Below are 1,153,433 nucleotides of genomic sequence, written 5' to 3'. Positions count from 1 at the left end.
GGGCAACTTGTCGATTTCACGACTGTATAAATGACGTGGCTTTGAGGTGAAGAGATCGTCGCGCCATGTTGGGAGCGCTATTTCATCCAAAAACGAAGTACTTTGAAAGTTGTTTGATAGAGAGGGGAAAAGGTAAAAATCTGAGGGCGCAAGATCAAATGAATAAGGTGCGTGCGGAATGATTTCCCATCCCGACTCCTGTATAGCGTTTTTTGTCAGTCTAGCAGAATGCGGGCGGGAGTTATCGTGGAGTACCATCAATTCACGCAGTCTTCCTCGTCATTGTTCTTGGACTGCATCTCTAAGACGTTTCAGTTGTTGACAGTAAATGCCAGCAGTGATGGTCACCCTTTGCGGAAGCAATTCGTTGTATATCACACCGTCGCGGTTCCACCAGATTGACAACATTATCTTTTGTGGATGCGCGTAGTTCGTTGTATGGAGAATTGTTGCTTCGTTTGGACTCACCTGTTCCTTGCTTCTCCTCATGTTAGCATAAAGACATCATTTCTCGTCACCAGTAACGATACAGGATAGGAATGGTCGGTGTTGTTTACGAACCAATTGATGACGAGCAGGCACAGATGCACATACGGCCGTCCACTGTCTTTTGTGATTTTGGCGTAGAGCATGCCGTACCCATAGACTCTGTTATTGAACCTTCTCCATTGAATGCAAATTTTACACGATGGTGGAATGATCAGAGTTCGTCACATTTGCCAGTTCTCGAGTACGCTGACGTGGATCGTTGTGGATTAATACGTATAAACGATCTTTATCCAACACCGAAGATCTTCCTGAACGTGTACAATCACTATTGTCAAAACGATACTCCTTAAAACGAGAAAACCATTTTATTACTGTGCTCTGTCCAATGGCATTACACCCCTACACGGCGCAAATGTTTCTGGCTGCCTTCGCTGTTGTCACCCCTCTATCGAACTCAAAGAGAAGAATATGTCAGAAATTTTCGATTTCTCCGCTCAGCACTCGATTTTCTAACGTCCACAGCTCCACTCGCTATCACTAAATGACAAAATGACAGTATCTAAACTCAAATAGCAACAGTGAATTACAAATAGAAATTACATTCGATAAATAAATCCTCACCAACGGGAATATGAACATGCAAAACAAAAACGCTACGAACGTATGCACCAGCCTAATGTACATCCAAGTGTTTCAACCACTGTAGCCGTGTCGTTCTGTATTATAATTCTAGGTGATACTTAAAACCGTCTCTAAGTTGATAAATATATTACGCCTACATTCTGTTCGTAGGTTTTGGTTCTTTGTCGGAATTACTTTGCGTCTGACTAAGTAGCAATGTGAAATTACTAATTTTTATTTTCTTGAGGTATCAGATCCACTACAGGTCTTCCTGCATTTCGCTAGGAAATTGAATGAGGAAGAATAGGAACGGAAATCGGTCTTGTCCATACAATTCCGGTACATGCTTTAAGCGATTTAAGGAAAAATTGTTAAGGCTTTCGTGGCCACTTGTTGACAAACTGCTTGTTCGCTTCTGTCTTGAGTTCTTCAAAATGGTTCAAATGGCTCTGAGCACTATGGGACTCAACTGCTGAGGTCATTAGTCCCCTAGAACTTAGAACTAGTTAAACCTAACTAACCTAAGGATATCACACACATCCATGCCCGAGGCAGGATTCGAACCTGCGACCGTAGCGGTCTCGCGGTTCCAGACTGCAGCGCCAGAACCGCGCGTCCACTTCGGCCGGCTCTTGAGTTCTTCGGCCGACGGTAGTTTCCTCCATTGTTAATGGTGGACAGAAGTAGAGCTTGCAGCCACAGATTATACGAGTATGTACCTGACGCGCCAACGTCCAAGGGCTTTTCTGTCGTCATTACCGCTGGAGTTCTCCCCTTACTACTTAAAGCGCGGGAATCCAGGATCCGTTCACCTTGAGGATTTCTTCTTTTTTGTTGAAGCTGTCGTCATGTTTGTGTATTTCTATAGCTTCTCTGAACAAGTGGTTGTAATAGCTCTTCTCTACTGCTGTGGTGGCGGATTTCACTATGTGGTAGGTCTCACAAAGGAGTGCTCCGCCACGGGCGATTTCGCTACCTGCGGCAACCTGCAGCGCCGTTTGTGTTCGGAGATCCTGGTGTTGATTGTTCGTCCAATTACGATATATTAGTACTTGTTCCATAGATCGTCTTGTGGGACGTAACAGTTTAACATAAGTTTTCATTACACTTACTACTTCATACCTAAAACTTCAAGAGCAAATGTGTGTGAAATCTTATGGGACTTAAGTGCTAAGGTCATCAGTCCCTAAGCTTACACACTTCTTAACCTAAATTATCCTAAGGACAAACACACACACACACCCATGCCCGAGGGAGGACTCGAACCTCCGCCGGGACCAGCCGCACAGTCCACGAGTGCAGCGCCTAGACCGCTCTGCTAATCCCGCGCGGCTCCTAAAACTTCATCTATTGCGTAGAAGGAGTTCCCATACAGAAATTCTTTTAATTTGTCATTCCAACATTGACTTTTCCACATGTACATGGTATGCGGTATATTCCAGACATTGCAAATAAGTCCCTTTTCTCTTTTGCCGATCTCGACACTCTTTTGTCTTCTTTGTCGGTTTATGAATAGCCTTTATGCCGTGTTCGCGCAGTATACGACCGATTCTGTCCGTCGTTTTGGGAGTATATGGCAGAAAGTCCGTTGCCCGATTTTTTTTTCCGATGTCTCACTTCGCCGAATATTTGATTCTGTGACACTTCTTATGTAAATTTTCGGTACCCATTATTTCTCATAACCCTTTCTAGGCGTTGTAACTCGCGTCTGAGGTGCTGCAGCTCACATATTCGTCTCGGTCGCGTTACGAGCGTATTAATCGTGCCTCTTTTCTGCCTCTGGTGGAGATAGATCAGTCCGTGCTGGTATCTATCCGTGTGTGTAGGTTGTCGATACACGCTGTGTACCAGGTTTTCACCATCCCTCGTGGCCAGCACATCTAGAAAGGGTAGGTGTTGGTCCTTTTCTACGTCAATAGTCAAATTTGCGTTGGCATGGAGATTGATTAGGTGTCTTAGGAAGTAAGCGAGCTGTTCCTCACCATGGCTCCACACAACGAAGGTGTCGTCAGTTTGTCTGAACCACACCTTAGGTTTACACGGTACCAAGTTCAGCGCTTGTGCTTCGAAATGTTCCATGAAGAAATTGGCTGCCACTGGACTAACCACGGAGAAGATGGCTTCCTCTGGATTAACCACATGGAATAGCTCGTGGTGAGACGTGCATGAAAGAGATTCCAGCGAATCACTGCGTGGCACTTTGGTAAACAAAGAAACAAACTCAAAGTTGACCAGAATTGTCGTGTGGTCTAAGTTTTAGTTTCTTCAGCTTCTCAATGAAATATCCTGAGGCTGTTGTGTACGAGTCAGTCGTTCCCACGTGCGGCTGGAGCGGAGAGGCCTAGTGTTTCGCCAGTTTATACATCGGTGAGCCAGGAGCGCTAAGAATGTGTCTTTATGGAACATTATTCTTATGGATTTTTGGTAATCCATAAAGCCGAGGTGGTAGGGCTTCTGTGAACAAGATGCCTTGATTAACCGATTCATATTCAATGTGATTCGCTTCATCGGATCTGTGCTTATTTTTCGGTAAGTCGTTATATCTAATAGGTCCCGGATCATTTGCTCATGATCTTCGGTCTTCATTACGTCGGTAGCATTTTCCTTATTGGCAGGCAGTAGCAATATACTCTTATCGGCGTTAAGACTCTTGATAGCTTCTTTCTTTCAGGAGGAAGTGTCAGAATGGCTTCTTCTCTCTTAGCAATAATATCCTCGACAGATATAGTTCTCAGGATGATAGCATAATTCCCTTTATTTTTGAAGGACAGACTGTCGCTCTTCGTCAGTTGTCGTTCACCGAGGCTGACCACTGTGCGCGACATGTCGGGAATCGCCTTTCATTCTGCTTCCCACATCTTGCAAACTTTTTCTTTTGTCGACTACGCAGTTCGTTTTTCATGCTCTTGTAAGTGATGCTGTCGATTTTGTCGTAGTCATCTCGATGCATGTTGCTACTTATTTGATAGGAAATGTCCAAAAGTTCCTCATCCGTTCTTGCCAAGTATCTCAGTGTGCATGAATTCGCTCGCGAAGTAAAGCTCGTTCCACTCTGTCATAGATACAGGGTACAGTTATTGAACTATATGAAATAAAATCGTCAGAACTTCGGAACGGTTTGCATTAGGACGTCCAAATTGCACGATTGGCCGCGGGGCATGATGGGAATTAGTATGTGCTGTATGGTTTACTTTAGCGACGAAGTCCACTGTCAGTTGGATGGGTTCGTCAATAAGCAAAACTGGCGCATTTGGGAGACTGATAATTCGCATTTCGCGATCGAGAAGTCCCTTCACCCTCAACGGAAGACCGTGTGGTGTGCGATGTCCAGTCTCGGAATAATCGGTGTGATATTCCTTGATGGCACAGTGACTACCGAACGGTACGTTAAGGTTTTGGCCGATGATTTCATCCCCATTATCCAAAGTGGCCCTGATTTCTACAAGATGTGGTTCATGCAAGACGGAGCTCGACCCCATCGGAGCAGGAGGGTGTTTGATGTCCTGGAGGAGCACTTTTGGGGACCGCACTCTGGCTCTGGGGCAATGGCCTCGATTGACCGCCATATTCTCTGGATCTGAACACATGCGACTTATTTTTGTGGGGCTATATTAAAGACAGGTTGTACAGCAATAAACCCAAAACCGTTGCTGAATTGAAAACAGCCATTCAGGAGGTCATCGACAGCATCGATGATCCGACGCCGGCCGGAGTGGCCGTGCTGTTCTGGGCGCTACAGTCCGCAGCTCGTGGTCGTGCGGTAGCGTTCTCGCTTCCCGCGCCCGGGGTCCCGGGTTCGATTCCCGGCGGGGTCAGGGATTTTCTCTGCCTCGTGATGACTGGGTGTTGTGTGCTGTCCTTAGGTTAGTTAGGTTTAAGTAGTTCTAAGTTCTAGGGGACTGATGACCATAGATGTTAAGTCGCATAGTGCTCAGAGCCATTTGAACCATTTGATGATCCGACACTTCAGCGGGTCGTGCAGAATTTCGCTGTTCGTCTGCGCCACATCATCGCGAATGATGGCATTCATATCGAACATGTCATAACATAAATCCGAATATCTGTAGTAACGTTTACATGTTGAATAAAGTGTGAGTACGCCATAGTTTTTAACTAATTTAGGTTTTTTTCACATTGTTAAATAATTGTCACCCTGTACGATGTGTATGGTAGGTTATGGTTAGGCGCTTACGTTTCAAAAACTTCGGTGTGGCCCTTTCATCCTGCCACCGCGACAGAAAGGCGAGAGAGGACATCAATCGCCTATTCTCCTCCCGTCGTTGGTCTAGGTGTCGGTGCAACCTGCAATCATACCCACTTGTTGAAAGACGCTATAGAAATACACAAACATGACAAAAGCTTCAGCAACAAAGAAGAAAGCCGGAAGGTGAACAGATCCTGGATTCTCGTGCTGCAGCGAACGACCGTTGCAGGTAGCAAGGGGACATCGGAGAAGTAATATCAGCGGAAAAGACATTGGACGTTGAACCGTATTACTACCATATAGAGCACGCAAACATTAATGAATGTTTACCACAGTTCCTATTTCCGCAACCGAGGAGTCGATTACAGCACACAGAGGATTTCTTTTTTTTTTTATGTAGACGCCATTTTGATGGTTCATTATGGCTCTACCATCTTTGGAATTGTTGGAGACTTTTCACATGTGCCAAAGAAATATCAGATTCAAAGTGCCTAAATCACAGCAGATTATCCGAGATTATCCGCTTTGCAGATTAACCACGGCCTATTCCTACCACTTCTTTTTATTGCTGAAAATTTTTCTTTAAACCGGGAGTGGTCACGGTTGAGCGATAATCTCACTTTGCAACAAAAGTGTTGTAAACAATGTGCTTTATGAACACTGCAAGTGCTAGACTGTATTTTGTTTGAAAGTGGTGTAATGTAATGTGAATCTGGATTGTACTGTATCCTTTGTAGCTACCAAATTTTCACCATGGACTATGATGATTAAAGTAAAATTACATTAGTTGTTATAATTATGACAATGTAATTAATTTTATTTTTGAACAAACCTAATACATTACTGTGTACTTTAATCACGGATTATCCTCGGAATTCGATTAACCACGGTTTTCAAGTCCCCGGTTACCACGGGTAGTCAAAAATGTACTGTGTTTAAGACATACAAGGCTAACCAGATAGCAACAGACGTTTTGAAATAATAAACTAACGATGTGGAGAAACCATATTTTATTACATGCAATTTAAAGGTACATTCTTAAGCTTTTTTCTACATAACCGCCATTCAAATTGAGGCGCTTACACCGTGGCACAAGTTTTTCAATACCGTCTCTGGAGAAATCTGCCGCGTGCGACTGCCGTGACTGGTGTATACCGGCATACAGTTTGGATTCAGTATAAAAGCGTTATGTAGCGAGCCATGTCGTCATTGCTGGGAAGAGGTGGTAGTCGCTCGGAGGCAAATCAGAGCTGTATGGTGGATGGTGGAACAGCTCCCATTTAAAACCCCGTAGGAGCTCTCGGGCACGTATGGCCGTGTGTGGACGTGCGCTGTGGTGGAAAAAAAAAAAAACTTTTGTGCTAAGTTTTCCCCGACGCTTATTTTGTATCGCCCGTCTTAGATTTGTCAGTGTTTGACAATACTTCTTTGAGATAACTGTTGTGCCACTATCAAGGAAATCAACGAGATTCACTCCCTCAGAGTCCCAAAGCGCAGTAGCTATAATCTTTCTCGCTTGCAGCGTTTGCAAACACTTCCTTGGTAGAATTTGTGTTTCCAATTCCATCGACCGCCGTTTAGTTTCATAACTGACATGTTTCTCCCAAGTGTCATCCCCAGTTACGATAACTTTGTGACCATGTTTCTCGAAATCTTTGAGGAAGCTCAGTGCTGCAGCCAGTCTCTTTTCTCTCTTTTCTTTTTGTGGGCCGGCCGGTGTGGTCGTGCGGTTCTAGGCGCTTCAGTCTGGAACCGCGTGACCGCTACGGTCGCAGGTTCGAATCCTGCCTCGGGCATGGATGTGTGTGATGTCCTTAGGTTAGTTAGGTTTAAGTAGTTCTAAGTTCTAGGGGACTGGTTACCACAGATGTTAAGACCCATAGTGCTCAGAGCCATTTGAACCATTTCTTTTTGTGGTCTTCTGTTAGGAGTTGGGGAATCCTCTTAGCACGAAACTTGTGGTAACCAAGCTCCTCCGTCACAGTTTCATGCACCTAACTCCATGAAATTTACCGAGCGATATGGCGCAGTGATTAGTACACTGGACTCGCATTCGAATAAGGGTTCAAACCAGCTCCCGGTTATCCAGATTTAGGTTTTCCGTGATTTCCCTAAATCGCTCCAAGGAAATGCCGGGATGGTTCCTTTAAAAGGGCATGGCCGATATTCTTCCCCATTCTTCACACAATCCCAGCTTGTGCTCTGTCTCTGGTGACCTCGATGTCGATGGGACGCTAAACCCAATCTTCCTTTCTATATCCTTTGCCATGAAATTTAGGGAAAATGTTGCGAAAGTTCCGCAATCGTGAAACGACGATTTTCACGAATTTTCCATCTGATTTGCGTTGCCAGTTGGTCAGTCACAGACCTGTCGCCGCGGTCCTCATCGTGAACACTGATACAGCCATTTTTAAAATCATTGCACTGTTGCCTCATTCGGCATTCACACGTTATTCCTTTTCTGTACACATCACAAAGGTCGCGATAATTTTCAATTGCTTTGCAGTTTTTTGTTCACAAAATGTTCAAATGTGTGTGAAATCTTATGGGACTTAACTCCTAAGGTCATCAGTCCCTAAGCTTACACACTACGTAACTTAAATTATCCTAAGGACAAACACCCACACACACACACAACCGTGCCCGAGGGAGGACTCGAACCTCCGCTGGTACCAGCCGCAGTTTTTTGGCAACAAACACCTAATCACAGGATGCACCCCACAAGTGGTGGGATTTTCTATTGCAGCGCACATTTTAACACGTCAGAGGAAGCAAAGTGTCAGAGACACACACCACACGCTACCACCCCTGGATGCGTACTGAATGTTGGAACGTTATGGCACCAAGATGGTGGCTGTAGCTCCACCCACCGTCGCGATGGACCAAAACTTCTGTACTTTCTGGATAGCCCTCGTAAAATAGTGAATTATTATGATGTAGCTAATGAATTAAACAAATTGCAGAATGAGTACGAGACCGAACAGCAGATATTGAAATTACACTGAAGAGCCAAAGTAACTGGTACTCCTGCCTAATATCGTGTAGAGCCTCCGCGAGCACGCAGAAGTGCGCAACACGACGTGGCCTGGACTCGACTAAAGTCTGAAGTAGTGCTGGAGGGAACTGACACCATGAATCCCGCAGGGCTGTCCATAAATCCGTAAGAGTACGAAGGAGTGGATATATCTTCTGAACAGCACGTCGGAAGTATCCCAGATATGCTCAGTAATGTTCAGGTCCGGATAGTTTGGTGGCCAGCGGAAGTGTTTAAACTCAGAAGTGTGTTCCTGGAGCCACTCTGTAGCAATTCTGGACGTGTGGGGCTGTCGCATCGTCCTGCTGGAATTTCTCAAGTCCGTCGGAATGCACAGTAGGCATGAATGGATGCAGGTGATAAGAAAGGATGCTTACGTAAGTCGTATCTAGACGTATCAGGGATCCTATATCACTGTATGCGTCCATCAGCTCGATACAATTTGAAACGAGACTCGTCCCACCAGGCAACATCTTTCCAGTCATCAGCAGTCCAATGACGGTGTTGACGGGCCCAGGCGAGGCGTAAAGCTTTGTGTCGTGCAGTCATCAAGTGTACACGAGTGGACCTTAGGCTCCGAAAGCCCATATCGATGACGTTTTGTTAATGGTTCGCCGCTACGGTCGCAGGTTCGAATCCTGCCTCGGGCATGGGTGTGTGTGATGTCCTTAGGTTAGTTAGGTTTAAGTAGTTCTAAGTTCTAGGGGACTTATGACCTAAGATGTTGAGTCCCATAGTGCTCAGAGCCATTTGAACCATTTGAGCTCAGAGCCATTTGAACCATTTGAATGGTTCGCACACTGACATTTGTTGATAGCCCAGCATTGAAATCTGCAGCAATTTGCGAAAGGGCTGCGATTCTGTCACGTTGAACGGTTTTCTTCAGTCGTCGTTGGTCCCGTTCTTGCAGGATCTTTTTCCAGCCGCACTGATGTCGGATATTTGATGTTCTACCGGATTCCTGATATTCTCGGTAGACGCGTGAAACAAACGTGCTGGAAAATCCCCACATTTTATCGCTACCTCGGAGATGCTGTGCTCCATCTCTCGTGCGCCGACCATAACACAACGTTCAAACTCACTTAAATCTTGAAGACCTGCCATTGTAGCAGCAGTAACCGATTTAACAACTGCGCCAGACAGTTGTTGTCTTACATAGGTATTGCCGACCGCAGCGCCGTATTCTGCCTGTTTACATATCTCTGTATTTGAATACGCAAGGCTCAAATGGCTCTGAGCACTATGGAACTTAACTTCTGAGGTCATCAGCCCCCTAGAACTTAGAACTACTTAAATCTAACTAACCTAAGGACATCACACACATCCATGCCCGAGGCAGGATTCGAACCAGCGACCGTAGCGGTCGCGCGGCCCCAGACTGTAGCGCCTAGAACCGCTCGGCCCTACCGGCCGGCTGAATATGCATGCCTATACCATTCTCTTTGGCGCTTCAGTGTAAATCAAGAAAAATTACATACGTCGCGTACTACAAAAGTATTACTCCACCTTTGGTAAATATGTTACGGTGAGACATCGGTGTCGCGATGAAAGGAGGGAAGTAAAACATAAGTAGCAGAAATGAGATAACTTAGGTGTGTAAAATCCTGAACAGTGCTGTATATACTCCACAGTGTACATACAATATCTCATCCTTAACAACTCGCTGATTTTGAAGATGAGAACTGGTGCCTGCGCAGGCCGCTGCGCCGGAGCGAAACACAGCAGTGAAGGTGTGGTGAAGAGTGGGGGATAGGAGCGCGCACACGGTGGTCACAGCACAGGAAAAACGCCACCTTTGAAACAGGAGAGGGTCAGTTCTGACAGTGGCGCCGCCTAATAGCAGTAGTGACTGAGAGTCCTGTCTTCGCACATCAATCCGCAGTGGATGGAATCCTCGGACAGAACAGTTTCATATGGTCCCGTTATCATACATGACAGTCGTGCGTCCGATACGGTGTATTGTAGACGATGTTCAGAGTCAGCATGTAAATCTTCGTTAAGAGGTGGTTGCGCCAAACTAACCATTTTTATCAGAGGCGTAAGCAGCGAACTTGAGGTCAGAGAAAACTTCCCAGACTTCGGAGCAGAGAAGGACGTTGTTAGCAGCGTTGAAGGAAGTGTAGAAAAAATAAATTTTTCGTGGAATTTGTTATTTTCTTTGTGGATGGCCCTTGTGTGTACGGAAGGAGTGCCAATCTTATTGGAAATAAATCACAATTCCTAGCGCAGGTGATTCAAAAAATGAAAAAAATATCCAGTACTCAACGAAATCAGAGGATTTCATTCCACGACTCACCAGAAGACTTTATATGCTATGAATGTCACATTGAAAAATTTAATGAGTATTGTGCTTTGTATTAATAATAATACAGGGTGATTCAAAAAGAATACCACAACTTTAAAAATGTGTATTTAATGAAAGAAACATAATATAACCTTCTGTTATACATCATTACAAAGAGTATTTAAAAAGGTTTTTTTTTTCACTCAAAAACAAGTTCAGAGATGTTCAATACGGCCCCCTCCACACACTCGAGCAATATCAACCCGATACTCCAACTCGTTCCACACTCTCTGTATCATATCAGGCGTAACAGTTTGGATAGCTGCTGTTATTTCTCGTTTCAAATCATCAGTGGTGGCTGGGAGAGACGGCCGAAACACCATATCCTTAACATACCCCCATAAGAAAAAATCGCAGGGGGTAAGATCAGGGCTTCTTGGAGGCCAGTGATGAAGTGCTCTGTCACGGGCTGCCTGGCGGCCGATTCATCGCCTCGGGTAGTTGACGTTCAGGTAGTTACGGACAGATAAGTGCCAATGTGGTGGCGCTCCATCCTGCTGAAATATGAATTGTTGTGCTTCTTGTTCGAGCTGAGGGAACAGCCAATTCTCTAACATCTCCAGATACTGTAGTCCAGTTACAGTAGCTCCTTCGAAGAAAAAGGGACCAAAAACTTTATTGGCTGAAATGGTACAGAAAACGTTCACCTTAGGCGAGTCACGTTCATACTGAGTTGTTTCCCGCGGATTCTCAGTACCCCATATACAGACATTGTGACGGTTGACTTTCCCGTTAGTGTGGAAAGTTGCTTCATCACTAAACACAATCTTTGAGACGAAAGATTCATCTGTTTCCATTTGAGCAAGGATAAAATCACAGAAATCGATTCTTTTAATCTTATCAGCTGTAGACAGTGCTTGAACCAATTTCAGACGATAAGGTTTCATAACTAACCTTTTTCGTAGGACTCTCCATACAGTTGATTGTGGAATTTGCAGCTCTCTGCTAGCTCTGCGAGTCGATTTTCCTGGGCTGCGAACAAATGCTTGCTGGATGCGTGCTACATTTTCATCACTCGTTCTCGGCCGTCCAGAACTTTTCCCTTTGCACAAACACCCATTCTCTGTAAACTGTTTATACCAACGTTTAATACACCACCTATCAGGAGGTTTAACACCATACTTCGTTCGAAATGCACGCTGAACAACTGTCGTCGATTCACTTCTGCCGTACTCAATAACACAAAAAGCTTTCTGTTGAGCGGTCGCCATCTTAGCATCAACTGACGCTGACGCCTAGTCAACAGCGCCTCAAGCGAACAAATGTGCAACTAAATGAAACTTTATAGCTCCCTTAATTCGCCGACAGATAGTGCTTAGCTCTGCCTTTTGTCGTTGCAGAGTTTTAAATTCCTAAAGTTGTGGTATTCTTTTTGAATCACCCTGTATATAGGTGTATGAATTTAGAAAACGCCAGTTTGGGCACATTCTTCGAGATATCGACCGCCAGCCAGGAAGTCTTACTACGTTGAGTTGCGATGGCTTACTCGAGGCCAGTTGTTAAATCGATTTTTTTGTCTTTTCGAATGAGATAGACGTTCGTGAAGGTATGTTGCGTCTATGCAACCTAGTTGGAGGCAGTTTGTTTATTGCTATACCCGTTTCGCATTTTCTATTTGTGAAGCATCTTCAGTGGCAATTTCCAGCGCTGTTAACTGATGCGTGTGACCCTGGAGATGTATTCGTTAATTCCCATGTTCCAGCTGGCCAGCTTCCGGCGTTCTTTCACCCACATTTGATTCAACACATCGGATATATCACTTGCACATTCCATTTTGTGATAAACAAATGTGTGTTTTCGGTGTGTAGTGTTGCCAATGGTCGCTGTGTCACACAATAAACGGAACATACCTCCACGAATTTTAAAGCAACTATGGAAAGACGGAGAGCAGAAAAAATGAGATAGATATGTTTATGGAAATAAGTAACGTGTGTGTTCCAGAAATGAAATAGCCTTCATTGCAAAGTGACCTCGCCTTCCTTGCCGATACGACTAGTCATCTGAGCTATTTGAAACTTTATTTCAGAATAAGGATTTTTTATGATGACGCGTTTCATCGACCGTCTACGAGCATTCAAACTGAAATTCTCACTTTGGGAGAATCAGTTGGACGAAGGAAATACAGTTTATTTTTCAAAATGGTCTTCATCGAAGGGCTGTGGTGTTAACATGTTCTTCGAATGTTAGCCACCTATTCTACGTAGTTTTAAGGAAGAATGCAAGTTTAGATTTAAGGATGTGAGAGGGATAGCGGAAGTTTTTCATTTCTATATTCAGTCAGTACTAATGGCATTCGCGCTGATCTTCAGTTTCCAGTAATTGATCTACACTGGGACAAGGAATATAAATACAAATTTAATACTAAGGAAACGATCTAGTTTTCTACAAGGATCGGGTTCCTCGTTCACGCACGATGGCTGCAGGTGTAATATCAATTTCAATTGCACATACGTTTGCGAATAATTGTTTTCAAAGTCCTCCTGGTTAGCTGAGTGGTAACGTGCTTGCCTCCAATGCAGCGGGCCGGGGTTCGACTCCCGGCCGGGTTGGAAATTTTCTCCGCTCGTGGACTGGGTGTTGTGTTGTTCTCTTCATCATTTCATTCTCATCACCAGCACGCAAGTCGCACATTGTGGCGTCGACTGAAATAAGACTTGCAGTCGGCGGCCGAACTTCCCCGGATGGGGCCTCACGGCCAATAATGCGATCGATCGTTTCATTTCATTTTATTTCAATGGTTTTCAAAAAATGAAGAACGCAGTCTGCGTTAGGCAGGGCAGCAGTGGGCACCGCGCTCGGCCGTCCACGCCGCTGCGCGCGCGGAGTGTTTGTTTACTTCCTCGTCACAGCGCTTCTCAGTCGAACACGCTCTAATGGCCAACTCTTACAGGAAGAACACTCTTAAGTTCACCTTCGCAAATGAATACGCACGACCCAAAGCACTGGCCGTCGAACTCTTCCTACGCGAAGACGTGAAGATCCCCCGTGACGAACTCTTTGGCATACACCTATCGATCATTCGCAGCGTCGTTTATCTTAAGATGACTTCCGACGCTGCCTGCAACGAGATTATTCAAAGGACGCGACATGGACTAAAATTTCGGCACTCTGACGGAAACGTCGGGCCTGTGGATGTGGACCATGCAGGAAGTGGCCTTCGGACGATCCGTGTATTCGAACTGCCTTTCGAGGTGAATGAAGATGAAGTCATCGCGGCGCTAAGCCCGTTCTGAAAAGTCCAGAGCCACGTAGCCGAGACATGGGCACAGTTTACGATGTATCCGGTGCTTAATGGTGTGAGACAAGTCCGAATCGATCGCAAACGGCACGTTCCATCGTACATTTCTATCGGAGGCTGCCGTGCGGTGGTCATTTACGACGTACAACCTCGAACATGTTCCGGTTGTGGCAAAGAAGGCCACGTCCGTAATGAATGCCTGCAACGCCGCATCACGCAACTAGGGCACGACGATACGAACACCGACAGAACCACGACCACCCTTCCAGTCACCTATGTGGCGACACTGCACGTCCAGCCCTCACAAGACGCCGATCATGAGCGTCTCTCTGGTCCGATACAGCCGGAGGCGTCCCAGCACCTTGACATCGGCGATAACGCCCGTGAACATGTCCAACAGCCGGACACACCCACGCTAGAAGATCACAAGGATACCAATGAGAGTGTTCTGGAGAATGACGACCGCATCATAGCACCCGCGGCTTTTGTACCGCAACGACGTGAATCTCTTCCTTCCTCAGACACCGAAACTCATTGCCGAAAGCAGAAGTCGCCCAAACGACGAAAAAAACCCCGCAAGACGTCAGAATCGACCATTGAGCCACCTCCGCAGGACGAAGAGATGGCGCATCACTCTGACGGAGAACACGATAACACTTTCTCCTCTGCCACAGAGACGCGTCATCCACAAGACGGTGAACCGTCCAACAGAGATTGTGCACAAGCGCCGCGCCCAGAAGCCATGGAATAAAGCACGCCTGTTGTCACCGACGCAATTGAGCCGACTCGGCCAGCGCTGCCACCTCTCGCCGATGTCAAACCTGTCGGACATTTTTCATGGGCGGATGACACGGATTTCCCACCTCCATCTGATGCGGAAATGAGATCTGTTCCTCCGTTAGACCAACACTAAAATGGGGGAAGTTTCTACGGCGACTCCTGCTACTTCTATGGACTTCCAGCATCCACCACGACAATCTTCACCAGCTACGAACCTATCGGCAGCACGGATCTCCCATCAGGCGTACCGAATAGCTACTATCAATACTAATCATATCGGCTCCCACGTTAAACTTAAACTGCTCCGTGACACGCTAAGAGCAGCGGACATCGACATCGCCCTGTTACAAGAACTGAGGACAGCAACTTGGACTGGGTGTTATGGATATGAGACGTACGCCGCCCCTGCAACTATGGAACACACAGGCGCAGCCATCCTCCTACGAGAAGGGATTGCAGTTTCCGATGTCACATACCTCCCAACGGCGCGAGGGGTGGCCCTAACAGTTGAAGGAATCAAAATCATAAATCTCTACGCCCCATCGGGCACTGATAAACGGAGGGATCGCTCCCAGTTCTAGGCAGAAGATATCACGCCTTTAATCCTCGGCCGATAAGATCATCTCGTCGTAGGTGGAGATTTCAACTGTGTTCTCGAGCGCACAGACCAATACCCCCATTTCACAACATGTCCGGAACTTCGCTTCCTCGTCAACTGACCTCGTTTCCTCGACACTTAGCGAGTGGTACACGGCGACCGCCCGGGGTATACACACATCACGAGCCACTCCGCCAGCCGACTTGATAGAATATACATCTCTGATGCTCTAAAATCAGTTCTCCTCGACGTGGGACGTTGGCCATCTGCCTTTTCGGATCATGACATCTACATCTGTACCATGAACCTACGTCGACAATCTATATGGCGCAGTGCAGGACCTTGGAAACTCAATGTCACGCTGCTGCGGGACCCTGAATGTCGACAACAGGTCACCGACACGTGGCACACCTGTGTTCAACGCATTATGCGTTACGAGACCACACTGCAGTGGTGGTTGCTGTGCGCCAAACCGGCCATCCGACGCACATTGACACACTATGGCAGAGCCAAAGCCCGGTGGAATCACCACACAACTTATTTCTACTATAGCGCTCTACGTGAACTCATGGATCATCCTCCATCCCAGGATCGTCTAAAAGAAGCTCAACGCATCAAGGCAAAGATTTTAACCCTGACCAGATGCCGTCTAGAGGGAGCCATTGTACGAGCACGCTGCCAAGATAGGATTAACGGTGAAGAACCTTCTATGCATCATATTGTTCAAAATGTTCGTCGAAGCCGACAGGCTTTAATGACAACTTTAGACCTACCTGATGGACGACGGCTGACTTCGCAAGCCACCATTGCGGATGCATTCACAACGCACTATAGACTTTTCTATCAAGAAGTACCTGCCGGTGCGGAGGCCATTGCTGAGGTGGCCCAGGAGACACTTGGTACTCTAAACGCAGCAGCTGCAACCCTCCTGACTTCTGAAGTGACCACCGACGACGTCCAAGGCGCTGTAGCAAAAGGGTCTCTGAATCGATCTCCCGGCCCGGATGGTTTACCTCTCGAATTTTACAGAACCTTCCAAGATTTGATGATGCCACGATGGAGGGACATGTACTGGGAACTTTTGTCCGGCGCAGCGAACCCGCCACCAATGTTCATGGAAGGCTTACTTGTACCAGTCCCGAAACCAGCAGGAGGAACACGACTCGACAGTTATCGGCCGATCACGTTACTCAATTCCGACTTCAAGATTTTCACACGCCTTCTAGTAATGCGACTCACATGTCTTACGAGACATTGTTTCCCACGAACAAACGTCCTTAGGCGGCGATCGTAATATACAGACAGCCCTCAGTGAATATCGAGATGTGATCGTTGTGGCAACACACTCGCGGCTGCCAGGCGCTTTAATCTCCATCGACTTCAAACAAGCGTTTGACCGCGTAAATCATGCGTTCCTCAATGCAGTGATGGACCGCATGGCAATCCCCCAGACGTTCACGCAAGTGATTATGCGGCTCCTTCGTGGAGCAACGTCCAGACTTCTCGTCAACGGCAGACTTACAGAACCTATACGGATTGAACGCTCAGTACGGCAGGGTTGCCCTTTGTCGACGGTACTTCATGCCATTGCGATGGAACCACTCATTTGCGGATTACGGCGACGTTTGACAGGTACTCCACTCCGGGATCATATTTTCCGCTGCCGAGCTTACGCGGACGATTTGGCCCTCGGCGTACGTTCAGCGGCCGACGTACAAGCTGCGATGCAATGGATTACCCGTTACAGTGCAGGGGCAGGGAGCGCTATGAACGTGGCAAAATCATGCGCCATGAAGATCGGCCACGGCCTTCCCGCAGACAGCGTAGTACTATTTCAACTGGTGGACACCCTTCGTTGTCTCGGATTAGTGTACACGCGAGACATTCGACGCAGCCCGGATACCCCATATAGCGCAGATTCTGCCCATCACTGCGACAATGGCGGCCAGATTACAGGCGGCTTTCGGTTATTTTATTTGTTCTGGACACATCTTCAAAGTCCAGTATGAGGCTCTCACCTTACCGAAGCGGGACGGCGGCCTCGATCTGGTTAATGTGTGAGCCAGGACTACAGCACGTTACACGAATACTATGCTCCGGTTATGGAAAAGCCAAAATGCTAGTTTTACTGGAATGTTGACCACCGAGCTCGCACCTGTTTCGAGACGCCCACCGACGTCTCTGGCACACATCCCACCTCCGATGTCACATATCAGCCGTTTCTTTTTGGAGTACAGCTACATATGCACCGAGCGCCCCAGGACCAGGAAGACGACCACCCGCGACATCTATTGCCTTCTCCGAAAAGTCTCCACACCGCAACCCCATCGGAACACGTCACACCCAGGTTTCAAGGCCTACAGTATGGAAAACGATCCACCAACCATATCACACCACTGACACCACCTCTATGTGGTACCTTCTCGTCAACGATAAGTCCCCCCCCCCCCCCCAAAAAAAAAAAGAAATAACATTAAAAAAAAATTGGGTTGCTGCTGATGGTGAGACTCTATACTCATTTATGCTAACAATAAAAATAAAAAATAAATAAAAAAGGGCCGTTGCGGCAACATTGCTACCTTTTATGTTTTACGTTTTCGAAGGATATTGTGTTATTTTATGAAGAACGACGTCTTTAAAAAAAAGTGGTAACGTGCTTGCCACCCATGCAGCGGGCCGGGGTTCGACTCCCGGACGGGTTGGAAATTTTCTCCGCTCGTGGACTGGGTGTTGTGTTGTTCTCTTCATCATTTCATTCTCATCACCGGCACGCAAGTCGCACATCGTAGCGTCGACTGAAATAAGACTTGCAGTCGGCGGTCGAACTTCCCCGGATGGGGCCTCACGGCCAATAATGCGATACGATCGTTTCATTTCATTTTATTTCAATTGTTTTCAAAAATGAAGAACTATAAAATGCTTATGAGAAAGTATCAGACCGTAACCTGAACTGCACGCAGCGTCTGCAGTGCACATGAACGACTACATCGAATACAGACGATATTGTAAAGGAGAAAACAAGGGCAAAGATATAAAGAGGGCGAGAGTTGATCAAAAGTCGTTACATATGGAATATATGATGAAGTACAATAAGAAATGTATACGTACTTACGAGAACACGACAAGTTCCACAACACGATTTTCCAGAAACTTTGCTCAGTAGAAAGGGGGGGGGGGGGGGTGTCAAATAAGCGAACATGTGTCTAGTTCATTCGTAGATACTCGACCGTTTCTGCCTTTTAGGGAATAATTAGTGCAACCGAAGTGGTGATGCAGTGGCTAGCGTCACGGCATCACACTGTTGCACACCGTGTTAGAAACTCGGTTAACAGTTTTATTTTTGTTTTTTTCTATATCTATCTATGTCCGCATAAGCTTACTACACGGATGTTTTCCAATTTATACCAAAATAACGTTCTCCTTACTCGTGTACTAACTGTAAGTTTGGTGTGTGCATAAAACTATTTTTTTTAAAAAAACAGTAAATGAATGGGAAAACTATTTGAAATTGTTTTCGGTGAAATTTCTGTAGTGTTTCTTGATTCCTAATCAGTTGCAAGCGCCAGTTTTCGGATAAATGATCCGTTACGCTTGGTTTGCCGTGAAATTATTGCCAATTTCCTGTTGCACAATTAATTAGCATAAGAAATATATGGTAGCAAGGGGGGGGGGGGGAAGGGGGGCTATACCGATATGGTGACAAAGGGCCATTTGTTCTCATTATGTAAACAAACTGGCCACTTGCCGTAGCTCCCTTTATGTAAACAAACTGCATACCTGGTCCCTTGGCTCTGAGCACTATGGGACTTAACATCTGTGGTCATGAGCCCCCTAGAACTTAGAACTACTTAAACCTAACTAACCTAAGGACATCACACACATCCATGCCCGAGGCAGGATTCGAACCTGCGACCGTAGCAGTCGCGCGGTTCCGGGCTGAGCGCCTAGAACCGCGAGACCACCGCGGCCGGCCCTGGTCCCTTGTTTTGTGTATTTAGGTTATAATTAATGGGCTTCAACTGTCATTAAAGTTTCAATTAACGAGCTATACCTGTCATTAAAATTGCCATATTTTTGATCAAGATGACCACTAAGTAACCCACTTGCGCTCATGTTTATCCTGTTGTTAGATAATGATAAAATACTTTTAACCTAAAGTGTTAGCTGTCATTTTAATTATGATAATTTATGAGCCAAAAAATGGCCCCTACCCTCCACCATTAGTGCACCCCCCCCCCCCCCCCCCCGTCCAACTGCATTAGGGTCTCCAGAGTCTTTCATTTCCGGCAGAGTATCTTGTCCAATGGGATAGCTTGCAATAAATGGCGCTCTGGTTTTGGGGAATTTTACCAATTCATCAAGAAGACGCATGTAAATATGAGTTTCGTTGCTCTTTTACTGACTTTTTCTCTAGAATTTTCAAGAAGACACTCGTTAGTAAGATTTGCAAATACAACTACAACACATGCCTCCCAGTCACCTCAATATATGAGGCTATTTGCATTTACAATACTGATGATTCCTCCCATTTTTCAAGAACGCGCGTGTAAATACGATCTGTATATGTTTAACAGCTGCCATATTCGAATATGCTCTGCAAGCATACTGACATATGAAGTTATTTACAGATTTAGGACGATTCGTTGCTATTTTACCTATTTTCTCTCATTTTTCAAGAAGACATACGAAACAGGACATTGGTAAACAACTATTGCAGCTGCACTTTTGCTGCTGCTAGCACAACCACTGAGAATAGGAAAGATGAGAACTACGCACTTTATTTAAAAACAACCAAAAAAATTAGCTCCCGTACTCCGCATAGTGTGTTTCTATCGCCCCACAGACACGCTCTTTTACCGGGAGTGACGCTTGTCTTCAATCAAGCCGCAGAATACGCTGTTTGCTGGGATTCACGCCTGCCTTCGCCGCACCGATCGCTCCAGAGCGCTTGTGTTGGTATCATTATGGATGCCTCCTCGCTTCTGGGTATGGCACCGTCTCGGCCAAGGGCAGCCAGCACCAGCCCCACATGAAATAACATAAGCAGAATCCTTAAATCTCCCAGCATGCACAGGGCTGCATTAGGTGTAAAGACGGAGGGTCATTGTGTAACAGGCTGAGACCTGCTATCGCCGGCGAAACCCCATACTGATTCTGATACTACATTTCAGAAGCCATATGGGATGAAAATGGTTGTATGTGCCGTAGGCAACTGTAGTTTTAATGGAACATTTGTTAATGGTCGGAGGGGTACCACACACAGCATTACTGTACTTAAACAGGACAAAGACATTTGGGAACTATGTGCAAAATCTGTGTTACATCCATCTCATTTTTTAAACTTTTTTCTTGAACACATATTTCATTACACTAATCATATGAAACGGGAAAGAACTGTGGGAAAGACAGAGTATTTTGTCTCAAAACATAAGGATGGATCAGGGTACTTACGGGTATACAGATAATCGCTATTGAAATTCCAGTAAAGTGGGAGGGAAGGGTAATCAATATTACTGGTACAATGTGCCCTCTGCCTTGCACCACACAACAGCTTGCATTTTATTTGTTTGGATGTATGGTGTCGGCGGGTGCCGGCCGCAGTGACCGAGCTGTTCTAGGCGCTTCAGTCTGGAACCGCGCGACCGCTACGGTCGCAGGTTCGAATCCTGCCTCGGCCATGGATGTGTGTGATGTCCTTAGGTTAGTTAGGTTTAAGTAATTCTAAGTTCTAGGGGACTGATGACGTCAGACGTTAAGTCCCATAGTGCTCAGAGCCATTTGAAGCAGCGAAGACCGGTGCGTTTCGTCACGGGATCGTTTAGTAGGGGAAAGAGTGTAACGGAGGATCTCAATAAACTCCAGTGGCAGACGGTACAAAAGAGGCATTGTACATGCTGGGGATGTTTGTTACTGAAATTCTGAGAGAATACGTTCCGAGAACAGTCGGACATGGTGTTACTTTCCCCCACATACTCCGTCTCTGACGAGCGCCCAGTCGACGAGATGTTAAACGCTAATCTTCCTTTTTCTCCTACTTACACCTCACGAATTAACCACAACGAGAAAATTCGTGAAATTAGAGGTAACACTGAGGTTTACCGTCAATAATTCTTCCTACACACGACGCGCAAATAGAACAGGGATCGGACAGTGGTACAAGCATCGGATACAGGGATTACTGAACACAGGGTTTACGTAGCGAGACTGAATACCGTAATTCCCAAATCCTCCAAACATAAACGAAAAATATACCTATCCAAATTCGCGGATAAAAATTCGCTTGATACCTTCCTGGGAGACCATCTCCATTCCTTCCAAATTAACAATGTAAATGTAGACCAAATGTGGGTTGAATTCAGAGAAATAGTTTCGACAGCAGTTGAGAGATTTATACCAAATAAAATAACAAACGATGGAGCTGGTCCCCCCCCCCCCCCCCTTGGTACACAAAACGGTTTAGAGCACTGTTGCAGAAACAACGAAAAAAGCATGCCAAACGAACACGAACACAGCCGGCCGGTGTGGCCGTGCGGTTAAAGGCGCTTCAGTCTGGAACCGCGTGACCGCTACGGTCGCAGGTTCGAATCCTGCCTCGGGCATGGATGTGTGTGATGTCCTTAGGTTTAATTAGTTCTAAGTTCTAGGCGACTGATGACCTCAGAAGTTAAGTCGCATAGTGCTCAGAGCCATTTGAACACGAACACAAAAACCCCAAGACTGGCGATATTTTAGAGAAGCACGTAATTTAGCGCGGTATTCAATGCGAGATGCTTATAATGTTTTCCACAACGATACTTTGTCTCGAGACTTGGCAGAAAATCCAAAGTAATCCTGGTCCTGTGTAAAGTACGCTAGCGGCAAGACACAATCAATGCCTTCTGTGCGAGATAGAAATGGAAATATTATCGATGATATGAAACTCGAGTTCGAGTCTCGGTCCGGCTCACAGTTTTAATCTGTGTGTGAAATCTTATGGGACTTAACTGCTAAGGTCATCAGTCCCTAAGCTTACACACTACTTAACCTAAATTATCCTAAGGACAAACGCACACACCCATGCCCGAGGGAGGACTCGAACCTCCGCCAGGACCAGCCACACAGTTTTAATCTGCCAAGAAGTTTCATATCAGCACACACTCCGCTGCAGAGTGAAAATCTCATTCTGGAAATATCGATGATAGTGCTCTAAAGAAGAGTTACTAAACACGGCCTTCCGAAATTCCTTCATTATACAAGACGAAGTAAGTACTTCAGAATTCGGATCCAGAACAGCTACCAACATGAGTAACGTAGAAGTATATATCCTCGGAGTAGTGAAGCAACTTAAATCATCAAATAAAAACAAGTTCTCCGGTCCACACTGTATACCAATTAGGTTCCTTTCAGAGTATACTGATGCAATAGTCCCATACTTAACAATCATATACAACTGCTCGCTCGACGAAAGATCGGTACCCAAAGACTGTGATTTATTGGCAGAATACTTAGCAGGGGCCACAGACTGACTGAAGAGACAGTCTACACTACGCTTTTGGAGTGCAGCTGCGCGGTGTGCGGTCCTTACCAGATAGGTTTAACGGAGTACATCGAGAAAGTTGAAAGAAGAGCACCGCGTTTTGTATTATCGAGAAATAGGAGAGACGGTGTAACGGACATGATACAGGATCTCGGATGGAGCGAGCGTGGCCTTTGGCACTTGCAGCTTACTGGAACTGTGAGTAAATTCTTACAAGTACAGAAGACGCTGAGGCCGGCCGCGGTGGTCTCGAGGTTCTAGGCGCGCAGTCCGGAACCGTGCGGCTGCTACGGTCGCAGGTTCGAATCCTGCCTCGGGCATGGATGTGTGTGATGTCCTTAGGTTAATTAGGTTTAAGTAGTTCTAAGTTCTAGGGGACTAATGACCACAGCAGTTGAGTCCCATAGTGCTCAGAGCCATTTTTGAAGACGCTGAGACGTGCAGATCAGGAGTTTGCCAGCAGCTCTGTTGGGACCAAGATAATCGAAGCAGAGGGGTCCTTGTATGGGTAAAAAAGGATTGTATCAAATGAACTCATCTGTTCACAGCGCGACGTCTTAGAAAACTGAGTATTTGTGGAAGTGAGTGATGATCTGTGCCTTAGAATAATGACTCATATACGTCGCAGAGCGTGGTGACGCTGTGGTTTACACAGTGGACTCGTGTTCGGGAGGACGACTGTACAAATTTCCCCTGATTCTCTAGATACAGGTTTTCCGTGGTTTCCATAACTCTGTTAGGGCAACTGTTGGAATCGTTGCTTTCGAAAGACACAGCCGATTTCATTCCCTGTCCTTTCCTCAGTCCAAGTGTGTGCTTCCTTGTCGCTGACGGGGCTGTACGCTACGCAAGATTGTGTCTCAGAACAGAGAGTTTAACGGCCCTTCGAAATGGAGCATGTGCGCATTCATCAAACCGTTGCACAATATGGATCGACGCTAAAAACATAAGGAGTAAAATTATATAGCAACATACATTTTAACGTAGATAATGATGTCTATAGTGTCAAAGTAGATTTGAAAAAGCACATTCCTTAGTAAATTACGATACTGGACGATCGTTGGTTACATGCACAAACCTTGCTTCATACATAATATTTAAGTACAGCTCAAGAGTAACCGTACAAGAATTATCAGCATCTCGATCACCATTGAAGCAAAACAGACAAGAAAAATTCTAACGCCTTAGAAAAACATACTGATGAACGTGTCGGCGCATTCGCAAGGCATGCTACATGTGCAACTACCGGGAAGAAGCGAGATGTACGGAACCACGCTAAGGCAATCCTCCAACCACCTAGACGTACTGCAAATATGGAACTTAACGAGCATGGCATTTCTTATAAATCCACACCGTCCTAGAGAACATTTTCATACCGTTGCTTATGACGTACAAGCATCCGAGGACGGCATAGACCCAAACCTGCCAATCCTGCAACATCAGAAAACCCGACGCGCAAGTTGAGTGACAAAGAAATTCAGGAACTCAGTCGAAAACTCCATACAACACGAGAGGTCCTTAGGAAAGGTGGAGAAGACAGAATTAAGTACAACCAGAACGAAAACAAAACGTGTCCCAGTACATCAAGATGGTTGAAATTAAGTAGGAAGCTGAATAAGTGGACACCTGTTTTGTGGATTTCAGTGATAAATCCATAGTTTGGGCAGAATATTACGATTTAATCCTTTTTAGGACGATGATACTGGCCAATATGAACATCAACCACACTGAATGTTGAAAAAGACTAGTAAACAAAGATGTGCAAGGAAAGTGGCTATGTACAATGCAGTGATCGTAGATCCGGTAATTATCAACATCGATAGAATACCTGGATAAATGCCGACGATTAACATAGGCAAAGGCACTGGCAGGGAAGGGATACACTTCTAGATTAAAGTGATCGTATTGTATTGTATGTGAATCGGGGGCCTAGAAACAAGGAGAGGCTCCGTCCCCGCCGCAGCCGCAGTGGACCACAACCCCACGACGACTACCTCCGCCGCCCACACCGAACCCAGGGTTATTGTGCGGTTCGGCCCCTGGTGCCCCCCTCCCCCCCCCCCCCCCCCCCCCCCCCCTCAGCGCCGGGAATGTCTCACACCAGACGAGTGTAGGCCCTATGTTTGCGTGGTAAAGTAATCGTGGTGTACGCGTACGTGGAGAACTTGTTTGCGCAGCAATCGCCGGCATAGTGTAGCTGAGGCGGGATAAGGGGTACCAGCCCGCATTCGCCGAGGCAGATGAAAAACCTCATAAAAACCATCCACAGACTGGCCGGCTCACCGAACCTCGACACAAGTCCGCCAGGCGGATTCGTGCCGGGGACCAGGCGCTCCTTCCCAATCCGGAAAGCCGTGCGTTAGATCGCACGGCTAACCGGGCGGGCTGATTAAAGTGATACTATTATCGTGAAGAAATATGGCTCTGAAAATATAGGACTTTCTGATTATCGCTGTCCACTGTCACGAAAGACAGAAGACCCATGGGCGACAAGTTACAGGAAGGTATCGTTAACCTACAAGGAGAGTCGTAAGCCTCCATACAAATGGTGAAAGCTTTGGCTAATTTATTTTTAGTCTTCAGGAAGATAAATTAATTAATAAGAAATGCCACTAACGGTGGAAGAACGGGGTGACATTGTTGTATTGGCGGGGAGTGGTACCAGACATCGTATAGCGCGTACTTTCAATGCAACGGACTGAACGAAGATAACCCGTAAACTGCGACAAACTTATCAAGATATTCAAAAGGACAGATTCCGTTGCCAATGCAAGATGATTTGGAAGCTCAAAGATGGCGTCAGATGGAAGTACGTCAACACAGGTAGTAGCAACGGCTAGTATTCTGACAAAGGAGATTCCGACTTCTGTACGCGCAAATGGGAACCATCCCAAGCATTGTCATGCACATTTTGCGGGGTAACGAGTGGCGTCCATATAAGCTGTAGACGTTGCAACATCTGACAATACCAGCCTGACACCAGGGTAGAATTCTGTGAGTGGGCACTGAAAATGCACGCGAATGTTCCTGATTGTGTTAAGTTCATCCATTTTTCATATGCGAAAAATTTTTATACCAATGGTGAAGTGAAGAAACAAAATATCAGGTCGCAGGTTCGAAACCTGCCTCTGGCATGGATGTGTGTGATGTCCTTAGGTTAGTTAGGTTTAAGTAGTTCTAAGTTCTAGGGGACTTACGACCACAGATGTTGAGTCCCATAGTGCTCAGAGCCATTTGAACCATTTGAACAAAATATCATGTACTGGAGGGATGGAAATCCACAATGATTGTCTGACTGTAAAGTTAAGGAAGCGGATAAACTCTCCGTGTGGTGTGGGATTTGAGGTGAAATGGTTGCTGGTCCTTTTATCATTGAAGAAATCCTCAATGCAAGGGTCTACCTCTACACTGCGAAAAGTGACGTCGTCGTGTCAATCCTGGACTAAATTGGGGACTTTCCCACGTTCTTCCAGCACAGTTTTGTAATTACTGATGTAACTTTCTCGATACGTAATGGCGAATTTGGAAATAATTTTTACTGTCGGATTTCTCTTACAGCCTTGAAGTGCACCAATGGATGGACCATCAGTTTCCTGGATACTGGATCGGTCGACATGGTCCGGTTCAGTGGCCATCCGGTTCACCAGACCTCACTCCAGTAGATTTTTATCTGTGGGGACACTTAAATTGGTTGTGCACCAGCTGGAAGTCTACAGTGTGTTCCGTCTTGAAAGAAGAATCACATTAGCTCGCCACAAATAACAGGAGAAACATTGTCATGTGTTCACCAAAATTGATTAGAGTGGCTGTCATTATATGTTAACATGAAAAGGAGACGTATGGAAGATATCCTGTAACTGTAGCATCGTATGATACCATTTGTATGAATAAAGTGGACATTAGTTAACGTTTTCACCATTTTTATGGAGATTTATGACTCACCCTGTATTACCACTAACTTGTAAATAAGATGACTTTAGGATAGATAATACGAAATTACAAAGTGAGGCACGTAAAATCTGACAGAGACTTGAAATAGCATCCTGACAAGAATAAGCGTGTTGATCCAATAGTAGCACTCTGAGCAGACCTTCGATGAAAGGTGGGATTATTTATGATTCGTCATATTTTCTCACCGGACTCGTAGCTACCCTTTCACAGTCGTAGTTCGTTTACTTGAGTGCCTTCCCTTATTCCCTGTGTAAACTTAACGCTATAAATACTCGAGGAAACAATTACTCTGCGCTCATAACAGACAACGCAACGCTGTTACGTGATCTTTCCCCTTTAATCATCGGAGAGGTTGCGTTAAAGAATCCACGCTACCGGAGGGGAATTCGCCGTATATCTACAGCAGAGCGGAAACTAGTTTGTGAGCCTCGTCGTAAGAGACGGTAATTAGAGTGCGGTCTCGCCTGCAGAACCTTGACCCGACTGCTATGATTGCCGGCTCTCGGCGCGCGGTGCGGGCCTTGCATGCAGAGGGGGCACGGGAATAACTGACTGCTACGTGAGTCCAATCGGCTGCCTCTGTTCTCTACAAAACACTGCAGCTGCTGCTGTTCAGTTGCATCTTCTCTGGGTGTTTAGCGTCTTCTTCCCCCTGCACAAATATTAGAAATTATGGTGTCTTGTACATCTTTATTTCTTTTAAATTTTATCCACATGAAAGGGTTGGCGAAAGCCTGCGACTGTAAACACAATTGTTTTGTTTGCTATAAAATAACACTTTTACCATCAGTCATGATTTTCCTTTATTTATTCTCTGCAATATGTGTCGAGAAATAATTCCCACAATCTAGTGTGTTTTTCGTGTATTGTGTCAGTTTTAGATGTGATGTTTGCAATTTGTGAGTTGCTGCATAATTCTGGCTACTTTCTTGTAATTAAAATACGCACAGTTTTGTAATTACTGATGTAACTTTCTCGATACGTAATGGCGAATTTGGAAATAATTTTTACTGTCGGATTTCTCTTATGCAGGTATGTGTAAGTATCTGCGCAACAGTGCAACAAGAACTCCGTAACTAAAAGTTGCCGGCCGAAGTGGCCGTGCGGTTACAGGCGCTGCAGTCTGGAGCCGCAAGACCGCTACGGTTGCAGGTTCGAATCCTGCCTCGGGCATGGATGTTTGTGATGTCCTTAGGTTAGTTAGGTTTAACTAGTTCTAAGTTCTCGGGGACTAATGACCTCAGCAGTTGAGTCCCATAGTGCTCAGAGCCATTTGAACCATTTGAACTAAAAGTTATTTGTAAAATCATTAACACACATTTGTGCCGTGAAGCTCACTCAGTAGAGGGGAGGGAGTTCGGGCGTGAAGTTCCTGATCACCAGACTTTGTGCCGTCCTGGATTAATGTCCAAGTTTCTTCGCAATTTCTCAGTAGGCGAGGACATGTGATATAGTTGTAGTGATCCGACCATCGGATGGAGAAGTCAAGACTTGTGATCCCTTGATGCTATTCGAGAAAAGTAGGCTATATGCCGGCACATATTTCAACCCCCACCCCTTTTATTTCATTTCATTTCATTCGTAATACCACCAACACAACACTACCCTGTTTCAACACTCATCAAGTAGCCCACACGATTGAAACATTTGGTGATAACTGGTCGGCGGAAGGCAACGGCAAACCACCTGCACTAGGTCGCATCTGACTCCACTGGTTATTTCTTGAGAATGGGACTAGCTTAGGCTTAAACGGAAAAAAATTGAACCTACCGCCACGTCATCCTCTGGCAGTGGCGTCATTAGAGTTGTGAACCTACCGTAGGCTACTTCAGACAGCTATAAGTGAGCGTGGGTTAACCCTTTCGGGACGCGAGGTCCGTATGTGGCCCGACGCGGCAGTCGCTATGGGATGCGAGGCCCGTATACGTGGCCCGAATATCGCGTCACACACCCAGCGCTGTATTTAGGTACTGGCCTTGAGTATCGGCACGGGACTGGGCGCATCCTGACAAAAGGGTAATTATTCTGGCTAATCTCAGGTGGCGATCGTCGACGCTAACTTGCTATATGTCATCATAGCAAAGAAAAGAGGAGAGACACCAAAGAGTCGTTTGCAGTTTCGGAAGGAGCTTGTGGGCGACGTCAGGGCTCAACCAACCCATCGAGGAAGAGGCCACGCTCTGAGCTTGGTGACCTACACAGGATGGACGGCCTGTAGCACGCTATCGCAAAAATGGACACCGGAAAGCAGGATGACTGTGTCATTTGCAGTGATCGCTCCAAGCCAGGAGGGCGAAAACGGTCCCCCTTTCTTCTGCGAATCTTGTCCGTCCAACCCTTCTTTTCATGTCATTGAGTGCTTCAACAGGTATCACAAAGTAGCGCCTAGAACCGCTCGGCCACTCCGGCCGGACTACAAAGTGAGTGAGGATATATAAAGGGCTGAAGGGCTGGGTAACACTCAGAACATTTTTGTTCTGCATGGTTATCCTCCTGTCGGTTACTTAAGAATAATCAGCATTTGCAGCAAAACTGAAATTGTCAATATTTAGTTCAGGTTTTGTTCCAGAATTACTGATTTGTAACGCGAAACGAAGAGATGTTGTTGTAAAAATTAAGGAAATTATACAGATTTATTACATAGCCTAGAAAGCGCAATTTCCTCAACAGAAACGTAAAATAAGAAAACCACAAAACAAAAACATGTCAAACATCGCTTCATTACTTCGCTGACCTTACATAAACATATTTCTGTCATTCATAAACAACTTTCGCATATGTCAGTAATAACAGGAAACTCTTGTCTTTGAGTATCATGAAAGTTCTGTTGAATACAAAAGAACAATAATTATATGTTTTTCTGTGTTTGTGTATACAAACTGTAATTGCATGAAAAGTAATTGCTTTGGTTACGTAAAAGCGCAGGAGTTACGCGATCAAGTGATTATTATTAATTATAAAATGCTATCTACGTTCTGTAAGGTTATAAAATACACAATGGACTAACACTGAAAGATGTGCGGCTGTAGTTATGTATAAAACAAACAACTAAACAAATAAAAAAACAAAGATAAATTGTCAGTACCCATTTTCTCTCTTTCACATTCATTTATGTTGTTTTCCCTAACAATTCTACGCATACTTCCGGTAATCCTGCCATGTACTAAGTCATTTATGTAGTATACCAAAACTACAAAACCGTAATTTTGGTAGAGCGCAACTCTGGGCGTCATTAAATGCGTTATGGAAGGACGTGGAGTTACCAAATCACTCTCCTGGTCGTTGTCGGCTTTCTTGACCTTGGAACCGCAAATTCTCACTCTAGTAGCTCCTCAGTTCCCATCACGAGGCAAAGTGCACCCCGTTCCATTCATCCCACCAAGGCAATTCCGGGAATCGAACCCAGGTTCTTTCGCAGAGGTACCAGACATGTTGACCACTAAGCTACGGAGGCATTAAATTTACACTAACGCTATTTCATAACTACAGTGGCAACAATATAACAGTGAAATATAGTTGAAAACTCCCTAAACCGGAAGATAGCACCAAGGGATGCAAAATTTCACTACACATAAAGAAGAAAAATAAGTTTGTGTCTGCAAGTTATTCCTGCACTTTTATATATTCATCCATCGCAAAGAGTAATGAATGAATTTAAAATGAAATCTTGATTTTGGGAAGAGTGAATTTTGTTCAAAATATGATTTATGCAAAACATCTTCAGCGATCACCTACTGGTTTTTGGCATTATTTGTTGTGAACAGGAGTTAACCAAAGACGGGAAGTCGTTGTTGCCCTCTGTCTGTGAATTGTGAAAACTTTGTGTTGAGTCCTGCCTTGATGTCAGATGTGTGGAGTCTCGGAAGCCTACCTTCTCGGATTGCTACACAACATTCAAACTAATCGTATTAATCAGTTTTATTACGAAATGAACAATGACAATACTTAACGTTGACAATAACACAGCAAAGGGCGACATGCAAATAAGAAATCTCTTCAGCATATGCAGTTCCTAAATCGCTGCTATGCAAGTGCCTAATCTTGATGCTACTGTAGAAGTGGACCGCGGACAGTCGGACGCGGCGCGTATGCTCTCTTAGCATAGAGGCCGCTGCCGTCGCGTCGTCGTCCTGGGTGGGGTCGGTCAGCGAGCAAGTGGCTGACGTCTCTTCACAGCCCTCTCCGCCATCTCGTTCCCGACTCTCCACCGGCCCTTGACTTTACGCCGTAACTGATTTGTGCGTGTGATCGTACAGAAGCAGCCCGCGATAAAGACGTCGTCGGCGGACATGCTTTATCCTTGCGTTATAGCGTAACTGCGCTTTATCGAGAATGAGCCGTAGAATGACAAACTATGCATGGAAAGTTAGGAAAAACACACAAATGCAGTGTTATACTGCACTATATATTGTACAGTATTTAAATTTAAAGAAAATTAGAAGTAGAAAATAAAAAAAACTCACCAGATAGAGGAGTTAGATCTATTCCATTCAGTGACCAAATACTGACACTACAGTAGTTCCAAGTAAAATACTGTACTGCACTGTGGTATATAAATTATACATCAGAATAAACTGCTACTCACAATGCTGTCTGCAAGCTGCTGTAGGCTCATTCTTGCACTGTTCTAAGGAACTCAGCCATGATGCTTTCATGCCAGACCTGCAGACTTCAAGAACACTTCCATTTCCTCATATTAGTTTACTACTGAAGAGAGTAGCTCAAGGCGAATGAGCCTTAAATGTTCGCACGATGCCCTGATCCCTCGTGTTATATCCGAGTTCACAGGATATCGGGCACTTACTGCATTTTAAATATGTGTTTATTCATTTTTCCTAATGCAAGATTGCGGTCCAGCACAGCATATGCGTAAACAAGCGTGGAAGACCGCCCCAAAAATCACATTCAGGCTGGGCAGTGCACCAGACCAGTGGTCGTTAATCTGCCCCACGCATTCGAATCAGATGGAACGATTTTGTCTTGTTCCTTCAGCCTTGTTCCCACTAAAGTCTTACAGTGCTCTGCCAAAGTCTTCTTGCAGTTTCATATCTCTTATTTCATCGTCATGTACTTCCTCTTCTGTTTCTATATTATTGTCCTCAAGTTTGTTCCCAGACCACCTTTCAGCTTTTTCTTCCTTGTTTATTATTGGCTTGCTATCTGAGCTCTTGATATTCATAAAGCTTCTGTTTTATTCTCCAAAGGTGTCTCTAATTTTCCTGTAGGCAGCATCTATCTTTCCCATCGTGTTACATATTTCTATGGCCTCTCATTTTTACTCTAGCCATTCCTTTCTCTTAATTTTCCTAGTATCGAATTCCTTCACAATTACGTTTTTCTCTCCATTAACGATCTTAATATTTTTTTTATCTCGTCATACATTGTTTCGGTGTGCTCATCTCTCATGAAACAGGCCGGCCGCGGTGGTCTCGCGGTTCTAGGCGCGCAGTCCGGAACCGTGCGACTGCTACGGTCGCAGGTTCGAATCCTGCCTCGGGCATGGCTGTGTGTGATGTCCTTAGGTTAGTTAGGTTTAAGTAGTTCTAAGTTCTAGGGGACTGATGACCACAGCAGTTGAGTCCCATAGTGCTCAGAGCCATTTGAACCATTTTTCTCATGAAACTATTTTGCATATAAACTTGTACTAATGTGGTGGACGTTGGTTTCGTGTCTATCTTGTCTACTGTAATGCGTTCACTATACTGTTCAAATTAGCTTACCCGCATTCGTATTTTCTTTTGCATTAGTAGGCCTATTCCTGCAATACCCCAATTTGATTTTATGTTGATAACCTTGTACTGACCTATTCAGAAGTCCTGAGCTTTTTGCCACCACACTTCACTAATTCCTACTATATCTAATTTCAGTCTATCTTTTCCGTTTTTAATTCTCTTACCAACCTATCCGATTAAGGGATCCAACATTCTACACCCCTACCCAAGAATGCTTGTTTTGTATTTTCTGACGAAACCATCCCCGTCGGTAGTCCCAGCTTGGAGATCCATATGGGGGAGTATTTTACCTCCGGAATATTTTACGCAGGGGGAAGGCTCGTCACTAACCCATACAGTAGAGCTTCACGTTCTCGGGGAAAAATTAACGGTTTACAGTTCCGCTTGCTTTCAGTAGTTTAGTACCGTAACAGCAAGGCCATGTGGACGAATCATGCAAGGCCAAAAGAGTTAGTTATCCAGAACGTTGCCTCTGCAACTACTAAAAAGGTTGCCTCCCCTCTTCAGGAACCACAGATATCATTCCGTTATGTGTGCACCTAAGGTATGGCTGTGTGAAGCAGAATACCAACACACGAATCAAAATTTATTTGAAGTGAAGAAGTTAAGTGCCTCACCTCATACATAAACATTCTTACTGAACAATATGTTGTGTCGGCTACTGTGGGAGTAAGAGAAGTTTCGATGGCCGGTGGCAGGGATCCAAAATGATCGCTAAATTAAACTTTCTAACTAACGGGACACATTATTTCTAAAAGGAAAAGAAACATAACTTCTTGTTATCGGGTGCCCTGAGGTGCTTTTTGTGTCTCATTCGTTCAATTACATTCATACACTTTTACTACTCGCAGAACGCAGGCTAATTATCATCTTCCTATAACTTAGTACTGATGCTCTCGAAGTCTGCGACCGAACTGGGGCAGACCGGCAATGGGCAGCTGGTTAAGTCAGCGTTGACAAGGCGCATTGAACTTCGTCTTCCTGGACGTGTTGCGCTGCTCGCTGTTTCCATTGGCGCTCGGGTCAGCACCTTTTTGATGCCATTTCGCGGCGCTACACTGGTCGGTGTGCAGTCGATGCTTTAGGACTGTACATTCCTTCCCCCCCCCCCCCCCCCGCCCAAAATGACACACCGTTGTCGTATAGGGGGCCATCATACGACAACGGTGGGGGGGGGGGGGGGGGCAGGAAGCTGGTTGGCGTGAGTAGCCGGGAGCAGCAACTGGGACCGACGCCGACTCCCCGGCCGCGCCACGACATCCGTTCCGCGCACCGAGGGGAACGTCTATCTGATAACCCCTCAAAGAGCGCCCACCCTCTTCCTGATCGAGGCGGAGAGGGCAGCGGTGACGACGGCGGTGGCGACGATGATGAAGTTGTCGTCGACGACATCAACGACAACGGCGGGGCAAGGACCACGGCGGGCGCCGGGACGAGCACCAGGAAGTTGATCTGCTGCGACGGCGAAAGCGATAGGTCCAGCGCCATCGGTTCCGCAGGCGATGCCGGGCGCAAGATCCCGGTAGGTTGCGAATCTCGGGATAGAAAATCTGCCGAAGAATCTCACAAGTGGCAAGCACTATTGTCGTTCAGATGGTGACGCGGCAACCCAGCAGGACCTTGAATGAAATACACCAATGGCCATTAAAATTGCTATACCACGAAGATGACGTGCTACAGATGCGAAATTTAAATGACAGGAAGAAGATGCTGTGATATGCAAATGATTAGCTTTTCAGAGCATTCACACAAGGTTGGCGCCAGGGGCGACACCTACAACGTGCTGACATGAGGAAAGTTTCCAACCGATTTCTCAGACACAAACAGCGGTTGACCGGCATTGCGTGGTGAAGCGTTGTTGTGATGCCTCGTGTAAGGAGGAGAAATGCGTACCATCACGTTTCCGACTTTGATAAAGGTCGGATTGTAGCCTATCGCGATTGCGGTTTATCGTATTGCGACATTGCTGCTCGCCTTGGTCGAGATCCAATGACTGTTAGCAGAATATGGAATCGGTGGGTTCAGGAGGGTAATACGGAACGCCGTGCTGGATCCCAACGGCCTCGTATCACTAGCAGTCAAGATGACAGGCATCTTATCCGCATGGCTGTAACGGATCGTGCAGCCACGTCTCGATCCCTGAGTCAACAGATAGGGCAAGACAACAACCATCTGCACGAACAGTTTGACGACGTTTGCAGCATTGTGGACTATCAGCTCGGACACCATGGCTGCGGTTACCCTTGACGCTGCATCACAGACAGGAGTGCCTGCGATGGTGTACTCAACGACGAACCATGGTGCACGAAGGGTAAAACGCCATTTTTTCGGATGAATCCATGTTCTGTTTACAGCATCATAATGGTCGCATCAGTGTTTGGCGACATCGCGGTGAAAGCACATTGGAAGCGTGTATTTCGTCATCGCCATACTGGCGTATCACCCGGCGTGATGGTATGGGCTGCCACTGGTTACACGTCTCGGTCACCTCTTGTTCGCATCGACGGCGCTTTGAACAGTGGACGTTACATTGGAGATGTGTTACGACCCATGGCTCTACCCTGTATTCGATCCCTGCGAAACCCTACATTTCAGCAGGATAATAGACGACCGCATGTGGCAGGTCCTGTACGGGCGTTTGTGGATACAGAAAATGTTCGACTGCTGCCCTAGCCAGCACATTCTCCAGATCTCTCACCAATTGAAAACGTCTGGTCAATGGTGGCCGAGCAACTGGCTCGTCACAATACGCCAGTCACTACTCTTGATGAACTGTGGTATCGTGTTGAACCTGCGTGGGCAGCTGTACCTGTACACGCCTTTCAAGCTCTGTTTGACTCAATGCCCAGGCGTATCAAGGCCGTTATTACGGCCAGAGGTGGGTGTTCTGGGGACTGATTTCTCAGTATCTATGCACCCAAATTGCGTGAAAATGTGTTCACTTGTCAGTTCTAGTATAATACGAGGGCAGTTCAATAAGTAATGCAACACATTTCTTTTTTTCTGAAACAGGGGTTGTTCTATTCAGCATTGAAATACACCAGGTTATTCCCCAATCTTTTAGCTACACAACACTATTTTTCAACGTAATCTCCATTCAATGCTACGGCCTTACGCCACCTTGAAATGAGGGCCTGTATGCCTGCACGGTACCATTCCACTGGTCGATGTCGGAGCCAACGTCGTACTGCATCAATAACTTCTTCATCATCCGCGTAGTGCCTCCCACGGATTGCGTCCTTCATTGGGCCAAACATATGGAAATCCGACGGTGCGAGATCGGGGCTGTAGGGTGCATGAGGAAGAACAGTCCACTGAAGTTTTGTGAGCTCCTCTCGGGTGCGAAGACTTGTGTGAGGTCATGCGTTGTCATGAAGAAGGAGAAGTTCGTTCAGATTTTTGTGCCTACGAACACGCTGAAGTCGTTTCTTCAATTTCTGAAGAGTAGCACAATACACTTCAGAGTTGATCGTTTGATCATGGGGAAGGACATCGAACAGAATAGCCCCTTCAGCGTCCCAGAAGCCTGTAACCATGACTTTACCGGGTGAGGGTATGGCTTTAAACTTTTTCTTGGTAGGGGAGTGGGTGTGGCGCCACTCCATTGATTGCCGTTTTGTTTCAGGTTCGAAGTGATGAATCCATGTTTCATCGCCTGTAACAATCTTTGACAAGAAATTGTCACCCTCAGCCACATGACGAGCAAGCAATTCCGCACAGATGGTTCTCCTTTGCTCTTTATGGTGTTCGGTTAGACAACGAGGGACCCAGCGGGAACAAACCTTTGAATATCCCAACTAGTGAACAATTGTGACAGCACTACCAACAGAGATGTCAAGTTGAGCACTGAGTTGTTTGATGGTGATCCGTCGATCATCTCGAACGAGTGTGTTCGCACGCTCCGCCATTGCAGGAGTCACAGCTGTGCACGGCACGGCCGGCCCGCACGCGGGAGATCAGACAGTCTTGCTTGACCTTGCGGCGATGATGACACACGCTTTGCCCAACGACTCACCGTGCTTTTGTCCACTGCCAGATCACCGTAGACATTCTGCAAGCGCCTATGAATATCTGAGATGCCCTGGTTCTCCGCCAAAAGAAACTCGATCACTGCCCGTTGTTTGCAACGCACATCCGTTACAGACGCCATTTTAACAGCTCCGTACAGCGCTGCCACCTGTCGGAAGTCAATGAAACTATACGAGACGAAGCGGGAATGTTTGAAAATATTCCACAAGAAATTTCCGGTTTTTTCAACCAAAATTGGCCGAGAAAAAGAATGTGTTGCATTACTTATTGAACTGCCCTCCTATATTTATCCAATGAATACCCGTTTACCATCTGCATTTCTTATTGGTGGCCAGTAGTGTACATGCAAGCGCCAAAATTTCGAAGAATCGGTTCACTCTCCCAACGTCTGCTGCTACCAAAAATCTGAAAATAATATAGTCATTTTGCGCAAAGCGATAATTGCGGTGCGTGGAAGGCGCCGTGCGCTGCGATCGGTGCAGCACCGCATCGTGCGGTGGCGCCGGTCGTGTAGGAGCTCCGCTGGCGATGGGCCGTCGCGGGGCTGGTAGCGATACGCTGCGAGGAAGAGCAGCAGCGCTTATTCACGTGTGTGAGAGGCACGTATTTTGTTCTTTTGTTGCTTGAACGTACGCACAAATCGTTCAGCTTCTTCGTTCGACTGAGGATGAAACTGAGCACTGATATGGTGAGCGATACCACTGGCTGCACAGAACTGATCAAAGTCCTGAGCCTTAAAATGTGGTCCGTTGTCTGTAACCAACGCTTCAGACAAATCTTGCCGTGAGGGATTAGCCGAGCGGTCTAAGGCGCTGCAATCATGGACTGTGCGGCTGGTCCCGGCGGAGGTTCGAGTCCTCCCTCGGGCATGGGTGTGTGTGTTTGTTCTTAGGATAATTTAGGTTAATTAGTGTGTAAGCTTAGGGACTGATTACCATGGTAGTTAAGTCCCATAATATTTCAAACACATTTGAACATCAGACAAACCTACCAGGCAAAAAATAAATGACAAAGCCTGAATGGCACTACGCGACGTAATCGAGTTCATGATCACTGGAAACTGATATTTGCTATTAGTCCACAACAGTAAGCCAAAGAGCGTTCCAAAAGGAACCAGCAAAGTCAGTATACTTTCGTTGCCACGGCGATTGAGACTTTGGCCACGCTGAAAAGTTTCGCATCGGGGCCGATAGAGTTTCAGCATAAGCGAGACACAGTGACGTCATCTGTGCAGTGGGGGATTTCCCGCTCGGTCCAGTACAGTGCCGACGCGCTGTTTCGTGCGTACAATGCCCTAATGTCCTTGATGGAGCAATCGCATCACGTCTTTTTTAACACTTAAGGAATAAGCACACACTATTGTCCAGAGTCATTTTGCAATAAAATCACACCGTGCCGGACGGAGAGGCTATGCCGACGAGCAAAATATCGGCGCATGAAAGAATACTGAATGTTTTCCAGTGAACGACGCCAAGCAATAGGAATGCAGTGCAACAAAAGGTTCAAGTCAGGATCTGATGCTGTGGCCTGTGCAGTTTTCCTATAGTGCAGTGAAAAACTCTGTAAAAGTTCAGTGTCCCGCGTATCGATCAATCGATCAGATAACAAGAAATGGCAGTAGCATAGAATTCAGAATCAAGACCAACACGAAGGCGAGAAAGGGCGTCAGAATTTTCATGCTATGACGTGGGCCGGTGCAATATTTTGTACTGATACTGTGCCGGTAACAAAGTCCAATGTTGCAGCTTCTGAGCCGTACGCGTCCGAACGGTTTTAGACGGATGAAACAAAGACTGGAGTGGCTTACGGTCCGTTGCTGGGTAAAACTACCGACCAAACAGATAATTGTGGAACTTCGTCACGCCATAGATGATAGCCAGCGCTTCCTTCTCGATTTGGGAGCCGGCTGCTGGGGCCGAGTGGGTCTGGCCGCATCAGTCCGGAACCACGCTGCTGTTGCGGTCGCAGGTTCGAATCCTGCCTCGGTCGTGGATGTGTGTGATGTTCTTAGATTACTTAGGTTTAGGTAGTTCTAAGTCTACAGGACTGATGACCTCAGATGTTAAGTCCCGTAGTGCTTAGAGCCATTTGAACCATTTTTTTCGATTTGGGAATAGTTACATTGAGTCATGATCAACAAACTGGAAGCGAAAGCAATCAGCCTGTCCTGTGAACCAAATCAGTGCGAGAGCACAGCTCTGATTCCGTACGTAGACGTGTCCACTTCTGAAACCACAGGCTTAGCGGGATCAAACTGAACAAGGCATCTGTCACTCAGTAAGGCGTTGTTAAGTTTCTGGAATGTATCCTGACACTCTTTGGTTGAAACAAAAGGCACATTCTTCCTGTGCAAACCATGCAACAAGGCTGCTATCTGGGCTGCGTTGGGTATAAATTGGATGTAATCTGTCATTTCCCGGAGAAGTGACGGCAATTCCGTCACGTTCGGCGGGGCAAGGAGGTCTCAAATGGTCAGAAAATGTGATTGCCGGGGATGAACACCTTGGCTATTAACAACATGGCGAACAACATGGCGTAAGTACTGAATTTCAGTGTGAAAAAAGGAACATTTGTCCAGACGACACTTCAGACCTGCAGCTGAAAGTACTTGGAAAAGCGTACTAAGTTTATTGATATGTTCCTCCGGTGTACGTCGTAACACCACAATATCGTCCAAACGATTTGAACTGAATAGAACTTTTGCAGTAAGCTGTTCTAAGTATCGTTGGAATATGGCGAACGCGGAATCGATGCCAAAGGGCAAGCGCAAAAATTTGAACAACCCAAAATATGGGTTGACCACAAACATTTTCTGGGACTCCTCATCTAGCGGAATTTGCAGATACGCATCGCGTAAGTTAATTTTTGAAAAATAGCGGCCCATAACAAGCCTGTCCATTAATTTGTCAGGGCGAGGCAACGGGTAAATATCAATTATTGTTTGTGGATTCACAATGGATTTAAAGTCAACACAATAGCGAAGTCTTCCAGAAGGCTTCGGTAAGATTTCTAAGGGAGAAATGCATTCACTAGCCTGGATAGGAGCAATAACACAATTTCCTTGCCATTCTATAGGTTCCCTTGTAACTTCATCTCTAAGTGAGAGTTGTAGCATCGCGTTTTAGTACCTGAATAGTGTAAAATCGCGTAGTCTCCTTCCGCCGCCGAGCAGTGTGTCAGCAGTGCGCAAGTAGCAGCATTACTGCATTTACTAGGCAATCTTGTATTTTAATAACCGTTTAAATTTTGTCGATTTGTTTGCGCTCTCTGTAGATTAGTTCAGACGTTCTTTGCACAACAGTTTTTAGCATGGATAGGGACTGCTACTGCTGTGTTCGGATGCAGACTGAGTTGGCATCCCTTCGCTCCCAGCTTCAGGCAGTGTTGGCTTCGGTCACACAGCTTGAGGCTGTTGCCAATGGGCATCACTGTGGGGGTCCGGATGGGGGTTTGTCGGGGACGGCCAGCTCGTCCCACGCATCCCCCGATCGGACTAAGACTGTGGTTGCCCGGGATACTGCCCGCATTCAGGCTGATCTCTCACCTGTGGTAGAGTGGGAATTCGTCTCAAGGTGTGGCAGGGGGCGAAAGACATTCCGGAGGGCTGAACGGAAGGCCTCTCAAGTTTGTCTGACGAACCGGTTTCAGGCTCTGTCTCAGGCTGATACTGATCTTCGGCCTGACATGGCTGCTTGTCCTGTTCCAGAGGTTGCCCCTCAGTCTGCAAGATCCGGGCGGTCGCAGAGGGTGGGCTTACTGGTAGTTGGGAGCTCCAACGTCAGGCGCGTAATGGGGCCCCTTAGGGAAATGGCAGCAAGAGAGGGGAAGAAAACCAATGTGCACTCCGTGTGCATACCGGGGGGAGTCATTCCAGATATGGAAAGGGTCCTTCCGGATGCCATGAAGGGTACAGGGTGCACCCATCTGCAGGTGGTCGCTCATGTCGGCACCAATGATGTGTGTCGCTATGGATCGGAGGAAATCCTCTCTGGCTCCGGCGGCTATCTGATTTGGTGAAGACTGCCAGTCTCGCTAGCGGGATGAAAGCAGAGCTCACCATCTGCAGCATCGTCGATAGGACTGACTGCGGACCTTTGGTACAGAGGCGAGTGGAGGGTCTGAATCAGAGGCTGAGACAGTTCTGCGACTATGTGGGCTGCAGGTTCCTCGACTTGCGCCATAGGGTGGTGGGGTTTCGGGTTCCGCTGTATAGGTCAGGAGTCCACTACACGCAACAAGCGGTTACACGGGTAGCAGGGGTTGTGTGGCGTGGGCTGGGCGGTTTTTAAGGTTAGATGGCCTTGGGCAAGTACAGAAAGGGCAACAGCCTCAACGGGTGCGGGGCAAAGTCAGGACATGCGGGGACCAAGCAGCAATCGGTATTGTAATTGTCAACTGTCGAAGCTGCGTTGGTAAAGTACCGGAACCTCAAGCGCTGATAGAAAGCACCGAAGCTGAAATCGTTATAGGTACAGAAAGCTGGCTGAATCCAGAGATAAATTCTGCCGAAATTTTTACAAAGGTACAGACGGTGTTTAGAAAGGATAGATTTCAGGCAACCGGTGGTGGAGTGTTCGTCGCTGTTAGTAGTAGTTTATCCTGTAGTGAGGTAGAAGTGGATAGTTCCTGTGAATTATTAAGGGTGGAGGTTACACTCAACAACCGAGCTAGGTTAATAATTGGCTCCTTTTACCGACCTCCCGACTCAGCAGCATTAGTGGCAGAACAGCTGAGAGAAAATTTGGAATACGTTTCACATAAATTTTCTCAGCATGTTATAGTCTTAGGTGGGGATTTCAATTTACCAGATATAGACTGGGACACTCAGATGTTTAGGACGGGTGGTAGGGACAGAGCATCGAGTGACATTATACTGAGTGCACTATCCGAAAATTACCTCGATCAATTAAACAGAGAACCGACTCGTGGAGATAACATCTTGGACCTACTGATAACAAACAGACCCGAATTTTTCGACTCTGTATGTGCAGAACAGGGAATCAGTGATCATAAGGTCGTTGCAGCATCCCTGAATATGGAAGTTAATAGGAATATAAAAAAAGGGAGGAAGGTTTATCTGCTTAGCAAGAGTAATAGAAGGCAGATTTCAGACTACCTAACAGATCAAAACAAAAATTTCTGTTCCGACACTGACAATGTTGAGTGTTTATGGAAAAAGTTCAAGGCAATCGTAAAATGCGTTTTAGACAGGTACGTGCCGAGTAAAACTGTGAGGGACGGGAAAAACCCACCGTGGTACAACAACAAAGTTAGGAAACTACTGCGAAAGCAAAGAGAGCATCACTCAAAGTTTAAACGCAGCCAAAACCTCTCAGACAAACAGAAGCTAAACGATGTCAAAGTTAGCGTAAGGAGGGCTATGCGTGAAGCGTTCAGTGAATTCGAAAGTAAAATTCTATGTACCGACTTGACAGAAAATCCTAGGAAGTTCTGGTTAAATCAGTAAGTGGCTCGAAACAGCATATCCAGACACTCCGGGATGATGATGGCATTGAAACAGAGGATGACATGCGTAAAGCTGAAATACTAAACACCTTTTTCCAAAGCTGTTTCACAGAGGAAGACCGCACTGCAGTTCCTTCTTTTAATCCTCGCACAAACGAAAAAATGGCTGACATCGAAATAAGTGTCCAAGGAATAGAAAAGCAACTGGAATCACTCAACAGAGGAAAGTCCACTGGACCTGACGGGATACCAATTCGATTCTACACAGAGTACGCGAAAGAACTTGCCCCCCTTCTAACAGCCGTGTACCGCATGTCTCTAGAGGAACGGAGGGTTCCAAATGATTGGAAAAGAGCACAGGTAGTCCCAGTCTTCAAGAAGGGTCGTCGAGCAGATGCGCAAAACTATAGACCTATATCTCTGACGTCGATCTGTTGTAGAATTTTAGAACATGTTTTTTGCTCGAGTATCATGTCGTTTTTGGAAACCCAGAATCTACTATGTAGGAATCAACATGGATTCCGGAAACAGCGATCGTGTGAGACCCAACTCGCTTTATTTGTTCATGAGACCCAGAAAATATTAGATACAGGCTCCCAGGTAGATGCTACTTTTCTTGACTTCCGGAAGGCGTTCGATACAGTTCCGCACTGTCGACTGATAACCAAAGTAAGAGCCTGCGGAATATCAGACCAGCTGTGTGGCTGGATTGAAGAGTTTTTAGCAAACAGAACACAGCATGTTGTTCTCAATGGAGAGACGTCTACAGACGTTAAAGTAACCTCTGGCGTGCCACAGGGGAGTGTTATGGGACCATTGCTTTTCACAATATATATAAATGACTTAGTAGATAGTGTCGGAAGTTCCATGCGGCTTTTCGCGGATGATGTTGTAGTATACAGAGAAGTTGCAGCATTAGAAAATTGTAGCGAAATGCAGGAAGATCTGCAGCGGATAGGCACTTCGTGCAGGGAGTGGCAACTGTCCCTTAACATAGACAAATGTAATGTATTGCGAATACATAGAAAGAAGGATCCTTTATTGTATGATTATATGATAGCGGAACAAACACTGGTAGCAGTTATTTCTGTAAAATATCTGGGAGTATGCGTACGGAACGATTTGAAGTGGAATGATCATATAAAATTAATTGTTGGTAAGGCGGGTACCAGGTTGAGATTTATTGGGAGAGTGCTTAGAAAATGTAGTCCATCAACAAAGGATGTAGCTTACTAAACACTCGTTCGACCTATACTTGAGTATTGCTCATCAGTGTGGGATCCGTACCAGATCGGGTTGACGGAGGAGATAAAATGGTTCAAATGGCTCTGAGCACTATGGGACTCAACTGCTGAGGTCATTAGTCCCCTAGAACTTAGAACTAGTTAAACCTAACTAACCTAAGTACATCACAAACGTCCATGCCCGAGGCAGGATTCGAACCTGCGACCGTAGCGGTCTTGCGCTTCCAGACTGCAGCGCCTTTAACCGCACGGCCACTTCGGCCGGCCGACGGAGGAGATAGAGAAGATCCAAAGAAGAGCGGCGCGTTTCGTCACAGGGTTATTTGGTAACCGTGATAGCGTTACGGAGATGTTTAATAAACTGAAGTGGCAGACTCTGCAAGAGAGGCGCTCTGCATCGCGGTGTAGCTTGCTCGCTAGGTTTCGAGAGGGTGCGTTTCTGGATGAGGTATCGAATATATTGCTTCCCCCTACTTATACCTCCCGAGGAGATCACGAATGTAAAATTAGAGAGATTAGAGCGCGCACGGAGGCTTTCAGACAGTCGTTCTTCCCGCGAACCATACGCGACTGGAACAGGAAAGGGAGGTAATGACAGTGGCACGTAAAGTGCCCTCCGCCACACACCGTTGGGTGGCTTGCGGAGTATAAATGTAGATGTAGATGAAGTGCATGAGGGAGGGGACAAGCCCAAAAAAACTAAGGTTGCGGATTTTCCTTCATTGTAATGTGCGCCACAAAATTATTTCTTTTGCCAAGTCCTTCAGAAAATAAATCAGGAAAATTCACAATCAAATGAGTAGCACTCTTTTTTGCGTTGAAAGCAGAAACAGAAAGTACATCGGCCTGAATACGAAGACCAAAGAAATCAATTGAATCTAACCCAAAACTATTTTCATAACCCCGCAAATGCAAAATTGTAAACTTCTCTGTTCTGGGGTGAGGCGGGCCGGAGTGGCCGAGCGGTTCTAGGCGCTACAGTCTGTGATCGCGCGACCGCTTCGGTCGCAGGTTCAAATCCTGCCTCGGGCATGGATGTGTGTGATGTCCTTACATTAGTTAGGTTTAAGTAGTTCTAAGTTCTAGGGGACTGATGACCACAGAAGTTAAGTCGCATAGTGCTCAGAGCCATTTGAACCATTTTGAAAAAGCTACATTTACTGAGTGAGAATGTGCTCCGCACTTATGACAGCTTTTTCAAGTTGCAAGCACACAGGCTGTACATTATCTGGCTTTCACAAGCAAAGTAAGTCGTGTTCTGCGAATTGCAGTTTTGGCTTTCGTACGTGGAAAAGCAACGGGGACATGATTTCACAGAAGACACATTCGTTGACACTTGTTGAATTTGTCCAGAGCACGCTGGCCTGTTGGTGCATGGTGGGGTCAGAACGCCATTCCTGTTTGTCACTTTGCGTTACACTGCAGACGGGAGCTACCTCAAAGTTTGCCATGGCACTATCACACAAGTCCTTATGTTCAATAATTTGTAACATTTGTTTCAAAGTAGGATCAGAGTTTGAGAATTTGTTCATGAAACCTACTGTCTGGCACACTGTATATAATTGCATCATGAATCATTGTGTCACTATTGCACTGGCCACACCTTCATTGGAAACGACACTGTTGTGTCAAATTCTGAAGTTCAATGAACCACTGATGGTATGTCTGTTCTGGCTTTTTCCGCAGTTGAAAGAACTTGTAACGAGCTGCAGCAACCGGTACCTGATGCTCATGGTGCCTAGTGAGGGCAGGAACTCAATCTTCAAAAACTAGCAACTCCGTCCTACTAGTTGGAAATAACTTCTGAGCAAGGCGGTGAACCCTTGTGCCAGCCGTCGAAAAGAAATAAGAAAGTTTCACAATACATTGCGCTTAATGTGCAGCGCAGTGAGCATTGGACTGAGTGTACCACTTGTTCCATTCCTCTTGTTCACTGAGAGCTCGTAACGGTGGAATGCGCAGAGGGTGTGCCGTGGATGTGGCTGGCTATTGTAGTGGAGTTGATGTAGCGGCTGCTTGTGAATTAATGAGCTGCTGGACTGCCGTCATCAACTGCGAAATTTGGTGGTTCTGAAACTGAATAAACTGCGTTAGATCAAAGCCAGCAGCAGCCAGAGGCGTAGGCGCAGGTGGTGTAGGAGTTGGTTTAGAGGCCATTTTAATGAGAGTAGGGCCACAATAACTTCATTATAAGCAGTCCAAATAAACAAATAGCAGAAGCATTGCGTTTAGTCTGCAAGAAACTACGCAATTAGTAGCGCTGCTCCTCCGAAAATAAAGATTATGACGCGCTGTGATTGAGCGGCGAAGAGCGAAGGCAATGGTGGCTCTGTAATCTGCGGTGCCAGATGTGTCGGCTACTGCGGGAGACTGCACGGACACAAACAGGGAAAGAGAGAGGTTTCGATGGCCGGTGGCAGGAATCCAAAATGGTCTGTACATTAGACTTTCTAATTAACAGGACACTTTATTTCTAAAAAGAAAAGAATCGTAAGTTATCGTTACGAGTTGGCTTGAGGTACTTCTTGTGCCTCCTAAGCTCAGTTACATTTATACGCTATTATTACACGCAGAACGGATGCTACGTATCGTCTTCCTATTACTCTGTACTGATGCTCGAGAAGTCTGCGACCGATCGGGTGGCGACCAGCGATGGGGAGCTGGTTGGTTGGTCAGCGTTGAAACAGCGCACTGAATTGTGTCTTCGTGGAGGTGTGGCGCTGTCCACTCATCCATTGGCATGCCTGTCAGCGCCTTCTTGATGTCATTTCGCGGCGCTACGCTGGTCAGTGTGCAATCCATGATTTAGGACTGCACAAAATGCACTCACATTCAGAACATGTTACACACCATATCCACAAAGTGTTCATGGCAGTTTGCTTTAAATGCGGACAACACCAAGTTGAAGATGAGAACGAAACAAAAAATGACTTCTTAATAGTGCATTGGTGATGTGTTGATGGACTCAATCACATCTGTTTATTGTGCAGATTCATTGTTACCAAGAGGTAGGATGAAATATACCACAGGGAATTAGTTACAGGAATGGCAAATGAGTATTTATTGTAGAAAATCTTGGAAAATGTGATGCACATTACAATGAATACTGAGTTCGGATGTTAGTAAAGTACACTGCTGGCCACCGTAAATGCAACACCCTGAAGGAAGCATCCGAATCAAGTGAAATTTACACCATGGGTTTGCAGCGATGAGATATGCAACTGATTAGAATTTCAGCGCAGACGCACATCACGCGCGCCTGTGGCACCACCTCATAGCGCCATTTAAGGCTTGGCGATTTCGACGAGCGTACGTTCGGCACGTGTGTTTACCTTGTGGTTGTTTCACAAGACGATCAGTTATGCCTCGTAGACAACAGCGAACATCTTTTGATCAAGTATCCGAGTTCGACGGAGGAAGGATAGTGGCTTACCGAGATTGTGGATTATCATACAGAGAAATCGCTAGTCGTGTTAGACGAAACCAAACAACTGTAATGCGGATATGTGACCGTTGGATGCAGGAGGGTACGACGGACCGACGTGGTCGATCGCATTCACCTCGGTGCACCACTGCACGTGCTGATAGGCAAATTGTGCGCATGGCAGTGACGGATCGCTCAGTGACATCCCGAACCAAAGCACAGCACATTGCGTCTGTAACGCATCATCCAGTGTCTGCGCGTACCATTCGACGCCGTTTACAGCAGAGTGGTCTGTCCGCAAGACGTCCATTGCTTCGTCTACCATTGACGCAGAACCACAGACGTCTCCGTCGCCAATTGTGTGATGACAGACGGATGTGGACGGCAGAATGGAATGACGTTGTCTTTACTGACGAGGCACGCTTCTGTCTGCAGCACCACGATGGTCGGATTCGAGTGTGGAGACACCGTGGAGAGAGGATGCTGGACAGCTGCATTATGCACCGCCACACTGGTCTTGCACCGGGTATTATGGTATGGGGCGGTATTGGATATTACTCTCGCACGCCTCTAGTACGCATTGCCGGTACTTTAAATAGCCGGCGCTACATATCCGAGGTGCTGGAGCCAGTTGTCCTTCCTTACCTTCAGGGCTCGGCCACAGCCATATTTCAACAGGATAATGCGCGACCACACGTGGCACGCATTGTCCAAAGGTTCTTCGTCAATAACCAAATTGAATTGCTTCCTTGGCCGGCTCGCTCTCCGGATCTTTTTGCCGATAGAAAACATGTGGTCCATGGTTGCTCAACGAGTGACCCAGATTACATCCCCAGCTGCCACACCAGATGATCTTTGGCAACGTGTGGAAGCTGCTTGGGCTGCTGTACCCCAGGAACACATCCAACGTCTCTTTGACTCAATGCCGAGACGTGTGGCAGCGGTGATCTCCAACAATGGCGGCTACTCTGGCTACTGATTCTGGCAGAAACCACATGTCACAGACGTCTGTAAACGTAATCATTTGATACTTGGTCAACATGTTATCTACAAAATAAATCTTGTTGTGCTACCTCTTGTCTTTCTTGGTGTTGCATTTACGGTGGCCAGCAGTGTATAAGTAAAGGAGCATTCAAATGAAAGCCGGTCACTAGTGTAAGCAACGGTGACTATTTTATTAACTCAAAAATGTTGTTATATACTGTACACATACTCAAAAATAGTCACCAAAACTTTTGGCACATTTACCCTATTGTGACACTAGCCGGTCGATTCTATCCTTGAAGAAGCTAGTAGGTTGCTGTCGGATCCAGGCCTGGACCCAGTCACACACTTCGTCGTCCATTGCGAATCGATGAGCGCGAACAGTTTGTTTTAGAGGTCCAAACACATGAAAGTAACACGGTTAAAAGCCGGGACAGTACGGTGGATTTCCAACGTTTCCCATCGAAACTGATGTAATGTCGTCTTCACCGCATTGTCCGTGCGTGGTCGGGCATCATCATGCAGGTGCCGGCCGGGGTGGCCGAGCGGTTCTAGGCGCTACAGTCTGGAACCGCGCGACCGCTACGGTCGCAGGTTCGAATCCTGCCTCGGGCATGGATGTGTGTGATGTCCTTAGGTTATTTAGGTTTAAGTAGTTCTGAGTTCTAGGGGACTGATGACCGTAGAAGTTAAGTCCCATAGTACTCAGAGCCATTTGAACCATCTTGCAGGAGGATAACGCCACTGGACAACATGCCTCGGTGTTTCGACTTTATGACTCGTCTAAGGTTCTGTGAAGTGGCTTGATAACGCTAGGCACTGATGGTGTTTCTCCGTTCCAGGCACTCGACAAGCAGTGGGCACTTGTGGTCACAAAAAGAGGACATCATGACCTTACCAGAACTGGTGTGCAAAGCCTTTGATTTCTTTGGAGGTGGTGAAGTCGCATGTTTCCACAGCTTGCTCTGACGCCTGCTTTCTGCTTCAAAATGGTGACACCATGTTTCGTCACCTGTGACAATGCACGACAGAAAGCCGTATTCCTCCTCATGAAAACGTTGCACACTTCGAGTATTGCGCTGTTCGGCGGTCAGTTGGTGGGGAACCCACTGCGCACGTATTTTTCGATGCATTATGGTGCGGGAGGTGCCCACCCTAATACCCAGTAACCGATGGATCTCGTCCACGGTGATTCTGCAGTTGTCCGAAACTAAAGCATTCACTTCCGCAACCATTTCCGGTGCGATGACACGATGAGACTGTCCAGGACGAGCATCGTCTTTCAGTGACTCGTGCCCCTCAAGGAACTGTTTGCGCCATTCCACAACACTCGAACGACTCAGACTGTACTCATCGTACACAGCCTTCATCCAAGATACATTTCACGGCCTCAAACTCCCTCCGCCGCCAAAAATCGAATGTCTCCTCGTTGTTCCTGGATACTCGCCTGCATGTTAGGTAGTGGATGATAACTTGTGAGACCACTTTCTCTTTGGCGTGAAACCACACTGGCGCTATGCAACATCAAACGGCGCGCACGCGTCAGTCTCTCTACCATAGATGGCGCCACCATACCCGAAGTTACGTGGTGCCACCTTACGTGTATGGCAAAGGTAGACGCACTGACCAGGTTTCATTCGTATGAACCTCATAATATTAGAGGCTTCGGAATTCTCACAAAGTAGATTTAAAGAAAGAGATCAAAGGAGTTTCTTCATTTTTATTTTATACTGGTTTTCAGGTGAGTAGAGTCAGCCATCTGCATATATAATGGATCTCAAATAAATACAGGGTGTAACGGTATAAGTGCAGATATTTCTATTAGCGACTGAGGACTGTGTGCTAAACAACATTATGTCAGTATTAACATTATCTGCAGACTAATAATTATAATTGTTAAAAGTCGTATGTTTTGAGGTGGTTATTGCTTCAACGTATGTGTGGCAAGAGCAAGCCATTAATGCTTATTTTCACCTGGGTAGCAGGTCAGGTGTTGAAGTGTGAACACGACGCAGATCGTTCAGTCTGTACCGACACGTGTAGTCAGCTTAGTGTTGCAGTACGACTGTGCAGAAAAACATCAGATCATAAAGTTTGTTATGTGTTTGTGGGAAGACGGTTCGACGCAGAGAAAAAATAACCAACACACAGATGTGTATACATATTAACGTACCACATATAAAAATATCTGCAATTATACTCGTTACACACTGTAATCTACATGAAAATTATACACAATAGGTAAAGACTCAATTATTGTAAATAACTGTACTGTGCAACTACAGAAAATGTGGTTACTATCGTATTCTAAGATGTGTAGCTAGATTTGACGTCGGACAGCTGGGTCACTTTGAGAATGTGACGGAGATTCTCAGGGAAGTTAATATATTTGGAATAAAGACAACATTGTTTTTGCGAAAAGCTGTTGGGGAAAATATAGAGAGCCAGCATTTGATACAGAGAGCGAAAGACTGTGCTACCTTTGTCGTGCACTTCACGTGAGAATCATAACAACCTGTGGAAAAATGCTCCTACCGGAGAACAAAACAGGCGAATAATGTCCTGTGTATCAAAAGTCTCTGACTGAAAAGTGGGGTACCAGATGCCTCAGTCTTTAAATTTTTTCTCATAAATTTTGGCATGCAAACATATTGGCGCCCTTTTTGATATGCAACTGACATTTCTACAAGCTCCTCTAACTGTAATTTTCTCAGACTCACTAGTCCAGCGCTATAATACGCTCAAACGCATCCGCCCCCACTTGCCGATTCATTCAACTCAACACGTTATCATTAGCTCCTTCTCTCTCTCTAACTGTCACACTTCCCTGTTTCTCTCACTGTTACTTCCTCCCTCTTGCCTTCTCATTCTAGCACTATCCCATTCATTCCTTCCTACTGCTGCTGTAACTTCTCACTGTCGCTATCTCTCTCTTTCTCGTTGTCATTGTCATAGACTCTGTCTCTCGTTATCACTGGCTCCCACCCCTTCCACTTCATCCTTTTCTTTGTTTCTCTTCTACTGGAACTGGCTCCTTCACTTTTTTTGTATCACTGTTCTGTCACTGACAACTATGTTCCAGTGCCACTGTGACCCTCTCTTCCTCTCAGACTGCTATTGTCTCCTTCTCTCTTTCTATGCACTGTCTACCATCTTCGAGTATTTATTATAGTACCGTCTCTTTTCCACTGCCACCGTCTCATTGTCTCTCAGGATAAAATAGCACGAACATGCTCGCTGCCAGAATTTTTGGGCACATTTTTAAAGGTGCTGAGGAAGGTAAAATGAGGCAGCAGGTACTCCAGTTTACAGACAGTCTTTTAAACAGGAGGATATTCGCGTTCTTATACTTCCACAGAATCATTTTACCGCTGGTTCCCTTGTTTTCCGTGCAACTGCAACGCATGTCTCACATATGAAAAGAACTTTATTGTCAGTAAAATTTTGATAGTTTACTTACGTCAAATTGAATTAAAGCAAAACTAATTTTATTTCTTAGACCAGATTTTATGTCCATAAAAATTTTAGATGTGCTTCAGTACTATAACATTCCCTGAACCCTTCTGATGATAACGGAGATACTTTATATCCCCGTCCTACGTCACCTTACAAACTATGTTTATGCCTCACACAGGATTTTAGGTGTACAGGTTGGTTAACTTTGAAGCTCTATATCTCAGAAACGGATAAAGATACCAAGAAAATTTTCATGATTGTTCGAGATCTGTATCGTAGGAATATATCATAAAAATTACCGCGATTTGCCGTGCATCCGGTTTGGGGTGTTTTTCGATACAGAATAAAGATTTTTAAAATTGTGAACATTGCACCTCTATACCGTTAAAATGGCTCTGAGCACTATGGGACTCAACTGCTGTGGTCATAAGTCCCCTAGAACTTAGAACTACTTAAACCTAACTAACCTAAGGACAGCACACAACACCCAGCCATCACGAGGCAGAGAAAATCCCTGACCCCGCCGGGAATCGAACCCGGGAACCCGGGCGTGGGAAGCGAGAACGCTACCGCACGACCACGAGATGCGGGCTCTATACCGTTAAAATTAGAGCTTTAGTTATAGAGAAATCCACCGCTGACGGCGAAAACATTGTGGAAAACGATTTATTCGGGTTTTATCAGGAACTGCCTATGAGCTAAATGTTGCCTCCATAAGCTCGTTAAGACGCACCGTAGACCACATCTAAGACATTAAGAACCAACCGATTTGCTCCATTTGCCTTAGCTGCAGAAAGTGTGTAATACTCAAACATTAACCCTGTACTGTGGGACAGTTCAGTAAGTCTATCCTTCTGTTTGGTCCCTAGCCCTAGTGCTGTCCAAAACACTTGACCCTACCTTTCTATCATCACAACCCGAAGTATTAGCTCCGTAAAAAATGCGTTTTTAGGCGCGTCGTTTTGGAACTATTGGTAGCGGATGCTATCGCATGCGTACCGACGAGATGACAGAGACATTGGCATATATTGAGGAATGCATTTATTTTTGGCCCGCCTCAGTCACTACTGTAACAGATGACGGAGTGCCTGCAAGAGCACGAAATAGACACCAACACACGCCACACTGTCATGTGAAGCAAACAGGATGTTTCTTAGTACCACGAAACCCTGTCTGGAAACGGTTAACTGCTGCCAGTTGGGTGAAAGTCCGATAGTGATTTACTTTTACTCTGTTAATTATTACTTTCGTAATCAGTTACAACCAGCCGCGGTGGCCGAGCGGTTCTAGTGCTTCAGTCCGTAACCACGCGGCTGCTACGGTCGCAGGTTCCAATCCTGCTACGGGCATGGCTGTGTGTGATGTCCTTAGGTTAGTTAGGATTAAGTAGTTCTAAGTCTAGGGGTCTGATGACCTCAGATGTTAAGTCCCATAGTGCTTAGAGCCATTTGAACCATAATCAGTAACGGAATGTGACAACAGTTCTCAGTTCTAAGACAGAAACAAAACTCACAGTAATCTCCGTTACATATTACACTCTGTGTATATTTTTCCCCTGATGGAACGCATCTCGTTCCACCTCACACAACAGCATTTAACTGGATACAGTTACCACATTGCTTTGTTACGTTTGTAATAATATACCGAGTCACAGTGAATTACTATGGCTATTTCGGGTAACAAATCTGGGAGAGCGGAATACATTATTTTACGTGTTTGTGCCACTATAACATCAAATTTACGTTTCCAGGTTTTATTTCCGATTCAAAATAATATCTGCTCGACCAGCACTACAAGCCCACCGGAAATTTATAACAGCCTGTGTCCGTAGATGTAGTCTGCTACTTTTCCGATATTTTCAAATCTGTATAAATGTATGCCACATGGAAAACATCGATTGCTCCTGTAGAAGCTCTCGTATGACTGGTGCAAGTTCAGTATGCCGGATCAAGTTGGATTGTAAATTTTGTATAATACGCTTTACCGCAGCCTATTGACCTTCCGTGGCTGAGAATGGTGCAAAGAGAAATTTGCGCCTCTGTTAAATATTCACAGTATTTCAATTGAAAGTTGTCAAGACAATATTTCATTAAGCGTGTTCTGAGGACCTTTTATCGCGGCATTTCGCGTCCCATGAATGATGCATGTCACTGAAAATTCATCAGCTTTAATCAAGCGCTACTCATTAGCTCGTTCACTGCTTACATGACACACTGGTGTTTTACGGCTCGTGAATTTCAGAGCGCTGCTGTTAGGGGTATACAGGTCCGTGAAAGCCGCCGTTTCAATGGCGCTCGGTCGAGAGACAAAAGGCCACAGCAGTCGGACCCGCACTTCGAGCGTCGCTTACTTACTATCCACACAAAAAGCAGTTACGCAATTGCTATCGCTGAAGTACCTACTGTTGTCTGCATCACAATTATTACAGACCACTATAACCTTTTTTCCTTTATTCCTGAAAGCGACCTTAAAACGGTTTAATTCGTGCTTCTTGTGCGCAGAACACTATTCGTTCTGGTAGAACGCTGCCTATACTGGGTAATTGATACTGGACCCGTATTCGGCCACAAGTGCCTCATTCCTCGTTTCTTGACACAGATTTTGACGGAGCGCTACCCTCCTTCCTCCGTACATCTCTTAATTTTATAGACGTCGGACGGATATTATCACTGCAGTAAAATGGTTTGCTCGTTGTCAGCTGTCTGTTATTATTTATATAAACTTCCAGTAGATCTTTTATGCTTTAGTACATACGAGTGTGTAAGTATAAAAACATCTTCAATAATATATAAACATTTGGGTGGTGCACCATTCTAACGGCTGCAGCAGCAGCACAAAAATATCCATATCCCCCTACCAGTTAACATGGCTCGTCCGCAGCTCGTGGTCTAGGGGCTAGCGTTGCTACCTTTGGATCACGGGGTCCCGGGCTCGATTCCCGGCCGGGTTGGGGATTTTCTCTGCTCGGAGACTGTGTGTTTGTGTTGTCCTCGTCATTACATCATCATTCATGCAAAGTGGCGATATTGGACTGTGTTCAGATTGGGAAAGCGTACGGACGCTGATGACCGCGCAGTTAAGCGCCCCACAAACCAAACAATAATAAGCATGACTCATGATTCAGAAATATTTCTCTTTGAAGTCAACAAAAATGTTGTTGTGAAAGACATGGAAAGTAATATAATCGATACATTTAATAGTCTGGTCAGTAACATCAGCACATGTCTTAAAGAGAACTCTTTCATGGAACTCTTGTAAAAGTATATTCTCCCAAGCTGGTTAAACAGTGAGGGAAGTAGACCATTTTAAATTACACTGTCAAGTGACATTAATGTGACCACCTGTCAAAAGCCTGAATAACCACCTTTTGTAGCGTGGACTGCTCGAGACATGCAGGAACAGACTCACAGTTCTGGAAGGTGCCGTCAAGGGTGCTGTGCCATGCCGACTTCAGTGTTGTGGCCAGCTGCGCTAGATTTCTCAGTTGAGGATCCAAGGCGCTTACAGCCCGATCGAGGTAGTCCAACAGATTCTGGACTGGGTGTAAATCACGGAAGTTTTGTGGCTGGGGGAATATGGCGAACTCTTCCTGGTGCTCTTCGAACCACGCACGTACACTACGAACTGTGTGACACGTTGATTTGCCCTGTTCGTAGATGCCATTGTGCCGAGGAAAAACAAAGTGCATTTAGGGGTGGACGAGGTCCCCAAAGATAGATGCATATTTTTGTCTATCCATTGTGTCTTCCAAAATGACATGATGACACAGTAAATGTCACGAAAACATTCCTAAGGGCATAATGCTCCCTCATCCGGCCTGGAACCTTCCGATGGTTGTTGCAGGGTGTTTTCCTTCAAATGTTTCACGCCGTATACGCCAACAGCCATCTGTCCGATGGAGCATAAGACGTGATTCATCTGAAGAGGCCACTTGTCTCCACTCAGTGGACGTGCAATTGCGGGCGTGTAAATTCCAGCCTTCGTCGCCGATGAACAGCAGTCAGAATGTGATTTTGAACCAGGCGCCTGCTGCTGAGGCCCATACACAGCAACGTTCGCTGAACGGACGTTGAGGAGACACGATATATACTGTACTGGATCTGAAAGGTGGGCTGTGCCTCATGACGACAAATGGGCGGCGTGTAGGGATGGGATCGAGGCCTCCCATACTCACTCTATTCACTTGAGAATGATTGAGTGTGTGGATGGTTTTTTATTGGTAAATAGTGGTTGTGTGAGCCGTGGAAAAATTGCTATTTTGAAGAGCGCGCCGCAGCGCATAGTGTAAAGCAGTCGCCCTCCGTTTCTGGCGGTGGCGCCGCTGTGCTAATCCCAGCTTTGGTGTCTCCATCTGGTGGGAAAGGGGAAAGGTTGCCTGTTCACGTGCATTTAAGGGGCGCTATGAGCTCGGCAGGAGGTCAGTCTGTCAGTCTCGGCGAGTCTGGTCAGTTGCTCAGCCGGGGCAGTGTGACGCAATCAGTGTCTGTCTGTCGTCCGGGGTGCTAGTATGTGTTAGGCCGCCAGTCTGAGTTTGTTCAGGCAGTGGTCATTGGCGGTTGGAACGATCGGCTGGTCGGTCGCGCACTGGGACACAAGATGATTTGTCCGTCTTGAGCGTCGGCGCATGTGAGGTCGCCACGTCAGTCCAGCGGGCCGCGCCGTATAGCGAGGGTTAGTGGCTTCGCGGCCGACACGAGAGCAACGGGAGCCAACCTACGACATTGGGCTGGCCGGTCCGAGCTGCGACGCCGTGAGACGGGAGATCGGCGCGCTTTCCTGCGTCCGTTGAAGCGGCTGGCAGCGGACGGTTCGGGAGAGCGTTTTCGGGGTGCTGCGCCAGGTCTTCGCCAGACGTCGCAGTTTATTAGAAGTTAAGTGATTCGTGATATGTTGTTTCATTTAATTGTTAAATGCCACTTGTTTTCTTGGTCAGTCTCTCGTCCCCAGCTTGCTCGTCTGTCTCCCGTCTTCATTTGTTAGGCAGTTAGTGTCTGTCTGTCTGTCTGTCTGTCGGTCTGCTGTACGTTAATAGCTGCCTCTGTCATGTTTGTCGGATTCGGTGTTTATTGCTTAAGGTGTAAAGGCCGAATTCCTGATATATGGGTTTTATCTTGCCTATCATCTTGAGAGGCGGTATATGTGTAATTTAGAGCATGTTTGTACATTTTATGTAAGACTGCATTTTAGTATATAAAGTTGCCACCCTTCTACCGTAAGAGTTTTCTTTTAAAAACAACTTGCACTTTCGGTGGCACGTAATTTTAATGTGAGTGTTTTGTACCATTTCCATCCCTCCTACGGGGTGCATAGTTTATGTGTTTGTGTGAGTTGTTAAAATTTTTAGTTTAAAGTAATCTGGTGTGTTGCAGATTTGCACCAGTGTAGTCTTTCAGAGGTTGTTGTGAGCGACCGTGACTACAGCCGTGTTAAAAAGGAGCGGCAAGGTTCTCAGCCCGAAAGCTCATACTGTGAAGAAAAAAAATTGTTATTTCTGCCTCTGAATAAATTGTAGCTTGATATTTACAGAGTACTTTCTGATTATAATTTTTAAATCTGTTTTTTTTAGGAATAAAATTTACATTTGTTGAAATTTAATTTGTTTCCATCAGTTGCCCACTGGCAACTACTTCCACGCCCACATAGTGTGATTAAATGTGTTAATGTTCTTGATGAATCGCTAGTAAATAAAGTAAATTCTTTAAGAAAAGGTTTTGAAAGTAAATTCACGGTTCATTGTGTATACGGAATAATTTGATGTAACGTTTGTCAGTAGATGTGTGTTTGAGTGTAGATGGATGATCACACACTATGTGTACATGCAAATTGTGTACACGATTATGTGTTCGTGCATGTATTGCAAATATTTATTTATTTGTGTTTGTGTGTCTGTGTGTGTGGTTCTTATTCACTCACTCCTGGTAGTCACCATTTACGATGTAGTGTATACAAAAATGATCAGAAAGAAACTATTAGAAATGTAAGAGCTGTATAAAGAATGGAGAAAAACGATTACAAAGTGCTAATTCAATGGGGAACTTAGTATTTAATTTCTTCTCTCTACTAGTTTTCAGTGTATAAATGTACTTGATGATTTCAAAATGTATAAAAATCATCAGCGAAAAATTAATTTTTGTAAAATAACTTTGTAAATAAAACCATAAAGGAAAAAGTTGCTGATAAACAACGTTACTGTAAAAATTGTATTACAAACAATTGTGATTAGTAAACCAGATGTAAGTTTTTATATCATTGTTATTATTTCGTGAACATTTCACTACAATATATAAATGAGCCACAGAGAAAATTATTGTGAATAATAACTAGTTTATAATAAACCTGAACTTCTCCCTGTGGTATACAGATTTTGAATGAAGAGGTCTACGCAATTGCTCTAATTACAGTTGATGAGGAGGGGGAGGAGAGAGCTTGAACCTTGCTGAACAAGGCAAGTTGTCGTCAACTTGCCGTTAATTTCGTATCACACCAGTTCCCAGCGACCACGTGACCATTATCGGATTACATCATGATCTTGAATATACTTCGCGCTGTTACTTCGGATTCACGGATAGATGGAGCTTCCACTCGGTGACGAATGTAACTCGCCGAACTGCCTCAGGTGTAGCCTGATACTCCTGACCTTGAGGTAACTTTGTTATCTGGTCCAGTATGCCCACTACCTATCAGTTGCAGCATTCTCTTATCAGCGGAAGTGATGCATCGGCCTATGGTTACCTGTCCTAGAATGTGTGCTACCCTACTACTAATAAATGACCGGGATAGACCATAATTGAAGAGGACTGTGATGAAAAATAAGAAGACGACAGCTGCAAAAGTCACTGCAGAACTGAAGGTCGCACTTGCGAACCCTGTCAGCATGAAAACAACAGGAAGGGACCTCCATAAGCAGGGAGACCTGGAACTCCAAACCACTTACGAGTGACGCAAAAGTCCGTATTAGAAAAGCGTGGTGCCGAAGCCAAAGAACCTCCTCTATAGGTCGTTTGGTAGAATGAGTCTTGAAACTTCCTGGCATATTAAAACTGTGGGCCGGGCCGAGACTCGAAGTCGAGACCGCGAAAGGAAAAGGTCCCGAGTTCGAGTCTCGGCCCGGTACGCAGTTTTAATATGCCAGGAAGTTTCATATCAGCGTACACTCAGCTGCAGAGTGAAAAATCTCATTCTGGAAACATCTCCCAGGCTGTAGCTAAGCCATGTCTCTGCAATATCCTTTCTTTCAGGAGTGCTAGTTTTGCAAGTTTCGCAGGAGAGCTTCTGTAAAGTTTAGATGGTAGGAGACGAGATACTGGCAGAAGTAAAGCTGTGAGGACGGGGTGTGAGTTGTGCTTGGGTAGCTCTGATCGTAGAGCACTTGCCCGCGGAAGGCAAAGGTCCCGAGTTCGAGTCTCGGCCCGGCACACAGTTTTAATATGCCAGGAAGTTTCATATCAGCGCACACTCCCTCCGCTGCAGAGTGAAAATCTCATTCCGGATGAGTCTTGTTTTACACGGCTCAAATGGCTCTGAGCACTATGGGACTCAACTGCTGTGGTCATAAGTCCCCTAGAACTTAGAACTACTTAAACCTACCTAACCTAAGGACATCACACACATCCATGCCCGAGGCAGGATTCGAACCTGCGACCGTAGCAGTCGCACAGTTCCGGACTGCGCGCCTAGAACCGCGAGACCATCGCGGCCGGCGTTTTACACGGTCTCCAACTTACGGCCGATTTTATGTCCCAAGCGTAGAACATAGCGGGAGTTCGGTGATGATTTCGACAGTCATATAGTGGTTATTCTGCAAAGTCGCGTTACTATCAAGGATTATGTGACCATTTTGCTTCATGAGGTCCACCCTGTACTACAGTGTTTGTTGCCTAGTGGTGTGCTCCAAGAGGACAGGGCCACTGTTCACGCAGCTCGCTTCGTCCAGTACTGGTTCTGTGAGCACGAAGATGGATTTTCGTGTCTCCCCTGGTCACTACAGTCACCGCAGCACAATATTATTGAGTCTTTGTGGTCTCTTTTGGAGAATAGAGTGCGTGATCGTTATTCACCTCCATCATTTTTACCTCTGCCCCCCGTAGCTGAGTGGTCAGCGCGACACAATGTCATTCCTTAGGGCTCGGGTTCGATTCCCGTCTGGGTCGGAGAGGTTCTCCGCTTAGGGACTGGGTGTTGTGATGTTCTAATCATCATCATCATTTCATCCCCATCGACGCGCAAGTCGCCGACGTGGCGTCAAATCGAAAGACTTGCACCCGGCAAACGGTCTACCCGACGGGAGGCCCTCGTCACACGACACCAATCATCATCATTTTTACCTAAACTTACCACTATTTTGCAGGAGGTACGACATATCTTACCCTTGAAAACTTTATCCACTCCCAGACGACTAGAAGCTTGTTTGAAAGCAAATGGTTTTCCTATAGCGTATTAGGTATGGTAATGTCTTGTGTTTTTGGTGTTTCAATTGTTTAGTTCACCCTGTGTGTCTCATAGTGGTTGAAATAAACTTAGTCGCCGAAAGGTTAGTGAAAATAGACTTTTCAAGCATGAAAAATAAATTTACGTATACCAAAAATATGTGACGATGTCATGCATTACTGGTGAATGCCATGCACCTTGATACAGCCCGAAGGCCGACATTAATGAAAACAGGGATGTGAGAGACATAGCGTTTGTGTAGGAAATGTGTTTCCCAAGGCCGCTGCGCAGGCAGCTATGCGGCGGATGTTGAGAATACAAGACACGATACGTGAGTTGGCGCATCACTGAGAAATCAGCCTCACTGCGGTTAGAATGCAGCTTTACTGCAGGCTGCTACGAGTTTTTCGCATTGCCAATAAATCACTATGGAGGGATGTTCTGTAGTTTTATTATAGGTAGCAGTGGGCGACTCTACTGCAATCCTTGTGTAAAGGTGCAGCGTGTAAACTTTGATCTGATTGGTGTTGTAGAAAAATCATCTTGTTTAGCTGTAACGTGATGCCGATTACCAAACCATCATTATTGTGGAATGTTGTTCTTTGTTGAAAGATATTTGTGAACATATTTGATATGGATTTTGACGACAGAGTTCAGAACAGGGAACCTGCAGGGCTACTCCGACTCCCGTTGCACATTGTTTCATGACAAATATTTCAACTGCGTAATTCAGCACATGTACATTCTACCTCCTCGAGTTTTAAATATGCCATTGCTGTATGTATTTTACAGTTTTGGAGACCACTGAAAAAGATTCTTGCTCCTGTGAGTGTACGCGAACATAATAAAGCTAAGGAAATACTTTCTGCACAGGCAGAAACGATGATACAGATATTTGCAGTAGTGTAATTTTGCGTACGTGGAACAGGGTAAGTATTACCTTTTGTGTTCCATCTGCTATGTACAACACGAACCACAGAAGATGGTGTGTCACAACGTGTGAGTAATGTTCCAGGTACTAGTACACGATATGTGAACTGTGAAATGCATAAAAGTCAAGCGTGGGGCACAGTTTACGTGACTCCTTTTTCTTTCTTTTAAAGGCAATCCCATAATATGATTACAACCGTCACCGATTTGACCGTCTTTATAACCTACAGTGAGAAAAGGGAGAAAATGTCCACATTTTACGTTCTTTCGCAGTTACAAAATTCTGAAGATGACCAGCGTACAGTCGAAACCGGGAATGGTTATCATATTCTGTCGTTGTGTATAATAAAAATAAAATGAAGTGTGAGATACGTAATCACCTTTCTCCATAGACGGAACGACTGTTTCTCTTCCAATAATTATGTCTTATATCCTAACAACCTGCAAATGCTAAAGATAGGAAGTAAGGCTGGCTTCCATAAAAGTATCTAATGAAGCTGGTAATTCTTTCACATGAGCACTACCATAATGATGATTCTGTTGTCCATTTTGTTCACCTGGGACCACCATTTGGAACAGGCGGAGAGGTAACCACCTTACATAGCGCACATGGGAAGGTGCTACCCTCATGGTATGGTTCACGCTGATCAACTACATCGATTTGGGTTCTACATGTAGAGCGCTGTTGACCTTTATAACCTGATCAGCGCATGTATGCCAACCTCACGCAGGAGTGGACCACTTCATGTGATCGTTTTGGGGACCGCAGCCTTTAGGATTGGACACTGTGCACTTAGCAGTTGCTCGGACCTTGTTTTTATTACATGATTGAGCCATAGCGCACTTCATTTTGGACATACGCCTTTTTTTAACACGGTGGATTAGGCTTCGTAGTCCACGTGAGCGAGAGAGCTCAGTGGTTGGCGTACTAGACTCGTATTCGGAAGGCCGATGGTTCAAATCTGTATCTGGCCAGCGTGTCACGTATATTTCACCCCAGTTGACCTTGCGTGAATTTATTATCTAATGTATTCATGTAATGTTACTTTTACGGATTTATACGACGCTATATTTTTATAGTTAATATTAGTAACTTGCCATTTTATTATATTTTACATTTGACACAGCAAATCACATATGATAATGTGTGTAAGATACAAAGAATGGTTTCCAAAAGAAAAAAAAATGCTCATATAATAACAAAAGGATACACAGTCTATTAAGTAAGATCATGGTTGGTTTAATTATTAGAAAAACCTATTTGACAACAAACTAAAACGTATACATACATCACGTATGAACAAGAGAAAAATGCATTTACAATTAATAATATGTCCAATCGTCCGCAGCGTCGATAATTGCTTGGCATCTCTGAAGCATGTTTGAAACAAAGTTTTCCGCGTATTCACGTGGAAAACATCTCCAAATGAGTCGAATTTCCGTTGACAGTTGTTTCAAAGTGAAGATCTTTTTTCCTTGCAACTTCTTGTTGACGTAAGGTCGTACATTTTCAATAGGATTAGCGTCAGGCGACTGTGAGGGCCAATCCAGTACCTGCAAACCTCTCTCTCCTTTCCCCAGTCGCTGCGAAGCCTGCTGCGCTGCTTCCGATCCATGCAGTATCCAGTCTTCATTTTTGTCGATGAACTAACGTTTGGCGGTCAGCATCAAACGTCTTTGATAAACGCGACGCGTAAGCTGCACTCCTGTCTCTCCTTATGTATATCAGTCAAGAAGTCAAAGCAAACTAATGCTTTATGGATATTGCATGAAGGATACAGGTTCCTTCTGTTGGGTTGTGAAAGAACGAAGGCGATATATTTTACCACCTGTGTGTAACGCCGATCACGTTCGTACTTAAGAGCGTATAACTCAAAAGTGTCAAAAACATACACGTTTTTTATGTATGCGATTACATTTAGAATAGTAATGTGTACGCCTAAATATTCGCTTCCTACGCTCACCCACATTCATTCAAAGTCGGAGGCACCATACTCATTTCAGGAAGACTCTTTGCTCTAACTATCCCAAGATTTGGACATCGACAGTCTGCGTTCCGACGACCCTCCGTACTTAGAGGGCAGGAAACTACCTGTCGATAATTTCAACATCACTGAAGCGTGGCAAAAACAGTGCGAAGAATCCACGCCGGTATGTTCCTACGAAATTCTCTGTATCTCAGAAAAACTTGGCCTACAACTTACAATGGCAAATATGGACTAGCGTCACAAGGCAAGAACAAACCACGACACATGAGCGAACACATTATACCAATGGGGAAATTCAGCTTTATCGGAATGTCACTGCGATGACAGTTACAAACTATCAACTAACAGCCGTACGTTCTTTGGTGTCATACTCTGACGATCCATCCGACTTCTTCCCTGGGAACCCAAGATTCAGTCGAATACATTTAAATCAGATCCCTCCGACTGGTTATTCACGTTAACATCTTGCAGCAACACAAAGACACAATAAAAGTCAGTTGCCAAAGTTCAACCATAGAATTGACATCTTACTATTAATATACTGATATCTGATCCAAAGTTAATCAGCCGGTACTTTCGAGAAACAGTCCCTCAAATACTCCTCAGTGGTATTCAACTACCATACCAAAAACCAGTAAAAGACCTAGGAATAATCTTGGATGAACACCTAAACTGGGAAGAACAAACAGTCAGAGCTTGCCGGAAATCGCTCTCCTCCCTACATGCAATTCAAAAACTTAGAAAAATATTTCCTGTGGTGTCACCGCTAGACACCACACTTGCTAGGTGGTAACTTAAATCGGCCGCGGTCCTGTAGTACATGTCGGACCCGCGTGTCGCCACTGTGTAATCGCAATCCTAGCGCCACCACATGGCAGGTCACAAGACACGGAATAGACCTCGCCCCAGTTGTACGGACTACATAGCTTGCGACCAGACGTACGAAGCTTTCCTCTCATTTGCCGAGAGACAGATTGAATAGCCTTCAGCTTAGTCCATAGCTACTACCTAGCAAGGCGCCATTTGTATCAGTGCTTATAGCTAACGAATATTCAAGAGAGATGTATTCCAAGGATTCATTAAAGTTAAGTATAAAAGAAGCTCCCTTCTTTTCTTTATAGTTTTCATCCAGTATCCTGTTTCAGACTTCACGCCCGTCTGCGTTAGTTTAGCGTGCACCTAGCTACCTCATTGTGTCTATGCTGTAGGAGCTAGACACAACATTTCCAACCAATGTTAAACAAAAATTAGTCCAGACACTAGTCTTGCCTAATCTTTACTACTGTGATGTAGTTCAACACGGCACAAATAGTGAAAATTCGAGATTCCTCGAGCTAGTGATGAATGCTTGCGTTAGATACATGTGCAATATACGGTTGTATGATCATATCAGTCCTTCATACTCTCAGCTAGCTTGGATACGCCCACATAAGGCACCCGATCTCCACACGCTGTGCTTACTTCATCGATTTCTTAGCCACTGGTGCCCCCAATAATTATCTTCTCACATTAAACACCTATCATCATTCCACAACCGCAATACCAGATCGGATACGTCTAGCATCTTGGCTGTACCTTTACATAACACAAAATCTTTCTCCGTGTCATTCTCCATCTCAGCCATACGACTATGGAACGCGCTCCCCTGTGATCTGCGTCTTATCCAGAACTACTCAACATTCAAGACGGAACTCAAAACTTACATATTAGGGACGGTTCAAAAATGGTTCAAATGGCTCTGAGCACTATGGGACTCAACATCTTAGGTCATAAGTCCCCTAGAACTTAGAACTACTTAAACCTAAATAACCTAAGGACATCACACACACCCATGCCCGAGGCAGGATTCGAACCTGCGACCGTAGCAGTCCCGCGGTTCCGGACTGCAGCGCCAGAACCGCTAGACCACCGCGGCCGGCTATTAGGGACGGTATAGCCACCATAGTTGTGCCCCTCTCATCTCTTTCTTTCTCCTCTCCATCATAGCTTCGAATTTTACCTTTCTATTTCTCTTACTCTAACCTATCTACCTCTTCTATATCTCTTTCACCCCATTCTATCGTCTTATGTCTCTGCTCGATGAGAATAACTAACAAGCTGCAAGAACATAACGAGAAAATTCCCAACTAGCAATAGGACTGACATTCATAAAAGAAAAATATGTTTACTTTCATATACATAGTCATTACTATTATTATTATTATTATTATTATTATTATTATTATTATTATTGATTGTTATAATTATTTTTTGATTGTTATAATTATCATTGTACTACTGTTATAATCTCTATATTTTTTCTTTAACATTAATACTGAATAACACGTTATGTGTCCTTAATGTTCTGTAGAAACTGAAATTCGTTCAATCTGAGTATGCCTGGTTAGGTGTAAGAGAGGGCCTGAAGGCCCTAATCTTGCCAGGTAAAATAAATGCATAAATAAATAAATAAATAAATAAATAAATAAATATAGAGCGTGAACAACAGTATTCCAATTGCGTTTCCTGAGGCGTATTCAGACTTTTTTTTATGTTTAATGATCCTGTGGCTTTATCGAAGCTCTAGAAGTAGACGTGTTTGAGGAACAATTAATAATATTGAATTCCGCCTGTTTTTTGGAAACTACAAAATCTTATTACGTTAGTTTTGAGTTTATGTAGATTTTTATCATCATCAGGGGGTTCTTGTTTTATTGAAATTACTAGCTCTCAAGTCTTGTAGGACCGTGTCTGAATAGCTTCCCATAATTTATTCTGATATTTATGTCACCATGAAGATGGAAGCGTAAAAAAAACTTCAGTGTGTTTGCTAACAACAGTCACAACTTCCTTACGAAATAGCTTCAAACACATTATTTATACTGGTGTGGTTTGTGTGGATGCAGCCGATATATATTTGTTTACTGACTTTCCACTCCGAATCAGGGGCACTTTTCCTGTTCTTCAGCAGATTTTAAAACCTGCGTGTATACGCCGCGAGACACTGTTTTCTTCACTAGGTAACTGCGTTGCATTGTCATGAAGACTTCTCGGAAGTGAAGGTAGGTTGTTCTGAATGCCACCTTAGACACGTTCGGAAACCGGACAGACAAGTTTTGTGCTAGTTTATAACTTCTGATTACACGCATTCTGTCTGTCAATGCAGCTTACCGTGATCTTCATATTCCTAGGTTTTCAAAGTAGGAAATTGACACAAGTGTCAGTGGCCTCCGCACTAAGCTAGCTTTGTCCTTGAAATTCTACATTAACAGATCAGGAGCAAAGCATTTCGCGCGCATAATGGAATTTTCATTGGTGCAAATCACACATTCCAAGAGCGCGAAAAGTAACGGGCGTCTGGCGAAATTGAAAATTTATTTATTACAAGATTTGTCTGTGGCTCTGTTATGCACAAGTTCACAGTTGTCTTCAAACATTGTGTTTACCATTCCACGCATCTTTGCGACCCGACCGAAAGGTTTATAAATTAATTTGTGTTTTATAAAAAGGATAGCAAGTATTCACTTCGTTGCTATTATGATTCACGTGATGTTACAAATTATATTGTTTCTAATGGAAACTTGTTGTATTCACTGAATCATAAAATGGATGTTGGGCTACGATCGAACGGACAAACAACAGTCATTTAATGCGTCGTCTCAAAAGGTAAGGAACAAATCCGGAAGATGTCGAAACTGCTGTATGCTAGTGCTGTCGGGTTTCGTAAAGATAAATCATACGATTCCAAGAAGGTTACGTGGGCGACGGATAGTAATGGTTTCATGTTCCATCGACATAATCAGAGACAGACCATTGCTTCGGCTGGAAAGGGTAGGAGAAGGAATCGACGTCGACGGAGTAATCCCAGATTTCGCCTAAAGTAATATGAGGTAACTATGGATATATCACACCAGATTGACGTTACAAGATCTCTCTTCACGAAAGCCAATACTTAAATCGCTGTACGATTTCTCTCGGTGTATCTAGGCAGCGTCCAATGAACAATAAGACTTCTATTGTCGTCAGGTGACAAGCGTACGACATTCTACTATTCACCAAGTGCACATTTTGCCTCTTAGGAACTACTTTTTTTCGTTTTTATTAATAACGGTGATTTGGGCCTAGTTACAGAGTGAATCGAGCACTAAGAAGCTCAACTGACACCGTCTCATCCAAAAGATAATCGAGAATGTTCACTTGATTTAAAAATTTATAATGTGTTGCCTCAATAGAGTAACGTAATACAGTACTTCGAATGGGTGGCAGTTTCTTAAAGGAGTCGTATTTACAGTTGTTTTGGTAATTACACTACTGGCCATTAAAATTGCTACTCCACGAAGATGACATGCTACAGACGCGAAATTTAACCGACAGGAAGAAGATACTGTGATATGCAAATGATTAGCTTTTCAGAACATTCACACAAGGTTGGCGCTGGTGGCGACACCTACAGCGTGCTGACATGAGGAAAGTTTCCAACCGATTTCTCATACACAAACAGCGGTTGACCGGCGTTGCCTGGTGAAACGTTGTTGTGATGCCTCGTGTAAGGGGTAGAAATACGTACCATCACGTTTCCGACTTTGATAAAGGTCGGATTGTAGCCTATCGCGATCGCGGTTTATCGTACCGTGACATTACTGCTCGCGTTGGTCGAGATCCAATGACTGTTAGCAGAATATGGAATCGGTGGGTTCAGGAGGGTAAAACGGAACGCCGTGCTGGATCCAAACGGCCTCGTATCACTAGCAGTCGAGATGACAGGCATCTTACCCGCATGGCTGTAACGGATCGTACAGCCACGTCTCGAACCCTGAGTCAACAGATGGGGACGTTTGCAAGACAACAACCATCTTCACGAACAGTTCGACGATGTTTGCAGCAGCATGAACTATCAGCTCGGAGACCATGGCTGCTGTTACCCTTGACGCTGCATCACAGGCAGGAGGGCCTGCGATGTTGTACTCTACGACGAACCTAGGTGCACAAATGGCAAAACGACATTTTTTCGGATGAATCCAGGTTCTGTTTACAGAATCATGATGGTCGCATCCGTGTTTGGAGACATCGCGGTGAACGCACATTGGAAGCGTGTATTCGTCATCGCCACACTGACGTATCACCCGGCGTGATGGTATGGGGTGCCATTGGTTACACGTCTCGGGGACCTCTTTTTCGCATTGACGGCGCTTTTAACAGTGGACGTTACATTCCGGATGTGTAACGACCCGTGCTCTACCCTTCATTCGATCCCTGCGAAACCCTACATTTCAGCAGGATAATGCACAACCGCATGTTGCAGGTCCTGTACGGGCCTCTTTGAGTACATTATATGTTCGACTGCTGCCCTGGCCAGCACATTCTCCAGATCTCTCACCAACTAAAAACGTCTGGTCAACGTTGGCCGAGCAACTGGTTCGTCACAATACGGCAGTCACTAGTCTTGATGAACTGTGGTATCGTGTTGAAGTTGCATGGGCAGCTGTACCTGTACACGCCATCCAAGCTCTGTTTGACTCAATGCCCAGGCGTATCAAGGCCATTATTACGGCCAGAGGTGGTTGTTCTGGGTACTGATTTCTCAGGATCTATGCACCCAAACTGCGTGAAAATATAATCACATGTCAGTTCTAGTATAATATATTTGTCCAATGAATACGCGTTTGTCATCTGCATTTATTCTTGGTGTAGCAATTTTAATGGCCAGTAGTGTAGCAACAAATGAAAGCGAATAAACTGCCGCTATATGTGCTTCACGTGTGATGTCAGTTACTGGAAAACGCAATGGCTAATGGAAGCAGACTTAAATGTGTTCTAATGTTCGAGTTTAACGTATTTTTTTTTTTTTTAGTTTTCACTAACGTTCTGGGAAACAAACACTAAGCCATCAAATGAAAATACAAAATCTTATTCAATTTTTAATCCTTTTAATTCGTTCGTGGCCATCAGATGTCGATCTAACCGTGAAATATTCTTCCATACAGCTTTGCAGAAGGTGTTATGTTGCTGAAAGCATTACATCGTCTAGGAAGCATAAATGTCATATATTCCAGCATCAAAGTCAATACCTCCATACAGCGGTATCATGTGAGAAACTATGGGTGCGATTTGACCTAATAGAACATTATTGACAATTAGCCGAATAGGTGGGTCGGCAGCTCGTGGTCGTGCGGTAGCGTTCTCGCTTCCCGCGCCCGGGTTTCCGGGTTCGATTCCCGGCGGGGTCAGGGATTTTCTCTGCCTCGTGATGACTGGGTGTTGTGTGATGTCCTTAGGTTAGTTAGGTTTAAGTAGTTCTAAGTTCTAGGGGACTGATGACCATAGCTGTTAAGTCCCACAGTGCTCAGAGCCAGCCTTAATAGGAGGACTTCTTTAGAACAAGTACGCCTAGATAAACTGTTGCCTAGCGATGATTTTCTGTATTCGACTTCTGAATTTGTGGGATTGGTCAAATCACAAAACGGAACTACGGTTGAAAATTTAATATGTTGATAGAAAGCAGGTGTCCAATCGAGAAACCAAAGATTTTTTACAGTTTGAAAAGTTATGAACGATTTATTAAAAATACTAACAAAAGTTGTGTGAAGATACTACGGTTAAAACTGTATCAAATTAAACAGCTAAAAAGGAGGTCGATATACATGTCCTAAACCAATGGACTGTATGAAAATAAACCCAACAATCTACAAATGGGTATAGCTGCTCGAATCCAGTTAGGCCCTAGTGAAGAGGAAACATTTCGAAATAGTGAAATACGTAATGTAGGTAGTTGATTATGACAGAATTATTTTGCAAGGCTACTCCAAGACCCAATGATGGTCACGACAGAAGGATGTGAAAGGCAAGAAGCTGACGTAACGAGGAAACGCTGCATTGGGTGCTCAGTCTTACAAGTCATTTGGGAAGTTGACTTATCAGAATTGTCACACTTTGAAAATCATATGCGTAATACCTAAATTTATTTCCTTTTAAGTTTTCCCAACCAATGTAAAGCAATGGCTCAGTTTCAGTGGTGGCTTACGGTATGGTCAGTCGTGATGCAAACAGCAGACGGAAAGATGAGCTACGGAAGCTTGGGCCCGGTGTTGCGGCTGCGTGGCACTGACATTCGTCCGTTCCGCTAAACTGCGCAGGGCATTCCAAGTAAAAGTTACGAAATGCGTGGAACAGCTTGAACTTCAAACAACATGTTACGTAACGCGAGGCGAGGGCTCTATTACACACTCCGAGAGCATGGAGCACACAGCATTTCCTTTTTTCTTGGGTTTTCCATCCTGCACAGCACGTCCTTGCTAGTAGCCAAAGTAATTTTCTGCTATAACTGTACAGTTGCATCTATTGCATAATACTATCCTAAGGAGAATGTTCGCTTGCTCGTACTTGATAGGACGCCTGTGAAAGCAAGCCCAGAGTCAAGGTTAAACTGTTAGCGTGATTCGTTTTCTTGTTAGTGACAGCTTCCGTGTAAAACATTTTAATGGCACTATTTTATTATGAACCGGATTGTGTTAGTTTCAAGCGAATGATTGTTATAAATATTAGGTTGGTGCTTAAGTTGGTAGCGTTTTTGTTTTTCATGTTGGTATTCCAGTTGCTATGGGTTTATTTATCGATTGTCATTTTTTATTTGTAGTTCACTGTTGCTTTTTGAGTTTACAAATGTTCAAATGTGTGTGAATTCCTAAGGGACCAAACTGCTGAGGTCATCGGCCGTTCGAGTTAAACACTAACTTATGCTAAGAACAACACCACACACACACACACACACACACACACACACACACACACATACACATACACACACACACACACACACACACATGCCCGAGGGAGGACTCGACCCTCCGGCGGGAGGGGCTGCGCAATCCGTGACATGGCGCCTCTAACCTCGCGGCCACTCCACGCGGCTTGAGTTTACATGCGGTCGGTTTATCACTTGGAGATAGTGAGTGGAGCAATGGACGCTAGAAAGAGGAGTGTCAAGTGGAGAAATCGAAACCTTTCCGATATATATACTTATGTTTGAGGGCTGTTGAGGGGTGACAGTGGCGGAGGCAACCAGAAACATTTTTGCCATGTATGGGGATAATGATGTTGGACAGAGCACGGCAACAAAATGGGTTTCTCATTTTAAGAAGGATCTTTGTGACATTAGTGACTCTCCACGCTCAGGAAGACTTTCGGCGTTTGATGAAGATCGTTTAAACACATTAATCCACAATGATCCATATCAGTGTACTCGAGAATAGGCAAATGTAGTGAAGTGGATCATTCCACCATCGTGTCACATCTCCATGTTGTGTGGAACGTTAAAATATCGGGTTTATGGGTAACGCACGCTTTAAGCCAAAATCATAAAAATCAGTGGGCGGCCTTATGTGCATCTCCCGCTTGGTCATCATCAACTGGCTGGTCAACAGCACCGACCACTTCTATCCTGCAGCGCTATGGCGACGAAAAATGGCGTCTTTATGCTAACACAAGGAAAATAAAGGAATGGTGAGCCCAAACAAAGCAACAACTCCTCATAAAAAGACTTGCGTGAATCCACCAATGATAATTTTACTCATTTGTGGAACAGCGATGGTGTGGTGTGCTACAAATTGCTTCCCCGAGGTGTAACCAGCACTGTTGACATTTATTATCAACAACAGGACGTCTTGCAGACCCAATAAAATGCAATGACCAGGAAGACTGCATGAAGTAACACCCGCCCGCATTCTGCTAGACAACTAAAAAACATTATACCACGTGATTTCTACAGTCTCTGAACCGAAAAGTTACCACAGTGTTGGCAGAGTGTTGTAAATAGCAAAGGAAAATATATTATTGATGACTAAGTCTCTGTTATGTGTATCTGTTGTGTTTATTAAACGTACAGAAAAACGCTACGAACTTATGCAACAACCCAACAGCTCCTTTGTAAAATCATCCTGCGGGAAAACACAGGACTTTTTTAAGTAATAGAACCCAGTACGTTGCCCTCCATAATGAGTGTTCATCGGAGGTGAGGGTATCATCTGGAGTGCCCCAAGGAAGTGTGGTAGGTGGATAGCAATGTGCGGCTGTTTGCTGATGATGCTGTGGTGTACGGGAAGGTGTCGTCATTGAGTGACTGTAGGAGGATACAAGATGACTTGGACAGGATTTGTGATTGGTGTAAAGGATGGCAGCTAACTCTAAATATAGATAAATGTGAATTAATGCAGATGAATAGGAAAAAGGATCCCGGAATGTTTGAATACTCCATTAGTAGTGTAGCGCTTGACACAGCCACGTCGATTAAATATTTGGGCGATAAGAGAGATTAAGGCTCGTACAGAGGCATATAGGCAGTCATTTTCCCCTCGTTCTGTTTGGGAGTGGAACAGGGAGAGAAGATGCTAGTTGTGGTACGAGGTACCCTCCGCCACGCACCGTATGGTGGATTGCGGAGTATGTATGTAGATGTAGGTTTTACTGCTCTATTATGGTATAACATTCGACTGTGTGGTATTGCTGAGAACCAAACGGACGTTTGTTAGTGCTTATACACTGCTGGTCACTCAAATTACAACAGCGGGAAGGATATCAAACAAACAAAAATTTACTTAGTGTGCGTATACAGAATAGTTGGTATATAACATGATTAAATTTTTTGGTGATTTGATGACGGCCGGCTGGTGTGGCCCTGCGGATCTAGGCGCTTCAGTCTGGAACCGCGTGACCGTTACGGTCGCAGGTTCGAATCCTGCCTCGGGCATGGATGTGTGTGATGTCCTTAGGTTAGTTAGGTTTAAGTAGTTCTAAGTCTAGGGGACTGATGACATCAGATGTTAAGTCCCATAGTGCTTAGAGCCATTTGAACCATTTTTGTAACCCGGCTGGGGGTCGTCTCGAACTGATCCTAGATGAGAGGTACGTGTACTTCATTCTCTACTGCTTCAGCTGAATGCCAGAGTTTATCAGTCATGGTGAATGGCGAAAAATGGTGTACCAGACTTTTGGCAACCAATAGCCAAATATTTTCCATGAGTGAAACACCTGGAGAAAGTGCTGGCTGCGGCAACAGTAGAACACTCCGTGTGTCAAGACAAGTCAGGAGAGCACACACATGTGGCTATGCGTAATTTTCTTGGAAGATAACGCAATGAAGACGTCACACATGTGATAAACCCAACTGCCTTAACCAGTCAGAAATGTACGCCTGTTGTCCAAATTAGAAGCTACGCTTTCAGAAGTGGTCATGGTTTGTTTCCAAATGGCACCCCATACCGTCACACCAGATGCTTGGCCCGAGTGACTATGACGAATGCAAACTGGAATCGTTCGTTCTCCTCGGAACCTCATCACACGCATACATCCGTCGTGATGCTCTACATACAAGCGAGACTCACCGGAAAAGACGATGTCACTCCTCCAACTGCCGTTGGACTCACCATTGTCGAATTATCCTCCCTCCTCCCACGTCAAGTGAAGCCGCAGCAGTAGTTGCCCTGCTGACAGTCCCTCGCACTGTCCGTGTGGATAATTGTCTTGTTGCAAACAAGCCCATTTACTGACTCAAGTTGCGTGACGCGCTTGTACGAACCAGCACGACCGAGCGAACTGTTATGTCTGTCCTTGAGGCGGCAAGTCGCATGAGACCGTTGAGATTTTGCATAGCGTTGGGTGCGACGATCGTGAAGCTATCAATTCCACATGCGGATGACGGTCGTGGGATCCCGACCAGCGCAAGGAGCAGTATTGCGGTACAATAAACCGCAGTGTGGGTAGGCCACGATCCTGCCACTGTCGAATTCCGACTCGTTGTGGTAGACATTTCTCCTTCTAGACACGACATATTGCGATCTTCTCTCAAACAGCCAACATTCAGATGCGACATCTGAATGAGAACACCGCCGGATAATTTTTCCGAATATACAGAATGGACGTGTGTAATATTTATATCGATTAGAAGTAGGTTTATATTATGTAACTGTGTATCTGCAATTACAAAGCATGCATTCTTTGTTGATTAAGGTCATTGATTTGTGACAGGAATTTTAAAGTATTGTAATGTAGATATGGAAAAAGCTAAATTATGTTTAAAACAATGAAATTTTATAATATGTGTATATTTAGAAGAAACATTGTATATGGAAGCTGGTTCATGCTTTGCGTTTGTAATATTTAAAAGACGTGGGCAAGTCCCTCCGCAAAGGAAGTGGTTCAGCGCAGTGTAAAAGGTGGTGTTGGCGGTCGAACTGGGCGGCTACTTGGTGGGAACGATACGCAGTCAGTGGCTAGCCGTTGCACAGTACACATTGACAGTGCTAAGGGAGGCAATTGGAAGCTGCTTTGCAAGGAATTTTGCCTCGGATGTAGAATTGGCTGTTGCATGGTACTCTCAGCAATAAGGAATGGCTCTAACTCGATAAAAATCCGTCGCCAAGAAGAAATTTATGGAGCATTCAAACATCAAGAGCCGTGAGTACAGTTAGCCGCCATGTCGCTTGCCACCACAACTTTGCCAGTGCTCCACCAACTTCATGCATACAGATATGTATGAGAGCATGGAACAGTTAATTTGTGTGAGTGATTTAATAATAATCCAAGTGCTATAAACCTGTGTTTAGAACCAAATCTTTTATTCTAATCATGAACCTATGCAGGATCCCCTCCTAAGTATTCAGAAATCGAGTACCCTGTTTCTAATGAATTAGTGATTTATTTATGTTTGTCAAATGTGCAAGGATTAGGAATGTTGATAAAGTGCTCTCAGCTTATTGCAAAGTATCGTTGTGCAAAAATTCAGTGCTAGACTGTGTAAATGTTACTGTCTAAAATACCTGCTTCACAGGTGATGAAAAAAGACCAATAAGATATACTCATTTGAAACTTAATTTAGTTTTGATTACTATCGTGAATGAAATTTTGAAGTTAATTGAACTCAGTATTGAATAATTTGCCTTGAAAAGTAAACATATAGATTATTCCAAGTGAAGTTAAGAGTTGTTTTTATTTGAAATCGTCTTTGTTACTGAAGTAATCTTAGAGCTTGACTAGTGACACCGTACCAGTTTATGGATCCCTGTCATATTCTTCACATATTAAAAAGATAAATGGACTATTATTACTACTAAAGAAATCTGATATATTTCTATAAATGGCGGTATAAACAGTGTGATTGTGGTATTATTTATTTTAATTGTGGTATTTATATGTCAGTTAAGTCGGAAGCCCCTTGTCGCTAATTTTAGTTCTGCACTTCTTGCAGTAACATTTCAGTAGGTACTGATCCAAGTAACAATAATGAGTGTAGCTCTTATTAGTGTGAGTTTGATACGATTTTGCTTTCTATGATAACTAGTATGTGCATAATTGGTAAGTACTGCGACCGACAGCTCATAGTGCCCTGTGTCCGTTTGTATCCTGTGTGCTATTCAAAGGGAATACTAATGAAAGTGACTTCAGTAACTGATATTCAATTTTCTTAAACTTATACTTCCAATTTAATGTGCCTAATTGGGCTGGCGACCGTTCATTTTTCACTCGTATATGAATTTTACTAATTTCATTAACCCCAAAATTAAAGTCTGTTTGATTTTTCTGTTAATTGCGCTCTATTCAATATTATAGTCCGATACCTTCATCCATTAGACACACGCACGGTCAAAACTCAAAATTCTCCCAGAGAGTAACATTAGTTTATGTCACGGCAGGCTAGGGTTATACGTGGAGTTACTACTGGTTTGTGGGGTAGCACCGAAATGCTATTAATTTGCGTATCCAAGCATTTTGTACTTTTTATGCCAGTTTGGTGTCTGCTACAAGCCGCCTTCGTGGGACTGCAGTTTTAATTGTCAGCATTCCATATTCACACAGGCTTATATGTACGCTATTAGTCTCTTCACAGTGTATGGTAGAGGGGACGTCGTACAAAATTCACCATTTCCTTTTCTGCTCCATTCACAGACGGAATAATTTACATCTTTACCCAGTAGGTCATCTTCCTTTGTGTTGGGCGGAGGATACTTCTAGTACCACTGTGATATACGCCATTCTCACTTCCAGTCGTGAGTGAAGCGCGGAACGAATGCTTGTCGCTAGGTCTCCGTATGGTATCTTTTATTTCTCTGATTTTCACGCCATGTTCATATCGCGAGATGTACATGTGAGAAAGCAATAGGTAGCTTGGCTCTTCTTGAAACGTACGTTCCCAGAATTTGAACATTATACTTGTGCTTGTAGCGTCTGCCAGTGGAGTTTGATGAGCACCTTCGTGAACCTCTCGCGCTTTCTAAACCAACCCGTGACGAAACGCGCCGCTCTTCTTTGAATATTCTCTATCCGCGTTTTAGAAGTACGTGGTAAGCATTGGGGAACTGACGTGTAGTACTCGGCCAAATTAGTATTTTGCCGGCCGTTGTGGCCAGCGGTTCTAGGCGCTTAAGTCTAGAACCGAGCGACCGCTACGGTCGCAGGTTCGCATCCTGCCTCGGGCACGGATGTGTGTGATATCCTTAGGTTAGTTAGGTTTAAGTAGTTCTGAGTTCTAATGGACTGATGACCTCCGATGTTAAGTCCCATAGTGGTTAGAGCCATTTGGACTGTTTGAGCCAAACTAGGATTTTGTGAACTACCTCTCTGGTGCATGACGTTTTAGTCAGATGTGTCACCAAAATTTTACTTTCGAATTCGCAGTGTTGCTCGTACGCTCATTGTGGTTTCCTTCAGTTTTCAACTGTCCGTATGCACAGTTTTAATCTTTTAGGAAGTTACATGTACTTGCTTTCCTGCAAATAGAACTTGGTGCTATTATCTATAGCTACAGTGCATAATAACTGTATACAAGACTTTCCGTAGCTGAACGATTACCATCCACACCATTTTTAATAATTGTGAAATCGTACCTTTTCAGATGACGTTTCGTAATTTAACTTCCAGTACAATCACTCCCTCTCCCCTCTCCGCCGCCTCGCTGCTGGTAATTGTATTTGTTGAAACTTTGAAGCCGACTTGGCAGTGAAGAGCCCAGTTCAGCTTAGGTGTTACTGTATGAGGGCGTGCTGAAAAGTTCAAAATGGTTCAAATGGCTCTGAGCAGTATGGGACTTATCATCTGAGGTCATTAGTCCCCTAGAACATAGAACTGCTGAAACCTAACTAACCTAAGGACATCACACACATCCATGCCGGAGGCAGGATTCGAATCTGTGACCGTAGCAGTCGTGCGGTTCCGGACTGTAGCGCCTAGAACAGCTGGGCCACCACGGCCGGCTGTGCTGAAAAGTAATACCTGCGAATTTTTTATGTGAAAACTCGTAATACTGTCTAAATAAAACAAAGATTATTAACATTATACTTCGTTATTCTTCATGTGTACATATTTTCAGCTCTCTGCCGCTAGACGGATCCGAATTATAGCGTGTAACAGGGAGGTGGGTAACATAACTACGTCGGTGTATGAGAAACAGTGTGCTGTAATCGAGATTCGAATTCGAACAGTTCGTCCAGACACGGGGCACCCTTTCCTTCAGCAAGACAGTGCCAGACCACACGCGAGTGCTGCGGCATCTGTAATAATGGGACGCCTTGTATCTACTGTCATCGATCATCCTCCATACACTCCCGACTTGGCCCCATCCAATCATCATCTGTTTCCGAAACTTAAAAAACACCTTCGAGGACTTCACTTTGATAGTGACAAAGCAGTCAAAACGGAGATGAGGTTGTGGCTCCGTTAACAAAGTTAAACACTTTACAGTGTTCGTCGTTAGGGTGACTATGTTGAGAAGTAAATATGTATACACGGAGAATAGAGATGTAGAGTAATAATAGTGTTTGTTTTATTTAAAAAGCTTTAAGAGTTTTCACATTTAAAAAATTGTGAGGCATTTCTTCTCAATACGCCCTCGTATATTGATACTACTCTTCGTTTCGTAACTTTAAAGCTTAGTGGGTTGAATTTGCTATTGTCCACTAGTAATGTACATACAGAACGTTTCATCCTTGCATTACTTTCATTCTCAGTGACATGTCTGATGATAGCAATATCCAAAACATGTAATGAAATAATGTAATAAATAAAAATTAGTAAAGCAGTCTTGACACTATTATTCGCAAAACTATTAATTATCGCCTGCGTAGTGCAAGAATTCATTTCGTTCACTAATGATGGGTTAGTTATATCCACAAGCAACTTTTGCAACAAAGTGAGCATATATTCTGTCAACTATCATGAAAGAACATTCAGCTTCGCCTTTTTAACCGTATTAAATTTATAAGAAAACGATAAGAATGGACAACAATATATTATTAGGTTTGCAACCGCGATAATCAGCACTGACGTTACCCGAAAACAATGTCAAATGACCACATCGAGGAACAATCTATATAAAATGGTTTCGTGTCATTGAAACATGGGGACTCAGTATACGGAATAATGTGGTTAGTAAATACGTTAGCAATTTGTGGAATTAAAAGTCACTTACTTTGTAGAAAAGAGAAGTACTATGCTGAGATTTAAAAACAATTACGACAGGAAGTGTATAAAGAACAGTAATTCACAACACGGCCGTGAAGTCGTAGCCGTTGGTAGTAGATGTAGATACAGCGAACTGAAGACAAGTGCTACATCATTTCAACAAGCGGGCTTACGCCTGCCTTCATACTGATATGGGATTGCTGCTTGTGAGAAAATTCCAACTGTTGGAGCAATACGCCAGTTGATGTCTCTAATTCCATACGAGGTTCAGATACTAGCTTATGTAGCACGAACTCTGCAAACAATAGCTTCTATGACCTTTGTAAGTTTACTTCAAACAAAAACTTCTGCATACTTTTCCTGATGACATACACGCTTAACATTCTTCTCTCTTTGCCGTTTCTCGACATGCATGGGAAAATTGGATCACTACGCCAAATCGTATCCCTATTCGCCTGTTACATTGAACGAAAAAACATCCACTTTGCTCAGGTGATAACGTAACCATGCACATAAAAGTATCGTGCAAGCAAAAGTAAATGGTCTACTTCCAGATATTTGTATCCAAATTTGATTTTTATCGCATCCATCTTTAACTACGAGTACTGACAGTTAGTGTATCATGTTTCCAACAAAAACACATTAACTTCGGAATGTGCTAACAATTGCCTTATTTCGAATTATAAATGCCATCATTATGAATGTAGACCTTTAGCAGACCCTGGCGATTTGTATAAAAAGAGGGTATCGTTATTGATTTCTGTGGCCTTATGTTGTAGTATCCTTAACTGTATTCGAAAACTCGGCCTTCCATTGCATGAAACACCATTTTGCATACCTAGTATTTACGCAGCCATCAAGATAATGTCGTAAATTTCCTACAACATCGTCAGTCGGATTGCTGCTTCTGAGAACATTTCTCTATTCGGTTTATTCAGTAATCAGCTTAGTTTTCTCGGAGTTTTTAGGAACCCAGATCATGTTTCGGTTCGAATCTCCAGATCGCAGATAATTTGGATACTTCTTATGTAGATAAAAGACACAGAATTATTAAAAAATTCACCAGCCGTTGTCGTTATGTTTCCAGTGTTGGCAGCGTCTCTTTCATATCTGTAAGTGTCACCCACTTTTTGAAGGTTCTAGAAGCATACTTTGGGGATATCATCTGCGAGGAAAATAGAAAGAAGACGTTCTTAATGGTAACACGCGTTGAATACGGCATTTTTATCGCATTCAAAGGCAATCCATAATACATTATTACAAACGTGAAAGATCGATTATAAACGGCCGCAGTATTCTGTTTTTCTGTCGTAAGAATTTAAACTTGAGGCAAAAAGAAGTTAAAGAACTGTCATCACTGCACTTACAAGCGTACCATCTTACTGACGTCACGAAGACACGTGTCAGGGTAAAAAACTGTTGCATTAAAGAAAGATGTATCACTGTGCAGCTATTACTGTTTAAAAGACATGTGCTGTATCACGACTTTGAAAAGCAATCTCATCTTCAGATTTTTTTTCCATATCGTCTGCAAACATGAATGCTAGTCATTAACATAGTGTATCTTTGAGTGAATGTATCAGAAAGTCTTTTAAGTCTTTCGCGCATAAGATCTTCTTTCAGAATTGCACCATATTTTAGTTGTACTTGTGAAACTATTCTCTTTCTGTCTGCTCTTTGAATTGTCAGTGTTTCCTGTTTTCTTGAGTGTTCCTCTCGTCTTACAGGTTTTGATGGCAAAAATGATAAAATACGCCAAGATATTTGATAGAGAATCGTTGGTGATAATTAGAAACGTGGGTGACGATACTTCATTCCTTAGATGCTCATTTCAGAGACGTAATAATACCATTTTTGGTGACCAAGGCCATACCAGTGAACATTAAAAGCTGTATAGCCAAATGCTTATATATTTAAAATAATTTGATCGCAGTGTTTGTACTCATTGTTTCCGCTAGGCATTCAGTTTTTTCCTTCCACACGGTGACATTTATAAAGTGTGCGTTTTAAAGGCACGGTGACGAGTAATTATTATTGAGGGTGCTTCTTATACTAGATCCAACTACTCGGTTTACGCTGTCCAAACATTTGCGTGTGTAGCACCCTGGCCAACTCTATGCGAGTCTCAGAATACAGCCTCTCGCAAGTTTCTAACCAAGGCCATAAATTAATTTATCCATGACGATGATGGGTTGGCTCCGTAGCTGTGTATTAAATTACTCGAAGAAATACATCAACCAGCACTTTCTGTACAGATTTATTTATATCAAGACACGTTTCGAATTTTCATCCATCTTCAGCTGACGTAATACAGTTATATCTTCATTAGAGCAACGATCCGTCCACTGCATTTTGAATCCTGCAGCTGCCGTTTAATCTGCAACATTTTGTTCCTTGTTTCGAGTTTATATGCATTATGCACACACTTTCAAACCTGACTGGATAGTTTCGCATGTTGGCAGTCTGCTTCCGTGATTCGAGGAGGCGCGCGCGCTCTGTGGCGGCGGATGAAGAAGGGCTGGTGTGCCGGCGAACCTGGATATGAATTATAGGCGTTTTCTCACATCCGGCTAGGTGAATACTGGGCTGCTACCCAAAAACCGCTTCAGTTACATGATTCAAAAACATTTAGGAAACGTTCTTATACTTTCACATGAAATAACACTATGTGTAAACAGTTGGGGGGAGGGGAAGGGAGGTCACAGGAAGTGCTTCCGCCCACCCTCTACCAGTAACATTGCCAGATCCGATCGTTAACATGCCCACCCTTTGTAGATAGTGGATAAATTCTAGGAAAAAGGGTACACACACTTTTAGCTTCGCTGATGCACTGAAGCATTGAAGCATTCGCTATGTGGGCGACTTGACTTATTAAGAGACGCTGCTACATTGGCGCCCTCACCACCGCCGTCTGTAGTGTGCAGAACCTATACTTCTGGCTCATCGAATACTGCAATCCAACCACTTTTACTTCTACAATGTCCAGTCACGTTATTGTGACCACCTGTCAAAATCCTGAATAATCACATTCTGCGGCGCGGACCATTGCTAGACGTGCAAGAAGAGAGTCAGTGAGGTTCTGGAAGATACCAATAGGGATGTCTGTAAGTTTCCTACTACATGCTCCTGTATGAAATTTAACCCAAATTTACCTCCCTCTCTATAAAAAGTCTATGTATTACCCAAAATATATAATCACGAACTGTTATCCAACTGCCGGCCGGTGTGGCCGTGCGGTTCTAGGCGCGTCAGTCTAGAACCGCGAGACCGCTACGGTCGCGGGTTCGAATACTGCCTCGGGCGTGGATGTGTGTGATGTCCTTAGGTTAGTTAGGTTTAAGTAGATCTAAGTTCCAGGGGACTGATGACCTCAGCTGTTAAGTCCCATAGTGCTCAGAGCCATTTTTTTGTTATCCAACTCAAACCCGTATGCCAACCTTTGACTAAACAGAAGCTAATTTGAATTGATGTGTAACTGGTTTGAATACTTTATATTAAATGCGTAACCGAACGAAAACTATTGTCTGGCCCTAATAAAGATTTCCCCTCATTTCGCGTCTTGACTACATTGTTGGAGATTTTTCGAAAGCACAACAGCACACAACAAGCAGGCAGTGGCTATGCTAGATTTCTATTTTTAAATAAAATTTCCAAACAGTATTCAGAATGAAACTTCCTGGCAGATTAAAAATGTGTGCCGGACCGAGACTCGAACTCGGGACCTTTGCCTTTCGCGGGCAAGTGCTCTACCAACTGAGCAAGTGCTCTACCAAGGTCCCGAGTTAGAGTCTCGGTCCGGCACACAGTTTTAATCTGCCAGGAAGTTTCATATCAGCGCACACTCCGCTGTAGAGTGAAAATCTCATTCGGGAATATTCAGACTATTGCATACCTTTTGGTGCAATGTGGTAATGTTTGATCATAAACTTTCTTTAAATAGTGGGATGGGAAAATAACTATTCCTATGAAATGATACTCCAAGACACCGATTTTACAATGAAGTATATATTCAAAAAGACAGAGTAAAAATTCGCGTGATCTTCATACACAGCATTGGTTGAAACAGTGCTATGCTTAACAAAGTGAACAATGATTTAAAAAGGGTAAAAGTTAATAGAGAATTTCTATAAAAACCAAACAGCTTAATCAGTTGATATGTTAATGCATGACTCAAGGGAGTGCAGTGCTCTCTCTCTCTCTCTCTCTCTCTCTCTCTCTCTCTCTCTCTCTCTCAGCTCTGAGCAAGTGAACAAAATTAACTAGCCGAAAATAATCATTCCGAATAACTAGCTGCGCAGTGCTGCAATAGTACCTCAAACTTCTTGTCTTCGAAAAAAAAGAAACATTACTCACAATTTATATTTCCTTAGGCTTTCAATGTATACTCCATACTCGTCCTTGCTGTGCTTTACAGTAAATCTTTCTTCATCTAACTACAATCAAAAGTCGACACAGCATTTCCGAATACGTCCACACTTCGACTAAGAATGTAACAGACTGCGCAGAGCCAAAGAATGTGCCACAGGAAGACCAAGGATTATTTAATAGTAACATAACTTGTTCTCTCTCGGACGTATACATCGATAACTTACAAAAATCAAAATTACATTCCAACATTATGTGTAGAGTCATGCCGATTCCACTGCCGTGGCCAGCTGCGCTCTGTTTCTCGGATGAGGGTCCATGACGCCAACTGCGTCCCACAGACTACGGTCGCAGGTTCGAATCCTGCCTTGGGCATGGATGTGTGTGATGTCCTTAGGTTAGTTAGGTTTAAGTAGTTCTAAGTCTAGGGGACTAATGACCTCAGATGATAATCCCCATAGTGCCTGGAGCCATTTGGACCGTTTGGTAGTCCCACAGATTCTCGATTGAGTTTAAATCTGGGAAGTTTGGTGGCCAGGGGATTATGGTAACCTCATCCTGGTGCTCTTCGAAACACGCACGTACACTGCGAGCTGCGTGACACGTTGCGTTGTCCTGCTGGTAGATATCATTGTGCCGAGGAAAAACACACTGCTTGTACAGCTGTACATAGTTCCCAAGGATATATGCATACTTTTATTGATCCATTGTGCCTTCCAGAAGGACTAGACCACCCAGGGAATGCCACGAAAACATTCCCCATACCATAACGTTCCATCCTAGGCCTTGACCCTTCCGACGATTTTTGCAGGGTGTTAGCTTTCAGAAGTTTCACACCGTACACGCTGACGGTCATCTGTCATCTGAAAAGACCACCTGCCACCATCCAGTGAACGTCCAGTTGCGGTATTGGCGTGCAAATTCCAGCCTTCGTTGCCGATGAACGGCAGTGAGCATAGGTGCATGAAGTAGGCGCCAGGGTGCATGCTGCAGAGGCCCATACGTAACTACGTTCGCTGAACTTTCGTTGAGGAAACGCTGTTAGTAGCGCCTTGGTTCACATCTATCCGCCCGTACACGTCTCCGTCCCGTGTCATATGTGGTCTTTGGTGCACCACAGTCGCCTCAATGCCTGTTTTGGATATCGGCATTTTACCAGGCGCGGTATAGTGTAACTACTGCGGCATGCGAACTATTTACAAACAAAGAGTCGTATGAGGAATCATTGTAGCGACGACATGGCGAAATCAATTGACATAAGCGACTTTGACGGAGGGCAGTTTGTTATGAAACGGCACACGGGGAAGTGCATCTCGAAAACGGCGAATGTGGTCGGCTATTCGCTTGCTACTGTCGTGATTGTCTATGGAAAAATACAAGTGGTTGGACGCACGATTTAACACATAACATGCAAATTGGAGGCTTGGCAGCTCTGTACAGCAGGATAGATGTCAATTAGTGGCAGATCTGACAGCAGAATACAATAATGGCGTAGGGTCAATTTGTTCGAATGGTAATCTTTCAGCGCACATTGCTGAATATGGGGATGCGCGCCAGACGACCCCAACGTGTTCTCATGTTAATCCAACGAAATCGTCAGTTACGGTTTTAGTGGGCTCGGAATTATTGAAATTGGACCGTGGATAAACGACAACGTGTCACCTGATCGGATGAATCACGTTTCTTGATACACCAGGTCGATGGCCGTGTCCGGATACTTCGTCATCTAGGAGAATGGCTACTCGAAACATGCACACGGTATGGACAATGTCATTCAATAGCAAAGACAGATCGTCAATTTAAGCTGTCGAAGCATGTTGTCCATCATACGCTCGAACGCGGCTGGAGCGTTACATAGTCCAAATAGCATCAGTTTCAACTCATGAGGGCCGTCAGCGGTTGTGAAGGCAATCTTTTACCGCTCAGCGTTGTCAACCTCAAATCGCCAATAGCTCCTCTGCATGCCCATGTGTGAAGAATACTTTGCTCCTTTCGAGCAGTTTGGGGCGTAATCAATGCGTGGCAATGAGCAAACATTTTTCTTCTTAATTTTGTTCAACCGTCGCTAGTCGACACAGAAACGCCATGTGCCGTCTGCTTCTTTAAAAGGGTCGCGGGAGAGGAAAACGATTTAGTGATGTCATATTGCAGCATCTTCTCCGCTTCCTCCCTAATTATGCGTCATTCAACCGGCGGAACCCTTTACGAGCACTGGATGACCTCTGTCTTTTTACTATGGTCCACTTGGTCTGCCCTTTCTCCACTCCAGATTTGAAAACATACGAAAATTGTTGCTGAAGAGCTAACACTTACCGCCGTTGTTCTTCGGACAGGCCAGATCCTATTGGTAGTTCGACAGTAGCTTACTCCATTCCATTGTGGAGTAATTATAGTGCAGCAAGATGCTTTGTTGATGTCACTGAGCTGCCCATCCTCGACTGGTTTGGCTGTTCTTTCGCAATTATCTTTAGGGCTGAGTTGTGGCTGCACGTGACAATTAATGATCCAAAATTCTCCTTTGCCAATTAAACTGCTTATACTTCGATATTTACTCGATGACTGAGAATTCCTTGACATCAGCCATATTAGCTATAGATCTACTACCCAGTAACGACACATGACGGCTACGGCGACGTGAAACGGCTACACCGCGTGCAAGTTCGTCAAGGGTACAACGATGGGCTTCGTCCTGTAAGTTTGCTACATTCGAATGGTACAAATAGGCTTGTTATGATGGTCAATGTCTTGTGGTGTTATAGTCGCCGAATATTCGTCTTCTTTCTCCGCAGTAGCCTACAATGTGTCCAGGGCGTCCGCAGTGTAAACATACCAGTGTGTTGTGCTCCGTTCTCCAAATGTCTGTTCTTCTGCGGGGCGTTATACTTCGCGGAGAAGTTTATTGGACCTGCGATGGTCGGATTCTTTATGTCGTTCGATAGTTGCGGCATAAGTCGGAGCTGACCGATTATATTCTTTCTGGCGCGTTCGACTGCTGGTGGAGATTGGTGCTAAAGATCGATATACCTCTTCTTCAGCATTTTATGTTACCTACTGACGTAAGTAGTTTGACATTCATGGTTGCCGTCTCTGGTGTACTTGATCCCAGGTTTCTGATTTCTGCCTGTCATACAGTACTCTCTTCTTATACTAACTGGCATACTAGAGATGCGAGCTGATGACGGTCTGCTGGCTGGTGTGGCCGAGCGGTTCTAGGCGCTTCAGTGTGGAACCGCGCGACCGATACGGTCGCAGGTTCGAATCCTGGCTCGGGAATGGATGTGTGTGATGTCCTTAGGTTAGTTAGGTTTAAGTAGTTCTAAGTTCTAGGGGACTGATGACCTCAGATGTTAAGTCCCATAGTGCTCAGAGCCATTTGAAGCACTTTTGAAGTACCCAGCGTCTCCACCAAACAATGTCACAGCATAACCACAATCAAGTACAAACTCGAAAGCACGGTCGCCAGTGAAGTACAACACTTAGCACTGAAAGCACTTTTATTACGGACACCAACGTACAGACAGAACATAACTGCATCTTGGAGGGAAAGTGCTGCTATTTATACAAGAATCGAAATTCCAGAATATGCAAACACTACAAACGTGAGAAATTTCGAGGACCTTCTAGAAATGATAAGTATAAATAACAAAACGATTTGCTGATGATCAGATTTTAACTCGCGACCTGCAACATGCAACACAACTCGCGGTAGTATAATTTAAATCTCAGACTTGCTTGCTGTAATATAAGTGAATAAATCTTCCTTCCATTATCACGTTTACCAGAGACTTCTATAATGTTCTTGTAAACCTCACGATGATGACGGCATTTTTCTTATTGTACGGTGGTGACCTGCAAAATTTTCCCGGAGGCAAAATTTTTTTAGGGCATTTGGTTGCCGCCACGTTCCATCACAAAATTTAGCTTTTCTGGCATTAGTCTATTTGACACAATATTGTTCATCTCACCAAGGCACATTTCCTTTTTTCAGGTGCTGCTTTAACCCGTATCATTTATATTTTTTACCTATGAAATGCCAAGACAGACATCGTAACACAAATCTCACGTTCATTAGGAGTGTCGTATTTCTCACGGCTCGATTACTATAAGTCGACTACAACATATGATATTAAAGTCTGCTGCCTGAAGATTACATTGGATGTTTCAGTCGTGGTTAGGAGAACTACCACCATTAATTTGTTTACCTCATGTTATCACGAAATATAACTGGTAAGTATTGATATAGAACGCAAAAAATCTTAATCTGTATATTTCCCCACTAATTGCATGTTAAGAACTGAGCGTGGTGGCGCAATTGTAACACACTGGACTCATCACGACGGCGGTTCAAATACCTATCTAGCTACCCAGATTCGGATTTCACATGATGGCCCTAAACCGCATACTGGAAATTTCGGGTTGTTTCCTTTGAGTAGGTCACGGGCAATTCCCTTTCCCATCCAATACCCCATGTCCTGTCTTCGTAACTTCTCTTACGTTCTCCTGCAACCATGCGGGACTCTCACTTTGGGAAGAAAACATATTGCGGAGACAAGGCTTCGTCACAGCCTGTGGATTGTTTCCAGAAATAATTAGTTTCGGAAGGTAGGAGATGAGGTACTGGCAGGAGTGAAGCTGTAAGGAGGAGGGGGGGGGGGGGGGGGAGTGTCGAGAGTCGTGCCTGGACTGCTCAGTCGGTAGAGAAGTTGCTTGCATAAAGCAAAGGTATTAGTTTCGAGTCGCTGTTCGGCATACGATTTTAATCTTACAGGAAATTTGAAGTCGGCACACACTCCGATGCGGAGTGGAAATCCATTCTGGGCATAATCTACCTTCCATTTCCTTCCAAGAGGCACGTTTAGACTATAGCTTACGTTAATTTCCCATGTACACGACAGTGGTGTCCATAAATTTTGTGATCCCGGGGTGTAAACGTGGGTGCCACTCCAGTGGTATGTAGGGAAGCCTATGCAGAGTTTGGAGACAGTTGCTGCCAGGTTGGAGTTGAGCCTGTTCGTGTGGTGTACTGGGATAAATCAGTTGTCACTGCCCGCGAAAGGGTAGAGTTAGAACTAGAGTAATAGCCGGACACACTTTTTAAACTATCACGATGTTTAATGAGTATATACACTCGGCTGAAGTGAGATGGTTTCATTTGAATTGAGTAATAAGCAGAGCTGGCAATACTGAATCTCACAGTATCACCCTTAACGTCATCAAAATTGCTGACATAAACCAATCATCGGAATGAAATATGTGTACAATATGTGCCAAACAGGAATTGTAATTATCTTCATGACGTAACAATCCTTGGTTTCTCGAAACCGTGACCAAACCATCACATTTCAAGATAGCCTAGACGTTGGGCTACGCTAATGATCAGTCTGCCACCACAACCCACATACTAATAATAATACAGAAGCAAAAGAAACGGTATTAGTGTTGTGATATATATTTTTTCCCGCAGTGCATTACTGACTTCCAGTACCAGTAGAGTCAACACACTCGCACTCTCTAATGTCTTCGTTTAAAATATTCTCAAAGAAGAAAATTGGTGTAATAGCCCAGTTGAATCTTATTTCGTTGCTGAAATTGCTGCAGAGTGCGTTTTTCTAGCTATACGCCTGTTCACCAGAGCGCCAGTGTCCTTTTAATACGACTGTTCCTCTGCTACGAGACGAGAGCGCCAGGTAGCTGCAGTAGCTATCTGGAACCAGTCTTGTTTGTAGAACGGGTATCACCTTCGCTCTAATTACGAATTTAATGAGTATCAGTAATGGAGATGCCTGCAGCGCCTGGATTTCCCCAGAAAACGAAAACCGGCTCTACAACTGTCAGCGCTACAGGTAATTACATATCAGATTCGACGGAGAAACAAACGAACGACGGAGGTAACTGCAGCTTCTGTTTTAGCTCGTCGGATCATCAGCTACCGGCAGCCGTGTACCTGAATTATTTCGTTTCCCTGTGCGAGCCGAGCCGTCAAAGTGGAAGCATGTTGTGGTGTGCTAGTAATACAAACACGAATAAATACGGAGTGTGGAAACTTTGTAACAAAAGAACATCATACAGCTGGTTTTCTCGGGTCGCGTCCGTAAACAGATATACAGACAAACAGTTCTCAATTACTACGCTACGGAATGAAGGTTAAAGTAAACTAAGTAAAGTAATGTGTCACTGTTGGCTGGGAGACCCCGGGGTTGAATTCAGCCGCCTAATTGCAAAGGTTTTCTTACTCTGCTCACGTTGACACCTAACCTTCCTGAAATTTTTGATGAGTCGTAAGTGTACATGTTGTAAGTGATTGTGATAAGTGCGTGTGGAGCTTTAGTTTCGTATTTATATTGTTGCCAACAGTGTCAAAGAAGGGAGAGAACGGTCCCTGCACGTAGCCTACTCCAGTCGAACCACACCAAGGGGTTGCTGAGCTTAACTTCCCCATCGGATGAGCAAATCACCATAAACAGTTACACATGCTGTCATTTGATGTAACACCGCGAAGAGGTCTTGAATTGAATCTAGGACATTGTCGTTAAGTCTGGTGATTAGGAACTGTACGTCAACACCTATTCTCCATTTGTCGGCTATTTACTGGTCATGAGAATTTCTTCCACTGCTAGCATTCATCTAAATCGGCATCCATTATTTTCTAAGACCTGTGAAGTGGATGGCAGAGCGCACTTTCGGTTGTACCACATATTAAGTTTCCTTCCTGTTCCATTGCCTTGGGAGCGGTAAGAGTGACAGTGTAAGTGCCTTTCTGCGAGAAGTAAATAGTCTTCTCTTCGGGAATGAATTGTCACTCTGCAGCGGAGTGTGTGCTGATTTGAATCTTTCTGGCCGACTGAAACTGGGTGCTGGTCCGGTAATTAATCGAACCAGGAACCTTTGCTTTTCGCGGGTAAATCGTCTACCAATCTAGCCTTTTCTTGTGCTGAAATACAATGAATTTCAGTGTATCACAAATGTTGACGCAAAATTCAACCGTTACTAAAACACCGTTCAAATTATTTACATCAAGCGACGAATTAATAGGATATAGTGGAGAAACTAAAAAATGGTTCAAATGGCTCTGGGCTCTATGGGACTTAACACCTGAGGTCATCAGTCCCCTAGAACTTCGAACTACTTAAACCTAACTAACCTAAGGACATCACACACATCCATTCCCGAAGCAGGATTCGAACCTGCTACCGTAGCGGTCGCGCGGTTCCAGACTGAAGCACCTAGAACCGCTCGCCCACACTGGCCGGCGGAGAAACGACTTAGCTACAACCTAGTGAATTACTTTCAGAATGAATTTTCACTCCGCAGTGGAGTTTGCGCTAATTTGAAACTTACTGTCAGATTAAAACTATGTGTGTCGGATCAAGATTCTAACCCTGTACCTAGTCTAACCGTTTCTTCGAAGTACCTACGGAAGAGCTACTAAGGGGTCTCTAGAATATTCCTCACTTAGTACTGGTGTTTGAACCGAAGTAAGCACGCTTTGCTGGGTAACTGGCGTCTGTATCCAAGCTTGTGACTATTCATTTTTGTTAGCATTTCATTGATTCACACATGAGTCCAACGAACCTGTTGCCATTCGTGCTGCCCTTCTTGACTACGTTCAGTATCTGCTGTTAATTCTATTTGACATGGGTCCCACAAATCTGAGCAAAATTCTTGGAAGGGTGACTCGAGTGTTTTTAACAATTTCCGTTATAGACTAACGGCATTTTGCCAGTATCCTACAAATTTCAACTGCTTTACCTACGATTAACGTAATGTGCTCATTCCATTTCAATTAAAGCAAGTTCCCAATCGTCATACCAATTTAAGATATCATCAGTTAAAAAGAAATACTGACAGTTTTTTGAGTTTTCATAAGACTATCTCAACAATATTATCGTTGTTTAACGTGCATCTCTAGGCAAGATATAATTACGTGCATCACAATTTCTGGCTGTATAGCGCTCAAAGCTTCATCACCTGGCAGTTGGTCGTTCATACTTAAGTTTGAACTGTTTATTTCACATTTCAAGCCGAAAAACTTGTTGTTCGTTAGGCTGCGAAATGGAAAGTGTTACACCGTGAGTTACCAGAGCGATATCTATTAAACTTTGTGGTGATATTCATTATATAACGACTATTGAAGGATTAAACTCTCATTCCACTCGAAACGGAGGGCTATCATCAACTTGAGTGTGAGACACGACAAATATTCTTATATTCGTTGCAGCGTGGAAGCAAACAGATATCGAATGTCGTCTGAAGGAATTTTTTGCCATGCCTGAATCACGGATGCTATGTCAGCGAATGAAGATTTCTCGTTGGTGGCTGACAGTAAAGTATTTGTCATTCCATTGCACCCCAGACATGCTGTATGGATGACAACTCAAGGAACCGGGCAGTCCAGTTAAGGATGTCTAAATTCATTAACGCGTTTGTGGAATAAACTGTAGTGTGGGATCTTGCTTACATTGTCCTGCTGGAATATGCCATTTGGTACCATGGTCATGGGGGGGGGGGGGGTGCCAACAGGGTTCACTATTCTTACCATACATTGGTGAACATCCAGACTCCCTTCAACGATTAGCAAATAAGTACTGTTGTTATATCCAGTAACACCCCAAAGCGTGATTTCGATAGTTGGATAGCTGTGGGTTTATAGAACCTCTGCTTCTATCTACACATATGTCATTTACGCACACATTGTGGTCAATCTGAACGCCTTGAATAGAAACGAGACTGATCGCTGAACACCGTAGAGTGCCTTTCAAAGTTGTAGTTGACTGTGAGTCTACACCATGGAAGTCTTTGTAGGCTGTGGTGTTGGGTCATCAGCATAGGACGTACGGAATCTCAGTTTGCGGGAATCTGTTACCGATAGTGGGTGGCAACAATCTTCATGTAAACTCTGGCCGGATATGAGCTGTTGGCATCCGCCTGTTCGTCAAACTTAGTCGAAAAATCCCACGGTCTTCTGGTGATATAGTCCTTCTGGAAGGACCCGTATCTATTCTCCTTGCCACAATGTTGTCCTGAGTCTTTCTCGTCATCACCCTTTCTGCAGTTATTGTACTGTCGGTTTGATACTCTCGATCCTTTCTCGAAGTCGGGAAGATGGGGACAAGCTGCTCGTACACGTGCACATCCTCTGGGCGTGCTGTTTTGCTGCACCTGAAAAGTTGCAGTAACGTTACACACACCCAACAGCCATCACGTACTCACACTATTCATCATCTGTAGGAATGGGCCGGCCGCTGTGGAACCGTGCTGCTGCTACTGTCGCAGGTTCGAATGCTGCCTCGGGCATGGATGTGTGTGATGTCCTTAGGTTAGTTAGGTTTAAGTAGTTCTAAGTTCTAGGGGACTGATGACCTCAGATGTTAAGTCCCATAGTGCTTACAGCCATTTGAACCATTTTTTAGACCGTTCGCCGGGTGCAAGTCTTTCGATTTGACGCCACTTCGGCGACTTGCACGTCGATGAGTATGAAATGACGATGATGAGGACAACACAACACCCCGTCCCTGAGCGGAGAAAATAGTAGAAATCAGTGACTGGAGGGATGACTAAGGGAGTAAACAGAGAGTTATAAATGGCAGGAATTGTTTTTCATAAACGCAATAAGGTTCAAATGGCTCTGAGCACTATGCGACTTAACTTCTGAGGTCGTCAGTCCCCTAGAACTTAGAACTACGTAAACCTAAGGACATCACACACATCCATACCCGAGGCAGGATCCGATCCTGCGACCGTAGCGGTCGCGCGGTTCCAGACTGTAGTGCCTATAACCGCTCGGCCACTCCGGCCGGCAAACGCAATAAGGGTTTCAAAGTTAAGCTTCCAATATGTTTGAAGCGGGAAGTTTACTAGGAGAGCTTATTGGCAGTTCTGGCTTACGGCATTGAGACATGGACCTCCAACGCAAAAATCATTCAAAACTTGAAGGCTGCTCAGAGAGGCATGGAACGAGGTGTGTTGGGAATCACCAGGAGAGGCAGGGAATAGACTGGAGAAGGAGATCAGTTTTGACAGTCTAGAAGATGAAACGTCGGTGGGCGGAAAATGTAGGCAGGTGAATGGATTTTAGATGGACTAAGGATGCTGTGTACTGTTTTCTAAGAGATAAAACCCGAAAGAATAGTGTAATGGATTATAGGTAGATCACATTAGAAGGAACGTGGATGCCTATGTCTAGTGGCCTTACTGCGTGGGAAAATCATCAAAAAGCCTTTGTCAAATGGCAAGAAAAGATCTTCGTGAGTAGTGAAATTGTTATACCTTTCTCATGCAGTTTTTCAAGCCGTCCCAAATACATTATTATGTACTAACTGAAAATAAGCTACAGTAAGCTATGGAGGAATACGTGGTATATCTCCAAATAAATCCGGGCACTATTTCTGTAAAACCATGACCCAAGCTGTACCCGGCGATGAAGGTATTGTATTCTGACCTCTTCATCCACCTAACCGTCGTCCTGCACAACCCTCATTCCACGTCACGTCTTGCTTCGCTACCACGTGTCCGCAAGAATGGTCTTAGGAAAGTTAAGTGTCTCTGGGCTTTTCCTTGTGACGCGATCAAGCTCTGTGACGTTTGGCCTGATTTCAGTCAAGATACAGTATCGACGAAAGGACATGACGTTTATGCACGTGTTCGTCATTCGCTGCTGCATAGCGTCCGCATTATCTGCGCTGACGAAAGTTCCAAGTTCTGTGGGATTTCCCTGGTGACGCGACGTACCGGTGTTGCTGCTCGCAGCGCGCGCTGGTTCCTTATAAATGGAGCAGTGATCAACAGACGTGAACACACAGACGCTTCTGCTTGTTATGGCCCTCTGTTGTAATTTTGTCTCTTCTTCTTTGGATTATAATTATGAGCAAGAATGTGTATTTATAAATTTTTTATGAGCAAGAATGTGTATTTATAAATTATTCGTTTTTACCGAGAAAGTTTTGATAGATCCTTGAATTTGTTGTACTAAACACAGTTATCAAGGTCAGAGTGATGTTTAATCTGAACTAACACACAAATTAAAATACAACACATTCCATTTATGGAAAGCCGGTAGTTTGCAGTTAAGGTGAATAAATCGTACATAAATATACGATGTTTTCTGCAGCTGCATCTACTATTAGACGATAATACGATCGTGTCTTACTGTAATCTGGGAAATTCGGCCATTTTTATAATACATTATTCATCCTAACAGTAGCAGACGATACAGTTATTTTATTTTACAAATAGTAATTTCACGTTGGATGAACGTTTCTGTATCACTTCTAGATAATCGATTGAGAGTTATGCTTATGAATATTTTCAGCTGAAGGTTTTCCGGCGGTATGCTGCTCCCCCGCACCTAATTATCTGAGCGCTATCAGCTTAGGAGCTGATGTGCGACTTACACTCTTTTCGCAATTGTTCGTCGGAAATTTTTATCTGAAATATTTTTTAGTCTCGGAGGTAATTTTCCTGCAAGTAGAGAAAGAAACAGATTTCAGTTGAAGTGACAACTGCCACGACTGGCTGCAATATTATTCTTGCTTGTTTCCTTTGGTTTTTTGATATATCTGTTGAAGTTTGAACACTAAGTCACGGTGGAAGAAAGCAGTACGTGTCACCTCTTTTGTATGAGATAATGAGTTCTATTCTTGTCTACTCGTCATGAACTGACGCCAGCTTACAACACACTGCGTAGAATGTTGTCTACATGTTTTAACAGTCAAGTGATAGGTATTTCACTACTTTCCAACCATACTTAACCACACGAAATGAATTTTTTTCCCCGCGCCGTGGAACGTCTAATACGTCGTTTAAGTTAACGCACATGAAGAAGGCGCACAGTTTAGCAACGTCCCGTTTCCTCCTAGCATTTAGTTGCTGTCGTGGTTGTAGGCCTTCAGGGGACCACACAAGTTGTTTGTATATGGCGTTCTGGATCCCACATGTCCTAAGAATTGCTGTCGTGCTTGTAGGTATTCAGGGGGCCATACCAGTTGTTTACATATGAAGTTCTGGAAACCACATACCCTAAGGGTTCGTTTCAGCTCGCTGGGACGATTGTGTGTTACGGTGCAGCGATAATTAGTGGGGCCTGCCACACCACGATAACTTTACTGCAGTTATGCGGTGTCTTCGGAACAGGAAATTTTAGTTGTGAGCGATTTGCTAGTAGAAGACGTGATGCGAGGACACTGAGTTTTGATGATAATACCACGACAGTCAGGTTTATTGAAACACCATCAACCATTACACGTGGTTCGACATGTGCTGTGGGCACCGGTCACGTAGCCGTCTGGAACGATCAGCTTTCGCACCTCGTATGGGCGATCTCGCACCTCGTTCAGTAATCCCTTCATCTAAATCCTAATGCCATCCACAAGTAAGTGTTGTTCAGGGATGAGGCTATTTTTACGCGTGTCAGTTATTTCAAGAGTCAAAATAACATCTGCTACGACGAGAACTCACAGACAGTTCCATTTATATCTCACCAATAAAGGTATTCTGTGAACGCTTGAGCTGATACATGGCCGGCCGCGGTGGTCTCGCGGTTCTAGGCGCGCAGTCCGGAACCGTGCGACTGCTACGGTCGCAGGTTCGAATCCTGCCTCGGGCATGGATGTGTGTGATGTCCTTAGGTTAGTTAGGTTTAAGTAGTTCTAAGTTCTAGGGGACTAATGACCACAGCAGTTGCGTCCCATAGTGCTCAGAGCCATTTGAACCATTTGAAGCTGATACATAGTGATCACATGGTATGTTTACGCCTGCATTCACGCTTAACTAAAGCAATGTAGGACACGTAAATTTCAGATTAATTCAGTTTTAAACTGTATCTTGACGCTAAAATTTGTTTCCTGTATGTTCCCTAAACACGCGCGAAGCGAGAGGTATACCACTGAATCTTACTTATTGGTATAATTAGAATTAGGATATTATTCCGAGCATGGAAATTAATAATTTAATTCTGATGATTCCTGAACGTCATAACCAACTACTTTTGTGAGCTGTTTCCCGCCGGCACGAGGATACAACGGCCAGGGAAAATGTCGGTGGATAGGTTAGTCAGCGAGTGGAAGCTTCAGAATGCTTTGCTGTGTTTTCAGGATCACTGTTGTAGTGATCCTGTTTTTCTGGCAGGCAGATTAACTGTTCTTAATGAAAAATAGTACCTTTCCCCGCTGGCGTTTCGTTAGGTCCCAACCCGTGCTTGCCTAAGAGGCCAGGACAGTCTTCACGTGCTCAACGTTCAAGTGCCCTAAGATACTCCACGAACTGAAAAAGTTTGCTGTCTCTTAAGCTGCCATCCAGCCTCAGCTAACCCCTCCAATGTATCCCGTTGTCTTGCCTCTACCAGTCAAAGTTTAGTTCAATATGTAGCTCGCTCTGTCTTCATTAAGAACTACATATGTTTCTCCAAAGCCCTTGCTGTCTACCTTTTGCGTATCCCTAAATGCTGTCGTCCTGTCCATACACCTTCAACCCCCCCCCCCCCCCCTACCACTCCTCCCGAGCACGAATGCTAATGATCACGGGAGGGTTAAGAAACTGATTACTCTCATTTTGGTTTCTCTTTCATATTGATTGTTTTGTCGGCACTTTTGGTATTCTTTTCGTACCATTGAAGTTTGTAAAGTTGCTACCTAGTTGTGTATGTTTTGTTGGATATACTGTAGTTTATTGAAACCGATTACGGCTCTGCCGCGCGGGATTAGCCGAGCGGTCCAGGCGTTGCAGTCATGTGGCCTGTGCGGCTGATGCCGGCGGAGGTTCGAGTCCTCCCTCGGGCACGGATGTGTGTGTTTGTCCTTAGGATAATTTAGGTTAAGTAGTGTGTAAGCTTAGGGACTGATGACCTTAGCAGTTAAGTCCCATAAGATTTCACACACATTTGAACATTTTTTGATTACGGCTCTGCATCATTCTGTTGCTTGTAGCATTGACTTCCTCTATAAGATCTGCTACCGGACTCTGTCTTATTTTAGGAATAAATGGGCCTAATTAACCCTGCAAGTAAAAACGAAGTCCTGTTCTCAACGTAGAAACTGTAGCAGTTTAACAGGCGCCAGTATTGAAAGGTTGATTACTTCATTTTCTGCATAACACACAGACGGAAATACTAGACACGGTTCCTTATACCGACTCTGGTTCCCGAATGATGAAGCTGTAACATGTTTCAGTGTCAGTGAATGAAAATAACTAACTGTAGACGTCGGAGAACAGTTGATATGTCAAGACAGATCGGATGTGTAGCTTGTCAGTGCACATGATTTAATCCCACGCGGTTAATTTTTATTTGCGACATGTCAATACTGTGCTGCCCATGTCAGACGTCTCATGCACATTACTTAAAAACACTGATGTGACAAAAGTCATAGGATACTTCCTAATATCGTGTCGGACGTTCTTTTGCGCGGCCTAGTGCAGCAACTCTATGTGGCAAGGACTCAACAAGCCCCCTGAGGAAATATTGAGCCACACTGCCTTTATAGCTGTCCATGATTGCGAAAGTGTTACCGGCGCAGGATATTGTGCACGAATTGACCTCTCAATTATGTCCCATAAATGTTCGATGGGATTCATGTCGAGTGATCTGGGTGGCCAACAGATTCGTTCGAACTGTCCAGAATGTTCTTCAAACCATTCGCAAACAATTGTGACCCGGTGCAATGGCGCACTGTCACCCATAAAAATTTCATCGTTGTCGGGGAACATGAAGTCCATGCTTCAAATGGTCTCTAAGTAGCCGAACACAACGATGATCGGTTCAGTTAGACCGAAGGACTCAGTCCATTCCATGTAAACAAAGCACACACCATTATGGAACCACTTCCAGCTCGCACAGTGCCTTGTTGACAACTTGGGTCCATGGCTTCGTGGAGTCTGCGCCACACTCGAACCCTACCATCAGCTCTTGCAAACTGAAATCAGGACTCATCTGACAAGACCGAAGTTTTCCAGTCGTCTACGGTCCAAGCGATACGGTCATGAGCGCAGAGGAGACACTGCAGGCGAGTTCGTGCTGTTAGCAAAGGCACTCACGTCGCTTATCTTCTGCCATAGCCCATTGACGCCAAATTGCGGCGCAGTGTCCTAACGAATACGTCCGTCGTACGTCCCACATTGATTTCTGTGGTTATTTCACGCAGTGTTGCTTGTCTGTTAGTACTGAAAACTCTACGCAAACGCCGCTGCACTCGGTTTTTAAGTGAAGACCGTCGGCCACTGCGTTTTCCGTGGTGAGAGGTAATGGCTGAAACCTGGTTTTCTCGGCGCCTCTTGACAGTGTGGATCTTGACTAGTGAATTCCCTACCGATTTCCGAAATGGAATGTCCCATGGGTCTAGTTCCAACTAATGTGTGCATCTCATTATCCCATTACTTTTGTCACCTCGGTGTTAAATAATGTCTATTTTAAAGAGAAAGCAACTATCCAATATTTTTAAAAGCTCCCTGTATGTTTAGCACCTGATTACACTCTAGAATCAACAATAACATTAAACTACACAGAATAGCCAACTTATTTGATGAAAAAGATTCAACGTTTAGTAATACTCGGCAGAAATCAAACCTGCATTTGGATCGGAATTCCTTAACTCTTGGCCGGCCGAAGTGGCCGTGCGGTTAAAGGCGCTGCAGTCTGGAACCGCAAGACCGCTACGGTCGCAGGTTCGAATCCTGCCTCGGGCATGGATGTTTGTGATGTCCTTAGGTTAGTTAGGTTTAACTAGTTCTAAGTTCTAGGGGACTAATGACCTCAGCAGTTGAGTCCCATAGTGCTCAGAGCCATTTGAACCAACCTTAACTCTTGTGCAGAAAGGTGTGCAATATAGTGCTGCATCCATTTTCAATAAGCTACCACTGGAATTCAAAAATCTTAGCAGTAATCCAGGCGCTTTCAAATCTAAACTGAAGAGTTTCCTCATCGGTTACTCCTTTTCTCTCGAGGAGTTCCTTAAACAATTAAACTGATTCTTGTTGTATTGTAGACTGCGTTTACTTAAAGTTACGGACTGACTTTTTTCGGTTTCATAAACATTTTATTTTTAACTGTTATTACTTTTATAGTGTAATTTCATGTACTGACATGTTCCATGACCTTGGAGATTTGCTCCTCAATTTGGTCCCACGGAACTTGACGTGAAAATAAATAAATAAATAGACTCTCTTTGATAATTAAAACTTTCTCTTATGTTTCAGGTACTGGAAATCTAGTATACAGCGTGCATCCGTGATCTGTTTCTTGGTGAGTTTTTGTGCACTTAACTTAATATACGTTGGACCAAGTTTATGGAAATCAAAACTGTAGCTTGCTTAAAACATAAAGTATTATTCTGATTACACCATACACTAACACATGGCTGGAATATGGGGTAGGGAGATGACTTCGTAAAAATGATTCCCATTGAAAGAACAGTTTATAATGAGTATCGTAAATCACGCTACTTATAATGAAGATAGCATGATATGAGTGTAAAAAAACTAACATTCAAGTTCAAATTTAAATGGCACCAACACGGAGACGTAATATTCCGATGTAACCGAACACGTAAGTCGGCAACATATCGGATACTGCGCTGTTTTTCGGAAACATACAAATGAAAAAGTATTTGGGCCACGATTATAAATACGAAAATCGGAACAACAACAAGCAGAGACAAAATTAAGTACATTTTACGGGTACTATATCATAAATACAGGGTGTTACAAAAAGGTACGGCCAAATTTTCAGGAAACATTCCTCACACACAAAGAAAGAAAATATGTTATGTGGACATGTGTCCGGAAACGCTTACTTTCCATGTTAGAGCTCATTTTATTACTTCTCTTCAAATCACATTAATCATGGAATGGAAACACACAGCAACAGAATGTACCAGCGTGACTTCAAACACTTTGTTACAGGAAATGTTCAAAATGTCCTCCGTTAGCGAGGATACATGCATCCACCCTCCGTCGCATGGAATCCCTGATGCGCTGATGCAGCCCCGGAGAATGGCGTATTGTATCACAGCCGTCCACAATACGAGCACGAAGAGTCTCTACATTTGGTACAGGGGTTTCGTAGACAAGAGCTTTCAAATGCCCCCATAAATGAAAGTCAAGAGATTTGAGGTCAGGAGAGCGTGGAGGCCATGGAATTGGTCCGCCTCTACCAATCCATCGGTCACCGAATCTGTTGTTGAGAAGCGTACGAACACTTCGACTGAAATGTGCAGGAGCTCCATCGTGCATGAACCACATGTTGTGTCGTACTTGTAAAGGCACATGTTCTAGCAGCACAGGTAGAGTATCCCGTATGAAATCATGATAACGTGCTCCATTGAGCGTAGGTAGAAGAACATGGGGCCCAATAAAGACATCACCAACAATGCCTGCCCAAACGTTCACAGAAAATCTGTGTTGATGGCGTGATTACACAATTGCGTGCGGATTCTCGTCAGCCCACACATGTTGATTGTGAAAATTTAGAATTTGATCACGTTGGAATGAGGAAGTACAGTACATACTGACGAAAATAAAATGAGCTCTAACATGGAAATTAAGAGTTTCCGGACACATGTCCACATAATATCTTTTCTTTATTTGTGTGTGAGGAATGTTTCCTGAAAGTTTGGCCGAACCTTTTTGTAACACCCCCTATACAACTCGCAATGAATAGTAGATAAACAAAATTGGTATTTTGCTCAGGCCAGTTGCAGCATCCAAATTGCACTCGGTGTTTTAACTTTGTAGTAACTGAAGGTTGAAATACGTATTTTTCCAACTGAAGGTGCGTGAAAGCTCGAAAATCCTATTGGCATAAATAAAAGTATAGAAAAAACTTGGTGGTTGGTGTATATCTTAAAATATCAATACATCCAGGCCTATGTCATCTTTCTAAGTCGCTAAATAGATTTAATTGTCCCTGAAGCAACAGACTATAATTCCACCGCTGGAGGAAATGTCATCCCTTGAATTTATCCCTCAGAGGAAGCGGAAGTAGCGCCGCATTATGCATGGATGTCATTAGTTAAACCCGCTCTTCTTCGCAGCGTTAAATTACAAGCTTGAACATATTGTGTTACTGAGGGAATAAGACGCTGAATATACAAAATCTGAGTAAAATCGCGTGACGTTGCTTGTTGGGAAACATCGGGGAGTAGATTTAGCGTCTTAATTAGGAAAGATTATTTCTAAGGGTATTTTCGTTCCGTCGTTACAACTACAAGAAAATGTGTGTTTTTCTCACAAGACGTGTTTCGCTTTATTGAGGTAAAACATCATTTAAACTAAAATTTGCCCGAACGGTTGTCAGAAGACACTAAACGTACTGACCGACCGCCGTGCTATTCTCAGCCTTTAGGCGTCACTGAATGCGGATATGGAGGGCCGTAAGTCGTGTGGTCAGCACACGGCTCTCCCGGCCGTTGTCAGTTTTCGTGACCGGCGCTGCAGTCAATTAGCTCCTCAATTTTCCTCTCAAGAGTTGAATGTACCCTCCTTCCCAACAGCGTTCGGCAGACCGCACGGTCTCGCATCCAAGTGTTAGCCAAGCCGGACAGCATTAACTTCGGTGATCTGACGGGAACCGGTGTTGCCAGTGCGGCAAGACCGTTGAAAGCACCATCAGTTGTCTGTAACTAAGGATACTGACAATTTGATTTGTTTTTGAAGATTGAAAAACAGTTCGTTATCAGTTTGTTTTAACTTACGGTGATTACTGCTTGGTTTCTCGCCTACATCAGGAAATGCTGTCTGCTAGGACGTCTTTGGTGCCTTTCTTCATCAGACACTGATATTTATAGCCTAATGTTTCGCTGCTTTGCAGAAATATCCATTTTTTACGTTTTAACAGTACACTCTCACGTACATCATTGTTTACCGTTGATTTTTATACTTCTCAGTGTGGCTTATGTTTCTAGTGTTGCCAATGTAACATTGCCACTAGTCTGTCATTGACCTATACACTTTTTAGTTAGTGATGTTGTGTTATTCTATTTAATTATGTTGCTGTGTATTTATATGGGCCCTGCTGTGTAAAAGTAATGAAGGTAAAGTGATGGAGTGATATATAACTTTTTTAAATATGAGTGTCTAATGAAAAAAGACACCAAAGATGTGCTAGCAGACGCCATTTCCAGATGTAGGCGAGAAACCAAGCACCAATCGCCGTAATTAAAAACCAACAAAATTTTAACGAACTGTTTTTCGATCTTAAAAACAAATCAATTTTTAAATATCTTTAATTACAGACCACTTATGATGCTTTACGCCCACAAAGCGAAACGTAACTCGTGAGAAAAACAAGCATTTTCTTGAAGTTGAAACGACGGAACGAAAATACCCTCAGCAACTATAAAGCAACTACACACAATATGGCCACACAAATGAAGAAGAAATTACTTTTCGCGCTGTTTGGTCACATCCCCAGGCAGTGTGTTTATACCGTGTTTTAAAGGCTGTGTTCGTGGTTTTGATAACTATTAGAGACCAAGAGTAAGTTGTAAAGCAGCACTGCCACGGAGCTGACTCATATCGTATAGCAGCAAGTTGGATATGAAGCCTGACACTTCGCTGCCTCGAGGCCGCTGGCGGACACAGCGAAAGTTCACGCCTGACGACGTGTACCCGCCAGCGGTTGCACGCTCCACTATGTTTAGTAGAGCTTATATTTGGATGTTACGTAAAGCTTGAAAAAAAAAAAGAAACTTAGTTCAAAACTTTGTCATTTTCCGTCCGTCGCATCCTGAAATACGCACAATACATTTACAATAGCGGTGTCCTAAATTAATCGAATGCTTTTTTTCGATACCATTTTACTGTCTTTCTCAATTGACTGCTATATGCACTCGTTTTATCAGAATGATAAATAACATCTTTTCCCTTGTTATATTCGCTGGTAACCTCGGCGTCGAGCGCTCGTAAGCTTTACCTCCCTTGTTACATTTGACACTTCCCGTTTGAATGTAAAGAAAGACTGTGCTGGTAAACTACGTTATTTGGTACAGAAACAGCTGCGTAAAACTGAACGTACTCAGACAGTTTTCTCTTTACTCATTCTGATCATTTCGAAACTGACACACAATATTTTAGCGCAACGCAATCTGACTTTTAATAATCCCTACAAAAGAATAGCCCTGACTAACAATAACCTATCCTTCATGAATCACTTACCTTACCAAAATCTTCGTTACTCGAACTACTGGAATACAGCGAGCTCCAATACTGCCAGCTAAATAAAAGATTGTAAATATATATATATATATATATATATATATATATATATATATATATATATATATTCTTGACATCTATTTTGACAAATTTCCTTTTTCTGACGGACACACGTCCAGATCGTCCGCTCATATTAACATCTCAAAACTCTGGCATCTCTCTCCCCACATCCACCACTGCTGGCGACTCACCTCCAACTGCCCAACACTGTACTAGCGAATAATCCAACAATGAGTACAACCAGCCACAGTCTGCACACAGCGCAGTCAGCGATTTTAATACAGAGCGCTACGTGGCGTCACCAACATAGAAACCTAAGCAGCCTACTTACACATTCAGTAACAATGGTTGGTTTTTGATAAACGACAAATGTTCACCGGGACTGCCGCCTCAACGGAAGCCCAGTGAAATCGGCTCCACGCGTAAGGTGTTAATGCCCAGCACTGCATTGCATACTGCACTAAACGTAGCGGAGGGTGTGACCGCCGGAGGGCACGGCGTCGGGGGCGGAGCTCTGCTGTGTCCGCCTGCGACCCCGTGGCAGTGAACGGAACGTGTTAACGTCCCATGCACAGGCGGATTGTCATCTTGCGTGGCACACGTCTTCACACCAAAACAAAATGTGAAGAGTTTTGGAATTTAGCTCAGGACAGTCACACACAATCTAATGATCATCAGTTTCATGCTGACACTTCTCCACTTTCAAACCAAATCTAAATGATGATAATTTCTTCTACCACCCGTATTCAAATCTATTATAAGCTCACTGAACAAAAATTAGACACCACTTGGAGACATGACGCTAATACCGTGTAACCAGCCTCTAAGACTGATAAGGGCCTCAATTCGGTGACGGAGTCAGTCCACAATTTTCTTCAGGCATTCTACAACCAGCTGAAGCCGCTCATTGATGAACCGATTCCGTACAACTGCTAAATTGCGGCAATGGTTCCTAAGTTTCTCACGCTGATCCTAACAGTCACAGACATTTCGTGTGGGATTAAGATCAAGTTATTTAGCGGGCAAGTCGAATTGTCATCTTGGACGTCCTCTGTAAATGGCTGCTGTGACCTTGAAAGATGGTAATGCCTGCAGCTTACACATACTCGAAAAAGTAATCGTCTAGTAGGTGAGCTTATGTTTAAGGATGTATAGACAGTGGAAAGTTGTCAGAAGGAAGTACAGCAGGGACATGAACGTGTTTATTAATCAGTAGAAAGGAGAATACAATAAGGAAACACTGTTTTCCATTTACATAAACATAGTTTTACACATTTAACAGTAGAGATAGGCAGTTCAGGATGCAAAATACACTGTGGTGACAAATGTCACGGGATAGCGTTATGCACATATAAATATGACGGCAGGGTCGCGTACACAAGGTGTAAATGGGCAGTGCACTGGAGGAGCTCTGATTTGTACTCGGGTGAGCCATGCGATTCCATCTCGGAAGTCATTAGGGAATTCAGTATTCCGAAATAAACAGTGTCGAGAGTGTGTCGAGAATACCGAATTTCAGCGATCTTTGCGTAGAGTTGTCAGAGCTAACAGACAAGCAACACTACGTGAAATAAACGTAGAAATCAACATAATACGTACGACAAACCTATCCGTTAGGAAAGTGCGGTGAAATGTGGCATTCATGGGCTGTGGAAGGAGATGACCGCCGCGAGTGCCTTTGCTAACTGCACGATTTCGCTTGCAGCTCATCTCCTGGGCTCGTGACCTTATCGGTTGGACCCTAGACGACTGGAAAACTGAGACATGGTCAGATGAGTCCCAGTTTCAGTTGGTAAGAGCCGATGGTAGGGTTCGAGTGTGACACAGACCCCACGAAGCCTTGGACCCAAGTTGTCTACAAGGCAATATGCAAGCTGGCTGTGGCTCAATAATGTTTTGTGCTGTATTTACGTGGAGTGGACTGAGTTCCGATTATGTTCGTCTACTTCGAGACCATTTTCTGCTATTCGTGGATTTTATGTTCCCAAACAACGACGGAGTTTTTATTGATGACAATGCACCATGACACCGGGCCACGATTGTTCGCGATTGGTTTGAAGAACATTCCGCACAGTTCGAGTGAATGATTTGGCCACCAAGATCACCCGACATGAATCCCACCGAAAATTTATGGGGTCATTTATGAAGTCAATTCGAGCTCAAAATCTTGCACCGGTAACACTGCCTTTATAAGGCAGCATGGCTATACATTTCTGCAGGGGCTTCGAACGATTTGCTGAGTCCCTGCCACGGCGAGTTACTACGCCGGATAAAACGAGGTCGGACAGAAAATTAGGACGAAATTAGAATTATACATTAATACCTTCAGTTGCTGACGGGCATTGATATATAAACGGGGATAGGTGAAAATGTGTGCCCCGACCGGGACTAGAACCCGGGATCTCCTGCTTGCATGGCCGACGCTCTATCCATCTGAGCCACCGAAGGCGAAGAGGATAGTGTGACTGCAGGGACTATCTCACGCACGCCTCCCGCAAGACCGACATTCTTACCTTATATGTCCACACACTACATTAGTAGTGTCCCTACCCAACACACTCATTATTCGTGGAAGACATTCTTACCAAGTCCCGTAAGAGTTCGGGTAATATGTGCGCATCCGCACAGAAGAAGGAGGTTATGTCCGGTATTGCCAGAACATGTCCGAAGGAACAGACACCATACCCATATAAGAAAATTATTAGGTGTCCCATGACTTTTGTCACCTCAGTGTAAGTATTCGTCTGAAGTACTGAAAATGACACTCTGACGTAGAATGGTACGGTTAGTACTTAGTTGGCCTTCTTGTCATCTATATAATCTTTTGCGTTCTCATTGGAAACCAGCGATTCCGTTGTTTGCGTTGTAATTTTTCGTTAGTTCTGTAGTAGAGCGTACTTTAGATTATTTCTTTTGAATATCTGATGAGTCGACACATCTTTGTCGAGTACAGTTCACAAACTTTCTATTGGATTAATGTCTCTGTATTGCAGTGTCTTCGGAATCCAGCGGGAAGTGTTATGCAGTAGCCACAGCCTGGCATATAGAACTATCTATTTTGGATCATTATCTTGAAATTATAATCCACAGAAAGACCCATATTATTCACTCTTCTGGAAATAAGTCCTTTTACGTTGTTTATGTAAACCTTGCGGGCCGTAACTGCATCAGTAAAACAAAAATCCTCCACTCTGTTTATACTCAAGCAACCCTTCTCCGTGTTTACCCGAGCCTGATGTATTTCTCTCTTCAAGTTCACAATTCGTTTTTCCCCTTACTGTTACTCGTCCATTTGGCTTAAACAGCTCAAATGGACTCTCGTCAGTAAGTTCTGTCTTCTTCCAGAAATGAAACCCATCGCTTCTTTCTGTTAATTTTACTGGTGTGTGGTTTTCTACGGGCTGTTTGTCCTACATATCCAGCTTCATAAGGCACATTTTTAGTATGTGCAGAAATAGACTTCCCTGTATGCTTTCGAACTGAAGTAACAAGTCTTGGGGCTCTTACTTTCCTATTTTTCTTGACCTCTGTAAGTAGCTGTCGTTTTCCATCTCGGATAGAACTGCAGGATGATCACTTCGTGACTGGTTTTCGTATGTTTTGTTCTGATTAAATCTGTATATAACAGTCTTCACTGTATTGGTACGTCTGCCACTGGTTTTTGCGATTTCGTGAAAAGGTATTCCTTTTCGAATCAACCTGGTGCATGTTTGTCTCTCTATTTTTGTAGTTTCGCGAATTTTTCGACTCACGTTTCTTAAATATCGTACAATGGCTTTGAAAACAGAGAGGGAACTATCCTCTAAAGTGGATGAAACACAACTGCATAAGGAAAGGGATAGCGCGTGCGTCAGTGCAGCAGCATACCTGTGATCTTGTCTACTAGACAAATACTTGTTTGACATCAGCTGGGGGCAGGGGGAGGGGGGGGGGGAGATTTAAAATAACGTGGATTTGTTCACAAATTTTTATACTTGTGCTGGTTATATTCTAATCGCTAAGGCCGAATGAATACTTTTTGGAGTCACTGAATTTATTAAGAAGGTGTAGAAGAAATGGTAATTCTTGGTCACCGAGAATCTTGAAAGAACAGCCCTGGTTCGTGTTCACGGCAACTTGAATGAATGGGCCCAAATCTTGGTATGTAAATCAACTCGAAAACATGATTGCCTGAACTACATATCACACTGTAGATGATTGATTGTTTTTCACATAGTGACAGAATCATCCCTTAAAAACTACCATCCATATTCTATTTTGACTTTTTAGTTATTTTAACGGATGCCAGTCATTGAAAAGAAAGTAATAAACTACAAATAATTTCGCACATGATTCGGTTGCTGGCATGGTCCATCGAGAGAGTACTCTAAGGGACACGCCAGAATACAGCAGCATTGGCACGTGTATGCAACAGCGTTCAACACTATGCCGCTACTAGATCGTAAAAATCGTCCCGACGGAGCTACAAAGCACACCTTTTCTATTGGAGAACAATCGTTACGAAATTTATGCTCCGAGGCTGTTGAAAGGGGAAAAGCTATAAACCGGGTGTAACCGGCGACGTCATATGATCCATCCGGCATGTGGGACGGGCAGCTGGTGCTTTGCGAGAGACGTTGACTTTCACTCACTGCCTTCCTTTCACACACAGTCATCCGTAAAAATAAAAACACAAAATTACTGACCACGAGTCCTCGTTAGTGTCAAACATAAGATAAAGCTACATGTGACACATCACTCATTGGACGGAAAAACACAGGACAGCAAGGCAATATTCCCACTTAGTCTCAACAGTTTGACAACAGCCGACTTTTACGTCCTTACTTTCATAGTGATCCTGTTCTGTGAGGATTTTAGATTCTCTCACTGAATAAAAGTGATCCCGGTCGGTAATTTTTTTAGTGTTTATTTTTCTCCCAGTGTTTTTTGGCTCACAATAACCGCACCCTCTTGGTAGATACATAGTAGACAGCAGTACAATTCAGTATTCAAAAGAAAAGAGACTGATCGCATTATTAACAATCCATTTGTTGTGGCTTATTAGTATGAGGCTTCTTTTTACCTTGAACTTGTCCTTACACTGTGACAGGATTTATCAGTATCGATTAAGTCTGTGAAAGCTGATGTACAATTTACTACGAAAAGAAAACAGATTTTTAAAAATTGCTGCATCACTTTGTGTTACCATATACCGCATTAATTGTCCCCCAGGTTAATGACAGCAACAGAATTGTTGCGATGGCCGGCCGAAGTGGCCGTGCGGTTAAAGGCGCTGCAGTCTGAAACCGCAAGACCGCTACGGTCGCAGGTTCGAATCCTGCCTCGGGCATGGATGTTTGTGATGTCCTTAGGTTAGTTAGGTTTAAGTAGTTCTAAGTTCTAGGGGCTGATGACCTCAGAAGTTACGTCCCATAGTGCTCAGAGCCATTTGAACCATTTTGAACCGCAAAGCTTTTCTTGTAGCTTCTTCCACTTGGACGAGTATCTACAGGCAGTCATTAAAAATAGGTAAACACCAAAAACACAACACATTACTATGACTAACAAGGTGTAGGGAAACGGTTGACAATTAAAACAGCTTCCAGTCGTCTAGGAATGAATAAGTTCAGATCCAGTATTGCATTCTTCCTGCAAAACAGTGGTAAGTTCAGATAACGATGATGAAGGTGAATAGTAATTACGCACAGTTCTCTGCAAAGTACACCACAAAGGCTCAATAACGTGAGCTCCGGTGTCTGCAGTGACCAGGGGAATGCGACAACTCATCCTCGTGCTGACAAAATCCGTATTGGACGCTGTGAGCTGTGTGAAGAGGGGCCCTGTCGTCTTAGAACACAGCACCACCATTGGGGGTTAAACACTGTAGCATGGAATAGGCCGCAGTAGTCAAAACACTCACGTAATCCGTGGCAGTAATGCGACCTTGCAGTGTAACCATGGAGCCCATGGAATACCACGATATGGCTGCCCAAATTATCAACGAACCCGCGTCATGTTTCAGTCCTGGGACGGAAATTCGGCCAGGAGTTGGAAACGGTATGCAAAAAGACTCATCTGACCAAATAACATTCTTACATTGCTCCATAGTCCATCTTCCGTGGCTTCTGCACCATGTTTTCCTGTTATCGACATTATCATCACTGACGAGCGGTTATGGAATTCCGACTCGCCCTGTAATTCCCTGCTTATTGAGCTCCCTTCGTGTTGTTTTGGAGCTGACAAGGTTCGCAAAGTTGAATTCTGCAGTGGCATTTGCAGCTGTCGTCCCCTTATTTTTCGTCACAATCCTTTTCAGTGAGCATCTGTCACGGTCACTCAACGCACACATTCGTTCGCGTTGTGACTTAGCGGTTCATGTTTTTCCGCTTTCCCTGTATGCGGTATAAACCTTCGATACTGTGCGTCTTGAAACACCAAACATTTCGAATTCCTTGGTTACGTAAGGACCCACCAAACGACTACCAAGAATTTTCCCATGTTCTAATTCCCTTATTTACGAATATGGTACTCACATCTACACAAGACCCTGTTCTTACCACTACAGACACTTCCTGTGCATTCAGGACATTACACAGGTGCCGTTCTTGTTCAAATACAACAGTGAAACCTGCAGCTTGGCTATCATCTGCATTTATGTTCAGACATGCATTTGTCGCAGTGTTTACGTGTTTTTTTTCCACCCATTGTATGTGACGCTCTTGCGCTTACTAAACGAACTCGTCCTTCTTCAGATCAGATGTGTTTCTTCTATTAATCCTACTCACTACGTGTCCGAGATTATCGATCAGTACTCAAGAACTTACTAAATGAGGATTTTATGGTCTGTGCTTTTGTGAATAAATTACATTCCTTGGAGTTATTCCAATGAATTTCGATGCCTTAACGATAATGGCATTTTCCAAATATTGACCGTAACTGTTTTAATCAAACAATAATGGGTGCATCCACATGTTTATGCATAGTACGTTACAAATATTTACATTGGATGTCAACTTTTTGTCTCTGCACAAAGCATCGACCTCTGCAATTCCTCCTGCATTTTGCTGCACGTTTCAGGCCTGCAACTTTTCTATATTCAACAGCATCATCCACGAACACCCTCATTGAGTTTCCGACGACATCCACCAAGTCACTTATGTACAAGGTGCTTCATATAAGATGTTTTTGTCTAAAGATTACAAAATACACTACCGGCCATTAAAATTGCTACACCAAGAAGAAATGCGGATGATAAACGGGTATTCATTGGACAAATATATTATACTAGAACTGACATGTGGTTACATTTTCACGCAATTTGGGTCCATAGATCCTGAGAAATCAGTACCCAGAACAAACACCTCTGGCCGTAATAACGGCCTTGATACGCCTGCAGATTGAGTCAAACAGAGCTTGGATGGCGTGTAGAGGTACAGCTGCCCATGCAGCTTCAACACGATACCACAGTTCATCAAGAGTAGTGACTGGCTTATTGTGACGAACCAGTTGCTCGGCCACCGTTGACCAGACGTTTTCAGTTGGTGAGAGATCTGGAGAATGTGCTGGACAGGGCAGCAGTCGAATCTTTTCTGTATCTAGAAAGGCCCGTACAGGACCTGCAACATGTGGTCGTGCATTATCCTGCTGAAATGTAGGGTTTCGTAGGAATCGATTGAAGGGTAGAGCCACGGGTCGTAACACATCTGAAATGTAACGTCCACTGTTCAAAGTGCCGTCAATGCGAACAAGAGGTGACATAGACGTGTAACAAATGGCACCCCATATCATCACGCCGAGTGATACGCCATATGACGATGACGAATACACGCTTCCAGTGTGCGTTCACCGCGATGTCGCCAAACACGGATGCGACCATCATGATGCTGTAAATAGAACCTGGATTCATCCGAAAAAATGACGTTTTGCCATTCGTGCACCAAGGTTCGTCGTTGAGTACACCATCGCAGGCGCTCCTGTTTGTGATGCAGCGTCAAGGGTAACCGCAGCCATGGTCTCCGAGCTGATATTTCATGCTGCTGCAAACGTCGTCAAACTGTTCGTGCAGATTTTATAAGATGCCTGTCATCTCCACTGCTAGTGATAAGAGGCCGTTGGGATCCAGCACGGCGTTCCGTATTACCCTCCTGAACCCACCGATCCCATATTCTGCTAACAGTCATTGGATCTCGAACAACGCGAGCAGCAATGTCGCGATACGATAAACCGCAATCGCGATAGGCTGCAATGTGACCTTTATCAAAGTCGGAAACGTGATGGTACGCATTTCTCCTCCTTACACGAGGCATCACAACAACGTTTCACCAGGCAACGCAGGTCAACTGCTGTTTGGTTATGAGAAATCGGTTGGAAACTTTCCTCACGTCAGCAAGTTGTAGGTGTCGCCACCGGCGCCAATCTTGTGTGAATGCTCTGAAAAGCTAAACATTTGCATATCACATCTTCTTCCTGTCGGTTAAATTTCGCGTCTGTAGCACGTCATCTTCGTGGTGTAGCAATTTTAATGTCCAGTAGTGTAACAAGCGAAATGAATATTTACGATTTATTACATACTTAGGTTTATAAATGGAAGAAAAGTTTCACATTTTCTGCGGAGTTGTGAATGTAGTTTATTTATTTGTTTTCTTAAGATTTAGAGAAATGAGTTTAATTTTTTAATGATAATATTATTTTTATCGTGTAACTGATGTATTTAAACTTACGGTGTACAAATTTCTGTCAGGGAGCTAGAACGTTCAAAATTTTCGTGTTGGATACAACATGCTGTATATGACTGGTTGTATTGAGATGGATGTTTTGATGGTGGATTGTACAGTTCAGTGATGTGTTCAAACAAGTGCTCATCTTCTTCTAAACGACCTGCGGACGAGAAGTAAAATTGCTGTTGTCACGGAGCGTCGAGCTTCCTCAATCCGCTGTATGAAGTTGTCTTGGGTTGTGGCTTTCGGTGTCATAAGTACGGTTCCTTAGATATCTGAAAAAAAAAGAAATCTAATTAAATCGGGCAATCCTTCGGGCCACTGAATGAGGTGGCGCACTGGTTAGCACACTGGACTCGTATTCGGGAGGACATCAGTTCCAATCCCCCTCCGGCCATCCAGATTTAGGTATTCCATGATTTCCCTAGTCGCTCCAAGCAAATGCCAGTACGGTCCGTTTCACAGGGCGCGGGCGATTTTCTTCCTCATCATTCAAAACAATTTCATTTTTTTTTCGTCTCTAATGACCTCAATGTCGGCGGAATGTTAAAACCTTATATTCCTTCCTTCTTCCTTCTGTTCTGGCCATTACTGAGAACCGCGGCGTCCCAAACATCCTTCAGTTCGTGCACAACATGATGCGCAGAATGGGCTGGGAGGCCATCGCACTGCATCCACAATCGGTTACTATTGTCCTGAGTGACATTTTCAAGATCACCTAAACTGTCAATGATAAGAACTCAATACATCCCACTTGTCAGAGAACCTGCGAAGTAGTGTGCATCTATGATTTCATTTCCTCGGTTTCCACACCAAGCGTTAGCGCAGCACTTTCTTTGACGATCAACGTGAAGTGTCCACCTAGGATTTTTTAATTGCCCATTAATGCATGTTATGACCATTCGCTGCGTCATAATTTGTGAACGTGGATTCGTCAGAGACATTAACACTTTATAAGACGTCCAGACTGAAGTTATTTATGACTCATTCACAGAAAATAACTCTCCGACTGAAATCGTTCCCACGGAGCTGCAGTCTCAGTGACAGGTGTAATATTCGCCACTTGAGACCTGTAATATTCGCCACACAGATTTATGGCTGATATCAGTGACTGCAGCAGCTTCTCCTTAACTGAAATGAGGATCATGATGAATAGAAAGCTGTCTGCCATACGGCCACTCCCAACTTTTCAGTGATATAAATCGGACAGCTTGAGAACTTGTGTTGCGGATTCTTTGCAGAGACTTTACTGTAACCAGTATCGATATACGAGTATACATTGTAGATCTTTAAGTTGTCTCCGAGAGGTTTTGGGTGGAAGCTTTCGATCACGAGTTTATGGGAAATTGACCAGTCAGCGTGCAGGCGGTTGGGGGACCATGCTTGTGAATAGTTTTGAAATCTACGTTTGTTCGCGGACGCTGCGTAACGGCAACCTCGTTCAACCGACTGTGAGTCGAATTGCTACCAGTTTTCCTCTTTTCAGATTTGAGCACTGTGATAGCATTAACGGGAGCTCGATTCCCATTACACAGTGTTCGACTACATGTTGTTTTGATAAAATCTAACGAGTGATTTTCATGTTCACTGATGTCATATTATTCATACTATGCCTGCCGTATTTTAAGCTGTGCGATTTAGGTTAGCGTGAGCTGCTCATTTAACTTTGTTTTCATTATCGTAGTCAGATAGCGGTCTTTTAATTCATTATTTGGTCATGAATTTGTTTTTAACAAGATATAGTATCACTAATTAGAGTTTGATGGTTCTGTTTACAGTAGTAGTTCAATTACAAAAACAGCAGCCACCTTACAAACTGCAGCCAAAGCAGACACCTCCATAACCTAACTTATTTCTGGCCTTCATCTATTACCGCCACGCCTTCTCAAACTACTTGTTTCTCGCAGTGGTCGTTCATCACGTACAAATTTCATATTTGTCTCAATTTCTATTTTGTAAGTTACAGAGAAATACCTTACCTGACACTCCCAGTATATTACAAATTGTACCGTCTGAAGCCAGTTTCAGGTCTGATTATTTCTCCCCGTTAGAAATGACGTTCTTAGTTCTGTTAGCTAACAAGCCTTCTATCCATAGAAATTACCGGTTTTTCTTTCTATCTATGTCAGTCACTGGTATACTGCCAACAGGCTACGGCCCTCCCTCGAATTCCATGAAGCAACTTGGCGTGTAGTCCGAGAAAAAAGCAGCGTGTAAGCACTACCCATGTCAACAGTAATTGATGGAGGAGGCGGCTGTTAATACTGTGTCGTAGAAGGCAGTAGAGGTACTGTCTGTGATGGTTGCTGTAGAAAATGATGGAGAAAGAAGCAACTTACTTTTTACTCCTCCTTAACCTGCTAGTCTATCTCTTCTGTTATGAATTATGATATGGAATGTATTCCGACATTTTTTATTCACCTGTCATCATCAATATGCGAAATACTGTCACCGCCCAGCAACACCGGTTAGCGCAACATATGCAGACGTAACGGCGGTCGCGTAGCAAGCGACACCAAACCTCCCACTGGTGGCTGGCTTTTCCCCAGTGTGAAGAGACATCATTAGTAACGGCGTCGCCCAGTAATGCTATGCAGCCCAGCTAGCACAGATCTACCGTCGGTCGCAAACAATTTACGCGAACTCTATTTACAACGTGAATCGGTGACTACTTCATCTGCGACGCGACCTTACCTCAGATATACACGATGTGATGAAAAGTATCCGAACTCTCCTATGTAAGGCGGAATTCACAACTAGGTGTCACAAGAGGCAGACGCGTCAATATAAAAAGAGACAGAGAGTACTGTGTTGTCAGTAAAAAAGCAATATCAGCAGAATACGTTGTCCGCCCACGGTAGCTGAGTGGTCAGCGCGATAGTGTGTCAAACCTAAGGCCCCGGGTTAGATTCCTGGCTGGGTCGGAGAAAAACATGGCTCTGAGCACTATGGGACTAAACATCTGAGGTCATCAGTCCCCTAGAACTTAGAACTACTTAAACGTAACTAACCTAAGGACATCACACACATCCATGCCCGAGGCAGGATTCGAGCCTGCGACCGTAGCGGTCGCGCGGTTCAGACTGTAGCGCCTAGAACCGCTCGGCCACACTGGCCAGCTGGGTCGGAGATTTTCTCCGCTCAGGAACTGAGTGTTGTGTTGTCCTAATCATCATCATCTCTTCCCCAACGATGCTCAAGTCGCCGAAGTGGCGTCAAATCGAAAGACCTGCACCCGGCGAACGGTGTACCCGACGGCAGGCCCTAGTCACACGACATTCATTCATTCAGCAGACTGCGTTGGTCAGGAGAGCTTATTGATTTCGAACGTGGACTAGTCATTGGAAGTCATCTGAATAAGAAATCCATCAGGGAAATTTTAACCCTTCGAAAGTTGCTCGAGTTGACTGTTGGTGATGTGATTGTGCAGTGCTAACGCGAAGGAACATCTGCAGCTAAACCAAGACCAGACAAACCCATGTGCTGACGGACAGGGATCGTCGATCATTGCAGAGGGTGGTTGTAAAAATTTGCATGAAAGCAGCGTATGGAGTCATTAGTACGTTCCAAAGTGATATCAGCAGTTCAGCTAGCAGAGTGGCTGTGCGTATGTAGTTAAGAAGAACGGTCTACAATAGCGAGAGGCTCCTCATAAACCTCACATCCCTGTAGTTAAATGTTAAGCGACGCTTTATTGTGGTGAAAAGAGCGACGCCACTCAATTCCTGGAGAACGTTACCTGTCATCGTGTGTAGTGCCAACTGTGAAGTACGGAGGAGGAAGTGTTACCATATGGAGGTATTATCCGTAGTTGTCTTGTGACAGCCAGAGCGAGAGCACCAGCAGCAGCGAGTACTGTTTGTATAAAGCGTTTTTGTACTTATTTGCTGCGCTTAGCCTTTAAATAGTTTTTCTGGGAAAACCTAGCGTAGTTTTCGCGTCTCGTATTTCAGTGAGTGTTTCTTGATTATCAGAGTAGCTCATCAGAAGATTATCTTGGGAATTTGTCACCGTATAGAGTAGGGTAAACATAGTCATGTGTAGGGACTGTGGTTGTTGTGAGCGGACGCAAGGAGAATTGGCCACTCTTCGGGGGCAGGTGGAGGCTTTGTCTGTTAGGCTCATCGAGCTCGAGGAGCAGGCGTCGGCTCGTAGTGGCGTTGGGGCAACTGTGGTGAGACCTATGCCTACTTCGGTGGCCTTGGAATCACATGGAACCCCTGATGTCGCTGCGTCTTCCGGCAGTGAGCATCTTACCGGTCAGCCATCACTCCAGGGTGAATGGCGGACAGTGGTGGGCTCGCGCGTGCCTGGCCGAAAGGCGAAGGTGGGATCTGGCCGCGTGGCAGCTGCCTTACCCCTTTCCAACAGGTACGGGGTGCTTCCTAGTGGTGATGACATCGTTTCCGAGCCACCACAGGATGCCTCGCCTGTTGGGCCAGTGGCCGATTCTCCGGCAAGGTCCCGACAGTCACAGAGGGCGGGCCTATTAGTTATAGGGAGCTCCAACGTTAGGCGGGTTATGGAGCCCCTCAGGAAAATAGCGGGTAGGTCGGGGAAGAATGCCAGTGTGCACTCGGTGTGCTTGCCGGGGGGTCTCGTCCGTAATGTGGAGGAGGCCCTTCCGGCAGCTATTGAACGCACTGGGTGTGACCGGCTGCAGATAGTAGCACATGTCGGAACGAATGACGCCTGCCGCTTGGGTTCTGAGGCCATCCTTGGTTCCTTCCGGCGGCTGGCTGATTTGGTGAAGACAACCAGCATCGCACGCGGAGTGCAAGCTGAGCTTAATATCTGCAGCATAGTGCCCAGAGTCGATCGCGGTCCTCTGGTTTGGAGCCGTGTGGAGGGTCTAAACCAGAGGCTCAGACGACTCTGCGACTATAATGGTTGCAAATTCATCGACCTCCGTTATTGGGTGGAGAACTGTAGGGCCCCCCTAGACAGGTCAGGAGTGCACTACACACCGGAAGCAGCTACTAGGGTAGCAGAGTACGTGTGGCGTGCACACGGGGGTTTTTTAGGTTAGAGGGACCCCCCCTTGGGCGAAACGATAAAATACCTGACGGCTTACCGGAGAGAACATTATCATCGTTGATAAAGAACGTCCGTCCTCAGAGACCAAAAACAGGAAAAGTTAACGTAATATTGGTAAACTGCAGGAGTATCCAGGGCAAGGTTCCTGAATTAGTATCTGTTATTGAAGGAAATAGTGCGCATATAGTATTAGGAACGGAAAGTTGGTTAAAACCGGAAGTGAACAGTAACGAAATCCTAGACACAGAATGGAATATATACCGCAAGGATAGGATAAACGCCAATGGTGGAGGAGTATTTATAGCAGTAAAGAATTCAATAATATCCAGTGAAGTTATTAGCGAATGCGAATGTGAAATAATCTGGGTTAAGTTAAGTATCAAAGGTGGGTCAGATATGATAGTCGGATGCTTCTATAGACCACCTGCATCAGCAACCGTAGTAGTTGAGCGCCTCAGAGAGAACCTGCAGAACGTCGTGAAGAAGTTTCGTGATCATACTATTGTAATAGGGGGAGACTTCAATCTACCAGGTATAGAATGGGATAGTCACACAATCAGAACTGGAGCCAGGGACAGAGACTCTTGTGACATTATCCTGACTGCCATGTCCGAGAATTACTTCGAGCAGATAGTTAGAGAACCAACTCGTGAAGCTAACGTTTTAGACCTCATAGCAACAAATAGACCGGAACTTTTCGACTCCGTGAATGTAGAAGAGGGTATCAGTGATCATAAGTCAGTGGTTGCATCAATGACTACAAGTGTAATAAGAAATGCCAAGAAAGGAAGGAAAATATATTTGCTTAACAAGAGTGATAGGGCACAAATCGCAGAATATCTGAGTGACCACCATCAAACGTTCATTTCTGAGGAAGAGGATGTGGAACAAAAATGGAAAAAATTCAGAAACATCGTCCAGTACGCCTTAGATAAGTTCGTACCGACTAAGGTCCAAAGCGAGGGGAAAGATCCACCGTGGTATAACAATCATGTACGAAAGGTACTACGGAAACAAAGAAAGCTTCATCATAGGTTTAAGAGTAGTCGAATCATAGCTGATAAGGAAAAGCTGAACGAAGCGAAAAAGAGCGTAAAGAGAGCAATGAGAGAAGCATTCAACGAATTCGAACATAAAACATTGGCAAACAATCTAAACAAGAACCCTAAAAAGTTTTGGTCATATGTAAAATCGGTAAGCGGATCTAAATCCCCTATTCAGTCACTCGTTGACCACGATGGCACCGAAACAGAGGACGACCGAAGAAAGGCAGAAATACTGAATTCAGTGTTCCGAAACTGTTTCACTGCGGAAAATCGTAACACGGTCCCTGACTTCAGCCGTCGCACGGACGCCAAAATGGAAAATATTGAAATAAACGATATCGGAATTGAAAAACCACTGCTATCACTTAGTAGCGGAAAAGCATCCGGACCAGACGAGATACCCTTAAGATTCTACAGTGATTATGCTAAAGAACTTGCCCCCTTTCTATCAGCAATTTATCGTAGATCTCTGGAAGAACGTAAAGTACCTAGCGACTGGAAGAAAGCGCAGGTCGTTCCCATTTTCAAGAAGGGTCATAAATCAGATGCGAATAATTATAGGCCTATTTCGCTTACGTCAATCTGTTGTAGAATAATGGAACATGTTTTGTGTTCTCGTATTATGACGTTCTTAGATAATACAAATCTCCTTCATCATAACCAACATGGATTCCGCAAACAGAGATCATGTGAAACTCAGCTCGCCCTATTTGCCCAAGAAATTCACAGTGCCGTAGACACTGGCGAGCAGATTGATGCCGTATTCCTGGACTTCAGGAAGGCATTTGATACGGTTCCGCACTTACGTTTAGTGAAAAAAATACGAGCTTACGGATTATCGGACCAGGTTTGTGATTGGATTCAGGATTTCCTAGAAGAAAGAACACAACATGTCATTCTTAACGGTTCAAAATCTGCAGATGTAGAGGTAATTTCGGGAGTACCGCAAGGAAGCGTGATAGGACCTTTATTGTTTACAATATACATAAATGACTTAGTTGACAACATCGGTAGCTCCGTGAGGCTATTTGCAGATGACACGGTTGTCTACAAGAAAGTAGCAACATCAGAAGACTCGTACGTACTCCAGGAAGACCTGCAGAGGATTAATGAATGGTGCGACAGCTGGCAGCTTTCCCTAAACGTAGATAAATGTAATATAATGCGCATACATAGGGGCAGAAATCCATTCCAGTACGATTATGCCATAGGTGGTAAATCATTGGAAGCGGTAACGACCGTAAAATACTTAGGAGTTACTATCCGGAGCGATCTGAAGTGGAATGATCACATAAAACAAATAGTGGGAAAAGCAGGCGCCAGGTTGAGATTCATAGGAAGAATTCCAAGAAAATGTGACTCATCGACGAAAGAAGTAGCTTACAAAACGCTTGTTCGTCCGATTCTTGAGTATTGCTCATCAGTATGGGACCCTTACCAGGTTGGATTAATAGAAGAGATAGACATGATCCAGCGAAAAGCAGCGCGATTCGTCATGGGGACGTTTAGTCAGCGCGAGAGCGTTACGGAGATGCTGAACAAGCTCCAGTGGCGGACACTTCAAGAAAGGCGTTACGCAATACGGAGAGGTTTATTATCGAAATTACGAGAGAGCACATTCCGGGAAGAGATGGGCAACATATTACTACCGCCCACATATATCTCGCGTAATGATCACAACGAAAAGATCCGAGAAATTAGAGCAAATACGGAGACTTACAAGCAGTCGTTCTTCCCACGCACAATTCGTGAATGGAACAGGGAAGGGGGGATCAGATAGTGGTACAATAAGTACCCTCCGCCACACACCGTAAGGTGGCTCGCGGAGTATAGATGTAGATGTAGATGTAGGGTGTGGTCCACTTAACTCGCTGAATAAAACGGTAAATGCGAAAGAATATGAACACATGTTGTAGAACTTTGTACTACACACAGGTGAGTAACAGTTCGGAGATGATGATTGTGTCAGCATGGCAATGCACCATGTCATAAAGCATTATCTGTAAGGATATTTCTGACGTGGAGTGACCTGGCCAGAGTCTCAAGCTGAACCATATGGAAGACCTTCGGGATGAATTATAGCGTCATCTTCTCTCCAGACCCAACCATCTAACAAAATTGTAGAATGTGTGTGAATTCGTAAGGGACAAAACTGCTGAGGTCATGGGTCCCAAGATTTACACGCTACTTAAACTAACTTATGCTGAGAACCTCCGGCAGGAGGAGCCGCGTAATCCGTGACATGGTGCCTCTAACCGCGCGGCCACACCGCGCGGCAGCATCTAACATCACTACCTTATCTGGTTTCAGCCCTTGACGAAGAATGGGCTGCCATTCCTCTACAAACATTCAGACACCTCACTGAAAGTTTCCCCAGCAGAGCTCAAGTCATTAAAAAATGAAGCATCGACACAATCCATACTAATGTTCAGTATTAGGTGTCTGACTACTTTTGATCAGACAGAATAGTAACTAGTTTGCCGCTAATACATTTGATGCTACATATTCGTTTTAAATACAGTTTGTAACTCAGATATAACGTCACTGGAAACAGATGTTCAAAAAATGGTTCAAATGGCTCTAAGCACAATGGGACTTTACATCTGAGGTAATCAGTCCCCAAGACATAGACTAATTAAACCTAACTAACCTAAGGACATCACACACATCCATGCCCGAGGCAGGATTCGAACCTGCGACCGTAACAGCAGCGCGGTTCCGGACTCAAGCGCCTAGAACCACTCGGTCACAGCGGGCGGCAAACAGTAGTTACCGTAAAATACCTAATAGTAACCATCCGGAGAAGGGAATGGCCATGTAAAAAGATTGCAAAAAGAGTAGATGCCAGGTTGACATTCAGTGGAAGAATCTTAAGGAAATGTAATCGATCCACGATAGATGTGGCGTACAAAACACTTGTCCGAACTTCTCCTGGATATTACTCATCAATCTTCGACACTTACAAGGTTGACTTACAGAAGTGATAGAGGTGATCCATCGAAGAGAGGCAGTTTCCGCCACTGGATCGCTCAGTCGGCGGAGATGCTTCATAAATTCCAGTGGTAGACCCTACAGGAGAGGCGTTGTGCATCGCAGAGACGTTTATTGGTGAAATTCCTCAAAATACGATCCGAGAAGAATTGGGTAACATATTATATCCTCCCAAATATGCATTGCTAAATGACCACACCGAGAATATCCGAGAAACTGAAGTTAATACGGAGGTTTACTTTCAGTAACTCCTCCAGAGTGTCATCCTCGAATGGCACAGAGAGGGGGAGGGGGGGGAGGCAATGGCAATAGAGTGTTGTCCTCTGCACTGCAAAATTATAGATGTACATTAAATAATTCATTACAGCTCTGCGCTATTTTTATTTTGTGTTAACTTTCTTTAAATGGTTCTTATAAGTCATTCTCGTGAGACTGTAGTTACAGATTTTGACATCACTGTGAATAAAATATTTTGGTAACTAATGCAATCGGACGGTCAAAACTATACCATGTTTGAGTTGTTTCGTGGTCTTCAGACCGAAGACTGATTTGATGCAGCTGTCGACGCTCCTCTGTCGTGTGCAAGCCTCTTCATGTCCGGATAACTATTGCAAGCTACATCCATTGGACCTGGTTACTGTATTCATCTCTTTGTCTCCATCTATTATTTTTACATCACAAACTTTCCTCCAATACTAAATTGGTGATTCTTTGATGTGTCAAAATGTGTCCTATCAACTGGTCCCTTCATTTTCTGAACTGTTTATCGTCCACTTTTCACTACCGTACAAGGCTGCGCTCAAGACAAATACCTTCAAGAAAAGGCTTCCTAACACTTAAATTTATATTCGGTGATAATAAATTTCTCTTCTTCAGAAACGCTTCTCTTGAGATTGCCAGTCTACATTTCATATCCTCCCTAGTTCAGCCATAATCATTTATTTTACTGCTCAAATCGCCAACTGATATGCTACTATTAGTAACTTATTTACTAAGCTAATTCCCTCAGCATCGCCTGATTCATTTCTCTTATATTCCACTACTGCTATTTTGCTTTTGTTAATGTCTCTGTTATATCCTACTTTTAACATAGTATCCATTCCATTCAATTACTGTTCTAAGTCATTTTCCGTCTTCGACAGACTTACAATATCATCAGCAAACCTCAAACTTCTTATTTCTTCTCCCTGAACTTCATTCTCCAGATGTCTCCTTCGTTTCCTGCACAGCTTGTCCAGTGTACAAACTGAATAACACTGGGGATAAGCAACAACCCTATCCTACTGCCTTCTCAACCACTGCGTCTCTTTCTTGCCCTTCGACTTTAATAACTGCCTTCTCGTTGGTGTACAAGTTGTAAATAATATTACCCTTCCTGTATTTCATCCTTGCTACCTTCATAATTTCAAAGAATTTATTCCAGTCAACATTGTCAAAAGCTTTCTCTTAGTCTACAAATGCTATACTACGCTGTATCGGAAAATATTAAAAAATAAAAAAGAAGACTGTGCGTGACCAATGAAGCTGACAGCTCCCCTATTTCATTGCACCATTGGCTAGTTTAGTATGGAAGTCACTCATGGTACTTTGCAGTTGCGAGGCAGTAATTGCAGCAAAAAGACAGACGGGATGTTTAATGATGCTGTTGTGCTCGGAACGACAAGGTGGGGTGAATCTTGTATACGCGCCCGTGCCAGTGCCTGCGACCGAGCCGTTATTCATGCAGAAGGCGGCCTGAGGTTCTAAGTATGTGTGTATGTATACATGCGCACGCGCGGATGTGTGTGTGTTCAAGGTCGGAGATCAGAAAGTAATGAACCCACGTCATGAAATAAAGTGGCTGAAGACAGAAATATGAGTAATAACCAGAAGTATTTACACTTGTCTTCCGCAATTACCGAGACCCACCTAATGAGGTAGTGTAGTGTTCGGGTGAAGCGTGGTGCACTCTCCACGAGGCTATTTTTATTTGGATTTTCTTTAAATTACTTAGCTCATATTCGAACTTGACTCCTTGGAAAGGTCAATTCGTGACCCATATTTGTGAATGCCTATAGCTATTTCCTTCCACCATAAAGAATCTGTGAAGAGTGCGCGCTATTATGAAATTTTCTGACCAATGTATGAACTGGTTATTTAACTCAGGCACTTTTGTTTCGCTGCTATTATTGTTACTCTGTGAGGCATGACTCGCAGCCCACCTTCATAGCTTCAGTAGCGGTTCTACGTGTCGCCTACTTTCGAAACTTCGCAGACGCTCTCCCGCACATCTCTCCCGTCTAGCGTCCCAGGAGAAAGTAATTCGCGGAGAATGGTGTCGTCATAGGAATTTCCAAAAGTTCCACTGCAAACCAGATGATACAATCTGGTATCAAGAAGTATGCTGCTTCTAAGGAGTTCTCTGCGATATCCTTTCTCTCCCTAGTCCAGCAAGGTTCACTAAGAAATTGAGTTTAGGGTTTATCGTCTTGTCTACGACGATGCCTTTAGAGAAATGAGTGAAATTAGTATCGTCTGGATCAATCAGATGTTGGTAATTGGTTGCGAAATGGCAGGCTCCCGGTTCGAGTCCGGGTGCGGTGTACAATTTCAACTTAGTTAAATCTCAGCCGTGACGCGATCGACCTTGCTTCAGGGGTAATCTTGGTTTGATGTTTCGCGCTAAATTGAATCTCTGGTTAGTAGAGGAACTCCTGACGCGGCTAGTTCAAAATCGCGGCCGTCAGAAGGGAGAGTGAGACGGGAGAGCGAATGCTTCCTCGCGGAGAGAAGGGTGGGGCCACCGTGGAACTAGCCGTAGGTCGCAGGCTGTGTTGTGTCCTCTGGTACTGGCTGTCGTATGTGCCGATGTTGGGTTCTGCCAGGATGAAAGAAATACATATAGGCGCAGTGTCTGCACTCGGCGCGTGTTCACTTGGCTTTGTTTCAAGCGTGGATTGCGCTTTCGGCAAATGCAGTTGCTGTTTCTTTCCTTTTGAAGGCACCGCTCCAGACACAGCTTGTGGACCAAGTTATTACCAGTAGGGTGCTAAACGCAGTCAGCCTTGAATGGGCCCCTAATTGTGTTAATGTATATGGGAATCGAATTACACAGCCGGCCGAAGTGGCCGTGCGGTTAAAGGCGCTGCAGTCTGGAACCGCAAGACCGCTACGGTCGCAGGTTCGAATCCTGCCTCGGGCATGGATGTTTGTGATGTCCTTAGGTTTAACTAGTTCTAAGTTCTAGGGGACTAATGACCTCAGCAGTTGAGTCCCATAGTGCTCAGAGCCATTTGAACCATTTTTGAATCGAATTACAGCGCTAGCGGTGAAATACGCAGTGATAAATTTATTACTTGTAATACTGCTCTGAATATACACTACTGGCCATTAAAATTGCTACACCAAGAAGAAATGCGGATGATTAACGGGTATTCATTGGACAAATATATTATACCAGAACTGACATGTGGTTACATTTTCACGCAATTTGGGTCCATAGATCCTGAGAAATCAGTACCCGGAACAACCGCCTCTGGCCGTAATAACGGCCTTGATACGCCTGCACATTGAGTCAAACAGAGCTTGGATGGCGTGTACAGGTACAGCTGCCCATGCAGCTTCAACACGATACCACAGTTCATCAAGAGTAGTAACTGGCGTATTGTGACGAACCAGTTGCTCGGCCACCATTGACCAGACGTTTTCAATTGGTGAGAGATCTGGAGAATGTGCTGGTCAGGGCAGCAGTCGAACATTTTCTGTATCCAGAATGGCCCGTACAGAACCTGCAACATGCGGTCGTGCATTATCCTGCTGAAATGTAGGGTTTCGCAGGGATCGAATGAAGGGTAGACCCACGGGCCATAATACATCTGAAATGTAACGGCTACTGTTCAAAGTGCCGTCAATGCGAACAAGAGGTGACCGAGACGTGTAACCAATGGCACCCCATACGATCACGCCTGGTGATACACCAGTATGGCGATGACGAATACACGCTTCCAATGTGCGTTCACCGCGATGTTGCCAAACACGGATGCGACCATCATGATGCTGTAAACAGAACCTGGATTCTTCCGAAAAAATGACGTTTTGCCATTCGTGCACCCAGGTTCGTCGTTGAGTACACCATCGCAGGCGCTCCTGTCTGTGATGAAGCGTCAAGGGTAACCGCAGCCATGGTCTCCGAGCTGCTGCAAACGTCGTCGAACTGTTCGTGCAGATTGTAAACGTCCCCATCTGTTGACTCAGGTATCGAGACGTGGCTGCACGATCCGTTACAGCCATGCGGATAAGATGCCTATCATCGTGACTGCCAGTGATACGAGGCCGTTGGGATCCAGCACGGCGTTCCGTAATACCCTCCTGAACCCACCGATCCCATATTCTGCTAACAGTCATTGGATCTCGACCAACGTGAGCAGCAATGTCGCGATACGATAAACCGCAACAGCGATAGGCTACAATCCAACCTTTATCAAAGTCGGAAACGTGATGGTACGCATTTCTCCTCCTTACACGAGGCATCACAGCAACGTTTCACCAGGCAACGCCTGTCAACTGCTGTTTGTGTATGAGAAATCGGTTGGAAACTTTCCTCATGTCAGCACGTTGTAGGTGTCGCCACCGGCGCCAACGTTGTGTGAATGCTCTGAAAAGCTAATCATTGCCATATCACAGCACCTTCTTCCTGTCGGTTAAATTTCGCGTCTGTAGCACTTCATCTTCTTGGTGTAGCAATTTCAATGGCCAGTAGTGTAAGTGTCAAAGTAAGACTGTGTGATGTTCGCCGTCCTCATTACCAAATATAGATTTAGTTTCAGTGTTTGCGAAGTAACGCAACGGAAAAACCTCTTCTTAAATTTAAAGACTTCAGTGTGCCATGTGATTTAAGTGCTGTTTATCGATATTTAAATTTGCCGCCGGCCGCGGTGGCCAAGCGGTTCTAGGCGCTTCAGTCCGGAACCGCACGACTGCTACGGTCGCAGGTTCGAATCCTGCCTCGGGCATGGATGTGTGTGATGTCCTTAGGTTAGTTAGGTTTAAGTAGTTCTAAGTTCTAGGGGACTGATGACCACAGATGTTAAGTCCCATAGTGCTCAGAGCCATTTGAACCATTTTCTTTTTTAATTTGCTAGTTGAGTTTGTTGATGACCCCGTCTAGCTTTTTCTCTTTTTAAGTAATACGCACTCCTGGTTACTTAAATCTTTGCTTGAAATCTGCTAGTTACGCCAAGCCCAGGCGGTTTCAATGTTAAAAATATTTTATTTACGTTACCTGGTTATTGTAAGTGCTTACCCGATCGAACACATCGAGCTCATCACCCACCTCCCCGGAATTTTACGGGAATTAGGTGACTCGCGTGTGCAGATGTGGTGTCAAATCCCGCCAGTGCCTCATTGCTTCCATGACACGTCGCATCGGCGCCGTTATCCGTGCCGAAAGTCAACATCAGTGTAAAATAACCTTAACGCGGTGTTGTTGATTCCTTGGTAGTATATTAATCCATAGATATTCATTCCATGTGAAGAATATGCCGTCAATTATCTCCTGTCTATCAGTATTTATTTGTGAAAAGCCCGTTATTAATGCACTAATCATGAGTTCATTTTGTCTGTGCTATGTGTCTTAGTGAATGTTTTAACTTCTAAATATTGTTGCTTAGAGTTTTCTTGCTGAATACGATATCATTTTTACATTTATATTCTACGCAGCGTAGCTTTTTAACATTTAAAGTTCCTGCCAGATTAAAACTGTGTGCGGACCGAGACTCGAACTCGGGACCTTTGCCTTTCACGGGCAAGTGTGCTACCAACTGAGCTACCCAAGCACGACTCACGCCCCGTCCTCACAGCTTTATTTCTGCCAGTACCTCGTCTCCTACCTTCCAAGATATTGTTTCTCTCGCTTGTATAAGTTTCGCGTTCGTTTTCTGAGATTTCTTTTTTGTGATTAAGAACTGTCATTCGAAAACGATTTTAACAATTACTTGATAATCCTTCACTTAGGAACGGATATAAAGCTAGTTTAGCCTTAGAACGACCCTAAGCATCTCACATTTGTTTCTACTGTCGTGAGATAAAGTTCACATACCTTAAACACGTAATTTCACTAAACTATCTTGTATCTAAGCTTGAGCTGGATAATAAATGAAACTTCAACGCCAAGAAACTTCATTTGGCTGAAACACTCACTCGAGAGTGAGTGGCAGACAGTCGTGGGTTCACGTCTCACTCTATGCGGCTGGTCCCGGTGGAGGTTCGAGTCCTCCCTCCAGCATGGGTGTGTGTGTTTGTCCTTAGGCTAATTTAGGTTAAGTAGTGTGTAAGCTTAGGGACTGGTGACCTTAGCAGTTAAGTCCCATCAGATTTCACACACATTTGAACATTTTTTTTCACGTGTCACCGGGCAGAAGGCGAAAGAACGAACTGACCACACAGCTGGCTCCTTCCTCCTTAGCAACAAGTAGAAGACGCTACCCAGTGTTGATAATACGTTTGAATCAGCACGGGAGGTCTGGATGCCTCTCCTGTTGGGCAAGCGGCCGATTTTGCTGCCCAGTTCGGAGAAGTTCAGAAGGCGAATATGCTAGTCATTTCCCCGAGGGAAATATCGTGCAGATTGCGAAAGATTGCTAGTGTGCTCTCGGTATGTTTGCCGGAGGTCTCTTCCGCGACGTGGAGGAGGCTCTCCCGGCACCTGTCGAGCGCGCTGGATGCGACCGGCTGCAAATAGTGGCACATGTCGGCACTAATGACGCGTAGCGCTTGGGTTCTGAGGCCACATTCGGCACATTTCGGCGGATGGATGATTTAGAGAAGGCAACTAGCATCGTACGCGGAATACAGACTAGGCTGACTATTTGTAGCATGCTACTCAGGGTTAGTCACGGTCCCCTGGTTTGGGGCAGGTTGAAAGGTCTAAACCAGAGGTTCAGACAGCTCTGTAACGGTATCGGATGCGAATTTCTCGCCGGCCGGAGTGGCCAAGCGGTTCTAGGCGCTACAGTCCGGAACCGCGCGACCGCTACGGTTGCGGGTTCGAATCCTGCCTCGGGCATGGATGTGTGTGATGTCCTTAGGTTAGTTAGGTTTAAGTAGTTCTAAGTTCTAGGGGATTTATGACCTCAGCAGTTGAGTCCCATAGTGCTCAGAGATATTTGAACCATTTTTTTTTGCGAATTTCTCGACATCAGGTATTGGATGGAGAATTTTAGGGTTCTCTTTAATAGGTAAGGGGTGTATTACACGCAGGAAGCGGCTACTAGGGTAGCAGAGTACGTGTGGCGTCAAAATGGGTTTTTATTAGGTTAGAGAACCCTCCTCCTTCTTGGGATCAGAGAGGAAATTCGTGCTAAAATAGAAGTTACAGTAGCCACAATGTTCTCAGAGAATGCTCATCCTCGCAGAGGTTATAGAAAAGCTTAGTGTGATATTAGTAAATTGCTGGAGCAGCCTTCCGTGATTTCCCTAAATCGTTTCAGGCAAATGCCGGGATGGTTCCTTTGAAAGGGCACGGCCGATTTCCTTCCCCATCCTTCCCTAACCCGAGCTTGCGCTCCGTCTCTAATGACCTCGTTGTCGACGAGACGTTAAAACAACACTAACCTAACCTGGAGCAGCCAAGGATAGGTCCCAGAATTAGTTCAAAAATCGTTCAAATGGCTCTAAGCACTATGGGACTCAACGTTATAGGTCATCAGTCCCTTAGCCTTAGAACTACTTAAACCGAACTAACCTAAGGACGTCACACACATCCATGTCCGAGGCAGGATTCGAACCTGCGACCGGAGCAGCAGCGTGGTTCCGAACTGAAGCTCCTAGAACCGCTCGACCACAGCGGCCGGCCCAGAATTAGTATCGTTTGTTGAAAGTTGTAATGCCCAGATAATATTAGGAACAGAAAGTTGGTTGAAACCAGAAGAGAATAGCAACGAAATCCTAAGTTCAGAATGGAATATTTATCGTAAGGATAGGTTAGTCACCATTGGTGGCGGCGTATTTATTGCAGTAAAGAACTCGATAATATACAGCGAGATTGTCACGAATTACGATTATGAATCAATCTGCGTGAACTTAAGCGTCAAAGATCGGTCAAGAATGGTAATCGAATGCCTTTGTACACGTCTTGGTCAAGAGATGTAATGATAGAGCCCTTCGGAGAGAATTTGAAGAATATCGTTAATCATTTTCCTGATCATGCCATTGTAATAAGTGGTGACTTCAGCTTGCTAGTTATAAATTGGGAGAGTCATGCTATCAATACTGATGCCAGAGACAGCGATTTGTGTGTATACTGGATGTCTTGTCCGAAAATTACTTCGAGCAGGTAATTAGAGAACTAGCTCTAGACGGTAACGTATTAGACGTCGTAGCAATAAACAGACTTGAACTTATCGAATTATTTAACATAGAGGAAGGTGTCAGTGATCACAAGGCTGTGATAGCAACTACGACCACGAGTTTTACGAGGATTGTTGAGAAAGGTAGGAAGATACATTTGCTTAGATTCAAATTGCAGAGTATCTTAGTAGTCAGCATCAAATATTCAGTGCTGAGTGCGAAAAAGTGGTACACAAATCGAAAAAAATTCAAAAGCATCGTTGAATATGGCTTAGACAATTATGTTCCTAGCAACATTATATGGGATGGGGAAGACGCATTGTGGTTTAATAGCCGTGTTACAAGCCTGCTTTATCACAGATTCAAGAGAAGTCAAAACCTAGCAGACAACAAAAGCTGAACGAAGTAAAAATAAGCGTAGGGAGAGCAATGAAAGAAGTATTCAGTGACTTAAAAAGTAAAATTTTGTCACGCGACATGATTAAAAACCCTAAGAGGTTTTGGTCTTACGTAAAATCAGTAACGGCTTCGAAATCCTCTGTTCATCACTTAGTGACCATACTGGCACCGAAAAGGAAGATACAGAGAGAAGCCCAAAATACTGAATTCGGTCTTCCGAAACTGCTTCGCCGCGGAAGGTCCTAACGCGATGGTTCTTTTAGACCATAGAACGAAAGTTGAAATGGTAGATATTGAGACAGCCGATCGCGGAATGGAAAAGCAACTACTATCGCTTAGTACTGGAAAGGCAACGGGACAAGATGAGATACCTATAAGGTTCTAGAATGATTATGCGAAAGAGCTTACTCCCATTGTAACAGCAGTTTATCGTAGAACGCTGGAGTAACGAAGGATACCTAGCGACTGAGAAAAGACGCAGGTCATTCCCGTTTTCTGGAAGGGCCCTAGGAGAGATGAACATAATTATAGATATCTATGGCGACGGTAATCTGTTGCAGAATTATGGAACATGTTTTATGTTCAAGACTTATTACGTTTTCGGAGAACGAAAGTCTCCTCTATAAAGTCAACATGGATTGTACAAACAGTGGAGCTCAGGTCGCTCTGTTTCTCCATGAGATCGATAGTGCTGTAGAAAACGGCGCTCAGATTGACTACAGGAAGGCATTTGACGCCGTCCCACATTGCCATTTAGTGAAAAAAAAAAAAGCTTACCGGGTATAGGACTAGATTTGCTACTGTAGTCAAGACTTCCTTGCATATATAATTCAACACGTCGCTCTTAACGGAACAAAATCGACATATGTAAATGTAATTTCCGGAATACTCCAAGAAGTGATAGGACCTCTGCTGGTTAAAATTCATGTAGATGATCTAGTATTAAGCGTTGGAATCTCTTTAAGACTGTCTGCAGATAATGAGGTTGTCTTTAAGAAAGTAGCAACGCCGGAAGGTAGTATACTCGTTGGTTTGTAGAATGACCTGCGGAGAATTGCTGGATGGCGCAGGCTCTAGCAGTTGACCCTGAACGTAAATAAATGTAACTTCTTGCGCATATATGGGGAAAGAAATCCACTACTGTGCAACTACACTGTTGATGAAAAATTGCTGCAAACAGTATCTACCGTTAAATATCTAGGTATAACTATCCAAATTCAGTGTGGAATGACTACACAAAACAAACAGTAGGAAAAGGAGATGCGAGACAGAGATTCATTGGAAGGATCTTACTGAAATGTAGCTAATTTCCGAAAGAAGTGGATTATAAGGCGCTTATTCGACTGATTCTTGTGTAATATTCGTCAGTTTGGGACCCCTACCAGGTAGGACTGATAGAAAAGATGGAGAAGACCCAACGAACAGCAGCACATTTCGTCACGGGACCGATTAGTCGGTGCGAGAGCGTTGCAGAGATGCCCAATGAACTCGAGTGGCAGACGATACAAGAGAAGCGTTGTTTATCAGGAGAAGCTTACAACTGCAATTTCGAGAAAGCACTTTCCGGGAAGAGTCGGACAACAAATTACTTCCTCCCACCTATAGCATACGAAATGACCGCGACGAAAAAATTCGTGAAGTTAGAGCTTATACAGAGGCTTACTGACAGTCAATGTTCCCACTCGCAATTCACAAGTGGAATAAGAACGGAGTTCAGTTAGTGGTACCAGAAGTACCCTGTGCCGCACACTGTAAGGTGGCTTGAGGACTATGATGTAGATGTAGACTGTAATATCTCTGTTGCTTTACCTGTGTTACCATCTTTGACGACGAAATTCTACTGGATCGTAATGCTGACCTTATAACCAATAAACCGATTACTGACGTAAATAATGTTAACACCATAGTTGCCTCCATTTTCCATTGTGGAATATGTTGTTGTTTTGCCGGCCGCGGTGGTCTAGCGGTTCTGGCGCTGCAGTCCGGAACCGCGGGACTGCTACGGTCGCAGGTTCGAATCCTGCCTCGGGCATGGGTGTGTGTGATGTCCTTAGGTTACTTAGGTTTAAGTAGTTCTAAGTTCTAGGGGACTTATGACCTAAGATGTTGAGTCCCATAGTGCTCAGAGCCATTTGAACCATTTGAATTTTTATGTTGTTGTTTTCCACAGACAAAAAAGGAACAGATTTTTATTGTAATTGCAGTTTTCGTAGTCTAAATAGGCAGTAAATAAATCATTAGCGACAGTTATGTCTGTGAGTCACTCTCCGCTTCCCATGTAGTGACGAGAAACTTCCCTATGATTTAACACCATATGAGCATTAATTATGCCCAATATCCGACAGTGTTGCGTAAATGTTGTACTCCTAATCGAGTCATTATTTTGGCTGTAGGTGGTTGTTTTTTAATCAGTTCATTTTCACGCTCTTATTTTAGTTATTTGCCGGCCGCTGGTGGCCGAGCGGTTCTGGCGCTACAGTCTGGAACCGCGCGACCGCTACGGTCGCAGGTTCGAATCCTGCCTCGGGCATGGATGTGTGTGTTGTCCTTAGGTTAGTTAGGTTTAAGTAGTTCTAAGTTCTAGGGGACTTATGACCTCAGCAGTTGAGTCCCATAGTGCTCAGAGCCATTTGAACCATTTTTTTTTAGTTATTTGGAATGTTCTGTCTGTTACGTGGAGAGGGTTAAACCAGGTGTGTTAAGTGCTGTGACATGTGCAAGCTTTGTATCCTTATTTCTGTGTATCAGCTAACGTTTGTTTGCCGTTACTCGTGCTTACTCACGGCAGATAAACTAACAGACTTCAAATAAACGAAATACTTTCGTGCCTTGCTGTCTTAAGAAGTCGTTATACCAAATGTTTAACCATGGCTGTCTGCATATGAAAGCACTATTACCAGAGTAGCCAGATCTGACCTTGGGTTGATACTATCTATAGATTAATTCTTACAATAAAGTAAAACCAGCCGTTGCTAATAATGCAATTTCCTATGAATAAAAAGCGCAGTTACCTGTTACAAACTGACAGTTTCATCATTGGTTTCCATTTAAAATTACATATGAGATGTTCGCTGATTTTCGATGTGCCGAAGGTTCTTTGGGGTGGTGGTGTCGTACAAAAAGGTCTACATAATTGTAGTTGGACCTAACTATGAATCAAATAAACGTTAACAAATATCTAAGATAAGAGTTGAATTATTCTTGTGTAACTCACATCGAAAATCCAGCGTCTTCATATAGCATCATTGATTACTTTTGAAGGAATTCATATTTCATCGAATAGTAAGCAAGATTTAACACTTTCCTGGATTTTGAAGATACAGACAATGTAAAGCACCATGTACACACTTAAATTTTGCGGCCACACGGATATTTGTTCCCAAAGATGGTGATTTAAGAAGACAAAATGGTGTCAAAGTAAGCGTCTGTCAGAGAAGCTACAGTATGTATGTAAATGTTACAATGGTACATTGTATGAACGTTAAATATAAATAGTATAAACAAATACAGAAAATCAGTTCATTATAAAAATTTCTTAAGAATGGAAGGAAGATCAGAGCTTAACGTCCCGTCGACAATGAGGTGGCCAGAGGCGGAACACAAGCTCGGATTATGGAAGGATGTGGAAGAAAATCGGCCGTGCGCTTCTTAAGGGAACCATCCTGGCCTTTGCCTGAAGATCTTTGGAGGACTCACGGAAACCTAAATCTGGATGGCCAGACGGAGATTCGAACTTGTCCTCACGAATGCGAATCCACTATGCCAACCACTACGCGTCCAGTATGCTGACTACTGCGCCATCTCGCTCGAGCTGTAAGAATAAATATTCTGTTAAATTTTGTGAGAGATGAAAGGAATACACAAATAATGATGAGAGATCTGCATACATAAATGTTATTGAAGTAGATGTGAGAGTTTGTTGACAATTTGCGTTGTGATAAATATTGATAATTGTCGTGTACTGAGTAATAGAAAAGTGATGAGATATAGTCCTACATACATAGATGTTATGACAGCTGATACTAAAGAAGGCCTATGACAGGTTGTTGAAAGTTTAAATTAATGTAATTATTGTATTAATTTATGAAACATATGTTCCATGCTCTTATGTTTGAAGGCATGGAAATGTCTGCATGTTTTTGTTGTGAGTGTGAGTTGTTTATGTATGTTTAAGCGTAGAAAGTGGCTGGACCAAATTCTGTGCAAAGACTGAATTGACTAACTCAGTCTGCTCATTAATAAAATTGCGTGGTTTTCATATTATTCTAAGAATTAACCAGTATTTTTACGAAGCCGCAGATTTTCCACGTCAATTTACGGCATAAGACATTAATACTATCTTCCATGAGACATGTGCGGACTTCCTGGCAAGTGCATTATTTGTGATGCCCACTTCTTCATTGTTTTAAGTCGCGAGAGACGGTGTGTTACGTTGGGAGCTGGCAGCCTGTTGACAGGCAGGTTTTGCAGCAGATCCTCGTGCCGTCTGCAGAACTCGCCAGAGCGGAAAGTTTCCGCCGCGGAAGCTGCACAGGCCGACAGCCGCATTTGTCAGTGCTGTGTTGAAATTCTGCGAAAAACTCCATCAAGATGGATAACCATTGTTGCCGGAGAACATTTGTCTTACATGTGCGCCGTCGGTCCGGAAACAACAGTAGGTCTACATCTGAGTTCAGTACTAGGCAGAACAGCCTGTGTTGATCTGGGAAACTTTGCTCGCCAAGATAAGTCATGCAACAGACTTTTCAATTTGTTCTTAGTTTCTCGGTGATAAATCACATTTGCCATTCACAGTTATCTGCAAACCTACAACTTAAGGAAACATAGATTTTAAAGTTTATATTAATGGCGCATAATTTCTCAAACGTAACCTCAAATATAACGCCTACAGCGGTATGTTTCATAACGTTAGACAACACAGTTACTTATAACTGCAGATAGTGGAATAACAAGTAAACACAGAGGTCTCTTTTGCAGAAGGAACATTTTTCTACATACATAGGGTGGTCAGAAATAGTATGAAAAGCTTGCAAAGGTGTTGCAGGTGGCTTGTGCTGAGAAATAATTGTTAAGAAAAATTCGATACGATGCGCTGTTTCAGAGTTAATTAGTATCGAGGTTAAAGAGTCAGGCCGTTGCGCGCTAAAATTCAAGCGGCTCGCCGGAGACGGTGCCGTCAAACGTGTGCTTCGTTTGATTTCCTGAAGGTGAAAAAGAGAGCGATTCAAAATTTGGATATGGGGCGGTAGTACTCTTATGGATCGAGCCCGAGACAGATTCTGACCAGACACACGCGCTATCATCTTCGCTATGAGAACAACTATCACTAACTGTATCTTGCGGGCCGCTTGAATTTGCGAGCGCAACGGCCTGATTTGCTAAGTTCAATGTTTAATTAACTCGGAAAAGGCACAACGTATCGAATTTTTTTTCTTAACAGTTATTTCTCAGCACAACCTACCCTGAACACCCTTACAAGATTTTCAGCCTGTTTTTGACCACCCTGTCAGTATAATATGCAAACTATTGTGAAGTGCGTGGTAAATGGAACTTCAGCCTGTATCATTTATTAGGACTGCTTCCTGTTGTATTCGCGTAGCGAGCAGATGAAGAATGATTTGCTTAAGAGCCTCTGTGGGCGCTGTAATCACGGTGTATACGACCCGGGACAACCGGGAAATCCGGGAAAAACCCGGGAATGTTTTCACCCGGGAGAAAACTGGGAAATTTTTCGGAATTCCGGTGATTTCTCATTGTTTTGGTTTTGAGTTAAATTTTCTTAGTTTTGACTGGTAATCACTGATACTCTAACAAAGAATGTTACTGTAGCCTACTACTGGAGAATAATACTGCAGCAATAAAATATAAACGAGAAAAAAAACAAAAAAAATTTTAAGTTACAAAGGAAATGCGCCATTTACAGCAACAAAATACCGTGCGCGCACAAGCGTCTACAAACAGCAAAAATTTGTCATGGGGCGAAGACTATGCAATACTTCGTAACAATAAACTGCTTTCTACGAGCGTGACGACGTAACTGTTCACATTAGGTTCGTTTGAGCAGCTGCCAGCGGGCTAATGCACATGCGCAGTTGACTCGCGTATGAGCAGTACCTTCTCCTGCTTCCGGCTACTTGAAGTGTGGCTGTTAGCTGTATCGGCAGTAACAGCAAGGAGCCAGATGCTAACGAGAAAAAATTTTCTCGTACGCCCTTGCTGCCAGATTCGCGCATGCACAGAGTTGTCTGGATTGTAGTGGAGAGGGGGATAGTCTCCACGTGACCCGCGTTTACGTTAAGTGATTTCACTGTTTCCTCTTCGTTTACAGCTACCACGTCAAATGAAAACAAAACAGATTTCTGTGGCCGGCCGAAGTGGCCGTGCGGTTAAAGGCGCTGCAGTCTGGAACCGCAAGACCGCTACGGTCGCTGGTTCGAATCCTGCCTTGGGCATGGACGTTTGTGATGTCCTTAGGTTAGTTAGGTTTAACTAGTTCTAAGTTCTAGGGGACTAATGACCTCAGCAGTTGAGTCCCATAGTGCTCAGAGCCAACCCCAGATTTCTGTGGGCGGGAGCTATCAAGTGAATTAAAATACATTCACATAATTACGGAAGGCAAAAATATATTACTAGTTTCAGCTTTCTGATTTTATTTTATTTCCACATTTTTGGCAGTCAAGCATTAATCGCCTTGCAGAACAATGAAGTTATTTTTATCAGTTTCTTAAAGAAATTTGGCTTTATTGATCTTTTCCGCTGAGGCAATCAATTTATTTGAAATAAAGTGTTTCATTCCACAGTATTGGCCAGTTCCAATTGTTCGTTGAACTGCAAGTGAATGTTTTTACCTCCTGCCGTGTATGGCATTATGCCATAGTAATGAAGTAAACATGAGATAGTACAGCACTAGTACTCCAAGAAAATTTACATCCCAAATACCACACTGAAAGGCTTAATATCAGGTGGGGCCTGCTTCATTGTGAATCTCGACAAACCGCTGTTCACTTCAAGCTGAATTATGAGTTTTAGTATGGTTTACGAAATTCCGATGCTCTTGGAGTATCCTCTGATATCCTGTTTATTTTATGGCGTAATGTAAGATATCTTAATGCTTTATACATACGAACATGCGGGCTTCCTACATTACCGCAGCTGGGCACGCTCATCAATGCCTATTCTCTGACGCTCTCTGGCAGCTGCTAAAACGAACCTATTTGTAGCAGTCTCGAAAAAGTATTGCGGATGGTGGTTTGAAAAGCGTTACTTTCAAAGTAAATTTCCTTTTGTGCTAGATGAATTATGTAACGTGTGAGAATGTGGGATGAATTTCTTAAATCACATAGCGTTTGACTGTCGTTTAAAACTTAACACTTTAAGGACCAGTCACTCAGAGGAATTTCGAGCCCAGAAGATCAGACATTTATGTCATTATTTTAAATTTACTGGCACATTTGTATGACGTATCTTAAAGTATAACACAAAAAAAAATCAATATGACATGTGAAAGCTTAGCTTCTCTTGTAGCTTATTAATTTTCGGTACCAATATTATATGTGATAGCTTTGCTTTTCATGTAACTACACCGTGTATATCAATGGAAACCATTAACTTTCCCTTTTTGTGTGTTCGCGCTACTTAACAGTGATCTTGCTATTGGCTGACTACAACACGTGTCCTATGCTCTGAATATCTTCTGTCGTCGGCTGGCGAGATCATGTGGCATGAGATACGATTGGCTTACAAAAGGGCATCGCAATCCCGATTTCAATGCTCCAGAAACTAACGTGCTATGTTCGGTGGAATTCGAATTTATACTTTCGTAATACAAAAATGTGCAGCAAATATGTTGCTGCACATCAAAGACTTTTCCAAAACTTATCTCCCTTTTTTTTTCCTAAAGTGCCGGAAAGTTCTATATCAGGGTATATAACCTTAACTAATCAAAGGATTGATAAGTTTTACAGATCAGAGGGAAAATCTACGGAAAACATACTGTCACTTAGCACTGAAAAAGTGTATTTTCGCTCAGGAGAAAGTATATTTTTTAACCGGTATATCCGGGAAAAATCGAGGAATTTTTTTTTCCTTGTCCGTGTATACATTCTGTGTCATCTTGCCTTCGTTGGCCCTATGGTTGCGATTTATGGATTTCTCACGTAATGCTGATTCTTGAAATTTAACTAGGCTTTCGCGAGATACTTGGCGTTTACACTCAGGCGTGTGCTAGTTCAGTTTTTGCACCAGCATTTCCGTGATTCTGCCGCTGGGAGTCAAACAGACTATACGCGCTGTCATTCTTTGTATAGTTTCAACATCATCCGTTGTCTCTACTTGAATGAGTCCCACACATTTTAGTAATATTGCAGGATGGTTCCAGCGAGTGATGTGTAACCAATCTCCTTTGTACACTGGTTGTCACGTGCTCCACCTACGAGTGAGCGTTTGTGATGGCGCCATCTGATATGCCTAGAAACTATTATACCCAGGTAATTTATATGAGCTGACTGATTCCATCTGAGACTCATTGACGTTGTAATCATAGGATATTAAGTTGCTTCGTCTTGTGAAGTGCAAAGTTTTGCGTTTTTGAACTCTTAAAGCGAGCTGCCAATCTTTGTACTACTTCAATATCTTATCACGTTCTGACTGAACATTTGTGCAACTTTTTCGGCAGTACCTCATTATAGATAACTGCATCGTATGTGAAAAGTCTGAAGTTGCTATTAATATTGTGGGTCGGGTCATAAACATACAACACGCACATGGAGAGCCCCAAAACACTTACATGGGGCACACCTGAAGTTACTTCAATATATGCCGATGACTCTCCTTCCAAGATAAAGTGCTGCGTCTACCCTACCAATAATTCCCGAGTTCAGTGGCAAAATTCGTTTGCTACTATATACGTAAGTCTTTGCGTTAATAAGCGTTCGTATGATTCCGAGTCTAACGCTTTTCGGAAGTCAGTAAATACTACATCTATCTGACTGCCTTGATCCATCGCTATTAGCATATCACGTGAGTACAATGCGTAAAAAGACACTATGCAATATATTTCTTCAGCAAATAAATTTTATGGCAGTGTCAGTTACTAGTATCAACATTCCACTGTCGGCTTTCGTTCCGCGCCACGCGTCGTACCCGAGCGGTCTAAGGGCGTTTTGCCACGGTTCGCGTGGCTCCCCACGTCGGAGGTCGAGTCCTCCCTCGGGCATGGGTGTGTGTGTTGTTCTTAGCGTAAGTTAGATTAAAGTAGTGTGTAAGCCTAGGGACCGATAACCTCCGTAGTTTGGTCTCATAGGAACTTACAAATTTCCTTTCGTTCCGTGTAATAGTGAATGTTTTAATTTACGAAGCTAAAATGAGCAGAAACATTTCTCTCACTCTGAACACTCAGTTTTCCCACTGTGAGGGCAATTTAAAGGTTAATATTCCTTGTCTTATCTCGCTTTGCTTCAGGATCCTAAACCACATTCTAAGGCCGACCGTTATGGAATTCCTGTAGGGAAAAAGAAAATTTGTCTCAGACAGTCAGCACGAGCTTAAAGAAACACCTTGTTTGAAACACAGCTCATTCTTTCACAAAGGATATGCATTAGTTGATAAAGATCAACTAGTACCCTCACTATAAATTTTTGAAAGGTGATTGGTACTGTGTCCATTCATAAATGATAACAAGGGGGATCTTATCGGATAAGCGAAAGTGTCACTGTCTCGAATAAATTTTGACTTACAGTACCTGGTATGTTACACAGGACATCGACTTCAACCGAAACGAAAACAACATCGGGTGCGCCACATGGAAGCGTGACACAACTCCTGATCTTCTCAGCGCACAAAAAAGAAATGTTACAGGAGACCAGCAGCACTCTAAGGTTGTTCACGTTTGTTAGTCATATAAAAGAATGCCGAACGACCTATAGTATTTCCACTCTGTGTAAACAACAGCAATTCTTCTTAAATGTCGAAGTGTGCAATAGAGAACAGAAACAATACCACAGCACCAGGTTACAAGATGATCGGTAAACATTTAAATACATAGATGTAAATTAATGAAGTGATGTTGAATGGAACGATCACATGGACTGAGTGACAGTGAAAGTGAAAAGAGAACTTAGGGTTTTTGGTAGGATCCTGGAAAACTGCAGTGCTTTCCTTGGTGTTGTGCCGTGTCATATTAAACTTCTACATTAACTGACTGGGGCTGCAGAAACCTACGACTGCTAAGAAAATGCATAAAATGCTGCAGTGTGAACAATCTTAGAACACTGTTCCATTATTCGAGCCCCTGAGAAAAGTCGTTGCGGGAATGCAGAAACGCTACTAGAACTGTAACAGCATGATATAGCCCATACTGAAATGTAACGAAGATCCTCAGGAACAAATATGAGAACAGTTGGAAGAAAAGTTAATATCGAGAAACCCCATTTCGTGAACTCAGACAACCAATATCTGAGGTAAGCCTCTCAACGAATTTACTGCTTATGCGGAGCAAGTTTCTCACTCACAGGAGCAATGTCGTCATGTTAAGAGACAGAGCACTGGGGTGACAGAGGTCATGGAATACCTCCTAATATCATGTCGGATCTCCTTTTACCCGGCGTAGTGCAGCATCTCGACGTGACATGGACTCAACAAGTCGCTGGAAGTGCCCTGCGTAAATATTGGACCACGGTGCCTCTATAGCAGTCCATAACTGCGAAAGTGTTGCCGGTGCAGGATTTTGTGAACGAACTGACCTCTCAATTATGACCCATTAATGTACGATGGGATTCTTGTCGGGCGAATTCGGTGGCTAAATCATTCACTCAAACTGTACAGAATGTTCACCAAACCAGCCGCGAACAGTTGTGGGACAATGACATGGCGCCTTGTCATCCACAAAAATTCCATCGTTGTTTGGGAACATGAAGTCCATGATTGGCTCAAAATGCTCAATGATCGGTCCATTTGGACCAGAGGATGCACTCCATTCCATGTACGCACACCCCACCCCATTATGGAACCACCACCAGCTTGCACAACACATTGTTGAGCACTTGGGTCCATGGCTTCGCGGTGTATGTGCCACACTCGAACTCTGCCATCAGCTGTTAGCAACTAAAATTGGGACTCATCTGACCAAACACGATTTTTCAGTCATGTAGGGTCCAACCAATATGGTCACGAGCCCAGGAGAGGTGCTGCAGACGATGTCGTGCTATTAGCAAAGGCACTCCGTCTGTCGTCTGCCGCCATAGCCCATTAACGCTAAATTTCACCGAGCTGTCGTAACGGATACGTTCATCGTACGTCCCACATTGATTTCTGCAGTTATTTCACTCGGTGTTGCTTGTCTGTTAGCACTGCCAACTCTACGCAAACGCCGCTGCTCTCGGTCGTTAAGTGAAGGCCGTCGGCCACTGCGTTGTCCGTGGTGAGAGGTAATACCTGAAGATTGGTATTCTCGGCACACTCTTGATACTACAAATGTCGGAGTATAGGAGTCTTTAACGATTTCCAAACTGGAATGTCCCAAGCTTCTAGCTCCAACTACAATTTCGCGTTTAAAGTCTGTTATTTCTTTCGTGAGGCCGTAATCCTTTTCACATTAATCACATGAGCACAAATGACAGCTCCGTCAATGCAATGCCCTTTTATACCTTGTGTACGTGATACTACCGCCTTCTGCATATGTGCATCTCACTATCCCAGGACTTTCGTCATCTGAGTGTACGGGCACGTTCGGCAGCATGTATATATAGATAATTTGTTCTCGTGTTCTATTCACGGATGGATGGGAAAGATAATGGCTAATATTGCTACGAAATACACTCCTGGAAATTGAAATAAGAACACCGTGAATTCATTGTCCCAGGAAGGGGAAACTTTATTGACACATTCCTGGGGTCAGATACATCACATGATCACACTGACAGAACCACAGGCACATAGACACAGGCAACAGAGCATGCACAATGTCGGCACTAGTACAGTGTATATCCACCTTTCGCAGCAATGCAGGCTGCTATTCTCCCATGGAGACGATCGTAGAGATGCTGGATGTAGTCCTGTGGAACGGCTTGCCATGCCATTTCCACCTGGCGCCTCAGTTGGACCAGCGTTCGTGCTGGACGTGCAGACCGCGTGAGACGACGCTTCATCCAGTCCCAAACATGCTCAATGGGGGACAGATCCGGAGATCTTGCTGGCCAGGGTAGTTGACTTACACCTTCTAGAGCACGTTGGGTGGCACGGGATACATGCGGACGTGCATTGTCCTGTTGGAACAGCAAGTTCCCTTGCCGGTCTAGGAATGGTAGAACGATGGGTTCGATGACGGTTTGGATGTACCGTGCACTATTCAGTGTCCCCTCGACGATCACCAGTGGTGTACGGCCAGTGTAGGAGATCGCTCCCCACACCATGATGCCGGGTGTTGGCCCTGTGTGCCTCGGTCGTATGCAGTCCTGATTGTGGCGCTCACCTGCACGGCGCCAAACACGCATACGACCATCATTGGCACCAAGGCAGAAGCGACTCTCATCGCTGAAGACAACACGTCTCCATTCGTCCCTCCATTCACGCCTGTTGCGACACCACTGGAGGCGGGCTGCACGATGTTGGGGCGTGAGCGGAAGACGGCCTAACGGTGTGCGGGACCGTAGCCCAGCTTCATGGAGACGGCTGCGAATGGTCCTCGCCGATACCCCAGGAGCAACAGTGTCCCTAATTTGCTGGGAAGTGGCGGTGCGGTCCCCTACGGCACTGCGTAGGATCCTACGGTCTTGGCGTGCATCCGTGCGTCGCTGCGGTCCGGTCCCAGGTCGACGGGCACGTGCTCCTTCCGCCGACCACTGGCGACAACATCGATGTACTGTGGAGACCTCACGCCCCACGTGTTGAGCAATTCGGCGGTACGTCCACCCGGCCTCCCGCATGCCCACTATACGCCCTTGCTCAAAGTCCGTCAACTGCACATACGGTTCACGTCCATGCTGTCGCGGCATGCTACCAGTGTTAAAGACTGCGATGGAGCTCCGTATGCCACGGCAAACTGGCTGACACTGACGGCGGCGGTGCACAAATGCTGCGCAGCTAGCGCCATTCGACGGCCAACACCGCGGTTCCTGGTGTGTCCGCTGTGCCGTGCGTGTGATCATTGCTTGTACAGCCCTCTCGCAGTGTCCGGAGCAAGTATGGTGGGTCTGACACACCGGTGTCAATGTGTTCTTTTTTCCATTTCCAGGAGTGTACACAGATGCGGCCAACCGTTATTATTAATTATACATAATTATCAGCGAGGGGCAACCACATACGTACAGCAACACAGAGGAGCAACATCACAACAGCAAATATAAAATCAGTCAGCCTTATCACATCATGGGAGGTACACGACGGTGCTACTCATAGCAATCATAATGTCATAATCACTAACGCTGCCACACACACGACACAAGAAATATGCAACTAGCTATTTCTATTCTGTAAAGCAGACTGTCAGAAATTGCCGGCCGGTGTGGCCGAGCGGTTCTAGGCGCTTCAGTCTGGAACCGCGCAACCGCTACGGTCGCGGGTTCGAATCCTGCCTTGGGCATGGATGTGTGTGATGTCCTTAGGTTAGTTAGATTTAATTAGTTCTAAGTTCTAGGGGACTGATGACCACAGATGTTAAGTCCCATAGTGCTCAGAGCCATTTGAACCATTTGTCAGAAATTAAACTACTTCGTAGCAACGCACGAACTTCCCAGATTGTCGACAGAGCATTTTGCCTGTGCAGTACTAGAGGTACCGGTCGCAGGTTCTAATCCTGCCTCGGGCGTGGATGTGTGTGATATCCTTAGGTTAGTTAGGTTTGAGTAGTTCTAAGTTCTAGGGGACTGATGACCTCAGATTTTGAGTCCCATAGTGCTCAGAGCCATTTTTGAACTAGACGTACAAGTTACATGGGGTGATCCTTCAGAAAATTCCGCTGATGAAGCCTCCCGAACCGGATGACAGCGCAACAGTGTGTTTAGTGGCGAGATCTATTGTGGTCTGCACAGCTGCGGCCAGTGTCTTCATTTCCTTAGTTAGGACCATTTTCAAGACCTGCTTGTCGTCAGCAGCATTATGCTGACAGAATGGTGGTGGCAGGCGTTGACAAAGCTGCAGTCTCAAAACAGCTGTGGTTAGTGATAAATCTTGGCGCCTCTAAAATTCCAACAGCTCCCCAGCTTTCTTCTCCAATACTCCAACCCAACAGTATTATCTGGCACAGTATTCTCCTCCAAGGTTCCAACTGAACACCACTCTCCACAAAGTAGAATCCTCTCCTTGCTCTTCTTTTCCCGTTTCTTATTGTCGTTAGTTCATCCGTTGTACGGAATGCTGCCAACGGGTCGGCCGATAGAGACTCGTTGCCTTCACTAAGTCGTCTTAATATCATAGCTTTCGTTCGCCATACGCGTTCTCCCCTGGAATACATTGCAAACGGAAATTCAGTTGTTGACTGCCGCTTGCTTCTGACCATGGTAAAATGTCTTCTGTGATGGCCAGGTTAACATAAACTTGCTGTTTCTAGTGGCATCTTTGACATTTCCTGTCCATGTAGATCACCTGGGACTTAAGTAATCCAAGCCACACGCCGACAAACAGCGAACAGGAAGATCCCAGAAAAACTTCTCGTACTAGCGAACTGCTTTAGTGTGATAAATCGCACGCCATTCCTATGTCGGTGTATGAGAATTATACCTAACGCAAATACAAACATCAACGTATTACATCACTTTACTCGTATGTCAACCACAACATGCTCAAATTTTTGCCGCGCGCGGTAGCCACGCGATCTGAAGCGCCTTGTCACGGTCCGCGTGGCTTCCCCCGTCGGAGGTTCGAGTCCTCCCTCGGGCATGAGTGTGTGTGTGTTGTCCTTAGCGTAAGTTAGATTAAGTAGTGCGTAAGCTTAGGGACCGATGACCTCAGCAGTTTGGTCCCATAAGACCTTACCACAAATTTCCAAAATTTCCACAAATTTCTGTCACGGAAGTACAGAATTGTTCCAATGTTCTTTGAAGTCCTGGGTGTGCTTTGAAGTTCTTGTTGGCGTTTCATCCAGCTTCACATTAATGAATAGGATTTTCAGGATAAACAGTATATTTGCTGAAAGTTGCTTATAATATGTAGGATAATCTTACTGTTGATGGAAAAGACTATCCCTATTCTATATGCCCTGGAGATATAAGTAAATATTTGAGAAGTGTTATCTAAACAGGGTATACATATTTATTTTATTTACTGGCTGATTTATTTAACGAGGCATGTAGTAGAAATGTCATTATACTTATTTTTTGTTCCTTTTATTTTTTTCTAGTTTGCCTCTTATTATTTTGATATATTACCTACATGTCTAGGCTGGACCCATTAACTGTAGCAGTTCTCCTATTGATTTCCATTTCTATGTGGAGGTTTTCTATATTCTATTTGATCTTAAACGCCCTTTGTATCAATGACTGGTAGGATCAGTCATGTGGCACGAGGCATTCATGATGTATACTATCATCTGTGGTAGTTGGTTCCATGCAAATCTGAGAGATACTATTCGACAATAAAGTTTTATTCCTTTCTCATTAAATAGCGATTGTAAGTATGGTGAGAAATGTATACAAGAAACTTCAGTGTTACTTTTAAGTTGAGTATTTCAAGACTAGAGTGACATGGCACCTAACCATATTTTTAAGTCGCTGAAAATCACACGTGCACCAGACAAATGAAGTTTCAGCTGTGAAAGGCATTAACACCCGCCTATAGATTATAGCATAGAAACACAAAGCGGTTGAAAATGAAATGTGACTGTTGCAAAGCGTAGCATAGGGAATATTTTATAGATTCCACACCTGCTGTCAAAGCTCCTTTATTGTTCCTTTCCGTGCAACAGGTTTAAAGCTATACGCTAGTTCCCAAGAAAAATATCAGAAAAGGAAATGCGTTTGTAGGAAAAATAAACGAATGTTTGATAGCAGAAGCAACAAGATATTCCATGCATTTAATAAAGACGGCTGCGCCGTCACAGAAGGCAAAATTATGGTGTTTATCTTTTACATTTGACTAATTATTAATCGTCTTTGTAACTGGATTCTTATTACTATTTTCACTGAACATGTTTCATCTTATTGAATTAGGTGTCTTTAGTGGTTTTCATGTCTCCTGTTGTTTATGTGTGACCATTGGCTCGTACGTAAGCGCTTCTAGTCTCAAAACATCTTTCATATATTTTCACTTAACTGTGAGTCACAGACTTGTGGTTCGCTGCCAGATATGTGGAAACTTATCAGAGGATCTCGACTCCATAAATGGTTGTATAAGAACCAACACAGATGATGAGACTCACAAAAGCCACTGAAGATGCCTAAAACAACTGGGTTAAACATGTTTGGTGAAAAACAAAGAGACGAGTTATAGCTGCTCTTATAAAAGCACTGAAATAGGGATTGAGGAAAGCTGACTGCAGATGTTAACAGCAGAATAAAACTGTAGTGCTGCTCGGTAAAGTGAACTGTGACTCCGGACCTAGTGTGGACTAGTCTGGTCACGTGACTAGGTACATTTCAGAGTAGTGCGCAGAGGAAGCAAGGGAGGTGATCGCACAAAATTCGACGGCTTACTCTTAACCTCATTACAATTGTGGATAATTAGAAGTATGAAGGAGTGACAGTGCGACGGAAAGGGTGACAAAATGTGCAAGTAAAGTGTTAAAACTTAGTAAGTCGATGGTGGGTAGATGATGGTATGAGGGACACGATGCTGGGCGTAGTCGCATTCAGGTACCTCCCCAGATGGGAAGAAGAATAAGAAAAAGAAGCAAAAGTGCACACAATGCATATCCCATCTATTGTGTGGCTGGATGTGTTATTAGGCAGCAACTTTTGCACTATTATGAACTGTACACCGAAATACTAATACTTTGCAGCTTATATCTCGTGGAACAGGACTTCAAACTGAGGAAAAATGTTCTTTTATGGGATTTGGTTTTTCAATCTGTCAGAATAAATGACTCACCGTGTGCGAACGAGACGGTATAGCTTCAAAAATTATTAGCTATTTACAAAGATCTGAAGCGTCAGAATTACAGCGGCCAGTGGTTTATTCAGACGAAACATGGATTCATACGCACTATCCTGTGCATAAATGAAGAGTAGAAAATGTCAGAGTACCATATTTTTACAAATGCGTTTTCAGTGCTGTTGCGTTCTCGATACTCCGTTGCATGTCCTTAGACTTGTTTCAAGTACCAGATCGTGCAAGAAATGGTTCCAACATTCATTACTCGATAGTGCAAGATCTTTGTGCCAAGCAGTGCATCATTCTAGAGTTCAAAAATGTATAATATATGAGAAATACGAGGCTTTTGATGAATATAGTTCTAATAGTTAAAACATTGCTGCTGTGTTTCTGTATTTACATTCTCATAAATAAAACGTAGTACCTCAGTATTAATGGGACTTACACAACAGCTTTCTTATTGCCAGTTATAACCAGTGGCTCCCTGGAATAGGACATAGAACGTTCTTAATAAATTATTTATTTTCTAATTTGTCTCATAATATTTTTTCAGTAATGACGTGCGCAACATAATTCTGTGTTATCAGAATACATTCTCAGTGTTTTGGACAAGAGATATGAACCAAAAGCGATACATAGTTTCCTTATCCTCCTGACAAATGTGATACTTGGCTCTTACAATGTTCGACATTTCCACTCTTCAAACGTTGTCACAAAGATAATTAGCGAAAAGTACTGTCAAACAAATGTGCCATTCAATGGTGAGCTGTTGTGCTCTCTATGGATCGGCGTAGGCTATAGACATGTAGCTCGTGAGGACTCCACAGTTTCTCGCGCGTAAACACTAGTGTGCACCCACCCTGGCCAGGTCTTGAATTCGCTTTGCCTGGTTGTAATGTTTTCTGTTTATTTTTGTGATCTACTCGTTTACATTCCACCGACTGGATCTCTTCCACCCAGCGATCAACCGCTGCTCTCGTAATCGAGAAGAGCACGGCTGCAAACTCCATGTAGCAATACTGATGTAGCTCTTTCATCGTTTTCCCAAATTACGACCAGCCGGAGTAGCTCCTTTAGTAAGAACTGATTTTTACCTACACAGTCCGAGATAATTCATGTTCTTGATCACTTAGTTGTTGACGGACTTTGAACTCTAAACTACCCTTCTCTTACGTGCGCAAATGAAATACCCGGATTGTAACTCTAGTCTCGCGCGCTAGCTTTATGCGCTACTAAAACATTTTCAAAGGTGGTAAAGTCAATGTACGGCCAGGTAACGGGAGCGCTTCAGAAGAATACGCAGCTCTGTACGAGGTGTTGCTCGCTCGTCACTGTGTACGTGTAGCTACGAAATTAATCGAGAACAAGGGACAGAGAGGCGAAGCCCGTGTAATGACGCAGCCAGATGTCTGGCCGCCTACGGTTTTTAATTTTGGGCGCCCAGGATCCGCCCCCTGGCGTCAACCGATATTGGCTAGCTGTCGTGCCCTTTCGCTTCCTCATTTTCTTCCTCCCCACACTCTGCAAACGCAACGTTGCGCTTCTCTTCCGAGCTCTATCTCTTCTTAAATGAATATATCGTGCTCCCAAGTTAATCAGCAGGCAAAGTTTATAGCACCGACACAGCGTTTCGCCAAGCGCAGATTGTAAGCAAACTTTTGGTGGGAAATGTAAAACTTTCTTAACGGAAAATGACAGTTACTTTCGAATGTTATTTTTTGTCTCCCTTGATATGTGTCATTTTCTGTCAAATGAGTGATCACGTAAACTAACCGATTTGACTTATAGTCCCATGGGCAGGATCGGCTCACTCGAGCACCACAACCTTTACCTGCTGAACAACCGAAATACTCAACTTGACTAAATCTGCCCTTCTCGTCAGTACCCTGTCTCCACAGGTAGCAGCACACCTACGCTTTTCTCTTGCCCACTCCCCGCAACACTTTAATAACCCATATTGTAGGATTTTAGCAATGCCTAAGAGTATTAAATGATAGTTAAATCAAAACCCTACGCCGCCAACATACGTTGATATACGTCAGCGGGGACAGTTGAAAATGTGTGCCCCGACCGGGACTCGAACCCGGGATCTCCTGCTTGCATGGCAGACGCTCTATCCATCTGAGCCACCGAGGGCACAGAGGATAGTGCGACTGCAGGGACTTATCCCTTGCACGCTCCCCGTGAGACCCACATTCCCAACTTAATGTCCACACACTACATTCGTAGTGTCCCTGTACATTACACTCATTACTCGAGGCAGACAATCTTACCGAGTCCCGTAAGAGTTCGGGCAATACGTGTGCATCCACACAGAAGAAAAAGGTCAATGGCCGGTTAGCCTTAACTTGTCTGCCGCGAGTAATGAGTGTAATGGGCAGGGACACTACGAATGTAATGTGTGGACATTAAGTTTGCGCGGGACTGCTACGGTCGCAGGTTCGAATCCTGCCTCGGGCATGGGTGTGTGTGATGTCCTTAGGTTAGTTAGGTTTAAGTAGTTCTAAGTTCTAGGGGACTTATGACCTAAGATGTTGAGTCCCATAGTGCTCAGAGCCATTAAGTTTGGAATGTGGGTCTCACGCGCAGCGTGCAAGGGATAAGTCTCTGCAGTCGTACTATCCTCTGGCCCTCGGTGGCTCAGATAAATGGTTCAAATGGCTGGTAGCATTATGGGACTTAACATCCGAGGTTATCAGTCCCCTAGAACTTAGAAGTACTTAAACCTAACTAGCCTAAGGACATCATGCCCGAGGCAGGATTCGAACCTGCGACCGTAGCGGTCGCGCGGTTCCAGACTGAAGCACCTAGAACCGCTCGGCCACTCCGTCCTGCGTGGCTCAGATAGATAGAGCGTCTGCCATGTTAGCAGGAGATCCCGGGTTTGAGTCCCGGTTGGGGCACACATTTTCAACTGTCCCCGTTGATGTATATCAACGCCTGTCGGCGGCGTGGGGTCTTGATTTAATTATCATTTCATTCTAGAGCGCTGCATGGTCACCGTTGGTATCTGTTCTTTCGGACATCTTCACATTCCTCAGGGTATTATTATTTTTTATTGCACAAATTAAGAAAAGGTAAATAACTGTCGTAAATACGCTGACAGAAGGATGAAGAGAAAGTGTTTAAAGAAAAGAAAGTATATAACAGCTAGCTCAAATTACAAGTACTTTCATTTAAGCTGTGCACGAAACACACTTCAACAAGTGAAGTCTGTCCCGTACACCACGTTGCCATTGCACCATTTTATTCGGATGAATATTTGTCTTTCTGCGATTGTCTCGTCAGCTTTCGTTCTTGAACCGACACGATACTATTTAAACAAATATAGGAGTCCGTTTGCGCTGTTCTCAGGCTGCTTACAAAAATGTAAAGTAAATCAGAGGGTGAGCTGATTCAAACAAAGGGTTAAAACGAGAATGAAAACTCTTATACACACTTTTCGTCCTCCAAAGCGCAAAATTCTCGTCCGTCTAAATATACATATGTGCTCTTCTACCTGATGAGCAGATTCCGAAATTCTCGTAGGGTTATTAGGGAACTCTTCTTCGACCTTTTCTGAATTGCAGAGTTCGTGTTGGATCGCTAGGATACTGCAAGTGAGTATCGCGCAAAAGTGTCCACCATTTCCCTTCTACTTGAGCAGTGCATTTGGAGATGAAGATATTGTAAAAACTCTGTATTCCTATCCACAAGGTCGTCATGTAATTTCTTACGACTGATAATATTGCCGAAATTTTTGTGTGTCTAGACCACATATACTTTTTTCCTTAAACAATTAAAGCATGATAACTAGTATAGGTTGCTTTATACAACCTTCTTCACGTAGACCACCCGAAATAAAGCGGTGAATATGCAATAAAAGCTATCGTCATTTGCTGTCATCATGCAGTTAGATGCGCTCTATTTGTTGGCCAACAAGGCTATGACATTATGTTGTTACAAATTTCATCGCGAGTGAGCCAAGTTGTAAACCTCGCAAGATGACGGTAATAAGGAAGGCGAATGGCCAGTTGCATTAGTAAAAATTGCATCAAAAGCCCACTGTTTGCAATTATGCAGCAGGAATTGTAGTGAGAACAGTATATGCAACGTTTACAAGAGTTGCCAGCTGTCCCATAGCTTGTCTTACACAGGAGTGGCCCAGCTTGGCGTGTAAAGTAGTCATCTTTACAAAATTTGCCAAGTTGAAGAATAGAAGTGAAGTGCCAGAAGCCCAACCAGCCTGGCACTCAACGAGAATGACGCGTCGTGCCAGGCTGGTTGGGCTTTTTGTATTTCATTCTTATTCTTCAACTTGTGCATATTTTATAGAGTTGACTATTTTATGCAACAAGCCGGACCACTCCTCTGTAAGCCAGGCTAGCTGGCAACTCTTTGAACCGTTGCATTTACTGTGCTCACTATAGTAGTGTGAACGTTACGACTTCAAGTAACCTGAGTTCAAATCAATACCGATGAACGAAGCCAAAATCGTCTTAAACAACGACTACACGCACCCAGAACTCGAAAATCGATATTCAAGTCCAGTAAACGAGGTAACAGTTCGAGACGTTCCTTTCGCTGGTGCCACGGAACTTCGGTGGCGTCGTGCAGAATCACACTAGTGGTTTTTCCAACCACGGTTGGCGCGGGCTAGACGAACTGTGCGACGTCCCGCTCCGCAGATTAACCACAAAACTTTATTATCGAACCTGGAATACTTCATTACACTGTTAAACATGTAAAATCAGTCTAAGTAAGGGTTGCAAGCCCAGCTTTGACCCTCGTGACGAGATTAAACTTCACATCTCTAAAGGCAATATTCAAAAGCCCTGCAGTGTGGCAATTATTGAACTATATGAAAAAAAACCGTAAAGTAGTTACAAACTACGAGGTCCACACGCTGTATTCGACGTGTAAACGCCACTATAGGAATTAGGATTTAGGTTATGGCATATTCGATATGCCTGTCGTCATTGGTGATGATGTGGCGCAGACGACTAGCGAAATTCTGCGTGACCAGCTGAAGTGTTGGATCATCGATGCTGTCGATGACATCCTAAATGGCTGTTTTCAGCTCAGCAATAATTTTGGGGTTATTGCTGCAAACCTCGTCTTTAATAGAGCCCCATAAAAAGAAGTCGCATATGGAGACCAATCGAGGCCCATGGCAGTGGCCTCTGAGAACCTCAGAGCCAGAATGCTCCTCCAGGGCATTAAACACTCTCCTGCTTTGATGGGATCGAGCTCTGTCTTGCATGAACCACATCTTGTCGAAATCAGGGTCACTGTGGATAATGGAGATGAAATCATGTTCCAAAACTTTCACGTACCGTTCGGTAGTCACCGTGCCAGCAAGGAATATTGCACCGATTATTCCGTCACTGGACACTGCGCACCACACTGTCACCCGTTGAGGGTGAGGAGACTTTTCGATATCAAAATGCTGACTCTGTCCCCCAAATGCTCCATTTTTACTTATTGACAAACCCATCCAAATGAAAGTGGGCTTCGTCGCCAAACAAACCATAATGCGCATACTAATTCCCATCACGACCCGCGGCCAAACTTTCCAAACATCTGGACTGGAACATGGTCACCGATGTTAGTTCTATACACGTCCTCCAACTGACAACTTGTAACTCTCGCCGATAATCGTCACAAGAACAAAACAGGAATACAGTTCAAGATCAACAGGGAAAGAGTCTCACATAAACATCACTCTTAAATTTACATGCAGACAAATGAATTGATCTGCATGAATTAAGCTTAGTCAACACCACCTTCAGCTAGCTAATGGCTACACGCTAGGCTCGGAGATCTCTCCTTTTACGATCAAGTGCAAGCGCGACAAATCGGGAAAGTACCTGAGCAGAATTCCTTGTTCGCGCTGGCAAGGCATTCGGATTCTCTCAGTCTTCCGTACTGCACTAACTAACGTGGTAGATATCGAATGATCACCGGTACGTGACTTCAGAAATACACAAATGAAAACACCACTACCGCCACAGAGGGCACACGAATTCTATATTCCACGAGGACTGCCGTTCGACTCTTCGATTTCGGTATCTCCAAAAATCGCTGCACGAAATTATTTAATATACCGGGTGATCAAGAAGTCAGTATAAATTTGAAAACTGAATAAATCACGGAATAATGTAGATAGAGAGGTACAAAATGACACTCGTGCTTGGAATGACATGGGGTTTTATTAGAACCAAAAAAATACAACGTTCAAAAAATGTCCGACAGATGGCGCTTTATCTGATCAGAATAGCAATAATTAGCATAACAAAGTAAGACAAAGCAAAGATGATGCTCTTTACAGGAAATAATCAATATGTCCACCATCATTCGTCAACAATACGGAGTTATGGTGAGGCATTGGCGTCGGATGTTGTCTTTCAGCATCCCTAGAGATGTCGGTCGATCACGATACACTTGCGACTTCAGGTAACCCCAAAGCCAATAATCGCACGGACTGAGGTCTGGGGATCTGGGAGGCCAAGAATGTCGATAGTGGCGGCTGAGCGCACGATCACCACCAAACGACGCATGCAAGAGATCTTTCACGCGTCTAGCAATATGGGGTGGAGCGCCATCCTGCATCCTGCATCTAATAAAACCCCATGCCATTCTAAGCATGTGTGTCAATTTTTACCACTCTATCTACATTATTCCGTGGTTTATTAAGTTTTCAAATTTATACTGACTTTTTGATCACCCTGTATATGCCGTTTAGTCAATCAGAATAAGGACCAGAATGTTGGCATCATCATAGCAGCTTCCTGCTCCTGCTTACACAACATGTGTAAGATTCTACCTTCTGGTATTACTTTAAGAACTTTATCTGCAGCAGATGTTGGACGCCGGCCGTCATGGAGAAATATTTCGCTCGTAAAATCTGCCTTGTCGCTCCGCTGGTGTTAGGGAAAGTCCAGCCCATCTTCTTCCAAAGGCCATACAAAAAATCCCTTCCCCTGCGTCTGGAAACTGACAGAGGCAACTACAATGTGATCCTGGCATATATGGATGGCCAGGAAATGCTATGTTACAAGTTGTATTTGGATATCAGCGAAACGTTGGAGTCAGCGACGAAATAAGAACTGCTGATACAGAGCCGCAGAGCCGGCTGTTAATTGCTTCTCCAAGTGACGCGTTTGCCGCACCGTTCTGAGTGGCGGCCGCGGTAAGCTAACCTGTCTGCTGCAGATACTACCGTCGTCACTCTCGAAATCAGTTACCATAACGTTGGAGTGGCGGTATATTAGCTACAGCGTTTTAGTTTTGTATTTCTAGAAATGTCCTTGTTGTAGATGTTTCTAGTTAAACCTTATGCTCTTTTACTTTATTATCTCTCGTATCTATTGCAGCTCTTTTTAATCCAGCGTCTGTATGGTTTCTCCACGACGTTTGTTTGTTTACTTTTGTGTGTTTTTTTATGTTTGTCGTTAACTTAGTTTCTTCAGCTAAGTTCTGAGACCTTTTCTATTATCCGATCTCTCTAAAATATTGTCAGCAGCTCGTGGGCATGTGGTCAGCGTTGTTGTCTCTCGGTCACGGGGCTTCGAATTAGATTCCCGGCCTGGTGGGAGGATTTTCTCTGCTCACGAGTGTCTCTGTGTGCTGTCCTCATAATAATTTTATCATCATCGATGCGCAACCCACCGAAGTGACATGAAACATAAAGACTGGCTCCCGGCGGTCGAAATCCCCTGTAGGGAACTCCCGGCCTATAGTGCCATACACACGGTCCATTTCTAAAATATTTGTGTATCTGCTTGCACTCCGGGTCGTGGGGCCCCGCCAGCACGCAGAAGTGCCGCAACACGACGTGACATGGACTCGACTAATGTGTGAAGTAGTGTTGGAGGGAACTGGCACTATGAATCCTGCAGGGTTGTTCATAAATCCACAAGAGTACGAGGGAGTGGAATCACTTCTGAACAGCAAGTTGCAAGGCATATCAGAGATCCTCAATAATGTTCATATCTGGGAAGTTTCGAGGCCAGCGGAAGTGTTTAAACTCAGAAGATCGTTCCTACAGCCATTTTGTAGCAATTCTGGACGTGTGAAGTGTCGCATCGTTCAGCTGGAATTGCCCAGGTCCGTCTGAATGTACAATGGACGTGAATGGATGCAGGTGATAAGACAGGATGCTTACGTACGTGTCACCTGTCATAGCCGTACCTAGACGTATCGCGGGGCCCATATCCCTCCAACTGCGCACGCCCCACACCATTACGGAGCCTCCACCAGCTTGAACAGTCCCCTGCTGACATGCAGGGTCCATGGATTCATGAGGTTGTCTCCTTACCTGTACACGTCGATCCGCTCGGTGAATTTGAAACGAAACTCGTCCGACCAGGCAACGTGTTTCCAGTCATCAACAGTACAATGTCGGTGTTGACGGGCCCGGGTAAGGTGTAAAACTTTGTTTCGTGAAGTCATCAAGGGTCGCACATTGACTTGGTCCCGTTCTTGCGAGATCTTTTTCCGGCCGAAGAAATGTCGGAGATTTGATGTTTCTCCGGATTCTTGATTTCACTGTACACTCGTGAAACATTCGTACGGGAAAATCCCCACTTCATCGCTATCTTTGAGATGCTGTGTCCCATAGTTTGTGCGCCGAATAAAACACAACGTTCAAACTCACTTAAATCTTGGTAGCCAGCCGGGATGGCCGAACGGTTCTAGGCGCTACAGTCTGGAACCGCGCGACCGCTACAGTCGCACGTTCGAATCCTGCCTCGGGCATGGATGTGTGTGATGTCCTTAGGTTAGTTAGGTTTAAGTAGTTCTAAGTTCTAGGGGACTGATGACCTCAGATGTTAAGCCCCATAGTGCTTAGAGCCATTTGGAGCCAAATCTTGGTAACCTGCCATTGCAGCAGCAGTAACCGATCTTATATAGGCGTTGCCGACCGCAGCGCCTGTTTACATTTCTCTGTATTTGAATACGCATGCCTTTACCAGTTTCTTTGGCGCTACAACACACACTACTGGCCATTAAAATTGATACACCACGAAGATGACGTTCTACAGACGCGAAATTTAACCGACAGGAAGAAGATGCTGTGATATGCAAATGATTGTCTTTTCAGAGCATTCACACAAGGTTGGCGCCGGTGGCGACACCCACAACGTGCTGACACGAGGAAAGTTTCCAACCGCTCGTGTAAGGAGGAGAAATGCGTACGATTACGTTTCCGACTTTGATAAAGGTCGGATTGTAGCCTATCGCGATTGCACTTTATCGTATCGCGACATTGCTGCTCGCGTTGGTTGACATCCAATGACTGTTAGCAGAATATCGAATCGGTGGGTTCAGGAGGGTAATACGAAACGCCTTGCTGGATCCCAACGACCTCACATCACTAGCAGTCGAGATAACAGGCATCTTATCCGCATTGCTGTAACGGATCGTGCAGCCACGTCTAGATCCCTGAGTCAAATGGCTCTGAGCACTATGGGACTTCTATGGTCATCAGTCCCCTAGAACTTAGAGCTACTTAAATCTAACTAACCTAAGGATAGCACACAACACCCAGTCATCACGAGGCAGAGAAAATCCCTGACCCCGCCGGGAATCGAACCCGGGAACCCGGGCGTGGGAAGCGAGAACGCTACCACACGACCACGAGCTGCGGACTCCCTGAGTCAACAGATGGGGACGTTTGCAAAACAACAACCATCTGCACGAACAGTTCGACGACGTTTGCAGCAGCGTGGACTGTCAGCTCAGAGATCATGGGTGCGGCTACACTTGACGCTGCATCACAGACAGGAGCGCCTGCGATGGTGTACTCAACGACGAACCTGTGTGCACGAACGGCAAAACGTCATTTTTTCGGATGAATCCAGGTTCTGTTTACAGCATCATGATGGTCGCATCCGTGTTTGGCGACTCGCGGTGAACGCACATTGGAAGCGTGTGTTCGTCATCGCCATACTGGGGTATCACCCGGCGTGATGGTAAAGGGTGCCATTGGTTACACGTCTCGGTCACCTCTTGTTGGCATTGACGGCACTTTGAACAGTGGACGTTACATTTCACATGTGTTACGACCCGTGGCTGTACCCTTCGTTCGATCCCTGCGAAACCCTACATTTCAGCAGGATAATGCACGACAGCATGTTGCAGGTCCTGTACGGGCGTCTCTGGATACAGAAAATGTTCGACTGCTGCCCTGGCCAGCACATTCTCCAGATATCTCACCAATTGAAAACGTCTGGTCAATGGTGGCCGAGCAACTGGCTCGTCACGATACGCCAGTCACTACTATTGATGAACAGTTTTATCGTGTTGAAGCTGCATGGACAGCTGTACCTCTACACGCCATCCAAGCTCTGTTTGACTCAATGCCCAGGCATATCAAGGCCGTTATTACGGCCAGAGTTGGTTGCTCTGGGTACTGATTTCTCAGGATCTATGCACCCAAATTGCGTGAAAATGTTATCACATGTCAGTTCTAGTATAATATATTTGTCCAATGAATACCAGTTTTATCATCTGCATTTCTTCTTGGTGTAGCAATTTTAATGGCCAGTAGTGTAGATTGTGTAGCTCATTTGACGTAATGTTCGTTTATGGCATATATTTCTCTGCATCTTTCAAGCAGGTATTTTGAAACTTCCTACTTTCCATGTATTCTACGATTCTCTTACCCGGCCTAAGAAGGTTTTCTTCGTCCCCTGGCAGTTGATGGTTGTGGCCGTACGAAAGAAGATGGCACCATACAACTACTATAGGTAATATGACATCCAAAATTAGAGGTACTACTACCAGGATAATTTATAATATACGAGTCTGAGGTGTTCGTAGGCGCAAAAGTGTGTGGGTGGCATGGTAAGGTAGCGAGCGAGCGCTTGTGTACATTGCGGGTCTGTGAGGAAACTATGTAGACTCTCTTCATTATTGTATCTGTTGTTGGGGATAGGATGTCGAAATATTTTTCTAACTACAGAACGTCTTAAAGTATCGTTGGATGATGATGATGATGATGATGATGATGATGATGATGATGGGAACAGTTTCATCTCACAATACGCTGAGTATATTGTCGTCTAATGGTAGTTCAACCTATAGCAATGGCAGCCGAAGTACATGAAAATCTGAAAAGAAATCACTTGGCGTGAAAGCGTCGATTATCTTCATGAAAGCCATCTTAGGTTTCTCATGTACAGCACTCTACGTGTAAATTAACACTGCGGAAATAACTAACACGTTTCGTGAGAACCTTGTAGGAAACTTGTTTATCACCTCACGCAATGACACAATTTCTACGTTCCGTTCGCCGCAATCGATACTGGCGTTTCGATTCCACAAGCAAAGCATTACTGCGATAGCAGACCCCATCTTCGCTTTACACCATAGTATATTCACAACGATACAGTCAGTGGACTGACTTCCCAGGCGGCGTAAAACGGTAAGGGACGCTCTACGTCCAGCACACCGAAAAGTGTATCATTTCACACGGTGTGCGCTGTGCCATGCACCTCACCAGAAGATGTCAGCTCGTCCATGATTAACTGAATAGTCAGAGTCACACATCAGTGAGTCCTCTCTTTTAGTATATCAATTGCTGGCAAAATATGACTTCGATCACACGAAAGAGATTTGTAGGCACTTATTAAATTGTCTATTATAGGTTCGTAGTATTAACGAGTGAAATAACTGCTGCAAGTACAGTAATCGCCCCGCTACTTGTTGCACTTAACACGCGTCTGACAACAGCACACACCTCGATGCTTGCCTCCTGGCACGTAGCGGTCCGGAGCTGCGATTATATTGCAGCGGCTGCGGCGACACGAACCATGCGACAGTACCCGTCCGCTTGTCCAGTGGCAGGAGCGCTGCAGCAGAACGCAACACTTTGCAATAGGGCGTCTGTAGTAGCGCTTGAGCAGACACACGACGGCGTGGCGCTGCTTGATTGTTCGGTAGAGGATTGCATTCAGTTACATCAAAGAAGTGCAATTGACAGGCGCACGGCTACCGCTCTACTGTAATCGCACCTTAATGGCTACTGGAGAGTGCGGTCTTTCCAGCGATGGGCATTCGTGACGTTGCCAACGGTAAGATGGAGTGACCTGACCTGCGAGTTGGGGTAGCTATAACCCTTCAGCCACACACACACACACACACACACACACACACACACACACACACACACACACACACACACACACACACACGCGCGCGCGCGCGCGCGCGCGCGCGCGCGCGCGCGCGCGCGCGCGCGCGCACAGCCGGCCGGAGTGGCCGTGCGGTTCTAGGCGCTACAGTCTGGAACCACGCGACCGCTGCGGTCGCAGGTTCGAATCCTACCTCGGGCATGGATGTGTGTGATGTCCTTAGGTTAGTTAGGTTTAAGTAGTTCTAAGTTCTAGGGGACTGATGACCACAACAGTTAAGTCCCATAGTGCTCAGAGCCATTTGACCCATTTTTGAACACACACACACACACACACACACACACACACACACAAAGGGGAAAATTTGCTTTATAATGATAAGTTTGAGTATGCAGTTTCTGTTTGGTCAAATCGGAAACACACTTCTCGACTATAACAAGTTTTCGTTGTGACACAATGTAGGTGGGTCCCGTCGTGTTGTGACTGTGCCTAGTTGCGCAGCAGCCGGTCGGTTTCCAGGTGGGAGTGGTGCACTGCTAGTACTCTATGTGATCATAAGTATCCGGACACCCCCGAAAACATACGTTTTTCATATTAGATGCGTTGTGCTGTCACCTACTGCCAAGTACTCCATACCAGCGAACGCAGTAGTCATTAGACATCGTGAGGGAGCAGAATGGGGCGCTCCTCGGAGCTCACGGACTTCGAACGTGGTCATGTGATTGGGTTTCACTTGTGTCATGCGTCTGTACGCGAGATTTCCACACTCATAAACATCCCTAGGTCCACTGTTAACGATGTGATAGTGATGTGGAAACGTGAAGGGACACGTACAGCACAAAAGCGTACAGGCAGACTTCGTCTGTTAACTGACAGACCGCCGACTTTGAAGAGGGTCGTAAAGTGTAATAGGCAGGCATCTATCCAGAACATCACACAGGAATTCCAAACTGCATCAGGATCCACCGCAAGTACTATGACAGATAGGCGGGAGGTGAGAAACTTGGATTTCATGGGCGAGCGGTTGCTCATAAGCCACACGTCACGCCGACAAATGCCAAACGATCCATCACTTGCTGTAAGGAGCGTAAACATTAGACGATTGAACCGTGGAAAAACGTTGCATGGAGTGACGAATCACGGTACACGATGTGACAATCAGATAGCAGGGTGTGGGTATGGCGAAAGTCCAGTGAATGTCATCTGCCAGCGTGTGTAGTGCCAACAGTAAAATTCGGAGGCGGTGGTGTTATGATGTGGTCATGTTTTTCATGGAGGGGGCTTGCGCCCCTTGTTGTTTTGCGTGGAAGTATCACAGTACAGGCCTACATTGATATTTTAAGCAACCGCTTGCTTCCCACTGTTGAAGAGCAATTCGACTGTATCTTTCAGCACAATCGAGCGCCTGTTCATAATGCACGGACTGTGGCCGAGTGGTTACACGACAATACCATCTTTGTAATGGACTGGCCTGTACAGAGTCCTGACCTGAATCCTATAGAACACCTTTGGGATGTTTTGGAACTCTGACTTCGTACCGAGTCTCACCGACCGACATAGATACCTCTCCTCAGTGCAGTACTGCGTGAAGGATGGGCTGCCGGAACGTTCCAGCATCTGATTGAACAAATGCCTGCGACAACGGAAGCTGTCATCAAGGCTAAGGGTGGGCCAACACCATATTGTATTAAAGCATTACTGTTGGATGACGCCACGTATTTGTAAGTCATTTTCGGCCAGGTGTCCGGATACTTTTGATCACATAATGTATTATTTTTTAATTTATTGGGTTTCGGGACGTGCCCATTCAGCCACGTCAGTAGTAGAATGTCAGTTATGCCGATTCGAAGGTAAGGACAACCCAGCCAGGAATCTAACCTGGGCTCCTTCCGTTAGCAATCCTCCTGTACTGCTATGGATGCCACGGTGCCGGTGGCTGCAGAGTCGAGGGTGGTTTGCGCCCTGTTGTGGCCTACGTTTTGGTGCTGTCCTCTGCATTCAAGTAGACCGCACCGGATGATGGACACTATTGCACCTACCCCTTAATGTGGAGAGTGAATGTCCTATCACTTCGTTCCACAACTATGTACAGGCCTCGTTAGGACGGCTTCTGCGATATGTGCAGTGGGCCGCATCGGAGGGATATGTGCTCTGTCACTGCTCGGACGTTAAAGACAAAAGTAACCTGTTTCCTATGCAGTGTTGTTACAGGCGGTCGCATAACTTCCATTTTCATCCAGTATTCCGTGACTGAACTACGAGTATAGCGCGGGGGGCTGCGAAGTGATTTGAAAAGCTCTCATGATAGTCGCAGAAGTTCGTCATACTCCAGCTCCGCTGAGGAAGCGTGCATATCGTTTTTAGTGCACTGCGCAATTCCAGTAGCACTACTGGAAAAGCGTAATCCACTAATCCGCCTTAGGGCAACGTCATAGCGGCCTACAAGAAACTGCAGGCGTTCCACAATACCATTTACGGCTGCGCATGTAGAGTTGAAGCTCTTCTTATGAGTATCCCATACAGCCGGTCCATCGTACGAAATACTACTGCCTTTCACAGCGTATCCCGGCCCGAAATCACTTGCCGGGGAGAGCCGAAAACGTGAAATCCAACTGCAGGTGAACGCTTTCGCCACATTCGCGGAAGTTTGTGTTTACAGTGATAATACCTCCGAGCACCTGTTGTATCAGTCGATCACCGTGAAGTGGTACCGGTTGTTAAATGCTGCAGGGCGTTGTTCTACTAAATCCAGGTGAATGTGCGAGAATCGTGCCTCTAAGACGTCTGAACTCCACGGTGGAAATAGTATATGTCGTTTGGTAGAGAATGCAGGTCGGAGACCATGTATACCAGGCCACATAAAATGCTGCATTACTGTCGCTTGTTTACGTAATACTTGTCTTGTTTGGTTTATGCCATGTACAATGATCACTACAGTGACTAAGTACAACACCCTAGCTAAACTAACATAAAAATCGACGCCTAGTGTCCTACGGGCACCGTAAAGCGCATTGTACGGGCGGGCGCGAGAGAATGACGCTATTGGCTGTTGTGTCACGTGGTACGCTGTTCCCAGCCACTGCGCATTGCCCCACCAGCAGGCTCCTTGGTCCACAGTTGCAGACCACCATAGCGCCCTCGTAGCGTGGATTCCCGGTGGTGGTCGTTCGCGGTGCTGCCAGTGGATAAGTGTGGGGTGGAGGGACTTGCTAGCGGAGGTCGCTACTCGTGCTTCTTTCATCCCATCTTGCGACTGACACTGCTGAGATGCTGAGAGCAGAAGAATTTAATACTAAGGTAGATAGATATCTATCATTTAAATGACTTATGCTTCAGTTTTTCTTTAATTTTTTTAGCAGCATCGGCTTTCTCTTCATTTATGGACATTATGCTAATAGCTCTTACGAAATTTCATTTAATTCCAAGTATGCGCTGAAATCTAGAATATAATTTATCTTCTGTGTTCTGTTTCCAATAAAATCTCTGTCAAATTTATTATTTAATTCACTTTGCTCTTAAAATCAAACTTACTTTTGGATTTCCTAAATAGAGCTTGACCAGAAAATGGGCACTCCAATCGAGTACCACAAGATCCCACCGCTTTTTCTACCCAAGAATGGTAATAGTATGTTGTCACAACTGCAGTGGTTAGTTTGACTTAGATTTTAGAGCAAGGTTGCCGATCTACGAACTGATTGGGGAGTATTATACGCAGGACATGTGAAAGGTATTGTCACCTAACTTGAGTGTAACTGCTCAACCTATTGGCCAGGACTTATTCTGGAGATTCGAAAGTATGTTTGATTTTAAGAGGAAGCGGATTAAATAACTAAATAACCAATTTGACGTAGATCTTATTGAAAACAGAAAATAAGAGATAAATTACATTCTAGATTTGATGGCATAAATGGAATTAAGTAAATATATCTATAACATTTTCTCCATCGATCTGAGATTTTCAACTTCTCTTAGTTCTCCGTAAGAATCACCATGTGTATGACAAGCAATGCACAGGTGAACAGTAATTACAAAATATTGTATCATCAATAGCGTAGTATTGCGCTAAGAGTCCTTTCACTTATAATTAATAAAAGAAACAATATTACTCCTGAACAACTAATGAAATCAAGGGTTGCAAAAATTCTTTGTTTTCATCGATCTGAAGTTATCGTACTGGTATACCAACAGCTTCAACGTGTTTACCGGTAATCCTGAAAAATCAAAATCTGATCTTATATTCAGGTTCTCTCATAAACCTGAGAATCTAAAAATGTCTTCTACTTGTTACTTTCAAATGAATGAGTGAATGAATTAATTAAATTTTCGTTCTTCCTTAAGTTACAGAGAAAGTTCCATTTCTCTGTCATCACCCTTATTTTGTCAGTTAAATTTTACGAACAGGGCAGGAATGTTATTTCATTCAGAGATTACTCCTCTGTATCAAGTTCTGCTCCATAATTTTCTTTGCACAGTTATAAGATTATTTTTTTTCTGACAAGTTAGAATTTTTTTATGTAATGATTTTCCTCATAAACGTAACTCATTATTGAAATTTTCCATAGTTCGTGAATTAAATTAATGATCTTATAGGTTTTTAAATAGATACTATGGTTTCTTGCGGTACTTTAAATAGGAAAGTAAACATATTTTTTATTATTTTCCAGTTATTTCCTAAAGTTGATCTAATTGCAAATATTCCCGGTCTTAAACTAATCTTGGCCTTTCCTCAAAATAAAACAAAATCTGATCTTGGCCTTTCTTGAAAATAAAAAAAAGATCTTGTTTCCAATGCCAATTTTACCCTAATTCTTAAACAATGAAGGAAAAACTCGCACACTTCATGCGTTGGCGTCTCAACACTCGTAAATATCCGAAATAAGTGGTTACAAAAAGTGGTAGATACTGGAAGCAGCGTATTATTTAAATAGTAAATAATGTTATCCCTTGCTTCCTATACTTCTAAGATATCTACTTCCGAATCGGATATCAGTAGCCGGCCGCTGGTGGCCGAGCGGTTCTGGCGCTACAGTCTGGAACCGCGCGACCGCTACGGTCGCAGGTTCGAATCCTGCCTCGGGCATGGATGTTTGTGTTGTCCTAAGGTTAGGTAGGTTTAAGTAGTTCTAAGTTCTAAGGGACTTATGACCTCAGCAGTTGAGTCCCACAGTGCTCAGAACCAGTTGAACCATTTTTTTTTATATATCAGTAAGCAAACATTTCTATGTCGCTTTCAGTATTATACATGTACTACACCATCTCGAACTATATGGGAACCATTTATAGTAGCATCCATTACACTATACAAATATCGCTGAGTCTACGTTAGCACTCAAAATAACATAATCTCGCAGTGCTGTCTATGGGTCACCTACAAATTCCGTATAGTTTACCGATCGTACAATATTATACTAAACAATTCCTCCAAAGCTATTCGAGATGTAATTTACCTCGCGATCAACTATTGTTCGCTGTTTCTTCCCGAACATATTACTCCATTACACGAATTAAATCTTAATTGGAACTCGATGAAATGTACTCAACTCATCCTAAAGATAATTGATTTCCTGTTACCAATTAGATGAGTGTACTCCGTCAACCAATATACCCCGATGACTAAAATCTGAAAACTCAGCTAACTTAAAAACCTTCTGATCATCAATATTAATTACGAAAACGCAAAGTAGCAGAGTCATTTGCACTTATTAACCATTCACATTCGTATTTTATGGCCACCCGTAAGCTCTGTAGCGGCCAACTTCGGTATATGGGCGTTCTTTAGCACCCACGGCGTGTACTCCAACGTTTCTCAGTTCAGACAATTTTTAGCGCCTTTCTCCCACATAAACTTCTATAACAGTATAAAAAAATCGCATTAGTTACCAATATATTATAAAAATCACAATTCGCATCATTTAGGCAACGGTATTTTCATTAGTATTCAGCCTAACATTTAACTATACGTAAGGCTGTGCGACATCTTACTTACGTGACGCATTATTCCTATTTTGGCCCGTCACAATCACAATTTCACCGTCTTCTTCGGCAAAAGGTTTTAAGCTTATCATCACCTATTTTCTCTTGCAAGTATCAACCACTTGCTAAAGTTGCATTACGGATGCACACGAAGCTAACTACGAACTTAACTGGGGACCATGGTCGTGAACGGCCCATTTGCACATATTATTTTCTCATCAGTGTTTAAACAGATGTTGGCGATGGCCGTAGAATAATTAGTGGCACTCACCTTAATCATGCACTACGCACTGCAGTAAAGGCCGAACAGGCTAACCATTCATCTACTACTCCTTCTCATCTCTCATAAACCTGGGTGTACGCACCTCTCCCCCTCCTTTCTTTCAGGAGTGCTAGTTCTACTAGGTTCGCAGGAGAGCTTATGTAAATTTTGGAAGGTAGGAGACGAAGTACTGGCAGAAGTAAAGCTGTGAGGACGGGGCGTGAGTCACGGCCAGTTTTATAGCAGCTCCAAGACTAGCAACTTGGATAGAAGCGTCAACTCATATCACTTGCTTGTACTGTCTATGTAACACAGACTTGGGATTGGTTATGATGAAGAAACTTGATTATTTCATATGTCGCCTTTTACTTGCAACACATTTGTGTAATCGCCAAGTTAAGTATTGCCTCTTTTCATTTTGTAATAAAACTTAGTAATACGATTTGCCTGAATTGTTTGTCTAGTGAACCGAGTACGTTGGATTCCTAGACTCCTCATATTTGACGACGTGACTGGATTTAACACATACATTCAGTATATGCGATGTTTTTAATATGAAGGCCGTTATTCAGAATGTTACAAAAAGGTACGGCCAAACTTTAAGGGAAACATTCCTCACACACAAAGAAAGAAAATATGTTATGTGGACATGTGTCCGGAAACGCTTACTTTCCATGTTAGAGTTCATTTTATCCATTGAGCGTAGGTGGAAGAACATGGGGCCCAATCAAGACATCACCAACAATGCCTGCCCAAACGTTCACAGAAAAACTGTGTTGGTGACGTGGTTGCACAATTGCTTGCTGATTCTCGTCAGCCCACACATGTTGATTGTGAAAATTTACAATTTGATCACGTTGGAATGAAGCCTCATCGGTAAAGAGAACATTTGCACTGAAATGAGGATTGACACATTGTTGGATGAACCATTCGCAGAAGTGTACCCGTGGAGGCCAATCAGCTGCTGATAGTGCCTGCACACGCTGTACATGGTACGGAAACAACTGGTTCTCCCGTAGCACTCTCCATACAGTGACGTGGTCAACGTTACCTTGTACAGCAGCAACTGCTCTGACGCTGACATTAGGGTTATCGTCAATTGCACGAAGAATTGCCTCGTCCATTGCAGGTGTCCTCGTCGTTCTAGGTCTTCCCCAGTCGCGAGTCATAGGCTGGAATGTTCCGTGCTCCCTAAGACGCCGATCAATTGCTTCGAACGTCTTCCTGTCGGCACACCTTCGTTCTGGAAATCTGTCTCGATACAAACGTACCGCGCCACGGCTATTGCCCCGTGCTAATCCATACATTAAATGGGCATCTGCCAACTCCGCATTTGTAAACATTGCACTGACTGCAAAACCATGTTCGTGATGAACACTAACCTGTTGATGCTACGTACTGATGTGCTTGATGCTAGTACTGTAGAGCAATGATTCGCATGTCAACACAAGCACCGAAGTCAACATTACCTTCCTTCAGTTGGGCCAACTGGCGGTGAATCGAGGAAGTACAGTACATACTGACGAACCTAAAATGAGCTCTAACATCGAAATTAAGCGTTTCCGGACACATGTCCACATAACATCTTTTCTTTATTTGTGTGTGAGGAATGTTTCCTGAAAGTTTGGCCGTGCCTTTTTGTAACACCCTGTATATGCCTTTGAAAATGATGCAGATCGAAACGCGTAAGGAAGTTCCAGCCAATAAGTAGTGTAGCTATGACAATTTGAAATTTTGGGATACACGGTGGCCGCTGTGCGTTATCCTGGGTTCCGATAGACTTTAGAGAGAACGATAAAGGAAAGATAGTAACTATAGGAATAAAACTCGAAGCAGATTTATGAGGTTCAGTAGATAGCGAAAGAAAAGGGACTGACTACGGTTTGCGATATTAAAAAGTGGTAATCAAGAATTATCCAGAGAAGCGAGTACGCTATCGAAACGAAAGACGCGGTAATGGCGTTTTCTTCTTTAAGGTACTCGGAAGGGGACGAAAGTAGGTTCTCCGGTTAAGAACTCACAAAGTCGTTTTCCATAATGCGTTTACGGTCAACGAAAGTGCCTGTCGGGACGCTTCATTGCCCGCCGAATAAGCTCCTTAACTTCCGCCTTTTGTTTTCGGTCCGTTTCGCTCTCAGGTTTTCCACTTTATGTAATCGACGATAACGGGCCGCTCCAGCGCTCTCCACTTTCCTCGGCCACGAAAAAGTGCGCCGCCTGGGATGAGGGCAGGCGCGGGCGGTCGTCATTCGCAAATTACGGCCGGGACGAGCAAGAGCCTGTCCTCTCCTGTACCACCGCTGGCCGCTGGCTCTCCTCTGCTCTCGCAAAGGTACAGTGCACTACCAAGGGCACACTGCTCCGTTCCTTCCACTCCACGTTTTACGATTAAAGTGTCTCGTTGCGTACAAATCAGCGGAAACACATTAACATGACTCACATTGGGCATCTTCTCCCACGATGTCGCGTTACGCTGTACCACTTCAGTTTTCTTTCAAGAAAGGGATTATGTGGATTCCACGACGTATTGTACAATGGAAAAGAACGTGGCATGTCCGTCGAAAAGCTGCAGCATGATCGGGCGCGGATCTAGGATTCCCGTCTCAGTGTGTATACAGGGTGTTACAAAAAGGTACGGCCAAACTTTCAAGAAACATACCTCACACACAAATAAAGAAAAGATGTTATGTGGACATGTGTCCGGAAACGCTTAATTTCCATGTTAGAGCTCATTTTAGGTTCGTCAGTATGTACTGTACTTCCTCCATTCTCCGCCAGTTGCCCCAATTGAAGGAAGGTAATGTTGACTTCAGTGCTTGTGTTGACATGCGACTCATTGCTCTATAGTACTAACATCAAGCACGTCAGTACGTAGCATCAACAGGTTAGTGTTCATCACGAACGTGGTTTTGCAGTCAGTGCAATGTTTACAAATGCGGAGTTGGCAGATGCCCATTTGATGTATGGATTAGCACGGGTCAATAGCCGTGGCGCGGTACGTTTGTATCGAGACAGATTTCCAGAACGAAGGTGTCCCGACAGGAAGACGTTCGAAGCAATTGATCGGCGTCTTAGGGAGCACGGAACATTCCAGCCTATGACTCGCGACTGGGGAAGACCTAGAACGACGAGGACACCTGCAATGGACGAGGCAATTCTTCGTGCAGTTGACGATAACCCTAATGTCAGCGTCAGAGAAGTTGCTGCTGTACAAGGTAACGTTGACCACGTCACTGCATGGAGAGTGCTACGGGAGAACCAGTTGTTTCCGTACCATGTACAGCGTGGGCAGGCACTATCAGCAGCTGATTGGCCTCCACGGGTACATTTCTGCGAATGGTTCATCCAACAATGTGTCAATCCTCATTTCAGTGTAAATGTTCGCTTTACGGATGTGGTTTCATTCCAACGTGATCAGATTGTAAATTTTCACAATCAACATGTGTGGGCTGACGAGAATCCGCACGCAATTGTGCAATCACGTCATCAACACAGATTATCTGTGAACGTTTGGGCAGGCATTGTTGGTGATGTCTTGATTGGGCCCTATGTTCTTCCACCTACGCTCAATGGAGCACGTTATCATGATTTCATACGGGATACTCTACCTGTGCTGCTAGAACATGTGTCTTTACAAGTGCGACACAACATGTGGCTCATGCACGATGGAGCTCCTGCACATTTCAGTCGAAGTGTTCGTACTCTTCTCAACAACAGATTCGGTGACCGATGGATTGGTAGAGGCGGACCAATTCCATGGCCTCCACGCTCTCCTGACCTCAAATCTCTTGACTTTCATTTATGGGGGCATTTGAAAGCTCTTGTCTACGAAACCCCTGTACCAAATGTAGAGACTCTTCGTGCTCGTATTGTGGACGGCTGTGATACAATACGCCATTCTCCAGGGCTGCATCAGGGATTCGATGCGACGGAGGGTGGATGCATGTATCCTCGCTAACGGAGGACATTTTGAACATTTCCTGTAACAAAGTGTTTGAAGTCACGCTGGTACATTGTGTTGCTGTGTGTTTCCATTCCATGATTAATGTGATTTGAAGAGGAGTAGTAAAATGAGCTCACATGGAAAGTAAGCGATTCCGGACACATGTCCACATAACATACTTTCTTTCTTTTTGTGTGAGAAATGTTTCCTGAATGTTTGGCCGTACCTTTCTGTAACACCCTGTATTTGGGGGAACGGAGTCGAATTTGTTGCGATCTTCCCCCCTCCCCCACCAACGCCCAAATTTAACTCGCAATCAGCCTCACGTTTTAATGTGCAACATATGTCTATTATGATAGTAATAATAATAATAATAATAATAATTATTATTATTATTATTATTATTATTATTATTATTATTATTATTATTCCCTAGTAGGAAAACAAAGACAGAGGATGAGATGGTCAGATGAAGTTAATAGACACCTCATGTTCTGTTATTACCAGGCAACAAACCTAGGAACCAACACAACTGGATACAGATCACAAGTATACACAACATTTATTACCAGATAACCAGAATTAAAATTTTTAACAGAACAACGACTAGCTGATCAGATCCGTGTAATAATAAAAAATAACAGGATACCCCAGTCAGAATTAGAAAACATCAAACAACAAGTACAACAAATACTGGAACAAAATAATGTGCAATCAGAAGAAGAAGAAAATACAGTAATGGACTCAAACATCCCAGAGCAAACAAACAAAGAACAACACGCATCAATTAGACAATCAGAGGAAAACGAAATATTAAGACAGCCACCAGAACAAGCAAAAATAGAACACGAAGTGACACACATGTTAGATATAGAAGAAAAATTTCAGCTGACATATATAGAATACAAAGACACAAATACAGACATTAGACCATTCTTGCATAGACTGCCAAATAACCCACAAATCGAAACAACAATAAAAACTATCAACACAATCATACACAACAAATTAAATGAAAACAAAACTACGGAATAGTTACTACTACTGGTTTGTATAGGAGCACTCACTACACTAAATATTCACACTAGGCAGAGATCAGAACCAACCAACACACAGAAGAAACCCATAAAACCAGCATGGCAACACAGGCTACAGATCAGAATAGAAAAACTGAGAAAAGACATCGGACAGCTAACACAATTATAAGAAATGAAATGTCAGAAAAGAAACGAAAAAGGTTACGTAAAATCTCACAACAAGAAGCGATACAGCAATTAGAATAAAAGAAGCTGAAATTACAAGCATTGGCCGAACGACTTAGAAGATACAAAAAAAGTGAAAATAGAAGGAAACAAAACCAAACATTCAACACAAACCAAAAGAAATTTTACCAGACAATAGATAACACACACATTAAAATAGACAATCCACCAAACATAACAGAAATGGAACACTTCTGGAGCAACATATGGTCAAATCCGGTACAACATAACAGGCAAGGACTGTGGATACAAGCAGAAACAGACACATACAAGATGATACCACAATCGCCTGTAGTGATAATTTTGCAACATGAAGTCACCCAAGCAATTAATTCGACTCACAATTGGAAAGCCCCTGGAAAAGATAAAATAGCAAATTTCTGGCTAAAGAAGTTCACCTCAACACATTCACATCTAACTAAATTATTTAACAGTTACATTGCAGACCCATACACATTCCCTGATACACTTACACGTGGAATAACTTATCTGAAACCTAAAGATCAAGCAGACACAGCAAACCCAGCTAAATATCGCCCCATAACATGCCTACCAACAATATACAAAATATTAACTTCAGTCATTACACAAAAATTGTTGACACGTACAACACAGAACAAAATTATAAATGAAGAACAAAAATCCTGTTGCAAAGGAGCACGAGGATGTAAAGAGCAACTGATAATAGATGCAGAGGTGACATATCAAGCTAAAACTAAACAAAGGTCGCTACACTACGCATACATTGATTACCAAAAAGCTTTTGATAGTGTACCCCACTCATGGTTACTACAAATATTGGAAATATACAAAATAGATCCTAAATTGATACAGTTCCTAAACATAGTAATGAAAAATTGGAAAACCACACTTAATATCCAAATAAATTCAAATAATATCACATCACAGCCAATACAGATTAAGCGTGGAATATACCAAGGAGACTCATTAAGTCCTTTCTGGTTCTGCCTTGCTCTGAACCCACTATCCAACATGCTAAATAATACAAATTATGGATACAATATTACTGGAACATACCCACACAAAATCACACATTTGCTATACATGGATGATCTAAAACTACTGGCAGCAACAAATCAACAACTCAACCAATTACTAAAGATAACAGAAGTATTCAGCAATGATATAAATATGGCTTTTGGAACAGACAAATGTAAGAAAAATAGCATAGTCAAGGGAAAACACACTAAACAAGAAGATTACATAATGGATAACCACAGCGACTGCATAGAAGCAATGGAAAAAACAGATGCCTATAAATATCTAGGATACATGCAAAAGCCGGCCGCGGTGGTCTCGCGGTTCTAGGCGCGCAGTCCGGAACCGTGCGACTGCTACGGTCGCAGGTTCGACTCCAGCCTCGGGCATGGATGTGTGTGATGTCCTTAGGTTAGTTAGGTTTAAGTAGTTCTAAGTTCTAGGGGACTGATGACCACAGCAGTTGAGTCCCATAGTGCTCAGAGCCATTTGAACCATTTTTTTGATACATACAAAAAATAGGAATAGATAATACAAATATTAAAGAAGAACTAAAAGAAAAATATAGACAAAGACTAACAAAAATACTGGAAACAGAATTGACAGCAAGAAACAAGACAAAAGCTATAAATACTTATGCCATACCAATATTGACCTACTCATTTGGAGTAGTGAAATGGAGTAACACAGACCTAGAAGCACTCAATACACTTACACGATCACAATGCCACAAATATAGAATACATCACATACATTCAGCAACAGAAAGATTCACATTAAGCAGAAAGGAAGGAGGAAGGGGATTTATCGACATAAAAAACCTACATTATGGACAGGTAGACAATTTAAGAAAATTCTTTCTAGAACGCGCAGAAACTAGCAAAATACACAAAGCAATCACTCATATAAATACATCGGCTACACCACTGCAATTTCATAACCACTTCTACAACCCTTTAGATCACATAACATCAACAGATACGAAGAAAGTAAATTGGAAAAACAAAACACTACATGGCAAGCACCCGTATCATCGAACACAGCCACACATCGATCAAGACGCATCCAACACATGGCTAAGAAAAGGCAATATATACAGTGAGACGGAAGGATTCATGATTGCAATACAGGATCAAACAATAAACACCAGATATTACAGCAAGCATATTATTAAAGATCCCAATACCACAACAGATAAATGCAGACTTTGCAAACAACAAATAGAAACAGTTGATCACATAACAAGCGGATGTACAATACTAGCAAATACAGAATACCCCAGAGGACATGACAATGTAGCAAAAATAATACATCAACAGCTTGCCTTACAACATAAACTTTTAAAACAACACGTTCCCACATACAAGTATGCACCACAAAATGTACTGGAGAATGATGAATACAAATTATACTGGAACAGAACCATTATAACGGATAAAACAACACCACATAACAAACCTGACATCATACTCACCAATAAAAAGAAGAAATTAACACAACTGATCGAAATATCCATACCCAATACAACAAATATACAAAAGAAGACAGGAGAAAAAAATTGAAAAATACATCCAACTGGCTGAGGAAGTTAAGGACACGTGGCATCAGGATAAAGTTGACATTATACCAATTATACTATCAACTACAGGAGTCATACCACACAATATCCACCAGTACATCACTGCAATACAGCTACATCCAAACTTATATATACAACTACAGAAATCTGTAATTATTGATACATGTTCAATTACCCGAAAGTTCCTAAATGCAATATAACAAATACCGTACAGTTAAAAGGAAGTGACGCTTGATCAAGGTCCGCGTCACTTTCCATTTTTAACCAGACATAACGTCTGAGAAAGTAAAGAAGAGAATAATAATAATAATAATAATAATAATAATAATAATAATAACAAAAAGGCTGTTGCAAAGGAGCACGAGGCTGTAAAGAGCAACTGATAATAGATGCAGAGGTGACATATCAAGCTAAAACTAAACAAAGGTCGCTACACTACGCATACATTGATTACCAAAAAGCTTTTGATAGTGTACCCCACTCATGGTTACTACAAATATTGGAAATATACAAAATAGATCCTAAATTGATACAGTTCCTAAACATAGTAATGAAAAATTGGAAAACCACACTTAATATCCAAATAAATTCAAATAATATCACATCACAGCCAATACAGATTAAGCGTGGAATATACCAAGGAGACTCATTAAGTCCTTTCTGGTTCTGCCTTGCTCTGAACCCACTATCCAACATGCTAAATAATACAAATTATGGATACAGTATTACTGGAACATACCCACACAAAATCACACATTTGCTATACATGGATGATCGAAAACTACTGGCAGCAACAAATCAACAACTCAACCAATTACTAAAGATAACAGAAGTATTCAGCAATGATATAAGTATGGCTTTTGGAACAGACAAATGTAAGAAAAATAGCATAGTCAAGGGAAAACACACTAAACAAGAAGATTACATATTGGATAACCACAGCGACTGCATAGAAGCGATGGAAAAAACGGATGCCTATAAATATCTAGGATACAGACAAAAAATAGGAATAGATAATACAAATATTAAAGAAGAACTAAAAGAAAAATATAGACAAAGACTAACAAAAGTACTGAAAACAGAATTGACAGCAAGAAACAAGACAAAAGCTATAAATACTTATGCCATACCAATATTGACCTACTCATTTGGAGTAGTGAAATGGAGTAACACAGACCTAGAAGCACTCAATACACTTACACGCTCACAATGCCACAAATATAGAATACATCACATACATTCAGCAACAGAAAGATTCACATTAAGCAGAAAGGAAGGAGGAAGGGGATTTATCGATATAAAAAACCTACATTATGGACAGGTAGACAATTTAAGAAAATTCTTTATAGAACGAGCAGAAACTAGCAAAATACACAAAGCAATCACTCATATAAATACATCGGCTACACCACTAAAATTTCATAACCACCTCTACAACCCTTTAGACCACATAACATCAACAGATACGAAGAAAGTAAATTGGAAAAAGAAAACACTTCATGGCAAGCACCCGTATCATCTAACACAGCCACACATCGATCAAGACGCATCCAACACATGGCTAAGAAAAGGCAATATATACAGTGAGACAGAAGGATTCATGATTGCAATACAGGATCAAACAATAAACACCAGGTATTACAGCAAATATATTATTAAAGATCCTAATACCACAACAGATAAATGCAGACTTTGTAAACAACAAATAGAAACAGTAGATCACATCACAAGCGGATGTACAATACTAGCAAATACAGAATACCCCAGAAGACATGACAATGTCGCAAAAATAATACATCAACAGCTTGCCTTACAACATAAACTTTTAAAACAACAAGTTCCTACATACAAGTATGCACCACAAAATGTACTGGAGAATGATGAATACAAATTATACTGGAACAGAACCATTATAACAGATAAAACAACACCACATAACAAACCTGACATCATACTCACCAATAAAAAGAAGAAATTAACACAACTAATCGAAATATCCATACCCAATACAACAAATATACAAAAGAAAACAGGAGAAAAAATTGAAAAATACATCCAACTGGCTGAGGAAGTCAAAGACATGTGGCATCAGGATAAAGTTGACATCATACCAATTATACTATCAACTACAGGAGTCATACCACACAATATCCACCAATACATCAATGCAATACAGCTACATCCAAACATATATATACAATTACAGAAATCCGTAATTATTGATACATGTTCAATTACCCGAAAGTTCCTAAATGCAATATAACATGTACCGTACAGCAAAAAGGAAGTGACGCTTGATAAAGGTCCGCATCACTCCATTCTTAACCAGACTTCTAAAAAGTCTGAGAAAGTAAAGAAATAATAATAATAATAATAATAATAATGTATATAAAATGTTTTACTATATTAACTTCAATAACCATTGTTTGTTTGCATATCAGTGCTTAGTAAGTTGCTTTAGCCTAACTGCCAAGATACTGAAGTTCAGAAAAAATACAGTTTTCGATAGCGTTCGTGCGAATATTTTAGAAGTGCGTGTTTCATGCAGTTGTTTAGAGAACTGTCATAGCAAGAAACTCTCATAACTTTGACACAATCAAAATCGAAGTGTACATTTACCGATATTATTATTTCACTTAGCACTATGTTTGTGAACACATATTTGCAGGCTATTGTTGTGAGAGTTTTTAAACGAGAGAAATGCTGCTTCATTCAGTATTTTGCGCTTACTTTCGTGGAACTTAGTCTGTCCGTTATTTTTATTATCTTTGTATATACTAAATGCAGGGAGTGATGGAGGAAGAATTCAGTCCCTTTGTTTCTCGGTTTACACAACTTCCTTTGATTTGCCTGTCATTTATGTGGACTCTCGAACCGTATCGGATTTGTTTCAGCAGCAGGAGCGGTCAGCCTGTGAATAAGCACCTTTACCTGCCTGGAGTGATTTCAGTAGACGGTCAGGGTCTATGCCCAAGAAATTGTAAAGTAACTTGTAATTTTCTAGAACTGCTGCTTGCCATTTTCGAAACTTTTCTCATAATTGCTACATTATTCTCCAGAAGTTAACAGAGCATTTTGGAAAGTCATATATGTAAAAATATAAATAGGTAGAACACTAGACTCCGACCCTGGAAATCCTGAGTTCAATCCCTGATAGAGGACGGGGATTTTTTTCTCGTTTCTCTCCCTCTATGCCTGCCCCAGGTCCTCTGCGCCTGCCATCAGGAGCAAAAGGCGACAGGGGCGATGCCCCCCCCCCCCCTTGCCTTGGCGTCATGAGCTGCAGTCTACCTGCAGTCAGACTACTGGCCAGGGCGCGGGGTAGCCGCGAGGCTGAGGCGCCTTGACCCGGTCCGTGTGCCTGCCCCCGTAGGAGGTTCGAGTCATCCCTCGGGCATGGGTGTGTGTGTTGTCCTTAGCGTAAGTTAGTGTAAGCTAGATTAAGTAGTATGTAGCCTTAGGAACCAATGACCTTAGCAGTTTGGTCCCATAAGATCTTACCACAAATTTCCAAATTACTGGCCTGGTCGCCGGCTTGAGCCACAGACTTTACCTTTACTTTACTTTAAAGGCTTTTACTAAAATGCATTTGATGGGGCTGGAGGTAGATTATGACCACTATAACATCCTCCCACCTTCACTTCAATCCGCACCTGAATATGAGTTATTTTCGGCTAACACCGATGATATTATCATGTTCTGGTCCAGGTAGTCAATTCATATTTGTTGGCTCGCTAGATTGTTGTCGTATACCGTGAAGCACTAGCCATTGTAAGAGTACAAAGCTGTCGTAAATGTACCCATAAATTTACGTACCTCGATAATTCTCCGAACCTGTTGAACTTTACAGAAAGCATGTACATCTTTATATGATCAGAACACGATTCATAGTGAATGCCCAGCGTTACTCGCAAACCTTGACCACACTTCTTCGCCAAACGATCAAATCAAAACGACCAGGAAATCTCACCCGTGGGGTCATTCTGCTCCACGACAATGCAAAGCCTCATACGGCCAACACAGTCGCGGCACTCCTGCAGAAATGCAAATGGGAGGTTCTAGGCCACCCTCCATACAGTCCGGACCTCTGTCCCTGTGATTACGCCATTTTTGGTCCCCTTAAAAAGGCTCTGTGGGGCAAACGATTCTCCTCGGACGACGACGTCCAGCTGTACTTGCAGAACTGGTTCACATCGCAGCCCCAGGAATTTTATGAGACAGCCATTCACCGCCTTGTGTCACAGTGGGACAAGTCTCTCAACAGCCAGGGTCAAAATTCTAACATACATGTACCGGTTTCTGTAATTATGCCTCCACCTCGTTTCTTCTTGAGCGCCCCTTATATGTGCAGAACATTTTCCTTATGCTGTGTTGATACATTGTTGGAACCAGTTTCAGATGTAAAGTAAAGAAAAGAAATGCATCATTGCCAAAAGATACACATAATACACATATGCTTAGAATAAGAATTTCACTTTTATTACAAGAAAGTGAACGTTTAATGTTTCTGTTAATGACATGAGTGATTTGTTCAAATTTTTTGTAGGTGAAGTGATTCGTCCAACTTTTGTTATTAAAGTGCACCTAAAATAAGATGTTACATGCAAAACATGTCTTTTTCTTTTCCCACACTTGCATTTAAAAAAAATGTTAGAGGAAGTAATGCTTTGTCTCCATTGCCCTCTCATATGTACTCACAAAACAGACTGCGTTTAAGTCTATTTGCATGATTTTCCCAAATGTCTTACGCCATTAGGTGATTGCGTTTGACTTGGATGCGTAGTCTTCATCGTTGCTTGCCGTTCTTAATCTGCTTATAGCGTCACACGCAGATAATTCTGCACTGACGGTGTACATCTGGTTCCTGTGTAAGACTGCAGTGTTGCAATAACAAAAACTGATAAATTCCTCTATAGCGGTGGCCTTTTGAATTTGGCGAGAAAAAGTCATATGTCCAACAAACTATGCAAAGACATTGCGTTTAGCGTCAGGGAAGATTTTAATTTGGTGGCAAAACTTGTTCGGCATTTATCGTATTTATGGCGGTTCATGTGATAGTTTTTTCTCATTGAATTCCAAATGGTAATCGAACAACACTCATTTCCCATGACGCTGAGAAGTTCAGTTTTGTACACTACTGGCCATTAAAATTGCTACACCAAGAAAAATTGCAGGTGATAAACTGGTATTCATTGGACAAATATATTATACTAGAACTGACATGTGATTACATTTTCACGCAATTTGGGTGCATAGATCCTGAGAAATCACTACCCAGAACAACCACCTCTGGCCGTAATAACGGCCTCGATACGCCTGGGCATTGAGTCAAACAGAGCGTGCATGGCGTGTACAGGTACAGCTGCCCATGCAGCTTCACGCGATACCAAAGTTCATCAAGAGTAGTGACTGGCGTATTGTGACAAGCCAGTTGTTCGGCCACCATTGACCAGACGTTTTCAATTGGTGAGACGTCTGGAGAATGTGCTGGCCAGGGCAGCAGTCGAATATTTTCTGTATCCAGAATGGCCCGTACAGGACTTGCAACATGCGGTCGTGCATTATCCTGCTGAAATGTAGGGTTTCGCAGGGATCGAATGAAGGGTAGATAGTTCAAATGGCTCTGAGCACTATGAGGCTCAACATCTGAGGTCCTCTGTCCCCTAGAACTTAGAACTACTTAAACCTAACTAACCTAAGGACATCACACACATCCATGCCCGAGGCAGGATTGGAACCTGCGACCGTAGCGGTCGCGCGTTTCCAAACTGAAGCGCCTAGAACCGCAGGGCCACACCGGCCTGCTGAAGGGTAAAGCCACGGGTCGTAACACATCTGAAATGTAACGTCCACTGTTCAAAGTGCCGTCAATGCGAACAGCAGGTGACCGAGACGTGTAACCAATTGCACCCCGTACCATCACGCCGGGTGATACGCCAGTATGGCGATGACGAATACACGCTTCCAATGTGCGTTCACCACGATGTCGCCATACACGGATGCGACCATCATGATACTGTAAACAGAACCTGGATTCATCCGAAAAAAATGACGTTTTGCCATTCGTGCACCCAGGTTCGTCACTGAGTACACCATCGCAGGCGCTCCTGTCTGTGATGCAGCGTCAAGGGTAACCCCAGCCATGGTCTCCGAGCTGATAGTCCATGCTACTGCAAACGTCGTCGAACTGTTCGTGCAGATGGTTGTTGTCTTGCAAACGTCCCCATCTGTTGACTCAGGGATCGAGGCGTTGCTGCACGATCCGTTACAGCCATGCGGATAAGATGCGTGTCATCTCGATTGCTAGTGATACGAGGCCGTTGGGATCCAGCACGGCGTTCCGTATTACCCTCCTGAACCCACCGATTCCATATTCTGCTAACATTCATTGGATCTCGACCAACGCGAGCACCAATTTCGCGATACGATAAACCGCAATCGCGATATGATATGATCCGACCTTTATCAAAGTCGGAGACGTGATGGTATGCATTTCTCCTCGTTACACGAGGCGTCACAGCAACGTTTCACCAGGCAACGTCGGTCAACTGCTATTTGTGTATGAGAAATCGGTTTGAAACTTTCCTCATGTCAGCACGTTGTAGGTGTCGCCACCGGTGCCAACCTTGTGTGAATGCTCTGAAAAGCTAATCATTTGCATATCACAGCATCTTCTTCCTGTTGGTTAAATTTCGCGTCTGTAGCACGTCATCTTCGTGGTGTAACAATTTTAATGGCCAGTAGTGTATTTCTTATCAAGATGATGACTTCTAGCTGCAATACACTGCCGTGCAAGACTTGTGGGCAAATGTAACTTTCGCATGATTTGCCACTACCAATAACATGGATCGATGCAACTCGGACCATGCGTAGGAATAAATTTTACGTTGTAGTACTGAAGGAAACTGAAAGAAATGAGTAATGAAACAAACAGAAATTGCACTTTTATTCAAAGAAAATAGTATACTGAAGTCACCGCGGTTGATGGATTTTTTCTGGGCAATACAAAAGGCTCTTAATATGGTGCGTTCATGCTGTGCAACGTGCTCTCATGCTTGCGACATGTTTGGGAAGGAGTTGTGTGGTGGGCCATTCCATTCCTTCACCAGCGCCGGTGACAGCTGCTGGATGGTCGCTGCTACATGATGACATGCAGTACGTCTTCTCAAAGCATCCCACACGTTCTCGAAAGGATGTAAGTCAACTGAACCGGTAGGTCAGTCCATTCGCCGAATATCCTTTCGCTCCAACAGCTTCTCTACCTGCGCAGTTCGATGCGGCCGGGCATTATCATTCATTAAAATGAAGTCAAGGCAGAATCTACCTCTGAAAAGACGAACGTGGGGAAGAATCACAATGCCACAATGACGTTGACCGGTGAATGTACCGTGTTAAAAAATTTGGAGTACGTCGGTACGTCAATGCATCATTATGCCTCCCCACACCATAACACCTGGACCACCTCTCGCAATTTCCGCGGCTCGTGGTCTTGCGGTAGCGTTCTCGCTTCCCGCGCACGGGGTGCCGGGTTCGATTCCCAGCGGGGTTAGGGATTTTCTCTGCCTCGAGATAACTGGGTGTTGTGTGTCTTTTACCATCATTTCATCTTCAGCCGGAAGTCGCCGTAGTGGCGTTTAAAACTTGTGGAGCAGCGGCCGTCGCCGCGCGAGGGGTCTCCCTGCCACCAATGATAGATATATAAATTTCGGCTCCTCTTGTGCCTCAACGTAGCATGCCTATTTGCGACTCATAATAATTTTAACATCAGTCGTTCTTTGCCTAAAAATTCCGTGAAAACTGCTGCGTCCACCCTTACGCAGTACATTAATAACCTTCTGTATTCATTAATTTATTCACATAGATGTTCTGGTCTATATTCCCCTTTCACCTTTGGCAAACATATAGCGAACATGCCAAAATAGGTGCATTTCTAATACCATGCAGAATAAAAATACTTTTTAAAATCAAAATACAAAAAAATCGAAGTAACGCAAGTTTCAAATTTTAAAAAAAGACATAAACAAATGACAGGAAAAATTATCTAAAGGACACTCAGAGAATAAAAGTGTTGTAACTCAACGAAAGACTACTAAAAGAACAATCAGAACAGAAACGAGAAAATGTACACCACCGTTCAATAATCAAGCACACCATTTCATGTAAAAATGTGTAATTGCTAAAAATTGTAAATAAAAGTTTATATACGTTACAAAAAAATGCCGTACGCTCATTATTATTATTACCTCTCGCCATTTGAGGGTACTTGTAGAATCACTACTCAGACTGAACCTGCTGTCATCAGAGAAGAGCACGCGACCCCAGTCGTCGTTGATCCTGTCCCTGTGCTATTGAAGCAATCGCAAATGGCGCCGCCGATGCGCGGGTATCAACGGAACACAACGTATGGCCGTTGGACGAAGAGACCACCTCATATAATCGCCGTGCCACTGTGGAGCGTGAATTTGCGTGCCTTGCAGTTACGTTAAGTGTAGTTACGTTTTCACCTGCTGTTTGACGTGGAAGCTTTCTCGCCTGTTGGACAGTGTTGTGATCATCTTCTGCTGTAGTGGACTGTTCTCTACCACCTGCTCTCCTTCGGTCAGCAGTGTCTGTGATTCGGAACACTCCCCATGCACGTGAAACAATGCTGTGAGTAATACCAAACTTCTGAGCTACACTAGTGAAAATTCGTTCTCCTTCCAGTTTCCCTATGATTCTTGCCGTGTAAAACCATCCAAATGTTGTTCCAGACCGCACACCGTAACTGCAGGCTGATTGATACATCCTTTTTCCCATTCCTTCAAATGCTTCGCGTTGTGGGGCGAGCCCCATTTGGCGTTATAGTCACGCTGACGTCACACTGCGTGACGTCCAGCTCTGTGTGCTTCACTGGAAGGCCTCTGGCAACATGTTGCCGCACTTTTTCACTTTCACGGAGTAGATAACATATTATTTTACGTTATCCATCTCGTCCTTAAGTTTTGCAGAGCAGTGTACTTCAGGCAGAAAATGAACCTTGCAGCGTGACAGCCTAATACAGTACGGAGTGTATGCGTACATTTATTACTACGGTGTACCTTCCGTAGCATCCACCATTTGTACTGTGATTCTCAGTTATGGCAGTTGTGTAGTTTGTAATCCGGCACACACAGAAGTTTGTTCGCTGCATTTTTTATGCCTTTGTCCACACAATTTTTGTTCGTAATTGAGTTGGTGCGGTAATTTGGTGAGGGATGAAGGAAGGTATCTCTCAGAGGTATGAAAACTGTAAAGAAACAAGTTAGCGAGGAGTAATCTGTGCTGAGAGTTTTGTTTTACGGAGGAAAAGTCAGGAGTGTTAAATGACCATGAAAGAAAACACGGTAAGTCATCCACTTTCCCGCAGATGCCTCACACTAATAAAAGTCGAAACTTCGTTCGCAGCAAGAAAGGAGATAGCTAAAATTGCATCAAGGAAGTTTCATGAAATAACACCGAAAAGAAATGTTTCACTACCACTAGTAACATAAATACCAATCTGCTTTAGTTGTACGCACAGTAATTTCATAGCAGAGAATGAAATAAAAATTATTAAAATTGCAGAGCGACAGCGTGTTCGTAGAGTGACCAGTGACCTCCAAAGAGCCCTTTAGACTTATAAACAGGATGCTGATAAATCTCCTTTCTTATGACTTGCAAGCGGTATCAAGTAATCGAAGATTCCAAAAGAAAGCCGTATCTGGAGACGAATAAATTTTCATGCTAAAGGTGTAAACACGTAAAACGACGGGTTCCACTCTTTCACGTATGCTGGTTGACAGAGCGATATTAATTTCCTTTAGTTGTGGCAATTTCTGGTAACCAAGTAACTAATACGTACTGCTGTAGTCAACATGAAAAGGACAGCGTTAATTCGTCACATTGTACACACTCTCTCTCCTCTACTTAGGCTACCCCGACAACACAGGTTGAGCATTATTACCACATTAGTCTTTTGGTTGCGAAGGTAATAACTGTTACAGTGACAGTAAATTACTGCCCCTATTTCACTCGGAAGGCGCTGAGGGCAGCACATTATTTTGCATGTATGTTCCTACGTCAGGGAAACAGTAAGTGTCCAGACACGGGCTCATACTCATGCCGTTATCTGCTCCATGTCTCCTCTATTTTTAGAAGTTTATAAAGGAAATATAGAAACAGTTGAAATGAAGGTCCCCTCTAAACGATGATTTAACCGTCCTTTTTGAAGCTGTGTAGCAGTTATTCTTGTTGATAACGAAGTTAAAAACTAGAGATACAACTTGACGTGTTACTTAAATAATAAAAAGGTAGAAATAATGTTTCTGAATCGAAATGACTTACGTGTCAGAAATTTTGCTTTCTTTGAACAAGGTGTATCACTACCTGCCTTACTTTAGGCAGCTTTATTTAAAAAAAAAACACACAGTTTTTGTCACCGAAACAATCACGATGCAGAACCACTGCCGCTTTCTCGGTCTCAGGAATGTACCACATCAAACAATTTTTGTAACTTGCAGCGTTAGTGCTGACGAGAACAGCTGTTATATACTTAGTATCATCGTGCGAGAATGTCCTCTTCTGCATCTCTGATTGGCGTTGTTTCATAACTAATACGGTATTTTTCCAAACGCTTTCGTTACAGTAGCCTTATATGTAATATTACCTACCTTCTTAGCTCTTCTGCAGCTTGTGAAGCATGTGTAAAGGTCGTGATGACTGTCGTACAGTGCCATGTATCCTCTCAGTAAATGTTTCTCACTATTTTTGTCGAGAAAAAAGCTTATTATTGTAATGACTGTATCTGGACGAATGAAAATTTGTGCCAGACAGGGCCCCGTACCCGAATCTCCTGTTTACCATGAGCAATCGTCGAAACCATTATGCTCTCTAAACAGGCCTCCAGGTCTGACTCGAACTTTTATTGACACTGAAGATTCCACGTATGAGGGAAGTCCGTGGACTGTGACTATTCCATCATGTACATAAGGGTAATGCTGCTTGTTTTAGTCGTTTCGTGTACGTCCGGTAAAACGAGATTTTTTTTTTCATTGGAGCGTGTTTCCCTAACTGACTTGCTTCCCCCAGCTTGGTGTAGTTTGCCGGTACTATCTGTGGACTATCGAATCCTGTCGGGTTTGTTGTCGGCGGCAGCAGCAGGCGAAGTGAGCGTATGAATGCGCGGCTTTCCTGCCGGGAATATTATCCGCTGGCGCAAATGCATCGAAGTGATCAAGAAACTGAAAAGTATCATGGTTAAACATAGCCTTTAATTTTATAGAATTCTTTACTATTTTCGAGACTCGTAGTTTCCGTGACACCTTAGCCTCCCGAGCGGTTCTAGGCGCTTCAGTCTGGAACCGCGCGATCGCTACGGTCGCAGGTTCAAATCCTGCCTCGGGCATGGATGTGTGTGATGTCCTTAGGTTAGTTAGATTTAATTAGTTTTAAGTTCTAGGGGACCGATGACCTCAGATGTTAAGTCCCATAGTGCTCGGAGCCATTTTGAACCTTAGCCTCTGAGTGTCGATGACGAACCCATTAAACTCATTATGGCCACTGGCCACCGTGTGATTTACTGCCTCCTTTCGGCGTTCCGAGCACGTGTCGTGGTAAGGAATGTACGTATGTGGAATAATTATAGCGATGATAAAGGCCGCAAATGGGAAAATCCACTGATATAAACTGCTCTGACAAAGGGCAGATCGCTATGGCTCGGCATCTGGGAACGAATATATCGGAAACGGTGAAGATCGTAGGCTGTTCGCGTACTACTTTCGTGAGAATGCATAGAAAGTGGTTGAAGGACCCTTACGTGTTCCCATGTTAGCCCAACGAAATTGTCAATACGATAGCATTGGACATGGGATCATCGAGATTGGACCTAGAAATAATCGAAATGTGTCGCCTGTTCGTTTCTTGTTACACTTGGTCAATTGTCGTATCTGAGTACGCCGTCACCCAGGGTAAGGGCTGCTCGGAAAATGCTACATGCCACGGGCGCAGGTAGTTTGGAGCGGTATTTATAGTACGGGGATATTCACCTGGGCTTCCAGGGGACCTTTGGTAGTAATTGATGGCATCTTCCAGCAGATTGGCTGCCCGCAGCACAAGGCCAGAGTCATGATACCGTGGTTTGAGGAGCATTCTAGTGAACTCAATATATTCGCCTGATCTGACACCTAAGGAACGCAACTGATCGCTGCATACCTTTTGGAAGTTACATAGGATTTTCCAAACGATGCCATGCATGATCACTGCTGCATTGCGTTCCATAGATAGACCTACTAACCATTAAGCATGTAGTTGGCGTATCAGTGTATGTAAAAATACAAGTGGTTCTGGCAGAAAGTTTTTTTAAATTTTTTTCGGTGGTGCTGTCATGGCTCTCTTACCCAGTATGGTTCCGAGATCGCCAGCAGTCAGTCCTCTCGTACGAAATTCTCAAAAGCTAAATGTACGATCTCAGGAGCCACAGACTTGCAGGCGAACATTGCGTATGCAGTCTTTGTCGTAAATTCTGCGTGATGCTGTAGAGAAGCAGCAGCAGCCGTACAAAAGTGATACAGATGAACACGCTCGGCTGCAGCTGTGGGGCTTTTGTTTTTCTGCGACAGATTAGCATTTAGCAGCCGTGGTGAATGCGGCCGGGCCGGCAGGAGCGGGTGCTATAGCCGGGCGCTATCGACTCGGCGTGGCGCGCCTGGGCCCGCCTCGCGCTTTGTCGCCCTTCTCAACTCCGCACTTCTTTCCCCCGCCCCCTGTGTTCGTCCGTCGTGGCTTCCACCCACTTTCACTCTCCGAAAGCCGTACAAGTCGCGCGCTCTGTCTACCATTCAGCTCGCGCCAAAAACCTGCGAGCTGTTTCTCGCTGTTAAGCTGTGCACGCATTAGGCGCCCACCTGACGCCTACCACGGGGCGTTGAGAACTCTGGGCGACATTGATGTAGGTGATCGTCGCGATCGTCACTTCCAAACGTGCGCAGTGCGTTTTGCTTGTAGGTAGCTATCTAAGCAGTCGGTTTCACATATTTTGCTGAAATGCATAAAGAAGAATGCCGTGCAGTGGTGAAACATATTCACTTGAAGACGATAGATTATAAACACTCGGTTCAGGGGAGTTCTACACCTGCATACACACGCAGTAAGCCATTACACAGAGGATTTCGTAGGGTACATTGGACCACCACTAACATATGCTGACGATGCAATAACTAACATTTTTACTGTTAAGACACAATATTTAAAAACACATTTTCTCGGTATTAATTACGTATATATTCAGATATTATTCCAATTAGGAATGATGACCTCAGCAGTTTGGCCCCTTGGGAATTCACACACATTATTCCAATTAATATTAATATGAAGTAGAAATATCAGTGGTAGTCCTCCACTGGTTAATACACTGTTTGTCATTAAAATTGCAATACCAGGGAAGGCAGCAGACAACGAAATTTTATTTGTAGTGTGTATACAGTATAACAGGAATAATATATGATTTTGTAGCTAATCTTGGGTATACGTGGTGTGAGCTCACAGCTCTGCCAAAAACAATGGCTCTAACCCCACTGGGCATAGAGTCCATCTGAACTTGGGCGACAGATTCGGGTACGTTATTGCATGCTGCTTCAGTTTTATACCAGAGGACATTAACCGCGTCTCTCGGCAACCTCTGACCAAATGTTATCGATGGGTGCTGACGTATCTACATCTACACCCATACTCCGCAAGCCACTTGACGGTGTATGGCGGAGGGTACTTTGAGTACCTCTATCGGTTCTCCCTTCTATTCCAGTCTCGTATTGTTCGTGGAAAGAAGGATTGTCGGTATGCGTCTGTGTGGGCTCTAATCTCTCTGATTTTATCCTCATGGTCTCTTCGCGAGATATACGCAGGAGGGGGCAATATACTGCTTGACTCCTCGGTGAAGGTATGTTCTCGAAACTTCAACAAAAGCCCGTACCGAGCTACTGAGCGTCTCTCCTGCAGAGTCTTCCACTGGAGTTTATCTATCATCTCCGTAACGCTTTCGCGATTACTAAATGATTCGGTAACGAAGCGCGCTGCTCTCCGTTGGATATTCTCTATCTCTTCTATCAATCCCGTCTGGTATGGATCCCACACTGGTGAGCAGTATTCAAGCAGTGGGCGAACAAGCGTACTGTAACCTACTTCCTTTGTTTTCGGATTGCATTTCCTTAGGATTCTACCAATGAATCTCAGTCTGGCATCTGCTTTACCGACGATCAACTTTATATGATCATTCCATTTTAAATCACTCCTAATGCGTACTCCCAGATAATTTATGGAATTATCAATCTCTGTATAGAGTTATGTCAGCAGTGACTTATAAACTGCGTCCACTGAAACTGGCGCCCAGAAGACGTCGACGAAAGGACTGCTTATCACCTGTCCGAACTGCGCAACTTGCCCGGCATGTACAAGGGCCGAACGCTTGTATGTAGCTTTTAACTTCATTATGACTACTGATGAAAAGCGCTGTAGATGCTCGAAGGAGAACTGTAACGTCGAAAATTTTTACAGTTAGAGGTGATTATAATTTAATTTTCTGTGTGGCGAAATCGCAAATGTTTTGTGTATGACTAGATCTTCAGAAACTTCAATAGAAAACTCAAAAACCATGCTAAAAACATGCAAGTTAAAAATCGTATATCCTCCATTTGTCAAAGTATAGTTTAAAATAAACTTATAATAAAATATTGTTCATACCCGTGGATCAGTATGTGGTACATGTAATGTACACAGGATGTTTTGCCATACTAACAGAAAGGACAGGCATATGAACATAATATAGATAATATAAACTTTATACAGCTGCTCCAACCACTCCTAGTGCTTTATATGGTGAATCACCTAAAACTTTCACCGCAAATATTGCGGAAATGGAAAGTGCTTTTGACGTGCGGTTCTCAGAGAATGAGTTGGCAGTCAGTAGCTCGTATTTTTAGCCAATAAACGGATAGTAATAATATTTAGAAAGTGTGTTTTTTGTGCAAACATGCTAGCTTTTTAAGTGGAGCAATGCCTATTGACATTAACACACTAAAAGTTGAGCAAATTAGAATGTGGGTGTTTGGAGGGTTCTTCTGCGAGACATTTACGAGATATCATATTCTGAAAAGTTTCCGTACCGACACCTGCATGTGCCATTCAACCCAGGTAGTTGTTAGGTACGATGTTGTTATATTTACTTACAGAGGGCTTGTGTGTTCCTGAGTGCACTGAGACTTGCTAGCCGGCCGGTGTGGCCGTGCGGTTAAAGGCGCTTCAGTCTGGAACCGCGTGACCGCTGCGGTCGCAGGTTCGAATCCTGCCTCGGGCATGGATATGTGTGATGTCCTTAGGTTAGTTAGGTTTAATTAGTTCTAAGTTCTAGGCGACTGATGACCTCAGAAGTTGAGTCGCATGGTGCTCAGAGCCATTTGAACCATTTTTGAGACTTGCTAGTTTATTAGTGTGTGACAGTTCGAGCAGTAGGTCGTGAGTGGAAAATGAAATTTACAGTGTAGAAAAAGCCGGCATGCTTATGGTGTATGGAGAATGTAGGAAGAATGCAGTTCGTTCTCGTACAGTGTATGCTGCAAGATATCCCAATAGACGTCAATCATCTCGGCAATTATTTATCAACCTCTTCAACCAGTTACATGAAAGTGGTAGTGTAACATATTACAAAGTAACCGAAGGAAACAAGCGACAACAGAGGGGAGGGGGGTTAATGTTCTTGCTGCTGTTGCAGTTGCTCCGCACGTTAGTTGCCGTACAATCGTACGAAGAAGTGACATGTGTTTGGCAAGAGTGCTACTCATTTTCCATCGACATAGGTCCCCTCCCTATCACATCTCTCTCCATCAAGAACAGCAAACCGCATGGAAACTATATGTACATGGGCATCAAAACATGGCCAGGTAAACTGCCGAAATATGCACTGTTCGTCTGTTGACAATACTCGTTGGGCCGGCCGCTGGTGGCCGAGCGGTTCTGGCGCTACAGTCTGGAACCGCGCGACCGCTACGGTCGCAGGTTCGAATCCTGCCTCGGGCATGGATGTGTGTGTTGTCCTTAGGTTAGTTTGGTTTAAGTAGTTCTAAGTTCTAGGGGACTTATGAACTCAGCAGTTGAGTCCCATAGTGCTCAGAGCCATTTGAACCAATACTCGTTGGCTTCGTCAGGTGGAACGTCAGCGTCCATGGAGTAGATGTGTGTTGTGGGATAGTGAACCATCAGTTTATAGGCCCGTTTTTCTTATACGGAACACTGAAGGCTTGCAAGTATCGCAGCCTCTTGATAGATCATCCTCAAGGAACGCTAGAAGACGTTCCTCTGCAGACTAGGAGGAACATGTGGTACAACATGATGGCTGTCCAGCCTCTAGTGCACGAAGTACTTCAGCATGTCTTCACGAATTGTTTCCAGACCGTTAGCTTGGACACAGAGGACCTGTACCTTGGGCGGTCCGTGTCACGGATTTGACACCTGTAGACTTTTTTCTGTAGGGGAAGCTCAAAGACGGTGTCCACAAGGACATACTAACTACACTCGATGGTATGCAACGATGTATTACTGCACCCCACTCGAACACTTCCACTGAAATACTAGCACACGTGCAGCAGCCGTGTGTTGCCAACGCAACGTGTTGACATACAGGCACTGTAAGTAGTCTTTGACTGTGAGAACATGTAATGCCGCACATTATACATCCTTAGCACACCTCTGGGTGGCTCCATGTACTGCATGATATGCATACATTTTGGATCTTAGACCCATAAACTCCACAATCGGCAATCCATCCGCCTCATTTTCATTAAGCCGATAACCTTCTTATTCTGAGGAACAATACCGTAAGGATTATCAGTTGCATATCTCGATGTGTCGAATTCATTTCGTGACACCTAATTACTTCATATGCATTGCAGTTCTTCACCCAGTAGAAGAAATTATCTGTATTCATATAAAGTAACTTTGGTTCTGCGAAATGAGTTGCAGCAAACTCTCTGTGGAACCGGTACATGTGGAGTTTGGAGATTTCCAATACACACATACCCAAATACATAGGTTTCATAAATTCTACTAAAACATTCTACATCTCAACACGGAAAAGAGTTCTCATTGAAAATACCCATGGCCCTTTCCATTTGGTCGTAATAAAAATATCGCTTTCATTTCTTACATTCTGCATGGTTTTACCGAAAATGGAATTAATCATCAATTTATATAAAATCTTTTTCGAAATCACTAGTCGCACCCGCCCTCGTTTCAGTATTTAATTCAATATGTCATTTAATCCGTTTTCTCGCGCCTATTGAAACCCACCAACCGGCAGTCGCTGCATCTTGGTGTGCCCATATAAGTTATTAATGTCTGAGTATAGAATATAATGCATTGAACCCCACACTTAACGTGAATTATCTACCTTGTCGTGTCTATGGACAGACTGGCGAAGTCCTGCATGGCTCGCGTGCTCAAAGTAACAGTAAAAAGTACGATGCTGCACCTCGTTTTCTTGAGCATTCTGTCCCAAGGAAACCCAGGTACCCTGTAATAAAAGGCGGGGTCCAGGGAGTACATGACCATGACTGCACTCTGGAACTTATCAAAACCATCCGCAAGCAAGTACACATCAGTGTCCCTGTATACTCATGTGTATTCACCCAAACTGGGAATGTTGAATTCACGTCAGACGTTCACGGCATACTCATAATCTGCACTAGTTACGACATCGCCTATGAGAGTACTAGTGAAAACAGGTATGTTGGGTAGCCTGGTTTCGTCGAATTTTGCCTTACTCTCCAGATACTCATAAGGTAAAACTCCTGTCCTAGTCACAAGCTGAAACTTTTCCTCATCTGGGTACACAGATCGGGTGATATGCATATCCTCCCAAGGCAGCGTTTCAACGAGTTTCCGGAGTGGCGCCTGCATAAAACGTAGCGTGTCAAGGAAGTGGAGTGTAATTTGGGGCGTGATTCGTTTGGAGAATAAAATATGATACTCAACACTCTCCGGCAGGAACTGACCTGATTTTTCTCCCAACGGAAATTAACCACTTGCTCAACCAGAAAGATAGCGTCATACCCATTTAAACTATGGGAAAAAAACGAGTATGTGTGTCGTGATAACTGATACTTTAAATTGCATGCGTTGTGAGTTGCACCGCGGAACTTCCCCGTAAGATGACAGTGGTCCCTATGGGGAGTTTCAGCTTTTCTATCTAATAGCAGCCCACAAATATGACAGTTAACCACATCATTGTATAATTTTTTATTCTCCTCCGATCTATTCATGTGAATGTTGGTGCTGTGAGAGTTTTGCAAGATTTGTGAGCAACCAAACCGCAGGATTATCCCCGACATAAGATTCATAATGGTTAAGACTTCAATCATATGATCATGCAGTTTAGTACACCGCTGCATACGGTACGTGTTTTTGCATGAAGGTGGTATGTGACACTAATGAGTTGCCTTGGCAGCAGGTGATAAGGGCAAGGAGACATTCCAGGTCTGCGTATACAACAAACGGACATTGTTCCTGGTGGTGAGCATTCTTGAATTTAATGAACTTGTTTTCTTCTGTAGGCATAACAAGTACTTGTTCCTTGGATTCACAATACTCTAGATGCCTTTTTAAATACATTTCTTCAGAAAAGGTATTTAGACACCTGAAGCAAACGTGTTTTTTATATTCATGTTTCGACAATTGGCTGTAAAGGAGGCAGGACATGTCTTTGATCCATACATAATGCTGATTATCACCTTCAGAGAAGAGCAGCATGTTTACATGAAGATCATGCTCACCTGCATATTTAGATAAATGGAGTGGTCCAACTACAGTGTGCTTGTCCTGATCATCTAGCTTGTTTTTCTGCTTCTTCTCCAGGCCATAAACATGAACCAACATTCCGGGATTTTGTGCCTCAAATTTTGGTATGTCCTGAATCATTATGGGGAACTCGGTACCATCAAATGTATAACATCCACGAATGTTAAGACTATTCCATATTGAGATGTGCATTGCGGATCTTATGTGTAATTTCTTTCACAACCCAGGATTGACCATGCAAAACAAGTGTTATCCTTTTCATTTTGAACCTTAGTACAAGCCTGCTTGTTCTTAATATCCTCAGGGAGTTTGATATATCGGCCGTCCGGGGTGGCCGAGCGGTTCTACGCGCTACAGTCTGGAAACGCGCGACCGCTATGGTCGCAGGTTCGAATCCTGCCTCGGGCATGGATGTGTGAGATGTCCTTAGTTTAGTTAGGTTTTAGTTCTAAGTTCTAGGGGACTGATGACCTCAGAAGTTAAGTTCCATAGTGCTCAGAGCCATTTGAACCATTTTTTTATATATCTGGACCCTCCAGTTAACGCATCGTAGACATGAATATAGATGTTGAGGTGTGCGATTTGGCTGAGTGCTGTAGCTGACCCTCTTATTTCCATCTCAGAAAACCGAACGAGTACAGTACCCAAGGGCGCGGGATTAGCCGAGCGGTCTCAGGCGCTTCAGTCATGGATTGTGTGTGGCTGGTCCCAGCGGAGGTTCGAGTCCTCCCTTGGGCATGGGTGTGTGTGTTTGTCCTTAGGATAATTTAGGTTAAGTAGTGTGTAAGCTTAGGGACTGATGACCTTTGCAGTTAAGTCCCATAAGATTTCACACACACACACACACACACACATACACACACACACACAGCACCCAAGGTGGATTCACGATACCACTCGACGATTGATACTCTCCGAGATCTAACGCTATTATCACCCCAGATGTAGTACAGGCTTTTCTTCTCAGCAGCATCCTGCTGTTTGGAAGGGCTAGTCAACTCGCAGCAGAGTGCCTCATTACATTTAATGGCATTACATCTCAGATCATCTAATGGTTTTAGGAGCTCTGCCTCCAGCACCAGGAGGCACACTTCTAGAAATCTGACTGAGCAACGATACCCCCCTTGCAGTATTCTCAATTCAAGTGAACTAGATACGCCTTTCAAAGGCCCTAGCAACCACCGAGTATTCTAGAGGGGTCATAACACCTCTAATCTGATGTCCTTCAATATCAGGACATGATAGAGCACTGCCGTTAGCGAATGGTTCATTATCGTTAACACTACAACTAGGAGACAGCTGCGTCCACCCAGTGGATGAGGGCGCTGGGGAGGAGGCACCTTCAGGGCGGAGGGCTTTGCGCCAAAGGCACATACACCTTTTGTTGTCGGCGAGGGCGAACAGCCAGAGCTGGAGTAGGAGGACGTGGCGGCGGTAAGCTCCTGTGGGAGCATCCAGCCTCCTGCGAGGGCGCTCGTTGATGCTGCTGCATATTGGAGCATTCACCATCACCAGCTTGGAGGGTGGAAGATCATTGCTCTGACTGAACCACCCATGGACGCCAGAGGGTATCTGATGGTGCATGGGCCGGCACTGCAGCAGCTGTGGCCACCTCTCACGCGGCAACGAACGGTGGTTTGCACGTCGCTCGGGTGAATGTTTGATACTTGCCCCCAGAACCATCGCTCTAGGTGCACATGCCACATCAAGCTGTTGTCGTGGCACTGCTGGTGGCACATCTTTAACATGCGAATAACAGAAAAAGAATTAAGTACAATGCTCAACATTTTTTAAATATATGCTGTAAACAGTGTAAACAAATAAAAACAATTAAGTGCATCAACATTCCACAATAATAATTATGTGCTGTAACGATGACAGTCACATTATAATCACCTCTTACACTCTGGGTCCCAAGATTGAGTAGTTCAGTCGATCTTTTTGCTAAATCTTCAATCCACTCAAATATCTCCACCTCCTCCTCCAGAAGGGAGTGACTGTACTGCCTATCAGCAGCCACCATCTCACGCTCCCACTCCGGTATTTCACCCTCGCTGGAATTGTTGTTGTTGTGGAGCCACAATCCATCTCATGGAAGTCGTCTAGAACAAGATATTGATTATAAGAAACAACAACAACAAATTTGTACTGAATTTGCCTACAGAGGGATATTGATTATACATAACTATGAAAATAAATAAATAAATAAAAAGTTCATACCAGATGGAAGTGATGACTCCTGGCTATCATTCTGGACATATATCCCTGGTAGAATCTCATCCCAACCTTGATCTATAGCAACATATACAACTTTGGATAACGTATGCCTCACACAACTGGATACGACAAAAAAGTCTAACAGCAATATACTACAAAGGTACTTACGTTCTTGCTTCAGTTTGGCCTCCAGCAGCAGCTCAATGTCCATCAGATGCTGCTCTGATGTTGAAACAGCGAGATTAAGAATTTTATAAACAAGTGTTACGATCTGAAAACACCAAGAGCCGTTTCTGAACATGTAAACTATCACACAGAATTTTAAGATGTACTGACACGATGGCAGCACAACCTCCCCAGATTGCTGGCGGCCTTCAGCTTCCTGCTGACATTCTAATTTTGCCAACACTTCAGGAATGAATGCTGCAATAGTAGGAAAAAAGAACTTTTATAAGCACTTGTTACGAAAATCTCGAAAAATTTGAATACTTTCGCTACGATATTTTATAATAACTCTCGCAATTCGAGCTCATAATTTTTTATTAACACTTACATGGCAATGCACCTGAGTTTGGCCGCTTCCCACCACCACCACTACCACTGGCATCACTACTGGCTGATCGTTCCATATTGCAGGAATCACACTGACACAACTAAGCAGTGTAAAAGACTGATGATGATTGTGGTGGGCGTTGGGCTTCATATACCTTCAGACTCCACTCCTTATTTTGCAGCCGGCCGTTGTGGCCGAGCGGTTCTAGGCGCTTCAGTCTGGAACCGCGCGACCGCTACGGTCGCAGGTTCGAATCCTGTCTCGGCCATGGATGTGTGTGATGTCCTTAGGTTAGTTACGTTTAAGTAGTTCTAAGTTCTAGGGGACTGATGACCTCAGATGTTAAGTCCCATAGTGCTCAGAGCCAAGCCTTATTTTGCAGAGGACCAGTAGGAACTCAGAATGGGATACCAGCAAGCTATAATTTGCTTTTTTTTATTCTTCAAGTAGGATTGGTGCAGATGGCTTCTGTGAGGGACAGAACAATTCAGTGAAACACATAGATGCTCCTTCTGAAAAACATCTGTGTTTGCCAGCAAGTGGATGGAAAATTGGGCGCATCTGCTATCTTTATAGAAGCACCCTCTGTTCATTCTGAGACAGATAGACAGTCTGGCATGCCCAACTCCAGCTGCATCCATCGAAATATATGTTGTTCTTTTCGTTCGGGCAGAGCTGTGGGGAAAGAAGCTAACCTCCAAAAACAAATCTACTGTTCGTGATAGATGCCCAACCAAGCGCGCCTTGGGAATGGCATTGCACATTACAATTATCTGCTGATTTCCAACTGCTGGCTGGCCCCCCTGTGGCATGGAAGGCGAGGGAGCACTAAGTTCGAGTGGTCATCATGTAGATCGCCTGACACTGTGCCAAGCAGGCCCGTGGCAAGGGTTGTATCATCTAAGGCCTGCAGAGAGTTACGAACGCTCGTGGCGCGGTGCCCTATCATCTCAAGCTCTCCAGAGCAGGGCAGTAGGCGGTAGGCACGTGCAGTCGGGTCCTGCAATGCGAGGCAGCTGCAGCAGCAATCATGAATGTGGTCGGGTGGGGGGAGTAGCGTCCCCCCAAGGGTCACGTGTGGCAGCAAGGTGCAGAAGGCGGGGAATGAATGAAACCTGGCACACCAATATTGCACCTGAATCCGTCAGCACACTGTCTAGCTGCTTAATGACTTTCCTGTCACCGTGTATGAGTTGGAAGTTAAACAAAAATATCTCCATCATATGAAATGCAAATTATGTCCTTAGCAGAAAATAATTCTCCGATTTCCCATCTTCTGAACTGTTTTCTTTCCAATTTCTACCACCTATTCCTGTTTTATAAACAATTTCCGTCAACAATTCCCATTAACATTACGTCCTCTGAACTAACGATTGAATTGTACAGCGAAAATTCTTAATTGCGGCCAAAATTCGAAATTCCCTCCAATAGGATAGGTGGTGGAGGGGGGAGGCTGCAGGTACCCACCTGCAGGCTGAGAAAAACACGTATCATCTGGGGGTGGGGAGTGGGGGTGGGCGTGGTTGGGGGTAATTACTTGATCAATTTAATTAATTTTCATATCAATTTGATATCAAAATCTGCACTTATGCCTCCATGTCTCTTCTTCTGACTCGTTGAGCTATATAGTAGACTCGTAGACCAACATAGGATCCCACTTATGATTGGTGGCTGGCACACTGCGATACTTTTGATTGAAAGTGACGAGTATTTCTATAGTATTGGCCTGCCCCTGATTTCCTGCAGCATCGGTTTTGATCACGTAAACCACAACAAATCCGTGGTTCGGATGTAACGTAACTGGGACACCATTGTTGCAGTGACTCTTGTCTTCCTGCTGCTTCGGTGGTAGTTCAACTATGGTCTCTCGACTGCACCTGACGAAGTGGTAACTGCCCGACATCGTAACGGCAGTTCTTCGTGTATCAGTAAGTAGCCTCTGATGTAATAACGTACGGTCAGCTCTGGTCCGACCCTCTTACGCGGCCTCTCGCATTAGCTGTGGCTGGAGACTTAATTTTACTCAGCTGTACCGAATCAGTTATTTGCAGCGCAACAGCGCGTTCTACATTGCTGACTTCAAAACATGAAAACAATATTCTGTATTTATACTATTAAACTGCTACACCGGAACCCGAAATCCTGTACCAGTTGCACGTTGCTGATCTAGTGACTCTCAGGGGCAACAAAAGTTTAATTTTCAAAAATTTAATTTTCAGTATTTCATGTAGTTATTGATCACATTTAAAAATTTAAAATTCTGCCATGATTTACTCATTAAGAGATATAATCTTATGATAAAAGTTTAACACAATATTACAAGTGCTACAGTTAGAACCCGTGTCTTTTTCTTGAGGCAGCGTAGCTGACAGCGCGAAGATACCTGGACTACATTCCGTCCAGTATTTGAGAATGAGAGCACATAGCGACTTCCAACAAACTTTACACATGACTTAACACCTTTAAGACACTTTTTCTCGCTGATACCCGGCACTAAAATGGTGAAAGTGAAAAAGTTTAACGCTTACTGCGGCTTCGCTGCTCAAAATCAGAAATGATGTTTTGACTTACTCGCGACACAGTTTGCAGACTGTATCCACATATACCAGTTAATGGTCCTGCAAAATTACACCATTGCACGACAAGTAGTTCAGAAGATGTGACGTCATAAATATTGAGATGCGTGAAAAGCTAACTTTTGCTTAAAATTCCGTGCAAATTACTGATACTACATTCATCCAGTGTTTCATAATGACAGCACCTAGCGACTTTCATCTAACTTTAAGCATAACTTCAAACTTTTTCTAAACTTTTTCCGGCTTACATCTTTGAAGTCAAATATTTAACATATTAACTGATTTTTAAGGCAGTCAGACGTTAACGCTGTTGTAAACACAGGAGTTTAATTTTTAAATGATTATATAGCTGTGCAAATGATAATCAATATTGACAAGGGAAAGATACACTGAGGTGACAAAAGTCGTGGAATGCCTCCTAATATTGTGTTGGACCTCCTTTTTTCTAGGCGTAGTGCAGCAACTCCACGTGGCATAGACTCAACAAGTCGTTGGACGTCCCTTGCAGAAATATAGAGCCATGCTGCCTCTGTAGCCCTTCGTAATTGCGGAAGTGTGGCCGGTGCAGGATTTTGTGCGCGAACTGACCTCTCTGTCATGTCCCATAAATGGGATTTATGTCAGGTGATCTGTCTGGCGAAATCATTTGCTCGAAATGTCCACAATGTTCTTCAAGCCAATCGCCACCAATTTTGGCATGGTGACATGGCGCATTGTCATCCACAAAAATTCCATCGTTGTTTGGGAACACGAAGTCCATGAATGGCTGCAGATGGTCTCCAAGTAGCGGAACATAACAGTTTCCAATCAACGATCGGTTCAGGTGTATCACAGGACCCAGTCCTATCCATGTAAACACAGTACATACCGTTATGGAGCCACCACCAGCTTGCACAGTGCCTTGTTGATAACTTGGGTCTATGGCTTCGTGAGGTCTGAGCCACACTCGAACCCTACCATCAGCTGTTACTTAAAGAAATCTGACAAGGGCACGGCTTTCGAGTCGTCTAGAATCCAACCGTTATGGTCACGAGTCCATGAGAGGTGCTGCAGGCGATGTCAGGCTGTTGGCAAAGACACTCACGTCGGCCGTCGCCACATGTCCTAACGCATACATTCGTCGTACGTCCCATATTGATATCTGAAGTTATTTCACGCAGCGCTGCTTGTCTGTTAGCACCGACAACTCTACGCAAAAGCCGCTGCTCTCTGTCGTTAGGTGAAGTCCGTCGGCTACTGTGTTGTCCGTGGTGAGAGGTAAAGCAGGAAGTTTGGTATTCTCAGCACACTTTTGACACTGTGGATCTCGGAATTCAGAATTTCCTAAAGATTTCCGAAACTGCATGTCCCATGCCTCTAGCTTCAACTACCATTCCGCGTTCAAAGACTGTTAATTTCCATCGTGCGGCCATAATCACATAGGAAACCTTTGCACATGGATCACCTGATTACAAATGACAACTCCATCAACGCCCCGTTTTTTTATACCTTGTTTACGCGCTACTACCATCTTCTGTATATGTCTCTTTTCCATGACTCCGTCACTTTAGTGCAGTACACTTCCCGTAATTCGACTTTTGCAACGTGGCGCCCTTTATGCGAGAACATTCTTACTCTATCAAATCCCAAATTCAAAAAAGGCATGTTTGTTGGATCTGATATTAGAAAAATGATTTTCGATTTAAACTTCAAGTCAAAGACGGCAATAAGTGAGAGGAAGCGTTGGGTATCATTCAAGGGTGTTGTTACTAAATTCTTCGGAAGCAAAAAGGAACACCTTATATTTACGCTGCAGTTAATATGCTGGAGATTTTCAAGCGGTTAGGCTGTTTGATGAGCCCCAAAATTCACTTTAGAACAGTCACCTTGATTTTTGTCCTCCAGAATATTTGGGTAATGTCAGTGAGGCATTAGACATGAAGACATGAAAATGATGGAATGCAGTTCCAGAGCCGTTGGAATACCAATATAATGTAGGAGAATACCGTGTCCACTTCACGGAGGCGTTCAAGAAAATGCTGTATAAGATCTTTCAAGAGAAAACAAATACGTGGCCGAGCGGTTCTAGGCGCTTCAGTCCGGAACCGCGTGACTACCACGGTCGCAGGTTCGAATCCTGCCTCGGGCATGGATGCGTGTGATGTCCTTAGGTTAGTCAGGTTTAAGTAGTTCTAGATTCGAGGGGACTGATGACCTCAGATGTTAAGTCCCAAATACAAGCCAGTGGACACAATTACAGTGTAATAATGTGGTGTTTTTATATTTTTGCCTCTATAGAACCTAGTTCAAACTGAAAAATTATTTCCAAAGGTGAGAATGAAATTTGAAAATATATAAAAGTTTAGTAATTTTTATGTCTATATTTTTTCCTCGTACTATGGACAAAAAAGAAGAATCTAGCTATTTTGTTGTTTGCTATCATATGTTCATAAAAGTTTTTCATGCAAACCACTCAAAATAAATAAGCTAGACTACGAAGTGTGCTTAAAGAGATGTAAATAACATCGTTCCGGCTTTGCAACTGTCGTGGCGTTTCCAGTTGCCTCTTCTGTTTAGCGTGATCGCACGTGCTGTAAAACCGCAAGGGATTTTCCGGACTTGAGTGCTTCTTACTGACTGGTGCTGTAGTTATTCATGCAAGGTTTACAGACATAATTTGAGTGTGTGGAGAGGTGTACGTCGCTGCTACAGCACACGCGTTTGATTCACTGCCCTTCCCAATGAAAACAGTATTCCTCGCTGGCGTTCCTGTGTCTTTTTCATTCTGATGGTTGAACTGTAACGATTTACCAAATACGCTATAGGCCAGGCATTGGGTCACGGTTTGATTTTGGGAGTGGTCACCTATTCCGTCTCTCCTCTCCCTTCCCCCTAAATTATAACTTGCCGTCTCTCTCACCTTAAGTGTAACATAAATGCCTAACATGACAACAATAACATGTATGAAATGTTTTAATACAATAATAATAATAATAATTTGTTAATATTTACGGAAGATTCCGTCAGTTCTTGGAACATAGCCATATTAATATCTTGAATACATAGTATTAATGTTCCACAATAATAGTTATTTAATAGTTCGTTATGAACAGCCTTTCGGCTTCTTAGGCCATCGTCAGATAACATAATACTAAACTTTAGCGAGAATTCATACCTGCACACAGATTTCTCTGCAGAGATCTGTGATTTTTATGGCTTTATTCATACAAAATACAAGCTAAAAGTAATACCTAATGAGGCTCTGAACAAAGACATCTTGTATTAAAGTATATTCCAATATTAAAACTAAGTGAACGTATAAGCCAAAAATGTTCTACAAGTGGGTAATGGCACAGGCTACTATGTCATATGGACAAACTGGTGAACGCGACGAACAGACCAAATAAAGGGACGGGGAGAAAGATTCGATGGAATGTGGATGTGGAACAGTTATAACAAACTTATTATGTAATGGCGAGAGAAATAATGACTGCATGCTACTTTAATGAGGATGAGTAAATGAACTGTGTTTGATCATTAAGGACGAGATCAGGATTCTTTGATTGATGTTTATTAATGGCCAGAATTTCAAGTAATGTTATTTTATGCCTTTAGTTCCTTTTTTGGAGAACATCACATTTCACATCATATGACTGACATTCATCCAGAGCATGTTCAGCAAAGGAGGAATCTTTCGGCTGGTCCCGGCGGAGGTTCGAGTCCTCCCTCGGGTATGGGTGTATGTGTTTGTCCTTAGGATAATTTAGGTTAAGTAGTGCGTAAGCTTAGGAACTGATGACCTTAGCAGTTAAATCCCATAAAATTTCACACACATTTGAACTTTTTTTTTCTTTTTTGAGGAATCTTTCTTTTTCAGTCTCCAACTCCCTCTATGCCCAGTCATTCTAGGAGCTATAGCCCTGCCTGTTTGATCTACATTAATTTGCCACACAGTTTTTAGGAAATTCTATAAATTACATTATGTTCTAAAGGTGGAATCTTTCCTTTACTGTTGAACAGAAGTTGGCCAACAGTATTGCTAGTGTAAAAAGCCGAAGTATATTCCCTGGATTTTTGTTTCCTGCTAAGAACATGAAACGCCTTACCCACATATAGCACAGGGGCTCATTTGTTATCACTGTGATTTTTTGCTATCTGAGGTGGATAAAGGAGTGCTGTTATCCTCTGTCCGTTCTTTTTCCTGAATATGTTGTCAATTAGTGTGGGACTATAACCATTCCCGTGTGCTATTTTTTAATTATTTTCAATTCATTTTCAAAATCTGATTTGTTTTGTGGTATAGATAGTAGGCGGTTTACTATGGAGTGGAAGGCTGCATGTTGGTGTATTATAGGGTGCTAAGTACCGGCTGGTATTACTATATCTGTTGAGGTTACTTTCTTGTATATTTTAAATAAATGCTGTTGCTTACCGATGTCAGTGGAGAGGTCTCAGAAGTTGACACTCTCCTCCCAACTCCATTGTAAACTTGATTTAACTGTGGTGTGAATTCAAATGTTGAAAATATTTATTTAATTGTCTGGTGGTATCTGTCCACCAGCACAGTGCATTATCACCATACCTTGTCCAATACTGTATTTTATAACTTAGAGGCTCTTTATCTAAAAATGTTTGCTCAAAATTATTCATAAACTTTTCAGTTAATAAGGGGTTCAGGGGGGGAAATATCTGTTGTAAGGGCTATGGGACCAAACTGCTGAGGTCAGTGGTCTCTAAGCTTACGCACTATTTAATGTAGCCCGCATCTCGTGGTCGTGCGGTAGCGTTCTCGCTTCCCACGCCCGGGTTCCCGGGTTCGATTCCCGGCGGGGTCAGGGATTTTCTCTGCCTCGTGATGGCTGGGTGTTGTGTGCTGTCCTTAGGTTAGTTAGGTTTAAGTAGTTCTAAGTTCTAGGGGACTTATGACCACAGCAGTTGAGTCCCATAGTGCTCAGAGCCATTTGAAACTATTTAATGTAACTTAGTTTAAGTTACGCTAAGGACAAGACAGACATCCATGCCCGAGGGAGGATTCGAACCTCCGACGGAAGGAGCCGCACGAACTTCAGTGGGGACTCCATTGCTAACCCATCTGACTCTGTACAGAGCTTGCTGAAATTGGAAATGATTTTGTTTTATGCACGTTTCAGTTGCCATCCTTATATGTTCTGTCTGCATTGATTTGTTCTGGTTTGTGTAATTATTCTGTTAAAATTTACATTGCATCTTCAGTAGCAAGATTAGAAAACAGGTTGCTAACAAAAGAACCATCCGATTTTACAAGGATACGTCCTATAAATGCATTCACATGCAAGGTTGGGGTAGTTTTTACAGTTAAGATTAGAATTAAAATTTTTTACGTATGCTCGATGTGCTCTCCACCGGACACACGACAGACATCAAGACGCTAGTCAAACTCGTTCCATAGCTTTGGTGCCAATGCGATGGTTGTCCGTCCCATTGAAAAATAAAACTTTTTTCGCGTTCTTGCATTTTTGGTAAAAGCTACACATCCAATATTTCCAGGCAAGAGCATTCTTTTACCGCATTTTCCGCAAAAAAAAGAGAAACAGCGCATGTCACATTAAGCTGTGTAGTGTCTTTCTCATACTGGATTGTAGTATGTGGCTCCTATGTTCCCCAAATTCTTCCCTTGCGGCGGTTAACTTTTCCACACCGAACGTAGCCTTATGAATGGACACATAACGTGAAGCAAACTTTTATCTTCCATTTCCATGCACAGAATGAATTCACAAAAAAGTTGTTGCTCATTACCATCAAGTAGGGTTTTTAGCTGTAGAATGATGTGTGGTTTGAAACACACACGTCACTGCAAACCACGACAGAATCACACATGAAAATGGCTAACTCTCGGCTTCCACGGCGCGTAGACTTCCCTGGAGTACTTCCAAAACTATATTAAATCCGCGCTTCGTCTTGAACGAGAGCACGCGAGGGCGAACTGTGAATTTCCCCTTACATAAATAACCCGTGTCTTCAAACAGTAGGAGCCATCGTCGAATGCTTTGAGCTGCAGGAGGTGTAGCGTAATGATCTCGACGAAAATCACTCCGCACAGTTGTAAATGAATCGCACGTGTTATAACGCAAAATACCTGTTGTTCATTTAGACTCTAAGCACGTGGGTATCGAACGAGCGAGCGAGCGAGCTAGCTACTTAGGTGCACCAGGGAGACACCTAACGGCAACCAAATGAGCCAGCAACTTACAACTGGCGCCAATGAGAATATTTAGTTCCGATACGTGTGTAAAAATTCAGCTCACGTTTCTATCTTCATTCGTGTAAGAGCAATATCTGAAAGTGATCACGGTGGAAAAATCTTTTCGATCGCAGAATAGATAAAAGAAGATGAGGTATTAAGTCCACTATATAACATTCATATAGACTGCACAGATGCCACGCCACGCACCTGTAGTTTCCCCGTGTCGGTCAGCAGCAGCAGGCTGTTATGTATGCGCCTCATTATGACGGCGGCGCCTGCAAACATGGCTGCGCTTGTTTGCCCTCGCTGCCGATCTTTCTGCCACGCGTCACTCTGTGTACGCGTTCACACTCGCTTGCATAACTGTTTCGCTGCATCATACCGCGCGACGAATGGACGCGCTCCCACGTATCTTCTTCCGTTCTTTCCCTGCTGCGTCGTCGGTACACGTGCCATACTAGGGCCCGTTACTGAACGCGATGCATTAATGAAATCATACCTCCTTGATACCGCCCAGTAAAAAATGCTATCTCTATAAACAAAATACGTGCTAATTATACATTGATTTGCTGCTGTAAAGAAACTGCGTACATCTTTTTACAATTAACAGATCTCGTCGGCGATTAAAAATGTTCTTGGTATTCTACTTCATTGTATTCGTATTTACAGGGTGGTCCATTAATAGTGACCGGGCCAAATATCTCACGAAATAAGCGTCAAACGAAAAAACTACAAAGAACGAACGAAACTTGTCTAGCTTGAAGGGGAAAACCAGATGGCGCTATGGTTGGCCCACTAGACGGCGCTGCCATAGGTCAAACGGATATCAACTGCTTTTTTTTTCTTTTTTTTAAATAGGAAGCCCCATTTTTATTACATATTCGTGCAGTACGTAAAGAAATATGAATGTTGTAGTTGGACCACTTTTTTCGCTTTGTGATAGATAGCGCTGTAATAGTCACAAACGTATAAGTACGTGGTATCACGTAACATTCCGCCAGTACGGACGGTATTTGTTTCGTCATACATTACCCGTGTTAAACCGTTTACCAATTGCGGAAAAGGTCGATATCGTGTTCACGTATGGCTACTGTGATCAAAATGCCCAACGGGCGTGTGCTATGTATGCTGCCCGGTAACCTGGACGACATCATCCAAGTGTCCAGACCGTTCGCCGGACAGTTACGTTATTTCAGGAAACAGGAAGTGTTCAGCCACATGTGAAACTTCAAACACGACCTGCAACAAATGATGATACCCAAGTAGGTGTTTTCGTTGCTGTCGCGGCTAACCCGCAATCAGTAGCAGACAAATTGCGCGACAATCGGCTCACAATTTTAGACGAACAGTTGGTAACAGGTAGGTCCTCAAATTAAAATACAGAACGTAGGTACGTTTGAACAGTTTGATTCGGTTGTTCCAATGTGATACATGTACCTTTGTGAACTTATCATTTCTGAGAACGCATGCTGTTTCAGCGTGATTACCTGTAAATACCACATTAATGCAATAAATGCCCAAAATGAAGTCCGTCAACCTCAATGCATTTAGCAATACGTGTAACGACATTCCTCTCAACAGCGAGTAATTCGTCTTCCGTAATGTTCGCACATGCATTGACAATGCGCTGACGCATGTTGTCAGGCGTTGTCGGTGGATCACGATAGCAAATATCCTTCAACTTGCCCTACAGAAAGAAATCCGGGGACGTCAGATCCGGTGAACGTGCGGGCCATGGTATGGTGCTTCGACGACCAATCCACCTGTCATGAAATATGCTATTCAATACCGCTTCAACCACACGCGAGCTATGTGCTGGACATCCATCATGTTGGAAGTACATCGCCATTCTGTCATGCAGTGAAACATCTTGTAGTAACATCGGTAGAACATTACGTAGGAAATCAGCATACATTGCACCACTTAGATTGCCATCGATAAAATGGGGGCCAATTATCCTTCCTCCCATAATCCCGCATCATATATTAACCCGCCGAGGTCGGTTATGTTCCACTTGTCGCAGCCATCGTGAATTTTCCGTTGCCCAATAGTGCATAATATGCCGGTTTACGTTACCGCGCCGGCCGGAGTGGCCGCGCGGTTAAAGGCGCTTCAGTCTGGAACCGCACGACCGCTACGGTCGCAGGTTCGAATCCTGCCTCGGGCATGGATGTGTGTGATGTCCTTAGGTTAGTTAGGTTTAAGTAGTTCTAAGTTCTAGGGGACTTATGACCACAGCAGTTGAGTCCCATAGTGCTCAGAGCCATTTTTACGTTACCGCTGTTGGTGAATGACGCTTCGTCGCTAAATAGAACGCGTGCAAAAAATCTGTCATCGTCCCGTAATTTCTCTTATGCCCAGTGGCAGAACTGTACACGACGTTCAAAGTCGTCGCCATGCATTTCCTGGTGCATAGAAATATGGTACGGGTGCAATCCACGTTGATGTAGCATTCTCAACACTGAGGTTTTTGAGATTCCCGATTCTCACGCAATTTGTCTGCTACTGGCGTGCGGATTAGCCGCGACAGCAGCTAAAACACCTACTTGGCATCATCATTTGTTGCAGGTCGTGGTTCAAGTTTCACATGTGGCTGAACACTTCCTGTTTCCTTAAATAACGTAACTATCCGGCGAACGGTCCGGACACCTGCATGATGTTGCCCAGGATACCGAGCAGCATACATAGCACCCGCCCGATGGGCATTTTGATCACAATAGCCGTACGTCAACACGATATCGACCTTTTCCGCAATTGGTAAACGGTCCATTTTAACACGTGTAATGTATCACGAAGCAAATACCGTCCGCACTGGCGGGATGTTCTACATCTACATCTACATTTATACTCCGCAAGCCACCCAACGGTGTGTGGCGGAGGGCACTTAACGTGCCACTGTCATTACCTCCCTTTCCTGTTCCAGTCGTGTATGGTTCGCGGGAAGTACGACTACCGGAAAGCCTCCGTGCGCGCTCGAATCTCTCTAATTTTACATTCGTGATCTCCTCGGGAGGTATAAGTTGGGGGAAGCAATATATTCGATACCTCATACAGAAACGCACCCTCTCGAAACCTGGACAGCAAGCTACACCGCGATGCAGTGCGCATCTCTTGCAGAGTCTACCACTTGAATTTGCTAAACATCTCCGTAACTCTATCACGCTTACCAAATAACCCTTTGACGAAACGCGCCGCTCTTCTTTGGGTCCTCTCTATCTCCTCCGTCAACCCGATCTGGTACGGATCCCACACTGATGAGCAATACTCAAGTATAGGTCGAACGAGTGTTTTGTAAGCCACCTCTTTTGTTGATGGACTACATTTTCTAAGGACTCTCCCAAAGAATCTCAGCCTGGTACTCGCCTTACCAACAATTAATTTTATATGATCATTCCACTTCAAATCGTTCCGCACGCATACTCCCAGATATTTTACAGAAGTAACTGCCACCAGTGTTTGTTCCGCTATCACATAATCATACAATAAAGGATCCTTCTTTCTATGTATTCGCAATACATTACATTTGTCTATGTTAAGGGTCAGTTGCCACTCCCTGTACCAAGTGCCTATCCGCTGCAGATCTTCCTGCATTTCGCTACAATTTTCTAATGCTGCAACTTCTCTGTGTACTGCAGCATCATCCGCGAAAAGCCGCATGGTATCTGTTCTTTCGGACATGTCCATATCCATATAAATATATAGTTCTGGCAACACCGGCCATGACCTTATTCTTCTGTGCGGATGCACACATATTCCCCGAACTCTTACGGGACGTAGTAAGAATGTCTTCCACGGGTAATGAGTGTGTTGGGGTGGGACACTACGACTGTAGTGTGTGGACATACAACGTGAGAATGTGGGTCTCGCGGGAGGCGTGCGCGAGGTAGTCCCAGCAGTCGCGCTAACCTCTGTGCCCTCGGTGGCTCAGATGGATAGAGCGTCTGCCATGTAAGCAGGAGATCCCGGATTCGAGTCCCGGTCGGGGCACACATTTTCATCCGTCCCCCGTTGGTATATATCAACCCCCGTTAGCAGCTGAAGGTATTAATATAATTCTAATTTCGTTCTAGGCGGCTGCAGGTCATATCCGAAAGAACAGACGCCGTAACGATATAAGTATATATTGTATCGGTTCGGTAATGCATCAACCGCTACTGGGTGGTAGGAATTGTCTTCGTGTTTGTCAGGAGGCGTTCCATTCCCACGCCAAGCAAGGTGATGCAGTGTTTAGCATAGTGGACTCTCATTCGAGAGGACGACAGTTCGAATCCTCATCCGGCCATCCAGATTGATGTTTTCCATGATTTCTCAAAATCACTCCATACAAATTCCGGGATGGCTCTTTTGAAAAGGTACGGCCGACTTCCGTCTAAATACTTTGGTAATCCAGCCTGTGCTTCGTCACCAATGACAGCCTTGTCGACGGAACGTTAAACTCTAATCTTCCTTCCTTCCTTCAGGTTCCATCTGGGACGCCCTGAGTTCGTATTATGGTGTGGGAGATATGGTGTCTGTAATATGTGACTGTATGCAACACAGTTGGTTATCATAACAATTCTTTATCATTCCATTAGATTCGAACAATAACGTGTGCGTGTGCTTGTCCCGGGTTCTGCCTCTGATGTCGCCTCGTCGCTGCAGCCTGGCGTCCTTGTGGTTCACGCACGCTGCTGGTGTTGCAGCGTTCTTGTTCGGCAGATTAGATGCCGACACGAAGATGCTGATGCGGCAGCGGCGATCACAGCACTCGGCTGGCGGCTTGCGGCAGGCGGTAGCCTGGAGACATATTCTTGCGTTGTGACCCGGTATCCCAGTGACACGACAGACAGTGAACCTAGGACCTTAAGCTGCGGCGCTGTGTCAGAGGTCGTGGGACCTCAGCGGCTCGGAGGTGGGTGAACTTCGCAGGCTCGGTTCATAACATACCTCAGTTGTCGATGTGATGGATGAGCAGGTGACTACAACTATCGTTTCTGCGGCAGAAAACGCGATCCCTCGTTCTTTAGGGTGCCCGCGGTGGAAGGCAGTCCCTTGGTGGTCGCCGAAAGTCGCTGAAGCAATTAGGGAGCGTTGGCGAGCTCTACAGCGGCATAAGCGGCACCTCACCTAATAGCCTTCAAACGGCTCCGTGCCCGCGTTCGCCATCTTATCAAACGACAGAAGCAGGAGTGTTGACAGAGATACGTCTCGACCATTGAATGCCATACGTCATCTTTCCAAGTCTGGGCAAAGATCAAACGTGTTTTCGGGTACCAGACCCCAATAGGTGTTCCCAGTGTTAACATAAATGGGATGTAGCCTACCGACGAAAACGCGATTGACGAACACTTTGCTGAGCACTATGCTCTAACCTCTGCGTCGGAGAATTACCTCCCAGCCTTTCGCACTCTCAAAGGGCGGCTGGAAGGGAAAGTGATATCGTTCACTACACTCCACAGTGAACCCTATAACTCCCCATTTACAGAGTGGGAGCTCCTCAGTGCCCTGGCACATTGCCCCGACACAGCTCCTGGACCAGATCAGATCCCCAGTCAGATGATTAAACATCTCTCATCTGACTACAAGCGACATCTCCTCGTCACCTTCAACCGGATCTGGTGCGATGGCGTCTTTCCACCGCAATGGCGGAAGAGCACCATCATTCCGGTGCTCAAACCCGGTAAAAACCCGCTTCATGTGGATAGCTATCGGCCCATCAGCCTCACCAACGTTCTTTGTAAGCTGTTGGAACGTATGGTGTGTCGGCGGTTGGGTTGGGTCCTGGAGTCACTTGGCCTACTGGCTCCATAACAGGGCCGCTTCCGCCAGGGTCGCTCTACCACTGATAATCTTGTGTCCTTCGAGTCTGCCATCCACACAGCCTTTTCCAGACGCCAACACCTGGCTGCCGTTTTTTTTTTATTTTCGAAATGCGTATGACACGACCTGGCGACATCATATCCTTGCCACATTATACGAGTGGGATCTCCGATGCCCGCTCCCGATTTTTTCCAAAATTTCCTGTCGCTTGGTACTTTCCATGTGCAAGTTGGTGCCTCCCACAGTTCCAGCCATGTCCAGGAGAATGGAGTCCTGCAGGGCTCCATATTGAGTGTCTCTCTATTTTTAGTGGCCATTAATGGTCTAGCGGCAGCTGTAGGGCCATCCATCTCGCCTTCTCTGTATCCGGATGACTTCCGCATTTCTTACTGCTCCTCCAGTACTGGTGCTGCTGAGCGTCGCCTACATGGAGCCATTCACAAGGCGGAGTCAAGGGCTCTAGCCCACGGCTCCTTGGTCGAGTCCATGCCACGTCGTGTTGCGGCACCTCTGCGTGCTCGCGATGGCCCTACACGATATTAGGCTGGTGTACCAATGTGTTTGGTTCTTCAGTATATATAGGATTGGAGCGAAAGCCATTGCGACCATTTTCTTGTTGCGTGGAAGTAATGCGGCAGTAGTGTGTATCCATAACAACAGATGACTGTGATTGCTGGTAGGAGGATAGACTTTGCTGCGAAATCAGTTGTGTGGCGAGTGTCATGCGAGATGGAAGTAACCTGTGTTGAGAAGCATTTGAACGTCAAAATATCCATTTACCGAGGGGGAAATGCCAGAGAATGTCACGATGAATTGGTGGAAGGCCTTGGGAATAATGCCCTCCCCATACTGTACAGTAACATGGTGGGTAGGAAATTTTCAGAAAGGACGTGTGGCAATCGGTGATCAGCAAAGCTCGAGACAACCTGTCACTATGCGGACTGACGTAGCACGTGCCGTCATCGAACTGCTCCTAGAGAAAGAGGACAATGGACACTACTGAGTTAGAAAGGGCAAGTGGCATCGAGAAACGCAACATCCACAGGATGTAGTGGACAGAGCTGCAGCTGCGCAAAATCGCATCACATTGGATACCGCATAAACTGACGGAAGTTCAGTAGTTGATGCGATATGCAATTTGCTCCGACCACCTAACATACTGGCAATAGAACGGCGATCACTTCCTGTCATGGACAGTTGCCGTTGATGAATATTGGGCCAGGGCATATGGACTGGAACTCAAACATCACCAAAGTGACAGAAGTTCTGTCAGAATCCTTCAGCTATGATATTGATGATGATCATCGCATATGACGTCAGGGGGATCATTATGTGACACATCCTTCCACATCACAGAACAATAAGCGCATAGTACTACATGGACTTACTGGTGTGGCAGGTACGATGTGGCACTGGAGAGAAACGTCCAGACCTTTTGACAGTGCAGCCATACTGCACGACACTGCAAACTACAAAAAGCAAAGTGTGTACGGCGTCAACTACCAGACCACTACGTGGTAGGCGGTTTGCAACACGAGTGGACATTGGCAATGCTGTGTGACAACAGGTGATTAGATTCAGACATGGTGCGGCATTCGGATTTAGGTTTTCCACGATTTCACTAACTCACTTAGGGCAACTGTCGGGATGATTCATTTGATAAGGGCATAGTCGATTTCCTTTCCTAATCCGCAGCTTGGGCTTCGTCTCTAATGACGTCGTCGACAGAACGGTAGCCTCTAAACTTCCTCCATTTTTGTCCTTAGAACAGCACATGAAACTTTGTAACGATTCTCAGCAGAAAAACTGAATCGTTACGTAAAACAGAACTATAAATGAAACAGTAAATCAAGCGAACCTTTGAAGTTGGCAGTTTCTGAACTGGTTTTATGCTGAACTGCTTCTTTCTGTTAGTGTTTTGTGCTTGTCTTTGATCTGTGTGTTAAGCAAATCTTTATTTTTCTTTCTAGTAGTCTTCATCAACTTCGTCTTTGCTTTGCTTATTTGGTTTTATTTTGAACTACGTTAACGGCGTACACTCCAATACTCTTTACAAGTATATCCTGTCAGACGCAACCCTTCTATACGTTCCTCTGAATGAAGTGCCTATTTAAAAAAAAAAAAAAAAAAAAAAAAACTTACGTACAGTATATCGCACATTGTCAGCTTACGACACTTTGCTGGCAGTGTCCATAAAACTATTTCCACAACTGTCTCTTAGGTTTCAGTCGTGGGTTATAATGCCGACTCTTCGTTCGAATATATGCTGACTAATTTTATTGTATTTTCAGTTCTCTCGTCCAAAGTATCTCTCCTCCACCAGTCACCTCAAACTATTTTTGGCGTGATACACTGATTTTCTAGCCATCGAATTTCGTAACAGTAAAAGCTAATGCCAGAGCAATAATAGGAAATTTACCGTCTAGTCTAGTGATTAGTGTTAGTGGCTAATAACGCCAAAGTCCTGGCTTTGATTACTGGTTATCATGTAACTGTCCACCTCAGTTTCTATCCTTTTTGGCATGGTATAATATATTGAAATAATTGAATGTTGTTCTGAAATTATTAGTATAACCTGCGTAAAACGTAAGGCATTTGTCTATGGCTGGGACTGGGTATTACTTTGCTATACACCGATTTAATGAATCGTTTAGTTTAATTTGTAAGTTGTCTAAGCAGTGAGGTGTGCAGCCTTAACATTACTTCATAATCAGTCACAGAACCAAAATACAGGGTTATTACAAATGATTGAAGCGATTTCACAGCTCTACAATAACTTTATTATTTGAGATATTTTCACAATGCTTTGCACACACATACAAATACTCAAAAAGTTTTTTTAGGCATTCACAAATGTTCGATATGTGCCCCTTTAGTGATTCGGCAGACATCAAGCCGATAATCAAGTTCCTCCCACACTCGGCGCAGCATGTCCCCATCAATGAGTTCGAAAGCATCGTTGATGCGAGCTCGCAGTTCTGGCACGTTTCTTGGTAGAGGAGGTTTAAACACTGAATCTTTCACATAACCCCACAGAAAGAAATCGCATGGGGTTAAGTCGGGAGAGCGTGGAGGCCATGACATGAATTGCTGATCATGATCTCCACCACGACCGATCCATCGGTTTTCCAATCTCCTGTTTAAGAAATGCCGAACATCATGATGGAAGTGCGGTGGAGCATCATCCTAATGAAAGATGAAGTCGGCGCTGTCGGTCTCCAGTTGTGGCATGAGCCAATTTTCGCGGGCTACGCGTGAAACTTGCCCGCACGCGTTCAACCGTTTCTTCGCTCACTGCAGGCCGACCCGTTGATTTCCCCTTACAAAGGCATCCAGAAGCTTTAAACTGCGCATACCATCGCCGAATGGAGTTAGCAGTTGGTGGATCTTTGTTGAACTTCGTCCTGAAGTGTCGTTGCACTGTTATGACTGACTGATGTGAGTGCATTTCGAGCACGACATTCGCTTTCTCGGCTCCTGTCGCCATTTTGTCTCACTGCGCTCTCGAGCGCTCTGGCGGCAGAGACCTGAAGTGCGGCTTCAGCCGAACAAAACTTTGAGTTTTTCTACGTATCTGTAGTGTGTCGTGACCATATGTCAATGAATGGAGCTACAGTGAATTTATGAAATCGCTTCAATCATTTGTAATAGCCCTGTAGTTAATGTTAATGTACCCATGACTGAAAGGTATTTTCAAAACGTATCTCAAACTTAATACACTCCTGGAAATTGAAATAAGAACACCGTGAATTCATTGTCCCAGGAAGGGGAAACTTTGACACATTCCTGGGGTCAGATACATCACATGATCACACTGACAGAACCACAGGCACATAGGCACAGGCAACAGAGCATGCACAATGTCGGCACTAGTACAGTGTATATCCACCTTTCGCAGCAATGCAGGCTGCTATTCTCCCATGGAGACGATCGTAGAGATGCTGGATGTAGTCCTGTGGAACGGCTTGCCATGCCATTTCCACCTGGCGCCTCAGTTGGACCAGCATTCGTGCTGGACGTGCAGACCGCGTGAGACGACGCTTCATCCAGTCCCAAACATGCTCAATGGGGGACAGATCCGGAGATCTTGCTGGCCAGGGTAGTTGACTTACACCTTCTAGAGCACGTTGGGTGGCACGGGATACATGCGGACGTGCATTGTCCTGTTGGAACAGCAAGTTCCCTTGCCGGTCTAGGGATGGTAGAACGATGGGTTCGATGACGGTTTGGATGCACCGTGCACTATTCAGTGTCCCCTCGACGATCACCAGTGGTGTACGGCCAGTGTAGGAGATCGCTCCCCACACCATGATGCCGGGTGTTGGCCCTGTGTGCCTCGGTCGTATGCAGTCCTGATTGTGGCGCTCACCTGCACGGCGCCAAACACGCATACGACCATCATTGGCACCAAGGCAGAAGCGACTCTCATCGCTGAAGACGACACGTCTCCATTCGTCCCTCCATTCACGCCTGTCGCGACACCACTGGAGGCGGGCTGCACGATGTTGGGGCGTGAGCGGAAGACGGCCTAACGGTGTGCGGGACCGTAGCCCAGCTTCATGGAGACGGTTGCGAATGGTCCTCGCCGATACCCCAGGAGCAACAGTGTCCCTAATTTGCTGGGAAGTGGCGGTGCGGTCCCCTACGGCACTGCGTAGGATCCTACGGTCTTGGCGTGCATCCGTGCGTCGCTGCGGTCCGGTCCCAGGTCGACGGGCACGTGCACCTTCCGCCGACCACTGGCGACAACATCGATGTACTGTGGAGACCTCACGCCCCACGTGTTGAGCAATTCGGCGGTACGTCCACCCGGCCTCCCGCATGCCCACTATACGCCCTCGCTCAAAGTCCGTCAACTGCACATACGGTTCACGTCCACGCTGTCGCGGCATGCTACCAGTGTTAAAGACTGCGATGGAGCTCCGTATGCCACGGCAAACTGGCTGACACTGACGGCGGCGGTGCACAAATGCTGCGCAGCTAGCGCCATTCGACGGCCAACACCGCGGTTCCTGGTGTGTCCGCTGTGCCGTGCGTGTGATCATTGCTTGTACAGCCCTCTCGCAGTGTCCGGAGCAAGTATGGTGGGTCTGACACACCGGTGTCAATGTGTTCTTTTTTCCATTTCCAGGAGTGTATGTTTCTTAGGTGGAAAGGTCTGGAAGGTGGGTCCGCTCAGTTTTGTGAAGCCAACTGAAAAGCTGTTGGAATAATATAGAAGCAAGAAATTTGCGCTCTAGTCGCAGAAGTAGCATTACGTCATAAGGCTTGCATCGGGCTTGGTGAGCCACAACGGTTATTTATTAGCAACGAAAGGCTCAGCCGCTATTGCTTATGGTTACTACGAGTCTTATTCCTTGCAAAATGTCGTACCATTTCTGTAGGATTTAGATCTTAATGATGTGTGAGAAGTAGGAAAGGAATTGTCTACTTGTAAAATTTTGTCAGTGGAATAAAGAGGATAGGATTACTGCTGCTTAATTAATGACAAAAGTTCGTCTTTCCTTGTTCAAATGGTTCAAATGGCTCTGAGCACTATGGGACTCAACTGCTGAGGTCATTAGTCCCCTAGAACTTAGAACTAGTTAAACCTAACTAACCTAAGGACATCACAAACATCCATGCCCGAGGCAGGATTCGAACCTGCGACCGTAGGGGTCTTGCGGTTCCAGACTGCAGCGCCTGTAACCGCACGGCCACTTCGGCCGGCCCGGCTAGAATAATGTCGCCTCCAAACAGCACTGGCATGTTTCCCCTTGCAGGATTTTTTCCTCTTGAACTTTTATTGCTTCTTTGCCGTTAAAGCTGGACGACTGTGTTGATGAGCTGCAACCGTCCCTTACATCCTTCTTAACACCAACGTTTCTTTCTTCACTGTCCAGCTTTGTTTCCTCTAGTTTGGCTTTGTGGATACTGCACATTATTCGTTCAAAATAGTTCAAATGGCTCTGAGCACTATGGGACTTAACATCTGTGGTCATCAGTCCCCTAGAACTTAGAACTACTTAAACCTAACTAAGGTAAGGACATCACACACATCCATGCCCGAGGCAGGATTCGAACCTGCGACCGTAGCAGTCGCGCAGTTCCGGACTGAGCGCCTAGAACCGCTAGACCGCCGCGGCCAGCGCACATTATTCGTCTGTGTGTATTATTAGGCTCAAGCGTCTATGGATTGTGAACGTGTTATTCTACTTTACAGTGTCAAAGGATTTCTCCAGATCTGTAAATGCTAGGAAGACTGTTACTGTGCTGTGAAAGTTATGTATTTCTGTTTAAGTGATAGGAGGGGACTGTCTCCACCTTGTTCCCTATACGTAGGAAAATTCATTATTGTTTCCGGTAACAGTCTTGACCCTATAAGGCAATCTACTTTGTCACTACTTGTACAGGGTACTAAATTAGGTAATTAAGAATTCAGGAGATGGACAGAGGCTACAACACCCATTAAAAAGGGTTATCATTAAAATATTCGTATGTTAAAACCAAAGAACTCTCACACTGCCGAAGATAGCTTGCATAAAAGTACGCTATTCACTGCAGACAGCCACAAGCAAAACATAAACACTCTAAAGGAAGCAGACACTGTTAATCCATACATATTACAAAAATGGATGGATGTATGCGTCTATGTTCCACATCTCCTAATCCACTGGACTGATTTCAACCAAACTTGGTACACACATCCTTTACTGTCAGGAAACAATTACTGTGGCGGCAAAAACCACCTATCTATCATAATTAAGGAGATATGATGTCATAAACACTGAAACGCGTAAAAAATTGCTGGATTGTGCGTTACGTTTAAATTTTTTTACGTCTTTGTTACTAACTCTATTCGCGACATATTTAGCAGACAATATCCACATATCCCTCTGCTAGGCATTTAAGTGTGATTTGCAGAGTATCCATGTCGATATAGATCCCGCTGAATGTAACTACACAAATGTATTCTTGTACGCCACATAGTTCAAGAGATTTGACGTCATAAACACAGAGATGCATAAAAAATGCCGCATCATGCATGAAGTTTTAATACGTTTATGCCTCACTACTAAGACAGTGCTACAGTCGAGTGGAACTTAAGGAAATCCCTGACGCCTGCCGGCGCTTTTGACAGCTTTCAGCTGCTAAGCACAAACGGCTGTAGGCGAAAATAGTTGTCGTCTACACAGCTATGAAATGGCGTTACCATAGAGACTTTTACAAAATCGCATTGTAGACAAGAGAAGCAGCTGCATCCAGCTTGCTGGAACTCTCCGGGACACTGCACTTATACATTTGTAGATTATGCATATTTCTTTGTTTCATAACTTAAAAAGTGTTTTCACAAATACATGGAAATGAAATTTTTTTCGATATTACACTACAAACATAGTTCATTTTTCGATTTTTCGTTTTCTATTCCAACAGAAAATTATCGAAATGAATACGCAGGCAATGCCGGGTTCGTCAGCTAATAAATGACTAAACAGGTAGTGGTTACAGAGACGCGAACAATGTGCCTTTACTCTAGAAGCTAAATTTAATTTCTGCAGTTCAGATACCGTTTTGAAGAAGCCTTATTTGTAAATCAATCGGAGATGAAATTGACATCAGAGAGATCACTTACGAAAGTTCGTTTGAGGCTACAAATGATATGGTTACGATGTGTTGTCACCACTTGACGATGTAGAACAAGGCCTTCGGTGTCCATCAGGCTGTTACAACTCTCCTGCTCGAAAGCGTTGCTTGCTGCCCATTAAAGTGCTTTATTACATGCGTATTTATGCGTCTCTTCCCAAGATAATGAACAGCAAAACCATAATGAGACTGAGCGGCAAGTACCTGGAGCCGACTGCGAAAACCGCTGGCGTCCTCTGAAGATGCAACGGATTATGTCAGAATAAGGAGACTGCGGGGGAAACTGCCAAATCCAGGAGTTTTATGACCTTGGAGTGACTGGTGCTCAATAAACAACCGACGTCAAAAAACAGATCTGCTATCAGCTACTGGGAAAGGCAGCGGCCAAGTTCTGCCTGCTGGGACACAAAAGAAAATAATACTTTCGTCCCTCAGAGGTTTCACATACTGTCTAGGTGTCAACACACACAAACGAGGATTTTTTTGTATCAAGACACATGTTTGAAGAAGGACGTGCCGTTCATATTTTCAATGAATTCTCAAAGGTGTCGCTGTTTTACAGAAATTATTAAATTCTCTCATAATCATAGATCAGATTCCGAAATACTGCTTCGGAGTATGTAAAGAATCTGGAGATATAAAGAGATAATTATTTCTTTCCTCCGTGATTTTTCTTCGAGGGGGAAGTCTGCGTGTAACGTAATACATAAACCGAAGAAAAATTAGTATAAAAATGAAATACAAAAATGGTTCAAATGGCTCTAAGCACTATGGGACTTAACATCTTAGGTCATCAGTTCCCTAGACTTAGAACTACTTAAACCTAACCAACCTAAGGACATCACACACATCCATGCCCGGGGTAGGATTCGAACCTGCGACCGTAGCAGCAGCGCGATTCCGGACTGAAGCGCCTAGAACAGCTCGGCCACAGCGGCCGGCAATGAAATACAATACGATAGGATCATTATAAATCTAAGGTTAATTAATGGGCCTCTTTGTTTTTTATCTGACCTCGCGCGAACGCTCATCTACGCTTCTCGGCTTGGGGTGAGGCCGGCTTGAGGTTTTGTATCATAAAATATCGTGACTTTTATTCATTCTGCCTTCCATTAGTGAGCACCATGCCAGAATTTCTTTCCTGACAACTTCTCTTGTTCTGAAAAGGAACTAATCTTCGTACAGTACGTTTTGAATTTGTTAATATCTACCCCGTAGACTCGTTCATCCCTGTGAAAGGTTGTGAGCACTACTGTGAGCGAAACGCATGCAGCCTTCTCTTAGGTGGCTGTAAGTAGAGCAGAGGCTTTATTGCTGTTAGCTACTGTGCATCATTTACAATCCTCCCTTGTCTGCCGCGCCGCGCAGACATCTTCTTGCAAGAGATAGCTGCCAAGAAAGCGACGCGAAAATAAACTATCTGTTGTTCCATGAGGCCTCGCACGTGGAACAATGATGCTTCAGCTAACGCCGCTGCTGAAGTTACCCGTCTTTGGTGTGTATAAAGTTTCCGACTAAGAGATTGCCGTGTGATTAGAAGCTCTGCGATGTCTTCTTGAGTGTCAAGCTAGCGTACTTCCAAAAATAAAGCCCTAATTTACTGGCACGCTGTGCTTCGAGTATACGCTGAAAATCGGAGCAATATTAATGAATTATATGAAATAGTGCTTATCTATCAAAGCAGCTACCAGGCAGAAATTTCCGAGAAACAGTTCTTCCAACAAATGTTAAGTGAGTTGAATCAGAAATGTTATTTTCACATATCTGAATAGTTGATTTGTCGAGGAGGTGTATGGTACGAACATACGTGGTCTGCAGGATGCAGAAATAGACGTGTCAGCAGCTTCCTCCTGGCATGCTGGTGTGATTTGTTGGACGCAACAGGCGACTTCGTCGTGGCTCGTCCGTGCGCTATCATGGGAAGACATTCACTGAAATATGTAATGAGTAAATAAGAGCCCATTTAATAGCTGAGACCTTTCACTTCAGGTCACAGCTGATAGTGACTGAACGGACTCTGAAGGCACAACTATTCGCTACGGACGGGTGTGTCCTCGTGTGTTAGATCTCATGTGACAGTATCGTTGTGCCATTTTTCAACACGAAAATACTCGTCCACAAACGGCACGTGTGTCTATAAACTCTCTGTGAGATGTTGAGGTACCCTAGTGGCCAGCCAGATGTTCAGATCTGTCCCCAATAGAGCATTTATTGGACCATCTCGGACAATGCCGTGCCAGTGCCAGTTTCTAAGCTATCAAGGACTAGTTACAACAGTTGTAGGCCGGTTTGGCTTAGGAGAGGATACAACATCCTACCCAACCGAATAAGTGCATGAATGCAACCAGAGGGGTTGCACCATCATTCAGATAAGGGGATTCATACTGAGAAGTTCTTCGTAAATTTGACTCGATTTTTTGATCACCGAAATAGCATCACATACGCTCTCAAACCCCGTAGTTTCATTTCGTATCCTTCTCCCCCCCTGGAGGCTTTACTTTCTTTGGCAGGCAGTGTATATACAAACACACAGAACAATCCTTATAACATTTTTCTGATGTGCAGCCGGATCCCGTTGACATTCTGCCATGGTACTTCGGCCCACAGACGTCCAGCCATCTTCAGATGAGTAGACACTACTGAAGAGCCCAGGTGGATGCACCTTGATTCTTCAGTAGTTGTCTACTCACCTGAAGATGGTCGGACGTCTCTGGGCCGAAATATTGTGGCAGAATGTCGACAGGATCCGGCTGCACACCCGAAAATTATTAGAAGAAGAAATACGCCAGGAAAATTTCAGAAGTTACACACCAAACATTATTTAGAATGCAGTTTATAGCATCTTTTTACCTTATCATTTCTGTCTTCTTCTCCTTCCGACTGCCAAATAATACTAAAAACTATTTTTCTCATTTAGTACACCCGAATTTTTAACAGCTGAAAAAATTTTCGTTAGAAAAAGTTTTACACCTGTTCACGTTGTTGTGTATGCACGATGTACGCTTGTATTCGTCCAACGCGTATCTCATACGAAAACAACTAAAACAGTCCTTATAAACGTTCGCTTTTGAGCAATAGTAATCTCAGACATTTTGTAGATGATGCAGTTATCTATAACGACGTACTATCTGGAATAAAAGCTGCATAAAACTACAGTCATGTTGCGACAGGACTTCAATGTGGTGCAAAGACATGCAACTTGTTTTACATGTTCATAAATGTGAAAACATGTACTTCACAAAACGAACGAACGTAATATACAACTACTAAGACAGCAATGAGGAAAAACTGGAAGCAGTCAACTAATTCAAATACCTCGGTGTCACAATTTGTATGGTTGCAAAGCGGAATGATCATATTGTAGGGCAAGTGGTAACAATTTTTCACTTTTACTCTATGCGCTTTTATCCTAATACTTTTTCTCTACAAAGCAACACGCTCCTGTAAACTACTGAGGTAGGAAACCTGAAAATAGCCATAAATGAGTGACCTGTACTGTGGATTCCAGTTGCCCTCATTTCCAATTCATCACAGCTGGAAAGAAACTCTTACTACGAGCTGTGAGGTAGTGAGGATCTACTGGATGAAAGTGTAGCCACTCAAGGAAATGTTGTGTGGGTTCTAATTATCATATGGCAGCGAAACTTGGTAAGCATTCTAGTGCGTTAATGCGGAAACGATTTACGCTCGAAAACTTTAGATCCAAATTTAGCCACCAGGTGGAAACCTGGCGCTATATAGCACCTCGTCGACGTCTCCTGTGCTCAAATTGAACAAATTGTGTTAGCAGCAAGTGTAAAACCTGAATAAGTTTTTGCTTTCACGTATTTGGTAACTTTTGTGGGAGATTCTTAGGAAAACCATGCAACTTTTGCAGCGTGTTACGAAAACAAAGTAGATACGAAAATACAGATTAAGGAGGCACAAAAGCATAAAACGCTGTGGCCGAGCCGTTCTAGGCGCTTCAGTCCGGAACCGCGCTGCTGCTACGGTCGCAGGTTAGAATCCTGCCTCGGGCATGGATATCTGTGATGTCCTTAGGTTTGTTAGGTTTAAGTAGTTCTAAGTTCTAGGGGACTGATGACCACAGATGTTAAGTCCCATAGTGCTTAGAGCCATTTGATCCATTTGAAAAGCATAAAATTTATGTACTATAACATGAGTGTCTGTCAGGAGACTAAGTCACTGTTCCTTGGCTCTGCGCAAGCACAGTTTTCACCATACATAGGACTTTGGGGCTTTATACTCGGTACAGTCCTTTGACTATCGATGTCAGTGACCTACTCGCGAAGTGTTTGGCAGCCGATTTACACACTACCGTGTGATACAAGCCCAACACAAGTAGCCGATTTTGACCAGGAAGTCGTCCGTGTAAAACAGGCGTAAAGCCTCACGGTCGTCTCAGCGGACGCCACACCGCATTTGTAGCACATAAAAGTACTCTACGGACTGAAGTATGGTCTGAATAATTACTGCTACCTATAATCCATACTTTTGCGAGCGACGTGAAGTGATTTACTGAAGCCGCTGAAATCATTAATCTGAATGGCCGGATGGACATTTGAGAGGCGTTGTTCCTGTATGCGAAACCAATTTCTGATTTACCGTGCCACCTCGTTCCGTGCGTATGAATGTGTCTTAATTAGCCGTTGTTACGTGGCAGACAAAGCCAGTGAACGTGAGCTCGCTGAAAGACTCATTGGGTTATTCGAAATACCTGCTACGGTGCAGACCGTAACAGCCAGTAGGAAATCTGCACTTTGCCTGTTAGATTACATAAAAAACGTAGCATATTGTAAACATAAATTACAAGCTACCTATGAAAAACATTTTGACAACCACCAAGAAAATCGGCCTATGATTACTGCAAAACTCAAATCTGCTCACATGTTAACTGATACCGACTGCAGATGCATTTTCCTGCGGAAGAAAACTGCACTTTCCATGACTCTTAAATAAGGACTGAAGCCATCGGTCGCATCAACGATGCGCATTAAATTATGTGCGAACTATTTCTCGTAAATACGTAACGATCAATTCTGTGAGCCAAACAAACGTATGAATTCGTTCGGCAGATGCAAAACACTGCAATGAAAATAATTAAGTCCATACACCATATCAAATATCTCTACTTGCATCCTGACAGCAAGTGCCTTTCCCAGCAGCCATAATCCAAAGTTTAATAGTCCACCACCAACGTACTGGCTTAGTAACTACAGATAGACTTCCAGACGAATATTAGTTTTTCGGTGGGTATAGTAGTTCGACCAATTTCACAATAAAAATGATCTGGCGTGCTACTAATTCTAATCAGAGCGGCGGCAGCTATTATTTGATGACAACTGTCAGTGTTGCTGACTTTGACGTCATGCCCGTCAAACAAGAAACTAAAAGTTTTTCTACGTGTGCTGCGAAGAGGCTTCGCTCGTACGTTACATGTCATCAGCTGTATCTTCAGTGCGGACAAATATATTATAATCAAGAGCTAAAATATGGGGACCTCCTAGGGATACACTCTAGATCAGTTACTTTTCTCGTTTTATGTTAATGGTTTCTTTCCCTTACATTTTCGTAGACTTTCGTAAAGCTTAAGTCCAAGACGACTGAATGTCAAGCTAGTGATCAAGTTTACAATTGTTGGCATATCTACCGTATAAAAATGAGCACAGATTTCAGGGGTAACACACAATCTAAAACTCAAGCAATATTAGTCCTTCATTCAAGAATTGTTTCCATGTCATCGTCGTCCTCGAGTTTTAAATGCTGCAAGATAACATCATCTGCCTTAGAAACTACTTTCACCATTATTATGAAACGATTATTATACACATTTAACTAAATAAAATGGATATATCGCAGTTAACAACATTTAACAAATGTTTGTAAAAAATATTTCTATTTGCTTGTTCATTGTAAGAAATAACTCAAAGGCTCTGAATCTGATATTGCTCAAAACTCAATTTTCTTTTTCTTGCCGTTCAACTTGAATGGATAACAATATTTTTTCTATCTAGATTTAGAAACGGTTACGGCCTCGTCCATGAAAATGCGTTTATATACACTGCCTGCCAAAGAAAGTGAAGCAAACGGGCGGGGAGGAGGAAACGAAATGAAAGTTCGCAGTTTGAGAGGGTATGTGATGCTCTTTCGGGGATTACAAAATCGAGTCAAATTTACAAATAACTTGGCGGTATGACCCAAGTTATCAAAATGACGCTGCACCCTTTCTGGCCTGCATGCATGCACTGATTCGGTTGAGTAGGGTGTCATAAAGCCGTTGCATACTCTGCTAAGGCAAATGAGCCTATAGTTGTAAGTGGTTCTTGATGTCGTGAGTACTGCCACTGGTAAGAAATTGTCGTCCGAGATGGTCCCACACATGTTCTGTCGGGGTCAGATCTGGAAAACTTGCTGGCCACATGAGTACTTCAAAATCACGCAGACAGTTCATAGAGACATTTTACTGTTGAAAAATTGCACCACGATACTGTTGCATGAGACCTTACACACGAGGACGCAGGATGTCCGTGGCGAACAGTTGTACCCTCACAGTTCCTTCAGTCACTATCAGCCGTGATCTGAAGTCATACTGAATGGTTCTTCACGCCGTGGTGCCAGAACTAACGCCACTGTGCCTCTCCAAAGTATCAGGTGAGTGGGACATCTCTCTAGGACTCCACCATGGTTATCGGTGTAGTGCACAACCCCGATTCATTACAGGACACAGTGCGACGCCATTCGCCAGCATTCCATACTTCCCGCACGAACGATGGTAAGGCCCTACAGACGTGAAGTCTGTGACAACTACATCCTAGTCAATGATAATACAGTACCTCGGTATCTTCAAAGATGCAACATCAAACCGAATTCATTGACCAGCACAATCCCCAGACATACGTAATGTGATCAAAAGCATCCGGACACCCCAAAAAAATACGTTTTTCATATTAGGTGCATTGTGCTGCCACCTGGTGCCGGATACTCCATATCGGCAACCTCAGTAGTCGTTAGACATCGTGAGAGAGCAGAATGGAGCGCTCCGCGGAACTCACGGACTTCAAACGTGGTCATGTGACAGGGAGTCACTTGTGTCGTACGCCTGTACGCGAGATTTCCATACTCCTAAACATCCCTAGGTCCACTGTTTCCGATGTGAAATACAGCACAAAAGCGTACAGGCCGACCTCGTCTGTTGACTGACAGAGACCGCCGCCAGTCGAAGAGGGTCGTAATGTGCAATAGGCAGACATCTATCCAGACCATCACACAGGAGTTCCAAACTACACCAGGATCAACTACAAGTACTATTACAGTTAGGCGGGAGGTGAGAAAACTTGAATTTCCTTGGTGTAAGGAGCGTAAACATTGCAAGACTGAACAGTGGAAAAACGTTGTGTGGAGTGATGAATCATGGTACACAATGTGGCGATCCGATGGCAGGGTATGGGTATGGCGAATGCCCGGTGAACGTCATCTGCCAGCGAGTGTAGTACCAACAGTAAAATTCGGAGGCAGTGGTGTTAGGGCGTGGTCGTGTATTTCGTGGAGGGGGCTTGTACCCCTTGTTGTTTTGCGTGTTACTATCACAGCACAGGCGTACATTGATGTTTGAAGGACCTTCTTGCTTCCCACTGTTGAAGAACAATTCTGAGATGGCAATTGCATGTTTCAATACCGGCCTGTGCCGGAGTGGTTACACAACAGTAACATCCCTGTAATGGACTGGACTGCACAGAGTCCTGACCTGAATCCTATATAACACCTTTGGGATGTTTTGGACCGCCGACTTCGTGCCAGGCCTCACCGAGCGACATCTATACCTCTCCTCAGTTCAGCACTGTGTGAAGAATGGGGTGCCATTCCCCAAGGAATCTTCCAGCACCTGACTAAACGTATGCCTTCTAGAGTGGAAGCTGTCATCAAGGCTAAAACCGTATTTATTTACAGCATTACCGATGGAGGGCACCACGAACTTGTAAGTAATTTTCGGCGAGGTGTTGGGGAACTTTTGATCACGTAGTGTAAATGCAATTGAGCATGCATGGGGTCCGTCGAAGGTGGCCATTGCACAGAGTCCGAATCCATATGACAGACTTCAGGATCTCACTGAAGCTGCCATTGAGGAGTGGAACCTCAAACCCCAAGATGAACTTGATGGTCTCATCCAATGCATGCCTCGCGGAGGGGACGAACACATCATTATGAGATACAGATTTTCACTGTTTTTGTTTTCAAGATGTGCACTTAGGAGAGAGCCAGTTCTGGTTTTTAATGATTTTTTTTAACTAACCAAAATCGTTGTTGTTTTCAGAAGGAATTAGGTTTATTTTGTTAATAAAGTATTGTAAAAACATCAGCGGGTGTACTGTAAGAAGTCATTGTAGTAGGCTCTGTGATACTCAGAACTTGAGGTGTGTGTGTATATCCCTCAGTTCTGGTAACAACACTAAACACGATCAACACTAATGCACACTAGTGGCCGTTTTGTTACGGAGAATTGCAACTCCAGTAATTAACATACCCGCCGATGGCATAAACGTGTACGAAGTTACATTGACATCTGACCGTGCAACAAAAGTGCAGATACGTCTTCTCCTGCCCTCTGACATCTGTTTCGTAAGTGGCAGTGGTCGAAACATGTCAGACATAATACTGTTACGTGATAATAGCTCCACGGCAAATATTGTAGATGTAATAATATCACAGTGCAAAACGGGCTTTATAATTATGAGTCTCCGAAGTTTTGACGTTCAATGTTGATATAAATTATGATACTGCTCAAAAACCATTTATAGATATAATTATGAAGTGTATGGATAACTCGTTCGTAATTCAACACCGTAAAGTCTCATGCTTTAATTGATGCTCATATAGAATATCTATTTAACAGTTCATTTGTCAAAAATGAATTTATCCTTTTGGTACTGTAGGGAGAGGCAGCAACAGAAACTTAATGCGTTAGGCGAAACTTAAATTTTTGTTGTTTCGTGTGTATAAAGAGCGCCTGTACCCATATTCTTGAAATATACATGTTATCCAGCACTTCTTTGTTCGCTCACTATACAGTGACTAATAGTATAGATTATTTTGTATATTTGAAAATATTTGTTGTTCGGAGAAACGCTTGAGGCATAGTGAGTCTTCATTTTTGTGTGAAACTTGAAGAATAAATCATCGCAGTGAGGCTGATAATTTATAATTGCCTTTTATACCCTTCATTTGATTGTTATCTAAATGGCTGCTCTGCATGTTTCATAGCCATAATTTTTCCTGAACTGCTGCTCTAATCTGTAGGAAAGGCATCCAACGCTCGGTGTCGCTCCGTTACCACAGTGCTGCGATAGTTTGGAACTGAATTAAGTAAACTACTGACCTTTCATAACTAGAACCAAACTGCGCTTATGTACGTATGCATAACCTTACAGATACTGTAAGCTATGTCAAAGTCGTTATCAGAGTTCATCGTAAGTATTTAGAATATCTAGCGTTTTGGTAGCTGGGGACTGAAATCAGCCTCGCTAAGGAAAATGCTTCAGTTTTAAAGTCTTCAAAAGCGAGGAACTGAAATGACTTGACTTACAGTGCTAGTGCTAGTGCTAGTGAAATTACGGTATATAATGTTTAAAGATTTCATTTTATCGCCTCTGTACCACGTTCTCTCCACCAGTACACCAAGAACTGTCCTCTTGCGTTTACATCAACAGTTACATCACACGAAGCACAGGACAGTACGAGATGGATGCTGTTCAGTACCAATGTGATGGTTTCTCTGCTCAATTTCATTCGCATACGGAGCGAGGGAAAATGGTGTTTGTTAATAGAAGAACGAGAAAGAGAGAGTCTGAAATAAATTGTAGACTTTTGTAGGCTGGAAAGGTAGTAACGGAGACATAGAAGTGATTAAATACAATAGTCTTTTTGATGCTTGGGTTCTCAACTGCATTAAACTTCTTGGAAAATTCATTTTCCAGCGAAAGGTTGTTATGTATTTTGAATAAATACTTTCACTATTAGTTTAATCTCTTGGACATTATCATGAAACATTACGAAAAAAAGAGTGTCATGCTTACATTTGTCATCAGTGAGTAATGCCGTCCCATATTCCGTAAAATGGCGTAATATTTTACAATCATAAATGTAACTTTCTGTGTCAAGAACGAAAATCGTGCCACACATATGTCGGTTTAGTCGCAGCTCCAGTACACACAGCACATAAAGTCATCCACATATACAGACCTATTTTAATGTCCTATGTGTGCTGGAATCGCATAGAGGTTGCGCTTTTTCTTTAGAGATACAGAACATCATATCTTTGATTGTAATGTATGACACCATTATATGCTGATGTTTCCATATTGCTGTGTAGATCATGATATACATACAAATGGAAGGACATGACATAATTTTATGTGTGATGTCGCTTGATAGTACCCAAAGGACCGAAATTAGATAATAGCCAATGCAATAAAGTTTAATTTCAAACAAAAAACGAGCCTCACGCAAGAAAATGACTTCCATCAAGAAATTCAGCACCGTTGAGCATATTCTTAATAGTTTAGAACGATTTAATTTGATTTCGCGCTGCGAAGATGAGTCTACCGTTAACACGACGATATTTGTCAGAAAATATGTAATAACGGCATGGACATAAACAGATGGTTCAGATGGCTCTGAGCACTATGGGATTTAACATCTGAGGTCATCAGTCCCCTAGACTTAGAACTACTTAAACCTAACTAACCTAAGAACATCACACACATCCATGCCCGAGGCAGGATTCGAACCTGCTACCGTAGCGGTCGCGCGGTTCCAGACTAAAGGTCCTAGAACCGCTCGGTCACAACAGCCGGCACGGACATAATCAGGCGATTTCATGTTCAACTTTCAGATTTTCTATATTTATATTATAAATTTTTCTTTGATTATCTACCTACTTTTTAAAGCCTCATAATTCTTTCTTTCACTGCTGGCACCAAATTGTGTGAATAACTCATTTGTGTGTGTGTGTGTGTGTGTGTGTGTGTGTGTGTGTGTGCGTGTGCGTGCGTGCGCATGTGCGTGTGTGTTGAGACATGACGCTCTTTTCTACACGACACGTGTCTTGTTACTGCACTGTCTCTGGCGTTGTCATAATTTATTAACGTGTAACTTAGAAACACAGAGTGAAGCACCTTTCGTTTGACAGTTGAGCGACGTCGGAATAGATTACCTACGTTCCAGACGGCTGTAAGGTTGCACAAATAAGGTGTTAACGCGATATCTCAAGCGGTAATTACTTAATATATGGTTAAATATCTCCTTTTAGTTCAAATTTCAGAAATGAATGACACATGCTGCAATTACTCAATGTTGCACCAGGCCATCAACTGTTTCTACGAACATTTTTACCTTAATTGCACTCCCATATCTACCAGAAAAACAAACCTATTCGAAAGCGTCATTTGTGCTCTATTAAGCCCTTAGCGTAAGAAACGCTGCAAGTTGTTTTGGCTGGCCGCTGTGGCCGAGCGGCTCTAGGCGCTTCAGCCTGGAACCGTGCGACCACTACGGTCGCAGGTTCGAATCCTGCCTCGGGCCTGGATGTGTGTGATGTCCTTAGGTTAGTTAGATTTAAGTAGTTCTAAGTCTAGGGGACTGATGACCTCAGATGATAAGTCCCATAGCGCTCAGAGCCAAATTAATCTGGTCTAGCGTTCTGTAGAGTTCTTAAGCACAACCGACAAATATTAGTCAACCCCTCACCACCCCCCGCCCCTATCCCCTCAGGAGACATCTGACTAATTCCATGTAACACCGTCTCTAGGCGTGTTAACAGCTTCTTTTCGGTGAAAAAAAGCATTCACCGATTTCTACATGTATGCCATATCCAGCTGCAGCCACTCATTAATGACTAGATCCAGAAGAGGTAGCAAACTGCGTGGATGTCGCCTGGTAGGTTCACCCGCTGTTCCAGATATTCCCAGACTTTTTCTATTGGATAAACATAGAGTTATTTAGCGGGCGTTAATGGAGATACGGTTGCAGTCATCTTGGAAGATGGAAATATTCACAGCATACTCATCATGAAGATAAGCAAGATCCAGTCACATTAAAGTGAACACCGCGTATGTTCGACTTCAACATGTAATAACCACTTAACCACTCACAGGTCTCAGGTGGCGGCACTATCAGCGGAGGGTACATAAAGCATGTCGTGGTGGGGGGCAGGGAGCGAGGACCCTGAAGATGGCAATCTTTGTCGTAATGCGGAAACGGAGCAATTTACCTGCCGTCGAGAAGGGCATGACCATTGGATTTGGGACCAAGGGTGGAAGCATTTCCAAAGCGGACAGTTCGTTTGCCGCCGTGGTTAAAGTATACCGTGGATGGTAAAATGGCTCCGTCCAAAACCACTGCTGAGGCAACTGTGGTTCACTTTGGGCCACAGAGGACAAGGATGAACGACATGTGCGGAGATGTGTACGGTCGAATAGACGTGCAATTGTTGAGTAGATGAACAAAGGGGCTCGTCTCCTCGACGAGCGTTCAGCGTATGAACCTACGCAGCAGGCGCCTGTTTCATGCCCCCACGCTGACAGTTGTTCGTCGCCAATGAAGACTGGAATTTGCACGCCAATTCCGCAACTGGACGTCCACTGACTGGCGACAGCTGGCCTTTTCAGATGAATCACGCTTTATGCTCCATCGGAAAGATCGCCGTTGGCGTATACAGCCCTGCAACAATCGTCGGAAGGGTTCAGGCCGGAGGAAGGAGCGTTGGTCTGGGGAATGTTTTCGTGGCATTCCCTGGGTGATCTAGTCATTGTGGAAAGCACAGTGGATCAACATAAGCACGCATCTATCATTGGGGCCATGTCCACCCCTACATGCAGTTTGTTTGTTCCTCCGCATTGTGGCGTATACCAGAAGGACAGTTCAATGGATCACACAGTCCGCAGTGTACATACGTGGTTCAAAGAGAACTAGGATGCGTTTTCAGTACTTCTCTGGCGTCCAGACTCCCTGGAGTGAAACCTATTCTGGAATATGTGAGACCACCTCGATCGGGCTGTTCACGCCGTGGATCCTCAACCGAGAGACCTGACGCAGCTGGCTACGGCACTGGAGTCGGCATGGCTCCAGATTATTTATTTATTTATTTCCAAATTATAGACCTGTTACCTGATGTTTAAAACAGGTCATACATCTTACAGTTTTCGTTTTCCATCTTTTTACAGTTTTCTTTTCATTTGTTTTATCTACAACATTTACAAGCAATGATACTTTTTAAAATAACAATAATTTAAGGTTGAAATATAAATAAAATTTCGTTGTTTTTTTAAGAAGAATATGAAAAGTTGATAGGATAGAGGAGAGATTTGTTAGTAGCATGGCTCCAGATCCCCGACGGTACCTTCTAGAACCTCATTGGCTCTGTTCCCGCACGTCACGCTGCATAACGTCGTTATTAAAGCTTCTGACAGGTGGTCACATTAATGTGAGTGGTCGGTGCAGAAGAAACGACGGCACTTGGTTACCGATAATGCTGACGTAAACATCCTGATTCATGTTCACCGTAAACTGGTTGGGCGGACCCAAGTCGTGGTATGAAAAACATCCCCAAAACAGCACACCTCCAGCCTGAACTATGCAGATACACACAACTTGTCGGTCCACCTTTGGAACTCAATACAGTTGCGATTCTCGCATATGCTTCTCTTAAGTTGGGAAACAGATTTCCGGGGGTATGTGGGCACCACATGTATAGGTGCAAGTCACTCGATTCCCGTAAATTACGTGCTGGCGTTTTGTCGGCGCAGAGGTAGATCCTCACAATGACCCGTATGAGTTCCATCGGATTCAGATCAAGAGAAATGGGTGGCCAAGACCTGAAAGCGAGTTCACCACAATGCCCCTCAAACCAAGGTAGCACGGGCAGTTAGCCTGCTGGAAGATGCCATCTCCATCGGATAAGACGTCAAGGATAAGGAGATATAAGTGGCCTGCAATAATATTCATGTAGATCACCGCTATCATAGACTCTTTTCTTACCACCACAGTTCTTATGGGAGTCAAGACGAATGTCCCCCACAGCACATTAATGCCGCCAATGGCCAGAGTTCGACGAAAATTGCATGTTTCAATGTGCCATTCGCCCGAATGACGACGTACCCGGACGTAGGCTACGACCTGGCGTAACAAGAAACCTGATGCATCCGACCAGGCGACACGTTTTCATCGGTTCACAATCCAGTCTCGATGGTCCCGTGCCCACTGCAATCGCAGCTGACGATGTCTTTTCCTCAACATGGGAACACGTAGGGCTCGTCAGCTGCGGAGCGCCGTGTCCACCAGTGTGCACTGAACATTATACTCCAAAATGCCTTTGCCTGCACCAGAATTGCACTCAGTCGTCATATGTGCCATATATGCTGCTGTACAGAGCTCGCAAGCCTGCGACTTCCATGTTCTGTGACGAGTCGTGAACGTCCAACACCTTGTACTCGTGTTTTCACGACCGTAGCTCGCGGACAGCAAACCATCTTCCCTTCTTACGAGATGCCCGTTCCCAGGCGCCATACCATAACAATCTGCTTTTGTCAGAGTCGCATACGTCAGGAAGTTCCCTATTTGCTTCGATAAGTTGATTCCCGTTTTGTTTCTGCTCTATTTACATACAGAGTGTCACAAAACGGGAAACTGAAAAAAATCAAATATTATTAGGAAAAATGTTTTTATATATCATTTTGTGTCGTTTAATGGTAAAAAACATGCAATTTAAGGACGTATAAAGTAAATTCATATCTTAAAGATGGCATCTTGAAGCTGAGTTCCATTTTTGAGCAAACATTTCGTGCTGTCTCAAAAAATGGTTCAAATGGCTCTGAGCACTATGCGACTTAACTTCTGAGGTCATCAGTCGCCTAGAACTTAGAACTAATTAAACCTAACTAACCTAAGGACATCACACACATCCATGCCCGAGGCAGGATTCGAACCTGCGACCGTAGCGGCCGCTCGGTTCCAGACTGTAGCGCCCAGAACCGCACGGCCACTCCGGCCGGCTTCGTGCAGTCTGTTTGATATATTGTGCATGGCTTGAAGTAACATTTCAACAGGAATTTCGGCAGTTACTTACCGGATCTCAGCTTCCAATGCTTATGTTGTTGTAGACTGACTACGGTACACTTTGCTTTTAAGATGACCTTACGAAAACAAATTGCACGCTTTTAGATTAGGGCATCTGGGAAGCTATGGAGTGCCATCTTTTCCAGAAATTATACGTTTGCCACACAATTGGTGTCAGGTAGCCATCGATATTCGTGTTGTGTGTAACATTGCTCCATCTTCCTGAAACCTTCCATTATCAATAATTTGTAGTAATTTATGTAGTTCTTACGCATCAAAAGTTTCGAGCTTGGCAACTTACTGATCCGAAGTGACAGTTATCGCAAGGCCATTCTCGTCCTCACAGGAATATAGGCCTATTTTGCCATGAATGGGTCAGGGGAGAAACCCTGGTACATTACTCTTTTTTCGAAACTAAGTTACTGCTACAGTTCTATTCAGACTGATCATATGCGTCTCTTGAGAGGCTAAAACTGGCAAAAAGCCGACGAGTAGTGAGATGTTAGCATCCAATGTTTTCCTGTCAATTTTTCAGTGGAAAGAAGCAAGCAAGTCAGTGGCGACTCACGAAGCCACGAAAGCGCACAGCAATCAGAATTCTTTTGGAACCTCTCCTCCCCAGTAAATTGGAGGCAAGGAAAAACAAAAAGAAAGTGGCTGCCTGCATAGACTTAGCAAAAAATTTATCCCTGCCAAATATAACGATCAGTGAAGTTTACTTCAAGCAGCAACTTTAGATGTATTCGTTTAATATCCACATTCTTGCAACAGCCGAATCCTTTTTTTTATGTTTATGCTAAATTCATTGCGAAAAACAGTGCAAATAAAGTGACGTTATTCCTTTTTCACTTCGTCACTCGTTCTTTGGATGAGGACAATGAAGGGATCAATAAAGTGTGTCCCAGGGGGAAGGGTCAATAATCAGAGGTATGTTGGAAACGATCATTCGAAGCAAAAACGTCCAGTAAACATGGGCTCTAAAATACATACCATAAGTGTTATCGGCGCTTTTTCATCTTCGAGACTGTGAAACAAATCCGTTCTACTGCAAGCTCTTTGCTTTGCATATTTTGAGTGGAAATAACAGGGACCAAGCCAAAAAAAATATTGCCTAGTAAGCATGGTCACTACTTGTTCAGTAGAAGAAAAGTGGTTCACAGCGAAGATGAACAAGTGCTCATAGCTCTTCAGATAAATATTTTAAACCCATGTTTATTATACGTTCATGTTCGAAGGATCATTTTCGTCATATCACAGAATACTGATCATTACTCCAGGGACATTTGTGTATCTCGTGGTTCTGCTGGTGCCCAGAATAAAAGCTTCACGTCTTCCCCTTCATTCGTTACGTAACTCTCAATCAAAGTAGTGGCCTGAAGAAGGTCAAAATTGTATTCAATGTGCTTGGCCCTGGAAACACCTGAAGATCTCGAGGAAAAGGTAAAAGAATCCAGATGTAAGCCATCTCTTTGACTCTGGTCAGTGTTAATCAAGTAATGGAAAACACTGTTTGACTCAAACCAATCTTCAAAATTCCCTTTCAAACCTCAACCTAATAAGATAATATCATCTGAATCCACCCATTGCCACATGCTGAAATATGAAACGTCTTATCACGGAGGAATGTAAAACGACATCATAAGGAGATCATGACCATTTCAACCAATGGATTCGCTGTTTGAGCTACCCACACCTGCTTATAATGATACGTTTAACTTTAAAATTATTTACTTATGTAGTGCACAATAGCTGTGCGGTTATCTTTTGGTCACTGTAATCTAAATCGAACAATTCCGTTCTTTATTCAAGATCGCCTTCCAGTTTCCAGGCTAAAATGTAAAGTTTGCGAAGCCCCATAGAAGTTTTTCCGTCCTCGTGCTATGGCTATTATAGCTGCAATATCAGAACCAAAAATTCGTTTTGTCGTGATTGTTATGGAATACTGCATCTGTTTCGCTGGGCTTACGTGGTTCCTTCCCCTTACAGAGTGCCTTTTGACTGCATTTTGGGAAATTAATTCATTATGGGAACACTCAGGATGCCAACAACAATATTTCCACATTTTATGCGCTCAAGATGTTTACTTTATGAAATAAAAAGCAGTATGCGTTCTTATATATTTATGTAATTACAGTTGAAACATTAAAATCGCTTTTTCTCTAGTTTCATAAAAATCTACTTACCCGCTTCTTTCCGCTGGCCCTTCATATGATGGCACATGGTAACTTCGTTGCTGTGCAACGGACGTTGGTGTAGCTGAGTGGGATTTTATTGTACATAATAACGAAAATTTTATTTACAACAAATCCATTAAGATGGAAATAGGCTTAGTCCATCATTCATAGCTTGTTAACAAACTCATTGTCGGCATGCATTCGTTCACAGAATTGTTGTTGCATCACGTGATCGTTGTGTTTCAGTTTCTGGATGTTCTGCAACTTGCGTGAATTGTAACGCAAGTCCTATACCAATATTCTTTGAACACTTGAAGTATACAACTGTAAAGATGATGCATGACGACGGATTGGGTTCCTTATGACAGAGGCTCGAACAGCTTCCACATTGTCTGATGTACGAACGGTTCGCATACGGCCTGGAGGTTACTTATTCATTGCTGACCATCTTTCCTCAAAATTATGTATCCACGTGTTAGTTGAATGTGCTGATAAACGTGATCGTAGCGCCTCAAGTGAAAGTTCAAATGGTTCAAATGGCTCTGAGCACTATGGGACTTAACTTCTGAGGTCATCAGTCCCCTAGAACTTAGAACTACTTAAACCTAACTAACCTAAGGACATCACACACATCCATGCCCGAGGCAGGATTCGAACCTACGACCGTAGCGGTTGCGCGGTTCCGGACTCAAGTGAAAGTTATGGCGGAGTTTTCTACGTGCAGCCTCCCTACTGCTACTGTTTATGTCAAACGCTTTGATAGCAAAAACACGTTGCGCGCTGTTTCAAGTAACCATGTTAATTAAATGACAAGTTGGTGTGTAAGCTGAGTTCTATGTGTTACTCAGCGTCAACAGTCTACCAGGGATGCGAACACAAAGTTCGAAATTTCCCGTTTCTCTGAATGACGCAGGAGTTGCTTGTTGCGTCAGATACACGCAGTGTCATCACGTGACATTCAGTCTGGAGGTAGGCAGTGCTCAGAATATTTTAGCTCAGTCATATGGTTTTTAAATTGGAATTTTACTTGGCCATTCGATAGAGCACTCCCAAGTTAGTCTAGTGCGACATTCCATTTATCGATCTGTATTAACAGGGACATTCAAATACGAGGAATAACCAGTAATCCATCACTGAGTCAGCAGCGTTCTGGACCGCGCTTACACCTATCCCAGTTCATCAATGTTTATATATTTGTCATATTAATGGCAGTTTTTAGAAACACTGACTGATATAAAGGACAAAGCCGGTAGCGGACTCAGTAAAGTTTTGAATAGCAACTGATACAGTTTTTCATTGACTGTAAGTTTGTCAGGTGACCTTATTATGGCAGTGTTGAAACTTGGTTAAGATAATGGGTGAAGTTTCATAAATTGTTAGATAATACATGATCTGGATCCACATTAAGGCGAAACTATACCGTAGTGGATTGTTTCTGGACGTAAATGTGATCAGAAAGTTAGTGCACTGCAGGTTTTCTCATCATGGGAAATTATCTGCATCCGCATGTGAAAATGTGAAACCGCTTTCCCAGCTGTGTGACTTGGAAACGAGCACCTGCTACCCTACTGTCTGCCCTGACGGCGCCTAAAGCATCCAATTCATCTCCTACTACAGGTGTAATTCGACCTTTTCTTCACAATCACAATGATTAAATTTAGGACGGAAAGAGTAGCACAACTCTTTTTAAGTAAAAGTCAACCACACTTTCCGTTAAACATGTATATTTTCATGAAGAATCACAATTATATTACCATAGAAGTTCGTAGATAGAACAGGGTAAAAGGCACTGAAATACTACTAGGTGGCAAAAGTGCCTGGATACCAGGAAGTTACGACTGGACCGGAAAACAACGCTCGCAAATCAAGCAAAACCACACACATAAATAATCAGAGGACACAAATGAAGAAACAAAACACGTTACTGAGGGCTAGCGAGAGAGAGATACGAATTATGGCACATGCAGTAGGACGTAGCAGATTCGCTCAGCACCGGTATGGAGCCGTTGACGGTCTGGATCTGATCATAATTCCGGGTGATTTGTTTGTCGCAACTAGCTAGCAACAAGATGATCGACTGCTTCTCCGACTAACCAGGAATCTATTATCGAGACTTCTGGTGCCTATAGCATTCAATTACACTATCTCAGCACGGCACCTAAGCGGTAGGCTGATGTGGTCTGGAGACTGACTGTATACCAGACACGGAAATGTGTCTTGGCGGCAGCAGAACTTCAAAAATGGTTCAAATGGCTCTGAGCGCTATGGGACTTAACATCTATGGTCATCAGTCCCCTATAACTTAGAACTACTAAAACCTAACTAACCTAAGGACATCACACAACACCCAGTGAAATGAAATGAAATGTCGTGTGGCTAGGGCCTCCCGTCGGGTAGACCGTTCGCCTGGTGCAGGTCTTTCGATTTGACGCCACTTCGGCGACCTGCGCGTCGATGGGGATGAAATGATGATGATTAGGACAACACAACACCCAGTCCCTGAGCGGAGAAAATCTCCGACCCAGCCGGGAATCGAACCCGGGCCCTGAGGATTGACAGTCTGTCACGATGACCACTTTTTTTTTTTTTTTTTAATAAAGAAAGAAAATTACCTCTTCCACTTCAGGCGTTGGCCCCTATCACCCATACTACCCCCAAAAACCTATCTAGCCTATAAACAAAAACAAAGCTAGTGCCACCGCCACTTTCATCCTAAAGCTAACTAGGACGGCCGTTCGCCGCCACTTCAGGTTTCGCCAACGAACAAAAATTAAATATGCCTCTGAACTTTGTATAAAAAAATAAAATAAAAGGAGAAAGGAAAGGGTATAATACTTTATTAAATTTTTATTTGTTGTTCATTTTGTTCTTTTTTTTTGTTCTTGTGTATTTATTTGGATTCGAACGCAGGTCTCCTACCCACGTCTTATTTTTTTTTTTATCAATGTGCGAACAGTCACAGTTAACTAAGCCTGGAAAACTAAAACGGAATGAAGACGCCATCGAAGATATGAAACATAAATAGCATGAAAAGAAAGCTACCACGTCGTAGTGAGGCTTCCCAGCGACTGCGCCCACTGATAAGATTGTTCAATATATGGTCGTTTGCAGTTCGTTCTGACCTCATCTGCCACTGCCTGGAACATTCCAGCTACACGGCGGCCTGTGAAAGGCACTCCATAGGTAGTTTGCGAAGCACTGTCGATATCTGGTATGCCCGGAAATAGCATGATGTCTTTCTTGCAAATAGAGCCAGAAGTCAAGGAAATCCTTGTGTCCGTCACGACAGAGGTAATGGACTGCATGTCCACGTATCCAGGTGACAGAGTTGGTTCGAGTCTTGGGGTAAAATGTCTCATCCGGAAACAATAACGTGCGTGCAGATATATGCTCCGGCCTAACTCGCAAGAGATAAGCCAGCATCTGCCGCACTAGGTGCCAAACCGGTTCCGCCTCTCCACAGCTGAGGCGGTGCTCGTCAGAATCTACTGTATTACAACCCACACAATTGGGAGATTCTGCCATGTGAATATTGTAGAAACGTTCTTGCGTCACGAGCTTCCCATTAACGACGACGTACCATTGAGAAACAACATCGGAATCAAGCATGGCATCGTGTACAGTCTTCCACACCACGCGCCACCGTACGTCAGGATATTTTAGTTCGACCACATTTAGGGGGCGGCGTTGCAGCATGTCATGATATAGGCGTCGAGTTGTGGCCATTTGTGGTGTCGTGAGCGCGACACTGCAATAGCTTTGTTCTAAATAGAAACGTCCTATATAAAAGAGGGGCGCTGGGATGTCCTGCAGTGGCACCGGCGCTCTTAGTGAAGCAGGGCGTAGCGCCGTCAGAAGCAGACTCGTGAGGCTCGTAGGACAATGGCGCAGCAGACATAAGTGTGATCTAACATAGAGGACAATGGCCCTATCATGGACGTTAACTAGGCCGAGACCACCTTTTTCCTTGGGAAGGGTAAGAGATACGTATCTGATCTTCAGTAACATACCAGCGGTGACGAAGTATCCCAGCGCTGCCATAATGCTACGAGCCAAGGGCTTCGGAATGGGTAGCGTTTGGGCGACATGCGGTATGCGGGACGCAAGGTATACATTGGCATAATACGCCCGCTGAACGATGTTGAGGGATCGCAAGCGCTGATTTGCAATTCCGGCCCTAATTTTGTTAAGAAGGCGTCGATAATTGAGCGTCGTCGCGCGTCGCATGTCGTTCATGAAATCTAAGCCCAAGCAGCGTACAGTATCACTGAATCGTAAGGGGGCAATGTGTTCCTGCGGTAGCCCAATCCCGATGCTCAAGGCGACGGACTTGTCAACGTTGATTTGGCTACCAGAAGCTGTACCGTAGGTTTCAATCCAGTCCAAAGCCGCGGCCATATCGTCAGCTCCTCGTATGACGATCATCAAATCATCCGCATATGCGGTGCAGCGATAGATGGAGCCGCCGAACTGTATCCCAGTGAGCCTGTCTCGGAGACCACACAACAAGGGTTCTAAGGCCAATGCAAATAACAATGTTGATAATGGACATCCCTGTCGTACTGATTGGCGGATCGGCATGGGTGCCGTCAGTCTTCCATTGACAAGAACTCGAGAAGTTGCACCATGTAGTAGGCGTGTCAACACTGTGATAAAGGGGTCGGGGTATTCCATGCGCCGTAGAACGGCCGTGAGGAAAGTGTGGCCCACACGGTCAAAAGCCTGGCTAAAGTCGATAGACGCGAGGGCTGCCGGCAAACGTCTCACCCGTGCAAGGGAGATGAGATCTCTGTAACGACATAACGCAGTTCTGATGTTGTTGGGTCCCCCCAAGGACGTCTGATCGCCGGACAAGACGTGCAATAGTGTGCCGCGAATACGTTCCGATAGCAGCCTCGAAAAGATCTTGAAGTCGCTGTTCAATAACGTTAAGGGACGAAAGTCGCGGACATGATTCCGTCCCTTCGGCTTATGGATGGGGACAATCATACCTTCTAAGAATGGTGCAGGCAATGTTATACCCGGGGACATCAATTCCTGGCAAATTTCAATCAAACACGGTAGCAACAGTTGTTTAAAGGCTCGATAGAACTCTAATGGTAACCCATCGATTCCTGGTGATTTATGGGGAGCACCTTTACCAATGGCGTCGAGCACTTCCTCTTCTGTCACTTCTCCCAGTAAAGTCTGTACCATGTATGGTGGAACTGTACCGTGGACATGTGCTGAAACGGTGTCTACCGTCGCCATATCAGGGAGCACTGCTGAATAAAGTTGAGCGTAATGCCCATAGAAGGCTTCTGCTATATCTGCTTGTTCTACCACATGTCGACCGTCGTCGGTTATCATGTCGGTTACCAGTGCCCTACGGCGCCTCCTGCGTTCTATGAGCACGTGGTGCATAGATGGCTTTTCTGATTGTATCATGTCTGGAGCACGCGACCGTATAACAGCGCCTTGTAAATGATGGCGTGCTAAGGAGACGAGCTGCGCTTTCGCGCGATTGACTGTGATCTGCCTGTCAGGTGAGGGCTCCATAGCAAGACATTCCCGTAGGACGGTGTAATAAAAGTTTTCCGTGCTTCTCCTCCATGCCGCTGCTTCCCGGCCGTAAGCCACGAAGGTGCGTCTAAGAGCAGGCTTCGCACATTCAATCCACCAACTGAGGGTCGATCGGTAACGACCACGACGCCGTAAGGACGCGTTCCACGACTCTTCGACAGCACCTTTACATGCTGGCTCGTCCAGATGGGCGACGTTCAGTTTCCAGGGGGGCCTACTGCGCCACACACGTGCAGGTTGGAGGGCAATGGTGCAAATATAGGCTGTGTGGTCGGTGAATGCAGTGGGCCAGAGCTCTGCTCCTCTCGTCGCCGTCGAAAGGGTGCTTGTGACGTAAATCCTGTCCAACCGACTTGATGAATGGCTTGTATAATGGGTGTAACCAGGAGCTGGGCCATGGATGTGGCTCCACGTGTCAATCAGGTGGAGGTCACGCACTAGCATTTCCAATTCCGCACACGGGACGTGATGTGGCTGCTGATCAGATGGAGATAATGTACAGTTAAAATCTCCTCCGATCACCATATCGTCTATGTGGCCCATAAATAGACGCGTAATATCTTCCGAAAAAAAGCGGGCCCGATCTCTCCGTCTCCCTGATCCTGAAGGGGCATATACATTGATGAGTCGTACACCGTTGACAGTTACTGCCATGGCTCTTGCACTCGGTAAGTACAGTACGTCCGTAGCCGCCAAACCGTCCCGTAGCAGAACAGCCACACCACAATCGGTAGAAGAGGCGTGGGAGATGTGGGCGGTATATCCGTAGAAGTCAGGGAAACTAGCGACACATACTTCCTGTAAGAGGGCCACGTCGATGTCCGCCGCATCAAGCATGCGTTGGTGCATTGTCAGTTTGTGTGGTCCCCTTATCGCGTTGATGTTGATTGTGGCAAGGCGAAAGATGTGCTGCCTAGCCTCTTCACCTAGGGTAGACGCCATGGCAATAAAAGCTAACCGCAAGAGATGCCGGACCCACCAAACCCGTTACAATTTATGAGTCTTTCACGCTAGGAGTGGCAACCCCAATGCCGCCCCCTCCCCTGTCACCCGTGCCCTCTTCAGGAAGTTCCTCAACATCGTCCGACCACAGTGGGTGCAACACGATGCTGTGTAGCTGATCGGCACCTAAATCTCTCTCACGTACGTCGTCTTTGGTTTGTGGTGCAAGAAGTAACTGGGCACTCGTAGTATGGGCAAGTGAACCGTCTACACCACTTAGATCCTCAGCAGGCGCAGCATCCATGCTGTCTGATGAGATGTCACCTTCTTGACCGGCCGTGTGTAGGAGGCAATCGTCAGAAGGGGTCCGCCGACGTCGCTTGCGTCGTCGGGGCGAACGTTGCTTTCGAACGTGGACATCCGTATCCGAATGTGGGAGGCAATCCAGCGTCGTATCACCTTCCTCTAGGAAAGCCGCGGTCGGGACAATGTTCGCGTCCACGTCCATCGCGTTCTGAATGTTATGTTGCGTCTGGAGTCCGTGGGACTGTTGCTGCTGTTGTTGCTGTGGAGGGGGCGACAGATGGGTTGGCACCGAGGGTCCTTCCTCTTCCTCCCTTGGTACGTCTGGCGTCGATGGATGTGTCTGATCGCCCGTTTCGTCCTCAACTATGGTGCGCATCGTCGTCTGAGCGTACGTGAGGGGCAGGATTGTCGTCCCCGTCGGGGAAACGGAGTCTCCCACTGGTATCTGCGTAATTCTACGTTGTAAGCAGCTCGATCGAACATGGCCTTCCTGCCCACATCCGGAACAGGTACGCGGTTGACCGTCGTACATGATGATTGCACGACAGCCACCGATGTTCAAATAGGACGGCACATGTTTCTTGAGCTCAAGTTTAATTTGGCGCACACCGTTGTAGACCTTATACGTCGAGAAAGTTTGCCACTTTTCTGCAACGTGGCTGATAACATTGCCATATGGTCGGAAGGCGTCCTTGACAACTTCCTCTGGGACCTCGAAAGGGAGCTCAAAAACTCTTACAGTCCTTAGGCCCATGCCTGCATGATCCACCGTCACTGCACCGATATGCCCGTCAGAATGTTTGAATCGGAGAGAGTTCGAGTATTTAGAAACCACTGTCGCGCAGACCTCTGCACTGGTCATTTTAACATAAACCACGCTTGCCGTTATAGAAAAATGTATTCCGACGACGGTCGCCGGATCTAAACGTAGATCGTCGCGAATGAACTGTTCTATTTCATAGGCTCGAGGACGCGCGTGATCTGGTTGGAAAGTAACTTTGATCGTATCGTGGCGCCATGTGTGTGCCATAATCGCACTGAACTTGGAACATATACAACTCGCGCCGCGAGAAGGTAAACACAAGCAAGCGCTCACGGTCGCGTACGGCGGGGCGCAGCGGACGTCCTCGCCCCACCGCAGCCGAAAGCAGACTGTTCACTCAGCTACCGGGGGCGGACACAACACCCAGTCATCACGAGGCAGAGAAAATCCCTGACCCAGCCGGGAATCGAACCCGGGAACCCGGGCGTGGGAAGCGAGAACGCTACCGCACGACCATGAACGGCAGCAGAACTCTTGTTCCAGTGAGGCATACCTCTTGCTTAAGACAAAGAATTTCGAAGAAAACGGCCACTTGCGCAGGGGGCACTACATTTCATAACCAACTGAACTCTGCTCATCTGCACGGTTTTAGGTAGGTAGCTTACTTGAGTTAGGTTGTCAGACACTGACTTCTTCTAAGGCCATAACCGCTTATTTGGAGCTTGTCTGGCGTATTCGTGCGCAAAGGACTCTTTAGACTTAGCACAAAGAGCTCATTTACAAAGAAAAACGTCATTTTTCCGAAGATGATTAACTTCTGAATTAACTGCAATTACCACCAGCAAAAATTCGGGCAATTTGTCTGTACTAGAGCATCACTACTGCCTATGTGGTATCTCTCTTTCTCCCTCGCAACACAAAAAAGCGCTAATCAAGTTATAGTCAAAATTAATTAATACTGTTGCTTGCCTCTAAAGCTTGTTAATCTCTAATTACCCTAATTGTGATGTGGCGATAATAGTCTGGCGCCGGTGGAAGGTGTGGCATTACGCACACTCCGAAAGCCACGTTTCTATGTTGGCGTACGTTACTCCGCGTACCACTTCGTTTCTTGCATATGTGTTCCAACGACGGAAAGAGAGATTATCGGTAAGTCTCTGTATGAGCTAGAATTCCTGTGATTTTGCCGACATAGGTACTTCGCGATATATGTATACGTGAGGGAACAGTATGTTGGTTGACTTTTCATGGATGTTACGATCTCTAACAGCCAATAGTAAATCTCTCTGTGACTGAGAACGTCTTTCCTTTAGAGACACCCAATGCACATTGTAGAACATTTTTGTGACGCTCGCTACCTTTCTTAACGAGCCCGTGGCTGTTCGGATATCTTCTCTTTACATTCTCTCTCTCTCTCTCTCTCTCCCTCTCTCTCTCTCTCTCTCTCCGCTCCTTCCCTCCCTCCATCCCTCCCTCCCTCCCTCCCTCCCTACCCTACTCGCACAGTTTATAACTATCCCATAGCAGTGACGGTTTTCTTAACTACCTCCATTGTGTATGAATCACCCTCATTTAAGATCCTTGCAATGAATCACAACCTTTACTACCACCAGTTTTATGTGGTCTTATTATTAAAAATCTCTCTAGGTGCATACTTCTAGACGTTTAACGGTTGTGACTGTTACCAGTGATTGTTTGCCAGTGATATGATTTTACTATGATAGGTCATTCCGCTAAATTACGGACAGTATGTTACATCTGTTTATACTGAGAGCCAAATGCCTGTGCCTTTACCAGGCGTCAATCGTCTGCAGATCTTAACAATTTGTTATGCCTGTATGGGTCACATTTCAAGCTGTATCTTTTGGTACGTAGTATACTACACATAAAAAGGAAAATAAGATAAAATAAAGGATCAGAATTTTCCCCGTTCCTATTGAGATGATGCTACACATGGCTGTAAATGATATATATTTTTATTTCGCGCATCTGTTTTCCGATCCTCGAAAAAACTGCGGTGACGAGATTTTGTTGGCTACCTACGACACACCGTTGTTCACGTGCACAAGGTAAGTACTAGCCAGGTGAGGCTAGCCTGTTGCGTTTACACAGTGTTAGTGGCTTTTACTTGTCTTTCACGTTTATTTCTAGGTTTTTATTCTTCGTTTCCGTGCGACGTATTCTTCAGCGAATGGTTTCCTGAAAATGAAGGACTCTATGCTACTGTCTTTTGTTGTGGTCAGTGAAAGTGATTGGACAGTTAATTTCTGAGCATAAGATTATACTAAAGGTAATCCAATCTTAATGGAACGTTATGGAAATCCGCAAGATAAAATAGATTTCGTGGAAAACTTTGCTCGTCATTTTCGTTTGTGCCGGAAGTTCTGCAGTATACAGTCATTGTCCTTGAAACTCTGGGAAACAGCTGGAGTTTCATCACCAATTCGATATTAATACCCCGTTATACTGGTGGCTTTTTAAGAAGTCGTGTCACTATAGTCTTTTCATAGACACTGGTATCCTAATAATAATCGGAATAAGTAGTTTTTCTGCTGAAAACACCAGTACCGTGTTTATAAAAACTGTGTGCTCGATATGTGTTAAGGCTACGATATCGGAGATAATTATGTTGAATTTTTATTGATAAGTAGAAGCCGGAAAGTGAATTTGGTGGAGAATTCCAGCGTTAAGGCCTGAGGGAAACGTTCGCTCTCTAATTTGTAACAAAAATGGCTCTGAGCACTATGGGACTTAACTTCTGAGGTCATCAGTCCCCTAGAACTTAGATCTACTTAAACCTAACTAACCTACTGACATCACACACATCCATGCCCGAGGCAGGATTCGAACCTGCGACCGTAGCGGTCGCGCGGTTCCAAACTGTAGCGTCTAGAACCGCTCCGCCACTCTGTTACACAAGTGAGTACGCAGTTGAAAGTTAGCATGGATCCGAGGCAACTTAGTGTTTACACCAGCGGTATCGTGTTCCGAGAATACATTGAAACTACCCTTATAACGAAGTACGTGGATATCGGAAGCGACCAAGGAACTTAAGAAACCTATGTTTTTCGCGAGTTTGGGTGAGAAAGAAAATCCTTTTAATATTATCTATTTCTACGTCGGTGAGCTATTGGTTGTGATATTCAATCGTTATAACTTAATAACGTTTTACACAGTTTTCAGGAATGTTCACACGACACAGCAACGAGTTTCCAAAAGTACTAAAACTTGCGTAGCAGCCATGATAATATATGTTGAGCAAAACGTCCTCGTGTTGCTTTATAAAGGTCCAGTTCTGTCCTCTTGATCAGCCCCATTACAGTTTGCACTTGCACACCAGTCTGCGTCCTTCTCTTCAGCTGTTGGCCTCGACTACATTGGGGTGAATTTAGGAGAACTTTGAAATATTGCACTCTGAAAGGAAAGGAACGAAATTTGACATACTGGAACAGATCGTATTGTTAATCACGGAAGTAAATACGGTTCAAATGGCTCTGAGCACTATGGGACTCAACATCTGAGGTCATCAGTCCCCTAGAACTTAGAACTACTTAAACCTAACTAACCTAAGGACACCACACACACCCATGCCCGAGGCAGGATTCGAACCTGCGACCGTAGCAGTCCCGCGGTTCCGGACTGCAGCGCCAGAACCGCTAGACCACCGCGGCCGGCAGTAAATACGGAAATGTCGTGAACATTCACGTGGGTGATAGCAATACTGAGATTTTAAAGACTTCATAGACCGTGTCTGCGTGATTATAAGGCAATGACCCTTTCTTACTTCGTCGATGTAATAGACCACTGGATAATCATAAAAGTTCTGTGTCTCTGGACTTCAACAAAGAACAAGTAAACACCGCAGTCGAGTGAGCTGACACACACACACACACACACACACACACACACACACACACACACACACACACAGAGAGAGAGAGAGAGAGAGAGAGAGAGAGAGAGAGAGAGAGAGAGACTTTAATCTAGGGTTAAAAAAAAGGGCATATCACGTTATTTGCCAAGTGGCTAAAGAACTGAGTTTGTGTGTGTCATCTGAACTGATGTTAACAAAGTTTCCACACTAGTAGGTACTTCAGTCCACACTTCACAAGACTTTGTATTTCTCCCAGGTTTTTTTTTTTTTACTTTTTATTTTTATTTGTTTTAAATCGCTGATGACGATGTGGTGATGTGGTTAGTGTCCTCCTATACACTGTTGACGCACAATGGTGACACAGACCATTGTAATTGGTAATGGTGTTGTCGAAACCGTCCTTGGTTGAAGCGATGACGGAATGCTGTCACAAGAAACTTCATGTGATACACTCCAAAGCCATAGCAAGGAGTGATGTAACACTCAGAACTCTTTCCCCGTGGTTCTGTCCCATGTATTGGCATTAAATCGCCATTTAGCTATTAAAACGGACCATGAACTGAGTCGCACCTACTGGAGGTTAACACGGCAACGTCACTGGTGCCGAACATCCTCGTCGGTACAGCTACAGTAGTCCAAAAGCAAGTTTTATACTAGTTGTGGTATCTGCCCTAAAAGCAAGCTGGGATGTGTTTCTACACTGCTGGCCACCGTAAATGCAACACCCTGAAGGAAGCATCCGAATCAAGTGAAATTTACACCATGGGTTTGCAGCGATGAGATATGCAACTGATTAGAATTTCAGCGCAGACGCACATCACGCACGCCTGTGGCGCCACCTCATAGCGCCATTTAAGGCTTGGCGATTTCGACGAGTGTACGTTCGGCACGTGTGTTTACCTTGTGGTTGTTTCAGAAGACGATCAGCTATGCCTCGTAGACAACAGCGAACATCGTTTGATCAAGTATCCGAGTTCGACAGAGGAAGGATAGTGGCTTACCGAGATTGTGGATTACCATACAGAGAAATCGCTAATAGTGTTGGACGAAACCAAACAACTGTAATGCGGATATGTGACCGTTGGATGCAGGAGGGGACGACGGACCGACGTGGTCGATCGCATTCACCTCGGTGCACCACTGCACGTGCTGATAGGCAAATTGTGCGCATGGCAGTGACGGATCGCTCAGTGACATCCCGAACCATAGCACAGCACATTGCGTCTGTAACGCATCATCCAGTGTCTGCGTGTACCATTCGACGCCGTTTACAGCAGAGTGGTCTGTCCGCAAGACGTCCATTGCTTCGTCTACCATTGACGCAGAACCACAGACGTCTCCGTCGCCAATGGTGTGATGACAGACGGATGTGGACGGCAGAATGGAATGACGTTGTCTTTACTGACGAGGCACGCTTCTGTCTGCAGCACCACGATGGTCGGATTCGAGTGTGGAGACACCGTGGAGAGAGGCTGCTGGACAGCTGCATTATGCACCGCCACACTAGTCTTGCACCGGGTATTATGGTATGGGGCGATATTGGATATTACTCTCGCACGCCTCTAGTACGCATTGCCGGTACTTTAAATAGCCGGCGCTACATATCCGAGGTGCTGGAACCAGTTGTCCTTCCTTACCTTCAGGGCTCGGCCACAGCCATATTTCAACAGGACAATGCGCGACCACACGTGGCACGCATTGTCCAAAGGTTCTTCGTCAATAACCAGATTGAATTGCTTCCCTGGCCGGCTCGCTCTCCGGATCTTTCGCCGATAGAGAACATGTGGTCCATGGTTGCTCAACGAGTGACCCAGATTACATCCCCAGCTGCCACACCAGATGATCTTTGGCAACGTGTGGAAGCTGCTTGGGCTGCTGTACCCCAGGAACACATCCAACGTCTCTTTGACTCAATGCCGAGACGTGTGGCAGCGGTGATCTCCAACAATGGCGGCTACTCTGGCTACTGATTCTGGCAGGAACCACATGTCACAGACGTCTGTAAACGTAATCATTTGATACTTGGTCAACATGTTATCTACAAAATAAATTTTGTTGTGCTACCTCTTGTCTTTCTTGGTGTTGCATTTACGGTGGCCAGCAGTGTATTATCAAAGCTGTCTCTCTTAATGTGAGACAAGAAAAATTATGAGGACGCCCAAGAGTTCTTTACGTCTGTGTCGAATAAATAGTGTGTCCTGAAAATGCTTAAGAACCTTCTAACTCCGCAGTTAGGTTAGCAGACCGTGGTCAGTGGCTCGTTTTTACTAATGAGTAGATGTTTGTTACAACTTTAGTCTCTGATGTCCACGGTTTGCACGCTCACTGTTTGCATAACGCGTTCAGTCGCAAATCCCGACGGAGTCACTGGAATTCCAAACGAAAATGACAATGGATGGAATGCGATTAGGAAAAAAAACGGAACACACATTGAACCAAAACGACAGATATTTAAAAAAAATTGTTGTGTGTAGCTCTAACATAACAAATCAACCAGGTCGTTATTTATTTAAATAAACTCTTTCGTTGCAAGACAGAAAGAATTCTAGTTGGTACAAAAAACGATTAATTATTTACTACTTACAAGCTACATATGTTAGCAAACTGAGTTTCAGAACCATTAAATTCGGTGAAGTGTAACATAAATAGAGAATCTCGATATTATAGATGTTAGTTACGCAAGATGCTGGCTCATTTGAAACGCACTTTTGTGCAGTTCGCAAGGGAGGGTATTTTGTAATTAGCCTTTGAGGAGAGTAGGTAATTTTAGTGAAACTGTGCATGGGTGTGTCTGCCTCGTCACGGGGGCGCTGATAACCTCGCTGTTGTGCGCCCTAAAACACTAATCATCATCATCATCATCCTCGTCACGGTACATGGCGTGTACCTGATGGCAATTCTGCGTGTTCTTTGCGCTCAGACTGACTGAGTGACTGTACATACGCGATACTGCTTCTAATTCCATCGCCATGGTGCACTAACGATCACAACCTATATCCATACCATTCCGTACAAATTATTTCCCTTTATCGATTACAAAATGTCAGGAAATCTCACGAAGTCCTAAAAATGAATAAAACTGAGTTACACTGAAACTCTGCATTTGCCAAAAAGCGAAAAAATGACTGGTAATATTAGACCTTCATTTAAGATAGCCCTGATTTCCTTCCAATTTGATAATTCGCTAGAAGCTTTACAATATGTTGTTTACAAAGCTGTTGAGAGTACTGCACTTTTTACCGGCCAAGGTAAATTCCTGATCAATCTAGGTCACAATATTCATAGAATTAGAGAAACAAAAACATGATTCTTCAAAAGGCTTATATTGCGAGCAACATCCACAATGAGACCTTATTGAATGAAAAAGTAAACTGACTTGCATGTCGATACTAAAAATTAACCAAACAATAATAAAAATATTATTATTATTGTTTTATTGGGTGCTATTTGACCCCATTGGATCGCACAAAGCTTTATGACCCAGTTTTGTGATTTTTCATGAAACTTTCATTTTTCTGTGGGAATTCTCGTTTTCATCCCTGTTCACTTCGCCTTCATTCTCCAACTACTTTGTCCATATGAATTTCTGTTGAAATGTTACAAGAAATTTATCTGGGTTCTCGTTAGATCTTGACTTGTAGAATTCAGTGTATAGTTTTCAGTCTTTCCGCGCGCGTTAAAATTTTTTGGGTAAGTTTGTTGCTGGGAGTCTATGAATGTGTCTATAATATTTCAATCTTTTTTCCAGTGTTTTTGCTCAGTTTGGACAATTTTTCTGTTGCTCTCCGGTATTTTAGCTAAAGCCATTTTCCGTTCTTTTTGAGCCGAGAATCTTTCACATAATTTACCGATTTTCGTTTAGGATGTGAAATGTGAAAGTTTCGCTGGTACACAGGGAATTTGGTTTGATAACTATGTTGTAGTGCCTGATTTTTGTAGGCATGGAGAAAAATGCTTCGGTTGCCTCTTGAGTCTCTGTAGGCGGATTCTCTGGGCTATTTATCTACCCCAGTAGGATCAAGGATTTGTAGTAAGTACTTTAACTACAGTATTCTCCCGATTTGTGGACAATTTTTGGATGTAAACTTTTGAGTTCATGAATTTAAGTTTTTTCAAACGGAATTTGGAAGCCAACTTTTTCAGCGCATTCTTTGAGGGTCTGTCTATTCGACTGCAGTGGTCACGTCATTTGCTAATATGGTGAAGTCGTGTACAATTGGTAGGCACACAGCTTTGGCATCATCTTTCTGTCGTACTAGTTTTGTAGTTGTTGTTGTTGTGGTCTTCAGTACTGAGACTGGTTTGATGCAGCTCTCCATGCTACTCTATCCTGTGCAAGCTTCTTCATCTCCCAGTACCTACTGCAACCTACATCCTTCTGAATCTGCTTAGTGTATTCATCTCTTGGTCTCCATCTACGATTTTTACTCTCCACGCTGCCCTCCAATACTAAATTGGTGATCCCTTGATGCCTCAGAACATGTCCTACCAACCGAGCCCTTCTTCTAGTCACGTTGTGCCGCAAACTCCTATTCTCCCCAATCCTATTCAGTACTTCCTCATTAGTTATGTGATCTACCCATCTAATCTTCAGCATTCTTCTGTAGCACCACATTTCGAAAGCTTCTATTCTCTTCTTGTCCAAACTATTTATCGTCCATGTTTCACTTCCATACATGGCTACACTCCATACAAATACTTTCAGAAACGACTTCCTGACACTTAAATCTATACTCGATGTTAACAAATTTCTCTTCTTGAGAAACGCTTTCCTTGCCATTGCTAGTCTACATTTTATATCCTCTCTACTTCGACCTTCATCAGTTATTTTACTCCCTAAATAGCAAAACTCCTTTACTACTTTAAGTGTCTCATTTCCTAATCTAATTCCTCAGCATCACCCGACTTAATTCGACTACATTCCATTATCCTCGTTTTGCTTTTGTTGATGTCCATCTTATATCCTTCTTTCAAGACACTATCCATTCCGTTCAACTGCTCTTCCAAGTCCTTTGCTGTCTCTGACAGAATTACAATGTCATCGGCGAACCTCAAAGTTTTTATTTCTTCTCCATGGTATTTAATACCTACTCCAAATTTTTGTTTTGTTTCCTTCACTGCTTGCTAAAGCTGCATGCACTCGGGAAAAATTACGGTGTAGTTTCCCCTTGCTTTCAGCCGTTCGCAGTACCAGCACAGCAAGGCCGTTTTGGTTAGTGTTACAAGGCCAAATCAGTCAATCATCCAGGCTGTTGCCCCTGCAACTACTGAAAAGGCTGCTGCCCCTCTTCAGGAACCACACGTTTGTCTGGCCTCTCAACAGATACCCCTCCGTTGTGGTTGCACCTACGGTACGGCTATCTGTATCGCTGAGGCACGCAAGCCTCCCCACCAACGGCAAGGTCCATGGTTCAAGGGGGGGAGTTTTGTAGTTATGCAATAAGTTATTATTATTATTATTATTATTATTATATTTCGAAATTTTTGCCAGAACATCCGAAAAATAAATTTGAAGGGCGGGTCACCTATGTGTTTTTAACGTAGAAAGGGACGTTTTCACTGCTATGGGCTTCTAGTACTCTAGTATCCATAAACACATTCTGTTTCTTTGAAGATGACCGCAGAGCCTTGGAGAAGTCCTTGAATTCAGAAGCTGCGGCTTTCTGCGGTGGTTTTCCCTTGAACATAAATGCTAAAGAGAGGTTTTACCAAGAAGTCTCACGACCTGCCGGTTCTGCCTATCCACCTGTAGCGCTTCTCCGTATTGATCAGACGATGACAGTTGTGACACCCGTCAAGCCTTGAGGTACGTCTTCTGCAAATATATGGCCTGAAGTTCCCAGACCGCAAATGTTTCCTTCTGTGCCTCTAGATACGTGACCGAAACAACCAGAGACCATGCACAAAGCAACTGTGGACACTAGATTATTCAGCTGCATTGATGAAAATAAATATGGAGGGGAATACTAGCCGTGTTGACTGAAATATATGCCATCGTCTCTTAAATATGTAACCAAACGAAAGTAAATTCGTGAGTGTCTTCGCAAAGGCTGATTCCAGAATTTCGCAGACATGGCTGAATGCCGTAAAAATTCGAAGTGAGATAAGTACTTCATTCATACAGTCGAATTTTACATTCATTTTTATTTTCCTTTCCTTTTTATTCCGCAGGTCTGCCGCTACGTTGGCAGAAATGGAACATACCGTTATATCAAATTAATAATAACTAAATAAACTAAATTAATGATAGTATTAGTAACAAGAAATACGCTTTTGATAAAGGCTTTCCCCCGAAATCAAAATTTGAGAATTAAGTTGCCACTTAGCTATACAAGCGAGAAACTAGGGATCAATATTTTGGCCTTTGCAGATGATTTTATTTCTTGTGGAGCTGTAAATCGTATCCAGGTTTCTTTCAACAGAAAAAATTCGTGCCGAATATACGACGCTACAGATGCCTCGAATACGGTATTCGGATAAAGTTGCAGAGACGCTTATTTTAAAAATCTTTGCCAACCTATAAGAATAATCTGTGTGTTGAAAATGCTGATAAAGTAAAGGTGAGAAAATGGGAAATTCCTATCAATTAACTAAATACGTGTACAGCATAAGATCCACACAATGCCAAATGAAGCTCTCATTATTACTGTACAGTAATAAAATCAGAATGTTGATAGGCACCCGAATGTCTAGACTCGGCAGAAAGAGGGAAAATAGAAAAAGTGGAGAAGTAAGAACGAAACCTACATAGACCTGCGAAAGAGTATGAGGAATAAAGAACGAGAAATAATGGAAGATTGAATACCACAACAAACGTGGAGCGAAGGAGAGAAAAAAATCGTTTTTTTGAATGAAGCAAATTGTTGAGAGGCCTAGAAATAATAGCGTGCAGATCTAATGAATATGAAAATAAACTATCAGAAGGCATATATGAAAAGCGTAACTCGCGTTGCAAATATTAGGCCCATACAGGAAGCAAAATTTCATGTTAATTTCAAATTTTTAGTAATGTGCTAGGAACATAAAATTTTAATAGCAGATACAGGGCTAAAAACCAATGACGTTTTCAGACTGTGAATTGAGACGTTGAAGAGTTGTTGAAATGTGTAAAGTGATACTTCGCATCAGTATTAGCTGCGCAGCAGTCCTTTCCGCTTAGAGTCCTCGTTTTCTTGGTTCAATTGGGGATGCGCGCCTCACCTGCTAATTAGATCGGCGAGTATCACTTGTTGCTAGTGAAAATAGTTTATATCTAAATATATTACGCAAAGTGCTTAAAGAATGAAGTAGAGTATCTCATAAAAATCCAATTTTACTACCATTTTCACAAAACGGAGACAGAGACTCGTACAGTGTGAAGAAAGCACAAGATGTTTTAATGTCTGATCCAGTGATGGAATGAAAAATAACATGCGCCATGTAGAGGTGTACTGCAAGCACGCACGACATTATAAACCGTTTCCAATATTGAGATCGGTGCAACTGACAATGAGCAGGGACTGCCTCAACACCATCAGTTACAGAGATATGAGTAAGTGAAATATTGTGCCACACGTATTCACTGATACGCAAAAGGAGATCAGGATAGTGATTTCATTGGCAGATGTGGCGAAGATGTATATTTTCCGCAAACCATTATCACAAGGGATGAGAACTGAAGCTACCAATGTGACCAATAATTTCATACGGCCAGTGGAGAAAACTATCAAAGCAAATTAAATTAGCACGCGTGTATCCTCTGTTTACATTGTATAACGGTACTATTCACCCAAGTTTTAGCTGTGTTCTTAACTTTCTTTTATTTCAAAAATGGTTCAAATGGCTCTAAGCACTATGGGACTTAACATCTGAGGTCATCAGTCCCCTAGACTTATAACTACATAAACCTAACTAACCTAAGGGCATCACACAGATTCATGCCCGAGGCAGGATTCGAGTCTGCGAACGTAGAAGCAGCGTGGTCCCGAACTGAAGCGCCTAGAACCGCTCGGCCACAGCGGCCGGCTTCTTTTATTTAGCCTTATTTAGATTTGCTCAGTAGGGAGGTGAACTGGCAGCTGCCATGTTGCTGCACTTAAGATTTTGATTAAACACTTAGAATATGTAAAAAGATAAATTGATAGGAATAAAAATGATCATCTTCAATTTGATGAGGTGATGTGGGCTCCTGGAAACATATGCGAGCGATTTGGATGCAAATGGAATTAGAGAGGAAATGGATACGATAAAGGACGGAAACGTCAAGAAACGGTATGTTGCTGGTGGGAGACGAGTAGATTACAGTTATCTAGGGAAAGGATGGTTTGGAACCTTTATTTGGAGTGGAAGTGGTAGGGTAAGTTGTACTTGATAGTACGGGCTTATCTCAGGAATTATTTCGTGGTCTGAGAGGAAAGGCTGTTGAAAGTAGCCTGGGAAAGTACCCGAAGTAAGTGGATGTGTAAGGATGGTGGGTCGTGGTGATATGAGGCCCACCATCAGGACAGGCATCTCAAGAATGTAGGATGCAATGTGATGTGAAGAGTCAATTTTGTGAGAGATATGAGATTGACGAAGTTATATTAGGTGTTTGAAGAGGTGGGGAAATTTTTATGGCTGGTATGAGATTCGGTTTGGGGAGGATACACGGATATGGAAAACGAAAGAGAGTGCGTAACTTTCTAGTTTTGGAGCGAGTGACGGGGGAGTAAATGCATGCAACATTTGCATGTGTGAGGATGGAACGGATAAGCGTCTTGTAGGTATATACGATAGTCAAAGTATTTAGTCCCAGTGTACAGCTGATTATAAGTTAATATCTACTGAGGATGGTTAGTAGCTGTGAATTGCAAGTAAGCCTTTGATCGAGTCTTTATCCAAGGTACTTTAGTTAGGTTAATTAGACAATTCTCGAGGACAGAAGCTTGAGGGGTTCCTCCTATATTGTTGCTTTGGTATTGCACCATTGGGACAAAAACAGCGTGAAATGGACAACTAGGAAAACGGTGTCATCTGCATATTGCAGTAGTTACACCAGACGTGACATTTCAGAAACTTCGGCTATTTATAGCATATAAAGTGACGGTGACGGAACCGATCGTTGGGTCACGCATGCAGTTGTGTGAAAAACGCGGGAGTGGGTGTTCTTTATTGTTACATCGAAAGGATGCAATCAGACGGATGTAACTGACTGGAAGTTCGTACTAGTGCGGTTGACCGGGAGGGTAGTGAGTAATACAAGCTCATACACTTTGTGTCAGAGGACGAGGAAAAGTGTTCTTTCTATTGGAGGGGGATTAGATATAGGATTTCATTATCAGTAGAAAAGTTAAGATGGGAGTGTCTATTCACAAACAAAACCTCAGTAAACACGAGTGTGTCAAGTGTCATCGCAGTATCCCGCTGTTGTCCTGCACATGTCAACTTTCGAGTTAACAAGTCGTCGGTCGTAGTTCTTCCCCAGAAAGCTGAAGGTCTCTGCCAGTGCAGGTGCTGTGGGTGCCACTGCCGTAACTTTTAACTCATTTTGCCGCTGTCACCAAATATGTAGTTATTAGCGCGAGCTCGCGGCAATTCCTTCCGCGCGCTGCAAGCGCCTGCTCTGGGTTCGTTGCCGCCGCACAGCCGTGATCACCGAGGTGGTTCCATTTGTCCTGGGCGCGCTATTTACGGCCAACACGCACACCCCGACGCACACATTTCTGCAGTTTGAGCCGGACGTGCGGCGAACTCGAGCGCTCTTCACCGTTGCAGTGCGTTCTCGCTTCGCTTTCGTAGCCGTTGCGTTCCGCAACGGAATCTGGCGACGAGACTGCTTAATTATGCTCACTAGTATTTGATACAGTGGAGGCTTACAGTCTGTCAGTTCCATATCACTGTAAGTTAATAATTGTAACAACACAGAACGGACCCGATAGTGTCCGATTACAAGGGTAGTTCTTCAGCATATTCTATGTTCGAGTATAATACATTTCCTTGAGGGAGAGAAGCTTTTGTCCATAATTACACGCATCGCTCTTACGAAACTCGGCTTGACCTTATCTCACACTATATATTCAGGGTCTCTCTCCCGTCCCCCATCCTCCAGGCCTGCCTATTCACCTAGGAAACTGATAAGGACTTCTGGTGTCGGATTAGATTTGCCCTTGATATTATAGATAAAAAGACCTTGAGAGGGAGTATCACGTTACAGCTACGACAGTTGGGGAAGGTATAATCAAGGTCACCACACTTCCCCTTCCCTCCACACCAGCCCATACACCTGAGGCACTTTCGGTTCAAGACAGGCTTGAGAATCAATACCAGGCTACATATCCTGCCCGCATACTGTCCCCCTCCATACTGGACCAAAAAGATTAAAGGTCCCTCATCCCTAACCCCTCTATTACTAGAGCAGTTGCATGGGATGCGTCATTCGAGGTTTTGTGCATCATCATGTTTGTTTGGGGTCAAGATGTTGGCATTTGTTAGGAATTATTTTTGTTATTGTTACAATCATGTGAATTTCGTCATTCAAGATGCTCGTAGAGACCAACCATCACCCTAGGCAGACGTGCAACTTTACCATTTTGTACGTATTTCTCTACATTTCATCCATATTCAGTGTTTTTCATTTTTTTCCACAATTTTACCATTTTTCACATATTATCCCATATTTTACATATTTTCTATAGTATGTATGTAAATGTGCAAGAATATATACGCTCTTATTGAAAACTACCGCAACGAATTAACAACAATAAATACGCAGCTGCATAGGTTATAAATACCAAACAAATACCACAGCACGATTTATAAACAAATTACATAATATTTATCATCAAATACACTCTTAGAAAGACTTCAAATGTTAAAGTAATATCACTGTGCCTTACATAAACAAATAAGTACTTGCTACGTCACTCCTGCTTCACAGATGCTTGTGACGTCATAATGTATGTGTGTTAAAATGATCACATTCTCCTACTGGTAGAATAAAGACATCTTGACATATTGCACAAATATTAACAATTTATGACGTCACAGAAAAATTATGAGGTTTACCTATTTCCAAGAAGCACGTAAATACAGTATGTACCACCATCATCAGCCTCAGGAAATGCTACGAGTCAAAAGTGGTGTGTGCACTGCCTGTAGAATATGCAACACTTCGAGTGCTGCCGCGTAGAGCGCTTAGTGTCTGGCTGCGAATGAACCAGGATTGTGAAAGAGAGCTCCACCTGTCTGCACAATATTCCACCAGACCATCTCCCCAGGAATCTGCAGTTTTTAAGTATACACCCAGATACAGTGTGTTATCATCTCTTGTCTGGATTTTACTAAATTTTCCACATGTTGTTCATTTTTACCGTTTGTCCACATTTTCCAAACTTTTCCATTTTCTCCGTTTTATCCACATTTTTCCATATTTTCAACATTTTTCTGTTTTTCCACGTTTCTCCATATTTGCCACATTTTTCCCATTTTCTATATTTTTTTATATATTTTTCAATATTTCCCATATTCAGTATCTGAATGCACACGCATGTATACAGACAGGGTGGCCCATTGATCGTGACCGGGCCAAATATCTCACGAAATAAGCGTCAAACGGAAAAACTACAAAGAACGAAACTTGTCTAGCTTGAAGGGGGAAACCAGATGGCGCTATGGTTGGCCCGCTAGATGGCGCTGCCATAGGTCAAACGGATATATATATATATATATATATATATATATATATATATATATATATATATATATATATATATATATATGTATATGTATATATATATCCAATTTGTTAAATATGTATTTATTTCTATGGTACTCTAGCGTGAGTAGCACAACAAGGCACCCTAAAACATTGAAAGTCTTCGGTGCTTTTGCCAATCACTGTGTTTTTAAGGCATTTAGTTTTAGTTACAAATGTAATTGGACAGTTGCTTTCTCTGTCCAGTCAGTTGTCCAATTGTCGTATTGTCATTCGTATGTGCTGTGCGTATATGTAAAGTTGCTTTATTTTCTGTAGTGACTCATATGCATAGAAAACTACTCAAGAGCAGTGAGAAACAGATTGTGCATAATGCCCTCGGGAAGCTTTAAGAAAAACACTCTGTCGCTACCGACGCGATATATTTGAAATATACGGGAGTTTTGCCGTATATTATTTCATTGTTCTCACAAATTGTACTAAATAATTCTTGGAGTTATATTATTTGCCTGCTATTCATCTTTCGTACAAATCACATACAGTGTGGCCAGAAACACTCTGAGAAGCTTGTAAACACTCTGAGAAGGTTGTAAAGGTGCTGCAGGGGAGGTTGTGCTGAGAAATAATTTTAACGAAAATATTCGATACGTTGCACCGCTTCTGAGCTATTTAGCATTGAAGTTAGCCAGTCAGGTCGTCACATGTACAAATTCAACCAGCCTGCCAGAAGTGGTGTCGCAAACCTGTTCTTCGTTTGGTTTCCTCAAATCGAACCAATGTAGCTTTTGCTCACCTAGCTTAAATTTGCCACTTTTTATTAAGGCATATTTTAACTGGGAATGAGCATTTCAACGATGAAACCGATGACCCACGGATGTCTGTGTATTAGCGCATTTTAGTGCGCGCAAGTGTTTGAATCAGCGTGCGCAACGACCTGATTGACTGACTTCAATGCTAAATAAATCTGAAACGACGTAACATATGGAATTGTTTTCTTAACAATTATTTCTCAGCACAGCCTCCCCTGCTACACCCTTACAGCCTTCCCAGACTGTTTCTGCCCTCTTTGTATACAGCTGTGGCCTAATTAGCCCAGTCATCGAAGGGAAATTGGGGAAAAACTTCGTGTAATTGTAAATTTTTCTACAACCTTAGGAGCTACGATGGGTTGTGAGCGTTGGAGTTCAGAGGTTGGTGGCGGCGGTGAAGGGGGGGGGGGGGAGGTTAACGTCAATTTCTTTATGTTTTTGTTGCATAACTCGGAAACTGCGGCTTCTAGTATAAATGTTTACCAGTACAGAGTTAAACTAAGCTGGACAGGAAATGCTGGGTAGGTACAGTCTGTCCGTAAACTGAAAAAGAGCTGTACTCGTGACGGGGGAACTTGCCTCTCACGGAAGAACACTACAGCTGCCGTACAGCATGACTAAAACTTGAATTCCTTCTAGCAGTGTAAAACAGTGTGCAGAGATTTGCTTAGATTCTGCCAATAAGCGTTCCTTACGTTAGTGTTATCAGTGACATACCTGCACTCCATGAAGTGTTAACGCACTTTGCGTAAAATAAACACCTCCTGAGAAAGTCGGCGCACTGCGTCGCAGTAGTGGGAAATATTTTCGCTGTAGGCAGCGGTTTTCGAATAATTCAAGAAAAAAATAAAAAGTTACCGTTAAACGTCATCCCTCAGCCCACCCCACCGCTACTCTTACACCCCATCGGTCAGGATTTTTAGTGTATTGTTCACGGCACTCTTTCCTACCACAGTACAAAAATTTGCGGCTACACGAATTTTTTCCCTCCATTCGACATTTTTTGGTCTTTGTGGACTGGGCTAAATCCGGCGGCGGCGAGGACAGCGCACCTGCAGGTGAAATGCGCTAGTAAAAGGCCGGTTCGCACCAGAGCATTCTCCGCAGAAAAGTTCGCGACAGCGGCACGGTCGCCATTGAGACACCTTCTGCAGCAGATCGTGTCAAGCGTCGCGTCACGGTCTCTCGATGTCGAAATTTTCTTGTGTCACATGCCACTCCGACTATTCACACTGCCCGTCGCAGAACGTGTTCTTAGTGACACACAGACGTGGAACGTGATGTCAGGTATAGGCCCTCCCGCCAGATGAATTGCCAACGAAGCACTGGAGCAGACATGCCGGGCACTGTGAAATTTTTTCATCAGATTTTAAGGAAATTATTCGGTAAAAAATTTAATCCCTTCGCGTCTTGCCGCCTGTTTTCTCTCAACAGCGCACTAGATTTAATTTCGTTATTCGCAATAGTTATAGTACTGCATCGAATTTAAGTAACTTATCGTACGAAACTTTAAGAGTCTGCAGCGGTAAAAACGCATTGCTTAGACACTGCATTTGGTTCATTTTAGGTCATACTCTCCCAAGTATGAAATCTAGCTGATACATAAAAATTGTATTTAAAGTTGAGATATTGGTTTGTATGTCTATACAGGGGTAGCGCACAACATGAATTATGTGGTCTCAACACCCTTCATATTTCATAAATGGTTCACAAAGTCCAAACAAAGTTATTCGCAAATAATATCACACACAGAGGAATGTATCTTATCGTGTGATTAATACCTGAAACTTTTTTACCTATCGAGATATGAAAGCGAACAAACTGTTTTTTTGATGGCGCTTTCTACCTTTCTTTAACACCATTTAATATCTCGCCAAAGAGGAATACAGTGATATGGCACATATTAATACTTACGATGTTGTATGCGGGATACTCAGTTTTAATCTAAACATGTCTTTTGTTATATCACAAGATGTAATCCCTAAGTAACTACAAGATTTAACTACACTCCTGGAAATGGAAAAAAGAACACATTGACACCGGTGTGTCAGACCCACCATACTTGCTCCGGACACTGCGAGAGGGCTGTACAAGCAATGATCACACGCACGGCACAGCGGACACACCAGGAACCGCGGTGTTGGCCGTCGAATGGCGCTAGCTGCGCAGCATTTGTGCACCGCCGCCGTCAGTGTCAGCCAGTTTGCCGTGGCATACGGAGCTCCATCGCAGTCTTTAACACTGGTAGCATGCCGCGACAGCGTGGACGTGAACCGTATGTGCAGTTGACGGACTTTGAGCGAGGGCGTATAGTGGGCATGCGGGAGGCCGGGTGGACGTACCGCCGAATTGCTCAACACGTGGGGCGTGAGGTCTCCACAGTACATCGATGTTGTCGCCAGGGTCGGCGGAAGGTGCACGTGCCCGTCGACCTGGGACCGGACCGCAGCGACGAAAGGATGCACGCCAAGACCGTAGGATCCTACGCAGTGCCGTAGGGGACCGCACCGCCACTTCCCAGCAAATTAGGGACACTGTTGCTCCTGGGGTATCGGCGAGGACCATTCGCAACCGTCTCCATGAAGCTGGGCTACGGTCCCGCACACCGTTAGGCCGTCTTCCGCTCACGCCCCAACATCGTGCAGCCCGCCTCCAGTGGTGTCGCGACAGGCGTGAATGGAGGGACGAATGGAGACGTGTCGTCTTCAGCGATGAGAGTCGCTTCTGCCTTGGTGCCAATGATGGCCGCATGCGTGTTTGGCGCCGTGCAGGTGAGCGCCACAATCAGGACTGCATACGACCGAGGCACACAGGGCCAACACCCGGCATCATGGTGTGGGGAGCGATCTCCTACACTGGCCGTACACCACTGGTGATCGTCGAGGGGACACTGAATAGTGCACGGTACATCCAAACCGTCATCGAACCCATCGTTCTACCATTCCTAGACCGGCAAGGGAACTTGCTGTTCCAACAGGACAATGCACGTCCGCATGTATCCCGTGCCACCCAACGTGCTCTAGAAGGTGTAAGTCAACTACCCTGGCCAGCAAGATCTCCGGATCTGTCCCCCATTGAGCATGTGTGGGACTGGATGAAGCGTCGTCTCACGCGGTCTGCACGTCCAGCACGAACGCTGGTCCAACTGAGGCGCCAGGTGGAAATGGCATGGCAAGCCGTTCCACAGGACTACATCCAGCATCTCTACGATCGTCTCCATGGGAGAATAGCAGCCTGCATTGCTGCGAAAGGTGGGTATACACTGTACTAGTGCCGACATTGTGCATGCTCTGTTGCCTGTGTCTATGTGCCTGTGGTTCTGTCAGTGTGATCATGTGATGTATCTGACCCCAGGAATATGTCAATAAAGTTTCCCCTTCCTGGGACAATGAATTCACGGTGTTCTTATTTCAATTTCCAGGAGTGTATTTCAGTTTACGTTGAGAGTCTTTGTTTGTTTCTTACCTTTTGAATGACACTAGCTTGTCAACTAGTTTTTCTCACATAGCTATTGAAATAATCTTCATAAGGAGGTCCTGATACTCTAATTCAGTTTATTTTTCAGTAATATTGTAGATATGTGTTGGCATCATCTTGTGACGCCAAGTACCAAGTATAAAGGGGTGTCAACATCTTCAGAATCTACACGTCGTGTAGAACAACACAGTATACTAGATGACCATTCCGATCGATCAAAGATTGTCTAGTAGTTAGGTAGAGCCACGTTCGCCATAGTAATTAGCTTTAACGTTTCTGCTTCAACTGTAATGGTACGATGGTAGATTCTCCAACACAGCGGATGAACTTTTAATTAACTTGTATCCCCAAGAAAAATAGCAATTAAAAATAGTTTCATATGAAATTAATTTGCCCTTTGATCAACCTGCATATGTCTGCATGATATTTTGAGTCTGCAGAAAAAGCTCCTCTACATGAATCCATATGGCAGTACTTGCAAAACACTGCATTGTGATATTTTGCTATCGATGATTCCTATACATTTTGAGAACTGCCAGTCATTCTGAAGTCATTAACAATACTTACTTAATGATTGTTTTTTGGTTCAGAAAGGAAATGATAATAGAGGACATCCCACAGAGTTCGTCATGTCCTGTGGACAAGGCTACAGACTGTAGAGTGATATACACTGTAATACAATTGTCATTTGTTGAAAATAAGTAAAATACATTACAAGTTGACGAGAGTAACTTTATACACTGTTATTTATTATACCATACCACAATCCAATAAATCAAAGTAACCTAACAACGATTTGGATCAGGTGCAGAAGTAATTTGCACATCATATGTTCAATGGCAGAATTTCTATAACTACACATGTTTAGATGATCATTATCAAAACAATTAATTTATGTAAAGTGCATTTGCTGAACTCTGTACTGGACGGTACCTATTGAGCCATTTTTATTCGTTAGTTTTATGACAGCATAAGACTGTTTGCAGTAAAAGGGATGTATACAACATGTACATCACAAATGATGTGTGCTAGAGATTCTACAAAAAATTGTAAATTTTGTCATGGATACGCAACCAGTCTGGCTAACCAAAGGTATTGCTAGATGTGCCTAGGCTACAATAACTAGAAAGACAATTTGTCCCACTATTTATTTGTCGTGATCTTCAGTATGAAGAGTATTTCGATGCATCTCTCCAAGTTAGTGCATCTTGTGCAAGCTTTTTCTTCTCGGCAAAACTACTGCAACCGAGATCCATTGGAACCTGCTTACTGTACTCAAGCTCTAGTCTTCTTTTACAATTATGCTCTCACTTACTTCCTTCCATTGGCAAACTGACGCTTCCTTGATCCTTCAGGATACTCCTATCAACCAAACCCTTCTTTTAGTAAAGTTCTGTCATAACTTCGTTTTCTCTGCAATTCGATTTAGTACCTCTGCATTAGTTATACGATGTCCACAGCACCTGGTCTAGTGGTTAGCGTCACTGCCAATTCTCCGCTGGATCGCAGATATTATTCACTCGGGGATTGAGCATCTGTGTTGCCCTTATCATTCCATCTAATGTTTATCAACCCGCAAATTGTCAAAGTGGCATCAAATAGAAAGGCTTCCACCAGGTAGACGAATTGGATCTCCCGGTCAATACTTCCATATGATCATTTCGGTTACTCGACTTAATCATTTACTCTATAGCCTTTTTACTGTAGCACCACATTTCCAACGCCTGTATTCTCTTCTTGACTGGACTGTTTATCCTCTACGTTTCAGTTCCATACAAAGCTAGACTACCGACAAGTGCTTTCAGAAAGTTCTTCCTAACATTTATATATGAACAAATTTCTCTTTTTCAGAAACGCACTTCTTAGTGTTACCAGTCTGCATTTTTTTTCCTGTCCTCTTCTGCCTTCTCAATTGTTGCTTCCCTTTCGTGCCCTAAACTCTTACAACAACAATCTGGTTTCAGTACAAGTTGTAGATAACCCTGTATCCCATATTCACATAACTGCTTTACTTTTCTCCAAAGGTAATTTTCTAATTTTAATTTTCCTATATGCGGCATCTATCTTCTCCATGCGCGATTCTACTTTGTGCACTTTCTGTCTATCTCATTTTTAGTTGTCTGTATTCCCTTTTACCTACCCCACTCGCTCCATGTTTATATTTTCATCTTTTGTCTGTTAAATTCAGTTTCTGATGTGTTATCCAAAGGCTTTTGCTGCACCTTTTTCCTCACTCTGGTACTAGGATGCTTTCGCTATTTCATCACTCAAACCTGCCCATTCGTTTTGTAGTGTATCCCTATCTTTGCTTAATGCTCTCTTTGAGATTCTCGACAACCTCTGGATGCTTCTATTTACTCAGTTCCCAATTCCTTAATTTGCTATCATTTTACGATTTTATCAGTTTTCATCCGCAATTCATAGACAATAAATTATGCCCTGTCCACGTCTCCAACTGGAACTGTTTCACTGTTCAACGTTGAGTTTCGAAAACTGTCACACTATTATACATTGCAGCCGAAACCTTCTGAGGCCGCTCCCGCCGTAGGTCCAAGTTAGTTTAAGTAGTATGTAAGTCTAGGGACCGATGACCTCAGCACTTTGGTCCCTTAGGAATTCACACACATTTGAACATAAAACCTTCTGGTATTTCCAAGTATATTCCACACTAGCGGTCTTGTTTCATTATACTTAAACCAAGTGTTACTAACGATTGAAGTCAACTCTGTGCAGACTGCTACAGGACGGCACTTTTATTCATTTCCTCCAGTTCATGTTCACTACTCTTCCTCCTGTTTTTCCTTTTCCTACTCCTGAATTTCAGTCTCTCGTAACAAAATGGCTCTGAGCACTATGGGACTCAACTGCTGAGGTCATTAGTCCCCTAGAACGTAGAACTAGTTAAACCTAACTAACCTAAGGACATCACACACATCCATGCCCGAGGCAGGATTCGAACCTGCGACCGTAGCGGTCTCGCGGTTCCAGACTGCAGCGCCAGAACCGCGCGGCCACTTCGGCCGGCGCTCTCTCGTAACAAATCAGTTTTTGTCTCCCTTAAGGAACTACATAGTTTACTTTATCTAAGGTCCCGAGTTCGAGTCTCGGTCTGGCACACAGTTTTAATCTGCCAGGAAGTTTCATATCGGCGCACACTCCGCTGCAGAGTGAAAATCTCATTCTGGTAATCATACATTGTTTCAATCTCTTCGTCATCTGTGACGTTAGTAGACATGTAAACTTGACCTGCTGTGGTGGGTTTCGGCTTTATATCTGTCTTGGGTGTGATAACGCTAATGACAATTTTAAGATGGCTATTGCACTATTAGTTTACTGAGTTTTTCAATAATTAACACTTGTGGAGCAGTTTGAAGGTGTGATTTTTATGTACAAACAAGCAAAGCAGCAGAGAGACATATGCAATTATAAAAAAAAAAAATTACTACCGCATAGCCGGCCAGAGTGGCCGAGCGGTTCTAGGCGCTACAGTCTGGAACCGCGCGACCGTTACGGTCGCAGGTTCGAATTCTGCCTCGGGCATGGGTGTGTGTGATATCCTTAGGTTAGTTAGGTTTAAGTAGTTATAAGTTCTAGGGGACTGATGACCTCAGAAGTTAAGTCCCATAGTGCTCAGAGCCAATTGAACTACCGCATAAAAGGTAACGTACTATCATTATAGAAAACTGTAATTAGAGACAGATAATTGCAACACCAAAAGCTATTAAGAGAATCATAGCGAATTGTTCCCCTGGAGCGTGCGAGCTAACATCACGAAGATGTTCGGGCTCATCGAAATGTCTTGGCTCAAACTCGTCTAGGGGTTGAACCGCACGTGTCGCATTACACGCCCTAAATTAGACACTTGTGACCCTTTCGTTAAATTTTCTGGCTGATGGCAAGTTTGCGATATACAAAGTTAACATAACATATAATGACAGTAATAATAACATCGGGAAATAAATTAACGACCCATAAATGATGTAGGCCACACAGTTGCGATTTGGTAAGAACAATGTTTATTCAAAAAGCAAACTAATAGCGAAAGTGGTCGTATTTAGAGTTACTGTTACAGTCGAGCGCATATCCATTTGACACACTTCCATGATTTACAGTCTCATCGTGAAATACGTGTTATGTACGCGAAATGTTAGGCGGGGCCGGCCGAAGTGGCCGTGCGGTTCTAGGTGCTGCAGTCTGGAACCGCGAGACCGCTACGGTCGCAGGTTCGAATCCTGCCTCGGGCATGGATGTGTGTGATGCCCTTAGGTCAGTTAGGTTTAACTAGTTCTAGGGGACTAATGACCTCAGAAGTTGAATCCCATAGTGCTCAGAGCCATTTGAACGATTTTTTTGTTAGGCAGGTCGACAATGAGCACGCCGTGCCGCGCCGCGCCGCGCTGCGAAAAACGGCTCTGCGCGCTCAGTGTGGACGGCGAACCGCGCTGCGCCGCGACACGCAGTTTTCTGGCTGTTGTCGGTACATCAAAGGAAGTGCGCGCTCAGTTTAGACGGGGCTTCGGCTCGCTCCATCTTCAGACCATCCGCGCGCTCCAACAGGAACACAGTGCGCGGCGGGGCGCGGACGGCGCACTCCTCTCTGTTACAGCTGGGAATGGGCTGCAGCAGCGCGGCGCAGCACGGCGCGCTCAGTGTGGACCCGCCCTTAGAGTTCACATCAGGCGCGGCTGCTCACCGCGATACCACACAACGCGAAATTTTCTAAGTCGTTTCACTTCCTAGCTGCCTAAAGACCGACTGTCCCCTTTCGCGTCTCAGTCCGAACTGTATGTACCCTTTGGTGTCTGCAGTCGAACTGTTTCTCTGCCCTTCCCCGGCCGCGATTTCCCGTGCGCCGAACTTCTTCGCTCAACTGACTAGGGCAGTTCTCTTTCCTGAGGCCGTCCATCTGATTGGCTACACATTATTCTACATTTTTACATTGTAATATGTTTAAATAATCAAAGCTTGACCACTTCCACGTTCTGAATAAAGTAACAATAATATCCATTGTTAAATTCTTTTGCATAAAACCAGTACAATCTCCTTCTTAACTTGGAATGCCACGGCCAGTAGCCTTGCACCAATGTGCTTTCTAATAAATAAATAAATAAAGAACAAATGTAACTATTATGCACTAAACTTTACTACAAATATTCTGTTACCTAATGATTCAACACGCTGTCATGCTGTCATCGTTCAATGTGTTTTTTGTGGAGGAAATAATGATCTGATGCTTAACTGAGAATACTTATCATTTAAATTTACTATATCCTTTAACCCTTTGTGACGTATATATATATATATATATATATATATATATATATATATATATATATATATATATATATATTCGCCGGCCGGAGTGGCCGTGCGGTTCTAGGCGCTGCGGTCGCAGGTTCGAATCCCGCCTCGTGCGTGGCTGTGTGTGATGTCCTTAGGTTAGTTAGGTTTAATTAGTTCTAAGTTCTAAGCGACTGATGACCTCAGAAGTTAAGTCGCATAGTGCTCAGAGCCATATAAATTTTCGGTGCCTACAGTGTCACGTCTTTCAGTGTCACACAAATTTTTATTTTTAAATGGGATCACTGAAGACTATTTCCATGGGTTTGCCCCTCAAATTTCTCCCCCATATCACAAAATTGTCGTCTGATGTAGTACAAACTGATAAAATAAATTCCTTTTAAAGCTCAGTTTCGTATATAATTTATATTCAAAACCTTTCACCTAAGTCACAGAACAAATCCTACATCGAGAATACTTTACACAAGTTTAAGGGAAGAAATGCTTCCGATAATTATTACAGTATTTAAAAAAATGGCTCTGAGCACTATGGGACTCAACTGCTGTGGTCGTAAGTCCCCTAGAACTTAGAACTACTTAAAGCTAACTAACCTAAGGACAGCACACAACACCCAGCCATCACGAGGCACACAGTATTTAAAGAACATCAAAATATGAACAGGCTGTAATGAACAAACAGTACACGAGGCTATGTTAATCAGTTCAACTGTAAAAAGCTAAGGAGCATAATATTAGCAAAATGAGAAATATGCAAAAGTGAAATGCCAAAATGAGCACTTCTCAATTGGGAGTAAATCAAAACAATCAGAATGGCTGAAAGAGAGCACAATAACATGAGCCATAAACGAATAATAGCTAAGCAACCAAGCAAATAAGAGAATAGGCAATGATGGGATGCCAACAAAATGAGAGCTGGCCGAACTCCGTCGGCACTTACATATACGGCTGCGCTCGTGGCGGCACATCGTGGCCCGTACGCAACACGCGCGCCTGCGATCGCAATGCACGGAGGATCAGCCTAGCGAAGATACGGGTTGGAAATGGGGAAATCCGTTAATAGAAGTAGCCGCGCGGGATTAGCCGAGCGGTCTTAGGCGCTGCAGTCATGGACTGTGCGGCTGCCCTGGCGGAGGTTCGAGTCCTCCCACGGGCATGGGTGTGTGTGTTTGTCCTTAGGATAATTTAGGTTAAGAAGTGTGTAAGCTTAGGGACTGATGACCTTAGCAGTTAAGTCCCATAAGATTTCACACAAATTTGAATTTTTTTTTTCATATAAGCAACTTTGAAAAGGCCAAATTATTATTACGTAGGGCCTATGAACGTTTATGTCGAAAACGGCGAAGCTGGTCAAATGCTCACACGCTATTGTCGTGAGCATCTACGGAAACAGGTAGGAGGACAGTGAAATTACCACTAGGCGCTAAATAGTTGCACGTCCACGACTCTTCACAGAACGTGGAGTTCGGAGTCTTGACTCCTCTGTAAAGAAAGACAGATGGTGATCTGTGGCATCTCTCCCGAAAGAGCACAATGCTGGTGCACGCACCGTTCATCGTACATTGTTGAACATGAAGCACCGCAGTAAACCACCCCTACGTGTTCATATGTTGGGCAATCGACCTGAGGTAATAATCGAGGACACGCTGACCCTACAAACCAACTGTATCCCTTCATGCTTGATGTCTTCCCCGACGGCGATGCCATCTTACAGCTGTATAATTGTCCTTGTCTCGAAGCCAGAACCGTGCTTCAAATGTTCAAATGTGTGTGAAATCTTATGGGACTTAACTGCTAAGGTCATCAGTCCCTAAGATTACACACTACTTAACCTAAATTATCCTAAGGACAAACACACACACTAATGCCCGAGGGAGTACTCGAACCTCCGCTGGGACCAGCCGCACAGTCCATGACTGCAGCGCCTTAGACCGCTCGGCTAATCCCGCTCGGCCAACCGTGCGTCATTCGTTTGTGGAGCATTGTAATAAACTGACGTTGATGTCGACCAAATTCGCCTGATGTAAATCCTATGGAAGCCCTCTGGGTCGCTATGGGGCACCATCACCACGTCGCAAATCAGCGGCCCGTTATTTACGCGAATTACATGACCTGTACGTAGATGTCTAATGCCACATACCTCCACAAACCTACCAACAAGCTGTTGGATCCCTGATGCGCAGAATCAGTGATGTATTTCATTCCAAAGACGGACAAGCAAACTATTAAACAGGTGGATGTAAAGTTTTGGGTCAACAGTGTATCAGAACAAAAATAAAAAAAAAATTGGTATATCTTCACACAACTTCTTCTTTCTTTTGTATACTTTCATCTTATAGTTAATCAGGTGCGCTGCTGTACTTCAACTAATCGTGAACATACACTCCCGAGCAACATGGACACATTTAAAACTACTACAGCGGCAGATTCTAACTCGCCATTCCAAACCACACTGAACTGTTATCTCTGTCTGAGATGCCAGTTATTAAGCGTGTTTCCGTTTTGTCTGTCATTGGTTGCCGGTAACAGGTGCCGCTTCAGATGTGACTGCCAATTCCGCAGGCCGACCCGACGCCGCGGAAACGCTTGCCGCGTGCCGCTTTGCCGCGGGAATCAGGCTGCGCTGCTGCAGCACCAACGTACCGTAATAACGGTACGTACACTGCTGAACTCGACAGGGCTCGATTTGCCGTAAGCTGGGAGAAGGCTCCAATGAGGAAACAATATGGTTCAAATGGTTCAAATGGCTCTGAGCACTATGGGACTCAACTGCTGAGGTCATTAGTCCCCTAGAACTTAGAACTAGTTAAACCTAACTAACCTAAGGACATCACAAACATCCATGCCCGAGGCAGGATTCGAACCTGCGACCGTAGCGGGCTTGCGGTTCCAGACTGCAGCGCCTTTAACCGCACGGCCACTTCGGCCGGCGGAAACAATATGATAGCGGAACAAACACTGGTAGCAGTTACTTCTGTAAAATATCTGGGAGTATGCGTGCGGAACGATTTTTAGTGGAATGATCATATAAAATTAATTGTTGATAAGGCGGGTACCAGGTTGAGATTCATTAGGAGAGTCCTTAGAAAATGTAGTCCATCAACAAAGGAGGTGCCTTACAAAACAGTCGTTCGACCTATAGAGTATTGATCATCAGTGTGGGATCCGTACCAGATCGGGCTGACGGAGGAGATAGAGAAGATCCAAAGAAGAGCGGCGCGTTTCGTCAAAGGGTCATTTGGTAAGCGTGATAGCGTTACGGAGATGTTTAGCAAATTCAAGTGGCAGACTCTGCAAGAGATGCGCACTGCATCGCGGTGTAGCTTGCTGTCCAGGTTTCGAGAGGGTGCGTTTCTGGATGAGGTATCGAATATATTGCTTCCCCCTACTTAAACCTCCCGTGGAGATCACGAATGTAAAATTAGAGAGATTCGAGCGCGCACGGAGGCTTTCCGGCAGTCGTTCTTCCCGCGAACCATACGCGACTGGAACAGGAAAGGGAGCTAATGACAGTGGCACGTAAAGTGCCCTCCGCCACACACCGTTGGGTGGCTTGCGAAGTATAAATGTAGATGTAGAATAAACACGAAGGAATACGTGGTGGAACGTTAAACTTACGATGAGCGCAGTATACTGTGTGCGCGGGGCTTAGATATTTCGGCACCTCTGCTGGCATCGGCGCAGGAAGCCCTGAGGCAGCGGTTACGGCTTAGCCGCCAGGGAACATCTTCTTATCGGTGTTATTGTGTAACGAGTGGCATTGGCAGTGTAGGGACAGGCTAAACAACAAACACGCAGGAATTCCCGGCGGCCGGCCAGTGAGTCATTTGGGAAATGCGGTGGCAGTGGTGGCGGGGGCGGGGGTGGGGGCGGGCGGAGCGAGCGGAGCAGAGGGCCTGTGCCGCTGCATCGATTGGCGGAGCGCCGGGCAGGGCTGCTCTCCGGCTAATTCAGCCTCCCTGCAAAAATGCACCGCCTGCACCAGCCGCTTTCACTTGGCCCGGCCTCCGCGCAGCGGGACGCTCCTTCCGCGCCCATCCGCGAGAGGGACCTACTGGCAGCGATCTTGCACATGCTCCTCTTCCGCTGTCTCATGTGCAACTACAGGGAGGCTGTCCCAGTGGAAAAAAAAGAAGATTGGGGATTTAACGACACGGCGACAGTGAGATCATTAGTTCGGATTGGGGAAGGAAATAGGCATCGTCCTTTTCAGGGGGGACAGTCGTGGTATTTATCTTAAGCGATTTAAAGAAATCACGGAGGACCTAAATGTCAATAGCTAGATTGTGTACGAACCGATATTTAATCGAATACGAGTCCACTGTGCAAACGACGTGCCACCTCGCTAGGTGCGTCCAAGGGGCGAAACGTTATACCAGGGAGTACAGAAATGACCATTCGGAACGAAACAGAAAAGTTGTTATATGTTGTTTCTAATGCTCCTTTAGGTAAACTCTTGTAAATATCTGTTACTACTCGTATTATCAAAATGTTATTTTTATTTATTTTTATTCACAAAAACACAAAATATATTTTCGGTTGTAGGCTACACATCTACTGGCCTGAAACACCTATTTTGAACACTTAACTATAATTTGAATAAAATCGACCATTTTTGCAGAGCTCCTCTTCAGGGCGTAAAGGATCATGGAGAGTGGGCATCCTTGGCGAATTGACCGTCGGATCGGAAAGGGACCCGCAATCCGTCCATTCATCAGTACACGGGATGCAGCTCCACGGAAAAGGCGCTGAAAGATGTCGAGAAAGTCAGGCGGGAAGCCCATGCGGGCCATAACGGACAAAAGGAACTTGTGGTGAACTCTGTCAAAGGCATGGTCGAAATCAATGGAGATCAGAGCAGCTCGAAGGCGACAGCATGTGGCGATGGCTATTAAGTCCCTGCATTCGCTGGTTGCCGTTTGCATGTTGGTCACTCCGCCCTATGTCGTTTGCTCCATTGAGAGGAGTAGGGGCAGAACCTGCTTTGTGCGGCTGGCGAGTAGTCGGGCGAAGATTTTATAGTCCGAGTTGAGCATTGTAATGGGCCTGTAGTCTTCGACCGTCCGACCTCTGGAAGGCTTGTGTATCGGTATAAGGAGACCTTCCACGAATGCAGGTGGCACGTGGGAACCGGGGGTCATCAGTTCTTGGTACATGCTGATCCATCGGGGCATCATTAGATCGCGGAAAGTCCGATAAAACTCGAGCGGCAGTCCGTCTGGCCCGGGAGATTTGTTGAGTGCTCCCTTGTTAAGCGCGTCCTCGATGTCGTCCCGTGTAATTCCACCTGACAGCGTCGCCGCTGCTGCATTGTCGAGGGTGTGCGACACGTGCTGCAGTATGTCGTGATCGTCCGCTTCCTCTTCCTCTGTATTCACCTCGTCGTAAAACTGGCGATAGTGATCTGCAAAGGCTTCTGTAACCGCGGCCTGAGTCAGTGCGACCCTACCACCTGGCAATACGAGGTCCGTGATCAGCTGCTGTCGGCATCGGCGGCTGTCGAGCACGATGTGATGCATAGACGGATTTTCTCCTTCCGCTCGGTCGTGACGTCGCGATCGCACGACGACCCCCTCCAAACATTTCCTCGTAAGAGACAATATTTGACCTTTAATTCGGCGGCTTTCCATTTGTCGGTTTGGAGATGGTGGTTGGCCGTCGAGTTCGCGAAGCATCGTGTAATAAAAGTCCAATGTGTGACGATGCCAAGCTGCGATATCTTTACCGAATTGAGATAGCACACGCCGAAACGCTGGTTTTGCACAGTCCACCCACCATGCTAGAGTCGAAGGATATCGGGGAAGACGACGTTCGCAATCCAGCCATGTGTTGGCGATAATTCGACGGCATTCCGGGTCTTGAAGATGTGCCACATTCAGCTTCCAGGGTCCTCGGCTGCGCCATATTCGCTGCTGTTGTAGAGTGAGTGTGCATATGAAAGCGCTATGATCGGAGAAGGCAAGCGGCCAACGTTCGGCGTCCAATACTCCCGGCGCTAGAGCTCGTGAGACATAAATGCGGTCTAGGCGACTGGCCGAGTGACTAGTAAGGTATGTCGGCCCGGGACGGTCACCGTGCACTGTCTCCCACGTGTCAGTGAGAAGCAGATCACGAACCAGGAGCCGAAGTTCTTGACAAGTCGAGAAGTGTGGGACTTGGTCTTTGGGGTGGAGCACACAGTTAAAGTCGCCGCCGAAGATATTTTGATCGTAGCGGCTGATGAAGAGGGGTGCGATATCCTCCGAGTAGAACAGCGATCGTTCGCGGCGTTGGTCAGTTCCTGAAGGAGCGTAGATGTTAATGATGCGTGTGCCCAGTGCTGTGATCGCCAGCCCCCTTCCTGACGGAAGGTAAGTCACTTCTTCGATGGCAATTCCGTCGCGCACTAGTATTGCCGTACCGCTGCCATTCCGGTCCGCCGGTGACATATGTGTCATGTAACCGTAGAAAACGGGGAGGGCCGCTATATACACTTCTTGCAACAGGGCAATGTCAACATCCGAAGAACGAAGCATCTCACGCAGCAACTGGATCTTCACTGCCGTTCGTATCGTGTTGAGGTTAAGCGTGGCGATACGATATGCTTGTTGCCGAACCGCAGGTGTTAAGTTATCCATTAAGACTGGAATTGCCTATGGCGCTTCTGACTCTATTGACACCTCCGCATCCCCACAAACCTCACCTGCCGTCCTTTCTAGAGAGCCGGCGCCAATACCGTGGGCCCTGTTGGCGTAACTTGCGGCGTAACTTGCATGGTTCCGTCGTCGTCGTGGTCATCCGCCCACGTCGGGGAACTCAATGCAAGATCTGCTTCCCTAGCGTCCTCATGGACGGCATTGGTGCCTGCACTCCAGAAGGTGGTGTGCAGCATCTGTCCTGCATATCGGCATCCGATGTTGCCACTGTAGGTATATGTGGTTTGTCCTCAGTTCCGTTCGGTGGTGCCACACTGCAGCAAATGGCGGCTGCCTCTGTGGTAGCGTCGTCATTGAAGTTGGAGTCTTCGTCCTCTGGAGGCTGCGTCGCATCCCGTTCGGAAGTTGCTCTACACCTCCGCTTCCGTCGCTTCGGGGAGCGTTGCTTCCTGGAGTGTCCTTCTGTGTCAGACGACGGCAAAGATTCCCGACGTTCCGGCACAAAGGCAGCTGTAGGCACAATAAGCGTGTCTACAGCCATGCTATCGTCATGTATATTGTTATCCGCCGACGGGGGCGGCGGCATCGGAATTGAATCCGTAGCTTGTGGAGCGGGTGTGTCGTCATCGCCCTGTATTGGAGGATGGAGCCGCGACCCAACAGTTGATGTCGGCTGTCGTGGTGAAGTGGTAGCTGTCGTGAGGGCTGCTGCATAAGTCACGGGAAGCAGCGTCGGCTGCGATGGCGGGTCTGCGTCAGCCGGCGGCAGTTGCGTGATTAGACGTTGGAGACATTCTGATCTAAGGTGTCCCTCCTTCCCACAACCAGAGCAGGTCTTTGGTTGCCCATCGTAGATGACGATGGCACGGCAGCCACCGATAGTCAGATATGAAGGTACATGTCTTTTAAGTTCTATTCGGACCTGGCGGACTCCATTCAGCACAGGATATGTCTGGAATTGCGTCCATTTTTCCGCAATATGATCATGGACCGTGCCGTAGGGGCGCAGCGCTGTCACGACGTCCTCCGCCGGTAATTCGAAAGGAAGTTCGAAAATTCTGATCGTGCGAAGTCCCATGCCAGAATAATCGACGTGTACAGTCCCCACATTGCCATCAGCATGGCAGAAACGGAGGCCCTGTTTCGTGTCCCGAAGGATCCGTTAACATGTGGCGTCGTTGATGATCTTGACATATACGATACTACTCACAATGGACAAGTGAATGCCGAGAATGTCGGTCGCCGGGATTTTAACTTCTTCTCGTAGAAATCGTTCGACTTCGAGTGCCTTGGGCCGTGCAAATTCGTTGCGGAACGTAAATTTGAGCGTCGATTTTCTGTATTGGTGCGCCATGGTGATCTACACTCCTGGAAATGGAAAAAAGAACACATTGACACCGGTGTGTCAGACCCACCATACTTGCTCCGGACACTGCGAGAGGGCTGTACAAGCAATGATCACACGCACGGCACAGCGGACACACCAGGAACCGCGGTGTTGGCCGTCGAATGGCGCTAGCTGCGCAGCATTTGTGCACCGCCGCCGTCAGTGTCAGCCAGTTTGCCGTGGCATACGGAGCTCCATCGCAGTCTTTAACACTGGTAGCATGCCGCGACAGCGTGGACGTGAACCGTACGTGCAGTTGACGGACTTTGAGCGAGGGCGTATAGTGGGCATGCGGGAGGCCGGGTGGACGTACCGCCGAATTGCTCAACACGTGGGGCGTGAGGTCTCCACAGTACATCGATGTTGTCGCCAGTGGTCGGCGGAAGGTGCACGTGCCCGTCGACCTGGGACCGGACCGCAGCGACGCACGGATGCACGCCAAGACCGTAGGATCCTACGCAGTGCCGTAGGGGACCGCACCGCCACTTCCCAGCAAATTAGGGACACTGTTGCTCCTGGGGTATCGGCGAGGACCATTCGCAACCGTCTCCATGAAGCTGGGCTACGGTCCCGCACACCGTTAGGCCGTCTTCCGCTCACGCCCCAACATCGTGCAGCCCGCCTCCAGTGGTGTCGCGACAGGCGTGAATGGAGGGACGAATGGAGACGTGTCGTCTTCAGCGATGAGAGTCGCTTCTGCCTTGGTGCCAATGATGGTCGTATGCGTGTTTGGCGCCGTGCAGGTGAGCGCCACAATCAGGACTGCATACGACCGAGGCACACAGGGCCAACACCCGGCATCATGGTGTGGGGAGCGATCTCCTACACTGGCCGTACACCACTGGTGATCGTCGAGGGGACACTGAATAGTGCACGGTACATCCAAACCGTCATCGAACCCATCGTTCTACCATTCCTAGACCGGCAAGGGAACTTGCTGTTCCAACAGGACAATGCACGTCCGCATGTATCCCGTGCCACCCAACGTGCTCTAGAAGGTGTAAATCAACTACCCTGGCCCGCAAGATCTCCGGATCTGTCCCCCATTGAGCATGTTTGGGACTGGATGAAGCGTCGTCTCACGCGGTCTGCACGTCCAGCACGAACGCTGGTCCAACTGAGGCGCCAGGTGGAAATGGCATGGCAAGCCGTTCCACAGGACTACATCCAGCATCTCTACGATCGTCTCCATGGGAGAATAGCAGCCTGCATTGCTGCGAAAGGTGGGTATACACTGTACTAGTGCCGACATTGTGCATGCTCTGTTGCCTGTGTCTATGTGCCTGTGGTTCTGTCAGTGTGATCATGTGATGTATCTGACCCCAGGAATGTGTCAATAAAGTTTCCCCTTCCTGGGACAATGAATTCACGGTGTTCTTATTTCAATTTCCAGGAGTGTATGTTTATTTAATAGCAGTAAAGTCATAAATATCAGTAGTTATCACGTGTACTTGGCAAAAATTGATTAGAACGAACTGTTGTTCATAAACACTTTATATACATTAGTGTAGCCGGCCGTTGTGGCCGAGCGGTTCAAGGCGCTTCAGTCCGGAACCGCGCTGCTGCTATGGTCGCTGGTTCGAATCCTGCCTCGGACATGGATGTGTGTGATGTTCTTAGGTTAGTTAGGTTTAAGTAGTTCTAAGTCTAGGGGACTGATGACGTCAGATGTTAAGTCCCATAGTGCTCAGAGCCATTTGAACATAAGTGTAACATTGTTTTTGTCTAGCAGCAGAGGGGTAAGTGGTAAGGTAGTGTGGGGGCAGGGGGCGGGTGCACACACTTTCCTTTGAAGCAGGTAAATCCTTCCGTGAGCCGGTTGTGTCCGCAAATCTCAGGTGTCCGCAAGTTTCCGTGGCCGCCCATCTCCGGACAATTTTACATGTGCCCTCAGTTTGTTTCCCATACTGATGTCATGGAGTAATTCCTTCATTCATTCATACTGTAAAAGTTGATTTTCACTGGTCCATACGAGCATCGTCTGCTGACCGCGAAAACTATTGAGCGTTTCTCATAAAGCTCGACCTTGACCGAATTCATGTCCCGCAGTAAGTGTATCCATGTAAAATTCACATAGTACATTTAAAAAACTTCGTAAATTTCGCATCAGTCTGCTGATGTCTGGTGAATCAACCGCCTTGCGAGGCATGCAGATATCCTCAAACAGGTTGTGTCCACGCACAACGACATTTATACAGTCTTTTTTACTAGTTGAATGTGGAGCAACACAAAAATCATGATGAAATCCACCATACTGTTACGTGGGTATAGTGTGGCGGTGATATGGTAAGACGGTGGTCAAACAGCTCACGGAAAGTCAGTGAACAGACAGCGCATGCAATGCTAGTTCATAAATCAGATTAGATTGCAAGTCTATTTTTACGTCACATCTGGAGGCTGATCATTTATATTGTCAACATTGTAGCTGCGAGCATTTTTGCGAATGGGCAGTAGTTGCGTATAGCAGGTCTTCGGCAACAGATGCTGCTCAAGGTATAAACGGCTAACCAGTTTTTAATGTAAGGACGTACTTACGTATTCCACAAAATAGAATACTTTAAGGATTGTTGATGGAGAATGCAGCTGCTTCTTACAACGATATGAAAGAGTGATTTGCTGCAGTGAACCTTCTCGCTTGTATGATGCCCGTTGTGCTATAGTCGGTATTCCAGGGCAGGCTCCCTGCTTTTATTTCGCATTCGCCAACGGCAAGTCCTTGCGTCCGCTTTTTTTGGCGGTAGCGGGAAGAATGCCGGCGGCGATCTTGTAAGATAAAGGAACCGTCGACCCCACAGGGAGCGGCGACCTGCAGCGCTCTCCAGAGGTCAATCGGCTCTTGGCGTGAATACAGCTAGTATCTTAATTCCCTAAAATTATACACTGCACATTCGCCTAGCTGCAAGGGATGCAAATGAGCGTCCTCGATTTACCTCAAATATTAATGCGGCAAGTCGGCTGCACCAGTTATTATTAAGATGTTTGCTGAATGAGGTCATTTTCTTTAATACAGTGCAGCGGAAGATGGACAGTCTTGTGAGTCGTTGTCACGAAGAAAGCACGCAAACATATGAAACATGAGTTTTTCTCTGATCACATTGCTTTGTACGCGCCGTTCTTAAATGTGTTATCTGTGTAAATCTCAAGTGAGTGAAGAGATTGTATTCAGTTTAAATTTTGCGGATTCTTTGTGAACATGTCAAAAATCATTGACAATTTGCGTCTTATGTTAACTAAAAATCACAGTTTTTTAAATCTGTTTTCAGCTAGATGAATTGTGACCGGGACTAATGAAGTAAAGACCAAAACGTAATCACAAGTTCATTACTCACTGAGACGCAGGCATTAAATTTACTTTTAAGAATAGCTCTATGCTTTTTGACTATAATGGTAGGTCAGCACTACACGCGTTGAGTGACAACATCCTTTTGTGGATCTGAAAAGAAATCAGTGACAATTCATTGAAAATGAAGACTTTTATATTATTGCCGTGGCCATCTGTATGGTGCTTCGCCCAGAAGTTTAAGTCACTCTTCACGGCAATCAAACTATTTTACTGGCTTTGCGCTTTACAATGATACAGATATATTTAATATTTGTAAACTGCTCTTCTTTCTCGTATAATCACAGTAAGACATATTCAAGTTATACGCACCGTTTTATTTACAAATCCGCTTGGCGACTTTGTAGTGATGTACTAGAACAACGCTGGCAAGGTTAATGACATCTAGAACAAATACAACAATAGAAATAAATTATAAAGACCTGCAATATCATAAACATCAGAAACGAGTAAATAAACTAAATCTCCTTTAAGGTCTGGTCTCTCTCCTATGGAGAACCTAGGCGCTGTCAGAGTTCCGCTTCCAACGCCACAAGGTAATTCAACAACTGTCTGGAAATATTGACATCTACTCTTGCCACTGGAGTTTTCACGTAGTGTGTGTCCAATGCTTCTCAGCTGCATGGTTAGGGCGTCCGTCTCTTGTTTCTGTTGTCAGCGCCCACGTATAACATGGTTAAAGTTTTCTTCCTCTCCAGAATCGCAGTAGTAGTAATCCGTCATTCCGAGTCGATGCAGCTGGCCGGGGTGGCCGAGCGGTTCTAGGCGCTACAGTCTGGAACCGCGCGACCGCTACGGTCACAGGTTCGAATCCTGCCTCGGGTATGGATGTGTGTGATGTCCTTAGGTTAGCTAGGTTTAAGTAGTTCTAAGTTCTAGGGGACTGATGACTTTAGAAGTTAAGTCCCATAGTGCTCAGAGCCATTTGAGCCAAATTTGGTGCCTGTATCTCGGATATTACTTAAGTGGAGAAAACAGCGATGGTCTCTGTTTCACGAGGCCCTGTTCCTATTTGTCTAGGCGAAGAAATATAAAAATATCTTTAACGACTCAAAAATTATTTGAGATGGAAATGTTGGGCGCCACATGGATGAAAAGCTTGTATCTCTGTTGATAAGCCAAAATACTGCTGTATTTTTTGAGACATGCAGGCTCGAAACGACTTTATTTATTCATATTATAATTATATTTACTAATCGAGTAACAGTCTTGAGGCGTTTTACATCAATTTCGAAGCGGAATATATGTCAGCACTTTCATTATACATGGTGTAACTAAATTCTCTTTACAGGTACCCAGAACAAAAACAAGAAAAAATATCTAACAAAAACGGGCTCTAAAATGCATACCTCAAGAGCTATGAGCACTTCTTCGATATTGTGAAACACCTCTCTTCTAGTGCAAGATCTTTGTTTTCCATATTTTTGGAGGGGGTAATATGGGCCAAAACAATAAAACCGTATCCAGTAAACAGGGGCTCTAAAATGCTTACCTTATGAGCTACAAGCACTTTCTCATCTTAGCAACTATGAAGCACATTTCTTCTGCTGAACAAGTGCTCATAACTCTTAACGTATGCATTTAGCGCCCACGTGTCCTGGACACTTTTTTTCTTGTTTTGGTTCATACTGTCTCCTCTCAAAATATGGAAATCAAAGAGCTTGCAGTGAAAGAGATGTGCTCACAGTATCGAATTGAACAAGTGCTCATAGCTGTTAAGTTCTGCACTTTAGAGTACAATGTTACAATACATTTTTTTTTTGTTTTGGTGCAAGGAACCTGTCCTCCAAGTCTGTAAAGGGAGTTTAGTTACGTTTTGTATAACCCGTATATGGATTTCTTGAGCCTGAAGTTCTCTCTCGAATATTTTGAGACAATTTCTTTATTGTTCTGCGGGATGCAGTACATAGCAGAGGAGACGAGAAACTTGAGCCTTTTACTATAACTCCAGTAAAACATAACCTCTGTCCTAGGAGTTTCTGAACGAACGGGTTGGGCAAAGATCCAGTTTTGCGAGATTATCACGGTACTTCTGGATAGGACAACACCATATCAGGTCATGTTCGGACAGATTTCGCACGTAGAGAGCACCTTGATAACCTCTTTGCTTGGGTTTAAGGGCCCCGTCAAGCTTGGCGTCGAAATCTTTCACGTAACACTAGCAGCTGAGAGAGACACGTAACGTAGCAGAGCCGAACATCTCCACATGATGTGGTATCGCTGCTAGATTAAGTAAATGCTGCATTTCTTCCTTTTTTTAACTTGCTTTCGGACTACTACTTACATACTCAATATCAAAATTACCCGATAGCTATGTGTTCCAAATTCTTATTACTCAGTTCATTTATGCATCGGTGGTTCCTATAGCGTAGGTTGTGTTGTTGAGAAATTGTTACACAAATATTACAAAATAGCTTGATAGTTAAAATCGCACAATAACATAGAGCTCTAACAATTTCACTTCGCTAGTAGACATTTGCTTGACTATTCACCTGACTGATTTAAAGTATTACATTTCCTCTTAGAAATGTAGTAATTTGAAAGTTGCTTGAATTGCATATTGTAGTTTTTATATAAAAGCGCAAAGTAAAATTGCGTAAAATCAAATAAAAAAATAGGATCTTTGAGTTACCTATTAGTCACATCAACGTTAACATACCTGTAATTCCTGCAGACGTCGGAACCACGCTGGGACATCTAACAAGGCGAGAGATATGAGCATTAACAGAGTTCACGGTGTGTAATATGGTAATCAGTGGTGCTCGGTATGTAAGTGGTGCTTGACGTTTTGGATTCTGATTCTTGGCACTCAGCGAAATATGATTTCTGATGGCTTGATGGAGCCTTTGTTGTTTTTGGTCATAAATCTGTATAAGAATCTTGTGGCAGCGATCAGTATTTTTATATTAACTACAACTGTTTTAGTGTATTAGGTTTCGACCAATTATCCACCGATGTGATTGTTATTGAATAAACGCCACAAGCATTCGAAGGTTATTCAGCAGTGAGTGTATTAGCCATGAGAACCTTTAGTACGAACAATTAAGTTTAATTTTATTATACATGGAAACACGAATAAGGAATCGTCATAGCGACATATACGGGCTACAGACTGGGTAACCCACTGACATAAGCGACTTTGATAAAGGGCAGATTCTCATCGCCTGGCATCTGGGAATGAGTATTTTGGAAACAGCGAAGTTGGTCGGCTGTTCGTCACTCATGGAAAGTGGTTGATGGACGGTGAAACCAGGAGTAGGCGACGAAGTACTAGAGTTCAACACTTCATACAGAAAGTGGAAGTTGGAGGCCAGCCCACTCCGTAAAGCAGGACAGGCGACGGACAGTGGCAGTTATGACGACAGAGTGTAGGCACAAGTGTTTCGGAGCACATAGTTCAGCTCATATTGTTGTGCTTAGGACTACGCAGCAGACAATCCTTACGTCTTCCAATGTTGACTCAACGGCATCGTCAGTTACGATTGCAGAGATATCAGGATCACTGAGATTCGACCTTGGATCAATGGACACGTGTGGCCTAGTCTAGTGAATTACGTTCCTTTTTACACCAAGTTGATAGTCGTGTCCGGGTGTGGTGTCATCCTGCTGACCGGACAGTATTACGCTATGGAGTACATTCACCTAAGCTTACATGCGACCTGTGGTAGTAATCGAAGGCAGCACCATGACAGCTATGGACGATGTGAATATTATTGCGGATCACGTGCATCCTTTCATGTTTGATGTCTTCCCCGACGGCATTGGCATCTTCCCATAGGACAACTGTTTGTGTCACAAGGTCAGAATCGAGCTAGAATCGTTTGGGGAGCTAGATAGTGAACTAACATTGTGTTGCTGGCAAAGAAGAATCGCTACTATATTACATTCCAGAGGTGTACCACCACGTAGTTAATCAGGTGGTAATAATGTTTTGGCTCATCAGTGTATATTTTGGGCCATTTAATATGTTTCTCGATATGATTTGGCGCATGGGCTCTCGGAATTTTGTGAGTAGCGCTCACCGCAACGCAGAGCGTCTTTATTATAACGTCTGCCCAGTGCATTTCATATCGTGAGTGTGTCACAGGAGTCCTCTCACTAAACAAACCCGTGAGGAATGGTGCAAACTCTTATTTGAATCTTTTTTTATCTCATCCATTTTCTCAACTTTGGTAAGGGTCTCAGACCGAGGAAAAATGCTCAAGAATTTTTCGAACAAGACAAACGAAAAATGCTCTTGGATTGGTCGAATAAGGGTTTTGCAAGCGACCACTTTGGTGCGTGAATTTCCACAATAATTCTTAGTCTGGCATCTATCTTCCTCATGGCTAGATTTATGTGATAATCACTTCACAATTGACTACGTAAACATCATTACTGATTACATTTATTGATCTCCGAGCTGGTATTCAAACGATATTGCATCCTTTCGTGTACTTAAGTGCATTGCATTACATATAGTTACACGGAGGGCCAGCTTCCAAGCTTTACGCTGTACACAGATCATCTGCATGAATCTCTGCATTTTGTATCAACTTCATAACTATTTTAGCTCCCTCTACACAAATAGCGTCGTCGGGGAACAGCCTCGAAGGCTACAGACTTTTTCCGCCATGTCATTTATATACAGTACATAGTGAACGGCAGTGGCCTTAACACAGTTCTTTTGAGGCACGCCAGACACTACCTTCGTACCTGGTTAAGCCTCTCCATTAAATATGACATACTTAGCTCTGTTTTCGAGGAAGCCTTCAATACAGTCGCATATCTATTCGGATATTCTGTACACACGTATGTTGTTCGCTAGGCGACAGAGCGGAACTGCATCGAGTGCTTTCTGGAGGTCAGGAAGCACGGCGTCAACCGAAACTCCGTGATCTGCTGCCTTCTCGATATCAGGAATGAACACAGCAAACTGGGTTTCACACGGTCGAGGAGTGCGCGTATCATGTTGATCCCTACACAGGAGTTGTTCAATCTGCGAAAATGCTACTACACTTTGTAAGTTGTAAACTGGCTATACTTTAAAAAGCAAAGCGATACTACATGGCTAAATAAAAATTGGCTGTTGACGCAGCAGTCATGGCTGTCATCTTCTCTATGCAGGGTTGTCCATTGATAGTGACCGGGCCAAATATCTCACGAAATAGGCGTAAAACGAAAAAACTACAAATAACGAAAATAGTCTAGCTTGAAGGGGGAAACCAGATGGCGCTGTGATTGACCCGCTAGATGGCGCTGCCATAGGTCAAACGGATATCAACTGCATTTTTTAAATAGGAACCCCCTTTTTTATAACATATTCGTGTAATACGTAAAGAAATATGAATGTTTTAGTTGGACCACTTTTTTCACTTTTTGATAGATGGCGCTTTAATAGTCACAAACGTATAAGTACATGGTATCACGTAAAATTCCACCAGTGCGGACGGTATTTGCTTCGTGATACGTTACCCGTGTTAAAATGGACCGTTTACCAATTGCGGAAAAGGTCGATATCGTGTTGATGTATGGCTATTGTGATCAAAATGCCCAACGGGCGTGTGCTATGTATGCTGCTCGGTATCGTGGACGACATCATCCAAGTGTCCGGACCGTTCGCCAGATAGTTACCTTATTTAAGAAAACAGGAAGTGTTCAGCCATATGTGAAATTTCAACCACGACCTGCAACAAATGATGATGCCCAAGTAGGTGTTTTAGCTGCTGTCGCGGCTAATCCACACATCAGTAGCAGACAATTTACGCGAGAATCTGGAATCACAAAAACGTCGGTGTTGAGAATGCTACATCAACATCGATTGCACCCGTACCATATTTCTATGCACCAGGAAATGCATGGCGACGACTTTGAACGTCGTGTACAGTTCTGCCACAGGGCACAAGAGAAATTACGGGACGATGACAGATTTTTGCACGCGTTCTATTTAGCGACGAAGCGTCATTCGCCAATAGCGGTAACGTAAACCGGCATAATGTGCACTATTGGGCAACGGAATATCCACGATGGCTACGATAAGTGAAACATCAGCGACCTTGGCGGGTTAATGTATGGTGAGGCATTATGGGAGGAAGGATAATTGGCCCCCATTTTATCGATGGCAATCTAAATGGTGCAATGTATGCTGATTTCCTACGTAATGTTCTACCGATGTTACTACAAGATGTTTCACTGCATGACAGAATGGCGATGTACTTCCAACATGGATGTCCGGCACGTAGCTCGCCTGCGGTTGAAGCGGTATTGAATAGCATATTTCATGACAGGTGGATTGGTCGTCGAAACACCATACCATGGCCCGCACGTTCACCGGATCTGACTTCCCGGATTTCTTTCTGTTAGGAAAGTTGAAGGATATTTGCTATCGTGATCCACCGACAACGCCTGACAACATGCGTCAGCGCATTGTCAATGCATGTGCGAACATTACGGAAGGCGAACTACTCGCTGTTCAGAGTAATGTCGTTACACTTATTGCCAAGTGCATTGAGGTTGATGGACATCATTTTGAGCATTTATTGCATTAATGTGGTATTTACAGGTAATCACGCTGTAACAGCATGCGTTCTCAGAAATGATAAGTTCACAAAGGTACATGTATCACATCGGAATAACAGAAATAAAATGTTCAAACGTACCTTTGTTCTGTATTTTAATTTAAAAAACCTACCTGTTACCAACTGTTCGTCTAAAATTGTGGGCCATGTGTTTGTGACTATAACAGCGCCATCTATCACAAAGTGAAAAAAGTGGTCCAACTAAAACATTCATATTTCTTTACGTACTACACGAATATGTAATAAAAATGGGGGTTCCTATTTAAAAAATCGCAGTTGATATCCGTTTGACCTATGGCAGCGCCATCTAGCGGGCCAACCATAGCGCCATCTGGTTTCCCCCTTCAAGCTAGACAAGTTTCGTTCTTTGTAGTTTTTCGTTTGACGCTTATTTCGTGACTTATTCGGCCCGGTCACGATCAATGGACCACCCTGTATAAACTGGTGTGCAAAACTTAATGACGGAAGAAATTTACGCATAATGTCTCACTGCCAAGTAACATACCTCCATGGAACTAGTACCATACATACTGTAGAAACAATTGCTACTGTATAATAAAGACGGTAATTGAATGAAATATGCAATGAGATGAACAGATATGACTCTTTTATTCAGAGATAAAAATTATTATGAATTTACCACGAAACGATCATGTTGGAACTGTGGAGGACGTACTCTCGTATTGTGAGGGATGGGGACACGTAAAGCACCTTGGAACATTGTCGAACGTGATCATTATGGTGGTCCAGGTGTTGTGATGTGGGGAGGCATAATGTTGCATGGCATACTGACCTCCAAAACTTCGAACACGGTACACTCATTTGGCCGTAACTTCATTCTTGTGGATGACAATGCTCAAAAGCATCGAACTGTGCAGGTGTAGGAGCTCGTGGAACGAGAAGGTATTCGGCGAATGGACTGGCCTGCCCGTTCCCCGACTTAAATCCCACCGAGCACGTATGGGATGCGTTGGGGAGATGTACTGCAGCACGCTAACATGTAGGCCTACCAGCGAACCAGCACTTGACAACCATGCTGGTGGAAGAAAGGAACGGACTACCACAAGAATTGCTTACCTACCTTGTGGTCTGCATGGGAACACGTTGCTGAGCATGCACTATCGTGCATGATGGCCACACAACCTTCTGAGTACCGTGTTCAGAAACAAGGTTCAAATGGCTCTAAGTACTATGGGACTTAACATCTGAGGTCATAAGTCCCCTAGACTTAGAACTACTTAAACCTAAGTAACCTAAGGACATCACACAGATCCATGCCCGAGACAGGATTCGAACTTGCGACAGTAGCAGCCACGTGGTTCCAGACTGAAGCGCCTAGAACCGCTCGGTCACAACGGCTGCCAGTATCATGTTCCGCCATTTGTAATACACAGGGGGCCATTAGGAATGCCGGTGACGTAAGCGCAATCATTGTCTTTGAATAAATTTGTCATTTTAGTTCGGCTCATTGCGTGGTGAGTATTTCTTTAGAGACCTTCTGCATCAGTCTGTAGCAGTTGTTTCTACGTATGGTCCAAGTTCCATTGATCTGTGCTACCTGACTGCGACATGTCATGTGAAAGTTACTTTCATCTTTACGTTTTGCACATCAGTGTAAATATGTAAGGGACGATCAAAAAGTTTCAGTTCGAAGGCCATACAGTCCAGAAACGGTATACCAATAACGTACAGTCGCCGTGAGCTTTGGGGGAATCATCCGTCGGCGCACCAGGTTGAAGATACCCGTTTGGTAAAACACAGTATCCCGCTGCGTGAAGAGGTTCGTAACTGCCCGCGGCACATCTTCGTCCGACGGGAGTCGTCGTTCCTTTGAGGCCTGTTTCAAGGCACCAAAGGCGTGATATTCGCATGGGGAGAGTTGAGGATTACAGGGTGGGTGTTCGAGTGTCTCCCACTTGAGGCTTGTGTCGAATCGTAACCAACACGGAGCTTGGTGCACCATTCTACAACGGTGGTTTTCGGGATATATGCTGCCCATACACATCCTTCATTGTCTACCATCGGTGTTTTTACTTCGATAGTCAAGAAAATAATAACAGTACGTTGGTCCTCTTTGGATGCAATTAGTAATAACGTCGCCAAAGTTCACGTTTCCGCATTTGCTGCACGCACGTCGGAAAAACACAAATGCCAAACTAATCCCTTGCCTACATGTCGATGCTTATGCACCCGAATCGCAGTCACGCTACTTTAGATATACGCTACAGGAACGCCCTCAAAAGGAAACTTTCTTATCACCCCTAACATTTTTCAACATCTCCCGGCCGCCCCCTTTGTTCGTAGCCGCTACATTCTTAATCAAGGGAATGAGCAGACTCGTCATGTCGAAACCCACTGCTCTTTTTTCCGCTAGTAGTTAACGTCACTTGAAATACTCAAACCAAGTGCCAGCTGCGGATGCACACTGAAAGTTACCTTAAAATTTGCGAAACAGGTGTTTCCCGGCTTGGCGCCTGCAACTAAGAGATTGCTCCTGAACATCGCCAGCTTCGTTGGGCGCATAGTGCGCAAGATGAGGGAATAGCCGCCGGACGGCGCAGCGATCTGTTAAGAGGAACTCCATTCAGTGCTTTGTTATAAACGGAAGCTAATATTTGTTTCCTTTGCTATACGTTCTGGTAAATGTAAATTTACCTTCTGGTAAATGCTGGGAATCACATCACTTTAACCATATTTTAAACTCGCAAAAGCTATTATGTACGATCAGTCTCGCCGTGTAGGTGATGGAATAACCACAGGAATGTATTGCTGCTTGCCCTGGAGGTATACAGCATGTGCCACTGAAGCCATCAACAGAAAATGCTTGAAGATAATGTTATATGCGAAATGGAGGTTTCTCTAGCAGGTTAACGTTTTAGTAGTATAGACATATAATTAGGAACGACTGAAGCGCCCAGTATTACAGGTTACAAATCCGCTGTCGGTGAAAGAACTAAATTATCCTCCTGAAGAATTTGTGATTGAAGTGTAAACTAAAATTACCACGTCAGACAAATGTAAAGCGAAGGTGTATTGTATGTACTAAGGTGTTTGTTACAAAGGCAAATAATAAAATCACAGGTTTTGGTGAATCTTGCCTCTACACTGCAAATAAGACCTCTTTTGAAACTGAAAACCAGGGTAAAATAACACTTTCATTTGCTCTGATAATTAATTTAGGACGGTGTGAATGAACTATAATAATGCCAGTGATCGGTCTGGTTCCTTCATTGTTACCTATGTTACATGTTTGTCTTCAAGAATCGACCGGAAACTTTACAGTAGGTGTGAAAAAAGCAATGTTCTGTACAGAATGTCGTGTGGCACATACATCAAAATCTGGAAAAATGGGCAAAGAAAATTTTACATTGTCCACGGGTCACGCTCTCCTTCCATTTCTTGAAAACAAAACTCTTCTCCTTCTCTATTCTTGGTTAAGTTCTCGAAATTCTTAACCATTATCAGCCAAATTTCGAACTCATGCTGAGAAATATGTTCCTCAACCGGTGGACCGAGAATTTTTCAGTCAGTTCTAAGTTGCAAACACTAGTACACTATTTTTCCCACTTTCCTCTCTTTCAAAATCTGATTAAATATGCAGAAGAGTCTTTGAAATAATACCAGTATCACACAGGATCATTTCTAACTATGGCCCAGTTTTCTGCAGAAATGTCGAGGTTCATCTCATACTCACGGGGCTTTTGTTTATGGAGCACAAAAAATTTAAGTTCTGAACATTATATCACTGTTTCACATTTTTACAATAGTACAAGAAATAAAATTAATGCAGACATATCACAAATTTCGTAATTGTGTGTACATACCCCATACCAATATGGAGAGAAAGTTACAGATAAAATATAAGCTTTACGATTATTTAGTTATCTTCCGATCGCTTTCAATCGGCGAACAAACGATCGCATCGCTGTGACAAGAGAATAGCACATAACCAGAGCCACCTTGTTCCTAGCTGGCGTTCGCTTGGTATAGCGTGAGAATTTAGGAGTGTACAATAGGCAGTTTCAAGGGCGGAAAGCGTGGAATGAATGTCATATTTCATAATCTTTCTGAGTGAATTTCAGTTAATACTGACAGCAGAAATTTTCCTTAAAAACTTTTTTCTTGTTGACTGACAGTGGTTAAAAAAGTCAACAATGATTTCGACGTGATAAGTCAGACAATTCCCTTGTAAGTATGGTATCAGGAAATCATGGCACATGCAAGTGGTATTGATCTTGAGACCATAGTCATTCATTAAGGAGATTCTCTTTCTGTTGCCCAGTTTCCGTTTGATTTCGTTAGTGTGGTGTGCGTACTGTAAGATCTTCGGTACACACACCATCAGATCATTTGAATTGTCGCTCTAACGAAGTCGGCGAGTGTCAGCAATATGTCTCGTGGTCTTATCGTGGCGTATTTATCTTCTGCCGTTAGGTCAGACGATAGAAATGCCACTTGCACGCTTAGAGTAGCAGTTTAACGATGACCAACTTTAAACAGAACTTGATTAATTTTCACACACATTTATTAAAATAATAAAAAACATAGATATTACGTAACTTGATTCTGGATGCTGTTTATCATTGACAATCTGAAGTTCCTTTGCTCTTGGTACGTTAATCTTATTCTCACATATCACTGATACTTGACAATGTGTCTATACATTTCTCTTCATGGCTATGTACAGGAATACGATAAACTTACTAGGCGCAGACTGAAACTTGACTACAGACTAATGCAGACTGGTACAGACTGACTAATCGGAGGTCTGTACACTCGTTATAATACCTCGCGCGTTCAGGTATCACTGCGCGAGTGTGATCCGCGAGGAGGAAAGGTTCTACGTTAGCAGCAATCTCATTGGCTGCGTTACATGTTAATACGCGGATCGGCGGAGGCAGAATTTGGTCCGTCGCTAAGACAGCGCCATCTCGTAGTGCGGAGACGGACGAGCGCTGCGCCTGCGCTGTTGTGCTTAGCGGGGCGCACTCTATTGGGAAAGTTGTGTACGCGCCGACTATGCGGAACTATGTACACAACAGTTAGTTTTGGTACACTACTGGCCATTAAAATTGTTACACCACGAAGATGACGTGCTACAGACGCGAAATTTAACCGACGGGAAGAAGATGCTGTGATATGCAAATGATTACCTTTTCAGAGCATTTACACAAGGTTGGCGCCGGTGGCGACACCTACAACGTGCTGACATGAGGAAAGTTTCCAACTTTGATAAAGGTCGGATTGTACCCTATCGCGATTGCGGTTTATCGTGTCGTGACATTGCTGCCCACGTTGGTCGAGATCCAATGACTGTTAGCAGAATATCGAATCGGTGGGTTCAGGAAGGTAATACGAACGCCGTGCTGGATCCCAACGGCCTCGTATCACTAGCAGTCGTGATGACAGGCATCTTATCCGCATGGCTGTAACGGATCGTGCAGCCACGTCTCGATCCCTAAGTCAACAGGGGACGTTTGCAAGACAACAACTATCTGCACGAACAGTTCCACGACGTTTGCAACACCATGGACTATCAGCTCGGAGACCATGGCTGGGTTTACCATTGACTTCCACATCGCTGGCAACGGGTTATACACAATGCTGCTGACTACTTTGAATATCAGTAAACTTTGAAACACGTATCTGTTTTGTACGAGCTGTAAATAAATAGTTGCCACTATATATGACTCGTTTGTATTTTGTTTTGTAGTTCTATTAAAAATAAATTTTTATGACGTAACGTTATTTATTTCCCGAATAACATTCGTATTTCATTTTATAAGTGGAAAACCTTATGGAAAAATACAAGTACTCTTACGGACGACAAGGGACCATGAGCCTGTTCGTTCACAGTTGCTGTTTTTCTGTCCCTCATAATACTTGCTAGTTCACTTGCACAGAGGCAGTCTGTTCTTGTGTCACTATCGTGTTGTAATTCAATATTCTTTCATTCCACAAAATGGACCTTTTGTTGTAAATATTTTTAGTTATTCCACATACAGTTCCCGTTTTTTGTGTCTTTCCCTCTACATCACATTTTTATCTCATTTTCTTGAAATCATACCCACCATCCCCCCCCCCCCCTAAGATAACTAAACTTTCTAACGTTTTTATTTTACCAGCGTCTTTTGCAAAAATTTTGGTGCAATTTTTTATATTGGTGAAAGTCTGGTTTTTCCTGCCCAGAGCCGGCCGCTGTGGCCGAGCGGTTCTAGGTGCTTCAGTCCGGAACCGCGCTGCTGCTACGGTCACAGGTTCGAATCCTGCCTCGGGCATGGATGTGTGTGATATCCTTAGGTTAGTTAGGTTTAAGTAGTTCTAAGTTCTAGGAGACTGATGACCTCAGATGTTAAGTCCCATAGTGCTCAGAACCATTTGAACCCTGCCCAGATTCTTAAACCTGCTCTACGTCTACCTCTTCCAAGAGAGTGATTTGTATATCTATGTCGACAACGAAATCATTCACAAATGACGGGCATTTGCTTTGGTACATTCTTTCCAACTTCTCAGGTTTATTTGTGATACTTGAAATTCTTTTACTCTCTATATTCAAATGCTTACTATTCTTCTAGCACACAATTGAGAAGGACTGCAGATAAAGCGTCACTTTGTCTTAATTTACTAAAACGTGTGATCTGCTATACAGTACTCCCGCCTGCTCGTGTGATTGTAGATATTTTCTTAAATCCTTTAACCAATACAAGATAAAATTTTGTGACCTTATGGTTTAGCAAGCCTTTGTCCCTCTCTTATTTATCAACGAACGGTATAGATTTTATGAAATACATTATAACTGAAGAAAATTAAACTATATAATGGAAAGGAGGAGAAGTAGTGTGAGGTACAGTACACACAGTGTGTGGTTCAGCCAGTAACCTTTCTGTTGGCTTCGAGCACCTTCAACCGCGACGCAAAGACCGCTCTTATCGCTAGTCATAAATTCCTCAGACGTATTGCCTGCCAGCTATAACTCAGGCAGTTCAATGAAACCGCTGCTACAGCTCCTCACTCCTCGAGGTTGAGGGAGCATTTGCTCTCTGGCCCTCAGACAATCACTGCACTCACAGTAACAGAAAATTGTCCAAGTAGAGTTTCTCATAATTCACTTTACTTACGTCTCGTGACCTATAGAAAAGTACTCATTTCTTCTATATTGTTTGTCTATATACAGTTGTTATCATATATTTGATTATGGAGTCCGCTAATGTGTTCGCCGTTTACAATGTTAAGAGTTGTGTTCCAAAATATCGGGGAATTTTTTTTTTTTAGAAATTGTTTCATTTATTCCTCTAAATCAATGTCAATCCCCTCAAAATGGTACGTATAAGATACAGTATTACACAGTTGCGTTTTCCAATCACTTAAACACATGTGTAACTATATCTTTGAGACAGCTTTTATCTCCCTGTGATGCTTCTTTAATCTCATCTATTCTTGTAAAACGGTAGGCCTTTAAGGGTTTCCTTATATTTGATAACAGAAAAAAGCCACATGGGGTTATGTCTGGCATATATAGAGGCTTGGAGATCATTATAGTACTGTTTTCGCACAAAAATTCACGAAAAAGCTACTAAGTGTGAGCAGGTGTATATATTATTGTAGTGCAAAGGCCGTGAATTTTTTTTCTGGAATGCTTCACGCAAACGGCGTTGAACTTGCATATAGTACTCTTTATTGATCTTTGTGACAAGAACGCATGGTGGATTATGCCGTTAAAAACGAAGAACACAGCGAGATGTCAAAGTTAGCGCTCAGTGAATTCGAAAGTAAAATTCTATGTACCGACTTGACAGAAAATCCTAGGAATTCTGGTCTTACGTTAAATCAGTAAGTGGCTCGAAACAGCATATCCAGACACTCCGGGATGATGATGGCATTGAAACACAGGATGACACGCGTAAAGCTGAAATACTAAACACCTTTTTCCAAAGCTGTTTCACAGAGGAAGACCGCACTGCAGTTCCTTCTCTAAATCCTCGCACAAACGAAAAAATGGCTGACATCGAAATAAGTGTCCAAGGAATAGAAAATCAACTGAAATCACTCAACAGAGGAAAGTCCACTGGACCTGACGGGATACCAATTCGATTCTACACAGAGTGCGCGAAAGAACTTGCCCCCCTTCTAACAGCCGTGTACCGCAAGTCTCTAGAGGAACGGAAGGTTCCAAATGATTGGAAAAAAGCACAGGCAGTCCCAGTCTTCATGAGGGGTCGTCGATCAGATGCGCAAAACTATAGACCTATATCTCTGACGTCGATCTGTTGTAGAGTTTTAGAACATGTTTTTTGCTCGCGTATCATGTCGTTTTTGGAAACCCAGAATCTACTCTGTAGGAATCAACATGGATTCCGGAAACAGCGATCGTGTGAGACCCAACTCGATTTATTTGTTCATGAGACCCAGAAAATATTAGATACAGGCTCCTAGGTAGATGCTATTTTCCTTGACTTCCGGAAGGCGTTCGATACAGTTCCGCACTGTTGCCTGATAAACAAAGTAAGAGCCTACGGAATATCAGACCAAGCTGTGTGGCTGGATTGAAGAGTTTTTAGCAAACAGAACACAGCATGTTGTTATCAATGGAGAGACGTCTACAGACGTTAAAGTAACCTCTGGCTTCCCACAGGGGAGTGTTATGGGACCATTGCTTTTCACAATATATATAAATGACCTAGTAGATAGTGTCGGAAGTTCCATGCGGCTTTTCGCGGATGATGCTGTAGTATACAGAGAAGTTGCAGCATTAGAAAATTGTAGCGAAATGCAGGAAGATCTGCAGCAGATAGGCACTTGGTGCAGGGAATGACAACTGACCCTTAACATAGACAAATGTAATGTATTGCGAATACATAGAAAGAAGGATCCTTTATTGTATGATTATATGATAGCGGAACAAACTCTGGTAGCAGTTATTTCTGTAAAATATCTGGGACTATGCGTACGGAACGATTTGAAGTGGAATGATCATATAAAATTAATTGTTGGTAAGGCGGGTTGAGATTCATTGGGAGAGTCCTTAGAAAATGTAGTCCATCAACAAAGGAGGTGGCTTACAAAACACTCGTTCGACCTATACTTGAGTATTGCTCATCAGTGTGGGATCCGTACCAGATCGGGTTGACGGAGGAGATAGAGAAGATCCAAAAAATAGCGGCGCGTTTCGTCACAGGGTCATTTGGTAACCGTGATAGCGTTACGGAGATGTTTAACAAACTCAAGTGGCAGACTCTGCAAGAGAGGCGCTCTGCATCGCGGTGTAGCTTGCTGTCCAGGTTTGGAGAGGGTGCGTTTCTGGATGAGGTATCGAATATATTGCTTCCCCCAACTTATACCTCCCGAGGAGATCACGAATGTAAAATTAGAGAGATTCGAGCGCGCAGGGAGGCTTTCCGACAGTCGTTCTTCCCGCGAACCATACGACTGGAACAGAAAAGGGAGGTAATGACAGTGGCACGTAAGGTGCCCTCCGCCACACACCGTTGGGTGGCTTGTGGAGTATGGGTGTAGATGTAGATGTAGAGCGCAACTTTCACATCTGAGCGAATTTATCAAACGTCTTTCAGCCATGGCCTTTCAGAATGCTTCCACAGTCACGATTGAGTTTGAGTTTCGACGTCATTTACGTAAACTCATGCTTCATCACCTATTATACAATTTTCAGTAGTTTTGGATCGTAGTTTACTTGATATAGCGTGTCCTGTGCAACTTACTTTCGTCGCCATTTTCTTTGTAAATTCAACGATCAAATTTGCCGTCACACCTTTCATACCTAAAGCACCCGAAAACACTTCATAGTTAGTGTCAATTGATGAGTCAACGTCATCCACAACTTCTCTCATTATGATTCGACGTACATTCATACTCATTTCTTTCACTGTTATCATGATTTCGTCGGTTGATGATGTGTTGCGGCGTCCAGGCCTCTCGTCACCTTTAACCTCGTCGTGGTCTTCTTTGAAACACTTACACCACTCTTGAAGCCTTGTTTTACTCATAGCAGACTATCCAAAAGCAATACTTAACATTTCTGAAACTTTGCTGTTCTGTATTCCGCTCTTATATCAAAATTTAATACGAATTCTCTGATCGATTTTTATACAAGATAAATTATCTCTGTCGCCGACCGGTGTGGCCGAGCGGTTCTAGGCGCTTCAGTCTGGAAGCGCGCGACCGCTACGGTCGCAGGTTCGAATCCTGCCTCGGGCATGATTGTGTGTGATGTCCTTAGGTTAGTTAGGTTTAAGAAGTTCTAAGTTCTAGGGGACTGATGACCTCAGATGTTAAGTCCCATAGTGCTCAGAGCTATTTGAACCATTTTTCGAACCAAATGATCTCTTATACTACGAAAACGCGTGTCGTCTTTTGACAGCTGACATATGACTGAATATTCGATATGGCTAACTTTGTACCGATCCTTTTCAGACGCGCTTATCAACGTAAGAACGAAAACACTCGCACGAATCGACTAACACAAAATTCCCCTTTATTTTTCAGACACATTTCGTATTTACCCGGTTTGATGTGTTTTTGGACTCTGACCTAGTTATGCACTTACTGAAATGTGCGAAAATGGCTTCGCAACAGAAACTCAACAGTTATTCTGTCTTTCAAAGTTCAGTCGGTCAGATAACGTAAGAATCTCGCCTGTGTGCAGTTTATTCGGACTTTATCATTTTTGGTTAGAGGCCAACATTCACTCCCGTGTAGGAGCGTCGGTTTTTATATCACAATCACTTTATAAAATCTGACTTGTGTTTCTTTTCTTCTTTGTTTGGCAAAGGTTCTTTGTAATATTCCATTTTATTATACTTATATTTTTCTCTGTGTCAGTCTGGTTTATAAATTGCGAAATTTGGCTACTGAAATACAGGGTCTGTCAGAAATGTTGCGACAAACTTCTAGGGATTGTAGATGGTGTCTTGAGGAGCAAATCGAGGATAGGAACCCTTGTCCAGATACGTCATCCAGTGACGCTACAGAGCGGTGAAGTCATCGGTTCCGGTGCATGCCATTAGGCCTCTCCTTCGGCAGCGGACGTGACTTAGTACGCCGACGGACTGTAGGCGGAACGTCTTGCAATGTTGTTTGTTATGCAGTAATCGCGACTAATTGCCACGATCGCCAGTGGAGAAGATGGATCTAACTGATGCGTAAACAGCCCTTGTCTCCTATGAATGCGATGGTTTGTTGCCTTAGTGAATGATGGCATCGGACACGGGTCTCCATTCGCAGTTTATTTTTCTCCTGTATGCCGAAAAACTCTGGAGATTATAGAGGGTGGCAGTTAATCGCGATCACAAAATGACAAACAACATTACGATACGAAACTTCCTGGCAGATTAAAACTGTGTGACCGACCGAGACTCGAACTCGGGACCTTTGCCTTTCGCGCGCAAGTGGAAAGTAGGAGACGAGATACTGACAGAAGTAAAGCTGTGAGTACCGGGCGTGAGTCATGCTTCGGAAGCTCTGATGGTAGAGCACTTGCCCGCGAAAGGCAAAGGTCCCGAGTTCGAGTCTCGGTCGGTCACACAGTTTTCATCTGCCAGGAAGTTTCATATCAGCGCACACTCCGCTGCAGAGTGAAAATCTCATTCTGGAAACATTACGCTACGTCTGCCTACGGTCTGTCAACGTATAAAGTCACGTCTACTACCAAAGGGGTGTCCTAGTGGTAAGCGCCGGCGCCTATTCTTTAACTGCTCTGTAGCGCCGTTGGATGAAGTTTCCAGACACGGGTTTCCATCCTCAATTTGTTCCTTGAGACACCCTCTACAACTCCCGGAAGTTCGTGTCCTGTATATAAAGTCTCTGATCTGTTCTATTATCTTATTACTATTTGAAATATTTCACTCTTGAAAGATTTTTTCCCAGTTTATTTGAGTTTCCGAAATTTACGTATTGTAATTGGTTACAGATAAATACATATGGGGCGGCTCCGCAAGACTACTGCGCGAAAACTACAAGAGACATAACGGAGGATAGAGCGCCTCTCCAAGTTTGGATTCGCAATGCACGCCCTGGCGTAGTTGCAGAGCACGTCGCTAGGGGCTAGGCATATCAGAATACGTACAGACGTCATCCGCTCCGTATTGTCGCATCAGATTAGTTTGTGCAGCAGATAGGCAATCCAATAAACAGATTTCCGAAGCGGGTTGCTGCAGTGACTTCAATTAAGAACATGCACGTGCTCTTCCGTCGGTACTGACGTTTGCCCTGTCACAAATGTTACCCATATTGACCACCTGTAACGTGAGTTAAAAACTTGCAGAGCTGCTCTGTTTACTGATAAGTGTTTATTTTCTGTTCGTCCTGTAGTTTTCGCACAGTCGTCCTTTGAAACATCGGAGATACTTATGAATGACCCTGTATGTTCGTGAAAACGTTTTGAGTTTTTGATTCAGATCTTTGTAAGTCATCTTCATTTTCAGCCAGTAATATCCGGGCGTCTGCAAATAATAACGTTCACAGCAATGTACTTTAGTCAAATTTTTTGTTCTGTAGAATTACGTCCCTCCGAGCCGAGTTCCCAATGTTACTAGATTTGTTCTTATTACGGCATATAGTCAGCGCGATAACACAGGGTCAAAGAATGACTTCTGCTGATCCAATTCTGTGCTGAAATGGAGAGGGAGAGAGAAAGAGAGAGAGAGAGAGAGAGAGAGAGAGAGAGAGAGAGAGAGAGAGAGTGTTGGGGTGAGGGGAAGTGGAGAAACGACGCGGGTGCTAGTTGAGGCCGCAGTGCAGCTTCGATCCCGTTAGCCACTAAGTGCGCGCCAGCTAAGCACGAGTGCTTCCACCGCCGAGCGGGCTGCGCAATTGCTCCATCCAATTACTTGCACCGCCTAACCCGCGCCGCCGCTGCTGCGGGTGAAACTTTACTCTAAACTTTGTTGCGCGTTGTCAGAACTGTTTTCACACCAACAGATGGTTCCACATTACTTACATAGGTCGAACAGTATTTTAAAACAAGACTAAATAAAATCTGTATTATGAGGGTGTCCCATTATCTTGCCTCCAGAAATAACTTTTGTTCACTAGCAAAACAAAATGGGTATCAAGCAAATATTGTTCAGAGTACATTAACCAACATGGTTGCCTTACTTGTAACTTCATTCGTTACGAAGGTATGTAAAGTATTACATCCTTTTTAAATAGTACCCTATATTTTCTATACATCTAGAACTGGAGTTTTGTGTCAGTACAATGTACAGCAGCGAAGAGAAGGTAGAAACTGTCAATGGAGGCTGTAAACTAGCAGTACATAACTCCAATAACTTTTTTTTAAATTTATGTCACCAAATTGTTGAGGTCATCGGTCCCTAAGCTTACGCACTACTTAATATAACTTAAACTAACTTACGTTATATACAACACACACACCCATGCCCGAGGGAGGACTCGAACCTCCGACGGGGGAGCCACCCGCATCGTGACAGGACGCGGGGTAGCCACGCGGCAATAATGTTTTCTTATGTACAATATAGCTGCATGTAATTTAGCTCTGTAGTACTTATAAACGATATGTAGCATTTTCATCTTTTCTTCGTTTGTGTATGTTGTACTCATACAAGACTTCAACTGAAGCCATTAACTTTGGGGCCGTCTAATCAAAATTGAATAAAATTTTTGCGCCATACACGTTTCGCTTTTATTCTTTACAGGTCATCTTCAGTGATGTGAAATATGCACATATTTTTGTTTATACTACTTATTTTGCCTTTAGGACGTATTTATAGGTTATAAACAGTTCTACACATTTTGCCTTTCTTTGCTGTAGTAATGATCTAAAGTTCTTCTTACAAATTTCGTGGCTGTTGATCAACGTGTCGTGTTCTTATTCCTTTGTTAACAACTGCTCTTCTTCTGATAACTGTCACGTGAAATTTGAGTTTCACATTTCACAACACAAGCAACTCAATAAACCTTTTGGTGGTATGTTTTGGATGCTGTTGCTAAGGTCGAATATGTCTTTGTTCTACCTGTGATCTGTGTGTGTGTGTGTGTGTGTTTTGTGTTGTGTGTGTGTGTGTGTGTAATGGTATTTTTTGTGTAATGGGTGTAACTGCAGATATTTTTTATTGCTGACTGCGGGGAATGTAGCGAACAACATTACATCAGCATTTATATAATTTGCAGACTTGTAATTATAGCTAGTACAAGTTGTGTGTTCTTATGTTAGTTAGTACCTCCAAGTATATGTTGCAAGAGCAAGCCATTAATGCTTATTTCCCCCTGGGCAGAACGTATGTTGATGAAGTGTGTACGCATGGACGCGTAACGGTTAGTCTATACTGCAGGCGTTGTCCACTTAGTGGTGCAGTTACGACCATTAAGAAAGCATCAGGTAGTAAATTATGTGATGTGTTTGCGGGAAGACGGGCGCAGAGAAAAAAAATCAACACACTGATATGTGTAAATATTAAGGTACCACATATGAAAATATCTGCACTTAGACCCATAACACCCTAGAGAGAGAGAGACAGAGAGAGAGAGAGAGAGAGAGATACCGATGTTAATAAATTCGTTACGCAAAAAAGTTATAGGAAAGCATTCTAGGTTTATCGCAGAAATCTGAGACAATATGAAAACTAGTAAAGACACAACTCTGCAAAAAGAAACGGAGGACCAGTTACTCCACCACGTTTCTGTGCTAGCTTTCCTCTAACAGCTGTAGGCCTAGCAGAACTGGCATTTACCAGTGGTTACTGTGCGAAACCACCCTTTTCATGTAGACTACCAAGCTTACCAGTGATGTGATGGCAGATCGATGACGTCTGCTGGTAGCCACTGATCGTTAGCTGACACCATCAGTACTCAACTTTGAACAGCACACATTTCCCGCCATTTCTGGTTTTGAAAAAAATGTTGAAATGACTCTTAGCCCTACGGGATTTAACATCTGAGGTCGTCAGTTCCCTAGAACTTGGAACTACTTAAATCTAACTAACCTAAGGACATCACACACATCCATTCCCGAGGCAGGATTCGAACCTGTGACCGTAGTGGTCGCGCGGTTCTAGACTGAAGCGCCTAGAACCGCTCGGCCACACCGGCCGGCTTACTGGCTTTGATATTGTGTCGTTTCAGTGTGCTGCCACTGGCAAGAAGATGAAAGTGGGAGTGGCTTGTAAACTTATTATGTGCGGTATTAAAATGTAAACAAGATATCTCTCTAAAACATTAACTGAAATTAAATTAAAACTGAGAAGCTATTTGGACAAATACACCTAATATTCATTCATAAGACTTCTCGTCAAACTTGACAATTAAATTAAAACATTGTTCTTAAACATCTGTGGACATTACCTGAAAGAATCAACTGAAGTACTCAGTCTCCAGTGTACGTTCTAAAATTATGCGAACTTCAAGAATTTCGACGACATAGTCAGGCGGCCCAGTCAGGAGCAACGCTCAGTGTTTGCTGCAGCCCCACTCGGCGGAAGGCGACCCCAGCAGCCAGCGCGCCAAACTTGCAGGCAGCGTGCCAACGCGGCCGCGGGCAGTCTCAGCCCAATTTACACAAGCAGAAACACACACCTCAGATGCCCGTTGATGCAAAGTGTTCACTCAATGTTTAGAAAGAATGTTTTAAATGGTTCAAATGGCTCTGAGCACTGTGGAACTTAACATCTTAGGTCATCAGTCCCCTAGAACTTAGAACTACTTAAACCTAACTAACCTAAGGACATTACACACATCCATGCCCGAGGCAGGATTCGAACCTGCGACCATAGCAGTCCCGCGGTTCCGGACTAGAGCGCCTAGAACCGCACGGCCTCCGCGGCCAGCAAAGAATGTTTTAATGTAATTATAAATTCTGACAAGATGTCTCATGTATGAATATTACGTGCATTTATCCAAATACATTATCAATTTGAAATTAATTTCCGTACACTTCCCACCCATCAACCTGATGCATGGATCTGTGCGACGCAGAGTGGGGTTAGTGAAATGTTGAATTCCACTGAATATTGTATAAGTCTTCTTATTTTGCGGCCAATGATTATGTTACATCAGTAAAAAATTTTTGACTTTTCGTAACTTGTGATAAATCAGGTACAATTGTAAGAATTTAAAATTTTAAATTTATGTGATCTACCTGGATGCTTATTGAAGTTATATTTTAGTTTTAGATCTGAAGATAAACATTAAGTGAACGAAACTAATTATCATTTGTGACATCTTTGAGCTGAGACTGTTTACAATATTTTTGTTAAGTTTGTATGGCTTTCGGCTCTTCCCGTGCGGTACTAAATTTTCACATCGTCAAGATTGAAACAGCAATACGGTTTCATATGGTGACTGAGCAGCTTTGTATCTTAGTGTATGGTTCAAATTACTGGGATTCAGTCGTCCAAGAGGTACCAGCTAGTCACTCAGTAACGTGTTAAAACCATGCTTGATATTGTGAGACTACAAGGAATATGATCCAGATTATTAACTGAGCCATTAAAAATCACGGTAGGTTGTCTCATTAGACAATTTTCCGTGTATACCTCCGAATTGTGCGGCTAGAAGTGGCTTATGGCGCAAGTCAAGATACGATATCTGAAAAGTGGCGAGTTAAACGAATTTCAACTTCTTTTTGTTGTGCCTTTGCCTCGCATCGGCGCAGGGCCGACATGGTTAAATTTAATGGGTGGTCGGATGCCCTACCTGTCGACACCCGGTTTATCTGTCTGCTTGAAGGGCAATTGATGTGAAAGTGATCGAAAGTTTTCTAAATGTTTGCGAATCGTGCAACTGAAGCGGGACTTGGATACCTGCTTGGTATTGACCTACTGGGATGTGGAAAGCCGCCTAAAACCCATATCCAGGTTGGCGGCACATCGAATGCCGTCGTTAATCCTCCAGGCGGAGTCGATTCGATCTGGGCCGGCCCACCCCACCCCATTTTTTTTTCTTTCTTTTTTTTTTTCTTTTAACCAGGTAGTGGAATGGTCAGCTTCGAGCCGGTGGAGACATGCTGCAGGATGGGAAAGCGTCATGAAACACGTGGCCTGGCCATGATGCCTTCCCCTGCCCGTCCCTGAACCAACCTTCTCCACTTTTTTTTTTCTTTTTAATAGGAAGCAGGTAGAGGTCGGTCCTCCGACGGAATCAACATAAGACGTAGCAATCGAACAAGGTGTGCAAAAGTCTTTATTAACAAGATGTGGGAGCAATGGGAAAAATAAACTCATAGTAAGCTAAGAGGTGTGATGGCGTAGACAAAGAGGGAAGAAGGCGCGGAAGGCACGGTAAGATTTGCACGCATCCTCATGCTCGGTAGATGGCGCTCGGGAGCAGAGTGGGCGGGGTTCGACATGCGAGACCGGTCCACGGTGTCCCCGGCACCACTGCCGGCAGAAGCGCACGAAAGGAGGGCAAATGCCAAGGAGGAGAGGACAGTAGAGTCGGGTAATGACTGGCTTTGTCTGGTATAGAGCATAAACGAAAGAGGCGCGTTTTCATGTGGCTACTCCGTTGTGAGATACGGTACAGAAATGTAGCGCGGGGAATTAAAGGCGTCAGCAGGAAGCGAGGTGGTGATGGGGGCGGCGAGAGTGCTGTCCACGTGTGGCATCATGCAGCTTAGCGGGGGTGACGTAAAGACAGCGCGAGGGTAACTGGCGAAGAAGGTGTGGTAGCGCGGTTGATGCTCGCTTTTCTTTGTGGGTGGTTTGTAAGTACTGCCAGAAATCAAGGCGTGATTTATCGCCAGCCTTATACGGGTAAGTGATCATCCATCCCTTGACGCATACGATCGCATTATCTTTGGTGGCTAGGAAATGAGTATCCGCAGGATGAACAAAAGTCCATGGGTCAGATGAGTCCGGCAGAGCGTGGAGGTAGCAGGCAACAACCTGCCGACCCAGTTTCCAGACGCCACCTGTGGCGGCATAAGTCAGCTGGTGGGCATTGTCGTCCCCGAGATGGCAGACTGTACTGATTGCGTGAACACATTGATTTGTGGCGAACTTTCCACATGTGACATGGTACGATACTGCCCAGACGTTGGAGGCAAGGAAAGTCTGGTGGGCATGACGCGAAATCGTGGGCTGCAGCGTCGATGGATGTTTTAGTTCGACGTTGTTGCGGGATATGCAACGAAGTAGTGCGGTGTAGAAGTCGTTGGTGCGAGATAGGCGCGTGCTTGGTAAGTGAGTGTGAGGGTAACTGAAGTCAACGATGATATCAGATATGTGCGGCAGATGGAACGTGATGTGGCATACTGGCACCAGCGGGAATATGGTAGCGGGCGTAAGAATGTCGAAGCAAGCTGCGCGTAAAGCCCGTCTCATACGGAGCAAGGTTCGCCGCAAGTTAGCGAGATGGCGTGCATGCCTGCCGCCTTGCAGGGAAGGAGCCGGCTATCTTCCATGCCGAAGCTCTCCCACGGTGCAAGATCGGCAGCTAGTTGTATTGTGATCGCTGCATGTTGTATCGAACGAAGATGGCTGCTTTAGGTACAGATGTTCAGAGCAAACTGGCGTTATTAGCTGTTTTGGTGCTAAACGATGCAGAAATGCATGCTAATGAGAGAAGAAGAAAGAAAGAATGGACGAGAAACTGGATTAAGAGGAGAAACGCTGGAAAAGGTGTGCTCTCCATGCTTCATAAAGAGTTGAGGTTAGTTCGCATAACAACTACCTTTGTTTAAAAAGTATCACCATTTCATTACTGTTTGACTTTAAAAATATACCAGTAATGACTGTTATATACGACTTTATTTTATAGGATAGAAGATCGTACATCCTTTGCAAATTTTATACGAATGACTGTATTGGTATTTGAAGAACTGCTTTTCGATGATTTTACTTTGGCGTACTTCATTTTAAATGGAGTACGTAAATTGTGCATTTTGCTATAGCACTCCTTGCTCGTCGTATATGGTCGAACAAGACGCACGGCACTTGCAACTCTTTCGAGTGCTTCTGCACGCAAGTGTTTATTATAATATGGCTCTGAGCACTATGGGTCTTAACTTCTCAGGTCATCAGTCCCCTAGAACTTAGAACTACTTAAACCTAACTAACCTAAGGACATCACACACATCCATGCCCGAAGCAGGATTCGAACCTGCGACCGTAGCGGTCGCGCGGTTCTAGACTGTAGCGCCTAGAACCACTCGGCCACCACGGGCGGCGTTTATTATAATAGTCTGCGCTTTTCACGACGTACAGACATTGTTCTTCCCTATAAGTACATATCAATATTTCAATCGCTTCCTTGGACCACTGCGGTCCCATTATTTAATAATTATAAGAACTTCCTACCGCACCTCACAACAGCAGAACAGCGACTATCAACAAAGGCTTCCCGCCCAAGCTTTCCGTGTCTGACGTCACAAACGAAACGTCTCATGATTGGCCAACGCAGGTAGCATGCAGGGAACCTTACAAGAAAAATAGCACCGGACCTATCCTGGAAATCTTACAAGGTTCCCAGCAAGGTAGCCCGCTAGCAGACGACGGAGCTCGCAAGGTAGCCGTCGCACGAGCCAGCAAGGAAACTTACAGCGAATCTTGCTCCGTGTGAGATGGGCTTAAGGGAGATGCCCCATCCCACTGCTTCTGCATGGTGACCATGAGCGAAGACGCCGATCGAGGTTGCCATTGAAAAGACTGAGGGTCCCCGTTCGTGGTTGAAGGGTGAGCGTTTTGCAACGGACCTTAAAGAACGTACCGACCGTAAGAAGCTATCCGAACGGGACGTGGAGGCTGCGTCCATTAGTTCGAGGCAGTGGCAGTACCTGTGGTATTTGGACCATCTTGAACGCCACAAGTTGGCTGAGGTATTCGACACGTTGTAAAGAATCGAGTCGGTGGAGGAGATTTTGTCGTACTCCCGCCCGGATGAGTTGGAGAGTACGCTGAAAACTGATGCCAGCGTAGCGGCGCACGGTGGATGCGAGAATGATACAGAGGTATCGTAGGTTCTGTATGTATGGTAGGGGTGCTAAGTCGTCGTGTGGGATGCCACGTCCAGTTAACATTGTCAAGGATTTAGCAACATTAATGGTACTACCCGCTCCAGTTTCATACGTTGATGTCAAATCGAGTACCTTCTGTGTTTCGGTCAGTCACTGTACTAAGACGAGGAGGTCGTCCGCATACGCGCAATGCAAAGTTTGCTGTCACAAAGTGAGACCAGAAAGATGGGTCGTGAGGCTCCCGATGAGTGGCTCCAGGGTTATGGCATAGAGTAGTGTCGAAAGTGGGCGCCTTGCCTTATGGAGCGGCGTGTAGTCAGTGGTCCCGCCTCAAGGCCATTGACCTGAATCAGGGATTCGGCGCTGCCGTACAGGCGCCGGATGATAGCAGTAAAGGAGGATGGAAAACCCATTCCGTCCCTTACGGACAATAGAAAACGATGCCGCACCTTGTCGAATGCTTGGTCAAAATTAATGGCAACCACCGCGGCCCGGAGTCTGCATGCTGCTGCAAGTGCGATTAAATCGCAACATTCCCTTGTGACACCGAGCGAGGTGGTACAGTGGTTAGTACACTGGACTCGCGTTCAGGAGGACGACGATTCAAACCCGAGTCCGGTTCCAAAATCGCGCAAATGCCGGGATGGTTCCTCTGAAAGGGCGCGACCGATTTCCTTCCCCGTTGTTCACTAATCAGATGGGATCGATGACCGCGCTGTTTGGTCTCCTCCCCCATATCACCAACCAACCAATCCCCCGTGGCTGTTTGTATATTAACTGAGCCACCCGGAATTCGATGAACCCTCTACCAGGCACTTAAGTGTGAATTGCAGAGTAACCATGCAGATGTAGAATTGTCTGTTCTGTGGTCAGAATGCAAGGGAGTATTTTGCGGCAACGCGGCGCCAGGAGTTATGCAAACATCTTATAGTCTGCATGAAGCAGAGTTAGGGGGCGGAAGATGCTGTCGTCGCTCCCAGTGCCGGTTTGTGGGTGGGTGTAATAATTTCCGTGACAAGGGTTGGCGATGATGGCGGTGTCCATCGTCAACAGTTCATGAAACCGCGACGCCATTAGCGTGTGGAAGGCACGATAAAATTCCATCGGCAAACCATCGACGCCAAGTAACTTATTCAAAGCACGTTTTTTAATTGCATCGTGGATCTCGTCGCATGTAGCAGGCTCCGTCAGCTCGCCCGCAACATCAGCGGCGAGGGCGCGTGCGACGTGTGATAACACAACCTCCTCAACACAGGTGTTGGCAGCTCCTGACGATACCTTGTGCGGTAGTGATCTACAAAGGCGTTGACGATTTCTGCCTAACAAGTGACGTGATAGGCGCGACAGGTGTAGATATCAGTGGTGAGCCATTGTCGTCGTTTTTTCTCATCGGAGGCGATATGATGCATGATGGGGTGTTGCTGCTCCGTATAATCTTGACGTCTGGTTCTCACCACCACCCCCTGCAATCTAAGGCGTGTCAACGTCACGGTTTGTGCCTTAATCCTGCTGCATTCCCTCTGGGTTTCAGGGGTGGGGGACTGGGCGTCCAGGTCACGGAGAACGGCGTAAAAATAGTTGGTAGTGTGCCGGCGCCTCGTAGCTACTTCCTTGTCGTACTGAATCAATGTACGTCGAATGGCAGGTTTTGCGCATTCGAGCCACCAAGTCAAGGTTGTGCAGTTCTTGGGCAAGCAATGTTCACAGGTGGACCATGGTTCGGTAACGTGTTGAAAACATTCTAGATGGTGGAGATAGGATGTGTTAAACTTCCACGGCACATGACGGCGCCGTACCATTTCTTGCGGGAGGAGACTATTGCAGTGGTCCGAAAAGGCCAGAGGCCACAGTTCTGCATCTTGGAGACAGGAGTGAGGTCCCGAGAGATCCAAATTCTGTCTAGGCGGCTCGCGGAGTGAACCATCTAGTATGTATGTCCAGGTGCCGAGCTTCCAAAGTGTCGCCTAGCAACAGGTCACAAACGCACAAAGCGCAGTTCTTGACAGGTTTTGTAGTAGGGCGGGACAGAATTAAAATCATCCCCAAGCAAGTAATGATTACAGCGCCCAAGAAATAAAGGGGCTATTTCTTCTGAGTAGATGCGTGCGCTGTCGTGTGTGCGGGTGGCGCCTGACGGAGCGTGAATGTTGACAATACGCGTCCGCATGCAGGGGATCGCCATGCCTGCGGCTGATAGAAGGTATGTAACACCAGCTACCGAGATGCCCTCGCGGGCATATATGGCTACTTCACGTCCTAGTTGGTCACCAGGGGAGGGAGGGATAAGTGTTATAGCCCGCGAAGTTTACTTCCTGTAGTAATACAATGTCGACGTTCGATGCCCATATCACCTCTCGTAGCAGCTGAATTTTCACGCCGGCCGCAGTGGCCGGGCGGTTCTAGGCGCTACAGTCTGGAACCGCGCTACCGCTACGGTCGCAGGTTCGAATCCTGCCTCGGGCATGGATGTGTGTGATGTCCTTAGGTTAGTTAGGTTTAAGTAGTTCTAAGTTCTAGGGGACTGATGACCTCAGAAGTTAAGTCCCATAGTGCTCAGAGCCATTATTTTTGAATTTTCACTCTGGAGCTAATGCTGTTAGTTTTGATCGTTGGTATTCGATACGTTTGGAGTTGAGCCCCGCTGTGGAGGGTAACTCCATCATCAGTGATTGAAGAGGTGCGACGCAGCGTCGAGCCGTGCCGTCCGCTACCTGACGGCGTTCATTATCGCAGAGACAATGTTTCCGGACAGTATATGCCGTCGCACAGGAGCACCACAAGAATTTGACGAACTGGTGTCAGGTCATCTCCGCAGGGCCATACCGGACGACCGACGGTGTAAGTGCATCAGATAGCTGACAACTTAAATGTTTGGTGACATGAACCCATTTCTACCACTAATGTACCTCGTAGTTTTCGGCCGCTGACAACTGTCATCACATAAAGTATCTCTCCATAACTTTCAACCACTCAGTGTAGTTCCTGATCAGAATAATGTCGCTGCGGTAGAGCTATCATCTGTGGCTCGTATTTAATCTCTGGTTGCTGGAGACTCTTCTAAATCATTTACTTCTGTGGAATTCCTCTCCCTCTTTAAGAGTCAATTGGTTTCGACAAAGACAATGGTAAATATAGTCGAAAGCTCGGAGCGTTATGTAAAACACTGCGAAATGTTCACCGACGTGTTTTATATGTCCACCGATTGCGAAAAGCTCCGTGGCTTTAACACATGTATTTCTCATCACCAGATGTCTGAATACCGAAATCCTGTCTTTTATTTCGTTATTTTTTTTCTTGTTTAAATACACAGAAACTACAGAGAAATATGTCTCATATCAGGACTATCAGCGTTTAATTATATAGATCATTTCGATCTATAAGCAACTGTACATGTACATATTACAAAAGTTCTTATAAGTTTCCTTTTATCCCCCTTTTGTTTACAATATATGGTTGCAGAACTATGCCACAGCTATATTCGTATTGCCTCCCTTTTTCCTCACGGACCAGCGTACATCCATTAACTTGTCTGATTCTTCATCGTGAAGAGTTACGTTCTGAATATTTTAAATAAAATTTCATTTAGCTATGTGAGTGTTTATCGTATTACCCAGTATAATTTATCTAATTTAAGAAGTATATTTTGGAAAAATACGTTCCAACCAGAAATACAAGTCATCTGGATGCGTCGAATCGTTTATTTTAATCCATTTATGGCTGACAGTAACGGACCCCATACCCAGTTCGGTTGCTGAGCTCAGAGGAAAGTCCATCCGCTTGTAGAAACGTTTTTCTTTCTTCGCCCACGTTGGCCCTTACTTTCATGAAGTGTGAATGTTGTGTGGTATGTGTACACGGGAGTGTAGGACACTGTGATGAGAGCGTGTGTACTTCTAGTTTCGTGTTGTTGTTTATGATGATGATACTGATAATAATGATGATGATGATGATGATCCGTTGAAACCTGGTGCCGGCACATAATCTCTCTAAGACCACAGATGGGGGAACCGAGCTTAATGTCCCCATCCGGTTCATAGATCACCATCAGCAGTGCCGCACACCCTTATCTCTTGCTACAATGCGGAAATAATCTGAATTCAAAGCACGCCATTGACGCAGAGACTGGTGATTAAGAACTGTAGCCATCACTTCTCCTCTCTTTGTCGGGATTTGAACCAGAAACCTCAGCTACGAGATCTTTTATTACCATCAGCACAGGTAATAGACGCATTAAGTCCTTTGTGAACTGTTCCTTCAGCCAATAAGAATGTATTCACATAGAATTTTTCTGACGGACAACTGCTAGCTTCGCTGGGACAACTTAAACTTATATCACAGCTTTCCTCATTGATCGTTTCAAGTGTGGACTCCTTGTATTTCAAAGTATTCATTTCATTGTTTATTTAGTAACTGAAGCACAGTGTAGCAAGTTCGAGCTGCCCCACGCTGGCGAATGATAAGTGAGAATACATCAGTCTTTTTAACCTCAAAATGTGCTCATTTCGTTTCAGTATCCGAGTAATCTCAGTTTATTACCTCTTGCCATGTGATGCGACCCTGCCAACAGTGTTCCATTGGTTATATCTGTGTCTAGCTGTCCTGATCGTTTTATAAGACAAAACCGATCGAAGACTGATATTTTATGAATCAGTGAATCAAGGGGCCCCTTTCATTCCTCATTTAGGAGGTAGCAGTAAGCTGGCTGTTGCTCGTGGCTGAAACAGTGGCCAAACTTCGTTGGGTCGTGCTACATCAGCCAGCCGAAATTGTTTTTACACGTAAGCAGCCGAATGGATCACGCGAGAGGTACTTTTTTCATTGAAACCTGTATAATACATCGTGCCAAAAGAATAAGTTACAAGTTAAACACTTCATTTAAATTTTAATCTTTCACACTTTCGTCTTTGACTTATAAAAAGAAAGGGAAACTAATTGTCGCGTATAATCATTTTGTGGGCATTACAGTTTTCCTTTCCAGTAATTGTCGCCTTTTTACATCAAGTCATAGGAACGATCCATTAGAGGCAGGAGTCAACTCATACGGCGGATTCTTACCATTACACTCATGCAAAATAAGGAAGGAAGAAGGGGGCTTAAACGTCATGTCAGTGTCATCCTAGAAGGAGCAAAAACTTTGACTGGACAAGGGAAACAGGAAGAAATCGGGCGCATCCTTTTGAGTGGAACCACATGGGCATTTGCTTGAAACCACTGAGCGAAAACTCGGAAACCAGATGAGAAGTGGCAAAAGTCATGGACTTAGTGCAGCAACTCGCCGTGGCATGGACTCAACAAGTCGTTGGCAGTCCCCTGCAGAAATATTGAGCCATTCTGCCTATATAGCCACCCATAATTTCGGAACATTTCACGGTGAGGATTTTATGCACTAGCTGACCTCGATCTGGTCCGATAAATGTTCGATGGGATTCATGTCAGGCCATCTGGGTGGCCAAATCGTTTGCTCGAATTGTCCACAATGTTCTTCAAACCAGTCGCTAACAGTTGTGGCCCAGTGACATGGCACATTGTCGTCCACAAAAATTCGATCGTTGGTTGGCTGAAAATCGGCTCCAAGTAGCCGAACATAATCACTATTAGTTAATGATCGGCTCAGCTGGACTAGAGGACACAGTCCATTCCATGTGACCCCATCCCGCACTATTATGGAGCCACGACCATCGTACACAACTGGAGTCCTTCGCTTCGTAGGATCTGCGTTACGCTGGAACCCTACAATCAGCTCTTACCAACTGAAATCGAGACTCATCCGACCAGGCCTCGGTTCTTCAGTCGTCTACGGTCCAATCGATAAGGTCACGAGCTCAGGAGAGGCGCTGCATGTGATGCTGTGCTGTTAGAAAAGGCACCCGCATCAGTCGTATGCTGCCATAGCCCAGTAACGCCAAATTTCGCCGCACTGTCCTACCGGACACGTTCGTCGTAAGTCCCGCGGTTATTTCACGCAGTGTTGCTTGTCTGCTAGCACCGACAACTCTACGCAAACGCCGCTGCTCTTGGTCGTTAAGTGAAGGCCGTCGGCCACTGCATTGTTCGTGGTGAGAGGTAATGCCTGATTCGGTATTCTCGGCACACTCCTGACACTGTGGATCTCGGAATATTGAATTCCCTAACGATTTCCGAAATGAAATGTCCCATGCGTCTGGCTCCAACTACCATTCCGCAGCCGGCCGTAGTGGCCGTGCGGTTCTAGGCGCTACAGTCTGGAACCGAGCGACCGCTACGGTCGCAGATTCGATTCCTGCCTCGGGCATGGATGTGTGTGATGTCCTTAGGTTAGTTAGGTTTAATTAGTTGTAAGTTCTAGGCGACTGATGACCTCAGAGGTTAAGTCGCATGGTGCTCAGAGCCATTTTTTGAACAATTCCGCATTCAGAGTCTGTTAGCTCACGTCGTGCGGCCATAATGACGTCTGAAAGCTTCCCACATGAATCACCTGAGTATGGATGACAACTCCACCAGTTCAAAAATGGTTCAAATGGCTCTGAGCACTATGGGACTCAACATCTTAGGTCATAAGTCCCCTAGAACTTAGAACTACTTAAACCTAACCAACATAAGGACATCACACACACCCATGCCCGAGGCAGGATTCGAACCTGCGGCCGTAGCTGTCCACAACTCCACCAGTGCACTACACTCTTATAACTGGCGTATGCAATACTACCCCCATCTGTATATGTGCAAATCGATATCCCATGACTTTTTGTCACCTCAGTGTATATATTCACGAATTTGAGACCACAATTCCAAGGCTGACGACAGCAACAACTCCGTGGCATTGCCTAATATCGGCATGGCGACACAGTGAAAATACGGATCTGCTGGTATTGGACAAGGCGAACTATTCAAAAACGTTTCTTTTTTTTTTTATAAAAGATTATATCATAACATTTGATAACAATAAAAGTTGGCAAAAATGTACATCCGTGTACGGCGTAATTTGCTGGAGAATAATACTGCGGTGGCGCTCGACACAGGGAACGCTCGCTTCGAATTACGATGAAAACTTGACGGAAATTGACGACTTACGTGCACTCCAGTTTTCGACTATGAAGAAGGGGAATAAAAAAGGACCTGATCTCCACGATGAGGCCCAGAGAATGGCGCATTGCCGAGCGACCGCCGCTATACGGCGTCATTCGGATGCGGCATGGAGTGGCATGAGGTCAGCCCACCGCTTCCCGGCCGTTGTCGTCTTTCCAGACCTTCGGAATCGCTACTTCTTATTCAAGCAGCTCCTCAGTTGATATCACGGTGGCCCGTAGACCTCATCCAGTTCCTCCACCGAGGAAGAATCCGTTGCAGCACCAGGAACTGAATCCGGTTTTTCCGCATGGCAGTCAGACGCACTGACTACTTAACTATTTTTTTAAAACTAAATGTCTTATTGAAGTGAAATGTAATGAATAACATTATTTTACAAGTGTTGATACTAGGGCTATTCGGTAATTAAGTTCCGATTGATCGCGAAATGGAAACCACTTGATAAACAGAAATATTTTACCTGCAGCAGTTACCCACAGCTTCCACCCACTGCTCTACATAGTCAACACTCCGACTTAAACATCTGTCGTAGCGTTGCACCAACTTTCCAATACGCGCGTCATAGAAGGCAGCTGCCTGTGCTTCCCGCCAGTTCTATACGGTCATCCATAGCTCGTTGTCTGTGCGAGAATGTTGTCTTCATAGCCAGTAGTTAATGTGAGCAGAGCTCAAACACAGAAGTAGCCAATTACCGGCTGCAGTGCGGGTAATCAAACACTTCCCATTGAGAACGCTACAGGAGCATTTTCATTGGCCCTGCAAATTGCGACCGAGAATTGTCACGAAGTAGGAACCGTACGACAGTTCTGTAATGTGGGTTTCATAACATCAGGCGAAATCTCTCACCAGGACCTCATACTTGGCGGGAGACACTATTTTCTACGCATCTTTATGTGCTCACCGTGCGCGCAGAACTGAAAAGAGTGAAGTTATGCAACCGACAGGCATACTAGAGACACTGTCGAACACATATATTTAAAGCTTTATTAGATTTCCACAGTGATTTCCATTTCTCGACCGATCGGAACTTACTTCCGAATATCCCTCGTATATAGCTCAACCATTGTTAAAATAAGTTTCAAATTATTTATATTAAGCAAGGAATTACTACTACTACTACTACTACTATTACTACCAATAAAATAATAATAATAATAATAATAATAATAATAATAATAATAATAATAATCCCCGTGGAGGCCCGGGAAAAGAATAGGCCTCCGGTATGTTCTGCCAGTCGTAAAAGGCGACGAAAAGAACAAACCACTAAGAGGGCTAACCCCCCTTTTAGTGTGATTAGTTGGTTCAGGACAGAACTAAAGAAGCCTCGGACAAGCGCCGTCATGGTCGGGGACGACCCTTGAACCCTATGCCCGCCCACAATGGTAACGACACTGCTAGCCAACTGGAAAATGATTTAAATCCAAATAGAGGTGTTTTGCAGGATATGCTTCCTGCAACCACCCTAGAAGGAAAACAAAGACAGAGGATGAGATGGTCAGATGAAGTTAATCGACACCTCATGTTCTGTTATTACCAAGCAACAAACCTAGGAACCAACACAACTGGATACAGATCACAAGTATACACAACATTTATTACCAGATACCCAGAATTAAAATTTTTAACAGAACAACGACTAGCTGATCAGATCCGTGTAATAATCAAAAATAACAGGATACCCCAGTCAGAATTAGAAAACATCAAACAACAAGTACAACAAATACTGGAACAAAATAATGTGCAATCAGAAGAAGAAGAAAATACAGTAATTGACTCAAACATCCCAGAGCAAACAAACAAAGAACAACACGCACCAATTAAACAATCAGAGGAAAACGAAATCTTAAGACAGCCACCAGAACAAGCACAAATAGAACACGAAGTGACACAGATGCTAGATATAGAAGAAAAATTTAAGTTAACATATATAGAATACAAAGACACAAATACAGACATTAGACCATTCTTGCATAGACCACCAAATAACCCACAAGTCGAAACAACAATAAAAACTATCAACACAATCATACACAACAAAATAAATGAAAACACAACTATGGAAGAGTTACAACTACTGGTTTATATAGGAGCACTCACTACACTAAATATACACACTAGACAGAGATCAGAACCAACCAACACACAGAAGAAACCCACAAAACCAGCATGGCAACACAGGCTACAGATCAGAATAGAAAAACTGAGAAAAGACATCGGACAGCTAACACAATTTATAAGAAATGAAATCTCGGAAAGAAAACGAAAAAGGTTAGGTAAAATCTCACAACAAGAAGCGACAGAGCAATTAGACGAAAGGAAGCAGAAATTACAAGCATTAGCCAAACGACTCAGAAGATACAAAAAAAAGTGAAAATAGAAGGAAACAAAACCAAACATTCAACACAAACCAAAAGAAATTTTACCAGACAATAGATAACACACACATTAAAATAAACAATCCACCAAACATAACAGACATGGAACACTTTTGGAGCAACATATGGTCAAACCCGGTACAACATAACAGGCATGCACGATGGATACAAGCAGAAACGGACACATACAAGATGATACCACAAATGCCTGAAGTGATAATTTTGCAACATGAAGTCACCCAAGCAATTAATTCTACTCACAATTGGAAAGCCCCTGGAAATGATAAAATAGCAAATTTCTGGTTAAAGAAGTTCACCTCAACACATTCACATCTAACTAAATTATTTAACAGTTACATTGCAGAACCATACACATTCCCTGATACACTTACACATGGAATAACTTATCTGAAACCTAAAGATCAAGCAGACACAGCGAACCCAGCTAAATATCGCCCCATAACATGCCTACCAACAATATACAAAATATTAACTTCAATCATTAAACAGAAATTAATTACACATACAACACAGAACAAAATTATAAATGAAGAGCAAAAAGGCTGTTGCAAAGGAGCACGAGGATGTAAAGAGCAACTGATAATAGATGCAGAGGTGACATATCAAGCTAAAACTAAACAAAGGTCGCTACACTACGCATACATTGATTACCAAAAAGCTTTTGATAGTGTACCCCACTCATGGTTACTACAAATATTGGAAATATACAAAATCTACATCTACATCTACATCTATACTCCGCGAGCCACCTTACGGTGTGTGGCGGAGGGTACTTATTGTACCACTATCTGGTACTAGATCCTAAATTGATACAGTTCCTAAACATAGTAATGAAAAATTGGAAAACCACACTTAATATCCAAACAAATTCAAATAATATCACATCACAGCCAATACAGATTAAGCGTGGAATATAACAAGGAGACTCATTAAGTCCTTTCTGGTTCTGCCTTGCTCTGAACCCACTATCCAACATGCTAAATAATACAAATTATGGATACAATATTACTGGAACATACCCACACAAAATCACACATTTGCTATACATGGATGATCTAAAACTACTGGCAGCAACCAATCAACAACTCAACCAATTACTAAAGATAACAGAAGTATTCAGCAATGATATAAGTATGGCTTTTGGAACAGACAAATGTAAGAAAAGTAGCATAGTCAAGGGAAAACACACTAAACAAGAAGATTACATATTGGATAACCACAGCGACTGCATAGAAGCGATGGAAAAAACGGATGCCTATAAATATCTAGGATACAGACAAAAAATAGGAATAGATAATACAAATATTAAAGAAGAACTAAAAGAAAAATATAGACAAAGACTAACAAAAATACTGAAAACAGAATTGACAGCAAGAAACAAGACAAAAGCTATAAATACTTATGCCATACCAATATTGACCTACTCATTTGGAGTAGTGAAATGGAGTAACACAGACCTAGAAGCACTCAATACACTTACACGATCACAATGCCACAAATATAGAATACATCACATACATTCAGCAACAGAAAGATTCACATTAAGCAGAAAGGAAGGAGGAAGGGGATTTATCGATATAAAAAACCTACATTATGGACAGGTAGACAATTTAAGAAAATTCTTTATAGAACGAGCAGAAACTAGCAAAATACACAAAGCAATCACTCATATAAATACATCGGCTACACCACTACAATTTCATAACCACCTCTACAACCCTTTAGACCACATAACATCAAAAGATACGAAGAAAGTAAATTGGAAAAAGAAAACACTTCATGGCAAGCACCCGTATCATCTAACACAGCCACACATCGATCAAGACGCATCCAACACATGGCTAAGAAAAGGCAATATATACAGTGAGACAGAAGGATTCATGATTGCAATACAGGATCAAACAATAAACACCAGGTATTACAGCAAGCATATTATTAAAGATCCCAATACCACAACAGATAAATGCAGACTGTGTAAACAACAAATAAAACAGTAGATCACATCACAAGCGGATGTACAATACTAGTGGTTCAAATGGTTCAAATGGCTCTGAGCACTATGCGACTTAACTTCTGAGGTCATCAGTCGCCTAGAACTTAGAACTAATTAAACCTAACTAACCTAAGGACATCACACACATCCATGCCCGAGGCAGGATTCGAACCTGCGACCGTAGCGGTCACGCGGTTCCAGACTGAAGAATACTAGCAAATACAGAATACCCCAGAAGACATGACAATGTCGCAAAAATAATACATCAACAGCTTGCCTTTCAACATAAACTTTTAAAACAAAAAGTTCCTACATACAATTATGCACCACAAAATGTACTGGAGAATGATGAATACAAATTATACTGGAACAGAACCATTATAACAGATAAAACAACGCCACATAACAAACCTGACATCATACTCACCAATAAAAAGAAGAAATTAACACAACTAATCGAAATATCCATACCCAATACAACAAATATACAAAAGAAAACAGGAGAAAAAATTGAAAAATACATCCAACTGGCTGAGGAAGTCAAAGACATGTGGCATCAGGATAAAGTTGACATCATACCAATTATACTATCAACTACAGGAGTCATACCACACAATATCCACCAGTACATCAATGCAATACAGCTACATCCAAACATATATATACAACTACAGAAATCCGTAATTATTGATACATGTTCAATTACCCGAAAGTTCCTAAATGCAATATAACACATACCGTACAGTTAATAGGAAGTGACGCTTGATCAAGGTCCGCGTCACTTTCCATTCTCAACCAGACTTAACGTCTGAGAAAGTAAAGAAATAATAATAATAGTAGTGGTAGTAGTAGTAGTAGTAGTAGTAGTAGTAGTAGTAGTAGTCGTAGTAATGAACCGTAGCAGTTAAATATTCTGTCCCCAAAAATATTTTTGTGTATACAACACAAATTGCTTTTAAGATCTTCATACAAAATGTTTTCTTTATGCTATATTAATATATTCTTTGAACTTCATTTAGATGTAAACTAGAGACATTAAACAGCAGAATTGCAACAATTGCAACATGACATAATTTTTTTTCCTAAAATAAGAATTTAACGTGTATTACAAGAAAATAAACATGCAATACTTATGTTAATGATATGAGCGATTTGTTCAATTTCTTCTGTAGATGAAAATGATTTGCCCAATATTTGTTCATTATACTGTAAACAAAATAAAATTAGACCTGATATGCAAAACGAAGGCAATTGAAAAGGGTGAACGCTGAGTCTAAAACTTGAGTGCACGTATTTCTCCAATTTCGATCAACTTCTCTTGGCTGCCAAGCAGTAACTGGCAAGTATTGCGTGTATTTGGCTTTCTAACGAGTTTCTTCGAATCTGTTGAAAATGACCGTGACAAAAATAAATTATCTGTCTCGTAACAAAGCGGCTGTGATGTATAACATGGGACTGTAACCGTCTGAACGTGGACGTCAGTACACTTTACCTAAAGATACCGATGCCAGTTGGGTTGTAGTGCTTCATCAACCTTGCTCGTATTGCCGTTGAATGTTTCTGCCCGCTTGGAATCGTCTTCAGAGCCGTGAAACGACGATACAGCCGACATCCAGTCATCTGGCAACACGTAATGTCACCCAAAAAAGCTTTCTGTGCCTCCTTGATTTGCTACCATTCGAATAACGCGTGACACATTCCTACAACATGCGTCAGAATCACTATCTCCACATCTGTCCTCAGACACTGTTACGGGGACAATAAGTGGTCTAGTATTTCCAGACCGTGTATATCTTTTATTCATCTGATGTCCCCGCCACACTTCAGCAGCACATTGTCGCCATGACCCAAGATCCCCTAAACTATGGACAACACTATAAATAACAACAACAAATTCACTATCACGGTTTTTATTCGTATTACTTCGTTATAAATTTTACAGACGACAGCCCCAGATGGCTGCTAAGTTAGTCACAATGTTGCCAATTTAATTAGAAACCAGACATATGCCGTATCCACATATGTCAACCTACTGACCTGTCCTCTTTCGTGCCTATAATTCCAGTAAGCTGTACATCCAAGAAATAGTATAAGTTTCCTGAGTCATTTGCTGAAAATAAATATTGTAATAAGAACGGTATTTATAATCTCAGAGGGATTGAACCGTGCCTTGTTTGATATATATCTGCTCAAAAACCTGAGAGAATACCTTATAATGCATTCGTATTTCATGAAATTGTTATGTTTAAGTGTAGTATTAAAGAAATATAAAAAATATATAAATTGTGAAATTTAAAGTATCATACTTCATCTGCAATTAGTAATTTATCTTTCTCGGGTCAGGTTAGCTGTATTTTCATGTGTGTCGAAACCTGAGGACTAGAAACTCCACATTTAACTCAGTCAGCGTCGAAGAACGCCAGAAAAGTGTGCCAAGATAGGAGGGCAGAAGAGCTAGTGTGCCGAGATTACCACGTTGCGCATCCAAGGAGGTCCGAACATAGCGCTCGCGATGATAACCTTGTCCGGTCGTTCAACAGATACGATGTATCCTGATGGAAATTAACTGCCTATATCACGGCCGGTAATAACGTATGAGACCGCTTCGAACCAATCATGTTAGAGAGATGACCACAGATGCGTTGTCTGACAGATACCGAGATGCAGGGTCGCGAAGGTCGTTCTAGAAGTATACAGACGCTCACTGCAGTTAGGTGGCCAGAATGGAGATCTGTTGTCAGAAAACAAAAGGAGTCGAATAGACGTCCGAGAACCGAGCGCTTTCTATGAGTATAACCTAGCAATGAGGCGAAGCGTACCCTTCAGACACACAGCTTGTTCTACAAGTAATGTCTTCAGTTACCGGGTGTGTGTCTAGCGTACTTGGATCCATAATGTGAAATTTTGTCATCTGCTGCGCCACTAAGGGAATTTTTTTCTGATAAATAGATTTATTTTGCTATCCATTCATTCTGACGCATATGAAGGAAACTATTTAGTAACGTGATTCTTTGCTTAATTGTAGTTTCACATCGCCACTAATTAACAAACTGGCTGTCATCTGGTCACAGTTATTATGATAAATCGAAATTAAGTCGTGCACTGACGTAATTCGAAGAATTTTCAGTCGACAATGGCTGCTTTGCGTTTGGTTAACATTAAACACAAATTCCTATGCAATTTTCTCTTTTGTAGAACACGATAAAGCTATTCCACGAATTCCTGTAATAAGAGGCAACTGGAAGAAAATAAATATGAGAAGTGAGAATTTCCACCAGAGCATAAAATAATACTTCAACATAAACAAATACAATGTACTGAGCATAAACGGGCGGTTGTGCCCGTTACTATATGATTTTACGATTTCCAAACACGCTCTGGATGTAAACATACCCATTAAATATCTGGGAGTATCCGTACGGAGGAGTTAACGACCACCTAAAACTAACCGTAGAAAAGATAGGTGCCAGACACATTTATTGGATGAATCCTCAGGACGTATAGCCAGCTCACGAAGAAAATAGTTTACAAAACCTCAGTTCGACCGATACTTGCTTGTTGGGACCAGTGGCAGAAAGTATTGCTAGAGGAAATAGGGAAGATCCAAAGAAGCGTAGCTAGTTTCGTGAGAAGGTCGTTTAGTAATCGCGAAAGCGCACGTGAGCGTATGTTCCCAAAAAAGTGAACAAATATATTGTTTCCCACTACGTATATCTCGCGGAAAGACTATGAAGGTTAAATTAGAGAGATCCTGGCTTATATGGAGACTTACCAACAATCGGTTCTTTCCGCGCACCATTCTCTACCGAAACAGGAAAGGAGGGAAGTATCAGTAGTACACAAAGGACCCTCCACTACACACCATTAGGTGTTACAGAGGCAGAGCAAGTGTAGCAGAACAACTGTTCCCGTATTCGTCTCGGATATTGCCATCACAGTCTTATCCGCCGTTCTATGGAACACACTGGAATTGATAGTTTCTCATTTTCTGGGCCTGGGAATGTTGAACACTAGCGTTAGTAGCCCCAAATTATGTCCATATTTGACAGCACGGTGGCCTCCCGTAATTAGCCCAGACACAGCTACGGATGGCTCTCGAAACAAGCAGCAGCCGATGTCTTCTCCCATCCGTGATCAACTGAGTTAATATCCTATAGCTAATGGCTAACTGTAGGCATATTATAAAACACAAACGGAAAATATAGCGTCTTGCATTGCTATTTACTTCACCACATATAACGATTTTCAGCTGTATGAATCCAGACACACTGATGAACCAAAACATTATGACGTCTGTCCACAGGAAGACTGAAAGTCGCCTGGTGGCGTTGGGGGCATGCACTGCGGTAAAGGAAGTATATAAGCGGAGCAGATACGAATGGGTAATCATTACAGCGAAGATACGGGCTACATGTGGGGAAATCCGATAACATAAACGACTTCGAGAAAGGACAGACTCTTATGGCCCAGCGCCTAGGAACGAGGATCTCGGACAGGGAGAAGGACGTCGGCTGTTCTTGTACTACTGTCGTGAGCATTTATGGAAAGTGACTGAAAGATAGTGATACTGGAATAGGCAACAACGTACTGGACGTCCACGCCGCATCACTGAACGTGGAGGTCGGCGGTTTGGCCGCTCTGTAACGCGAGACAGGTGGGGATCTGTGGCAGATCCGACGACAAAGTGCAATGCTGGTAAGGAGTACCGTTAGGACAAATTATTGAGCATGGGATTCCGCAACAGAGGACGCTTACGTGTTTCCTTGCCAACCCAACAACAGCGCGCAGCCCGCATCTCGTGGTCGTGCGGTAGCGTTCTCGCTTCCCACGCCCGGGTTCCCGGGTTCGATTCCCGGCGGGGTCAGGGATATTCTCTGCCTCGTGATGGCTGGGTGTTGTGTGATGTCCTTAGGTTAGTTAGGTTTAAGTAGTTCTAAGTTCTAGGGGACTGATGACCATAGATGTTAAGTCCCATAGTGCTCAGAGCCATTTTTAAACAGCGCGCATTACGATTGTAATGGGGACAGAATCATCGAGATTAGGCCGTGGATCAATTTAAACGTGTAGTATGGTAGCATGAAACATGTTCCTTGTTTCACCAGGTAGACGGCCGTATAAGAATACGCCCTCATCCAGACTAACGGCCGGCCGTAGTGGCCGAGCGGTTCTAGGCGCTTCAGTCCGAAACCGCGCGACTGCTACGGTCGCAGGTTCTAATCCTGCCTCTGGCATGGATGTGTGTGATGTCCTTAGGTTAGTTAGGTTTAAGTAATTCTAAGTTCTAGGGGACTGATGACCTCAGATGTTAAGTCCCATAGGGCTCAGAGCCTTCTGAACCAGGCGAACGGCTGCACGAAATATGCACTTCGCCCTGGACGTAAGCCGTTGGGGCAGTATTATGCTATGAGGCACATTCCCGTTTGCTTCCATGGGACGTGTGGAAGTAGTCGAAGGCACCATGACAATTGTGGTCTACAAGAACATTATTTAGACCACCTGTATACCTTCATGATTGACATCTACCACGGCGGCGAAAGCATCTTCTAGCAAGTTACTGTACATGTCAGAAGGCCAGACTGGTGCTGCAGTGGTATGGGGACACGACAGTAAACTCACGTTGATGTCTCGGCCACCAGATTCCCTGATCTGACTCCGATGAACAGTTCTGCTACGCTATCGGTGGAACGGTGGCCGGGGGAGAGGGAGAGTCTGCAGCTCCGCCCCCACTAAGCACTGGCACGTAATTTGCGGGTTTGCGTGACCTATTCGTAGACGTCTGTTGCCACAAACCTCCGGAAACCAACCGAGGACTTGTCGAATCCGTGCCACTCAAAATCGCTGCTGCATTGCGATTCAAAGGTGGACGAATTTGTTATTGAGGGGGTGGTGTTAATGTTTTGGCTCATCTGTCAACCTTCTACAAGTTATCTGATGTCGTACACCCATCTTCCATTAAGCTGTCTCCTACGTCGTTTCTTAACTCTTGGAATCCACCAGAGTGCTTCCGCGACCCATCGAGGAGACATACGGCTGGCTAAAAGTCTCGTTACCTTCATTTAATTTTTATTGAATTAATAATTAAGTCGGACTATTCCCCGATCCATATGTTTCCCTGTTCCTCCCCTGATGCCTGAGCAGTCTTGAGTTTTTGAGTGATTTTCTCGCACAAAGTCCATTCCATACCGTCATGATTCCGAACTGGTGATACACACTAATAACAGATTTTTTCTTCTGAGATACATTTGAAAATTAGTTTTGGAAAATGGTCAAAGCACGCCAAGACAATTTCACTTTTTTTCTTTTTTTTCTGTCCACCTGATCGTTCCTTTCAACAGTTTTAAAAACCAAAAAATACCATACCCGTTAGATCTGTGATTTAATTGTTTGAATAATAGTAACGTAATTCTCAAATTGGGCCTTAAAATTTTTTATTTGATCTGTAATGCCGTTTATGTGTAATGGAAGGAAACGCTGGAAACGTCCTAAAAATAGTATTAGATTGAAGTAACCGATGTCAGAGTTAATTTATCCGTAAATGTTCATTTAATCCGTGGTGAAAGTTGAGAGTGGTGTATGCACTGAGTTGTCGTCATCTTACTCCTCTAATATCTGAAGTTTGTTGACAGCCATTACTGAAAATAGAAAATTATTTGAAGGGAAAGTTGTGGTCGTCCGAAGTGGCCGTGCGGTTCTAGGCGCTACAGTCTGGAACCGCGCGACCGCTACGGTCGCAGGTTCGAATCCTGCTTCGGGCATGGATGTGTGTGATGTCCTTGGGTTAGTTAGGTTTAACTAGTTCTAAGTTCTAGGGGACTAATGACCTCAGAAGTTGAGTCCCGCAGTGCTCAGAGCCATTTGAACCATTTGAAAGTTGTGAAAAATGCTGACTTACTGTGGCTTAGCTGAAAATATAATGGACTTCATGTGTATTCCGTAGCTGCTGATAAGTTACGAAACCACCGCGCATGTAAAATACGAATTTAAGATCTGCACATCGCTGACGTAATAACAGCGACCGTCGTTTAGTACTGACTACAGAAATGTGTAGCCTATGAGGAGCTGCTCGACCATTATACTCCATTCTTTTGAATTCCCTTCACACAATCATTGCGCTAGCTGGACTGTTGGCAAAACTTCGGAACTCACGAGTGATTCTTTCCGCTCTCCGCAATGCCCGACGGTCCCTGTTCGTCAGTACGTGAGGTGTACCTTGTTTTGGTTTATCCCTGGTTGTTCCTTCGCCTTTACAATTCACAATTTCAAGGGCCTTCAATAAGTAATGCAACACATTTTTTTTTCTGAAAGCTGGTTGGTTTTATTCAGGATTTCAGTACACGATGTTATTCCCCACGCCTTTGGGTACAAAATCCTATTTTTGAACATAATCTCGGTTCAATGCGACGGTCTTACGCCACATTTATTGGCAGAGCCTGTATGCGGGTATGGTACCAGTCTATTGGCCTTCATCTGAGCCGAAGTCTTGCAGCATCAATTACCTGCCAATAATCCACGCACTGGTTACGGCAGATTGAATCCTTCATTGGGCCAAACAGATGGAAGTCGGGAGGTGAAATATCCGAGCTGTAGGGTGGATGAGGAAGAAACAGTCCAGCGAAATTTTGTGAGCTCCTGTCGGGAGTGCAGACTTGTGTGAGGCCTTGTGTTGTCTTGGAGAAGGAGAAGTCCGTCTGCATTTTCGTGGCAACGAAACGCTGAAGTTGTTTCTTGAGTTTCCTGAGGATAGCACAAGACACTTCAGATTTTGTCGTTTCTCCATGACGGAAGACAAGAAGCAGAATAACCCCTTCAGAGTCCCAGAAGACCGTCGCCATGACTTTACCAGCCCAAGGCGCGGCTTTAAACTTTTTCTTCGGGAGGACGTGGTGTGGCACCGCTCCATGGATACTTGTCCGTTTCCGATTCAAAGTGATCAACCTATGTTTCACTTCCCGTGACGATTCTTCGAGAAAAACTATCACACTCTTAAACCATAAGCAAGTCCGCGCATATGGTCCTTCGTTGCTCTTTATGGTCTTCTGTTAGGCGTCGGGGAATCCATCGGGCACTCACCTTTGGATACCCCAACTGGTGGACGGATGTGTTAGTACAACCAACAGAGACGTCCAGTTGAGCAGCGAGGTCTTTGATTGCGATCAGTCGATCGCTTCGAATGAGAGTGTCCGCACGTTGCAGAAGCGACCGGCCGGCACGCGTGAGATCGGACAGGTTTTCGCGACCTCGTTGCGATGGTGACAGAAGCCTCACTCAACGACTCACGGTGCTTTTGTTCACTTCCAGGAAACCGTAGACATTTTGCAAGCTCCTGTGAACAACTGTGATGCTCTGGTTTTCCGGAGAAAGAAACTCAGTGACAGCTCTCTGATTGGAACGTACCTCCTTTACAGACGCCACTTTGAACACCACCTATCGGAACTTCATGAAATTATAGAGGTTGGAGCTGGAATATTCCACAATGTCCCACAACAAATTCCGCATATTTTTCAAGCGAAATTGGTCGATAAAAACGAGTTGCATTACTTGTTGAACATTTCTCGTACATCGATGACAGTCGACTTGGGAAACATTAGAAGGGTTGAAATGTCCCTGATGGGTTTCTTACTCCTTTGGCACCTAATGACTAGTCCATTGAGAGTCCTGATTGACCCATTCTGTTGTCAGTGCTCATCTACTAACAATATAATACTCCCTGGCTCCATTTATACTGGCGGGTCCGTGTCTCGTGGCATCTCGTGGTCAGTTCCGCATTACATAGTGGTTTCCGAATACTTTTGATCCGAAAGCGTACGCAGAAGTTCTTCCCGTCTTGCTGTTCGGGAAATAATTACTTAAAATTTTCATGGTTGTTCTCAATATTAAAATGCGCGGAGTAACTTTAAGGAGAAAAATTTTCCTTTGAAACACCCTGAAGAAACGCGTTTAACATGCACTGCTTAACTTTTACATCAACATTCCGTGGAGTTTAATGCAATGATTTATCAATAAAAATATAGGCGTTTACATACTCGTACTATTTCCTCCTTCAGTGGCCACTAGTAAAGTGCAGCGCGCACGCATCCGAAACTGGGAGTCAGACCCGTATCGAAACAGCGTTAAGGATTAACGACCTTTGATTGGATCAGCGACCAACTTGGGTGTGATTTTTAATTGCTTTCCCACGCTCTTTTAGGCAACTGCTGGGCTTGTCCTCGATCACCGCCTCAGAAAATACGGCAGACGAACAGATAAACGCCGCAAGATAAAGAACAAAGGTTACACCAAACGCGGACAGATGGCGCTGACAACTGCTGTCTTTCAGGTTAACTAATGACTGTGGCCACAAAGTGAAAATGAAATTAATTTGTCAAACCGTGTAAACAGAGGAACCAGTACGACGGAAAAAACGCTATGAGTAAGAGTAGACTTAATATTCCATGGCCCAGAAGTAGAACTATGGCGGGAAATTGTCATTTAAAATTGAGGGCCAAGGAGATGCCAGACATTGAGACCCACTTATCTTCGGCATACTAGTCAGGATCTCCTCGGAAGTACCTTTTCTGGAAGGGTTTAGGCTACTACGCTTCCGTTTTCGAAACTAAAATCGAGGTCAAATGTTGTTATACAACATCCATCATGGACTAGAAGCAGTCGTGTCAACACTCTAAAATAACGACGTTGTATCAATACATATCAGGCCCGCACCTTAATATTTTCCGAGAAATTGAAGGATTTGTGATTTACATCAGTTGCGGATTTACTCGAAGCAGTTCAGTGGCGGGCTGCTATTTTTGTTACCGTTTGCTTCGAACAACACGCACATTGAATCCCTGGATCGACGTTCTTTTCCAGGAACGCTATTGAGAAACGGTAGAGAACCGGCATTTGAAGCTGAATGCAGAACGATTCCACTGTCATCATGGTGCCCGCTTCAGAGCCACGAATATGAGACAAGAGAAATTAGAACACATACGGAGGCATATATACAGCCAGTTTTCTATCGCTCTGTTTGCGACTGAAGAGGAAAGGAAATGATTGGTAGTAGCACAGGTTTCCTTCCGCCACGCGCTGTACGGTGGCTTCCGGAGAATTTACGTAGAAGTACTTGAGGTGCGCGAGGTGACCAAATGGTTTACGCAGAACTAAAGAAGAACTATTGTATAAAGCATCGAAGTAAAAGGGCAAGCGACAAAATGGTTAAAGCCAGGGCCGTTGGTAGATGTTTTGTCGCCCATGGTGAAAAACAAAAAATGACGCCCTCCCATACCATCTGCAAATGCCCTCAGTTTTTGAAATTTCTCTAATTAATTGAAATAGGAAGAATGTGCTGAACATTTTGAAGTAGAACGCAACTAAATATACCAGTACAACCAAATTTGGCGTCATTTACTTATTTTATTTACACTGAAGCGCCAAAGAAACTGGTATAGGCATGTGTATTCAAATACAGAGATATGTAAACAGGCAGAATAAGGCGATGCGGTCGGCAACACCTATATAAGACAAGAGGTGTCTGGCGCAGTTGTTAGATCGGTTACTGTTGCTACAATGGTAGGTTATCAAGATTTAAATGAGTCAGAATGTGGTGTTATAGTAGGCGCACGAGTGATAGGACAGCGTGAATATCAGGAATCAGGTAAAACATCAAATATTTGACACCACTGCGGCCGAGAAAAGATTCTGCCAGAACGGGACCAATGATGACTGAAGAGAATCGTTCAACGTAACAGAAGTGCAACCCTTCTGCTAATTACTGCAGATTTCAGTGCTGGGCCATTCACAAGTGTCAGCATACGAATCATTCAACGAAACATCATCTATACGGCTTTCGGAGCCGAAGGTCCACTCATGTACCATTGATGACTGCCTCGCCTGGGCCCGTCAACACCGACATTAGACTGTTGACTGGAAACATGTTGCTTGGTCCGACGAATCTCGTTTCAAATTGTGTCGAGCAGATGGACTTGTACGGGTATGGAGACAATCTCATGAATCCATGGAAGCTGCATGTTAGCAGGGGACTGTTCGAGATGGTGGAGGCTCTGTAATGGTGTTGGGCGTGTGCAGTTGTAGTAAAATGGGACGCCTGATACTCTTAGATAAGACTCTGACAGGTGACACGTACGTAAGTATCCTGTCTCATCACCTGCTTCCACACCGCACACGTCCAGAATTGCTAAGCGTGGTTCCAGGAACGCTCTTCTGAGTTTAAACACTTCCGCTACCCACCAAACTCCCCAGACATGAACTTCATCGAGGATATCTGGGATGCCTTGCAACGTGCTGTCCAGAAGAGATCTCCATCCCCCCGTACTCTTACGGATTTATGGACAGCCCTGCAGGATTCATGGTGTCAATTCCCTCCAGCACTACTTCAGACATTAGTCGAGTACATGCCATGTCGTGTTGCGGCACTTCTGTGTGTTCACGGGGGCTGTGCACGATATTAGGCCGGTGCACCAGTTTCTTTGGCTCTTCATTGTAATTGCAAAGGAACGTGTGGAACTATCTTCTGGGGTGAATGAATTTTACTTTGAATTTCTTGGATAATCGTGGTGTTATGTCGTACCTGAGTGAACTGAAATATTTTTAGAATGACGAATAAATCTTATCTTTCTCAGCATCCACTTCTTGCGATTAAATAAATAAGCGAAGCCTTGTTTGTATTTTCTGTTGAGAGATCTACAACTTTTATTAGCCATCATGATGATATAGTGGTGTAAGCGATTGATTTCGAATCATTCGTCCGAGATGAGTCCAGTTTTGAATCGCGGTGAGGCATGGATAATGTGTTCGCCTAAAAAACAGTAATACTTCTGAATGTTGTGTAGAATAATTCTGTATATTACGTTAGAAAATTGTAATAGCATTACAGTGTACTTCTTTTCTCGTACTGCGAGTCTCAGACACACAGAGACAGACATACAGACAGAGACAAACTCATTTTTATGTTTGGATATGATAAACTGCACTGACCTTTTACTGCTTTGCGCTTACCTTTTAAGTTCGTTTTAGATATGTTGAAAGAGAAGTACAAAACCTAATTTTTGAAAACGTGATAGATTACCCACAGGAAATAATGGTAAAACTAAATGTATAAACAGAATCTCTCAACACAACTGACTCTTGACAAATGATCAGCAGAGCCAAGAACAAAAAGAGGCTCTGAGGAGATATGGTATCAAGTCGCACCATGACGGCAAGCCAGAGCAAATGGCCTGCTCCAGCGTTCAGCAGAGATGAATCAAGGTCGCGTTTGTTTCCGTTTCGTACTCAGTAACAGCTGCTTTAATTTTGAGGTAGGTAGAGGCAATGTGTGTACTTTTGCCAAAGTAAGTCATGACTTATTAAGTAACTGTTCCGTATGCTTTGGAAACAATTCAGTGTTTTAATTTTTCCTGTTTTTCATTTTTTCTCCTCATTTTCTCGATATTTTCGTTGTTTGATATGAAATTAATTTTTTCTGTCCTTTGCTGCCCCTAAAATTTTGCCACCCCAGGCGGCCGCCTAAGCTTGCTTGCAAGAGGACCGTACGATCTTCCCCTCACCGATTTGATTCATGTTAATGTGGTGTGCAGGACACGACTAGGACTCTAACATATGCAGACAGGAAAACGCAACTCTCCACTGTTTCTGAAAAAAAAAATCGAGTTTGAGAATTATTTGTTTGCTTATGCTGTACACTGTGTACGGAGCTGCTAATGTTCATGGAGTTAGCAGCCGCGCAAGTAAGTGTATAGTTTCATAAGCGTGAGGACTCTGGAGCGAATCTCGCTGTCGGGAGTATTTTTTTCGTTTCCACGTAATTCTAAAAACAGATTGATTGTAACTATGCAAAGTATCAATATTTAATTATTCGTGTACTATTCTCCGAAACTTCAACATGGAAAAGCGAGAATTTTTTTAAGTAGACAGGAAATGAAAATAGATACACGAGAACTTTCAGTCAAATCAGTATAGTCATTTTATTTACATTACTGTATTTGCATTTGTAACACGTATAATCTGTAACCTATGAAGTACTGCACGAATCAGGATGATATTGATCTTAAAACCTGAAAAACCATAATTATCGCGACGTACAGCAGTTGTAATGATCGCCGAATTTTTTTCATGTCCATGGTTTTCTTTCAGCGTGTCTATAGCAAAACAAATTTGGTTTTCATTCAGAAACGGTTCTCATCCGTCACACAGATATGCGGCGTATTACACATATCGAAGCGTAGCACCGGAAGAGGGTCCAAATAACTCAAGAAAAAGTAGTACAGTCACGCACCTCCGTTTATGAAACTAACCGTTAACTCGCTCGGCTGCAGATTTTGTAGACACTAGCGCCATTGTGAAGCATACGTACAACATGTGCACGCCTCTAATTTTCAATCCCGATTTCCTCAAAAACGGTTGAGAGTTGAGCGTCCCTATTGCTCGTGTTGTTCCCCACACACCCTGTCAGTTCGGATTAAATAGGTGCGGGAAGTTCGTACGGGCCCCTTGTTAATGGTTGGAATGGCCCTGGTGAAAGAAGATAGAAGTTTCAGAAGTGGGTAAACGGGTGCTTAAGCTGAACCCGTCGCAATATTCAAACATGCGCTGCTTTACATACCTGAAATACTCGCAATAATTAAATGGCGCTCTGCGTATTTTCGTTGGAAGAGAGACGAAGCTTTGAACAATACACGCTGCAGAAAGTAGCGTCAGTAAGTTCGTAGTATGAGTGACTGAACGCAGAGAGGCTGCGCGGCATTTGGGCGGCGGCTGACAGCTGTAGCGCGGAGTGGGAGAGGCGCTTAATGGCTGGCGCTGCGCGGTGCGGCCTTTGATTTCGCGATACGCTAGCCACACCGGCGCCCGTCACTTTGACGCCCGATTAATGACCCCACAGCAGGCTGCAGTCGCTAGCCAGGCGCGGCCCGCGCACTAAGATTCCGAATATTGGTTTCGCACATAGCCAGCACTTAACCGTTAATGGCTAGCACGCGAGGTGCTAAAAGCAGTAGATGAGCTTCGCCACTTGGTCAGCAGAATAAGTGACAATAGCAGAAGTAAAGAGGATGTAAAATGTAGAGTGGCAGTGGCAACAAAATGATTTCTACTCAAAAGAATAGCGTACATGAACATCGGAAAAAAAACGGAAATAGAAAGCTGGAGCTTCATTGGATAATTAACTCATTTTCCAAAGTGAAATCACACGATTTTTATCGTAATTACCGGGTGATCAAAAAGGCAGTATAAATTTGAAAAGTTAATAAACCACGGAATAATGTAGATAGAGAGGTAAAAATTGACCCACATGCTTGGAATGACATGGGGTTTTATTAGAACCAAAGAAACCTCATATTGCTTGACGCGTGAAAGATCTATAGCGCGCGTCGTTTGGTGATGATCGTATGCTCAGCCGCGACTTTCGTCATGCTTGGTCTCCCAGGTCCCCAGACTTCAGTCCGTGCGATTACTGGCTTTGGGGTACCTGAAGTCGCAAGTGTATCGTGATCGACCGACATCTCTAGGGATGCTGAAAGACAACATCCGACGCCAATGCCTCACCATAACTCCGGACATGCTTTACAGTGCTGTTCACAACATTATTCCTCGACTACGGCTATTGTTGAGGAATGATGGTGGACATATTGAGCATTTCCTGTAAAGAACATCATCTTTGCTTTGTCTTACTTTGTTATGCTAATTATTGCTATTCTGATCAGATGAAGTGCCATCTGTCGGACATTTTTGAACTTTTGTATTTTTTTGGTTCTAATAAAACCCAATGTCATTCCAAGCATGTGTGTCAATTTGTACCTCTCTATCTATATTATTCCGTGATTTATTCAGTTTTCAAATTTATACTGACTTTTTGATCACCCGGTGTATATGAGAGCCAGATTACAGGATACTTTCACGTGACTGATGGCGTGTGTGGCTACATGCTGTCCGTTTAGCTCAGAGACTCAAGGGATAGAAAGGACCCACAATTTCGTAAATTTATGCTGCCTGCTAGCAGATACGGAGCCTATTCAGTCCGTCTGTAAAGTACACTGTTCTCAGACAAGCCCATACATTAACAGGAAACAGGCGCAGGCCGTATGTTCTATGGAAGAAAATGCGTGTTTCAGGGACAGACAACTCGGCAATTTAGGTTGAACCCTTCGTTCCGGTCGAGGAACAGAACCAATACTTCAGCTTAACGGTGACTGTTATCGCATACCAAACCATAATGAACCAAATTGATTACTTCATTGACGCAAAAGACTGTGGCCACGATAAAATGTTATCATAAGTATATTACTGACAACAGTGTTAAAAAATCGCTCTCACGCACTAAATCAGCATCTACTGGGCATGAAGGCATGATCAGATTTATTATTGACTCTTTAATGTCCACAATAACACATAAATTCAGACACTCCTTGACTGCAAAATTCTTGCCAGCGCCCCGCAAATGGCCCTGCCAAACCACTACCGTAGGATTCTGCTAGAGTAGTCCCTGACCACCACCCAATTTGCATTCTTTCGGCAGCGTCAAAATTCATGGAATGTATTCCAGTACCAGTTTACCGGCTATCCAACGACGAATATCAATCGGGCCTTCACGAACCTTGTAACACGATATCTGGTTTACGAAGAGAGGCAGGCAATCTAAATTAGTTCAGATTGGACTATCGCGTATTAAGGTTTCTGCAAAACTTTCGACTCTTTTAGTTCATAATTTTCCTGGCTAAAATTAGTAACCTACTTTTGTTTTACTAGAGCGATACAATGTTTTGCTCGTGCCTCAACCGAGGGACTACTAAGTCGCAGCGGAGAGATGTAGATATCATCAGGCGTCCGATAGAGTTCCGTATTAGGTCCGATACTCTTTTCATCGCACGTAAGTGACTTTCCATCAGTTCTGTCACACTGAAAATAACAAATTTTATGCTGACGAACTTCTGTTACCTCGTCAAAAAACAAATTAACTTGAGTACCGTCTTCAAAATTATCAATGCTGATCTGTCAGTATCGTCCCAATGGACAATAAATATAAAGTTAAAGATTAATCCGTAAAAAACTCAAATATTTGTGGTTGCCTAGATCTAGGCTAATTGGTCTGAAAGTTATAGATGGAAAAACATAAATCTTGACTCCTGAGCGAAATGTGTAAAAGTAATCATAACGAAAACCTAAACTAGGCCGGAAACAGAGTTGAGTCAGCAATAAGATATGTTCCCTCCTCGAACTCCAAAAATAGAAAAAGCTCTGCCCTTTGAATCTGAAAAAGAGACTTGTACAGTCACTTCAACTTCAAATTATTGATTATGTTGTCATTGTACAGCAGGCATTATCTCAGAAACGTTTATCCGATCCCAATACTATCATGCAGCCTCCTTCCACAAAATCATTCCCGTAGCAGGAGCTCGAATCGCATTTCCATTTTTTATCTTTGGAAAGAGAATGAAATATATTATAAAATTTATATTACGTTACTTTAAATGAAATAAACATTATTGTGAATAATGGAAACAATTATTAGCCTACGTATGTGCCAGTCATGTGATCTTATTTCTGTCGCCAAGTTTATAACTTTGTTACGAAGCAATAAAACTGTCAGATTGATCTCTAAACACGTGGACCAATGCATCGTGGAGCTGATGCCATAAAGATCCATAGGCTTGAAGATAATCAGCTGTCGGCCTCAATATTTTACAGGTTGTGGTACACATGGTATACATTGAAATGAATGGCGAAGAAAATTTTGAAAACTTGGGGTGGGACCAAACTGCTGAGGAGGTCATCAGTCCCCAGGCTTACACACTGCTTAAGCTAATTTAAACTAGTTTACGCCAAGAACAACACACATACCCATGCCCGAAAGAGGACTGGATCCTCCGTTGGGGCGAGCCGCGCGAACCGTGTCAAGGCCCTAAGACCGCGCGGCTACCCCGTCCGGCATGGCCAAGAGAAGTGTATTAATTAACATCAGCTATGTTTGCTTTCCATCGCATACTATGTAGGCAATATTCACATGCACGAAAATGTCTTTCATCCATTGTGCCGGCCGCTGGTGGCCGAGCGGTTCTGGCGCTACAGTCTGGAACCGCGCGACCGCTACGGTCGCAGGTTCGAATCCTGCCTCGGGCATGGATGTTTGTGTTGTCCTTAGGTTAGTTAGGTTTAAGTAGTTCTAAGTTTTAGGGGACTTATGACCTCAGCAGTTGAGTCCCATAGTGCTCAGAACCATTTCAACCATCCATTGTGCTTGGTGCAGATTATTTTTCTGCTTTCCCTGCTTATATTAAGAATACCATTCGTCACACTGTGAAGGCCTACCGTGACATAATAAAAATAAGCTCGTCTTCAAGAAAGAGGAAGAGACGAGAGGAAGAGAAAGAGAGGTAGAGAAATACTAGAGACAAACGTGCAACACACCTGGTCTCTTTTATGTCTTCAGATTTCCTAAAAAATATGTAAAACGTGTACTGTGAGAAAAGAAAACCCAAAACAGTACAGTGTGCACCGAGTACGTGTTGTCAAATTTCGTAGGTATGTACACTGATCACCCTATTCCTTGTACACAATAAAATATACACTGCCTGAAGAGAAAGTTAAACGCCCAGGAAACATCGTACTTGTACACACCATCGGCCGGTATCCAAATGACGAGAGCTGCAATTCTCTGTGACAGATTAAACGGCCACCAGAGTGCATTAGTGTTGTTAGTGTTTAATGTTCTTACCAGGTTTTGTAGGGAATGTAAGGGGCTTGAATGGCGTCAGATGTCGAGTGATCACTGTGGAGGGCACACAGATGCCGCGTACTCGTGTGAAACAGCGTTACCAGCACCTGGCAGAGTTTGAAAGATGTCTCACTGTTGTTTTCCATTTGGCCGCCTGGTTGAATAGTGCAATATCGAGATTCGTGGGGTATTTGGATGTTACAGTGGCCCCATCTTGGACTGTATCGTCAAGCTTCCGATTGACCACATCTCACCACTAAAAGGGAGGATCGTCGTATTGTGCACCAAGAACATCGCAATCCCCCCACGTCTGCATGTGCCATCCGAGAACAAATGGACTCCCTGCAACATCCCGCGTCAGCTTCACAATTGGTCGGGGACTAGCAGCAGCCAGATAAGGAATCACAGTCCCATGTGTAGGCTGCAACATCACGACACAAACGCCTGAATCGGTGCGGCGACAGGATAGCACGGACTGCTAACGTTCAGCGTCATATTGTGTTCAGCGATGAATCGCGGTTGTTCACTACCCCGAACGACCATCGTCGGCAGGTATGGAGGAAGTGGTCCCATTCTTCCTATGTTTAAGAGAGGCATAGTGATGTTACTCCTGGCGACGTAGTGTGTGGAGCTATCGGGCACGACTTCATGTGATTGAGGGGGTTCTCTGATGGCACAATGGTACGTCACGAACATCTTGCGTCCTCATGTATTACATCTCAAGCGATAATATATTGGTGCCATTTTTCAACACAAATATGCTCGTCCACACGTGCTTCTGTGAATTGTATCCGTGGTATTGAGGTACTTCCGTGGCCAGCAAGATCCACAGATTTCTCACCGATAGAACATATGTGCGATTAGTTCGTACTTTAAATCTGTCTCAGGGCCAGTATTATCCAGGATATCAAGGACCAGTTATGAGAACTGTGGGCCAGATTGCCTCAGCAGAGAATACCACGGATTTATGACACCATTGTTAATCGAATCAGTGCATGAAGTGGTGGTGCAATGTCATATGGGCTCATACTGCTAAGTTCTTTGTAAATTTGAGTCGGCTTTCAAATCACTGAAATAACACTACTTATCCTCTCAACCCATGAAGTTTCGTTTCTTCCTCCCCTTCTGGGTGCTTCAATTTTTTGTCAGGCAAAGTATTTAATTTAAAATAACAAGATATAAATTTAGCATCAACTTTCATTCTTTTGTCGAAGAGTAAAACATATTTCAAGAAACACAATTCGAAGCCATTCGGATGGAGCTCCGAATGCAGGTCCAAGACCATTCATCTACATTTACATCATGCTCTACAAGGCACCTAACGGTGCTTGGCAGAAGGTGCTTCTGGTACCACTGAGTTTTCCTTGGGTATTTCACTAACAAATGGCTCGTGGGAAGGTTTATTCTCGGTAAGCCTCTGTAGTAGCTCTAATTTCTCGATTTTTCTTATCGCGGTCATCTCGCGATATGCATGTGGGACGAAATAGTATGTTTTCTGACTATTCCCGGAAAATGCTCTCTGGAAATTTGACCATAGGCTCCGTTAGCAACCACTTCCCTCATCAGTTATATGCTTAAAGTATTGAAATCACTAATTCTTCAATTTCTTAGAAATTATTTGGTTGCGGGCCTTCTTCTCCCTCCTCTTCTTCTTCTTTTTAATTGCCGCTTTTCCCTGGGAGACCATAGCATTATCTACATTCCTCCAACAATCATTTTTCTTCCTGTCATTCGTGACTCATTCTTTTCTCAGGCCCCTCTCTTCCGTATCCCTGTTGACATTATCCTTTAATCTTGTCCGTGGCCCTCCCCTGTCCCTGTATCCCAGTTGACACTATCCTTCAATCTTGTCCGCTGTCCCCTATGCCCTCCACGGATCCGGAGAATGCTACTCGCGGTGATCTTACCTTCTCCATCCTATTTAAGTGCTCTGCCCACATCAGTCTTTTTTCCGCATCCTTCGGCCAATATTAGCTTGTGAGTATTGGTCTGCCAGTTCCTGATTCTTTTTTTAATAATGCCCAATCCTTTTACCTCTCTCGAAGGCTATCAGTTTTTGTTCATCTCTTTTCTTAACGCTCATGTTCTAGGCCCGTATAGACCTACCGAAGGAATTACAGTCTGGTACAATCTGATTATAAAACTCTTCGAAAATACTCAACTGCACAATACCTCGCATAAGTCAAAATATGCTCCATTTCATACTGCGATCCTTGTCTTAATCTCAGTTACCATTCTATTCTGTTCGCTGAAAATGCTTCCCAAACACTTAAAAATGTCTTGCGAGCCTGATATGTACGAGAAAGTTCCTCTCTCTCTCTCTCTCTCTCTCTCTCTCTCTCTCTCTCTCTCTCATATATATATATATATATATATATATATATATATATATATATATATATATATATCTCTTTCACACACACACACACACACACACAAATATATATATATATATAGTATCAAACTACACATAGACAACACAGCACAAAGGACGAAGAATAAACATACAGCACATTTTAAACACACACAGTCAACACACAGTGCAAAGTGGAAGTGAATTGTTGAAATAAATGTGGTCGAAAAAACACCGAAAATCGGCGATCTGAAGTTTGCAGATTAACTAAATATATCTTCAGGACGACACGCATGGACTGACAACAGAAATCGTAACACCAGATGATAATTTGCACTCACGAAACATGCACTGCAAAACTTGATTCGAACCTCAAAAGCCGGCCGCGGTGGTCTCGCGGTTCTAGGCGCGCAGTCCGGAACCGCGTGACTGCTACGGTCGCAGGTTCGAATCCTGCCTCGGGCATGGATGTGTGTGATGTCCTTAGGTTATTTAGGTTTAAGTAGTTCTAAGTTCTATGGGACTGATGACCGCAGATGTTAAGTCCCATAGTGCTCAGAGCCATTTGAACTATCGAACCTCAAAAGCTAGAGAAACGAGATAAAACGTAATATAATATCATATTTGTAATTACTGTAGAACGCATTTATTACACACACAACAAACATGTAGATGATTCACAAACAAAAGATGCGAAACGCATATGGCAAAAAAGCAAACTGCCCTTCGTTTCGTTGCAAAGACGGAATCCACCTCCAAGAATCAAGAATCCATGAAAATTTTCTTATTTTCGAGTGTTATAACGTTCTCACTTGGTCCGAAACGGAAACTGTCTCCTTTCATTTTATCTCCATTTTTTGGAAAACGGAAGCGCCATGACCTAAACCCTTTCACAGCGTCAACTTTGGAGTGTCTCCTCGAAAGCACTTAAGGCAGTGAAAGAAGGGCCCTAACGGATGGCAACGCTATTGCCAGTTTTCAACCGCAAAGCTATACCGATGTCGACCGTTGAGCTGTGGCAACACTGAGGTGTTGCCATAGAGACGTACACAAAATCGCGTTGCGTGATTGATTATGGGAGACGTGGCAAGCCCACTATAACTGCCACAGCTGTTCTTCTGTCGTATGCCAAAGCTCGCAACACCATTGGGTCACTGCATGTGCCCTCTCCTTGTCGGCAGCACTTAATGACGTTCATTAACACAGTTCCACGGGTGTAGTTTTTTGGGCGACGTCATTAAAATATTTTCTTTCAATCTTAAATCACTTATCAAAAACACGTGAGTAGCTCCTTGTCTGGCCCATGTGCACAACAGCAATAAACAATTTTTGAAGCTTCTCCATAGGCTAAGATCTCTCGCAAAGAGACCGTAGCACTTCTGTTCCGACCCCGAAACACTACTGTGTCTAAATAGAGTAACTTGATAAGTTTTCCCTCACGAAGAGTTGTGTATGATGGGCTACGTTAGATAAACCAAAAGTAGATCCTAACAGTCTGCACTCGCTGGTTCACTGAGCACTTGCGGAGAGGTTTGCTTTCCTCATACCTTCTAAAGATGTCTTCTTGTCTCACTGGATTTCCCCGGTATAAAATGAACACTAATTATAAGTGTAGCGAGTTGTATTGCTGGTATAATTTAATTTACTGACGGGTGCCACGTTCTTTTATTTTATTGGTTGTTCATTTTTAAACTGCACTTACAACTGAACTTGTAATAACCTTAATATCGCATGAGCATATTTCACTAGTGGACATTTATTCTATGTCCTCGATTTCTACATGTCGACACCCCACGATTGGTCATATACTAGACTGTCTAAACAATACTTCCGCATGTTCTGTAGTCAATATCATTGCTCAATATTTCGGAATCTAAAATAATTTTGAACGTATGTGGATTAGGTTCAGAGGTTGCGCAAGAATACTGAGCTACTCAAAAATATTTGAAATATATTGTACTACTCCTTGCCAGGCGCTTATGTGTCTATATTAGAACCAGAAAATTAAGCATGAGTCTTACGAGTTACTGCTCACTAAATACATACAGCGGTTAACTGCAGCTACGCGAGAAGAATTTTTTTAATCTCAGGATAAACTGATGTCTTTAAGAACAAAGTTCATGAATTTTTGACGGTCAATGTTTTTCATTCCCTTCTTGTTTTTCCTTCTGTTTGCGACAAAGTAGAAAAAATAGTTCAAATGGCTCTGAGCAAATGGTTCAAATGGCTCTGAGCACTATGGGACTCAACTGCTGAGGTCATCAGTCCCCTAGAACTTAGTACTACTTAAACCTAACTAACCTGAGGACATCACACACATCCATGCCCGAGGCTGGATTCGAAACTGCGACCGTATCAGTCGCGCGGTTGCGGACTGAAGTGCCTAGAACCGCTCGTCCCCCGCCGCTGGCGACATAGTGGAGCAGTTACCTTAGCAGCTGCGTCTTGAACATTCAAAATTTAAAACCAAACTAATTGTTGAACACTCTTATTGCATATTTTCATTAGGTAATCTGGGGAGAACATCAGTAATTGAACAATAATAGTGACCGTCTAAGGGTGCCTTATGCGCCCGCGCCAAGTGCGGTTCGCTGATGACTGACGATCTCTGTCGTCTTTCGTGATTTTAACAATATTCTACTGTTTATTTTGTAAATGGCAATTTACCGAAATAATACTGCAGATACTGAATGAAGTTGCGAACATAGTCGCCATAGATTTTTATTAATAATTCGGATTTAGGGTTCTCCAAAGTGCTGTCTATATTTATGGAAGTTTCCGCTGTCTCTGTTTGCCCACGGACATCTTCCACTAATTTAAGCTTTCGCTTGCTCTTGTTACGGGGATACTGACGATCTGTCAGAGTAGATTGGGTAATCCTGTCTATTGCTTCTTACTGTAGCACTGCTAAATAAAATGAGAACCTGCATTGTGACAGAAATGGCACAAAATAGGGCATTGTAAAACTAGAAAGCCGGAAGTGCAGTTCACCCAAAAACAATTTGCTGCATAAAAATCGCAGGAAAATGAACTGTCGGTGCATAACGCCCTGTGGTTCGAAACACTGTCGGCGCGTGCGAAATTTGTGACGAGCTGTCGGCTGGCTTACACTGCCTCAGGCGAGACGTCACAGTCAGATAGCGTGGCGCCACACGTGCAATTTCTCACACCACTTACTGTGCACTTGGGGCGTTTTATGTTTTTAAAATTTCCGTTTCATAAACAGGGATGATAGCATGTTTCCCATCTTTTGCTCAATGCCCTTATACTTCCAGTCATTAGCTGTAACATATTTTTATTCAAATTCATTGCCTGAGGGAGGATTGTGGTATAAACTTCATGATCTCAAGAATGTCGGGCAAATTTTAATTAAGAATATTTCAGTTTCTGGCGTATAAAGGTGCGGTCCCAAGTTGCGGCTGCTACCTATGACAGTGACGGGGCTGGCTGGCTATTATCGCACGGGTACCGGGTGGTTATAATTAAAGTGCAGCTACTCATGCTGGTCCAGTGTGGGCTGTAACTATCGAACGACAGCGAAACTCGGTAAATATGCTAAAGCGTTAATGCGGAACCAATTTATTCTAGAAAACAGAATGACATTCACGTTGTCATTTGACAAGCCATAACGTGAGTCAACAGTAGGGCTATGGAGAAGAGAGACCGAGGGCTGTTAATAAATCTGTTTTATGTGAACGGTAGCAGTTAGAGTGCTGAATTGAGAGAGTATTACCGACTGAAATGTCTGAGGAGAAGCCCACTACCATCAAATGGTTTAAAGAAGGTGATCATGAAATTCGGAAAAGGGGGTGAATTTGCTTTTCGGTTCCTGGCACGGATCAATGTTGATGACTTGTGGCGGGGCAATACTCTATGGAGTGACGTGGCACGTTTTATAGTATTATAGTACAGAGTTCATTGAATACACAGACTTCCCAAATTTGGTGTACTGTTAAAATTACGTGTTGTGCACGAAGAGCCATTGCACTCGCCCTATGTGACTGCGTCGTTAAGATTCACAAGCGCCTTTATTCTCGGTCTGTTAGTCTTTGAAGAGAATACACTCCGAGGCCCTCTCAGGTGTACTGTCACGTCTGCATGTTATCAAGACCTAATTGTACAGCATGTGATCCTGCTTTGGAAGAGCGAAAATGTGTGGAAACTAGTTCTCATGCAAGATGGGGCAACACCTCATTTCGCTCCTCAGTGAGAGATCAGCTTAATACAACCTTCCGCGAACGTATTATTTCCAGAGGGTTTCCAGATGCAGGGTCACTTGATGTAAATCCATGTGACTTTGGGCTCTGGGGAAAGCCAAAAGAACGCGTTTACCAGGCCCATGTTCGGTTTCCACCTGATCTGAAGGCCAGTATACAGAAACACGTTGCTTAGATTCCAGAAGAACTGCTGCGACCAACTGTTTATCTTGTCGTTTTGCGGGTTCAGCATCTCGTCCACGATCCCGGTGCTCATATCGAACAAATTTTGTAAGCAGCGGTTAATAATAAAATCTGCTATGCCTTTCTCACTTGTTTGACTGTTTCTGCTCACGTTCCTTCCCTAAACCACTACGTATGCAAACATATCTATACGTCTTTCTTGCATTCATAGCGCCAAATCTGGACCAGGTGGCGAAAATAGGAACTAATCTTTTTTCCAGCGTAAATCGGTTCCACATTAACGCATTAGAATATGTACGAAGTTTCGCTGCTATCCGATAATTACAGCCCACACTGGATCTCTGTGGGTAGCTGCACTTTAGGTATAACCCTCGGTGCGTTATACTGGACAATGAATGTTCCTCAGAGACGAAAGTAGCATCGAACATGCCCAAAGAAAGAGTAATTGGACTTTAAATGTTCTCAATACGCATAAACGATTTATCAGATGGCATCTCCAGCACTTTGATATTGTTCACTGAGGATCTAGTTGTCTAAAAAGTATCGCAGTTGGACGATCGTGAGGGATTGTAGTGAGGCTTGGACAAAATTTCCACGCGGTTTTATAAATGGCAGCTCTCATTAAACGTGGTGGACAAGTTTAAGATAATTCCTGTAATAAAGACAAAGAAACCACTACCAAGATGAGTGGTGAACATCTTGAGTGCATCACGTCGTGTAACTACACTCCTGGAAATTGAAATAAGAACACCGTGAATTCATTGTCCCAGGAAGGGGAAACTTTATTGACACATTCCTGGGGTCAGATACATCACATGATCACACTGACAGAACCACAGGCACATAGACACAGGCAACAGAGCATGCACAATGTCGGCACTAGTACAGTGTATATCCACCTTTCGCAGCAATGCAGGCTGCTATTCTCCCATGGAGACGATCGTAGAGATGCTGGATGTAGTCCTGTGGAACGGCTTGCCATGCCATTTCCACCTGGCGCCTCAGTTGGACCAGCGTTCGTGCTGGACGTGCAGACCGCGTGAGACGACGCTTCATCCAGTCCCAAACATGCTCAATGGGGGACAGATCCGGAGATCTTGCTGGCCAGGGTAGTTGACTTACACCTTCTAGAGCACGTTGGGTGGCACGGGATACATGCGGACGTGCATTGTCCTGTTGGAACAGCAAGTTCCCTTGCCGGTCTAGGAATGGTAGAACGATGGGTTCGATGACGGTTTGGATGTACCGTGCACTATTCAGTGTCCCCTCGACGATCACCAGTGGTGTACGGCCAGTGTAGGAGATCGCTCCCCACACCATGATGCCGGGTGTCGGCCCTGTGTGCCTCGGTCGTATGCAGTCCTGATTGTGGCGCTCACCTGCACGGCGCCAAACACGCATACGACCATCATTGGCACCAAGGCAGAAGCGACTCTCATCGCTGAAGACGACACGTCTCCATTCGTCCCTCCATTCACGCCTGTCGCGACACCACTGGAGGCGGGCTGCACGATGTTGGGGCGTGAGCGGAAGACGGCCTAACGGTGTGCGGGACCGTAGCCCAGCTTCATGGAGACGGTTGCGAATGGTCCTCGCCGATACCCCAGGAGCAACAGTGTCCCTAATTTGCTGGGAAGTGGCGGTGCGGTCCCCTACGGCACTGCGTAGGATCCTACGGTCTTGGCGTGCATCCGTGCGTCGCTGCGGTCCGGTCCCAGGTCGACGGGCACGTGCACCTTCCGCCGACCACTGGCGACAATATCGATGTACTGTGGAGACCTCACGCCCCACGTGTTGAGCAATTCGGCGGTACGTCCACCCGGCCTCCCGCATGCCCACTATACGCCCTCGCTCAAAGTCCGTCAACTGCACATACGGTTCACGTCCACGCTGTCGCGGCATGCTACCAGTGTTAAAGACTGCGATGGAGCTCCGTATGCCACGGCAAACTGGCTGACACTGACGGCGGCGGTGCACAAATGCTGCGCAGCTAGCGCCATTCGACGGCCAACACCGCGGTTCCTGGTGTGTCCGCTGTGCCGTGCGTGTGATCATTGCTTGTACAGCCCTCTCGCAGTGTCCGGAGCAAGTATGGTGGGTCTGACACACCGGTGTCAATGTGTTCTTTTTTCCATTTCCAGGAGTGTATAAAAGGGTAATACTAACAAGGGAACCTCCCCATCGCAACCACCTCAGATTTAGTTATAAGTTGGCACAGTGGATAGGCCTTGAAAAACTGAACACAGATCAATCGAGAAAACAGGAAGAAGTTATGTGGAACTATGAAACAATAAGCAAAATATACAAACCGAGTACTCCATGTGGAAGATAAGCAACATCAAGGATAGATTGAACTCCGGAGCGCCGTGGTCCCGTGGTCCCGTGGTTAGGTGAGCAACTGCGGAGCGAGAGGTCCTTGGTTCAAGTCCCCCATCGAGCGAAAAGTTTAATTTTTTATTTTCAGACAATTATCAAAGTTCAGGCACTCACACATAATCAACTTCGCTCTCCAAAATTCCAGGACATGTTCAGATTTGCTTGGACATAGGCAGGATTTGACGGTCTATACACGGAAAAATTTGAAACATATGTTTTGACAGAGCACAGGGGAAAGTGAGCGACTGCGAAACTGTTGGATTCATTTGTTGCAGTTTATGTGACAAACTCTTATGTTTTCATTACTTTTTTGGGAGTGATTATCACATCCACAAGAAAACCTAAATCGGGCAACGTAGAAGAATGTTTTTACCCATTCGCCAAGTGTACAAGTTAGGTGGGTCGACAACATATTCCTGTTATGTAACGCACATGCCGTCACCAGTGTCGTATAGAATATATCAGACGTGTTTTCCTGTGGAGGAATCGCTTGACCTATGACATTGCGACCAAATGTTTTCGGTTCCCATTGGAGAGGCACGTCCTTTCGTCTACTAATCGCACGGTTTTGCGGTGCGGTCGCAAAACACAGACACTAAACTTATTACAGTGAACAGAGACGTCAATGAACGAATGGACAGATCATAACTTTGCCAAAATAAAGAAAAACGTTTCGCGGGAGGGGAGGTTTGAACCATGGACCGCTCGTTCTGCAGTTGCTCACGCTAACCACGGGACCACGGCGCTCCTGAGCTGAGTGTAGCCTTGATGTTGCATATCTTCGCATGGACTACTCAGTTTGTATATTTTGCTTATTTTTTCATAGTTCCACGCAACTTCTTCCTGTTTTCTCTATTGATCTGTGTTCAGTTTTTCAAGGCCTATCCACTGTGCCAACTAAATCTGAGGGGGGTGCGATGGGGAGGTTCCCTTGTAAGAAACGATATGAAATGGGAAGGTCATGTAAAATCAGCTCTGGGAAAGTGCCCTGCATCTGCAAAGGAAATCGTATACATATGACACACATTGTAGAGTATTATTTCTCTTTGGAGTCATTAAATAGACTTGACAACGACACCGAACGAATTCAGAGACGGACTGTTAGGATAGTATCAGATCGCTACATTGCACCCCGAAGTCTAACAGAAGTGCATGAGGAAATTAAATGGTAATCCTTGGAAGGAGGACGACGTTGCTCTCGCGGAATCTTTTTATATAAACTCACAGGACCTATAATCGAAAGAGACTGTGCAACTATAATGCATCCACCATCGTTACCTCGCGTAGAGCTCATGAGTTAGGACACGCACAGAGGTATAAAGGCAGTCATATTTTTCTCGCTCAGTACACCAATGGAATACAATAGTTCCGCGACTACATTATTTCATTCTGCTGTCTTCATATGACTTAACTGAAACTCTACGTTTGCTTAACATAATGTATAAGGGAATAACGTACAACAACGGAAATTTCTATTTTCGGAACTATAACTCTGTTTATACCAAATGTGTTAACATACACACACCAAAAAAAGTTTAGCATCAACCCGGTTCCCAGAACTCCTGAATATAGACGTTAGCTGTGGATATTCTATCACACACACAGTCCCTTTGATTGTTCAGAGATGTCACTAAACGCGCCCAAATATGTAAACAACCATGAATCAGCAGCGCCTATTAGACGGAGCGGGCCGACAGCCGATCAGTTCCAGTCATTCTACCAGACAGGAGGTACACGGCTCGTGTTGTCTGTAGTTCAACTATGCATAGACTGTCAATACCGACGGCGTCCGCATTGTTACTTTGTGCCAGGAAGGGCTCTCAACAAGGGAAGTGTCTAAGCGTTTCGGAATCAAAGTGATGTTGTTCGGACATGGAGGGGATACAAAGAGACAGGAACTGTCGATGACATATCTCACTCACGCTGCCCAAGGGCTACTACTGCAGTGGATGACTGCTACCTACGGATTATGGCTCGGAAGAACCATATTGAATAATGCTTTTCGTGCAGCCACAGGACGTCGTATTACGACTCAAACTGTGCGTAGTAGGCTTCATGATACGCAACTTCACTCCTGATGTCCATGACGAGGTCTATCTTTGCAACCACGATACCATGCAGCGCGGTACAGATGGGCCCAACAACATGCCGAATTGACCGTTCAGAACTGACATCACGTTATCTTCACCGATATGTGTCACATATGCCTTCAACCAGACAGTCGTAGGAGACGTGTTTGGAAGCAACCCAGTCAGGCTGAAAGCCGTAGATACACTGTCCAGCGAGTGTAGCAAGGTGGAGGTACCTGCTGTTTTGGGGTGGCATTATATGGGGCCGACGTACGCCGTTGGTGGTCATGGAAGGCGCCGTAACGGCTATACGATACGTGAATTCCATCCTCCGGCCGATAGTGCAACCATATAGACAGCATATTGGCGAGGCATTCGTCTTAATGGATGACAATTCGTGCCCCCATCGTGCACATCTTGTGAATGACTTCCTTCACGATAACGACATCGCTCGACTAGAGTGGCCAGCATATTCTCCAGACATGAACCCTGTATAACATGCCTGTGATAGATCGAAAAGGGCTGTTTATGGACGTGACGCACCAACCACTCTGAGGGATCTACCCCGAATCGCCGTTGAGGAATGGGACAATCTGGACCAACAGTGCCTTGATGAACTTGTGGATAGTATGCCGCGACGAATACAGCCATGCATCAATGCAAGAGGACGTGCTAATTGGTATTAGAGATACCGGTGTGTACATCAATCTGGACCACCACTTCTGAAGATCTCACTATGTTGTGGTACAACATGCAATGTGTGGTTTTCATAAGGGTGGAAATGATGTTTATATTGATTTCTATTCCGATTTTCTGTACAGGTTCCGGAGCCATATGAACCGAGGTGATACAAAACTTTTTTTGATGCGTGTATATTGTTTCACCAACTGTTAAAATTTTCTGCCGAATTACACCTCGTCCATGACTTATAAATCTTCTGGTCATAATTGTCTGTCACGTGATGTTTCTTTAACGACTTGTGGTCTAGATTTTCTATTCGTTAACCAGAAACATAGATTGCACACAAATACAGAATTTTACAGATTAATGGCCTTGACGAGTGGCAGAATAGGATTATCTTCATATTCTAAAATCATCATTAGTCGGTTTTTGTGTTTCGACCTTGGATACTTATCTTGTGAGAGTCAAAATCTGAAAGCCGTTATCAGGGCGGCTATAACGAGGCTTCAAGTAAATTTGTATAATGAAGTAAACATAATCACGTCCGATTTGCTTCGAACATTTGCCACATTGCTCACATCGTAATTAACTACACACAAAGGTACGACCGACTGAGGTGGCGCTGTAGTTATCACACTGGACTCGCATACGGGAGTACGACGGTTTATATCCCCGCCCTGTCATCCAGATTTAGGTTTTCAGTGATTTCCCTAAATGACTTAAGGTAAATGTTAGGAAGGTCCGTCCGGAAGGGAGAAGTTTCTGCTCCGTCTCCAGTGATATCGAGTTGAAACTTATGTCAAATACAAAGCGTTAAGATATCTTGGGGATGTAAGGAATTAAAGCTACCTAAGTCAATGCAATCAAAAATACCACTATTTGTGTCACACATTTTGATACTCGCAAGTCCACTCATCAAAACCTATAAGGTAAAGCGCGTTGGCTTCGAACCACGAAATTTTGCAAGAAGCAAGATTTCACAGCAAAAGTAAAGCAAAAAATTCCAAATATTTAATATGTTACTATATCACAGTAAAAAAATTTGGTATTTGTTATCCAAATCAAAAGTCTTGGAATTCTCGGGATCGATATATTACGCTTGTCAATGCCGGTAACAGGAAATAACAGGATCCTCGATTCCCGGGATGGATGAACTGTCTATACAGGGTGTTACAAAAAGGTACGGCCAAACTTTCAGGAAACATTCCTCACACACAAAGAAAGAAAATATGTTATGTGGACCTGTGTCCGGAAACGCTTACTTTCCATGTTAGAGCTCATTTTATTACTTCTCTTCAAATCACATTAATCATGGAATGGAAACACACACCAACAGAACGTACCAGCGTGACTTCAAACACTTTGTTACACGAAATGTTCAAAATGTCCTCCGTTAGCGAGGATACATGCATCCACCCTCCGTCGCATGGAATCCCTGATGCGCTGATGCAGCCCCAGAGAATGGCGTATTGTATCACAGCCGTCCGCAATACGAGCACGAAGAGTCTCTACATTTGGGACCGGGGTTGCCTAGACAAGAGCTTTCAAATGCCCCCATAAATGAAAGTCAAGAGGGTTGAGGTCAGGAGAGAGTGGAGGCCATGGAATTGGTCAGCCTCTACCAATCCATCGGTCACCGAATCTGTTGTTGAGAAGCGTACGAACACTTCGACTGAAATGTGTAGGAGCTCCATCGTGCATGAACCACATGTTGTGTCGTACTTGTAAAGGCACATGTTCTAGCATGATAAAGTGCTCCATTGAGCGTAGGTGGAAGAACATGGGGCCCAATCAAGACATCACTAACAATGCCTGCCCAAACGTTCACAGAAAATCTGTGTTGATGACGTGATTGCACAATTGCGTGCGAATTCTCGTCAGCCCACACATGTTGATTGTGAAAATTTAGAATTTGATCACGTTGGAATGAGGAAGTACAGTACATACTGACGAAAATAAAATGAGCTCTAACATGGAAATTAAGCGTTTCCGGACACATGTCCACATAACATCTTTTCTTTATTTGTGTGTGAGGAATGTTTCCTGAAAGTTTGGCCGTACCTTTTTGTAACACCCTGTATATACATAATGAAATATGTACGGAACCGTCAGATCAGGAGTCCTAGGTGCCAATTTTTCAAATTCATGGTTTAATATGTTTATTGTCAAGGAAATTTTCAGATAATGGGCAATAGTGCTACTCTGAATATTAGAGCTTTATGCGAAAATCCGCGAGAGTTTCTGAAGTCTCTTGGTGCCAGAAATGTTCGGAAACTTGGCTCCGATTTTTTACCGAAGGAACTTTTACAGGGTTTGATGGAGTTATGAGATAACTTACAAAGCTGTAAGTGGCAGCGCCTTTTTTTAATGAACCGCGCCGAGTCGCTGGGGCGGTGTTTTCTTTTTTATCGTGGAAGGGGGAGCAACGCTAATCACGCAAGTTTGCGGGTGACTAATAAGCGGACTGTCCGGCGGGACGCATGAAATCACGCCAGCCTAAATTATTCCGCGACGGAGAAATGGCTGACACGTTTCTCCGACAGTCTGCCTCACCTGGGGCTGTCGAGTAAATTTAGCCGGGCGCGAGGCTGCGTGCAATAAACAGCGCTAGGCGTTCCTGCGCAATAAACAGCAGTACGCACTCCGCGCTCGTAGCGAAATTGCTGTTTGTCGCAGGAGGCAGGGGTGCGAAACACACCGTTGAATCGGAATCGTTTGTGCGAGCAAAGTTGACCGCCGAGTACAGCGTAAGCATTGCTGCAGGATTCGTGTTGAAAGGAAATTCTGACTTCCTTATTTAGTGTCACTCATCACTGGACCGAAGTGATCCAAATTACACCAAGTTGAAGCTAAATGTCTTATTCTAAGTTGAAAAAATGCAAAGCATTTTTCAGCAGTGAGTGCGCCTTCTCCACTGGTAGTCAGTTTTTGTTTCCTGTTTAGTTGAGACTAAAAGAGGCACGTTTCGCGAGCAGCTGTTTTTGTATCACGCATTCCGAATTATTCCTGTCGCATTTAAGCGAGCTTATTGTTGATGTTTAAGGTCTCAAGCGTCACACAGATAGTGCATTGTTCTCCTGATTCATTGTTTTACACCTGGTTGTAGTAACAAGTCTATTATTATTATTATTATTATTATCGTCGTCGTCGTCATAATGACCACCACAATCACGATCTACTACAATCAGAACAAGATCCGCCAATCTCCCAGATGAGTTTCTAATGTCTTGCTTCTTTTCCACCTCAATCTCTTACAGTAAAAAGTCGTAGTCCTGTTGTCACCTACTAGTACTCGGAATAGACGTCCTCTTCGGCACATAAAGTTGCCAGACCAGACGAAAGCGACTCGTTAATATGCTGATACGTCCCCACGGGTGCCTGTAGTCTATATCTATACTCTGCAAACCACTGTGAAATGCATGGCAGAAGGTACGCTCCTCTCTACTACTTACTAGGTTTTTTTCCCTTTCCATTAAAGTACGGAGTGCAAGAAGAATGTTTCTTTAAATGCCTCCATGCGTGCTGTAATTAATCTAATCTTGTCCTCATGATGCCTAAGGAAACAATAAGTAGGGGATTGTAGTATATTCCTGGATTCCCGGCGGGGTCAGGGATTTTCTCTGCCTCGTGATGACTGGGTGTTGTGTGATGTCCTTAGGTTAGTTAGGTATAAGTAGTTCTATGTTCTAGGGGACTGATGACCATAGATGTTAAGTCCCATAGTGCTCAGAGCCATTTGAACCATATTCCTGGACACGTCACTTATAGGCGCTTCCTGAAACTTTGTAAGCAGGCTTTCTCGGGATATTTTGCGTCTATATTCAAGAGCCTACCAGTTTAGTTTCTTCAGCATCTGTGTGATATTCTTCCACGGATAATGTCATGTTGTCTGTAGTGGTCCAAACAGCTCTTGAAAAGCGATTGGTGAAGATTTCACGAAAATATCACAATGGACTGGATGGTTGTACACATATAAAACTACATTAAAACTTGAGTCATTTGGTAGGAGGGAAGAATTGTTAAAGCTGGATATTGTTCGTCTAGGCGTATGTTGACACTTGTAGACGGCGTAATTGTAAAGATGGTTTCTTAGGAAAATCGTGACGATTGTATTTCTATATTATAATAGAACTTCGCCTGGATCCGTTTGTATTATAATTTCATTATGCGTTTACATTTCATGAACATATGATCTTCAGATGTAAAACCTGGGAAAAAAGAATAAAAGGGAACGTTAATGAAATAATTGTAGGCGTGTAGCTCTAAAATATGTACTATCCACACAGTATTAATCAAAATAAAACAGTATTAACGTTATCTTTCCATTCCTGCACCCTGGTAGAATAAGTATGAAACTGTTGTCGTTGTGGTGGTTTTGGACTTCATTCCGAAAACCGTTTTGCTGCAGCTCTACATGCGCAAGTCTCTTCGTAACTACTGCAACCTACATTCACTTGGACTGACGTCTCTACTATTTTTGACCCACACACTTCCTTTTACAACCAAATTCAGTACTCTGGAGCGCCTCAGGATGTGTCCTAGCAATCTATTCCTTCTTTCTACCAAGGTGTACCATACAGTTCTTTTGTCTCCAACACAATGCAGTATGTCTTCAATACTTACTCGAGCTGTCCACGTTATCTTCAGCTTTGCTCTGTAGCACCACATTTGAAAAGCTTTTGTTTGCATCGTGTCTGCACTGTTTATGGTCCACGTTTCAAGTCAAATTTATGTTCGAAGTTAATAATTTTTTCTACTCAGAAAATCTTTAAATGTAACAGTAAACTGCGTAAAATGTAGTTGCTGTGAAGAAAATTAAATGGTCAGTCATGTGACAACAGGTGCATATGTTGATGCCTCACACAAGTGAAAAATATCTTCATGAAATTTTTGTCTTATTTAATCTTTCTCACTTATTTAATCTTTCTCACTTTTGTAATCTTTCTCACTCTCTGCAAGAGAGACGCTCAGTAGCTCGGTACGGACTTATATTGAAGCTTCGAGAACATACCTTCACCGAGGAGTCAAGCAGTATATTGCTCCCCCCTACGTATATCTCGCGAATAGACCATGAGGATAAAATCAGAGAGGCATACCGACAATCTTTCTTTCCACGAACAATACGAGACTGGAATAGAAGGGAGAACCGATAGAGGTAGGGCATCTTAAGTAAGATACCCTCCACCACACACCGTCAGGTGGCTTGCGGAGTATGGATGCAGATGTAGATGTAGATAGATCAGTTTTCAATGCCATTGTGACTTTTTCGAGCCTTAGAGTGGCAAATAGCTGAGGAAGCAGCCAGCATGTAAATAAAATATAGCGTGAAAGGCACCCGAGGTGAGAATATGACTTCGAAGGAGGCAGTGCCGAGAAAGTAGCATAAAAATAATAAAAAATGACTGACACGGTAAAAATATTAAATGTTTTGTATACATTCACAGGTTCCACAGTTTCCAAACACAGGACGGGAAATATTTAAAAAAAAGTGATCAAAACTCACACATGTTTTCCAAATTAGATGAAATTATATAATAAAATCCTTGAGCAGAGCTGTGCAGTGTAAAATGCGATCTTTTAATAGTGAGTGACCAGTATCGTTTCCTATTTGCTCCACATAATACAAGCTTTTGTTTTTCTAAATCATTACGAGTCGAATGACAGACTGGTTGGTTCAAATGGCTCTGAGCACTATGGGACTTAACAGCTGAGGTCATCAGTCCCATAGAACTTAGAACTAGTTAAACCTAACTAACCTAAGGACATCACACACATCCATGCCCGAGCCAGGATTCGAACCTGCGACCGTAGCAGTCGCGCGGTTCCGGACTGAAGCGCCTAGAACCGCTCGGCCACAACGGCCGGCGACAGACTGGTCCGTTTTAGTAATACTCCAGGCGATTTCTTCACTTGCGTTTCTCAAAAGTGAACCCATTTTCTTATCCGTTGATGCTTCTGTCATGTGTTTCTATTTTTAACAGTATGTATTTCTGTTGTCTATCCCCTCAAAATCAAGAGGAAAAGAAATGAAAAAGGAGGAAGATCTGGTTGTGTCTGATGCAAACTACACAGCAAGAATTACCTTCCGGACATCGGAAGTGTGTGGAAGTGCGCCATTGCGGCAACGCCAACCATTCAGATGCTAATGAACTGGTACTCCATCTTGCATGGAAATGCATTCGTGGGAGAAGTTTCTCTATTTATACGGAAAACCATTCGACTTTGTACTTGAAGAGGAGTGTCCACTCAATGTTATTTTTAGACGTAGTACTGTATAAATCAGTTGAAATTCTGAAGCTCATGGAATACTAAAATTTTATTTTCTTTCATAAAAGGAGTGCCATGTGTTACGGACGTTTCGTATAAAGTGATCAGAGTACGTAAATATATGAACTGTCACACTTCGTAAACAAAGATGGTCTCTAAAAACTAGTTTCTAGACATCATCTTTGTTTACACAGTGTGACAGTTTATATACGATGTGTTACGAAAGGGAAAGGAGCCTGTGATCGCTGGAGACAGTGCCACAGGTTACCCGAAAGTCGTAACGGAACACATACGTCATATTAACACACATGAATCGACCTGATCATGGAGGTTTAAAGCTTTGAAAGGCGTTATGAATATAAATAAAATGTGACTGGTAACAGTAAACTTGTTTTCCATTCTATGTCATAACCAAATTTAGAGAGCACTATTGATGACAACGGATAGTATTTCTCATAACTGACAAATAAGTGAGCATCTTTGAGGCCTACATGTTAATTATTTGTCACCTCTATCTCCAGTTTAACCACACTCGTTAATTTCTTTCATTGATAAAATGACATCAGCTAGAAATAAGCCGAATGAATAGATTTTTAATGATGAATGACCGTCTAATGTTGTAAAGTGAATGTTAATGTGTTCTTTCAAATGTTTGTATTGTTTCCAGACAAATATAATAAAAATAACGCAATAAAACAAATCAGCAATGCAGACATGTCACCTACGCGAAACGTAACACAGTTTCCAATGGAAAAAGGCTCACTGTCGACCAATAAATAAAGTACATCGAATTTAAGCTACTGAATCTTTGGAGAATATTCCAGCCAGCAGTACCTTAGGACATTACCTTTATGTAGCTGTTAATGTCTAAGAGTTCGTGTACGCGGTACAGTAATGTGCGCAGCTAATGCTGTACGAATCGTGATGTTTCCAAGAAAGAAAACTCTGCTCCATGAATATGTATTACACGTAATGTCTGCTAAGTGATGCATTTATTTTCACCCTATTATGAAAAGATAGCTGAAGCACTACCTTATTTGAGTGGACCCATTTGAAATTGTAGAACTGCTCTGGTGTGACATCGGCCGCTGGCAAGTTTCCTTACGCCTACAATGGCATAGCTGTCAACAGACTCTCAGTTTTAATTTTCCGTCTTTTTTGATACGGTCGTCGTCTTTTTCAGTGATCGAGACTAAAGACATAAAGCCAAAAAATGTAACTGAGTTGTTATTCCGACTGCTGTCTGAAATTCCCATTGAACTGAGTGCCTATTAAGGAATGCGAAGTCTGTTCTCCTGCGTGACAGTCATCAATAAAATGTCATTCGATCTGAAATCCCATCACGGGCTCCTATCCCTTCTCGAAACAGTTGGTAATATTCTCAAACATCTCGCTCTATATCGGCAGTACAGTAAATAAAGTAATACGTCTCTCTAAGCAAACAATATTATGCAGGTCAGTGAATATTATAGGCAGTGATAAACAGATCTCTGTTTCTTTCATTGCTTGGCACGTTTGTTTCCAGAAACGTTGCTGTAAATATGAGTCTAACGAGGGATACGTCAGAGGAACTGTAGCTGAGCCCTGATACTCGAATCTACTGCACAACGCAAATTTGTGGAGAGGCTTTGCTTTGTTCATCAGAACACGACATGTAGTTGCGGAAATTAGATTTTGAGCCGACGGCGCTTCCAGGCTCCCAATCAGCGTAGGCTGGCCACATCGCCGATGCGGAATCTTGATAATCGGCAAGCGACCTCACTACGCAGTCAACTGCACGCAGCAGCACGAGAGACGCTATAGTGAACAGTTATTGTGTTCTGCTTCATGAATGCGATTTACTCCGTATTAGTTTATGTACTGTATATACATTGAGAGTCGGGCGAGGTAAATGACAGAACACGTTCCGCCAATGCCAGTGTTGTTATTATAGACAGAGCAGTAACACAGATGCATAACAATGACAAAGAAAGTAGTCTGTCGTCTCGTTGAAAGAACTTGCTCGAGATTCACCTTGAGCGACTCATGTAAATAAGTGAAAAACAGACCTTGTATGTCTAGACAAGGATTTCATCTACGCTTCTCCGAACAGTAGCCCGATTTTTTAACTAATGTGCCACCTCGCTCGGTTATGGGAAAGAGAGACATGTTTCGACGTTTTTTAGCCGGATGCACTTTATCATCTGACAAGGTTCGAAAAACTGCACTGCATAAGGTTGTGTATATCATCGTCTCCGTTCTTACCCAAAGCGATTTAGGTTGACTACAAGATTTACAAACCTATCACCTACCGTCCAACTTCATTGACGTTCATCTATTGTAGAATCCCGCAACATGCTGTGAATTCATACATAATAAGGTATCTTGAACAGAATGACCTCCACCGTACCACAGATAATGGATTCTGAAAACATCGATCATGCGAAGCCCAACTCGCTCTCTTCTAACGCGATATCCTGAAAGCCACGGATAAAGGCGGTCTGGTAAATGTAGTATTTCTTGACTTCTTAAAAACATTTAACTCAGCACCACCAGTACGCCTATTATCGAAGATAACTATCGCATGGATATCAAGCAAAATTTGTGTAAGGATGAAGATAGGGAGTACACAGTTATTTTGGATTGAAAGTCACCGACGGACATAGAAGTAACTTCAAGTGTGCCCAAAGGAAGTGTGCAAGGACCCTTGCTGTTCGTGTAAAGTGTTAACAATCTTGCAGACAGTATTAATAGTTACTTCAGATTTTTCACGAAGCACCTCTTCACGATCAAAAAAATGAAAATAAAAAAAATTGTGTACATATAACAGTAAACAGAGAACTAAATGAGGAATTAATTTATTTTCGACACACTATATAAACTTCAAAACTCAAAATATAACTAAAGTTGTAAAACATTTAAAAACAGAAACATTATATACCGCTGTAGAGTAGAAAGAAAACTTCACTGACAGTGACACTGAAAGGATAGGATGATATGACAAATGAATGTAAACAAAATTTGAGTTAATTCTTTCCATAGCCTAGAGTCACAATCACTTTCACAGATTCACTGCTGCATCAAAACCACCCGATCGTCCATGCGGTAACGAAATTTGTAGACTAATCATAAAGGAATGGCCCCAGTGCCTCTGTGTGTTGGATGAAAGTTGGAAACTGGAGAACTACATCGCTAATTCTTTTGTTAAGGAAGCTATGATCTCAGGTGAAGAACATTAATATCTACGTTCCAGCGGAGAATCTATTAGAGATTCTGTGGAAGTGGACTCGGAATGATTGAGACAAAGAATAGCAAGCTTCTTAGACAAATAAACGAAAATACTACCCACAAATAACAGGGGTACTGTCGACCAGATTTTGGTATCATAGATTCATGTGTACACGGAAATCTGCAGTTACCATAGCGCGGTTGAGGTTCAACCACTTTGCACGGTACCTACACCACATAAGCATAACACCATCCCAACTTTGTCACTGTGGCCGGAAGACACACATGACATACTTTTTGGATGCACCAACCGGTGGTACCACACGTCAAAGTTGCTAAGGAATATTGTGAGTAAAAAATACCAGTCAGTAACATCTGTGTGCACATTATTAGCAGCCAAAGACTTTGCAGTGTACAAAGAACTTTACTCCATCCTAGCGGAAGCGAAAAGAGAGAGATTTACTAATTGACGCAAACTAATTTTGCATAGTCTCAGTACGTTATTTCATGATTTTTTGTCTTTGTTCTTATATCATCATTACTAATGTTGTTTTAGCAATTTGATTCGTTATCTGTACCAGTTCTGTGTGATTCTGGGTTATTTACGTGGGTGGTTTTTCATCTTACGAATAATCTGATAGATACATGTACCATTTGCGTTGAATAAAAGTAGAATGATTAAATTGATTTTAGATATTAGGTCGTATCATTTTGCATTCGTTTCAGCCTTCTTTACAGCGGTTCCCTAATTAATCGAGCAGTTCATTGTCGTGAAGTGGACCGCTGCGAAGATGGACGAACGATCAGTTTTATAGTTGTTGATAGCGCTCCGAAATGACGCGACCTAATGCCGAAAAGGATGTTAGTGAAATTCACGTTAGCCGTAAACCAGCGTATAAAAAGTAACTGTAATTAAAAATGGTGACACCGTGCCTGCAGCACAGTTTGTGCAGTTTGTATCCTACCATTGGTTGGCTGCCGGTGAGCCTGTAGGGTGTGTGACGTCTCACTGTCCTCACATTTTTTCCCGAACAGCGACGTTCTTGCTCAGCGAGACAAGTTAACACAACTGTAACAGAGGAACGAAACACCGTTTTAAGCGAGAGGTAAATAACCTTTAAGGAAGTTACTGATAGGTGCACGAGCGTACATATTCCGGAAACAGCAGCACGAATTCCACGATCCGTGGAGTGGAATTTAACACGTTACTCGCATAGTTACCATTACTAGCAGACTATTTGTTTGCGACGTACAAAGGAACACAGATGCCAGGCAAATGACTAGTGACACGTGAGTCTTCTCCGTCAAGAGACAAACGTTGGAATCGTGCCATTCGCTTCGGTAGATCGAAATAAATAATTCTGAACTGAAATAAACGCTCCAGGAGTCGATTTGGTGCACACAAAGAGCAACGCAATATTGGCTCCTCTATATGTAGAGCGCTGTACGCGCATACGGCTGTGTGGCATGCTCGTCTGTTATCTTTGAATGTATTGGTGAGGTGCACGCAGACCTGCCTCACGTTTTAGTCCACCGAAACCTACGAGTAGGCGTCAAATTCCGAGAAATTTGCGTGTATTGTTCTGCTCAATGAAACTAGAATGTATAAAGATTTCGTATGAGTACTTTTAAGAGCCTTGTAACTCAAAGTATTTGAAATTCTATGTCTAGAAAACAGAAAGAAATGGAACTTTAATTGTGTGATAAGTAGCACCTTTTGACTATTTATATTTAAAATATATTGGTAGAAAATATAAAATAGGTACCCTGAACGACAACCAGAATAAATGTTATGCGCTGTATTTAACCATTGTAGCAGAATGATATACATATGGAAAGATTGTCTTGGGCTACAATTTCATTTAATGCAATCTAATCATGCAGTCGTACACAGAAGCAGTGACAAAGGTATTGGTTGTTATCCAAGGAGTTGTTGTTTCATGCTAAATGGCAAGGTGACACCGTGGTTAGCACACTAGCCTCACACTCAGGTGCATTGGGGCTGAAACCCCAGTCTGGACATCCTCATTTATGTGGTTTACCTAAGACGATCAAACCGAATACTGGGATGGTTCCTTTGAAAATTTTACAGTCTACTTCCTTCCCCATTCCTGCTGTGTCAGAGCTTCATCTCATCTCCATTGATCTCGTCGTCGACGGGACCTCAAACTCTAATCTTCCTTCCTCCTTGTATTCGTTTCCCACGCAACTTGCGTCTGTTATCACAAATTGGTGAACGGATATTGTTGCTAATGCCCACCTTTCCCATCACGTGCCACCCATGACATGCAGGTTTGATGATCGTGCTGGCCAGGGAAGTTGAGGAACATCTTGGAGAATGCGTAACGCGGGAGTTTTGAGCACGGGAATTATAATGTTGGAAGAGAACGTCTCTTACGTTGCAAGAACGGCAACAGACAGACAGTTCGTGTTCCGGATACATCCTGTACTGTTCAGCATGGGCCTGCATACGGCTGGCCTATGCGGTGATTCAGCTTAGGTGCCCCGTCAGTGACAAATCGTGCGTAGGACACTGCTTAGCTCTTCCTGTTGGAAGGGTGTGGTACATATGCGCAATTACAGTTATCTGGTACGCAAGATGTGTGCAGGGGGAGGGGTAACAAATCCATCCGTTGCAAGTGAATTGGCAAATACGCTCACAAGTTATGGTGCCGATAACTTCCTCGATGTAAAAGATCGCTTGAGAGTGAACAGATAATCATCTTTTCTAGACGTTATCCCCTCATACGGAGGCATTTGTTTTCATAATTTGTCAATTTTTTTTATTCAACTTTGTGGCGGTATGACCTTCCTTCGTCAGTTAAGCTAAGGTAGATAGGTCGTGTGTGTCATCTGTCAATTTTGTTATGTGTGTTATCGTTGTTGTGTTGGCAGGAGAGCCAACACTTTGTTAGGAATGGAGGCCGAAATGCACGCGTTTTAGCTCACGCAGGCTGGCGTGAGGAGGGAAGAACTATACTGACGTGAGGTCTGGAACATGACAAGGAATTAGACTTCAGAAAGCGGACGTCGCTCTTGACTGTACATGATTCACAACATCAATATCAATAGTAACTGAATATGGCGCCTTGCTAGGTCGTAGCAAATGACTTAGGTGAAGGCTATTCTAAACTGTCGTCTCTGCAAATGAGAGCGTAAGTTGTCAGTGAACCATCGCTAGCAAAGTCAGCTGTACAACTGGGGCGAGTGCTAGGGAGTCTCTCTCTAGACTAGACCTGCCGTGTGGCGGCGCTCGGTGTGCAATCACTGATAGTGGCGACACGCGAGTCCGACGTATACTAACGGACCGCGGCCGATTTAAAGGCTACCACCTAGCAAGTGTGGTGTCTGGCGGTGACACCACAATCGTATTTTGTGCATCGTATTTTCTGAGTTGGGAATTAGGTACCACCCCAGCATTTTCCCAAACGAACGTGGGAAACCGACTAAATACCACACTCAGGTTCGCTGATGTACGAGACCAATGGTCGTTAATCCACTGCGATCCGAGCAAGCTCGCATGCGTGAGTCAATAGCTAGCGACCTGCATGTTAAGCTGTATGAACACGTCTGAAGAGGTTTTCGTTAATTGTAGGAAACTTTACCGAGAAATTCAATGGAGTCGGTGGAGAAAATTGTGGAGTTTCATTGATCTATCATCAATTAAACTCATGTTCAGTGTCATATATTATCTTTTGCCTCACTCGCTTACTTCTGTTTCTCCTCAGCATATTAGCACCAGTCCCCATATTTTTAACAATGAAATTTATGCTTCCTTTACGTATTCCCTTCTCAGATTTCACCACCGTATTTTTGAGTTGCCAATAGAACCACCAGAAGCGAAGGACTGTCACCCGCAGTGATGTGCAAGATTCGAGTAATAAAGACGGAAATCCTCGACGTGGCAGGAACGTCTCACTTAGGCCGTGTTCGCGAAAGCAGTATGCAAAAGTGCGTGCCGAGCTGCACACGATTCGATAGTTACGGAGATAGCCTCGCGAACATGCAGGACGACTTTTGTACCTCAGGCCCTAGCCAGCTCAACGCTGTGTTAAGTGTTGTCACACCAAACATCAGCGGTGTTGTGTGATCTTGTAATTACGGTTCGCCGTACCATGCCAGCCGGAGTTTGTCCTATGTAAAGCTACCTCATACACTCCGCTCCTCTTGTACTGTAGACTCGCGAAGCAGTGTCTACATAAAACACAGTTACACAATTCGTCTACGTCTACAGCTACATCTACATAGATACTCGGCTAGCCACAGTACGGTGCATGATCGAGGATACCTTGTACTACTGCTGTTGTAGCGGTAGAGTCAGTATGCAATCTCTCACAAAAACCGGTTCTCTCACCGATCAATGATATTTTCGGAAAGAACTTTTATTTTCCTCCAGGCGTTCCCCTTTGATTTCACGGAGAATTTCCGTAATAATGGCGTGATGATCGAACCTACCGGTAACAAATATAGCGGAACATCTCCGTATTGCTTCGATGTCTTCCATTAATCCAACCTGGTGGGAATCCCAAACATTCGAACAATACTCAAGAAAGAGTCGCACAGGTGTTTTCCTGGTGGTCTCCTTTATAGATGAACTACATTTTCCTATAATTCTCCTAACAAACCGAAGTCGACAGTTCACCATCCATACAACCAACCTGACTTGCTCCTCCAATTTCATGTCGCTTTGCAACGTTATACCTACGTATCTCACCGATTTGACTGTGTCAAGCAGCACACCAGTAATACTGTATTCGAACATTACAGTATTATTTTTGCTATTCGTATAGGGTAACGTACATTTTTACACATTGAGGGCAAGCTGCCATTCATCACACCAAATAGAAATTCTGTCCAAGTCAGCCTGTGTTCTCCTACAATCACGCAACGACGATACTCTCTCGTACACTACAGCGTCATCAGCAAAGAGACGCAGATTGCTGCTCACCCTATCTGCTATATCTTTTATGTATACGGAGGACAAGGGCGGTTCTAACATGCTTCTTTCGGGCATTCCAGACGATGCGTTGGATTCTACACCAATACAAAGTTAAGGATACTGGTCTCTAATTTTGCATGTCGCTCTATTAGCCTTCCTACATACGGCAGTCACCTGCAATTTCCTTCAGCTGCTTGTGAATTTGGGATGGGCGAGAGGAAGTTTGAGAATTAATATTTGCATTAGATTGTAGAACGATTATTCTGCCACAACGTACGTTTCGCGCAAGGACTGCGAAGACAAGATCCCTGCAGTTGTGCCTTGCGCTGCAGAGTCGAGGCTAGTTACCTCGGCGATATGATGCTAGAGCAAGCTTAGGAAGTATCATCCTTAATCGTAGCCCAGCTTCCAATGCTGCGGTGGCAGGTTTCCAGTAGTGTCAAAGAGTTTCGGGATAGTACAGACACAAATTATAAATGAAGTACTTTATTATTAACAAAATCATAAAACTGTCGCAACGACCCATGTTTATTAGAACGTTTTTGCTTCTATTGTCGTACACTTTCACTCACGTAAGTTTACACTATTACTTACGATACACCCTGTATTCTTTATTGTTTCGATAAAACATCATCATCAGTCGACTTCACAAATACAGAAATACATATGTTGACCTTATCTGAATAAGTTCACGATTCAAGACTGCTCACAAAAATTATTATTGCGGCACCGCGTACAAGGAAGTTTAATTGTAGTAAAAAATCATAAAATTATACTGTAGTGAAGAAAAAACATTGTCGTGTCTCTTATAAGTTTGCGTCATAGCGTCTGTAATTTGACAGAACATCACAGCAATAGATCTGTAATGACACTGAACAGAGTTATTCATTCGTTACATGTATGCTTCGACTGAAGGTCATTTGTTGACCGTAGCTAGTATCGACCGTGAAGAACATATCGTTGCAGCAGCTTTTTGGTCGTTAATTATAACATCCTTCAAATATTTAGAAACTGTGGAACAGTACATACAGAACACAAATTATTGAAATGGGTGATTAATAAATCACCTTCTTTCCCTATAAATAACGGATGTCTCCATTAAGCACATTTTTTCACTTTCCGACCAGCACACCATAGGACAAGTTTTAGCGTCTCGATTATTTTCTTTGTCACGTCACGGTCACATTTTGAACCTCTCATTCCTCATATAAAATTTTCCGCTTAGATATGCCTTTAGGAACACTTGCTTTGCACAGTTCTGGAGCTGTGCATTCACGAACATCTGAGAGTGCTGCAACTTAAAATCGTTCCCACCAGGAAATCAAATTAATCGATCGTATTGTGACTTCCGTCACAGAATACAGAATGACGTCATGAATACCGTTTCGCAATAAAACACACACACACACACACACACACACACACACACACACACACACACACACACAGCCGGCCTAAGTGGCCGTGCGGTTCTAGGCGCTGCAGTCTAGAACCGCGAGACCGCTACGGTCGCAGGTTCGAATCCTGCCTCGGGCATGGATGTTTGTGATGTCCTTAGGTAAGTTAGGTTTAACTAGTTCTAAGTTCTAGGGGACTAATGACCTCAGAAGTTCAGTCCCATAGTGCTCAGAGCCATTTTTTAACACACACACACACACACACACACACACACACACACACACACACGTGCGCGTTGCCTTCAAATTTTTAATCCACGATGCAAACAGAGGGATGCTACAGGTTTAACGTGTGTATCTGTCTGTGGCATCGTTGCTCCTAAATGAAATGTTCAGTTTTAATGCATTTTTTTATTTGAAAGCTGGGTTAATCGGGATGGTTCTTAGCTATTTCCATGAAAGTCTGTTCAGCCGTTTAAATTCCTTCAGCTAAATTAAGTAACAATGTTTTCCGCCAGCGTGCTCTCTTAATATACGCTACATAATACTTAAGAATAACATTAAGTTACGTAGTACCTGACTGTAGAGCTCAAAAAGATTTAAATAATAGTCCGCTTGATCATACGTTTTCTTTTACGATTGACCAACAATTCAGCGTCTTCAAAGCAGAAAAGGGTGGTTGTGACTCAGTTGTAAAGGTAAATACACGCTCTCGCAGATTTTTTTTACTTCTTTTTGAGGTGTACTATTCAGCACTAAATAAAATAATTTTGCTCCAACAGTTTAGCAGCCTACTGCATTGCAAGAGATCAAAATGGCAGTCCATTTTCTTCGGACTTGATTTAGATGTATCGTCACTGCTTATTGCTTATATTACCTAAGTTACCTAAATATTTACTAATCTATATACTAATCCATATACTGATCTCTACAAAGTATTTGCGTGAATGTGGGGATATAGAGTCGATCGTACCGTGTCTACTAGTAAAATACAAAGTTAAAAAGTATAAAATAAAACTTAATTAAAACCTTGAAAAAATACTGATACCAAAAAGCTCTAAAAAGTAAAGAAATAATGTGCATTGCCCCTTTAAGTTTAACATAAGTAGTAATATTTTGGTCTACGCGTAGTCACGTCGGGTGACCGCCCAGTAAATAAAATAAAAACAGGATACAATTAAAAATGCTAAAGTGTTAAATTTAAATACAAGTAAGCTAGTTACGAAAAATGCACAGTATAGACATAACCGTCAACAACGCCTGCCCTCAATCGACTGCCCGTTCGGGTCATCACACTTGGTCACGACCCGCGTGCCGCATCCGCGCACTGCGCGACTCTCGCTCGCGGTTTAATTAAGCGTGAGTTAATGCGCTATCATCAGACAACTGCAGGACATAGGCCTCGTAACATAGATTAATCCATGAAACTAAGTCCGTACGTAATTATGTAAAAATACGATTTGAAATGAATAGGTGACTCTATTTTTTAACAGTATTACGTATTGGTTTTCATATTTTATATGATAAGTAATTATACTTTCACTAGCTATTTTGAGGTGCGGATGGGGGACCCGCAGGGCTGGAAGAGATGACACCAAACAGAAAAGGCGTATACTGAGCAAAAATGAAAGTATGCTGTTCTTGAAAGAATAGTTGCTATTCTCATTTTTTTAAATTTTCTTAGCAGTCACTCGAAGCGACGACGCTTCGACCAAAATATTACTACTTATATTAAACTTAAAGGGGAAATACGTATTACTGTCTAACTTTTTAGAGGTTTCTGCGTCCATTATTGTTTCAAAAATTTTTAATTAATATTTCATGTATATAAGAAACCCATATTCTGTTGGTCGAAGTCACCAGTCACGTGAAAACAGCGTACATGTGACTCTTGTGTGCCGTGGTTACAAAACACCTAAATATCACTATATAGCTGTACGTTGTGTTACAATTTACGTCAAATTAGCATGTTTCCGTAAACTTCCTATATTACGCCCATATGCTGACGATATTTTAAAATTCTGTTGGATGCCCATTATCATTCCCTGTATATGTTTTAGTATACCTATACACTATAGGGTTGCATCATTGGCAAGTTGGACATCAGTGTTTCTTGCATGCTTCTCATAGTGGGAAGCTTCCAGACGGTGAGATTATCTTTCTCTGTAGCGGGAGTAGGTCGTTCTTTTCTCCTTGAAAAACATAATCAAATTAACTGCAGTTTATGGGAGCCTGACAATATGTCAAGTGGAGATTAATCCACGACAACTGAATTATTATTCTAACATTCTTTATTGCAGTCTATTGTCCATAAAGAAAAATGCGACAATAGGCTGCAGTAAAAATTCTACAATAATAAGTACAATATCTCCTTATAATTAAGTAATTATGTCTCTACGTCGCTGGTTGTGCGGTAACTTCTGCTGAACCTTCGCACCATTTTGCAACTTGAAAATTAGTTTGAAGGATTTCATTCTGCTGCCATAGATAGTTAATTTCAGTTTCCGAGTTCAAATTGCAGCTATTAAAGTATAAAAATTAAATTTTTAATAACGTGTCCGATTGTATCGCCGTTGAGAGCTGACTCTAAATTTGGTGTGACTGACGTTAATACGCAAGTCTACGAGTATAATTCTTGTTACCATGACGACATTGTAGATTGTTTTCTGGGAACTTTGTATTCTGTAACACACATAATTAGCCACAAAAAGTTCAGTGAAGGCAAGTACAACAGAAACAACTAATAAAAATACACTGATAAGTCAAAAAATTATTACCACTCCCCACAGCGTGATTGAATGCCGAATCGGTACTTTAAGAGCAGGCGTCTCTATAACGCACAGCACCTCTCTTGTAGCTTTTGCAGTTCAAGTTTGGTAAGTATCTAAATTATGTTTTCGCCATTACTAAACGAAATACGCTGCTCTTCTTTGGATGCTCTCCACCTTCTCCATTAAACCTATCTGGTAAAGGTCCCAGACAGGTGAACGACACCCGAGAGTCGGTCGAACGAATGTTTCGTAAGCCATTTGTTTAGTGGATGAATTATATCTCATTCGCTGCAGTCATGGACTGTGCGGCTGGTCCCGGCGGATGTTCGAGTCCTCCCTCGGTCATGGTTGTGTGTGTTTGTCCTTAGGATAATTTAGGTTAAGTAGTGTGTAAGCTTAGGGACTGATGACCTTCGCAGTTTAGTCCCATAAGGTTTCACACACATTTCACGTATCTCATTAGGATTCACCCAACGAATCTCCGCCTACCGTTGTGACCGAGCGGTTCTAGGCGCTTCATTCCGGAACCGCGCTGCTGCTACGGTCGCAGGTTCGAATCCTGCCTCGGGCATGGCTGTGTGTGATGTCCGTAGATTAGTTAGGTTTAATTATTTCTAAGTCTAGGGGACTGATGGCCTGAGATGTTAAGTCCCATAGTGATTAGAGCCATTTGAACCAACGAATCTCCGCTTGGCATCTGCTTCCCATAGAACTGGTTCCATGTGGATTTTTCCACATAGTTATGCACGGTACGTTATATTTTATCATTTGCGATTGTTCTATTTATGCGATAATTTAAATTGTGTGAATAATAATTACGAACCTGCGTAAGTAATTACCTCTGAATTCTTAGAAAACGTAGTTCTGTATAGGAGAAGACAACTTTAGCAGGAACCGAAAGCCAATGAGAAACGTACTGCATTTGATTACGAATGGTCGTGCTTGATGGTGGATGCGGCAAGCACAGGAATACAATAATGGCGGCTGCACGTGACCGTTTTAGCGCGTGAATTGCTCGTAACAAGAAATTTTATGCTGTGATGAGCTCGTCAGGATGACAAACGCAGCAATGTGTGAAACGCTGGCCTCGTTCGAACAGCTGCGAACAGAAAAACGCGAGCTTTTCAGTTAAAATGAGGGTAGCGCGCGATGTGTTCATCATTTACACTTCCTGGCAGCGGCGTGCGCATAGCAGGAAGCGTCGGAGTTCCCACAGGGCACCCACTGCAAGGTTACGGTGGTCGCGGCGCTCTTCTAAATGCGTCCTCAAATTGCCACAGCCGTAATAGGCAGTCCGCTCCTCCGTCTAACGAAGCACAACGCGGACTAGTTATCGAACCACTTCTACATCGTCACATCGAGTCGCAGCATGCTTCAGCTCAGGAGCCACCTGCGGAGAAACAATCGAAGAGAAACAATGGAATACTTCCCTTTACCAATGCATTTCCAATGAAAAAATTACTCTATTAAGCTAAAAAACTGAACTCCAAATTAGATTTTGCATTGAATACGCTGAGAAATTATCCTCTTTTTCTAGCTCATGCTTACTGAGAATCCCCTGCGCAGCGAATAGTTCCTTGGTGCATGAAGAGTATGTTGTAAGTCACTCCTGTTTACACGGAAGGGGGAGAGGGGTGAAAGATCGGAAGAACAGTATTACAGACAAATATTGCTGACGTCTTCTGTTGTAGGAATCTGAAGTATATTCTAATACCGAACATTATGACGTTTCTGGAGGAAAACAAAAACTTTTATCAAAGAATCAACACTGCTTCAGCGGAAACCATTCGTGTGAAATACAGCTTGCTTTATTCGTACACTACATCCAGTGAGCAGTGAATGCAGGTGAAGAGGTAGATTCCGTCAATGTAGATTTTTAAAAAGACATCGTCGACTAGTAACCAAAATATGATCATACGGAGTATCTTCGAAAACATGTAATTGGCTCTAGGAATAACTGACTAGTACAACACAGTACATAATTCAGGACGGCGAATGTCCCACAGAAACGAAAGTAACACCGGGTTTAATATCAAAGAAGGGTAGCAGGACCTCTAGCGTTTTCAATATACATAAACTGTTTGTCAGATAGGATCAGTAGCACAAGATGATTGTTCGCGTGTTCGCTGACGATGGTGTTGCGTAAAGGAAAGTATCGTCGTTGGACGCCCGTAAGGAATAGCAGAAAAACTCGGACGAAATTTCCTCTTAGTGTCATGAATGTCATCTCTCTTTAAAGGAGGATAAAAATAAGGTAATGTCTACAACGTAGAGACCGTTAGTACCTGATTACAAGATTACTGATGAACATTTTGAGCACGTCACATCATAGTCATATTTGTGAGTAATACTAGTTAGAAATATGAAATGACGCAATCACGTAAAATTAGTGTTATGAAAGGCTAGTGGATGACTTAAAAGCCGGCCGGGGTGGCCGAGCGGTTCTAGGCGCTAAAGTCTGGAACCGCGCGACCGCTGCGGTCGCAGGTTCGAATCCTGCCTCGGGCATGGATGTATGTGATGTCCTTATGTTAGTTAGGTTTAAGTAGTTCTAAGTTCTAGGGGACTGATGACCTTAGAAGTTAAGTCCCATAGTGCTCAGAGCCATTTGAGCCATTTTTTGATGACTTAAATCTTTTAGAAGGGCTCTGGGAAAGTTTCATGCATTTGTAAAGGAAATCCCATACAAGACCCTAATGCAACGAATTGTGGAGTATTGTTCTACTGTTTGGAGTCCTTATCAAGTAGGCAAGACCGTAGACATCGAATGAATTTGGATAGGGACCACCAGAATTGTACCTAGTCGGTTAGTTGCCAATACGAAATACTCGGGGTACTTAAATCAGAATTATTGGAGGACAGACGATGAAGATACCGCGAAACTCTGTTGGATATACTTAGCCAACCTGTACTCGATGAATCTTGTGGGACCATTATGCTTCCACCACCGTACTTCTCACTAGGGCTCACCAGGAACAGATAGAGGGCGCACGGGGAGGCATGTAGGCAGTTGTTTTGCCATCGCTCAATACACGAATGGAATAGAGCAGAAAATCGTTAAAACTGGTGCCATATACCCTTTTCCATGCACTGTACAGTGGTTTTCGGAGTATGTATGTATATGTAGATGTAAATTAGACTGACATAGTGATACGTGCACATATAGCTGGCGTGAGTGTCGCGTACAGAAAGTATAAAAGAACAGTGCGTTGGTGGAGCTGTCATTTGAAATCAGGTGATTCACGTGAAAAGATTTCCGACGTGATTATGGCTGCACGACGGGAATTAACAGACTTTGAACACGGAATGGTAGTTGAAGCTAGAGAAATTAGACACTCTATTTCGGAAATCGGTAGGAAATTCAATATTGCGAGATCCACATTGTAAAGAGTTTGACAAGAATACCAGACTTCATGCTTTACCTCTCACCACGGGCAACGCAGTAGCCGACGGCCTTCACGTAAAGATCGAGAGCAGAGGCTTTTGCCATATAGTTGTCGGTGCTAACAGACAAGCTACACTGCGTGAAATAACCGCAGATATCAATGTGGGAGGTACGACGAATGTATCCGTTAGGACAGTGCGGCGAAATTTGCAGTTATTGGGCTACGGCAGCAGAAGACCGATGCGAGTGCCTTTACTAACAGCACGACATCGTCTGGGCTTGTGACCAAATCGGTTGAATCTTAGACGACTGGGGAACCGTGGCCCGCTCAGATGAGTCCCGATTTCAGTTAGTAAGAGCTGATGGTAGGGTTCGACTGTGGCGCACATCTCACGAAACCATGGATTCAAGTAGTCAACAAAGCACTGTGCAAGTTCGTAGTGCAGAATGAAATTTCCACTCTGCAGCGGATCGTGCACTAATATGATACGTCCTGGCAGATTAAAACTGTGTGCCGGACCGAGACTCGAACTCGGGACCTTTGCCTTTCGCGGGCAAGAGCTAACCCAACCACGACTCATGACCCGTCCTCACAGGCCTAATTCTGCTAGTGTAGGTGGTAGAGGACCAGCCCGCGCCGGCCGGAGTGGCCGAGCGGTTCTAGGCGCTACAGTCTGGAACCGCACGACCGCAGGTTCGAATCCTGCTTCGGGCATGGATGTGTGTGATGTCCTTAGGTTAGTTAGGTTTAAGTAGTTCTAAGTTCTAGGGGACTGATGACCACAGAAGTTAAGTCCCATAGTGCTCAGAGCCATTTGATCCATTTTGACTCGCCCGCGGAAGTCAAAGGTCCCGAGTTCGAGTTTCGGTCCGGCGCACAGTTTTAATCTGCCAGGAAGTTTCAAGTTAGTAGTGGCTGCATAATGGTGTGGGGTTTATTTGCGTGAAACGAACTGGGTTTTCTGGTCATACTGAACCGATCATTGACTGGAAATGGTAATGTTCTGCTACTTGGAAACCATTTTTAGTCTTTCATGTTCCAAAACAACGATGGAATTTTTATGACTGACAGTACGCCATGGCAACGGGCCACAATTGTTCGTGATTGGTTTGAGGAACATTCTGGAGGTTTCGAGCGAATTATCTGACCACCCATATCGCCTGCTATGAATCCCATCAAACATTTATGGCACTTAATAGCGGGGTTACAAGAAAAACTAAATTGCTTATATATAATTCCCTAGTCCGCCCAGTTATCACATACGGCTCAGAGGTATGGTCGTTGACAGAATACGATAAAAATGCTCTAAGAAGCATTGAGCGGAAAATACTACGCAAAATCTATGGGCCAATAAGGGAGGAAGAAGGCTGGAGAATACGCTACAATGCTGAATTACAGGAGTTAATACAAGGCAGGGACATAGTAAAATTTGTTAAATCACAGCGAATACGATGGCTAGGACACTTGGAGGGAATGGCAGAGGATAGAATTCCAAAGAAAATGATGAAAGGTATGATCCATTCAGTTAGGCGAAAAGGGAGACCTAGAAGAAGATGGATCGATGAGGTAATAATGGATATCAGCAATATGGGAGTCCGGGGGTGGAAAAAAGCAGCAAATAACTGAGAAGTGTGGAGGAAGATTGTTGAAGAAGCCAAGGCTCACCAAGGGCTGTAGACCTACTGAAGAAGAAGAAGAAGAAGAAGAATAGCGGGGTTAGTTCGTATACAAAACCATGCACCGGCAACACTTTCGCAATTATGGATGGCTAAAGAGGCAGCGTGGCTCTATATTTCGGCGGGGGATTTCCATCGACTTGTGAAGTCCATGTCACGTCGACTTACTGCACTACGCCGAGAAAAGGAGGTATCCCATGACTTCTGTCGCCTCAGTGTATAAGGCTAAGTTACATAGAAGATTAATCAATTTTAATTCCTTTAGTTCACTTTATTGTTTGACGTGTTGTCGAAATGAATATCGTGAGACTAACAATTCTTAAGATAAGGATATAGTTTCCAGTACTTTCCCTTTATGTAACAAATGAGCTACATTGTATTATTATATCATTTAAGTCTTCTGTAGCTTCTTCAAATCTGTGCTTTCGAGTGCTGGGACGGTTCCATTAGAAGGACAAAGCCTCTTTGTTCCCTCTTCCTTCTGAAACCCAGCTTTTTTTAATTTAAATTTGGTTCTAGCTGCTAACTATTTAATCAACTGCATTGTAAGTTGATATGTTTAAAAGTTACATAATTGCTTCATGTATTTACAGCGTAGTTTCGATATGTTGTTCTCTTGTTCTTAACTACGTACTGCACGTACAATTAACGCGAACGTATAAACGTCCGTATGTGTATATTTTTTCCTTATCGAGTATACAGGAGTGATTTCATTGTTAATAAATGTCAGTTGCGTGTCACTTGCAGTAAATATTGTGGGGTTCCTCATTCAAGATAAATGACTAACAGGGACTAGGGGTAAACGCTGCGAACAAATTATCAGTTGAGGACTAATGCTTACAGTTTCTCTTTCTGACATCAGTTGACCAGGATACACTTGTGCAGTAAATCAAATATTGTGGTTACACTGGATCAGTATCTTCACATCTTGTAATGTAGAAATGAAGATTTTTCTCTTGAAAATATATCGCGAAATGGGCATAGAATTTTGGCTGTCGAATAAGATTCGTGACACTAGTGGTTAGGGGAATTCCCAGTTCGACGTTTGCCTGCTGACTGTCGTATCGGAAACAACCGAACGGTACGTGATTTGATCTGTGTTTTCTAAAGGATGATCTTCTCGATATGGAGAGGTTGAAAATTTTATTTTATGGCTACAACTATTTACATGGAAAAAAATAACGTGTAGTAATACTGAATAAGATAGGATAATTATGGTTTACTATTCTATCAGCGATATCATCATAAGGACCAGGGTATTCACTCTTTTCGAATTCTTCTGGACCTGCAGAGCTATAGATGTCTTGTAAGGGCATTATATGTCTAGTAAGCCAAAACACTGCTATAGTCAAAGACCTTTTATTACGATGTTATTTTTTGGCGCTACAACGACAGTGATAACGACGTGTTATAGAAGAAAGTACCACAACAGATATACACAAAGTCTTTATTGTTAAATCCAGCCTAGTCATCAACTGTTGGGTGTCTAGGAAACCTGCTTTCTCGGATCCCTAAACAACAACCAAACAAATCGTATTAATGAGTTTCATTATAAAATGAAAAAAATGCAATACTGAACTTTGTGTTACACAGATGTGTCGCAAACGCAGGACGACGGACAAAATAAGAAATCTCTTCACACCTAGGTGCCGGTGCTGTCGCGTTGTCGTCCTGGAGAGGGGTCGGTCAGCGTGCTATTGGCTGACCTCTTCTAACAGCCATATCTTCTCTGTCTTTCCCGACTGGCGTGCCGGCGCTGGACTTTACGCTGTAACATCCCCCCACCCCAACCAAGCGACGGACCGCCGTCGTAAAGGGAGCACGACGACCGCGGGGGAGGCAGGAGCGTGGACGCTCTGAGGGACTGGAAGCTGTGGCTGCAGGGGACGTCAGACTTCCAGTTATGCCCCACCATCCGGCCTTCGCTCTGGCGGAAGCGTCCCCCGGAAAACGCACGGAAGGGTACGCGTCCACCTCCTGAGGCCCATAACAAGATGTAGAAGGCGTCGGTTGCTGCGGCGTGGATGGGTGCAGCTCCATCGGTAGGACGAGAGGAGGCGGAGGAGGCAAAGTCTCCGTCTCCATCTCCATGGGGTCGTCCCGCGATATCGTAATGACACCCTCTGGCGGCTGCTGTAACCGCGCTGTAATCGGGATCCGTGAATCTGGGGAAGAGATACAGAAGGATCACCGTGCACATGACAGTGGCGAATATGGTTGTGATGTCGGCGCTGCAATCCATCTGGGCCTGAAATGAGATACATGCATGCGCTAAGTCGACGAAGGATCCCGCGTCGCGGCCACCGTCTGCTGCCGCTAAAAACCCTGAAAAACACAATATGATGCAGTGCGCCGGATGCTGAGGAGGGTGGAGCAGGTGCAGCAGTGTCCGATGGCGGCGGCCGTGAAGCAGTGCCGGCGGCGATGGTTCATCCCGTGGATGCGAACGGTAAGAGGCGAGAAACAGTTGCGATGCATGATCCCTGGTGTGTGTGGCACGAAGTTTGGCCATCTACTGCTTGAAGATTCTGACAAAACGTTCCGCTTCGCCGTTTGACTGAGGATGGAACGGTGCCCTAGTTAGATGCTGTATGCCATTACGTTCACAGAGTGTTTCAAATTCATTTGACGTGAACTGACAGCCGTTGTCTGACACTATGATTTTAGGCAAACCTTCGAGGCAAAAAATATAGGACAACGCCTGAATCGTGCTACGTGACGTTGTCGAGTTCATTGGCACAACAAAAGGATACTTGCTATATGAGTCTACCACAATCAACTAACGAGTGTTCCAAAAAGGTCCCGGAAAGTCTATGTGCACACGTTGCCATGGTGATTGCGACTTAGGCCAAGCAGAGAACGTTTGCAGTGGAGCGGACTGATTTTCCGCTCATGCCCGACACTGTGACGTCATCTGTTCTATTTGGGTGTCCATACTCTTCCAAGTACAGTGTTGACGCGCTAGTTGTTTCGTACGAACAGTCCCCCAGTGTCCTTGGTGAAGTAACTGCAACACTTCTTTTTGCAAAGCTTTGGTGATCAACACACCTGACTGTCTACTGCCATTTTGAATAAATATCACACTTTGCTGTATAGCGAGGCTATGCCGACGTGCAGAGTATCGGTGCACTACAGAGTTCTATGCAAAGAGCGAGGTCAAGATGTGCGAATGTATTGTAGCAATATGTTCAAATCTGAATCAGCCTCCGTGGCCTGTGCAGTTTTCCTATAGTTCAGGGGAAAGGATTGAAGCAATTCAGAATCCTCAGCATCGATGTGACAAGAAGACGCAGCAGAAGCGTCAACGTCTGTATCAGAGCCAGTCGGAAGACGTGTAAGTGCGTCCGCACTACCATGTTGAGCTGTCGGACGATACACAATCTCGTACTCGTATTGAGACAACAAAGCCCATCATTGCAGTTTTTGGCCAGTTCGTACAGGAAGCGACTTGATCGGATGAAACAAAGACTGCAATGGCTTGTGATCCGTTACTTAAGTAGAAATTTCTGCCATACAAACAGTGGTGAAATTTAGTGACACCGTACGTAATAACCAATGACTCTTTCTCTATTTGTGAATAGTTACACTGAGCTTTGGACAACACCTTTGATGCGAAAACAATAGGCGTGTCTTTATCAAAAAATTTGTGCAAAAGCATTGCACCGATTCCGTAAGGGGAGGCATCAACTTGCAACACAACTGGTTTGTCAGGATCAAAATGAACCAAGCATTTATCACTGAGCAATACATCTTTAAGTTTTTGAAAAGCTTCTTGGCACTCATCTGTCCAAACAAAGGAGACATTCTTGCGAGGCAAGCGATGCAATGGAGCTGCGATTTGTGCAGCATTTGTTATGAACCGAATATAATAGTTCATTTCCGTAAGACTGACTGCAATTCTGTGACATTGCGAGGAACTGGCAGATCACGTATGGCTAACAAATGTGACTGAAGACGATGGACTTTTTTTCTTTTTTTTTTTAATCGTATGGGGCTTAACTGCTAAGGTCATCAGTTCCTAAGCTTACACACTACTTAACCTAAATTATCCCAAGGACAAACACACATACCCATGATCGAGGGAGGAGTCGAACCTCCGCCGGGACCAGCCGCACAGTCCGTGCCTTAGACCGCTCGGCTAAGACGATGTACACCTTGACTGTTCATGACATGACCAAGATACTGCAACTGAGGTTTAAAACAATCACTCGTTTCCTGTCTACACTTTAGTCCTGCATCATGTAACACACGAAACAAAGTACGCAAATTTGCAAAGTGTTCTTCAGGTGTACGACCTGCTACGACAATATCGTTCAAATAGTGTGAACAGTTTGGTACTTGACCAGTCAGCTGTTCCAAACAGAATTGGAAAATGGTGGGTGCAGAAGCACTGCCTAAAGGCAAACGCAGGCATTGAAACAAATCCAAATGAGTGTTTACAACACACGTTTCTAGATTCTTCATCTAGTGGTATTTGAAGATATGCATCGAACAAATCAGTTTTTGAAAAGTAGCGACCAACGCCTAATCTGTCCATGAGTTCTTCTGGACGTGGCAATGGATAAGTAGCAATTACAGTTTGTGAGTTGACTGTAGACTGAAAGTCAACACAGAGGCGAATGCGACATGAAGGTTTGGGGAGCAAAACTAGTGGACTTGCCCATGGACTAGCTTGTATGTGCGCAATAGCTCCGCTAGCTTGCAATTCTTTAAGTGCAGCAGCCACTTTGTCCCGTAATGCAGTGGGAACAGTTCTGGCCCGGCAAAATTTCGGCTGAGCATTGTCTTTCATCGTAATATGTACAACAAAATTTTTAGCTTTGCCTAAACCTTCAGAAAGGAGTTCAGGAAATTCTTTCAGTAAGCTAGCTATACTGTCTTTGGCATTGAATGCAGTCACAGACAACACATTACCCAGAATTTTAAAGCCAAACTAATTAAGGCCAAATATTTTCTCACAATCACATGATTGTAGCACAGTGAAAGTCATAGTTCGCGTATGCGAACAATACATGGCAGGCAAAGCACATTTTAGAGGAACAGGAATATCTTGTCCATTATAACACGTCAGGTGTGTGCCAGTTTTAGACAGGCATGGGGACCCTAACAGTTCATATGTGTGATGTAGATTATGTAGTGTGTAAGTTTGGGGACCTATGACCTCAGCAGTTTGATCCCATAAGACCTTACCACAAATTTCCAAAATTTCCATCACTCCCGTGCTACTGAATTGCGTACTGTACGGAAATCTCGTAGATAAAAGACCAATTCCTAATATGCTGATACCACCTGATCACGTGCTTAATACATCCTGCTCCGACAAATATCTGTGACTTTTTGCTGTTTATTGTAGGGTTATGGATCTACATTTCGCGCACCCCGCCCCTCCAAAATGGGTGTCGTTTTGAGTACAAGCCACGTGGGTGTTCACCATCCACAGGGCAAAATGAGACGCTGCACTCCACTAGAAAGATCTGTCTGAATAGTTTGCTCATTAATCTATGATGATATGTCATCGCCAAATTATTGGATGAAATCCAGATGTTCAGTTCACTACAGGTCGAAGGGCATCTCTCTGCACAACAGAACAGTAACATTCGCCATTTGACGTTACACGCTGCCGGAGATAGTAGAATGCACTCGTCAATAACAGATGATCTCCTAAATTCGGCCGGCCGCGGTGGTCTAGCGGTTCTAGGCGCACTGTCCGGAACCGCGCCACTGCTACGGTCGCAGTTTCGAATCCTGCCTCGGGCATGGATGTGTGTGATGTCATTAGGTTAGTTAGGTTTAAGTAGTTCTAAGTTCTAGGGGACTGATGACCACAGATGTTAAGTTCCATAGTGCTCAGAGCCATTTGAACCATTTTTTTCCTAAATTCGCTAGGTTTGTCATTTGTTTTTCAGCAGTAAATGCTTCCATTCTGTTAACGTTTAGTTCTGTTCGATAATAACAGAAATGTAGTTTCAACCTGTCTTTTATTTCAAGTAACAATATGTCCGATTGAATGTTTGGCCATGCGAGGATGTGATTTTTGACACATCGCATTTGAAGTACTGAATTTTAGTATTTAAATCTTTTTTCGCTGTGATGTTACTTTTACTGTGTAAATCTGCTAATCTACTGTGAAAATCTAGAAATTAATTTGTGCCCTTTTTCAGAGGACACTTATTTTCTTTCGTGGGCGTTACAAATAGAGCTTAGAAATTTCATTTTTCCATTTGAATATTTGTTCATCGCTTGGCGGTCAAGTAGTGTTTGGTTGTGTGTCGCCTCTTACCACTATTCGCCCGTCTGAAAAATTTGCTATCGCTGTCGCCGATCGATCGGGAAAACAGTGTTTATGTTCGCGCTGTGTTATTTAGGCTGTGATTCTGCGTGCAAATATCTAGCTTTCTCGCGACTGAAGCGACTAAACCAACTTGAAAGATGGATGAATATTTCTGTATTCTTAACTGGAAAGAGAGCCAATGTAGTTTTACAAACTTGTACGGAACATCTCCCCGAAAGTTTCCTAAGATACTCACTGCCAGAGTGCTGTAACATATTTGGCCTTACTTCTTATAACGTTTGTATAATGTTCTTTCTGCAGACAAATAATTTGTAGAAAATTTTATTCTGATGTTTCGCTGTTTTACAGACGTGTGAGTGTTTCTTAACTTATCTCATGAACGTAAAGAGGAATGGAGCCACTAATATTATTAGGGAGTTTTCCCCTCAGGCATGGAACAGTACTTGTAACTGTGAATCGGAGTTTAGAGTTACAAAACGCAGAAGTAAAGCGCCTTCCTAAACCTCTTCAGACGCACGTTATAACAAAGGTATTGTGACTGCGTTACTTCCAGCTTAATTACGTGAAACTCAGAAAAGAAGAGCAAAAATATGGTCACACTGCAAAACAGCGATCCATTTGGTTCCGGTAACTGACCCGAAAAGCGACTCCTGGCAAGAGACACGTTCTCTTTTAACTTTCTTAATCAGTATCTCAATAGAGCAGCTGTTATTACATTTTCTTAAACAGCTTTCATAATTTGCAAGCGTTTCTACACCACAGCTACCGATAGAAGGTAGACCTGGTAATAAGCTCACCCATACAAGCACAAAGAAAAAGGGAACAGAGGAGCAGAATTTAGAGTTTTAGTAACACGTGAATGCATAGTGTCTCAAGAAGATAGTTCTTCCACAGTTAATAATATATGAAATGTTAATTAAATACTGTTCAGAAATATTTTAAGACATTATTCCTACTGGACAGAAAAGAAGATACTATATTCTCTGGCCGTTGAGAAAACAACACGTTAAATGTTGGGAAACCTACTGAAGCAGTAATACGCTGGCGCACAATTTTCGTCTTCCTGCCTTTGTTTTATATTTCCGTCATGCTCCCTAAATGCCACTGGTATTTCGCTGTCTGTAGTAACCCAGTCGTCGCGAATCGTTAAATCTAACCTTACATCCTTTTTTCTAAAAAAATTTCATACCATTATCCATAGCTCACACAATGCTTAAAACACAACACATTTTAGGCGCCCTTAGTAAATTTCCTCTATGTGTCTCGACTCTTTGTTCTGCGGGGAGACTACTTTTTAATTTTCATTGTCTGTCCCGACAGCGTATCTCAATACGTGGCACAATCTGAAGACACGCACTCTGTACCTTCAGTCCACCGACCTTCAATTTAAATGTTGCTGCATCTGTAATTGTTGTTGTTGTGGTCTTCAGTCCTGAGACTGGTTTGATGCAGCTCTCCATGCTACTCTATCCTGTGCAAGCTTCTTCATCTCCCAGTACCTACTGCAACCTACATCCTTCTGAATCTGCTTAGTGTATTCATCTCTTGGTCTCCCTCTACGATTTTTACCCTCCACGCTGCCCTCCAATGCTAAATTTGTGATCCCTTGATGCCTCAAAACATGTCCTACCAACCGATCCCTTCTTCTAGTCAAGTTGTGCCACAAACTTCTCTTCTCCCCAATCCTAATCAATACCTCCTCATTAGTTACGTGATCTGCCCACCTTATCTTCAGCATTCTTCTGTAGCACCACATTTCGAAAGCTTCTATTCTCTTCTTGTCCAAACTGGTTATCGTCCATGTTTCACTTCCATACATGGCTACACTCCATACAAATACTTTCAGAAACGACTTCCTGACACTTAAATCTATACTCGATGTTAACAAATTTCTCTTCTTCAGAAATGATTTCCTTGCCATTGCCAGTCTACATTTTATATCCTCTCTACTTCGACCATCATCAGTTATTTTACTCCCTAAATAGCAAAACTCCTTTACTACTTTAAGTGTCTCATTTCCTAATCTAATCCCCTCAGCATCACCCGATTTAATTTGACTACATTCCATTATCCTCGTTTTGCTTTTGTTGATGTTCATCTTATATCCTCCTTTCAAGACACTGTCCATTCCGTTCAACTGCTCTTCCAAGTCCTTTGCTGTCTCTGACAGAATTACAATGTCATCAGCGAACCTCAAAGTTTTTACTTCTTCTCCATGAATGTTAATACCTACTCCGAATTTTTCTTTTGTTTCCTTTACTGCTTGCTCAATATACAGATTGAATAACATCGGGGAGAGGCTACAACCCTGTCTCACTCCTTTCCCAACCACTGCTTCCCTTTCATGCCCCCTCGACTCTTATAACTGCCATCTGGTTTCTGTACAAATTGTAAATAGCCTTTCGCTCCCTGTATTTTACCCCTGCCACCTTCAGAATTTGAAAGAGAGTATTCCAGTTAACGTTGTCAAAAGCTTTCTCTAAGTCTACAAATGCTAGAAATGTAGGTTTGCCTTTTCTTAATCTTTCTTCTAAGATAAGTCGTAAGGTTAGTATTGCCTCACGTGTTCCAACATTTCTACGGAATCCAAACTGATCTTCCCCAAGGTCCGCTTCTACCAGTTTTTCCATTCGTCTGTAAAGAATTCGCGTTAGTATTTTGCAGCTGTGACTTATTAAACTGATAGTTCGGTAATTTTCACATCTGTCAACACCTGCTTTCTTTGGTATTGGAATTATTATATTCTTCTTGAAGTCTGTGGGTATTTCGCCTGTCTCATACATCTTGCTCACCAGATGGTAGAGTTTTGTCAGGACTGGCTCTCGCAAGGCCATCAGTAGTTCTAATGGAATGTTGTCTACTCCCGGGGCCTTGTTTCGACTCAGGTCTTTCAGTGCTCTGTCAAACTCTTCACGCAGTATCTTATCTCCCATTTCATCTTCATCTACATCCTCTTCCATTTCCATAATACTGTCCTCAAGTACATCGTCCTTGTATAAACCCTCTATATACTCCTTCCACCTTTCTGCATTCCCTTCTTTGCTTAGAACTGGGTTGCCATCTGAGCTCTTGATATTCATACAAGTGGTTTTCTTCTCTCTAAAGGTCTCTTTAATTTTCCTGTAGGCAGTATCTATCTTACCCCTAGTGAGACAAGCCTCTACATCCTTACATTTGTCCTCTAGCCATCCCTGCTTAGCCATTTTGCACTTTCTGTCGATCTCATTTTTGAGACGTTTGTATTCCCTTTTGCCTGCTTCATTTACTGCATTTTTATATTTTCTCCTTTCATCAATTAAATTCAATATTTCTTCTGTTACCCAAGGATTTCTATTAGCCCTCGTCTTTTTACCTACTTGATCCTCTGCTGCCTTCACTACTTCATCCCTCAGAGCTACCCATTCTTCTTCTGCTGTATTTCTTTCCCCCATTCCTGTCAATTGTTCCCTTATGCTCTCCCTGAAACTCTCTACAACCTCTGGTTCTTTCAGTTTATCCAGGTCCCATCTCCTTAAATTCCCACCTTTTTGCAGTCTCTTCAGTTTCAATCTGCAGTTCATAACCAATAGATTGTGGTCAGAATCCACATCGGCCCCTGGAAATGTCTTACAATTTAAAACCTGGTTCCTAAATCTCTGTCTTACCATTATATAATCTATCTGATACCTATTAGTATCTCCAGGATTCTTCCAGGTATACAACCTTCTTTTATGATTCTTGAACCAAGTGTTAGCTATGATTAAGTTATGCTCTGTGCAAAATTCTACCAGGCGGCTTCCTCTTTCATTTCTTCCCCCCAATCCATATTCACCTACTATGTTTCCTTCTCTCCCTTTTCCTACTGACGAATTCCAGTCACTGTAATAGAGTACGTAAAAGGATAAGTGTTTCGCATGTGAGATATTTTACCTGAGACACTAATTTTCAGCATTAATACCGGGTGGGTTGGTGAAGTGAGCTTCATCATCAGTACTCCTACTTTCCAGTTGGCGAGCTACCGCAACACAATCCTCTGAACAGTCTGTCTCCATTGTTCCCTATCTTTTGCATTTCGGATTAGCTCTCCCAACGTTTGGTTTCATCCCTCCTTTATCCGGTCAGTGGTCTTAGACCCAGTATTAGCATTCAGTGGCAGCGGGATTTAAATTCCCGTCTGGTCATCATGATTTAGGCTAATGGTTTCCCAAAATTATTTTCAGCAAATATCAGGCTGGTTCTTTCGATAAGGTTTCCGTCAGTTTCCTCGTGCATACTTCTACAATTGATACTGCCTCTGGATCACGGAGTCCCGGATTCGATTCCCGGCCGGATCGGGGATGTTCTCCGCCCGGGGACTGGATGTCTGTGTTGTCCTCATCACTTCGTCATCATTCGGGAAAGTGGCGAGACTGGACTGTGTAAAGAGTGGAAATTTGTACGGGCGCTGGTAACCGCGCAGTTGAGCGCCCCCAAACAGGTCATCATCATCATCATCATCATCATCATCATCATCATTATTCTCCAACTGTATTAGTGCTCCGACCTCACTCTCAATGGTGCGTCATACACTACATCCATTTGGCATTATTACTGCGTTTATAACCAAACGAAACCAAATATTTCCGCTTATCCGCACTTCGTCACCTGAACTCGCCAGCTTTGATTACTCACAACCTGCCCGCTAACGGGACGGCAAGAGCTAACATTCTTATTGATTTCCTCAGGAGGAAAAGCTAACGAACGGCCCAAATTGTTGAAATAGTTAATTTTTAATAGTAGTTAGTAAGTAGGTTGTTATTGGTTTATGCGCAGAATATTTTTCTTAGCTGTCAGAAGACGTCAGCTAGCGAAACTACGTTCGAAATGTTTGCATTCGGAAAAACATCGTTAGCAGTTCGTAGATTGCTTCACTAAAACTTATAAAAATACCAGAAAGGGAAATGAGCTCTTCCGAAGTCTCGTCTTCAAAACTTTTACTTAATTCATTTAGTGTCCTTATGTCCTTCACTTAGTTTTCGCAGTAAATTGGGTGAACGTACGAATTGATGTATATTTAACAATTGATACATATTTAACAATTGATACATATTCTACATCTACATCTACATCTATACTCCGCGAGCCACCTTACGGTGTGTGGCGGAGGGTACTTATTGTACCACTATCTGATCCCCCCTTCCCTGTTCCATTCACGAATTGTGCGTGGGAAGAACGACTGCTTGTAAGTCTCCGTATTTGCTCTAATTTCTCGGATCTTTTCGTTGTGATCATTACGCGAGATATATGTGGGCGGTAGTAATATGTTGCCCATCTCTTCCCGGAATGTGCTCTCTCGTAATTTCGATAATAAACCTCTCCGTATTGCGTAACGCCTTTCTTGAAGTGTCCGCCACTGGAGCTTGTTCAGCATCTCCGTAACGCTCTCGCGCTGACTAAATGTCCCCATGACGAATCGCGCTGCTTTTCGCTGGATCATGTCTATCTCTTCTATTAATCCAACCTGGTAAGGGTCCCATACTGATGAGCAATACTCAAGAATCGGACGAACAAGCGTTTTGTAAGCTACTTCTTTCGTCGATGAGTCACATTTTCTTAGAATTCTTCCTATGAATCTCAACCTGGCGCCTGCTTTTCCCACTATTTGTTTTATGTGATCATTCCACTTCAGATCGCTCCGGATAGTAACTCCTAAGTATTTTACGGTCGTTACCGCTTCCAATGATTTACCACCTATGGCATAATCGTACTGGAATGGATTTCTGCCCCTATGTATGCGCATTATATTACATTTATCTACGTTTAGGGAAAGCTGCCAGCTGTCGCACCATTCATTAATCCTCTGCAGGTCTTCCTGGAGTACGTACGAGTCTTCTGATGTTGCTACTTTCTTGTAGACAACCGTGTCATCTGCAAATAGCCTCACGGAGCTACCGATGTTGTCAACTAAGTCATTTATGTATATTGTAAACAATAAAGGTCCTATCACGCTTCCTTGCGGTACTCCCGAAATTACCTCTACATCTGCAGATTTTGAACCGTTAAGAATGACATGTTGTGTTCTTTCTTCTAGGAAATCCTGAATCCAATCACAAACCTGGTCCGATATTCCGTAAGCACGTATTTTTTTCACTAAACGTAAGTGCGGAACCGTATCAAATGCCTTCCTGAAGTCCAGGAATACGGCATCAATCTGCTCGCCAGTGTCTACGGCACTGTGAATTTCTTGGGCAAATAGGGCGAGCTGGGTTTCACATATTTAACAATTGATACATATTTAACAATTGATACATATTTAACAATTGATATATATTTAACAAGTAAAATTATTTAAAATATGTTTCTATAACTTCTAGCAAATGCTCGTTACTTCGTTCTCTTGATTTAAAACATCTTCAGTTGTCTGGAATGAACGTATTTGATATTGTCAATTTTTTTTGTTTCATTCGCCAAAGACAACGTTTTAAAACAATAAACGAGATGCGTATTGTGATATAAATACGCATTTCCTAGTTGTTGTAAACAATCTCGAGTAAACGAACGTATCTGGTGTCGCGAAATTTCAGTCTTTGTATTCCGAAACTACATGGAAGCTTAAAATTGAGCTGGAACGGTACTTGAGCACAGAGCCTTGTCTTTCCTGGCCGTTTGTGAGCCGTGCCCGGATATCTCAGCTGGTAAGAGCTTTGCCTATGAAGGCTAGGATTCAGTGTTCAAGTTACGGTCCGGCTCGCAGTTTTAATTTGTCATGAATTTTCAAAACATCGCTCATTCCGCCACAATCCGCCGCAGAGTGAAGGAGCCACTCACATTATTCCATCAGAAAATAATTCTTTCATAATATTTGTTTACTATACAGGTACTCGGATTTCTCCTGAACTCATTCTCACCCGTCAGGATTTCTATTATGTTGTTCGTTGCATCTAGGTAGGTGCGTTTTAAGGTCACTTTCGTATTTTTTTCCTTGAATAACCCGAAAACCGTGGCCTCCAGCGGAAACGTATCCCAGTACAAAATTTAACCACATTACATTTTCCAGAAAAAGGGTGTCCATTTTTTATGTAGGACTAATAGTTTGCTCGAGCGAACATGAAAACATCGCGTGGTTTTTAAAAGCCAGATATGACACTGCGGGTTGCATAAAACGACGTCGGTATGGGCAGCTTAATTACCGTGTATATTAATGGTCGTAAAATAATTTGATTCATTATTTACTGAATGGTCCTCCTAAAGAAAGCAATGAGACTCTAGAGTTCGGCGCCACCAAACACAAGTATCGCATCTAACTTCTCATTAGCGAATGTACCTACGTGCAAGCTATGCTGCCGTACTGAGGGATATCTGCCCACACCTGACTCTTTTCTTGATTGTTTTGCACTGGAGGCAGTTAAACTCTGAAACATAACGGTATGCGTTCAGTCCATTAGTTTGGTGACGATACACAATTGTTTACACACAAACTATGTGTGTAAACACGGGGACGTAAACTTGCGTTTGAAATCGTATTATGGAATACATTTACTTACTTAGAGTACCAGATAAATAGCTCTCAGTGGCCCCTGTATCTAAAAGGAAATAGAGCTAAGATGCGGACTTCACCGTTTTGATTCAAGTAACGAAACGGATGTTACTTATTTAATTTATCTTGTACGTAGGAGCGGCTCACGATTCACAAAGTAGGCTGAAATGACGTGTCACAAACTGTGTCCATAAGCTGTGCACCGCATGTACAACATGTCTCAAGCTACACTGTAAACACGTGGACATCACCTTTACTTTTAGACATGTATGGGTGCTTGAGGTAAGTACTTCGCCTGCGACTTGCATCCAATACATTTTCTATTGGCTGCTGTCCAACTGTTGACAGGACATGTTGCGCAGCGGATGTATTACATGTCAACGAGTGTTAATAACATATTTCTATTTCGATATATCACTGTAGTTGCGCTACAAGTTTCAGCTGCTCGTGTTCTTTAAGTAGTCGATGAAGGAACGTCTGCTACTACCAACTGAGGGGCGGCGAGCTCGAGTTAGGTGTTCCACGCACCTATGCCACACTCGCTTAATAGAACTTTAAACGGCAGATCATAATTAATTCCCTGTTCATCTAAAATTGTTCTCAGAACGGTTGCCAAATTCAGCTTGACCGGAAAGAAAAGGAAGAAAAACCCTACTCAGCTAATACGGGTGCTGTAGCACTTTGATAGATATCCAAAAATCCTGAGATCTGAACACTGAACCGGAAGATGGAACGCCGCTTACTGTCTCCTTTGGTTCCTTTACTAGTGTCCAACTAAAGGACTTTCAAACTATGAGGAGAAAAGTCTCCCGGATAATAATTGACAGGTATGTGAATTATGTCACATGAAAAACTCTTGGGTTCTGCAGTTTTGCTTATGATCTTTAATCAAACCTTGATAAATCTGTTCCTTTTTTACCCTTGCATCCTGAAATTAGTTAATTACACCACATTCTTAAACAGGTCTGCCTCTGAAAAGTGTTTAGGGCTTTGGACAAACACAGCCAAGTGTCCCTTAAACTTAGCCGCTCTCCGCAAGATCCGTTACAGCAAATTCTTGCTCCTTCCACGCCTTTGGGTCACATGTGCGCCAATCCATTCGGACCACGAGTGTAACGTACAAAACCTACAGTGCAGTATTGTTCCTCCTCCTCATTTCCCAGGACGTGCAAGCAGCTCACAGCTTCTCTCTGAGAAAATCCGCAGTCAAATATCTACACATGCAGTTCACAATGAGTCCATGGTAGATGCTTAACACTTCATTCTTTCAATCAGTCAGCGCTATAGCAACTCTTTTATTTCCTTCTGCCTGAGTCATGGATATTTCCAGTAGCTCTCCTCCGCCTTCCACTAACGGAAACCCTTTAAGGGATTATTGAACCTATCGATACCTCGCGTCTGCTTTGACCTATGGCGTTGTTAAAATGGCGGACGTAAACAACTCATCAAAATACAATACGCGTATAATTTCCACCATTAAAAGACTTATAGTTATTCTCGGGATATTACATTCTTCTGCTTCGCTAACTTACAGGTATCTTTCAACCTAACCTAGATCTCGAGTCTGTCACCACAAACTGCGTTCCAGAAAGTAAATATCGTTAGTAATCTGATCCATTTCTCTTCGCACACGAATAACGTCACACACCTCATCATCATCATCATCATCATCAACAACGTCATCACCATCATCTCATAGGTCAGAGTCAGCGTCTGGTGTAGGTAGATTCAACCAATCTGCTGACGTAGTAGCCAATAGGGAAACCTCTGACAGTCGAGTCAACCCAGTAACTCTGAAGTCAATTGTTACCAACTTCGAGGAACTTAAACTTAGCACTTAACTACTGCCGACAAGTGGATCGTTCCAGCTGTAGTACAGTCATGTCTTGAGTGGACAGTTCCAGCTGTTGTACAGTCATGTCTTGAGTGGACCGTTCCAGCTGTTGTACAGTCATGTCTTGAGTGGACCGTTCCAGCTGTTGTACAGTCATGTCTTCCAGAAATCTAGCATATGCTATTCCTCGTCACACTGACACGAATATTTCACCCAAACTTCGATGATCTTTCACATCGTCCACACTCATATTCATTTCCACAAGATTTCAGAACGACGAGTTTGATACTAACTGGTCTCAACATAATTCAGCCTCTGCAACACAAGCATCACATGTATCATATTAACTTTCAGTTTTAATCAGGCTGAACCTGGCATTTACTTACGGCATTTTTCGTGTAATAAAACTGCTTTTTCATTAAAAACTAAATGAGTACTCTTCACATCAAACGCGTTCATTTATATACAGTAAATTAATTTCGTGTTGGTCGCACTATATTTCTGAGCGTTAGATATTGATTCCACAGGGCAATTGTCTCATCTTGCTTCATGTTGCTGTAGACTCTTGACAGGGGTTGTATGAACTTTTATTTTGAGCTACTATTCACACTGTGGACTTCTGTTTCCACTGTTGGCTACGAGTACTCAACTAAATAAATATCTAGCGTATGTGAACCTGTTTCTGACAATTGCTGTATTTTATAAAGTAACCATTGCCAGCTCATTTCTACTGTAGCTTCGGTTCTTTATTTCTTTATAACGTCCAGTCGAAGACGACATGGTCACTAGAGACGAATCAGAAGCTCGGATTGGCCACTGAAAGGGAAAGAAATCTCCTGTGTCACTTCAGTGAAACCATCCAGGAAATTTCTTTAAACGATTTAATGGAGTCAAAAGTAGATAAATCTGAATGGCCAGGCGGGCATTTGTACCGCCATCCTTCTAAATGCGACTCCAGTGCGACGCCTTGCTCGGTGGTTCATTGTCTTGCTGAAATATCTACATATCTATGTGTCTCTTTGTCCTCACTACGAAATATACACTGTACCACTCATTCCTTTTGTCTGTGGAGAAGCTAGATGCATGATTCCACGGCATATATTACAACCCTACCTATTATGGTGATGACAGCAAAGGTGATGTTCTGTTTCGATGCTCTACTTGTCAGGTAAAATGAGTGGAAGTACTGTAAAATCAGGGTCTTTAATCAACTGTCACAGTCTCATATGCAGCACACAGGTTACAGATTAAAACAAACGGCTAATTATTTGCTTAACGATTCTTTCACGGGAAGAAGGAAGTTAAAGGTTTAACTTCCCATTGTCGACGTGGTCAGTAGAGACGAATCAGAAGCTCGGATTGGGGAATAATAGGGAAGGAAATCGGCAGCATAAACGTTATCTTATTGATACGATTACCGTCTTACCCGCAAAAGCGTGCAGCGTAGGTGTGTAACCAGATTTTGTTAGTAAATTCCTGTCGTGCTTACTTCATGCTTCATTTTTAATAGCACGACATGACCTTATTGGAATGAAAATACTAACAATTGTTGGATATGTACCACTGTTGTGGCAATGTTTATGAGAGACGATGTGAAAGATTTTCAATCAACAATCATAATCTCAATTTTAGTATTTTATGAGCTCATGAACAATTGTGTAATCATTCCGTATAATCTTTTTGAGTTGAAACTGCCCTTTAATTGAGAAGTGTTTTGTATCTATGTTCAAAATGTGAGGTTTCAAACAGTGTCTAATTTTTTTATTTTCGCTTCATTTGTTACAGGCTTCTGAATGAGCTGAATGCAATGCAGTTGGTTCCCTTCGTGGCCACGACGCTGGTCGTGGCGCTAGTGTGGCCCTTGCTAGCTGCCCGTCAAGACGGTAAGTTGATTTCGCTAGAATCCGTGGTGATTCCTCTCCACGTATAAACTGCTACCTCTGAGAAGAGACGCTAATAGCCCGCGTTAATTACTGATCTTGTGGCGGTATGGAAATTCTGTAATCATGCCAGCGAAGGATCTCGTTGCTGATGAGCAGCTCTAATTAAAAAATGGCGCTCTCCTGTTACCTCCCACACTACAAGTCTGTGTCCGGAATTCTTTATCTGTACCACACAATTTTTAGAATTGTATTGTCAGCAACACAGTATATCTGCTTAAGCAATAAAAAAAAAACAAAAAATTTTGTTCCATTGCCCGTAGCCCAATGACGGCAGGAAGAGTTTTAAAGTTGAGATAATCATAGTTTGCTAATTTTTTAGGCCTAACAAAGATATAATTGGGTTGCGTGCTTTCCTGAATTTCCAGGTCACAAAATCACTAAAGCTTACTTAGGCACACACAAAAGCTGTGAAAATTGACGGTGTTCCAACTTGTGGGCAGTTGCATTTACGATCTGTCGTATTCTCTCGGTTGTTTCATTCCGACGGATAACAAAGCTGTGATATCGATACGTTGTGCATCCAGTTACATACCCTAAATAAGACGCTAAGCGTTAAACGTTTGGGGTGGCGTTTGGTCACGTAGTGTAGCAAGACGCCATACGGGGTGTGATCCAGGGAGTCTATTGTACCACTATCACTTTTCGACTTCCTTTTCCATTCGCGAACGGAGTACTTCAAAGACGATCATCGGTACGTCTTTCATACAAGCAAAAAATTCTCTTATTGTTGGGGAAAATTGCCATTGCTGCTGCAGTTCCTGGGAGGAACTTATGTGTACCAGAATGAATTCTTCGCTCTGCAACGGATTGTACTTCGCTTTCAGATTTATCGACGATTTCAAACTGAGTTAGGGACCAACACTCGAATACGCAAACCTGCTTTCCACAGGCAGTGCTCTAACCAATTGAACTAACCAGACACGACCCCTACCCCCTCACAGCTGAAATGGTGCCAGTACCTCTATCTTACGTTCTAAACTTGGCAGAAGCTCTACTGCATTCATTGCTTGACTAGTACTCCTGTCAAAAAGGATATTGCGGACATGAAGCTAAGCCATAGCCTGTGGGCAGCGGGTGTTTTCCAAGATCAGTCTTTGACTCTGTAGCGTGTTTTGCAGTTTCGTAACAGATTTAAACTGTGAGCAGCATCGGATAAGAGAATTACCCTCGGAACACAAAGTTTCGGGATGGAATCCTAGTGTAGCACAGAGTTTTAATTTATCATGGCGTTTAAAGTTAGATGTTTCATAACTCGTCTTGGAAGGTTGCTATTTTTCTTTCCTAAATTAAATTTGCGTTTCGATAAATTAGGGACATTGTAATTATCATTATTTACTGTTAATTTTGAGAAAACTTTCCGCGCTGAGAGACATGCCAGATGCAATACGTTAGGGAGATTGGAGGGGATAGTTTCCTTACACGGTAACACCATTGTAAAATGTAATCGACTGATTTCCCATCAGTCTTAAGCCACATTTCACACTCTTAGCGTTCTCTCCATATCGTAAGCACCATCTTAAAGTTCATTTACAGAATTCACGAGAAAAAGACAATAATACTTCAGCAACTTTAAAAGACGTCCAGTATTGAACGTCACTTTTGGCAATATTACCACAAAGTAGAAGTTATTTCTGACTTTTCATTAAACAGTGAACATCTTCCCATCAGATCAAGTCAAAATTGGCTTGCCTACCTTGTGTTACACAAGTTTGTGTCTAACGCAAGCAAGGAAGAGCTCATAGACCACACAACGTGCTTCTCACTTGTAGACGCAATTCATACTGGTCTCGTCGCACGTACCAAGCAAATTGTCATCTTGGTTAAGGGCCTGCACTTCCATTCAGCTGGAGTGGTATTCAGATTCAGATTTAAGTTTCTTAAATATCAGGATTATTCCGTTGAAAATAAATGGGAATTACTCCTTCTCAATAGTGTCATTTTATGGAATCTGATCAGCCATAAACAAAACCAGTGTCCTTTCTATTCTAGTAAAGACACTAATAAAGCCCTTGGGAGGACCCTCAACAAATATTACAGTAGATAATTTTTCACAAGTGTTCGGTTGTTTCAAAATATATTGCAGGGAAGGATTGTAGCAGTGGGAATTTCGAGACAAAACAACAAGTAAATTTTACCAGAAATGACAGCTTTCAAATCTAGTGCTGTTTCATCCTCATCACACCGTTCTGAAGACCATTTTACAACTACAGGCCATATACCCAAAAAGAACAGATGTGTCATACTGTTCCGTTCTCTGCACCACTGTGCCACAGTAGATAAAGGTCGTAAAAAGCAGCCAGAGATAATTCTGTTCAATAATAAAACTAAGTCAAGAGCTGACGTAAAATAGAGTCAAGAGAGACTTGTGCACATATGTAACAGATGCAGCATCCATAACTAATTTGTGTTTATTTTCACTGGAACATCCCAAACTACTATGAAGGCAGATCTGATGAAAGGTAAATGTTCCTCAAGCAATCAGGACAAGAAGTGGTAAGTTCTCATATGGAGAAGAGGGGCAACAACCCACGACTCCAAAAGAATGTTCTAAAAGCAATGGCACGTTGTGGAGTTACTCGCCAACAGCCAAAGATGATACGAAGTGGAAGATCACCAAAAACAACATGTTCCATGTGCCCACATATGTTAGACACAAGTGACCAAACATGTAGCAAACGCACAAGAAATATTTGCAAAAACATAGGCAAATTATTTGTAAAGTAGGCATTTTTCATGAGGAGAATTTCTGGTGTATGTCAAGTAAAATTTGAAGTTTGCAGTTTAATCTCAGTAAATTATAATATAATTCGTGATATTGTATTTCACATAGTAAAATGAAGGTCATAATATAATAATAAATAATCTCTTATTCATTCTGTGCCATCAAACCCATCATAGTTTCATAATATTGTTTATGTAATAGCTTTTTCTCTTTCTTCTGAGGTTGGCGTCTCATTACCCTTCTCATGTCTTTTTTTGAGTCCAGCCACTCATTCATCCAAGGCTTACAAATTGTAAAATTGGCATTTGTGTAAATTTTTCCTCACAATGTTGTGAATTTTATTTCGATAAAATTGAAAATTAAACCGTTTTGTTTGCCTGGTCTTCTTGCTACGAAACAACTGTGCTTGCGAGGGGTAAGTTTAGAACGAATTGTAAAAGTAAGTAGCTTTTGCATAAGCTTTACATTAAGTCTCAAGGAAAAGTTTAAATTAATAATGTTAACGAAATTGCAGACTGTGACTGTGGCGTAATAGCCCAGGCAATGAAGAAAAAGAAAGTTTGAATGTGGTAAATAATTCGTGTAGTCGCAAATAATTGTACGGTACTATGAGAGACGGCCATGAACAAAAAAATATTACAAACATAAACCCTGATGGGCAGGGCGACGGGGAGAGAGGGGGGGGGGGGGGAGTGTGGCGGTAAGGTTGCGTTTAAAGGTCAGTTGTGCACGTTTTTCTTGAATAACTCAGCAACTGCGGCCACTGCTGGAAACTTATCCCAGTAGAAAATTAAATTAAATTAAACTAAATCTTATACAAAAAAATGCAGTGTTCATTTTCTCCCTTAGAGTAATAGTTTGCGCGAAGAGAATTAGAAAATATTGAAAATTTCGCATGACGTGCGTGCGCTGTAGCTTAGGTGGTTTTCGTAGGCATATTCGAGATAGTTTCCCAACTTGACAGGCGACAAGTGCCCTGTATCAAATTGTTAGTCACGTCTTCATCTGCACCACTGTTTCACGTTGTAAACAGTTATCGTTTACACCTCGTATAGTGTTTATCGTATCTAGTACTGATGCCATACTGACGAACAGCATTCTATTGTTGGTCGAATGAGGATTTCGTAAGCTATCTCCTATATTCATCTACATACACTGAAGCGCCAAAGAAACTGGTTTAGGTATGCGTATTTAAATACAGAGGCATGTAAACAGACAGAATACGACTTTGCGGTCGACAACGCCTATATAAGATAACAAGTGTCTGGCGCAGTTATATCGGTTACTGCTGTTACAACGACAGGTTATCAAGATTTCAGTGAGTTTGAACGTCGTGTTATAGTCAGCGCACGAGCGATGGAACACAGCAACTACGAGGTAGCGATAAAGTGGCGACTTCCCCGTACGGCCATTTCACGAGTGTAATGTGAATATCAGTAATCCGGTAAAACATCTAATCTCCGACATCGCTGCGGCTGGAAAAAGATCTTGCAAGGACGGGACTAACAACGACTGAAGATAATCGTTGGACATGACAGAAGTGCAGCTCTTCCGCACATTGCTGCAGATTTCATTTCTCGGCCATCAACAAGTGTCAGCGTGCGAACCATTCAACAAAACATCATCGATATGGCCTTTCGGAGCCAAAGGCCCATTCGTGTACGCTTGATGACTGCACGACACAAAATTTTGCGCCTCGTATGAGACCGTCAATACCGACATTGGACGGTTGATGATTGGAAACATGTTGCCTGAACGGACGAGTCTCTATTCAAATTGTATCGAGCGGAAGGATGTGTACAGGTATGGATAAAACCTCATGAATCCACGAGCCCACATGTCAGCAGGTGCAGTTGGAGTGACATGGGACCCCAGATACGTCTAGATACGAATCTTGACAGGTGATACGTACGCAAGCATCCTGTCTGACCACCTGCATCCATTCATGTCCATTATGCATTGCGACGGACTTGGACATTTCCAGCAGGACAATGCGACAGCCCACACGTCCAGAATTGCTGCAGAGTTGCTCCAGGAACACTCTTCTGAGTTTAAACCCTTCTTCTGGCCACCGAACTCCCTACAAATGAACATTATTGAGGATACCAGGGATGCCTTGCAACGTGATGTTCAGTAGAGATCTCCACTCCCTCGTACTCTCGCGGATTTATGGACAGCCCTGCAGGACTCATGGTGTCAGTTCCCTCCAGCACTACCTTAGACATTAGTCGAGTTCATGTTACGTCGTGTTGCGGCACTTCTGCGTGCTCGCGGGGGCCCTACACGATATTAGGCACGTGTACCAGTTTCTTTGGCTCTTCAGTATGAATGCATATGTCGACTTGACAGCGAACGATGCGCTGTAATTGTGTACGCACATGTGTGGTGGTGTGTATAATTGATATGAACATAACAACGCAACCAACGCAACAAGGGGTCAAAGTTATTCGTAAATTACACTAATGAATGCGACTCCAAAACCGTGGTGAGTAAATTAATTTTTTTTTTCAATGCAAATGCAGCGTTTTGGCTGTATAGTGTAAGCTGAAAGGTCAAGAAATAATTTAAAAAGTTAGTAATAAAACAGCAGCATTCAAAATACAGTCGACCTAGTCTTACTGACGATAAATATGCATCGGTGAAAAACCAAAATTCAAGTAATTTTTTTCATCTTTGTGACAGAGAAAATTATTTGTGAAAGATATTAAGATGAAGAATCCTGAGGAAGGAAATAATTAGAGAATTCTTTTGTTCCTATACTGAATATTTGCTGTCTGATTTGTATTACACTGGACGGCGATGTGTTCCATTAGCAGCTGGTTAGAGCCAAGGGGGCCAGCGAATGCACATAAAGGCAATGCGTGCAGCTTCCCGCAGGCTTGTCAGCACACCTCACCGCCCGTCTATCCATCCCTTCCTCTCAACCCCTTCTCTATCTCACTTCCTTTCCAATTATCTCTCCTTATTCTGGTATCCTTTATGCTTGCCAAAAACAATGCATAATAGAACAAGTATACCGAATTGATATTTTGGTGCCGTGTTGCATGTTGACTTTACGTAACTGAATTCCTGAAAATGGCTCTGAGCACTATGGGACTTAACATCTGTGGTCATTAGTCCCCTAGAACTTAGAACTACTTAAACCTAACTAACCTAAGGACATCACACACATCCATGCCCGAGGCAGGATTCGAACCTGCGACCGTAGCGGTCACGCGGTTCCAGACTGAAGCGCCTAGAACCGCACGGCCACAACGCCCGGCTCTGAATAGCTCAAAAAAGGTTTTGAGCTACCCTCATGACTCGCGTAACACTTCATTTCTTAGGTCGCAATCTCTTTCTCAGTCCTCTTTTGACCACAGCAAATCACAACAAACAGCCACCAATGTAGTGGAGGCAAAAGTAAATCTATATTCCACTAGGAGTATAGATTTAGGAATATAGATTTACTTCGGTGTCTCCTATCGTGCAGCTTGTGCGCGCTGCCCTGTAAACCGAGATGCCTCTTGAGGGATCATTTTCGGCTTAGACGGTGCATGCATTGACGGCATTTACGGCGAGAAGATTTAGCACCACGGAAGCTATTCTCCTTAACGGCGTCCACCACATCGACGTCAATCGAAAATTCAACGGTATCTTGAGTCACAAAACATCGATGAACTGTTTCTCGCGCTCAAAAAACTAATTGATAACCGCTACTAACATACACGGTCAACTAACATTAATGTGACCACCGCCTATGCTCGACGTGAACGTGTGATAACTACTCATAGGCGGCAGCACTAGCAGCTCAATGTGTATAACGCGTGTTGGGGGAACGCGGATGACAGTGTCCCAACTCGGATACAGAGAGATTTATCTAATGTCCAGAAGGGGCGAGATCATTGGCTTTAGGACCAAGGATGGAAGAATTTCCGAAAGGGCTAAGTTTTTAAAGTGTTCGCATGCCGCTCTGGTTAAAGTATACCGTGCATGGCAAAATGGTGCTATCCAAAACCGCCGCCGAGGCGCTATGGCGCACCGGGGCCCATAGAAGACAGGGATATGCAACGGCTGCGGAGATGTGTACGGGCGAATAGACGTGTAACTATTGAGTAACTGACAGCTCAGATGAACCAAGGGGATGCCAACAGTGTCTCCTCAACGACCGTTCAGCGAACGTTGCTGCGTACAAGCCTCCCCCTGGTTCTTGCACCAATGCCGCCTGCCGTTCATCGGCGACTGTAACACCTCGGTTCAGTTTACATTGATAAAAGCTATAGAAAAAATAATTTAAAGTTAAGAACAGAATTTTTAGAGGGGAAAATAGTGTAGAATCAGAGTTCGGTAATTGCAGATCAAAATTATAGTGTATCAGCAAGTAGTTTAACGTCTAAGTACAGCAAAGCCACGGAAGCTCCGTCATGGAGAAGGCAATGACTTTAAACTCTTGTGATGAAAAACCTATAAAAAGGCCTGATCGTCATTATTGCCGCCTTTTTTCCTTGATTGTTTCGTTAAAGAGCGGGGAACCCGTGTCAGTCAGCGAGACAATAATTAGATTGGACTTGATCGTGTTAAGATTCACGATAAACTGTTGTAATATTACGGAGATTAAAAGTGATGTAGTGTACGATCTCTGACTGTTGGTAGCAACGGAGTATTTATGGGATTTTAGAATTTTAGTGCTAGATTGAAACTTTACGGACATATAGACGACAGAAACTCAAATTATCTGCTGATACGAATGAATTCAGAGGTACCGGTATTCAGATATTAACGTGTGGACTTTTGAAAGTGGCGTGTGCCGTTAGTTGCGAATCTGAACGTAGAGCTCGTGCATATCGACATTGCGGACTATTTAGATTCCTCCTGGCTAGGAACCTTTTAAATAGACTATCATGCATCACCATCTTAGTCCTTGAATATAGAGTGAAAGTGAAATACAAGAGTGTTGTACTTATATCATTTACGTAGTACTAATCAGTGAAGGTTTTACGGAACCAAAGCTGTTCAGCAGTAGGTCAGCACCATCTAGCGGAAAGCGTAGGCATTAACTAACACACAAACTGAAGTGAACGTTTACGTGTTTTACGGACTGCTTAATATGAACTTCTGTGACTCTTTGACGTCCCCACTCCCTCCGAAAGGTGGCGCAGGCTGTCTTAATCATAAAAGGGGAGAGTTTTAGCCGGGCAAATTACTAAATAAAAGCGATATTTACAAGACTCGCAATAATAGCAAAACACCAAACAAATCTACATATTTACTTCTAAAAGGACAATTAGCTAGAAACCCAACTGTAAGGATAGATGGCTCACCAGTTCTTCGACGCCGCGAGGCGCGATACCTGGGCGTAGTCGTCGATGAGAGGTGGACTTATGCATCACACATTGACACCGTTACGCAAAAATCACTAGAAACATTAAATAATCTAATTGCCATTGGACACAAGCGATTCCACTTACCACCAGAATTAATCAAATTATATCATAACAGCATATTGACATCAATTGTAGGGTATGGATCAGGAATCTGGGCCCACAGACTCACGAGGGTTATGCCTGCCATGGCTGTGAGAAGAGTGCAGCGGAACATGTTACTCACATCAGTAGGGGCATACAGAACAACATCAGGAGGAGCCCTAACAGTACTGATGGGGCTCTGTCCGCTTGACATAAAAATCAGGGAACAGGCAACATGGTACTGGGTAAAAAAGGGTAACAGGGATAAAATAGTTGATCTAATGGGGATTTACGTGGGGAACAAAATAGAAATCAAACGAAGGGGGGAAGAACTTTGGCAAGAACAATGGGATAATGAAGAAACTGGTCGAAGAACACATGAATTGCTCCCCAATATCAGGGAAAGGTTGCAATTAAAACACTTCTCACCGTCACGAGGACTGCTGCACTTCCTCACAGGTCATGGACCTTACCCGGCATACCTATGCCGCTTCGGGAAACGGGCTACACCGGCGTGTGACTGTGGGGCCACACCAGGCACCCCGGAACACGTGGTGTATGAGTGCCGCCTCTTCGACGACGTAGCGGCGCAATTTCGCCAGCAACTACCACACCATGACACGTACCACCTGCTCAGGCATGAGGACCATTTCACAATCTTGAACAAGTTGGCCAATGAGATCTCACTCAAAGTGATAAGGGAATATCTCAGGAACAATGACTAAGATTTCACTACACCCAAACTGACTCCGCGCACCTGAGCTGTTCCGCCGAGGCGTGGACTTGGCCAGCCGCCTCACGACTGGAATCCGCCACGCCTGGGATTAGGGGGGGGGGGGGGGGTGCGCCCAACTACCGATCTGAGACACTCACCGATTTTGACACTAGGTTAGGATAGGTTAGACGTAGGATAAGTTAGGATAAAAACATTAGTAATAGTGCTGCAGCGAACGTGCCAGGGGCACGTTCACCGGGATTAGCTCGGTGAACAGGGCCAACAACGTAGGTTTATATTTTGCTGGCACATTTGTAACGCTGCAGGTAGAAGTAGCTTAGTATAAGTAGAGTAAAATAATATAGGAAGACAAATAGTAGTGCCCATAGTGAGAGCAATAGGAAACCAGTAGAGTAAGCTGTAGTACTAACACCCAACTGTATCAACTAGGACCCACTAATTGTATAAGGTGGTGGGTTGTAATGTATCATAATGTATTGAGCAATAAAGATTTTTAAAAAAAACACACAAGGCCCGCACCTCATCGGGGAGTCGTCGCTGTCACGTCGGGAAGTAAAACCGGAAAACCTACCGACGATACGTATCTACGAGCAGACGTCGACGTGGAGTACCTAAAAAAGGAACCACAAGAGAGTTGGGGATGCTTCACGACAAAGGCTCGAATTTGCACGACAGTATCGCAAATGGACGTCCACTGAATGGTGACACGTGGCTTTTCAGGCGGCAAATGGCCATTGGCGTGTACGGCGCGACATTTCTGAAGCTAACACCCAGCAACGGTCGTCGGACGGGTCCAGGCCAGAGGAGGGAACGTTATGTTCTGGAGAATGTTTTCGTGGCATTCCCTGGGTGATCTCGTCATTCTGGAAGGCACAGTGGATCAACACAAGCATGCACCTTCCCCAGGGGATCATGTCCACCCCTACATACAGTTTGTTTTTTGTCGGCACGATGGCATCTTCCAGTAGGTCAATGCAACGTGTCACACAGCTCGCAGTGTACGTGCGTGGTTCTAGAGCACCAGGATGAGTTTACCGTACTCCGCTGATCACCAAACTCTCCGAATTTAATCGGAATAGAGAATCTGTGGGACAATCTCGATCGGGCTCTTCACGTCATAGATCATCAACCGAAAAACAGCGCAGCCGGCCACAGCACTGGCGTCGGCGTCCCCCACATTCCTCTCGACACCTTCAAGAACATAATGACTATCTTCCTGCACCTCTCGAAGCGGTCTGCACTGAAAAAGGTGGTTATTCAAGCATTTGACAGGTGGGCACATAAATATTACTGGACTGCGTATTATGTTTCGTAGGTACCCCCATGAGAACTCGACAAAGCTGAGTCTTTTGGAGGCAACTGGCATGGAGGGTATGTCTAACCAGACACTTCGCAACCATCCCACGACCAGTGTGGCCTCTAGGTGTCCGTTACTAACGACATTAAAAATCCTCAGATTCGTGGTAGGTTAATTATGTGTACCTCGAATGGAACTTGAATCAATAGCGTCGCAGTCCCTTAACCGGTGAGCACATGATTCTTTTTTTTTTGACGGGCGGTCGTCGTTGAAGAGTATGGAGGTGGCCAGATACTGCATGCCGAGATGGACCCAAGCACATTACATCGCATGGAGTGAAGCAACGCGGTAATGAATGTTACACAGCAAGGTATCTTGATTTCACAGCTGTGAAAGAATGTGTGGTTTCGAATAGAAATTCTTTATTTTGGTCATTATATTGTTTTAATCTAACAGTGAAGTTATTTTCTTAGTTTCATTCCCTGCACACTTTAAATTTAGTCCTCAAGCGTGCATAGATACGCAGGTGGTGCACAACGTTTATCACTAGTTTATTGCCAGCGGAAAAATGTTCCTACCGGAGCACAAAAAATGCGAATATGCTCTTGTTTATTTAAATTAAAAAACGGTGGCTGAAAAGTGGAGTTCCAGCTGCCTACCTTTACCTTTCTCAGCACCTTTAAAATTTTCCAAAAAGCCTTGGGATGAGAGCATATTCACGCCTTCGTTACCTTGCAGCTCACCTCAAACTCCCATGAACTCCCCTAACTGTAACTCTCACATCCACCGATCTGTCGCTGTAAGTCGCTCATACTCATCCACTCCCAGTTGCCCTTTCTCACTCACTCGTTCAACCAAACTCGTTACCTCTTTGTGTCTCTCTGTAATTGTCTCCTGTGCCACAGCCACAATCCCCTTTCTTCTGTCCTACTACTACAGTCACCTCTCACAGTCACTGTGTCCCTCTTTCTCTCTCTTACTGCTACTATCTCATTCCTTCCTTCCCACATCTGCTGTATCTTTTCACTGTCACTATCTCTCTCTTCCTCGTTGTCATTCTCATATACTCTGTCTCTCATTATCACTGGCTCTCACCCACTTCAACTCTTTATTTCTCTCTGTTTCCCTCCCCCCTCCCCCCCCCCCACCCTCCCCGCCGCTACCATCACTCGTTTCCTAGCACTGTGTCTCCTTCGCTGTTCCTATAACACAACCACTACTATCTTCCAATATTTGTTACTCTTTCGACTCTTTGCCACTGCCACTGACTTCTATCTCTCAACAAAAAATGTGTGAATGAGTTTTCGTGCCAAAACCTTTGCGAAAATTCTTAAAGATGCTGAGGAAGGTAGAATGAGGCAGCCGGTACCCCACTTTTCATCATAGTCTTTTAAATGAACAGGAACATATTCGCATTTTTTGTGCTTCCACAGGAAGGAACATTTTCCCTCTGGTTCTCGTATTTTCCCTGCAGCAGCAGGGCATGAACTCATACGAAAACAAATATGTTGTAAAATTTAGATAGTTTACTTATTTGAAAATAACTAAAATAACTCAAAACTAATTTTACACCTCAGATCCGATTTTACGTGCAAAAAAAATTTGCATGTTCTTCAGTAGGGTTTGCAGATAACAGAGACACTTTACATCATATTTCTCCGTACTAAGTCAGTTTATAAACTCCGTGTTCGCCTCACACCAGATTTTACGTGCGTATTTTACGTGTACAAGTAGGGTAACTCTGAACCTCTGTATCTAGGAAATGGATGGAGATATGAAGAAAATTTTCGAGGGTGTTCGACATCGGGATATTAGGAATACAGCTTAAAAATTGCAGTCGTTTGCTGTGCATAGTAGTTTCCGAATCCGCTGCTGGGTTTTGGTACGCAAAAGCCAAATTTTTGTGCTGTTCCTCTATAATAGACAAAGCTTTCTCGAAACGGGGAATCGGTCTTCTAAATAAATTCCTAGTGAATATACGGTTAAAACATCAGCAATTTTTTACCGTTATTTATTATTGAGATTTCCTCTCATACCGGGTTTCACGGGTCGCAGTAGGGTAACTTTGGATCTCCGTATCTTGTAAATGGGTAAAGGTATCAACTAAATTTTCAAGGTTATTCGAGATCGGGATATGAGGAATATATCGTAATAATATCAGCCATTTGCTGTGCGTAGCCCGTCTTTGAAACCTCGGCTGGGTTTTGGTCCGCAGGTGACGGCGAAAATACAGTAAAAAACACTTTTTGGGATTTTTAAGAGGAACCAGCCATGAGCTAACGGTGCCTCCATAAATCCTGTGAATCCCACCTTAGACATCAAATAAAGAACCAACCGATTTGCGCCATTTGCCTAAGCAGGAGGAAGTATATAATATTCATACTTTGATCCAGCAATGTAGGGTAGACGAGCCTTCTGTTATGTAAACAAATGGTCTCCAGCGCCAGAACAGTTGACCCTACCTTTCTATTACCAATAGAGCCTGAGTTATGAGCTCCGGAAAATCTCGTTTTTATGCTCAGCGTTTTGGAACATACGATGTACGCATTTCTTCGCATGCATACCGATGATAGTAGTTCTGTTGCAAGAAATTCACTTAAGCGAATTGAATGGAATCAAGAGGGTAAAATCAGTGACGCTGCTGTGAAGTACTGAACCTGAAACGAAACGAATATATCACGAAAAATGAAAATTTTTGCCAGACAAATTCGGACCCGTAACTCATGCATATCGTGAGCAGGAAATGTTAGCCGGCCGCTCTGGCCGAGCGTTTCTAGGCGCTTCTGGCGCTTCTGGATTCGCGCGACCGCTACGGTAACAAGTTCGAATCCTGCCTCGGGCATGGATTTGTGTGATGTCCTTCAGTTAGTTAAGTTTAAGTAGTTCTAAGTTCTAGGGTACTGATGACCTCAGATGTTAAGTCCCATAGTACTCAGAGCCATTTTGAACGAGGAAATGTTATATCGAAAGTGACGGAAATGATGGACGTGAGAGCCTCCGACTATTTATTTGGATGTTTGCGCCTTATAGACGTTCTCCGATTGTGTAATTGACTTAGGCGACGGCTCGTGATTAGCAGGAATCCCAGGTTCGAATCCCGGTCTGCACAAACCAAATGAGGTGTCGCAAAGGTTAAAACAATGGACTTACATTCGGAAGTACTGCGGTTAAAATCGCATTCCGGACATCCAAATTTTAATTTTTTTTTTTTTTTTTGAGCTCGTTTAATGCATATTACTGCCTGCTTCGTGTGACGATGTCACTGCTGATTTCGTCATCCTTCTCAAATAAGAGTTTGTGTTCCCTTCCTAATGAAATCACCATGGACGATGTTTTAAACCCTAATCTTCCTTGACATATGTTTTCATTTGTCAGGACATATTCAAAGTCGGTACCTTCCAATAGATGTACGCTCAGAGATTAAGCTAGATAGCCTCATAGTTGTTTTGTTAGTATGTGACTCCATTAACTGTCATAACATACACTCTTCTATACACCTGCAACACCACTATGCTGCCATTAGGAGAGAAAGACGTTCATGCCACATGGCGGTGCATAAAACGAATATACTAATAATCGTCTTTACATATTATCAGTTAAAGTCATTCACCGCGTTCTTCCGTTAATATGCGAAAGATAACCTCAGGAACTACTGTAAGGGTTTTGATACGCTCTTCGGTAACATACATATTGATTTACGAGGAAGGTTTGTGTATCTAATTTGCTCTATTAGTGTTTCGCCCCATAATTCGTCCGGCCGTAGAGATTTAACGTTACTCGTGTGCAAGGGGGGGGGGGGGGGGGGGGACGCTGACATCACTGACCAAATAAAAGTCGAAAGTTCTCGAACAGAGTCAAACGTTCATTTCTGCTGACTTCCGCAGTACACATTTAAAGCAAAAAATTGATAATCTTGAAATGATGTAATATCTAAAGCGTAAATTATGTTCTCTGCTATCCGTTCGAACTGTGTGTGTCACATAACTTCTCCCAGCGTATTATAGGTAGATCAGACTAGAGAACAGTTTTGAAACAGTCATATAGAGTTAACGATGTATATTTCATTTAACCATGTTTAAAAATTTCTCGTGCTTTCTGTGAATCCCCGTATTTTTCTCTTGAGCAACGTGCCTATTGTTGCAATCTTGATACAGAGTTATTTGAACATCAAAGACACAAGACCGGTAGTAAAAGGGCTGGTAAAAATGCTGCGGTGTATCAGCACTGTAAATACCGGTATGTTAGCGCTCACGAAATAGTTCGGTATGTTGTTTAATAATAATCATTAGTAGGACCCAGATTTTAATGACAAGTCATATTTTTTTCCTCATATGTAGGGTGCATTTTACAATAATTTATGCACGAATCCAGGTATTGTAGTGAGTAACAACGTATTTCTATTGTGAATATAAGGTCATATTTACGTCTTTTACAGTAACAGGTCATATTTCGCTCAACTTTTGCAGCATATGCATGTACTTGTATATGTAAGGACACAAGAATAAAAACCTGTAAATGTTGCACACAGTTCAGTGTTTCAGGTGATATTGTCACAAATAAACACAACAATTACAACAAAGCTTAATTTGACAGGCCTGTAGCAGACAAGCAACGTAACACATTAGTCGGTTCGCTGACGTGAGAAACGTCAGAACGCTCTCGAAGGCAACGAAGGGGGCTTCCGACGTAATTAACATCACAAAAGTGGTCACGCTATTCAGTTTGAGTCTGGTTCAGCATGCCGAAAGTAAAGTGCTGCAACAGCATGAAGTTGTGAGGTTATGTGGTTTTGGAGAGCAGTCCTTTAGTACTGACAGAGAAATATTATTTTGTAAATTACGTGAAGTTGAAGATAGTGAACAGTAACGCTTAAACTGCAACAACACTGTAATACCGACATATACAGCAGCTGTGCGAACAGAAGTGCTGAAAATAACAACAGACAAACGCAGACAGGTCGATCTTCAACCGTGCAATCCTTGTGTGAGATGACGGTGTCTTGCGACATTGCATTTGTGAAGCTGAAGATCCATGCCTCTCACAAAGTTTTTAGGGACGTACACAAGAAGTCCAGTTCCAGATGAATCTACAGTCAAAAACAACTATTTATCCGTGTGCTACGAAAAGGTGCCCAAAAACATACGAAATAGTGTTGCCGACTAAAAGGCTGGGTGTCCATAAATGAAACCACCAATGTGTGTGGGCGTTATGTTGCCACTGTTGTTATTTGTGTTCTAAAAATTGGCAGACCTGGAGAAATGTTCTTCTTAACATGTAAAACTTTCGAGAGAATACACAACTCGACACTTGCCATTTTGTTTGAAAACTCTATGAAGCTACTGTGGCTGGATGATGTGAATAGAGACAACGTTTTGCTGCTAGTAACAGATGGTGCTTCATACATAACTTATGCAGTCAAGGGGCTTCAGACTCTTCACCCCAGTATTGTGTACGTCACTTGCGTTGCACATGAATTACGCAGAGTTGCAGAAAAGGTACGATCAAATTACCTCGATGTGGCCAAGGTTATTTTTTGTGGCAGGAAAATCTATTTGAAAGTTCCGCTACGGGTACAGAAATTTAAAGACCAAGCACCTTCAATGTCCCTTCCCCTCAGCCTGTTCTTACACGTTGAGGTTCTTGGCTTAATGCTGTTGAAAACTGTAAAAGAAGTTTTTATAGATACCTTCTCTGGAAACTTGGCCTACATAGTGCAAACTTTTAAGTGGTATCAGAAGCCATCAAACGAGTGGAAGCTTCTAGTACTCGACTGTGCGACGCCTGGATATAGTGCAGCATGTGTAGAGTGGATAGACTTCGTGGTCGTGTGATCGACAAAGTTGACAATTGGTTACTCTACAATGTGCAAAATTAGTGACAGTCTTTCTAGGAATGCGACATTTTGAAGAAAATGAACCCAATCTGGTCTGCAGCGACCTTCCCACCTTCAAATACCCTCCTATGGTTCAAATGGCTCTGAGCACTATGGGACTTAACTTCTGAGGTCATCAGTCCCCTAGAACTTAGAACTACTTAAACGTAACTAACCTAAGGACATCACACACATCCATGCCAGAAGCAGGCTTCGAACCTGCGACGGTAGCGGTCGCGCGGTTCCGGACTGTAGTGCCTAGAACCGCTCGGCCACTCAGGCCGGCACGCTCCTATGAGGTCCTGTGATGTGGAAAAGAGCTTTTACAGGTGCAAGACTATCCTCAGTGACAGCCGTAGATCTTTAAAAATGGTAAAACTGAAAATTCACTGTGTGATCCAGTGCAAATCTGCAGAAACTGAAGATTGACAGGACGTGTTAAATGATTTGGAATAAGTGAAGCAAGTGGTGTGCAGTTTTATGGTATGGATGGGTGTTATTGTTTTCACTGTATTTCATGGTCTTTTCTTTTACGCACATGCAGGAATTTGAGAACTAAGTGCTAGTTAAATGTAAGCATAGGCTTCCGCGGCCGTTGTCACTGTCAACAAAATTCTTTTGGGCTGTTAATATTTCGTGAAGCCCGCGTACTGGCGAAACAACCATTTACATTGAGGAGGAAGATTAGAGAAGCGATATAAATAGCCAAGCGACCCACCAACATGAATAGAGAGGACGGGTATTGGCTTCCGGCGTCCTGACTGCATGCTGTGACAGCGCTACGGGAGGACAGCGCGCTCAAAGCATCTCACACAGACCCGCGGAAGACCACGGTGGTCTTACGTACAAAGAACGCAGGCATACCGCTGCCCGCACCTGGTAACAAGTAAACAGCGCTAGATCACAGCTACCGCGCGGTTCTAATTCACCTGTTTCCACCAATGATAAGAAATAATAAAAAGACCTACAAAGAACGCCTAAGACCCCTCCTCTTATCCTCAAGTACATTGTCAAATTACGCAAACAGTTTCCTCAGGTACTATAAAAGATCTAGAACCTCTCTCACTCAACAGTCAGCTCAGCACAAGGCCCTGAGAAGGCGTCTTGCAATAGTGGCCGAAACGTCTGACAGTTTTATATGCTGACAATGCGGTCAACAGCTCAGAAGAATTTTATTGACACTAAGAGTCAATTAGTTACAAACACTTCAAAAATGAAGTACTGCGCTCACACTTCATTCAGAAGGGAATTTTGTATTACATGGTAAAAAAATCAACACGAGCGTTTTTAAATAAACTGGGTGATTTCATCTCAAAATGGTTCAGATGGCTCTAAGCACTATGGGCCTTAACATCTGAGGTTATCAGTCCCCTAGACTTAAAATTACTTAAGCCTAAATAACCTAAGGACATGACACACATCCATGCCCGAGGCAGGATTCGAACCTACCACCGTAGCAGCAGCGCGGTTCCGGACTGAAGTGCCTAGCACCGCTCGGTCACAGCGGCCGGCGATTTCATCTCAAATCATGCAGGTCATGTCAACTCGTGATCATACATTTCTCTGGAAATATATATATATATATATATATATATATATAGAGCTAAAATACTTTATTTCTTAACACCTACGATATGGGGGTCTAATATATATATATATATATATATATATATATATATATATATATATATATATATATATATTAGACCCCCATATCGTAGGTGTTAAGAAATAAAGTATTTTAGCTCTATATGAATTTTTGTAGATTGTACGGCCCTTTCAAAAATGTATATTTTGTAAATAACTCTTGAAACAGTAGAGAACCAAAAAATATATAACTAATAAACCAAAAGTAATGGAGACCTGGCAGATGTTATGCGTTAAAGCTCCCTTCTAGAGTGTTGAAATTTAGTTACATCCGCACACTTTGGGCTTCCTTTAACTTACAAATTTAAGACGAAAATAGGACATTTAAGATAATTTTTCCACTTAAAAATTCTTTCTCTAATTTGGAAAGTCACAGAACGCTATTTTTTCTGTCGTATTACGAGATACTACTGATGTAATTACACTGAAGAGCAAAAAAAAAAAAAAAACTGGTACACCTGCCTAATATCATGCCGGGCTCCCCGCGTTCACGCAGCAGTGCCGCAACACGGCGTGGCATGGACTCGACTAATGTCTGAAGTAGTGCTGGAGGGAATTGACACCATGAATCCTGCAGGGCTGTCCATAAATCCGTAAGAGTACGAGGGGGTGAAGATCCCTCCTGAGCAGCATGTTGCAAGGCATCTCATATATCCTCAATAATGTTCATGTTTGGGGAGTGTGAAGGCCAGCGGAAGTGGTTGAACTCAGAAAAGTGTTCCTGGAGACACTCTGCATTAATTCGGACGTGTGGGGTGTCGCATTGTCCTGCTGAAATTGCCCACGTCCGTCGGAATGCACAATGGACATGAATGAATGCAGGTGGTCAGACAGGATAATTGCGTACTGTGCCACCTGTCAGAGTCGTATCTGGATGTATCAGGGGTCACATATGAACATGCCTCACACCATTTCAGAGTTTTCACCAGCTTGAAGAGTGCCCTGCTGACATGCAGGATCCATGGATTCATGAGGTTGTCTCCATACCCGTAAGCGTCCATCGCTCGATACAATTTGAAACGAGACTCGTCCGACCAGGCAACATGTTTCCAGTCATTAACAGTCGAATGTCGGTGTTGACGGGCTCAGGCGAGGCGTAAGCCCATATCGATGATGTTTCGTTGAATGGTTCGCACGCTGATACTTGTTGATGGCCCAGCATTGAAATCTGCAGCAATTTGCCGAAGGGTTGAACTTCCGTCATGTTAAACGATTCTCTTCAGTCGTTGTTAGTCTAGTTCTTGCACGATCTTTCCCGGCCCCAGCGATGTCGGAGATTTGATGTTTTATCGGATTCCTGATGTTCACGGCACACTCGTGAAACTGTCGTACGGGAAAATCCACACTTCACCACTACCTCGGAGATGCTGTCTCCCATCGCTCGGACGCCGACTATAACACCACATTCAAACTCAGGTAACTTTTGATAACCTGTCATTATAGCAGCAGTAACCGACCTAACAACTGCGCTAGACCCTTGTATTATACAGGCGTTGTCAACCACAGCGTAGTACTCTGCCTGTTTACATTTCTCTATAATTGAATACGCATGCCTATACCAGTTTCTTTGGCGCTCAGTGTATAAAAAGTATCTACTCTGCTTCAGCTATCTGTATAACGTAAATATTTATTACTAAAAATGTAAAAAATTGTATTTTAACGTGTTTTTACGAATTATTTACTCGAAAACTACCATCCGAAAAATGTTGAGAATTACACAAAATAGCCCGCATCTCGTGGTCGTGCGGTAGCGTTCTCGCTTCCCACGCCCGGGTTCCCGGGTTCGATTCCCGGCGGGGTCAGGGATTTTCTCTGCCTCGTGATGGCTGGGTGTTGTGTGCTGTCCTTAGGTTAGTTAGGTTTAAGTAGTTCCAAGTCCTAGGGGACTGATGACCATAGATGTTAAGTCCCATAGTGCTCAGAGCCATTTGAACCATTTTTACACAAAATATTGTTTGATTAATATATTAGTAGTCAGTGGAAACACAGTTGGCAATATTTTTCTGTGTAAAGTGTTAAAAATTTTTCAACGTACTGCATATTTCGCATAACTGAATTTCTAGTGTAAAACATGTATGTTGGCAACATTGTTTCCAGCGCTCTTGTGTTTATAACAAACGAGTGATAACTTGCACATACACCATTCTGCGTGGAGTTTTGGTTTTGGTCTAAACTTTTTGCGAGATACACTGTTAGTGAGTAAATTTAGTACTGAAAGAACGAGGTGTGTGGATTATGAAAAAGAATACACAAGAAGATGGTATTTAAGAAAAGTGAAAAACACTTCACAGTTGCTGGAAATCGGTCAGAGATACTGCAGAAATATCTTGGTCCTCAAGTGACGGTATTAGCTTCATATCCATTGTGCAGGAATTGCTATACTCACTTTAGTGGTAACCCACCTGAAGAATCACTATCACTTGAATGTGATACTGAAGAAGACTGGGCATATCTTTATAGTCCTGCGTTTGAAATTGTTGATGTGTTGAATGTTAGCATATCTGCTGTAGCCCCTACTATATCCCCCCCTTAAACGTCCAGGAAAGGTAAGAAGCACAAGAAGAAAACAGCATGTAAAAAGAAAAGTGGAAGAATTTGAAAGAAGTTTTACACAAGCAACATCTCCAAAACTTTGTGAAGTGCATAATGTAAATGCACTTGGTCCAGAACCTGAAGATAGTGATAAGTGCGCGAAATGTAATGTGTGGTTTCAAAAACTAAATGCTGCTGTCTCAGCATTCTAAGCAGCAGACACAGAAATGCGTACCCACTGGATATTTTGTTTCAAAAGCTCGTAAAATAAAGAATGAGAAAGGTAATTGGACATGCCGAGATTCTTATTGTGGGCATCCGTTGCAATATGATACACTTAATGTTGCTCTCTGGAATATTATCTAAGTCATGACAAAGATTGCAGCAGGCAAAGTCCTAACCAGGCTGATGTTACCTCAGTTAGTGAAAATGGCGAAACAGTTAAGAAGGTAAAAATGAATATGAAAACATCAATAAGCGAAGCATATCTCCTAACAAAGAAGAAGAACCCGAATTTAAAAACTGGTCTCTCAAGATTCTACTCCTTACGAGCAAAATGGGTAAAATGCCAGCCAGTTAAGGAAGTACGTACATGTATTTACTGCAGTAATTTGAAACTTGTTCGTTTCGCCATAAGCAGTGTCACAGCAAAGAAGTACACAGAGATAGACCTGATGCTTTTGTGCATATATCAAGAAGCGCAAGATAAATGTTGGTTGCAAGGAGTGTGCAATGTGGCCTGGTACTGAAGTTACGACTGTTGAAGCATTAAACCTTCAGGATACCGACAGTAACGTAACCTAGGCATTGTGGGAGGGAGGAGAATTGGTGAAGAAGACAGCAGAGCCAGAGAAGTTTATTACAGAGATTAGGCATTGGATCATGAAAGGAATAGCTCACCATCATATCCGGAGGATTCAGAGACAGGGCATAGCAGAAGTAAAATCAGCCACATCCCGGAATACTGACACAGTAGTTCTTCGTTTCGACTTTGCTGAGAACTGGTCTGTTGCTTTGCAGAACGAAATTCAAAGTTACCACTGGCACACATCACAGGTATCAATATTCACATGAGTTGCTCACTTCCTTGGAACATCACACAGTTTTGCTGTTGTCAGTGATGATCTCATTCATGACAGGGCACATGCATGCTACGCTGTCAGCATGATAAGTGATGACATTGCATCTAGAGGCCATGCATTTCTAAACATGTATATGTGACTGATGGTGCAGCATCTCATTTAAAAACCGCTTTCAGCTTTATGAGCTTGGTCAACACCATGGAACAGGAATTAAGACAAAAAATGGATATTTTCAGTAACATGTCACGGAAAAAGTGCATGTGATGGGGTAGGAGGTATCTGTAAACATCTTGCAACAAGATTTAATCCCCAACAGAAGGGTGGTCTGCTATGAAGCCTGTGGTAGAAATTCAATGAAGTCACTACTGGGTTGCGTCCCGAAGTCGCACATGCATTGCAAGAACGGTTTTCCACGAAATTCAGCCTGTTACTGTCTGTGAAATGCAAAGACTATAGTATACATTAGAAGACATTGTAATGTGCCACTTCATTTTTTGTGTGTATGGGAATCAGTGGGGGGGGGGGGGGGGGGGGGGACAGATACCAAGCGTCTCTCATGAGCTGCAGAATATAACCGTCTCCTTTGACACCTCATGGTCCTGCTGGTGCTTTCTATTGGCCATCATCAAAAGATCAGAGTGTAGATCCCATTTAAAAGTACTGCTCTTTTTGGATCATCCTTCTCCGTGTGCAAATTCAGCTCGACTACACAAGTTCAATGAGAAGCAGATGAAAAAAATAAATAAATAAATAAAAAACAAATCAACTCTTTTCAACAGTGCAGTGTTGATTGTTACATTGTAGGCAATTTTAATTCACTGAAAATCATGAAGATATAAAAGCATGACAAAAGACAATAGTAATTTGTGTAAAATGTCATAAAAAGAAAAAAATGTATAAATATTCTATATCTAATTTTTGTTATAAAATGATTTCGAACGAAATTATGATTTGTTTTTCCACACACTTATAGTGTTGTAAAGTAATTATTTTGATTCAGAAATGCCAACTTTGCATGATATTTACTTAAAATCAGCGATAAATTTAAATATTTAAGTGTCCATGATTTCTTGACCTTGATAGTAGAACTAGGTCTACCTAAAAATTTCTCACATATTATACAGACAAGTATTGCCCATTCTGATTGTACATTCCCTAAGCACAATAACCAGCTAACGTACCATGAAATTTTTAGAACATTTAGGGTGGGTATTTTGGAGAAAGTAATTTCTAAATAACCAAAAAATTTCAGATTCTTTCATCTTTATGTTCAAATATTTTGACAGTTTAAGAATTTCATGCACTAATGTTATAGCTGACAGTAAGCAGTCCTTCCACTTTATCATTTCTCAAGACAGTTAACATCCTGTGACAATACATATTTTCGTAACATAATTTTGAACTTCACAAAAAGTTACAAATTTTCATATTTTATTTTTCCAAAAAAAAGTAGTAGTTCAGAAACTCATATGTATTAACCATGTCTCATAGTATTTGGAACAAAGCATTTATTGAAAATAAAGATCTCTATCACTTTTAGTGTCTTTATTACAATTATTCAATTTTCCCTTTCGTTACTACATTTTTACAAGTAGTCTCATTTAGAAAGGTCTGTAGCGTTTTAACAATCATTAGAAAATCAAAATATTGTAGTTTTGGAGAGGTATAATGTGGAACTTTAATATATATTTTTTTCAGCAAACTTTGAAATAGTGATTTGACACAGTCACACTTGATCTTTTTGATTTGAGGTGAAATCGTCCAACTCATATAATGCCATATTTTATTTTTGCGGTCGTAAATTCGACTGAAAGACTTGGTAGAGGTGTGCGATCATTGTGACCATAAATAGCATACAGAATTTAAAAAAGCTATATGATCGCGGAAAAACAGGTGCTGGATGTTTTTAGACCCTTTTATTTTATACCTGATAAAGCTTTTCGGGCTCTGCCCATCTTCAGATCACCTGATAAAATGCAGTAAGTACATAAAACACAGGTGTATAAATAAGCAATGCGAATGCAATATATTTATACAAAGTTATTTTTGATAGTCGAATTAATGTCATTTTAAATAAGTATTAAATATAAGTTTAAGAAGCACGTCAAAAATCGTCAGGAAATCCACGAAATTAAACTAGAAAACAGCAGTAACTAGAGACGGGGATCTACCACGGACAAAACTTTACAGTGGAATGATAGGAGCGGCCTCTTTTGCCTGCTAGGTAAACAATCTTTCAACAGATGGCGATACTGTAGCGGCGTTGCTCTACATCATCATTTCATAGTTATCATTAGTTCAATAGTTCCCCATAATAAAGGTTGTTGTTGTGGTCTTCAGTCCTGAGACTGGTTTGATGCAGCTCTCCATGCTACTCTATCCTGTGCAAGCTTCTTCATCTCCCAGTACCTACTGCAACCTATATCCGTCTGTATCTGTTTAGTGTATTCATCTCTTGGTCTCCCTCTATTAAAGGTTATTGTTAAAATAATTAAATATTGTTAAAATAATTAAATTAAAGGTTATTGTTAAAATAATATGTAAAATAAAACATTAATTTATAGCTATTCATGTCAACCTTTTAGGCAAAAAATAATATATAGAAGGAATTTTTTATAAACAGCATAATTTGTTTGTATAAAATGGATAATAGAAGAAAACTACACTATTTCATTTAATACTAAATAACAGGACAGGTATTTCTTTACAATTATAATCTCTTACAATCCCATAAGAATAAAATAATAAAATACGCAGTAAGGACATCGGCTTATAAAACTTCACAAAAGCAGACAAACTCACTCTTGAGAGCACGCGCTTATATTTACATAACACTGAATATTACATAGAAGATTTCTATTAATTAAATAAGAAAGTACCACAGCCGTTTAGAAAACGAGAAGACAAAAAACATTACGATGGAGCAATACAAGAAACCACTAAACGTTGTTTCATAACTCGGCAACTCTACCGTCTACGCTATGCCGAACTTCTACAACAAATTACCTTGTAACCTACCTTACGATCTTCTGGAGGCTTTAATCGCCGATATGTTACTAACTGGCATATAATTAACTATAAGTAATCCTACCAAGAACGACGCCGTTTTGATGAACTTTCAATGTGCCGTTGTCTTAAAACGACATACCGCTACATTTTAAAACACGACTTATAACAAGAACATAACTAAATATGAAAACAATTTAGTAGACAAAACGACGTCGTCCGTCATTGAATTACAACAAATCGCACAAATAACGACGCTTTTTTGAGAAATCCCCTATGTGCTGGTGCTTAGGAACAGCATATATTCACAGGATGTAAGTTATAACACAAAACTCACCAAAAAAGCTGGAAACGACAAGTACAATATGTCGTCTCACAAGTTCTGCTTGTGACATAGAGAGCGTTCTTTCCGTTTTCGTAGCACGTTGCCGAAATATCGCAGAACTTATTTTGTATTTTACGCGAGGCAATGGCTTCTCAACATGACATAGCAGGAAGTGACGTCACTAAAATCGTACAGATCCACTTGTGCATTAGCCAGCTAATCGGGTATGAGGATGGCTTTAGGCTGTGCCATGCGCGAGGCAAACAGTGCGACGCATTGCGCCGTAGACTTCCTCGGAAACGTTCGTTGGCGGTCCCGGATTAATTCTCTGCAGCACTGCAAATGTACAATTGGTCCAAATAAGGGTCGCCAGCATAGCTTTGACTCGCAAGACAAGGTGAGACTCGTCGCTACTTCTACATTACTAATCACTACCCTGTAGCAAAACCACTACTTGAAAAAGATTCTCGGCTCCTGCGAGTGGATAGAAAAACGTTCATCGCAAACAGTCACAATACCGTCTCACCTTGGTTCCTAGTATCTCCTTTAAAGTCAGAAAGGAGAAAGGCACACAAGAACTCCACGCTTCAAATTTCCATTGGAACAAAACAATATTTATTATTCTCTAACAAACCTCTCCAAGCTGGCCCCGTTCTTAAACTCAACACCTCCAGCTAGTTAATGGCTCCGCGCTCTGCTGCACGGTCTCTTCCTACAGAAAACGTATATACCCACTAGACAGCAATTTCCTTCTTGAAACAGGCAAATGACTAAGACACTTCCCACGCCCGTACTTGCAAACTCTTCGGAAACTTGATACACACTTTATCTCTACCCCCAGAGATTTTCTGAGATCTAAAACCGCTACACGAAGTTATTTTCACCTACACGCCTTTCCATCATTCAGTCTCCAGAGCAGAATACAGGGATACTGTTGGCCCTCTCCTGCTAATGCTTATAGTACAAGTGTAAGGTGCTGCTTCCTGCTAACACTTTCAGAAGTTTCTTTGCCACAGGGTTTTAGGAAACATCGGTCATCCTGTGCGGTTCATTTACCTTTGAAGCCAGCATAGTCCGCACAGACCTCCACCCATTCAGCCGGATTAAGAGACAACCAGACGTCAACTACATGCTGGAGAACAGTCCTTGTTCCCTGGAAACTGGACAACCGGTGCTGACGTTCAGAACAACCACCAGCACTAGCCCAGCTGGCGATCAGGATGTAATATGCTGCTTTATTGAACATCTGCTGTTGTTACTCGTGTCTATTTTCGTAAACGAACTGTGGGGTTCCCGAACCATATACAGCCGATAGATGCTTCCAGACAGCAAATCAGTTAACTAGCACGCCTCATGTGACGCGGGCACAGTGTCTCGTGAGGCTTGATTTCCCATCCGCGTCCACGTCCACATCAACGGTAGCTGCCCCATCTCGTGTGAGGACGAAACTGTCTTGGCATATGCCTTAAGTGAGTTAGGGAAACCACGAAACACCTAAATTTGAGTGGCCGGACGGGGATTTTTACCGGAGTCTTCTGTCTTATCACTGTGCCAGTTCGCTCAGTCTATGATGTATGGACGCCTTCTGTAACGAGAGGACTGGAGTGAACTCCTCCTGTAGAGAAATGTGGGTTGCTGTACACCTAACGATACATAAAAATGTGATACCATCTGAACTGCACTCTTAATGAAGGATGGTAAGAAGCAAGAAAGAGTAGACTTTGACGTTCCGTCGACGGCGAGGTCGTTAGGGACGGAGCAGAAGCTCGGATAGGTAAAAGATCTCGACTGAGTCCTTTTCTAAAGACCAGTCCCGGCTTTTGCCTTCAGCGATTTAGCCAAACCGAGGAAAACCAAAATATGGATAAATGGACGAGAATCTGAAGCGCCAGTTATTGAGTAATAAGTGGGAGTCATGCCATTGAAATACGTGGTAATAACTGTGTAAGTGACGTGAAGTGAAACTATTACATAAGCTCAGTTTTAGGTAAAGGAGATGGAAATCTTCGATTTACTTTTGTGATACTGGACAACTGCAGTTTACCTATGAAAGAATTTGTTTAGTAAACACGAAGGAATGCTGCTCAGGTGTGTGTGATTGATACTAGTTAGGTCCAGACGGATAATCAGGTATATACGAACAACAATGCGAGTGGTCACCGGTTTAGTTGGAAGCGTGTAAAGATGGTTTAGTGGATGCCGGCAGAGTAGCTCAGCGTGTTCCGTCAGGGGACTGGCAACCCTCTGAGAGGTGTCACGTGACATCCGCCCAGAACTGATGACAAAAATTAAGAATAAAAAGATACAACGAAAAAAGAAACCCATGGGTAAGTGCCAGACCACAAGGCCGGGTTTCAGTTCTCTGTTGGTCCAAGGACTCATTTCCGTCTTGATTATTGCTTCTTTCCCGTCTTGTAATGACGTGCTAATGGGAAAACTGCCAAACCGCTGTTGGTAGCTAGAGTTGAACTGCCAGCCGCTTTAAAGCTGGCTGGGTAGGTCTGTCACAAGGTCGGAGTAAGGCAAAGGCATACCGTTTGCAATAGGTCATGTCTAGTAAAGCACTGCGATGTTCAGATCAACCATCAGGTTGCGGAAAGCTTTCTTTTTCATAATAAAAGCTAAAAAATTACAAAATTGAACCAATAACTCTGGGAAGGAAAACAAATGGAATTAAGGTAAACTGCTTGGCTTTTGCGGATGATTTCGCAATACTTTCAGAAAACCTGACAGAAGCAGTTACTCAAATAAACATTCTGGAAAAATTAGCAAACATAACTGGTCTCAAAATTTCAGCTGAAAAAACAAAATTAATAACAAATATAAAAAATGCACCAAAATACATAGAAACACAAATAGGTAAAAATAGAGAGAGTAAATAAATTTAAATATCTTGGAGAAACTATGCAACAGAATGGACTAGAAAAATCTGCAATAGATGTAAGAATTAACAAAATGGAAAGAGCATATGGTTTGACAGAAGGTATTTACAACAAGAAATGTATATCTAGAAAAACAAAACTAAAACACTACACCACAGTGGTACGACCAGAATGTTTATATGGATCTGAATGACTAACGATGAACTATAAGATGGACAAACTAGAGGTACTGGAAAGGAGGATTATTAGAAAAATAATGGGTGCAATGAAAACTGCAGATGGTTGGAAAATAAGAAGTAATGAGGAGATCTACAAAAATGTAGAGAAAATATCTGAAGTAATGGCCAAACGAAGATTAACCTTTTTTGGACATCTCTACCGAATGGATGGAAATAGACTAACAAAACAAATACTCCTATATTTCTGGAAGAAGAAATCGACAATAGCATGGATTACAGAAGTAAGAAAAGATCTTGAAAGAAACAACATCAAAGAATCAGAAATAGCAGAAAGAAACCGTTTTAAAAACAAAATACTAAATTTGGAAGGCTTTCAAAGCAGAAGAAATAAAAAATCGGGAAGAGACTTCATGGAGAGAAAATGAGGGAATACAGGAAAAACAGGAACCAACAACAAAGGAAGAAGAGGAACTGAAGTCGTTAACGTAATCCTAGTTGGTCAATACGATTGTAAAAAAAAAAAAAAAAAAAAAAAAAAAGCTGAATAACCTCAATCGGCAGACACTTGTAAAAAGACTAAAAAATGTAGCGCGAAAAAATCTGCAAATTGCAAGAACCGCTCTTCACATTGTCTCCTACGCATCGCTCCCTTGCTCTAATAAAAGCTCATAAAGAAGCTTCGTCCCACTCTGTATCCCTAAATGTGACGGGAGGAAACTTTTAAATACAATACGAAGAAGTACGCACAGCGTCTCACGTTGTACTGGTTCGCAAATTACGGATGTAGATTGCGCTGTATTAACCTAAGTGAGCGCGCTTTCTGCTATGTGCGGCTTCCATTTAGTAACGCCAAGGCTCTTGACAGATGTATTGCGGACAAATTTGACTGCGCAACATTTGCTACGCTGCCTCCTCTTCTCCAGTTAGAGAAAATATTTGCAGTACTCGCTTTCAACATTTATGTTGTTTACAGTCTTTTGATGGCAGTCCCCTCGGTATTTGTGTGGCTGCAGAAGCTATTAAATGGGAGGCTCAAAGTGGTCGGCTGTGTGCGAGTGAGACATTCACCGCGAGGAGAGAGCCACTTGCCGCTGTCAGGTCCCGTTGTCAGCGGCGCGAGTTATAACCGAACGCCGAGATAACGGCCGCGGGCACCAGCCGCGTCGCTTTCAACTTTTTACTTGGGAGGAGACAGCACTGGGATTTTATTTGCGCAGTGGGTGCGGCTGCGGCGTGTTACGTAACGCCTTGTTTTCGCAGTCTTGTTGTGGAGCCTGTTTATGTGGGAGTTATCTCAGCCGTTGCAGCAGTGTTGTTGTTACGGCGGGTGCGCGTATACGGCCGCAGCCGCAAGCGACGGGACGCGCCGGCGGAAGTAAAGATAACGCAGGGCTAATCATCCGCACCCGCGCTCCTGATACCGACGCACGTGGCCCAGTATTTGTTCCCGACAGTGAACCACGGGGGTGAAACTCATATGGGAACTTCCGGTAACACGATCTTGTCTCGCTGCCAGGCCACTTGGAGCGCTGCAACTTTATCAAGCCATCATATCGTTTTCTTATTGGGTAATTTAAAGTCTTCCATGTTTGTTTACGTTTCGCAATAGACTGAAGCTAGTTTTATGAGATGGTGTTTCTGATTACTTCTTGTGTCCCTTGCACTCTTCGAATTGCATTGTAAATAATATGTGCATAGAATGAGATTTTCACTCTGCGAAAGGCAAAAGTCCCGAGTTCGAGTCTCGGTCCGGCACACAGTTTTAATCTTACAGGAAGTTTCATATCAGCGCACACTCCGCTGCAGAGTGAAAATCTCATTCTGGAAACATCCCCTAGGCTGTGGCTAAGCCACGTCTCCGCAGTATCCTTTCTTTCAGGAGTGCTAGTTCTGCAAGGTTCGCAGGAGAGTTTCTGTTAAGTTTGGAAGGTAGGAGACGAGGTACTGGCAGAAGTAAAGCTGTGAGCCGGCCGCGGTGGTCTAGCGGTTCTAGGCGCGCAGTCCGGAACCGCGCGACTGCTACGGTCGCAGGTTCGAATCCTGCCTCGGGCATGGATGTGTGTGATGTCCTTAGGTTAGTTAGGTTTAAGTAGTTCTAAGTTCTAGGGGACTGATGACCACAGCAGTTGAGTCCCATAGTGCTCAGAGCTATTTGAACCATTTTTAAAGCTGTGAGGACGGGGCGAGAGTCGTGCTTGGGTAGCTCAGTTGGTAGAGCGCTTGCCCGCGAAAGGCAAAGGTCCCGAGTTCGAGTCTCGGTCCGGCACACAGTTTTAATCTGCCAGGAATTTTCAAGATGTTCATATTTTGCTTGGTTTCCGCTCGTAACAGTAATATTGGTTGGAGTTCAAAATGGCTCTAAGCACTATGGGACTTAATATCTGAGGTCATCAATCCCGTAGACTTAGAACTACTTAAACCTACCTAACCTAAGGACATCACACACATCCATGCCCGAGGCAGGATTCGAGCCTGCGACCGTAGCAGCAGCACGGTTCCGGACTGAAGCGCCTGGAACCGCTCGGCCACAGCGGTCGGCTTGGGCGGAGTAAATGAATGTGTACTTACCTTGCTTTCATATAGAACAGAAGCTGCTTTCGTCGCGTGCGTTGTGTGAGCTTATATATATCTGTTATTTTTTACTGTTCGATTGTAAGTATATTGCGTTTATTATACTTTAGCTTTGTTTGCATCCGTTTCTCGAACTTTCTCGCGTTTAAGGATAGTATCTCGCGTTTAGATAGTGTCGGAAGTTCCATGCGGCTTTTCGCGGATGATGCTGTAGTATACAGAGAAGTTGCAGCATTAGAAAAGTGCAGCGAAATGCAGGAAGATCTACAGCGGATAGGCACTTGGTGCAGGGAGTGGCAACTGACCCTTAACATAGACGAATGTAATGTATTGCGAATACATAGATAGAAGGATCCTTTATTGCATGATTATATGATAGCGGAACAAACACTGGTAGCAGTTACTTCTGTAAAATATCTGGGAGTATGCCTACGGAACGATTTGAAGTGGAATGATCATATAAAATTAATTGTTGGTAAGGCGGGTGCCAGGTTGAGATTCACTGGGAGAGTCCTTACAAAATGTGGTCCATCAACAAAGGAGGTGCCTTACAAAACACACTTTCGACCTATATTTGAGTATTGCTCATCGGTGTGGGATCCGTACCAGGTCGGGTTGACAGAGGAGATAGAGAAGATCCAAAGAAGAGCAGGGTTATTTGGTAAGCGTGATAGCGTTACGGAGATGTTTAGCAAACTCAAGTGGCAGACTCTGCAAGAGAGGCGCTCTGCATCGCGGTGTCGCTTGCTGTTCAGGTTTCGAGAGGGTGCGTTTCTGGATGAGGTATCGAATATATTGCTTCCCCCTACTTATACCTCCCGAGGAGATCACGAATGTGAAATTAGAGAGATTCGAGAGCGCACGGAGGCTTTCCGGCAGTCGTTCTTCCCGCGAACCATACGCGACTGGAACAGGAAATGGTGCCCTCCGCCACACACCGTTTGGTGGCTTGCGGAGTATAAATGTAGATGTAGATGTGAATGTGATGGGAAAACTCTACGTTAACAGCTGTTGATAGAATTCGTATTCAACTTTATTGCATATTTTCAGGGAATGAATATGCGATTCTGCTTTGAATGGTGCTGCTTCTTACCCCAAGGGGCCATGCGTTTCACAATGTTTTGCAGATGTAGACGAGTATGATCTATAGTCTTAGTGACTAGAGCATTCTTCCTTCCAAATGCTGAAAATGCTTTAACAGGTACTACAGACAAAAACTTTTAGCAGAAATTAAGGCCCCAGAATTAATTTTTGTGACCTCCACTACTCAGCATGAAGAACGCGAGCAAATATTAATCAGAACACTAGCAACATATTTACAATGCAAGTCAAAGATTGCAATACACTTTAGAAGGCCTTAATCAGGAACACAGTGCGATGTTTCTGAAAAGTTTTAAAGCTTAATTATTTCCACTTCATAATGGCCACAGGGAGTAAATTGCAATACTGTGTTTTACAAATAAATAGTTTTATAGTCAAATGCGACCACGACGTAATTTACAAAATTTTACAGTTACGAGAAGTTCATCTCAGATTGTCTGTTGAGATTTCTCGAATATATTACTTTGCAAGGTAACAAAAACGTTTGGAGTTACACACTTCACCACCAGACCACCAGACCCCACAACGTATAAATGAAAAATATTGTCATCTAATACTCGTATTTCGTAAAGAAAGAATACGGATTTTCGGATTACATTTTCCTATATTCGAAGTACACTGCCAGGCCACTAGAAGCACTATTGTCCTTCCCTGTTTCTGTATCATAAGACGAGCCTTGAACTCCTCATAATTTGATGATTATACAGTAAACGGCATTTTGTAAACAACATACATGCAGTCTAGGAGTGCTATCTCCCATTTCCTTGTGTCGCTGACTCGTAAGCGAAAGTCGCGAGCTCGAGTCCGTACATGCATGTCAAAGCTACCTTGTCATCTTGCTCCTAGCGACTGTTCTGTGGTTACAGGATTCACTGTTTTTGCTGTATCATGATTTGGTGTTTAAAGTGGAACTTCTTTTATCCTGCCCTCATTATTCTGTATCTCCGTTTCAAACGGCTAATGTTTTAAGTACAGTAAATGTGCATTATTTGATACTCGGGATGTAACTGCAGCAACAGTTGGCGGTGACAGTCATTAAATTTAAGTCTAGCCATCCGCCGTAATGGGTCCTGACACCGTCTCATTTAACGAGTTGCCATGGCGTTGCAGAATACTGTATTGTTTCCTTTTGTTGCGATTGGTGATGGTAGTGTTCACGGGCAAAGAGTTACATGCACGACATTCTAGGGTGCGCAGACATAGGTGTTAATGACGTAAATGACTGACTGCGAAATGACACAACGCTGGCTATGGTATGATTTCAGTTTACGAAATTATCACCATTTGTTAGTCTACAGACAGCGGCTATAGTGATGATTGTCAAGCTGACGAATTTTTCGCTCAATTTGAAGACATTACGACACATACAATGGCTACAACGCAGTTGGACAAAATAATGCTTTGTTTGGAAGACCAGAAGAAAACAACTTAGGCCTAACTAATGGTGGTGAAACGCATGTGTCGTTGTGCTGCGCTGTATACGAATCTTGCTCAAAAGTAATGTACTAATTATTCCATGATATAAAAATCTCTCGCGCAGTCCGGAACCGTGGGACTGCTACGGTCGCAGGTTCGAATCCTGCCTCGGGCATGGATGTGTGTGATGTCCTTAGGTTAGTTAGGTTTAAGTAGTTCTAAGTTCTAGGGGACTGATAACCACAGCAGTTGAGTCCCATAGTGCTCAGAGCCATTTGAACCATTTTAACTCTCCATATCGTATCACAACGAACTGTAACCATGTTCCCCTTCCTGCCAACGAAATTCCGCAAGAGATTTACCTATTTTTTTCAGCGTTAATATAATATAGCTTCTGTCTCCCTTTCCAAGGTCTTGCTTCGGGATCCTCATCCATCATCATTTCCATCCCACATTGTTTTCAAAATTTTCTCCCACGAAAACCCTCCTCACCTATTGCACATTCCTTTCTCAGCTCAACAAACATCCTTCAACAGCAGTAATGTTAAACAGCAGTGGGGAATATCAGTTATTGGGATCTCCACCCTGAAGACTGGTCTGAAGCAGCTCACCACGCTATTATACCCTATACAAAGCCTCTTCTTCTCTGCGGAAGGAACTCCTGCAATCTGCACCCATTTCAATTTTAATAGTATAGCTAAACCTTGATTTCCCTTTTTTTCAAATGGCTCAAATGGCTCTGAGCACTATGGGACTCAACATCTTAGGTCATAAGTCCCCTAGAACTTAGAACTACTTAAACCTAACTAACCTAAGGACATCACACACACCCATGCCCGAGGCAGGATTCGAACCTGCGACCGTAGCAGTCCCGCGGTTCCGGACTGCAGCGCCAGAACCGCTAGACCACCGCGGCCGGCCCTTTTTTTTTTTTTTTTTTTCAATTCCTCTCTCCCTCTCCTGTACACCTGTACACACACACACACACACACACACACACACACTTCCTTTCTCTCTCTCTCTCTCTCTCTCTCTCTCTCTCCTTTGTCTCCATTAGCAAACTAACGATGCCTTGATGCCTCAGAATGTGTTCTGTCAAAAGATCCCCTCCTGTAGTCAGTTGGCGCCATACCTTTCTTCCACTACTGCTCGATTCAGTATCTCTCCATCACTTAGCCTATCTACCCATCTCGTCTTCATAAAAAATTCATGTTTTATCTATCAACAAAAAACTTTTTATGTATTTAATTCTCGATGGCTGAAGAGCGGAAAGCCCATTGCCACTCATGTGGGACGAGGGGGATGAAACGGCAAAACAGAAAGAAAATCCTATAAACCACACTCTGGCTGGAATACATACCAGAGCAGGCATCGTTAAAGAGACGCCCTAGTACGATCAGGGTGCGAACAGCGTCCATATCCCGTAAGCTAGCGCGCTGCGAATTACGCTAGACAAGCGGATCACAATTCTTTGTACTTGTGCTCTAAATACACTAGAACATAATACATAATATTTGAATTTCATGTGCTGTCACACTGTACTCGCATTCGGGAGGACGACGGTTCAATCCCGCGCCGACCATCCTGATTTAGGTTTTCCTTGATTTCCCTAAATCGCTCCAGGCAAATACCGGGATGGTTGCTTTGAAAGGGCACGGCCGATTTCCTTTCCCGTCCTTCCCTAATCCGATGAGACCGATGACCTCGCTGCCTGGTCTCCTCCCCAAAACAACCCAAGCAACCCAATCATGTGCCGTGTATTCTAGTCTCTGGAATGACATTCCTAGGCTACATTGGAATCGAATATAGACATATACAGTGATGAACCAAAAACATTATGAACACTATGCCACATGGTGGCGTTGTGGGGACAAGGAAAGTACAGTATATTAGCGGTGCGGACACATTGTTTCCGTCAGACGCTTGGGAACGAGAATTTAAGAAAATCGAACCTGGTCGGCTGTTCGCGTGCTATTGTCATGGCCGTATATGGAAATTCGTTGAAGGACGGTGAAACCACAAGCACGCGAGAAGGTGGTGTACATACACGCTTCTGCACTGAATGAAGGGATCAGAGACTTTCCCGCTCTGTACAGAAGGATAGGCGGCAGTTTGTGGTAGATCTTACAGTGGATTACAATGCTGGTGTAGACACAATCGATTAGGATACACCGTTCAGCACACATTGTTGAACATGGCGTTCCGTAGCAGACGATCCCAACGTGTTCCCATGTTGACCCAACAACATAATCAGTTACCACTGTAGGGGGCACATGGCCATCGATATTTGACCGTGGATTAGTGAAAACGTGACGTCACGTCGTGGTCGTTCCCAGATATGCCTTAATAAAAGCGAACGGAACATGCACCGTGCCACGAACGCAGGCTGTTGGGGATTTTATTATGCTATGGGGGATATTCACCTGTGCTTGCACAGGACCTGTTGTTGTTACCGAAGGCATAATGACAGCTGGGGACTACGTGAACATTATTGCGGACCGTCCTCATCCTTTCACGGTTAATCGCATCCCAACGGCGATGTCATCTTCTAACAGGATAACTGTCCGTGTCGCAAGAGCGGAATCGTGTTACAGTGATTTAAGGAACATGATAATGAACTTAAGTTAATGACTTAGGCACCAGATTCGCCTCATCGGGACCCAATGGAAGATGCTATCGAGTGCTACATCCGCGCCAATAAATCACCGGCCCGTAATTTACGGGAATCGCGTGACCTGTGCGTAGACATCTGTTGTCACGTGTCTCCGTAAGCGTACCGAGGTCTTGTCGAATCGAAGCCAAGCAGAATCGCTGCTGTACTGCCGTTAAAATGTGGTGTGGAAGCAGCTTCAGTATCTACTGCCGAGTGAGGTGTCTGGCGTAGCGGTAATTTTGCTAACGGGCCACTGCGTAAAGTCACAATTAAGCCTCAGAGAACAAAGTTAGATAACATAATATTAACTCCAAATTCTAGTATAGCTTAAGCAATTCAAGCAGCGCACACCAGTAAAGTTTCTAGATGCACGACGTGATCGTCAAATGTAATCATAGCCCATACACAAACTTTCCTCGTGAATCATTCTATCTACTAGTGAAAAACGTAACAAAATTCCTTCAGTAGTTTCTGATTTTAGCCATCGTATACAGGCAGAAAGAAACTAGGCAGGGGGCTATATAATATATTGCGATATTGCACTAACAGTGAAGAACTATCATCAAATGTATTCATCAATGGTGAATACGGTACCACAATAGCTATACGATTTACTGGAAACATATACAAATTTGTGCCGGGCCGGAACTCGAACCCGGATTTCCCGTTTGATTAACGACTTTGGCTATCCGAGCACGCCTATCCTCTCCAAATTTCCCAGAGTCTGCTTCCCATAGTGCTGGCACAATTATTGATTCTCGCATAGGGGGAGACTTGTTTATTTTTCTCGTCAGATTGCTTTGGTTTTGATAAGAAATACGTTATTGCAGTGTCCGCATTTGACAGTGTAAATTTCGAAGGAATGTTGAGTTTCATGTACAGAATTGCTTAGCGAGAACTGTGGTTCTGAGTGGTACGTGTAAGAAGTTTTGCCTCGAATGACTTTGCTACCGAGTTGCCGGAAACACATAATCACTCGGTAAGTAGCTTCCAAGCCAAGTGTTCTACAAGAAGTCTGTGGTGAACATGTTGATCCTCTGTTACAGAAATACACCACTGTAACGGCATAAAAAGGCGTTTTCTTGACTTTTTTGGGGTGGGAGGAAAGGTGATTGAGAAATAATACTTGGGGTACTTATTGAGGATATATTTAAGCACATTACAAAAAATTTTTGTCGGAAAATATTCCAAAATGACGACACTGTAGAAATTCTCCGACTCATGTTGAATTTTAGGCGATCTGCGGTACACACTATAACTGGTGCCTATATCTGCATGAGTGTAGCTAGTGAACCGCGTAGGAGATTTCAGAAACATTGATTTTTGTGTAACTGGCGAGTGTATAAATGAAGTCATTCAGCATTCACCAAAAAAGTACAGTCATTTGTTAATAAATATTGTTTAAATTAATTAATCGAAAAACCCTACGTGTCTCACTTTGAAATGTTATTTCAAAATTGAGGTTAAAATTTCAAATAAAATGATTGAAAATTGTTGGAGTTATGCTACGTGCCGTTCTGAAAAATCATATTTCGAGAAAAACCAATATACTCCTTTCGGCTTTAAGACTCTTGATAGCTTGTAACTTTTATTTCTTCGCGTTGCAAGAAGACATACAAGCTGTCGAGGGTATTGTATATTCGTACTGCCTTCCGATAAGAGAAATGTGACCGTCGTAATGAAGACCGAAGATTATGAACAGCCTCCTCGCCAACATAAAATTTACCACGGAGGTGGGAAATGACAAACAGCTACCCTTTCTAGATGTGCTGGTCACGAGGGATGGCGAAAACCTGGGACACAGAGTGTATCGGAAACCGACCCACACGAAACGATACCAGCACACACTGTTAGATCACCACCCGAGCCAGAAAAGAGGCGGCATTAATACAATCGTAACGCGAGCAAGACGAATCTGTCAACCGCGGCGCCTCAGTCGCGACATGCAACACCTGGAAAGCGTTCTGACAAGGGAACCTCCCCATCGCACCCCCCTCAGGTTTAGTTATAAGTTGGCACAGTGGATAGGGCTTCAAAAACTGAACACAGATCAATCGAGAAAACAGGAAGAAGTTGTGTGGAACTATGGAAAAATAAGCAAAATATACTACCTGAGTAGTCCATGTGCAACATAGGTAACATCAAGGAGACCTTGAGCTCAGGAGCGCCGTGGTCCCGTGGTTAGCGTGACCAGCTGCGGAACGGAAGGTCCTTGGTTCAAGTCCTCCCTCGAGTGAGAAATTTTTTTTTTTATTTTCGCAAAGTTATGATCTGTCAGTTTGTTCATTGACGTCTCTGTTCACTGTAATAAGTTTAGTGTCTGTGTTTTGCGACCGCACCGCAAAACCGTGCGATTAGTAGACGAAAGGACGTGCCTCTCCAATGGGAACTGAAAACATTTGATCGCAAGGTCATAGGTCAACCGATTCCTCCACGGGAAAACACGTCTGATATATTCTATACGACACTGGTGACGGCATGTGCGTCATATGACAGGAATATGTTGTCGACCCACCTAACTTGTACACTTGGCGAATGGGTAAAAAGATTCTTCTACCTTGCCCGATTTAGGTTTCTTTGTGGATGTGATAATCATTCCCAAAAAAGGGATGAAAACATAAGAGTTTGTGACATAAACTGAAAATAAAAAATTAAATTTTACACTCGAGAGAAGCCTTGAACCAAGGACCTCTCGCTCCGCAGCTGCTCACGCTAACCACGGGACCACGGCACTGCTGAGCTGATATAGTCCTTGATGTTGCAGATCTTCCACATGGACTACTCAGTTTATATATTTTGCTTATTTTTTCATAGTTCCACACAACTTCTTCCTGTTTTCTCGATTGATCTGTGTTCAGTTTTTCAAGGCCTATCCACTGTGCCAACTTATAACTAAATCTGAGGGGGTTGCGATGGGGAGGTTCCCTTGTGAGGAGAAATGAGTATTCAACCAGTTACGTAAGAAGTGTTACAGAGTCATACACTCCGCAAAGTCACACATCGGGAAAATAAATGGCGGGTACGGCCTTTCCCACAGTGACGGGCAGAATCGGCTGTAAATACTTTTTATAAACCGACAAAGAAGATCAAAGAGTATCTCAGATCGGCAAAGATGAATTGGGCCCTACTTGCAATATCGGGAATATACCGCATGCCATGTACATGCGAAAACGTCTGTGTCAAGAATGACTGGACGATCAGTCACCATAGGATCACTGCAGGAGCCTCCACGAAGATTGCGTTCACCACTCGAACAACAAGCAATCGGGCGTCCCCTGGAAACGACCTAGTCGGCCAATCCTGCAAACACCGGAGCACCAAAACCAAAGATGACAAAACTCTCCGAAGAGACTCAAAAAAGGCCTTTATCAAGACCATCACTAGTGACAACTTCCTGCAATATTGAAGGCTTATCTGTAAATAAAGAAATTTTACTATCTGACATGTGCAAACGAAACAACTGTGATGTTTTAGTGTTACAAGAAACACACAGAGCACCAACTAGCCATAGATCAAAAATACAGGGCATGAAATTAGTCCTCGAGAGACCACACGAAAGGTACGGAAGTGCTATATTTGTGAAACCGAACTTAGACGTATGCTCCTGTGCTCTGACCTGCGAAAAAAATATAGAAATTTTAACTATTGAGCTACATTCATGTACTGTAACATCCGTGTACAAACCACCCAGTGCGAGGTTCAAATTTACGGAGCCTAGAAATTTCCATTCAAAAAACATTAAAGTTGTACTAGGAGATTTTAACTGTCACGGTCTCGCATGGGGCTATAAAGAGACAAATGACGATGGCGAAATGCTGGAGACCTGGGCAGACCAGGCTAAACTGAAATTGATACATGACCCAAAGTTGCCTGCATCATTTAACAGCGGAAGATGGAAACGAGGATTTAATCCAGATAACATCTTTGTCTCCGAAAAGGTATCCCTGCAAACTGTAAAGCAAATCGAGGACCCAATTCCAAGATCGCAACACAGAGCAATAACCTGCTGCATTACTGCAGTAATCAAATCAGATGTAATGCCCTTTAAGAGACGCTTCAATTTCAAAAAAGCTCATTGGGAACTTTTTACAGAGGACCTTGATAAGGGGATCTTGGAAATTAAACCAGAGATACAATCATATGAAACTTTTATAGACCTCGTCAAGAAAATCTCTCGACGGCGCATACCTAGAGGGTGCCGCACCCAGTATATCGCTGGACTAAATGGTAGCAGCAAGGAAGCTCTGAAAAAGTATGAAGAACTATACAATAAGGACCCCTTCTCAGAGGAAACGATCCAGGCAGGTGAGGCACTGATGTCTGGTATCTCCGAAGCGAGAAAGGAAAAGTGGTGCAACCTCCTTCAAGAGACGGACATGAAGCACAGCAGTAGGAAGGCATGGAAACTGGTCAAAAGTCTCAACAACGACCCAACAGAACCACAACCAAATTACAGTGAAGTTACACCCGATCAGATAGCTCACCAACTACTCATGAACGGAAAAACTAAAAGGAAGATCAGGAATGGCAAAATTAAAAGAAAATTGAACGAGGAGATTAGCTTCCTAGCTCGCCCGTTCTTCATTCAGGAGCTACAAGATGCCATCAATGATTTGAAAAACAATAAGGCCGCTGGCCTCGACGATCTGAGATCTGAGCAAATTAAACATTTTGGACCGGGAGTACAAGCATGGATCCTAGAGCTAAAGAATAACTGTATTACAACAATGCAAATTCCTAAACTGTGGAGGAAAGCTCGGGTTATTGCGTTACTAAAACCAGGGAAAGACCCAGCTGAAGCTAAAAATTTCCGGCCTGTATCACTGCTTTGTCATTTATTTAAAGTGCTGGAGCGAATGGTCCTCAAACGCATAGCTGATTATGTGGACAAAGCCCTCATTAACGAACAAGCTGGATTCCGACCAGGAAAATCATGCTGTGGCCAAATTCTTAATCTCACACAGTACATCGAAGACGGCTATCAGAGAGGAGAAGTAACTGGGGTCGCATTCCTGGATCTCAGTGCTGCATATGACACAGTTAACCATAAGTTGCTTACGCAGAAAGTGTATAATGTCACTAAGGACTACACCCTTTCTATGTTCGTGCAATGTCTGCTACAAAACATACGCTACTATGTAACCTTACAATCTAAAAACAGCCTTTGGAGGACACAGAAAAATGGACTTGCACAGGGTAGTGTCTTGGCTCCAATATTATTTAACATCTATACCAATGATCTTCCCATCAGCCGCCAGACGCGAATGTTCATATATGCTGATGATGCAGCAGTGGCCACACAGGATAAAACCTTTGAACAAGTGGAGGAGAATCTCACAGGAGCCTTAACAGAACTTGCTACCTATTACGACGGCAATAATCTCAAACCAAACCCTAGTAAATCTCAAGTATCCGCCTTCCATCTTAGGAACAAACAAGCCAAACGGAAACTCCGAGTCATGTGGCAAGGGGAAGAGCTGAAACATACAAACAGCCCAAAATACCTGGGAGTAACATTGGACAGAGCACTTACTTTTAAGCAGCACTGTCACAACACTAAAAAAAAGGTCTGTGCCAGGAACAACATACTGCGGAAGCTAACAGGTTCATCATGGGGAGCTCAACCACATGTTTTGCGCACCACGGGTCTGGTGCTGAGTATCTCAGCAGCGGAATATGCGGCGCCAGTTTGGAGGAACTCTGCTCACACTAAGCAAGTTGACGTCGCCGTAAACGAAACTGTACGTATTGCCACAGGATGCCTCAAACCAACTCCCACAGACATCATTTACCCCATCATAGGCATAGCACCAACCACTATCCGCAGACAAGTAGCCGCCGAGATCGAAAGATCGAAACAAAAGAATGATCCTCGACACCCGATGCATATGCACCGAAAACAACGTGTCCGGCTGAAATCCCGCAGGAGTTTCATTGAAACTACTGAAGAGCTCGCCACCAAGCCCGCCGCAAGGCGGCTATCTCTTTGGGAAGAAATGGTGCCACACTCCACAATGGAACTACTTGAGGAGGGATCTGCAGGATTTCAACTACCCTTTACAACTTGGAGGTCATTAAACCGGCTGCGCACTGGAGTAACTGGGTGCAAATCAAACCTATTTAAATGGGTTTACAGTGATGGCGACAGGTGTGAATGCGGAGTAATACAGGACTTGGACCACCTACTGATCTGCCCAGATATGTCTATGACATGCACTAAAGATGATATTTTGAAAGTCAATGACAAAGCAAACTACGTTGCTAATTGCTGGGAAGGGAAGATATAATTGGTGCATCCAGACACGGAAAAAGAAGAAGAACCGAACGTAAGTGGCATTGCAGGTTGGGCAAGTGGAGAAATCGGTCGTACACTGGACTCGCATTCCGGAGAACGACGGTTCAATCCCGCGTTCGGCCATCCTGATTTAGGTTTTCCGTGATTTCCCTAAATCGCTCCAGGCAAATGCGGGGATGGTTCCTTTGAAAGGGCACGGCCGACTTCCTTCCCTAATCCGATGAGACCGATTACCTCGCTGTTTGGCCTCTTACCCCAAACAACCCAACCAAACCGGTCGTGGCAGAGCACGCGCTGTGTTACACCGACCACATAGTAAAATTCGCCAGCACTGAAGTTCTTGCTGTCGAGAAGAACTATCACACCCGCTTGTTCAGGGAAGTTACAGAAATACACAAACATGACAACACTTACAAAAAAATAAGTTAGCCCCACGGTGAACGGATCATGGATTCCCGTGCACCAGCGAACGACCGTTGTAGGTAGCGAGGGGAGAATCGCACCGGAAATGACCGCGGAAAAGCCCTTGGACGCTGATGCGCGAGGTGCATATAATCTGTGGCCGCGGGCTCGACTCCAGTTCGCCACCACCAGCAGCGGAGGGTGGAGCTTTGACAATGCCACTCGTGCTGGCGAAACGTCAGAAAAATCATCAAACAAACGTCGGCCGAAGAACCCAAGACAGAAAGCAACAGGTAGTTCGTCAACAAGTGGCCCCGAAAGCCTTAACAATTTCTCCTATCTATTCTTTGGATGCGTTGGTGACATACTGCTTCGACGTCCCGTTAGATTCGATGTTTTCGTACATTTTCTGCCCGAGCACACTTTCTTACGACACATTCTTGAAATACAAAACTGTGTATTATAATATCACAAATAAAGTATTAAAAGTCAATACTGCGCTCAAAAAATAAAGATTCGAGGCGAATGAAGTGTTTTTGTCGTATACGTACTGACGCTTACTGACGCCAGGCTATCGCATTATTGTTCTGAAATGCTTCTAACTGTACCCAGACTCTACACGGGGTATCGAGATGGCGCAAGAAGGATATTTCGGCTCATTCGCGGCACTAGAGGAGCAGCTCGGAATTGCATAGAACAATTTTTTTTCTGGAATTTGGCTTTTTGTCTCACATTGTAGAAAGCTCAAAGCATCTTTTAAGCCAATAAAAAAAAAGATTTTTGAAAATTCTTCAGTGGTGTTATACCTTAAGATACTAGTATTGTAATCGGGCGGAGCGAGGCTCAAATCTCTGTGCGGTGAGCATGGTTTAGCGTTTTATTGGTTTCAGCATATTAGTTAAGGCGAATGTGGAGAGGGTTTAAAAAAAGTAGCCGATTGCCTGCCTCCGCCTTTTCCAATCTGAGTTAGTGCACATTGCTTACAATCAGGCTCTAATGGCTTTGACGTCGATGGTACGTTAAGCCTTAAGTTTCCTTCTTCTTTGTTGTAACGAACATTGCATAAAATCCAAGTATTTCCTCGATTTGATGCTGCAGCTGTTCATAGCGAAGTTCCAAGTACATATTGTTTTTTCAACATTATGAACTGTGCTAGTAATTTCTTTTGTACCTTCAGAGGCCTTTGCGCTCCGAGGTCGTATTTTGCGGAAATTTCCTCACACCAGTTACAATAGTTTGGAAAAGCTGTAAGTGACAATCTTTTGAAATTCATTCGTAAAGAAAATCTCTCTGGCCTTTCTTGTGATACTGTACAAGCAGCATGAATTTTATCAAAAAAACTTCCATACGAAGTTGAAGTCGTATAAATAAGCTTGACTATAATTGGTATGGTGTGTCTGTGATATGATTATGTGCGGTGTTTAGACTAGGAAATTTAGTCGCTCGGCATAACGGTGAACCAGTTCAGATAGCGGGCCAATCACTCGTATCGACCGCACGCCGAGACACAACTTGCCAGAGTTAGGAATGATTTATTACTCTGGGCCAACACAGGCAGCTCAGAGTAGTAGTTATTCCCCTCTTTTTGTCGTTACCTCGCCCTTTAAAGTTAATGTCACAAAGTGATTGAACTAAGACGACTGTTGTGGGAGCACAAACACGAAAAGGCTGCAGGGCGCCTCTGTAACGTACACAAGTGTATTAATTGTGCTGCAGTTTTCGCTATATTTAAATTAATGATACAAGATTGTTTTCAGTTGCCAGTCTAGGCGATTTATTTGAGGACATCAGAAATATTCCGAACCAAGCTTACTGTAATGTTTACTATTGACTTCCTTTTCCTCTTCGACTACAATAATTTTGAGCTTCTCTATTTTTTATTAAGTCATTTTCTTTTAAGTAAAGGCCAAAGATCGTGCTTAGTTGCTGCGTTTGGTTAAAATGTGACATGTGACCAACACATATACGTGCACAGGCAGACCGAAGAACTGATCCGCACCACAATGGATATTTTTTACAACAGCATTGTGATTCTGTAAGTAGAATTATTTAGTGCTGCTGGAGACAAATATGAAAGCGTGGAAAATTTTGATAGAGGAATCTTTTTAAGGCTGACGTAGTTTCAGAGTCAAGTTACAAAAATATAAAGTATTTAATAGTCGTAGATGCAAAACGAGTTAGGTGCAGGCATCGCGGTTCACGCAAGTGATCTGTGTCTACAATTATCCTAATTTTCTAAAGTTTAACATTATTTTTGTATAGTTTTACACAGCTAAAGAACTTTTAATTCGTTGAGGGATGGCTGCCTTGAATGGGAGTTCTTACATTCACATGTAAACACGGTAATTGCGTCGCCTATAAAGTTCAAAGAAATACGTGCACTACATAGTCGCTGTGCGACAATATGTTGCCCACAACACTGTACGATATACAATCATAAATATTGACAACGAAGACACATAATATGAAGCGTAAATGGTGTTTTGAGCAGCGACAAATTAAGAACGTCAAATATCAGTATATGCAGTGTTCCTGGCGCTAGAGTGGAACTGTTAGCAATAATACTCGCAATTTTGGTTAAACAGTGGTGAAGGAGGAAGCTCAGCTGCGTGTCTTAGGTATCAAAATCCTTAGACCATAGCATCGACTCACTATACCCGTTCTGATACGAATGAAAATGTAACAAACAATGAGTTTCCTAGAGTACAGGGTAAAGAAGTGCTGATATGATCTTTACTCTCTTTTACATCGTGAAGTCAGTATGCAGCAATTAAAGATCAGGCAGACACCACCATCCCAAATCCTATTTATGATATCTACGTCTAAGACAAGTATAATACATTGAAACGTCCCCTTAGAAAAATTATACATGACTCTGCTGCCCGCATCTCGTGGTCGTGCGGTAGCGTTCTCGTTTCCCACGCCCGGGTTCCCGGGTTCGATTCCCGGCGGGGTCAGGGATTTTCTCTGCCTCGTGATGGCTGGGTGTTGTGTGCTGTCCTTAGTTTAGTTAGGTCTAAGTAGTTCTAAGTTCTAGGGGACTTATGACCACAGCAGTTGAGTCCCATAGTGCTTAGAGCCATTTGAACCATGACTCTGCTTAAACTGATACACAATATTTTTAGCGCAACGCAGTCTGACTTTCAATAATCCCTACAAAAGAATGGCCCTGACTAACATTAACCTATACCTTTCACAAATCACTTACCTCACAAAAATTTTCGTTACTCGAACTACTGCAATACAGCGAGCGCCACTACTGCCAGCTAAATAAAAGATTCAAACTACTGATAGGCATAGTTAGCAAATGAAAGATTTTGATAGAGAACAAACAATGTATTTACCTTAATAGTGTTCAAAAGTCATAATATACACTGCTGGCCACCGTAAATGCAACACCCTGAAGGAAGCATCCGAATCAAGTGAAATTTACACCATGGGTTTGCAGCGATGAGATATGCAACTGATTAGAATTTCAGCGCAGACGCACATCATGCGCGCCTGTGGCGCCACCTCATAGCGCCATTTAAGGCTTGGCGATTTCGACGAGTGTACGTTTGGCACGTGTGTTTACCTTCTGGTTGTTTCACAAGACGATCAGTTATGCCTCGTAGACAACAGCGAACATCTTTTGATCAAGTATCCGAGTTCGACAGAGGAAGGATAGTGGCTTACCGAGATTGTGGATTATCATACAGAGAAATCACTAGTCGTGTTGGACAAAACCAAACAACTGTAATGCGGGTATGTGACCGTTGGATGCAGGAGGGTACGACGGACCGACGTGGTCGATCGCATTCACCTCGGTGCACCACTGCACGTGCTGATAGGCAAATTGTGCGCATGGCAGTGGCAGATCGCTCAGTAACATCCCGAACCATAGCACAGCACATTGCGTCTGTAACACATCATCCAGTGTCTGCGCGTACCATTCGACGCCGTTTACAGCAGAGTGGTCTGTCCGCAAGACGTCCATTGCTTCGTCTACCATTGACGCAGAACCACAGACGTCTCCGTCGCCAATGGTGTGATGACAGACGGATGTGGACGGCAGAATGGAATGACGTTGTCTTTACCGACGAGGCACGCTTCTGTCTGCAGCACCACGATGGTCGGATTCGAGTGTGGAGACACCATGGAGAGAAGATGCTGGACAGCTGCATTATGCACCGCCACACTGGTCTTGCACCGGGTATTATGGTATGGGGCGGCATTGGATATTACTCTCGCACGCCTCTAGTACGCATTGCCGGTACTTTAAATAGCCGACGCTACATATCCGAGGTGCTGGAGCCAGTTGTCCTTCCTTACCTTTAGGGCTCAGCCACAGCCATATTTCAACAGGATAATGCGCGACCACACGTGGCACGCATTGTCCAAAGGTTCTTCGTCAATAACCAGATTGAATTGCTTCCCTGGCCGGCTCGCTCTCCAGATCTTTCGCCGATAGAAAACATGTGGTCCATGGTTGCTCAACGAGTGACCCAGATTACATCCCCAGCTGCCACACCAGATGATCTTTGGCAACGTGTGGAAGCTGCTTGGGCTGCTGTACCCCAGGAACACATCCAACGTCTCTTTGACTCAATGCCGAGACGTGTGGCAGCGGTGATCTCCAACAATGGCGGCTACTCTGGCTACTGATTCTGGCAGGAACCACATGTCACAGACGTCTGTAAACGTAATCATTTGATACTTGGTCAACATGTTATCTACAAAATAAATCTTGTTGTGCTACCTCTTGTCTTTCTTGGTGTTGCATTTACGGTGGCCAGCAGTGTATATAGCAGTTCATGACATCCCTTCTTACAAATGTACTGTTTCTGATGGACACACGTCCAGATCACCCGCTCTCAAAAATCCGCCATCCCACTACCCCACATCCACCACTGCTGGCGGCTCACCTCCAACTGCGCAACGCTACGCGCTGTTAACAGCCAACTGCCCAACGCTACAATGGCGAGTATTACAACAATGCCAACCAGCCACAGACTTCACACAGCACAGCCAGTGATTTTGATACAGAGCGCTACGTGGCGTTACCAACATAAAAACCTAAACAGCCTACTTACAACATAAGCCAAATTAACTCTGAACTTTATATGCCTTATGTATTATTGTACGTACAGTTGTAGAGATAACATTTCTAGAGACGCAGCTAAGCCAGATATACTGCATATGATTTATAAATAAAATCGTGATTTTGAATTTTGTGTCTAGAACTAAACAAATGGAAAACGATATTACAACAATTTTCTTCCTCAGTCGTGTCGATAACAAGCAGCCGACGTGGTCACAATTAACCCTCAAACTGTGTTGATATAGCGGCCGCTGGTTTCGCGTAAACGTCTCGTATGTCTTCAGCCGTAATGAACCCCCCACATTTGCAAGTGAACGAGATAGGAGCTGCCCTTATGAAGTTACCTAGGTACAGCGAATTACATCACAACTGTACAGTGGACCTATTCCACGGAAGAAAGGTAAACCCTCAGGTTCAACGCTGCGCTAATGGATGTGCTGACCATTTGCATGGACTGATTTAGCGAAACCGTTGGAAACGCAAATCAGGGCGGCAGCGGTGGAAATCGAATCCGATACCGGGTCGTTCGCGCACGCGCTGCCCTGCAAAGGACGTATCAGCGCCGAAACGTAATAGCCTTGACCAATCTAGTTGGCGTTGGCGTTCGCGGAGCGTCCGCAGCCAATGTGACGGGTGCAGGCAGGTTTCTCGTCACTGCACTTCGCTCGCTCGGTGCGCTCGTTCACGTCCTTCGGCTACAAAGACAAGTCCGTCGTATACGCTTACATTTGCGACCGTAACTGAGACGATATGTGTGTACACTGAGAAGGTACGAGATCTGCAACAGGCCAAAAACGACTCTATTTCTAACGAGTTCCTGTGAACTCGTCATCAGTTCGCAGAATCATCATGATTTTCGTATATCCACCATTATGTTCGAAAAAGTGGTAAACACTTTTTTTGTGATATATGTACCCAATGTATGAGATCAAGCTGTCTATAATTATGCTTAAAATTGATCATGCATTAATTACATTAAACTAAAACAGTATCAGTTTAAATATATGCCATGCAATAACCAAAGTGGTAGTAACTTAACAGAAGAAAAAATTATGGATTAGCGATGTGGTAGTAACTGCAGACGACGGGACGACAGCAATTAAACAGATAGACTCTCAAGTAATGCGTTGAGAGAGTTGGTCTCCAAATATCCTTCCAGAAAACCGGGTACATCAGCTCAAAACGTCCTACTCAACAAATGAACACAGAGCATGGAAAAATCGAGAGTTCCATTCTTCAAGTATTTAGGCGAAATCGTTGAACCAACAGGTGGTGGGGAGGGGGCGGGGAGGGGGGCCGGGAGTCACAGAAAATTTAAGTGCAAAAACTTGAGAAGGCTTACAGTAAGATCTACAACAAAATATGTACGTCCATACACATGAAAACGAAGCACTATAACAGTTGACAAGCGTGATTTCTTGTGCTCTATCGATGCGCTTACAGTTAACGGAAAAGGTGATCTGGAAGATATCCTAGGGGAAGAATACAAAATTCAAGGAAAATTACTCGGCCCCATAAGAATAGAATATGGATACAAATGACAATCCCGAGAAACTCCCGAATATCGCAGCAGACGTCAGAAAGAGAAGACTGAAGTTTTATCGACATATCCACGGGTTTTCTACAACAAGACTCAGGAGAAAATTGCGACGCACATCGAACAACTCAAAATCATATCCTGGATACAGCAGCTCAAAAAGGTTCAGAAAATGCTCCATCAGCTATTTTCCACAGAAATCTATACAGACAAGAAATTAGCAAATGGATAGTACTTCCAGAGAATGAAGTCACCAACAGAGCAGGGACAAAGTGGACCGAAGGAAAAAAAAAGATTCCGCAGAAAAAAAAGAGAGAGCCGCCTGGAAACTCCGAAGACTGAAACGTAATAGCTCTGTGCGATTCGATAGGTTCCATTCCTAAAATCGTGCCGGCCGGTGTGACCGAGCGGTTCTAGGCGCTAAAGTCTGGAACCGCGCGACCGCTACGGTCGCAGGTTCGAATCCTGCCTCGGGCATGGATGTGTGTAATGTCCTTAGGTTAGTTAGGTTTAAGTAGTTCTTAGTTCTAGGGGACTGATGACCTGATATGTTAAGTCCCATAGTACTCAGAGCCATTTGAACATAAAATCGTAACACCAAGAAGGAAGTTTGCAACATAAACGAAACTTGGTAGGCGTCCTTCTATATCTGAAAGATGATGTCTATTCCAGTTTTGCGCCAGTCGCATAAGAGTGGAGCCACTAAGAGGATGCAAATCATGTTTCTTTTAAATACGCACTATAACGGCCTTGAACGTTAGTTAGCTTTGAGGCTGCACGTGGTGAGTTGGTGTTCGTCAAGAATGCATTTAAGGCGACAAAGACGCCGTTATTAATGAGGTCGTGCAATAGGTGTAATACTACAGAAAGACTTGACAGGAATGTAGTCACTGTACATTATTGCTGACAGCGGTGGTTGCGAGAAAGTACGGTCGCAAGAAGACCGGGCTCCGGACGGCCACGTGGCAATACAGATGGAAGACCATAGTGTTCAGCGTATGGCTCTGGCGCTTCGTACTGCATCTGGAGCAGCAATTTGAGCAGCAGTTGACATCACAGACGTTCAACGAACTGTTACAAAATGGTTACTCCAAAGACACCTCTGACCCCAAACTATCGCCGTTTGTTACTTCAGAGGTGGCAAGCGAGCGCTCATTGGAGCGCTGGATAGTGGTCTGTTGTGTTTTCTGATGAACGCTGGTTCTGCCTCGGAGCCGGTGATAGCCGTTTGTTGGTTCAAAGGAGGCCAGTTGAGAGCCTGCAATCAACTGTTTGCGTGCTAGACATACTGGACCAATACCTGGAGATATCGTTTGGGGTGCTGTTCCGTATGACAGCAGGAGCACTCTCCTTATTATCCCATGCACCCTGACTGCAAATTTCTATGTGAATCCGGTGATCCGACCTATTGTGCTGTCATTCATGAACAGCACTCCAGAGGGTGTTTCCCAGCGGGATAACGCTCGATCACATACCGCTGTTGTAAAACAACACGCTCTACAGAGTGTCGACATGTTGCGTTAGCCTGCTCGATCACCACATCAGTCTCCAACCGAGTACGTATGGGACATCGTCGGACGACAAGTCCAGCGTAACCCACAAACGGCATTAACCGTCCCGGTTCAAATGGTTCAAATGGCTCTAAGCACTATGGGACTTAACATCTAAGGTCATCAGTCCCCTAGACTTACAGTACTTAAACCTAACTAACCTAAGAACATCACACACATCTATGCCCGAGACAGGATTCGAACCTGCGACCGTAGCAGTAGTGCGGTTCCCGACTGAAGCGCCTAGAACCGCTCTGCGACAGCGGCCGGCAACCGTCCCGGTATTTACCGGACAAGTGCAACAGGCATGGTACTCCATCTCACAACAAACTTACATGTAGTATCTGTACAACACGAGGCATGCACGTTTGCATGCACGTTTGCATGCTTGCACTCAAAATTCTTACGGCTATACGGCTTTCACTTTTGCAGTGGCTTGTCTCGCGCTTACATTAACGTTACTCACTGAAATATGTTACCTAGACAAATATATTCCCGAAATTCTTACTCTGTATCTTTTTTGTTTTTTGCTGCTACTTTTTATGCTGTCGGTGTATATCGCATTAAAGTGTATCGGCCTTCTGAAATAACTGTATTACTAGGTAAAAGCAGTGAAAACTCACAAATACTGGACGTATTAAGGGATCAGCCGATAATATATAGAACCATGCTGGGTTATATCAGAAAGTAAGAGGGAAGCCTGGAGTTCTCATTTATCTGTGACAGAAACGGGATCTAAATGATGTGACGGGTAACGCGACCTTAAGTGAGATCGTATCTGACTGTGTCACAAGAACAGAAAATGTGACAGACAGCCAAGATAGTTATGTTACTTAATCGTATAGTAATACCCGCAAACGTAAGACAGAATCGTTATTTATGTCGTAATAGGTTTAGCAGGGCTATTATCTTGACGAGAAGACATCACATCGGTTTATAATTTCGTGTACTATATTATCGATATATTTCACTTCCGCTGTAGCGCTGAAATCGATAACAAATAAAACAAGATCTTGTACTATAGCTGAAAGATTCATTCATACTTTTAAAACATCATGATAGTTGTGAGGCTGACTATACGTAAGTTAAATGCAACTCCTATGCACTGCACCACGTACACAGAAAATACACGTATGATTCCGTAGTCTCTTACAGTCGTTATAACTTACGATAGTAGGTCAAGAGAGTTGTATGGTTGTTGATGGTATGTTTGTCGGGTTTGCAGCCAAGTGCTACAGTCAAATGGACGCAATATTTCGGCGACAAATCTTGAAGCCGTCTTCAGATGCTAAGGTGAACAGTTGAGACGCCAGAGTCGTCGGCCGTCGATAGTTAATAGAACGGCCATTGTGTGAGAGGCAGAAGCCATCAGTGCTGCCTAGGGTAGTTCTTACATGGTTATTTTTAAAATTATTTACAAGTTTTCTTGGGCCAACACTCCCCCCCCCCCCCCCACCCCTCTAGTTCGGTTCAATTCTTAGCGAAAGTGAGCGGTATGAAATTTTGCCTCAGTAGGATAAGGGGAAGGCGGTTCCTGGGCCATCAAAATTGTAAAATCCTCAAAATAGTCGAAGTTGCAAAAAATATTACTTCTGCATGACGAAGTCATTGATCAGCTATTGTAAACAGGTTGATTAGTGTGCTTTCGTTAACTGAACGTTTCCTCATTTCATATAGTACACCGTTCGGGTGACGAGATGGTTAGAGACCTGTAGCCAGGCAATCAGAGGTGGGCTCGAGCTGCCCCAGCGCGGAGGGTCGCGCTATGCTTTCAGCACAAAAAGCAGATTCCATATTCCCTAGATTTCCAGAAAGCGTTTGACACACTGCCACACCGCAGATGTTAACGAAGGGCCCAGATGCGTGAGTGACTCTAAGACCTCTTAAGTAATGTAATCCAGTACATTGCTCTTGACGGCGATTGTTCATCACAGACCAGAGTATCAGGTGTGCTCCAGGGATGTGCAATAGGACCGCTCTTGTTTTCAATATACGCAAATGGTCTGATGGATAGGGTGGGAGCAATCTGCTACTGTCCACTCATGGCGCTGCAGTGTACAGAAACGTGTCGTCGTTGATTGATCGTAGGAGTATACACGATGATTTGGACAGAATTCCTATTTATTGTAATGAATAGCAGCTTACTCTAAGTGCGGATGAGTGTAAATTAACGCAAGTAGTAGGAAAAACAAACCTGTAATATTTGAACACGGCATTAGTGATGTGCTGTTTGAGACAGTGAGGTCGGATAGATATCCAGACGTAACGTCGCAAAGCGAGATGAAATGGAACGAGCTCGTAAGGTCGGTTGCAGGGAAGGAGAATGGTCGACTTCAGTGTATTGGGAGCATCTAGGAAAGTGTAGCTCACCTATGAGGGAGACCGCGTACAGAACAGTTTCGTGAACCGTTCTTGAGTACTGCTCGCGTTTTTGGGATCCCCATCAGGTCGGATTAAAGGAATACAGCAGTGTTTCCCATTTTGGGGTAATTACCCCTGACGGGGAAAATGAAGTTTTCTGAGGAATAGAAAAGTATTATAGGCATGAAATAAAGTTTTAAGAAATCGTTACTGTTATCAGTGTTTTGTAAGAATATAATACTGATTACAAAGCCTACCAGTAATTAAATTTTTTTTTCAAATACTACGGGCCGGCCGAAGTGGCCGTGCGGTTAAAGGCGCTGCAGTCTGGAACCGCAAGACCGCTACGGTCGCAGGTTCGAATCCTGCCTCGGGCATGGATGTTTGTGATGTCCTTAGGTTAGTTAGGTTTAACTAGTTCTAAGTTCTAGGGGACTAATGACCTCAGCAGTTGAGTCCCATAGTGCTCAGAGCCATTTGAACCATTTGAAATACTACGGTGGCCGTTCAATTTGGAAATTTTTGGTAAGGTCTTATGGGACCAAACTGCTGAGGTCATCGGTCCCTAAGCTTACACACTATTCAATCTAACTTAAACTAGCGTTCGCTAAGGACGACACAGACACCCATGCCCGAGGTAGGACTCGAACCTCCGACGGGGCGAGCCGCGCGGACCTTGACAAGACGCCGTAGACCGCGCGGCTGGCCGTTCAAAAGTAATGCAACACATTTTTTCTCGGCCAATTTCGGTAGAGAAAATGTGGAATTTACTGTGAGATATTTCCACTTCAGCTCCTATAGTTTCATGAAGTTCCGATTGTGGCGGCGATATTCCTACCCTTCAAAATTGCGTCTGTAACGGAGGTGCGATCCAAGCAGAGAGCTGCCATTGAGTTTCTTACGGCAGAAAACCAGAGCATCTCTGATATTCACAGGCTATTGCAGAATGTCTACGGAGACCTGGCAGTGAACAAAAGCACTGTCAATCGTTGGGTGAGGCGTCTGTCATCACCGCAAAAAGGTCACGTAAATCTGTCCGATCTCCTGCGTGCCGGCCGGCCTGCAATGCTGGAACGTGCATGTAGGGAAGCAGCCTACTCACGCCGTATAAAATTCACATCAGTCTTTCCATTGTGTGCCAGCCAGTCCGCTGTAACTAGCTCTGTCACAAATGTTGCGCAATACTTTAAAAATCAAGTAAATAACCTGAAACGTTTCTAGCATGTCAGGATAAATACTAAATCAATATGTGTTGAATATCAGTTCAATAACTTTAACCATTTTCGAAATTTGGATGTTTTTCTGTAAAAATCATTGGCGCAACATAAAAGAGCTAGAAACTTAAAAATTTATATTTAGATTCCTTTTGCATAATAATTTAGTAGAAACAGTGTTCTGGATCTCACAAATTAAAATTTTAGTTGAAATTCATGATTTTCTGATTTTTGTCTTAGAAATTAAGGAAGCAAGATAGATTAAGTAGGCGAATAAATAAAGCTAGGATGTTTAAATTTAAGTAGAAGGGAGATCCGCTATAATCATAAAGATTTGAGAAGTTTCAACTGAATAAGTATAAAACTATAGCGATAGCGTATCTCCAAAGGGCAAGTTCAGAGCTCGTCTACTGCGTGTAGTGTAATTAAATTAATTCTCTCGCCCAAAATATTTGACTTAGCCACGTCAGACTTTTATTATGACTACTTACCTGTGTGCTGATTGCACATTTAAATTGAGAGCTTCATCGGCCATCAGCAAAGGAAGCAATGATTTATTCGATAACTTAAAGTGGTGCATTACTAGCCCAGCGGCTAGTCGGGAGAGCGGATTTGATCAGGCGTTCCCTTAGCCGTCCGCACCGCGGCTTTATATATAAGAACGCTGCGCGAGAGAGGAAGGCCCCAGTTCTCTCCAGACGCTGATTAGCGCACCACCTGTGCCGGGAGTCGCGTCGAGTCGGTATCATTGCTATAAACAGCCTCGGATGCCGTAATAAGTTACTCGGGATATGCGTAACCATGAAATCGTTTTCGAGTGAAGTGTTAATTCTGGGATTAATGATCTATCTTCAGTTTGCGTAGGTCGTATTTTCACGTGCCGCCGCGGGACAGACATTCTACCATTATTTAGTGTGGCGTTTGATGAACATTATCATCAAATCATGGCGAGCATTCACTTAAACATTTAATTTGAACAGATATAGTTGCATCAGCGCATTAGACTCTGAACTGCTCTGGTAGTTGGATTGTGTGGATTCTTTTTGGACTGTGACTATTAGAATATAGTGAACATTTTAGAGAGAATGGTTTTTTGATTATGAAACCCAGACAATCTCCTAATTCCTCAGAGCTATAAGCTGTAGCTATAAATGTATTTCTCAGATGAAGTGGGCACTAGGAATTCTAATTACAGGCTTCATGTTTTGCTAATCACTTTCTGGTTGCCAATAATGTAGTTAGAGAGCCAGTGTTGAGAACAGCAAACAACAGCATTAAATAAATAATAGGAACATTAAAATAACTATTATTCCACCTGCCGCCCCACATAAGTTGCTAATCGGCCGGGAAATGCATCTTTTCTACATTACATTCTACATTTAATAACAATTAATTCCACCCGCCGCCCCACATGCAGACACTCTCATTCGTGGTGATCGACGGCAAACAACTCGCTTCTCAACTAGACGTCTCTGTTGCTAATACCGACACACTCGTCCACCAGCTGGGGTACTCAAGGCTGTGTACCCGCTGGGTTCCCCACCGCCTAACAGAAGACTATAAAGAGCAACGAAGGACCATCTGTGCGGAATTGCTTGTGCGTTACGAGGCTGATCGTGAATTTTTTTTTTCTGGAACATCGTTACAGGCGATGAATCATGGGTTCATCACTTTGAGCCGGAAACAAAACGTCAGTCTATGGAGTGGCGCACACCACCTGTCCTGCGAAGAAAAGGTTCCAAGCGGTGCCCTCAGCTGGTAAAGTCATGGCGACGGTCTTCTGGGATTCTGAAGGGGTTATTTTGTTTGATGTTGTGCCGTGTGGTGCAAAGACCAGCTCTGAAGTGTATTGTGCTAATCTCAGGAAACTGAAGAAACAACTTCAGCGTGTCTGTGGTCACAAGAATTCAAACGAACTTCAACTTCTCCATGTAAACACAAGGCCTCATACAAATCTGTGAACTCGAGAGCTGCTCACAAACTTTATTGGACTGTTCTCCCCCTCATCCACCTTACAGCTCGGATCTTGCACCTTCCAACTTCCATCTGTCTGGCTCAATGAAGGAAGAAGTACGTGGATGATGGTGAGGTTACAGAGGCAGCAAGACGTTGCTCCGATGTCAACTAGCAGAGTGATACCATGCAGGCATACAGGCCTTCTCAGTAAAGCGGCGTAACGCCGTTGCAATTAACGGAGATGATGTTTAAAAATAGGGTTTTGTAATCAAAAGAGTGGGGAATAATATGTTGTATTGGAATTCTGGATAACACCAACCTGCTTACAGAAAAAAAATGTGTTGTATTACTTATGGAATGCCCCTTGTAACATTAACACGTCACATAATGCGCTGGTGGTTACAGTTTGTGAGACAAATGTATGAACATCTTTCTCACATAGTTCACCCCTCCCCCAAATGGTTCAAATGGCTCTGAGCACTATGGGACTTAACATCTGAGGTCATCAGTTCCCTAGAACTTAGAACTACTTAAACCTAACTAACCTACGGACACCACAAACATCCATGCCCGAGGCAGGAATCGAACCTGCGACCGTAGCAGTCGCGCGGTTCCAGACTGAAGCGCCTAGAACCGCTCGGCCACACCGGCCGGCGATCACCTCTCCCCCCCCCCCCCCCGCCCCCCTCTCACGGATACTTTCTATTTTGCACCCTTCATCTATGATAGTAAAATTGAGACATATACATCACAAATTGTTAAATATCTCATGAAGATTCTTCTCCAAGTTATACATAATTCCCGCATTAGACCGCGACAGTAAGCGAACTGATTAGCAGCACAATAGAACAGCAGCTATGTAATGGGTACTAGACTGCTGCTGGGCCTGGACTACACTGTTTATTATTGTTTGTGGCAGTGATCAGAAACAAAGCAATGTCAACCTGAAGTCTTCCAGTTTCTGTCAGTTAAAATGTAAGAAGTCCAGATTTACGAACCGCAGACGTAAGTATTGTGCACATATTTTAATTTGGTTGATTTTATATGGGGGTGCAGGCTGTGGGTGAAGCAAATGACACTAGAGAGAAGAGTGTATTTTGTAACAAATGTCTACCCTCAATGTGGATAACTATCTTTCTCTTCACAGAAAGAATAAGTAGTTCCAGTTGTCTCATTGACTCATTAGTTGACGATTTACAAAACTTTATATCACTTATCTTTCGTCATTTTAAAAATTAAATTGTTCAAATAAAATTATTTTCATTTTAAAGTTAAATTAGGGGCTAAACGTGATGGTGGCGATTGATGGAGGGGAAAGGGGGGTACTAGCTAATATCTGATTACACTAAGGGGTAACGTTGAAATGGACTTTAATGCTATATCAAAACATTAGTTTTTTTCACAAGAGCATAAAATTCGACAGGTTTAAGAGGTACGTGTTTTTAACTAGAAGGTACCACATATATGCACTCATTCTAAGAAGCGTTTTCGACGAAAAGATGTGCTGTAGAAACAATATTGAAAAATATTCAAAACGTAGGATCTCTGTGATCAAACAAATATGACTCGAACCCTCTACAGTAATCGATGGGGATGGGGTGACTGGGACAGCCTCTGCTCTACTAGATGTGCAGGGGGGGATGTCACAGCTCTCTGTCACTGAGCCGGCCGGCCCACTCTCACCTCAGTGTGGGTGGTGGACCTCAAGGTGAAGGCTACATGGGGAACGCAGGCTCCTGTAAATCCCATGCACTTTGCTAATAGATTCAGTGTGCTATCTGATGCTGGGGGGAGGGGGGTGGAGGCTGAGTCTTATCAGAATGCGCACTTTGCCAGGACAGTGGCCGCTTCTTCAGCAAGGTCCGGACAGGTACGTGGGGCTAGGATTTGTTAGTTATTGCGAGCTCCAATGTTAGTCGGGTCATGGAGCCCCTCAGGAACACAGGGGAAGAAGTCCGATTTACACTCGGTGTGGTAGCCGGGGGGCCTTGTCCAGGATGTGGAAGAGGCTCTTCCGGCGGCTGTCGAGCGTGCAGGCTACAGCCAGCTGCAGATTGTTGCACATGTCGGCACGTACGACGCCAGTCGTCGGGGTTCCGAGGAAATCCTTGGGTCCTTTCGACGGCTGGCTAAATTTGCGAAGGTGGCCTCCATCTCTCGAGATCTGGAAGCCAAGATGATGATTTGCACCAGGGTCCTCTGGTTTGGAGTGGAGAATCTAAACCAGAGGCTACATCAACCCTGTGACGAAAATGGTTGTAGATTCCTCGAGCTACGCCATGGGTTGGAAGGTTGTACGATGCCCCTCGATATATCAGTAGGGGTGCACTACACACAGGAAGCAGCTACATGGGTAGCACAGAACTTGTGGCGTGCACATGGTTTTTTTTTAGATTAGTTTCCTCCCCAAGGGAAACAGACCGTAGGCCTGAAAAGTTACTAGTTCATGACGTTGATGTGGGTGTGCCAACTGTAAAAATTGTTAGTTCGCCTAAACAGGTCATTCCAAAGGATTTAAATATGCTGAATCTCATGTTAGTAAATTGTCGAAGAGTGTATAGCAAGATCACAGAGTTACTCTCCGAAATGAACAGTAATAATGCCAATATTGTCTTAGGTACCAAAGCGTTGTTGAAACCAGACATAAATAGCAGTGAAATTTTGAACCCGGATTGGACAATGTTTAGGAAGGATGGGACTGATGCTATGGGAGGTGGTGTGTTCATTGCAGTTAAAAGCTGTTTAAACGCAGTTGAGATCGATACTGTGTCGGACTGTGAAATAGTCTGGATAAAGCTGTCAATCAGACAAGGAGTGACCATTGTATTAGGATGTTTTTATAGACCACCAGCAACCGCAACAAACATCGCAAAACGTTTCAGGGAAAGTCTTGAGTACATAGGAAATAAATATCCAAATTATCCATTAGTTATAGGTGGAGACTTTAATCCTTGCGTCCATTGACTGGGAAAATTACACGTTTGTCACAGCGGGCAGAAGCAAAGACTCGTGTGAAGTTATTCTAGGAGCGCTCTCAACATACAACCTTGAGCAACTGGTTAGAAAACCAACTCGAGATAGGAACATATTAGATATCTTGGCAACAAACAGACCTGAACCTTTTGAGGGAGTTAATCTAGAAGAAGGTATAATGTCGTTGTGGCTTCTGTGTCAGTGGAAGTTGCAGAAAAACCAAAGAAACAGCGTAGAGTGTTCTTGTTTGGGAAAGCAAATAAAAGAGCCATTATTGAATATCTTCATAGTCAGCTCCAAGCATTCACCGTGGGACACAAAGATATTGAGCATCTTTGGTCGGAATTTAAAGGTATTTTCCATCACGTGCTAGAGAAATATGTGCCTAGCAAAAATATAGGGGAGGGAAAGGATCCACCTTGGTTCAACAAACATGTTAGGAAGTTGCTGAGAAAGCTAAGAATTTTGCACAGTCGTTTTAAACGTAGTCACTGCCCCGCTGTCAGACAGAAATTATGCGAAATGAAAGCAACTGTCAAAAGGTCAATGAGAGAGTCTTTTAACGAATTTGAAAGCAATATTTTATCAGCAGGTTATAAAAATAACCCCCAAACATTTTGGTCGTACGTAAAATGTATGAACGCTACAAATAATTCAATACCTTCTCTTGCTGACATTACGGGTAATGTAACGGATGATGATAAACAGAAGGCCGAAATTCTAAACCTAGCTTTCAAAAACTCGTTTACGGCAGAGGACTGCAGCACCATTGCCCATTTCAGTTATGGAACAAACGTAAGGATGGCTGGGATTGTAAAACAGTTAAGATCCCTAGACACCAGGAAGGCATCTAGCCCAGACAGTATCCCCGTAAGAGTTTGTGTTGACTATGCTACAGATTAGCACAATTCTTATCCATAATCTATCAGAGATCATTGGGACAGCGGAAAGTTCCACGGGACTGGAAGAAGACCCAGGTCTTAGCAATCTGTAAAAAGGATAGAAAATCGTATGCACATAATTACCGGCCAATTTCACTGACATCGATTTGTTGTAGAAACATGGAACATATTTTGTGTGGAGACGTAATGACCTTTCGAGACTCATCTGCAGAAACCAACACAGTTGTAAGATACAGCGGTCATGCGAGACACAGCTGGCCCTCTTTGTGCATGATATACAACAGGCTCTAGATACCGGCTCCCAGGTTGATGCCATATTCCTCGACTTTCGAAAGGCGTTCGACGCAGTTCCGCACTGTCGGTTGCTCCAAAAAGTGCGTGCTTACGGTCTGTCGGATGACATATGTGGTCGGATAGAAACTTTTCTAACAGAGAGCAGTATGTCGTTCTAAATGGGGAGACTTCAACAGAAACAAGCATAACTTTAGGTGTGCCCCATGGCAGCGTAATAGGTCAGCTGCTTTTTTTGATTTACATAAACGATCTGGTTGATGGTATTGAAAGTGGCATTTGACTGTTTGTCGATGATGCTGTAGTCTACAGGAAAGTAGTATCACACGAAAGTTGTGAACATATCAGTGAGGATTTGCAGAAAATAAATGCGTGGTGTAATGACTGGCAGTTATCTTTCAATATTAGTAAGTAAACCTACTGCATATAACAAAGCGAAAATCCCCATTAATGTACGAGTACAAAATAAAAGCCCAGTCTTTGGAAGCGGTAACATCCGCCAAGTATCTGGGTGTGACTATTCGAAATGATCTCAAATGGAGCGATCAGATTAGACAAGTAACAGGTAAGGCGAACTCTAGATTGCGGTTTATTGGTAGAATCCTGAAGCGATGCATTCCTTCAACAAGGGAAATTGCTTACAATATTTTGGTTCGTCCAGTCTTGGAATATTGTTCGTCTGTATGGGACCCTTACGAGTTGGGTCTGATTCATGAGATTGAGAAGGTCTATAGAAGAGCGGCAAGACTCGTGAATGGTACATTTAGCCATCGCAAGAGCATTACAAATCTCATAGAAAGTTTGAAGTGGGACACACTTGCAGACAGACGACGCCCTGAACGGAAGGTGCTGCTCACTAAAGCGTGAAGAGTTTGACAGAGCACTGAAAGACCTAAGTCGAAACAAGCCCCGAGAGTAGACAATATTCCATTAGAACTAGTGACAGCCTTGGGAGAGCCAGTCCTGACAAAACTCTAACATCTGGTGAGCAAGATGTACGAGACAGGCGAAATTCCCTCAGACTTCAAGAAGAATATAATAAATCCAATCCCAAAGAAAGCAGGTGTTGACAGATGTGAAAATTACCGAACTATCAGTTTAATAAGCCACAGCTGCAAAATACTAACGTGAATTCCTTACAGACGAATGGAAAAACTGGTAGAAGCCAACCTCGCGGAAGATCAGTTTGGATTCCGTAGAAATGTTGGAACACGTGAGGCAATACTGACCCTACGACTTATCTTAGAAGAATGATTAAGGAAAGGCAAACCTACGTCTCTATCATTTGTAGACTTAGAGAAAGCTTTCGACAATGTTGACTGGAATACTCTGTTTCAAATTCTGAAGGTGGCAGGGGTAAAATACAGGGAGCGAAAGGCTATTTACAATTTGTACAGAAACCAGATGGCAGTTATAAGAGTCGAGGGACATGAAAGGGAAGCAGTGGTTGGGAAGGGAGTGAGACAGGGTTGTAACCTATCCACGATGTTATTCAATCTGTATATTGAGCAAGCAGTGAAGGAAACAAAAGAAAAGTACGGAGTAGGCATTAAAATCCATGGAGAAGAAATAAAAACTTTGAGGTTCGCCGATGACATTGTAATTCTGTCAGAGACAGCAAAGGACTTGGAAGGGCAGTTGAACGGAATGGACAGTGTCTTGAAAGGAGGGTATAAGATGAACATCAACAAAAGCAAAACGAGGAGAATGGAAAGTAGTCGAATTAAGTCGGGTGATGCTGAGGGAATTAGATAAGGAAATGAGACACTTAAAGTAGTAAAGGAGTTCTGCTATTTGGGGAGCAAAATAACTGATGATGGTCGAAGTAGAGAGGATATAAAGTGTAGACTGGCAATGGCAAGGAAAGCGTTTCTGAAGAAGAGAAATTTGGTAACATCGATTATAGATTTAAGTGTCAGGAAGTCGTTTCTGAAAGTGTTTGTATGAAGTGTGGCCATGTATGAAAGTGATTCATGAACCATAAATAGTTTGGACAAGAAGAGAATAGAAGCTTTCGAAATCTGGTGCTACAGATGAACGCTGAAGATTAGATGGGTAGATCACATAACTAATGAGGAGGTATTGAATAGAATTGGGGAGAAGAGGAGTTTGTGGCACAACTTGACTAGAAGAAGGGATAATTTGGTAGGACATGTTCTGAGGCATCAAGGGATCACCAATTTAGTAACGAAGGGCAGCGTGGAGGGTAAAAATCATAGAGGGAGACCAAGAGATTAATATACTAAGCAGATTCAAAAGGATGTAGGCTGCAGTAGGTACTGGGAGATGAAGAAGCTTGCACAGGATATAGTAGCATGGAGGGCTGCATCAAACCAGTCTCAGGACTGAAGACCACAACAACAACAACAATTGCTGGATGTTAATATTATCGAGGCACTGCGGCCTAGTTTGAAAATGGAAATGTTGATTACCCTGCTCCAGCGTCTTTTTAAGAACTGGAAGAATTTTTATACTAGGATTGGTACACAGCGCCAGTATTCAAGATATGTATGCATTGTTCCCCAAATGGATCCATGCTGTTTTGTTTGGTTGCCAAAGATCCTTCTAAATCGTGTTTTGTGAGTATTCGTATTATTTTTGGCTAAGTGCTGTGTCCTATGTTAGTCTGAGTTGTTAGAGCAAACCACTCGTACAAGAACGATGCGAAATTTGGAAATTGCAGTGGGTGATTGCAACTGTCATTGAGTATACGGTATTTCTGCAATAAAAGGTACGTTTACAATACGACGGGAGGAGTAAGGTGCCCTAGCGTCATTGAGTACTTTGAACTGAATAACGTACACTGATGCAACATGTAACGAGAAATCTGTCGCTAGAAAAGGACCAGTTTTGTTTGAAACTATATTTGCACTATTATTGCTAGTGGTGGTTACTGTTCTATGCCTGCCTGTGGTGGGAAGAGTCTACGGTGTAGACTCTGCGTAGTACTGTATAGTGACAGCTTTGATACAAATACGCAAAGGCGTTTATTAAGTACGGAAACATATATATACCTAATCTGCGAATATAAATCTGGCGAGGGCAGTCATTTAGGGTCTTCTCGTAGCGGGAGCAATACATTAATTCAAAAGACGTCACTAATTCAAACTGACTACTTTTCGCACGACAGATGTTGGGCAGTGCCACAGAATAGTGGTTGTGTTTCACTTATAGATCTAATTGGCTACTGCCAGTAGAACCTGTGGAACCTTCCATAGAGTAGGAATAGTTAGACCTACTGAAGAACGTACGTTTGATCTGAGAATGCTGAATATATATGTGTAGCTGTCCGTAGCATTCCTTTAGCTGTGGTAACGTGATGCTTGCACATTCCTTTGTGTGCCTGGCATGCGTGACAGCAACCAAGTTACTATCGTCTGCCCGTCTCTGCAGTCTACAGATAACTCGCAGCACTCGCAGGTTGTAGGCAATGTTAAGTCGTTATTATAGAATATGAACATCAGGAATCGTATAATACTGCCCTGACTCACACCTGACATCACTCTTATATCTTTGCACAGCTTCTGCATTCGCAGTAACGTTGCCTATCAAGAATTTTTTGTACAAGCATTTATCAGCGAAATTATCTCATACGTACTTCGCACTTGTAACGCGACGCCATGAACAATAAAAGACGCACAAGTGTGTCTGCCACAGCTACATTTCGTACCATCAGATCCATTCTTAAAAGCAGAAAGCATTTAGTTTAAACAGGAGTGCATCGTGGGTTCCACTGGTTTTTTAATGCTGGGCTGCAAAATTCTGAACGACTTGCAAAGCGCGCTGCAGTGAATCATATCTGAAGAGTGACAGTAAAGTTATTTTCAATTGTCTCTTGATTTACGTTCCGTGCTACAAAAATGCAGCCCATGCGGCCATTAAAACTTTGGCAGTTTATTTTCTTATTCCACTGCCCTCGGCGAGAGTCTTCCGAGATTCCTGCAATCAAATGAAAAATAGAGCATCATTTACTGTACAATAAAAACAGTCAGTCATACAAATATTCGACACTAAAATTGACAGCCTACAAGGAAACTCATCAACGAATAATTATGAACTATGCGCCTGTAGATTATTAACATATGGAATGTCCTGTCAAGGAATACCCCTCTCATGTGACGGCAAAGTCAATAAGAATCGTCGGCTTTCTTAGATTCACTATTGAAATACTGGATCGCACATGCCTAAATTATTGAGACGAAACAAATAAAACTTTAGTGCTCAGATATACCACGTGGGAAATTTTCAGCCTCTTTCAGTATGGTTAGGCTTATCCCAGCTGTATCGTTCAGTGGACCTGAGATCGCCTTTTGGGTTACGTGAAGGCCCTTATGTGGTTGCGATGACAGGTATCTTGGTCTACCTCAGGAAAGTTACCATTTCAAGGGTAAGCTGTTCTTCCCCCAAACTTTGACTCATGGGCATGCCTTTATGGCAGATTTGTCTGTGTATGGATGTTTCTCCCGAAACTTTGATAGAAGCGAACATGTCATTGGATGCGGGTTCTAGAAGTGAAGCCCTCTCGGTCTAGCGTTGAGGAGAACTGCCAAAATATACGGCTGTTCATTAAAATTGCAATACAATGAAGGCGGTATGCAACAAACGTAAAACTGGCATGAGGTGTACTACATGCTTTGCGGTGACCTGCTGAACATCACCTCATAATAAACTCCGGTAAGGAGTTCTGAGGTTGGGTTATGGTCAGAGTTTGTGCTCCGTGTCGTTGGGGATTGAATCCCCTTTTGTTTCTGTTCCGCTTATATGCGTTCTTCAGCACGTCACGTGCGTGCACCTCCACCAAGCGACAGTCAGTCTCTTTGTGGCAGTGGTCATAATGTTTTGTCTTATCAGTTTGGATTTTAAGGAAATTGGCACAGACCGACGAAGTCTACTTACATATATCTTCGGATTCTTTGTTCAAATGAAAATCCGGCTTCGTAATAACAATAACTGACTTCTGAAACACTGCATTTTATTAATGATTCTACCACTTTCGAAGAATTGATTATGTATAAGCTAGTTTAGAATCGGTAACCCATACACAGAGAGTGCAGGATAAATTGCCGTCTCTCTTGTCCAAAATTAATGTAGTTTTACGAAAATAATACAGTATATTGTGCTGCACCGTCGGTGTGTGGACATATGAGCCATTGGTGCTAAGCTTTCTAATGTCTAAAGCCGGCCGCTGTGGCCGAGCGGTTCTAGGCGCTTGAGTCCGGAATCGCGCTGCTGCTCCGGTCGCAGGTTCGAATCCTGTCTCGGGCATGGATGTGTGTGATGTCCTTAGGTTAGTTAGGTTTAAGTAGTCTAGGGGACTGATGACCTCAGATGTTAAGCCCCATAGTGCTTACAGCAATTTGAACCATTTTGATGTCTAAAGATGGAGCACTAATCCCTCTAAACTGGAAGCGTTATTAATACAGGTCACTATGGCAGACATACAATTTTACATACTACAACTAATTAATAACGTAACGAAATGCCACAACATGAGTAAGTTAAAAACCGTCTCTGTTTGTTTTCGAACAGACGACATAAGGACAACAGGAAACGCCCAGGAAACGCAAAATTAGGTGCTCACATGAAAGGGTTGCCCATTCCGGCCGCTTCACCGTCCAGAAGCACGTACTTATCAAACGTTACAACTGAATAACTCAAGTCCTCTGTATTTCAGCAACGAAGTAAAACTTAGCGTCCCGTTCTAAATAAGCTGCCTTAATTTCCGTTGCTACCGTCGACGCGTGGATTTAAATAACTTTAATTTCGTCGTTTGCTTTGTCGCGAATGTGAACAGGACGCTTCGGAGGCACTACGAATAGAAACATGGAGACGCGCTACACACACCGCGGTTTACAAAGGGCAGCTCAGTTCCAAGTAAGGCGATATAACTGAATCTGCAATTTCCGCTGTGCATGAAGTCCTTCAGCCGGTGAACTCAGCTGCCACGTTACGTAACAGTTATTAAAGCAAACAAATAAACAAATTAACTGGGGCGGCCGCCTGCGTCGCCGCCAGGCATTTACGTGTTGGCGGATTCTGGTCGCACCCAACACCTCGCGTCCCCGTTGTATTAATAACAGCCCCAGTCGTATACCGTACTGCTTTGCATCAAAGTTATATACGCAATAGCTACTCTAATTAAATTATGTTACACTAGCAGTATATTTATTAGTTGGCTGAGATTTTGTTGGTCACAGCCGCAGACGTTTCATTGCACAGGTCGTAACCGTTTCCCTATATTTCCGAAAATTGTTCGACAGTGTACACGACTAGTCCTCAAGATACACCATTCGCAGTATTCGCAGATACGCAAGTGGCTCATTCAATTTTTATTAGTAAAATACTGTTCAGTAGCCTCATATGGGATACGCTCACGGCCTTGATTTAATTATTAAACTGTGTCATTTCCGCTTACGACCGTCATTTTATTTATTGCAGTGATTCACGGGAAGAAGCCTATGCTCTATATAAAGTACCAGAAACTCAGTAAATGGTGCTTATAAATCTCAAATGCGAATATGTGCACTTTGATATTGTCTTCACACCGTTATGGTCATAAAGTCTCTGAAGTGTCTCTATAGTAGCCATTTGTCACAGTAGTTATCCAGCTGTCAAGCGGGACCATACAAACGTGAGAAAATGTAACTTTCGTGGGTTTCGTGTGATTTTATACACTATGTGATCAAAAGTATCCGGACATCCCCAAAACACACATTTTTCATATTAGGTGCATTGTACTGCCACCTGTTGCCAGGTACTCCACATCAGCGACCTCAGTGGTCACTAGACATCGTGAGAGAACAGAATGGGGCGCTCCGTGGAACTCAAGGACTTCGAACGTAGTCAGTTGCTTGGGGGTCACTAGTGTCATACGTCCGTACGCGAGATTTCCACATTCCTAAACATCCATAGGTCCTCTATTTCCGATGTGATAGTGAAGTGGAAACGTGAAGGGACACGTACAGCACAAAACCGTACAAGCCGACCTTCTCTGTTGACTGACAGACTGCCGACGGTTGAAGACGGTCGTAACGTGTAATAGACAGACATCTATCTAGACCATCACACAGGAATTCCAAACTGCATCAGGATCCACTGCAAGTACTATGACAGTTATTCGCAGTTCGTGGCCGTGCGGTAGCGTTCTCGCTTCTCGCTTCCCGCGCCCGGGTTCCCGGGTTCGATTCCCGGCGGGGTCAGGGATTTTCTCTGCCTCGTGATGACTGGGTGTTGTGTGATGTCCTTAGGTTAGTTAGGTTTAAGTAGTTCTAAGTTCTAGGGGACTGATGGCCATAGATGTTAAGTCCCATAGTGCTCAGAACCATTTGAACTATGACAGTTAGGCGGTAGGTGAGAAAACTTTGATTTCATAGTCGAGCGGCTGCTCATAAGTCACGCATCACGCCGGTAAATGCCAAATTACGCCACGCTTGGTGTAACGAGGGTAAACATTGGACGATTGAACAGTGGAAAAAGTTATGTGGAGTGACGAATCATGGTACACAAAGTGGCGATCCGATGGCAGGGTGTGGGTGTGGAGAATGCCCGGTGAACGTCATCTGCCAGCGTGTGTAGTGAAAATTCAGAAGCGGTGCTGTTATGGTGTGGTCGTGTTTTCCATGGAGGGTGCTTGCACTCCTTGCTGGCACTATCACACCACAGGCCTACACCGATGTTTTAAGCACCTTCTTGCTCACACTGTTGAAGAGCAATTCGTTGGTAGCGACAGCATCTTCCAACACGACCGATCACCTGTTCATAATGCACGGCCTGTGGCGGATTGGTTACACAACAATAACATCCCTGTAATGAACTGGCCTGCACAGAGTCCTGACCTGAATCCCATAGAACACCTTTGGGATGTTTTGGAACGGCAACTTCGTGCTAGGCCTCACCGACCGATATCGGCATCTCTTCTGAGAGCAGCACTCCGTGAATAATGGGCTGCCATTGCCCAAGAAACCTTGCAGCACCTAAGTGAACGTATGCCTGCGAGAGTGAAAGCTGTCATCAAGGCTGAACTCCAGCATTACCGATGGAGGGCGCCCCGAACTTGTAAGTCATTTTCAGCCAGGTGTCCGGATACTTTTGTTCACTTAGTGTACGTATTCGTGGATATCGTTCCTATTCTTTTGAAGTTTCAGCTTTGGGCTGTATTTATTCCGTTGTGCACATTGCATTTGAGATTTGTAAGTACTGTTCACCCTCTCTTTCTTGTACTTAATGTAGAACACTGTTTCTTTCTGTTAACCACTGTATGTACTGATATGTGGCATGTTTCCAGATTGCTGAAAATGAGTAATGCTCGGAACTGCGATTGCAGTAAGCAAAAAAAGAAAGTATTTCTTGACAGTCGTAAGCGGCACCCACCATGATTAAGAATCCAGTACGTTACACTGTATTCTCAACAGAGATGAAAGTAACATCGAGCGTTTCCTAAAAAAGCGTAATACGACGTCTAATATTGTCGATGTAAATGATGGGGCAATAAAACTGGCCAGCAAAATATTTATAATACTGATGCAGCATTGATCTTTGTTAATGATGAAGAGGACTGCCTGTCACAGAAAATGCTGGAAACCGTGATTTCGAATCACACATCAGTTGCTCTCTCATCTGAGCACATGCACATCTCTCGCATGCTCTTTTCCGAGTACTTCGCTGTGTCATCACGTTGAGTGAGACGAGAAGTTGCATTTAATGAATAGTTTAGTGCAACACAAAATGATGCTTACGACAACACAGCGCGTGTTGATTACCGAGTGTTCCGCAAGCATAGTTCGTGTAAAACGTGTGCGGAACTGTTTGCGCAAGAGTTTAAGACTGAAATTGCTTTGGCAATATCTCCAGCAAAGTCTGCAAAGCAAAACGTAGTAGCAAAATGGCGCGTAAAGACCTCTGCAGCGAATAAAAACAACGATGTTCATTAACGAGGGTCAATACCGCGTCAGTCCTGCTGTGAATATTCTACGTACTAATGTTGCCCATCGTGTACATAAACGGCCCATCAGATAGGGTCAGTAGCACCATCAGATTATTTCCCGACGATGCTACTGCCCACAAGAGAGTATCGTCTTGGGACCGTCGCAAGTAGGGACGCGTGCTGAAAAGTAATGCCTCTGAATTTATTGTCTACAAACTCTTAAAGCTTTTTAAATAGAAAAAACGTTTTTACCAATCCACATCTTTATTCTTAATGTCAATATATTTATTTCTCAATATAATCATACAATTTTCTGAACGAGAAACTAGTTTGTTGATACCATCGGTGTAGAATGTTTGGTGACGAAGCCACAACCTGACCTCTGCTTGCACCGCTTCATCACTTTCAAACTGAAGTCCTCGAACGTATACTTCAGGTTCTGGAAACATATGAAAATCGCATGATTCCCATTCGGGACTGTATGGACGATAATCGATGACTGTGAACGCAAAGCGTCGATTTATTGTAGATCTCGCGGCGCTCTCGTGTGTTGCGGCATTGTCATACGGAAGGAGCCGGCCGCTGTGGCCGAGCGGTTCTAGGCGCTTCAGTTTGGAACCGCGCGACCGCTACGGCCGCAGGTTCGACCCTGCCTCGCTCGTGAATGTGTGTGATGTCTTTATGTTAGTTAGGTTTAAGTAGTTCTAAGTTCTAGGGGACTGATGACTTCAGAAGTTAAGTTCCATAGTGCTCAGAGCCATTTGAACCATTTCATACGGCAGGAGAGGGTGCTCTATGTGTGGACGAACTCTTCGAATTCGAAACTCTATTGAAGCACGCTGCTTCTCACTCACCGACACAGTTATGTTACACACCTCCATGTTAAATGCTACAATTCGGAGGCCTCTATCGGCAGAGGGTTGCAACTTGCGTCAGGGAAGCGGGAAAGTCGACCGAGTAACATGAATGGCATGTAATACTTCAGAAGATATTATGAACACAGTAAAAATTAGGAGGCATTACTTTTCACCATGCCCACATAAATGCAGAATTTTTTTTTGTTTTTTAAATGTAGATAAATGTAAGATAATACCTGTCTCGTAGAGAAAGAATCAGATGACAAAATTAGTGGCGAGCATCTGGAGCACATCACATCTTGGAGTGAATTGAAATAGCGACGTGATGACTGGGTGTTGTGTGCTGTCCTTAGGTTAGTTAGGTTTAAGTAGTTCTAAGTTCTAGGGGACTGATGACCGTAGATGTTAAGTCCCGTAGTGCTCAGAGCCATTTGAAATAGCGAGACACGAAAAATCAGCAGCATCAGTAGTAGTAGTAGTAGTAGTAGTAGTAGGAAAGGCAAATGACAGAATTAGATACGTGAAAATATGTGGTGCATATGCAAAGGAAATGGGATACAAAACAGCACAGCAACCTATTCTGGAGTATTTCTCCAGCGTTTGAAGTCCTTATGAGTGGGGAATGATAGCAAGAATAGAATGAATTCAGAAACGCGCTGCTTCTGTCGTAACAGGTCGGTATGACCCATATGAAAGTGAAACAGTGATTCTAGAATGACTTAAATGACGCTATTTGGATGAAAGGTGACATTATTCTGCGAAACTCTGTTGGATTAATTTAGAGAATAGCTGGTGGAAAAAGATTTGCGACAGTTAGTATGTCACCTTCGTACATACCGTTTACGTGTAATGACAAAACGGTAAGAGAGATTACAGAGGCATTTAGAATGTCATTTTTCCCTCCCTGAGTACCCGAATAGAGTAGATAAGAACATCGTTAATGTTGCCAAGAACTAATCTCCGCCACGCACTTCACAGTTTGTTGGGGAGAGTATGGGTAGCGGTAGATTTTGCGTTGTTTTACACATATTCTGATGCCACTAGGTAACATCTAACTTTTCTCTCGTTTGTAGGGACGTTTTCAATTTTTCATCGTCATCCTCACGCCGGTGAAGTAACTTGAAGGAATGAAATTTTGTAAATTACTGTATTCCGATTAACAAAATTTCCGTTTTTCACTGATAGAGCTACTTTCATGCGTGACGGCCATAGCAACAGCAGCAGGAGCAGCATTATGTTCACATACCTGTGCGTAAACACATTTTCAACGTAAATGTGTCCGCTGCGCGATCGATAGCCGGTGGAAGTATTGCTTTGCTGAATCGTCTTACAATGCTCTCTGCAAAATGAGTTGTCACTGTTTTTGGAAGAGATTTCCTTGACTACAATACTGACCATTTTGTTCCAACACGACGTAGCTGTTGTGTATTCTACGAGTCAGGTAGCACATCTTCTGACCAATCGACTCGCATTCGGCAGTCACAACACACAGATCACTATCCGGTCATCCAAACTTAGTTCCTCCGGATATACTTAAGTCTCTTAAGGCACAGTCAAAGTTAGAAGCCAACCACTGGTTCCATGCCCCATGTTTCTTCGATCCTAGCGAGACGATAGTTCTGTCTTTGACGACCTCGTTGTTTGCGGGTTGTGAAACCGTAATGTTACTTTCTTTTTTCAGACCGATGGGTTGCCCACGAACGTCTCTGGGCTTTACTGAAATGAGTTATTGTCTGTGGGGATGGAAAAAAGCAATGTCTGCAGAAAAGAAGTAAATACCCGTACTGGATTAGTTGATCGCACTATGAAAACTATACGGAGACATCGTAAGAAGGGCTACGCCAAATTTTACGGGGAGAGCCGAACAGTTTATCGGGTTCGGTATCAAAATTATTAAAAATTTAATTCAACATTTTGTAAATCGTTCTTGTTTGTTTGCATCAGTAAAATATTTTATTAAGTTCTTTCTGTACTATTGACTGAATATTTTTGACACGTTACTTTCATGCAGAAAATTTAAACAGCTGTAAATTATGGGAATTTAAATTCGTCTATAACGTAAACAGCTCGTCTATTTAATGCCCTAGCATTATTCGACACACTTGTGCCATCATTAGTTGGTACTTTTATTGAGTTCTGTAAACTGCAGCCGGCCGGTGTGGCCGTGCGGTTCTAGGCCCTTCAGTCTGGAACCGCGTGACCGCTTCGGTCGCAGGTTCGAATCCTGCCTCGGGCATGGATGTGTGTGATGTCCTTAGGTTAGTTAGGTTTAAGTAGCTCTAAGTTCTAGGGGACTGATGACCACAGATGTTAAGTCCCATAGTGCTCAGAGCCATTTTTTGTAAACTGCAAAATATTTTTCGTGTAATAATTACTGGAATGAAAATTACGGCTAAAACAATTTATGTCTATTGTATTACATTCTTCGGAGTGCTAACTTTCGAATGTCCTTCGGTAAAAACATTTATCGTATTTCCGTATGTATTTCTGCGACAGATGAACATGCAGGTGAGGACAGTCACAACGCTACTAACTCAAAGTAATCGAAAAAATGCAGTCGCAAAATATTTTCAGTAAACGAAGTTACGTTTGAAGATAAAGTGATTTGTGAACACGTAAACCAACCGCATACTTGTAAAAACATCCATTTCGTTGCAGATGGCAATGTGTACAATAAAGTAGAGAAGTCCTATGGAAAGTAACGTTATAGAGGGTAAGGTAATAGTCACAAAAAATGTTTTTAGGTGTATTTTCGTTCCCACAGTCATTACATAAAATAGGTTTTTCATTTTACGGCAGTGAATGAAAGTACTCACTAATGTTGGCACAAACGTGCCTGAACATGTTTGGATATTATAAACAATAGTTGTTTGAAATTTATGCGAACCCGAATTCCCATAATTTAATCTGCAAACTAGGCTGCTATGATAGCTTCAAAACCACACTAATACGATTAAGCATCTTTAATGGAAAGTCTACTGCAACCTAGACACACATTTATGTGAAAATTATAACTCTACATTTTTTCGTACAACCACCAACTATTTGCCCGTCATTCTGAGACAGCCAGCAGCATTTGAAATACTTTATACGAATCTGTACCCAGAGGATTAGTGTTCAATATACGAAATGTATCGTATAAAAATAAAAGCATACAGTAAGAAATTGCTAATCATGAGTCGGTATTTTATTAAGTATTGAGACATTGTTGAGTGGGGGTCAGTTTCTGCCTTCACAGAGTATAGCGTCTGTATTTGCCCTCTTAAAAAAATCTGTCGTGTGTGTCGCTGCCATGGAGACAATATAAAACTATAACTGCCCTCTTATTTGGAAAGCAGAATAGCATGTGTTGTGTGCGTGTATACGTTTGTGTGTGTGTGTGTGTGTGTGTGTGTGTGTGTGTGTGTGTGTGTGTGTGTGTTGAGGGAGGGGGGGGGGGCAGAGAGAGAGAGAGAGATATGAAGAGAGAAAGAGAGAGAGAGAGAGAGAGAGAGAGAAAATTAGGTGCAGCGTTATGCCGAACTTCCAAAGTATTTTCAACAGTGTCATCACATCCACATAGTGGCAGTTATAACAGAAATGAGAGTTCCGCGGAGAGCGTATTCGAGTACGTGGCGTACGGAGTTGGCTAGCGACAGCTTCAAAAGCGACCGTCGTGCATCGTTTGAATGATGTGAAAATTTCGGTGGAGCAGCGCACTTGTATGCAACTCACATTACGTGCTGTGGCCTATGTCAAAGGCTTCGTCCCCGCCGTTACGGAGTGTAAACGAAACAGCACCTGTACAAACAAGCCACTCGCATTAATTTTAATGACGTGCCTTCATTAAATCGTGGCGTCGTGCAGAATAACAACCTATGTGATGCTTGCACCACAGCAGCGTCCTTTCGGATTTATAAAAGGACAAATTTTACCTTCTACTTTCCCGTGCCGAGAACAGAGTTACTCGCTGACCTCATTACTTCATACGCACCCGTTCTGTGCCTTCTGAAGAGGTGCGGGCAGTTTTAGCATGCTAAAGAAATACTTTAGTTTTACTTTCAACCGTAGGTATCTTCACATCATATTAAGCTTGGAAGGAAGAAGCGAGTGTGCACCAATTCTACGATGTAGAATTACATCGTGCTTGTGTATGTGTGTGTGTGTGAGAGAGAGAGAGAGAGAGAGAGAGAGAGAGAGAGAGAGAGAGAGAGATATCACGTATGGGGAAAAAAACTAAGTCCATCTCTCTTCAAAGGTCTTCGGCAACAGTTGCTCCATCTGAATCTCTAAACGAAATGATGTTTCAGGGAATACCATAATGGGTACCACAGACTGTTCTGGTACTCAGTCGATGTTTCTTCGTAGTTTGATACATTTCTGGAGGCATATCTCATCTTTATTTTCCGTTTGTAGGTAATCGCAAATTTTTTATACAGGAATTTCTAAACTCCCTTTCCACACATTGACGACTTTCAATGGAGCAGATTTGTAAATTGGAACCCATGCCCAGAAACAGCTTCATAGCTGCAGGAGGAATAAAACAAATGAAATAATGAATTTCATCCTCATATCTGTTTGATGTAACAGCAATGTCAAATTACTATGACCCTGATGGGTACTATATTTATAACCATATATCCAGCGTGGTAACAAAACTCAATGCTAATGGATGGTATTCACGTGCCATTCCCCTCACTCGGAGTTGCTTATTCGACTGATGACCTCCGTTGTGTGTTAACATAACAAAGTTAACAATGAGCTTTATCATTATACTAGCCTTTACCCTGCGGCTTCACTCACGTACACAGTCGACACACATATACTGCACACTTCTCCCCTCCCTTCTCTCTGTGGCCCTGTTCCTCCCTCTGGCGCTCTCTCCACCTCATCCTCCCAACTCTATCTGTCCATCTCCTCCTTACCACTCTCTCTATCTCTCCATCCCCTCTTCCCCCTCTTTTCTCCATCTCCTACTCCCTCCTTTCTCGTCAAATGCACTTCTCACCCATCTCTGCACAGTCTCTCCTTGCCCACATCTCTGTATACTACCTCCCCACCCCTCCCTCTGTGGCCATCTTATCATCCTTCCCACTCTATCTGTCCACCTCCCCCCCCCCTCTCTGTCTGTCTTCTCCTGCCTCCATCTCCAGTACCTCTTGTACCCCCTCTATTATCCATCTCCTCTTGCACACTCTCCCTATCCACCTACTACTCCCCACCTCTCCCTATTCATCTCCTCCAGCTCTACTATACCTATCCAGCTCCTCCTCCACTCTCTTTCATTTCCTCCTCTCTTTTCCATTGCCCATCACCTCCAACCCTCTCTGACGATTTCTTCCTTTCCCTCTCTCTGTCCATACCCTTCTCCCCTATCTCATAACCCATCTCAATCTACCTCTTCTTGTCCTGTCAAACTCGTCCTATCCCCCCCTCTCCATCCATCTCCTCCTCCTTCTCTCTCTCTCTCACTCTCTCTCTCTCTCTCTCTCTCTCTCTCTCTCTCTCACTTTCTCTGTCTGTGTGTCCATCCCCTTCCCCCCCCCCCCCCCACTATCCATCTCAGCCTTAACTCATCAGCCATTCCCGTCCACACATGCGGCATGTATAAAACAGGACAATAAAGCAGACTGCTATTACATTTACAACATGCCTATCTTGCAGGGTAGCCTGTATGGCAGGGGTGGGAAGATGCCGTTTTCCCCTCACTCTGCTCCTGTTGGAGCTATGAAGGTATAAATGCTACAGTGCTGATGCTCGTGAAGTTTAGTGTTTATGTGACAAATTTGGTTTTAATCGATCCACAGGTTTGGGAGGAGATCCTGGACATTCTCACAGTCAGCTTTATTATACAGAGTGGTCAGAAACAGTATGTAAAGCTTATAAGGGTTTTTCGGGGTAAGTTACGCTGAGAAACAATTCAGAAAAAATTCAATACATTGAACCATTTCCAAATTATTTAGTATTTAACGTCTATAATCAGGTAGTTGTGCACACAAATTCAAGCAGCCTGCTGGAGGCTGTTTCGCCAAACGTGTTCTTCATCTGGTTTTCTCAAACCAGACAAATGTAACTTTTGCTCAGCTAATTTAAATCTGCCACTTCCTAAAAAGGCACATTGTGACCGGCTATGAGTGTTTCAACATGTAGTAATTCACGGATCCACAGATGTGTGTGCATTACCTCATTTTAGTGCATACAGGTGCTTGAATTTGTGTGCACGACGACCTGATTGGCTAATTTCGATGCTAAATAACCTGGAAACGGCACAACGTAACGAATTTTTTTCTTGCCATTTGTTTTCAGCTCAACCTCTCCTGCAATACCATTACATGCTTTTCAGACTGTTTCGGACCACACTGTGTGTGTGTGTGTGTGTGTGTGTGTGTGTGTGTGTGTGTGTGTGTGTGTGTGTGTGTGTGAAATCTTATGGAACTTAACTGCTAAGGTCATCAGTCCCTAAGCTTACACACTACTTAGCCTAAATTATCCTAAGGACAAACACACACACCCATGCCCGAGGGAGGACTTCCGCCGGGACCAGCCGCACAGTCCATGACTGCAGCGCCTTAGACCGCCGGCTAATCCCGCGCGGCCGGACCACACTGTACATATAGACAGGATAACTAGTAACACTGTTGCCTAATGAATAAACTACGAGTTTAAGAAGTATCACACAATCTTTTTGAGTGCATTAAAGAGTTCATAGCAAACAGAGCGCAGCATGCCATTCTTAACGGAGAGATATCTTCGGATATAAAAGTAACTTCAGGAGCACTAAAAAGCCATTACATTTCATAATATATATGTAAACGAACTAGTCGATAATGTCGGAAGTTCCTTGAGGATTTAGTGGGTTATGTTGTTGCATGGAGACAAGTCGGCAACCCTATAAAACCGTAGCGAAATGCAGGAAGACCTGCAGCAGATGTACGTTTGTTGCATGCATCGGTGGCTGTCGCTCAAGATAAACAAATGTAACGAATTGCGCTTAACTATACTGAAACACTCATTATTTTGTAATTATACGATTTCAGAAGAGTTGTTTGAAGCAGACACATCCATTAAATATCTGAGAGTATATGTATGGAGCGATTTTAAGACGAATGACTATATAAAGTTTCTCACAGATAGGTAGATGGCATACTGCGAGTCATCACAACAATCCTTAGGAAGTACAGTCCATCCACGAAGAAGGTATCTCACAAGAAACTCGTTCGACCAACACTTGAATATTGCTCATCAGTCTGATATCCTTACCAGATAGGGTTGTAACAGAAAACAGAGAAGATCCGAAGAAGAGCAGTGTGTTTCTTCACAGATTCATCTAGCTCGCCCGAAAGCGTCACAGACACAGAGATGATCATCGAACTGCAGTGGCCGATGCTGTAAAAGAGGCGATCGGCATAACGGCGTGGTTTACTGTTAAGGTGCAGAGAGCGTACGAAAAATCAAATGGATCCAAGCACTATGGGACTTAACATCTGAGGTCATCAGTCCCCTAGACTCAGAAGTATTTCAGTCTAAGTAACCTAAGGACATCACACACACCCATGCCGGAGGCAAGATTCGAACCTGTGACCGTAGCAGCAGCGCGGTTCCCGACTGAAGCGCCTAGAACCGCTCGGTCACAGTGGCCAGCAGAGAGCGTACGTTTCTAGATAATTCGACTGATTATTTCTTTCTCCTACGTTTATCTCGCGAAAATATAAGATTAGTATGATTAGCGCTAACACCAAGACTTACCAACAATCGTCCTTCCCGCGGACCTTTTGGGACTGGAACAGAAGAAGGGGGGGGGGGGGGGGGGGGAGTGACAGTGGTACACACAGTTCCCTACGCCGAATAACATAATGTGGTTTGCGGAGTAAAAATGTAGATGTAGCTAGTTAATTACTAGCATACATAATTATTAGTGTCGCTGTAGATTAGTTTCTATCTTCCACCTAACACATGCAGCATAATAGCATACATTATTTCACATTGTTGTGCGACTTGCGAGGAAATCGCACTTTCCTTGGCTCGAGTTAGTATGATACGTTCTCGGTTACAATTATAAACCAAACCTTTAAAAGATTTAGTGTTTATTTAAAAACTCCCCTCATATTTACAATTAATGTGTGGATAATTTGAGAGTAACAATGGTGTGCAGTTAAATGTATAAAGTATTGTTTGAGGACACAACACTTCAAAACTAATACTGGTATTACCCTATGAGATTTATGCTATTAGTATAGAGGAAGTCTTAATATTTTTCATCAGTAACGGTTCTTGCTGCTTTTGTGTCAGCGATGATTCACAACGGACGTTACTGACCATACTCACATACTGCGCAGACCGTTCCTTCGCTTACAGGCATGCAAAGTCTGATAAAAAACACAAATTTCTGGATGTTTCAGCCTAAGGATAGAACACGATGAATATCTTAACATTTGTAAACATAATCAAAAAGATTCACATTTATGTTACACCTATAGCGGCGATTATAAAACCCCTGCAACAGCAAAAGCAGCTTTAATAGTGCCAATGCCCTTATCGGTATATATTTTGGGAAATGTGTACTGTGACAGTGCTAGATCGTATTTTGGCTGGGATGAAAAGTGTGTTTTATTAAATTATAATATATACTTAAAATACAAAATATTTTAGGTCGTTGTGTTCGAGGTTCTTGTCGCGTGTCATTTTTGCAAATGCCATTACTAGAACATAACTGCTGTTTTGCTCTGTAAAATTTGTAGAATGTCTAACTATAATTCGATATTTCTGCTTTGAGGACCGCAGACCGGTGTGTACGTCTGAAACTTGTCTTGTATGATAGAGAACTCTGAACTGCTCGACGTGTGTGAAAAAATTTGTTAAAGCGAATACGTAGTGGCGATGGAGAAAACATTAGAGTTTCCACGTAGGCCGGATTGGCTGACATGCAGCCTCCGTTCGATGGAATTACTCCGCCTATTACACACCATCTGAACGATTTCCATTAGATTAGACGATAATTAACTTGCGCACGCCAATGTAGGCAATTCGATTTTCGGCCGGAAAAACGCAGCGCATGGTGCGATGCTCAGTGTAGCTCCTACAATATCGCTTTTCGGACCGTTTCTCCACGCTGCCGGTTCATATTCCGAGCCACTGTGTGATGTGTAAAATGTCTACAGCTGGTGTTGGTAAGGTCTAGAGGTCACTGGCTGCTAATGAGACTGATGAGGACAATGTTCCTTGGTAAACTGACAATTTTTTTTAAATCAAATTTCAGCATTAACAGTTTTTTTCCAGTTTCTGTTTAATTTCAGTACTACTATGTGCGATTAACGATGACTTTGAGTTTGTGTTGTAGAACTTTATTGTTGCTATTGTTCTTTGGATTTGTACAAAACTGCAGTTGATTTTGTTACTAGACCTTAGAATCTACGATTGACTGCTATTTGCTGTCACGCGGCCTTTGTCGACGAACCTAATTCATACATCCGTAGATATTATAAAAATGGTTGTAAATATTTCCCTCATCTCCTAAACCACTGGAGCGATTTCAACCAAACTTGGTACACATATCACTTACTGTCGGAGAAGAAGTGCTGTGGGGGTAACAACCATGGTACCTATCGAAAGGGTGGGAGTGAGAAAGTAGTGTAGCTCACGACGCTCGAATACCCAGACTTCAATCATCCAGTATTTGAGAATGAGAACAATTTGTGACTAGCAACAAACTTTACACGTAGTTTCATACCTTTACAACACTTTCGCTCGCTGACAACCCTCACAAAATGAAAAAAAAAAAATCTCGCTTATTACGTTTTTGTTATTCATGCCTCATCGAGCATAACGTTTCAGTATGCTGCTTTTTTACCACTAACTGCAATCACGACACATTTTGCAGGCAGTATTCACATATACCACTGAATGTGCTTGAAAAATTATATCATTGTGCGGTCATTGTTCAATAGAATGTGTGTGTGTGTGTGTGTGTGTGTGTGTGTGTGTGTGTGTGTGTGTGTGTGTGTGAAATCTTATGCTACTTAACTGCTAAGGTCATCAGTCCCTAAGCTTACACACTACTTAACCTAAATTATCCTAAGGACAAACACACACACACCCATGCCCGAGGGAGGACTCGAACCTCCACTGGGAGCAGCCGTACAGTCCATGACTGCAGCGCCCAGACCGCTCGGCTAATCCCGCGCGGTATTGTTCAATAGATATAAAGTCATAAAATATGAGATGCGTGAAAAACTATCACATTATGCAAGACGTTTAAATTTATTACTTCTCCGCTACTTGCTCTATTCGAAACATATTTCCCAGACAGTATTCACATATGCCGCTGAATGCATCTACAAAATTGTGTCATTGCAAGACATATAATTGTGAAGATATTACGTCATAAACTATGACATACGTGAAAATATGCCGCATCATGCATTACGTATTTACTGCAAACTCTATTCGCAACACATTATACATACAGCTCCAAATATACCACTGAATGTACCTGCAAAAATGCACTGTCCAGTCACAATAATGTGAACATCTGTCAAAAGCCCGAGTAACCACATTCTGCAGCGCGAGATGTTCAGAAAGAGAGCCAATGAAGCTATGGAGCTACCGACAGGAATGTGTAGCCCTGCCGACTCCACTGCCGTGGCCAGATGCATTAGGTTTCTCGGCTGAACATCCACGGCGCGAACAGCCTGATCGAGGTGGTCCCACAGATTCTCGATTGGGCTTAAGTACAGGGAGTCTGGTGACCGAGGGAGTACGGTAAACGCATCCTCGTGCTGTTCGAACGACGCACGTGCGCTGCGAGTTGTGTGACACTGTTCATTGTCCTGCTGGTAGATGCCACCGTTTCGAGGAAAACAAAACGCATGTAGGGCTGGACATGGTCAGTAAGGAGAGATGCATATTTGTGTTGATCTATTGTGCTTTCCAGAATAACGAGATTACCCATGCAATGCCACGAAAACATCCCGCAGACCATAACACATCCTGCTTGTTCGCTTTAGGCTTTTGACGCCGTACACGCCAACGACCATCTGATAGGAGCACAAAACGTGATTCATCTGAAAGCCCACCTGTCGTCACTCAGTGGACGTCCAGTTGCGCTACTGACCTGCAAATTCCAGCTCTCAAATGGTTCAAATGGTTCATAAGCACTATGGGACTTAACACCTGAGGTCATCAGTCCCCTAGACTTAGAACTACTTCAACCTAACCAACCTAAGAACATCACACACATCCATGCCCGGGGCAGGATTCGAACCTGCGACAGTAGCAGCAGCGCGGTTCCGGACTGAAGCGTCTACAACCGCTCGGATACCAGCCTTGGTCGCCGATGAACAGCAGTCAGGATGGGTACAAGAACTAGGTGCCTGCTACGGAGACCTATAAATAATTTTACTTATTTATGCTAATCATCATTGGAATTAGAAACTGACGAGAATAATCTATCGAGATGTCACTGAGTTGTGGGTATTTCTTAACTTAAAACAACTTAACCTCATAGCAACTGTTCACAGCGACAACTCAGTACATGCACACCGTCCTCTCAACAAAACCCCGTACCGTGTTTTACAGTGCAATAGACAATTAGAACATTACCAACCAGTCTCTCTTAAGTTTCTGGAGGGTTTGATAGACTAACTCCACAATAGTTGGCGATCCCGCTGACTTTTGAAACAGTACCTCCCGTACCAGTCCATTGGTGAGGGTATGTGTTATTTGTGTGCTCACTGACAGTAGCATTTAAGTGGGATTCTGCCCCATCATGTTGAAACACCATCCTATCGTAGATAACAATTCCAATAACCATGGCAGTTCATCTCGAATATACACTCAGTAATGTGCACCATTCAAACTAGGTGGCAACGAACAAGGTCCTTTTAGTTGATTTTGTAGAATTACAGCCTAATAGTTGACAGGGAATTTTTTGTGATATGAGACGAGCGTGGTGTGCAGATTTTCTTCAGTCCAGGCATGGCTATTACGGAAGTTGGACGCACCATTTCGGTTGAAAGAGGTCTCACGTATTAACAATACAAACTGTAGGATACAGGGTGAAAAGTGTTTAAACCGACAAACTCGGGGAGGTTGTAGGGTACATCAAAACAAATATTTTTCCATAATGCCACTTTCTCCTATGAGGATTATTTAAACCAGTGGAGGTCATATTACGCTCTTCAGTTGTTAGAGGCCGTATTACGGTTGTTAGAGGGCGTATTACGCTCTTCAGTTGTAGGCAACTGCTGTCCACCAGTGTAGTAGTGCATTGTCTCTGTTTACTAATGGATCGATACACTTGGAGTGAGTACACTGATATGGTTGGTGAGTACTACGTAGCGCACTACAACGGACGAGCTGTACAGCGGGTTTATCAACAGCAATGTCCTAGCTGCATCAGAAGAGGATCTGGTTGCCCGGATAGTAGCAGCAGCAGGAACAATTCAGGATACTCCTGGGGTTTTTGCCCGTGTCAGACAGAACATGATCCGACGGTTTAACCTTTGTTTACTTGTCAATGGAGGCACTTTTGAAAATCTACTGTAATTGAAATTGTGTTGTGTTAATGTGTTGTCTCTTGGCCATTAAAACAATGGAAAAGTGTTTGTTGGTTTAATTAATTTGCTGCCAGATAAATCTTCCACTACCGGTTTAAATACTCCTCATAGGAAAAAATGACATTAGGGGAAAATATTTGTTTTGATGTCCCCTAAAGAAATGGTTCAAATGGCTCTGAGCAGTATGGGACTCAACTTCTGAGGTCATTAGTCCCCTAGAACTTAGAACTAGTTAAATCTAACTAACCTGAGGACATCACACACATTCATGCCCGAGGCAGGATTCGAACCTGCGACCGTAGCGGTCTCGCGGTTCCATACTGCAACGCCTAGAACCGCACGGCCACTTCGGCCGGCGATGTCCCCTACAACCTCCCAGACTTTGTCGGTTTAAATACTTTTCACCCTTTATGAATGTGTGGTGCCTGTTCTTTCGGTCATGTCTGAAATAACAGACACCACACGGAATCCACAGCTGTAATATGTATTATGTAAACTGTATCTGGATGGGGAGGAAAGGAAAGGGAAGGAATTTATGATATCAGCTGCATCGGGGCTTTATGCGGAGTCAGCGGTGCCAAGGGAAAATGCGTGCCGGACTGGTATTCGAACGCGGGATCTTTTTCTTACTGGGCAGTTGCGTTAACCACTGCACCACCCGGACTCAGTGTTCATCGTAGTTGCGCGGACTATGTCGGTCAGTCCCTTGGCCGACCCACACTCCCACTTAGCGCCACCTACCGGAAGTCCCCGCCCATATCCTCCATGCTTGGTAACTGGAGATTGCCGCAGCAGGTTGAACGTGGATTCGTAGTCCATTAAGGCGACTCAATTAGAAACTTTTGGAATGCGCTACTGTAGAGGAATGTTGAGGGTACAGTAGGTACCTCTGATATCTACTGAAGAAATTTTGAATCGAATTGGCGAGAAAATAAGTTTCAACCACAACTTCATTAAAAGAAAGGCTCAGTTGATACAACACATCATACAGCATCAAAGAATGGTCGCCTCGGTAAAAGAGGGAGGAAAGGGAGACAAAGACTCGAATACAGCAAGACTTGAGTGGATGTAGCATGCAGTTGTTATGCAGAGATGAAAAGACTTGCACAGGACGGACTAGCGTGGAGAGTTGCATCAAATCAGTCGTCCGACCGGAGATTACAGCAACAGCAACAACAACAACAAATGACCTCATTCTCGTTCTTTTCTTCCGTATGTCGCTGCCTGCTGACGATATTCAACTAGTCCGAAAGATTAAGTGTGGTGGGATAGTGGACATTGGACCCGTACTCGAGAGGAATAGTATCAGACTGGCCGTGCAGGTGTGGATCTTCCACGGTTGCCTTGAATATTATGAGGTGAATGCCGGGATGGTTCTTTTGAAAAATTCGTTACAAATTGTCTATCCTATGACTGCTCGAGATGTAGCTTAGTGTAATTTCACCACTCAGATACGGATTACCAGCATCGGTTTTGTCTTCGCTACACAAGACACTGCGGTCAGCAGTGAGATTGTACTTACAATATCGGTAACCGAAACCGGCTACTTCCAGTTCCAGAGTGAGGGCGTGTCCGTTATTTAGTCAACTGAAACGATTGGTCATAAAACAATCCATCATCAGCATCATCATCAACATCATCACCACCAAAGTTTACATGTATGAGACTGTTCTTTCTTCAAGGGAATTTTCCTACCATTTGGTGCGGTGTCTTCCATCATTTCATCGACCTGTTGAGCTATCCTACAGAAAAATCTTTGGGATCTTGTTGTTTTCCATTCGTTCATACGCTCCTTCCATTTTAGATTATTGCTACGTCTTATATAATTTATGCTGAAAATTTTTACTCCGCATCGTATATCATTACTTCTTTTCTTTTTCAGAGCTGTAAATCTTGGCATAGATCTTAAAAATCACATCTGTGCAACTTCTAATTTCCTATTCTCTGATCTGCTTACTGTCCAGTTAACACGGGGACTGCCAACATCTAGAAGAACTTCATTTGTGTCGACTCAGTGTTTCATCTTAGTGTCCAACTGCTGTACCACAAATTCTTTGATATCGACTGATTTCATTTGTAAACTTCATTGTCTCTTAATAAGATGAATTATCTCAAATTGAAAGAGTCTGCGTACTTGCTCTATAACTGTATCATTTGCAGCTATCTTAGTCTCAAACGTTGTTCCCCTTGGAAGCTCATCGCCTTACTTTCTGCTACAGATATTATCAAGCTAAAACTTTTGGCTATATTTTTCACGTTAAACGTTGTTAATTACAGATCGCCTTTGGAACAGCTAGAAAAAACGTAGTCACGTGTAAAAGAAGTGGTACTTTAAAATGTACGCAAAGATAGTGACAGGAAGGTTAAACATAATCAGTGGAATCCTTGTGCTTGTGACAGAAAAACAATCTGTTAGTTGTTGTTCATATTTCATATACAGTAGTTAATGCAAAAAGAATGCAGGAACAACCTGAAAATTGTGGAAAGTAATAGTTAACACAAAGTATTAAAATTTTGCACGTAGAGATGGAAATATTTGGGATGATTAGCCACCTTTTGGCAAAAAAGAATGCAAATAAAGATCATAGACAACCGTAAGAGACCGAGAGGAAATATTAACAGAGGAAATATTAACAGAGGAAATTAGTCTCTTTTGCAGTACGTGTAGAAAATGATAAATTATAACTGATTCTGCTAGGTGTACGTGCCATTCTTTAGCTTGATGGAAGCAGTCAACCTGCGTCCCCTGACCTGGAAGGCGGCACGGCGTACGTGAATGCCAGTCGTATTGACCGGCCTCATATGTGTTGTAGTACGTGCAAAAGTTCCGCGGTCTGGGCTTCAGAGGACGCCATCTGTTACCGTAGACAGCTGCGATGACTCTCCTGCATTATTTATGCGTCTCAAATAAACGATGCACGCTTCCGTTTTGTTAGACGTTAACGATGAGTATGATTCTCGCTCCACTTTTCTGCCGGCAGCCTGTGACGTACAGAAGACACCAAGAGAAAACTTTAGCCAGTACTTTCAGCTGTTCCTTACCGTCGTCCAGCATCGATTCCTACCTGTAGACAACACTAGCGTCAATGCTGCTAGCTCGTCGTAATAATTGATTTTCGTAAACTAGACAAAAACATTTTGTATCACCTATATGAATTGCTTAGTACGTGTTTTTCTGGTCGTAAATCTCTTTTTCAATACACTTTTGACCATTGGAAATCGATAAGTACAGCCAACTGTGTAACGGAAGTAAAAGTTAACCAGAACTCTGAATGTAGATCAGTAAGGTGCGCTGTGTTTCCAATTGTGGATGGGACGATGCCTTTCGCGTACATTGCTCAGTGCATAACATGCTTTCAAGGGTCATTTCAAGCTTAGAGCGTACACGCATAGTCACTTTACGGCAACAAGGGTCGTCTGCACGGGAAATTGCCCTCAGAATTGGCGTATGCCACAACATTATTCGAACATTCACCCGCTATCAAGAGAGACGAACATTGAAAATAAGCATCGTAGCGGTAGCCCTACGTCAACTACACACATTATGGCTCGTAGGTAGCTCGAGCAAAATGTAAAAGAATTGCAAGCTGTCTGCTAAAGGGAACTCGGATGGTACTATCGATCTATACAGAACGCAACCGTTTCCACACGATCACTTTGACCTCTAGGCAACCATTACGAACAGTGGTACAAGCCCGACAACGCCGTTGTGAGCAAAAAATGTGGGCAAAGGAAGATCTGAAATGTTATCTTTTATCATTGGGTGCAGGATTTTTCTGACGCCTGTTGATCGTCGTAAAAGATCGTGTGGGCGGCCAGGCACCAATGAACGTCTCAGGAAGCAGTCACATGCGTTCAGGCTTCAGGGGAGAGATGGAACAGTCATGCTTGCGGCCGATGTTGCGTAAGAAAGGCGAATGCCTCTCATCGCTCTGCAGCATAATTTGAAGGCTGTGCAGCATCGTGACAGGATCCAGCACCAGCAACATAGCCAATGTTTCGGCGATGGGTTCGCCATCTTGTAATATTACCCTCCCACACATCACTATTAAAAGACTCTGTCTCTGCACAAGTACTGAAAGCTTCGAGAGGCGTAAGATATACAAAAGAAAACTTTTATTTGTCTTCATTATCTCTTTGTTGTTGTTGTTGGCTCCCAGTCTTGCGTTTAGGGGTACATTCTTGCGGCTGAAATATTGATTTAACGTTGTGAGTTCCTGATGACTAAATACTGGTGAAGATTTGCCTGTATATTTCTTGAGTTTTATTCTTTCTCACGTTATTAAATATCACACAGTTTTTACAATTTCCACTTAATATTCCAAATTACATTGTTTGTGTCGATCATATAAATACGTGTGTCTCCGTCAGAGGCATCTCCACTACCCCTCACATTCTGCGGTACTCACAATATTCCAAAGAGTTTACTAACTTTCTTGACAAGTGAAGAATCATCGCCAAATCGCCAAGATATAACATAATTTTATAAATGAATCCGGAAATAAATTTAATAATTGTCGTTAGATTGTGCAATTAATAATATGAATTTTAAGTATACCAGAAATTTCGTAATTTCAAATATTTCTGAAAGAAGAATAATTTCAACTGTACATACAGAATGTAACAAATTAATTCTTTTTATACATTTTAGTCTGAAATATAATACGTCGTACAAAAATCATATGAAGTTCATTCAGTTAAACAGGTGATATAATGTTCACCTATACAAGATTCGATAGTATACATGGTATTGGTTATTTCTATAAGAAAAAGGTAATGTTAGAGGAGAGTGTCCCATTACAATCAGAAGACAGTAAAGGAGGAGCACACCCCCATCTCATGAACAGCCTTCACGAGGCAGGGGTCAGTCGAGTGGGAGATCGTTAATCCGCTGGGCGGATTACATACAGGGCCGGCGAACATCCCCGTCCTGATAGCGGGGCATTATCAAGCACGGGTATTCATTGAGGTAAGCTTGTTTTACTCACAATGTTTGATTCCAGAACAAGTTGTAGGAAGCTTCAATGAGCAGAAATTATAGGTAGTGTGTAATTCCGTGTATCCGTTCTTTTAACGTTTTTGTAAACATTATTGCTCCGCGTTCTTTTCCAGTCACGTGGAGCTGTTAGCTGTGCAATACATTCTCGATAAATACGAGCTAGAGATGGGTCTAATTCAGTAGCGCATTGAGCGTGATATCTAAAATTAATTCCGTCAGGACCCACAGTCTTGATGGCTTTAAGTGGTCTTAACTATTTTCAGCAGCGAGGATGCTTATTCCAGTAGTTAAGTCGAGCAAAAACAGTCCATTCTTTGTGTGATTTTAAGATAAAAATTCTGAGTAAATTGAGAATATGTCTTTCAACTTGTCTCTTTTACGCCAGCGAGACAGAGTGGACTGTAAAAACTAAGTATCTGGTGTCAGCCCATGTCAGGCAAGGTTGCTGGTTTTGAATGTACCGTTGTAATAACGAATTAATTTACGAGTTTCATTGGGTACAGATGAAGAGGTGATCCAGTCAGGTAAGCCAGTTATCTTCAAACAATATGCTGAGCTGGCAGCAAGCAGTATTACATTTTTTTATGTTTATCAACTATAACTGTTGGTGACCATCCACCAGTTTCTTTACAGTGAACGAACAGTTAACCGCTGGGGATTATTGGGGAAAAATGAGAATATCTGTTCTAATCATGTATACATCATTATTTTCTCATTCAGGAAATGTTTATAATTCAGTTTTCAAATATCTGTTCACAACGTTCAGCTCTCCAAATAACTCGAGAATGACCGAAGAATCACAAACAGAAGAAAAATATAAATACTGACTCACAGCTTACCATAAAATAAAAATAAAAAGTAACACACTGCATACTGAGTGACCGAAAGTCACGAGAAGGTTAGTGCTTGGATGTGATAACGGTCATTAGCTACTGAAACGTGTTGCATCTGTACAGTTGTGGTAGAAATGTGTTGCTGACGATCGACATTCAAGTCGGCGGCGATCTAAACCTCAGTAGGGGGTCGATCACTCCATATGGCCCTACGGTGCCGACGAACCGTCCATCCGGTCTCGCTCGGTCGTTCTGTGTGTAAACATTGCATATTTAACAGCCATCGTACACACTGTTGATCTCGGAAACCCAAATTCTTGTGTAAACTCCGACATGGTACAACTTACACGCCTTGTACCGATTATCATCCCGTGTTCAAAATCGGCTTATTCACTACGTAAGTAGTAGGGAGTTGCCGTTTGTAGCGCAATTTTGATATCAAATTGATATGCAAATTAATTAAATTGATCATTTAATCACCCCCACCCCCTCTCCTACCGTGCCCATCCCCGCCACGAGATGAAGTTACGTGTATTCTCAGCTGCACGTGTGCCCCAGCTAATCCTCCCCCTTCCCCCTCCCCCAACTTACCATAACGGCGGGAATTTCGAATTTTGGCGGGAAATTAAAATTGGCGGTATCTTTTCTGGGACTCTAACCTCGCTCCTCCTGTGAGGAAAGCCCAAGTGCACCCCCTAACACATGGAAACTATCCAGATGCGGGAGAGGAAAGTTAGGTTTGGTCGGGAAACTGATGCAAAGATCGATCCTGATTATGTAATTAGTCACAAAGATCGATCCTAATTACACAACTATATGCATATCGCTACACAAGGACGGCATAAAAGCACAACACACCGGAAAACCAGACGATACCACACAACTCGTGTTATCCTGTTGGGAAAAAATTTTACAATACCACTAGAAACTGACGCTAATATCTATCTTAATTACGTAATTAATCACAAAGGTCGGTCCTTATTACACAACTATATACATAGCGCTACACAAGGACAGCATAAAAGCGCAATACACCACAAGAACTGACGATACCACACAACTGGTGTTATCCTACTGGTAAAAAATTTTGCAGTACCACTCGAAACTAGTGACAGACACACTCAAACTCTACCCTACACCTACAAGCTGGCAGCAAAAAGGCTGGGATGTAAGGTACTACTTCATTGTTTTTGGAGGGAAATACGTTCAACTGATGAGATGCTGGTGTTGCACAAAGAGGAGTTTATAAACTGTATTACCTGTAAGAATACAGTATCTATCGCTGTTTGACGTCAGTGTTTGCTACAGATGCCTGCTCAAAAACCATCCTGCAGCCCAGGTAATCGAACCCAATACACACTATTACAACTAAAGGAAAAAAAGTGTCACAGTTCTATTTATACTTTGAAACTGTCGTGCAAACCAGCACTCGTAATGAATGGGTCATAATGCAGCACATGTACTGGGCGAAAATCATCGTCCTAAAAGACTGCAGAGTGCAGGGGTGGATGGTAGTTGAACAAGCGTTCTCCCCGGTAGGCGTCCGCCAACTGCCAAAAATCGAAGCTCTTTTCCTCCCTCCACCCCTCCCTCCCTCCCCCCCCCCCTCTCCAATAGGGGGACACATGCTCCTTCAAATGGCCAGCTGCTCCACTGACCGCATCGTGGCACGGGCAAGCAACTGTCCGCTCTTTGCTGCCACCCTCTGCGGTCGCTCACCACACTCTGCTTTCCACCATTTGGCCGCCACCTTAAGGCGATGGTCCTACACAACACAAAAGGGAAATTAAGTTGCATAACGCCGCCCATCTGGAGAACAGTCGCCCATCCAGAAAACAGTCCAGTTGGCCCACAAAACTCAGCCTTCCGCCTTAAGGCCATGCTCCTATGCCAGTAGCACGTATACAACTTCCATATGTGGTAGAATGGGTACACTTGATTTCAAACCGCAGACAGCATTTGTACCTGAAATTGTAACACTATCAGCGACTCGCGTGTGTGACTGTAGATTCAAAACCGCTTTTTATGCAGGGTGACGGTAACATAGGCGTTATCATCGTGTTTTAAGACCGCAGTTCTTACGCGAAATGTATGTTGTGGGCTGTAGAATTCCTCTGTGGTCAGCTTCAAATGTCATATCGCAATAGTGTTCCTCGAAAGGAACATTGTGTTCCCTCCATTGATTTCCAGTTGTCCTAGCAGGTGAGTGTAATCCGACTACTGAAAAAAAAAAATTCGCCATGCAAAGTGACTCTCATGATCAATTTAATTAATTAGCCTATCAAACGGATATCAATGACGTACCGCTTGGCGGGTGGAAGAGATGGCTAGGTCACCATGGAATGATTCTTGTCAAGCATTTCTTTATTTTCGTTTTGGCGATATATTTTAACGAAATTTCAACCTCCAACCTACACAGGGTGAAACAGGCTCTCACGATTTGTTTCGAAAACGCTAGTATGATATAGCATCGCACTGGTAAAAGGGACCCTGTCTTAGTGTACAAAACAGCCACGTTATCTTGAATTAAGGTTTATTGTTGTCAAACGTTAAATTAATGAGTTTGTTTTTTTACATGTGTGCCAGTGGCGTGAAAGATTGCCTGAAATGTTTGTAATACACATGTTAATGAGAGTTTATTTGCAGACACTGAACGCGAGAGATGCTCTCAGGTTGTGTAATTTGTTCAACAAGCTGGAAGAAATTGCTTAATATGGACTTTTTCTTTGGAGTTTAAATCCTCGCTTTTCCTTTACTTTGATGACGGTTTCGAAATAACATTCTTTGGTGATCGGTAGTTCTCGCATCAAAATAGTCGAAGTTTTCTTTCTGATTTTACACTGGATGGGCCTGTCTCTGCTGACTATTTGTGATCGGTAGCGGTACACTTCGCTGGACGTCACAAAACAGTGAGATTAGGCTGCAGTCGAATGTAAAAAGTATGTCAGTTTTGCTCATAAAACTAAAAGAAAATGGGCTTTACCTATTTTCGTGGAAAGAGGACATTCATTATGGTCGAAAATGTGTTTTGCTTTTTTTAATAGATGCTTGATTATAGATGCAATGATGTCAAATACAATTATTCTCCATTGCCAAACGGCAGACTGCTAGAGGCGAGGCGGAGGGGTGGGGGGTGGGGGTGGAGGGGGAGGGTATTTTAGATGAACAAGTTGTACTTGAGATGGTCGTCCTTTTATCTCCTACTTTGTTAGTTGACTATACCTGCTACTGGCATAGGAGCGTGGCCTTAAGGCGGCAGGCGGATGGCGGAAGGCCGAGTTTTGTGGGCCAACTGGACCGTTTTCTGTATGGGCAACCGTTCGCTGGATGGGCGGCGTTATGCTACTTAATTATTCCTTTTGTGTCGTGTAGTACCACCGCCTTAAGGTGATGGCCAAATGGTGGAAAGCCGAGTGCGGCGAGCGACCGCAGAGGGTGGCAGCAAAGGGCGGGCAGTGGCTTGCCCGTGCCAAGAGGCAGTCAGTGGGGCAGCTGGCCGTTTGAAGGAGCATGTGTCCCCCCGTAGCTGGATGGAGGGACGGAGGGAGGGAGGAATGGGGCCTCGATTTTTGGCAGTTTTCGGACGCCTATCGAGGAGAACGCATGTTCAACTGCCACTCCTTGTGCACTCAGCAGTCTTTAAGGACGACGATTTCCCCCCTGTACATGTGCTGCATTATGACCCATTCATTACTAGCGCTGGTTTTTCACGAAAATTTCGAAGTGTAATTAGAACTGTGACGCATTTTTTCCCCTTAGTGATGGTAGTGTATACTGGCTTCGATTACCCGGGCTGCAGGATGGTTTTTGAGCAGGCATCTGTAGCAAACTCTGACATCAAACAGTGATAGATACTGTATGCTTACAGGTAATACAGTTTTTAAACTCCTCTTTGTACAACACCAACATCTCATCAGTTGAAGGTATATCCCACCATAAAGACTAAATATAGTACGTTACACCCCAGCCTTTTTCCCTCCAGCTTGTATGTTTAGGGTAGAGTTTGAGTGTGTTGTCGCTAGTTTCGAGTGGTATTGCGAATTATTTTTCTGGTAGGATAACACCAGTTGTATGGTATCGTCAGTTTTTGCAGTGTATTGCGCTTTTATGCCATACTTGCGTAGTGGTATGCATATAGTTGTGTAATTAGCCCCTATCTCTGTGGGCAGACGTGCATCTGAGGAAACATGTAATGTCATCTGGGGGCGGGGGTGGGCGTGTTCGGCGGCGGGTGTGGGCGAGGGTGGGGTTGATTAATTGATCAACTTAATTAATTTGTATATCAATTTGATATCAAAATTGCGCTACAAACGCCAACCCCCTACTACTTCGTACTGAAATGTTGACGTCACACCTGCCTGTTAAAGACTGCTCAGATATCGTGCCTAAACTCATGCCATACACCACATCTGTTCCGAACGTTCAGGTGCCATATGCAGCACAGCTGTGAATAGGACAAACCTTCTCGTGATTTCTGGCCACACTGTTTATAGAAAGGAATGCATACACTCACCTACACACGCACACGCATGGACGAGTACCATAGTGTCCTCACTAAAGCTAACATAGCAGCAAGGTTATCTACGGTTAACAAAAGTTTATTACATGGGGTTAACTGAAAACTTAACAAATATGGTTAATGGTGGTGGTTAGTGTTTAACGTCCCGTCGACAACGAGGTCATTAGAGACGGAGCGCAAGCTCGGGTTAGGGAAGGATCGGGAAGGAAATCGGCCGTGCCCTTTCAAAGGAACCATCCCGGCATTTGCCTGAAGCGATTTAGGGAAATCACGGAAAACCTAAATCAGGATGGCCGGAGACGGGATTGAACCGTCGTCCTCCCGAATGCGAGTTCAGTGTGCTAACCACTGCGAAATATGGTTAACACAGCAGCGCTTACACAAGGACCAATCGATATACAGGGTGGTCCATTGATAGTGACTGGGTCAAGTATCTCACGAAATACGCATCAAACGAAAAAACTACAAAGAACGAAACTCGTGTAGCTTGAAGGGGGAAACCAGATGGCGCTATGGTTGGCCCGCTAGATGGCGCTGCCATAGGTCAAACGAATATCAGCTGCGTTTTTTAAAATAGGAACCCCCATTTTTATTACATATTCGTGTAGTACGTAAAGAAATATAAATGTTTTAGTTGGACCACTTTTTTCGCTTTGTGATAGATGGCGCTGTGATAGTCACAAACGTATAAGTACGTGGTATCACATAACATTCCGCCAGTGCGGACGGTATTTGCTTCGTGATACATTACCCGTGTTAAAATGGACCGTTTACCAATTGCGGAAAAGGTCGATATCGTGTTGACGTATGGGTATTGTGATCAAAATTCCCAATGGGCGTGTGCTATGCGGAAAAGGTCGATATCGTAGTGACGTATGGGTATTGTGATCAAAATGCCCAATGGGCATGTGCTATGTATGCTGTTCGGTATCGTGGACATCATCCAAGTGTCTGGACCGTTTACCGAATTGTTACGTTATTTAAGGTAACAGCAAGTGTTCAGCCACATGTGAAACGTCAACCACGACCTGCAACAAATGATGATGCCCAAGTAGGTGTTTTAGCTGCTGTCGCGGCTAATCCGCACATCAGTAGCAGACAAATTGCGCGAGAATCAGGAATCTCAAAAACGACGGAGTTGAGAATGCTACATCAACATCGATTGCACCCGTACCATATTTCTATGCACTAGGAATTGCATGGCGACGACTTTGAACGTCGTGTACAGTTCTGCCTCTGTGCACAAGAGAAATTACTGGACGATGACAGATTTTTGCACGCGTTCTATTTAGCGACGAAGCGTCATTCACCAACAGCGGTAACGTAAATCGGCATAATATGCACCATTGGGCAACGGAAAATCCACGATGGCTTCGACAAGTGGAACATCAGCGACCTTGGCGGGTTAATGTATGGTGTGGCGTTATGGGGGGAAGGATGATTGGCCCCCATTTTATCGATGGCAATCTAAGTGGTGCAATGTATGCTGATTTCCTACGTAATGTTCTACCGATGTTACTACAAGATGTTTCACTGCATGACAGAATGGCGATGTACTTCCAACATGATGGATATCCGGCACATAGCTCACGTGCGGTTAAAGCGGTATTGAATAGCATATTTCATGACAGGTGGATTGGTCGTTGAAGCACCATACCATGGCCCCCACGTTCACCGGATCTGACGTCCCCGGATTTCTTTCTGTGGGGAAAGTTGAAGGATATTTGCTATCGTGATCCACCGACAACGCCTGACAACAAGCGTCAGCGCATTGTCAGTGCATGTGCGAACATTACGGAAGGCGAACTACTCGCTGTTGAGAGGAATGTCGTTACACGTATTGCCAAATGCATTGAGGTTGACGGACATCATTTTGAGCATTTATTGCATTATTGTGACATTTACAGGTAATCACGCTCTAACAGCATGCGTTCTCAGAAACAATATGTTCACAAAGGTACATATACCACATTGGAACAACCGAAATAAAATGTTCAAACGTACCTACGTTCTTTATTTTAGTTTCAAAACCTACCTGTTACCAACTGTTCGTCTAAAAGTGTGAGCCATATGTTTGTGACTATTACAGCGCCATCTATCACAAAGCGAAAGAAGTGGTCCAACTAAAACATCCATATCTCATTAAGTACTACACGAATATGTAATAAAAAATAGGGATTCCTATTTCTAAACAACGCAGCTGATATCCGTTTGACCTATGGCAGCGCCATCTAGCGGGCCAACCATAGCGCCATCTGGTATCCCCCTTCAAGCTAGACACGTTTCGTTCTATGTATTTTTTTCGTTTGACGCTTATTTCATGAGATACTTGGCCCGGTCACGAACAATGGACCACCCTGTATATAAAATATGGCAGACATAAAAGTGCTGAATGTACATCCTCTATTTGTAAATGATGCGAATATTTAAATATTATGAAAATTAGCTGTTATGAACGAAAAACTACCTGTCTAAAAACAAAAAGGTATAGCTAAACAGACAGTTATGTCTTGTATTTATATTATGACAATGAAGATGTCTAAGAAATCTAGATGAAACTTGTTTTGCTACAAACAACAATAAAAGAAGGTTGATAGTTATTCTTATCTACAAGATGGACAGTAATACCAAAATTGCTGTACGTGAAGATGTACTTGGTGCGGCAAGTTCTCAGGAATGTACATGGTTTCTACCTTTCGCCATAACAAAGTTAAACAACCGTGAGCAACCGATGGCAATATCAGTGGTGAACTTCTGCAACATGATATATCATATAAATATTTAGAAGTGTATTAGAATATTTGGAAGTAACGTTAAGTAGCGATATGAAATATCATGACCATACGAAATCAGTGCAGTAGTGGCGAAAACAAATGTAAGGCTGGGATTTGTTGAAAGGTTCTTCGAAAGTGCAGCAAAACTGTAAGGTCTGTCGTATACAAGACATTACTGCGATTAATTCTAGAGTGTTATTCCGGAATTATCAGCCTTTATGAAAAGAAGAGAAGAGATATTAAGCCGCGTACAGAGGCATATTCGCTCGATATGTGAATGGAATGGGACAGAAAATCGATAAATTTAACGAAGTACGCTCCGCCATGTTTTGTTTCGGTCTTGCGGAGCAGGTATGTAGATAGAAATAACTGACATAATCGTTAACACTCACTCTTAAAGAGTAAGAAACAAGTTTAGTCGCAGGAAGAAGACAGATGGCCTTTAATGAGACTAAAGAGGCATATGAATCAGGTTGGTAAAGTTATAAAGCATTGTTAGGATGATTTTGTTTCATTACAAGTGCTTTAGACTGATTGTGAAATGTGACCCAGGAAATTACGTTATCTATTAAATTTCCATAAAGACGCCATATTTCAATAGATGGAAACAGGGATGTGGTATTGGTAATAGGCAAACGTGGGGATGGGAACTTCCCTCGCTCGAAAATCTCCAGAGAATAGTTAGGTCCTCCGGAATCTTACAAAGCTTCCTGACGGAAAGTCAATAGTGGTTCAAATGGCTCTGAGCACTATGGGACTTAACATCTGAGGTCATCAGTCCCCTCTAACTTAGAACTACTTAAACCTAACTAACCTAAGGACATCACACACATCCATGCCCGAGGTAGAATTCGAACCTGCGACCGTTGCGGTTGCGCGGTTCCGGACTGAAGCGCCTAGAATCGCTCGGCCACACCGGCCGGATAAAGTCAATAGTGCTGCACTGATACAGGTACCTATGATAATGAGAACTGTACTTTGGAAATCGCGGCAATCAGTCTGTTGTAAAAGACCGAATTTAATGTTTATTTACCTTGGCTCTGCTTTAACTTTACATTCAAGCTATCGCGAAGAAAACCACTTATAATAATGTAGAATCAATCCTAGTTCTGATGATCTTCATAAATACTGGAAAACTATAATTTTCAATCAGTAAAATTATGTATTAGACTTTCCATAATTTGGATGCTTTATGTATCGTTTATTTGAAAACTTCCAGTATAACTACGTAGTCAGAAAAACACGTTATACTAAAAACGCAGTTCTTAATGAAGATAATGTCTACATTATTGAGATTGAAGTCTCTCGTGACGACATCCTAATATAAAAGATTCTTGGTATCCTTTCCATACCAGATCTGAGTAAAATCTCGACCGTTCGAAGAACTCTTCCATCGTCTTTGTCAGAGACAAAGAAGCAGATTTCACAGTGCAAACCGACAATATTTTATACATATCTACATTATACTTAATTTTGTTCTGTAAGTAGTTAGTAAACTTGAATTCGACGCAACATAGCAGCTGATTTTTTTAGACTTTCTCAAAGGCCCACTATTTCCTCTTTGTACGTATTAATATGCAGTAAAATACTGTATTAAGTAAAAATAAGTATAGATTATAACGTGTGGTCCCAGATTGGAGCAGTCCTACTTGTACGGCGCTTTTTCAGCAGCTTGCTCAAAAGTTTCCTAGATTACTTCTAAGAGCAGCTTTTCTTTTGGTCTTAAAACGCCGGAGGTATCCAATTTCACAAATTTTTCACGGAATAAAAAATCTAATCTGGTTACCAATAAATGAACCTTATTCGTCTTATCAGGAGCAACGACGCTTAGTCTCCAGTGTATGGAGGCACTCGTTAACCGACTCACGTTCCTCTTGCTCACGTCGGTCTAACAATCGGGCTGACGAGAAATAAGACGAGTTCTACCTCGGGCATTGTACAGCATTAGTCCTAACAGTTTTCATATGTCCTGTTCACCGAGAATAGAAGGCAAAAGCTACATTTGCGATTCAGCGTATGGCATCATCGGGCAAGGAGTGGTATGTTGTCGTTGTGAGTGTAAGGAACATGTTTATCTTATCGAAAGTCTCGTGAAAAAATTTTTGTCAAAAAAAGTGTCGGGACTTTTTCGAGATTCTCACCACATGGGTTCTTGTGTCCCATTCCTAATTATCCCGCGCTTTCAATTGTTCCTGTAGCCATACTTCGCCAGTTCAGTGGTATTCCGTATGTTAAACCGAATATTCTGGACTCGGTCTCCGAAACGTAGTCATTGCTTCCTCTCTGATCCGCCTGCTCACCTTGATATGTCACGCATTAAACATGGACGAGACTTCAGCTGACAGTGAGTAGTTCGTGACGCTATTCCAGCCGTCACTACGACTGAATTTTGGATTCGTATTGACGTGACCCGGAATGTCACTTCTTGAGATGCAATCAAAGATTGATTGGAAACCACGGCGTGCAGCATTTGTATAGAACTTGGAGGCTACAAAAATCGTGAGTTTTTACATAAAATAGTTTTATTGCTCCGTAAAAAATCATTCTGTTACATCATCATAAGTTAAACACTGCCTTAATTTTATTAATTTTTCATGTTTTCACACAAAATATTGTATGTAAATCACTGGTAGTTTTTAGAGAAATTTCAGAAGATTATTCAAGGACGATCAATAACACTGACACCGGAGACTCGCAGTAGCCAGGTAAGGCGTACAAAATCGTTGTCACATACTACGAATGGTAGGTGAATATCTGTGTCAGTATACATACTGCGTAATGTAACACTGCACTCATTATAGGATACACACGATCATACATTATTTTTAAAATCGCACCAGAAGGAATTAATCATGTAAGAATAAAAGCGCGACCAAAATAACTCAAAGAATCCCTGAAGATTTGGCTACATAAATTTAGCATCAATTGAAGTGGTGTGGTGGATAAGGAAGTAGATTTTCATTTTGAAAGATCAAGATTGAAACAGTCGTTCGATCATCCCAATTGAAACTTTCTGTGGTTTCCCTAAACTACTTCAGGATATTTCGTGGAGAATTCCTTTGAATAGGACATGGCCAGTTTCCTATTGTAGCACTGTCCAACTCTGCCAGTTTAAATAATGAAAATCTTTATTATGATATTTCTCTGGAAAGATTCTATGCATTTACTGTGAATGTTGTACGACGATGGTCAAATGCCGACAGAAAAAGGAAATGGAGCGTTTTACGGAACAAAACATCTTTTTTTATCTCCAACACTATTGTCGACTGTAAGAAATACCATGTGTGTGTTTCATTCAAATAAATTTAGCAATTATTTTGTTTTATGCAACCTCAATAGACAGCTATCCCCAGAAATAGTGGGATTAGGCATCAAGACTTTATCCCAGAAATAAAATTATCAAGTTTTCGTTTGCCTGTTTTTGCTGAATCATGTTCTCCAAGAAGCATACTCGGGTCTGTTGCGATAGTGAGTAATCCATTATGACAAATGGTTCAAATGGCTCTGAGCACTATGCGACTTAATTTCTGAGGTCATCAGTCACCTAGAACTTAGAACTAATTAAACCTAACTAACCTAAGGACATCACACACATCCATGCCCGAGGCAGGATTCGAACCTGCGACCGTAGCGGTCGCTCGGTTCCAGACTATAGCGCCTAGAACCGCACGGCCACTCCGGCCGGCCCATTATGACAATCCAGGTCAGCACTGACATTTTTACTAGTTTGCTTTCTTGTCTATCTGTCTCTCTTGTCCACGTAGCTACCATAGAGGTTGGGGGAGAGGTGAAAAGGTTGGTAACGTCAGATAACTCGGCTACCGAGCAGGACCGGCGTGTTGTGCGGGTAGTAGCAGAATGCATCCCAGGCAGTATACATGGAAATCGATGATGGTCGTTACACGGCACTGCTACATGTGCGAGCAGTAGTATTGCCTCTGTAGCGTTGCCCTCGCGTCGCCGCAGGTCTACGCCCGCCTTGCTAGCCAATTTGTGGTGGCGACCACAATATAAAGCTATAGACGAGATGCCATAAGAAGGTCACTGACATCTCGCAGCTCTGTTGCCCGCTTTCAAATGCGAAGTGCTAAGGGTTGCAGACGAAAACAGTACCCATCCACCGAGCTGTGATAACACTGAGGCATTGGTACAGAGATGTTTGCAAAATCACTTTATAATATTGGTTGAGGTGGGTTCGCGAAGATGCCGCACCCAGCCCGCTGCAGTTGTGAGGGATGAACTTATGCCAACTCAACTACAGGTACATCACAGCTCTGCCCTCGCTCTCATATCACTCTCATTATACGCCATTGCTTTGGTACCACGTCCACTAAGCCTTAGGTTCTTGCTCTTGAATCACATTTTAACTTCATTATTCTGCCATGCCATCTCTGTCGTTAGTTTTCCCCTTATTGATGTCCTCCTGTTCACGCTCGACTAACTGCTGTTGACCAACTCGGCCGGTCAGCCTCACTCTCTTGGTTCTTTGTATTGTTTCGAGGCAGACCCCGGTCACAGTAGTTTGCAACAATAATATAACCTCATTAAAATGTTTAAAATCCACTGAGGAATTTCTCACACACGACTAATAAGCAGAATATAATTATTTAAATAAAAACAAAATTTTAATAAAACAATATTAAATATGACTGAAAATTATAAAATAACCCCATACAGAAAGTTTTGAAAATTTGTGATTGTGAATTTTTAGTTACTATGAGTATACTTGTAAGATTTAGATTTATAACAAAAAATTCGGGGCACATGCAACAGATAACAGTTAGAACGTGAGCTATTCATACTGCAGTTATGTAGTGCTTGCACCCCACATTTTTCATTACAAATCTTACAAGAATTTTCATAGCTAATAAAAATTCACTATCACAAATTTACAGAAATATCTGTATGGGGTTAGGAATCCGTCAGGGGCTAGGAGAAATTACTTTATACTGTATAGTTCAATTTAAAAACGTGTTATTTTAAAAAATTATTTTTATCAATAATCATTTTACGAACAATTTATTTTCCTGCACGTATGGTTTCCTCAGTGGTGGGCGTGAATCAAGACTCTGTCACACGATCTGAAGATGATTGGTGATCCCCAAAACTAATAATTTCGTACCAGAATTGTAACTGTATTGGGAAATAAATTATTTTCTGCACTCAAGTTAGTTTCGAGTTCCATCTCGGGTATTGATTTGTATTTTGTATGTTCCGTTACTGTGTGTACCCTCATGCATAGTAACTGCATTGAAAATAACTGAAATGAGTACAGTTTATTCAAGATGACTGAGGACCTGACGTCAGTTAGTTGGTGGCGGTCACACTGTGAAAAGTTAATTTAAAAAAGAAAACTAGTGTTCTAGATATTCCGAATTTCATCACTATCTCCAGACAAATGCTTCTTGGGCTACCTAAGGAATGAATCTTCCTTTTCTAGTGCAGATCTTCCTTTTTTCTCTCATTTATGATGGGTATTGTGTATTATATTTATATATTTATTGTCGTGGAGAATTCTCACAGAGATGCATAAAGCAGTACAAGTATATTAAGAACCCTACAAAGAAATAGATACAATTTATGTTTTAAGAAAATTTATTGAAACATTACATGTCACAGTGAAACAAGATGCGTGGGAATATTGGATCTGTTTTTCGTGTACACTCATTTCTTCTTCTTTCGCCAATCGGTCGCATAAAACCACGCGAACTCCACAAGTATTGGCCTTCTTTTTACTCTAGAAATCCTCCATCCACAACGAGAGTGTGTCCACTTCTCCACTAAAGTGTTTTGTTTGGTACTTCACGCTTCTTCCTGAAAACTATGTATTTCTGTGACTCTTTTGATTGCATCTTGGCACAGTAAATTTGGCGCACCTGATTCCGTGTGGTCTTTTACTGTATCGGCTGCGTTCAGTATTATTACTTTTTTGTAAATAATGTCTGCACCTAATGGTTCAGTTTGTCTCATCCCATACTTGCTAAGTGTCCTATTAGGCGGATTCTTCGTTTACACACTGTAAACGCTGTTTTAGAGATTTCCCTACTCGTTTCTGCAATAATTCAAGTTCTTTTTGCGCCTCATTGACGTTATAGGCAACTAGTGATATGGCATCTTTGACTTTAGGTGTTAGTCGGTTTGCTGGTGCATCGGCTCTATCCGCTCTCTCACACTTATTTAAAGTGCACAGCTGAACAGTAGTGGGGAGAGACCATTCGCTTGTCGTGCTCATGTGTCTGTTTTAAATTTTTTGCTCAGTTCTCCCATAAATTTCACTTTTCATTGTCTCTGTAGGTCTTTCCTTTTCTAAATTTGTCATCTTTTGATCTAATCCAGTTTCAGCCATAATTCCGGGGAGAGATTTTCGGTGTACTCTGCCACATGCTTTTTTGCAGTCGACAAATGCAATGTGTGATTCATAAAATCAACTACTTCCTTACGGGGGTCAGCACCCATTTCTTTTCTCGAGGCTATCTGTTTTTTCACTCTTGTTATTGCGTTATCTGTGCAGAACTGAGCAACAGTAGAGAATGCTCCTCAATAAGAAAAAACGAAAGTACGTTGATATTTATTAATATGAAGTAAGATGATGAAGCGATTTTTAAAATTTTTCGAGTTTGTTTGTATGTTTTTAGTAAATTACGTCGCTGTAGAAAGTAAATACGGTTTGTCCAGTTTTAGGCAAGTATAGTAAGGAACAAAAAGCTGAGCGCTGGAAGCGGAATGAGACGCGGGAAATGGCCGCTCTGGCTTCTTTCTTTCTTCCGTTCTACTTTCGCTCCACGCCGGTGAATAACACTGAAAGAACGTTCGTTTCCAAAGACTGCACGACGGCGGTGACGCACTTCGGGCTGCACCTGACTCACGCAGCCCCTCCTACAGGGCTTTTCTTCGCCAACACAGAGAACTTCCGCTTCGCTTTTAAAACTAAACAGATGTTTTGGAAGCTGGACTGTAGCGATGTCTTTCTCTCCATTACCAAACATTACTATTTTACTACATATTTACAATTAAATTTTTGCGAATCGTTTGGGAATCGGGATTTACATACACGGATGAACCAAAACATTATGACCACTTGTTTAATAGCATGTTGGTCCACCTATGGAACGCAATACACCAGTAATTTTGCGTGGCATGGATTGGACAAGTGCTTGGTAGGTTTCTGAACGTACGTGCCACCAGGAATCAACGCACAGATCATCAGGCAACTCCCGTAAATTAGGCGCCGGTAGTTGTGGAAGCGGCACTGGTTCCTTATAGCGTTCCAGATGTGTTCCATTCGAACCATTTTTTGAATTAACGTGGCGCTACAAGAGGAAAACAAAGATGGGGCACACCGCGACTAGAATATGGAAAGCAGGCTGTAGAGGATACGATACGATGTAGCGGTGCCTGTCTTGTTTCAGTGCCTGTGATGTTCAGAAGTGTGAACCGAAGTTCCTTCGGGCTTGCGTGCATATCGTAAGGAACATGCAATGTGGCGACCACTGCCGTTATGAAACACATAAAATGTATCCGCAGTTGCGAATAGGACAACCATCATCTGTATAATGAAATTACGACAGTGAAAATTTGTGCCGGACCGGGACTCGAACTCGTATTACCCACTTAACCGCGAACGGTCGCCTTACGTTTAGCCTATCCGAGCACGCCGCACAGCCAGGCCCAAACTTCCATATGCCATCGGCCATGTGTCCACAACCTGAACACGTACATTCATTAGGTATATTCCCGTACAGGGGAGATATTTCAATTCAAAGTCGCTTGCCCAGTGTCGGCATTCCACTGTCGTCATTCCATTACACTGCTAATAGTTGCAATATTGGCAACTTCGAAAACATTTCATGTAGGGCAATAAATGGTCGTGGCCGTTGTTCCGCGTATCGTGCTACACACTTTTTCAAATTTGTAAAACTTGGTAATGCAAACTGACAGCGCACAAATAACTGAAATGTAACAATACTGCACCGCTGACAAACCTGAAATGACTAAGAGCTATCGGAAATTATCCGACAATTTCCTGAAAAAAACTTTACACTGTTGAAAAAAATTCTATATCAAGAGGCTGACTTACACTGTTAGTTCTGGGTGGAATCCGAATTATGTTAACAGTGTTTTCGCCCGTCTGTTAAAGACAGAGGTGGCCTTATGTTCAGACCATGGGTTCAACAAAAATAATGAATTATTTTCTGTAGTTGGTAAGAAGACGTTTTGGATGTAACGTTAAAAATTATTCTCTCGCATTTTTCGAGATTTTGCTACGTCGATTGCAAGATTTTTGCAACTAAACTATCCTTTTTTGATATTTTCGGTCTTAATTTGCATTGAGCTTCCTGTAGGTAGATATAAAGATGCAGAAATAGTAATTCACAGATGTTTATCACTGGAATTGTTGTGTATGAATGTGTCATACCAGTCACTAATTGCACAATCGACTTAGCCTTTTTTCACACAAAATGATCAACTGCGATTTGGATGCAGTTCTTGTGTGAAACCTAACTGACTGGCTTTGTACAGAGCAATTTAAGGCGATAACAAGAAGCGTCATCTTCACATCAGCTATAAATACCTCTATAGTATTATCTATTAACGGCATGTCCTGTACAGGTTTACTTGAAGTAAACTTCGTAATTTTGCGACTTCCTTTACAGTATAATTTCCTGACTCTAACTAGGTCGAAGAAAGAAGGAAATCAGTAATGTTCACCTCACTTGCAGTTCAGAGGGTCCAGTCTCACAGATCTTTCTCAGTGATGGTGCACTAACTCTCACGAACAGTTCTTGATCTTTCGAACCATTTTTATTTCACAATTTTGTGAGTTTAATTTTGGCGCATACTTCATGTAAATTTTTCTTCCACTTATACAATTCACGTTCAGATTTTACGAAACGAAACCGGCTATGCAAATTGTTTAACAATTTCCACCTTCCTTCGTTTAACCACAAGTATCTAGGCTTTTCTTTGTCACTGAAAGATATTACTGCACATGTTTTCTTTGGGCTAGGATGATACTGTATTTTTGTTCTGGACTTTTATTAGAACAACAATCATCATTCGAACCACAGTTCATAGACTCGTCAATTTCCTGTTTTTTTCTGATGTTTCCACAATTTCTAACGAAATGTCGACATCATTCGAATGAATGTCCAAGAAATTAATTGTTAAATAACGCATATGTTGGTCTTCAGGAGAAGTAAGTGATATCGGTCGCATGCCACATTCTTCATATTTCATCTATGGAAGGTTGAAAACATTAATTGGATTCCACATTGGTGTGAAACTCTGGAAGCTACATAAAGACAGATGTTATCAGTAAGAATAAGTGAAGAAAACACAAGGTTCAAAATGGTTCAAATGGCTCTGAGCACTATGGGACTTAACTTCTGAGGTCATCAGTCTCCTAGAACTTAGAACTACTTAAACGTAACTAACCTAAGGACATCACACACATCCATGCCCGAGACAGGATTCGAAACTGCGACCGTAGCGGTCGCTCGGTTCCAGACTGAAGCGCCTAGAACCGCTCGGCCACTCCGGCCGGCGGTGGATACCGCAAAGGCAACTGCTAATTACTATGGATGCTAAATGGATTGCCAGTTCGAGCAAATAGCAACTATGAACAATTGTGTCAAAGAAATTATCAACAGAAACTGAAGTTCGCTTTACAAATTACTATCGCGTTATGCCGTGTTATCTTTTTACCAATGCGCCACCAGCCAAGGCTATGAGCCTGCCGTGTTGCGCATGCACTGTCAGATACAGCCATGATAGGGTTGTTCGTTTCTCCGGCTGCCTAGTGAGCTACAAATTCGGCAATTTTCAACATTTTTTATAAAAATACTTGCAGTGTGGCTTATCAACTAAAATTTTGAAATTGTGTTTCTTTCAATATATACCTACTGCATAAAAAAATTCAAGGCAGGTTTCAACATGTCGGATTGGACTGTTCCATTGTTAGGAGCGAGACAACATACGCTAAGCGTGAAGCCCAAAATGCTACATCGCCTTCCCAAACAGTAACTAAAACTCAGTTTCTGCCACAGTGTTCGTTATTGATTATAGTAGATCAAATTTTGCATCTGGCACAATATCCTCTATGAAATGGTACTCGTGGAGGAGTATTAATCTTCTGTCTTCAGGAATTCTGACTTGGACCTAGATAAGTTATGGGAAGGCGAAACGGCATGCTTAGAGGAGGTTTCTGACTACCTATTGTGCATTTCAGGATTGCGTTTTTAAGGATGATAACCTCATGCTGAGATGTAGCCCACGCAGCGTGTCACATGTCCTATGAAGCGCAGTCTACCATACTCTTCCCGAACAATACTGAAACGCCTCGTAAATTGGTCTGTCAAATTGTTTCTCTCTAATTACAGAGAGAAACAAAAATAATGATACGAGATCTGCTTGTATAGTCTACTTGTTTCCACACCTGACTGTGATATTTAGAAACCCTCCAAATAAAAGAGGCACGAAACATACCAAGTTGCGAGGTGCTAGACTCATTTTGTCACACAGTTGGAATCTGCCAGGAGCTTTCGAAACAACGCATACTTCGCTGCAGCGTGAAAGATTCATTCTGGGAACAAACCCTAGCTGTGGCTACACTTTTTCTAAAAGTGTAAGCCGAGCAATTTATGTTGTTGAGCTTGTATGAACTTTGGAAAGCAGGGAAGCAGCTGTGGATGAGGGTCGTGATTTGTACCTCGATGGCTCAGTCGGTAAAAGCATTTCCCAGGTAAATCAAGGCTGCGGGTTCGAGACAGAGACCGTACAAAGTTTTAAGCTGCTAGAAAGTTTCGCGGTTCGTTTAGATTTGAGACGGCAACCCAAGAAGTTTGTGTAAATAGTAACTTGACGATTTTTGTACTGGTTGGAAATATTCAAAAGAGGCGGCTGTAGGTCAAATCACTCAGTGCTGAATCAGTTAATAATCAGTCGAAGAGAGACTGAGAACTTAATTAATGAAACTAATCACGTTACACATGACAATAACAGAGTGAACGACAAATCAACGAAGAAGTAGTACGTTCATAATCTCAATTTTCCTCTTCCCATTACCATCGGTGACATCCCATTGTTCGTTCAGCGTTACAGTTTTCTCACAAGGGAAACTCCCCATCGCACCCCCTCAGATTTATTGGTAAGAGCTGGCCGTTGTGGCCGAGCGGTTCTAGGCGCTTCAGTCTGGAACCGCGAGACCGCTACGGTTGCAGGTTGGAAACGGGCCTCGGGCATAAATGTGTGTGATGTCCTTAGGTTAGTTAGGTTTAAGTAGTTCTACGTTCTAGGGGACTGATGACCTCAGATGTTAAGTCTCATGGTGCTCAGAGCCATTTGAACCATATTGGTAAGATGGTCAGTGGACAGCCCCTCAAAAACCGAACACAGATCAAGCATGAAAACAGGAAGAAAGTGTACTGACCTGTAATAAAAGAAGCAAAATCGAAGCAGAGAACAATCCAAGCTCAACATGAGCGACATGGAACGAACCTGAATAGCCAAGGCATCGTAGTTATGTAGTCATGATGTTGGACTGCGAAGGGGGAGAGCCGTGTCCAGATCTCCGTTGTGCCCCATTTTCTTTCACATAATTCTGAACTTTCCGTTCAGTCATTGAAGTGTGTGTCCGCTGTATTCAGGTTTGTGTCTGTGTCGTTGTGTAACGTCCGTTTGCAACAGCGAGGTGTAAGGAAGGGACATCTAGATGTACATTCCTCCTATTTGTTCGATACAAGTATTACAAGGTATAACCCTTGCGTTCCCTTTTTTAAGTTTTGACTCAATTCCTTTGTTGTAACATAGTTCACACCGGTTTATCTGTTGTTCTCATTTCTACGAGAGGTCTGTGGGGCATCACGGATGCTCTCACTATTCATCACATTTACTTGCGACGGTAAAATATTCTTACCACGTGACTCATAATCTATAAGCAATGCATAGTATGACAATTGCCAAGACAAGGAGAACAGACACATCAATATCCGGAAGGTAAGTTCATAATTTTGTGAAAAAAAGTAAGGGTCACGAGGGGACTTGAACGCGGATCTCCCACTTCGTAGCCCAACGCCGTGACCACACAGTCACGATGCCGTGATTCTTGCAGTTTGTTCGATGTTGCAAATCTTGAGCTTGGAGCGTTCACTGTTTCTATTTTGCTTCTTTTCTCACAGTTCAACAGTACACGTTCTCCAATTTTCATGCTTGATCCGTGTTCAATTTTGACAGGCTATCCACTGTGCCATTTTATCATTAAATCTGAGGAGGTTTTGGTGGGGAGTTTCCCTTCCCAGTAAAGTATCAGTAGTTTTTCCACATGAATTTCTTGCCATTTCGGAAAAGACTCAAGTTCACAACCCAGTGAAATGTCTCTCACTTCATGCAGTTATCAGACGGTAGTCCTGTCTGCTACGAGGAGCATATTGGTGTGGTCTAGCTGGAATAGGTCATGAAAAAGCTCTACAGGTTTCGATTGCTTTATTTCATTAAAGAAACATAAGTGGTCCATTAATAGTTACGAAATGAAAACTCTGCTGAAATGACTTTAAAAATTTAAATAATAATACGAAGTTGACGGAACAAACAGAATGATGCAGCTTTTGGTCTTAGTATTCTACTCCTAACTGCAACGGATGTGTTGCAGACTAGCTACTTGTTTGACCTATTTTCCGGTACACTGTTTTTTTTTTTTTTTCCACCAGGCGGAGCAGCGAATGGGCTTCTGTTTTAAAGTTTCCAACTCAATTCATGTCACCTGCGTATCTCGTTACTGCCGCCGCGCCTCGAAAGAACATCCCCGAGTATGACGAAGATTGTTCTAGACGAAGTAAAGGGAAGGCTCTCGCAGCACCAGAAATACTAGGTCCAGCGTACGACTGCAGCAGTAGCGTATTCTCTTTATATACCTATACGCCATGCTCGTGCATGCAAGCAAATTTGACTCTAGCCTGTGGACGATTGACACGACACAAGATAGCAATTTGCACGCGGTCAAATCGTCAAGAATACAGCAATGTGTGTCCTCTGTAAAGCCGTGTGTTCACCGGGAAACACAATGCAGGAGTGAAATGTTTAGACCTTACTGCTATCAGTTCAAGGTTGGAATTCTTCATTTAAAACAGCATTGCGTTCTCAAAACTGGTCCAAAGTAATGCCGCTATTGTTCTGTCAATCATTGTTCCATCTCTGACAGTATCGATATCTATGCGGGTGCAAGCAGCAACAGAAACGAAAACGAAAAAACTAATCTCCGCGATCAGGCCCTGCAGATCATGCCATGTCGACCGGTCGCCGTGTGATCCTCTCCCACGCGGCTTAATGAGGATGCCGAATGGATGGGCTTGGGTGGTGACGATTTGGTTTGTGGGGCGCTCAACTGCGCGGTCATCAGCGCCCGTACAAAGTCTCAATTTTTACACAGTCCAATTTTTGTACGCAGCCCAATCTAGCCACTGTCACGAATGGTGATGATTAAATGATGAGGACAATACAAACACCCAGTCCGCGGACAGAGAAAATCCGCAACCCGGACGGGAATCTAACCCAGGACCTCGTGATCCAGAGGCAGCAACGCTAGCCACTAGACAACGGGTTGCGGGCTGAGGGCCTTGGGGTGAACACACCGCTCTACCGACCGTTGTCGTTGTTCAGACCTTGGAGCCGCTACCTCTCAATCAGGTAGGCCTAGCTCCTGAATTGGCATCACGAGGCTGAGTGCACTGCGGTCCAGTCCTCCCACCAAGAAAAAATCGGAAATCGAACCTGGGTTTTCTGCATAGCAGCTATCTGCACTGACCACTCAGCTACGTAGACGAACATGTGCGAACGTAACAAAACAAAAATATCGTGAGTGCATTGTGAACTCAGTAGATCGTGTTCGAAGGATGGTGCGTACAAACAAATTTCTTCCAATATATTTTACGTTATTCTACGATTTTACTTATCTCTCTTCCCGTTGCTGCTTGTAGGGAACTGGTGGCTATTGATGTGTGCTACATCGACACAAAAGTTGAACTGCGATATGCAGCCTTCATGAACCTGCTAAGTGGAACCATTTTTCTGCAGAATATGCTACTGTACTTGAAATAAATAATAACTTCAAATAAATCACCAATTTTTACACCTTGGTAATTTCCAAATGTGTATGAGACCTTTTGTGCGTCACTGAACATCGGGGTATACATGAGTGTTCCGTTACATGCTGTTACGTCATGTGAAAGGTGTGGTGAGCTCTTAGGATTCAGATGCTTGTTGCATATACTGAGCATCGTACTTAACATTACATGCGATCTGTCGAGGCATTATATAAGGTCGGAAGCTCGTGTACACTAGAAAATCATACAGGCTTTGAAACGGGCCAATAGTGCGAAGTAATTTTTTATTTCAAATAAAGTAACGGACTTTCAAATACTTCTCGGATATTCAACCGAGTACAGTCGTTGTTAAGGCATGAAATCACTGCAACGAGAAGGATTTGAAATACATAATCACTAAGCAAATTTCTGATTGCGTATAAAGTAGCAAGATATGCAGAAAAAGTGTCTCTTTTACACAATTTCTTAACCCAGTCGAAATGTAAATACTACCTCCTGTCTCGTTGGTCCTTGTTTGGTATGTGTTTCGTTATTCTCAGTATGAGTCTAATAGCAAGGTGTTGCGTTTGCCTCTCCAGGAATTTATCAGTTTCTTTCTCTTGAAATTCGTGTTATAGCAATCTACTTACCGTAGGACAATGTTATTTTTTTGGAACTAAAAATACTTTAACAGTAACCAGAGTATTTTATGACCCACTACTTAACATTTATTTGTTTGGTATGCGTTAGTGCCTAATAAACAGTGCTCTACGGTAGGATTTTCCCATATGATACTACACTGATAAGCCAAAACCGTATAACCACAGTTCACCGCGACATTGGATGCCGCCTGGTAGTTTTGCGAGCTCGTGACGCGGTAACAAAAGTATGTGAGCAGACATGAAAGGAGGACCACTCTAACAGATGGGAAAATTCACTGAGATAAGCGACTTTGACAAAGGGCAGATTATTATAACACAGAGCCTGTGAACGAGTGTCTCGAAAACGGCGAAGCTGGTCGACTGTTTACGTGCCACTGTCGTGAGCATCTACGGAGAGAGCTAGGACAGTGAAATTACCACTAGGCGCTAAGTGGTTGAACGTCCACGACTCTTCACAGAACATGGGGTTCGGAGGCTTGTCTGCTCTGTACAGTAGGATAGATGGTGATCTGTGGCATCTCTGCCGAAAGAGCACAATGCTGGGGCACACACAATTGTTTCGGGTGCACCTTTCGTCGTACATTGTTAAACATGGATCTCCGCAGCAGACCACCCCTACGTGTTCACATGTTGACCCAACGACATCGTCAATTATGATTGCAGTGGGCACGGGGCCACCGGAATTCCCATCGATCAATGGAAACGTTTCGGCTCTTCGATGAATCACATTTTTGCTACACTAGGTCGACGGTCGTCTCCACAAACGAAGTCATTAAGGGGAACGGCGGCTCGAGACGTGCAGCGCTCCACGGACGTTGGCTGGTGGGAGCAGTATTATGCTATGGGAGACATTCTACTACGCTTGCACGGGACCTGCGGTAGTAACCGAAGACACGCTGACAGCTGCGAACTACCTGCATCCATTTATGCTTGACGTCTTCCCCGACGGCGATTTCATCTATCAGCAGTATAACTGTCCGTGTCTCGGAGCCAGAACCGTGCTACGGTGGTTTGAGGAGCATTGTAGTGAACTCACGTTAATGTCTCGGCGACCAAATTCGCCTGATGTAAATCCTATGGAATACATCTGGTTCGCTGTCGCTCCATCACCGCGTACACAAATCAGCGACCCGTTATTTACGCGAATTACATGACCTATTCGTAGACGTCTAATGCCACATACCTCCACAAACCTACTAACAAACTGTTTCGTTCCAAAGACAGACAAATGAGCTATGAAGCAGGTGGTCGTAATGTTTCGGCTTATCAACTCAAATGGTTCAAATGGCTCTGAGCATTATGGGACTTAACATCGGAGGTCATCAGTCCCCTAGAACTTAAAACTGCTTAAACCTAACTAACATAAGGACATCACACACATCCATGTCCGAGGCAGGATTCTAACCTACGACCGTAGCGGTCGCGCGGTTCGAGACTGAAGCACCTAGAACCGCTTGGTCACACCCACCGGCGGCTTAGCAGTGTACTTCTGCATTCATATTAGATGGAATCACGTCTCTACTGCAACATATTAAAATCTCATCCACTATGCTTCACTGTATTATGACATTAATGACAGACATTTGCGATGTGCGAGGTGTTGCTTTAGTCTCGTACTTTTGTTATAAAATATATAAACAAACACAACTTTATGATTAGTAATGAATTTCTCTCTGCAGAAGGAAGGAATCAAGATTAGAGTTTAAGGTTACTAGAGATGGAGCACAGGGTCGGGTTAGGAAAGGATGAAAAAGGCAGTCGGACGTTCCCGTCCCGGTGTGTGCCTTAAGTGAGTTATGATTGGTTAGTTGATTTGGGGAGGAGACCAAACTGCGAGGTCATCGGACGAGGAATGGGTGCGGAAGGAAATGGGCCGTGCCCTTTCAAAGGAACCATCCCAGCATTTGCCTGAAGAGATTTAGGGAAATCACGGAAAAACTAAATGAGGATGGTCGGACGCGGGTTTGAACCGTCGTCCTCCCGAATGCGAGTCCGGTGTTCTGACCACTTCGCCACCTCGCCCAGCAGTGATTTATGTAAATCACAGAAACCTAAATGTGTATGGCCAGAGGGGTATTTGAACCATCGTCCTCCCGAAGGCGAGTCCAGTGTTCTGACCACTACGCCACCGCGCTAGTGTTTCTTTCTTTTTTTTTTTCATCTCTATAGATAATGGCGAATATGGAAGTAGCTATTACTCACGGATTTCTTGTTGTCCTCTTAAGCAGAAACTCACACATATTATACATCACTTGCACATATGACAGTCCACAGTACACGTTAAAAATAGAAACTGACGGCAACAGACAGTCATATAGATATTTTACGTATGTCAACAGAGATATGTTTCTATACATCGCCCATAAAATTGTTGCTTTTTTTCAGACGTTTTTCAGGCTGACTTGTGGTGTTGCAGGGGCGTGCATGTTCCCGTCGCGCTGGCACGGGACGTGGTTCCAGTCAGGGGTGCGCCAGCCCATCAGCATAGAGCAAAGCCGCCTCAGCAGCAAGGGTCGCTGCCTGCGCTCCGATGGCGACAAGTTCGTCGTCGTCGACGAGTGAGTATACCTGCTACTTTTTCCTGTGTGCGCCCAGTCGTCTTCAGTTCGCGCCATGCAACTTGACGTAAACGTAATAAGTGAGTTTGAGTGAAGGAAAGTGTATAGTGAGCGCCTTGAATGTTTACAGAAAAATGCAACGAATCAGAAAGTGCGACACGTACTGTATACAATAATAATCAATTAATTCCGCCTCCCGCCACCCTTCCCCCCCCCCTCTCTCTCTCTCTCTCTCTATCTCTCTCTCTCTCTCTCTCTCTCTCTCTCTCTCTCTCTCTCTCTGTGTGTGTGTGTGTGTGTGTGTGTGTGTGTGTGTGTGTGTGTGTGTCGCCCGAAGTACCTCCATCCTTAGGGAACCATTATTATTATTATTATTATTGACAGCTAGCTTTAAATGTGGACAAATTTAAGCTAAACCAAATGGGTTGAAAACTCAGGGAACATTTAAGAAAAAGATTACGATGTAACATCACGTCAATCAACTGACACGAGGCACGAGCTCGGATCGCAAGGAAACGATCGTGACCGTTTCAGGGAATCAGCCAGGCGATTCAGATCATTGCCGGGAAACATACATAAATCTTGATGGCCGGACGGAATTTTGTACCTCGGTTATCCCGAATGCTAATCCAGTGTTGTAATCCCTACGCCTCCTGTAATGTTCGAATACAGTAGTAATGGTGTGCTACTTGACTCATTCACGTCCATTAATTATGTAGGTGTAAAGTTGCGAAACGTCATGAACAGGAATGAGTACACAACGCTAATTGTTGGGAAGGCGAATGGCTGGCTACTGTTGGTTGGGAGGGGTATGGGACAGTGTATTGCACCTATAAAAGATGGGGAGTACAGGAAGCGTGTGCGACCCATTCTTGAGTACTGTTCGAAGGAAAGGAGGAAGCACAGACCGAAGACTATGGTTTAACGGTCAGTGTATGACGATTTAGAGACGGATCACAAGCTCGAATTCGTGCGTGGTAGGGAGAGGAATCGGCCACGCGCTTGCTTTCATGTTGCATCCACCAGATGCTTTTGGTGTTAAACATGTGGCAAAAAGTCTCCCCACCCCAAACCGAAAGTAGTTGCTGTTATGAGGTGGCTTGCTTGTACACAGCAGCTATACAGCCTCGTCACAGGGTCAAACAGGGTTACGCAACAGTTATGGCAAAATGATAGCAGCACAGATTAACAATAAATTACAATAATTTAATTAGAGAAACCTTACAGATAATTAACTGTATTATGATGATTGTGTGTGGCAACAGTACAGAGCTCTCTTAGACTAATCAGTCTTTAACTGTGGCATAGTCCTGGATCCAGCAAGCGATAAGTAAGATCACCTGAAGTGTCCAGTTCGGCTCTTTTTGGCAGGGTCCTGATGCTGTGTTAAGGTAGTGCCGGTACTGCGTTGATATTGTCTCAGTGGAGCCGTGTGTCGGCTTATATCCACATTTGGCGGATCTATGTCCATTTCCGAATTATTTGAGTGACATACGATGGAAGCGTGAAGCTGGTCTTGCATTCAGCACCCTCTGTTGGAGGTTAGATTAACTCAGTTGTACTTGAGTACTTGGCAGTGGTTAGCGCTCTTCTCTATAAGACTGTGCTCAGTATCTTCCAGGGGAAATAGCAGAAACCATCACGGTATTTGTCTTAAATGATCACGGGAATCCTAAATCTGGATGCCCGCACTGGGATCTGAGTGTCTCGGATCCCCATCACGTGGGATTAAAAATTGACATCCACGCAACTCAAAGCAGCGCCCCTAGATTTGTTAAGGGTCGGTTCTGTCAATGCGACAGTGTTGTGGGGGTGCTTCGTGAGCTTAGATGGGAATTGTTGGAGGCCAGAGGCAACGCTTTTCAGGAAGTCTATAGAAACAACATTTGCGACAGACCGCACGACGATACCACTTCTCCCAACGGTCACTGCGCGCAGTGACCATAAGGCGTGCAACGACCGTAACGACGAAACAAGGGAGATTAGCGCTCGTACACATGCGTACTGGAAATCGTTTTTCCCTCGCTCCATTTGCGAGTCGAAGAGGGAAGGGAATGATTAGAAACAGCACAAAGTACCTACCGCCATGCAATATGCATTTGCTACCAGAGTACGTATCCTCCTTTCCTGTGCCATCCGTGAATCGTTCGTGGGAAGAACATTTGTGGGTAAGCCAGATTTTCTCAGATTTTATTTTCCCGTTTGCAGTAGGTGTATGAGAGGAAGTAATGCGTTGCCCGACTCTTGCTAGGAGTAAACGTATCTGTGAGCCAAAACGCCTCTTATGTACCGTCTGCCGCTGGAGTTCATTGAGCGGTTCCATGTCCCTCTCATGTTACCGAACAGAACAGTGACGAAATGCACTACACTTCTTTGTATCTTTTCCCTCTCCTCCATCAGTCCTGCTTATTAAGGCTAGAAGACTGACGAACAGTACTGAAGACTCGTTGTGACGAATGTTTTGTAAGCGACTTACTTCTTAATGAATTATGCACCCTTAGGATTCTTCCCGGCCGCATACTCCTGCATAGTTTGCGGATTATTGTTTCCAGTGATTGATCACGAATCGTCTAGTCTAACAGTAATGGCTCTTTCATGCTAGTAATAGGCTACATTTGTCAACACATCTGTCAACTCACACAAATATCTGCGTGTAACAGTTTGTAGGGATATGAAATGGCACCATCTCACAGACAATCGTAGGTGTGTGTTTGATGATGTTTGGTTTGTGGGGCGCTCAACTGCGTGGTTATCAGCGCCCGTACAAGTTCCCAACCTTTTGCTCACTCCAATTTCGCCACTTTCTTGGATGATGATGAAATGATGAGGACAACACAAACACCCAGTCATCTCGAGGCAGGTGAAAATCCCTGACCCCGCCGGGAATCGAACCCGGGACCCCGTGCTCGGGAAGCGAGAACGCTACCGCGAGACCACGAGCGGCGGACACAATCGTAGGTAAAGCAGGTGGCAATCTTATGGAAACCCAGTCAGTCTACAAAGGAGGTTGCCTACGAAATACTCATGCAACCCGTCTTAGAATATTGCTGAAGTGTGTGGGAATCGTGTCATGTAAGACTAACAGGGGATATTGAACGTATACAGAGAAGGTTAGCACGAATGGTCACAGGTTTGTTTGATCCGTAGGTGAGTGTCACTGAGATGTTGAAGAAACTTACCTGGCAGACGCATGAAGGTAGACACAAACAATCCCGTGAAAGCCTGCTTATTAAGTTTCAAGACCCAGCTTTAAATGATGCATCTAGGAATATACTGCAACCCTCTATGTACGACTCCCGTAGGCATCGATAGGACAAGATTAGACTAATTACAGCATGCACAGAGGTGTCGAAACAATCATTCTTCCTGTTCTTTATACGTTAATGGAACTGGAAGATGCCCTAATAAACGGTACAACAGCAAGTGGTGTCTTCAGGACGGACACTTCAGTAGTCTGCAGAGAATGAATTTAACTGAATATGTTGAAGGTCAGCTGGCAGTCCCTGCAAAGCGGTTGATCCTCTGGAGGACCACCTGTTTCGCTTGAAATTTCTGCCGTTGAAATTTACCTGTATGCACCAGCATCATCCGGGAACTCCAGCGCTATCCATCGAAGTCATCAGAGTCGAAGCACGAGTTCGGATTGGGGAAGGCGGTCCACGGTAACCTTTCCAGGAATCAGCCCGGCACTGGCCTTATGCGATTCAAGGAAACCTAAATATGGATAGCCGGACGGGAATCTGAAACACGGTTCTCTCGAATGCGAAGCTAGTGTTGACACCCTGCACCACCTCCATTAGTATGAAACACGCCATTATCCTGGGTGCTGAGTATCAGAAGAAGTCTGCTGGCAATCATGCTAATTTCTACTGAGGTGTCTTCAGCTCTCTATAAATGTTTTAATACGACACCAAAAAGCGTGTTCCATGATTCTACAACAGACTAAAAACAGCGATAAAACCCAAATTTCTTTTACTTTCTCCCTTTCTTCTTTGTCACTCAATATTTGCAGTTACAAATGAGGTGTTCCAAAACGTTTGGAAAAAAAGAAGGAAAGAAGGGGGAGGGGGGGGGGATTTTGGATGTAATAACAAGCTGATTTGCTCTAAACGGATCACCATTTTCTTCACTTCATACACACATCAAAAAAGGTTTTTCATCTCCTCGGTTCCTAGAGTTCCGGAACATGTACAGAAAATTAGAATGGAGATCAACATAAACATCATTTCCGCCCTTTTTATTTCTCATTAAAACCACACATTGCATGTTGTACCGCCCTAAAGCGAGACCTTCAGAGGTGGTGATCCAGATTGCTGTACACACCGGTACCTCCAATACCCAGTTGCACGTCCTCTTGCATTGATGCATGATTGTATTTGTCATGGCACCCTATCCACAAGTTCATCAAGGCACTATTGGTCCAGATTGTCCCACTTCTCAACGGCGATTCGGCGTAGATCCCTCAGAGTGGTTGATGGATCACGTCGTCCATAAACAGCCTTTTTCAACCTATCCCAGGCATGTTAGATAGGGTTCATGTCTGGAGAACATGCTGGCCACTCTAGTCGAGCGATGTCGTTATCCTGAAGGAAGTCATTCACAAGATGTGCACGATGGGGGTGCGAATTGTCGTCCATGGAGACGAATGCCTCGCCAATATGCTGCCGATATGGTTGCACTATCGGTCGGAGAATGGCATTCACGTATCGTACAGCCGTTACAGCGGCTTCCATAACCACCAGCGGCGTTCGTCGGCCCCACATAATGCCACCCCAAAACAGCAGGGAAACCCTACTTTGCCGCATTCGCTGGACAGTGCGCCTAAGGCGTTCAGCCTTATCAGGTTGCTTCTAAACACGTCTCCAATGATTGTCTGGTTGAAGGCATATGCGACACTCATCAGTGAAGAGAACGTGATGCTAATCCTGAGCGGTCCATTCGGCATGTTGTTGGGCCCATCTGTACCGCGCTGCATGGTGTCGTGGTTGCACAGATGAACCTCGGCATGGACGTCAGGAGTGAAGTTTCACATCATGCAGACTATTGCCCACAGTTTGAGTCGTAACACAACGTGGCTGCACGAAAAGCATTATTCAGCATGGTGGCATTGCTGTCAGGGTTCCTCCACGCAATAATCCGTAGGTAGCAGTCATCCACTGCAGTATAGCCCTTGGGCGGCCTGAGTGAGACATATTGTCAACAATCCGTGTCCCTCTGTATCTCCTCCATTACCGAACAACATCGCTTTCCTTCACTCCGAGACGCCTGGACACTTCCCATGTTGAGAGCCCTTCCTGGCACAAAGTAACAATGCGGACGCTATAGAATCGCGGTATTGACCGTCTAGGCATGGTTGAACTACAGACAACACGAGCTGTGTACCTCCTTCCTGGTGGAATGTGACTGTAACTGATCGGCTGTCGTACCCCTGCGTCTAATAGGCGCTGCTCATGCGTGGTTGTTTACATCTTTGGGCGGGTTTAGTGACATCTATGAGCAGTAAAGGGACTGTGTCTGTGATACAATATCCACAGTCAATGTCTATCTTCAGGAGTTCTGGGAACCGGGGTGATGCTAAACTTTTTTTGATGTGTGTATAATTCACAATAAGACCGATGCAGCGATGAAACTCAATGAAATTTTCTTAGTGAATAAAAATATGTATCTAGCTCAAGATGAGACCTGAGTGTCTACTGTTAGTGCGTTGCGTTTTACCAATTCAAAAAATCTGCCGTAAACATAGTCACACTTTTCGAAACTATGCAAAGCAGCTAGTGATGTTTTGCGATGGGTAAGATGCTGAACTCGTGTCCATCTCAAGAAGAGCTCAAATTTCTTCCACGACAGAATGACTTACATTTTCGTTGTGTTCACTCTAATACAGCAGGCATATACCTAGATGGTTGTTAGGTAGTCATTATAGTCATTTTCTTCCTTCTTTATGTTACATATGAAAACAAATAAACACCTTCCACACAAGCCTTGAAGGCCCAGTGGTACCGACCGGCCGCCGTGTCATCCTCAGGCTGTAGGTGTCACCAGATACGGAGGAGCATGTGGTCAGCACACTGCTCTCCCTGTCGTTGTCAATTTTCGTGACCGGTACCTCTACTTCTCAGTCAAGTAGCTCCTCAACTGGCCTCACAGAGGCTGTGGGCACCCCCACTTGCCAAGAGCACTCAGCAGACCCGGACGGCGATCGATTCAAGTGCTAGACAAGCCCGACAGCACTTGACTTCGGTAATCTGACGGGAACGCGTGTTACCACTGTGGCGAGGCCATTAGCTTAGGTTACATATATGTGTTGTTATGGTCTTCAGTCCTGATACTGGTTTGATGCAGCTCTCCATGCTACTATATCCTGTGCAAGCTTCTTCATCTCCCAGTACCTACTGCAACCTACATCCTTCTGAATCTGCTTAGTGTATTCATCTCTTGGTCTCCCTCTACGATTTTTACCCTCCACGCTGTCCTCCAGTACTAAATTGGTGATCCCTTGATGCCTCAGAACATGTCCTACCAACCGATCCCTTCTTCTGGTCAAGTTGTGCCACAAACTCCTCTTCTCCCCAATTCTATTCAATACCGCCTCATTAGTTATGTGATCTACCCATCTAATCTTCAGCATTCTTCTATAGCACCACATTTCGAAAGCTTCTATTCTCTTCTTATCCAAACTATTGATCGTCCATGTTTCACTGCCATACATGGCTACACTCCATACAAATACTTTCAGAAACGACTTCCTGACGCTTAAATCTATACTCGATGTTAACAAATATCTCTTCTTCAGAAACACTGTCCTTGCCATTGCCAGTCTACATTTTATATCCTCTCTATTTCGACCATTATCAGTTATTTTGATCCACAAATAGCAAAACTCCTTCACTACTTTAAGTGTCTCATTTCCTAATCTAATTCCCTCAGCATCACCCGACTTAATTTGACTACATTCCATTATCCTCGTTTTGCTTTTGTTGATGTTCATCTTATATCCTCCTTTCAAGACACTGTCCATTCCGTTCAACTGCTCTTCCAAGTCCTTTGCTGTCTCTGACAGAATTACAATGTCATCGGCGAACCTCAAAGTTTTTATTTCTTCTCCATGGATTTTGATACCTACTCCGAACTTTTCTTTTGTTTCCTTTACTGCTTGTTCAATATACAGATTGAATAGCATCGGGGAGAGGCTACACCCCTGTCTCACTCCCTTCCCTTTCATGCCCCTCGACTCTTATAACTGCCACCTGCTTTCTGTACAAATTGTAAATAGCCTTTGGCCCCCTGCATTTTACCCCTGCCACCTTCAGAATTTGAAAGAGAGTATTCCAGTCGACATTGTCAAAAGCTTTCTCTAAGTCTACAAATGATAGAAACGTAGGTTTACCGTTCCTTAATCTTTCTTCTAAGAAAGGTAGTAGGGTCAGTATTGCTCACATGTTCCAACATTTCTACGGAATTCAAACTGATCTTCCCCGAGGTCGGCTTCTACCAGTTTTTCCATTCGTCTGTAAAGAATTCGCGTTAGTATTTTGCAGCTGTGACGTATTAAACTGATAGTTCGGTAATTTTCACATCTGTCAACACCTGCTTTCTTTGGGATTGGAATTATTATATTCTTCCTAAAGTCTAAGGGAATTTCGCCTGTCTCATACATCTTGCTCACCAGATGGTAGAGTTTTGTCAGGACTGGCTCTCCCAAGGCTGTCAGTAGTTCTAATGGAATGTTGACTACTCCCGGGGCCTTGTTACATATATAGCACATAATATTTCTTTTCCTGTCCATCCGGTTGCTCACACGAATGATGGTGACCTTGTGTGCTTTTTCGTAAACTAAGTACAGTTTTCAACTTCTGAAGTTCCAAAAAAGGAAAGTGATCAGCTAGTGTTTATCTTCAGTTTGGACGTAAGACAGGGAATTTCTCTACGAAAGCATTTCGAAACGTGAAGCAGCGCTCCCACCAGACCCGACGCACTGCGCAACGCCGAGCCGCGCGCAAACGCTCGGCGCACAGTAGCGAAGAAGCGCGCTGAGCAGCGCAGAACTGCGCAGGTTGGAGCAGAGTGTTCGTAGGTGCACAACGAAGTTCCGGTGTGCGCGCGCAGACGCTTCAATAACAATGGAAAACTGGAAACGCCGTCAAAACAGAGATGCGCACGAACGAACCATTTCCCTCCATGTACCAACACGAGGTTTGCTTTGCACAGTGAATATTGGAGAGATGCATGTTGAACATTACAGTGCGAAACAGAAAAAAAAATGTCAGGGGAAAAACAAATTGAAGTCGAAGACATAAGTATAATGGAAATGAAATTTAGATGGACACGACAGGTAGTCAGGCGAATTAACGGTTGACGGACCAGTGAATGTCTTTTATGGATTCCAAGAAATAAGAAAAGACAGAAACGCTGGGCTTACTGCAACTAGGCCATCATTGTTACCTCAATGTTTACAAAGTGTGATGGTGTATGTGATGTAACGTAATATGGAAAGGAGCTTGTGATAACAGGAGATATTGCCACATGTTTCTCGTAAGTCGTAACACAACACACACACTCTATATTAATACACATAAATCTACTTGATGATGGAGTTTTAACCTTCGAAACACGTTGTGGAATAAATAAACACTGACTGGCAACAGTTAACTTGTTGTTCCATTCGCTATCAGTAACAGTCACATTAAATCCCAATCAAAAATTTCACATTTAAAATAGGCCGATGACACAGTAAAATACACAAAAGGAATATGATGCGTGCCGTTGAAGACTGTAAAGCACAAAGAAGTTAGGAATAACCTTCATTCAACAGAGGTTGGCAAATGGCTGATCATGATGATGAGAATGATGATGATGATGATGATGATGACGATGACGATGATGAAGGAGACAGTAGATTTGTTACACAGAGTTAAACGAATATCGACTCTCGTAATTTCCCTAGATGGTATCACGAGAATATCGTAGCATTTCTTTCAAAGGTACTCATAAAGTGACCTGAGTGTGTCTGTTTCATTTGTATAGGGCCATATTGATCTATGGCTAAATTCCTTCAACGTGTTTTTTCAGGCCAAGTTCACAAAGTACGTGTCAGAAACACGAAAGGAACACATAAGAACAGATTCTACTGGAGCTTGGATGCGATTTCTTATCGGACGAATTTCACCTTTTCCAAATCTGAGTCGTCCTCTCACGTTCCGTGCTACTCATTTCACTTTTTGGCCCCGTCCCATGTAACTCTGCTGTGTTGCAGGTTATTTTTTAAGTGATATGAAGACAGGATGGTGTACTAACTTTCGTTCCTATCTATAGCGCACGCTTTGTTGTTGAGTTTGCGTAACTAGCAACTGCAGGACAAGTAGGTACGGCGAAGATTCGCTTAACCTTGTTTATATAATTAAATGACACCCCTTCCCCTCCCTAGAACCAATTATTTATATTGCGATCACGAACATGTTCCTTGTCTTTCTGTATAATATGTGACTAAAGTCCCGGGTTCGATTCCCGACGGGGTCAGGGATTTTCTCTGCCTCGTGATGACTGGGTGTTGTGTGATGTCCTTAGGTTAGTTAGGTTTAAGTAGTTCTAAGTTCTATGGGACTGATGACCATAGATGTTAAGTCCCATAGTGCTCAGAGCCATTTGTAACTAAAGTCTCATTCGTTTCAGATCATTGTTTCAGAAAGGTTTCTTTTTCTACAGGAGTATTTTCCTGAAAAATTGAAATGGGGTTTCGCACGACTATCAGAGCCCTAGAATCTTTCTTCGGGGATCACTTACCTAGCGACTGGGATGGACGTGAAACACTTCTGCTTGTGTAACTTTGTATTTGCTCTCACGTGAAGCCTGTTAAAATTAACCCCAGGACGAAATGATACGTCAGAGAACTGATTACAAACATACATTGAGGGTGACCTAAAATCAAACATCTCTCTCTGTTGCCTCTGGTTTTAATTTTTGAGAAACAACTATTTCTACACACTTTATGCGTCAGAATCAGAGACTTGGTTTTACCATTACTCAGTTTTTTCTCAAATTTACAAGCCAACTTCACTGTTCAGCTTTTGTTTGTAAATAAAACAAAAAGCGTATCACGTTCACTTAGTACACATCCAAGGAAAATTTGACGCAGAGAAATGATGCACCCAAGTGCTAATTGTTTGGCGAGGGGTGCAGTTAAAAAAAATAAATTCCTGTGGTTACGCCAGTGTCGACGTTATTGTTATTTATGAAAGGTCTCAGGCACCCGTTAGCTATAAAACCGCGGAATTATACCGCGATTACCGCTACAGATCGGGTGTCACTAATAAATTACGACGTATAATTCGTTGCGTGTCGTTGCTAGAAAACAAATCAGCCAAATGAACAAAACAGAGGCATGACTGGTTATTTAAAATTTGCTAACTTTATTGAAAACTGGTCGGAAATATTTCAAATGACAACGTACAGAATTTGATAGCACAAAAATAATTTCCTGTTTTATCAACTTCTACATTTAGTTAGTGCCAGTGATGAAATCATATGGACGTTTCAGGAAACACTATCATAATTCAGTACACGGAAGTTTTAGTTTCCTCTGCGTTTGTAGTCAAAGTATTTGCTTCAATAATGGGATGTACGAAAATTAGACCGCAGTTTTACTCGGTAAATACAAATCAATACCCAACTGTTAGTTATGTAGAATATATTGCCTAACCGAAGACTTGAATCCAGAAAGCACTGGCTCTCTTCTGCTACCAAACCATTCTTTTCTTATCTGTGTAGATCTACATAATAATCACGCACTGGAGCTCGCAGTTACGCGCATAGCAGTTTACTTCCCTCTACACTCTCCACAGAGAGCAGCGTAAGCATCACGTACTGCGTTATGTCGATGGCGCTAGTTTCCGTGGAGATTGACGTAAATTTCCAGTTCCAGGAAGCGCGTAATTCAAACGGCTCAAAAGCAGCACAAAATACCCATATTCAATGTATTTTTATTAAACCTGGTCGTTTCAACTTACTTATTTTTTAATTATTGCGACTGCAATTCAAATATTACTCGTCTTCAGGAAATATCAAATGCAGCTATGGATACCGGCATAAATACCCTCGCTAATCCAAAAATCAAACGAGTACGAACGGTCTCTCAGTCATACTGTGCACGAACAAACACAAAACCACAAGAAAACCACTACAATAACATATTCCTCACGTTCATCTGGTTCCGCTTGCCTGCGTGCATATTTTTTATTTTAAATTTCGCGAAGAAGAGACTGGAAATTGCGATCGCAATAAATTAAAATAATTTTATACAGTCGTAATTTGGGACGACCATCTTTAATAATTACGTGAAACCTGTTGATCCATTCCACATGAAGATTACATATTTTTAATCCTCAATTTCTTATAATACTAAGAAGAAAGTTACATCGCAGATTTTTTTATACAGATACTCTATTCTATCATAAAAATTCCACGACTGTATTTGAAGAATAAAGTTGATATCTGTATGTCCGTGATTGATGAAGATGAAAAAAAGCATTGGACTCTCTTACATGAACTGTTCGTCGCTGTTTGTTTGGGCGGCAAGACAAAACAAATGTCTTCAACGAATAAAACGTTCCATGAGGTAAAAAATTTTGGCTCCTCCTGTATGTACGTATATCAAATCTATCAGAACGCCCACGTGTCTTGATGAAGTGCTCTAGTTTACAGGTAACAGCAAGCACTTTATGTAGGAAATGAGAAGCCTTTTCAAGTGTAATTCTTTCTGTGTGTGTGCGCACCATTTTCAAAGCAAGAGCTGTGTTTTACCTTAGAATGACCGACATCCAGCGACGGCATTCCAGAGCGTGCTGACGTCACAGCTGGCCCGACTCACCGTAAATGTCCCCATTCAAGCAATCAGTGGCGGACTAGAATCCGGGCGCATCGATGTTAATGTGAGCACAGGCCCGTTAATGGCTGCTGTTTAATCGCAGTGGCTCCGGACGAGAGTATCCGCAGTGGCCACTTTTTGCATCTCACTGCGGGTGGAAACAACTTCTGCACCAAACATTCGGAATTCTTTTACTTAATTCGCACCCTGCTACCAGTATAATGTAACTTTCGAAGTTGGTTTGCAGCCTCCCCTCTTTTATTAACAGATCTTTCTTTGTAGTTTTTGTCACCGCGCAGAGAAGAAATGCTCCAAACTGCACCTGAAGCCCAGAAGTTCGCTTCTCATTTTATAGTCTTTATTACTGCTGCCAATCACGAACTCGCTGTTTGTAATCTACAGAGTTTTAAAATTTCTGCTACCTGAACTTTCGAACTGCAGTAATGTAACGAGACTTGTCGAGGAAGATGAATCGATGTGAGCCACAGCTCCATTCGTCGCAAATTTCTTTGTTAGGCCTAAACTTTCTCTCAGCAACGGGGGAATTACAGCTAGTACGCTTACTCATATTTTATGAGTAACGAGAGGGATTTCTTTATACCTCTGCATAAAAAACTTCACTATCAGTAGAATGGACAGCGGGAAAAATCTCATCGACGTTTGCCTTTTCTTATTCCATTCAAAATCCTCTAAATACAGTCACTAGCTGGTTTACGTCAAGTTGCTTTCCTGATGTTTTTTAAAAGTCGATAATGTATGTAGCTAAAAGCAATCTTGGCTCTTTCAGGGCACTGGTGCCATATGACATTAAAATTTAAGAACACCTCTTTGAGTGGCAGAATGACTCTTTGACTGTGCGCTTTCTGAACCTTCTTAGAAGATTAAAACTTTGTGTGAAATCGGGACTCGAACCCGGTACCTCGCCTGCCGTGGGCAGCGTTCTCGCCGACTGAGCTAGCCAGCAACGCCCTTAAACAGAAACGTTTTCTTATCGACCCTTTACGCCCGGGTTCCCGGGTTCGATTCCCGGCGGGGTCAGGGATTTTCTCTGCCTCGTGATGGCTGGGTGTTGTGTGCTGTCCTTAGGTTAGTTAGGTTTAAGTAGTTCTAAGTTCTAGGGGACTTATGACCACAGCAGTTGAGTCCCATAGTGCTCAGAGCCATTTGAACCATTTTTATCGACCCTTATACGTTGCGGGACCGCTCTCAGTTCCTACACACATCGTCGACACACTGCAGCTATCCCTGAATTTTGCATATTTTCCTAAATGAGAACTTGACATATTCATCCGTCGTTGTTCAGGCGGATTAGGACTGGGTGGAAATGGCACCGGTACACAGAGTACTCTCAGGTAAGATAGCTTGAGGCGTGTAGACATCGACGTCGCGGAATATAATGATTGACACGGAATTCGTTGTAAGCAGAACTCGTCAGTTGCATCAGTATTACACATCACAACTCCGGGGAAATGTAAATGATCAAAGGGTGCGTCACAGCGGCTTCACCGCGAAACGTGATAGCGAGGGCGCTCGTTGTTAATGCCTGGTCGTACCCCAGGCTATAGAGTGGGAGCTGGCCGTATATTGAAGATAATCAGTTATCAATACGTCCCGAGACCCTTAATACAGTGGCTTAGCAGCAGTTAGGCATGTCGAACGAAAGCGGTTCCTTTTTCCTTGCGGCTTTTCTGGCACGAGTTCTCGGACTGTAGGGTAAATATTAATCTCTCAATAACTGTTGCTGTTGGTTTTCCGGATGCGTGGTTTCTTTTAAATTATTTGGTTTAGTTTATCGTCTAGGAGACAGTCAACGCATTCGTCGCAGCACCCTATTGATCTTCGTGATATTGTTCAGTACTTCTATACAGAAATGCTGCCAGGATTTAAATTTAGAGCTCACTTGAGTTTTCGGTTTTAAAATAAATATAATTTATTGGTTCCTTTTGTGGTTCAATTATCACAACGGTGGAACTAATACTTCCTAATTTCACAGACCAGATCAACGCACCACATTCTGGCAAACTACTAAAATTAATATAACTACAACCGTTTGGTTTCAAGCTTAAAAGTTCTACAGTAACTAAATTGCATGAATTTATTCTAGCTACAGCCCATGCTAACGTTTCAGTTGTAACTTCAGCTCTTTCCAACATCTGAACACTCGCCAACACGCTGAAATTTACAAGCCCAAGTCAACTTTTCCAGAAAATGTTCAAAGTTTTCGCTACCGACGCTCCAGAATTTGAAAATTCCCGACACATTAGATCGTGGCTTATTCGCCGCTCATAGATACTTACGACTGCTCTGCTCCAGCTCTCGAGATCGACTCTCGAGGCCAAAGATGGCCGCCGACTATTTAAGTCCTTGGTACGTTGTTGTAAACATTCCCGTAAAACATATCAAACTGGACTGAAATTTTCTCAGCTTCCCATAATGATTTAGTTGTTTGTTGAGTCTTTCAGTTGTATCATAAATTGCAGTTTGCTCAGTGCAAAAGTTCATTTACTATATTATGCTGTTCAAAAATTGTAAACATACAGAAGTAAATATTTTTACAAATGACTGCCTTAACCTGATTAATTACGCTGTCTTTACTTTTATAAATTTTAGTTTTATTTTGTGAGAAAGTGACGCTTCTAAGGCTCAGAATATACGTATATCTGGCGTACGCTCGAAGTTCAAATGATATAATCCTTAAAAAAGTTTCACTGGTATTTTCTGATAGCGTTCCTCGAGCTCTTTTAATTGGCACATACGAGTTACAGGATGGTTACAATTAACCTTTCGCTACTTCAGAGGGCATCCATGAGAAACGAGTGGTCATAGGACAATGAAAATTTGTGGTGACGTTTGTAAGTACGCGCGGAGAGAAATAACGAATAAACCATTGAAAGAAACACATTTTAGCTACCACGCCAGAGGTAACGTTTGTTAATTGCATATCACGTTTACGTTTCTGGTTACAAACGTTGCCCAGTGTGACCATCATATGCATTCATGACCGGCTGGAAGTTTTTACGGATACCATTTCACAATTGTTCGCAGCATTTTTCGAATAGCGGACCAGCTGCCGTGACGCGCTCGTGCACTGCTTGAAAATCACGCATTGCATCCAGTAGTCTCAGCCGTTACAACCGCAACTTCAACAATTTTTAGCGCAATTTATCGTCGGTTTCATCCAGGAGCAATTCTCAAATTGCCAGTTAATTCGAACTTCCGAACCATGTCCAACCGTAGGTGCGGAACGGGGACCTCTCTGTATTCCTTTAATGCGTCGATACTCGCGAAGAGCAACAGCACTATTACTGTTGTTTTAATAAAAACAGCTTTAAGAGAAAGCCTTGCTCGTCTTGTCCAGAGCCATGTTGACTGTCTGCAACTGTAATGTGTAATGGACACTTATGCATGTGTTTGAGCTCTACGTCACCGTATCAATACCGGCGAGTAGCAGCAAATCATGATACTAACACTGCTAACAACGCAAATCCTGCAGCGCACAGTCTGAACGTCATTACTATAACGTTGGGTACCCATACCGTAAACAGTTTTCCATCTACACTGGCTGAAGTAGCGAAAGTTTAATTATAACCACTCTGTAGTTCATCAAAATCGCCATAGACATTGGAAAGGTATTAAGTTTTGGAGTTAATATTGTTTTCAAAATTCAGGTAATAATAAACTAGTGGTCTAATTGAGCACACGTGTACGTGCATACACACGTCTTATATTTCCCTCTCTGTAGATGTGTCCATTTATTTTATAGCTGTCTTGGATCACATTTTACAGAATGATGGTCTATTTGGTCAGTATAGTAGATTTTTTATTTCCGCTATGGCGGACAACCCTTTCATATTTCTTTCCAATGACAGAGCACCACCGAGTTTTTTCGTCTCATGTCCCAGACCAACAGTTGATTTGCTGCCCTCTTGCCCTCATAAAACTGTATCCGCCACTCACGAAGACGGAACTGTGTCGCCTGCTCAGCTAACAAAGGGACCATCAGACCTGTTAATCACGGATTTCGATAAGTCTTAGGTATGTTGTAGACTAGAGGAACCTGTCCTGAGCACCTGGCTAGCAGCTATTAGTGCGACGACCTCTAGTTTTCGAGAAAATCGATGTTGAAGTTTTATCTGTACCTTCTATATCCTTAACATTAGTCCTATGTCGACCAGTTGAGTATAGCGCAGCGGCTAAGATTTGCGGCTACCGCGCTGGCAGTACGCGTTCAAATCCAGCCCACCCACTTTTTTTCAGTTTCATCGTACAAAGTCATTCAATAGTATGTGTCACGCAATATTATTCAAAATAGTCATTTTCGCCGTAGTAATTTCATTAATAAATCAGTCTTTACAGCAAACTTTTCTAAATGTGTATTCCGTTTGTTACAGAATAGCTTACAGAGCCCACTTACTCGTTACTGCATGCATAACTCTCTGTGCTAAAGCAGAATTCTGCATGGCATTTGTCGCAGAATCAATCGAATCACAAAGTCATAGAGCACCACGCACATTTAATGGGAACTACTGTCGTGAGGGCACACGGATTTTCATTGCTGTGAAAACAAGTGCACCAAATTGATGGAGAATTTAAGAACGTATTTTTATAGAATTTTCCCTCGAAACGATTTCTCTGTTAGTCTTTAGCAAGTCGAGAGCCTGCAGGTAGCAAAAGTGGAGTAGAGAGCTGTGAGATCCATTTTGTGCTGCAGGCGCATGTTTCTCTTTCATCTGCAAAGATTTGATCATAAAGTCTCTTATCAGTTTGCCCTTTCCACAAATCAATACAATAAAGAAATTTTCCTTGTTCCCATGTACGGAAGAATGACAGAGCTTAAAAAATCTTCGCACAGCCCTTTCGTGAACCTTACTGATTTCGTGCAGGTCACAATTACATTTTTAATTTATGAATCAACTTGTCAACTCTCTTTTGAACTTTTGAACAATCTGACCAAATTCCCGAATTGTTCTTTTATACATAAAAAAACGAAAGGGATTCTCTCCCCTGATGCAGTTACAGTATACTCTGCTGTGAAGGAATGCCTAATCCTGTTCAACTCTTTTTTTCTCCACAGGGACAGCTTTCGCTCCTTGTCCTGCAAGGGATCTATTGTACGTCTGTTAGTACTTGCAGCCAGTTTGATCAGTATTAATTTCATTATTGAGGTCAAAATTATGGATGAGCGCTTTCGTCTGTATCTGGAACTCTTCTGCAACTGCTAATACTTCGTCCATTGTTGCGATCTCTTGGGAGCTGTCCAAATAGTTGAACTTCGAACTACAAACGGAAAACACATTTGAAGAAAGGGTGCTGTAGTGATTGATTTATTAATGAAAGTACTGTGGCAGAAATGACTATTTTTGAATATTTTTGCGTGACACATACTGTTTAGTGATATTCTGTGCGGTTAATTTAGAAAAAGAACAAAATACGAGTACATGGGCAGGATTCGAACACATTCCTCCAGTATGGTAGCCTTTAACCGTAGCCGCAGCACTACGCTAGCGTGGTCAGAACATAACTAATGTTGTGGATATGGGAGGTACGCAAAACTCTTCAACATCAGTTTCCTCGGAAACCAGGCGCCGTCGTGCGAAAAGCTGCTAGACAGGTACTCAGGACAGGTCTGTCTACAAAATGCTTCAGGCTCATCGAAATCCATGATTAACGGGTTTGATAGCCCCTATTAAGGGACTCAGCACTGCCATCTACTGGTGAATGCTGTGACTCTCGCGCCGAGTCCAACCTAGCACAGCCAGGCCGCCCTCTCAGCTGTCAGATACATCGCGCGCTCTGTCGCACCTCCTTCTTCTGTCACAAAAAGACGCGCGCACACCGCTGCGTCTGTTTTTTAAAGTTTTGACGTTCAGTTGTATCTGGCTGGATCCTCACAGTTCTTCGTCCATCTAGTGGACATCGGCACCTGAGGTTTGACGCTTATAGTTTTTACAGACTAAATTCTAGCATATTTAGACTGTATTTTCCTGTCGAAAACATCGATCACACATTTAAATAATTTTGTTTCCGTTTATGTAGGAGACACACACTAAAGGTACGTTTAAAATCAACATGTTACTCAGGGTGAGACTGGAACTCTTAACCTCAACCAGAAATGAAGTATATTGTTAGAAAGAAGTATGATTCATTTAACAGATACTTTTTTTTCGTCTTACTGGCGTTCACTACTATCATAATCAGAGTCCTCATTCAGTTCGCTCTTATTTCAGAAGAGTTTCCTCATGCTCTGCATCAGATAATATATTTTATCCCGCATCCTTATGCCTAAAACCGGCCGTAGTGGCCGTGCGGTTCTAGGCGCTGCAGTCTGGAACCGCAAGACCGCTACGGTGACAGGTTCGAATCCTGCCTCGGGCATGGATGTATGTGATGTCCTTAGGTTAGTTAGGTTTAACTAGTTCTAAGTTCTAGGGGACTAATGCCCTCAGAAGTTGAGTCCCATAGTGCTCAGAGCCTTATGCCTAAAGATGGAACCATTTGGATTTGTAATTGATAGCAGGTAAACTGGAAAATAGTAAATACAATTGAGTGGATAAAAAAATAAAAAGAGGGAATTTAAGAAATTTATTTTGTGAAAAAAACTTAATTATTTCCGATATGTGAAGAAAAACTGGAATGTGTAACTCCGATTCCACAGCTGTACTCAGTGGCAGCACGAGAGAAAGATTTGTTTTCACGATCTCCTCCATTATTTTTGAAGGAGAATTCCGTTTGCGGTTCCGTAGCCGATGAAGTCGTTTTTCAGATATAAATTCCACAGCTAAACTTCATTTTCACAAAGAATGAAATATAAATAAAAAATTAAGAACCGTAAAGTGTAGCTACGGAACTTCTATTTCAAAACCAAATTTCATAAAGCAGTTAAATCTCTTCATTGCGTGTACGACGCTACATTCTCTGTCACACATAAGCCGAGAGATTACCACAATTTCTGTTACTTGTACTAGTAAGACAAAAGCTAGTATACGGTGGTATTGTATCACTGAAAAGAACAATAGACGTTGCACCCGAGCAGGATTTGAGTCTCGTTGGATTAGTAATACATGCCATTAATTGCGATGGCAAATCTCTGATCTACACCTGTCCCAGTTCCTTAATTCACCGTTTGAATTAGATGTATTTCTAAGTAATATGTAGTCAGATATCAGTTGAAAAGATAAATTTATTTGTGCTTCTGTAACGTAAAATAGTTATTCTCAAATTTCCTTCATGCTGATTATTCTTCAGTTCCATTTTGGACGGTTTTTCGAGGATTAGTAATTCCTCGCTGGAAAACTAGACCTTATTCCTGTGATCGTGTGATCAAATGAACAGTGAAATAAATAAGAGTGCTGTGAAGTAACTGCCCAACAATTGAAAAAAAAAAACCTGCTTTTTGACTAATGAAATATCAGTACTTTCTGCAACAATTTCATTTTGTAATAAGTTTGGATTATTGATTCCTACGATTTCGATTAGTTCTGATTACTATGTCTGGATCATCAAAGGCTCTAGTTCGCTTCATAGCTAGTTTATCGACAAGAGTTTTTGGCTTACGTTCATCTGTCAGTTACAAATGAAGCTGCTGTATGAGTTACTGTTATCTGTAATAAGATACTATCTGAAAAACTGCAGAAAATCCAGTCAGATCTTCGTAATACTTCTCTTTTTCCTTAATGTCTTGAGATATTAAATTGTGGCTTCACAGACGCAGAAAAATAGGTATCCTACGACTGCAACATCAAAAAATGGTTCAAATGGCTCTGAGCACTATGGGACTTAACAGCTGTGGTCATCAGTCCCCTAGAACTTAGAACTACTTAAACCTAACTAACCTAAGGACATCACACACATCCATGCCCGAGGCAGGATTCGAACCTGCGACCGTAGCAGTCACGCGGTTCCGGACTGCACGCCTAGAACCGCGAGACCACCGTGGCCGGCGACTGCAACATCAATGAGGCGCTATTGGATTTAGTCAACTATTTGTAGGATATGTAATAGAAACACCACATAGGCTCACCTGTAGATAAGACAAATATCAGACATCAGTTCATTCATAGGATACTGGGAAAATGCAGTCAGCTTACAAAGAACTCTGCTTGAAAATCAGTTGTGCGTCTCATCTGAGAATATTCCTGAAGTGTGTGGGACCCATACAGTATAGGACTAGCAGAGGTTTGAACGTAATCAAAGAATGGTGGTACGAACGGTCACAGATTTATTTCATTCACGGGAGAGCGTCACGGGATTGTTGAAAAATATTTGTTGGCAGGCTCTTGAAGGGTGACACCAACTCTCCTGCGGAAGCCTAAATTTCATGAACCAGTATCAAGTGAAGAATCCAGAGATATTCTTCTGCAACCTACGTATCGCTCCTGTAATGATCGTGAGTACAAGATTCTATATTCACATCTAAATATATAACCCGTAAGTGTGGTGAGTGGCGAAGGGTGCTTTGTATATAACTGTCACTTCCCATCTTTCCTGTTTCGGTAGTGAATAGTTCGCAGGATTCTGTTGGCCGGCCGGAGTGGCCAAGCGGTTCAAGGCGCTACAGTCTGGAACCGTGCGACCGCTACGGTCGCGGGTTCGAATCCTGCCTCGGGTGTGGATGTGTGTGATGTCCTTAGGTTAGATAGGTTTAATTAGTTCTAAGTTCTAGGGGTCTGATAACCTGAGAAGTTAAGTCCAATAGTGCTCAGAGCCATTTGAACCATTTTTTGATTCTGTTGGTAAGCCACAATTTCTCGAATTTTGCGTTGTGATCTTTTTGCACGATATAGGGTACGAGGAAGCAATATATTTGTTGATTACTTTAGGAACGCAGGCTCTCGTTATTTGAAGAGTAAACCACACCGCGATCCAGTACACCTCTCTTGCATCGTCTGCTACCGGAGTTCGCTGAGCATCTCCGTGGGGCATTCGCGCGTACTAGATTAACCTGTGAAGAAACTCACAGCTCTTCTATGGATCTGACATATTTCTTCTGTCAGTTCCATCTGGTACGGGTCCCAAACTAACGAGCAATATTGACGTATTGGTCGAACGATGCATTTTGTAAGCTACCTCCTCTGTGGGTAGACAACACTTCCTGAGGAATTTAAAATTTTAGAAAGCATTCTGCGGTTGAAGCACAACGATCTGTTAAAATGCCAAAAAGTCAAACACAAACGGCCTCGATCGCGTTTTCAGATTTTTCATTTGATAGCAACCGGTTTCGGTCGTTTCCTCAGACCATCTTGAGGCATTTCACGGCAATTATGGCTACTGGTGGCTGCAGACGGAGCGAGATCCGTAGAACCACGATTCTCACTGCTTAACTTCATGAGGAATCTTCAAATGAATCTCAGTCTGGAATATGCCTTACTAACGGTTAGTTTTACGTGATCGTTTCATTCTAAATCTCTCCGTACGCCTATCTCCATATATTTAATGGATGTGACTCCTTCAAGTGACTGTTCGACAAGCGTTTAATTATACCGTTATAGATCTTTATGTCTATTTACGTCAAATACATTACATTTCTTTATGTAGAGCGTCAACTGCCGAATCCTGCACCAAGCGTCGATCCTTTGGAGGTATTCCGGCTTTTCGGTACAGTTTTCTCGTGTTGGACTTTCCCTGTCCACGACAGCATTAGCCACTAAAATCCTCATGGAACTTCTGACGTTACTCACCACGTCATTTATATACACCATCTGATCAAAAATATCCGGTCACTTATTAGCGGATTTTAATATAGAGTCTGAATGCACTTCGCCTTTATGAAGGCTTGAATTCTGCTGGAGACACTATCAATGAGGTGTCTACATGCCTGTGTAGGAATGGCAGCCCATTCGTCCTCGAGAGCTGAAACCTCAGAAAGCAGTGCTGTTAGACACTGGGGTCTGGAGAGAAGCCGATTCTTTAACACATCGCGAACATGTTCCATTAGTTTCAGGTTGGGACTCTGGACAGACCAATTCGTTTCAGGAATGTTATTGCTCACAGACAATTGCCAGACAGACGCTGCTTTGTGAAAGGATACACTGTCCTGCTGATACAAGCAACCATCATCTTCACACTGTCCCTCATCTCTGTCAAGCACATAGTGCTGTAAAATGTGTTCATACTCTTCTGAATTTAGCATTTTCTTAAGCACATGAGGGGATCAAACTGTAAACACGAGAAACGATCCCATACCGTAACATCACCTCCTCCGTACTTCACAGTTGGCACTACACTATATAAAGGTAACATTATCGAGGGGTTTGCTAAACCCAAACCCTTCTACCAGATTGTCACAGGGTACGGCATGAATCATCACTCCTAATCACTCGTTTACAATCATCCACTGTCCCGTGGCGTTGCTCTTCACTCCACGTCAAGCGTCGCTTAGCACTCCCTATAGAAATGTTTGGATTTGGAGGAGCTGTTCGACCAGTGTACCCCACTCTTTTAAAAGCAGTAGGCACATAATTGTGCTAGCTGGACTGCTGGTACTACTTTGAAGGTCACGAGTAATTTCTTACGCTTATTCCACGCGACATTTTACAACCACCCTCCGCAATGCTTGACGATCTCTGTCCGTCACTACATTAGGTATGCCTGGTCTTGGTTTAGCTGTAAATGTTCCTTTGCCTTTCCACTTCACATCACGTCACGAACAGTAGACTTGGGCAGTTTTAGAAGGGTTGAATCGACCCTGATGGATTTATCACTCATATGACGTGCAGTGATTAGTCCATGTTCGAAGTCAGTGAACGCTCATAGTGCTGCTACTGCTTCTCTACAGACAACATAATACTCTCCGTCTCCATTTACATTGGCGCTTCCGCCTCTCATTACATCTAGTGAACAGTTCCGCATTACACAGGATGCCCGGATACTTTTGGTCAGATAAGGTACATTGTGAAGATGATTATGTTTTGGTTTGTGGGGCGCTCAACTGCGCGGTCATCAGCGCCCGTACGAAGTCCCATTTTTTACACAGTCCATTTTGTTACACAGTCCAGTCGAGCCACTGTCAATGAAACCTTCCCGTCTCCTCTATATCTTTTTGTTACGCAACCTGTCTTCTACAATAACCTATGAAACCTTCCCTTAGGATTTCTACCTCTTGCTTAGTAATAACAAATGAAATCTTCCCTTTGAAATTTATTCTCTTTCTCAATCTTCGCGTACAAATTTAATTGCTGCTTATTAAAAGTGATTTTCTGATTATTTCGATGAAACATAGAATGCGTCGTCGTCGTGGCCCTCAGTCGTTATCTGCAATAACCCAAAACTGTTCCTTACCTTTTTTTACTGTTACTGGATCGCCACCTGACTGCCACATCGAACTGCGACATGAATATACTTACTCTGTTTTACTATACTTTATTAGCTGCTGGTGGGCTGTCATAATAAGTGGCTGTATTTATTACCAAAGCTGACGCTGTTCTTTAATAGCAAAGCTGACGTTATTCTTTAATTAATTTGACTGACGTTACGTAATTCATAGTTAAACTTTTTCTTGACAACAATAAAATTTTGCGAAGTTTGACGTTGATGGTTTTTGGGATGGATTATAATCAGTAATGCAATATTGCTGGCAAAAATTAATTATATTCTGAATGAAATGATTTTGCAAACGTTCAAATGGGACTTAATTTTTACAATAATCTTACAACTAGCATTGCGCAAACATACCTTCAGTAGTCTTGAGTTTCTCAAAAAAATAATTCAGTAATATTAGTTCCTCTTATGATAATAGTTAGCTGATGTCTCTGTACATCCGTTTATAATCTCTTGTAAATCATAGCTGGTGGCTGGCAGGCACACCGCTCCTCTCAACCTCTCGCTTCAGACCTGCTACCGACTCGCTTCACTTCTCGCTTACTACTGACTTCCTACGAACTCTAAAATGCAGTCTCTCCCGCCAACAATGCCTTCTAGTCCAGACAATCCCTGCTAACATTACAAAATGTATCAATGCGCGGTCTTTCCCGCTTTTTTTTTTTTTTAAATGTACCCATACGCGGTCCCTCCCGCCCTTTTTAAAATTATATCAATGTGCGGTCTCTCCTGCCAACAATACTTTGGTACAGACATTCCCTGCTACCACAGTTATTTCCAGCATGGCAAATATTAATTATTCCTACTTAATCCTATTCATAAAATATAAACATCTTTCATAAATTGTGGATTGACAATAGACATATACACTTCTTACATCACTAATGATGATTATGGTGATAAAATGCTGAGCACAACACACACACACAGTCCCCGGGCGGAGCAAATCCCCAACCCTGCCGGGAATCGAACCCAGGACCCGGTGATCCAGAGGCAGCAACGCTAGCCACTAGACCACGAGCTGCGGAAAAGGTACATTGTGAAAAGTAATAATCTACATCTACATCTACCTACATCTACATTCCGAAAGCCACCTTAGGGCGTGTGGTGGAGGGTATTTTGTGTGCCACTGTCACCTCCCTCCTGTTCTGCTCTAGTCGCGAGTGTTTCGCTGTAAAAATGATTGCTGGTAAATCTCCGAGCATTCCCGAATCTCTCTAACTTTACCTTAATGGTATTTTCGCGAGATATACACGTCAGGAAGCAATGTACTGGTTGACTGTTCGAAGAACGTACGCTCTCAGAATTTTAACAGTGAACCACACCGTGATGCAGAACGCCTCTCGTGCAGCGTCTACCACTGGAGTTGGCTGAGCATCTCCACGACGCTTTCGCACTTACTAAATGAAACTGTAAGGAAACGCGCTGTTCTTCTTCGAATGTCCTCTGTTTCCTTTGTTAGTCTCATCTAGTATGTATCCCAGATTGACGAGCAATATTCAAGTATTGGTAGAACGAGTGTCTCGTAAGTTACATCGCTTGTGGTTGGACTAAGTTTCCTGTTCATTCTTCCAATGAATATCAGTATGGTATCTGCCTTATCTGCGATTAAGTCATGAGGTCGTTCCACTCTAAATCACTAGTACGCATACTACTAGATATTTTATGGAAGTTATTGCTTTCAGTGATTATTTTGCAATCGTGTAATCTACGTACAACATGTTACATTTTTTTTATGTTGAGGCTCAGTTAGCACTATCTGCACCCGATGCGCTGCCGGTCTTCCTGAATTTCGTTACCATTATCGAGCGTTGCGACTTGTCTTTATAAAACATCATCATCCGCTAATAGCCTCATGCAACTGGCAACAGTGTCCTCTCGGTCATTTACATGTACTATGAAAAGTAATGGTCCAATGACGCTCACTTGAAGTACACGTGAAGTTAATTTCACGTACGAAGATTTGTATTCGTTGAGAATGACATGCTGTGTTCTGTTTGCTGGAAACTCTCCAGCTCATTTTTAAGTTGGTCTGATATTGCGTACATTCCTATTTTGTTCATTAGCCGTCAGGGAACTTGACGTCAACATGGGCGCCTGTCTCTACTGCTTTCTGCGAGTGTGGGCGAATAGAGCGAGCTGTGTTTGACACGATCATTGTTTTCGGAACCCATGTTGATTCCTACAGAGTAGATTCTAGGTCTCCGGAAATATCATAATACGCGAGCATAAAACATGTTCCAAAATTCTACAAGTAATCTGAGTCAGAGATATAGTTTTTTGCGTCTGTTCTACGTCCTTTCTTGACAACGGTAATGACCTGCGCTTTTTTTCCAGTCATTAGGTACGCTTCGCTCCTCCGGAGAGCTACGGCAAACTACCGCTAGAAGTGGATTAAGTTCTTTAGTATGTTCTGTGTAGAATTGTATTGGTATTGCATCAGGTCCAGTGGCCTTTCATATGTTGAACGATTTTAGCTGTATTTCTATTCCTTGGTCACGTATTTCGATATGTCATATTGAAGTGTGTGTGGCTATTTAAAGGAGGAAGTACAGTGCGATCTCCTTCAGTGAAACAGTTTTGGGGAAACATTTTTGGTATTTTGTCTTCTCTTTATCATCTTCATTTTTATGCGATTATGTATACACAATGTCTGGACGGATGCTTTCGATCCTTCCATTGATTTAACGTAAGACTAAAACTTCTTATAATTTTCTGTCAAGTCGGTAGATGGAATTCTTCTTTTGAATTCCTCGAACACTTCAATCATGACTCTTCGTACGCTAATTTTGGCTTCGTTCAGTTTTTGTTAAACTGTGAGGCCTTGGCTACGTTGTCCATTGATACTCACCGTCGTCACTGCTAGAGATGATTTTCATGTTGTCTGTTTCTTGTGGCTATTGCTAAGCAGAAATATCTTTCTACCTTTCTTTATAGTTCTATAACCGGCGTGTTCAGTGACCTTATGACCACTGTTTCCCTGCTCTACGCTGAGTCGAAAAGTTCGGGCCTGTTGTTTACAAATGGTTCAAATGGCTCTGAGCACTATGGGACTTAACTTCTGAGGTCATCAGTCCCCTAGAACTTAGAACTACTTAAACCTAACTAACCTAAGGACATCACACACATCCATGGCCGAGGCAGGATTCGAACCTGCGACCGTAGCGGTCTCGCGGTTCCAAACTGTAGCGCCTAGAACCGCTCGGCCACCCCGGCCAGCCCTGTTGTTTACCATGAGATCTAATACGTTACCTCCACGAGTCGTTACTCTGGTACCTGCTCAAGGTAATTGTCGTATAAGGCACTTTGAACAATTTCGCACCCTTTCCTGTCTCCACTACCCATGCTAATCACTTGAGTCTCCCAAGATGTGGTTGGTAAATTGAAATCTCCACCTAATACTATAACATTACCAGGAAATTTACGCGAAATATTTCGAAGTTCTCCGTACGATATTCCGCCACTGCCGCTTGTGAGGCAAGGGGCCTATAAAGGCATCCGATGACCATGTTTGATTTATCTTTAACACTTATATGCACGTAAATTATTTAGCATTCGGAATCTGCATTAATCTTACTAGATGTTATCGTATTTCTTAGGGTTGTAAACACGCCTCCACTGCCGGTGTTCAGTATGTCTTTGCGATATACATCCGTATCTGAATTTAGTATCTCACTTCTGTTAAAAACCGGTTTCAGCCAGGTTTCTGTCCCTAATACTATGTGGGCATTGTTACCGCTTATAAGTGATAACAGTTCCAGGACAATTCCATAGACGCTCATGCAGCTAACTAATGGTATACTAACATTTTCTTTCTCCGATCTGTCTTGACGAATGGTGCTGTAATACATCCTCGAAGCTACTTTAGATGTCTGAAACTTCCTCACTGTTGAGAATGACATACAGTGTTCTGTTTGCTAGAAACTCTACAATCTAGTCCCACAGCTAGTCTGATATTCCGCACTCTCGTATTTTGTTCATTATGCAGCAGGGCGGAACAGTATCGAACGTCTTACGGAAGTCAAGGATCACGGCATCAACCTGGACGCCTATGGTAAGGCAAACTGCAGCACGTAGAGAGGTGTTTAATAAGTCATTCTTTCCGCGCTTCATACGCGATTGGAAGGGGAGGAAATGGTAACATGTGGTACCATCTTCAATATGCTCTACTGTGCACTTCACAGCATTTTGCATAGTATTTATATAGATATACGTTGCTTTATCTTGTTAGTCTTCTACCACGCGTAATGAGTAGATACTGGTGTGAAAATACGTAAAGGCGTGAAGTGTGAATACAACAGTCCAATCCAGCCAGTAGTGACAGGAAACTCTTTCATGACATGAAGATGACAGGGAGACCAGAAGAGAGAGAGAGAGAGAGAGAGAGATAATTCTTGTCAGAAAGGAAAGGCGTAAGGAGGACAAGACTTTCTCGAGTCTCAATCAGAAGGCCGTAGTTAAATGGTGTCCTAAAGGGCTTCACGTTGCATGTCCTACTTCTACGTGGTAGCTTCGGAGTCTCAGTTCGGTAATTGTTTTCCTGCTGGAGCAAATTGACTGAAACTAGATGAACTCATTCTGCAGTCATACACTTCTCGGGCTGCTTTAAACTGTGCTAATCGATTAGATGTCCATTAACGATTTAAGTGCAACAACACTTTCGCTGCGGTTAGCAAATTGCCAGGTGCTCAGTCACTGTCAATATCCCATTAACATCACGACTGACTATTAAAATTATGTAAATTGTTCGATGCAATTTATCATCTGATACTTTTTGCCTTACTTGTTACCAGTATTATCAATTGCGACACCGCCTAGCGGATGAATGCGTCTGCTATTATTTCTGATCAGTGCGTAACCATCACAATCACTCTCTTGCAATAAACTCACCACTGTTGATGACGTTACAAACTTTTGTTCTTAGTAGCAACGACCCGGGTAGCCGCGCGTGTTAACGCAACCGCTGCCGGGTCGGGGAGGTTTGTCCGCGCCTGATCGATCCGTCCAGCAGATTAACGACGGGGGATCGGTGTGCCGGTCAGCCAGGATGTGGCATAACGGAGAGACTTACTACTGAAATTTCGAGGGATTACCTTCCAGGAAGTGTTGGATACATGTTACTTCCCCCCGCATACTCCTCGCGAAGCGTCCAGGACAAGAAAATTCGAGAAATTAGAGCTAATACAGAGGATAACCGACGCTCATTCTTCCCACGTGGCATTCGTGAGTAGGAAAGGGAAGGGGGAATCAGGTAGAGGTACTAGAAGTACCCTCCGCCACACACCGTCATGTCGCTCGCAGAGTAGTGATGTAGATGTAGATGGCAGGGTACAAATACCAAGGTGCGCTGAAAAGTAATACCTCCAAATGTTTTTGTGAAAATAATTAAAGCTTTTTAAATAGAACGATAGTTATTAACATTCTTCATGTTTTTTCTTCGTGCCTGTATATTTATTTCTCAACATAGTCACCCTGGCGACGAACACATTTCTCAAAACGAGAGAACAGGTTTTTGATACCATCCATCACTGTAGAATGTTTGTTGACGGAGCCACAATCTCACCTCTGCTTGCACCGCTTCATCACTATTAAGGTGAAGTCCTTGGCGGTGATCTTTAAGTTTTGGAAACGGATGAAAACCAGATGGGGCCAATTCGGGACTGTATGGAGGACGATGATGACAGCGAACCCAGAACCCAAGGCGCCGGAATACTGTAGAAGTCGCAGAGCTCGTGTGTGGTCCGGCATTGTCCTGCTGGAGAGGGGGTGCTCCATGTGTGTACGACCTCTTCGAGTTCGATACTCGATTGCAGCACCCTATTTCTCACGCATCGACATAGTTACGTTACACACTACCATGTTACACGCTACAATTCGGAGCACTCTAGCGGCAGAGAGGTGCAAACATCTAGACGTGAAGATAAAGATGCAGAACATTAATAACGTTTGTTTTATCTTAAAGGCTTTAAGAGTTCTCACATGAAAAATTCGGAGACATTACTTTTCAGCACGCCGCCGTACTTAGAGAAATACGCGAGCGGATGCATTCTGCTTTGCAGCAGGACACGGTTCGTGCAATTGATGAAGTTACCTCCATTTTAAAAATACAGTGATGTAGGGAAGAAAGAATTGTAATGCAGGCCAAATGTTGTTTATTGTCACTATTTAAAATTGATAACTTGACTTTGTGATAAAGCCGGGTCTTCCTAGGATCAAGAGTTTTGCGGTGCGTAGTATGTAATGCGCCCGGCGTACTGTGTCGTCCACTCAACAGTGACTAAACAGTGAAAGTGTTTTCCGACAGAGCGTAATGCGAAGTGCGCAGTCGCTTTACGTCCGACGTGACAGGCCAACTGGTTCTGGACCAGTCTAATGCGTCGTACGCTGCGTTATAGTAAATGAGTGCTAAAGATAGCAGAACAATATCCGTGATCACCAGAGAACACAGAGGAAAGAAGGAGTAGGTATCCCAGGGTCTGCTGCAAAACACACGAGAGCCAGCTGCAAGTACAGGCTGAGATTTCTAACATGTGTAAAATATGAAAGGAACACTTCACACCGTACAGCGAAAATATAGAAAATTCCCCTAACGTGGCAGCAGAACACATTAATGGCCTCTGCAGCAACGCTGACGATAGCTGTCCGAAAACAACTGAATGTGAACCACCTTCCTCTGAATCTCAGCAAACGTCCGGACCACCTCTTTTAGTCACACACCAATCTCCTCCTGCCGAAAAGAGGAAGGAAAGTGAAGCCCTTCTCAGATATTTAAATGAACACGAAGAAGACAGTCTCCACTTTAAAAACTGTCTGGGAGATCTATCGAAACCACCACCACAAGAGGCTAAAATCGACAGATTCTTTGAAACAAGGGCTAAGCCCGTGAAAAAATTTCGGCCAGAGCCCATCACGCATACCAAGATTGGAGTTTTCAGAATCGTCAAGTAGATGGAATGTTAAACCAACGGCATTTATAGGTTCTACTTCAGCAGTTGTGAATTATAATGAAAATCACTGCTCCTCACAGCACTCCAGCTCCATTCCCCTGATCTACCGCTGAGAGGCCTACAGCACTTCTTAGTGAAGTTACTCAAACAGGTGGCAGTGTCACTATGCATTCAGTTCTTCATCAGATGACCTTAGTGATGAGCATTACTACACGGTCGAGTCACATTAATGTGACCATCGCCTCTGTTAGACCTCAAGATGCAATAACCACTCACAGACGGTACGTGGCAGCTCTAGCAATGGATGGTATATGAAGTGTGCCGTGGGGGCGCGGAAAATAGTGCAGTTATTGTTGGAATGCGGAAACACAGAACGATTTATCTGACATCATTGGCCTTCGGACAAGGGTGGAGCCGGCCGCTGTGGCCGAGCGGTTCTAGGCGCTTCAGACCGGAGCCGCGCTTCTACTACGGTCGCAGGTTCGAATCATGCCTCGGGCATGGATGTGTGTGATCTCCTTAGTTTAGTTAGGTTTAAGTAGCTCTAAGTTCTAGGGGACTGATGACCTCAGATGTTAAGTCCCATAGTGCTCAGAGCCATTTGAACCAACTTAGCATCTGAGGTCATCAGTCCCCTAGACTTAGAACTACTTATACCTAACTAACCTAAGGACATCACACACATCCATGCCCCAGGCAGGGTTCGAATCTGCGACCGTAGCAGCAGCGCCGTTCCGGACTGAACGTCCTTTTGGGCTACGCTATCAGGTCACCATGACGATGCATCTCCTCTTTCATTATAGGTATACAAATCTGACCCATCTCGTAAGAAGTACGGTTTGCAATATGCACAAGAACATACGGATCTGGTAAGGGCTTGTAAAGGTTCGAAATCATATTGTTCGTATTGTTACAGACGAAAAGCTGTCCTAATTTTGAATACAAAAACGTCGTACTGCCTAGTGATGTTCTCCGTTGATCGTTAAAACTCTAGCACTATGAAGTTGGGATGCATTAAACGTCAGTGGCATGAAGAATATTACATGCTAGGATATGTACATGATTAGCATTTCAGTGCAGTCGCACAAAGTAGGTAGGAGTAACGCCATCTACATTCTGTATATGAGGAAAGATTTCACAGCAGGTTTCTCATTGTTTGTGAGAAGATCGTGTAATCCTTCGTGTATGAAGCAGAAATATCTGCCTCAACATGTTGGAATTCAAGAGCGATAGTCCTCATCGAGACTGTGTTTATCGTTCCGTGGTATTGCTGCTCGCTTTGGTCAGGATCCCGTGGCTGTCATGTGAACATGGAATCTATGGGCTTAGGATGGTGATACTCAACTCCATGCAGGACCCCACAGCCCAAAGCCTCTACCGCCCGAGAGGTTAGAAACTTCGTTCGCCCGGCTGTGCGGGATTGTAAGTCCACGTCACTTATCCCGAGTCACTAAATGGACTTCTTAGTAGCAATTATTTCATTTATGGCTGTTAATGTTCACCGATGTGCCTATCTTTGAATTCTTCCTAAAGTTACTTGTCAACAACATAATACAAGACCACACTTTCCTGTGCTGTCCTGACGCACCTCTAGACAGGAGTTGTTCGACCGTTGGTATGCCAGCACCTCCTCCAGATCTCTACTCCATTGAAAACACCTGGTCATGAATTGCCAAGAGACTTGCACGACACCAGTCGCCACCCAATGCAACTGCTGAACTCCGGTACACATTAGGAGCAGCGTGGAATGACTTACTCATATCTGTCATGCGCCACTATGCCCAGAGGGGTTCAAGCCATTGTTAATGCCAAGAGTGGCGTCCTTATGTACTAAATTTCGCACATTGTATAACGGGCGTTCAACAACTAATGCAAAATACGTTTTTGGCCTGAAAGTATTTTGGTTTTATTCAGAACTCCAGTGCACCATACTTTTCTCCACTTTTTTGGGTACAGAAGCCTTTTGTTCAACATCATCTCCGTTCAGTGTGACAGCCTTACGCCAACTTACTGGGAGGGCCTGTATGCCCACATGGACCAGGGTTGGAACACTTACACGGAGTGACATTTTGCACGACGTAACACTTGCACAGAGCCTGGGGCTCTTGCCGGGGTAACCGGCTTTTCAGATTAATCCGTTTCATGGCAAATTTATTTTTAATACTTTTGCACTAATAAGAACTGACAATGACATTCAACATCTCTCTTAATATTTTTACTATGCAGAGAATGGGGGGCAGCTAAGTACGAAACACGGTATTTCTTACGACTGTTGCAGTCTTATGATGATTGCCGTTTTGGGACGAAATTTAAACTGACAAATTTATGTTTTTTTACCATTTTATTTCAACGTTAAACATGAAAACACGGAACGTCGATGACTATTACTTGTTTTGCTTTTCACTAAAGGATCAATACTTGATACCACTTTTCAAGTAGTGCTAATTCGAAGACAAGCTCTTAAGTTGAAGTCTGCTAGTGAACTTCTGTGGATAGGTTTCGTTCTCTTCATTGCGTAAAAAAAAGCGTGTGTATGTAAGTCTGAATATCAAAATAATCGTAGCTGCAGACCTGTAAAGTCGTGAAAATTTGCGTTCAAGAAACAAAAATCTACGAGACTAATTTTGCTATGAAACTAATCACGAAAACGTCACACAGTAGTTGCATAAGCTCTAACTGTAGCCGAGTTTGCACACTGTCAGCATAGCCAGAAAATCAGTGAGTCTGGGCAACCCTTTGCAAGCTGCAAAGCGGAATGGTAACTTGATCTAACTGCACATTCATTCGTCGAATTTCGTGGAGTGTTCCTCCTGAAAATAAAAATATATTTTCATAGTGAAAATGTTGGGAAAATTTTTGAGACGTTTATTTCTCTGCTCCAATATGATGAATACTTTGTTCAGTCGCATCAGTCATATCGCTTAAAAGCTGTTATTTTTTTTCCTTTTATTTCACATCGTCTTCTCGTTGTTCACCTTCCAAGTGTTCATAATCTTTGCCATGGAATCTATTGCGATGTTGTTGTAAACTGAATTTTTTCATTGTGTTCAAAGTTTTGAAGCACATTAATGGAACACTAAGCGTATCAAGACACAATTGCATAGAATAAACATTTAGACTAAGCATCGTGCACTGAAACACTATGTGCTCAAAAGTATCCAGACACCTCCAAAACATAGGTTTTTCATATTGAATGCGTTGTGCTGTCACCTACTGCCAGGTACTTCATATCAGCGACCTCAGTAGTCATTAGACATCGTGAGAGAGCAGAATGGGGCGCTTCGCGGAACTCACGGACTTCGAACGTGGTCAGGTAATTGGGTGTCACTTGCGTCATACATCAGTACGTGAGATTTCCACACTCTAAACGTCCCTAGGTCCACTGTTTCCGATGTGATAGTGAAGTGGAAACGTGAAGGGACACGTACAGCACAAAAGCGTACAGGCCGACCTCGTCTGTTGACTAAAAGAGACCGCCGACAGTTGAAGACGGTCGTAAGGTGTAATAGACAGACATCTATCTAGACCATCACACAGGAATTCCAAACTGCATCAGGATCCACTGCAAGTACTATGACAGTTAGGCGGTAGGTGAGAAAACTTGGATTTCATGGTCGAACGGCTTCTCATAAGCCACGCATCACGCCGGTAAACGGTAAACGACGCCTCGCTTGGTAAAGGAGCGTAAACATTGGACGATTGAACAGTGGAAATACTTTGTGTGGAGTGACAAATCACGGTACAGAAGTGGCGATCCGATGGCAGGGTGTTGGTACGGTGAATTCCCGGTGAACGTCATCTGCCAGCATATGTAGTGCCAACAGTAAAGTTCGGAGGCGGTGGTGTTATGGTGTCGTGTTTTTCATGGAGGGGGCTTGCACAAATGGTTCAAATGGCTCTGAGCACTATGGAACTTAACATCTGAGGTCATCAGTCCCCTGGAACTGAGAACTCCTTAAACCTAACTAACCTAAGGACATCACACACAACCATGCCCGAGGCAGGATTCGAACCTGCGACCGTAGTGGTCGCGCGGTTCCAGACTGAAGCACCTAGAACTGCTCGACCTCCACGGCCGGCTGGGCTGTGGCACACCAAAAGATGCCAAAGATAATTTTTGATTTCTATCGCCATCAAACAGAACCATCTTTACTCCGAACTTGGTATAAACTCAAACTGGGAAAAACAAATTGATTTCCAGGAGAACTGAAGCGAAACAATTGGCAGCCAGTCGTTGGAAATCAATAATTTTGCCTGTTGACTGCATAAATACGAAGTCAGGGAATATGCTGCATCAAGTACAGTGTCTCTTGAATATACTGCCAGCCATCGTCCATCATTTCCAGGGGATGATGTGCTAGGTCTGAACACATTCTTATGTGACAGCGTATTTCCTCGTTTTCCTTATAGGCTGTATCGAAGCACCAACACTAAACTTCCAGAGTGAGATTTTCACTCTGCAGCGGAGTGTGCGCTGATATGAAACTTCCTGGCAGATTAAAACTGTGTAGCTCAGTTGGTAGAGCACTTGCCCGCGAAAGGCAAAGGTCCCGAGTTCGACTCTCGGTCCGGCACACAGTTTTAATCTGCCAGGAAGTTTCAACACTAAACTTGTTTTCAAAAACATTGATTCAGAAGATAATTGCAACCAGTAATTTCCGTTCCAGGAAACGAACTGTTAGCTGCTTGTACGATAGCAGTTTCGAAGCCCATCATCAGAGATGCAGTGTTCCATCCGAGAACGTTAGCTTTAATGGCTCTAAAAATACTTTCATATGTTTAACGCTCTTTATTTGGCAGCAAAGCGTAAACAACTGGAATGGTGTTAGTTTACTCTCAAGAACTACACTCCTTGAAATGGAAAAAAAAAACAAAACACATTGACACCGGTGTGTCAGACCCACCATACTTGCTCCGGACACTGCGAGAGGGCTGTACAAGCAATGATCACACGCACGGCACAGCGGACACACCAGGAACCGCGGTGTTGGCCGTCGAATGGCGCTAGCTGCGCAGCATTTGTGCACCGCCGCCGTCAGTGTCAGCCAGTTTGCCGTGGCATACGGAGCTCCATCGCAGTCTTTAACACTGGTAGCATGCCGCGACAGCGTGGACGTGAACCGTATGTGCAGTTGACGGACTTTGAGCGAGGGCGTATAGTGGGCAAGCGGGAGGCCGGGTGGACGTACCGCCGAATTGCTCAACACGTGGGGCGTGAGGTCTCCACAGTACATCGATGTTGTCGCCAGTGGTCGGCGGAAGGTGCACGTGCCCGTCGACCTGGGACCGGACCGCAGCGACGCACGGATGCACGCCAAGACCGTAGGATCCTACGCAGTGCCGTAGGGGACCGCACCGCCACTTCCCAGCAAATTAGGGACACTGTTGCTCCTGGGGTATCGGCGAGGACCATTCGCAACCGTCTCCATGAAGCTGGGCTACGGTCCCGCACACCGTTAGGCCGTCTTCCGCTCACGCCCCAACATCGTGCAGCCCGCCTCCAGTGGTGTCGCGACAGGCGTGAATGGAGGGACGAATGGAGACGTGTCGTCTTCAGCGATGAGAGTCGCTTCTGCCTTGGTGCCAATGATGGTCGTATGCGTGTTTGGCGCCATGCAGGTGAGCGCCACAATCAGGACTGCATACGACCGAGGCACACAGGGCCAACACCCGGCATCATGGTGTGGGGAGCGATCTCCTACACTGGCCGTACACCACTGGTGATCGTCGAGGGGACACTGAATAGTGCACGGTACATCCAAACCGTCATCGAACCCATCGTTCTACCATTCCTAGACCGGCAAGGGAACTTGCTGTTCCAACAGGACAATGCACGTCCGCATGTATCCCGTGCCACCCAACGTGCTCTAGAAGGTGTAAGTCAACTACCCTGGCCAGCAAGATCTCCGGATCTGTCCCCCATTGAGCATGTTTGGGACTGGATGAAGCGTCGTCTCACGCGGTCTGCACGTCCAGCACGAACGCTGGTCCAACTGAGGCGCCAGGTGGAAATGGCATGGCAAGCCGTTCCACAGGACTACATCCAGCATCTCTACGATCGTCTCCATGGGAGAATAGCAGCCTGCATTGCTGCGAAAGGTGGATATACACTGTACTAGTGCCGACATTGTGCATGCTCTGTTGCCTGTGTCTATGTGCCTGTGGTTCTGTCAGTGTGATCATGTGATGTATCTGACCCCAGGAATGTGTCAATAAAGTTTCCCCTTCCTGGGACAATGAATTCACGGTGTTCTTATTTCAATTTCCAGGAGTGTATTAAGGTCAGCGTGGAGTGTAAACAACTGTCCAGACTGCTTGTTCGAACTCTTGAACGTTCCATTCACAAAGAATGATTCGCACTTTGATAAGCACGGTTTTCCCTTTCCGCTGTCAAACACCGGTATTCTCTCATTCTATCCCCTATTGCATCTGCAGATAAACGATTGCTACCATCACTCATCAATAAATTATTTTCTTGGAAGAGTATTCCTCCAGAATCAGTGGGCTCTTGTCTAGTTCGCATATGTTATCGCCTAATGGGATGTAATGATTTTTTTCGCACTTCCGTTTGATGGTAACGATGTTACTTAGCCGTAACCTCGACTGCAGAGCTGCCCTACTTCTTCAACATAAACTGATGAAACTATAGCGTCAGTTTCTTTTGCTCGTTTCTTTGGGCCGACAAAATGCTTTCACACTACATTTTCTGCTTGATCTGGAATAAAAATATGGCAACTTTCCCCCAAAACTGTGTTACTTTTTGTGAATAGTCTTCCTTGTCATTTATTCTTCTTAAAGTTTATACAATGGCAGTAAGTCAATTCTTGTTTGTTCGTATAGTCCAATATATACCGATACCCGTTGTAAATCAGTAAAGGCTTCCTTTTTGTGGTCTCGGTGAACTCCGTTACTGTAGGACTAAAACACGGAACACTATTTGCCATTCAGAGGTCAGCTGCAGTACTGAACTCTGAGAGAAAACTACGCACACTGAGAACTGATGCGGGGACAGGACACTTTACGCAGAAATGGGTTTTTGATCTCTCCCAGAAAACGTCGCAGGTAGCGGCGGATCGGCCAGTGTATTCTATTTCTCGAACACGCTGTCCACTACCTACAGTGTCCTGGGCTCCGAGAAAATGTCAGTACATTTCCTCTCCGTACAAGTGTCACTCCGTGCAAGTGTAACAAACCCCATGGTACCACTCCACTGGTCGAGCTGGAACCAACGTCGTGCTACAGACGTCATTCCCATAATTCACGTACTGTTTCCCGAGAAGTGCATCCTCCATTGGGACAGAAAGGTGAAAGTCGAAAGGTCGAGACCCGGGATGTTGGGTGGATTTTGAAGAACATTCCAATGCAGTTTTGTGAACTTTTCCTGCGATGCTATGGAGAAGACGAAGTTTGTTTGCATTTTTGTGGTGATGAACACGCTGAAGTAATTTCTTCATTTTCCGGAAGGCAGCACAATACACTTTCGAGTTGATCGTTGCACCATGAGGGAGGACAGAAAATAGAATAACGTCTTCAGAGACCCAGGAAACCGCCTCCATGACTTTACCGGCGGAGGATGCGGCTTTGAACTTTTTCTTCAGAAGACAGGTGGTGTGGCACCACTCCATGGAGAGCCGTTTTGTTTCAGGATAGAAGTACTGAACCCATCCATGTTTCATCACCGGTAACGATGTTCGGCAAAAAATTGTGACAGTCAGCCTCGTAACGCGCAAGCAATTCCGCAGTGCTGGTCTTTCGATGTAATTTATGGTCTTCTGTTTGGTGGCGAGGAACCCAGTAGGAACACACGTTTGAGTACCCCGACTAAGTGTGTCAGCGCTAGCAACAGAGCCGTCCAGTTGAACAGCGAGGTGTTTGATTGCAATCCATCGATTGCCTCGAATGAGAGTGTCCGCACGTTTCAACATAACAGGAGTCACAGTTGTGTACCGCCGCCCGGCACGCAGGAGACAGGTTTTGGCGACTTTTTTTGCAATAATAACGGACGCTTTGTCCAACGACTCACTGTGCCTTTGTTCACTGCCAGGTCTCCATAGAGATTCTGCAAGCGCTTGGGACTATCTGCGATGCTGTGGTTTTGCGCCAAAATAAACTCTACTTGGAACGTACCTCCGTTACAGTCGTCATTTTGGTTGCCATGTTTAGCGCCTTCACCTATCGGAAACTTTAGGGGCTGAATCGAGAATGTTTCAAGATGTCCCACAAGAAATCCCGCATTTTTCAACCGAAACTGGTCGAAAAAAAAGTCTTGCATTACTTATTGAACGCCTATTGTACGGTGGTATGGTGATGCTGAAATTACCTGTGATTAATTTCGGCCCCGGAATGATCGTCGACACAGAACTACCGTTAAGAAAGACTAATGGGAGCGTCTGACGCTAGTACTGAATCCTAAGATGGCAAACTTGTGATAAAACAATAAATAACGTCTAATTTCCCACAGGAGATCAAAATTTGTTATGTGGTCAGGGTATACTAATTTATATGAAATGGAAGGTTATTCATCGTGATAATGGACTTACTGAATGCAGCGTGAAAGTAATGTGACATTTAAACCCTTAAACAAAAAAGCACATATGGAGTTGAGGAAATACGGGAGCGTCCGATCCCGCCCGTCTGCTTTGACCCATGACGTCACAAATATGGCGGAAACGACCATAAACCACGATTCCAATATGGCGCATATAAAGTCGGTACGTACACATTATGAGGACGAAAATACAACGAAAAACAAACACACACACTTTCCACAAAAAGCCTAATGACACTAACTGGACAAGCGCAGGAAATGGGGTGTTTTTGGGTGGGGGCAAACTAAATATAAACAAATTTAGGCACACACCCCCATACAAAACCACACAAAACGACGAAAAAAACCGACATCACAAAACTCCCCAATACCACTAAACACAGTATCATCTGGAATCGGACACTTCCCTTGACCTATGTAGCTCAACAGCAGCTTCCGATCCCATAAATTAGGATCAAACACTATATAGCTCAAAAACATCTCCCGATACCAATATCAACATACACAGCCACACATTGAAATCCAACACTTCCCTTGACCTGCGCACTGTTAATTTTATCCGTTATATCCATTCCTGAACAATAACAACAACCGATTAATTTTACTAAAATTACCACACGATGTACAGCGAACAACACTAAATTAACCTTCACACAAAATCGTTAACTCACTGAAACGAATTCCACTACAAACACAGCCGACACTCGAACAGTTCTGGATAATGAGCAAAAGCAAACTGAGCCCATTACACCACACAAACGAAAACCCTGAACATACCACCAGAGAGCACAACAAACCACAACACGACGACATCTACAAACACGCCACACTCACAAACCAAACTCCGCGCCGTCATGATGTGACACACGTCACACCCTTACGTCACGGGTCAAAGCCGACACGTGGGATCGGACGCTTCTGTCGACCCGGAGTTGAAACACCTGTATATCATAAAAATATAAGTACTAAAGAGGTTGACCAAGCTGGCATGAATAGATGGAACTAGCTGTAAGGCGCCTTCCCTTTTTAGAGTATTAAAATTAACGTTGTCTAATTGTTTCTATATTGAGCAACAGCAACAGTGGGTGCGAAGCACTAAGCTGTAAGTACATGCATTACCTAAACAACTGCTGCTGCATGTCAAAAGGACACACTTTGGAGGGTGGTAGAACACCTGGAAAATTCCTAATGTGCCAGGCTGCAAAGATGCTCATTCTCTACAACTGCTCTCACGAGCAGACCCGGGCCCGCCATCGCATATCTGCAAGTAAGCGACTAGCGCGCCGCTGGCGCTGGGTGGACTCCAACGATGGACTCCGCTGTGGCCGCTGCACTCCAGTCGACCACTGCTATTTTGAGCCTACCTCCACGCTGTCCACCGACCAACTTCCCTGATCGTCGTCGCTGAACGAACTCTCTCCAAAATTCTCTTGTAAGAACGTACTCCCCCATACAACATTCCTTGTGGAGCACCACGGAAAATACACACTACCAATTGACATGCGGCAGACTCTCTTTAGACCACTCGCATAAACATATTCCGACGCACAGCCCCTTAGTGAGACGGGAAAAATCATTCCTCACAATAGAGCGCCAGCTAAAAATTGCAGATGCGCACGGTACGCCTTCTGGCGTCACCATCTGATTTCCATTCACGATGGTTACTTTTGTGCTCCCAGGAAATTGCTTGGCGTGGGAAACAAAAGAGCTCTAGAAAATACACCGGGTGTGCTGACTACACAGTGTCGGGCACCCAGTAGAGCAGGACTAGAGGAGAAATGTTTTGCAAGCCGAACAGATACGCTTCTCTCAAAAAAGGTCGTCTGAAAGACGGCCCACAAACACCTGCAAATTCTGAAGCAGTTCTTTCTGCTCACAGAGAACAATTTCCTGGGCGCTAGCCATTGTGTGTCAAGACCTGAGGATTGTAAAAAGCCCTGTGGCTATCACTGGGAGCAATTCACCATAGTACATTAATCGCAGGACGTGTCTCGGGAGCTGGCCACCTCTGAGATGCGAAGGCAGCGATCGGTTCCATCACTGTCCCTGGCACTGTGTCCACGTGCCTGCACTTCCACCTTCACACGACTGCGGCCCGTTAAGTCATACCTGCGGTGACTCTCCGAGCAGCCTGTTTCTCCGCATACTGTGCCAATACAAACAGTTCCCAAGATTGCTCACTAGAAAGGAAGACCTGTCACCCGTAATACCCAGAGCAAGCATATGCCAAGGCAAGCAAAGGGTAGTCACTGACTGAACCAGTTTATTAAATATCGTACTGTCCTAAAGCTTTCATATTAAGATAATTGTGCTTTAAATACTTACATACTCAAGACTGAATTAATTAAAAATTTCATCAATTGCCACCTTTCAAATCTACAGATTGGTTCAGACAATGTTCCTACTGATGTATGTTTCGAATTAGTCCCAGTTTACAGTTCTTGACTGAGGTGTCGGCTCCGATTACTCCCATTTGATTATTTCAAGTAGAGTGTGATCTGATGGCAGGTTGTTTATCATCGGTAGTTGCAAATTAGGGTTGATATTCTTGATAATTGAGATATCCAACATACGTGGAAACTGATTGGTAAAACTAAGAATAGGCTTCGGATCTCAGGGTCCAAGTAATGATGCACGTAAATCGTTTTCCAATTCCAGTAGCTGTTGTTCTTTACAGTTATGCGCCATAAATTGCAAGATTTGTATTTTGAATTCACGTCACTTCCCAATATTACCTTCCCAGACCTGCCACAAATAGCTTGCAAGCCCTTTGCAACTTTTGACTTTTTAATATATTCTGCAACAAGCTTGACTTTTTCCAATCGCTGTTAGTATTGCAACTGCAGTTGCTTCTAGAGATTGTATGGAAGGTAATTTTTCCAGCTGGTGTAATCCGTTACTCTTTGCAGTTCCTCCTCCTCTTTTTCATGTATGAACTGTTCTACAATGTGAAACAGACAAATGGTTCAAATGGCTCTGAGCACTATGGGACTCAACATCTTAGGTCATAAGTCCCCTAGAACTTAGAACTACTTAAACCTAACTAACCTAAGGACATCACACACATCCATGCCCGAGGCAGGATTCGAACCTGCGACCGTAGCAGTCCCGCGGTTCCGGACTGCAGCGCCAGAACCGCTAGACCACCGCGGCCGGCAAACAGACATTCACCGACAAACTTTCAGAGTTGTTTGTATGGGCCGACCGGGGTGGCCGAACGGTTGTAGACGGTACAGTCTGGATTCGCACGACCGCTATGGTCGCATGTTCGAATCCTGCCTCGGGCATGGATGTGTGTGATGTCCTTAGGTTAGTTAGGTTTAAGTAGTTCTAAGTTCTAGGGGACTGATGACCTCAGATGTTAAGTCCCATACTGGTCAGAGCCATTTGAACCATTTGTTTGTATGGACCAAAACAAGAAAAAGGTCAGTAGCTATTGTTCAGGGTACAAATGACGTTAACCTTGAGTATCCATTTATACTTCCAGCATCAGGTTACACATTTGGGCAAGTTACATTCAAGGTCACCCAGGGTGACTACCATCGTAGCCACACAATTCTATGTGGTACATTCAAGGTCACCACACACCTGCCTCCTACCCACGCACCTGAGAAGGGTTTCTGGTGTTAGGTCACACTTAACCTTGGGGATATGAAATACAAATGGCCTTGAACATTTGAGATACTTATGACCTTGACTCTCAGGTTACACATCCTGCCTATGGAACCCTCTCCTTCCCCTACCATATGTACCAATGAGATTAAAGCTCCCCCCTCCCCCCAAACCCTTTTATTAATAGAGCAGTTGCTTGGAATGCACCATTCGAGCGGTCTGTGCACCATAGGGCGGGAACCATCATTTTTTTGGTCAGAGTCTTGGTATTTTTTATAAATAATAATAAATTAAATTTATTAATTCGTTAATCACAAATTAAATTTAATATTATTACAAGTACACGAATTTCGTCATTCATAGTGCCAACAGAGACTAACCACCATCCGCAGGCAAACATGTACGTAGGCCCATTTTTAATTTTCTCCATATTTTTTTTACCATTTTTCATATTTTTCTGTATTTTTCGCATTTTCCACACATTTTCCATTTTATGTATTTTCCATACTCTATACATAAACATAAAAGAACACACATGTTCTTATTACAATACAATATTTAACGACAAATAGACTCTTACAAAGACTGTAAGTGTTATCCACAGCCCGCATCTCGTGGTCGTGCGGTAGCGTTCTCGCTTCCCACGCCCGGGTTCCCGGGTTCGATTCCCGGCGGGGTCAGGGATTTTGTCTGCCTCGTGATGGCTGGGTGTTGTGTGATGTCCTTAGGTTAGTTAGGTTTAAGTAGTTCTAAGTTCTAGGGGACTGATGACCATAGATGTTAAGTCCCATAGTGCTCAGAGCCATTTTTTTTTGTTATCCACAGCATGATTTGTAAACAAATTACATAACATTTAACGTCAGATATGCTCTTGCAAAGATTTCAGAGGTTAAAGAAATATCATTGTGTCTTATATTAACAAATAAACTCTTGCTATATCATCCCTACATTGCCAGTGTGTGTGTGACATAATGTTAAAATGAGTGCATTTTCATATAGGTATAAATCATGATGTCATGACACATTATGCAAATATTAACAAAATTTATCTCATCATAGCAAAATTCGGAGGTATACCTACATCCAAGATGCATGTAAATACAGGATTTATTGCCGCCGCAGGAGCTACAGCTATTCCAATGTGATAAGTTCGAATGTGGTAAGCGAGCACTGACATGTACAAAGCTTAGAGTCTGTGCACGACTGACCCAGGACCGTGAACGTTATCGTAGCCAGCCACCCAGCAATAGCAGAGAAATTTGCAAAATTTTAACAACGTATGTGCAATCATCCCTGACGTGACTGTCCTGGTTGCTGGATGAAAAGATACTGGTATGAAAGTAGGTACTCATGGAAGGCCATACTGTCCACGAGAATATCAGCAAACAGCTCCTGAAATTTGGAAATTTATGGTAAGGTCTTGAGGGACCAAACTGCTGAGGTCATCGGTCCCTAAGCCTACACACTACTTAAACTAACTTAGGCTATGAACAACACACACACCCATGACCGAGGGAGGACTCGAACCTCAGACGGGGGGAGCCACACGGAACCTGACAAGGCGCTGTTGACCGGGCGGCTATCCCGTGCGGCCAAACAGCTCCTGCCATGCCAGCGGAATATGTGGGCCTTTAGCTTCCTATGAAAGTATCCAAGAGATCTCCAGACACTTTAGTCTACTCCTTATGCCACAACTTCCTATGCATAAATACTAATATGCTGTATTATGATTTTGCATCCAGATTTTGCTGTTTTAACGACTTGCAACATGCGGTCGTGCATTATCCTGCTGAAATATAGGGTTTCGCAGGAATCGAATGAAGGATACAGCCACGGGTCGTAACACATCTGAAACGTAATGTCCACTGTTGAAAGTGCCGTCAATGCGAATAAGAGGTGAATGAGACGTGTAACCAATGGCACCCCATACCATCACGCCAAGTGATACGCCAGTATGGCGATGACGAGTACACGCTTCCAATGTGCGTTCACCGCGATGTTGCCAAACACGGATGCGACCATCATGATGCTGTAAACAGAACCTGGATTCATCTGAAAAAATGACGTTTTGCCATTCGTGCACCCAGGTTCGTCGTTGAGTACACCATCGCAGGCGCTCCTGTCTGTGATGCAGCGTCAGGGGTAACCGCAGCCATGGTCTCCGAGCTCATAGTCCATGCTCCTGCAAACGTCGTCGAACTGTTCGTGCAGATGATTGTTGTCTTGCAAACGTCCGTATCTGGTGCTCAGGGATCTAGACGTGGCTGCACGATCCGTTACAGCCATGCGGATAAGATGCCTATCATCTCGACTGCTAGTGATACGAGGCCGTTGGGATCCAGCACGGCGTTCCGTATTACCCTCCTGAACCCACCGATTCCATATTCTCCTAACAGTCATTGGATCTCGACCAACGCGAGCAGCAATGTCGCGATACGATAAACCGCAATCGCGATAACCTAGAATCCGACCTTTATCAAAGTCGAAAACGTGATGGTACGCATTTCTCCTGCTTACACGAGGCATCACAACAACGTTTCACCAGGAAACGGCGGTCAACTGCTGTTTGTGTATGAGAAATCGGTTGGAAACTTTCCTCATCTCAGCACATTGTAGGTGTCGCCACCGGCGCCAACCTTTTGTGGATGCTCTGAAAAGCTAATCATTTGCATATCACAGCATCTCCTTCCTGTCGGTTAAATTTCGTTTCTATAGCACGTCATCTTCGTGGTGCAGCAATTTTACTGGCCAGTAGTGTATGTCCAAAAGAACAAATTATATTGCTCACATTACCAGGTGCCGGTTGATGGCAAAAACAGCTAAACAGACACTGCACCGAATGAGAAATAAAGTATCCATTCGCTTGTAACGATAGGTTTAGAGCTTGTCAATGCTGAACAACATCGGCAATAAATGTCGTGTCGGACAACCAGTGTGGGTCACCAAGTTGGAGGAAACATTTAATGTGTTACTTCCAGAAATCGTTTGACCGGATGCAGTAACTGGAAAAGTCCGTCAAGAAAAAAATGGCTCTGAGCACTTGGGACTTAACATCTGAGGTCATAAGTCCCCTAGAACTTAGAACTACTTAAACATAACTAACCTAAAGATATCCCACACATCTATGCCCGAGGCAGGATTCGAACCTGCGACCGTAAAGGTCGCACGGTTCCAGACTGAAGCGCCTAGAACCACTCGGCCACTCCGGCCGGCTCTGTCAAGAAAATTGCCTATTGATAGCCATCTCACTAAGCAATGCCAACATGTGTCAGGAAGCTCGTCATAGCACGTTTCTTCAACGAGGAATTTGAACGGTCAGTGTGTTCTAGCATTTGAACGGACTTAGTTTACAATTTTTAGAACTGTCTGTATAACAGGCGGGTATTGAGAATGTCTTGCGTGTACAGCGTATCAAGACGACAAGATGGTAGCTGTTGTATAACACTGTGAAGTGAAGTGTACAAGAGGTTCACTGGACTGAGGCGCAAGCAGCGTTGTGGCCGCCTGTGTTATATAGATTAGACAATTGTCAGAAGTGTGCAGTTTATTTGCCGTGAAGAGGACCGCTAGAACAGAGGGGAAACGTCGGTTAGGTTTTATTTTGGTTTTTAGCGTTATAAAATAACGCGACCTAATACTCCTGAGGATTTCGTCAAAGAGAAAAGTGCTGCCTCGGCAGGGCTGCGAGGCGGCGTGTATGCAGGGTGGGGGTTTGGCGTGCCGAGTGCCGCGGGCGACGCGTCCTGGTGGGGGTGCAGGCGCTCTCCACGTGACGTCACAGTTATGGATCACATCCCTGAGAACCTGCCCCGTCTGCGCCCCCCTAACTCACTGTAATCGAGGATTCACGCCTACCGCCGTACAGCACTGCGGACAAAACCCGCCGTACCACTCAACACTGCGTATGTGCCGTTGACAGTACATCTACATCTACGTGGATACTCTGCAAATCACATTTAAGTGCCTGGCAGAGGGTTCGATTGTATTACACTGAGGTGACAAATATCATGGGATAGCGATATGCACATATACAGATGAAGGTACTATCACGCAAACAAGATATAAAAGGACAGTGCATTAGCTAATCTGTCATTTGTTCTTAGGTGATTCTTGAAAAGATTTCCGGCGTGATTATGGCCGCACGACGGGAATTAACAGATTTCGAATGCGGAAAGGTAGTTGGACCTAGGTTCAAATGGCTCTGAGCACTATGGGACTTAACATCTGTGGTCATCAGTCCCCTAGAACTTAGAACTACTTAAACCTAACTAACCTAAGGACATCACACACATCCATGCCCGAGGCAGGATTCGAACCTGCGACCGTAGCTGTCGCGCGGTTCCGGAGTGAGCGCCTAGAACCGCTAGACAGTTGGAGCTAGGAGCATGGGACATTCCATTTCGGATATCGTTAGGGAATTCAATATTCCGAGATCAGCAGTGTCAAAAATGTGCCGAGAATACCAAATTTCAGGTATTACCCCTCACCACGGACAAAGCAGTGGCCGACGGTTAGCAGCGGCGGTTACGTAAACTTGTCAGTGCTAACAGATAGGCAGTACTGCGTGAAATAGCCGTAGATATCAATGTGGGACATACGACGAATGTATTCGTTAAGACAGTGAGGCGAAGTTAGGCGTTAATTGGCTGTGGCAAAAGACGACCGATGCGGATGCGTTTCCAAACAGCACGGCATCGTCTGCAGCGTCTCTCCAGAGCTCCTGACCATACCCATGGGAACCTAGACGACAGTATAATAGAGACCCGGTCAGATGAGCCCCGATTTCAGTTGATAGTAGCTGATGGTGGGTTTCGAGTGTGGCGAAGACCCCACGAAGCCATTCACCCAAGTTGTCAACAAGGCACTGTGCAAGTTGGTAATGTCTCCATAATGGTGTGGGCTATATTTAAATGGAGTGGACTGGATCTTCTGGTCCAACTAAACCCATTATTGACTGGAAATGTTTACGTTCGGCTACTTGGAGACCATTTGGAGTCATTCATGAACTTCATGTTCACATCAATGATGGAATTTTTATGGATGACAATGCGTCATGTCTCCGGGCCACAGTTGTTGGCGATTGATGTGAAGAACATTCTGGACAATTCGAGCGAATAATTTGGCCACGCAGATCGTTGACATGAATCTCGTCGAAAATTTACTGCACATAATCCAGAGGTTAGTTCGTGCACAAAATCCTGCACCGGCAACACTTTCTCAATTTTGGACGGTTATAGAGGCTTATTATTTCTGCAAGGGACTTCCAACGACTTTTCGATTCCATTCCACGTGAACTGCTGCCGACGCCAAGCAAAATGAGGTCCAACACGATATTCGGAGGCATCCCATGACTTCCGTCAGAGCAGTGTATATAAGCGAATGAGTCTTCTTAGTCCGCAAGAAAATAGTGCTATCGTAGTGGAGGCAGTTGACCCACAACAAGAATATGCTTACAAGTTAGGAGTAAAGTGACAGAAAGACCCATTATTGTTCCATTTTCCAGATTTCTTGTGAGATTCTGTAGTAGTAGTTTAGCAATAGTTTATCGAAGGTCACTGCAATAACGAAGGGTACCAAGTGATTGGAAAAAAATCACAGGTCATTCCCATTTTCAAGAAAGTGTGTCGAACTGATGCACATAATTATAAGCCTGTATCACTGGTATCAATCTGTTGTAGAATTATGGAACTTATTCTATTCTCATGTATTATGACGCTTGTGGAGAACGGAAATCTCCGCTGTAATAACCGACACAGATTCCGTAAACAGACATCATGCGAAACACAGTGATCTCCGTACGTCCACGATATGCAGAGCACCGTCTTCCTTGCGTTCCGAAAGACACTTGATATAGTTTAGCAGTGACGTTTAGTGAACAAAATACTATATTACCGAGTGTTCCACAATGTTTTTGACTGGAATCAGGACTTTCTAAAAGGTAGCACTCAGTATGTTGTTCTTAATGGGGGCGAAATCGACACATGTAAAGGCAATTTCGGAATTATCCCAGATAAGCGTTGTAAGGCCACTAATGCTTACAGTATTTATAAATGATCTTGCAGATATCGTCAGAATCTTCGTGAGGTTATTCGGAGAAAATGTTGTATACAGGGAGGTGGCTGTGGCTGTGGCTGTGGCGAAATGCAGGAAGGCCTGCAGAGGATCAGTGGCTGGTATAGGGACTGGCATTTGACCAAGAATGTAAATAAATGTAACATATTGTGCGAAAATAGGAGAAGAGATGCATTACTGTTCGATTACGCTATTTATGAAAATTCACTGGAAACAATATGAACCTAAAGTACCTAGGAGTAACCGTCCAGAGTGACCTAAAGTGAAAAGATCACATAATACTGGTTTTAGGAAAAGTAGATGTCAGGAATTCATCCGAAAATTCTTAAAGGAAATGTAATTCATCCACGAAAGAAGTGACTTACTAAATTCATGTAAGAACAATTCTTGAGTATTGTTCATCAGTCTGGAAGCGTTATCAACTTAGATTAACGGGAGACACGGAGAAGAACCAGCGAAGAGTTGCACGTTTTGCCACGGGATCGTTTAGTAATCACGAGACTCTTACGAAAATGTTAAGTGACTCCAGTGGCATTCATCGTATGAGAGACGTTGTGTATTACAGAGATGGCTATGTTGAAATTCCGAGAGCGTACTTTCGAAGAAGAGTCGGGTAACGTATTACTTCTTCCCACATATGTCTCGCGAAGTGACGCGGCGACAAAAGTCTTATGAATGAGAGGTTATACAGAAGTTTATTGAGAGTCGTTCGACCCACGCACCATTCGTGAATCCTGAAAGGAAGGGGGCAAATGATAGTAGTACAAGAGGTACCTTCCGCCACACACCGCAAGGTGGCTTGCGAGTTTATGTGCAGATTTAGATGTTGCTGTGGAAGGATTCGCGGCAACCAGTCATTATTCAGTTGATCAGATAAACTTTATTACGCTTCCCGGTGTCCGGTGTTTTCACACTCATCTATGAAAACTGCATATTTAGTTTGGGAATAAAACAAATAGGTCTAATACCAGCTCTCAGCACTTGCAGATTCTTTTCTTCTTATAATCGTGGATAACTAAAGATTCCCACAACGCAATACACTGCTTGCATGTCACTTACACATACGGGAACATCTGTCTGAGAGGAACTCGAAGCCACAGTCCATTTTTTTTTTACATTATTTAATTCATCGAAAGATAGCCTTCGTCTTTTGAGCAGTATAATGTCCAAGGCAATCAATAAGAGTATAGATTTATTTTATATTAAAATACTCATTTACATTTAAAGAAGTTATGGCAAAACTAATCTTAAACAGCTGTTATGACTTCCTCTGGATTCAAAAATGTTTCCTTAGGCGATGAAAAATATATAATTTCTTAACTTTATCAGCTCTGATAAAATCAGTTCCAAGTTTATTCATCTGTATACATATTTTTTTGTGGGAGTAACAACTGTTTATTTTTGAAATGGTTCTTGTGCATGCCAATTTAGTGTTTAGAAACAAGGTTTTCGAAATAAGGTGCTAATCCAAAGCTATTACGCGACTGGAAACAGTAAAAACAGTAAAGTACCTAATACTATGTTTCCGGAGAGACATAATGTGGACCACAAAAAAGTAGCCCTGCGAAAAGCACATATCAAGAGTGAGATTTAGACTACCTGATAAAAAGTATCCAGACACCAATATGCAATTCAGAACTGGCATTTAGATATTACGAGAGGCGGAATTGCCAGTATAAAAAGAGGCGGTGAACATTGTATTGTCATCAGAGAAGCGGAAAGGCTGTCAGGAGAGCTCCGTGACATCGAACGTGGACTCGTTATTGGATGTCACCTGAGTGACAAACCCATTAAGGACGTATGAACCCTTCTAAACCAGCCCAAGTCGACTGTTGGTGATGTGACAGTGACTGTGAAATGCAAATTCGAAGGAAGAACGACAGCTAAACCAACAACAGGCGGACCTCATGTACTGACGTACAGTGACCGCCGAGCTTTGTGGTGGACGATTCTAAAAAATAACGTGAAATCAGCAGAAGGAATCACTCTAGAGTCCCAAGATACTACCAACAGTCCAGGTAGCACAATGAGTTTGCTTAGAGAGGTAAAAATAATGGGGCACAATGCTCGCGCAGTTCCTCGTAAGCCACATGTTTCTGCAGTCAGTGATGTCAGTGCTAGGTGACGCTTGACGTGGCGTAAAGATCGACGTCACTGGGCGATGGATGAGTGGAATGATTTGGATTGGTGATTTGGAATGGTGAATCAAGCTACGAACTGTGGAATCCGATGGAAGAGTCTGAGTTTAGCGAACGCCTGAAGAACGTTACCTGCCATCATATGTAGTGCCAACAGTGAAGTACAGGGGAGGTAGTGTTACGGTTAGGTTTATTTATACGAGTATATTGTCGCACCGTGTGGTCTTCTTATTTTGCTTAGGGAAAGAGTAAATGTGAAAGGATATGAATATATTTTGCAACATTGTGTACTGTGTACGGTAGAGGAAACGTTCGGATTGTTTAAAAAAATTCAAATGGTTCAAATGGCTCTGAGCACAATGGGACTTAACATCTGAGGTCATCAGCCCCCTAGACTTACAACTATTTAAACCTAACTAACCTAAGGACATCACACACATCCTTGCCCGAGACAAATGGCTCTGAGCACTATGGGACTCAACTGCTGTGGTCATAAGTCCCCTAGAACTTAGAACTACTTAAACCTAACTAACCTAAGGACAGCACACAACACCCAGCCATCACGAGGCAGAGAAAATCCCTGACCCCGCCGGGAATCGAACCCGGGATTGCCCGAGACAGGATTCGAACCTGCGACCGTAGCAGCAGCGCGGTTCCGGACTGTAGCGCCTAGAACCGCTCGACCACAACGACCGGCTTCGGATTGCTTATATCAGCATGGCAGTACACCGTGTCATAAAGCAGCATCTGTTAAACAATGGTTCGTGAACGATATAATTGACACTGGGAATGTACACAGTTGTCAAAAATCATGGCGTAGCTCGTAATATCGTGTCGCTTTGCAAAGCGTAGTGCACCAACTCGACGACGCATCAATTCCGCAAGTTGTTGGAATTCCCCTGCAGAAATATTGAGCCATGCTACCTCTATAGTAGTCCATATTTTTGAAAGTGTGTCGGTGCAGAATTTTGTGCACGAACTGATCCCTCCATTATGTCCCATAAATGATGGATGAGATTCGTGTCAGGCAATCGTGGTGACCACATCGTTCACACAAATTGTCCAGAATGTTATTCAAACCAGTCGCGAACAATTATGGCCCAGTGACATTGTCATCTATAAAAATTCCACCGTTGTTTGGGAATGTGAAGTCCGTGAATGGCTGCGGATGTTCTCTGAGCAGTCGAACATAACCATTTCCAGTCAGTGACCGGTTCAATTGCGTCAGATGGGCCTGGTCCATTACGTGTGAACAGAGCCCACACCATTATGGAGCCACCATCAGCTTGCACAGTGCATGTTGGCAATTTGGGTCTGTGGCATCGTGGAGCATGTGCCACACTCGAACTCTGTCATCGGCATCCACAACTCGTGGTCTAGTCGTTATCGTTGCTGCGTCTGGATCACGGGGTCCCGGGTTCGATTCCTGGCCGGGTCGGGGATTTTCTCCGCCCGTGGACTGGGTGTTTGTGTTGTCCTGATCATTTCATCATCATTCGGGAAAATGGCGAGTCTCGACGGTGAAAAGATTGGGAATTTGTACGGGCGCTGATAACCGCGTCGTTGAGCGCCCCACAAACCAAAATCATCAACATCGTCTTCACCACCTATCATCGGCTCTTACCAACTGGAATCTGGACTCATCTGACCCGGCCATGGTTTTCCATTAGTTTAGGGTGCAACCGATATGGTCACGAGCCCAGGAGAGGCGCTGCAGGCGATAGCGTGTAGTTAGCAAAGGCACGCGCGTCGGTCGTCTGCTACCACACCCCATTAAGGCCATTTATTTCGCCGCAGTGTCCAGAGGAATACGTTCATCTTACTTCGCACATTGATTTATGGGGTCATTTCACGCAGTGTTGCTTGTCTATTAGCACTGATAAACGGCGTTGCGTTGGGTTGTTAAGCTAGGGCCGCCGGGCACTGCCTCGTCCGTAGTGAGAGATAATGCTTGAAATTTTGTACTCTCGGCACACTTTTGACACTTTAGATTTCGGAATATTGAAATTCGTCGGCCCACTCTTCACAATGTGGATCTCGGAATACTGAATTTCCTAACGATATCCGTAATGGAATTTCCCATGCTTCTAGCTTCAACTACCATTCCGTGTTCAAAGTCTGTTAATTCCCGAAGCGTGGCCATAATCACGTCGGCCACATTTTCATATAAATCGCCCGAGTACGAATGACAGCTCAGCCAATGCTAAGCGATTCTACCGCCATCCGTATACGTGCATATCGCTACCCCATGACTTTATCACCTCAGTATAAATACGAACGAGATTGCGTCCGGAGTGAAAATGATTTCAACAAACATGGCAATCATGTTGGTCTCGACGTGTTAAAAATATCGTTCGTCATAAAACACAGTGGTTTATTGTTAAAATTCCGAGAAATTAGGTTTCAAAATGAGTCAGGACACATACCACGTCCTCCCAAATGCACTCTAATATAAAAACAACGACACATCACGAAGAAATTATCCAAATGGGACGGAAATCGGTAGATGTAATATGCATGTACAAAAAAACAAATGATTACAATTTCAGAGAAACTGAGTTATTCATTCAAGAGAATAAGATTCACAAACTGAAAAAGTCAGTAATACGTTGGTCCTCCTCTGCCCCTTATGTGAGCAATTATTCGTCTTGGCATTGATTGATAAAGCAGTTCGGTGTCCTCCTGAGAGATGTGATATGTTATATCTTCAAAATCCGGAGCTGGTTGGAGGACTTTGCCCGTATTGCTCCAAACGTTCTCCGTTGGGGAGAGATGTGGCCTCGGTGGCCAAGATAGGGTTTGGCAAGCATTAAGACAAGCAGTAGAAGATCTCGCCGTGTGCAGTCGGGCGCTAGTTTGCTGAAATGGAAGTCCAGGATGGCTTTCCATGAAGGGCAACAAAACGAACCGTAGAATATCGTCCATGCACCGTTGTGCTGTAAGAATGCCGCGGATTACACCCAATGGAGTCCTGCTACAAAAATAAATGGGACCCCAGACCATCACTCCTCGTTGGTGAGCCCAATGGCGGGCGACAGTAAGGCAGGTATCTCGCCGGGCCGGCCGTTGTGGCCGAGCGATTCTAGGCGCTTGAGTCCGGAACCGCGCTGCTGCTAGGGTCGCAGGTTCGAATCCTGCCTCGGGCATAGATGTGTGTGATATCCTTAGGTTAGTTAGGTTTAAGTAGTTCTAAGTTCTAGGGGACTGATGACCTCAGAAGTTAAGTCCCATGGTGCTCAGAGACATTTGAACTATTTTTGTATCTCGCCGGTGTCCGGCGCGTCTCCAGACAAGCCTTCGTTGGTCATCGGGCTCAGTTCGAAGCCAGACTCATCACTAAAGACAACTGTACTCAAGTCACTTGTACTCCAGGCCAGATTTCTTGCGAAATGACCATAGCAGTAAACTAGGAGAAGTTTAGTTTCATTCGGAAGTGTAACCGACTGTCACTATTCACGCGCACGATTCGCGAATGGAACAAAGGAAAATTAGTGTTTGTCTTCCAATCGACGACGGGATTATTTGGGACAGAGCGGATGCTGCATCTGGGGATTGATGGAGAAATAAATCGTCGATGCCCTTCAGAAGAAACTATCGTTGTTGTTGTTGTTGTTGTTGTTGTTGTGGTCTCCAGTCCTGAGACTACTTTGATGCAGCTCCCCATGCTACTCTATCCTGTGCAAGCTTCTTCATCTCCCAGTAAAAATGGTTCAAATGGCTCTGAGCACTATGGGACTCAACATCTTAGGTCATAAGTCCCCTAGAACTTAGAACTACTTAAACCTAACTAACCTAAGGACATCACACACACCCATGCCCGAGGCAGGATTCGAACCTGCGACCGTAGCAGTCCCACGGTTCCGGACGGCAGTGCCAGAACCGCTAGACCACCGCGGCCGGCCATCTCCCAGTACTGCAACCTACATCCTTCTGAATCTGCTTAGTGTATTCATCTCTTGGTCTCCATCTACGATTTTTACCCTCCACGCTGCCCTCCAGTACTAAATTGGTGATCCCTTGATGCCTCAGAACATGTCCTACCAAACGATCCCTTCTTCTAGTCAAGCTGTGCCACAAACTCCTGTTTTCCCCAATTCTATTCAATACCTCCTCATTAGTTATGTGATCTACCCATCTAATCTTCAGCATTCTTCTATAGCATCACATTTCGAAAGCTTCTATTCTTTTTTTGTCAGAAACGACTTCCTGACACTTAAATCTATACTCGATGTTAACAAATTTCTCTTCTTCAGAAACGCTTTCCTTGCCATTGCCAGTCTACATTTTATATCCTCTCTACTTCGACCATCATCAGTTATTTTGCTCCCCAAATAGCAAAACTCCTTTGTTACTCTAAGTGTCTCATTTCCTAATCTAATTCCCTCAGCATCACCCGACTTAATTCGACTGACTACATTTCATTATCCTTGTTTTGGTTTTGTTGATGTTCATCTTATACCCTCTTTTCAAGACACTGTCCATTCCGTTCAACTGCTCTTCCAAGTCCTTTGCTGTCTCTGACAGAATTACAATGTCATCGGTGAACCTCAAAGTTTTTATTTCGTCTCCATGGATTTTAATACCTACTCCGAACTTTTCAAACAATGGCTCTGAGCACTATGAGACCTAACATCTGTGGTCATCAGTCCCCTAGAACTTAGAACTACTTAAACCTAACTAACCTAAGGACATCACACACATCCATGCCCGAGGCAGGATTCGAGCCTGCGACCGTAGCAGTCGCGCGGTTCCGGACTGAGCGCCTAGAACCACTAGACCACCGCGGCCGGCCCGAATTTTTCTTTTGTTTCCTTTACTGCTTGCTCAATATACAGATTGAATAACATCGGGGGAGAGGCTACAACCCTGCCTCACTCCCTTCCCAACCACTGCTTCCCTTTCATGTCCCTCGACTCTTATAACTGCCATCTGGTTTCTGTACAAATTGTAAATAGCCTTTCGTTCCCTGTATTTTACCCCTGCCACCTTTAGAATTTGAGAGTATTCCAGTCAACATTGTCAAAAGCTTTCTCTAAGTCTGAAACTATCTTAGTATTTTATAAATTTAAGAAAAAGTACTTAAAAACTGAATATGGATGCTTGGACGGGAATTTGAACCGTTGTCATCCCGAATTTGAATTCACAGTGTTGCTACTGCGCCACATTACTCAGCCTGGCGCAATGAATCACTACCGTTAACGTCCTCTAGCAGTGCTCAGGTAAACTTGAAAATCAAGCCAATATTTCAGTTGGCGACATCTTGGTACCACGGTACTGTGGGTGTATGGTAAAATGTATTATGGAACAGCTACCAACAACTAAATTAGTAAAATATGTAAGTCCCTTTATTAATCCCTACCATTAACGTTCATCAGATTTGTGCTCCATAAATATTAATTAAACATAATACAATTAATAATGATGTTATTAATACAAATGTGATAGAACCCTTGAAAATGAATGAGTACTGTTCGAATTAGTACTGTTTATATGCCATTTTTTTTAGAAGTTTTCAAACTGTATTTTCCACTATGAATAAGATGAAAGACAATGTGTCGGAACGCATATTTCTGACTGTTATTTCTTTGATATATGTAGAAATAGTTTAAGAGATTTCATTCGTCTCCGGCAGGAACAATATTCAAATCCAGTTCTGGTTGTCCAGCTTCATATTCTCCAGTTTTCTCATAACTCTCTACAGTTGGTTACCGGAATGGTCTTCTTTCTCTTTTTACTTGCGTTTTCAGTACTCAAAAACCTTACGGCATTATAACGTTCCTCGAATTGTAGTTTTTTTACGAACTGGGTAGTGACGTCATACTGAACGTTGGTAGCGGAAGACTCCCAGAAGATCCTGCCATGCTGTTGACAAGCAGTAGATTTTCTTGCAAGCAGCGTTCCGCTTCCAGAGTGTTCGCCCACAGGCGGAAATTGTGGCCATATTTTTCTTCCGTGAAGAAAAATTGCAACGTCGTCGCGCATCCATATTTCTCCTGGCTACCTATGTCGCCTCCTGGGACAAGCTGCTGGTTCCAATACAAAGGCATCAATAAAGGCTTTTCGTATTGTTTCCTTATCGTCCTTCTAAATATTACTATTTGAAAAAAATTACCCAATTGGCGGATTCAAAACGTAAAGTGCACTTCTCCGAACCACTGTTTAAATCACCGTTCTTTGAGACAAACTTGTGATCATGGCGAAGGAATAACGCTAATGCCTGAATAATGTAAGGTAGGCCCTTAATATGAACTATGGCCACCAACAAGACTGAATCATTGTTCATATGACTATTTTTTCAGAGGAAACTGTGTACTCATTTATTATTTTCTTGCAAACACTAAAGCTAACTTGTTAACAGTAGAACCCAAGAAATCAATGGCTAGTTTTGTAAAATGGTTGCAGACTGAGCAAAAAAGTGTGTGTGTGTGTGTGTGTGTGTGTGTGTGTGTGTGTGTGTGTGTGTGTGTCAGAAAGAATATATATATATATATATATATATATATATATATATAGAGAGAGAGAGAGAGAGAGAGAGAGAGAGAGAGAGAGAGAGAAAACATGGAAAAGTGAAAGATATTTTTTTGTTATTCAAAATAATAATTAATAAACCTTGGTAGGTAGCTATAGCTTTACGTTCTTAACTACCATATTTGTCGGCGGACTTATCGTGATGTAACTCTTAGGTTAGGATAACGTCTCCGGTCAGTCTGTTTATTATTCTTGTAACATCCGAGACGTTTCGGAGCTCATGCTCCATTTTCAAGAACTATTTTTCTAGTTTCCAGCTTTACATCTGCTTCAGTTTTCCATCTAGCTTTATACGTAACTATATAGCTGTTAATTTTACGCGGATACAACATCTGCTGAAATTTAATTTAAAAAGTAGTTGTGAATGTGAAGTTACGATATTTACATTCAAATTGCCTTGTCACGCCGTCTACAGTGTTTATTTCAGTATAAATGTGAGCATGAATAAAAATAATCTGAACGTTGTTTCTTAATAGAATCCATAAATGGAGAAACAAACTACGTGGTATTGGAAGGTAACAGTCACCTGAGACTTGCAGTACATATCGAAAACGTCAAATTCCGAAAAGTGTATATCACAATAAGGAGGTTTAGCAATGATGTAGATGGCAAATATTCAGTGTCAGAATGAAGATAAACATCAAAATTTTATTCGAAAATGTGTTTTACATTAAATTTCGTCTGAAACTGTAAACTCACAATATTAATAACTGTCTCGATGAGTTTGATCATAGGAGCTAAACTGGCAGAGATGTTAATTAGAAAACATGAATTGTAGTTCTCAACAGTAGAGCTTTAGCTCCAAAGTGCGTCGGATGCTATAATAGTTTATTATTATTAAACACCCTACTCAGAACTACAATTTTATTACAGCTGTCACACCTACATGCAGCTATCATCTAGACTGATACAACAAATTTATAGTCCCATTCACAACCATGTTATTTGGCCCCTGCAGTTTCATTATAACTATAGGTAACTTTATCTTTGCTACTACAATTACGTCTCGGTGTACGAGTTTTATGATACAACTGTTTACCCTTTGAGTGCGGATGTTGTCAGTCATTTCGTATGTTTCCTTATTTCGTATGGTAACAGTTACAGATTCCCAAACCGCTTTTAACGCTTTGATATTTCATCCATGACCCAAAAGATGCAGCAAATATTTGTTTCCCCACGGAAAATTGTCAATGGACAATAGCGTCTTTAGAATAATTACACCTTCAGTTGGATGGCATTGTATGAAAATATCTACCTAATACAATTAAACCTAAGCTGTTTCAAATCACGGCTACAAACTCACGAGCATCACATGGCAATTATTTACTTTTTAGGTTCGTAGTTTAATTGCTTAGACCCTGTAGTCCGCAGCTCGTGGTCTCGCGGTCGCGTTCTCGCTTCCCGGGTTCGATTCCCGGCGGGGTCAGGGATTTTCACTGCCTCGAGATGACTGGGTGTTTGTGTTGTCCTCATCATTTCATCATCATTGATGCAAGTGGCAAGACTGGACTGAGAAAAGATTGGGAATTTGTACGGGCGGTGATAACCGCGTAGTTGAGCGCCCCACAATCCAAACATCATCGTCATCATCACAAACCCTGTAATTTTCGCGTCTGTTGTTATAGGTACCTAATTCTGTAAGTTGAGCCTCGCGTAAAATCGTAGAGTCTATGACGTACTCGTAGTGCTACTGGTTACAGTAAAATAACAGAGTGAAATCATCATTTATTACGAGTAAGTATAGTTGATTTCCCGTTCTGACTATTCTGATGAAAATATTCCAGTGGTCTGTTTGTTTCGTATGTTACATGACTGTCTTTCCATTTGCAAATTACGAGTTGCATCTACGATGGCGGATTACAAATTGACTGTCATATCTGTAACATGGCCTCACAGCTTTTTCCTTCTCCCATTTCATACTACATGGTTATAATTTCCTGTTTATCTACATGTTCTTGTACAGTATTTACTTACGCGGAAATCTCTGTTTTATTCACAATGCGCCTGATTCGATTTCCTATTACAATGATTTCATTTTGCATTTCGCAGTATCGTCAGTATGCACCCACATCCAAACCGACCGGTTAATCCATCGTGCTGCCATGTGTAGGATTCGTGTTCTGTCTCCGGCGCTGGCAACGATTTCTCCCTGGTGGGAGAACTTCAGCGAGGATCCACTTAGCTTCGTGAGAACAAGTGGCGACCTTACCATAAAATCAGTTTTTAGTCTGACCGATGGTCACTAAAATACCATGAATTTTTCTTTATTTGTGTTAAATAATAATTTTTACTATCACTGAAACTCAGTGGCAGTAATCTGGTACCCGAAAAAATTGATCATTATTTCTCAAGTATCTTCTTTCTTCCACTGTTGACATAACTTGTGGCTCTATTCAGTGGGTGACGGGTTTAAAGGGTTCAACGTATTTTGACACTTGTGGTGACACCTGGAAGTGCTTACGCACTTACGAAGTTTGCTACCTCAATTTTGAGAGTTGCCCACGAAGTGCTGCAGGCGAACGTAATAGCGGTAGCGATGGTGTACGTAAACTGATACCGACGTAATGTGCGTCATTTCAAGGGGTGAGTAGTACCCCGTAACTCTTCAGCCAATACTCCTTCGACCAGCGCCTGTCTACACAACTATTCATCTCCTTATCACAGTTCTGTAGAAAGCAGAGACGCCTTGAGTGTGAAATGCTATTACCGAACTTGATTTTTTCGGGATAAAGATGAACAGAGACCATACCAGGAAAAGTTAATACTCTTTTAAACGACCTATGAGCACTATTTTGCTCACAACGGACCATTGTATTATGACTGAATTCGATTATACCCATAACAGCTCGAGAATCTACTTTTAAATTTTGGTAGTACACAAAATGTATTTTTTAACTCCTCTTTTGATTACGTGCAATCTAAAAATTTCGAATAATATTTCCAGCTGAAACTAAACAAAAAATAGTCCAGGCCTTAGTCCTGTCAAACGCTTGCGTACGGTATGTGATATTCGGTCGTTTCATCACGTCAATCTTGTGTGCTGTTAGTGTGGCTACGACCGGAATGACGACGTCATTTTAATTCGTTCTGTTGTCTTCATTTACATCTACATACATACCCCGCAAGCCACCATATGGTGCATGGCGGAGAGTACCTCGTACCACTACTAATCATATTCTTTCCTATTCCACTCGCAAATACAGCGAGGGGAAACGTGTGTCTTTGTGCTTCGGCATGAGGCCTAATTTGTCTTATCTTAGTGGTCCTTACACGCAATTTACGTTCGCTGCAACAGAATAGTTCTGCAGTGAACCTCAAATGCCGGTTCTCTAAATTTTCTCACTGCTGTTTCACGAAAAGAACGTCATTTTCCCTCCTGGGATTTCCACTTGAGTTCACGAAGCATCTACGTAATACTCACGTGTTGATCGAACCTACCGGTAGAAAACCTACCAGTTACCCTTTGAATCGCTTTCTTGGTCACCCGTCTCCTCTATACCTATCACCACTCGTAGCATCTTGGCTGAACGTTTGCATAATGCTAAAGATCTCGCAATCTCTCGCTCCATACAGCCATAAAATTCTGAAACAAGCTACCCTGTAGCTTGCGTCTTATTCAAAACCATCTCCGTTCAATAGGGGATTAAACCTTACTTTATTATCATTGGCGTAAATTCTGTCTCGGCGTAGCCGATCAGTTTTTCTTCTCTCTAAATGTGAACCAGTATCTGTCACATTATAAACCGCCCACGTCTTTTTCATCCTTACCAATTTCCAGTTTCTTCCTGCCATCTCATCTTCTAATCTTACTGATCAACTTCTTCTCTACATTTGATTCCTTCTGGAATGCTGCCTTACATTTCCGTGAAATTTCGTTACATTTGAGAAGAACCTAATAAATAAGTTGCTTAACACAATTAATATAATTAATTATATAATAATTTCATATATTCAAAAAAATGGTTCAAATGGCTCTGAGCACTATGGGACTCAACTGCTGTGGTCATCAGTCCCCTAGAACTTAGAACTACTTAAACCTAACTAACCTAAGGACATCACACACATCCATGCCCGAGGCAGGATTCGAACCTGCGACCGTAGCAGTCGCACGATTCCTGACTGCGCGCCTAGAACCGCGAGACCACCGCGGCCGGCTTCATATATTCGTTACTGTTCATGGGTTTATTATTATTATTATTATTATTACGATTTTTTTTATAATCATACAACGTGTTTCAAGAGGAACTGTAAATATTACAGGAGGCGGCAGTATAAGCTAATTCGTATAAGCGTTCCATGTAACAGGTGTTCAGCTTTTCTTCATTACACAGATACAGCGGTTAAAATGTAGCCCAGACAAGTGTCCGTAAAAGATGTTAAATAAAGGTAAATGATTAAATTTATAAATTTCACCTCTGGGTTAAATGCACTTTTAATTCTGTTGACAACACCACGTGTAGCTATTCTGAGGTCGTTTTGGCGTTGTTTTACTGAGACAGCACTATTCTTAATCATAAGGACCAATTCGTCTCTTATGTTTACTTTTTCTGTATAGAATTCGCCTTTAAGCTATATCCACAGGCAAAAATCTCAAAGGGCAAGGTCCGATCCCTCTAACTGTGTTTACGGAAGAAGCCACTTTCAGTTGTAAAGGTAACAGTAACACTTACAGCTCCAAATACTGATCCGACGAAACCCCACATTCCTTCGAAGAGCCACATTTTCCAGAACGCTTCTCTGTAAATGTTTGGTGCGGCATGGTAGGCAATCAGTGTATTGGGTCGGTTGTGTTACCGCACACAGGGCCCCGTTACCGAGAATATTCTGAAAACGAGCTTCCAATTTCACTGGGTATGGTTTCCAGTACGACGAGGCCCCCGTGCACATTCTCGTAGTAAGGTGGCACATCACCTAACCATCTAAACCTGTCACTCCTCGGAAGATGGATCGGCAGAAATGGTCACGTTTCTTGGCCACCGAAGTGCGCGGAGCTTACTCCCTTAGATTTTTACTTTGGGAATGGTTGAAAGGCGAAGTCGTCAAAGAAAGAGTAAAGAGCAGAAATATAATGAGGATCTCGCGAAGAACGTCTGGTTAGAGGTAAGAGAGTTTTTGAATGGCCCAATCTTACCAAGTGAGCCAAATGAATAAACAAATAAACAAATAATTAAATAATGGTCGGAAATGAATATTTAGTTCTTTATTGATATTGACATTTTACTCCTTCTAACAATAACTTCAGCTCACAATAGCTATTCAAAGCGACGCCCACTAATTCCAGCGCATGCATTACAACGCCACATAAAATTATGTTGGATTCTCAGCTATCCGTATTGTCTGTTGTAGAATCAGACAGGATGCTAGAATTCTACTAACTAGTTACTGTTCAGTATCTGCTGGGCTTTTATACATCAGTGACGTTGTGTAGTCCCACAGAAGAAAATTCACCGTGGACAAATCACAAACGATTGTGTATTATTTTTCAGTGTGACGCCGCGAACGTCTATGCAAAAGCATAACCATTTTAGAAATACGAGCGTTACGCATTGTTCACTGAAGATCTCGCAATACTTTGAATGTTCATTTCCAACATTGATTCCTTTATCCCAAAATACTCACTGCTTGAATGTAAATATCACAGGATGCAAAATGAACCATTATTTTCGCGTATGTATTTGATTTTCATTATACTAGCGTTCTTGATATAGATTCATTCCTCCGTCGCTGCGTGGCATAATAACTTCACAGTTATAAATGAAAAACACAATGACTTGGTGTTGTGTGATGTCCTTAGGTTAGTTAGGTTTAAGTAGTTCTAAGTTCTAGGGGACTGATGACCATAGATGTTAAGTCCCATAGTGCTCAGAGCCATTTGAAAAACACAAACTTGTGGATGCAATACAATATTAATTTATTTAGTGGACCGCTTTATGACATAAAAGGCTGTGGTAAGACTATAGCTTAACATCGTCATCGTGTACTGTACCGTGAAGCGGGAGATACGAACGTGATCTACTCTTAAACTTACTTTATAACCAAACGGTACATTTCCGTTCATGGATTTCGTATAAAAATTTTATCTCTGAAGTCCCCTCCACAACCCATAGAAACGTATAATAGGAACTGTGAAACACCCAACATAAGTGGAACAGAGACGACTGGGGGTTCATTCTAGTGACGATTCGGCCACAAATTGGGAAATCCATTGACATAGTCGACGTGGACAAAGGATAAGTTTTTGTGGCACGGTGCCTGGGAATCATATCTCGAATACGATGAAGTTGTTTGGCTGATTGCGTGCTACTGTCGTCGAGTAAGCGACAAAGTGCGGGACGTGCACGACTCATCCCAGAACGTGGATGTCGTAGGCTTGCCGATCTATAAAGCAGGATAGACAACGATCTGTCACAGATCTGACGACAGAGGGCAATGCTACTGCAGATAAATGTTTTTCGGAGCACACCGTTCAACGCACATTTTCTAACACGGGACTCAACAGCAGAATACCCCTTAGTTTTCCCATTAACTCAGCGACGTCGTCAGTTACGATTGCAGAGCCCAGAACCATACAGAATGGATCATTGATCAATGGAAATGTGTTTGCTGATAGGATGAATCACATTTCTTGTCAAGCCAGCCTGATGTTCGTGTCCAAGCGAACGGCTACTCGAACCACGCGCCGTGCCACGGACACTGGCCAGTTAGGGCAGTATTATGCTATGGGGGACAATCACCTGGGCTTCCATGGGATACGCAGAAGTAATCGCAGGCACTACGATAATATTATTGTCGACTATTTGCACTGCTTCATGCCTGATGTCTTTCCAAACGGCGATATTCTTCAGAAACACTACCATAAATTTAAGAAGCATATGGCAGTCCACAGGTACAACACGACAAGAAAAAATGAGTTTTATTCCTCATTACCAAAGCTGTCAGTAGCTCAGAAATTAGATCAGTGCGGAGCCAAAATTTTTCGATCATTTGCCCAATATCGTAATTTGTTTAACAGGCAGAAAGGCAAAAAAACTAGCCTAACCTTTCTTCTGGAGAACTCCTGTTCGATAAATGAATTTTAGTTAAAACTGGTATTGTGTGTAACTAAAAAAGGCAAAATATAATTTTAAGTGTATCACTGCTTACATGAACAGTATTAACAAATTTCATTCTTATTAATCTGAAGCCAGTGTAGTATTTAGCAATCTCTAAATGGCCAACGTGTAGCAATAGTCATAAACAAATCATATATATGGAGCATGTAAATTGGTTGTTACACATCATTTCGACAGACATCGTACAAATGATCTGTGAAATACGTAAACAGCTCAGTGTTTGTCTCGAATGTAGCATATTTTTCACTGTACTACCCTGTCTATCCACAAATTTTAAGGTTGAGCGGAGTGTCTCACACTTTTTTTTTCCTTTTGTTCCAGGAAAGGCTGTTTCCGCTGCGTAGTCATTCACGAAAAGCACCACAACGTTCTGCAGTACAAGGAGAGTGAGTATCTCTTATTCTTAGCACCGACACACTATCTCGGTTTGTTTTCTTCTTGACCTCACGCCACACTTGCCTCTCCGTGGAGATGCCCTCAGCCCCAGTCGGCGGCGGATCGCGGCTTTTCAGCAACCACTCTGTGTATTCTAACATGCAACGGGTCGAGGCCTTTGTCTCTTTTAGCATTCTACACATCTCAGAACGCTTCACTCGAACTGAGAGCAGAAGGGTGTAGAACAGCCGTCTGACAGTTGCGATGTTAAACCTCAACACAAAAAATGCGCATTCTTCTGTGTGCATCTGTATGTGTATATGTGCGCGCGCAAATGGCTGAGTGCGGCTGCGTAGGCGCGCTCTTGGCAGCGGGTTTCCACCGTATTTATCAGAGGGACAGGGAAGGGGGTGGTATCAGTTTTTAAATATTTTATTACATCACGTCAATTAATTTCGGGAGCTACGCACATTGATGAAGCGGAGCTCTAAGCTTAATTACGTTGTTAATTTCATTTCAGCTGATGATGACTGTTTGACCTCTATTGAGACATGGGATTCCTTGTTACAGCCATCTGTAAATATTTTACACAAACGTATTCCAATTATAGCCTGTGTTAAAGACAGTAAATCTAATTCGATCAGCGATGCGTTGGCAGCCACCAATAATGGTTCACAGACGATTTATGCATTAACAGGGACTACCGTGCTAAGCGAAAAAAAAATATTGTTCTGGAACGATGGTTTATGAAATACAGTTTCAGGCGTTATAGTACTCAGAAATCACTTCAGGTCAATGTCTCGAAATTTCCTACAGCGCCGCGCGGAGTGTCCCCGGTATAAGGCATCATGTCACGGACTGCGCGGCCCCTCCCGCTGGAGGTTCGAGTCCTCCCTCAGACATGGGTGTGTGTATGTTGTTCTTAGCGTAAGTTAGTTTAAGCTACTGTAAGTAGTGCGTAAGTCTGGGGACAATGACCTAAGCAGTTCGGTCCCTTAGGTATTCACACACATTTGAACGTCTTTTTTTTCCTACAGTATTTCGGTAAAAGTTTTGTTCCAAATAGCAGCCCATATTATAAGCTTATTTAGCTCTATACCTTATTTTCACGTCCTTTTTTTATAATTTCCTCAGGCTAGCAACGCACTAGTACCATACATGCACCATAAAATCGACCTGCAAGAAATTTTATGCACTCGGTTTGTTCCCCGTATGTCACAGTCGTGAAGATAAGTTTGGGCTGCATAAGCGAGCACCTGTGACGCAGTTAAATGGATATCAGGGTGATCGTATTGTGGGAAATAATGAACCCACTCAAAGAAAAGTTCTGCTTTGACTCATGACATTATCAAAATGACAACGAACTATTCCCTAAACCTCTGACCACACTACAGATTAGTGTGTCACCTCAACAAAGTTATCTCACATTGTCTTCAACTCAGAACCAAACCGTCAACTTCCTGCGGAATTGTTTGGGTGATATGAATTCTCTTAGTCTGTCTCCTCTTTCAATTTAGAAGTCCATTCTTTTCTGATGCAGTCTATTGGAAATTGCAGCACTGGGGAATATGATGGGTTTGTTTATAAATAACTTTCTGCTACAAGACACGATTTTCCTTCATTATGTTTTACGCGATTCGTTTCGGGAAAGATTCTCATTTTCAAGTATGTGGTTCTTTGGATTATGCCATGTTTGGTTCTGTTTTCGATGTGTGGGGTCCTACTTTGTTTTGGTGATTTTACTCCAACATATAAAAAACGTGCAATTTTTAGTTGGTTAACTATTTTTTATAAGTAGTTAGTGGCGAAATTTGGAAGAACTTGTAGTTACAGTTTTCTTATGGTCCATTTGTGCAGAGCCTCACACATGTTAAACATCGCTCACAACTGTCAGTGCACAGTACACATCGAAATAACTTAAATAAACAAACTGTTACAAAGATGTTCATTGATGTAGTAGACAGAGATTGTTACTGGTCCTCCACAGATATGCTTTCGCACAGAAGGGATTTATCTTAACAATCTGCAGTACAATCTGCTTATATCTGTTTTACAATAGTGTTTATTTCTACGTGCTACTACTTTTTTTAAGTATATTGTCGAAGCACATGAAGAAAAATGAAAAACTTGAAAGTGAATCGGTGAATTTCTTCAGATTCTTTGACAGTATGCTTGAATAAAAGTAGTAACATAAAACACATACAAACAAACACTATTGTAAAATAGATCTAAGAAAATTTTAATACACATTTCCAGAATGGAAGGTAGGAGACGAGGTACTGGCGGAAGTAAAGCTGTGAGTACCGGGCGTGAGTCGTGCTTCGGTAGCTCAGTTGGTAGAGCACTTGCCCGCGAAAGGCAAAGGTCCCGAGTTCGAGTCTCGGTCGGGCACACAGTTTTAATCTGCCAGGAAGTTTGTAATACACATTGTTCAGGTGAATACCTTCCATGCAAAAGCACATCAGTGGAGGACTTGTAACATTACCTCTGTCAACCACATCTAAAAGCATCTTTGTAACTGGTTGTTTATGTAAGTTATTTCGATGTGTACTGTGCACTGACAGTTGTGAGTGATGTTTTACATGTGTGACACTCTGCACAAATGGACCTTAAGAAAACTGTAACTACAACTTCTTTAAATTTCCCGACTAACTACATATAAAAATCAACAACCAACGAAAAATTGCGCGTTTTCTGTATATTGCAGTAAAGTCAATAAAACAAATCAGAACCTCACACATCGAAAACATCAAAAAATGGCATAATACAAAAAAATACACACTCTGAATTGGGAATCATTGTCCGAAACGCGTTGTGTAAAATATAATAAAGAAAATCGTGACTGGTAACAGAAAGTTATTTATAAACAAATCCAATGTTTTTCCAGTCGCAAGCTTTCAAAGTACAAAAAACGTTTATAATGGTGAAAATCAGGTTGGGGAATATCTTTTTCAGTATACTAACCTAAACTGATTCACTGCCCTGTTTCTCAATGGCTGTTAGTACAGATTTCGTTGAAACTGAGTCAAAAGCCTTATCAAAATCTATGAATCTCAGAGTGGTACGTCATTGTCATTGTTCAGTTCCTCAATTTCTTTCCCGACTTGCAAACAGTGCTACACTCACTTCTAAAACCACCTTGTTTATTTGCGTGTTTAAACCCTATTTTTTGTATTTTAATTTTTAGTTTTATAGTAATGATAATTGGTTATTTGGTAGACCAGAAGTCCTCTTCTATTTGTCTTCTGCATTTTCAAAATTGAAGCAACCAAATGAGAAGTGGGAAAGGAAGACCATAAAGCCATATCTCAGAATAAATGAACCGTTACTTCTTCCGTTTTCCTTACACTTTTTACTGTATGTAATCTTGTGTTCAAGATACTGCAGTTCTTTATATGGTTACGGAAAGAGTGTGAAAATTTGAGGCTGCTGCACAGTCTGAACAACAGATCAGCCTGTGTCACCTACATTTCAAGAAATAATACGGAAGCAAAATAAAGATTATCGTTGTTTTCTTCTACATCTGTTTGCGAATATATACATACACTACTGGCCATTAAAATTTGCTACAACAAGAAGAAATGCAGATGATAAACGGGTATTCATTGGACAAATATATCATACTAGAACTGACATGCGATTACATTTTCAAGCAATTTGGGTGCATAGATCTTGAGAAATAAGTACCTAGAACAACCACCTCTGGCCGTAATAACGGCCTTGGTACGCCTGGGCATTGAGTCAAACAGAGCTTGGATGGTGCGTACAGGTACAGCTTGCCCATGCAGCTTCAACACGATACCACAGTTCATCAGGAGTAGTGACTGGCGTATTGTGACGAGCTAGTTGCTGGACGTCTTCAGTTGGTGAGAGATCTAGAGAATGTGCCGACCAGGGCAGCAGTCGAGCATTTTCTGTATCCAGAAAAGCCCGTACAGGACCTGCAACATGCGGTCGAGCATTATACTGCTGAAATACAGGGTTTCGCAGGGATCGAATGAAGGGTAGAGCCACGGGTCGTAACACATCTGAAATGTAACGTCCACTGTTCAAAGTGCCGTCAATGCGAACAAGAGGTGACCGAGACGTGTAACCGATGGCACCCCATACCATCATGCCGGGTGATACGCCAGTATGGCGATGACGAATACACGCTTCCAATGTGCGTTCACCGCGATGTCGCCAAACACGGATGCGACCATCATGATGCTGTAAACATAACCTGGATTCATCCGAAAAAAATAACGTTTTGCCATTCGTTCACTCAGGTTCGTCGTTGAGTACACAATCGCAGGCGCTTCTGTCGGTGATGCAACGTCAAGGGTAACCGCAGCCATGGTCTCTGAGCTGATAGTCCATGCTGCTGCAACCGTCGTCGAACTGTTCGTGCAGATGGTTGTTGTCTTGCAAACGTCCCCATCTGTTGGCTCAGGGATCGAGACGTGGCTGCACGATCCGTTACAGCCATGCGGAAAAGATGCCTGTCATCTTGACTGCTAGTGATACGAGGTCGTTGGGATCCAGCACTGCGTTCCGTATTACCCTCCTGAACCCACCGATTCCATATTCTGCTAACAGTTGTTGGATCTAAACCAACGCGAGCAGCAATGTCGCGATACGATAAACCGCAATCGCAGTAGGCTAGAATCCGACGTTTATCAAAGTCGGAAACGTGATGGTGCGCATTTATGCTCCTTACACGAGGCATTACAACAACGTTTCACCAGGAAACGCCGGTCAACTACTGTTTGTGTATGAGAAATGGGTTGGAAACTTTCCTCATGTCAGCACGTTGTAGGTGTCGCCACCGGCACCAACCTTGTGTGAATGCTCTGAAAAGCTAATCATTTGCATATCACAGCATCATCTTCCTGTCGGTTAAATTTCGCGTCTGTAGCACGTCATCTTCGTGGTGTAGCAATTTTAATGGCCAGTAGCGTATAAAAAAACTCCTGAAGATACACATTGACTGTGGATATTGTATCACAGACACAGTCACTTTGACTGTTCAGAGATGTCACTAAACCAGCCCAAAGATGCAAACAATCATGCATGAGCAGCGCCTATTAGACGGAGGGGGTCCGACAGCCGATCAGTTCCAGTGGAGGAGGAGGAGATTAGTGTTTAACGTCCCGTCGACAACGAGGTCATTAGAGACGCAGCACCAGCTCGCATTAGGAGAGGATGGGGAAGGAAACCGGGCGTGCCCTTTAAAATGAACGATCCCGGCATTTGTCTGTGACGATTTAGGGAAATCACGGAAAACCTAAATCAGGATGGCCGGAGACGGGTTTGAACCGTCGTCCTCCCGAATGCGAGTCCATTGTGCTAACCACTGCGCCACCTCACTCGGTAATCAGTTCCAGTCATTCCACCAGGAAGGAGGTAAACGGCTCATGTTGTCTATAATTCAACCATACCTAGACGGTCAGTGCCGCTGTTCGATCGCGTCCGCATTGTTATTTTGTCCCAGGAAGGGCTCTCAACAAGGGAAGTGCCAAGGCGTTTCGGAGTGAACCAAAGCGATGTTGTTCGGACATTGAGGAGGTACAGCGAGATAGAAACTGACGATGACATGCCTCGGTCAGGCCGTCCAAGGGCTACACCTGCAGTGGATGACCGCTATCTACCGATTATGGCTCGGAGGAGCCCTTACAGCAACGCCACCATGTTGAATAATGCTTTTCGTGCAGCCACAGGACGTCATGTTACGACTCAATCTGTGCGCAATAGGATGCATGATGCGCAACTTCACTCCCGACGTCCATGGCGAGTTCCATCTTTGCAACCACGACACCATGCAGCGCGGTACAGATGGGCCCAAAAAACATGCCGAATGGACCGCTCAGGATTGGCATCACGTTCTCTTCACCGATGTGTGTCGCATACGTCTTCAACCAGACAATCGTCGGAGATGTGTTTGGAGGCAACCCGGTCAGGATGAATGCGTTAGACACACTGTCCAGCGAGTGCAGCAAGATGTAGGTTCAAAAATGGCTAAAATGGCTCTGAGCACTATGGGACTCAACTGCTGAGGTCATTAGTCCCCTAGAACTTAGAACTAGTTAAACCTAACTAACCTAAGGACATCACAAACATCCATGCCCGAGGCAGGATTCGAACCTGCGACCGTAGCGAAGATGTAGGTTCCCTGCTGTTTTGGGGTCGCATTATGTGGGGCCGACGTACGCCGCTGGTGGTCATGGAAGGGGCCGTAACGGCTGTACGATACGTGAATGCCATCCTCCGACCGATAGTGCAACCATATCGGCAGCATTTTGGCGAGGCATTCGTCTTCATGTACGACAATTCGCGCCTCCATCGTGCACATCTTGTGAATGACTTCCTTCAGGATAACGACACCGGTCGACCAGAGTGGCCAGCTTGTTCTCCAGACATGAACCCTATCGAACATGCCTGTAATGGATTGAAAAGGGCTGTTTGTGGACGACGTGACCTACCAACCACTCTGAGGGGTCTACGCCGAATCGCCGTAGAGGAGTGGGACAATCTGGACCAACAGTGCCTTGATGAACTTGTGGATAGTATGCCACGACGAATACAGGCATGCATCAATGCAAGAGGACGTGCTAGTGGATACTAGAGGTACCGGTGTGTACAGCATTCTGGACCACCACCTCCGAAAGTCTGGCTGTATTGTGGTAAAACATGCAATGTGTGGTTTTCATGAGCAATAAAAAGGGCAGAAATGATGTTTATGTTGATTTATATTCCAGTTTTCTGTACAGCTTCCGGAACTCTCGGAACCAAGATGATGCAAATTTTTTTATGGTGTATGACGTCACACGTCACGACCTGGTTACGGCAGAGTTCAAAGCCTTGGGTACAGGCTACTCATCTTGTGAGTGACAGATCACTTGTGAACGTTGCAAAACGTCGAATTTGTGAGCTACATTTACGTTAATGGTTCAAATGGCTCTGAGCACTATGGGACTCAACTGCTGAGGTCATTAGTCCCCTAGAACTTAGAACTAGTTAAACCTAACTAACCTAAGGACAACACAAACATCCATGCCCGAGGCAGGATTCGAACCTGCGACCGTAGCGGTCTTGCGGTTCCAGACTGCAGCGCCTTTAACCGCACGGCCACTTCGGCCGGCTTTACGTTAATGATTTTGAGGTTAATTCTGTGTGCAACTGAATAAATATAATTCCACATGCATTTAGTATTATTTTTTAAGTACATATGATCTTCAGTGGCATGCGGTGTACCTACTGTGCTATAGAACGGTTTCGTTTTTATTAATAAATGCCCGTCTTGATTGTATCTCACCATACAGGTTTATCAGTAGTTGTTGACTACAAAGGTTACTAGTGGAATTCACACTAAGAAAAAAACTAAAAGTGACATTACAACTTATTGCCGGAAACGCTTTGTTTATGAGGCAACTTCGTGGTAGTGTGTGCACGAAGGAAGCACTCCGCCGCATGGATTGTAAACACACAGTCAGTTGTTGCGGTTGGCAGAAGAGTAGGAAGTATGGAAAAGACGAATTGATCTATATGGCTTTGATTTACGATCAGAAAGGTCAAAATCCTGCACCTGCTGATGCTCGTTCGTATGCTGCACGTTTTCCTGGCAAACTCCATCCCACTCCACACTTGGGTCATTTAGGAGATGCACCTGTGATCGCCAATGCTAGGGTGCTAGGGGAACCTCGACGACGCCTGGCAGATCCAGGAGGCGATTCTGCATTCTGCTGAACGCTGCCGAATACTAGTACTCGGAGATTAGCTGCACGCCATTGACTGATCTGACCATCAGATATGCATAGCGACCTGTCCCTCTCAAACGACGTTTTTCTGACACAAATGTCCTTGGAGTGGGATGTCGTCTGCCAGGACAACCTGCAGTATACATACAGCCAGCAACAGGAGCACCAGAATTCTGATCTTCCTGATCGTATTTGAAAATTGTAAATTTGTGGTATGTTCCTTTGGTTATCAAATTGCTGTGGTCATCGGTCCATAGGCTTACACACTACTTAATCTAACTTAAACAAACTTACACTAAGGACAACATACACACCCATGCCCGAGGTAGGACACGAACCTCCCTCCGACGGGGGAGCCGTGCGAACCGTGTCAAGGCTCCTAAGACCGTGCGGCTACCCCCTGCGACTCCTTGATCCTAAATCAAAACCATATCGGTCAGTTCATCGTTTCCATACGCCATCGTTTTCTGTCAGCTGAGGCAAACAAACTGTTTACAGTCCACGCCAGAGCGCTGCGGCGATGTGTTTCATTCGTGCATACACAACCACAACGATGGTCTTCTTTCCCATTTTTTATGTGTTTTGTTCAGTTTTAAAAGTGTCAAAGAGAAATAGAAAAAGATCTCCTAGTAAGCCATAAACCGATCACAATTACTGTAAAACGAAAAATACACACTGTAATAATTTATAGGAAAAAGTTGGCTGTTAGAAGTGCGTACTAAGGGACTGAACAATCTAAATAAATTACCGTTTCGTCTGGGATTCACAGACTTTTTGAGAAAATTTCGCATTCGTTTTTAACGAAATTTGTACTAACGGCTCTTGAAAAAATAGGACAGTGATTCAACGTAAGCGAACAGTCCCGTCCATCGAAGAGTGAGGCAACTAGTGTGGTGGGGTCATATTGCTTATGAGCTGTTTTCACAACATATCGTTTCATAAACAGCACCTCTTCGCAGTTATAGGGCGATGTGGGACGTCTCTCACATTGAATATTCAAATCGATAGGCGTAGAAAGAGTGGGAGGAAATAGTTAATATCTTTGCGGGTGAACAACTGGATGATAAAGTAAAAAGGGAACTAGGTAATCAATGGTTTTCGTTTAGAAGCAACTTTTATACAATAGACATGCAAATATCTATAATCTTTGCGTATCTCAGCTTAAAATATCTATGTGGTTATTTTTTACGTGGAATAATTATTACCATTATTTCGCTGTTTTATAACAATATACTTCTTGTAATAATCTTCGCTGTTTCTCTTCTTTCCAACAGATTTGATAAATGCGTACTACAACTAACGACAGCTACTGAATAATGTGCTTTTTAACAACATTAAACTGAAAATACAACTCATTAAAGTGAAATCAGTGAGAAAAAATGAAATGAAACGAGTTTATGTAGCAGTCTTCTGCATCTGTGTTCTAGCTTTATGCATAAAAAGATCAGCTAACAAATCCCCGTACAAGGCACTCAGTCGAGTAGCTCTAAGTGTTACATTGTTACTTATTACCTACGGTCACTCATATGAGCAACAACTGAAATTTGCTTCCTGGTCATGAATGGATAATCTAAACTCGTTCAGCAGTACACCAAATGATCTCAGAGACGTTCTCAAGTAACTGAGAATCTGGCTCTTATACTTTCTCAGAGCATTAGAGAAAACGTTGAACGTATTCTTACTTCTTAGTTCTTGCTGCAGACGGTGTACCCACTATTATGTCGTTTTCCTGGACTTTTGTTCTGAACAATTGCATTAGCTGTTGCGAAGACCTTCTATGCCGAGGGCGATCAATGCATGCTGAAAGCGAAGACTCGGATTGGTTTTTCCTACTTTTGAATGTGACAAGCCTGGTTGCCAACGATTGGTCGACATTTCATATAGGGCAAGAATTGCTGTACAGCATCACCTTTAGGCTGGAAAGGGGTTGTCGCACTCCCACCACCCTTTCCCAATACCTCACTGTGCTGCTGCCACTAATAAAGACTGGAACAAAATCCGTATCAGGATTTGCTCGTAGGTGCTGGAGCGAGGGAAACATTCTGTTATATCTAATTATTTAGCGGCGAACCAGTCGATTGAACATGTCACATATTGGTTTACCAGTTCGTTATCGACGCAAATTGCATTTGCCTCTTAATATATTCCATTTTTATTGCACACGTCATGCATATGATTTGAAGAAACGAAATATATCATACATATTCCGCTTATTAGTTTTCCTTTCCCACTGTCTCATCCAGCTGGAAAACCAGATTCAGGAAAATTAAGTAACTGTTGTGATTATAGTAGCAATTAGCTCTCGCCTAATCCCATCAATTCGTGTATTATTAATTACATGACCAATGTATTAATCTTTGAACGATAAAATGCGTTTGCAATCAATTAATGTTTTAATTACAGTTTGCAAGTTCTGCTCAGTAGCGACGCGTAAATGAACCTTCTTCTTTTAAAATTATGTAGTATCCTTCGACGAGAATGCTATCAGAGGCAGCAACTGAACTCAAGTTCGCACAGCGTGTCGCTAATAGCTTCGCGTTTAGTTGCATACAAGGAATAATTTTTTAGCTGATCGTACAGTATGTGACTGGCGTATTTTCAGTTTCTACAAATCTTTTAACTACTGCGTTTGTGGCTAATAAATTTAGCCTTATGCCAATTTACTAAAGAGCGAGGTGAAGCAGTTTTGAAAATACTGGACTCGCATTCTGGAAGTGCATGGTTCAAATCCCCTGCCGGCCGAAGTGGCCGAGCGGTTCTAGGCGCTACAGTCTGGAACCGCGCGACCGCTACGGTAGCAGGTTCGAATCCTGCCTCGAGCATGGGTGTGTGTGATGTCCTTAGGTAGTTAGGTTTAAGTAGTTCTAAGTTTTAGGGGACTGATGACCTCAGAAGTTACGTCCCATAGTGCTCAGAGCTATTTGAACCATTTTTGAACCTGACTGAAGTAATATGTAACTCATTTTGTTTTCCTCTGGCAGTAACAATGAATAACGTTATTTAAACATCCCATCAGTTCGTTGGCTGGTAGGCGTGTTACAGATTCCTAATAAACTGTAGCGTGTTGATGCTGTCGCCGTTAATACTAGAAGTTATGATACTCCAGATCGTATCAGTACCGTGGTCAATAGTGAAGTCCTGGGACGTCCGCTATTACTCTGAAGCCTTTTTCCTGGTCTTCTCTCTATATTTATTATTGTGTCTCACTGTTTAGAGGCACAAAACGCGTGGGTGTTTTCAGCTCGTTACTAAATGCAAATAAGTAGGAGGCCGAGATGATAGGAGCTGGAGTCCAGGTTGCAATAATATGCGGTACGGCACACTGTTAGAGAGGATTATTATTCAAGAAAAAAATAGTACAATGAAATTACTTATGTTGAGTAGTTTGTAGGACTGCAGCTGCGGCTATGAACTGACAATCTCGTAACATGAAATACCATGAACTAATACAACTCATTCTCAGGAACAAAGCCTGATGGGGCCCCGCTCAGAGAATCAATGCAAACATTACAGAACTGGCTGAGGGCCGATTATGAAAGTGCGTCTGCCTAGGTTGAAATCTAGCTAAGAAGTGAACGAGGCACACTCCAGTTCCGTCGAGCTGCACAGCCCGCTAGAGTCCGCTGTGCTCGGCAGACGACGGGCTGCCAACCTTGTGTTGGCGCGGCGTTGTAGTAGTATCTGTGGCAATGATACTACATTTATTTACTGTTCACATTTTAACCTTTTAATTACATTACCACTGCATTGTCAAATATGATTTTCATTGCCCTCGTACCTCAATCTAGATGAGTAACATCTTTTCCAATGCTCCGAGAGTGAAATTTTCGTCTTGCAGCGGAGTGATCGCTGATATGAAATTGCCAGGCAGATTAAAACTGTGTGTCGGGCCATGACTCAAACTCGGGACATTTGCCTTTCAGGCGCAAGTGCTCTAGCGACTGAGGTACCCAAGCACGGTTCACGACCCCTTCTCGCAGGTTTACTTCCGCCAGAACCTCATCTCCTTCCTTGCAGGCTTTAGAGAAGTGCTCGTGCGAAACTTGCAAGACTGCTACTGGAATAAAGGATATTGCGGAGTGAAGATTTCATTCTGGAAACATACCCTAGGCTGTGGCCATGTCTCTCTAATATAATTCCTTCCAAAAGTGATAGTCTTGGAAACTTCCTAACATCCTTTCTTCCACGAGTGGTAGTCTTGCAAGGTATGCAGGAGAACTTCTCTGAAGTGTGGAAGGTAGGAGGTGAGGTACTGACGGAAGTAAAGCTGTGAGGACGGGTAGCGAGTCGTGCTAGGGTAACTCAGCCGGTAGAGTACTTGCCCGTGCAATGCAAAGGTCCCGTGTTCGAATCACAGTGCAGCATACGGTTTTAACCTGACAGGAACTTTTCCAGTATTGTTTACAAGTATTGTAACTTCTGAAACGTCCGTCCCCTTAGAAAAATTAATGAATTACTGTACTGATAAACCTCTTACATTATTTGATTTTCAAAAAGCTGAGCAGAACTGAACGTAATCAGACATTTCGCTCGTTGCCTATTCTGATCAACACTAAAGTGACACACAATATTTTTAGCGCAACGCAATCTGACTTTCAATAATCCCTACGAAAGTATGGCCCTGACTAACATTAAACTGTACTTTTCACAAATCACCTCACAAAAATCTTCGTTACCCGAACTACTGCAATACAGCGAGCGCCACTACTGCCAGCTAAGTAAACGATTGAAACTACTGAAGGGACTAACTACTGATATGCATAGTTAGCAAATGAAAGATTTTGATAGAGAACAAACAATGTATTTACCTTAATAGTGTTCAAAAGCCACAATATATGTAGCAGTTCATGACATCCAGTCTTACAAATTTACTGTCTCTGATGGACAAACGTCCAGATCGTCCGCTCTGAAAATTCCGCCATCTCTCTCCCCACACCCACCACTGCTGGCTGCTCTCTCACCCCACATCCACCACTGCTGGCGGCTCACCTCCAACTGCACAACGCTACGCGCTGTTAACATCCAGCTGCCCAACACTACAATAGCAAACAACAATGCAAACCAGCCACAGACTGCACATAGCGCAGCCAGTGATTTGCATACAGAGCGCTACGTGGCGTTACCAATAAAAATACCTAAACAGCCTACTTACACTTCTTTGACGACGATAATCAGGAAAAGTCTGCTGATGGTATTGTAAGCCATAAACTGATTAACTAAAAAAATTAATCTTGTAGAACGTACAAGATATTGTGTTTTTCATTTGTATTTTAAAAATGGCTGGCTGTTAGCACTATGGGACTTAACATCTGAGGTCATCAGTCCCCTAGAACTTAGAACTACTTAAACCTAACTAACCTAAGGACATCACACACATCCATGCCCGAGGCAGGATTCGAACCTGCGACCAAAGCGGTCGCGCGGTTTCAGACTGTAGCGCCTAGAACCACTCGGCCACTCCGGCCGGCTGTATTTTAAAACCTATTTACAATTTGTGTAACCTTTCGCTGAAGAGCCCGTTTTATCCGCTGCCATCACGCCCCCTCGTGGGAACTGAAATAACAATAAAGGGAAAAAAAGAAAAAAACACACGCACGGCAGTCGGTTATTCCTGAAGACGACGATGGAGGATTTCGGAAGATGGAGAGGTTATCCAGATGTGACACGGCCAGTAAACCGAGAATGTTTGATGCAAGAGTGCCGCCGTCAGAAAGTTCGTTCTGTACTACCTACTGGGAATATTTTTTTGTCCAAGCTCTCCTGTAACGAATCGCGATAAGACCGTCATCAGAGGAAAACAGTAAAAGCCGTGCGGGAAGGAGGCCGTGTTGTGTCGGCACGCGGGCCGCGGGCCTGGCTTCAGCTATTGATCGCAGCTTGCGGCTTCTGGAGTCTCGGGCCGACACTTGGCCCGCGCCGCGCCGTGCCAGCCCGCCGCCGCTAATTTATATTAATTGAAAGTTGCGACCGGCACCGCCCCGCCGCCGCTCGCCGGTTTATATTAAAATTAAAGGCCGGGTGGCCCGGCCTCACCTGAGCGGATGAAGGCCGCTGCGACTGCGGCAGTCGGCAGCAGCGGCCGCGTGTTATTGCTCGTGTCCCGCTCTGCGCGCTAATGAAGCCGCAGCTCTTTGGAATCCACTGTGGCTGGCGCTCCTTCCGCTGCCCCGCGGCTGCTCGCAGACCCGTAGCGCTGTGTTCTACCCCGGCGATCTCTGTGCTTCCTACACTGACAGGCAACCTAGCGAGGCACCCAGAAGACTTGTTGGATGTCAATGTAACTTGGTACACATACACACCATCGGCAGATTAAACTTTCAGATGAGGAGGCCCATGCGAGAGGCGTTCAATGAATTCGAAAGTAAAGTTCTATGTACTGACTTGGCAGAAAATCCTAAGAAATTTTGGTCTCCTACATCTACATCCATACGCCGCAAGCCAGGCGGAGGATACCTTGAGTACCTCTATCGGTTCTCCCTTCTATTCCAGTCTCGTATTATTCGTGGAAAGAAGGATTGTCGGTATGCCTCTGTGTGGGCTCTAATCTCTTCCAGAGATATACGTAGGAGGGAGCAATATACTGCTTGACTCTTCGGTGAAGGTATGTTCTCGAAACCAACAAAGCCCGTACCGAGCTACTGAGCGTCTCTCCTGCAGAGTCTTCCAATGGAGTTTATCCATCATCTCCGTAACGGTTTCGCGATTACTAAATGATCCTGTAACGAACCGCGCTTCTCTCCGTTGGACCTTCTGTATCTCTTCTATCAACACTATCTGGTACGGATCCCACAATGGTGAGCAGTATTCAAGCAGTGGGCGAACAAGCGTACCGTAACCTACTTCCTTTGTTTTCGGATTACATTTCCTTAGGATTCTTCCAATGAATCTCAGTCTGGCATCTGCTTTACCGACGATCAACTTTATATGATCATTCCATTTTAAATCACTCCTAATGCCTGCTTCCAGATAATTTATGGAATTAACTGCTTCCAGTTGCTGATCTGCTATATTGTAGCTAAATGATATGGGATCTTTCTTTCTATGTATTCACAGCACATTACACTTGTCTACATTGAGATTCAATTGCCATTCCCTGGTTCAAATGGCTCTGAGCACTATGGGACTTACAGGGATTTTCTCTGACTCGTGATGACTGGGTGTTGTGTGATGCCCTTAGGTTAGTTAGGTTTAAGTAGTTCTAAGCTCTAGGAGACTGATGACCATAGATGTTAAGTCCCATAGTGCTCAGAGCCATTTGAACCACTATGGGACAACTTCTGAGGTCATCAGTCCCCTAGAACTTAGAACTACTTAAACCTAACTAATCTAAGGATATCACCCACATCGATGCCCGAGGCAGGATTCGAACCTGCGACCGAAGTGGTCGCTCGGTTCCGGTCTGTAGCGCCTAGAACCGCACGGCCACAACGGCCGGCCACTGTCAGGTCCCATGCCCACCAAATCTGGATATTTCACGACTCGACCAATCGGTCAAATGGGGACTCTGTTTCACACTCCGTCAGGCTCTGCTAATGCTAACAAGTTTGTTACTGTGGCCATAGTTACTTTATTTATCCCATACACGTTTCGCCTTCTCCTGTTCTAAGGCATCAGTGGGATCGCCGGCCGGAGTGGCCGAGCGGTTCTAGGCGCTTCAGTCTGGAACCGCGCGACCGCTACGGTCGCAGGTTCGAATCCTACCTTGGGCATGGATGTGCGTGATGTCCGTAGGTTAGTTAGGTTTAAGTAGTTCTAAGTTCCAGGGGACTGATGACCTCAGAAGTTAAGTGCCATAGTACTGAGAGCCATTTGAACCAATCAGTGGGATCTATAACGTTACAGTTTTGTTAGTTTTAGATTATTAAACAGTTCACTTCGAGATTTTTTTTGTAAAAAAGTAATTACTTACGATTTGCTGATCTGCGTTTCCTCACATCTGGTCTGGAGGTCGCACTACCACTTTTATCATTGCCATATAACCACATATTTGTGTTCTCGCCTTCCACACACACTGTTCACCATTTTTCTCACTCTTTTTTGTGATGGACTATTGTTCTTTTGTCACTCGATACAACTATTTCGTCGTACACTGTTCTTCACAACGTAAGTCACATCAGCTGTCACCAAAGTTTTCACCCACTCGCTAACAGCTGGTACACCCGCCCCCCCCCTCTCCCCCAAAAAAAGAAAACTCGTCGGCTCTATTCCCCCCCCCCCTCTCTGTCTGACTCATACACACACACGGTATAAACATCATAAACATATGTTGGCAACAAATGGGTAAACATACCAAAGAAGATGAAACACGTAACGGAGTCGCAATATTTACGTTGTGAAAAACGGGGCACGACGAAATAGTTGGTTCAAATGGCTCTGAGCACTATGGGACTCAACATCTTAGGTCATAAGTCCCCTAGAACTTAGAACTACTTAAACCTAACTAACCTAAGGACATCACACACACCCATGCCCGAGGCAGGATTCGAACCTGCGACCGTAGCAGTCCCGCGGTTCCGGATTGCAGCGCCAGAACCGCTAGACCACCGCGGCCGGCCGAAATAGTTGTATCGAGTGACAAAAGAACAATACTCCACCACAAAAAAAGAGTGAGAAACGTGGTGAACAGTGTGTGGAAGGCGAGAACACAAAGATGTGATTATATGGCAGTGATAAAAGTGGTAGTGCGATCTCCAGACGAGATTTGAGGAAACGCAGATCAGCAAATCGTAAGTAATTACTTTTTTTGCAAAAAAAATTGCAAAGTGAACTGTTTAATAATCTATAACTATCAAAACTGTATCGTTATAGATCCCACTGATAATGCATTAGAACAGGAAAAGGCGAAACGCGTATGGGATATTTAAAGTAACTAGCAGCAGGAAAAGACAGTTTTATTTACAAAATAAGTATCTGCTAATGCTGTCTCAGGCGAGTACGCGGCATCTCCTTGTCGTTCACTGCGGTCACAGAACATCTGATACACCTTATACACCCTATCAGGCGTGATAATAACACTAAAACGAACAACACTGATGACTCTCTGATGCACTCCGAGTAGTGCAGAACCGCAATTCATCACTGAACACAATGCAACGCCATTCATCAGCAGACCATGCTTCCACGTAACAGCACGACGCCAAATAACTCTATGCTGTGATGTTGACGGCGTGGGACGGTAATTCCCTAGTCCGGCTGTGGCTAGTCTTAGACCAGTGGTGTGAGACGACACAAAATTGTCACAGAGTATCCATTACTTGTTCTCGGATGGCAGATGCAGATGTGAAGGATTACGATGTACTTGTTGCATAATAAGGCGATCCTCCCTTGCTGCAGTCAGCCGTGGTCAACTGGAACCTTGACTAGGAGTGTGCTTGGCCTCACGTTCCCATGTAGGTTCAATATCGAGCCACTGTCAGGTTCAAAAATGGTTCAAATGGCTCTGAGTACTATGGGACTTAACATCTGTGGTCATCAGTCCCCTAGAACTTAGAACTACTTAAACCTACCGGTAACTAACCTAAGGACATCACACACATCCATGCCCGAGGCAGGATTCGAACCTGCGACCGGAGCGGTCACGTGGTTCCAGACTGAACAAGTCCTGTATAGAGATCCTAGTCTTCTACTGTTTTAGAGAGGCACAGCGGTGTTATTCATGGTGCCATGGTGTGAGGAGCCACCAGGTATGACTTCTGGTCACGGCTGGTAAGTTTTGAAGGAATTCTCACTGCACAGTGGTACGTCATGGATGTCGTGCGTCCTCATGTCTCATGCATCATGCAGTACAGCTATTTTTCAATAGAACAGTGCTCGTCCACTCATTTACGAGGTGCGTTCAATAAGTAATGAATCACATTTTTTTCTGAATGCTGGTTGGTTTTTACACCATATTACTCGCCACTCTTTTGGCCACAAAAACCCTATTTTTCAACATAATCTCCGTAGAAAGCGACGGTCTTACGACACCTTACTTGTAGGGCCTGCATTCCCGCACGTTACCGCTCTACTGGTCGATGTCGGAGCCAGCGTCTTGCTGCATCAGTAACCTCCCATCATCCACGTACTGCCTCCCGCGCAGAACATCCTTCATTGGGCCAGACGTGTGGAAGTCGAAAGGTGCGAGATCAGGACCGTAGGGTGGATGAGCTCCTCTCGGCTACGCAGACTTGTGTGAGGTCTTATGTTGTCACGTGAAGGGGAAGATCGTTCGCATTTTTGTGGTACTTTCCAAATGGTTCAAATGGCTCTGAGCACTATAGGACTTAACATCTGTGGTCATCAGTCCCCTAGAACTTAGAACTACTTAAACCTAACTAACCTAAGGACAGCACACAACACCCAGTCATCACGAGGCAGAGAAAATCCCTGACCCCGCCTGGAATCGAACCCGGGAACCCGGGCGTGGGAAGCGAGAACGCTACCGCACGACCACGAGCTGCGGACGGCACTTTCCAGTATCGCAGGTCGGCACAGCTGTGTGCGGCCGGCAGGCACGCGGAAGATCGGACAGGTTTGCGCGACGTTGTTGCGATGATGACAGACGCCCTGCTGAACGTCACACTGTGCTTTGTTCACTGTCATGCTTCCGTAGAAATTCTGAGAGCGCCTATGAACATCTGAGATGCTCTAGTTTTCCGGCAAAAGAAACTAAGTGACAGCTCTCTGCTTGGAACGCAGCTCCGTTACGGACGCCATTTTGAATGCTACGTATAGCGTCGCCGCCTGTCGGAACTTCATGCAACTATGGGGACTGAAGGGAGAATATTCCACACTGCGTCCCCCCACATTTATTTTAAACGAAACTGGACGAGAAAAACATGTCTTGCATTACTTATGGAACGCCCCTCGTAACATGCCTCTGTGAACTGTCTGCGTGATTACGAGGTATTCCAGTGGCCGGCAAAATCCTCAGATCTGCCCCCAACAGAAAATGTATGGGACCAGTTCGGACATGAGCTCCATCCTAGTGCCAGTATCCACGCTATCAAAAACTAGACGGCTTCGTGACATTCTTCCCAACCAAATCAGTGCATACATCCAGGTCTAGAGGGGGCGCAACTTCACACTATTCTTTCACACCCGTTTCGTTCATTCCTCCCGTTCCGGGGCGCTTCACTTTCTTTTGTCAGACAGTGCAGATGTATAACTCTGGTCTCTGAACATGGAACTTCAGCGTGCCTGGAGACTACTGTCATCTGCATTTTACGCCGTACTGTAGTTAGGCAAAAAGTTCTGAACTGTCTCTATGTGACCAAAGGATGATTACTTATTTATGGTAAGAAACCTTATGTCGTCTACCGTAACGATACCTGAAGCATGGGATTACCGGAACAACTTTCAATTGCAATACTTCACTAGAAGACGCACATATAACCACAATAATACATTGTCTCATTTAAGCTACAAACTTTACAATCTCTACTAAAATTTTGTCTCTGCCAGAGGTATTTAGAGCTTTAGAATTAATACGTGTGCGTTTTATCTTTACTATGTGTATTCAGCTGTAAATTGACAACCATTTGCAACTCCCGAAATACACTATTTGTAACTTTTAAGTATGAACCACATTTGTGAAAATAGACCACATGTGGTAAATGCAGACAGAACTAGATGTCCACGTTTGCAGTGCGTTACTCTAGGAAAAATGTTTGTTGGCCAGCAGCACTTCAGGTACCAAATTCGTAAAAATGACTTTTCTCTTTAGACAGACAAATAGGTGCCCTTGCACATAGTAATATACGGTACATTTATACTTAAGAAGTGACCTGTCATGGCTTTGCATGGTTAGCATGAAGGATTTAGGGCCCAACGACTTGTTCGTTAGGTTTAGTGATACGCACAAGTTCCTGAGATTAGACTCAACATACAGACAAAATTGCGCTGTGGGAGGGCTTCAATTAATAATATGTAGCCTTTCACCCATCGATTCACCAGTGTACGTGTAAGCACATATATTGCACACATATCCTCCTCCCCCTCGTTCTTTCCTCATCTTTCTTCCCATCGTTCTGTCCATCTCCTCCTCCCCTCTCTCTGTCTCTCTCCATTTCTGCTCTCTCTATATTCAACTCCTCCTCCCCCCTTTCTGTCCATCTACTCATCCCCCCTCTTTCTGTTCATTTCCTCCTCCTGGCATCTCTGTTCATCTCTTTCTTCCCCATTCTCTGTCCATCCACTCCTCTCTCGTCTTTCTGTCCACCTCCCCCTTTCTCTGTCTACCTCATTCATTCCTCTCACTATCCATCTCCTCCTCTCCCTGCTGAGCGACACCCATCTGCACTTATATGACCTGGAACATACACTATTGGCCATTAAAATTGCTACACCAACAAGAAATGCAGATGATAAACGGGTATTCATACGACTAACATATTATACTAGAACTGACATGTGATTACATTTACACGCAATTTTTATGCATAGATCCTGAGAAATCAGTACTCAGAACAATCCCCTCTGGCCGTAATAACGGCCTTGATACGCCTGGGCATTGAGTCAAACAGAGCTTGGATGGCGTGTACAGGTACAGCTGACCATGCAGCTTCAACACGATACTACAGTTCATCAGGAGTAGTAACTGGCGTATTGTGACGAGCCATTTGCTCGGCCACCATTGACCAGGCGTTTTCAATTGGTGAGAGATCTGGAGAATGTGCTGGTCAGGGCAGCAGTCGAACATTTTCTGTATCCATAAAGGCCAGTACAGGAACTGCAACGTGCGGTCGTGCATTATCCTGCTGAAATGTAGGGTTTCGCAGGGATCGAATGAACGGTAGAGCCACGGGTCGTAACACATCTGAAATGTAACGTCCACTGTTCAAAGTGTCGTCAATGCGAACAAGAGGTGACCGAGACGTGTAACCAATGGCACCCCATACCATCACTCCGGGTGATACGCCAGTATGGCGACGACAAATACACGCTTCCAATGTGCGTTCACCGCGATGTCGCCAAACACGGATGCAACCATCATGATGCTGTAAGCAGAACCTGGATTCATCCGAAAAAATGACGTTTTGCCATTCGTGCAGGCGCTTCTGTCTATGATGCAACGTCAAGGGTAACCGCAGCCATGGTCTCCGAGGTGATAGTCCATGCTGCTGCAAACTTCGTCGAACTGTTCGTGCAGATGGTTGTTGTCTTGCAAACGTCCCCATCTGTTGACTCAGGGATCTAGACGTGGCTGCACGATCCGGTACAGCCATGCGGATAAGATGCCTGTCATCTCGACTGCTAGTGATACGAGGCCGTTGGGATCCAGCATGGCGTGTCCGTATTATCCTCTTGAACCCACCGATTCCATATTCTGCTAACAGTCATTGGATCTCGAATAACGCGAGCAGCAATGTCGCGATACGATAAACCGCAATCGCGATAGGCTACAATCCGACCTTTATCAAAGTCGGAAACGTGATGGTACACATTTCTCCTCCTTACATGAGGCGTCACAACAACGTTTCACCAGGAAACGCCGGTCAACTACTGTTTGTGTATGAGAAATCGGTTGGAAACTTTCCTCATGTCAGCACGTTGTAGGTGTCGCCACCGGCGCCAACCTTGTGTGAATGCTCTGAAAAGCTAATCATTTGCATATCACAGCATCTTCTTCCTGTCGGTTAAATTTCGCGTCTGTAGAACGTCATCTACGTGGTGTAGAAGTTTTAATGGCCAGTAGTGTATTTAGATACGACCTGCACAACACAGATGTTGTGCGGCAGTCTAGATGTCAGGCTTTATCAAACTTTTCTGACTCCCACCACTACCCCTATCACAGCTAGGTGGTACTTACCCTCACAGTATTTCTTTTGAGGCAGTAAGTGGTATGTGTACCATATTTAGTTGAAACCGATCCAGTGGTTTAGGAAGAGATATGGAGCATATATAGATACAGACATCCGTTTTTATACATACAGAGTGATTCTTATTAACTTTAAAAAACTCTGAAGTGACGTAGATGACACTGAGACGAATAATTCAATACAAGACACATGGGGTCGCAAATGTGGGGAAGTACTCCAAAAATGGATGAGAAATGTTGAACATGTAACGTCACCGAATGACATACCTCGCCGCACATGTAGCGGTTGGGCTTGCGCGTGAAGCGAAGATTGAGCGATGAATACTTGCATTCGAGCAAACGGTGATAATTTCGAACGGCTTTTGTAAATGTAATCTGTTGTAAACGAAGAATCCACAAAATTATTGTCCTCGCTGTAACCAAGTAAAAGCTTTTCTTATTTTGTGTTTCTTTCCTTTTATCGCGTATTTTTTTATCTACAGGCATTATTTAGTCAACAAAATGTAGGTCATTTACTGCTAACGATAGAATTGGGAAGCTTGTACCCATCTACTTGTGACTCAATAAGGTTCGTTTTTGTTGTATTGTATTTTGCAAATAAACCAGAGGAGACAGCGAGACCGGAAATTAATAAACAATACTTAGAACAATAAAAAAACTTTGTGTTCTGCCTTACGGCAGGTCTTGTCATGGGGGAAGCCTCGTCAGAGAGGTCCACCACATGAGCGTCTGGGGAAGTGATTCCAGTGGTGGTTTCCCGTTGCTTTCGACTGATGATGAAATGATAATGAGGACAACATAACACCCAGTCCCTGAGCGGAGGAAATTTCCGACCCAGTCGGGAATCGAACCCGGGCCCCTGGGCGTGACAGACCGCCACGCTGACCACTCAACTATCGGAGCGGACTAGTACCATAATGCAAACACATAGTTGTCTAATGCAATGAAAAAAATACCGCCTACCAGATGCAAGGCTCGAACCCTGAGCTCCACGCACAAAAGCCGCGCACGAGGCCACAGTGGCGACATGAATACTTGACTCCGACTGGACTGATATGTGCAACAGGTCGTCAGGCATAAGCGCTGCACGTGCGGTGAGGTACCTCATCTGGTGACGTCGCATGTTCAAAATTCGTCCTCCAGTTTTGGGGGTATTTCCCGACATTTGCGACCCCATGTGTCTTATTAAAATACTTGTCTCCAAGACGAAGGTTTTTTAAACGTTGTTAAGAATGGTGGGCAGAAATGTGGCAACGTTTGGCGCCACTGCGTCATCATTAACTCACCCAACGCCTTACACCTCACATGAACTTCTGAGCTCTGGGCTTTCTTTCGCGTGTATCGACACCTTGCTGTTAGAAGCATCGCGGAGCCCGATGGTGACTTGGCAAGGCCTCACGCTTTTGCACCGTTAGAGAGGAAGATTGTAGACATCTTTGAACCAAATTTAAAACTTGTGGGTCGCAATGGGTTTCAGTTACCGGGTTTCGAAAAAGTGACCCTCCAATTGCGTTGTTTCATAGTGTACATGGCTACACTGAGTCACTATTCCATCTGGATTCTGGACAACTTTTCAGTATAAACAATTTCTGTTTTTCGTATGTACTGCTATTATTATCTATTGATGTGGCACTCTACACCATGCGTTTGCTATCATAGAGGGAGAAAAACTTTTAAACGTTCTGAAAGTGTTATTTAATTACGCATTGTGATTTTTTGCCGGCAGGAGTGGCCGTGCGGTTCTAGGCGCTACAGTCTGGAGCCGAGCGACCGCTACGGCCGCAGTTTCGAATCCTGCCTCGGGCATGGATGTGTGTGATGTCCTTAGGTTAGTTAGGTTTAATTAGTTGTAAGTTCTAGGCGACTGATGACCTGAGAAGTTAAGTCGCATAGTGCTCAGAGCCACTTGAACCATTTTTTGTGATTTTTTGATCGTAGGATGGCCTGATGATAGTATTTCGTACCGAAACCGGCAGCCAGTAGGCAAAATAGAAGTACGACTATACACTATAACTTTTTCCTGGGTGTTCTGCAGACAATACTGTCTAATAATAACTTTATTTATACTTTCAGTGAGATATTTTTTATGTAAGTTTTCAAATTCCTGTCCGTTCAGCCTCTTGCCTCTCCAGGCGTAATTTACTCTATCAATAAACTCAACTTCAACATTTAGTTTGCGCGTTTCCCGTAAGCAATGCTCTCCTTTATCCTTCTATCGTCAATCAATGTAAATTACGTAAATACCAAGCTGTTGCAGCTTCTCCGAGAGAATTTTCTGTGATCATTGGCCGTGCTTGAATCGCGCACTACTTTGAACTGGAACCTGGCTGTACCTAGGCACATTACCTTAGCTCCCGCTACCGCTGGGTCTACGGTTCCCTTTGTCGAGTAATAAAACTGTCGTCTATGACTTTCTCTTACCCTGTCGTCCTATAACCGCTGTTGATTTTGAGTGCAGGGATGAAGAGATTTGCGGTGGGATATAATAGGCTGGAGAGTTACATCGGTCAAGTTTTCGGACTGAGAACCACAACACTTGACTGAAATGTAATGACGGACCGATCTGTAGAGCAGTCATGAGCGATGTGTCACACCTATTATTTCGAAGACTACAACCAGACGGTCTCTCGTGGGGTATATAGGAATGGTACCACTAAGGAATGTTTCTTGTTTGTATGCTTGTCTTCGTAGTTCGCACAATTCTTCAGATTCATTCAGTTGTCTTTCGCGTGATATAGCTGCCTTTCCTAGAGCATCTGAGGGTTCAAATTTTGCAGCATTTGACTCTCGCAGTCCGACAAGCCTGTCATTGAACATTTCTTACAAGTTAACATTGCGTGCATCTGCCTTATGTGCAATTTCACTAAGGTTTTGAGTTGAAATTCGGCAACCTTGTATAGACTGTTGACTGGATGCATGACAGCTTCCGATGTGCTATTTTCTCTCAGCTGCTGGATGTTGTTGGATGTATATCGCAGACCATTTCCGCTTGCTTCCAAACTCAGCATAGCCATCAGTCTAGCCACTAAATTCCTGTCCGTTTGTAAGCGTGAACTCATGTGTCGTGGTCTAGAACATATAAGTCACCTTTCCTTGATCATTTTTTAAATATCAGTTCATGTGCATGTGCAGTCTGTTATAGTACTTCTTCTTTCGGGCAGAGGAGAGGAACAGGTTGTAAAAACAGACTCTTAAAGATGCGTTAGAGGCGGATGCCTGACTGAGATTCCTCAGCAGAATCCTCAGAAAGTGTAGGCCTTTCACGAAAGAGGTAGCTTGCGAAATTCTCGTTGGACCACAGCATGGGATCATCACCAGGTAGAATTAGTAGAAGATATAGAGAAGCCCCAAAGAACAGTAGTGCATTTCGTCACGAATTGGTTTAGTCAGCATGAAAGCGTCATTGAGATGTTCGTTCAGCTCTAGCGGCAAAAGTTACCTGGGGCGATTTACTTTTAAAACTGCGAGAGCAGACATTCCTAGAATGGTCATCCAACGTACTGCTTGCTCCTACGTGTAGGGCGTTTCGGACAACGTTTTTTTCTCTCTAAGTGGAAAGCGTAACTCTTTCTGCGGATATATGAGCCAAGTTTATTTAGCTATTTTCAAAAAAGTTAAGAGCAATGGGTTATAACTAAAAAAACATTATTTTTGCTATTATACAGCTGATGTATTTAAACCAACAGTGAACCCATACATTTAAATCACATTTCTATCAATTTTAGTTAGGTATCTAAAAACATTCAAAGATTCACGAGTGGATGAAACATGTATATAATTGCACGTGTTCAGGCGGATATTCTGGTGACTAAATGCTCATTTAAACGAAATAATCCAATGAGTGCCCTATTTTCTTGAATGCATAACTCCATACGCCTTCTAAACGATCTGTGGACGAGATGTAAAGTTGCTGGAACACGAAGTGACAGGCGTCCTCGATGCGCTGTTTGAAATCACTTTCCGTTACATTTTAGACTGTGTCCTTACACTACCGTATACAAAAGGCAGGTAGGAACACACAAACAAATACAGTCGTGTCTATACGACTGAAACCACAAACCCAAATGGCTTTAAACAGCTCACTGAAGAAGCTTGTCGCTCAGTGACACCAACAGCTGTCCATCCCGCCCGCAGATAGTTCAGAAGGCACACTGAATTGTGCATTCAAGAAGGTGTGTTCGCACTTGAACATCTCATTTACATGAACAAACCACCAGCATAAACTCCATCTGAACGCAGCCAGTTATGTACAGCATGTTCGATCCGACTTTAAAATTCAGAACATTTTTGCCTCCCTAATTAAAATTAATACAAATTTGATTGAAATTGTTCTGTACACATTAGGTTTAAATACATCACCAACATGATAGAAAAAATAATATTATATTTAATAATTTATAGTTAGTTACTGTAACTCTCTGGAAAATAACTTAATAAACTATGAGGGCTATTCGGGTAGTAAAGAACGATCGTTCGTGAACTGGAAACCACAGTGAAAATCTGATGAAGCATTGCGCAGATGTGTTGGGAAATGTCTCTAGCATGCTCGTCGCTCATGTCGCTCTTCTCAGTTCTGAGGGCAAAGTGAGCACGTAAAGCTGCCTAGACAATAGCGTCTCCCGCCAAGTATGGGTCCCTGCCGAGAGACTCAGCCTTATTTCATGCAACCCCGCATAATGTAACTACCATGTAGTTCTTTCTTCATGACAGTTGTCGGCCGCCCATTGCAGGGGCAATGAGGACAAAAATAGTTCAAATAGCTCTGAGCACTATGGGACAACTTATGAGGTCATCATTCCCCTAGAACTTAGAACTACTTAAACCTAACTAACCTAAGGACATCACACACATCCATGCCCGAGGCAGGATTCGAACCTGCGACCGTAGCGGTCGCGCGGTTCCAGACTGTAGCGCCTAGAACCGCTCGGCCGCCGCGGCCGGCGCAACTTTTGAGACTGACGATGTATGTGATATTTAACCAAATAACGTAGCATAACTGTCTTGATACAACGGCGCGGAGTTATTTCTTTCACTGAGAAGGTGTTGGTCTAGTCAACAGCACAGTTTCGTAGGGGATATTTGCTGCCAGCCCAACAGTGAAGTTTTGTTTTAATCGTTCCATAGCCTGTAAGGAAATTGTGAAGTTGTGCCCTCATTTTCATAGGAATCAAACATATTGCCACCATTGTGTTAGAAAAAAGAAAACGTTATTTAAAGCAAAGTTAATATATTCTCAGATCAATAAATAAAATGCTTTCACGAAGAATGGTTGTAGCACATTTTCTTTCCATTCGTGAGCTTCTCCAGACCAGTCTGCAGAAGCTTAAGACATTTGCCTCGCTGTTTCCTCTTTCATCTTTTCTGCGTCGTGGAAGTCTTTTGATTCTTATAAAAGTCGATTCCAGTTTCTGAGAAAGCGGAAAGCCAAGGGGGACGACGTCTTCGAAGGAGGTATATTTCAAACTTTTCGGATACTCTCTGTAATTATGTAATGTTTCGCAATTATTTCTTCATTAACAGGTGTATTGTCATATTGCCCTTCTTAACTACTCGAAAGCTGAAATTATTATTGTGTAATCGTCAGGACGGGAAGAATTTTTTTTGCACGACTTCCTAACGGTATACATCACAAGAAGCATTTGCCATCGTCCGGCTTTCGCGACGCTTTAAACTTGTCCAAGAACTTGAATTTCGTTTTCATATCTATAAATACTTCATCAAAATATCTTTATAACTTGCGATTATTTTTACATTTAATGAACTTTTATATTTCATTCTTAAATGTAATGTAATTGTGTCTCTTTTTCAAAGGGTAGGGGGGTCAGAAGCGCAACAGTCTGTTTTCGTATTTATCTCTCTGTGTATCCCTCACTACCTCCTGAGGTCAGCACAAGAAGTGTTTACACAACGGGGCTAATATTCAGGAGGGCAGAGACTTATATACTTATCCAGTCGTCCTTATTTAGTTTTCTTAGTGAAGTGTAATTACAGGCGACATTGAAAAATTAACAGAATCGAATTTTGTCACTCACGACGAAGTCAAAGTGGAGAAGCATATATCTCCGTCGGAAAAGTATTTTTTTTTTCTTTCATGGTCGCATAAAGTCTTACCACGTAACGTTGCTGCCACCAATTCAACAGTTTAGTTTTTTAAAAAAAATGTGATTACTCCCACAGCTTTCTTTTATCTGTTCCTCGTGTATTGAAACACAATTTTATTTTGTTTTTAGACCGACATGATTCATCCTACTACTTTAGTCGTGTTCAGTGGTCTACACCATAAATCTTGTAATTCTGTTGCTTTAAGTTATACAGATAAATCGCGTTTCTTAGCGGCGCTTCCAGATTAACTCTTTGGATTGTAAATAGTCACTGGATACGCACACGTTCAATGGTGGAGTAAAAGTTTTGGAAGGGTTTATATTCCCATCCATAATTTCCAGGGCCGGGTTAACCCATGTGGAAGCCCGGTGCTAGAAATGGTGTGTGACCCCTGATGACTTCACGTAGGCCTAATACATTTCTGTGAGCCTATGTAACAAACAAAAAAATGAATACCTCAAAAAAAGGAATACCTCAAAACATTCTTTCCCCAGCGCTCGCTCTAGTTCAGTTGATAACAAGGCGAGAGTGGAAAAGCGTTCTTCTTGCGTGTTAGTACGTAATTTTTTCTTGATAAGGGCTGGTTTGGAAAATCCTCTCTCAGCTTCACAATTCGGTATTGAGAGGGAGCACGTGGTAGCACGCAATTTTTTTCTTGATAAGCGCTGGTTTGGAAAATCCTCTCTCAGCTTCACAATTCAGTATTGAGAGAAAAATCCGGTAAGTAATCATTACATTTGAAAAAAACTTCACCGAGATAATTTCGAACATTAATTCATATAATTCTGTTGGTGAAATATTAGCAGCCTTCTCTTTGAGGGAATAATTCAAATATGAACTAAAATGAAGAAGTTCAGAACGAAAACTTTCATCATCAGGGTCAACTCGGTAATTATCACAAAGTTTCGAAGTCTTCTTATTAAGAGTTCTTTAGTTTCTTGCTTCAGTATATTTTTCGTTAAAGGTCGGAAAAGATCGACAACTTCGCAATAATTTTCTTCTCGCTCTTTAGTTCTGCTTGTTGTTTATCAGCGACTGTATATGGGGAGAAAAACACAAAAATCTTTTGTGAACTCTTCCCTCGAAACAGTACCTTACTACAGCAGCTAGCTGATCTTCGTGTGCCGTGTCTACCGTTGAATCTACAAGTAGTCCGTAGTATTTTGCTGTTTGAATTTCGCCACCTTTTTTACTCAATACCTTGTTTCCCATACGACCAGATTTCCATATGTCGTCAACCATGTGTCTACAACCTGTATTTGTATATCCATTACGCAAGTTCCCGTACGGGGGAGACATTTCATTTGAAAATAGTTTGCCCGGTGTCGGCAGATAAATATGACACTGCAGTGTCTGTGTTATTCCGAATTACAATGAAATGTTCCTTCGAACATGCATCCACACAGGCATATTTTTGTCCATCTCCTCTATGACGTGTCGAGTTCTTCGGCACTAATATTGTAATCGGATATTGTCAGGTTATTTCTCTTAGTTATAAGCATTAGCTTTCATTTATCCATATTTAAAGACAGCTGTCATTGATTACGCCAAGTATTTTCGCATTTCCTTTCTATCGATCAATGACGATACTCTCCCTGAAACGCTACTTGCATCGTCAGCGAGCAATCTGAGAGAGCTCATGGCTCTATCTGGATATTTCTTTGGGATATGCCCATCGTTACTTTCGTTTCTGTTGAATATGCGCCGTCCAGCGTAACTTCTAGATTATATTAGTCAAAAATATCTCGACCTTCTCATACCTGCGAAGATACTCCGTATGGTTTTTATCTTAGTCAGTGGTCGATGATGAGGGATAGTCTGGAACGCCTTTTGAAAACCGAGGAAGGCGCAATCTGTTTGTCTACTTGCGTCTACTGTTTTCAAAAAATAGTGTATGAATAAAGCATGCCGTTATTAAAGTTAAATGCGAAAACGTTAGACCTCACAAAACCGGTAGCTGATTTTCAGCAAAACTGGAAGTAACTGGTGGCTCTACAAGGATCATGGGGATTTCAGACAAATCAACGAAATTTATTTTCTTTCTGTTCGACCATAAACTGGAGCAGGAAATCGTGGGAAGGGAGTCATATCGTATGCCATAAGTATTGTTTATTATTGAACATACAAGTACGGGTCGGGAATTACATTCTGAGATTGAAGTAGTTCTGTCGGGTGGCATGTTCCACTAGAATGCGACTTTGATGCCACTACATGTGAATGGCTTCGACACGGCTAAAGACGATGAGCGCTTTTCTTCCTAATCGTGAGGAAAATTACTTCGTTGGAAATTGATGGTTGTGCTTGTAAACAATAATAAAGGAAGGTGTTTAGTAGCTGTGGTGGTTTCTTTACCAGGATTCCCTGCCTTAAGTCAACGCGGCTGATCACAGACGAAGCAGTTCTACCCAGACAGACGGTCAGACAGACAGGATCTTCAACAGGGTCGCCCCTCATGTATGGTTGATGCGGAGGTTAAGCAGTTTCTGTTCTCCCTTCTATATCTTCTTGTTTGTGTGGATTTTTCTTTACATCTCTTCGTGGTATCATGTTACCCTCCTCAGATACATTTGTGTTCTCTTTGCCAATGCCGTGAAGAGTGGCCGCGCGGCCCCTCCCGCCGGAGGTTCGAGTCCTCCCTCGGGCATGGATGTGTGTGTCGTTCTTAACGTAAGTTAGTCTAAGTTAGTTTTAGTAGTGTGTAAGTCTAGGGACCGATGACCTCAGCAGTTTGGTCCCTTACGAATTCACACACATTTTATTTCATTTCATTGAGAACAATGCCGGCAAGATGTGTTGTCTTAATTTCTCCCCGGCGCGACGTCAGAAGAAGCAGCTGCCTTGCAGCTGATCTGTCTGTACGGGCAGCCGGTATTACGGTCTCGACGACTCGCTGAAGCCTCTCGGCGAGGTGTGTGGCCCGTTTGAGGGCCACAGTGAGTCTCCAGTAGTGACAGCGGCTGCTTGAGCGCCGCCAGCTCAACAGCCACTGTTTAACAACGTGGTGCGGCATCAGAGCGACTGGTGGGTGGAGCGCGCGCGTTCCTGTCATCTGTCGCGGTGCTGGTACCTTGTGTTTCGGGGCGAGGTCGATTCGGAGGCCGTCCGGAGTACCATCACGAACGCCCTTTCTGGCGCGCAGACGCCGTCTTCTTCCGCTTCCTGAGGCAGAGGCAGAGTTCATAGTCTTGCTGTCCGTCTTCTTTGCGTCTGTTCTCGCCCCCCCCCCCCCCCTCCACTGCCCGGTCCCCTGGGCGCGGACGTCGTTTGGAGCAATCTTCAGCGTGTACGGCATACTCTTTATCGAGCTGCCTCGGCTTTCAGATATTCACAGCCACGCTAATTCGCCACGTGCGCGCCGTCACAATTCTTGCTTTTCGGTTGGTGCGTCTTCGACAGTGGACATAATTTCCTGGTGTGATTGCCCACGCACTTCAACGCATGTGTCCGGGAAGGAGCACTGGTGAGCCACATCCCCTACCCCTCCCCTGACAGCGAAAGCACTGAACAGTTCCTCGTTGCTGTTATAGTGGCTTAACAGTGACTGCTGTGTGGGCCACTCTCGTCAACTGGAAGAGCTCCCTGTTCTCCAAGCTGCCCAAACCTACACAAATCAGAAAAGGGGTCCACACCACGATTCTAGGAGCTCATTACATATAAATGGAATAGAGATATACACATACAACATTTCAGCTCGCTTTATTGCTCATGAAAAGAAAAAATTGCAAGTTGTACAATCTAGACATTCTGAATTTGCTTTCCAGACTGCAGCATACACCAGTACCTCTAATACCTGGTAACAAGTCCTCTTGCATTAATCTGTGCGGTGGTAAGTTCCTATGGGACCAAACTGCAGAGGTCATCTGTCCCTAGGCTTATACACTACTTGTTGTTGTGGTCTTCAGTCCTGAAACTGATTTGATGCAGCTCTCCATGCTACTCTATCCTGTGCAAGCTTCTTCATCTCCCAGTACCTACTGCAACCTACATCCTTCTGAATCTGCTTAGTGTATTCATCTCTTGGTCTCCCTCTACGATTTTTACCCTCCACGCTGCCCTCCAATGCTAAATTTGTGATCCCTTGATGCCTCAAAACATGTCCTACCAACCGATCCCTTCTTCTAGTCAAGTTGTGCCACAAACTTCTCTTCTCCCCAATCCTATTCAATACCTCCTCATTAGTTACGTGATCTACCCACCTTATCTTCAGCATTCTTCTGTAGCACCACATTTCGAAAGCTTCTATTCTCTTCTTGTCCAAACTGGTTATCGTCCATGTTTCACTTCCATACATGGCTACACTCCATACAAATACTTTCAGAAACGACTTCCTGACACTTAAATCTATACTCGATGTTAACAAATTTCTCTTCTTCAGAAACGATTTGCTTGCCATTGCCAGTCTGCATTTTATATCCTCTCTACTTCGACCATCATCAGTTATTTTACTCCCTAAATAGCAACACTCCTTTACTACTTTAAGTGTCTCATTTCCTAATCTAATTCCCTCAGCATCACCCGATTTAATATGACTACATTCCATTATCCTCGTTTTGCTTTTGTTGATGTTCATCTTATATCCTCCTTTCAAGACACTGTCCATTCCGTTCAACTGCTCTTCCAAGTCCTTTGCTGTCTCTGACAGAATTACAATGTCATCGGCGAACCTCAAAGTTTTTACTTCTTCTCCATGAATTTTAATACCTACTCCGAATTTTTCTTTTGTTTCCTTTACTGCTTGCTCAATATACATATTGAATAACATCGGGGAGAGGCTACAACCCTGTCTCACTCCTTTCCCAACCACTGCTTCCCTTTCATGCCCCTCAACTCTTATAACTGCCATCTGGTTTCTGTACAAATTGCAAATAGCCTTTCGCTCCCTGTATTTTACGCCTGCGACCTTCAGAATTTGAAAGAGAGTATTCCAGTTAACATTGTTAAAAGCTTTCTCTAAGTCTACAAATGCTAGAAACGTAGGTTTGCCTTTTCTTAATCTTTCTTCTAAGATAAGTCGTAAGGTTAGTATTGCCTCACGTGTTCCAACATTTCTACGGAATCCAAACTGATCTTCTCCGAGGTCCGCTTCTACTAGCTTTTCCATTCGTCTGTAAAGACTTCGCGTTAGTATTTTGCAGCTGTGACTTATTAAACTGATAGTTCTGTAATTTTCACCTGTGTCAACACCTGCTTTCTTTGGGATTGGAATTATTATATTCTTCTTGAAGTCTGTGGGTATTTCGCCTGTCTCATACATCTTGCTCACCAGATGGTAGAGTTTTGTCATGACTGGCTCTCCCAAGGCCATCAGTAGTTCTAATGGAATGTTGTCTACTCCCGGGGCCTTGTTTCGAATCAGGTGTTTCAGTGCTCTGTCAAACTCTTCCCGCAGTATCGTATCTCCCATTTCATCTTCATCTACATCCTCTTCCATTTCCATAATATTGTTCTCAAGGACATCGCTCTTGTATAAACCCTCTATATACTCCTCCCACCTTTCTGCCTTCCCTTCTTTGCTTAGAACTGGGTTGCCATCTGAGCTCTTCATATTCATACAAGTGGTTCTCTTATCTCCAAAGGTCTCTTTAATTTTCCTGTAGGCAGTATCTATCTTACCCCTAGTGAGACAAGCCTCTACATCCTTACATTTGTCCTCTAGCCATCCCTGCTTAGCCATTTTGCACTTCCTGTCGATCTCATTTTTGAGACGTTTGTATTCCTTTTTGCCTGCTTCATTTACTGCATTTTTATATTTTCTCCTTTCATCAATTAAATTCAGCATTTCTTCTGTTATCCAAGGTTTTCTATTAGCCCTCGTCTTTTTACCTACTTGATCCTCTGCTGCCTTCACTACTTCATCCCTCAGAGCTACCCATTCTTCTTCTACTGTATTTCTTTCCCCCATTCCTGTCAATTGTTCCCTTATGCTCTCCCTGAAACTCTCTACAACCTCTGGTTCTTTCAGTTTATCCAGGTCCCATCTCCTTAAATTCCCACCTTTTTGCAGTTTCTTCAGTTTCAATCTGCAGTTCATAATCAATATATTGTGGTCAGAATCCACATCTGCCCCTGGAAATGTCTTACAATTTAAAACCTGGTTCCTAAATCTCTGTCTTACCATTATATAATCTATCTGATACCTTTTAGTATCTCCAGGATTCTTCCAGGTATACAACCTTCTTTTATGATTCTTGAACCACGTGTTAGCTATGATTAAGTTATGCTCTGTGCAAAATTCTACAAGGCGGCTTCCTCTTTCATTTCTTCCCCCCAATCCATATACACCTACTACGTTTCCTTCTCTCCCTTTTCCTACTGACGAATTCCAGTCACCCATGACTATTAAATTTTCGTCTCCCTTCACTACCTGAATAATTTCTTTTATCTCGTCATACATTTCCTCAATTTCTACATCAACTGCAGAGCTAGTTGGCATATAAACTTGTACTACTGTAGTAGGCATGGGCTTTGTGTCTATCTTGGCCTCAATAATGCGTTCACTATGCTGTTTGCAGTAGCTAACCCGCACTCCTATTTTTTTATTCATTATTAAACCTACTCCTGCATTACCCCTATTTGATTTTGTATTTATAACCCTGCAATCACCTGACCAAAAGTCTTGTTCCTCCTGCCACCGAACTTCACTAATTCCCACTATATCTAACTTTAACCTATCCATTTCCCTTTTTAAATTTTCTAACCTACCTGCCCGATTAAGGGATCTGACATTCCACGCTCCGATCCGTAGAACGCCAGTTTTCTTTCTCCTGATAACGACGTCCTCTAGAGTAGTCCCCGCCCGGAGATCCGAATGGGGGACTATTTTACCTCCGGAATATTTTACCCAAGAGGACGCCATCATCATTTAATCATACAGTAAAGCTGCATGTCCTCGGGAAAAATTACGGCTGTAGTTTCCCCTTGCTTTCAGCCGTTCGCAGTACCAGCACAGCAAGGCCATTTTGGTTAATTTTACAAGGCCAGATCAGTTAATCATCCAGACTGTTGCCCCTGCAACTACTGAAAAGGCTGCTGCCCCTCTTCAGGAACCACATGTTTGGCCTCTCAACAGACACCCCTCCGTTGTGGTTGCACCTACGGTACGGCCATATACACTACTTAATATAACTTAAACCAACTTAATTTTTCTCTGCCTCGTGATGACTGGCTGTTCAAATGGCTCTGAGCACTATGGGACTTAACTGCTGAGGTCATCAGTCCCCTAGAACTTAGAACTACTTAAACCTAACTAACCTACGGACATCACACAATCCATGCCCAAGGCAAGATTCGAACCTACGACCGTAGCGGTCGCGCGGTTCCAGACTGTAGCGCCTAGAACCGCTCGGCCACCTGGACCGGCATGACTGGGTGTTGTGTGATGTCCTTAGGTTAGTTAGGTTTAAGTAGTTCTAAGTTCTAGGGGACTGATGACCACAAATGTTAAGTCCCATAGTGCTCAGAGCCATTTGAACCATTTTTTTAAACCAACTTACGCACCCATGCCCGAGGGAGGACTCAAACCTCCGACGGGGGCAGCCGCTCGAACCGTAGTGGACACTAAGTTGGGAATGTGGGTCTCACGGGGAGCATGCAGGGGATAAGTCAGTGCAGTCGCAGTATCCTCTGTGCCCTCGGTGGCTCAGATGGATAGAGCGTCTGCCATGTAAACAGGAGATCCCGGGTTCGAGTCTCAGTCGGGGCATACATTTTCAACTGTCCACGTTGATGTATACCAACGTCTGTCGACAGTTTAGGGTCTTGATTTAATTATTATTTCAGTGAAAATTTTCAGCGGAAGACGAAGGAGATGTCGGATCCGTCGATGCCTTTCTACACACATACCACGGTGCTGGAAGTCTTCAATGGATTTCTGCGATCGGCAACCCTAGATTTCTTTGGAAAACTGCAGGACCTCTACTTCATGCTGCGTACTGTATCGACGTCACGGGCCAGAAAGAATCGCCGTCTCTCCTAGTTATATAGACCTCAGGAAAGTGTTCCATCACCTCGGTCCCAAGTTCTCCTCGACATTGACGTTGAATGTGTATATTGCAACTATAATACAGTTCCTTAGATTGTTCGTAGATGTTACTCAATCCATACAAAGAAGTAAACAGCCATGCATGTGCAGTACCTATACAACGGAACGGGTAAGACAGCCGATCAGTTCCTGTTATAAACTACTTGTGTTGTCTGCAGTCCCGCCCTGTCGAGAAGGTCAATTCCGAATTTTGATTTTAGCCGCTTTGTTACGTTGTGTCAGGAAGGGCTTTCATCAAGGGAAGTTTCCATATGTCTCAGAATCAAAGCGATGTTGTTCGGCCATGTAGGAGATACAGAGATACAGGAACTGTCAACGACTTGCCTCGCTCAGGCCGCCCAAAGGCTGCTACTGCAGCTGATGGCCGCTACTTACGGATTTCATTTCGTAGGAACCCTGAGAGTAACGCCACCATTCTGAATAATGAATTTCTGCAGCTACAGGAAATTGTGTTTCGACTCAAATTAAACGAAATATGATGCATGATGTGCAACTTTACTCCCAACGTCAATGGCGAGATCCAACTTTGACACGTAGATACCATGCAGCGCGGTACAGATGGGCCCAACAACGTGCTGAAGGGACTCGTCAGAATTGGCATCAAGTTCTATTCACAGATGAGACCCGCATATGCCTTCAACCAGAAAATTGTCGGAGACGTTTTTGGAGGCAGTTTGGTCAGCCTGAACATCTTAGACACACTGTCCAGCGAGTGCAGCAGGTAGAGCCTCCCTGATGTTTTGGGCTGGCGTCATCTGTGGAAGGCAATCCGACGGCTATACGATGCAGGGATGACATCCTCCGGCGTATAGTGGAACCATAGTGGCAGCATGTTGGAGAGGGATTCGTCTTAATGGAGAACAATTCTCGCGTTCATCGTGCACATCTTGTGAATGCGTTCCTTGATGATAACTAAATTGCTGAATTAGAGTGACCCGTGTGTTCTCCAGACATGAACCCTATCGAACATGCCTGGGATACATTTAAAAGGGCTTGTTTCGGGACAAGATGACCCAACAACCAATCTGAGATATATATCCCGAATTGCCGTTGAGGAGTTGGACAATCTGGACCAATAGTGTCTTAATAATATAGTGGACAGTATGCCACGACTAATACGTCTAGGTCGCCTTTCTACTGTCCGAAAGGAGAGATACCATCTTCATATAGTTAAGGCTAACCGGCCATTGACCTCCTCCTCCTGTGCGGATGCACACGTATTGTCCGAACTCTTACGGGACTCAGTGAGATTGTCTGCCGCGAGTAATGAGTGTAATGGGCAGGGACAATACGAATGTAGTGTGTGGACAGTAAGTTGCGAATGTGGGTCTCACGGGGAGCGTGCAAGGGATAAGTCCCTGCAGCCGCAGTATCCTCTGTGCCCTCAGTGGCTCAGATGGATAGAGCGCCTGCCATGTAAGCAGGAGATCCCGGGTTCGAGTCTCGGTAGGGGCACACATTTTCAACTGTCCCCATTGATGTATATCAACGCCTGTCGACAGCGTAGGGTCTTGATTTAATTATCATTTCATTCTAGAGCGCTGCATGTTCATCGATGGTATCTGTTCTTTCGGACACCTCTGAAAGAACAGATACCATCTTCATGTAGAAAATCTTCATAGTTGGACAGCAGTATACTCATAGTTTACAGGTCGGCACAGTAAAGCCTGCTGTAGTCCACTGCTTCAGGCGAGCCAGGAGTCCTTTGTAATCGTGTTTTACTCCCAGTACGATTGATGGTGATTCCAGCCCATGACGTGTACTTGTTGTTGGTTCGGAGCTGGCCAATTCTTCATTTGCAGCTCTGTTTACCTGCTGGTTTTGTGGCTGCTCCAGCGCGTGATCAGGATCCGTCAACGCAACAAAGTGATTGGCAGATGTCTTCAGTGACGCATCAGTTTTTGTGGCTCACGCGGAACGACCCGCACGCCTCTTCTTCACCTTCGTCCAGCCATCTTCTCCGTCTGCTTTAGCTGCAACAGACTCTCGGGATATGGCGTTCTAGACCGCCACAGATGTCCATACTCGGTTAACAACGCTCGTGTCAGCCACAGCCCTCTCTTCCCACCTGTCGTGGAGACCGCGAGTGATCGTGGCTTTTTGCTGATAGTGTGCTTCCGTCCTTGAGAGGCTTCTTTGTCCCTGGCCTAGGCGGAAGAGTGTTACCGCCGCCCCTCTTTTCTTCCATACCTCCACGGAAAGGCTGGAGTTTCGGCGCAGCTCACGAGGAGCGTCGTCTGCATCGCTGTCTCTGTCAGATGAATCATCTACGTCCATGTCCGTGTTAGCAGGCCGTGTGGTCTTGGTTGAGGCCACTGGCGATGCAAGCCTCGTCGGCTGGCAATCTTCCACACCCTGTGGTTGATTCAGCGCTCCTGTGAGGGGGGTAGGACGTCAAACGGGCCGACTTGGAGCAGGAGAGGCACCACAGGACATTTTAATTTCCACTGTCTATACTTTTACAAATAAATTCATAAAACTTTGTCAGCATGATCAAGGAGGATTCAGGATTCACACTCATAGCAGTGGAAGTTGAAAAACATAACAAAATAAATTTTTTTACATGTGAAATTTCATAATTTTTTCACTTACTATTGGCTGCATTTGTTGCTAATAGGTACACTTTTCTCCATAAGAAAGAGAGATTCTTCGATGAATTTTGCACAGCATACAAACTATAATTACAGGTGTATGAAACTCTATAATTTTCCGAATCTATTAAAAACTGTGGTAAAAATTGATAATAAATATCTATAAAATTTAAGTTTTTTCTAAACATGAAGTTTAAAATGTAACAGTTCATTCATTTCTTCATAAATTAGTTAAATTCCAGAGTTTCATATACCTGTGAGTATGGTTTGTATGCTGCGCAAAATTCATCGAAGAATCTCTCTTACTTATGAAGAAAAGAGTACCTATAGCAACAAATGTAGCCAATAGTAAGTGAAAAAATTATGAAATTTCGCATGTAAAAACATTTATTTTGTTATGTTTTTCAACTTCCACTGCTATGAGTGTGAATCCTAAATCCGAAACGCATCGATTGGCCTGCCGATCATATCCAGACCCTGAAACTTACTGGCAGGTTACAACTGTATGCTGGAGCAGGCCTCGAACCCAGAACGTTGCCTTACGCAGACAATATTTTTACCGACTGAGATACCGGTGGGCGACTCACAGCTGACCCTTACAACCTTAATTCTATCAGAACCTCTCTTCTGCTTTCCAAACCTCACAGAAGATCTCCAGCATGCTTTGCTGGATTAGGACTTTTCTAACACGCGAGTCGTGCGTAGGTACCTCCGTTTGCAAGACAGTTGCCCGCAATAGGAAAAGTTCGACACAAATTCAGCCTCCTGGCTGCTCTAGCAGCCTGTAGGTAGACAAACTACAAGTAAGGTCGAAGTTTCTGACAGGCACATTTTTAGATTGCTCATCAGAGATGCGTGGGTGGTACCGAGGGTGTTTTCGTACTGGGGTGCCTTAGTGGGACCCTTTTTTGTTGTTGCACATGTTAATGTTGCACGCCCCCCCCCCCCCTCTCGCCACAGGAGGGATCGAAATGGGAAGCCATAAAAGGCATAAAGCATAAACACCCTTCGCTGTTTCGAATCGCGTTTAGCGGGCCGCGGTGGTCTAGCGGTTCTAGGCGCGCAGTCCGGAATCGCGCGACTGCTACGGTCGCAGGTTCGAATCCTGCCTCGGGCATGGATGTGTGTGATGTTCTTAGGTTAGTTAGGTTTAAGTAGTTCTACGTTCTAGGGGACTGATGACCACAGATGTTCAGTCCCATAGTGCTCAGAGCCATTTGAACCATTTTGAATCGCGTTTAAATTTTGTTGAATGGTATTTAAGGATCTCTGCCCTGTATACCAAAGCAATAACTGCGGTCGCACTATACTCTAAAGGGGTCAGATAACGTTCAGTAGGCGTTCCAGCCGCACGTCACCTTAGAGTAGGGTTGAAACGACCAGGGGGTGGCAACAGTGTCGAACGCTGTCAGGAACATCGACCTGTTACTCATCGGGCTGCAACAGTCGTTTTCCAACGCGAAATCTGTGGGAATCAGGGCGACAGAGGAAGGGATGGTTTCATTGCCGCCTGGGGTATTTTCGTGCCGATTCTGAGTGACGGCTTGTCTGAAATGTTTTCCTCGACCACCAATAAAAGAAATCGCTTGATTTCAACACTGGGTGGCGTGGTTCTGACCTCCATTGCAGAGGCGTCAAGAGAAGGTATTTAAAGTGACTGAGAGCGGGTGTGATGACCTCCCGATCGTGTGACACGTCCATGGTAGTGTTGGGCAGAATTGTGGTGAAATTTGGTGCCTTACAGCTCACGTGAACTTCTGAGCTGTGGCCTTCTTTTCGTCTGTGTCGACACCTTGCTGTCTGAAGCATCGCCTAGCCCGAGAGTGATGCCACAGGGTGCCACGCTTCGAGCCAAATTTCAAACTTATCGTTCACAATATGAGGCAGTTACGGGGTTTCGAAAAAGTGATCCTTTCATTGTGTTGCGCAGTGTAGACTTATACTGTGCATCAAGTACCAGTTACCAGATTCGAAGCGTTAAATTTTAATCTGTAAGAAAATCGTGCAACATATTGTTAACTCTTTCGAAGAAATGCGGTACAATTTATGGGGGAATAGCAGGCGCTCTTTAAAGCCGGGATTTTATCTTCACGTTGCAGAGATGTCTCGCACAAACACGCAAAATCTGCCGGACACACAACTCCAGACAGAACGGTTTGCGCTTTTTGCCTGTTGTGTGTGTGTGTGTGTGTGTGTGTGTGTGTGTGTGTGTGTGTGTGTGTGTGTGTACAGCATAGATGTCACTTGGATATAGCGGCAGAGAAAAGAGGGAAGACAAGACGCTTTAGAGATGACACGCCTGTTGTCAACTTGTATTAAAGGAAGGCTGCTAGCGACTGCGGAAAGCCAGACAGGGAATCGCATCGAAATTAAAAACCTCTCTACTAGCTTTGCCAAAACATTTAGCAGTTTTCTTCCATTGGGAGCCAAGAGGAACTCCACTGAATGTTTTTCAGCGGCCTAGTAACATTTGCGATTGTTTCTGGAAAGTGTCACTTTCCATTTGCTTATTAGTATGCTGTAATAAACGTCGTAGTGTCAGTTTACTCAGAACACGAATTTAGTCTAGGTCAAACAAAACAGAAGCCCTTAACGAAAGGAATGTGAGCTAAAGTAATTTTTATCACTTAGGTGTATTTAATAAACAGAAACTCAAAAGCCAATACCACAATGTATTTACTACAACTTCGATACCAACTTAGAATGAAATAGTATAGTCCCAGTACCTTCACTGGTTGATGGTAACAGCCACAACTCCCGTATCAAAACGCCTGAACCTCGTTAGGTCTTACGACAGGCTTAACAAACTCCTGCAGTACGTGGAAATATGCCTTTTGTCATCCTGGGGTACACCTCACCGTCTATCTAAAACTAAAATTGATTTCGTGTATGTGTATAAGGGATGTAGTTTGGTATATATTTCTGAGCGGACAGAAGTACGGAAAGATGAAAAGACTTCAGGGGCTCACTATATTTAGACATTAGCCGTGAAATACACAAGTCACTTAGTTCAATGCCACAGTATTGTAATTGCAGAACGACTTACCTATCTTCCTGGTATCATTATACTTAATTAACATTGTTGAAACACGCATCAAAACACGCGACAAACTCTTCTCGAACCTCACTAAATGCTATTTTAAACGAGAAAAGGCCCATTTCACCCTGCGTCTAGGAATAACAGACATATACGAGATGACGTGTACAATTATTCTTATTTAGAGCCGGCCGCGGTGGTCTCGCGGTTCTAGGCCCGCAGTCCGGAACCGCGCGACTGCTACGGTCGCAGGTTCGAATCCTGCCTCGGGCATAGATGTGTGTTAGGTTAGTTAGGTTTAACTAGTTCTAAGTTCTAGGGGACTGATGACCTAAGATGTTCAGTCCGATAGTGCTCAGAGCCAGTCTCCAGTCTTATTTAGATAGTGATATGGCGAAACGGTCTGATAAATTTTAAATACAAATATGCACTATTCTATGAACAACGTGCTGTGTATTGTGACATCAAGAGACTGTCTGTGCAGCGGCAATAAACAGTGTGTGAAGAGGAGAAACGAGCAGCGCTTACAGAAGAATTAATGATAAAAATGGAATACAGGTTAGGGAACGAGCGTTGTTACTAATACTGAAAGGGATAAGTACTAAAAACAAGTTTGCTGTGGACAATTTGATCATCCTACGTACCAAAAGACCAACTGCATAAGACTTTCGACACATGCTGCAGTTAATGTACATCTGTCGTAAAGTTTCATTTATGAGCGTCATGTAAGTGGGTGCAGATTCTCGTTACCTTCTGTATAAAAGGGAAGCTGCTTATCAAATCGTGGTGATCTTGCCTGAAGCATCCGCCAAATATCGTATCAGTAACAGTGTCAAATCAAATGGTTCAAATGGCTCTGAGCACTATGGGACTTAACATCTGTGGTCATCAGTCCCCTAGAACTTAGAACTACTTAAACCTAACTAACCTAAGGACATCACACACATCCATGCCCGAGGCAGGATTCGAACCTGCGACCGTAGCAGTCGCGCGGTTCCGGACTGCGCGCCTAGAACCGCTAGACCACCGCGGCCGGCAGTAACAGTGTCACACGAACGGTGAGTGCATCACTCTGGTAGGAAACCGTACTGTATTCCTTCGTAAGTTGTTTAACCCACATTAAACCAAATTGTAAGGCTCCACTATATTCTTAGTGGTTTCTGTTATACTGGCAGTAGTTATCTTAGACGACGGGCTTACGTTCATACAATAAAATCGAATAAAAGTGTACTGTAAATATCAGTGGTGGTGATGATTGCATGGCATTGATGGCAGGGAGTTCGGCCACCCAGTTGCAAGTCTTTCCAGTTGACGCCACACTGGAGGACCTGTGTGTCGATGATGATGAAAACAATACGACACCCAGTCCTCCAGCGAAGAAAATATCCGACCCAGTCGGGAATTGAAGCCGGGCGCGCTGCATGGCAGGCAAACGCGCCGACCAGTCAGCCGAGGGGGAGGATAATACCAGCGGTGAAAGACTGGGTTGCATGTACAGTATATATCTACACGTATATTGCTTTCATACAGGGTTATTCATAGATACTTTCGTCCGCCACCATACCTGAGTGGACAGTGCGGCAGAATGCCACGTGAGCGGCCCGGGTTCGATTTCCGGCTGGGTCGGAGATTTCCTCCCCTCCGGACTGGGTGTTGTGTTATCATTATATCATCCTCATCGATACGCAAGTCGCCGAAGTGGCTTAAAAGCCTTTTACCAGGCAACCGGTCTACCCGACGGGAGGCCGTCGCCACACGATATTTCATTTTCATAAGTACTTCCGGCGTTTTAGAAGACAACTGCGTGAAAACCTTACGCTTTACAGAAAATGAACAAATGCAGTAGACAGAGCATCTCTGCAAGTTTTTAACTCACATTTCAGGTGCTCAGAATGAGCACCGTTTGCAACGCGACAGACGTCGGTACGGATGGAAGCGCACTTGCGTGCGATTAAGTGAACTCGCTGCAGCAGCTTGTTTTGGAAATATCTCCACTGGATTACCTATCTGCAGGTGCGAACTAATTCCATGCGAGAATACGGATCGGATGATCTGTCTATACAAGGTGAAAATTATTTAAACCGACAAACTCTGGGAGGTTGTAGGGGACATCAAAACAAATATTTTTCCCTAATGTCATCTTTTTCTGTGAGGATTATTTAAACTGGTGGAGGCCGTATTACGCTCTTCAGATTTTAGAGGCCGTATAACGATCTTCAGTTGTTAGAGGGCGTATTACGCTCTTCAGTTGTAGGCAACTGCTGTCCACCAGTGTAGTAGTGCATTGTATCTGTTTACTAATGGAGCGATACACCTGGAGTGAGTATACTGATATGGTTGGTGCGTATTACGTAGCGCACCACAACAGACGAGCTGCACAGCGGGTTCATCAACAACAATATCCTAATCACCGTATCCTGCATCATACAACCTTTGCTGCTGTGTACCGACGTCTGCGTGAGACCGGGTCATTTAGCAGATTACCCGGACAGGGATGCCGTCCATGGTAAGAACGCTGCAGTTTGAGGAATCTGTCTTGCAGCACGTGGAGCGGGATCCTTTAATCAGCACTCGTGTAATTGCACATAACACGGGGACGAATCAGACGAATGTAAGAACAGTCCTTTGAGAGCAATTGCTACCTCCATTTCACTTACAGCGTGTCCACAACCTGGAACCAGTTGATTATCCACCCAGAGCACAGTTTTCGCAGTGGTACCTGGAATGCAACCTACATTTCCATCCTCTGTGTTGTTTACCGATGAAGCAACGTTCGGGCGTGATGGAGTCTTCAACATGTGCAATTCGCATGTTTGGAGTGAGGATAACCCACATGCCACAGTTACTATCGCTCATCAAGTGTGGTTCTTCGTTAATGTGTGGGTCGGTGTTGTTGGGGACTGTTTAATTGGCCGTATCTGCTACCTAGGCCATTAAATGGCAGGCACTATTACAATTTTCCCGCCAGAGCATTGCCAGAATTGCCGGAAGACGTCCCGCTCCCTACAAGACAACGCATGTGGTTCCAACATGACGGGGCACCGACACATTTCAGTACTCGCGTGCATCGATTCCTGGACTGACGCTTACCAGAACCGTGGATTGGCAGAGGTGGTCCTGTACCATGGCCTGCTCGATTCCCAGATATGTCCCCTCTGGACTTTTTTGTGTGGGGAAAGATGCGCAACCTTGTGTATGCAACTCCTGTTGCATCAGAAGAGGATCTGGTTGCTCGGATAGCAGGAACAATTGTGGCTGAGCGCCTGTTGGTTGCTCGCTAGGCGGGTGACCTTGAGCGGGACTTAGTCGCTGCGCTGGCCGCTGCGCGGCTTCTGATTGGCTAGCAGGCTGTGGCGCGCAATTCGAACCGTGGCGCGCATTCAAATCCGGGGGAACACGCGCCCTAGTATTAAACTGTCCAGCAAGATCAATGTCTATCGCCTTCAAAGAACGATAAACAGGAACGCTGCGCCGCCAGCGACGACGGTAACCACGTCGCCCAGGCATTGCTGTGGCACGTTAATACACATGTGGACGGCACTCTTGGTGCTTCGACATCTTCTGCGAAGGGTAAAAAGAACGAAATAAGAGGAGTAGGTAAAACTTCTCAATTTGTTCTTATTCATGGACCTACTTTATTTTGTGGTGCGAGGTTAAATTTTTCTTTAATGAAAGTTTCTTCTTCTTCCAGTTTGGGTAACGGATGGATTACTGTTGCTTTCGTTGCTTGTAACAATGCAGGAAGAGCCGGTTTGGAATCCTTTGAAACTAGGGAAATCTTAGCTTACCGTACTATACCTGTTTCTGAGATTATTATTAGGATTGCAGGAACAATTCAGGATACTCCTGGGTGGTTTTTGCCCGTGTCCGACAGAACATGATCCGACGCTGTAACCTTTGTTTACGTGTCAATGAGGGAATTTTTGAAAATCTATTGTAATTGAAATTGGGTTGTGTTAATGTGTTGCCTCTTGGTCATAAAAAATGGCAAAGTGTTTGTTGGTTTAATTAATTTGCCGCCAGAGAAATCTTCCTCTACCGGTTTAAATACTCCTCATAGGAAAAAATGATACTAGGGAAAAAATATTTGTTTTGATGTCCCCTACAACCTCCCAGAGTTTGTCGGTTTAAATACTTTTCACCCTGTATATTCTCTAATGGTGCATCTGCTTCTACGCCATGACGCGTATTGCAAGTCGAAACTTGGAAAGATGCGCTATCCACGGGTATGTGTCATTTTCCTGTATGTCGCATGTTTTTCGAGCCGTTTTCTCAAACTCTGAGGTACTTATCAAAAACCCTCTATATACTAGGGTTTTTCAGAGTGTGAGAGTGTAATCTGTCTTGCAATGCGTGATAAGTGTAGACGTTGCCGTAGGATAGTCAAAGACGGAGTGGTATGTGTAGACTGTGGGATGGAATTTCATTGGGGTGACCGTAATGGGAAATGAATGGGGGAGTCAATGAGGCTCTCCCATGGAACTGCAGGCTCTGCAAAAAGACAGGAGAATCGTTGTAGACGAGGCAAAGATTTGTGCCCTTCAGGCTGAATTAGATCACGCGAAATTGGAAATAGATAGGTTGACTGAAGGGGGAAAAAGGTCGTGGGAACTGGGTAAAGGTAACAAGCAATGAGCGAAAGGGGACAGCTCATCAACTACTTCTACATTTCAGCTATCAAATCGGATAAATTTGGCTTTTTATCTGAAGTAGGAGGGGAAGAGTCTCATACAGCCGTAGGTTACAGTAGGGTGCAGCAGGCTTCTAGCCAAGAAACTCAGTGTAGGAACAAAAGAGTCTTGCTGCTACGTAGTAGCCATGGGAGGGGTGTAGGCCAGATGGTGCAGGAAAAGTAAAAAGCAGGATACCAGATCACAAGTATTGTGAAGCCAAGTGCTAGCCTTAGCCAGGTGACAGAGGAAGTAGGAAAATTGTGCAAAGTTTTGGCAAAGAGGATGAGGTTATTATAGTCGGTGGAGCAGGAGCAGGAAATACGTTGTGGCCGAGCGGTTCTAGGCGCTTCAGTCCGGAACCGCCCTGATGCTACGATGGCAGGTTCGAATCCTGCATCGGGCACGGATGTGTGTGATGTCCTTAGGCTATGTTAAGTCCCATAGTGCTTAGAGCCATTTTTGGAGCAGAAAATAGCCTGGCTAAGAACAGTAATTACAGAACCTGTAAGAGGTTTCCACCCAGCATATGCATGAAACACAAAGAAGAGCAGATAGAAGAGGTTGACAGTCTTAAATTCCTGGGATTACAACTTGATAATAAATTCAGTTGGGAAGAGCACACCACAGAACTGCAGAAACGCCTTAACAAATCTGTATTTGCAATACGAGTGTTAGCAGACACATGCGACATAAAAATGAAAAAGCTTGCATACTTTGCCTACTTTCATTCCATAATGTCATATGGTATAATATTTTGGGGTAACTCTTCAAGTCAAACAAAAGTTTTCAGAGTCCAAAAGCGTGTAATACGTATTATTTGTGGAGTAAATTCACGGACGTCCTGTAGAAACCTCTTCAAAGAACTGGGTATACTAACTACTGCCTCTCAGTATATTTACTCATTAATGAAATTTGTTCTAAATAATACAGGGTGATTCAAAAAGAATACCACAACTTTAGGAATTTAAAACTCTGCAACGACAAAAGGCAGAGCTAAGCACTATCTGTCGGCGAATTAAGGGAGCTATAAAGTTTCATTTAGTTGTACATTTGTTCGCTTGAGGTGCTGTTGACTAGGCGTCAGCGTCAGTTGATGCTAAGATGGCGACCGCTCAACAGAAAGCTTTTTGTGTTATTGAGTACGGCAGAAGTGAATCGACGACAGTTGTTCAGCGTGCATTTCGAACGAAGTATGGTGTTAAACCTCCTGATAGGTGGTGTATTAAACGTTGGTATAAACAGTTTACAGAGGATGGGTGTTTGTGCAAAGGGAAAAGTTCTGGACGGCCGAGAACGAGTGATGAAAATGTAGCACGCATCCAGCAAGCATTTGTTCGCAGCCCAGGAAAATCGACTCGCAGAGCTAGCAGAGAGCTGAAAATTCCACAATCAACTGTATGGAGAGTCCTACGAAAAAGGTTAGTTATGAAACCTTATCGTCTGAAATTGGTTCAAGCACTGTCTGCAGCTGATAAGATTAAAAGAATCGATTTCCGTGATTTTATCCTTGCTCAAATGGAAACAGATGAATCTTTCGTTTCAAAGATTGTGTTTAGTGATGAAGCAACTTTCGACACTAACGGGAAAGTCCACCGTCACAATGTCTGTATATGGGGCACTGAGAATCCGCGGGAAACAACTCAGTATGAACGTGACTCGCCTAAGGTGAACGTTTTCTGTGCCATTTCAGCCAATAAAGTTTTTGGTCCCTTTTTCTTCGAAGGTGCTACTGTAACTGGACTACAGTATCTGGAGATGTTAGAGAATTGGCTGTTCCCTCAGCTCGAACAAGAAGCACAACAATTCATATTTCAGCAGGATGGAGCGCCACCACATTGGCACTTATCTGTCCGTAACTACCTGAACGTCAACTACCCGAGGCGATGGATCGGCCGCCAGGCAGCCCGTGACAGAGCACTTCATCACTGGCCTCCAAGAAGCCCTGATCTTACCCCCTGCGATTTTTTCTTATGGGGGTATGTTAAGGATATGGTGTTTCGGCCACCTCTCCCAGCCACCATTGATGATTTGAAACGAGAAATAACAGCAGCTATCCAAACTGTTACGCCTGATATGCTACAGAGAGTGTGGAACGAGTTGGAGTATCAGGTTGATATTGCTCGAGTGTCTGGAGGGGGCCATATTGAACATCTCTGAATTTGTTTTTGAGTGAAAAAAACCTTTTTAAATACTCTTTATAATGATGTATAACAGAAGGTTATATTACGTTTCTTTCATTAAATACACATTTTTAAAGTTGTGGTATTCTTTTTGAATCACCCTGTATATCTCTTTTTCCAACAAACAGCTCAGTTCATACATACAATACCAGGAACAAAAATGATCTGCACAAGGACTTAAAAGCACTTACTTTAGTTCAAAAAGGGGTCCACTACTCAGGAACACTCATCTTCAATAATTTGCCAGTAAACATAAAAAATTTAGTTACAAATAAAGACCAGTTTAAAAGGAGCCTGAAAGACTTACTAGTGGTCAACTCCTCCTACTCCACTGACGAATTTTTTAATAGAAACAAATGATTTATTGTATATATTCATACTATTAGTATTGTTATTTCAGCTTAAAAAAAATTGACATGTTCCACATCCACGAGGATCTCCTCAGCACGGATCTATGGAACGAAAACTAATCTAATCTAATCTAATCTAATCTAATCTAATCTAATCTAGAATTAGGGGTGACCTGGATAAAATGGGAGTAGCAACTACACACACAGAAGTGAGTTTCATGGAGGCCCTGCAGCACCTTCACCAGCCCAAGGTTAATACTGATGTGAGCCGTGTTAACTACGAGTTGAGCAGGTTACTGCTGACTGAAATGGATTCTTATATGAGTGCAGTGCCCGTTGCTACAATTGGGAGATGGGGTTATTCTAGACATGGCCTGTGCGTAAATAGGAGAGGGAAAGATAGGTTGGCTGAACATCTTGCAGGAAATGTACGGGGGGCCACCATCACACTATGTACTATCCCTGTGGTTACTGGTGTCGGATGGGCACCTTTTTTAGGTTAGAATCAAGTCTCAGCACCCCGTTTTGAAAGAAGTCACTATAACAGAATAGCCCCACGGAATGCACACAAAAGTAAGGTTAGATTATTCCACCAAAATATTAGAGGCTTTAGTAATAAGGTAGAAGAGCTTCTTGACTGCTTGCAAAATTTAAAGGAAAAGATAGGCATCCTGTGCCTGTCAGAGCACCACATAACCCATGGTTAGGTAAGTTACATATGGAAGATGATTGTCTAGCAGCTTATTCATGCAAAACTAATATGGGAAAAGGAGTAGTTGTTGCATATGTTAACACAGAAAACAAGTTCAAAAGCACTGACACAAGTAAATTTTGTAGTGATCAGCGCATAGAAGTGTTTACTTGTGAATTAATGCTGAAAAACAGTTCACTTTTAATTGTAACAGTGCTGTCTGTCAGACTTCAGCAAGCAGTTAATTGTCTCTGGTGACTTCAATGTAGATTTTGTAACGGATTCTGATAGGAAAAATGATCTGGAAACCTTATTTGGATCCTACAATTTTCTCTCAGTAATTAGCTTTCCTTTGATGAGGCACAAAGCAAGAAAATAACTGTTTACCCAGTAACAAATGCCCTCTCTTATCATGATGCACAGTTAATCATGATAAATGACATAGTGCCTTACAGTGTGGATAGACCTCAGTGGAGGTCAGTTAGAAACATTAAAGACTACGGGGCAAATGTTTACAAGAAACAACCTGGGATGAAATTATAAAGAAACAAATGCCACTATAACATTTAGTCTATTACATGATAAATTCATATCATTATTTGAAAATAGCTTTCCTCATAAGCTAATCAGAAGGGACATTAAACAGCCATGTAAAAAATCATGGATCACTAAGGGGATTAAAGTATCTTGTGAAAGGAAAAGGGAAATGTATCTTTTGGCAAGAACAAGTAGAGACCCTGCAGTAGTTGCGCACTACAAAAACTACTCAAACTTACTAAGGAACGTTGTAAAAAATCAAGAAACATGCACATAATGTCAGAAATCATTACGTCTGACAACAGAGTTAAAGCAATATGGAATATAGTGAAGCAGGAGACAGAACGGCCAACCGCAGAAGGGGATAAAATTATTATTGAATTGAATGGAAGGGTTGTAAATGACAAGTCACAGACAGCAAATGTATTTAATAATCATTTCTTAAACATAGCAGAAAGCATAGGGACCAACAGTTCAAGAGAAAGGTCACAGCAATACGTTGAAGAAGTCACTCTCATTAAATTACATCATATGAATGTACCACCAACTTCTACTTCTGAAATTAAGACGGTCATACAATCTCTCATGAATAAAAGCTCTTCTGGTTTTGATGATGTTTCCAATATAGAACTAAAGATTTGTTCCCATATAATAAGTTCGGTATTGTCCGAAATGTGATGCAGCACTAACTCAAGGCATTTTTGCAGAGAGACTAAAATATGCCGTTGTTAAGCCCCTCTTTAAGAAAGTGATAAGAGAGACGTACATAACTATCGACCTGTTTCACTTCTGACATAATTTTCCAAAATTTTTGAGAAGGTAATGTGTTCTAGGATAGTATCTCACCTTGGTAACAGTAAAATCCTCAGCAAATCACAGTTTCGGTTTCAGAAGGATTGCTCTACTGAGAATGCCATTTACATGCTCACACTCTAGATATTACAAGTATTAAATAAAATATAGCACCGGTAGGTATTTCCTGTGTCCTATCCAAGGCATTTGATTGTATGAACCATAGTATACTTCTGGATAAATTGAAGTTTTATGAGATTGATGGTATAACTAACCAATGGATCATCTCATATCAAACCGAAAGATTGCAGAAAGTTGTACTTAGAAGTAATTCAACCGACAGAATCCAGGGACACAATTCTGACTTGGGAGAAATCACGTATGGGATTTCCCAAGGCTCAATCTTAGGTCCCATACTGTTTCTCATGTATGTAAATGATCTACCGTCTAATGTACAACAAACGGAATAAGTACTTTTTGTAGATGACACCAGTATTGTAATCACTCCCAGTATACATACAGAAATGGAAGAAAAGGTGAAAAAGTTCTCAAAAGTGTCATTGACTGGTTTTTATGCGAATGAAGTTCACAAAGACACGTTACATTCAGTTCTGCACCTGTAGGGGTACGAGTGATATGAATACACATGGTGATGAAATGATACGTAGGGTGGAAACTTCAAAATTCTTAGGTGTCCATATTGATGAGAATTTAAATTTGAAAAAAACACATTTTGGAACTCCTAAAACAACTTAGTTCAGCCACATTTGCGCTTAGAATCATAGCAAATTTTGGGGAGAGAGAAATCAGTGAGTTGACATATTTTGCTTATTTTTATTCCGTAATGTCATATAGAATTATGTTCTGTGGTAGCTCATCTTCAAAAAAGAAGGTCTTCATTGCTCAAAAACGTACTGTAAGAAAAATATGTGGTTCTCACCCGCGATCATCTGGTAGACATGTTTAAGGAATTGGGCATTCTAACTCCTGATTTACAGTATATTTATTCCCGCGTGAAGTTTGTTGTAAATAATCCACTACAGTTCAAAAGGAACAATGAGGTACATAATTACAGCATTAGAAGAAAAAATGACATTCATTACTGAACATTAAGGTTGTCTTTAGCACAGAAAGCGGTGTACAACGCTGCAACAAAAATATTTGACCACGTACACAGTGATATAAAATGTCTAACAGACAGCAAGGTAAAATTCGAAAATAAATTGAAAAAAGTGTCTCCTTGACAACTCCTTCTATTCCGTAGAAGAATTTCTATGTTTGTGATGTGTGAAAGGTGGTGGTTAGGAATTACTAACTCAGTCTGTATACCTTGTTTTCATTTCTAGGAAAACATGGTGATGTTTAGAGTACAAAATGATCCATGGAACATGAAACTGACTAACTAAGTAGTATTTCGCCAATGTTGCAATAACATTTCTTTTAGTTCTGTACTTGCCAAAGAGTAACATTTCACATCTTCTGCTTCTCTCGTTTCCATGATGATTCTTGCGTTCTCAATATTCTTTCATTTTATCCTCATTTTTAGTGTAATGCGAGTAAGCAGACAAAAAATCCGATAGTGTTTTCTTACACGATGGGCGGCAAGTCCTGAAATCCGCTCCAGTCTTCAAGCAGTATCTGTCATGATAAATTTAAGGTGGAACGACTACAGATATCTAACCGCGAGAAAGGGAAGTGTAAGACTGCAGTTCACTGAGAGACTCATGAATTTATGAGTTTAAGTAACGTACGAAGAAGCTAGCTTGCATCTATTTTTGAGGAATTTTCCGTGGTTTAGGATTCTTACGTAGACAGAGATAAAAAAAGATCCAAAGAACTGCATTCTTCGTCACTGGTTGATCTAGGTTGCACGAGAGCATTATGGATAAGATCAACAAAACCGGTGCGATATCCTCAAGGAAGATGCTGTCTCGCTACAAATCTTGCTTACATGCTTCAGCTTATATTTGAAGGCCCATTACGGAAACAGTAGTGGAATTCGGCTATTAATTTCAGACCGCGCGCTATATGCTAGTGAAACAGGAAAAAACAGAAGTGAAGAATGGAATGTATTCTCCGACACTCATTGAAAATTGGCTTCCGCAATACACGTTCGCCGGCCGGTGTGGCCGAGCGGTTCTAGGCGCTTCAGTCTGGAACCGCGAGACCACTACGGTCGCAGGTTCGAATCCTGCCTCGGGCATGGATGTGTGTGATGTCCTTAGGTTAGTTAGGTTTAAGTAGTTCTAAGTTCTAGGGGACTGATGACCTCAGATGTTAAGTCCCATAGTGCTCAGAGCCATTTGAACCATTTGAATACACGTTCAACTGCAGATTTTGCCGTATTCACCCTACGGTTAATACTACAGATTTCTTTTTTCTTCTTTTTTTCCGCATATGTGGCCAACTCAATTCAGTAACGTACACAGATCAGTCAAAACATTATGACCACCAACCTACCATCGATATAAACCCGTCCAGGCGATAACAGCGTCATCTGGCGAGACACACACACGATATATGTACTATCAGTGTACATGCTGTCTATGTGTAGAATGAGGAAGGCGCACGATCTATCTGAGTTTGACCGAGGGCAGATTGTGGTGGCCTGGAGGCTCGGCATAAGCATTTCGGAAACTGCACGACTTGTCGGGTGTTCGAGGAGTGCTGTGATGAGTGTCTTCGAAACTTGGATAAACAAAGCTGAAACCGCGTCCACACTTCACGACGTTGGGCGGACACTCCTCATTACAGATGCCGGACGTCGTAGGCTGGGCAGGCTGATAAAACAGAACAGGCGACGAACTATGCTGGGCACAGTAGAAATGTGTGTGAACACACAGTGCACCGAGCACTCCTAACGATGGATCTCCGCAGCCGAAGACCCATGCATGTGTCAATGTTAACACTACGACATCGGCAACTACGAATGAAATGGGCACGTGACCATTGGCGCTGGACGTTGGCGCAGTGGCAGTGTGTTGCATGGTCTGATGAATGCCGATACCTTCTTCATCGTGTCATCTTGCAGGGGAACAGCTCCTTGACACACATACTGCCGGACGGAGACAAGTTGGCGGCGGCATCAATATGCTCTGGGGAATATTCACGTGGGTATCCATGGGTCCAGGGGAGCTCGTGCAAAGCACCTTAACGGCCAAGGAGTATCGTACACTGTTTACAGCCCACGTAAACCCCTTCATGATGATCACGGCATTTTTCAGCAAGAAAGTGCGCCATGTCTCAAGGGGAGGAATGTGATGAAGTGGTTCGAGGAACACAGTGGCGAGTTTCAATTAATGTGCTGGCCCCCCCAACTAGCCTGACCTGATCCCGATAGAGCACATCTGGGATGTGATTGCACGTGGCGTCAGAGTTCAACAGGCCCCTCCACGGAATTTACGGGACTTACGTTATCAGCTGAATTGCTGTATTTTTCATTTTTTAAAATAAATTTTATGCATACATCAAAAAAAGTTTTGCATCACCCCGGTTCCCAGAACCCCTGAAGATAGACGTTGACTATGGATATTGTATCACAGACACAGTCCCCGCAACGGCCGCAGGTTCGAATCCTGCCTCGGGCATGGATATGTGTGATGTCCTTAGGTTAGTTAGGTTTAAGTAGTTCTAAGTTCTAGGGGACTAATGACCTCAGATGTTAAGTCCCATAGTGCTCAGAGCCATTTGAACCATTTGAACATAGTCCCTTTGGCTGTTCGGAGATGTCACTAAACCCGCCCAAAAATGTAAACAGCAATGCATTAGCAGCGCCTATTAGAGGGAGAGGGTCGGACAGCCGGTCAGTTCCGGTCATTCCACCAGGAGGGAGGTACACAGCTCGTGTAGTCTGTAGTTCAACCATGCCTAGACGGTCAATACCGCGGTTCGATCGCATCCGCATTGTTACTTTGTGCCAGGAAGGACTCTCAACAACGGAAGTGTCCTGGCGTCTTTGCGTGAACCAAAGCGATGTTGGGCGGACATGGAGGAGATAAAGAGAGACAGGAACTCTAGATGACATACCTCGCTCAGGCCGCCCAAGGGCTACTACTGTAGTGGATGACCGCTACCTACGGATTATGGCTCAGAGGAACCCTGACAGCAGCGTCACCATGTTGAATAATGCTTTTCGTGCAGCCACAGGACGTCGTGTTACGACTCAAACTGTGCGTGATAGGCTGCATGATGAGCAACTTCACTCCCGACGTCCATGGCGAGGTCCATCTTTGCAACCACGACACCATGCAGCGCGGTACAGATGGCCCAACAACGTGCCGAATGGACCACTCAGGATTGGCATTACGTTCTCTTCACCGATGAGTGTCACATATGCCTTCAACCAGACGGTCGACGGAGACGTGTTTGGAGGCAGCCCGGTCAGGCTGAACAGTTGAGACACACTGTCCAGCGAATGCAGCAAGATGGAGGTTCCCTGCTATTTTGGGGTGGCAGTATGTGGGGCCAACGTATGCCACTGGTGGTCATGGAAGGCGCCGTAAAGGCTGTACTATAATGCCATCCTCCGGCCGATAGTGCAACCATATCGGCAGCATTTTGGCGAGACATTCGTCTTCATGGACGGCAATTCGCGCCCCCATCGTGCACGTCTTGTGAATGACTTCCTCCAGGATAACGAGATCGCTCGACTATAGTGGCCAGCATGTTCTCCAGGCATGAATCCTATCGAACATGGCTTGGATGGATTGAAAAGGGCTGTTTATGGACGTGACCTGCAAACCACTCTGAGGGATAATCGCCGTCGAGGAGTGGGACAATCTGGACCAACAGTGCCTTGATGAACTTGTGGATAGTATGCCACGACGAATACAGGCATGCATCAATGCAAGAGGACGTGCTAGTGGATATTAGAGGTACCGGTGTGTACAGCAATCTGGACCACCACCTCTGAGGGTCTAGCTGTATGGTGGTACAAAATGCAATGTGTGGTTTTCATGAGCAATAAAAAGGGCGGAAATGATGTTTATGTTGATCTCTATTCCAGTTTTCTGTACAGGTTCAGGAACTCTCGGAACTGATGTGGTGGAATTTTTTTTTATATGTGTATTTCCCTCTGATGTTACTCTGAAAGAAAGAAAAAAGGAAACATGGGGAGAAAAATCTGAAGATAAACAAAAGGACAGTTGAAACTATCTTAACTCTCTTTTCTTAACAAAAAAAAAATATCGTAGGGCACTTGTCCTTGAAAACCAAAGGTCGTGAGTTTGAGTATCATTCCGGGACACAGTTTTAATCATCAACGAAGTTTAATTTAGTTAGTAGTCTTCCATATAATATAGAACCCAATATTCAGAATCAACTCTGAACTATATAGTGGAAACAGAATAGCTATAACAGAAAAAACTAGTTTATATTCCGTCATGATAAGTGGAACAACAAAGAGAAATTCCAGGCAACTGGAAGACCAGGAGAAACAGGAACGTGATGGAACACAAGTAATGTACAAAAAGGGGAAGAAACTGCCGTGATGGAGAAATTTAGGGAATGTAGCATAACTGAGAGAAGATGGGAGCTTTTTATTTACTATTTGGAAGAGGAAATAGGCTTTTTACATTAATTTCTGCGGTGAAATGTTAGATTGACAGAAAAAAGCACTTCAGCTTTTTGTTGAATATATATGTCTGACATTGTGTCAACTGTTGGGGGGCGATCTGTATTGCAGCTGCGCGGGGTAGCCGTGCGGTCTGAGGCGCGAAGCGCCTTGCCGCGGTTCCCGTGGCCCCCCTAGTCGGAGGTTCGAGTCCTCCCTCGGGCATGTGTGTGTGTGTGTGTGTGTGTGTGTGTGTGTGTGTGTGTGTGTGTGTGTGTGTGTGTGTGTGTGTTGTCCTTAGTGTAAGTTAGATTAAGTAGACTGTAATCCTAGGGACCGATGACCTCAGCAGTGTAGTCCCATAGAACTTACCACAAATTTCCAATTTCTGAATTGTAATATTATTATTAATAAATCAGGTTCGCGAAGATCGCTTACTTTTTATTGATTACTGATTTCGAGAAATCTCTGCTGTCCTCATCGGTTGATGTTACAAGATCCGATGATCACTGCACAGATCTGCTGAAACAGGTAATCAGCGAAAAGATTTACGAGCTATCCTTACGAACCCGATTTTTTAAGAATAGTATTTTTCTTAAGTGTCACAGGGTAATTTGTTTCGGAGGCGGTTAGCAGCAACAGAGAAGGTGTTTGCGAATTTGTTTGTTTTATGCGTTTTGTGCGCGAGCTGGTATAGAAATGATAATAAATATTATCTATAAATCGTTTAATATCTACGGTTCTCGTCCTTACATGTAATTGACGTTTGGGGATTCTAAGGCTGGATGGTATACAACTGCATAGTTTTAATATCACGTAAATGTTAGAAAAATATTTCCTGGACATTTTTCATACTCGCTGACTACAGTACTATCGAATATATTAATAAAAATAGCATATTTTATGTCCGTCAGTATTTCTGTTTGCACGCACATCTAACGATTCCATACAGGTAACAGAAAAGTGAAACGATGTGACAGATCATTCTGCAGATTTGGACCGTTGCATTTAGGGGATCTGGATAGCCCAACTGGCAACAGCACTGTTCGCAAGAGATTTGAGTTCAGTTCTGCGTACGGAATGGGCACACAGTTTTTATATGTCAGGAAGTTTCATACGGCGTAAATACCACTGAAGATTGAAAGATACATACTGAAAACTGAAACCGCTCATGATTACATGAACAACTGTATACATAAAACACTACGGCTAGCTTAAAAGCCAGTATATAACTGTTTGTGAGCTTACTGATAAATTATTTTGGTCAGTGGGAAACGTTACACGATTATCAGTATGAATGCATCTGTAGTCGAATTAAATCAGCCCATGGTGAGGCAATTAGATTAACAGCAGATGAATGTTGCTATTTGGCAGAAAATTACGGATGATGGCCAAAGTAGAGACGATATAAAATGCACACTCCAATAGCAACAAAATAGTTTCTCAAAGAGGTAAATTTGTTGACATGAAATACAAATTTAAGTCTTTTCTCACGGTATTTGTCTGGACTGTTGCCTTGTCCGGAAAGCAACTTGAACAATAAACTGTACCGACAAAAATAAAAAAAAAGCTTGTGAAATGTGATGCAACAGAATAATACTGGAGATTATATGGTTAGTTCGGATTACTAATTAGGAGGTACTGAATGGAATTGGAGAGAAAATATGTATGTGACTCAAGCTGACTAAATAAAGGTTCAAAATGGTTCAAATGGCTCTGAGCACTATGGGACCTAACATCTATGGTCATCAGTCCCCTAGAACTTAGAACTACTTAAACCTAACTAACCTAAGGACATCACACACATCCATGCCCGAGGCAGGATTCGAACCTGCGACCGTAGCGGTCACGCGGTTCCAGACTGAAGCGCCTGGAACCGCACGGCCACACCGGCCGGTCTAAATAAAGGGATTGGTCCATAGTATACATTGTGAGGCATCAATGAATCGTCCATTTGACAATGGAGGGAAATGTAGCGGGTAAAAACTGTACGTTGAGGTCAAGGTTTGACTACAGGATGTAGATTGTAGTACATCGTCGGAGATGAAGATACTTGCACGGATTAGAACATCTTTGAGAGTCGCATCGAATTAGTCTTCGGACAGAAAATTCACAACAAGAACAATATGAATGCATCCAGAACATGAAAGAATATCACGAGCAGAAATAATGATAGTTATGTTTTGCGTAAAGATTAGCATTCTGCTTTAAGGCCTTAGGCTTTTAAATTCCGTCTTGACGACCGTGTTAGTCTAACGAAGTTAACCGTTAATGCGAAAGATTTAACTGTAAACAAAGCTGTCGATAAGGCGTCACAAAAAATATTTTGCTCAAGAACTGTCAAGTTATTGAGTAAATGTCAGCCGTGCCCTGCGCGACTTAACCGGCGGTATCGAATCTGAAGGGCGTAAACAAGACGAATAAAAACAGCCCGCAGGAGCGACTTTATGGGGCGTTAGCCTGACAGCAAGCTACGGGGCGAACTATTTGTCTTTAGCCTTGCGCATAGTGTTTGTTAATCTCGTTTTATGTTGTGCAAAGTAAAAATCGCCTGCCCCTTTTATTTTGGAAGTCAGCGGTCGTAAGGGCGGATACCTTCAGTTCACACAGCCGTAAAGCTACCGCCACGTAAAATTTAATGCTGGAGAAGATCGTCATTTAGGTAGTAAACAAACGTAATTACAGAAAGACACATTATATACAGAATGAGCCATTTAATCCGTTAAAAGCCCGTTACCGAGCGAAGCTAATCCCAAAGATGCGCCGACAGCTATCCGCTACTCCCTCAGGCATTGCTCGCTGTAACACACACACACACACACACACACACACACACACACACACACACACAAGCACACCATTTAAAGACACGATTTGCTGTATTCCCTTCAGTTTCTGTTTTGTCTACTACAGAACGGGGGGAGAAACATTTGAAGTTTTTACATATCTGCTTACTGGCCCAACTCCATTGCTACACGTTTGAGGTAATCGTCGTTTATTTTATTGGTTTGTAAGATTTTTGATGCAATGGGACGTGTGTCAATGACACATAGAACACGTCATAATATGTGCATATTATTTAAAATTAAAAAAAAAGTTCATAAAAATAAAACATGCTACTACACATTGTCAGTATGAAAATAACACTGAAAACAGTAATAATAAATATACCGCATAAAAATTTACTTTTCTCTTATTAATAACCCTTACTAATATACCTGAAAAAATATAAACCATGTTAGCTGGCCGGTGTGGCCGAGCGGTTCTAGGCGCTTCAGTCTGGAACCGCGCGACTACTACGGTCGCAGGTTCGGATCCTGCCTCGGGCATGGATGTGTGTGATGTCCTTAGCTTTGTTAGGTGTAAGTCGTTCTAAGTTCTAGGGGACTGATGACCTCAGATGTTAAGTCCCATAGTGCTCAGAGTCATTTGAACCATTTTTATAAACCATGTTATCTTAGTAGGAACCATCCTATCATCCACTTGCATCAGGTAAGCAATAGTCTCTACATTTCCAGTTCTTCCAAATTTTCAATTTATATTCGTAAATTATATTCTAATAGCACACTTATTTGGACCTATATTATTCGTGCAAGGAGCAGATTGTTTTCCAGGAGAAAATGTTTTCAGCTTTGGTTTTAAAGCGGCATTTTCTCAGAATTAGCATTCAACTGTTGTGGAAGCGTATTGAAGCTGTATAATGCAAAGTAAAATGTTCTGCCTTGTCTTCACTGGAAGGACACTGTTGTTTCTCTTAAAGACGTTTATGTTGTTAAAAAAATGTAGAATTTCCGTTGTGTCAAAAACCTCATCTTCTAAAGCAGAGGCTGCGCGGGTTAACCCGCGCGGTCTAGGGAGTCTTGTCGCGGCCCGCGCGGTCTTTGGCGTCTTGTCACGGCCCGCGCGGCTTCCCCCGGGCATGTGTGTGTGTGTGTGTGTGTGTGTGTGTGTGTGTGTGTGTGTGTTGTCCTTAGCGTAAGTTAGCTTAAGTTACATTAAGTAGTGCGTAGGCTTTGGGACCGATGACCTCAGCAGTTTGGTCCCATAAGACCTCACCACAAATTTCCAAAATTCTTATGCAGAGGTCAAATCTGAGGTTCATGTTTTAACACCACCTATGGCTCTGATGGCTCGGTTTTGGACCAAAAATATATTTGTTGTCTGAACAAATTTAACTCCTGCAGTAAGCTCAGAATATATACTTCACTTGACTAAACTTATGAAACTGTAAGTGTACACGCCATGATTGCTCTGTGCGAGCACATCGTTTTTTTTCCTAAGAGAACACTAAATTTTTGGATGTTACTTTTCTACACTTATTTTCTGACTTTTTCTAAAGATCCATTAACAATTCATACACATTAAAACAGTGAATAATCTCTGACTGAGTACCTTAATACAGCAGAAATGACTTACATTGTTTTCTTATGTTTCCACTTGCTTGGATGTTTTGAAAACATATTTCCAACGGAAGTGAAATAGATTTTGGTAACAGTGTGCGATATCGAATCTTCAGAATGCTTTAGACATATACATCAATAAGCCAGAACATCATGACCACCGACCTACTATCGAAGTAAATCCGTCCAGGCGATAGCAGCGTCGCTTGACGAGGAATGACTGCTAGTCAGACACACGCACGGTGCATGTAGTATCAGTGAGCGCGCTGTCCGTGCGTACAACAGGGAAGGCACACTATCTATCTGAGTTTGACAGAGGTCAGATTCTGATGGCCCAGAAGCTCAACACGAGCAATCCGGGAACTGCATCACTCGTCGGATGTTCCAGGAGAGCTGTGGTCAGCGTCTTCAATACGTGGCGAAACCACTGTGAAACCACGTCCAGATGTCGTGCGTTTAAGCGGCCACCCCTCTGTCGAACGTCGTAGGCGGGGCGGGCTGGTAAAACAGGACAGGCGGCGAACAGTGGCGCAACTAACATCAGACTTTAATGCTGGACAGAGCGCAAGCGTGTCTGAACACACAGTGCACCAAACGCTCCTAACGATAGGCATCTGCAGCTGACGACCATGCATGTGCTAATGTTAACACTACGGAATCGGTAGCTACGACTGAAACGCGCACGTGACCATCGGCGCGGGACGTTGGCGCAGTGGCAGAGCGTTGCATGGTCTGATGAATCCCGATACTTTCTTCTTCATGCCGATGAGAAGGCGCGAATCCGCCGTCTTCCAAAGGAACAGCTTCGTGACACCTGTACTGTGGGACGAAGACAAGCTGCTGACGGCTCCCTTATTTTCTGGGGAATATTCGTGTGGGCATCCATGTGTCCTGCAGAGCTCGTGCAGGGCACCATGACGACCAACGACTATTATCGTACACTTGTTGCAGACCAGTATACTCCTTCATGATGGTCATGTTTCCCGACGGCAGTGGCATTTTTCAACAAGATAATGCGCCATTTAACAAGGCCAGGAGTGTGGCCGTGTGGTTCGAGGAACACAGTGGCGAGTTCCGGTTGATGTGCTGGCCCCCAAACTGGCTAGATCTAAACCCGATCGTACCCATCTGAGATGTGATTGAACGTGGCGTCAGAGCTCATCGCCCCCTCCCCGGAATTACGGAACTGTGTAACATCTGTTTGCAGATGTGGTGCCAACTCCCTCCAGCAACCTACCAAGACTTCAGTGCTTCCATGCCACGACGCGTCGCCGCTTTTATTCGTGCTAGAAGTGGACATACCGGCTATTGGGTAGATGGTCATAATTTTCTGGCTGATCAGTGTATTTGCCGAGAAAGGATGTGAAGGACGGGAAAACCCGCCGTAGTTCATTAGCCGTATCAGAAAAAAATGGTCCAAATGGCTCTGAGCACTATGGGACTTAACTTCTGAGGTCATCAGTCCCCTAGAACTTAGAACTACTTAAACCTAACTAACCTAAGGACATCACACACATCCATGCCCGAGGCAGGATTCGAACCTGCGACCGTAGCGGTCGCGCGGTTCCAGACTGTAGCGCTTGGCCACTCCGGCCGGCCGTATCAGAAAGGTGCTACAAAAATAGAGAGAGCTACACCAGACGATGAAGGCAAGTCAAAGCTTTGTCGACAAACAAATGATGAACGAGGTCATCCAACCGATAACTGAGTATTGCTCCTGAATATGGGACTCTTTTTTCAGGTGGGAGTGATGGAAGAAATAGATGCGATCCAAAGGAGAGCAACGTATTTCGTCACTGGTTCTCTTAGTTTTTTATTACACTCAGTTTTTTATTACAGAGGCCAACCAGCTCTCTGACCGAAAACGCTGAGCTACCGTGCCGGCTTCCATCTGAGCCACCGAGGGCACGGAGGATAGTGCGACTGCAGGGACTATCTCGCGCACGCCTCCCGCGAGACCCACATTCTCACTTTATATACCCACACACTACATTCGTTGTGTCCCTACCCAACACACTCATTACTTACTCGTGGAAGACATTCTTACCAAGTCCCGTAAGAGTTCGCGTAGTATGTGTGCATCCGCACAGAAGAATGTCATGGCCGGTATTGCCAGAACGATATACTTATATGGATATGGTGTCGGTTCTTTCGGACTTCTCCGAAAGAACAAGCACCATATCCATATAAGACAAAAGAAGGTCGACTATCGGGAACAGTTCAGGTAGTCGGAAATTTTTGTAAAATGGTAGGATGGTGCGCCACGAAAAACGTAATAGAAATCCTGAGTGGTGAGGGATGAGTGTGGGAGTTGGAGGTGCGTCTGTATGCCAATTATGTACGTTTTTCTTGAATGACGAGAAAACCATGGCCTCCAGCGAAAACGTATCGCAGTACAAAATTTAACAACATTAAATTTCCTGCAGAATAGTCCTGTTCATTTTTTTCTGTAGGACTAACAGAGCGTAACTAACGAGAGAACACAAAAATCTCGTGCGTGGTTTTTGAAGGCCAGATATAACAGTGTGGTTTGTGTAAAATGGCGTCGGTAGGAAACAGCTGAATCACCCTGTACAAATGACATGGTGAATAATGTTGGACTATATTTAAGGCTATTTGCGGATGATGGTGTTGTATTCAGGGTGACTTTGCTGAATGGGGACAAACTGCAGTAAATAATCCCTCAAAGCATAAGGAGCAAAAAAGGAATATAGTCAGGAATGCCTTCCAAGTGAGGTACACTCACTTGAAGGTGGAGGTAAAAGATCGTTGACAGTGACCCTGGTATCATCACCAGACAGGTGGTCCGCTAGCATGGGGTAATGAGACGGTGGTGTGGAACGTTCCTCACGGTCGCCACTCTCCGCATCACTTAAAACGCTTCTAGAAGCCGGCCGGAGTGGCTGAGCGGTTCTAGGTGCTACAGTCTGGAACTACGCGACCGCTACGGTCGCAGGTTTGAATCCTGCCTCGGGCATAGATGTGTGTGATGTACGTAGGTTAGTTAGGTTTAAGTAGTTCTAAGTTCTAGGGGACTGATGACCTCAGCAGTTAAGTCCCATAGTGCTCAGAGCCATTTGAACCATTTTAAAACGCATGTAGACCTTCTTGCCTAGGGACTTGCTCCGCGGCGACGGTATTGTCGCTGGTTCGTCGCACACGCTACCACGGCGCTGGGATTTCTGTCATCAATCCTATTCACAGTTGAGGCTGCCTTTACGATGGGTGGTATCTTCAACGTTCACAAAAAATGTTCAAATGTGTGTGGAATCTTATGGGACTTAACTGCTAAGGTCATCAGTCCCTAAGCTTACACACTAATTAACCTAAATTATCATGAGGACAAACACACACACTCATGCCCGAGGGAGGACTCGAACCTCCGCCGGGACCAGCCGCGCAGTCCATGACTGCAGCGCCCAGACCGCTCGGATAATCCCGCGCGGCTTCAACGTTCACAACACCCACCTGTGGGCTACGGAGAAGCCTCATGGTATTGTGGCGGCGAACCATAAGCACCAGTTCTGTCTCGATGTGTGGCTGGACATCCACCAGCACGTCCCACTTCCCGCGAGTAACGTTGTCTCTCTTGTTCGAAGACGTGCCTTTGATGATCTGGAGGGTAACATGGCTGCTCCAGCTCACTTCCCTGTTTACTGTGGAGCTAAAACGTTACTAAAGACAGAAAATTTCCATTGGCCTGATGGGTTCTTAAGTGCACTTTAGATCATTGGAACCTACATTGTTAAAGCTCTTTTATCTCCACCTTTAAGTGAGTGTACCTCCCCTGGAGCGCATTTCTGGCCATATGCCCGTATCACACTTTTTACTTCTTATCCCACAGGGATCCTTCCCCGAAATTTGTCCCCATTTAGCAAACTCAGCCTGTCCAAGACAGTTACAACGCCAGTAAACTATAGAGATGTACAGGAAGACCTGAAAAGGATCTATACTTGGTGAAGGAACTGGCATTTGACCCTCAACCTAGCGATGGATACTTTCCGATTACACTGTTGAGGTTATATCACTTCAGTCGGAAACAACCATAAAATGTCTGGAAGTAGCAGGACTTGTAATCTAAATTGAAACGACAACTTCATACTATCTCTATAAAATCGAATGATAGACTGAATTTGATTTCAAGATACCGAGTACGAGAATTATGATGATGGTTTTCGCCGCGTAAGTACCCAGTAAGAACCAAAATAGTGACAGACGACTGATCATTGGAACAGAAGAAACGTTTTAATTTTTTAGAATCTGAACTCACAAATGCAGCAAAGATATACAGGGTGTATATCATAATTAATGACGTAAACGCATACAGTAACTTGAAAGTACACGATACTAGAAGCAAAATAGTATCAGTAAACATGCAAAACAGTGTCAGTAAGCATGGGCCCTAAAATGTATACATTCAGAGGTATGAACATTTTTTCATCTTTCCTACTGTGAAACACATCTCACACACTGAACAGCTGCTCGCAGTTCTTAACATATACCCTTTAGTGCCCGCGCTTACAGGACATTGTTTTTCTTGTTTTGGCCCACACTTTTAAGGTATGCATTTTAGAGCCCATGCTTACTCAGACTTTTTTTCTTCTAGTATCGCGTAATTTCAACAGTATGCGTTTACATCATTAATTATGATACTCCCAGTAAACAATAACATAAACAAACTTAATGTGGAACGACAGAATACCCGCAAACAAACTAGACTGATACTTTATAAAACATTGGCAACACGGATTCTAACACGAGGATGTGAGACATAGATTATTACTTTATTATTATTGTTATTGTTATTTCTATTCCCCTCAATGCAAACGTTAAATCCAAAGAAATTAAATTCACACACACACACACACACACACACACACACATACAGAGAGAGAGAGAGAGAGAGAGAGAGAGAGAGAGAGAGAGAGAACACCGCTATACAAGTTGTCTATAGTCTATAAAGTTTTATTCCTTGGTGCTCGGTCTCAGTAGCATACCACGCACGCTACTGTTATGGCCTTAAATTGTTTGACCCTTGCGTGTTATGACTGTCTGAAACTTTTTAAAATAGAAATGTCTGATTTAAAGCATACGCTATTTCACGCACTGCAGCTAATGAGACTAACAGCCATTAAAACGCGTTTTAAAAGTCCATTAACCCGATTCCAGCTCAAATATATCGACAGAGAGGATGAAATACGCTGCAACTGCTCTCGGTGTTGGAAGCGGAATGGAGCAGTGTTGCACAGCATAGCGAAAATGTTAAATGACGGCAGCTGTATTGCTCACAATGAGACTCCTGTGATTCATCAGTTATCCTAAAATTGTTTTGTAAGCTCAGAAGCTTCGGTTCAATTTCCTCTTGCTGGCTTACTGTCTAAATGATGATTATGACAGCCGTAAGTTAGGGATATTTCCAAGGAAATAAAAAGGTAAAGAAACGGATATAAGTAGTCCACTGAGCAGAGCCATACGATTTTAGCAACGAGAAGCTGAGTGGTAGAATAGTTACAGTTTTCACCGACGTCTGACAATGTAGTTGTATCGGGACAGTAGTGCATCAGCACGTAAAGAGATTTGTTGGAAAAATTATGCTAACTCGCTGTTACCCATGCTGTGGACAAGGAAGGCACACTTTCCACGTAATACAAGGGTTAATGCATAAAACTGTGAACTGTTATAGAGCATTAAACTGGCTTAGCAAATGTCAATCAATGAAAACGTGGGTGTAACAGCAGTACGTTTTGTCATTATTTTTTTAAATAGGTGTTTCAGTGTTATTTCTGCGAATATAGCATCGCAATACTTTCAGTACTTTCCCAATAACTGACTTTTAACTTTTTTCATCCATTATTAATTGCTCATTATGTGTAACTTCGGTTTCAGCGAGCGAAACAACAAAAATCCTTCAAACAAAATAACGAATGCAATACGATGCAGTAGAGCGGGGGTGGTAGGAGAAGGAAATCGATTATGTGGGTGGTAGCAACGGCCGAGATGTTGTGCAAGCGAAATTAATCCACACGCAGCTAATACGATTAAATAATTTCTTTCCCTACTTGCAGGAGGGGTTCGTACTTGCAATACTATTGTTAGTGACCGTACCTTTGCAAGAGGTAACGTTACATCTCTCTATCTCTGTCACTGAACACGCAAAGAAGATAAATTTGTCATTGAATGACAAGTACCAGAAGTTTATTGCGGAGTTTAGCAAAGAGTATATAGCTGGATTATCAGAACCATGTTCAGTATTTAAAGCTAGCACCTAACTGTGGGGAAAGGTTCTCCCATTTTGAATGAAACAATATAAAATAGACACACACACGCATTATAGAGGCAATCTAGCCGCAACACAGTGCGTCACACATCTAGTCACTGGAGCTATAGGTAGGCCTAATCCGAGTGGAAAATATGTATCACGCGGGGGGTAATAGCGGGATGGCACATCTCATAGAAGCTGTTCACATGTCGGCACACCGACACACAGACTGCAGTCGGTCACGCAATTCAACTAATGATTACTGAAAATTGAGCGAAAAATGACAGAGGATAACGGGATGCTGGTGGTTTTATAGACTCGCGGTTCGAGTTTTACGGTGACCATGGCCCTCACTATTCGGCTACAGGTACCATACAAGCGAGAGTGACCTGAAAGAACTCAAACTCTTTCGTAGTCTAAGCCAATGGCGAGAATCCTCTAGAGCTGGTAAAACTTGGCCAAGTAGTGCCAAAGGCACGGCTTTGCGGAGGGGAAAGAGCGCCTGGTCCCCGGCACGAATCCACCCGGCGGACTTGTGTCGAGGTCCGTTGAGCCGGCCAGTCTGTGGATAGTTTTTAGGCGGTTTTCCATCTGCCTCGGCGAATGCGGGCTGGTTCCCCTTATTCCGCCTCAGTTACACTATGTCGGCGATTGCTGCGCAAACAAGTTCTCCACGTACACGTACACCACCATTACTCTACTACGCAAATATAGGGGTTACACTCGTCTGGTGTGAGACGTTCCCTGGGGGGCTCCACTGGGGGCCGAATCGCACAATAACCCTGGGTTCGGTGTGGGGCGGCGAAGGGGTGAAGTGGACTGCGGTAGTCGTCGTGGGGTTGTGGACCACTGCGGCTGCGGCGGGCACGGAGCCTCTCCGTCGTTTCTAGGTCCCCGGTTAACATACAACGTACAAGTGCCAAAGGCAGCGGAGGAATATAGTGTTCGAGGCGCTCGGCTCCAGGCTGTCGGGACTGTAGAGTATCCCTCCGCCTAAAGGCTGAAATTGACGCCCTTTTTCCCCAACCTAGGCTTCCGAGGCAGCTTTCCTGCCTTTGCTTGTAACATTACCATTTACTGAAATAGATATTTTGTTAGTGTCGCCCGTCAAGCAAAGACAAGAGAAGTGGGGGAGACTTTGCTGGGGTGCCTGTCTGCTCTGGTAATTTAAAATTAATATCTTTAATTGGCGGATTAATTTCGATATTTAACCAAAAACTTTTCAGAGAGAGAACGGCAGCTGTGTTTTCGCACCTATTTTAGAATCGAAGTGTACAAAGTGTGCTACTTTCGCCCGAATTTGGGATAAACATCCGGAGTAATACGCCTCATACACAAGGGAAGACCACCGGTTGTGTCGACTGGAACTTGACTAGCCGTCTGTTGCTGAATGGGTTAAAACAAACGCATGTGGCTGTCGTCCGCGTTTAGGGATCGCGTAATAGGTGCAGGGGAGAAATATGTGCCGTGCAAACTCGAAATGAATGTGAAAACAAATATCATCGAAATTTAACGTGTTATTTGAATAAAACCGGGGGATTTCGGATTTAATGCTCGCCGGGTCTTTTTATCGTACCTTTTTTGGGGGCGGCGGGCTTCTCTATACAAAACGCTCATTTGTATGGATGGGTTGGGTGGGGGGCGGCAGGCATTGTTTGGCGTAGCGGGCTGAAATTGTTGCAGTGGCGCAGTCGGCAGTCGGCAGTCGGCAGGCGGCCCATGCATCGATTTTTGGCAGCGGCCGCCTTGCTCCGCATACCGCAGCAACAGCGCCCGCCGCTGCTCAAAGGCTGCGCCAGTTAAGGCGAACGCGGGCCCAGCACTCAAATTTACTACCACAGCTCTAGATCACCGCAATAACAATTGCGAGTAGTGCAACACCTAGAAAGGGCTGCCCTAATGAATCCGAACCCAAGGACTGTCAGAACCATCTACTAGCTATATGTCATTGAGACTGCGGAGGCGATAATGGAAAGGTAACGTGGAACCTCTATGCGCTAACCGTGCAAAAGAAAGTCTGCAATAGATTAAAACTACCATTCAGCCGGACGTGTGGATTAAATCAACCGACTATAATAACTACTGCGTGGTTACAAACCATTGTACACTCCTGGAAATTGAAATAAGAACACCGTGAATTCATTGTCCCAGGAAGGGGAAACTTTATTGACACATTCCTGGGGTCAGATACATCACATGATCACACTGACAGAACCACAGGCACATAGACACAGGCAACAGAGCATGCACAATGTCGGCACTAGTACAGTGTATATCCACCTTTCGCAGCAATGCAGGCTGCTATTCTCCCATGGAGACGATCGTAGAGATGCTGGATGTAGTCCTGTGGAACGGCTTGCCATGCCATTTCCACCTGGCGCCTCAGTTGGACCAGCGTTCGTGCTGGACGTGCAGACCGCGTGAGACGACGCTTCATCCAGTCCCAAACATGCTCAATGGGGGACAGATCCGGAGATCTTGCTGGCCAGGGTAGTTGACTTACACCTTCTAGAGCACGTTGGGTGGCACGGGATACATGCGGACGTGCATTGTCCTGTTGGAACAGCAAGTTCCCTTGCCGGTCTAGGAATGGTAGAACGATGGGTTCGATGACGGTTTGGATGTACCGTGCACTATTCAGTGTCCCCTCGACGATCACCAGTGGTGTACGGCCAGTGTAGGAGATCGCTCCCCACACCATGATGCCGGGTGTTGGCCCTGTGTGCCTCGGTCGTATGCAGTCCTGATTGTGGCGCTCACCTGCACGGCGCCAAACACGCATACGACCATCATTGGCACCAAGGCAGAAGCAACTCTCATCGCTTAAGACGACACGTCTCCATTCGTCCCTCCATTCACGCCTGTCGCGACACCACTGGAGGCGGGCTGCACGATGTTGGGGCGTGAGCGGAAGACGACCTAACGGTGTGCGGGACCGTAGCCCAGCTTCATGGAGACGGTTGCGAATGGTCCTCGCCGATACCCCAGGAGCAACAGTGTCCCTAATTTGCTGGGAAGTGGCGGTGCGGTCCCCTACGGCACTGCGTAGGATCCTACGGTCTTGGCGTGCATCCGTGCGTCGCTGCGGTCCGGTCCCAGGTCGACGGGCACGTGCATCTTCCGCCGACCACTGCGACAACATCGATGTACTGTGGAGACCTCACGCCCCACGTGTTGAGCAATTCGGCGGTACGTCCACCCGGCCTCCCGCATGCCCACTATACGCCCTCGCTCAAAGTCCGTCAACTGCACATACGGTTCACGTCCACGCTGTCGCGGCATGCTACCAGTGTTAAAAACTGCGATGGAGCTCCGTATGCCACGGCAAACTGGCTGTCACTGACGGCGGCGGTGCACAAATGCTGCGCAGCTAGCGCCATTCGACGGCCAACACCGCGGTTCCTGGTGTGTCCGCTGTGCCGTGCGTGTGATCATTGCTTGTACAGCCCTCTCGCAGTGTCCGGAGCAAGTATGGTGGGTCTGACACACCGGTGTCAATGTGTTCTTTTTTCCATTTCCAGGAGTGTATGTGGGTTGCTGGATGCGGCTCAACGTGGTCCGTCTCGCGTACCGCTCCTTGGATGAATCTTAATTCTGTTTGGCCTCTGCAACACAAAGGATTCAGCCAGAAGCAAGTTTCTACAAACCGAAAACATGAATACTTAGCAACTCAAAAGGATCCCTACCAGACTTTGTCTGGAAGTAATGTCAACTTGTATCAACTAGGTGGTACTGTTCATCAAAGAGGTAAACGGTACGTTCATGTTTAGATCGTCCGTTTATTCGCTGGCCTGATGGGTCAACTTGCAAAACTCGAATATTACGATTGTGAAACAAGCTTAATTATCTTAGGTCTACGATGACTGTTGAAATAATCGTTGCTGCCCTAGCTATTGACAGTAAGTTAGTGGTCAATTACATGTGCCACGATCCTGACCCACATCTTCCCAACATGTTATTACCGTCGATGACTACTACAAGAAAGCCGGCCGGGGTAGCCGAGCGGTTCTAGGCGCTACAGTCTGGAACCGCGCGACCGCTACGGTCGCAAGTTCGAATCCTGCCTCGGGCATGGATGTTTGTGATGTCCTTAGGTTAGTTAGGTTTAAGTAGTTCTAAGTTCTAGGGGACTGATGACCACAGCAGGTAAGTCCCATAGTGCTCACAGCCATTTGAACCATACTTCAAGAAAAGCGTACCTTTTTGGGCAGTTATTCATTAAGTTTGCGAGATTGAGATCCTCTGAACGTTCCCTCGCTATTGTACAAGATAAAGTTATTTCGGTCAATTTCCAGCTCAGTTCTTGAGGCGGTCTATCAAACTTCGGTACTACTGGACACTGATTCGCACGGAATTCCTGCGTTTGGATAGTTTGAGTTCAGAGTAGGGCCGAAGTCCGGTTACGTTGCTCGTTTCCTTGTCTTCGTGATGGATGGAAGGAGTCGCTTAGTGCGCCAAATGCAGTGTGGCCTTTTCCGACCACAGTACAGAGTCTGTAACTGCATCTTTTCATGCAGCAGTGTTCAGTCCTGCTGCAGCAGTGCATTTGATAAACGATACGGACACATAACTTCTTGCCTCTAGTAGACCGCTGGTGCACATTTCTACTAATCGCCGATGCACCATCTCCTCGTCTGCTCGGGCCACACATTAATTGTGCCAATTAATTGACCAAATGAGTGTTCCATCTCCGTAGCGAAAGACCGTCATTCATTAGATCCTCACATACGCAAATGTTTTCCCCTTCCGTCCCAATTCTCGGTCTCATGCACTACGTCTCACTTTCTGTATCCGTTTACATTCGTCAACAGTATTCAGTACGAGCTGATAAAGTGGTCACACCACCTCAGTCACTAGAAGTGTCTTCGCCAGTCTTACACAATTGGATCAAAAATATCCGGATGCCCACATGTAATGCGGAATTCGTCACTAACCGTCACAACAAGCGGACCCGTCAGAATAAAAGGAGTCGGGGAATACTGCATTGAAAGTAGAAATTAAAATGAAACGATCATATGGCACTGTTGGCCGGGAGGCCCCATTCGGAGGAGTTCGGCCGCCGTATTACAAGACCTTTTTAACTGACGGCACTTCGGCGACTTGCGAGTCAATGATGATGGACACACAACACCCAGTCCCCTGCAGGGAATCGAACCCGGGCCCCCTGCGTAGTAGGCGGTAAAGCTACCGCTACGCTAAGGACGCTGACTTTGTTAGTAGAGAAGCAGTGGCAGCCGAGTAGATTGGTCAGGAGGGTCAGTGGCTTTAGACGTGAACAGGTCATTGACTGTCACATTAGTAACAAAGCTATCAGGGACATTTCAGACCTTCTAAAGCTGCCCAAGTCGACTGTTGATGATAGGACTGTGAAGTGGAAATGCGAAGGAACCAGCACCAGCTAGACCTCTTATACTGACGGACACGGACCGTCGAACATTGCGGAGGATGGCTGTAATAAAATCACATGAAATCACCGGAAGAAATCACTCGTGAATTCCAAAGTCGTATCAGCAGGCCAAGCAGGCCAAACAGCTCAGTTACTGTGAGTAGCAAGTTAAAAAAAAGGGGGGGGGGTACAATGATCGAGCAGCTCTTCATATTTTTGTGGTTAATGCTAAGCGACGCTAGGTGTGGTGTAAAGAGCGACGCCATTGGATACTAGGTGACTGGAAATGAGTGATTCGGGGTGATGTATCACGCTATACTCTGTGGGTAATCCGATGGAAGGCGACTGGGTTTGGCGGATACCTGGAGAACGTTATCTGCCAACACGTGTAGTGCCGACAGTGAAGTACGGATGTCGTGGTATTACGGTATGGAAATGTTTCTCGTTGTTAGGGCGTGGCCCCTTATTGCGCTTAAGAATACTCTAAATGCCAGAGCATAGGAACACGTTTAACAGAATTGTGTGTTGGTTACTGCAGAGGAACAGTTCTCTGAATCAGCATGATAAGCACCCTGTCATACAGCAGCGTCTGTCAGGCAGTGGTTTGTGGGTAATAAGATTCCTGAAATGAACTGTCCTGCCCAGAGTCCGTTTTGCACCCAATGGGACATCTGTGGGTTGAGTTAGAACGACGACTTACTCAACATACCAGCGTCATACATCACTATCTCCTCTGGTTTCGGCTCCTGAGATATAATAGGCTGCCATTTGGCCACAGACATTTGGGCACTTCACTGAAAGTACTCCCAGTACCCGTCAGGTTAGCCGAGAGCGCTAATGCGCGACTTCCTGGACTCGGGTAGGCGCGCCGGCCCCGGATCGAATCGGCCCGCCGGATTAACGACGAGGGCCGGTGTGCCGGCCAGCCTGGATGTGGTTTTGAGGCGGTTTTCCACATCCCTCTAGGTGAATACCGGTCTGGTCCCCACGTCCCGCCTCAGGTACACGACTCTCAGACATTTGACACACACGCGCACTTTTCCACGATTTACACTAGACGCAGACAGATAGGGTACTCTGATTCCGTCCCGGGGGGTACGGGGTGGCGGCAGGAAGGGCATCCGGCCACCCCTTCACATTAACATGCCAAATCCGATTTAACCACACCAACCCCGCGCACAATGCGGGACCAGGGCGGAAACGATATATAGACTGAAAGTACTCCCAGTAGAGTTCAGGTTGTTATAAAGGCGAAGGGTGGGCACATTCCACGGTAATATACACTAATATGGGTCCGGTTGCTTTTGATCGTATAGTAGTATCTTCCGTAAAATCGACTGCCAGCACTCCTCTGTATCCTCCACGTCGAGGATCCTGCCCTACTACCGCGCCTCTATCACGACTTACCATCTTCCTTACACTCCCACTCACTCCGTTTTCTTTCCCGTAGTAATTTCATCTGGCTTGTCCTGCTGCAACATGTTTCTGAAATCTACCCATCGTATCAGGACTAACTTACCCTACGTTCATTTCGCTTGGGTAAAATCACACAGTGGAATAATTAGCAATGAAGGTGTCGACCGCGTGACAAAAGAAGTTGCTTTGATAGGGCATACCGCCTGGACTCCAATCACAAATTCGGATTACTGATATGTCCTACACAGCCGCATAATAGAAGAATGCCTAAGGTAATGGCAGAAAATAATAACATACAAAAGCAAGAAGTACGCAACAGTTAACACTTCGGTCCCTCATTCCACGTAATTTTCCACAAATTCAGTGCCTACGCACCTCACCTCTGTAATAGCCAGACGCAGCTTCAGTCACGGATGTTTCCGTCGACACATTCAGACTGCACATCGTAGGCACACCTTTCTGCTCTTGTGGAGAAGAGGGCGCAGATCATCTTTTCTTTGGGTGCCCCAGACTACACCGAAATGGTACGATCCTCTTCTAGCTGCTGTTGCCACACGTGCATTTTTGACGCAGCAGTACACTCAGTACAAACCGAAATATCACGATACAGCAAACACTTTTCCTAGAGATCGATAACTTACGTACCTTAGAATCACTCCCATGCTGATATTTGCGCTCTTTGGCACTGACGAGACATACATTCACATTTTCACTTCGTTTGACCACTGTCGACTGTTCTTAACTGTTATGCATGGTGTGTAATTTATTACTGTTTTTCTTCTTGATTGTTAATTCATCCATCTCGCACCATATGCTGACTAGCCTGGGGCTATCAGCTGCACAAACTTTCTGCTCTTTAGCATGTTTACATATACATAAAATCCATTCAACATAAAGGTGAAGCTTTTATGTATGTTATTAAAATTATTAAACATGTTTTCATTGGTAGTATTAAAATATAACGGTTGACTACATTGTTTTTAAATTAATAGAAGATATACAGCATCAAGTGTGTGTTCGTGAACACTCATTTTTCTCCACAACCATCTATTGCCAACCATTGGTCTCCAATCAACAATAAGAAAATAATTTAGTAGCGTTGTCTGTTGGAGGGGGGACGGGGGGGGGGGGGGGAATATGTCTGGTGAAATATTCCAAGATCGTACACGTTAGCTCATCAGGCTTAAGATAATCGCTTTTATTCCAGACGTGTTTTAATTACGTATTTTAATACTTTGAGGGAACACGGCCGCTGTCATCCCACGCCCCTGTTGGAGGAGTGTGAATAATGGGCAAAATATCCAGAAAGGATTATGCACGGTATCATAAGACGTGGGGGATAAGAGATAGTACCCTTACAAAAATCGGCATTAATTATAGGACACATCACACGCAGACTTCGCGTCCGTGATTTTCAGGTAAACATTTACTACTCAGCTGTCCTATTAAATATTACACTAACTCACCACGGACTAACATTCGACTAGTAATTAACATGGTAACCCCCTACTAACAATAGAAATGATAGCCCAAAATAGACTAAAGCTGCTACAATACTAATAGATAGCGCCTCTCCACTATGCTCCACACCTGTAAAACCTTGATCTGATCCATTCTCTGCTGCGCCACTGTTGCCTGGATGTTAACTCTACCAGAATTCTGTCGCTCCCTACAAATCCACGCACTGTGCCTTACTTTCCACATCTCTTCAAATGCCATCTTTGTACATTATTTACATAATCCAAATGCCGTTTCTCACCGCCGTACTAAACACCTCCTACGCATATTTTGCGCCAACGGCACCATTGTTTTCCCTCTAATTTCCAATTCTGGTACGCTGCCGTACCTACACTGAGGTATCTCAATAACCGCGCACTTACACACACTCTATACCATCTACCAACAGCCGGCCGCTGGTGGCCGGGCGGTTCTGGCGCTACAGTCTGGAACCGCGCGACCGCTACGGTTGCAGGTTCGAATCCTGCCTCGGGCATGGATGTGTGTGTTGTCCTTAGGTTAGTTAGGTTTAAGTAGTTCTAAGTTCTAGGGGACTTATGACCTCAGCAGTTGAGTCCCATAGTGCTCAGAGCGCCGGCCGAAGTGGCCGTGCGGTTAAAGGCGCTGCAGTCTGGAACCGCAAGACCGCTACGGTCGCAGGTTCGAATCCTGCCTCGGGCATGGATGTTTGTGATGTCCTTAGGTTAGTTAGGTTTAACTAGTTCTAAGTTCTAGGGGACTAATGACCTCAGCAGTTGAGTCCCATAGTGCTCAGAGCCATTTTTGCTCAGAGCCATTTGAACCATCTACCAACAATATTTCAACTGACCCCGTCTCATAGACATTGAAGTCCATTAGCTCTAAGCCTCCCTCAATACCATACTCCACATCAGCACTCTACACCCCTACTTTCCCTTTCCTTTTCCCTTCAAACCACGGCATGCCAACACACCATACCTCTACTACCCTACCATCTCTCGCGCCTTCTCCACTACCCTCATCTACTTACTACAGTCCACTTCACTCTATTATTTATGTGTTGCATTACCAGGCTTCGCCTGGGTAGAGATAAGAAAGATTATCAAATAGGAGAGTTTTTTAGTTATTACTAAATGTCTTGTCCGCTTTTTTCGATGATGCTTGAATGTTTACTGTATTCTTTCGTGGGATCTCACTGTAACATCGCAAGTTCCAAACTGCAATTCCTGCGCGCATCTTCTCGTTGATTTTCGCGAAGTGTGTTCATTCTTCCAATGTTTCATGCCTTTATTCAATTTTTATGCTTTAGACGCTCTGTTTCAATTTGAACTTGCTCTAATTCTTGCCTCTTCTGTAATATCGTCACGATGTTCTTCAATTCGACGTTCTCTTATTCTTTGCACTCCGTCTCCAATTACAGTAGCTCGTCTTCCTCAGTCTTGTTCTGCGTTGTTTCTCCCTGGCGCTTTATCTCTTTGTGAGTTTGTTGGACTTGGCGTAAACACTCTCCTACGTTTTGCCATTTTAGCAACAAACTATTGGTTGCTCAAATAATATTATTCAGCGGGAAACGAACGTAGCCTAACACACTGTCGTAGATCGAAATCTGTACAATACCTCGCCTATAATTTCCAGTCCCAGAAAATTCTTACGAAGTTCTAGAATTACTAGCCAATTTATTCACTTGTACAATGTACATCTGTGTCGTTCTCACATCTCTGCTACTCGCCGACACACCCTGTCATTCAGAATGTTTTGAGGCAGCCTCTGTCTTATCGTTTCAAGTGTAGGTTCCATATCACGCATTCCCTGCATAACTGAAATCCTACACGCCTTCTACCACCTACGTCGAGCCCTTCCCAGTACTCGTCTCATATTCTTATCGTATCATTTTCCTCTCTAATGTCATATGTATCCATATCCCTTATCTATAAAACGTTATCCCACAGCACTACCATCATTACATAGGTTCCAACACTTCGGTAATCCTGTATTCAGTAGGGTTTTCGGGCAAATAGGAGGTAAAAGATGTAAGTGGAGTTAGAGCAGATACGAGTCACTGAGTAGGAAATACAGAGCCGCTGTCAACTGCGAGTAGAAACGAAGTGTTTCTGCGAATATCTCCCAATAACAGTATAACGTAGTATCGCAACAAATTTCGCTGTCATCATACTATCTTCTATAAGTAATTTGAGTAGCCCAAACTCCAGGAAACGCGGTATGCAGCACGCGCTTCGACGTAATCACTGGTTTTGGAGCCGTCAGTATAGATATATATTGCCTCTGGATACTGTCTTAAGACCTGAGTCAAAGTTTTAATGTGCGCCTCAAGGTCAACGGTAATGCCAGTTAGAGCACTTCAGGCAATTTTAGTGGGAATAGGACGCTGCAACTATGTAGTCTAGGTGCCCCAGAGACCTTCCTTCAAATCTCCTGAGTATCTAAATACGCATGGGCTAGAGGGGGAGAAGCTCTAGTGATATCGAAGCATCCAGTTAAGCACTGCACGGTTGGGTTTGAGGCGACAGATTTGAGATTGTCGGATTCACATTGGTTCCTGTTAAGTAGAAATTTGGCACAGAGATACCGCCGGCGTAGGCGGATTGGAGGTTCATAGCTTCAACCAAGAATACATTGATAAAAGTGCAGGGCATTGCTCCCAAACAAGCTCTCAGCGCTTTATGTTGGAATTTATTAATTTTCTTGAGGAAACTGTGAGTTGTACATCCATAACAGCCTGCCCCATAATCAATAATTCGATGTACCATCGTGCTTTAAAATCCTGCTGTAACTCTGAATATGTTGACAGTCATCCTGCATTTCTTAGCCACATATTTTGCGCGTGAATTCCAACTTAGCTTATAGTCGATGAAGAGTCCTAGTAATTAGACAGCCATCTTCGATAGGAATTGGTACGGGCCTAGCGTTATTACCACTGGTAGATACGATTTGCGCCGGCAAGAGTGGCCGAGCGGTTCTAGGCGCTACAGTCTGGAGCGCGCGACCGCTACGGTGGCAGGTTCGAATCCTGCCTCGGGCATGGATGTGTGTGATGTCCTTAGGTTAGTTAGGTTTAAGTAGTTCTAAGTTCTAGGGGACTGATGACTTCAGCAGTTAAGTCCCATAGTGCTCAGAGCCATTTGAACCTTTTTTTTTTTTATCCGCTTTGCGCCTAGAAAACTACACTGTATATATCCAGTACGTTTCTTGGCAGCCAGTGTTGGAGTGCGAACTTTACGATTGTCAGTTGTGACTCGCAGTCTTTTGGGATGTACTTTCCAGTAATTACATATATCGTCTGCGTATTGCAAGACTTCCACCTTCTCCTGAAATACCCTATTTGGATCAATGGTGTGGATATTAAACAGAAGAGTGGCTAAAACTGATCTTTGCGGCAACCCCATATTCATAGTTCGTTCTCTTACAGTATGCCCTTCATGTACGACTAGTAGCAACCGATCAGAAAGGAAAGATAACAGGAGTACTCAGATGTGTGGGGTATGAGTTATTCCTTTAGTTTTGTGGCTAGCACTGGGAGTATTACGTCTTGTAGGCACTGCTTAGGTCTAGAAACAAAGCTAATAGATGCGCGTTTCGACTGAAACAGAGCTGTACGTTAGTAGCCAGATGCATGGAAACATGTACAGTACCTTTCCCTACGGGAAACCCCTCCTGATTACTAGGGAATAGGTCACGGTAATCAGACCACCGCTCTAACCGGAGTTTGAACATTCTTTCCAACACTTCGTAGGGAATTTTTTAAAGCGAAATATCGCCCATTGGAAGTGTGCGCCTTTTGTGAATGTTTGAATAATAATTTGTTACGTCAAGGTCTCCTATCTAACAGAAACATTCACATTACCGGTTTCAGCAAGTAGTTGCCATCTTCAGATATGCTTAATCCACTGAAAAGTTTAGTATAGGTATATAAACGAATATAGTTAGACACTTTCACCATCATTGACTCATTTAACATTTTTCAATAAATGTACATCGGCCTAAGGCATGCTGTTGACAACACAGAAGTAAACACAGCGGCAGCGCTGCCACCAGCAATGCAACTCTACCGACCCGCCCAGTAGATGGCACTGATCCCATAATGTCATTTTATTTCATTGCAATTTCATTTTAACAATTTTAGTGACGACTGTCTGAAATCTTTTTATCGTGGAGATAACGTTTTCAATCCTTTTTTTTTTTACTCTTTCGTGGTTACATTTTCATTAATGAGACGTGTTCTTATGAAAAGGTCTTCATAATAGTTCCATCAGTCATTTATTTGCACATATATGAGTAATTTATATGAGCACTTGCTTCTATACAAAACAGTTTTAGAAAATTTGCTTTGAATGTTAAATTAGGCGTTTTGCGTATGTGTACGGTAGATGGTTTTAGAATACGGCATACATTGACACGTGCAAAAGTTTTTAATGTTTCATATTATATATTTTTATACTATTCTTTTACATTCTTTTAAATTTTAGAACTTCAGTTATTTGCTTTCTTGCACATGGTTTTTTAAAATGTTTCCGCGCGGGGTAGTCTCGCGGCCTTAGACATCTTGCCACGGTTCGCGCAGCTCCCCCCGTCGGAGGTTTGAGTCCTCCCTCGGGCATGGGTGTGTGTGTTCTCCTTAGCGTACCTTAGTTTAAGTTAGATTAAGTAGTGTGTAAGCCTGGGGACCGATGACCTTAGCAGTTTGGTCCCATAGGAATTTACCACAAATTTCCAAAAATTTAAAATACCGGTCCTACGTGATTAATCATTGAAAATATAAACATATGCATATTACGATGTTATCCGCCCTCTTCGTTTATGTTTCTTCCCTCTCCACTTCTTACACCCCCCCTTCCCCCCTTTTCCTGCACCCACCCCCGTCTCTCCCCCATATAACCAGCACAGGACGATATCATAATCTCAGTCTTTCATCGTGTGATGATATTATGTACACTCATTAAAATATGTTAAATGACTTCATGACGTTCAAGGAGCCCATCTATCTGTGTTCATGTATCTATACGAAGCTTTTTAGCTGAAAGTGGATACTTTTTGCGAAACTGCCAATATTTTTATTACAAGGGCCTGGAACTTAAATAATGGCAACTATTTATTCACGACCGATACAAAAGAGTTATATGTTTACACCTGTTACTATCCTTCAGAGTAATCATCAGCGTTGTGTAGAACCCGTTGCCAGGGATGTGGAAGGCGTAGTATACCGTTAGCAGAGACTGTTCTGTTGATGGTGCGAATGGAGCGGTCTGCTGCCTGTCGAATCTATGGAACAGTTCTGAAGCGAATGCCACGAAGGGGTTCCTTCATCTTCGGAATCAAATCAAAGTTACAAGGACTTAAGTCCGGGGAGTATGGTGGATGATACAGTACGTCCCAGTCCCATCGACCGAACAGAGCAGACACAGTTTGCGCTGTGTGCGCCCGCTCATTGTCGATCTAAATAATGGGTGGGTTGCGCAGAAAGTGTCGCCGCTTCTTTCGCAAAGCTGGTCGCAGGTGATGCTCCAAAAACGAACAGAAATACTGTGCGTTAACGGTCTGCCGTGGAGAAAAGTAATGCGTTAGGATAACACCATCACAGTCGTTCACGAGAATCACCATAACTTTCACAATACTGGGGCTCTGACACACTTTCGACTTTCGCGGCGACCCATAACGATGCGATTCGTTGGACTGGCGTTTTAGTTTTGGCTCTTACGATGTGGCCCATGTCTCATCCAGTGTTATGATACGGCGTAAGAAAGCCTCTCCTTCGCGTTCATAGCGCTCCAAGTGCGTCTGAGCAGCGTCGTAACGCATCCCTTTCTGCATTTCCGTCAATTCATGCGAAACTCATTGTGATGCAGTTTTTCGCATGCCCAGGTGTTCCTTCAGGATACGAAGCACAGTCGTATGCGCTAATCCGGTTTCGTGGGCGAGCTCACGAATCGTATGGCGTCGATCACTGTCCACTAACGCGGCAACAGCATGCATTTCTTCAGAGACGCTAGGACGACCTGCCTGATGCATGTCTGCCACAGTTTGCCGACCTTCGTTGAAGGCTTTTGCCCAACGTGCCACTGTTCTGTACGGCAATGCCGATTCCCCGCACGCCTCTTGAAGACCCTGATGACACTGTCGTGCTATACTACCTCTGGCACATTCAATCTTGATCCAGTTCCGTTGTTCCTGTTTCGAAAACATAGTGACTGTGTTTCCTTCGATTGTGCGCACGCCGGTGACGTGGGACAGGCGAGTCCATTTGCTCGGAGGTAAGGTAGGTACGTCAGCAACGTGTGCTGTCAGCGACAATAGTAGATTCCATTGCATAGTGTCTCCACAGCAGTGTTTCCACTATTTAAGTTCCAACCTACGTATATAACAGGTCGTGATGTAATAAATTATTATTCCAACTTTGCAGGGACATTACTATAATGTTGTTTGTCAGGAGGAAGTCGAGAGGTTTCAGTAACACATATGAAATATTAGTTCATTTTAGTAAATCTCTTTAATCTCTAGGAGTTATATCCTTTCCATGTCCACTTAAATAAAATACACTGAGTGGTTCAAAAGAGACTGTAATGTTTGGGTCATAATAAGACTAAAACGTTAAACAAAGTTTTGCCTCAAATTGCATTATTTCAGAGTTATGCAGTAGAATAGAAATCACAAGCGCAACACAAACAACACGAAATCGATTCTTCTCAGAAATCAACGACACGAAGAGATCAGAAATTCAACACAACTACGTACTATACGTTTACTCTAGGACCTGTTCAAAATAACGCCCATGTAGACAAAGACAGTGACATGCTCGACGCCTTCGCGCTTCGGAAAGTTGCAGACTCCGTTGATCTCATTCTGCAGAACGGACCACACCGAAGTTAAGTAAATAAAGGCGTTTCTTGCCTGGATTAACCGGGCAGTGTAGAGGGATGTACAAAGCAGCATCAGTCGATACGCAGGCGAACACGACACGCTGAAATACTGTACATGCCCATGATGTAATGCCTACCACAAATGACATTATGCATCGTAACTCGGAAATAAAGCAGTTTGAGACAAAACTTTATTTAACGTTTTATTCTTATTTTGATTCATATATTACACACACAAAATGTGTACAGTTACTTTTGAATGACTCTTTATTACTGTCACCGAGTACAAGAACATTGTTTATACACACATGGTTCAAATGGGTCTGAGCGCTATGGGACTTAACATCTGAGGTCATCAGTCCCCTAGAACTTAGAACTACTTAAAACAAACTAACCTAAGGACATCACACACATCCATGTCCGAGGCAGGATTCGAACCTGCGACCGTAGCGGTCACGCGGTTCCAGACTGAAGCGCCTAGAACCGCTCGGCCACACCGGCCAGCTTATACACACATCAAAAAGAGTTTTGCACCACCCCGGTGCCCAGAACTCCTGAAGGTAGACGTTGACTGTGGATATTGTATGTTGAATAATGCTTTCCGTGCAGCCTACAACATCGTGTTACGACTCAAACTGTGCGCAATAGGCTGCATGATGCGCAACTTCATCTGGTCATGGAAGGCACCGTAACGGTTGTACAATACGTGAATGCCATCCTCCGACCGATAGTGCAACCATATCGGCAGCATATTGGCGAGGCATTCGTCTTCATGGACGACAATTCGCGACCCCACCGTGCACATCTTTAGAATGACTTCCTTCAGGACTAGAGTAGCCAGCGTGTTCTCCAAACATGAACCTCATTGAACAGATTGAAAAGGGCTGTTTACGGACGACGTGGCCCAACAATCACTCTGAGGGATCTACGCCGAATTGCCGTTAAGGACTGGGACAGTCTGGACGAACAGTACCTTGATGAACTTGTGGATAGTATGCCACGACGCATACAGACATGCATCAATGCAAGGGGACGTGCTACTGGGTATTAGAGGTACCGGTGTGAACAGCAATCTGGACCACCACCTCTGAAGGTCTCGCTGTATGGTGGTAGAAGATGCAGTGTGTGGTTTTCATGAGCAATAAAAAGGGCGGAAATGATGTTTACGTTGATCTCTATTCCAGTGGTCTGTACAGGTTCCGTAACTCTCGGAACCGCGGTGATGCAAAACTTTTTTTGATGTGTGTATACTTGACTAGCACTGAAGGACAGTCACATATCAATTTAATTTTAGTCCTTGGTATACAGTTCTGTACCGGATCTGAGCTATGTTGATGCTGCAGTCTTCACTGACGATACCAGAGTGGGATAGCGGCGCTGCGCTCGGTCGTTACTAGTCTTCTGTCAGCGACAGCGTGTGGAATGTACTGAGGACATGTCTTCGCCGACGTCTCTCCTTCGTTAAATGTATTCGCAATTGCGAAATAGTACAAGCATCAGCTGTAGAATGGAATGACGACAATGAAAATTTATGCCAGACCGGGGCTTGAACGCGGATTTCCCGCTCATCGCAATCGGTTGCCTTACCATTTGGTTATCCGTGCACAACTCACGGCCGGACCCCATATGCCGTCAAACACTCGTGTGCGACAGGCACTGTAACATCGTATCTCTCATTCGTGGCTGTGTCTGGCAGCGACTCTAGCTTCTGGTGCCGTCGTGAGGTGCCAGCTGTAACTTGGGACCTCACTCTTCGGAAAACACCACAGTATTTATGTCCTTAATATGATTGAAATGATAGCATATTGTAGTGGATATTATCTGGGCCCGGGGCAGCATTGTACCACAGAAGAAAGCTCTCTGCATCTCGACCATTCAGAATGGCTGTAGAAGGAGGCCACTGTCACCTGGTTTTGGGTCCTCTGTGCTGGGAGAGCGAATGACAGAGAGATTTGTCTGCCTTTGTAACATCTGTTCTATAACACAGCTCGTTGGCAGCGAATTGTAATGGCGAGGTACCGAAGGTTTCTCGAAGCTCTTCACCTTCTTCCACACACTTGACATTGTAATGCCGTTAGTTACAGAATTGCAGAGGTTTTACAAACTCGTTCGCTTCTTATTTTTAGAAACCTTGCATTTTTTGCAGGCTGATGCAGTTCTGTTGGGTACTATGTCTTTTATACTAGCAAAACGTCTTCAGTTGAGGAAATTCCTCTAAGGCGGTCTCCCTTACATCTTGTTGAGATAGTGCTCTTGGAAGAATGGTATCGCAGATAAATGTCACCTTATTTTTCTGTCAGGCATATACATGCACCCCACTGGGTCACAATTTCATTATAATATTCATAAACACTGCACTTCACCTTACTATTTAGTTTTATGAAAATTGTCTTCATTTATCTCTGTCAAATATTAACAGACAATCAGTGAAATAAAAATGAAGTGTGTAAACTGAAAGGGATCACTGCTGTCAGTTGCATTGGGACATTACGTGGAATCAGCGGCGACGAGCGAAAATGTGTACCGGATTGGGGATCGAACCCAACATCTCCTGCTTACTAGGCTGGTGCGTTAACCACTGTTCATTTTGTTCAGTATTATTCGTTGCTTTTGGTCTGCGCGGACGTCACAGGACATCCGCTGAAGTTGATCGTTGTTTCGTTTATTACAGAGAGCAACCAGTCCTCTGACCGAAGACGCTGAGCTACGGCGCCGGCTACCACTGTGCTCTCCGCGACACAGCCTTATCGCAACTGCGCCGTGTATATTTGCAGGCCTCACGGCCAATCCACGTTCCCACCGAGCGCCACTTACTCGCAGTCCATGTCCATTTTACTAACTGTTCCCTACTCTGACATTCCCACAGGATGTCGGACCTATATGTGCATCCGTACTGAAGAAATTGGATCCATTGCCCAGCTAGGCTTATCAATTATATGAATGCGTGGTGTGTGTTCTTTAGGACATGTCCGAAAGGATAGACAACACGCACTCATATAAAAATGAAGCATGTAACAGACTGCACTATTTAATATTTTTCTGTCCGACGAGATGCTTCCCGAAACTTCTTTAAAGTTGCATTTTTGATAATAACTTTGTAGAAAACAGTTTCTTTGACGACCAGAATGTTATTTTCTATTGTAGGGTTTATCCAGGATAAAACTGTCTAGCACATTCGTTCAAAGGCACTCGTGCGAAGACTTCATTGCTTGTTTGCAAGCGATAAAGTGTTTGTTTACTACAGATGAGCGATTATAGAAACCTCCGTAAAACCTTTACGGCATATGAATGCGCCTGCCTTGAAAACTGCGCTCTTTATAGCCGCTTATTGAGTACCGAAATGAGGCGGTGAAGCGCCCGAGTCGTCGTAAAACACGAGATATGCTTACAGGTCACACTCCAGCCATCTTCTTTAATGCACTGGCCTCGATTCATAAAAACCACACTGATTTCTTTGCGCACAGTTATTTCTTAGCGGAAATGAATGTAGTGTCGGCTCTCTTCAGCAGAGTAACTGAACGCGTTCGTTCGATTGCGATATATTTTTAAAAAATGTGCCTGTTCTACATGTGTGCTGTGTGTCCCTCACTGTTGTGCCTAATATCGAAAACACTTGCCACAGCTTCGATTGGTTATGTGGTCTATAATACAGACCGTAGCAAGCTTAGCTTCTCGTACAGGGGGCGGACAAACATATGGAAAAACCGCAAGAAATGCATGCTTTAGATAAATGCAGGAGCTAACCAAGCCTGCAGGTTGCGCTGTTGTACAAGACTGTGAACGGCCCCTATGCAACGTCCTTAAAACGTTGCAAGTGTCAGTCGCGGTCAGAAGAATGTTCTGTGTAGCTATGTGCGTATCATGTCGCAGCTAAGTGAATTCGAACGTGGGCAAATTGATGGTTCCAAAGGCTCGTCACTGCAGAAATGAATGTCACGCTCGCGAACCCTGTCAGCACGGAAAATAAAAACACTCAACGGTGATGAAAATGTCAGTAACAGGAAAACGTGGTGCTGGAACATGAAACCTACACTACGGAGCAATGGAAGAAAGTCATTTGGTTCGATGACTTTTGTTTAACACTGTCTCCAACTTCGGCCCAGCTTACGTTCCATATCGCGGAATTTCACCTGCCCTATGGCTACTCTGCAAGGGCGCGTTAATTTCAAGGATTATAGACTATTTTGGCACAATGTTTGTTCCCGCGTGGTGATGCTGTCTTTCAAGACGACAGGACTTCTGTTCACACAGCTCGCATCGACAAGGACGGGTTTTGTAAGCACGAGGACGTATTGACGCATATGCCCTGGCCACCACAGTCACAAGATTTCAATATTATTGAGTTTTTGTGGTCTGTTTAGGAGAAAAGTGAGCGTGATCACTATATACTTCCGTCATCGTTACCTGAATGTGCCACTGTTTTGCGGGACGAATGGTATACGCTTCCCTTAAAAAGCGTACGGGGTCCGTAATTATGCATTCCGAGTTGATTGGAAGCTGTATGAAAGCCAGCGGATTTGCTACACCATGGTATAATTTTAGCGTTTCCATATTTTTGTCCAACCCATATACACATTTCGCAAACGCGTAAGTCATATACACTACTGGCCATTAAAATTGCTACACCAAGAAGAAATGCAGATGATAAACGGGTATTCATTGGACAAATACATTATACTAGAACTGACATGTGATTACATTTTCACGCAATTTGGGTGCATAGATCCTGAGAAATCAGTACCCATCGTGCCTGCTGTATTCGAGCCTTGGTCTACTTCTACAGTTATTACCCCAACCCCTAAAACTTCCATCCATTACTATATAAACGATCCTTGATATGCCTCAAGATGTTTCCTGTCAGTCAATCCTTCTTTCAGCCAGGTTGTGCCATAAATAACAGCTTTGATACGCCTGGGCATTGAGTCAAACAGAGCTTGGATGGCGTGTACAGGTACAGCTGCCCATGCAGCTTCAACAAGATACCACAGTTCATCAAGAGTAGTGACGCGTATTGTGACGAGCCAGTTGCTCGGCCGCCATTGACCAGACGTTTTCAGTAAGTGAGAGATCTGGAGAGTGTGCTGGCCAGGGCAGCAGTCGAACATTTTCTGTATCCAGCAAGGCCCGTACAGGACATGCAACATGCGGTCGTGCATTATCCTGCTGAAATGTAGGGCTTCGCAGGGATCGAATGAAGGGTAGAGCCACGGGTCGTAACACATCTGAAATGTAACGTCCACTGTTCAAAGTGCTGTCAATGCGAAATGAGGTGACCGAGACGTGTAACCAATGGCACTCCATAACATCACGCCAGGTGATACGCCAGTATGGCGATGACGAATACACGCTTCCAATGTGCGTTCACCGCGATGTCACCAAACACGGATGCGAGCATCATGATGCTGTAAACAAAACCTGGATTCATCCGAAAAAATGACGTTTTGCCATTCGTGCACCCAGGTTCGTCGTTGAGTACACCATCGCAGGCGCTCCTGTCTGTGATGCAGCGTCAACGGTAACCGCAGCCATGGTCTCCGAGCTGATAGTCCATGCTTCTGCAAACCTCGTCGAACTGTTCGTGCAGATGGTTGTTGTCTTGCAAACATGCCCATCTGTTGACTCAGGGATCGAGACGTGGCTGCACGATCCGTTACAGCCGTGCGGGTAAGATGCCTGTCATCTCGACTGCTAGTGATACGAGGCCGTTGGAATCCAGAACGGCGTTCCGTATTACCCTCCTGAACCCACCGATTCCATATTCTGCTAACAGTCATTGGATTTCGACCAACGCGAGCAGCAATGTCGCGATACGATAAACCGCAATCGCGATAGGCTACAATCCGACCTTAATCAAAGTCGGAAACGTGATGGTACGCATTTCTCCTCCTTACACGAGGCATCACAACAACGTTTCACAAGGCAACGCCAGTCAACTACTGTTTGTGTATGAGAAAGCGGTTGGAAACTTCTCTCATCTCAGCACGTTGTAGGTGTCGCCACCGGCGCCAACCTTGTGTTAATGCTCTGAAAAGCTAATCATTTGCATGTCACAGCATCCTCTTCCAGTCGGTTAAATTTCGCGTCTGTAGCACGTCATCTTCGTGGTGTAGCAGTTTTAATGGCCAGTAGTGTACTCATATAGATCAAAGGACGACACCAAAGCTACGCCTTGATCATCAGAAATGCAAGTACTATCATCACAATAATTAAGGTTAAAACATAACTTCAATAGTTTTATCTGTAGTTTCAGTAATTAACAACGCTTTTTGACAATACATCTGCCACGCAGAAGCAGTTTCATAAGAAAAAAACAACTTATCACTGCCACTTCTACAGTTATTCCAATTATTCCAGTGAACCTAAAAGCAAATAAATGATTTCTTCCGAATGAAAGTGACAACAATAACAATAATAATCGTCCTTGATACCTTTCCTTCATTCACCCTCTGTATCAGAATTAAAGACATTCATCTGCAGTTCTTCGTGTAATGGATTATCCTCCACAAGCCTCTTTATCGCTGCATAACTACTACAGCCTACGTCCATTTGGCGTGCCTGCTGTATTCGAGCCTTGGTCTACTTCCACAGTTATTACCCCAACCCCCAAAACTTCCGTCCATTACTATATAAACGATCCTTGATATGCCTCAAGATGTTTCCTGTCAGTCAATCCTTCTTTCAGCCAGGTTGTGCCATAAATTTATTTTTTCCCCAATTTGATTCAGTACCTCCTCCTTAGCTATTCGATCCATACATCTAATCTGCAGCACTCTTTTCTAATTCCACATTTCAGTTCTTCTATTCTCCTTGTGTCTGAACTGCTCGTTGTAGACGTTTTACTTCCGTACAAGGCTGCGCTCCAGACAAATACCTCCTTAAAAGACCTATTAAGAGTTAAATCAGATTCTAACAAATTCCTCTTTTTCAGAAATGTTTTTCCCGCTACAGTTAGCTGTATTTTCCATCATCTTTGTTTCTTCCGAAATAGCAAAACTCATCTACTGAAATTAGTTTCGCATTTCCTAATATAATTCCTTCAACATCGCGTGATTTTATTTGGCTATATTCCATTATGTTCAAATGTGTGTGAAATCTTATGGGACTTAACTGCTAAGGTCATCAGTCCCTAAGCTTACACACTACTTAACCTAAATTATCGTAAGGACTCTAACCTCCGCCGGGACCAGCCGCACAGTCCATGACTGCAGCGCCTTAGACCGCGCGGCTATATTCCATTACTTTTGTTTAACTTTTGCTGAAGTTAATATTGTAAGCTGTTTTCAGGACACTATCCATTCCGTTCAGCTGCTATTTCAAATCATTTGCCATCTCCAACAGAATTATATTGTCATCGGCAAACCTCAGAGTTTTAATTTCTTCTCTCTGTACGTTAATTCCCTTTCCAAATTTCTCCTTAGTGACATCTACTGGTTGCTCAGTGCACAGACTGAATTACATTGGGGATAGAGTACAAATATGTTTCATTTCTTTTCATCTACTCCGTCTCCAGTGACCTCGATATCAGGGCGTTAAACTATAAACGTCCCTCCTTTCTCAACTACCGCTTCCCTCTCATACCGTTCTGCTCGTTAAATTGCCGTTTGGCTTCCATAAAATCGTTGGCTTCCATAGAAGTTACGGATAACCATTTGCTCCTTGTAATTTATCCACAGTAGCTTCAAAATTTGAAAGAGTGTACTGCAGTCAATACTGTAAACAGTTTCCTCTAAATTTGTTAATGCAATGAACTACATTTGGCTTTTTTTAGTCACTCATCTAAGATACATTGTAGGGTCAGTATTGCCTCGCATGTTCCTTCTTTCCGCCGGAACCCAAATCCCCCTACCCGTTTCTTCAGTCTTCAGTAAATAATTAGTGTCATTACTTTGCAACGGGAACTTATTAAACTGACAGTTCGATAATATTCATACCTAGCAGCTACTGCCTCCTTTAGAATTGGAATTGTTATATTCTTCTTGAAATCTGAAGGTCGCAGGTTCGAATCCTGCCTCGGGAATGGGTGTGTGTGATGTTATTACGATAGTTAGGTTCAAATGGCTCTGAGCACTATGGGACTTAACACCTGAGGTCATCAGTCCCCTAGAACTTAGAACTACTTAAACCTAACTAACCTAAGGACATCACACACATCCATGTCCGAGGCAGGATTCGAACCTGCGACCGTGGCAGTCGCGCGGTTCCGTACTGTAGCGCCTAGAACCGCTCGGCCACCGCGGCCGGCAGGGTAGTTAGGTTTAAGTAGTTCTAAGTTATAGGGGACTGATGACCTCAGAAGTTAAGTCCCATAGTGCTCAGAGCCATTTTTGATTCTATTTTCTATAAATGTCTATTTAACTTCCCTGTAGGTAACATCTATATTTTCTCTAGTCATGCAAGCTTCTGAACTTTACAGCCTCGCACTTTTCCTCTAGCCATCCCATTCCTGCTTAGCCATTTTGCACTACCTGTCACAATTTTTTTTTGGAAGTCTGTATTCGCTTTTGCCTGTTTCATTTGCTTAATTTTTATGCTTTTTCGTTTCGCTTAACTGCGTATCTTTCTGCAATATATTTAGTTTTTATCTGCCGTTGGTAACTAGTAAATTATTGTCAGAGTTCACATCTACTCCTGAAAAGTCTTACAGCTTAAAATCTTCCAGATGTATAATCTTCGCGCCGGCCGAAGTGGCCGTGCGGTTAAAGGCGCTGCAGTCTGGAACCGCAAGACCGCTACGGTCGCAGGTTCGAATCCTGCCTCAGGCATGGATGTTTGTGATGTCCTTAGGTTAGTTAGGTTTAAGTAGTTCTAAGTTCTAGGGGACTAATGACCTCAGCAGTTGAGTCCCATAGTACTCAGAGCCATATAATCTTCTTTCATTATTCTTAAACGAAGCGTATGCGATGACTAAATTATTGTCTGTGCAAAATCTACCAAGCGATTTCTCTTTCCGTTCCTCTCCCCCTGTCCATATTCACCGATAATTTTCCTTTCACTTCTTTTTCCTACTATTGAATTCCAGTACTCTCTCGCAATTAAATTTTCGTCTGCATTAACTATCTGAATTATTTCTTTTATCTCATCATGTACTGTTTCAGGCTTTTTACCATCTGCCAAGCTAGTAGGCATAAAAACGTGTGCTACTCTGACGTGTGTTAGTTTCGTGTCTGTCTTTGCTACTGTAATCTGTTCACTATATTTTTCATATCAGCTTATCCGCATTCCTGTTTTCGTATTCATTATTAGATCTATTCCTACATTACATCCATTTAGTTTCTTTGTACTCACCTGATCAGGAGTCCTGTTGATCCTGCCAGAAAACTTCACTAATTTCCACTACATCTAGTTTCAACCTGTCTGTCCCCCTTTCTAAATTCTCTAGTCCACCTACCCAATGAAGGGATCTGCATTTTACGTACCGACCCTTAGAATGCCAGCATTATTTTTTTCCTGATAATGACGTCATTCTCAGTAGCCCCGCCCGATGACCTGAATAGTGAACTATTTCAGCTCCGGAATGTATTACCCAAGGGGATGCTTTCATCATTAAGCCATATTATAGAGCTGCTTGCTCTAGGAAATAGTGACTGTAGTTTTCCCTAGCTTTCAGCTGTTCGCGCTACAAATGTACCAAGACCATACTGGCTAATGTTACAAGGTCAGGTCACTCAATCGTATAACGTGTTACCCCTACAACTACTGAAAAACGTGCTGTCCCACTTCAGGAACCACGAGTTAGTCTGGCCTCTCCCCTCTGTTGTTGCTGGATCTACGCTACGGCTACTTTTATTGTTGAGGCACGCGAGCTATCCCTTGTCGGCAAGGTCCATGGTGATGCGTGGGATAAAAGTATATAATTTCATTGAAAGAAAGGCTTTGTCATAATTCAGCAGCAATTAACGTTAAAAATTAATTGCGTAGGTAGGTCACAAACTTCACCGCATTATCGATCATAACTTAGCGAAAACAGCATCTCTATTTATTTACTCGTTCTGGGTAAATATGTAGGTGGGTTGACTTAGTTACCTCGGCTTGTATACAGTGTTTCAGATAAGGTGTTTCTCTGTAACTTACAAAATGGTTCAAATGGCTCTGAGCACTACGGTACTTAACATCTGAGGTTATCAGTCCCCTAGAACTTAGAACTACTTAAACCTAACTAACCTAAGGACATCACACACATCTATACCCGAGGCAGGATTTGAACCTGCGACCTTAGCGGTCGCGCGGTTCCGGGCTGAAGCGCATAGAATCGCTCGGCCACCGCGGCCAGCTATGACTTACAAAATACTGAGTGAAAGGAACAGTTATATACACAGGTAAAAATAGGAAACTTTAATCTCTCTGCAGAGGTATGGAAATAGTTTACTTGCCAGAGCGTTGTAGCAAAAATTACAATTTTTTAAATAGAACTTTGTTTTTTGTGTCATGTAGCAGACTTACTTAAACCAGTAATGTGCAAATATATTCAAATCGAATTTATATCAGTTTTATTTAGGGAGCTGCAGCCGTTCATAGTGTTAGGGGTGGATGCAACATGCGTAATGGAACGAGCTGGATACGTCGTCTACACTCCTAGATCAGGCCTGGACGTCAAACATCTTGTTATCTGTCGAGTGTTTCACCTTCTTTTGTCAACGTTCGATTGGTAGCAGTTACAGCAACACATGACCTTCCACTAAAACAAAACTTAGGGGTCAACCTGCAGCGAAGAGGTCATTGGAGTCGCGCTTCCGACAAGCTTCGCGATTTCCGTGATATTTATTCCCAGCTATCAAACTGTTGCCATTTGTTACAGTCTCTTTAATCAGAAGTGTTAGTCATCATCTGCAAACCCGCCCGGGTAGACGGTCGTGTTAACCCGACAGCTTCCGGGATGGGAAGGTTTACCAGCCCCAGATCGAACGCGCCTGGCGGATTAACGACGAGGGAACAGTGTGCCGGCCTACCTAGATGTACTTTTCACATCGTTTCCCACATCAAACTAGGTGTATACCGGGCTGGTTCCCATGTTCTGCCTCAGATACATGCTACGTGAACATTGAGAACCAGACTTGCAAAACTACCGAGGGCTACCGAAGACTGTCGTAAGCAAGTGTAGACTACGGTAGTTTTACTAACAGTCTTGGGCAGTTAAGATTGTAACTGCGTTACTGTAGGTTGTGTATGTTGCATATGTATCATTTCGATCTCTTTACTTGTGTATGCAATCAGCTTCTTAATAGACTCCCCCAGAAACCGGAATCGGTGAAACGTCTGGAAAGCAAGTGAGGATATATGAAGCGCCGTGGAACAATGCTGGTGTACGTAGTTATCCTCCTGTCTGTTACTTGAAAGAAAAAAAAAAGAAAAAAAAGTGTATTTATAGCAAAACTGAAATTGTCAAAGTCTAATTTTGGTTTTATTCGAAAATTTTTGATCTGTAGCGAGAGAAATGGTCTGAGAAAAATAATAAAAAAAGTACGTGTTTATCATACAGCGCAAGGAAACACAAATTCCTCAAGAAAAAAATAACATTAAAAAAGCTGCTAGACAAAAACATATCGAACATCACGTCTATACTTCGTCGAGCTAATGTATAACATGTTTCTGTTATTTATAAACACCTTTCACACTTATCAGTAATAACAGGAAACTCTCGCCTTTGTGCACGACGAAGAATGTTCTATTGAATACAGAATAACAAATAGTAATTATTTAATTTTTTTTGTGTTTGTGCATGTATACTGTACAAGCTTGAATTTAATTACTTTGGTTATATAAAAGTTCAGAGTTTACTGGATCAACTAATTTTCATTTCCTGTAACATGCAATTTATATTTTGTAAGGAGATAAAATACACGGTGGCCTAACACTGAACAATGCGCGGGTCTAATTATGCTTAAAACAAACAAACGAATGAAAAACAAAGAGAAGTCGTCTGTTCTCATTTTATCTCTTGCATATTCATTTATATTTCGTTCCTTACCACTTATACCAATACTACCCATAATCCCATCATTTACTGCATCATTTATGTACAAACTACTGAACCGTAGTTTTGGTACAGATTGGCTACACTGCTTCTGCCCAGCTGGGGGGTCTCAGTTAGCATCAGCATCATCAGAACGCTGAGACTTCAGAAACAATGCTTATTTCAGTTCTTTCGTACACTGTCACGCGAAGGCTAGTTACGTAGGCCTTATCATAACAGTGGTACCAACACTGTTTCGGCTGCGGAACGAATACAATTTTAGATAGTGGCGAAAGTAATACCTAGTTTTTATGGGATACGATGAGATACTTAATCGAAACTAGCATTTTCGTATGAAGATGGTGACGATGATGATGTATTTCTCAGACGGCATAGTGAGTAATTCTCGAATAACAGTGGAATGTAATATCCAGATAACGCTGTAAGACTTGTAGCATTTAGGAGTTCCGTCAGTAGAATTACAGACAGATTGTAATAAAATAGACTGCTGCACAATACGAATCCTCATTTATCAAATAAGCAGGCTAGAATTAATCCAAAAAACTGATTCACGACAATGAGAATGATACTCTACTTCCTGAAATGTAGGAACATAGTCCGCTTTTCAGTTAACGTGACAGCGATTGAATACTAGATAGTCTACAGGAGGTGGAAAAGATAAATACAGGCCCTGTATTGTTTTCAAGGGAATCGTACACCGTTCTTCTTGCAAAACAATGGGAAGTTTAGGTAGCGATGACGCAGGTGGATAGCGATCACGCTCTCTTCTCTCCAAAATGACCAGAAAGACTCAGTAATATTGAGCTCTGGTGACTGTGGTGGCCAGGGAAGATGCGAAAATTCATCCTCGTGCTCACAAAAGCAGCCCTGGTCAACGTGAGTTGTGTGAACAGGGCCCTGTCGTCTTGAAACACAACATCAACATCACAGCTGGCGAACAAACATTGCAATATAGGATGGACCTGATCAGACAAAATGGTCTCATAATCCTTGGCAGGTCCGCGACCTTGCAGAGTAACCATGGGTCCAATGGAATACCACGATATGGCTGCCCAAATCATCGGCGAACCCCAGTCACATTTCACTCTTAGGACTTAATCTCGATCAGAAGTTGGAACCAGTGTGCAAAAAGACGCATCCGACCAACTGATTTTCTTCCATTTTTCCATAGTCCGGCATTTGCGTTAGTGATGAGTGGTAGTTCTCCCTGCAGTACCCTCCTTCTAGAGCTCCCTTCGTGTTGTTTTGGTGCTGACAGTGGTCGCGCGAGTGTGAGAAGCAACTCTGCAATGACTTTTGCAATGGTCGTCCTGTTCTTTGTCGTCACAAACATCTTCAATGACCCTCCGTCACTATCACTCAACACATCATTTCGTCCACGTTGTGACTTAGCGGATGATGTTTCTTTACTTTCCCTGTATGTGGTATAAGTCTTCGATATAATATCTCTGGTATCCAGGCCCGATGCGTTTGAAGACCCGTCGGACGGTATGTACAACGATGACGGCCGCTAGGCGGCACTCCTGCAATTGCGGGCACTGCGTTCGCCAATGCAAGCGCCGCCTAAGCTACGCCTGTCCGGCTGGCCTATCAACGCTCGCGACCGCCCTTTAAAGCCGACAGCGCAGCCGCTGCATCCGCACCTTTTTTTATATATACACCGGGTGATCAAAAAGTCAGAATAAATTTGAAAACTGAATAAATCACGGAATAATGTAGATAGAGAGGTACAAATTGACACTCATGTTTGGAATGACATAGGGTTTTAATAGAACCAAAAAATACGAACGTTCAAAAAATGTCCGACAGATGGCGCTTCATCTGATCAGAATAGCAATAATTAGCACAACAAAGGAAGACAAAGCGAAGATGATGTTCTTTACAGGAAATGCTCAATATGTCCACCGTCATTCGTCAACAATAGCTGTAGTCGAGGAATAATGTTGTGAACAGCACTGTAAATCATGTACGGAGTTATGGTGAGGCATTGGCGTCGGATGTTGTCTTTCAGCATCCATAGAGATGTCTGTCGATCACGATACACTTGCGACGTCAGGTAACCCCAAAGCCAATAATCGCATGGACTGAGGTCTGGGGACCTGGGAGGCCAAGCATGACGAAAGTGGCGGCTGAGCACACGATCATCATCAAACGACGCGCGCAGGAGATCTTTCACGCTTCTAGTAATATGGGGTGTTTTTTTTGTTCTAATAAAACCCCATGTCATTCCAAGCATGTGTGTCAATTTTTACCTCTCTATCTACATTATTCCGTGATTTATTAAGTTTTCAAATTTATACTGACTTTTTGATCACCCGGTGTACTCGTATAAACACGTGGTAAGACCTAAAGCTTAAAGCTTCTGGCACTGCGAAGGCACTGGTTCCACTATTCCACAGTAGGAAGATCAGCATCTTGATGAATGTTAGACTCTGTAATGCAACTGTACTATAAAAAATCCTTTATGGGAGCACATCATGGGGCCTTACTAGCAAGACCCAAGCGCAGCACATCCAGGTATTACAAAATAAAGTCCTTCGGTGGATACTTCGGGCTTTACGATACATGCGCATCCAGTCACTGCGTGAGGAGCTCAATATGGAACCTGTTATAGAAATAATCAAACTCAGGTCCAAAAAATTCATGAGAAATTAGACCAACTCTGACATGTCATACGTCACATCCGAGAAGTAGTACCACAAGATCATAACCTTGGAATTGGTACAGAGTCCTCAGGGCGTTAGTTGAATTGGAAATTAGAAATGAAACACTACAAATAAAGAAACAATCCTTCGGAGAAGGAACTTCCGGACCTGCGGCCCTTACAGGTCCTCTCCAAGGGTGATCAAGTGGTGAAAACCGAACTTACCCTGTCACCGACAAGCAGAGATCGCTGACGAAGCGATGGGACTTAAAAAAAAAGAAAACAAAGCTCCATCCGTTACTTGTAATTTCTCTACGTTACCGTATAGATCCCGCTAGACATCGTTGTCTTGGTTCTGAATTCTCTAAGCATTAGTATTCGATCTTGGTTTGCCTTTTGGATTTATTATTCTGCCTTGCCGTCTCCGTTGTGTGTCATTCTCTCGTGTCGTCCACCTGTTGTTCGCTGGTGACTCGCTGTCGACGCTCTCGTCCAGTCGGTCAGACACCGCGGGCTTTCAAGTCGTTTCTGGGCTTGTCCGATTCCGGTCACAATAGTGTCACTTGAAACACCAAACTACGGCTCCCTTGGTTACTGAAGCACTCTCCACACGGGCACCAACAGTGTGTCCACGTTCTAATTCACTTAGATTCGACATAATGCACTCACAACCGTAAAAAACACTGTTCTGACCACGAATAACAATTGCTACATATTGAGGAACTTTGCAGAGGTGACGTTCGTGGTCAGATACAACAGCACAACCTGCAGGCTTGGTTAGTGTTTACATTTATGTTCAAGCATACGTTTTTCACGGTATTTCCATATTTTTGTCCACCCCCTGTGCATTAATAATAAGAAGTGCAGAAGTTTGATGATGATGATATGCCAAGAATAGGAAGAATGATTACCAGATCTTAAGTTTGTCATCTATAGTTGCGGTCAGCGAACAATAGGCGCATCGGTAGCCTATTGAGCCCTATCAAGCAGAGGGTTGATCGACCAGAAGATAGAGTGAATGAATTCAGCTTCTTGGGAAATACCATCTCCTTCTCAAACGAAAAAGGCACACCGAAAAATTTGGAAAATTCAATTATGAGGGTAAGAGGACAGTGAGTCGCATTTAACGTTGAATCTCTTTTAAAGTTACCGACTGGTGATAAAACACCAAGATAAAGTTTAAGGATTAAAGAAGGAATCATGTATGGACCATATATATGCCTCTCTCTAACAATATAGCAATACACACAAAAAAATTTAACAAGAGATGTTGCGTACCATTCCCCATCACTTGGGGCAATAGTAAGCAGACAATTATTTTCTGACCCGCATATCATATACTTAAATCATACCTAAACGGTATCCCGAAACAATCAAGTTCAATAAATCCATACCTATGATAACAAGGCGTGTTTAGTAGTAACTTAAAGTTACATAAAACATGGTATTCATAAATGAAATGTAATGCTAATCATTATTTCTGAATACATCTTGCTAAATTTAATTATTACTACGGCAGTAATCACATTTGAAGTTTGTTGCAACATTGGCTGCACTGCAGTCTGCATGAACCAACCCAGAACACAGGCTGCATCGATACCACAATTCTCCATCACGACCAAATTCTCCACAGAAAGGGCATATGTCAGATGTGTAATTTGTCTGGGACAAACTGGAGACTAGTTCATGAGTGTCCATAACATCCATTTCATCATATTGACACGGTTCCGCTTCATTATCAAGTTTATCTGACGAACTGTTGTCGTTAAAAAAAGTATTTTTCTTTTTATTCTGTTGTTTTCCTTTTAAAACTTCCTTTTCTGCTGCTACGTCAACAGGATATTTCTTATTGTCCTCCCTCACCTTCGCTTCTTCCAAAGTCTTCTTGGAGCGGACATTAGAAAAAAAATGTGTGTGAAATCTTATGGGACTTAACTTCTAAGGTCATCAGTCCCTAAGCTTACGCACTACTTAACCTAAATTATCCTAAGGGCAAACACACACACCAATGCCCGAGGGAGGACTCGAACCTCCGCCGGGACCAACCGCCCGGACATTAGAATTCATGAATGTTGTTAAGCCTTGATTTGCTTGATCTTAATGGGTCTGTCGTAATCCCAGACATTGTAGAAATGTCTAGAATAAACACCAATGCTCCGCTGCAACAAGGTTCATCATCTTCGTTTGATTCGTCTCTTCTTTCAGCCGTGTGCATCTTCATGCGTGATTCATTCATTGGAATGAAGTCCTCCTCTGAGAATACATCATGTTTAAAATCATAAACGGTTTATCACTTCCTACAACCTTGGTGTGAGCAGCAGGACACAAAATAGGGTCGTCAGCCATGCAGATTCTTCGATATGGTTCAAATGGCTCTGAGCACTATGGGACTTAACTTCTGAGGTCATCAGTCCCCTAGAACTTAGAACTACTTAAACCTACCTAACCTAAGGACATCAACCACACCCATGCCCGAGGCAGGATTCGAACCTGCAACCGTAGCGGTCGCGCGGTTCCAGACTGAAGCGCCTAGAACCGCTCGGCCACCCCGGCCGGCATTCTTTGATATGGATGACTTCTCACAAACAGATTGCATTCTTTGTTGTAAGCAGCCTTCAGTGGTCCGTAGAAAGAAACATCTAATGGCTGCATTTGATGGAAAGTGTGTGGTGGCAAAGACCACTATAATACTATTTACTTTTCACAAATAGTAACTAATTAGGGATTTGTGACAGGAACGACCGTCCATAAGTAGAAGGGTTGGACTTGCAAGTGAAGTCTCTGTGTGTTCCTCGAAATGTCTCAGTCGTCTCAGAAACAATTCGTAAATGAGCCACTCTGACTTTGAACAGCAATAAATGCTTCCTGCAGGTCCTCCATGTACTAATACGGTCGACATTCTCACACCGGGAAAAATTAACGTGGGTGGCACAATCATGTCTACATACAGTTACGTTTCGGCCATGTTCCAAACTTGTAGCAGTCCGTAATTGTTTCTATTCTATCGGACCGATGATGACTGATGAGGTTTCTGTACTGTAGACATTCCCGTCTCGTCGACATTGTAAATCCACGATAATGGAAATTTATTCTTCTTAGCAGTTATCATGATGTTGTTGTAACACAGTTGTATCTCTTGTTCACACTTGTTGGCTCAGGTTTCCTCACGCTTAGATTTGGATGCCACCTCAAAAATCCTTGTACCCGTCTTTCGCGGTCAATTTTGCTTCGGAGCTGAACTCATGTTTTAACTTGTTTCCTACAGCAAATTCTTAAGGAATTCGCCTTAATTCTGTTAAACTCACACCATAAAACAATTTCACCAATATCAGCAGATGGTCAGCAAGTTTATTTTCCTCTTGTTCACTAAACACTGTTCTTGTGTACATTTTTGAGCCACCTGTAACACCCATCTTCAACCTTTCCCGAGGTGTAGCCTCTTGAATACCAAACTATCGTCCCAGATTCTCTCATTTTCTTTCCATTTCGAACTGCACCACGGCTGCAGCTAATGATTTTTCTGCCCACGAGGTTTTAAAAGTTTTTCGGGCATAATTTCGAACGATCTGAAAATAAAATGATTCTCTTACAAGAAGACAAATTTTAGATAATATTACTAGTTTTTTAAAAAAACTCCGTAAAAGTCAAACAATTGTTAATTACGCAACGGGTAATGATACCCAGCACAGATCACCATTATCGTCTATCGTTCACTCACACCAGGTCGCAACACCTCGTTTTGTTCACTTCCACATTGTAACAGAACAAATAACTAACGATGCAAAGCAAGCATTTTGCAGCCCACAGTTCACAGTATATCATTAGGCACTTTGGCTGCACGTCAAAATAATAGTTTTCTACTTACCTTGTTTAGAACTTCGAAACCTTCTGAGAAGAATGTGTAGCAGAAGAGCCGCGCGGGGTAGCCGATCGGTCTCAGGCGCCTTGCCACGGTTCGTGCGGCTCACCTCGTCGGAGGTTCGAGTCCTCCCTCGGGCATGGGTGTGTGTGTTGTCCTTAGCGTAAGTTAGTTTAAGTTAGATTAAGTAGTGTGTAAGATTAAGGACCGACGACCTCAGTAGTTTGGTTCCATAAGACCTTACCACAAATTTCCAAATGTAGCAAGAGAAAAATCGAATCACAGCTCAAATGACTGTCATTGAAGGAACCCCGGCTTACTACCGCTACTTAGGGAATCTGTCACTAGATGCCATTGCACTCACTTGCGTCTATGAACTGGGAACACCTGACTTTTCATGATGCGTACCATTCTCCACTGCGTTTCATTACCCGTCTCTCCTCTGCTAAAGGGACCATATACAAATCACTGAATAAAAAGGTAAGGAAAGAAAAACAAATAAAGCTCTACAAAACAATTGCAATACCATCATTACTTTATGGCAGTGAGACTTGGACGATAGAAACTGAAAAGAACGAAGTATATAAGTTGCTGAAATGAGATTTTTAAGAAGAGCAGCTATAGATTATCTGATATGGTAACGAATATAACTATCAGACAAAGACTAAGACTTAAAGCAAAAATGAACAGATCAAGGAGTGGACTAATAAATGGAGGGATCAAATCACAAAAAATGAACGAAAATAGAATGTCGAAAGTGATAACGAATTATTTACCAATGAGGAAAAGATAAATAGTTGGCCAAGAAAGAGGTGCAGAGATCAAATAAAAACTAATCAAAGACAATAGAGGCACTAAACAGGAGAACGTATCAAGCAGATGCCTAACACTTGAAGGAAGAAGAAAAGTTGTACTTGCGCACAAATATAGAGAAGTAAGATTGAAAGGAACGCTGCAGTACAAGTGAAGGGCTGTTTATGACCTGCAATCGGACAGGTGATTTAAAAGCTGCATGTTCTGCTGTCTTCTTCTCAACTTCATCTCTCCGTCCACAGCCGGAAACTGTTTCGAGGTACTGGCTTCCTATCTCCAAGGCGATTAATTGGCGCGATTAAAAGAGGCTTTGGACGTGCAGCTTACGGTAATGGAGTTTAATGGGCGGCTGCAACGACAAATCGGTGAGCGTTACGTGCGTACGCCTCGCCAAGGGGGCGCAGGCCCTCCTGGAAAAGAACAAGCTGGTCAGCACGGAGGAGCCGTACATTCTGCTTTGTCCAAGTCGCGTAGGTATTTAGTTCTCCTTCTGCTGCCCAATAAACGAGCAAGCTAACTGTCCTACATCTTGTTAACATCGAGGTCATTATAAAGAGCTTCAGTCGAGTTAATAAGTCGGGCTTAATAATGGAATTAACTGCTGTTGAAACAGGTGGCTTCTATGAACATAACTAACCAAATGAAAGTAACAAAAATATGAAAGAACAGCTCTTCTTTTATCTATGAAAGGAAATGATCACATAAGGTAATTACAACATTTTGATTAGGTAATTTAACCTGGATCACTGAAGATGAATATGAGACCTCCCCTCTGAAGATCATAGCGTTACAACATCCGTGAGATATTGTTTTAAAATTATGAAGAATCTGAACTGGAATACAGAAGAATAACTGGACTTCTCGCTACTAAAATTGCATCGCTATTAAAGCGGCAACGAACGTAAAATTGGAATCAAGTGTTCGATATGCTTGCATATGCAGATGATTAACATTTCAGCACAGCCCACACAAAGTAGGTAGGAGTACCCATCTGCATTTCATATATAAGGTAATATTACGTAGATTGTTTGTTATTCAGCAACCTCATCTAATTGTTGGTCATGTGTGAGAAGAACGTCTTGTACATTTGGTGCTCTGCAACTTGTAGAAATAGTATATAACTCATATTATTAATTAATCCTTCGACAAAAGTTGCTTTGTGGTAGTATTTTACTTCACCGTACAAGTGACATGACATAAACCCAATGAGTCTTACGCATTTCCGAGAAAGGCAGTTTAGTGATTATTCTGGAAGTAACAGAAATTTTCACATATTTAACAAAACATCCTCACATTATTTTAAAAAACGTAGCAAATTTCGCTAATATACTTAATGAAAACACATTTCTTTGTTCTGCTAACAGAGATAATACAGCTTAGAAGTAGCATTATATATATATATATATATATATATATATATATATATATATATATATATATATATATATATATACTCCTGGAAATGGAAAAAAGAACACATTGACACCGGTGTGTCAGACCCACCATACTTGCTCCGGACACTGCGAGAGGGCTGTACAAGCAATGATCACACGCACGGCACAGCGGACACACCAGGAACCGCGGTGTTGGCCGTCGAATGGCGCTAGCTGCGCAGCATTTGTGCACCGCCGCCGTCAGTGTCAGCCAGTTTGCCGTGGCATACGGAGCTCCATCGCAGTCTTTAACACTGGTAGCATGCCGCGACAGCGTGGACGTGAACCGTATGTGCAGTTGACGGACTTTGAGCGAGGGCGTATAGTGGGCATGCGGGAGGCCGGGTGGACGTACCGCCGAATTGCTCAACACGTGGGGCGTGAGGTCTCCACAGTACATCGATGTTGTCTCCAGTGGTCGGCGGAAGGTGCACGTGCCCGTCGACCTGGGACCGGACCGCAGCGACGCACGGATGCACGCCAAGACCGTAGGATCCTACGCAGTGCCGTAGGGGACCGCACCGCCACTTCCCAGCAAATTAGGGACACTGTTGTTCCTGGGGTATCGGCGAGGACCATTCGCAACCGTCTCCATGAAGCTGGGCTACGGTCCCGCACACCGTTAGGCCGTCTTCCGCTCACGCCCCAACATCGTGCAGCCCGCCTCCAGTGGTGTCGCGACAGGCGTGAATGGAGGGACGAATGGAGACGTGTCGTCTTCAGCGATGAGAGTCGCTTCTGCCTTGGTGCCAATGATGGTCGTATGCGTGTTTGGCGCCGTGCAGGTGAGCGCCACAATCAGGACTGCATACGACCGAGGCACACAGGGCCAACGCCCGGCATCATGGTGTGGGGAGCGATCTCCTACACTGGCCGTACACCACTGGTGATCGTCGAGGGGACACTGAATAGTGCACGGTACATCCAAACCGTCATCGAACCCATCGTTCTACCATTCCTAGACCGGCAAGGGAACTTGCTGTTCCAACAGGACAATGCACGTCCGCATGTATCCCGTGCCACCCAACGTGCTCTAGAAGGTGTAAGTCAACTACCCTGGCCAGCAAGATCTCCGGATCTGTCCCCCATTGAGCATGTTTGGGACTGGATGAAGCGTCGTCTCACGCGGTCTGCACGTCCAGCACGAACGCTGGTCCAACTAAGGCGCCAGGTGGAAATGGCATGGCAAGCCGTTCCACGGGACTACATCCAGCATCTCTACGATCGTCTCCATGGGAGAATAGCAGCCTGCATTGCTGCGAAAGGTGGATATACACTGTACTAGTGCCGACATTGTGCATGCTCTGTTGCCTGTGTCTATGTGCCTGTGGTTCTGTCAGTGTGATCATGTGATGTATCTGACCCCAGGAATGTGTCAATAAAGTTTCCCCTTCCTGGGACAATGAATTCACGGTGTTCTTATTTCAATTTCCAGGAGTGTATAATTTTCCATGTTGTATGCCAAAAGTAATATTTTCACATACAGCAACATTTTCACATACAGCAACTGCCAATCTACATCTACATGCATATTACGCTAGCAACTGTACGGTACGTGGAGGAGGGTGCTCTGTGCCAGTACTAGTCATTGCCTTTCCTGTTCCACCCACAGACAGAGCGAGGTAGAAAGCCTCCGTTAAGTTCCCTAATTTCTCATACCTTATCTTCGTTGTCTTCACGAGAAACGTATGTTGACGGCAGTAGAATCGTTCTGCAGTCAGCTTCAAATACCAGTTCTCTAAATTTTCTCAACAGTTTTCCTCAAAAAGTACGTTACCTTCCCTCCAGGGATTCCCATTTGAGTTCCCGAAGCATCTCTCGGTAACAAATCTAGCAGCCCGCCTCTGAATTGCTTCGATGTCTTCCTTTAATCCGTCCTGTTATGGATCCCAGACGCTCGAGCGGTACTCAAGAACAGGTCGCACTGGTGTCCTACATGCGGTCTCCTTTACAGATGAACCACACCTTCCCAAAATTCTACCAATAAACTAAAGTCGACCATTCGCCTTCCCTACCACAATCCCCACAAGCTTGTTCCATTTCATATCGCTTTTCAACGTTACGCCCAGATACATAAACGATGCGACTGTGTCAAGCAGGACACTAGTAATTCTGTACCCAAACATTACGGGTTTGTTTTTCCTACTCATTCGCATTAACTTAACAGTTTTCCACTCGAGACATCACAATCACTCAACTTCGACACCTTTCCGTACACCACAGCATCATCAGCGAACAACCGTAGATTGCTGCCCACCCTGTCCACCAGATCATTTATGTATATAGAAAATAATAACAGTTCTACCACATTTCCCTGGGGCGTTCCTGACGATACCCTTGTCTCTGATAAACATTCGCCTTCAGGGACAAGATATTGGGTTCTGTTACTTAAGAAGTATTCGAGCCACGCATACATTTCGTAAAAGATTCTTGTACCCATTACATATATGTATGAATAAATATTAGAAGAACATTACGAAATATTGTCATTGGGATGCGCTAGAGAACATCACATATAAGGCATCTGTAACCACAGTGAAATCAAAAACCACATGTGCATAAAACACTACAATATACACTGTAAGTAACTTCTTATAAGAAATATTTGTCTTTTGTGTAATACAGACACCGATAATGGTAGGGAACCCCGAAACTAGTCCGCTGAAATAAAATACTACCACAAGCAGCTTTTGTCGAACTATTAGGTAATAATATGACATATGTACACTTTGTGAGAAAACCGTGTTACGCATGCCTCACGTAAGGAGAAACTTCAATGAGCACGTGTCGTATTTCGACGGCGGGCTGATCGTGGCTTTTCGAGACTGCGGTTCATTGTTCAGCGATGGAGCTGTTGTATATCGTATGTATTCGTTACTGCGTAACTAATATGCCACAAGACTCGAAGTACCGTTCCGTTACTGCCTGAAGGGTTTCGTTCTTCGCATGTTTTCTTCCCCGCATACAATTTGTGCCCGACTTTTGCTGAGTCGGTAGTTTTCGCGTATCTCCAATTCGTTACCCTCAGTGGACTCGGAGTAACCGAAAAGTTTCGTTACTCTCACGTCTGCATCGCCGTGCGCAGTTCTTACCGACTCGGTAGTTCTAGGTTTCCTCCAACTTCCAAGTCGGCAGTGATAATGAGTACCAAACACATTTTGTCACTCACCATGTTTTCTCTCCCGCATACAGCTGGTGTCCGGCTCGGGCCGAGTGTAATACTAAGCCTCCAGTACTCCCACATACGTTTTGTTGTCCTGTGAATTCAGACGCCGAACGCAACAGATGGCGTGAGTGACTCGTTTGGGAACTGTACCTCTCCAACAACAATTATTCAGATTTACTTACATTTCTTAAAAAATGTTGGTTTGGCTGTAATATTAATTTATGATGTGAACTGAATGGAGATATTAGTTCTGTTTTACGACAACTCGTTACTCTATTCATATGAGTTTACAATAACTATAGTTGAGGTCCTGTTCTCATTGTGTAGTGCAGCCATCCTGCAGCGCAAAGAAGCAGAGGTGGGGTTCCTTTCCACAAAAGAGCCAGAAAATAGAGTGAAGAGTGACTTGTGTCGACAATGATGCTCAGAGGAAGGTCCACTATCCTCATACGGCCCCAGCACCTGGCATCATGGTATAACGTACGATTTGGTAGAGAGCACTATCACCATTGGTTCCCACAGCCGGAAATTTATAAAGCAGGTGTTACATTTCTGGCGTGTTAATATCCTCGAGATCTCAGTGACGTTCTCTTTCAACAAGATGTGCACAATAAAATAAGTTTTGTTATTTCCTCTGTTTCCTCATGCTTAATTGCGATAGTCAAATTTATTTTTTACGTATGTGCATGGATGAAAAACCAACATGAATATATTATATAAAACGTTTTAACTGCATTGCTGAATTTTATAGAACTTTTTCCCCCTTTAAGAACGGCCAATTTCGAGACCAATGTCATTTAAAAGTTCACCACACGTGTATAATCAAGCATTCTGCTCAATATGTTGTTCGCAGTGTTCGTCAGGCGCTGTGTCTCGGAGCGTTAATTGAATCCATTCAACGGCAATGGTCTTGGGGCCTTTCGGGACTCATTTGTGACACATGCCGTATGTTTTGGACTTCCTAGAAGATCTTGTAAGATATCATGCATGATCATACTCTCGTGTGAGTCTTGGCGCACTTGAAACCTACAAAATCGAGGTCGCAAAGTATAAAATTTTGCTTCACAACATGCAACCTTGCAGGAGAAAAATAGTTTCATTTAGCTAAAATAACTGAGTGAGAATATTATCATATGCGAGATTATTACGGAATTACCCTTTTTTATATCTACTTTTAATCTCTGTAGATCAATATCCAACGCTTGGTATAGTGCACAGCCATGAACTACTTACGCTGGATGTACATGAATAAAGCATAGAAATGACATCTGCGTTTGTGTCTATTTAAGAACCTGTAAATATTCTAAATTTGTCTCCACTATCCCTACGGCAGCAGTATTTGGGGGTCATCATCAGAATCCTACCTTCTTGGTTCTTGGACGTTTGTAAATATATTTTTGCGACAGAAATTGGCCATAGTTCAGATTTTTCTACTTCTGTTTCTCTTTCTCCTTCCATGCCCATAGAGTGTTTTTAGAAGTTACCTCGCCGCTGAAATTCATTTGTAAGCGAGCACCATATCGATCTATTTAAAGAACGTAGTTAAATTAATAAAATAAATACTCTTGCTGTGTCTGTTTTCACCGTCACATTCTTCAGAATTATTTGACGAGCATCAGTGGTCCACGAGAGACGCCCCCATATCGTAACACTACCTCCTCCGTACTTCCCTATTGGCATGACACATGGTGGCAGGTGACGTTCCAGTCATTCGCCAAACCCTAACGCCTTCCATCGGATTGCCGAAGGGTTTTCCATGATTCACCACTCTAAATCGCTCGTTTTCAGTCACCCACTGGCTAATGGCGTCGCTCTTCACATCACGTCAAGCGTCTTTTAGCGCTGACTACAGATATGTGTGACTCCCGAGGAGCTCCTCGACCATTGCACTCGAGTATTCTTAACTCCCTACACACAGTCTCTGTGCTAGCTGGAGCTGGAGCTCACGAGGGCATCCTTCCGGTGATGTCCTGCGATTTTTTACAACAACTCTCTGTAATGACCGACGGTGCCTGTCCGTCAATAGATGGGGTCTGCCTGGTCTTGATTTAGCTGTGGTTGTTCCTTCACGTTTCCACTTCACAACACCACCACCACCACCAATAGTCGGCTTGTGCAGCTTTAGAAGGATTGGAGTATCCCTGATGGATTTCCAGTCCACATTAGAAGTCACTGTGCCCTCCTTACCAAGCCGTTCTGCTATTAGTGCTTCTCTACTAATAACTCAACGTTCTTCGCCTCCTTTTATTCTAGTCGATCTGCCTCTCTTCAGATCTAGTTGTCTATTCCGCATTACACTGGGGTATCCGGATACTTCTGATCAGAAACTCTACGTGACGTGACATGCGTTTTATAGTAATAAAGTAATACCATTGACGACTGTAGCACAATTACAACGAAATATGTCTGACTGAATGTAAATAAGCGGAAATTTATTCCTTAAGGCAGCGGAGTGTTATTGTAAAGATATAGCAGGAAATACGTGCGAGATGTATCAAAAAGCTTTTTAAGCATCGGAGGCAGAAACAGATTGTCTTCTTTATTTCTCATTTCGCCTTAATAGGGATCCTACGGGATATAAGCGGAGAGAAAGGCAAATAAGCGAGTTATGTTATGTTAACCGGAGACCTATAAACGACGGAGAGGCTCCGTGCCCGCTGCAGCCGCAGTGGTCAGCAACCCCACGAAGACTACCGCAATCCACTTCACCCCTCCGCCGCCCCACACTGAACCGAGGGTTATTGTGCGGTTCGGCCCACGGTGGACCCCCAGAGAACGTCTCACACCAGACGAGTGTAACCCCTATGTTTGCGTGGTAGACTAACGGTGGTGTACGCGTACGTGGAGAACTTGTTTGCGCAGCAATCGCCGACATAGTGTAGCTGAGGCGGAATAAGGGTAACCAGTCCACATTCGCCAAGGCAGATGGAAAACCGCCTAAAAACCATCCACAGACTGGCCGGCTCGCCAGACCTCGACACAGAGCCGCCGGGCGGATTCGTGCCGGGGACCGGCGTTCCTTCCCGCCCGGAAAGCCGTGCGTTAGACATCACGGCTAACCAGGCGGCCTCAAATAAGCGAGTACTTCGGAGAAAACTGTCTTTCTTGATAGTAAATGAAATATTGAATGGCGCGTTGACGCCGGCCGAAGTGGCCGTGCGGTTCTAGGCGCTGCAGTCTGGAACCGCGAGACCGCTACGGTCGCAGGTTCGAATCCTGCCTCGGGCATGGATGTGTGTGATGTCCTTAGGTTAGGTTTAACTAGTTCTAAATTCTAGGGGACTAATGACCTCAGAAGTTGAGTCCCATAGTGCTCAGAGCCATTTGAACCATTTTTGGCGCGTTGACAGTATTAACGAAACACACACCAATAATAAGTAACAACAAGTACTACTACTACTACTACTACTACTACTACTACTAAAACCAAACTCCGTCCGAACTGGCGATGAAAGCCGAACGGTCCGCCTGGCCGCCGTGTCATCTTCAGCCCACAGGTGTCACTAGTTCCGGATGTGGAGGGGCAGCACACCGTTTTCCCGGCCGTTTGTCTGTTTACAAAGACCGGGGCCGCCACTTCTCAATCAAGCTTGCCAACAGCCCTCGGCAGACCGGATGGTCACCCATCCAAGTGCTACCCCAGCCCGACAGCGCTTAACTTTGGTGATCTGACGGGAACTGGTGTTAGCACTGCAGCAAGGCCGTTGGCCTCCTCCTCCTCCTCCTCCTCCTCCTCCTCCTCCTCCTATTATTACTACTACTACTACTACTACTACTACTACTACTACCACCACCACTACGACCACCACCACCACCACCACCACCACCACCAAATACAAAGACTATGCAGTACACACGGTGAAGTGAGCTTGTAGACATAAGATTTCAATCACGTGTACGCATGCAAACTGACTTATAATCTGTGTTGGGCTGAGAATGAAGAGCAAGCAACAAGGTTTCGTGAGAAAAAAAAAAGAATTTCTTCCACTGCATAGATTTATGCTTTTTATTTACAAAAATAGATTCCAATAATCAACCATTAATTAATGGTATTGCAGAACGTGTAAAACAGTATTTTCCCTATCGACATTAACACCGTCAAATAATTCTATGGGAAGAAAATGATTAAAACAAGCTTAAAGTTCGTTAAATTCCAGGTACTTTGTTCACCAGTGTGTGATATTCTAAAACTCAGACGTAATTTTCATGTGCGTTCATTTGTGACGAGAACTGCGGTTTCCCGGAAAGCTTACGCTGCACTGTTAGGCAACGTTTCATGGAAATGAATACATTTCTCTCGTCTCCATCACCATCCGTCCAGCTACTCTTAGGTAATTAGCTCATTTTCCAACTTTTTAGAAGTGGAGAGCCAACTTGCCAGCGTTTGACGACCAACAACTCACCCTCAAAGACATGACTTTACTTTCCGGTCAGCGGATTATGAGCAACAAGATGTCGGGAGACAGAAAGCGAGTCTTCCCTTCTTCCCTGTTGTATGTTTGGTCTTTGTCCTTGACTAAAAAATACGTCACTGATATAAAGCTCTGTTACCATCATATGCAAACTAACATGAGGATCTACTAGAAATCATATAAAATTAATAGAACATCTGTGAAAACTTCTACGACGACTTAAAAGTAAAATATAAGACCGTTGATTGTGAGCATATATTCGATACCGCTCCGGTAAATTAAGCAGGCAGTCTCTTTTTTATTTACAGCTAAAAATGTCGTTTATCAACTATATGAAGGCTGTAAGACACCTTGAATAAAAATATTCTGTGTATTGTCTTTACTAATATTTTCGTAAAAGGCATGAAAAGAAAAGACAAAGAGAATTTTGAGACTAGAAATAAATTCTCAGGAAGGGATTATAAAGAGTAGACGAAAACTTCGTATATAAAACTATATACTTTTATTATTTTAAATTGAAATTTACACATGCTGGGGTGTTATTCATCGTGAAAACGGGGGAAGTAGTACTCTTCTAGTTACCTTGCACAAGTTATAAATGCCACATCAATTACATATTTGTTTTAACGTTTCTATAGAAAAAGAAACTGTGTTTTCATCCATAAAAGGTTCGGTCTCATCGCAAAGTTTGGCAGCAAACCACGTGTAACACATCATTTCGCCAAATACTGGCAAAGATAACTGGTAACGTATAGTGGAATGCACTTTGATGCAGTCTATTCAAGATGTGATTTCTCTTTCCCCCTCGATCAGATAAAAGCAGTTTTGAAGCTCTGATCAAATTATTTATCTGATGATTAAAACAGACATCGCAGGGCAGGGCTGCACTAGCGGAGTGCATTTGGGGTAGTCACTTTAATACTGCAAGGTGGCAATCTTTCACCATCTTGAAAGTCTCGCCGCACAATTGTGGATTTGTTTGTTTCCCACAGGAGTCAGTTAACAGAAGAAATTTGTTCTTTTGCATGTAGGGCTTCATTACATCGGTCAGAAATTTTTTTTATAACTCTGTTGTTTTCCAGATTTTGATGAAGTAATGACGACATCTTCTATTTTGGCACGTGTACATCCATCATTATTAGGATCCTAGGTTCAGAACAGTATACGTAGACTGTTGGTAATAATTTTTCAGAGAGAATTATAGCATATTGCGCTGTATACGTTCATATTAAGGTTTATTTGAAGTGTAAGTATGTAAAAATCGAAAATGGGTTGCCGGACATTTGCCACACCGGACATTTGCCACACTTGCGCCTTCGCCAGGTAGCTTGAGTAGCGATCCCTCAGGTAAGGGACGCCCTTCCCCGCACTACCTCGGTCCGCTTTCAAACCGCCGTCTCCACATCTTACTCGATACAACCAGTACGTAAGGGACCTTCTTCTTCGACATCTTGGCCAAATACAGAGCTTCTTTTCCGAAATCGAAATATTTATAACTTTTGGTAAACGAAAGCAATCCGACGATTATGTCAGTATGTAATTAGTTCTGCCAAGTATAAATATAGATTCCTCTGTCTATACGGTAGCTTCCTTTCACGATGAAACGAGAATGCGAACGTACGCTAATCATTTCTTTCTGATCACTGCATTTGTGCCTAGTTTAATTAGTACAACTGCGTACCCAAAAGACAATAGGGAAAGAATAAATGGGTTTGTGAATGTTTGAAAAGAAGAACGACGTACTCCATATTAATTTACTCTCTAAAAACATTAGTTAATGAAGTGTAGCGGGACAATGTTCAAAACGTAACTGAAAACACGTTCACTAAATAGAGATAAGAACATCTATGATTGACATGTCATCTAAAGTCGACTTACAGTTTTAAAATGTTAGAAATAAGGAAATGAAGTAATACAGAACGCTACGCTTGTAACGTATATTGTTGTTCTAAATTGTTTAGCTCTGGTATTCACAGGGTCACATAGAAAGCATCTTAGGTTCTGGAGGGAAAAGCCGTAATTGTAATTATCTGCACTACAACAGAAACAAGAAGGACAACTTAAGGAAAAATAATGTAAGCTCACAATCGATTTTGAACCAGATAGTTCCTGTGACTTAGTATGGGCAGAGGTTATATTCGACAACCGGAATAAATTAATAACTGGCTCTTTTTACCGACCCACTGTCTCACATGAAACATTTGCTGAATAGTTCAAAGAAAGGAAAACTTGAGTCTCATCACAAATAGGTACCCTACTCATACAATTATAGTTGACAGTTACTTCAATCTACCTTCCGCATGTTGACAAAAATACAAAATGGCTCTGAGCACTATGGGACTTAACATCTATGGTCATCAGTCCCCTAGAACTTAGAACTACTTAAACCTAACTAACCTAAGGACATCACACAACACCCAGTCATCACGAGGCAGAGAAAATCCCTGACCCCGCCGGGAATCGAACCCGGGAACCCGGGCGCGGGAAGCGAGAATGCTACCGCATGACCACGAGCTGCGGACCGACAAAAATACATTTTCATACCCTATTGCAAATAGAAAACAACTTCCGTAATTGTTTTAAATGCTTTTATTAAAATTATTTTTAACAATTAGTTGACGAGGCCATTCAAATTGTAAACGGTTACGCCGGCGGCGGTGGTCTCGCGGTTCTAGGCGCTCAGTCCGGAACCGCGCGACTGCTACGGTCGCAGGTTCGAATCCTGCCTCGGGCATGGATGTGTGTGACGTCCTTAGGTTAGTTAGGTTTAAGTAGTTCTACGTTCTAGGGGACTGATGACCACAGATGTTAAGTCCCATAGTGCTCAGAGCCATTTGAACCATTTGTAAATGGTTACGAAAACACACTTGAACTCTTTATCCACAAATAATACTGAGCATCACGACGTATACAGGAATTAGTGAACACGCAGTCGTAGCCAGGCTCACTTCCGTAACAAAAAAATTCACCAAAACTAAACGCGAAATATATCTATTTACAAAAGCAGCTAAACATTCGGGTGACGTCTTTCCAAGAGGTAGTCTCCAATCCTACCAACTATGTAAATTAAGACCATATGTGGCTTCAGTTCAAAGAAATAGTATCAACAGCACTCGAGATATTCTTACCAAATAAATTAATAAGAGACGGAACTGATCCCCCATGGTACACAAAACACGACAGAAAGCTGTTGCAGGAGCACCGCAAAAGGCACGTATAATTTAGACGAACGCAAAATCTCCGAGATTGGTGAAGTTTTACTGAGGCTCGAAATTTGGTGCGGATTTCAATGCGAGATGCATTTAATAGCTTCCACAACGAAACTCGCTCTGGAAATGTGGCGGAAAATCCAAAGAGATACTGGTCCCATGTTAAGTAAACCAGCGGAAAGGCTCAGTAAGTACCTTTACTGCGCGACAGCGATGGTAATGTTACTGTAGACAGTGCCACTAAAGTGGAGTTAGTAAATGCATTTTCCGAAATTCCTTCAGCAAAGAAGAAGTAAATATTCCAGAATTCGAAATGAGAACAGCTGGAAACATAATGTAGGAGTAGATATCCCTGGTGTTGCAAAGCAACTGAAATTACACTCTCAGTGACAGAGGAAATGATCAAATATCTTTTCAAAAAGTCTGTAATGTATAAGAAAAGTAGGTCTAATACATTTGATTCTGATGTTCTTTAGTAACAATTAATTTTCAGTAGTAAGCTCCTTACTTTTCTGACCTGTTTAAAGATAATCAACAATTTAGTAAGAAATTTTAATTTTTGAAGGACTATATTTAAATGTACTTAAGTAGATTTACATCTACTATAAATGTTTGCAGCTAAACTTAAATAAAAAAAAAATTGAGGTGCCAAAATTGTCAACCTTAGGATCAGATCAGTTTTGGGATGTCAATTTTAGGTGCAATTCAAAGGTTAAGTTCCCATTTTCTTTCACAAAAGCGTATACTATCAGTTTAACAAACCATGATATTTTAGGTGATAGTTGCGATTCTGAAGTTTCAGAAAATTATTTTAGAACTCACAATTATTTAATAGTATGGCCATAATATTGGAAGGTAGAAAACAGTTATCTTAACGTGACAACAATAGGGATACTTTTGTGAGGCTTGAAACACTTTTTAATTTTTACATTAACGGCTGATTCGGATCACATTTTGCACAGGCTTTGGACCGTGAAAATGATAAATGACCATCTACCATTCTGGCGTGTGTAGAATCAGCCTAAACACGCTGAACTAATGTACACTCTATTTACAATTACAACTTAATATTAGCTCCGATAATGCTGCTTCAATGTTTTAATAATTTTATCTTAGTAATCTGCGAGGACTGAGTGGTCTTCATAGCTTTTAATACATTTTTAACGTATTTTAGTCCAGTTTCTGAATACGGGCAGTGGCTTTCAAGCAAGGCCTAATGTTGCCAGTCTCTTCATAATTCTTTACGATTCTCTCTATCCTGTCGTCCAGCTCCAAGTACTACTTCTTCCTCTTCTTACCTTCAAGATTCATTTCCAATTTCATGTACATGCAGTTTGTGAGCTCTGCTTCCTTTTTCAAGCACTCCACCAAATAGTTGATTCTAGGGTGAGGGTTTCCAATAATGCTATTTATTTTGTTTTGCCACCCTTCAACAGCATTCGTCGTTCGGTGCCTTTTTCCGCAACAGTCCCATATTTCTATTGCGATATCCTCATTCTATAGCCAGTTATCCACAAAGTAGTCAAGAAAATGAGAGAACCTTCCGTTATCAGGAGCTTCTGCATGAATCTCAATCCATCCATTGCTTACGTCCTCCGGTTTTAGAACTGCCAGCGCTGCACACACGCTGACGTGAAGCCTTAAATCCTCGTTCTAGCGATACTCCTCAGTTAGACCGAGAACTTTAATTCTTCTCCATAAACTCTTCTTCATGTGGAAATAGAATCCATATATTTCAGTTGTGGGAAAAACTTGACGAATGGTCGATATCGCAGCTGCCTCAAAGTCCACCTTTACTTGTTTAGGACACTACTCAGACACTGCCTGTTTTATCAGACGAAACAGACGAACATATGTGTCTTTCTTCTTATTAGGGAGCAGTGCAAATACAATAGGAAGAATGTTTGTTTCTTTAATCGGGACTCCTAAGTCTACGTGTATGGTGAAGGTCTGTACAAACTGCTTGCTGTATCTCTTAAATGTTCCATCCATAAAAAAATGGGCACATGTTTTTAAAATTTCTTTTGCTTTGCTTCCACTAAAAATCATTATTCTCGCCTCTAATCGATCGTCTTCCAGAAGAAAACTACTGCCATCACCCATTTTTAATAGATCTTCATGAAGATCAATTTCATGAGAGTTCTTAGGCTGTTGTTGGTTCCCCCGCTCTTGACTCCGTCGACGACGCATGGTTCTCTTCATAGATTCTGAATTAGGCATCACTGTAACAACAAACTGTATTATGTAGATTTCCCATTTCATCCGCGTATATCTCCGATAACTGTGTAGTTTCTTCTCGAGACCTTCTCTCCGCCCTTTCCACTTGCTTTCTCACTTTCAGAGCTGCATCGTCAGGTGGTCCACATAGATGTTCTAATACGCTCAACACTTCTGCGTTCCTCGAAAGCAGCTTTCCCTTACAATGATCCGCTTTTCGGGGTAAACACATCCATGTAACAACACCTTCTTTAGATTCCCTCTGTTTAAGATACGCGTAACCTTTGTAATGAGCAGGAGGCCTGCCCTTATTTGTTGTAATATCTTCCATACTGATGTCACGTTCGAAACTTCGAAAGCAAACTGGGCGGCCGGGTGAGGAGGAGGAGGAGGAGGAGGAGGAGGAGGGGGGGGGGGTGGACAAGGGACCCGACCCTTCGGAGCAGATAAAACCGTGGCAAATGTCCGGACACCGAAAATGAAATAAAAATTTTGACGCATTACCGGTATGTCCTCTTTCCTCTGAGCCAACGGCTGCCTGGAAGCTACCCCAAAATAAATGGCTCATACCGCGCGTGACCCGTGCCAAAAATGCTATTTTTTCTAAACGCATAGCCATCTAGAGCTCCCGTTTGTGTCACTTTCATTTCTAGCCAAGCCCTTCATATGATACAAGTTTGCTCAGTCCCGTTCTTGGTGACTAGAACTTTCTACTTTGCAAATGCTCAAAATGCAACAGTATTTAAGCAAATGTGTTTACGCCTTGTTACCGGGTTCTAAAAATGTACATTTTAGCAACAATCAGTGTACTACAACCATCCTCCCAGTCCAGTGGAAATTTTGGAGTTATCCATAAAATGCAAGAAAATACCAAAAATGGATGCGAACAAAGCTAAAGTAGAATGTGAGCAACGTATTTAACAATACATTTAAATCGAACAGTTCAGTCACGATTCGTAACCAGGAAAAAATATGTATAAGTCCACAGGACACCATGTGATGAAACCAGCTTTTGTTTTATACGAAACAAAAACCAATATGGAATCATTTATTTCACCCATTATTAAGCATGCGCTCGAAAATTAAGTAGAATGCGAGCGACATAAATCAGTTACTAAATGCGGTTTTCCGGAATTCCTTCACCAAAGAAGACGAAGTAAATATTCCAGAATACGAACCAAGAACTGCTGCCACCATGACTAATTTAAAGCTAGATATCCTCAGTGTAGCAAAGAAGATTAAAAGGCAAATCCTCCAGTCCAGATTGTACACCAATTAGATTCATTTCAGTGTGTGCTGATATAATAGATACGTACTTAACAATCATATACAAGTGCTTGGTCGATGAAAGTGCCGTACCTGAGGACTGGAAAGTTTCAAAGTCAACCAGTACTCAAGAAAGGAGGTAGGAGTATTCCGATGAATTACAGACCCATATCACTGACGTCGATTTGTACAGGGTTTTGGAACATATATTGTGTTCACATGTTATGAACTATCTCGAAGAAAACCGTCTGTTGACACACAGTCAGCACGGATTCAGAAAATATCGTTTTTGTGAAACTCAATTATCTTTTTATTCTTAGGAATTAATAAGTGCTAAGGAGAGGGTATCTCAAATTGATTCCATACTTCCAGATACTCAAACGGCTTTTATACCGTTCCTCACAAGCGGCTCCTGAAATTGCATGCCTGTGGGGTATCGTCCCATTTGTGAGTCTGGATTCGTTATTTTCTGTCAAAAAGGTCACAGTTCCTGATAATTTATAGAAAGGCATCGAGTAAAATAGAAGTGGTATCTGGCGTTCCCCAAGGAAGTGTTATAGGCCCTCTGCAGTTTCTAATGTAAATTAACGATTTAGGAGACAATCTCAGCAGCCCTTTTAGATTGTTTGCAGTTGATGCTGTATTTTACCGTATATTAAAGTAATCAGAAGCTCAAGAACAATTGCAAAATGATGTAGAATAGACATCTGTATGGTGCGAAAAGTGGCAAGTGACCCTAACTAATGAAAAGTGTGAGGTCATCCACATGAAGAAACTAAGTGGAATCCGTTAAATTTCGGTTGCGCTACAAAGCTGACATACCTAACGGCTGTCATCTCGTGGTCGTGCGGTAGCGTTCTCGCTTCCCACGCCCGGGTTCCCGGGTTCGATTCCCGGCGGGGTCAGGGATTTTCTCTGCCTCGTGATGGCTGGGTGTTGTGTGCTGTCCTTACGTTAGTTAGGTTTAAGAAGTTCTAAGTTCTAGGGGACTGATGACCATCGATGTTAAGTCCCATAGTGCTCAGAGCCATTTGAACCTAACGGCTGTCAATCCAACTAAATACCTAGGAATTACAATTACGAACAACTTAAACTGGAACGATCACTTAGTTAACGTTGTGGGGAAGGCAAACCAAAGACTGCGTTTTGTTGGTAGAACACTTAGAAAATGCAGCACATCTATTAATGAGACCGCCTAGACTATACTTGCCCGTCCTCTGGTGGAATACTGCTGTGTAGTATGGGATCCTTACCAGATAGGACTCACGGAGGACTTCGAAAAAGTTCAAAGAAAGACAACTTGTTTTGCTTATCGCGAAATATGGGAGCGACTGTCACGGATACGATACACCAGCTGGCGTGACAATCACAAAAAAAAAAGCGTTTTCCTTTGTGGCGAGATATTTTCACGTTCTCCACCGTTCTCCTCTGAAAGCGAAAGATACACCCACCTGCGTAGGGAGAAATGATAGCTGTAATAAAATAAGAGAAATCAGAGCCCGCACTGAATGATTTAAGTGTTCTTTTTCGCGTGCACTTGTAGCGTGTGTAATGGTAGGGAAATTGTATGAAAGTCGTTCAATAAATCCTCTGCTACGCACTTAAATGTGAATTGCAGAGGAGTCGTGTAGATGTAGACGAAAATATTGTAGACTGTCCTACAAAGTAACCTATTTGTTAACAACGATTGTCGATATTTTAACGTTAACTACAGTGTTACGATGTTTCTAAGACACGATTGTCGACATTCTAACTGCGATTTTTAAATTCGCAAGACGGATATTTTGAAAATATCAATCATTATCAAACTTCGCAAGGATTTAGAAAACTTATCCTCACTTTCACATGAATAACACTACATGTAGGCTGTTGGGGTACACATATTCTGCCGGCCAGGGTGGCCGAGCGGTTCTAGGCGCTACAGTCTGGAAACGCGCGACCGCTACCGTCGCAGGTTCGAATCCTGCCTCGGGCATGGATGTGTGTGATGTCCTTAGGTTAGTTAGGTTTAAGTAGTTCTAAGTTCTAGGGGACTGATAACCTGAGAAGTTAAGTCCCATAGTGCTCAGAGCCATTTGAACCATTTTACACCTATTCTGTCTCAGGAGTAACAGGATGGCGACAGGGAGGGCATCCAAATTAACCGTGATAACTCCGTTAATAACCCTGTACCGATGCGGTACAAAGGCACATGAAAAGGTTAAAGGTCGATGTAGACCGAAAATCCCTACTTCGAAGTATTCACTTGTTATCACATGAGCTGCTTTCTAATCAACTGGTGTTTGTCCAGTGAGCATTAAGTGACGACGTCACATGAATGCAACAAGTATGACCAGGACTTTCACGGAGATAACATTATTTTGTAATTCCTGCTTTGAAAATTCAAGCACTTTTGTCTGCTGATTTAATCACGAACAGCCAGATGACAATAGCGCGTCTGTTTAAACCCGTAGTTGTGTCTTAACATCGATTTATTCCTGGATTGTCTGCTAAATAAATATAACAGCTGATTTAACATCGTCTGTATCAGTAAACTACGTGAAATAGATAGTATTAAGATTCATATACTCCTCATAACGTGGGTGGCTAAATCGATGTTGCTGAGAATTATAGCTTTCACCAGTAATTGAGCTCACTGTCTCTAAATTAAGTCAGCCTAATACAGGAAATGTCATGCTGCCTATTCAAGTCTGTCGAGAGAGGAAAGTATGAGAAGTTGTTGATCAAGGCCGATCCCTTCACTACCGTTCGTAAATATAACTCCGTTCCTTTCTCTCAGGATTTGTTTGCCTATGTGACGTTAAACAACATTAAACACCGTAAACAGTTTTCCCTAGACTGTGTGCCAAATTGACGTTCTGGGGTGGTTGGCATATTTATGGTGAGTGAAGATACAGAGTCACTAGTGACGATTCTTTCTGCTGGGTCAGTTACAGGAGCAGGGTATTTAAAACAACTTTCGGCACCCCGGCACGCGTGGTGTCGCCGCGTGTTGAAGAGAAAATGTTAATGAGGAGCTGGTCTTCAAACGGCAGCGCGCAAGCGCGCCACTGCCGTTGTTTGGTCTGTCAGATATTTGTGTCCACAGCATGTAATTAAGAGTGCCACCTACTTCACTCCTTACGTGTGAGCACTCTGTAATTGGAAGAGAGAAATCTCATTATGCATCAGCGGACTTCTCGCGTTTTGCATTTCAGGCCTCCGACCGCGCAAAGATTGTGCCGCACTGCCCGCCTGGTTTAATTCAAAACGTGCTCGTGTTGCAAACAGACGCGCTGCCATATTAGTTTTCATGGAGAATTGGATGAAAAGATTTCTTTTCCGGACCCTGTGTCTTTGGATTGCAAAAGAGATCGCCCTGCATTGATCGCATTCGTTCAGCGGACTCCCCTGTAATTCTCATTACGTCCTCGCGCGGCCCTTAATGACACGCTCCGTTCTGAGGGACTCCTTCGATATTTTAATGAGTGTGTCCGTGGTATTGCAGGGGCGAAGGAAAGGTTCTGTGAGTGAGCTGGAAACGCCGTGCTTTACGTGTGTTCTTTGCGTCACTAGTGAGGCTAGCAGCTCCTCTGATCGTGCAACATCCCTGCACATGGATACGGGTGTGACAGCAAGTTAAAACTGTTGTAGTAACTGTGTTAATGACAATTACTTTGTATAAATTCTGTATCAATAAACAGAACAGATTATTCAAAAATCTTTCTCGTTGGAGAGGACAAGTGTTATTGTGAAAGCCGTGGAACGTAATTTGAATGATGTTGCTAATAATGTAGGCTGTAACACCAGCACATGGATTTCCAACAGGTTCTGGGGCTTTCTTTTTAATTTCTTTCTCTCTCCCTCTCTCTCTCTCTCTCTCTCTCTCTCTCTCTCCCTCTCCCTCTCTCTCTCAGAAGTAGGTTTATTTAATTTTGTGAACGTCCCAGAGAACATGGATCAATGAGTTGCAAGACTGTTTTGTACATCACTACGCGCGCGCGCGCGCGCACACACACACACACACACACACACACACACACACTTTTCCATGAAGTACAGGAAACTTAACAGTAATAATGCAATAGATAAATGATTCTTTTGTCTTTATTTTCAAGAAAGCATGCGCGATTTGCAGCGCGATATTGACACTTCCTTCTTTAAGTCTTGGATTTCACACGTTCTACAAATTCTACTACTGAAAAGAAGCTGTAATCTAGTAAAAATGATCTTAGGGCTTTACTACAAAGAGACAATGATGAAATAATTTTACTTTTATGTGGAAGACTACTGTAAATTTCTGTCGCAGTGTTTGTGGTAGAACTAACTGATCTCCTTACTATCTGGACTAGATGTCCTTACTAACTTCTACTTTTGCTTTAAAATATATTGATGCGTAGTTTTTACTTATGTGTAATATAGGCAGAACAGCATGACTAGCATGTGGACAAGGGAGGAAACGTGCGTTTCAATATAGCTAACGAAGGAATTATACACTCGTCCATTTCCGTAAACAAACTGTGTAGTTTGCGAGCCGGATACACCCGAAAACTGCCGCCGAAGAGCGCTGCAGTCCAAAATCACGATGAGGAGCACGTTTCGTGTGATGCACCAGCTTGTTCTAAGCGTGCGCCAATCATGATGGAAACTACGTCTGGCGAGCTTAACGATGAGAAACACGTCCCTTGTGAAGAGGGCTTAACACTTAACTGCAGCAAAACACAATACATACAATTACTAACACGGAACTCTAGTAAAAACGTAAGTTTATTGGCACAGAGTTGTCAAACAGTCACCGCGTGGAGTGGCCGCGTGGTTTGAGGCGCCATGTCACGGATTGCGCGGCCCCTCCCGCCGAAGGTTCGAGTCCTCCCTCGGGCATGGGTCTGTGTGTTGTTCTTAGCTTAAGTTAGTTTAAGTAGTGTTTAAGTCTAGGGACCGATGACCTCAGCAGTTTGGTCCTTTAGGAATTCACACCCATTTGAACATTTTTTGCCGGCCGCGGTGGTCTAGCGGTTCTGGCGCTGCAGTCCGGAACCGCGGGACTGCTACGGTCGCAGGTTCGAATCCTGCCTCGGGCATGGGTGTGTGTGATGTCCTTACGTTAGTTAGGTTTAAGTAGTTCTAAGTTCTAGGGGACTTATGACCTAAGATGTTGAGTCCCATAGTGCTCAGAGCCATTTTTTGAACATTTTTTTGCCAAACAGTCAATGAAGCGGAATATTCAAATTCATAGGCATGAGGGTAGGTCAAAGATTTCTCGGAAGTATCACTTTTAGAATCTCATACAGAAACTGAATGCTGCTGCTACCGAGCGAGGTGGCGCAGTGGTTAGCACAGTGGACTCGCATTCGGGAGGACGACGGCTCAAACCCGCGTCCGGCCATCCCGATTTAGGTTTTCCGTGATTTCCCTAAATCGCTTCAGGCAAATTCCGGGATGGTTCTTTGAACGGACACAGCCGACTTCATTCCCCATCCTTCCCTAACCCCATGGGACTGACTACCTCACTGTTTGGTCCCCTCCACCCAAATGAACCAATCAGTTACCCAACCAATGTTGCTGCCGTCACCAGGATATTATTTCGTATGATGATATATTTTGGGGCAACTCTGTGCTCTCACCAAGAAAATTATTAGCTGAGAATGGCGGTCAGTCTGATCTGCGGTGTCAGTTCGCGAAGTTCGCGTAGGCCGTGTTCAGGTGTCACGGAGTTCTGACCCTGCCATCTCTGTTCAGATATTCCGTCGTGGAATTTGTTGTTGCCAGTACTGACTCATTCAGAAGGAAACACATCACTGATATTGCTATGCGGAAAACGACATGAAATTTTATAACACTTCCGTAGGCATTGCACAGAAAGGTGTGCACTATTCAGTAGGTTTCATTTTCAACTGATTTCCATCAGAACTAACAAACACTGTGTCATACACTCCAGTTATTTTATTTATTTATTTATGCATTTATTTTACCTGGCAAGATTAGGGCCTCAGGCCCTCTCTTACACCTAACCGGGCATACTCAGATTCAAAAAATTTCAGTTTCTACAGAACATTAAGCACATATAACATGTTATACAGTATTAATGTAAAAGAAAAAAAATAGAGATTATGAAAGTAGTACAGTGATAATTATAACAGTCAAAAATAATTATAACAATCAATAATAATTATAATAATAATAATAATGACAATTTCTGGGCAACACTAGAAGAAACAACAAATAAAGTACCTAGGCACCATGTGAAAATCTTAGTAGGCAATTTTAACGCACAATTAGGGAAGGAAAAAAAATTCAGAGATACCACTGGACCCCACGCAAAACACAAACGTAACAACAACAATGGTGAAAAACTAATCGACTTCTGCTGAAACTTTGGACTTAAAATAATGAGTATCCAGTTTCAAAAACCTGCACATAAATTAACCACATGGAGATCACCCAGTCTTAGACAGGGTGAATACCAAATAGACCATGTCACAATTTCCAAAGAAAATATAAAAGAAATTCAAAACATCAGAACCTGCAAAGGTGTCTTTGAATCAGATCATCATCTTCTCCAAATAAAAACAAAATTCCAACCCAACAGAATGCTAAAAAGGCCACCCAAAAGTACCAAACCGGATCCGGAATATCTGCAACTCAACAAAGAAAAAATCATCATGCAAATTAATCAAGAAAAATCAACAGACTGGAAGAAACTAACAGAGAAAATTCAGGAAGCCCTCAAATTAGGACAACCCCCTCGCAACAGGAAACATCGCTGGTGGAATGCAACCTGTGATGAGGCAGTCGACAGCCGAATAACTGCATGGAAAAAATTTAGCAGTCACAAAACTGAAGAAAACTGGGAGAACTTTCTTAAAACTCAAAAACAGACCTCAAAAATAATTAGAAAAGAAAAACGGGGATATGACAACAACAGACTCTCTGAAATCAAGCAGGATTTCATCAAAAATAATACAAGAAATTTTTATAAGACTTTCAGAGAAAACTTACAGGGATACCAAGCGCCTAGCTTCTGCTTCAAGAAACCCGATGGCTCTTTGGAAACCAACACGAAAAATAACTGCAAAATCTTAGCCCAATATTTCAGTTCCCTCCTCAACTGCGAACCACCCCAAGAAAAACTTGTCTTCTCTTCTCCAGTATTCACACACCCAGACTCACATGCCCCGGATCTTGAAGAAATTATGGAGATAGTCAAGCAGTTGAAAAATAACAAAGCACCAGGAGAAGATGGGATCATTGCTGAGTTCTGGAAACTATACGATCCTATACTTACGCAGAAATTACACCATATAATGTCAGACATATGGATAACGGAGCAGATACCAGAGTACTGGAAATGAGCTCTAATTCACCCGCTACACAAAAAGGGCGACAAGACAGACATGAACAATTACAGAGGAATTTCCCTGCTCCCAGTCGCTTACAAAATCCTCTCCAAAGCGCTTTTAAACAGGATAGAATCCCAAGCAGATACACTAATTGGTGAATACCAGGCCGGATTCAGAAAAGGACGCTCATGTGCGGAAGAGATCTGGTGCTTAAAGACAATATTACAAATGAGGAAATGCAGAAACACAGTAGTTACATTCATCGACTTCAGGAAAGCATATGATTCAGTGGACCGCGGAACCCTGTTTAAAATCATGGAAGAATTTGGGATCGACCGAAAGACACGAAAAATCACAGAACAGACACTTACAGGAACAACGGCCAAAGTGAAATTCATGGGCGAAGTATCAGAACCCTTCGAAATCAAATCTGGAGTCCGACAGGGGGACGGACTATCCCCAATCCTATTCAATATTGTTCTAGAAAAGATAATCAGGGAATGGGAACCTCACGTAAAGGGTATCCAAATTGGTATCAAGAAAGAGAACCGAATTAAAGTCAAGTGCCTTGCTTTCGCTGACGATATTGCAATTATCACCAATAACAGAACAGAAGCGATTCACGCAGTGGAAAAACTACATGAAATTTAAAAAAAAAAAAAAAAACGGACTACAGATATCTTATGAAAAAACCCAATATATGGAAAGGCAGCCAGAAAATAAATCCCCTTTAATAACAAAATATGGTAAAATTTCACAAGTCTGCCATTTTAAATACCTCGGTGAAACTGTATAGTCCTCAGTATTAAACCGAATTGCCAATGAACAGAGAATCACCAAGCTCCAGAAGGCCTACAAGCTAACATGGACGCATTACAACAAGAAGTGCATTTCGACAGACGCAAAATTAAGGCACTATACAATAGTGATTCTTCCAGAAGCAATCTATGCAGCTGAAACAATGGTGATTGATGGTCATCAAAAAATTAAGGAAATAGAAAAGCAGGAAAGAAAAATTCTCAGGAAGATTTACGGTCCAATCAACAAAAATGGCATTTGGATGAAGAGACCACAAAACGAACTCTATAGAAAGATCAACATAGTAACAGATGAAATAAGAAAGCGCCGAGCCAAATTTTATACACACATCTACAGGATGGAAGACTCCAGAACAGCAAAGAAATTATTCAATATTATAACAAGGAGTAAATGTGGCACAGAATGGCTGAAAGAAGTCCAGAGGGATCTACAGCAGATCAACATAAAAAATCTCGAAGATCGCACCGAGTGCCGGCATAAAATCACAAGTGTGAAGTTTGGGGAAAGAACATCACGTCAGCCTGGTAAAAAATGGACAGAGGAACGGAAGAAGGAGCATTCTGAGAGGATGAGGAGGTTTTGGGAAGCAAAGAAGAAAAACATCCGAAGATGAAATTATGAATTCAAGTTCAATCGCTCTCCTAAAGGGGAACAATCGTTATAATAATAATAATAAATAGTAATGACTATGTATATGAAAGTAAACATATTTTTCTTTTATGAATGTCAGTCCTATTGCTAGTTGGGAATTTTCTCGTTATATTCTTGCAGCTTGTGAGTTATTCTCATCAAGCAGAGACATAAGACGATAGAATGGGGTGAAAGAGATATAGAAGAGGTAGATAGGTTAGAGGAAGAGAAATAGAATGGTAAAATTCGAAGCTATGATGGAGAGGAGAAAGAAAGAGATGAGAGGGGCACAACAATGGAGGCTATACCGTCCCTAATATGTAAGTCTTGAGTTCCCTCTTGAATGTTGAGTGGTTCTGGATAAGACGCAGATCACCGGGGAGCGCGTTCCATAGTCGTATGGCTGAGATGGAGAATGACACGGAGAAAGATTTTGTGTTATGTAAAGGTACAGCCAAGATGCTAGACGTATCCGATCTGGTATTGCGGTTGTGGAATGATGATAGGTGTTTAATGTGAGAAGATAATTATTGGGGGCACCAGTGGCTAAGAAATCGATGAAGTAAGCACATCGTGTGGAGATCGCGTGCCTTATGTGGGCGTATCCAACCTAGCTGGGAGTATGAAGGACTGATATGATCATACAACCGTATATTGCATACGTATCTAACGCAAGCATTCATCACTAGCTCGAGGCATCTCGAATTTTCACTATTTGTGCCGTGTTGAACTACATCACAGTAGTAAAGATTAGGCAAGACTAGTGTTTGGACTAATTTTTGTTTAACATGGGTTGGAAATATTTTTCTAAATTTTTGAATTGCATGTAGGGAGGAGAGCGATTTCCGGCAAGCTGTGTCTGTTTGTTCTTCCCAGTTTAGGTGTTCATCCAAGATTATTCCAAGATATTTTACTGTTTTTTGGTATGGTAGCCGGGTACCATTGAGGAGTATTTGAGGGACTGTTTCGCGAAAGTACCGGCTGATTAACTTTGGATGAGATATAAGTATGACCTGGGATTTCTTGGGGTTTAGTTTCAGACCTAGGTTCTGTGCCCATCGAGAAACAGAGAAAAGATCTGCGTTCATACTCGCTACTGCGTCAGCAATGTTCTTGGGGCTTGCACTTATGTACAGTTGGATGTCGTCGGCATATAGATGGTAGTTGCAGGAGTGAATCACTGAAGAAATATCATTAACGTACAGTGAGAAGAGTAATGGACCAAGGACGGAGCCTTGGGGAACTCCAGAGCGCACGTTTTTCCATGATGACTTTTCCGACCCACAAATGACTTGTTGACTTCTGTTTTTGAGGTAGCTGTCGAACCAATGTATTGCGCTGTTTGAGAAATTCAGCTGCTTCATTTTAATTAGTAATATATCAGAGTCAACTGTATCAAAAGCCTTGCTAAAGTCAAGCAGTGTTAGGATGGTAGCTTCACGTCTGTCCATAGCATGTTTAATGTCATCAGTTACTTTGATTAATGCAGTTGCTGTACTATGGTGCTTTCGAAAGCCTGACTGATATTTGTCGTGGATGTTATGAGTTTTGAGGTAATCCGTCAGCTGTTCATGGACGATGTATTCTAGGGCTTTAGATATTGCAGGTAGTATGCTGACCGGCCTGTAGTCACCTGGCGACTTAGGGTTGTCAGTCTTGGGTATAGGTTGAATTAAACTTTGCTTCCACTCAGTAGGATATGTACTACTGACAAGAGACAGGTTGAAGATGTCTGTTATAACTGGAGTAATAGTATCTACGACGTTCTTAATCATGCCAATGCTCACTCCATCATTTCCTACTGCCTCTGAAGAGATTCTCATAATGGCCTTGTGTACTGTGCCGGTAGTGGCATGTTTTAGGAAAAACTTGTCTCTCGAGAGATTGATATCTTGGGACTGGTAATTTGTCGCTGCGTGGCAGTTTACAGCTGTTGAGAAGAAATCGTTTAATTCTTCTGCAGACGCTTGATAAACACCGTCAGATCTTCGCTTCCCTATACCGAAACTGTGCAGCTTTTTCCACAGTGCAGCAGGTTTTGATATGCCGCATACGACAGAGCGGGCATGTCTGATTTTGGCATTCCTCACGCTTTGCTTGGTTCTATTTCGGAGTTTCCTATAAGCTTCGTACGCCTCGGGAGTTGGGTTACGCTTGAAGGCCATATGTGCAGCATCACGTTTATTGAAAAACTGCCTATTGGCTTCTGTCTCGGGTTCTTCGGCCGACGTTCATCTAATGATTTTTCTGACGTTTCGCCAGCACGAGTGGCTGGCATTGTCAAAGCTTCACCCTCCATTGCCGGTGGTGAACTGGAGCAGAGCCCAAAAAATAAATAAAATAGAGATGGGGCCCCTCCACGCCCGCACCAACGTGGTGACCAAACCAAAAGTTCTACTGTCACCTCCGTAAACATGTTAGTTATCTAGTAAGTGGATCACAGGATGCTGGGCTGTGATGTCCGTGCGTCTGGGTAAGACTACGCATTAACACGGTCCATCAGGTGATAGATAGTGGACGAAACGCGAGTGAGGGTAGCGATTTGAAGAGCAGAGGGAAAAAAGTGCCATGGCTCGTGCCGTGGGAAAAAAACCTCTGCGACAGTGGGATGGGTAGTAAGAGCAGTAGTGGCTTACTAGCTGCGATAGCTCATGCAAGGTTGGATTTGTTAGTATGGGTATCATGCATCATTACCGTGACAAGCGATGGCGATGTGTCCCAGTGGCTGCAGCTGCTACATTCCTGGAACAATCAAGATCGTTATACAGTAGTGGGAGATCGGCCATAGATCGTCTCACAGTGTGGGGGATGTGTGGAGCCTGTTTGCATGCAGTGTACGGTACGGCTTCCCTGTGTGGTGCCAGTTATTCGGCAGTATATGTCAGCTGGATATCCAGTAATGGCGTCTGATTAACAGGGGCTCGCCTGTGCCGTTATGTTTGCGTATGCTTGGCCATAGATGTTATACCCTTACAAGTATGTCTTTTGGTCTTTTATGTTTCCATCTATGGTTGTGGTCGTAGTTCCCCAGATTCAGAATAAACGGGTTCTGCGAATGTCTGGAGTTTCTGTATAGTCTTGTGGTGAGTTTGTGGATTACCTCCGTGAGAGTCTCAAGTCGGTATTCCCGGTGAAGGTCCGCGATGCGTGTGTATCGTGGAGCATTGCTTATGATTTTGAGTACTTTGTTTTGTATGAGCTGCAGACGGCGCAGGCGTGTAGGCGCAGCTTATCCCCAGACAGGAGCTGCGTACGTCATCAGGGGTCGGATAAGTGTCATGTACATGGACCTCGACACCCTTCTGTTCAGTGTGCTACGCCTGTTGAGCATAGGATAGAGCTGTTTGAGCCTCGCGCTAGCTCGGTTGGTCATGTGTTGTATGTGGTCCCCCCAGAGTAATTTCCGGTCCAGCCAGACACCGAGGTATTTGACTTTCTCGCGGAAACGTATTGGACGTGCATGTAGGGTTATTGGTCTGCAGTGGCGGTGTTTGCGCAGTTGCTTCGGTCTTCTAGTGAACAGAACGGCTTCGCACTTGTCGACGTTTACTCTAACACGCCATTTCTCCAACCAAGGCTCGGCCACTCTGAGTGCATTCTGTAGGCGTGACGTAATGTTTGATGGTTTCCAATCTTGCGCAAGGATGTCATCCGCGTAGATTGCCATCATTGTGCTGTGTGTGGTTGGGAGATCGTTTATGTAGAGGTTAAACAGTAGGGGCCCTAGGATGCTTCCCTGGGGTACTCCCGCGTGTATACCGTGTCGTGTTGATTGTTTTCCCTGCACGTCAGTGTTGAAACTCCTGTCTGTGAGGTATGAGTGTATTAGACGCAGCAGCCCGTCGGGGAATCCCACGTCGCTGAGTTTGCGGATGAGGCCGTTGTGCCATAGACGGTCGAAAGCCTTTTCGATGTCCAGGAATACTGCCCCTGTAGCTTTGTTTATGTTGAAGCCATGTGTTATATGTTCAACGACCCGTAGGAGTTGTTGTGTTGTGGAGTGGTGATTCCTGAAGCCGAATTTCTCCGGTCTCAGGATGTCATTTGTTATGCAGTGCCTAGTGATGCGTTTGAGAATCACCTTCTCAACAATCTTACTGAGCGAGCTCAGAAGGCTGATGGGTCGGTAATTTTGTGGGAGGCTGTGGTCTTTCCCCGGCTTCCTGAACATCAGGACCTTGGCCGTCTTCCAAAAGGCGGGGAATTGTTGGTGTTTTAGTATGGCATTCGTTATGTGTGTTAGGTACTCAGTTGCTTTATCCGTGAACTCCTGGAGGACACGGTTTTGAATGCCATCATGACCAGGGGCTTTCCTAGCAGCGGAATGCATTATAGCCCAGGAGACTTCGGCTGTGCTAGCATGTCGAATGTCGTCGCGCGATGGTTGGGCTAGAATGCGTGTAACCTCTTGGTCAGAAGCAAGTGTGAACACTGGATCTGATGGTACCAGGTTCGGTGTGAATGACGCTGCAAGTGTTCGGGCCATTAGTTCTGCTTTCTCTTCCGCTGAGTATGCAGGTCCGTCGGGCCCTTGAAGCGTTGGGGTGTATATTTTCTCCCTGGTGAAGTGTCGGGCTAGTTGCCACACGCCAGGTCGTGTGGTGTCCAGCCCTTCGAGTTTTTGGTTCCACTGTTGGGTTCTATGTGTTTGTATTTTATCGTGTATGATGCCCTGTAGTCTGTTAATGTGCCGTTTGAAGTACGGACGCCTGGTGCGCTGACATTGTCTCCTGAGGCGATTCCTCATTGATATTAGGCCCAGGATTTCCTGGGGCAGGGCCGCACTGCGTTGTTGTGAGGTGCGATCAGGTATGGTGCCTGCCATTGCGTCCTGGACGGCGTTAGTGAGGGTTTCTACTGCCTCGTCAATTTGTGCTGTTTCATTAATTTCGTGTATAGGCGGGATGTGGCTATCGAGCGTTTGCTTGAACCTTGTCCAATTCGCGCGCCCGTAGTCTAACATCTTGCGTTGTTCCATGTGCTGCAGTGTTTCCTCAATGTATAGTATTACAGGTTGGTGGTTTGAGGGCAGATCGTTTTCAACGGCAACGTTGAGTGTCGTTGTAATGCCCTTGATGAGGGCCATGTCTATCACGTCTGGCCTGTGTCCCCTCTGATAGGGAATGTGCGTCGGTTCAGTCGGCGCTAGTATAATGTAGTTTCTGCCAAGTGAATGTTCGTACAGTTTTTTGCCGTTGGGATTTCGTATGCGTGAATTCCATTCTGGGTGTTTTGCGTTCAGATCTCCAGCGACTATTACTCGCGGTGAAATGTTGAGTAATGTGCTGATATCGCGTGTTGAAATGCCTACAGGGCTGTTGTATACCGATATCAGTGTGGTGTAGGCTCCGTTGAACTTGGCTCTGACGGCCGTAGCCTCGATTTTTTCCAGTTCAGGGAGCTCTATGTTTGTGTGCTCAATGTCTTTGTGTATGACGATTGCAGTTCCACCTGCCACGGCGTCGCCCGGTCGGTCGGTACGAAAGATACAGTAGCCAGGAAAGTTTAATTGTTTGTGCGGTTTAAGTTTAGTCTCGCTCAGTAGCGCGACAAGGATTCCCTTGCGCTCCATGAACGCGGCAAATTCTGCCCTTTTGTTGTGGATCGAGTCTGCATTCCAGAACAGGATCCGTGATAGTGTGTGCGGGTCTGCGTTATGGGCCGGGTGTGGCGTATTATTCATGTAAGAGTGTGAAAGAGTGTTGTGATGGCGGTGTGTATGACAGCCCAGTATTGCCCGGGTTCGGCGCTCATGAGCTGGGTGATGAGTGTAGTGACGGCCATCAGCACCTTGGTAAGGATTTCAATGGTCGTGTGTCGGGGGAATAGTGTTTCCAGTATTCCCCCAGGTGATGTGTTGGTGTTGGGTGTGGCAGCCTGAGGTGCTGTTGTGGGGTTAGCGGCCGCTTGTGCGGGTATTGGTGTGTTGTTTGGGGCGGCATTTGTGTTTTGTGACAGAGGTTGTGGCGCCTGTGTTACTTCTGTGGTGAGGGGGAGTGTGAGTTACAGTCTCGGTGTCTTGTTGACTGTTTTCCTGTGTGTTGCTGTTCTGTTGTTGCTGCGTGGCCTGTTGTGGTGCTTTCGTGTTCCCCGCCCTGTGTTTGCGAGTACGTCTATTCCTCCTCTGGGCTTGGGGTTCGGGGGGTTCTTGTGTGGATGTGTTTTCCTGTATATGGTGCGTTTCTTCGCAGCTCGTGATTTCCGGGAGTGGGGTCGTGTTGTTTGGGGGCATAGGTGTTGGTACCGATGCTTGATGGGTTTCATGTGTTGTCTGTGGCTGTTGTGTGGCTGTTGCAGCGGTTGTTTCACGTGTGTGTGTAGGGCGCTGAGGTTCCGCAGCCTGTACCGTTCCGCCAGGGCGTGCAACCGTGGCAAACGTTACGCCGTTCCTTACTGGGTTCGGCGCTGGCCTTGGGCGTGGTATGTCGTACAGTACCCTGCTTTTGTCTTGTTTTCGCTTCAGCGCCTGTTTGTATGAGTTGCACTGTCTGAAGTTGGCCGCATGGGGCCCACCGCAGTTGGCACAGCGTCGCTGGTTTGGTTGTGTTTGTGTGCAAGTGTTGGATCTGTGGTTGCCAGCGCATCCGCGGCAGCGAGTTGCCAGGCCGCAGCGGAGGGCCGAGTGGCCGAACCGCTGGCAGTTGTTGCATTGTTGGGGGACGTTGGGTGGTTCGTAAAGTTCTACACGTACGTCCATCCGCAGAAAGCTCTTTATCTGCAGGATGGCGCGGGAATCAGCCGTGTCGGCTAACTCAACCATGTAGTGTGGTAGCGGTGCGTGTGTACGGAACCCTGTCATCCTGGAGGCACTTTTACAGTCGAATCCCAGATAACAAAGGGCCGCATGTACTGTCTCGTTGGGGGTGCTGGGGTCCACTCCCTTGATCACGTACTGCTGGGTTCTCTCGTCCAGCATTCTGTACGTGTAATGTTCGATCTTCCGATCTTTGAGGAAGGTCAGAAGATCTTTGTATTCATTGTCTGTGGCAACGTACAGTGAGGCCCTATCCCCCGAGTACTTTGCATGTAATGTGCTGTTTATGTGCCTCTCCGCGAATGCAGTGTTAAGGGCACTAAGGTTCCCGTAGTTTTGTATAACAACTGGGGGGAAACCAGTCTTGTGTTGTGTGGGCACTGTTGTGGCTTTGTGTGCTTTGTTGTTGTTCGCTACAACTGTGTTTGCGTTTTGTTGTGTGTTAATGTTGCTAGCCTGAGGTGAGCTAGTGGGTGTAGGCAACAGCGCCTTTCGGTTGCCTAGCGAGTTTGGTTGCTCGCTTGTTTGTGCTGGTGTTTTTTTGGGTCTGCGTTTTGGGACCTCCACCTGCCAGGGCTCTGTGTAGTAGTTTTCTGTGTCCACATCCGCCGTCACTGCCTCGATCTCTTGAGGTCGTTCGCTGCAGTACGGGAAGCCAGCATCCATTTACCTTAAGGCTTTCCTCTTTCTTGTTCAAACTGTTCGCGTGTTTTTGTATTTCTACAGCTTCTCTGAACAAGCGCGTGTGATAGTGGTTCTCTACAGCCAGAACTTCCGTGTCGGCGAATTGTATTACGTGGTCGGTCTCATTCAGTGCGTGTTCTGCCACGGCCGATTTCTCCACCTGCCCCAACCTGCAATGTCGCTTATGCTCCTTGATCCTGGTGTTAATGGATCGTCCAGTCATTCCGACATAAACTTTTCCGCATGTGCATGGTATGCGGTATATTCCCGACATTGCAAGTGGTTCTCTTTTCTCCTTCGCCGATCGAAGACACTCTTTGATCTTCCTTGTCGGTTTGAAAATCGTCTTTACGCCATGTTTGCGCAATATACGGCCGATTCTGTCCGTCACTCTGGAAATGTATGGCAGAAAGGCCGTACCCGACATTTCTTTTTCTGGTTCCTTACTTCGCCGAGTGTTTGGCTCAGTTACACTTCTAATATAATTTGCGGAGTACCCATTGCTCCTCAGGACAGTTTCCAGGTGTTGCATTTCTCGTTTGAGGTGTTGCGGCTCACATATTCGTCCCGCTCTCGTTACGAGCGTACTAATCATGTCTCTTTTCTGGCTCGGGTGGTGGTTTGACAGTTTGTGGAGGTATCGGTCCGTGTGAGTCGGTTTTCGATACACGCTGTGTCCCAGGTTTTCGCCGTCCCTTGTGACCAGCACATCTAGAAATGGCAGTTTCTTATCCTTTTCTACTTCCATGGTAAATGTTATGTTGGCATGGAGGCTGTTCAAGTGTCTTAGGAAGTCACCGAGCTGTTCTTCACCATGGATCCACACCACGAAAGTATCACCGACGTACCTGTACCACACCTTAGGTTTGCAAGTCGCCGAGTCCAGTGCCTGTGCTTCGAATTGTTCCATGAAGAAGTTGGCCACCACTGGACTGAGAGGACTACCCATGGCGACGCCTTCCAGCTGTTCGTAGAAGTCGCCATTCCACGTGAAATAGCTCGTGGTGAGACATGCATGGAAGAGCTTTCTGATGTCTAGCGTTTATTCATTAACTGGCGTAATGCAGTGGTGAGCCACGGAGCGGGATCTCTCTTTACCTTGACAGTGCGTTGAGGAGCATGTTTATCATACAGCGCAATAATTTTGCGACATAATTCCCGAATTTTTCCGTCTCAAGTCGGTTCATTGCTTATATGATGCCAAGGGATGTCTGAGCAATCCTTTTGAAGAGCGTCATGGTTAACATTTTTTAGGTTTCTGTAGGTTACCAGGTGAGATTTTTCTAATTTAAGAATATCATGTCATGAGCAGAGAGTCCCGGAGCAGATGTCTGATTGGCGCGAATTATTTTATCTGGTCGCTTTGTTGCTATTATATCTATGAGTGTATGGCTGTGTGGCGTGTGATGAGTTGGGTCCAGCGGTGTTAAACTCATGTCATTGGAGTGGAACAGTCTCCTTAGTTTTTCTGCAGAGGGAGATTTTAACTGTAAGTCGATGTTTGTGTCGCCCATAATGATTATGTTTTCATACAGTGTCACGAGCGAGGACAGGGCAGACTGAAAGGAGGACATAGCACCGACGTTTGGAGGTTTATAGATTACTCCAATTAGCAGTTTCTGATTTGATGTATTTATTTCGAAAAACAAGAACTCTGCTTCTCCTTCGCCCTTTGCATCCGATGTGCATAGTATAGTAGGTCTCAGATCAGAGCGAACATAGGCACCCACACCACCCCCGCGTCGTGTTTCACGATCTGCCCTTAAGAGAGAGTAACCAGTGATTCGGATAGCGTCGGAAGAAATGTTTGGTTTCAGCCAAGTTTCAGAGACGATGATAATATGGAACAGCGATTGGCAGAACAGGTCACAGAACTCGTCGAAGTGTGCCGTTAGCGACTGAGCGTTCGCGTGGGCCACAAAGAGCCCGCCGCCGGAACCGGTCCGTCCCAGTGTGGCCGCCTGTAGGACCGAGCACGCTCTGTTTACCTGCTGGCCGGAAGAGGGACAAAAGCTGGATATTGCGGGGGAAGATATATTTACAGGCGTGTCCAAGGTCGTGACTGACTCAAGCATCTGTGGGCTAAAGGTGAAAGACAAGCTGGAGGTATCGGAGAAGGGAGCGAAAAGAAAGATGGAAAGTGACAGTAGTGGTTACGCAAAAGATAATAGTAGTAGTAGTGGTAGTGACGAGGATGAAAATAACAGATATAGAAAGGCGGTTTTAAGGAGATTCCTGTTAATGGAGCATGTTAATTCCCGTTTGACTGACAATATGAATATACATGAGCACTTATGATAGACAAATAAAGAAGCAATATTTATGTGAAACAATTGACTGATTTTAAATAGAGTACTTATGGTACTTATAGAAATAACGAAGCAATATTTACGTAAAAAATGAAAAGAAAGAATAAAAATTAACTTATATTAGACAGAGTCCAATATGAGACTTTGTGTCTCGCGAGATTTCGCTCAGTCTTTCAGTTCGGACATGTTCGTCACCATTTTCCTCCCTCCTTCCGTCTTGACTACGATCCTGCCATCCTGGGTCCATACATTTTGAAGGCCGAACTGTGTGGTCGCAGTGTTCAAAACTTCTAGTCTTTCGCGCGTCAGATCTTCCCTTAGGGTAACCCCACTCTTGACGAGTTTTCTTTTCTGAGCAAACACTTCAGCTCTTTTCCGGTATGACACAAATTTAATTATTATGGGCCTGGGTTTCATGGCACCTGGTATCCTGCTCCCAACACGGTGGCTTGTGTCAATATCGGCCACGTCGATCTGCACGCCAAGTTTTTCACGCACGAGGCTAATGGCCAGGTCGTCGGTGTTTTCACGATCGTTTTCAGCTACCCCGAACAAGCGCAAGCTGTTCCTTCGCTTATACTGCTCAATTTCAAGTTATTCAAATCCAAACTGAAATATTTGCTTGTTTCACGCTCCTATTCTGTATACGAGTCCCTGACTGTAGTTCAGAAATTTATTTGTAACATGTTATTTATCTCCATACTCTTTCGCAATTTCTTCGTATTTTATTAATTCTATTGTTCATAAATTTTCAAAACAGCATTCTGTAAACCATGAACTGACTCGTTCCATTACCAAACGGCCGCCGGCCGCGGTGGCCGTGCGGTTCTAGCGCTGCAGTCCGAAACCGCGGGGCTGCTACGGTCGCAGGTTCGAATCCTGCCTCGGGCATGGATGTGTGTGATGTCCTTAGGTTAGTTAGGTTTAAGTAGTTCTAAGTTCTAGGGGACTGATGACCTAAGATGTTAAGTCCTATAGTGCTCAGAGCCATTTGAACCATTTGAACCAAACGGCCCTAGCTCGCAGTCGCACGGAACCTGGCAGACAAATAAATAAATAAAGAAAACAATTCAGTGCGATACAAAAGCCTACTCTACTCACTGACATTCAATTCATTTCCAGTCCTGCGGACTAATCTTTGCTACTACTACTACTAGTAGTAGTAGTAGTAGTAGTAGTAGTAGTAGTAGTAAGTAGTAGGAGTGGATTGCTTTTACACGAATATTGGGCACGTTATGATACTACACTTTAAGAATAAATAAATGTAATTCATTCATACAAACATTCAAGTACAGATCTAATTCGACAAGAATGGCACTTCATAACTGACGTCATATCTCAGGAACCATGACGTTCTGTTCTAGTAAATAAACAAACACCGCCTTGATCACAACTTTTTATTCACCGACTAACGGCTTCAGTCAGCGCTGCAGATCATCTTCAGTTCTAGGTTGGGAGAAAAAGGGAATAATATTTACTGTTTTACACAACTGCGATATTACACACATTTGTGTCACAGGTAGCAGAAATAACACGAAAATGTTATGAACTCACAACTACATGTAGCCGCAGAGTGCTACTTATTAACTAACATAAAAAATAAGGATTTGCTGTGGATAATTTTTTTCGTGTAGTCACGTGGCATGTGCGTAAGTCATTGATAAGTACATTAAACCAATCTACAGCTGTTCCTCCCTATATAATTAAATAAAAATTGATAAATTTCAGACTTGAAGTACACGTTAATGTAGTATATTTCAGCATGCACCAGCAGAAGACCTAAAGCGTACAATAATTCCGTTACGGCGCAGTGTGTGTTTCCTCCGCTTAGGTGTGTATGAATGCGATAGCCACCTATCGAAAGACGGTCGATTGCAGAAACATATAGACAATATCTAAACCACTTGTCGAATAATACCCAATTTTTTAAACAGCTTTAAGACATTTTGTAGGGAGAGACGTTCTCTGGGTTACAACTGGCGCGAGACGTTTACGTCTGGCCTGCGGGTGCGGCGTGTGGCCGGGAGGTATCCGATGTTCCGTGTCCACATTGCACGATTAGCATGGCCAATCAGCGGGATGCGCAGCTACACGTGCAAGATGTAATCAGCCCGATCGCCTACAGTGTGCCATTAAAGCGCCGCTACCGCACCTAGTCTCCTGCAGCCGCTCTACGTGTTAAGCAAGCAATAAACACCGCAGTGAAGATAAAAAGGAATTACTTTACGATTCTCGGGGTGGGGGTGGGGGTGGGGGTGGTGTGGTGGTGAGGGGGACGACCAAAAGCAACTAGAATACGCTTCCTACGAATGCAGGGACTGTAGTGACGAATTATCCTGAAATGCAAAGTGTTTCCAAAACATTAACCCTATCTAACAAGACATCTAAACAGGATGGACAAAATAAAAGTGCCCCGGAAAATATTTCAGGCGCCTTAAGGTAGGCAACCGTACTAAGATCATTCGCACAAGAGGTAGGTAGATAATGTGAGCTGGATTGCATATCTCAACTCTTTGACTCCCAACGGGACATACGTGTCCTTCGGTAGGTTTTCAGAGAACCAGTTGGAATTTGTTGCATGTTATTGTTATCCGTGTCCCACTTGTAAAGGAAAGCCTACTAATGGCTGTCAGAATTCTTATAATCACACGTTATATTGTTAGCACTAGTAGCGGCCGCGGTCGAAGAAAGCCATCATAACGACATGGAGAGCGGTGAGCTGACCACACGTCTCTTCTATCCGCATCCTCAACTGAGGATGACACGGCAGTCGGATGATCCCGATGGGCCTCTTGTGGCCTGAAGACGGAGTGCTATTTTATATTGTTACCTTCGTCTCCGTTTTGTCACATCGAATTAGTTCCCACCTGCAGATTGGCAACCCCATTACCAGGTTCGCAAAGCGAGCTGTCTTTGCTCCTTACCGGACTCATCGCGTTGACGCTTACCACACCAGAGGCCGGCCGAAGTAGCCGTGCGGTTAAAGGCGCTGCAGTCTGGAACCGCAAGACCGCTACGGTCGCAGGTTCGAATCCTGCCTCGGGCATGGATGTTTGTGATGTCCTTAGGTTAGTTAGGTTTAACTAGTTCTAAGTTCTAGGGGACTAATGACCTCAGCAGTTGAGTCCCATAGTGCTCAGAGCCATTTACCACACCAGAAACGAAGCACACAGTGAACACCTATAATGTATGTTTGAAACTTGGAGAGACGCTCTGTCCACTGATGTATGCCTGTTTTCAGAGTGTCTTGTAGATTTCACGCAGTCGTCTTCTGAAATCCTGGAGGTACTTATAAATGATCTTCTAGGTCCCCCACCCCACCCCAACCCAACCCCTCCCAACCCCTTTGAAAAGTAAACGGTGGCAAATATTCCTTTCATATTGTTACTTATGACAAATACATTAATTAAAATAACGATACATTAATGTTTCTGAAAACTGTTTGTAGAAGAAAGATTAGTCACCTCGAAAGACTCCAGTCACAACACAATTCTAAACACAACCAACAAAAACACACACACACACACTTACACACACACACACTTACACACACACACACACACACACACACACATACACACACACACACACACACACACACACACACACACACACACACACACACACACACACACATTCTAAAGATTGGTGAACCTTACAGTCACACAAATAAACAGCAAAGAAAGGCAACTGATGGAGAAAGGATTAAAATACAAAGTAAATTCAGACGTAGATGAAGATTACATAGAAAATATAATTATGGAGGCAGAAAGTGCGTTGCCAAGGGAAAATAGGAGAGAAAGCAGCAGTATCAGTTTTGGATTAACTAGAGAATTACTAAAAAAGAAATCCGTACTATAATAACAAACATGAAAACACAACAGAAAACAACACAAACTCAGAATTTATACCACGCAGAAAATGTAGGAAAAAACTTCAAAATGAAAAGTCATCATTTCAAAAGCACACAGGGGGAACACACTAGTGCTTACAGACAAATAAAAATAGGCTACATTGAAAAAACACGACAATTCATCTCCAAAGAAATATTACAAAATCAAATTCCAGAGACAAGTAAAGAAACTCTCTGAAAAATATAAACATCATAGTGGCTAACATGGATAAAAGAAAGCCCACTGAACCTGTCCTCCGAAGCCAGTTAAAGATCCACAAACCGAATCTCCCTGTGAGGCTGACACTCCATTTCAGAAAATCTCCCACTTGCAAACTTGCAACAGATATGTTAAAATAACTACCTCAAAATTTCACAGTACAAGAAGATAGAACCATTAAAATACTACACAGCTAATACAACAAATAAAAGATACAAAAATCCTAGACACAGGAACACTCCTCTCATTTGATACAGAAAGCATATGTTCCAACATATCAGTACCAGAAACAATAGACACGTAGATAAAAATCTGAAAACATGAATTCAAGTTCCTGATGAACAGATTAAGGAAATACTCACATTAATAAAGCTCATAACAGAACAAAATTACTTTCATTTCACTAACGAATTTTATTTCCAAATAGAAATGGAGTCCCCAGTTTTAGGAGCCTTAGCAAATATTTTTTTATAAACCACATTCAACAAAACATTTTCTTAAAAAATATTACCAAAAGAATACAACATGTTATATTGTTTCAGGTATATGGATGACATCCTCTGCTCAATAGACGAGCCACAAACAGTAATTGAAAAATTATATACTAAGATCAACAAGTTACATAAAAATATAAAATTCACAATTGAAAGGGAACAGAATAATCAAATTAACTTACGAGATATAACGATCAAAAGACAAAATAATAAACGTATGTTCGAAATTCACCATAAACTCACTGCAACTGACATTATCATTTCGCACGCACAAAAGCAAAACCCAATGCAGTACGGCTCAACAAAGAAAACTACCAAAATGAACTTGACACAATAATGCAGATAGCAAAAAATAATGGTTACAGTAGTAACATACACACAAAGCTAAACAACAAAATTAACAGTAAAATAAAAGCAGAAAACACTAAACCACAGATAACAACATAACAGAATCACAAACACGCAGCATCATAACAAGTACCTAGAATAATCAGGAAAATGTAAGAGAAAACACTAGGTAGTATACAATGACATACAAACACAAACTCACACATAAAATCACCATCATTTTCAAAAGACAGGCTATAAATATACCATACACAACAGACAGTTCTATCCAAAAATACATCCCAAAACTGACAAAAGACATAGACATATACAAAGAAGCAGGTATATATCAGTTACAGTGTAACACTTGTGATGCAGATACATAGAACAAACAGGCAGAACATTTGATGTTAGATACAAAGAACGCACGAGATCCTGGAAGTATAGGAAAACCACTCAACATTTGTAGAACACCTAAGAGAACACAATCACAAACCAACCTCTAGAGAATAAGATATGGAAATAATTACAATCAGCAATAAGAAACACCTCCTGTCCTAACCCTGCAAGAAATTAACCACATACATTTCTTCCATGCACGTTACTCTGAGATCACCCCGGGAGGTCGGACGTACTTGTGCATCCGCACGGAAGAAGATGGATCCATTTTCCATCTATGCGAATCGATTATCACATTCATATTACATACGTTGCAGAAAGAAAAGCTGTTTTTAGTCAGAAAACTAATACTTGCAGCGAATTGTGGGCAAGCTGACAAACTTCTCATTTGAAACTCGTATGAAGTCTGATTTTTTGGAAAGTATTGTATTCAAGTTAGATATAAGTACAACCACCCCTTCCCCCCCCCCCCCCCCCGAGTCCTTTTGCATTCCCCTCCTCTGCCTTTCCCCACTCTCTCTCGCGTCTGCCCAGTTCCCCCCTCCCCCTCACATGAGTCCTCGTCCTCCGTCGGCTCCTTCCCCCCCCTCCCCCCCACTTCGTTTTTCCTCTCCTTCCCCCTTTTCTTTCCCATCATCTGTCCAGGTTCCCCCCATAAACCCGCCAAGTTAGCCGCGAGCGCTAATGCCCTGCTTCCTGGACTCGGGTAGGCGCACCGGCCCCGGATCGATTCCCACCGGTGGATTACCGTCGTCGGTCGGTGTGCCGGCCAGCCTGTATGTGGTTTTTAGGCGGTTTTCCACATCCCACTAGGTTCCTCACGTTCCGCCTCAGTTACACGACTCACAGACATCTGAACACGCTCGCACTATTCCATTACTCACACTCGACGCAGACAGCAGGAGTACACTAATTCCGTCATGGGGGGGGAGGGGGGAGGGGGGAGGGGGGTACGGGGTGGCGGCAGGAAGGGCATCCGGTCCAGCCACCCCTAGCCACTAACCTTGCCAAATGCGTTCCTAACAATGCCGACCCTGCGTCAGTGCGGGACATGGCACAAGTGAAAGGAAAGGAAAGTCCAGGTTCCCCCCTATCTGCCCTCGGCTGTGGTGTGTCATATTTGTGCCAACTTTTTAATGCAGTGTTCGAATGAGTGTTCAATGTCGTGCGTCTTTTCCAAAGTGTTGCGAACAGAAATCATGCTGTCTCTGGGTGCGATTTTTATGTCTCTTCCGATCAGAAACCAGAATGTCGCTGTATATTTTAATTGTCTGTCCATTATTATACCTCTCTGCATCGCCAACCCTTTGTTTTATGCTCTAAGTTCCACAATTTTCCGCGATTTTACCATTTAAGTCACCGATTTAATCGCCTGCTTTTATTATTTATCTTCATTAAAAAAAAAAAATTCGCGGTGTACTAAGCTGCTGCAGGCCGTCCCCTTCAGGGGAAATCGAATCTCAATAAAGGAAAAAAAATATAAGTGTTAAATTCCGTTTGTAATCTTTAATTTCGCGAAAATGTTTACTTGTTTCTAGATACAATATGTTATATTCAAAACTAAAATACTGATTTTGGCAAGGACATAAATCTCTGCTTTCAGTTTTTTAAATACAGTTATTCATAGCGACGTTAATAAATCGTGTTGATATCTTTGTAATATTCATTCCTTTCTTTTAAACCTATTATTTCGTAAAATCTTAAGTTAACGATAAAATCGTATACATTTAAATAATGACAGGAAATGCTGCATCATATCTTCTAATTCAAAAGTTGCTGTAACGTACTATTTTTTCACGATAGCTACCATAAAATTGCACTTCATAGGGCGCTTACCATAGCTTCACCCTAGAAATCGATAGGCCCTACGAAGCTGCTCGTGTTACAGGTGTACTGTGTCGTGTTTCAGCGTTCTGCCACACTCAAGAGGCGCTGTCGTCGCTGTGCTCGCTGATCACGGGCGACGCGCTGCTCTACTCCATGTTCCGAGTCGACGCGACGGCCGAGGCGTGTCCGTTTCGCGGACCTTTCACGTTCACGTACAACCGCGGCTACGGAGAGTGCCGCACGCCCGTCTCCTCCATAGACTCTTGCACCGACGACTCGCGCCTGCTGCTGCGCTACCAGGCCTGCCCCGACATCTCCGGCACCGAGAGCACAGGCAAGTACCGTCCGAGGCGTCACTGCTCTCTCATTTTTCCAGCTACAAGCTCCTTTTATTATCTTAATGATCACGTCCAAACAAGGCCACATCTTATCCAGAAATAAAGACACCTTCATCCTCGAGTAGGAACGTTCCAGTACCAGATTCGATAATATTTGGTATTTCTGCCAATATAAACTATATCGATCATTATTCGTAATTGAGATTTCCTCAATACACAGGTTGTTGTTACTCAAACCTGATAATAACTCACAAATTTTAAAATATAATTGCATAAGTATTCAACGCTGTCTACTCAAGATGTTCCTCCGTGCATTTCGATCTTGTATGTTCTGCTTCTTCTGCACTCGTCTTACCATTATTAACTGCACATTTTGGAGTCATGAAGTCATGGGGTCGTTTTCGTCTCTTTCTTTCTTCAGTTTCTTACCCCTATATAAGGTTTAGTATTTGCGTTTCCTCCATTCTTCTGTCACGTCCCTCCCAGTACACTTTCCTTCCATACAACACATGAATTGTTTTCTCTTGCATTTACATTCTCTTCAGTACTTCATTGTTACTTATTTTTTATATCTTGAAAATCTTGCTAATTTTCTCCAAAAACCCATCTCTAATCCTTTAGCTTATTAGCATGTTTCTGATAAGTTGTTTAACCTCTGCTCAGGTATCGACCTTAGCATGATTCTTTTAGTTCTGTTTTTCACATTTCCACTCAACAAGATTGAGTTGACCATCTCAGTGACCTTCCACCAGTTACTAATTATTTTATTAATTTCGACATCCAATTTTCTTTCTGTTTCTAAACTAGACCCAAAGTAAAAAAAAGGGTTTTTTTAATCATTTTGTTTCCATCTGTGCTCAGTTCGTCTGATCATTGGCAAGGTGTTCTGTATTTTGGTAGTTAACCTCCATACCTCAGTTTTAACATTCAGTTGCTAACTGATTACGTAACTAATTTCCATCCTCCCCTATCTTGTGCTATGACTACTTGGTCATCAGCAAATGGCAAATGCTGTAGATATTTTTAATCCGTAATTTCTAATCCCATTCTCCTATATTTACGAGACCATGTGCTAAGATTAATATCCAAAATTCTGCGCATGCATCAACAGTATCGAAAGATATTGATTGCTTTTCATCGATTCTGAAGCTTTTCTTTAACAGAACAGTATACTATATGCAAGATAAAATCGCACAGAAGTGATGGGAAATGCCGGTGCCGTGGTTGTTGGAAGACGGACCACTGAAGGTAATGACAGAACCGCGAACTGTAAAGTTTGAAACGCTACGGCTACCAGAGAGCTGGCGACCGCCACAGCCGGTTGCGAAAAAGAAGTATTGATTCACGACGGACGAATCAGAAACTAGTGCGAAGCACAATTCGTTGTCAGCCAAACGTAGAACAGCCAAAGAAAAAGTCAAAGCAAGACAGTAAGACGTAATCGTGTTGGACCCAAAATACTGAATGGCGCGTGACGTATAGCTTGATAAAATGATGGAGCGTGACTGTCAAAGTGTGAGGTTGCCGCATTAGGATACTTAGGGGCGTAACCTGACTAGCGAAGGATCGTATGTTGACGACTCGGACACCTCTACGATATCTGATTTATCCTCCTAGTCGACTTTTGCATTGTACGACAGCAAAAAAAAAGGACTTATTTGGGATACAAGGTGAGAATTATGTCGCATGAGTGATATCAATGCAGACGATATTTCGTATGTAAAATATAATATTTTTTATATATTTTATTTTCACATCTAAAAGAGTTCCTGATGCTTATTTGTAAAAAAAAGTTACGTTGTAAAAAAGAAACTGATACTTTTTTACTCGTTCTGTAAAAGTTTTGTAGTGTTGATTGACACACAAGGTTTCTCTAAAAAATATAATTTCTGTAAAGAAACATGTTAAGATCTTCATTATTTTTAATGAAAGAAAATTTGCAGAACTGGTTAAGGAAACCAAATCTAAATTTATACAAATATCAAAGGAAAACAGTTCACAAATTTGACTAGAAGACGATGTAGATTGGTAAGATACATTCGAAGGCATCAGGAAATAGTTAATTTTGCATTGAAGATATGTATGGGGGTAACATTTGTTGAGGGAGACCAAAGCTTGAATACTGTAAGAAAGTTGAAAAGGAGATATAGGTTGTAGTAGTTAGGCAAAGATGAATACACTTGCTTAGTTCACACTAGTGTGGACAACTGCAACAAACCAGTCTACAGACTGAAACCCACAAAAACAACAGTAACAACATCTGACATGTATAAAAAAACCGTGATTGCTTATATCCAACACCAAGTAAAATTATGTATGAAATAGAATTACGAATTTACAACCCTTCCCCTTTCTGCCACAGTACACTACGCAAATGAGGCGTTGATTCATCTGCAAAACCTCATATTCATTTGACAAGGAAATTCAAGGAAAACCTTTTAAATACCAGTACATCCGCTAAATGTGTGTATACTTCCGCTTGAAAACCTGAAAATAAACTGTTTTCTTACTTCCTCCGAATATCTAAAGATGGGAAAGTTGTGTGTAGCTTTCAGCACTTATTTCTACTCTAAGTTTATATCATTTCAGACAGCATTTTTTTTTGTACCCTTGTGTGTATTCACAACTAAAATTGCGCTAGAAGACTGAAATGCTCGGTTCATTTTGATTAAAAACTGTAGTTTACGAATTAGCATTTAAAAGCCCGTGTTTTTATGCATTAAAGACCGTTTGGAGCTACTCTTAGCTGTATGATGTGATACATGTGCCCAGTAAATTCTGAAATAGCTCCCTTGTGAGCAGTAAAGGAATTTCGTCGTGATGCTTCCATACATAACGCCTGAGACTAATAACAAGGAGCCGCTTTTGCATTTAACAACATGGAAGAGAAGTAATTTAGACCTGACAGGCGCGGCGGTCTGATATTTTATTAAGTTTAGGTTTTTGTGTGCGTGAAACTGTCCTAACAAATTTCATAACAAAATATTGTGGCGTTTCTTGAACAGCATTTAACCGAAAACATCGAAAATCAATTACCTGCGTGTCTTTACGGCAACTAAGTGGATAATATGCAGTATAAAATAACTTCACGAAGGAAAATAAAGAGTTTACTTTTTTATTGTGGGAACTGCGAGACATACGATAGTTCCAGCGACATAAGTGGTATGCTTCAGAAATTACCTGTTATTTTACTTAGAATTCTTCGTTTTCTAGTTCCTTTATGTGGTAGAAAACGTTGCCAGATTCGACGAGAATAGCTGAACAAGACTTTGAATCCTGCTTCTCCTGAATATGTTTCCAGAGTCTCACTGTCTGTGCTACTTCGCTCTGTTCATGCATTTTCATTGGGTTCCGAAGTGAAGTCTTCATAACGAACTATTACGGATATCTTAACACTGACTGTTGGCACGGAAACCTTACAGCTTTTTAGAATTCCGGCCATTTTTACCGTTTTTCATTATTTATTAGGAAGTCTAGCAACCAATGGAGACTAATGAAGCCTGTCCATATGCGTAGTTTTTTTTATTTAAAACCTGGAGAAATAGTACTCCATCATATGAGGTGATCGGCTGTCTATCGATATTTTCGTGTCCCGTCAGTGTGTTAACAGGTCCAATATCTTTCATATAGCACACAGAGACTGCGGAACGAATATATTTCATGGATACAAGTGTTGAGCTGCTTGTTTTTCGGTTTCTTAGTTTTCTAAGCGAAAGTTCTATCATCAGGGTTTCCAAGTTTCAGTCGGTCCCTGACGTTTGTTCATGGCTTGATGAAGTAGTCGCACCGAGGGAAGTTTATTGCTAAAGAAGCATAAAAGGTGTATTAGCCCTAGTGTAAAGGAAACTATAACTCCATAAATTACCTGCACATTGCGAGAATCTGCTTCACTGTTGAACAACTATAAAATTCCACTATGTTGTTTGAACGTGAGTTAATGTCCCCATTTGTCACTTGGGCTATACGCCGACATTCCCTCATTAACGTACTACTTGCGTGATTTCCTTAATGTCATGTACAGATTTCCGTTTTCATTTTTGACGTGCTACTCTTATTTTACTGATAATTGTTGCCCAACTGCCCTTCCATGGTTATAGTCTCTCTGATGCCACATAGCTGTCCTCGAAAAAGATTATTCACCATACGAAACATTACAGAACAACACACTGTTTCTACCCTTAAATTCCATCTGAACTGGTAGCCAATGGAGTGCCTCCAATAGATTTGCATTTACAAGGGAACTCCGAAACGCAATACTGCAGCGGTTCTCCCTGGCGTGGAGTCGACAAGACTTGGTTGATTTATGGAGATATGTGGCATCACATGTTTACGCACAGCTCATGCAAATTACGTGAGTTAATTATCATGCTAAGGGACAGATGGCCCTTGTAGTCTAGTCCTTTCAATCCCACAAACCAACCAACCAATTATCATGCTCCTCAAACCACTGTAGCAGGATTCTGACGTTGCAACACCGACATTTATCCTGCTAACCGATTCTTTCGCCGTCGGGGAACACATCAAGCATGAAGAGATGCTATGGTCCGCAGTAATGACCATGTAGACCACAGCTGTTATGGTGCCTTCAGTTACTACCAGAGGTCCCATGGAAGCCCAGGTGAATGTCTCTCATAGCATAATACTTCGCCGGCCAAGGTGGCCGAGCGGTTCTAGGCGCTACAGTCTGGAACCGCGCGACCGCTACGATCGCCGGTTCGAATCCTGCCTCGGGCATGGATGTGTGTGATGACCTTAGGTTAGTTAGGTTTAAGTAGTTCTAAGTTCTAGGGGACTGATGACCTCAGAAGTTAAGTCCCATAGTGCTCAGAGCCAGCCACATAATACTTCCCCGCACTGATCTGTGTTCGTGGAGCCGCGAATGTTCCGTGCAGCCTTTCCTCTGAATGACGGCGTATCCGGAAACGTCCGGTTTAAGAAGAAACGTGATTCGTTCGACCAGGTGACGAGTTTTCATTGACCCACGGTTCATTCTCATGGTCCCGCGTCCACTGCAAACATAACTGCTGATGTGCTGGGTCAACATGGTAACGTATTAGGATGTCTTCCAAGTTCTTTGATGATGCGTGGACGTCCAACACCTTGCCGCTTCTCCTGGTTCCAACATCTTTCAACTACCTGCAGTAGGTGCTCATAACACTACACGGGAACAGCCGACCAGGTGCTCGTTCCAAGTTGCCGGGCCATCGACACTGTGTCAAACTCCTTTGTCAGTACGTTTCCCCATCTGCAGCTTTTATTCTCGTTGGAATGATTCTCTATTCGTCTCTTTATCGCTTACATACTTTCCTTACCACGTCAGATTCCCGCAACGCCACCAGTCTCGCGATGGGCAGTGATGATAATGTTTTTGACTCGTCACTGTAGTTACGATTGTCGTAGTTTTTTTTCTTTGTTATCAGTTGTCAAGAAGCTAAACTGGCCTCGATTTGTACTTCGTTTCGTGTTAGTAAACAGTGAAAGATGAGCTGAAGTCGTATTTGTTGTACGGATGCAGGTTAAATTGGCTATCGTGTGGAAACACTTAGGATCTGCGAAGATTCCTGTCAGCGGACTTCAGGCAACTTTCCCTTAGTTGCACCGTGTTGGAACAGCGCGGACCAAGTTTGTGGCACCTCTGCTGCCTCTGGCGTCACCTTAATTCATTATGCCGCTGTGTCCTCTGACTCGGCTCATCTGATAGGTTGGTACTCACCCCAGGGTGAGAGGTTGATACTGGCGGGGTGTACACTCTCCGAGCAAAAGGCAAATGTGTAAATGTGTGTGTCAAAAAATTGGCTCTGAGCACTATGGGACTTAACTGCTGAGGTCATCAGTCTCCTAGAACTTAGAACCACTTAAACCTAACTAACCTAAGGACATCACACACATCCATGCCCGAGGCACGATTCGAACCTGCGACCGTAGCGGTCGCCCGTTTCCAGACTGTAGCGCCTAGAACCGCTCGGCCACTCCAGCCGGCTGTGTGTCAGCTTTACGACTGTTCTCTTACTATTAGCAACAGATATGAATGGCCGCCCATTGCATAGAGTATATTTGAGCTATCATGATGGACCGGTGGTGGGATGGGGGGGGGGGGATGGGGGGTAGAGAAGACTCCTTCGTTGAGACAGAAACTGGTGTGTTGGTACAATCACAGAGAGTTGGCATGCTAGTCATCGGGAGCTCCAGGATTTGGCCCGAAATGGATCCTCTCAGGCAAACATGAAGCCATATAGTGCAATGGTAACCACACAGGACTCGCACTCGGTAGGACGATACACCTCTCCCGGCAAACATATGCGATTGTTTACAAACTTTCATTCCGGGACAGCCATCTTTCTGCATGAGACGAAGGGAGGAATATTGGGGTTTAACGTCTCATCAACAACGAGGCCATTGGAGATGGGGCAAATTCCCGTCCTGCCATCTACATTTAGATTTTCCATGATTTCCCTGAATAAGGCAAATGCCTGGATAGTACATTTGAAAGTGCGCAGCCGATTTCCCTCCCGATCCCTCCTTAATCCGATTTCTACAAGCGGCTTGCAGAGTTAACGAAGAGTATTAACTTCACACGCAGGGCAGAAGAATAGGTTGTTATTTGCAGCATCGTACTTAAGACCTCTTGTTTCAGAGCCAAGAGTGTGGATTTAACCACAGACTCAGTCGATTCTGTAAATATCTTGGAGCTTGGATGCCGATTTCTTGAACTCGGCTACTGGATGGAGAACTGTACGGTCCCATTATAGGTCAGGCGTGAACTACAAGCAGAAAGTGGATACTCGATGTTTGTCGTATACATGTGTTTCATCTGGGTGGGGCGGGGGGGGGGGGGGGGATGGTCGTTAAAAACAAAAAGAATTTTCCATCGACTTGGTCAATTACGTGGCTTTTCTGAAAGGGGAGTAAATAACGAGCATTGATTACTGATGGAACATTCGTCGTTGCAGGACACAAAAAAAGACGTTAATACGATTTTAGTTAACTTTATGAGGTCCATTGTAGATTCCCATAATCAGTCTCACTATTAACAATAATAATGTCCACGTTTACTAGAAAAAGAAAGATGCTGCAACTAGAAGTAGATAGCGATGAAATTTTAAATTACAGTATTGAAGTATACAAACGAAATACACAGGTTTCCAAAACTGGAGCCGTATTTATTACTATAAAAATTTGGGTAACATTGAGTTTAGTTGTTGCAGACTACAAATGAGAAATTTTTGTGGAAGGAAAACGTCTAACACTGTAAGACATTGCCTCACGTACTGTAGTGACAGAAAGGGTCAGGAAATGATTGTGAATATAGCGATAAAATTTCTGACCATGTTACAGTAATACTAGATTTCAAATTAACACCCATAGACTGAGATACTTACGTGAACCTAATATATGGAAGGAACAGAGATTCGCGTAATTTTTCACAACACATCTTTTCTGAGAATTGCCGTGTGCGGTGAGTTACAGAAACGACTCGCTGGGCATGATATTGGCCTTCCAGGTGACGAACAGATACAAGTTTTCGAAACAGTTATCGCAGATAATACATTTCGAGACAATAAAGTTGTACAGAATCAATGACTATAGGCATCAAAAGGAATGTTGTAAAAGGTAGAAAGATATTTCTGCATAGGAAGAGCGATAAAAACAGATTGCATATTATCGAAGCGGCCATTCACCTTCTTTCCCCTAGAGTTTATCGCATCTAGCACGGGGTTAGATTTGCCAATATTTGACATTTTTTTTATTTAACTTGTTGGTCGAATGACGTTCTTGAGGCCAAAGTCGTCAAGGGAACCTACAGGGGGCAAGTCACATGTACCAGCTGTCTGAGAATCATGTAAACTTAGTAATGTGTGTTATCATATTTTGACTGTTCGTGTATCGTGTTCTCCAAGGCAGGATTTTGGTACGAACACAGAATTTACCTTATCTCGGTGTCGGAAATCGCCTGTAAACCACCCTCAAGCTTACCGATGTACAATTCTCCGCGCGAATAGGATGAATAAAATTAAATGGCATTATACAGTACGCTTTAGCCGCGTATGTGCCGAGCACGGTTGTGAAGAACAGGAAAGACCCATTGTGAATCAGTAGCCGTGTCTTTAAGAAAACAAGGAGGGCATCATCGAAAATTAAAACAATGACAAAGCTTCAGCTTGACGTTAAAACTCTTCTGTTCAAATGGTTCAAATGGCTCTGAGCACTATGGGACTTAACATCTGTGGACATCAGTCCCCTAGAACTTAGAACTGCTTAAACCTAACTAACCTAAGGACATCACACACATCCATGTCCGAGGCAGGATTCGAACCTGCGACCGTAGCGGTCGCGCGGTTCCAGACTGTAGCGCCTAGAACCGCTCGGCCGCTCCTGCAAAACTCTTCTGTCCGTGTTTGCTTACAAATAGATTTGCTTTTAGAGAGGGTCCGCCTTGAGTAAAACACAATTTTTATTTATATTATTATTCCCCAAACATGTTACGCTGTAATTTCAGCATCATCAGTGGGTTTTTTGCTATCATCTATAAAACATGAAAAATACTTTTTACTATTTGAGCACAAATAAATTGGAGTTTTTAAAATAGTATTTACATATTTGAAAAACAAGCAAAATTTTGTATATATATCTTGTTACCGCATGCTGTGGATTTCATGGATTTTATGTGATTCATGAAAGCTTTGCTGTCTAATTGAAGCATGCCGGCCGTTGTGGCCGAGCGGTTCTAGGAGCTTCAGTCTGGAACCGCGCGACCGCTACGGTCGCAGGTTCGAATCCTGCCTCAGGCATAGATGTGTATGATGTCCTTAGGTTAGTTACGTTTAAGTATTTCTAAGTCTAGGGGACTGATGACGTCAGATGTTAAGTCCTATAGTGCTCAGAGCAATTTGACCCAGTTTTTAACTGAAGCGAAATCGAGATTTAGGAAACAGAAATTCGAGAAATGTTCATTAAACTCGAAACTAAATTACATCTACCGTTCTGCTAGAAGATCATAATAACTTTTGGTCTGATGCATACTTAAGGTAAATCATCTCTTCAGTCTCAATGATCACCGAAACGGAAAATAATACAGACATGGACGACGTACAGAATCTTTTGGAATTGTTTAACGGAGGAAGAACGTATTCCTCCTTTTATTCATCGTAAAATTCCAAATGGCATGTATTGAGATAAGTTTTTCGGAATTGAAAATCAAGTAAAATTGCTCAACAAGTGAAAGGTGATTGAACCAGACGGTGTCTATGCACAGTTCTGTGTGAGATATATGAGACACCTCGATTCTTCTCCAGCAGCAGTTTATTGTAGGGCAACGAAGCTTTTGACCGACCGCAAGGAGGCGCAGCATTGGTTTGATGCGTCGTCGGGTGGATGTGTGTAACTGTAGACTTGACATATAATGATCCATTTAATATGGAATAACTAATATGTACAGGATGTTTCAGAAGTGGTGGTCAATATTCAGGGCTATAACAGGAATGATCATTCGAAACAAAAAGTCAAGTAAACATGGGGTCTAAAACGCATACCTTAAGAGCTATGAGCAATTCTTGAGCTTCGATACTGTGAAACAAATCTCTTCTACTGCAAGTTCTTTGCTTTCCTTATTTTGGGAAGTGGTTGTAGCCGGCCCGGTTTGGCCGAGCGGTTCTAGGCGCTTCAGTCCGGAACCGCGCGACTGCTACGGTCGCAGGTTCGAATCCTGCTTCGGGCATGGATGTGTGTGATGCCCTTAGGTTCGTTAGGTTTAAGTAGTTCTACGTTCTAGGGGACTGATGACCTCAGATGTTAAGTCCCATAGTGCTCAGTGGCATTTGAACCATTTTGAAGTGGTTGTATGGACCAAAACAAGAAAAAATATCCGGTAAACATGTGCTCGAAAATGCATACCTTAAAAGTTATGAGCACTTGTTCATTACAAGAATTATGTTTCAAAATAGTGAAGATGAACAAGTGGTCATACCTCTTAAGTCATGCGTTTTAGGGCACATGTTTACTGGACTTTTATTCTTGTTTTAGTCCGTCCTACCACTTCCCAAAATATGGAAAGCAAAGAGCTTGCAGTGAAAGAAATTTGATTCACTATTATATACAGAAGAATGTAAAAACTGATAGACGTTGATCTCGGCGAATAACAGTTTGGGTTTCGGGGATATGTAGGAACAGGCAAGGTGATACTGACATTACGACTTATTAAATGAGACACGAAAGAAAGGCAATCCTAAGTTCTTAGCATTTGTGAATGTAGAGAAAGCTTTTAACAATGTTGGCAGGAATACACTCTTCGAATTTTTTCAAGTGGGAGGAACAAATTACAGGGAGGGAAGAATTACCTTGTACGGCAGGGCCGGCGACGGCATTCCAAAATAGACGCGTGTGGCCTGTCACTCGGCTTTGCTTAGTCCTTCTCGTAAGTACCCTTAACAGCGCCTCATTTCATTTCGCATTGCGGTGCGGCATGTTTCGGTCGGCAAAACTCTGTGTTCGGCAGAATCGTGCTGTCATCGTTGATTACCCTTCGCTATTTGTTCCTGGTATGAAGGGCATTCACAGGTCCAGTGGCTTTTTGCTCAAGAAGAGGCAGTCTATCAATCGTCACAGTCCTTTAAAATGAAAGGGAATGATTGGGTAGTCTGTTGGTTGGTTCGGGGAGTAAAGGGACTGTATTGCTTCGTTATCAGTCAATGACGGAAGAGAGGGATGAGAATTCTCAATTCACACAAGCGGCGGGTAGAGCATATTTGCTATGAAACGACATTACAGTCCCATTTAGAAGAATTTAAAGTGTTAGTTGACAGTGAAAGAGCAAATAATGACAGCAATCGACAGACGGGGTTCGTTGTTCAGCACATTAAGAAGCACTTTGTGCTAAATTTGCAGGCACGGAGCACTTGAAAAAATTGGTAGTACGAAAATTTCTGAAGTCGCACGCACTACACCATTGTCATTTTCAACAGTTTTCAGTGGAACTGAACGAAGACGATGAAGCCTTCATATATTACTGAAAAGTACGTTGGTTAAGTCAACAGGCATGCCCGCAACGATTTTTCGATTTAAAACTAGCTACTCTTGAATTTATGAAGGAAAAAAGAGAGAAGGAACGAAAATTATAACATCCGGAATGGGTTGCAGACTTCGTATTTTAAGTGGACTTGACCACACGTTGCCCAAAGTAAGAGATTGCAATGTAAATTCATTGTGATTTGATGGGGATGCATTTAAAAAATAAAATCGCTTTGTAAAAGGGACACATTCTGACAAAGAGAGTACAGTACTCGAGCTCACAAGCGTTAAAGAAAACGTGAGATCTGAAGAATACATTGTGGTCTTGAAAAAATTACAAGGATAGTTTTCTAAAAGTTTTGAGGATACCGTCAATCTTGCATCTGTTTTCGAGACCGTTTGCCGTTTCAGTTGAAAGTACCCCTGTGCATGTGCTGATGTAACTGACTGACTTGCAAAGTAATTGCAGGTTTAATGACAAATCTTTTTTCGTTAAAACTGTCCAGGACGTCTACATTGCGTTCCTCAGGTAGAGTTTCCAAGTCTCCGTAATGAGGTTGAAAAAGTGCTACAATATTTCCATCGACATATTTTTGTGAAAGACCTTTTTTCGATTATGAAAGTAAATAAGTCACGATTTACATGGCAACTTGAGTGTGAATCTCTGTGAAATTGTTTGCCTCTGTCCATATGCCGGTAGTTTGTACCATATAAAAATTATGTCTTCAGCGCACCAAAAATAAATAATAATGAAAATCTATGTTGTTGAGAAATGTGAGATATAAAGCCAAGTCGTATAGGCGTGACTCCACTGTCGTTTAAATACGACGCGTTCGCAGTTTCCCCTCTTCCCCCTCCTCACGCTCAGGCAGCGTGGCATGGCGGTGGGGGGAATGTGCAGTTAGGCCGAGGGCTTTGGCACTCCGGCCCGAAAACAACCTGGGAGCCGAAACCTTGGCCGCCTCTGTTGTACAGAAATCAGACTGCGGTTACAAGAAACTAAGGACCTGGAAGGCAGGAAGCAGTCGAGAAGGGAGTGAGACATGTTTGTAGTCTATTCCTGATGTTATTCAATCTGTACACTGAACAAGCAGTAAAAGAAACCAAGGAGAAATTTGGAATATGAACTAAAGTTCAGGGTGAATAAATAAAAAATTTTCCTTTTCTACATTACACTGTAATTTCAGGCTTGCAAGAGCAGTTGATCGGAATTGATAGTGGCTAAGAAAGAGGTTGTAAGATGAATATCAGCAAAAGTAAAACAAGGGTAATGGAATGAAGTCAAATTAAGTAAGGGATGTTTATAGAATAGAATTAGGAAATGAGACACCAAAAGCATTAGAGGAGTTTTTCTATTTTGGCAGCAAAGTGACTGACAGTGGACGAAATGGTGAGGATAAAAATGCATACTGGCAACAGGAAAAAAGCATTTCCCACAGAAAAAATTATTAACTTCGAATACACACTGACAGACAGGAAAAGTGAATCACTTGGAAGACATGGTCGAATGTCAATGTAGCTTCGTACGCAAACACATCATTGACAGGTATATAAAGTATTAGAGTTGTAATTCTCAGTGAGGTAGAATGGCCACCAGAGTGCATTAGTATCGTTCGTATTTAGTTTTATTACCAAGCCTGGTGGGATATTCAGGGGCATAAGCAATATCAGATGTTGAATGATCACTGTGAAGAACGTGGAGATGCCCCACACTCAGGAGGGACAGCATTACCAGCGCCAGAAGAGTTTAAAATGTGCTTCATTCTGGGTCTCCATTTGGCGGTATTGCCGAATAATGCAGTAGCCAGATTTGTGGAGGATGGGGATGTGATAGTGTCCCGATGTTGGACTGTATAGGAACGTGAGGACAGGCGAAGTGTCATCAAGTTTCCGGACGACCATGACTGACGACCACAAGGGACCATCTCCGTGTTGTACATCAGAAACATCGTAACCCCTTCATATCTGCACCTGCTTTCTGAGAACAAACAATGAACTCCCTGCAAAAATCTTTATCATGTTGCACCACTGGTCGGAATCCAGCAGCAGCCGGACTATGGAATTACTGTCCGGTGCGTAGTTCGCCGTTAACAGTACACCACAAATTGTTACGTTTGGAGCGGTGCCATGACCGGGAAGTGAATACTGATAAGTGGTGTCTCATTGTGTTCAGCACTACCCAAGATCACCATCGTCGCCGAGTACATTGGCAACATGGGGAGAGATCACATTTTTATAATGTTTTGGAAAGGCACAGTTGTTTTACTCCTGGTGTCTTTCTGTAAGGAATGATCAGGCACGACTTCAGATCATGGCTGGTTGTGATTGAGGGAACTATGACGGCACAATGATAAATTACGGACATTCTGTGTCCTCATGTGTTACCTCTCATGCGACGCCAACATGGTGCCATTTTCCAACAAGACAATGCTCGTCCAAACATGGCACCTGTGTCTATGAACTGTCTGCGTGATGTTGAAGTACTACCGTGGCCACTAAGACCCCCCATCTGTCCTCTGTAGAACGTGTGTGGGACCAGCTAGGTTGTCAACGCTGTTCTAGTGACAGTATCCAGGATACCAAGGACCAGTTGTGGGCCAGCTTGCCTCAGGAAAGGATACAACGGCTTTATTACACACTTCCCAAATGAATTGTAAGGTTATACATATTTAGGTTAGCTAATCGACCGCCCAGTGTTGGTACGAGGTAAGGTGAATTAGTTGTACGGCTGAACGCTAGCGGGCTCAGGTCACAGGACGTGCCGCGGCAGTTCCAGCTTCCAGTTAGGTAACAGATACGAGCGAGTGCAGGTATAAATGGTTCAAACGGCTCTGAGCACTATGGGACGTAACATCGGAGGTCATCAGTCCCCTAGAACTTAGAACTACACTGCTGGCCACCGTAAATGCAACACCCTGAAGGAAGCATCCGAATCAAGTGAAATTTACACCATGGGTTTACAGCGATGAGATATGCAACTGATTAGAATTTCAGCGCAGACGCACATCACGCGCGCCTGTGGCGCCACCTCATAGCGCCATTTAAGGCTTGGCGATTTCGACGAGTGTACGTTCGGCACGTGTGTTTACCTTGTGGTTGTTTCACAAGACGATCAGTTATGCCTCGTAGACAACAGCGAACATCTTTTGATCAAGTATCCGAGTACGACAGAGGAAGGATAGTGGCTTACCGAGATTGTGGATTATCATACAGAGAAATCGCTAGTCGTGTTGGACGAAACCAAACAACTGTAATGCGGATATGTGACCGTTGGATGCAGGAGGGTGCGACGGACCGACGTGGTCGATCGCATTCACCTCGGTGCACCACTGCACGTGCTGATAGGCAAATTGTGCGCATGGCAGTGACGGATCGCTCAGTGACATCCCGAACCATAGCACAGCACATTGCGTCTGTAACGCATCATCCAGTGTCTGCGCGTACCATTCGACGCCGTTTACAGCACAGTGGTCTGTCCGCAAGACGTCCATTGCTTCGTCTACCATTGATGCAGAACCACAGACGTCTCCGTCGCCAATGGTGTGATGACAGACGGATGTGGACGGCAGAATGCAATGACGCTGTCTTTACTGACGAGGCACGCTTCTGTCTGCAGCACCACGATGGTCGGATTCGAGTGTGGAGACACCGTGGAGAGAGGATGCTGGACAGCTGCATTATGCACCACCACACTGGTCTTGCACCGGGTATTATGGTATGGGGCGGTATTGGATATTGCTCTCGCACGCCTCTAGTACGCATTGCCGGTACTTTAAATAGCCGGCGCTACATATCCGAGGTGCTGGAGCCAGTTGTCCTTCCTTACCTTCAGGGCTCGGCCACAGCCATATTTCAACAGGATAATGCGCGACCACACGTGGCACGCATTGTCCAAAGGTTCTACGTCAATAACCAGATTGAATTGCTTCCCTGGCCGGCTCGCTCTCCTGATCTTTCGCCGATAGAAAACATGTGGTCCATGGTTGCTCAACGAGTGACCCAGATTACATCCCCAGCTGCCACACCAGATGATCTTTGGCAACGTGTGGAGGCTGCTTGGGTTGCTGTACCCCAGGAACACATCCAACGTCTCTTTGACTCAATGCCGAGACGTGTGGCAGCGGTGATCTCCAACAATGGCGGCTACTCTGGCTACTGATTCTGGCAGGAACCACATGTCACAGACGTCTGTAAACGTAATCATTTGATACTTGGTCAACATGTTATCTACAAAATAAATCTTGTTGTGCTACCTCTTGTCTTTCTTGGTGTTGCATTTACGGTGGCCAGCAGTGTACTTAAACCTAACTAACCTAAGGACATCACACACATCCATGCCCGAGGCACGATTCGAACCTGCGACCGTAGCGGTCGCGCGGTTACAGACTGAAGCGCCTAGAACCGCTCGACCACAACGGCCGGCGAGTGCGGGTATAAAGTCTAGCAGCAAAGGACCGGATAAGTATAAATCCCAGCACAGGGAATTTTGGCGATGGACAGTCGCTTAGGAGGACAGACAATGCGCCAAGAAATGTCGGTGTGTCAGACAATCTTAAAGTTAGCTAACTTACATCTCTCTGAATCTCGACAATAAATCACAGTTACACATTAAAGCGAATTTGAATACGTCTGCAATCTCATAAGAATGAGGCACATCCAGTGACACAACAATATTTGAATATCTTTAAAACCACAGAAGTTAGTAATTCACAGCGAATAAATTTTTATACAATAAACCTCTGAATTAACAACTTTTAATCGCTTCGTGCGATTTCAATAAACGATATCTCAGATGATAGCATTGCACTACAGCTAGCATCCCTGAAAGCTACGTACCTGTATCTATTTTATTTATGGATTTTTTACGTCTTTTACATCTTTTTTATTACGCAAATGTTTTTCAGAACGTCTTACTTTCCACATTTACACAGCTAATGAATACAGCGTGAATACATCACTTATTGTCATACTTGTGTTGTTATTTAATGAACAGTTTACTATTTTTCCATTAACTTTATTTAAATATTGGTTGCAAGTGCTATAAAAAAACTGTGTTAGTTTAAAAGTGGTCAGTCGCAGGTGTTAGCGGACACCACGAATGAAAAGCGAACCAAAAGACGCTTCTGTTAAGGCGTAAATAATTGTTTACATAATATATAGCGACAATCTGTAGTCATTTAACGTGAGTGCACTTACGCAAGAATACTGGCCTATATATTTATGAACCAACTATTTCTTACAGTTTGTTAATGACATGAGGGGAACCGCATGTTTATTTAAATATTGTTGTAATATATTCGTTTACTGTGGGAAGTGGACAACTTGAATCGTATCATGTCTGTAGAGCATAAGGACGATATATACACTCCTGGAAATTGAAATAAGAACACCGTGAATTCATTGTCCCAGGAAGGGGAAACTTTATTGACACATTCCTGGGGTCAGATACATCACATGATCACACTGACAGAACCACAGGCACATAGACACAGGCAACAGAGCATGCACAATGTCGGCACTAGTACAGTGTATATCCACCTTTCGCAGCAATGCAGGCTGCTATTCTCCCATGGAGACGATCGTAGAGATGCTGGATGTAGTCCTGTGGAACGGCTTGCCATGCCATTTCCACCTGGCGCCTCAGTTGGACCAGCGTTCGTGCTGGACGTGCAGACCGCGTGAGACGACGCTTCATCCAGTCCCAAACATGCTCAATGGGGGGCAGATCCGGAGATCTTGCTGGCCAGGGTAGTTGACTTACACCTTCTAGAGCACGTTGGGTGGCACGGGATACATGCGGACGTGCATTGTCCTGTTGGAACAGCAAGTTCCCTTGCCGGTCTAGGAATGGTAGAACGATGGGTTCGATGACGGTTTGGATGTACCGTGCACTATTCAGTGTCCCCTCGACGATCACCAGTGGTGTACGGCCAGTATAGGAGATCGCTCCCCACACCATGATGCCGGGTGTTGGCCCTGTGTCCCTCGGTCGTATGCAGTCCTGATTGTGGCGCTCACCTGCACGGCGCCAAACACGCATACGACCATCATTGGCACCAAGGCAGAAGCGACTCTCATCGCTGAAGACGACACGTCTCCATTCGTCCCTCCATTCACGCCTGTCGCGACACCACTGGGGGCGGGCTGCACGATGTTGGGGCGTGAGCGGAAGACGGCCTAACGGTGTGCGGGACCGTAGCCCAGCTTCATGGAGACGGTTGCGAATGGTCCTTGCCGATACCCCAGGAGCAACAGTGTCCCTAATTTGCTGGGAAGTGGCGGTGCGGTCCCCTACGGCACTGCGTAGGATCCTACGGTCTTGGCGTGCATCCGTGCGTCGCTGCGGTCCGGTCCCAGGTCGACGGGCACGTGCACCTTCCGCCGACCACTGGCGACAACATCGATGTACTGTGGAGACCTCACGCCCCACGTGTTGAGCAATTCGGCGGTACGTCCACCCGGCCTCCCGCATGCCCACTATACGCCCTCGGTCAAAGTCCGTCAACTTCACATACGGTTCACGTCCACGCTGTCGCGGCATGCTACCAGTGTTAAAGACTGCGATGGAGCTCCGTATGCCACGGCAAACTGGCTGACACTGACGGCGGCGGTGCACAAATGCTGCGCAGCTAGCGCCATTCGACGGCCAACACCGCGGTTCCTGGTGTGTCCGCTGTGCCTTGCGTGTGATCATTGCTTGTACAGCCCTCTCGCAGTGTCCGGAGCAAGTATGGTGGGTCTGACACACCGGTGTCAATGTGTTCTTTTTTCCATTTCCAGGAGTGTATTTAATGGGGATCGTCTTCAGCCAGTGGAAATAGCAGACAGTAACAAACACTGCGGGAGTCAAGTGGAGAAGGGGACTTTTGGAATGAAGAGCTCAAGGGAGCAATTCTAGACACTTATGTGAATTCTTGAAAGAAGCAGACCTGCCTGTGGCAGCGAGTGGTTTCAGATTGGGGAGGTGATTGATTGTAGGAGGTGAATGGCCGCTGCCATACTTCAACTTCCGAAGGGACTTTGATTTCGAGAGGTTTGAAAGTGCTCCAGAGTAGGACTTTGTTTCCGCTTGATTTACGGATTTGAGTATAGACAGAGTGTGAGTTAATATTCTTTGTATCGTGCGTGATAATTTATAAATCATCAGGTTGAACTCAGAACTATTTTGCGCTGGTGAATTTTTTGTGTACTATGCTCACGAAATTGACTTAGCTTTCAAATGGTTCAAATGGCTCTGAGCACTATGGGACTCAACTGCTGTGGTCATTAGTCCCCTAGAACTTAGAACTACTTAAACCTAACTAACCTAAGGACATCACACACATCCATGCCCGAGGCAGGATTCGAACCTGCGACCGTAGCAGTCGCACGGTGGACTTAGCTTTCGCAAGTCTTTGATGACCATTTAGTTTGGAAATTTTGTTACCATTCTCGTAACGCTCTAAACGTAACTTTACTGCATTTGATAAGGGTATTTTCTGTCTGTATTTTAACTGAATACTGTAGGACCACTTCCCGTTTATTTGAGATGTCCTTTCTTGAATAAACATTATTCAGCATGATTTTCTGTCGTCTTCATCAAATAAAGACGTTGGAATAGAATCATTTTTATTAAATTATTCGTTTACCTTTTATATTTCTGTGTATTTTATTAAATCGCAATTCCAGCTAGTGCACAGGCTATTTGACTGCAGGATCACTGCTACAGGTTATTATCTGCAGCCAATTAGCTACGGGGCATGAAAGCTCGACCCTTCGAGTACATCGGGTCATTATATTTAAAGAGAGCCGTGCCTAGCCCCAATACCTAAACTACGAGCAACCGCAGGTAAAGACGCAACTGGTTTGCTGATATGGACTGCTGTTTGGGAAAGCAACTACACTCAGCAGCAACCGTTAGGTACCGTCGCAGCATCCAGGACAGCTGTAGAGCAACATCATACTGATAAGTGGGCTCATACTGCCAAGTTCTTTGTAAACTTAAATCAGTTTTGTAATCAGTGAAATAACATCACATAGCCTCTCAACTCGTGAATGTTCGTTTTGTGTCCTCCTCCCTTTCGGAATGTTTCACTGTTTTTGTCAGACAGAGTAAATTTAAGTATTAGGAAATCTTTTCTGAAACTTTCTTGTATGGAGTTTGGCCTTGTACGGGAGTGAAAGATGGACAGTAAATTAGTAAAGAAGAGAAAAGAAGATTTGGAAATGTGATCCTACAGAAGAATGTTGAAAGTTAGATGGGTAGATAGAATAAGTAATGAGAAAGTAGTTAATGAGACTGACGAAAAATGAAATTTGTGGTACACCTTGATTGAAATAAGGGATCGGTTGACGGGTAGAAATAGTGAATTCATACGTCATTGCATATTATAAAAATGTATGTATGTATGTGTGATTTATATACATTGAGGTGACAAAAGACGTGGGATACCTCCTAATATCGTGTCGCAAATCATTTTGCCTTGTGTGGAGCAGAAACACGACGTGGCATGGCCTCAACAAATCTTCGGAAGTCCTCTATGTGAGTAATTGTGGCCCATTGACATGGCGCAATGTCATCCATAAAAATTCCATTGTTGTTTGTAAACATGAAGTTCATGAATGGCTGCAAATGGTGGCTGATCATAATCATTTCCAGTCAATGATCGGTTCAGTTGGACCAGAGGATCCAGTCCATTCCATGTAAACACAACCTATACCAGTATGGAGCCACCACCAGCTCGCACGGTGCCTTGTTGACAACTTGGGTCCAGGGCTCCGTGGCGTCTGTGCCACGCTCAAACCCTACCATCAGTTCTTATCAACTGGAATCTGGACTTATCTAAACAGACCAAGGTCTTCCAGTCATTTATGGTCCAATCGATATGGTCACGAACCCAGGGGAGGTGCGGCAGACGATGTCGTGCTGTTATCGAAGGCATTCACGTCTGTCGTCTGCTGCCACAGCCCATTAACGCCAAATTACTCCGCACTGTCCCATCGGATACGTTCGTCGTACGTCTCACATTGACTTCTGCGGTTATTAGACGCAGTGTTGCTTGTCTGTTTGCACTAACAACTCTACGAAAATGCACCTGCTCTCGGTCGTTAAGAGAAAGCCATCGGCAACTGGATTGTCCGTGGTGAGAAGTAATGCCTGAAATATGGTATTCCCGGCACATTATTGACACTGTGAATCGCAGAATATTGAATTCCTAATGAATTCCAAAATGGAATGTCCCATGCGATACCGCTTTCAAAGCCTCTGAATTCCCGTCGTGCGGCCATAGCCACGTCGGTAACCTGTTCACATGAACCCCCTGAGTTCATATGACAGCTCCACCAATGCCCTGGCCTTCCATACCTTGTGTACTGATACTACCGCCGTCTGTACACTCTGATCAGGCAGAACATTATTTCCTCCTATCCAAGCCGGCCGAAGTGGCCGTGCGGTTAAAGGCGCTGCAGTCTGGAACCGCAAGACCGCTACGGTCGCAGGTTCGAATCCTGCCTCGGGCATGGATGTTTGTGATGTCCTTAGGTTAGTTAGGTTTAACTAGTTCTACGTTCTAGGGGACTAATAACCTCAGCAGTTGAGTCCCATAGTGCTCAGAGCCATTTGAACCATTTTGAACCTCCTATCCAGTAGCCGGTATGTCCACATCTGGCACTGATAAAAGCGGCAGTGCGTCATGGCATGGAAGAAGTGTGGCCTTGGTAAGTCGCTGGAGGAAGTTGGCACTACATCTGCATGCATGAGTCACCTAATTCCCATAAATTCCGGGGAGGGGGGCAATGAGCTCTGACGCCACGTTCAATTACATCCCAGATGTGTTAGATCGACTTCAGATCTGGTGAGCTTGGGGACAAGCACATCAATTGGAACTCGCCACTGTGTTCCTCGAACCACTCAGTCACGCTCCTTGCCTCATGAAATTGCCCATTATATTCTTGAAAAACGCCACTGTCGTCGAGAAACATAATCGTCATCAAGGGTTGTACGTGGTATGCATCTAATTTACGATACTCCTTGACCATCATGGTGGCTTACACGAGCTCCGCTGGACCCACGAACTGCTACGTGATGTTCCCAAGAGCATAATGGAGCCGCCGCCAACTTGTCTCCGTCCCGCAGTATTGGTGTACTTCTCCTGGAAGATGGCATGATGAAGAAGATATCGGGGTTCATTAGACCATACAACACTCTGCCACTGCACCGATGTCTAGTGCCAATGGTCATGTGCCCATTTCAGTCGTAGTTGTCGAAGTCGTGGTGTTAATTTTGCCACATGCACGGGTCGTCGGCTATGGAGGCCCATCGTTAGGAGTGTTCGGTGTACTGTGTGTTCAGACACACGTGCTGCCGGCCTCTGTGGCCGAGCGGTTCTGGCGCTTCAGTCCGGAACCGCGCTGCTGCTACGGTCGCAGGTTCGAATCCTGCCTCGGGCATGGATATGTGTGATGTCCTTCGGTTAGTTTAGGTAGTTCTAAGTCTAGGGGACTGATGACCTCAGATGTTAAGTCCCATAGTGCTTAGAGCCATTTGAACCATTTGAACACACGTGCTCTGCCTACCACTAAAGTCTGATATTAGTTCCGCCACAGTTCACCGCCTGTCCTGTTTTACCAGTCTGCTGATCCTACGACGTCCAACATCTGTAATGAGGGGAGGCCACCCAACCTTTGATTTTTCCAAGTGTTGAAGACACTCACAACAGTATTCCTCGAAAAAGTCGTGTAGTTTCCGAAATGCTCGTGCCGAGCCTCTGGGCTATCACAATCCACCCTCGGACAAACTCACATAGTTCGCGCGCCTTCCCCATTATACACACGGACAGCACGCTGACACTTGTGAAGGCATTGCTAATTACGCCTATAAAATTTTTTTGCGTGATTTTCTTTAGATTTCTATTCTTTTTCTTTTGTTCATATGGGCATTTCTAATTGTGATTATGTAACATTCTACTGTAGTTTTTAAATGTAAAGATGTAATTGTGATTATTTCGTTTGCCAATGGATAAATATGTTTCTTGCTTTGTACCTGTGGTAAAGTTTCTAAAGTTCTCTTTTGGAATATTATTAATTGTGAAAAATGCAGTCAATAACATTTATAAAGGTTTATGTAATTTACGATAACGATATAACATCTACAGACAGGGGACAGCGATAGTGGTATCGAGAGTTGAAAGGTTGTTGCGTAGTAGAGGGGATGGTGGATGGCGTGTCTGTGAAGCGTGCGCGGGAAAAATAATACTGTGTTCCATGAAAAGCATACGTAATTGTATGGGCAGTGATACCGAACTATCAGATTGTTAATTCTCCTTACTACTGCGGTATGTAATACCATCGCCAGCGAACTTTAAGAGTCAATAAACCGGACTGTGAAAGCGCCGCTAACATTACTTTGTTGTGGCCGACACGAACTGTGCCTTTATTCGAATGAACTTTGCTGGTATTGGTTTTGGGTGGTGGAACTGTTGTATATCACATTCTATCAAGCCATGAAAGTGAAGACTAATTAACTGTGCAATATAAATGGCTTTCAGTGACGTTGTCCAAGTGTGAAATGCGAGAACAGAGTGGACATTGTTTGCGGTGTGCTTCACATACATGAACAATTCTATGAACTGTGTATTTGTGGCTAAGACTATATGAATGTGACGGACCGTGTAATTATGGTCGATAGCGTCACGGACAGTGCATAAAGTGTAAAAACGAGCCGGCCGAAGTGGCCGTGCGGTTAAAGGCGCTGCAGTCTGGAACCGCAAGACCGCTACGGTCGCAGGTTCGAATCCTGCCTCGGGCATGGATGTTTGTGATGTCCTTAGGTTAGTTAGGTTTAACTAGTTCTAAGTTCTAGGGGACTAATGACCTCAGCAGTTGAGTCCCATAGTGCTCAGAGCCATTTGAACCATTTTTTGTAAAAACGAGCGATGTCTAAGGCATGTACTTTGAAAGAGGGGACATGTCAACAACGTTCGTATACTGGCGTCTTGTGGTTTGTTAAACACCACGGGGTTAATGATACAGCTGTGCTGAAACTTTATTTGCGTTTCTCCGGAGAATATTAACCAGCGGAACTGTCTGTATCCTGCTCTCATCATCGTAACCCGCCAACATCGTGCTGCCTAACGCAACGCTTCGTATGCAACAAAAAGTTAAGGGATTTCGCTGAACGCTATCCCCTGACCTAGAAACTTTCTTTCTCTATTAAAAGTATAAGAATTACAGACTCTGTTTAATTAAATTCTTTGTTTAGTTTGTTTGCTTTCTGCTAACGAAAATAAAATTACAATCAGTGAATTAAAAGTAGTCTGGTAGTCATTGTTGAAACACCAGTAAATATAAACTTCTTCCTCTCATTAGGACTAATTCTCCTTGCATGTCAAAATTATTGTTATTTTATGTAGTTTTATGTATTGTTATGAGACTAGATATATGACAGTAACTAATACGGGTATTTTGTCGCGAAATATGGCTTCGCACGAAAATTACGGCGACTGCCATAATTGCTTGCGTTCTGACCTATAATGTAAAAGCTGCTATTCCCGTATTGGTGCTTTTCCTGACGTGAGCGGGAATTATAAATGTCAGCTGTCAAATCACGTAGTGACTGTTTACCCAGTAATAAAAGTTTTTTGATATTGTATTGCTACGAGTCGTAGTATTAAGAGACACTGGATATACTCAAAAGTGGGTAGATGTATGGTGAAACCCCCCAGTGTTCATGCGATTGTTAACAGTATTGTGTGTGATTCACGAAATTTTGTCACTTTTTCTAATTCCTTTGAAGTTTCAGAGAATATATACACAATTTTGTCGGTTCAGGTTAATTTCAGAGCAGTTTCTCGTGAATATTAGAGTTTTCAGTTCATAAACAAAGTGGGATCGTGACCAATTGAGAAGTACAACAAAGAGTTAGAATTTTGGATGACTTCACAGTTCAGATTTTGATAATTATTTTTCCTGTGGGTTGAGGTCATCACACACTACATACACCGTGCTTATACCGTGACGCTGCTATTGCCAGGACGGGTTTATATCGATAAGAGGTCAGTGGTCGTAATGTTCTGGCTTATCAGCGTATGTGCATATCGCTATCCCATTACTCTTGTCATCTTAGTGTATGTATGTATGCTCCACGTACCACATGTCTGGAAAGAATCTCTGTGGAATAAGAACTATATACCTCTCAAAGGCGCGGGGATAGGAGTTACAAGCAAGTATAGCTCACTACGCGTGAATTCCCGGACTTTATTTATCCATTATTTTAGAATGAGAGTACTTAGTGACTTGCAGCAAACGTTACACATTATTTCAACCCCTTATGAAGCTTCGTCTTGGTGACAACAGCCAGAAATTAATGATAGGAAAAAAGGTTTCGCTTACTACTTTTTCGCTGTTCGTGAAGTAAAACCGCCATCAGGCATTACGTTTTATTTCATTACTCCTTTACTACTCATTTATTCACGACACATTTTGAATACAGTATTCACACATACCACTGAATGTGCCTGCAATATTTCATCGCTGTGTGGCGCACAGATGAGGAGATATAACGTCATAAACACTGAGATGCGTGGAAAACTGTGAGATAATGCATAACGTTTTAATTTGTTACGTCTTTACTACCAACTCTACTTGCAACAGATTTTGCAGACAGTATCTAAATATACCTCTGAATGTATCTGCAAAATTATATCATGTACGACACATCCTTCAGGAGATATAACGTCACAAACATTGAGCTGCATGAAAAGGAAACCGCATGGCGAAATTCAGTACAGATCAAAATGAAATATATGTACAAATGTGTGTGACATATGTTAAATATATGCGACACATCCTTACTTTGGCAAAAACGCTGGAGAAAAATCCCCTCTCAAATCCCTGGATCGATTTCAACCATACTTCGTTCACTTATTAGTATCTGGAAAGAAATACTGTGGGTGTACGAACCACCAGCCTGCTATTGTCGTAGGGGTGATGGCGAGAGCAGATTGGGGGGGGGGGGGGGAGATGGACACAAAGGGAGAACGACGAGTGGACGCACATATCGGGGTGGAGGAGGTGGACAGAGAGAGGTGGAGAAGGAAATGGAAAGAGGAAGGGAAAAGAGTGGGAGAGACGGGAGAGGAGGAGGTGAATAGAGAGATAGGGGAGATAAGGAGACTGACAGAGATACGGGGAGGAGGTGATGACCAGTGAGAGGGAGGGGTGGCAGATGGACAGTGGGCGGGGGGGGGCAAGGAAGAGAGAGACTAACAGTAGATTGGAATAAATACATATGCGGGCGTCGGGTACTCATCTAGTGAGGCAATAAAGGGAAAGGTTGGGGCGGTGGTGGGGGGGGGGGGGGGGAGGTGTAATAATTTTAGAGTGAGGCAGAGGCTTGAATACAGTAAGCAGGTTCAAATGGGTGTAGGTTGCAGCAGTTATACAGAAATGAAGAGTCCTGCACAGGGTAGATAGAGTAGCGTGGATATCTGCATCAAACAAGTCTTCTGACTGAAGACAACAAGAACAACAACAACGGTCTAGCAATTGAGGCAAGTAAAATCGCTGTTTGAGGAAACGAGTAGAATGTCATATATTGTATGCATCCGGCAAAGCTCATATCAGAATCCTCATCCGCGATTCTTGCATAAAATCTGAAGGTGTCTCCGATCCTTATAAGCTCGAAATGACGGGTCACAGCCAACAAGCCGAAAGACATGTTACTTCCTATTTATCCGTTTGCTTAACTGGCGTAAAAGCAGGTACGCAAAGCTTAAAATTACACACTTACCATCGGTAACGGGTTGTGTAGGGCTTTTGGCACTTGACTAACGGATTGGAATAGCGGAGTTCGAATCACCGTAGACAGATTAATGCGAATGACGGGATGCTTCCTTTGTAAAGTACATGGTTCGTTTTCTTCATTATCATCATCGTACGGAGCGAAATGTCGCAGTGATACGACACTGGTCTCGCACTCAGGAGGACGGCGGTTCAAAACCTCGTTCGGTTATCCAGATTTAGGGTTTTAGTGGTTTCCCTGAATCGGTTAAAGTAAGTGGCAGGATGTTCATTTTGAAAAGAACACAGCCTATTTACTTCTCTTTCCTTCCCTAATCCGAGCTTGCGTTCTGTCCCTAATGATCTCGTCGTCGACGAGACATAAACCCAAATCTTTCGCCTTTCCTTCCTGATTCGTCATCCTAAACATTCTTTCTTTTTCCTTACTTAAGTACCGGTTGTTTTAGGCTCCTCTGGGTAAGAGGTTTCGATGAAATCAGATAGTGAGATGTATTACAAATTCCTGTCCTTCACCGTTGTTGTCGATTTCAATGGACCGATTACAGATCGAACGCTGCAAAAAAATCGCTCTGTTTTGCAATTTTTAAACGGTTTTTACCGCTACGAGAAATCCCTGCTCCATTACCATTAAAAACTCGTTGTGTTGCTTTAAATGAAATCTTTTATTGTGTTTATGGAGCAAATGTGTCAGCGATTATGAGACCGTTCTGTGTTTTCAAATGAAGGTGCAATTCAGAGTGGAGTATATTGCTAAATTTCCAATATTCTATTGAACTGTAATAACGTGACAAAATAAAATATTGCTCGCTGGGAAACGGAAATCTGATATTTTGTTTTCATCCTAATGAGTTTATATTTAACTGCTGTAATGGAGTACCATGAAGTGAGTTAGTACCTCTGGCAATCTTTTAACGTGTAGGCAGTCTGTTGGCTAACCTGTTAATCAGTCCTCAAGATAAACATTTGGTGGTATTTAATATCCAGAAATTGGCTTCTCACTAGTGAAGTACATCATTGCAGTGGCGCTCGACACGGATGTAACCGGATCGGACCCTGGTGGTGGAAAACATGTCCATGGGAAATATTTGGCTTCCATGTGTACAAGTGGTGTTGGCATATATTTTGTTATCACCATACTTTTAGCGCTGGGTTAAATTCCAGTCGCCTCCGCAATGTGTAATAGAATAAGGACGTGAGACACTGTTGGCTTCGAATCGCGTGTCTGGGAGGGACATTCTACATTTACATCTATATACTCTGCAAACCACTTTCAAGTGCATGGCAGATGTTATTTCCTGTTGTACCATGTGTTAAGGTTTCTTGTCGTTCCATTATGGTATGAAACGCAGGAAAATGATTGCACAAATACCACTGTGCGTGTCGAGTTTAGTGTAACTAATCTTCGCAGTACCTACGTTAGTAATACGTAGAAAATTGTAGTACATTCCTACATTCCTCAGTTAACATTGTTTCTTGAAAGTTTGTAAGTAAATTTTCGAGAGACAGCTGACGTGTATCTTGAAACGTCTGCCAATTCACATTTTTTAGTATTACCGTGACACTTTCCGCGCGTCAAACAAATCTGTATGATTCGTGCTTCCCTTACTTGTACAAGTTCAGTATCCCCTGGTAGTCCTATTTCGTTTGAATATCACTCACTTGAGCAGTATTTGAGGATGGACGCACAATTGTCGTGTAAACAATCTCCAGACTGACTTAGTTTTCTAAGATCCTACCAATGAACCGAAGTTTTCCTTTTGTTTGGTTAAGCCTGTGTGTTCATTCCATTCCATATCTATACAAACTGTGAAACCCAGTTATCTATATGAGTTGACTGATTCCGATTGCAACTTACCGATATTGTAGTCATGGGCTACTACGTTTTTGGGTTTTTTGAACTGTATGGTTATACATTTCTGACCGTTTAAAGCACAGTTTTGAAATCTTCTCTTATTTTGATTGAATATTTGTGTAGAATTAGTCTGATAGTAATTCATTACAGATAATTAATTGCCTGGAAAAAGTATATTGTCATTAACATACAACATGAACTGCCACGGCCCCAACACCCCGGGAACACTTGAAGTCAACCTCCATCCAAGAGAATGTCCTGTGTCCTTCTTACTAAGAAAGCCACAGTCCAGTCACAAATTTCGTTTGGTACCCAAATAATAGTAGTTTCATTGTTAAGCGTTAGTGTGATACAGACTCAGATGCTCTTCGAAAGTCAGGGAAACTGCATCTATCAGATTGCCTTCATCCATGGCTTTCGGAATGAGATGTGAGACAAACACGAGTTAGGTTTCGCATGATATATGTCATCGAAATCCATGCCGGTTGGCATGGAGGTCATACTGCTCGAAATGCTTCATTACGTTTGATCTAAGAATATGTTCTAATATTCAACAACAAATGGGTGCCAATTATATTGGACGGTAGTTTTGTGAATCACTTCTGTTACATTTCTAGCAGACCGAAGTGACCTGTACTTTCTTCCTTTTTTTTTTTTTTTTTGTTTTGTTCGAGGGATCTACGATATTTTATGATTAAAATAAGATCTAACTAAGCCTAAAACTATGACACTAATATCTCTATCACTTGTCTGTGTAGTGGTGCGAGGATTTAATTGAGGCAGCAGTCCAGGACTTCCTTTGTAAAGCAACGTATAAAAACAGAGTCGAGCATTTCTGCTTTTGCTTTGCTCTCGTCAATTTCAGTTACTGTGTGACCGAACACTAACTGTTTTCGTCACTTACGGTACATCCTTTGCAGATAACCATAACCATAATTTCTCTGTGTTTCATGTGATGTCAATCGCTAAGATTTTGCTACGGTAATTACTGAAAGCTTCACGCACTGCCCCCTTGGCAAAAAAACGCGTTTCATTCTCTATCTCTGTACATTGCTTATGGTTTGTCTTACAACTATTGTACAGCAATCGCTGTTTCTTTAGGCGTTTCTTCAGAGAGACTATAGACCATGAAAAGTCGCTATCACTAAAAACTGTTCTAATAGGCTCGTATCCACAGCTAAATTTTCGATTTCATCCTTGAAATATGACACTACTGCCTTTTTATCTAGTTTAATGAACATACAATCTTCTTACTTGATTTAGTTGTCCTTTGTACTTTTGTAATCATTGTTGTTACAACAGCCTCATGCTCACTGACACTAATTCCAGTGAGGCCAGCCTGAAGGAGGTTAGGTCCAGCTGTGTCGATGAGATCTAAGATATTTCCATCGTCACTGGGATTCAGAGCTGTGTGTTTTAAATAGTTTTCAGAGAAAGCATTTAGTATTTTTTCGCAGATAGCCTTGTACCGCCTACTGCTTACAGAACTGTAAATATACGAATCAACACTTAAATGATTAAAGTCCCCTCCAATAATGACATTGTGATTGGGGAACATATGTACCAGCAAGGTGTTTCTCTAAAGTCTTCGGTAATATCTGTGGGTGAACAGAAGGATGCAGATATGAGTTTATGCCCAGCCTCAATAATGAGTCCTGTCTAAGGAATCTCACCTGTAGCTTCTAGCCGAATGTATGTGATGTATTCTATATTTGTGGCATTGTGATCGTGTAAGTGAATTGAGTGCTTCTAGGTCTGTCTTACTCAATTTCACTACTCCAAATGAGTAGGTCAATATTGGTATAGCATAAGTATTTATAGATTTTGTCTTGTTTCTTGCTGTCAATTCTGTTTTCAGTATTTTTGTTAGTCTTTGTCTATATTTTTCTTTTAGTTCTTCTTTAATATTTGTATGATCTATTCCTATTTTTTTGTTTGTATCCTAGATATTTATAGGTGTCTGTTTTTTCCATCGCTTCTATGCAGTCACTGTGGTTATCCAATATGTAATCTTCTTGTTTAGTGTGTTTTCCGTTGACTATGCTATTTTTCTTACATTTGTCTGTTCCAAAAGCCATATTTATATCATTGCTGAATACTTCTGTTATCTTTAGTAATTGGTTGAGTTGTTGATTTGTTGCTGTCAGTAGTTTTAGATCTACGTAGAGCAAATGTGTGATTTTGTGTGGGTATGTTCCAGTAATATTGTATCCATAATTTGTATTATTTAGCATGTTGGATAGTGGGTTCAGAGCAAGGTAGAAACCGAAAGGACTTAATGAGTCTCCTTAGTATATTCCACGCTTAATCTGTATTGGCTGTGATGTGATATTATTTGAATTTGTTTGGATATTAAGTGTGGTTTTCCAATTTTTCATTACTATGTTTAGGAACTGTATCAATTTAGGATCTACTTTGTATATTTCCAATATTTGTAGTAACCATGAGTGGGGTACGCTATCAAAAGCTTTTTGGTAATCTTATTCTGATCTGTAGCCTGTGTTGCCATGCTGGTTTTGGGGGTTTCTTCTGTGTGTTCGTTGGTTCTGATCTCTGCCTAGTGTGTATATTTAGTGTAGTGAGTGCTCCTATATAAACCAGTAGTTGTAACTCTTCCATAGTTGTGTTTTCATTTATTTTGTTGTGTATGATTGTGTGGATAGTTTTTATTGTTGTTTCGACTTGTGGGTTATTTGGCGGTCTATGCAAGAATGGTCTAATGTCTGTATTTGTGTCTTTGTATTCTATATATGTCAGCTGAAATTTTTCTTCTATATCTAACATGTGTGTCACTTCGTGTTCTATTTGTGCTTGTCCTGGTGGCTGTCGTAAGATTTCATTTTCCTCTGATTGTTTAATTGATGCGTGTTGTTCTTTGTTTGTCTGCTCTGGGATGTTTGAGTCCATTACTGTATTTTCGTCTTCTGATTGCACATTATTTTGTTCCAGTATTTGTTGTACTTGTTGTTTGATGTTTTCTAATTCTGACTGGGGTATCCTGTTATTTTTGATTATTACACGGATCTGATCAGCTAGTCGTTGTTCTGTTAAAAAATTTTATTCTGGGTATCTGGTAATAAATGTTGTGTATACTTGTGATCTGTATCCAGTTGTGTTGGTTCCTAGGTTTGTAGCGTGGTAATAACAGAACATGAGGTGTCGATTAACTTCATCTGACCATCTCATCCTCTGTCTTTGTTTTCCTTCTAGGTTGGTTGCAGGAAGCATATCCTGCAAAACACGTCTATTTGGATTTAAATCATTTTCCAGTTGGCTAGCAGTGTCGTTACCATTGTGGGCGGGCATAGGGTTCAAGCGTCGTCCCCGACCATGACGGCGCTTGTCCGAGGCTTCTTTAGTTCTGTTCTGAACCAACTCATCACACTAAAAGGGGGGTTAGCCGTATTAGTGCTTTGTTCTTTTCGTCGCCTTTTACGACTGGCAGAACATACCGGAGGCCTATTCTTTTCCCGGGCCTCCACGGGGTTTATTATTATTATTATTATTATTATTATTATTATTACTTTAAGATGCCTTTATTATTATTATTATTATTATTATTATTACTTTAAGATGCCTTTCAAGGTACTTTCTAGACACACATTACCAGGCATGTAACGCAGTTTTACTGTTCAAACAATTACACTTCATACATGCAGCTGAGATCAAACAGAACTTTTTCGTGTGTGAAGATTAATTGTGTCTTGCATAAAACTAAAATTTTGCAGCAAATAGGGTGGATATAAGTTATCTCAAAACTGTGTTCTACATTACGTTTGTAGTATTCCCGGGATCCCATGGGGACGTAGACGGAAATCAAAGATGTACGTTTCATTTAAGCGTAGTACACAGATATGAAATAACGTTTTACAGTGATAATGCTGATTACAGAACAACCTGAAACATTAATTTTAAATTTCTATGGTAATACTCTTTAGTGGAGAATGAAGAGTTGCTGAACATATATATATAGTTCAGTCCTGAAGTCCCTTACATATTCTGCAAGACATTTCATATGCTCTATCACTTCGTTGAATTCACGTATATCTCAATCGCTTGTCAACCCACAGGTTACTTTGGGTCCTAGTGTCACAATCATGCTTTGTCCTAATTTTTTCGTGAGAAGAGAAATGTTGGTAACTACAAAGGACGCGCCACGGCAGAATTTTCTAGAACTGAAATTTCCTGGGAGATTAAAGCTGTGTACTGGATTGGTATTCGAACCCGTAACTTTGCCTTTCGCTGGTAATGTTCTTACCAGCTGAGGAACCCAAACATTATTTGCCAAAGCTATGATTTCTGGTTCGAGTCCCGGTTCGGCACGGAGTTCGAATCTGCCAGGACGTTTCAAAACAGTGTGTGGCCTAACCGTTGTGGAAATACTGTGGAGTTAAAACCAGAAGATTTTATTACACTTTCCTGTGTATTAAAACTACTATTTGCATAAGTTGCGCTTCACCAATACAAGGTTCTGTAACTCAGTGACGGAATTCTAGAGAGGATGAAGAAGCTGTGGTCAGCCTTCTGTATGACCAGAAGTATATCTACACTACTAAATAAAGACAAGGCGTGCTTTGCGTGTTACCAAATATCTAGTACTTGACCGATTTACTTCAGATTTTTACAGGGGAACATTCTTGAAACAAAAAGTTCCTGAACGATTTACTTTAAATTTTTACAAAAATGGCTCTGAGCACTATGGAACTTAACATCTGAGATCATCAGTCCCCTAGAACTTAGAACTACTTAAAACTAATTAACCTAAGGACATCACACACATCCATGCCCGAGGCAGGATTCGAACCTGCGACCGTAGCGGTCGCGCGTTTCCAGATTGAAGCGCCTAGAACCGCTCGGCCACTACGGCCGGCAGAGAAAGTGAAGAGGAGATGGACAGACACAGGGAGGAGGAGGAGATGGACAGAGAGAAGGGGGAGAAGGATATTTGGTTGTATATCCATTACCCAAACATGTTTAGCAATTGCGAAGCATTACCCGACTCGCTAGTACAATAAAAAGAATATATATGCAGACGCCAACTTCAGACACTAAAAGGCAACGGTGAGGAATGCGGTATTGTTTGCAGCTGAATCGATAACACTAGGGATATAGTGTGCGGAAAGGCTAGAGAAAGAAGGGAGAAAAATTCTGAAGAAAATACGGGGCCCTGAAAGAGGTCATGAAAGACGGGTGCAAAGGCCTGGGAAAGAATTGCACCGGAACACGTGGGCAACATCAGGGAAAAGCACTACGTAAAGGGCAAGATTTGCCGGAAATGTGATAAGTATGAATATGGACAGTATAACGAAAAGAGAATGGGAAGCAACGGGAGAACAGGAGGAAAGACAGGAACCAAGCTGATTGTTGAACTCCGGGAGCATTCGTCAGAATTGAAGATCAAGTTAGAAGGGAACGAAAAGAGGACAAGCAGGTACAAAGCGAGCAGTATGCAAGACATCAACGGCAGAAACATATAAAGGAAAAGGATAGAGAAAGCAGAAAAGAGATGAGGATAGTAAAGATCTTGGAAGAAGGCGGGAGAGAAGAAAAGAAAGGGTGAACGGGTAATCGGATGAGAACAAAATGTAGTCCATGAAGGTGCCACCCGTGGTTCTACAGAGGCCGTAGTGTAAAAGGATGAAGAAAAAGAAAAAGAAGAATAAGAAAAGGAAGAAGTGAATGGAAGTACGCGATAAAAACTAATTGCTTCAGTTATGGCGCTCTAATAACATTAATCATATCTGTAGCAAATGTAGCTGAGAGAAGCCTCCTGGTTAATTTTACGGTGTGGGTTTACCACTTAGGATTGTGATGTACATGTAGCCCCAAAAATTTATCACATATAATTTCATTTCAGAATTCATGGATAATAAAGAAACCATGAAGTTGTACCATCCATTGCTTTCGCTCTACGATAACTGAAAACACCAGCAGACTAGCCTTGAAACGTCCTTAAAGGGGCGCTGCGTGTAGAATCAGAATGACGCAGATGGATTAAATGTACGGCAGCAGCGGCTGCGCGGAATCCGTGCTGACAGAAGCAACACGAGGCGAGCGCTCTTGTAATCCGGCGTCAGCCAAACAGCCGCCATAATGCAGGTGGTGCGCACCTTTCCGGATGGCTCGCTCCTCTGTTTCCGTCTGCCTGTCATGTCCAATGGATGGAAACCAGTAAGCAGATGTTCCGCTTCTAATCCTCTTTTGAAAACCCAGTGATCTGTCACCGCCCCTAACTGCTGAATGTTACCTCGCCCTTCCCTGCTGTGCTGTACCTGTTGTAACACTTTCCGAGGTTCGTGCGGGATTTGTTTTTAAACGTGCTATGGTCTATTTATCCTCAAAAGGCACGCCGCGCTACACTCTCTAGGCATATTGTACAACTTTGGCGATTCCGTGATGCTGCTAATAAAATTTCTCAGAATTATTCACAGTATTTTTTTTTTTTTTTGTTAATTTATGTATGTCTTTTGTGAAGGAGCGTTGAAATTAACAAGGGACTTACCTGTGATAGATCAGATCCTTTTCTATCATCTATCGACATGAACCATTTAATCCAGAAATGGAAAGAAAGAAACCCAGCTGGTCTAAAAATTAACAAACCACGTTGCTCAAAATTCATTTGAAAACGATCGTATACTAGCGGCTGAAATTCAGTATGATTCATCCAAATCTGTTTACAGAATTCGAAAAATTCTCGAAGATAATTTCGGCAACCAAAACTAAGGCAAGGGCTGTAAGTAGAAAATTTTGTTTCGTCGATAACAAAGTACTAGAAGAGGTAACAAACTTTGTATACTATTTTAGCCCTATTACGAAATTTACAGACTGACTATACACAGAGAACGTAACAAAATGTAATAAATTAAATATTAAATGGAAACTTTGGCAAACAAATGAGAAAAAATACAGCTCGTATTCCATAATGTGATATCAAACAAGGCTGTTCTACAGGGTGAACCAAACGCCAACAAACTTTCAGAGATTGTTCAGGCATACATTCTGACTATTTTGGTTCAAATGGCTCTGAGCACTATGGGACATAACTTCTGAGGTCATCAGTCCCCTAGAACTTAGAACTACTTAAACCTAACTAACCTAAGGACATCACACACATCCATGCCCGAGGCAGGATTCGAACCTGCGACCGCAGCGGTCGCGCGCTTCCATACTGTAGCGCCTAGAGCCGCTCGGCCACTCCGGCCGGCTTGACTATTTTGGTATCAGGAACCCACGGTCTCCTGCGGTTCGTTACAGAGCTATTGCCTTTCGTTTGGTTTCTTGTCCCAATTACCTTTTTATCAGAGGTATACAGGTGCCGATTTTTATCCTGCGCATGCTTGCCTTTTTGCCAGGATGGCTAGTTGCCGGACGTTAGCAGCAGAACGGGCAGGCTGCTTTACACCCATCCAAGCCAACCTACGTCCAACCCAAGCAGGCTTCATGAGTCTTGATTGCTTGCCCGTCTTTCCTCTGTGCCACGCTGCGTAGCAGTTTATTCCGTACGCTTTCATTGTAGTGTTATGAGTAGGTTTCGGAAATTGATGAAAATACCAGAGTATCACAAGACGAGCCTCAATGAAATATATTATCGTTTTGGGTTATTGTAGGCCAGAAAATGCTGGTTTTATTTGTCTTTTTTTCCTTTTCGGTGTATTTCGGGCATATCTGTTTATTTCTATACGACTGGTTTTCTTTGCAATGAGGAGACCCATCTCTGAAAGTGGAGATCCTTTGCACCTAAGAACCTTAAGATCACTATTATACCGCAACATCAACTGAAATAAGGTTTCTCTGTAACGATAGTGTGTTCCAGATAAATGTGACCCTAGTTATACCAGTTTAAATTCCTTCTTCCAGGATGTGTTTCCGTGTTCGTTGAATTCATTCCGAGCGACCAAAATAGTTTTTTCTAAATTTCCCGGATGAATTTTAGCAAAGACGAAGTATGTTTTTCGTATTATGTTAATTTAAAACGAACATGTGTGAAAAAAGAAACTTTTCTTACATACCAATACGTTGCATACCAACAGAATGTGGTTTTTAATATTCACTGAAGCATATTTTTTTCCTAATTTTGCCTAAATTTTGAAAGACTACATACTACTAAATGGCCTCAAACCCTTAGCACACATTACCACAAACTTGTCAGTCATTAGGTCTTTGTCCTCTTTCAACGTATTTGTGGAGTGAGTAAACTGCTAGTGAAACTTACAAGCATGGCATAACATACTCGAATTTTCCGAATGAGTGTTTAGTAACTTTCTTTCACAATTTGCATTGCGAGACACCTACGGACTTATTTGAGGCTGCCTCATAAACAAATAACAGCTTTTTCCCTGCAAGACTTGCGCTCTGTTTCGTGACTGGTATATCTTCCCCAATTCTTAATTTCTTCTCGATCTCCTTTAAGTTTGGTTTTTTTCATTTTTATGCTCCCGCCGTTATTATAAATGAGCTGCAGTGCAAATTCCTACGCAAACGTATACCTGGCTACTCACTTTGGATTGTTAGCGCAACCTGTTGCCTGGTGCAGCACACTGAAAGGATCCCGTGAAGCTTGCCAGGCTAGCGGAAACTCAAGTTGGCCACCTTAACCACTGTGCTTCCGTAGACATGTACTCTTGTGTCTCCGTTTCAGGAGGTTGAGCTGCTTTAACGGTCTCGGCAGAGGTAGGGGCAGGCACACTTTATACCTCTGATCAGTACACCTCTGACCTGTATTACAGTGAAAATACTGCACAACGGTGGAAATGCTGACGATAAGCGCTGCGAGTCTCGTTTCGAAGCAAACTTGCTCCATTCACTCACGGAACTTGCTGTTGACAACAATAACGCCTACTTAGTCCTAGGCCTCAAGGGTACTGGTCGGTCTTGTCTCGTGGTTTTTTTTTCCGGCGGTTTTAGTTGTACGTTAAAGTAATACACAACAGTATGTACTGGTTTACTGATGGAGAATCGGCCGATATGCGTCTCATCTATAGATTCACTGAATTCAGTGGGAAAAAATCTCGACGGCGCTATGCTCAGCTGTTCCCGCAGGGGCACCAACCTCATCACAGTAGTTTTCTATCTGTAAATAAACGCCAGCGAATAACCGGATCCTTCATTACTACGTCTTGGTGATCGCGTAGTACAGGCTTTTCAACACCAGCGAATGTATTTTCACAGAAACAGAGGTAATTCTGGTAACATAGCCGAATAAATCATAATTACATTATTATTGTGTAACGAGCCAGCGAAGACCAGAGGTCTCGTACAACCAAAATACTCAAAAAATCTTCCTGAACAACCTCCGAAATTTTGTCGGTGGAGTTCTGTTTCACCCTGTATATGGGAATAAATGCTGGACACTTCACCAAATAATAACGCCAGAACAAACAGCTCACGGGTTGAGATTCTTTCCTTCCCATAGCGACCTAACATTTAGGGATAGTATGAATAGTAAATTGCAACGATCTGAATGGCACCAGAATATTATGCCATGTAACAGTTCCGATACGGATCCTAAAGAAGGAAGGGTCGATGGATTAAACAGTTCGCGCTGTCGCAGGACGGAAGACACCTAATATTGCTGGTGCACCATGATGATGACGACGACTACGACAATGCTGCTGCTGCTGCTGCTGCTGATGATGATGACGATTTTTTTGTCAGCCACACTTAGGCTGATGAGGCCCTCTGTTACATCTTATCGTCCTCCATATATTACGGCAAAATGAAGTGAGACACTAGGTATTTCGAAACAAAAGTGACAGTCGTACTAGAAACGGAAACATTACACAAATAGTGCAAACGTTAATGAAAGGAACGGTAACACCATGAATAGGGCGTACTTTGTGGCACTCAACTTTTCATGTTTCGAATCTCGCACCGCCACGAGTATACGGAGGCAAATAGTGGGCCACAGATGTGCCGTGTCCTCTAGCGTTCCGTATTGTCTTTCAAAGTAATAGTGCCTCCTCTCCTTTTATCGTTCCCCGCTCTTTTCCTGTTAACATGCTCTCATCTGTTGATTCGAATCTCGAAACTTTTCTGCTTAGGACTTGCGCCTTAGACAAAAATTAATACTTTAATTGGTTTTCATCCTCGGCGTATTATAAAACATTAGTTCAAGTGTCTCTTGATATTTACCTTGCATAAGAAAACATAACCAAAAGGTACACAGACGACTGGGATACCTCGTGACAGGCACTATCTCTCAGCAAAGGTGTTAACGCTTTAGACTAGCATCTGGAGGAGAGTGTTTCAAATACCCATTCGGCCACATAATTTAGGTTTTCCGTGATTTCTAGTGCACGGCCAATATCCTTTCCCAGCGATCTTATGCCCTGTCTTTAGTGCTGTAGCCGTCGTCGAAACCGTAAAGCTTCATCAGTCCTTCTTTCCGCTTCCAACCAGATCTTCCCGTAAGACGTCTTCTGTTTGGGAGACGCCAGACGAAGCAACAGTAGTTTTCTCAGTACTCTTTACGGAAGAAAAAGTAAGAAAGATTGTTAGGGTTTAACGTTCTATCGACAACAAGGTCATTAGAGACGACGCTTTGTGGGTCAAGAGGCAGTATTCAGTGTTATGAAGAAGATTCGACCACATCGGATGCGATGTCCTCCGTTGTTGATGTTTCGAAACACCAGCGACGTCATCAAATTAAGCAATCTCTGTACTTAGGAACACGGTATTGCTGTTTCTTAGAGTCGTTCCTGCCTGCATTTAGGAAAGTCAGTCTTACTGTTCTTTTTTTTTCGTAGTGGACAGTCTTTCCCTTTCTGTCTTGCTTTACGAAGCTCTTTGTGGTTCACAGTTGCACTGTTGGACCCAAGAAGCACGTTGGATTTGTTGTTGGCATCAGGTATTGTCAGCCTTTAAATGTGCGCCTTTATCTGCGTGGTCAGGTCCCAAACCCCATCCATTTGTGGAGGCCCCTCAATCAGGCAACTGGGCAGTAGCTAGCAATTTCCTACAGTCATTACCAGTTTCGAGACTTTTAGTTTTCATGGTACTTCTCCGAATGTTTGTTGAGAAATATGCAAATTAATACATGTAAAAATATAAACACATGTATTAAATCCTTTTTTGGGGAATGGTCCCGATGACACATGTCCCACCTCCTTCCACCCGCCGTTTGGTTCCGCGCCTGCAACAATATCTTCCGATACTGTCGCTATCGATTATTGATAGAGTTGTTCAGACACTAACGCTGTATCGATACACTTTTAAGTACTGTACTGATACAACCCAGTACTGTCCAAGCTCCTACCATGCCGTAGCAGACAAGTGAGACAGACGTTCCCGAAATGAAGCCGCCATTTGCAGGGAGTGAATATGGCAGGCCTAGTGATCTGAAGGGTATGGGATGCTCTCCACAACTCCTACTGAATAATCAAGTCTGTTTTAAATGAACGTAGTTTCCTAGTTCCCTGTGTTAGGTCTACATCAGAAAACGGGAAATTATACATATCTATTCAAGAATGTAGGGTTCGTTTCTTACAAGTAGGAGCAAAACTGCGGCAAGTTATCGATGCAAAATATTTGCATGAAACTTACGAATCGGCATATTGTGAAATTATTTTATCATACAATAAGTTTTTCACTTTTGGTTCTTGTATAATATTTCCTGGCACATGCTCTGTGACTGTCTCTCTTTCGCACTTACTTATAAGTTCAAAAATGGTTCAAATGGCTCTGAGCACTATGGGACTCAACTGCTGAGGTCATAAGTCCCCTATATCTTAGAACTACTTAAACCTAACTAACCTAAGGACAACACACACATCCATGCCCGAGGCAGGATTCGAACCTGCGACCGTAGCGGTCGCGCGGTTCCAGACTGTAGCACCAGAACCGCTCGGCCACCAGCGGCCGGCATTTATCAGTCTTTAATTTATTTTTGTATGGCGCAAGTTCATCTACCTTCCTTTCTACAATTGTATTATAGAAGGGTTGGGACTTTATTAGTGTCAACTATTTATTTACAGCTCGTAAAAGGAGATACGTATTTCAAAGTTTTACTGATCTTCAAAGTAGTCACCAGCATTATGTATAACGTTGCCAGCGATGTGGATACTCTTAGCAGTGCCAGTTGTGTTGTCAGTTCGAGCGGCGCGTTCTATTGCCCGACGAATTTGTAGCAGTTCTGAAGCGAATGCCGTGAAGTGTTTTCTTCAGTTTAGAAGTCGAGTTGAACTCACGAGGGCTTAAATCAGGTGAGTGCAGTAGGTGGTATAGCACTTAGCAGCCCCATCAGTCAAACAAATCAGTAACATCTTTGACTATACGTACTTGAGCATTATCCTGCAAAATGATGGCCAGGTCCTGCAGAAGGTGTCATCACTTCTGTCTCTAAGCTGGTCGTAGATTGTGTTCCAAAAATGAACAGCATAGAGAAAGAAGTGGTGACACTTTATCCAGGACCTGACCATCATTTTGCAGGAGAATGCTCAAGTACGTACAGGGCAAGAAAATGGTTCAAATGGTTCAAATGGCTCTAAGCACTATGGAACTTAACATCTGAGGTCATCAGTCCCCTAGACTTAGAACTACTTAAACCTAACTAACCTAAGGACATCACACACAGCCATGCCCGAGGCAGGATTCGAACCTGCGACCGCAGCAGCAGCGCGGTTCCGGACCGAAGTGCCTAGAACTGCTCGGCCACAGCGGCTGGCCACGCACAGGGCAAGCTGTTACTGATTTGTTTGACTGATAGGGCTGCTAAGTGCTATACCACCTACTGCACTCCCCAGACTTAAACTCTCGTGAGTTCAACTCGATTTCTAAACCGAAGGAAACACTTCACGGCATTCGCTTCAAAAATGCTACAAATTCGTCGGGCAATAGACGTCGCCGCTCGAACTGTCAACTCAACTGGCACTGCTAAGAGTATCCTACGACATCCACATCGCTGGCAACGGGTTATACTCAATGCTGGTGACTACTCTGAAGGTCAGTAAAATTTTGAAACACGTATCTATTTTGTACGAGCTGTAAGTAAATAGTTGCACTATTAAAGTTCCAACCCTCGTATTTATCCTTCATCTAGCATGACCTTGAATAATTCTAATCTCCAACATAACTTGTACCGAAACGTCCCCTTCGAAAAATTAAGACTGACTGTACTGGAAAAAGTCTTACGTTATTTGATACAGAAACAGCTGTGTAAGATTGAACGTACTCAGATAGTTTTCTCTTTACTTATCCTGATCATCACTAAACTGACACACAATATTTTAGCGCAACGCAATATGACTTTCAATAATCCCTACAAAAGAATGGCCCTGACTAACAATAACCTATACCTTTCATGAATCACTTACCTCACAAAAATCTTCGTTACTCAAACTACTGCAATACAGCGAGCGCCAATACTGCCAGCTAAATAAAAGATTCTAACTACTGAAGGCACTAACTACTGATAGGCATAGTTAGCAAATGAAAGATTTTGATAGAGAACAAACAATGTATTTACCGTAAATGCGTTCAAAAGTCATATATAGATAATTTTGTGACATCCAATTAAACAAATTTCTTTTTTCTGACGGACACACGTCCAGATCGTCCGCTCAAAACTCTGCCATCTCTTTCCCCACAACCACCACTGCTGGCGGCTCACCTCCAACTCCCCAGTGCTACGCGCTGTTCACATCCAACTGCCCAATACTACACAAGCGAACATTCCAACAATGAGTCCAACCAGCCACAGACTGCACACAGCGCAGTAAGCGATTTTCATACAGAGCACTACGTGGCGTTACCAACATAAAAACCCAAACGGCCTACTTACAGTAGCCATTTCTTTTTCACACTTGTTTCTAACAGGGATACCGAATCATTATGAACGTTGTTCGCATCTACTGATTCGTTGTGTGTGCAAAGTTTTATCAGATATCTGACATTATTTACTTAGAGCAAACTCAGCGCTGTCCTGCAAATGGCAGCTTCAGTATGCAAACACTACGCTAGCGCCAGTGAGCAGTCTAGTTATTTTGGTAAGTCTGAGATACTCTCTCAGGAAACTGTGTTAACGAGTTTGTGCGTGTTCCCACAGTGGAGGAGCTGCAGTGCCTGGCGACGTGGAAGGAGGGCTCGTCGCGCTACCTGGTGGGCAAGGTGCACCACAGCCACGCGAGCTCCAACGAGGAGCGCTACCGCTGCTTCGTGTACGAGAAGACGAGCGCCGCGGGCACGCCGGGCGCCGACCTGGGCGCCGACGCGGGCCACCACGACGAGGGCGTCGACTACCGCGTGGCGCAGTCGGGCGACGCCACGTGCAACGGGCTCTTCACGCCCCTCGAGGGCTCGCGCACAATGACGCTCACCAGGGGTACGCCTCCCCCGCCTTTCTTCTCCTCTCGCAGCGCAGCGCACTTCCGCCTCGTCTGCAGCCGCGGCCTACACCATTCCATTACACCAATAACACTGCTCGACGAATTGAAACTTTTCTTCTGCGTCTCTGGATGGATTTATCCAATGTTTGGCCGCTGGATCCGGAAGTGCAACCACATTTTCTCTATTATTTAAAATTTCTGAGATGCACACTAATAAAAATAATCGTATCGATTTTGTTTCCAACGTATGGTTAACATTAATAAAACCGAAGGATTGTTTGTGAAGAATTCAACCAACACAAAAACCTTTTAAACGTTTTATTTTGACACGTTTGCCGAATTCGAGCTCTGATGTCGCTCTTGAGACAGCAGAATTCTTTTAATTACAACAGTATATTCGTAGCAGTATGCCCTCCACTCCTGTAGCGCGTAAGAACAATAGAATATTTAGCGCCATAGCACCACTTTATATTTTGTGTGCATACCAAAAATCATACTAATTTGCCTGATTTGATAAGATATGAAGCAAAAGAGTCGTGTACACTTAAATTTGTTCAAATTCAGGCATTGGCATGTTTATGCTATCTACACTACATATAAAGTAACGCTAAATACTGGTTAACAAAGTCTGTATTTTTCATTGTCTGTATAGTCTAATGTAACGTCTTTCAGACATACATAAATATCTACAGCCGGGTTAAATTAACGAAATGTATTCGCAGATTGTACACTAGATGTACAAATGAGCAATGATAAATCGAAATTTTGGCGGATTGGTATTCGAACCCTGGTTAATGCTAGCAGTTGGCTTAACCACTTCGGGTATCTAGACGTACCTCTTGGACCGACCGAAACTCCCATACGTCACAGTGTCTACGTCCCATGCTCGCACATGTTCCATGGACTGCGGCACACGGAGCGACATGGTTATTCTCGTCGTTTTTCCTTGCTTTGGTATGAAATACAGGTTAAGGCGACCGCTCCCGTTAAGCAGGAAATTCGGGTTCGAGTCCTGTTCCGGCACAAATTTTCATTTTTCATTAATAATTCGTAAAGCAGGTGTATAATCGTTTTCGCAATTTGCGAATACATTTTACTAACGCTAAATACTCTAATATTCTTATCGAATACGGGAATGGACAGTAGGCTGCTGACGAACATAACTGCTTCAGTTAGGCATCTGAAGATGGGCATGGTAGCCCAACCCGGTAATGGCGTTCTTCAACAACCACCCTTAACGGCCCCTGTCTTCAAGAGGATCCGACATGGATAAAATAATAAACCAAAGAATATTACAAACATAAAGGCAAAGTCTGTAAAGTTCAACGCTTGAACGGGCTCCTGCGTTACTGCTGATAGACTGCGGACTTCGGTTCGCTTTGGCACTAGGAAGGGGATGTGGCGAGCCCAGCGCCCTGACAGCCTTTTACCCCTGGGAAAGAGCGCAGGTGCTCAAGTCTGATAGCAGGCTGAGCGGACCTGGAGCCGTCTTGGAGAGGTTGGAACAGGAATAATCCCCGCTCCTCTCCGGGACCGAACCCGGGACCTCCAGGGCCGGAGTCTAGCGCTCCAACTGCTGGACCACTAGGAACACTTACACACTTACATGGAACATGAAAACAATCATCACATTACAGATAATGTAGCATATACTATCAAAACAGTCGTCATAATTAGAAATGTTGATATATTAAAAGTTTTATGTTCATTTACTTTGAGAAATGAAATGAGGATTCTTTTTTTTTTCTAAAATGTCTCATCAATCACTCTATGCAAAAATCAAGAGAAATCGCTCATCACTGAAGGGTTCTAGCGTCCTTGATAGCGATTTCGAAGGGTAAGAATGTCTTGGAGAGAGCGTCCACCATGTTCATCACTAACAGCACCCAAATTGTACGGAAACAAGTAAGGTGCGAATGTAAGGAGTGTATTTTAATTATATTTTACACTCCAGTTCGTCTTACTTCTCCAACAGTTCCATCACTATACGAGAATAAGTCTCTTATCTTCGTTTTGCCGAAAAGCGTTGAGCAGTGGCTTTGAAAAAAGTCCGAGTATGTAACTCGACATTCGTTAGTTTAACTTCAAAGCTCTCATCCGTGAACAATTTTCTTATCGGTGGCCCAAAAAACATATCTTGTTTCAACTTGATCTCACTGACACTGGGAATAGCTTGCTTAAAAGAATTGAAAAGCGATCCTGTTTATCAAGAGGCTTTGCAAAAATACTTAATACGGTCTACGTTAATGTAGAATGGGGCAGTATGACTTAATGTAACACAGCCAATGGTTTGTTCGTATCATTTTCCTTTCCTTCAATACATTTGTCTAATTAGGCCATTCCCTAACGATTTAGTAGTTTTTTATGTCTCGGCTGCCCCAAAAACACAGAAAACAGTATTTTATGAAACTAACATGTAATCCTATAAGTTAGGCAGCAATATTTAAACCACAGCAAATTATCAAATCATGTTTTATGTATTTGATGGCCTCCAGTAGTAAGACAATGCTTTCATGTATATCCTTCATATTCAGTGAATAAGCCAAACGTACTGGAGGAAGTTTATTGCCACTACACATCTTTGAATTCAAACTCAAATCATTACCTCTAAATGTTGTGGCAAAGAATCTGACAAATTAAACTTTCTCGGCACCTATCGACTGTTCTTAAATATGACAATATGTAACAAAAAAATAACGTAACTTCATAGTGACACTACATATATTTTGAATATATAAAGAAATAAAATAAATGGGCTGAAAAGGGGAAAAAATCATAATTTTAAATATCTCTAAAGCTTTAAGTAATACCACATTTCGAGAGTACATTCGATTCCACAACCATATGAACTGTAACAAACACGAGATGTAAAATGGTTGTTGACCAATGTTATATCCTACACTTTTCTCGGCATCATGTCCTCCTCCTGAATAAACACATCCTATAAACGTTTCCAGGGGTTCCCTAGTACGAAACTGTTTTTAATAAGTTATCTGTTGTGACTACTGATACTGCTGAAACAAAATAATACCCAAAGATTTTTGTTATCCTGGAGTCAATATACAGTTCCTAAAGATTGTTTCTCACGTAAGATAAACCCAATGAGAAAGAGTGACATAACGATGTTGTCTATCCTCTAAACGATTCCGTCTGTATATAGAGCAGGCAGTAAAGGTAATAAAGAAGAAATTTGGAAAGGGAGTTTAGGTTTAGGGAGAAGAAATAACGTTTTTTAAGTTTGCTGATAACGTTGTTAGAAATGGTAAAGGACTCGAAATATTTGATGAATGGAATGGATAGTGTCCTAAAAATATTTTTTAATGTGAACGTCAACGAAGGTAAAACAAAGGTAATGCACCGTTGACGAATTGAGTAAAACCATGGTAAGGGAAATGAGACACTAAAAGTAGTGATGAGTACTGATATTTATCACTGGTGATGTCACGAGTAAAGTGGATATAAAATGTAGAACGCCAATTGCAAGTAAAGCATTTTTGACCAAGATTAGTAACTTCTAGCATAAATTTAAGTGTCAAGTAGTCTTTTATGAAAGTATTAGTCAGGAATGTAGCCTTTTATGGAAGTGAGACGAGAACAGCTTTTTAATGTTCTGCTAAAGAAGACTGCTGAGGATAAAATAGGTGATCTCATAACCACTGAAGAAGTACTGAACCTAGTCGGAGAGAAAAGATCTTTATGGTACATCTTGACTTAAAGAAGGCACCGGCTGACATGACACATCCCGCTGTGGCAAGGAATAGTTAATGTGATAGTGGGGGGGAAGTGTAAGCTGTAAAAACTGCAGAGGAAGAACAAGGTTTTGGTACAGCAAACAGGTTGAGGTGGATGTAGGGTGCAGTAGTTAACGTGTGCATGAAGAGACTTACACAAGATAGACTTGGGTGGAGAGCTGCGACGAACCAGTCCTCGGACTGATTCCAACTTCTTTTGTTTTTAGAGTAAGTTTGATTCCATCCATGTATATCTTGAGTTTATCTTGGATGACATCATCTTAACAAACACCCGAATCTTGCAACAATATTTTGTTTATTCGCGTCTAAACCTGTTACAGTATAACTGTCAGACGTGAAAATGTTCCTAACTTGCAGAGTTTACGAACAGACGTGATGGTAAAAGCATTTCTTAACTGTGTACACTGAAGACTAGAATATCTGTCACTATTTAACAGCGTACGTGCATTCAATAAATCATATTGTTGGTTTAAATTGATATCAAGCAGTCATATTACAAGTAAGATCAAATATCAGTTAGGGTTATTGCACTACAGAGGAAAGGAAGAGCGTCGTAACATTTCTTAAATAAACTGCCAGATCTCTGCAGTATATTCTAAATTCTGCCTGGATTCATAATGGCATCACTTTTTAGTCAAGAGACCTCGCTGGCAGGGGTAAAACAATTTTTGTGAATGAAAAAGAATGCTATTCCTCCGCTTAAAATGTTGGGCAACATGTACATACACATGCTCTCTTAGCCCCTTTTTAGTTATTAGAAAGTTAAAATCTTCAACATTCTGCAAGATGTTCGTTCTGAATCCACAAACAACTACGAAAAATTAAAGCCCTTATTTTGAAATAACATCTATTTATGTCGCACGGCTCACTAAGTATACATGGCCGGACGACTTGTATGGCGTGGCGGTACCGGTAATACATTATATACACAAATCTTGTATGAATATCAAGAGCTCAGATGGCAACCCAGTTCTAAGCAAAGAAGGGAAGGCAGAAAGGTGGAAGGAGTATATAGAGGGTTTATACAAGGGCGATGTACTTGAGGACAATATTATGGAAATGGAAGAGGATGTAGATGAAGATGAAATGGGAGATACGATACTGCGTGAAGAGTTTGACAGAGCACTGAAAGACCTGAGTCGAAACAAGGCCCCGGGAGTAGACAACATTCCATTAGAACTACTGACGGCCTTGGGAGAGCCAGTCCTGACAAAACTCTACCATCTGGTGAGCAAGATGTATGAGACAGGTGAAATACCCTAGGACTTCAAGAAGAATATAACTATTCCAATCCCAAAGAAAGCAGGTGTTGACACATGTGAAAATTACCGAACTATCAGTTTAATAAATCACAGCTGCAAAATACTAACGCGAATTCTTTACAGACGAATGGAAAAACTGGTAGAAGCGGACCTCGGGGAAGATCAGTTTGGATTCCGTAGAAATGTTTGAACACGTGAGGCAATACTAACCTTACGACTTATCTTAGAAGAAAGATTAAGAAAAGGCAAACCTACGTTTCTAGCATTTGTAGACTTAGAGAAAGCTTTCGACAATGTTGACTGGAACACTCTCTTTCACATTCTAAAGGTGGCAGGGGTAAAATACATGGAGCGAAAGGCTATTTACAATTTGTACAGAAACCAGATGGCAGTTATAAGAGTCGAGGGGCAAGAAAGCGAAGCAGTGGTTGGGAAAGGAGTGAGACAGGGTTGTAGCCTCTCCCCGATGTTATTCAATCTGTATATTGAGCAAGCAGTAAAGGAAACAAAAGAAAAATTCGGAGTAGGTATTAAAATTCATGGAGAAGAAGTAAAAACTTTGAGGTTCGCCGATGACATTGTAATTCTGTCAGAGACAGCAAAGGACTTGGAAGAGCAGTTGAACGGAATGGACAGTGTCTTGAAAGGAGGATATAAGATGAACATCAACAAAAGCAAAACGAGGATAATGGAATGTAGTCATATTAAATCGGGTGATGCTGAGGGAATTAGATTAGGAAGTGAGACACTTAAAGTAGTAAAGGAGTTTTGCTATTTAGGGAGTAAAATAACTGATGATGGTCGAAGTAGAGAGGATATAAAATGTAGATTGGCAATGGCAAGGAAATCGTTTCTGAAGAAGAGAAATTTGTTAACATCGAGTATAGATTTAAGTGTCAGGAAGCCGTTTCTGAAAGTATTTGTATGGAGTGTAGCCATGTATGGAAGTGAAACATGGACGATAACTAGTATGGACAAGAAGAGAATAGAAGCTTTCGAAATGTGGTGCTACAGAAGAATGCTGAAGATAAGGTGGGTAGATCACGTATCTAATGAGGAGGTATTGAATAGGATTGGGGAGAAGAGGAATTTGTGGCACAACTTGACTAGAAGAAGGGATCGGTTGGTAGGACATGTTTTGAGGCATCAAGGGATCACAAATTTAGCATTGGAGGGCAGCGTGGAGGGTAAAAATCGTAGAGGGAGACCAAGAGATGAATACACTAAGCAGATTCAGAAGGATGTAGGTTGCAGTAGGTACTGGGAGATGAAGAAGCTTGCACAGGATAGAGTAGCATGGAGAGCTGCATCAAACCAGTCTCAGGACTGAAGACCACAACAACAACAACAACACAAATCTTCCTGGTGAATCAGTCTATCTGTTAGTAAAAACCATATTCTGAGAGCAGCCCTCTCATACAGACAGAAAAATGCGGCGAGGCTTGAATGTATAATATGCATACATTCAAGGTCCACCAATTGGGGGTGGGGTGGAAGAGACCTACTTGCTGCTGTTCAGCCACTGACGAAGACAATTTACAGACATACACCGAGATTTATATGATGAAACAGTGATGATTAAGTGCTTCCCATTTTGATGACGATGATGTCCGAGGTTCTACACTACTGGCCATTAAAATTGCTACACCAAGAAGAAATGCAGATGATAAACGGGTATTCATTAGACAAATATATTATACTAGAACTGACATGTGATTACATTTTGTTCGGCCGGAGTGGCCGAGCGGTTCTAGGCGCTACAGTTTGGAACCGCGCGACCGCTACGGTCGCAGGTTCGAATCCTACCTCGGGTATGGATGGATGTTATGTCCTTAGGTAAGTTAGGTTTAAGTAGTTCTAAGTTCTAGGTGACTGATGACCTCGGAAGTCCAGTCCCATAGTCCTCAGAATCATTTAGACCATTTTGATTACATTTTCACGCAATTTGGGTGCATAGATCATGAGAAATCAGTACCAAGAACAACCTCCTCTGGCCGTAATAACGGCCTTGATACGCCTGGGCATTGAGTCAAACAGAGCTTGGTTGGCGTGTACACGTACAGCTGCCCATGCAGCTTCAACACGATACCACATTTCATCAAGGGTAGTGACTGGCGTATTGTGACGAGCCAGTTGCTCCGCCACCATTGACCAAATTTTCAATTGTTGAGAGATCTGGAGAATGTGCTGGCCAGGACAGCAGTCGAACATTTTCTGTAACCAGCAAGGCCCGTACAGGACATGCAACATGCGGTCGTGCATTATCCTGCTGAAATGTAGGGTTCCGCAGGGATCGAATGAAGGGTAGAGCCACGGGTCGTTACACATCTGAAATGTAACGTCCACTGTTCAAAGTGCTGTCACTGCGAACAAGAGGTGACCGAGACGTGTAACCAATGGCACACCATACCATCACGCCGGGTGATATGCCAGTATGGCGACGACGAATACACGCTGCCAATGTGCGTTCACCGCGATGACGCCAAACACGGATGCGACCAACATGATGCTGTGAACAGAACGTGGATTCATCCGCAATAATGACGTTCTGCTATTCGTGCACCCAGGTTCGTCGTTGAGTACACCATCGCAGGCGCTCCTGTCTGTGACGCAGCGTCAAGGGTAACCGCAGCCATGGTCTCCGAGCTGATAGTCCATGCTGCTGCAAACGTCGTCGAACTGTTCGTGCAGATGGGTGTTGTCTTGCAAACGTCCCTATCTGTTGACTCAGGGATCGAGACGTGGCTGCACGATCCGTTACAGCCATGCGGATAAGATGCTTGTCATCTCGACTGCTAGTGATACGAGACCGTTGGGATCCAGCACGGCGTTCCGTATTACCCTCCTGAACCCACCGATTCCATATTCTGCTAACAGTCATTGGATCTCGACCAACGCGAGCAGCAATGTCGCGATACGATAAACCGCAATTGCGATAGGCTACAATCCAACCTTTATCAAAGTCGGAAACGTGTTGGTATGCATTTCTCCTCCTTACACGAGGCATCACAACAACGTTTCACCAGGCAACGCCGGTCAACTGCTGTTTGTGTATGAGAAATCGGTTGGAAACTTTCCTCGTGTCAGCACGTTGTAGGTGTCGCCACCGGCGGCAACCTTGTGCGAATGCTCTGAAAAGCTAATCATTTGCATATCACAGCATCTTCTTCCTGTCGATTAAATTTCGCTTCTGTAGCACGTCATCTTGGTGGTGTAGCAATTTTAATGGCCAGTAATGTATATAATCATTGCCGGCAGCGGTGGCTGAGCGGTTCTAGGCGCTTCAGTCCGGAACCGCGCGACTTCTACGGTCGCAGGTTCTAATCCTGCCTCGAGCATAGATCTGTGTGATGTCCTTAGGTTAGTTAGGTTTAAGTAGTTCTAAGTTCTAGAGGACTGATGACCTCAGATGTTAACTCACATCGTGCTCAGAGCCATTTTTTATATAATCAGTTACTGAGTGATAGATTTTTTGCATTTGGCCGTCGCTGTACAACCACCCATCACATTTGCAAAGTATCTTTCTTAGTGTTTACTGTACCATACAATTCGTGAATTGCTATTTGAAAAAAAAATGGTATGAATAAATGACTGATACATTCACAGCTGTAAACTACTCATAAAGTGAGTATACGATAATAATAAAAAAAATAAACATGACATCATACAAAAGTGCACACTTCATGTACACGGTGGCGCTAGATAGTTAGGTCACACATATTTTTGAACATCACATTTAATACTAGTGCACGTTCCTGGTCTGACAAAAACACTCCAGCCGATGGGACCTAACTGTTAAGGTCATCGGTCCCTAATCTTACACACTACTTAAACTAAATTATCCTAAGGACACACACACACACACACACACACACACACACACACACACACACGCGCCCGAGTGAGGACTCGAACCTCCGCCGGGACCAGCCGCACAGTCCATGACTGCAGCCGATGTTGGAAGAGGAATCTTTGGGTTTACCAAAGCGCAGATAATGTATTTTTGTTGTGTCTTGTATCTGGTACACGAGAACAACAGATGATTCACGTATCCTTTTTCATTGCTTAAATCACCTAAAGGAGAGTCCTTCAATCCTATTCGGAACAGGTTGGTTGGTAATTTGCTCTGATTTAAACGTATGTGCATAATCGTCAAATATTGTCTGCTTCTGCACCAATCAGTAAATCACGGGTATAATGCATTTTTAGGTTGCATCGGGCCATATTGTACTTCTTTTGATATCTTTTTCTAATGTCATTGCGCCTGCCAGTTGTTTCTTACGTTTTCATTGATTAAGTTCAGCATTTCTTGATAATGAAGTCTGCAATTTAGGGTTAAGCTTCAGTTCATTGCTCTCTTCGCAAAGTGGTATACTACGTTTTTCATTGTGAAAGACGCCACTGTGCCCTGGAATCAATAACGGATATGTTACTAGTCACGCCTACTAGTTGTAACGCTTTCTTTAATAATGCCTATAATTATAGGCTACACATTTTTGTCCCGTTTTGTTGTTTAAGGCTGTTTAGTAAACTTAGGGAATCGGTTAACATCACCATATTGCTTCGTGTGCAAGATTCACCGTATTTTACTGCTTCCGTTACTGCGATGGCTTCCGCGTGATACACTTTTGCCTTCTTAGGTATGGAATATAGGACTTGATTATTTTCTGCAGGGTGTTGTATTACATACCCTACTTTGCCCTCGTCGACCGTCTTCATGTATTAAATTCGAATTTATAATATTCAGTAGAGTTCTTCAGAAAACCGAAGTTAATGAAATTGATTTGAAATGCTGCGGGTCTTTTTTTTTCCCATCTTATACAAGGTAGTCACTAGAACTTTTTCTCAGTCACTTGGGACTTTGCGCTAGGTGGAAGATAAATGCGAGCTAAGTAAGAGACCAATGCCGATCGATGCTTTCTGTAAACCCGAATTGTGATTTCATCCGGACCTGGCGACTGGAGGGTGTTGGGACAGTTAGGTTCTGTTTAGAGAGGAGTTAGATTCCATCTGGGGAGGGATGAATGAGTCGATATGGTGGGAAAGACAATTAAAACTACCCTTGGAATGGATGTGGAGTGCCTGGGATTAGATAGATGTGCTGGTATAGGCGTGGCAACAGGTCATTGTTTGAAGGATAGGCATACAGTGGGGTGTTTGGAATCAAGTTAATGGGAGATGTGGGGGCAGGCGAGCATGTTCCGGGTGTTAATGTGGATCCTCTCAGTGGCTGTACAGTCCATACTTCGTCTGCTGCCTTATTCTTTCCGTGTGAATGTAAAGACGTATGTTTAAAAGGAAGAGTTCCTTTGTTTTCATACTAACGCTAATTTATAAGACCTTTTCTGAAGTTGTGCAGGGGAAGACGAGGTACGCGTGTAACATAATTGAATTACTTAACTGAGAGACACATTGGCAACACAAGAGATAGACATATGTGCATTTAGGGGCAAGGCTGGACTATAAAAGAGGAATACCGCAATTTGCAGCGTTCCCCGCTAGGAGCTGCTGACAGCTTCGCTGAGTGGCTGCAGGATTTCACACCACTCCGCCGCTGCGGCAGTGTTCGAGAAGCCCACCAGATAGCAACTAATCGCGGTCTCCTCCAATTAGCAGGATTACGTTTAAATATCGAAGTACTCGCCTGTCGTGCCCGGGTGGCAAGTGATTGGCAGTGAGAACGCGCCCGCTGTCAGCGGCGAGCCCCAAATACAATTAGCGGCGCTTCGTTCACCGCCACGCCCACGCTGCTCTGCACCCAATTGCCAGCGCCGCTTACATCGTCTTAGTGGATCATCGGATAGCCATGAAAACATCGCGACCTCCAGACGGGTCTCCCTGGAGTTGGCGGTAGTAGCAGACACACTGCTGCCTCTTCGTCCTTAGAATTTTATAATTAAAGCTATTAAATGATGAGCTAGAATTCTACAAAAAGCTATTCAGTTTGGTGGAATCTGATCTAGATAAGGCTGGTGTTTTTTGGGGTTCCACATGTTGACGAAATACCAGTACGCATGGGATTGTTAGGAGACGTATTAGGTGTACATGGGGACGATATGAATGGGTCATTATAACTGCTTTCGTTTTGGGCGGGGAAGGGGGAGTATGCGTGGGCGCTAGGAGCAAAATGAGTGGGAGGTGAGAGCTGGGACAAGATGGAGTGAGTGAGTAACACCTGGTCTGTAGTAGCAGAGCTCTTGCCCAGGAAACCAAAAGATCTCAGTTCAGAATCTCAGTCCGACACACAGGTTTATCTGCCTGGAAGTTTCTTTCCCTAACGTGATTCTTTTGCCTTTTTTAAACTGCCGATGTTGCGTATTTCAATTGGCATAACGAGAGTGATTCGCTCTAGTAGCTGAAAACTAGAAACAAGAGTCTGTGTACGAGGGAGAGGTAGGTCTTATGGAATTGTTGCCCAACACAGCCCAGCCGTATCTCTTCGTGATACCCTGTCAGACATCTCTGCCCCTTTCCCATTTTAGTGGCCCCCAGTCCACTCCCTAATTCGTCTTCTTCTTTACATTTTCCTTATTTATCTCCCGCGTCTTTCTTTCGTTTTTCTTTTACTCTTCCTCTTCTGTTTCCCCTGTCACAAAACAGCCCTCGCGGAAGCTGCACCCAGGACTCGCACCCCAGCCTCATATTCTCGTTACCCCAGTGCTTTCTTTGAATAGTAATTCAGATGAATATCATTAAACCCTATTCAAGTAATTATTCTCTGGGATTCGTCTCCTGCGACTATCAACGAACGGCTCAGACGGCCGTAATGGCACTGGTACCACATCGACCTCCAGGCGGTCGCTCATGTGTTGATAATATCTGCCCTCTTAACAAGAGGTCAGACTACACTCGCTGAGGAAGTCAGATTTTCTCCTCCATTCGTCTCTAACAGAGTCACTGTGCCATCTGTAAAGACATAAATGTGAAATGAACATTTTACTCGGTGTTTTATTTGGCTCAAATGGTATGTTAATAACCTGTCCAAAGCATTTACTTCCTCCATTAGGATTTGTTTTACGCACAATGGTAGTAGTACTTCGTCTTTCACCATTATGTCGATAAATGAAAGTAGAAAAATAGTTGTACCACAGAATTGAGTGACCTTGTAATAATACTGGCTCAGAATCCCATACCAACAGGCTGGATATCGAAAAACGTAAATATGGTGCGGTGTTTATTAAATTATATCCATGGGCGGCACATGCTGAACAAATTAGAAGCGTGTGAGACGTCCAAAACGCGCCGTAACTTGGTTTATTTTTTAGCCGTACCTGTGGCTAGTGTTTGTTAATGAAGTTTTTCGGCGCGGCAGCTGCACTTAACACTGTTGGACCAACCCACGGCCTCTTCCCCCCCCCCCCCCCCCAAAAAAAAAATAAAAAAAAAAAGTTATGGAGCGCGCTGGCGCGGGGCGTGTCATATCCGAGCGCGGCGCGGCCGTTTAGCACATATTAAATACTTAAATGGCCGGCGCTTAATTGTTGCCACGCGGCAGGCGGCTATTAAGGGAATTTAGTAAATGGGAGCCTGTCGATTGGCTCTGCTTTCTCTGGCTCGTCTCTTGTGCGTGATGCTCCGGCCGTTATTGCGTTTAATGTTTCTACCGTTAAGCATTCTGCGAAAAGGCCACACGATATATTGTATTCGGCGCGTTCGTGTTAATACATTCAGGTACGCGCACGAGAAGAATTGGAACTGTCGTGTGTTAGCCAAAACTAAGTGTTCTTTCCCCGTAAATGAGCGCTACCACAATGTGATATACGTTCACGAAGTACTCTTAAACGTTTTTGACGCATTCCTGTTAATGGTTTCAGAACTGGAACTGTCATATGTCAAGCAAAACTAAAGTATTGTTTCTCTGTAAACGAACGCTACTACAATTCCATATACTTTCATGAAGTACTGTTTAAATCTTTGTATCTGATGATTAAAAACATTGGGCCGGTCTCCATAATTAAGTCCCTTATATTTACAACTCTGGACTGTCAGGTAGATGTGATACGACAGCTTATGTTCACACGAAGTTTCTGTAAATTGTCTGCCGCGGACTGTACGGTGGCTTGTGCAGTGTACAGGGTGAATGATGTGGGACGTACACACCTTTTATTTCGAAAACTTGTCAAGGTATCGAAACGGGATTCAAAAGCTCTTGAAAAGACGAGCACAGTGACACAACGCTCGTTAATTTGGCGTTGAAACTTTTCGCAAAAAGATTTGAGACATGTACTAAATTTGGAAGGCAAGGAGACCAGAATCGGACGTTTCCGTGTAAACTCCGTGGAGTACGACTTTCATGCGAGATTCTGTCATTAAATGGAGCTAGAAGATAGGCGTACGTTAACAAAATAAAATTTATTTCGTTTGGGACATACTTTACACCACAAGGATGCAGGTTCAGCTGCAGTTGTTGTAAATAGAACTATACACGGTGTTTCACGAGGAATGGTAAATATTTTAGGAGGTAGTTGAATAGACTAATTCCAGTAAAACGTTCCAAATAACATCTGTTCAATTTTTATTGTTTACAGAGATACAGCTAATTACAAACATAAGTTTTTACTTCGCGAGTTGTGCTCCAGTTGCTCTGGGTTTGTGACCTTTGTTTTGAAGTTTAAGTTGTGGAGTTTCTGCTAGGATAGTGATAGTGTTAAGTTAGTTGGCCAGTGATCCTGTTGTTCAAATTTCATTAAATAGTATGTTGGAAACACTGTGTAAGCCAAGTGCAAGTGGTGCAAGATGTCTTTGTTTTTGTGCTGAAAAATAATAAACAAAACCTTACTAAAAAGTGTTCACTATTTATAAAATTAAGATCCCTTCTGACGTAAGATGAGTCGGTGAACTACAGCCCTGAACACCAATACGATAAGTATAACCACGGGAGTTATGGAGTTGAGAATCGCTTTTTATAAATAAAAAAATTATGACAAAATTTGTGTCTCACATGTTGCTGGAGAAAACAACCTGGAGCACTGCAGCCCGACTGGCAAACTGGATATTCTCTCAGGCAGATGGCAGAGATGTTTTCGAATGGAGGATGTTTGCATGAGATGAAATAGGGACCGCGATATCTTTTTTTGTTGTCTGTCACAATGAACTGAGACAAGGGACATTCCAAACGCAAGTTCCGTCACAATTTTTCACACAGAAACGTTATTGCCCAAAACAAATATACCATGGCATCATGAAATACGCACCTTGCACTACTTTTTGACATAGTCACCACCCCACCACCGCCCCGCACCGAACCCAGGGTTATTGTGCGGTTCGGCTCCCACTACCCCCCCCCCCCCCACCCCCGATTTAAAAACCATCCATAGGCTGGCCGGCGCACCAGACCTCGACACTAATCCGCCGGGAGGATTCGTGCCTGGGACCGCACCCCTTCGTGCTCGGGAAGCAGCGCGTTAGACCGCGCGGCTGCCCAGGCGAGCACTCTGGTATGACATGGTGCCCTGCGATGCAAGGAACTGTCACACAGCCTGCTCCACTTGCTCCACTGCAGCATTAGTTTGGAAGTGACATCCAGAGATTTCTGCTTTTAGTGCAGGAAAGAGGTGAAAGCCCTTCTCAGAACATGTAATACCAGCCACCAACCATCTGAGGAGACATGACCTCTCCACCGTACACGGTCTGTAGGCGTTCACGGATGATGGACATAATAGTCCCAGCACGCACTTGGCGACCACGTGGTCAGTACAAGTCCATCATCAATCGTAATGTGCACTGGAATAACCTCGGGCACGACAGTCTGCTGCTACTCTTTCTTTGGTGCCCTGCGAATGCGTTCTTCCTTATCCGCTGACGCCCTTTCCGTCGTTGAACCAGCAGCTGGGGTGGATTCATATGGCGTTTGTTTGTGTCATCTGATGTACAATCTCCTCTTTCAAAAACAATGACGAAATTCCCTTTCGGAATTTCCCTCGTACATTGTATCCTTTTGTTCGCCCGCAACACCCCCTGCAAACGTCCTGTACTTTCCGCGAAACAGTGGTCCACCTCTTCTCTCTAGAAATGAGTCAGAATGCTTTGAGGGGCACTACAGGACATCGGAGTGTTTGTATGGACCTTGAGATCAGGACGCCATCCAGACCCAGAGTCATGTTCAAAAATGGCTCTGAGCACTATGGGACTTAACTACTGAAGTCATCAGTCCCCGAGAACTTAGAACTACTTAAACCTAACTAACCTAAGGACATCACACACATCCATGCCCGAGGCAGGATTCGAACCTGCGACCATAGCGGTCGCGCGGTTCCAGACTGTAGCGCCTAGAACCGCTCGGCCACACGCGGCCGGCCAGAGTCATGTGTTTTGGGCGCCGATTGAGCTTTGGTTAGTGCTTGTGTGGACCATGTCACATCCAGGACGCCATCCAGGTCGAGCACCACGAGTGTCGATTGAGTCTTGGTTAGACCCGCATCCAAAACTGAAGTAACTGACGAAATACGTGACGAAGAGTTTTAAGGACTACTGGGCAAAGGTTACCTATATCTTGTACAGAAAGTTAGTTATAATTATAAAAGTTTATGAGAGTATCTGCAACGCAGGTCAGTAAGGAGAGATTCATTCGTTTAATTCAGGAGGAATGCCTTTAAACCATTATGTACCTCGAATTTCAGCGTTAGCTCTTGCCAACGAGTGTCTTTTCATGATGCTCAGACCCAAAATTTCATGCAACAGCATTACTATATATCCTTCGATGATGTGTCTCGAAATACTGCAAATTTTATTCATACAAGCAGAACAATCCCATGTCGAATCTTTTGAAATCTCTAACCGTAATAGGGTATGACTTCAGTTTTGGTTTCCTAAGAGGTAAAAAAATTAATGTAAATGAAAATTTTAACATTTAGCATATGCATAATCTATAAATTAAATTCACTTCCAAGAACCGAAACTTCCTTGCCGTGTCCACCGTAAGATCAAACCTTGGATAAGTACACAGTTACAGTAATGGATGTCGCGAACTTTTAAGTGAATTTTCTATTGTGTCCCCTATTTTAACTCATACGCTACTCCTTTCACCAAAGTCTGTAGCTATGTACTGCTACAATTTCGCTCAACTTGTAGTAAAATCGCATAGCCAGATTCCAACCCAAAATTTTTGCGCTGTCAAATGAAGATCCGCTTCACTGAACAGAAAACATTTCCATTAATTAGCTTCTTCCCCTTCGTTTAATAAAGTTTTACGCCTTTCTCCCGTAAATTAATTAACAGCCCTTAAAGCAGAATTTACCTTGTGACCAACATCACGGGACTACTAAGCCGGGAGGAGGTGAGCGACTACGACACTGACTATACAGTATGCGCTTAAATGGAAGGTTCTCCTCGTTTAATATGTTTCCGAATCAGTTTACAGGAATTCAATTTTTTTTTGTCTCCTGACATCGTGTCTTGGTTTATTTTACATGTGGAGCTGAACTTATTGCCGGGCAATATATCTTTAAATAAGCATCGATCTTCCATTTCAAAGACAGAATCCTGTCGTAGTCATATTAGCATTGGAAGCAAGGTATTTCTCATCGTCAGGAAATTACAATACTCAGGTCTACATTATTACCCTAGGTGAATATACTTTTTTCCTTCTTATTTCACTTATTTTATTATTTTAGCAAGCCCCCAATGAAATAATGAGTGGGGTCTGAGAAATATTTTCGTCGTTAACATAGAAATATATCTGATTCTTTCTCGGTCTCTCAAACAAAATACAGAATTTTGGTATTTCATGTACACGTGCCCGAAAACCTGTCCATAACAGTGTATGAGGGTATTAATGTGCTTTGGAGTGCCAGACCTCCTGTGCAGCACTGGAACGTTAACCATTATTTCTTTATCTTTACGTGAGATGGCATGACACAACTTGAAGAAGAGTTCTAAGTCAAAAACACTTATGAAACCGTATTCATTTTCGATGGACAGTTTACTCACTAGTTATAATAAACTTACATATTATGTAACACAATATTAAGAAACTTGTAACTGGGATGAATATTTCACTCTGCAGCAGAGTGCACCGATATGAAACTTCCTGGTAGATTACAACTGTGTGCTGGACACAACTTGAACCCGAACTTTATGCCTTTCGCGGGCAAGTGCTCTACCGACTGAGCTACCCAAGCTATCCGGCCTCACAGCTTTACTTCCGCCAGGACCTTCCATACTTCGCAGAAAAGCGAAAAGGCAAAAGGTCCTGGTTTCGAATCTCGGTCCTGCACATAGTTGTAATCTGCTAAGAAGGTTCATGTCGGGGAACACACCACTGCAGACAGAAGGACTCATTCTGGAAACATTCCTCAGGCCGTGGCTAAGCCCTGTCTTCGCAATAGCCTTTCTTCCAGCAGTGCTAGTCATGCAAGTTCCACAGGATAACTTGCTTAAAATTTGGAACGTTGGAGATGAGGTACTGGCGGAAGTAAAACCGTGAGGACGGTACGTGAGTCCTGCTCGGGTTGCTCGGTTGGTGGGAAACTTGCCCACGAAAGGCATAGGTCCTGTGTTCGAGTCTCGGTCCAGCCAAAAGTTTTAATCTGGCAGGAAGTTTCAACATGCAGCTGGGTCATGACAATACGCGATATGACAATCAACCCCCTCCCCTTCTTATTACTGATACTTAGTCGGCCGAGTATGAGACATTGTAAAATACGGTTCCACCAAAAGACTTCTTGATAATTATCTTAATTAAATCCCCAACAATTCTCCAGCCTCTTATATGACCGGGACGATGTTACTGATCTATTAGGGTGTGTTACACTTTTTCCAACAGTAGCTACTTAATTTTTGACGTAGGATTCCACCATACTGCATACCTGCTTCGTTAATGAAAAGGCTAACACATCCCAGACTTTGGATATGCATATTAGAGAGTAGAGATCGAATACCAACTTTACCTGAGTGTGGAATAGTGAATAGTTCTCGATATTACAGCCAAGTAGTAAGCGCTGGATGAGAAACAACGTTCAGCCGCTTTTAACGCCGACACCTGGCGAAGTCAGCGTTACTACCAAGGTGGAATCTCAAGAATCAACAATATCTACCAACAGCGCAGGAAAGGACGTCTCAACTCAAATCACCTTTTGAAACGTCAGTTATTTCATACAACATATATCTCCACCTTCTCTGAAGTATTTTCGAGGAAATATTGCTCTGGTAGTACTGAGCGAGCTGTTAACATAGTGGACTCTTTAAGTCAGAATAAGCGTGGGAAAATTCACAACATTATATGGGAACGAAAAGTGGACGATAATCAGTACATGTCAAGAGCATAAGATTATCAGACATTAGGTGGGTAGATCGAGTAACTAATCAAGAGCTAGTGAATAGTGTTGGGGAGAAATTTGACTAAAAAACGGGTTAGGTTATATGACATACTCAGAGGCATAAATGAGTTGTTAATTTCTTAATGGAAGCAAGTGAGGGTGGTGGGGCGGTGGTACAAATGGAAGAGGGGGATCTCCAAGGCTGCACTATAGTAAACACATGCAAAAGGATGTAGGCTGTTGCAGTTGTGCAGATCTGAAGGACTTGCACAGGATACAGTAGCGTGAAGAGCTGCATTAAACCAGTCTTCGGGCTGTAGAACAAATGTTTTAAAAAATAATTCGTAATTTGGAATTTGAAAATTTTAAAAGTTTTAGTACTTTAAGATGTCTAATTCTGCTGGGGAAGTTTGATGTAAAAGAGTTTGTTAACAATATTTTTGTCTGTCTTTATAACATTCCACTACAGTATGGTTGAAAGACTAGTAGTAGATGTGAGCTGGTGGCGCGTGTTGCAGCGTCGTCGCCGGCCAAGTGCAGGTTCCCGTCGTGGCTGACGGGCTCGCACCACTGGCACACGCTCGACTACCGCAGGGCCTACTCCCTCAAGCACCGCAACACCACGCTGCGCATCGCCAACGTCTCCACTGCTGGGTAAGTGGCCTGCATCCGCACGATAGCGATTAGACAAAAAGCTTATTTGCAGAGTATGATTCCTTTGACTTTCCGTCAATATTTTACCAGCACCACATCACGATGGCAGCTTACAACCGAGTATACTGATGATACACAATAGAAATTTTCCCTTTAATCCTGGCATCCAGTTAATTCTCATTATGCCAGCACGCAGAATCATTTTCAGGTGGAGTGATAAGGATCCAATAGTGCATAAAATAAGCCGAAACATTATGATCACTGCCCACCGCGAGACTGAATGCCGCCTGGTGGCTTTGCGTGCAAGTGACGTGGTAAGGAAAGCGTATAAAAAGAGAAGAGACGAATGTGGTATCATTCTGGCGACGACATCTAGCGCAAATGAGAACATCTACTGCTAAAGGGCAGATAATTATAGCCTGACTTGTGTGAACGAGCATGTCGGAAATGGATAAGCTGGTCAGGTGTTTGCGTGCTTATCCACGAAAAGTGGCCAAAATACGGTGAAATCACGAGTAAGCTACAAGATGTTGAACTTCCAAGCCTCATCACAGGAAATGGGGGTCGTAGGCATGTCAGCACTGAAAAACAGAATGGGCAGATCTGACAACAGAGTACAGTTCTGTTGCAGGTACAAAGTACTTGGGCTTCCATGGTACTTGTAGTACTAATCGAAGACACAGCTGTGGACTACGTGATTAGCAGATTAAAGAGGCTTCTGGGTCATTTTCTTTGTGGAGGTTGCATACAGTCAGGGGAAAGCATACATTCAGGGGCAAATTATCCTCCTCCACTTAACCTATTGTAATGCTAATTGTTTTATGACACTCTAGTGGTTGATTTGTGATCCCCTGGGGATAATCCATCCTTATGACAATCCCCCATCCCACCCCCCTCCGCCCCTCCAGGAAAGGTACACTTTTTTGTCATCCCTCCCCAGTTCAATTCTGAGCCTCTTTTCCCCTTTCTGGGAAATCACTCAGACCTCCTCTCGCCTCCCCCACTTCCCCTCTCCCCACCTCATGTGGAAATTGGTGGGCAAAGGTCTTAGTTTGAGCTGGAAAGAAAGGATCTCAGGGCACAAAATTCAAATCAATGTAATAATAATATATTGCTTAATTCAATTTGCATTCTTACTTAATCAATTTGTGGCAGGCAGGGCCCCTCCTTGGTGGGAAATAGCTATATCATTGTACCTTCACTCTTGTGATGTAAATGGTAGACACTGGGAAAACTCCTAATGGCCTTGATCCCACAACGCCTTGGTTCCCCGGAAATAATGACACACTTATGATTGATGACTTGCATATTTGGTGGCAAATATCTCATCAAACAGATTGACTGTGTGGAATATTGCAATTTGTGGGAAAAACCTCGTTTTATATCTGAGGTCTTGTATGCACCATTTCATGATTATACAAGCACCCTCGTCCACCACCACAACCCATATCCAGCGGAAACCTTCCGATCGCATCTTCGCAACGACCCCAGGTCAGATGTGCCGGGTACTATGCGAGCCAGGACATTGCGTTATCGTCCGCCCACGCGCTAGCCGCGTCTCTGCACGCTACCACACACGCCGTACCGCCAGCAACCCTCTGAGTCCCTAGCACTGGACTACGAGGCGCCGGTTGCCTGCACGGGAATGAGTGATACTCGACGTCGGCTTCCTCGGAAATTTGGCACCAGAGTACCTTCCTGTTTTGTTTCCAAACACACACCTTCCACGCCATTCAGTGGAAGCAGTTGCTCTATGTGCTCCTGCTGTGCAGATACGAAGTTAGTTCACAATAGCACCAGCAGAGGACGCTAGGAGAAATAACCTCCCTACCCCTCCTCCCTAAAAATCCCATCCTCCCCCTCTCCCCACCGTCATCCTCTGGTTTTTTCCTGTCTGACAAAGCATCAGGTGGCGGCAACTCCTTGATATTGATACATAGGACACTCCTGTCAAAACACATGCGCTCTCTCTCTCTCTCTCTCTCTCTCTCTCTCTCTCTCTCTGGAAATCACACTAACTCTTCTTTCGCCCTGAACTAAGTAGCGGATACCTGGTAAACCCCCAGCCCTACCCAAACTGCTGGGCTCTGGAAGTCTTGAAAATATTACATTTGTGCTACCCCCACTCAATCAAATCGATTGACTAATTCATTAAATCGATACTTTCTGTGTGGGACAGTTTTTACTTGCTTCCAATGGTTGGATATTACGACTGACATATTTGGCAGGAATTTCTTGGGCTATTCAGGTTTCGATGAAACTGCCCAGTTCCTAAACCCTACTCTTCCCCCTTCTGTATTCACCTTTCCTCTTACTGATGGACACAGGCAACGTTAGATCGTCTGGTGGGAAATCCATTACATTGGAGGTATCTGGAAATGGTAGTGAGAATTTCAAATTTCAGCTTACTTGCACTATGTCCTTATACAATTTGCAGGAGACAGGGTAGGGGTTCGACTGGGATATGCTCGCAATACAATTATCAGAAACAGTGGATTGATCAGTCAGGGTTCTGATGTCACAACTGGAAGTGGTACTGTATAAAATGGTTCTTGTAATTTCAAATTTCGGCCATAATTTATGCCATCACGGTTGTGTAATTCCCGACCACCTGCAGCTCTGCTAAGTGTATTTTTTAAAGCGCTATAGAATTCCCAAGTTTGTTCTCTGTAGTACACCATAAAGTAAAGGAGAGTAAGGGTTTACCGCATGATAGGATAGTACAACAACAAATCCACCTTTATTTAAACAAATACCACTCCACTTTTCTGCTACAAGACAGAGTCCACTGGGATGTAATGAGAAGCACTTAACGCCACACACAGCAACTGTCACCACATGGACTGGGCACTTTGTAAACACATACACTCAACCCACGATACTTTCCATAGTAGCTGGCATGGTTAGACGTCAGAGATCTTGGAAACTCCCATAGGTCCTCGTGCGCCAACGCCGTGCGCTGGCCATACCGGCAGCTGCCACCTATCTCCCGTCATCCACACACTGGCCGTACCGGATGCTTGGAGGGCGGAGAGGTTGCTGCTGTGACTGCCAAGCAGTCAACCACTCACTTTACATTAGGGGAATAATCATCCAGTGCAAACACTCGCCCCACGTAAAAATCTGAGAATACTCGCAACACACACGATCGTGAAGCCTTCCCAACACAGTGAGTATTAGTTTGCTGTTCATCCGCCCAGAAGGTGACACGCTTAGGTCAACTGCACCGTCGTATCCCACCTGACCGGTTCGGGAAGCTCAGTGGCGGCTCGCGCCTTAAGCTGGAAATGTCTATTTGTTCTGACCACCGGCTGCCTCTGCCACGCGTCCAGACACCAAGCTGAGTCGTTCTAGGAAGCCAGCCACATATTTATCAGTTTAATTACAATTGAATATTACCACAGCAGCACCAGTCTGACGATATTCGTGTAGGTAAGAAACGAGGGTTGCCTTGGCTTCAAGCACCTAGTGTGAACAACTTTCCAAGATCATCCAACTACCCACATCCCATACACTCAGATAATTGTAAATAGAAGTCTTTTCCTTTTTATTTTTTCGCATCGTAGAGAGAATTTGAAAACAATTATTGTTGCGCAAAAAGAATGCACGAATTCGACTTGGGTAGTATCAGTGGCGGGAGTGGCATGGCGGTGTTGGAGACCTGTTGTTTTGTAGATTAGAGCGAAAAATGGTTCAAATGGCTCTGAGCACTATGGGACTCAACTGCTGTGGTCATAAGTCCCCTAGAACTTAGAACTACTTAAACCTAACTAACCTAAGGACAGCACACAACACCCAGCCATCACGAGGCAGAGAAAATCCCTGACCCCGCCGGGAATCGAACCCGGGAACCCGGGCGTGGGAAGCGAGGACGCTACCGCACGACCACGAGATGCGGGCGTAGATTAGAGCGTCCGGCTTTAGTAGCAAAGGCGCAATGGTCTGCATGAATGGGACGTGGATAGTTGAGTGGCCTTGAAAAGTAGTTGAAATTAGGTAGTTGAAGGCAAGGCAACCGTCATTTCTTTCCCATATAAGAGAGTCTTGGTGGGATGCAGCACCTCCCGGAATCTGATTGGCTGGAAGACCGTAATGTCAAATACACTCCTGGAAATTGAAATAAGAACACCGTGAATTCATTGTCCCAGGAAGGGGAAACTTTATTGACACATTCCTGGGGTCAGATACATCACATGATCACACTGACAGAACCACAGGCACATAGACACAGGCAACAGAGCATGCACAATGTCGGCACTAGTACAGTGTATATCCACCTTTCGCAGCAATGCAGGCTGCTATTCTCCCACGGAGACGATCGTAGAGATGCTGGATGTAGTCCTGTGGAACGGCTTGCCATGCCATTTCCACCTGGCGCCTCAGTTGGACCAGCGTTCGTGCTGGACGTGCAGACCACGTGAGACGACACTTCATCCAGTCCCAAACATGCTCAATGGGGGACAGATCCGGAGATCTTGCTGGCCAGGGTAGTTGACTTACACCTTCTAGAGCACGTTGGGTGGCACGGGATACATGCGGACGTGCATTGTCCTGTTGGAACAGCAAGTTCCCTTGCCGGTCTAGGAATGGTAGAACGATGGGTTCGATGACGGTTTGGATGTACCGTGCACAATTCAGTGTCCCCTCGACGATCACCAGTGGTGTACGGCCAGTGTAGGAGATCGCTCCCACACCATGATGCCGGGTGTTGGCCCTGTGTGCCTCGGTCGTATGCAGTCCTGATTGTGGCGCTCACCTGCACGGCGCCAAACACGCATACGACCATCATTGGCACCAAGGCAGAAGCGACTCTCATCGCTGAAGACGACACGTCTCCATTCGTCCCTCCATTCACGCCTGTCGCGACACCACTGGAGGCGGGCTGCACGATGTTGGGGCGTGAGCGGAAGACGGCCTAACGGTGTGCGGGACCGTAGCCCAGCTTCATGGAGACGGTTGCGAATGGTCCTCGCCGATACCCCAGGAGCAACAGTGTCCCTAATTTGCTGGGAAGTGGCGGTGCGGTCCCCTACGGCACTGCGTAGGATCCTACGGTCTTGGCGTGCATCCGTGCGTCGCTGCGGTCCGGTCCCAGGTCGACGGGCACGTGCACCTTCCGCCGACCACTGGCGACAACATCGATGTACTGTGGAGACCTCACGCCCCACGTGTTGAGCAATTCGGCGGTACGTCCACCCGGCCTCCCGCATGCCCACTATACGCCCTCGCTCAAAGTCCGTCAACTGCACATACGGTTCACGTCCACGCTGTCGCGGCATGCTACCAGTGTTAAAGACTGCGATGGAGCTCCGTATGCCACGGCAAACTGGCTGACACTGACGGCGGCGGTGCACAAATGCTGCGCAGCTAGCGCCATTCGACGGCCAACACCGCGGTTCCTGGTGTGTCCGCTGTGCCGTGCGTGTGATCATTGCTTGTACAGCCCTCTCGCAGTGTCCGGAGCAAGTATGGTGGGTCTGACACACCGGTGTCAATGTGTTCTTTTTTCCATTTCCAGGAGTGTAATTTCCTAGAATTGAGAAGAATCCAGACACCTAGCTGGCGTCAGTATAGACATTCCACAACGTTTTTCGACGCTGTACATGTATAAACAGTAATTACACTGCTTGTGTGGAATGTGTATTGGTTGGAATGTAAATTTTCTGTGGTCAGTGTTCCGACATGCGCAAAGAAAATGTTGTGGGCGGGACGATGTGTGGTTGTAAGGGAGGTACAAGTTCTCTGTTTTTTACATGGAAAACTGCGATTTCAGTGCTTCAATAGCTGTTAGAAGTATGAAAGCTTTAATGTGGAAAATTACATCCAGTCATAAGGAGGATGTAGATTTACATGGAAAACTAATATTTCCAGAGCCACAGTTGTCACAAACAGGTAGTCGTGATACTTTGCTCATTGTGGAATGTCACCAGATTGGCGCTGTGGTCATAGTATTTAATTGTAGTTACACTGATAAATATGTGGCTGGTTCCCTAGGACGACTCTACTTGTTGTCTGGGCGCGGGGCGGAGGTAGCTTGTAGTTGGAATGAATGGACATTTGCAGCTTAAGGCGAGAGCCATTGTGGGTGAAGTTGAGCAAACTGTGTCTCACTCTGGGCAAGTGAATAGCAAAGTAATAGTCAGTATATATTGGGCGGCCTGATGGATTTTGTGTGTTGTGTGAGAAGATTCAATATGGCGAGTATTGGCGATGGACGATTATTCCCCCATGTAAATTGATCTGTTGACGGCTGGGCAGTTACGGTGACAGTCTCTATGGCCTCAGAGCATTATTATACGACCAGTGTGTGAATACCTGGAGATCGTGTGAAGACTACCAGTGGCAGTGGCCTACGGAAGTTTCTGCGATCTCTGACATCTAACCATGGCAACTACGACAGAAAGGATTGTGGTTGAAGTGTATGTGTTTACAAAGTGCTCTGTCCACTTGGTGATGGCTGCTGTGTGTGACGTTGACTGCTTCTCAGTACATCCCAGTGGACTCTCTCTTGGAGCAGAAAAGTGGATTGGTATTTGTTTGAATAAAGTTGGATTTGTTATTGTTATTATCCTATCATGCAGTATATCCTTACCCTCCTTTTTCGTTCTGGTGTTGCAGAGAAAACCAACTTGGGAATTGTATAGTGTTTTAAAAGATACACTTACCAAACCTGCAGGTGGCCAGGAATTACTCAACCGTGACGGCATAAATTCCCACACCCCCCACACCCGAAATCTGATATAACATGTATTATTTTATACAGCACCGCTTCCATTCATGACATCAAATTCTCGATTGATCAATTTCTTGTTTCCAATAGTGGTATTGCGATGCGACTCCAGTCAAACCACTGCCCTATCTCCTGCAAATTGTTTAGCGACATAGCGCAACTAAGCTGAAATTTGAAATTCTCACTACCATTTTCAGATGCCTCCAATGTAATGGATTTCCCACCAGACGAAATAACTTTGCCCGTCGCCACCAATATGATGAAAGGTGAATCCAGAAGGGGGAAGGGTAGGGTTTAGAATTCGGGCAGTTGTGAGATCGAATTCTGGATAGCCCAAGAATTTCCCGCTAAATATGTCAGTCCTAGTATCCACCAATAGGAAGCAAGGAAAACTGTCCCACACATAAGGTATCGATTTAATTAATTAGTCAGTCAATGTAATTGAGTGGGGGTAGTGGAGATATACTATTTCCAAAACATTCACAGCCCAAAATTTTGGGTAGGGCTGGAGATTTACCAGGTACCCAGTACTTTTTTCAGGACGAAAGAGGGTTTAGTGTGGTTCCTGGTGGCACGTGACAGATGCTCACTGGTCGGGAAGTAACCACTTGAGAGAAAGGATGGAGGTGGAGAGAGAGAGAGGGAGAGAGAGAGAGAGAGAAAGAGAGAGAGAGAGAGAGAGAGAGAGCATGTGTTTCAATAGGGATTTCCCAGGTATCAGTATCAAAGAGTTGCCACTACCTGATACTTTGTCGAACAAGAAGTAACTAGAGGGTGATGGAGAGGGAAGGGAGGAGGGGATTGAAAGGAGGAGGGATAGGAAGGTTATTTTTCCCAGCGTTCTCTGTTGATGATATTGTGACCTAACTTAGTCAGTATAAGCACAGCAGGGTGAGCACATAGAGCAGCTGCCTCCACTGAGGTGGTGTGGAAGGTGTATGTTTGGGAACAATAGAAGAAGAGAGTCCTGTATCAAATTACAAAGAAAGCTGACATCCAGTATCACACATTCTTCCATAGGTGACCGGCGCGTCCCAGTCTAGCGCTCAAGACCCAAGGGGTTGCTGGTAGCCCAGAGCATGTATGCAGGGCGGCATGCGGGAAGATGTGACTGAAAGGTTTTTGTCAAATATGTATAGCACGGTTTGTGACAGTGTAATTACATATGGCGAGTGCTTTTTGTTGACACTGATTTCATGATGGTACTCATTGCTCGATTGGAAAAAAGCGATGTATTTACATATTTAATTACTTTTTTTAGGTACTTTACAAGCCCTGTACCTTCCAACAGCAAAGAATGATCAGCTTTTCCCACCAAACAGATCCAACCCTGCAAATTGCTATGCAAATTGAATTTTATAAACAAGCAGTATATTATTATGCCCTCTGCAATGTAGTTGCATTTCCTGTCATGGGAGACTTCCAGTCCATCAGCTCAGCACAGGCTGAGCAATTTTTCCCACCAGTTTTTTCTCAAAGTGGAGGACTGGGGCGGTTAGTTGGGGCATGTCCTCTGGTGGTGGCATTGTGCACTAGTTCCATCAATACCTGCACATCAAGGTGAGCGCACACACAAAAAGTTTCTAACAAGATAACACCTCCAATCTGAAACAGTGTAATTATGTAATTGGGACATCTAGTTGCTGGTGGGCTAATACTTTCACCTTTCAGTCCAACAAATCTGCACATACTAAGCGATTTTTCCAGGTTTGGGGAGGGAAGGGGAGGGGCTGAGCTTTACCCGCCAAATTCCGGCAGGATAGCACCCAAAACAAAGAAAGGAAACTACCCTACATATTTTCCATCAGCTCAACATAGACTGTATCTTTTTCCTGCCAATTTCCAGATGAGTGATGGGAGGGGATGGCTGCAGAATATCCCAGGGGAGGGAAAAGTTTCTCAGCAATGAATGGGGGAGTGGTGACATAAAATAGTGCCCCTTTTCCCAGTGGGGTGTGGTAGGAAGATGTGGAGGAGGAGGGGTGGTGGGCTTCTCAAAAGGCAGATTATCTCCAGGGGGTCATAAGTCAACCACCAGCGGATAATAAATCAACTAACAGACCAAGGTGATCATAAATATATTAGCATAACATTAGGTTTAGGGGAGGGAGCTAATTTGCCCCTGAATGTGTGGAAACCACACAAACCAAATGTGCCAGAACGAGTATAACTGCACTACTTACATGACCCTTATTGTGGACCACCATCACCCAATCAAGCTTTATGTCTTTCCTGATGGTGATCACATCTTTCAGCCACGCGGTCTGAGGCGTCTTGTCACAGTCAGCGCTGCTACCCCCATTGGACGTTCGAGTCCTCCCTCCGGCATGTGTGTGTGTGTTGTCCATAGCGTACGTTAGTTTAAGTTAGATTAAGTAGTGTGTAAGCTTAGGGATCAATGATCTAAGCAGTTTGGCCCCATAAGATGTTACCAAAAATTCACAAATTTTACATCTTCCAGGAGGATAACTGCCCATGTTACAAGGCCAGAATCGCACTATCTTAGTTTCACGAGCATGATAGTGAAGTCATATTGTTGTCTTGTCCACATAATTCGCCTGGTCTGAAACTGGCGGAACACATCTGGGACAGCGGTAGCGTTCTCGCTTCCCACGCCCGGGTTCCCGGGTCCGATTCCCGGCGGGGTCAGGGATTTTCTCTGCCTCGTGATGGCTGGGTGTTGTGTGCTGTCCTTAGGTTAGTTAGGTTTAAGTAGTTCTAAGTTCTAGGGGACTTATGACCACAGCAGTTGAGTCCCATAGTGCTCAGAGCCATTTGAACCATTTTTGAACATCTGGGACACTATAAGAGCCAGCTCCATCCCCACAAACCACCAGCCAACAACTTACGGGAACTGCATGGTCGCTGAGTATGTATCTAGTATCACAAACCCCAGAAATCTACCAAGGACTTGGGGAACCAGTTTCACGCAGGAAACCAGAGCTTTAATCTACGTATTGTCAAAGTGGCAGATCTTAAATTTTTCACATTCGTTTGATAAAACAAAAAAACTAAAACATCACTAGGCCTCTTAATATTTTTCAGACAAGCATGGTAGTGATGAAGTTGTGAAAAGGATCAGTTCTACAGGTGTTTATCAATTCATATAGCTGACGATTTGGAGCGTTCCATTACAGTTGACCTTACTTCGGTGCTTTGCGTGTTAAGTTATCTCAGATATAACTTCTTAATGTACGTGACTGGGTTGAGGGCATATGAAGTGTAATGTTGTTTCTACTGTTGTTGATAAGAAAAATGGTAGAAGTTGTATCCCGGTGACGGCACCTAGCCTACTCCTCTCGAATACTCGTAGCACCCAGTGGGTTCCTGCGTTTAGCGCACTAATTCCAATTTAAGGACGTCGTCGACAATGTCATATGTCCACACTCAGTGATACGATATAAGTGCAGACGACAGTAAATTTTTCAGTTATTTTTCAAAGTCTAAATCCTAAATTTCTGAGTTGCCTGGACGCATAAAAGGCGCTACAGGAATCAACACTGTTGTGTTCCAGCAGAACAAAAAATGACTCAGCCACGGACGACTTCCATACTATAGTCGCTGTTTTATTTCTCATAATATATCTACTGAAATTATCTATAATTTCGAAAAATACTTATTAATAACTAGTAATAATAGTAACTAGTAGCAACATATTAGACCTTCTGGTGACAAACAGACCCGAACTATTTGAAACAGTTAACGCAGAACAGGGAAACAGCGATCATAAAGCGGTTACGGCATCGATGATTTCAGCCGTAAATAGAAATATTAAAAAAGGTAGGAAGATTTTTCTGTTTAGCAAAAGTGACAAAAAGCAGATTACAGAGTACCTGACGGATCAACACACAAGTTTTGTCTCAAGTATAGATAGTGTTGAGGATCAGTGGACAAAGTTCAAAACCATCGTACAATATGCGTTAGATGAGTATGTGCCAAGCAAGATCGTAAGAGGTGGAAAAGAGCCACCTTGGTACAACAACCGAGTTAGAAAACTGCTGCGGAAGCAAAGGGAACTTCACAGCAAACATAAACATAGCCATAGCCTTGCAGACAAACAAAAATTACGCGAAGCGAAATGTAGTGTGAGGAGGGCTATGCGAGAGGCGTTCAATGACTTCGAAAGTAAAGTTCTATGTACTGACTTGGCAGAAAATCCTAAGAAATGTTGGTCTTACGTCAAAGCGGTAGGTGGATCAAAACTGAATGTCCAGACACTCTGTGACCAAAATGGTACTGAAACAGAGGATGACAGACTAAAGGCCGAAATACTAAATGTCTTTTTCCAAAGCTGTTTCACAGAGGAAGAGTGCACTGTAGTTCCTTCTCTAGATTGTCGCACAGATGACAAAATGGTAGATATCGAAATAGACGACAGAGGGATAGAGAAACGCCGGCCGCGGTGGTCTAGCGGTTCTGGCGCTGCAGTCCGGAACTGCGGGACTGCTACGGTCGCAGGTTCGAATCCTGCCTCGGGCATGGGTGTGTGTGATGTCCTTAGGTTAGTTAGGTTTAAGTAGTTCTAAGTTCTAGGGGACTTATGACCTAAGATGTTGAGTCCCATAGTGCTCAGAGCCATTTGATAGAGAAACAATTAAAATCGCTCAAAAGAGGAAAGGCCGCTGGACCTGGTGGGATACCAGTTCGATTTTACACAGAGTACGCGAAGGAACTTGCCCCCCTTCTTGCAGCGGTGTACCGTAGGTCTCTAGAAGAGCGTAGCGTTCCAAAGGATTGGAAAAGGGCACAGGTCATCCCCGTTTTCAAGAAGGGACGTCGAACAGATGTGCAGAACTATAGACCTATATCTCTAACGTCGATCAGTTGTAGAATTTGGAACACGTATTATGTTCGAGTATAATGACTTTTCTGGAGACTAGAAATCTACTCTGTAGGAATCAGCAGGGTTTCGAAAAAGACGGTCGTGTGAAACCCAGCTCGCGCTATTCGTCCACGAGACTCAGAGGGCCATTGACACGGGTTCACAGGTAGATGATGTGTTTCTTGACTTCCGCAAGGCGTTCGATACAGTTCCACACAGTCGTTTAATGAACAAAGTAAGAGCATATGGACTATCAGACCAATTGTGTGATTGGATTGAAGAGTTCCTAGATAACAGAACGCAGCATGTCATTCTCAATGGAGAGAAGTCTTCCGAAGTAAGAGTGATTTCAGGTGTGTCGCAGGGTAGTGTCATAGGACCGTTGCTATTCACAATATACATAAATGACATTGTGGATGACATCGGAAGTTCACTGAGGCTTTTTGCAGATGATGCTGTGGTGTATCGAGAGGTTGTAACAATGGAAAATTGTACTGAAATGCAGGAGGATCTGCAGCGAATTGACGCATTGCGGGGAATGGCAATTGAATCTCAATGTAGACAAGTGTAATGTGCTGCGAATACATAGAAAGATAGATCCCTTATCATTTAGCTACAAAATAGCAGGTCAGCAACTGGAAGCAGTTAATTCCATAAATTATCTGGGAGTACGCATTAGGAGTGATTTAAAATGGAATGATCATATAAAGTTGATCGTCAGTAAAGCAGATGCCGCCGGCCGAAGTGGCCGTGCGGTTAAAGGCGCTGCAGTCTGGAACCGCAAGACCGCTACGGTCGCGGGTTCGAATCCTGCCTCGGGCATGGATGTTTGTGATGTCCTTAGGTTAGTTAGGTTTAACTAGTTCTAAGTTCTAGGGGACTAATAACCTCAGCAGTTGAGTCCCATAGTGCTCAGAGCCAGCCAAAGCAGATGCCAGACTGAGATTCATTGGAAGAATCCTAAGGAAATGCAATCCGAAAGCAAAGGAAGTAGGTTACAGTACACTTGGTCGCCCACTGCTTGAATACTGCTCACCAGTGTGGGATCCGTACCAGATAGGGTTGATAGAAGAGATAGAGAAGATCCAACGGAGAGCAGCGCGCTTCGTTACAGGATCATTTAGTAATCGCGAAAGCGTTAAGGAGATGATAGATAAACTCCAGAGGAAGACTCTGCAGGAGAGACGCTCAGTAGCTCGGTACGGGCTTTTGTTAAAGTTTCGAGAACATACCTTCACCGAAGAGTCAAGCAGTATATTGCTCCCTCCTACGTATATCTCGCGAAGAGACCATGAGGATAAAATCAGAGAGATTAGAGCCCACACAGAAGCATACCGACAATCCTTCTTTCCACGAACGATACGAGACTGGAACAGAAGGGAGAACCGATAAAGGTACTCAGGGTACCCTCCGCCACACACCGTCAGGTGGCTTGCGGAGTATGGATGTAGATGTAGATGTAGAAATAGAAATAGGGGAGGTAAAACAATAAAATATGTATTTGAACATATGTATCTATAAAAACAAATTCTTCGTTAGTGTCACCAAAGTGCCCGTAATTACTGAAGATAATCAAAATCCTTGTTTGCAACTACTGAAAATTGTGTTAGAGTACGCGTCTTATGTTACTGATTTAAAACGTCATCAGTGGTTGTATTTCCCGCTTACATCTGAAACTGTTGTGTGCTTACTCATTTTACAGGGATTTCTCCGTTTGGCACTAATGCTTTTGCCGTATTTTCAGGTTCCTTTGCAGCACTACACATTTCTTTACGTACGTAAACATACACTGTTACTCGGAATCGTTATCATAAAACGAGTCTTAAAATTTTAATTCGTTACTAATAGAAATGATGAGTAATTTATTTGCCTATCTTGTTATTATTCCGTATTCATTCCCCTATTAATTCTCCTATTCCAATCAATTTCGATACGGAAAAAATATAAATAAAAAATTGCTGAATGCATTTGAGAATCGAACACAGGTTCCCTGCTCCCTAGCAACATGCCGCGGTCGCTACACAAGCGGTGATTTCATAGAGTATCGTTTATCTTAAAAGAACATTATCGGCAGTCTTAACAGTTTCTTTCCTCGATTTCTAGGGAAGTATGAGTTTGCGGACCCAACGTATAATAATGAAAACTTCTCAGTTTTCATTTATCTGTCGATCGTCTCAGTTTTAAGTCGACTGCGCGTCATGAACTCTTTAGGTGGATTTCTAAAAACCTCAGGGATGCCGAGACATAATATTTTGCAGTCTTACATTTTAGGTTGTAAACAAACGGCCTGTCACATATGAGCCGAGTCGGTTGGCCGTGTCTGAGGTCTTCCCCTTGTTAGTATTTATTCGCTATATTTGCCTCTCATCTTGTAATAGAATACTGCCGGATTATAGTTATGATCTTGCATTATCCATATTTAAAGAGGACTGCCGTTCATTACACCAAGTGAAAATTTTGCCCAAATCTTACTGTATTTTCTTACGATCTTCTAACGACACTCGACGTTATTAATGTAAACGCGTCAATGACGTAGCGTACGTGTCATTCCAACCTGTGATCAGAGGGCAAATATGTAGGCCCAAATGCTGAAAATGTGAAATCGTATGGGACTTAATTGCTAAGGTCACCAGTCCATAAGCTTACAGACTACTTAACCTAAATCATCCTAAGGACAAACACACACACACTCATGCCCGAAGGAGGACTCGTACCTCCGCCGGGACCAGCCGCACAGTCCATGACTGCAGCGCCCTAGACCGCTCGGGCCAAAAAGCTCCGCAAGATTAGAAACAAATATTCTGCCGCAAGTATTGTACCAGCAGTTACTGCGCTTCCTGTTGTCTGAAGCTCTCATTAACTGTGCAGGACGTCCGTAAAAGAACAAAGTGCAGTCCAAGAAACTATTTCATATTCTATTTCCGAGATATTATTGTAAAATAATGCCACCCCTTGATAATAACACTCTTTCTTTTTGTTAGATGCATTTCTACGAGCAAAACAAGGTGTTATTTGTGTGAGACTTATAAAGGAGATAGTCATTTTGTTCGTTACTTGCAGCTGTAAGAAAAAACTTGTTGGCATGGACTTTAACATTCCTTTGCTCATTTCTGCGTTAGATCGTACTGAATCTTGCACCATGTTACGGAATGCTGTTTTCAACCTCCGTAACTTCTGTTTTGTTTTAATAAAGAAATATCGCATTCCTTTTATATCACTTGCTTTTTGTCGGAGGTTTGCTCTTCATGAGCATCAAGGTCGTTAGAAGCTGTGTAACAATACTTAGCAGCCGTACTTTTACGTAAGGAAAAAGAGCAGTTCGCAATATTCGCAAGAATTTATATAGCCTTCGCGCAGTTGTAAATTTTGTTTTGCGCCACTCTCCCTAACAAGACTGAACCTGAGAATAAGTGTCCCACTCAGTTTCCTGCATCTGGCAAATAGTGCGATTTCGCTTGTTGTAGACCCAAATCTAAGACAATTTGCCTGATCCGAAAACCATCATATACGATTGCAGACAGCTGATGAATGCTCTCTCTCTCTCTCTCTCTCTCTCTCTGTGTGTGTGTGTGTGTGTGTGTGTGTGTGTGTAACAAGAGCAACCCAGCAGATTTCGTGTTATCTTTGACGACTTCTCTTTAACCCCACCTCCATTTGTTCTAGTGTGCATTTAGGCCATGATAGACACATGGGTATAAATTACAAAAATGGTTCAAATGGCTCTGAGCACTATGGGACTTAACAGCTTAGGTCATCAGTCCCCTAGAACTTAGAACTACTTAAACCTAACTAACCTAAGGACATCACACATATCCATGCCCGAGGCAGGAATCGAACCTGCGACGTAGCGGTCGCGCGGTTCCAGACTGTAGCGCCTAGAACCGCTCGGCCACCCCGGCAGCTACTACGGTTCTGGTTACAGCATCTCCCCAATTATTAAGATTGAAGTTAAATCTTTTCTTGCCATTTCCCTGTCAGAGAGACACACACAATGATAGGAACACCCACCTAACGTACAGCTACTTTCCAGCATATAAAAATGTCTGGTTTCTTATGGGGAGCGATGAATACACTTCTCGCCATTAAAATTGCTACACCACGAATATGACGCGCTACATACGCGAAATTCAACCGACAGGAAGAAGATGCTGTGATATGCAAATGATTAGCTTTTCAGAGCATTCACACAAGATTGGCCACGGTGGCGACACCTACAACGTGCTGACACGAGGAAAGTTTCCAACCGATTTCTCATACACAAACAGCAGTTGACCGGCGTTGCCTAGTGAAACGTTGTTGTGATGCCTCGTGTAAGGAGGAGAAATGCGTACCATCACGTTTCCGACTTTGATAAAGGTCGAATTGTAGCCTATCGCGATTGCGGTTTATCGTATCGCGACATTGCTGCTCGCGTTGGTCGAGATCCAATGACTGTTAGCAGAATATGAAATCGGTGCGTTCAGGAGGGTAATATGGAACGCCGTGCTGGACCCCAATGGCCTCGTATCACTACTAGTCGAGATGACAAGCATCTTATCCGCATGGCTGTAGCGGATCGTGCAGCCACGTCTCGATCCCTGAGTCAACAGATGGCGACATTTGCAAGACAACAATCATCTGCACGAACAGTTCGGCGACGTTTGCAGTAGCATGGACTATCAGCTCGGAGATCATGGCTGTGGCTACCCTTGACGCTGCATCACAGACAGGAGCGCCTGCGATGGTGTACTCAAAGACGAACCTGGGTGCACGAATGGCAAAACGTCATTTTTTCGGATGAATCCAGGTTCTGTTTACAGCATCATGATGGTGTTTGGCGACATCGCGGTGAACGCACATTGGAAGCGTGTATTCGTCATCGCCATACTGGCGTATAACCCGTCGTGATGGTATGGGGTGCCATTGGTTACACGTTTCGGTCACCTCTTTTTCGCATTGACGGCACTTTGAACATTGGACGTTACATTTCAGATGTGTTACGACCGGTGGCTCTACCCTTCATTCGATCCCTGCGAAACCCTGCATTTCAGCAGGATAATGCACGACCGCATGTTGCAGGTCCTGTACGGGCCTTTCTGGATACAGAAAATGTTCAACTGCTGCCCTGGCCAGCACATTCTCCAGATCTCTCACCAATTGAAAACGTCTGGTCAATGGTGGCCCAGCAACTGGCTCGTCACAATTCGCCAGTCACTACTCTTGATGAACTGTGGTATCGTGTTGAAGCTGCATGGGCAGCTGTACCTATACACGCCATCCAAGCTCTGTTTGACTCAATGCTCAGGCGTATCAAGGCCGTTATTACGGCCAGAGGTGGTTGTTCTGGGTACTGATTTCTCAGGATCTATGCACCCAAACTGCGCGAAAATGTAATCACGTGTCAGCACTAGTATAATATATTTGTCCAATGAATACCCGTTTATCATCCTCATTTCTTCTTGGTGTAGCAATTTTAATGACCAGTAGTGTACATTGCAGATGAGGCGAGCAAAAGTAACACAACCAAATTGGTCGCTACTACTCTGTTGTAGATACTGAACACGTCATCACATGGAAAACATCGACCAATTAATTTTTTCTATTACCTCTTTCCACAGACGCTATCTGATCAAAAGCATTCGGAATGGTTCAAATGGCTCTGAGCACTATGGGACTTAACATCTGAGGTCATCAGTTCCCTAGAACATAGAACTACTTAAACCTAACTAACCTAAGGACATCACACACATCCATGCCCGAGGCAGGATTCGAACCTGCGACCGTAGCGGTCGCGCGGTTCCAAACTGAAGCGCCTAGAACCGCTCAGCCACACCGGCCGGCGCTTCCATTTTTACTATTCGAACGGTATCTGAAGTAAGTGATTGTTCGACACAAAAATTAGTCTATTTTGCTTATTTCCAGTCACTTATGGCGTATGGTATTATATTTCGGGGTAGCTCTTCCCACTCTAAAAGGATATTTTTGGCGCAGAAACGGGTGATTCGAGCAATAAGTGGTGCAAGTTGTCGAACTTCTTATTGACCCCTGTTCACTAGTTTGGGTATTTTGACATTGGCCTCTCAGTATATATGTATGTATTCGTTAATATCTTTTCTCGTTAACAATATCAGCTTATTCCCAAGAATAAGCAGCTTTCACTCAGTTAGTAATCGGCAGAAATCCAACCTGCATTTCGATTGGACTTCCTTAACTCTTGTGCAGAAAGGTGTGCAGTATACTGCTGCATCCATTTTCAATAAGCTACCACATGAATTCAAAACTCTTAGCACTAATCCACGCGCTTTCAAATCTAAACTGAAGAGTTTCCTCATGGGGTCACTTCTTCTATTTTGTTGAGGAGTTCCTTGAAAAATTAAGCTAATTCTTATCTTATATTGTTGATTGCGTGTACTTAAACTTATGGCTTGACTTTTTTAGGGTTCATAAACATTTTTTTATCTGTTATTACTTTTATGTTGTAATTTCATGTACTGATACGTTCCATGACCTTGGAGATTTGCTCCTCAATTTGGCCCTACGGAACTTGACGTGTAAATAAATAAATGAGAATGCACCCTGCCAGAAAGAATCGTCTGTGAGAAAATGGTTTGTGGACAATAACATTCCTGACATGGACTGATCTGCCCAGAGCTCCGACATGAACTGAACAGCACATCTTCGGGACGTGTTAGACCCTCCAGACCCTGGAATCCAGCATCGCCACTTTTTCTGATTTCGACTCTTGAGGAAGGATTGGCTGCCATTCATCCACAAACATTCAGACACTTCACCGAAAGTGTCCCAGCAGAGCTGAAGCCGCCATAAAGGCGAATGGTGCACACACCACTAATAGCTGATATCCGGATGCTTTTGGTCAGACAGTGTACATTTCTCCCCTTCGCAGGGAACACCATACACACCAGCGACTGGAAGTGAGGCAGCCTTGGTCATTCAGTCTAAAGGAAACCAAATGACAATGACCTGTACTTGAACGCAAATACACACATCAAAAAAAGTTTTGCATCACCTGGGTTCCGAGAGTTCCGGAACCTGTACAGAAAATTGGAATAGAAATCAACATAAACATCATTCCCGCCCTTTTTATTTCTCACGGAAACCACACATACAAGTTGTACCACCATACATTGCGACCTTCAGAGGTGGTGGTACAGATTGCTGTACACACCCGTACCTCTAACACCCAGTAGCACGTCCTCTTGCATTGATGCATGCCTGTATTCGTCATGGCATACTATCCACATGTTCATCAAGGCACTGTTGGTCCAGATTGTCCCACTCCTCAACGGCAATTTGGCGTAGATCCCTCAGAGTGGTTGGTGGGTCACGTCGTCCATAAACAGCCCTTTTCAATCTATCCCAGGCATGTTCGATAGGGTTCATGTCAGGAGAACATGCTGGCCACTCTAGTCGAGCGATGTCGTTATCCTGAAGGAAGTCATTCACAAGATGTCCACGATGGGGCGCTAATTGTCGTCCATGAAGACGAATGCCTCGCCAATACGCTGCCGATATGGTTGCACTATCGGTCAGAGGATGGCATTCACGTTTCGTACAGCCGTTACGGCGCCTCCCATCACCACCAGCGGTGTACGTCACCCCCCCCCCCCCCCATAATGCCACCCCAAAACTGCAGGGAACCTCCACCTGCACTTGCTGGACAGTGTGTCTAAGGCGGTCAGCCTGACCGGGTTGCCTCCAAACACATCTCCGACGATTGTCTGGTTGAAGGAATATTCGACACTCATCGGAGAAGAGAACGTGATGCCAGTCGTGAGCGGTCCATTCGGCATGTTGTTGGGCCCATCCGTAGCGCGCTCCATGGAGTCGTGGCTACAAAGATGGACCTCACCATGGACGTCGGGAGTGAAGTTGCGCATCATGCAGCCTATTTCGCACAGTTTGAGTCGTAACACGACGTCCTGTGGCTGCTCGAAAAGCATTATTCAACATGGTGGTGTTGCTGTCAGGGTTCCTCCGAGCCATAATCCGTAGGTAGCTGTCATTCACTGCAGTAATAGCCCATGGGCGGCCTCAGCGAGGCATTTCATCGATAGTTCCTGTCTCCTTATATCTCCTCCATGTCCGAACAACATCGCTTTGGTTCACTCCGAGACGCCTGGACACTTCCCTTGTTGAGAGCCCTTCCTGGCACAAAGTAGCAATGGGTACGCGATCGAACCGCGGTATTGACCGTCTAGGCATAGTTGAACTACAGACAACACGAGCCGTGTACCTCGTTCCTGTTGGACCGACTGGAACTTACTGGCCGTCGGTTCCCCTCCGTCTAATGGGCACTGCTCATGCATGGTTGTTTACATCTTTGGCGGGTTAGGGACATCTCTGAACAGTCAACGTCTGTCTTCAGGAATTCTGGGAAATGGGGTGATGCAAAACTTTTTTTGAAGTGTGTAGCAAATCCTGTACGCAAGAAAGCGGTCATGCACACGTTAGTACACAGAGCATAGAATATTTCTGAACACCACGACCTACAGTCTTAATTGCAGAGTCTGAGACACGTGTTGACAGAAGATTGTTACAGTAAGGGAGACAATGAAAACATTTTCAGGCTCCACCGTGAATCGGCGTGAGAGGAGCAACGAGCAGCAAGATAGGATATGTGTTGCGGATACAGTGTTCTGGCTCTCCTCCAACATTTAACACACATTACGCTCTGTTAAAGAGGACGTTGCTCTTCGAGTGCCTAGTGTGTATGGTATCTCCTTCGAATGCGACAGCATCTATACTGACCAAACTGTTCGCACTGTTGCTGAACGTTGTGCTGAGACACGCGACGTATTAAACACGGAAGATTGAGAAGTCGGCCGTAGTTGAACATTGCCTGGATAACGGACACGAAATACAACTTGGAAAGATATTAGTCTTGGCTCATCCATCATGATGTTGGGATACCGATATAAAGGCGGCGGCCGGGATTAGAATAAATTGCAGCAGCTTTAACAGACACACTTATTAGGGCTTGATGGCGGACTTTGGATATCGGCGAAATCAAAAACAGATGCTTGACGCTTGTCGGAAGGCGGAAGCGAAAAACTTTCTAACTTCGCGCCGGCACCTTGTGCTGCCTAACGTCCCTAGATACCGCGGCGGGCCGGAGCTATGAGCTGTCCAAATCCCCTGCCCACGTATGAGTCATTTCGACCGTCTCTGGCAGGTTCCAGGCGCTGTCATCTCGCCTGTATAAGCGGAACATCGTGCTAGTCCCCGCAGTCATTGGTTTTTACTCCTGATGAGGGTGGCAGAGGCAGCTGTCAAAAGCTCGAGTGTTCTTTCAAGACTCCGAGGACACTTAAAGTTCCTTTTGGCAACGGCTCATTAGAAACAGAGCTAGTTCGGATTGGGGAGACATGGCGAATGAAATCGGCTTTTCTCTTACGAAGGAATTATCCCGGAATTTGCATTAAGCGATTTGGGTAAACCATAAGAAACCTAGGTATGACTTTCTGGATGGGGATTTGAACCACAGTCCTCCAGAGTGCGAGTCAATTGTCTTAACAACTGTATTACCTCACTTAAGTATGGGATCCGAAACAGACGAATGGTGTTTGCCTACATGCTAACGACGATGAACTGTCCGAAAATATTTCAACTTATTTGCGAATGCTCTTAACCGACGTGGGCGATGAGTAATCTTCTCCAGTGAATCAGGTTTTCTCATTCATAGGAGGTTTGGATCCTCAGTAGGTAAACGTTAGATTAGAAATCCAAATCTCTGTGGTTCGAAGCATAAACTTTTTTCTGACGCTTATCGCTTCTGTCCCCTCTGTCAGTCGTTTGTATATGTACAGAATGATAAGTTGCCCCTGATTCGGAGTCCACGATACATTTACGTTTACATCTATACTCTTCAAGCCACCTTACGGTTCGTCGTGGAGGGTACTTCTGGTATCACTACCTTCCTCTCTATCCCCATCGACTCCCAACCCCCATTTCTAAATTCTCTGATGTTTTTCATCGTTGCCATTCCATGAGACGTATGCGGGAGGAAGTACGTCTGCTACAGACATTCTCCAGAAGCCACCATACGGTGCATGGCGTAGGATACCTTGTACCACCGACAGTCTTTCCCTTTCTGTTTCCACTCGCACATGGTGAGGGGGAAAAATGACTGTCTGTATGTTTCCGTAAGAGCCCTGATTTATCTTGTCTTCACACTCCTTAAGCAGGATGTATGTCTGTGGCGGTAGAATCGTCTGCGGTCTATCGCAATTGCCTTTCCTCTGAACTTTGTTAGTAGTGATTGGCGGAAAGAACGTATTCCCTCCAGTGATTCACATTGAGTTCACGTAGCTTTTCCGTAATATTCGCGTGTTGATGGAACCTACCGGTAACTAACCTTCCAGCAAGCCTCCGAATTCCCTGATCCGATCTGATGGGGATAACAAGCTCATAAGCAGTACTCAAGAATGATTCACATAAGGATTATGTGCACTATATCCTTTATAGAGGAACTAAACTTTTCTAGAATTCTTTCAACTAACTTAAGTCTATCATTCACCTTTCCTACAACCAGTAGTACGTGCTCGTTCCATTTGATGTCACATTCCAGTGTTGCACCTAGGTACTGTATCAAGCGTCACACCACTAGTACTGCATTCGAACATTACATAATTGGTTATCGTACTCATCTGTATTAACTTAATTTTTTTCACATGAATCACACCAAACAAAAATTCAGTCCCAGTCATCGTGTCTCTTCATACAGTCATTCAACGACGACACTTTCCCATAAACTACGATATCATCAACAAACAGCCGCAGATTACTACTCACCCTATCCGTCGGATCGTTAATGTATAGTCTTCTCACACTTCCCTGAGGCAGTCCTACCGATACATTTGCCTCGGATGAACTCGCGCCTTCCAGGACAAATTTCTGGGTTCTATTACTGAAAACCTCTCCGAGCCACTCACATACCTGGCAACCTAAACCGTATACTCGGACCTTTGTCAAAAATGGTTCAAATGGCTCTGAGCACTATGAGACTTAACATCTGTGGTCATCAGTCCCCTAGAACTTAGAACTACTTAAACCTAACTAACCTAAGGACATCACACACATCCATGCCCGAGGCAGGATTCGGACCTTTGTCAACAGTCTGCAGAGTCACACTGTGTCAAAAGCTTTCCGGAAATCTAGTACTGTGGAATCAGTTTGTTGCATTTGTCCATAGTTCGCAGGATATTGTCCAAGAAAAAGGCAAACTGAGTTTCACACCAGAGACGCTTTCTTAATCCTTGCAGATTTGTGGACAAAAGCTGCTCTCTCTCAAGGAAATTTAGAATATGCCAAAAAATTCTTCAGTAAACTGACATCAGGGATCTCAGTATGTTGTTTTGCGTTTATGTTCTTTTACATCTCTTTGATATAGGTTAGTTAAATTGTCTGTCCTCCTATAACTGGATGAATCGTCGAGAAACAAATATTCTGTAGCCATTGCTGGAAGATTTCTATGCGTTTCGAGACTGCGTTATAACTTGAGGAATGTTTTCGTGGGCATGTCCTGTGACCATTACCCCATGTAGGATTTGATCTTGTCTAGTTTTGGTTACCTCCCCCTCATCGAGACATGTATGGTTAAAGTAGCTTCAAAAGGCTGGGAGATGAAAACAAGAGCTTCAAGGTACTTTAGTCCGCATCTCGTGGTCGTGCGGGTTCCCGGGTTCGATTCCAGGCGGGGTCAGGGATTTTCTCTGCCTCGTGATGGCTGGGTGTTGTGTGCTGTCCTTAGGTTAGTTAGGTTTAAGTAGTTCCAAGTTCTAGGGGACTTATGACCACAGCAGTTGAGTCCCATAGTGCTCAGAGCCATTTGAGCCATTCAAGGTACTTTCTGGGTCGCAGAATTTGTAGATCGTCACCAAACCGAAGGTTGGAGTTGATTTGGGGAGGAGACCAAACGGCGAGGTCATCGGTCTCATCGGATTAGGGAAGGATGAGGAAGGAAGTCGGCCACGCCCTTTCAAAGGAACCACCCCGCATTTGCCTGAAACGATTTAGGGGAATCACGGAAAACCTGAACCAGGATGGCCGGACGCGAGATTGAACCTTCGTCCTCCAGAATGTGAGTCCAGTGTGCTAACCACGGTGCCACCTCGCTCGTTCAGAACTGGTTTATGAGCCCACCTCTTCATAGCGTTCCTTGGGGGAGCACTGTAAATAGCGTGGTTCCTGGTACTGACGGAAACCTGTTAGCATGGGGAAGGAAAAAAAAGTGGATATCGGCCGTGTCATTGTATAAGGATCCCTTGTCGTTCTGATATCATACAAACAGGTCCTTAGTATTACGTTTCTTTAAGTACACCGTTAAAGAATGGGAAAATGAGTGGCTGACCATATAGTGCCAAGTATGTATCTAATTTTTTAATCGTATTAGTTACTTACTTGAACGCCGTTTGGGAAGCAACAAAACTCTTTGACAGATATCATCGCTAGTACTCTCGGAACGAGGAAAATCCCCCCCTGCTCCAGCATTTTCCATCTACGCTACTAAAACGATTACTTTCATATATCGTGCGTGCAGGTTTGGCCAAGCTTTTGGAGGATATCTAGGTTGTTTGACACGGTAAATTTCTTCTCATAGTTCTATGAAGGGACTTAGTTTATTCTGAATTCTGCTAAAGAAAGCCGGCCGCCTTCGACGACAAAAGTCGTCATTATTGCCCTACGTATTCAAGAAAATTAACCAGAAATCAAATATGCTGCAATATTCCTCCTTGTAACGGCTGGAACGTTCACACGCTGCTTTCCTTGGCATAGCACTTAGATTTTTAAACTCTACAAATTTTCCAAGCCTTTTCCATCCGGAGAAAAAATATTACTCCAGGGAACATCGGATGCCTGTCGCAGTCTCGTTCCAAGGTAAAACAGAGGGCATGACTGTGCACGTACGAGGAAGTGTTATACAATGGATTGCTGCGTAACGTTAATTCCATCACGAACACTTCATTATGTAAGAACTACAAGAAAACCGGGCACGAACACCTCTAGATGATGTTTTGTGGTACCTCAAAGCAAACTGCTAAAGCTGTGCGGAGTGCTGACAAATATTCATTACCGACGAGGTTTAAAAAACCTAGATTACTGAATTTAAAAATGAAATTGGAAGGTCGGTAGCAGAACTGTAGGGGCTACCTGGGATTAATGGCAATGAATGTCCATTCTTCTTCAGAGAAACAGAGTTTATCATCTCGTCGACATCGAGGTCATCAGCGACGGAGCACTCAGGACGTCAAGGATGTGTGAGGGGACCGCAGTAACCAACCGGGAATTTAACCTAAATCACAATAGCCAGACAGAAATTTGAAGCCTGCTCTTGCATTACACGATTACAGAGTCCCGGCCAGGGCGCTAACGTTTCCCTCAATCCGTACAAGAGATACTGCATTTGCTAGCTCTTGTTGTCGTATGTGATGTGCCTGTAGTTTACATGAATTTTTTATTAGTCCCGATCAGACTACAATCCACTTCCGAAGTGTCACATTCCGTCACTCAGAGATGACTATATAAGAAGCTACCTAGACCAGCGGTCGCCGCTGTCTCTGAGATCATTACCCCAGAAGAGATCAGATATGAGGAAGTTCCCCAACAAAGTTTGGCGCTTAACTAAACTTTGGACTTAAAACAAGTTTTCATTCCCGCTATTAAAAGTATGAAAGATGAATAACACGGGTCGTCTACAAGAGATTCATCCGATTTCAGGCAACTAAATCTTCTACATGACTGAAGACAAACTTTGAGTGAATTTTAACTTTGGCATCGAAATTAATGTTTATGTGGGCTCGATTTGCGTAAGTTTGCGATTTTGTGTTTGGAGGTAGGAGTCTCCCTGGCGCAGCTCGCTGTCTCGTTCACTCGTTAAATAGTTAATATGCCTCGCGGCGAGATGGCGATAACACATCAACAACATACGTTTCGCTTTCTCTGTTTCAAAAGTTACAATTCACCTTCAACTGTGCAACGTGATTTTCCTCAAGAGCAGGGCACTACATCTTCTACAGAGTAGAGGGCATATGGATCTCGCATTACACCATTGGCCCCCAAAGTCGCCCGATCTCACGGTATGTGATGTATTTGATTCATTTCGGTGTTTCTGAGGAGGCTTGTGAAAGACTCCGTCTACGTGCTTCCTTCTCCAACAACTCTGTGTGAACTGCGGCGCCGCGCAGCAACGGCAATGAATGCAGGGACCCCAGACATGCGAGCAAACATATGGGACGAGTTTGGCTATTGTCTTTATCTTTGTCATGCGTCATTTGGAGGGTACCGTGAACATTTTTGAAAGGTAAATGAAAGCTTCGATCCTAAACGTAACTGCAAAGAGTACCCCAAGGTGTATGTATGTACAGGGTGGTTATAATAAAGCTTTCGGTACTTGACGGAGCCCCTGTCAAAACGAGTGATCGCAGGACAACGAAACTTTGTGGAAACATCTGTAAGGACACGCGGACGAGAAACAACGAATAAATCATTGGAAGAAACACATTTTAATTTCCACATGAGAGGGTAACGTTTGTTAATTGCGTACAAGTTCACGTTCCATCTAACAAACGTTGCTCAGCTGGATCCACGACAGCCTGGATCCGCACCAGACATACTACTTCACAATTGTTCGCGTAACCTTTCGAATGGTGGACCGTGGAATGTTCAGTTTTCGTGACACAGCTCTTGCACTATTTGAAGATCGCACATTGCGTCTGGCATTGTCAGCCATGGCAGCAACTTCTTCAACAATCTGTGGCGCAACTGGCCGTCGGCCTGCCCCACGAGCATTTCCCAAATCGCCAGTTAATTAGCACTTCCGAATCATGTTCTTCAACCCCTGTGAAGAAAGAGGACCTCTACATATTCCTTTAATGAGTCGATACTGGCGAAGAGCAGCAGCACTATCGCCGTTGTTTTGATAAAACAGCCTCATGGGTAAAGCCCTGCTCACTTTGTCCACACCCATGTTGACTGTCTGCTACTATAACGCACATTGATGCTTGTGTTTCAGCCCTTCTTCACCGTACCAATACCGGCGCCTAGTGGCAAGCCATGACAATAATACTACTTACAACGCAAATACTGCAGCATACAGTCTCAACATCATTCCTGCAAAGTTGGATTCCCATATGGTAAATAGTTCTCCGGCTACACTGACTCAAGCAGCGAAACTTTAATTATAGCCATCCTGTGTGTTTGCTGTCAGTGCTCACTAAGGTCCTCACCAGAGTTATTTTAAATAGGATTAAAGGGTAACTTGAAAATCGACTGCTTAAAGATCAGGCCGGTTTTCGGGCACAGTGCAATTACTGTGCTTATTAATAGTCTTACCTCATATTAAAGCAAAGCAAAGAATTTCAGGCAACCATGCTCCAAGTATTCAGTGATTGTGAAAACACATTCGATTCCGTGAAACATCAAGTGCTGTGGCAGGTGTTATGCAGATCTGTATGAAGGCTACAAGCGTTGTGTGCTATGCAAGGGAAATCTCGCAGAGCAAATAGAGGTAACAACGAGTCCAACAGAGTTGTATTTTTTCAGCAACGCTTTTTCTATTTGTTCTTGACTCAGTCATGAGAAGATTCACAGCAGGCAGGAGACGAGGAATTCATTGGGAGATCCACGAACTTCTGGAAGATTTGGATTTCACATACGACATTGTTTACTTAGCTCAAATGCTGAAAGATATAAAAGCTAAATTAAACTCACTGAAAAAGAAGCAGAGATTGCTGGCATCAAGATAAAATAGGTAAAATAAAAGGAAATCATAATAAACTCCGGGAATATGGAAATCCCACTGTTTGTAATGGAGCAGCAGGTAGAGATTGTCAGTTCATTCCTGTACCTGGGTAGTGTGGTGACAGAAGATAGTGGAGCCAGAGAAGATGTGAAGAATCGCGTAAAGAGAGCACGTGCTGCCTTCATACAGTTGTATCCAATATGCAGAAACAGAAAACTAGAATTCGTATTTGTAATACAAATGTGGAGACTGTCCTCCTGGCCGGCCGGAGTGGCCGAGCGGTTCTAGGCGCTACAGTCTGGAGCCGCGCAACTGCTACGGTCGCAGGTTCGAATCCTGCCTCGGGCATGGACGTGTGTGATGTCCTTAGGTTAGTTACGTTTAAGTCCCATAGTGCTCATAGTCATTTGAACGATTTGAACTGTCCTCCTGTACGCCAGTGAAAGTTGGAAAGTAGACAAGAAGATAACTTCACAATTACATAGATTCATAAATTGGTGTCTCCATCGCATAATGAATATTTGATCGACGGAAAAAATAATTAATGGGAATCTCTGCAGAAAAACAAACCAGACACCTATAGAAGAACAGATATATGAGAGAAAGTAGAGATGGCTGGAGCACACATTGAGAAAACAAGACAGAGCAGTCGACAAGAATGAACTGGAATGGAATCCCCAATTAACAAGGAAGAGAGGCAGGCCTGAAGGTACGTGGAAGAGAACGGTGCAAGGGGAAGCAAGGACAGTTACAAATAACTGGGTGGAATTGAGGGAAATGGCCAAAGATAGAGATGGGTGGTGAGTTTTCCTGGATGCCCTATGCCCCCAAAGGATTAAATTAGTCGTAAGCCATTAATGCATGTAAAAGATATATCCTTGTAAAATTGAATGATATGTTTGTGACATAAACGTTTAAAGTGCTACGTGTAAGTAAAAAACCAATCTCGAGTTTCTGTCTTCATTCATGTAGATGATACAGTTTTGTCAAATCAGATGAACCTTTCCAAACACCTGTATTTATTTAACAGCCAGACAAATAAAAAAGGTTTTTGTAGTTTTCTATTAATTCAAGAAATAATAAGTCAGTAAGGCTGTGGTGCTAATTATTTCTAACAGTCGTTTTCATATTCTCTTCGGTGTTGCCAACGCATATCGTACACGAGATTCAACGTTCACGCGGTTGCCTGCTGTAGTTTCCACTGCTAATATAGTTGACAGTCTACTTTCATACCTGTAAGTTGTGGCGAATGTAATCAGTAATAATAATGAAAACCAATGACTGATCTTTCGAGAAAACAATATCAGTTCTCTTTCACGTGAATCTCTTTTTAAAACTTTGTCTTCGCGAAGTCCAAGACATTGTATTGGGGCTCTAATTTCTGCTCTGAAAATATTTTGCCATTCACTGATATAGTCTTAACACTCAGCCATTTACTTATCGACTTGTCAACTCAGGAATAATAGTTGCTGACAGATTTTATTACGCTGACGAAGGGAGATCACTATGCTATGTGGAGAGCAAAAAAGGGAAACAGCAGCGTAAAAATGACCTGAAGTACTTTTCCTAACTAAATAAGTTTCCAAAGTGAAGCTTCCATTGTGTCTGACACTGAAAGATTGCAATGCATGTGTATTACCAGTTTTGATTTGTGACAGTGAGACATGGATTTTACTGGAAACCATTCAAAAACTGAGGGTTCCTTGACGACCACTAGAGACAAGCATGATGGGAATTTCTAGGAGACACAAGACAAAAAAAAATCGATTAAGAAATACACTGGAGAGGAAAACCTAGTTAACAGTGTAACGGAAATGAATGGGTGGTGGGAGGGACATTTAGCCAAGTGAATGGATTGCAGATGTACCAAAGAACTTATTTTCTGTGCTTCAAAAGAAAAGAAAAGAAAAGACCGAGAAAACTATCTAGTAGAACGCAAGTTCATTGATCGTCCAAAACATTGTAACCACCTGGCGTAGTCTTGGGCCCATGACGCGGTGACTATAGTATGTAAGAGAAGCAAAGACGAATGGGGAGACCTTTTAGCGAGGATACGGGCCACAAATAGGAAAATTCACTGACAATAAGGGACTTTGACAAAGGACGGACTGATATAGTTCGGCGCGTGGAAACGAGCGTTTAGGAAACGGCAAGGCTGGTCGGCTTTTCGCTTGGCACCGTCTTGAGAAGCTATGAAAAGTGGTTAAAGGACGGCGAAACTACGAGTAGCCGATAAGGTATTCGACGTCTACGTCTTATCATACAACATGAACATCAGAGGCTGCCCCACTGTTCACTGCAGTAGCTGTAGCAGAAATTGGAAATTTGTGGTAAGGTCTTATGGGACCAAACTGCTGAGACCATCGGTCCCTAAGCTTACACACCACTTAATTTAACTTACGCTAAGTACAACACACACGCACACCCATGCCCGAGGGAGGACTCGAACCTCCGATGTGGGAAGCCCCGCGGACCGTGACATGACGCCTCAGACCGCTCGGCTACCCCGCGCGGCTAGATGTAGCGGTATGTGGCAAATCTGACGACTGAGTAGAAAGCTGCTGTAGGTATTAAGTGTTTCAGAACACGTCTTTCAGCACACTCTGTTGACAAAGGGGCTCCATAGCATACAGCCCCTATGTATTTCTATCTTGACCCAACGACATCGTCACTTACGATTGAAGTGGACAGGGAATCATACAGCTTTAACTCTGGATCAATGAAAACATGACCTGGTGCGATGAATCACGTTTCTTGTTACTCCGTGATGATGGTCGCGCCCGGATACGCAGTCATCCAGGCACATGGCTGCTCGAAACTTGCGCTACACCGCGGACGCAGGCCGGTATGTGCAGTACAATGCTATATGAATCATTCACCTGGGTTTCCATGGGACCTATGGTAGTAATCGAAGGCACCGTGACAGCGATGGACTACGTTTACGTAATGCGCCCCACCTGTATCCGTTGATGCTTTATGTCCTCGCGCCGGCCGAAGTGGCCGCGCGGTTCTGGCGCTGCAGTCTGGAACCGCGAGACCGCTACGGTCGCAGGTTCGAATCCTGCCTCGGGCATGGATGTGTGTGATGTCCTTAGGTTAGTTAGGTTTAACTAGTTCTAAGTTCTAGGGGACTAATGACCTCAGCAGTTGAGTCCCATAGTGCTCAGAGCCATTTGAACCATTTTTTTATGTCCTCGCTGACGGCGATGGTATCTTCCAGCAGGATAATTGTCAGTGTGACATGGCCATAGTCGTGCTTAGTGGTCCGAGGAGCATGGTAGAGCACTCACGTCGATGTCTCAGCCAGCAGATTTGCCTGATTTGAACTTCATGGAACATATCTGAGATGTTATCGGGCGCCAGCCCAGCGCGCACAAATCACCGGAAGGTAAGTAACGGGAATTGCGTCATCTCAGCGTAGACTTCTGGTTCCACTTACCTCTTGAAACGTACCAAGGACTTGCCGAATCCATCCAACGCAGAATCGCTACTGTAATGCAGTCCAAATGTGGACTACCTCTCTATTAAGCAGAGAATCATCATTTTTGGCTCATCATTGTATATTAAATAAGAAAATATACAGAATAGCAAGGATTCGTTTCACTGAAGAACACAGTGCATGCGGAAGCCAAAAGAGACCTATATCTAGCAAGCCATGACAAATGGCTGGTTATGAGATGGTGATGGTGGTAATGATGATGATGATGATGAATGTTGGAGATGATACTGTATCTGTCATACCTAACGAAGTGATTATTGTAGGGATTACTTTTAAAAATTAATGTATAGGCGCCACTGAGTCATGATCGAATGTTTGTTTTTTATCCATTAGAAAATTTCATTTTACCCCACCTCCCCAAGGGATAATGACCCCCATTTTAAGAATCTCTACCCTAAACGGAACGAATTTTCACCTTCGAAACTATCACCGAGCCACAGACTCTCTGACAGAAATTCTGACTTCTGGGCGTTTCTTACTATTCACAAGCATTTTTAATAGCTGTTCCGCACTAAAGTGGCAGGTGAGGTAAGCTTTCAAAAAATGGCTCTGAGCACTATGGGACTCAACTGCTGTGGTCATTAGTCCCCTAGAACTTAGAACTACTTAAACCTAACTAACCTAAGGACATCACACACATCCATGCCCGAGGCAGGATTCGAACCTGCGACCGTAGCAGTCGCACGGCTCCGGACTGCGCGCCTAGAACCGCGAGACCACCGCGGCCGGCGAGGTAAGCTTTGTTACTGTGTAGATTTTCGATGGTAAAAGTGATAAAAAAACACACAACAAGCATTTCAAGCAATATTTGAAACCGCTCAATCGGGGAAAGATCTGAAACATAACTTAAAATATAATTACTACGTAAGATCCATTTTTAATCATCTGTGTAAGATTATAATTGCCGAGTACCATCCATTTCCCTCTTATGTAGTTGGAGGGTACTAGAAAAAGCTGCAATGCATTAAATCTGGAAATCGCTTTGCTGGTATGTAGACTTATAGTTTAATACAATTAATATTTTAAAAAACACTATCTTTGTTGCTTCTGCAGTCACTCGTATGAGATGCGCGTAACACTAGGAATGTTACAGACGAGGGAACTACACTCATCATGGCTGAGCTTAAGCAAGCTAATAAAAAGGAGAAGGGAAGCGTGCGGAATTGCGTAAGCTGTAACTTACGTAAGCTAGACGTTGCGATACCTGTCTAATGACAAGATACGTAGAGCGAGCAAATCGTTTTCCTAGTGCTAAGGGAATGACTGACAGTTGCTGTATGGCCACCGTTGTGTTAGACACTAAATCTCTAAAATAAATGCATACTTTAGGCTAGAGCTATCTTGCACTTTGTATTGAGACATTACTCAGGTTTGACGTTGTAATCTGCGACACAGTTGTCAGTGAGGGCGTCTGTATAGAATGAAGTATACATAGATACACTGATCGTTCCTTAGACACGTGATAAGCAAATCCTCGAAGGCGTGCCCCCGAGTGAAGTTGTGCAATGCCAAGACACTGGAGGATGGCGGGTTAAATATCTCTCTAGCGTTCCAGATTTATTGTTTCCGTTATTTCCCTAAGCCTATTAAGGAAAATGCCCGGATGATTCATCTAAAAGGGCACGGTTGATTTCCTTTCCTGTCCGTCTATATTCCGAGACTGTGCTCCGTCTTTAATGGTCGTTGAAGACGAAACGTTAAACCCTAATCTTTCTTGGGTCATTCCTTCCTCAATACGATGGAACGTGTCAGAAAAATTACATATTCATATTTAAAACAGAGCCGGCCGGTGTGGCCGTGCGGTTCTAGGCACTTCAGTCTGGAACCGCGTGACCGCTACGGTCGCAGGTTCGAATCCTGCCTCGGGCATGGATGTGTGTGATGTCCTTAGGTTAGTTAGGTTTAAGTAGTTCTACGTTCTAGGGGACTGATGACCACAGATGTTAAGTCCTATAGTGCTCAGAGCCATTTGAACCATTTAAAACGGAATTACTATGCTAATTTTCAATCCAAAGACAATGAGTGAAATGGTCATGATTATCATAAAAGGAGTAAAAAGTTGACCTTATTTTAACTCATAAAATGAATCACAAACATGTCAGCCTACAAGCACTTAAGTATACATGATTATTCGTACAGTATTATAGGCAAGCATTGTAAAATATAACATTTTCCGCTGCTTGATTTTATTTGATTTGATTAATACAGGTAGACGAATGCAACAATGGTCTTAACCCACCGTTTCCCGAACCGAAACTGTGGTTTTTGTGCGGTTTCGCTCCCTGTGACGCTAGTAAAATGAATCGGTTCCCTAAAGGGGGTAGTCCTCTTTGATATAATATAGGCGATATAATAGGCGATTTACGTGATTTTTTTTCAAGTAAAATAAATAGTAATGCTGAGTATAATGATACAATTTTGTTCCTTACACTTTTGACTTCAAGAAATCATTTTGTGTCCACGTCGGACGCTCTCTGTAATCTCTACACCAAGTGTAAGGACCCCTTGCAGCCGGAACACTTCTCACGGCGGTGATTCCCGAAGCTCTCCTATTGGACCTGTAACAAAATAATTTTGCAGGCGTCATTTTTAGTATATTTTCTATCAACATACACTACCGTCCATTAAAATTGCTACTCCACGAAGATGACGTGCTACAGACGCGAAATTTAACCGACAGGAAGAAGATGCTGTGATATGCAAATGATTAGCTTTTCAGGGCATTCACACAAGGTTGGCGCCGATGGCGACACCTACAACGTGCTGACATGAGGAAAGATTCAAACCGATTTCTCATACACAAACAGCAGTTGACCGGCGTTGCCTAGTGAAACGTTGTTGTGATGCCTCGTGTAAAGAGGAGAAATGCGTACCATCACGTTTCCGACTTTGATAAAGGTCGGATTGTAGCCTATCGCGATTGCGGTTTATCGTATCGCGACATTGCTGCTCGCGTTGGTCGAGATCCAATGACTGTTAGGAGAATATGGAATCGGTGGGTTCAGGAGGGTAATACGGAACGCCGTGCTGGATCCCAACGGCCTCGTACCACTAGCAGTCGAGATGACAGGCATCTTATCCGCATGGCTGTAACGGATCGTGCAGTCACGTCTCGATCCCTGAGTCAGCAGATGGGGACATTTGCAAGACAACAATCATCTGCACGAACAGTTCGACAACGTTTACAGCAGCATGGGTTATCAGCTCGGAGGCCATGACTGCGGTTACCCGTGACGCTGCATCACAGACAGGAGCACCTGCGATGGTGTATTCAACGACGAACCTGGGTGCACGAATGGCAAAACGTCATTTTTTCGGATGAATCCAGATTCTGTTTACAGCATCATGATGCTCGCATCCGTGTTTGGCGACATCGCGGTGAACGCACATTGGAAGCCTGTATTCTTCATCGCCATACTGGCGTATCACCCGGCGTGATGGTATGGGGTGCCATTGGTTACATGTCTCGGTCACCTCTTGTTCGCATTGACGGCACTTTGAACATTGGACGTTACATTTCAGATGTGTTACGACCCGTGGCTCTACCCTTCATTCGATTCCTGCGAAACCCTACATTTCAGCAGGACAATGCACGCCCGCATGTTGCAGGTCCTGTACGGGCCTTTCTGGATGCAGAAAATGTTCGACCGCTGCCTGACCAGCACATTCTCCAGATCTCTCGCCAATTGAAAACGTCTAGTCAATGGTGGCCGAGCAACTGGCTCGTCACAATACGCCAGTCACTACTCTTGATAAAGTGTGGTATCATGTTGAAGCTGCATGGGCAGCTGTACCTGTACACGCCATCCAAGCTCTGTTTGACTCAATGCCTAAGCGTATCAAGGCCGTTATTACGGCCAGAGGTGGTTGTTCTCGGTACTGATTTCTCAGGATCTATGCACCCAAATTGCGTGAAAATGTAATCACATGTCAGTTCTAGTATAATTAATTTGTCCAATGAATACCCGTTTATCATCTTGGTGTAGCAATTTTAATGGCCAGTAGTGTACATATTACGTTAGACCAGGCCTCGGAAGGTCCAACGGTACCGACCAGCCGCCGTGTCACTTCCAGCCGAAAGGGGCCACTGGATGTGGATATGGAGGGGCATGGGGTCAGCATACACCTCTGTCCCAGCTTATGCCAATTTTCGTGACCGGAACCGCTACTTCTGATTCAAGTAGCTCCTGAGTTGGCCTCACAAGGGCTGAGTGTACCCCACTTACCAACAGCGAGCGCTTGGCAGACGCAGGCGGTCACCCATCCAAGTGTTAGCCGAGCCTGACAGCGCTTAACTTCGGTGATCTGACGGGAACCAGTGCTGCCACTGCGGCAAGGCCGTTGGCATCAGCATACATGGACAATGGAAAATACTGAGTTCCAAAAAAAAGTGATGTGTTGAAGCATATATAATTTTCATCGCCCACGAAATCGAGACGACGCGTGCACCGAAAATGACTTTTGAAGATATCGCAAAACGGCTACGCGTACTGATACAGAAATCAGTTTAGTATGCTGGCATCAAAATATGATAAAATAGCATGTAGAGTTATCATATTACGTTTCCCGCCAATTTGAAAAATTCTATTTCGAGAAAAATGCGTTTAAATTTTTAGGTTACACTTTTTGCAGCTGCGTTAAAGATACCTCTAGTCAGCGATCGCTGGACTATTCAGAAATGCTTCCAGATCGAAAAGGAGGCCCTCCTCCATCTTCTTCGTGACCATGGTTGTCATGCTAGCCTCTTTTCCAGCTTCTGTCATCCGCTACTTTGCTCGCCCCCACACGTTTTTCTTCCGCCTTTGCGCAGAAGTAGTAATATAATATCCGTAACGCCTGTTAGGCCGTCGTTGAAATAACATAACGACTTTCTTTTCTCCGCCTGATGATCACTAAGTCGCTCGAACAGAAGTCCATCATCGGCCTGAGTGAAATTCTATTTTTAATATTAATGCATTTACCGGAGTTCTTTAAATTTCTAGCGTAAATCGACTTGCGCCAGTTCCTCGGAGGCCTGAAACGCCCCTTTTATATAGATATGGTTCCTGGATCAGGGCCACGTCCACCTTCTATCTTCTCAGAAGACGAATCAGGGACTCAGTTGCTCCTCACTATGTTGCAGGTTTATCTGCAACACTTGCATCCTCCAGCTTGCCACCAGTGTAGGTAAACGTTTGTGTGTGACGGCAAAAAAATAATAATGTGTCTTCCTGACTGGTTAGCATCTTCCTAGATCAAAGTGAGTGACTAGAATTGTTTATGAAGATTCATTTTATTCCTGGTGGATTACGTGAACTGAAATATCGATTTGAAAGAGATATGTATTATTTACAATAAATTTTATTGAGGAATGAAGATACTGACAAACAGCAATTGGTATATTATAGCAGAATGAAAAACAGCAGACGACTGGTAACAAAAATTGTAATTAAAGCAAAACGTGGAACAAGCTGAAGTCAAATCAATAATTTCTCCTTGTCGCAATCAAGAAAAATTAAGACTATTTTTTAAAATTTTGGCAAGAAGTTCTCCTTACAATAATTAGCTTCAGTCATTATCTTTTTGTAGGATAATACCAGCGAGACTTGTATATTTGTTCTTCTTTGTTATGAAATCGGACTGATTAAAATCAGAATCTCTGTCGGTATTAATTGATGAGTGTAAATCACATTTTGAGTTGATGATGATACAACAGTTTAAGAGAGATATATTAACTAAGAGCATGTTAATAATTGTGAATATTTGTTTATATCTACATTTCTGCCTCTGAAAAACCTTACGTTAACATTTAAAACAATTATAAAAGAGAAGAACGCATCTACACATGTGGCAAATTTTTCTGGCCCCAGTTCATAGCAGTAGTACGACGGCAAACATGGCAAGCCAGTGGTAGCCTGGGTGTGGTGCAGTAATTACATAACATGCAGCAAGAGGGGAAGATTATCTTTCCAGATAAAGAGCAAACGCTAGGGAAAAACGAACAAGAGTAGACCGTGCCCACAACAGACTCTGTCACAAACCGACATGAACTCGTTCGATTCAGGTTCCTATAGAGAGGGTGAATGCACGTTCAGAACAATGCTAAAAGTATGAAGATTTGTGGCATGAGCTTTTGCATTATTGAACGACCAATAACGCAGCTCAGTTTTCGTTTTACCTATCAAAACCAGTGGCTTCTGTAAGGGGTTCTGATACAACAGCGCCGGCCGGTGTGGCCATGCTGTTCTAGGCGCTTCAGTCTGGAACTGCGTGACCGCCACGGTCGCAGGTTCGAATCCTGCCTTGGGCATGGATGTGTGTGATGTCCTTAGGTTAGTTAGGTTTAAGTAGTTTTAAGTTCCTAGGGGACTGATGACCACAGATGTTAAGTCCCATAGTGCTCAGAGCCATTTGAACCAATTTGATACAGCAGCATGATTCCGAAAGTATCGTGCTAGTAAATTATTAAGATACTAAGGGCGTAGTGGTTATCTAAATAAATTCTTGTCCAAGCCAAGGCGATATTAGCACAGTAAAGCTTCATCTTCATATAGCTAAATCTGTCCATATCATTGTTATGGGAATTAATTGCCGATTGTGGAAACTATCGAACGATAGTCCTTGTATCCTATTCCAATAAAGTCGTGCTCACTACACTGAATGAGAGACTGAAAATCTTTCTTCCTCAAATATCAGATGAACAAATCCAGGTAAGGGAACCCACGAGCAGATCATAAATGCCCGGCAGCTCACAGAGTAGCCAAGGGAATGCAATATCAAGATGTTCATGTGCTTCGTGGAATGCAAGAAAGCTTTCGATAAAGTGAAAAGGTCAAACCTATGAACTATCATCATGGAAGTGGGTACGCCGAGATACCTAGTATAACTGAGACAACAACTGTACTCTTCGAACACAATGATAGTCATAGTCAAAAACACCTTTTCAGACATCTTTCCTACTAATGCCGGCGTGACTCAAAGTTGTATTCTCTTTCCATTATTGTTCAATGCATGAGGGAGGTTCTCCAAATCTGGTATGACAGCATCGTTTTAGGTGGCAGAAAACTTAATAATCTCAGGTATGCAGATGACGCTCTGATAATTGCAACAGACGAGCATCAAGTGGAAACCACCATGCAAAAGTTGGCCGAACGAAGCAGGATATATGGCCTTGAAATCAACGACACAAAAACCAAAATGATGATTGTAGATAGTCTTAATGACAACAGACCTGACATCACAAGAATTGCTTACCGCGAGGTCGTCATCGCTCCGAGTATTTAGTATCTGTTGTCACTTATGCTGGAGAATGCGAGCCTGAGAACCGTAGATGCATTTCGACTGAGAAAAACTTACTCACATATGGGACACCTTCATCACTGCCAAGGCAAACCTCACCCTCGTCCGAACTCTGATCTTCTCCATCGTGCCTTGTGCAGCAGAAACTCGGACGATGAAGACCATGCATTGTCGCAGGATTGATACTCTGGAAATTTGGTGCTATAGAAGATTACTTCGAATATCATGGAATATCGAACTAACGAATCTATCCTGAGGCAGCTCGGCATCAGAACTCTTGTCAAACCTTCACACTTGTCAAGCAAAATCAGTTGAAATATTTTGGCCGCATTGCCATAAAGCAAGAAGCAATGGAAGGAACAACCATAGAGGGAAAAGTCGATGACCGAAGACATAGAGGACGCACTCTATTGCAGTGGATAAACTAGATTAAGAGCCTGACCGGGATGGGCTTGCAGCAAGTAAGTCACCACGTCGAAGGCAATGCTTCGTGGAGACAGAGCTTACCACGTGATGTGACTTCACCCTTATGTACGGTCAGACCAAAGAAAAATTGCCGTGCAACAAACATTACGTATGTCACAGCGTAACTCTTCGACAAGATTAGTGTCTGTCTTCCTTCGCTCCTTCCACCTTAAAAATCGAACAGCAACCATATCCGCGTTGTTCATATAATGATTCCTTAACGTAGACTAAATGCTGTTCAAAATATTTCCACGTAACTTGACCCTATCATATTTTGGAAAAATACATGACATCTGTGAAAAATGCAATAAATACAACTAAAATAAACTTTATACCACATATTATGAAAAAGGAAGGTAAATGTAGGTCTTGGACTCTGATCTGACGATTGTCCGTGAGAAATGGAAGGCTCCTGAACTGTCATTGTTAACTATAGCTCTGTAATCTAAGTGGAGTTTGGTGGATTTAGTAGTCTGAGGAATCACCGGCGTCATTGATCTAAAGCAGACTGGAAAACTAGTAGTAAGATGTCTTTATTCCAGTGTACAGTTGTTTTAATAAATAAATTACCAAGGAAATTCTTTATTTAAATACCATTTACTTTTAAATACCATTCCCTCTGAGAACGTTTCTGACAGTCTGATGGTTGTTCCTGTTGGAACGCTAAAGAAAGAAGCCCTGCACTAGGCTGAAACTGCCATTATGTGATTCTTCCGTTTTGTGGATTAGTCACTGTGACGACTGACAGTAAAAAAAAAAGTAGCGTTTAAGTCCCGTGGAGAACGAGGTCGTTAATGATGGAGCACAATTTCGGACTAGGGAGGGAAAGCAGCCGTGTTCTTTCAAACGAACCATCTCAGCAATCGCCTGAAGCGGATTGGAGCAATCATGGAAAACAGGAATCTGGCTGGCCGCGCAAGGATTTGAACCTCTACTCTCCCAAATGCGAATCCATAGTGCTAACCACTGCGTCAAAATGGTTCAAATGGCTCTGAGCACTATGCGACTTAACTTCGCAGGTCATGAGTCGCCTAGAACTTAGAACTAATTAAACGTAACTAACCTAAGGACATCACACACATCCATGCCCGAGGCAGGATTCGAACCTGCGACCGTAGCGGTCGCTCGGTTCCAGACTGTAGCGCCTAGAACCGCACGGCCACTCCGGCTGGCTAACCACTGCGTCACGTAGTTCAGTTACGTACTACGCACGCGCGCGCGCAAACGCAAACACACACACACGCACACAGATGCGTCCGATTTGATTTTTAGTTTTGAACGTGATGTCTAACTTTAAGATTTCGGTGTAGTCTAAACCTCGCATGTTTTTCAGCCAGGGACTCTGAATATCGTGACGGCGATTCAAAGAAAGAAGGAAGAAAGAATGATTGGGTTTAACGTCCTGTCGACGATGAGGACATATGAGATGGAGTAAAAGCTCGAGCTGAGAAGGATGGGGATGGAAGTTGAACGTGTCACAGTGCAAATCTACGGCAAGGCCAATTTCTATCTCTTCGTCTACACTGTTGGCAAGATATCTGTTTACAGGGCTTGAAGAACTATTAACGGCCAGCAACAAACCTTTTTTGTGTTATGCATTCAATGATTCTTTAACGAAGGCTAACGTGCTCGTCGTTCGAAGTATCTCCATGTATCCTGATCATATTTCTTGGAAATACAGTGCAGTATGTGAAAAATGCGATACATATGGCTAAAATAAACCATAACGGCGTCTCTCGCGAAAAGATTAGTGGAAAACAAGGAAAATCTAAATGTGGGTGGTCGGACAGGGATCTGAAGAATGCGAGTCGCCGTGTCCCATCACTGCGCTACTCCGCTCGTGGGGAATCAAAGACGATCTTGACTTTTTCCTGGGGGCAGGGGAGGGAGTTCTCCGCACGCGGGCTGTATACCTTTTCATTTAGCATCACCAGTGGTTCCTGGGGGACCCTGAAAAACAACTTGCTGGCCTACCACACCCCGTATATGTTCGATGAGCGACTGGGCAGACGAACTTGCAAGTGAGAGAAACAGTCGTACCCGTCGGTCTTCGACGAACGCTTGAATATTCACAGATGCTTCCGTTGAAAAGGACATCCATCCTCTGACCAAGCCTACGCTCTGTCTCTAATGATTTCATCGTTGACGGGACATAAAACCCTGATCTTGCTTCTTCTTCTTCTTCTTCTTCATCTCTTGACCCTTAAGCATGCATCTCCGTTACCAACCTATCGAGGGAACTGCGCAAATTGACCAGCTGTAGACCATCCTCAATATAGTCTTTCTCGCGTATATTTTATCTAAGGAGCTATAGTGCCATGAGTAATACTTTTAATTACTCTGATGATAATCATACCGCATACCATTTTCCGCTGCTTTTAGAACTTTTTTGATTTCAGTTATGCTGTTCGAAATGCCTACAGTCTAGCCACAATAGTACCCTGCTGTCCACTCGACCTACCTATATTTCTATCAGACGTATGTCTCTGTCCTTAGTTCACTCCCATAATGAATCTTGCGTATTCGTATTATGAACTTAACAGTGGTCAGTCTAGCAGCTGTCACTTTTCGAGTTGTACAGCAAGTGAAAATACACTCCTGGAAATGGAAAAAAGAACACATTGACACCGGTGTGTCAGACCCACCATACTTGCTCCGGACACTGCGAGAGGGCTGTACAAGCAATGATCACACGCACGGCACAGCGGACACACCAGGAACCGCGGTGTTGGCCGTCGAATAGCGCTAGCTGCGCAGCATTTGTGCACCGCCGCCGTCAGTGTCAGCCAGTTTGCCGTGGCATACGGAGCTCCATCGCAGTCTTTAACACTGGTAGCATGCCGCGACAGCGTGGACGTGAACCGTATGTGCAGTTGACGGACTTTGAGCGAGGGCGTATAGTGGGCATGCGGGAGGCCGGGTGGACGTACCGCCGAATTGCTCAACACGTGGGGCGTGAGGTCTCCACAGTACATCGATGTTGTCGCCAGTGGTCGGCGGAAGGTGCACGTGCCCGTCGACCTGGGACCGGACCGCAGCGACGCTCGGATGCACGCCAAGACCGTAGGATCCTACGCAGTGCCGTAGGGGACCGCACCGCCACTTCCCAGCAAATTAGGGACACTGTTGCTCCTGGGGTATCGGCGAGGACCATTCGCAACCGTCTCCGTGAAGCTGGGCTACGGTCCCGCACACCGTTAGGCCGTCTTCCGCTCACGCCCCAACATCGTGCAGCCCGCCTCCAGTGGTGTCGCGACAGGCGTGAATGGAGGGACGAATGGAGACGTGTCGTCTTCAGCGATGAGAGTCGCTTCTGCCTTGGTGCCAATGATGGTCGTATGCGTGTTTGGCGCCGTGCAGGTGAGCGCCACAATCAGGACTGCATACGACCGAGGCACACAGGGCCAACACCCGGCATCATGGTGTTGGGAGCGATCTCCTACACTGGCCGTACACCACTGGTGATCGTCGAGGGGACACTGAATAGTGCACGGTACATCCAAATCGTCATCGAACCCATCGTTCTACCATTCCTAGGCCGGCAAGGGAACTTGCTGTTCCAACAGGACAATGCACGTCCGCATGTATCCCGTGCCACCCAACGTGCTCTAGAAGGTGTAAGTCAACTACCCTGGCCAGCAAGATCTCCGGATCTGTCCCCCATTGAGCATGTTTGGGACTGGATGAAGCGTCGTCTCACGCGGTCTGCACGTCCAGCACGAACGCTGGTCCAACTGAGGCGCCAGGTGGAAATGGCATGGCAAGCCGTTCCACAGGACTACATCCAGCATCTCTACGATCGTCTCCATGGGAGAATAGCAGCCTGCATTGCTGCGAAAGGTGGATATACACTGTACTAGTGCCGACATTGTGCATGCTCTGTTGCCTGTGTCTATGTGCCTGTGGTTCTGTCAGTGTGATCATGTGATGTATCTGACCCCAGGAATGTGTCAATAAAGTTTCCCCTTCCTGGGACAATGAATTCACGGTGTTCTTATTTCAATTTCCAGGAGTGTACAATGTAGTATGCTTTAGCGCAGCATGCCATTTGTCAGAGAACAGTGTAGATTTGCACTTGTTTTACGATGTCTGCATGCTATCGTTATACAGCTCTTACAACAGATGTTCAGGGTACTAACAGGGTTACCAATCGTTGGACTTCCAACACACAATGAGGAGAATCCTATGTTATCCTGTACTTTACCCCTTACGCTTTATGTTGGACCAACATAATAAAGTTAACTTCCAGAATACATAGAGACTTGTCACAGACTGAATACACTCGTTACTTCCCGTATAAAGTATACCAGATGAATCTCTACATAAGCTAGTTAGAGCATTGCCTTTGACGTCCATACCCATGTTATGCGAATCTTTTTTTTTTTTTTTTCGAGTTTTACCTGTACTTCGGTACCTACTACTATCCCAAGTTTTATCTAAACACTGCAGGAAGTAATGTTAATTTTTGGTTACGTGTTCCTGCATCGTAACTAGCTGAGAGCGTAGCGGTAACTTGTTTCGATTGTTATAGAGCCATATATCATCCCCGCTAACTTTTCCCTCTTCACAGTTCTCTTTTGCCGCCTTTTTTAAATTTCATTTATCTCTCTCTCTTACTTTCCTGTTCCGTATTTTGCCTTTTGCCCCCGTCTTCATTTTCCATCGCATCTCTTGTTCCCAGCTTGTCCCGCTTGTTCGTACTTGAGCGAGGTGGCGCAATAGTTAGAACACTCCATTCTCATTCGGGATGAGCCGGTTTAAAACCTCCATATTGCACATGGGTTTATGATATCCCTAAATCAATTAATCTATTGCCGAGATGCTTCCTTTGAAAAGGCCATGGCCAAATTCCTTCTTCATCTTTTCCCAATCAGATATTGTGCTTGGCCTCTGTACATCTTGCCGTCGGCTGGACATAAAACCCCTATTTTCTTCCGCAGTTTCCTTTTATTCCTTCGTGGTATGTTTACTTCCCTCATTTCCCCCTTGCTTTCACGTCCATTCTCCACCATTTACCTAATTATTTTTTACGCCCTCTCTCAGTCGATTCGACACTCCAGTTTTGCATAGCCTCTCGAGTTACAAAAGACGCTGTATGATGATGCCGTGAGGTCGTGTAGCCTAAAACCTTCCTCGGTTTACTTGTCGCGTCTAATCTGGGGAAACTCGCGAGCTTTCGACGAAATTCTTTATCATCTTCTTCAGCAACAACGGACTATGGTGCTTGCTGTTGTGGTGATCATTTATAGACTGTAGAGGGTTTATGATTGGTCCGCATACGTCATCATTAGGTCATGCTCCCAGAGATTGTGTCCCAGTCTGCATTAGGGGTGCCAGCACTCTCGCAGAAACGTAAACACTTCAGCACATTTCTGTGTCTTCTCACAAGGGAACCTCCCCATCGCACCCTCTTCAGATTTAGTTATAATTTGGCACAGTGGATAGGCCTTGAAAAAATGAACACAGATCAATCGAGAAAACAGGAAGAAGTAGTGTGGAACTATGAAAAAATAAGCAAAATATACAAACTGAGTAGTCCATGGGCAACATAGGCAACATCAAGGATCATGCGGGCACAAGAGCGCCGTGGCCGCGTGGTTAGCATGAGCAGCTGCGGAACAAGAGGTCCTTGGTTCAAGTCTTCCCTCCACTAAAAAGTTTAAATTTTTATTTTCAGACAATTATCAGAGTTCAGGCACTCACACATAATCAATTTAGCTCTCCAAAATTCCAGGACATGTTCAGATTTGCTTGGACATATGCAGGATTTGACGGTCTACACACGGAAAAATTTGAAAACGTTAAAAACATCTGTCAAAACATATCACAGAGAACACTATGCGACTGTGAAACTGTTGCATTCATTTGTTACAGTTTATGTGACACACTCTTATGTTTTCATCACTTTTTTGGGAGTGATATCACATCCACAAGAAAACCTAAATCGGGCAAGGTGGAAGAATCTTTTTACCCATTCGCCAAGTGTGCAAGTTAGGTGGGTCGACAACATATTCCTGTCATTTGACGCACATACCGTCACCAGTGTCGTATAGAATATATCAGACGTGTTTTCCTGGACAAATGTTTTCGGTTCCCATTGGAGAGGCACGTCCTTTCGTCTACTAATCGCACGGTTTTGCGGTGCGGTCGCTAAACACAGACACTAAACTTATTACAGTGAACAGAGACGTCAATGAACGAACAGACAGATCATAACTTTGCAAAAATGAATTAAGTAAACTTTTCGCTCGAGGGTAGACTTGAACCGAGGACCTTCCGCTTCACAGCTGCTCACTCTAACCACGGGACCACGGCGCTCCTGTGCCCAGGTCATCCTTGATGTTGCCTATGTTGCCCATGGACTACTCAGTTTGTATATTTTGCTTATTTTTTCATAGTTCCACACAACTTCTTCCTGTTTTCTCGACTGATCTGTGTTCAGTTTTTCATGGCCTATCCACTGTGCCAAATTATAACTAATTCTTGAGGGGGGTGCGATGGGGAGGTTCCCTTGTCAGCGTCGACAGCTCGCTTGCACGCGCAACTAAGGTTATAGCCGCTGTCGTGGCTGTAGCCGCTGTTTGTCCAATAACAAAGTCTCAGTATGTAGGAGCGTGGGAGACGATTTTCGTGTTTATTAGTGTCACTATGCTCCGCAGCTGTCGATTTCTCAAGTTCTTTATTTTTAATGTGCCTTTGGTGTTCTACACACTGTTCGGTAGCGGTATGAATACACTGATCGATGTAATATCTTTCCTACTCACAAGAGGTCTTATAAATCCCAGCAACCCGGAGACCGAGACTGTCTTTAACAGGGCGCAGCATCTCCTTTATCTTCTAGGATGTTAGGAAAGTAGGTCTTACACATCTTCTTCCCAGGAACCTAGCTATTTTGCAAGCCGTAGCACTGCTTAAAGGATAAAGTAAAATAGGTAGATCGTCACGTGATTGTCCAGCATTTTCACGCTTTCGTTTCTTGAACTTTATACCACGAACGTCGTAGACATTCTTTAGGAATACACACTTCATATGATTAATGTCGCGGTGCAGAACACCAAAAGTACATTAAAAATCGAGAACATCAATAATCAACAGTCGCATAGCACAGTCTCACAAATAAACGGAGAATAATTTTTGATGGAATTGTAAATATTTTCCCGCGCTTCTACGTACTAGTTCAAATGGCTCTGAGCACTATGGGACTTAACTACTGAGGTCATCAGTCCCCTAGAACTTAGAACTACTTAAACCTAACTAACCTAAGGACATCACACACATCCATGCCCGAGGCAGGATTCGAACCTGCGACCGTAGTGGTCACGCGGTTCCAAACTGACGCGCTTAGAACCGCACGGCCACACCGGCCGGCTTACGTACTAGTATTCTTTTGTTAAAGAATCAGTAGAAATTGGAATTGGCCAGGCCTGCTTCAACCAGGGTAGTGACTATAATGTTAATGGTGTGTGGAAGCGAGCTCTCGCTGCTGAGAAGGCACAGAAAAATGCGCTGAATTGTTTACGTTTCTACGAGAGCGCTGGCGCCACCAGTGCACATACTGACTCAGTCATTGGCAGCGTGACGTAATGATGACGTACACCATCCAATCAGAAGACGTTAATGGGTATAAATGGTCGCCACAACAGCAAGCACATTTAGTTGCTCCTACGAAGACGATAGACAATTTCGTCTAAATTTCGATATTTTCCCCAAATATGGTGCGAAAAGTAAGCCGAGAACTTTTATGCATGATGTCATCGCGATACATTTCGTTCTCATAATTATCGTTCCTGCTACCGAACTTCTTAAACGTGCCTTGCAAATAGTTTACACCGTTTCATTTCATCCGTAACTACTTATTTCACAGATAATTGAATCTGCTTTTAAGCAGTACTGACGTGTTGACAAGTTATCTAGAGTGTATGTTTTATGGCTACTAAGTAAAATAATTGTCGTGATAAGATTTATTTACTGCTTACATTATTTAAACATGTAACTAGAGCTATTCATTTTTTTCTAGACTGTTTCTGTAGTGTAGCACCCTACTACAACATAAGTTTTCCTTAAAAACAAGTGCTTTTTGGCGGTTACGGTTTCGCATTTTGACCATGTTTATTAAGAGCGAGTACAAAGTGTCACTGAAAACTTTACCTCTCTGCACTGGCATGCACGTTTGTACCTCTACTGGTCCGTCCTATTTAGCTGTATTATCTAACCCAATACGTAACTACCAATTTTAAATCACTGTGTACCAAACTGTTACAACAACATGACTGCAAAGTCCATTGTAAGAATTACGTTAGTAGTAGCAACTGGTACGCTGTTCAAATGGTTCAAATGGCTCTGAGCACTATGGGACTTAACATCTGTGGACATCAGTCCCCTAGATCTTAGAACTACTTAAACCTAACTAACCTAATGACATCACACACATCCATGCCCGAGGTAGGATTCGAACCTGAGACCGTAGCGGTCACGCGGTTCCAGACTGAAGCGGCTAGAACTGCACGGCCACACCGGCCGGCTGGTACGCTGTGCATGAAGAAGAGCAGAAAACCTAATAATTATGGTCACATCTGTCAAATAGGTACCTTCGAAACATTCTGCGACAACTATAAGATTCATTCAGTGAATGAAATAGTGGCGATTTCATAATAAAGAAAAATAAGGTTGCGTGGAGTGTCCCTGCTCCTAACGTAACCATTTAACTCGCTGCTGAGACTTGTTCTTCATGTTAGAAAGTGTTTCAAGCCGCGTCAAAAGACACCAGAACGCCTTTGCCTCCACCATCTTGTCTCTTGGCTACCGGGGAGGAGAGAAATAGCAATCCTCAAAGCGTCTGGTGCTATTTCCTTTCCCAGCCAGTAGTCAGCGGGCCGCCACATCGGTAGCGCTACATCGCATTTTCTCTCAAAAGTCTCGTTCCTGTGCATCTTCTGATCTCGTTATAACGGCTTGCTTCACTCAGAAATTAACCACCAACATTCTATCTTTCCAATCGGTTCCCCCTTCCCGTTGCTTTCTACGTCGCCGTCGTGTTTTGCGGCACAATTCGAGCGAAGCCGAGTTGAGTGGCACATATGCCTGTATTGGAAACGACGTCTCCTTTCCTGGATCGGCTTGTTTGATCCCTGAAAGCGAAGCAGTGGCTCAAATTTTTCTGGACTGTTTCCCAGGACTACTCTCTGCTGAATGTGGTGCACGAGGCTTGATTTTTCTACGTGATTCTCATTTCACTTTTAAAAAGGCACTGTAAGAGTCTACTCAGTAACCTCTAATTTAGGATCATCATAAGCTGCATGTAATTGATTTTTAGTTTTAGCTATTTCTTATGTTCGTAGCATTAATAAAGAATTTTCTGCGATGGAACAGACTTTCAGTATAAATGTTGCAGAATGCTGAATTTTAAGTGAGGTCATCAGTCTGGAACCGCGCGACTGCTACGGTCGCAGGTTCAAATCCTGCCTCGGGCATGGATGTGTGTGATGTCCTTAGGTTAGGTTTAAGTAGTTCTAAGTTCTAGGGGACTGATGACCTCAGATGTTAAGTCCCATAGTGCTCAGAGCCATTTGAGCCATTTCAGTGAGGTCATAGTTCGTAAACGATTTCCGTGATATAGTTCATTTTACCCGAAACTGATTTGCATTGCAAGAGTCGATGATGATGATGATGATGATGATGATGATGATGATGATGATGATAACCACAGTTTCACACGTTGTCCTTAATCAGTTGCATAAAGTAAATAACAGTAATAATAATAATAATAATAATAATAATAATATGGAAATTAAAGAATTGCTACGACGTATCTGTAAATTGGATACAGAAACGGATGCAGAAAGAGCGGCCAAGGCAGTACCGTAGTTACCACAATGGACAAGTTTTAACAGGATAGAGGCACCCAGATTTGGGCTTCACGCTCTTTTCACAAATAGATTAATGTGAATGTGGGGATGATATCGCTGAAGAGGGCACGACCGTCATGAGCTGCATTTAATTTTCGGTATCGAATTCTCGATTTCTGTAGAGTTCAGCATTACTGAAAAAGTTTATTTACAATATGTGAGATGGTAAGAAAAAGTCTGAAAAACTTCTAAGGATGCTGCAAAGTAGGTTGTGCTGAGAAATAACTGTTAAGAAAAAAATTCGATACGTTGCGTCGTTTGAGAGTTAATTAGCATTGCAGATAGCCAATCAGGCTTTTGCGCACGCAATTTCAAGCGGCTCGCCAGACATCGTGTCGCAAACGTGGCCTTTGCAGGGTTTCCTAAAACCGAACAGGAGAGCGATACAGAAATTGGACGTGGGACGTTAGTAAAGATCGAACCCGAGGCAAAGGCTGACCAGTCTCGTGCGCTGTCATCTACACTATGAGTACAACTGACACTAATTGTACCTGGCGGGCCGCTTGAATTTGCGCGCGCAACGAGCTGATTGGAACGGTGCGACGTATCGAATTTTTTTGTTAACAAATATTTCTTTGGACAACCTACCCTGCTACACCCTAACAAGCTTTACAAACTGTTTCTGTCCACTCTGTATCTCTGAGGATGCAGTGCTGAGTGCAGGGAGTTATTTTAAGTGAGATCATTTATCGCAAATTAATGTTTAGTTCATTTTATCTGAGAACGATATTCATTGCTTGAGTCAGTGATGATGATGATCTCTGCGGCATCATATGTCTGCGTAAAGCAATAAAACATGGTAAATAATAATAGTAGTTACGTTAATAACCCCCCCCCCCTCCCCATGAACCATGGACCTTGCCGTTGGTGGGGAGGCTTGCGTGCATCAACGATACAGATAGCCGTACCGTAGGTGCAACCAAAACGGAGGGGTATCTGTTGAGAGGCCAGACAAACGTGTGGTTGGGCAACAGTCTGGATGACTGACTGATCTGGCCTTGTAACACTAACCAGAATGGCCTTGCTGTTCTGGTACTGCGAACGGCTGAAAGCAAGGGGAAACTACAGCCGTAATTTTTCCCGAGGGCATGCAGCTTTACTGTATGATTAAATGATGATGGCGTCCTCTTGGGTAAAATATTCCGGAGGTAAAATATTCCCCCATTCGGATCTCCGGGCGGGGACTACTCAGGAGGACGTTGTTATCAGGAGAAAGAAAACTGGTGTTCTACGGATCGGAGCGTGGAATGTCAGATCCCTTAATAGGGCAGATAGGTTAGAAAATTTAAGAAGGGAAATGGATAGGTTAAAGTTAGATATAGTGGGAATTAGTGAAGTTCGGTGGCAGGAGGAACAAGACTTCTAGTCAGGTGAATACAGGGTTATAAATACAAAATCAAATAGGGGTAATGCAGGAGTAGGTTTAATAATGAATTAAAAAATAGGTGTACGGGTAAGCTGCTACAAACAGCATAGTGAACGCATTATTGTGGCCAAGATAGACACGAAGCCCACGCCTACTACAGTAGTACAAGTTTATATGCCAACTAGCTCTGCAGATGACGAAGAAATTGATGAAATGTACGATGAGATAAAAGAAATTATTCAGGTAGTGAAGGGAGACGAAAATTTAATAGTCATGGGTGACTGGAATTCGTCAGTAGGAAAAGGGAGAGAAGGAAACATAGTAGGTGAATATGGATTAGGGCTAAGAAATGAAAGAGGAAGCCGCCTGGTAGAATTTTGCGCAGAGCATAACTTAATCATAGCTAATACTTGGTTTAAGAATCATCAAAGAAGGTTGTATACATGGAAGAACCCTGGAGATACTAAAAGGTATCAGATAGATTATATAATGGTAAGACAGAGATTTAGGAACCAGGTTTTAAATTGTAAGACATTTCCAGGGGCAGATGTGGATTCTGACCACAATCTATTGGTTATGAACTGCAGATTGAAACTGAAGAAACTGCAAAAAGGTGGGAATTTAAGGAGATGGGACCTGGATAAACTGAAAGAACCAGAGGTTGTAGAGAGTTTCAGGGAGAGCATAAGGGAACAATTGACAGGAATGGGGGAAAGAAATACAGTAGAAGAAGAATGGGTAGGTTTGAGGGATGAAGTAGTGAAGGCAGCAGAGGATCAAGTAGGTAGAAAGACGAGGGCTAGTAGAAACCCTTGGGTAACAGAAGAAATATTGAATTTAATTGATGAAAGGTGAAAATATAAAAATGCAGTAAATGAAGCAGGCAAAAAGGAATACAAACGTCTCAAAAATGAAATCGACAGGAAGTGCAAATTGGCTAAGCAGGGATGGCTAGAGGACAAATGTAAGGATGTAGAGGCTTATCTCACTAGGGGTAAGGTAGATACTGCCTACAGGAAAATTAAAGAGACCTTTGGAGAAAGGAGAACCACTTGCATGAATATCAAGAGCTTTGATGGAAACCCAGTTCTAAGCAAAGAAGACAAAGCAGAAAGGTGGAAGGAGTACATAGAGGGCCTGTACAAGGGCGATGTACTTAAGGACAAACTTATGGAAATGGCAGAGGGTGTAGATGAAGATCAAATGAGAGATATGATATTGCGTGAAGCGTTTGAAAGAGCACAGAAAGACCTGAGTCGAAACAAGGCCCCCGCAGTAGACAACATTCCATTGGAACTACTGACAACCTTGGGTGAGCCAGTCCTGACAAAACTCTACCATCTGGTGAGCAGGATGTATGAGACAGGCGAAATACCCTCAGACTTCAAGAAGAATATAATAAGGTTTATAATTTATATAAAAAACAGCTACCAGCCACATGTATGGTTTAAAAAGTTTTCTGAAGATAATAAAACTTTTTAAACCATACATGTGGCTGGTAGCTGTTTTTTATATAAATTATAAACCTTAAGTACAACAGCCACGTTTCTCAACATGTCGTCTTTCGACAAAATAGCGTTAAGAATATAATAATTCCAATCCCAAAGAAAGCAGGTGTTGACAGATGTGAAAATTGACGAACTATCAGTTTATTAAGTCACAGCTTCAAAATACTAACGCGAATTCTTTACACACGAATGGAAAAACTGATAGAAGCCGACCTCGGGGAAGATCAGTTTGGATTCTGTAGAAATGTTGGAACACGTGAGGCAATACTAACCTTACGACTTATCTTAGAAGCAAGATTGAGGAAAGGCAAACCTACGTTTCTGGCATTTGTAGACTTAGAGAAAGCTTTTGACAATGTTGATTGGAATACTCTCTTTCAAATTCTGAAGGTGGCAGGGATAAAATACAGAGAGCGAAACGCTATTTACAATTTGTACAAAAACCAGATGGCAGTTACAAGAGTCGAGGGGTATGAAAGGGAAGCAGTGGTTGGGAAGGGAGTGAAACAGGGTTGTAGCCTATCCCCGATGTTATTCAATCTGTATATTGAGCAAGCAATAAAGGAAACAAAAGAAAAGTTCGGAGTAGGTATTAAAATCCATGGAGAAGAAATAAAAACTTTGAGGTTCGCCGATGACATTGTAATTCTGTCAGAGACAGCAAAGGACTTGGAAGAGCAGTTGAACGGAATGGACAGTGTCTTGAAAGGAGGGTATAAGATGAACATCAACAAAAGCGAAACGAGGATAATGGAATGTAGTCGAATTAAGTCGGGTGATGCTGAGGGAATTAGATTAGGAAATGAGACACTTAAAGTAGTAAAGGAGTTTTGCTATTTGTGGATCAAAATAACTGATGATGGTCGAAGTAGAGAGGATATCAAATGTAGACTGGCAATGGCAAGGAAAGCGTTTCTCAACAAGAGAAATTTGTTAACATCGAGTATAGATTTAAGTGTCAGGAAGTCGTTTCTGAAAGTATTTGTATGGAGTGGAGCCATGTATGGAAGTGAAACATGGACAATAAATAGTTTGGACAAGAAGAGAATAGAAGCTTTCGAAATGTGGTGCTACAGAAGAATGCTGAAGATTAGATGGGTAGATCACATAACTAATGAGGAGGTATTGAATAGAATCGGGGAAAACAGGAGTTTGTGGCACAGCTTGACTAGAAGAAGGGATCGTTTGGTAGGACATGTTCTGAGGCATCAAGGGATCACCAATGTAGTACTGGAGGGCAGCGTGGAGGGTAAAAATCGTAGAGGGAAACCAAGAGATGAATACACTAAACAGATTCAGAAGGATGTAGGTAGCAGTAGGTACTGGGAGATGAAGAAGCTTGCACAGGGTAGAGTAGCATGGAGAGCTGCATCAAACCAGTCTCAGGACTGAAGACCACAACAATAATAATTTATTAAATATTCATGTGTCTCGTATGTGTTCTGGAATAGTGCTTGGGGATCATACGTGGTAGTGCATAAAGAAAACATCGTAACGCTGTAGGGACGATATAGATTTTATATTGAGTAAGAATTTATTTGTTTAAATATCGTGTTGTGCTATGTTAATTGTACAAACAAGGCTTCATATTCTTTTTATTTTGTGTAAGGGGTGCCGGTGCACTGGCTAGTCTGTGTACTGTTTTTAGGTGGTTTTCCATCTGCCTTGGCGAATGTGGGCTGGTTCCCCTTATTCTGCCTCAGTTACACTATGTCGGCGATTGCTGCGCAAACAAGTTCTCCACGTACGCGTACACCACCATTACTCTACCACGCAAACATATGGGTTACTCTCGTCTGTGTGAGACGTTCCCTAGGGGGTCCACTCTGGGCCGAACCGCACAATAACTCTGGGTTCGGTGTGGGACGGCGGAGAGGTGAAGTGGACTGCGGTAGTCGTCGTGGGGTTGTGGACCACTGCGGCTGCGGCTGCGGCGGGGACGGAGCCTGTCCATCGTTTCTAGGTCCACGGTTAACCTACAATACAATACAGATCATTGGAGACCGATGCGGAAGAAAATCGGCCCTGCCCTTTCAAAGGCACCATCCTGGAATTTGCCTGGAGCGTTTTAGGGAAATCACGGAAACCTAATTCAGGATGGTCGAACGCGGATTTGAACCATCGTCATCCCGAAAGCGAGTCCAGTGCACTAAGCAGTGCGCCATCTCTCTCGGTGTGTGTTCATAATGTCCACCGATAAAATTTAGAACTTCGTTCAGGGATGTATTCTGGTAGACGGAGTCCATGGTCTCTGTTGGTTCCTTACAGAGTAACTATAATTCATTTAATTTTCGTGAGACATATTTAGCATATCTTTTTATCTGTACCACACGGAAACTATCTGCACAACAGTGAAAATGTTGACGACATGAGCTGTGTATCTTGTTTGGACAGAGTACTTCCATATGACAAGAGTAATGCTGTTTTACACTTCGCTCTCAACCTTGTATTCACTACTGCTGGGTTTTGTCTTCGGTTTGTTTATCCTGCACTGTCAGTTGTACGTTAACAGTAACACACAGCATTATAGATGGGTTTACTGGTGAAGAGTTGCCGGTAAAGACCTCGCATATGGATTCAGTGTAGGCAATGGAAGAGTGGCACGACGGCGCTGTGCTGGTCTCTTGACGCAGTTACGACAAAGACATCACAATCTTGCAGACGAGAGTTGTGTTGTACAGGATATTTCAGTGATGTGAAGGTATTTTTACAGAAACGAAGTTAACAGGAGTAATAGACCGAGTAAATCATAACTGTGTTGTTATTCTGTAACAAGCTACCGGAATATACGGTTTCCTTATACCAGAATACTCAGAAAATACCGTTGAACAACCTCAGAACTTTTGTCTCTAAAGTTCGGTTTCACACTGTATATTAATGCTGCAGAATTCGGCAAACTGAATTAAAAAATGAAGGAAAATCTTTGGATATACATATTTGTTGTATCAGTATCATTAATTATGTTCGTAGTAAAACTGTATGGTCCTCTACATAAGTCACAATGCTGTTTTAAGAGTCGAAAGGAACGAAAGGGAGGGTGGCATTGAGAAGAGTGGGAGACAGTATTGCGGCCTATCCCCAATGTTATTCAGTTTGTACAATGAGCAAATTTTAAAGAAAACTGACGAGAATCTTGCAAAGGGAACTTAAGTTCAGGGAGAAGAAATAAAAATCATAAGGTTTGCTGATGAAATAGTAGTTCTGTGACGTACGGTAAAGGATTTCGAAGATCTGTTGAAAGGAATGGGCAGTGTCGAGAAGAAACGTTATAAGATGAAAATAAACTCAAATACAACAAGAATAATGAGGTGTAATCCAATTACGTCAGTTGATTCTGACTAAATCGGATTAGGAAATGAGACGGTGGAAGTAGAACACGTGTTATGCTATTTGGGTAGCAAAATAACCGTAGAGGGAATACAGAATGTAGAATCACAGTAACAAGAAATAATTTTCTAGAAAAGAGAATTATTGTAACATGGAATATAAATGTAAGTGTTAGCAATTATTTTCTGAAACATTTGCGTGAAACGCGTACAACTAACAGTGTATACAAGAGGACAATAGCAGCTTTTGAAACGAAGTGCTATAGAAGGTTGGATGCGTAGACAGAATAACTAATAAACATGTATTGAATCTAACTGGAAAGAGAAGACGTTTATAGCACAGCTTTACTACCAAAAGAGGTAGGTTGATGGTAGACATGGTAAGGCAACAGGGAATAGTTAATTTTGTAATAACCTTGCATCAAACCAGTATTTGGACTGATGTCCACAACAATAAGAATAAGATAATCCATACAGTACATTTTCAAATAACTTTTAAAACTATTTGTTTGACGCGACATATAAGTCTCGTCGTTCTGTGTCCCTTGCGATGCAGCAGTCTTAACGGTACCCAGGATTCTGCCGAGACTTCACTTGTTCTATCAATGTTTAAAGCACAGCAAACATGTGAAAGGGATCCCATGTAATCATGCCGTCGGCCAACGAACAGAAGTCTTTGCACTTACTGTATACACCAACGGAGATTTGATACTCAAAGGGAATGATGGAAACTTAAATGAGGGCGCACCAGTGCTAAGAACGTAGTTGGATTCTAAAATGTCATGAAACAAGGAAGGACTAACAGCTTCAAAGCGAGGCCGAGTTAACGCCGTGCACAAACATTGGCTTCCAACTCGCTACATGTCGGGCGCGGAACAAGAATGTGATTTTTCCTAGTAATCGTCGCACGGTATCTAACTATACTGCGCCAAACAATTAAATGATCGCATTATCGAAACCCTGTAGTTGTCTTCCATTGCAACACGTAAATTTGGAATCTGACTCAAAGGGACCTACAACCTCCTTCTGTAACGATGCAGAAGCATGGCACACTGTGACGTCAACCTTGGGCTCAAAATGTTAAAATGTGTGTGAATTCTTGACTTTCTTTGGTACTGATGACGCCAACCGGACGATTCAACCGTACTTTAAGAACATCGTGGGCCAGCAACCACATTTAACGCGATGGCACCCCTTTGGAATCCCGTACGACCGCAATTTTGCTCTGACGTATAGGGTGGAATCACTAGGGACCGTTCAAAACAATTCGACGAAATTTAAACGAGATACGAAGCAGCAGAGGGTGTTTATCCTTTCTTAGCCCTCCTGTTCCGCGCCCTCCTCTGGCGTTATCACAGAGGGGTGCGAAATTGATACAAGCATGAATAAAATGGGAAAGGGTCTTTCTAAGACCTTCCCAGTTCAGCAACACCTTCGGTGCCACCCACTTGCCCTTGTTGAGCACTTGCTTGTTTCCAAGAGATAAGTGGGATTCTTAGCCACATATTTAATAGCTCTCTGAAGCAGGGAATTTTCCCAGATAGACTGAAGTATGCCATTGTTAAACCAGTGCATAAAAAAGGGGATACGTTTGATGTCAACAACTACCGCCCAATCTCTCTTCTGACTGCCTTATCCAAAATTCATGAAAAAGTAATGTATTGTACAGTAGCTTCACACCTTTGTAAAAATAAGGTTTTAACAAAATGTCAATTTGGTTTCCAGGAAGGTTTTTCAACGGAAAATGCTATATATACTTTCACTAATGAAATATTAAATGCTCTGAGTAACCAGAAGTCACCCGTTGGGATTTTTTGTTCTCTCTCAAAGGCTTTTGATTGTGCAAATAATGGAATACTTCTAGATAAGCTCAAGTACTGTGGTATGAATGGGACAGCGCTCAAATGGTTTAAATCATGTCTAACTGGAAGAGTGCAGAAAGTTGAAATAAGCAGTTCACATAATATTAAAAAAAACTGGGAAACAATCAAGAATGGGCTGCTGCAAGTTTCTGTCTTGGGTCCTCTGCTGTTCCTAATATATATTAATGACTTGCCATTCTATATTCACAAAGATGCAAAGCTGGCACTTTCTGCCGATGATACAAGAATAGGTATCACACCCAACAGACAAGAATTAACTGATGAAATTGTAAACGATGTTTTTCAGAAAATCATTAAGTGGTTCTCTGCAAATGGGCTCTCATTAAACTTTGACAAAACACAGTATATACAGTTCCACACAGTAAATGGAATGACGCCATTAATAAATATAGACTTCGATCAGAAATCGGTAACTAAGGTAGAATATTCAAAATTTCTAGGTGTATGCATTGATGAGGGGTTGAACTGGAAAAACACACTGAGGATCTGCTGAAACGTTTGATGTCAGCTACTTATGCTACTAGGGTCATTGCAAATTGTGGCGATATACATCTCAGTAAATTAGCTTACCACACCTGTTTTCATTCTCTGCTTTCGTATGGCATCATATTCTGGGATAACTCATCATTGAGTAAAAGAGTGTTCATTGCACAAAAGCGTGTAATCAGAATAATTGCTAGAGCTCATCCAAGATTATGCTGCAGACACTTATTTAAAGAGCTAGGAATCTTCACTGTAGCCTCACAATATATATATATATTCACTTATGAAATTTGTTATTAAAAATCCGAACAAATTCAAAAGCAATAGCAGTGTACATGGCTACAACACTAGGAGAAAGGATGATGTTCATTACTCAATGTTAAAGCTAACTTTTGCTCAGAAGGGGGCAAATTATGCTGCCACAAAAGTCTTTGGCCACTTACCTAATAGCATCAAAAGTCTGACAGATAACCATATAACATTTAAAATTAAATTAAAAGAATTTCTGAATGGAAACTGCTCCTACTCATTAGATGAATTTTTGGATATAGTAAGTGGGTAATTTCCCCACTCCTACACAAAAAAAAAATTAAAAATATTAAGTGTCATGTAATTTTTGCATAACGCAATATCTTGTATAGACACCTTTTATTAACCTGACACGTTCCACATCATTGCGAAGTGTCGTATTCATGATCTATGGAACAAGTACTAATCTAATCTAATCAAAAATCTGCCTGAACAGAGAAAACATGTGACAAAGTACTAGACACATGCAGACAGGCAACCTCTTCGACACTCCTCCGATTCATGGCCTATAAGCAGGTGCAGGAGCAGCAGCGTAGCCGCCTGCAGGCTGCTAGTAGGACTCTCTTCACTGATTACATCTGTACAGTACACTTTTACAGTGTCCATCAAAATTGGGAGGGCAATATCAAAGATGTTGCTGAACTGGGGGCTCTTAGAGGGACCTTTCGACGTTTTATTAAAGCGTGTATCAATGTCACACACCTCTGTGAAAACGCCACAGGAGGTCGCGAAACAGGAAGGCTGAAATAGCATAATCACCTTTTTGTGCTCCGGATAACGTTCAAATTTCGTCAATGGTTTCGAACGGTCACTAGTGGTACCACCCTATACAACAGAATAGAAATAGTGGCCGCACTGCACTCCAAAGGGATGCGATCGCTTTCTGTAGGGTTGCTGACCCACTATGTTCTTAGAGTACGGATGACTCGTCCGTGGGTGTCAGCAGTTCAAAAATGGTTCAAATGGCTCTGAGCACTATGGGACTCAACTGCTAAGGTCATTAGTCCCCTAGAACTTAGAACTAGTTAAACCTAACTAACCTAAGGACATCACAAACATCCATGCCCGAGGCAGGATTCGAACCTGCGACCGTAGCGGTCTTGCGGTTCCAGACTGCAGCGCCTTTAACCGCACGGCCACTTCGGCCGGCTGTGTCAGCAGTGTTGAACATTGACAGGAACGCCGTCCTGTTGCGCATCGCACTGCAAACTGATCATTTTGATCCGCGAAATGTGTGGAAACCGCCACCCCAAGGGAAGGGTGGTTTTATGGACGCCCTTTATGCCTCCCCCTAAGGTATTTGCGTGTCAATGCTGAGCGGCGGAGTGTCTGAAATGTTTTCCACGGCCACCCATAAGAAAACCGCGTTATTTCAACGCTGGGCGTCACGATACTGACCTCCACGTCTGAGGCGTCAAAAGAAGGGACAATTCGTGGGTAAGATGGGGTGTGACGACCTTCCCATCGTTTGATACGTCCACTGTGGCGTTGGACAGAATTTTGATGACATTTTGCGCCGAAGTGACATCATTAACCCACCCTAAGAGCACATGAACGTCTGAGCTCTGGCCTTTTCTTCGCATGTGTTGACACCTCGCTGTTTGAAGCGTCGCTGAGCCCAAGGGTGACGTCACAGGGCGCTACGATTTTGCACCAATAGAAAGGAAGGTTGGAGACACCTTTCAGACAAATTTCAAACTTATGCGTTGCAATGGAAGACATTTACGAGGTTTCGAAAATTGATCTTTTGATTGAATTGCGCAATGTAAAATGATGACACGCCCCTCACAGCTATGTATTGAATAACGAACACTTGGGAAATTAAGCCTTCTATCAGTAATTCTCGAAAATTCCTCATAAATCAGCCGTGCTCCATAGTAGTGTACTGTCGTTTGGAAATCGTACGTCCAGATCCACGAAGTCATGAATTAAAATTTTAAACTGGAAAGAAGATATCTTTAGTTATACGTACAGTTTCTCTTTAGGAGAAAAGGATTAACACAGAGGTTGTAACAGCAACACAATATGTCTCATGTTACACAAACTAGTGGAAAAGTAATATTTTTATGGCCGGCCGTGGTGGCCGGGCGGTTCTAGGCGCTTCAGTCTGGAACCGCGCGACCGCTACGGTCGCAGTTACGAATCCTGTCTCGGGCATGGATGTGTGTGATGTCCTTAGCTTAGTTAGGTTTAAGTAGTTCTAAGTTATAGGGGACTGATGACCTCAGATGTTAAGTCCCATAGTGCTCAGAGCCATTTGAACCATTTTTAAAATATTTTTATCAATGTATGCTGATGACCTCTGTAAATGATTGATTATGGTTGTATTTTCTAGAATTTATATGTACATATTGTGAAATTATTCTATATACTGTAAATTGGGGTGCTGCTGATGCATGTATTGGAGTCGACAAGCATAAATGTTGGAACAGGTAGAAGAAAGACGGAGGGACGTCCCTCTTTGGTACGAGTGTACGAAAGGAAAAGGTGGAACGCGTGCAGGGAGAGACCGCGCCCATCAAATGCATTCGGTGAACCGAACGGGAACAGCCAAGCCGTCGGCAGAGCGAGGCATCATAGGTGCTAAAACAGGGGAAAGAGATCTCGGATAATGAGTTTTTCCATGTCCTGGAAGATGATTAACGCGACGTAAGCTCTATGGGCTATTGCTAATGCTGAGAAGAGCCAGGTTTGAGCTGTTTACGTACTTGAAATACGCGCACGGCGCGGCCGACGCTAACGACGACCCGCATAATTCATCCACTCCACGCAAAAAACTGATTCAGCATTGTAATACATGGACCAGTCTTTAAATGTGTTTCTTGTAACCCATACATTGTGTTAACTTACATGTTTGTGGACGATGAATTACGTATTTCTAAAATGGTTCAAATGGCTCTGAGCACTATGCGACTTAACTTCTGAGGTCATCAGTCGCCTAGAACTTAGAACTACTTAAACCTAACTAACCTAAGGACATCACACACATCCATGCCCGAGGCAGGATTCGAACCTGCGACCGTAGCGGTCGCTCGGCTCCAGACTGTAGCGCCTAGAACCGCAAGGCCACTCCGGCCGGCACGTATTTCTAGTGCATGCTAATCATTAAGTTTTAATGTGATATTGTTGAGTATAAGCTGCGAGTACTGTGCAGCTATACCTTCACGGAACTGCTCTTCAACGATTCAAGGAGTTGTTCCGTAGTTAATCTTTAGTTTCGGACAGTATCTGCTAATATGAGATGATGATTCATTACTTTTTAATTATTAAAACGAGGACAGATTCAAAGTTTACATTTACATCGTAATTATACTAAAATAGTGTATATCCGTCTTGGACTGGCGACCGTAATCTTACTTGTCATAATTTGTTCCATTCCTCCACGTAAACATTGCAAACTTTGGCTCATTGCTTTTTAGCTATTTTGTTTATCGGATTCCTTTTCAAAATTGTTTCCATGAAGTCCGATTGCTTTCGAAAATACTTTAACAATAATCACAAAATACATAGAGATTTAATTTTGCTATTAGTTCCTCATATTATATTAGCTGCAATATGCACATAAACAATTACAGAGGGATCTTACCTTGTAACATCGCTCCACTCTTAAGCGGAGAAACGATCCGATAAACATATTCTGCCATATTAGAATTGTGTGCCTGTCCGGAACTCGAACATGGGACCCTTATTTCTGCGGCCGATGATAGTGCACTGTCAGTGAAAGACGGCTATCTGGATTCGAATACAGGTTCGGCACACAAATTTAATTCGTCAGTAAGTGTGTCGGATACAATTTAATTAATGAGGTAGCTACGTGCGATGAGATCCAAGGCATAACACCTCACAATACGCAATTTCCCTCTCCCTCTTTCCCTTTCATTTGAGAAAATATATGTTTATTTATTTGCAAAAACAGTTGAACCTACAGAACTCTTGAGGCTTTCGTGATCCTCGAGTTTGCCACGAGTAATGAAAGTCTGACCTGCGACAATGCACGCCACCTGTGCTGGTGAAACGTCAGGAAAACCATTAAACAAACGGCGGCCGAAAATCTCGGAGGCAGAAACCCACAGGCAACACGTCAGCTGAATCCATCGTAATAGATGCAAGTTATGACAGCGAGAAGCATAGGATTGTTGTGCACAACATTTCACACACATCGATGTCGATTCAATCGATAACCTGATCACAGTTTGCACCCACACATGCTGAGCTAGCACTGGCAGCGCTTACGCACAGTTACACTGTAGCCGCTTGTGTGCATCTCATAATTATACAAGATATGTCGTAACGAAAGAAGTATCACAGCATCTGTACTGACACCTGAGAGGAGGAGCGTCGCCGTTATTAACATTGTTGTATTTGTGGTCTTCAGTCCTGAGACTGGTTTGGTGCAGCTCTCCATGCTACTCTATCCTGTGCAAGCTTCTTCATCTCCCAGTACATACTGCAACCTACATCCTTCTGAATCTGTTTAGTGTATTCATCTCTTGGTCTCCCTCTACGATTTTTACCCTCCACGCTGCCCTCCAATACTAAATTGGTGATCCCTTGATGCCTCAGAACATGTCCTACCAACCGATCCCTCCTTCTAGTCGAGCTGTGCCACAAACTCCTCTTCTCCCCAATTCTATTCAGTACCTCCTCATTAGTTATGTGATCAACCCATCTAATCTTCAACATTCTTCTGTAGCACCACATTTCGAAAGCTTCTATTCTCTTCTTGTCCAAACTATTTATTGTCCATGTTTCGCTTCCATACATGGCTCCACTCCATACAAATACTTTCAGAAACGACTTCCTGACACTTAAATCTATACTCGATGTTAACAAATTTCTCTTGTTGAGAAACGCTTTCCTTGCCATTGCCAGTCTACATTTGATATCCTCCCTACTTCGACCATCATCAGTTATTTTGATCCACAAATAGCAAAACTCCTTCACTACTTTAAGTGTCTCATTTCCTAATCTAATTCCCTCAGCATCACCCGACTTAATTCGACTACATTCCATTATCCTCGTTTCGCTTTTGTTGATGTTCATCTTATACCCTCCTTTCAAGACACTGTCCATTCCGTTCAACTGCTCTTCCAAGTCCTTTGCTGTCTCTGACAGAATTACAATGTCATCGGCGAACCTCAAAGTTTTTATTTCTTCTCCATGGATTTTAATACCTACTCCGAACTTTTCTTTTCTTTCCTTTATTGCTTGCTCAATATACAGATTGAATAGCATCAGGGAGAGGCTACAACCCTGTCTCACTCCCTTCCCAACCACTGCTTCCCTTTCATACCCCTCGACTCTTATAACTGCCATCTGGTTTCTATACAAATTGTAAATAGCGTTTCGCTCCCTGTATTTCACCCCTGCCACCTTCAGAATTTGAAAGAGAGTATTCCAGTGAACATTGTCAAAAGCTTTCTCTAAGTCTACAAATGCTAGAAACGTAGGTTTGCATTTCCTCAATCTTTCTTCTAAGATAGGTCGTAGGGTCAGTATTGCCTCACGTGTTCCAACATTTCTACGGAATCCAAACTGATCTTCCCCGAGGTCGGCTTCTACCAGTTTTTCCATTCGTGTGTAAAGAATTCGCGTTAGTATTTTGAAGCTGTGGCTTATTAAACTGATAGTTCAGTATTTTTCACATCTGTCAACACCTGCTTTCTTTGGGATTGGAATTATTATATTCTTCTTGAAGTCTGAGGGAATTTTGCCTGTCTCATACATCTTGCTCACCAGATGGTAGAGTTTTGTCAGGACTGGCTCTCCCAAGGCTCTCAGTAGTTCTAATGGGATGTTGTCTACTCCCGGGGTCTTGTTTCGACTCGGGTCTTTCTGTGCTCTGTCAAACTCTTGACGCAGTATCATATCTCCCATTTCATCTTCATTTACATCCTCTTCCATTTCCATAATATTGTCCTCAAGAACATCGCCCCTGTATAGACCCTCTATATACTCCTTCCACCTTTCTACTTTTCCTTCTTTGCTTAGAACTGGGTTTCCAAATGGTTCAAATGGCTCTGAGCACTATGGGACTCAACTGCTGTGGTCATAAGTCCCCTAGAACTTAGAACTACTTAAACCTAACTAACCTAAGGACAGCATACAACACCCAGCCATCACGAGCCAGAGAAAATCCCTGACCCCGCCGGGAATCGAACCCGGGAACCCGGGCGTGGGAAGCGAGAACGCTACCGCACGACCACGAGATGCGGGCACTGGGTTTCCATCTGAGCTCTTGATATTCATGCAAGTGGTTCTCTTTTCGCCAAAGGTCTCTTTAATTTTTCTGTAGGCAGTATCTATCTTACCCCTCGTGAGATAAGCCTCTACATCTTTACATTTGTCCTCTAGCCATCCCTGCTTAGCCATTTTGCACTTCCTGTCGATCTCATTTTTGAGATTTATAATTTATTAATTTAATAAATTACGCACTGCATTATTTAATAACAGTACCCAAATACTAAGCACCATGCCTATATTATCCCTGTATTAATATGCGATATTATAGTGTTAAAAACTAATGGCACAAACAATCCAATATACAAACAAAAAATGGTTCAAATGGCTCTGAGCACTATGGGACTCAGACTTATGACCACAGCAGTTGAGTCCCATAGTGCTCAGAGCCACTATGGGACTCAACTGCTGTGGTCATCAGTCCCCTAGAACTTAGAACTACTTAAACCTAACTAACCTAAGGACATCACACACATCCATGCCCGAGGTAGGATTCGAACTTGCGACCGTAGCAGTCGCCCGGTTCCGGACTGCGCGCCTAGAACCGCGAGACCACAACGGCCGGCCACATACAAACACCTATCACTATTTTACGTTATTTTGACGATCTCGTACGGTTTCAAGAAAACAAAAGTAAACACTTCGCTGAACAAGTAACACATACTGCGGTAAACAAACAAAACTGCTGCTTCTACGAAGCGCCTGCACTGAAGAGCCGCGTCCAGCAGCCGCCGCCGCCGTCTCGCGTACGGCACGCGCTCCTAACCAGTCATTCCTGTCTCAGCGTATATGTTAATTGTCTGATTGGGTGAACAACCGCCACGGTCTCAATGCGTGGACACAACATGCACGTTGGTTGCCTGTAACTGCCAGAAAAATATCCTCCGCAACAACTGATAAATGGGGAATTGCTGCTCTGTCAAGAATTCCTTTCACTGATTCGGAAATCGCGCCAGCCTGCCTGCCTGCTTCTTCCAGATAACATTCGCACCGCCTCTTAAAAGGCGCCAGCCCAGCAGCGGCGCCCACGTTTGAAATTATCGCTCGCCGCCGGAAGGAGAGGACGCGATAAGACGTTACCAGCCCAGCCCATGCGCTCAATAGTCAGCGGACGCAGAAAGCAGTCAGCCTTCGAAACGATCTAATATGATTTTTACTACACGGCTCACGTATTCCTTTCAGCGCGTCTGTGAACTGGTGGATTTGCCCATACAGTCTTATCAACAAAATACGCCGATATCCTGCGTTAAACAATTTTCACAGATGCATTTTTATAACAAAAACATTCCTACATGTACTTGTGAGTTCCCTCCACTACAATAAAATCATCAGTTTTAACATTGTTGGACGTAAAATTTTACAGCGAATCCTCCTCTCTTGGTTCTCATGTGTCTTTTTTTCGTGTCACCGGCCGTTGTGGTCGAGCGGTTCTAGGCGCTTCAGTCCGGAACCGCGCTGCTGCTACGGTCGCAGGTTCGAATCCTGCCTCGGGCATGGATGTGTGTGATATCCTTAGGTTAGTTAGGTTCAAGTAGTTCTAAGTCTAGGGGACAGATGACCTCAGATGTTACTTCCCAGAGTCCTCAGAGCCATTTGAACCATTTTTTTGTGTCGTTGGAACAACAAGAGCTCCGCCGACGTCTCTTCTATGCCAGTGTCATTCAAAACGAAGCACAAATCGGCTAATATGTAAGTCGAATTCATGTTCATGCCTGATGTTGGTGAGAGGAGAAGGGTGTGTAGATAGGATATTACCTATATATCTCTGATTAAATCTTATTTATCGTTCTCTTGTGAGGTGGTAAATACAGCACTTTGTTTGGAAGGTGTCCGTAGTCATTGCATGTGATAATTTCCTCTTCCTCACTCCTCAGTGTAATTTTTGGGGTTGCATGGTATTATCTCCCACATCTATTAATCCAACCTGGTAAGAGTCTCAGAATCTTGAGCAAATCCCGTAACCCGATGCGCTTTTTACATAGCACACTACAATAAACGCTTTTGAAAAGTGGGATCATTTCCATGAATTCGTTACGCAAGTAATAAGTGTGATGTACAGCTGTTCTTTGGATTTTCAAATTTAATCTCATGAAGGCAATGAGTATCACTGGATATTTCCATATTGTTAACAATGGTGCTGTTGTTTCAACTCGTCTCTTAGTCTGTGGGTTGCTGAACTTTTAAGGTGTGCATATAGAATCATATTGGTGTAACGGGGTGATGAGAACTGATGGGATGTGATGGCGTGCAACCGAATGCGAAACGGTCTGCCGTGGAGCTTATCGTGAAACTGGCTATCCTCGAAGTTGAAGCTGCAGATAGTGCGATAATATGTTTTATAGGCAAGTAAAAACAAACATCCAGAGGCTGAATTTGTCCAATAGTTCCAGATGGTATGAACTGCAATGACACACACTTTTCAGGAGGGATTGTTTGCTCCAAATGAGTATGGTCTTTATAGCAGACTAGGAATCAAGGGGGAAAAAACGTGAGTTTGACCAAAAGCAGTGCTCGAATCATAGTCGTAGTTCTCTTACGCCCATTCTTCCCACTCTTGCTTGCTGGGACGTAAATATTCCCTACTGCCTTTACAAGATCATGCACACGAGAAAGAATCGTAGTGGGCAGAGCACCTCCAACATCTTGCAGCACAGTAAATAACTTTCCAGCCAATTATTAACAGTCGGCATATTCGCATACAAATGCGTTCAGGCATTGATGTTAGTTGATCTTGATACGACTCTCTTGATACCTCTAAATTCCAGGGTTTCTTTCATATGCATTTCGTCCTCAAATCGTAGTTGGTCGGAGTTGAAAACAGATTCCTTACTGAACGATGGGATAAGTTTGTTTGTCTCATATACAAACTTTCGGGGCGATTCCGTAGTTTGCAGCTCACCGTGATGTCGACGCTTTGTTTGAAATTTCGCTATCTTACATCTTCCAGTTCTGTAGCAGTGTTTGAAGTTATGCAACCAGCCCATGCTTTCTTTGAAATCATTGTAATCTATGTTGAGCGCAGTGTTCACCCTCGGGCGTGGGTGTTTGTGTTGTTCTTAGCATAAGTTTGTTTAAGTTAGTTAAAGTTGTGTGTAAGTCTAGGAAGCGATACGTAAACAGTTTGGTCCCTTAGGAATTCACACACATTTTAACATTTGAGTTAACTTTACTTACATGTTTTGGGATGGGACCGAGTTTACGTTCCAAGATTGAAATATGGTGGGCGTTCGGCAATGACTGGGCCACCATATCGTGGTATTCTAGGGGCCCAAGATTATTCTGCAAGGTCCCACTGTTGCCAGGGATTATGTGACCAGTTGAGTTGATCAGCTCCATCCCACTGTACAATGTTTGTTCCCCAATGGCGACTCTGTGTTCTAAGACGACAGGGCCCCTCTTCACACAAATGGTTCAAATGGCTCTGAGCACTATGGGACTTAACATCTATGGTCATCAGTCCCCTAGAACTTAGAACTACTTAAACCTGACTAACCTGAGGACATCACATAACACACAGTCATCACGAGGCAGAGAAAATCCCTTACCCCGCCGAGAATCGAACCCGGGAACCCGGGCGCGGGAAGCGAGAACGCTACCGCGCGACCACGAGCTGCGGACCCCTCTTCACACAGCTAGCGTTGTTCAGGTCTGGTTTTGTGAGCTCGAGAATGAATTGTCACATCTTCCGTGGCCACCACAAACACCAGATTTCAGTATTATTGAGCGCCTCTGGTCTACTTTGGAGACAAGGGTGGTTGGTCGCCATCCACCGCCATCATCGTTACGTGAACTTGCCACTGTTTTACACGAATAATGCCACAAGATTCCTTTGAAGTCCATACAGAACCTGTATTTGTGCTGTACAAGACGACTGGAAGCTGTTTTGAATACCAACTAGTTTTCTACGTTGTTGTAAGCATGGTAAAGAATTGTAGAAAAGACATTTCAAAATTTATGTATTGGGTGACAAGCATCGGGCTTTTCCCACCTTCACAAGCCACGTATTTTTTATTTATTATATGTTTGGCGTGGACAGTATTATTTATGTCCTTACAATTTCTCCATTCTAGATAAAATGTCGTCGTCACGTGGATCACATAATGCTGCATAACATATATCTTAGATACATTTAAGTGTGAGGATACGAATAGAACTATCCACACCAAACGTACCATAAATACAGAACACGTAGCCTTTGAAAATGAGCGAAGCACGAAACAAAAACTTTGCTGTTAAATATTTTAAAGACTTTTCCTCAATATCTGAGACCTGCAAGACACGGCGTTCTGAAAACGTTGATTGTAACGTTTTGGATTCGTGGTGTTCCCATGTTTTTGTCCACCCCTTGTATATTACCCCTTTGGAAATGGCTCCAAGTTCCCACGCCCGGGTTCCCGGGTTCGATTCCCGGCGGGGTCAGGGATTTTCTCTGCCTCGTGATGGCTGGGTGTTGTGTGCTGTCCTTAGGTTAGTTAGGTTTAAGTAGTTCTAAGTTCTAGGGGACTGATGACCATAGATGTTAAGTCCCATAGTGCTCAGAGCCTTTAAATGGCTCCAAGCACTATGAGACTCAACATCTGAGGTCATCAGTCCACTAGACGTAGAACTACTTAAACCTAACTAACCTAAGGACATCACACACATCCATGCCCGAGGCAATATTCGAACCTGCGACAGTAGCAGCAGCGCGTTTCCGGACTGAAGCGCCTAGAACCGCTCGGCCACAAGGCCGGCCCTTTGGAAGGGTATATATAATTTAGTTGAAGTCTTTCGACGATTCGTGGGAAATTTCCTGCTACCACTGTGCTGCATTTCTCGAGTCCCAGTCACGTTGCCATTCGACCGTTGACCGGCTATCTACCAATCTGATACGTCTCATAAAACCTAGCTTACATTTGGTACTCTACTCCGCCACACATCGTCAGGTGTCTTGCGGAGTGTAGATGTAGATGTAGATGTAAAGGCTGGAAGATGCTTGTGAGGCCTCTGTTCTTGATGGCGGAACACTGATTTGCGGCGCTCTTATCTTGTTGCTATCTGATCAAGTTCCACACTTTGTCTTGGAAGTTTTTTTCGAAATCTCTTTGCACTGCCAAAGAAACAGCATATAGTTCCACTAAAAAAGACCAATGTCATAATCCGGCATCTATAAACATTTAAGATTTCTTACTCCAGAAAATTTGCCATTTGTCCGCTTAGATGAGTGGAAAACGAAACTCCATATATTTACTCGTTCTGGATATACACTAGTGGCCATTATAATTGCTACACCAAGAAGAAATGCAGATGATAAACGGGTATTCATTCGACAAATATATTATACTAGAACTGACATGTGATTACATTTTCACGCAATTTGAGTACATGGATCCTGAGAAATCAGTACCCAGAACAACCACCTCTGGCCGTAATAACGGCCTTGATACGCCTGGACATTGAGTCAAATAGAGCTTGGATGGCGTGTACAGGTGCAGCTGCCCATGCACCTTTAACACAGTTCATCAAGAGTAGTGAGTGACTGGCGTATTGTGACGATCCAGTTGTTCGGCCACCATTGACCAGACGTTTTCAATTGGTGAGAGATCTGGAGAATGTGCTGGCCAGGGCAGCAGTCGAACATTTTCTGTATCCAGAAAGGCCCGTACAAGACCTGGAACATGCGGTCGTTCATTATCCTGCTGAAACGTAGGCTTTCGCAGGGATCGAATGAAGGATAGAGCCACGAGTCGTAACACATCTGAAATATAACGTCCACTGTTCAAAGTGCCATCAATGCGAACAAGAGGTGACCGAGACGTGTAACCAATGGCACCCCATACCATCACGCCGGGTGATATGCCAGTATGGCGATGACGAATGCACGCCTCCAATGTGCGTTCACCGCGATGTCGCCAAACACGGATGAGACCATCATGATGCTGTAAACAGAACCTGGATTCATCCGAAAAAATGACGTTTTGCCATTCGTGCACCCAGGTTCGTCGTTGAGTACACCACCTCCTGCCTGTGACGCAGCGTCAAGGGTAACCGCAGCCATGGTCTCCGAGCTGATAACCCATGCTGCTGCAAACGTCGTCGAACTGTTCGTGCAGATGGTTGTCTTGCAAACGTCCCCACCTGTTGACTAAGGGATCGAGACGTGGCTGCATTATCCGTTACAGCCATGCGGATAAGATGCCTATCTTCTCGACTGCTAGTGATACGAGGCCGTTGGGATCCAGCACGACGTTCCGTATTACCCTCCTGAACCAATCGATTCCATATTCTGCAAACAGTCATTGGATCTCGACCAACGCGAGCAGCAATGTCGCGATACGATAAACCGCAATCGCGATAGGCTACAATCCGACCTTTATCAAAGTCGGAAACGTGATGGTACGCATTTCTCCTCCTTACACGAGGAATCACAACAACGTTTCACCAGGCAACGCCGGTCAACTGCTGTTTGTGTATGAGAAATCGGTTGGAACCTTGTTGTAGGTGTCGCCAGCGGCGGCAACCTTGAGTGAATGCTCTTAAAAGCTAATCATTTGCATATCACAGCATCGTCTTCCTGTCGGTTAAATTTCGCATCTGTAGCACCTCGTCTTCGTGGTGTAGCAATTTTAATGAGCAGTAGTGTATTTTGGGTTACATGTCTTAGCTACCTCACCCCGTAGGAACAACAAAACCCGCATACGATTGCTGCTGAATCTTGAAAACAATGACTTTATATCATCATTTGCGCTATTTTGATTGGTTATCTACGTCTAGATTTATACTCAGAAAATCATTATGAAGTGTGGGGTAGATGATATGTGCCATTCTACCACGCCTATGTTTTTGTTCTCGTTCCATTCGCCTGTGGAACGAATGATTGCTTGAATACGTCTGTGCGCGTTATAAATAGTGTAATCTCGTCTTGGGGTGCTCGCGGTGGCGATCCATAAGGAGCCTTTACTGTATATTCCTAGATTCCTCGCTTGATACTGGTCTCTGAAAATTTGTAAATAGCCATTCGCGTGACAAGTAGCATCTGTCTTCAAGCACTTGTTTTTCAGCATTTGCTTGACGCTCCTCATGAGTCAAACAAATCTGTGATCATATGTACTGCTTTTCTACGTCTTCGTTTACTATCCCTAGTTAATCCTACGTAGTATGAATCCCACACACTACGCTAATATTCTTGGACGCGTCACAGAAGCGTTTTGTAAGCAATCCTGTAAGACCCGTACTTCAGTGAGCAAGTTCTACATGTACATCCATACTCTGCAAGCCACCTGACGGTGGCGAAATTTAACCGACAGGAAGAAGATAATGTGGAGTTCAACTGGAGCGTGCGCGGGTAATTCACGGTATTGTGTAAGATGACCTGAAAATCTTGCAAGCGACACACCTTGACAATGGCTGTAAAGTTGTCGGATGAAATATCAGAAAAAGAATTCATAGTATCCCAGATGCACACCCGGAAAGCAACGGAATGTAACGTATCACCAGTTTCTGCACATCACACCTAAGAACTCTTGGATGTAGGACCAACCTCTGGTTCCAACATGAGGGAGCCCCAACACATTTCAGTGTTTATGTGCAAGCACTGCTAACAGCTGCACTTGGGTCGCTGGGTAGCTCCGATAGCACTTTTTATAAGCCACCTTGTTCGCCTGGTGTAAAATACTGTTCTTCTTCTCTGATATCATGACAAGACTGTGGTTTACATTACTCCAAGCGCCATGAGAATTAACCGAATCCTGCCACACTCGACAGAGTTTGGCGTTCATTGTTACGAAGGTTTCAGCCATTAATTTCAGAATAGCAGGCTGTTATAAATGGCTTCAAACTTGCTTTTAGTAAAGTTTCATGTGTGCACAATCGTTGCTATTCATTTCAGAACCTTACAGACGTCTAATGAGCATAACCCTTAATGGCAAGTTAAGAAGGATATCATTCTTAACAAAAAAGTATTCCATGTGTGTGACTTACCTCTCAAAGTTTGTCGGTGAAGTCTTGAAACTCGCTGCATAACGCAGCAGATAGATACCTATAGAGCAATAGTGATAGCCTTCTCAGGTAGACCGTGGAAAACATAACTGTTGCACAAAATTGTACAGCACTATCCTGAAGATTGGCCTGCTGCAGTATCTTTTAGCATATCCTAATCTTAAATATGATGAGTAATCTTTCTTAATCTTTCAAAAGGCTAAGCCTTATCTGTGCAGCCATAGCTTCCTCTCTTCAGCAGTTCTCTTCATCTTCATATAAGAAGAACATCCTGTCTCGCTGATCATATTTTTTAAGCTGGATGTTCTCGGTCGTCCCCTCGATACCTTCGAAAACGTTCCTGTACAACCATCTCATTCGTTTTTCTGTCAAATAGAAAATTATGTATGGAGTTAAAAGCATTGCTCGTGCGAAACTTAGCTCGCCCTTATTACAACCGATATCCTGCGAACTATTTCTTTGATTGTTTATAGCATGGAGGGGTTCCCAGAATGAATTTTCACTCTGCATCGGAGTGTGCAATGATTTGAAACTTCCTGGCATATTAAGACAATGAGCCAGACCGGGACTCAAACCTGGAACATTTGCCTTTACCGGGCAAGTTCTCTGTCAACTGAGCTATCCAAGCGCGACTCGCAACCCGCTCTTACAACTTCTCCGCAATATCCTTTCTTCCACGAGTGCTAGTCTAGTAAGGTATGAAAGAGAACTGGATATGAGATACTCGCTTAAGTTAGTCGTGTTCGGAAAGCACAGTCGGCAGAGCACTTGCCCACGAAAGGCAAAGGTCTCAGTTTCGAGTCCCGGCCCGGCACACAGTTTTAATTTACAAGGATGTTTTATGAAATTGGTTATCAAATGTATGGCAACGGCCTTGCCGCAGTGGATACACCGGTTCCCGTCACATCACCGTAGTTAAGCGCTGTCGGGCGTGGCCGACACTTGGAGGGGTGACCATATGGGCAGCCATGCGCTGTTGCCATTTTCCGGGGTGCACTCAGCGTCGTGACGCTAACTGCGGAGCTACTCGACCGAATAGTAGCGCCTCCTATCAAAGAAATCCATCTTTACGACCGGGAGAGCGGTGTGCTGACCACATGCCCCTCCTATCCGCATCCTCCCCTGAGGACGACACAGCAGTCGGATGGTACAGATGGGCCACTTGTGGCCCGAAGACTTAGTGCTTATCAAACGTATGACTGTCGTGGAGATGTTTTGAGTCATAAAACCCAGTCATAAGAAACATATGTGTCGTTAGGGAAGTATGATGCATCAGCTTCTGTTGTCAGAGTACATAAACGATCTGTCGGATAGCATGGGTAGCAATCTAGACTGTTTGATGATGACGGTGGTGAATATGGGAAACGGGTTATCTTTGAAAAAATTCTGTCTGTTAGCTGAGTGGTAACGTGTTTGCCTACTATGCAGCAGGCCTGGATTCGATTCTCAGCTGGGTTTGGAGATTTTTTTCCGCTCGTGCACTATGTGTTGTGTTGTCCTCATCATCATTTCATCCTCATCACCGGCACGCGAGTCGCCCAATGTGGCGTCGACTGAAATAAAACTTGCACTCGGCGACCGAACTTCCCGGCCAACAATGCCACACGCTCACTTTATTTTTTCTTTTTTTGACCGTAAGGGTATTTTGGATTATTTGAACTGGATTGAGATTTTATTTGATGAATAACGGTTTACTTTAAATGTGGTTAAACATAAGGTAATGCGGAAGGGTGGTCGAAACGTGCGTGTAATGCTCGAGTACAGTATTAAGAGAATACGCTTTGACATAGTCAAGTCGATTAAATATCTAGGCGTAACGTTGTGAAATAAACGTGAAATAGAGCTAGCGCCTAAAGTTAGTTGTGGGAAGGCGACTGGCTGACAACGGTTTGTTGGAAGATTTCTGGGAAACTGTAGTGCGTCTACACCGTCCATTCGCACTGAAGTGACCACCTGTCAAAAATCTTAATAACCACCTTTTGCAGCGCGTATGTGCAGGAAGAGAGTTAATGATTTCTGGAAGGTACGGATAGGGTTGAGCAGCCATGCCGACTCCAGTGCTGTGGTGAGATGCACTAGGTTTCTCGGTTCAGAATCCATGTCGCGAACAGCCTGATCGAGGTGGTCCCACAAATTCTCGATGGGATCCTAATCCGGTGAGTTTGGTGGCCAGTGGAGTACGGTAAACTCATCCTGGTGCTCTTGAAACCACGCACATTCACTGCGAACTGTGTGACATGTTGCATTGCCCCTTGCTGCTAGATGCCGTTGCGCCGAGGAAAAACAAACTGCCTCTACGGGTGGACATGTTCTCAAGGATATGTGCATACTTGTGTTGATCCATTATGCCTTCCAGAATGACGACATCACCCAGGAAATGGCACGGAAATATTTACCAGGCTGTAACGCTACCTCCTCCGTCCTGGACGAATGCCAACGGCCATCTGTCCGATGCAGCATAAAACTAGATTCATCTCTTGAGCACCTGTTGCCACTCAGTGGACGCCCAGTTGCGCTACTGGCATGCAAATTCCAGCCTCCTTCTCTGTGAACAGCAACTGAGCTATCCAACCAAAGATTGCCTGGCTCATGGACCAAGCGTCTGCTGCGGAGATCCATACACAGAAAAGTCCGCTGAACGGTCGTTAAGGAGGCACTGGGCGGTCAGTTGCTCAGCTGTTACACGGTCTATTCACCCGTACACATCTCCGCAGCCGTCGTTCACCCCCGTGCCCGTGGTTCACCACAATTGCTACGGCGCCGGTTTTTGAATGGCGCCATTTTGCCATGCACGTTATACTTTAACCACCGAGGCACGCGACCAATTTACAGATTTAATCGTTACCGAAATGCTTCCACTCTTGGCCAAAAGCCAATGATCATGCCATTTTGGACGTCAGATAAACCGCTTTTTCCCGTATTACGACAGTGACTGTATTTTTTCCACGTCCCCCACCCCCACCCCCACCCCCAACACCTTTTACGTTAAAATACCCTCCACTGCTAATGCTGCCACCTGCCGTCTGTGAGTGGTTATTGTAAGTTGACGTCGAACATAGGCGATGGTCACATTATTGTGACTGGACTGTGTATAAAAGATACCCCGTACAGATCGCTTATTCTACCCATTCTTGACTATTGCCCTAGTGTTTGGGATCCCCACCAGGTCTGACTAATGGAAGACAACAAAGCAACTCAGCGGCGAACCGTTACACTTATTACCAGTCGGTTCGATCAGTAAGAGTGTGTCACGGAAATGTGCCGTGACCTAAGGTGCGAATATTTTGCGGGAAGAAGAATTTCTCTTCGCGAAACTCTATCGGGGAAGTTTAGAGAACTAGCATTTGCGACAGACTCCGGAACAATTCTACTGCCGCCAATATTCATCTCGCGCAGAGACAAAAAGATAAAACAAGGTAGTCCAGGCTCGCATAGAGGCATGCAGGTAAGCATTGTTTCCTCACTCCATTTGCGAGTGGAATAGCGAAGACAGCGACTAGCAGATTTACAAAACACGCTCCGCCATGCGACTTACTGTGGCTTCCTGAGTATGTGTAACAAGTTCAACTTGCAACAAGATGGCTTTCAAAATTTTAACAATTTTGGTTCTCCAAAATTAAAACAGTTATCAGTGTACAAGTATAAATACACTATGAGTAGAGATCACTGTTTCCCAACGTTTCATTACTTTCCAAAATTTAATTTACGTTGTAAGTAACTTCCTTGTTCTATAAATGGCTGCTGAATGACTAATGAAAAGCCCCAAACTTCATTTCTGTTCAAAGGGCCTATAAACTTCATTTCGGACTACCAGCTAAATTTTAGTTATACAAACAATAACAATAGCTTCTTCTGAATTTCATTATGTAAAATCACTTAGCTGTGTAAGAAGCATTTATTTTAACCAGTCTTACAAGTACCCATATCATCAAAAATTCAATGTACAATACGACAACACATAGAAAATGGAAACGTTCCTTTCCTGCTTTGTTTAGCGCAGTATTGTACACTACATTTTGGATCATTTTAGTCGTTCATATAACAGATACATTTCATCAAGAATCGTAACAGATTTAATCATGCATCATTTAAATAGTTGTCAACTGTTTCCGGATCCATAAACGGGTATATGAAGCACAGCTAATGTCTGTCTTCGTATACGTGATGTTAGTCAAATAGTAAGACAGAAAATTTGTTACAGCTGTGTGTCCTCACCTACGAAAGATAATACACAATAATGGATTCGTTGAAAACCAGAGCTGAGGTTCGGTAGCTATTCGTCATTACTGATCAGAAATGTATGGCGATGATGTTCCAAAGCCAGCCTTTGAGGATAAAAGCATAAATAATAACGGGCATCTGCCAGAATGACGAACATTAGGCATAACACATAACAGTGCAATATATTAGCGTTTTTAACTTGCCTGCTCCACCAGCGGTAAGCAGCGTGTTTCATGCTACACATCGTTGGAGTATAGCGTGTTGAAAAAATGCTCTCTCCCTCCATCCCTCCCCCACCCCGCTCCCCATTCGCTTTGCCTTCCCTCCAGCGCTGATTTCGAAGTATGTCGGGAATGCCTTTGATTCTAATTCCCTATGTATGTTCAGGCCACAATATCCCTCTTCTGTAACACACAGTTCCGTACTAGCAGATAAAATTAGTACAGTGGAAAATCCATTGGAGAACCACACCGAACAGAATTTATACTGTGAACACATCGTGCGTATTACTCTTTCTTTGTTGAATTTTGACTTTTAAATTTGGTACTGTCTCCGTGTGTTGAATTTGCGTCTGACGGGAGATGTGCTGTGAAAATGAGTAGTTCGTGCGGTTGTAATTACCACTGCGCCCGGTGGTTCGCTGGTCAAAGCATTTGTCTAGTAAGCAGGAGACCAGGGTTCAAATCCCGATCTGGCAAAAATTGTCAGTTGTCCCCATTGATTTCAATCAATGCCCGCTTGCAGCGAATATCTGTAATTCATTTGTTTCTTCATTCTTTATTTGAATGACAGTCCGCACGACTAGAGCTGTAATCATTGTTAGCAGGTGGAGTCAGAAATCTACGAGAAATGAGGAATTTGTCTTTTTGAAAGCCATTCCAGAAAGTTTATTCTTGAAAATGTAAACTTAAGATACAAGCGAAAGATCACTCAATAAGAACAAGATGCATTCAGTTGCTTGGGTCCAGAAGTAAAATTGGCCACGGTACTATAGCTTTACAACGTGTGGCTATATTGGAGATGGAATGTCCTTGAATTCCTCCTGCCTTTGAACTGATTTACCGAGAAAGTTATAGGGAGATCTACAGTCTGACAAAGATTCCTAACCAGAGTGCGACTCGGCATTTTCGCATTAATACTTCATTGCAAAGGGGAAAGGAGTGATAAGTTACAGAAAACGTCATATAAAGTAAGGATATGTACGATCCTTACAGAGAATGATTTTAATCTTTATGACGAGTCGCAGGTTTTAAAATTAGTATCGAAAGAAATAAGAAAAAAGTATACACACGTATTCGACAAATTGGCAGAGCGTATTAAATTCTTGGGAAAAACAGTACAGTTACAAAATGAATTAAAGCATTTTCTGTAGGCTACGTCCGACATAATTTTGGCAAAAAATATTACAGATTCTCTCCTTCTAATGTTTCAGTTTTAATTAATAGTAATTGTTTTAACATTGCAATATTTCATAATTTTTAGTCACTATATCGCATTGTACATATTTCTGATTCGTGCACGTCCTAAAGGTACATCTACGAGTGAATTGTGGAATATGATTCACGTAACGTAGTATACCGTAACTAAGACGATGTTATTTCATGGCAATGAAGAGGTAAGAAATGACTGGAACCCCTAGTCGTAAAGGTTAGTAGTAAGCGTTGGTAGCTGTTTAGGTTTCCTTATTTTTTAAATGATGAATGCTAGGTCAGATTTGACATATTTAAGAAATCTGTGAGTTTTGACCTTGCTTATGAATTTATGAAAGCATCTTGAAAGGCGCGTGGAACAAGTGATCTGTGGAAATACCTAAGTCCGAATGTCCGGCCTCCGATCTGAACCCGACATCTTCCCCCCTGGGAACTTTTTAGTGCGGCAGTTGCTGAGTACATCCGGAGAGGGAGGACCTGGTACTGTGAAATGTCCCAAGTTTTGAAAGCGTTGCTCATTTCATTTCGTAGTTTATTTTTGAGCTTTCGCGAGGAGCACGAACCTCGGCGGATGAGGTTTCTGTACGGCGGGTGCGGATTTGGAATTCCGAAGTGCGGCAGCAGCAGTGGCGGCGGCGGCTCGTCGACCGGTGAAGTTTGCGGTGGTTCGTACCAACGTGTCGGTTAGCCAGCTTTCCAATTACTTAACTGGAACCCAGTCTTCCCTTTCCTCATTCCACTTCTAGCGGCCAACTAAGTGGTAAAAGCTATTACATGCTTGAGACTTTTAACTGGTGGGCTACTGCTGTTAACTTAAGCTGTGCCTCAATTTAGAATATCTTTTTCTTCATTTGTTAGTAGCCACGGAAACGTTTAGAACAGGAGCGATAAACAGAACATTTTAATATTTGCTCAAAGTGTTGCCATGAAGACAGTCACAGTAAACACCTTAGTTGCTCAACATATTTTGAAGTTTCCGCCTTCAGCTACAGGACTACTGTGCAACTCACACGAGCTTTGGCAGAAGGTTCCTAGAAACATATTCTGACAGTACAGTTTCTTATTTTGCTCTTTTACCTGTTTCGCCAATGTTACACTATCAACAGTTTATTTTTCTTTGTTCTACTTAACAGTACATTTTGTTGTTCCTGTTGCTCTTCACTACCATCAATATTTTGACAGAGATTGTAATTTTTGTTGGTTATACTAGTTTGCACGTTGTATCAGTCTATGAACTGCATATCCACCACGCACTGTTTCATTCAAGTGAATTTGTGACAACGTGAAAATCAATACTACCAACAACAAAAATGAAATATTATGTTAAAATATCGCTTGAAATGCAGAAGACAGGCAGTATGAACAACTAAGTATGCTGTTACGTAAAATAAAGGTACAATCACGGATGATAGTGTGTTATTACCGATAATATGCGGGTAAAAATGAAAAAAATAAGAGGATGTGTTTTGCTTAAAGTGAAATCCCCAAAATATATTTACCCTTCAGACAAACATGGACACAAACAGTGAGCTTTCCAATGGAAAGTCATCCCAAGATAAATACTTTGGTCATTTTTTGTCATATATTGCTTCATCCTGCATCTATGTGTAACACTCCGCAAGTCACCGTATAGTGCATGGCGGCATGGAACTTCATACCCGTAAGAGCCACTCCCTGGTCCGTTCCATTCGCGAATGCGGCAAGTTAAATATAACTACGGCTGCGCCCTAATATCTTCCATCTATTTCTCAAAATGCTTGTTCGAATAAACAAACACAGTCAGTGGAGAATCATATGTTACGTGAGTATACATAAAATGTCCCTAACACCTTTCAAAACAAAACACAAAAATACACTAATAAAAAGGGGGAGAGGTACTGTTAAACATTCCAAGCAATTCCGTAAAAAAATACAACTTTCTGTTCTTATATTCGGAGATTTTATTGACGGAAACATCACAAAGCAGCCAAATTTGTGAGCAGAAGCTACGCATGAGGTTGTGCCACTGGACAGTGGATGACTGGAAACAAATTATTTGTCGTGATGAATTATGCTATACCCTGTCGAAATCCGACGGATTTTTCTTTTGTAAATGCCTGGAGAAAGTTACCTACAATCGTGTGCTGTATCGACAGTAACATACGGAGGCGATAATGTTAAGGTATGGGTGTGTTTTTTGTGGTTAAGGCGTGTTCCCTTATTGAGCGTAAGAAAACACTAAATGTGGAAGGATATGAACACATTTTACAGTATTTTCGACTGCGTACAGTAGAGGAACAGTTCGGAGACGATGCATGACCATGCAGACTGTCGTGAAGCAGCATCTCTGAGGTGAATCAATGTGAATGTCATGTGACTAGGGCCTTCCGTCGGGCAGACAGTTCGCCGGGTGCAAGTCTTTCAATCTGACGCCACTTCGGCGACTTGCGCGTCGATGGGGATAGAAATGATGATGCTTAGGACAACATCTTACCTAGTCCCTGGGCGGAGAAAATCTCCGACCCAGCCGGGAATCGAATCCGGGCTCTTAGGATTGACATTCTGTCGCGTTGACCACTTAGCTGCCGGGGGCGGACATCTGTGAGGTAATTGTTTGTGGATAGTAACATTTTTGATGAACTAGCCTGTCCATATTCCCGAATTGTACCCAATGAAACTCCTTTGGGTTGAGATAGAACGTCTTCGCTCCAGATCCCAGCGTAAAAACAACACTGACTTATCTGGTTTCGGTTCTTGAAGAAGAATGGACTGCCATGCCTACACGGACATTCAGACATCTCACTGAAATTGTTCACAGTAGACTTCAAGCCATCACGAAGACGAAGGATGGTCACACCCCACATTAATGTCCACTAAAGATGTGCAGATACTTTTGATTTGATTGTGTATATACTTCTTCAGCTAATGCTGAGTGCGTGGCAGAGACTGCTTCCTATAAATATTAGCAACATCCTGTCCTATTCCATTCGCGTGTTGACAGTAGGAAAAATGATTGTCTATGTGACACTGTACTCTCCCGAATACCTCTTACCTCATAGTAATGAAGCCTACGATAGATATACGATAGTGGCAGAGGAACAGTCGCTCTGTCTTTTTGGAATACAGATTCTTTAAATTTACCCAACAGCATTTTACGAGAATAATGTCGATTTCTTCCAAAGATTCCCATTTATGATTTTATGGAATCTCTGTTACATTGTTGTATGACGTGTACCGATATGTTACGATTCTAAAACCGTATGTCTCGTGTCATGCCTACATTTTAAAGATACCAAACGTGGAAGCGATTTGCTTGACAGATGCACTGCACCTTTCCAAAATCCTTCCAATAAATCTAAAGCTTCCCGTCACTTTATGTATTACAGATTTTGCGTCTTTCTCAAGTTTCATCTCGCTTCTTAGTGTCGTCGTCGTTGTTGTTGTTTTCGTCTTCAGGTCCAATATTGGTTTGATGTAGCTCTCCATCCTAGTTTTTCTTTTTTTTTTTTTTTAAAGCGTCTTCATCTCTGCAGCAACATACCTCGATCTGTACCTCCTTACTGTAGTTAAACCTTGGTCTCCCTCTACAGTTTTGAGCCCAACTCCCACACCTTTCTCCATTACCAAATGGACGTTCCCTTGACGCCTCAGCATGTGTTCTATTAACCAAAAATGGTTCAAATGGCTCTGAGCACTATGGGACTTAACATCTGAGGTCATCAGTCCCCTAGAACTTAGAACTAATTAAACCTAACTAACCTAAGGACATCACACACATCCATGCCCGAGGAAGGATTCGAACCTGCGACCGTAGCGGTCGCGCGGTTCCAGGCTGAAGCGCCTAGAACCGCTCGGGGACCACGGCCGGCGCTATTAACCTCTCTCTTCTTTTATTCATTATGTACCATACATTTAGGTCCTTCCCATTTCGATCCAGTACCTCCTCATTATTTACCCAGTCTATCCATCTAATCTTCTTCTAGAACACATTTCAAAAGACTCTACTTTCTTCTTGAATGAATTATTTATCGTCCAGGTTTCACTTCCGTATAAGGTTACACTTCACATAAAAACCTTCAGAAAAGACTTCCTAATATTTAAATTTACATTTCATGTTAACAAACTTTTCTTTTTCAGAGATGTTTTTCTTGCTATTGCATTTTATATCTTCTCTATTTCAGCCATCGCCCCTTGTTTCACTGCCCAAAAATAAAGATTTCTTATCTATTACTTTCAGTGTCTTTCTCCAGATTAATCCCCTTAGCATCGCTACATTTAACTCCGCTACATACGATGACGAGCTAGAAAGTAATTCCTCTGAATTTTTTTATTCTGTTCTCAATATCGGTTGAGGTATCACATGTCGTGCATATTACTCAGTCAAAATTCCCGCTTCGCTGATTCATGTTGCAACTGTCTGCTGCCAGAAACCTCCGAATTGTAGCGTGTAACTTGGCTGTGTGTAACGTAGCTTTGTCGATGAGTGAAGACTCTCAAAGAACTGAAAGCACGGATTCGAAGAGTTCGTCTATGCATGGAGCGCCTTCTGCTTCAACATGACAACTCCAGACCACACAACAATCGTACGCATTGAGTTCACTGTCATCACCGTGCTCCCTACAGTCCCGACTCTGCCGCATCCGATTTTCATCTGTTTCCAGAACTTAAAGAAAACCTTCGCGGACTTCACTGTGATAGGGACGAAGCGGTGCAAACAGAGTCTTACATTCTACAGTGACAGTTTCAACAGTCTGGTGTCTGTATGTATGTATATAATATTCGTTCTTTCGGAAATGTCCTAAGGAACAGACACCATACCAGTAAGATGACAACGACCGATGATGATACTGTCTTTCAGTGCGGATGCACACCACGTACGATCTCTTACAGGAATCAGGAACAGCGAGTAAGGGGTAGATGACTCTACTTCAGTAGTGTGTAACAGGCTGGGAATTTGGGTCGAATGGGAATCGTGCTCGGATGACAGAGACAGTTAAGGTGACTGCTCGCGTTAAGCAGGAAATCCAGGTTTGGGACCCGGTCCGTCACAAATTTTCACCTGCTGCCGTTGACTCATTTCATTGCTCAGAGTTGACTAATGTCATTAAAATCTTTGAACAGAACTTGTCTCTCGTTGGGAGAAATATGTTCACCGCCAGGGTGACTTTGTTGAGAAATAAATATTTAGAAATGAAGCATAAAAATGTAGAATGTCATTAGTTGGTTTTATTTTAAAAGTTTTGAGTTTCCACGTAAAAAAATTCGGAGGAATTACTTTTCATCACGCTCTCGTACATTCTATTAACCGTATTCTTCATTATTAACTTTAAAAATTTCCCAAGATAATGTGCTCAACATGTTCAGCACTACTCTTTTAATCGGATCCTGTCGGATTTTTTTTATGTTTGGTACAGCTATCTGATTTTGTCCATTATAAATGGTTTTCTTGGAAGCCTGCGACTGTAAAAACAATGGGTATGTTTATAAATAACTTTCTGCTACTAGTCACGATTTTCTTTTATTTATGTTTCTTACAACGCGCTTCGGGAAATGATTCCCATTTTCAAGTGTATATTTCTTTGTACTATGCTATTTTTTTGGTAATGTTTTCGGTGTGTGAGGTTCTGCTTTGTTTTGTTGACTTTACTGCAACATATAAAAAACGCGCAATTTTTAATTACTTATCGATTTTTAGATGTAGTTAATGGCGAAATTTGGAAGAATTTGTAGTCACTGTTTTCTTATCGTCCATTTGTGCAAAGCCTCACACATGTTAAACATCACTCACAACTTTCAGCGCATAGCACACAGCGAGAATAACGTACATAAGCACATCCAAGACATAGTCGACAAGTAGTACTTGACTATTTCCAGTACCCATAACAAGAAGTTTCAGACCTTCATATCCAAATAAAACAACAAATCCAACCTTATAATAACTGACAAAAACACACACACACACATATTTTACAGCAGAGTGGTGAACAAGACAGATATAAAATTTAACAAAAGAGAAAATCATCTACTTCAAAATGGACTAAAAACAATATAAAGCCAAAACTCAACAACCATACAGGAAAACATATAACAGTTGCAACTAAAAATGCAGCACATGCTGCAAAGTTAAATGCAAATACAAAAGCAGAAATAGGTCACAAGCAAGCTGCTTGAGAAAGAAATGTAGAAAGATAAATTTCGATCAAAATATTCAAAAAATGATAGAAAACCTTAATCTATAACTAATAAACTAAGAAACAACCAAACCATAGTCACAAAATCAGACAAAAACAGTTCATTAGCTGTGATGAATGAAAAGGTATGCATAGACAAAACACAAGAATTCTTTGATGCTAATAATATTCAACACATTAAAAGAGACCCAACAAATCAATTCCAAAATAAAATTAAGGAACTACTACAGAACACACATTTCCTGTTGACAGAAACTGAAAAGAAATATCTTACATGAATGAATCCAAAGGCACCACGCCGAAGAGCACAGCCAAAGGTACATAAAGAAGGTAATTCGATACATCTCGAGGTAAGCTCTATAAATAGTCCAGCTTACAAACTGTCACCGAAACTGAATAAGATACTGCGAAAAATTATACATATGAAACAACTTATTCTATAAAAAATAGTGTGATGTTAGATGAAGAACTAAAAGACAAAAAGCTCCCGCAAGGTGCTCAGTTCTTATCACTTGACATTACCAACCTTTACTCAAACATACCCATACAAGAAGCTATAACTTAATCCAAAAGAACCTTGTGAAACATAAGGAACTTGCATACACGGAGATCATTTAATTTATGGAACCCATCCAGCTATCTCTAAGTTATAACTACTTTACCTTTAATGGCAAAATTTATAAGCAACCAGACGACCTAGCAATGGGATCATGTATATCAGGTACCATGCTGACACATACGTAAATCACCTGGACCAAAAGTTATTTAGCAGCCATGAGTAAATCACTTGGACCAAAAGTTTTTTAGTAGCCAAGAACAATGTCTAAAGAGAGTTGAATTTTATAGGAGATATGTAGATGACACACTACTGTTAGTGAAAGGGGATGCCACAGACATAGCAGACATTCTGAATTGCTTCACTAACCTACATGAGAAAATGTCATTTACAGTGGAACATGACCAAAAAACAAAAGAATAAACTACTTGAACCTAAATATTACAAGAAACAACAATTCAAAATTTACAGGAAGCATACAGATCAGTGCTACATAGGACAACTAAAATACCTACGAGCCAAGAAAACATGCAACAAGAAATAAATATAGTGAATCAGATCGCAGTCCCCAATGATTTTAATGCTTCCATGGTTGACACAGTCGTAAACAAAGACTCAAACACAAAGTGCACCACAGAAGAAAAAGACAAAAATAAACATAGATGTAGCATCCCATACATTGGCAATTTATCGCAGAAGATAGCAAATATTCTCAAACATCACAAAGTAAAAGTTGGGTATTCTACATCAAATAGACTACAACAAAAACTAATACTTGATATAAAGTGTAATCATGACCCATACTCAGTCTCTGGAATATACAAAGTAACATGTCAGGAATGCTCCTTGTTCCGCCTAGGACAAACAGGCCGAAATTTCAACACCAGGTACACAGAGCACATTAAAGCCTACACACACAACATCAGCAATAGCTGCACACATACACAGTGCAGGACACCCATTAGGAAAAGTGGAGCAAAATGTCAAAGTATTCCACCAACTGAATAAAGGGCATGAAATGAATTTGTTAAAGAACTGGAGATATATCTGCATTACAGAAAATACGAAGACAAAATACGAAACGAAAAACGTCTTCAGATGCTTCGACAATATACTTAAATAAAAGTAATAACACATAGAAATAAACACCGTTGAAACAGATGTAAGCAAATCCATATTGTTAAGATAAATAACCTCTGTAAAAAAGCATATCTCTGGGGGACCTGTAACATTATATTTCTGTCAGCTACATCTAAAACTATCTTTGTAACTGTCCGTTTATGTAAGCTATTCTCGATGTGTACTGTGCGATGAAAGTTGTGAGTGATGTTTAACATGTGTGTCTCTCTGCACAAATGGATCTTAAGAAAACAGTAAGTACAAGTTCTTCCAAATTTCCCCACTAACTACATGCAAAAATCGACAACTAAAAGCTGCGGGTTTTTTATATGTTGCAGTACAGTCAACAAAACAACGTAGAACCTCGCACGTCGAAAATATTACGAAAAAATGGCATGGTACAAAGAAATACGCACTTGAAAATGGGAATCATTTCACGAAACGTGTCGTGTAAAATATAAATAAAAGAAAATCGTGACTGGTAGCAGAAAGTTATTCATAAACAAACCAATTGGTACAGGTACTCGTATATTCTTGCATTTATCCACGTTTAAAGAGAGCTACCATTTTACGGGGTGTAAACGATAAATGTTTAGTGCGTACCACAGTGGCATAGGGAACATGGAGACGAACAATTTGATATGTGAGACTCGCGGGCTATCAAGCTGGAAAATTACCTCAAATCGACATACAAAAGCCACCCGAACTAAGACGCATTGAAAGAAAAAGGACTTTCATGAACGTTATGCAAAAACTAACTACGTTTATATTTCGACCTAAACCGAAGCCTTTCAACCATAGTAGTTTCGTAATAAGAAGGACAGACAAACAAGACTTGACTGTCGCTTTTAATCTGCTGAAATTCACAATATTTTGAGATAAAATTTACAAGAACTTCAAGTTTGCATTTTGTAAGGTCAGGAACAATTGGTTTTTAATATTCTAGAACTGCTTTAACCAAAATCTCACGCGGCGCGAATCCGTCGTAACTTATGTGGCTTTTTTTGGGGCAATTTCAGGTTATTTCCTGGCTTAATAGACCACAAGTGTCCGGCTTTAATTTGTTCCTTTTGGCTTCACTCGCACTTCTGTGGTAAGTTTCAAACAATTATCGTGGTTTCTTTTGACAATATATGAGGAAATACGCCACAAAAAAAAAAAGGTATTTGCGAAGAAAGACTTGAAGAAATGTACGAATAAAGTAGGGCTGTCACTTGTTCCGGAACACGCTTCAAAATATTTTTAGCGAGTATTCATGGGCATTATATTAAAAAAAGGCGAAGAGAGGACGTACAAATCCTCGGTGGTCGATGGATTAGTGAGCTTGGGGCGCTCCTGCGATTACTGGCTGCTCCGGGCGTCGATTTTATCGTGCGCCCTGCCTGTTGCGTGGTAATACGCGTCGGATGGTCTTATCTGCGCGCCGGCTCGCGTGCTTGCCTTGCCTCGCCTCGCTGCCGCCATCGATTTCTTGCGGCGCTGGCTATTTGGTTAAAATATAACACTGTCACAAAAGCTGGGGATCCCGGGCTGCGCCGCAGCGTCTGAAAGAGCGGCTAAAATACCCCAGCCGCACACCGCAGCTCCGCCCTCTGGCACCCGACTGATGGGTCTTAAGCCTACGCTCCTCTCGCGAGCTATCAAGATTTCCCCCTTGTGCCTCCCGGATGTTGAAATTTTTTGAACGTCACTGCACTCTTTTTGTCTTATGCACACAAATGCGCGCGTGAGAGTGCGCGTACACGAGCAAGTTGATAAAACTTTCACAGGATGTTCAGCGACGTTGCCTGAGAGTTTTTGGTATCGACACCGATGGTCTTACATACATTATTACAGAGCAATTTGCTGTTGGCGTACTAAAACATGTGGTTGTATAGAAACGCGTTTAGCTGTCAAGAGGAGAATGCGTGAAGCCTTCAACCGCTCTCATAGCAGAGTATTAACGAAAGATTCCACATTAAACTCGAAGAAATACTGGTCATACCTAAAGACGTTAGTGGCACCAAAGTTAGTGTCCAGAATCTCATGGAAGAGAGAGGAAATGACATTGAGGGTAGGAAAACAAAATCACAAACGCTGAATTCGGATTTCAAATGTTCCTTTACAATTTAATTCCCACACCACTGCAAAATCGAGTGTCTGTTGCTTTGAGAAACAGCTGAGCTGTTTGAAATAAAACCAAGTTCCAGGACTCGACGGAATCCCCATCAGATTCTACACCGAACTGGCGACTCAATTAGCACCTCATTCAACAGTGATATACCGAAGATACCTCGAATAAAAAAAAACGTGGAAGAAGGGTAGCAGAGGTGATCCACGAAATTATCGTCCAGTAACTTTGTAAGTAGGCTGTTTAGGTTTTCTTATTGGTAACGCCACGTAGCGCTCTGTATGAAACTCACTGGCTGTTCTGTGTACAGTCTGTGGCTAGTTTGCATTGTTGTCGGCCATTGTAGTGTTGGGCAGCTGGATGTGAACAGCGCGTAGCGTTGCGCAGTTGGAGGTGAGCCGCCAGCAGTGGTGGTTGTGGGGAAGTGAGATGGCGGATTTTTGAGAGCGGATGATCTGGACGTGTGTCCATCAGAAACAGTACATTTGTAAGAATGGATGTCATGAACTGCTATATATATTATGACTTTTGAACACTATTAAGGTAAATACATTGCTTGTTCTCTATCAAAATCTTTCATTTACTAACTACGCCTATCAGTAGTTAGTGCCTTCAGTAGTTTGAATCTTTTATTTAGCTGGCAGTAGTGGCGCTCGCTGTATTGCAGTAGTTCGAGTAACGAAAATTTTTGTGAGGTAAGTGATTTGTGAAAGGTATAGGTTAATGTTAGTCAGGGCGATTTTTTTACAGGGATTATTGAAAGTCAGATTGCGTTGCGCTAAAAAATATTGTGTGTCAGTTTAAGCACAGTCATGTATAATTTTTCTAAGGGGAGTTACAACTTTGACATCCATTTGTTGTAGAAACTTATATTCCGAGCTTAAACATAATGAGGTATCTCCAACAGAATGACCTCATCCATGTCAGTCAGCATGGATTCCGAAAACATCGACCATGTGAAATCCAAATCGCGCTTCTCTCTCATGACATCCCGAAAGCTATGGATCAAGACAGTCAGGTACATCGGTATGTCTCGATTTCCGAAAAGCATTTGACTCACTACCACACCTACGGTTAATATCGAAAGTACGATCATATGAGGTATCGGAAGAAATATGTACAGCCGAGCGGTCTAAGGCGCTGCAGTCATGGACTGTGCGGCTGATCCCGGCGGAGGTTCGAGTCCTCCCTCGGGTATGGGTGTGTGTCTTTGTCCTTAGGATAATTTAGGTTAAATAGTGTGTAAGCTTAGGGACTGGTGACCTTAGCAGTTAAGTCCCATAAGATTTCACAAACATTTGAACATTTGAAGAAATATGTACACTATGTGATCAAAAGTATCCGGACACCTGGCCGAAAATGACCTAAAAGTCTGTAGCGCCCTCCATCGGCAACGCTGGAATTCAATATGGTGTTGGGCCACCCGTAGCCTTTACGACAGCTTCCACTCTCGCAGGCATACGTTCAATCAGGTGCTGGAAGGTTTCTTGGGAAATGGCAGCGCATTCTTCACAGAGTGCTGCACTGAGGAGAGATATCGACGTCGGTCGGTGAGGCTTGATACGAAGTCGGCGTTCCCAAACATCCCAAAGGTGTTCTATAGGATCAGGTCAGGACTCTGTGCAGGCCAGTCCATTACAGGGATGTTATTGTTGTGTAACCACTCCGCCACAGGCTGTGCATTATGAACAGGTGCTCATTCGTGTTGAACGATGCAATCGCAATTCCCGAATTTCTCTTCAACAGTGGGAAGCAAGAAGGCGCTTAAAACATCAATGTAGGCCTGCGCTGTGATAGTACCACACAAAACAACAAGGGGTGCAAGCCCCCTCCCTGAAAACCACTGCCACACCATAACACCACCACCTCCAAATTTTACTGTTGGCACTACACACGCTGGCAGATGACGTTCACCGGGCATTTACAATACCCACACCCTGCCATCGGATTGCCACGTTGTGTACCGTGCTTCAGCGCTCCATACAACGTTTTTCCACTGCTCAATCGTCCAACGTTTACGCTCCTTACACCAAGCGAGGCGTCGTTTGGCATTTACCGGTGTGGTGTGTGGCTTATGAGGAACCGCTCGACCATTAAATCCTAGTTTTCTCACCTCCCGCCTAACTGTCATAGTAATTGCAGTGGATCCTGATGCGGTTAGGAATTCCTGTATGATGGTATAAATAGATGTCTACCTATTACACATCACGACCCTATTTAACTGTCGGCGGTCTCTGCCAGTCAAACAGACGAGGTCGGCCTGAACGCTTTTCTACTGTATGTGTCCCTTCACGTTTTCATTTCACTATCACATCGGAAACAGTGGACCTAGGGATGTTTAGGAGTGTGGAAATCTCGCTTAAAACCGTATGACGCAAGTGACACCCAATCACCTGACCACGTTCGATGTCCGTAAGTTCCGTGAGCGCCCCATTCTGCTCTCTCACGATGTCTAATGACTACTGAGGTCGCTGATATGGAGTACCTGGCAGTAGGTGGCAGCACAATGCACCTACTATGAAAAACGTATGTTTTGGGTCGTGTCCGATTACTTTTGATCACATAGTGTAGCTGGATCGAGGATTCCTTGGCAAGAAAAACTTTGCACACTGTTCTCTACGATGAAAGATCCTCGACAGAAGTAGCAGTAATTTCAAGTGTACTGGGACCCTTGCTATACATCTAGAACATTAACTGACCTTGCAGTCAACATGAATAGTTACCTCTCGGTTTTCTCACATGATGCATTTATGTTTGATAAAGTACCGTCTGAAGAAAGCTGCACAAATATTCAGTCAGATCTTAATACGATTTCAAAGTGGTGCAAAGATGGGCAATATGCTTTAAATGTTCAAAAATGTAAAACTTCGCACTTCAAAAGTTGGAAGAAGTAATATCCTATGACTAAAAGCAACGAGTGATAGCTGATATAGGACATCTTATACAAATAACTGGGTGCCAAAAATTCTGGGGATATGGAACAGGCTTACTCCTAGATAAAGCATGTGGTACACTTCGGTTCATTGGTAGGAATTTTCTTAAGAATCACTTGTGTGCCCCAGTTTGGAATACTGCTGGAGTGTGTGAGAGCCGTATGACTAACAGGGGATACTGAACGTGTACAAACCATGGACCCTGCCGTCGGTAGGGTGGCTTGCGTGCCTCAGCGATACAGATAACCGTCCCATAGGTGCACCCACAACGGAGGGGTACATGTTAAGAGGACAGGCCAACGTGTCGTTCCTGAATAGGGGCAGCAGCGTCTTCTCTAGTTGCAGGGGTAACGGTCTGAATGATTGACTTATCTGGCCTTGTAACATCAATCAAAACGGCCTTGTTGAGTTGGTACTGCGAACGGCTGAAAAAAAGGGAAACTACTGCCGCAATTTTTCCCGAGAGCATGCAGGTCTACTGTATGGTTCAACGATGATGGCGTCCTCTTGGGTAAAATACTTCAGAGGTAAAATAGTCTCCCATTCCGCGCAGGAGAATGTCGTCATCAGGATAAACAAAACCGGCGTTCTACGGATCGAAGCGTGGAACGTTAGATCCCTTAATCGGGCTAGTAAGACATAACATTTAAAAAGGGAAATAGACAGGTTGAAGTTACATGTAGTGGGAATTAGTGAAGTTCGGTGACAGGAGGTTCAAATGGTTCAAATGGCTCTGAGCACTATGGGACTCAACTGCTGAGGTCATTAGTCCCCTAGAACTTAGAACTAGTTAAACCTAACTAACCTAAGGACATCACAAACACCCATGCCCGAGGCAGGATTCGAACCTGCGACCGTAGCGGTCTTGCGGTTCCAGACTGCAGCGCCTTTAAACGCACGGCCACTTCGGCCGGCTGGTGACAGGAGGAACAGGGCTTCTGGTAAAGTGAATACAGGGTTATAAGGACAAAATCAAATAGGGGTAATGCAGGAGTGGGTTTAATAATGAATAAGAAAATAGGAATGCGGGTAAGCTACTATCTACAGCTTAGTGAACACACTATTGTAGATAAAATAAACACGAATCCCACGCCTACCACAGTATTACAAGTTTATATTGACAACTAGCTCCGCAGATGATGTGGATGAAGAAATGTATGATAAGATGAAAGAAAATATTCAGATATTTAAAGGAGATAAAAATTTAATTGTGAGGGGGGACTGGAATTCGATAGTAGGGAAAGGAAGAGAAGGAAAAATAGTAGGTGCATATGCACTCCGGCAAAGGAATGAAAGAGGAAGCCGCCTAGTAGAATTTTGCACAGAGCATAAATTAATCATCGATTATACTTCGTTTAAGAATCATAAAAGAAGGCTGTATACGCGGAAGAGTCCTGGAAACACAAGAAGGTTTGAGATTGATTATGCAATGGTAAGACAGAGATTTTGGAACCAGATTTTAAATTGTGACACATTTTCAGGGACAGATGAGGACACTGACCACGGTTTGTTGGTTATGAACTGTAAATTAAAACTGAAAAAAATTTGAAAAGTTAGGAAATTAAGGGGATGGGACTTGGATAGCTTGAAAGAACCGGAGTTTGCTTAGAGTTTCAGAGAGAGCATTTGGCAAAGGTGACTGGTACAGGGGAAAGAAATACAGTAGAAGATGAATGGGTAGCTTTAAGAGACGAAGTAGTGAAGGCAACAGGGGATCATAGATATGGAAAGACAAGGCTTCGTAGAAATTCTTGGAAATCACAAGAGATATTGAATTTAAATCGTGAAAGGAGGAAATATAAATATGCAGCAAATGAAGCAGGCTAAAGGAAATACAAACGTTTAAAAAATCGGACTGACAGGAAGTGGAAGATGGCTAAGCGTGAATGGCTGGAGGGCAAATGAAAGGATTTAGAAGCATATTTCACTAGGAGAAAGATACATCCCACCCACAGGAAAGTTAAAGAGGCCTTTTGGGAAAAGAGAAGCATCTCTATGAACATCAAGTTCTCGGATGGGAAACCAATTCTAAGCCAAGAAGGGAAAGCTGAAAGTAGAAATGAGTATCTAGAGGGACTATGCAAGGGAAATAAATTTGAAAGTAATATTATACACTCCTGGAAATTGAAATAAGAACACCGTGAATTCGTTGTCCCAGGAAGGGGAAACTTTATTGACACATTCCTGGGGTCAGATACATCACATGATCACACCGACAGAACCACAGGCACATAGACACAGGCAACAGAGCATGCACAATGTCGGCACTAGTACAGTGTATATCCACCTTTCGCAGCAATGCAGGCTGCTATTCTCCCATGGAGACGATCGTAGAGATGCTGGATGTAGTCCTGTGGAACGGCTTGCCATGCCATTTCCACCTGGCGCCTCAGTTGGACCAGCGTTCGTGCTGGACGTGCAGACCGCGTGAGACGACGCTTCATCCAGTCCCAAACATGCTCAATGGGGGACAGATCCGGAGATCTTGCTGGCCAGGGTAGTTGACTTACACCTTCTAGAGCACGTTGGGTGGCACGGGATACATGCGGACGTGCATTGTCCTGTTGGAACAGCAAGTTCCCTTGCCGGTCTAGGAATGGTAGAACGATGGGTTCGATGACGGTTTGGATGTACCGTGCACTATTCAGTGTCCCCTCGACGATCACCAGTGGTGTACGGCCAGTGTAGGAGATCGCTCCCCACACCATGATGCCGGGTGTTGGCCCTGTGTGCCTCGGTCGTATGCAGTCCTGATTGTGGCGCTCACCTGCACGGCGCCAAACACGCATATGACCATCATTGGCACCAAGGCAGAAGCGACTCATCGCTGAAGACGACACGTCTCCATTCGTCCCTCCATTCACGCCTGTCGCGACACCACTGGAGGCGGGCTGCACGATGTTGGGGCGTGAGCGGAAGACGGCCTAACGGTGTGCGGGACCGTAGCCCAGCTTCATGGAGACGGTTGCGAATGGTCCTCGCCGATACCCCAGGAGCAATAGTGTCCCTAATTTGCTGGGAAGTGGCGGTGCGGTCGCCTACGGCACTGCGTAGGATCCTACGGTCTTGGCGTGCATCCGTGCGTCGCTGCGGTCCGGTCCCAGGTCGACGGGCACGTGCACCTTCCGCCGACCACTGGCGACAACATCGATGTACTGTGGAGACCTCACGCCCCACGTGTTGAGCAATTCGGCGGTACGTCCACCCGGCCTCCCGCATGCCCACTATACGCCCACGCTCAAAGTCCGTCAACTGCACATACGGTTCACGTCCACGCTGTCGCGGCATGCTACCAGTGTTAAAGACTGCGATGGAGCTCCGTATGCCACGGCAAACTGGCTGACACTGACGGCGGCGGTGCACAAATGCTGCGCAGCTAGCGCCATTCGACGGCCAACACCGCGGTTCCTGGTGTGTCCGCTGTGCCGTGCGTGTGATCATTGCTTGTACAGCCCTCTCGCAGTGTCCGGAGCAAGTATGGTGGGTCTGACACACCGGTGTCAATGTTTCTTTTTTCCATTTCCAGGAGTGTAGAAACGGAAGTGGACGTAGATGAAAATGACATGAGAGATTTGATACTGCAAGAAGAATTTGACAGACCTCTGAAAGATCCAGCTCGAAGCAAGCCCCCGAGAGTAGACTACATTTCTTCAGAACTACTGATAGCCTGGGAGTGCCAGCCATAACAAAACTCTTCCATCTGGTGTGAAATATGTATGAAACAGACGTCATACCCCCAGACATTATAAGAAGGTAAGAAGTCCAATTCCAAAGTGAGCAGTGGCTAACAGGTGTGAAAATTACCGAACTGTCAGTTTCATAAGTCATGTTTGCAAAATACTAACAAGAATTCTTTGCAGAAGAATCGAAGGAAGATCAGTTTGGATTCCGGATAAATTTAACAATGCGCGAGGCAGTACTGGCTCTACGACTTATCTTAGAAGATAGGTTAAGGAAAGGCAAACCTCCGTTTATAGCATTTGTAGACTTAGAGGAAGCTTTTGAAAATAATGACTGGAATACTCTCTTCGAAATTCTGAAGGTATCAGGTGTTAAATATGGGGAGAGAAGGGCTATTTACAACATGTCCATAAACCAGACAGCAGTTATAAATAGTCGAGGGGCATGAAAGGGAAGTTGTGATTGAGAAGGCAGTGAGACAGGGTTGTACGTAGCACGTCCCCGATGTTATTCAGTCTGTACACCGAGCAAGCAGTAAAGCAAACCAAACAAAAATTCAGAGTTGGAATTAAAGTTCAAGGAAAAGAAATAAAAACTTTTTAAGTTTGCCTATGACATCGTAAATTTGTCAGAGTAAAGGACTTGGAAGAGCAGTTGAATGGAACGGACATTGTCTTGAAAGGAGGATATAAGATGAACGTCAACCAAAGCAAAACTATGATAATGGAATGTAGTCGAATTAAATCAGTTGATGTTGAAGGCATAAGATTAGGAAATGAGACACTTAAACGTAGGACATGGGTTTTACTATTTGGGCAGCAAGATAACTGATGATGGCCGATCCCGCGCCCGGGTTCCCGGGTTCGATTCCCGGCGGGGTCAGGGATTTTCTCTGCCTCGTGATGACTGGGTGTTGTGTGATGTCCTTAGGTTAGTTAGGTTTAAGTAGTTCTAAGTTCTAGGGGACTGATAACCATATATGTTAAGTCCCATAGTGCTCAGAGCCATTTGAACCATTTTTTGATGATGGCCGAAGTAGGGAGGACATAAAATGTAGACTGGGAATGGCAAGAAAATCGTTTCCGAAGAAGAGAAATTTGTGAACATCGAATATAGGTTTAAATATTAGATATTATTTTCTGAAGGTATTTGTCTGGAGTGTAGCCATGTATGGAAGTAAAACTTGAGCAGTAAACGGTTTAGACAGTAAGAGAATGGAAGCTTTTGAAATGTGGTGTTACAGAAGAATGCTGAAGATTAGATGGGTAGATCACGTAACTAATGAAGAGGTACTGAACAGAATTTGGGAGACAAAAAATTTGTGGTACAACTTGACCAAAAGCAGGGATCGGCTGATAGGACACATTCTAAGACATCAAGGGATCACGAGTTTAGTATTGGAGGGAAACGTGGGTGATAAAAACCGTAGAGGGAGACCAAGAGATGAACAAAGTAAGCAGATTAAGAAGGATGTAGGTTGCAGTAGTTTTTCGCACACGATAGAGTAGCATGGAGAGCTGCATCAAACAAGTCTTTGGACTAATGACCATAGCAACAACACAAGGAAGGGCGACACTAATGGTCACAGATGTGTTTGACCCATGAGAGAGCGTCACAGAGAAGTTAAAAAGCTGAAGATATACGCGAACTATACCGTGAAACCCTAATTACAAAGTTTCGTGAACCACCTTTAAGCGATGAATCTAGCTAGGCGCGCAGTCCGGAACCGTGCGACTGCTACGGTCGCAGGTTCGAATCCTGCCTCGGGTATGGATGTGTGTGATGTCCTTAGGTTAGTTAGGTTTCAGTAGTTCTAAGTTCTAGGGGACTGATGACCACAGCAGTTGAGTCCCATAGTGCTCAGAGCCATTTGAACCATTTATTTGATGAATCTAGGGATACACCACAGCCCTTCCCTCGTATCGCTCCCGTTGGAATAGCGAAGACAGGCGACTAATTATAGTGCACACAGTGTCGTTTAAGCGACAAGTCTTTTCACGCTCCGTACGTCAATGGAACGGGAAGAAGCGCTAATAAAGGTACCCTTTGCCATGCACTTCACAGTGGTTTGCAGAGTATTGATGTTGGTGGAGAAATAACATGAAGACATACCTATGTAGGCTCATCTTTGGGGTCCAAAAAAGCTTTAATCTCCCTGGAAAACGTTGCCATTAAGTTGTAGATGATGGTCAGTAGGTTTTGTATTATTTTCAGAAAAAATTGGTTCATTTGGTTGATAAGTGGTAGAGGTAAATAATGGTTTTCCATTGTTAATTCAAGGTTCAAGTGGCTCTGAGCACTATGGGACTTAACTTCTGAGGTCATCAGTGCCCTAGAACTTAGAACTACTTAAACCTAACTAACATAAGGACATCACTCACATCCATGCCCGAGGCAGGATTCGAATCTGTGACCTTAGCGGTCGCGCGGTTCCAGACTGTAGCGCCTAGAACCGCTCGGCCACCTCAGCCGGCCCTTGTTAATTAATGAAATGAATTACGTGTGTGAGTCCGCTATTATTAGGTGTTCTACAGTACGTTATTTGTCTAGATTACTGTTCCTTTATTAAATATTTCGGCTTGTGCCATCTTCTGACGCATATCTTTGAATTCAATATGTAGAGGTCAGAGTCAAATCCCGAAACTGGCTATGGCACAAAAAAAGAAAAATTGAAATGAAGTAACTGTGGAAAGAATTAATTTTATATCGAATAACATGCAATAGTGTTACCTATGAGATAACAGACTTCATCCTCTGCCCGCATCTCGTGGTCGTGCGGTAGCGTTCTCGCTTCCCACGCCCGGGTTCCCGGGTTCGATTCCCGGCGGGGTCAGGGATTTTCTCTGCCTCGTGATGGCTGGGTGTTGTGTGCTGTCCTTAGGTTAGTTAGGTTTAAGTAGTTCTAAGTTCTAAGGGACTGATGACCATAGATGTTTAGTCCCATAGTGCTCAGAGCCATTTGAACCATTTTGAACTTCATCCTCTGTCTAGGTGACTTAAAGTCTGTCTAAGAAACCTGTAAACGTACCAAACGTGACTCAAAGTGCTGAAACAGTACATAATAAAGGCTGGTAATCGAAGAAGCGGCATTGCTTTTGATCATAGTACTGGTTACAAACAATTATAATCGTTCACAAAGTAATCATTTCTAATGGACGTGCTAAGAGTTATATGCAGTTGTGAACCATAACACGGTTAGTCATGTCGAGCGCAAATGACCGCAATATAATATCTGAATCTACTACAATGACTTAGTGAATGTAACATAGACAGGAGAGCATTAAGTAACCAACTCGACATTGAGAAATGACGGAGAACGTAAATATGAGCACGGTGTGGTGACGTGGGTGATTTTTTGCATCGGCATTTTTGTATCTCACTGCGGGAAATGTAAAATCCGTTACCAGTTCAACAACCACAACGACAGAATGTTCCATTCACATAGTTTGTTATGGTCCTTCTGTAGAATAAATAGCACCTGCGATGTTTCGGATTTGAAAATCTGAGAATGTCCCAATGTTCTGTCCTATTACTTGAAATAATTATGGGCCAGTTAGTTCATAACAAAATTTTCTCGCTTTAAAAGGGCAAAGATTTAATACTTCACTTGTCACGCGGTATTTTATGCAGGTGGCGCACAAAAACATACAAGAAACCTGACATATTTGATTTTGCAAGTCACATTCAAACTAATTATAAAATTATCACTCAGAACGGTCGATTTCGTAAACTTCTATAAAATATTTGCGTTGCCCTTTCCAGAATCCGACATTTACCAAGAAACAGCCATCCGAGGGACGCAGTTAAAGGTCTTACGTACGCGAGCAAAAATGTGTTCCCTAACACTACACGGAATGGGAATGGAATACAGAAATATAGGCCTATAATTATATTAAGTGATTTTCCCGTCGCTTCTCTGTAAAATAGCTTCAGTATTATACATGAAAAGCATAATACTATGGATGTTTTACAGTTGAAATTTATTACATTAACCGGTTTTCGGCTTGCAAGTCCATTACCAGACTTCAGCTGACCATCGTTGTCAAAGAGGATACAGTACTGGTGAGCAACATTAAAAAAGATCTTCTTAGTGTTGTTCACCAATATTGTTTTCTCTTTGACAGTGATACTCAGTTGAATTCTAATGATGGCCTTGTAAATCGAAAAATGTTTAACGAAATAAATACTGTAGAACATCCACAGTTTTCCACCTATAATTACGTTCAGCTTTCAGACGACCCTACATGAAATCGGCATTAACCTGATCCTTCTTCCAGTCTCGTATGATTTCACTTCCGTCTTGTGACCTACAATAAACTGCTGCTAATAATGTAGTTTCTTCAAGAATAGTACGTATATGGATCTGCTGCGGAAACACACTGACAGCCGGCAGGAGTGGCCGAGCGGTTAAAGGCGCTACAGTCTGGAACCGCACGACCGCTACGGTCGCAGGTTCGAATCCTGCCTCGGGCATGGATGTGTGTGATGTCCTTAGGTTAGTTAGGTTTAAGTAGTTATAAGTTCTAGGGGACTTATGACCAAAGCAGTTGAGTCCCATAGTGCTCAGAGCCATTTGAACACACTGACAAGAATATTTGTTTAATGGTGTGCTCCTGAACAGTTGGACCCTTATTAGCTTCGTGCTCCGCCTAAAATTGCGCTCTTTGTTGAAGCATGGAGATCTGATATTGTTTCGCCATCTTAATCCCAGTTCGACAGTTTTTTATGTCGGCAGCACATTCATAACCGTCGCGTCCCGCTGTTTCTGTGAGACTAATTCCCAGCCAGTGAGCGATTACATCTGCCCTTTACCAAAGTCATCTACAGCGGCTGTTTTCGCTATTCGCTGCACACGGAATTGAGCGAATAAAATCTTACTTCTCTCCAACGTTGTCTCTACCATTTTGTACAGTGTGTTTCAGGGGGCATAGTAAATATTTTAGGAGGTGGTAGCATAGACTAATTCGGATGAAACACTCCGTATAACATGTGTCCAATATTTATTGGTTGCTGACATACAGCTTGATACAGAAAGAGATTTTCATTTCGCGCGTTGATACTCCAGCTGTTACGAATTTATTTATCGACTGTCGCTTTTGTTTTGAGGTTGTAAAGTCGTCCTGGGTTTACATGATTGAATTTTTAAACTGTGGCTGTGATTCTGATTTGTTGGCCATTTCATCTATATCGTTCTATCTTGCGCCTTTCCTATACTTGCTTGAAAATTAATTTACAGCATTATTGAAAGGGGTTCCTTAGACAATAAGGGCGGGTATATTTTCCAGAATGGAGGGGCCCCTATACGTTCTAGTCGTCGGATGGAATGTTATCTAAACCTAGCATACCCCTGAAGATGGATCGCCAGAAATGGTCACGTTTCTTGGTCACCAAGGTTCCCGGATCTTAGCGCTTTATATTTTTTCCTGTGGAGATAGTTGAAATCATCAAAGAAAAAGTAAACACATGAGACGAATTGATCGTTTGGATTGTGAATAGTACTGTTCGATTATACTAATGGTAACAAATCAGTGGAAACATTAACTGCTGTAAAATGTCCACATAAAACAAAATCAGATGTTAGACTACATTCGTTGGGATACTCTCAAGGATTTGTAACTCAGGCACTTGTTGAAATGTATTCATAAAACGCAAAAAAGAAAAAAAGGACATCGTGGGTATGAAACGACCTAAGTACAACTCAAGACGGTACTATGCACTAATAATATGACAAATAATGCATAGAAACTAATATTAATTTACATTCACTAAGCTTATAGTACAAGAAGTTGTTTTTAGCCAACAACAAGAAAATAATGAAATCCTGTATTACAGGAACAAACATATATTACAGGCCACTGAAGATGCGGGCCAAATAAAAAGAAGTGAAATGCATACAGCACAATACGAACAGCCTTTCATTTAGTTGCATTAGACAAACCATATCTCGAAGAATATAGAAATAACTATAGAACGACGGAAAAATGACGATATTACAGCAATGACGGACATTTCCCATCACGTTATACAACAGTTTTAAGAATATCCATCTCACACTACAGAAGACCATCCAAAACATTAAATTCAAACGTGCAAAATAAATAATGTAACTCCACGTTATATTAACGTTAAGTAGGAAACAACTCATTGGTAGCATAAAGAGCAATATATTTTGCAGAAAAAAAACTTGATTCAAAAACGAAATCAAATCGATTTATATCATGAAATTCGTGCTTACTAGAATGTTATATGACATACATCTCATGTTACCTGCATTTATAAAAAAAGACAGCACTAATGATAAAATGGTACAGAGAATTGGACAGTACACAGAAAGAATACTGAATGTACAAGGTGATTTTTTTCCATAGTGTGCAAACTCTAGGGATTGACCGATGAGAGGATACGGAACAAGAAAGGTCCAATGAACGTATGTCCCCAAGTGCATGGTTTCCATGCTCGAGACTACTTATTCAATCACACACTGTTACAGAGACTGCGGTCTAATACGCACTGTACCATGCAGCCATAGTTACAGTATGTATTGAAAATGGTTTCCATGTGCCTCAACGCTTGCGTGTACGCGCCGTAGCATGTTCTGTCTCACACGTTCACATCGGCCAGGGTGAATACGAACAGTGTCAAAGGCAGCATGAATGTGCTGCTCCGGTGTCTCCACATCTGGAATGGGCTCTGCATACGCGGTACTTTTGTGACGGCCCCGAAACCAGAAATCGCATGGGGTGAGATCCGGTAATGGATGACACAAATCCCAGAATCGTGTTTGCCTGGTGAAGAAACCAGTGAAAAAACTGCTCCTGATGTGGAATGTCTGTCGCTAGTAAGCCCTGCACACGATGTAAGTGATAAGGATAATAACAATTGTCATGAAGAATGTTCCACACGGTCGTCTGGCTTACCTAGTAGTGGCGGGACAGCTGCCTGTTACTGACACGGCGGTCGCCTTCCACGGTGTTAATTACATTTTCCTCCAAGTCTGATGTCCGAACATTTCGGGTACGTCCTCCATGATTTCCTGCTTCCTGAAACGACCCTGTCTCAGACACGACGAAACACTGTTGCAAACATTGACTGCTGTTACAACCTTGCTGCCCGCCGCCCGTTGCCATTTGCCTTTCCGCAAGTAAACACCATGTCGGCAACCTCTCGATTCGAATACGGAATCATTGTGTACAATGCTGTATCACATCCACTACAAGGTGAGTCAGCAAGAGAAGTGAATCAGACACAACACTGCCAATTACTATGACAGGACAGGGTGCTGGGGCATGACGTATGAGGAAACAGTATCACGCTCTGGGAGGAAATCGTGCATACTGTGGGTGTGGCAGCATGGTACAGCGCCTGTTAGACCGCAGTGTCTGTAACAAAGTAAGATTGAATAAATGGTCTCTAGCATGGAAACCAAGCATTTCCGGACATTAGTTCATTAAACCTTTTTTGTTCCATACCCTCTCGTCGATCAATCCCTAGAATTTGTACACGCTGGAAATATCACCCTGTATACAGAAAAAACACATATGCAAAATTAAAACACTCACTTGTAAACAAAAATTGCTACATAAACACAATGAAGTGGAACATACATGTCACCACACATTCCATCCAAAATTAATAAACCACACAAATACAGAATTAACAGACAAATAAACACAGTTATTAGGAAAAGGGTTCAAACACAGCATCAGTACCAAGAAAGACAACCACTACACACGAAATCTGATTAAAAAGACAGATTGCATCGAGATAGAGGAAGAGAACGAAAGAATAGCATTATAAATGTATGGATAACGCGAGAACTGGTGAAGAATGAAATAAACAACATAATCACCACGTAAAAGAGCAGAACAGGAAATCTCAATTAGAAAATAAAATCACAAAAAACTAAGAAACTGCACTCCAGTAACATCACAATCACCATAAAGGGAACATCACAGTGCTGATCAATAAAGACCAATACATGGAAAAAACTAAAGAATTCATCTCCACAGACATGACAAACTGAAATCTGATCCAACAGTACATTTCCAAACACACATAGAAACAATCTCAAACACATCAAACCTGTACGCAGACAAATGGAAACTACGCATCACACAAAAGAATCTACAAACTCGATCACTCAGAAGCCAATCCAAAATTCACAAACCAATATTTCTATGAGACTGTCATAAATTTCATGAATGCATTGTCATACTATGTGCCGAAATACATAAACAAAATTATAATACAACATTATGAAATGAAGAAAAACAGAACAGTAAAAACGTAAAAGAACTTATAACATAAATAAAAAATGTAAGCATTCCACAAACAGCTTCACTCATTTCCTTTGACATTGAGGACATGTTCACCTCAATACCAACTGCAGACACAGTAAAATAAAACTAACTGAAGAGAACTTACTACCATACAACGAAATACCCATAGATAATAAAAGAGATAGTCAAAACTCTTAAAATAATTAAATCTCTAAATTACTTCCAGTATGAATAAGGAATACTACTTACAAAAAGATGGCCTTCCTGTGGGATCCCCTATATCAATAAGTTGACAAACAGTTTCATCAACCACATATAAAATGCAATCTTTGATACAATCACCACAATGAAAGCGTACAAAGTTGTGGATATTATCATCTTTGTGGTAGATGAACCAGTAGAGAAAATAATCACCTTCACGCAGACATAAACAGTAGACATAAGAATACCAATTCACCATAGAAAAAGAGCCACAAAAACAAATACACATCTTGGATATGGCAACAAAGAAAGATGACAATAAGCACACATTTAAAATTTACAGGAAGCCTACAAAACACACACAATTATACATACAACATCAAGCCACAAACTACCAGCTTTCCAACGAATGATACTCAGGCAGAATAAAGTCCCATTCAGCATAGAAAACTATTAAAAAGAATTAAAAACAAAACAACTCAGCACCCACAAAATACAAAAACTCAACCAAAGAATCAAAACAAAGTTAAAGAAAAAAGGAAATAAACAGAGGAAACTCTACAAACTGTAAAGTACACACAGAACAGGCACACCCATCACATAAGTAACAAAAAGCAATGGTACACAAGAACATACAGATACAAATTAACACTCAGAATAGCAAATATACTGAAAAAGGAAGAACTATAAATAACATAGAGATCAAGAAACACACTCCATTCACATTTACAAACACCTGCAGAGAAAATAGACAAACACCAGAGAACTGATATAGACCAGTTAGAATGTCAAGGCTGCAAATCTGTGTCTGGAAGAGACAGGCAGAAACGTCAAAACCAGATACAAGGAGCACATAGTAAGCTCGAAACATGAAAATAGCCATTCTGTCTTTGCTCAACGCCTACTAACGAATGGACATGAACTATCTAACATGCAATATAATATGAAAACTGTTAGTGCAAACATTCACAACAGAAAACTCCTAACATTACAGAAAAAATTTCGTATACAAAGAGCCGTTTAAGTGAATAAGAAATAAATAAATGACCAATTAAATATAAGTAACAGCTCACTGATCATGTTAGGCACTAAATAAACAACAAACGAAGATGTTGAACATAACCAGACCAATTAATAAACCCAGTATCCCCCCCCCCCCCACACACACACACACACAACAAACGAAAAAATGTAAAGATATTGAACAACATACAGACAGTACAGTACAAACAAAAGACGAACGAGAAACATCGAATGACAGTTGGAAGCACTGCATACTGTGAACACACCAAATCAAAAAACAGTGAACAGTGGAAATAAGATACAAAGTTCAATTTTGTACGTAAAACGCAGAAAATCGGACATCACGGGTTCGCAGCCATCTACATGTAACTCCAGGATGGCATATATGCACTAACAACGTCACAAATCGTAAGCAGAAACAAATAGTAATTTAATATCACTAAACTTGTGCAACAAAAAGTTGTTTCCCACACTTAACAACAAGAAAATAACAAAAATTGTGACCTATTAACATGTCTGTAATTATTAATAATACCAGTACTATATACAAAAACGTCTATTGCAACCACTGAGGATTCTTCACAAATAAAAAAAACGAAACGTATTTGGAACACTGCAATTAGCCTTTCATTTATCAGCATTAGACGAACCACATCTCCATGAACAAAAGAACTGGCTTAAAAAACACTAGTTCGACTGATTCTTCAGTATCGTTATTCGTCCGGCACGCTTACCAAGTGGGATTAATAAAAAGAGATAGGAGATATCCAGCAGAGAGAAATTAGATGGCATACAGTGTTACTGAAAATCGTTCTTCCCACATGCCATCCGTGGATGGAGCAGGAAAGAGGAGAAAAACATTGTGGTACCTTAATAACAAAGGTGGCTTTGGAGTAATGATATACATCTGGATGTAGATGAGACAAAAGAACAATCTAAGTAATTGCATCCAAACTTCATAAGTTAAAAAAAAAGATTATTGATTTTATTACGTATAGACAGTTTACACAGTTCATTTAGAGATTCTACAAGTAGCGTACAAATGCCACGTCATATCCCATCAGCAATCCTGAAAGATAGTGCTTGCACCCTATGCAAAAGAATACACACATTACGTATAAATTTGTCCATGGCGATGGAATACGTTGAGGTCTCCGACTGTGTAATAAAATTTGTAAAATAAGGCTTTTTCAGCTTCAGTCACGTTTATTTTGCAATATTCATGAGCACGATGTGTTTCAGCAGCATCAAACGCCTGCCTGTTATTTGTGTATCAGTTGTTAATTACAGATTTATGGGAAATACGAGCAGATTATTTTTTGTGTGTGCTAGTGAGAGCAACAACATTTCGGACCAAAACATCACTGGAATACACAGCAAAAAATCTTATCGCACTTCAGATGAATCTGTAATTAACAATTGATGTACAAGTAACAGTTAGGCGTCTGATGCTGCCGAAACGCGTCGTACTAATATATACCACAAAATTAACATCAAGGAAGCTGAAAATGTGTTACTACTATAAATTACACATGTATACGAGTGAAGCGCGTTCCTAATCACGAGAGAGTATCGTTTAAATTATTTTATCTTTATAATATTTGGACGTTATAACCTACACTGTTCTTTTGTCTCATCTTCAGTTGTATTGGAAGTGTAGCTGTAATTCTTCGAAACTAATAAGAAAACTTGCATTTTTTAGAGTTACATGGTGAATTTTTCTAGCTGATACACGTATTCTTTCAGTTGAGTTAAGTATTTAAACATCCGCAAGAGGCTTTCCTTAGTTAAGACACGTGATTAATCAATCCAACCGTGCTGCCCTGCAGAAGAGCCCTTATGGATGGTTTCGTGTTAATTAGGGACGTCCATCCCCCAGCACTTGATCTCCGTAATTACAGTGAAACCATGCGTAAGGGCCCTTAAATTAAACAGCTCAGCCTGATAAACAGGATGATTGTGTTAATTCATTGACATGTGATGTGCAATTCCGTTATCAGCAGAGGTGGTGGAGCCAGGATTTTGCCAAATTATCCGATTCGAAACAAGTCAGCCCAAACAAGACGTAGATAAAAGTCTTCAATCAACTGAGGTAGACACTAAATCTGCATGAGGATAAGTTTAGGATGCACTGACTATCAAAGATAGGCTACGAGAAATAGATGGATCCTTCTAGCGACCGCCACGTTCATCTGCAGAAGTAAAAAAAAAAAAAAAATTCAGGGATGACCTAAGCTGACTAGTACTTCATTTTCTCCGGTCATGACATAAAGGGGAGAATAGAATGTAAAAATATGAATTGCTTAGTGGCAGGGAAAACTCTCTACGAAACTTTGTCCGAAAATTACCCAGTGACCGGTAATACATATTTATTATATGTGTAGGACCATATCTCCAAGAAGATAATAATGATAATAATAATAATTATTATTATTATTATAATAAATAGAATCAACTAAAAAACAACGGAATATATTAAGTACATTGGTGGCCAACAGAGGTGATCACTTTGTGGTTGTTCTCTTGCCGCCTAGAATCAGTGAACCGAGCGAGATGACACAGTGTTAAAGTTACTGGACTGCATTCGCTAGGAGATGCGATCGAACTCCGAGGGTCCATCCCGATTTACGTTTTCTGTGCTACCCCTTAATCATTTTAGGCGGATGTCGGTACGATTTCTTTTCCTAAGGCCACGGCTGGTTATCTGTGCGAAGCATATCAAACCGGAGCTTGTATTACATTTGTGGTGACCTAGTCGTCAACGTGAAGTAAACACCTAATCTTTCTTTGTATCTTTTTTGAGACCAGTGGCAGTGATGCGTTTTAGCAACAGTTAACATCAAAATACAAAGTGCTATGAAGGTAAGCAGAAAGAATTGCATATTCATCAGCTCAGTTCATTTCAGGCATGAGCTACACTTATTTAACTCACGTAATGGGGACTGATGGCAAATGTGTCTCAAGTTCAAGCAAGTAGTTGATCAAGTTCTAGAAAAACACGTGCGTATAGCTATAATTAATGATGGTACAGATAGACCACAATGGAAAGGGTGTCCCAGGAGAAATGGTCAGTATTCAGGGATATGACAGGAACAATCATTCTAAGCAGAAACGTGTAGTAAACGCAGGCTCTAAAATGCATACCGTAAGAGCTATGAGCACTCCTTCATCTTCGATACTGTGAAACAAATGTCTTCTACCGTAAGCTCTTTGCTTTCTGTGTGTTGGAAGGAGGTACGATGGACCAAAACAAGAAAAAAATAGTCAGTTAAACATGGGCTCTAAATTACGTTGGTACCAAATTTCACCAAAATTCTGTCCAACGCCATCATGAACGTGTCACATCATTGGAAGGTCGTCACACCTCTTCTTACCTACATTTTACCCCTTTTTTCTGAAACCTCTGCAATGGAGGTCAGAACCGCGACACTCAACGTTGGATCTCGCGATTTCCTTATGGGAAACCGAGGAAAACGTTTCAGACATACCGCCGCTCAAAATCGACACGAAAAGCCTTAAGGAGGAGGAGATTAGTGTTTAACGTCCCGTCGACAACGAGGTCATTAGAGACGGAGCGCAAGCTCGGGTGAGGGAAGGATGGGGAAGGAAATCGGCCGTGCCCTTTCAAAGGAACCATCCCGGCATTTGCCTGAAGCGATTTAGGGAAATCACGGAAAACCTAAATCAGGATGGCTGGAGACGGGATTGAACCGTCGTCCTCCCGAAAAGCCTTAAGGGGATGATATGAGAGCGTAAATGAAACTACCCCTTCCCTTGGAGAGTTGATTACCGCACAATTCGCGGTCGATAAAGATAGTTGACAATGCGATGAGCAACAGTATAACGTTCTTTATAACGTTCGACTCTGCTGACACCCCCGGACGATTCAACCTTATTCTAAGGACATCGTTGAGCTGCAACCCTATTGAACGTGATCTGATGCCTTTGAAGTGCAGTGCGACCGCAACTTTTTGCTCTGCTGTACAGGGTGGAACCACTAGAGACCATTCAAAACCATTTGACGAAATTTAAACTTAATGCGGAGTAGCAAAGAATGTTTATGCTTTTTTGGCCGTCCAGTCTCGCGCCCTCCTGTGACGTGGTTATGGAGGGATGCAATACTGACATTTGGATGAATAAAACGGTAAAAGATCCATGTAACACCTCCCGACTTCGGCAACACTATTGGTGTCACCCACACACCTTTTTTGAGCACTTTAAAAATGTACCTGGCAGAGACTTCGTCAACCTTTCAGCTGAGTGCTGCCTTGCAGCTGCTCCATCGTCTGAGGGCTGGCAACGGCACCTAACACAAACAAATAGTCACTATAACAATCAGATTTATTACCGTAAAGTAAACATATGAATTACATGCTGAAATAAAGAACTGAACGTAAAATACTTGGGCAAGTGGTTCTGATGGTAAGCTACAACCTTGGCACAGGTGAGAGGGCACGATAAATCCAAAGTTATGCGAGTAATACACAAATACGAGCAGCGACTAAGCGTGGTTAGTAAGTTACAGGAAGAACACGAAAAATAGTATCGAACACCAGTCACATCGCCAAAGTGCATACTGAAAGCAAGCTGACTGGCTGCGAAGTATTGATATGGAATAACTGGCTCCCGAAGGGATTGAACGAATATCGCATCCGTACCGAATCGCCGATCGCAACTACGGCGCGTTTGACCAAACTCTTAGCGTAATGTGGAAGGCATTAACGGTAGCGGCTAGGTACGCAAGTTCAGCTCTCTTTCTGTCCTCAGACTTCGAGTGAAAACGTACTTCTCTGCGACCGCAAGACTCGCCTCATCAGTCCTCTGGCAGGCTCTGTCATTACTCATCTGTAAACTAGTGAGAAGTCACGCTGCAAGCACCTAGCCAGAAGTGATCTCTTTCTGGACGCTCTGTAACTTCGCTGTCTTTCACTAGAGCAGGAACTCTCTGTCCAGTAGTGGCTGACATTGCGACTTCTGTCCAGTAAAACTTAAGTAAAGATGTTAAACAAACTCCTACTCTTGCGGATTTTCGCAATTTCCGACCAATAGTGCTCTGAGGTGGGGAATAAGGCAGAAAACATTTCTCACTACATGGCATAATTTTGAAAACGACCTATGAGGAGGCTGACACGCAGGCACGACCGAAAAAGTGCGTGCTCTGCAGAAAATGACCATAAGAAGCAATCAGAATGCAGGAAACTAAAATTCCAATAGAGTGTTGTTTCGTGGTGCCACCCCTGATTTAACGAAGATTCACACGCTAAAGTATGGGAAGCGACAACTGGCCAGAGATATCTTATCTTGCTAAAAGGCTTCTACGAACAATACCGTGTTTTTGGTAGAATGTGGCCGTCCCATGTCCCACCCAGAGAGCACGGAATGAGGGAACTGGATGCCTGTTCGTCAACCTGAGGCTGCAGCATCATCTCGGATTCTGAACATTTTTATGATAGCCAACTCCTCCTTCTATCTTATTCTCTCCTTCCCTATTCCCATTGAATCGAAGTCTATACACTTCTCAGTTCTGCATGTAGTGTTAAACAATTATGAGAAGTTTATATCTGCAATGCATCGAAGTCAGTTATTATTCAATTCCTCTGTAACTATTAAGTTGCAGGGCCTGACATGCAAAAATAAAATTTCCTTATTTTCAAGTGTGCTTACGATACACAGCTGATCCTGCGCAGTGACCTCTGACCTACATCTCTTCGAAAACAGAAGAGTAGTGATCTAAACCTTTCGACAGGAGTTGCTTTTCAGTAGTATGGCAAAACTCGTGGGTGGCAGGGTCTGGCGTCTCCTCGCCAGATTTCTGCTTATCCCTCGGCACTTAGAGAAAAATAATCTCTTGTGAGAGCGGGCGTCTTGTCTCTCCCCCACAGGACGTATACGTGCGGGAATCAGTCCACCCCCTCCCTACCGCATTCATCAATCATAATTTATTTGCCCCCAGGCGGATTGTATCACCCTAGGGGACCAGCGCTAGCGCCTCCCCTCACAGCCGTGGCGCCGCTTTTAATTGAACTGCTTTACTACCACGGCTGCTACGCCCTCTTTACGGCTTGTTTCATTGAAACTCTTCAGTGAACGTTATGCGGTATCCTGTGTGGTCAGTTTTAATCCAATAAACTTCTTTGTCTCCACGTAGTTCGCTCAATACAAGCATACGAAGTTTTGTGAGATCCATCCTTCCATACAGCCGTTTTGGGCGTTCAGCCATATTTACTTTACCATTTACAGGGGGCCTCAGGGGAAATAGTAAACATTTTAGGAGATGTTAGTGTAGATTAGTTCGAATGAAATATTCCGTATGATGTGTGTCCAATTTATTTGGTTACAGAGATAAAAGTCGTATAAAGTAACCCAAAGAATACTCACAGATGATGTTAAGCAAGGGTAACTGATTAAGTTCAAAGCTTATTTTCATAAATTCCACCTCCCATTTCAATGAAGTTCCGAATTTACGTGATATCACCACGTGTATCTTTTCTGACGTCTTTGTGGCGTTCTTTTATGAGGGCAGCACTGCTCGTAATCCGAACGATCAATTCTTCTCAAGTGTTCAATTTTTTTTTAAGATCGCCTTCCAACTATCCCCACAGACAAGAATCTAAAGCGGGAAATTCCGGGTTCATGGGTGTAAAAGAAACGTGAACATAGGTAATGTCTCGCCTAAGGTCCAGAATGTGTAAGGGATCATCCATGCTGAAAAAACACGCGCATCCTTATAGCCAAAGTAACCTCTTCCAGTAATACCAGAAGCTCGTTTTCAAGAAAGTCTACATAAAGGGACACTGTAAGACGATGCGGTAACACAACAGGCCCAATCAACTGAGTGTCTCATACCTCACCAGGACACCACACATTTACACACAAAATATGACTCCACAAATGCATGTGGACTTTCTTCGTTTCACCGCTTCCTAGTTGTATTAATACCGTCTGGAGTGAAAGTGACTTCATTAGTAAACAGTATTAATGGATTAACTGGGCGATTTTCAATTATGAACGACAAAACTGCAGTCGTCTACCTTCATTTTCTTCTGGTAGGTGCTGAATCCGCCGTAAATGATGAGGATAGAGACTTTCACACGTAATGTTCGCCATGCTCTTGTATGTGGGACACCGATCCGTGCAGAAATTCTGCCTGTGCTTTTTCAAGGGCTACATCCTACCTGCTGAATAATCACAATTGTTTTTGTTGTGGGATCACAGCCTCGTAAACTGTTTAAATGATATCACATTCGTCATCGACTACATTCTTTATTACAATTTCCGCGAATGCAGTTTCGATCTTAGCTCATTTTCAAGTAGTTAAATGTGCTTAAAACACATCAGTTGTCAACATTAATAAAAATACTGTTAGCCTCTATGTCTCATGTCATCATTCGTCGCATACACCATCGGTATGTAATGGATGGATTTAAAACTCTTAAACGTAGATTCATAGTATGAGGTTCCTGTTAGTCTGGACACCATCTATTTGTTATTTTTTAACTCTCTATTGGGACGTTGCAGTAAAGATGAATAACTCACTCTCTTAAGCAGTGTTATCCATTGTTACATCGACGAGTATGAAGACGGTTTCCTCACTTGGAACTCACGCAGCGTGACTGACAACGGCATATGGTGCTGAAAATATGCTAGTTGAATGGGGAGCCCGAGAAAGCCGTTAGAATGGATGGAACCTCCAGTCGTAAACGAAGGGGAACTACCGACATTTAGTTGTGAAACTAAGAGTTTTTCTGTATCACAAAATAATTGTTAGACTCAAATTTCGACATAATAAATGTTAGGGGGAGGCTAAGTTTCATTAAAGCTTTGCTACCATAATTCCACTATGCAGTAAACTATTTACGTCGAGAAACAAATGACTATTAACCTTCCGATGACAATGTAGTAATCGTTACGGGGTTATGTGAAGTGTGCTAGGGATTTTCGCTGCGTGCCAGACACTTCAGTCGGAGTTAGGATTCGTTCCACATCTAATCTCTGTGTCAAACACGCTCTTGATTTTCCGCTGTCTTTTATATTATTTGTATCAAACTGAACAATTGCAAATTATTTTTCGTTTTTTAGTAATAATATTTACAGTAAATTAGCTACCCGCATTTCCAATCATACCCAAACAGACTGTTTGCACCTCCGAACGAATTCAGTAGGCTACAAGATCTGCTACTACGGTCTGCGTCAGTAAGAGTACGACACGGAGCAGGTACAAAGTTAATCCAGTCTCGAGTGGGCAGGAACGACCAGTCTTACTGCACATCGCCTATCTCAGTTTCTACTGACTCGTCGCTAGACTGAGAAATATTTATACAGGTTTAGTGCACGAAGGGATCTTGCAGGGCTAACTGCACATATCAGTAACGTCAACCATTACGGTGTTTTAATTCAAGAACATAATGAACGTTTGAACACAAATAAAAGGCAGCTGCAGGCTATATTTAAAAAAAATGGATGATTTATTCAAGAGTACAACTTTCACAAACTGACAAGTCAATCACGCGTTGGTCCACCTATGGCCTTTATTCAAGTAGTTACTCGGCTTGGCATTGATTGATAGAGTTGATGGATGTTCTCCTGAAGGATATCGTGCCAAATTCTGTCCAATTGGCGCCTTAGATCGTCAAAATCCCGAAATGATTGGAGGGCCATGCCCATAATGCTCCAAATGTTCTCAGTTCTGGAGAGATCCGACGGCCTTTCTGGCCGAGGCAGGGTTTGGCAATCACGAAGACAGCAGTAGGGACTCTCACCGTGTGCGGGTGGGCATTATCTTGCTGAAATGTACGTCCAGGATGGCATGCCATGATGGGCAACAAAACGGGGAGTATAATATCGTCGACGTACCGCTGTGGTGTAAGGGTGCAACGGATGACAACGAAAGGGTCCTGCTATGAAAAGAAATGGCACCTCAAACCATCACTCCTGGTTACTGTGCCATATGGCGGGCGACAGTCGGGCTGGTAACCCACCGCTGTCTGTGGCGTCTCGAGACACCTGTCCGGCCTGGAATCTCATTGATGAGTCCCGCTTCGAGCTGAGCTCCGATGACAAGTGAAGGCGTGTCTGGAGACGCCCAGGACATTGGTGGGAAAACCAGACTGTCACCCCGACATACGAGTCGACGAGGAGTTATGGTCTGAGTCCATGATATTCTATGCTCCGTTTTGTTGCTCTTCATGGCAAGCCATCCTGGGCGTAGATTTCAGTGAGATAATGCCTGCGGTAGTTTCGACTGCTTGTGTTCGTGCTTGCCAAACCCTACATTGGTCACAGCGCTCTCGAACCAGCTCGGGATTTTGACGATCTAACAAGCCAACTGGACAGCATTTGACATGATATTCCTCATGAAGACATCCAACAACACTATCAATCAATTCCAAGCCGAGAAACTTTTTGCATAAGGGCTAGAGGTCGACCAAAGCGTTATTGACTTGCTCAATTTGTGAATCTCTTTGTGTTTAATAATTTATCTACATTTTCTGAAACTGCAATCATTTTTTGTCTACTGTTTCCCGTCCTACTCGGACAATTCCGTCGTGGTGCGTCTTTCCTTTTTTAGAGCGTATTATAAGCTAACGAATCTCTTTGAACTCTCAGTCTCAAGATGTTCCCTATCTAGAATACCACAACAAGTTCCCGTGGTCCTGTAGTCTCTTAAAACGCATTTCCCGGATATCGTGCCGGCCGGGATGGCCGAACCGTTCTAGGCGCTACAGTCTGGTACCGCGCTATTGCTACGGTCGCAGGTTCGAATCCTGCCACGGGCATGGATGTGTGTGATGTCCTTAGGTTAGTTACGTTTAAGTAGTTCTAAGTTCTGGGGGACTGATGACCTCAAAAGTTAAGTCCCATATTGCTCAGAGCCATTTTTTGAACCGGATATCGTCTCCGTCTCGTGGGTGGGTGTGCATTCTAAGTTAACCGTTACAAAGACAGTTTAGATACCAGTTAAAAAATGCGTATATATATATATATATATATATATATATATATATATATATATATATATATATATATATATATATATGTGTGTGTGTGTGTGTGTGGTCCTCTGGTATCACTGCGATGCAACAGCAAGGAAACGCGTTTCTCTGAATGCTGCACTGCTTTCGTTAAAAAGTAAACAATGTATGCCGCAACATCACGTTTGCAGTGTATCAGAGTCGACGAAACATTTTGACGTAGTAATGAAGGTCCTTCAGTGCTCGGTAGGAACACCGAAGATGAAGTCATGCTTAGAAATATGCAGTGACGAATGAAATGTGCTATTTGCAATACAGCTGATAGGATCTGTCATCAGCCTACCAAAACCGCATACTTATCCGACTACATGGCATGTTGTTCGTATATTCAGTCCAAAAACTGGTTTCATGCAGCTCTCCACGCTAGTATATCTTGTGTAAGTCTCTTCATCCTTGCGTAGGTACTGCAGTCCATATCCATTTGAAGCTACTCACCGTAATCAAGCCTTGTTCTTCTTCTACAGCTCCCCGCACCCACTCCCTCCCCCCCCCCTCCCCTACATATAAACTTACATTTAATTCAGCAACGTAATTTACGGTTCCTTGATGCCTAAGGATGTGTCTTATCAATCGATCCCTTCTTTTAATCAAGTTGTGCCATACATTTTGTTCCTCCCCAGATCGATTCGTTACTACTTAATTGTGGTCCGAACTACCCATCTAATCTTCAGCATCTCGCATAAGCAATGAAACACCAACATCAAAAACTCGAGACATTCCACTGAAACATGACGATAAGATTGCTTACTAAAAAAATTGAATTACACATTTACTAGATTGAAATGGTTTATATTTAGTTCCTTATTGTTTACTTATTTATTGTCAGAATGTAAAATTTTGTAGTTTAGGTATATTAAACGTTTATCCTATCATATTAGTGATGTTACTATTTTAATTTGTTTTGTTTGGTTACTGCATTTTGATAGATGAAATAATATTTAATATTAAAATTTTTTTTATTTATGTATTGACCAACTAGGATCACGTAACAACTCCAATCCTCTTCTTTCCTTGATGTTTTCTGTTTTTGCAGTACTCTTTCATCTTCTCCCAATGTTGTCTTTCCAGCCGGCAGGAGTGGCCGTGCGGTTCTAGGCGCTACAGTCTGGAGCCGAGCTACCGCTACGGTCGCAGGTTCGCATCCTGCCTCGGGCATGGATGTGTGTGATGTCCTTAGGTTAGTTAGGTTTAAGTAGTTCGAAGTTCTAGGGGACTGATGACCATAGATGTTAAGTCCCATAGTGCTCAGAGCCATTTGAACCATTTTTAAAATTATTTTTGTAACTATCCGTCTTTCAAGTACCTCTATTCTGTCAAAAAAAAAAAATGGTTCAAATGGTTCTGAGCAGTATGGGACTTAACATCTGTGGTCATCAGTCCCCTAGAACTTAGAACTACTTAAACCTAACTAACCTAAGGACATCACACACATCCATGCCCGAGGCAGGATTCGAGCCTGCGACCTTAGCGGTCACGCGGTTCCGGACTGAGCGCCTAGAACCGCGAGACCACCGCGGCCGGCCTCTATTCTGTCCAGCTTATAGTTCATTGTTAGGCATTCACATGGATATAAACATTCTGATTGTATCACTATGGGTGTAGTGTTTTAATTTGGTTTTTTTAGATATGCATTTCTTCTTGTAAATATTCTTTGTCAGACCATATGCTCTCTCCATTTTTTTAACTCTTACATCTATTACAAAATTTTCTAGTCCATTCTGTTGTATAGTTTCTCCAAGATATTTGAATTTACGTACTCGCTCTGTTTTATTTATTTGTGTTTCTATGAATTTTGGTTCAAATGGCTCTGAGCACTATGGGACTTAACCGCTGAGGCCATCTGTCCCCTAGAACTTAGAACTACTTCAACCTAACTAACCTAAGGACGTCACACACATCCATGCCCGAGGCAGGATTTGAACCTGCGACCGTAGCGGTAGCGCGGTTCCAGACTGTAGCGACTAGAACCGCTCGGCCACTTCGGCCGGCTATGAATTTTGGAGCATTTTTTATGTTTGTCATTAATTTTGTTTTTCCAGCTGAAATTGCCAGTTCTATTCTGATTTTATTTTTAATTGTTTTTAAGTGTAATTTATTACCTATTGATTATTTTAGCTGCTGCGACCCAGAGACTAGATGCTTCTTCCTGACTTCCTACTGCTATGGCTGCTCTTAGATCCGTTTCTGTTTTAGTACATTAATCTCCTTTGGTAACTGCTGGTGTTTCTTTACTGTCGGCGAAAATATAACCGTACGAATTCGTCGAATAATTTGCAATATCCCTGTACATAACATTTTGTTGCTATTATTTCACACAGTCAAACAGCTGGTCGCAGGGGAGGGTAATAACGTTCTTGTGCGCTTTGCTCATTGTGCCCGATATTGCGGGAGTTGGGAAGTTCTTGCTGGAGTGTTGTGATACTGTCAGACAGTGGCGAAAGCGCGTTTGCGGCATGTTCGTAATTACACAGGTCTGGCCGGCCGCACAATGGTGCTCCGGCCATTGGCGTGCGCCGCAGGCGCGACTAATTCCACGATTGTGCCCGCCGTATCTCTCACCAATTCCCCTGCGTCGCATCTCTGACGATCGCCCCCTAGCGCCTAGCGGATATTCGTGTCTTACGGGGAGGAACCCCAGTCGGCAGGACTTGCCTCTCTCTGCTAAGGCACACACAAACGTCGCAGCGACTGCCGGCAGTTGGTCGTGTTAGGTTACAGTCTCGTTAACTTACCTCTCACAGTCGAATTCTTACTGTTTTATTGCACTTGTAAATAAGTGTCACACACTGAACTTAAACGTTAGCTAATGATATGTGACACTACATGTTTTGAAACTGATTTTCTCGAATCAGAGCTCTTGCCGTCACGTGATGACTGTCCATCGTTGTTGTTGTGGGGTTACTTGTTGTTGTTGTTGTTGTTGTTGTTGTTGTGGGGGGGGGGGTCTGAGTACCACGTCCGGTTTGCCTGCGCACCTTCATTTCCCTCGCACATTGCTCCACGTCTTGCCGGAGTGCGAATTAATTATGGCACTTTACGAAGTTAACTGGTAATTCTGAAATATTGTTGTCTATTAAACATAAAAATTTAAAAAGAGACTCCTCCACTAGGTGTTATTACCTAGAAAAGAATCAAAGTTCTGATGATATTCATATCAAAGTCTGAATAGTGAAACTGCATCCTACTAACAATTATGATGATGGTTGTATCGCGAGACACAGTAAAACATTTGTTACCAATAAATAACAGGCATTTTTATTACTTTAAGAGCACAGAACACCGAAGAAAGTTTCCTGCTATTTTTGTAGTCTGTGTTAAGAGACGCTTGAGGTGGTGTGTAAAGGGCGACGCCACTGCACGGTCGATGACTGGAAACGAGTGATTTGGATTGATGAATCACGGTATACACTGTGGTAATCCGATAAGAGTATTTGGGTTTGGAGAATGTCTGGAAAGTGTTACCTGCTATTATGTGCAGTGCCAACAGTGAATTATAGAGAAGGTAGTGTTACAGTGCCGGCCACTGTGACCGAGCGGTTCTAGGCGCTTTAGTCCGGAACCGCGCTGCTGCTACGGTCGCAGGTTCGAATCCTGCCTCGGACATGGATGTGTGTGATGTCCTTAGGTTAGTTAGGTTTAGGTAGTTCTAAGTTTAGGGGACTGATGACCTCAGATGTTAAGTCCCATAGTGCTTAGAGCCATTTTTAGTGCTACGGTATGGGGATATTTTTCGTGTTTACGGTGTCGCCCCTTATTGCGCTTGAGAAAACGCTGTGTACAGTAGAGAAACGGATCGAAGATGATGATTGTACCAGCATGACAAAGCACCTTGTAATGAAGCAGCACCTGTGAGACAATGGTTTATGGACAGTAACATTTCTAAAATGCACTGACCTGTCCAGAATCCCGAAATGATCTCAATGGAACACCTTTGGAACGAGTTAAAACATCGGCTTCGCTTCAGACCTCAGCGCCCAACATCACAAACTTCTCTGGTGTCGGCTCTTGGGTAAGAATGGACTGTCATTTCTCCAGAGTCATTGAGACACTTCACTGAAAATGTTCCCTAGCAGACTTCAAAAAAATGGTTCAAATGGCTCTGAGCACTATGGGACTCAACTTCTGAGGTCATCAGTCCCCTAGAACCCAGAACTACTTAAACCTAACTAAACTAAGGACATCACACACATCCACGGCCGAGGCAGGATTCGAACCTGCGACCGTAGCGGTTGCGCGGTTCCAGACGGTAGTAGCAGACTTCAAGCTGTCATAAATGTGAAGGGTGGACACACCTCCATTAATGTGTGTTCTTATTCATTCGATTAAATAGAGTATTACGCAACCAGTGTTAAGCAGCTCCTGGGCCCATCTTTCGACGTCGAAGTCGCAATCGGGAGTGAAGTCCTATACCACGGTTTTTAGCATGCCGAGTCCGTACTACACTTAACTACTCGATTTTGAACTGGAGCAGTAGGCGATCAGCAAATCCCTCCACCACAACCCAAGCCTCTTGCCCTTTTTGCAAAACAATAATTTGTACTTTATTACTTGTAAGTCAAGTTATGCGTCTCCCTTTAATGGGAGCCCCCAGCTTTAATTTTCTTTTTACTTTCTTATTAAACCAATAACTTACTGTGCTAATTACTTGTAATTTTAGGAAACGATATCTCGTGGCATTGTCCCGTCCCATGGTTACGCTGCCAGTTTGAATTCCTCCCTGCTCGCAGTGGGTAGTTGGCGGGAGAAAGGGCCTCTCCGTCCCGTCCAACAATGACTTTTTTGAGAAAAACACCTCTAGAAGCTGCTGCCCTGGGGTCGATCTGAAACTGTTCACTTTGGACTGGCGCCATAGGCCCGAAGCACTTCCCGCGATCTCGTTACCTTTCATTATGTGAAAACAAAGGGGCAGTTCGCCTGCAGTGTCGAGTACACTCTGTTCATCGTAAGTATAACAGAGAAACCAAGACTGCATTATCCATTCCTCAGCGTTTGTTGTTACGTCACTGGGCTCTCCTTCCCTTAGAACGTAAACTAACCTTGCAGCCTCTGGTCTCGCACACCGCGTCACTGGCGCATTAACCTGCAGCTGCGCTGGCCTCCCCACCAGTCGCTTGGATCAGCGCCAAGAGAGGATTAGCCTTCAGCTATGCGATAATCGTCTTTCTCGTCTTGCCAGGAATGGACAGTTTACTCGTGTTCAGCTTTCTTATCGCACACCTAATATCCTCGGCACAGAAACTCTACTAAATTCGGTTGTTAATCCTGCAGCCTGCCTTATTGGTAGCGACGTTTTTTTTTCTAATAATATCTTATAAATGTCAAGCACTATCTGTTTCTCGTTATTTTATAAGTGTTCCATCCCTATGTTCCACCTTTCCACATTTTCACAGCGCATACGAAACTGAACACACGAGAACGAGCAACAGGACAGAGAAAGCGATTGTCCACTGAAATTTGAATCAAGAAGTATAGGACGCAAAAATTTAGCACAATGATTAGCAAAATTAATGAAAGGCTTCCAATGATTTAGCTTGTCTCCCTATATCATTCGTGCTAGAATAGTAACAGAATACCTAGTCATCAGCAGGGCAAAATTTCAGGCTCGTTCCAGCATGTACATCGCGGGCGATAAACAATCGCTGAGCGGGCTCTTGATTACACTAGGGTTGAACTTAGGGGGAAGAAATAATAGTGTTTTATATAAAACGTGAATGTTCCGCTATCAGCATTGTGTGTTAATACCATTTTGTTTATTTCTGTTGCCCTAGGTGTGAATATCATGTTGTTAAAACAGGGAAGGCGCAGACCCAGGATTTGTGATCCAAACGCAACAACGAAAGCCGAGCACGTAATTAAAACCCCATCGCGTCAGATCGTGTGCAATGTGCGGTATTACTTTGAGAGGCGGATGAAGAACAGCAGACCTCTCTACTTATCTTACCGTTTACATAGTACTGATGTGAACAGCGGACTCAACGGGTATAAATAGAATGCCCACGGGTCGTTTTAGCAAGGAAAAATACAAGAAAGGAAGGAAGGACGTAAAGCAGAACCTCATGTCTCTATACACCATATTCAATAAGTTAGAACAAAAAATACGTAGAAACGCGCAACAAATCTGGATAGTTTCGCACAGGACGCGATTCAGCGCCACGTTTACTGTTAATGTCTCAATAAAAATCACCCTATTTTAGATAACCTTCTTACCATATTGCACGAATCCTAAGATTTTGACGAAAGTAAACCGTCGTTGTGACTAGTATTCAGTATATTCTGTTTGAAACACAATATTATTTTAGGCCGTAAAATGTTGACGGGGAGTGGAGATATAGCCACATGACGATGTAGTTTTAGCGGAGATGTAAAAGACGTTCATTTCAAGGACACAGTTTGAATCGACAAAACACGTTTAACCGATGGTCATGCTGCTTAAAAAGTTGGACTGGTGACAAGGTATGGCACCGGGAAAATTGTTAGAGTTATTCTCTTAGTTGTTGGCATCTGCTATTGTCTTCTATTCATACGGAAGGAAAAGCCTGAGTGCCACGAAGAAGTAAACTATGACATGTTTTAGTTGGTTTAAAAATTCAGTTTAAAAAATCCCTGAGTTATTCAGAATTCAAATGTGTGTGAAATCTTATGGGACTAACTGCTAAGGTCATCAGTCCCTAAGTTAATACACTACTTAAACTAAATTATTCCAAGGACAAACACACACACCCATGCCCGAGGGAGGATTCGAACCTCCGCCGGGAGCAGCCGTACAGCCTGAGTTACTGGTCTCGATAACTCTCCATACCACTCCTTTATAAAGGATTATGCTCCAGATCTGCAATAGCGCTCGTTTGTTGCACACAGCTGTTTCCTTGGAAAGGTACACATCGCGAAGTTTTTGTTGCTTTATGGATATAATTTTAGATTAAATTAATTGCTGCATAATACGTCGTCTGCCTACCGTTTTCTCATTGGCGACTTAAAACCAGCCGCGCCGGACAGCCGCACGGTCTAGAGCTCCTTGTCACGGTCTAGAGCGCCTTGTCACGGTCCGTGTGGCTGCCCCCGTCGGAGGTTCGAGTCCTCCCGACCTCGGGCTTGGGTGTGTGTGTTGTCCTTAGGGTAAGTTAAAGTTAGATTAAGTTGTTGTGTAAGATCAGGGACCGATGACCTCAGCAGTTTGGTCCCATAAGACCTTATCACACATATCCAAATTAAAACCAGCTGCTGCCAAAGCGCCGTGCGTTTCCTTCGCATTCCACAGGGGCGGTGCTAGTATTGCTCCAGGAGACCCAAACGTAACAAAACTTTGGTGGTGTCTTGCCCCCTCTGTCAAGCATAGCCGCTCAGGAGTTGACAGTCTGTGTGGCGAACCCGTTGCTCCACCTGAGAAGCGTCAAATAACCTGCAGATTTAGGCTCCATGCACACGAGCAATTCATCATCGCGAGCTCGCACTGTCATTTTGTCGAGCTCTTAAGGAGTTAGTGCGAAACAATAAAGCCAAGCACGCTATGGCAGTGAAACTGCGAACTCACAGCGAAAAAGTGGCGAGAGAATTGTTTACTGCTGGTCGATGATCATTAATCTCGCTGATCGCCGCTAAGCAAAAGCCGTTGTGGACTAATTAAGCAGTAGACACGTTTTCGCAACCCTAAAAGCAACTGTCGTCATCTTGCCACGGTTGTCGCCGAAATATGGCACACCTGTTTTAAGGAGAACCATGATAAGGTTAAGAAGAGAATAGCATGGTTTCAAGTGTGTGAAAAGTTTTGTGAGGATTTTACAGCGAAACCGCATCAGCCGAGAAATTATATAGGCAAGTATCACTGTTGAGCTGTATTGTTTTTGCGTTCAAATGATGGAGTTTTCGTTCGAATGTGACCATTTAAAATTTGAAGTACCTCTCATCAGCAAATGCTTTCTTCCTTGGCTAGAGCCTATTATCTCAATGTGCAAATCTCGAGTCTATAGAAACAGCTTAAAATTTGTTGTAATTTCGACTAGTTCAGCTTTATTGTACAACGGCCACACTGCCTGATTTCTTCTACCTACTTCCGTACGTCCGTACCTGCCTACCTACGTCTTTGCTGGTTAGCTACCAATCAGGTACTGCTGTGCGATTGTCGCTGCGATGTCGCTGTGTGTGTTCTGAAACGATTCCTGTCGCTACGAACAGCAGCAGCTGTTGCTAGCTCGTCTGCATCGAAACTGTTGTTCACGCATCTCTTCTGCTTATACTTTAACATTATAGAGTCTCTGCTTTCATCCCTTAATAGTTCAAATACCCACACGCGAATATCATGCTTTACAAGCCGCTACTCTGAAAAATTACAGTAACTTTCCAGGCTGTACTGTCGGCTCTATAGTACCTACCAGTACTTATTCTATGAGTGTGTGAGTAATTAAACATATGGAGGTGACGCACATTTCCACGTCTGTTGCTATTTTCTGCAAGCCACCTTAAGGTGTGTATGAGAGGGTATCTCGGGCGCCATTATCATTTCCCCTCTCCTCTTAAACCAGATGCGACGGAGCAGTGTTTAATGCACAGGACTCGCATTCGGGAAGACCGGCGATCGATTCCCAGTTCAGCCACCCAGGTTTGGATTTTCTGAGGTTTCCGTAAATAATTCAAAGTAAATTCCGGGCTATTTACTTTGAAGGTAACATGACTGATTTCCTTTCCTACCCTTGTCCAGTCCGAACTTGTGCTTCATCTGTAATGGAGTCGTCGTCAGAGAGGCCTTGCAAAGTAATCTCTTTTATTCCATTTGCGCGCTGCAGTCATGGACTGTGCGGCTGGTCCCGGCGGAGGTTCGAGTCCTCCCTCGGCCATGTGTGTGTGTGTGTTTGTCCATAGGCTAATTTAGGTTAAGTAGTGTGTAAGCTTAGGGACTGATGACCTTAGCAGTTAAGTCCCATAAGATTTCACACACATTTGAACATTTTTTATTCCATTTACGAATGGCGCGCGGGAATGACGCCTGTCGGTGATCCCCCGTTTGAGCTCAAATTTCTTAGATTTTGCCGTCATTAATTTTACGGAATGTGCTTGCGAGCAAGTCATACATATATGACTTTCTGGAACATACGTTCACCGAATTTTAATAATAAATTTCTCGGTGATGTATAACGCCTCTCTTGATGCGTCTGTCACTGGAGTTGAATGAGCAACTCCGTGGCGCTCCTTTGCAAAATGTTCAAATGTGTGTGAATTTCTAAGGGACCAAACTGCTTGGGTCATCGGTCCCTAGACTGACACACTACTTAAACTAACTTATGCTAAGAACAACACACACACCCATGCCCGAGGGAGGACTCGAACCTCCGGCGGGAGGGGCCGCGCGGTCCGTGTCGTGACGCTTTAAATCGCGCGGCCACTCCGCGCGGCGCTCCTTTGTAGATGCGCCAAACATTTCCAGTACACTACCAACGAATGTAATTACTTCTCTTCTACTTATGCCAGGTGTCCAACTCATTTCATATTATTAACCTGGATACGAAAACAATGTGACGGGTTCCGTAAGTTTATCGCAAATTTTGTAAACCGCGAGGTCTTGGGCGCCTTGTCACGGTCCGTGCGGCTTCCCCCGTCGGAGGTTCGAGTCCTCCCTCGGGCATGGGTGTGTGTGTTGTCCATAGCGTAAGTTAGTTAAAGTTAGGTTAAGTAGTGTGTAGGCTGAGGTACCGATGACCTAAGTAGTTTGGTCTCATAAGACCTTACCACAATTTTCAAAATTTTGTAATCTGAAATAGTCGGTTCACTCCTTTCTGAGATTAAGTATAATCTGTTATTTATTCACATTAAACACAGTTTTAATTCAGTAAACGCCGGCCGAAGTGGCCGTGCGGTTAAAGGCGCTGCAGTCTGGAACCGCAAGACCGCTACGGTCGCAGGTTCGAATCCTGCCTCGGGCGTGGATGTTTGTGATGTCCTTAGGTTAGTTAGGTTTGACTAGTTCTAAGTTCTAGGGGACTAATGACCTCAGAAGTTGAGTCCCATAGTGCTCAGAGCCATTTGAACCATTTTTTTGAATTCAGTAAACCAAGTGGCAATACATTTATGTGGACAACTAAATTGTCAGTGAACTATCTGAGAATGCTGCTAGCCGGCCGCTGTGGCCGACGGTTCTAGGCGCTTCAGTCCGGAGCCGCGCTGCTGTAACGGTCGCAGGTTCGAATCCTGCCTCGGGCATGGATGTGTGTGATGTCCTTAGATTAGTTAGGTTTAAGTAGTTGTAAGTCTAGGGGACTGATGACCGCCGGCCGGTGTTGCCGTGCGGTTCTAGGCGCTTCAGTCTGGAACCGCGTGACCGCTACGGTCGCAGGTTCGAATCCTGCCTCGGGCATGGATGTATGTGATGTCCTTAGGTTAGTTAGGTTTAAGTAGTTCTAAGTTCTAGGGGACTGATGACCACAGATGTTAAGTCCTACAGTGCTCAGAACCATTTGAACCATTTTTGACTGATGACGTCAGATGTTAAGTACCATAGTGCTTAGAGCCATTTGAACCATTTTAGAATGCTGCTGACGCTATACGATAAATTTATTAGGTGTAGTAAGAACATTATTAGTTTATTACGCTTCCTTACGCACACACAATGGTACGTTCATTTCTGTTGAACACTAGCCGTTGAGTATTACTGCAACACACAGTCTCGTTTTACGCCTCTCGTAATACACTGTCCACACACATTAATGTGACCATCTGTCAAAAGCTTGAATAACCACGTTCTGCAGCACGGAGCGCTGCGAGACGTCCAGGAAGGGAGTCAGTGAGGTTCTGGAAGGTGCCGGTGGGGATGTGGACCCTAGTGCCGTGGCCAGCTTCGGTAGGTTTCTCGGTTGACGATGCATGGCGCGAACTGCCTAATCGAGGTGGTCCCACAGATTCTTGACTGGGCTTAAATCCTGTGACTTTGGTGGCCAGAGAAGTACCGTAAACTTATTTTGGTTCTCTTCGAACCACGCACGTACACGACGAGCTGTGTGACACGTTGCATCGTCCTGCTGGTAGATGCCATCGTGCCGAGAGAAAAATAACTGCATGTAGTGGTGGACATGGCCCACAAGGATAGATACAGGCTTGTGTTGATCCATTGTGCCTTCCAGAATTACTAGATCACTCAGGGAATACCCTCTAACCTAGACCCTTCCGACAATTTTTGCAGGGTGTTTGCTTTCAAACGTTTCACGCCATACACACCAGCCGCCATCTGTCCGATAGAGCATAACACGTGATTCACTTGAAAATGCCGCAGGTCATCACTAAGTGACGCGCGAAGTGAAGCTTCCGTCGCTGATGAACGGCACAGTCAGCATGGGTGCATAAACCAGGCGCCCGCTCTGGAGGCCCATACGCAGCGGCGTCCGCTGAGCGGTCGTTGAGAAGACACTGTTGGTAGCCCCTTGGTTCATCTGGCCGGTCAGTTGTTCAACAGTATCAAGTCTATTCCCCCGTAAACATCTCGCAGCCGTCGTTCAGTCGTCTATGGCCCGTGGGCCACCACAGTTGTCGCGCCCGTTTTGGATAGCGCCATTATGCCATGCACGGTATACTTTAGCGACGGCAGCATGCCAACGGTTTACATACTTAGGCGGTTCGGAAATGCTTCCTACCTTGGCCTGAACGCCAATGATCATGGCCTTTTGGACGTCAGATAAATCGCTCCTTTTCCGCATTGTAACAACGGCTGCACTGTTTACCGCGTTCCCCTTACATATACCTTCCACTGCTAGTGCTGCCACTCGCCATCTGTGATTGGTTATTCCAAGTTGACCGCGAACGTAGGCGGTGGTCACATTGTGACCGGACCGTGTAGTCATAGTTGCAAATGTTGATTGTTTATCTATTTTCTTTTTTCCTTTCCATCAGCTTCCATCTATTACAAATGGCTCTAAGCACTATGGGACTTAACATCTGAGGTCACCAGTCCCCTAGAAATTAGAACTACTGAAACATAACTAACCTAGGGACATCACACACATCCATGCCCCAGGCAGAATTCGAACCTGCGACCTTAGCGGTCGCGCGGTTCCAGACTGAAGCGCCTACAACAGCTCGGCCACAGTGGCCGGTTTCAGTTTTGTCCTTTATTCTTTCATGTGCAACGAATGAGTATGTTACCACTGCTTAATCTATGTCTCCTGTGTTCTTTCTCCAGACTCTGTGTTTGTGTGACTTTTCTGGTTGATTTCGGTCCTGATTTCTGTTTGTTGATGCCAGCTGGACCTAGTAATCCTCCATAACCAAAACCTGTGAATCTGGTGGTTTAGTCTGAGTCGATTTATTCTCTCTGTGTGTACCATGAGTTCTATTCTTCGCTTACGCATTTTGACCCTGACTGTAGAGATTTACCTGTAGATTTCTGCGTTGTCCTTACAGAAATTTATTAAATCTTTAATTCTTGATCCAATTTTTTTTTCATATTGTTATTTTCTTGTGCTTCTAATTACTCTGCAAATCTTTGTATTGGGGTGAATAATTCTCTCTCGTGAATACATTCTTTGTGGTTTGATCATTGATTTATAATGTCGGATTTTACAATTCCTGGAAAGACTCTTTTATTTAGATTTTTCAGGCTACTGAAACGCGGTTTTTGTTACCTGAAGCCTAGATTCAATGTATTTATTTTCGCTATAATTTTCAATGAAGTCTTCACCTACGTGTTCAAATTCTGTGTTATAGCCAATTTTGAGCTCACCATGTGCTGTTTTAGTACTGGTCACGCTTTTGTGAATTTAGTAGTCCACTTTTCCTTTATTGTACCTGAATATTTCAGTGATTTATTGACAGAAATTTTACAATATTTGTGGTGGCAATATAGTTCAATGTTCCCTTTCACCGATCTGTCTTTGAACACCACTATAGTCCTAAATCCAGTGTCATCACTACTACTACTTGAATAATGTGCAGTTTAACTCTTCTTGGCAGTTATTCTTTATGAGCCCTGACCCGCTCGCTGAGACACTATCGCGATAGCGTCAGACGATTGTTTGGCGACGGTCTTGAGGTACTACCCCCGAGTGGAGTCATGTGTCCGCTTATATTCACGTTTAGCGGATAAACATCCACTTGAGAACTATTTGTGTCACGTAAGGCGGATGTGTAACGTAGTACTTGTCGTGTGTGACCTCTCTGGAGTGTAACATTAACTATGTTGGGCCTGGGTCATAGGCAGCTTGGCGCTCATCTACGTAGGCGGTGTCCCGTGTCTTCTGGAGGACACAGCACAGAAATTACTGGCAACATGCAGCACACCAACCTCTTAAGATTTCGTTGCCGGGAGTGAACACCCCTGAAATAGATGCGTTAACATTATTGATCCTAGCTGAGCGATGAAGGAGAAATTCGAAGATTTATCGTGATGCTTTTATCACGTCTCCACAACAAGGGTTCACTTGTCCTCAAATTGCCCTCTCAACAATGGAAGCTAACGTTTGCTGAACTCTTGTACGAATCTTGTGTAAGAAATGTTCACGCCGTAGAGAAAACGCAGAAGGTGACACCACTAACAAAACCTTCGACGTGGCACTAACAGAAACACGGTTTATCAGAAGAAATTGAGGCAGTCCTTGGAGTTACACTGAACATCGCTATGAATTCTAAGTCGGAACGTAGTGACTGTGTTACCAAAGACTAAGTAATCGAGACACCATTCTTTAATAATGTTTTCTCTCGTTTCCAATTTTTCTAGATGTCCACTAGCCATATTTCACACTCAAAATAAATTGTAGTTGGTGAGCACACGGTATGCTAACACATAGGTAAGGTCCTTCGCAGAAGAGCGTAAGACCACCTAAGAAGAAGAAGCAGGTGCTGACCCTCCTTAAGGACATTCTCAGTCGCAGGATCCCTGGAATTTATGAGATTCCTTGTGAGTTCTGTAGCAATAACATCGGTCCGTTTCATTACCGACCGCTGAGAAACCAAACTCAGATCAAAAATCGAGAATTCGGCGGTAGCTGAGCACAGTCTCACAAATAAACATAAACTAATGTTTGATGAAACTAAAATCCTGTCCCACGCTGGCATTGTCATTAAGTAAGCTATAAAAGATACAAGAAGTGATCAAAAAGTTTCCATTCAAAAGCTGTACAATCCAGCATCAGTATGCCAATCAGCGAAAATCGCCGTGAGTGCACCGACGCACCAGGCTGAAGGTACCCGTTTAGTGAAACACCGTGTCCTGCTGCGTACAGAAGTCCCTAACTGCCTGCTGCAAATCTTCGTCCGACAGGAATTACCGAGCTTTAAAGGCTTTTTTAAGGGACCGAAGGCGTGATAATCGCATGGGGGGTGGGGAGCGGGGTGGGGGGGAGGGGGAGAGAATATTGGACGGGTGCTCGAGTGTCTCCCACTTAAGTTGGTGCATAATGGATGAGGCTGGCCCCTCATGTCGACCACCGTCTTGTGTCGAATCGCGTCCAACAAGGAACTTGGCGCATCATTTCACAACAGTGGTTTTCGACAGACATGTTACGCCATTCACATTCTTCAATCTCCGATGAATGTCTACCGGTGTTTGTCCTTAGGCATCCAAGAAAAGAATAACAGCACGTTGGTTCTGTTTGGACGCATTTGGTAATAATGTTACCATCGTTTACATTTCCGTATTTACCACACGCACGTCAGAAAGACACGAATTTCAAAGTAGTCCCTTGCTTACATGTTGCTGCTTATATACCCGCATCGGATTCGCGCTACGTTGCATATATGCTGCAGCAACGCCCTCAAACTGAAATACTTTTATCGCCACTTAAAGAATGTGCGCGAACAATTTCAGCTGGGACAGCAGCTATAATATTAGTATTGCAGAAGACGAGCTCTCGGCGCTGAAAAGTCACAGAGAAGTGGGTTTAATTTTTTTGATGTTCCTCCGAGGATGATGTACGCCTCCATAGCTCAATGGTCAGCATGTCTGGCCGCTGTCCGGAGAACCCGGGTTCGATTTCCGATACTGTGAGGAATTTTTTCCTTTGTGGGATAACCGGAACGAGGTGTTCTCAGTCTTGTGATGCCAACTGAGGAGCTACTTGAGTGAGAAGTAGCGGCTCCAAGGTGAAGAATGCCGACAGCGGCCCCCCATACATCAGCCAATGACGCCATTGGCAGAAAATGCCAGGGCGGTCGGTCGGTCCCTATTGGCTCACCAGATCAGAAAGCGGAGCATTGCTTGCTTTGCTACGAGACTTGTGGCACCACAAGTGCATACATCAACACAATCTTGACAACATGACATAATGATGATGTACGCTGGCCAATCACAAACAGTGTATGGGCTATAAATGGTCACAGCAGTTGCTATCACAGTCAGTTGTTCCTGATGAAGACGATGGAGGATTTCGTGGAAACCTCGATGTTTTACGCAGACTAGATCCGAAAAGAAAAGCGGGGATGTTTTTTACTGCAATATAAGGGGTTGAAGAGTATTTGAGTCGTATTACCACGATAAGCGCCGGCCGCGGTGGTCTAGCGGTTCTGGCGCTGCAGTCCGGAACCGCAGGACTGCTACGGTCGCAGGTTCGAATCCTGCCTCGGGCATGGGTGTGTGTGATGTCCTTAGGTTAGTTAGGTTTAAGTAGTTCTAAGTTCTAGGGGACTTATGACCTAAGATGTTGAGTCCCATAGTGCTCAGAGCCATTTGAACCACGATAAGTACTACAGGATGGCGTACGAATAGCTTACACGTTTGATATTGGCACAACACTTTTATTTTCAAATCTTACACACAGGTAGTATGAGCCATGGGAATGCATTTCACTTATCACGTTTTCAATATGTCCTCCACTGCAGCGGACAACTTCGCGAAGAAGAGTACACATAGTCCTCACCACTTTGCGGCCCAAGTCTTCATTTATCTCGTCGCACAGTTCGATTATACGGGCACGCAATACCATAATATTCTGTGATATAAAAGGGAAAAGTTCTTCTTTCAGATATCCCCACAAAAAATCGCATGGGTTTAAATCTGAACTTGAAAGAGGCCAAAAAAGTCTCACATACTTACCCTGCTGGTAACGGTGGAACATCACACGACTGCCGAATATTTCTTGTAGAAAATTCTGTACAGCATTAGGCGTTGAGCCTTCCTGCATAAACCCCTGTGTCTTCATTAGAAGACTGGTGGCAAGAAGATGTGCCGCAAACTAATTTTTCCAACATTGTCTTGTATCGCTCAGCATTCACAGTTTCATTGAAAAACGCTGGTCCGATTAGGCCATAACTGGACAGAGCCACCCACGTTGTCGATTTTTCATGAACATGATCATTTTGCGGTTTTTCTCTACCCAAAACAGAACATTTTATTTGTTTACGGTTCCACTGAGGTGGAAATAAGCTTCGTCTGAGAAACATGTGTTGAATATTACTTAAACGCCGCGGACGGTTGCCGCGTGGTCTGAGGCGTCTTGTCACGGTCCGCGCGGCTCCCCCTGTCGGAGGTTCGAGTCTTCCCTCGGGCATGGGTGTGTGTGTGTGTGTGTCGTCCTGAGCGTAAGTTAGTTTAAGTTAGATTAAATAGTGTGTAAGCTTATGGATCGATGACCTCAGCAGTTTGGCCCCATAAGACCTCACCACAAATTTACATTACTTAATATTTTCCTTCTGCCCATAATGAATACTCTAGTTTTCTCTGTTTATTCTGCTCAGTCAGCTTCTGTAACACAGTCATTATGTAAGGGAAGAGCTTGAGATCACTCTGTAAATTTTTTCGTACAGAACGACGAGATACCCCAATTTTCTTTGCTTCCCGCCGAGCTGACTTGTTTGGACTTCGTTGAATGGCGACTCGTAGCGCTGGGACAACGAACAGCCGGTGCACGAGGTCGTTTCCCTTCTTCTCCAAATTTTATCGTTAATCGGAGAATTTTGTTCCCTGATGGAGCCCAAATAGTGGGGAATATTGCTCTAAAACTCTTTTGCGTTGATATGACACTTTTCAGTTGAGCCTAAAAGACAACTGCCTTAACACGCTGCTGAACAGATAAACATCCATGCTTAGCCACAGCGAAAAGCTAATTGCGAAACAAGGGACTGGCTATATTGCAGCAACGCGATCTCTACAGACATTTCCGTGAAACGAAACACGTTGGAGTGTAATTTGTATGAAATATAACAAAAGGTATAATTTTTATTCGAGGTAAAAACTGTGAACTATTCGTGCGTCACCCTGCAATGAGAGACTGAGAGTTACCTCTTGAAATATCAGTCAACAGATTGTGAATGTGTATGTCAACACGTCAGAGTGAGAAGTATTTTTGCCAACAAATTTCTTTAGGATATGACCGTTTTGCATAGACGCTGGAAGAGAATCCCGCGACTATCAGCAAGATCTGTAAGACTGTAAGCTGAACTTTCTCGGACTACCACTCCCCTGCTGTTTCTCCCCCTGTTTCTCCCTCACCCACCACCCCATCCCCCTTCCTCTATCTTTCCACAATAACTTTGCCAGTCTCGCAACTGTGAATATCGTGCAGTGAAATTTCTAGCCCCACAATGAATCCGATAAGCACGAAGTTTCCGGAGAGGAGTTTGAATTTACGTTAATGGCATGCGAGAGTTTTATATCGCAGCACGGCAGGCGAGCCGGACCGGGGCGGGCTAGGGTTGTTCCTACAGCTTAGTGCGACCGTACTTTCCTCGCAGCCACCTCCAGCGGCCGGGCGAAAACATTGCCGTGTGGGATTATACAAGTGCCCAGTCCTTACACTTGGCCACTCCAAAGCTGCTTCGCACAGATTAACGCCGCCACTCAGCCGGCCGCGGCTGTAGCTTCCCTCCAAACTCGCGCCTGCGTCCGACTACACACGGATATGTAAAGGGTTTGAGCAGCTATCTGAGCGCTGACTGACTACGGCTTATTTAACAAAAAACCAAACAGCACAAAAAGAGCTAATGCAGCTCGATTGGCAACGTGGCACATGCGGGATTAGTAGGTGAAGCGATGCTCTCCGATGGATCGCTGATGGGCATCGGCGTGTCGGAGGCACGGACCTCGACAAACGACTAATGCCTAGCGTCTCTAACAACGCGTAAACATTACCAAATGCAAAACAAAAATATTGTCTTGAAATAAGACTGCCTCGGTTGCAAAATCTCTTTTATTTACAAGAAATGTGGGCATTAATGGATGAATGTTGATTTTCCACATTAATTAATGCTACTCCAAAAGGGCGAAATGCGTCATTCCCTGTAAATAAAAAAGATTTTGCAACCGAGACTCTTATTTCAAGAAATTCATAACCGGTTCTCTCTTCCAAGGCGGTCTGAAGTGACTAATTGTGTTTCCTTGTACATCACAAAAAATGGCTCAGAGCACATGGGACTTAACTTCTGAGGTCATCAGTCCCCTAGAACTTAGAACTACTTAAACCTAACTAACTTATGGACATCACACACATCCATGCCCGAGGCAGGATTTGAACCTACGACCGTAGCGGTCGCGCGGTTCCGGACTGTAGTGCCTAGAACCGCTCGGCCACTGCGGCCGGCTGTACATCACAGACATTATTTTGAAACATGACTATTCTCCTCTGTAATTCTGCTGGTTTGTACTTCATTTGAAGCCAGAAGAAAGTACAAGGGAGAGGACAAAAATATTGAAACTCCAAAAAAATCAACATATTGCCATGTCTAAAATGGTGTAGGAAAACCGTTAAAATTCAAAACAGCTTCCAGTCGTCTCGAAATGGATAAATACAGGCCCTTTATGGTATTCAAAAGAATCTTATACCTTTCTTCCTGCAAGATAGTGGCAGGTTCAGGTAAAGACGATGGAGGTAAATAGCGATGATGCACCCTCCACTCCAAAAGTAGACCAGAAAGGCTCAATAATATTGAGATCTGGAGACTGTAGTGGGCATGGGGAGACGCCTCAACTGATCCTCGTGTTCACAAAACCACCCCTGGACGACGCAAGCTATATGAACATGGACCTGTCGTTTTTGAACACAGCAACACCATTGAGGAACAAACATTGTGCCGTCGGATGGACCTGAACAGCCAAAAATGTCACATAATCCTTGGCAGTAATGCTGCGTTGCAGAGTAGCCATGGGACCCATGGAATACCGCGACATGGCTGCGCAAATTATCATCGAACCTCCGCCATGTTTCACTCTTCGTACGTAAGCTCGGCCAGGAGTTACGACGCTATGAAACAAGACTCATCCAGCCAAATGGCTTTCTTCCATTGCTCCAAGTTTTATGGCTTCGGCACGACGTTACTGACATTTTAATCACTGATGAGTGGCTTTGGAATTCCAGGTCGCCCTGCAAATCCTTGCTTCTGGAGCTCCTTTCGTGTTATTTTGATGTTGACAGGGTTTGCGAAAGCGACATTCAGTTCTACAGTGACTTTTCCAGCTCTCAACATCTTCATTTTTCCTCACAATCCTCTTCAACGACCGTTCGTCTCGATTACTCAGGACACACCGTCGTCCGCGTTGTGACTTAGCGGATAATGTTTTTCCGCTTCCCTGTGTGCGGTATAAATGTTTGATACGGTGCCTCTTGAATGATCACTTCAACTCCCTTAGTTACGGAAGCATCCACCACACGAGCACCAACAATTTACCCACGTTCGAATTCACTTAGACCCGACATAATGCAGTCACAACTACACAGAACACCGTTCTGACCACGAGTGGTGTCTGGAACGCATTGAGAACATAGCACAGATACCGTTCATGGTCAAAAACAACAGCACAACCTAGAGGCTTGGCTAACATCTGCATTTATGTTCACGCATGTATTTCTCGAGCTGTTTTCATATTTTCGTCCAACTCCTGTTCATGCCCCAGCATACTTCATACAATATGAAAAGACAATGATATGTGCTATATCAATATCATGTTGTTGTTGTTGTTGTTGTTGTTGCTGTGCTCTTCAGTCCTGAGACTGGTTTGATGCAGCTCTCCATGCTACTCTATCCTGTGCAAGCTTCTTCGTCTCCCAGTAACTACTGCAACCTACATCCTTCTGAATCTGCTTAGGGTATTCATCTCTTGGTCTCCCTCTATGGTTTTTACACTCCACGCTGCCCTTCGTTACTAAATTGGTGATACCTTGATGCCTCAGAACATGTCCTACCAACCGATCCCTTCTTCTAGTCAAGTTTTGCCACAAACTTCTCCCCAATCCTATTCAATACCTCCTCATTAGTTATGTGATCTACCCATCTAATCTTCATCATTCTTCTGTAGCACCACATTTCAAAAGATTCTATTCTCTTTTTGCCCAAACTATTTATCGTCCATGTTTCACTTCCATACATGGCTCCACTCCATACAAATACTTTCAGAAACGACTTCCTGACACTAAATCTATACTCGATGTTAACAAATTTCTCTTGTTCAGAAACGCTTTTCTTGCCATTACCAGTCTACATTTTATATCCTCTACTTCGACCATCATCAGTTATTTTTCTCCCCAAATAGCAAAACTCCTTTACTACTTTAAGTATCTCATTTCCTAATCTAATTCCCTCAGCATCACACGACTTAATTCGACTACATTCCATTATCCTCGTTTTGCTTTTGTTCAAATGGCTCTGAGCACTATGGGACTTAACTTCTGAGGTCACCCGTCCCCTAGAACTTAGAACTACTTAAACCTAACTAACCTAAGGACATCACACACATCCATGCCCGAGGCGGGATTCGAACCTGCGACCGTAGCGGTCGCGCGGTTCTAGACTGTAGCGCCTAGAACCGCTCGGCCACTCCGGCCGGCTTGCTTTTGTTGATGTTCATCTTATATCTTCCTTTCAAGACACTATCCATTCCGTTCAACTGCTCTTCCAAGTCCTTTGCTGTCTCTGACAGAATTTCGATGTTATCGGCAAACCTCAAAGTTTTTACTTCTTCTCCATGGATTTTAATACCTACTCCAAATTTTTCTTTTGTTTCCTTCACTGCTTGCTCAATATGCAGATTGGATAACACTCCATTCCCAACCACTGCTTCCCTTTCATGTCCCTCGACTCTTATAACTGCCATCTGGTTTCTGTACAAATTGTAAATAGCCACTTTTTGCGTAATTTCCATTCTATAATAACAAAATGTTTCTACAAACAAAATATTAACTTTGGAAATCCTAGGTTCAAATGAAAACATCGAGCTAGCTACGTTCGTTTTCAAAATCAGTCAGATTAAAAGAAATTGTTGGTGAAAGTGTAATATTGATCGTCAAGGAAGACAAATTTTGTTCTTTTATTTTTTTAATGAAGTTATATGATTCCAGATTCATTTTCAAGTCTCAAACATCTATGATTTATTTTCTTAACACATGCAAAAGTAGTTTCAACCACGAAATGGTTAACAGGATTTTAAGTAGTTGCCGGCCGAAGTGGCCGTGCGGTTAAAGGCGCTGCAGTCTGGAACCGCAAGACCGCTACGGTCGCAGGTTCGAATCCTGCCTCGGGCATGGATGTTTGTGATGTCCTTAGGTTAGTTAGGTTTAACTAGTTCTAAGTTCTAGGGGACTAATGACCTCAGCAGTTGAGTCCCATAGTGCTCAGAGCCATTTGAACCATTTTTTAAGTAGTTTCCCACATTTTTGCAGGCAAATGCCTGGCAGGTGCGTTATCTACATCTGAGAAACAAAACAGACCAGCAGTTAAAATACGAATACGCACAGAACAGAGTAGGCACGAATCCCACACAGACGGTTCACAAGACTCTCTTTCAAGCGCGTTACCGACGTTTGATTGCCCATGATTAGCCCACTTTTCCACATGGCGAACTATCCCTGAAGAAAAAGAACATTATTTACGTAAAAAATTATATGAAATACGCGCATTCATTGCTTGCACGTAGATATATTATTCTAGTATTATCACAGCAGATGCTTCAGACAGAGAGGACATAATAGCTGTTGTTATGATAATGCACCAAGGAAAATATGAGCGTCACGGAAAGTAAAACGACGAATTTCAAAGCACTCAACGAAGCGCACTTGATGACTAATTGTTACCTGCAGCAAATCAAATTGAACACACATTTCCGCTGTAATGTGCCTGATTATGCCAGCTAATGGATACGGCTATCCATCAAACTCTCGGATGTGAAACAGACTGCAGTACTGCAGGTAGGAAAATTCATGACATTAGCTTGTTACGTCATGATTTGCTTGCATTAGCATGTTTTTTGATTCGGGACATTACAGTAAGTAGCCGTAATGAGCAACAGGCTTCAGACACACTGCAGCACAGCATCAAAAAGTACAGGGTGGCCAAAATACGACTGGCTTGGAAAATACACTGACGGAAAAAAATTTAAATACCAAGAAGGAGCTGTGAGACATACACGAAAGTCAATGACCGTGTTTCTGCATCTGAAACGTGATGTCTATTCAAATTTCGCGCCGGTCGCATAAGAGTGGCACTAGTATCGCCACTATGAGGTTGCAAATCAGATTTGCTTTAAATAATGTAATGATCGTGAGACTGGATGTGCAGAGTTGATGTTAGTAAAGAGTGCCTTTAAGGTGACAAATACGCCAATATCAACACTTCACTGTGTTTGAACGAGGTCGTGTAGTAGGGCTACGGGAAGCTGGATGTTTCTTCTGCGATAATGCGGAAAGACTTGGCAGGAATGCAACCACAGTACATGATTGCTGGTAGCGGTGATAACGATTTCAAGGGCAGCTTCGAGCCAGACGCCCTTTAGCGTGCATCTGCAGCAGCAATCTGAGCAGCAGTTGGCACCACGTGACACAACAAACTGTTACAAATCGATTACTTCAAGGACAGCTTCGAGCCAGACGCCCTGTAGCGTGCATTCCACTGACCCAAACCACCGCCATTTGCAACTTTACTGGTGTCAAGTGAGAGCTCATTGGAGGGCAGGGTCAGGCCAGTTGTGTTTTATGATGATGAAAGCTGGTTCCGCGTGGTGCCAGCGATGCCCGTGTGTTGATTATCAGAAGGCCAATTGAGGGCCTGCAAACAATTTGTCCTCGTCCTAGACATACTGCACCTACATCTGGAGTTACGGTCTGGGATGTGATTTCGTATGACAGCAGGAGCACTCTCGTTGTTATCCCACGCACCCTGACTGCAAATTTGTACGTCAATCTGCTGATGGTACCTGTTGTGCTGCCAGTCATGGACATCATTCCAGGCGTCGATTCCCAGCAGGATAACGCTCACCCACATACCGCTGTTTTAACCCAACATGCTCTACTGAGTGTCGACATTTTTCCTTGGCCTCCTGGATCGCCCGATCTGTCTTCAATCGAGTACATATGAGACATCAACGGACGACCACTCCAGCGCCATCCCCAAATAGCATCACCCGTCCCTATATTGGCCGACCACGTGCAATAGGCGTGGAACTGATTCCCACAAAATGACATGCAGCACCGTACAATACAATGCATGCACGTTTGTATGCTTGCATTCAACATTCTGACGGTTTCACAGGTTATTAGTGTACCAGCAGGTCCATTTGCGGTGACTTACCTCTACATTAATTATTTTTGGGTGTTGCGATTTTTTCCATCAGTGTATTTTCGGTATTTTGTGGAATCTTAATTTAAGCATAAGAGAGATCATTAGATGTTGTTGTTGTGATATTCAGTCCCAAGACTGGTTTAATGCAGCTCTCCATTCTACTCTATGCTGAGCAAGCCTCTTCATCTCCAATTAACTGCTACAACCTACATCGTTTTGCACTTGCTTACTGTATTCACCTCTTGGTGTCCCTCAACAATTTTTAACCGCCACATTTCCCTCCAGTACTAAACTGGTGATCTCTTAATGTCTGAGTATGTCTCCTATCAACCGATCCCTTCTTTTAGTCAGTTTAAGCCACAAATTTCTTTTCTCTCCAATTCGATTGAGTACTTCTTCGTTGGTCATGATCTATGCATCTAATCTTCAGCATTCTTCTGTTGCACCATATTCCAAAACCTTATATTATCCTCTTTTCTGAACTGTCTATCGTCCACGTTTCGTTTCCATACAAGGCTATGCTCCAGAGAAATACCTCCAGAAAAGACATTTGAGTCCATATTCGATGTTAACAAGTTTCTCTTCTTCAGAAAAGCTTCTCTTACCATTGCCAGCCTATATCTTATATCCTCTGTACTTATGCCATCATCAGTTTTTTACTGCCCAAATAGTGGAACTAGTTTTAGTGTCTTGTTTCCTAGTCTGATTCCCTCAGCACAGTATGATTTAATTCGACTACACTCCATTACCCTTGTTTTGCTGTTGTTAATGTTCCTCCTTTCAAGACACTGCCCATTCCGTTCAACTGCTGTTCCAACTGCTTTGCTGTCTCTGATAGAAATACAATGTCAACGGCCACCCGCAAAGTATTTATTTCTTCTACGTGAACTTTAATTCCTTCTCCAAATTTTTCATTGGTTTGCTTTATTGGTTGCTCATTGCACATATTGAATGACATCGCAGAAAGTCTAAGATAAGCCATGGGGTCAGTACTGCATTGCGTGTTCCTTCATTTCTCCGGAATCCAAACTGAACTTCCTCGAGGTCGACTTATACAACTTTTTCTCTGCCTTTGTAAATAATTCATGTTAGTATTTTGCAACCATCACTTATGAAATTGATATTTCGGTGATATTCACACCTGTCAGCACAAGCTTTCTGTGGAATGGAAATTATTACATAAAAGTCTGAGGGTATTTCTTCTGTCTGATACATCTCGCGTACCAGATGGAATAGTTTTGTTATGGCCTGCTCTCCCAAGGATGACTTTGTCTACCCCGGGGGTCTTCTTTCGGCTTGGGTCTGTCAAATTCTTCTCGAAATATCATATCTCCTAAATCATCATTTAACTACGCAAAACGAATCCGAACACCAGAAAAAATTGCTTACGTATGAGATAGTATACAGAAAAGTCTGACTAAATCACAACGCCTGTTAGCTGAGCAAATGAAAATCAAAAGTGCGTTGTCTCAGAATATTAACAAAGAGCAGCTGCATTTTTACGATAACAAATTTTCTGTTGTGTACAAGTGACAGTTTCCGCCCTTTCATGTGTTCAGTTGTGCTGGTTGTTTCTGAACTGAGTGGTATCGGGATATCTGGATCCTCAGTTTTTCAGTTCTTCAGATTTTTATGACTTCCTTCCACGCAGTGTGGTTCTGTAGTGGATACAGGATAGAGGAACAGATGCCGTCCATGAATAGAGAATTCAAATATTAATTTATTCTGCATCTAATATCAAGTGCCCGCATCTCGTGGTCGTGCGGTAGCGTTCTCGCTTCCCACGCCCGGGTTCCCGGGTTCGATTCCCGGCGGGGTCAGGGATTTTCTCTGCCTCGTGATGGCTGGGTGTTGTCTGCTGTCCTTAGGTTAGTTAGGTTTAAGTAGTTCTAAGTTCTAGGGGACTTATGACCACAGCAGTTGAGTCCCATAGTGCTCAGAACCATTTGAACCATTTTTCTAATATCAAGTAGTAAAAATACACTAATGGCCATTCAAATTGCTACACCACAAAGAAATGCAGATGATAAACGGGTAATCATTGGACAAATATAATATACTAGAACTGACATGTGATTACATTTTGACGCAATTTGGGTGCATAGATCCTGAGAAATCAGTACCCAGAACAACCACCTCTGGCCATATTAACGGCCCTGATACGCCTGAGCATTGAGTCAAACAGAGCTTGGATGGCGTATACAGGTACAGCTGCCCATGCAGCTTTAACACGATACCACAGTTCATCAAGAGTAGTGACTGGCGTATTGTGACGAACCAACTGCTCGGCAACCATTGACCAGACGTTTTCAATTGGTGAGAGATCTGGAGAATGTGCTGGCCAGGGCAGCAGTCGAACGTTTTCTGTATCCAGAAAGACCCGTACAGGACCTGTAACATGCGGTCGTGCGTTATCCTGCTGAAATTTAGGATTTCGCAGGGATCGAATGAAGGGTAGAGCCACAGGTCGTAACACATCTGAAATGTAACGTCCACTGTTCAAAGTGCCGTCAATGTGAACAAGAGGTGACAGAGACGTGTAACCAATGGCACACCATACCATCACGCCGGGTGATACGCCAGTATGGCGATGACGAATACACGCTTCCAATGTGCGTTCACCACGATGTCGCCAAACACGGATGCGAGCATCATGATGCTGTAAACAAAACCTGGATTCATCCGAAAAAATCACGTTTTGCCATTCGTGCACCCAGTTTCTTCGTCGAGTACACCATCGCAGGCGCTCCTGTCTGTGATGCAGCGTCAAGGGTAACCGCAGCCATGGTCTCCGAGCTGATAGTCCATGCTGCTGCAAACGTCGTCGCACTGTTCGTGCAGATAGTTGTTGTCTTGCAAAAGTCTCCGTCTGTTGACTCAGGGATCGAGACGTGGCTGCACGATCCGTTACAGCCATGCTGTTGAGATGCCTGTCATCTCGACTGCGAGGCCGTTGGGATCCAGCACGGCGTTCCGTATTACCCTCCCGAACCGAACGATTCCATATTCTTTAACAGTCATTGGATCTCGACCAACGCGAGCATGTCGGAAACGTGATGGTACGCATTTGTCCTCCTTACACGAGGCATCACAGCAACGTTTCACCAGGCAACGCCGGTCAACTGCTGTTTGTGTATGAGAAATCGGTTGGAAACTTTCCTCATGTCAGCACGTTGTAGGTGTCGCCACCGGCGCCAACCTTGTGTGATTGCTCTGAAAAGCTAATCATTTGCATATCACAGCATCTTCTTCCTGTCGGTTAAATTTAGCGTCTGTTGCATGTCATCTTCATGGTGTAGCAATTTTAAAGGCCAGTGGTGTAATACATAACTCTGTTGCTGAAGCTGCAGCGTCAGTTGCTAACATTAGATCTGAATGTAGAAATATATACAGATACAAAAAGGTTTATAAATCTGTTACCCTTCAATGTAACATCTATTCAAAAGATGTCGAGCCCTGGCCACCATGAAAGTCTGTAAATTTATTCACTGGCAAACACACAAAACGTTGGTTAGTGCACGAATGTTCGAACTTAAGTACACACGCCGTGACGAAACATCAACGGCGTAACTGGCGGCGCGCTTACTTGACGATGAGGCCGACCAGGTAGCGGCCGTTACCGCCCCTCCCCACCCAACTCGGAAGGTACGGGGGAGGTCCGTGACGTGGATAGTGATGTGGCTAGTTGCTTGGCTGGGGCAGAGCGGACCAACCCGCGTCCCGACATTGCGTCTTGCGAGCGCCAGGGAAGCTGCCCCGAAAAATCAGGCGCAGGACGCATCCGACGGCACGGGTAGGAGCATGGAAGGTGCTGCCAGCGACTAGCCGATGGCGACGGCGTCGGTGTCTGGGAGAGGCGACCAGCGGCGTTGGCTGCAACGGTGTCGTAGGTGGGTAGGCGGAGACTTCCATTGACGAGACGGCCACGTTCGGTGGAGGAGGCTGTGTGGCAGCGGACGGATGTGGCTACGTCACGGTAGTTGGGTGTCGTACAGCGAAGAAAACAGTTTGATCTCCAGCAGGATCACTCAATTCAAGCAGCCGTAGCTGATTTTGGTGACGCCGATGCGTACCTGCGCTCGTGGGAATAATATAACGAGTTCTGCCAGCTGATCTAAGAACAAGTGTGGGATTCCTATAAATGTGGCTTGTTGTACACTCGATATTGAACTCTGACGTTCGGGTGAAACTTCGTGGTGAAGCCTAAGGCTGCAGCAGAGTGACAAGGACGAAGCAGATGCAGCACGTTCCGATGGCGTCTGCCATGTAAACGTTTTGCCGGCGGAATGACAGGAGCATGCCGAGTACGATATGAACCCAGAAAATCATTAAGGTCTTTTCACGCGAATGTAAAGCTCGAAGTTTTGACATTTGTCTCTTGATCGTTCGAACGAAACGTTCGGCCTCGCCGTTAGACTGTGGGGCGTAAGATGCCGCCCTGACATGCTGTATTCCATTTTGTTGGCAAAATTGTGAGTATATCTTTGAAGAGGAAGCAGGTCGATTGTCAGAAACAATTGTCTGTGGCAAGTCTTCGAGAGAAAATACAGAAGCGAGCTCCTTGGTAGTGCTGGCGGCATTCGAGGAAAGCATTGAGATAACAAAAGGGTATTTGCGGTAGGGATCGACGATAACAAACCAACGTGTTTGCAAAAAGGATCCAGCAAAGTCTATATGGAGGCGTTGCCATGGAGTATCAGAATGTCGTCAGGAGAAAAATTCCTGGTGGAGAGCGGCCTGATCGTCCGCGCAAGCATGACACACTGCCGTCACACGTTCTGTTTGCTTGTCTAAACCAAGCCAGGTACAATGCTGGCGCCTAGTTGCTCAGGGTGAATTGTTACTCAATAACCGCTAAGTAGAAAACTTAACACGTTGCAACGAGGTGAGGATTGACACTCTTGTCTGTTCGTTAGGCATGTGAAGCCGAATCACATCATTCAGAAGAGAGAAACTGTTGCAGTGGACAAAGTATCTTCCCACTGAAATGATGAAATGATCGTATGGCATTTATTTGCCGGGATATCCCCTTCGGGGCCTCCGTATTGCAAGTCTTTTTAGCTGACGCCACTTCGGCGAATTGCGTGCTAATAATGATGAAAATTATGATGAAGGACACACAACACCCAGTCCCCTGACGGGAATCGAACCGGGACCACTTTGAATGGTATGCGGTAACGCACTAAACGATAGGGAATACATTTCTGAGAGCACAGCCAACCTTTGCGAATGTAACTTTTTAGCACATAGTGACTGGTTATGCTCCACCGTTAATCAGTATGAAAAGAATCCAGGGCTTGCGAATCAGAAGAATCAGTGTGTAAACAAGCAACTTCCGATGCGTCGAATGCTGCATCCATGCCGACGGGTAAGGAGACAATGTCTCGTCCTTTGCGTGTTACGCCATCTGGCAATATTGAATTTTCCTGGTGATATAACAGTGATAGCGACCATCGTTGAAGCTTTTGCTCCGTGCGGTCGGGAACTTGTTTTGGCAGATGAAACATTGCAGTCAAAGGTTTATGGTGCATGTCCAGGAAAAATGTTCGACCAGACAGGTAAGATGAAATTTGGTGACACCATATATTACAACTAGTGCTTCCTTCTCCTGCTGACTATAATTAATATGAGCACTGTTCAAAATTTTGGAACCAAATTCGATGCGGCGTTCTGTTTTGTGGGATAAAACTGCCAGATGCCATGGGACGAGGCATCAACTGCAAGCACAAGTGGTTTGAGCGGATCGTAGTGCATAAGGCAAGGTTGACAAAGCGATGCATCTTTCAGTCTTTGAAAAGCTTGATCACAGTGTTTTGTCCAATGGAACGGAACATTTTCAAGTCTGAAGTGATCCAGAGGCGTGGCAATTTGCGCCGTATTAGGAATGAGCTTTATGTAGTAAGTCAATTTTCGAAGAACAGCTTGCAGTTCACCTAAATTCTTAGGAGAAAGCAAATGCTGAATTGCTTGAAAATGTTTCGTCGAAGGACGAACACCATTGGCATCGATGATATGTCCTAAGTATTCAACCGTTGTGTTGAAAAAGAATATTTCTGCAAGTTACATTTGAAGCCCGCCTGAGTTCAAACTTGACAAAGACAGTCTATGTTTATAAGGCGGTGTTCTGGTATTTGTCTGGTGACGATTATGTCGTCAAGGTAGTTAAAACAACCTTGGACGATACTTGTTCGAGATATTTTTGAACCAACGCAGGCGGGGAAGCACTTCTCAAAGGCAGGCGTTGATATTCACACAAGCAGACATTAGTACTCATAACAAAAATTTTCTTTGTCTCTTTGTCCAATGTAATTGAAGATAGACTTCTGCAAGTTCAATTTTTGAAAAGAACTGCCTTACCGCTGGGTGGTTCAAAATTCCTCTAGAAGCAGGTGCGGGCAGGAATCAATGACTGCCTGTGAATTTACCGCGTGTTTGAAATCTGCACAAAGACGAATCTTCCTATTTGGTCTACGAAGAACGACTAAGGGTGATACCCACTGACTTGCTGAAATAGGTTTTAAAGACTACGACGGATTCCAGTCTGGCGTAATGCATGCGGCACAGGGCGTGCGAGGCAAAATTTGAGTTGCGCATTAGCTTTCAGCATAATATGAGCGTAAAAATCTTTTCACATCCTAGAGTACCGTCGAACAAATTTTGATACTTGTCACAGAGTTACTGATTTGCGGCACGAGAAACTTTTAGGTTAATGGCGGACATATTGTGCTGTAAGTCTAATCCGAAGGAATCAAACGCATCCATACCGAAAATATTCAGGCTCATCCGTGAGCGGACTACACTGAAAGGGACTTCCTTAGTCGCGTTTTGTATTTTCCAGGAAAGCGGCACGTTCCAAACACGGAAATGCTGTCGCCGTTACAGGCAGCGAGATGCAGACAAAATGGTTGTAAAGGCAGTTGGCCAATTTTCCATATGTATCTAGGTTAAGCAACGTGACAGAAGCCGGTATCTAGTTGAAAAGGCAATGACTGGTTATAAATCTGCAATGTAATCCACAGTCTGCGGTGCATGTTCTGAATGCAATTGTCCATTCCGTGTCTGGAAAACTGTTCGCTGTTTCCACCTGCGCAGTACGGCGCTTTCGTGAATTTGGAGACTGGGAGAGCCCTTTTGAAGTGTTTAGTACTCGCATTAAACGCGAGTGTGTGCGTTTTCTGCGTCTTCGGTTGTCTGTTGTTTGAGCAGGAGGTGGCGCAGAATCTGAACACGAAATGACATTGATTTCCATCCCTTCCTGCTTTGAGTTATTGCGGCGTGAAACAGATGAGGGCTTTTTAGTCTTTTGCAGGCAGATAGGGTTTTTATGTCCCGTGCGATGACAAAATTTACATTGAGCTTGTTTGAAAAAGCAACTCTTCCGATCATGAGTTGAATACAATTTCACACATGAATTCGCTTTGAGCGGAGCTGGGACAGTGTAGTCAGCGTTGCGCCGGGGCGGCAAACTCTGTATGTAGTGTGTCTGGTCTTGTTTACGCGGTGCTGACTTGCGATTCTTGGGGCCGGCGCTGTGGCTGCGGCATGGCATGTTTGCATCAAGTGAAGCAATAACTGGTAGACAGAAATCTTGCTAGGCTAAATCTTGAACCTCGCGTATAGCGTTTACTTTAAGCACTTCTTTAACGCTATCGTTGCGACGCTTTGGAATTTCAGCCCTCGGTCTCTGATTTGACAGATTCGGAATAATAGCATCGCGAAGTATTTCATCCTGAAAAGTTGCACCACAGACACAACTGAATTTACAGTATCTAGGCATGCCCTGCAATTCCGTAATCCATTCTTTATAGCACTGATGACTACGACGTTGCGACCGGAAAAATTTATATCTGCAGCAATAACGTGTGGTTGACTCTCAAAAACTTCGTCTAATCTTGCAGTTACTACTTCGCAGGGTTGGGGTCGGGGCTTACTGAGGGAAGCAATTTCACTAGGAGGCGGTAGGTGTACACTACTCCTAATGAAAAAAAAATGCATGAAGTCATTCCCCTGTGATTTTGTAGGCATCGCCAGTCTGTTATGACTTCCTTGCACGTTGTGTGATTCTTTTTTTAATACGGGAGCGAGGAACAGATACCGGCCATGAACAGAGAATTCAGATATTGATTTATTCCACATCTAACTTCAAACAGTAAAAATAACACATTACTTTGTTGCTGAAGCTGCAGCGTCAGTTACTAACACTGGATCTGAATGTAGAAATACACTCCTGGAAATGGAAAAAAGAACACATTGACACCGGTGTGTCAGACCCACCATACTTGCTCCGGACACTGCGAGAGGGCTGTACAAGCAATGATCACACGCACGGCACAGCGGACACACCAGGACCCGCGGTGTTGGCCGTCGAATGGCGCTAGCTGCGCAGCATTTGTGCACCGCCGCCGTCAGTGTCAGCCAGTTTGCCGTGGCATACGGAGCTCCATCGCAGTCTTTAACACTGGTAGCATGCCGCGACAGCGTGGACGTGAACCGTATGTGCAGTTGACGGACTTTGAGCGAGGGCGTATAGTGGGCATGCGGGAGGCCGGGCGGACGTACCGCCGAATTGCTCAACACGTGGGGCGTGAGGTCTCCACAGTACATCGATGATGTCGCCAGTGGTCGGCGGAAGGTGCGCGTGCCCGTCGACCTGGGACCGGACCGCAGCGACGCACGGATGCACGCCAAGACCGTAGGATCCTACGCAGTGGCGTAGGGGACCGCACCGCCACTTCCCAGCAAATTAGGGACACTGTTGCTCCTGGGGTATCGGCGAGGACCATTCGCAACCGTCTCCATGAAGCTGGGCTACGGTCCCGCACACCGTTAGGCCGTCTTCCGCTCACGCCCCAACATCGTGCAGCCCGCCTCCAGTGGTGTCGCGACAGGCGTGAATGGAGGGACGAATGGAGACGTGTCGTCTTCAGTGATGAGAGTCGCTTCTGCCTTGGTGACAATGATGGTGGTATGCGTGTTTGGCGCCGTGCAGGTGAGCGCCACAATCAGGATTGCATACGACCGAGGCACACAGGGCCAACACCCGGCATCATGGTGTGGGGAGCGATCTCCTACACTGGCCGTACACCACTGGTGATCGTCGAGGGGACACTGAATAGTGCACGGTACATCCAAACCGTCATCGAACCCATCGTTCTACCATTCCTAGACCGGCAAGGGAACTTGCTGTTCCAACAGGACAATGCACGTCCGCATGTATCCCGTGCCACCCAACGTGCTCTAGAAGGTGTAAGTCAACTACCCTGGCCAGCAAGATCTCCGGATCTGTCCCCCATTGAGCATGTTTGGGACTGGATGAAGCGTCGTCTCACGCGGTCTGCACGTCCGGCACGAACGCTGGTCCAACTGAGGCGCCAGGTGGAAATGGCATGGCAAGCCGTTCCACAGGACTACATCCAGCATCTCTACGATCGTCTCCATGGGAGAATAGCAGCCTGCATTGCTGCGAAAGGTGGATATACACTGTACTAGTGCCGACATTGTGCGTGCTCTGTTGCCTGTGTCTATGTGCCTGTGGTTCTGTCAGTGTGATCATGTGATGTATCTGACCCCAGGAATGTGTCAATAAAGTTTCCCCTTCCTGGGACAATGAATTCACGGTGTTCTTATTTCAATTTCCAGGAGTGTATATACAGATACAAAAAATTTAGAAATCTGTCACTCATCAGTACAATGTCTGTTCAGAATATATCGAGCCCTGGCCACCGTGAAAGTCTGTAAATGTTATTCAACTGGAAGGGACACAAAATGGTGTCAGTGCATGAGTGTTCGAACTTACGTACACCCGCCGCCGGAGCTCCGGAGCGGCAATGCTTGTATCTCATGGGCAGCTGCGTAATTTTTCGTGGCAGCGCCCTCGTGCCGCGGAGGCGGTTGTAGGAAACACGGCGGCGTAACTGACGGCGCGCGTATTTGAAAGTAGGACCGAACAGATAACGGCCTATACAGCACGGGTTACGCCTGATTCAGCCTGTCCGGACTTGCGAATGTAAAACAGCGTAGCCTTATGGATCGGAAAAGCCTCGTCAGTATGTTAAACAGTCGTTCTATACTCTTAAGATTGTTGCACAATGTCCAGGCCACTCTTACTCTGGCAACAGTGTTTCTCTGCAAAGTACATCTCTTTCGTATTTACAGACTTCCTCCATCAAGTTCCTCCATTCGTTGTTTAGATTGATCTGCACTAGAGGGAAACACTACATTGACGTCAGCAAAATGAAGATGGCTCAGATACGTTGTGTTAACATGTATTCCTTTGTCGTTTACCCAGTTCACGGATCTAGAAACTTGCTCAAGGAATGTTGATTGTAGTCTCGGTGATGCAGAATCTCCCTGCCTTGCTCCTCTTCCAATTCCTCACTATAGCAGTCTCTCTCTCTCTGTCTGACACACACACACACACACACACACACACACACACACACACACACACTTGTTGTTTCTCTGCATCAAACAGTCTTCCCTCAAACACGTCGCAAACCTTATGACATAATGTTTTCTGTACGATCATAACTGCACCACTAAGTGGACTATGCTTGCCAGTATACACTAACCGTTTTGCGTCCACACATCAACACCTGACCTGCAGTCCTGGGGAAAATAAGTATTAATGGCTCGCTCTTGCCACATTTACTTGGAGGCACTACACAACCTAAAAATATATGCAATAAGTATTAGTCTAAAAATGATGTAAATACTTGTGTCATGTTGTTCAGTACACCGCCCTCAGTCACCAATAGGAACACCTATACTTATACCCATTACACCCTATATTTTCTTCAATACACTCACGTACATCGAAGCAATGCCTGTTAGTACAGATTTCGTTAAAACAGAATCCAAAGATACCTCAATATCTCTGAACTTCAAACAGAGCTGACAATTACACTCGTAGCACTACTCCTTAATTTCGTGCACGCCTCAGAGTAGATTACATACACTTTTAAAGCCAGCTTGTTACTTTACTTGATTACAGTCTCATTTTTATACGCCTTTAACTATTATCGTAGTGAGTACTGAGCATATTACGGTGATCAGGCTGACAGCTATCTAGTTCTTTGTGTTTCATTCCTCTGTTAGTGAACATTAATATGGCGTGTGGGCAGCCGTCGCTTTTATGAGGGCCTTAAATCCACTGGGGACACTTTCAGTGATGTATTTGAATGTCTGTGACGGAATGGTAGTCCATTCTCCCTCAAGATCCGAAACCGGAGAAGGTAGTGATCTTCGACTCTGGGGTCTGGAGCGAGGTCGACGTTCTAACTCATTCCAGAGGTGTACCATTGGGTTCCAGTAGGGACTCTGGGCTGGTCAGTCGATTTCAGAAATGTTGGTGTCCACAAACCATTGCCTCACAAATGCTGCTTTATTAAAAGGTGTATTGTCATCCTGATACAAACAATCATAGTCTCCGAACTGTTTCTCTACTGCACGCTGCACACAATGTTGTAAAATATGTTCATATCCATCCGCATTCAGCGTTTTCATGTGGTAATCTTGTAGTAAGTACTCTAAATCCTCTTGTAGACATTTCTTTAAACAACTGGACTCACTGGTAACAGGATCACAGTACATTTAGACTCTTGTATCCATATTGTGTGTGTGTGTGTGTGTGTGTGTGTGTGTGTGTGTGTGTGTGAGAGAGAGAGAGAGAGAGAGAGAGAGAGAGAGAGAGAGAGAGAGCTAGCTGTGCCCATATAGTTAAATATATCAAAATCGGCGTAATATTAATGTAAAAGTCAGTCATGTAAATGATTAGCATGTCACGATATTTTTCCTGAGAAGACATAATTTTATACTGGCTCGTTCGACATCCTGACGAGAGGCAGCAGTTATGATGCACGGTGATAAACGAAACACGTAGCACTAGAGGGCCGCTGCTTTTGCCTTGGCGCATCTCGGTGGCGCAATGCTGCTCGCAACAGCTCTTATTTTCCCCGCTGGCGATTTTATACGGAGAGACTACAAAAAAACTCATTCCCCAACCACCCGCCATAATAGCAGCCGTATTGATTCGAAACAACAGAACAATAGTAGTCAAGGTTTTAATAATCCCGGAGCGGATAGATTCTGAGTGCCGTGCGACGTGTAATTAAAGCCGGGCTGCCATTAGATACTCTGGGCTAATTAAATCACTGCTAGCCTGTACATTAGAAAGCTGCACCTCTATTCCAATTTAAAGCGGAAACTGAGAAGAACTCAATTATCCGTATAACTTTCTGTATTTCTAACCGCGAAGAACGCCCCATCTCCTCTTCTATAGCTTGCAACTAATCTTCACTGTTATAATGACGATGTTAGCATTAAACCAAATTTGGAACTGTAGCAGATAATACAAGCGTGGATTTTACAGATTCACATCTGGCAACAATAATGTTGCTATTCATAGTGTGTAGTGAGCAGTCTCATTTGCAAATTAAAATTAATTCACGGGCGGTTTCCGATGTGAAGTACACATTTATAAGTTTCGTACAAGACAAAATCTGTTGCTACTGACACCGAAGTACGAACTCCGTAAGCACTCTCCATCTGTAATTTAACTGGCTGAATGCATAAAAATAACGTTGAACCCACCACTTCGTCGCACAAATTTTACTAAGAGTTGTATGGGGTTGTCATATAGTTTCAGTTATCACCTCGATGAAATGAAGTTCCATAATGAAACTTCTGTTTGTTTTCAGGTAAATGTCTTCAGTCCTTGGCTTTTTCGATGTAATAATTAAAACTATCACTACCCCTTATGTATTGTGAACCTCAGTCTAAAATTATAGTATTCGTAATAAAAAAAATGTAGGGTTAAAATTGCACCTTAAGTCAATAAACTTCATCGGCTAATCAACAATAAAGTGCTGCCGCCTGTTCTTGTGTTAGCTTCTGCACTCAAAGATATCTCTTACAAACTTGGATATAGGGAGAATGGCGTTCGTTTATGGGTGTCTTACTGCATTTGCTTATGCGGCTCCGGTGTGCACACTTGAAGATATCATGGCCGTGCGTCTCTTGAGTTTCAGCACGCGAGTAGCTTATGTGAAGAACTTTTTGTGGCTCGTGTTTGCGTGCTGAGTTTGAAGGCTTACATTTTTTTGTCTACAGCAGACTCTGAAAGAGGGAATGAAAATTATTCATTTTGCACGTCTGCTGTGATTCATGTTTATCCTTCGGCAGCAAATATTTCATCTCCTCAACTCATCAAGTAAGTAAACTGTTCCTTCCCTTTTCCCCTTTCCTACATTTGTATTGCCTACGTTTTTGAGATGCGTTACACAACTAGATTTTCGGCTTCACTACTCTCATTGTTTTCTTTGCGTTATATTCTAGAACTCCTTCCAGACTGACGAACATATACATATATTAGACAAAACATTATGATCACTGCTCACCACAAGAATTAATTCCACTTCGTGGCATTGCGTGCGCGTGATGCAGTAGGGAAAGAATGTAAATGGACCAGACACAAACGCAGAATCATTCTAAGGATGATACGGGCCTCGATTGGTGAAATGTTTGAAAGAAATTTCCGCCATTTGACTGGTAATTGTTTATTTATTTTACACAATCATGATTTCGGCTTTGTAGCCATTCCCAAGTGCTTGTTGAAATGCTAAAATACGTCTGACCTGTCTGTGACATGTCATCATCGAAAAAACATATTTGTGGTCTTATAGATTAATTGTGTTCCCCGCCCTCCCCTCCCCCCCCCATACCCCCCCTCCCACCATGAACCATGGGCCTTGCCGTTGGTGGAGGGGCTTCCGCGCCGCAGCGATACAGATAATCGTACCGTAGGTGCAACCACAACGGAGGGGTATCTGTTGAGAGGCCAGACAACCAGACAAACGTGTGGTTACTGAAGAGGGGCAGCAGTAGTTGCCGGGGCAGCAGTCTGGATAATTGACTGATCTGGCCTTGTTACATTAACCAAAACGGCCTTGCTGTGCTGGTACTGCGAACGGCTGAAAGCAAGGAGAAACTACAGCCGTACCTTTTCCGGAGGACATGAAGCTTTCCTTTATGATTAAATGATGATGGCGTCCTCTTCGGTAAAATATTCCGGAGGTAAAATGGTCCCCCATTCGAATATCCGGGTGGGGAGTACTCAGGAGGACGTCGTTATCAGGAGAAAGAAAACTGGCGTTCTGCCGATTGGAGCGTGGAATGTCAGATCCCTTAATCGGGCAGGTAGTTTATAAAATTTAAAAAGGGAAATGGGAAGGTTAAAATTAGATATAGTAGAAATTAATGAAATTCGGTGGGAGGAGGAACAAGACTCTTCGTCAGGTGAATACAGGGTTATAAGTACAAAATCAAACAGAAGTAATGCAGGAGTAGGTTTAATAATGAATAAAAGAATAGGAGCGCGGGTAAGCTACTACGAACAGCATACTGAACGCATTATTGTAGCCAAGACAGGCACGAAGCCCACGCCTACCACAGTAGTACAAGTTTATATGCCAACTAGCTCTGCAGATGACGAAGAGATTGAAGAAATGTATGATGAGAGAAAAAAAAATCATTCAGATAGTGAGGGGAGACGAAAATTTAATAATCATGGGGGAATGGAATTCGATAATAGGAAAAGGAAGAGAAGGAAAAGTAGTAGGTGAATATGGAATGGGGGTAAAGAATGAAAGAGGAAGCCGTCTGGTAGAATTCTACACAGAGCATTACTTAATCATAACTAACACTTGGTTTAAGAATCATGAAAGAAGGCTGTATAGGTGGAAGAGGCCTGGAGACACTGGAAAGCTTCAGACAGGTTATATAATGGTGAGACAGAGATTTAGTAACCAGGTTTTAAATTATATGACGTTTCCAGGGGCAGATGTGGACTCTGACCACAATTTATTGGTTATGAACTGTAGACTAAAACTGAAGAAATTGCAAAAACGTAGTAATTTAAGGTGATGGGATCTGGATAAACGGAAATAACCAGAGGTAGAGAGTTTCAGAGAGAGCATTAGGGAACGACTGACAAGAACGGGGTAAAGAAATGCAGTAGAAGAAGAATGGGTAACTTTGAGAGATGAAATATTGAAGACAGCAGAGGGTCAAGTAGATAAAAAGACGAGGGCTAGTACAAATCCTCAGGTAACAGATGAGATGAAAGGAGAAAATACTGAAATGCAGTAAATGAAGCAGGCAAAAAGGAATACAAACGTCTCAAAAATGAGATCCGCAGGAAGTGCAAAATTTGCTAAGCAGGGATGGCTAGAGGGCAAATGTAAGGATGTAGAGGCATATATTACCAGGGGTAAGACAGATACTGCCTACAGGAAAATTAAAGAGATCTTTGGCGAAAAGAGAACCACTTGTATGGATATCAAGAGCTCATACGGAAAACCAGTACTAAGCAAAGAAGGGAAGGGAGTACACAGAGAGTCTATACAAGGGCGATGTACTGGAGAGAAATCTTGAGGAAACGGAAGAGGACGTAAATGAAGATGAAATGGGAGATATGATACTGCATGATGAGTTTGACAGAGCACTGAAAGACCTTAGTCGAAACAAGGCCCCGAGAGTAGACAACATTCCATTAGAACTACTGATAGCCATGGGAGAGCCAGCCCAGACAAAACTCTACCACCTGGTGAGCAAGATGTATGAGGCAGGCGACATACCCCCTGACTTCAAGAAAAATATAATAATTCCAATCCCAAGGAGAGCAGGTGTTGACAGGTGTGAAAATTACCGAACTATCAGTTTAATAAGCCACAGCTGCAAAATACTAACACGAATTCTTTACAGAAGAATGTAAAAACTAGAAGAAGCGTACCTTGGGGAAGATCAGTTTGGATTCCGCAGAAATGTTGGAACACGTGAGGCAATACTGACCATACGACGTATGTTAGAAGATAGATTAAGGACAGGCAAGAAGAGAATAGAGGCTTTCGAAATGTGGTGCTAAAGAAGAATGCTGAAGATTATATGGATAGATCATGTAACTAATGAGGAGGTACTGAATATAATTGGGGAGAAGAGGAATTTGTGGCACAACTTGACTAGAAGAAGGGATAAGTTGGTAGGACATGTTATGAGGTATCAAGGGATCACCAATTTAGTATTAGAGGGCAGCGTGGAGAGAAAAATCGTAGAGGGAGACCAAGAGATGAATACACTAAGCACATTCAGAAGGATGTAGTTTGCAGTAGGTGCTTCGAGATGAAGAAGCTTGGACTGTTGATGAACGGAAGTGATGAATGCAGGTCGCAGGAATATATTAGCTGTTATACGACGTACTGTGTGTTAAGGGTTTCTCATTGTGCGCAGTGTCAGCCATATAACATATCTTCTATATGTTCACCTGCCTAGAGATGACTGGGTGTTTGTGTTGTCCTCATCATTTCATCATCATCATTCATGAAAGTGGCGAGTTTGGACTGAGAAAAGGTTGGGAATTTGTACGGGCGCTGATAACCACACAGTTGAGCGCCCAACAAACCACACATCATCATCATCATCATCATCATCATCATCATCATCGTCGTCGTCGTCGTCATCTTCTATATGTCTCGGATCCTGTGATACGACAACTGGTCTGTAAGACCAGAAATATGTTTTTTTGGTGATGGCATGTCACAGACGGGTCAGACATATTTTAACACTTCAACATCCACTTGGGAATGGCTACGAAGAAGAAATCACGAGTGTGTAAAATAAATGAACAATTAACAGTCAAATGGCGGAAATTTCTTTAAAGAAATCTGTATGAGTGTCGTCCCCCACTAAGCAAAGGTCATTAACAAATGGTGAAATCCACTGACATAATCGATTTGGTCAAAGGGCAGATCGTTTTGGCCCGGAGCCTATCAACGACCATCTCGGAAACGGCGAAGGTAATCGGCTGCTCGAATCCTGTTGTCGCGAGCGTTAATGGAAGCTGGTCGAAGTTTGGTAAAACTACAAGTAGGCAACAAGATATTGTTGGACGTAAACGCCTCTTCGCACAACGCGGAGGTGCCCGTTCCGTAAAGCAGATACAAGGCAATCGATGACATATCTAATGACAGATTACAATACTAGTTCATGCGTTAGTGTTTTGGAGCAAACCTCTCAGCGCACGTTTTTGACCATGGGGCTCCGCAGCAGACCACCCTTACTATTTTCCATGTTGATCCAACGATATGGTCAGTTAAGATTTCAGTGGGTACAGGAACGTTTAGATTAGACCGTAGATTAGTGAAAACGTGTCGCCTGGTAGGATGAATCACGTTTCTTGTACATTAGGGTGATGGTCGTTCCCGGACACGTCATCATTCTGCCACACGGCTGGGACACATGTGGCACGCTGTCTGGCCGCAAACCACAGACCCGTAATTTGCGGACCTGTGCGTAGAATTCCGATACGGAAGCCTAACAAGGACTAGTCGAGTCCATGGCACGAAGAATCGCTGTTGTATTTCGTTCCAAACATGGACCGACATGCTATTAAGCAGGTGGTCTTAATCTTTCGGCTAGTCACTGTATCTGTGAGCACGTCCAGCATTTTACACTTGTCTGAGTTACTAAAACGCTATACCGGAACCTGAAATTCGAAACAAGGTACCAGTTGCATCGTAGGGGCAACAAAAACTCGATTTTCAGTATTTCACCTAATCATTGTCATAATTTAAAAAATTAAAATTCTGTCATAATATAATGATTAAGAGGTATAATCTTAAGTTAAATGTTTGAAGGGGCCTCAAACGTTCAATAATATCGTCAAACCGTCAGTATATTGGTCATGTGAGGGCGCATATTGGCTTATTGTCCATACTAGAAATACTGATGAGCAGTATAAGTGGACCTCAAAATTGTCTCAGTGTTCTCAATACATACTGAACGCGTGAGGTCAAATATTGACGGTTGGACAATATTCCCATTCAGATGTTCACAGAACTTCAGGAACCAACCACGCGGCGTTAGTGTGCCCTATTGATATTTTCTATTCATCGTTGAATAGACCTGAAAATCTCGAAAAGATACCATTTACTTCGACAGAACGAGTAGCAGTAACAAGATATTTAATGATTCAAAGCTTTACTACAACTATGTATTACGTTTGGTAGTATTCAATTTTATACTTGTATTTCAATTGGATTCCTATGATTATTATATCGTCTCCCAAGATTATGTCGACGTTGATTGATTTGTAGAGGGATGGAGAGCTGTAACTTGCGTCTGTACGGATTGGTTAGGATGCTGTTAGTATATTGAAGATGGAAGATAAGTGAAAGAGGTCAGTGGATAGTAGAAAAAGCTGGGAAGGGGGGAGGGGGTTGTATGTTTAAATTAGTCTGATTTGTTTGCTTAATCGACATAAGCAGTTGAAGTACCTGACTATGGAGTAATGGCTTCTGATCCAGATTTCAAGTCTTCAAAGAGGGCAACAGGGACGCAAAGAATGCTCGGTCATCGTCTTCCTCCATTTCCTTAGTCTCTTTCAATAATGTTAGCAAATTATCTTCAAATGTTGTGTTCTTGATTAGCCTCTTTCTCTTGAAGGACAGTTTTTCGGCGTTTACGTTCGGTCAGACATCATCGGTTTGTTCTTCAAAGGTTTCATATCGATTGTTTTTTGCGAGTGCATCGTTGTTTTAATCTTTATCTTGCACGACCGATTGTAAGTCAAAATTATTCTCTGTTGGTGCTTCACGGTGAAGGTCAACAAAGTGTAGTTGATCACGGTAGATATATTTTGGTCTCTTAGTTGTTGCTGATCCGGACCGCATTTGATTTATTTTACTACGGCTTTTAAAATAGGCATCCCGTGCAGTTTTTCCATCTCGTCTGGATATTGTCAACTAAAATAACAAGAACAAATCCAATAAGTCTCTTATTACTGAGGACACATACACCTGTTGTTTCAAGGAGGATAACATCTAAGGTTTTACGTCAGCTTAGCCGACTTAGCATCTAAATTTAACTCTACTTTTCTCTTTTAACGTACTTAAGTATCAAATATATGCTCTACACGTTACAGGTATCTTGGAAGCGGAAACACATTTATGGATCTGCATTACTCTTATTTAATGGGTGCATCAACAGTTGCACAGATTACGAGGCAAGTATGTGCCACTATTTGGACTGTGTTAAGAGACGGATGCATGCCATAGCCCTGAACAGACAAATGGAACGATATTAGCAGTGGTTTCCTAAATGTCGCCGAATTCCCTCATAGCATCAGGGCCCTAGATGGAAAACATACCCGTCTTGTAAAACCTATCAAAAGTGGGCCACTCTTCTTCAGTTACTAGAATCATTTCTCCATTGTTCTCATGGCCATCTGTAAGCACCTATTCTTTCACATTAATTGATGTCGGAGGATATTGAAGGAACTGTGATTCAAATGTATTTAAAAACAGCGTGATTTGGGTGGAAATAGGACAAGGTACATTAGCGTTACCCCACCAAAGCCATCAACAGCTAAACACGACTCCCCAGTACGATATGTTCTTGTGATAGATGAAAGCTCCGCATTATCGTAACATGTGTTAAGGCTGTATGGACGAAAAACCATGACTCACAAAAAAGGTTTTTAATTACCGATTTCCCGGAACACAGAGGTTTATTGAATGGTCGTTCGGAATGTTAATTCATAAGTGAAGGGTTTTTCACCGACCTCTGAATGTCATTCTTCATCTAGCAGTATCTATGGTCAAAACGTTTTCCCTTTTGCGCAGTTTTGTTCGAGTAAGAGATAGATACAGCATTGAAGACACCCTGTATGTTACCGGTTTCGAAGATGTGGCGGAAACTGCACCCGTCAGTAGATCGGTTAAGACTGTACGAGATAAGTTTGCAGAACATTTTGTTGGTACAGGAACTGTGTCCTGGCAGGAATCAAAAATTCACTGGCCGGCCGCTGTGGCAGAGCGGCTCTAGGCGCTTCAGTCCAGAACCGCGCTGCTACTACGGTCGCAGGTTCGAATCCTGCCTCGGACATGGATGTGTGTGATGTCCTTAGGTTAGTTAGGTTTACGTAGTTCTAAGTTCTAGGGGACTGATGACCTCAGATGTTGAGTCCCATAGTGCTTAGAGCCATTTGAACCAAAAATTCACAGAACACAAGCCACCTATCTCAAAGACAGACATATGCGGTTGTGTACAATTTTTCTACGTAATTATCCATTGTGCTATACAGGAACTGAACTTGTAAATGTAATTCTTTAATTTTAATGCTTTGTATTTCGTATAGAAAGACAGTAAAAGTACAAGGAAAACATATGTCTATTTACCACATTTCTTCTGACCTGCCTCGTTCAAAACTTCAATGCTGAGCATTATATTTGCACTGACTTCTTGCCAGGCCTTCAAACGGCTCTTGCAGTCCCCATGCGATGAATCCCATACTTCAGGTTTACTTTCAACTTCACTAATTAACATGTTGGTATCGACGTGACTAGACATCGTGGAAACTTCTCAAATTACACTCGTATTGCTACGCTATGGGACTGCTTCTGCTGAAATGAAATAGTCTGTTTCTGCTGCCCGCGGTATCCGCAGCATTGTGTACGCAATAACTTGGTTCTGTGTATGTAACTGATGCGAACGGCTCCGTTGCGTACGGACTGTCCGCTCAACTGTGTGAAGCCCTCTTCAAATACGTGTCTACCAACCGCGCAGAACGAAGAGCGCTACGTCCGTTGCAAAGAAAACATGATCGGACCTTTTCCTGTCTCCCAGGGCTTGCCCCAGGGTGCAATTTTAAGCCCACTCCTCCGTACCCTGTATCCGCATGGTCTACAGCACTTAATCGCTTCCCCAACAGAAATATTGCAGTCTGGTGACTATGTCTGTGTTTATTGTATTGCTGCTTCGTATCCTCAGGCCAAAACGGCATTACTCACAATCATTGCATACATTGACGAGTGGCTATTTACTAATGGGTTGGAGATTTCTGCTGAGAAGTAAGTAGTCGTCCGCTTTTGCAAGTCTACATCGGCTCGCATTGATGGTCACACTGTGTGGAAAGTACACTTCCCATATAAAATCTCACGCACGATTTCTGGGGATGATTTTTGACTCTCGTTTAAGCTGGGCGCCTCACATCCGATCCATTCTTACCAAGTGTGGAGAAGGCTTAAATGTAAATCGATCACTCACCCCTGTGCGGTGAGGAGCGCACCAGAGTACCGGGGGTTATTCGATCTCGGCTAGACTATGTGTGGTGTCACCGCCAGACACCACACTTGCTAGGTGGTAGCCTTTAAATCGGCCGCGGTCCGTTAGTATACGTCGGACCCGCGTGTCGCCACTATCAGTGATTGCACACCGAGCGCCGCCACACGGCAGGTCTAGTCTAGAGACACTCCCTAGCACTCGCCACAGTTGTACAGCCGACTTTGCTAGCAATGGTTCACGGTCTACACACGCTCTCATTTGCAGAGACTACAGTTTAGCATAGCCTTCAGCTACGTCATTTGCTACGACCTAGCAAGGCGCCATATTCAGTTACTATAATTACTATCTTCAAGAATGTATTCTGAACAGATAATATGGTGAATCATGTACCGTCAAGAGCGACGTTCGTTATTAATGGATTAAACTTAGGTATCAAACTAATTACGTCCGCTTTCTGAATTGCCATTCCTTGTCATGTTCCAGACCTCACGTCAGTATAGTTCTTCCCTCATCACACTAGCCTGCGTGAGCTAAAACGCGTGCATTTCGGCCTCCACTCGTAACACGGTGTTGGCTCTTCTGCCAACACAAAACTATGGCTGTCAACTGTACCACAAAGCATAGATACTCTTCAGTACAGAACCATTCGTACGTGTCTTGGGGCTATGCGATAGAAGCCTACCAACGCTCTTTTAGTGGAAGCAAGGGAGAAACCCTTGAGCATTGACGGTTCTGTCTTCCAAAGTAGAGACTACCGAGCGAGGTGGCGCAGTGGTTAGACACTGGACTCGCATTCAGGAGGACGACGGTTCAATCCCGCGTCCGGCCATCCTGATTTAGGTTTTCCGTGATTTCCCTAAATCATTCCAGGCAAATGCCGGGATGGTTCCTCTGAAAGGGCACGGCCGACTTCCTTCCCTAATCCGATGAGACCGATGACCACGCTGTCTGGTCTCCTTCCCCAAACAACCAACCAACCAACCAAAGTAGAGACTGCATTTACCGACTATGGACTGCCTCCTACAGAAGGAATAAAGCTCCTGCCGTTTGCACCAGTTTTGACACTTCGTCACCTCTTATACGTTCTATACGATTTTCATCGCATTTGCCTCTTTTTGACTACTATCTTCGTACACTCGGCTGTCATATTCCAGTCTGTTAATATAAACTGTTTGGGAAGTGCTAATGTCAGTAGTGGATTCAGTCATCTCGTTGCAGCTCACTGGCCTAGTTTTCTCTGTGTGTTTACCGATGGATCCAAAATTCCGCAGGAAGACTATACCGAATGTGCATTTCTCTGCCCTCGGGTTCAGATCCGGAAAACCTTCAAACTACCCGCAAGCGCTTCTATATTTACGGCGGAGACAGTGGCACTTCTGGAAGCTCTTAATCCCTTCCACTTCCTTCCCCAAGATATTAGTTCTGTACGTCGTTCAACGTATTTTTCTTCTCAGAACAGCTTTTGTAGTTAATCGTATAGTTGATTATTTAATGTGTCACATATTTTACCTAGGCTAAATAGCCTTACATGGCATTTTTACTATAATAATTCCTCCTGTGTTAGTCCTAAATCAAATGTTAACAATTGTCATCTGAGATTCTGTGGATGCACTAGTTTAAAATCGTTGATCCCACAAAAATCTCACAGCCACAATATTTACCTTTATACTGACCATGGCGTAACACTCGACGAAGCCGGCCGTTGTGACCGAGCGGTTCTAGGCGCTTTAGTTCGGAACCGCACTGCTGCTACGGTCGCAGGTTCGAATCCTGCCTCAGGCATGGATGTGTGTGATGTCCTTAGGTTGGTTAGATTTAAGAAGTTCTAAGTCTAGGAGACTGATGACCTCAGATGTTAAGTCCCATAGTGCTTAGAGCCATCTGAACTATTTTGAACACTCGACGGCCGGTTTTAAAATAATAAATATTGTAGAATATTACAGTAATGTCGTAAGTTTTTCCATTCATAATGAAGTAAATATTCTTCCATGAGCCAACGTAACAGTCAGTTAGTACTTCTGTACTTTCCTTACTTTAGTTTTATTCCACAGAACGAACCGATAACTCAGCCGTAGCGGGAACTAACTTGGTCGCGTCATTACGTCTAGCCACGTTCCAGTTCAAAGTTGTTACCTCGCAGTGCAAGTACTGAAAGTCATAGCAGGATATGCCCTCGCGGGCAGCCACGACGGTCTGCCGTTACCGTCAATTGATTTATTGACGACCAGAAGGAGAAAAGAGGACAATTCTGATGGAAAGGGTGGCGGAACGTGCAAGCAAAATGTTAAAAAATCGAGTGCGTATATGGTGCGCAAACTATGGCAGGAGGTAGACTGAAAGAGTGGGAAGAAGCAACATGCATACGATAAATATCCCACAGACGCTACGTGTAACTGCTATTAGGCAGCCATTTCATTGCTATTATGAACAATAGAACGAAAAACAAACTTTGCGAAAATTATCTCACAGAAAAAGGGTAGCAACTATACTCTGAGAAAACTTTTTGACTATAGGGTTCGGTTCATGAGATTTTCACGAAAAAACTGAGCATGAGAATTAAAGAGGCCAACGATTTATTTCGGATGAAACATGGGTTCATAAACATTACACTGGGAATAAATGCTGTGTACAGCGGTAGTGTGCCAAAACAAAAATGCTAGCCAACCTTTAATCACTGTACTGTGCAGGGCGCAGGCGTACAAACGTGTACCGAGTGAGCGCTTCACTTGTAAGAATGCTGGAGTGTGTGCTGTTACTAAAGAGTCGGCAAAATAAAACTGGCCCAGAAAATATTTCATGTACTTTAAGACAGACAACCGAACTTACATCATCTGCCGCGGGTGTGGATAATGTAAGTTAGGTTGCCTATCGTAAGGTGCACGTAATATCGTCCTGGCGAGTTTTATTTCGCACACCCTGTGCCTCTCCTCCCTGCATCTCGGTCATAAATACGCCAGTGCTGCCACCAGGGCTAGGTATACATTTCACACTGACTTGATCTTACGTGCGATAATATTTAGGCGCAACCCGGTTCAAACTTGCCTTTATGCAGAATGCATGATCTTCATTAGACAGGATTGCTACGGCAGGTAGACATAATTACGAGTGCTTCAAAACAGTATTAAAGACAGCATTTAATAATACAATTCCATGCCTGAAGATTCTATTTACATTTCGATTCAAAAATTTAATTTGCTTGATAAGGGTTTTATATGCACACGGTGCATTACAGAATTTCTAAGAATGGACTGATATTCAAATGGCGGATTGTGTTAAAATATGTAGATGCACATACACATGAACAGATGTGTCAAGAAGTACCACCTAGCATCTACTTTCCTAAGCTGAGCCAAATTTGTGTGTACCCCGCTTGAACGTAGTAAATGGAACACTCGTTTCATCAAGCAGTGCAACAACTCATAAACATCAACTTTTGTAACAAATATCAGAAAACATCAAAGGAGAGCTACGTAATGTTGAAACAAATGTACACATCAGGAGCCGTATGAGGCAAAAGTATTTTCGACTGACCTGAACGCTTTTGGGACGGGAATAAAAGTGACTATGTACCTACTTTGCGCAACACCAACGTCACCTACTTAAAACTAGCTGGCTTTGTTTTGCATCAGTAGTCAACAAGCATGATAATAGGCAACATCGATAAAGTGTAATAAACTGCTCAAAATAAGTTTGCCCCACCTGCATATCTGCAAACATTTGTTGGCTTACATTCAAGATTAGCAGGAAATGAAAGAGCAAACCTGAGAAAATCTTAATTGTAAAATAAAAACAAAAATAATCAAAATAAAGGCAATATTTTCGAAAGGGCACGTATGTGAAATGTCCTTAATATGCGTTAATAATTTAGTGAATGAATTCATACACAACACTGTAACGACCTCCCACAGTACCTTTCCCTTTTTCGCCATCCCCTCTTCGAAATCAGAAATAGAAACTGCTCTAAGTAGTGAAGTTACCGCCACAAAGCCTTCTATCCTGATTTCATGAGGCTGCTTTTTATTGATCGTCGAAATAACTGAGGTTCACTGATCTCTTTTACTGTGAAACTTATTATTGGAGTTTTTGTATTGAACTCCGTTGCAATATTTCCTGTCAGTTCCGTAAACTTTATTAGTCTCTCTGATATGACGAAGTTCATGCAACATCGTGACTTTACAGACGATGGGTCACGGAAATAAGGCACTCACTTATGCATCAAATCGCAGAATTCAATCATATAGAATTTACCAGCGCCCCAACGCTATAATAAAAATGTGCAAAGTTGTACATATCTGCTGACCATTCAGTGGAGCGCTTGGGTTATTGGAAAAGGGGAAGGGGGCCGTCACAAGTGACAGAATTTAAAACAGCTTCAAATGCATATCCATACGAGGCCGGTGCGAAAAATTGAAAAAGTTTTTCTTAATTGTTTCGTGGAAACGCGCCGGCGGTCTGCGTAATTTCTGAAGTAAAAATTAGCTTGTGACGTTATAAGGGGAAAAACGAGAAATCTGTGTGCTCATATTTGGTCTGTAAAAATTTTAAATACGCACGTTAATTGAGTTGATTAAAGAATGGACAAGGACACTTGTTTTATCCAAGTTACATTTAAGATCCTTTCATATTTACTACATGCCACATACAGGGTCCGATTTTAGCCTGTCGTCTCCTCCTTATACAGGGTGTAACGGGTATGCAGATATTTCAATTGGTGACTGAAGATGGTGTACTGAACAACAATACATCAGTATTTACGTCATTTGCAGATGAATAATAAGAGTAACAAGTCTGTAGGTCGGTTAGTACCTGCAAGTATACGTGGCAAGAGCAACTCATCAATGCTTATTTTCCTATGGGCAGCAAGTCAAGTGTTGAAGTGTGGGCGCAAAACGGGTAATCTATACTGAAAGATGTAGTCCACTTAGTGGTGCAGTTACGACCTTGCAGAAAACATCCGGTAGTAAATTATGTTACGCGTTTTGCGGGAAGACTGTTCGACACAGAGAAAATCTACCAACACATTTATGTGTGTATTTATTAAGGTACCACATATAAAAATATCTGCACTTATACCCATTACACCCTCAGTGGTTTACTTTATAAAATTATTACTCAATTCGTAACTAAATCTGTATGATTTTAACAGTCTGAGGTTTAGTAAGCCTATGCCTCAGAGGCTGGACGTAGAGACAATGTGGGCATTGTGCTTTCTTTGTGGGCCTACCACCTGAATGTTGGTAATGTGCCACCTGGAGACTGAAGCGTGTAGCTTGCTGCTGCAAAATGGTATTTGTGTGCTTTTCTTATATGTTTGGTCTGCGTGAACTAGTTTTTAAAGTAAACACTTTACTTTCTGGCTAGTGGGATGATTTCGCCAGCCATGACCGGAAGTCAAGAGGTACGTAGCAGTTTGGAAAGAAGAACAATAAAATAGGCGTGATCAACGTCTTAAAATCAAAGGTTTCTACGTTGACCTATTGAATTGCGCTACGTGTGGTAGTGGAGCGGCTAAATCCGCAGATGGGTTACACATTTTGCGTTCCAGATACAACACCTCACATTCCTGACTGCAAGATATTTAGACATTCGACGGGGATATGGGTCTTGTTGATGAACTTGTGGATAGTATGCCACGACGAATACAGGCATGAAACAATGCAAGAGGACATGCTACTGGGTATTACAAATGGCTCAAATGGCTGTGAGCACTATGGGACTTAACTTCTGAGGTCATCAGTCACCTATAACTTAGAACTACATAAACCTAACTAACCTACGGACATCACACACACCCATGCCCGAGGCAGGATTCGAACCTGCGACCGTAGCGGTCGCGCGGTTCCAGACTGAAGCCCCATTTGAGCGATAGATTTCGATTCTGAAAAACGTGGATCACCATCGTATGCGAGTACGGTGACTCCCAGCGGAGAGGACACGTTCTGCCAACGTTTTGGTGAGAGATACCTGTTCTAATTTGCTGGTAGTTCTCCGGTATGACTTCAGGTCGAGTTTGGGGTTGGGTTGTTTGGGGAAGTAGACCAGACAACGAGATCATCAGTCTCATCGGATTAGGGTAGGACGGGAAAGGAAGTTGGCCGTGCCCTTTCAAAGGAACCATCCCGGCATTTGCCTGGAGCGATTTAGGGAAATCACGGAAAACCTAAATCAGGATGGCCGGACGCGGGATTGAACCGTCGTCTTCCCGTTTGCGAGTCCAGTGTGCTAGCCACTGCGCCACCTCACTCGGTCTCCAGGTCGGCTTTGGTACTGAATCAGAGAACTCTCACGGCACAGACGTACGTCTCAGATACCTTGTGTCCTCGTATGTTATCTGTTGTGAGACATTATCCTGGTAACAGCTTTGAGCAGAACAACGCTCCTCAACACTCAGTATGTGTCTCTACGGACTACTTGCGTCATGTTGAGGTCCTTCCTTGGCCAGTAAGAATCCTTAATATGTCGCCGATAGAACATTTGCGCGACCTTCTCCAACGTAAACTCCATTCCGTTGGCAGTACTCAGTATGCCTAAGGCCTGTAACAATAGTTGTGAGCCAGTTCGCCTCGGATTACGATACGACTACATTTATTCATGGCAAAAACCACAGAGGCAGCCAATTCGTATCGTGGTGGAGGATAGTTTTTGTTTCGTCAGTATTTGGCTAGCAATAGGACGGGGGAGAGATAAGGTTCCTGATAGCCACTTCTTGCGCCAGTGGCCAGGATTAAATAACAAATCTCTCTGCCGTGTTTCATGAAGTGATGGTCTGTGACACTCTCGATCGCAGCAAGTCTGTCTCTATGCCTTGGGGAACGTTAAGCTCGACGACTGTTTAGGTGCTCCAGCTGCGTGCAGGCGCCGGGTATCACCCCTTCATTTGATCCCATATTCGTCGGTAACCACACAGAACAAGAATAGCACAAGGACTTCGTCATCCAACGAGGTACGTGACTTGACAGCAAGAAATTGGATTTGCATCAGTGAGGACGGCGGTTCAAATCGCTTTCCAGCCGTCCAGATTTAGGTTTTCCGTGGTTTCCCTAAATCACCTAAGAAAAATACCGGAATGCTTCCTTTGAAAAGAAACGGCCGATTTCCTTCCGCAACCCAAACTTATGCTCCATTTCCAATTACTTCATCGTCGACAGAAGGTCAAACCATAATCTTCCATCCTTCCTTTCTCCCTTCGTCAAACCCTAATCTTCCGTCCTTCCTTCCTTCCTATCAAACCTCCACACTTGGACTACCGTGCAAAACGCAGAAGACACGCGCGTAAGCATTAGTGGTGTGATGACCTCTATGAATCTCATGGCTCCCCATATTCATAATTACTCGTGAAAGAACAAGGAGTTTTATGCATCCACATAAACATGTACCATCCCACACACAGACTCTTCCTCGCTTGAACGCAAGTTAATTCCAAAACTACTGTTAACACTACGTTTTCAGATCTTGTTACGTGCCACTACACACACATCCTTTTGTCTGAAATTGAAACGATGGTTGTACCCCGCCGCTACATTATGGCTCTGAGCACTATGGGACTCAACTGCTGAGGTCATTAGTCCCCTAGAACTTAGAACTAGTTAAACCTAACTAACCTAAGGACATCACAAACATCCATGCCCGAGGCAGGATTCGAACCTGCGACCGTAGCGGTCTTGCGGTTCCAGACTGCAGCGCCTTTAACCGCACGGCCACTTCGGCCGGCCCGCTACATTATCTTCTTTGGTTCTTTGTGAGTTCCTGTGCGTATGTGCAACAACTGTGACAGAATCCCTTAATGATGAAGAACATGCTGAGCTCAAAAATATGAAAGGCGTGTATCAGTTTCCATTATAGTTTTTTGGCACATAGTTTTCCAGTAATATGCTTTAAACTGTGAAATTATGTTGAGGGATGAAAGGGTAATATTTTTACAAAGCCCTGATTTATTTAAGTAGTATTTTACTACATAATGTGTATTACTTAAGAGGTATGCTTTAACTACATTTTGAAATATGTCGGTTTCAGTTACCCCTTTCATTTATGTTGTGTCTACAGTAGGAATCCTGCATACTCGGTTCGCTAGACAAACAATCAAACAACTCGTATTAATGAGTTTTATTGCAATAAGACAAGAGACAATAATTAACTGTGCTAGATATGTCGCAAGCAAAGGGCGACATACAAAATAATCAGTCTTCTTCAGAATAGACAAACACAAGTCTGTGCTACATAGAGATTCCGAACGAAGTGGCTAACGTTGACGCTGCTATCGAAGTGAGCTGCCGCCAGTAGGGTTCGGCGCTTATCGGTATGTCCTCTTCACGTAGGGGCCGCTGCTGTCGCGTTGTCGTCCTGGAAGGGAGGTCGGTCAGTGTGAAATTGGCTGACCTCTTCTCACAGCCGTCTCTTCTTTGTCGTGCTGGCACTGACTTTACGCCGTAACAATTTACTTTGTAATTAAATGTGCAGTCTGATTACTGGTATAAAATATTGTTTTGAGTTTTTTTAACTTCAGTGTATCATTTGTTACCATGAACAGGCTCGTTAGTGTAATAATTACAGTTATTTTCTTAAAGTGGATGATGGACTGGTAAATGTACTCAAATGGTGCATTTAGAATCCCTAATTATTTAAACAGATTTTTAGAATGAGCCCGATGATTTTATAGCTATAATTGTTATGACCATATTTTGTGCACTTGCTTTAAAAAAGTTATACCATAGCTAAGGACTGAGTGCGTAACTAAGAGGCACTCACTGTTACACCCAAACGACAGGACTCTATTCCATTTCAGCCGACAGTCAGTATTTAACCCTAAACATTTTGTGCTAATGATATGATCTGTCATATTTTCATCTACATTTAATGTCACAGTATTAGACTCCATCTTCAAACTGAAATTCATGCTGTTTGATTTCTTGACGTTCAGTGTCCATTTTCTAATTCCTAATGAATTTTAAACACCCCTGAGAGTTTAATTTTTTCTTTATCAGAAAGTGTTGTGTTTTATTTGTAATTACAATTTTGCTGTTATTCACAAAAATAGTTCTTTCCCTATACCTGTCATTATCTCGATAGTCATTGATATATATACCAAGACCATAATGGTCGTACATCAGATGCCTACAACAGGTAAGTAAATTATTTGTGACGGCTAAGACTGCCACCCGAGTGCATTAGTGTTGTTATGCCGTGTTCCTATGAAGTATATAATGTGCGTTCGCCATGTTATATACTTGTTGGGCGTGAATGGTTACGGAGAATGCCGTCGTTGGTGATTTCCCTAAATCACTCCAGGCAAATGCCGGGATGGTTCCTCTGAAAGGACACGGCCGACTTCCTTCCCCATCCTTCCCTAATCCGATGAGACCGATGACCACGCTATCTGGTCTCCTTCCCCAAACCAACCAACCAACCAACCAACCAATGCCGTCGTCTCATATGAGACAATATTACCAGCAGCTGACAGAGTCTGTAATGGACATCATTGTGGATCTGCATGTGCCGTTGGTCTATCGTGAAATATCCAGGGTTTTTCGGATGTGACTGGTCCTCCGTTCCCACGGTAGGACGTGGAGCAAAAAAGAATGGTTCAAATGGCTCTGAGCATTATGGGACCTAACATCTATGGTCATCAGTCCCCTAGGACTTAGAACTACTTAAAGCTAACTAACCTAAGGACATCACAGAACACCCAGTCATCACGAGGCAGAGAAAATCCCTGACCCCGCCGGGAATCGAACCCGGGACCCCGGGCGCGGGAAGCGAGAACGCTACCGCACGACCGACGTGGAGCAAACTACATGCATCATCGAGGTTCTAATCGACTAAGCTTCACCATAACACGATACAAAATACACATCACACCAATACAGAAAGTATTGTCTATAAGTAGAACAAGACTTCATCTATTTCTGAAGCTATTATTTCAGAAAGTATCACAGTTCTTGAATAAAAGGTTGAATACCACAATTTTCATTCTGCCTGATGTTTTTTCTCTCTGCACTGTTTCTCGATCCACTAAATTAAAAATATTTACTCTTTCATACCTTGCAGCCTCACAATGCAGGTTCCTGATGAATTGATTATCGTTCCTTGATCTATCATAGTTATTGTGTTGTTTCGAAATTACTTGACCAATTGTATGTAATTATTCTATTTTGCGTTATAAAATTTGTGCGATAGATACTTTGTGTTGGGTGCACTTTAGGTTAGACATTGCAGTGTAAGAAATGCATAATTTCGAAATTATGTTTCAACGTGTATAAGAAACCGTATCTCCCTCCATTCACGAATCAATTGGTTTACTATCAGGAAGTACACCACGCTCAGTGAAATCATTGTGTGCTATGTTGGATTTAATAAATGCCTGTCTTAAATCTCATTCATATATGCATTACACACTCGCAATGCAAATTAACATTACATTTAGAATTGCTTTAATTTGTAGGAGTCCATTTAAGTCAGAATTTTTTGGTTTGTTTATACATTTGCCAAAATTTACATTGTTTGTAGTGTCATATTCAATCGTCAGAAACGTTATCCATAAACCGCCAGCAGTTATCTAAAGATTACTGCTTTGTTAAGAATTCTCTGTGAGACTTTACTATTATAGATAGTTGCTTCTGTATTTCTCATGGTGACAAGCTGTTCAATATGTGTGTATGTCGCTTCTTAATATATGAGTGTATTCTGAGTGTGAATCAGCAGTTGTGAGACTGCCAAAGGTTGGAATTTGATCCCCAGTCGGTTCCAGGTTTTTTCATCTCACTTATCGCTTCTTTCACCTCTGCAAGTGATTTGCTAATGAGTAAAATGCGGCGTTGCACCGCAGTTTTATATAAAAAGCGTCGTTATCGATTTCGAACCAACAGGTTCGTCTTCAGGTGGTTGTTCACGTTCAAATTACGTTTGTTTTTGTTCAGATTCGTTGTTGAAGAAAAAACAGCCAACAACTAAAGTAATCAACAGCAAATGTAATATTAACGCGAACAACCGTCTGAAGATGAACCTGTCGGCTCGAAACCAGCAACGACTCTATTTGTGTAACTAAATAGCATTATTAACAGTGGATGGTCGTTGTTTTATTCTTTTCAAGAATTAACTTCTAAAAACACTCTTATTGTCACAATCAGTCAGCTTCCTGGTATGGCACTTACAACGTTCTTAATAAAGTATTTATTTCCTAATTTCTTTCTTTACGTTTTGCAGTGATGCTGTGAGCAGCATACATCTGCGGTTTCAGAATAGCCACTCAATTTTTGGATACAAATCAGTTACGTGCAAAGAGAGATACATTATTTTTTCACTGTCCTGAGAAATGTCGGATTTGGCCCGTAGGGGAAGGTTGTTATCAATAGGCTACTTAAAGAAAATTAGTAAAAAAATGCTCGGATATTGTAATAAATATTTTGTTTTCGGTTTAACTTTAACATTATCTTCTGCATTTCACTGTAGCAGACACAGAACTCATAAATACAGATTTAATTAAATATTTGAAAAATAAAAACATATGCCTTCGACTTAATCAGGGGGACTGGTTTCCTTCTTTGGGCTATGCAGTTTTCGTGAATCAGCTATAATATTATACCTTTTAAATGTTACACGCACCTCATATTTTTTTATTTTTGCGAGTTTTTGTTGGCATCTGAAAGCCAAGGAGTCTAAAAGTAAAAAAGTCGCCTACGAAGGTAAAAAAACGTTTGACTGATTACTAAAACATTTGCAAACTATTAGAAAACATATAATTCAAACCATTACTTAAATCTTGTTCATTGTGGCCTACCTATGTCTAAGATTAGACAAAATTCGAGGTGGTTCAAGGCAACTCGCATTGCATCACTTAACAGCACCCAGTCTCCGCCCACAGAACATAATTTTACATTGTGAATATGACAAAATGGTGTGAATTACTCGTAATGTTCCAATGATGGCTGCAGAAATTTAATCACTATTACCATATCACTACGATATAGCAATCAATCATACTAGTCAGTTACAAGAACATAGTGCAAATCTTAGCTTTTTCACTGTTGCCTTGTATCTCGTGGAACAACTCACCATTAATATGGCGAATCTTTGGCAGGACGGGGTAAACTTAATGGCCGCTAGCATACTCCTTTCGTCAGTATCCATAGAGAAATCGAGCCGGCCCATCGGAGGCAAACTTACCTTACAAAGTTTTCCGTTTCCGTTCTTCATCTGTCTTCCCAATGCTGCGGAAATGTTTCGCAGGCAAAGTCACAAAATTCCAGTTCTACATCTACATCCATACTCCGCAAGCCACCTGACGGTGTGTGGCGGAGGGTACTTTGAGTACCTCTATCGGTTCTCCCTTCTATTCCAGTCTCGTATTGTTAGTGGAAAGAAAGATTGTCGGTATACCTCTGTGTAGGCTCTAATGTCTCTGATTTTATCCTCATGGTCTCTCCGCGAGATATACGTAGGAGGGAGCAATATACTGCTTGACTCCTCGGTGAAGGTATGTTCTCGAAACTTCAACAAAAGTCCGTACCGAGCTACTGAGCGTCTCTCCTGCAGAGTCTTCCACTGGAGTTTATCATCTCCGTAACGCTTTCGCAAATACTAAATGATCCTGTAACGAAACGCGCTGCTCTCCGTTGGGTCTTCTCTATCTCTTCTATCAACTGTATCTGGTACGGATCCCACACTGCTGAGCAATATTCAAGCAGTGGGCGAATAAGTGTACTGTAAACTACTTCATTTGTTTTCGGATTGCATTTCCTTAGGATTCTTCCAATGAATCTCAGTCTGGTATCTGCTTTACCGGCGATCAACTTCATATGATCATTCCATTTTAAATCACTCCTAATGCCTACTCCCAGATAATTTATGGAATTAACTGCTTCCGGTTGCTGACCTGCTATTTTGTAGCTAAATGATAAAGGATCTTTCTTTCTATGTATTCGCAGCACATTACACTTGTCTACATTGAGATTCAATTGCCATTCCCTGCACCATGCGTCAATTCGTTGTAGATCCTCCTGCATTTCAGTACAATTTTCCATTGTTACAACCTCTCGATATACTACAGCATCATCCGCAAAAAGCCTCAGTGAACTTCCGATGTTATCCACAAGGTCATTTATGTATATTGTGAATAGCAACGGTCCTACGACATTCCCCTGCGGCACACCTGAAATCACTCTTACTTCGGAAGACGTCTCTCCATTGAGAATGACATGCTGCGTTCTGTTATCTAGGAACTCTTCAATCCAATCACACAATTGGTCTGATAGTCCATATGCTCTTACTTTGTTGATTAAATGACTACGGGGAACTGTATCAATCGCCTTGCGGAAGTCAAGAAACACGGCATCTACCTGGGAACCCGTGTCTATGGCCCTCTGAGCCTCGTGGACGAACAGCGCGAGCTGGCTTTCACACGATCGTCTTTTTCGAAACCCATGCTGATTCCTACAACAGAAAACTGCTAGTTATGGAACGTATTAAGAATATGATAGTCTATGCTGTATCTAAATGTGGTCGTGATTGGTCTCTATGTCCTCAGTCAGTGGAATGTAAATAACGAGGTCCAACGTCAGCAGAGAAAAGCTCAGGCCAGGCACGAGCCTACCGTCAAAGCTAAAGCGCGCCGAAAGAGTTAAAATGGTTTACAAAATTTTAATATCTGCGGATGCAGATGCAGTTGACGCACTCTGAAATGCGATGTGGATGCAGACAGAATTTCTGTTATCCACGCATACTTCTGGCTGTGAGTGTCAGCGAGCGAAATGGCAATATTAAGATATTGAAGTCGGCTAGCTTTTCCGTGTATGGCGGTTGCAGGTTCCCGGCGCCCAGCAGCGGCCCGTCTCTGTCTATGGAGCTGTCGCAGCCGGGGCACGAGATGCGAGTCGTCTGCAGCGAGCTGCGCGCAGTCACGCACGACACGGCGCAGATCGTCGCTCACTTCACCACCGGATGGTAAGCAAGCTTTCTTCCGTAGGACTGTCAAAGTAACGACCAAATTTTGTATCGTATTATAGAAAGCATTCGTTACTCGTTTCTTTCGTTACTGAATGTCATTACGTATAACAGTATTTTTAATTTGTTGTGGGCTCTCCTATGACTGAAGATGACTGTCGACACAAACCACGTTTTGATTTTTTCTGGATCTTCTCTGTAAAACTCTAACTGCTTGCTTCATTTCCGCTACATCGTTATTGCACTATACAATGAGAAAATTTGCTAAAGTGTCGTCAATGCGACCTTATACACGACTGGCCATTAAAATTGCTACACCACGAAGATGTCGTGCTACAGACGCGAAATTTTACCAACAGGAAGGAGATGCTGTGATACGCAAATGATTAGCTTTTCAGAGCATTCACACAAGTTTGGCGCCAGTGGCGACACCTACAACGTGCTGACATGAGGAAAGTTGCCAACCGATTTCACATACACAAACAGCAGTTGAGCAGGGTTGTCTGGTGAAACGTTGTTGTGATGCCTCTTGTAAGGAGGAGAAATGCGTAGCATCACGTTTCCGACTTTGACAAAGGTCGGATTGTAGCCTATCCCGATTGCGGTTTATCGTATCGCGTCATTGCTGCTCGCCTTGGTCGAGGTCCAATGACTGTTAGCAGAATATGGGATCGGTGGGTTCAGGAGGGTAATACAGAACGCCGTGCTGGATCCCAACGGCTTCTTATCACTAGCAGTCGAGACGACAGGCAACTTATCCGCATGACTGTAACGGATCGTGCAGCCACGTCTCGATCCCTGAGTCAACAGATGGGGACGTTTGCAAGACAACACCCATCTGCTCGAACAGTTCGACGACGTTTGCAGCAGCATGGACTATCAGCTCGGAGACCATGGCTGCGGTTACCCTTGACGCTGCGTCACAGACAGTAGCGCCTGCGATGGTGTACTCGACGACGAACCCAGGTGCACGAATGGCAAAACGTCATTTTTTCGGATGAATCCAGGTTCTGTTTACCAGCATCATGATTGTCGCATCCGTGTTTGGCGACATCGCGGTGAACGCACATTGGAAGCGTGTATTCGTCATCGCCATACTGGCGTATCACCCGGCGTGATGGTATGGGGTGCCATTGGTTACACGTGTCGGTCACCTCTTGTTCGCATTGACGGCAGTTTGAACAGTGGACGTTACATTTCAGATGTGTTACGACCCGTAGCTCTACCCTTCATTCGATCCCTGCGAAACCCTACATTTCAGCAGGATAATGCACGACCGCATGTTCCATGACCGGTACTGGCCTTTCTGGATACAGAAAGTGTTCGATTGCTGCCCGGGCCAGCACATTCTCCAGATCTCTGACCAATTGAATACGTCTGGTCAATGGTGGCCGAGCAACTGGCTCGTCACAATACGGCAGTCACTACTCTTGATGAACTGTGGTATTGTGTTGAAGCTGCATGGGCAGCTGTACCTGTACACGCCATCCAAGCTCTGTTTGACTTAATGCCCAGGTGTATCAAGGCCGTTATTACGGCCAGAGGTGGCTGTTCTGGGTACTGATTTCTCAGGATCTATGCACCCAAATTGCGTGAAAATGTAATCACATGTCAGTTCTAGTATAATATATTTGTCCAATGAATACCCGTTTATCATCTGCATTTCTTCTTGGTGTGGCAATTTTAATGGCCAGTAGTGTATAAACAGTATAACGAATCATTATAAAATAGAAGTAATAGCTCCATTCGGCACAGATAAAATTAATTTTACAGTCGAGCTGATAACTTTGTAACAAACGTAAGCAGATTGAAATAATTGATGTCTGACGCATACAGCTCACGCACAAGTCACTCACTCTTATCTACTGTGCGCACACGACAATTTGAATTTACAGGACTTAACGAAATGTACCTGTGGGTAAGGAATTGGAAGCTTACGAATAATGCCGACTCGCGTCGAGCAGAACGCGAACTGTGTGCAGGAAAGAAAACATGGAGAGTGACAAAAAGTATCCGCTAACCTGCGTCAATGCCGACTTGGCCTGCTGAGAATCAGAAATTGGAGGAGTTCGAGAACTACCAAGTCGGCATGAATTATATTTGGGGAAGGAGATACGTGAGTAGCGAAGTGTTTCCATCCCTCTAGGTGCGCGGAGAGTAATGAATTATCTACCGTAATTTAAAAAACCGAAGAAAAAGTCAAATGCTGTGTGAAATGATTTGTCTAAATGTCAGCCAGAATAACATGACGCGCCGTTTAATGATGCTCGAAATCGTGTACAGTAGCTGAGCTGCTCATACGTTACTGATGTAAGGAAACCATTGAGTGAAATTCCACCACACACATCCTCTAGTACCCTCTATAATTCTAAGTTAAACATTGACGTTCAAATTCTCAATCGGCATTTCATTTACTGTAGATAGTCTCGAGCATCATTGAAAGGCACGTTAATGTTTCTCTGATCTGTTTTATTTCTTACTTTTAGAGGACTCATTTTACAAAATATTCGACCACTCTTTTACAATTTCTTTTAATTTAAGTTTTGTTCAAAAAATAAGAATTATAATATATTTAAATGTTGATCGGTATATATAGATCAAGGTAAAACAGAGAAGTTGCCGTTTATTGCTGTGATTTGATACTTTCGACACTTCAATTAGATAGCTAGTAGCAGCTATACGTGAAATACTTCATTTTTCCCTCAAACCCCTAATTGAGTTTTTCTTAATTACCATGATTATTTTCAAACAATTAAATCTCTCTTTGCAAAACTGACCTCACGGAGCTCAATTTGATCCCCCATTTGTCCATCTCCCACCCTTCGTTTGGCCATAAACATTCGGGCAAAAATCCACTGCGTAATTTCTACGGAATCTCTGATTCGCTCCGCTCAAATATTTGACCGTAAACGAAAAGTACTGACTCGGCCCGAGTGGGGCTTGAACCGTGCGCTGGGAAGAAAACGTATGAGTAACGAAACGTTTCAGGCAGTAACGAAACGATACCTCCAGTCTTGGGGCATATTTTTTACACTGTAACGAATACATACGATATCCAACAACTACATTCTTGTACCTCCGAGGGCGCACTGGTACGTTACTGCGTTATATCAACTGAATTTTCAATTAGAATGAAGGTGAAGTATAATGATACGAAATGATAACTGTGAAATCCATCCAGAAATAATGAAGTCGCAAGGTAGCGAATACGGCATGGCAAATGAAAATTTGTGTTAGACTGGGGATTCGAACCCTGACCTCTGGGCTATCACGAACAGTTCCTCTTTCTGCTTCTGGTCACCGTCAGTCGATTCACTTGAACTGAACGTTGTTCCATACTGTTTTGACGTCACTGTGCTGATTGCACAAATGCAGTTACATTTTAAGCAAAAATTTTTTCTAGAGAGAGAGCAAAACTACTTATTGTTTCTTATTCATAATTCTTACGTAGACAAGTTACATTTGACAGTTAACTACTATAGACTACTGCCGTTCCATATTACGGATTTTATGATTATACTATGGCCACGGCGCTTTTGATGTCTATTTTAGACCAGATAGCGTTTCTGACTATTGTCAGTCTGCATTTTACATCCTCTTTATTTCGCCCGTCGTCATTTATTTTGCTTTCCAAACAAAAAAAACTTCTCTACTACTTTGAGAGTTTCATTTCTTATTCTAATTCTCTCATTATCATCAGATTTAATTCAGCTGTACTCCCTCCACTGCCCTTCTTTTATTTTTGCCGATGTTGGTGAAGAAAGCACTCATTTCGGCATGAAATGTTCATTCTGCAGCGGAGTGTGCGCTGACATGAAACTTCCTGGCAGATTAAAACTATGTGCCAGACCGAGACTCGAACTCGGGACCCTTGCCTTTCGTGGGCACTTGCCCGTGAATGGCAAAGATCCCTAGTTCGAGTCTCGGTCCGGCACACTGTTTTAATCTGCCAGGAAGTTTCAGCACTCATTTTGTTCAACTGATCCACCAAGCCCTTTGCTATCTCTGACAGAAGTATAATATCATCGATAAATGTTAAAAGTATTTATTTCTCCTCCTTGAAATCTAAATTTCGCCTTGATTTCCTTTACTGTTTATGCAATATACATATTGAATAACTTGAAGTATAGGCTATAACCCGTCTCACCGCCTTCTCAATTACCATCCAACATTTTATTGTAGGTTTCGGCTGGTTGTCGTTTCAAATTGCCGATTTCATAATTATTCTATGGTCATGGCTCTCATAATGTCTATTTTTGACGAGATAGCTTTTCTGACTCTCAAGTTCGTTTCTCTTAATCCTTCCACTTGTCAGCCTTCCCTTCCTTGCTTAGTACTCCCTTTCATGTCCTTTGACTCTTATAACTGCAGTTTGGTTTTTCTGTACAAGTTGCACATAGCATTTCACTACTTCTACTCTTTCCCTGATAACTTCCGAATTTCAAAGAGTGTATTGCGTTCAGCATTGGAAAAAGCTTGATTAAATGAAAAAATGCTGTAACTGTTAATTTGCCTTCCTTCAACATATCTACTGACCAAAGTCGTAGGTTCTCTATTGATTCGCGAGTTCCTGCATTTCTACGGAACCCAAATTGGTCTTCCTGCAGGTAGGATTCTGACAGGGGTTCCATTCTTATGAAGATGATTCGCATTAATATTTTGCAGGACTTAATAAACTGATGGTACGGTATTTAACTAATGCACGTATGTCAGCATCTGTCTTCTTTGGAATTGAGCCGACCGCTGTGGTCGAGCGGTTCTAGACGCTTCAGTCCGGAACCGCGCTGATGCTACGGTCGCAGGTTCGAATCCTGCCTCGGGCATGGATGTGTGTGATGTCCTTAGGTTAGTTAGGTTTAAGTAGTTCTAAGTCTAGGGGACTGATGACCTCAGATGTTAAGTCGCATAGTGCCTAGAGCCATTGGAACCATTTTTTTAAAATTCAGATTATTATATTATTAATGAGAGCTCTGGATATTTCACCTATCTCATTTGTCCTATACACCGATTGGAGCAATTCTATCGTGGTTGGTCCTTCCAATTATCTTAATAATCGTGAGGGGATACTACATACCCCAATTCCTATTTTGACTTACGTCTTTCAGTGCTATTCCAGATTCTCTATGCAGTAACACGTCCTCTATCACATCTTCGCCTGTATCCTCTTCCCTTTCGATGATATTGTTTCAAGTTTATTTCTCTTATTCCTTCCACTTTTCAGCCGTCCTGTCTTAAGTTAGTAGTGTCTTACAGTATAAGCTCTTGATTTTTAAACAGCTGCTTCTCTTTCCTCCGAAGCTTTTTGAGTTTCTCGTATTCCTTCCACTTTTCAGCCTTCTCGTCTTTGGTTAGAACTGCCTTACAGTATAAGCTATTGATACCCACACAGCTGCTTCTCTTTTCTCCAAAGGTTTTTTAAATTTCCTGTAAGTGGCCTCTATATTTTCCATTATCATGTTTGCTTTTATAACTTATCGTTTCTCTGCTAACCATTCGTGTTTTGCAGTTTTGCACTTTTCAACAATATCAGTTTTCCTTTCATCAATTAAATTTAGGATCTCGAGCGTTATCTAAGGATCCATACTGAACTGCATCTTTTTTCCTAGTTATTACTTTGTTGCCGTCAGTATCTCATTTCTCAAAACTATCCACTCAGCTTCTATTCTACTTCTTTCGCTATTTCAGTTAGTCGTTGTCTAATGCTCCCTTTCAAACTCTCAACAATCTCTGATTGGTTCAACTTCCGCAATACCCATTTCCTTAATTTTGTAATTTTCTGTAAGTTCTTCGCAAGTAATCTGAATTTTGTAACTACTAAATTGTGTTCAGAGTTCAGACCTATTTTACAATTTAAAACACAGTTATTAAATCTCCGTCTTCCCACTATACAGTGTATCAGAAAGCTTCCAGTTATTTTATCTTGTCGTCAATATTTTCAAACTGTTCAACACCCGTGGAGCTAGTAGGCACACACTGTATACTTATACTATTATCGTGTGTATTGGCTCCATACCAATCTTGGCTATAATGATCCGTTCATTATGATGTTCGCAGTAGTTCACCCACATTCCCATTTTGTTGTTCGACCTACTCCTGGATTACCCTCATTTGGTTTTATGTTGACAATTCTGTAATTACATATTCACATGTTCTTCCTCACCATTTTACCTCTGGAATTCTTTACTCACGAGAATGCCCTCGTTATTGACCGTACGATAATGCTGAATTTGCACAGGAGAAATAACCGCTCGAGTTTCTCCTTGATTTCAGACGTCCGCAATACCGACATAACAAGGCAATGTCGGCTAATGTTACAAGGCCAGATCAGTAAATCATCCAGCCTGTTGCCCCTGCAGCTATTGAAAAGGCTACTGCTCCTCTTTAGGAACCATATATGTTAGTTTTTCCTCTCCATAATACCCCACCAATATGGCTGCAGATACGGTACGGCAATGCGTGTTTTGAAGTTAGCAACCATAACGCGCCAATATCCGTGGTTCGTGGATTAAGAATGATTAACTCCGGAAAAGGTGTGGCGCTCCACTCCTGTCGACTTCGTAGGAAAACTTCGATAGCATCGTACAATGGAACATAGTGGAATTGGTAAATAAGGCAAGCAGCACTAACAAAATACCAACAGAGATTGCATTGCACGAGTGCATTGTGAAATAGTGCGGTGTGGTCTCCGGGTTTCTGTGGCCGACTGGTTTAGCGAGTCTCGATACTCCCAGGTAATTGACGGAATGCGGCACTGCGTACAGACAAGGCACCTTTCCGTTCTCGTTTATTCGCTATGCCAGGTAATTCTCCAGCGTCGGAGTGGACTGCGATTCGCAATTAAGTCAGTTTAGGCTCCATTTTCGTATTAGCGCAGCTATTTTCTGCCCGTAGTCTGAAATATTAAGGAACAACACAACGTCCGGCACACGACATATGTAAATGCATTGGAGGCCAAAGTCCGTATAACTGATAGGCCGCTTGTAGACAACACAGTTATGTTCAACGAAGTGATGTCGTTAGAAGTGTTACATAATCGAAAGGGACTTGTGTATGGTGCAAAATCTGGCAGCTGACTGCAAATATAAATAACTTTAAGGGGTGTTTCAAAAAGATTTATCTGATTTCGCAGGGCTGTATCTTCTGCATGAATGAAGACAGGAGCATGACGTGTATTTTAACCTGCGCATCTAAACCAAATGTATACCTTGGACACGGTTGTAATTTCATATCGTTGCAGAAATGAGCCTCCCTGGCGAGTTCTCCGTTTTAACGGGTGCACTTCAGTTTCACAATGAGGCATGATTTTCACCGAGAGCACATGAACTCTTACAGTTCAAACCATTTGCCAATGGTACCAACACTTTGAAAGCACTGGTTGTTTGTGTAGGTTGAGATCTGTGTGCTCGTTTTAGACGTGGGGCGCATTCAAAAGAGTTCAGCTCGTAGTTCTCAGAAGTCTACTCATCGTGCCTGCCGAGACTTAGCCATTCCTCGTATGTCTGTCTTGCTCGCCTCATGGTGACGTTTGTGTTTCAAACCATACAGGACTGAGCTGCTACAAGTCCTCCATGATGGTCATAAACAGCAACATGATGGGAAGGTGCGAGATGAGGTACTGGCGGAAGTAAAGCTGTGAGGGCTGTCGTGAGTCGTTCTTGGATAGCTCAGTCGGTAGAGCATATGCCCACGAAAGACAAAGTTCCTAAGTTCGAGATCAGTCCGGCATACATTTTTAATCTTCCTGTTAGTTACGAACGTATAAAGTTTCGTGAAATCGTTCTGAACTTGAAATACTCCAAGGTTGTGTATGCATACGTGCAAAAACTAGATCATTGTAAAATAGGATGGTTCTTTTGACAATAAAAACTTTCTAGTCTTATGTAGTATTCGTTCCAGTTTTCTATCTTAATTCATGCTGAAGACATGGCCTTGTTAAATTGGATAAATCTTTTTGATACTCCCTGCAATGTTTATCGCTCTGGGAACCTTAACATATTCAATTAACGGAAGAAATAGAAAACATTCAAAGAAGATATGCACGATTCGTCACGGGTTTGTTTAGTCACTATGAAATTGTCACGGAATTTTCCAACAGTTTGCACGTACATCACGGGGAGCCGTATTGATAAAATTCGAATCACCCACACAAGAAAATGGGTAAACAAACGCATTAATTCGCCAACATACAGCTCGTGTAAAGACCTCGACACTAAAATTGGACAAATTCGGGTGCAAGCGACGGGGTACCAACGGCCTGTCTTCCCGCCTGTCATACGTGAATGCTGTAGGGAGGGGACCAGGAGCGAAAGTGGAGGAGAGAGATAAGATTGGTACACTATGTGCACTATGTCCGACGCTGCAAGATGGCTTGCGGAGTGCAGATGTACATGTTGTCATCACTGTTGCTGTTGTGGTCTTCATTCCGAAGACAGGATGCAGCTTTCCATCCCAGTATAGCCTGAGCAAGCCTCTTCATCTCCAAGTAACTACTGCAACCTACATCAGTTTGATCATTCATTAAATATCGAGGTTGCCGGCTGACAGGAAAATGAGATCATGATGAAAAAATAAAAACTAAAATTGCCACTGCACGCGTAGCATTTCAGTAACTTAAATATTTTACATGTAACTACGATCTTCAGTTTACCATACGCTGGCGAGCTGTGAAGTGCTCCGTTACGGGTACCTACTGTATTGAGTAGAATCTTGGACAATTACAAAACTTCATTCGTGGACAGACTGAAGATGTTTGAATAGTGAACGTATATCAGCCTGATAAAGACCCCGTGGGTTGCTCATGTGATCCATCACGAGATACTTTACTACACTGATAAAATTCTTGATGTCATAACTACCATCTTTCGGAACAAGAAGTACAGCTTTATGCAAGTAGCCATTGATGGAAAGATAGAAGGGGAACTTGGACTTAATCGGAGAAGAGTTTTACAATCGCAGAATCTTCGAGAGCGCCTCGAGCTTCAGCTGCCGCCTGTGACGCACCAGCTGAGCAGCAAACGTTAGATTTTTCTGCGTTTCTTCATAGTTTAATTCTTAAATTTCTTGCGTATTTTTGTATTTAAGAGGTGTAATTTTGCGTTTTAGTAACTGTGAAGTGTATATTCGCGCAGTCTCTAGAGCAGTTGTATTTCTTTTGAACAGTCAGCTACACAGTTCAGTAAGGAGTCAGCCTCGGTTGGTGACACATCAGGAGGGTATCAAGTTATAGATTTAGCTTTCTCTGTGTGCTTTTACAGGTTATTCTTAAGCTAGTAGCACTAGGATGGGTAGGTTGTGTGTATGCTGTGTGCGGACACGGCAGGAGCTGGCCGCAGTTCGCTAACGGCTGGAGAGGCTTTTGGCCACGGTCAGCCTTCAGGCTGCTGACTCAGTGTGTAGCGGTGGGTGAGAATCTCGCGCATCGCACAGAATACTCCAGGTGCCGCTTGTTTCGCCAACGGGCTTTGCTGCGGAGGTATCTTACAGTGTACCCGACGTGTTGGATCCGCCTTCACCGCAGTGTGAGTGCCGGGTGGTAAATCGATCGCGTCGCTCGAGGCGGAGGATCACTGTGGAGGCTGACCGTCTATACTAACGATTCACCCTCTGTGTGGACTGGTAGCCCCTTCATCACGGCCCGAGCAAGCATATTGCAGGAGGGGTTTCTCGTTATCGGGAGCTCCAATTTTAGGCGCGTTATGGAGCCCCTTAGGCAAGTAGCGTCTGCCTCATCCGACACCTGGAGGAGGCCCTGCCTACGGCTATCGAACATGCAGAGTGCAGTCGTCTGCAGGTTGTGCCTCACGTCGGCACCAACGACGTCTGCCGCTTGCGTTCTGAGGCCATGCTGGGTTCGTACGGACAGCCAGCGGAAGTGGTGAAGACTGCTGGCCTCGCGCACAGAGTGCAAGCAGAGCTCACAATTTGCAGCGACGTTCACAGAGCTGATCAGGGTCGAATTTCAACCATAGACTCCGTCGATTCTGTGACGGTTTTGGCTGCAGATTTCTGGACCTGCGTTATGGTGTGGAAATTTTTAACACTCCCCTTGATAGGTCAAGGGTGCACTACGCAAAGGAAGCAGCTATCCGAGTAACAGGTTACTTGTGGAGCACACATGGCGGTAATTTGAGATCCTCTTATGAACGCTCGCCAGTCGATACACAGAGACCGAAATCAGACGGCGTGCAAAGTGAAGCCAATTCGACTCTCAAAATTTTGACAGCAGTTTTCAAAGTATTTTTAACAAGTTTCCCGAATTTATTACCCTTCAGGAAAGTTGTGCGCTCAAATTATTCTCGAAACCGAGAGCTGGGTGCAACCCGAAGTAGAAAGCTCCGAAATATTTACCGAGGCATGGGACATACATCGAAAATACAGATTAGGCACGATAGGAGGGGGGCTGTTCATTACAGACGACAGAAATGTTCTGTGTATCGAGATCGACATTGTTTCTGACTGTGACGTTATTTGGACACGTGTAACAGGTGTAGGTAATTATCGGATGTTTTTACCGGCCACACGATTCCACCGTGACAGTTTTGGAACCATAGGACGGAAGTCTATGCTCAGTAGCGCGGAAATCTCAAGATCATGCAATAGTAGTTGGAGGCGAGTGTACCCTCCGAGTATAGACTGGAACGTCTATGAATTCATTGCAGGTCGTACGGACAGACAGTCCGGTGAAGTACTTTTGAAGACGTTTTCCGAAAACTGTCGAGAGCAGCTAGTTCGACGGCCCACACGCATAGGTAATATTTTAGACCTTGTAGCAACAAACAGTCCCGACCTTACCGGAAGTGTCATTATAGAGATAGAGGTTAGTGATCACGACGTCTTTATACCGACAATGATTACCAAAGTTCATAAACCCATCCTGAAGGTTAGGGGAGTATTTTTGCTACGAAGGCCAGATAAACAGTTGTCAGCATGTCACTTAGACAATGAATTAACATCTCTAGTTCCAGTATGATGAACGTGGAGAAATTTTGGGCAAATTTTAAACACATTGTTAACAGTGCTCTGGAGAAGTATGTGCCTAGTAAGCGGATTAAGGACGGAAAAGACCCACCAAGTTTAATAACAAAATCGGAAAATATTGAGGGAGCAATGGCTGTTGCACTCTCGGTTCAAAAGAAAACGCGCAAATGACAACAGCCCAAGGTTAGTAGAGATTCGTACGTCTGTAAAAAGATCGATGAGTGAAGCATATAACAACTTCACCATCATACCTTAGAAAAAGATGTGACCGAGAATCGTAGAAAATTATGGCCTCATATAAAATCGTTAAGCAGATCTAAGGCTTCCATCTATTCACGCGTTGACCAGGCTGGTGTGGCAGTAGAAGATAGCAGAGGTAAAGCCGAAGTTCTAAATTCCTCGTTTAAAAAAATTGTTCCCGCAGGAGTCTTTCGTTTGGCCATCGCCCGGCCTCCCGTACGGATGAGGTAGTAATAAGCCTCCCTGCTGTAAAGAAACAACTGAATGAGTTGAAAACAGATAAGTTCCCAGGTTCGAATGGAATGCCATTTCGGTTTTACAGAGAGTATTGTCCGGCGCTGGCGCTTTACTTAGCTTGCAGTTATCGCTAATCTCTGGCCCAACATAAAGTCCCAAGCGAATGGAAGAAAAGCGCAGGTGACTCCTGTGTACAAGAAAGGTAAAAGAAAAGACCTGCAAAATTACAGACCATTATCTTTGACATAGGTCTGGCGCAGAATCCTTGGCATATTCTCAGTTCGAAAATAATAAGTTTTCTTGAGACGGAAAAGCTTCTGCCCACAAATCAGCACGGTTGTAGAAAGCAATGATCGTACAAAACTTAGCTTGTCATTTTCTCACATGACATCCTGCGAACCATGGTTGAATGACAACACGCATATTCCAAATTCCTAGATTTCCGGAAAGCATTTGACATGGTGCCTCACTGAAGACTGTTGAGAAAGGTACGAGCTACTACGACTAATTGCTGGTTCTGAATCCCCGTCCAACAAGAAACTTTATGCCACGTCATTTCAAGTTTAAACATAGGCACACCCTATTACTTGTGACAGAAACAAATTTAAGATCTTTCGTGGTTAGTTAACCGGGAGAATAATTGCTGGATTGGAGTTCCGCGTGCCATTCCAGTACAAAAATTTTCGTCACGCAATTTTGAGTTGATACTTGTATTTTGAAATGGCATTTTTGGTAATAAATTTCATTTACAAGCGTTACAGCAGTGTCATCTCTAATAACATGTTTTTCATATTTTCATCATCGTGGTATAAATTTACGTCTGGATTAATAACCACACGGGGCAGTTTTCTCCAGGGGTCTCTTGAAGTACCTATTTTGTACAGTCAAACGACTGTACCGAAAACAGAGCAGAAGACAGACAGTTACGTTATTGGGGTTGCATACAAATCAGGCGGAACGTAGTTCAGGTTGTTTGGATACTTTTGAGCATGACAGTATATTCGGAAAAGCCGTATCTTATGAAAGGAATCGGTTTGCAGATCCTTCATCGAAAGTGAGCATGGTGCAAGTCTTGATTAAATAACAAGTTTCTCGCGCAAAATACTCGAAAATGTTTTGCATTACAACGGAGGGGTGCATCAGTTTACCATCACCACGCTCCATATCCCCTGAACACGTTGTTCTATCACTGGAGGATACTGGACAGCCTCTCAGCCTTCCTTACTGGGTTCATCTTTCATGGCGGCTCGATATAGCAACATCCTATCCGCATTGTCTTTACCAGTATCAGGGATAATGAATTTTGCGCTTCACGTATCCACCGACAGCCAATGAGCTGAGTAAATGCGATGTAGTGAGTTAGAGGGCAAGAAGAACGGTAATCATTTCTCGAGGGGAAATTTTAGGAACGGTGCTATGTTATTTCGCAACTGGGATAATGTTCATACCATAATCAGTGAGAGACAAACGAAAGGGTTCAGTTATTCTGTAGTCAAATTGTCATGTCACTCACTGCAGTCCATGAATGTAGAAAGGAAGAACATGTTTTGTATTGTATTCAGCGAAAGCCAAGGTGTAAAACATCGTTCGCACGGGAACATGGGATTTTCAGATGTGCATTACTATGGTATATTTTCATGGTGTCCTTAATTTTATTTTTTGTTACTGTGTGCGTTAAGTCTTTTATCACCCCACTAATGTCGCTTTAAAACATCTTACTAGGAGTTACAGCTAAGTGTAACCTAACATCATTTACGTTTTCCTTTTCGTGCGGGTTGCTGATAAAAAGGAATTCACGGAACATCATAGAAATGAACACTGTCAGTAATAATAAACTTTAGAACTTGAAGATCCATAATAAACGGCACCGAGTAATTTTATCTCTGAGTCTCAAATGTCTATTGCTGTTTAGTTAATGGGATGACCTCTGTCCATTTACGATATGAATAACCGTGCATCAAGTTGTACCTCAACGGAAAACAAAAAACGCTGTACACCTAATCATTACTATTTCTGGAAGAGTTCTATCTGTTTTTTGTTACCGAAGGGCTACAGAGAGATTCGGGCATCTACTTCCCTTTCACTCTGGCACAAAAACGCGAAGCACGCACCCGCCGGCGGCCGCGAAAGTTGTAAGGCCAGAAATGAAAACATACAGTCATTACCTATCTGCGTTTGTCGGCCTGCTGGATCGGCAAGAGACCAAAACCTCCAACTCAAAGCGCTGCTAAAGCGAACTCTTCTCTTTCAAAGCCTACGGTCTGTATGCAAAGGGTGCTAAGACCACACTGCAGCCCGCATTCTGCATAATACCGCAGGCGTGATCTCCGCTCTCTGGCCCCCTCACAACCCGAAGTTCCCTTACCTAGGGCTTCATTTCACTTCAGCGAAATCCCTAACCCAACAAACATTCAGTGGCAAGCTATGTAGCCGTGTTTTGCCATTACCCATTACTAGTATTTCATCCACCTCTGTGACTACTAATGAACACTAGTGTAACGGTTCCCGGCCTAGAGTTACACGAATCGAATACTGGTGGTAAAAGAAAACTTATTTGCCCAGTATTGATTGGTAAGCGTAGAATAAATGATAGCGTAAAGTTCCTAATATCAAGACGGTGCTCGATTATCCTGATTAAATTCCAAATCTCTCAACAGTGTTTTATGGGCGAAAGACTTCTGACACTATTACTAGTGATCCGACATCATGCATATTTGTCGAAGTTGGCGGGCTTATTGGCCCTATTCGAGCTATATGCCCTGCACCAGGTTACAGCTTCTTCATTGTTTTTCGTCTTCATCAACAACACGAACTTGACACTAGTTTCAGACTAGATACAGACAACGTCATCAGCACCTGACAGTTTGAAAGGGGCCTCATTGTGGGTCTCCATTAGGCGGCTGATCGAATAGTGCTATATCCACATTTGTGGGGCCTTTGAATGTGACAGTGGCCCGGTGTTGAACTGCTTGGGCCGTGTAGGTAAGCATACTCGTCGTCAAGGTTACGGTAGATCACGTCTGACCACAAGGGAGGCCTGCTGTATTGTGTCTAAGCACATCGTAACTCCTCCACATCTACGCGTGCCATTTGAGAAAAGGTAATTGACTCCCTGCAACATTCTGTGTCATCCGGCACCATTGGGGGGACAATAGATGCAGCCAGACTAGGGAGTTACCATCCCAAACGTAGGCTGTCTTTAACACCAAAACAGACGGCTGGTAGGCGAGCACGGCGGTGACCTGAGGAGAAGTCTCGTTATTGCAAATTACTCCTGGAATAATAGTGTGGGGAGCCTTCTGGCATGACCGCAGGTCACGGTTGGTAGTGACTGGGGGAACTCAGACCCACAACGGTACATCACGGACACCCTACGTCCTCATGTGTTACCTCTTATGCGACAGCATTCTGATGCCATTTTTCGACAGGTCAATAATCGTTCACACAACGCATGTGTCTCTGTGACCTGTCTGCGCGATGTTCAGATACTCCGGTGGCCAGCAAGATTACCAGATTTGTCGCCAATAGAACATGTGTGGACCGGCTCGGACGTCAAGTCCGTCTCAGTGCCAGAATTCAGGATATCAAGAACCAATTACAACGGTTGTGGAGTCCGCCCCCGGTAGCTGAGTGTTCAGCGCGCCAGACTGTCAATCCTAAGGGCCCCGGTTCGATTCACGGCTGGGTCGGAGATTTTCTTCGCTAAGGGACTGGGTGTTGTGTTGTCCTAACCTTCATCATTTCATCCTCATCGACGCGCAAGTCGCCGAAGTGGCGTCGTATCGAAAGACTTACACCCGGCGAACGGTCAACCCGACGGGAGAGCCAGTTACACGACATTTACATTTATTTAACCGTTGTGGACCAGATTTCCTCAGGAGAGGATAGAACTGTTTTATGACACCATTCCCAATCGAATCCATGCATGCCTCCAGGCTGATTCTGATACAGGGTGACAATTACTGAACTATATGAAATAAAATCGTCATAACTTCTGAACTGTTTGCGTTAGGACGTTCAAACTGCACGGTTGGCCGCGGGCATGATGGGAATTAGTATGCACATTTATGGTTTGGTTTAGCGACGGAGCCCACTTTGATTTGGATGAGTTCGTCAATAAGCAAAATTGGCGCATTTGGGGCCTGAGAATACGCATTTCGCGATCGAAAAGTCTCTTCACCCTCAACGGGTGACTGTGTGGTGTGCAATGTCCAGTCACGGAATAATCGGTGCGATATTCTTTGATGGCACGGTGACTACCGAACGGTACGTGAAGGTTTTGGAAGGTGATTTCATATCCCTTATCCAAAGTGACGCTGATTTCGATAAGATGTGGTTCATGCAAGACGGAGCTCAGCCGCATCGAAGCAGGAGATTAATGTCCTGGAGGAGCACTTTGTTGACCGCTTTTTGGTTCTGGGGTACCCAGAGACCATTTGCATGAGCCTCGATTGGCCGCCATATCTCCGGATCTGAACACATGCGACAGTGACTCCTTTTTGTGGGGCTATATTAAAGACAAGGTGTACAGCAATAACCCTAAAACCAGGGCTGCGCTGAAAACAAGCCATTCAGGAGGTCATCGACAGCATCGATGTTCCGACACTTCTGTGAGTCATGCAGAATTTCGCTGTTAGTCTGCGCCACATCACCGCGAATGATGTCAGGCATGTCGAACATGTCATGACCTAAATTCTAATATCTGTAGTGACGTTTACATGATGAATAAAGTGTGTTCACACCGAAGTTTGTAACTAATTTACGTTTTTTTCATATTTCCAATAATTGTCATGATTTTGTGATCACCGAAATACCATCACATACCCTCTCAACCCGCGAAGTTTTCTTCGTTTCCTACTCTCCTTGTACGTGCTTTTTGTGTCAGGCAATGTACTCTTTCAGTTAAATACGTTGCAGGTTTTATGTTGTTGTTGTTGTGGTCTTCAGTCCTGAGACTGGTTTGATGCAGCTCTCCATGCTACTCTATCCTGTGCAAGCTTCTTCATCTCCCAGTACCTACTGCAACCTACATTCTTCTGAATCTGCTTAGTGTATTGATCTCTTGGCCTCCCTCTACGATTTTTACCCTCCACGCTGCCCTCCAATGCTAAATTTGTGATCCCTTGATGCCTCAAAACATGTCCTACCAACCGATCCCTTCTTCTAGTCAAGTTGTGCCACAAACTTCTCTTCTCCCCAATCCTATTCAATACCTCCTCATTAGTTACGTGATCTACCCACCTTATCTTCAGCATTCTTCTGTAGCACCACATTTCGAAAGCTTCTATTCTATTCTTGGCCAAACTGGTTATCGTCCATGTTTCACTTCCATACATGGCTCCACTCCATACAAATACTTTCAGAAACGACTTCCTGACACTTAAATCTATACTCGATGTTAACAAATTTCTCTTCTTCAGAAACGATTTCCTTGCCATTGCCAGTCTACATTTTATATCCTCTCTACTTCGACCATCATCAGTTATTTTACTCCCTAAATAGCAAAACTCCTTTACTACTTTAAGTGTCTCATTTCCTAATCTAATCCCCTCAGCATCACCCGATTTAATTTGACTACATTCCATTATCCTCGTTTTGCTTTTGTTGATGTTCATCTTATATCCTCCTTTCAAGACACTGTCCATTCCGTTCAACTGCTCTTCCAAGTCCTTTGCTGTCTCTGACAGAATTACAATGTCATCGGCGAACCTCAAAGTTTTTACTTCTTCTCCATGAATTTTAATACCTACTCCGAATTTTTCTTTTGTTTCCTTTACTGCTTGCTCAATATACAGATTGAATAACATCGGGGAGAGGCTACAACCCTGTCTCACTCCTTTCCCAACCACTGCTTCCCTTTCATGCCCCTCGACTCTTATAACTGCCATCTGGTTTCTGTACAAATTGTAAATAGCCTTTCGCTCCCTGTATTTTACCCCTGCTACCTTCAGAATTTGAAAGAGAGTATTCCAGTTAACGTTGTCAAAAGCTTTCTCTAAGTCTACAAATGCTAGAAACGTAGGTTTGCCTTTTCTTAATCTTTCTTCTAAGATAAGTCGTAAGGTTAGTATTGCCTCACGTGTTCCAACATTTCTACGGAATCCAAACTGATCTTCCCCGAGGTCCGCTTCTACCAGTTTCTCCATTCGTCTGTAAAGAATTCGCGTTAGTATTTTGCAGCTGTGACTTATTAAACTGATAGTTCGGTAATTTTCACATGTGTCAACACCTGCTTTCTTTGGTATTGGAATTATTATATTCTTCTTGAAGTCTGTGGGTATTTCGCCAGTCTCATACATCTTGCTCACCAGATGGTAGAGTTTTGTCATGACTGGCTCACCCAAGGTTGTCAGTAGTTCCAATGGAATGTTGTGTACTGCGGGGGCCTTGTTTCGACTCAGGTCTTTCAGTGCTCTGTCAAACTCTTCACGCAGTATCTCATCTCCCATTTCATCTTCATCTACATCCTCTTCCACTTCCATAATACTGTCCTCAAGTACATCGCCCTTGTATAAACCCTCTATATACTCCTTCCACCTTTCTGCCTTCCCTTCTTTGCTTAGAACTGGGTTGCCATCTGAGCTCTTGATATTCATACAAGTGGTTCTCTTCTCTCCAAAGGTCTCTTTAATTTTCCTGTAGGCAGTATCTATCTTACCCCTAGTGAGACAAGCCTCTACATCCTTACATTTGTCCTCTAGCCATCCCTGCTTAGCCATTTTGCACTTTCTGTCGATCTCATTTTTGAGACGTTTGTATTCCCTTTGGCCTGCTTCATTTACTGCATTTTTATATTTTCTCCTTTCATCAATTAAATTCAATATTTCTTCTGTTACCCAAGGATTTCTATTAGCCCTCGTCTTTTTACCTACTTGATCCTCTGCTGCCTTCACTACTTCATCCCTCAGAGCTACCCATTCTTCTTCTACTGTATTTCTTTCCCCCATTCCTGTCAATTGTTCCCTTATGCTCTCCCTGAAACTCTCTACAACCTCTGGTTCTTTCAGTTTATCCAGGTCCCATCTCCTTAAATTCCCACCTTTTTGCAGTTTCTTCAGTTTCAATCTGCAGTTCATAAACAATAGATTGTGGTCAGAATCCACATCTGCCCCTGGAAATGTCTTACAATTTAAAACCTGGTTCCTAAATCTCTGTCTTACCATTATATAATCTATCTGATACCTATTAGTATCTCCAGGATTCTTCCAGGTATACAACCTTCTTTTATGATTCTTGAACCAAGTGTTAGCTATGATTAAGTTATGCTCTGTGCAAAATTCTACAAGGTGGCTTCCTCTTTCATTTCTTCCCCCCAATCCATATTCACCTACTATGTTACCTTCTCTCCCTTTTCCTACTGACGAATTCCAGTCACCCAAGACTATTAAATTTTCGTCTCCCTTCACTACCTGAATAATTTCTTTTATCTCGTCATACATTTCATCAATTTCTTCATCATCTGCAGAGCTAGTTGGCATATAAACTTGTACTACTGTAGTAGGCATGGGCTTTGTGTCTATCTTGGCCACAATAATGCGTTCACTATGCTGTTTGTAGTAGCTAACCCGCACTCCTATTTTTTATTCATTATTAAACCTACTCCTGCATTACCCCTATTTGATTTTGTATTTATAACCCTGTAATCACCTGACCAAAAGTCTTGTTCCTCCTGCCACCGAACTTCACTAATTCCCACTATATCTAACTTTAACCTATCCATTTCCCTTTTTAAATTTTCTAACCTACCTGCCCGATTAAGGGATCTGACATTCCACGCTCCGATCCGTAGAATGCCAGTTTTCTTTCTCCTGATAACGACGTCCTCTTGAGTAGTCCCCGCCCGGAGATCCGAATGGGGGACTATTTTACCTCCGGAATATTTTACCCAAGAGGATGCCATCATCATTTAATCATAATCCCCTTGCTTTCAGCCGTTCGCAGTACCAGCACAGCAAGGCCGTTTTGGTTAATGTTACAAGGCCAGATCAGTCAATCATCCAGACTGTTGCCCCTGCAACTACTGAAAAGGCTGCTGCCCCTCTTCAGGAACCACATGTTTGTCTGGCCTCTCAACAGATACCCCTCCGTTGTGGTTGCACCTACGGTACGGCCATCTGTATCGCTGAGGCACGCAAGCCTCCCCACCAACGGCAAGGTCCATGGTTCATGGGGGAAGAGGTTTTATGTACCTATTATAAATTTGTATGTTTAGTGACTGATAAATACATCTTAATAGTTTTGAGTTTTACTTTGTAAGAAAGTGTTCTATGTGTCCCCTCCCCCAGCTCTATTTCAGTTCACTGCACACAGACACCAAAACCATTAGAGTTAAACTTGCGAGTTACTTTTAAAATTTGATTATTATTGCTGGGCTCAGGTTGTCGTCTGGCCTACAGCGTTTTCCGTCAGTGGTATCAACGAAAATCTTATACAGTAATTGATTATTGGTGTTGTTGAGGTCTTCTGTTCCAAGACTGATTTGATGCAAGTCTCACGCTATTCTGTGCAAGCCTCCTAATCTCTGTATAACTACTGCAACCTACATCCCTTTGAAGTTGCTTATTGTGTTCAAACCTTGGGCTCCCTCTAAAATTTTTATCTATCTCACATCTCTCCATCACCGAACTGACGAGTTCTTCGTGCCTCATGATGAGCGCTATCAACTTTTCCCTTTTATTCGTCAATCTGTGACTTACATTTCTTGTTACCCTAATTTTCCCCAATTCGATTCACTACATCTCTCAAAGATCTAAATGGAAACTATGCCTTTGGGGTAGAAGATATTCCGCCAGAACTACTGATAGCCTTGGGAGAGCCAGCCATGACAAAACCGTGCCATCTGGTGTGAAAGATGTATGAGACAGGCGAAATACCCTCAGACTTCAAGAAGACAGCAGTAATTCCAATTCCAAAGAAAACAGTTGGTGACAGGTGTGAAAATTACAGAACTATCAGTTCAATAAGTTCAAAAAATGTTCAAATGTGTGTGAAATCTTATGGGACTTAACTGCTAAGGTCATCAGTCCCTAAGCTTACACACTACTTAACCTAAATTATCCTAAGGACAAACACACCCACCCATGCCCGAGGGAGGAGTCGAACCTCCGCCGGGACCAGCCGCACAGTCTATGACTGCAGCTCCCTCGACCGCTCGGCTAATCCCACCCGGCAGTACAATAAATCATGGAGGCAAACTACTAACCCGAATTCTTTACAGAAGAATGAAAAAACTGCTAGAAGCCGACCTAGAGGAAGATCAGTTTGGATTCCGAAGAAATTTATGAACACGCGAGGCAATACTGACCCTACGACTTATATTAGAAGATAGGTCAAGGAAAGGCCAACCTACATTTATAGCATTTGTAGACTTAGAGGAAGCTTTCGACAATGTTGACTGGAATACTCTCTTTAAAATTCTGAAGGCAGTAGGGGTAGAATACAGGGAGCAAATGGCTATTCACAACTTCTACAGAAACCAGGCGGCAGTTATAAGAGTCGATGGGTATGGAAGGGAGGCAGTGGTTGAAAAGGGGGTGAGGCAGGGTTGTAGCCTATCCCAGATGTTATGCAGTATGCACACTGAAATTTTGGAAATTTGTGGTAAGTTCTGTGGGACCAAACTACGGAGATCATCGGTCCCTAAGCTTACACACAAATTAATCTAACTTAAACTAACTTATGCTAAGGACAACACACACACCCATGCCCGAGGGAGGACTCGAACCTCCGACGGGAGGAGCCGCGCGGACCGTGGCAAAGCGCCAAGACCGTGCGGCTACCTAGTGTACACTGAACAAGCAGTAAAAGAAACAAAAGACAAATTTGGAATAGGAATTAAAGTATAGCGAGAAGAAATAAAAATGTTCAGGTTTGCCGATGACACTGTAATTCTATCAGAGACAGCAAAGGACTTCGAACAGCGATTGTATGAAATTGACAGTGTCTTGAAAGGAGGATATAAGATGAACATCAACAAAAGCAAAACAAGGACAATGGAATGTAGTCGAATTAAATCAGGTGTTTCTGAGGGAATCAGATTATGAAACGAGACACTTAAGGCAGCAAAATAACGGATGGTGGGAGAAGTGAGAGGATATAAAATGTAGGCTGACAATGACTAGAAAAGCATTTCCGAAGAAGAGAAATTCTGTAAGTGTTAGGAAGTCCTTTCTGAAAGTATTTGTTTGCAGTGCAGCCATGTATGGGAGTGAAACGTGGCCGATAAACATTTTGGATAAAAAGGGAATAGAAGATTCGACACGTAGTGCTACAGAAGAATGCTGATGATTAGATGATTCGATCACTTAACTAATGAGGAAGTACTAAATAGAATTGGGGAGACAAGAAATTTGTGGCACACCTTGACCAAAAGGAGGAATCGGTTGATGGGACACTTTCTGAAACATCAAGGGATCACCAATTTAGTATTGGAGGGAAGTTTGTGGGGTAAAACTCGTAGAGGGGGACCAAGAGAATGATACAGTAAGCAGATACAGAAAGATCTGGGTGGCAGTAGTTATTTGGAGATAAAGATGCTCCCACAGGATAGAGTAGCGTGGACGGCTGCATCAAACCAGTCTTCGGACTAAAGACCACAAAAAACAACTTATTCATTAGGTATCCCATCCACACATCTCATCTACAGAATTCTTCTGTAGCACTACATTTCAGTAGCTGTTATTCTTTTCTTGTCTGAACTGCTTATCGTCCAAATTTCACTTACGTACGAGGCGACACTCCAAACAAATAGTTTCTGAAAATATTTCTAACATTTAAATTTGTAGTCGATGTTAATAACGTCATCTTTTTCAAAAATGCTTACCTTGCTATTGTCAGTCACCATTTTATATCCTCTCTGCTTTGTTGTACAAATACCAGAAATCGTTTACCTCTTACAGGCTCTCATTTTAAACCTATTTCCCCAGCACCACCTAATTTTATTCGTATACATTCTATTACCCTTGTGTTACTTTTGTTAAATTTCATCTTTTAACCTCTTTTCATTACTTGCAATTGCTCTCAAAATTTCGTAGCTGTCTCTGGTATAATTACAATATCGTCGGAATCGGAAAACCTCAAAGTTTTAATTTCTTGTTCCTGAACTTCAGATCCCTTTCCAAATATCCCCGTTGTTTCCTTCACAACTGACTCAGTTTACATACATTATTGGAGATACCGCAGTCAAAATATTTGCCGGCTATTACGAAAACATTTTTCGCATTTCCTATTGTGTACCTCCTGTGACATCCAGTCATCCTGTTGTTCTGCGAAATAATTATGTACTTGCAATACTTCTATGGGTGGATTTGGTGGTATATTGGCTTATGACAACTAATAATAGCCCGTGTTTGTGTGTTGCAGCCAGAGCGGCTACATGTGTATGCAGTTCTACCGGAGGGACCCGCACGTCATTGAACTGCAGACAGGTGAGCACACAACAAGATTCCATATTTAAATGGAAGCTATTTAAATGGAAACTATAAAGAATCTTATCTGCTTCAGTCTCAATTTGAAGAATGGTTGGCAGTAATTCTTCTTCTGCACTCCTCTCAGTTCCCTGTTTCTTTATTTCATACGCCATATCATCCTGGCATTACCAAAAATTTCCTTGAATCCTGATCTGTAATGTTATTCACTGTGAAGCGTTGAGAACTTGTCTGTAAATATTTTCGTCGTTAATAAAATACGAAGTACTTGTAAGTTATCAGTGACAGATAAATACAACCATGCATATCCTCATACTTCTGTAGTCGCGCAAAACATGCAGCGACACGTTTTGTTGCATATCATACACTGATAGCTAGCGAAGTGGCGCGGTATTGAAATACTGAACTCGCTTACGGGAGAACGGCGGTTCAAATACCAGTCCGCTAATCCATATTGAAGTTTTCCACAGTTTTGCTAAATCGCCTAAGGCATAGGTCCTTCGAAAAGGACACGTCCAGTTTCCTTCCCCCATCTTTCCCAATCCGAACTTTCGCTTCATCTCTAATGACTTAGTTGTCGATGGAACGCTAAACCCTGATCTTCCTACCTTCAGACTTTGATTCCGAGGTAGTTTTACTTGTTTCAGTACAGTTCTATATGGGAATCTCATGTAAATATCACAGTTTCGAGTTTACTAATGAATTCACTCAGTGTGTTGTGGATCAAGTCCTCTTGTTACTGGTGGTACAGCCTCTTCAATTGCACATCGTTATTATATCAGGTCGTTAAACCTCTGCCCTTGTTTTCCTATCTAGGAAATTATACGTTGTTAGCGCATCCTTGCTGGTCATGAGAGCTGCGGTTACATGCTCTTATAGCAGAGATATTCGCCTAGAAGAATAGGATCTTCATAAACCCAGTTCCAAATATAGTAGCTATTTATGATATCGGAATGAAATTAAAATATACATCGCTAAAAACAAGGGGCTGAGGGAACTGTAATCTTTATCGTTCTTGGTTACTGTGCCCGAGGAAAATTTAACATGATTTGGTTTATAGTTCAGTTGGACTTCTCGCAAGACCAGAAATTTGTATAACTTTAGCCGTTTTGTCACAGCCTTTTGCACTGTTAATTTCTGACAATGTTATAGCCCGAATTCGGATAGATTTGATGGTATATGAAGGTGACCTATATTCTTTTTTATTTTTTTAAAAAGTTCGTTGTGTTAAACGAAGGCAGCATTTGAATATATGTAGCACTTCTTTTCCATCAAGCTTTTGGTTGTTAGTTATGGTTCGAAATTATGTTCTGTGTTGAAAGGTATCTTAATGTATGCCAGTTTCCTTTTGTATTTCTATTAATCTGTTGTTTTCGTTTCTACTGGGATAACGCGAAGTTAAGAATTTTTTAGGTAGCTTCTTGTATTTATTCTATGTAAGCGACCATAAAATTTCAGTCGCTATTTTGGGATTCTATCTGCGATTTTTCACTAGCTACGTAGACTTTCTTTAATTTCTTCATCATCTAAATCACATTTTCACATTTTTTTCCCTAAGATGTATCTAAAAATTTGTCTTTCATGTTTTTCGATTTTTTTTTATTTAAGATACGCCTCTAATTATCGCAGTTTCAGATCTATAAAATGCTTCCATTTTAACAGCCAAATTATAATGTCATATTTTAGCACTTTGAAACTGAATTTTTTTTGTTACATCTGCCCAAGTTGAATTTGTTTGCTCATTGTAATTTTTCAGTTCTTCCTTCGTTAACTTCCCAATTTACCAATGCCGGATAAATAATCTCACCGAAATATTTGAACTTGTCTTTTCCTGTGAGGTACCATATTCCCAATTTCTTGAAAGTATTCGACCCAACTTTGCAGAAAATGTTCTGAAGTGGATCCTTATACATCTAAATCTATATCTACATCATTACTCCGAAATTCACAATTAAGTTACTGGTAGAGAGTCCATCGAGCAACCTTTAAGTTATTTCTCTACCGTTCCACTCTCGAACAGCGTGCGGGAAAAACGAAGACTTAAAATTTTGCTTGTGAGTTCTGGTTTCTCTTATTTTATTATGATAGCCCTTTCTCCTTATGTAGGTGGACGGCAACAATATATTATCGCACTCTGAGGAGAAAACTGGTGACTGAAATTTCATCAGAAGATCCTGCTGCAACGAAAAACGCCTTTGTTTTAGTGATTGCCATCCAAATTCGAGGATCATATCCGTGGCCGTGGCATATCTGTCTTATTTCGCGATAATACAAAACGAGCTGCCCTTCTGATACGAATCTCTCTAGTAGACGTTGAATTTTGTAAGTGTTCGGCCAATAAATCGCAGTCTCTGGTTTGCTTTCCCCACAACATTATCTATGTGATCATTCCAGTTCACGTATTCGTAATCTTAGTCCAGAAGTACGAGGGTCGTTCAATAAGTAATGCCCCACATTTTTTTCTCAAAACATATCTACTTTAAGAGTCACAATTTGGAGACAATATAAATCAACATGTCTTGTCCATGTCTATTTTTCTACGTAGTCTCCATCACATTCTATGGCCGTACGCCAACGTTGTGGAAGAGCATGTATTCCTGCTGGTAAAAGCTCTTGTCCTGTAGGCGTAGCCATGTTTTCACTGTATGACTGACACTCCCGTCATCTTCTAAGTCTGTTCCCTGTAGAGAATCTTTAAGCGGCCCAAAGAGATGGAAGTCCGAGGGTCTTGACTGTATGGTGCATGAGGCAATGACGTCCAACCGAATTTGGCGATGTGTTCTCGGGTTCTCAGATTTGTGTGTGGGTGTGAATTATCGTGTTGGAGTAAGGTTTCTGCTGGATTCTTGTCCGATCGAACACGTCGGAAACGGTTCTTGAGTTTATGCAGAGTCTTCAAGTATGCCTATGAATTGATGGTTGATCCTCTTGCCATCCCATCCACGAGAATGACGCCATCACAATCCCAGAGGACTGTCACCATGACCTTCCCGGCAGAGGGGGTTGTCTTGAATTTCTTCTTTTGTTGTGCCACACCATTGACTGCCTTTTTATTTCCGGTGCAAAGTGGTGCATGTTGTGGATTGGCAGGAGAGCCAACCCACGAAGTTTAGAGGAAGCCGAAAGGCACGCGTTTAAGCTCACGCAGGCTGGCGTGAGGTCTGGAACAGGACAAGGAAATTAGAACTTAGAAAAACGAACGCAGATGGTGGAATACTTAACTTTAATCCATTACTGTTGAACGTAGCTCTTGTCTGTACATTATTTACAATATCAATAGTAACTGAACATGGCGCCTTGCTAGGTCGTAGCAAATGACGTAGCTGAAGGCTATGCTAACTATCGTCTCGGCAAATGACAGCGTATTTTGTCAGTGAACCATCGCTAGCAAAGTCGGCTGTACAACTGGGGCGAGTGCTAGGAAGTCTCTCTAGACCTGCCGTGTGGCGGCGCTCGGTCTGCAATCACTGATAGTGGCGACACGCGGGTCCGACGTATACTAATGGACCGCGGCCGATTTAAAGGCTACCACCTAGCTAGTGTGGTGTCTGGCGGTGACACCACAGTGCACCCAGATTTCGTCCCCCGTAACGATCCGTGACAGAAAGGCCTCTCTCTCCGTCAGTCTCAAAACGTTCCAACAATTCAGATGAAACGGCCTTTCTTTGAATCTTGTGGTCCACTGTGAACATTCGTGGAACCCATCGTGAGCATCTCTTTGAATATCCGAGAGTCTCGATCATTGCAGACGCACTTAAAATGCTGACCGACAACTGTAGAGCCAATTGTCGAGTCGTGATGCGCCGGTCGGCACGAATAATGGCATCCGCACGATTCAGCATGTCTGGAGCAGTGGCTGTGACAGGACGTCTCGAGCATGGCTGATCATGGAGCTAAGTTTCTACATTTCCTGAAGCTGTAACTTTCTTTACCCATCGCCCAACTGTATCCTATCAATAGCAGCATCACCATACACTGCACACCAACGTTTAAGGATATTCACCACGGTTTCTTTTTCTGCACATAAGAATTCAATAACAGCACGCTGCTTGTAACGTGAGTCGTATGTAGACGTTATTTTGACGCTGTACTACGGCTCTGCCATCTGCCAGAACGGTTCGAAACTTCACCGGCGCACAGAAAAACGTCAAATGTGAAGAACCAACAAAGATGTTTTTGTATGTATGTTAATGGCTTTGAAAAATGGGGCATTATTTATTGAACGACCCTCGTATTTAGTTGAATTTACAGCCTTTACATTTGTGCGATTTATCGTGTAACCGAAATTTAGCGGATTCCTTTTAGTACTCATGAGGATGACCTCTCATCTTCCATTAACATTATTTAGAGTCAACTGCTGCTTTTTGTACCATAAAGATACTTAGTCTAAATCATTTTTCACTTGGTTTTGATCATCTGATGCCTTAACGGGACAGTAAATGATAGCATCACCTGCAAACACTCTAAGAGGGCTGCTCCGAACGAGATGGCGAAGTGGTTAGCTCACTGGACTCGCATTCTGGAGGACGACGGTTCAATCCCGCATCCGGCCATCCTGATTTAGGTTTTCCGTGATTTCCCTGATCGCTTCAGGCAAATGCCGGGATGCTTCCTTTGAAAGGTCACGGCCGACTTCCTTCCCGAAACCAATGAGACCGATGACCTCGCAGTTTGGTCTCCTCCCCCAAATCAACCCAATCCCTAGGGCTGCTCAGGTTGTCTCCTACATCGTTTATGTACATCAGGAACAACAGAGGGCCTATAACACTTCTCTGGGGAACGCCAGATATCATTTCTGTTTCACTCGATGACTTTCTGTCAGTTACTACGAAGTGTGACTTTTTGACAGGAAATCACTAAACCAGTCACACGACTGAGACAGTACTCCATAGGCACGCACTTTGATTCGAGGTCGCTTGTGAGGAACGGTGTCAAAAACCTTCTGGAAATCTAAAGTTATAGTATCAATTTGACAGCCCCGATCGATAGCACTCAGAATTTCTAGAGAATGAAGAGCTAGTTGTGTTCCAGAATAAGGATATTTTATGAATCGGTGTTGGGTGTTTGCCAATAAATCATTTTCCTCGAAGTAATTCATAATGTTTGAACACAGTACATGTTCCAAAATCCTACTGCAAATCGACGTTAGTCATATGGGTACACAGTATATGTTCGAAAATCCTACTGCAAATGGACATTAGTCGTATGGGTCTGTAATTCACTGAATTACTCCTGTTTCTTTCTTGGATACTGGTGTGACTTGTGCAACTACCCAGTCTTAGGTACGGATCTTTCGACGAGCGAGTGATTGCATGTGATGGCTAAGTACGGAGCTATCGTCTCAGCATACTCTGAAAGAAACACGACTGGTATACAATCAGGATTGGAGGCCTTACGTTTAGTAGCTGATTTAAGTGGCTTCTTTACACCTAGGATATCTACTTTTTAGTTACTGATGTTGGCAGTTGTTCTTCATTAGAATTCTGGAATTTTCACGCCGTCTTCTTTGGTGAAGTAATTTACGGAAACCATATTTAATAACTCTGCTTTGGTGGCACTGTCATCAGTAACATTACGAGTACTGTGACGCAGTGAAGTTATTGATTGTGTCTTGCCGCCGGCGTACTTTACATACTACCAGAACCTCTTTGGATTTTCTGTAAAACATCTTCAATTGAAGTTCGCGCTATATTTCGAGCTTCTGTAAGACTTCGCCAATCTTGGGGGTTTTGCGTTCTTTCAAATTTGGTACACTTGTTTCGTTGCTTCTGCAACAGTGTTCTAGCTTGTTTTGTGTACCATGGGGGATCAGCACCATCTGTCATTAATTTATTTCGTGTATCTTTCTTTATTATCATCGATACTATTTCTCTGAATTCAAACCACATCTGGTCTCCGCTTACATATTCAGACTGGAAGGAGTGGAGACTCTCTTAGGAAAGCTCAAGCGAATTCTGCTTTTTTAAATAGATGTATCTTTCGTTTATTTGTAGTGTATTTGGATGTTACAGCATTCAGTCTCGCTACAACAACCTTGTGGCCACTAATCCCCGTATCCCTCATCTTGCTCCCTATACGCTCACGATTATGTGTTGCTAAGAGATCAAGTATGTCTTCGCAACCATTTACTATTCGAACGGGTCTCTGTACTTATTGTTCAAAATAATTTTCTGAGAAGCCATTCATTACGATTTCGTCCTACCACCGGCTTTATACATGTATTTTCGCCAACATTTCTGGGGTAGATGGAAGTCACCACCAACTATAATTGTATGAGTGGGGTACGTATTTCAGATGATGCTCCAGTTTCCCTTGAACTGTTCGGCAAGTGTATCATCTTTGTCGGAGGTTAATAAGAAGAACCAATTATTAATTGCTTCCGGCTCTCAGGTACAACGCCTACCGATACTAACTCATTGGAACTATCTACTTCAGTTTCACTACAAGATAAACTACTTCTGACTGCAATAAACACTCCACCACTAACTATATGTAATCTATATTTTCTGAACACGGTTATTCCTTTGTAAAAATTTCGGTTGAAATTATTTTCGGCCTTAGCTAGCTTTCCATACCTATAATAATTTGAGCTTCAAGGCTTTCTGTTAACCCTTGGAGCTCTGATTTACAACTACAAAACCAGTTGTTGCTAGGTCTACCTTCGTACTGTGTTTTCCCCGGACCCTTTTAGACTGGCACCCTTTTCTGTAGTTTCCCGAGACCGTCTAACCAAAACAGCCGCCCAGTTTCTTCCCCATACCTCCCGCTACCCGTGTAGCCATTTCCTGTGTGTAGTGTACCTCTATCCTTTTAAGCGGAACCTGGAAACAAACCACCCTAAAGGTGCAAGTCGAGGGATAAGCAGCCTACTCGGTCACAGAACCGTCTGATTCTCTGACTCAGACCCTCTACTCGGTTCTGCACCAAAGGACCACAGTCGGTTCTGTCGACAGTGCTACAGATGGTGAGCTCCGCCTTCATGTCAGAATAAAGACTGGTAGTCTGTGCCACTTCAGTAGCCGCCCGAAACCATAGGGAATCCCTTACGACCCAAAGCGACAGACAGTATCGACGTGAGGCACCACCTGCAGCTGGCTGCATCTTGTGCTCTTCATGGTATCCAGAAGCAACCTTTCCGCATCTGAGATGACTCCTCCCAGTATATACACAGAGTGCACACTGGATTCCTTCCCCTCCTTGACAGCCATATCGCCATATTACGCATCTGAGGCTGTAACTGGTTCAGGGACTTTGTCAGCCACAGAGAGCGCCCGAAATCTGTTCGTCAGACGACCCAGGGAGGCCCTCCGAAGCCGCCCCCCCCCCCCTTCCTCCCTCCAAGAAATTTTTTAGCTGCCTGTGACACCTTGGAGTGATCCCCATTCGATCATGGGTGAGGGGTCAACGTCAGTGCTGGCAGTACCCGACGCAGCCACAATACTGTAGCGATCAGGGGACACGTGGGGCATGCTGCACGTTCCTTGGATCCCCACGTCCGGCCCTTCACAGTGATGCTCATTGGCAACAGCTGTGTGGCTAAAGCTAACACTGCCTTTAGCCATGAGCGAAGGATCATCTACTCAGATCGCATCTGAACACAGCAATCACAGCTCCTGTCCATACTAAAGATGATGGAAATGTACTCTTAAATAATAACCACAGAGATAACTGAAGACAAGTCGCTCCTATTTGAAGCTCGAAAAAATAATTCACAAAAAATGGTGTACTTGCACTATCTGTTGCAAGAACGTACGGAGCTATCTCTGTGACGGTCTAACTGACACTGAGCTATTCTAATTAAAACAAACAAACAAAATCCTGTACGATACGACGGTAGATACAAGCGACAGTACGCTACACGACTATTAAAACGAAAGAAACTGCTCAGTGAGCACTCAAACACGCAAGAAATTTAAAAACTAAGATATTAACCACGCAAACAACTGAAAATACGTCGCTCCTGTTTACAACTCGTAAAAATAATTCACAAACTGACGTTTAATCGCCTTCGAAGTTTCGACTTTATAGATGAATTGCAACAGAGGGATAGGCGTCCTCAGAAATTCATCCCAGATGTGACATGGTTTCTAAAATCTCCAGTATTGAGGTAACTGATTTGATGAGTTTGAGAGAACGTATACATCTGAATGACTAAGTTTTACAAGAAACACAGAAAACTTTTCGCATCTTAAACGATACACGTCTTTCTTTTTACACCAGTGAACATAAAAATTCATTGAAATTCTTGCAAGATGTATACGTTGTACAATTTACACGTTGTATAATGTTCAGCTACTTCAATAGAACGATGCACTGATACACGCTCCCGGACCACGCCTCTCCGCACATACCACTCGGCAGCGACGCTGCGCGTGCCGTCGCGCTGTGCGGTGGGGCAGTTGGGGGGAGGGGCACACATCACGAGCCATGCTTACCCGAACAGCCAGACATGTGAAACCAGCACGGAGAATTTTGTTTCTTACGACTTGAGCCCATACATAGCCCCATCTTCGAAGCTCGCTATTTTTAATGTTCTATCCAAATGAATGAAGGGTATACAGTGCTGCAAATTGCACACAAAAAGTCCACGTTTCAGGTGCTTCGCTCTTTAGCATGAGGAAGCGTGTTTCCTTACGAAACTTTTCTTTTCTTGCAAACCTATTCTCTGAATACTAATTTATGGACACATGGTACCTTTATGAGAAACTTGTATCTTTCACTGAAACAGACATGCCGCAAAATTTTTCTGCCCGTAAAATTTTGAAGTTAGTTTATCCATCGGTAATCACCTAGCTGTCAAATAGAATGAGAGCAGTACGCGTAATACGCGGCAACTTGGCAACACTGCGATGAATTTGTGTGTGTGTGTGTGTGTGTGTGTGTGTGTGTGTGTGTGTGAGGTAGTGCGCGCGAGAGCGGCCGTTTTCAGCGGTGTAGGTGCGCTGTGTCCCTCTCCCATTTATTGGCTGCTCTTTTTCAGACATCACTGCCTACCCATCGATGACAATGAGAGGTTTCCCGAGGTCCTACTTCTGTCGTGTTTATTTTCGTGAGCCGAAAAAAATGCCGTTCTACATTCAGTGCTTTTGGATAACCACTTGTGCGAGTTAATTAATAAAAAGCCTTTAGGGGCTTCATAGGCTCTTCAACGACCGCTTTGAAATATTATATTTACTCGAGTGGCTGCACCGTTGTGCGTCCGTGTACTCCAACCAACTTTATTAATTTTGCCGCCTCTCCTCGGGATATTGCGTAATCAGTGGTTAACGATTAATGATACGCCATTAGAATCGGTTTTACGGAGCAAATATCTGTGTCCGGCCGCAGAAATTATGTAAAATGAAACCACCTAATGACTATAAAATTTAAATCGAATCTGAGATGCGTTGCATATGTATGAATTGTTGCTCACTCTGTTAGCAGCTATAACACCCTGCATGGATATCGTGAAAATACGCATATACAGTAGTTTAGTTGAAGCAGTAACAGTTCATCAAATCGTCAGTAAAATCAGATCTGGCGACAGTGCGGCAAACAACACCCATTATGCACATTATGTTGAAGACTTCCATTTAATAGAAAAATCTTTAAATGCGACTCATTGGAAGCAGCGATCCATAGACTGAAAATGATTTAGAACTGCAACATAGAACGTAAAAATGGTACATGAAGCTCGAATCAGTTACATTACCGTTAGCTCGAATCGTATCTCCTAGCATTCCGATCGAGGTGATGCAGGGGTTTGAGCGCTAGTCTCCCAGTTGGGAGGGCACCTGTTCGATGCCTCGTCTGGCAATCAAGATTTATGTTTATTGTGGTTTCCCTAAATCGATGAGCCGGCCGTAGTGGCCGAGCGGTTCTGGGGGCTACAGTCTGGAACCGCGCGACCGCTACGGTCGCAGGTTCGAATCCTGCCTCGGGCATGGGGATGTGTGTGATGTCCTTAGGTTAGTTAGGTTTAAGTAGTTCTATGTCCCAGGGGACTGATGACCTCAGAAGTTAAGTCCCATAGTGCTCAGAGCCATTTCACACCATCCACCATTGCACGACGACCACATTTACTGTAAATCTTCAGTTTTGAGTCTGTCTGTGTGAGCTATTGAACTAAAAATGTAGTCAATCATATAAAAACCCCAGACTTGACGCGGCAAGAAAACCGAGAATATTTTATACCAGGACGTCGTCCAGTCAAGTGAATCTCTGTTATCCAGAAACGATAAAGATATATTTTTATAGTGCTGTTGTAAACACCACAAGTTTTGAAACCTACTTTCTATAAAACATATGATGCTGTTTATGTTTTTATTTACGCGTGAATGTTCCGCCGTCTATGTTCCAACCTGTGCCTGTTCTTACTTCTGTGACAAGACAGCACAGTTTTGAATGATATCGAATATTATTTTAAAGTTAAATATTTCCGTTCCTATTTCTCACCTCCAAGCGTATCACTAACAGACTTTACGGATTGACAATGTTTCATCGACGAAGTAACGATGACGCATAAACTAATGTTATACCGAGAATTTGGCAAGAGAAATTGTAGTGGTCATGCTGTACTGTTTTAGGAGAGATAAATATTTTTATTGTTGCAGATAGTGGATCTATAAAAAACTAAATTCATTTCGCAGATGCGAATTAAAGTAATGAACGTCATTCCTGTAAATTTCCTAAATTTTTGGTCGCACCGTAACAGTAAAGATATAAATGTGTTCATATTGAAAATTCTTGCAATATATCCCCACTTTAGCTACGCTTGCAGATAATTTCTCGAACGAATGTACGGCGTTCCAGGTCGATTTGCAGAATTCAGACGAGAAAAAAAAAAACACATTTGTACGCGGAGAGTCTACTTCAGCACGAGCGGCAACTTAACACTCTGGGTGGAATAACGTTTTATGATCTTCCCCAAAGAGAAATACGAGGGTAATCCCAAAAGTAAGGTCTCCTATTCTTTTTATAAGTACAGAACTCTGTTTGTGTAGCAGTTGGTCACACTGTTATGAAGAGTGTTTCACGCGCTGTGTAAACATGCGCACGCCGCGCTGAGGCGCTCAGTCTCGGTTTGGCAGCCGTTGAGAATGGAGCTCCCGTTGGATGTTACCACTAAGTGCGAATTCCGCGGAATTATTCGGTTTTTGAAAGCAAAGGGCACTGCACCGATTGAAATCCATCGTCAATTGACGGAAGTGTATGGTGAGTTGTGCATGGGTGTCAAAAATGTTCGTAAGTGGTGTAGAGAGTTTCCAACTGGTCGGACCGAAATTCACGACGAACAAAGGAGCGGGAGACCGTAAATTTCTGAGGAGACAGTGTTGAAGGGTGAGCAGAGTATGCGTGAAGATCGGCGGATCACCCTGGATGATCTCTGCACGTTGGTTCCTGAGGTTTCCCGAATCACCGAATTTTGACGGAAACATTGAACTGCCGGAAGGTGTGCGCAAGATGGGTGCCACGCATGCTGACTGAGGACCACATGCGGCAACGAGTTGATGCTTGCCGCTCATTTCTTCAAAAAAATGTCTCTGAGCACTATGGGACTTAACATTTGAGGTCATAGACCCCTAGAACTTAGAACTACTAAGGACATCACACACTTCCATGCCCGATGCAGGATTCGAACCTGCGACCGTAGCGGTCGCGTGGTTCCAGACTGAAGCGCCAAGAACCGCTCGGCCACACCGGCCGGCTCGCATTTCTTCACCGCTTTGCAGCCGAACAGGACAACTTTCTGGACTCAACTGTCACAGGTGACGAAACCTTGGTATACCACTCTACACCTGAGACCAAGCAACAGTCACGCCAGTGGCGGCATCCTTCTTCGCCAAAGCCACGGAAATTCAAACAAACACAGTCTGCCGGAAAAGTCATGACAACCGTTTTTTTGGATCGGAAAGAGGTATTGCTGATCGACTTTATGCCCAGTGGGACCAACATTAACGCTGACAGGTACTGTGAGACTCCGAAAAAACTCAAACGGGCAATTCAGAACCGGAGAAGAGGAATGTTGAGCAAAGGCGTACACATTCTCCATGACAACGCTCGCCCACACATCGCTTGGCAAACCGTTGCTCTCCTACACCAGTTTCAGTAGAACATAATCACCCACCCACCCTATAGTCCTGACTTGGCGCCCAGTGACTATCACCTGTTCCCTAAGGTAAAAGAACATTTGGCCGGAAAGCGATTCAGCTCCGACGACGAGGTGAAAGAAGAGAGCATGGCGGCGAGCTGGTATGACGTGGGCATACAAAAACTGCCACAGCGTCTACAAAAATGCATCGACAGACATGGTGCTTATGTCGAAGAATAGCTAAATGTTCAAGCTGTAAACTGATGTAAACCATTGTAGAAATAAATACGTCTATGTACTTATAAAATATAGGAGACCTTACTTTTGGGATTACCCTCGTATCATAATGAGCCAAAACATTATCGTCACTGCCCACCGCCAGACTGAATGCCGCCTGGTGGCGTTGCAGACACGTGATGCAGTAGAGAAAGTGTATATATGGTGTCTAGAACTGTTGCGACGAACTTCGAGGACTTGTAGAGGTGGTCTTGAGGAAAAAATCGAGGGTGGTAACCATTGTCGGAAACGTCATCTAACGACGCTACAGACCGATAAAGCTGTAGGCGTCGGCGCCTGCTACCAGGCCACCCTTTTGGCAGCGAACGTGACTTTCTATGCTAAAATGGTTCAAATGGCTCTAAGAACTCTGGGATTTAATATATGAAGTCATCAGTCCCCTAGAACATAGAACTACTTAAACCTAACTAACCTAAGGACATCACACACATCCATGCCTGATGCAGGATTCGAACCTGCGACCGTAGCAGCTGCGAGGTTCCTGACTGAAGCGCCTAGAACAGCTCGATCACAGCGCCCGGTACTTTGTATGCCAACAGATCGTAGGCGGAACATCTGGCAATGCTGTTCGTTATTCAATGATCACGACTGATTGCTACAATCGGCAGTGGAAAAGATGGAGCTAACCGCTGCGTAGATAGGCCTTGTCCCCTATTAGCGATGCTTTCTTGTCTCAGTGGATGACAGCTCCGGATACGGGTTTCCATCTCCCGTTTATTTTTCTCGTTGAACGCTCTAAAATCTCCAGTGTTTCTCGGTTTACAGGAGAAAAATGAACTGCAGATGGAAACCTGAATCTAAAACCGTCATCCACCGAGGTAGCAGAGCATCGCATTCATAGGAGACAAGACCTGTCTACGCAGCAGCTAGCTCCATCACCTCCACTGGCGGTTATGGCAATCAGTCGCGATCACTGAATAACGAACAACGTTGCAATACGTTCCCCCTACGGTCCTTCAGCATACAGTTTGCTGCCGAAGGGTTGGGCTAGTGGCAGGCGCCGGCGCCTGTAGCTTCGCTGCTCTGTAGCGTCGTTGAATAACGTTTCCGGACGCGGGTTCCTATCCTCGATTTGTTCCTCAAGACACCCTCTACAACCATTCGAAATTCGTCGAAACATTTCTGAATAACCCTGTATACGAGCAGAGACGAATGGAAAATCACCCTAGCGCCATTATGGACCGCACATGGGAAAATCCACTGATGTAAACGACTTTGACAAAGGGAATATTGGTATAGCCTGATGCCTGCGACGGAGCACCTCGGCAGTACTTGTGCAACTGGTGTGTGAATCTATGGGAGGTGGTTGAAGAATGGTGAAACCACGAGTAGGCGACAAGGTGTTGGACGTCCAAGTGCATCACAGAAGGTGGAGGTCGGAGGCTTGCCCTCCATGTAAAACAGGACAGGCGGCGATCTCTGACAGATCTGACGACAGAGTACAACGTTGTGGCAGATACAAATATTACAGAGCATATCGTTCATCGCACATTGTTGAACACGAGACTCTGCAGAAGGAGATCCCTACGTGTTCCCGTGTTGACCAACAACATCGTCAATAACAACTTTAGTGGACACGGGATCAGTGGAAACATGTCGCCTCAAAATATGCACTGTGCCACGGATGCAAGCCAGCGGGGCTATGGGGGGGGGGGGGGGGGGGAGACATTCAACTGGGTATCCAGGAGACCTGTGGTATAATCGTGCTACATTTTTTTAAGTACATGATTGTGAACTCACACTGATGTCTTCCCCTCCAAATTCGCCTGGTCTGAACCAGATGGAACGCATCTGAAACTATATCGTGCGCCAGCTCCACGCCCACTATCCACGGGAATTGCGTGTGCATAGATATCTTGAGCCACATATCTCTGGAAACGTACCAAGGACTTGTCGAATACATGTCTCACTGAATCGCTGCTGTATTGTGTTCCAAAGGTGGACCACCATGCTATTAAGCAGGTGGTCGCCATGTTTTGGCTCATCAGTATTTGTCACTAATATACAGGACAATAAGAACGACCCTAATGCTGATTTTCGTGGGGCACTTCATGTTATGTCTCTCAGTTGCGCCTATTGCCTTTCCATTCATTATAAATATCTGGTACCCTGTAAGATACAATTTAAACCGTTCCTGAGCAGTGGCAAAGAATCATAAGTGCTTCACTTTTGCAATTAGTATGCCAAATAGAAGGCTTTGCTGAAATCGAAATGGGTCAATATAGTAGATTGTTGGTGAGTCATGCACAGTAGATCATTCTGAACGGGACAACTGCGGTCTTCATGATTTTGCAAAAGTTATTGATGGGCGTCAAATAGTTCATTCGTCATTAAGCACTCGGTAAAATGTGTATGAGGCACTACGTGTTCGAGTGCCTTCGGTTGCGCTGGAAGAAGATATATTGGTGCACAATCAATAGAGCAATTTTTTGTTTCTGTCTCTGGTAAAAGTTTTATTAGGCCACTCTAAAAAGTAAGTGGAAATGTACATGTCTCAAAGGAATGACTGAAACTGTCCGTTATGGTGGGTAGTTAATGCACTGATGATACCTTTAATCTGCGAATGGTATTACATCGCACCCTGCCGCAGAATATTTTATATGTAAGAGATAATTTGACTGTGTAATCAGTTACGCGACCAACAAAAAACTTCTCGGCAGTGTTGTCATTGCCTAATATGGTGTATAAATTGTATCTTTCCTTACGTGTGGGTTCAAAATACATGGAGTGCAGAAACAATCAAATGGTTCGAATGGCTCTGAGCACTATGGGACTTAACATCTATGGTCATCAGTCCACTAGAACTTAGAACTACTTAAACCTAACTAACCTATGGACATCACACAACACCCAGTCATCACGAGGCAGAGAAAATCCCTCACCCCGCCGGGAATCGAACCCGGGAACCCTGGCAGAAATAATCACGATTTACTTTTGGCAGAGACAACATCACTCCTAAACTACGCATTTTCTCCAGGAAACTTCGGATATAAAATCGTAAGATATCTAGGATCAGAACAGGTCAGGGTACATTAAACGCAGCAGGCGACTACACGGGTAGCGGGGGTTGTATGGCGTGGGCTAGAGGATTAGAGGATTTCGAGGAAACACATAAAGGGCCTGTCTCAAAGGGTGCAGGTCGAACACAGGAAGAAAGTAGATCTATGAACCAACGGTATAAAAGTTGTAAATTGTCGTAGCTGTGTTGGGAAAGCACCAGAGCTCCAAGAGATGATAGAAACTACTGATACTCAAATCGTTATTGACACTGAAAGCTTGCTAAAGCCGGAGATAAAAATCAGCCAACATTTTTGCGAAAGACCTGGCGGTGTTAAGAAAGGATGGGCTAAGTACAGTTGGGGGCGACGTGTTTGTTGCTGTCACAAGTAGTTTATCTTGTAGCGAAATTGAAGTACTCCTGTGAGTTAGTATGGGCAGAGGTCATTGTTGGCAGCTGGAATAAAATAATAATCGATCCTTTTACAGACCCACAACTCAGATGATACAATAGGCTGTTTTCCTGTGTTAAAAATGTGGTTCGGATTTTTGCTATTCTGATTGATTATAAAATTTAAATAGCATTTAGATCAATGTTTTCACAAAATTTCTGTTATTTTTATGTAATTAAAGCTTAAAAATCATTAAATATCAACACCTGGTCACGTGATCAAAATACTCTGTTATTGGCTGATGATGTTCTGGTGACGTCACAGGCTAGGAGCAAGACGAAGCTGTACACGTGTTACAGGAGCGTTAGCCAAAGTTTTGAGTTTTTTACGTACTTTTTCTGCAAACCGTTTAGCTATTTAGTGATGGAAAACACAATTATAACTTTTAAGTAACAATAGACAGGAATTTTGTGAACAGTGATAGTGGAAGCCCTGCAAAAGTTGATGGGTTTATGCTCCACCCATTTAGAGCGGCGATATGTGCAACGACGAACATTCTTCTCCCTAATCCCTGCAATATCATTAAAATCCCTCAGAAATAAGTAATTGTAGAACTTTTGCAAATGGGTCCGTATATTATAGCTGGATTGTCGACTATCAGTCATGAGCTACGACCCAAAGCACAATAAAATTATTCTAGGCGAAACTTAGGACTGATTTCCTCTCTAGAAGATACTCAGCAGAAACTTCTTTCTTTCAGGCGTTCGGTGGCGCAACGGATAACACATCCGTCTGCAAATAAAAAGGTCACATGTTCGAATCTTCTAAGGGTCATATATTTTTAAAGTTCTACACGAAATACGAAAACAGAGTTTCCAAAAACTGATTGTAACAGTTGTTTCGATTGTTGGATGTGTTATATATAGAGCTTCACTTTAGTGTTAGTCTGAGAAATGGACAACGGAGGATAAACGCATTTACTTTGCGAACAAACAATTCACCTTTTTGGAAAGCGTTGCTAGTAGTGAAGAAATCACCATACGCTCACAGTACAACGAGGTGCATGACGACGAAGTTATATGGAGAGATATGAAGCTTGTACAACATGCAGGTGACACGAACGTAAGGGCTGCGATGTCTGTGAGTGTAAACTAACGTTGGCGTCTGAAGCAGACCTACTTCATCTTTTGTGTAAGATGACGGAATTGCAAACGTATAAGCAATAACAGTCCTAGCTGGACGATACGAAGACAAAAACATTGTTTATAATAAAGCAAAAAATGTGTGGTCACATTAACTAGAAAATAGCTTTTTGAACGTAAAGTGTGCGAACAGAGATTGCAAATGTAAATGGATGTAAACAGCAAGGAAAACACAACAATATTCTGTTTCTGATCGGTGTGGTGAAGTTACGTGATTGTGATTTGGTTTTCATATGAGAGACTGTCAAGTCGGCTTACAAATAAGTTTAAAGTTTCTTTCGGCTTAGATTCGAATCAGCGATCTATTATCAACAACTCGTACAATTCGATGGTCTTCCGCTCTAACAACTAAACTACCGAAAAACTGAGGAGTGGTTGCGTAAAATGACAATTTTCACCAGGAGTTTAATTTCGTTGAATGACACTATCCTCCTGTCTCGGAGGTACGTTAATGTTAACTTCACAGTGCAACACAGTTTTAATTAAATTAGTGAATTTGTGCGACTATGTGGTGACAGTTTACCCGTACAGTGCATCTTCTCATTCTCTGCAACACTCGAAAACAATTATTCAGGAGGAGTTATTATAGATGTATTTGTACAGTATGGTACTACACATCATTTGTAACCCATTTTCCGAAATGTATACTCCAAAACAAGACATCACCGTGAATTAGCATTATGGCAGTAGGAGCAGCAAGCTAGCCAGTGACATCAAAGGCATCACATGTTTCTAATGGAGCGTTTTAGCGGGCTTTAAAATTGTTTGAATTTCATTGCTGTTTTTATGGGATAATACTGAAATTCAGTAGGAAAAAAGTATGTTAGGACCATAAAATGACATAATTAATAATTTGAGAGAATTTCCAGAAAACAGTCAACTGCCCTATTGCTGAAAGGTTCAAAGAAAACTTGAGTCTAATTTCAGACACGTACCCGACTCACACAATTACAGTTGGTGATGACTTCAATGGATCCTCGATATGTTGGCGAAAATATATGTTTGAATCCGGAGGTACACATAAAACATCATTCGCATTCTCTGAAAATAACTTCGAGCAATTCGTTCATGATCACCCACTCGAATAGTAAACGGTTGTTGAAAGGCACTTGATATCTTAGCAACAAATAATCCTAAGCTAATAGCAAGCATCAAAACGGATAGACGGATTAGTGAACACACATTTGTCGTAGTGAAACTGAATGCCGTAACCCAAATCCACCAAAAATAATTGAAAATATATATATTCAAAAAAGCAGATAAAAATTCGCTTGGCACCTTCTTGACAGACAGTCTCCACTCCTTCAAAATAAAAAATGGTAAATATACACCAGATGTGGGGTGAATTCAAAGAAATAGTATCGGCAACAATTGAGGGATTTATACCAAATAAATTAACAAACGACGGGGAGCTCCCATGGTACATGAAACAGGTCAGAACACCGTTTCAGAAATAACGAAAAAAGCCTGCCAAATTTCAACGAATGCAAAATCTCCAAGATCCAAGATCTTTTACAGAAGCTCGAAATTTAGCGCGAACTTCAATGCGAAATGCTTATAACAGTTTCCACAACGAAACTCTGTTTTGAAACCTGGAATAAAATCCAAAGAAATTCTGTTCATGTGTAAAGTACGCTAGCGGCAAGACAATTAGTGCCTTCTCTGTGTGACAGAAATGAAAATACTATCGATGACAGTGCTGCTAAAGCAGAGGTACTAAACACATCCTTCCGAAATTCCATCCCCATAGAATACGAAGTAAATATTCAACAAATTTCCTTGGAGTAGTGAAGCAACTTAAATCATTTAATAAAAGCAAGTCTTCCGGTCCAGACTGTATACCAGTTAGGTTCCTTTGAGAGAATGCTGATACAATAGCATATACATATACAGCAGCTCGTACGATGAAAGATCCGTATCCAATCACTGGAAAGTTGCACAGGTCACACCAATATTGAAGAAAGGCAATTTCAATTTGATTCCGTATTTATAGATTTCCAGAAGGTTTTTGGCACCGTACGTCACAAGTAGCTTGTAATCAAATTGCGTTCTTATGGAACATCGTCTCAGTTACGCGACTGCAGTCGTGATTTACTGTCAGAGAGGTCACAGTTCGTAATAATAGACGGAAAGTAGTGGAGTAAAACAGAAGTGATTTCTTGCGTTCACCAAGGTAGTGTTATAGGCCCTTTACTGTTCCCCATCTTTATAAACGATTTGGCATACAATCTGAGCAGTCGTCTTAAGTTGTTTGCAGATGATACTGTCGTTCATTGCCTTGTAAGGTCGTCATAAAATGGAAAGCTATTGCAAAAAGGTTTAGATAATATATCGGTATAGTGCGAAAATTGGCAATTGACCCTAAATAATCAAATGTCTGAGGTCACCTTCATGAGTACTAAAAGAAGCCCGTTAACCTTCGGTTACACGATAAACCAGTCAAATATGAAGGGCGTAAATTCAACTAAATACATATGAATTACAGTAACGAACAACGTGAATTTGAAAGGACACACAGAAAATGTTCTGGTGAAGGCGAACCAAAGACTGCGTTTTATTGGAGGAATATTTACAGGAAGCAACAGATCTACAAAAGAGACTGCTCACAATACGCTTGTCCGTTCTCTTTTTGAGTACAGCTGCGCGGTGTGCGATCCTTACCAGGTAGGATTAACGGAGTAATTCGAGAAACTTCAAAGAAGGGCAGCATATTTTGTATTATCGCGAAACGGGGGAGAGAGTGTCAGGGACATGATACAGGATTTGGGGTAGATATCTTAAAAACAAAGGCGTTTCTCGTTGCGGCGGGATCTTCTCATGAAATTTCAATCATCAGCTTTCTCCTCCGCATGCGAAGATATTTTGTTGACGCCGATCTATACAGGGAGAAGGGATCATCATAATAAAATAAGGAGAAACAGAGTACGCACCGAAAGAAATACGCGTCCGTTTTTTCCGCGTGGTGTTTGAGAGTGGAATAATAGAGAATTACTGTGAACGTGGTTCGATGAACCCTCTCCCAGGCACTTAAATGTGATCTGCAGAGTACCCATGCAGATGTTCTACACGTTTAAGTTTGTGATTCTGCACTGCCTCACTAACTTGTTTCCTTAAATACACTATGTGATCAAAACTATCCGGACACCTGGCTGAAAATGACGTAAAAGTTCGTGGCGCCGCCGGCCGAAGTGGCCGTGCGGTTAAAGGCGCTGCAGTCTGGAACCGCAAGACCGCTACGGTCGCAGGTTCGAATCCTGCCCCGGGCATGGATGTTTGTGATGTCCTTAGGTTAGTTAGGTTTAACTAGTTCTAAGTTCTAGGGGACTAATGACCTCAGCAGTTGAGTCCCATAGTGCTCAGAACCATTTGAACCATTTTTCGTGGCGCCCTCCATCGCTAATGCTCGAATTCAGTATGGTGTTTGTCCACCCTTAGCCTTGATGACACCTTTCACTCTCGCAGAAATACGTTCAATTATGTGCCGGAAGATTTCTTGGAGAATGGCAGCCCATCCTTCACGCAGTACTGCACTGAGGAGAGGTATTGATGTCGGTCGGCGAGACCTGGCACGAAGTCGGTGTTCTAAAACATCCCAAAGGTGTTCTATAGGATTCAGGTCTGGACTCTGTGCTGGCCAGTCCATTGCAGGGATGTTATTGTCGTGTAACCACTCCGCCACAGCCGTGTATTATGAACAGGTGCTCGATCATGTTGAAAGATGCAATCGCCATTGCTCTTCAACAGTGGGAAGCAAGAAGATGCTTAAAACATCAATGTAGGCCTATGCTGTGATACTGCCAGAGAAAACAAGGGGTGGAAGCCCCCTCCATGAAAAACATGACCACACCATAACACCACCGCTTCTGTATTTTACTGTTGGTTCTATACACACTGGTAGATGACGTTCACCGCGCATTCGCCATACCCACACCCTGCCATCGGATCGCCACGTTATGTACCGTTATTCGTCACTCCACACAACGTTTTCCCACTGTTAACTCGTCCAATGTTTACGCTCCTTACACCAAACGACGCTTCGTTTGGCATTTACCGGATGATGTGAGGCTTATGAGCAGCCGCTCGACCATGAAATCCAAGTTTTCTCACCTCTCGCCTGACTGTCATAGTACTTGCAGTGGTCCTGATGCAGTTTGGAATTCCTGTGCGATGCTCTGGATAGATGTCTGCCTATTACACATTACGACCCTCTTCAACTGTCGGCAGGTTCGAATCCTGCCTCGGGCATGGATGTGTGTGATGTCCTTAAGTTAGTTAGGTTTAACTAGTTCTAAGTTCTAGGGGACTGATGACCTCAGATGTTAAGTCCCATAGTGCTCAGAGCCAACCCTTCGAAACCTCCATCAGCAGTTTCCTAAATTTTGTACTGTTTTGTTGTTGTGAACATGAGGCTGTGTTCTGTGCAGAGTTTGTAAATATTACTCATATTACATATTTAAGTTCAGTGTAACATATAATAACTATTTCGAGGATATTGTTAATTCTTCATTACAAGGTTTTATGGTGAGTAAAATTCTGTGAAAACTAATACGTAAGGTGTGGACAATTATGCTATATTTCATTGGTCGTTCACCATTTTGTACCTTGAAACGGAAGGAAGTGTTCTACAACGGAACACGTGAAATGTGTAAATGAATTGAGTTTCTTTAACGACCTAACAATTTTCCGTGTCTTGAAACTGTAAATTTGTGTTAGCTGCCAATAGCTTCTGTTTCCTATATGTTTTTAACCTGTAACTGGTTTTTGATAACATTTCTTCTTAAATTGATTTTCCTTGCTTCTTAATTTAATTTCACTTACTCGCTATCCGTATGTAGTAGAGAAATAAAGTAACACATAGTCTAATAAAAACAGTGCTGACAATACTTCCTTGGTTGTAATACTTTTAAATTTGAGTTCAATGTGTTCCTCGGTACATGGCTTTGTAACATGAACAGTTTTTCACATTTTGTATAATCTTACTTTTCTGAAATAATTTTAATAATTTCAGAAGAAGACTACAGTACACATAAAGTGAGTGTTACCATTTCAAAATGGATTAAGAAAATATGATAAACTTCTATTACAGATCTGTCTAGGGGCGAAAGTCTAAAAGTGTCCCAATGTACAACACTCTAACAAACTACGTGTAGCATTGAACAAACAGTTGCACTAACGTTGTATTTGCATTAGAGGAAGAACAAATTACCAATCGAATTAAGTCTTCTTTATCTAACAAAGTTATGGCTGTTTAAACAAGTCCCGCAGAATAATCACCATTCTTCTACTTTATATTGTGCCAGTCATTATGGTTATCATTATTGAACCCTATATGTTTCCGGTCCCATTTAGAACTTTCTGTCTGCAGTGGTCACTGAAAAGAGAATGGTGACCGTACCTTTTCATGTTTCAGGAGGCCATTCTCGGAGGCCAGAGGATGCTTGCTCTGTGTCTCACTTCAACAAATCGTCTCTTCCGTACGTCACTCTTGTCAGTAAGTATACTGCAACAGCATCATTTGCTGGATACTTCAGACCTGGGCATTAAATACTTGTATATCAATTTGTCAAACATGTCTTGTTTGCTGCGTTCCATTGTTCTGGATCGGCAGAGGTCTGTTAACGATCAGAGTATTGGGATACTTGCGTTCTGTCCCCTTCCATTACCAACGTTACAGACCCAACAATAGCAAAACTGTGTGCGGAGCTTGAATAAAACAACTTTGTGATTAACAAATTGTAGTGGTGAGGGACACTGTTGCCAGTGTGCAGCCAATAGGCCTGTAAAAGTAACGGCTACGTTATTCTGGAAGTGCATCGCTGTCGCATAGGGAAGGGGTACTTCCGGGCGACCATCAGCTTGCTAGCGGGCAGGCGTATGTTGAGTAGGCTACCCGTCAGGCGACTGTAATGCACGCGTTCTGCGCATGCGATGGCCCACCAGCACGAAGGAGGCTTTGCTGCAAGTAGGCTGTCTGACCGCGTATATATCAACTATTTGTCCACCTGCGTTCGTGGATGCCAGGTTGACCATTCGTTACTGTCGTTCTAATCACGCCTGACTCTATACACACTGTTGGCGGTGTGCTGTGCCTGGCTGACGGAGAAAAAACCGTACGGACGTCAGATTTGATCTCGTCATTCTAAAGATAACGTTTCGTATTTTGTGTTTTTTTTGTTTGTTATTTTTAGCGTCCAATGAAAATATGTTGTTTCCAGCAGCCAGTGCATCGAACATCCATCAAAATACTCTTCGTTTTGGGTACGATTTGTTAAAATTCAGTGGCAGAATACAGGATGATGCAGCTAAGACCTCAAATATATTCAGAGGGTGTTAACATATCGGGATGGGGTTTAAACATATCGCACTGTTGTTTCCGCTATGTTATGACGGACAGTGTGGTGAATGTTCTGTCCTGCAAGTAATTTTAGATGTTTTAGATGCAGAATTATGACGCAAATTTGCTTTTTCCATAGGCATTACGTCAGTTTTTTCGTAACCCTGAACAGGGCCGTCGTTGATGACTTCAGTGACATAATGTGTGTGGAACTTTATCAAATAGTTATAAGATAACATCACAGCAAACCACTGACCGCTGTCAGGAGAAGTGGTCCCACATCATCTGCCGTACTGTACCAAGTGTAAGCTGACACGCAACTGAGGTATGGGTCGTTTATTTTGCTAGGCACCTGAAACTCAGCATTCTGTGCTCTGTTGTTGTAACTATGCAAACTTCCACAATATGGCTGACAGTCGAAAACGGGCTATGGTTTTCCTTTATGGTGAAACCAGCCAAACTGTTATAGCAGCAGTGTAGTTGTATTCTGAAAGGTCTCCTGATAGTGGCAAGCCCTCACGGTCCTTGGAAACGTTATTAACGAAACAAAATTCAAGAAGACTGGAAATATGAAGAATAAAATGTACCAAGAACAGCAGCTTGTGGAGGAAATGCAGCTAACATTTTAGCAGTGGCGATATACAATCCACATGTCACTAAAAGCGGCTTGAATGTATGTGTGGGATCAGCCACAGGAGTGTTCTGCGATGATTACACTCGAACGCATTTCATCCTTTCCCCTTTTCACTCCATCAACTGCTTCATGGCAACGACGTTCCAAATCGGTTAAAGTTATTCCAAAGTTATGCAGTTTATTTACACAAGATCTTGTTTGTGGATGAAACATTATATAGAGCCGCGCGGTATAGGGCGCCTTGCCACGGTTCGCGCGCTATTCCCCCCGTCGGAGGTTCGAGTCCTCGCTCGGGCATGGGTGTGTGTGTTGTCCTTAGCGTAAGTTAGTTTAAGTTAGGTTAAGTAGTGTGTAAGCCTAGGGACCGATGACCTCAGCAGTTTGGTCCCATAGGTACTTACCACTTATTTCCATCATTTAGAATACATGAACAAATCAATCTTTGAATATGCACTACTAGCCATTTCCAGACCCACGTTGGATGAGATAAGTGCATCTTACAGACTTCGCCTATTAGTGTATGGTTTTCAAGAATCGCAGCATTGGTTCCTGTTTTATTGATGAGGTTGTAAATAGTCGCAAGTACTTACGGTTCAGCCGGCCGCGGTGGCCAAGCGGTTCTAGGCGCTTCAGTCCGGAACCGCGCGACGGCTACGGTCGCAGGTTCGAATCCTGCCTCGGGCATGGATGTGTGTGATGTCCTTAGGTTAGTTAGGTTTAAGTAGTTCTAAGTTCTAGGGGACTGATGACCTCAGATGTTAAGTCCCATAGTGCTCAGAGCCATATGAACCTACAGTTCGTAACAGATACCCTGTCACTGTTACTGAAACACATTACACTGGACATATGGGACCAACGTGGTGAATTTTTTGTCCATTCCACACAGATAATTGTAAGGGGCCATTAAAACGTTTCCGTACGAAGGCATAGGTGTAGCGTATATGCTACGTAGCTCGACTCCGTTGTGGTATGTAAGCCCATTCACTCTGCGATTGTAGGTAGTAGTTTATCCAACAAAAGCTGCGTTGACGAAACTTCGACTAAATACCTACCACGCAAAGGCTAAGTAACTCCAGTCCACCGCGGCAGCAGCTGAGAGTTGGTTAAACTATCGAGCGTTCGGGATTCTTGCATGACTCGTTTGAAAAAATGTCTAAAATTTCCTTTAAGTTGGTTTATTGTCTTTAAAACACGGAAAATGGCTATCAAGTCCGTATTTAACACCTCAGCATCAGTTATGCAATGTTACTAACTGTCTCTGTGACAAGTTCACACCCGAAAGCAGCCATGTAGTCCTACCCGATATTTTGAACGTCATAAACAGTCACTGACCCATGACTACTTGCGAGTCAACACATCAGTCATTCAGTGTGCTTCTTGTAAAGAAGTACTCGCTATAATGTCTCATAATCTGCACGAAACACGCCACACTGAGTTTTTGGACGACGTGAAATGTTCACACGCGAATATCTTCTATAATAAACCACTCGCAAAGCTCAAACTTTCACAAATTACTCAACACTGGAAACAGATTTCGTCAGTGACACGAGAACCATTCAAACGTGCAAATTTATTCACTTTGGTACAAATTTAATCAGTGCGGTTTCACGTAGGTGTGTACTAGAAGTCGGCTACAGAACGACCATCTGGACTCGTAGGCCTGAGGCATAAAGCCTTACTCAAACGCGCGGTAAATGTTGAATTCCTATTGGCAGCCAGTTAGATCATCACGAGCACTTCTATACTCGCGGAATTTCAAATGTCAGCCAATCGGATTACACAAGTAATTTTGATTAGAAATTCCGTAATTCCGAAACCAAATAAAATTTAATGAAAAAATACGATTCCTTTTCACAAAATAAATTACTAAAAATTTAATACTTAACGCCCATTCTGGCTGCCTTTTACAAAATCAAGCTCACTCGGACATACGTCACAAATTCCCCTCTTGCACAACAATTTTCTCACGCATACAGTTACATAGTTCTATTAAAATATCACATTCTCACTTTATATATGACCTTCATTCAGCCTCTGTGTCTCCAAAACACTCACACCACCAAAACACGATAAAATAATAATTTTCCAAAGTACTTTTAATTTGGTCAGAAATATATGATAACGAAACCAAAGAAAATTCCAGAAAATTGGATTATATGAACCTATCCTCTTGGTTGTAGTTTCAATTGATATTATACATGAATACATTACAGTCTCTAACTCCGTTCCACAGTGCCAGCACGCTTATTATGTGTTTTAGGTAAAAACTTATATCTCCGAAAGTACCGAAGTTACTGATTTACAATTTTAACTGCATGGTTGTGTTATCCACAGAATTTGATATACAAAGTACGAAAAAGATCGATTAATATTTAATAGTACTTCTTCAGACTCATAGAGCGTATGTGTAACGTATTGTACACAGCGTTAAGCAAGTACACGGCTCACTGGGCTCAGTAGCCAGCGTCAGAACCAAATCTGTTCTCCTCCCGGCAAGCTACGCTTTCCATGCAAGATGTCCGCCTGCTTAGCTGAGTGGTTACGTGCTTGCCTACCATGCAGCGGGCCCGGGTTTGATTCCCGGCCGGGTTGGAGATTTTCTCCGCTCGTGGACTGCGTGTTGTGATGTCCTCATCATCAATTCATCCTCATCACCGGCACGCGGGTCGCCCAATGTGGCGTCGACTGTAATAAGACTGGTGTTCGACGGCCGAACATCCCCGGATGGGGCCTCCCGGCCGGCAATGCCATACGATCATTCATTTTCCATGCAAGATGACAATTCGTAGCTGGCCGCTTTGGCCTAGCGGCTCTAGGCGCTTCAGTCCGGAACCGCGCTGCCGCTACGATCGCAGGTTCGAATCCTGCCTCGGGCATGGATGTGTGTGATGTCCTTAGGTAAGTTAGGATTAAGTAGTTCTAAGTCTAGGGGACTGATGACCTCAGATGTTAAGTCCCATAGTACTAGGAGCCATTTGATTTGACAATTGTCCGCAGTTCGTGGTCGTGCGGTAGCGTTCTCGCTTGCCACGCCCGGGTTCCCGGGTTCGAGCCGGCCGAAGTGGCCGTGCGGTTAAAGGCGCTGCAGTCTGGAACCGCAAGACCGCTACGGTCGCAGGTTCGAAACCTGCCTCGGGCATGGATGTTTGTGATGTCCTTAGGTTAGTTAGGTTTAACTAGTTCTAAGTTCTAGGGGACTAATGACCTCAGCAGTTGAGTCCCATAGTGCTCAGAGCCATTTGAACCATTTGAAACCCGGGTTCGATTCCCGGCGAGGTCAGGGATTTTCTCTGCCTCGTGATGACTGGGTGTTGTGTGATGTCCTTAGGTTAGTTAGGTTTAAGTAGTTCTAAGTTCTAGGGGACTGATTACCATAGATGTTAATTCCCATAGTGCTCAGAGCCATTTGAACCATTTGACAATTCGTAATAATTTTCTGCGTTACAGTGCGTGCGGAAAATGCAGAAACGTGAACGGTGGCGATATTATTACAATTGCGCCCAAACAGGACCAACGTGCTGTTGTTCTTTTCTTGGCTACCGAAGGAAAAACACTAGTAGACATGCATCAGAGAATGAGTAATGTGTATCGCCCATCACCGTTGTGGTATGGTGTGCCAAGTTGCGATTCGACACAAGACGCCGGTCGATCTGAGAGGCCAGCCCCATCCAATACGCCAACTGAAGTGGGTGGCACTTGAGCCGAGCACCCCCCCCCCCCCCACCCGCCACTGTAGTCTTAATCTCGCCCATGCGATTATCACGTCTTCAGTCCCTTAAAAAAGTTTTGGAAGGGTCGACGATTCATGTCGAACGAGGATGTGCAGCAGGTAGTTACGAACTTTATCACACAGCAGGACATGGTGTTTTACCAAACAGGTATCTTCAACGTAGTGTATCGGTAGGATGATTGCCTCAATGCTCATGGCGATTTTGCCTGATTGGCATAACGATTTTCGAGTGTACAGCTTTCGAACTTAAACTTTTTCTTCGCTGATTATACATATCTTTTTAACAGAACTTTTGGGGGCCGCTGGCTCAGTAGCTCTGAAAATACGAAATGGCACGTACGCTCGCCAGGCTTGGACTCTACTGGACTTTTATCTGCGGAGAAGATTGAAACAAGAGGTCTGTGAGGAAAACCGACGACTCCTGAAGACATGAAATGACGTATAACATGGACCTGTGTCCATACGAAATTCAAGGTGCAGTATTGTATGTCCAAGGTCAACCTTTTGAGCGCGCGGTATGAGTGTATTAATAATATACACACATATAGTACCTGACGTACGTGTTTCCATACATTTCGTACAGGAAGCCAGACATTAGCTAGATCTCTTCTCCTGAGAGCGAGGCAGTGGTTCGCGGACGGTGTTATCTTGTTACTGTTTACTCAAGTCCATACATGTTGTGTCCCTGAAGTCTTCTTCGAAGGCTCTTTCTGATGCCTCAGAATAAAAGTATACAGCAGGATTTAAAGAAAAATCGATGTCATGATTCAGTACCTAAAAATAATAAAAATTACTTGTATAGGTCAGAAAATTACCTACATTGCGCGATATAACTTAAAGAAAAACGCACCTCACTAAATTTACTCCTTCTGGATGTACACTCATGTGCACAAACATTACGATCACTGCCCACTGCGAGACTGAATGCCGCCCTGATGACGACGCAGCCACGTTGCGCCGCAATGAAAGTATATAGGGTGTCCCAGTGTGTTGCGACAAACTTCGAGGGGTTGTAGAGGGTGGCTTGAGAAACAAATCGATGGCAGGAACCCGTGTCCGGAAACGTCATCTAACGACGCTATAGAACGGCGAAGTCATAGGACGCCAGCGCCTGTCACTAGGCCACCCTTTCGGCAGCAAACGTGACTGTACGCTGACGGACCGTAAGTGGAGCCGGCCGAAGTGGCCGTGCGGTTAAAGGCGCTGCAGTCTGGAACCGCAAGACCGCTACGGTCGCAGGTTCGAATCCTGCCTCGGGCATGGATGTTTGTGATGTTCTTAGGTTAGTTAGGTTTAACTAGTTCTAAGTTCTAGGGGACTAATGACCTCAGCAGTTGAGTCCCATAGTGCTCAGAGCCATTTGAACCATTTGAACCGTAAGTGGAACGTCTATCAATATCGTTCGTAATTCAGTGATCGCGACTGACTGGCAAGATCACCAGTGGAGATGATGGAGCTAGCTGCTTCACAGAAAGGTCTTGTCTCCTACGAATGCGATACTCTGTTGCCTCAATGAATGAATTTTCCAGACACGGGCTTCCAGCCGCAGTTTATATTCCTCCTGTATAGCGAAAGACATTGGAGATTTTAGTGTGTTCAAGGAGAAAAATAAACTGTGGATGGAAACCCATGTCCGAAAACGTCATCCACCGAGGCAACAGACTATAGCTTTCAGAGGAGACAAGGCTTTTGTACGCAGCAGCTAGCTCCATCTTTTCCACCACTGACGATGGTGGCAATCAGTCGCTATCACCGAATAATAAACAGCATTACGAGACGTTCCGCCTATGCTCCGTCAGCTTTGCTGCCGAAACGGTGGCTTAGTGGCCGGCGTTACTGCCGGCGCCTATGCCTTCGAAGCTCTGTAACGTCGTTAGATGACGTTTCCGAACACGGGTTTCTATCCTCGATTTGTTGCGCAAGACACCCTCTACAAGCTCTAGAAGTTTGTCGCAACATTTCTGGGACACCCTGTACAAGCGGAGCATATGAATAGGGATACGTAATGACGACGATACAGACCAGAAGTGGAGAAATACAATGACATAAGTGACACTGACAAAGGGCAAACAGTTATGGCGCGGCACCTGGAACAAGCATCTCGGAAACTGCGAATGGTAAATCTGGTTGTCTGCCCGCCTGCTTCTGTCCTGAGCATCTGTGGGAAGTGGTTCAAGTACGGTGAAACCACATGCAGGTAACAAGATGTTTGATGTCCACGCCTCATACCAAATCTGAGGGGCCTGAAGATGGTGCCGATAAGGCTCCGAAACTGTTTGTCAAAACAGAACGTGCAGGTAGGAGGTTTTCCCGCTCTGTAAAGCAGGGTAGGCGGCAATCAGTGGTAGATCTGACGACAGAGTACAATACTTGTGCAGGGACAAGTGCGTTGAAGCACACCATTCAGCGCGCAATGTCGAACAGGTAGCTCCACAGCAAATGACCCATACGTGTTCCCACGTTGACTAAACGACAGCCGACCGCAGTGGCTGAGCGGTTCTTGGCGCTTTAGTCCGGAACCGCGCGACTGCTACGGTCGCAGGCTCGAATCCTGCCTCGGGCATGGATGTGTGTGATGTCCTAGGTTAGTTAGTTTTAAGTAGTTCTATGTTCTAGGGGACTGATGACTTCATATATTAAATTCCATAGTGCTCAGAGCCATTTGAACCATTGTAACTAAACGACATCGTCATGGGCACCACAGCCGTACTTCAGGGTCTGCAGGCGTCTGGGCTGAACTTGGGGTGCAGGCCTACTGGGGATACATTTGTAATAACTAACCAGTAAAAAATAGCATTTCAGGGCAAATTTTGGCAGCGGAAGTCTATAGGGCATCACTTAAGGTTCTCCATTTACGTCTACAAAATTTTACTACCCTCTTTATGATTTAATGGACTGATGAGGTTAAGAAATGAGAAGAATTGAAATCATTAAGCCATTCAACATGATTTATCAACGGCTATGGACAACTATACAATACTAAAAAAAGAACAAAAAGCTGAAGTTCATGTCCATACGAAAATTAGTACGCTGTTTGAGTTTAAAAAAGAACAGATTGTAGCTGTAAGCAAACATATTTGTTGAGCAAATGCCGGATAACGAATGAGATGCAACAACAAATTTTAAAAACACTTAATTCAGTTACAGTACTTTCCAGCAGTATCTTATTAACGAATAAAGTTACTTGAAAATGGTTTTCCACAGCTTCACGAGCTGAAGAATCCGGGTCTCACGACAGGAATTTAAATAAAATTTTGAGTTTTTTCTGGTATGAAACGAATTATGGAAGAAATTGGCTTTCCGCAAGATCAGACTTACTTCAAACTAAAATTCCGTTAACCATTTTTTGAAAAGTCTTAGTGATATTGTCACCTGAAGTGCCACGTGTTGGATGGGGTGACTGGGAATTTGACGCGAGGCAGAGCGGAGTTTCTGAGGCGGATGCTGACTTGGTTCGTAACAGCTGTTAACTGAACAATTCAGCTTAATAATCCCATGCAAAAAATGTTTCCGTCTTTCACGATTATAACAGGACCCGCACCAAATTATTAACGCAATTACTATTTTTATATTAAATGTTTGTGGTGCGAGCCCATGGCCGCATGCTAGATAGCCTGCGCGTTATGTATGGCTATGGTGAGGACAGGATCAACGTGATTGGACCGTGGGTCACAGGAAACGTGTCACCTGGAAGGGTAAATAACGCTTCTTGTTACACTAGGTCGATGGTCGCATCCGCGTATGCCATCATTCACGCGAACAGCTGTCCAAAACATACACCGCGCTACGGACGCAGGCCTTATGGTTTAGTATCCGACAGTGATTCCGATTCCTCGCCCAGCCCGAGTATGTATATGGAGAACAGGTCGCAGATATTTGGGGGCCAGCCGCTGTGGCTGAGCGGTTCTATGCTCTTCAGTCCGGAACCGTGCTGCTGCTACGGTCGCAGGTTCGAATCCTGCCTCGGGCATGGATGTGTGTGATGTCCTTAGGTTAGTTAGGTTTAAGTAGTTCTAAGTCTAGGGGACTGATGACCTCAGATGTTAAGTACCATAGTGCTTAGAGCCATTTGAGATACTTGCGCAGTGTACTCCAACCGGAGCTTGCTCCCGCGCGAGGAGCCGCCGCGGCAAGCATATCACTTGGAGCCGTCCACTGATGCGAAAGTGCCTGTAAATTCTGCCGCTCGACAGTTGCCACCAAGTCTCTTGCCAGTCTTGGAAGCATTAGCTACGCGCCATTGAACAGTAGAGTTGTGACTTTGTCTGCATTAAGTTTGTGATTTGCATTGCTCCCTGGAATGCTGCGTAAGCGTAAGACGACTTGGCCACGCTCTGGACCTATTGTTGATTAGCCTTTAACTTCGTAAATGCCGCCAACATCGATCTTAGGGATCGCCTGTTGGTTCCACTGGTCTCTGCATCACCGCCAGAGTGATCATAAACTGTGTTCTGCTTACGCAGAGTAGGGTAGAAAATGTGGGGCGATGTTATGCATTGGGAGACATTCGACTGGACTTCCATGGGACCTGTAGTAGTAATCGAATTCACCACGACAGCTGTGCACTACGTGAACATTACCGCGGAACACCTGCATCCCTTCATGCTCGATGTCTTCCCCGACAGCTTGGCTTCGTCCAAAAGGATAACTGTTGTTCTCACAACGCCACAATTAAAAACAATGATATGAAGAGCGTGGTAGTTAACTCATGTTGATGTCTTGGCTGCTAAATTCTCCTGATTTGAAAACATCTTGGTCGCTATCGGCTTCCAGGTACACACCCACAAACCACAAGCACGTAATTTGCTGGAATTGCGTGAACTGTGGGTAGATACTCCGTCTTCAGGCCACAAGTGGCCCATCGGGACCATCCGACCGCCGTGTCATCCTCAACTGAGGATGCGGATAGGAGGGGCGTGTGGTCAGCACACCGCTCTTCCTCTTGTGATGATGGTTTTCTTTGACCGTAGCCGCTACTATTCGGTCGAGTAGCTCCTCAATTGGCATCACGAGGCTGAGTGCACCCCGAAAAATGGGAACAGCGCATGGCGGCCTGGGTGGTTACCCATCCAAGTGCCGGCCACGCCCGACAGCGCTTAACTTCGGTGATCTGACGGGAACCGGTGTATTCACTGCGGCAAGGCCGTTGCCCGTGGGTAGACACCTGCTGCCTCATAATTCCGGAAACCTACCAAGGCTTTGCCGAATCCGTGGCAGGCTGAATCGCTGTAGTACTGCGTTCCTAAGGTGGACCAATACGCTATTAAGGAGGTAGTCATAATGTTTCGGCTCGTCAGTGTATTTTCTGTGGCTTGTCAAAGCCGCCTAAGCCTATATAAAATGTTCCAGTCCTTTATCTTCCTGACTAGACTGTGCTTGTAGTTAAATTCAGTTACAGAGATTTCAGTTGCTTTGGTGGCTCACTTAGTGCGAATAACCTGTCACGAAGACTTAACTGCCAACTAAACCGTAACCTTACAACAGACTAAAAACTGGACTGGAATTATATTTCCGTGTATTGCCTCCACAAGGGACGCTGAAACTTTTGTCTACATTTGAAGGGCGTTACACACAAACTAGTCACCGAGGACCTTACTCAAGACTGGACCTAAGTTTGTTACAAAACGTTTATGCCGAAGACTAAGTGTAAATGCTTTACAGCGTACATAATCTATTAAATGAGTTTATTCTTGTCACTGTGATGTGATTGTGTAAATAACTTTATTTATTGAATAGAATGTAATAGAAATGAAGTGCCGGGCTGCACTGTCAACTGTCCATTGTTCGATTCGCTGATGGTTCCGTGATTTTTTTCTACCACTTATCGCGCTTTTCACCTCTGGCAGTGTTTTGTTAATGTGAAAGAAGAATGCCAAACCTGTAAGCTAGCTGCGTTGTAACTTCGGAGGAAGGCACGGGCATACTACCACCAATAGGACGACGCCTAGTCGCTAGTAAAAGTTCAGTATACGGATATACACTGCTGAGGTAATAGATCACGGACAGGAATGTTGTAGATGTACAGAGCGTCCCATTTATGTTGCCACCACAAATAGCTTTTTGTCCAGGAGCAAAATAAAAAATGTATCAAGCAAATGTTGTTTAGCTACCAGGGGAGCATTAACCGGCATGTTTGCCTTCCTTGTAATTTTATTCGTTACGAAGACATGAACAGCAGTATGTCTCTTTTAAATAGCACCCTGTTTTCTTATTATTATTTGCTAATCCACTTCCTCTCGTCAAGCCTTTTCAGAAGCGTATCACAGTGTACCGTTCACGTAAACATGACGTTATAAAAAACGTAACAAAAAACTGACTTTGAGTCTCCCATGCAGGTAACTAGGGTAACGTGACTCGCCCACTTGCTGCACTGACAGTAAACGGATAAAAACAAGAAAAATGAACATTGGTCATTACTGTTCTGTTAACATATATTCTCCATAGCATTCCTACCTTCTCTACCTTGGTGTACATTAGTACTCACACAAACTATCAACTGAAACCGATTGGCTAGATGACAGGTGTTTCCACTTCTTTCGCGTCAGCTCTAGTACGTTTAGAGTGCGAGTGAATTGTTTCTGCGTTTACTACGTTTTCCTGGCCTTCAAATTGTTGCCTATGATTATTCATCCATATATTAACGCATCTTAGTGCCACTGATAATGAATGGGTATTTCATTATTTTCTTGTACCTTAGGTCGCTGGTTCACATCTACCTACACGCTTTTTCCTTCAGAATTAAACTGTATGTAAATTCTTACCGTTGACCAAACGCGACAACGATGCTATCAAATTAAATGTTCATATCCGTTGCGTAAAGGCCCATCACTTTCATCCAACATGTCTGCCGTTGTTTATATTTCCTGCGAATATTATTTATTAATCAAAAAAATAAATTAACGTAAGACCTTTCGCTGTTATCTTTGCCACACGTCAACCTCCATGTTAACAGATCTGCTATCGTCATTAATGGCTGTATTACCTTCAACAGTAACACAGTCGCACACTGAAGTTATTTTCAACCTATTTCTAAGACATAATAAAAAAATCATGTGCTAGAAAATGGCGCTGTTCACAAAATTGCAATAGTGAAATAAAAACAGTAACAGACAAAAGCGAAATGATGTCATTTAAAACACAGAAAAAATGGCTTACAAAACACTTGTCGCAAAGATTCTTGAGTATGGTTTGTTGTATTCATATTTGATACGGGGTGGCGTGGAAAACTGCAGGCATTCACTACATGAATAAAACATTTATATATTTATTTGCGCTATGTACAAAGTAACGTATGTTATACACAATTTAGATTTCTGCGTTGATTGTTCCACATTGGTTATCACACATCAGTCACTGAATTTTCTGTGCAGTAATGTTGATAACTTGCTAACAATTTCAAACACTGAAACTCAATAGCGTCGTGCTAGTAAGTACTTCTCTTAGCCCGCCCGGTTGGCCGTGCGGTATAACGCACGGCTTTCTGGGCGGGAAGGAGCGCCTGGTCCTCGGCACGAATCCGCCCGGCGGATTTGTGTCGAGGTCCGGTGAAGCGGCCAGTCTATGGATGGGTTTTTAGGCGGTTTTCCATCTGCCTCGGCGAATGCGGGCTGGTTCCCCTTATTCCGCCTCAGTTACACTATGTCGGCGATTGCTGCGCAAACAAGTTCTCCACGTACGCGTACACCACCATTACTCTACCACGCAAACATAGGGGTTACACTCGTCTGGTGTGAGACGTTCCCTGGGGGGTCCACCGGGGGCCGAACCGCACAATAACACTGGGTTCGGTGTGAGGCGGGGTGGAGGGGACTGCGGTAGTCGTCGTGGGGTTATGGACCATTGCGGCTGCAGCGGGGACTGAGCCTCTCCGTCGTTTCTAGGTCCCCGGTTCACATACAATACAATACAATACAATACAAGTACTTCTCTTACTGCAAGTCTTACAAGATCTGGGACGGAGGTCGGTTTGCTGCGTCTTCGGCGACTTGCGCGGTGATGAGGATGAAATGATGATGATTAGGACAACACAACACCCAGTCCTTGAGGGGAGAAAATCTCCGACCCAGCCGGGAATCGAACCCGGGCCCTTAGGATTGACATTCTGTTGCGCTGACCACTCAGCTATCGGGGGCGAGCTGTGGATGGAAGAGAAGACGGTGTCCGGTGGGGGCGTCCGTAGCGCCTCCCATAGGAAGACGGCGAGCCTTGAAGAGCATGGCGCGCTGGCGGCCTGTTTAAATGTTTCTCCTACCTCGGAGCAGTGAGAGGGAGCGGATTGCCGAGTGCGGTCGACAAACACACCGTCCCGTCTGTGACTCTTATCAAAATGAATTAACGGAGGAGATAAGGAAGATCCGACAAGGAGCTCCCTGTTTCGTCAAGGGATTGTTTACTCGGCGCAATACCGTTACGGAAATTTTCGACGAACTCCAATGACAAACACTACAGGAGAGGCATTCTGCATAACGGGGAGGTTTACTTTTGAATTACCCAGAGGCTACATTCCAAGGAAAGTCAGTTAACATATTTCTTTCTTCCATATACATTTTGCGAAATGATGGCGGCGAGAAAATCAGAGCAGTTACCCTGAGGTGACAGAAGTCATGGGACAGCGATATGCACATATCCAGATAGCGGTAATATTGCGTACACGATGTATAAAATAGCAGTGCATTGGCGGAGCTATCATTTGTGCTCGGGGGATTCGTATGAAAAGGTTTCCTGCCGTACAAAGGGAATTAACAGGGTTTAAACACGGAATGGTAGTAGGAGCTAGACACATGGTGCATTCCATTTCGGAAATCGTTAGGGAATTCAATATTCCGAAATCCACAGAGTCAACAGTGCGCCGAGAATACCAAATTTCAGGTATTATCTCAACACGGGCAACGCAGTGGCCGATGGCCTTCACTTAACGACCGAGAGCAGCGGTGTTTGTGTAGAGTTGTCAGTGCGAACAGACAAGCAACACAACGTGAAATAAACGCAGAAATCAGTGTGGGACGTACGAGGAACGTATGCATTAGGACAGTGCGGCGAAATTTAGCGTTGATGGGTTTTGGCAGCAGACGATTGACAAGAGTGCCTTTGCTAACAGCAAGACATCGCCTGCAATACCTCTCCTGGGCTCGTGACCGTATCGGTTGGACCCTAGACGACTGCAAAACCGTAGCCTGGTCACATGATCCCCGATTTCAGTTAGTAATAAGTGATTGTAGGATTTGTGCGTGGCGCAAACTCCCTGCGCCATGGACCCAAGTTGTTAACAAGGCACTATGCAAGCTGGTGGTGGCTCTATAATGGTATGAGCTGTGTTTATATGGAATGGACTGGGTCTTCTGGTCCAACTGAACCGATCATTGGCTGTAAATGGTTATTTTCGGCTACTTGGAGACCATCTGCAGCCATTCATGGACTTCATGTTCCCAAAAAACGATGAAATTTTTTTGGATGACAATACGCCAGGTCACTGGGATACAGCTGTTCGTGATTGGTTTGAAGAACATTCTGGACAATTTGAGCGAATGGTTTGGCCACCCATCGAACATTTATGGGACAGAATCGAGAGGTCAGTTCGTGCAAAAACTTCAGCTCCGTCAACATTTTTGCAGTTATGGGCGGCTAGAGGGGTAGCATGGCTCAGTATTTCGGCAGGGAACTTCCAACGACTTGTTGAATCCGAGCCATACAGATAGAGTTGCTGCACTACACCGGGCAAAAGGATGTCCGATACGATGTCAGGGCCGGTCGGAGTGGCCGAGCGGTTCTAGGCGCTACAGTCTGAAACCGCGCGACCGCCACGATCGCAGGTTCGAATCCTGCCTCGGGGATGGATGTGTGTGATGTCCTTAGGTTAGTTAGGTTTAAGTAGTTCTAAGTTCTAGGGGACTGATGACCTCAGCAGTTAAGTCCCATAGTGCTCAGAGCCATTTTTTTTAACAATGTCAGGAAGTATCTCATGACTTTTGTCACCTCAGTATAGAGTTCATGCAGAGCTTTATTGACAGTTGTTCTACCTAGGCGCCATTCGTCAATGGAACAGGGAAGTTGAAATAAGAGACTGACACCTTTGCCACAGGGGTGCCTTGTCTACTGTAGATGCGGGTATAAACGTAGACCACTGTCCGCTGAGACAAACTGGTGCTCTGCATATTCCTCAAAAAAATAGGGTCAAGAATGAATTAGTGATGTATGGAAACTACCACACATCTTCAATCGGGCCCCTGTTTGTATGTGGGAAAGACGGCATGTCTTGCTGAATGCTACTATGAGAGTTGATAAGAAATTTGTAGTGCCATTTTTAAAAACGAAATTGTCAATAAGGCACTTTGACAAAATATGTGTTACACTTGCTTTGGGACTGATTCGCAGTGTGAAACAGACAGCACACTTGAGGTACTATCGTCACACCATGAGAAGTCCTCTGTTAAATGGGTGAGGGTACAATAGGAGGAAAGTACACTGTGTGCATGCACAGCACGAGTAGCTAAGTCCTAGGGACAAATATCGGTCATCCCACTGTTAGCGTGGTAAGTGGGTGAAAGTTGGTAGCCAGGCCTTAGCGCCAGTGCCACCTGGGATTTCTACATGCTGCCATGACTTTTCCTGGTGTTGGGATAGCAGGCATAGCATATCTCCCTTGGACAGTCTATGTGCTGGTGATACCTGTTCCTGTGTGCACACCCCACTACTGAGAGTGGTCAGGGAAAGTTTGATAAATATTAGGCCTACACCCACACTGGCTCAATCTTTCTTGGTCCTCCTCCCCGTTTCCTTACATTAATATCAAACTGACCTTGCAGCCACATGCAGCATTGTTTTGCTACTGTATATCTAAAAGTTGTGTTTTGTCAGCAGGTGTCAACACACACCGGTAAGTACCAGTGCTGAGTAGAGATGCATTCAATGAGAGTGTCTCTGTATGAAGCCTCAAATTCACTCCAAAAACATGTTTTTTTAATGTGAATTCAGTTTTTGAATAATGTGTTGCATATTGCGAAAACTATGTTTCATGTCGGCTCTCAAAATTTGATCTTTACCTGTAGCAGCTAACACTCGAGAGGCAAAAACACAGATTTGTCTTTCAGTAAAACTGCCTCAGGTTAACTACACCACACACTCCCTGTCGACTTATTCTGAAAATGGCGTTGTCAAACTGCTTCTCTCGAGAATTAAACCTGCTCTATACACAAAATAGCAGTCGGACATGATTATAATATTATAAGTCTAGTCATTTATAATCAGGAATGCATCTACTTGTCCAAGACAATTAGAGGTTCTGAGAGATCTGTTATTTATCAAAGTAATTCCATCCTTAATCCAAAGTTTTGTTTGAGTTTATCCTGGTGCTTTATTAGACATAATCTTAAAGGTGCTCATTTGACTTAGTCTTCCTCAAACTTCTGAGCTGGGCTTACCAGCCAATAGTGGTGGTCCTATAACTTAGCACAGACTTTGTACCATGGTGCAAACTGGCATTTTTCACATAAGTAGACAGTTGACAGAGGTGAAAAAAAGCTATATGGGACAGAAAAATCTTGGGATTGACCAAGGATTGTGAAGCTTAAGATTTGTAGTCTCACACTTACCCACTGAGTTACACTTAAGGGACTCTGTTGGAGGTAACTATTAGAGATCAGCTTTTCTCTCCGTATGTGAATACATCAAAGTACCAGCCACAGTTGATGACTGGATTGTCTGTCTGCAGCGGCGTTCCCAGAGCAGCGAGCGTGCCCATACCAGGGAGAGTTCACTGTGACGGGTGTCAATAGGCTGCGCACCCAGAGGGACCTTCCGGACAGCCCTTGTGATGGGGATGACACTGACTTCACCAGCCTTGTAGTTGGTTGCAGTGCGGGGCACACCATGGAGTTTCGATCAGATTGTGCTGACGAAGACTTTGTCTCTAGTAAGTATGATTTTAGGAGAGCTTACATTAATATCTGCTTGTTAGTGTGTGTGTGTGTGTGTGTGTGTGTGTGTGTGTGTGTGTGTGTGTGTGTGTGAGAGAGAGAGAGAGAGAGAGAGAGAGAGAGAGAGAGAGAGAGAGAGAGTGGAGAGAGAGAGAGAGAGAGAGGTTGTTATGAGCTCATCATTTTCATGTTCAGTACATTGTTCTACTACATTCATAGCATGACAATTTTAATCATAGCCTTTATTGCCTTCTTCCCATGCCCCAAAGAAATACATTCATTTGTCGTGCCTTTAGGGGTATCCACTTTGCTCCCCACTAAGTACTGTTCTCTGACAATCTAAAAATTGCACACACATAGGTTGTTTCAAAAATCTTTTACAAACTTTTGGGGCAGGTTCCTTATACCAAAACAAGAAAAAAAAGTTCATATAAACATATGTCTGAAAATCTTTCATTTTCACATTATTAATGAAAGTTGATGATTAACGGTTTTCCAGCTATGATCCAAAAACTTCATGTTCATTGTATCCTAGGTGGGTTTGTGTTGCCAGGCAAAACTTGTTTAAACTTGTCATTCATCTGTCTTCAGCATGTCCATTGTGTACATGTGCTATAGGGAGTGAATAACTAAAAGTGTTCCATTCAAATGTGTCAGATATTAATTTTGTGAACTGGATGACATGGTTTTTATGTATGGCCAAACAAATGGTAATGGAGATGAGGCTGCACAGCTGTATAAGATGATGTTTCCAGACTGAAGATAGCTGAGTCATCCAACCTTGCATTGCATTGTATTGTCAAGGTAGCAGCTGTATCACGCCTGACCAGGAAGAGCATATTTTATTACCTGCCCAAGAAGTGCAAAACAAGTGGCCCTGGCATGTGGTACATGTCCAAGTTCAGCATGGAGGATACTTCACAAGCAGCTCATATATCTGCCTCATCTTCAATGTGTGCAGGTCTTACACTTTCAAATCACCCACTATGGGAGAACTTTTGTTGATGGTTTGTTACACAAACTGCCAATCCGTTGCTTTTACCTTCAGTTTTGTTTACAAATGGGGCAACATTTAGAAGAGATGGAATAACAGATTTTCATAACCAACACATGTGGGCCTAATGCAATCCTTATGCTACAGTATAGGCAAGACATCGGCATCAGTTTAAGATTAATGAATGGGTTGGAATCACAGGTGACTGTCTAGTAGGACCGTACATTCTCCCACCGAATCTTACAGGTGCTGTCTATGGGGACTTTATTCAGAACACCCTTCAAGAGCTACTAGAAGATGTGCCCCTGTAAATAGGAAGAAACCTGTAATTTATGCGTGATGGAACTCCAGCACATCTCAGTCTCAGTGTTCAAGATGCAGTGGCTGGCCTCTAGCATTACAGATGGATAGGTAGAGGAGAACTTGTTCCATGGCCTGCATGTTGCCCCAATCTCAGTCTTTTGGATTAGGGGTACCTTAAGTAATTGTTCTGTGGAGTAGACCACCCAGATGCATAAACTCTTCACTGACGAGTCATGGAAGCCTTCAAAACCATTCGAAACCATCAAGATGTATTTGAAAGTGTGCAACAATCCATGATTCAATGAGTGCATGTATGTTTAGAAGTAAGAGGATATTTTCAGCATTTATCATGAGTTCATGTATTAATGAGTGCCTATCACCTAAACTGTGAACTTTCATTAATAACTCAAAGCAGAACGTTTTTGAACATATAATCACATGAACTTTTTGTAATTTGGTGTAAGCATTGTGTACCCAAAGTTTGTAAAGATATTTGTGAGCATCATGTAACACAGTTTAATAATGAATTCTGTGACATTTGGTCTGCCTATGTAGCCAAGTGCATAGCAGTGCTGACTGCCAAGTTTGAAATTATGACTGGAACACTCGTGACTGGTTCTTGCAAAAACAACTAAAGTTACCCTAAAGAGAAGTAGTGGTTCAGATTTGGAAAGCTAACACTAACAGCCAGAGGACTGGAGAGCTGCCCACATGCCCTTCAATAAGCACTACCAGGGTGATATTTTCAGCTGGACTCTGAATGTGTAAGGATGACTCAGTCAATAAGGACATTGCCTGTGGCAGTCAAGGGTTCAGGTTGAGTGCTAATCTGCCTCAAAGAGTCTTATATAGAATGTAAGTAAGCTTTGTTCTCAACAAACAATTGGCAGTTTTATGAACAAGATAACAGGAATCCAATTTCAGTGATTATGACGCCATTCAACTTATACTGTACATACACAAGAGACAGAAAAGTAATATTTATTTAGGACTGAATCATATGAGAATTAATTAAGTAATTATATTTATGTACTGGCTACATGTTCTGACTCTTACAGGCCATTTGATGTGGACCAGCTGCCAGGTCATCCTGTGAGTGGTATCATTTTGACACGGTATGGAAGGGCATGGCATCAGCACACCACTGTCCTGACAATTGTCAGTTTTGCCAACCTTCATGCCACTACTTCTTATTTGAGTACAGTGCTCAAAAATCAGTTTTTTTTTTGTGGGTCATTAAAGTAGATGTTTTGCAGCTGTTAAGCTGTGAAAGGATATTCCTTATTGTGCTTTTTTTTGAAACAATGATTCCAATAAAACTTCCTGGCAGATTAAAACTGTGTGCCCGACCGAGACTCGAACTCGGGACCTTTGCCTTTCGCGGGCAAGTGCTCTACCATCTGAGCTACCGAAGCACGACTCACGCCCGGCCCTCACAGCTTTACTTCTGCCAGTATCTCGTCTCCTACGTTCCAATCACTTGCCCGCGAAAGGCAAAGGTCCCGAGTTTGAGTCTCGGTCGGGCACACAGTTTTAATCTGCTAGGAAGTTTCATATCAGCGCACACTCCGCTGCAGAGTGAAAATCTCATTCTGGAAACATCCCCCAGGCTATGGCTAAGCCATGTCTCCACAGTATCCTTTCTTTCAGGAGTGCTAGTTCTTCAAGGTTCGCAGGAGAGCTTCTGTAAAGTTTGGAAGGTAGGAGACGAGATACTGGCAGAAGTAAAGCTGTGAGGGCCGGGCGTGAGTCGTGCTTCGGTAGCTCAGATGGTAGAGCACTTGCCCGTGAAAGGCAAAGGTCCCGAGTTCGAGTCTCGGTCGGGCACACAGTTTTAATCTGCCAGGAAGTTTCATATCAGCGCAAACTCCGCTGCAGAGTGAAAATCTCATTCTGGAATAATTCCAATAGCTTCAGACAATTTTGGTAATCCATTTCATTGATATTTATTTCAGTGCCCCCACATTACTAGGGACCCAAAATAAATTCACTGTTAAGAATTAAAAATGCATGTCACTGGTGTAATATTCTGTATTGTAAAATAGTATACCAGTGCTGTGTGCTTCTTCATTCATAATGTATAAAGTATTCTACCAAGAACCAGCAGAACAGTCAGTTATTGCAAATCTTCTGTTACTTCGGATTCAGTTCAACACAACTAGCATACATGTAAATCAGATATGAGAGTGACTTAAAAGCTCTCAGCTGGAGTTTAATAATAAGTTATGGTTCATAATCTCATGAATGAGCCAGGATTACCTACAGGGGACATTTTAATGTATTTTTGAGGAGGTTGGAGAAATTTCATGGTTTTTAAAGAGTAATCCAGTTCTACCCATTTATTTTTGTTTATCATTGTTGGAAACTTGACACCATAAAATGAAACCTTGAGTTGCCTCATAAAGAGAAATCTGATGGTGCATGGTTTTGGCAGCTAGGCAGATGCAGTAGAATTCCCAATGCTAATTTTTCAGTGATGCTGAATCTTTTTTATAATTAGTTTGTAAAATTACAAACTTCCTGTGAAGATCATCTGAATGTTGAGAATGGAAACTTCACCTCATTTTCAAATACTTCTTTCTATATTTAATTACTACTGATAACATGTTATCCTTCTGTAGACACAACAAAATTGGTTCATCACATCAGAATGCAGTTTAAGGTGTTATAGGCATCAGTGTGAAATTGCAATAGGCATTTATAATTTGAAGCAACCAGTCATGATGTACTGCAGGGTTCTGTTTTGAGCACTCTGTTGTTTATGGTATATAAAAGTGGTCTTCCACTTGCTGTGTTAGAATATGCAAAAATTTTGTCCCTTTATCAGATCATAAAAGTATAGGAATAAAATGTAGAACTGATCCTCTTATTGGAAAGGCAGCTAATAAACTATTTGAAAAAATCAACAGATGGTTCGAAAAAATTGATTATCAGAAATTTATTACAAACCTCAGTACATACAGCTAAGAATTTGTTACAGAACTCCACACTCACCTTAGAATTAGTGAAGCACTACGGTTAAGCTTTTTATTTTGTATGTTTATTTATCCATAAGTGGACAGTAAACATTGTATGCCTGTTGTCGAAATGTACTTGTAAATTTTACGTTAAATCTTTACAAAGAAGTGGAACATACAAATATATACATAAACTAATAAACAAAAAATAATAACACACACATACCAGTCAGTCAATCAATCAATCTTCTGTTACTGTTACTATAAATCATGATCTGTTCTTCCTTTTATCCTCCCTAACCAACACATTCTTTTATACACAATAATCATTCCATAAATGTTTTACATCAGACAACAGCTGTCTGTTAGACATGTAAATACAATGAAAATGTTAAGGGTCAAAAAACAGTGTTTTCAGTTATGGCTTCATATAAACATTTTCACAAAAAAATTTTACTGACCATCATAGTCAGATACCAATTAAAAACGTTGTTCAAGCAGAACTCTTTTAAAACTCCACTTTCTATTTATTTCTGTCTTGCAGGTTTCTGATGGGTACAGACAGTCTTTTGTAAAGTTTAACATTAATGAGACTCATATGCTTTTGTGTATTAGTTCATTTTGTTCATTGTGTATGGAGTGCTGTGCCATTTTAGATAATGTAACTAAGGAATTCAGGATTTGTTTGAACATCTTCAGGGTGGGCCCTGACATGTAAAACACATTATATACTTTTTTAAGGTAATGTTAGCATTTTAAGCTTCCCAAATTTGGGTTTGCTATTGTCTGTGGAGGACTATGTGTTATTATTTGGATATTCCTCTTGTGTAATGCAAAAATTTGTGTTAGACAGCAAATTGTGGAACCCCAAAATATTATTCTGTATGTTGCAAGATACTGAAAATAGCCACAGTATTCTATCATGGCATTCCATTTCAGACTCATAGTTGACATGAAATTAACCTGCTCGTTATTATATTGTATGAAGTTGTTTTGCTGTACCAAAGAATTTATTAAAAATGCTTTTCTTATAAGCTTAAAAGAGTTTTGGTACACTAAAAGGTTAATTGAATTGTGGTTCTTACCATCCATGAAACAGTATAATATAGAGTGCAGAGTATTCAGACAAGAATTAATGTTTAGTCAGCATTCATTTTTGATACTATACATTACTGAATTATGTATCTTGGGTTATTCATTGTTTCATATCAGTGTGCACTCTGCTGCAGTGTGAAAATTTCAATCCGGAAACATGCCCTAGACTGTGGCTTAGCCACATCTCTGCAGTATTTTTCTTCGAGGAGTACTAAACCTCCAGGTTTGTGGGAGAAATTGTGTGAAGTTTGGAAGGTAGGATATAAGATACTGGTGGAAGAAAAGCTATGAGGACAGGTCACGAGTAATGCTTGGGTAGTTCAGTCAGTGGAAGATTCATTGTTATGCTGTTGGACACAGAAAATTCCTCAGCCAGAGGAAGCCTACCACTACCAAATATAGCTACACAAAAGTCTCACTGTGCTGAGGAAATGTAAAGCTAAAAAAAGGCCACCACAGTACAGTACGTAGAATATATGCAGTAGGGCTTACTGTTAGTCCTTATTACATAAGTGTCATACAAAGGGCTAGAAATGGAGAACTGTGCTTATTTTGAAAGTTCTTAGTGATATGTGAATTTCGAGTAGCCAATATTGCAAACATATTAATCAAGATGGTTAGACATCTTTTTGCACTTCAAACTGTGCAACCACCACTCAAACATAACATTTACAGATTAGGCACCTGAAATGCCTGTCATAAATCACAAAATAAATATATACCCAAGGTCCGATACAAGCCAAATATGTTACAGAAAAAGAATGTTCAATCAAAACTGAGTAGCAGACAGGAATGACTCAGCCTGAGAGGTCTTTAAATCTGTAGAACACTATATTTTATGGTCTGTGCAAAAATGATTCACTGCCATTCATATACAACTGGCATCCATACATGACACCCTGTTTATCATTTATGTTTGACTATTTTGAGTAGAGAATAAGGAAAGAATGATGATTTATGATCACTTCCTTCAATTTTGATGCAAAAGACAGTTACAGAAAACTCTGGCACTGTAGTTGTCAATGAAGTAATGAATTGTTACATAAATAATACCACACTAAAACAATAGAAATGCTTTTTTCTTTCACCTCAAATGTTCATCAAAAGGGACAACACTGTTTAAAATTCCCTGGTTTATTCAGGATAGTAGAGTACATGGTAACTTCACACACTTGACAATAGATGTTTCATCAAAGTCAGAATGTTAATAGGAATATTTGTGTCTTGTGAGTTTGCTGCACTCAAATGATCCCCAATAGTTGTACCAACCCAATAACATTACAAGATCATATTCATAGGAACACCGATTTCATATAATAGGATAGGTTCTCTTTCTCACTCACTTCTTTAATACCAATATGCTACTAATGTAAATTTTAATTGCATTTATTGTGTATATATTTGGGAGTAGTAAAATACATTTGGAAGTAGTACAATACACCTCAAAAATATCAAGGCCTAAAATTTCTCTCCAATATTTTGAACATAGAATCATTATAAAAGTTAAATCAAAAGGAAGTAAGAAAGATTAGTGTTAATGTTCACTTAGTGATGAAATCTTTAGAGACCAAGCAAGTGCTCTAACTGTACAATGATGGGATAGAAAATTGACCATGTTTTTTCAGAGGAGCCATTCTGACACTTACCGTAAATGATTTGTGAATGAAATGGAAAACCTATATCTGAGTAGTCAGATGGGCATTTGAATGAAGTGTCATTTCTTTATTGCTGTAACAATTGTTCCACTTTGCTCGGTAAAGTCGAACAAGGGCAGTAAAAAGAACTTTTACTTACCAAACAGTGCTAAAAGACAAACATATGAATGAGAGGTAACAAAATGGTAGCTTTTTGAGTTTTAATTTCCTTGATTTAACAAATAAGAAGAAAACAATGGAACTCCAGGTTGGGATATCAACAATTTAGGAAAAGATACATTGCCGCTTTCCTAAAGATGACATGTTAAGTTGAAGACAGGCACAATTAAAAGACACTTACACATAAGCTTTCGGCCACAGCATTTATCAGCTCATATGAGAATTATGGTCTGAGATGCCGGAGTTGGCAATCATGCATGCAAGAGGTGTTTTGCTTGTGTGAATAAATGGTTTACATTTGTCTTTCTTTTTCTGATGAAGGCTGCATCTAAAAGCTTATGTATAAGTGTCTTTTAATTTTCCCTGTCTGCAACTTAACGTGTTGTCTTTATAGTATGTGGGAATCTATCTTTTCCTACACTGCAAATAAGAAGAAAAGATATTGTTAAGAAATCGACCAGGGAAGGTACCAAAAATTGCAAATGAATGAAACATAACAAGAATGGAAAAGACTGGAATTCTAGGAAGTTAAAAGTGTCAGTCAGGGCAATTAACAAGTTGCTGGTATGCAATGAGCACACTCTGACTTGCTACCACCATTTCTAGACTTACAGGTTCTCAAATGCTGATAGTTGCTGATATAACATTCTTAATGTGAGGTGTTCACATAAATTTCACAGCATTACAATCTTTGCTTAATAAGTCATTTGATTAAAAGTTATTTTATCTGTTTTCACTGGCAGACAAGGGTGTTTTTACACAGCCTCTATAACATGTAAGACTGTTGTGCATGTCTGGGATAGAACCATAGCCCTAGTTCAACTTGTGTATTACATGGGAAGATATTCAAATATTGCTCTCGTGCTTCTTTTTCAGATCAGTATTTCAGTAACAGCTAAAATTCATAAAACAACATAACCTATTGTGTAAAATTGTATGTGTGCTGAAGATCCATGTATGCTTCATTTCATCTAAATATCTGATTAGCTTTATGTTGTTATTACAGTCAAATAATACAGATATAGCAAGAATGATAAACTGATTCTAATGCATCAAACATAAATTTCACAGATTTTTCGAAATTTGCCAATAAGTTTCATATCAGTACACACTCCCTGCAAAGTGAAAATTTCATTCTGGTAACATTTCCAAGGTTGTGGCTAAGCCATGTCTCTCCAGTATCCTTTTTTCCAGAAGCGTTAGTCCACTACGGTTTGCAGAGGAACTTCTTTGAGGTTAGGAAGGTAGGAGGTGAGGTACTGGTGGAAGTAAAGTTGTGAGGCTGGGTCATGAGTCATGCTTGGGTAGCTCAGTCAGTAGAACACCTGTCCATGAAAGGCAGAGGTCCTGAATTTGGGTCTCATTTGCGCACAGTTTTAATCTAGCAGGAAGTTTCATGTCAGTGTACACTCCACTGCAGAGTGAAAATTTCATTTCCTTGTTCTTTGATTTTCTTTTTAGCTATGAAGGATCTAATTTTTGTTTAAAACTAAATGTAGTTTGATCCTTTTTTTTAGCCTATTCATGTCATGGACACTGGGAAGACAATGGAACAAATTTCCTGATAACTACACCTCTAAGCCGCACATCGCATGGTGCTCGCAGGCTTTGCTTCATGTACCGTGAGGTGGATGGAGTTGTTCACTTCTCATCTAGTGCTGATAGTTGCACACGTGCTGTTTCACCTGGAATTGGTGGTTCTTTAGCCTTCAATGTCACCAGCACAGGTAATCAACCATTTATGTGGTAACTCTGGTAATTGGTGATTTCAGCATCACAAAGACAGAATTCAGAAATGTACCTGTACACAATCACGCATACGAGGTGAACAAGAAAATTCCTGCACCTGACATAGAAACAGGATTGGTACATATGAAGTTTTGCTAGTACATATTCATCAATTTTGTAAGTCTGTTGATAATTTGGTGTGTGCCACATATTCTTGTATATGGTTTTTGTTTAGTAGATATATTATGTGCAGTTTCATTGAAAGAATAAGCTGGAATACCGCAGCATCACAGAATTCTTTGTTTTTAATAGTTATTATGAATATAAATACATATACGGTTGAGGTTGATTGTGCCCAAAGCCTTTGTTTTCAACATTTAATAAATAGATGCCTGATTTTTTAAAATTATTTATTCATACATTCATTTAGGGGGCACTTAAAATGGTATAGGATTTATCATTATAATACAACAAACATAAATATACATGGAATATATAAGTATGCTTTAACAGCATAGGACAGGTGGTTGCTTATGGCGTTGATGAAGGAACCATCCCAGCATTTGCCTAAAGCAACTTCGGAAAACTGGGTTGAACTACAACCACAGATAAAATAATGAGAAAAGTTGTAAGATAGTACTGGATAATACATGATTAAGGATCCATTAAGTATTTGATAGAGCAGGCATTTCAGAAGAAAGACTGTAGTACATTTTGAAGAATGAACTATGAGTAAGCTTTGTTGAATGCTGTTTGTGAGAAAATGCAGAAACTATTTATTCACAGTTGTTAGATCAGTTTAAGCAGAATCCAATAGATTTTGTGCACAAGTTTGTTTGTGCATCCACCACTTCATGCCAGAAATAAAATGGCCATCGAAACATTGGCTGCAAGGTAGAGACCTGGCACTAAAAAGGATTAAGTCAGTTATCCATGCTGGAAATGTTGACTAATTATTTTGTGTTACTGAGGAGTTGTTAGCACTGATTACCTTGAAAAGGAATACAGTAACTGACAAATACTTGTCTGCAGGATCAAGTGGGTGAAAAGAAACTCTTCACTAGAAAAATGTACCTACCCTCTAAAATTCTTTGTCAATAAGAAAGCTGAAATACTTAAAATAAAAATTGTAGGAACATGCACCCTATTCACCAGATTAACCAACCTCTGGCTTTAAGCTTTTGATATATTTAAATTAATTTGTGCCCAGAAAACATTTTTTAGTAAAATGAAGATGGCAACAGTGACTTGTTGAAAAGAGTCCATAATTACAGTTCAGGAAAAGAATGTAATCCTTGGAAAAAAGTTGGTCCAAGTGCATTAACCTGAAAGAGGTTATATGAAAAAGAGGACTTTTAACCTATAACAGGTTTCTCTGGCAATACAAAAGCTTTTCACTTCATTATGGTACATTCACTAACCATAAACAGTAACAGTGATATTTGTTACAATTACAGTTGTCTAAATGAAAATTAAAAAAATGGAACTTCATCCAAACATAAATAGGAAAAAAAAAGATCTACATATCAGATTGACAGGTGGCAGTGAGTAAACAATAACAAACTAATTTGTGGAAGCCTCTATTTTGTCCTAAGTGTTGATGTATTTGAGATGATTCATCAATTTTCAAACAGGGTTTAATAATATAGTAGACCTGTTTGTGAAGCAGACTAGTAGGATAAATGAGAGGCAGAAATATGGTAATGAGGCTGGGTGCATCAAGAATCTCAATCAGAAAAGGTACATTTGCCATGTATTCCAAAATCAAATGGTAGCAAGTATTCCACATGGAAAGAAGGTACTTACTGAAACACAGCAGTTGTTCATCAATCCGATGTGAAGAAGAGAGGTGAGTATGAATAACAAAGTTTAATACCTAGGAAAGTGGCATAAGAATGAGAACAAGAGCACTCCGAAAAAATTAAGTTTTTTGAGAACATTCATCAGTTCACTTCTTCAGTGGCCATTGTGGTGCAGACACTATCAACAGATGAGGACTGTTTTAACTGATTGGCTCTTGGAAAGTATTATTGTTGTTGTTTTTATTATAATTTTCAGACCATTTATTACAATATCTTTAACTTAAGTTTAAGGGGTGATGAAAAAGTTCTCATTTGACAGCTCCACTAACCCCTTACCTACATTTTGGTGCTTATATATCCACATCAGAGTTGTGCTGGGTTGCATATACATGGCAGCAATGTCCTCAAATGGAAACTTTTTGTTTGCCCCATATATAATATAGAGGATTACTGGACATTGTATGTTTGTGCAGTGCCAGCCACTGGTACAATACTCTTTTTGGAGATGGTACAGTACTGAGTAAATTGAATGACAATAATTCTGTTAGATCTCAAAGAAATCAAATCCTATTAGTGGAATGGAACAAAGGACATTTATTTGCTTCATGTTAAGCTGTTTCCATTGCAAGTGTATTTTCAAACTGTTCATTGAAGATAATGGTGGAGAGATAAGCCTATATGATCTTTGCTTTTTGTTGTAATTAATAATTTATGAAATTTATAAATGTTTGGCAAGTTACTAATTTGATCACTGATATTAGCCATTTTGTGTTTCATATTTTCTCTGCTAAAGGAAATTGTCTTTAAAACAAGTTTATTTATGAAACTCTTTTAGTAGCTTAGCTTCTGTACTTGATAAGAGTTTTCAAGATAGGGAAACATTCTTAAATCTAATAAAATGTATGGAGATATTAGAAATCACTCACAAGTGACAAACTATGATTACTTCTTTGACCAGAATGTTGGAAGACTGTATTGCATCTGCCAAGTATGTTATCTGGTTATGGTACAAGCAAAGTTAAACAACTGCAGATATCTTGAATGGAATATGCTGGTCACAGTTGTCAAGCCAAAGAGCTTGTGCAGATACATTATTTGACAAAAAAGTTGTTGCATTGATGATGACACTTCCAGAAGGAACTAATTTTTAGGTCAAGGAAGAGCATATCAGTAATGCATATTGATTACAGTTTAGAGGCAATTCATCCATATTTGCACATACTATGGACCCTGCACTATCACGGGCACCACAGCTAATATGGAGTGAATTGCCCATTGGTAGTTTTTAATTGAAGATAATAATATCATTTAAATTATGCACATGATTCTGCAGCATTACAAAATCACTGGGCATAATATTTTGTTAACGTAAAATAGTGCATATTTTCAAATGTTTGAGGAATACATTCATTGTAATTCTAGTTTATTAAACAAATTGAATGTGGTACAAAAGGACATGAGTTTTATTTACATGTTGGTTCCATGCTCACACCAAACAACAAATAGTGAAACTGTCTGACAATGAGAATAATTTTAAAATCTGATAGCAGCAATTCACTTGAGTTAAGATTAGTGATAATCTAGCCTACTTAGTGCTGTTCTTGTGAAACCTGCTTTATGCTCCTTTCACTACTTTTAGGTTGAGCCATGGTGTGCCTTTACATAGTGTCCCAACAAATTTCTGTGAAGATTTCATGGTCTAATGTTTAACCCATTTGGATTTGTCAGTGTGATCTTCCTCTGTAGTTGAATGCTGAAATTTTTAGTGTCCAACTTCCACCACTAAATACAATGTAGATCCAGCTTTCCCAATCTGTATGTCTTGACATTTTGCTGTGTCCTATGGTGTGCATCATGTAATTTTTTTCCTTACAGAAATCTAAACATTATAGGTTTGTAGTATGACACATTATTCTTCTTAATGGGAGCTACAATGATTCATAATTAATTTTGAAACATCTGTGCAAGTCATCACTGAAACAGCAGTCAGCTAGTAGTTCTGCATGCTAGTAATTTGAGCAATGGTAAAATCCTGGAATAGTGATTACATTACTCTTCCAATTTATTGAAATCAAGATTGAAAATATCCTGGTCACTTCGACAGTTTCGTGGCTGAAGTATATAGTGGCCCAAAATCTTTTAATTTTATGATATAGATATTTATTATTCATAAAATGCAAGCTGAACAAACTTTTACGACTGGTACTAATGCTAGTCCAACTACAAGTAATGTGGGTGAAATAGTGGTTCTCTTCAATATTTACAAGAATGTGCTGTAAGCCATGAATAGATTGCTGAGTTGTAGCAATAGGATTACAATGTTACCATTTAAAAAAGTCCCGTTACAGAATTCAAAACAAGATCTACTGTTTTTCATAAGTAGTTGTTAGATCATGTGAGCACTATATCAGGGAACTTAAATTCTAAGTGTCCAATTTATTTACTTCAATTTTTTCCCATCATATGGTGAGCATTAAAGAACTGCTTTCTTCAATTTGAATAGTCTGAATCATTGTTGTGGCTTTAAGCCCTGTCCTCCTTCCAGCATTTCCTCAGTTACCCAATTCCTTAGGTACTGGGGAACTTCTGATTGTTCATTCAGAAAAACTGGAGTCAAACTAATGTAACTTAGAAAATTTGAGTATGATATCTTCAGTATAATTTCACTTAACATGTAGATCAACATAATTGAAGCCCATGTGCTTATGCATTGAGCTGTATTACTGAATCATTTAATGGTGCTTAATAATCTTAAAATATTAGTGGAATATTGCATCAGTACTTTGAGGAACATGAACGTATTAAAAACTTAAATGCACAGAATTAATATTCCACAGTAATATTTATTTTATATTTTGTTGTGAACTGGCTTTTGACTAGGTCAGATGATGGCCTAGAAAGCTGGAAGAGCTTCACAATGAAATATAAAATAAATATTATTGTGTGACATTAATATTGTGTATTTCAATTTTTCACAAACTAAAAATGTTCAGAAAGTAATTACTCATATGTAGTGTTGGAACCAAGACAATATTTTGAGTACCTATTGGATTCACAAAATAAATCATTTCTTGCATTAGTAAAATGTTTTTGGCAAAGTCATGCAAGCTTTGTATATGTCACAAAGCCACATACTGAGAAAGCTCTGTGATACAGACATTACAGTAATTGTGGTAGATTATCATGGAAAAACAACATTGATAATCTCCCATTTGACAACCAGTATAGATAGGCAGGTTCTTATCCTTTGTCTGTGACATTTTGTGATGTGTCACTTGCATTTAGAACAGTGTACCTGCTTGTGCATTAATACTAAACATAAATCAACTCACATTCCTTGTGCCTGATACTTAGATAATATGCAGAAACTCATGATCTTACTCCTTAGGAGTGTTTGCAGTAGGATTACAATGAAATCACTAAAAAAATTTAGTTACAGAATTTTAAATGAGATCACTTGTTTTTCACAAGTAGTTATTAGGTCATTATTTCATAGGAGTAAGATTATGAGCTGACTGGTGTAAATCTCTGTTTTTTTCTCATTTTCAAAAACCACAGGTCTTACTGTTGTTGTATAATGTATAAATCATTATATTTATTTTGCGGTAAAATTCTGAAAAGAAACTCAGACTCAAAGAGGCACATGATCTTGACATGTTACAGCTCATTCTCTGCATATACAGCTCATGTTCCTTCATGTACTATATGTGCAACACTTATGTGATTATCCATTCTTTAGTTCTTGAATTGTTAAAAGATGGTAGTATCCACTTTAAACCTGTTTGTGATATCCATCTCACTCAGAAACACTGTTGAAGCAATGGTCATAATGCTATTATTGAAAAGCCTTGCATAACTATGAAGACCTTCTCTCTTCTTTCTGTGCTTTTCCCGATTGAAAACAGAATACTTTGTCCTGTGCACATAGTACTTATTTCCATATCAGTGATCCTGTGCACCTTGGCTTGTCATTGTTAACCTGATTATGCTCCACGATATGTCACAGTTTGGACAGAACCTGCAGACAGAAATCAAGTGTTATTCACAGTTTCAGACCAAAGAGAGAAAAAAAAATATTGTGTACCTGGGTTACTTTCAGCTAGTGGTATAAAAATCTAATTTTTTCTATTCTGTATAAATATTACTTAGTGTTTTGTTTCATACTGTTAATCTAATATGGCTAGCCATGAGTGACATAAAGTACTTCCTTCTGGTAGCATTAAAAGCTAGGAAAGGAGAAGTATTTATATAAAAAATTCCAGAGCAGATGCACTTCTTAGTGGCAAATCTCATAGTACATCCGAACTCATCAGAACTTTAGTGTGGATCATCTCTTCCAACTACAGTTACTGCTGGAGTTTCAATTGTACAAAATAGCATTTCCAATGTATGTAAAACTGACAAAGACTACGGACACAGCAAAATTAACCAAAGACTGGCAAGTCAGATAAATGAAAATAAACTTGTGTGGGAGCTCAAAAGAGAAAGATACTTCAGTTTTTACTGTTTTGTGTGAGAAGAATAACAGGGTTTCATCCAATATAGGAAAATGCCCATAAAAATTATATGATAGTGTAAAACATTATCAGATTGCATATTATAAGTTTATGACTGTCAGAACATTAACTGTGAGTTCACTTCATTCAAAAGGCCCAATAAAAACAAAAATAAAATTAAATATTGTTAGAAGTTCTGTTTCATTAAGTTCACCAACATTGCTTTGGTCTTCTTGTGTTATCAAATTTGATACTTTCTTATCAGGACGCATAAGCATGTACAGAAACAAAGGGAGAGGTGATATTTAATATTTGTCTGAAGTTGTGTGCAAATAAATTTTTGCTCATAGTGGAGCCAATATGCAAAGTCAAATGAACAAATAAATTAAAATGTGCAAATATTTTTCAGTTTTATTGCATTCAACAGCACAGTTACCAAATTCTGATCAGGTCATGTCCATTGATATTATACCCAGAGTTTTTGAAGGAAAGTGGTATTCACATAAGATGTTGCAGAGATCAAAGTTATGGCAGTGTAAATATAATGTAGTTCAGGCCATTAGCAAAGAAAACTCTCAATGAACTGAATACATGTCCTGGTTAGCACAGTCTACATACCATTTCCCACTAGATTCACGGCTAATTCTACAAGTCAAATTGACAACATCTTCTTAGACAGCAGTAGAATTCTAAACATAACTGTAAAACATTTATTGAATGGGCTCTCAGACCATGATGGTCAACTACTTTCAATTGATAATGTTAGCCCTCTTTGTAAGAACAATTCCTGTAGTAAAACTTTCAGAGTAATTAACACACAGTCTATCAATAGCTTCTGTAATTCCCTACAAGAAGTAGACTGGGACCAGATTGAGCTCTTTGACAATGTTAATGACAAGTACAATGCTTTTTTAAATGGAATTTATCTGCCTATTCGAAGTGGCCTTTCCTAAAAGGACTGCCAAATCCAAACGTGAGACCTACTCTAATAAAAACTGGCTAACTCTGGGCATTAAAACATCTTGCAGAAGGAAAAGGAATCTGTATGTCTCACTCAAGTCCAGTTATAGTGTAGAAAAGGAAAAACATTACAAACTATGCTGCTCTAAAACGTTCTGAGAAGTGCAAAGAGTATTTCTATAAAATCAGAAATTGGTGTCTCTAATAACAAAATTAAAACCGTATGAGGCATAATAAGAAGGGAAGCAGGTAAAATCCCTGCTGCAGAAAACACAATAGAAATTAAAACAAATGATGCCATTCATGACAATGTTGAAATACTCACTGACATTTTTAACAATCACTTTCTGGCATCAGCAGTACAAACTGGAAAAACTATGTTCTGTTAATAAAGCCATGTTATCCCTTCAAAAAGCCATTAATAAAAAAACTAAGCAATTTAAAGTGTCTCCTGTCACAGTACATGAAATTGAGAATATAATTAGAGAGATGAAGAGCAAGAATTCTGTTGGCATAGATGGTATCTCTTCAAGATTAGTGAAGGAATGCTATAAGACAATAAGCAAACTACTGTGCCACATATTCAATGAATCCATCCAGCATGGGATTATTCCTGAGAGACTAAAGTATGCTATTCTCAAACCTCTCTTTAAAAAAGGCGATAAAGCTGACATTACCAACTATTGGCCTATCTCCCTTTTAAATGTGAATAAGACCCAGCTTGTGCATTTCCAAGTAAGGAAAAAAGTTGAGTATCAATTAAATATTACATTGAATGGTAGTGAGTTACTACAAGTTGAGTCAACCAAGTTTCTGGGTGTACACATTGACAACAGTCTAAAATGGTCTGAACTTATTTTGTATTTTGCACCTCCACAAAAAACTCAGCTCAGCAACATTCGCTGTTCGTATTATTTCCATTGTATGTGACCAAAACACCACAAAAACTGCTTATTTTAGTTATTTCCATGCATTATTGCTGTATGGCATAGTTTTCTGGGGTAATCCACCACTATCAAAAAAAAAAAAAAAAAATTCATTGCCCAAAAGAGAGTTATTAGGATAATGAGCGGAGTCCAGCCTAGACATTCTTGTAGGAACATTTTCAGAAAATTAGGGATACTGACAACTGCATGCCAATATATCTACTCCCTGTTATGTTTCATTGGTAAAAATGAACAATCGTACAAAACCAATGATTCATACCATACCCACAATACCAGGAGGAAGATAGACCTCCATTACGAATCAAAAAACCTTACTATTGTGCAAAAAGGAGTCCATTACATGAGCTGCAAGGTGTTCAATTCCCTCCCACCATCACTGAAATTACTTATCCACGAGCTTCCCAAATTTAAACAACAGCTCACACAGTATTTATTAGATAATTCCTTCTATTTGGTAGAAGAATATTTCAGTAGAGTTAACTGTAATTGATTTTTTCATTTACTAATTTGATGTGCTATTGTGCATTATGATATTCACAATCACTGTTAACATTACTGTGCTTTCATTTAGCTATTGAGATCTACCATATTTTTTAATGTAATTTTTTCTATACATATTAATGTGTATTTTGTCTTATACCAGATATCCTCTTGCAAGAGGTACTTTTATGTATTCCTTTTGTATTATTTGTAATAATTCTGACATGTCCTACATCCATGTGAACACCTTGCAGTATTGGATTTATGGGATATAAATAAATAAATAAATAAACATCTACACTAATACTCTGCAAACCACTGTGAACTGCATGGTAGAGGGAACATCCCACTGTACCAGTCATTAGGGCTTTTTCCAATTCCATTCGTATATGGACCATGGGAAGAATGGTTGTTTAAATGCCTCTGTGCATGCTGTAATTGTTCTAATCTTGTCCTCATGATCCATATGGGAGCAGGATTTAGGGTATTTAGGGAGTTGCAGTACATTCCTAGAAGTATCATTTAAAGCCAGTTCTTGAAACCTTGTAAGTAGGCTTTCTCAGGATAGTTTATGTCTATGTTCAAGAGTCTGGCAGTTCAGGTTCTTCAGCACCTCTGTGACACTCTCCCAGGGTCCAAACAAACCTGTGACCAATTGTGCTGCCCTTCTACGTAAACATTCAGTACCCTCTGTTAGTCCTACCTGGTACACCTCCCACACACTTGAAAAATATTCTAGGATGGGTAGCATGACTGATTTGTAAGATATCTCCTCTGTGGACTGACTGCATTTCCCCAGTGTTCTACTAATTAACTAAAGCCTACCACCTGCTTTACCCATCATTAAGCTTGTGTGAGCGTTCCATTCCTGTATAAACTGCTACTACACTCAGGTATTTGTATAGTTGACCAACTCCAACTGTGTCTCACTGATATTATAGTCATTGAACCTTTGATATTGGCAAGAAAATGTACAGCTGATAGTTATTTAGAAGATGTGTGTGTTTTTTAATGATTATTAAAGTCTATATATGCTAATGGAAAAAATATTGCTACACCAAAAAATAATGTAGAGCAATGAAATTTTTGGAATAAATTTGTCTAGGAACCTATTTAAGTGATTAATATTGCAGGATTACAGGATAATGTATGTGCAAGATTATCTATTGGAAATGCTGATACATTAATAACCAGTTTAATTGCTAGAATGTTGAGTACAATCATGCAAACATGCATGCAGTATATTGTATAGGTGCTAGATGTCAGTTTGGGGCATGGAGTGACATGCCTGTTGCACTTAGTCATTACAGGGATGGTTTACGCTGGTTTTTGATGACACTGATGTTGTCATCTGATGATGTCCCATGTGTGCTCAATTGGAAACAGATCTGGTGATGGAGTAGGCTAAGGCAAGATGTCAACACTCTGTAGAGGAAGTTGGGTTACAACAGTGATATGTGAGTGAGCATTTCCTGTTGGAAAACACCCCCTGAAATGCTGTTCACGAATGACAGCACAACAGGTTGAATCACCAGATTGATGTACAGATTTGTAGTGTGCATGGGAAGCCCACTGGAGTGCTCCTGCTCTCATGTGAAACTGCACCTCTCATCATAACTGCAGGTGTTTGTCCAGTGCATGTAGCATGCAGGCAGTAACTTGTAGGCCCTCAATTGCCTCCTTCCAACTGACACACTCTAATCATTTGCACCAAGGCAGAAACAGCTTCCATCAGAAAACATTACAGACCACCACCCTGCCCTCCAATGTCCTCTCGCTTGACACCACTGAAATTGCAAATGGCGGTGGTTTGGGATCAATGGAATGCAGGCTATAGGGCATCTGGCTTGGAGCTATCCATGAAGTAACAAAATTGTAACAGTTTGTTGTGTCACTGTGGTGCCAATTTCTGTTCAGGTTGCTGCTGCAATGCAGTATAATGTACCAGAACCATACATCAGATACAGTATTCTTTCCTCTTTGTAGTGCCATGTAGCCATCTGGAGCCCGGTCTTCTTGTGACCATACATTCTACTGACCACTGCTGTTAGTAGTCATGTACAGCAGCTACATTCCTGCCAACTCTTTCTGCAATACTACAGGAGTAACATCCAGCTTCTCATACCCCTGTTATATGAACTCAGTCAAAATCAGTGAGCTGTTGATAATGGCAACTTTCTCACCTTAAGGGCATTCTTGACTAACTTCAGCTCGTCATATCTAATCTCAAAGGTAACTAACCCTACTGATCATCACAGTGTGTACTAAAACAAACCTGATTTGCATCCTTATGGTAGTGCTACTTTCAGATGTAGCAACACATGTACTGACTTTTGCTTATGCCGCAAAACTCCTTCTTGACCCTGCAATTATTTTCCCATCAGTGTACATTCTTCTCTGCTTCTACCCATTAATGAGAATTTCCAGCTAACACACTGTCAAATTGTGACTATCACTTTCTTCTTCCTGGAAGATTATCTGACACTAGAAGGAATGATCTTCAGATGTCAGTGACTGACATACTGGCATAAAGAATGTTTTGCAGCAGCTTAAGGGCTATTGAACACCAGAAAAATGTTGGAAACGGGAACTGTGGCTTTATTGTGGAGTAAGATACTGCTGCTGTTTCAGGCCACCTGTGTTTCATTTCAGTTTTTTAAATTTTCAGATATGTTATTCAAACATTTACATGCATACATCATAACTCCAATACAAGTGTTTGCTAGTTTTAAGCACAAAGGTAAAAACATCTCTGGCTATCAATGACTCACTATCATGTGGATATTTCATGGCAAAAGCAGTATGATCAAAAGCTTGATCACTGATTGTTTGAATCATGATGATGTTATAAATCTTTAGCCAACTTTAAAATTCTGAATTGAAATTTTCCTTGTAATCAAATATGAATCATCAAGAAAAAAGAAGCATACTCTAAACTAAAGGCTACATTTGGTTTTCATTTAGGTACACACCCACCATACAAAATCAAGATTGTTGCATCTAAATTTATTCAAAATCACTCCAGAAATATTGAAAATAATTTTGAGTAGAAAGTGATCCAATTAACTGAACTTCAGAAAACTGAAATAGCTGAAACTGATTCAGAATGTGCTCATAACACTAACAAATTGAGGTTGTAACACCTCATGGTTGATAATTCTTTTGGCTGCTGCTTTGCTCATGTAGAAAATGCAATGAAGATTTTTCTCACTCATATGATTACAAATTGCAAATTGTGAACATTCTTTTTTCAAAATAAAGAGGAATTAAGAATGAAGTCAAGGTCATTGTGGGACAAATAACATTGAACTTTCTGTTGAACATGAGTTGCTAGAGAATATGGACATCTCAAAAATCATCAATGAGTTTTAGGTTGGTAGGTCTCATAAATGAATTGTCTGAATCTATTCCTGTCTGTAATCTTGCAGATAGTTATTTAATAAAAGCTTATATAACAAACCTTATAGATTTCTTGTATCAATCTTAATTATTGTCTCAGTAAGAGAAGTGTGATTCTGTTAGCACCTCCACACCCATAGCATGAAGTTCAGCTACAATTGTCTGTCTCCAATAGGAGAACATGTCCTGCTCTACTGACAGTGCAACAGATGGATGTGCTTAGAGTGACAAGCTTCACAATCTCTTGGAGGATAAAAATATGTTCTGTATTAGTATTTAGATTCTGTGTTAATGCAATCTAGTAAATTGAAAATGTTGTAGACAATAACTGATAAAAATGGTATGCAAAATCATAAATTTTGCAGCAACTTTCAGTGTGCAGGAATTAAGTCATTGGCTTCAAAAAGTGGTGTATTTGAGAGTATCTGCCTACAATACATGACAGCACAGTCAGTAGTCAACATGGCAGCTGTTTCCTTAGTAGTTTAGCATGGTCAAGCCCATCATGTCTCACGAGTTAGTATTCTGCAAAGTAGCTAGCGTTTGTTTTATGATACAGTAGTTAAACAGTGATTGGAGATGATGTCACCCAATATTCTGGGAGTGTATCTCCAAATACTTTGCCCTAGAGTAAACATATGTAGTGTCATTTATAAACTGCAAGAAACCTGTTCACATTCATGTAGAGATAAAAATGTGTTCTAAGTTAGGAAACTTTTCATTACATTGCCTTTGAGCTGCGAGTTGACATTTTGGCACTAAGGGCTGACAGGAATGGTCAGTGTACATACAAGTAAGTCGGCCGGAGTGGCCGTGCAGTTCTAGGCACTACAGTCTGGAGCCGAGCGACCGCTCCAGTCACAGGTTCAAATCCTGCCTCGGGCATGGATGTGTGTGGTGTCCTTGGGTTAGTTGGGTTTTATTAATTCTAAGTTCTAGGCGACTGATGACCTCAGCAGTTAATTCGCATAGTGCTCAGAGCCATTTTACATACAAGTATTTTCTGAGAACCGAACACTATCGTGCAATGTGGTTAACAAAGTGAGACCTACTTCACTGACAAGTGATTTCATTTTCAGGGATAGTGCAGTAAGTTTCGTTTGTATTGTTTCTCTAAGAAATTGTTTACAACCTGTCACCTGAATTGCAATCACAATTTTTCACCATATGGATTACCATAAGAATGACATTTAGGTTTGTTCAACACATGGTTTTAAAATCTGGAACATTAATTCAAGAAGGAATGTGCAGTGTGGCTGCAGAATGTATGAGAGTAACAGGTAATTGCTTACAAGAGTGCATAGGCACATGACTTAAACTTCACTTAAACTTCAAAGATCCAGAATCTGACATAAGAATCCCCCTCCCCTCCCCCCTCATGGATGGGTCAGCGTCAATTCCTTATTTATGGTTCTCTTTTTTTCTTCCATTACTATTTCACCTGTTCACTTACTTTTTTCTTCCTGTCATCTGAACACTTCATACCAGTTTTTTTTTTTTTTTTTTTTTTTTTTTTTTTTTTTTTTTTTTTTTTTTTGGAATCATTCTATATCCAATACTTTTTCCCTAAATACTTGTGTGTCAGCTGTTTCTTCAGCCTTCATATTATTTTTTCCTAAATCCTTTTCACTTCATAGATCCTACTTCTTGTTGACTTCTTATTCTACAAATATTTGAAGATCTTTTTGGTTAATCTGCTGGCATAGATGTGAAATAAATATACGAAAATACAAGTCTTCTCTTTCTTATTACTTTTCATGGTCTCTGTGTTTTGATAAATTTTGTCATTGCCACCTAATTTCCAACCTTCTGTAGTGTTTCATGGGACAAATATTTGCCTAATGATTCATGTTTCTAGTATTTTGAATTTGTCTAAATTATAGTTTAATGCTAGACATTCAGTTTTGAAATAATTTTGTTTTTCAAAACAAGGTGATGAAATCTGCAAATAGAGATGTGAATGTTTTTCGGCATATTTCATTTGCATATTAATTCTCCAATGTAGACGTATTTCATTTGCATATTAATTTTCCAATGTAGACATGTTTTTGCATTTTTCCTGTTTTTGTAATATGTAAGTGAGTTTATGCAACACATCAGTGCCTAGTTGTATGCAAGTAACTTCCTGCAAATCCACTGAGAGTGACTAAAGAAATTATCTGCAGTCAGATAGATTTATCTCTATGATCTGACCATCTTGATACATTACTGTATAGCCAGATCAGGATCTCCTCAATATTTTGACATGAAGTATCATGCAATTACAGTGCCTGGAATTATTGGCAGCAATGACATGCCAATCTCTTTCATTCAGTCATCATTTTCAAGTAATCGGATCATGGCAGAGAATATTAAGCAATGCACAATGAGTTGAGGTATATGTTGCCAGGAAGACACAGCTGTCAGACATTAATTCCTTCAGAGATTGACATAATGTCAGACTCACACTCAGAGCCCATGATCTAGTTCTATAAATTGTATTAATGATTAACTATCACTAAATGTCTTTATTCTATTTGTGCTTGCATGAGTTGAAATTGAACATAGCAGGATTAATAGAAGAGCTACTACTTGAGTAATAAAATATTTCTTATTCAGTTGCATTATGTGGTTGCTGATTATCTACTGCTTGTTGTCACACTGAGCGAGTGTAACAGAGACCAGTAGCCTCGGTTACAGTAATCAGGTCCAAAATGATGTAGGCTACAACAGTTGTGCAGAGATGAAGAGTCTTACACAGGATAGACTAGTGTGGAGAGCTGCATCAAATCAGGCTTCTGCTGGTCACTCAAATTACAATACCATGAACACCATGGAACAAAGATCAAATTGGCATGTAATGTACTACATGTTTATAAGTGCAAATGATAAGCATTTCAGTGTAACCGGGCAGCATAGGTAGAAGTAAGACCATCTTTGTTCTTTATATAAGAATTATGTAGCAGGTTTCCATTGAGAAATCAAATTTGAATGCTGGTTGTCAGAAGATTGTGTTATGCATTGTTTAAGGAGAAATATCTACCAGTACATGCCATAATTGACAAAGGCATGGGTGTGGCCTATTGAGACTGATTTATTGTTCTGTGATATTGCTGCTTGTGTTGGATGGGATCACAGGACTGTCACATGAATATGGAATTGATGTGTTCTGAAGGGCTGTACTGAATATCTGGCAGGATCTCAATGGCCCCATGTAAATAGTGCCTGAGAGTGTAGGGATGTTATTTGCTTCACTGTGCAGGATCATACAGCTGTATCATGGAGTTTGAGTCAGGAAATGGGCTTGTTTGTTGCAGGATGAGTATTCAAATAGGCAGTGCAATGATGTCTGGAGCATGACAGACTGTTGGTATGGTAACCATTGTTGCAGTTTCCATTGACACAACAGCAAAAAAGGTCACACTAGCAGTGATGCTCCCGATGACATCACTGGACACAGGACTGGCACTGTGTTGTTATTTGTAGATAAGTCTTAGTTCTGAGTACAGTACAATGAATGTATCCATATGACTGCATTCATCATGCTCATACTGGTCCAGCACTTAGCGTGGTGTATAAGGTGACAATGGATACACAGTACAATCATCTGCAGTTTGTATAGTTGATAATGTGTACAACACGCCATAATATTTATGGTATTTTAGGGTCTGTGACTGTGTCTTATATCCAAGGCTCTATGTCTATCTTTTGACATGATAACTCAAGACCATACATTTCCCATGCCTTCCTGATCTACCTCGATACTGAGGGTGTCAGACTGTTGCCCTGACCAGCACATTCTCCATATCTCTCCTCCATTGAAAACATTTGGTCATGGGTTGCCAAGAGACTGTCACAACCAGTACTCATCAGCCACTATCATTTGATGAACACTGGCACAGAGATGACACAGCACAGAATGATGTACCCATATCTGTCATCCAAATTTGGTTTGATGCAATGCTTATCTGTTTGAAAGCAATTGTCTCTGCCAGAGATTGCAGCTCTTTGTACCAAATTTTGCACCCTGTACACCACAAAAATGACATAATCTTCCTACTGTACAATATATATGCAATAAGTTAAAATTTGCTATTTTTTACCATTCCTAGCATAGCAATTGTAATGATCAACATTGCATAGTCCTTCATTTTGATGTACAACATACTACAGGTTATTGGGACATTTCATTGAGTGCTCATCTACTCTCTGAACTTCTGTGAGTGAGGATGATGGGTCATACACATCCTTCTGGTCAATGACTGATTACTCTGTTGGTGTTATCCATGCAAATCTTCCTGATCCCATCTGTTGATGGCATACATCTTCTCTCATTCACAGGTTCCAGTATAGTGCAGTGACTACTTCTGAATGACCTACATGTTGTGAAATATGTCAAAAGGAGCCACAACTTTATGTGCTTCCCTCTGAATGCACACAGGAGTATTACATGTCAATCTTCCTTAGTGTCAAAGCTGCTGCCGCAGCAGATGCAAGGACAATAGTGTCAGATCCATGCCACAGAATGCTCTTGTGTAACTGACAAACTTGGTAAAGTGCGAGTGAATGGTACACATCCAAGTCAGAATCATTGGAATGTCTTCTGATGCGGAAGCTGTGTGCCAAGTCTGATGCAATTCCATTGACTATTTCTATGTGCTATTGTTTTCATGTATAAAGAAATATGTTCTTTTCCGTACTGGGTATATTAACTGCTGTCCTTACTAGTTTACATACCAGTACACACTCTTTCTTTCAGTGACCCATCCATGATTGGTGCAAAAAAATGTTTGTGGAACAGTGCTGCTAGAGTGACATCCACCTTTTTCATGCAGTATAAAATGATTGTTTTCAAATATTATTCAGAGGTAAACACCAATACAACATTTGTTGTCAAGAAATATTTCGTTGAATGGAATGTGTACCACTATGTATTGTACAGGCATTACTCATTGCTGTTTTAGAAGCATTGTATCATTGACAGATACATAAAAATGAATGAAAAATAGCAAAATTGTGTTCTTTCTTGTGTACCAGTTCATTCATTCGTTATTGATCCACTGAATCATTTTGTGTACAGAGAGTACTACATGATATGGGACAAGTCATTATAGTAGTTAAACATTTTAAAATACATAACACCAAATTAAATACACCTAGACTTACACAATTGTATGATAGTTATAGATTCCAAGTTATAGTATTACTATACTCACAAGATGTTCAAAAATTAAGGTCAACTAGGCCTAATTAAAATTAAAATTTGAGGATACATTCAAAATCAAATTAAGTACAGATAAGCATTACATAATTTATACAGTAGTTAAGATTTACTACAGAATTATAATGAGTACATACAAGTAGATCAATTTTTAACAGTTGGTTAGGCCTGATTGAAGTTCACATTTCGAAGATAATTTATAGTACAGAAAGATAAGTGTGCAAATATATTACATTGAAAAATCACATTAAAAATATTCATGTAAGTTATAAAAATTGTATTTCAATAATGTTAACTTATGACTTATTTTAAAACATGCTGGATTGTTGTCCAATAGTCACCGAGTATTTCCCTCTAGTGTTGTGCTGATGATAGTCCAGATTCTGCTTCACATTGCCAATATTTAGCTTGGTAAAACTTAGTATCTCCAAAATGTACTGGTATGGAAGTGGAAGAATATCTAGTTTTTGAAATAGTTGTTTACATGAGTCTCTCTGCTTATTAAATAACATTATCCTGACAGCTTTCTTTTGGAGCTTAAATATTTTATCAGACTCAGAACTTTGGCCACATAATATGAGGCCGTATATTAGGATTGAGTGAAAAAGAGCATGTTACACTGATGTTAGGATTTTATACGCCTGACTTCCATGACTCACAGAAGCATAAAACATACTTTACTTAAATTTATAGCTGTCTGTCAGTGTGCCTCTTCCAACTTATAGTGTCGGAGACAGATATTCTAAGAAATTTAGTTACATTTTCCAGTTCAGTACTATTTCCACCTATTTGTATAGTTGGGATGGGGGGATTTCTGTTCTGGACTGTAAGAAATGTTAGGCCTACAGTCTTCTTTGCATTAAGAAGTAGTCTATTAACTGTAAGCCATGAATCTAGTAGAGCAGTACGTTGGTTGACTGCAGCTCCAACTCAATGCTTCTACTATTCAGTTAGTGACAACCTTTACTCCTAAATTATTTACATTCTGTCAGAACTTTCCTCACCATGTTTCTACTGCTATTGTAACTAGTTAAAGGTGTCTGTGTTATGAAAGAAACCAGTCTGTGAAGTAAGAGTCAGAATGGCCATTCTAATAAAATGACAAATGAAAGGATGCACTGGTTATATGAAAGTTTCATTTTCCATAGACGTGTTCATCTTTCCAGAACAGAAGGAAGTTGACCTGTTGCATGCATTCTTTGATATCTTCACCTATCACAGAGTTCTTCATTAGCTACATGGCTATGTGTTGCAAAGCCCTAATGCCTACAATCACATCCCATTGTAGGCAGTGCAGACGGCTTCTACAATTATGAAAAGATAATCTTGGTTCCATTTTGACTGCCGGCCGCGGTGGTCTAGCGGTTCTAGGCGCTCAGTCCGGAACCGCGCGACTGCTACGGTCGCAGGTTCGAATCCTGCCTCGGGCATGGATGTGTGTGATGTCCTTAGGTTAGTTAGGTTTAAGTAGTTCTAAGTTCTAGTGGACTGATGACCACAGATGTTAAGTCCCATAGTCCTCAGAGCCATTTATCCATTTTGACTGCCTGTGTGTCGACCAGAACAGTCAGAACTCAGCACAGACTGGACTTGCAGTGAACCAAGAAACATGGAAAAATCACCTTTTAAATAATGTGGAAAGTGACAAAAAACATCATTATAGCAAATGCTACCCAAGAAGGAGGTTCACATAGAGAAATTGAAATATTGAAAAAAAAGTCATAAGAAGAATGACATTCTATGAAAGTATAGGAACTTTTATAAATGATAACAACCACAAAAGCCCTCAGCCTTATAACAGACTTGTGCTATTGGAAAACTGGGAGTCATAAGAAAATAAACATAAAAATGAAAGAAACTCTGTGGTGTTGTCTTGTGTGTAAATATGCTTATTCTGTGCAAGTAATGGGTTTTGAATTGTTTGAAAGATAAAAGTTTAGTTAAAAGTACACATATATTCTCTGTTTTTAATTCTAATTAGTAACTTACAAAATATTGAATAACAAGTACTGTTATCAGCGCATGCGTAGAAAATTTTAGCAGACTACTAGTTTGACCACATATATTGCTCACTTCATATTTAATATTTTCTCTGTTACAGGAAGGTGTCTTGAAACAAGCTCAGCTCCATCTACAGTGGTTATATCATTATCGCTACCCACACTTTTGGCCACAGGTGTTTTTGGAATTTTTGCTGTATATCAGTACTCTGATGAGAGGTGATCAAGAAATATACATTTAGTATTTTAAATAATAAGGAGAAGGTTCAGAAAGCTAAGTGACTTATGTAAGGCAATTAAAAATATGTGGATGTTTGGATGTGATACCCTTCTTTTTTATGGACAACCTTCTGCTGAACAACATAGAAATGTGTAAAAACAGGTGACAAATTATGGCGAGTGAATAAATAAGGGCATTGTACATGAACTTGATTACTACTTTTTCAGTGTTAAAACATAATTAGCTGAGTATGGAAGTTGATAATAATTTGTCTGGAGACTATTTGCTGCTTTTCTCTTCCTGGAACTCAAAATTTTGTGATTCTACAGAATATATAATATTGTGTGTGTGTGTGTGTGTGGGTGGGTGTGTGGGTGGGTGGGTGGGTGGGTGGGTTGGTGGGTGGGTGGGGGTGAGAGAGAGAGAGGGAGAGAGAGAGAGAGAGAGAGAGAGAGAGAGAGAGAGAGAGAGAGAGAGAGAGAGAGAAGGGAAAGGGGTGAGCAAATATTGGTGTGGGGATAAAAGAAAGTGAGGAATATGAATGGGAAATAAAGCCTTTAACAAAAAATGAAATGTAATGGTCAGCAAAGCTGATTTTTACATCAGTTGTGTACAGTGCTGTTTGTCTGATAGCATATATACACACACACTGCAGCAATAGTCTATTGTTAAATAGTACCAAATGTAAATACAAAAGATTGTAACTAACATTATAAGATTTGTGTGAGTTATTTGACCTATGCTTTGTTGAGCACATTCCGTATTTGGATTTAACAAAAATGCAGACTTTAAGTGGAATAAATCAATCATAGAAAGAAGAATATATTTACAAAAAAAAAAGATCAGTTATTTAGGCATAGCTCTTCTGCTGCGTTACATAAAAGGTGTGACCTGAATAACTGAAAAACTATTGCAAGACTGACATGATTTTTGCTTGGGGCATATTTTCTAATAACCCCAGAACATACTCTTCTAAGAAGGTGAACTCCCTACTATTTACTGTATATGCTTACTGAGAAGATCACTTTCAAGATGCTGTCAGGGCCGTATGTAACCAAAGTGTGTCAAAAGTTTGCAAAAACTTTTGTACCTTGCACTGAAAATATGTCGTCACAGAAACCAAACATTCATTGGAGCAAAAATCTGTGTACAGTGCTCTAATAAAATTTACTTTGTAAGTTTGAAGTCGTGCCACATTAGAATTTTCATTGTACACACTCTGCCATATTAAATTGTATTTTTTTTTCTTTTTTTTTCTGTGAGTACTTTCAATTTTTTTGTCCCATTTGTTTTTCATTATAGAATAACACATTTGTAGACAGAATAATGTATAATCCATATTGTATTTTATGATTTATGTTCCTTTTGCATTTTAAAAAGGGCTCTATGAACATCAAAACAGGTTCTTTGCCCCATTGTCAAAAATAAACCAAATTCATTCTGCAACTGTAATTATTATGGAATTTTTCACAAGCTCTTGACTGTCAGTAAACAGAGTCTGTACATCCAGCTTTCATAGCCCTCTCATATCATAGTATTAAGGAGGCAAGCCATACACATTTCATGCTGTAATGCTGCATAAATGTTTTCATCAAGATTTATTGGTCGCATTTTGTATATAGAGAATTAATGGTCCGTGGTTGTTGAATGAGACCAGTTTTATGCTGACTTCCCACAGGAATGTTTAGATCATGATGTACAGGTCATATCTTGCATGTAAAGAACTGATTCTCCTCAGTTGCTTCATGATATTAAACAGAATCATTGTGTAACATCAAGCAACTGGTTTCAGTACTACATGCAGCTGTGGTTAACAGTAAAATTAATTTCCTTTATGTACTGTAGATTACAGATGGTGGTTTCTCATGTGCATACCATAGTGCACAAGACATCTGAGCACCATTCTCAGCTCTTTTCACCAGAAATGTATATAGAACAATTATGTCGTTTGTAATAAGGGATGAGCTGTGAATTCAGCGGTTTTTGTAATACAAACACCAAGTTTCAGCACTGCTTTCCACCTATATACAAAGTGATTCTACAAACATTTTCTTTTCTGAGTGTGCTTAATTTTAAGATTTGTTGTAACCAATGTGTTAGGTACAATAAGATTGCCTTTTATCAGAGTCTGCTGTCAGTAGCTGTCTGAATGAAATACATTGTGAAATTCATTGCTGGAAACTAATATCCAATGTTTCTGCATAGGTAAATTACCTATTGTGCCTTGAAACAACACAGCTGTGTGTTTACGAAGCACTGTAATTATGTTATGAAGAAACAGATTAAATTTCATACACTTTCTTCATGGATGTAAAACTTTATCTTTCAATAAAAGAAGGAGAGTTCGTTTTATTTTTACTGTACAGCATTATACATGAGAAAGTGTGTCTTTTTAGATGCAGTAGTAATGGTAATCGGATTCAAAACATGAATGTAACTTCCTGATTGTAAAGTACAAGTGTTGGTTTAATGCGGCAAGCATCATGCTGATATAAATGTCCAATAGTGATTTCCCAGAATTCATTTCAGTGTACATCAAGTTTGTGTTATAAATTGCAATTACTTCAATATTGTGTGGCCATACATATGAAGACGATTTTATGACAATCAAGCATGATAACAGGCTACAAGACCTATGCTACCAGCTAACTCAGAAAGTAACAAACACTGAGGTTTAATACCATATGAAAGAAATCATTCTTGGACAAGCTTTTGTAGACTAAAAGTAATATAACATGCCCTTTAGCTGCCCCGTGGCTGCACATGGGACAGCAGTTGTGAGGATTTCACTGTGAGGGATGTGCTGAATTCTCTAATTTGCTTTATTAAATACAAATTTAGTGGCATTACAGATAATCCCATGTGCCTGACTCTGAAGTACTCTCCCTGCACTTACTTTGCTTTGTGGCTGCAATGCCATGATGTTTAAGACAGAATTAGTGATAGTAATACTGAAAGCATAAACACATGTGGCACACAGGCTGGTGCAAGCATTTTAAGTTGACACACCAAGTGGTTTGTTTGTTAGGTGTTTCAGCACAGACAGAAAATTTAGTTGGCTACCCTTTTGGAGGAAAGAGATTGGCACATCTGATTTTGAGGACAAGAATGTATGTTCTACTCAAAGGCAACATTATATTGTGTGAAATCTACATTTTTTATATGTGTACATTGAACGGAGTGTTTCATTAACATTGAGAGGTGGAGCCCATATTCAGTTCAAAAAATTCCTGTACTGATAATTTTTGAAAGCTAATCTCACTGTGTGATTTAACTGAAAATGAGTAAACACAAGCACAATGAAATAAATTATTGTACCTGATGTCTCTGCCATAGAAGGAAAGATATTTGGATTACAATTTTACTAAAATGACCCATCTCAGTTTTACTGGCTCCTTTTTCAAACCCACATTCCTAGTTTCTTCTGAAACTTCATTTCAAATCCAAATATGTAGGCTGCTTTATTAATGGAGTTAAATCTCAGTTCATTGAGCATGGACCAAAACATATAGGCTAGCATTTTAATAATCTTTTTCTGTTTATGTGCATGATATTTGTCTTTGTTATTTGAAGATAATGTAGTATGTTATGTCATATTATCTGCTCAGTATGCAGGTTTTGTTGCTAGTACATTTTGAATCATATTCGTAGAGTATTCATGTATGTAATACATGTTTATTCTGTTTTAAATTTGTGGTTTTGTAATATCTTTGTGGCAATTTCATTTCTACAGGCAATGTTCAACTGCGAACATTGTACTATAAGAATCACCAGTGATGTTATGCTGATGCAAAATGAAACAGGCATGATGTTAAAGATACATTGCAAAATATATGACATTCTCTTCTTGATATCAGCTATTGTTTTATTAACTTTACTTAATAATCAGAAAAGAGCAAATTATTTATGCCATGGGTGCAACATTTTACACGGTCAGAGATTTTGAATGTATGCATATTAGTATTCAGAGGTTGGACGAGAAGCTGGAATAAACTAGAAAATATCTAAATACCTATTGTTGACAATAATAGTTATGACAATGATACATGGTCACTGAGGCAGAGCTGATACATTTGTGTGAAGTCTGCCATAAAAATTTTCTCAGGTATGGTACCAGAAGACATGGCAACTGTAGCAAAATGTTTCAATGACTTCAGATGCAAATTTCTTCAAAAAATTTATGACATAATATAGATATTACTCCTTCATAGAGCATCATGTTCCCTGTCATTACCAGCACAGTTTCCTGATTCTCACTTTAACTAGTGGTACTGATCACCAAAGTTACAAATGTCTCCAGTGAAGTGTATAACTAACATCATTTGTACTTCTGTCCAATATGGGTAAGAGCTCGTGTATTCCTTAGTAGCTCTGTTGCGGGTGAGGAAAGAATCAAAATTTGGTACTTCAGATACTCCTGGTCTCTAACTTGCCGGCAGCACATACTTAACCATCAAAATGGAGTTGGATTCAGTATTTACTGATTATGTATATGCCATACCCTTCCTGTTCACTTCCATTGTTCAATTGTCTTCAATTCCAGTCCACTGTCTTCTTCCCCTGTGATTGCCCATCCATGTATGTTGAATATCTTAACTCTTTCCTTTGCTTGCTCCATTTATACTGTATACACACATGTCACTGCTCTTCACCCCACCTCCACCTCCCACCTCTCTCCCAACTTCAGGTCTCTTCTTTTTCTCACATACGAGTTCTCAGCTTTGTATTTGTACTATGACTTCTGTCTATCGGTGGTGTTATATTTCCAAATGTATAAATGTCTATATGTATATTCTTCTGGCATGGTATTTTCTTTTTTTATATTCTACCTTCCTATTTCTTCTCTTCATGACACCTCTCATTTCCTGCTTAGTATCTCTGTAATTTTATAGGCATGTAATATATCCTGACTATTTGATTAACAACATAGGCCTACTTTTCATAGCCTTCTGAACTTATTATTTCTTTGTTTGTTTTTCCCTGCATCTGAAATACCCATGTTACCATATTACATAACATGCATTCATTCCCCCACCCCATTTAATCCTTCAGTTTCACAAGGTCCAAAAAATTGAAAATATTGCTTGGTTATTAAATGGATCTGCCAAAGACCATGACATTTTTATCTATCACTTTTCATATTTAAAACTTGCTTGTTTGTTTTTTGTCTAACTAAAGTGTAATGGTATGAACTGAGGCAGTTTTTTGTCAAGAAAATATAGCATTTGAAAAGCAGATATATTATTGGTTTCAAACAGATACATGGAAATTATTAGAGCAGTTTATATTTATTATTTTGGTCTAAATGTTCAGGTTCTTACAATTATATAAATACATCTTAATTCTACATGATGTAAGTATTGTTGCTCACTTGTACATAAATTTAGTCACAAAAAGGCATTAAGTGCAATTATTGCAACTTATAACCAAAAGAGGCCTTCTTAGCATTTACAGGCATTTCTTTTAACTCCCCTTAATAAAACAAATGAAGATTGTGGGGTAGTGTTACAGTCCCTTAATATGTACACTGACAGGGCCATGCTCAACACATTGGAATGCAAAGTACTGATTTCGTGAACATCTTGATGACAGAAGTTGACGAACAGTTGTGAATAGTAATGCTATTTCTATTGCTGTCACGAGCAGGTGCAATTAATTTATAATAAAAATTACGTTTTAGTTTCAAGCTTCTTTTTAAATATGCAACAAGAATAATATTAAAAAAATTCAGTCTTAATCATTCCTATACAACTGAAAGTAAACTTTTAAAACAAAAACATACAGGAAGAACTGTACTCATTCATCTTGTTTACATGCAGTATAATGAAATACAGAGAATAACAAAAGTTTAATAGTGTTCAGATGATGAAACCTGTGAGTCTTAAACAGATGTACATCTTCCTTTTGCACCTTTCTGATAGCAGTATATGGAAATTGATTCTTGGGTGAAACTAAAATTTTACCAAAACTCTACCTAGAACAACAGTTATAAGATTTTTTAACTCAACTTCTAAGGGGAAAAAACCTGGTTTGTGCAGTTTTTTAAATTAGAAACAGCTCTTTGCTTCTCATTTATTGGTAGTTGTGTGTGAACAAATAGCCAGGCAGTAACAAAACTGTTAATGAAAATACGTTCAAATTTGGATGTTGCATGCAATTTTTCTTTGTGTCTGAGATTAACTTTATGATTTCTGTTGCATAAAAATGATTTTTCCCTAGTTACAGTGTACGAATAGAGTCACATCTCTCTCCATTTCCCTATTTCTTGAAACAAATACTTACATTACAACTTCCTAGAGAGTTGAAAGTCAAACATCTTTTCGAAATATCCATATTTGTGTACTTTCTTAACAACATCTCTCAAGTGCTGCTGAAATAACTGTCTTTGAGTGTCCTAAATATAAAAGCTAGATCTTCTTTTGTATAGAGCTTCCTCTATTTAGTATAATGTTCAGATCCATTTTTAAATCATGCAAGCTCTAAAATCTATAATTTAATAGTTTTCCATAGTTCATTTTTGTGCTCCTTCTCAGTTGATGTCAAATCATGTTGTTCTTTCCTTAAAAAATTTGGTCACATCTTTCAATGGGGGTAATATTTACCTAATTACTTCATTTCCTGCATTCAAACATATGTATTCACAATTGTGAGTCTATGTTTTACTTGTATTAGTAATTTTCTAACAATAAGCTACAGTTTGCTGTTTTTGCAATTAAGGTTGTTTGAAGCTGAAACATATTTAAAATGTTATTAGATATTTATGGTACATCCCATTATCTTCTACACTGAATACTCATCACAATTTATAATTATGTACCAGATTAGTATTTGGACCCACATACTTGCATTCCTCTGATTTTGTTTGTCGAATTGGAAGGGCATGGCATCTCCTAGCTTTGAGTCTCTGTCCAGCAGATAGTTGCAATCTATGATGAATATTCAAGCAAACAAATAACTTTCTGAAAGTGAAAAATCTTCACGGGTTTTTGTCTAGATATAGTGACTTTGACAGAATTGTATAACATAAAAACTATAGTCATACATTCTACATAGGAAAGCAATATTTTACTAAGACATTGCTTTCATATTACGACAGCCAGTGGACTTCTTCCTTTGTATTTCACGAGCACATTTAAATGTAGTGCAATAGATGCTAACTGACTTCCCCCTTTTCTCACATGAATTGGAAATCAAGCCATGTGGCCTACAGAAACAACACTGGCTCATTCACATCCTTGCTGGTTATCATGCTGAGACCATCAGAAAATGATAGTGAACTCCATATCATCTCAAATTTTCATAATTTTTAATAGTTATTGTGTTTCACGTATTCATTCTCTTCAGCAACAAAATCTTGTCAAGAAATTCATCTGATTTATCATATAATCTGATTTTAAGGTACTTGAATGTCAATGTAATGGACAGTGAAACTCTATTTCTAGCCCAATTTTGAAGATAATCACAGTGTTATTGGTATACTCTGCAATGTTATATGATTCCTTTTTTTAGAAAAGTGTACATGATGACATTGCTGTCTATTCACTGAACTTGGAAACAAAGAACATCTGCATATAGGTTAAATGATATTATAAATTATGATTGTGGTCTTAAGCCATTCATTACAAATTACTATGGAAATCACATCACTGACAAAAGTCCTCATCATTTTGATATTTCACAGCTGCTGCAGCTACAATAGCACCCTTGGAAGATCATGTATACTACTGTTGCAAAATTAAATTATCATCACACACTAATAAAAACAGTAATGTTTATCCTAGTGTGACATAACAGTAAAATGAGCTATTTATGGCATCACAGTATTGCTACCACTAATGTACTGGCAGAAATAGACATTTGTGTTTCTTAAAAACTCATCCAGCAATTTTCCAATGAGTCCTGATATCATTGTAAAGAAACAGTCATATTTCAGCCACAAAACTGTGATATCCCCACTTTATTGAAATATACTGCAGAATATTGTTGTTATCCATTCCATTTATGTAAAAAGTTATTTGCTTCCATTGCATGACCCTAATATGCCTCACTTTCTTTTTTAAAAAAAGAAACTGCATTCTAAAACATGTTAGTGAATACTATAACAACAAGCATTACTCAGATCTTACTCGTAATTTTTCCATTCACGTGGTTTATTGAAACTGTAACAATCACCAACTCCAAATTAGTAATGAACTGTCAGAAGCCCAAGTTCTATGTTCAGCACTAAAGGAGACACAAGATTGAGGAAAAATCATATAAATGGAAGGAGTGAAAATAATTTATAAAAATAACAGCTTCATTTCATTTTCACTGATTCTATGCTTCACAGACATCTGTTGACTTGAATATGTGAGTGACATAATCTCTATACTACATCTGCCATATTTCTGAACCTCCCTCCATTCATATTATCCTGTCAGCTGTGGACAGAGAAACCTTAACGCAATAGTAGAAAATTAGTTTTTTCTGTCTTCTGTTAATGTACTCTACGCTTCTGTTCCTGGAGTTTTTGGTATGATTTTTTAGCAGTGTCATTCTTTTCTGAATTGATATTTTTCAAACACAAACACCTAATATTTATGTTCCATTAAGTATTTTAAAAATTCTCTTGCTATGACCCATTAAGCTTGAGCTTGTAAAGCAATATAAAAATTTTATCATTTTACTTATGGACACTATGACTCACCTTTGCAGTACACAAGAATTTTATGTACAAAGTTAAGCACATTTCTGGTGTAATGCAGAAGGGATAACACTGCTACTGAGCTACATAACAATGCACTGCATGACATGGTTTGATCCATTGTTAAAGTTATCTTATTTGAAACAATGTATGTGTGCATATATTTTGTGAGAGAGTTTTGTGGAGACTTTATCCACATGAACAAGATGTTTCATGCAAATGCATCACTATAGTTGTGCAAATTATGAATGCTTGCTTTACTCTATAATATATTGATTTAAATTTCCTTTGAACACTTAATGCTTATAAACAATGTGTTGTGCAAATAATGTTGCTGAATTGTTCATAAACTCAAGCCCATACTCTGTTATAATTCAGCAGAATGAATATATTTTTTGATGTTGCAGTTTTAAGTGATGGAATTGCTTGGCAATCAGCTTAAATGGAGAACAGTAATTTAAGAAGTATGATAAAGATGATAAGACATGCACAGATTTTTATTCATACAAGGTAGTATTGTGCTTGACAAGATTTATTTTTTTAATAGTAGAAGTACCTCAGAACATTTGGGCACCTGGTAATCAGACTTTGAAATAAATTAACTGTAAAATAGAACTGTTTCTACAGTACATCATATGACAAGCATCTGCACATTTAAGTCTACTGTTCTATGTGTCTTCTTGTTAGAAAAGTGATCCACATGTACTGCTGTGAAACTCGTACAAATAGAATGGTATAACATGAGCATAGTTACAGCAGAATTACTTTCAAATTGTAATGACTTATATTCACAGATCAGTCTTAAATTTGTCAACTGAGTCAAAGGACATGCCACACCATATTACACAATTCACCATACCTACTGCAATTTGCATACATCAATGTGAGGCTCCTGTGATTATCAGTACTGTATTTGTTACCATTGCATAAAGTTATCTAATTAATACTTACGTTTTTCATATAATTGTATGTACTCTTATTGAAAGAGTATTTATAAATTTTAGTGACTTTATTTGATGGATAAATAATCTTCATATGAACAGTAGAAGAGAGTTCTGTAAAAATATTGTTGTCTTCTGTCAAATTCTGTGATTATGTTTTATTTACATCATCATCCCTGTGAAATGAAAAGGAGAGTAGGAAGAGTAAAACAAAAGCTGAATGAATTCATGGTGGAACAGCCTGCAACTTTTATATTTTTCCTGGAAGTTAAAATTAACAGAAAAAACTGTGTTTAAATTGCTCACAATAATCTGTTACTAATAATTTTACTGCTGCACATTTCTGTTTAGAGACTGAAAACTACTTGCCAATTTTTAGCCTTTATTCAATGATAAAAATGATGCAAAAGTAAACACCCATGTGAAAGCCTGTGAATTACCCAAAATTTTTTGTGGTGTTCTATTCTACTCATTTTAAAAACAAATCTTGATATTTGCTAATATTGTACAAATTAACAATGTAACCACCTCTTGTTTTAAATCACTTATGTAATCCCAGGAGGCTGACTTCTCTTTTCCCAATATCATCATAAATACTGAATCAGAAATGTGGCAGTTTGTTCTGCAAGATCACAAAGTCTGAACATGGGTGAGAAAAAATATTTGGTACTGATGTGTCATCCGTTATTGTTATTGGCACAAAGGAAAGTTTGTCCTACAGTGTACTGAGCAATATATCACTTTAAAAATAAAGAAAAATTATCAAATAAAGTGGAATTTTTAAACTCAAGTTGTTGGTAATTTCTTATAGATATTGAGTGTTTCTACTGAATCACTCTTCCCTGTGCCACCTATCATATCCAGTTCATTTCTAAGGTACTATTTTATTTTTGGCTTTTCAAAATTTTTATGTGAGTTACTAAAATTTTGCACAAGAATATGCAGTTAAAAGATTCTACTGTGTTGTGCCAGTAACATATGCTATCAGAGTATTATAATGACCTTTTAAAGTAAAATTATTGAGAACTATACTTCCAGAAGCTACATACCTGATCCATAGAATATGCTGCCTGACAAAAGAAAATGAAGCACACAGAAAAGGGGAAGGCATAAACAAAATTAAACTTCACAGGTTAAGAGTGTATGAGACAATTTTGCAGTGATTATAACATCAAGTCAAATTTACAAAGAACTTGATGGTGTGAGCCCATGTGTCAGTATCGTGTTGCACCCCCTGATCTGAATGCATGCACCGATTTGGGTGGGAAGGGTATCATAAAGCTGTTGTATCCTTTCCTGAGGCAAGTCGTTTTAACTGGTCCTTGACATCCCAGATACTGGCACTAGGGCATAGTTGATGTCAGAGCTGGTCCACACATGTTCTATTGGAGGCAGATTTGGGGATCTTGCTGGCCATGGGCATACCTCAACATCACACATAGAGTTCATAGAGACCAGTGCAATGAATGGATGAGCACTGTCCTGCTGAAAAATGGAATCACAGTACTGTTGTGTGAGATGCAACATATGAAGACACAGGATGTCCATGAGGTACTGTTGTGCCATCAGATTTGCATGACCTGCAGTTGTACTTGACAGCTCCTCATGCCATGACACCAGGAGTAACACTACTGTTCTTCTCCAAAACATTGAAAGACTAGAACTTCTCCCCACGTATGATTATATCTTTCATACTAGGTGGAATAGTTTCATCGTGGTATTGTGCCCGAAGGATCTCAATAATTCTGAGAGAACATCATCTACTCTAGATGCCTTGTTTCAATTTATGTATTTTAGTACAGTGTCAAGTTCTTTTCACAATATCATATCTCACATCTTATCTTCATCTCCCTCTGCCACCCTTTCCATAATATTGTTTTGAAGTTAGCCCTTCAGGATATTCCTGCTACCTCTCAGCTGTCCCTTATTTGCTTAGTCTTGCTTCCCACCTGAGCCCTTTATGTCCATTCATCTCTTCTCTTTCTCCAAAGGTTTCTTTATTTTTGCTGTAAGTGGCATCTACTTTTCCCATAGTCACACATGCTTTTACAGTTTTGAATTTCTCCTCCAGATGCTTCTGCTTTGCCATCTTGGATATCCTGCCAGTCTCATTTTTCAGATGTCTGTACTCCCATTTTGCCTGCTTCACTTGAATTTTTATATTATTTGTTCCTTTTGCCAATCAAATTCGGTGGCTCATGAATTACAAAAGAATTCCTACTGGGCCTGGCCATGTGTCTACTTGTTCCTCTACTGCCTTCACTAATTCATCTTCTAATCTACTTATTTCACTCATTTCAGTCAGTCATTGCCTAATGTTCCATTTGAAACTCTCAACAAGTATTAGTTGTTTCAGTTTATTCATGTCCCAATTCTTAATTTATTACTACTTCCAATTTGTTAAGTTTCAGTCAGCAGCATATAACCAAGAAATTATAGCCAGATTCCACATCTGCTCTTGGACATTCTGTCCATTTGAAAATGTAGTTTCTAAATTATTGTCTTACCTTGTATAATCTATCTGCAAGCTACTAATATCTACGTTTTTCTTCCACTTATATGTCCTTCTTTCATGGTTCTTAAACCAAGTATTTCTAAAGAATAAATTGTGCTCAATGCAAAATTTATATACAGGGTGTTACAAAAAGGTACGGCCAAACTTTCAGGAAACATTCCTCACACACAAATGAAGAAAAGATGTTATGTGGACATGTGTCCGGAAATGCTTAATTTCCATGTTAGAGCTCATTTTAGTTTCGTCAGTATGTACTGTACTTCCTCAATTCACCGCCAATTGGCCCAATTGAAGGAAGGTAATGTTGACTTCGGTGTTTATGTTGACATGCGACTCATTGCTCTACAGTACTAGCATTGTTGGTGATGTCTTGATTGGGCCCCATGTTCTTCCACCTACGCTCAATGGAGCACATTATCATGATTTCATAGGGATACTCTACCTGTGCTGCTAGTGCATGCATGATGGAGCTCCTGCACATTTCAGTCAAGGTGTTCGTACGCTTCTCAACAACAGATTCGGTGACCAATGGATTGGTAGAGGCAGATCAATTCAATAGCCTCCAGGCTCTCCTGAACTCAACCCTCTTGACTTTCATTTATGGGGGTATTTCAAAGCTCTTGTCTATGCAACCCCGGTGCAAAATGTAGAGACTCTTCATGCTCGTATTGGGGACGGCTGTGATACAATACGCCATTCTCCAGGGCTGCATCAGCGCATCAGGGATTCCATGTGACGGAGGGTGGATGCATGTATCCTCGCTAACGGAGGACATTTTGAACATTTCCTGTAACAAAGTGTTTGAAGTCACGCTGGTACATTCTGTTGCTGTGTGTCTCCATTCCATGATTAATGTGATTTGAAGAGAAGTAATAAAATGAGCTCTAACATGGAAAGTAAGTGTGTCCGGACACATGTCCACATAACATATTTTCTTTCTTTGTGTGTGAGGAATGTTTCCTGAAAGTTTGGCCGTACCTTTTTGTAACACCCTTTATAAGGCAGTTTCCCCTTTCATTCCTTTCCCCCAGACCACATTCTCCAACTGTTTCTCTTTTTCTTCCTTATTCTACTATCAAATTCCAGTCCTTCATCACAATATACATTTATATAGTATACAGGCAGATATACTAGTAGCATTTTGGTGTGTCTTGGTTTTATGTCTGTCTTGGCTATGATAATGTATTTACTATGCTGTTCATAATAATTCAACTGCATCCTATAATCTTATTCGTTATGAGACCTACTATTGCTTTTTGCCTATTTGATTTTGTGTTTATAACGCTCTACTCATCTGACAGTACCTGTTCTTCCAGCCACTGCACTTCAATAATTCCTGTTATAAGACTGGTGAATTCGTGTTCTGTTAGACAGTAATTAAAACAGTATATGTATATTGATGAACTGTGGCTATATGAAAACCAGTCATAATTGTATATGCTACCTTACTTTGATTTAATTATGGGGTTAAACTAAATTAATTTTTAAAAAAGCATGATGGTGCTTCAATTTATTGTAATAGCTAATGGCATAGATTTACAGTATAGTTTCATTAATGTGTAGTTAATGTCCACAAAGCAGCTGCCACATTACTGCACATATTAAAACTAAAAATAGTAGACCCGTACCTCACTCCATATAGTGACAGTGAACTAGTTACACAGGCCTTAAAGAGAATGATTTTACACAGTGAAAAATTAAGTAACATGACAATGTTAATTTTTGGTGATATGAACATCCGCATCAGGCTGCAGCACTGAAGCATTTTCGTCTCATTGTGTTAAGATCACATGACCTATATTCTGTTCATAACAATCATGCAAGGCAATTATCTTTCCTTGAAAATGTGAGGGATATTCAACAGTGATTTCCTATCAAACTATAAAGGTAATGATTAAACTTAAAAATTAATATTCGTATATCTAACAGTATCACAGAACACAATATTAGGTTTGCTACATTCCTAACCCATCGGATGCAGAGAGTCAGCATGAAATACACTAATAGACAAAGCAACTCAATAACCGAAATACTATCACGTAATAAAACTCTAAAGCAAGGTGTACCACAGGCCTCAGTATTGGGACCCCTACTTTTCCTCCTGTGTATTAATGACTTGAGCCTGAATGTTGATGCTGATGACACAACTGTACTCCTCAAAGGGGAGAATACAGAGGCTGTGCAAAAAGTTGTGAACTTGGCCACTGAACAACTCAGCAACTGGGCTAAAATCAACAGATTAACTATCAACACCAAAAGGACAGCTTCCATGAACTTTCACACAACACAAAATCCAAATTCCTCTCAGCTATTTGTCGCTGTAAATAACCAGCCAATAGATAGGGACACTGTTTTCAAATTCCTGGGTCTGTGGGTTCAAGATAACCTGAAATGGAATACACATACAGGAAAGGTAAATGCCAGAATTAGTACTGGCTGTTATGCAGTGAGTGTACTGAAATCATGTGCTAGCCTGAAAACATTAACCAATGCATACTATGCTTACATACAATCCCACATAAAATATGGTGTGATATTCTGGGGAAATTCTCCAACTGCTCTGAGCACATTCAGAATCCAGAAGAGAGCAATGAGGATTATTACTGGGAGCAAACCCAGAGACTCCTGCAAACCCATCTTCAGAAAGTTGGAAATCCTTACACTGCCTTGCCTATACATTCTCGAGACTAAAATTTTTCAGAAACCACATAGCGCCAACTGACACCAGAGTTGTAAAAAATAATGAAATAACTGAACACAACACCAGAAAAAATGCAAATCTGCATGTTTAACATACAAACACTCAACTGTGTAAAAAGGGAGCTTTCCACATGGGCCTCCAACTGTTCAACAATCTTCCCACTAGTATTAAGTTCATCGAAGACAACATAAAATTTAGCAGAGCCGTGAAGTCATATTTGTTGTGTCACTGTTTTTACTCTGTAAATGAATACTTAGAACAGTAATCTTGCTATTTGTGTTAAATTGAAATATAATACATTAAATACTATAGGCCTATGTTAATATATGTTAACAATGTTAACTGATATTTTCCAACATCTGCAACGCACTGTGTACCATCAGTTCACATGGAATAAATAAAAATAAAATAAATAAGGCTCCTGACTGATAAAACATTCTTAATAACTGGACTCAGTTAAGCAACTACATACAGGGTGGGGTGAGAGCACAAAACAGAGTTCCAGTGTACAAAGAAACAAAGCAGAGGAAAGGAATATGAGGGGGTACCCAGGGGGGGGGGGGGGGGGGGGACCAAATAATACTGTCATGGGCGGAGCTTCTCTAGTAAAAGTTTCCGCCACTAGGTGAGTATAATGCAACTTTTGTTAGTTCAGTGCTTCCTGTGATGTGCTGTTGGCCTGACTTATTCTGTTCGTTTTATTTTTTGTGATGTAAGTTGAAATGAACAATGTGCAGCCATGAAATTTTGTTTCCTACTTGGTAAAAATGCTGCTGAAACTGTTTTAATATTACAACTTACGAAGATGACACTATGGGAAAAACTCAAGTGTATGAGTGGTTGCTTCATTTAAAAATGGCGACATTTTGATTGATGATGAACCTCATTCTGAACGTCCATCAGTTTCCCAAATTGACAAAAATATTGAAAAAATTTGAGAGGTTGTGCTCACAGACCATTGACAGACAACTGATAAACTGTCAAAGATTAATGGGTTATCTTGGAGCCCATTTCAGTGAATTAAAGACCCAATTTGTGGCAGACAGGAGACTGGCTCTTCCACCTCAACAATGCACCTGCACACACAGCCATCTTTGTTATACAGTTTTTGGCTAAAAATGGCAAGGCTCTGCTGCCCCACTCACCTTACTTGCCTGAACTGGCTCTATGCAACTTTTTCTTATCTCCACACAAGAAAAGGGGCATGATAGGATGCTGATCCAACAACATTGAAGAAGTCAGGGAAAAAATGAGGGAGGATCTGTCTGTCGTTTCTAAAGGTGACTACAAAAAATGTTTCGAACAGTGGAAGCACCAATGGGACCAATAGATTAGTTGTAATTGAGAGTATTTTGAAGGGGATAAGGTTTTTTTGTAAAAAAATTTGAAAATATATAGCTTTTAAAAAATAATTCCAGTTTTTATGGGTAACCCTTACACAGTATTCACCTGACTATCGCAGATGTTGAAAGTGACTACCATTCATCTCTTGGGACTTTTTGGACCCTTGTCAGCAAGTTACTGAAGGCAGATCAAAGTTGGACTGCTGGAATTGCTGCAATATCATCCAAAATGTTCTGCTGCAGTGCTTGAAGACTATGAGGTTTGGTGTGATATGCCTTAGACCTGAAGGCTCCCCACACAAAGTAATCGCACCCTGACAGATCAGGTGATCAGGGTGGCCAGCTGGGTTCATGACCAGACTGACCTCTGCTAATTACTCTGTCGGGCATGAAGATTGTGTAAATGTGCTCCAAGATTTGCCTAGCTGTTTTGGCAGTTGCTCCATCCTGTTGGAAGTAACAGGGTGTGGTTATATGCATACATTCACATCCAATCGTATCCACTCATCAGGGCCACTTTTATTTGCCTAACCCTGTAGAAAGTCATATTAATTCAAAGCTGAAATGTTGAAGATAAATTTATGGTATCTGTAGCCTCACAGAATTTTAAAATATTTTTTGCTTTATACTACCAAAACAAAATAAGGCAATCTACTACAGTAAACATAGCTCCATGTCTATGTATTAGTGATTCACACCTGTCCTACGAAGACATAGAATATGTATTAGTTTTGATTTAGTATAACAAATATGAGAATCGTGATGTATGTAACATGATAATAACAACTCAAACAATAAATGTATAGCTGTTTAGAATGTTGTGAACACTAAACTGAGGAGATGAAAGGATTTTAGAAGTGTTCCAGATAACGTTAATAAAACACCAGATGTACTGAATATTAATCTTATGAGTGGTGGTGATACAATATGCACCACTGGAATTGAGTTGACAAAATTCAATACTGTACACAAAAACATGCTGACAATTCCTTGTAACATTTAAAAAATATAATTTCTCTGCATCTACACCTACACTCAGCAGGAAAAATGAGTGCTTAAATGCCTCTGTATGCTCTGTAATTAGTCTTATCTTTTCTTTGTTATCCTTACAGGATAGACACACACAGCCCATTGTAGTATATGCTTACATTCCTCAGTTAAAGTGAGTTCTTGAAAATTTGTAAGACAATTTTCACAGTATAGTTTTCGTCAGTCTTCATGGATCTGCCAGAACAGGTTTTTCAGCATCTCTTTGACAGTCTCCAAGGGGGTCACAAACCTGTGACTGTGCTGCCTTTCTTTGTTTACATTCAATATCCCTTATTAATCCTATCTGGTATGGGTCCCACAAACATTAGTAATATTGTAGGATGGGGAATGCACAATTTTTTGTAACCTGTTTTCATTGTGAACTGATTTCATTTTCTCAGTATTCTATCAATTGAAATCTCCACTTGCTTTACCTATGAGTGATCATTGCAAGACGCACACCAGAACAATTTCGTAGGGCTCTTGGTGTCACTAGATGTGCTTGGACAACCTGATGATTTTCCATGTCTTACCAAGAACCCTGTTTCTAGAGAACATTTATGCCACTCATAAATTGTGAGCCTACTAGGAGGACCTGTAGCATACTTGGTTCAGAAATTATGCTGAACTGTGGTCACCGACTTTGATTCTTCAAACCAAAACACATTGCTAGTATGCTCGGGTCCAGTGAAGGCAGCCATTTTTAATTCAACTGCCGCTAGTGCTCCTTACAGTACGATTCAGCACTAGCAAGCTACCTTCCCCAGGAATTGCAGAAAAAACTCCTTCACCAGCAGTAGCAAAAGAAACACCATCAGCAACAGCAGAAGCAACTCCTCCAACAGTAGAACCAGTTCCTACAGCAGCAGCACCATCTCCCACACCAGCAGTAGCAGATCCAACTCCTTTACCAGTAATAGCAGAAACAACTCCTCTACCAGCAGAAACAGAACCAGCTCCTCCTCCATCATCTTCAGGGGTAGCAGAAAAGAAAAGATCTGTCACAGTAAGTAAAGTATCACCTTTGTCTCATGATGAAGTGGCACCAAATGATTTGGGGAAAACATGTTCTTATAAAACTTGTTGACAGTGAAGTGAAACAAACTTCCAACTGTGTTTCAAGCAGACCCAAAAAATTACAAAAGAGAAATGAAGATGTTTTTATGGATTATTCCTAGGAAGTCCAACCACCACCTAACATAGATTTCAGGGCAGGAAAAACAATTAAATGTGCTCCATTGCCCCATAATACTGTACTCCTCCCCTCCTGTGACTAAAACTCTATCTTATTTCTGAGCTTCAATGTCAGGTCTCTGAAAAAATAAAGCTGATTACCTTGGTATACTATTAAAAAGTAACAAAGGATTGATTTTATGTACAAACAAACATTGGTTAAGCGAAGAAGATATGAAAATGTATGTACCACCAGGTTTCAAATTAGCTACATACTACTGCAGACCCAGTGAATCTTATGGGGGTTCATCCATATATGTTATCAATGATCTAGACTTAAAGTTTTCTGTTCTTGAAGTTAGTGACTTATGCAGCTGCTTTGATTATACCTAATATACAGCTCATAACTGTATCTTTATATCACACTTCTGAAAGTAATGTAGAACAATTTATAGAATGTTTAGAAAAATGCAATCAGTATACAAAAGTATACTGAATACAAAATATTAATTTTCGGGGAATTGAACATAGACATTAGGAAAATGACAGCCAGAAACGTTAATTTAGTACATATGTTTAGATCCTATAATCTCTTTTATGCTAATGAAAGTCCTACAAGACATTTCTCCTGTCTTGACAATCTAATAACAAATGTATACAAATGTGATTTTGAGCTAGGCTTATTTAATGTCAATTACCTGTCGGACCAAAGAGGTATATGGGTAAAACTAATTACTGAAAAACCAAAAGAAGACCAGGAACAAACTCAGTGTGTGAGACTATTTACAGACAGAAATATTAGCAAGTATAGAGAAGAACTTAAGTCTATAGATTGGAACACTGTTATGCATTCCTCCAGAAATGTTGATGAAGCCTTCAGCACATGCCTCAAAATCATTTCTGAAATCTTCCCTACATGCTGTCCACTGGTTAAAAAAAGTCAGGAAACCTAGCCACTCAACTTTACAGAAGTGGTTTTCACCTCAATTACAAAAACTGAGACTATTGGTAATTACTTGTCACGATAAGGTCAAAAAGGGAGCAGTAGATAAAGAAACTTACAAAAACCTGAAAAGAAAATACAGATTTGAAATTAAAATAGCCAAGTGTAAGGCAAATGGTGATTTGATTAAAAAGTCACACAATAAATGTAAGGCTGCATGGAAAGAAATATAAGCAGAGCTAGGTATGGATATAAACTACACTCCTGGAAATTGAAATAAGAACACCGTGAATTCATTGTCCCAGGAAGGGGAAACTTTATTGACACATTCCTGGGGTCAGATACATCACATGATCACACTGACAGAACCACAGGCACATAGACACAGGCAACAGAGCATGCGCAATGTCGGAACTAGTACAGTGTATATCCACCTTTCGCAGCAATGCAGGCTGCTATTCTCCCATGGAGACGATCGTAAAGATGCTGGATGTAGTCCTGTGGAACGGCTTGCCATGCCATTTCCACCTGGCGCCTCAGTTGGACCAGCGTTCGTGCTGGACGTGCAGACCGCGTGAGACGACGCTTCATCCAGTCCCAAACATGCTCAATGGGGGACAGATCCGGAGATCTTGCTGGCCAGGGTAGTTGACTTACACCTTCTAGAGCATGTTGGGTGGCACGGGATACATGGGGACGTGCATTGTCCTGTTGGAACAGCAAGTTCCCTTGCCGGTCTAGGAATGGTAGAACGATGGGTTCGATGACGGTTTGGATGTACCGTGCACTATTCAGTGTCCCCTCGACGATCACCAGTGGTGTACGGCCAGTGTAGGAGATCGCTCCCCACACCATGATGCCGGGTGTTGGCCCTGTGTGCCTCGGTCGTATGCAGTCCTGATTGTGGCGCTCACCTGCACGGCGCCAAACACGCATACGACCATCATTGGCACCAAGGCAGAAGCGACTCTCATTGCTGAAGACGACATGTCTCCATTCGTCCCTCCATTCACGCCTGTCACGACACCACTGGAGGCGGGCTGCACGATGTTGGGGCGTGAGCGAAAGACGGCCTAACGGTGTGCGGGACCGTAGCCCAGCTTCGTGGAGACGGTTGCGAATGGTCCTCGCCGATACCCCAGGAGCAACAGTGTCCCTAATTTTCTGGGAAGTGGCGGTGCAGTCCCCTACGGCACTGCGTAGGATCCTACGCTCTTGGCGTGCATCCGTGCGTCGCTGCGGTCCGGTCCCAGGTCGACGGGCACGTGCACCTTCCGCCGACCACTGGCGACAACATCGATGTACTGTGGAGACCTCACGCCCCACGTGTTGAGCAATTCGGCGGTACGTCCACCCGGCCTCCCGCATGCTCACTATACGCCCTCGCTCAAAGTCCGTCAACTGCACATACGGTTCACGTCCACGCTGTCGCGGCATGCTACCAGTGTTAAAGACTGCGATGGAGCTCCGTATGCCACGGCAAACTGGCTGACACTGACGGCGGCAGTGCACAAATGCTGCGCAGCTAGCGCCATTCGACGGCCAACACCGCGGTTCCTGGTGTGTCCGCTGTGCCGTACGTGTGATCATTGCTTGTACAGCCCTCTCGCAGTGTCCGGAGCAAGTATGGTGGGTCTGACACACCGGTGTCAATGTGTTCTTTTTTCCATTTCCAGGAGTGTATAAAGAAAACACAAATGCTGCTAACATCACTGCTGATGATTTCAGTCACATTTTTGTCAACTCTGCCAAACTTAGCCTATCAATTCAGGGCAACCAGAATTCCAATTCTACACATACACCTATTTCTCACCCCACATCTGGCAAATATTTTCAACAAAACATTACAAACATAGTGTCAGCTTATAAATGGAGAGAAGTAAAAGTAATTGATATAATTAAAGCAACCTCTAAAATAGGATACTCCAGATCTGAAGCTGTTTATGGCCTGTCAAACTTTGTAATTTTTAAAAAAAATAGATCTCATATCATATCCTCTTTGCATACTGATAAACTGGATGTTCCTAGTGGACACTTTCCACAATGTCTCAAAAAGACAGTTGTCATACCATTTTACAAAAAGGGTGACAAGTCCTGTATCAAAAATTATAGACTAATTCCACTTGAGCCTATTCTCTCAAAAATAATAGAATATTGCATACTGCAGCATATATGCATACACCTATCACACAATAATATATTAAATGTTTCTCAGTATGGATTTAGGTCAAACTTATCAACAGTCAAAGCAATTGAAAACCTTATCTCTTTTTTAATAAGCTCATTTGAGTCAGAATTATCTGCTGAAGCCATTCCAATTGACTTGAGTAAGGCTTTTGACTCAGTTAACCACAAATTATTATTAGATAAACCGTGTTGATATGGAATCAAACACTCTGAACTCTCACTAACTGAATCATACCTCAGCAATAGAAAACAAATTGTAAAGCATAATGGCCAAAAGTCACAGACTTTAAGTATAGAATGAGGTGTTGCCCAGGGCTCAGTGTTTAGCCCTTTACTATTTATATTATTTGTGAATGACTTTCGACTAATGACCTCAGCAGTTGAGTCCCATAGTGCTCAGAGCCATTTGAATGACTTTCTGAGTAACTTACCCTGTAAATCTATCCTCTATGCTGATGCCATAACATTAGCTAATTCCAGAAAGGATATAAACAAACTGATGGAGGAAAGTGAAGAATGTCTGAAAATATCTATCTGGTTTAAAGCTAATGAGTTAACTATGAATAATGAAAAGACTGTCAAGATAATCTTCAGTCTATCAAACAGTAACACTAAGTTATCATCTGTTAAACTACTAGGAATACACATTGAGTTGAAATTAATGTGGGACACACAATCAGATTATGTACATCATAAGTTAACACGAATTATGTTGGTTGGTTGGTTTTGGGGAAGGAGACCAGACAGCGTGGTCATCGGTCTCATCGGATTAGGGAAGGATGGGGAAGGAAGTTGGCCGTGCCATTTCAGAGGAACCATCCCGGCATTTGTCTGGAGTGATTTAGGGAAATCACGGAAAACCTAAATCAGGATGGCCGGACGCGGGATTGAACCGTCGTCCTCTCGAATGCGAGTCCAGTGTCTTACCACTGCGCCACCTCGCTCGGTCACGAATTATGTACCTACCAGCCTAACTACACACATGTCTTACACAAGATTTATTACTTCAGTCACACTACGCCTTCTTTCACTGCCATCTACAATATGGCATTCTTTACGGGGTAACTCCCCAGGAGCCAAAAAAATTTTCACTTGGCAGTAAAAAGCAGTTAGATGTCTTTATGGAATCACTGACAACAAGACCTCATGTAGACCTTACATCTACATCTACATATATACTCCGCTAGCCACCAAGCGGTGTTTGGCGGAGGGCACAATTCGTGCCAAAGTCATATTTCGCCCCCCTTCTGTTCCACTCGCAGATCATGCGAGGGAGAAATGACTATCTGAATGCCTCAGTACGAGCTCTTATTTCCCTTATCTTTGAATGTGATCATTGCACAATTTGAAAGTTGGTGGTAATAATATATGCTCTACATCCTCGGTGAAGATCGGACTTCTGAATTTAGTGAGCATCCCCTTCTGTTTAGCAAGCCATCTATCTGCAAGTGTGTCCCACTTGAAACTTTCTATGAAATTTGTAAGGCTCCTTCGATGGCTAAATGTACCAGTCACGAATCTTGCCGCTCTTCTTTGGACCTTCTCAATCTCTTGAATAAGACCCAACTTGTAAGGGTCCCATCCAGATGAACAATACTCCAAGACTGGACATACTAATGTATTGTAAGCAATTTTCTTTGTTGAAGGACTGCATCGCTTCAGAATTCTACCAATAAACCACAATCTAGAGTTCCCCTTACCAATTACTTGTGTAATTTGATCATTCCATTTGAGATCATTTTGAATAGTCACATCCAGATACTTGACGGACGTTACCGCTTCCAAATACTGGGCATTTATTTTGTACTCATACATTAATGGGGATTTTCACCTTGTTATATGCAGTAGGTTACACTTACTAATATTGAGAGATAACTGCCAGTCATTACACCACGCATTTATTTTCTGCAAATCCTCGATTTGTTCACAACTTTCGTGTGATACTACTTTCCTGCAGACTACAGCACCATCGGCAAACAGTCTAAGGCTGCTGTCAATACCATCAACCAGATCATTCATGTAAATCGTAAAAAGCAGAGGACCTATTACGTTGCCCTGGGGCACACCTAAAGTTATGCTTGTTTCTGTTGAAGTCACCCCGTTCAGGACGACATACTGCTCCCTGTCTGTTAGAAAACTTTCCATCCAACTGTATATGGCATCAGATAGACTGTAAGTGTGCACTTTTTGTAGCAATCGACAGTGTGGAACTGCGCCGAATGACTTTTGAAAGTCTAGACATATGGCACCAACCTGGGAGCCAGTATCTAAAGCCTGTTGTATATCATGCACAAAGAGGGCCAGCTGTGTCTCGCATGACCGCTGTTGCCTAAAACCATGCTGGTTTCTGCAGATGAGCTTCTCAGAGTCTAGAAAGTTCATTATGTCTAAACACAAAATATGTTTCGTGATTCTACAACAAATCAGTGTCAGTGAAATTGGCCGGTAATTATGTGCATCTGATTTTCTATCCCTTTTATAGATTGCTATGACCTGGGCCTTCTTCCAGTCCCGTGCAATTTTCTGCTGTTTCAATTATCTCTGATATATGATGGATAAGAATGGTGCTATATTTGTAACATAGTCAACACAAAATGTTACAGGGATACTGTCTGGGCCAGATGCCTTCCTGGCGTCTAGAGATCTTAACTGTTTTACAGTCCCAGATACACTAAACACTACGTCAACCACCCTTTCATTTGTTCGATAATTGAAATGGGGAATGGTGCAGCAGTCGTCTACTGTAAATGGGTTTTTGAAAGCTAGGTTTAGAATTTCGGCCTTCTGTTTATCATCATCAGTTACATTACCCATACTGTTAGCAAGAGAAGGTATTGAATTATTTGTAGCGTTCATAGATTTTAAGTATGACCAAAATTTTTTGGGGCTATTTGTAGAATCTGCAGATAAAATATTGCTTTCAAATTCATTAAAAGAATCTCTCATTGTCCTTCTGGCAGCTGCTTTCATTTTGCATAATTTCTGTTTGTCAATGGGGCAGTGACTACGTTTAAAATGACTGTGCAAAATTCTCTGCTTTCTCAGTAACTTCTTAATATGTTTGTTGTACCAAGGTGGATCCTTTCCCTCCCCTATACTTTTTCTAGGCAAATACTTTTCTAGCACATGGTGGACAATACCTTTAACTTCCAACCAAAGATGCACAATATCTTTGTGTCCCGCGGTGAATGCTTGGAGCTGACTATGAAGATATTCATAACTGACACTTTTATTTGCTTTCCCAAAAAAGAAAATTCTACGCTGTTTCTTTGGTTTTTTTGCAACTTCCACTGACATAGAAGCCACAACGACATTATGGTCACTAATACCTTCTTCTAGATTAACTCCCTCAAAAAGATCAGGTCTGTTTGTCGCCAAGATATCTAATATGTTCCCATCTCGAGTTGGTTTTCTAACCAACTGCTCGAGGTTGTATGTTGAGAGCACTCCTAGAAGAACTTCACATGAATCTTTGCTTTTGCCCACTGTGATAAACTTGTAATTTTCACAGTCAATGGATGCTATATTAAAGTCTCCACCTATAACTAAGGGATAAAGACTTAAAAATTCTCACAGGCCCATGTCTTTACATATATTGTTGCCTATTAAACATAAAAGAAAACCTAAACCACTACACTATAAGGAAATCTGTTCACCAACACAATACTCAACAAACAAATATCATTGATATAACCACAACCAGGCTTAAGAAAACCCAATCTAGCCATGAATACATAAGCATAAAATTGTTCAACACTTTACCCATACAGACTCAGTTGGTTTCACTGGATATTTTCGAAACTAAAACCAAAGTGTGGATGAAGGAAAATACTTTCTATAGTATATAATACTTTCAGAATAGTGGTAAAGATGACCTAATTTATTGATAAATTAAGGCTTATTGTTATGTATAGATATGGGTGTAGAGGCATTTGTAAGCTAATAGGGTACAACACTGCTACATTTTTACCATGTAATATTTTGTTATGTAAAACATAATGTACAAATAGCTGTAATTTTTCTGACGACATCGATTGCATGTTAATGCTGAAAGATGGATAAAATAAATAAATCAGCTTGATGTATTACCCTACAAATTGGCACTACAATCACATCTGTATGTACCATGAATTAATTTATTTGAATTTTCAAAGTTGTAAAGTCCTTTCTGAAACACCCTGTAGTTATACCCCCTTGAAACTGTAATCATGAGAGACAACATATTTTCATTTTCTGAAGAGCACAGTTTTACATTTCTGAATATTTAAAACAAGTTACCAATGTCTGTACCACTTTGGAGTCTTATCATGATCTGGCTGAATCCATGAGCAGTATTTTTCAGCCAGTTCTTCAGTAGTGATAACTGCATCATTCACAAAAGGTCTGAGGTTTCTGTTAAAATTGTCACACAGGTCATTCATATATAACAAGAACAGGAAGGGTTCCAGTGCACTTTGCTGAGGCATGCCTTCAGTTACTTCTACATCTGTCGATGATTCTCTGTCCGAGATAGTATGCTGCATTTTCCCTACTGAGAAACCCTCAATCCAGTCACAAATTTAAGTTGATAAGCCATACTATTAGATAAGTCCCATAGTGCTCAGAGCCATTTGAGCCATACTATTACACTTTCAATAACAAGTATAAGTGTGGTACTGAGTTAAATGCATTTTGGAAGTCAAGAAATGCTGCATCTACCTGAATGCCTTGATCTCTGGCTTTCAGAATTTCATGTGATAAAAGTGCGGGTTGGGTTTCACATGACTGATGTTTTCAGAACCTGTGCTGGCTAACATAGTGGAGTCATTCTGTTTAATATACCTCATTACATTTGAGATCATAATATGTTGTAAGAATCTGGAACTAATAGATATAAAGGATATTGGATGGTAGTTTTGAGGATCACTTTTGTTACCCTTCTTGTAGATGGACGCAACTTGTGCTTTCTTCCAACTACTCAGCATAGTTTTTTGTCCAAGGAATGTTTGGTATATTGTGATTGAAAGAGTTGTTTATCAGCTGCAAATTCTCTATAGAATCTGACAGGTGCCCTGCAGCTTTCTTCAGTTTTGAGTAGTTTCAGTAGTTTCTCAGAATCCAACTAGTGGACACACCGATGGAGACAGATGAGCTAACAAGGGTAGCAGAGTGGACTAGTGTGGGCAACTGCCATGGGGAGAGGGGGGTACAGAGGACAGTGACAGTAGGCCTGGTGCAGCAATACTAATGCTGTGTTCAACTGCTGCAGACCTCACCTGTACCATTTTCTTGTGCTCAGCCATCAACTGCCTGCATCTGCTATGTGTTGTGTTCATACCTAAGCACATCCATACATAGTTTTGGACTTTCTGCTTCCCTATAGATTGACTTCCATGGGAAGTTTTCATTTCCACCTGTAGGATTTTGTTCCCTGGCTTGTTGTTGAGTCTCTGTCAACCTGTACACTATGCCTACAGCATCGTTAAGTGGCATTGTCACACCTGTGCGGATACTAAAATGGTGACGAGGATGTTCTTATGCCTGTGACACTTCTATTTTTTTCCTTCCCTTTTCATACTGTTATTTTGAGCCACCATTGACCTGCACTGCTGGCAGGAGCAGCAGTAGTAGCAGTATGAGAAGATTCAGGGGCTGCTAAACCAGATGCAGAATTCCTTTGTACCCATGCCACACAAGTGACTCCTGACACCATTTGCCATTTTCACTGAGTCTACAGAAAGGTGGGAAAATTACCTGCAGTAGTTCTTGCTGCACTGCCAGGTAAGGCGTATCATTAATCCAGTTAATAAGGTCACCTTGCTATTGTCCAGCAGTACAGCTTTACATGACGTGCAAACTTTGAAGCCCATTACTGAGCCCAAGAAACTCGTCTTACACAGTATTTTCAAAATCAAACCCACATGGTGGTGGCACAATTGCAGTTTAACCATCACCACAAGCAACTTGGGCAACTGAATGCAACCTGGATCACTGATCTGCAGAGATTGTTGTGTAAGTGTTATTTTGAGTGACTCAAGTGTGCTACTGCATATGCAGACTCACTAATTCAGCACATCATTGTCTCTTTAGCAACCTGAGGTGTTAATTAGGACATTGACCTTATCTAACCATTCTTTAGCTGACGTTGTTCAGACTGCAGAATTGAATGAGCTTATGGTGGCAGTGATGGCAGGGTGTGTCCTTTCCAACAGCTGGCAGGCAGCACAAGTAGGTGCACATCGTAAAAAGCCCCCAGTGCCCCCTGGTACTCCCCTGGCAGCTTTCTGTCCACTGAGTCACCATCCATCGACACCATTGGTAATTCCACTAGAGTGGCATTGTGGCACTGCTGCCTTCACCCAAGTCGAGCTAAGCAGGTTTGTGTCAATTGAGGTGAGGTATCATAATGTTTGTTTGTGATATCTTTATGTCTTTGTCACCCTAAGCATTGTTGTCCTTTCACTCACAGGGCAAGCTAGCAGTTCTGTCCTGATTGTCTGCTGGTACATGTTTGCCAAGACTGCCTGCATTTGAAGGCCATGCATGGGTTATACTATCAGGTAGGCCATTTAGCAACTGTTTGTGAGACACTGAGCTACGAATCAGTCACTGGAAGCCCCTGTGTTTTTACTGGACTGGGCCACCTCCAACAGCCTGCATGTGTCACCCCAGCATATTTTGTTGATGCCGGTGTACTTGTGCAATGCATACCTGCAGCTGCTGTTGGAATCAGCTTCTCAGACATTCTTGGTACTCAACACCCCCTTTGGGCTTTATCAGTTTAATAACTTGCCTTTCAGGATCTCGTCTGTACTGGGAATTTATCAACAATATTTGGAACAGTTGATTTAGTACATTCCCTGTCACATAAACTACCCTGATGACATCTGGGTTATGGAGCTCTACATGACAGGAAGCTTTACAAAACCTACAGATGGTTTTTCCAGTCCCTTCTGAAGAATAGTCTTCATTGAAAGTTGTAAAAGTGCAGTTTTCTCTCCTCAAAGGTGCATTTTTTGAAACATATGCTTAGGAAAGACGGTCTTGTCCCTATGATGACCCCATCAAAGCTGTCATCAAGCTGCCAGTGCCCAAGCATCTGAAGGAACTCGAATGTCTTTCGGACTAGATTTCGTATTATGCTAAGATCATTCAGCAAGGCATTAAGTTTGTCTGGTCTGTGGATTGTCAATGAGATTTTCAGTCCCTCAGGAAGTATCTGTGTTGCGCTCCCTGCCTGGTTTTTGCTTCTTTTACACTGGGTAAATCTGTAACCATGGCCTATGGCATGTTCCTGTATGGCATTGGTGCAATTCTGTCCCATCAGAACCCACTACCCAGCATGCAAACGCTGATGTGTTATCCTCACTGCCACTGGGGCCAGATCTGTTGTTTGCACTGTATGATGCCTTGCAGTAAATCATGTTGGAGTTTCTGTTGACAGCATAGGCAGTCACACAAAAACATGTGAAAATCATGGATTTTGCTCATAGTTACATACTGTATCATCAGCATATCCCACTAAAAGCAACAAAAATTTTGGAGCACAATATGCATGTCCTTGGCACAAGGTTGCTAAAAATGGGAAGAGGTCCAAATAAGTAACATTGAAAAATCGTTGTAAAATGTAAACTTTCACAGCTGGAAATGTCACATTTAATAAAATGTTCTGGGCTATTATGCCACAGTTGAATGGATTTCATCTTAAAGCCCAACATTTCATCTCCATCTGCAGAGGACATTTTCAAAGGGAATCTTCACTTCTTTGAATGTCCAATTCACACCCTGGCTTATCATCTGAATGTTGGCTGTTTGTAAGAATATTGTGTTGTACCTTGTGTAAGAAGGAGAGATGTCTACCAGCATATGTCAGAATTTTGAAACAGCAGGAGCATTGCCCCCTGAGATTGTGGTTGATTGTTCCATGATATTGCTGGATCACATTGGTTGGGTCTATGATGTGAATATGGAACTGATGAGTTCAAGACAGCCATATTTGACACGCTGCAGGATCTTGATGGCCTCATGTGATTAGTGCCATGTTCACTTTGCCATAAAGGAATGTATACAGCCACATCACATGTTTTTAATTAGGAAAAGGGCTTGTTTGCAGCAAGACAAGTATGCACATGTATAGTGCAATGAGGTCTGGAGTACCACTGACAGCACAGTGACCATTGTTGCAGCTTCCCAAGATGTGGCAAATGAGAGGGGTGTACTGACAGTGGTGTGGTTAATGACAGCACTGGACGCAGAGGTGGTATCTGTTCAGATGAGTTTCAGTTCTGTGAACAGCATTTAGTGGACATATCCATGTATGTAAGCTCTGAAGAGAATGGTGCAGAAGGTGTTCAGCTCTTTCCCTTGCCAACCTATTCTCTAGATCTGTTACCCACTGAAAACATCTCATTGTGCACTGCTGAGAGGCTACCATGCCATCACTTAGCAGCTGCTATGATTGGTGAACTTTGGCATGAAGTTGAATCACTAATCTGTATCTGTATCTGCCATCCAATCTCATTGCAACTCTGTGTCCAACTGGCTGAGCCGTTGTTGTTGCCAAAGGTGACAACCCTGTTTACTAAATTTTGCATTCTATATACTCCAACATCACTACAGATTTCATCATTATCTTCCTACTGTACTGTATATGGCACTATTTCCTTAATACCAACCCTATCAAAAGTAGTAGAGCACTGATTGCATCTCTAAATATGTAATCCTCTATCAGTGAATAGCATTCTTGATTACTTTCAGTATGGCTCCAGATAAGGCTTTTCAACTGTGAAGAAAGTTGAAAATATTGTTTCCTTCATTTGAATCCCAAAGAGTATAAATGCTACGTAAGTAAAGCTTTTGACTCTCAAAGTTACAGAAATCTTTTTTTGAATTCCACGAACAGCTTGTCTTCTATAATAAAGAAAACAGCTGAAGCATTTTCACTAGAACGCTTGGGGAAATAATAAGAAGCAAACTTACACTGACAAAACTCATGGGATATGTCCCAAAATCGTGTCAGACCTCCTTTTGCCTGGGTAGTGTAGCAGCTTGACATGGTATGGACTCAACAAGTCACTGGAAGTCCCCTGCAGAAATATTGAGCCATGCTGCCTCAATACATGCTGCCTCAATAACCTTCCATAACTGCGAAAATGTTGCTGGTGTAGGTTTTTGAGCACAAATTGACCTCTCAATTATGTCCCATAAATGTTCAATGGGACTCATGTCGGGTGATCTGGGTGGTCAAACCATTTGCTTGAACTGTCCAGAATGTTCTTCAAAGCAATAGGACAACTGTCGCATGGTGACATAGTGCATTATCATCCATAAAAATTCTGTCATTTTGTGGGAACATGAAGTACACGAATGGCTGCAAATGGTCTCAGAGTAGCTGTACATAACCATTTCCACTCAATGATTGGTTCAGCTGCACCAGACGATCCAGTCCATTCCAGGTAAACACTAGCTTTTACCAACTAAAGTCGGAACTCATCTGTCCAGGCAAAACTGTAAGCCCTGCTAACTAGAGTAATTATTGTCAATAGATCCTTAAGATTACTCAACAGTGAAAATCTGGAAATATTCAGCAAGCATTTGCAGAAGCCGGAATGGGATCTGGTATATCAGGTTAAAAATGTTAATGATAACTTTAACTGATTCCTAAATGAATTGAAGCTGTATTTTCTAAGAAGTACCAGCAGGAGTGGTTGCAGGAGGCAATGGCTCATAAATTGAATCAAAAATCCTGTAAGACAAAGAGTGCTTTATACTTAACTCAGAAATTCTAATAAACCTTGTAATAGGTAGCACTACAAATTATTCTGTAGCATCCTAAAGAATGTGATGAAAAATTCCAAGAGCATGTTCGTTAAATCTGAAATTGACAGCTCCAACAATAAAATAAAAACAATTTGGAAGGTGCTAAAAAAGGAGATGGGAAAACATTCAGAGGGTACAGACAGTATTGAAGTGTGTCATAATGGCAGTATGGTAGATGAAGGTGAAATAGTTGCCAATATCTTTAACAACCACTTTTTGACAGTAGTTGATCAAATTGATTGTGAAGGGTGTATGGATGAGGTGATGAACCTTCTACAAAAAGCAGAGCATAAAAAATTAATAATATGAAACTACCCATTATCACAAACAATGAGATTAAGAATGTAATAAGTGAAATAAAAAACAAAAATTCCACTGGTGTGGACGATATAATATCCATCAAACTTCTGAAGCTCTGCTGTAAATTTATTCTTAAAGTTCTCTGTCACATATTTAATGAGTCTCTAAATCAAGATACTGCCCCTAATACACTCAAATATCAATTGTCAGACTGTTGTTCATAAAAGGTGATAAAGCTGATGTTTTCAACTACAAGCAGATTTCATTGCTAACAAGTCTTTCCAAAAATCCAAGATAAGCTATGTACAAGAGAATCATGGATCATCGTAATAAACACATTACCATTAATAAAAATCAGTTTGGATTTCAAAAGGGTATTTCAACTGAACAGCCCATTTTTTCTTATGTCAGCCAACCTCTCAAAGCCATAAACAACAAAATATTACCAGTTGGAACCTTTTTTGACTGTGTAGATCACAAAATTCTACTTAGGAAAACTGAGCACTGTGGCTTAAATGTAAAGTAGTGGTGGGGGTCATGCCTTTAATAGGTAAAACAAAATTTAGCTGAATTTAAATCAACTTAAAATCCAAATGGACACTGAAGAGAGAAACCATTACAATTTTCAGACAAACGCAAAAAAGAATGATAAGAAAAGACTATACCATAATATATTAAAAAAACTGTATAACTTCAGACCCATAGCTACCTTAGAAACAGCTCACACATACAACCTGACCAACCATATGCTAATACTTGCCACTTAATACTACATATTGGCAAAGTAGCAAGGACTGCTATTTAATTTACAAGTCACGTGAAAGAGTCATCCTACTCCCAGTAACACAACTAACATTTGCTGTTTAATGAAAATAATGAGTATAAGACAGTAAAGTCTGAAAGACAACTTGAGAATACATAACTGACTAACATGATACACTAACAGCAAATATTAAAGATAACACCAGTATTTAAAATAACAACTGCTCTGACATCTACAAGTTCTTAGAAGGTAATAGACATCAAAATACTTCACCACTTTTTTATAATAAGTGTGTAATAACTGCTCAATTTAGCTTTCTAAAGTCATCTCTACTGAGGAAACAGTATTTGATCTCATGAACTCAAAAGGGAATGGTCCAATCTGTCATTTCAAAACATGCACTGAAATTTTTAATAGAGGAAGAATTCGATGAAGGAAAGATCCTGCCAAAATTTTAACTTGTAAGATGCACTGCAAGTATTTTTTAAAAAATGTTGGGAACTGCCAGATTTGTACCTCACCAGGCAGCTGAAAAATTGTACACCTTACTGGTGCTGTAGCAGACTGCACACACACAACATGGCTGGTGCATATCGTTGGTCATTCGTGCATCGCTAAACAGATAACATGACTTGGTGTGATCATAATTTGTAAAGCAAATTTGAATTTTCATTGATAGATTCTCTGAAATAATTATCCAAAGTTACTGTTCACTCAAATTTACAACTCATTTAATATCTTTAATAATAACCAGTTGCTTTTCTGGTAGCATGAGTGTCCACAATGGAATTAAAACTGAACTAATATTCATTGTTTTTTATTTATTTATTTATTCTCCATGGATAAATACACGGATTTGTTTTGGATAGTTTACATGTTGTAAGTATTCTACTCCTCTGAGAGGAATACCTTAATACTATAAAAACACTTATTGCTGAGGAACTCCTTCGAGGCAATTTCAAAGCAGCTTCCACATTAGTTTGTTTTTTTTTTTTTTTTTTTTTTTTTTTTTTTTTTTTTTTTTCCTTCGCCATGCAATAGGGGCTCTTGTCTGCACTTTTTGTATTATTTCTTTCCAGGTTATAATCATTGTCCCTCCTAGTATTGTAAATGTGCACTTCACTATTTAGGTGATTGTACTGCTTGTATTTTAGCATCAGCTGAACAGCTTTATAAATATATAATGATGAGAGTGTTGTAGTTTCTTAATTTTGAAAATTGCTTTGCAGGACTCATTATACTAAGTTTATACATGATCATAACACCCTTTTCTTGTAGGATTAATACCCTATTTACATGCTTGGCAGTAGCACATCCCATTACTTCAATTCCATATGTGAAGGATGGATACACTAAAGCATAGTAGATTATACTCATCTGCTTATATTTAAGAAATTGTGGCATTGTTGACATTGCATAAATTGATTTGCTTAGTTTTTGGTACAAGAAATCGATAAGATGCTCCCAAGAGAGATGCTCATCTAACATTACACTAAGGAAGGAAGTTTTATCTTTCAATTTTATTTATGAACCATCATCAGACACAACACTACATGGAATTTCATCTTGTTTGTGGTGTGTTTGAAATTCCATTAGATTTGTTGTATTGATGTTTAAGCTTAAGTGATTGCTTTGGAAGTAATTCTTGAATCCTAATAAGGCACCAGAACAATTTTGGGTGAAATGATTCTCGTTGGTTCCCCAATTAACAACAGTTGTGTCATCCGCATAGTTAAGTATCTTGCTGTTGTGTTCTATTGGCAGATCATTAACATATTGTATGAACAATAAAGGACCCAGAACTGACCCTTGGGGCACACCATACTTTACTGTAGCTGGACTGGAGCTGGACTTCTTAATAATGTTGCCCACTTTGTGTGTGACTTGCACTTTGTGTGTGACTTGTGTGACCTGATTTCTGTCTTTTACGTATGATTGTATGAGACTTTTGGCTATTCCTCTGATACCATAAGTTTCCAGTTTCTAAAGTAGCAGCTCATAAGATACCTTGTCAAATGCATGTGATAAATCTAGGAACAAACATGCCACCCTTTCTTTTTCATCCAATTTTGTAAGTATCATATGTACTACATCACATATGGCAGATGATGTTGAATATCCTTTCCTAAAACAATGTTGGGTTTCTCATAGCACTTTTTCTTTGACAAGAAAGTTTTCTAACCATAGTGAAATAATCTTTTCTAATTCTTTGCTTAGGATTGGAATTAAGCTAATGGGTCAGTATTTTCGACTTTGTCAATACTACCTTTTTTGTACAACGGCTTGACTATTGTATATTTTAATTCAGATGGAAACACGCCTTTATTCAAACGTTCACTGAAGAACTGGTCCAGAACAGGTATGAGTGAATGTTTAACACTTAATGTTAAACAGTGTGTAAACCTAGTTTTGCTTCACAAAATTTGAGCGTGACCTGTATAAATGGAAGAAATTCTTACACAAATTAATAAATACACGCCAAAGTGAAATTTGCAAAACTGTGAAAGTAAAACTATCCAAAAGATTTAGTATTCAGGGTGGCCATACAGTTCCATTATCCCTTATTAATTACCAACATAAACCTCTGAACCTGAATAAACAACATGAACAACAGTTCTTTAGAGGAGTTTTCTTGAGATATGAATCATTAGGGCTACTCGAGAGGCAATGCACCATTATCAAGGGAGATCCATGAGACTGGTCCCTCCAAATTGCAACTGAGATGAACATTTCTGAAGTCTTCTTCAAACTGGTTAAGTAGATTTAGGAAATGATACACTATAGGTAGTCACAAAACAATGAAGTTTACTTCAAGTAAAAGTGTAGAGGAGATGCCATTTTTTCATAGCTGACAAAATGGTGACAAAGCAAGAAAAGACTTCTTGTGTATTGGAATATGCTAGATGTTTATCTGTTAAATTGTGCAGGGTGCATTTTGAAGGAATTATGGAAGCGAACCATCATGTAAACAGAGCCTTGTGCATTGATATCAACAATTTAGGGACACCAGTCTCTGTAAACAGAAAAGTACTGGTCAAGCAAGTGAGCCAGATGCAACTGTGGAGAGAGTGAGGAAAAGTTCTCCTGTGAGGAGACTGTGACAAGTACCTCTTACCTTGTGTGTAACAGTTATTGTTATTTTCACAACTGACTACTGATACTGAGAATTTCATCTTCTAACAAAATGGGGCAACCCATTATAGCAGCATTAATGTTGGTCACTACCTAAACGACTGACTTATTCATCACTGGATTGTGCATTGTGGTGAAGATGATGGGGCTCTGTTCCCAAAATCACCTGACCTAATGCCCTGGGACTTTTTCCTTTAGTGGCACATTATTAAGGACTGTGTTTATGTACCCCTCCCCCCAGAGACAAGTGGAACAACTTGGAGAACTTGTTAGTACTGCTGTTATGGCCATTAACAGGTTATTGCTGCATAAGGTACTGAACAAACTCGACTAGTGGTTCAACTCATTAGTACTGCTGTAATGGCCATTAACAGGTTATTGCTACATAAGGTATTGAACAAACTCAACTAGTGGTTGGACGTGTGACCAGAAACCTACTTGTAGAACATTTGTAGAATGCAAAATGCAAACTCAGTGAGTTTACAGTTCTATTCATCCATTAACAATACTTGTACTTGAATACTTTGGAAAATATAGAGCTTCGAAAATGAATGAATTATTTATAGTAGCCCTGTATGTTGTGTAAAGTTGATTACTGAATACCTTGCTAACACTTTTTCAGAAATCTAGGGATTCTTACAAGCACATGTCAATACTTAGGCTCTTTAATAGCATTTGTGATTAATAAGACAGGGAAATTTAGGATGAATTGTGCAATGCACGACCACATTGCTAGAAGTAAAAACAATTTCCGTATACACTATGCATTCCTATCTTGGATTCAGAACTGGAATCCTCAGATGTTCACAAACAAAGTGAAAGAATACTTCATAGTCCACTCCACCTCATATATAATAAATTTCTTTCAGATGGATAAGCTTCTGTCCTTAAATCAGCAAGGATTTAGAAAGCATTACTCACGAAAATTAGAGTGCCCTTTCATAGCATGATATGCTGCCAACCACAGATGAAGGGCAACAGGCAGATTCCAGATTTCTAGATTTCCAGAAAGTGGAAAGTGTTTGATACAGTGCCACAATGCAGATTGTTAATGAAGGTCCAAGAATATGGAATAGGTTCTCAGACATGTGTGCAGCTCAAAGACATTTTAAGTAACAGAACCCAGTATGTTGTCCCAGATAGCACGTGTTCGTCAGAGATGAAGGTACTACCTGGGAAGCATGATAACGATGTTCTTGTTCTCTTAGTACATAAATCTTTTGATGGATAGGGTGAGAAGCAAGGTATGACTGCTTGCTGATGATGCTGTAGTATGTGAGAAAGTGCTGTTGTTGTTGAATGACTAGAAGCATACAGGATGAATTGCACAGAATTTATTTTTGGTGTGATAAAAGGCAGCATACTATAAATGTGGTAAAATGTAAATAAATGCAGATGAACAACAAAAACAATCCCGTAACATTCAATTGCAATGTAAGTGATATGCTGCATGACACAATCACATTGATTAAATACTTAACGGTAATGATGCAAAGCGATACGAAATGAAACAAGAACGCAAGGTCATTTGTAGGTAAGAAGAATGGTCAAATTCAGTTTACTGGGAGAATTCTAGGGAAGTGTAGCTGACTGGATTGAAAACGTTTTGGTAGGGAGGATGCAGCATGTTATCTTGAATGGAGAGTCATTGTCAGATGCAGAAGCAACTTTGGATGTGCCACAGGGAAGTGTGTTGAGACCATTGGTGCTCATTTGTATATTAATGACCTAGCATGCAATGTTAATAATAATGTCAGACTTTTTGCAAAATGTTGCAATGATCTATAATGAAGTACTGTCTGAATGAAGCTGAATACGTATTCAGCCAGATCTTCGTAAGATTTCAAAGTGATGCAGAGATTGGAAACATGCTTTAAATGTTCAAAAATGTAAAACTGTGCACCTCAGAAAATGAAAAAAACGTACTATCCTGTGACTATAATATCAATGAGTCACTGTTGGAGTCAGCCAACTCATGCGAATACATGGGTGTAACACTTTGTAGGGATATGAAATGGAATGATCACATAGGCTCAGTTGTGATTAAAGGAGGTGACAGACTTCAGCTTATTGGTAGATCACTGGGGAAGTGCACTCAGTCGACAAAGGAGATTGCTTACAAATCACTCATGTGACTGATGCTAGAATATTGCACAACTGTGTGGGACCCATACCAGACAGGACTAACAGGGGATATTGAACGTATACAGAGAAGGGCAGCATCAATGGTCACAATTTGTTTGATCCATGAGAAAGTGTCACAGAGATACTGAAGAAACTGAACTGGCAAACTCTTGAAGATAGAGGTAAACTATACTGAGAAAGTCTATTAACAAAGTTTCAAGAACCAGCTTCAAATGATGACTCTAGGAATATATAACAAGCCCCTACATATTGCTGACATATGGATCATGAGGATAAGATTAAAATAATTACACCATGCACAGAGGCACTCAAACAATCATTCTTCCTGGAATCGACACGTAAGTATTATGGAAATCCCTGGAAGGAAAATGAAATTCTTTTTGCAAAACACTATTGATAAAGTTTAGAGAACTGGCATTTGTGACAGACGGCAGAACAATTCTGCTGCCACCAATGTACATGTTGCATAAGAACTGCAAAGACAAGATAAGAGAAATCAGGGCTCATATGGTATTTACAAGCAGAACAAGAAAGTGAGTGACTAGCAGTTGTACAACGTACCCCTCTGCTATGCCCAGTATGGTGCCACATGAAGTATGTATGTATTTACATGTATATGCTGTTTGAACTAATGTATAGAACATACCTATAATACTTCAAAAGGAAATAAATGAAATTGGATACTCTTACAATGATTACATTTATAAGCAAAAGATAAGGTTAAAGAAAACTTGGAGAACAACATAGAAAATGCAGTGTGTGCAAAGGGAAAAAATGGAAAACTGTGATAAGACACAAATGTGATAAATCTTAAAATTAATGATAAAGTTACGTCACTTGACAAAATAGTGAGAAGAGAAAAACTGAATTCACAAGAGCAAGAATCATATGAGGCAATAAATGAAAAACCAAGCAAATATTACATTAAAATTAGAAACAATATACTCCATGGAAATGAAAATAGGTTAAAACAACATGTTCTACAGTTCCATGATGAGATTACTCAGGGAGATACTATGGACAATAATATTAATAAAAGAATTATATGAAATCACTATTCAAGAGCCAAAAGAATGAAAACTGATTAATCATTCACCAAATATGATACATTACCAAAGTACAGGGCAAGCCGATATCACAAAGTACTAATTGGAAAGTATTGTTACACACATTAACTTAAGGGAACTGGAAAATAAATTGACCAAACTAGAAATGATTCAGGAGCAAGCTGTACAGCAATGTTTCCAATGTGTAATAAATTGAAATATACTTGTAGCAGCTTGTAAGATGCCGGGCACTTAAATAGAAAGATTTAAAACATAGTTGGAGCAGTCTCAATTATTAGTGGAGCTCCTCACATGACACGATAGTTGAATTAGAAGCGATGGTTTCAGCTTTGCTGGGGAAATCAAAAATTCTATTTTGCACTTTGGATGAGGCAGGCACTTCATTTTATGAGCAACACATTGATAAAATGGAAGTTTCATCCAAGCAGATATCAACATTATCTGAAGAGCAAGTTCCTGTGGTTACTGTCACATTGACTGGACTAAACCACATGATAGATACCTTTGCACAAATCAGCAGTTATTAAAGAATGGGATGATATATTTAGATCATTGTTTAATGAACTTCTTGAAAACTAATGGTAACAGACTGAATAAAATTTCTGATTTCATGACAATAAATTGGCAAGTTATATAGCTCTCAGCCACCTTTAATGAATTAGATCAAAGTTACAAAAAGCTTCAGTGATACAGATAGCCATACTGTAGGTGCAGTTACAGAGGTGGGGTATCTGTTGAGAGGCCAGACAAACAGGTTCCTGAAGAGGGGCAGCAGCCTTTCCAGTAGTTGCAGGATGAGTGACTCACCTGGTCTTGTAACATTCATCAAAACGGCCTTACTCTGCTGGTACTGCAAATGGCTGAAAGCAAGGGGAAACTACAGCTGTAATTTTTCCTGAGGGCATGCAGCTTAATGTATCGTTAAATGATGATGGCATCCTCTTGGGTAAAATATTCTGGAGGTAAAATAGTCCTGCATTTGGATATCCAGGTGGGGACTACTCAGGAGGACATCATTATCAGGAAAAAGAAAACTGGTGTTCTATGGATCGGAGTGTGGAATGTCAGATCCCTTAATCAGCCATGTAGGTTAGAAAATTTAAAGAGCGAAATGGATAGGTTGAAGTTAGATATAGTGGGAATTAACGAAGTTCAGTAGCAGGAGGAACAGGATTTCTGGTCAGGTGAATACAGGCTTATAAATACAAAATCAAATAGGGGTAATGCAGGAGTAGGTTTAATAGTGAAAAAAAAGATAGGAGTGTGGATAAGCTACTATACACAGCATAGTGAATGCATTATTGCAGCCAAGATAGACACAAAGCCCATGCCTACCACAATAGTATAAGTTTATATGCCAACTAGCTCCACAGATGATGAAGTGATTGAAGAAATGTATGGTATGATAAAAGAAATTATTCAGATAGTTAAGGGACATGACAATTTAATAGTCATGGGGGACTGGAATTCAAAAGTAGGGAAAGGAAGAGAAGGAAAAGTAGTAGGTGAATATGGACTATGGGAAAAGATTAAAGGAAGAAGTCATCTGGTAGAATTTTGCACAGACCATAATTTAATCACAGCTAATACTTGGTCCAAGAATCATGAAAGATGGTTGTTTACGTGGAAGAGACCTGGAGACACTGGAAGGTTTCAGCCCAGTGCCATTTCAACCAATTTTTTAAACTGTAAGACATTTCCACAGGCAGTTGTGGACCCTGACCACAATTTGTTGGTTGTGAACTTTAGATTAAAACTGAAGAAACTGCAAAAAGGTAGGAATTTAACGAGATGGGACCTGGATAAACTGAAACAACCAGAGGTTGTAGAGAGTTTCAGAGGGAGCACAAGGGAACGATTGACAAATAAAGGGGAAATAAATACAGTAGAAGAAGAATGGGTAGCTTTGAGAGATGAAATTGAAGGCAGCAGAGGATCAAGTAGATAAAAAGATGAAGGCTAGTAGAAATCCTTGGGTAACAGAAGAGATATTGAATTTAACTGATGAAAGGAGAAAATATAAAAATGCAGTAAATGAAGCAGACAAAAAGGAACACAAACGTCTCAAAAATGAGATTGACAGGAAGCACAAAATGGTTAAGCAAGGATGGCTAGAGGATAGATCTAAGGATTTAGAGGCATACATCACTAGGGATAAGATAGATACTGCCTACAGGAAAATTAAAGAGACTTTTGGAGAAAAGAGAACCACCCGTATGAATATCAAGAGCTCAGATGGAAAACCAGACCGAAGCAAAGAAGAGAAAGCAGAAAGGCGGAAGGAGTATATTGAGGGTCTATACAAGGGCAATGTACTTGAGGGCAATATTATGGAAATGGAAGAGCATGTAGATAAATACGAAATGGGGGATATGATACTGTGTGAAGAATTTGACACAGCACTGAAAGACATAAGTCAAAATAATTCCCTGCGAGTAGACAACATTCCATTAGAACTACTGATAGCCTTGGGAGACACAGGCATGACAAAACACTACCATCTGGTGAGCAAGATGTATGAGACAGGTGAAGTTAGAGAAGAATATAATAATTCCAATCCCAAAGAAAGCAGGTGTGAACAGGTGTGAAAATTACTTAACTATCAGTTTAATAAGTCATGGATGCAAAATACTAATATTAATTCTTTACAGACATATGGAAAAACTGGTAGTTGATGAGCTCAGAGATGACCAGCTTGGATTCCATAGAAATGTTGGAACATGTGAAGCAATACTGACCCTATGACTTATCATAGAAGATAGATTAAGGAAAAGCAAACCCACATTTCTAGCATTTGTATACTTAGAGAAAGCTTTTGACAATATTGACTGTAGTAATCGCTTTCAAATTCTGACGGTGGCAGGGTTAAAATACAGGGAGCGAAAGCCTATTTACAGTTTTTACAGAAACCAAATGGCAGTTATAAGAGTTGAGGGTCTTGAAAGGGAAGCAGAGATTGAAAGGGGAGTAAGACAGACTTGTAGCCTATCCCCAATGATATTTAATCTATATATTGAGCAAGCAGTAAAGCAAACAAAAGAAAAATTTGGGGTAGAAATTAAAATCCATGGAGAAGAAATAAAAACTTTCAGGTTTGCCAGTGACATTGTAATTCTGTCAGAGACAGCAAAGGACCTGGAAGAGCAGTTGAATGAAATGGACACTGTCTTAGAAAGAGAATATAAGATGAACATCAACAAAAGCAAAACGAGGATAATGGAATGTAGTCAAATTAAATCTGGTGATGCTGAAGAAATTAGATTAGGAAATGAGACAATTGAAGTAGTAGATGAGTTTTGCTATTTGGGGAGCAAAAAAAATGATAATGGCTGCAGTAGATAGGATATAAAATGTAGACTGGCTATAGCAAGGAGAGCGTTTCTGAAGAAGAGAAATATGTTAACATTGAGTATAGATTTAAATGTCAGAAAGTCTTTGTATAGAGTGTAGCCATGTATGGAAGTGAAACAAGAATAATATAGTTTAGACAAGAAGAAAATAGAAGCTTTTGAAATGTGGTGCCACAGAAGAATGCTGAAGATTAGATGGGTAGATCACGTAACTAATGATGAGGTACAGAATAGAATTGGAGAGAAGAGGAATTTGTTACTCAACCTGACTAAAAGTAGGGTTCAGTTGGTAGGACATGTTCTGAAGCAACAAGGGATCATCAGTTTAGTATTGGAGGGAAGTGTGGAGGGTAGAAATCATAGAGGGAGACCAAGCGATAAATAAGCTAAACAGATTCAGAAGGATGTACATTGCAGCAGTTACTCGGAGATGAAGAAGCTTGCACAGGATAGAGTAGCATGTAGAGCTGCAGCAAACCAGTCTCTGGACTGAAGACCACAACAACAACAATCAACCATAAGCAAACACTGAAGTACTGAACAATGGTTTAAGATGAGCTGTACAAGGTAAGCTCCTATACATCATTGCAGGATAAACAAGATCAAGATTAATTATAAATATAGATGTGCCTGTGACAAATAGTGTATTAGGGTGCATAATAAGTGTACCACTGGTAGAAAATAAGTTGTTCAGTTTTTGTAGGTCACATTCCTTATCAACAAGGTAAAGTAATAGAAATTACCTTGTGCCAAGGGTGTATTATAATGTTGTTTATGGTACAAGGTTGGCACTGCTCAGGCTCACTGTGTTGCTAAACAGTGCCTTCAGCTGAGAGGAGAGAGATATCGAGGTTCTGGGCCATGTCATGGCAGTCAGTTTTGAGTCAAGTTCTGGAGTGTTGAGTGCAGAGTGCGAGTGGTGGTGGATACCACCTGTTTTCTGATGGGTCAGAGCACAGGCCTGGTCTTTTGGAATGTGTGGTTTGCTGGTGTTGTGTGTGCAGTTATAGCTGTGATTTCTGACATGTTGGACAGGTTACATTATTGTGATAGCTGCTAGTACATCTGTTTAGCATGTGTCTAGAGAGGCAGTTGTTTGATCAGATACTGTATGCTGATGCCCGATAATTCTACCCTCACTTAGCTGCAGTGACTGTACTGTTTTGGTTCCATGGAAATTGGTGTACCTTATTTTTGATGCATTTGCCATGTTACTTGCTGCGGGCTGCTTGCATGTTAATGGGTGCAACCTTCCAGAATCAGTTGCTTTAAGAAAAAATAAATAAAAAAATCTAATTTGACTGATGTAACACGTTGCCATGTCTTGTGGTTAATACTGGACTTTTCAGGTAAATGTTTTAATCGTTAATTGTGATGTAAACTATATAGGCAAGCAGGATTGATTGATCACCATTTCATATGGAAACATGCAGATATTAACAGCAACCAATCTTGAGCAAGTTTGTCTGAAGTTCAAACTCAGAGCCATCAGTGTCCTCTCTAACAGAAAGACCCCATTCTTAATTTTTAAAATTGAGTCAGTTTTTAACTATTCCAAAGCTCTGTTTTAATTGTAAAACTGTTTTGGTAGCTTTGTTTTACACCTTTAGCAGTAGCAGTAGTAGTAGTAGTAGTAGTAGTAGTAGTAGCTTTATTTACCTGCACATCTCTTTTTGCAAGGACATAGGACATGTCAAAGTATTTACAAGTTTAGACCAATTTAAAATAAGCTAATTCATTTACACATACATATACAGACTCATAGTTAGAGTCAATCATTAGATTTATAAATAACTTATCAGTCACTGCACACACTATACACATATTGTCCATAACACTTCACTCACTACACTCTCAAACACATACATACTGGTAATCTCTGGGCCATTTTCTGTACCACAACTTCCCATTTGCTATCCTGAAAAACTGAGTCAGCATCCCTCTATAATGAGTGAGATGTTGAGGTCAGAAAGATGAAGAGGTGTTAGTATTGTGCTATGCATACATTGGGGATAAATATTTCTAGAAAAGGAAAAAAGAAGAAAAAAAATGTGAAGGTATTATGTGGAATGTTTGATGTCTGATAGTCATTATTATTATTTATCTGTAACATTTTTTACCAAAACCCTACACTCTTTTATCTAAGTAAGCCTGCAATGTATAAAATGTATTGCATAACAGCTACTTTTAGCTGCCTCTTTAAATAAGTGTATTTTTTCAATTTGTTTAATCTCTTTTGGTAATTTATTGTACAGTTTTATTCCTTGGTATAAAATGCTGTTTTGAGTTTTATGTTTATTTTTTCTTGATAAATTTGAGTCTAGCTCTTGTTCCATGTTCATAGACAGAGCGGTCTGTGCAGTAATTACCAATGTTATATATTTTTTTTTTTTTTTTTTTTTTTTTTTACGGTAAATAATAACAGCCAAACAGTTGCAGGATAAAGATTTATTGAAATTCTTGACCATGGTTTTGGTATATACCTGAACAGGAAGACACCTTCAGCAGCAAAAAGCCTAGCAACATAACTGAGATAGAAGAAAAAACAAATGCTTATAGCTTTAAGTAACTATGAAAATTACCAAAGTATTAGAAGCACAAAAACTTTTAGTCACTTACTAAAATCACATCCTGCAGTGGAGATACATAAAACAATTGTGCCAAAGACGGCACCAGTAGTTAAAATTTAAATATCACCTCCATCTGTACAGCATAATTTTGAAGAGATGGTCAATGAGAATGCAGCATACTATCAGTACTTAGCCTGTGAACTTGCGTGAGGAGGATGTGGAAGCACTAGGGCAGACAGTTTCACTGAGAGAGGGCACCTGTGATATGCGCAAGGCACTCACACTCATTAAAACCTAGGATACATACTCATGCACGTCCAAATTTTAAAGCTTGTGCTAATTCAAACCCTTTGTCTTAATAAATAAAACATATCAGAACCATTTGAAACACCTGTATATAATGGAAAATATGACACAGGCAAATTGATGTTCATATTTCACTTTATTGCTTATTGGCCTATCATAAACTTCCTTTAGAGTTTCATTTGCTTTCTCTGTAAGGAGTTCTCTTGTTTTTTTAGTGACTATAATATTGCTGTCGTCAGCACAGAGAATTTTTTCGCCATGAGTAACACTTCGAGGAAAGTCATTGATGTATCTCATGAATAGTATTGGTCCTACTATGCTACCTTGCAGAACCCCTATATTAATATATTTTGGTTCTGATAAGTGTTTTACTAAATTTTTAAATCTATTTGAAGTATGTGTTATCTCTACTGTTTGTACCTTATCTGCTAGGTATGATCGAAACTAGTCATTAGCTACCCCTCTTATTCCTAATGCAATTTATTTGTGGTTGACTGAATAAAAGGCCTTAGAAACAACCAAAAATATGCCTGTGACACACTCATCTTTATCAAGAGCATCAAGTACAACTTTTGTGAATTCTACTGCGGCTGACTCTGTATTTTTGCCACTTCGGAAACCAAACTGTGATTCACTTAAAAAATTCAATTTATTCGCGTAATTCATTAACCTCTCTTTCATAATTGCTTCTATTATTTTTTAAAGTGATGACAGCAAGGAAATGGGCTGGTAATTGTCTGTCTTCTGCAATACCTTTCTTAAGCAAAGGAACAGTACACATATTGGTACTTTATCTAAGCCTACTGACTTTTAATTTTTTAGTTTTTGAACAGTTTTATTGACTTCATTCTCTGTGGTTGGAAGTAACATCATCATATTTAGTGCAACATTATCTACAGTCATTATATTTGTTTTGGGAAATTTTGCTGTAACTTCTCTGCAATACTTGAAAAATGCTCATTTACATAGTTTACTAAGAGTTGTGGATCATTTATTACCTTATCTCCCTCCATAAGCAGGATGTGATTCTGCATTTGTTTGCCTCTCCCTGTTTCCTTTTTTACAACAGCCCAGACTGCTTTGGTTTTATTCTCTGTCATTCTCATTAAATGACTTTTTTGCAGCAATCAGCACCTTCCTATAGATCTTTTTGAATCTATGATAGAAATTTAAGAATTCTAGATCATTTTGGGAACTGAGATATTTAAGTATTTGGGAGGACTTCTTAATACCTGTTGTTATCCATCTGTTTTTGTGAGATGTTGTTACAGACATACTTACTTCTGGAAATGCCTTTTCAAAGTTCAATTTAAATAATGAGGAGAATTTAGAGAATTTCATATTCACATTGGTTTCCTTATACACTTCATCCCAGCTCTGTTTTGCTAGTTATTTAGAAAAATCTTTTATTTTGATTTCTGATAGATGTAGTTTGTAGGCTTGTAGTTCAGGGGATGATTTGATGCTTGATTTTACTGTTGTTATTTAACACAGATGGTCTGGTAGTCCAAGATCTTTTTACAGCTACATCACACTTTTCCCTGTCCATATTTGTGGTCACATGGTCAAATACTGACGTAGTCATTGTAGAACCCTTGTTCCACTATTGACCAGTAGGGACAGGCCAAAACTTTGAAGGATAGTTAGTTAGTTAGTTGGTTGCGTGTTCCATTGATCAATTGCACAGTATGGTAGCCATTATGATGTGGAACGTGTCAAGTGCACAAGAAATGTACAAAATTACAATACAGAGATAAAGATTAATATTTCTACTATTTACCCCATTCCCTTAAATGGCACAAAATGCATAAACTATATTTATAGATTTATTTATTCCTAATCAAGAATTCACCTGTGGTATAGAAGGAGTTGAGTACATTACTTTCTCGAAGATTTTTGTGAATGTTGTAAGCAAGGATACTGGCCGATAATTATTGACATCTGGGGTGTCCCCTTTTTTTAGGGAGGCCTGACAATGGTATATTTTAACCTGTCTGGGAAAATACCTTGAGTTAGTGATGCATTACATATGTGACTCAGAACATCAGCTGTAATTGCTCCACATTGTTTTAATATCTTATTAGAGATGTCATCTACTCCAACAGAACATTAATTTTTCAGAGATTTAACAACTTTACTTATTTCAAAAGAGGTTGTTAGGTGAAACTTAATCTGACTAATTTTTTTAAAAACACACTGTTCCATGTACTGCCCAGCATTTTATTTTGAACTGTTCTCACCAATTTTTTCTCCTACACTTAAGAAATGGTTGTTAAGTACATTAGGTACTTGTGTACTGTTGGTTAGGATGGTCTCGTTCTCTTAAACAGTAATACAACCTACCCCAGTGGTTACTTTTCCTGTCTCCCTTCTGTCAACATTCCATATTGATTTGATTTTATTGCCAGAGTTGTTAATTTCTTCTCTAACATACATATTTCTTGATTTCCTTACAACTTTTCTCAGTATGTTACAATATTTTTTATAGTGTAAAACTACTTCTGGATATTTACTAGTTCTTGCTGTCTCATACAGTTTTCTTTTTCTTTCTGAAGACACTTTAATATCTGTAGTGTCCAAGGTTTCTTTGAAAAGTGTGTGGTGTTACACTTAGTAATTTTCTTTGGGAACCAATGTTCAAAGAGGGATATAAATTTATCAAGAAATATGTTGCACTTATCATTAGCATTTGGCTCATTATATACATCTCCCCAATTGACATTTCTTAAGCTTTCTCTGAAGTGCTGTATAGATACTGGGTTGAGCAACCTCACACTTTTACTTAACAGTTTCTGAACTGTACACCCTGTTAGGTTTTGTAAGTTAATCAGTTGTGCATCATGGTCTGACAATCCATTTACCAGAGGGAAAGCACGTGTTTGTTTTACATCCTCTTTCTCTACAAATACATTATCTATTAGTGTGCTACTGTCCTGAGCTATACGTGTAGGGACATTGGTCACTGATTCTAAGTTATATGTTGTTAATAACACTTCTAGTTCACTTTCCCTATCAGAATTACTTAGAAAGTTTACATTGAAATCACCACAGATTAATAAGTTCTTCTTTTTGTCTGACAGACAGCATAATAAGGAGTCAAACTTTGATATGAACAGCTCCCGTCTCCTAATGAGGACCTGTATACTATACTGTTGCTAATATCAATACTACATTATCTAGCTGAAGTTCACATGCACAAACCTCAAAGTGCTGATCAACACAAATTTTGCTTACTTCTACCATTTGCATTTATACCCTTGTTTTATGAAAATGGCAACTTCTCTTTTATCCATCCTAGATCTACAAGCATAAGATGCTAAATTATACCCACTTATACTGACACTATCCATGCCCACAGCTACATGGTGTTCAGACAGACAGAGTATATCAATCTCATTCTTATTTTTGAGATCATCTAAACACACTAATAGCTCATCTACTTTATTTTTTATTCCCCTGGTATTTTGATGAAGTATGTTGATACTGCCCTTAGATTTATCCCTATTAACTGTACGTGAAGTTTCTTTTATTCTATTTATCTTGATTGTTATTGGCTTTAACCTAAAAAACCTGTCTGCCTGGACCCATTAACCAGGTGCTGCTGGATTCATTTATGATATTAGTGTTGATGTCAGTGTCCCCACACAGAATTATGTTGACCTTTGTACATGAGACTTTATCTAGAACTTCTGTTAATTTATTGAAAAAAGTGTCCACACTACCACTCGGAGATCTATATACACACAAAATGATTAATTTCTTGGTGATATCAAACCCTGTTAGTTCAATAGCTGATATTTCAAAGTGTTTGTCTTCACTTAATGTACTGAGGTCATATCTTGATTTGAACTGTGTTCCTTTTCTGATATAAATGCACAATCCTCCACCCCTTGAAGCAGTTCTGCAGTAAAAGTTGGCCCTTTCTTACAATGATAATACTCCAGAATGAGATTTTCACTCTGCAGCAGAATGTGCACTGATATGAAACTTCCTGGCAGATTAAAACTCTGTGCCAGACCGAGACTCAAACTCGGGGCCTGTATATCCAACCAGAAAAAAGCAGTACTGACTGACAGTTGAAAGAAGATGAATGCAAAGTTAAACAACTAACAGTTATGGTTTTAACAACTAACAGTTAAGGTGTAAGAATCTAGAAAAACAAAAATTAATCTGGAAAGAGAATTGTCTACTATTATTGATGTATGACCATGAGAAATGTGAAACCATAGTTTTACAATCACTGAAATGTGTACAAAAGGGTTGCATGAAGGTCATTTCTTTTTATCATAATTTATGGACTCATTTAATCATAGTGAATGAATCTTTGTAGTGTCAAAAGAAGATATACTGATGATTCTGTGTGATGAATTCCTTGAAAAGAACATTATTTTATCTTGTATCAGTATAATTAAGTTTTATGAAAAGTCACAAAGACCATGGTACAAGGGTATATCTTTCATCAGAAAATATAATTACGAGCATTACAGCCAATAAAAATATATCAGAAGTAGGCTCAGCAATAGACTGTCATGATATATTGCCCCAAATATTGAATGTATCAGACTACACTTTGGATTACTGTTAAAATGCTTAGTTACGAAGTTAGACAATATAATTGTCACTGATAAGAAACATTCAGATTAGGAGATTGAAATCACAGAAAAGCAGATGAACTGGAGACACAAAAAATGAATGTCTAAGGATACTCATCACTAATTTGCACAAGATCATTTACAGTAAATATATAGAAACTGGACAAAAATATGGAAATCCACAAGAGCTGCATGCTGGGCCATAAATTCAGATGCTGGTGAAGCTTGCAGATTGTGCTGTTATATTTGACCATGAATAGCACCTGTGCAATGTCCTCAATACATTGAAAGTGTTAGTCATGGGCAGAATGGTGTTCAGACTAATTGTGAGGGCTTTAGATTGGGGCTTAGTGAATTTGAATGTAGGTAAGTGGTTGGTCCTCATACAGTGAATGCTTCCATAACCAAGGTGCCAAAGTATTTGGTGTTTCAAGAGGCATCAATCAAAGATTTATACCACATAAACACAAAATGAGAAAACATTCATTAAATCACCACATGGGTGAAACTGTGTGTTGAGTGACTGTAGCAGATGGTCATTGAAGAGAATTAGAATGAAAAACAAGGAGACAACAGCTGAAAAAGTCATTGCAGGACTGAGTGTCACTTTTGCAAACCCCTGTCTGCACCAAAACAACATGAAGGGAAGTCCATAAGCAGAGCCTTGCATGGTGAGCTGGAATTCCAAAACCATTCATCACTGCTGCACTTGCCCATAATGGGAAAATGTGGTGCTGAAGCCATAAAACCTGGAGTATGGAGAAATGGAAGAAAGTCATTTGGTTGGATGAGTCTTGTTTCACACTATTTTCAATTTTTGGCCAAGCTTACATCCCAAGAGTGAAACAGGGTTGGGGTTTGATGATGATTGGGCAGCCATATTGTTGTATACCGTGGGCCCCATAGTTACTCTGCAAGGTAGAGTTACTGTCAAGGATTATAAGACCATTTTGGCTGATCAAGTCCATCCCGTTGTATGATGTTTGTTCCCCATTGATGAGGCTGTCTTTTAATATGACAGGGCCCTTTTTCCCATGGCTTGTATAATCCAGGACTGGTTTTGGCCTGGAGGATGAAGTGTTGCATCTACACTAGCCACCACGGACACCAGATCTCAATATTTTTGAGCCTTTGTAGTCTTTGTTGGAGAGAAGAGTGTGTGATAGCTATCCACCTTCATTGTTGTTACCCAAACTTGCCATCATGTTGCTGGAAGAGTTTATCATGGTAAACTATTTTTTTGAAAGGTATAAGATTCGACTGAATACCATACAGGACCTGTATTCATCCATTCTGAAATGACTGGAAGCTGTTTTGAATGCTAAAAATTTTCCTACACTATATTAGGCATGGTAATGTGTTGTATTTTTGTCTATCCTCTGTAGTGATCACATTTGTTGTTGCACTGGCTGCAACTGTTAGAGACACTTGTTCAAATCATTGTAAGTGGACAACAATTTCAAAAAGAGGGGAGGTGTAATAAATCCTAAGAATAAGTGTCATTACTATAAATATATATATTAAAAACTCCATTAACTGTTACTCTAGAAACAAGCAAAGTCGTCCAGTTAGGTCCACGAGTGCACATGGAAGTACAATGAATTTCTCTTATCATCACTGCATAATGGAGAGAGTGCCACAAGCATAAACAAGAGCTACTTACAGCTGGCAGGGACTTGCATCTCGATATCATTCTAGGTTTGCTATAATATGGACATTTGATTCTGGACATTTCTCCAGCCTTGCAGAAGCTAATCAAAGATTTGGGAATGTACACGAGAGAAAAACTGCTTTCAGATAGCAATTGGACTTTTTTTTACTAGGAACTGGTAAATGGAATATAAGATGGGTGCTTTCACCCGTGGTAAGAGTACCGGAGAGAGAGCAGTAGTGTTTAAGTCACCAGCAATCACCAGTGAGTCATCATCACAAACACCCTGCTTTTTTCATTGTTGGAGTTATGATAAGTTAAATTCAATCCATATTGTTTACCGGAGAGAGAGCAGTAGTGTTTAAGTCACCAGCAATCACCAGTGAGTCATCATCACAAACACCCTGCTTTTTTCATTGTTGGAGTTATGATAAGTTAAATTCAATCCATATTGTTTGAAATCTATTAAACCACTACAATAAATAGATATCCATACTTGTCTTGAAATGTTATCAAAATATGTCTATAAAGTGATGAGCTAGAGTGCACAGAAATACAAATCTACTATCACATTATGTCACCATTTCATCAAACATGTGGAACAAGTAAACTCAGAGAATGTTTTTAGAGAAATGAGTGAGTTCCAAAACAGTTACCAGAGCAGCCTTGATATTGCAGTTCTCTAGCTGAGATGAGGGAATGAGTATAACACTAGTGAGTACGTCTGGCAGAGAACAAACTTAGTAACAGTGAGTTATTAGAGCAATAATATATCAGGGAATATATGGTACTTGTTCCTCTGTTAATAATCAAACTCATGATTAATAGTTTACTTCTGTTATCAAACAATAATTTCATCTCAAACAGTGGAAACTCCAGGTTGGAATATCAACAATATATGGAAAAGATAGATTGCTGACAGACATATTGAGTTGCAGACAAGCACAACACATTAGCTTTAGGCCAGAATGTTGGTACGGGGTGCTGGAGATGGCAGTCCTGTGTGAATGATGTGTTTTTTCTTGTGTGTGTGTTTCCTTTTCTGACAAAGTATTTAGCCAAAAGTTAATGTGTAAGTGTCTTTTTATTGTGTCTGCCTGCAACTCAGCGTGGCATCTTTATGGCGAGTAGCAATCTATCTTTTCCTTACACCGTTAATATTTTCATTACAACTCATTTCTAAACCTGTTACCACTGGTAGATAATTAAGTTTCCTCCCTTCCACCCCACTGATTCTGCTGAGGTACTTAAAAGAACCCAATGCAAAATTTCTACAACTAAATGAGGACTCCAGAGTAAAAAATTGGAGTGCATCACAACAATTGACAACATTCTGCTAATGCCATTCACTGTGTAGTGGATGTAAGCAAAGGTTCCAAAGATGGGCGTAAGTGACCAAAAAAGGCCATAATTTGAATAAAAAATTAACTTTATGAAGTGTTTATACAAATATAAATGGCTGCCATTGGCATAAAGGGCTTCTGTAAAGCTATGATATGAATGTAAAGGTTAAAAATAATAAAAAGGCATAACCATATTAATAGGTGAACATGGTTCTAATTTATTAACAGTGAGTAATTTAAATTTTTCAGAAACATATATCATGCAGTTCTTAGCAAATAAAAGTGACAAACTGATCTACAGGCTTTGGAAACATCCCAGTGACCACATATTAATTTCAGTGTGATATGTAACACTTCCTACTAGACAAACAAATCGTGACTTAAAAATTAAATAACACATTTATAGTCTAATGAAAATATTTTTCCATCCTGATTCATATTTACTTAAGTGTCTTAAGACATTAATTATCAGACAAAAGTGGTAAATATATGGTAAATGTTAAAACCTTGTTATTTCCCAGGAAAGTCTTCTGGGAAAGAGAAGAAAGGATGATCCGGGTATAAAGTCCTGTCAAGAATGAAATCTTCTGAAGTAGTGCAAAGTATTTATTGTGCAAAAAACAGTTGCAGAAGTCATTCAAGGTCTTAGAGTTTTTATATTTACACATCAGTACAAACACAGCAGGTAATAGTTAGTTTCACGTGAATCATGTTACATGCAATTACAACACAGTGTATTCTGTATTTGCAGTGTTACAGGAGCTGCCCAAAGACATAAATAAGAAAACTGTTAATTCCTTGTTATTAACAACAAAGTTTAAATTGACATAACACCCCACTGCATTGGAAAATGAAAAAAAAAGTTTAAGAAAAATATTTAGTCATTATTACAAACTTAACACTAAACAGTCTCAAACACAGTCATTGTATGCTGGATTGTAGAGAGCGAACTACAGTCAGTGAGAACTGACACTCAGATCTCTAAAATAATAGTAATAGTGGTAGCAACAGTAATAATAAAGTAAAGTTATATCATGGTAGATTTAAAAAGGCCTGGTGAAAGCATGCAGAGTCAGTGGCCAGAGTCCTCATTGGTTGTCTTATGCTACTTGAACTCTCACCTGTGACAACTGAATTGACCTACTACTTTCGAATGAAGTCTGTAATGATTGAATGCTGCAACCTGTAGATTGACATCTCTAATCGCAGTAGTGACAGTTTTCGGCGAAGCTTCTTTTGCTGTGCACACAGCTTACGCAGCTTTTTCTTATTCTGTTTAATTTCATGTGGTATCTCCCTGCAGTACTTGGCAGCCTCTTGTAGTATCACTACTTTGGTGGCACGACTGTTGTGTTCAGTGGCAGGTACTGCAGTACGCAGTTGCTGCAGCAAAATATTTAGCTCGAGGCGTTTCTGTTTCATATGGTTTTTGTTAATGGACGCAGAAGATTCCTGCTCCTTTCTGGACACAGAGGGTGAGTCAGCTGCCAACTGTTCCACCACCGATACCTTTTGCTGGTGGTCACACTTGTTGGCCAATGTGATCTTCAACTTAATCTGACGCTGGGCACCTGCAATGGACCCAATGGGCAATTTCGTGTCCCTCGTATCATTGGAGTTTGCCACCACATTTCTTTCCTCCTCAGATTCTGGAGGGGTCTGCTTGTCAAGCCCATCTACCACCATATTTTTCTGGGTGTGAGAGTAAGTGTTATTATTGGAATCAGGTGAAACTGATGATGAACTAACCTCCTTAAAAACAGTTTCTGTAAAATTTCTCATTGCCTGATTTTTACACTCTTCTTCATCTTCCTTTTCTTCTTCTTCCTCACTCTTACTGTCACAGTTAAAATCATGATTTGTTGACTTTTGACAATCACTAGAAGGGCTTGGTGTATTAGGCCAGAAGACTGATATTCTGTAGCCTGATTTTGTTTTATGTGCTGGAATTGGTGGAGGGAATGAATTGCTTGATCTAATATTTACATTGTTTATCATGCATCTTCTCTTCACCTGTACTGTCTGCACATTTTCAATTATTTCACTTGTCATCACCTTTTCTTCAGGCAGTATAGTGTTGTTATTGACAACCTTCCACATCTGTTCCATGTTCAGAGGACCAAGCTTCTGCCATGGTTTTACAGGAGATCTAGCTGATACAGCAGTGTTGCAGTTGTCCTGCAATGGGCTGTTGTCAGATGAGACAGCATGAAATGTACTGCGTGATGGCAAATCACCTTTTGCTGTGTGGGCATTTTTCACTGTGGTTGACAGTACGCTGCCAGAGTTGTTTGAGCAGTTGACCAGTATTGTTTTGTTGTCAGGCATGACAGCATGTAACACACTGGGAGATGGCCCATCACTTTTTGCTTTTGGGGTCTCCTTCTCCTTCACTGTAGGTGACATTAGACTATCACATGTGGTTCTGGCAATGCATTTCTGCTGTTTTATTTTCAAAAGGCTATACTTTTGTCCATCTTTCACAGCAGACACATGGGTAGAGACCTTGGGCTGCAGCAGTGAGGTGTAAGGCGTATCAAACAACCCTGCCTCCAAGACTTCTTTCTTAGGGTCATACTCCATCTGTTTATGGGTCAGTATTGATTTTGAACTGGGTTTTGCACTCCACATTACAGCTTCCTTAATGTGCGTTTCCTTTGGAAGTATCTCTGCTGTGGGATCATCCCACATTTCTGCATTCCAATCATTCTTCATGTCCTTCTCACACTTCTTTGCTATATTGGCTAATTCTGCCTCTCTTGCTGCATCATTAGGGAATTCAAATTTGCCCCAGATCCCATCATCTGGGTGGCACGCCGCCTTGTTTCGTATGGAACTGTTCATCAATGGAGGCAAGTCTTGCAAACACTCCTTCTCCTTCAGACTGCTGTCATCATTGAGTAGTGTCTGCCCATCATCTCTAATCGGCTCAAAATATCCACTTGTCTGTGAAGCCGGTAGATATCCAGCATCCTCACTCACCTGGTCTACAGAGCAGTTGTTGATCAGAGCCATCAAATCCCCAGAAAGGGGCTCCATTTTCACATCCTGCAACAGAGAATACCCAAATGAGAACTTAAAATGTCACAGCAGTACATGCATACTAAAGGAACAGAGTGAAATAAGAAAGTTCTATCATGCCATAGGCAAAATGAAGAATAGATTCCAACCAAAAACAATGGCCTGTTCCAGTAAAGATGGGAAAATGATAATAATAATAATAATAATAATAATAATAATAATAATAATTTTATTGTCATTCAGCTGATTACAGCAATAGACAAAGTCAAGAGCATATATTTCTACATAAACTACTATATCGAAGTGAATTGGTTTACATAAAATAGGTACACATTAGAATACAGTATTTTCATCTTCAAAGAATTCATCAATGGAGTAAAACAGATTGTTCACTAGTAGCTTGTATAATTTAGCTTTAAAGATATTTACAGGCAGTTCTTTAAAGTCAGCACTTAGTCAATTAAACATCCTTAGTCCAAGAACTAGGTAAGAGTTATGCGATTTTGATGATCTATGATATGGTACGTCTACAGATGTTCTGTTTCTAGTATTATGGCTGTGAATATCACTTCTCAACACAAAATTAGACACATTGTTTCTAATGTACATTAAAACATTGTAGATGAATATGTTTACTACTGTAAGACACTGCAATTTAATAAACAGAGGTTTACAATGTTCTGTTTTATCAGAATCCATTATTATTCTTATTACTTTCTTCTGTAAAAGTAAAATGTCATTTACATGACAGCTACTACCCCACAGTAAAATTCCATAAGAGATGATGCTTTGGAAGAAGGCAAAATATGCTGATCTCACATAGTCATTGGGAACATGTCTTTTTAAATTTCTAATTAGATAAATCACTCTTTAAAGCCTAGCCAGTATATTTTTAATGTGTGGTTCCCACGTCAATTTATTGTCAATAGTAACACCTAAAAATTTAACAGTTTCTAATTCCTGGTAGTTAGGAATCTCTCTGAGGCTAAAGTAAAGTGTCTGGGTTTTGTTTTCATTTAGCAAGAAGCCATTAGCTTTGAACCATAATGAGGACTGAGCAAGGGTATTTTCGGTCAGTGTTTTCAGTGTACCTAGATCAGAGCTTTTATGTAGAAAAGTTGTGTCATCAGCATACAATATTGTATGAGATTTTATGAATAAGGGCAGGTCATTAATCATTACTATAAACAGCAAAGGTCCAAGCACCGACCCTTGAGGCACTCTGTACCTAACATTAACCAAATTTGATTTCTCCCTACCAATGCACACAACTTGTTGACGGTTCTCTAGAAAAGACCTGAACATATTTATACTGTTGTCATCAAAACCATAGTAAACTAGCTTATTCAGCACAGTGTCATGCTCTACACAGTCAAAGGCTCTGCTCAGGTCACAAAATGTAGCCTGGGCATAGTCCCTAGCCTCGAACACATCTAGGACTAATTTTACAAGGGAGTCCATTGCATCTGTTGTGGATTTACCTTTCCTAAATCCAAACCGTTTATCACTAATTATATTTAGTTTACCCAAGTAGGCACTAACTTGCTCATACATAATCGTTTCTAAAATTTTTGAAAAAACTGTGGTCATGGATATAGGTCTGTAGCTAGCGGGACAGTTCTTTTCCCCTTTTTTGTATATGGGCACAACTCTAGAAATTTTTAGTATGTCAGGGAACTTACTTTCAACTAGGCATTTGTTAACACAAAAGGTTAAAGGATAAATCACACAATCTATAACATCTTTCAACAAATTACATGACATATCATAGTAATCAACACTAACTGAAGGTTTGAAATTTTTCACTATTTTTAGGATATTATTTGGGCTCACTTCTGTGAAAGTGAAGGTGCTTAGGGAAGCTTTTCAAAGCAGCTGTCCATAATACTAAGTGCATTTTCAAGTGGTTTGATTATTGAACTACTAATTTCTTCAATGGGCTGAATGCAATATTTATTAAATTCTTCTGGGGTAATGGCAATTTCCTCTTTGTGTTTAGTGTGTGCAATGGAGTTTATTACACTCCAGGCCTTCTTGCATTTATTGTTAGATTTTTCAATGTTTACTATGTTATGCAGTTTCTTTGCTTCATTTATTGCCTTCCTGTACTTGCATTTAGCTTTAGCATACAGGTCTTTATACAGTTCTGATTTACTGGTTTTGTACAGACTAGAATACAGCATAACAGTATTTTTCAGTTGCCCTGACTGTGGTGTATACCATTCCTTCGTTTTCCTTTTCTTGGAATTACTACTAATATTCACTGTACATTTTTTCAGAGGGATGCTATTTTCAAATACATTTAAAAAGATGGAGAAAAACTTTGTGAATACAATATCGGCTGAACAGTGTTGAAGCGTAATAAAACATATGTCCCAACTGAAATAAGTGAGGGCATGTCTAAACCTATCCATCCTCTCTCTGCTCACTGGTCTAGTAATCACAGTTTTAGATTCTGGTTTGGTGCAGTCTGAAGTTACATTATTAAGACTAAGATATACTGCAACATGGTCTGAGAAAGGGAAACTAATTACATCAGTGGACATACAAGTTCTCTTAATATTTGTAAATATATTGTCTAGACAGGATGAGCCTCTGGTAGGTTTGCAGTTAACATAGTACATGTTAAATTGTCGAAGCACATTTTTGAGCTCTGTCACTGTTTTTCTGTCCTGCAGGACATCAAAACTTGAATTGATATCCCCTCCAATGACAACATTGTATTTTTTCCATTTTGGTATACATATGTACATTAAGAGTTCCTCAAGTTTCTCCACAAAGATATGGGGGTCACCACTAGGTGGCCTGTACACTACTACTACCATTAGCTTAAGGCTCTCAATTACTAGACCTGACATTTCAAAATGCATTTCATCACAAAGGGTATTGAGATCTATCCTGCCACAGTTTGGTGCAAGAGGTGTTTTTGCATATATTGCTACCCCACCACGTAAGTGCTGTTTTCTGCAATAGCAACTAAGTAGTGTGTAATCATCCAATACTTTGTACCCAAGCTCATCCTCTTTACACCAATGTTCACTTAAACATAGAATATCTATCACATTTTCATTTGAAAATTCGTTGACAATTAAGTTTTTATCTGCCATGCCCTGAATATTGAGGTAGCATATTTTAAACTCTACTTTAGGCATTTCTTTTTTTGCGTATTCTCTTAGTTGACATGACCTACTGTTACTGCATGAAAGTTAGGAAGAACAGATAGTGGGAAGATGGGCAGAGTATTTCAAAGATACACTAAGCACCAGCCTAGAAGATGAAGAGACTGCTGCACAGGAGGGAAGAGTGGAGCTGGAAGTAGACAATGAAACCAATGAGGCAAGAAAGCCAACACTACAAGAGGTCTCCCAGGCTGTGCACAAGTCAAAAAACAATCGAGCCCCTGGGGAAGACAGCATAATTGCTGAATTAATAAAAACTGGTGGTGAGGCTGTAATAAAGGAACTGCACACATTAAAATCAGATATATGGGAAACAGAAACTATGCCAGATAATTGGAAAATTGGAATAATAGTCCCCATTTATAAGAAAGGGGACAGAACAGCATGTGAAAACTATAGAGGTGTAACACTCCTAAGTACAGCTTATAAGATCTTCACAAATATATTAAACAAAAGGATACGGGAGTGTGCAGAAGGCATACTAGGGAAATATCAGTGTGGCTTTCGACCAGGCAGAGGAACAACTGATCAAATATCTGTGATAAGGCAAATGATGGAAAAGTTCTATGAATATGATATAGATTTGTATTTCTTATTCATCGATTTCAAACAAGCCTTTGACAGCATAAATCGGCAAGAACTATACAGAGTACTGAAAGAAGTTGATATATGTGCTAAATTAATAAGACTAATCAGAATGACAATGACAGAGACATGAGCAAAAGTAAAGGTCCTTAGCAAAACAAGTGAAAGCTTTGACTTTAATAAAGGTGTGAAGCAAGGGGATAGTCTCTCCAATGTCCTATTCAACATAGCCCTGCATAGTGCAGTAAATAAAATCAACACCATATTTATGAAAACCAGCCAGATATGTGCATACGCTGATGACATTGCTATAGTAGGAAGAAATACCAATACACTCCTACAAAAATACCAGGCAATGGAAACAGAAGCCTTAAAATTGGCCCCATAGTAAATGAAAACAAAACAAAATATATGGTAATGTCACAATCTGAGGCCAGAACCCCTAAAAACCTAAACATCAATGGGAAATGCTTCAATGGAGTGTCCTCTTTTAACTACTTGGGAGCCCTAATAACAAATGATAACAGTATTGGAAAGGCTATAAGGGAAAGAATACAAGCAGGAAACAGAGCTTACTTTGCAAATATGCAGCTTTTCAAAAATAGCCTTGTTACAAGAAAAAGTAAACTGCTAATATATAATTCCCTAGTCCGCCCAGTTATCACATACGGCTCTGAGGTATGGACGTTGACAGAACACGATAAAAGTGCTCTGAGAAGCATTGAGTGGAAAATACTATGCAAAATCTATGGGCCAATAAGGGAGGAAGACGGCTGGAGAATACGCTACAATGCCGAATTACAAGAGTTAATGCAAGGCAGGGACATAGTAAAATTTGTGAAATCACAGCGAATACGATGGCTAGGACACTTGGAGAGAATGTCAGAGGATAGAATTCCAAAGAAAATGATGAAAGGTATGATCCATTCAGTTAGGCGAAAAGGGAGACCTAGAAGAAGATGGATCGATGAGGTAATAATGGATATCAGCAATATGGGAGTCCGGGGGTGGAAAAGAGCAGCAAATATCTGAGAAGTGTGGAGGAAAATTGTTGAAGAAGCCAAGGCTCACCAAGGGCTGTAGAGCTATTGAAGAAGAAGAAGAGACCATTCAGAAAACAAAAACAAGAAAGTATATTTACAATCTGTATTACTTTTCTTATGTGTTAGTGTGATTTTAGTGTTGATTTCTCTCTCATGCCGTATGCTGTTTTTCTACATCTCTCTAAACCACCCAACCAATGACGGACTACATTCCTCTATTCTAAGCATAGCCCATTCTGTGGAGTGGAGCTTTTTAGATTTCAAGAAAAGTAAGTGCTCACTCCTAGTTGGATGCATAGGTCCTGTTACAGAACAGGAGTTAAAACCAGTATCTTGCCTGAGATAGGAACAGATGATAGTAGAAATTTAATGCCCATAGTTGTTATTATTAAACTGGTGCACGATTCTCTCCTGGAAGATACATGAGAGTGAAAGTGAGATCACTTGCAAAGATGTGTGTGTTGGCAGTAGAATCTTCAATGATCAGGAATCCCTAAAATTGGACAATGAGCCCAAAAGGACATAATGGTAAAAACTACTGCAAATAAGTGCAGAAAGGGGGTGGGACAGAAGTTTTAGGAGGAGTTATTTAGGAGTAACTGGTTGTGGGGAGACTAGAATGGTGATGAGAACTCCACCTCAAATAATACAACTATTAATAAAGTTAAAGATATTAGATTGCATGTCAATAAATAATACCACTTTTCTAATGCGCATGAATTACGTAGACATGAAAGAAATTACACTAACAGTTAAAAAACGTCTGGTGGACGATAATTTTCTGATTAATGCGTTTGCAATACTTTTTGGTACGCAAACGAATTTTTCTGGCACTCAGATATCGTACTTTGAATGTTACGTGCAAGTTAGTTATAGTTGTAACACATATTTAAAGAAAAATGGAAATCTCGGATTCAACAGCGTTCATTTCTTAACGTAAGTACGGTAACCAAAACAAACATTTTTACTTAATCTCATCCATCACAAGCATAAATAATGTTTTTAGAAAGCCTTGCAGTATTTTAAATAATGGCTTAAAATATAATGATTTGTTTTTCATGAAAACCACAACACATTTCAAGTATTTATCCTTATTTTCTAAAGCTATTGAAGATGGCATTTTTTTTTTTAATGATGTAAACTCTCTCATCCCCAGAAACTAAGAATAAATCACGTAAACGAAGCGATGGGCGTAATTCGGGCTTTCAAGCTGTTCCATTTTCCGACTTTCGCAGTTGATACTGAGAATAATTAAAATTTCTTTGAGATCAGTTACATGTGTTCACGGTCTGGAAAGGTATGTTGCATGTATCAAAATGCAACCAAACGCTTTGAAACGCGTTACGCTCCTCAAGAACAAATGTAACTGGTACAGTACCAGTAGCTTTATTGTTAGAATCTAAATAATATGCATTAAAATTTCCTACTGCAGCAGCAAATTATCCTTTCCCAGTAGTCTTCGAGATGACTTTTAGTACCGCGATGCAGATTTTGTCGTCGTCTTACAAATTCATCCTACCAGTTATTTACCGGTACATCATTCATCGAGCTTCACATTAATCCTCACCGAACTTACCCAAAATGAAATAAATATGTTCGTATTTCGCTTCCTATCCGTGCAGGCCTGATACTCCTTTGCTAATTGAAATCGACAACAAATAGCGCTCCCTTTTTCTTATAGCGATTCGATCGAGGAGTTGATGAAGCACCTGACTATGACAGTGACGGAGGAAACTGACCGACCCCGCCTTGCTCGTCCAGTGCAGGCACCCTTCCCACGCCGTATCCGCCGCGAGCGTCAACGAAAGTAGTACTGACAGCTAATGAATGTTTCCTATTATTGAAATTGAAACTGTAATCGTTTTTTGTAGGGACAATCTCAAAAAGTGTAAGTCACGAAAGCTAGATGTTACAGGGGAAACGAAAAACTTCACTGTACATGTAAAAAATGATTTTCATTTTTTGACGTGAAAACGTTTATACACTCGTTTAAGTGGTAGTCAGTCAAACTTTCTTATATGAAGAAATACCATCAGATTTGAGTCGTTAATAATACGCAGACAATGGTTGAGCCCCACTAATAAACCATGTCTGTACGTGTTTGCTGAGGAGCATTAGTTTTGCCTATGACGTCATCGTACCAGGGTGAGATTGTTACGAATTAACTTTGTTTAAAGGTAAACTGTTGTAGCTTGGAAACGCGTTAACTAGTAGATTGATTCGGGTGCCATTGTAAAGAGCTTGTGGAGCACTACTAGGACTCAAAGTGAGACAATAAAAATTGTCACCAGAATATAAGTGAAAGTCTGCATTAAACTGCAAACTACACAATAATGATAGATGTCGTCTCATATTATTCGTCAACATGTTTGGAATGCAAGGCAGAGGAAAACTCATGTCGAAAAAAAACAAACATGAAACCTAAAAATTCCAGTACTGGGCGAATGCGAGAGCTACGGCAGCATCGAAAAGGAAAAGAAAAAACGAAGCAAAACGATTATGTAATACAAATGTCTATGGATCATAGGCAGACAGACACAGTGGTCATATAGAAATAGCAGGCAATGTGACTGAGCATGTATTGTGAGAAGTAGTTCAAAGCCACCACCACCCCACATTGCATTGTTGCCAAATTTATTCAAAATGGCACATCCAAGATGGCAGCGATAGATGTGGCAACGTCGCAACGATGTCATGGCGGGAAGCTCAAATGTTGGCGGGAAAATAGGACGACTGTGCTACCTCCACTAACCTAACCCCCTGCCCCCTCCCTCCCCCCCCCCTCCCACAGAAAATGGCAGGAAGTTCTAATTTTGGTACGAAAAAGATCAGTTGTGCTACCTCCACTAACCTAAGAAAATGACGGGAAAAAAGGTCAGTTAGGCTACCTCCACTAACCAAAGTTATCTGACCACTACCTCTTCCTTGGAATTGGCGGGAAAAGGACTCAACCTGTGCTGGGTTGCTGGATAAGATGGATGTAAGTCTTTATTTTGCATGCAATGTTTATTTAAACAATCTGAGTTGTCATAGGCAGTAGCTCCATCCAGTGTGTTCACCATGTGGTCCAGAGTCCAACAAACTTAGTACACAGTACTGCCACCAGAGGGTGCTGTCGTCCTATGGCAGTCTGAAGAAAAAAAGGGTGGGAACCAATAAGAGCTCCGAATCCAGTCACATGTCAGACTTCACACAGTAGAATGGCAGTATCCTGTAATGTCATTGGAGGGGGTATAGAACATGTTCAGCAGCTCTGTGACGTCAGTCTTGCTCAGTCAGCCAGCAGCAGAAGAAGAAGAAGAACCACGAAGTGTCAACAGCAGTCGCAATCCATCACAGCCCCCTGCAGAACAGGAAGAAGCGGAAAAGTAAGTATCCCATATCACATCTTTGTCTGTGGTTAGCATTATTATTATTATTATTATTATTGGTTGTTTTTGTGTCTTGGTCTGTATGTAATGCTATTCCTCTTTGTTCAGCAGTAGTCCTCAGCACGTAAAAGCCTACAGGGTCGAATGCCAACATGTCGATCTCTGCCACCTCCAGACCTGCAGCAACGTCAGCTGCCATCTTGTTGAGACCTGCACTGACCTCTGGACCTATGGCAGCAAGAACCTTCAGCATGTCTAAACCTGTTGCAACCAGTTGGGATCCTGTAACACACACAGCCCACTTGCTGGAGCAGGACAAGGAGCTGATGTTGTTTGTCCCACTCATCAATTTGTGTGATGATGCCATGCAGTCTGCTCCCAACACATGCTGCTGGTTGTCCTAAACAACAGCAAGATGGAGGCTAGTACTGGTCACCAACATATGACCCATCTCAGCAGAACATCCCTGTGCTAGTGCAGGTACAGAGTGCAGATGCTGTGGCTAAGAAGGCACCAAGTGTACCCATGCTTTTCAGTTCTACATACAATTTAACTACCAGTGGAACAAAATGTGTAAACAGGGGTATAGAAGCACATTGTGACTGGGGCTTGCATGCGAGAATAGAAATTGAAAATGCGTCGAAGGGTGTTAAAGTGCCTATTTCTGAGTTCGACTGGGACAAAATATGTCATGCAGAGAGCTACATCAATCATCAGATGACAACAGAGTATTATCCAGTTTGTAACCCCCCCCCCCCAGACATTCCCCTTACTGGTGTGACACTATCTATTACAACAGTGTAAGATGATTGTGCACTATGTGTGAAATCAGGTGACAAGTGTGCTTATGTACAGCATGCCTCAGTTATGAACTTATAAGATCTGGATACTGCAATACACCTTGCATTGGAGAGATTGAATTGTTGGTTCCTGAGCATAGACTCTACATACAATGATGTTGTAAACTTTCTAAGTGTGCATACTGTACATTTTGATGATTTGGAGCAGTACCTTTGTTTGCACATGAATGCTGAACCAAAAGAGAAACAGATTAAATGCACATGTGATAAACCTGAGTACTGTGAGACACCCATTGGCTTGAGGGAGATACATGCGGAATTTATAGCATATGAAAAAGCTTTCTTTTTGAGAAATACTGTACAGGTTCGAAGAAGAAGATAAAGAAAGAGTTTGATGATTCTTCTGAAATACCTCATCCGATGTATGATATTTACATAAATCATGTAGGTAGACACATACTATTACCGTCCCTTCAAGTTTATCTTTCTATATATGCCAACTGCCTGTCAGTACCTGCCGTAGTTAGTGTCATGGCAGAGTGGGTGAAATATCCTCATCCCAAGGACTTTGTTGTTGGTGACTGGTCCTGTGAAGATGCAAAACAAGACCTAAAGAAGAACAGAATACTCCTTCCTGATAATACATGAGCAATTATTGTAGGTGCATCCAATTGAGGAAAGACTAATGTCCCCATGATGCTGCTAACACATGTAGATGGAGTCCAATTTTAACATGTTTGTGTATTCTCAAAGACACTGTTTCAGCCCAAGTACCAGCTAATACAGGAGATATTGCACGGTGTAGATGGTGTTACATACACAACATGCAGTGAAAGCGGTGATATCCCCCTACCTGAAAAAGCAAAGCCAAGCACTGTCTTCATATTTGACTATGTTGCTGTGGAAAACCAAGACCAAATTCGAAAATATTTCTGTTTCGGTCGTCATATGGGTGCTGATGTATTTTATCTAAGTCAACCATATTCAAGAATCCTGAAACAGTTGGTTAGGAATAATGCAAACCTCATAGCAGCCTTCAAACAAGACAATCTGAATTTAAAACGCATTTACCAGGCACATGTAGGAACCGATATGTCGTTCAGTGTTTGTAAAGATATGTGCTGATTGCTGGAATCATTCACGGTATGGGTTTCTCGTTATTGATAAAACAAGAAAACTGAATGATGGTAGGTACAGGTGAAATTATCAAGAGTTTCTGTATGTATATAGCACAGTAAGAGAGGTTAGTACATCAGTATACGCTGCACCATGAACAAATTCGCGTGCATGTCTAGCTCTCAACCCGCGAGAATGGGTGTACACAGATGGAACATTCGCGTGTACATGGATGCGAAAATTCAGGTTATTGTGCAGAAAGTTGGAGGTATGCACAGGAAACTAGAGACATATTACCAGACCCTTCTGAGAATGGTCAATGCGTCAAATGAGTTAGTTAATAGAATCGGTAAGAAAGTAACCGACTTAATTGGAAAGGTCGAAAATATTGAGGGGAAAATAGATCTAAGGTCCCTTGTTGAGAAGGGGGAGCAGGCACATAGTAAGAGGAAAAAGAAGAGCGGATACACACAGCCTCACGCTGGGAAGACGTTGGATTAGTAGACACCGAGACGTCAACGAAGCAGAAACTCATTCAAGCGTGGAAAGAGGTAGGAGAGAAATTACGGTTGCTAAAGTTAGGGCATATAGATCGACAGCAAACACTAAGAGAGACCTATAAGCCGGTTACTGGATCTCTTGGGTAGCTCTCAGCAAAAGCAAAACCACACAATAACAATAGTGTTGCCATTGAGGAATACATTATCCGTCACGCCCCTGGTCAGATAGATAGAACATTCGGCGTTAGCAGGAGAAGACCGTAAATGTTGGGCATGTTTCCAATAAATGTAACTGATGGCGCAATACAGATTGGTGATAGGCGGTTTGAGAGAACACCTGGCTTAATTAATCTTATTTTCATAAGACCTACCAAAAAACCTTCGGTTAATAGTTAATGAAAGGGAAATGTACCGTGAAATACTGCAGTTGACTGATGTACATAAGACCGCAAAAAGCCTGAGCAACAGGAAATAAAAACCATTATGAAACCAATACTTGATGGCGAAAACAACAACAGCAGCAGTGGCGATGGTATTGACATTGAGCATAAAGCAGTGTACAATCGAATCCCACAGTATATATATTATGACGACCCCAACGAGCTAATAGATCGACTACGGCTGCTCATTGCATCAGATGCTGCAGGTAATGCAGCTCACTTGAATGAGGCTATTTCAATAATCTCTGAGCTTAGAGAGAGAGGTATCATCGAATAAGCATGGAGACAGCAGTTCGATAACTGCACAAACCAGCAGGCAAAACATACCTTGTAGGCATGTTATGATTAAGGGTTTGAATGACTTATGGCAGGCTGATCTTGTAGATATGAGGGAATATTCACATGAGAATAATAGATTCAAATATATTTTAATGTTTATTGATACAAGGGTTGACTGAAAAGTGATGCCTCCACCTTTGTAACTCTCCAACAGTTGGCAGCATTGGTATGCGGTATACTGGGTTGCTCCATAGCCTCTTCTCTACAGCTCCAGTTGGCGGGAAGCCTTAGCATTGAACGGTTGTGTTGTTACAGTGTAAAGTATGGAACCCTGCGCAGACGGTCGGTCAATGCAATTTAAACAACGTGCAGTCATAGAATTCTTGACAGCAGAAGGTGTCACCCCAAAGGAGATTCATCAGAGAATGAAAGCAGTTTTGGTGATTGTGCGTCGTTGGGCGAGCAACTTTAAAGATGTTGAGGTGGGAACATCTGACCTGCGTGACAAACAAAGAGTTGGACGTCCTGTGACAGCAACCACCGAGCTTCACAAGCAAATTGTTGACAGATTGATTCAGGATGATCGTCGTATCACTCAGAGAAAAACTGCAAGCACAATCGTCATTTCACAAGAATGTGTGGGTCACATTATTGCTTTGCTTAGCTATCGGAATATCTGTGCATGATGGGTACCCCGGATGCTGACTCCTGAAATGAAAGCGCACAGACGTGGCATCCTTCATACAGTCCAGATTTAGCATCGTCTTACTTCCATCTGTTCCGCATAATGAAAGACGATCTGTGGGGACATAATTATGCTTCTGATGTAGATGTTGAGAGAACTGCGAGACTGTGGTTGTGAAAACAGTGTGTCGACTTCTTCCATGACGGCTTCAGAAAACTTGTTCATTGTTGGCAGAAATGTATCCAACTGACTGGTGATTATGTGCAAAAGTGAATATTGGTAATTAAAGATCACATTCTAAGGATTATTTCTGCGGATTTGTTTGAGCCTTGGCTACAGACAGGGACGAATCGATGCCCAGACAACCTCCAAACAGACACAGTGGAGAGATTTACAATAGGTATTTCAAGACCGTGATGCAGCGGTATGGAATACATCACTACTCAACATTCACTCACCTGAAGGCAAGTATCGTGGAGCATCTGAACAGAACAACAAAAGGTTGAATGTGGATGCGTTTTAACCTTCACAGCTCATAAAAATAGACAGATATCCTTCCAGATATAATTGCTCAGTGTAATCAAACCAAACATATCACAATAAAAATGAGACCAATCGACGTTCGTGATAATGGACTCTTGGATACGGTGTACTATCGCATTAAAATGCTGGATCCACGCAGACAGAAATTTAATGTTGGTGATTTGGTATGTATCTCAAAACACAAGACAGCATTTGAGAAATCATACCTACCGAACTGGTCAAGAGAGATATTTACAGTTTCAAAGGTGCAAAGAGCGAATCCTAGGACTTATATATTGAAGGATAGTGAAGGCAAAGAAACTGCAGGCTGGTTCTACACTGAGGAGTTGCAGAAAGGTCAGAACTGGGTGTGTTTCTCGAGGAGAGATCCATAAGGCGCCGGGGAAATTCAATCGGCTTGGTTCTCCTGCAGCATAAAACAGTTGGATTGATGCTAACGATCTGCTATATAATGGGGGCATACAGTCCACAACCACTGCAATAGCATAACTTGCATGCTAGGAGACGCATTAGAGGAGGTGGTGGTATTATAGACAAACTGCCAGTGGAATTACACATTCTTGGATATAGCTACTGTGGACCTGGTTCAAATGGTTCAAATGGCTCTGAGTACTATGGGACTCAACTGCTGTGGTCATAAGTCCCCTAGAACTTAGAACTACTTAAACCTAACTAACCTAAGGACAGCACACAACACCCAGCCATCACGAGGCAGAGAAAATCCCTGACCCCGCCGGGAATCGAACCCGGGAACCCGGGCGTGGGAAGCGAGAACGCTACCGCACGACCACGAGATGCGGGCTGTGGACCTGGGACAGAGCTTCAGATGTGCTTGCCACGAGGTGATATGGGGGTCAGTCTCTCACGTCGTTTCATTGCAGATAGGATTTTAGCTGATAAGGCTAAGGCGATGTGGAGAAGAAAGGATCTTGGTATAGGTCAACTCATCGCAACATTTGCAGTTGATAAAACCGTGCATGGAAAAATTAATTGGGTTTACAAGTGACGAATTTCAAGCGAGTTAAGAATGCTGCACGTTGTGCACTAAACAAGGAAAAGGAGAAGAGCTGGAAGGAGAGCTGTTTGAAGAACTATATCCTGACAGTGATGTATGCAACTAAAAACGACTGAAGCAGAAAGGTGAGGGAAGAAGAAGAAGAAGAAGAAAAAGAGGGTCGGTTAAAGCACCTCGAGTGCTACCAACACCCAAAACTTCTGCTGGTTTTCTTACGTTCCTCATTCCAACCCTCTCCGCGCTCTCGGCGGTAGGGTTCCTCACTGGTGGTGCTGCAGCTGCTGCTCAAATTGTCAAGAACGCGCAAAACTCCGAAGCGCAGTTAGAAGAGACAAGAAGACTAACTGCTTGATGGAAGCCGCAGCCCACGGAAAAGGACTATATTTGAAACCATACAGGAAACGGCTTGGCCTATGCATAAGTAAAAAACAGCCCATTAGTGGTCCTACCAGATCGACCACTCACAAATATTGATCTTCTTTAGTATGTTAAAAAACATTCAACATTCCAAGATTTCGTGGTGTGTTTATGTGGGATACATTATGGAAGACTATGTGAAAAACTGGTGAATGTGTTACTGTGAATTTAGATGTTGCTGGAGGCCCCTACTGAGTGTCATATTTTATTAAAAATGCGGATACCGTCTATTATTTCAACTCATTTGGCGACCTGCAACCGCCAGAAGAATTACAACGATACTTCACTCACAGAAGACGTGTGTTCTACAATTTTCGGCGTTACCAGGACTTTAATACGCACCTATGCGGACATCTATAGGTCATGTTTCTCTTGTCGTTTACAGAGAAGAAGAAGGAGAATATATAAGGAGGAACTTTAAAAATCTCTTCATCAGTTGAGGTTCAGACACAGTGTCATACACTTTGACGTTAAAAGAACGATCATCTGTATTGTGTGGAAGTTACTTCCCACCAATTGATTTGAGCATTGGTGAATAGAGCATTGTATTGATTGGACTGGAGATGTACAACAGCATCCCAAATGTCACTGAGACTAACAACAAACTGCATCTGGATATTAATAGTGAAAAAGACATTGCCGAAATAGAACCGGGTGCATACGATATCGACGATTTAAACGAAGTCTTAAAACAGTCTGTAAAAGGTATGGAGCTACGTGCAGACATCAGTACACTCAAATCTGTAAATGCAACGATTGACTTTAACCAGAAAGGGTCAATAGGGCGCCTACTGGGTTTCACAAAAGGGCAGGTTTCGAAGTAGGATCCTAGTAAATTTTGCAGGTCAGATCAGATTGTGGACATACCATCCGTCAGCACAATCCGAGTCAAGTGTAACATTGTGATGAGCTCCTATATCAGCGACAGACTGGTCCATACTACACACATCAAAAAAAGTTTTGTATCACCCCAGTTCCCAGAACTCCTGAAATTAGACGTTGAGTGTGGATATTGTATCACAGACACAGTCCCTTTGATTGTTCAGATATGTCACTAAACCTGCCAAAGGATGTAAACAACCATTCATGACCAGCTCCTATTGGACGGAGGGGGTCCAACAGTCATTCAGTTCCAGTTATTCCACCAGGAAGGAGGTATACAGCTCGTGTTGTCTGTAGTTCAACCATGCCTAAACGGTCAATACCGCGGTTCGATCGCGTCCGCATTGTTTCTTTGTGCCAGGAAGGGCTCTCAACAAGGGAAGTGTCCAGGCGTCTCGGAGTGAACCAAAGCGATGTTGTTTGAACATGGAGGAGATACAGAGAGACTGGATCTGTCGATGACATGCCTCGCTCAGGCTGTTCAAGGGCTACTACTGCAGTGGATGACCGTTACCTACGGATTATGGCACAGAGGAACCCTGACAGCAACACCATCATGTAGGACAATGCTTTTCGTGCAGCCACAGGACGCTATGTTACGACTCAAACTGTGTACAATAGGCTGAATGATGCGCAACTTCATTCCTGACGTCCATGGCGAGGTCTGCCTTTGCAACCACGACACCATGCAACGTGGTACAGATGGCCCAACAACATGCCGAATGGACCGCTCAGGACTGGCATCATGTTCTCTTCACCGATGAGTGTCGCATATGCCTTCAACCAGGCAATCGTCAGAGACGTTTTTGGAGGCAACCCAGTCAGGCTGAACGCCTTAGACACACTGTCCAGGGAGTGCAGCAAGGTGGAGCTTCCCTGATGTTTTGGGGTGGCATTATGTGGGGTCGACATAAACCACAGTTGGTCATGGAAGGTGCCGTAACAGCTGTACGATACGTGAACGCCATCCTCCGACCGATAGTGCAACCATATCGGCAGCATATTGGCGAGACATTCATCTTCATGGACGACAATTCGTGCCCCTTCGTGAACATCTTGTGAATGACTTCCTTCAGGATAACGACATCGCTCGACTAGAGTGGCCAACATGTTCTCCAGACATGAACCCTATCGAGCATGCCTGGGATGGATTGAAAAGGACTGTTTATGGGCGACGTGACCCACCAACCACTCTGAGGGATCTACGCCGAATCGCCATTGAGGAGTGACACAGTCTGGCCCCACAGTGCCTTGATGATTGGTTCAAATGGCTCTGAGCCCTATGTGACTTAACTTCTGAGGTCATCAGTCCCCTAGAACTTAGAACTACTTAAACCTAACTAACTTAAGGACATCACACACATCCATGCCCGAGGCAGGATTCGAACCTGCGAACGTAGCGGTCGCGCGGTTCCAGACTGTAGCGCCTAGAACTGCTCAGCCACTCCAGCTGGCTGTCTTGATGAACTTGTGTATGGCATGCCACGACGAATACAGGCATGCATCAATGCAAGAGGACGTTTTACTGGGTATTAGAGGTCCCAGTGTGTACAGAATTCTGGACCACCACTTCTAAAGGTCTCACTGTATGGTGGTACAACATGCAATGTGTGGTTTTCATGAGCAATAAAAAGGGCAGAAATGATGTTTATGTTGATCTCTATTCCCATTTCCTGTACAGGTTCCGGAACTCTCGGAACCGAGGTGATGCAAAACTTTTTTTGATGTGTGTATTTACGGATTCTTCCCCTCAGTTGCAACAGGGTATAACATTGTTGAGACTGCTACTAATGTAATATACCTTACAGTGACAGTCAGACAAGGGCGTATGCAGGATCTGAGCTGGGGGGGGGGGGGGGGGGCAGGTCATTCTAGTCTCAGGAAACAAGGACTCGAGACAACATACAGCACTTCTTATTAAATAAAACAGTAAACCAGTGAAAAACTGCTTTTAATAAACATTTTAAATACAAGAATGCACTTGTACAATCCGAGAAAACATGCAGCATTTCTTATTAAATAAAACAGTAAACTAGTAAAAAACTGCGAATATCTTCTGGGGGGGGGGCAGCTGCCCCCCCCCCCCTGCCCCTCACTGGGTACGCCCACGCAGTCAGACATTGGACTGTTTAGAGCTGCGTATTGTGGACCAGAACAATCAACTTGTCGACTTTCGTGGTGAGGACATCATTTTACAATTGCATCTAAAGCAGGATCGGCGTACAGTATAAAACCAGTGCACACAATACACAGCACATCACTTTGCTGCTGAACCACAAAGAGATAACACCTGCAAACTATGAGTTTCTTAAATCAGTTGACTTGAAACCTCGCAATGATGTCCTCACTCAGTATAACCTGTTCAGTAGAGTATGATGAGCGAGTTACACGTCAGGAATACTTCTCACATAAACCTTATGCTTCAACCACATTTAAGAAGAATGATGTAATTAGGATTGTCATGCAGCACCAAGACCCGCTGATGCTTCCATGCAGGAGTTTCATAGATTTGGAGGGGTCACTCAAGAAAACCAAAGCGATACAGTGATATAGTGGGATCTAAGCTTACACGTAACGCTTTAGCACTCCTGTTTTCCCTATGAACTTGACGCATCTGAGATCGACCAACCATGCAATGTTGGCATAACATACGTCTCTGCATCACCCACGGATTTGAATGGTTTAGAAAACGGGGGATGGTTCATAGACGATCTGGAGGATAGAACAGTTGCAGAGTACAAGCGTTTTACTGCATGCATACCTCTAAAAATGCTTATGGGCTACTTTGAGGACGTGAGGCAGATTATTGTGAATGCTAAACAGGAACTTTTTCTGGTGCGGAGTGCAACAGATAATAACTCATACATTTAAGGAGCTCAAGAGGAAAATATGATCACAATCAGCAAGATAATATGGAAAATACCTCACATCAGTGTATCAGATGAGGAGTGTTTGAAGCTTTTAAAAGTTCTTAATTCTGGCACGTTTCTATCACTAACATTTCGCTCGTGGGTGGTTTCCGAGTACCCAGCGCTACCAAATGCAAGCAGATAAACATGGGCTATTAAAATCCCTTCGCAGCTAGACACACCTAGATTCATCATACGTGCATTTTAGACTGATAGAAGAGGGAATATAACAAATGACTCCACTGTCTTCGACAACTGCAAGTTAACTAATGCCAAAATCTACCTGAATTCTGAATTCTACCCATATGACAATTTACAACTGTAGTGGGATGAAAATGTGCAAAGTCTAGCATATGAGATGTATGTGAGGTTTCGTGCTTATTACTATGAAAGTGTTGGAGAAGAAGGAGGAGGTTGTCTACTCAGTCCACAGAAGCTGTTACCAAGGAGCTATCAACGATCATCATAACAGACTGCTCGAAACAGAACGAGATAATTAAGTCTGGACCTATAGATGAGCAGATTGAATTTGAATCTTCGACAAATTTCCCAGAACACACTGCCATGTATGCTCTATTCCTACATGACTGTGTGATAAACTTCTACCCACTCACCGGTGTTGTGTAACGAGCTGTATAAATGAACAGGTGCTGTGCCACACCTAGAGCATTCCACAATGGCATCTCAAGGTCTGAACATCATTGCAGACGCTCAGGGTTTTTATGATGGTGAGAGTAGACACTTCATATTTAAAGATGTTGCATTCCTAGCGCACACAGAAGATGCATGAATAATGGAGACATTCTCAGCAAACATTGCATCACCGAGGTCTTTCAAGTATGTCAAGTATGCTAAGACATGGAAGAGTGCAAAGTGGTTAACACATTTCTACCATGGAATTCGCTGGTATGATCCTGGCATACCCTATAAATATATGGTGACGTCGCTTTAATTATTCGAGCACACAGATACCATTATCCACATAAAGGGGAAGGAGAAGATCTCATGGATGCGTTGAATCTTCAAGTCAGGTTGCTATTCAAGGCCTGGAATTCTATGGGTGTCCTGCTCTCCATCGACTCAAGAAGAAGAAGATGTGTGAAAATGGTGTTGCTGTGTCTGCTTATGAAAATTTAAATTTACTTTTAAGTTGGATGAGAAATACATGAAGTTTTACGTGACAACCTTTGTGTTCTTTTTTTAACCCTGTTCCAACTTTGACAGTGTACAGTTTTAACCGGATGATATGTCTCCAAGCACAGGAGATATAAGTTTAGACATGTCTGCTATATATCTCTGGAAGTAGACATGGTCACGTGCCTCCTGTTCCCATAAACCAATTCGTGCTGCATGATAGGCATAATTCCATGCAACCATTCTATATATTTTGTTATCTTCCATCTTAAACTTCACCTCCTTGATAGCACTCATCTTCAGTAAAACTAATGCCATTTGTGACCTGTACAGCCTTTATACATATACGTACATAATGCAATATGGGATAGGTTTTTTTTGTAAATAACAACAACAAAAACGTATGATGACGATTTTTTTCTTCGTTTATTCCGTTCACACAAATACAATATAGTTCTGGAGGTACAACATAATTCTTGAGATCCAGTGTAGTTTTTGAGGTACAATGTAGTACTCTTGAGATAAAAATTGACTCTGCTATTCCAAAGCAGAGATACTTTTAACTTTCACACTACAACAGTAACATTAGTTGAGATTTTTTTTATAAATCTACACTAAAACTAATGTGGAGATACTTTCTTTACTACAACTTAACTCCACAGTCCCAGTAGCATAGCTCTTACACTAGTTCTGATGGACCGTGCACACAATCTAATTTCAACAGCCCCAGTAGAAAAGGTTTTTACAATAACAATTCTGCTGGACTGTGAGCTATATAGATATATATATACACTTAAAAACTATTCTGACTTGGATGGCTAGTGGCAGGTGAAAAACAAAAACTATTCTATTTACAAGACACACACACATTGCATATGAACAAAGAAATAAATATACAAATGTTTTCTTCTGTTTATGCTTTTTTAAATGTTTTTTTTGTTTATGTTTCTTTTTTTAATTTTTTTTTCTTTCATGCACATATAGTGCGTATATATATACATTTTTCCTTCTATCTTTTCTTTTCCAAACATGCTCTATGTGCATGTATATACATGCATACATAGTACATATAAGTATTTACACCACACACACACACACACACACACACACACACACACACACACACACACGGAGAGAGAGAGAGAAAGAAAGAGAGAGAGAGAGAGAGAGACATAAAATTACTTACTTATCATAAAAGAGTCATACTACTACTCTGCAGACTCTATGTCTCTGTCTCTGTCTCTCTCTCTCTCTCACACTCTATCACTCAGTCAGAGTCCCCCATCCCTTCTCTCGCTATAAGTGCGTAGTGTGAGTATGGGAGAGTTAAAATCCTGTCATCACAATGACCCTTTTATCGTCACGAGGCGACAGGCCTATTTTAGACTGCAGCGCAGTGTTCACCTTGTGTCCTTTCCATCAAATGCTGGTTTGCCGTACCATGTGCGGCAGCTGCAGTGCAGCACTGCGAACACCAGTGATAGGCACCGTAAATAGTGTTTGATAGAGAGGGCTCTCAATGCCATACAACGCACAACCTTAGCCTGCCTCTGGGTGGCACCTTCCAATGTGCGATACGCACACATTTTTGAGTGTAGACCTACAAACTTCACAATTGGCAGTCCATTCACCTCGTCCTTCATAAGACCGAAAACCTTTTTTTTCTCTGTGAGGTAATACCATAAGGATTATCGGCCATGTATGAGAACGTGTCGAATTCATTACCATGGTACCTCATTACTTCATATGGATCGCAGTTCTTCACCCAATAGATGAAGCTATCTGTGTCCATATAAAGTAATTTAGGAGCTGTGAAATGAGTTTTCGCGACCTCATAATGAAAGCAGTACATGTGTAGTTTGGAGAGGTCTATTATGCACATACCCACCTAAATAGGTTTCGTAAACTCTACTGCATTCTTCGCCATATCAATAGCAAGAAAGTTCTTATTGAATATGGTGACACACTAAAAATTTGGTCTGGCAATGCATTTTCTTACACCATAACGCCCATCCCATTAAGTTCAAATCAAAATTTCATGTCGTTCCCTAAATTCTCCATTATTTTACCTCAAACTGAATTATTCATTAATTTGTAAAAATCTTTCTCAAAGTCATTCACTGTGGAAGCTCTCTGTCTGTGTTCAAATCAATATACTCCTTCAACCAGGGGGACTGCTTGAAGGTGATAGCCCAGGTGATTCTAACCACATCCATACCCAAACTGAGACACTGCTGGAGATTACAATAATGAGTAACGTATCTCTTCTTATTCCCCAGCGTTGTTATCAGTTTTGGAGTGGAGCCTCCTCGCAGCATTAGTTACTCTGGACATAGCGGCAAATCAGCGTGCGTATCATGCAAACTAATAGGGTATGTGAGTTCTGCCTCCACCACATTTCCTACATCAAAATCAGCTGCCATATTCCCTAAGATTTTTCCACCTAATCCCTTGCATTCGCCTTCGGTCACCCATCTAAACTCACCAATGGGCAGTGATTGCTGCATGGCGTGCCCGTGTAAGTTATTTACGTCCAGGTAGATTATGTAACTCAAATCAAGGGATGCGTTGAACCTGTCACCCACCCATGGGTTATTTGCCTTCGCGTGCCTATGGACACATTGGCAAAGTCTCCCACGGATCCCTCGCTCAAAGAAAAGAAACATGTCAGCATTGGCCAATAATTCAATGCTGCACTAAGTTTTCTTGAGCATTGCATCCCAAGACAACCCAGGCACTGTGCAACAAAAGGTGGGATCCAGATACTATGTGGCCATGCATAGACCCCAGAATTTCTCGAAAACGTCTGTAAGCAAGCACATGTCTATCTCCATGTAAAGTCGTGCATATTCTCCTAAAATGGAGATGTTGAATTCTCACCAGACATTCACGGCATGCTCATTCTCTGCATTTGTTATGGCATCGCCTATAAGGTTGCTGGAGAATGCAGTTTTGTCAAGTAGCCTGGTTTCGTTGAGTTTCGCTGTACTATCCACATATTCATATGGGGAAACCCCCTTCCTAGTCACAAGTTGAAACTTTTCCTTGTCGGGAAATGCAGTTCGAGTCATATGCATATCCTCCCGAGGTAGACTTTCAACGAGTTTCTGGAGTGGCGCCTGCATAAAACGCAGCGTTTCAAGGAAGTGGAGTGTAATTCTTGGCGTCATTTGTTTGGAGAATGAAATGTATTTCTCGACACTTTCAGGTTGGACACTGACCCAAACGAAATCAGCCAAGTGCTGAACTGTCATACCCACTTAAATTATAGAACAAAACGGATATGTGCCTTGGTAACTGGTACTTTAAGTTGCACTCGTTATGACCTGTGCCACAGAACTTCGCCTTAAGATGGCAGTGGTCCCTGCAAGCTGTTTCCACTTTTCTTTCTAACGACAGACCACAAATAAGACAATCAACCGCGTTATTATACAAATATTCATTCTCCTTCAATTTGGTCATGGGAACGTTGTTACTGTAAAGCTTATCAACCTCCCATGAAAATTTTTCAAGCTCAGTGAGCAGCCAAACTGCATGATTATCCCCAATATAAGATTTCTAATGGTTATGACTGGAATCATCGGATGATACAATTTGGTACGCTGCCACATGTGGTACATTTTATTCTATAAAGGTGGTATGTGAGGCTGTAGGGTCACCTTCACAGTGGGTCACTGGAGCATGGAGGCATTGAAAGTCGGCGTACACCACAAACGCGTACTGCTCATGATGGTATTTTCCTCAGAAGGTATAACAATATGTACCAGGTTCTTGGAAGCGCAATCTACTGGATGCGCTGCTAATAACTTGTCTGAGGGGAAATAATTCAGGCACCTAAAGCAAATATGCTGTTTATGTTTCTGTTTATTCATCTGGGCAGAAAGGAGTCGGGCCATGTCTTTGATCCAAATATAGTGACAATTATCACCTTCAGAGAAGAGAAGCGTGTTTACATGCAACTCATGCTCACCAACAAATTTTGAGAAAGGTAGGAGGCTGACGACAGTACGCTTGTCTTGTTCATCTAACTTGCTCTTCTTTTCCAGGCCATAAACATGAAGCAATATTCCGGTATTCTGCGTCTCAAATTCAGGTATGTCCTGGATCTTGATGGGGAACTCAATATCATCAAAGTTATAACACCCACGAATATTATCACCTACATGGTATGTATTGGGTCACTCAGGATGATCTCTGTAATTGTAATTTCTCCCACAAGCCAGGATTGACCATGCAAGACAAGACTGATCCTCTCTATTTTCGACATTAATACATGCCTATTTATTAGCTATATCTGAAGGGAGCTTGATATACCTTGACCCTTCATTTACCGGATCATAGACACGTGTATGGATGTCCAGGTGTAGTATTCGGCTGAGTGCTTTAGCTGACTCCCTGACTTCCATCTCAGAAAACTGTGTCAGTATAGCACTCAAGGTGGATTTACGAAACATCTTGGCGATTGACGAGCTCCACGTTATCATGACATTTTGTCCTCAAAGATAATGAACAGTTGTCTCTTCAACACCAGAATCAACTTTGATTGGGTGCGATAATTTGTTGCAGAGCATTGCACTGCATTTAATGGCGGAACACCGCGGATCATTGACTACTTTGAGAAGCTCTGTTTCAAAGACAGGAAGGCACGCCCTTAGAAAATCAACAGAGTTGTGGTATCCACCTGCCGGGTTCTCGATCCTCATGAATGAGATTCGTTCCTCAAAGGCGTCTGCAATCACTGAGTATTCTAACAGCGGTATGGTATCACTGACCTGATGTCCTTCACTAAAGGGAAGGGAGAGAGAACTGCTACTAGCCACAGGATCTTCTCTATTACTATTAATGCTATTCTGCATCCACCCCGTTGGTGATGGTGCTGGGGAGGGGCAAATCGGTATGCGCCAAGACACACATCTTTTTGTGTTTATGCCGATTCTGACACTGATATGAAGATGATGATGACGGAGGATGATGCTACGGTGCTACCGGGTCAGACTGATGGGAACAGCCAGGCTGCATTGATGGTTGCCGATTCTGCTGGTTTTGCTGCTGCAGACCTGACGTGGTTAACTTTAGGGGTGGTGGTTCGTTGCTCCGCCCACAGACGTCAGAGCGGCGGTGCATGGGCGGCGGCGGCAGCGGTGGCTTCCAGCACGATGACTTGCGACGGCGGCGGCAGCGGTGGCTTGCAGCACGATGACTTGCGACGCCCTTATAGGCGATGCGTTCCTTACTGGGCGCCGCTATGGCGAGGAAGAAGGTTTAGCCACCACCGGTATGTGCACCACACTGTGTGGCGGATGCGGAGACGCGATCGCTGTAGATGGCTTGGCTCTGAGCACTATGCGACTTAACTTCTGAGGTCATCAGTCGCCTAGAACTTAGAACTAATTAAACCTAATTAACCTAAGGACAGCACACACATCCATGCCCGAGGCAGGATTCGAACCTGCGACCGTAGCGGTAGCGCGGTTCCAGACTGTAGCGCCTAGAACCGCACGGCCACTCCGGCCGGCGATCACTGTAGATGAAGAGATAAAAAAATATTAGTTAAGTACATTGCTTACTGCTGCTGACGCAGTGAAAGAAAGAATACTGATGATCACAAGGTTATAAGCAGATTACTTTTTTCGCTCTGGCTCCAAGGCATTAAACTTCATTGGGCGACTCCACCACACCATCAAAGAAGTCATCATCCTCCTCTAGTTCAGTGGCCCTTTCTCTGACTCATTCAGGCATGTCATTGTCATCAGAATCGGCATCTGGCAGTTCGTCTGTCTCGCCTACAACAACAACAATAAACAAGACATATAAACCGAAAAAAAACAAGTATGAAATTAGAAAATTTTGAATCGCTACTATACAAGAACGAATTACAGTGTAAATTATTCTCACATGGCAATCTTGGCTGTGAACCCACCACAGGAGGCTGGAATTCGAGAGTCTGCCACGGTCCAACCCCAATCCCATCTTTCCTCACACTGCAAGATAAAATCATGGATTTATACTATAACAGCGAGACGGAATAATTAAGGCAAATTTAACATACACACGAAAATTTACACTCAAAATACGAATTATTTACTCACTTGGTAGTCCTGTCTCCAGAACTCTACGCCTCTTACCACTAGACTCTGAATTGTTGCTGCTGCTACCTTTCTTCGTCTTGGTGATAAAAAACACGCACACACAGAGATGAAGGTACGCACAACAAGGCGGACAGCAGTGGACTGAAGACAATGGAGGTTGGTTTTGGGTTTATATATAGAACAGGGCGACCAATGAGAGAGGTCCATTTGAATGGACAGCCAATGAGAAGCTTTTATGGAACGTCACTATTTCTGGAAGGTTTGGATGCGACCATTGTCTCTCTTTCCAAATAACAATAATGCTTTTACGATTAATGGTGTTTTTTCAAGCATGCACAGACGTGATGAAGGCTTTTAGTGGTGAGAAAGTTTACCATTTCTGAGACATACATTGAAAACAGGACATTACGATCTCCAGGAAGGGTAACACGTGATGGATGGGGTGCACCATTAGGAACATCAGGGAGAATGCAATCGGTGTTATTGTGGGCTATTTTCGTAAACAGGTCCTGTTAGGACAAGAATTTCCATGCAGGTAAGCTGAGACATAACGAAAGCTCTTACAACAACAAAAGCGACCATTAACTATTTCTGCGACACTTTAAAATTCTGAGAAGGGTCTGACATGTAAAGGATCGGCTGTCCAGTTAGGATAACTAGGAAGAATGCATCCAGTGTTATTCTGGGAAGCACTACAAAAAATTTCTATAGCGCATCCAGAGGGAGATTCGGCTGTTATTTACATAGATGTGAGATGTCAGTATAACACTGAAATCCTTTTAGCTGCATCTGTGCAGGTGAGTCACAAGGGAAACGTCTCACAACGATGTGTAAGTCACGGTGGCTTGGTAAATACATACACATGGCCCAACGCATCTTGAATGTGGAACGGCTGTCCCATTAGGATGGCTAGGAAGAATGCAACCTGTGTTATTCTGGGATATTTGTGTAACTGGTTTCTGAAAGCACTACAACACATATCTATAGGGCATCCAGAGGGGGCCGTGACCCTTATTTACATAGACATGTGATGTCAGTATAACACTGACAACCTTTTAGCTGCACCTGCAAGGGTGAGCCGCTATGCAAACACCTTGCTCGATGCTGGACCCACAGCTATGCATCAGCCACAGGCCAGGTAAACACGTGTTTTGACGGGACTTTCTCAGGTATGAAGTATGAAAAGAATGCCGGCATCTACTGCTTGCAGGACCCGAACGTACACTTCCACATGGCCCGACAGCTGATGCCTGTGTCGTCGCTTTGCAGGGCAGGGCACACTGGCATGTGTACGTGTTGGACCTCTGTAAGAAACAATTCGCTGATACGTTGGGTCAGAAATTCTTAACGATAGTTTGAAAGCAATTTTACGTGCAGTGAGTGTTTGTGCACTGCATTGTTTTCGGCTGTCCCAGAATTGTGAACGTGTTTATTTTCTGACAGTTTTACGCTTAGTGGACGTGTCTGTTGCATTATTTTGTGAACATGTCTGTGGGCTGTGCAATCCATTATTTCTACAGTTTACAATTAGTGAGGGGGCATAGCGTTTTACAAGCTTTATTTTGACGATTTATGAGTTGTTTGCGTGTCTGTACATCAGTGTACTGCAGTATTTTGTGAACAGGTCTGTAGGCTGCGCAATGTATTATTTCGAAAGTTTATGATTAGTAAACGTATCTGCAGAGCGTTTTATATAAGTTATTTTAACAATTTCCAAGTTATTTGCATGTCTACACATCAGTGTACTGCATTATTTCGGTAATTTACGAGTGCTTTGCAGGTCTGTAGGCTGTGAAATGCATTATTTTAACAGTTTGCAATTAGTGAGCGTATTTGCAGAGCGTTATACATGCATTATTTTGACCATTTACGAGTTATTTGCGTGTCCGTACATCAGTGTACTGCATTGTATCGGTGATTTCGAGTAGTTTGGAGGTCTGCAGGGTGTGTATTCTGACTCCAATCATGCCAGAGCGAGTGTTTTGTATCAGTGTAATAAATAAACTACATGAAATCCATCCCTAAATAAATTGCTCCAACTTCCCTCTGAAAATAAGCAAAGACTTACGTCCATTCTATCCAGGAGCCTTGCACAGACTGAGTCCTTTTCCCGCCAATTCCAAGGAAGAGGATGTGGTCGGATGATTTAGGTTAGTGGAGGTAGTCCACTTGACCTTTTTTACCGCCAACATTTTCCCGCTATTTTCTTGGGTTAGTGAAGGTGGCTCAAGTGACCTTTTTCCCACCAAAATTTGAGCTTCCTGCCACTTATTTGGGGAGGGGGAGGGAGGGGGTAGGGGTTTAGGTTAGTGGCGGTAGGCCAATTGTCCTATTTGATCGCCAAAATTTGAACTTCGCGCTATGATGTCATTGTGATGTTACCACATGTATTGCCGCCATCTTGGATCCGCCATCTTGAATAAATTTGGCAACAATGTAATGTGGGGTGGTGGTGGCTTTGCCCTATTACTATTGTGAACATCAAATTCGTTCAATTGTCAACAGACGGTACATATGGCAACCTTTTAATTTTTTTCTATTCTCTAATCATTATACTACTCTGTGTAATCATTGCATTAAAGCAACAGAGAAGTATATTATACATTAACACTTAACACTTCTTACGATTTTATCCTAACATGTTCACAAAATGTCTAAGGAGTGGACTTGAACTGTGCACACATATATTTTTTATCAGTGGCAGAACAGACATTTGTGAGCCTTCGTCTTCTGATCCAGATTACTTCTTTATTTTCTGTTTCATTCCAGATTTCCTTAAGTTTTCAATGACAATTTCCTCCTGGATAAAAATCATCCTCCATTTTAATTTTTATAATTTTCTACTAATAAAAATGGTATTTTTTCAATAATTTAGTTGATTTTGCAATAAAGCTTAGGTCTAATACATAAGTATGGACTATTGCAAGTTACAGAAAAATTAGAGTAATGCTTTATAAACTTTAGGAAATACACTCCTGGAAATTGAAATAAGAACACCGTGAATTCATTGTCCCAGGAAGGGGAAACTTTATTGACACATTCCTGGGGTCAGATACAACACATGATCACACTGACAGAACCACAGACACATAGACACAGGCAACAGAGCATGCACAATGTCGGCACTAGTACAGTGTATATCCACCTTTCGCAGCAATGCAGGCTGCTATTCTCCCATGGACACGATCGTAGAGATGCTGGATGTAGTCCTGTGGAACGGCTTGCCATGCCATTTCCACCTGGCGCCTCAGTTGGACCAGCGTTCGTGCTGGACGTGCAGACCGCGTGAGACGACGCTTCATCCAGTCCCAAACATGCTCAATGGGGGACAGATCCGGAGATCTTGCTGGCCAGGGTAGTTGACTTACACCTTCTAGAGCACGTTGGGTGGCACGGGATACATGCGGACGTGCATTGTCCTGTTGGAACAGCAAGTTCCCTTGCCGGTCTAGGAATGGTAGAACGATGGGTTCGATGACGGTTGGGATGTACCGTGCACTATTCAGTGTCCCCTCGACGATCACCAGTGGTGTACGGCCAGTGTAGGAGATCGCTCCCCACACCATGATGCCGGGTGTTGGCCCTGTGTGCTTCGGTCGTATGCAGTCCTGATTGTGGCGCTCACCTGCACGGCGCCAAACACGCATACGACCATCATTGGCACCAAGGCAGAAGCGACTCTCATCGCTGAAGACGACACGTCTCCATTCGTCCCTCCATTCACGCCTGTCGCGACACCACTGGAGGCGGGCTGCATGATGTTGGGGCGTGAGCGGAAGACGGCCTAACGGTGTGCGGGACCGTAGCCCAGCTTCATGGAGACGGTTGCGAATGGTCCTCGCCGATACCCCAGGAGCAACAGTGTCCCTAATTTGCTGGGAAGTGGCGGTGCGGTCCCCTACGGCACTGCGTAGGATCCTACGGTCTTGGCGTGCATCCGTGCGTCGCTGCGGTCCGGTCCCAGGTCGACGGGCACGTGCACCTTCCGCCGACCACTGGCGACAACATCGATGTACTGTGGAGACCTCACGCCCCACGTGTTGAGCAATTCGGCGGTACGTCCACCCGGCCTCCCACATGCCCACTATACGCCCTCGCTCAAAGTCCGTCAACTGCACATACGGTTCACGTCCACGCTGTCGCGGCATGCTACCAGTGTTAAAGACTGCGATGGAGCTCCGTATGCCACGGCAAATTGGCTGACACTGACGGCGGCGGTGCACAAATGCTGCGCAGCTAGCGCCATTTGACGGCCAACACCGCGGTTCCTGGTGTGTCTGCTGTGCCGTGCGTGTGATCATTGCTTGTACAGCCCTCTCGCAGTGTCCGGAGCAAGTATGGTGGGTCTGACACACCGGTGTCAATGTGTTCTTTTTTCCATTTCCAGGAGTGTATATGTACCTGAATTCTGATAAATACAACTTGCTGGAAATTGCGAATGAAGATATGAGTCCAATTAAACAGTGCCTCAGAACATTCCTAAAGCATAGTCTTCATCCTGCAGTGTTTCTTCATCTTCAAGCTTCCTCTTGGAATTCCTTTTAGCACTTCTTGCTTCTTTGGTAACTTGAAGAGTGAATCTTTCAGCTTCATGCACCCGTTGTCTGTCACTCGCAAGCAATTGACCTTCCATATTAGAGCCACATTTTATGCCTAAGTTTTACAGGACTTCCAACCTTCCTATCACTCGATCATTGCAACATATCATTGCATCTAGTACACCAACTTTTAATGTATTTACTCCTACAAAAACATTCGTGGGTAATATTTCCCATATGCAGTAGTTGAAACTTTCATTTGTATTCTGAGTGCCCCCATGAAGACATTCACTAAGCAAAAAAGGGTCACTCAGGTCTCTGAAAATTGGTTTTATTTCATTCATAACAGGCCCAGGAAGAGAATGCTTATGATGGTTTATTTGACCACTTTCTTTTGCTTTTTAGTAACCACACCAAGAATCTCTAGGGTAAAGTCCGTGAACAGGGTGGACATCTGTGGACAACTTATGAAAGTAGGTGGCCCATACAGCTTTTCTCATTGCTGTAACATTATTCGGAGGTGCAGTTCGTCTAATGGCCAGTCTATAACAACTCTGAAGAAGGTCTATTTCAGTTTCTGTCAATCTGCCTCAGCCAGACAGAGATTTTCCATCAGATAGCAACTTTCCTTCATTTCGCTTCGTAGCTTCCTCAATCTAGCACCCATCCTCTTTTGGACATGTGCAAAACACTCCAGTTTTGTTACCAAGGTATTAATATTAACATTGAAGTCATTAATTTTATTGAAAGCTTTAGAGTCCCCATCACCAAGGTACTTTGTATATATAATGTTATAAACAGGCACCGACCTCTGAAATATTTTTAGAGCTCCATCACTCACCATACTTCCACTGTAACCATCATAATTCTTAGAACACTGATGCACAATATGTCCTTCAGTGTTACCATGGCAGGTGCGGCAGTACTTAGATAAGCACTCAACATCAACAACTTTTCCATTCTCCAGAGAAGTAGTACTTACAACACCATTCAAGGAACTATGTCCTCAACGTTACCATGTCCCATAAAGTGCAACAGCAATGTCCCTTGTTCCACTTATATTTAAAGTTTTTTGTACTGTACGTTTCATAGAAGCTTTAGACACAACCATTAAGGCACCTAAAAGTACTTTTATGCGCTTGCTGAACCTACTGGTAGAAGGAGAAAGGTCCATCAAACCACAAAACGTTTGAGCAGCCTTTTTTTCCTTTTCCTATTGCACGCATTGCATACACTAACTTCAAATTCACATCATATGAATTACGCACACTGTTCGAATTTATTTTCAAGGTAGATTTATTGTAAGATCTGCTCAGAACAATTAATTTTGACGCTAAAATATTCCTGCTACTTTGTTGTTCAGTTATTTCCTGACAGCCTACACCTTCACATCGTTCACATTTCGACACTTCCTTTATCAAAGATAAGATGCCCATATCAAAAACAACGAATTCACTACAAATAGCGTCATTCTTAACACAAAAATTTTAATCACCAGGAGGCGTGCTATGTGGGAGTTTCTTCCATGAAGAACTGATACATAGGTTACTTTCAACAGTGTGGCTTGCTTTGTTTGTCAACTGGTTACCACGGAATTTCCTTTTATTGAATTTCTTGATGCTCGGCATAGTTCGTAATTGTTTCATATTAAAGGATATGTACTTCCACAAACATGTGTAGGACTTGGGCAACAAACATTCAGTAACACGTGAACCAACTGCTTCAGCAAAACAACAGTAAATACTAGCAAACATAATCATCTACAGACACTAGAAACCTGCATTGTTACCAACATATACAATGTATCATATATATAATCGCTGGAAACAGAAACTTCACAGTTCTTTTCGAAATAATACTGGTTTCGGTAGTAGAGATAAAGGGGGCGTGGCGGCATGCATGACTGCAACTTTAAAATTTGGTATATATAGGTCATTTTTCATTTGAAACTCTATAATGTATATATCAATGGAATCAGGAAAGACTACAGAATTTAATAAAGTCACAAAAATTTCTATTTTTCTGACATTTATAAGTACCATATATCATTAAGGAAATGTAATACATCCACGAAAGAAGTGACATACAAAACGCTTGTTCGACCGATTACTGAGCGTTTCTCATCAGCCTGGAACTCTTACCAAATAGAATTAGGAGAGGAGATAGAAAATATCCACAGAGGAGCGGCGTATTTCGTCACCAGATCGTTTACTCGGCCTGAAGCTATTACGGAGATGCTCAACAAACTCCAATGGCAGTTGTATCACACAGAGAGTTGCTGTTGAAATTCCAGGAGAGTATGTTCGATAAAGAGTTGGGCAACATATCACTTTCTGGTGGAATGACCACTCACTATACATATAGGAAGATGGTATCTGTTCTTTTGGACACGTTCGAAAGAACAGATACCATTGGTGACCATGCAGCTCTCTTAGAATGAAATGATAATTAAATCAAGACCCTAAGCTGTCAACAGGCGTTGATATACATCAATGGTGACAGATGAAAATGTGTGCCCCGACTGGGACTCGAACCCAGGATCTCCTGCTTACATGACAGACGTTCTATCTATCTGAGCCACCCACGGCACAGAGGATAGTGCGACTGCAGGGATTTATCCCTTGCACGCTCCCCGTGAGACCCACATTCCCATCTTAATGTCCACACACTGCATTCGTAGTGCCCCTGCCCATTACACTCATTACTCGCGGCGTACAATCTTACCGAGTCCATAAGAGTTTTGGCAATGCGTGTGCATCCAGCACAGAAGAAGAAGGTCAATGGCCAGCTAGCATTAACTATATGAAGATGGTATTGGCCGTTGACCTTCTTCTTCCGTGCTGCATGCACAGGCATTGCCCGAACTCTTACGGGACTCGGTAAGATTGTATGCCGCGAGTAATGAGTGTAATGGGCAGGGGCACTACAAATGTAGTGTGTGGACATTAAGTTGGTAATCTGGGTATCATGGGGAGCGTGCAAGGAATAAATCTCTGCAGTCGGACTGTCCTCTGTGACCTCGGTGGCTCAAATGGATAGAGTGTCTGCCATGTAAGCAGGAGACCCTGGGTTAGAGTCCCGGTTGGGGCACACATTTTCAACTGTCCCCATTGATGTATATCAGCTTAGTGTCTTGATTTAATTATCATTTCACTCACTATACAGTTTACGTCCGTCGATTTCTTCTACGACTCTACATTGTAGCGGCACTTACAGGGCACCATAAAAACGTAACATAACGAAGCTTTCGTGATGAACATAGCCAGAAACCCTTCATGAAAATATGGAGTGCATACTTTCTGATTCGAAAAGAACGATTTTAAGTGTCATCCCGCCTACTTAATCAAATGACTAAATTACTTTGACAGCAACACTGAAAGAGAGGCTGTTGACAGTATGACAATAACGAAAATTAATAATGTTACTCTTATCCTGCAACGTGCCCAGCCTTCTCTGTGCTAAGAAGACCTTCATAGTAAAACTCTGTATGTGAAGATTTAATGAGTGGTTTACAGAACACTGTTTCAACCGATTCTTGAATATTGTTTGTTTCTTTCAGGAATCCCACAGCTTCACTTCATTTCTTTATTTATTCAGTCACAGGTAGTTTCAAAAGTAAATTCTTCCTACCAAGTGTTCATGCCCACTGCAAACAGATGTAAGTTGTTATTGTGTTATTTGGGACATATGGATCACATCTAGCGTGATCCACTTTAGTTAGCCTGTATAGCAACCCCCAGAATGTCAGATGTGATACGACTTCCGCGTATGCCGGATAATGAGATGACTGTTTATGTCTAGTTTCAATGATGTGCACTTGATAATTAGGCTGTTGCCTTGAAATTAGTTGTGACTCAGTAAATAAAGACGTGTGGCGTAGCTGTGGAAGAGTTATACCCCGAAGTATTGTCAGCTGAAGACCCACAACAATTTTTCGTGAAAACTGGAGAAGAATATGAAGAATATTACTAGTCAGAGTGGGACCCTTACAAGGTAGAATTAATGAAAAGATATCGAAGATACAATGAAGAGTGGCAAATTTCATCACTGGTTCCTTTAGTAAGCATGAGAAAGCCACGAAGTCTCCAGTGGCATCTACATCTACATCTATAGTCCGCAGACTACATTACGGTGTGGTGGGTGGTACTTCGTGTACCAGTGACACTTCCCCCTTTTCCTGTACCACTCGCGAATGGTTTGGAACGGTTCCTGGTAAGCCTCTTTGCGTGGGCTCGAATTTCTGTAATTTTATTTTCATGTTCTTTTCGTGAAATACGTAGGAGAAAGTAATATATTGGTTGACTCTTCTAAGAATGCACGCTCTCGAAATTTCAACAGTAAACCACACGGTAATGCACAATGCTCATCTTGTGGCGTCTGCCACTAGTGTTCGCTCAGCATTTTCGTGTGCTTTCGTGCTTACTAAATGAGCCTGTACTGAAACGTACTGCTCTTCTTTAGATCTTCTCTATTTCCTCTCTCAATCCTATCTGGTATGGATACCAGACTGCCGAGCAATATTGAAATATTGGTGGAACGAAGGTTTTGTAATGTACCTCCTTTGTCGATGGACTAAGTTTCCTGAGGATTCTTTCAATTAATCTTAGTCTGATATCTGTCTTAACTACAATTAATTGTATGTAGTCGTTCCACTTTAAATCGCTCTGTTTGCATACTCCTAAATATTTTATGGAATTAACTGCTCCCAGTTATAGTACTGCAATCGTGTACTGTCAAATTTCGGAGAACGAAAGTTCAAAGAAAAGTCAGGCAACATATTACTTCAGTAGTAGGATAAAGAGCGTTATGGCACACTTTTGATATCAAATTGATATGCAAATTTATTAAATTGTGACAGCTGATTGATTTACGACCTTAACCTATTGGTCTGTTGTTTATGACCCTTGGGGATAATCTGTCCTTCTAAGAAACTCCCATTCCTCTCCATTCTCCTCCTCCTTCCCCAACCCTCTGGGAAATCCTAAAGCATCCAACCTTCCCCTCACAGATACAATCACACTTTTGATATCAGATTAATTGACTAATTAATAAATTGATCAATTAATTACCCCCTCCCTCCAGGGAGATACCCCAGCCCTCAACTCCTCTCCCTCCACTTTCCCTTATGCACCCACAGAGAAACTGGAGGGAAAATCGCTCAGTCTATGCAGAACTGTTGGTGTGGAAGGTGCAAGTACGACCCTGTCCAGAGACTAGATGTTCTAATTCCTTAATCACACTGCTGCAGATTGGAGGTGTTGCCTTGTTGGAAAATTTTCTTGAATATTCTCACTTTGGCATGCAGAGATCGACTGAGCTAGGGCACAATGTCACGACCAGAGGATATCCCACCCCTCGCCCCGTCCCTCCCTTCCCCTTCCAGAAAAAGTTGGCCAGAAAAATCACTGAGCTGGTCGACTGGAACGGTCCCATGACAGAAAACTCAATTACATTACAGAGGTTGTAACAATATACTATTTATTTATAAAATTCAGATTGCTGGGGTTGGATCTCTCTTTATATTTGGCTGCAAAAACTCATCATTCTCTGCTGTTTTGGAATCTGCAGGTATTGTAAAATACATCCAAAAAAGTAATTAAATACGTCAATAGATCGATTTTCCCTACTGCGAAAGGAATACCGTCATTAAATCTATGTCCATCATGAAACCGATTTGAAGATAACTCACCGCATATAGTCTATTACAGATCGCACAAAACGAATCTGGTGAAAAAATAACTTTCTGACTGCACACACTTACTTCTTCGTACACGTTGTCCACAGACTGCTGGAAGATGATGGGGTGGCAGCCACATGTGCACTGAACAACAGGCAGCAACTGTGGGAGTACCAGACCACAGTCAGTAGCATCCCTTAATCGCCTGCTACTTAATCCCTGAACAACAGGTGCTGGTGTCGCTTTGATCACACACTCATTTCTTGTTTTACTCCCAAAAACACTCCTTGTATACCAGGTCAGTGGAAGCAGCTCTTCTATATGCTCACCCTGCTGTGCAGATACTGACTGAGTTAGTTCACAATACCCCTGGCAGAGGATGCTTGGTGAAGCAACCTCCCACCCCTCCTCCATCTAAACCCCCCTCTTGTTCCCCGCGCCGTTCCGGTTACTTTGTGTTTGAAAAAGCATTAGATGGCAACTGTTTGATATTGATACCTGAGAAATTTCTGTCAAAACAAACTCTCTCTCTCTCTCTCTCTCTCTCTCTCTCTCTCCCTCTCTCTCTCTCTCTCTCTCTCTCTCAAGTGGCTACTTCCTGCCTAGCGAGCTTCTGTTATGTACTGCACTAACCCCTCTTTTGTCCTGAACAAAGCAGTGGATACCTGGTTATCCCCAGCCCTCTCCAAAACGATGGCTGTGGATGTCTTGGAAATAGTATATTTGCACTACCCCCACTCCAACGTATTGACTGACTTATTAAATTGATACCCTCTGTGTGGGATAACTTTTCCTTGCTTCCTATTGGTGGATATTAGGACTGGAATATTTGGTGAGAAATTCCAGGATGCGACTCCGCAACTGCCAGGCTTCCAAACCTCCTTCCAAATTTTTCCTCGCATCCTGTTAGTGGATACTGGCACAGGTAGGTCGTTTGGCAGGAATCCATTATGTTAGAGGTAGCTGATAGTTTCAAATTTCAGCTCAGTTGCACTATGTCCTTAAACGATTTGTAGGAGATTGGTGCAGGGGTTTGACTGGAGTGTGTGCTCGCAATACCACTATCAGAAACAATAAATTGATCAATAAGTATTTGACATTACTATTGGTCTTTAAAGCGCTATATAATCCCTAAGTAGGTTCTCTCAGCTACGCCAGGACGAAGAATGAGGAGGAGGAGGAGGAGGAGGAGGCGAATGTCACTCCCACCTCTCTGCTGCAGGACAGAGTTCAATGCACTGAATTGAGAAGCAGTTAACGCTATCCACGTAAAAAATAGCTCTGAGCACTATGGGACTCAACTGCTGAGGTCATTAGTCCCCTAGAACTTAGAACTAGTTAAACCTAACTAACCTAAGGACATCACAAACATCCATGCCCGAGGCAGGATTCGAACCTGCGACCGTAGCGGCCTTGCGGTTCCAGGCTGCAGCGCCTTTAACCGCACGGCCACTTCGGCCGGCTATCCACTTAAACCACGTTCCATTCTGTAGTAGTAGTTGTCATGTTTCGATGTCGGGGATTGCTGAAACATTTGAACATTCCACATACTCATGTCCCAATGTCCGCACGCAGTGCCCCAGTCTAGAGTGTTGCGCCACGCTAGTTACCGCCATGGACATGTGTCTCAGCAATTGCGCCAGGTCTGCAACAAGATTCAGCCTGCCGTGGAGGACCGCCCAACCGTGGAGCGTTTCCAGGATGACCGGAGTGGTAGGAATTCAGATGTTATCAATACGTCCAGTGCCAACACTTGCCAGTGATCGATATTGAATCTTCTCAAATATCCATCTAAAATTCGGAGAATATTCGCAACAAAAGTCATCACAAAGGCTCCCCAACACATACCAAATTTTAGTTTGTTATTCACCCATCCAGAGGACGACACAGTTTGATCTCACCTGATTATTTCAAGAAGCTCAGAGGTGGCTCGTGCCTTAAGCTGGAAATATTTATTCATTCTGGTCACCAGATACCTCCGCCACACACCCAGATGGCAGTCAGTGTCGATCTAGGAGACCGGCCACATATCTATCAGTGTAACTACAATTAAACATTATGACTGATGATGACATTTGGCAATGAGCGAAGCATCGGAAGTACCTCCTCCTGACGACTATGGTTCTGGAAATATCAACTGTCCACGTTAAGTCTATATCCTTCTTATGACTGAACATAATTTTGCACGTTAAATCTTTCATCTCCCTTAAAGCTAACGATGCATTATAGCCGGCCGGGGTGGCCGAGGGGTTCTAGGCGCTACAGTCTGGAACCGCGCGACCGCTACGGTCGCAGGTTCGAATCCTGCCTCGGGGAAGGATGTGTGTGATGTCCTTAGGTTAGTTAGGTTTAAGTAGTTCTAAGTTCTAGGGGACTGGTTACCTCAGAAGTTAAGTCCCATAGTGCTCAGAGCCATTTGAACCATTTGATGCATTATAATCGCAATTTGCCACATCAGATCTATACCTCTCTTAAAACCAGACATAGTCATTTCCTTTGCACATGTCAGAACAGTAACCACAGCAACTTTACACTCTTACACATACATATTTCCAGTAATTATTCATTGGTCTGTAACGTTCGAAAAATTATGGTATTTTCTCATTCACGCCAGTCAGATGTCGTTTCATATGGCCTACCATAGCCTCACAGCAGCAAAACTCTCACTTTATATTCTTATTATCCCATATTTGTTGGGGAATAAAGGCTGCAATTACAATGAAAAAGACCTCGCGTATTTTATTTATGTTACGTACACTCTTGCATGATAGCCGGTCTTTGCCAGAGCAGGGAGAACTGAAAACCCCAGCCAAGTCACAGACACCTTCTAATTATCTTGAAATCCCGTCATGTTCCGACAGCACTGTTCCATAGTTAGAAGGCTGTCTAGTCCTCCATCCATCACTGACTAGGTAAAGAGCTATTACAATGAGAAAAATAGCACACTAACTTGCAGGAGGAAATTCACAACCATGCAGAGTATACGCGCACTGCAGAAAGAAATTCAGAAGCATAACACCTTCAATTCATTGATACCGAATGATAGTCAATAAAAATCCATCTCTACATGTCCTAATCTCATTTATCGTATGCCTATGATTACCACGCTAGAAATACGACTGTGTAATGGTGCCAGAGTCTTCATTGACAGCACAATGTCTCTCTCTCTCCTCTCTCTCTCTCTCTCTCTCTCTCTCTCTCTCTCTCTCTATCTCTCTCTCCCTGTCCCTCTTTCTCCTCGTTATTTTTGTAACGTCCAACAGAGTAAAACTACGAATCATAAAGACTTCGCTAACTTCACCTGGTAGAGAACTCAATACGATTTTACCACGTTTCTCTCTTCCAATATATCGGAAACAAATACCATCTGCATGTTGACATCGACCATATGTGGAGGTCCCAATAAATAAACATTTATTGATCCACTGGAGCAGGCAGCAAGTGATCGAAGTCGCTTTCATGAACACATGTAAACTTTTGTCGCCCATACGAGAGGAAGACGATTTCTCACAGACTATCAGTCAAAATAGAGGGTTTCTGTGTTATTGTTTCATAAGCAGATTGATGCATTGTTTTTTACTGTAACACATCGAACCATTGTATGACTACAGCTGTGTTCACATCCATACATTTTGTTTTTATATGACGACTTTGAGGTCTGTGTCAGGGACTATACCGATTCTAACACGCTTCAATCGTTTGACTCTTGGAGAAAGCTGAACATCGCATGGTGTACACTAAGTTGCTCTGACAACACACCGAATGGTTTAAATAAAAGTCAGAGGCAGTGTTCCTCATTGACAAAAATGTGAAAGACATCTCAGTATATGGAAACTGTAAGAATCTGCAGCATTGTGGAGCATTTCCAAACAGCTATCTGAAACTGAAGACCTCTACATTTAATTTTATCTTCCACTATGCAAATGTCTCAGTGTTCTGTTTTCGAAGAGGTCCAGAACATTGATTCCTCACACTGGTGGTGTATATTGCACCCAGGTATGTGACGCTGTTTTGCTGTCCTTAGTTGTAGTCTTCCTGACCCCAAAATCTTTAGGCGGGCCCACACTGAGCGCGCCGCGCTGCTGCACCCCGCCAACACCGACTCAAAGGAAGGCCTCGGCGCTTGTTGGTGACGTCACGTCAGCTAGGCACGGCGAACGCCAGGTCTGTTGCAGGCAGAAACGCCTGGGCGTGCTTATCACTATAAATCTCTTATTTTTGGACAAAATGTTCGGTATTGTTTTGGATTCTGCAGTTTCATTTAGATGAAAGATTTTCTTACTATCGTAAAGCTTCAAATGAAGATCATAGTTCTGTATTACTGAATCCTGTCGAAACAAACGTAGATCAATATGAGAAGACGCTTTGCCCCATTGCAAGCTTCGGAAATTTTTTCATTCAAGTAACTATATTTACTTGATCCATTTTGCTATCGAAAATTACCCCAGCCCCCTTACAATGAACTCGTTTCTTTTATTTTTTTCGTTTGACATCGTCACTGGAAATGTGAACTAATTTACATGTGTAAATGTCCAACTGTTGCCAGTCATTAGATTACAGTCGTTTTCAACGAAAGGAATTCTAAACAGGAAACAAAATAGCTTCATACATCGAAAATACTGCTGAGCTTAAACTTTTTTAAATATCCACATTAAGAAAGATAAATATTCCCCTCTTGCAACTGTAAGGAGAAACTTTATAAGATAAAAAAATTTTAGTTGATAAAACAAGTATCTCTCTCTTTTGCCTCTTCTTCTGTCCCCCACCCCCTCCCCCAACGTGTACAATCGCAAGATATTTCATTAACATTCAGTGCTCCTCAACCCGTAGTCAACCAAGATACCTAAAGAAGAGCACCAATATGTTCACAGTTTCTTGTAAAAGCAACCCAGTACAAACGTAACTTCCTCAGATTTACAAATAAGGTAAAGTAGCACGAATTCTGTTGCTGCTGGACCACTAAGTTGTTTTTGTATGTCAATCCTTAAAACAGGTGGAAATTTAAGTTCAGGAGTACACTATTTGTTAAGAAGTGTAATGAATTGCACAATTAATTGATTGCAGATACCTCTGAGAACAATGTGTGTTGGTCAACTACCGCCAATAGTTTCACATTTTCCTGTGTCAGGGAGGGAGACACCACCATTATGAGTATGCCTGCAACAGACCTGGCGTTCGCCGTGCCTAGCTGACGTGACGTCACGAACAAGCGCCAAGGCCTTCCTTTTAGTCGGTGTTGACCCCGCGCACAGCTGTAACAGAGAGGAGTGCGCCGTCCGCGCCCCGCCGCGCACTGTGTTCCAGTTGGAGGGCGCGCAAGGTCTGAAGATGGAGCGAGCCGTAGCCCCGTCTAAACTGAGCGCGCACTTCCTTTGATGTACCGACAACAGCCGGAAAACTGCGAGGCGCAGCGCGGTTCGCCGCCCACACTGAACGCGCACAGCCGCGCAGAGCCGTTTCGCGCAGCACGGCACGCTCAGTGTGGACCCGCCTTTTGGACACTGCGTCTTTCATTTTTATGATTTACAAAGTATAACCACATGTGGGGTGTTCTGTAGAACTTACACCCATAGACCACGGTAATATGCACCATCAGTTGTCAATCTCGCTGGTGGGGGAATGGGATGATTTTGGGAAATGGGATGATTTTGATACACACAGGCGAGCATGTAAGTACCCTCATCGCTCCACATTTTTTGTCGTATTTTCATTAGTTATACGTAATTCACATCAAGTTTCGTAATTTTACCAGGTTTTCCGTAATTTCAAGGTATTTTACTCAATTAGTCGAGGCCCAAACCACCACTCTCGACGAGTCGTCACGTCAACAAACGTCTTATCGTGTCGATCTGGCGGTGCCATCAGCCGACATTGCAGCATGGTTCTCAGTTTCTGTATCATTGTTAAAACAACTGTAATGCTATGTGTATGTAGGCGAGATATTCGGCCGCCTAGAATTAGTGCAAGGTAAGGCAGATTTGTTTACGAAGCTGTGCCGCCCCCATGGACGATAGAAGGTCACGGCCGGGCGGGCCGCTACTGTCGCTCCAGGCGAGCTACATGTATTAGCAAAGAACCGGATGTGGAAAAAATCCCTAAGCTGTGAGTTTGGACGCCTGATACTCGCATGGCCTTTGTGCAGGAGATGCATCAAGAAATGGCGATGTGTCACACGATCTTAAGGACGTCTAAGTTACAGCTCTTTGAGATACGACAATAACTCACATCAAATATTAATACAAGTCTGAATACATTTTCGATCTCAGAAAAGTGAGGCACATCCAATGACACAATTTTTAAAACTATAAAAGTTAATATTTCACAGCGGATATACATTTTCACAATGAGCCTCTGAATAAACAACTTCTAATCAAAAATGGTTCAAATGGCTCTGAGCACTATGTGACTTAACGTCTGAGGTCATCAGTCCCCTGGAACGTAGAACTACTTAAACCTAACTAACCTAAGGACATCACACAACACCCAGTCATCACGAGGCAGAGAAAATCCCTGACCCCGTGCTATTAATAACCTGTGCTAATTTGAAACTGGACAATCACATGTGCTAGCGAACACCGCAATTGAAAAGAAAACCAAAATATGCCTCTGTTAAGAAGGCATAAATAATTGTTTAAATAATATTTAGTGCTAATCTGTAGTCATTTAACGTGAACGCACTTGCACAAGAATAATGGCCTATTTATTTATGGACAAAGTTTTATGTTTATAGTATTTATTTATTTAATTTTTTTTGTAACATATTAGTTTAGCGCGGGAAGTGGTCATGTTAAATCAAAACTTGTCTCTAGAGCTTGAGAACGATGTCTTTTTGGTGGGGATGGCCTTCAGCCAATGAGAGTTGGACAGTGGCGGATCACTGCTGGAGTCAAGTAGAGATGGGGGCTTCTCGAATGAGGGAGCGAGTCGAACGAATCGAAACTTTATGGCGAGTGCTGGAAGAGGCAGACCTGCTTATGGTAACATCCGTGATTAAGTCGTATAGGTGACTGATTCTGGGCGGTGAAAGACCTCTACAATACTTTTGAGAGTATTTTATATTTAGAGAGGTCCGAATGTGCTCCAGAATAGAATAGAACTCTAACTTTTTCCGCGTGAGTTACGGAACTGGGGGTAGAAGATGATGAATTGCTATTCTTTGTATCGCGTGTGATAATTTATAAATCATCGTCTTGAACTCTAAACAATTTTGAACTGGAAATTATTTCGTGTATTGTGATTGCGAAATGGACTCAGCTTCCGACATCAAAGATGATGAGTATTTAGTTTGGGGATTTTGCTACCAATCCTAACGCTCTCAACGTAACTTTACTGCAGTTGATGAGGATATTTCTTGACTTTATTTCAACTGAATATCGTAGGACAACTTCCCGTTTATCTGAGATGTCATTTCTTGAGAAAACATTATTCAGAACAATTCTCTGTCGTCTACAGCAATTACTGACGTTGGAATGGAACCCTTGTTATTAAATCATTCATGTAACTTTTATTTTTTATTTCTGTGTATTTTATTAATTCGCTATTTTAGCCAATGCCCAGGCTATTACACTGCAGGATCACAGCTATAGGTTATTGTTTGCAGCGAATTAGCAGCCGGACGTGAAAGCAGACGTGCGCGGCTCGCCCCTGTGACTACATCGAACTATTCTTTTTAAACAGAGCCGTGCATAGTCCCAGTACCTAAAGAACGAGTAATCACAGGTAAAGAAGCAACTAGTTTCCTCGTATGGACTGCTGTTTAGAATAGCAACTACGCAGTAATCTTTATTTACCGACGTAATTGGGGTTTTCTCGTCCGGGATATGAATCTAATCCCTTTAGAACTACTACTGAAATTCTAACAGTTCACAATATTCCGTAACCCAGGACCTATATCTATTGTATGATAGGCAGTTTACATGGAGGCTATGAGCATAAGATTTTACAGCAGTTGCGTGCGTGAGAATTGGTAGCAAAAGTTAGATGTGGGGTTCGCCGCGGGACTTCAAAAAAGAAGGAGAAGGCCACGCAGAGGCATGCTGAGTTCAAGTCTGCAGCGGCCAGCAGCACCGGAGACTTTGAGGGCGACATAACGGCAGTGGCCTCTACGACAATGCGGGCCACCGGCGGGGACTTCGAGTTCATCAGGATCGACATTTCTGGCAGCAGCAGTACAGCAGAAGCACCCAACATGACCGATAAGATAAGTACTGCCGCCGATAGCCTTAATATGCGTGAACCCGCAGGGTTACCGTCAGTAATGGAGCTTCCAACGATTAAGTAATCACCCAGAATTTGTGGTTCAGATAATTTTAGTGGGCCAGGAAGTCCAAAATCTGAACGTGGTAAGAGATACCTTGATAGGGACGATAGTGGTGAGGCAGACAGTCTGAAATCAGAGATGTGAAATATAACTGCGGATTATTCAGTTGGAACCGCGCGGCCGCTACGGTCGCAGGTTCGAATCCTGCCTCGGGCTTGGATGTGTGTGATGTTCTTAGGTTAGTTAGGTTTACGTAGTTCTAAGTTCTAGGGGACTGATGACCTCAGCAGTTAAGTCCCATAGTGCTCAGAGCCATTTGAACAATTTTTTGATTATTCAGTGGTATGGTTAAGGGAAATTCTGACAAATTTGCACTCTGAAGTAGGGTTACTGGGTATAGAGAGGTAGGTTCAATAAAATGAGAGATAGGCTCAGAAGAGACAAGTGTAGCAGAAACAGTAGAAGCTGAGGTGAACAAAGTTAACCATTAAAAGGAAGTATATGTCTTAGAGACAAGCATTCATTTTCATTTTGCTGACAGGTGACTGATGATAATCGCGCACACCTGCTCTTTTCCTAAAAGGACAGCCCTTATTGTCTGTTTTTGTACAGTTAAGTTTGGTGTAACTGTTCCTGTATTCCCTCTAACTGTGTTTTGTTGACCCAGCTGTTGTGTTTTTCCTGTTAGCGTCTGGAGCATTAACGCGTTTGTATGCTGCCTATCTCACTGCCGAAGGTCGGGCCACCTGGTGGACCGTCGTCGGTGCTGCTGGTTTCCCAGACTTGATATTAGCCGATTGTCAGACTATCACGACGCTTCGTAGAACCATCGGGCAGTCTGTTTTATGCGATCCGTTATCATTGGGATCCCTGTTTCCTCATGCAAGGCCCTGGTCGGGTAGTCACGCGATAAGTGCAAGGCGAGTCGCAGAGCTCTCCCTTGCACCCCTTGGAGCCGACGTACACTATGTCATCAAAAATATCCGGACACCAGGCTGAAAATGACTTACAAGTTCGTGGCGCCCTCTATCGGTAATGCTGAAAATCGATATAGTGTTGGGCCACCCTTAGCCTTGATGACAGGTTCCACTCTCACAGGCATCCGTTCAATTAGGTGCTGGAAGGTTTCCTCGGGAATGGCAGCCCATTCTTCACGGAGTCCTACACAGAGGAGAGGTATCGATGTCTGTCTGTGAGGCCTGGTACGAAGTCACCGTTCCAAAACATACCAAAGGTGTTCTATAGGATTCAGGTCAAGACTCTGTGCAGGCCAGTCCATTACAGAGATGTTACTGTCGTGTAACTACTCCGCCACAGGCCGTGGATTATGAACAGGCGCTCGATCCTGTTGAAAGATGCAGTCGTCATCCCCGAATGGCTCTTCAGCAGTGGGAAAAAAGAAGGAGCTTAAAACATCACTGTAGGCCTGTGCTGTGACGGTGCCACGCAAAAAAAGGGGTGTAAGCTCTCTCCATGAAAAACATGACCACACCATAACACCACCACCTCCAAATTTTACTGTTGGCACTACACATACTGGCAGATGACGTTCACCGGTCACTCGCCATACCCACATCCTGCCATCCGATCGCCACATTGTGTACCGTGATTCGTCGCTCCACACAACGTTTTTCCACTGTTCAATCGTCCAATGTTTACGCTCCTTACACCAAACGACGCCGGCGTGATGTGTGGTTTATGAGCAGCTGCTCGACCATGAAATCCTAGTTTTCTCACCTCCCGCCTAGCTGTCATAGTACTTGCAGTGGATCCTGATGCAGTTTGGAATTCCTGTGTGATGGTCTGGATAGATGTCTTCCTATTACACATTACGACCCTCTTCAACAGTCGGCGATCTCTGTCAGTCAACAGACGAGGTCAGCCTGTACCCTTTTGTGCTGTACGTGTCCCTTCAGATTTCCACTTCGCTACTACATCGGAAACAGTGGATCTAGGGATGTTTAGGAGTGTGGAAATTTCGCATTTCGACGTATGACGCAAGTAACACCCAATCACCTGACCACGTTCGAAGTCCGTGAGTTCCGCGGAGGGCCCCATTTTGCTCTCTCACGATGTCTAATGACAACTGAGGTCGCTGCTATGGAATAGCTGGCAGTAGGTGGCAGCACAATGCACCTAATATGAAAAACGTATGTTTCTGGAGATGTCCTGATACTTTCATGACATTGTTGTATGTGTGTATCGGCTGTGTTTCCTCACACTGCAGACGCGTATTCTAGCACGGCTTGGACCATTTCCAGATATAGCGTAATTCCACAGTGTGGAGGAAGCGTTGATTCTGGGTTTAGTAGCGGATATAACGCCTTCAAACGTACATATGCTTTCCTTCAGACCTCACAGATATGCAGTTTCCAGGTGAGGTGCCTGTCGAGAGATACCCCTACATATTAAGCCACGCGAGACCAGGGGACGGAGCCTCTCATGATTCGCAGCGGCTGAATGTCGCGTTATTACGACAGCCTGGCTTATAGTGTCATTGAACTTAAGGAGCAATTTTTATCCCAGGCTCCCGGGATGTCGCATGCATCCCGTAAGCGGCGGCACACCACGTCAATCCTTAAGCCGTCGGCACACGGACCGTGCATCCGAACGTTGAGCGTTGAGCGTGCCGAGTTTCTGACGTCATAGCGTGGAATAGCACGTTCGGCAGTCTTTCCGAACGTGCAGAGCAATATCTGGGATGTCAGTTATTCTGAGCGTGTCTGAGCGTGACCATTGAGATGGCACAACGCCACCTACGTCACACGCACACCGCCTCTCTTCAGTACAGAGTTGTGAGGCGCCATATTGGCATTCATTTCAAGCCTATATGTATATATGCCGTTTCTGAGCACCAGCAAATTGAGAATCACTGGAAAACCCGTTGTTAACTGAGTGATCCGTTCCAATAAAATAATGAGAAACATCATATTCGTGGCAAAAGAATTATTGTAACTTGCGTATTATGAGAGTAGGCTATTTGAAGGCACCGGCACACTGAAGATCCACCCAAAACGCATTGTTCTTGGTACAATTTGTTAAAATTAAATTTCAATTAGTAATTATCTACGATTAAGGCTTCCAGCATGGAGTAAGATACTATCATTAGAACCAAGGATTTGTTGTTGGTTTAGCGTAATGAGTAGGCTGTCGGGGCGGTGGTTCGCGTCTAGACACTTCCAGATTTTTTTTCCTAACATTCGCGTTTTTATTAGGTTCTGATACTTTATTATTAGTTTAATATAAGTATACACTATAATATTTGATGTTATGTAAATATAAGTTCACCTTTTTTTGAGGGGTGACTGTTCGATTGGCTTAATCTACTAGACAGCTTGTGCTACTTGTATAAAAATATTTTGCTCCTTTTTCTTTTACGCTTCGTAATTCACATGTTGCAAAGATTCTGCTACTGGGTAGGAACAGTGATCAAGCAAGACTGACCTTGAGGTTTTACATATGTTTTCCCATCCATAAAAACACAAATATACAAAAACAAAGAATGCCACTTAATGACACTTTGCTGTCCGAGAGAGCGTTTGTGACAGCTATTCAGAAAGTGGCAAAAAATTACGCACACGGAACTTTTCTTATGTCTGTGCGACGCTATTTAATGCAGCCCAAATATAAAAATTAACCGAAAAGAAATGTTCCTTGTTGCTGACAATCTGATATTCGGTAACTGGCACATTGCTAAGTGACATATCAGATTATAAAACATAGTTTTATTTATCATCTTTATAAATAATAAAAAGTCATACGATAGGAAACAATTCGCTGTAATGCTGCTTGAAATTTACTTTTAGTTCTTCAAGCTTTGACTGGCGTTCCTCTTGCGACAAATTTTCGAACTGATATTTGTGACAGGTATTAAAATGCCATTCAATCGAGTACTTTTTTAAATACATGAGGTTCCCATGACATACTAAACATTTTGCATGATTTTCGACAGCAGTACAAAGGAAATTAATGTCCCACTCGGGTTTAAATAGTGCGAACGCGCCGCTCCTCTTTCTTTTTGTCTGCTGCTGTTGACCATCCATCTCGAGCCTCTGTAGCCTTACGTGTGTTGATTAACGGCTCTGTGTTGTATCAATGCCTTTGACCGCTGCTGGCGCGACGGCCTGTCTCCCATACGAAGCCCGCATAGAGAGGCGCGGCGGGCGGTCCGCACGGCCAGCTGAGCGACACGGCTCGGCCACTGCGACAACATACGAATTCACCCGGGGCGCTGGCCGCGGGCGATCGCGGGCGCTGCCGCAACAGGGGCACAGTTTGGACCAGCCTGACCTATATCATTTATGAAAATCAGGAACAACAGAGGGCCTATGACACTACCTTGCGGAACGCCAGATGTCACTTCTGTTCTACTCGATGATTTACCGTCTATCACTACGAGCTTTTGACAATGTTGATTGGAATACTCTCTTTCAAATTCTAAAGGTGGCAGGGGTAAAATACAGGGAGCGAAAGGCTATTTACAATTTGTACAGAAACCAGATGGCAGTTATAAGAGTCGAGGGGTATGAAAGGGAAGCAGTGGTTGGGAAGTGAGTGAGACAGGGTTGTAGCCTATCCCCGATGCTATTCAATCTGTATCTTGAGCAAATAAATAAAGGAAACAAAAGAAAAGTTCGTAGTAGGTATTAAAATCAATGGAGAAGAAATAAAAACTTTGAGGTTCGCCGATGACATTGTAATTCTGTCAGAGACAGCAAGGGACTTGGAAGAGCAGTTGAACGGAATGGACAGTGTCTTGAAAGGAGGGTATAAGATGAACATCAACAAAAGCAAAACGAGGATAATGGAATGTAGTCGAATTAAGTCGGGTGATGCTGAGGGAATTAGATTAGGTTGGTTGGTTGGTTGGTTTGGGGAAGGAGACCAGACAGCGTGGTCATCGGTCTCATCGGATTAGGGAAGGATTGGGAAGGAAGTCGGCCGTGCCCTTTCAGAGGAACCATCCCGGCATTTGCCTGGAGTGATTTAGGGAAATCACGGAAAACCTAAATCAGGATGGCCGGACGCGGGAAATTAGATTAGGAAATGAGATACTTAAAGTAGTAAAGGAGTTCTGCTATTTGGGGAGCAAAATAACTGATGATGGTCGAAGTAGAGAGGATATAAAATGTAGACTGGCAATGGCAAGAAAAGCGTTTCTGAAGAAGAAAAATTTGTTAACATCGAGTATAGATTTAAATGTCAGGAAGTCGTTTCTGAAAGTATTTGTATGCAGTGTAGCCATGTATGGAAGTGAAACGTGGACGATAAATAATTTAGACAAGAAGAGAATAGAAGGTTTCGAAATGTGGTGCTACAGAAGAATGCTGAAGATTAGATGGGTAGATCACATAACTAATGAGGAGGTATTGAATAGAATTGGGGAGAAGAGGAGCTTGTGGCACAAGAAGGGATCGGTTGGTAGGACATGTTCTGAGACATCGAGGGATCACCAATTTAGTATTGGAGGGCAGCGTGGAGGGTAAAAATCGTAGAGGGAGACTAAGAGATGAATACACTAAGCAGATTCAGATGGATGTAGGCTGCAGTTGGTACTGGGAGATGAAGAAGCTTGCGCAGGATAGGGTAGCATGGAGAGCTGCATCAAACCAGTCTCAGGACTGAAGACCACAACAACAACAACACTACGAACTGTGACCTTTCTGAGAGGAAATCACGAATCCAGTCACACAACTGAGTCGATACTCCATACGCACGCAATTTGATTAATAATCGCTTGTGAGGAAAGGTATCAAAAGCCTTCTGGATATCTAGGAATATGGAATCGATCTGGAATCCCTTGTCGACAGCACTCATTACTTCATGGGAATAAAGAGCTAGCTGTGTTCAGGGGCGGATCCAGGATCTCGGTCAGGGGGGAGGGGGGGGGGGGGCAAATTTTGTGGTACCTGCCTCCAAATAATTAATTCCAAATAAAATCCTTAATACTCTATACGCGCGCGCGCACACACACAATTCTGTTTTTAGTGTAATTGTGTATTGATATGTGTTAAGTGTGTTTAATGAAATAAATTACTGCATTACCTAAAACATATTCTTCAAAGACGATACGTGCACTTGAAAAACTCTGCTTTTGTCTGCTAATGTAAAATAATCTATAAAAATGCTAATTTTCATTTGTTTCCATTCTTAAATCTTCCAAATTAGTTCACCAATTGCTTTCATTTGACAGAATGTTGCCATCGGATTCGCGCATGTGTTTGTATGCAGCAATGACGATGCGACTGCGAAAAGTTATAATAGGGTATTTGACTGTGTTCAGGAAATCATCTTATATTGTTAATTACGTCATTTTATGTTCATAATAAGAAATTTCTTTCCTTCTTCGTGTAAAAAAAATGCAAAAGTATAAATAAAATGAAATTTAATATTAAATATGTATATTCACAATACTGCTCTTAAATTCTAATCTCCTTTTACGCCAACTTTTTGAAAATTTTGTAATTACTTTTTCTACGTCTACAGGAATCTGGTAATGAATATGCATAAGTGCAATACCAAGGAGGCAGTTTTCATTCATCGATGTTCTTAAATAAGCAGATTCTTCCTTCTACTCCGGCAGTTTCCTTTGCTATTTGCAAACACCAGTTTGTTTCTTCAAGATTTGACTTCCGAAATAAGCAAACAGTTTGGAGCAAAGTCACAACTCTAAGTTCTAACACTGTTATGAAATTCATGCTTTTTTCAGATTGCGATAGAAGCATACGCTTAGTACCTCAGAACAAATTATATTGATGAGGAAAACGCATCTTCCTCAGTCTTTGGCAGAGTTGCCCTCTGCACTTTGGAGAAAGAGAAATGAATCTGAGTTTTCTAGATTTCAGTATCTGTTTGAATCTGCTGACCGTAACATTTATATTCTTACCGTATGAGAGAATGGATTGTGAATGAATCCACAGACGTTATTTTCGTGTACGTTATTACATTTGGCTAATTATTGTTTGTTCACATTCCGCATCAAAAGTGAGAAGAAAGCCAAAATGGGGGAGAAGCGTTCATCCAAATCGAAAACGTGCAATTGCAGAATAAAAGGGACTGTCGTAAGGTTCTCACTATTTGCAACTAATGAGAATATTTTCAAGTATTCCTTGGGTTTTCAACGCTTAATTATCAACACCATCTCTTTGCAAATTGCCACTAGAAACAAAATATTACATACGCTCTGCGGGGAAAGTGCTAAAAAAGGGACACAGGTCGCTCATGCCTTAGTGGGTATTATCATTTTATTCGTAAGTATAGTTGTTTCTTCTGTAGCTTATTCGCTAAGTGGAAGAGGTTTCAAGGTCTCTTTTTGAATTGTTACATCAAACTGCGTGCCATTGTTTACATCTTCGACTTCAAGTAAAACATACTAGATAAGCCGACGTAATAAGACCCTAAACCAGTCGGAAAGAAAAAGATCGGTCACGCACCGGTGAGGGGGGTGGGGGTGGCAATTGCCCCCATTGCCCCATTGCCCCCCCCCCCCCCCCCCCTGGATCCGCCCCTGGCTGTGTTCCACAAGAACGATATTTTCTGAATCCGTGTTGGTTATGTATCAATAAGTCATTTTCTTCAAGGTGAATCATAATGTTCGAGTAGAGTATGTCCTCCAAAATCCTACTGCAAATTGAGGTCAGTGATGTGGGTCTGTAATTCAATGGGTTACTCCTATTTCCTCTCTTGAATATTGGTGTGACCTGTGCCACTTTCCAGTCTTCAGGAACAGTCCTTTCGTCAAGTGAGCAGTTGTATATGATTGCTAAGAAATTCGCTATTGTGTCTGCATACTCTGAAAGGAACCTGATTGGTATACTACTGGACCAGAAGACTTGCTTTTCTTAAGTGATTTGAGTTGTTTCGCAACACCTAAGATATCTACTTTTATGCCACTCATGCTAACAGCTGATCTGGTTTCGAATTCTGGAATATTTACTTCATCTTCTTTCGTGAAGGAATTACGGAAAAGTGTATTTAGTAACTCCGCTTTAGTGGCAGCATCATCGGTAACATTTCAATGGCTATCGCGCAGCGACGGTATTGACTGTTTTTTGCCACTGGTGTACTTTATAAACGACCAGAATCCCTTTGCTTTTCTACCATATTTTGAGACAATGTTTCATTGTGGAAACTATTAAAAGCATCTCGCATTGACGTCCGCACTACATTTCGAGCTTCCGTGAAACTTAGGCAGTCTTGGGGATTTTGCGTTCTCCTGAATTTGGCATGCTTTTTTCGTTGCTTCTGCAACAGTGTTCTGGCGTGTTTTGTGTACCATGGTGGATCAGTCCCGTCTCTTATTAACTTATGCGGTATGAATCTGTCTATTGCTGTCGATACTGTATCTTTGAATTTGAGCCACATCTGGTCTACACTTACATAATTAGCTTGGAAGGAATGGAGACTCTCTCTTAGGAAGACATCAAGCGAATTTTTATCTGCTGTTTTAAATAGATATTTTTGCGTTTATGTGGGCTCATGAACTAATTGTTCAAAGTAATCCTCAGAGAAAGCATTTACTACAATTTCGGAAGATGTTTTCAGTCTACCACCAGCTTTGAATGTGTATTTTCGCCAACAAATAGAGGGTAGATTCAAGTCTCTACCAATTATAACTGTATGAGTGGGGTACTTATTTGTCATGAGATTCAAGTTTTCTTTGAACCGTTCAGCTATTATATCATCTGAGTCGGGGGGTCGGTAGAAGCAGCCAATTATTATTTTGGTACAGCTGTTCAGTATAACCTCTACCCATAGTAATTCGCAGGAACTATCTGTTTCAACTTCACTACAAGACAAACTACTACCAACAGACACAAACGCACCACCATCTACTTTATTTAATCTATCCTTTCTGAACACGGTTTGCGCCTCTGTAAAAATTTCGGCAGATATTATCTCTGGCTTTAGCCAGCTTTCTGTTCCTATAACGATTTCAGATTCAGTGCTTTCTATCGGCGCTTGAAGCTCTGGTACTTTTCCAACACAGCTACGATAATTTATAACTACAATACCGACTGTTGCTTGATCGATTCTTGTCGTTTCTTTGCCCTGTACCCTTTGAGACTGGAGCCCTTTTTGATCTTTCCCGAGACTGTCTAACCTAAAAAACCGCCCAGTCCACGCCACACAGCCCCTGCTACCCGTGTAGCCGCCTCCTGTGTGTAGTGGACACCTGACCTATTTAGCGGAACCTGAAACCCCACCACCCTATGGCGCAAGTCGAGGAAGCTGCAGCCTACACGGTCGCAGAACCGTTTGAGCCTCTGATTCAAACCCTCCACTACACTCTGTGCCAAAGGTCCGCAAGCGGTCCTGTCGACGATGCTGCAGATGGTGAGCTCTGCCCTCATCTCGCTAGCAAGACTGGCAGTCTTCACCAACTCAGGTAGCCTTCGGGAACCAGATAGAATCTCTTCCGATCCATTGCGACACACGTCATTAGTGCCGACATGAGCCACAACCTGCAGTTGGCTGCTTCCTGTACCCTTCATGGCATCCGGAAGGACCCTTTCCACATCTTGGATGACTCCCCCTGGTATGCACACGGAGTGCACATTGGCTTTCTATCCGTCCTTAGCTGCCATATCCCTAAGGGACTCCATCACCCGCCTCACATTGGAGCTCCCAATGACAAGCAATCCCGTCCTCTGCACTTGTCCAGACCTCTCAGCAAGACCGGCCATTGCCGCAACAAGCGGGGCCGCCCTTGCTGGCTCAGAAGTACTTTCAGCAGTGGGCAGTACCTCAATCCTGTTATGGAGGCGTAAGGGTACATACAGCCTTGTGGCCAGCACCAACTTTCGCCTTCCGCCCAGGGATTCGCGACCCCGCCACGGTTCGCCAATCACCGTCAGGCAAGTGTCGACTGGCAGGGACGTCCGAATCCGAGAGCACAGTGGTAGCAAAGATCCCAGGCGATGCTGCAGGTCCAAAGGTGCCAGAGCGCTCGCCTCGGGTGTCCCAATGTTACCGTGGTCCAGGGCGACAGCCTGGAGCCTGTCGACCACGGCCAACACAGGTTCTAGCTGTTTACGGACGGTGGCCAATTCCCCCTGAATCCGTCCCTAACAATTTTTTCCTCTCTTTTATCTCAACACGTTCAAAACAAACAGATTACTGACGACTACGCGAATTTACACTATACGGGTACTAAAACGCGATGCTACAACTCTCAGATACTATAATACGCCCGAAATTTGTGAATTAAACTATGCAAGTACACAAAAACACCCAAAAAATTAAGAATTAAACTATGAAACAAATAAGTGAGCTAAGAGTATACGACTTGCTGCTGGCTGCTGCTTATCCAATGGCGGCAGGGAACTCACTGGCTGTGACCAACCGACACTGGCCGTTCAAAACAAAAACAGACGACTGAGAGAAGTTGTAAGGAGGTATGATTTAATGGTAGACTGTTGATTTATTCTAGAGAGAGTGAGATGTTGCAGCAGGTCATTTATCGCGCATTTAAAACCATTTCTTTCCGTTGTTCTCTTGGGGTGTATCAGTTGTGTGGTACGACCTGCGTTTGACTCATATACAACTGCGTGTTCTGTTTGTGACTTAGAGCGCTATCTACCTGCGATCGTTAACAGAAAACCTCTCCATACCGTAGTCAGCAAAGGAATTCCAACGCATGTGTCATCAGTTATGTCCTCCAAACACATGGAAAACCTGTTACACACCTCCTCTAGACAAACGAAATTGTATGCGAAGTACTCCATTCCCCTGCCATATCTTGGATATAAATTGAGTCTTCAGTTTCATAATTGCAGTGTTTCTCAGTTAGCGACAGCGGTTTGTGAGATACTGCAATCCATGTGTATATATTTCTTTGAGAGACGTCGTGCGTGGAAGAGACTGTTTTCTGTAACGGCATCGCATGTAATTTCACATGTCAAACACCACTGCTATGTGTTTGTCTGTTTCCTCATAAGATGTTGTTGTCTGATGCATTTTCCGTTACTGACGATCATTTTACAGGACTGATGCGAGCATAGCATAATTTTCGAACCGTAATCGGATGTAAACAGTGGACCCTATATACTTCCGGAAAGCTATATAGTGCATGGATCACTAAGAATCTATGTTTTTGTTTCCTTTCGATGTAGAAGGTAGTAGTTTTATCGTCATAGTGAATGGGATAGAAAACTAACAGGGTGAATATATTTTGTGTGTTGGAAATATATTTCCTGCATTGGACTATTAACAGTGTTTCACTCCAAGAGACTAAAATATCGGAAACCACACTGCTTTAACATTACAGCATACTTATGTGCATAATCATGTGTCCTTAGATTAGCATGTTTATGTTCTATGATCATTTCTCTCTTCACAGTACCTCCTTGGTACAGAATCCAAACAGTACAACAGCTCTACAGAATTGATAGCACAAATGATATACGTAAAACGTTTCACACTGCTTCTTTCTGGAGGTCCATTATGCACAGATCATATGTTTCTGCTGCCTCTTAATCGTCTGTTATATCACCACAATTCTGTCAGATGTATCAAGCTCCCATCTACCATACACCAATAACGAGTGCTAAAATCTTCACCATGGAAGCATCTAAAGAGACCGTGTGTAATAGGATGGTTGATGTGAGTAAGACTGGTATAGAACAGTCCTCGCAGAATAATACTTACAGAGATGGAATGAGAATACCGGTCTATATCACTAGCGTCACTCAGTACATGTTTGGAACATGTGTTATTCTCTTTGCGAAATCAAAATATTGAAGTGTATTGATTACGTGGAACTCAGCTCACTCTGTTCCTTCATGAGATTTCGAATATAGTGGGTAAACGTCCCTCCTACTTCTACTTATTTTCAAATTAAACCAGAGACAGTGTCACAGGGAGGCTTCGTTAAAGACAAATGACGAATAACGAGATGCATAGAGAGAGGTCATCTAGAATTTTGCTCAGGCTCAACGGAGGGGTAGCTCGTTTCGAAATAGAGGGCTTAATGCCAAATCTTTCAATCTCTGACTTTATCCTACGAATGTGAGAACACTATGCGACTCCCATTCACATAGGAGGACATGGCAAATCATAATACAATATTATCGAATTTATGCAGTGTTTCGGTTAAGGAATGTAGTTTTTACACCTCCTCTCTGCTGATGGCTATTTCATACACTAAGAAATAGTATTTGTGTCATGTCATGTAGGCAGTGTAGCAGGGATCGCAATTTAGTAGAACAAAAAATGACAGAGCTAGCTCAGTTTTCTCATTTCGTAAAAATAAAAAAAATTGCTAGTTTCACTCGTAATTTTTGTTATTTTTCGCGAAATTCAAAAAGTTCCCCGATGTTATTCAATCTGTATATTGAGCAAGTAATAAAGGAAACAAAAGAAAAATTCGGAGTATGTATTAAAATTCATGGAGAAGTAGTAAAAACTTTGAGGTTCACCGATGACATTGTAATTCTGTCAGAGACAGCAAAGGACTTGGAAGAGCAGTTGAACGGAATGGACAGTGTCTTGAAAGGAGGGTATAAGATGAACATCAACAAAAGCAAAACGAGGATAATGGAATGTAGTCGAATTAAGTCAGGTGATGCTGAGGGAATTAGATTAGGAAATGAGATACTTAAAGTAGTAAAGGAGTTTTGCTATTTGGGGAGCTAAATAACTGATGATGGTCGAAGTAGAGAGGATATAAAATGTAGACTGGCAATGGCAAGGAAAGCGTTTCTGAAGAAGAAAAATTTGTTAACATTGAGTATAGAGTTAAATGTCAGGAAGTCGTTTCTGAAAGTATTTGTATGGAGTGTAGCCATGTATGGAAGTGAAACGTGGACGATAAATAATTTAGACAAGAAGAGAATAGAAGCTTTCGAAATGTGGTGCTACAGAAAAATGCTGAAGATTAGATGGGTGGATCTCATAACTAATGAGGAGGTATTGAATAGAATTGGGGAGAAGAGGAGCTTGTGGCACAACTTGACTAGAAGAAGGGATTGTTTAGTAGGACATATTCTGAGACATCAACGGATCACCAATTTAGTATTGGAGGGCAGCGTGGAGGGTAAAAATCGTAGAGGGAGACCAAGAGATGAATACATTAAGCAGATTCAGAATGATGTAGGCTGCAGTAGGTACTGGGAGATGAAGAAGCTTGCACAGGATAGAGCAGCATGGAGAGCTGCATCAAACTAGTCTCAGGACTGAAGACCACAACAACAACAACCCAGCTCTGCCATTTTTGTTCTACTTTTCCCCATCCATCATTCAAAGATTCAAGTCAAATTCACCCATTTTTTACTTCATTTTATACAAGGTGACTGTAAGAAAGTAACTCATTTCTCTAGGTGAATGTAAGAAATTAAAACGGTGAACTTAAGAAAATAAAAAAGGTGAATGTAAGAAAATAATTGTGAACAAGAGTAAACGATTCATTGCATAAATTTGTTTACCTTCATGATAATTAAGTTGGGACTCATTTTGGCGGCTCAATTAAATTTCTTTACCTTCATGATAATTAAGTTGGGACTCATTTTGGGCACACAATTAAATTTTTATGAGTAGTCATTTGTAAATGTTTTTTGAGATTATTCTTGTTTACAGTTCTACCACATTTGCATGTAACTCTAATTTTTTGAAGTCTCAATGTACATTCTTTGCATACATATCTATGTCCAACTGTTCGATATTTATCTTTTTGAAGTTCTTCAATAGTTTTTTCAACCACACTTTCACTACACTGCCTTAACTGTGGCTTGGTGCTGTCCATTTAAAGAATGTAAAATGTAATAGGAAAAACCAAATATGTAAAAATTTTCACATTGTGAATTAAATATCATGAAATTCATTATTTCTGTTTTTAAGTTTCTTCATTCCTTTATATTTCAGTATAATTTGTCCTTTTCCAATTATTTCAAAATCCTAACCATCAATTAATTTAGAAAATCTGTTTGGTAAAGCAATCTTAAAATTATTATGGAGCTCTAGACAAAGTTTCGCTCCATGTCTAGTATTTAAATATTCACAGCCAGTAACATCATATAAAACCTTTATCCCTAGCTCAATTATTTTTTTAATCTCTTTCGAGACACTGACATAATTGAGCTTCTTGATAAGAGTCTCCATTTACATAGAAAGATTTTTATTAGATTTTTATAATTTGCAATGACCATATGGTACTGTATCTACTCCATTTTTCAAGACATATCTCTTGTTGTCATATGGACTCGAAACCTTTTTTATTATTTCAAATGTGTAGATTTCACATTTCTCACTTCGAATCATATTAAGTCTTCTGTACTGTTCTCTATTGTTAAACATACAATCTTTGTAATCCACTAAACTTATTCTGTTTTAACAACACATTTCTTAACTCCTTTAGATTTTTCTCTGTTTTATCACCCACTTTATAAGCATACATTTTTGCTCTCAAACCACAAATTTCTTCCATTATTTTTCCATACATTCATCTTTCATTTTTCCTAAAACTTTCTTGTTTGCTTGTGGAATTCCATAAATATTATCTACTGGATAATCACTCATATCAAAGTAATCAGTCATCGCTTTCATATTTTCATAGAAATCTTCAGTCAGTTTATTGTAGATATAACTATCGGTATCTTGATAACACAACTCAATATTTTCTCCATATTTTGGTTTCATAACTCTGTAGTGAAAATCGTACATCAATTCTTTAGACAGATCAAGTATACTCATTCTGACATAGATGGGCTTATTAAATATGATTTTTGTCTTGTTCATATGAATGGTCACAAGATTTTCATTAAATATAGTTCTGCCTTTAAATTTTGGCTTAACTACAAGTTTATCACACTTTTCTCCATCTGAAACTAATTTTATATCCACTCTGTTTCTTATATTTTCCATCGTTTTACCAAACACAGAATTGTTCGTCGATTTGTAGAAATATTTCTGAAAGTCATTTCATACCTTGGTCCTCATCTGTGTGTTCACATCTATGTATTTCTTTAGCCAATCAGATTGCTTGAATTTTAAGACTCTGTATATTTTTGTGAGTTTCATTCCAAGAGACAGATACTGTTTGCGGTTTCTATAGTGAACTACATAATTATGGCAGTCAAGCAGAGTAGTCATCAATTTACTTTCCTTTGTCCATGGCACAATTACCCCTTCTGGAGCTAATGGCATCTCTTTATGTAAATCATGTAATTCTTTTGGATATTGTAGATCTACTTTTGAATATGTATCCCTCTCGAGAAGTGTTAGATATTTTACTTATTTGTATCTGTTTAACACTATAATCTTTCATATATTTATTATTTGCTTTTATATATCTTTTGCAACACTGAGATATGCCACCTTTTATTCCTTTAATAATTCAAGTGTTTGCTTAGTCATTTTCAACATTGCATCCCAAGAGAAACCTGGTGCTGTAAAATACGAAGATGGATCTAAATTGTATGCTTTTATACAAGTTTTTCTAAAATTTTCAGAAACATCAGCTGACAATAGTACATCATTTTTCAGATTCAAATCATGATATTCACCAAGATTTTTCATGTTAAATTTTTCCCAAACTATTTTTGCATGTTTGTATTCCTCATCACTTATGTCACAGTCATTCAGTTTATTGTAAAGTTCTCCTTTTGCTGGTAACTGTGTCTATTCAAATTTCTTTCAAGAATCCATGTAATCATATGGATATTCAACTTTCCTGATCACTAAATCGAAAATTCTGCTTTGAAAAATTTCTTAATATTTTTCATTTGATCTCTCTTCAAATTGATGAAAGTTTGTCAAGTGAAGATCCATAAATTTAAATGTATCAATAAACTTCATTTTTAAATTACCTGTCTTCTTACCAAAACTAATATATCTGTCTTCATTCTTGGGTATCAAATCTGTCTCCTTGTCTTCATAGCCAAGTTCTTTCACGAATAGATGTGAGTCGTATCCAGACAGATTATTCAAGTCGATTGGTACAAAAGTTCGTTGTTTTAACTGCAAATTACAATTATTACATAATGGATTTACATATTTCCCCGTTAAATGGTCATGGTGGCGAACCTTCCTATTTTTCGGTGAGTAACGAGATTTGCACAGTGTACAAACTTTAGATTTATTATGTCTTGACTGTTCTTCTGCTGCTAATGGCCTCATTTCTTCAATTTCAGAATAAATTCTCCCAATTTCTTGAACTTCTTACTTCACACATTCAATAAATTTTTCATGACAGTTTGGTCCCCTATAAACAACAGGATCTTTATAATGTCCATTAATTTACTTGATAAGGTACCCGAATCCACTTGGTTCATGTTTTTGATACTTAATTGTATATGATTTTTCTGCATTTGGTTGACAGTTGTCCATCTTTAAATGTAAATTTTCAAAATCAGCATAAATAGCAAATGGAACATTCTGTGTGTGTTGATATTATTTGAAATTTACGTTTGATCCTTCCTTTGACATTTCTACTTTGAATGGTTTGTTAATTAAACAATTTTTTGTGTGTTCATCTAACTTTTCTTTATTGTTGAAGTGAAGTAAACATATGTCACAAATATATTTTAAATCATCATGTTTTGTAATTTGACTCAACCCAAGGGGAAATAAATTCTTTATCCAAGAGTAGTGACAATTTTCACCACTCTTAAAATACAGCAAATTTACATGTTTCTCCTTCTTACATTTTGTAATTTTTATGGATACACTTGATATTTCTCATCAAATGAATAAACATTGATAGACACATTAATTCTACTTTGCTTTTGGAATGTGATCAGCCACTACAGGAAACTAAAAATTTTCAAGTTTCTGATCAAGATGAAGACAAACATTTTTGTATTTTGTTACTCTTTCTGGATTTCTGTCTACAGGACACAATGCACATTTTATAGCCCTCAGAAAACATTTTTGATCATTATTTTTCACATTAATACATGCTTTCTTATTTTTATTTCTAATTGGTAATTGAATGTAAGATGATCCCTTCAGTGGAATATATTTATTAATCCCTACCTGTAAACCAATACTTCTGTTGAACATCCAACCAGATATATGTGCTTGAAAATCGCCCATTCTCGATATAATATTGTGTTTACCAATTTTAAATTTTCTAATTAACTCTCTTTCATTTGTGATCCTATTGCTCTCTGTCTGGAACTGAAATTCTATAATATTTCTGTCACTGTGCATTTGGTACTCATAAAAAGTTTAAAAGTTATTTTCAATCCATTATGTATTCTTAGCTTGCATTTTGCAATTTTCATAATTTTCGGTTTTACTGCAGTCAAGAAATGGTCAGGCTCTATTGAGTTTATACTATTTTCAAAATTTATAGTTTGTAATCTGTTTTAAATGGTTTATCAACTACATAATTTCTAACTGTTTTCCTGTCTCTTAGTTTCTCAAATAAATTAGTGTAAAAGGGAAATATTTTTTCATCATTGGTTCTAGTTTTTGGTTTTGCAAACACATCAGTCAAAAACGGAAATAATCTTTGCATTGGTTTATCTTCTTTATTTTCTTGTTTCGCAAACAAATCTGTAGGAAATGGAAATATTGTTTTCAATGGTTTGTCTCCTGTAGTTTTGGTAAATCCATCTGGAGAAAATGGAAATATTATTTTCAATGGTTTATCTTTTTTAGTTTGGAAAACATAATCATTTCCAATTTTATGATAGGATAATTTTTTCCAAAGATTGTCTCTCACGTTAGGTTTGTGATGCTTAAGAATAAATTCAGTCAAGGTTAGCCTTCTTTAATTTACTATGCCCTGTTGAATTCATTCTCTTACAGTAATCAGGAAGATTGACAACTGTGATGTTCTCCGATCGGTCGTGAAGTTGGGCAACTGTAAATCGCTCCATTTGCCTTTCCATTTAAAGGAAAAAAATTCATTAGATTTGAATAATTCTTATCTTATGATATATTTAATTATTAAGTATGAGACGATTTTAAGTTCTTATTTAAGTGATACTTAATTCTAGTGCAAGATGATTCTAATTTCTTGTTGTTCATACATTCTAAAGTACACTTCTTACATTTATTATTATGTTTATCTTTGTGTAAAAGATTTATATCAAATGAACTTAAATCTTTAATCTCTTGACAACCTTTACATTTCTTTGTAGATGTGGATGCTTGATCGCTCTGAAGAGCTGAGTGCAAAGCACGATCAGTGACAGCTTCTTCATTATTCACCAATAATAATATTTTTGAATGGTCTTCACTCGGAATCTGGAGTAAATGTTGTTTGAAATATTATTTAGCATCACTTTTTCCACAAACACAAGGAGTTGGACTTTCATTGTAATTTTTATATGATATTTATTTATACATAGACTACACATCGTTCTGTACCATCTTTTGTGTATTTCTGTAATGTAAAATTATCAATTGACTTCTCAGTAGTGCAATATTTACAAAACGTAGATTTGATGCCTTCTGAAGACTGCTGAAATGGTTGCTGTACGCTCTCCATTTATATAGGAAAAATGTATTAGATTTATGAAAAAGTTAAATTCTCTAATATTTGTACTGTCTTTTCAAAGTTATTTTCGTTCTCAATTCAACTCCAGTTACCATCAGACACATATTCAATTTGGGTTTTAATATTACTTCCAAACAATGGGCAATTATTTCTTTCCTTTAACTATTCATCAATACGCTCTTTGTGAAAACTATGATAACATTTTATTTTTACAAATTGATGATTTTCATCACTTAAACATATAGAACATTCAATATCGTCAGGTTGTTCATATAGTTTATAAGGATGAATATTTTTTTTTTGTAAGAGTGAATCTGATATGAATTGATGTTTTAAAACTGAATCCCAATTAACTTTTTATTCTAAATTCAAATTAACTTTATATTATATAATGAAATTTTCAGATAACTCTTGCTCAATTGATACTTCATTCCAGTCTAATTTGTCTTGAAATTCTCTAATGAAATTTTTAGATAGTTTTTGCGAAGTTGATATATTTTCCCAATAAACTTTATTCTGAAATTCTCTTATAAAATCTTCAGATAGTTTTTAAAATGATGATATTGAAGTCCGCTCTATTTTGTCTTGAAATTATCTTATAAAGTTTTCAGACAATACATGGTAAAACGATATACCGTCCTCATTTACTTTATCTTGAAATTCTCTAATGAATCCTTCTATTCCAATCTCCTTCTATTCCAATCTCATCTATTTTGAAATTCTCTGATAAAATCTTCAGTCAGTTTTTGACAGTATGACATAATATTCCAATACAATTTGTCTTGAAATTCTCTCATAAAATCTTCAGTCAGTTTTTTTACCATGATATAGTATCCCTATGTAAATTGTCTTGAAATTTTTTCATAAAATCTTCAGACAAATCACAATACATTGATACATAAACCAATCAATTACTCTATTTCCTTTTTTTCTAATTTCCAGCTCACAGACGTCCAGATTGTTGAGGCTCGCCATTTATAAGAAATAATTTTTATCAGATTTGTAAAAATTAAAATAGATAATGCAGTTAGAAAACATATTGATGAAGATAATAAAAATTTTACAAAAATATTGAGGCTGTTTCCCAGACACCTCTAACGTATAATGCAAAAAGAACAATTTTCATCAATGAATCTGGTCTTTATGCAAAAACAGTTTAAAAGATGGATTACTCAAGCAAGAAAACGTAGTGAATACAAACTACAAATTTCAGCCACTCTATTTTTTGCAACACTGATAAAAAATGTTTCTCTTAAATGCAGTCGATTGTAGACCTGACAGAGCCTGAAGGCTGCTTAAGCAGGAGCTTCATCAACAACAAGCTTACATACAACAATAAAGAACTTTTTGTGATAATTGATACAGACAATTCTTCATTATTTAAAAGTAAAGATGTTGCTAAAATATTAGAATATAAAGACACCGATGAACCTGTTAGAAATAATGTTTTGATGAAGGTAAAGTAAAATATGAAGATATTTAAAACCCAGCCCCCAAGGCGAGTTTGAAACTTAATGAAAAAGCTTCAATATTTATTAATGAATCTGGATTATATTCTTTAATTTTAAAATCACATAAAGAAGAAGCTAAAGAATTTAAAAGAATTCAGAATCGACCACGTTGAACATTTTCGAATTCATGCAAGAGAAGAAATATGATTTGGATTTGGGAACATGCTTTAGAGATATTTGGGTTCCTTTATTCAAAGAGAAAAACATGTTAATTGCAAACGATATCCTATATATATTGTATGGAATTCCAGAGGGTAATTTTTTACCCTCTGCAGATCTTAAACTAATAAAAGTCAGCGTTGCAATAATTACATGATGACCTGAGAGACAGAAAAAGAAGTTGTGCACTATTCACTATGGAATTTCACGCAGGATGACCATCCCACCTGGAAATTATGGTCATATTAAAACAGATGATCAAGGAGCTAAGGGTTTGGCCACTTGGAATAATAAATATATCTATCACCATGACAGAAAATATAGTGAATATAAACTTGTTCATTTTTGCAAAACTAATAAAAATATATCTCTCTTAAATGGAGTCGATTGTAGATCTATTCAACAACAAGCTCACATACTATAATAAACTAGTGTTTATGATTACTGATGAAGAAAATAATCCATGGTTTAAAGCAAAAGATGTTGCTAAGATTTTAGAATACATTAATACTCAACAAGCTGTAAGAGTAAATGTTGATGTTGATGAACGAATTACATTAGAAAATTTATTAGAACAAGGGGTGCTATCATATAGCAGCCCTTTAAATACACAAAGAAATACAGTATGTTTCAATGAAACTGGTCTGCTTTCTTCAATTTTATCTTCTAAAAAAGAATAAACAAAACAATTTAGAATATGGGTTGATAATGAAGATAAACAAAGAATGGAACATATAATTGGAGGTGGTGTTTCAATACCCCTACATTTTAATGAAAAACATACTATTTTTATGACAGAATATAATCTTTATGAGTTAGTTATGGGTTCAAAACTTCCAGTTGTAAACCAGTTTAAAAGATGGGTTACTCATGAAAGAAAATATGTGAATACAAGTTACAAAAATTAAGCTACTGTTTATTTTTTTGCAAATATATTAAAAATTGTTTTACATAAATGGAGTCGATTGTCAATCTCATCAACAACAAGATTACTTACAACAATAGAAAGTTTTCATGATTATTGATGAAAAGAACACTCTATAGTTTAAAGCAAAAGATGTTGCTGAAACTTTTAAATATGAAAATACTGATCAAACTATCAGAGCAAATCGGACAATAAAGCAAAATATGTATATATTGTTAGGCCCCTATGCCATAGGGGTCTAACTTATAATGAAAAAAGAACGATATTTATTAATGAAGCAGGACTATTTTCATTAATCTTGTCATCCAAGAGAAAAGAAGCAAGAAGCTTTAAAAAATGTGTTTCTCATTAAGTTTTAACTTCAATTCGTAAATATGGTGAATACAAAGTACAAAATATAATTAATTAATTAGAAAATAAACTTAAAGATTTAGAGAATAAAGTTGAAAGTATGAAAAATAATAATAGAATTATGTTAAACATTGGCAGAGATGTAATTCAAGAGAAAGATGAAATTACTGAAAATTATCCTACTCCTCCAACCATTCATCGACATAAACATAGCTAACTTATTTTAATCAAGAATAGTCATATGTGGGAGTACCCATTTCATGTTATAAGAACTCAAAATTGTTCTGTAAATTCTAGATTGAATGAATTACAAGCAGATTATCCAGAAATGGAAATAATTTTGAGAATCAGGAATCCAAAATCAATAATTCTATATAATTTATTGAAAGAAAGATTACCAGTAATAACTCAAGGAAATCATTTTGAAACACGTTTAAATGAAGATATTCTTATAAGAGAAATAATGAATATTAAATTTGAGCGTTAACCGCTTACACCTTATAAAATTACTTTATGTTTATCTACCCAACTATTGTGTGAATCACCGAAAAGCAACCGTTTAACACAAACTTTATCTCCTTTCTTTCTCAAAACTTTTTTAACGAGATATACATCTGGATATTTCGTTTTCTGTGCCTCTTGTTCATAAAAATTTCCTTTTACTTCTTCACCATCAACTTATATGTGATTGGATTAGACTGAATCACATATTTAACTTAAAATATTTATGTTGACCAATTGGCAGTATATCTTTTTTGGAAAAGACATTTAAGTTTACTAATTCTCACTTTGTCACCTTTTTTTAAATTTCGCTTTTTCATTAGATACAGTGGCAGCTGTTTTTATTTTTTTCTCACTAACTTCTATTGGTTTCATTCTTATTGTAGAATGTTTTGTGTTGCTGTACTCATCAACTAATTTTGTAACTAGATCACTCCATTTATAATTTCCTTGAAGAGAAAATTTCTTCCACGTCTTTTCTTTAAGTGTTCTATTAAGTAATTCAACAATGGATGCTTTTTATTCTGAAAAAGTGGAATAATCATTGACGTTGTATTTCTTTATCAATTCTTGAAATTCTTTCTTATAGAATTCTTTGCTATTATCTGTCTGTGAATTTTTTAGCTTTCTAACTATGAAATTTTTTTTGAATGCATCAACTACATTCTTACCTGTTTTATCTTTAACAGGAACAACCCATGAAAATTTTGAAACGACATTAATGACTGTCAATAAATATTTGCATCTTTTGTTTATTTTTGAAGTTCCATTCAAATTACTTGACTCCATCTCGACTAGATCAGCTTGCCATAAATCGTCTATACCAAGAGAGACAATCTGTCTTCTTTTAAAAAAATTTCCTCATCGGTTTATGTAATTCATTAATTATTTCGTCACGAATATTATATAGACCTTCATCGCCGACTACAGAAGCAGTCATAAAACTTCGATCACTTACAAAATGTTTTTAACGAATTTACTCTTTACATATTGTACAAAGATTCTTTGTCTTCCATATTTTGTTGTTACTCTGTGTGGATTATGTGTCTCAGTAAATTTTTTAGACTTCAAACAATAAATGTGATCGCTCTGAAGAGCTGAGTGCAAAGCATGATCGTCGCTAAGGACTAAATGCGAAGTGTGATCTCCCTCAAGAGCTGAGTGCAAACCACAATCGTTCATTTAAATAGATTAAAAAATATAATAATATAATTTTAGCTGCCACAGTCATCATCTTTATATTCTAAAGGTAATTCACCAAACATGATTAATTCGCCTGAAACAGGGACAGTCTTAGCAGATTCATTTAGAGATATAGGTATTTTATCCTGCTTTTTCATTTTAAGTGATGGAGTATTGATCTGTTTTGGACATAAAATTTGCAGTTCATCAACGTTGAATCTTTTTATGTCTATTTTAAAATCAGTATGTGACAGATCACGATTTACATTGACTCCAAATAAAATAATTCTCTTGATTTTTACATCATACTCGAATGTGTACTTGAATATTTCTGTGCCAGTAGGAAAGACAAATTTCACTCTATGTTTGTCATACATTCTTTTCTGGAGATCACTTGTTTAAGTTACATATGGCATTAAATCTGTCTTTGAAAAATAATCTTCAAAAGGTTTTTCTATTTAATTTTTTGAAAAGAAATGCTTGATAAATCTTATTAATTTTTTCATTTAACAGTGTAGTGGTGACATAGTTTTTGAACTGTGTTAGAATGCTTGCATATTCAGGTTTTGTAACAACATTTGATAACTCATATAGAAATAATGTTTGTTCATTGCATCCTTTGCATCAATTGGATCATTTACAATCGCAAGTCTTCTACCTTTAAAGCCAATATAATCTCTAGTTACTTTAAAAATGGCATTAAATTCTTTCTGAAAATGTGTCATTTCATTGGCTATCTTTGGGTCTATTGATGATTAAAATTCCTTGCTCATATTCTATATTTTTGGGCCAATTTCACTTTTGATTTTTTCTAGATTGAACACAGGTGTGCTAAGCCCTTCAGTTTGACCTCTCTTATTTCCAAAAATGTTCATTTATTAAATCCAAAATATCATTAAACTTAAAATTCTTGCATAACATTTTTAAAACAAGTAGACACAAATGGCCACATATTACTTCATCAAAATTTTGTGTTCTCTCAGTATTGTAGTGTTGTTCATTTTTTCCCAAATAGTTAACTAGTTGTTTTGGTGTATTACCACCAAATGAATCAAAAACAAATTTATGTCGTCATTTTTATAGTAACAAATCCAATGAGTACATCAGATGTATCTAAATTTACTATTCCACATTCATTTCTTGATGGCTTATTTACTACATCATCAATCGTGTATACACCACGAAAAGTACGATTTTCTATATCAGAATTAGATAAAGTATTATTAAATTTGCCAATCAACTCTTCGAATTTTTTTTGCTTTCTTCAGTCCAACACTAACCTTTTTCTCCATTGCTTGATTCTGTCTTTTCTCTTCTTCTAATTCTTTATCACCTTTCTTCTTGTCTATTACTGCTTTTGCAATACCAGCTGCTCTACCAGCTAGTGAATCAGTTGTTGGTAGATATGTTAATGCAGCTAATAATAACGGAACAAACCCACCTGCATGTTGTGTTAGTCCTTTTCCTTCCTTATTTTTTGTTAGATATTCAATCATTTTTTTCACAATGGGAATAGCTTATGTACCAAGTAAATTTCCACCAGCTTTCCTTTCTTTCTTTCTCTTTTGAAAATCAGTCAAAAACTGTTCAATCACATTTATTTGCTCATTATTCAACATTGATTTAATTGATTTTATTTTAGACTTGCCACTAGGTAGCAAAGTATAATCGATCATTAAGTCATTCATTTATATAGAAT

The 1,153,433-nt window shown here is 42.8% G+C and overlaps 1 protein-coding gene, 1 non-coding gene and 2 pseudogenes across 2 annotated transcripts; 1 reads left to right on the top strand and 3 right to left on the bottom strand.

The window, feature by feature from the left end:
* Positions 1 to 148,020: 148,020 nt before the first annotated feature.
* Positions 148,021 to 148,095, bottom strand: Trnaa-ugc (transfer RNA alanine (anticodon UGC)). Its single transcript has one exon. It is a non-coding gene; the product is annotated as a tRNA-Ala (tRNA).
* Positions 148,096 to 385,820: 237,725 nt separating this feature from the next.
* Positions 385,821 to 1,029,994, top strand: LOC126249589 (uncharacterized). The gene is made up of 12 exons (XM_049951253.1): positions 385,821 to 385,916; positions 498,594 to 498,735; positions 563,190 to 563,254; positions 705,878 to 706,129; positions 747,809 to 748,084; positions 766,877 to 767,012; positions 938,665 to 938,802; positions 961,618 to 961,682; positions 984,051 to 984,131; positions 1,001,046 to 1,001,246; positions 1,009,931 to 1,010,140; positions 1,029,527 to 1,029,994. Exons 1-12 carry the CDS (start codon positions 385,841 to 385,843, stop codon positions 1,029,646 to 1,029,648), a joined length of 1,764 nt encoding a protein of 587 aa, XP_049807210.1. The 5' UTR covers positions 385,821 to 385,840; the 3' UTR covers positions 1,029,649 to 1,029,994.
* On the bottom strand, positions 672,609 to 672,726 carry LOC126250298 (5S ribosomal RNA; annotated as a pseudogene).
* On the bottom strand, positions 994,372 to 994,489 carry LOC126250255 (5S ribosomal RNA; annotated as a pseudogene).
* Positions 1,029,995 to 1,153,433: the final 123,439 nt, after the last annotated feature.

The sequence above is a fragment of the Schistocerca nitens genome, chromosome 3 (assembly GCF_023898315.1).
Source record: "Schistocerca nitens isolate TAMUIC-IGC-003100 chromosome 3, iqSchNite1.1, whole genome shotgun sequence".
Taxonomy (NCBI): domain Eukaryota; kingdom Metazoa; phylum Arthropoda; class Insecta; order Orthoptera; family Acrididae; genus Schistocerca; species Schistocerca nitens.
Note: the sequence above shows the minus strand (reverse complement) of the source record. Positions and strands in the feature narration are given on the sequence as shown.

Excerpts from the sequence above, each read along its gene's own strand:
- LOC126249589 (XM_049951253.1), top strand. The coding sequence starts at position 385,841 with ATGCAGTTGGTTCCCTTCGTGGCCACGACGCTGGTCGTGGCGCTAGTG. Across the intron at positions 385,917-498,593 it reads GCTAGCTGCCCGTCAAGACG|GGGCGTGCATGTTCCCGTCG; the intron begins GTAAGTTGATTT and ends GTGGTGTTGCAG. Across the intron at positions 961,683-984,050 it reads CGTCATTGAACTGCAGACAG|GAGGCCATTCTCGGAGGCCA; the intron begins GTGAGCACACAA and ends TTCATGTTTCAG.